The sequence below is a fragment of the Elephas maximus genome, chromosome 10 (assembly GCF_024166365.1).
Source record: "Elephas maximus indicus isolate mEleMax1 chromosome 10, mEleMax1 primary haplotype, whole genome shotgun sequence".
Classification (NCBI taxonomy): Eukaryota; Metazoa; Chordata; class Mammalia; order Proboscidea; family Elephantidae; genus Elephas; species Elephas maximus.
The window spans coordinates 44,236,409-45,389,841 of NC_064828.1; the positions used below are offsets into that span (position 1 = coordinate 44,236,409).

At 39.4% G+C, this 1,153,433-nt stretch overlaps 3 protein-coding genes, 2 non-coding genes and 1 pseudogene across 20 annotated transcripts in view; 5 read left to right on the forward strand and 1 right to left on the reverse strand.

The window, feature by feature from the left end:
* Positions 1 to 188,812: 188,812 nt before the first annotated feature.
* ARHGAP5 (Rho GTPase activating protein 5) lies at positions 188,813 to 257,061 on the forward strand. Of its 5 annotated transcripts, none has more exons than XM_049897588.1 (7): positions 188,813 to 188,833; positions 200,981 to 204,868; positions 228,070 to 228,217; positions 243,824 to 243,901; positions 247,527 to 247,658; positions 248,049 to 248,154; positions 253,499 to 257,061. In XM_049897588.1, the coding sequence occupies exons 2-7, from the start codon at positions 201,149 to 201,151 to the stop codon at positions 253,824 to 253,826; spliced, it is 4,512 nt and encodes a 1,503-aa protein (XP_049753545.1). In that variant the 5' UTR covers positions 188,813 to 188,833; positions 200,981 to 201,148; the 3' UTR covers positions 253,827 to 257,061. The 5 variants fall into 5 exon arrangements, with proteins under 5 accessions (XP_049753545.1, XP_049753544.1, XP_049753542.1 ...); XM_049897587.1 differs by lacking the exon at positions 188,813 to 188,833 and adding an exon at positions 188,907 to 188,987; XM_049897585.1 differs by lacking the exon at positions 188,813 to 188,833 and adding an exon at positions 189,201 to 189,366.
* A 71,643-nt stretch (positions 257,062 to 328,704) lies between these two features.
* LOC126084886 (U6 spliceosomal RNA) lies at positions 328,705 to 328,811 on the forward strand. The gene has a single exon (XR_007519117.1). It is a non-coding gene; the product is annotated as a U6 spliceosomal RNA (small nuclear RNA).
* Positions 328,812 to 329,973: 1,162 nt separating this feature from the next.
* Positions 329,974 to 330,080, reverse strand: LOC126084887 (U6 spliceosomal RNA). The gene has a single exon (XR_007519118.1). It is a non-coding gene; the product is annotated as a U6 spliceosomal RNA (small nuclear RNA).
* Positions 330,081 to 336,420: 6,340 nt separating this feature from the next.
* Positions 336,421 to 944,312, forward strand: AKAP6 (A-kinase anchoring protein 6). 3 transcript variants are annotated; one of them, XM_049897582.1, is made up of 14 exons: positions 336,421 to 336,468; positions 577,115 to 577,472; positions 663,166 to 663,417; positions 673,874 to 675,643; positions 708,115 to 708,237; positions 726,789 to 726,885; positions 728,013 to 728,176; positions 812,024 to 812,172; positions 831,044 to 831,164; positions 867,111 to 867,257; positions 870,289 to 870,513; positions 899,860 to 900,075; positions 935,351 to 938,718; positions 943,717 to 944,312. In XM_049897582.1, exons 1-13 carry the CDS (start codon positions 336,446 to 336,448, stop codon positions 938,675 to 938,677), a joined length of 6,972 nt encoding a protein of 2,323 aa, XP_049753539.1. In that variant the 5' UTR covers positions 336,421 to 336,445; the 3' UTR covers positions 938,678 to 938,718; positions 943,717 to 944,312. The 3 variants fall into 3 exon arrangements, with proteins under 3 accessions (XP_049753539.1, XP_049753540.1, XP_049753541.1); XM_049897583.1 differs by lacking the exon at positions 336,421 to 336,468 and adding an exon at positions 448,063 to 448,210; XM_049897584.1 differs by lacking the exon at positions 336,421 to 336,468 and adding an exon at positions 532,287 to 532,352.
* Positions 813,134 to 813,252, forward strand: LOC126084839 (uncharacterized; annotated as a pseudogene).
* Positions 944,313 to 1,037,468: 93,156 nt separating the features above from the next.
* NPAS3 (neuronal PAS domain protein 3) overlaps positions 1,037,469 to 1,153,433 on the forward strand; it is a 966,848-nt gene continuing 850,883 nt past the window's right edge. For 6 of the 10 annotated variants that reach the window (XM_049897603.1, XM_049897590.1, XM_049897591.1 and 3 more), the window contains exon 1: positions 1,037,469 to 1,037,644. In XM_049897603.1, coding sequence (XP_049753560.1) covers positions 1,037,487 to 1,037,644 — 158 coding nt within the window. In that variant the 5' untranslated portion in view covers positions 1,037,469 to 1,037,486. Of the gene's footprint in view, positions 1,037,645 to 1,041,879; positions 1,041,998 to 1,153,433 lie in introns of those variants that run through there. The other 4 variants (XM_049897592.1, XM_049897597.1, XM_049897598.1 and 1 more) reach the window with 1 other exon arrangement.

A 1,153,433-nucleotide genomic window follows, 5' to 3' on the forward strand; every position in this document is an offset into this window, starting at 1 on the left:
GTTCTTTCTCCTGTCCTAAAAAATTTGGCCTTTTCTTAACTTCACTCTCCCTACCATCAAACTCCTCCCATTTCTTTTTCCTGAAAAGAGTTGATCAGGCTCTCTGTCTCCATTCCTTTACTCCGCAGTCTCCCAAATGCGCCCCCCTACTGCTCTACCACAACACCAGTGACACTGTGTCTCACTTTTCATCTGAGTCAGCCTGTGAGCAGCCTGTGACATGGACAGATGTTCGCTCCCTCATGGTGTTTACTCTTTGCTCACTTGCCCTCCAGGTACCAAACACTCCTGGGTCTCCTCCTGACTCTGGGGCAGCTCCTTTTCAGCCAAGTTTGCAGCCTTCCCTTTCCCCAGCCTCTTAGCTTAGAGGGTCTGCTCTCTGCTCTTAGTCCTTATCTCTCCTCATACACCCTTTGTGATCTCTTTCAGTCTCATGGCTTTAAAAAACATTTGTGTGCTGAGTTCCAAGTGTATCTCTCCAGCTCAGGCCTCCTGTCTGGACTGCAGTTCTAGATCCAGTTGCCTACCCACCATTTCCTCTAAAGGTCTAACAGACCTCTCCTTTCTAGCACATCCTAAGCTGAAATCTTCGTCTTTTGCCGTTTGCCAGCCATCTTCTGTGTCTCTCTCTATATCCACTCTCTACCATCTCCCTCGCCCACTTTCTGCCCTGGGAGAGTGACTTGTAGGGACTACACCACCCTCTGCCTTCTGGTTGGGTTTGACCAGTACAAATCCCAGCAGGAGAGGAGGGAAACAGGGGAATGAGGCCAGGGTGTTTATTCCTATGGCTCCTTCTCCACAGAGCTGGTAAGTAAGTCAAGGCAGCCATCTCTACATGAGTCTTTACTTTATGGGTCTAGTAACTGGCCCCTTCAGGTCTAGGGCTGGTCACTGCCTTGGGGTGTCACACCTTGCCTACACCTTTGTAAATGGTCTCTTCATTAAACCCTCCATGAATTATCCCAGTTGAAGTGTGCTGTCTGTTTTCTGCTGGGACTCTAACTGTACCTGCCACTGTTGCCCTTTTTATTTGAAGAGATGTTATTGAGAATGACCATGGTTTATGTAAAGACAGTTAGAAAGGCAGATGTGTGTCCATTTTTTAATGTTATACTTTGGTGGAAGCCTGAAGGGAAAGCAGAGCCACATAGTGATTCCACTAAATATCTGTGACTAGACCTTCACCCAAGAGGACAGACAACAATTCAGAAGCAAATGCAAATGAGATAAAAAAGCATTTCCCTTGAATAACAGCTCTGCTGCACATGCCAGCCTCAGACTCATGTGGTCTGCTCCAGCTGGGAGAATGTAATTGTGATTCACAGAAACCTTTGAAGAAAGCTGCAAACTGCATTCCTATGCACTTCCAAACGTTTTGCCAAGATACGTGTAGAAGAGGAATATTGCATCCCTTGCTCTGAAGAGTAGGCATTGATTTAGCTGCCAGAGACAGAAGAAGGCAGAATCATTATTAATTTATCCTCAGACACTGACCCAAGCCGTTCAATAAGCAGGAGGCCCAGTGCAAGGATTGTGTTTCCTTGATGCCATTGTTTACTCTTGTTGTTAATGCTATTTATACGCTCAGCAAAAACTTAAGATCTCAGCTTGTTAATGCTTTACTTTCTTTTTGCATCTGAGTCAGTATAAAAGGAAAAAATACGGTAGTTCATCTACTGGTGATGGTTGGGACAATAAGAGAAGGGGAGGCTTCCCTCTGATGTAGAATTGTAAAGTAGGCAGAGGTTTTATCGCTAATCTCACTTCCACTTCCTGTTCCTTTTCCCGCACCCCCCTCAGAACTCCTTGTTACTTCTAGCTACTGGGATTTATATACAACCCTGTTTTGTTTTGTTTTTTCCTGCAAATAAAACAATCTGATAAATGTATTAATAATGCCAAGGCTTCAGAAATAAGATCTACAGACTTTTCCAAGGGCATTTTCATTTTGAAAACTACAAGACAAAAAAAAAAAAGACATATAAAACTTAAATGAAGATGAAATAAGTATCAGTTATTATAATCTTTTGAGTCGAAAATTATTTTTGAAAGTTCTGTTTATAAGAGGCTCATGTAAAGGCACATGTTTCAGAAAAGGCAAATAATCAGGGAGACAAAGATTTGTGTAGGAGGTATAGTCTAGAATGATTTACTCACGTGGAAGCAACAAAAATATCCTACAATAGAGGAATAGTCATAAATTATGATACACCCATACAGTAGTTAAATAAGTTCTTATACACCCTTATGCATGCATCAAATATTATCTTTTCAAAGTATATTTGAACACATAGGAAACTGTTCAAGGTAAAATGTTAGTTGAAAAAGCAAGATATTTAATTATATGTTTCACATTATTTCTGTTTTGGTTATGTGTGTGTGTGTGTGTGTGTGTGTGTATAGAGGAAAACCTGGTGTTATAGTGGTTAAGAGCTCAGCTGCTAACCAAAAGGTCAGCAATTCATATTCACCAGGTGCTCCTCGGAAACCCCATGGGGCAGTTCTACTCTGTCCTGTAGGGTCACTATGAGTTTGAATCAACTCAATGGCAACAGGTTTGGTTTTGGTTATGTGTATAGATATATATATATGTGTGTGTATGTACATATATGCACACCTATATTAATAGATTAAAAAATTCAGAGGGCATAGGCCAAAATGCTAGCAATGATTATCTTTGGGTGATAGATTACAGATGATCAATATTTGGTTTTTTATAAATTTTTTTTTGCAATAAGAATATAAACGTGTTAATTTTATAATTAAATATGGAAAAGTTACTCTTAAAAGGAATATTAAAAGATGGTATTAAAAAGACTGGGTTATAGAAGACATCAAGGAGGGAATAAGGAAATTCATAGAATGCAATGAGAATGAAAATACTTCCTATCAAAACCTCTGGGACACGGCAAAAGCAGTGATCAGAGGCGAATTTATATCGATAAATGCACACATACAAAAAGAAGAAAGAGCCAAAATCAGAGAACTGTCCCTACAACTTGAACAAATAGAAAGTGAGCAACAAAAGAATCCATCAGGCACCAGAAGAAAACAAATAATAAAAATTAGAGCTGAACTAAATGAATTAGACAACAGAAAAACAATTGAAAGAATTAACAAAGCCAAAAGCTGGTTCTTTGAAAAAATTAACAAAATTGAAAAACCATTGGCTAGACTGACTAAAGAAATACAGGAAAGGAAACAAATAACCCAAATAAGAAACGAGAAGGGCCACATCACAACAGACCCAACTGAAATTAAAAGAATCATATCAGATTATTATGAAAAATTGTACTCTAACAAATTTGCAAACCTAGAAGAAATGGATGAATTCCTGGAAAAACACTGCCTACCTAAACTAACACATTCAGAAGTAGAACAACTAAATAGACCCAGAACAAAAAAAGAGGTTGAAATGGTAATCAAAAAACTCCCAACAAAAAAAAAAGCCCTGGCCCGGAGAGCTTCACTGCTGAGTTCTACCAAACTTTCAGAGAAGAGTTAACACCACTACTACTAAAGCTATTTCAAAGCATAGAAAATGATGGAAAACTACCTAACTCATTCTATGAAGCCACCATATCCCTGATACCAAAACCAGGTAAAGACATCACACAAAAAAGAAAATTACAGACCTATATCCCTCATGAACATAGATGCAAAAATCCTCAACAAAATTCTAGCCAATAGAATTCAACAACATATCAAAAAAATAATTCACCACGACCAAGTGGGATTTATACCAGGTATGCAAGGCTGGTTTAATATTAGAAAAACCATTAATGTAATCCACCATATAAATAAAACAAAAGACAAAAACCACATGATCTTATCAATTGATGCAGAAAAGGCATTTGACAAAGTCCAACACCCATTTATGATAAAAACTCTCACCAAAATAGGAATTGAAGGAAAATTCCTCAACATAATAAAGGGCATCTATGCAAAGCCAACAGCCAACATCACTCTAAATGGAGAGAGCCTGAAAGCATTTCCCTTGAGAACGGGAAATAGACAAGGATGCCCTTTATCATTGCTCTTATTCAACATTGTGCTAGAAGTCCTAGCCAGAGCAATTAGGCTAGACAAAGAAATAAAGGGCATCCGGATTGGCAAGGAGGAAGTCAAATTATCTCTGTTTGCAGATGACATGATCTTATACACAGAAAACCCTAAGGACTCCTCCAGAAAACTACTGAAACTAATAGAAGAGTTTGGCAGAGTCTCAGGTTATAAAATAAACATACAAAAATCACTTGGATTCGTCTACATCAACAAAAAGAACATCGAAGAGGAAATAACCAAATCAATGCCATTCACAGTAGCCCCCAAGAAGATAAAATACTTAGGAAGAAATCTTACCAAGGATGTAAAAGACCTATACAAAGAAAACTACAAAGCTCTACTACAAGAAATTCAAAAGGACATACTTAAGTGGAAAAACATACCTTGCTCATGGATAGGAAGACTTAACATAGTAAAAATGTCTATTCTACCAAAAGCCATCTATACATACAATGCACTTCCGATCCAAATTCCAATGTCATATTTTAAGGAGATAGAGAAACAAATCACCAACTTCATATGGAAGGGAAAGAAGCCCCGGATAAGCAAAGCATTACTGAAAAAGAAGAAGAAAGTGGGAGGCCTCACTCTACCTAATTTCAGAACCTATTATACAGCCACAGTAGTCAAAATAGCCTGGTACTGGTACAATAACAGGCACATAGACCAGTGGAACAGAATTGAGAACCCAGATATAAACCCATCCACATATGAGCAGCTCATATTTGACAAAGGCCCAGTGTCAGTTAATTGGGGAAAAGATAGTCTTTTTAACAAATGGTGCTGGCATAACTGGATATCCAATTTGCAAAAAAATGAAACAGGACCCATACCTCACACCAAGCACAAAAACTAACTCCAAGTGGATCAAAGACCTAAACATAAAGACTAAAACGATAAAGATCATGGAAGAAAAAATAGGGACAACCTTAGGAGCCCTAATACAAGGCATAAACAGAATACAAAACATTACCAAAAATGACGAAGAGAAACCAGATAACTGGGAGCTCCTAAAAATCAAACACCTATGCTCATCTAAAGACTTCTCCAAAAGAGTAAAAAGACCACCTACAGACTGGGAAAGAATTTTCAGCTAGGACATCTCCGACCAGCACCTGATCTCTAAAATCTATATGATTCTGTCAAAACAACCACAAAAAGACAAACAACCCAATCAAGAAGTGGGGAAAGGATATGAACACACACTTCACTGAAGAAGATATTCAGGCAGCTAACAGATACATGAGAAAATGCTCTCGATCATTAGCCATTAGAGAAATGCAAATTAAAACCACGATGAGATTCCATCTCACTCCAACAAGGCTGGCATTAATCCAAAAAACACAATAAATGTTGGAGAGGCTGCGGAGAGATTGGAACTCTTATACACTGCTGGTGGGAATGTAAAATGGTACAACCACTTTGGAAATCTATCTGGCGTTATCTTAAACAGTTAGAAATAGAACTACCATACAACCCAGAAATCCCACTCCTTGGAATATACCCTAGAGATACAAGAGCCTTCATACAAACAGATATATGCACACCCATGTTTATTGCAGCTCTGTTTACAATAGCAAAAAGCTGGAAGCAACCAAGGTGTCCATCAACGGATGAATGGGTAAATAAATTGTGGTATATTCACACAATGGAATACTACGCATCGATAAAGAACAGTGACGAATCTGTGAAACATTTCATAACATGGAGGAACCTGGAAGGCATTATGCTGAGCGAAATCAGTCAGAGACAAAAGGACAAATATTGTATAAGACCACTATTATAAGATCTTGAGAAATAGTATCAACTGAGAAGAACACATACTTTTGCGGTTACGAGGGGGAGAGGGAGGGAGGGAGAGGGTTTTTTACTGATTAATGAGTAGATAAGAACTGCTTTAGGTGAAGGGAAGGACAACACTCAATACATGGAAGGTCAGCTCAATTGGACTGGACCAAAAGCAAAGAAGTTTCTGGGATAAAATGAATGCTTCAAAGGTCAGTGGAGCAAGGGCGGGGGTTTGGGGACTATGGCTTAAGGGGACTTCTAAGTCAATTGGCAAAATAATTCTATTATGAAAACATTCTGCATCCCACTTTGATGTGTGGCATCTGGGGTCTTAAGTGCTAACAAGCGGCCATCTAAGATGCATCAATTGGTCTCAACCCACCTGGATCAAAGGAGAATGAAGAACACCAAGGTCACACGACAACTAAGAGCCCAAGAGACAGAAAGGGCCACATGAACCAGAGACCTACATCATCCTGAGACCAGAAGAACTAGTTGGTGCCCGGCCACAATCGATGACTGCCCTGACAGGAAGCACAACAGAGAACCCCTGAGGGAGCAGGAGATCAGTGGGATGCAGACCCCAAATTCTCACAAAAAGACCATACTTAATGGTCTGACTGAGACTAGAGGAATCCCAGTGGTCATGGTCCCCAAACCTTCTGTTGGCACAGGACAGGAACCATTCCCGAAGACAACTCATCAGACATGAAAGGGACTGGACAGTGGGTAGGAGAGAGATGCTGATGAAGAGTGAGCTACTTGTATCAGGTGGACACTTGAGACTGTGTTGGCATCTCCTGTCTGGAGGGGGGTTGGGAGGATAGAGAGAGTTGGAAGCTGGCAAAATTGTCACGAAAGGAGAGACTGGAAGGGCTGACTCATTAGGGGGAGAGCAAGTGGGAATACAGAGTAAGATATATATAAACTTATATGTGACAGTCTGATTTGTAAACGTTCACTTGAAGCTCAATAAAAGTTAAAAAAAAAAAAAAGATGGTATTGATTAACAAAATGGTGGAATTTCAGCAGCAGAGAGTGGGCATTTTAATGTGTGTGAGAGCCTTCAATTATATTTTATAAAAGAGACAATAGTAATTTACAACAGATTTCATAGAATAGTAATAATTAACCTTTATTGTGTCATTACATTTGCCTGGCACTAGCGTACTTTATATTCATTGTTTCTCTCTTAATCCTCTTAATAACACAATGATGGTAGGTACTAGAATTATCCTGAAGAGGCAACTAGCATTTAGAGAAGATACTGGTTCGGGTAAAACTAATTGCTATAACATAAACCTGAAATTGTATTGGATTAACAAAGAGAAGATTATTCCTCTACCATTTAAAAGTTATTTCTTAATCACGTAAAATCCCATTGGTAGCACCAGTGAGGGTGGTGGGGGGACTGCACCCCAACACTGATAGAGGCCCTGCTTCCTCCAACTCATGGCTTCCGTGGTTGCCCTGGATATCCACATCCAGGCAGCAACCAGGGTAATTGAGATAGTGGAGGACTGAGGTTTTTATGGGCCAGCCCTGGGAATGGTACATATAATTTCCCTGTACATTCCAGTGGTCACTTCTAACTGTGAGGTAGGCTAGGAAATAGAGTCTAGTTTTATCTCCAGGAGGAAAGGAAAACAAGCTGGTGAACAGCTTGATAATTACACAGCTTGATAGTAAGTAAGTGATGAAACCAGGATCTGAACGCAGGCGGTCCTGTTTCAAAGCTGACCACCATCTTAACCGCAGAGCTATACATTCACATTACAGAGGACTGAAAGTTTAAAAACTGACTCCCTTAGGTATTGGCTTATAGAGCAGCAGTCATTGTCTTTGAAAATGAGATATTCAACCTTTTACTTTTACTTACTTTTAAAAAGTAGGTATTACTTTGTTTTCAAAAAAGAGACAGATTTAAAAGGATAGGAGGGATACATTGCCAAGGATGAATACTCTAGAGTGGGACAAACATCCAATAATTGTACCTAGGATATGCTGAGATGTGCCCAAAAAAGAAAAAATGCTTTAAACATTGTAATGCAAGAAGAACAACATGTTATGATTTGATGACAAAGAAAAAGAAAATTGCTTAACACATTCTATCTAGAATAGTCTTCAAATAAGAAACGGCAGAATAAACATAATTAAGAAGGAGTTGGACCTAAATGAGATGCAAAATAACTATGAGAGTAGAGTTCCTTGTTTTATAAAATGAGTTCCAGGGTGTCTATTTCATGAAAATTGACTAGGCACACACATTTGCCTTCTATTACTCCCAAAGACCATAAAATAAAGGTGTAGAAGTATAAAAAATAGAAACCTGTACAGGGAAGAGAATGGAACTGGGGCTCATAAAAGAATGAAAGATTTCAACAAGTTTCTGGAAGACGGAGAGTGATTGACAATGAGTTAACAGATGTGAGGCAGTGAGAGGACAACAGCCTAGCACCAGTTGCAGGGGATGAGGGAGCCATCTGCCTAGTGGAGGCTTTGGGTTGAGAGTTAGCAGGTCCTGTGGATGGTAGGCATGTGTACTGGAACTGAAAATGGCGGCAGACTATTGAAGATCTGTATATATGTACCTTTAACTATATCACCATACAGCTAATATGAATTAACTGTACCTGTCCACTCCATGTGGTCCAACACCCTTCTTTGAAGAAATCCAGTGAACTGATAGGAGAAAAGTAGGCTTCTGGTGTGGATGTTGGTTCCCCAGGATAAAATTTTCCCCCTGACATTTGGGTAGTCCATAACCTAACCAGTTCTCATGTTCCTGCGCCACACAGTACCACCAGTCATAATTCTATCCTAAAGGAGGAATCTAGCCAGCACACAGACCTACTTACACAATAGCGACTGAGCTTTTCTCTCTTAAATATAAACAGACAACTAAAGTATCAGGCATATGAAGGAAAACAAATGCATGAAAAAGAATGAACAATATTAAAAATGTCCCTAGAAGGGCCAATCAGAAATAGATTAAATTAAAAAAAAAAAAGTAAGCTAAAACAAAAAGTCCTCTGCTAATTTCAGAAGATTTGAAATGTTATTACAGCCTTAAATCAAGAACAGGATACTATGAAAAGGAATAACCTGGTGGGTGTGGGGGGGTCTCTGGGAAAAAGAGTCTAGGTTTTTTACAATGCATAACCTAAGGCAGGATTAAGATACTAACACTTTATTTGAAAGATGTGAGCCCAGGGCAATGACATGAAGAAGCAGGAAAGTGAGTCAAGGAAAGAAAAAGCAATGCATTGTGATATATCATCATGCTGACTATCACATCATAACAAATCGCAAAGAGATACAGCAGATCATATAGGTGAAACCACACCTCAGAGTAGTCAATGGAAAAGAGAAAGAAAGGGAAGTGTATTTGCCATATTCCCTTCCATTTCTTGTTCCTATTTACTACATGGGGATCTGACTCTCTTGCACTTCTGTGTTGGATTGTCTTGCCCTTTGGCAGCCTCTTGGGGAGCCAGATGAAACATGCCCATGGTGGTGTTTAATCGCAGTCCAATAAAGAAGGGCAACTGGTAAGGATGGAGTGCCAACCAAGTGAGAAAAAGAAAAAGGTGGTAATAGGGAATCTTAGGAGGTACCCAGAAGACTAGTAGAACAGAAAGTAGGATTGAGAACTTGGAAAAAAGTTGAAGCTATGGTAAATACAAATAACTGGAAAAAAAAAAAAAAAAAGAAATGAGCAGCTTCCAGAGAAAATAAACAGGGTAATGTACAAAACTTACAAGAAAGACATGCTTGAAATATGAAGCAGAGTGTGGCAGAAATTTAGGCAAACAGTGAAGTATAAGAAAATGTATACATTTGATCAAGGAATATTCACCTTTTAAGTAGCCCAGAATTTGCGGACATTGTACCAGAAGAGGGGGAATGTAATCTTAACACACTGCTTGGCTAAGCATTGAATAATTTTTACATAGTCATAATTATCTAAATTGATTATCATCCTGTGGACAAAACATAGAAGACCTGGTATGGTTGCAGGAGAGAATTTAAATGTAAATGATTTGTCAATATAAAAGTCAAAATGTAACTGACATTAGGTGGAATGTGGGTAGGAGTAGGAAACATCAAGATAAGATGTCTAAATATCCTATGCAAAGAAATGGAGATTTTACTATTATTTAATGTTACAGTAGTAATCATAGAAAAACTAATAAAATAAAATAAAACATAGAGAAGAGGAGAAAGGGATAGTATTAAAAAAAATCCTTATCTGTCATATCAGGAAGTCAATACAAAATGCTAAATTTGATAAATTAAGAAATAGAGTTTCTTAATTTTATTTAGCAAATTATCCAGAGGAGATAAATAACTACCAGAAGAATAAAAATATCAATACTAGAAGAGTTTGCCAATAGGTAGTGCCCCTAGGGGTGGAGAAGGGGTCAGTAGTTTGTAAGGTTTTCAGCACTCTTTGACTTGCGCATGTATTATCTTGATGAAAAGTAAAATCAGTTCAAGTCTCTAGGTTTTCTTATTTTTGTGTGTACGATATTTGCCAGAGAGCCTGTAAGCATGTAGATTTTTGGAGTAGCATCTGGGGTCTTGACAGCTTGTGAGTGGCCATCTAAGATACATCTAATGGTCCTACCCTGTCTGGAGCAAAGGAGAATGAAGAAAACCAAAGACACAAGGGAAAGATTAGTCCAAAGGACTGATGAACCACTACTACTACAACTTCAGTAGACTGAGCCCAGAACAACTAGATGGTGCATAGCCACCAACGACAGCTCTGAGAGGAATCTCAATAGAGGGTTCCAGAGCTGGAGAAAAATGTAGAACAAAATTCAAACTAAAAAAAAAGACCAGATGTACTGGTCTGACAGACACTGGAGAAACCCTGAGAGTATGGCCCCTAGACACCCTTTTGTGTCAGTACTGAGGTCACTCCTGAGGTTCACCCTTCAGCCAAAGATTTGACAGGCCTATAAAACAAACGGATGGAACACTGGAAGTGCTCACTCGTCTGTGTCAAGAAACTTGGAAGAGAGCTACCTTGCCAACCAACTGGAAGAGATCCATATTTATGCCTGTTCCAAAGAAGGGTAATGCAACCAGATGTGGAAATTATGGAACAATATCATAAATATCACACACAAATAAAATTTTGCTAAAGATAATTCAAAAGCAGTTGCAGCAGTACATTGACAGGGAACTGCCAGAAATTCAAGCCAGATTCAGCAGAGGATGTTGAATAAGGGATACCATTACTGATGTCAGATGGTTCGTGACTGAAAGCAGAGAATAACAGAAAGATGTTTACCTGTATTTTATTAGCTATGCAAAGGCATTTGACTGTGTGGATTGTAACAAATTATGGATAACATGGTAAAGAATAGGAATTCCAGAACAATTTATTATGCTCATGAGGAACCTGTACATAGACCGAGAGGCAGTTGTTCAAACAGAACAAGGGGATACTGTGTGGTTTAAAGTCAGGAAAGGTATGGGTCAGGATTGTATCCTTTCACCATACTTGTTCAATCTGTATGCTGAGCAAATAATCTGAGGAGCTGGACTATACGAAGAAGAATGGGGCATCAGGATTGGAGGAAGAGTCTTTAACAACCTGCATTATGCAGATGACACAACCTTGTTTGCTGAAAGTGAAGAGGACTAGAAGCACTTATTGATGAAGTTCGAAGACCACAGACTTCAGCATGGGTTACACATCAACATAAATTAAACAAAAATCCTCACAACTGGACCAATAAGCAACATCATGATAAATGGAGAAAAGATTGAAGTTGTCAAGGACTTCATTGTGCTTGGATCCATAATCAACACTCATGGAAGCAGCAGTCAAGAAATCAAAAGACGCATTGCATTGGGCAAATCTGCTGCAAGAAACCTCTTTAAAGTGTTGAAAAGCAAGGACTAAGGTGCACCCAACCCAAGCCGTGGTGTTTTCCATCGCCTCATATGCATGTGAAAGCTGGGCAATGAATAAGAAGACAAAGAAAAATCAACGCCTTTGAATTATGATGTTGACGAAGAATATTGAATATACCATGGACTGCCAAAAGAACAAATCTGTCTTGAAAGAAGTACAGCTAGAATGTTCCTTAGAGGCAAGAATGGTGAGACTATGTCTCACATACTCTGTACATGTTATCAGGAGGGATCAGTACCTGGAGAAGGACATCATGTTTGGCAAGGCAGAAGGTCAGCTAAAAAGAAGACCATCGGTGAGATGGATTGACATGGTGGCCGCAACAATGGGCTCAAGCATAACAACGATTGTGAGGATGGGGTAGGACTGGGCAGTGTTTCGTTCTGTTGTGCATAGGGTTGCTATGAGTCAGAACTGACTCGTTGGTACCTAACAACACCAACATAAAACAAACAGTAACAACACACAGTTCAACCATGTGTATGAGACTAAATGGGCACAGCAGCCCAAAAGCAAAGATGAGAAGGCAGGAAGTGACATTAAAACCGGAGGAATGGAAATGGGATCCCATGGTCAAAAAGGGGAGAGTGTTTACACATTGCGGGGTTGGCAATCAATGTCACAAAAACAATTTGTGCATTGATTGTTTAATGAGAAACTAATTTGCTTTATAAACTTTCACCTAAAAGCACAATAAAATTAAATAAATAAGAAAGTAGATTTTTCCCTCCAGAGATTATAATTTTGTAGGTGGTTCTGATACAGATATTTGATCAACAATACCAATCTTTGATCTCAGCCTTCTATCCTCTGGTTTATTCCCCTTCTATTTATCCTTCAAAACACACTGAAACCTCCATCCTGTGCCCCTCCATTTTCTCTCAAACCATCCATCCCCTTTTGGCTTTATGCCTTCCTATCTCCAGCCTAAACACTTGATTCATGACCTCATTTTTAAGAGAAAACGTGATCTAGTGGCAAGCACAGGCTTTGAAGACACAGGCGTATGTTCAAAGCCTGGCTCCACTTCTTATCAAATTGTATGATCTTGGACAAGTTTATTACTCTATCTGGAACTTGCTTTGCTTGACCATAAAATGGGAATAGTAGCTTCCTTATAGGGAGGTTATGAGGATTGCATGAGATTTAAAGATAAATTTAGCTCATAGGAAGGACAATAATTAGAAATAATTACTATTAATGGTAACTGTTAAATGAGTTAATATTTAGAAATGCTTACAATAATACCTGGCATGTAGTAATCACTGTTTAGTTTTTGTTAAACTACTATTTTTAACTCTTTCCAGTAAAACTGATTTCCTTTACTTACACTCAAAAACTCCCAGTTTCTGTTGCCTTGACCATTTGCAGGCTATGGAGTTCTGTTCAATAAAATCACACCCAGGCAGAGTGAGGACAGTAAAAAGTTGTGGGCTCCAGGCCTCAACTATGGTCAAACGCAGCTCATCAGTCTTTTAGTTGACCCTCAACAATTCCCTCTCTCATTTGCTCAGCAGCTATTTCAGCCCTTCATTGCTCATTTCAAGGGCACCAGGAAACCCTGCTGGCGTAGTGGTTAAGAGCTACAGCTGCTAACCAAAAGGTCAGCGGCTTGAATCCACCAGGCGCTCCTTGGAAACTCTATGGGGCAGTTCTACTCTGTCCTGTAGGGTCGCCATGAGTTGAATCGACTCGACGGCAGTGGATTTGATTTTGGTTTTGGGTACCCTACCACCTCTTCTCTCACACTGAGTAGGTATTCTTACCTCCTACTAGACTGAAAAAAATGGAGGTCCGGTGCAAACAACGTCTACTTTCTGACCCCCACAGCTACAGCTTTTCTTCATTTCTTCACCCTCACCTCTTGTCTTCCACGTAAGGATTCTATCTCGTTTACACTCCTTGGGAATGCTACTCCCTCCAGCATCTTTAACCTTACCCTCCTTTCTGTTTTTTCTGCTCATGGTTATGCATGTAGCCCTGTACCGAGGCTGCCCATGTGCCAACTCTTGTTCTGCTGCTTCTTAACTCTGTGACCTTGGACAACTTACTTAACCCTGCCGTGGCTCGGTTTCCTCTTCTATAGAACAGAATAATGGTACCTGTCTCAAATGGTGCAGTGATTAAGAGCTATGGCTGCTAACAGAAAGGTCGGCAGTTCCGATCTACCAGCCGCTCCTTGGAAACACTGTGGAGCAGTTCTGCTGTGTCCTTTAGGGCGGCTATAAGTTGGAATCAACTCTATAGCAATGGGTTTAGTTTGTTTTATCTCATAGTGTAGTTGGGAAGATATTATGCATTAATACATGTAAAGCACTTAGAACCGTGCCTACTGTGTAGCAAATTCTCAATAATGTATGTTGTTATAAGTCCTTCTAATCTAAAAAAGCACATAAAACTTTCATCTTTTATGTTTCCCCCCAGCAACTACCTTATCTCTCTTCGCTTCACAGTGAAATTTCTTGGGGAAAAGAAAAAGACTTTGATATTTTCTCCCTTGCTCTAGTGCTTCCTTAAATGCGTGGCCCGACTCTCCCCTTTGCTTAGATATTGCAAATCATTTTTTTTTTTTTTCTTTTGTTGACCATTCTGGGACATCTGACATTGAACCATGTCTTCTTCCTTCTTCAAAACTGCCCTGTGGACTTCCAAGACATTATTTTTCTTTTCATTCTCTTATCTTTCTGGCCCCCTCTTCTCTTTTCCAGTGCTTATCTTATAAATCTTTTCTCCAGGATCTGCTTCCTTTTCAGGCTGTATATTTTCCCTACAATCCTGCTACCCAAGTCTTCAGTGCCCACTTACATTGAGGACCCTCAAACCAAACTCTGAATTCCAAACTCATCTATCCCAAAGCCTACTTTTACTTTTACTTTGTTATTCCACAGGCTCTTTAAGTTTATCATGTCAAATTTTGAACTTTTCATTTTACCCACCAAACACACTCCCCGTTCCTTATTCCATGTTTAGGTAAATGGTGCCATCATTCATTCTCCCATTGCCAAAGCCAAAAAATGGGGTGTCACTCTTGACAGTGCCATCTTTCTCACGTTGTCTAAATATCTAGATGGTCTTGAAGCCTCAGAGATTCTGCTACTTTAATATGTCTCAAAAATCTTCCCAACACTCCACTTTTACTACCTCTTAGCTAATCTCTCAATATTCAATATTTCTTGCCAGAATGATTGCAATTTCCTCGTGATAACATCTTCCACTTTTACTCCCCAGCTGTGCCACTCTACATTTCACAGTTCTGCAAAGATGTCTTTTTAACATGCAAATCCGCTTATTGGTTCTTTGCTTACAATTTCCAATAACTCCTATGAATGAATCTCAAATTGCTTAGCCTGACACATAAAACGCTCATGAACACGCTCCTGTCTGCCCTTCTGTCTTCAACTCCTAGATTCCCGTTTGTAAATTCCATGCAGTTCCCTGAATACACACCATCCTCTCTCTTCCTCACCTTCCTGCCTTTGCCCAGAATGTTTTTTCCTCTTCCATTTGACCGAAATATACTCTTCCTTTAAGATTCATCTAAGCATTTTCTTCTCCCAGAAGCCTTCCCTGACCATGTCCAGCCAGTGTTAAATATCCCTTTGGGGTAGGGGCTAGGTGCTCATAAAATCATTGAAAGGGTCAGAGTAGTAGGCTCTAAGCTGAGTTTCCAGGAGTGACTCCCAAAATAATACCACAGATGAGCAGTGTCTGGTGTCTTAAAAGGCTGTGAGTGGCCATCTAAGATACTCCACTGGTCTCACCCCTTTGGGAGCAAGGAAGAATGAAGAAAAACTAAAGATACAAGGGAAAAATTAGTCCAAAGGACTAATAGACCACAACTACCACGGCCTTCACCAGACCAAGTCCAGTAAAACCAGGTGGTGCCTGGCTACCACCACTGACTGCCCTGACAAGGATCACAATAGAGGGTCCTGGCCAGAGTTGGAGAGAAAAGTAGAACAAAGTTCTAACTCAAAAGAAAGACCAGACTTGCTGGCCTGACAGAGTCTGGAGAAACCCTGAGAGTACGGGACCCCGGACACACTTTCATCTCAGTAATGAGGTCACCCCTTAGGTTCACCCTTCAGCCAAAGTTTGAACAGGCCATAAAACAAACATGACTAAAGGGGTGCACCAACCTTGAGGCAGGGACTGGAAGGTAGGAGGGAACAGGAAAGCTGGTAATAGGGAACCCAAGGCTGGGAAGGGAGAGTGTTGACATGTCATGGGGTTGTTAACCAGTGTCATAGAACAATGTGTGTACTGACTGTTTGATGAGAAATTAGTTTGTCCTGTAAACCTTCATCTAAAGTACAATTAAAAAAAAAAAAAAAAAGCACCACAGAGCTGGCCCAGCATGGGACCACTGCTTCTTAGATGCCACCACAATTCTTAATTCTAGTTCTACACTGCCTCTGCCAGGACCATGTCAGCATGGCACCTATGAAGCTGGGGACTAGACACTGACACCACTACTGCTGAAATATCAAATGCCTGTGCCTGTCAGCATAAACATTGCAAGCAGTAACAGGTGGCCTCTACCTTGTATTAGTCCTTTGGACTAATCTTTCACTTGTATCTTTGGTTTTTCTTCATGTTTTTGCTTCTGTTTGGCAGAGGCTTGATCCATGTGGGGAACTGGAACCTCAGGTAAAGTGGGAAATGCAGTCTCAAGCTTTCCAGTCCCTAATGTGCAATAGGCGTGTTAGAAAGGGTTTGCAATAGTGTTGAGGGAGCCAGTATGCATATCTGCCTTTCACTCCTTTATGCCTTCACACCTTTATGTATGCTGTTCTGTAGTGATAATCATCACTCATGGTCTGCTTAATTGCCTAATTACCTGTTTGCCCCATCTGACTAGATTATAACCTTCTTGAAGGCAAAAACTATTCTAGTTCATCTGTAAACCGACCCTGGAACATGATAGGGTCTCAGTAGATGTTTGTTAAATGAATGAGCAAGAAACCCTAGCAGCATTTTTGAATCCTCCCATAATCTACAGTCAGCAGTTCCTGTTAATTCTGTCTCCAAAATATCCTCCAATAAAGTTTCATCATCTTACCTTAATAATTGCAATAACCTCATTATTATCATCTACCACTTTAGTCTGTTCTGTGGCATAAAGTCCATATCACCATCATATTTAACTTTCTAAACTCAAATCTTCATATTCACTCCTCATCCTAAAAGCTTCTGATGGCTATTCCATTGGGAAAAGTATAATTTTTTTTTTTTTTTTAAATCATGGTATTCAAGTTCTTTCTTTCTCTGTCCAAAGTCTACTTTTCTAACTGGGTTCATACTACTCTCTTATACACTCTCTCTATGCTATAATTTACAGCTACATGTTGTTGTTAGCTGCCATCAAGTAGACCCCTGACTTGTGGTGACCCCATGCACAACAGAACCAAACACTGCATCGACCCTAATGCAGTCCTGCATCATCTCCATGATTGGTTGGGGATAGGACCGTTGTGAACCATATTTTCATTGGATGGTTTTTAGAAGTAGATTGCCAGACCTTTCTTCCTAGTCTTGAAACTCTGTTGAAACCTGTTCTGCATCATAACAACATGCAAACCTCCATTGACATATAGATGGTAGCTTCACATGAGATACATTGGGCAGGAATCAAACTCAGGTCTCCTGCATGGAAGGTGAAAATTCCACTGAACAACCATTGCCCTGGTACAGCTATACATTGTTGTTGTTGTTGTTAGGAGATATCGAGTCAGTTCTAACTCATAGCAACCCTATGTACAACAGAACAAAACACTTCCCAGTCCTGCACCATGCTCACAATCATTGCTGTGTTTGAGCCCACTGTTGCAGCCATTGTGTCAATCCATCTTGTCGTTGGTCTTCCAAGACAGACTTGTTTGTTCTTCTGGCAGTCCATGGTATATTCAGTATTCTTTGCCAACACCATAACGGTGTTGGCAAGTCGAAGACAGCTATATAGTATAGCTAAAATGTTGAGCTTCCTTGTCTTCGGTCTAGCTATTCCTCTTCTTAGACTGCCCCATTCTATTCACCCCTCAAGATCTAGCACAAATGCAACTTATTTTAGGGAGACTTTCCATTACCTGTGCTCTTTATACCCTCACCCCACCCCCTATGCTCCACATCTGACCAGGAGATTAGGTTCACCCTCCTCTGAAGTTCTAGAACACTGGTTTTACACTGTGTTACACAGGGCCCTGGGGCTCCAAGGAGGTGTTTCTAGGGCCTCCAGAGGGAAGAAAGGGGGACTGAGCAGGTGAGGTTCAGAGACCCATTGCCCACTTCAGCCAGAGCAGCTCTGCTTCAGTCTGAACCATGTATTGTGTTTCATATAAGACTTTGTTGAGAAAAAGTTTACATTGCAATGGGGGAAAAATCGTTTTAAAAGAAGATACTAAAGGACTTTATACAGTGGAACCTGTGAGAGCTGGAACTTGACAGGACTGCCTTGTTTTTCCAGGTCTCACAAGTTTTCTGCCTTTGACAGGGTCTTACCACTTTTCTGTTGCTTGTTTTAGTGGAAAATATTTGTCTTCCTTCTCTGAGAGGTTTCTGCCTTACACAGGTTTTGGCTTTTGCAGGTTTTACCGTGCTATGGGCTATAGCAGTTATCCCAGTGTACCAAGTTTAATTATGTATGTGTCTGGTACTGCAGCATGCTCATTTTTGAAGCCCCTGTGCCTGGCCTACTATAGAGACAGCCAGTAAGCATTTGTTTTTTTGGATCGAAGAGATAAGGCTCAAAGAAATAACTTCATGCAGAGCTATAAGGCAAAAGAAGATTAGACTTTTTATATTTCCCCAGAAAAACAAAGAGCTGGAACCAAAGGGTGTGTTACAGAGATGGAAGTTTTAGATCCATAGAAAGACCTTCTTGTCAATTTGACCTAAGCAGCTACAAGCAGCTATGGACATCTTGCAAAAGCCTCCCAAACCATGTAAGTAATTAAGAAAAGGCCAAATCATCAGCCAAGAATGACCCAAGAGTGATCTCAGTGTGGGGTTGGTAATTCCACCAGAAGACTTTGCAGGTCCCTTTGACTTCCAAGCCTCCATGATCTGTTATAGGTAGTCCACTCTGAGATTCCAGATGACTTGGTATCTGAATTTTTAGAAACTGTAATATCAGCAGTATTTTGTTTTTTAACTTGAAAAATGAATTGGTTTGATACCTTTATATTTTTTAATTGGTTTCTGTCTGCTTCAGGCTAAAGACAGTCCCCTAAGGCCACTGTAGAAAGTCAGACCCAGGACTGAAGGGTATGTCAGGTTGGGGGGGGCCAATGCAGTTCCTGAAGTGATGTTATTGGAGCCTTTGGGTCCCGGGTTTACTAGGGTAGCACATTTAGAGGAAAATGTATAGCTTCTTTTCCTTAGTAGTAAGTGGGAATTCACTTGACTGAGGTAATGTACTGTGGGGGGTTTTGTAATTGTCTCTGTGTGTGGTCAGCAGCCGCTTGTCAGCAGCATCAGAAGTCAAAGGTTTATTGGGCCGCCTATTTTACATGACATTTTACTGCAGTTTGATTGACTTTTCCCACTTAGAGGTTAGGTAATGGTACATTTTATTCCCAGAACAACTAACTTTTTACTAGAAACCAAGAAGATGGCTTATTATTTCCATGCCTTGGGATCTTTTGTGTGGTATGTTTTAGAACACATTGGCAGGCAAGACTAACAATGACTCAAGGTTGCCACGGCTCTCATGGAACGTTGATACAGTATAATTAGAAATGTTATAAAGGATTTGCTTGGCCCAAATATCCATCTTTTTTGGAAATGTTTCATGTGATGGAAAAGTACTAGATGTAGTTCGATAATTCTGTTTTATTGATATTATTCTAATTAGATCTTAAAGTCCTAGCTGATGTCCTGAGGGAAGAATAATTAGCACAATTCATTAATTGTACTTCTATTTGGCTTTCTCTTTTCAGAGGTGATTGTTTAATTAAAGGCTTCTGACATAAAAAAAAATTTTTTTAATAGGGAGAAATGTTTGATATAAAATCTTATATGGAAACAAACTTAAGAAATAAGTAAATTTCTAAGAGCATACTATGTATCAAGACAGTCTGTTCTCTTTGATCCGTTAGCCTATGACTAGAAGACTAAACAGAAGTGTAATTTAGGAATTATAACTCTACATATTAGCTGACATTGACATTCATACTAAATACCTGGCTTGCCTACAGCACTGTACAATTTGTGATCATCAGAATATTTTCTTCTGAAACTTGATCAGTCCTGTGTGCCTAATCCTCTTATATACGCACAGCTTTCCGTGTCTGCTCCTTAATTACATTACGTTACCCTGTTGCCTCCCCAGTTGTTGAAGAGGTAAAGGAGAAATAACGGTATTTGAAATGCTTGTTATTGTTGTTGCTAGATGCCTATGTACAACAGAATGAAACACTACCCTGTCCTGCACCAACCTCAGAATTATTGCTATGATTGAGCCCATCATTGTAGCCACTGTGTCAATCCATCCCCTTGAGGGTCTTCCTCTTTTTCACCGACCCTCTACTTTACCAAACATGATGTCTTTCTGTAGGGACTGATCCCTCCTGATAACACACCCAAAGTATCTCAGAAAAACTTGCACCATTCTTGCTTCTCAGGAGCATTTTGGCTGTACTTCTTCCAAGACAGATTTGTTCATTCTTCTGGCAGTCCGTGGTATATTCAATATTCTTTGCCAACACCATAATTCAAATGCATCAATTCTTCTTCGGTCTTCCTTATTTATTGTCCAGCTTTCGGATGCATATGAGGTGATTGAAAATACTGGGTCAGGTGTGCCTTGGTCCTCAAAGTGACATCTTTGCTTTTTAACACTTTAAATTTGAAATGCTGTCTTCTAAGATAGTTATTCTTTCACATTAAACACTTGTCCTGTAGCTAAAGATAACCTTTTTAAATTCTGGCAAAATCATTAGGTGTCTCATTTTCTAAGCCTGATGCTTCATTAGCAAGATGGTTTAGTTATTCAGCCTTTGCAACATAGTGAAGAGGAAAGGAATTTATTTAATTGTCCATAGTTTAAACTAACAGGATTAAAAACTCAGATAGTATGTGTTATAAGCATATGGCCCCTTTCCATGACTAATCACTTGAGATATGTAAATGGTGTCGCCATAGAAGCAACAGAAGGGAAAATAAAAATATGTGATATAATTATGTTTCAGAGGAGGAATAACCAATTATGTGACACAGGATCAGCTCTAAAAGAATCAAGAAACTTCTTGTGTGTGGCTAAGGATCAAACAGTTCTTTATTTTATAGGCTCAAACAAATAAGTTCAGAAACCAAAGTCCAGGATTAAAAGGGCTGTCATAAGGGATGCAGAATGCTTAGCACAGACACAATCTTTGATGCAAATGTCACAGTTCTAAAAATCGCCTGATAGTGCTGGGCAGACTTTGAAATTCGGTTTATATGCCAAGCTTGTCAATACGCCACCCGTTCTGCCAGGGGCTTAAAATTGGTTCTTTCTTGGTTCATTTGGGGTGGGGGTGAGGGAATGCAGAACTTGTTGCCTTATACATTCATTATGTGTACAAGGCAACATCTGTTCCTTGCTAATTTTTTGGCTGCATTTCTGCCTCCAGAATATGTTAAATAATCATAGAAATGAACTATGTCATTGGAATTTGCTAACCCAATGGTGGAAATAGGTAGACATATTACCTGGACTAATGTTCAGCCAGAATGCGCTAGATGTTAAAACATTATACCTTTTCATGTTATTTGGTAAAAAGCTGTGATCCTGACACCTCCAAGTGCTATCTGTGACTCCCCCAGCCCACCTCCCCCGGGACCCTCCATACCTTTCTATAATTCAGCAGTTTTTAAAAACGTTAATTCCTGGTACAGCAGAAGCTCCAGGACTCCACTAGAGCATTATGTAAAATGTTGTGAATAGCACCTTTGCATATGCTCTAACTCTGTGGAATGCTGATTTTCGATAAAACAACGAGATGTGTCTTCCCCTCAGCACAGTATAATATTATCTAGTCAGGGTTCTAACAGGAAGGAGATGGCACACTCAAACTAAGATATTTTGATAAGAATTTGTAAGGGAACTATTTACAAAGATGTAAGGAGGGGGGGCCACAGAGGTAGTGCAGTAGCTCAGGGATAGAAATAGCAAAACAGTCCCTACCCGGGCCCCTGGTTGGGGGGAGGGTGTGTAATATAGAGAAGGCTGCCTTGAAAGGAGTGACCTTAGCTCAAAAGACAGGGTTAGCTAGAAGCAACCCTTAAGGCAGGGACAGGGACTGCCATCTTCTGTGAGTTCCCCATTGACTCACATTGACTTCCTGGGAAGCCAGGAAGCACAGGAGCCCATTTGACGCAGTCCATACTGTTCCGTCTCCTGGGGCAGGACTCGGTGGAGAAAGGTGGAGAGTGGCTCTGTAGGCCACCATCTCATCATTATCCTTCTCCAATGGGTTTTTCAAAATAGTTCATATCCTACATGATATGTTCTTCGCTTCACAAGGAGAAGATATTAAAGATTTAGTATGTTTCTTTAAATATATCACATTGGACTAGAAAATGTATCTGCTTTTCTTTCATTAACTAAATGCATTCTCTATGTTATGTTTAGTACCATACCAAAGTCACATCTCTCAAATGGATTTTTCATAATCAGGTTTACACAAGGTTTCAATATTCAGATGATTAAAAAAAAAAGATAGGTGTGCAATTGTTCAGCAGAGATTCCTAAAAATAAAGCAGCAGAAACTCCAACAGATGTAATTACTCCTGAAATAAGGCAGTGTAATCATTTATCCTCAATAAGATTCACTTGAGTCCTTGTAATGTCTCTAAGTGTGAAAATATGACTCTCTTCAAACTCTTTGGGTAAAAACATACTGTCTTAGGGAGGTCACAATTATCTCTGACCAAACTGATTTAGGTACTTTTCTATGCAAGAACAGATGCTTACTATCTACATATTAAAAGATCAAGACAGAGATCATAGGCCAAAGAGAAACCATGTTTCTTTTCTTCCTTTGTTCCTCTCCAGCCCCACCTCCATATAGTTAAGCACCCAATGGCTTTGGTCAGAGTTGGATTTGTGCTGCCTACCACCTGCCTCCAGGTTCCCACAGCCTCCTGTTGTCACATCCACTCCCTTGACTCTGAGGGTGCACCAAGATGGTGGAGCATGTGCAGGGTTAGCCAGTGGTGGGAGAAGTGGCTTCCAAAATGTGGAACAGCAAAAATCCTGTTGCCCTAACAATCTAGTTACCTTCGGGGTGTTGCTAATGCATGCATAGTCCTTAATCCATGAAGGACTCCTGGCCACACTAGGATGCTTAGACCAATTACTCCTAGGAATAACTTCCTGATGACATGGAGGAGCTGGATTCTAGTCTCCAGTTTGGCTAATCACCTAACTTCTTGCATGTTTGGGGTCGTATTTGACCTCAGATTATTCTGAGGACTACTCAGCAGTATGGTGACCTGTCCTGTCTAGAAAGACCACTTTGCTTTTGGCAAAGAGACTGGTTTGCCGTTTTTACTCCTTTATCAGCTGCAGTTTTTGCACTCATGGTGATGTTGGCTTTCTCTGGCACTGAGTTAAGGAAATTTTGTCCTCACCTCCTAAGGATATATAATCTCATGCAAAAATATAAGAACAGCTTTGTATATGGAGAAGCGTTCCATCCAAACAGAAGGGGAAAGGAAATGAGTTTTTAAATTCTCAGAACAGTGAGGGTTTTTTTTTTTCTTTTTAAATTTATATGCTTTAGTGGCCAACGAGAAACTTGGGTAATGCAAAAATAACTGGTAATTCCAAGGCATTAAACAGTTATTAAGGACCAGCTGAGTGCCCAGCACTGTGCCAGGTCTACCTTGATGTCTCCCTTGGCCTCAAGAAGCTTGTGGTCTGAAAGGAGAGAAAGTTTAGACTTAGGAGCGCGAGGAGTACAGAATAGGGAGTGTTTAGCTGTTGGAGGGTGGAAACATGGAAGACTTCTTAGAAGTGACATCTGAGCTGGATTTTGAAGGATAAATTCTAAGTAAATTGTCTGGGCAAAGGTGTGGGGTGTGAAAAACAACATGGGGTTTGGAGAACTGAAAGTCAAGTGGTCTTACTAAAGGATAAAGTCTTTGTGGGGCATAGCAGGGGAAGATGTGTCTGGAGGGCGGGCAGAGACTGTCATGAGGGGCTGGTGCTAGGACCTTGGACTTCATCCAGTAAGCATTGGGGAGCCATTGAAGGGCCTTCAAACAGGCAGTGATTTTAGACCCTCACTTTCAGGTGGATGATGGTAGATGAAATAAATATTCCCATTCCAAACATTTGTATTGGATTTTAACATATATTCAAAGATTTTCTAATTTGGTTTAATTTAAATTAGCAGTGAAATTCAATATCAGTCAGGATCCAGTTGGGAGACAGAAACCACATGAGTTATTTTAACAGAATTTAATATAAAGAATTGCTAACTAGGTTGAAGAATCGAGAAGACAAGGAGTTTGTTAAGGTATCGTAGAGGTAGTAATTGCAGGAAGAACTACCACCTCTAGGGCTACAGGAGCAAGGGAAGAGGTTGAAATGAAAATTTAGAAGCTCATTGTGGGAGAGGTGTATGGTGGCACACTATGAACCTGGTATTGGAAAACTGCAGACTAGAATCAACTGCTGTTACTGGAATGAACTGCCACTGCAGAGTGAAGAAGTGAACCTTGGGAGGCACTGACAAATAGGAAGCCAACAGGAAAAAGCAGGTCTCTTCTTCCTTCTGCAGCCTTTCAGTCACCATCTAGCACTCTTTCTTAGCAAAGCCTGACAGAAAGCCGGCTGGCCAAGCAGAAATATGGTTTGCAGAGTCCCAGCCCCAATACCACCAGGCAGAGCACACAGGGTTGAGTTTGGAGCTGAGAAATTATAGCTTATTATTAACTTGCACAATTGTCATTCCCAGAGTAGACATCAGTGTATGATAAGAGAGTTGATATCTTAGAAGCTAAAAAATTAATAAAACATTAAAAAAAAAAAATTTTTTTTTTTCATAAAACATTAGGTTTATTTTCATAGTTATCTACGGGTGCTATTAGCTGTCTTTGTGATCTCTAATTCATATTTTCTTTAATGTCTTAGGATTTACTGCTTCCCCTCTGATACTGCCTACCCTAAGTCTATTATTCTGCAGGCCACGGAGCTTTAAGGAAAAGATACGAGTAAGTCTAGGTGCATAGAAGGTGGGCAGAGCATTCTTGAGCCTGCAGCCTTGTACCCACCTTCTCAGTCATCTGGGATTATCTGAGGCATATAAATCATTGATAGAAAACTCATGCTTCCTTTAGTCATTTCTGCTTCATTAATGTCCCTGCAACTAGTTTGCTTAGGGTCTTGCTCTTTATAGGCCTTTTTATTTGTTTGTAAACTTGAATTGGGGAGTCTTGACCATATGAATTAAGCATTTGATTATGTATTGCTTGTGTTTTTTTGCCAGTTGATTTCTCCATGTAAGTTTTGCTTCATCCACTAGATGACAGTCTTCTTGAGGGCAGTTCTGTGCAGTAAGAAAGCATTAGGTTCAAATCCCAGCTCTGACAAATTTGTGTATTCTTAAGTAAATTACTTAATTTCTCTGAGCTTTTGTTTCTTCATCTGCAAAAAGGGATAGAATCTTTTTATTGGGTTATGATCGGGAAGTGAAATAATAATATAATACAGAGTTTGGTACTTAATTAATGTTTAATAACTTGCTTCCTTTCTCCTTTTGTTTTAAATCTCTTTTAACATGTCTCATTATGCTAGGAACGCAGTAAGATTGGTGACCTGACTTAGCAAAATAGAGAAGTTGTAGAATCCTTTTAGGTAGGAGAGAAACTGAAGTGTCTATATGTAATTTTCCTCTTCCCCAGGTCTCCAGAACACTGGGTACACCAATTACAATGAAAAGTTTATATATATAATGACTGGAAGTTATTTCTAAAGAAGAAGGTTGTCTTTAGCATACATAGGCACGGACTGCCGGATACTGTGTCAGAACAATGGCTATTCATTGTGTTGACTTCAAAGCTAGCACAGGCAAGCTAGTATTCTAGTGTTATTTCCACACAAACAAATCTCGAGCAAAATTTCCATGACCTGGTGGACTGGTGTAAACAACTCATTACAAAAGCTTTTTTACATCTATCCCCACGTCATTCATTCAAACGCTCAATGCTTTTTAGGGAGTCTTATTATAAGCGCAGCTTAAGAATTAATGATTAAAAAAAAAAAATGTTCATCAACTCTTACCCTCAGGATTCTGCTCTGTTGAGAGTACACACGGTAAACAGCTTGGTTCCTTCCAGCAGAGCTGTAGATGGAGATTTAGCTGCCAGATAGCACGGGCTGATGGAAAAGTCCTTTAAAGGCACTGGAAGCATTAACAGGTTGGCAGAGGGGTGCAGGCTGCCAGAGGCCCTAACTCCTGGGCCAAAGATAAAGACAGGTCTTTTATTTTTAAGTAGTAGTTAGCATTTGATAGCACTTAATATTTGCAGTGACCTTTACAGCTATTGTTATTCGTTATTCCTCCCAGCAGTTCTTTGAACTAAATGACAAAACTATTTTTACTCAACTGCCCCAACTCCCTCTCCTCCTTTGCAATTACAAGACCGGTGGTGCTCTCAGCAAATCATACTGACATTTGTTTAGGGTAAGCTCCATTTCCTCATGAGCCATGATCTCAGTGATGAAAAATATTTACGAGTCAAAACAATATTAACTACAGTGTATTTTAATACATTAAATGTAAGTCAGACCATGTCACTTCTCTGTTTAAAACCCTGCAATGGATCCTGCAGTCTCACTCAGTGTAAGCCAGTCTTTACAATGGCCTGGGAGACTTGCAACCCCTCCTTCCACTGTTTGGACCTCAGCTCCTACTCCTCACCTCCTTGCATTCCTTGCCTCAATTGCACTGGCCTCCTTGTAGCTCCCCCAGTATTCAGGCAGGCTCCTGTCTCAGGCCTTTGCAAGGGCTGCTCCCTCTGCCTGAATTGTGCTTCTTCCAAAGATACCGACATGACTCGCCTCTAAGCATCAGGTCTTTGTTTAAGTTTCTTTCTTAATGAGGTCTTCCCATGCCAACCTTATTTAAAATTGCAACTGTGATCAAGTACTTACTACCTTCTAATATTCTTTATAATTTATTTAATTATTAGGCTTATTGTTTATTTTCTCTCCTTCCACAAGAGTGTAAAATCCACAGAGGAGGGGATCTCTGTCTTTGTGGTTCACTGATATATCCTAAGTACTTAGAACAAGGCACATGCACGGAAGGGACATAATAAGTACTTGTTGAATAAACAAACATTACTCCTCTGAAAGTCGTCATGAGACTTGACCTGCAAACTTAGAATGTGTCTCAATATGTGGTTTATCTTTATATTTGTTAGCAATGGTTCCTAACTTCGTTTTCCACCCATAATAAACAGTTCATTTTGATAGTCATACTGTAGAGATAAATGAAGCACACAAATTCTTAAGGACGTAAGTGTAACATCTTAGTATTGGAACATTGGAAAGGGCTTTACAGCTGTTCCAGCCCAGCCACCTGTGTACTCTAATCCCATTGACTGTGTCGCCACGTAGCCTTGTATCTCTCTTTCCATCTTTTACAGGGAGGTGGAAGTGGGCAGAGGCTAAAAGAACAGGCTCTGTGGCCAGGCAGCCCTATGATCTTATTCTTGCTTCATCAGTTTCTTCTGTGACCTTTTTTTTTTTCCTTTTCTACCCCTTCCCACCCTCCCGCTTCTGCCCCAGGTGGAGCAAGCTAGCCCTTGCCCCTCAGCCCTGTCTCTGTGTGCTGCATTTGAGTGTGATCTTTCTCATCACAATACTATTAGTATGTGGAGGGGGCACGTCCAGTCCCACTTTAGCCTCACCCCACTTCAGTTTCCTCATCTGTAAAATGATGATAAAAACAGTCCCCACTTCATAGGGTTTTGTGAAGATTAGTGAGCTAAGGTGTGTATAGAGTTTGGCATATAGTAAAACCAAAACCAAACCCATCGCCATCGAGTTGATTCTGACTCATAGAGACCCTATAGGACAGAGTAGAACTGCCTCATAGAGCTGCCAAGGAGTGCCTGGTGGATTTGAACTGCTGACCTTTTGGTTAGCAGCCGTAGCACTTAACCACTACACCACCAGGGTTTCCAGGCATATAGTAAGCACTGAATAAATATTACCTGCTATTATTATTATTACCCATTGCCATTGAGTTGATTCTGATTCATAGCGACCCTATAGGACAGAGTAGAACGGCCCTATAGGGTTTCCAAGGAGCGCCTGGTGTGTTCGAACTGCTGACCCTTTGATTAGGAGCTGTAGCTTTACTTGGAAACCCTGGTGGCATAGTGGTTAAATGCAGTTCAAATCCACCAGGCATTCCTTGGAAACTCTGTGGGGCAGTTCTACCCTGTCCTATAACGTCGCTAAGAGTTGGAATTGACTTGATGACAGTGTGTTTGTTTGGTTTAGTTTTTGGCTATTATTATTATTGTTTTGGACTTATAGAAAGCTCTTAATGTTGAGCTTAATCAAGCCTTCTGAAATGTATACAACTGATACAGCGTGCCTCACCAGCCTGTGGGGTACACATAAGAGCTATACTTTTTTCCCCCTGTTTATTGCTGGAGTATCTTCCTCCTCATCTCAGCAGGAAGGTCTCTCTCTTAAGGTTATTACTACATCCCACCTCTTCTAGTCATCCACGTTGGAACCTCCCCTCCCCCACCTGTAACTCTTCATCCCTGCTGGGGAGCCAAGACTACCAGTAACCCAGACTGCCCCCTTTCTCATGGTAAGTTTCTCCTTTGGGGTCTTTGGGGTCCATTTCTCCCAGAGGGGTTCTTGTGGGATCTATCTAACCTTTCGGGAAGATTCTAATAACATCTCTTCCCAAGAGGCTCTTTGTCCTCCATGCAGTTGTCCCACCTCTCATCAGAGACCAGCTCTGCATAACAAGGGGTTATTGGAAGGGCCAGGCTTCCGAGGCCACAAATAGCTCTACGAGACTCTCCCTCCAGGACAATAGAAACATAAGCACCTTGTAGAACCTTAAGTAAGAGATGCTACTTAGTAACTCTTCCCCAAACAGGGAACATCTGTTTCTACGTGATTGTGTCCACTTGGGCAGAAGAGTGACTGACATTATCTGGCTAACTAATTTCAGCTTGCACCACCTACCAGATACTTCCTTCACTGGGCCTGGTTCTGCTCCTTGAAGTCAGTAGGAGCCTCTCCCTTCTTCCTTAGGACAGACCCCCTGCTACTAGGAAGTAACTACCCAGGGCCCTCTGATTCTTTTCATCTCCACTGGCTCCACCACTTATTCATCAAGTGATCTGAGGCATTTTAAAAAACAATAATGCTGATGCTTACTGAGCTTATTATAAGCCCAGCACTGTGCTTATAGCACTCATTTAATCCTCAGAACAACCCCTTGAGATAAGTATCACATCCCCCTTTGGAAGATGAGGCTTAGGAAAGCTTGGTAACATGCCCGGGATCACGTACTGTCAGATTTGAACCCATGCAGTCTAGCACCAGAGCCCACGGTGACACAATGCTGCTTCTTTAATTCAATTGTATAGTCTTGGTTCTATCAAACAGAGACAACATTTATCTCAAAATGCCATGGTGAGGGTAAAATAAGAGGAAGTATTTAGCCCAGCGGCTCCATAAGTGCTCCCAAAATGTTCATTTGCCATCTTTTCCTTCCATTCAAATGAGCATCTTTTGAACATTTTTAAAGTGCCTGACACTTAGAGGGTGCTCAGTGGGTGGTAATGACTCCTATTATTATAGTATGTGGTATGAAGTTCCCTGCCTATCCTGATTGCTCTCTTCCATCTCATTTAGATCTTAGGTTGTAGCGCACATGATATATCCAGTGGGCTAGAATAAAGCAGAATGGAAAAGGACAGTCACCTTTCTCCCACAGAGCACTATGTCTATTATCTGCAGCCTTAAGAGGCATTATTTTTATAGTTGGCTGTTTACACTGTCAACAAACTTTTGAAAATTCCTGTCAGTCAAATCCTTGATGTCTTTTTACTTCAGCCATTGCTGGTCCATACCTTACTTGGCCTGTCCTTGTAGAATTGACTTTTCCTTTTTCAAAAATGTCCTTGCTTCTTTTCTGATTAGTTAAATACTACCTGTTGTTGTAGAAAGTTTGAACAATGCAGAAAGTACAAAGAAAGACCTTAAAGTTACCATAAATGCACGATCCCAAGATAACCACTATTAATGTCTACACATATGTCCTCCTAGTACGTGTGTGTGTTTCTTGTTTACTAAACTAGGATCATACTATTCAAAATATATTCCCAGTCTGCCACTTCTCACCACTTTGTGCCAGCCTAAGCCACCGTCGCCTCTTACATGAACTACTGCAGAACTATTAAGCTACTATCCTCCAAATTGGTTTCCCTGATCTCATTCTTAACCCCTTACAGCCTGTTCTCCAAAAAGTAGCCAGTGTGATCCTTTAAAGTCCTAACTTTCTCCTGGTCAGATCCCTCGAATGGCTTCCCTTATAACATAAAATACAACCCCAAGTCCTTCCCCTGGCCTGTGCAGCCCTGTGTGATGAGGCTTCTCCAACCTCATCTCCTGCTCTGCCCATGGTTCACCGCGCTCCAGCCTCACGGGCTTCCTTCCACTCCAAGCCCCTTCCTTCTTAGGGCTTTGCTCTTTGCTCTTCCTGGCACTGCATTGCCCAGTCCCTTATCTAAGTCCCTGATCAAATATCATCTCCTCAGAGACGACCTTCCTGAAATAGCACCTCTGCCTCCATCACTGTCCTTTCCTCCACCCTGACTCACTTTTCTTCGTTGTCTTAGTTAAATATTCTTCTATAACATGGTCTTAATTTTTTTTAATGGCTGTAATACTGTATCGTATGTAATCAGTCCCCTGTTGTTAGACTTTAGGTTGCTTTCCTTTTGAGGTATTACAATTTATTTGTAAATATTTTATCTTTATAGCTTTTGTGTTACAAGATTCCACCATTTCAGCTGGACAGAGGTGGTTGGGATCCTTCTATAATCAGGTACTGTTCTAAATGAATTATACGTATTAACTCATTTACTCTACCTCATTAAATGGTACAATGATAGATACAATTATTATCCCCATTTGTCAGATGGGGAAATTGAGTCAGAGAGTGTAAGTAGCTTCTTTAACATCCAAGAACTAGTAAGTGGTAGAGCTGGAATTCAAACACAAGCTCTCTGGCTCGATAGCCTGTGTTCTCAATCCCTCCTCCATTCTAGAGCAGCTTCCTGGTCTCCTTCCCAGCAGAAGTCAGCAAACTTCCTCTGTCCTAGCATGTCACTACTGCTCTCTGTAAAGAGAGGCACTGAAGACGGAATCATGTGCCATTAAAACACCTCTCTAGACTAGTTCTAGACTAATGCTAACCTGTTCTCCAGTCCTCTTTGAGGATATGGTTAAAGCACTCTGAATGCTCCTAACTGTACTATCATGGAGCCTGTATTTTTCTATCTGTTCCACAAAGAGATTAAGAAGCCTTGTTTGTTGCCATTTCATAACTATGTCTATGGAACAAGGTTACCAGTTGATGAACCATGTGAGAGAAGAGATGAGATTGAACTGACAGCCTCCTCCTTAGTGAGCTTATCCTGACCAGCATTCATCTGCCTGGGTCAACACAAGGTGTCTAATCAGTGCTAGAATTTTGCTTCAAAGTCTCTGCTTCTAAAATTGGGACATTTGCCTGTTGGCAAGTTTCTAGAAACTCTATCATATTTCATAAACTGTCATATATTATCCTGTTGCCATTTTTTTTTCTGGATATTGTGATGATAAATGCACATTCTTTTGGGGTCCTAGGATGGGACTATTTATTTTACTGTCTCTGTTACAGTGAGTATTTGGGTACATGTAGAGATGAAGCTGAGATGTAATTATCTAAGCCTGGAGACTTAAATGCAGCTGCCAGGTGCTCTCCTATCTCCTCAGTATCTCAGACTTTAATTTCCTGCTTGCCATGTTTTCACTTTCCTTCCTGGCTCAAAGATCATTTTTCTTGATAGAGAAGAATGGAAACAAACTAGGAATTGAATAATTCTGTTTTCCTTGAGTCTAAGTTAACTGTGTCATTTGCCCCAAGCAGTAGGCCAACTTGTTTCTTGCTCTTTTTCTTGTTCTGAACATACCACAGTGGCTCTTATTGTTGTTCTATGTATGTGCTAATCCCAAACCCTAGCTGGTTGTGGTCCTGCACTTCCTTGACTTGATTTTTTCATTTTATGCCACTCCTTTGTATCTGTTCTTGGTTGCAAATTCCTCCCTCCTACTTTTATAAGTGTCTTTGTAAAATATAAGCTCATTGGAGGAATGGTGATTTCTTTGGATAGCTCCCTCTCTTCTTCCTCTCAGAATTATGTCTGAGTAAAAAAAAAAAAAAATTTTAACCCAGTACCCAGTGCCGTCGAGTCGATTCCGACTCATAGCGACCCTACAGGACAGAGTAGAGCTGCCCCATGATAGTCAAAATTATATTATGTGGAGTCTACAACCTTTCTAGAACCAAGTTCTACTGGGGTCTCTGACTGTGGGATCACAGAGCATCTAGCCTAGTGCTTTACGCATAGGAGACCTGCAATCATAGTAACAACAATAGCTAACCTTAATGAGTGTTTATATGGTTCAGGCACTGTGCTGAGGGCTTTATAAACATTATCGCATTTAAGCCTTGTAATCAACATATAAGGTAGGTCTTATTATTTCTGATTACAAATGAGGAAACTGGGATACAGGAAGGTGACGGTTTTGCCCAGCTGTCAAGGCAAAGTCAGGAGCCTGGCTCAGGTCTGACCAGATTCCTGAATGTGCACTTTAACCTCAGTGTTTGTTTAATTGCATTGAATCACATCTTCATTTCTCCGGATTTGTGGAGTTCTGCTTTTATACAGTCTAAGGAACACAAACTGCTTGTATTCCCGTCCTTAAAAAAAAAAAAAACTTTTTTTTTTTTAGCTCTTACAAATCATAGGATGACAAGGTCCCTTTTTTCTCCAAGTGCCAGTCACTACCACTCCGTCATCCATCTAGTTCTGTCTCATTGGTCCAAAAGAGGCCCAAACAGCAGCTCCCTTCACTGCATCCTTGTCCCCATGTGATGTGAAATTGTCAGCAGGGCAAGACTTGAGTGAATTAGATGCTCTGCTTCTGGCAGAGTGAGGCTCCTAACAGACCTCGTGATGGCTCTTCCATCATCCTTCAGTCTACAGAGAACAGGGCCAGACAATGGGAGTGACAGGTATACCTTGAGGTGTGGGCCCAAGGGGAGCTGGCTTTCTGTCTCGCCACCTCCTCACTGAGCTTTAAGTGTTCTGGGAATATTATCTTGGTTTGAAGATTTTTTTCCTTCAACTATGATTTCCATGCCACCTCCTCCCAAAAAGAATGTGAAGTAGTTTATAATAAAAAAAAGTCTAAAATGGGACAGTTAAAACATATTTAAGAAAGAGAGGTAGAGAGGTCAGAAATCACTTGGTTAGAATCCCTGACAAGAAGTTTGATAGCATATGAATGTATTTGATTAATTCCTAATGTAAACATCCAGGTCTGTATGAATGGGGGAAGAACTCTGAAGTTCTAGAACCTTCATGGGGTCATTATACATCTAATAAATTCAGACAGTATTATTGCTAGTGACATCCACAGACATATTCATTAATACTACCTCACCTCGGAAGCCTCAGTGGAAGGCAGCAGAAAAACAATCTCATGTGTTAATTCTAAGTTTAGAATAGCCAGTCTGTCTAAGGGCTAGAGCCAGGATAATTCATCGTTGTCACTGACAAAGGACCACAATAAATTTGTCTTTAAATTTTAATTTGCTTAGTATGCTGATAGAACCCACACTATTCATTTATCTCTCCATGGTATTATTTTTAAGCACAGAATTGGTTTAAATAATAATGTAAACATCTTAAATCACCACACTTGCTTCAAGAGAAACTTAAAGCTACAACTTATCTGCTGATCAAAATTTCTGGTAGGGAATGGATAAGTTCAGAATGAATGAATGAGTACCCGTGTGATCCTGTAACATCAGTGAATCAGTTTCATACTCGCTGTGCCACAAATAGTTCATTCATCAGAGCTGGGCGTGTCCTCTGGCAGCGCTTCCTGTTGTGACAAAAACTGTTACTAGGGGAGTCCTGAGTCAGACTGACAGCCAGCAACATGACTCAGGGCATCATGGGACAGGGCCAGGAGCATGGGCACTTCTCTGACCCTTGTCCAGACCTACACCCACAACTACCTTGGTAGTTTTACAGACAACCAAGTTCATTCTACAGCCATGTGGAAAAACTGAGAAGAAACGTTGGCAGTGGAGGATATGAATTTCTATGTCATCAGACATGTACTGGACACCCAAAGTGACCAGGTGAATCAGAGGAGAGATTCCCTGAGGCCTGGTGGGTGTTTCCCTCTTCCCTATAATTCTATAGAGGCATTTCTGTAGTTCACTGAAATGGAATCAAAGTGCTAAGATTAGCAAGAAACTAAGTGCTGGCCAAATTTAGTTAAAAACAAAACAGGCATGAATAATGAGATATTAGGCAACAGATCTAACTAAAACTATTCTCTTAGTCCTTTCTGCTTCCCTTATATGAAGGTTCTAATTTTTTTTTAAGTACATAGGTATTTACGGGAGAGATATGAGTTGTTTGTTGCAGGCAAATACTGATATTCCTTTGGCTACAGGAAGTCATTAAAGATGGGGATGATTAAGAAAGGGGAAATGGCATTGGTAAGTCTGGGTGCGGCTATTTTTTGTCAGCTTGATAGAATTTGGTGAGTAATAGTTTTTTTTTTAAACATCTTATAAGGCTGGATTAAAATATGTAATGTAAAAACCTTTGGGTGATATTACAGCAAAATCCAAGTCTTCACAAGTGATTATCTAAATTCACTCAATTTACCAAGTGTTTGTTGACCACCTAGCTTTTCATCCATCCACTCATCCATCCATCCATCCACCATTCTACCATCCATTAACTTATTCAGTACTTACTGAGCACCTACAGTATATACCAGGACACTGTATTAGAAACAAGAGTTGTATCTCTGCCTTAAAAGAGCTCCCTGTCTGTGAGGTACAAAATACTGCGAAGTGTTGGGGAAACTCTAAAGCTACAATGATGTATAACATACTTAGTTTTTGCTTGTGAGATCTTAACATTGTATAAAACCAAGAACTCCCCCCATTGGTCTGACTATAGGGGCCACTGACTGGCATGTACCCCTATTTTGTTTTTATTTCTGACTAAAAACTTTTGCCCAGGCCGGGGGGTCAGTTGGGAGATAAGTGAAATTTACAACAGCCACCAGGAACTAAATCCTGCAGGTTGTGTTTTGTTTTTTAATTTGTGTGGCATCATTTAGGTATAAAACAGTCTTCAGAGCATTTTTTGCTGCTTTAAACTCATTAGAAAACTCATTTTCACAGTAAAATCCTATCTTCATGACAGATCCGTTTATTCCCAGCTCACACTGCTTTAGCTGATCTCCAGTGTATGCAGAAGGAACAATGGTGACAGCTGTCACCCTGGCTCACGTAGATTCTGTTTGTGCAATTGCATTTTATATGGAGCACTAACTTAGGGAAGAACACATGACTTGAATCAAGGTGGAGGGCATAGAGCAGGGCCCCTGTGGCTTTTAGAGCAGAACAAAGAGTATGAGCCAAACTACAGAAACATATTTTTACAAACGGTATGAACCAAGGTATGGTACAGTGGTTAAAGAGCTTAGCTGTTAACCAAAAGGCTGGCAGTTCAAATCCACCAGCCACTCCTTGGAAACCCTATGGGGGAGTTCTACTCTATCTTGTAGGGTTGCTGTGAGTAGGAATTGACTTGACAGCATCAGGAAGAATGAACCAAATTATAGAAATGTGGAATTTTTAGATCTCTAAAGTATTTTGGATGTTGTCCAGTCTAAGCCCTCATTTTATAGATTGGGAACCCAAGACACAGGAGGTTAAATGACTTGCCTAAGGCCAGGGAACTAGCTAGTAGCAGAAATGGAATAAAAACCTTGCCTCTTATTCCTAGTCCCAGGTGTCTTTTCTGCCACTGCAGGTTTGGGTTTGGGAAATTAGTACTAAGAGCTAATTTCCTCTCAAGCATCATGTCTGTGATTCAGGTGTGTTGCTGCTGGATAGAGTGCTGTCTATTCTTCGGCCTTTGGTCTGAGCAGCTCTACTTCCTATAGGTATGGGAAACTGAGTCAGGCGAGTATAGCTCTCTTTTTTCTTTCAAAAATAGATCTGCTTAGGAATATAACAAATGTGGAAGAAATGGGAAAAAGAAATGAATGCTTATTAAATACCAACTATGTAGAAGCCACTGTTTGGGCACTTTACAGCAACCCTACGAGTCAGGTTTCCCTCATTTTACGTATGAGAAAACTAAGGTTCCATCTCTTGTCTAAGATCTCACAGTGCCAGTGAACAGTTTCAGAATTTGTTCTGTTATAGAGCTTATGATTCTTCTGCTATTCTACACTGCCTTACTCAGCGTATTGAATGTGCTATATTTTAAAGTCTAAACTAAGCTTATACCAAGATGTAAAGACACATGAACATATAGTTATACCTTATTTGTTAACCTTAATATATATATTTTTAATCAGTCACTGTTAATGCAGCATTTTTTCCATCTTCAGGCTAAAAAGAATGCCTTAGAAGCTCATTTTGAAGATCCTCTAATTCAAATCATTTGCTTAGAGTTCTGTAGCCTTGAGACAGTTTTACGTCAAAAGTCATTGTGGGCTATCAATAGAACAAAGGAAAAGAACTACATGATTATCTTTATGGATACAGAAAAAGCATTTGATAAAATCCAACACCCTTTCTTGATAGAAAACCCTAAAGTAGATTGGAATAGAAGGGAAATTCCTCAATATGATTCAGGGCATATGTGAAAAGCCAACAGCCAATATTATACTTAATGGAGAAGGAGTGAGCTGTTTCCCTTGAAATTGGGAACAAGACAAGGGTGCCTGCTCTCACCACTTCTATTTAATATTGTATTAGAAATCCTAACCAGAGCAATAAGACAGGAAAAAGAAATAAAAAGTATTCAGATTGGAAAAGATGTAAAATTATCTCTATTTGCAGATGATATGATCTTATATATAGAAAATCCCAAAGAGTCCACAAGAAAAATTCTAGAGCTAATAGAGAAATTTAGCAAAATTGCAGGGTATAAGGTCAACAAACAGGGTATAAGGTCAGTTGGGTTTCTATTCACCAGCAGTAAGAAATCAGAAAGGGAAATTAGGGAAACAACTCCATTTACAGTAGCATCTAAGAGAATAAAATACCTAGGAATAAATCTAACCAGGGATGTGAAGGACTTATACAATGAAAATTATAAAACGCTGCTGAAGGAGATGAAAGAAGACTTATATAAGTGTTCCATGTTCATGAATTGAAAGACCTAATATTGTTAAGATGTCAATACTACACAAAGCAATCTATAGATTCAATGCAAGCCCGATAAAAATTCCAACAGCTTTCTTTACAGAAGTAGAAAAACCAATCCTCACCTTTTATGGAATGGCAAGAGGTCCCAAATAGCTAAAGCATGTTGAAAGAGAAGAACAAAGTGGGAGAACCCACACTTCCTGATTTTAAAACAGGAAGTTTTATATAGCTACAAATCATTAAAACACCCTGATACTGGCACAACAAAAGGCACATAGACCTATGAAATAGAATTGAGAGTCCAGAAATAAACCCACACATCCATGGTCAACTGATTTTTGACAAGGGTGCCAAGTCCATTCGATGGAGAAAGAAGGGTCTCTTCAATAAATGGTGCTGAGAAAATCGGATTTTTCACATGCAGAAAAATGAAACAAGATCCATGCCTCACACCATACACAAAAACAAATTCAAAATGGATTAAAGACCTAAATTTGCAAACTAAAACAATAAAATTCTTAGAAGAAAAGCAAGGGCAATGCTGTCAGGCCTAGCTTTTAACAATGAATTATCTAACATAATAACAAAAGCACAAACAGCAAAAGACAAAATAAATAAATGGGATCTCACAAAAATTATTGCTCAGCAAAAGACTTTACCCAAAAAATGGAAAGAAAAGCTACCTACTTGAGAATATTTTTGGAAACCATGTATAAGACAAGAATCTAATAATCAAAATACATATAAAACTTTGACAACTTAACAAAAAGTCAAATAACCCAATCATAAAATGGGCAAAGGACTTATTAAATAGACATTTCAGCAAAGAGGATATTCAAATGGCTAGATGCTCAGCATCATTAGCCACAGAGAGATGCAAATCAAAACCACAGTGAGATACCATTTCTCTCCCACTAGGACAGCTACAGTTAAAAACAAAACAAAAAAAACACACAAAAAAAGAAAATAACAAATGTTGGTAAGGATGTGGGGAAATTGGAACCCTTACCCATTGCTGGTGGGAATGCAAAATGGTACAGCTGTTGTGGAAAGTAGTGCGGTGATTCCTCAAAAAGCTAAAATTAGAATATGACCCAGCAATTCTCCTAGGTATGCACCCAAAAGACTTGACAGCAGAGACTCAAACAGTGACTTGTATACCAGCGTTCAGTGCCACTACTATTTACAATAGCCAAAAGGTGGGAACAACCTAAATGGCCATCAAAGGAGAAATGGATAAACAAAACGTGTACATATATACAAGGGGATACTACTCAGCCACTAGGAGAGATGAAGTCTTGATACATGCTACAATGTGGATGGAGCTGGAAGACATTATGCTGAATGAATAAATCAGTCACAAAAGGACAAATATTGTATGACCTCATTTATATAAAAAGACAAGAAAAGGCAAAGTTTATTAGTGGTTACCAGGGGCAGGAGGGAGAGGGAAAGGGAGAGGGGGGCTAATGGTGTTGGAAATATTGCACTGATTAAGGATAAGGTTGCATAGCCAATTTTAATAATTGCTGTCAATAAGTTGTACAACTGTAAAAAGTTGAACTGGCAAAAGTTTTGTGATGAATATATTTACAATGACAAAACAAAAAAAAGTAGCTGCAGAGGCTGCTTAGGTACAACCAAACACCTCATGGGATTTGGTTCCTTGGTTTGGAGGTTTAGGGTCCTGGTTTCATGGGACATACCAGTTAACTGGTCTAATAACTTGTTCAGTGCTTCTTTTCTACTTCCTAGTTCATTGTGTGGTGCTTGGAATCGTAAAGGCTTGCAAGTGGCCATCCAATGCACAACGATTGGTCTCTATTCACCTGGAGCAACAGAGGAAGAAGGAACATCAGGAATAGAAGGAGGATATGGAATGTGTGGCTGATGCCTGCATGAACAACTGGCTCCTTTGCCATCAGATCAGAAGAACTGGATGGTGCCCAGCTACCATTACTGAACATTTTGATCAAAGATTCTACAGAAGAATCCTGATAAAAAGGGGGAAAATGCAGAACGGAATTTCAAATGCTCGGGGACTCCAGACCACTCCTGGAGCCATAAAGGTTGGATAAACCCCTGAAAATATTGCCCAGGATAATCTTTAAACTTTAAACCAAAAATGTCCCCTGAAGTCTTCTTAAAACCAAACAGCGGTTTAGCTTAAGTAGCAAAAAATGTCTGCCTTGGGTGTTATACACTTTTGAGAACTATCTATATGGGATCAAATTGACAATACCAACTTGAAAGATGAGCTAGGAACCTCAGGGGACAGTGAATTTATGGTAAGAGGGAAGAACAACTCAGAAAAGGAGGGTGAGAATGGTTATACAACTCAAAGAATGTAATGAGTGTCACTAAATGGTGCATATAGAAAATGTTGAATTGGTGTATGTTTTGCTGTGTATACGCTCAACAACAACAACAAAAAAGAGTCATTCTGGGTAACTTTCACTTACCCTTTTAAAAGAGACTCTCTCCTCTTAGTTGTCAGACCTGACTTGTTTCTCAGCTAAAGTATGGGTTTCTTCTATGAAGGTTATTTATTTATTTTATTTTATTTTAATTTATTAATTAATTAATTAATTAATTTATTCATTCATTCATTCATTCACTCCAGGAAAGACCTTGATACTGTGTCCTGCTCTTGTGGTCAGAAATCTGAGTGCTTAGATATATTACATTTTGTTTTTTCTTTCATGGACGTATTAAAGAGAAAGACCACAGAGATAAATAGTGTGTCAGTCTAATTCACTTAGATTCTGTTTGTGAAGTTCCCCTTTCTGTGGAACTAATATTTACTAAGCACTGGTGTGTCCCAGGAACTTTGGTGGCACAGTGGTTAAGAGCTACAGCTGCTAACCAAAAGATTGGCAGTTGGAATCCACCAGCTGCTCCGTGGAAACCCTACTGGGCAGTTCTACTCTGTCCTGTAGGGTTATAGGGTCACTATGAGTCCGAATCTACTTGATTGCAATGGATTTTTTTTTGGTTATAGGGTCACTATGAGTCAGAATCAACTCAACAGCAATGGATTTAGTTTGGGTTTGGGTGTATCCCAGGCACCATACCAATCCGTTTATGTAGATGGACTCCTTTAATACTCAAAGTAACCTTATGTTGCACATCCTTATTTCACAGAGGTGTATACTGTTCCTTAGGTAGCTTAACAAATTGGCTGGGTTCATATGGCCCTTAAGAAGCAGAGCTGAGCTTAAAACCCGGGCTGCCTGTACAGACACCTGAGCTTTCAAACCACTGTGGTTACTGCCCCTTGACTCTGTATGCTTCTTTGTGCATCTCCATCAAGAGGTTTTATTCCACCTGACCATTTATTTTCCACAATCCTTCTCTTGGGGCACGTAATTTCTAAGATTCCTTTGGGTATTAAGATTCCCTGACTGACTAAAGTTGCAATTTATATAGTTTGATTAATTAACACTAATGCAAATTAGTTCACTCATTCAAAGTTCATTCATTACATTAATTCCTTTACTGAAGGTTCCAAAAGCTTTTTACTTACTGAAAGATCTCCTTCTGATGGTAAAGGAATCATGCTGCTTTTCCTACAATAACACTTAAAACCCCAATTAAGAGAATGGAAGGTTTAAAAACATATCTGAACGGATTTTACCACACACCCAATATACTAATTTTCCATATGGACCAAAATAGTTATTTTAAGTCACTGTTCTCTCTTGGTTGTCTTTCCCTAGTCTCACAGATGTAGTGCTAATTGCTTGCAGCTTTGGGTTCTTTTTAACATGAGGTAACAATTTAGGTGTCTTGGGCTTGAGTGCTGCATTTGTTAGACATGCCAGGCCTGGAGTTGGCTTAACTGGATGCTGAATGCATGCAGAGATTAACTCATCTGAATTTTGGGAAACTTCCTGGAGAACTTCCTGACGTGCTCTTTGCAGACTTGGTACAAGAGCCCATGGTGCAACTGCTTGGCTCCACAGCCAAGACACCTCTTGGTCAGACCGAGCAGCTTTGGGTGGTAGCCCTTTTGGACTGGTGCAAGCATTTGAATCTTTCTAGTGAAGCCATGCTTTTTTGTTGGAGAATCATTCCAGAAGTGACACTTATTCACAGACCTAAATTTTTTACCAGCTGGGTTGGCTTTGTGTGTCTGAGTGACCCTGCAACAGAATGCAGACTCTACTTGGGACGCATCTAAAATCCACCCTGACTGGATTGAGGAGACAAGGAAGACCAAAAAGAAAGGAAGTGACAGAATTCTGTAATCACAGTGGTAATTAGGGAGGCATGGGGCATATCTGTGGAGAATATCTTGACCTTGTCTTGCCTTCTACCTTGTCTTTAGTTCTGATCTTTGGAGTCAGGCAAGTTTGCATTCCATCCAAGCTCTGCTATTAATGGTTTTGTGAAAATGAGGATGTTACTTAACCTCACTGAGCCTCAGTTTCCTCATCTAGTATGTTGTGAGGACCACATGTGATACTGAAGCTCTCCAGGAGCCCTGTGTTCAGCTGTGCAGTCAGTGCACAGTCGGCAGCTACATGAGGCTCTTTTTCCTTCCTTCTTTCCCTCCTCCACACAAGACACGCTCCTCTAGAAAACTAAGGTTCATGCAAACTAGCATTTTTAGAACACCTATAAAGGTATGCATCATGCAATGTTTGCGTGCTGATGAGGTGTTGGTAAATCTAATTTTTAAATCATACATAAAATACACTTAAGGAAGTACAGAAAGGTATCTCAGAGAAGGTTGTTTTAGAAAGACAATAATAATTTTCTGAATTATTTTAATTTAGGCTTTTTATGTATTATGTTTTCTCAAAATGAAACTTTCCTTTATGGCTCCCTAGAGGAACAATGGCAATGAACAAATAGTACTTGCTTCCTGGAGACTTGCACAGACACTCTTTGTGATGTTTCCCCTAAAGTCTAGCTCATTTAGTGGCAGCTGGGGTGGGTAGGGGGGCTTGCTACTCTTTATAGGCTTGTTTCCTTCATTGCGATGAAGAGAAGAAGGCCCACAGCCACTGCTGGCCAAGACTTCAACTGGGATATTGAAATTAAAGAGTCAAAATGGGTCTGTGTTGGAGGACTAGCAGAGGAGAGACTATCCTGAGGTCCACCTTAGAGTGAAGGTGACCCTTGCCTCACTCCAGAAATCATATTCTCTGAACAAATCCATGCAAAACATCAGAACTGTGCCTGGCACATAGTAAGTAGTCAATACGTTAATTATCGTTGTTGTTTCCATGACTATTATTATAGCGCCTGTATTAAGACTTGTTAGGTTTGGCCTACTATCTTACATAATCAAGGGGGTGGGTTTTGGAACCAGTAGTTACAAAACCTATGAAGGAACAATTCTGTGGCATCAGGAATGTTTCCACAAACCTCCTCAAGCTCTCTATATGCTCCTTATTTTCCATAGATAGCCATGACTAGTTGAGCTCCAGCTGCATTGTTCTGATTACCTGGACTATTGCTGTCTCCTGTGCACTGCTGACGGGATGAGCACTTTATTGTGTGTTCATCTGATTAACTGACTGAAATGGCATGCAACTAGCCTGGTAAATCCACACCGTCCAGTGTTTAGTCCTCAGAAATCTGGTTCTGAGAATGTGCATCTTGTATTGCAATCTAGAGTTCCAGAGGAAATTTTGGACATAATAACCCAGACCTAGGTCTGGGTAATTTAAAATCTGGGTGAAATGGGACAGAAATAACCCAGAATATACAGGTCTGAACTGTGGCTGGGGAGATGTAGAAGACTTGAGGCACCGGACAGCTGGCCTCCTCCAAGTGTTTACCACCCTGGTGCCATGTGGCTGTGAGCTTGCTGGGCGGCCCATGTGCTTGTTCTCCACCTACTCCCCCTTCTCCCTCTTCATCTGTTCCCCCATCCTCATATTTTCCATAGGCTGGAGAAACTCAGGAGCCTACTGATCCACAGTGAGGGCAATGAGACAGAGGAATCAGACCTTGCCCTGGCTGAGAACGCTGTGGGTTTAGAGCAGATGATCCCTCTGCCTATGCTGTGTAAGGGCTGGCCTTGGACTTTGAACCTCAGCCTCACCCACCTCTGCCAGGGTGTGGACCTTCTTTCCTGGAAACCTTGGTGCTTAGGGGAGAGGACTGTGAGAGGCTTGGGGTTATATCTCTAGTAAATAGGAAGGCAGCCATTAATTTAGACAGAGCCAGTGAAAACAAACGCAGTTGTTTCCTCCCTGTCCCACTCCTGCCCCTGTTCTGTGTGCCCAGGCTGCCTGCCCGTCTTTCATGCCACAGACCCTGCCATAGACCTCCTAAGAGACCTCTGAGCCTTACGGCTGGTGGTCCCTTTAGTTTAATCTCTGGGTCCACTTCCCAGAGGCGAGGGCATATGCTATTGGGACCAACTGCTGCTCTTCACCGATGCACTCGCCACTTAGGGAATTATGGTTGCTTTTCTTAATCTGGGTTAATCTGGATTTGCTTTTTCTTATTCCTAAAGGATGATATCACATGGAGTCCCAAGGCCTGCACCCAGCCTAGCCTCTGGGACAGCAGCATTTGTGCTTTTATACACCCACAATACTACAGGCGCAGTACAAGTGAAGTGTCTCCCCAGGTACTCCTCCTCCCTCCCAGACACTTACTTATCAAACTAGAGCCATTACATTAATAAGGTAAAAGGAGGTGCCTTGTCTTGAGACTATGTTGGTATCTCCTGCCTAGAGGGGAGATGAGAGGGTAGAGGGGGTTAGAAGCTGGCGAAATGGATAAGAAAAGAGAGAGTGGAGGGAGGGAGCAGGCTGTATCATTAGGGGGAGAGTAATTGAGAGTATGTAAATAAGTTTTTATGTGAGAGACTGAATTTGTAAACTTTCACTTAAAGCCCAATAAAAATTATAAAAAAAAAAAAGTGTCTTGTGACTGTCAACTGTCATTGCTCTACTTCCTGTTGCCAGCAGCCAAAGAAAGGTGGCACCTGAGGCCAGGTGAATGGTGAGGCACCGCCTGGGAGCACCTGCAGAGCCTGGCCTTCTCACTCCTGTAGCTGAGACCCACCCTGGGCAGGCTGCTGCAAGGCACCGAGATGCTAACTGCCTCCCCAACCTGACTCTGCCTGCCTGCCCTGGGGCCACATTAGGGCCTCTTTCCGGGGTCCTGTTGGTCAGCAGGCCTGTCCCAGGGGCATGACAAAGGAGGGCCTTTCAACCAGGCATGTCACACTCACAGAGGCTGCAAATTTGGATTTCTGAAATATTATCTCCAAAGAGGGTTATAAACAATCAAAAGATGTGCTGATAGGATTGAAAGAAAGAAATCATCATGTAACTTCAAACTTAGGCCCCATTTTTGTACCACATCCATAAATTTTTAAAATAAATCCTGGTAAATGCATAATTACATTGCCTTGCCTGCGTGATTTAATTTTAAACAGCTTAATTTATGTAAGTTTTTAAAATATGTCAGAGTTTTTGAAACCTATTTGGATATTTCTTTTTAAACATTCCTGGAGCTTCAGAAAATGGAAGTGGTCTACGCCTCTCGACCCTCGAGCAGCCTGTTTGCCAACCTACCCTCATGGGCTGTGGAGTGAAGCTGTTTCCTTTCCACACTGTCATTTCAACTTTGGAAAATCTAAGGTGCAATTCTGTTTCATTACAGTGGCTGGCCTATACTGAAAGAGACCTTCTGAGGTTGGCACGCACAGTTCAGCCCCTTTCTCCCTGCCTGGCCCAGGAGCTGCAGCCTTCCCATCTCTGGGAGAAGTGACCAACTGATATTCTTGAGTCCTCTATCCTTACACAATTAAGCTCAACCCTGGCTGCACATTGGAGTGAAGTGGAACGCTTTCTAAACAACTGATGCTTGGGCCCCATCCTCGGAGATTCTGATTTCATTGACATGGGGTGTGGCATGGCACTGGGGTTTTTATAGCTCCCTGGGTGATTCTGTTATGCAGCAAAGTTCCAGGAACAAAGCCCTAAGACAGCGGTTCTCAAACATTAGCATGAATCAGAGTAACACAGGGACCTGTTAAAATACAGATTGCTGGCCTCACCAGAGTTTCTGATTCAGAGTTTCTGGAGTGGTGCCCACAACTTGCGTTTCTAACAAATTCTCAAGTGATGCGGATGCTGTTGGTCCAGGTGCCACATTTTGAGATCTGCTGCCCTAAGGAAAAGAAAGCCAGGGAGATAGACTGGGGAGGGAAATGTGAGTGAATGCATGAAGATCCAGCCATTTCTTATTCTCACACTCTACAGTTGGCTTCAAAGGCAGGGACACCCCTGAAGTGACAGCAGTTAGAGAATATGGGTCACCATAGCTGCCACTGTGCAGAAAACTCAAGCTGAGACCAGGCATCAGGAGCCCTGGTTGGTGGGATAAGCTGTAGGCCTGAAGAGAGTTGTGGGGGTGGGTGACTAGATCAGCTCTGTCAAATAGAAATAAAATGCAAATCACAAATGTGAGTCACACATGTAATTTTAAATTTTCTAGCCACATTAAATAAAGTGAAAAGAAACAGGTGAGATTAATTTTAATAATATACTTATTTAGCCTAATATATCCAAATCACTATCATTTTAACATGTCATCAATATAAACAATTACTAATGAGATGTTTTACATTCTTTTTTCATACTAAGTCTTTGAAATCAGGTGTGCGTTTTACAGCACATCTCAGTTCTGACTAGTCATATTTCAAGCGCTCAATAGCCATATGTGGCTAATAGCTACCATATTGGATAGTGCAGATCTGGATATACAAAATACAGGGGCCTGCTGCCTCTGAGGAAGGGCTGATGCACAGAGGCCTCTGCTTCTCTTAACATCCCTCAGAGAGTCCCTGGAACCTGTTCTCAGCATCTGAGAATCTTTCTAGCATTCTTCACTGTTGGCATTTCTGGAGAGCAAAGAAGATCGAGTCCACCAAATCAGGTCTGCAGAGCTTGTTTCCTCCTGCCTGTTCATCTGAGGTCAGGATCTCAGAGGTGTTCATAGTTACTTCCTCCTCTTTTCCAGACTTAGCCATCTATAGATATAAGCTGAGCCCCTGGGTGTTAGTGGGAGAGGATGATAATTTTTTTTTTCAACAATTTTATTTATTTATGACAGACATTTTTTTTTTAATTGTGCTTTAGATGAAGGTTTACAGAGCAAATTAGTTTCTCATTAAACAATTATTACACACAGTGTTTTGTGACATTGGTTGCCAAACCTACAACATGTCAACACTCTCCCCTTCTCAAACTTGCGTTCCCTATTACCAGCTTTCCTGTCCCCTCCTGCCTTCTTGTCTCTGCCCCTGGGCTGGTGTGCACCTTTAGTCTCTTTTTGTCTTATGGGCCTGTCTAATCTTTGCTGAAGGGTGAACCTCAAGAGTGACTTCATTACTGAGTTAAAAGGGTGTCTGGGGGCCTAACTCTCAGGGTTTGTCTAGTCTCTGTTAGACCAATAAGTATGGTCTTTTTTTGTGAGGTAGAATTTTGTTCTACATTTTTCTCCAGCTCTGTTTGGGACTCTCTGTTGTGATCCCTGAAGATGATGTTTTTGTTGGAGGAAAATGGGTGTCTGAAATGGATTGAGGAAGAAGGTCAAAGGGCAGGTAGCTGTGGATAAACTAAACAGTAGAACCAAGATAGAGTTTTCCTTTGAGTACTGCAAGCAGGAGTGAACTGACAATGTCATCTTGTTTTCAAAACATTTTATTTTTACAAAAAATGGAATCATACTGCTTTTATTGTTTTATAAACTAATTTTTGCCCCACATAAAATACTACATATATTTTTCTTCCTTAACAATGTCAGCAGTTCTCTAGGTCTGGCTCGGCACAACACTGAGACATGAGTCGGGTGAAAGCGAAAGAAGAAAACTTTACTTGGTTGGCCAAGCAAAGGAGCACACTGGATCTGTGTCGTCAAGAAGGCTTCCCAGTTGGCAGGCACAGGGGTTTATATGGGGAGGAATAGCGAGCCAAGGCTCTTCAGGGCATGTTCAGGAACGTGGTCCATCAGGGCATGTGGACAGCTCCTGTAATCATGCCAACATCATCAGGTTGGCGAAGTTGAGCTGGGACAGCAAAGGAGGGAAAATGGCCAATTAGCTCCTCTTAGCCTCCATCCAGTGGCTGCCTGTCTCAGTAAGAAGTCCTGGTGCCCCACTGGCACAGCAGTTAAGAGCTCAGCTGCTAACCAGAAGGTCAGTAGTTCAAATCCACCAGCCGCTCCTTGGAAACCTGTGGGGCAGTTCTACTCTGTCCTATAGGGTCGCTGTGAGTCAGAATCGACTTGATGGCAACAGGACTTTTTTTTGGGGGGTACACTGACCAAAGAGCCCAAGGCACCACAGGGTTTATTGCAGCCCCAGATTAACAGTTATTGCCCTCTCCCAATTAAACAACATGTAGGTACTGAATGCCGACTGCATGCAGAAGGGCCTAGTGAGGCGGTGTACTGTTGTTACTGGGACCACCCATTTTAGAATAGCTCAAGGCCTGAGGTTCAAATCTCTACCCTGACATTATCAGCATAAGATTAGATAAATTGTTTAATCTCTAAGCCATCTGTGGTCTCTTCATTTGCAAAATGGGGACAATAACACCTATATCGTAGAACTCTTGTGATGTTAAAGTAAGGCAATAGTGTCGTCTCTTAGTCCAGTGCCTGGCACACAGAAAAAACTCAATGAATGAGAGCAGGGCCGGGACTAGGGGAGTTGAGTGAGGTGCCTAGGGCACTAAACTTAGGGAGGCACTCGCAAGTTGCACTGTATGGACTCTCACCACCTCATCATCGCTGTCGTGGCTGTCATTACACTGTAGTAGGTACCATGGGAATTACCAAGATGCGGAAGGCATGGCCCTTTCTCTCAGTCCATGAGAGGAGAGGAGAGAAGATACATACACAAATGAAAGGCTAGATGTGATGATTGTCTTGAAAGAAGAAGGAGAAATCACTCTCACCCAAGGGAATCAGAGACTATGTCCTTGAAGCAGAGACTGGGGAAAGGACAGTTTAGAGAGGGAATGACTTGATCAAAGCCACAGAGGTAAAAAACTGTCCTCAGAGAGTATTGAATGGTTGCTATACTGGTGCATGGAGACAGCTAAAAGGGAATATCAAGAGTCTGGTTGAAGCTAAGATGTACAGGGCTTGAAATATCAGGCTAAGGAGTTTGGACTTAATTTGGTAAAAATAGCATCTCAGGAAGGAGTAATAAGAGAAATGTTTAATACTTTCCTTTTTTTTGAAGCAAAGGGTTTTTTTGAGAGTCAGAATTTATTGCCATTGCCCTGTCAAAATTTAACACAAACCCTCATACCTTGAAACCCATGAAACTTGTAAATCATGTCATCCATTTATCACCCATTCCCAATCCTTCTCCCTCAAAGTAACCCTGTTACCAGTGTGGTATGCATACTTCTAGACTTTCCTGTAGACATAAATAATGCATATATATGTATGTATATATATACATATATATATATATATAATTTAACCAAAATTGGATCATGCTGTACTTACTGTTCTGACATTTACTTTTTTTTAAATAATTTTTATTGTGTTTTAAGTGAAAGTTTACAAATCAAGTCAGTCTGTCACATATAAGCTTATATACACCTTAATACATACTCCCACTTACTCTCCCCCTAATGAGTCAGCCCACTCCCTCCTTCCAGTCTCTCCTTTCGTGACGATTTTGCCTGTTTCTAACCCTCTCTACCCTCCTATCTTCCCTCCAGACAGGAGATGCCAACACAGTCTCAAGTGTCCACCTGATACAAGTAGCTCACTCTTCATCACCATCTCTCTCCAACCCATTGGCCAGTCCCTGCCATGTCTGATGAGTTGTCTTCGGGAATGGTTCCTGTCCTGGGCCAACAGAAGGTTTGGGGACCATGACCGCCGGGATTCCTCTAGTCTCAGTCAGACCATTAAGTATGGTCTTTTTGTGAGAATTTGGGGTCTGCGTCCCACTGTTCTCCTACTCCCTCAGGGGTTCTCTGTTGTGCTCCCTGTCAGGGCAGTCATCGGTTGTGGCTGGGCACCATCTAGCTCTTCTGGTCTCAGGATGATGTAAGCCTCTGGTTCATGTGGCCGTTTCTGTCTCTTGGGCTCATAGTTATCGTGTGACCTTGGTGTTCTTCATTCTCCTTTGATCCAGGTGGGTTGAGACAAATTGATGCATCTTAGATGGTGGCTTGTTAGCATTTAAGACCCCAGACGCCACATTTCAAAGTGGGATGCAGAATGTTTTCATAATAGAATTATTTTGCCAATTGACTTAGAAGTCCCCTTAAGCCATAGTCCCCAAACCCCCGCCCTTGCTCCACTGACCTTTGAAGCATTCAGTTTATCCCGGAAACTTCTTTGCTTTTGGTCCAGTCCAGTTGAGCTGACCTTCCGTGTATTGAGTATTGTCCTTCCCTTCGATGGCAGTGGGTTTTTTTTTTCACCTGAAGTAGTTCTTATCTACTAACTAATCACTAAATAACCCTCTCCCTCCCGCCCTCCCTCGTAACCGCAAAAGTATGTGTTCTTCTCAGTTTATACTGTTTCTCAAGATCTTATAATAGTGGTCTTATACAATATTTGTCCTTTTGCCTCTGACTAATTTCACTGAGCATAATGCCTTCCAGGTTCTTCCATGTTATGAAATGTTTCACAGATTCATCACTGTTCTTTATCTATGCGTAGTATTCCATTGTGTGAATATACCGTAATTTATTTAACCATTCATCCGTTGATGGACACCTTGGTTGCTTCCGGCTTTTTGCTATTGTAAACAGTGCTGCAATAAACATGGGTGTGCATATATCTGTTTGTGTGAAGGCTCTTGTTTCTCTAGGGTATATTCTGAGGAATGGGATTTCTGGGTTGTATGGTAGTTCTATTTCTAACTTTTTAAGAAAACGCCAGATAGATTTCCAAAGTGGTCTGACATTTACTTTTAAAGAATGTATTGTGGACATCTTTCCATGTGAGTTTCTATAGACCCATCTCATTCTTTTTAATGGCTGCCTAATATTCCACTGTATATATATATTTTTAATATTCTACTATATGGAATTGACTAGCCTAAGATCACAACCAGCTGGCAGTACAGCAGGGATTTGGACCTAGTTTTCTCTGGCTCCATAGGCTGAGTGTTTCTCACCACTGCAAGGGACATGAGGCATGTATGCATTTTGAGCTACCACATAGCCGGCATGGTTTTATGTGGTACAATTTGATTAAGTGATGAGAGGATTCTAGTAAGTGAAGCAATGAGAGTAGGTGGAGGCAGATCTCACCCTGATTTAGGAGTCACCACTCAGGGTATGGAAACCCTGGTGGCGTAGTGGTTAAGCACTATGTCTGCTAACCAAAGGGTTGGCAGTTCGAATCCACCAGGCACTCCTTGGAAACTCTATGGGGCAGTTCTACTCTATCCTATAGGGTCGCTATGAGTCGGAATTGACTTGACGGACCGGGTTTGGTTTTTTGTTTTTTACTTATGGTGTCCTCTCACAACACAGTTGTTGCCAGCTCTCAGTTAATGCTGACCTGCTGCTTCTCAGGGTAGCTTTAGAACAATAATGAATAGTCACATCTTTAGGACAGAAAGAGCCCTGGTGGCACAGTGGTTAAGAGCTACGGCTGCTAACCGAATGTTGGTAGTTCAGATCCACCAGCCGCTCCTTGGAAACCATATGGGGCAGTTCTATTCTGTTCAGTAGGGTCACTATGAGTCAGAGTCAAGTCAGCGGCAATGGGTTAGGCCAGAAGGAACCTCAGAGTTCATCTGGTTCAACCCTTTGTTTTGGGAGATGAAGAAACTGGACCCTGAGAGATAAGCCACCTAGGGCTACATGTGAGTTTCCCTGTCTCCATCGAGAGGGTATGGCTGCTAGCTAAGCGGTATAAGCTGATGCTCCACATCGTGTTTCTCACTCCAATTTTATTGGCTTATATTCACTCTACTAACACTGGAAACTCGTTTTTCCAAGTGCATTATTTTTATTGTTTATGTCTCCTGTACTCATGTTTTCTTCCGGGAGTCTGCCTAGCTTTATTAAAAGATACTTAGGTTTTCTGATCACTGCTACTTCCTTCTCTTCTCTGCAGGAATGGAAAATCAATCTCTGTGTCATTTAGAGGATATTCCCTGAAGAAGATTTTGGGTGACAGTGGATTTGTCACCCAACTTACTTTCTTTTATTGAGCAATTGGCGTTTCTTCCACAAGGGATGAGACCCAGCGTTATTTCACTGTCTGAGCCCAGGCCCCTTGCTGGCTTGCCAACTTCTTATACCATAGTCTTCCTGTCATTGACTGACCTGCAGACACACTGATTAATTAGTTTCCAACCCCTTTGTATCAATCTAATAAAATTGGCTTGTTTAATTCGTTTTGGGAAATACCTGAGAATGTTTGCATTTAGACTCTGATAAGGGGTATTTTTTAAAATGTCATGCGGGAGACATCCGTGGGAAGGAGAAGTTGTACTCCCTGCAGTCTCTTAATTACATGGAGCAAATGCTGGATGGGTGGCGGCATTCTTCCTGCTGCCAGTGTCTGAGTACTTTCCCCGTAACCAGTTCTACCTGTTGATGGGGCAGTTTTTTAGGTCCTGCCATCAAAGGCACACTGGACTGCTGCCTTTCCTCCCCTAAACATTGCCTGAGCTGGTTCCAACCATCAAAACACAGCCCATCGGGTCCACCTGTTTGCCATGCCTCCCCGCCATCAGCAGCCAGGCCAGAGTCACAGCCATATCACCAGCTCTGGGCTCATGCTGCTGGTTTATAGATGCCTTCCTTTTTCCTGTTGGCTGTGAGGCTCAACGCCCTCAAGGGGTTGGAGTAAAAGTCCCAAAGTTGAATGTTTCTGTTTCATCACAAAGAGAAATGCATGAGAAATATGATATGTGGCCTGAAAGGGGTGAAGGGAATTCAGCCAAGATCCCAACCCCATCCCGGGGTCAGGATTGATTCATGGCACCAATAAGATTATGATATAAGTGGCCCGAGAGTGGAAAAGGGAATTCAGCCAAGATCCCAACCCCATTTGGGGCTCAGGACTGTTTCACGGCACCCAGTAAGATTATGATATAAGTGTCCTGAAAGGGAGAAGGGAATTCAGCCAAGATTCCAACCCCATTCTGGGTTCAGGACTGATTCACAGCACCCAGTAAGATGCCTTTTGAAGTGTGGTTACTCGCTGGCTGGAATTGAAATTCTAATAGCTGCTTTCCCAATCAGCAACCACCAGGAAGCAGGCAGCTTGTTTATTTAACATGATCAGACCACTATTTCCGACTAATCTCTACTTACATGTTTCCCCTAAGGTGGCTTTCATAAAAATGTGTAAACATGCTCTTGGAATCTTCTTAAAAAGCCCTCTGAGACTGCCTGCCCCGTAGCCGGGGCTGTCCAGGCTAAGGCTGGCAAGAATCCTTGGTGGGAGGGTTCACATACATCTCCATCAGACAAGGCAAGAGCAGCAGCAAGAGCCACAGCTGGAGATGAGCTTCCCCACAAGGCAGCCTCCCTGCAAGGCTGGGCCCTGGGAGCTGCTGGGCAAGCTGCAGCATTTGGCTGATTCATTTCTCTTCATTAATGTTGCTTATAGCTGAGGCCTTTGTCACATATATGGTTATGTAAGATTCGATTCTCCCCAGTGTGTAAACACAGAGGTCTAGTGTGAGGCTCTAAACAGCAGTAACCTGAAAAGAACCATTTCTGCTGTTGGAGAAATAGCATATGCTATCAAATCCTAGGATAGGAGCCACACCAGGGTGGGGTGGGCTCCCCAGAATCTTAAATGTCAGAACCTGTTTCTTGAGTGATAAGGGTTAGGAATATTGTTGCCTGGGTCCTCAGCCCCAGGGTCCTTTCCTCCCCTCCCCCATCACCTCTCAGAGTATGCCCTCCTCCATTCGTCCCTCCCCTCAACTCCACATCCACCAAATCCTTTCAACATTAACACTTTAACGCGCCTCTTCACTTAATCCTTCCTTGTTCCTCCTCTGGGGTCTTGTTTTCATCTAAGGACACCATCATCTCATGGCTGATTCTTGCAACAGCCTCTCAGTTATACTCTCTACCTCCAGTCTTGTTTCTCTCCAATCCATTTTATACCCTGTTGATATCCTAATCTTTCTAAAATGCATATCTGTTTGGGTCACTCCCCTACTCCGAGAAAAAGTCAAACTGCTTAGCATGGTGTACAAGACCCTTCAGGATTGGACCCCAATGACACCTCCAGGCTTCATCCCCACAATATGCTCATTCCCTTACCCTGTCCCACCTCTCTTCCCCTTTTTGGGGTATACTTTGCCATACAGTTCTGTGATGGTTCAGGTTGTATGTCAACTTAGCCGAACCATGATTCTCAGTGGTTTGGCAGTTATGTAATGATGTAGTTTGACAGTTATGTAATGATGTAACTATCCTCCATTTTGTGATCTGATGTAGTCATCCCCCATTTTATGATCTGATGTGAACAGCCAATCAGTCAAAAAGGGAGTTTCCACAGGGGTGTGGCCTGTATCTGATAGATATAGATGTTCTGGTAAAGCCTGCGTACTCTCAATCCTGCATCCAACTTGTTATCCTCTGACCTCTGGTTCTTGGGATGTGAGCCAGCAACTGTCATCTCATCTGCAGATTTTGGGATTCGCCAGCTCCTGCAGCCCTGTGAGTTAGCAGCCTGCCATCTGACCTGCCAATATTGGGTTGTCAGCTCCTGCAACCACATGAGTCAAGAGAAGCCTCCAGCTTGATGTCTAACCCACTGATTAGGATCTTGCCAGCCTCCATAACTGTGTGAGCCATTTCCTTGAATTCAATCTCTCTATATATATTCACCATTCATCTGTCAGTTTATGGTACTGTGGTTGCTTTCGTGTTGTTGTGATGCTGAAAGCTGTGCCACTGGTATTTCAAATACTAGTAGGTCACCCATGGTGCACAGGTTTCAGCAGAGCTTCCAGGCTAAGACAGACTAGGAAGAAGGACCTGGTAGTCTACTTCTGAAAAAAGTTGGCCAGTGAAAACCTTATGAATAGCAGCAGAATAATGTCTGGTATAGTGCTGGAAGATGAGCCATTTAGGTTGGAAGGCACTCAAAAGATGACTGGAAAAGAGCTGCCTCCTCAAAGTAGAGTCGACTTTAATGATGTGGATGGAGTCAAGCTTTCAGGAATTAGATTTGCTCATGTGACATGACTCAAAATGAGAAGAAACAGCTGCAAATATTCATTAATAATCAGAAGGTGGAATGTACGAAGTAAGAATCTAGGAAAATTGGGAGTCATCAAAAATGAAATGAAATGCATAAAGATAGATATAGACATTAGTGGGCTGAAATGGACTGGTATTTACTGTTTTGATTCGGACAATCATATGGTCTGCTATGCTGTAAATTGAAGAGGAATAGCATCGCATTCATCATCAAAACCAACATTTCAAGATCTGTTCTGAAGTACAACACTGTCAGTGATGGGATAAAATCAATACAACTACAAGGAAAACCAGGTAATATAACTATTGTTCAAATTTATCCACCAACCACTAAGGCCAAAGATGATGAAACTGAAGACTTTTACCAACTTCAGCAGTCTGAAATTGATCAAACATGCAATCAAGATGCACTGATAATTATTAGTGATTGGAATGCAAAAGTTGGAAACAAAGAAGAAGGATCAGTAGTTGGAAAATCTGACCTCGGTGATAGAAATGACACCAGAGATAACATGATAGTATTTTGCAAGACCCCTAACTTATTCATTGCAGATACCTTTTTTCAACAACATGAACAGTGAGGTGACTATCCATGTGGACCTCACCAGATGGAATACACATGACTCAAATTGGCTACATCTGTGGAAAGAGACAATAGAAAAGCTCAATATCATCAGTCAGAGCAAAGCAAGGGGCCAACTGTGGAACAGACCATCAATTACTCCTATGCAAGTTAAGTTGAAGCTGAACAAAATTAGAGCAAGTCCACGAGAGTCAAAATACCACCTTGAGTATATTCCGCCTGAATTTGGAGACCATCCCAGGAATAAATTTGACACATTGAACACTAATGACCGAAGTCCAGACCAATTGTGGAATGGCATCGAGGACATCACCCATGAAGAAAGCAGAAGGTCATTAAAAAGACAGGAAAGAAAGAAAAGACCAAAATGGATGTCAGAAGAGACACTGAAACTTGCTCTTGAATGTAGAGCAGCTAAAGCAAATAGAAGAAATGAAGTAAAAGGCTGAACAGAAGGTTTCAAAGGGCAGCTCAAGAAGACAAAGTAAAGTATAATGAAATGTGAAAGACATAGAATTAGAAAACCCAAAGGAAAGAACACGCTCGACATTTCTCAGGCTCAAAGAACTGAAGAAAAAAATCAAGCCTGGAGTTGCAATATTGAAGGATTCTCTGGGCAAAATAGTGAATGATGCAGGAAGCATCAAAGGAAGTTGGAAAGAATACACAGATCACTGTACCAAAAAGAATTGGTTGACATTCAGCTGTTTCAGGAGGTACCATATGATCAAGAAGCGGTGGTATTGAAGGAAGAAGTCTAAGCTGCATTGAACCCATTGGTGAAAAACAAAGCACCAGGAACTGACGAAATACCAATTGAGATGCTTCAACAAATAAATGTAGCACTGGAGATGCTCACTCATCTGTGCCAAGACATTTGGAAAACTGCTACCTGACCAACCAATTGGAAGAGATCCATATTTGTGTCCATTCCAAAGACTATTCAACATAGTACGGAAATTATTGAATAATATTAATATCACACACGTAAAATTTTGCTGAAGATCATTCAAAAGCAGTTGCAGCAGTACATAGACAGGGACCTGCCAGGAATTCCAGCCAGATTCAGAAGAAGACCTGGAATGAAGGATATCATTGCTGATGTTAGACGGATCATGGCCAAAAGCAGAGAATACCAGAAAGGTTTTTACCTTTGTTTTATTGATTATGCAAAGACATTCGACTGTGTGGAGCATAACAAATTACGGATAACATTGCAAACAATGGGAATTCCAGAACACTTAATTGTGCTCGTGAGGAACCTGTACATAGACAAGAGGCAGTTGTTCGAGCAGAACAAAGGGATACTATGTGATTTAAAGCCAGGAAAAGTGTGGGTCAGGGTTGTATCCTTTCACTCTACTTATTCAATCCGTGTGCTGGGCAAATAATCTGAGAAACTGGGCTATATGAAGAAGAATTCAACATCAGGTTTGGAGGAAGACACATTAACAACCTGAAATATGACACAACCTTCTTTACTGAAAGTGAAGAAGACTTGAAGCACTTACTGATGAATATGAAAGACCACAGCCTCCAGTACAGATTGTACCTCAACATAAATAAAACAAAATCCTCACAACTAGACCAATAAGCAACATCATGATAAATGGAGAGACCAGTCCCCGGAGAAGGACATTATGCTAGGTAAAATACAGGGTTAACGAAAAAGAGGAAGAGCCTCAATGAGATGGATTGATGTGGCTGCAACAATGGGGTCGAGCATAACAATGATTGTGAAGATGGCGCAGGACTGGGCAGTGTTTCTGTTGTACATAGGGTCATTATGAGTCAGAACTGACTCAATGGCACCTAATGACAACAACAACGAACAACTCTCTCTATATATACGCTTCACTGGTTTTGCTCCTATAGAGAACCTAGCCTAAGAGTGGTTCTAGAGGAACAAAATCTTGAGGATGAGTTTTCTGAATTGGTTCTCAAGTCTGGCTAGTCTTAAAGGCGCTGGTGACTCTACCTCCAGTAGTAATGAGGGCACCGCTAATCAATGGTCTGAGGTGGTGTCATGGATTGAATTGTGTCCCCCAAAAATATGTGTATCAATTTGGCTAGGCCATGATTCCCAATATTGTGTGACTGTCCACCATTTTGCCATCTGATGTGATTTTTCTATGTGTTGTAAATCCTATCGTTATGATGGTAATGAGATGGATTAGTGGCAGTTATGTTGATGAGATCTACAGGATTGGATTATGTCTTAAGCCAATCTCTTTTGGGATACAAAAGAGAGAAGCAAGCAGAAAGACATGGGACCCTCATACTACCAAGAAAGAAGCCCCAGGAGCATAGTACGTTCCTTGGATCCCAGGGTCCTTGCACTGAGAAGCTCCTAGAGCAGGGAAAGATTGATTACAAGGACTTTCCTCCAGAGCCAAGAGAGAGAGAAAGCCTTTCCCTGGAGCTGACTCCCTGATTCTGGACTTATAGCCTTGTAGGCTATGAGAGAATAAATTTCTGTTTGTTGAAGCAGTCCACTTGTGGTATTTCTGTTATAGCAGCCCTAGGTAACTAAGACAGGTGACAATAAAAATACTTAAAATATCACCACCAATGGATCAAATATTTGTGAGAGACAATGCTCTGAGTGACTGCATTTTTTTTTATTAACTTTTATTGAGCTTCAAGTGAACATTTACAAATCAAGTCAGATTGTCACATATAAGTTTATATACACCTTACTCCGTACTCCCACTTGGTCTCCCCCTAATGAGTCAGCCCTTCCAGTCTCTCCTTTCGTGACAATTTTGCCAGCTTCCAACTCTCTCTATCCTCCCATCCCCACTCCAGACAGGAGATGCCAACACAGTCTCAAGTGTCCACTTGATATAATTGGCTCACTCTGCATCAGCATCTCTCTCCTACCCACTGTCCAGTCTGTTTCATGTCTGATGAGTTGTCTTCGGGAATGGTTCCTGTCCTGGGCCAACAGAAGGTTTGGGGACCATGACCGCCGGGATTCCTCTAGTCTCAGTCAGACCATTAAGTATGGTCTTTTTGTGAGAATTTGGGGTCTGCATCCCACTGATCTCCTGCTCCCTCAGGGGTTCTCTGTTGTGCTTCTTGTCAGGGCAGTCATCGATTGTGGCCAGGCACCAACTAGTTCTTCTGGTCTCAGGATGGTGTAGGTCTCTGGTTCATGTGGCCCTTTCTGTCTCTTGGGCTCTTAGTTGTCCTGTGACCTTGGTGTTCTTCATTCTCCTTTGATCCAGGTGGGTTGAGACAAATCGATGCATCTTAGATGGTGGCTTGTTAGCATTTAAGACCCCAGACGCCACATTTCAAAGTGGGATGCAGAATGTTTTCATAATAGAATTATTTTGCCAATTGACTTAGAAGTCCCCTTAAACCATGGTCCCCAAACCCCCGCCCTTGCTCCACTGACCTTTGAAGCATTCAGTTTATCCCGGAAACTTCTTTCCTTTTGGTCCAGTCCAGTTGAGCTGACCTTCCATGTATTGAGTATTGTCCTTAGTGACTGCATTTTTGATACTTTTCTACAATACTGTCAGGATGAGAAGTATAAGGAAGCTGGTTGGTTGGTCCTGTTTTTGCTAGAGAAGGTGGTGAAAGAAAAAGATAAGCTCAGGGCTGCAGAGACACAGCTCAAGCACTGCATAAAAGAGCTGAAAGTTGCTACTTCTTCCCTGAAAGAAATCATTATTTTTTGTAGTAACAGAGCTGATACGGCCAAAAACCAAACTCAGAGTCTTATTGTAAGAATGGCTGAACTGCAATGCTAACTGAATTCCCAACCCTGAATGGTGACTACAGTTAAAATGAGGGCATTCATTTGGAAGAAATGGGATCCTGAAACTTGGGGTGGTGACAGATGAGCAGATAATCAGGAAGCTGGGGACACTGACACTTAAATTCCATTGAATCACTCCTGCTAACAGAATAGCCTTCTTACTCCTATCTGAAGAGATTCCTCCATATTTGTCTGTTAAGCCACCCTCCCCAATAAACCATTATCTGTTCCACTTTCATCTGATGAGATTAACCCAGTTGTGTCTAAATAGCCTTTGTCTGAGATATCACCTGGGTTTGCATCTAGGGCACTGCCTGGGGCATCCTCTGAGGTAGATGCCTTCTAAGGCATTGATGAATGCCCCCAGTACATAATGCTGTTTGGAGTCTTTGACAGGCCCCTAGTGGTGAACCACAGTGTAGACCCTTAGGATTTTGAAGCAAAGCCCAGCCACCCTCTGCAGATAACTGCTCTCATTTTGAGAAATATCTTTTGGCTTGTTACCGAGTTTTAGTGCAGACTTAACACTTTTTTTTTTTTTACGCTTAGCCATGGCCTCACCATGCAGCCCAAGTTGCCCATCATGAACTGGGTGTTGTCTGACCCACAGAGTCATAAGTCAGATATGCACAGCAGCACTCCATCATTAAATGGTATATACAAGATCGGGTTTGAGCAGGACCTGAAGGCACAAGTAAGTTACACGAGGGAGTGGCCCGAATGCCCATGGCCTCCACTTACATTACCTGCCCTCTCCCAGTCTGCACCTATAGATTCATGGGGAGTTCCTCATGATCAATTGACTGAGGAAGAGAAAACTCATGCCTGGCTTACAGATGGTTCTGCACGATATGCAGGCACCACTTGAAAGTGGACAGTGGCAGCACTATAGCGCCTTTCTGGGAATTCCCTGAAGGACATGGTGAATGGAAATCCTCCAAATGACCAGAACTTCAAGCAGTGCACCTGGTTGTTCACTTTGCTTGGAAGGAGAAATGGTCAAATATACAATTGTATACTGATTCATTGGCTGTGGCCACTGGTTTGGCAGAATGGTTAGGAACTTGGAAGGGATATGATTGGAAAATTGGTGACAAGGAGGTGTGAGGTATGCGGATAGGCCTCTCTGGATGGGCCAAAGAAGTAAAGGTATTTGTGTCTCATGTGTATGCTCACCAAATGGTGACCTGGGCAGAGGAGGATTTTAATAGTCAAGTAGATAGGGTGATGTATTCTGCGGAAACCAATCATCTTTTTTTCCCCAGCCCCTCCTGTCATTGCCCAGTGGGCTCATGAACAAAGTGGCTGTGGTGGCAAGGATGGAGGTTATGCATGGGTTCAGCAACATGGACTTTCACTCACCAAGGTCAGCTTGGCTACAACCACTGCTGAGCTGCCAGTCTGCCAGCAGCAGAGACCAACACTGAGGTCTTGATATGGCACTGTTCCTCAAGGTGATCAGCCAGCAACCTGGTAGCTGGTTGATAACATTGGACTACTTCCATCATGTAAAGGGCAGAGTTTTGTTCTTATTGGAATAGACACTTTGGATATGGATTTGCCTTCCCTGTACACAATGTTTCTGATGAAACTACCATCCATGGACTTACAGAATGCCTTATCCACCATCACTGTGTCCCAAACAGCATTGCAAATGAAGTATGGCAGTGGGTCCATGCTCATGGAGTTCACTTGTCTTACCATGTTCCCCATCATCCTGAAGCAGCTGGCTTGATAGAATGATGGAATGGCCTTCTAAAGACACAATTACAGTGCCAGCTAGGTGGCAATACTTTGTAGGGTTTGGCAGTGTTCTCCAAGAGGCTGCATATGCTCTAAACCAGTGTCCAATATATGCTGCTGTTTCTCACATAGTCAGGATTCACAGGTCCAAGAATCAAGAGGAGGAAATGGAAGTGGGACCACTCACTATTACTCTCAGTGACCCACTCGAAAAATTCTTGCTTCCTGTTCCTGTGACCCTATGCTCTCTGGGTCTTAGTTCCAAAGGGAGGAATGCTCCCACCTAGAGACACAACACTGAAGCCACTGAACTGGAAGTTAAGAATGCCACCAACTACTCTGGGCTCCTCATGCTTCTGGATCAGCTGGCAAAGAAGAGAGTTACCATATTGATTGGTGTGATTGATCCTGATTCCAAGGAGAAATTGGATTGATATTACATAATGGAGGTAAAGAAGAGTATGCCTGGAATACAGGAGATCGCTTAGGGTATCTCTTAGTACTACCATGCTGTGGGTTTAAAGTCAACGGAAAACTACAGCAAACCAATTCCAACATGACTATCGATGGCCCAGACCCTTTAGCAATGAAAGTTTGGATTACCCCACCAGGCAAAGAACCATAGCCAGCTGAGGTGCTTGCTAAGTGCAAAGGGAATATGGAATAGGTGGTGGAAAAATACCCAGCTACAACCACATGGTCAGTTGCAGAAATAAGGACTATAATTGTTTTTAGTATTTCTTTGTTTTGTTGTATATGTATGTATATCTTTGTTTTCTTCCCTCCCTTATTACATTACTTATTATGAAATATACGATGTAAACCAGGCAAGTACATTTTTGGTTGTACGTGTGTTAGTTATATCATTTAGGTGAAACATTACTTTGTAATTGTCTTTATTTAGAGATTGTATATGGTTTAAAGAGACGTGTATGGGTGCCAAGTTGACAAGAGTTGGACTGTGATGGTTAAGGTCGTATGTCAGCTTGGCTGGGCCATGATTCTCAGTGGTTTAGGAGTTATTTATTGATGTAGTTTGGCAAATATGTAATGATATAATCATCCTCCGTTTTGTGAACTGAGGTAGTCATCCCCCATTTTGTGAACTGAGGTAATCATCCCCCATTTTGTGGTCTGTTGTCAGTAGTCAGTCAGTTGAAAAGGGAATTTCCTTGGGGGTGTGGCCTGCATCTAGTATATGGGAATTTCCTGGCAAAGCTCTCCATCCTGCTTCCAGCTTGTCATCCTCTGACCTCTGGTTCTTGGGACGTGAGTGAGCAGTCTGACATCTGATCTGCAGATTTTGAGATTTGCCAGCTCCTGCAGCCTGTGAGCCAATATCCTGCTGTCTGACTTGCAGATTTTAGTATTTGCCAGGTCCCACACTCTGTGACCTAGCAGTCTGCCATCTAAATGCAGGTTTTGGGATTCGTCAGCCCCCGCAGCTCTGTGAGCCAGCAGCCTGTTGTCTGACCTGCCAATTTTAGGTTTGTCAGCCCCTGAAACCATGTGAGTCAGAAGAAGCCTCCAACTTGACACTTGACCATGGATTTGGGACTTACCAGCCTCCACAACTGCATGAGCCATTTCCATGAATTAAATCTCTCTCTCTATATGACTAGAAAAGTTCCAAAACAATTGCACCTTATGCAAAATGTCTTAGGGTTTTTAAAAGCAGCTCTTTTAGTTTTTACCTCATGATTCTGGCTGTTTGTCATATTAAGACAGCAGAACAGTAGAGCTGGACCAAGTAAAAGTCCAAGTCGCTGCTTCAGTGAGCATCCCTCCTTTGCAAGAACTAAGGTTTTCTTTTTGAGCTGTCATGCCCAGGCTTCCTAAGGTGCAAGAAAAACAACAGTTGTGTCACTAAGTCAACAAATGAAAGAAGGAGTCAATCTCTGTCTCCTTCTTCCTTTCCACCCCTCCCTCTCTTCCTCCCTCCCTCTATCTCTTTTGGCAGCTTTGCCTCTCTCCATTATCCTTGCTTTCTCTTCTCCAGCTTCCCCTGCTTATTCATCTCAAAATGGCAGCCACATGCCAGGGTCTACCTGGGCTTCCAACTTAGCACCTGCCACCCACTATAACTTCCTGTTGTCTATGAGAGAATTTGTTGGGCCAAAGTCCTCTCTGAGCGATATCATACTAGTCCTAGGTCCTGGTGAGCCTGTATATTGGTTGTCATTGGCTCAGAGCTCTTTCACGCCCACCTACCCCATAGCTTTTACCCAAGGTGGGAAGTTATAAGGGTGTCCTGCTTTCTCATTAGGGGCTGGAAATGGGGACAGTTTATCAGTGAGAGGCTAAGAGCAGTGCCAACAGAGATAGAAATTTCTGTAGTTCCTCTCCCTGGATCTCCTCTGGTGGGCCCACTTTGCCAGTCCTCCAGATGTGACTAGATACTAGAGAGAGATGTTAACTTCAAATTGAGGCCCCAACAACAGACATAAAGAATCCTGCAAACTCCAGATAAACACATTCCCCACGTAAACACATTTTCCACTGTACCCTTCAACAGGGATATAACCTTTCTGTTTATAGACCTCCAGAGGAAGATCATTTAAACAAAGGATAGGCTAGTGAGCCTGATAATGTGTTAATGAGGTCAATAATAATAGTAACAGTAGGGATAACACTGTATACCACACTTTTGGGCATTAGAATTATCAAAGTGCTTTCATATACATCATTTGATTTTCACAACAATGTGAAGTAGGTAAAGCAGATTTTTGTTACCTTCTGCCTGTGCCTCAGTTTCCTTGTCTGTGAAATGAGATAGTAACATTATCTACTCAAAGGGTCATCGCATTGGGTTAAATGCATTAATAGCTATAAAGGACTAGTGCCCAGCAAGCAAGAGGTAATGGCTGCTATTCTCATTACTGTCATTCATATTACTGAGGGAGAAAGGAGACAGAGAGGTTAAAAGTCTCAGCCAAGATTCCCAAACCCACCACAGAGCTGGAGCTAGCCTTCACAGCTCGGGGCAGGATGACCAAATGCGCACCTCTCTGAATCCAGAAAGGAACTGCCTCCGCATTCCTGCCTCTTCTTCTTGTATATTCCATAGTTATTTTGCCAGAGGCTCATATATTGACATTTTTAAAAACTGTATTTTCATTAATTTCCTGTCACAGCCTTTTGTTGTTACCAAAATTAGGAAAGTATAAAGAAAATACATTTTAGGATAAAGTAACATGCAACTCTTTAGTTAAGCCTACAGTATCTGAAAAGGGCATGCCATCTCGTCCTTTGCCGGAAAGGGAAAAACATACCCACATGTGCATGTGCGCGCGCACACACACACACACACACACACACACACACACACACACACCCCTTATTATTAGAAGACATAAGAGACCTGGAAGATGGTGCAAAATATTTATTTTACCCACTGAGCCATGTTTTAGTCCATACTTCAAGCCCTCCTCCCTCATTTCCCTCCTAGATCTCCTGTCCTGCCTGCTACTGGACTTTTTTTTTTCCTTTCAAATCTCTCTTCATCCTTTCTGCAGCTTCCTAGCTCCATTCTAAGATGTCTTAGTCTTAGGTTGGGTTCCCTGGAGGCTGTCTCTAAGATGGGGCGTAATGTGAAAATGATTTATTAGGAAGCATTCCCAGGAAAAATTGGTAGAGGAGTGGAGAATCAGGAACGGAGAGATCAAGCCATGTCCCACAGAGAGGACTTTGGAGACACAAAAGGTCACTCCTCAGAGTTGTCCTCATCAGAAAGGTAGAGGACAAGGAACTGGAGTACTTTACACCCCTATGACCAACCCACCAAAAAAATCAAGCCCACGGCTGTCGAGTTGATTCTGACTTCTGGCAACCCTATAGGACAGAGCAGAGTTGCCCTGTAGAGTTTCCAAGGCTGTAAATCTTTACAGAAGCAGACTGCCACATCTTTCTACCATGGAGCAACTGGTAAGTTCGAACCACCAACGTTTCGGTTAGCAGCTGTGCACTTTAACCACTGTGCCACCAGGGTTCCTTCTACAACCAACAGTTGTTAGTTATTAAGATGTACACCCACCCCTTCCCCAGGACAGAAATTCCCAGTCATTTCCAGCTCTCTGTGTACAGGCCTGAGGGTGAGCCTTTAACAGGAGAAGCAGGTGCTGCTGATGGGCACAAAAGTAGAGCCAAAGCTGATGTGTATGAAGATGGTAGAGAGAGATCTGAGAGGAAAGGGGCCTACTCATTCAGGTGCATGATGAGTCCCAGAGGTTCTGCTTTTTGACTCCAGCCTGGAGGGGGCTGCACTAAGTCCTTCCTGTGCAGGGCTAAGGGAGATTTTAGGTCTTTCTTAGTAGACAGTCTACAAGACAAACACACCTTTCTGTTGCTCATGTGGACTGCCTCTCCTGGCAGAGCTTTGATGTGTCTTAAGATAAAAAGAATCTGTTTCTTTACTTTCTCTTACCAAACTCAGAGGAGGGAAAGAAATGACAAGAATCGAGGTGGAAGAAAACCCCACCAGGCCACAAATATTAAATGAAATTACGGATTGATGAGACTAATTTTTCATGTCAATTAAAAACATGTCTTACCAGTACACAATACTGGGGGAGCCAGCACAGCCTGTACAAGGCAGAGTGACGGTAGCTCCATAGACACATCCAAACTCCCTAAGGGACTGAATTGCTGGGCTGAGGGCTGTGGGGATCATGGTCTCCGGGAACATCTAGCTCAATTGCATAAGAGAGTTTATAAAGAAAATGTTCTATTCTCTACTTTGGTGAGTAGCATCTGGGGTCTTAAAAGCCTGTGAGCAGCCATCTAGGACACTCCACTGGTCTCACCCCTTCGGGAACAAGGAAGAATGAAGAAAACTAAAGACACAGGGAAAGATGAGTCCAAAGGACTAATGGACCACATCTACCACAGCCTGCACCAGACTGAGTCCGGTACAACAAGATGGTGCCTGGCTACCACCACTGACTGCTCTGACAGGGATCACAATAGAGGGTCCTGGACAGAGCTGGAGAAAAATGTAGAACAAAATTCTAACTCACAAAGAAAAACCAGACTTGCTAGCCTGACAGAGACTGGAGAAACCCAGAGAGTATGGCCTGTGGACACCCTTTCAGCTCAGTAATGAGGTCACTCCTGAGGTTCACCCTTCAGTCAAAGATTGAACAGGCCCGTGGAACAAAATAAGACTAAAAGGGCACACCAGCCCTGGGGCGGGGACTAGAAGGCAGGAGGGAACAGGAAAGCTGGTAACAGTGAACCCAGGGTTCAGAAGGGAGAGCGTTGACATGTTGTGGGGTTGGTAACCAATGTCATACGACAATGTGTGTACTAACTGATGAGAAACTAGTTTGTTTTGTAAACCTTCATCTGAAGTTCAATTAAAAAAAAAAAAAACATGTCTTAGGCCGATAGGCCTGTGGTCTCTGCTCTCTTGGACAGGTTCCTGATTCAGAGCCTGGTGCTTCCCACGTCCCTAGACTCTCACCCCACATCTTTATCTTTTTCATTGCCTCCTCACTCTGCTCTCTTCTCTCCATAATTGGCCTTGGTTTCTTTATTTCCTTCCCCTTTTTTTCTTATTGAAAAGCCCTGGTTGACCAGTAGGGGGACAATGCTCAGAGAAGTGAGTTGACCACCAGTCTGGACCATTTGGGTTTTATATGAGGTGAGAAGAAATTCAGTGAGCTAATGGTAGGGAGGAACAATTACGTGCGTGAATGAAAAGGAAGAAGAAGGTACAGAAAGAGCATGCTGACCAGGTTCTGCATATTGGAGAGAGCAATCCCAGGAGAGAAGACATAGGCTCCCTAATGAGGGAAGAGGGGTTTCTCACTTACAAGAAGACAGGGCTGAGGTGGAAGGGGAAGTACTTGGTGAGGAGGAGGCTGCTGGAAGCTGGCACCTGTGGCAGGGAACTGAGGCACTTCACCTTCAGTGCCTCTTGGCAGAAAGGCAAGGTACTTCCTAATGGAGACTGATGAAGCCAGAACTTGGAGAGATAAGAACTGAAACAGGATTCCTCCCTGAATTGAAAGTTAGGGCTGGTGATAATGAATGCAGTTGTCTCTACTTAGCCTCGAGGCTCTACTATGCATGGAACTCTGTGAAATGAGGCCTTTCTTGTAGAACAGCAGATTGTAAGGAGAAGAATCTATGTTTAAATTGCTGTTAAACTGAGCTAAGCAAAGTCAAGCAATAGCCTTCCAACTCAACATATTAATCCTGCAAATTAGGTGCTCAGGAATTGCTAAAATGCTTTAAAGCTCCTCAAGTCTTCCAGTAACCTCTGAATGGAAATAGGTGCAAAATTCCTTCTGCCATGAAGGAGCTTAAGCATCTCAGGGGCAACTTGGAACTATTGTCCAAGGTTGTTTCTGTGACTAGAGGGACATCCTTAAGTTGGAAGTTTGTCATTTTAAGAGCTGAACAAGAAGATAGAACCTTTAAGTGCAAGTATTTAAGCAATCTAGAGAGATGTTTTCCTGGGCTAGGGAGTATCAACATGAAGGTGAAATAGCTGAGACTTCGGGGCATATTAAAGAAGGATCTGAAGGAATGTTTATCCTACAATAAGTTCAGATATGATTCTAGGCTCCCAATATAACTTCCAATATCAGTCATATTCCTACAATGCAGAATGGAAGAAGTGTGGTCTGGATTGGAGAGGTTTCCACTTGAGGTTGGATGTTTTGATTAAAAAAAAGTTGATATTTATCCGTATAGCATTTGATATTTGCATTGTCATTTATGAGACTTTTAACTCTTGCCATGGATGACTGCCAATAATATGTACAGAGTGTGCTTTAGAAAATTTTGGGTAAATGGAATTTCTTAAGTCAAATTATAAGTGTGATGATGTAAGGCAGTACTAACATCATACATCTATAAATGACAGTTTACAAAACATTTTAGTCTGTATGGTCTCAATTTTCACAGTGTCTTTGTGAGGAAGTGTTGTCATTTCCATTCTCCAGACAGGGAAGCTAAGACACACAGGGACTAAGAGATGTGCTCATCCTTCCTCTGTTTCCTGGCTTGTGTTCAGAAGTCAGTTCTCCCAGCTGCATATCTTATTTTCTTTTTTTTTATACTCATTAATGAAATCAATTTCTTCATAGAGTGAAAGATCATTCTGTCAAGTTAATTTTTCTGTTTTATTTATGTGTGTGTGTATATATATATATTTTTTTTATCAAATTGTTAAGGTGGGGTACCTTGAATGTGTCAACACTGAATGAATGTCAACCAAGACTGAAGTATGGATTATTAACCCCAAGTTGTAGGTAAGAAAATGAAAGAACAATGAGGTTAAGCGAATTTCATAAAGTCTTAGTGAAATCGTGGTACCATCACTGGGTATTCCAAGTGTCCTAGTTAACCAATAAAACACCTGTTTTTCTTTTGTTTCTTTAAAATAGGCCGGTCATTGCAATACCCATAAGAACACTACCAGTAGAGGCATAATATTTGAACATTTATAAGATCCAGGCGCAGATCCGGGTATCTGTGCTTCGAAGGTTACACTATTTGACGAACCATTTTTAGGAAAAAGAACACAAAATTAGTGAAGGACTGTGAAGATAAAACTTCAATAGCTTCACAGTAAATTCTCTTCTGCCAATACCTGGCAGGAATGCTCCAGCAACTCTCTTCCAGGTTCTCCCTATACCCTACATCCCAGGGTTACACTAGCCCAATGTGCAGGGATGAATTGATTTTTGTCTGTCTTCATCAATGAGGATATGTCTTGGAGAGGTGAGGTGAAGCCCCAGCTGGGGACAAAGAAAGATATTGAGAGCACCTGGACCAAATGAATTACTTTCCAGGAAACCAAAAATAATTTTAAAATATGATTGAAGAACAACTTTTAACAATCTTCGAACAAATTAACAAAGAACGGATATCCATAGATCAAAGGGCAAGATTGCTACAATTTCAGAGGTGAATTCTGGAAACTACAGCTAAGTAATCTTAGCGTTAGCCGCCAGCACATTTCTAGAATAGATTATCAAACAAATAGTTTGTGAACATGTAGAAAGGGGAGACATGATTACTAGGTTCTAACATGGGTTCACGAAAAAGAAATCATCACAAACTAAGTTCATTTCTGTTTTTTTAATTGAAATATTAAACCCAATGACAAGGAGAATACATCTGGACTGTAGAAGGCTATTTGACAGAATATTTCATCATATCCTTTCTGACAAGTTGTAGAAATGTGGATTGAATTATGGAATAGTTAGACAGATTGGCTTGTAGGGTAAGATTGGTAGACTGGTAGAGGGAGATAAATTAGTGCTGAAGTGGAAAGTAAGAATTGCCCATTTCTTTTCAGCCTGTGTCATGGACAATGGGAATACAAAGATGAATAAGACAAGGCCCTTGCCTCCAAGAATGCAGCACAGAAAAAAGATATAAATAGCTATGATCATTATAGAGAGGGTTGCACCAGAGCTTTGTAAGGAAAATGGGATGACAGAAGTAGAAGCACTGGGTGATGAGTGGGACTTTTGGCAACTAGTGATGTTCTACTGTTGCACAGACTAGAGTGTCTTATGAAGTAGTCAAGATTTCAAATAGAGACAAGTGAGTATCTGAAAGGACATTGAGCCAGGTGATTCTCAGGTTCCCATCAAATGATAAGATCCTGAGTTTGTTTATGGTTAAATTGTAACAGCTCGTCTCAGCACAACCAAGAACGAGTCTGTACAGCCAGACTCGTTAGAACTGAGCTGATGAAGTGGATGATGGAACAGGGTTGGAAATCACAACCACAATAGGAGTGAAGGTAGGGGAAATGGAAGCTTGTTAACTTTCTCAGATTGTGAGAATTCTCACGAAAGGGAATGTATTTGACTGTTTAAAAAATTAAAAGCTAATGAATCCGGCGACTAAAGAAAGCTTTCAGTCCAGCAAATGAAAGCTGATATTCAGAGAAATAATATTTATGTCTAAAGAGTTCTAAAAATCTCCATGCTTCCCTCATCTGCAGGCTTTTCCAAGCCATTAAAAAGACTGCTTCTACTTTTCTAAAGGCATATTTCTGTAATGCCACCTCATGGTTTGAAACCAACCTGGATAGGGCACATCTTAAATCAGAAAATTTTTGTAATGTCAGTGTTATTTCCTGTGCAGAGTGTGGTGTAAAATGAAATGGTAAGTAGTTGAGTCATTCAAGTACCTGGAAACAATTCACTTCAGACTGAGAAGAATTTATTAGAAAACACGTCTCAGTCTCCCAACATAGAAGCCTACAGTTCACTGTGCAGTTGTCAATAGCAGAGTTCTATTAAGAGTCTATCACTGGCAAGTGTTATGGCCTAAATTCTGGCTGGGAATATCCTTCCTACCCCAGAATCACTGTAACAGGATAGCCAGACATCCTCAGAACTCTTTGAAAATGTGTCTCCCTAGGGACTCACCCTTTCTCATATTGGCACCCTCCTCTGAGGACAAAGCTGGGCATGTGGTGTGAGCGAAGCCCTTTTCACGAGGCCAACTCCTAATTACGCACAGTCTTTCTCCTGTGTTCTCAGCGTCAAAGCCCGGCAAGCACAATTAACTCATGTTGCAGGGCTCTGAATAATGCTGGCCATTTAATGTGGTTGAATATCGCAGCCAGCGCCTTCCTGTTTCCAAACCAGTCAATAGAGCTGCGGGGCCTTAAGTGTGTTTCACAGCCTTTTGCTATCGCCATGGAAAACAAAGAAGAGTTTGATGTCTGTGCCTTGAATACTTAGCGTGAGATGCTGAGGTCTGGTCATTTACTCTGCACAGGGATGGAAGACTGTTGTGCTTTGACAAATGAGCACAGAACTCAGTTTTCTAGACAGCATTATACCTCTGTATGCACAGACCCACAGAGAGGGTGGCCTTAATGTGACTGGAAGGATCTTTGGTGACAAAATATTATCTCTTCTTGTGCATAAACACATAGCTACGTCGTACTTTTGTTCCTTCAGGAACTTAAAAAGATTTGCTGAATTTAACCATCCATTTTGGCACTCTGGCATTTCATGTCTTATTTGTAAAACTGCTTCTGTTTTTTTTTTTCAAAATTTAATGAAGCAGTATTAAATAAGTAATCCAGAAGCAGCATAATAAAGCACCAGCACATACAGGCTGTGACTCTGTGCTTTGAGAAATGGGTGATGTGTAAGTCTATGCAAGAAAGAAAACTCCCTCGCTAATCTGCACATGTGAACACCCAGCTGGGATAGGCCCTGCCCTTTGACTCTCAGTAATAGAAGAGGAATACAGATTTGTACTTAGGCAGCCTCTTCATTTTGTCCATAATAGCTTGGCAGCCACATTATTCCCGTGTTTCAGCTGAAAAAGAAATGCTATGAATAGCAATAAAGCACATGGAACCAATGGACTAGAGTGTTTCATAAGCGAACATCCAATCCATTCCTCTCTCCTCCCCCTTCCTCCTTACCCTCCATCCATAAGCAGCACTGTCTCAAACATCTCAAGCAGCTAAGAATGAAAATGCACAGAGTCCCTACAGGAAAAAAAAAAAAAAGGAGTCTCCGTGCTCCTGCCCAGAACAGATCCAGCAAGTGCCTAGGACTCCACAGCCTACACTTAATTTACCTCATTCTCTCTCCATTTCATGTTCCTACCCTTATTGTTCCATTTGACTCACTTTTCCTATTGATTTTTAGTTACACAACGGATATTTTCAAGTCAGCTTATGTACTTTGGAACAAGTGAGAGAATAATTACATTCTCATTCAGTAACCATTTATGGCTTAAACTTCCTTTAGGTAAATAGAGAAGAAACCAAGGTGACATTCCTAGAAATGATCAGGCCATAGTAAATTTATTTCAGTTCTTTGAAGGTACCCTTCTCTCATTCTCACTAGCACCCTCAACAGGCTAACTCAGGATCTCATTTTAAGATACACCTCTAGGAAGCCTTCTCTGATCAGGTTAGGTAGGCACCCTCATTGTGTATTCCCATATTTTTTCCCTATCAGGGCATCTGTCACACTAGTGTAACTGCTTAAATGTGTATCTTTCTTACTAGTCTGTAAGTTCCCTGATATCAAGGACCATAACTGCCTTTTTCACACTTTGATCTCTAGCGCAAAACATGACACCTAGTAGGTACTCAATAGGCATTTGTAGAATGAGTGAATGAATATCCTCGCTCTAATTCAAGGTCACCCTGGACTTTGTAGAACCAACAAGTCTGAGCTGCAATCCTCTATGTGCCAACACCATGTGCTGTTCTAGTTCTATGGAGACAACTGAAAGATACAATCAGTGGCCCTGTCCTCAAACCTCTTGCATGCTAGCTAGAGAAACTGAGACAATCAGAAACTCATCAAGAGCCTCGTTGAGCCACTGCAGCTGAAATTCAGAGACATGAGAGAACATATGAGCCTAAGAAATCTTATAAGGCTATAGGGCTTCAAAGATAATGAGACTGCAGCTGGCCCTTGAAGCAGGGGCAGAATTTGAATAGGCAGAGAGGATGAGCAGGGCATTGCAGGAGAAGGAACAAGGAATGGGGGTGGGAATGAGCCTGGTGTGAACAGACTGGAAGGAGCCCAGTTTAACTGAAATGGGAGTCCAGGTTGTGGTGATACGAGCCAGGGTAGATTATGGAGACTTTGGAAAGCCAAGCGAAGGCTCTGGGCTCAAGACAATGCATAATAGGACATCAACATAAAATTATGAGTAAATGAGTTTCATGATAAAATAGTTTAGGAAGATGACCTTATAGTCATGGCAGGGAAGACCAGAAGGGAAGACCAGAGCTGAGGACTGCAAGTAGTAGCCATTGTAATTATCCAAGCATGAGATGACATGATTTGGGCTAGGGCAACGGCATGAATGAAGAGAGGTAAATCTAGAGAACATTATAAAGAAAGAAATGGTAGGTTGCCCTCAGTTAGAGATGCCCAATGCTCTTTAAAGGCCTGAGAAGCCTAATTCTTCTGAATGTACAAGCAGCTGCTCCCCAGAAACCTGGGACCAGGGACCAGGATGGCCAGTGAGGAGGAAGGAGATGGTTTCAGAGGTCTTTACACGGATGGGTGGTAACCTCTTGCCTCCCCTTGTGCATACTGCAGGTCAAACTTCCTAGAGCTGTGCTCTGCTGTCTCTCCAAACATTGCCTTCTCCAGGACAGGAGGAGTAACTGTCTTCTCCCAGCACTACAATTCCGGGTGATGGTTTAAGGTTAGTTTTCATCTTGCTTGCTTGCTTGCAGAACTTCAAGTACATCCAGGAGGAAGTATCTAGGTTGTACCAGAGGCTTAGCTGAGTCCCAGGGGCCTAGCGGGGGCTGGGGGGACAGAACGTGTACTGGTGGTCACTGGGGAAGAATTATTTTTTAAAAAATATGGCAGCCTTTGACTACCTTCTCTAAGGCCTTATCGTCCTGCTTTAATACTGCTTCCTCCAGTGGCTTTTCATCATGGTCTTAACAACCATCATGCCAACGTATTACTTTAAAAGAAAAGGTGCCACTTTTCAAGAATGTGCTCAGGGAAAATAACGATTCCCCTTGTACCACCACTCCCAGCTAAGCTTCTGGTCTGGAGACTAGGGGCCTCATTGCCATGATTTATCATTCTGGTGTCATTCCCGGACAGCCTGCTTGCTCCCCCAGTTCAGTTTTTCATCATCATTTCAGGGCTGTTCGCTCAGCCTTTGCTATTGCTGTTGCAATTGTTTTGGACTTGACCTCCTGGCAAGCTGTGGAGCTTGGCTGAGGAAGCTGGCAGAGGCTGAGCCCAGTGGAGGGGAGTGCCCTGAACTTATAAGGGGAGGAAGCTGGGAAGGAACTCTGAGATATGCTTGTGTTTTCTGAGCTGGGAAGGGAATTCATTGAGCAACCCACTTACATATCTTTTTGGAGCATCCCCCAGGGATGCGGGTTGCCATTGTGGTATGGCTCTCTGCTGACCTCGCCTTAATTCCAACTCCTCCCTCAGGATTTCATGCTGTTGTCACTCTAACAAAATGATTATAATTCTCTCCCAATTGTACTTCATTTGAAATGAACCTCCAAAACACCCTTGAGGGCAGGGCATGAGTGCTTGCCTCCATTTAGGAGCTGGTGCCCTGGGAGCCTGAAGTTCTGCTCGGCCTATTGAATGTTTTAGCCACACACAGCCTGAGTCTACAGACAGTGAGATATCAGAGGGATGGAGAAGAGAAAAGGGCTCTGGCCTGAACACCTGATAACCTAGAAGTCCAGTATTGTCCCTTACACTGACTTCTCTCCTGTGTTGCCTGCTTTATAAGAACAAACCCACTATCCTCCATCTTTGCCTAGGATGGATGGATTTAGCATGATTGATCACCAATTAAGTGCTAAATTATTTATATACACTGCTAATCCTCAGGAGAGCCCTCAAGAAGTAAGTAATATCCCAAATTTACAGAGGCTCAGGGAGTAAAAGTAATTACCCAAGATTGCACAGCCAATAAATGCTGAAGCTGGAATTCAGGTTCAAAACTAGACTTCTTTCTCTTACATCACACTGCCTCCAAGCGAAAGTGGTCTAGCTATCCACTGACTCTTCTGATCCATAGGCAGACACGCATGGTAGAAGGATGTTATTGACATCAAATATACCCTTTTATTTATTGAGTCCCTTCAATATAAGGCAAGAAAATGCTTCTGGCTCTTCAAAGGAAAAACGTCAAAGAAAACTCCAGTTAGGCACATACCGGTTCCTACCTATTCCTCTTCACAGATATTTCAATTACCATGTATGTGTACCGTTGGGCGTCATGCTTCAGAAGATTCAGCAGCCTTTCTATTGGTAGCCTAAACAAGTCAGCCCTGTTCAGTGGGACAAGTGATCTTGAGCAAGAAGAGCCTAGAGTCTAATCCAGGCTGTCTCACTGAGTGTCAGAGAACTTGTCATGTAGCTTGTCTGGGTTTCAGTTTCTCCACCTAAAAAGGGAAACTGGCACCCCATGCCCTACAGAGCTGTGTTGTGAAGATCAATGGGACTAACAGGTGCAAGCATTTTAGGTTCACAAAGAAGCTACCCCAAACAGAAGGCTATCTTTGAGGTAACTTTCTGTTCTTCTCTGCTGGGAAGGAGAGAGATGAGAGAAGTTCTCTAAACCAGCTTCCGTAGAACTTGGAAAGGACCCCTTCACTTCCGAAATAAGCCTTTCCTTCCTTGTTCTACTGCCACGCCCAACACAGGGGCAGATGCAGTTTGCTCTATCAAATTGTATAACCACCAGTATTTTCCCCATGGGCAGGGGATCTTGGGGTGCAGGGAGTTTATAGCTGAGGCTAGTTTCCTGGACAGACTCAATATTCACTTAAGCTGCAAGGGAATTAATGCTGTTTCACTCCTCTTCCTATTAATTGGCTGTTCCCCCAGCCATGGGCTTTGGGGTAACTGACTTTGCTAGGTCACCTGACTTCAAGGCCCTGGCTGCCTTAGCCCTTGGGTCTCTCAGGAAACAGTATCATTTTCTCTCTGGGTTTCAGATCCAGCCCCAGGGCTCTTCCTTGAGTTAGGCTTAAACCACTCTGTAAATTCTCAGTAACCTGCACAGAAGGCTGAGCTGGACCACTGATCTTAGCCAGTCAATCTGTGGCTCCTCCAGTTCCTGCTTCTCGACTTCCTTCAACGGCCTCACCTTCTTTCATGGCTCTGCCCTTCCTACACTCTAGCTCAGGGATGGCTGATAGGTTTCATTACATGTGTTCACACCAACCGACCTGTAATGACTGCATGGAATACAGCATTGGCAAGGGTTCCGAGGTTAAGGCTCAGTTTGGTGAGAATGAATAGCCTAGAATTGATTAGTAGGGTCTGCCACTGGTGTGGGAGGGGAAAGGGCAACATGCCTGACAGGTGTTTACCATTTCTGCTCTAGCATTAAGAGCTTATTTCCATGGCCTTACATCAAATGTTTTTTAAAAATCTATATTCAGCTCACAACCCTTGGGGGGGCAGTACAATTTTTCCCTGATAAGAGTAGCATATTTAAAACTACATATTTACATGTTATCACAATTGCCCTCCTCAATACAGTGACTTTTGGAGGAGAGGTGCTCTTTTTGCCACTGAATTCTATGGAAATCTTACTACTCTTGCTTTCCTCCTATGTGCTTGAGGAGTCGTCAGGAAAAAAGTGGAATCTTAACTTTTTGGAGGCAAGTATTTTTATTGAGTGGTTATTCTGTGCCAGGCACTTTTCCAGGCACTAGGAATACAAAAATGAAAATGATATGGACTCTCCTTGCAATAAGCTCACATTCTAGCTTGGAAGCGTTCACAACCAACTACAGACATAGCATGAGCCTCATCACTTCTTCTAAGGGAAGCTGCCATGATGTTCTTGGAACTGGAGCATTTTTTTCTCACTAACTTTCATTCTCTAAAGAAGTTAAACTGTTGAAGGGAGAACTAACCTCCTCCACATTGTTATTAATCAATGATTCTCAGTTCCCAGTGTCAAAGATCACATGGTGCCTTTAAAATGCTCTCAGGCCAAAACTGCTGAACTGGGCTAAGAGATAGCAACAAACTATTTGGCAGCTGTCTTCAGAACCGCTCTGTTCACCACTTCAGCCCTCACAGATTCCCATCTTTAGTACTTGGCTCCACTCTGGCTCCTGAAGCACCTCTACTCTGGACTTTCTATGTCCAGGCCTTGCCCCCTACTTCCCAGTGCAACCTCACACCCCTGGACTTCGGATTTTGGGCTTCGTTCGAAAGCAGCACTAAGTGCTTCCTTAAGTGAATTGCCATGGTTGACACCACTGCCTACCCCCATGCTTCCTTTTCAGGCCAAGCCTGGCTTCCCATCACTGACCTGGCATACTCCAAATTCCATTTCTGCTATGAATAATTGCACCAGAATTTGTCACCCATGTAATTGCTAAGTGGTTCTAGAACAAGAGGAAATGCCTGAATTACATTGGCAATACCCAGGTATTTCACATTTGCTTTTCCTGTGATTCTGGGAAGAATTTCAGTGCTCATCAGCATGTTTGGCAATACAGAGCTGCAGCCTTGGCCCGGAAAAGGCTTGAGCCTTCTGTTCTTTTAAGTGAAAGAAAAGATGAGACTGGATTAGTTAGGACCAGTGTTGGAGTTACCTAGTCCTGCTATAACAGAAATACCACAAATGGGTGGCTTTAACAAACAGAAATTTATGTTCTCACAGTTTAGGAGACAAAGTCTGAATTCAAGGTGCCAGCTCTAAGGGAAAGCTTTCTCTCTCTGTCGACTTTGAAGAAAAGCCCTTGTCTCTTCGAGCTTCTGCTTCTGAGTGATCTTCATGTGGCTTAGCTTCTCTCTTCCCCCATCTCTGCTCTGCTTGCTTGCTTAATCTCTTTTATATTTCAAAGGAGATTGCCCTAAAATATACCCTATACTAATCCTGTCTCATTAACATAATAAAGAAGCCCATTCCTAAATGGGATTATAACCATAGGCATAGGGGTTAGGATTTAATATACAGATTTTTTGTGGGGGGGTACAGTTCAATCCATAACATTCCACCCTTTGACCCCCCAAAATTCTTGTCCTTCCCACATGCAAAACACTTTCACCCTATCACATCACCCCAAAATCAACTCCAAATCTGAAATCTCATCTTCTGAATCATCTAAATCAAATATAGGTGAGATTTTAGATGTATTCATCTGAGGAAAATTCCTCTTCATCTGTGAACCTGTGAAATCTAGGCTACAAGTTACCTGTTTGCAAAGCACAGTGGTATAACAGGCATAAAGCAGACATTTCCATTACAAATGGGAAAAATTGGAGGAAAAGAAGGGATACCGGCAACCAGCAAGTCCAGAACTCAGCTAAACACTCTACATTACATTGACTCTCAACCCTTAAAAATAATCCTCTTCTTCTCTGACACCATCTGGGGAGTGATCCTGTCCTCCAGACTCTGGGTGTTGGCCATGCCATCTGTATTCTAGGTGGAGACCCGCCTCAGCCTGGATGGCAACTCTGCTCCCTTGGCTTTGGGTAGCCCCATTCTCCTAATCCATCTGACTGGTGACCCCACCCTCTTGGCCTCAGCAGGCCCCCATTGTTCTGCCCCTCGGGCATGGCAGCCACATCCCCTCAGCTTTGGGCGGTAGCCCCAAACCCTTGACACTTGTGAACGGCAGCCCCACATTCCTGAACCAACTTGGTGAAGATCTAACTCTTTTAAACCTAGGAGGCCGCGACTCCACCATTTAAAACTGATGCAGCCCTGCCTTGTGCTGCTTCCATCAGTTCTGCTGACTTGCTTCAGGGATGGTCCTTTTCTTTTCTTGGAGGACAACAGTTGTAGCTCCTTTGGTCTGCTTCCTGCCTGTAGAATGGTTTCCTTTCATTCTCTCTCTGTCCCCTCCAGTCTAAGCTGATGGATTTTCTGCTGTGGTAGTTGGTTAGATCCATGAGTCACAGGCTTAATCTCTTAAACAGAAGCTTGTGTAGCCATGTCCTTGGTGAAAATTCTAGGACATGTGTCCTGAGTTTGTATAACAGAATTTTCTAAATCTTTGTTTTGTTTTCATTTTGCCCAGTTCATTTTTAAGTCCATCTCTTTCCTCTCGCATTTTACTATAAGCAGCAAGGAGAAACCACATGGCCCTTTTAAGATCTTGCTTAGAAATCTCCTCAGCTAAATATCCAAGTTCTTCACTTACAAATTCTACCTTCCACCAAACATTTCAACATAATTCAGACAAGCTCTTTGCCACTGCATAAAAAGCATCACCCTTCTTCCATTGTCCAATCACACGTTCATCATTTTCTTTTAAAACCTCACCAAAAGCACATTTCATGTCCACATTTCTGACAAGATTCTGTTGCTGGCACCATTTGTATTCTCTAAGATGATAGCAACTCTCTCTATAGCTCTCCTTTCTTCCTTCTGAGCCCTCACCAGAATTGTCTTTGATGTCCATAATTCTACCAAGAGCCTCTTTGAGGCAATCTTGGCTTTTACTATTCCAACCACTGACGCCCAGTCAATTCCAACTCATAGTGACCCTAAATGGTTTACAAGGGTGTAAATCTTTATGGAGGCAGACTGCCACATCTTTCTCCCACAGAGCCACTGGTGGTTTTGAACTGCCAGCCTTTCGGTTAGCAGTCGATCACTTTAACCACTGCACCACCAGGGTTCCTTCTTCTAGCCTCTACCCATTTCTCAATTCCAAAACTGCTTCCACATTTAAAGTATCTGTTAAAGCAGCACCCTCCTCTTCTGGTACCAAATTCTGTCTTAGTTACCTAGTGCTGCTATAACAGAAATATCCCAAACGGGTGGCTTGAACAAACAAAAATTTATTTTCTCACAGTTTAGGAGGCTAGAAGTCTGAATTCAGGGTGCCCGTTCTAAGGGAAGGCTTCCTCTCTCTTTTGGGTCTGGAGGACCGTCCTTGTCTTTTTGAGCTTCTGTGCCTGGTCCATCTTCATGTGGCTTAGCACCTCTCTTCCCCCATCTCTGCTCTGCTCCCTTGTTTAATCTGTTTTGTATCTCGATAGATTGACTCGGGATACACTGTATACTAATCTGTCTCATTATCACAACAAAAACAACCCATTCCCAAGTGGGATTATAATCGTAATGGGGTATCCCCTTGCTGTTGAGTAGATTCCGACTCAGAGTGACCATATAGGATAGAGTAGAACTGCCCCAGGTTTCCAAGCCTGCAAATCCTTACAGAAGCAGAATACCACATTTTTCCCTCTAGAAGTGGCCAATGGGTTTGAACCACCGACCTTTCAGTTAGCAGCTGAGTGCTTTAACCACTACATCACCAGGACTCCTTGAACCACTGGCGTAGACATTAGGATTTACAGCACATACTTTGGGGGGACACAGTTCAATCCATAACAACCAGGATAACACAAGGAATGCTTTCTAAAGAGAATAACCCTGGTGGGAAATTTGTTTTGTGTGCTTAATATGGAGAACCATAAGACTATTGAATGCAGGTGTCAGAAATCTATGGTCAGAGACAGAAACAGATTAGTGGTTGCTAAGGGCTGGGGGAGGGGAGAGTGGGGAATGACTGCTAATGGGTACAGGGATTGTTTTGGCAGGGGTGATGAAGATGTGCTAAAATTAGATAGTGGTGACGGTTTCACAATTCTGTGAATATAATAAAAGCCACTGAACTCTACACTTTAAAAGGGCAAATTTTATGGTATCTAAATCATAAGAGCTTTATAGTCTGAATTGAGAGCTTGTTATTTAAAAAAGACGAACCTATGGTCTATAGCAAAAAATAACACAAAGCAAAACAACAACTAGTTCATGTCTTAACAGACATGTATTCATCATCTGCTGTGCACCAGGCTTTGTCTGAGACATGAAAGGCATTCCGAAAGGAGAGAAAAAATGAGTTTGTAGCTCCAAATGACCAAAGATGCATTGAAAGTCCTCCTTGCCTACACCTAGGGCCCACCTGGGATATTTGGCAGGCTAGAGCCAGGTGTCGACACCAATCCAGTCAAAGTAGTTACCTTTGGACTCCATAGCAGGGAGAGACTGCATATCTTGACAACTCTGAGCCATTTCATCTCCAGGGAGTGTTTCACTCATGAGCTGGCTTATCTTACTCTTAGTAATCACAGAAACAGAACAGGCTGCAATGAATCTTTTTCTTCCCCCATGCTGTGGGAGTCATCCAGGCCTTTCTCTGGGGCTCTATAATGCAGAGATTAGGTAGTGAGGACTCTGAAACAAGATAGCCTCCCGAGTGGGTAGCATTCTTGCCAGACAGAATTGGCTGGCAGTTTCAAGCTTCTTGGTAGACCATGGGACCTAATTTTCATACTTGTCTTCCTGTGATTAAGCCCACTGGACTGAGAGTTGTGACATGGCAAAAAATGAGGCCCCTACCTCCACTTCCTCTCTGCCTCCACTTCCTCTCTGGAAGACTGTGCCTGGCATTGCAGAGACAGTGCTTGTTTATATGAAATTTTCTCAGTCATGGTACCTCCATCTACGACCAACACTTTAAAAAGCTTGGAAGCAATCCTCCTCTCCTCTACAAGTTAATTTTCTAGCTTCCACAAATGCCCAACACTTGTCCCTCAACCTTCCCTGCAAACCAGAGCAAGGCCAGTCCTAAGTGATACCACTAAGTACAACCCCGTTGTCCAACACCCACCTCTCTCCTGTGGAACAAAACTAATTGTAACCAGATGAGGATTTCCATAGACAGTAAATGAGCTCTCAGACAGGAGAACAAAGCAACAGTGTTGGAAAGATGTCTCCCAGTAGGGAGACAGGCAGGAGTCTGCTCCTGGGAGCTTGTTGGCTGTAAACCTACCCTAGATTCCTGCTCTGAGATATGTGTGTGTGACTCTCAGGGAAGACAATGCTGCACAGGCAAGCAGAGCCCTAGCCATGTGTTTGGCAAAGGCAGGAGCTGTGAAGAAAGGGCCAGCGGGAGGGCAGGAGGGTGCAAGCCATCTAGAAACCAGACACTTCCAATTTGGAGGTTGTCTGGGCATTTGGGCAGGAGCTCATGATGCCTTCTGTAAAGACTTGGGTTGGGTTGGGAAGCTTCCTCGGCAGAGGCAATAGAAACAAGACCATTCATTTTCATTTTTGATGAAGTGAAACTTCAGCTTTAAAAAGAATTCTGTTGTAACTAGAGCCCAGCTCATAGATAAACACAGAAAAGCCCTGTTGGCTGAAGCCATAGACCCTGAGGAATTGTGCCTTGAAAATCATGATAAGTGGCAGTTTGAAGGCCATGAACGGGTCCTGTCTAGCTGTCTAACAGGAGAGGAAAACCGGTGAGCAGAAGGGGAAGAATTTAAAATAACAAGGGGCTCTTTAAATAGAGCTATAAAACCGGATGGCAAACCGAGTCCAAGGGTTAAAAACAAGCTTCTCCTCCAAAGTTTCTATGGCAACTAGATAAAATCTACAGCAAGAGTGTAGTTAATGAAATATTTCTTCTAGACCAACGCGTAGCAGTAAGTAATGAAGGCTGACTTTGTGCAAGGCTCCAATACAGGTTACATTTTTAGCTTTTTTTCTTTTTCCTGGCAAGAAATGGCCTTGAGTTGGGTGAGACTCCATTTACTATAGGCCCTGATTCCTCTTTCTCAGAGAGTCTAGGAAGGGGACAGAAACACTGGTGTTGATCCAAGTCACTCGGAATAGAGGGAAATCTTCTTCCCCTATGAGGGAGGTTAGTTGGAAGCTATTTGTGTTGTACATGACTAAGAAGCAATGGGAATGCTTGGACTTGAAAGCCTTGAAATGATATTTTAGCTCAGTCAATTACTAACAGTGGAACTTTGGGCAATTTTTTTTTTAACCTTTCTGTGTCTCAGATTCCCATAAAATGGGTTTGAATGTTGTACCCACCCAAAAGCTGGTTTTAGGATTAAAGGAGATTAAAGTCATAAATGTGCCTAGCAGTGGTGAGTTTAGAGTAAGATTTCAATAAGTGCTTACTGAAGACAATTAAATCTCTTTGGCTACAAATTATTTTAGACTTCCAGGGAAGCACCACTATATTTCTCACCAAGATGACTGAATACGAAATCCTTTCTGTTAGGATGACTGCCCAGAGAACAATGAAAATATATGAGATTATTCTAAACTGTGGAACATATTTAGAAAACAACAAAAAACCCATTCCTACTTATAGGGACCCTATAAGACAGAGTAGAGCTGCCCCCATAGGGTTTCTAAGGCTATAATCTTTAAAGAAACAGACTGCCACATCCTTCTCCCATTGAGCAGCTGGTGGGTTTGTACTGCCGACCTTTTGGTTAGTAGCTGAGCATTTAACTACTACACCAGCATAATGATAAAAGTAACTTAACACTTATTGAACACTTGTTATATGTCCAACATCGTTCAAAGCACTTTATATGAATTTGGTTATAATCCTTGTAAAACCCTATGAATCCAATGTCATTGAGTCAATTCTGACTCATAGTGGCCCTATAGGACAGAGTAGAACTGCCCTATAGAGTTTCCATGGCACGCCTGGTGGATTTGAACTACCTACCTTTTGGTTAGCAACCACAACACTTAACTACTACACCACCAGGGTTTCCTATGAGGTAGGTAATATTATTTTTGCTATTTAACAGGTGAGAACTCTGGGGTATAAGGAGGTTAAACTCCGGATAAAGTTTGGAATTATTCAAGTCACTACAACTACCATCATCATCAACAAAACACCCCGTGTGCCTGACATGATGCTAAGCACTTTGTATTTATTATTTCATTGCATCTTTATAACATGTTATTACCATTTTACAGATGAGGACACTAAGTCTTGTTATACTAAGTAACTACTCCAGTGAAAATAAATATTTATAAATATAGTTTTACTTTTTCTTTCAAATCTTTATGCTTTTTATTTCTTTTTCTTGCTTTATTGTACTGGTCATGGTCTCCATATTCAATGATGACTAGATATGATAAGGATGGACATTCTTGCCTTTTTCCCATTTTTAGGGGAAAAGTGGCCAATATTTCACCATGAAGTATGATATTTACTGTAGGTTTTTATAGATTAAAAAAAAAAAATTTTTTTTTTTTTATACTAAGAAGTTCCTGTCCAGTTTTATTTTATTGAGAATATTTACCACAGATGGGTGTGGAATTTGTCAAATTCTTTGGCTGCTCCATTGAAATAATGATATGACTTTTTTATTCAGTTAAAGTGCTGATTTTAAATGATTGATTTTCAAATACTATACCAACTTTCATTTCTGGATAAGTCTGCTTGGTCGTTGTTTTAGGCTGGTTTCTCTAGAGAAGCAAAACCAGTAAAGCATATCTCTCTCTGTGTGTATATATACACAGAGAGAGAAAGAGAGATTTCTCAAGGAAATGGCTCATGTCACTCTGTAAAATGCTGTAGATCCCTTTGGGGAAGGCTGGGAGAAAGATTAACAGTATAAATTTTTGACAGTATAGTGGGGCCCTTCCTCAAGGCGACCCAGACTCCCCTTCATTCAAGGGATTGTGGGTCTGTAAACTGGCTTGTGTCTGGAAATTGATCAAGGGGAAGTGACTCTGTATTCTGGCGATTTGAGTTAGACTGCCGTTCACTTGCCCTAGAATTCTTCTGCTTGTACATATCAAGTAAATATTTCCTATCTGCTTCACTCCTAGGGATACCATGACTAAGTAGCCAATACTATAATTCCATGTGAGTCAGACTATTCTGATTACTGCTTTGACTCCACTGTCCATTACAGTAACCACACATACCTTGTCTTTGTTGATTGAGTGCTGCCACTTGGCCCTTACCACCATGGGGTGTAATCAGCACTATTGTAGCTAAGTGTCTTAATTCAGTTAGGGCAGTTCCCACTGTCAAATCTGACTTACATAAAACAGCAATCACAGCAGTCTCCAAGGATGCTGCAGCTTACTTCACAAATTTGTTCCTTACAATTGTGGTAAAAGGTGTGCCCTCTGGGCAGTCCATGTTTGGGCCTGTGGGTGTAACCTGATAAATCCACTCTAATGTGCCAATTTCCCTAAGCCTTTGGATACCTTCTTCCACAGTATATTAAGGCAGGTCTGATACTTCAACTTGATTTAGCGTAAAAAACCAAAAACTAAACCCAGTGCCATCGAGTCGATTCTGACTCATAGCGACCCTATAGGACAGAGTAGAACTGCCCCATAGAGTTTCCAAGGAGTACCTGGTGGATTCAAACTGCCCACCCTTTGGTTAGCAGCTGTGGCACTTAACCACTACGCCACCAGGGTTTCCCTGATTTAGCGTAGGTCACTGCATATTCCATACTTCAGCGACCCAATGAAATAAACCATTCGATCCTTTCCTAACCTCTTGAGCTGAAACACTGAATGAAGAACCTGTGCTTAGTGGGCCCATATCAATAAACTCAGACTTATCCAACTTTATGTTCCTTGCATCATCATCCCACTCCCTTAATAGCCATTCCCACACATATTCCCCAGGTTTCTGTTTGTACATATTAGAAAAGTCAAGCAGTTCTTTTGGAGCGTAGCATACCTCCTCCTGGTCACAGTTTGTACTTCACCTTTTGGGGCTCACTGGGACTTAAGTCTAGTTTTAGGTCTGGAAGCAAAAATGGGTGGTGGGGATGTGTTCTGAAAACATTCAGCAATGTCTTGTAAGGCATCTGCCTCAGGCCATGACTCAGATGCTTCCCCAGGCGATGAGTCAGATGTTGTCCCAGGTGATATCTGAGACAAAGGCTCTTCAGCCACACTGGGATTAATCTCATCAGGTGGGGGTGGAGGCTACATTGGTTTTACTGGGGAGGGTGGCTTAGCAGACAAAAATGGATTAACCTCTTCAGATGGGAATGAGAAGGCTGGTTCTGTTAGCTAGAGTGATTCAATGGAATTTAGGGACTCAGTGTCCCCTGCTTCCTGATTATCTGTCTTATCTTAGTCCTCTAGTGCTGCTTTAACAGAAAAGCCACAAGTAGATGACTTTGACAAAGAGAAATTTATTCTCTCACAGTCTAGGAGGTTAGAAGTCTGAATTTCAGGGTTCCAGCTTCAGGGGAATGCTTTCTCTGTCAGCTCCAGGGGAAGGTCCTTGTCATCAATCTTCCCCTGCTCTAGAAGCTTCTCGGTGCAGGGACCTTGGGTTCAAAGGACACGCTATTCTTCTGGCTCTTGTTTCTTGGTGGTACGATGTCCCCTGTCTCTCTGCTTACTTCTCTCTTTTATATCTCAGAAGAGATTGATTTAAGACACATCCTAATCTTGTAGCTTGAGTCCTGTCTCATTAATATAACTGCCACTAATCCCACCTCATTAACAACATAAAGATAGGATTTACAATACATAAGAAAACCACATGAGATGACAAAATAGTGGATAGTCACACAGTACTGGGAATCATAGTCTAACCAAGTTGACACACATTTTGGGGGGAACAATTCAACCTATAACATTTCCTCATCCCAAGTTTCAGGATCCCATTTCTGCCTGATCAATGCCCTCACTTTAACTTCAGATGCCATTCAAGGTTGGGAATTCAATTAGTGCTGTAATTCAGCCACTCTTACGATAAGACTTCGGGTTTGGTTTTTGACAATATCAGTGCTGTTACTACAAGAAATAAAGCTTTCTTTCAGGGTACAAGTGACAAATTTGAGGTTGTTTATGTGGTGCTTGAGCTGTGACTACAAAGCCCTGAGCTCATCTCTTGCTTTCACCACTTTGTCTAATGAAAGTAAGACCAACCAACCAGCTACCTTATATTTCTCATTCTGACAGAATTATAGAAAAGTATGAAACATGCAATCATTCAGAGCCTCACCTCTCACCAATACTTCATCTGTTGGTGGTGATATTTTGCATATTTCTATTGCCACCTCACACTGTGGGATAGCAGTGCCCTCTTTCCTACTGGAGGCAGAGTCATCGACATCTTTGAGACTAACCATACTTAAGAACCATTTTAGAAAACTCATCCTTACAATTTTGTTTCTGTAGAACTATTCTCAGTACCAAATATCTTAGGCTGGGTTCTCTAGAGAAGCAAAACCAATGAAGTATATATGTGTATAGAGACAGAGAGAGATCTCAAGGAAATGGCTCATATGATTGTAGAGGCTGGCAAGTTCCAAGTCCATGGATCAGGTGTCAGGCTGGAGGCTTCTCCTGACTCTTGTAACTGTAGGGGCTGACAAACCCAAGATTGGCAGGTCAGAGGGCAGGCTGCTGGCTCACAGGCTGCAGGGGCTGATGAATCCAAGATCAGCAGGCAGTACGGCAGGCTGTCTGTCCCAAGAACCGGAGGTCAGATAATGACAAGCTGGATGCAAGATCCATAGTGAGCAAAAGCCAGCGAGCTTTGCCACAACAACCATATATATTGGATGTAGCCCACACCCCCAAGGAAATTCTCTTTACAGCTGATTGGCTGATCACATCATGGAGGTGGTTACATTATACCACACAAAAAAATTTTTTTTTTTTTACATCATTACATAACCGCCAAACCACTGAGAATCATGGCCCAGTCAAGTTGACACACAACCTTAAGCATCACAGTCATGGTATAGTATCTTTTTTATATTGCTTCATTTGATCTGATAACATTTTATTATGAATTTTTGTGTCTTTATTCATGAGGATGCTGGTCTGTAATTTAGTGTGTATTTTTGACCAGTATTGTATCAGGGTTATTCTGGCCTCATAAAATCAATTAAGGAGTGTATCAGGGTTCTAACAGACAGACAGAACCAGTAGGAGACCTCTCTCTCTCTCTCTTAAACATATATATACATATATATGTGTGTATATATGCACATACACACTTAAATACATATATATGTATAAATATGTACATATATATGTATATTTAGAGAGAGAGAGAGAGATAATATATAACCAAACCCAGTGCCGCCAAGTCAATTCCAACTCATAGTGACCCTATAGGACAGAATAGAACTGCCCCTTAGAGTTTCCAAGGAGCTCCTGGCAGATTTGAACTGCCAGCTCCTTGGTTAGCAGCAGTAGCACTTAACCACTATGCCACCAGGGTTTTCAATATAATATATAATATATATTATTATATATTTATAAACCAAAAAAAACCAAACCCAGTGCCTTCGAGTCGATTCGACTCACAGCGACCCTATAGGACAGAGTAGAACTGCCCCATAGAGTTTCCAAAGAGCTCCTGGTGGATTCGAACTGCTAACCTTTTGGTTAGCAGCTGTAGCACTTAACCACTACGCCACAAGGGTTTCCATACATACATATATACATATGTATATACAGAGAGAGAGAGCCCTGATGGTACAATAGTTGGCAGTTCGAACAGTTCCCACCCATCCAGTGGCTCCATAGGAGAAAGACCTGGTGATCTGCTTCTGTAAAGATTACAGCCTTGGAAACTCTAGAGGTCACTATGATTTGGAATTGACAGCGTTCAACAACAACGTATATATAAGAGATAGACAAACAGAAAGAGAGAGAGATTTATTGCAAGTAATTGGCTTACAGGATTGTTGGGCTGGCTAGGCAAGTCTGAAGTCTGTAGGATAGGCCACCAGGAAGGGCAGTCTAGAAACTCTTAGGCAGGAACTAAAGCTGCAGTCCACAAGTGGAATTTTTTTCTTCAAGGAAACGGCAGTTCTGCTCTTAAGGCATTTCAACTGGGTGGGCCTTTATCAAAGTCAACTAATTGTAGATGTTAATCACGTCTAAAATTCCTTTCATTGTAACACCTAGATTAGTGTTTTACTGACTAACTGGGTACCCCCTGAATGGTGAAAACAGTTAATGCACGTACCTCAAAATAAAGGTCTAGCAATCTACTTCTGAAAAATCAGCCATTGGAAACCCTGTGGAACACAGTTCTACCTCTGATGCTCACGTGATCACCATGAGTTGGAATCGACTTGATAGCAACTGGTTGGGCTATGTAGCCTAGCCAAGCTGACACATAAAACTGACCATTATGGTCCATCCCTTGTCAACTTGGCACATCTCCTTAAACCATAATCACCAAATAAAGACAGTAACAAAGTCATACTTCCACCACATATGATACAATTATCCTGTGTACAATCAAAAACACGTTAACCCTTTACCCAGAAGAGGATGCAAAGTTCTTGGATGATATTTACTCTTCTTGATATTCTGTAACTTAAATACTGTGATGTAAAGTTAACTATTATTAATACATCTTATGTTAGATGATAAAGGGACAAGACAGGGAAGAAAATAAAATATATGCTTAATACATAAAATATTTACTTAATATATACAAGTATATTCATAGCAAAATAAAGGAAATACTCCTAATACCTTACAGTCTTTTTTCTGCAATTGATCACGTGGGCATAGCTGGTATTTATAACTACCATCTCCCACTGTTGTTGTTGTTAGATACTGTTGAGTTGATTCCAACTCATAGTGACCCCGTAGTGACAGAGTAGAACTCACAGTGACAGAGTAGAACTGCCCCATAGAGTTTTATTGGCTGTAATCTTTACAGAAGCAGATTGCCATGTTTTTCTCCCATGGAGCCTCTGAGTGGGTTTGAACTGCCAGTCTTTCAGTTAGCAGCCAAGTGCTGAACCATTTGCACCACCAAGGCTCTTCCCCTCTTCCACTAACCAGCCCATATTCCCTTTGCCCTCAGCAAGCACCTCAGCTGGTCGTAGTTCTTTGCCTGATGGGGTGGCCCAAACGTTCATTTCTCAAGGGTGTGGGCCGTTAGAAGTCCTGACTAAATTGGGTTGTTACAGTTTTTCATTGACTTTAATCACAGGAGGTAGTAGTGCTAAGAGGTGTCCTAGGGGATCGCCTGTACTCCAGATGCACTATACCATTTTTTACTTCCCTTGCATAGGAGTAGCCCAATTTCCCCTTGGTAATCAGAAGATGGCACAGGACTGGGTAATATTTCATTCTGTTATACATAAGTTCACCACGAGTTGGAGCTGACTCGACAGCAACTAAAAGCTACTGGAATCAATCACCTTAACCAATACAGTATCTCCTCTCTTTCCTTGTTGATTCAGACGTATAAAGAGCCCAAAGTGGTTGGGTGGCAGTAGTAACATCCAAATTAGTGGGAGCATTGTTTTGTCTCCTGATGGAAGCATTCGTCTCTTTCAAACGAAGGCCTTTGGACCAGCAGAGCATAAGGTCACAGGGATGGGAAGCAAAAATTTTGCTAGTGAATTGCTAGGGGTAAAGTGAGAGAAGTGCCACTCCCATTTCCACCCCTTGATTTCTGGATCTGTGAATCCTAGCTATGGGAGAAATGGCCCCACATATTAGACACTGATTGCTGGGAATGACAAACTGAAGAGGAATGGCATCACATTCATCATTAAAAAGAACATTTCAAGATCTATCCTGAAGTACAGTGCTGTCAGTGATAGGATAAACACCCATTTCCCTGCAAGGAAGACCCTTTCATACAACTATTACTCAAATTTACACACCAACCACTCATGCTAAAGATGAAGAAATTGAAGATTTTTACCAACTTCTACTGTCTGAAATTGATCAAACATGCAATCAAGATACATTGATAATTACCGGTGATTAGAATGAGAAAGTTGGAAACAAAGAAGAAGGATCGATAGTTGAAAAATATGGCCTTGGTGACAGAAACAATACAGGTGATCGCATGATTGAATTTTGCAAGACCAATGACTTAGTCATTGCAAGTACCTTTTTTCAACAACATGAATGATGACTATACATGTGGACTTCACTGGATGGAAAACACAAGAATCAAATCAACTACTTCTATGGAAAGGGATGATGGAGAAGCTCAATATTATCAGTCAGAACAAGCCAGGGGCTGACTGCAGAGTGGACCATTAATTGCTCTTATGCAAGTTCATATTGAAGCTGAAGAAAATTAAAACAAGCCCACAAGAGCCAAAATACAACCTTGAGTATATCCCACCTAAATTTAGAAACCATCTCAAGAATAGATTTGATGCATTGAACACTAATGACTGAAGACCAGATGAGTTGTGGGATGACATCAAGGGCCATCATACATGAAGAAAGCAAAAGGTCATTAAAAAGACAGGAAAGAAAAGACCAACTTGCTCTTAAACATCCAGTAGGTAAAGCGAATGGAAGAAATGATGAAGGGAAAGAGCTGAACAGAAGATTCCAAAGGGTAGCTTGAGAAGACAAAGTATTATAATGAAATGTGCAAAGACCTGGAGTTAGAAAACCAAAAGGAAAGAACATGCTTGGCATTCCTCAAGCTGAAAGAACTGAAGAAAAAATTCAACCCTCTAGTTGCAATTTTGAAGGATTCTATGAGCAAAATATTGAACGATATAGGAAGCATCAAAAGAATATGGATGGAATTACACTGAGTCACTGCACCAAAAAGAATTGGCCTACGTTCACCTATTTCAGGAGGTAGCATATGATCAAGAACTGATGGTATTGAAGGAAGAAGTCCAAGCTGCACTGAAGGTAGTGGTGAAAAACAAGGCTCCAGGAATTGATGAAATACCAATTGAGATGTTTCAAGAAACAGATGCAGCACTGAAAGTGCTCACTCGTCTATGCCAAGAAATTTGGAAGACAGCTACCTGGCCAACTGACTGGAAGAGATCCATACTTGTGTCCATTCCAAAGAAAAGTGATCCCACAGAATGCAGAAATTATCTAACAATATCATTAATATCACAAACAAGTAAAATTTTTCTGAAGGTGATTCAAAAACAGTTGCTTCGACAGGGAACTATCAGAAATTAAAGCCAGATTCAGAAGAGGGGGCATGTAAGAAGGGATATGTCAGATGGCTGATGTCAGATGGCTCTTGGCTGAAAGCAAAGAACACTAGAAAGATGTTTTCCTGTGCTTTTTTGACTATGCAAAGGCATTCCACTGTGTGGAATATAACAAATTATGGATAACACTGCAAAGAATGGAAGTTCCAGAGCACTTAATTGTGCTCACGAGGAACCTGTACATAGACCAAGAGGCAGTCGTTCAAACAGAACAAGGGGATCCTGGATGATTTAAAGTCAGGAAAGGTGCATGTCAAGGTTGTATCCTTTCACCATACTTATTTAATCTGTATTTTGAGCAAATAACCCAAGAAACCTGGACTATATGAAGAACATGCTATCAGGATTGGAGAAAGACTCATTAACAACCTGCGATATGCAGATGACACAACATTAACTTGCTGAAAGTGAAGAGGACTTGAAGCACTTACTGATGAAGATCAAAGACTACAGCCTTCAGTACGGATTACATCTCAGCATAAAGAAAACAAAAATCCTCACAATTGGCCCAATAAGCAACATCATGATAAATGGAGAAAACACTGAAATTGTCAAAGATTTCACTTTACTTGGGTTCACTTTCAACACCCGTGGAAGCAGCAGTCAAGAAATCAAACAATGCATTGCACTGGGCGAATCTGCTGCAAAAAAAGACCTCTTCAAATTGTTAAAAAGTAAAGATGTCACTTTAAGGACTAAGGTATACCTGGCCCAAGCCATGGTGTTTTCAATCACCTCATATGTGTGTGAAATCTGGACAATGAATAAGGAACTGAAGAATTGATGCCTTTGAATTACTGTGTTGGTGAACAATATTGAATGTACCATGGACTGCCGGGAAGAATGGACAAATCCGTCTTGGAGGAAGTACAGCCAGAGTGCTCCTTGGACACAAGGATGGCTGGACTTCATCCCATGTACTTTGGACATATTATCAAGAGGAAGGAGTCCCTGGAGAAGTGCATCATGCTTGGTAAGGTAGAGGGTCAACAAAAAAGAGGAAAATCCTTGACGAAATGGAGTGTCATGTGGCTGGAACAGTGGGCTCTAATAGCAGTGATTGTGAGGATGGTGCAGGACTGGGCAGTGTTTTGTTCTGTTGGACATCTGGTCACTGAGTTGGAACAAACTTGATGGTACCTAACAACAACAACAACAATAGCCTCCTGGAGAATATTTCCTCAGTCCTGCAAGGTAATGCCACCTAGACGGCACTGCAAGTGAATCTTTGAAATGCCATTCCACCATTCTACCAAGCCAGCTGTTTCAGAATGTTGGGGAACATGGTAGGAACATCTGGATCTTCTTGGGTTCTGTTACTTTTTTTTTTTTTTTCTTTAGTTTGGGTTATATTTTCCTGTTTCTTTGCATGTCTGATAAATTTTTATTGTAGGCTGGACATTGTGGATGATACATTATAATGTCTTTGGATTATGTGTTGAGTTTTAAGTTTAAAGCGTGTTGAGTTTCTTCTGTTGGGCAGTTAAATCACTGGTAGAACCCTTTTGGTCTTGTCAGGCTCAGCTTTGTTCTTTTCTAGGGCAGGTCTATTTTGGTTTTGAACTTAGTCCTTACTCTATTGATGTGGTCCTTACTCCTAAGGTACTTACTTCTAAGACATGGACCTTATTCCTAAGGCACAGCCTATCTGAGGTCTCAGCTGAATTCTAGACAAGAATTCCAACATCCCTAGCACTGTATAATCTCTGTTATTTACCATTCAGTTCTCCTCTGTGATGTATTCAATCTCTGCTAGGCCTGTGGATTCTTGTCCTGTGCAAGTACAGCCCAGGCCTTGGCCAAGGACCCATGGTAAATCCCCACACAGATTTTTGGGAACTCCCCTCTGAACAGCTTCTTCTCTAATTCCTGTCTTCCAGCAGCCAGCCTTTCAGTTAGCAGTCGAGTACTTAGCCATAGTGCCACGAGGGCTCCCTCATAAAAAAACTTTAGCAGCCAGGAATTGTCGTTTCTGCCTCATCAGCTCAGTGAGGCCACTGCTCTCCTTTGGCTCCATCTCCCTATGTCATGGAAGGCATGTGCCCCAGGCAGAAAGCTAAAGCAATTGTGGGGCCCACCTCATGCTTACCTTCTGTCAAGAATTATAGTCCTATATTACCTGTTTTTCTTTGCCTGAAAACAGTTGCCACATAATTTTTTAAATTAATTTTTATTGTGCTTTAAGTGAAAGTTTACAAATCAAGTCAGTCTCTCATACAAAAATTTATATATACCTTGCTATATACTTCTAATTGCTCTCCCCCTAATAAGACAGTACACTCCTTCCCTCCACTTTGTCTCCTTGTGTCCATTCAGGCAGCTTCTGGCCCTCTCTGTCCTCTCATCTCCCCTCCAGACAGGAGATACCAACATAGTCTCATGTGTCTACTTGACCCAAGAAGCTCGTTCTTCACCAGTATCATTTTCCATCGCATATTCCAGTCCAATCCCTGTCTGAAGAGTTGGCTTTGGGAATGGTTCCTGTCTTGGGCTAACAGAAGGTCTGGGGACCATGTCCTCTGGGTTCCTTCTAGTCCCAGTCTGACCATTAAGTCTGGTCTTTTTATGAGAATTTGGGGTCTGCATCCCACTGCTCTTCTGCTCCCTCTCAGGTTCTCTGTTGTGTTCCCTGCCAGGGCAGTCATCGGTTGTGGCTGGGCACCATCTAGCTCTGGTCTCAGTCTGCCTCATATACTGTGTTCATTGTTTTCATTTATTTCAGAGCAAGGCAGGTCAAGTATCAGTTACCCTGTCCTGGCTGGAAACTGAAGCCTCGGAACATATCATCTTAAAACCATTTTGAAATACATAGTAAAGAACGAATGCTGATATGTGATGCTTGTCAATGAGAAGACCAAATTTTTGTAAAGAAAAATATGAATACTTAATCTCTTCTTTAATAAATGGTTAAAAATATTGCAATTGAAACTAACAAGTTTAATTCATTTGGTGTGTATCGAAGATGAATAGTATCAGTTAAGCAAATGTTTTTAGTAACCCATGTACCAAACCCTGACAGAGGCATAAAGAAAATAAGGCAGAGCCCTAATGTCAAGATAGTTTGCTGTGTTAGGAAATAAGGGCCACACATACGAATCAAGTTTAAGAAAAAGACAAGGCAGAATATGATTACATGTTACATACAAAATACATGTTACCTGCAAACAGGCGAGATAAGCCCATCTTAACTTCCCCTTCTAGAGGGGCAACTCTGCATAACATATGATCACTCTCCCACTCTCAAGTCACAGGAGCTGGACCAGGATTGGATACCAGACCTGAAGGGCACCAGTCTATAGGTAGAGTTTAGCCAGTGAGATCTCTTTCTAAAAATTTGAACTAAGAAACTTGGAGACTGCAGTCAGATGGTTGCAAATATTTGACTAGTAACATCATGTAGAGTTAGCAATGGAGTGGACTCTATGGCAAGCCAAAGTCATGGCCAAGTTGTGGCTGTGGAGGAACAAGAACTATGGGTGAGCAGACTTCAGAGAGACTAGATGCATAGAAAGAAATAGAGATATTCCAGAGGCAGAGAGAAAATAGAATCCTGACAACTTTCCAGCTAAGCCTCCTTTGTGTTTCTAATATTCAACTTTGTTAATAGCCAACTATATCCTTTCAATGACCCCCTTTTACTTGAAATGATTTTAGTGGGTTTTTTATTCCTTGTAACCAGATACACCCTAACCAGACCATGGTTTAGATTAAATGTACTGTGGGAGTTCAGCCAAGATAGAAACTACTCTGGGCTATCACAGTCAAAGAAGGCTTTATGGAGGAGGTAGAACTTAAGGTTCATGTCAAAGGAAAGTCTGAATTTGAATGGAGTAGAGCGTGAGAACCTTCACACACCTCAAAAGGGTCCTTTGCAGACCATACCTTACAATCTTCAGATATAAATCACTGGATTAAGCTCTGTTATTTGTTGGTTATGTAAAAGGATGAACCATCTGGTTCTATGAGAAGTCTCAAAGTCTCAGTTGCTGTGCCTACTGTCCTTTAGTTTTGTATGTTATACTCCAAGCAAAGAGCTACACTTAAAAGTTACAGAAATGCTATTAAAACTCATGGAATTATATTTATTTACACACTAGTCTGGCTGATCCTCATATGCTTATTTTGTGCCTCTAAGATGTAGAATCATGTAGAAAATGTGAATCAGAACACTAGATTTTAACTCCAGTTTGGCTAATACCCTTGTGGCCTCCTAGCACCTTGCCTCAGTATCTCTGTCTCTAAGAGAATGCATATGGAAGGGCATGGCCCTTGCTTCGCATGAGAGTATCATTATAGGAATTAATGAGATCATGCTTATAAAAGGATTTAATATCTTCACGTCATAAAACATCAGAGATTGCAAATCTACCCAGCAATTGTTTCCACAATAATTATAGTAAGCAACAGGGAATCTAAAGGACAAGGTTTTCTGCCTTTTCTGTAGTTGTAAAGGAGATTAGGAAGTGAAAAGGAGGGAGTAAAGAAATGAAAGTCAGCATCACTTTCACTTAGATGGCATCTGACTTTCTTTGGGAGGTAGCTGGAAATGAGAAGATTCTCAGAAGGAATAATTTCCTAATCCTTTCCACTGCATCACCACAAACTGCTCACTTTCCCCAGCGAGAGGGTACAGTGAAAACAGCTCTCTTCCAGATTAGTACTTTCCTATTTGTTGGGATAAGTCGTGACATTTGGTGTAATGGTAGTGCAGGTCACTTTGAACAATTAATTGCTTTGCTGTGAAAAGATCTTGGAGTAGAAGGCAGAAAGCTGTAGACAATGCCAGACAGGAAACGTATTAAATTTGCAAAGACCAATGAAATAGGACCTCATTTTGCAGATTTGGGATGGTCGCTGTTAATGTACAGGCAGCATTCAGACATTCATTGGCAGAAAGACCAGGCAAGGCTGCATGAGTGATAATATTCCCAGCAAAGAGAAAAAGTAGGGGCCAGAAGGCAACCAACTATCATAAAAGTAATTAATTGTTTCACTTTTTAATGGTCTGGCCAGATTGCCTTTTAAAAAAATGAATCATACAAATGGGACCATGATGTCAGACATACTGTCCACTGAGACTTAAGAGACTAGTTCCTGCTATAAATTATAATAATAAGTTAGTTTTTAAAATGTTTTATGAGGTTGAGAAGTGCAGCGTCAAATTATTTTCCTTAAATCTGTCATGGCTTTGAATGCCTTTCAGAAGAGAGAGGGCAACATATCCTTTGGCAAATTGCTTCCAAGTTTAGTGGCCGTTGCTTTACCAATCAGGTCTTTCTCCAAGGATGGTTTTAGTGCACTATTTTCATGACTCAGCTTAAAATGAACAAGACCCCATTGTTGGCTTCCTTGTTTTTGCACCAGCATTATTGACAAGATCTGCATAACTCTTGGAAAAAGGTCTGTTGTCCAACCAAGCTACTATGGAAACCTGATCCAGGCCATTTAGGAGCCTAATGCCTTTTTCCTCTTGCATTTGTGAAGCATTTAGAGACCAGTCAGACTTCACTCAAAAACATTCATCAGTGCAGAGGGGTACAGCTTGTTCACACACTTCGCTTTTCAACTTAAATTAGTTTTGCAAATGGACTCACTTACTGGTCCACAGTGAGGGGCAGCCCTGCCCTCTGGGTCATTGTAAAGCATGCTGATTTCACTTAGTTTATACCTCACATTCTGATGGGGCAGTAGCAGGGTGGAGTGGGAGCTTAGCTTTTTTAAAATTTTATTTTAAAAAAAGCACACCCACAAAATTAATAGCTGGGAAAAAAACGTAGATGCCTATTCTACATCAGCAAACAGTTTTATATTCAAGAGAAGAGTTGAAACTTTACTCCAAACCTCCAGGTTCTAAAGAATCCAGAAACATAGTCTGTACTCTGCTCTCCCATGAGTATTTTCCTCCCTGACCTTTCCTTTAGATTCTAGTTTGAGATGTGAAAGAACACTCCTGGAAGGGGAAAAACGAGTCTGTGTATGGACTTGGAAGCCTATTCTGCATTCTCCAGAGAGAAGCACCAAGAGTACCCCCTGACTGTGGCTGGCCAAGGACTTTCCTCAATAAATTCTTCATGCCGTTTTCTTCCCTTGCTTATTGGTAAGTATCCTAAGGCCTTAAAAGAATAGAAGGAGGCTTCACTGCCAGTATTTTTAAGTACAAATCTCATCTCAGTGAAACAAGCCCTGCAAAATTTATAATGTGGCTATTCACTATTATTTATGAACCATGTACCTACACTTTATGACGACTCTGACCACAGCCATTTCTCATGAAACATAGGCCAGAGGGACAGAGCCTTGGGGACGCTTTCTGTTAACATTTACAGGATTCCTCACTACACGACAACTGGAAGCTGGGTATCTGGGAGTGAGTGACGGTCTCCTTGCGATTTCATGCATAGTCGTGCCCATGGTGTACTAGGCAGGGGGCTGAGAGGGTACAGAACCTCCGGAGATAGTGGCCTTCTTCCATTCTCCTTTCAGTCTTCCCTAGAGCTGATGATGACGCAATCTCACTACCACCTGAGGTAATTGGGATAAGTCAATACATGGACTCTACCTCTAATTCTTGCCAATATTTCAAACTTTTTCCTGCCAGGTCTTTTACTGGAGCAGCTGGAAGATGGAAAACCAGTGCTATTGATGTTTATTCCCCCCCCCCCACCTCTTAGCTCAAGTTATGCAGAGCTTATCAATAATGCCAGTACAAAATCAAAACAATGAAGAAGAGAAAAGTGAAAGCCCTTAAACAGTCTACTGCTGGATTTTCCACCCTCACTGAGCAGAAACTGTGATCATTCTTGTCCTAGAGGGTATAGCTGAAATTCGGGTATGGTTTGGGCTGTCTTAGAATTCCCTGGGGGAGAGGGCATCAAGCATATAGCCCTGTAGTTTCTGTTATAGAATCTAAGGTAACTGGCACAGAAGCCTCGAGGAGGTGATGAGGTTCCTGGCAGATTCAATGACAGACAGATTTTGAGACTGGGGAAAGACTATGAATTTATAGAATATCAGATTATTAATTGATTCAATCAACAAATTTTATTGAATATCTACTGTGGGCCAGGCAGTGTTCTGTTGTTGTTATTAGGTGCCGTCCAGTCGGTTTCAACTCATAGCGACCCTATGTACCACAGAACAAAACACTGCCCGGTCCCGCGCCATGCCTACAGTCATTATGCTTGAGCCCATTGTTGCAGCCACGGTGTCAATCCATCTCACTGAAGGTCTTTCTCTTTTCCACTGACCCTCTACTTCACCAAGCATGATGTCCTTCTCCAGGGACTGATCCTTCCTGATAACATGCCCAAAGTATGTAAGAATCAGTCTCACCATCCTTGCTTCTAAGGAGCATTCTGGTTGTACTTCTTCCAAGACAGATTTGTTTGTACTTTTGGCAGTCCGTGGTATATTCGGTATTCTTCTCCAGCATCACAATTCAAAGGTGTCAATCCTTCTTCCATCTTGCTTATTCATCGTCCAGCTTTCATATGTATATGACTCTATTGAAAATACCATGGCTTGGGTCAGGCACACCTTGGTCTAGATACTGTTCCAGATACTTGGAAAACATCACTAAACAAAAAAGGCAAAAATTTCTGTCCTCGTCCTAGTGGAAACAAACAAAAGTAGACATAATAAATAAATAAATAAATAAAGATAGGGGGAATTAGGAGTGTGGGAAGGTGCCGTTGTTTACTTTAAACATTATTAATTAAACCAGAGTGGTCAGGATAGATCTCCTTGACATTTGAGGGAAGATTTGATGGAAGTGAGGTAGTCAGGCATGAGGATGGATATCTGGAGGAAGAGTGTTCCGATTGGAGGGACAGATGGACAAAGGCCCTTCAGAAGGAGCTTTTTGGTGCATTTGAGAACATCAAGGAGGCTATAGCTGTAGTTGAGCAGAATGAGCAAGGGGGAGAGCAACAGGAGAGGAGGTCAAAAGGTAATAGGATGGGACAGAACAAGTGGGACTTATAGGCCACCTAAAGTGTAAGATGGTTAGCCACTGGGCAGTTGCAGCAGAAGAGTGACTTGATAGGACTTACATTTTAAATGGACTACTCTGGCTGTGGTATTAAGAGTAGACTGAGGGTGATGGTAGAAGCAGAGAGACTAGTTAGACCATTGCAATAATCAAGGCAAGAAATGGTGGGTCAGACCTGGGTGGTAGGAATGGTGGAGGGAAGGGGTCAGAGAAAGGGAGAATTCTGGGTATATTTTAAAGGTAGACCCAAGAAGATTCCTGATGGGTGGATGAGTGAGTAAATGAGTGACCGAGGGAGCGTATAAATGAATGAATGGCCTCTAGTTCTAGGAAGAAGTACCATGATAAACTTGAGCAGGAGTAAAAATCTCAGGGCCCGATGAGAGACACCTTTGTGCCTCAGTTGGCTCTCTGGGGGCAGAGGAAGCAGCAGTGGAAACAGAAACAACTCCGTGGCTGATCTAGTTCCGCTTGGTCTTGGCCTATTCAACTCTTCTGGACCTCTGGCTTGCCTTTCCCATTTCTCTCCTTGGCTACTCAGCCACTGTTGCCATGGAACTCACATCCCTTTGGTAGGCCAGAAGGATAAAGACACTGAACAAATAAACAGGTGAATATATACTATATCAGATACTGGTAAGTTCCATGGAAAAATGTGGTGAATTGGGGCAGGAAGAAACTAGAGAATTCCTCACTGACAAGGTGGCATGTGAGCAGAGACCTTAGGAGTTGAGGGAGCCCATCCTGCAAATAGGTGGGGGAAAGCATTGTAAGCCAAGAGCGTGGCAAATGCAAAGGGAGGCATATGCTCGCTGTGTCTGGTGATCAGCTGAGGGATCCTTGTGGCTGGACAGAGTGAGCAAGAGTGAAAGTAATTAAATATGTGATCAGAGAGGCTATAAGAGGTTTTAGATTATTATTCACTCAACGATCTATTGAGCCCTACTATGTCCTGGGTATCCTCATAGATCCTGGAATCAGGAATTAGAATACAAGTGTCTTCTGTCTCCAAAGTTTCCAAATTTCACTCCAGCCAGCTGATTCTAAAATAATCTGCAGTTTGTACTTTCTGTACTAGGAAAACGAAACAAATGCATTAGGAAGATAAAGCAACTGAGTGATTCTCTTACTTTGTAGGGCCAGTATACCACATGGAGAAAGACACAGAATTGCAGGATTGAAAACTTTAAAGTTTTATTTGTCTACTTCAGGCCCTGCCTCCCCAAGGAGTGCCCCCAAGTTGCCCCAGAAATCCAGCCCTCTCTCTTGTGTTTCAAAGAGATCCAAATGAGGAATTTCCATAGTTTTCTTTGGAAATGCCTTCTACAAGCCTAACACATTGTACATGGGCAATTCTGCATGAAGACGAAAAGGTTTTTTCCCCTAATATTCTGATACTACCAAAAATGTCACCAGGTGACCCAATTCCTTCATTCAAATGTTATTTTTAGTGCACGTCAGATGAGGGAAGACTATCATTGTGAAGCTGAGAACAAATCCCCCTGGCATCCTCTTTTCATCTGCACCACCCATGGAGGAAAAGAGTGACATTCGGCTGATTAGAACCCAAAATAGTCATGCTTCAGCCAAAGGATGACTCTGCCCTTTCTCTTCCAAAGAAAATCGAAACAGTCCCCAAATTAAGTTCCAAAATGCATAATAACTCTGCTAAGTAATGGACTTGAATGTAATTTATCATTCAAGACAGAAATAACGTTAATAACTATAATTTGGATGCAACTGCTCCTCAGATTTACAATCAATCTAAAAGATTGCATTTGTTCTGTGTCTTCTATGAAAAGTCTAAACATTGACCTGTGATCCTTAAAGAAAATGCATGAAAATGAAGTATTCCCGAGTTCCCCTTTGTGCTCTCATAGTAGACAAGTCAATGGTTGTTCTTGTCTTTGCTGTTCTGGTATTGGTGGCTCTGTATGTGTGCTTGTGTGTTTGTGTGTGTGTGTATGTGCAGGGTTTGGAAAATCTACATTTGAAATCTTCCTTCTACCTATCCCAATGAATTTCCATTGTTTATTCCTTTTTTTCTTCCAAGCCAAGAAAGGCAAAAAGAAAATTTGTTCAATCATCAGAAACATAGATTCTTGCAATCCTTTTACCAGGGTACAAAAAATGAAATTGCCCAAGATAACATTAAGGATTTGTTGAGAGCACCTGGTATATTTGGATAAAGTACAAAGCTAATGTGACTAAGACATGGGTTCAATCCCTTATGGGCCACATAGAGTCACACGGAGATGAGACTTGGCTTCACAGTCAGTATTTCTACCACCTGAACCTAGACCAGTTGTCCTCTTCATGTTTGCTGTTGGCCATGTACAGGAACCACTTAAGGTGAGCAAGGCTCTGTGAAAATTACTGTGGGGAAATAGTGCAAAGGGCTGGCCCTGCTAAGGGGAAAAACCATCCTTGTGACACAATGACCAAATGATAGCACATTGCCAACACTTGATGCTTATGTAACTATAATGAGCTCAATACCTGTACACAGATGTCTTTTTTTTTTTCCAGTATGATTAGTTTATTTATAGACCCAGTAGAACCTAGTGACTCATACTTATAGCGACCCTATAGGACAGAGTAGAACTGCCCCATATGGTTTCCAAGGAGGGCCTGGTGGATTCCGTCCACCGACCTTTTGGTTAGCAGCCGTAGCTCTTAACCACTACACCATGGCAACAGGTATGGGTACAGTATGGTAGAACCTAGTGGTTAAGATATTGAGCTCCAGAGTCAGAGAATTTTGAATTCAAAATCCTCCCTCACCTCTTCCTAGATACGTGACCTTGGAAAAATTAATGAACCTCTCTAAACCTTGATTTCCTATCTGGTAAATAGAGGTTTAAAAGAATCCAGCTCATTACTACAAGGCTTATGGTGATTATATGAGATGACTCACATAAAGCACTTGGCATAATGCCCTCCATGATAAGTAGTCAATACCTATTAACTATTGTTACCCAGTGTTATTTGCTTCTATAGGTAATAATAGTACCTACTGCATCAGGTTGTTGCAAGCATTAAGTGAGATAATCCATGTAAATAGCTTAGCACAATACCTTACTCATGGTAAGGGTCCAATAAATGCTGACCATGATGATGGTGACAATGACAACAATGACCAAAGACCATCCTAAATTCACACTGGCAAGTGGGCAAGTGGGAAATAGAATCTGAGTATAAAGTCACTTCTGCTATACTATGCACCTGTATTAAAATGTGAGATAAGAACTGGTAATGAAAATGATTCTTCCAGAATCTTAATTTATTTCACACAGAAGCAGCAGACAACTTTTTAATATTTCAAAAGGTTGCTTCACATTGGGGAAATTCAGGTTTTTCCTAGAACCACATTTTCACCAAGACTCTGTTTCTTGTGTCCTTCTTCTCATCATGAATTAACTACTTGTTATGGATTGAATTGGACCCCTAGAAAGATATGTTGAAGTTCTAACCCCTGTACCTATGAATGGACCCTGTTTGGAAATAAGGTTTTCTTCTGTTATATTAATGAGGTCATTCCAGAATAGGGTGAATTCTAAACCTAATACCTTCTGGGAGGTATCTTATAAAAAGAGCAGAATAGACACAGAAAACACACACATAGCGGGAAGGTAAACACCAAGGAAAACCAAGGAATGCTAAGGAACTTCCGGGGCTACCGACAAGGAAGGACCCTCCCCTAAAGCCAATGCCTTGATTTGGACTTCTAGCCTCCAAAACTGTGAGACAATAAATTCTTGTTCTTTAATGCCACACAGTTGTGGTATTTTTGTTACAGCAGCACTAGGAAACTAAGACACTGCCGTTTCAATTTTCAGTAAATTCACTGGCTATTTTTCATAGAGATATAAAGTTTATTACCTCTGGAGAGCTACAGAAATAGAGAACAACAAAGCCATGCTGAGATGAGATCCAAAATGACAAATTCCTGTATTTCGTAGAACTCCAGGGCCATTCACAAATCTCAGAAATTGCAAATTGTAAATATGCCAATGTTAAATCCTCAAATGCCAAGGGTCTGCCCTTCTCATTCATTTCCCAGGATATTGCTTGAGGAAAAAATTCTTCAGAGAATTTGGAGAAAAGCCTGAAATAATTTCAAAGAACATTAACCTTAAACTGTCTCTTGGTATTCAAGTTTCCTGCAAGTTCAAATTTAATCAAATTCATTTTTTAAAGTTTAAATAAAGAGATATGATAAAGGACACCTATTATCATAGTCAGTCGTGGAGACAGAGTTATTGCTTTAATCTCAACAATCCATCATGGTGGTTGAAGTTGGGAAAAGGACATTTCTTCAGTAGCCTGAAAGATTTTTTTCTTCTTCAAATCTTCCTTTGGAATTTTAGATTTTATCATAATTTCTTATCTTATTTTACAGCAATTAATTATTGCCTTGGATTTAAGATAATAAGCATTTTCAAAAGCTGGTCTACCTTTACTAAGCTGGGTATTATTTAAAAAAAAAATGTTGCTGTCGAGTCGATTCTGACTCATAGCGACCCTATAGGACAGAGTAGAACTGCCGCGTAGGGTTTTCAAGGAGCGCCTGGTGGATTCAAACTGCTGACTTTTGGTTAGCAGCCAAGCCCTTAACCACTGTGCCAGGGTTATGTTGTTGTTGTTGTTAGGTGCCATCGAGTCAGTTCCAGCTCACAGCGACCCTATTGTACCACAGAACTAAACACTGCCCGGTCCTGCGACACGCTCACCATCATTGTTATACTTGAGCCCATTGCTGCAGCCACTGTGTCAATCTATCTTGTTGAGGGTCTTCCTCTTTTCCGCTGACCCTTGACAGGGTTATAGAGGGCAGTAAAAGAATTCATAGCTGCTAAATCCCTGACCTAAATGTGTCTGAGAAGTTATGGAAAAATTAGATGTATGTATCATTTTGTTGTTTCTTTTTCTCTTCGTGGCAAAACTTTTCCCTCATTTTTCACAATACTGAAAATTATTCAAGACCTTGTAAAGAATGTGAGAAAAGGATAATGTAATTAAAAGGTTGAAAGAAAAAGCAAGACTTGAGCAATATCAGATACCGATGAAGTAGGCAACCTGATGATGAAGTTGTTAGTGGAGATCAAAATGAAACCCATCCCTCATGTGCAGGGTGCACTCCAGACTATCCAAACTTTCCTGGAATTTGGGTAGAAGGGGCATGGGGAGGTGGCACTTCCGGCTCTTGGCTGCTAGTGAAGTAGTTGGTGGATCATCTGACCCTCTGCGTGTGCAGTCCTTGTTCATACAGTGTTTTCCCACACATGAGATCCAGTACCTTTCACTCTTTGCCACAAAGCAAGTGAAGCAACAAAAACCATCACCTGAGACCTTTGTTCATATAACAGACTTTGTATAAATATGGAGAGTTGGAGGATTTTTATATCCCTGAAACATAAACAACTTAAAAATAAATTTAATATACCCCTGAGCATAAAAATCCTTCTCCTGCCTCCTGAAATGTTTGGCCCTCTCTCTCCCTCTTAAGAGCCAGTTTCTTCCATTTTCTTATGTGTAACAATTCAGTTTTTCCTTTGACTGCCTTGTCCTTCCAGATGCTGTATTCAGTCTACCTTTTTTTTTTTTGCATTTACCTAGCACTGCACTAGGCATTGGGTAGGCAAAGAAAAGTAAAAGTGACACAGTCCCTGTTCACATGAAGCTATTTAATAGTTTTCTTTACAAAAAGAATTCTGGTAGCAACAGTTATGATAGTAATTCCTTTTAAATCTCAGTACATTATGAATTGGCATCTGTACTTCCTATTTCATCATAGCATCCAATATTCTGTCATCATTGTAATAATTTTCTAATGTGTTAAGCCCTCATGGGAATATGGCAGTGGGCTATTCATGTCCCAAGTAAGTTTCTGTACTTTAAAATCAACAAAGGGGGAACCAGATCCTGACAAGATACTTAAGATGTTAAGTCCAGAGGAGATTATTATGAACTCTCCCTGAAGGCCTGAACACAGGCATAGCTGACCTCAGAGTCATCATGAAGGAGGAGGAGGTGAAAGAGCCCTGTCATCACGGCCCAGCCTCCTTACAAGGGAAGTACCCACCATGTTCCACGGAGTATGGGTCAAAATAAACAGTGCATTGTAGAGGCATGAAAACAGCATTCTTTAAACATGTTTAAGGCTCAAATTAGAGATCCCCGGGGTTACACAAGAGTGGAACAAGTGTGAGGGCCAGGGGTTTGAAATAGCTCAAAGGGTGCCCTTTCTCTTCTCTCACAAGTGCCACGCAGGTGCGACTGAAAAGCATTCAACTGGGGACAGCTAGAAACATGCAAAGCAGGAGTCTTAGCCAGGAGACTCTGGTACTTGGGACTGGAAAAGAAGGCCAGCAGTCAATGGACAGATTGTACTAGCTTCTTATCAGGGCTCACAAGCTAAATAGTGCAGGACTTGTCCAATATGCAGATGGGGAAAGAGCAGAATCTTTTTTTTTTCTACTAATGGCCTCATAGTTACTGTCAAGTGAGAAGCAATAGCAACAGGCAGACAGTGGGGGATTTATTTAGAACAGTATGGATGGAACGGCTCATTTCAGTCCAGGCATCATGCAACCAGTCCACACAGTAGCGTTCACGGGTCAGGCCTGTCCAACAGAACCCAAGCTGCTGAACAGCCTTGAAACACCGATCTGATGGGCAGCCTTAGATACAGCAGGACATGCTTCCCAAGGAGGAAGGAAATGTATCTCTCTGGAAGCCTGATACTTAGCAGAATACTTACTGCAGTTGGAAAGTTTGGTTGCACGCTCCCATTTTTGTGTATAAAATATCTTAGATTATTATACTCTACTCCATATTTGTTTACCCCTTGGTTACCATTACCTGGCATATGTCTACATATTCCCCAGGGGTTTGTGTGCTCTGGTTTGAGAAACAGCATAATGGAAATGAGTAGCGATACCAACAGAAATGTTATCTTGTATGTGCTGGGAGAGGGATGTAGTTGTTTAATGAGTCCTCGTTCCAGTACTGCCACCATCAGCCCCCCTTTCCACCCTGTGCCCTCATGCTGGTGTCATTTGAATGTCAGTGTCTGCCAAGTCTCAGTCCTCAGTTGTGATAAACAATCACACAGCCTCCTCCTTTATAGACTGAAAAGCTCTGCATTATTTAAACCACTTGTCTCAGTCTTTCACAGACAGAATCAGTGAGCCTCTATCCTCGCTGGGTAAAACTATATAAAGAATGTTCTGAGACAAAGATGATCAAAAATGTTTGGTCATTAACTTCCTCCTTTTGCAATGTAGAGTGGAAATAATGGGCATAAAAGAACATATTTAGCTTCATCTTTCCTAACATAGGATAGAAACTGGAAAGAAAGTAAAGAAGCAAAAATCCAGACCCTTCTGAACTTCATGATGTGACCTTTTGGGGTCAGGTAATCCTTGTGAGAAAGACTCGTGAGACTCCAGTTAGATCTAAAATGCCAGGTCTCCAAAGTAAAACGGAATATGGAGGCAAATATCCAGGTAAAATTCTGGTCTGTTCCTAAATTAACCTGGATAAATAAGACACACACACAAAAAAGTGAGATGTAAAGCCCAGATAATTACCTCCATTTCCCATAGCAATTGGGATGTAGAGAGCTTGCCTCAAGGGAAGAATGTGAATACAACCCGGTGAGACATATCACCACCAGAATAACTGGTTAATTCCTTGAAAAATTTGGTTGCAGAAAAGAATTATGAATGTGTTTCTCATTCCATTACTCTTCTCCTCTCTTGTTGGAAATCTCACTTGAGCCATCCAGCAAAATCTGGGAGGCATTCCATCAAGAAGTGGAGGGTACATTTTCATGTGGGGGATGCCATTCATGAGAGGAAATAACAGTACCTCCCAAAGCTGAAGAAAAATTCTGTGCTTTAGCCTAAAATCTTGGCTGAAGGGTGAGTTCTGGGAGATTTGCTCTTTTAAATGAAGCAAGAGATCTTATGGCTCAGGATGGGATTACCTCAGTTTGAAATGCGCACCAGCCAGGCTGGGGGCTAGCAGACAAACATGCTGTCATGGACAGCTGGCTTGCCAAAATCCATAGAAAACGAGAACTGGGCAATCAAACTTGAAATCACTTCTGAAATTTCAGCCTTACAACTGAGAAGAGACAGTTCACACCCCATGATTTGAAAGTTGGTAATCCCATAACCCATTGCCTGATTCTGACTCATTGCGACCCTATAGGACAGAGTACAACTGCCCCATAGGGTTTCCAAGGCTGTAATCTTTATGCAAACAGATTGCCACATCTTTCTCCAACTGAGCAGTTGGTGCATTTGAACTGACAAAGTTTTGGTTAGCAGCCAAGCTCTTTAACCACTGCGATACCAGGGCTCCTTAAGTGGCCGATAGGATACTATATTATCAGGAATTTGGGGTATAAAGCAGGCCCCCAGCCCACACAGCCTGTTCAAGACAGAGTGGGCAGGGCTTCTGCTAACACTTCCCAAGATAAATAGTTCCTTCTTACACAAAAGGTAGATGGACAGGCATCAACTTTCCTTTCTTTTTTTAAGCCAAGCCTTTATCCTTAGAATTGCCAAGGCACCAAAACTGAGATTTTATTGACCTGACTTGACATTATACCCAGAACAACCCCGTGCTTAAAACCTAGGGCTCCAGATCAGGTTTTGAGGGGCCCATTTTGAGAGCAGATCTGCTGAGTGTTGTGTAAAACGTATACCAGCCCAAAAAGCAGAAACTCTATATGGGCAACCACTAGCTGGGTAAAGGAGAGAGGCCTGGGATGGCTGCTCCCACTCACATAGCTCTAGTTGCATGTTCTTACTTAGATGGGGCTTGGCTGGCATTGTTAATAAACCAGTTACCATAGGGTTGCTTTTGAGTCAGGGTCACCCCATGTGTATCAGAGTAGAACTGTACTCCATAGGGTTTTCAATGATTATTTTGGAAGTAGATCGTCAGGTCTTTCTTCTGAGGCACCTCCAGGTAGACTGAGACCTCCAACCTTTAGGTTAGCAGCCTATCATTTTAACGGTTTGCACCACTCAGGGACATTGTTAATAGTTGAGCCTACTTGCACACCTTTCCACCTTTCTTTCCCCACTCCCAGCAGCTCAGGCATCTGGCAGCCCCTGCTGCCTCTAGGCCCCTTTCCAAAAGGATTGATCTGAAAAATGAATCCCCACTGGCTTGTTAATGTTCACTGTGTGCTTTGTTGGCTTCACTCAGGAGACAAAGGGCAAGGAATCTCTATTGATGGAATCTCACAAATGCTGTTGCACCAGGGAGGGAATATTGATTGGGGGTAGGGCTTTGTCATCTCTTCTCAGTCCCTACCCCTCTCTCTGAGAGAGGTCTGCCCACCCTTCCAGGCTCTCAGCTGTGCTCTGCAGTGGGGTTAGTCATCTGCTTCTCTGACCCCAGAGGAATCTGGTCTTGTTTGGTGGGTTTCTCTCTAGTATGAGGGAAAAGATATGTAGTGCCTTTTCTGTAGGCACCGGCATGTCCTGGGAGATTAGGGAGTCTGTGCAAAGGTAAAGCAGTTACATAAAGGAAAGATAGCCTTATATTTTAGTCCTGGATCCTGTTGTGTGGGGCCTGCTGTACCACGTGGGGTATTAAAAAATAATGTGGGGATTAACGCCATCTCTTCCCTGTTTGTTCTTCTGAGTCATACTCCAGTTAAAGCAACAAGAAAGACAATGACCTTTCTCTTCACTTTAACTTAAAGAGCAGCTGACGCCTCATGGAAAATTTTGAGAAAGTTGTCATTATGAACCATTTCAATGGCAGAAGCATTTCCTGTAAGGCTTTTTTCTGGAGAAAGAGAATTTCAGGGTGAGAATTTGGCGTGGCAGGAGGAGGATTTGGGAGGCCTAGGGAAATGTTAGGATGGCAGAGAGATTAGGAATAAGCTCCCCTTCATGGCTGTGGCTCTCAGAATTTCATTGAGATTTTTCTGGACTTTAACTTGAAGACATATTTAACCTTAAAAGAGAATTCTTCTTAAGGGTACCTTAGCCTGGAGCACAGGGCAAGACAGTTCAACCCAGACGTGGGAGGTTTTTCCCTGCTGTACTGTTACCTGATGAAGAAGGGCAGTTCCCAGTTTCTTCCCTCATGTGGAGGAGATCATTCCCGTTTCATATGAGTCATAAAAGTGTTTGGAAGATCATGTGGTTAGTGTTTGGGTGATCATTTATGCTAAGTGCTAAAGAAATGTGTAGCTAATTCCCAATCCGAATTTATTGTGATTCTCTTCCCCATGGCAGGTTCATGAAGCTGTGTACTAGGATGTGTTAGGAAAAGGCAGCAGGAATAGGTCTTATTATCGATTTAGTTCTTTTCAAAGCCTTCCTTCGGGGGAGATGGCTAATGAATGACCTAAAAGTAGAGAGTGAAGGAATGTACTGTACAGAAGGTAGGCACTACTTAGTCTCCTCTATTTTTTTTTTTTAATTGAGGCTGAAAAGAGATAAAAAGGAACTTGTATTAAAGCAAGAGAGGTAGAGGTTAGACATATGGAAGAACTTGCTGATTATGAGCATTCTAAGTTGCTGAGTAGGGCAGGTAAAACCACAATGTTGGCTTTGGCCAGTATAGAAAGCCATGATGCCAGCCAAATTTCCCACAAGGAAAAAGTCTAATGTTATCTAAACAAGTTAGGTTTGCTTTCTGGCAGAAGCGTGCTTCATTTCCCACAGCTGGCATTCGAACCTGTGGGCTTGGCGATTATTTTAGGGTCTGTCCCCAGACCTATTTTAGGGCCTGTTGCCTTTTGGAAACTAGTGCCTTTCTCTACTTGTGAAAGTTAACTCATTGACAGGTTTAGGAAAAATATAGACCCCCCCACAACACCAATCTTTTTTTTTTTTTTTTTTCAGTCTGTGAAACCACTAGAGGCATAGATTCTTCCCAGGGGGCTATTTCTGCTGCCCATTTATTGAGACTACCAGGTCATATCACTTGTTTTCGATTAACCTACAGCTATTTAAAGCTGCTATTAGGCCATTAACTGGCTTTACTAGACTTCTGCTCTCCTGAGTCTCCCTCCTCTTCCCTCTAGCCTGGCTACCTCACTCTCCTTTCCTCCTACAGTCTCCTCTGTCCCTCCTGTCTCTTTCTCTACACTCCCCCTCCCCATTTACTTCCCCCTTTCTCTCATCTTCTCCTGATAGCTCCCTCCCTCGCTCCCTCCCTTCCTTCTTCCCTCACTCTCTCTCTTCCTTTCTTTTCCCTTCTGAATCGTTCTTTCTGCAGATTTTTTTCTGCAGCACCCTCCAGAGCCATGATTGGAAAAATGAGACGGCTTCCTAGAATCCATAAGAGAAAGCCTGGCTAGAAATCACTTCTGGGAGGGCCGGGAAAGTTAGAACAGGCATTCAGATTTGTTTATTCATTCAACATATGTTTATTGAGCAGTTACTATTGAGCCATGCCCCTGAGATTAAAACTACAGGCAATCTTTAGCTGAGAGAGAGTCTTGCCCATCTGACATTTAGGTTTAATTGAAGATTAGGAAATGGACTAAAAGACCTCGTGTTATTCCCCACCCCGTGTTCATAATCAGCGATTATTGCTACAAAAAAGTACAGCCAGAAAAAAGAGACCTTTAAAATGTTGCAAATGTCCTAAGGGCCAGGCTGGTTTGCCTTGGAATGTCACTAGGATTGTGTGTGGTAATTAGTTTCCTTTTTCCAGCCAAGGGCCCCTTTAGCATTTCAGTGTCTGGCCCTTTCAAATTCTAAGCAACCAGTTTCTAGATAATTGTAATCAATTATTTCCTGTGGGCAAAACCTTCTCAATAATGAGCTCATCACCCTATCAGGTAAAAACACAGCAGCACAATTAATATTTGGGGATGAAAATGAATTATTGTTTTCTGAATAATGAGCCCCGAGGCCCATTTTGGAGCGGAATACGCAGTGCAAAACCAAAATATGATTCTTTTCATGAGAACTGACAGACTTTACTTCAAACCAACTACACTTCATTAAAACTGTGATAAGAGTTTGCAAAGCAGCCGAGAAATATTGCAGCTGTGAGCTCTCTGAGAAAGGAAAAGAATCCTTATATTGTTCAAGTATGACACAATGAGTTTGTAATGGAGTCACTCCATCTCAGATACAGATTCAATGCATTGATTCTCCTCGCCTGCCACCCGGGTTCACTTAATGGTGAAAAGGAGGCAGCAACTAATTCTCTTACTTGGTTTAGACTGTACAGGAATTGAGCAACCGAAGCTGGGGGTGGGGCTGGTAGAATAAGAAGGATAAAATCCTTCTCAATAAGAGTCTGGTACCAGGACCAACAGCTGTTTGAGCAGGTCACATTCAGCTAAGATGTGGAAGTGGGAAATGTGGGTAGAGACTCAACAGGTCCCCATGGAGGTGGCAACGACCCTTTCTGGCTACATTAATGACCCTGTCCCTGAACTAGGGTTAGGGCCTGAGGCTGCTTAGAGCTCATCTCTGCCTCAGACTGAGCTAGGTGTTCTGTACTCCTGAGGTATGTTGTACACACCTCTTTACAATTCTTTTACTACCTTCTACCTAAAAAAAAAATTTTTCCATAGTGGTTAACACCATTGCCAGGTTGCCTTTGGAGAAAGGCAGTCTGGCTCTGTTGCTAATTAGCTGTGTGACCTTGGGCAAGTCACTTTACTTGTCTTAGCCTCCTCTTCCTCATGAATAAAAATTGGAGATAATACTTAATAGGGTTGATGTGAGGATTAGATCACCACCATTGTCATCAATAATATCATCTTTCTCACTTGATCATAAATTTCCCCACCGTGGGGTTTGTATTATTTATCTTCATACACTAAGAGCTTAGCATATAGGAAGTTCTCAGTAAAAGTCTACTGAATGGATTTTATAGCAGTAGTTTCCAGACCATTTTAAAAGGCTAGATGTGCTTTCACAGGACAACGGTTTAGCCTGGAGAAAGCTAAGGACCAACAGCGATACAGATAGTGACACAGTGATACAGAGGTGGTCATCTACTCTTCTATCTTTGCAGTGATCAGCAAGAAGTGATAGGAATGGCCTTTACTATGAGGGGTTAGGTTAGAGCCCTATTTATGCAGCGATTAAGTGTTCGGCTGCTAACCAAAAGGTTGGCAGTTCAAACCTACCAACCACTCCTTGGAAACCCCATGGGGGCACTTCTACTCTGTCTTATAGGGTCCCTACAAGTCGGTTAGGATAGGAAATATTTCTTGATAAGGAGATGGTGTGTCATGAATCCAGAGAATCTTGCACTATGTATAAGCTCCTTGCCAGGCTGCCGGTGTGTCCATTTAGAAGGGTGTGAGTGATGGAGCAGGTCTCCTAGGAAAACCTTCCTGATAAAGAGCTCAGTGGAGCCCTGGTGGCACAGTGGTTAAGAGCTCAGCTGGTAACCAAAAGGTCAGCAGTTCGAATCCACCAGCTGCTCTTTGGAAACCACATCGGGCAGTTCTAGTCTGCCCTATAGGGTTGCTGTGAGTCTGAATTGAGTTGACAGCAAAAGGTTTGTTTTTTTAAAAAAAGCTTAGTAAAATGTGCTAGAAAATGTAGCTGTGGGTTAACTTTTAGGAAGGCCACCAGCATGGCAGCCTTCTCCATCTGCACTGCCTTTCCTGGGCCTCCAGGGGCAGTGAGCTCCTCAGGAGTCATTGGGCTGCTCAGATGCCCAGCTATGTGTCTGTGCATATATTGTCCTCATGTTGGGTTCACTCCTAACATAAGTTATTGAAACTAAAGGGACTTCTGAGGGAGGATTCCTCTGTACAAACAGCCAAATTTGCTTGCATCTGGGATGTACATGTGTGGTCATGTCTAAGGGGAACAAACTGAATAACTTCTCAAGCTCCTTTTTAGCTATTTGAATGCAGGAAATAATTGCCACTGAGAGAGAGACAAGCTAAGAGGAAGAAAGGGAGATAAAAGGAAGAGAAAAGAACTCATGCCGTTTCTAACCAAATTATTTCCACAATAATATTGTCCTTCTTAAAATTAACACAGCTAAGGAAGTTAGTGAAATGAAGAGGTGGCTGCTGACTTGGAAATATTTCAGACAGCAATATTTTCACTAAATCATCAGAGAGAACACAAGTCAGAGAATGGCCAAAATCAGGTGTTATTAATACTGCTCTCAGGAGGCTTTCTCCAGGAGGGAGACTATCTCACTTCTGGAGCGGTGGACTTCAAAATTAAAGTGGGAAACATTCATATGACATGGTAGCAAAAATACAGCCAAGGTATCATTACTGAGCAGGAAGCAGGGGGAAATGCCTAATAGGAGTTAAGACATCTGGGATGTCCAGAACCTGTTACTTACTAACCAAAGTGTGACCTTGGGCAAGTCACTTAATTTCTCTGGGTCTTGATTTTTATATTAGCAGGTCTCCTCCAGCTCTAATATTCTAGCTTGTTAAAGCATAAAACAAAAACCTGTTGCTGCCGAGTCAATTCTGACTCATAATAACCCTATAGGACAGAGTAGAACTGCCCCATAGGGTTTCCAAGGAGTGGCCGGTGGATTCGAGCTGCCAACTTTTTGGTTAGTAGACTAGCTCTTAACCAGTACGCCAGCAAGGCTCCTGTTAAAGCATGGGAGTATATGTAAAAGTGAAATATCAAATACGACATAGCTATTCTATTCACATTGGTATTGGACTCCATTTATCCCATGTTTATCAATATCTAGACAAATGTTTAAATGGGTTATATATCAACTCTCTTCAAAAATTTTCCTACAATGAAAATTGCTCTACCAGTTTTTAAAAGTTGACAGATCCCCAGCTCATGGCGTTTAATTCAAGTAATGATTTTTGCAATTATTTCTTTCATCCAATTACTTAATAAGCATATTGAACACCAGCTGTGTGCCCAGTGCTGTCCAAGGGAAGATTGCAACGAGGTCACTGCATTTAAAAAGCCAGCACAAAATGACAGTCAAATAAAATAACATTAGCAACATCTTAGAATCTGTTATAGAATCTCACCTGCACCTACATTTTGAAGTAAGCATTTGCACAAGTATTTCAGCTGAAGGCAGGTAGCCAGGGTGCGCCTACCTGCATCACATAAAATGATTTCTTTGGTGCTGCATTGAAAAAAAAAAAAATTTTTTTTTTTTTTTTTTTTTTTAGCATCAGTCAGATTGTATTGACTAACTGGAATGACTCATGGCTGGCATAAAATTCTACTCTTTTGTCCAGGAGACAATGGAAACAAAAGGGAAAGTTTCCACCCAAAGTCTAGAAAGTCAGGACCTGGGATCCATGATGACTTTGCAGGGGATGATGGTCACCCCTTTTGTGTTACAACCATCACTTAAGTTCCATCTCCTGGGAGGTGGTGATAATGAGTGATGGCTGGAGCTTTGGGTGTGGAGGATGTCTACTGCACATTTCCCTGTAAACATTTCTCTGATGCCCAGACCTCTAGGTCTCTGTATATTGCAAAATTCGAGTGTTTTAACCTGAAGTGTACCAAGAACCAATGAGGAAGCAATCATCAAAGTGATTACATTGGGAAAGGAAGCTGTGCAAGTACTAGCTTTGGAAGTATTTACCACCTTTAAGTCACTAAGCTGATAGTGTATGTGTGTATGTGTGTGTGTGTGTGTGTGTGTGTGTGTGTGCTTGTGTGTTTGAGAGAGATGTTTTCTCTGCTCTCCTTTTCCTAAGGATTAAGGAGCCCTGAGGGCTGGGCCAGAGCTGACTGTAGATGTGGCCAGTGGGAGAAATTACGCAAGTAGCACTCCACTAGTCCTCAGTAGTCCTGGTTTATAAGAGCCCTCAGGAACCTCTTGGACAAAGAATTTGAACTGAGTCCTCTAGCAAACTGGAAGAAAGGGATTTGAGGGAGAAAGCTGTATCAAATGCTAACTTGCAAGAGCTATAGGGTTCCTGGGAGAAAATTTATCCTTAGGGGAAGAAAAAATCTGGCACAGCAAGCTGAGCTTAGCGACAGGACTTAAGGATCAAAGGGAGTAATGACTCTTGGTTCAGCACGGAGGCTGTTATTTGAACCCACCCTGGCCCAATTATCTTGGTGTTGTATACTAGCCCTAGACAGAAAGAATAAATAAAACTGGAAAAGCAGTGTCACCAAACTTAACTCTGTGGAGCCCAGATAAATCCACTGTAGGATGAGGTCTCACCCCCAACAGAACATGGCACAAGGAGAACACTGTTTCCTTTACTGACAGCAATTTGCTAGGTGGCTGAGGCAAGCCTTTGCCTCCAGGGCAGAATATCAGCAGTAGCAGGGTTGTCAGTTGGTGGGACAGAGGCTGGAAGTGTCCAGAAAAGAGTGCATACAGAGGCATCATCACAGTGAGATGGGCCCAGAAGGATTCTCAAACACCTATGAATCCCCTGGGGTCTCCCAAGAATACCTACAAGGAGAGGGGTGATACAGTCAAACTGAGTCCCGAAAGTCAGCTTAACTCCATAAAAACCCAAAACCAAACCCGCTGCCATCGAGTCGATTCCGACTCATAGCAACCCTATAGGACAGAGTAGAACTGCCCCATAGAGTTTGCAAGGAGTGCCTGGTGGATTCAAACTGCTGTCCTCTTGGTTAGCAGCTATAGCACTTAACCACTATACCACCAGGGTTTCCAGCTAAGGACAAAATTACTTCATTGATGCCTAAAGCCTAGAAAAGCCTGGGGACATTTGGTCACACTTCTTTAAAAATATGCTCTTGAGAGATGTATCAAACACATATGTGTCACTTAAGGTATTCTCAGCTCTACCTGTCTGGTTCTGGCTGCTGCAGAAGTGACCATCTGTGCATGGGCTCCAATGGACATCACACAGGTGCAGCCTGACACTGTCTAGGATCATAACTGCATTGAGGCCCAGACCTCCCTCCCCTGTCAATACCAATGCATGGGACACCACTACGTGCTCACATACTCACAACAACCTAGAAATGCAGGAGAGTTAACAATCCCCAGGGTTAAATCTTTGACGACTGAGAGACAGGAGCAGGTGGATGAATTCTTCTCTTTTTCCTCTATTTCAGTACAACAAACAGTCCTCGGGGCACAGTTTATACAGTTTTTTGGAAGAGGAGATCTGCAGATGGAGCAATCAGTAGCACTTAGCAGTGGCCAATACAATCTTTACATTTTTTTCCTTCTCCCTAGCTTCGCTTCCCTTGTTTCTCAGTCCTGCTTTCAGGGATTACGGTGCATGTCCTAAAAAAAATAGTAACACAAAATCCTCAAGCTCAATATAGAGGGAAACCCAGGCTAAGACAGCTGGTACCAAAAGTGGTCCTAGAGGGACCCTCAGAATTAGATTTTGGAGCTAGGTTACTCACTGGTTGGATGGCAATAAGAATCCCATTGGAGTGATTTTAACCCCAGCATCCAATAGCATCAAAATTACTAAGGCTTTCACCTATTTTTGAGAGGAGGTGCAAAGGCACATGAACAGTATGGATGCAGAGATAATTTTAAGAATTGTGGAGAGGGCTGGCTTCCATTAACTGTATTGGAACCCTTGAAAAAAGAAAAAGATGGGTTGAAGGCAGCCAATTAAAGATACTATGTGAAAGTCCAAGTACTTCTATGACACTTTTACAGAGCCTCTCATCTTCAGTCACAAGGATGACTATTCTGAAAATCTGCCCCAGGTTCTAATTTTAAGGATACCTACACTTAGCCATATGAAGCTAAGTGGATATAATTACTGTTATGAATGGTAAGGTCATAATGGCAATTGGGCTCCTTAATTTTCAGGTATTTATGGTGATGGTTATTAGATCATAGTGTTCCTAGATGTAAGATAGGTAGACAGATACCTGGAGTGTTGCTTGACTTGTACAAAATAAAAATTGAGAGCTAGCAAGCAGGAGACTGAGTCAGCAAAATTTTGGTTCTTCACTTAATTTCCAGATTTGAGCCAGATTTCCTTCAGGAAGGACACTGCATCAACATGGCAAATAATTATTCACCTAAACCATTCTCAAAGGTCCTATAGTCTTTCTCTAGGGTAACTATGCACTGGACAGAAATAGCATCTATATTTTAGAAGATCATTAGATATGATCTGACACTAATACCCAGGACCTGAAATACTGTTATGTCCCCTAGTTAGGGTAGAGGACATGGAAGCCAGGTAATACATGGAATTTTGACTCAACCTTTTTAATAGGGAAACTAGTGAGTCTATGGACTCACCCTGAGATTATTTCCTCAGGCCCTGATTATGTCATTGGGGTAGACATACCTGGAAGTTGGCAGAATTCTCACATTGGCTTTCTACCTTGTGAGGTCATTATGGTAAGGTGGTCTAAAGGGGAAGCCCCTAAACTGTCCTTCCCAGCCAAGATAGTTAATTTGAAGAAATACTGAATCCTGGGAGGTATTCCAGAGATTAGCAACACTCTCTAAAACTTGAAAGTTTCAGGGCTACTAGTTCCAGTCATAACCAAATTCAATTCACTTGTCTAATCCCTGCAAGGAAACCATGGTGGCATAGTGGTTAAGAGCTACAGCTGCTAATCAAAAGGTTAGCAGTTCAAATCCATCAGGTGCTCCTTGGAAGCCCTATGGGGCAGTTCTACTTTGGCCTATAGTGTCTGTATGAGTCGGAATAGACTCCATGGCAATGGGTTTGGTTTTAGTCCCAGCAAAAGCAGATTAATTGTGCTGGATGATAGCAGACTACTATAAACTTTACCAAGCGGTAGCCTCCATTGCATCTGCTGAAATGGATATAGTATGTTTATTGCATCAGAACAACACAGCATCTAGCAATTGGTAGGTGGTTGTTGAGATAGTGAATGTATTCTTCTCAATTCCCATCAGCAGAGAGGAGCAAAAGCAGTTCACCTTCACATGGCCAAGAAAGCAATATACAGTCAGTTTTCCTTAAAAAAAAATTTCCCTAGGCTATGTTAATTCTAATGCAGTGCTTTCTTTTATTATATAGTCCAGGGCTTTTATTATATATATTTAAAAAAAAAAAAACTGGTTGCCATCAAGTGATTCTGACTCATAGCGGCCCTACAGGACAGAATAGAACTGCTCCATACGGTTTCCAAGGAGTACTTGGTGGATTTGAACTGCTGACCTTTTGGTTAGCAGCTGTGGCTCTTAACCACTGTGCCACCAGGGTTTATTATATAGTCCTTTACAATCGGTAAAGGGCCAGATAGTAAATATTTTAGGTTTTATGGGCAATATGGTCTCTGTCTCAACTACTCAGCTCTGCCATTGTAGTGTGGAACATATGACCTAGCAGTTCTGTTGGTGTTAAAGGTATCCCTGGTAGATAAGAATGTTATGTGAAGACTGTGGAAGCTCTAAGGGGAGAAGCACAGCACAGACCCCTAGGGTTTTAGAGCTAAACATGCTTCCTACATCAGAGAACTACTCTCCTTTTGAAAAACTCTTACTGGTATGCTACTGAGCCCACGAAGACTAAGGGCCTAACTATGCAACAGGAGCTTCCCTTCATGATCAAAGCCTTATCAGAGTCACTGAATTATAAGATTGGACAGCCAATCCATTATATAGAATTGAAGAGCAGCAAACACTGATGTCAGGACTTGGGTTGGCCCAGGGTAACCTTGTAAAGAGAGTGACGTTGATCTTTAATGCCTCCCTAGCTCTCCTTTCAGCATGTTCCACCCCTCCCCTAAGACACTTGGTGCTTATGGTCTCTTTCCTCCTTTCCCTATCCCTTATTCCAACCCTTTTAGCTAGATATTATTTGAAAATGGTCAATTAAATTGATTTACAGTCAAGTATTAATGACTAACGGGGTTTAATCTGGTAGTCCTTCAAGAATTCCAGGAGGTTTTTATAGACTAACTCTTTAACTGAAAGGACCATATTTCTAATGGTGGAATTCCTGGCATCAACAGTTGGCTGGTAGAGATAGCTTTGAGGATTCCTTTAAAAAATTACATATGTCTGGGATTTAGTCCAAGCTGTTTTCTTTCTGTGTCCTGTTAGATAATGATCTTTCACCATTAGAAGAAGGGGCAAAGAAAAAAGTTCCTGACTTGGTTTTTCCCATCATTTTATTATATTTTATAATTGAAATATTTTATAGTTGAAAGTTAAAATAATTTTACATGAACACCCTTATACTTACCACCTAGATTCTTCTATTAATATTTTATTATACTTGTCTTATTACATATCTACTTATCTATTCATCCCCCATCCATCCATTAATCCATCTTATTTTTTGACGTATTTCAAAGTAAATTGCAGACGTCAGTACTTTTTCCCATAAATACTTCCTGAATTGATCTTCCTGCATGTCAGGACAAAGCAAAGAATTCAGCAACTGCTTCTTTAAAACTCATTCATTACTTTGGGAATCGAGACAATGTAAAATACATGGGTGGAATGAATTCAGTCCCTCCTCCTATTGTCTCTCTAGCAAGGAGGTGACCAAAGTTATGAATGTTTGTTTCCTATAAACTAAAGTCCTGAGTTGTCATCTGGATAGTGAAAAAGAGCCATCAAATGTATTTGCTTTTACTTTGCCACATGCAATAGTAAAACCTGCTCTCAACTGTTTTTTAAATACTCAGTATTGTTTGGCAGTGTCTTTGTGTTTGTAGGTAAAAGTGTTTGGAACTATAAATCATACTTTGAACTAAGTGCAAAGTTTGAGTCAGACCAACACAAGTTGTCTGATTGCATTCCTAGCCCACACAGACACCCCTTTGTGTATAAAACAACTTGCCGTATCCAGATTCTCCCTAAAGTCATCATCTCTCTGATGGGGCACCAGGAATTGGGATTATAGCTTCACCAGTGTCCCCCGACAACTTCAGCCCCCACAGCCTCTCATGCTCCCTGGCACAGCTCTACTTACTGCCACACAGTCTAGCAATTAATTGTTCAATTATTTTGCATAGATTGGTCCTGTCTTCCTCCTGGATTTTAAGTTCTTGGAGGATAGGAAGCCAGTCATCAGAATCTTCTGCCTCTCCCAGGGGGATTGGCACAATGCTGGGCACACACCTAAGACTTTATAGATCTTAAAGCCTAATTACATATATTATCTCATTTAAACTTAATGTGTAATAGACTGCTTGGCCTACTCACTTCTAAAAAAGCTGGCTCTGGGTACTCTAAAATATTTCTCCTGGGATACTTGATCACGGCAGTTAATATCAGCCAGAATGCTTTTTCAGCAAGTCCCCAGGCGATCACCATGAGCAGGAACTTAGAGCTTTTCAGTGTCAGAGCCAAAGTTCAGAAATACTCTGCTTTTCTTAGTTAAAAGAGGCCCAGGGTTTTGTTTTGTTTCGTTTTTTCTTTTCAGGACGGGTTTGCACTGACCTCTTTTTCCGGCTTCTCAGTAAAAGGATTAAGGCTCAGGAAGCATAGGAAAGAAATGGCTTGTTTAGCTAGAAAGGGAGCTTAGGCATGTCTGAAACTTTGGGGTGGGAAAAGCCATGAAGAAGCTTCTATCTATTTCTGGCATTTCTACAAACCCAGGTCTCTGTCCAACTCTGAGTCATCCTGTAGCAATGTGCATGGTGGTATCTCTATTACGCACATTGAGTCAAATTCTTTCCTCCAGTAAGCACATCCCAGGAGTCAGCTAGAAGGAGTTATGTGAGTCTAACAGGCCATAGGTTGCTCAATCACTGGGACAGCTCATTACCCGCCACCCTAATGACCTAAGTCATTCATAACTGCTTCCAGAAGGGTCCAGTCTCTTCTGAGAATGTAGCCAATGGCAATGTTTTGATCCTTGCATGTGACACCTTGTAGGTATTTAACTAAATAATAAATACACTGATAATGCTTAAAAAACTAAAACAGATCCAGGCAATAGATGAATGTGCCTTTCTTTCTTCTAAATTTCCCCTGGAAACTTCCTTTTCATTCTGAATTTTAAATGACATAAAAATTATCTACAAGTGCACTGGAAATACTGAATAAAATGTTCATTGAGGTCTGATGATAGGTGACAACAACTGAGTATCTCTGCTTGTCCTTGATCTGAGTTGGATTTAATTCCAGAACCCAGATAAGCTATGAAGTGACTTTCCTTTTATTATCCTTATTTTAACTGTAATTTTGCAGTGGTTTCAGCAAAGAACAAACTGAAAGAAATCCTTAGGAGATTATCATCAAAGTTGGATATAGACACAGAGATGTAAGGCACCCAGCAAGAAGCCAATTGTCTGAAGAAGATTGAGTCCCAGAGCTTCTATTTTGTATTTCTTCCATCCTCTGTCATTCTACAAAATCATTATCTTCGATATTTTTCAAAACATTCTGCCCAAGAGTGATTTGGAAACAAAGAACGGTAGAGAACAAACTCTGCCAGAAGAAATTTAAGTGCACTGAAGGGGCAAAGGCAGGGAGATTTACAGTGAACTTAGCAAAGATGCACCATACAATTTTAAGGGGCCCCTCGACATTCCCCTCCACACCCAACAGAGCCTACGTGCTATGTATGGCACCTGGTGGTTGAAGAGACCCTTACAGCCACCTCAGACACAGGCTGTGGATTGCATGACTGCGATGCCTGCAACCATAAAGATGTTTGCAGGGTGCAGCCAGCCTTACAGGAACCAGGAGACCCTGCTCAGATGAGGTGGGGCGAGGTTTAACAACTCCCTCTCCCCCCCATTAAGCCCCTTGTTCCCACACAGGAAGCTGTTATCAGACTTGTAGTCTATTTAAGAGAACTCCCACAGCAGATTTTTTAAAAAGCAGTTACAGGCTGTTAGGAGACAAAATCCTAACAAGTTTCCACCAGAGGAGGAGGCCATACATGGTGATCAAAGCCAACGAGAGCAGCTGGAGGCAGAAATGGCCAGGCTTAAACCCTGCTGTAATAGTTGTAATGTCTTAGTGTATCAGATAGATTGTTCAGCAGCAAGTAAGAGAAAATTCCTTGTAAGAATATTGGTGACTTAAGAAAATCTTGATATAGGCAGTCCCAAGACTGGGTCATTGTCTCCACAATGCAAAGACACTGGGTCAGAGGCTTTGCAATTTTCTTAACTTTTCCTTCATGTTCACAAGGTAGCTGCCACAACTCCAGGCATCAAGACCTTGCAAAGCCATTTCCAAAGTCAGGAAGCAGGAGTGTTCACCACGTGCTGTTTCAGTTTGCTAGTGCTGCTGTAACAGAAATACTACAAGTGTATGGCTTTAAAGAAATTTATTTTTTCACAGTTTAGGAGGCTGTAAGTCCATAGTCAGAGCGCTGGCTATAGGGTAGGCGCTCTTTCTGTAGACTCTAGTGGAAGATTCTTGTCTCAGCTTCTCTAGCCCTGGGATTCCTCAGTTCCTTAACAATCTTCAGGTGGCATCCATCCCCTTCTACCCCCCTCCTTTGTGCTTGCTTATCTCTGAGCCTATGTTGCTTCTTTTGACTCAGAACTGACTAGGTTTAGGACACTCCCTATACTGATATGGCCTCATTAACATAACAAAGAAAGCCCTGTTCTCAAATGAGATTACATCCACAGGTATAAGGGCTAGGATTCCAACACATATTTGGGGAATCGGCACAATTCAATCCATAACACATGCCTTCCTTCTCTTATTAATTATAATAGCCGTTAATATTTTTCCAAGCCCTTACTGTATGCCAGGCACTATCCTAAGCACTTTACATGTATTTGTCTCCTTTAATTCTCACAGCAACCTAATGAGCTTTTTCATTAGTAACTTCTCATTCAGATAAGGAAAACCAAAGCGCCAAGAGTATAATTAACTCTCTCAGGGTCCCACAGACAAGAAGTGGTAGAGCTGAGGCTCAAACTCTGGCAGTTTGGTTCTGGAGTTAGAGACTGCCAACACATCTCTCAATTAGGGAAAAAGAAGCTTTCCCAGAAGCAGATATTGCCTTACATTTCGTTGTTCAGAGTTGGGTCACATGGCTACCCTGGCTACCAAGGAAGCTGGGAATAAAAGTATCTGCCTATTTCAACCTTAAGGAAGATGAGGATTGTAAATATCAGTTGAGTAGCCAACCAACAGTGTCCGCCACACTTAAAAAAGAAACAATGGCCTTTGTTATGGGGGAAAGGTCCTGGTGCACTAAGGTCTTAAATGAAGTCTCAGGTCACAGAGCTATATGGCTTACTGCCATTGGGGGAAAAACTAAGCTTCCACTCAACACCAGCCAGAAATAGCCAAAATGCCAGCAGCCTGACAGGCTTGTCTTCCAACCAGTCCCTGAGTGTCTGTGTATAAGCAGTTCCTATTAAGTTATTCATCCTGTTGTAAAACCCAAAACCCAGTGCTGTCAAGTTGATTCCGACTCATAGCGACCCTATAGGACAGAGTGGAACTGCCCCATAGAGTTTCCAAAGAGCGCCTGGTGGATTCGAACTGCTGATCCTTTGGTTAGCAGCTGTAGCACTTAACCACTATGCCACCAGGGTTTCCCATTCTGTTGTAATGGGGAAGAAATCAAATGCAACAGGTTTGGTTCTTCCTGCTTGTTGAATGGCTTTAAAACAAGCCTTCATATACTGGTCACCTCAGGGAAAGTAGCAGAAGAACAAATCAGTTGTATTTTAAGCTAATTACCAACTCATGATGACCCTATAGGACAAAGTAGAACTGCCCCATAGGGTTTCTTACGGAAGCAGACTGCCACATCTTTCTCCCACCGATTGGCTGGTGGGTTCAAACCACCAATTTTCTGGTTAGCATCTGAGCCCTTTAACCACTGCACCACCAGGACTCCTTTGAAATGCTATAATACCTGTCAAATGGGGACTTTTTGTTCCAGTGTCAGTGGTCATAGAGCTCCAGAAAGGAAGGAAAAGTGTTACCTAGGCAATTTGCTTTACATACACTCCAAAAAGCCTCTCAGATTCAAGACATGGTCATATTCCAAGTGTTGTACTTGCCTGTAAGTTCAGCAGAAGCTCATTTTAATGAGCTTGAAGAGACTTCCAAGTTGTTACATCAGATCCAAATCTCATTAAATTTGAAAACCTATTGCTATAATATACTAAAATAAAATATATGATATTGTTTCCTGGGTATAAAATTCACTTGCACGAAGCAAATGTTAGGTGTATGGCTCATTTGCAAATGACATGTGATTGGAGGGAGGAATAGGTAGGCACCAAATGATGTGCTTGCTTGTTCCAAAGCATTAGAGCCAGAGAAGATAAATGATGCCACATCCTTCTGCAACCAGTGTATTTGAATGCAAAGCACAATATCTTAATGAAATACCACATGTTTTTCAAGTGTTAGATGGTTACATTTTGCAAATTACATGGTTTGTTTTTTGGGTTTTTTTTTTCCAGTTTTTCTTTCTCTTTTTTGGTCACAGCTAAATAATGCTATAAAATGAGCCAGGTTTTGAGTTGCCATTATTTAGAAAATAATTAAAGGTACACCAAAGACAGCCTGTAACTGAACCAAAACCCAAACCAAACTTGTTGCTGTCAAGTTGATTCTGACTCATAGCAACCCTATAGGACAGAGTAGAACTGCCCCATAGAGTTTCCAAAGAGCACCTGGTGGATTTAAACTGCTTACGTTTTGGTTAGCAGCCATAGCATTTAACCACTGTAACTGAAGATATTGAGAACTCACAAAGCAAATCTACCAAACACCGTGGTTATCACTCCCTGGCACTGAAAAGAGCCACCACCACTATTCTCCCTTAATCTCCCTGAGCCTCAGTTTTCTCATCTGTAAAATAGGGAACTGGACTCCATGATCTCTAAGGCTTGTGAGCTCTAGGGCCTTTGAAGTTCTAAAGTTCTATGATTTGACACACCCTTGGCCAGGATTTAACAAATCCCTAAATATCATATTGTGGATTGAGTTGTGTCCCCCAAAAGTATGTGTTGACTTGGTTAGGCCATGAATTCCAGTATTGTGTGGTTGTCCTCCACTTTGTGATTTTCCTATGTGTTATAAACCATAATCTCTGCCTGTGGTTAAAGAGGTAGGATGTAACACCCTTGCTCAGGTCAGATCCCTGATCCAATGTAAAGGGAGTTTCCCTGGGGTGTGCTCTGTACCACCTTTTATCTTAAAAGAAATACAAGGAAAGGGAACCAAGCAGAGTTGGGGACCTCACACCACCAAGAAAGAAGCACCAGGAGCAGAGCATATCCTTTGGACCCAGAGTTCCTGCGAGCAGAAGCTCCTAGTCCAGGGGAAGATTGACAAGAAGAACCTTCCTCCAGAGCCAACAGAGAGAAGAAACCCTTCTCCCAGAGCTAAAGCCTTGAATTCGGACTTCTAGCTTGCTAGAATGTGAGAAAATTAATTTCTCTTTGTTAAAACCATCTACTTGTGGTATTTGTTACAGCAGCACTAGATGACTAAGATAGAATATGGTACCAGGAGAGTGGGGTGCTGCTCTAACAGATACCTAAAATGTGGAAGTAGTTTTGAAACCGTGAATGGATAGAAGACTCAGAAGGAATTGAAAAGAACTGTTAACACTGGAGAAGGTGCACATGGTGACAAACAGTAGCAGAGGACTGGCAGCAGCAGTGAACTGGCTGCAGCAGAACCAAGAGACCAGCGCCAGACAACACTGGAGCCAACCCACGGAGTGAGAGAGCTGAATGCCTGTGCACAAGAGGCTTCCTGGTGGAGTGGGATGCCTTCAGGCACTTATCAGTGGAGCTACTGAGTTTTGAAATACTTACCCCAGCAAGGCACATGCAGGCATGAGGCCCAAGGGCCAAGGGGCCAAGGAACACAGGAAGTTGAGCTGTCTCAGTCTTAAAAGCTATGGCCATGACCTCTGGGGTTTCAAAAGGTGGGGTCATGGCCTCTGGTGTTCCTAAGGGTGGAGTCCCCACTGAGATGGACTAGGAGAATGGTGTAGCTAAAGCCAAGGGAGCAGAGTTGCTGTCCCAGTGGGCCTGGAAGATAGAGCTGAAGCCCAGGGCCAAGGGGCCTCCACTCAGAATCTAGAGATTTTGGCTAATACCTAGAGTCTGGAGGGCAGAGCTGTTGTGTAAACGGTCTCAGAGAAAAAGGATTATTTTCAAAGCCTAATGTAACGTGTTCTACTGACTTGCTTGGTGCCTGCTATGCCTTCTTTCCCTTCAGTTTCTGCTATTTGTAATGAAAATGTCTAGCTTGTGTCTGTTCTGCCATTGTACTTTGGAAGCAGATAACTTGTATTCTAGATTTCACAGATGAAGAAGAATTTTTGGATTTTGGACTTGGAGTCGATTTAAGACTTTTGCTACGATATGAGGGGGTGAATATGTTTTACATGTGGCAAGAACATGAATTTTGGGGAGCAAAAGGGTGGAATGTCATAGATTGAACTGTGTCCCCCCAGAATATGTGCCAACTTGGTTAGGCCGTGAATCCCAATATTACGTGGTTGTCCTCCATTTTGTGATTTTCCTATGTGTTATAATCTCTGCCTGTGGTTAAAGAGGCTTTCTTAAGCCATCTACTTTTGGTATTTCTGTTATAACAGCACTGGATGACTAAGACATGTCATAAATCACTAAGTCACAAACTGACGTGCTTCTCCATATACTGCTAAGAATATTTAATGAAGCTGATAAAACACTATATGAAAAGCAAGGTATCTTCATTCAAAAGTGGATGATTAAAAAGATAAAGATTTGTAAATGCTTTATATGACTAGGACTTTTTTTTTTCTCCACAATGTTTCCTGTATCCACACTGATGAATGTTCATCTGGGAAACTCTCTCAAGGCATGGAAATAGCCTTGTTCAGTTGGATATTAAAATGACATTCTCCCTGCATTATGCTTTATGAATGGAAGGTTAATGAAATTGTGCATGTTTCAGTTTTTTCTTGGCAGGTTATTTTGTAATAGGGATGAGACTGTTCTACCTTTAATTTGGTGCTTTATTAAATTAAATGCATTTCAAAGGAAGAGCTACTTTATTCTGCTATTCTTTATTATATTCACTAGGAAGAGAACATGCTAAACGCTTTCCATTGTTGGTTCTTTTAGGAGTCTCCTGTTTCCAGGGAATGTGATATGATAAGTCATATTTTGCACATAGAATAAAAATTTTGATTTTTTTTAAATCAAAGGTCTCTAAAATGAAAGGGGAACTTCCTTTTGGTTTGCTCTCATCTCAAAAAAGAAAAAAAAAGGAAGACTTTTAAGGTAATATATCTATTAACTCAATGATCCCTCAACTGGGGGTCTGTTGGCATTTGGGTGGGACAATATTTGGTTTGCATGATTGTCCCATTCATTGCAATATATTTAGCATCCCTGGCTCCATCCACTAAAAGTTAGAAGCCTCCCCTGATCACTGTGATAGCTATACCAGCCCCACGTATATTTCCAAACGCAAACTTCTGTGAAAGAGTCCAAAGTGGCAATGTCCCTCTGGAGAAAGGAGGTCTGATAATAAATGGTTACTTTTCAAAAGCTCAAAGAGAATGTGTCCCCATGTGGAAAAATGTGGCTTCAATCATTCCAGCCTGCATCTGTAGTTGGAAACCCTGGCGGAGGCCTAGTGGTTAAGTGCTACAGCTGCTAACCAAACAGTCGGCAGTTTAAATCCACCAGGCACTTCTTGGAAACTCTTTGGGGCAGCTCTACTCTGTCCTATAGGGTTGCTATGAGTTGGAATAATAGACTGGACAGCAACGGGCTTGTTTTTTTTTTCCTGCAGTTAGTTACCTTGGCGACTTAATTGCCCTCCAGAAGTTGCTACTTATATAAAGAGAAAAGGCATAAGAAGGTTTTTGAGAATCACGTGGTTTATTTAAATAAAAAAAAAAAACCAACAACTTTTCCCTGCATACTTTTCCTAGACCTTAAGAGTGTTTAGTCATTGTTACTTTAAAGAAATTACAGAACTGTTTGTCTTTCATACTGTATAGAATACGCTAAATGTGGTTCACCATAAAATTATCCTTCAGAAGTAATGATCTTGTATAAAATGATACACACAGACTCTATGCAGGAAAACCAGGGGATTTTGTTTCCTGTTCCAACTTCCTCAAGAGTGTCAGGGTTTTGAATTCCAATAAAATTCAACAATCAGGAATTGGGTGCTAAATGAGACAGATGCTCTACTGAGCCCTGGGAATATAAAAGATCAATAAGACATGTCTCTGCCCTTGAGGTTCACAGCTGTGCCTAGGAGACTGGCTCTGGATAAGCAGGATATAAAATAATCAATAGTGTCATGGAGTCTGTTTACGTGCTATGGAAATCAGGCAAAGGAACAGCAGATTTCACCCAGGTAAGGGGGCGGGGGGCGGGGTGGGTAGAGACTGGAGGATCCAGAGAAAAATTCAGAGAGGAGGTATCAATTGAGTTGGACCTTGAAAGATAAATGGGCATTTGCCAGATGATGATGGAGTAGAGAATGGCATTCCAAGCAAAGAATAGCACATGCATGGTTATGAAAGTATGAAAGAGAATGAAGAAAACCCAATATGGTAGGCACTGGTGGATGGGTGGAGGGGAGGGGTAGAAGATAAGACAGGGGCAGCAGCAGGTAGAGGGCCTGGTATGTATGCCAGGCTAATATATTTTGCAGCTAGAAGGGAATCAAATTAAGTAGGAAAGTAAAATAATCAGATTTATATGGAGACAAGAACGCTGATGAGAGTACGGAATATTGGTAGATGTAGACAACTTCAAGGAGCTCTGGTGGAGCAGTGGTTAAGTGCTCAGCTGCTAACCGAAAGGTCAGCATTTCAAACCTACCAGGCACTCCTCAGAAGAAAGATATGGCTATCTGCCTCTGTAAAGATCATCACCTTGGAAACCCTATGGGGCAGATCAACTCTGTCTGTAGGGTCACTATGAGTCAGAATCAACTTGACAACAACGGGTTTTATGGGTAGACAGCTTAAGCCAGGAATATAAGTTAAATGACAGTGACCTTAGTACTTCACTTTTAAGTACTCATTCATGAGATAATTTAGGAAATCAAGTTAATCCATAGCAAATTGAAGGTACATAATAAATATGAAGATTATCACCAGTGAATTTTTTTTAATGATTTGCCCTATTTTTGATATTCTCAGTGTTTGTCCCAACTACTGTTCCTTTCTGCACAAGAAAGCTTGAAGTGTTTCTTTATACCAGATCACCATGTTTGTAAGATACATTCCCACTACCAATAGCCTCAGCTCATTGAGTCAGAGATTCGCACTTGTCACAGCAGCCATCAGTAGCCTGGATAGACTGGCTCTGGGGTCCTGGCCAATGACAGGTGCCTTTTATTGGATAAGGGTTGTTTCACAATCACATCCTCTCAGGGTGTCTGAGAACAACATATAGAGACTCGCAGAAAATGCAATGCAAAGAAGCTAAAACACACACACGCACACACAAAAAGAAAAGACCACAAAAGCTCTGAGTAAGAAGAAGCCAGGAGGTAGTCAGGAGAACAGACAGTAGCTGCAGAAAAAAGAAATACCCAGACAGGGAGGAGTTGAATCCCGTGGGTGGGGCAGCAAATGTCCCATCTGAGAGCTGCTCTTGAGCATCCAGGAGTATCATTCCACAATTAGAGTCCCTTTTGTCACCTGAGCGATGTTCCAGTGCTAAGAAGCTGGCTGTGAAGCTGCTCAAACTGTGCCATGCTCTTTCTTAATTCTTTGTGTCTCTAAAAAGTAAATTCAAGTTAATTGCGATAGTATGTATATGTCTCTGTTTCTTGCAAACTGAAGGAAATGAACACATCTTACTGAGATGGTGGCATTTCTTTGTAGTTAATAATGAAAACAGCACCATTTACTGAATGTTCACTGTGTGCTAGGCACTGGGACAAAAGTTGTATGTGCTTGATCTTGTTTAACTCCCATAATAACCCTATGAGGTAGGTTCTTTCATTATTCCCATTTTACAGATGGGGAAATGGGCTCAGAGAGGTGAAATAACATGACCGAGGTCATACGGCTAGTGAGTTTCAGAACTGGAATCTGAATCCATTGGACTCTACAACTGGCATTCTTGATTGTTACTGTATTATTACATGAGAAAGAAATAAACAGAAATTTTGGAGTCTCTTTGTGTTCTCAGTCTAACGGATAAAGTTACACTGCCTTCTTTTCTTACCTTGGGGGCCAAGTGCAGTACAGTAGGCTTAAAGCTTGAACCCCTCAGGTGCTCTGGTAGGTGACCCCCATGCATTGCTAAAGGATTGTGGAAACTCTCAGTCTGCAATGCTTTCCCACAGCAAGAACAGCTCCTTCTTTTTATTCAGCATAAAAATAAAAAATAAAAAACAGGTGTCATAAACAGAGTATGTAAACACATTCTTCTCATGCCTTCTTGAAATCCTAGGAAACTCAGGGGGGAAAAAACAACAGAGTCCTGTGCCTCGTAGCACCTCTCGTCTGTTAGAATTCTCCACTGTAACCCAATTTATATTTAGATGTCCCTTTCTATTTTACGCCTCTCTCTGCTGAATCACAGCCCCTTTGGTGTGAAAGACGGCACCTGTTTAATCCGGGGTGGGGGGGTGCGCAAGAGATGACACAGCTGTTTTCAATTGTAAGCAAAAGAGAGTAACACACCTGGGACAAGCCAGCATGACTGAAAGGAGAAAAGCTAGGAACGTGAAGAGTTTGCCTAAACTGCTTCCCAGTTGTGGACTCTGCCTCTGATGTGGGCAGTTGAGATGGATCCCACCGGGACCTTCCAGGGAGATATATAAATTGTGCCTCAGAGTTATTGCCTGAGTGATGCAAGGAGACAGCATTCACCCACTAGCTTGCATCCCCCATTGGTCAAAGGTTGTTCTCTGGGGTGTTTAGACCCTTGCACGTGCACGTTGCATCTTTCAGATTGTCAGTTCCAGGAGGTATACCATGCTCTGGTGTCACAGGGGCCCCATTAAGGTACGAAAGGATATGACGCGGGGCACCAGTGGCATCTGGTATAGACTACAATGCTAGAAAATGCAGGTGGAATTCGAATCCAATACCTTCTAATACCAAAGTCCAATGCCACTGCCCACATCGCTGCTTACCTGGCTTGGGGGAAAGAAAGAAGGCCTAGCAGTTAGGATGCTTAGGCTCTAGGTCTGGAATTGCTGCTGCTCTCTACTTAGGCAAACCGCTTAATATCCACTGGGCTATGGTTTCCTTGCCTCTAAAATAGGAATATTAATTCATTATATTCCAAAGTGTGTTCAATAGTGCAGTACTGTTGCAGAATGTTAATTAAGAGGTATAACTGGGAAAGAAAATGTTTTGTGGCCAAATAAGATTGGTAAATGGAGCTAAAGAAAGTTATACAAATTCCTTCACTGAAGGATATCTCGTAGCCTTTACAATATATATAGCACAAGATCCTTTACTTGGGAAACATCTCACAGAACTAGGTTGTTTTTTAGGCTAATATTTATGGAACATTTACTATTTGCCAGGTATCATACAAAGAACATCTCATATGCTCTTTTATTCATTAATTTATTCAAGAAATATTTATTGACCTCCTGCTATGTGCACCATGTTGTTCCTGGTGCTGAGTATACCTCGATGAATAAGATGCACCCACAAAAAAAGTCCCAGATTTGTACCTTGGGGATGAGGTAGGAGGAAAACAGATAATAATCAAGTAATCAGATACGTGAACAACTACGACAAAAAATGGGCATGTATCATTTCAGCTTATTCTCATACCATCTTGGAACAGGGACTATTTTTATCATGCCTATTTTCCAAACCCACCACTCGTCTGTCAGTTTGTCATACCATCATACTATGGTGGCTTGTGTGTTGTGGAAGTTATGCCACTGGTATTTCAAATACCAACTGGGTCGCCCATGGTGGACATGTTTCAGCAAAGGTTCTAGACTCAGACTAGAAAGAAAGGCCTAGTGACCTACATCTGTAAATTAGCCGATAAAACCCCACTGATCACAACAAAATATTGTCCAATATAGTGCTGGAAGATGAGCCCACTGAGTTAGAAAGTATTCCAGATACACAGTGGCTGCAACAATGGTCTCAAGCATACCAACAATTGTGAAAATAGTGCAGGACCAGGCAACATTTCGTTGTTGTACACAGGGTTGCCATGAGTCAGAGCTGACTCAATGATAACTAACAACAACAACATTTCACAAATAATGAGACTGAGGATTAGAGAGGGTAAGTAAATTAAAAGTCACAGAGGAGGAAACACCAGAGCTATATCTGCAGTAAAGTCTAGTTAAAAAAAAAAATTTTCTTTTTTTTTAAGATCTGGTACACAGAATTGGATTCATCAGTGTCCTTGGTCCATTACATTTACCTTGTCGTTGATCCATGTAAAGTTCACGCCGGTAGCCACTATGGTCTTAACCACTCTGCTCTATTGTCTCTTCTACCACCCTGAAGGTCAGAGCTCTGTGTAAAACACCAGTTTGAGAAACAACCACATCAGATAGTCTGGAGGAAGAACCTTCTAGCTTGAATGAGAAAAACAGTAGCAAAAGATTTTTCTTGTACACACAGCAGAGCACTAGCACTGGAGAGATTAGGAGGTGCTGCAATTACAAAGTACTGCACAGTTTCTCGTGAATTATGCCTTTCAACAATTTTGAATAGACTTACATTATTATTCCCTTCTTACCATAATAATTAAATAATTTCTGTATAAAAAGTAAATGATGTTTGTGGAAATTTTTGTGACTTTAATAATTTCACTAAGGAGTGACTTGTCGCTGATAAGCTGATTTTGAAGGCATATGCTTTATCTTCATGCCTCCCTTTGAAGAAAACCAAATACCCAGAACCCTATTTTGATTATCCTCTGGCTGTGATATTCCTATCAGAAATAATAAAGAAGGGAAAAGAGGATTTTACCTTCTGTGTATGGCCTATTGAAATGGTCAGGGTTGTTCAATGTTAGAAACAAGAAAATGTCCTTTGGAGGAATGAACTATTTTTAAGTAGATAACACTTTCTTCCATGCTTTGATATTTTTACCTTTGAAAGACTATTCTTGAAACTCAGTCTAGATTTAATCTGACTTTAAAGCTTCCTAATCAAGAGGAACTCAGGGACTTATAGTTTATATAAAATTCCCACAGAAGATGGAAATATCTACACACACACACACACACGTGCACAAATACGCATACTACTATTTTTGAATAATAGCAATCAGATTTGAAAAATGGAATAGGGAGACAGGTCTTCCAGGAGATTTTCACAGTAACCAGCCTCAAACACTAAAACAATACAAGATAATCTCAGAAAGATGGGACCCTGATCATCTGAGGTCCTTAGGACTCACACTCCACTGGTGTTGGGATCTAGGGCAGGATGTCAGGAAATTGTAATAGAATAGTCCCTTCTACCTCCACTGAGGACATTCATCCAGGTCATATTCTGGTTTTTTTTTTTTTTATATTAGGGAAAGGAAGAAGAATTGCTAAAGGAGCAAGAGAGTCATGTGTATTGATCATTTACCATATACCCACCTAAAAAAAAAAATGCCACCAAACCCATTACTACTGAATTGATTCCAACTCATAGCGACACTGCAGGACAGAGCAGAATTGCCCCATAGGGTTTCCAAGGCCATAAGTCTTTATGGAAGCAGACTGCTGTATCTTTCTCCCATGGAGCACCTGGTGGGTTCCAACTCCTGACTTTTTGGTTAGCAGCCACACACTTAACCACTACCACCAAGGCTCCTTTTTACCATATATAATTTTTTTAAAAAAATATATCATCTTATTTAATATGGCTGAGACAGGAATCACGTATCTTTGATTTCTCACTGAGACACAGTGAAAGAGACTTAGAATGTGTTGGAGGCGTCACTGGGAGAACGTTGAAAGTCCCAATATTTCTGTGACTTGCCACTAACTCCTCATACTACTCCTAGAAACTAGCTCCCTGCTCTTGCAAAGAACTATGGTCAACGGTGCCTTTTTTGAATTACCAAATTTTCATCAAATATGGGGTCATTATTCAAGTAGGTGATGAAGGGAAATGCATCCCTGTTCTAAACAGGTTTCAAAGGAAAAGTAACTGCAGATGATTTTAAAAGAAAAGGGCAAGGTATATATACAGTGAGATAACAACACACTTATAAAGCAAGGACTATGTTATTTGGTCTTCAGAATTATGGATTAAGGACTTCTGGGCCCTGGTTAAGAGGAAATTAATGTTCAAGTTGTAATTCTCATCTTGCATAAGAAGAGACCATTTGCTACCTCTACAAGAATTCTTTGGGTACTCATGCAAAAGATTTTACAAAGGATATATTTGCCTATGCTGCTAGAATAAAATCAGAGTTAGAGATGTCTTCTAGTAATGACTGAGATAGTGTTGGTCTGGTGTTCTCTGTTCTAGAGGATTTAGTTCAACTAAGCCCTGATTTAGGAAATAATATTGGAATCATTATTCCCTGTCCTTGAGCATAGAGAATGTGGCCCATCTGGAGTTGGGCTCACAGGGACACACAAGGACATATCAACTGAGCCCGGAGATATAAAGACAATAGCTAGGATAATCTTCCCCACCTGTCAGTTTGTGTACGACTACATCTGTGGAAAGAGACAATGGAGAAAAGCTCAATACCATCAGTCAGAACAAAGCCAGCGGCCGACTGCGGTACAGACCATCAATTGCTCATGTGCAAGTTCAAGTTGAAACTGAAGAAAATTAGAACAAGTCCATGACACCAAAGTACGACCTTGAGTATATCCCACCTGAATTTAGAGACATGTTATCAGGATGAATCAGTCCCTGAAGAAGGACATCATGCTTGGTAAAATAGAGGGTCAGTGAAAGAGAGGAAGACCCTTAATGATATGGATCGACACAGTGGCTGCAACAATGGACTTAAGCATAACAACAATTGTGAGAATGGCACAGAACTGGGCAGTGTTTCATTCTGTTGTACGTAGGGTTGCTATGAGTTAGAACTGACTTGATGGTACCTAACGGCAAAATAAACTGATCAAACGCAGCACAAGACTTTCCACTCTTATCTTTTTCTCTGAGCATTTAGTGAGTAGAAAATTTGTCGGACCAATGAGCACCCTCCTGACTTTCTTTACGGAAACCTGTACCAATGCTTGTTAAGAAAGACAATACAACAGTTTCTAGGCAATCTGTGAAAAGGTAAAGCTTTCAAAGGTTTTACCCGTTTATAATGTTAATGTATACTGATGACTCTGTCAAGTTCCTCAGACTCAGGCAGACATGGCACCAGCAGCATGCTTGTCCGTTTTCCCATTCTTGCTTATTCTGTTATTATAGTCCTTGGACTCGGGCATACATGGCTGTGGCAGCATGCTTGTCTGTTTTTCCACTTTTGCGTATTCTGTAATATTCTTTGGACTTGGGCAGACATGTCTCTGGCAGCATGCTCGTCCGATTTTCCATTTTCGCCTTTTTGAATATATGCTGAATAAAAGTTTCTTTTTGCTTTACTAAACTTTGCGGTGTTTTTACCCTACAACAGCCCCTATGCTTTGATCCTTTCTACTTTATTTCCACCCAATTTGGACCTCTCCAGTGCCAAAGGCCTCCCTCTAGTCTGAGATAGCTTACTTTTTCACCAGGATGACACAAACAGAAAACCTCTCACCCTAAAAGTTCCTACCTGTGATAGGTTCTGGTGGCTAATTTTTCCCTTCATTAATTTATCAAACCTGTATTGAGGACCTTACATGTCTCTACTAGGGCATTAAATGAATTACACCTTGGGAGCATTAAAATGAATGACACCTTGTCCTCTTAGAGCTTTCAGTTTAATATGAGAGAGAAAGTCACAGGAAACAGTATGGTTGTTAATGGTATCAGGTACACAGTCTGGGAGCACAGAGGAGAGATGCTTAAGAAGACCTTGGAAAATCAGTGAAAGCTTCCACAAGTTGCCAAGCAACAATGACTTATGAAAAAGAGATTCAGAATTAAATAAAAAGTTCCCTTTATGCATGTTGTTACATTTTAGAAGCCTACCACATTTCTTTTCCCTAAACACTGCCACCCTATGTTGTGGTAGGTTGGGTGATTCTGGCCCTGATAACCTGTTTGTGGCCCCTTGCTTAACTTCACTGTGTCCTACAGGTTACATCGGTTACGTGCTGTCTGAATGCTTTTCCAGGCTTGATACAAAGGCAGTGCTGGGCACAGGTCCAATTGAAGAGCCTGGCCTTCGTCATTGCCTTTCTACCAAAGTACAATGTCAGCTTTGTCTCTTCTATTATGCTGGTAGCTTGCACTAATCAAATTTAACATTTTTGTCCTTCCATTCATTTTCCATAGCCATAATTCCCTTGCTACTTCATTACTTTCTTCTTCAGAAGAAATGTTTTTATCCAAAGTGGCAGGGTGATGGCGGAGACAAAGCTGGTTGCAGAGGATTTATCTCACTGCATTTATGTGAATTCAACAAATTAAATTCAACAAAAAATAATTGTCTACAACGTGCTGGGTATAGACAAATTAGGGATACATAACTTGAGGTATATGCAAATAAATGAGTGGGTGGTTGGATGGATGGTTAGTTGGATATATGGATGGATGAATGGATGGAAGGATGGATGTGGATAGAAAGATAGTCAAACAGTCAGGACAGGTGCTAAGGGTTACAAAGATGACTTAACTACAGCCTCTGCCCTCTAGAATCTCACCAAATGGAAAACAATTCATATTGCTAGTGGGATATATGCCATAACTGGAGTTGCCACATTATCTGAACCAAGATTGCCAAGCACTAGTGTGCTTATGTGATAAGCTGACAGAATATTTAAAATTGAGATTTCCAGAGTGATTTAAGTTAACTTTACCTGTAATATAAGATAAAATAAAACCCTAAAAGAACAAATTCATTGTGACCAGGAAAAGATGGGTGTCTTTACAAAGGAGTTAATACATGACATGGGTTGACCCTGAAAGACGAGCAGGATTATTCCATTTTGCAGCCAAGAGAGACAGAAATACTGAAACAGAAAGAACACTGTAAGCAAGGACCTGGAGCTGGGTAAGCCTGTTGTCCAGTGGGGTTAGAGGGTTGGGAGTCTGGATTAAGGCACGTGAGGGCCCTAAACACTGATAAGCTGTGGTGCCACCTCCTCTGTTTATGCATTCAAATTGGATATGTGAGTTATATGTCGTTGTTAGGTGGCGTCGAGTCAATTCCGACTCATAGTGACCCTGTGTACAACAGAACAAAACACTGCCTGGTCCTGCTCCATCCTCACAATCCCTGTTATGCTTGAACCTACTGTTGCAGCCACTGTGTCAATCCATCTCATTGGGAATCTTCCTCTTCCTCACTGACCCTCCACTTTACCAAGCATAATGTCCTTCTCCAGGGACTGATTCCTCCTGATAACTTCTTCCAAGACAGATTTGTTCATTCTTTTGGCAGTCCGTGGTATATATTCAATATTGGCTTCAATCAGGCGCACCTTAGTCTTCAAGGTGACATTTTGTTTTTCAACACCTTAAAGAGGTCTTTTGCAGCGGATTTGCCCAATGCAATGTGTCTTTTGATTTCTTGACTGCTGCTTCCATGCATGTTTATTGTGGATACAACCCTGATGCACACCTTTCCTGATTTTAAATAATGCAGTGTTATATATATATACACATACATACATACATATGTTGTTGTTATTAGGTGCCGTCGAGTCGGTTCCGACTCATAGCGACCCTAGGCACAACAGAACGAAACACTGCCCGGTCCTGAGCCATCCTTACAATTGTTGTTATGCTTGAGCTCATTGTTGCAGCCACTGTGTCAATCCACGTCGTTGAGGGTCTTCCTCTTTTCCGCTGACCCTGTACTCTGCCAAGCATGATGTCCTTCTCCAGGGACTGATCCCTCCTGAAAAAATGTCCAAAGTAGGTAAGATGCAGTCTCACCATCCTTGCTTCTAAGGAGCATTCTGGTTGTACGTCTTCCAAGACAGATTTGTTCCTTCTTTTGGCAGTCCATGGTATAGTCAATATTCTTCACCAACACCACAATTCAAAGGCGTCAATTCTTCTTCAGTCTTCCTTATTCATTATCCAGGTTTCACATGCATAAGATGTGATTGAAAATACCATGACTTGGGTCAGGTGCACCTTAGTCTTCAAGGTGACATCTTTGCTCTTTAACGCTTTGAAGAGGTCCTGTGCAGCAGATTTACCCAATGCAATACAATATATACATGTATGTGTGTGTGTGTGTGTGTGTGTGTCTTAGCTATCCATGATGTGACTTCTTTTTAAATGGAACCATAATATTAGCCATTGAACGCAAAAGTGGCATATGCCATTTTAGTAGAAAGAGATGAACTGAATTATAAAAATTTTAGTGGATGTGAGTACTAAGATTTTTACTATATACCACATTCTCTACAAAAAGAATATTCCATATATTTTACAACCAAGAAAATGAGTCAGCTGTAGTACTGCTGGCATGTTCTTATGTGATTGATGAGAGAGAACTGAATGTGAGGTTATACCCAATCAGTCTGGAATGAAAAGGAAAATATAATTGTTATCATATACAAAATTTATAAAATGATATCAATTTCATTTAATACCCTGCTAGTTCCCTTCCACTGCGGCACTTGCATTTTCTTGTGTCCTGTCCGTTTGGTATCTATGGGTCTTTGCTTTGGACAACTGCTACCCTGGTTCTGTTGATGTCCTAAGTATATTTACCATGCTTACTGGGTAATCGGTCCCTGCTTGAAGGGCTGGGAGATGAGGCTTGAAAGGAGGATTAGGACAGATGTTGAAGGAGATTTTGATCTGTGGAAAATGAGAAGCCATAGATAAAGTGGTACTTTAGACCTGAAATGGAAAGGAAGACAAGGGAGTCCAAGAAACAATTCTTCTTGACCTCCAGGAGGCCAGGAACCATGTCTTCTAGTTCAACTGAATTCTACAAGTAAGCATTAGAGCTCCAAGGAGCCTTAGATATGATAGCATCTAGTCCAACACAGCTCTTGGTCTCCAAATAAGATAAGTTAACGACTTAAATGATTCATATAACCACCTAAATGACTCACATATTACTTGGTGATAAAACCAAAATCTTGTTTTTCTACTTATTGTCTCTGTAGCTTTAGGCAGATTAAGGAGCCTGGATGGCACAGTGGTTAAAGCACTCTGTCAGCTGCTAACTGAAAGGCCAGTGGTTCAAATTCACCAGCTGCTCCATGGGAGAAAGGTGTGGCTGTCTGCTTCTGTAAAAATTACAGCCTTGGAAACCCTATGGGTCAATTCTACTCTGTCCTGTAGAGTTGCTATGAGTCAGAATTGACTTGATGGCAATGGGTTTGGTTTTTGGGTTTTAGGCAAATTACTTAGCCTCTCCAAGCCTTAGGTTCTTCATCTATAAAATGGTGTCTAGTCTTATGGTCTTTTGGATAATTCCATGATGTTATATGTAAAGTGCTTAGTACAGCATCTGACACTTAGGAAGGAAGCAATAAATATTGACCAATGGTATTATTAACAACAAAAATAATAACTACAATGCTACTGAAGCCTAATGTTCTGTCTAATGTTGTTATATTTATGCTAGTAGTGCCCACACCTGGATGATCATCTGAATCACCTGGGATGTTTTTAAAAAACTGCAAATATCTTGGCCCTACCACCAGATGTTTTTATTAGGTACCATAGAGTCGATTCAGACTCATAGAGACCCTATAGGACAGAGTAGAACTGCCCCATAGGGTTTCCTAGGAGTGGCAGGTGGATTTGAACTGCTGACCTTTTGGTTAACAGCTGAGCTCTTAAACCACTACGCCACCTGGGCAGTGAATCCAAATCTTGAGGTAATGGGGAATTAACTTCTGAAAAGCTAGGATTAGAAATATCTATCTATGTTTCCTGCTGTTCAAACTTTATTTTCTTAGTCTTTGGATGAGAACATGGAATCATTTTCCATTGGTTCAGTCCCTTAACTTTAGGTAAGAGCTGGGAGCAGGGAGAAAAGGGTTATGCATATAACACTAGGATCGCAGGAGGTTAGAATCACACGTATTTGTGCTTAAAAGAAGGGGAGGACTGGATGGCAAGATTGGGAAATGGGATATTCATCATTGGTGGAAATGATTAATTATGCCCGGTTTCTCACATACATTTGCATCCTCTTAATATAACATATGCAAATACATCTTTAATAGCATGGCTTGTTTGCCAATGTTGAGTGCTAACTGTAAATAATTTCTTTTTTTGTAGTGTTTAGGAAACTTCAATATGGCACTTGCTGGCAGACAGTTTCTGTCTCCTGGATTTAGCAACATATTAAGTAATCATTACAGAAACATTTTTCACTTACTACTAACAAAAGAAGTCTAGCACAAAAATTTGTGGCTGTCTGCAGAAACAGAGGATAGGTAAGGCAGGAATGATTTAAATATATGGAAAATAAAATATATATATACATGACTTACAGTTTCGGTATCTTTCCCTACTACATTTTGGCTAATGCAGAGCAAAATAGCTGTTAGAAGTTTCACCCCTTCCTTTAGGATCCTACTTGCTGTTTCTGATGATGTCAATAACAGCCAACCAAAGATGGGCAGTAGCATGAAGAAGAGAGACAATAACAAGGGGACCAGGTAGCCAGTACCTGGAAATATTGATCCTTGATTAGACCAGCTGTTGACTGGCCCCCTCAATCTACGGTTCTCAGATGTATAAGAATGTATACAGACTTCGAATATATAAAATCACTAAAACTCTTCTTTAACATGCAGATTCCTGGACCCCACCTCTAGAGTTTCTGACAATAGGACTAGGAGTGGACCTAGGAATCTTCACTAATAACATCCTCACCCCAACCATGTGATTTGACATAGGTGGTCCTAAGGAGTCCCTAAGGAGCCCTGGTGACATAGCTGCTAAATGAAAGGTATATGATTCAAACCCACCACCTTCTGTGCGGGACAAAGATGTGGCCATCTGCTTCTGTAAAGATTTACAGCCTTGGAAACCTTATTGGACAGTTCTGTACTGTCCTGTAGGGTCACTATGAGTCAGAATAGACTCAACGGCAACGGGTAAGGAGTCCTCTGGATGGTACAAATGGTTAACACACTTAGCTGCTAACCTGGAGGTATGAGTCCACCCACAAGTAGTGATCTACTCCTAAAAAATTAGCTATTGAAAGCCCTGTAGATCACGGTTTACTCTGACATTCATGTGGTTGCTCAGTCAGAATTGACTACAGCAACTGGTTTGATTTTTTTTTTTTTTTTTGAAGACTGTACTTGGTCATCCTACTTTGGTGAATAGTGTCTGGGGTCTACAAAGTCTGTGAGCGGCCCTTTAAGATACTCCACTGGTCTCACCCCTTCGGAAGCAAGGGAGAATGAAGAAAATTAAAGATGCAAGGTGTCATGGATTGAATTATGCCCCCGCAAAAATGAGTGTATCAACTTGGTTAGGCCATGCTTCCCAGTACTGACTGGTTGTCCTCCATTTTGTGATTGTAATTTTATGTTAAAAGCATTAGGGTGGGATTGTAACACCACCCTTACTCAGGTCACTTCCCTGATCCAAGGTAAAGGGAGTTTCCCTGGGATGTGGCCTGTACCACCTTTTATCTCTCAAGAGGTAAAAGGAAAGGGAAGCAAGCAGACAGTTGGGGACCTCATACCACCAAGAAAGTGGCAACAGGGCAGAGTGCGTCCTTTGGACACGGGGTCCCTGCACCTGAGAAGCTTCTCAAACAGGGGAAGATTGAAGACAAGGACCTTCCTCCAGAGCCAAGAGAAAGAAAGTCTTCCCCTGGAGCCTATGCTCTGAATTTGGACTCGTAACATACTAGACTTTGAAGAAATTAATTTCTCTTTGTTAAAGCCATCCACTTGCGGTATTTCTATTTTGGCAGACTAGATGACTAAGACACAAGGGAAAGATTAGTTCAAAGAACTAATGGACCACCACTACCATGGCATCCACCAGACTGAGTCCAGTACAACTAGATGGTGCCTGGCTGCCACCACCTACTACTCTGACAGGGATCTCGACAGAGCTGGAGAAAAATGTAAGACAAAATTCTAACTTACAAAAAAAGGCCTGACTTACTGGCCTGACAGAAAATGGAGAAACCCTAAGAGTATGGCCCCAGGCATCCTTTTAGATCATTACTGAAGTCACTCCTGAGGTTCACCCTTCAGCCAAAGATTAAACAGTCCCATAAAACAAAATGAGACTAAAGGGGCACACCAGCCCAGGGCAAGGACTAGAAGGCAGGAGAGAACAGGAGAGCTGGTAACAGGAAACCCAAGGTAGAGAAGGGAGAGTGTTGACATGTCACGGGGTTGGTAACGAATGTCACAAAACAATGTGTACTGTTCAATGAGAAGCTAGTTTGTTCTATAAACCTTTATCTAAAATACAATAAAAAAAAAAAAGATTTAAGTGTTTCCTGAAGTTTATAGCAATGAAAGCTACTAGAAGAAAAAAATATATATATACCTGTAGAAATACTGTCCTGGGTAACACAGAGTCTTGGTACTCAACGCGTGCTTCCTGGGCCAACACCTGGGAGTCTGTTCGAAACGCAGACTCTCAGACCCTACCCCAGGCCTATTCAATCAGGCTATGCATTTTAACAAGAGCCATCAGGTGATTCATAGGCAGTCAAGTTTAAAAGGCATTGGTCTAGCCTAGGCATCTTCTTCCCTCCTTGCTTATATGAACCTATTCGTTTCCTCCACAGTCTTCCCACTCTTAACTTACTGGGATTGCTTAGGTCAGTGGTTCTGAGTCAGAAATTCTAGAAGGAAAACCCAGTAATCTATGAGCTAAGCCCTCCAGGCCAGGTGATTCTAATACATGCTAAAATTTGGGAACCACTGGCACAGTAAATGTTATTGCCCTGTGTTTTAGAATGAGGTTTGCAGGTATACACAGCATCTTCTGGTGTGTATAATAGGCCAATGCTACCAGATGTAGAGCCAATCACACAAGCTCTAGCTTTGTATTGTCAATCCCCCAGAATCAGTCAATCCTACCATCTCTCTACTTCCTGCTTCACTGGTGAAGAGGATGCTTTGACTAATGCATAGTGTCAGAGGTGATAATCTCTTGTTGTAGTTAATGAAATGCCAAGATCGGAGAGCAACCTGGGCAGCTGTGCTGTATAATGGTATCAGGGGATGAGTGGCTCAGACAGTTGAGCTTTGAATGAAAAATAACTTCCTGATCCAAATAAATGCCTTAGAGGTTACAAATTAGAATTCTCTACTCTCTGGAGACTGACCCGAATGGAATAGCCTGAATGAAAACTCCAAGATTAGCTGATGCTCAAAAGAGAGCCCCTGAGCATGAACTGGGAGTGCACCGTGGTGGAAAGATCAGGTCCCTTGCTCAGGGACCACTGAACAAGTTGATTTAAGTTGAATGCACCCACCTTTGTTTTACCCTTGTTTGGACTTTCCAATACATTATTATATGCAATTCCCAACCTAACATCAACCAACTCAAATATAGAGGGCTTTCTCTCTCTGTCCGCCTCTCCATGTCATCTGTCTTGGTCTCTGTCTACATCTCCCAATGTTTCTGTGTCTCTTCCTGTCTCTGTATCTCTTTGTCATACTCTACATCCCTCTGTCTCTCCCTCCCCATTCCAATCTCTTTAATGAAAGATTCAGCACACCTTCCAGGGGCTGGAGTGGAGGAGGATTTCAACATAGACAAAAGCAAAGAAGCTGCCATAAGGTTTTTTGTTTATACTGTTGATTATTTTTTCTGATGCAAGAGAGTTCTACGTTATCCTGCTATCTCTGTTCTCTGTCTTTTTAATTTGCGAGTGTTTGCCATAGATTATTATCATGCTATTTCTCGATGGGTCTGAAGTACTAGTTTATCAAAATGTCACCATAAAGACCAAAAGTCAAGCAAATTTGCAGTAATAAGGAGAGGCTGTAAATTTGCTGTCAGTTAAGGAAGCCTCGCAAATTCAAAGTGCAAGCCCAGCTGAAAGCATTTTTTAATAATTGTGACTGAATGAGTGTGTGGTTAACCCAGCGTGTGTGCACTTTGATCTTGTGCCTTGTTAAAATTCTCAGTTTTAATAATTGGGGCCATTATTTATGCTATGATTCCAAGAGCTACGCCATCAGGAAATACCTAAAATATCAAATGAGTTTCATTCTGCTAATTCCATTTTGTTGAAACTCACATCTATTCCCCTTTTATTCTTCTTGGATGTTAATGATGATGTACCCTGGAATGACTTTCTTCTTCAAGTCTTAATTATAGTTTGGGTGAAAAACTGAACCATTTTAACACTGAAAATATTTGGCAAATAAGCCTGATAAGAGAAATTTTAGAAGAGTTCTCACTGTGTCTCAAATATAAGCACAAAGAGATGAAGAATGTGGACAAAGACGTTTATCTCCTCGGAATTTTAAGTCTTTCTGCAATACACAAACACTGGAGTCACAGCAGATAAAAAAGGGAAAAAAATTTTCCTCAAATCTAATTATCAAAAAGCAATTCATCTTGCTTGAATATCTCCATCAACTCATCCCTGAAGCCACGTTCTCAATTCACCCTCCTGTCTGATGTATGGATGTTTTGTGTCTTTTGTCATTTGGAGAAACCTCTTAGCATATGGTGGAAAAAATGCTGTTTTGCTAATTTTATGTTTTATTTCTTAAAGACCTACGCCTATGCAGCAGCGTTAGTGGAATGGGTTGAGCTTGGTGTGAGTCCTTTACTCTGTGGCGGTGACTCAGCTGGGATGGAGCCAGGATGTTTACACGATCAGGATGTGTTGCAGTGGCCTCAGCTTTTGCTGCTTCTGCAGAGAGCTTACAAATTGTAGGCACTCAGAATAAGTGGCATCATTAGTGGGCGTAAGATGCCCTAAGGGTATGGGAGAGATTTAGAACTCTGGGATTCTGTGAAGAGAGAATAAGATAGGGGCTCAGGTGTCTGAAGGAACTGGGTCCATGGTAGCACTGAAATGTGATCTTGGGTAAATCACTTGACCTTAATTCTTCATCTTTAAAATAAGGTGAATGTATGCATTTTCCTTTTAATGAAATACTGCCAGTTATCAGGGCAGTATTTGCCAAGTATATGGAAATCTTTTCATCTTAAGAGAATTATTTTAGGTAAGGTTTTGCAAAAGAATGTTTTTTGTTTGTTTTTGAATGCCTTTTTTTTTTTTTAATACAGGCAGCTTCCCATCTACTATTCTGTAAAAATTGCATGTGCCTTAAAGATCAGCTCCTAACTGAAGGGATCATTGGCAGAATAATTATTTCATTTCGCTAAAGAGGAGAAAGATGGGCTGGGCTCTTTGGAAATTAAGTCTTTCAAAACTAAAGTTAAAATTGTGTGAAGAACTGAGTCAATTGGTATTTCATAGCCTCACTTGAATGATTGTGCCTGCATTAGTATTCCCATCAAATGTTGAGCCCCCTTGATGAACCCATAAAGCAAAACACAAGCACTCAACGGAGCTCCTGCTACATGACCACAATGCACTGCTGGGTTTCCAGAACCTCGCCTTCCAACAACTTACATTTTAGACCGGTGCTCTTCAATAGAACTTTCTATGGAGACAGCAATGCTTTTATATACTGTTATCTAATACAGTTGGCACCAGCCACTTGTGACTATTGAGCACTTTGATATGCTTCTCGTGCAACTCAGGAACTAAATTTTTTTAATTTAATTTTAATTAATTTCTAAATAGTCACATGAGGCTAGTAACTACCTCATTGGATGACTATTTTAGTCAAAGCCAAAGTTAATGATTATAAAATCATTAGTGACCATCCACAAAGAGGTATATAAAGAAATGTTGTCTTGGATGGAGGGAATCTTGAACTGAGCATTGTAGGCGGGGGTAAGATGGAAGGTGGAAAAAGAAGGGAGGACATTGTGGGTTGAGAGAACAATAAAAGACTGACCTAGTGGCACGAAGAGACAGGTGCTGTTACTAGCACAGTTAGGAGGTTGCCTTGATGGGAGCTGAAAATTCCTGCCAGAACCTAAGGTGAAAGAAGATGGGACAGTGGAGGGGGAGACAATACTTGCTGTTACGTACCAGGCACTTCATGTCATGTAATTTAACCCTCACAACTAACCCAAATGAAGTAGCTAAGTCAGAATCAACTCAAAAGCAACTAGCAACAACAGCTATACTCCTTCATTTATTCTCAGGAAACAGATTCAGAGAAATTAAGTAATGTGCCTAAGGTCACAAAGCTAGAAATTAGCAAGCAAGGGTTTAGAACCCAGGCAGCTTTACTCCAGATGCCATGCTCCTTAACCATTTCCCTGTACTGCAGTGGTTGAGGATCTGGACTCTAGAATCATCTCACTTCTGTCTCTATTCGTTTGTAACTGAATATCTATAAAACGAAGGGAGAAAAAACAGATCATTTAAGGTTTTTGTACTAGGATTATATCGGCTGTCACATGTGGAGCACCTAGCAGTGCCTGGCACATAACACCCAAACCCATTTCCGTCAAGTTGCTTCCGACTCATAGCAACCCTATAGGACAGGGTAGAACTGCTTCATGGGATTTCGAAGGCTGTAATCTTTATGGAAGCAGACTACCACATCTTTGTCCTGAGGAGCAGCTGCTGGATTCAAACCACTGACCTTTTGATTAGCAGCCGAGTGCTTAACCACTGTGCCACCAGGGCTCCTTACCATGTAATAAGGGCTCAATAAATCTTTGCCTAATCTTGTTATTATAAAAGAAATACACTCAAAAGACAGCAAAGAAATTATGATTTGCTTTTAAATAAGCAGCAGACAACCATTGCAGCTCCCTAAACTGTGGACTGACATGTTGAAACTCTTATTAAGGACAAAGGACAGAAGAGAGGAAGGGGTGGGAGACTGGAGTTAAGGAGGCCTCCCAGGAGGTAGCTACAATCTTAAATGAGGTCTGGAAGTGCACATTCAACATATGAAAGGAGTGCAACTTAATTTTCCCCTAGAAACAAAAGTAAAATACATATTAATTGGGAGTAATTTTCAAATTTCAGAAAAGGATGAGAAGGAAAATTAAAAAACACCCATACCATTTGCCAAAAAGCAAAGATGAGAAGACAGGAAAGGGTAGAAAATCCCTGATGAAAGGAAATGGGGAAACCAGAGCAGAAACGGAGTAAGTGCTGATATATTGAGGGGAATGAAACCAATGCCGTGGAACACATTATATACAAATTATCAAATGGGAAGCTAATTTGCTCCGTAAACTTTCACCTAAAACACAATAAATAAAATCACCCATAATCCCATATCAAAGAAATAATTACCATGAATATTTTAGCGTACATCTAGGTTTTATGTTTGTGTGAGTTTGTTTAGTCACTTTTTAAATTTACTGTATTTCCCTTTTGGTGTACAGTTGACGAGTTTTGACAAATGCATACGATCACGTAACCATCAGCACAGTCAAGATACAGAGCAGCTCCTTTGTAGCCAACCCCTCCTCTCACCCTACCCGCCAGCCCCTGTCCATCACTGATTTGTTTCAGAGGTTTTGTCTTTTCTGGAATGTCATGTAAGTGGAATCATACAAGTTGTAGCCTTTTGACTCCGAGTTCTTTCACTTAGCATAACTATCCAAGATTCATCCATGTTCTTGCATGTATGAGTAGTTCATTTCTAAGTAATATTTCATTGAATGGTTATACCACTGTTTGTTTCCATTCACTGGTAGAAGGACATTTGGGTTGTCTCCAGTTTTTAGCAATTTTAAATAAAGCCACTGTAAACAATCAGAGAAAGTTTTTTTTTTTTTTTTTTTGTATGAACATAAGCTATTATTTCCCTTGGGTAAATTCCTAAGAAGGAGATTGCTGGATCATATGGCAAGTAAATGTTTAACTTTATAAGAAAGTGTCAAACTTTTTTTCCAGTGTGGCCATACTACTTTTGCATTTCCATCAGCAAGTATCAGAGTTCCGGTAGTTCTACATCCTGGCTGCTCTTGGTGTAGCTAGTGTTTTTTTTTTTTTTTTTCCTTAAGCTATTCTAATAGATATGTGGTGGTATATCACGGTGATTTCATCTGCATTTCTGTAAAGCTAAAGATGTTGATCACCTTTTCATGTGTTGGTTTATCTTTTTTTTTTTGTCAGGTATCTGTTCAAATATTTTGCTTTTTAAAAAGATTTATTGATTAATTTTTTTGGTGAAAATGTGCAGCGCAAAGGTACACCATTTCAACAAATTCTTCATGTACAATTCAGTGGCATTGTTTACATTCTTCAAGTTATGCAACCCTTCTCACTGTCCTTTTCCAATTTATTCAATCACCATAAACATAAACTCACCACCCCTAAGTTTCTCATCTAACCTTTCAAGGTGGATGCTGTTGATCCCATGTAGATAAAACTTTTAAAGAGCTCAGTGCTCAGGGCAGACATATTTTACTAAGCTAAACTGATGTTTCGTTCAAAGCTGACATCCGGGGAAAGTTTTGCTTGAGGTTTAAGGTTTAAAGATTAACTTAGGGCAATAGTTTCAGGTGTTTGTACAGCCTCAATGGCTCCAGAAGGCCTGGATTCCACTGAGAATTTGAAATTCTGTTCCACTCCATACATTCCCCCCCTTTTGATCAGAATTTTTCTGTAGAATCTTAGATCAAAACATTCAGTGAAGGTAGCTGGACATCATCCAGTTCTGCTCTTGTGACCCAGGAGGTAGATGTTTACCCACTGAGTTATTTTCCTATTACTGAATTTTGAGAGTTCTTTATATATTCTAGATATAATTTGTTAGATAAGTGTTTTGCAGATATTTTCTCACAGTCTGTGGTTTATTATTTAATTTTCTTGACAGTATATTTAGGAGAGCTGAAGTATTTATTTAAATGAAGACCAATATATCAAATTTATTTTAATGAATCATGTCTTTTGTGTGTGTGTGTGTGAAATAGCTAGGAAATCTTTACCAAATCCAAGGTAACAAAGATTTTCCTCTACGTTTTATTCTAGAGGTTTTATAGTTCTAGTTTTTAAACTTAGATCTATGATCTATTTTGAGTTAATTCTTGTACAAGGTGCAAGGTATGAGGTTAATTTTTTGCATTGGATGTTCAGTAAGTCCAGCACCATTTGTTGAAAAGATTGTTCTTGCTCATTGAATTGCCTTTGTACCTTTGTAAAAAATTAATTTGCTGTTTACATGGGTCTATTTTGGACTCCAAGGAGCTCTGCCGCTGCTGTGGGTGAGCGCCCGTCTTCTAACTGAAAGGTCCGCTATTCGAACCCACCAGCCGCTCTTTGGGAGAGAGATGTGGCAGTCTGCTTTTGTAAAGACTACAGCCTTGGAAGCCCTACAGAGCAATTCTACGATGTCCTATAGGGTTGCTATGAGTCAGAATTCACTCAACAGCAGCAGATTTGGTTTGATTTTGGTACTTCGTACTCTAGCATTTCTTTGATTTGTGTGTCTTATTCTTTCACCTATTATTTAATACCATACTGTCTTGATTGCTGTAACTTTATGATCAAACCTACGGCCATTGAGTTGATTCCAACTCATAGTAACACTATAGGACAGAGTAGAGCTGCCTCATAGTGTTTCCAAGGCTGTAATCTTTACAGAAACAAACTGCTGTATCTTTTTCCCACAAGACGGCCGGTGGGTTCGAACTGCCCATCTTTTAGTTAGCAGCTGAACACTTTCACCACTGAGCCACCAGGGATCCTTGTAACTTTATAAACAAACAAACAAAACCTTTTGCCGTCAAGTCGATTCCGACTCATAGCAACCCTACAGGACAGAGTAGAATTGCCCCATAGTAAGTCTTAAAATCAGGTAGTTGTGTTCTTTTTCAAAATTGTTTTGACTTCTCTAGTTCCTTTGCCTTTCCATGTAAGTTTTAGAATTATTCTGTTAATTTTTATAAAAAGTCCTCCTAGGATTTTGATTAGGATTGCATTGACTCTACAGACCAATTTGTGAAGAGGTGACATTTTAGCATTATTGAATCTTCTTATCCATGTACATGGTGTATCTCTCCATTTATCTTTGTTTTTTTTTTTTAATCAGTGTTTTTTAGTTTTTACTCTACAGATCATATATGTATTTTGTTAGATTTATACCTAAACATTTTATGTGTTTGTTTTTTTTGGGGGGGGTGCTACTTTCATTTTTTTTTCCAACTGTTCACTGCTATGCAATTGATTTTGCTACATTGACCTTTTATCGTATAACTTTCCTAACCTCAATGATTTAGGAGTTTTTTGTTTTTTTTGGTAGATTCTTTGGGATTTTCTTGGTAGATGATCATTGTCTCCATAGATGTTTTATCTTTTTTCTTTCCAGTCTGTATGCCTTTTATTTCTTTTTCTTGCTTATTGTACTGGCTAGGAACTTGGTATGGTGTTGAATAGAGGAGGTAGAGTGGGCATCCTTGTTCCTTTTCTAGAGTGAAAGCATTCATTCTTTCATCATTGAGCATGATGTTAGCTGTCAATTTTCTGTAGATGCCCTTTATTAGGATAAGGAACCTTCTATTCCTAGTTTGCTGAGAGTTTTTTATCATTAAGGAATGTACAATTTTGCCAAATGCTTTTTCTGTGAATATTGAGATGATCATATGATTTTTCCTTCTTTAATCTATTGATATGGTGAATTACATTGATTGATTTTTCACATGTTGAATCCGCCTTTCATTTGCAGGATAAATTCCACTTGGCCGTGATGAATTTTCCTTTCTATATGTTGCTGTATTTGATTTGCTTATATGTGTGTCTATTTTTTAAAACAAAAGCAGCATGGTACTATATATACTGGTTTGTAATTTCTTTTTGAAAACACATATTTTCTTAAACTAGAAGAAATACATGTTTATTTTTAAAAAGCCTTTTGTGGTTACTTCAATAAATTTACTATTTTTTTTTTTGTAGGGGATAGATAGTTATGTGTATCTTGTTTCAGGTTCATTAGATTCAAAAACTGGGATGAGAAATTTCCAGCCCACACAAACCAACTCTTATAATTAGCTGATAAACTCTGATAAGAATTATTTGCATCTTTGACTAAAGTATAAAGAGGAAGCTGCTCTAGGTTTGGAAGGCCATTGTAAATGCTGAAAGCAAAGGAATGAGCATAGACCCCTGAAATCCAGGCACTTATCAGGAGTGTGGGAAGTCCAAAATCTCTGTCTTATGACGTTAACCTTAAATAACCTTCAGTATACATGAGGGAGCCCCGACGTTTGTAAAGAAAGAGTTTTATTTCTTCCATTAAAAATACTTATATAAATGTAATTATGGAGAGAGAGAGAGAGAATGGAGACAGCATCAACAATCTTCTGGTAAAGCTTATTCAGAAACATTTCTTGTTTTGAGGTGTTTCTTCTCTGGAGAAGTAACTCTTTTCATTTTTTAAAAAATAGAAATGGAAGTGTTTCCTACTCCCGAAACATGCATTCAAGACTGATACTCTCTAGGCACCCACATCAGGCTTATTTTTAGAATCCCAAGAATCTGCTTCTTTTCCAAGTTTTATTTTAGAAAATGCAATCTAGTTACTCTTCACATCCTCATAGGGATGATGGCATGGCTTTATTTTATATGTGAGACACAGAGCTCAAGAAAACAGTATGTCTTGCTGGAGGCCTCAAGGATACCAAGTATGAACTTTGGGAGCAGTTTTTTTATGTCCCTCATTTCCAGTTTTGGGCTAAGATGGCCCTGGGTCTCAGAATGTTTGCACAAGAGGATAGACTTCGAGATTTGCATCATTTCCCCTGTTTTACACTCTCCTCGCATAGACCACAGCTGAGATTTTAGAGAAAAGGCGCTTTCGGCAAGTGCAAGTGGTATTGTCATGTTGCTACTGGAGCTGTCTGTGAGAGCCAAGAAAATAGGCCAGAATAAAAAGGAAGTAAATAAGTCATAGTGAAACCTTCTCCCTCAGAGGAAGGAAAGCAAACATTGAAATATTGCTTTTTGCTGGCTGCTTATTAAAGGGGAAATTTGCCTACTGTGCTGGAAGAGTCTTTTATTCATCGTTTTGATGATGGGAAGTATCCAGCTTGAGGTTTGTTTTTGTATACATAACCTATTCTGTTTCTTAAGGTGAACTCTACTGACAGCGGGTATTGAACGGATTCTGCTTTTCTCTCGTTGGTAAACGTGTTGATTTGTTTTAATCATCCAATAATTTTTAAATAGACCAATTCCCTGAAACAGTTGGATTTAAACATGCTTGCTGCAAAGTTCACTCAACGTCCAAATCATTATCTATAAAAGTCTAATTTTTTTTTTTTTTTTAAATACAGGCCTGGTTGTTTGAAATAAGATGGTATTTGGGTATTTTGTGGAGCTTGCAAAGTTTGGTTGCTTTCAGAAAGTTCTGGGTATGGGATATTGTAAATTAATTAACTAATACAAAAATCTAAAGTTTAAACATATAGAATTATGGTGCCACATTATGCAATTAAATACCCTACATTCGATTTCCATATGTTTTTTTTTAAGGTCATTGGTCTAAATTACAATTATATAATTTCTCTTATGATTATTGGTGATTGGTATAATCTGGCTAATTGTTTTCTAAACAATGGAAGTTGGCTGGGAATCAAACGACAACAAACGTTTTTTTTATGTGAGGAGAAACTGCATGCTTTTCCCTTTGTCACTCATTGCGAGGGGCTGCGATTAATCATAAATATTGCACTGGGGGCATAGAAAGCTTTTTTTATTTTCCAGGATCATCTTTCTTGAATGGTAGAGAAGGCAACCCTCCAGAGATAGATAAATGATCATGTTTAGAGAAACGTCACATTGACTGACTAATTGGAAGGATAGTGGAAAAATCCCACAGGAAATGGCCCAGAGCCTGTGACTTTCATAGTCAATACTCTTCTTAGGCAGAGCAAACATTCCTTTTAATGGCATAAAAATCCATCTAAATTGAAAGTACCATCTGTCCAAGCTTCTAATCTGACCATGGGTTCAAGAATAATCATTGTCAGATAAGGAAATAATAAAATGTTTCGTAAAATACAGGGTGAGCGTGTGCCTTGACAATAGTGGTGCAATTACAGGTTAGGATGCTGCCTTTTGAAAAGGCGCTTCTACTTTTAGGCTGTTTTATGTATTACATAGTTTACTAAAACCTTATCCTTACAGGCTTTTCTAGCAATTCCTTTGTCTGTTTTGACCACAAGTTTTAAATGAATTTATGATGACAGAATTGGTCATTGTCACTTTACAAAGGCATAGAGATCTTCATGAGTGCAGTTCAGGACATCCACGTGGCGTGCAGATAACAAAACCCCATAATTTAGGATAGAAATGTTAGGGAGGAAAATAGTGGCCTCAAATAAAACACTATAATATTCTAAAGTGTTATATTAGCATCTCTTCTGGGGCTGAGGAACCCTACTGGCCCCTAGAAGTGGGGGGTGGACCGTAAAAGTTCTACTACTGAAGAGGCACTGCTGGGACGTGCCAGGTGCTCTGGTCAAAGTTGGCAACAAGCTTCTCCAGGGCACTTCAAGGCAGCGAGGTTTGCCCCGGGTGACAGGAGTGAGAATGAAATCTGCCTTTGGCCTCTTCCCACATATTCTAAGTAGAGAGTTGCCCAGTCTTCCCCAACCACTTGTAAGGAGCTTTATGACTTGGGAATGTGTTCACAGAGGCCATAATTCCATGCCCCTAAGGGTTTTACTGGGGTAAACATAGTATGGAGCCCTGGTGGCACAATAGTTAAGAGCTACAGCTGCTAACCAAAAGGTTGGTAATTTGAATCTACCAGCTGCTCCTTGGAAACCCTATGGGGCAGTTCTACTCTGTCTTATAGGGTTGCTATGAGTTGGGATCAACTAAACAGCATTGAGTTTGTTTGTTTGTTTGGTTGGTTGGTTTTTAAACTTAGTATTCTGTTGCCAGAGAAATTCCTATTGAAAAGTGTAGCAGATCAGACACGGCAAGCCACCTGCCCTGTATCATATTCTAAAATCAATAGTATGACTTCTGATGTACTGAATGAAGTAAATTGTCTCCAGTACAGCACAATGTAGCATAAATAAGAATATAAGTTCTTAATTGGAACTCTTATCCATTGTTGGTGGGATTGTAAAATGGTGCAGCTACTGTGAAAAACGGTTTGTGAATTCCTCAAAAGGTTAAGCATAGAATTATCATATGAACCAATAATTCCACTCCTAGGTATATACCCAAAAGACTTAAAATCAGGGGTACAAACAGATACTCGTACACTAATGTTCATTTCAGCACTATTCACAATAGCCAAAAGGAAGAAACAACTCCAATGTCCACCAACAGGTGAATGGCTAGACAAAATGTGATATATATAAACCATGGAATCTTACTCAGCCATAAAGCAAAATGAAATTCTTATACATGCTACAACATGGATGAACCTTAAAAACATTATGCTAAATACATTGTTTGAGACCGCTACTATAAAAACTTATGAAAAGGTTTATATACAAAAAGAAACAGTCTTTGATGGTTATGAGAGAGGGGAGGGGTTGGAGGGGAAAACACTGAATAGGCAATAGATAAGTGGTAACTTTGGTGAAGGGTTAAGACAGTACACAATACTGGGGAAGCCAGAACAATTTGTCCAAGGCAAGGTCATGGAAGTTCCGTAGATATGTCCAAACTCCCTGAAGGACAACATTACTGGGGGAGACCATGGTCTCAGAGAACATCTAGCTCAGTTGGCATAACATAGTTTATAATGAAAATGTTCTACATTCTACTTTGGAAAGTAACATCTGGGGCCTTAAAAGCTTGTGAGCATCCATCTAAGATACTCCACTGGTCCCAGCCCAATTGGAGCAAGGGAGAATGAAAAAACCAAAGACACAAGGGGAAGATTATTCCAAAGGACTAATGGACCACAACCACCACAGCCTCCACCAGACTGAGTTCAGCACAAACTAGTTGGTGCCCAGCTACCACCATCTACTCCTCTGATAGGAATCATAGTAGAGGGTTCTGGACAAAGCTGGAGAAAAATGTAGAACAAAATTCTAACTCACACACACATAAAAAGACCAGACTTACTGTTCTGACAAAGACTGGAGAAACCCTGAGAGTATGGCCCCCGGACACCCTTATAGCTCAGTACTGAAGTCACTCCTGAGGTTCACCCTTCAGCCAAAGATTAGACAGACCCATAAAACAAAAAGAGACTAAAGGGGAACACCAGCCCAGGGGCAAGTACGAGAAGGCAGAAGGGGACAGGGAAGCTGATAATGGGGAACCTAAGGTTGAGAAGAGGAGAGTGTTTACGTGTCGTGGTGTTGGCAACCAATGTCACAAAACAATATTTGTATTAATTGTTTAATGAGAAACTGGTTTGCTCTGTAAAACTTCATCTAAAATACAATTTTAAAAACTGAAAAAAAAAAGAAAAATCTCAGGCGCATTTGTTAACATTAACTATTTCTTAAAATCTACATGTTTAAATAAAATGTAACTTTCAATATAAAAAAATCACGCTAAGTGAAATAAATCAGACACAAAAGGAAAAATATTGTGTGATCCCACGTATATGAAATATCTACACTAGCCAAATGTACAGAGACCAAAGTTTATTAGTGGTTATCAGGGGCAGGTGGGAGGGGAAAAGGGCACACTATTGCTTAAGGGTCACTGAGTTTCTGTTAAGAATGATGAAAAAATTGGAAACAGATAGTGGTGATTGTCGCACAACATGGTGAACATAACTAATGTCTCTGAACTGTCCCTGTAAAAAATGTGGTAATTGCAAATGTTTTGTTACGTATATTTTTGCCACAATAAAAAATATATGCGGGAAAAAAGCAAAGTTCCTCTCACAAAACGCACTTGATAAGAAAAAGAAGAATGTGAGTTCTTTATTTAAATCTCATTTGAACTTTTATGCTGCTTACCTTAGAGATTGTCTCACTTTCTTGACGTCTTGTGAAAGGTGGGCTGAGAGGAGCTGACTGTTGTACAATCGGTCTTTCTGGAAACAAAAGAGGCCCTCTGGAAGGCAGTACATACAAGTTCGTACTGTTTAAACTTGTCAGATCTGAAACTCAGAAGTGTGGTTAAATTCTGGTTCTGCCTTTATTAGCTATGAATCCTTAGGCAAGTTGCTTAATTTCTTTGGATCTCAGCTTCTTCAGCTGTAAAATGAAAAATATACCTCCTGTAAAGGATTATGATGAGAATTATCCAAGATCATTTATTTCAAACACTTGATAAATTTTACCCAGCACTATTATTAATTCATTTCATCCACCTTGATATTCCTTCTCCTGGCTTTTCGTACTTGTCCCTGCGCTGGTGGCCCCTTTAGCCTCTTTTTGTTTTATGGGTCTGTCTAATTACTCAGAATTATTATTATTCAGAATTCCTAAGCCAAAATTCTGAATGCCTAAACAATTCTAGAAAAAGCTATTTGCCCTTCAAGTATAAAATAGGCACCTTTCCAAGGAAGATCTGTCTCTGTTTGTGTGCCCTTCAGCACTGCTAGGATATCCTCAGGCTGTAATTATCCCCGAAGTTATGTGAGTGGGCCCAGAGCTTTTAAGAAATTAGGTAACTAAATGCAAATTTTGTAGGCCAAGTAACATTCCAGTGATTTCTGATACAGTGGTTATAGAAGTCCCTGATCCACTGTTGACATACTCTTCACATTTGGCTTTGTAGAGGAAGCACTGTAGTCCCATCGCCCTCTTTCAGGCTCAGAAACTGTTGGTTTATTTTTGTTTTGTTTTTCTGTTTTAGGAGGTGCAGGGAGGCTTTGTGAAAGAAGAAGAAGCGCTTAAGCACCTATGTAGCCTGGTGCCCACCGGGTCTTTGATGGCTTGTCAGTGATTTGGTTCTAGGGGTTCATACTTTGGATTGTTTGTGGATTTAGAAGTTATTGGCTGGAATTTTTTTTAAAAACCAAAATGAGAGAAATAGTTAATTTGGCTTGTTAGTTTTTTAGCATTCATGAATGTTGTTAAAATTTAGTATGGAAAACACACATAAAAAAATTGTTTTCCTTAAAGTTCTTGACCTAAAAAAGTAACCTTTTCATTTTAATTTCTGAGTTTACTTGCACTACAAGTAAATATACTGTAGCATTATTATATTCCTTAGCTACAACGGAAAACATTTTTCTTGGGTGCTACACAATCACAAACTGAAGAAGTCAAAGTCAATTTATGAACTGTCCAAGATCTTGCTAAGGACATAGATAGAAAATACACAGAGGAAGTATATTTATCCTTATGATACATGAAGATAATCTCAGAACACTTCCCTAAATGACTCTACTGTGCTATACAGCCTATGTAAGATTATGAATGCACTGAGTTTATTTACTATGATGATTTGGGGAATGTGGTATAATTGAAAGCTTTGGAAATAAAACTAGCATCAATCGAGTTGAAAAGTTTCTTTTTAAGTAAGAGCTATTAAATTATACCGCAGAATGCTGGAGAAAGTATTACACACTATCTAAAATGTGAAATTAACGTCTCTCTCAACATTGCTTTAAGTAGTATATCTCAACTTAGTTCATAATTGAGCAAACTGTTTCTTTTGTTTTGGGTGATTCAGATTCCCGATGTAATAATGTATACTTTTCATGGTTTCTTTCTGTAACCAAATTCTGCCACTAGATTAAGATGTTTGACCAAGCAAATTAGGAACTCAGGGGACGGTGTTAATAAGTCACAGAGCAAAACGGAATATCTCAAGGGAAGTAAATATATATATATACAATTTTCTGAAGGTTCAGCAAATTCACTTCATGATTTAAGTTGGCCTCATTGAGTTAAGAAACCCTGGTGGGTGTAGTGGTTAAGAGCTACTGCTGCTAACCAAAAGGTTGGCAGCTCAAATCCAGCAGGCGCTCCTTGGAAACCCTATGGAGCAGTTCTACGAGATTACTATGACTCAGAATAGACTCGACAGCAATGGGTTTTTTTTGTTTTGTTTTGTTTTGTTTTGTTTTCATTGAATGAGCATCATAGCTCCTCCACCAGTGGTTTTCCTTTTCTTTGGAAATTGTGACTTCATTTGTGTGACTCATTTCACTTTATTAAGCTTGTCTTCATGGACATTGACCATCTGATATGCCATGCTTTGGGGCATTTTTATCCAATATATAAGTTGGCAATTCTCAGCCTCTGTCTTTAATATCCAGGGCTGTGTTGATGTAAATCAAGGATATCTTTATTCCTTTAAAAACAAATTCAAAATAGCCCTGAACTTCAAGATGTTACTGAAAATTAAAATGAATGATTGTACAACAACTTGATTTTAAAAAATACTGTATAACTTGAACTATTTTTGGATATACATGCAACTACCTGTTTGAAAAAATCAATTCCCAAGTAATGCCTTAAAGATATAACTTAAGTTATACCTGCTTCCGTCTTTAGATTTTCATTCCCTTCCCAACCCCAAGATATTTGGAGGCACTGTGTTGATAAAGAAAGTAGACTCTGCTTCTTACATTTAACCATTGAAATGTTTAGACTCTACACATCCTTATTTTAAAATTTGGCTTTCTTCAGCCAAATAAAATCATAGATGTATAATCTTGGATACTCTTCATTTTACAGACAAGGGGAAAAAATGTAAAAGAATTGTTTTAGTTCTCCCAAGTAGTTAGCAGGAGAGCTGTACCCAGAACCCATGTCTTTCCCATTCTTTGTTGTCCTTTTTTTTTTTTTCCTCCTGCTGTACTAGTTGGATTATCTCATTTGCATAGCTCCATATATCTTAAAATGAAATGAAACAAGTGACTAGGTAAGGGTATAATAAATGGAGAATCAGTCATTTCAGTTAAGGTCTATGACGTTTTTTCTCAAAGTATGATCTGATCACCTATATTAATTACTTGGGTACCTGTTAAAAATGTCGATTCCTGGACTCTACCCTAGACCTGCTGAATTTCACTCTCCAGGAGAGGAACCCAGGAATATGCAACTTAAACAAGCTCTCCCAATAAATTTTAATGCACACTAAAATTTAGGCCAATGATATTCCACATGTTTTGCTAGAATGCTATTATCATGTGCTAAAATGACATAGTAACATGATATATTCCCATTTGAGAAATGTGTAATGCTTTGCAGTGGGTTCGAAAGAGTGGTGCAGCGGAGAGCTGTGGTGAAAAGGAGGGACATGGACTGTAGGTTCCAATCCACGCTCTACCACCTTGCGTGGACTTGGGCCAGTTACTTAACTCTCTGACCCTCCGATTTTTCTTCTTTAAAACAAGGATAATGCCAACCTTGCAGGATTGCTGTGAGGTAATGGATATAAAATACCTGGCAGGCACTGGGCCTGGCATAGTAGAGGCATGCTACTATTAATTACTGTCATCAACTAAGCTAATATAACTATTATTTTCCATGCCTCTTCCCTTACCTTGTAAAGTGGAAATTCACTGAATTCTACACTGTATCCATTCCAGCTACCCGTTTGTGGATTATTTCTATACTTTGCTCCTCCCCCTCTCCTTGGTGACTTCCTGGCTACTTCTTGGCCATTTCACTGCTCTTTGGTCACCTCTACCAGGAGGAAAGAGAAAATAAGAAATGCAACTCAAAACATCCATTTTCCTCCTATGTTATTACCTTTAGTAAAAGGTTTGGTTTGAGCGAAAGAGGCTGAATCATTGGCCAAAATAACTTTTTTTTTTTCTGAGAATTTAATTTACCTGTTTTTTAGATTATTTCTGTTCCTGTTCTTATAATGGATAGGTGGTAATCACCTACTTGAAATGCCCTCATTTAAAAACTGATTTTAATCAACAATGCATAATAAACAGATACTTCTAAATGAGTCATTTTGAATCTTGTTTCCTTCTTGACTTTTTAGGAAGACCAAGAAAATTTGGTTTAACAAAACTCTTTAAGATGCTCTGGAGAAAGAGGCCAAGGATGAAGTAGGTCAAATTCTGTCTCCCTGACCATACCCTTCAGGCATTGCAGATGTGGGTTGCTCGCTCTGGCAGAAGTGGGCTGTGTGTGGATGGATTCCTGGATTGCGGCGTACCTCAGTACGGGCTCGGACTTAATGAGGAGGTTAATGAGGAGGTGACTGTGCAGGGCCTGCAGTTTTAGTGTAAACTGCCTTCATTTCTTTCACATTTTTTCCTCATGAAAGGCTCTGTATCCCAGGTACTTAGTGTGAGATGTTCTCTGGTTGGAAGGAAGGAGAGCCACAGCTGCAGTTGCAAGAACTGTGAGACACCAGAGCTATTAACAGCCCACAACATCACACAGAGATGAGTGCAGCAGAAGGAAGTTTTTCCTAACTGTGCTGGTCTGTGACCAGACTCTAGCAGGAGTTGGGGGCAGGGGGAGCTGCTGTATGGAGCTTTGGTCTTTTCTTCTCCCCATTCTTTGCCTAGTACCCACCCCAGGTGCTGATAGTGTGTTTGCTACTGGCCTTTGATGAGCTGAGATGTGTGGCATGATGGATCCACTGGAATGTCAGCTTCTTGAAGACAGAGAATTTTTTTTTCGAGGGCAAGTTTTTTTTTTTTTTTAATTTTTTTAATAGACTTTATTTTTTAAAGCAGTTGTAGGTTTATAGGAAAATTATGCAAAGTACAGAGAGTTCTCATATGCCCCTTGCCCCTCCTATACACTGTTTTTCCTTTCATTAACATCTTGCATTCCTGTGGAGCATTCCTTACAATTGATGAACCAATGTTGATACATTATTAACAAAAGTCCATAGAGTACATTAGGGTTCGCTCTTTGTGTTGTACGGTCCTGTATGTTTTAACAAATGCGTAATGTCATGTGTCCACTATTACAGTGTCATACAGAGCAGTTTTACTGCCCCCAAAATGGAGGGCAGGTATTTTAATCTGCTTTATTCATTGCTGCAATCCCAGCACCTGGAACAGGTTCTAGCATAAAGTAGGCACTCAATAAATATTTGTTGAATAAATGGAAGAATTAATCATCTGGGTTAATACATGTTTGTTGAAGGAAAGAAAGAAGAGGAAGAAAATGAACAGGAAAATCATAGGATGATTATCGGATTGTTTAAACTAATCAGATTGTTTGAAGAGAGTTCCCTTTTCAAATAAAAGAAGATACTCTTTTGATCAAAGGCATATGAGGTTGCTGCTATCCCTAGACCTTTCAAACAAGGATCTGTCCCTGATAGCACTAATATTGGTAACTGGTTGTTGTTGTTAGGTGTCATCGAGTTGGTTCAGTCTGACAGCAACCCCGTGCACAAAAGAATAAAACACTGTCCAGTCCTGCACCATCCTCGCAATCATTGCTATGTTTCAGTCCATTGTTTCAGCTACTGTGACAATCCATCTTGTTGAGGCTCTTCCTCTCTTTAGCTGTCCCTCTACCAAGTGTGATGTCCTTCTCCAGGGACCGGCCTCTCCTTATAACATGGTCAAAGTATGTGAGATGAAGTTTCGGTGTCCTCTCTTCTAAGGAGCATTCTGGTTGTACTCTTGGCCAACACCATAATTCAAAGACATCAATTCTTCTTCGGTCTTCCTTATTCATTGTTCAGCTTTTCCATGCATATGAAACTATTGAAAATATCATGGCTTGGGTCAGGTGCACATTGGTCCCTAAAGTGACATTTTTGGTTTTCAACACTTTGAAGAGGTCTTTTGCAGCAGATTTGCCCAGTGGAATGTGTCCCTTGATTTCTTGACTGTTGCTTCCGTAGGCACTGATTGTGGATCCAAGGAAAATGAAATCCTTGACAACTTCAATCTTTACTCCATTTATCATGATGTCGCTTATTGGTCTAGTTGTGCGGATTTTTGTTTTCTTTATGTTGGGGTGTAATCCATACTGAAGGTTGTGGTCTTTGATCTTCATCAGTAAGTGCTTCAAGTCTTCTTCACTTTCAGCAAGCAAGGTTGTGTTTTCTGCATATCATAGGTCATTAGTCACTCTTCCTCCAATCCTAATGCCACGTTTTTCTTCATATAATCCAGCTCTGGGGTTATTTGCTCAGCATACAGAATGAATAAATATGGTAAAAGGATACAACCCTGATGCACACCTTTTCTGATTTTAAACCACTCAGTATCCCCTTGTTCTGTTTGAAGGACTGCCCCTTGGTCTATGTACAGGTTCTGCATGAACAGAATTAAGTGTTCTGGAATTTCCATTCTTCACAATATTATCCATAATTTGTTATGATCCACATAGTCGAATGCCTTTGCACAGTCAATAAAACCCAAGTAAACATCTTTCTGGTATTCTCTGCTTTCAGCCAAGATCCATCTGATATCACCAATGATATCCCTGGTTCCATGTCCTCTTCCGTATCCAGCTTGAATTTCTGGAAGTTCCCTGCCAATGTACGGCTGCAACTGTTTTTGAATGATCTTCAGCAAAATTTTACTTGTGTGTGATATTAATGATATTGTTCAATAATTTCCATATTCTGTTGGATCACTGTCCTTTGGAATGGGCACAAATATGGATGTTTTCCTGTCGGTCGGCCAGGGAGCTGTCTTCCAAATTTCTTGGTGTAGACAGTAACTGATAAAAAAAAAAAAAGATAGGATCGGAAAAATAATGACAATAATAACGATGAATAACAACAGCAACAGCAGTAACTAACATTTATACAGCATTTACACCACCTAGATTATCATTTTAAATCTATTTGCAAAAGTTAACAAATGATAATAAAATTATAGTGGCACTTTCCCACAGCAGTGTGGCATTTCATGTAATATGGCATCAAGGGCATTTAGTTACTGGAATGCAATTTTGCAAACAGGTCCTAAGGGCAACAGACTAGTCTGCTTCCTCTGAGTAGACACTGTATGTGTCCATGTGTGCATTTTTGTGGACAAACATATACATATAAATGCACAAAGCCTACTCAAAATAATTTTGGTAATAACCTTGATTTGGAAGTTGGGTTGCTAAGTAAAGCTCACTACAATTTTTGCCTAAATAACACATCGTTTTACTCAGATCATAGTTTTCTGGAAATTTTCCACAAATGCAAATGACACATCTCTAGAAATTTCCCCTTTAGGATAAAGACAGTATGCCAACCAAGGTGACATGTAAAGCATAGTTGTAAAAAGAGTCCCTAAATAGGCCTACATTTTATACATCTGCTATGTAACCCTTATTTTATCATTTCCATTTGTTACTTTAACACTTTGGCTCTCAAAGGCACTTTATTTAAATTCAGCGAAGGCAAACTGGAATGAATGGAACCACTAAATAAATCTTAGCATCCTTGAACTTGTCCTCTGTGGAAAGGCCACAGGCATTGTAGGAAGTCACAGTTGGGTGTTTTGGAATCTAGCTGTGCCAGTGATCACCTGCATGACCTTAGATAAGTTTCTTAACATTTAGAGTTATCTGTAAAATAGAGATAGAAAGAATGCCTTCTCAGGGTTATTGTGAGGATAAAGTGAGATAGTATATGTAAAATGCTTAGCATAATAACACAACATGTATAAGGTGTGTATGTAATTACTTCTCTTATCACCTGGTCTTATTTACCCCCCTTAGAATCCTGGGCAGTGTAGGCTGCCTAAATACCTGGACATCCCCAGAGTCGTAGCTTCAGGACAGCCCCTTTTTCAGCTTCTAGACTGTTGCAGCTGAAAGTAGACTCTGTGCTCCAGCCACAAACATTATCTTAAACACACACACACACACAATCTTTTATTCCACTCCCTTCTTAGCTTTCTGCTGCCTATGGGATGAAGCCTAAGCTCCTGTTGAATCATGCAAACCCTTCCTCATCTAGCTTTAGATCTGTTGACTCATTTCTTGTCGATCCTGAACTGTTTCTTCAGGCTTGCTATGCCCTTTGACACCTTGGTGCCTTTGTATATGTTGTATTTTCAGCCTAGAATATCCTTCCAATCTTCCCTACCCAGTGAATATCCATTATTTCTCTGTTCAAGGTAAAGCTCAAATGTTACCTCCTCTATAAAGCATCTCTGGACTACCTGAAGCCAAGTCAGTCCCTCTCCTTTCTGCCTTTCTGGCCTCCATAGCCTTTTGTTTCTATTTCTATTATAGCAACATTATGTGATAATTAAAACTCAAACACATCAAACTTCACCACTTTCTGGGTGTGTTACCTCGGGCAAGCACTTAACCTCTATTAGCCTTACTGTCTTCATTTGTAAAAAGAAGAAAATATTAGCAGTTTCCTGACAGAGTTGTTTTAAGGATGAAATGAGAAAATTTAAGTAAAGCACATAGTACAATGCCTAGAACACGGTAACTGCTCAACAGTACCTCTACTACTATGATATTATATTAATCTCTTTACATATGTCTTTGTTAAATTGTGAGCTACTTAATTTGTGTACCCCCAGTACCTAGCACAAAGTCTAGAACACAGCACATATTCAATATGTGTTTGTTAGAAAAAATGAAGGAAGCAAGCTACCTTTCATCTATATCAACAAAGAAAACAAACAAAAAAGTTAAATTGTATAATTTTTATGAGGAAGACTCATTAACTGTCCTTTTTTCACTCTTTAGTTAATGCTCTTGGATCTTAAGATTCACCAGTTATAAAATGCTCCCCTCTAAAAAAGAAAGCTTATAAGATGTAATATGACAAATAATTACACTGCCTTAGAGCCTCTGGATACTTCTTAGATACAGAAAGTATAGAAATACTGTCCAGAAAAGGGAAGAAAAATTATCTCCTGTTTTAAGGATGCATATAAACTGTGAATTTAAAGAAACTTCGTAAAGTCAAAGTCAGATACGCTACTGAATAGAATTTCAGAGTCCTTCATTTTCTGTATATGGTCTCAGTGCTTTTGTCTTCAGGAAAATTCAGTTGTCCAAATATCAGTTCTTTATGATTCCAATTAATTGCTTAAAATGATATCGTTCTCTTCTTATACTTGAAATTCAAAACCCAATTACCAAAGAGAAACACTGTGTTTCATTGTAACCAACTATAGCAGCCCCCTTTCTTTCTGTCTGTCTAAAAGTAAGCTTTGGCAGTGGGTAGCAAGACTTTTGGGTTCTAGTTCAGGGACAACTATTGACAGGTGAATTAATCTAGCCAAGTTTATAATTTACTGTTCCTAGTAGCACTGCTCATTATTTCTGACATACTGTAAAAAATTTTTTAGATTAATTTTTCTGCAATGCATGTTCTGCATTTGCAAAACGGTAATAAAAGTACTTATGTAAAGGAAAGAAGGTTAAATGTCAAGATTAAATGAATAAAGTATATATATTTTTTAATCTAACATACTACTTGGCGTGCAGTAGATGCCCAATAAATGTATTTTGTTTTGTTTTCTTACTAGGATTTTGTTTCAGACACTTGGCATGTGTTTTTCTGATTCCCCTGTTTACACATATACCCTACCCCACTATAGTGTGAACTTATCCAGGGCAAGAACTATGTCATACCCATCTTTGGATAACCTAGTCCCAGTACACTGCTTGATACATAACAGATGTTTAACACAGATTTATGGAAGGTAGGCAGATTGGCAGACTGAAAGGAAAAAAGAAGAAAGGAAGGAAGAGAGTGAAAGAAAGAGGGAATTGAGTAGTAGTTAAGAAAGACTAGGAAGAAGGACCTGGTGGTCTACTTCTGAAAAAAATTAGCCAGTGAAAACCTTATGAATAGCAGCAGAACCTTCTCTGATATAGTGCTGGAAGAAAAGCCCCTCAAAATACAACTGGGGAATTGCTGCTTCTTCAAAGTAGGGTCAACCTTCATGACATGGTTGGAGTCAAGCTTTCCAGACCTTCGTTTGCTGATGTGGTATGAGTCAAAATGAAAAGAAACAGCTGCAAATGCTCAATAATAATCAGAACGTTGGAATGTATGAAATACGAATCTAGGAAAATTGAAAACCATCAAAAATGAAATGGAATGCATAAAGATTGATATCCTAGACATTCATAAGCTGATATGGACAGTTATTGGCATTTTGACTCAGATAATCATATGGTCTACTCTACCAGGAATGACAAATTAAAGAAGAATGACATCACATTCATCATCGAAAGAAACATTTCAAGATCTATCCTGAAGTACAACACTGTCAGTGATATGACAATATCCATATGCCCACAAGGAAGACCAGTTAACACGAATATTATTCAAGTATATACAACAATCACTAATACCAAAGATGAGGAAACTGAAGATTTTTACCAACTCCTGCAGTCTGAAATTGATCAAACATGCAATCAAGATGCATTGATAATTATTGGTGATTGGAATACAAAAGTTGAAAACGAAGAATCGGTAGCTGGAAAACATGGTCTTGTTGACAGAAATGATGCTGGAGATCACATGATAGAATTTTGCAAGACCAACGACTTATTCATGGCAAATACGTTTTTTCAACAACACAAACGGAGACTATATACAAGAACCTCACCAGGTGGAAGACACAGGAATCAAATTGACTACATCTGTGGAAAGAGATGATGGAAAAGTTGACCATCATCAGTCAGAACAAGGCCAGGAGCTGACTATGGAATAGAAACATCAATTGCTCATATGCAAGTTCAAGTTGAAGCTGAAGAAAATGAAAACAAGTCCACAAGAACCAGAATACAACCTTGAGTATATCCCACCTGAACTTGGAGACCATCTCAAGAATAGATTTAACACATTAAACATTAATGACCAAAGACCAGACGAGTTCTGGAATGACATCATACATGAAGAAAGCAAAACATCATTAAAAAGACAGGAAAGAAAGAAAAGATTGAGGTGAATGTCAGAAGAGACTCTGAAACTTGCTCTTGAAGGTAAAGTAACTAAAGCAAATAGAAGAAATGATGAAGTAAAAGAACAGAAGAGAAAATTTCAAAGAGCAGCTCAAGAAGACAAAGTATTATAATGAAATGTAAGAAGATACGGAGTTAGAAAACCAAAAGGGAAGAACACACTAGGCATTTCTCAAACTGAGAGAACTGAAGAAAGAATTCTAGCCTCAAGTTGCAATATTGAACCATACAAGAAGCATCAAAAAGAAGATAGAAGGCACTGTACCAAAAAGAATTAGTCTACATTCAACCATTTTAGGAGGTAAGCATATAGTCAAGAGATGATGGTATTGAAGGAAGAAATCCAAGATGCACTGAAGGCATTGGCCAAAAAAAAAAAAAAAAAAAAGGCACCAGGAATCGAGGGAATATTAATTGATGTTTCAACAAACAGATGCAGTGCTGGAGGTCCTCACTCATCTATGCCAAGTAATTTGGAAGACAGTTACCTGGCCAACTGACTGGAAGAGATCCAGATCTCTGCCCATTCCAAAGAAGGGTGATCCAACAGAATAAGGAAATCATTGAACAATACCGTTAATAGCACACACCAGTAAAATTTTGCTGAGGATAATAATTCAAAAATGGTTGCAACAGTACGTTGACAGGGAACTGTCAGAAATTCAAGCCGGGTTCAGATGAGGATGTGGAACGAGGGATGTCATTGCTGATGTCAGATGGATCTTGGCTGAAAGCAGAGTAAGATGTTTCAGTGAAAGATGTTTACCTGTGTTTTACTGACCATGTAAAGGCATTCAACTGTGTGGATCATAACAAATTATGGGAAGAATGGGAATTCCAGAACACTTAATTGTGCTCATGCAGAACCTGTACATAGACCAAGACACAGTCATTGGAACAGAACTAGGGGATCCTGAGTGGTTTAAAATGAGGAAAGGTGTGTGCCAGGGTTGTATTGTTTCACCATACATATTCAGTCTGTATGGTGAGCAAATAATCTGAGAAGCTGGACTACGTGAAGAGGAATGTGGTATCAGGATTGGAAGAAAACTCATTAACAACCTCCTATATGCAGATTATACAACCTCGCTTGCTGAGAGTGAAGAGAACTTGAAGCACGTACTGATGAAGATTAAAGACTACAGCCTTCAGTATGGGTTACACCTCAACATAAAGAAAACAAAAATCCTCACAACTGGACCAATGAGCAACATCATGATAAACAAAGAAAAGATTAATGTTGTCAAGGGTTGCATTTTCCTTAAATCCACAAACACCCATAGAAGCAGGAGTCGAGAAATCAAACGACATACTGCACTGGGCAAATCTGGTGCAAAAGACATTTTTAAGTGTTGAAAAACAAAGATATCACTTAGATGGCTAAGGTGGGCCTTAGGATATTTTCAATTGCCTCATATGCATGCGAAACCTGGACAATGAATAAGGAAGACCAAAAAAGAATTGATGCCTTTGAATCATGGAGTTGATAAAGAATATTGAATATACCATGGACTACCAGAAGAATGAACAAATCTGTCTTGGTAGAAGTACAGCCAAAGTGCTCCATGGAAGCAAGACTTCATCTCACATCCCTTGGACATATTATCAAGAGGGACTAGTTCCTGGAGAAGGACATCATGCTTGAGGGTCATCAGAAAAGAGGAAGACCCTCGACGAGATGGATTGACACAATGGCTGCAACAATGGGCTCAAACATAGCAACAATTGTGAGGATGGTGCAGGACCGGGCAGTGTTTTGTTCTGTTGTACATGTGGTCACTACGAGTCAGAACCAACTCAATGGCACCTAACAACAACGACAAAGGCTGAGTACCATGAAACAAAAATCCCTATATTATTCAAGTTATTATGTTTTAGTTAATTCTAAGAAATTACTAGCATTATATAAATGCATAGCTGAATACTTCTTCGTATTTTTGAAATGACAAAAACTCATATATGTCTCTTTTTTTGTGTGCCAGTATACATGAACGAACATTATTGAATGAAAATTGCTTGTCAAAAATGCAATGTATGTAAGATGGGGCCGTGATTTTGATGGCATGTGTGATTTATGTCAGCAAAATGAGACGCGAATCACCATGTTTCAGAGCTCTCATGTGGAACTTAGAGAATTCCGCTGTCTGCAGTCTACTCACCCTGTGACCTAGTAAAGGTGATTTATCCCAGGTAGAAAGCATGTGTATCATGGCTTTTTAGTGACAAGCTTGACAGATATTATGAAATGATACAATCTGTACAGCATAAAGATGCAATGCATACCAATCAGAGATGTTGTGCTTTTGGGTTACATATTTCCGTGTTCGAAAATATCTGATACTGAGAAAGGAACAAGAAGCTGCTACCAATATAGTTTTAAGCCTTCAAACAGCCTTCCTTCTATTACCCCTTCTCCAATGTGCTATGGCCCCCAATTTTCTTAATTTTGGGTTTTTGCTGCTGTTGTTCTTTTCTCTTGGTTAACAATTGATGCATACTGTTTTTTTTTTTTTTTAAATTTTTGAGAAGTTTTAATCATAAAAATTTAAACAACATAAAAGCATGAGAAGTAATGCATTCCTCTTTGCCATCTCCTTACCCCCTTCCCTTGCACTCCACCCACTTGCCTCCTCAGGTATGCACCCATCCAAACCTTCTCTCGTATAGTAGATTACAGATACGTGTGCATGTACATGCATCTATATTTTTTCGTGTAAATGGGATCAAACTGTATGCATTATTAAGTAAATACTGTTTTCACTTAATCACTTAATAATACATCTTGAATATCTTTTCATATTCGTACACATGGATGGACCTCATTCTTTCTAAAGGTTGCATAGCATTCCGTGCCGTGGTTCTAATATAATGTAGTTAACCATTTCCCTTTTAATCAGCATTAAGTTCGTTTTCCTTTTTTCACTAATATAAATGGTGTAGCAATGGAATGGACATGCTTGTATATTTACCTTTCCATAGGATAGAGTCCTAGTAGTGGAATTGCTACATTAAACAGCATATACCATTTTTTAGTGCCATTTAGAATGATCTATTAGAAAGCTTAGTAATCATCCCTCTTTGGTTATTCTTCCCTGTTAAACTCGGTCCAGTTTAACTGATCCTTTTTTCAGATACGTTGAGATGTCAGTATAAAGAAACGTTAGCTTCTCAAATAGAGGGGAGGGAGAGGGGGGAAAAAAATAGTGTCCCACTTAATTTAATGAGAAAATATTAATAATGTCTTAATATTTGGGTTCTCACCATAACAAGATTTTTTTTTAAGTTTAGTTCTGTTTAAATTTTATAGTTATTCCCTTTTGAACTGCATCCAAGGGGAAATTTAACTATTTAAATGGGGTAGTCCTTTAAAAAATTATCTCACAGCTCAGATTTGAGGGGGCAGACAGACTCACAAGGCAAATATGTAATGGAATGCTTCTTAGTGGATTAAACAATTATACTCTAGTTCTAGTGAAGCACCATAAAATTTCCTGATAGCTTCTAGATTTAATGTACATTTTCTGATTGTTCTTTTTTTTTTTTTTTCCTTCAGCAAACACTTCCATTAGTTCCTCTGTATTGAAGGAAGGGAGGCATCCACAAATTCTGAATTTTCAGCATTAAAAATAAGAAATTTAGGCTAGAACTATAAGAGTCATGTCATGATTTACATTGTTAAGTGACCACAGGGATTTCTAAGAACGGGAATATATCACAGCCTCTTAGACAGAAAGTTACAACTTCTAGAACAGTGGATTAAAGTTTAAAGCAGGCTGAGGAACCAGGGCTGTAGAGTTTTGGAAGACTATCAAATGATGGCTTAAGTTACAGGCCATTTGGCCATGCCTCTTAGACTCCCTCCTGTGTTCTCCCCTTAGGCTCCCACACTTATCATTTCTACCATGATGAAAAGTGAAAGTTGGTTTGTTTATCAACTTTGTCATTAAACCTATGCCACAACTTCAAAAATCAGAAAATTCTAAAATTGAAAAGGGCTACTTAGAGACCACTGACTCCCTTCCCTTGTCCTGAAGCAATAAAACTATGAGTTGGGTTCTACTGTAATCACAGGTCATCTGTCTTTCCCAAATGATTCCTATTGACTTTCTCTCACCTTTTCTTTTTTTTTTTTCATTTAAAAAAAATTGATGGATAATGACAGCATGAAATGAAAAAAACTCAAATCCTAATCAATTTCCCCCCTGTGCATGTACTCCCTGTACCCCCGACTCCATCCCGTACTGTAGCTCCTTCTTCAAGACTCTGGTTAGTCATCAACTCCTCAAAGAAGCCTTCCCTTACACAGCTTCACTCCCATAAAGTCTTCTGCATTCTTTTATCATATTTATCACTACAATTTGATTTTTTTTTTCCTGTTTGTCTCTCCCTTTAAGTGAGGGTAGGAGATTTGAGTTGTCTTTTATTTTCGTATCTTCAGTACCAAGCACATCTAAACCAAAAAAAAAAACAAAAAAACACCAAACCTGTTGCTGTTGAGGAAACCCTGGTGGCGTAGTGGTTAAGTGCCTCGGCTGCTAACCAAAAGGTTGGCAGTTCGAGTCCTCCAGGCGCTCCTTGGGAACTCTATGGAGCAGTTCTACTCTGTCCTATACGGTCACTATGAGTCGGAATCGACTCGACGGCAGTGGGTTTGGTTTTTGGTTTGGGTTGCTGTTGAGTCGATTCCTACTCAGAGAGACCCTATGGGACAGAGTAAAACTGCCCCATAGAGTTTCCAAGGAGCACTTGGTGGATTCAAACTGCCAACCTTTTGGTTAGCAGCTGTAGCTCTTAACCACCACTCCACCAGGGTTTCCAAGCACATCTAGCACTATGTAAATGTTTGGTTAAATGAATGGATAAATGAACAATTGACTGAATAAATCAGTTGGACAAACGGTCCTCTCAGATGTCGTAAGTGTATTTCAATCTAGAGGAAGAAGGTTGGATCAGAGGTTCCTTTCAACTTTATGAGTCCATAGAGTCATTTTACTTAGACTCTTTAAAATCTGTGTGTAAGGATGATAACTACTTGCTTTGGCAAATGAGTACTATGTGATCTGGTAGTTGTTGCTATGCCAAAAGGCATCATGACAGCAATTGTCCATCTATTATTTGGTAATTCACTGGATTCAGACTGAGCTCATGGAAGTGATTCTAGAGATTTGTTGCAGGACCCTCTGCTCAACTGGACTAGATCAAACTGATTTGTAAAACTTTGGATTTTTCTGGGACGATTGTACCAAGAAGCATTCCAAAATTCATATGTTACTGTGTTTCAGTTTAATTGCCTTTTTTGTTGTTGTTGTTAGGATAAGAGCAAGAATAAGACCTGTATCAAAACAAAATATGCTGTGAAAACTGTTAAACATTGGCATTTGGGAAACATAGTTAAGTGTACGTGCTTTTGTAAAAGTGATTAAACTGAAACAGGATTAGCAAAAATTTAGGGTTCAAGATTAGCATAGAAATTAATTTCTGAACAAGCAGATTGTCTTGTTTCATTTAATTGCTTGCTGTGTGATTATGTAAAGCTGAAATTAATTTCTGGGCTTTTTTTTTTTTTTAGCCTTGAAAACTATAGTAGCACTTCTCAACTTTTTGTTTGTGGCTGTGTCTAGAATTCCATTTGGTGTCCCCCATCATGCAGTGACAAATTAAGGGCCTGTTTATACTTTTGTGAGTTTCTGACTTGTTCCTACTGACCCTACTAATCCTATGCAGCACTTTGCAGTTTTTGTCTGAACCATTCCTGACTCAGGATGTTTTTGAGGAAGATTTTCCCCTTCTGCTCCTTCCCCACCCCTAAGCAATCCTGGAAAAGCCTCATCAAGAGACTACTCAGCAACCTTGAACCTGCAAGTGCTTACTCAGGGTACAAAAGCCTGCTCTGGCTTGGCGAGTCAGTTTCCATGAATGCATTTATATCCACACAGCATAGAGACTGTGAAAGGGACTGTGATAGCTAAGATTGTGTGTCAACTTGGCTGGGCCTTGATTCTCAGTGTTTATATGTGCTTGCTCTGATGATGGGATCGTCTATGAGTAGGCAATCAGTTGAAAGGGAGTTTCCTTGAGGGTATGGCCTGCATCTGAATTTATGCAGTTGTTCTGGCTTTTTGCTCTCTCTGGATCCTGCGGCTCCTCCTGTTCATCTAACCTCTGATTCTTGGGACTTGAGCTATCAGCTTGCCAGCCAGTCTTGGGATTTGTTGATCTTCATAGCCTGTGAGCAAGAGCCCTGCTCTCCAACCTGCCAGTCCTGGGTTCGCCAGCCTCTCAGCTACATGAACTGGGAGAAGCCTCTATTCTGATCCATGGACTTGAGAAGTTCCAGCCTCTACAATCACATGAGCTGTTTCCTTGATATAAATCTCTCAATATATATATATTTATATGCTTTACGGGTTTTGCTTCTCTAGAGAACCCAGCCTAAGACAGGGGCCAACCCCTTATTGACATCTGCAGTGTAGCCCACTCATTCCTACTTCATTCAGCAATGAGACAAATGAAAAAGAAGAAATGGTTGAGGTGATGAGGTCTAGATGCTATATTCCTTGGCTCTGTGGAAATTTTCTGGGCTTAAGCTCCCTGTGTTTCAGGTTCTATTTTTCTCCTTGCTGCTGACAGCTAAACCGTTGGACCTCTATTATGCTTATCTTGCCTTGACATGACTCCTCTTAGATCAATGTAATTTTTTATACTTGGGAGAAATGTGAACATACTAACCCATAAACTCATTGCCATCAAGCCAATTCCAACTCATAGTGACCGTATAGGACAGGGTAGAATAGGGTTTCCAAGGAGCAACTGGTGGATTCGAATTGCCGACCTTTTAGTTAGCAGCCACAGCTCTTAACCACTGCACCACCAGGGCTCTCTTGTTAAACTGGTATTGGTGTGTCCTGGACAGTAGTTCCGTTGCCCCCAAACTGAAAGCTACTCTTCTTGCCAGTATATCAGGTGCGTAGTTGCTCTGCAAACATTAGCTATCCCAAGTTTCTTAGAGTAGAAATTTCTCTATTTCTAGACTTTCAGTATTTAAAAACAAAAATGTTTTCCTATAACTAGGTTTTAAAATGATGATATACTATAAATAAATGTTATTCCTACAGTCACCTGAAATATTCATTAAAGTTTAAAATGGTCAAGAAAAGGAAGAGATATACTCATAGCATTTAAAGATTTTATGTGTGTGCATGCGTATGTATGTGTGTGTACAAAGTTATGGTAGCTTTGTACATAAACTCACTTTTGGGAAAATGTGCTCAGAAATGTAAGATAGTAGAGTCTGGGGTCTTAAAGCTTGTGAGCAGCCATCTAAGATACATCTACTGGCCTCACCCTGTCTGGAGCACGGGAGAATAAAGAAAACCAAATACACAAGGGAAAGATTAGTCCAAAGGACTAATGGACAACAATTACCACAGCCTCCACCAGACTGAGTCCAACACAACTAGATGGTACACAGCTACCACCAACAACTGCTCTGACAGGGATCACAAAAGAGGGTTCCAGACAGAGCGGGTCTGGGAGAAAAATGTAGAACAAAATTCCAACTCTCAGAAAAAGATCAGACTTACTGGTCTGACAGAGACTGGAGAAACCCTGAGAGTATGGCCCCCAGACACCCTTTTAAGTCACTTCTGAGGTTCACCCTTCATCCAAAGGTTAGGCAGGCCTGTAAAACAAACAATATCACAAGTAGTTAACCATGAGAAACTAAATGGGCATACCAGCCCAGGGGCAAGGACAGGAAGGCAGGAGGGGACAGGAAAACTGGATGAATGGAAATGGGGAATCCAAGGTCAAGAAGGGAAGATTGTTGACATGTTGTGGGTTGGCAACAAATGTCACAAAACAATATGTGTATTAGTTGTTTAATGAGAAACTAATTTGCTCTATAAACTTGCACCTAAAGAAAAAAAAAAAGGAAAAAACTGTAAAATAAATGGTGTAGATTATGCTAGAATCAGATTCCTGAAGAATAAGCATATCAAATAGATCTAAACTATGAAAGTTAAAATGTGACTTGATATTTTAGAATTAAGCAACACAATTTATTGAAATTTACTAAGAATAGCACTTATTAGAATTTTACTAACTCATTCACTGTAAAAAGTTTCCTGAAAATGCTAATTACATAAGCAATAATATTATAATAATGTTAATATTAAATATTTTAAAGTATAGTTCAACTTCAACATTTAAAAACATACACAAACACTGATATGGCAGCATTATAATCTTTTAATCATTAAAATCAAACCACATAAACTAGAAAAATGCAGAGTTAATAGTCATCAGTAATTAGGAGAGTGATAATTTTGGAGAAGGAAATCACCTACACTGATTAATTATTTCAATAGCTTACTCATTACTATGAAGAGAACATAAACAGATTCTTTTATATTCTTTGCAGAAATCATCTCCTAATGAGAGCTACATTCTAAACTCTGTCACTAACTTACTATGTGACCCTTGTGACCCTTTGGACAGACTTATCAGGGTAAAAATGTTGAGACCTAATGTTTAAAATAAATTGACTAAGTGAAATACAGAAGATAAAACATTGCTTAAGAATGCCCATGACAGATATTTATAATGGGTTTACTAAACATAAAGGAGCCCAAATGGTGCAGTGGTTAAGGGCTCGGCTGCTAACCCAAAGGTTGGTGGTTTGAACCCACCAGACGCTCTGCAGGAGAAAGATGTGGCAGCCTACTTCCGTAAAGACTACAACCTTGGAAGCCCTGTGGGGCAATTCTACTCTGTCCTACAGGGTTGCTGTGAGTTGCAGTCATCTCGATGGCAGTGGGTACTAAACACAAATGTATAGGAATATTGACAGATTTTTATAAGAACAACTTTCCTAGCATGAAAAGCATATTAATATTGCCCCACATATGACATTTAAATCCAGTTGTGTTATGGTTGCTAGGTAAAGAACCCGATATAATCAAAGAAGTTTTAGAGCTCAAAGGATTTTCAGAAAGTACCTAGTCTAACCACCTTATTTTATGGATGATAAAATTAAGGTTCAAAAAAGAGAAGTCATTTGCCCATGCGTTTAATGCGTTACTGCAGATCCAGGTCTCCTGGGCCTCAGCCAATGTTTCCAACTTGTGGGCCCAAATCCATCGGAGGGTTGACTTTGTTGTTGTTGTTGAGAATATACACAGCAAAATATACACCAATTCAACAGTTTCTACATGTACCATTTAGTGACGTTGATTATATTCTTCGAGTTGTGGAAACATTCTCACCCTTCTCTTCTGAGTTGTTCCTCCTCCATTAGTACAAACTCACTGCCCCCTGAAGTTCCTACCTAAACTTTCAAGTTGCTGTTATCAATTTGATCCCATATAGATAGTTCTTAAAAGAGCATAATGCTCAAGGCAGAAATTTTTTACTAGTTAATCTAAACTATTGTTTGGTTTTAAGAAGAATCTTGGTTTAAGGTTTAAAGATCATCTCAGGGCAATACTCTCAGGGGTTCTTCCAACCCTCATGGCTCCAGGAAGTCTGGAGTCCATGAGAATTTGAAATTCTGTTCTGCATTTCCCCCCTTGTATCAGAAGTCTTCTATAGAATCTTCACACAAAATGTTCAGTAATGGTAGCCAGGGAACCATCCAGTTCTTCTGGTCTCATGGCAAAAGTGGCAGTTATTCATGGGGGCAATTAGCCACACATCCATATCCTCCTTCTACTCCTGACCCTGAGAGGGTCGATTTTTGCTGGAGACCCTTGAGTTTGCATATCAAGCATTGTTTGGAGGCTTAATACATAATGTGTCACACATAGTATTTTTCAAATGTTTACATAAATGTCACTGGAATTAACAAAATATATGCATTTTAAAATGATAAGAATTTCACGGTAGTTTTTTTTCTTTTTTTAGTATTTTCAATTTGTCCTGTTGTTGTTAGTTGCTGTTGAGTCGATTCCAACACATGGTGACCCCATGTGTGCAGAGTAGAACTGTTCCATAGGGTTTTCAAGGCTGTGACCTTTTGGAAGTGGATCACCAGGCCTGTCTTCCAAGTTATCTCTGGGTGGGTTTGAACTGCCAACCTATCGGCTAGTAGCCAAGCGCTTAACCATCTGGACCACGCAGGGACTCCACATTTGTCCTAGAGTCTCAAAATACAAAATATCACATGAAAAAACACTGAGATATTTTCAAGTGAATATGAAGAGCCTGGGAACCATGGCACAATATCACTTCTCCAGCTATCCATTTAGTAAAACTTTGGATGATTCAAAATGCCACAAATATTGGAAAGAGATGATGATTTAAGCCCTCATGTATTATTATTGGAAACCCTGGTGGCATAGTGGTTAAGTGCTACAACTGCTAACCAAAAGGTCGGCAGTTTGAATCTACCAAGTGCTTCTTGGAAACTCTATGGGGCAGTTCTACTCTGTCCTATAGGGTCACTATGAGTCTGAATCGACTGAACGGCAATGGGTTTGGTTTTGGTATTATTATTATTATTAACTATGGCCCGGTTTGGGATGGGAACAGAGGGCCAATAGTACTCGTGCAAGAACCCAAATAAGTAATCTGATGATAGCAATACAACACGGTGAGTGTTCTGATAGTGGGATGTACAATATGCCACTGGACCGTTACTTATCATGTGCTTATACCAAAAGAAAGGTAATCTCCTTGCTTTGTAGGCATATTAGGAAACATGAAATGTTTTATTTTAATGGCATTTTTTTCACTTAACAAGAAAGGTATCACAAGAACAGCTACAACCTAGTTCTCTACCTTGTCTTAGCAGCAGCACACCTAACTCTGTCTGTTTTTTAAACACCTCTGGAGAAGACCACAAAACCTATGATACCTAATTTTTAAAACTAGCACTGTCGGGACATCCGTCCGTTTTACTAACCTTACAGCAGTTTAAGCTTATTTCCTTTTGTTTGTTCTTCGCTGTATCCCTTTATTTGCTTAAAAATAGTTTTCCTTTTCCCAAGCAAAAGAATCCAAGTCGCTTCAGCTCTTATGAAGCTTATTTCCCATAGATTAGCGTGCTCAGACATATTTGTATTAAATTGCGCTCTGTGAGGAGACAGTGAGCAGCGTATCACTAGAACAAAACATTCTGCCATGAATCTGCACAAAGACAGGGTTTGGAGAAATGTGCAGAGGCTTTCCCAAATGAAATGAGGGCCTGGAACACAACCCTTATGACCATTCAACAAACCAACCAACCAGTCAGAACATCGTTAGTATCTCCTCTGCTATTAAATTCTGTGGGCTCTGTGCGCTCCTTGATGTATGCGCCTCATCCCCATTAACTTTAATGAGTTTTACCTGCACGTCAGAAGAAATTGACCCTGTGTGTTGGGGAACTGCCATTTGCTGTATTTCCCAGGAAACCAGATGCCACAGGAGTATTCTTACATCAGAATACAGCCAAGTTCTTCCTTAAGGCCTTGTCTCCCTAGCAGAATCTCTCCCTCTCAATTTCTCTTTGCATTTAAAATGCTTGGCGTCCAGATAAATTTTACATGTCAATGAAAAACGAAAACTTTTGGGCTAAAAGTGTGGCGACCCCTAAAACCTATTTTTGTTCAAGCAATGTGAGAAATAGTACACGTTGCTTAAGAATTGTGAAAACTATTTGTGTTGAATACAACTAATACTGGTATAAAATGCTGATGTTTTTAATTCTGGAATTTTCTGAATTTGTTTAGTTAATGTTGTGTTTAGCTATATTGTTTTCTGTACGGCTATTACTAGTGCTTCCGCTGCTACTACTATTAATACAGCCAAGAGGACTTACTAAGAGCTGTGTTTTGCTTTTCTTTAAACACCTCCCTTCATCACTTTTCTTGGAATGCCCTGCTAAAATTTAGTTACACTGAAGGAAATGGAAACAGTATATGAAAACGGGATGGCTTTTATGAAATGGAATTTGTGGAATGCCCTTATTTTGGATGAGTTGCAGACTTCCAAATTCCACACAAACCCAAATAAAAACAGTTATATGCCAGTTAAAACAAGACTTCATTTGGTCTCAGAATGGCTTTTGTGTCATTTGGTGGCATGGAGCTAATCTAATGCCTACAAAAAACAAAACCACCAGACTAAAAATTGTACAAAAGAAGGGTGAAATGAGTGAGTTGATTCAAAATGCCTTTAACATTCAGAATGTGAGTTCTGAAAATACCCTGCTCACAAAAGTAATTCAAGCAAGTTCCTTGGTTAGTTTGATTAAGAAGAAATTATGGTGACTTAAATTTGTCCCTCTCCAAAAGACACACACATACACACAAATTTTATCAGGATTGTCGTGTTTAAAATGAGAAATTGTAAAAGAAGAAGCTAGTGTAGTATAACAGTAATGGGAAGACTTATTTGCTCTTCACTAAAAGATGTTTTTTTTAAAAAAGATGGAATCTGTGGGCCCACTTCTTGGTTAAGACTGAGTCGTGAACCCGTCGCCATAGAGTTGATTCCGAGTCATAGGGACCCCACAGGACAGAGTAGAACTGACTCATAGTTTCCAAGGAGCACCCGGTGGATTCGAACTGCCGACGTTTGGTTAGCAGCCATAGCGCTTAACTATTACACCACCAGGATTTCTGATTCAATTGTAGGAAATGAAAATGAGCTCGTTGCAAGCAGGAACCATACCTTTCATCTTTATATTTCTGACTTAAGGACAGCTTTTGGCACACAGTGGGTGCAAATTCGTAGTTGTTGAATGAGTAAGTGTCTCAAAGTAGTGCTCCAAAGGAACAGCCTACCTAAGATTCAAAACACTTGTTGATTGTACTGTGCCAATCAGTGTAACTTTAAGGAATGTTGGGAATGAGAAGACACGATTAGTATGTGCAGCTTTTAGAAATCTTCTTTTTTAAATTTTAAGAAAGAATTAGGTACATAAGAAAGTATATAATATGAATATATAAAAAAGCATATAAGATGAATATATAAGAAAGTATATAAGATGAATATACAAGAAAGTATATGAGATGAATATACTGTATAATCGTATTACTCAGAGATAGCCATTTTAATATTTTGACATATTTCCTTCTAGGCTATTTAACTATTCATATTTTTTTATTTGTACAAATTTGGTATTATATTGAATTTTCAGAATATATAAACCCCAAATAGATCTCATATCTAAAACATCCAGAGTAAATTAAAAATAATTAACCCTATAACCAGCTTATTGTTAAGGCATATATCACTTTTAAGCAGCGAGAGTTTGGAACAAATTAAATTAAAAACAGAAACTAATCAAGATTTGCATCAATATAGGAGAAGTCCCACTCAAGGACTTGGAGACTGAGAAGAATTCCTGAGTCTCTAGGTTGTCAGAATTCCTGAAGTGTTTCTACTCTGTAGGAAGATTCTTTACATTTTCAAATGATGACTCTTCCCCCTAGCAACTTAAAAAAAAAAAAAAAGCTAAATCAAACCCATAGTCATAGAGCTGATTCCGACTCGTCGCAACCTTAGTAACTTAAAAAAAAGAAAAAACTACAGAGTATTTATTCTCTATGTCATAAGAGACTGATACACCAATGTTCCCTGTAAACTGCAGATGTACATAGGGGCACCTGATCATAATATGCCTTTGCGAATACCTATTATTGTGAACACCTAAACTTAACATTGTGATGATTTAGCTAAAACTGTTTATCTGAGTGGTGGGCTCTGGGCAGCTGACTGTAGTGAGTCAGCCATGAAATGACTGGAGAGGGTGAAGAGTTTTACCCTCAGGTAAATTCAAAGAGTTGTCAGCAGCTCGTTCAGTTACAAGGCAAACATACAGAACACTGTCAAACCTGGAGCTCCCTTATTAGAATTAGGATGACACTTGGGACGCATACCACAGTAACATGAACCCACAGGCCACCCAGTGGATGTACACACCGTAAATCAGAAGTGAATATCCAACCTGCAGCAGCTTCTTTTTTTCCTAATCCCTAAATCACTGTGGCACTTGATTTCTTTAGGGCCAGGAAGTTGCCTTGCACTGTAAAATATTAAAATGCATTTTGAGGTATCAAATGAAAAGATCACTTTGAAGTGCTCTGAAATTGTACTCCCTTGGCTTAAAAGAGTTAACTCACTTTACAGAACACTTACCAACCAAAAATCAATTTAGGCACCAAGGAGAAGAAGGTTGGTTGTAGTCACTCGCTTTTGATTGATACACCGCCAAAGTTCTGCTCAAGGCTCATGTTATTGACACACACACACACACACACACAAAACCCACTGCAGTTGAGTGGTTAACAGCCAAGTGCTTTAACCACTGTACCGCCAGGGCTCCTGTTATTGAAATAGAGATCCTAATTGTTGTAGATCAGGGAGCATATTGCTCACTTTCACCCAGATTTGCTGATAGAATGAGTGTTCTGTTTCTACTACAAAATCAAATAGTGTATCTGGCATAAAGCTATCCTGTTTGAGCAATGAGAAATGATGAAAGTCAGTCCAAACTAGGCATTGCCAGTAAATTAGACCGGCTGTAAGAAGGTCAAAAGCAGAAGAGAAAGAGAGTACATTACTCAATGGCATTGTCTTTTACAAATTTGTTCAAGTGTGGAAAAAGAAGTGTTATAAATATGCAAGGAAATGAAGTGTTTCTACTCTGTAAAAAGATTCTTTTCATGGGAGGTGTTGCAGGGAAAATAGTAAAAATGAAAGCCATCACTGCATTAAGAAAAATTTTTAAGAATTTTTTTCCAAAATTTGTTTTGAAAATTTCAAATCCAATGAGGCTCAACTCAATTATAAGAAGACTATTGGCCCCATTAAATAATGGGCAAAAGATTTGAATAGATCTTACTGAAGAAGAGATCCAAATGGCTAGCAAGCACTGCAAAGATGCTTAACATCATAGTCACTGGGGAACTGTAAATTCAAAGTACGATGAGATACCACTTTGAACCCACTAGAATGGCTATAATAAAAAAAGACAGACCATGACAAGTGTTGGTCAGGACGTGAAGAAACTAGAACCCTCACAAGTTTCTGGTGGGAATGTAAAATAGCACAGCCATTTGGAAAGTCGGTTTGACAGTTGCTTGTAAGGTTAAATATAAATTTACCGTATGACCCATCAGTTCTTCCCACAGGTGTCTACTCCAGAGAAATGAAAACATATGTCCACACAAAGGCTTGCATGTGGATGTTCATAGAAGGATTATCAATAATAGCCAAAAAAAGGGAGACAATCTAAATGTCAGGTGGTGAATGGATAAACAAAATGTGGCATAGAATACTATTCAGCAATAAAAGGGAGAAGCTACTGATACGTGCTAAAAGATAGATGAACCTCAAAAATATTATGCTAAGTAAAAGAAACCAGACACACAAGAAAACACTGTATGATCCTCTTTATATGAAATGTCCAGAATAGGTAAATCCTTAGAGGCAGAAAGTGGATTAGTGGTTGTCTGGGCTGAGGGTGGAAATGGGACTGACTGTAAATCGGTACAAGGATGAAAAGACATGGGGGAAGCTATGAATGGATTACTAAATAGGTAATTCTGAAAAGTTACCAACCAGGATCATGGGGGTTCCAGACAGACTCTGGATGTACTGCTCAATGGGCAAAGTGATGAATAAATTTTGGGAGTATAGAGAACTTAGGAAGCATAAAGCAACCTTTTGTAAAGAAGAATCAGAGCAGCTGACATAACAAGGATAGGGTCGACTTGTTCTGGGAAAGCCACAGGTCCAAACCTAACAAAATAGATTTCAGTGTGTGGGCTTGGAAAAGTGCAAATCAACTTAGTTTCAGAAGGATGAAAAAATTTTTTCTTCTCTCTTAGGGGTTTGGAGGGGAGAGGTGGTAAGGGCCCCAGATAAAACCAACAGAAAAGCTGAGAGAAACTGCTTGGTTGTGGATATGGTGGCGGGCATGGGTAGGTATCAAATTAAGTGTGAGCCAGGAAGAAATGAAGCCCGCTGTATGTGCTAACCCTGCAAAATAACTTCAAAATAAATAATGCTACAGTGGCACAGGGACCATTTTATGGGGGAGGAAACAAGCTCAAAGAGATTCAATGACTTCTTAAAGTCACACTGTAAGCAGAACCTGAGAAAAAAAATCAGGTCTCTTGATTCCTAGCTCAGTGGTCTTTCCACCACAGACTATTTAATTTGAACATAATTTGTGCTCCAGCATTCCTTTGCCTTGTTGTAAGATCATTTTTTCCTTTTCTTTAAACTGGTGATTGATTGTGCTGTTCTGAGGAGGATATAATGGAGGAAGAGCTGTACAACAGAAATGCCCCAGCTTGGAAAAGCAGGCCCCAGTTCCGTGGGGTAGTGGAAGCCAACAGTAACCCAAGTGTCAGCAAATTCAGATGAGAAACGATCCAAATGGAACACATTTTATCATAAACCTTGTGGCCCCAAAGGGAAAGACCAGAGCACGTGGAAAGCTCAGCTCAGCTTTATCAGCCTTAGAGAAAGGCTCTATTGTCCATACCTGAAAGCTTTTGAACAGCAGAGTCATAGTGCAGAAACAGAGTTTAAAAATAGAATCAGTGCTATAAGACCAGCAGCAATATAGGCAATGGTACTGGCAGATTGACATAATTAAAAATAAAAAGATAGTCATTGATATAAAAAGTATATATTCTTTGCTTGACATGTGCCTCAAGTCTGATCCTTAAGAACTTTAAAAAAATGTCACCAAAGACAATACAATCCAGCGGTGGCAATAATATGTTTGCTTAGACTGTTTCATTCCATTACATCAGAGGTTGCTACCTGCGGAACCAGGCAATGCCCAAGGTGGCCTGTAAAAGGCCCAAGAGATAACTGAGAGAATAAACAGAAGATGGAGCATAAGTAAAAAGAAAGAAATGAGGACGAAACGTCTAAACTAAAAGTAATTATGAAAAAAAGGAGAAAAGAAAAGGGATGAGAAAAAAAAGAAAGAAATATGTAGTAGGCAGTTCAATTGCTTTAAGATGGTTTACTTTATCCTGTTGCACAGAATTGTCTCTCAATTTTCAACCCCACTATAATTCAAATTTCTATTGCACAAGAAATTATATGTTCATAGTAGAAAAAATACAGAAAAGCAGAAAAATAAACATTAGCTTAATCCTACCATCTAGATTAAATCTCTGTTAACATGTTCCTCAGTAATAGTATCTGTTTTAAAAAATTTTGTTTTTACGAAAATGGAATCATACAGCTTTTACTGCTTTATAAACTAATTTTTTTCTATATTTAAAATATTACATATATTTTTTCTTACTTAATAAGGAGCCCTGGTCACACAGTGGTTAAGAGCCCAGCTGCTAATTCAAAGGTTGGCAGTTCGAATCCAATAGCTGCTCCTTGGAAACCCTATGGGGCAGTTCGACCTTGCTTTGTAGGGTGGCTATGAGTTGAAATCAACTTCTACGGCAGTGGGTTTGGTTTTGGTTTGGGTCTACCTAAATAAATATACTTACAAAATATCATTGAAAATAATTGACTACATTCAAATTTCATTTTATAAGAATTTGATTTGTAGGATGTATGTATATATATACATAATATATGTATTATATATATATATCTTCACTTTTACTTAGCTAACATGTTTTTAAAATATCAGAATTCCTAATGTAAATACTTTTTTTGGGAAAGGACAAAAAATAGTTATTTAATTTCTATTCCTGTAGGAACTAGAGCTAGAAACAAATGAAGTATATGATACAGCTCTGCCCTGGTCTGTGCTGAAGAAGGTTGGGAAGTCTAGTTGGGGAAAGACAATGAATATTATTAGACCTTACTATGTAATAGATGTGTGTGAAGGAAGCTGTGTGTTCATTAGAAAAACCAACTTATGTGAGAAGTTTTTTGAGGAAAATGCAGAAGCATTTACCATCTATTGTACTTCATAATAATAGGGAAAACTGATAAAGCCTTAACTGTGAAGTGATTAGCCAACTTATTATTAATTTTCAGAAACTCTTTTGACATATCAGTTCTTTAGAATGTTCCCTGATATTCCAGACCCATACTACTTGTTGTTAGTAACTCGCATTTACTTATTAGAGATGCTATATGAGAAGAGTGGGTTGTATTTGGAAAGGATATCTAACTCAACTTTCACGGGACAGTTCGTATTTTCTAAAGTGATTACCTCAGCCAGCACTTCAAAATATAATCTAGAGCCTTCTGTTACCAATAAATCCACAGAAGTCCATAAAACCTAGTTTCATATTAGTATCAAACATTTACTGGTATTTCTACTAATGATCTTCTAGTTATTGCACAGGGCCAAAGATTCATTTGGCCCTGTGCAATAACTAGAGGGGCTCTCCATCTAAATAGGGCCCAAAGAGACGGAAAATTCAGAACAAATTATATTCATGTGGTTAAATAGTCAAGCAGTACAAGTTCCTGTTTCCCATTGTAATGATTTGCAAATGTCACTGGTAACAATCTCAAATAGAGAATCCAAATCCTTCATTTAGCAACCTTTACAATTATTTTTTAGCTTTATGGGGTTAACCTTATCGGTGCTGATTAAATCCAAGCTGTGATCTTTCATAAAAACTCAATGGAGGGTCCAGATGGCCCAACAATACCTCCTTTTGTGAGAGGAAAAAACTTGAAGATTTTTGCCTAATTAAAGTATTTGTGCTGGTGGGACCTGAATGGTTATTCCTTTAAAAAGAGTCTGCATTACAATCTTTATAAAATACTAATTATTCAAAAATAAAGTGCTATTTTCACTATCCCGTTATGTCCTAGGGCTGGAGCGTCAACAGCATGACATTTTGAAGTGAGACTCTGACACCATCTTTGGGATTTTTGCCTGAAAATACAATTCTGGAAAATCAACAGAACAAGGCTCTGTGGAAGAAAATGCCAGGAAGGTCAATGGATTACTCTCCTCCTGTTCCAGTCCCATGCTCACAATTACCTTAACTCTTGTCAAAATATTTTCTGTGGTAACAGCCAAGACATAATGAGCAACTTTTCATCACACTGAAAATATCAGTGATAGTCATAAAACAAATTTGGGGAAAGCCCTGAAGCACCTTAACTCAGCAAATGGTTACTGTGGCTATCGATGTGCCATATTTGCCTATTAGCTGAAATACCACCCAATCTTACCTCCCCCCACATCCTACGGCTAAGAGTCATAGCTGTATGAAATAGGGAGAAAGTGGGAAGGGAGGGTGAGGCAGGGGATGAGGGGAGTTGGAAAGGAGTTGCGAAATTCAGCGGGAAATTAGACAATAAACTATCTTTTGGTGCCGTGGTTAGTTATTTGCCGTCGATATTCTCCAGCTTGCTTGTGTACTTTGTCTGTAATCAAGGTGAAATTCTAAGGTAGTTTGTTCTGCAAAAGCCTGTCTTGTATCAGGCAGGCAAAGGTACTGGTCAATTTTGTCCTGAGGGGAAAGGCTCTTTATTTGGCTTTTCATGTGTTCTTGTTTAAGGCTACAAAACCAAAGTTGTCATGATCAGAGATTTCCAGCAGGGGGTGCAGCTGCTTCTACAGGGTAAGTTCTTTTGAAGCCACAGCACATCCAGCATCCGATGGTAGAAGCTGAAATTATGATAACATTTTTCAGGACTGTCATCTCTTTTGATCCTAAAAAGACCATACAAATTAATAGTTCATTAGGATGTGTTGAAGAACTACAATTTGTGGAGAAGAATCTTTAAATAAAAAACCTAAAATGCCTGACTGAAATCTTATTCTGCTAATTTTCTCCCGAAGTAAGTGAAGAACAAAGCTTTGGGTGGTTTTAATTATCCAGCGCAGCAGAACAAGGGCTTAAATTTTTTATGTTAGATAAGAAAACTGGTTGATCTGAGTGGGCTTGGTAATATGTATTACATCTTTTTCATATATATATATAAATATAAGTTCCTTATTTTCTCAAAATTTCCACTTTTGGGTGGGGAGGGTCGGTGTGTAAAGAGTTTCTCTGAAGGATGGCTCCTGATCAGTTTCTAAAAGATGCCATCTCATCCTTTAGTTTTTGTTTTATTTTCTATTCTTTATGGCCTTTTATTTGTAGGTATCTAATCGTTTTTTTAACCTTTTCAGCCACAGAGTTTTAGCCCTCAATTCTCATTTTTAGATTTCTTTTTGTATGGCAAACTATGTATTTTATTTTTTGAGAAGAGCAAATAACATAAAAACAGTAAAAGTGGTTACTTAATTGTCCTGGCAAGCAGTTTGAGACTATTGGTATTAATAAAGAACAAAGTCCTAAAATTCCAGAATTCCTAAATCAAAATGCCTGATGTAAAACTAAAAATAATGTCAGCTATGAATATAATAATAATGAATATTATCATTTGATAATCATGGCTTTTTTCCATTTTCTGGTGTGAAAATGAAATTTCAATTTTTTTTTTAATATAGCATCCCGTAACTGAAAATCATACCTTCTTCACATTAATATTTCCCTTAAAAACCCTAATTTATTTGACTTTGGCTTATGTTAACATATTCCTTTCCCTATAAAATTTCTGATTATTCAGGAAAATAATTTTTAAGTATCTTCAGGGTGGACACCGTATAGTACATAAACATTTCACTCAATAAATAGGACTTTAAAGTAACTGTATTTTTAAGGGCTTTTAGTACAAAGATGAAGAAATGCATTTAAATGCGTGAACTTTCCAATCTATACAAGTGGTGCTAGTATCTGCGGCATTAGTACCACATTTTAATGGTTCCACCCCCTCTTCCCCAATTTTCTTTTTTCCTCCTTTGCCCTCCTTCTGTGCTTACTTCCTTTGCAAATTTCCACAATATCCTTCTTCCCTGCCTATGGTTTGTAACTGAGAGAAAGAAGTACCTACAGATCTTACTTAACCTCCTTGGTAGCATTCAGGTGTAAGGAAGTGGATGGGGTAAGGAATTTTAGTCATACTCCTTTTTTTAAAATGAGTGAGTAAGAGACATACAGAGAAATTAGAAATGTCTCTTTTGCTTTTGTCTACTAAGCTTACTTTTGAGAAATGTGGAAAGTAGAGGGGCAGGAGGATGGAACAAGCGAACAGAACTTCTGCTGGAATATTGTGACAGATCTACTGACAAATATTTTCCAACAGATTTCTACCAACAGGCAGTTTTTGTTTTTCTTTACTGACAGACCGTAAATGTACTTCTGGTTGGCAGCAGCTGCATCATTCTAAGTCTAAAAAGCAACCCTGGCTAACTTCAGTACCTTATGTAACATAAGAAATAAAAAAACAACTTGAATTTAGAAGGCTTTTTATATGTCTACTGATGAACTGTTTTCAATGCAGGAAAAAAATCTTTTCCCAGAAAAGAAATTCTCTCCAAATTATTATTATTTTTTTAGACTTAACAAATTGGAATAGATTTGTGTTTTGCTCATGCTTTTTTCTACTGGCAACTATTTTAAGGCCTTTATATAAGACTGATTCTGGTGACCTTGGGAAAATCACAGGACATCAGGCTCCTCAACTGTAAAACGAAAGGCAGTGGTTTCTCCGGTCCTTTCTAGCTCCACCATTCAATGTCAAATGCTCAGATGAGAAACACACCAGAAGCCCAGTGTACCCCCAAACTTGGGAAATTTCTAGAATTTCCAAAAATACTGAGTATATTTAAAGCAGCAAAATAAAACTGAAGTGGCCGATGGTTCCTAAAGTTTGGCTCGTAGCGTTGAGAGCAGGGGTCTTTGGGGCCGCCCTAAAATCCTTCCCGAGTCTTGCCATCTTGTTTAACTTCCATAAAAACGGACTGAATCAAGAGCCTGTGTCCCGGTGCTGTGTCCACGGAGAAATGGACTCCTTTTAGCTCCCCGGTGGAGTTTTGCCTTCTGGGTGAGTATGGCACCACGTCCCGGGCAGGTGATGCCTGTAGCTGGCGAGCGATCCCCAGGCAGAAAACTGGCTGCACACCCACGTCCCTGCTAACAAGCCTGGGCGCGTATTTTCCTCCCTTGAATTCTTTAATGCTCAGAGGTCGTAGGGGGTTTATCGAGAAGCAGTGAGCGCCCATGCCGTTTTGCAACGGCTAACACAATATTAGGCTCCTTTGCAGTATTGTCGGTTGCTCTGAGTTGCGGCCAGAAACAGGAACAGAAGGAAAGGGAAGGCTCGGAGATAACCGTGCTCCGCGCTGCACGGTATGCAGCTTCCAAAGCGTGGAGGATGGGACCGAGAAGCAGCAAAATACGGAGAAAGGGGAAAGCGGAGGAAAAATACTCACGCCAATGGGTAAAAGGGAAAAGGTGAGAAGGAATGGAGTAGGAGAGAGAACCAATAGATGGAAGAGGGGAAGGAAGAGAGGGGAGGGGCAAAAACCAATGAGGGAGCGGCGACGCGGGCGAGGACGCGGCCCCGCGCGCTCGCTTCGCTCCCTCTGGCTGGAAAGCTCGCTCCTTCCCATGCTCCTGGGAGACGAGAGCAGGGGCGGGGCCGAGCCGGGCGCGCGGCGAGGGAGGCGTCGCGAGGTGAGAGCGGTGGGGGCGGGGGATTGTGGGACGGGCAGCGCGGGGACGCGCGCGCGCCCCCGCCGAGGCTGCGCCGCCGCTCCGCCCCCGGCCGGGTGTGTGGCTGTGCGCGCGCACGTGCGTTCCGGCGGTGCGCGCCCGGGGAGATGCTGAGGTAAAGTTCGGGAGAGAGGGAGAGAGATCCGTCAGCGCGAGGGAGCTTGAGTGGCCGCCATTACTGAGCCCGGCACCGCGGCGGCGGGAGTAGGGGAAGGGGGGAGGGACGGGGCCGCCGCTGGTGGCGGGGAGGGAGGGAGGGTGGGTTACCAAGCAGCGGGCGCCGTAGGGCTTGAGGTTTCGGGGCGTGTGTGTTGGGGGTGGGGGGAGGCGGCTGAAGGGACGCGGAGCTCGGTGAGCGCGCCGGGGAAGACAGGCGAGCAGAGAGTGGAGGAGGAGGCGGCGGCGGCGGGAGCGCTCCCCAGGAATGTCGCTGCCGCCGCCACCGCCGGGGCCGCTGCCGTTGAGGAGGAGACGGAGGAGACCGACGGTGTTAGGTAGGACCTTGCGACCCCCCGCAGTTCCGGGCCTGCCTGCTCGCCCCCTCTCCTCACTGTTAGAGACCCTCCCTCCACCGGCTGCCCCGCTCGGTCGCAGCCGCGGTTAGTAACCAGTTCAAGGGGGCTGGGGCCCCGCGGCCGCCGAGGGGAACCTGGCGCCGTGCTCCATCCTCCTCGCAGGCCGGGCGGGGAGCGGCTGGGGCGGGGTGGGGGGGATACGGTCGGCTTGAAGGGCAGAGAGGCCGGGGGAGGGGGCGTTTTCTCCACAGGTGATGGGGCCGGGGTCGGGGGAGGCCTAGTGGCGGGCGATCGCGTCGGCCCGGGCCGGCGTTCGCACTCGTTCGCTGCCCTCACTTGCCCTGGTCTGGGGTGGTAAGTGGGGGAAGGAAGGTTGCGGTGTGTTTGCTGGGTTGCTGCTGTTAACGAGTTCCACCTGGAAGGGGGAGACAGGGTGGGTGCATATTCGCAGAAACACTATCTCGGTTGCAAACTTAAATGCCTTTCAAGAGGATCGGCCCTTTCACTTTTTCCATATCTCCCTTGCTTCTCCGGGGGTTCTCTTCACCAGTTTCCCATCTGCTGCTAAAGCTCGGCGTAGGGTGAGAGAAGTTGCACTGCGCAACCAGAACACGAGCCTTTTATCGGTTGACTGCGACTGGGGTGAGGCTTTGATACTGAGTTTTCGCTAGAATAACCTCTAGATTTTCCCTGTTGCCTCTAAAGAAAAGTCTCTCGGGGTGGGGGTGGGGAACCGCGCGGGAGCGCGCGCTCACTTATCCACACACAAATACGCTCACTCCCTCACACCCTGCCTCTACAGTTTTATTAGAAATGTAAGGGAGGTGGAGGCTCTTGGTGTAGCTCAGGCTGAAAGGTGCTCAAAGTAAAACCAAACTTAGGACGGTTAGTGAAATTCCAATAAAGTTGTGGGGGAGACGCTTATACTTTTAGCATATGATAAAAATCTAGTTTGAGGTGATGCTTAATAAATAGAAATTTAAATGTTTTAAATTTACACCAGAATAGGCATATAGGTGCGTGTATGCGCGCGTTTTTGAGTTTGAATTCTCATCGATAATTCGCTTTTTCTTTTGTGATAGGTGAGAAACAATATGCTCAGGAATAAAACAGTGAAATGCGTCGCTGCATTTACTAATGTTTGCTTGTGATACTTTCTACAGGTGTTCGTGGTTGGGGTGGGGAGTGCTAGCTCCACTTAAAAGAGAAATCTAAAACCAGTATTCAGTTTGTACAGCATATTAAGGAGTGCTAGATATCTGAATTAAGGATCTCATTCACGTCAGGGAAGTGAAGATTTATCCGTATATAAAATGGTTCTTTTTACAAAAATTTCAAGTGCAGCTATTCAGAAAAAAAATTAACATAAGATCTATTACTTGGAAATGTTTTATTGTCATTTCCAGTGTGTTTCTACTTTAATATGATAGAACGATACTCTTATTTAGTCTTTATACATACACATACTAACCATAACTGTAGCCTACTAGACATTTTCCAGATTAAGGTTTTGCTTCCATTTTAAATTACTCTCTTAGTTTCGCTCTTTATTCTTTGTAATTGACTCAAGTTTCTTGTGTCTGTAGTACATAGAGCAGAGGAAGAGAGTGCTAAGTGTCTGTCACAAAAAAAAACCCTGAAAATATATATCTCCAAGAGCACCGAAATGGTTACTGTATGATTGAATAAACTGGATTAAAAGACTGTACACCTATGCTTTTAACTTCCAAGAAATAGGGTTATTGATCTGATTGACTCAAAGCAGAATCAGTTAGAACAATATTGATGATTAAGGTAACAGTGCATTTGGTTGTCATGTGTAAGCTACTTTTTTTTTTTTTTAAGCCCAGGTCATCAAGTCTTATTTTGCTATTCCTTGTGCTTTAATTATTAAGCCTATAGGCAAGTGGAGTATGTCACTTTGACGTAAGAAAGAATTTTCAGAAAATTCTGGTGTTTTTATCCATTTTTAAATTTCTCTCTCCCTCTCCATGTCTAAAATACTTTAGTAATTTAAAGTATGTATTGCAGAATTTTTATCTTAATTGTGTCACATGGTACTTATCCCAAATGTTTTGAAAACTGTTCTGTCCCCTCCCCCCCCCTTTTTTTTGCTTGAAAGTCAGATTTAGTATACATATTCTTTTGGAGAATGTGACTTATTTTGACCTTAGAAGTTAAGATTTTTAAGGAATAAAATATTTTATTTGCATTAGTTGTTTGGAGTTGAAATTGTGTACAGTTTAGCATAATAGTTTTGTAATTTCACTTTTTTAGTTAGGGAAAAAGTCACATCTCATGAAGACTGTACAAAACATTTACTTTTTCAACCTTAGCAAGGCTTTAGGTAAGTGTTGCCTTTGGTATTCACTTCTTAAATACGAAATAGCACAAGAGAAAATTTCTTGGTAGCTACAGAATAAGTTTTAATTGTCACGACTTTAGTTTCCATAGACACTATTTTTAAGAACTATTTGGCCTGTAAGATCCATGATGATTTCTTGCACACCAAGAAGATATATAGATAATGATATAATTGACTCAAAAAACATTGTGTAGTATTCTGTTTTAGTAATAGCTATGTTCCTAAAACTTGAACATATACCAAGGGCATTTGATTTCTAAAAGAACTGTCAAGAAACTTTGATAAAGTGAATAATCATTTGGTAACTTGAGTAATCAGGCTTTAATTTGTTTAAGTGAAGGCTTTGCCCATTTGATCAAACTAGGGAAAACCATATTAGAAGTTAAAAAAAAAAAAAACTTGACACTGAGAATTTTAAATATGAATTTTGAGTTAGTTTTCAAACTCTGTTCCTTGGGTATTTTTCCTAGATGCCTTGAGATGTACTCTGACAGCACACCCTCCCAAACCAGGGCAGCTTTTATTTTTATCTGTTAAATGTATTGTACTTAAATATAAAAATTTCTTTGGGAAAAGGGATCATTTTCATAGAAAAATTGAAAACCTCTGATTGGTTATTCATTAACTCAGATTACCCTTATTTAGTGCCTACCATGTACCTGGCCTTGGGGATACCAAGATAATAAGACCTGGTGTATGTCATACTTTAGTTGGAGAGGTAGTCACAAAGGTAGTAACTATAAAGGAGTAAATAGTTACAATTCATAAGCAATGCAGAAAAAGTGAACAAACATTTCTGTCAGTCTCTTTGGGAATCCTTTTCAGAGGAAAAAGTATTTTAATTTGGGTGTTTTAACTGCAAGTATAAGTTTGAATGTAAGAGACCGTAAGCAAAGGTGGTTATTTTTTCACTGTTTTAGAGGTTGACTGTCCATACTGCCTTAGGTTTGTAGTGAAATGAAACTAGTTGTTTTCGTTTGATTGTGTCTGTGTATTTTACTCCTTAGAGTTAAAATTTACTTGGGAAAAAAAGAGTTACGTGTAACTTAGATTTCGGGGTTAAAATATGACTAGTATGTGTCAGTTACCTAGATTCTCAAGCTTTTCATCTTGAAGAGGTAATGGTGAAAGTGAATTTTCATTTTTTTTTTTTAGCTTCGCATTAGATTTAGCCTGTTTTATTATCCCTAACCACTATTTTTATTGAGCCAGGTAGGTACTTAGTGATACAAGGAAGTATATAAAATATTGCTTCCTGCTTTAGAAAAGGTTATAGCTTTGATGGGGAGAGGAGCCCTGGTAGCGCCCTGGTTAAGAGATCAGCTGCTAACCAAAAGGTCAGCAGTTTGAATCTACCAGCTGCCCCTTGGAAACCTTATGGGGCACTTCTACTCTGTCCTGTAGGGTCACTATGACTTGGAAACCACTCAACGGCAACGGTTTTTTAACAAATAGTTAAATGCCAGATGAAGACAGAATAGAAAAGCTATATACAAGGTAGTACAAACTGATGTTAAAAAATCTGTTTGGGGAATTTAGGTAAAGGAGATATCACTTGAAAGTTCAGTAGAATTGGGATAAGTGAGGCAAGAAGACATTTAGGTAAGCTAATGGCAGTGTGGAGAGTCCCTGGATGTCTCAAATGGTTAAGCACTTCACTACTTGCTGAAAGGTTGATGGTTTGAACCCACCCAGAGGTGCCTTGGAAGACAGGTCTGGTGATCTGCTTCCAAAAGATCACAGACTTGAAAACCCTGTGGAGTAGTTCTGCTCTGCACGCATGGGATTACCATGATTCAGAATCAACTCGATAGCAACTAGCAACAATAGTGACAGTGTAGACCAAGAGCATAGGGATGTGCTAGGTGGATTGATGGGTGAGGAGGAAATTAAAGGTAAAAATATGAAAGTATCCATTTGTACCTTATGAGCCAAATTGAAAGATTTGGGGAAAAGTATTAATGCTAGAGTAATAGAAAGGATTATGGGGAAATAAAAACGAATACGTTGGAATTGCTGTTTATCATAACTGCTGCGTTTGACATTATTAAACAGCCTTGGAAAAACTTTTAGTTTAACTTCTGATATGATACAGTTCATTTTCTTCCTGTTGATCATGTCCTGTTTCTGATCCAAAATTCTATATTTACCTTTTCAGGGCCAAGATAACACTTTTCTTTTTTGGTTCACTGTTAAGAGAACTAGTAGAAAATTAATCTTCCTATGGCCTGGGGACTCGAAAGGCCCGGATTTCTTTTCTCTATTAACTATATTTCTTTATAAAATATGTAAGTATAAAAATATGAAATAAGTATTAAATGATCTCTTAGATGATTTTCTAAAGTTCTATGCTTGTTTGATCTTAAAAATTATATTAGTGATCTTGGGCTTGCTTCATTTCATTACTGAATATTCGTTTGTTTTTGGAAATGGTTCAGGTGAAACTCAGGTGATAACACCATCTGCTGCTGAAACTGGCTAGTTTTTTGTCTATCGTAGGGGTCTGCAAACTGCGGTCCATGGGCCAAATGAAGCATGCTACCTCTCTTTTGTATAATGACTTTTTATGCTTTGAAATGGAAAAAAATGAAAGAAATTTCTGTAATATGTAGAAATTATATGAAATTCAAATTTCAGGGTCCGTAAATAACGTTTTATTGGAACACAGCCATTATCATTCAAGTATTGTCTATGGCTTCTTTTGTGCTATAATGGCATAGTTGAGTAGTTGCAACAGAGACCATATGGTCCGTGAATCCTATATTTACTATCTGGCTCTTTTCAGAAAAAGTTTGCCAAATTCTGATCTATTCTCACTTCTACTGATCTTTTATTTATTTGAATTCCTGTTGCATTTATTAGTTCCATAGTATAGCATATTGTCTTTTTCTCCTCAGCTATAGTGCTATGTTGTTATTAGTTGACATCAAGTCAGTTATATGGTACTATAATGCTGGTTAGAAGTGGCGGGGACAGTGTTTTTAGCCTTTTGTTTTATTTTAATCCATTCCTTCTTTTAAGTCTGTACCTTTCCTAAGACCCTTAATTCTATTAATGTCTGTATTACCAAGTGTTTCCAACACTAAGAAAATTGTTAAACATTACCTATTGCAGTTTATATGATGAAAATAGTGGTTCCCCTCTTGTATAAAAACCAAAAACCAAACCCAGTTGCTGTCAAGTTGGTTCCGACTTGTAGCGACCCAATAAGACAGAGTAGAACTGCACCAAGGAGCGGCTGGTGAGTTCAAACTGCCAACCTTTTGGTTAGTAGTCGAGCTCTTAACCACTATGTTATCAGAGCTCTCGCGTCCTGTAATGAGTGTCAGATTACACCTTTCTCCCTACTTCTCTCCAGTTTTTGATAATGGGAAGACATATACAGGAAGGGAGGTGAGCATATCAGTAGTAGCACTAGCTTAGTGAACTTCCCTATACATACCTTTGTACCTTCAAAACCTTGACATAAAGCTAAACAGAGTAGCTAAGCACAGTAAATACTAGCTTGGTGTAAATGAGATGACCTTTGATTCTGTTTTCACCACAGAATAAGGAAATGGACTGAGAAGATATTAGAATAACTTTCAGCCATGACTTCAGCGACATAATATGTTGGGGAAGAGTTGTAGATTAAATAGTAGAGTAGGCAATCAGCTTGTTTGAAGTAGTTTAGATCATAGTTTACAAATAATTTCAGCAGTGAAACTTTTTTCATACAATAATTACTTGAAATATCAAAAAATAAAAATGGGTAAAGGTAGAATTACCATTACTAAGAGCATTTAGGGAGTTCCCAGACTAATGCCTACTTGGGCCGTTTTGGAAGTGTATCCATCAAACCTTCAGGTTTACTGTTTTAAAACCCAAGCACATGTGAAAAAAACTGAATTTTTTGGTATACCAGAGTATTCTGCTATACCAGACTTCATGGGCCCACAGCAGTATGTGAGTTTTGTACATTATGACAGCAAAAGTAGCTTCAGGATTGCCTAGTGGTTTTTGAGCTGAATGTTCTGAGTCTGGAGATTGATTCATTTTTTCACGAAATATTAATCGAGAACTCATGTCCCAGGCACATAGTAATTCTGGATGCTGGAATTACGGTAAAGAACAGAACAAATAGAAAATCCCTGTCCAAACAGTGTAATTCTGAGTCCTGCCAAGGTATGCTTCCAGAGTATTTCTCTATCACTGCATAAATTGTTGAAATTTTTAACAAGTTCTCTTTTCGTTCACCTGATTATATCTTGTGTAAAGATGAATTCATAGGAATGATGGCTCTGTAGGGACTTATATGGTAGAAAACTTAGTTCAAAGGTAAAATAAATTAGTACGGAATATGACTGGCTCTCAAACAGGTCTAATTATTTAGCTATCTTATATGTTAAAAATTGCTTTTTCATTTTTTCTTCTAACTTTCCATCTTGCTGATGAGTTTGTAATTGAGAATTAACAACCTCAAGAAAAGTAACATCAATATTATACTCTATTCCTCTTTACCCAGATATGCAGTTTTTTTAATTTTTAAACTGTTGTGGACAAATTTGCCTAAGATGGTAGAGTACATGACAATCTTTGGACTTGGATTTGTCTTCTCTTTTGAATATTTAGAAACCCTGGTAGCATAGTGGTTAAGTGCTAAGGCTGCTAACCAAAAGGTGTAGGCAGTTCGAATCTGCCAGGTGCTCCTTGGAAACTATTGGGCAGTTCTACTCTGTCCTATACGGTCTCTATGAGTCGGAATCGACTCGCCGGCAGTGGGTTTTTTGAATATTTGTTGATATAAAGGGTATTTTATTTATTTAACATAAGATGGAGCACTTAAAATTTCAAAGCTCCTATGTAATTAGGTTTTGAAAATGTAATTTTCTATAAGAAATAATTGTGATTGTAAAATGTTTTAAAGTCTTTAAGCAACCAGATATTATTTTGAATCTACTCTCTATTTGGGATTATACTCTTCATTTTTTAAAATTAGTGTTTTAAATGTCATAAAATTAGGTTACTCTGGCTGAATACATTATTATAGATCACAGTTAGCGTTCATTCTGGTGGCTTAATTTTTGATTAAATTGTTGGAACATTGAAATACATATTTCCCCCATAAGTAGCTTTAGAAAAGCTTTCAATGAATAAATTACAGCATTTACTTAGTAGACATGATATGCTTTATTTCTTTATGCCAAAGAGGTAAAAACATTTTTATTTTAATATTTGTTAAGATGTGTGCATTTATCAAGTATTTTACTGAGTAGTTATTTTGTGGGAGACACTATTCTAGTGTCTTGGAATATATTGGTGAAGTAAACAAAGGTCTTTTTCCTTGTGATTCCTTTATTAAACCTGGAGTGGGTTGGGGAGAGAGATTATGTTAATAACAGATAATAAGAGAAGTTGTATAGTAAGTTAGGAGGTAATACGTTAGCAATGGGTTTTTCTTTTTTTGAGAATTGGAAAAACTAAGTGCAAAGGCAGAAGCATGCTTAGCATGTTGAGGGACAGTTCAGTGTTCCTAAGTGTAGCTGGAGCAGAATGAGGAGAATAGGTAGTATTTAGGCCATTGAAAGAACTTGGCTTTTTTACTTTTAGGAGCCACTGGAGAGTTTTCAGTAGAATAATGGGAGACTCTGACTTAAATTGAAAAGTAACACCCTGACTGGTATTAGTAGACTGGGGAAGGGGAGCAGGAATGGAAGCAGGGACACTAGTTTAGAAAACTTTGGTGTAGTAGTCTAGAGTCAGAGATGTTGGTGGATGGAATCAGGGTTATAGGAGTAAAGATAGTGAGTAGTAGTAAATTCTAGATATAAATTTGAAGGCCATCAGGAATTTCCTGATATAGTACAATTATTTAAAAGCATAAAATATTTTTTAATTATACCTTTTATTAATGAATGCAGTATAGAAAGGTATAAAACTAAAAAATTTTAGTTCTGTAGAATTTTTTTTCACATTTCATGTTACTATAAATCCATTAAAAGAAGCATGTTTGTGTTTACATGGCTTAGTAAAATTTCTTAGAAACTTATTTATACAGGTAGCTTCATTTTGACATACAATTAATTGGGGGATAGTTTCACCCAAATACATGTATTATTAACTTCTATAAACATGCTTATCTAAGTATTTCCTTGAAACAAAATACAAGTTTATAAGAATCGTAAAGGCAAATGGGAGACTGTGTTCCAGACTATTAAAAGTAGCACTGTTGTGTGGGAAGAAAGCAAAAGATTGGGCAAGAGACTTTTGTCCTAACCCTATAACTTCGAGTAGGTCATTGCTGCTTTTATCTTGACTTGTTTATCAGTAAATACAAGCATGGTGATGGATGTTATGAGAAAATGAGAACAAGTTACATGAAAATAAGGTTATATCAAAAGTAGAAAAGATATTCTTGGGCTGATAATCAAATATTCCCTTTGAACATATTTGAAAGGAAAAAATTCTCAGATTAGATCAAACAGCCCACATGTAGTTGAGGACATTGGCCATTAGCTTATTAGTAGAAGCAAGAAAACAGATTATTTTCTCACCACTGGGTGGGGGTGGTGGGAGTAACCACCTTGGTTATTTGTTAATAGAAGACAGTTTTGACCTGGATGTCGGGGGTCAGTGGATAACTCATGTTTATATAAACTATCCTAGTGTGTGAAGTTCCCTTGTAACTTGTTAAGCCAACGTCATGAGATTTATCCTACGCCTACCCCACCCCAATAAAGTGGTAATACCATACTCACCCAAATAAAAGACAAAATCCTTTTGGGAGCAGATGATGACAATTTTTTTTTCTAGCCCAGAGTTTCTAGGACTTTTTTTTAAATCTGAAAACACTTTTTTTTCAAACAAAGGCTTATGAATTTAAAAACAACAACAAAAACCCCATACCTATTGCCTTCGAGTTCATTCCGACTTAAATATTGCAGAGTAGAACTCCATAGAGTTTTCTTGGCTGTAACCTTGATGGAAGCAGTTCACCAGGCCTTTCTTCCGTAGACCCACTGGGTGGGTTCAAACCCAGCCTTTAGGTTAGCAATCGATTACAAACAACTTGTGCCCCTGGAGGCACTGCTCTGGTAAGAGAGAAGGAGAGGGCAACTATTTGCCCACCACCCTTCTTCCTCACCTCTAGGTCAAAAACTTCCCCCGTAGTTTGAAAATCACTGTACGGTGACTCCTGACATAAGCTTTGGAGCTGACTTCAAAATACCAGCAGGTAACTTGCCTGAGAGCATTATTAGAAAGAAGGACGTGGATGTTCCTCGCTGTATCTAATTGGCATGTTTACTGTAAATTAGTGTGAAAACCAGAAGTGTCACATGAAACTATTTTTAATTTAAGCTTTAATATTCATTATTCAGAGATGGTCACTATCAAATTAATTAGGATGTATTGAAGCCTCAGTATTAAAACTTAAACTCAGTGTAATAATAGAGTTTTATTTCTAATATAGATAAAAAGCTTTCCTGTTTTTAGTGACCATTGAAGGGTGGTGACTTCGTGCCTCCATTCGTCCTCTTTTAATTCTAAGACCTTTTTCTTGAAACTCTAAAACTTTTAAGTGGATTTTATGTTAGGGTGTTTTCATTTCTGTTCTTTTTATGTTGTGGTATAGAGTGTATCTCAGTATTTTGGGGTTTATGCTCTAGGAGAGTAGAAGTGATTCTCTTAATGTATAATGGTATCTAGAATTACATTATGTTTGCATAAACCTATAGGAAATATTAATAAAGATGTGACTGTTATGATGAGAATTAGGTTTGTAGTTGATAATTTTCTATAATAACTCAGGTCCTGTTAACCAGTTTGTCTCTTCAAGTGGAGAGGGGGGTACAGTCTTCCACATCTTTGAATTACTCTTAATTTTCAGAGTAGTATTTGTCACATAATACTGGATTCAATAAATGTTTAATAAAGAGCTGTATTTTATTATGTAGCCCTAGCAGTGTTCATACTGCTGAAAGTAAAAATTCCCCAAAGCAATCACTAGATAAATTTTCTCTTGATGTGCATTTTAAAGTAAGTTCTTTTCAGTTTTTTCCTTGTTAGCTATGGAATTAATGTATTTGATTTTTTATTCTACAGTTTTTCTCCTGCTCTGTCCAGGTCCTGATTTAGTTCTTAAATGAGTTCTATTTACTAATGGTTTCTACTTCTTGTGTTGCTGCCTCAACACAATAATATTTTATTTTTGTAGAAGTGAAGCTAATACACATTTGTTTTGAATATCAGATGGCTGGTTGTTAAAAGTAATACTTAGTTGAGACTAGAACTGAATAGTACCATGATAGAATAAACTTATATAATTCAAAAATAAATCTGAAATTTTATTACTAAGAATTACTATAATTTTACCAGAATTAATAGTCAAAAGTTTATAAGAATAATTTCTTAGCACCATTTAACTGCTGGTATAGCAAATGTGTAGTATAATCTAAATGCATATTTACTTGAAACTAAGGTCAGTGGAGAAGCCAGGTATTTGAGGTAGGGATAGGGGAGATTCTCATTTTTGTTACCTTTTTTTCCTTCATGTCTTTATTGTGTCTGGAGTGAAGATAATTTTCACATATGTTGATGTACCACTTTGGATTTTTTTCCCCCAATCTTGTGGAATTTTGAGGGAGTTTTTGAAAACTTTTTGAAAACTTGAAAATATTTTTAAATTCATATGAAATTCTATTTCAGGGAACAAGTTTTGAGGAACCATGTAATAGAAGGCAGGTCGTTTTATATATTTTAAAAGTTATGAGGGAGTTGCTAAAGCAGCTAGTACATTTTAGTTATCACCAAACATAGCCTCCAGTCATAGAAGGCAGAAAAGTAAGAAGAGGAAAGAACAAGTTGTTTCTTGTAACTCACAGGAAGCAGTAATTAGAAGCAGAGTGCACATTTGGTTGGTAGGGATTTATTTTAAAGTTTGTGAAACATTCATTTTATATTTAATTATTGTAATTTTTATAGTTAATTGTAAACATTCATTAGGTTTGCCTTAAGTTTTGAGGTGATTTGTAATGATAAATCATAAATTTATGGTGATTTCTTAAAATACGTGTAGCATAGTAAGGTCATTTATAATGATAAATCAAACTTAATAGTGATCTCTTAAAATACATGTAACATAGAAAGTTATTAACTTATATAGTACTTTGATATGAGCATCTTTAATATGTGTAATTCAGTGTGTATAATTCATGATTAAGATTTGTCCTTTTTTTTCCCCTTTTCTAGGAAGATGATGCATATGATTTTGAAGACCTTTCTGCACAGAAATGAGGGAAATACAAAGAACCAAACACAGTTCTGAAATTTGGGATCTGTATGTTGAGGTGATTTTATCTTCAGAATGAGAAGCATATCTGGTTATACTTATGAATGTAGAGACATGAGAAGAGAGTTATGATGGCAAAAAACAGAGAGCCTCGTCCCCCATCCTATACTATCAGTGTAGTTGGACTTTCTGGGACTGAAAAAGACAAAGGTAACTGTGGAGTTGGAAAATCTTGTTTGTGCAATAGATTTGTACGCTCAAAGGCAGATGAGTATTATCCAGAGCATACTTCTGTGCTTAGCACGATTGACTTTGGAGGACGAGTAGTGAACAATGATCACTTTTTGTACTGGGGTGACATAACACAAAATGGTGAAGATGGAATAGAATGCAAAATTCATGTCGTTGAACAGACAGAGTTCATTGATGACCAGACTTTCTTGCCTCATCGGAGTACGAATTTGCAACCATATATAAAACGTGCGGCTGCCACTAAATTGCAGTCAGCTGAAAAACTGATGTACATTTGCACTGATCAACTAGGCTTGGAACAAGACTTTGAACAGAAGCAAATGCCTGAAGGAAAGCTCAATGTGGATGGATTTTTATTGTGCATTGATGTAAGTCAGGGATGCAATAGGAAGTTTGATGATCAACTTAAATTTGTGAATAACCTTTTTGTCCAGCTATCAAAATCAAAAAAACCTGTAATAATAGCAGCAACTAAATGTGATGAATGTGTGGATCATTATCTGAGAGAAGTTCAGGCATTTGCTTCCAACAAAAAGAACCTTCTTGTTGTGGAAACATCAGCACGATTTAATGTCAACGTTGAGACGTGTTTCACTGCACTGGTACAAATGTTGGATAAAACTCGTGGCAAGCCTAAAATTATTCCTTATCTGGATGCTTATAAAACACAGAGACAACTTGTTGTTACAGCAACAGATAAGTTTGAAAAACTTGTGCAAACTGTGAGAGATTATCATGCAACTTGGAAAACTGTTAGTAATAAATTAAAAAATCATCCTGACTATGAAGAATACATCAACTTAGAGGGAACTAAAAAGGCCAGAAATACATTTTCAAAACATATAGAGCAACTTAAACAGGAACATATAAGAAAAAGGAGAGAAGAATATATAAATACTTTACCAAGAGCTTTTAACACCCTTTTGCCAAATCTAGAAGAGATTGAACATTTAAATTGGTCAGAAGCTTTGAAGTTAATGGAAAAGAGAGCAGATTTCCAGTTATGTTTTGTGGTGCTAGAAAAAACACCTTGGGATGAAACTGACCATATAGACAAAATTAATGATAGACGGATTCCATTTGACCTCCTGAGCACTTTAGAAGCTGAAAAAGTCTATCAGAACCATGTTCAACATCTAATATCAGAGAAGAGGAGGGTAGAAATGAAGGAAAAATTCAAAAAGACTTTGGAAAAAATTCAGTTCATTTCACCTGGACAGCCATGGGAGGAAGTTATGTGCTTTGTTATGGAGGATGAAGCCTTTAAATATATCACTGAGGCTGATAGTAAAGAGGTATATGGTAGGCATCAGCGAGAAATAGTTGAAAAAGCCAAAGAAGAGTTTCAGGAAATGCTTTTTGAGCATTCTGAACTTTTTTACGATTTAGATCTTAATGCAACACCTAGTTCAGATAAAATGAGTGAAATTCATACAGTTCTGAGTGAAGAACCTAGATATAAAGCTTTACAGAAACTTGCACCTGATAGGGAATCTCTTCTACTTAAGCACATAGGGTTTGTTTATCACCCAACTAAAGAAACATGTCTTAGTGTCCAAAATTGCACTGACATTAAAGTGGAGCAGTTACTTGCCCGTAGTCTTTTGCAGTTGGATCATGGCCGCTTACGGTTGTATCATGATAGTACCAATATAGATAAAGTTAACCTTTTCATTTTAGGAAAAGATGGCCTTGCCCAAGAACTAGCAAATGAGATAAGGACACAGTCTACTGATGATGAGTATGCCTTAGATGGAAAAATTTATGAACTTGATCTTCTGCCAGTTGATGCCAAATCGCCTTACTTTTTAAGTCAGTTATGGACTGCCGCCTTTAAACCACATGGGTGCTTCTGTGTATTTAATTCCATTGAGTCACTGAATTTTATTGGGGAATTTATTGGAAAAATAAGAACTGAAGCTTCTCAGATCAGAAAAGATAAATATATGGCTAATCTTCCATTTACATTAATTCTGGCTAATCAGAGAGATTCTATTTGTAAGAATCTACCAATTCTCAGGCACCAAGGGCAGCAATTGGCAAATAAATTACAGTGTCCTTTTGTAGATGTACCGGCTGGTACGTACCCTCGTAAATTTAATGAAACCCAAATAAAGCAAGCGCTAAGAGGAGTACTGGAATCAGTTAAACATAATTTAGATGTGGTGAACCCAGTTCCCACCAACAAGGATGTATCAGAAGCTGACTTGAGAATTGTCATGTGTGCCATGTGCGGTGATCCATTTAGCGTGGATCTTATTCTTTCACCTTTCCTTGATTCTCATTCTTGCAGCGCTGCTCAAGCTGGACAGAATAATTCCCTAATGCTTGATAAAATTATTGGTGAAAAAAGGAGGCGAATACAGATCACAATATTATCGTATCATTCCTCAATTGGAGTAAGGAAAGATGAACTGGTTCATGGTTATATATTAGTTTACTCTGCCAGGCGGAAAGCATCAATGGGAATGCTTCGAGCATTTCTCTCAGAAGTTCAGGATACCATTCCTGTACAGCTGGTGGCAGTTACCGACAGCCAAGCAGATTTTTTTGAGAATGAGGCCATCAAGGAGTTAATGACTGAAGGAGAACACATAGCAACTGAGATCACTGCTAAGTTTACTGCGTTGTATTCTTTATCTCAGTATCATCGGCAGACTGAGGTCTTTACTCTGTTTTTCAGCGATGTTCTAGAGAAAAAAAATATGATAGAAAATTCCTATTTGTCTGATAATACAAGGGAGTCAACACATCAAAGTGAAGATGTTTTTCTACCATCTCCCAGGGACTGTTTTCCGTATAACAACTACCCTGATTCAGATGATGACACAGAAGCACCTCCTCCTTATAGTCCAATTGGGGATGATGTGCAGTTGCTCCCACCAGCTCCTGACCGATCGAGATATAGATTAGATTTGGAAGGAAATGAATATCCTATTCATAGCACCCCAAACTGTCATGACCATGAACGCAACCATAAAGTGCCTCCACCTATTAAACCTAAACCAGTTGTACCTAAGACAAATGTGAAGAAACTGGATCCAAACCTTCTGAAAACAATCGAAGCTGGTATTGGTAAAAATCCAAGAAAGCAGACTTCCCGGGTGCCCTTGGCACATCCAGAAGATACGGATCCTTCAGATAACTATGCGGAACCCATGGACACGATTTTCAAACAGAAGGGCTATTCTGATGACATTTATGTTGTTCCAGATGATAGTCAGAATCGTATTATTAAAATCCAAAACTCATTTGTCAATAACACCCAAGGAGATGAAGAAAACGGATTTTCTGATAGAACCTCAAAAAGCCATGGGGAGCGGAGGCCTTCGAAATACAAATATAAATCTAAAACTTTGTTTAGCAAAGCCAAATCATACTATAGAAGAACACATTCAGATGCAAGTGATGATGAGGCTTTCACTACTTCTAAAACAAAAAGAAAAGGAAGACATCGTGGAAGTGAAGAAGATCCACTTCTCTCTCCTGTTGAAACTTGGAAAGGTGGTATTGATAATCCTGCAATCACTTCAGACCAGGAGTTGGATGATAAGAAAATGAAGAAGAAAACCCACAAAATAAAAGAAGATAAAAAGGTAAGTTAAATTTGTGGACAGTGATGTTTATAAAGATGTTTGTTTTTGCCTTTTTAAATTTTTACAGGTAGTGGATCATCAGTGAGAACTTAAGCTGTCTTATGTCTAGTTTAATAAAAATAATTGGCAGTTCCTTTTTGAATTATCTGATAATTTTGTGAGGACAAATTATTTTTGGTTGCTCATTGACTTACTTATACTTTATGTTAATTGGGGTAGAAGCTGATTTCACATTCTTTAGCATAAAAATTTGAGTTGTATGTGTTTATTCTTTTTACAGAAAACCAGTATGGATTTTTTTTCTGTTTGTCTAAAAGCATCCTTTTGCCTATTTTTCTCTTTTTACCTACCGGTTTTGCAATATTAATTTGCTGTGCCTGTCTTACTCAAGGTTATTAATAATAGCAATAAAGCGGTAATAATTTGTAGCCCTGGAAATGTCATAGGTTTTCTAGGCATTATCTTTGTGGTTGGTGGTATACTGCCTGAAGACATGCAGAAAGGTTTCTAAAATTTATAGAATTCTGACAAAATAGCAAGATTTCATCTTTTACACTTTAAACATTTATTTATCCGATGATAATTAAGCATTAGGAACCTAAATATATATGCTAAATGAATATGTATTAAAGTTCTATTTAATAATTTTTATTTAATCTTTTTCACGGTGGCATCTTAGCAGTTTGACTTATAATACCTTTTGGCACATGATTGTACAGAAGCTTTTATTCAAAGATTTTATTATCGTAAGAGAGCATCCAGTAGGCTTTTATTCTAATATTGATAATTTCTTCATCAGTTAATTCCATAGTTTTATAAATTATCAATATGTCTTTGCTACAGCTGACTGCTGTTTATCAAACCTAATTAAAGATCTGGATATTTTGAGTAAGCTTATTATAGATAATTTTCCTATGTATAGCCAGTGTCTGCCTATTATATTATTGTCTAAGTCTAAGCTGAAGATTTCCTTATTTTGTCATTAACTATTAAGCATTGGCATGTACGCTGTGTTTAAATAAGACTCATCTAGATTTATAACACATTCTTAACTCACTACACATGCTACTCATAGTAAATATCTGTGGCATGTTTTCTCACTTACCCTGTTATCACCAGTCCCATCTATACATGTTACCACTGCCCGAAGACTTTGTCTTAGTATGTTTATAACATTAAAACTACCTGACACCTAGCACTTAATAACAAAACAACCACAGTCCTTTAAGTTGCTTTTGTTTTTTTGTGTGTTATCTTCCCATTTCTGTCACAGATCTACCTAATTGTTTGTAAGTTTTTATTTTTATATAATCAGAAGAATAATAAAAGGAACTGTATTCTTTACCCACATTTATCATTGTTTACATTTTGCCCCATTTGCTTTAGCAGGGTTGTGCGCGTGTTTTGTTTGCTTTTGTCCGAGCCTTTTGAGAATGATCTGGAGGCGTTGAACTTTTTTTTTTTTTTTTTGCCACTGAGTACTCCACTGTGTATTTTTTAAGAACAAGAACATTCTGTTACATAGCCACATTACAGTTACCAAAATTAGAAAATGTAAGTTTTTACGTTATTTAAATCCACAGACCGTGTTCAAATTTTGTCATTTGTTCCAATGATGTCCTTTAAATGTTTGTTTGTTGTTTATTGTATTTGAGGTGAGAGTTTACACGGCCAATTAGGTTCCCATTTAACAATTTCCACACAGATTATTCAGTGATAATGGTTACATTTTTCACAGCGTGTTGTCATTTTCATTCATTCTGTTCTTGTTGTACCTTTTCCAGTGCTCTAGTTTCCCCACCCCCTTACCTTCTCATCTTTAGAGTAATTTTTGACAATTTGGCCTCCTATAAATGATTTTTTAAAAGAGTTCATTACTCCTGGGTGGTATTCTTTATTTTATAAGCCAGCTGTTATTTAGCTAGTAGGTAATCTCAAAGAATAATTTTGGTTTAAGATTTAGAGTATCTCGGGGTGATAGTCTCAGGAAGTCCTATAGTCTCAACCAGTCTGGACTTTATAAGAATTTGAGTTTTGTTCCACATTTTTCTCCCCTTCTGTCAGAATCCGTCTATTGTGGTCCTGATCAGAATGGTCAGTAGTGGTAGCTGCGTACCATCTAGTTCTTCTGGCCTCAGGATAGATGAGCTGTGGTGCATGTAGACTGTTAGACCTATAGGCTCTTTTCTCCTCTGAGTCTTTGGTTTCCTTCTTTCTCTTTTGCTCCAGACAAGTAGAGACCAATAGTTTTATCTTAGATGGCTGCTCTTCAGCTTTTAAGACCCCAGATACTACTTGTCACATTGAGATGTAGAACGTATACTTTATGAACTGTATTATTCCAATTAGCTGAGTTACCCCATGAGACTGTGGTCCTAAGCCTTCAAACCCAGAAAACTAATCTTGTGAGGTATTTGGTCATATCTAGGAAGTATGCATAACTGTGTCCCCGTATGGTTTATTACATATATGAATATACATACATGTACATACATATCTGTATGTACATATGCTTATAGATATGTCTGTGCACACATTTGTGTCCACACATTCATACTCATAATCATATGTGCCTGTATACGTATTTTTATAACCACACACATTTTTTTGGTTATCGTTGATGTGTCCTTTAAATCTTCACCCCAGTTTTACCTAAGTTTTTATTTCGTGCCCTGGTGCTGCAACAGTTAAGCTCTCAACTGCTATCCAAAAGGTTGGCTGTTGGATCCTACCCAGAGACTCCACAAGAAAAAGACCTGACAATGTGCACCTGTAAAGATTGTTGTTGTGTGCCGTTGAGACCATTCTGACTCAGCGACTCTGTAGAACAGAGTAGAACTGTCCCATAGGGTTTCCTAGACAGCAGTCTTTATGGGAGCAGATCACCAGGTCTTTTCCCCTGTGGAGCTGCTTGTTGAGTTCAAACTGCTGACCTTTCCGTTAGCAGCTGAGTACTGAACCATTGTGCCACCAGGGCTCCTAGAAACCCCTTTCAGACAGTTCTACTCTCACATGAGGTCGCTATGAGTCAAAAATTGACTTGCTGGCACCTAACAACAGTAATGCACATATATTTCTTCTGTATTTTTTTACAGTCAAGCATTTTTCTGTATTGCTACATAGTCTTCCAAATAAAATTTTAGCTATCACGTAGTTTACCGTTTAGCAAATATATCAAAATTGGATGATTAGGTTTCCAAGTTTTTAATTCTGCTGTCATTTTACTGCAGTGACCAATTTGCATTAAAGTTTGTTCCTTTTGGGTTGTTTGTGATTAATGTACAACAATGGAATAACTTGATTCAAAAGGCAGAGTATTTCAGCGACTCAGTATTTACTATTTCTACTGCTCTTTTAGTGTTAAGCTCTTGACTATCAGCACCTTAAGGGAAAGGAAAATGCCAAATTTATACTTATACTCTGAAATTTTCGCATAGTCCCTAATTCCAGTTGGGTTGTTAATGATAATGCTGCCTGTATTAAACATTAATCGTGCTAGAATTGAATTCAATTTCCTCACCCCTGGTTTGTCCTACCTAGTCACTTACTATATTTCATTGATTCTAAGTTCATTTTTTAGCTCTTATTTCTGAAATCTGGATGTGTCTGACAATTGATGGCATATCATAACTTAAGTGGCAGAGTGTTTTTTTTTCTTCCAGTGGTTCAGAAAATACTGATGCCTTTTGTTATCACTGGCATCTTAGATTCACTGAAATATAGTAATTTGTCTTCAATTTTTAGTATTCCTAGCCGCAGAGACAAATGGGAATTAAACCAGATCTAGATTCTCTTTCTCCATGCTAATATATTTGATTCCACTCTACACTGTGTACTCACACAGTCATACTTCGTTTGATGTCAGTCTTTCTTCATTTGCACTAAAGTCAGTTGCCTTTGAGTCATATGCTTTTTAATCTTTCAGTTGATTTAACTCACAGTAGTCTGATAGTTCTATGGGGCAGTTCTACTCTGTCCTGTAGGGTCGCTATGAGGCAGAATCAACTCGATGGCACTGGGTTTTGTTTTGTTTTTTTTTTTTTCAGTCTGATAACTGTCTTTTAGAGCTGCTTCAGAATTGCCTTGCTTTATAGAACATTGTTTTGATTATTGGATCCGTGCTTTATGATGTTTGAACTCTGCAAGAAAATTGGAGAAATGTAGCTTTTCAATCTGGCGTTATTCAAATGTTTGGTTTCTAGACCTATTAAAAAGATTCATAGGTATAGTTTTATATCAGAGTTACAGTTTAGGGCTTTGTATTTATGTATGCACAGTGAAATGCCTTGGATCTCTTCAGGGCTAATTGTTTATAGAACAATTATCCATGATTTAATTTTTTAAGCAGTGCAGGATGACTGGAACACTCTATGTAGCTTAGTTCGCCTAAAAATTCTTTTCATAGCGTAAGCTAGGCTTGAGCCATTGAAGTTGTCTCACATTTCAGTTAAATAAGATTCAGTAAGAACCTGCTACATGTTTAAGTCTGTACAAAAAGCTACGGAAGAGTATAGGAATTTGAAGACTTTGTATCCCTTAAAGAACTTAAATGTTAGTCTGGGAAAGAAACAATACCTTGTGGGACAGAGTTAAGAAAAGTAGTATTACTAGAGCAGTTGAAGGAAGCGTAATGTATTATAGAGCATTACATGGTCTAGAGCCAGACTTCTGGGGTTTGAATCTAGACTCTGCTACTTACTAGCTGTGTGGCTAATATATACCTTGATTTCCTCATCTGTAAAATGAAGATAATAATCATACTACTCAAGGCTGTTTTGAGAAATAGGTAAGTATTTATTTGGAACAGTGCCTGGCACATGGTGAGTTTGTTCAGTAAAAAATAAGCATGTACACTATTTTGTGATAAACCAAAAAAAAACCAAACCTGTTGGCCATCGAGTCCTTTCTGACTCATAGCGACCCTACAGGACAGAGTAGAACTGCCCCACAGGGTTTCCAGGGAATGCCTGATAGATTCGAACTGCCGACCTTTTGGTTAGCAGCCGCAGCACTTAACCACTACACCACCAGGGTATCATTTTGTTTTAGTATACTTCAAATATAAATGTTAAGGGAATATTTTTAGGTTGGGAAAATAAGTTGTACAGAGTTAGTACATACAAGTAACTAAAAAAAAAAAAAACTGTAAGCAAGGTGTAAAATATAAGCTGTCTAAATGAGGGAATATTGTAAAATAGCATTACATTGGTAAGGGTGTTTGCTAAACTGAAGAGCTAGTTTAAATCCAAAAGTAGTTAGTTAAGCAGGGTCTGAGCAGAAAGGAAAATTATATTGGACTTCAGATTGCAAATAGGGAAGGGATGGGCATCAGATAGTCTGGTTGGCAGGCAGATGTTAGACATTCAGTTGTCAAGTAATACAGTACAAAAACCAAATGAGAAATCAACAAAACTAAAAGTTAATTCTCTAAAAAGAGGGAAATACATAAGCCTCTGGCAAGATTGATCACAAACAAAAGGCATAAACGTTGTGACGAAAAAGGGAGACATAACTACAGATAAAAATTTAAAGGCAATAGAGAATACTGTCAACAATTTTATGCCAACAAGTCTGAAAATTTAAACAAAATTAACAGATTCCTAGAAAAATGTAATTTACCTAGATAAGAAAGCCTGGAATAGTCTTCTAAACGAACTATAGTTAAATCTTCCCACAAAGAAAATACCAGACCCAGATAATTTTATAGATTTTTCAAGGAACGGTTCATGCTAATCTTATAAAAACTGTTCTAGAGAATAGAAAGCAGGGGAATATGTTTTTCAATTCATTCTCTGAAGTTTTTTATTCTTAATTTCAGAACCAGACAAGGATGGTATAAGAAAAGAAAAATTTTGTCCCTTTCTATTCATGGAGTATACAATCAGAAATCCTAAATAAAATGCAAGGATTTCAGGATCCACAGATCATTAACTACAATTTTGAAATCCAATAATCTCCAAAAATGAAAAGCTTTTTTAGAATTTGTCAGCAAAACTGATCTGACGTGTAAGTGGCAGAACGTGACCTGAACTGATGTGGCAGTATTTATAATCATTATTTATCCGGCTCAGAGTGAATATTCATAAATTTCATTGCAGAAATATTAAAATGTTTGAGAACAGGGTGCTGTTCATTGTGCCCCACGATCTGGTGGGGTTGTTAAATAGCTTTTGTGTCATATGTTATTGCTGTCAACTAAAACTTGCTGAATTATAAAACATTCTGCTCCAAGGGTTTTAGATAAGCTATTGTGAATCTGTAATAACCAAATACATACATACATGTCCAACAAGTTGGGTTTATACCAGATATGCCAGAATGGCTTACTATCAGAAAATTTACCCATGTAGTTCCCTCCATGAACAGATTAAAAGAGAAAAAAAAAATCATAATGCAATAGATGTAGAAAAAGCACTTGTTTAAAAATTTAACAAATTCATGGGGGAAAACTAGTAAATTAGGAACACATGAGAACCTCTTTTAACTTAAAATCTATGATAAAACATCATTCCTAATCCTAAATGGGGAATGTTAGAAGTATTCCCTTTTTAATGAGGAACAAGGCAAAATGTACACACTATCACCACTTCCATTAAGTATTATACAGTGGTCCTAGCCAAAGCAATAAGGTAAGAACAAGAAATTAAAAGCATGAGTATTGGAGAAGAAAAAACAAAATTGTCATTATCGGCTGTTAGAATTGCCTACATAAAAAACCAAAAAGGATCTGCAAGTAAATTATTAGTATTAAAGAGTTTAGCAGAGTAGCTTGACACAAGATTGGTAATCAAATTTAATTGCATTTCTTATGCATAAGCAGTAAAAAACCAGAAACAGTAATTAAAGAGAAGAGACCATTTGCAAAAGCATGGCAGATTATCAAGTCTCAGGGAATAATTATAGCATCATATGTACAAACCGCTGTGGAGGGAAGTATAAAAATTTTTGAAAGACATTGAAGAAGACCTAAATAAATGGGTGAGGTATGCTTTCCCTTCCATGAGTATGTCATATTCTAAAGAGGTTAGTGTTCTCCAGACTGATCTCTAGAGTTACTGCTGTTTTATTTAGAACCTCAGAGGTTTTCAAGGAATTTCACAAGGCAATTCTAATACGTGGAAATACAAGCGAAAATTATGTAGAATAGCCAGGACGCTTCTGAAGAAGAAAAGTGGTGCTGGTGGTGGTAGTATGCGTATTCTGTCAGATAATAGAAAACTTTAATGTTCAAGACAGTGATATTGGTATAGAAATAGGCACACTGACCAACAGATAGTTGAACACAGACCCTTGATTTAGAGCTGTCTGTCCAACATGGTAGTCAGTAGCCACATGAGGCTACTCAGCATTTGAAATGTGACTATACTGAATTGAGATGTACTGGCTAGAAGGTAAGGAAAGACCTCCTCGAGAAGTGTCTTTTACAGTCAAATCTGATAAATGAATTGGAGTTCACTAGGGGGAGGATGTGTTGGACAGTAGAGTATTTAATGCTGAGTGAATTTCTGTGCATGTGGTGGAAGGGAGCATAGAATGTTCTTAAAGGAGGTCACTATGGCTGGTTTCTTACTGATTTAGGGCAGGAATTGTCAAACTTTGCCAAACAGATAGTATATATTTTAGGCTTTGAGGGCCACGGAGCCTCTGTTGTAACTGCTCAGCTATGTTATAGTGCAAAAGCAGTCACTTCTGCTACAATATGTAAATGAATAGGTTTGGCTGTGTTCTAATAAAACTATTTTGAAAAACTGGTGGTAGGCTACATTTGGTTCACATGCTATAGGTTGTTACTACCACTCTCCCCCCTCCCCCACAACTAAGGAAGACTTAAGAGCGGAGACCAGACTCTATGAGACCTTGTAGGCAATGTTATGAATTTTGGTATTTAGCCTTAGAGTAATTTGAAACTAGAGAGTGGCTGGATTTGTTCTTTGAGATCACCGGGCTGCTGTATGGAGAATGGGTTGGTACTGAGAGCTGGAGAGGATGTGGAAGACCAGTTAGAGTATTACAGTAATCTAATGCTAACCATAGTGAAGACTTGGAGTAATTGGGGTGGGGAGGGAAAGTGGTGGCAGTGGAAAGCGTGGAATGGATTTGAGACATACTTAGGGTCACTCTGAGTCGGAATCAACACAACGGCAACCGGTTTGGTTTTTTGGTTAGGATGTAAAATCCATAGGATTTGATGATGTATTGGTGGGGGGGGGGGGGGAGGCAGTGTGAGGGTAATGATAGGAAAGATACCAGATAGATTTCTAGCTTAGGCAACTTCATCAACAGTAATGCTATTCATGAGGTAGGACATTAGAAGTTTACCAGGTATGGATTTTGGGGGGTGTGGAAATAATTACTTTGGTTTTAGAGTTCAAGTGGAGATCTCAAATAGGCAGCTAGATATGTAAGTCTTCAGAGGAGAGGTCTAGGTTGTAGACATATTTAGGGAACACTGGAGAAGGCAATGGATGAAATCACCTGGGGGTAAATACAGAGGAGTGCCTAATAGCCTGGTCAAATAGCAAAGATGATTCTTGAAAACAGTAGGCAGAGAATAAGAGTAAACCACTTATCCTTTCTTAGCTGGTTTCCTCAGCTATAAATTGGGAATTACAATAATTCCCTTAGAGTATTGGTAAAATTTGAAAATAATGTGTATCAAGTTAAATGCTACTGTAGTGTATATCAGGCCTGAAATATCCTGTGTACTCTGTATTTCAAAACAGCCCTTTGCCCCTTTACTGGATTAGTTTTCTGATTCATTTTTAAATTAAATACTCTTAGGATTTCTGTTCCTGAGTTTATGTATTTCTTGGCTTTTTCTTCCAAGAGAAAAGGTTGTCATTCTGTTTTACTTTCATTGTATGATTTCAGGGTAGGAACTGTAGTTTAAATTTTTCTCAGATTCCTTGATACCTGGAAAATCATAACTTCTAGTATTAATGTCATCTAAGTAAGTGTCAGAGATCTGCTTCTCTTAACGTGGACTTAGTTATCGTTTCTGCCAGTCAGAGAAGTCTTCATGCTTGATTGTCTTTTGTTCTATACTTCAGAATGAATTTGCAATTAGTTAAGAGAATAAAACCTCTAAGACATTCTTGATTGCAACCAGCAATGAGGATTATTTTTTTAAATCATGACCCATTATCCACATTAATATTTGTATATAACAAATGAAATTTAACCACATGATACTTACTCTAACTACATGCATTTTGATTTTCTAGTCTATTACAGTGAAAAATAAATGCTGGTTGTGACCTACTGGATTGATTCCATAACCTACCTGTGTTTAAAAAGCAGTGTACTTTCCTAAAAGCCTGTGCACCCTGGCTTAAGAATCCCTGTTATAAGATGGTGGGGGAAGAGGAAGACACTGAAATTGTTCTCTTTCTTTACTGATGCTCTGACTGGCAATTGTTAGAGTAACAGAAAGCTTTGCTTTCCATGGAAAGCAAAGGGAGCAACAGTGGTTCTAAGAATGAAATGCAAGGTATAATATAAAATTTTTTATTTGAATACACTTGAAGATATACATTTGGGGAAGCTGGGCAGAAGTCCACCCATTCCCTTGAATACTAGGTGTTTTGCTAAGATCCTCTCCAAGGTTTATTTTTTATTATTCTTAGCTAAGTTGTTAATGGCAAAATACCTACCAGATAAATAATATATGTTGAAATGCTTTATAGGAGGATACCATCTTAGAAGATAAAGTTTTCTGAATCAAGGCTAGAATGACTTTATGTGATAAGTGTATACAAGAACCCAAACTATACTTATTTACCCTCAATTATATTCTCTTACCTATTTCACCAAGTGTCGCAGGGTATGAGAGAGCCTTCATAACATCCCGGTTTTCCAAAAGTGTTTGGGCTTTCAGCCAGCATCTACAGTTTTTATAGGCTTTTAAAAAATGATTAAATAAACCTACATAGAGTCTTGGCTCCCACTAAAGGCTTCTTTCTTACTGATGTGTTATTCTATGATATAATACTTCTTCCTTCTATCTAAAGTAATTGCTTTATATTGTAATTTAATACATGTGGTATTTCTCTCACTGCATTGTAAACTTTAGAGGACAGTTATGATTATATCATTCATCTTTGTGTAACCTGCAGTAATGTTTCTCAATCTTAAATAATGTATGGACCTTTTTTAAAGTTAAAATTCTCAGAGCTCCCAGGAATATGTTTGTAGCCATTTCCCAAATTTGGGTTCTTAGCTCTTGTTTTTACTACCTAGCACAGTGGTTTTCAACCAGGGACAATTTTTCCCTCCAGGGGACATTTGGCAATGTCTGGAGACATTTTTGAATGTCTCAACTGGGATTGGGGGTTGCTACTGGCGTCTAGTGGGTAGAGGTCAGGATGCCGCTAAACATCCTGCAATGCACAGATTATCACCTGCAATGAAGGATTGATTATACAGCCCGAAATGTGAATAATGCTAAAGGTGAGTTGATGGTCTGTTCCACAGTCGGCTCCTGGCCTCGTTCTGACTGATGATATTGAGCTTTTCCATCATCTCTTTCCACAGATAGTCAGTTTGATTTCTGTGTGTTCCATCTGGCGAGGTCCATGTGTATTGTCACGTTTATGTTGGTGAAAGAAGATATTTGCGATGAAGAAGTCGTTGGTCTTGAAAAATTCTATCATTCGGTCTCCGGCATTGTTTCTATCACCAAGGCCATATTTTCCAACTACTAATCCTTCTTCTTTGTTTCCAACTTTCGCATTCCAATCGCCAGAAATTATCAATGCATGTTCGATCAATTTCAGACTGCAGCAGCTAATGAAAACCTTCTATTTCTTCATCTTTGGCCCTAGTGGTTGGTGTGTAAAATTGAATAATAGTCGTATTAACTGGTCTTCCTTGTAGGCGTATGGATATTGTCCTATCACTGATAACGCTGTACTTCAGGATAGATCTTGAAACATTCTTTTTGACAATGAATGCAACACCATTCCTCTTCGAGTTGTCATTCCCAGCATAGTAGACTGTATGATTGTCTGATTCAAAATGGCCAATACCAGTCCATTTCAGCTCACTAATGCCTAGGATGTCGATATTTATGCATTCCATTTCATTGAAGAAAATCAGAGCAAGTCCATGGGAGCCAAAATATGACTTTGAGTATATCGCACCTGAATTCAGAGACCATCTCAAGAATAGATTTGACACATTGAACACTAGTGACCGAAGACCAGACGAGTTGTGGAATGACATCAAGGACATCATCCATGAAGAAAGCAAGATGTCACTGAAAAGACAGGAAAGAAAGAAAAGACCAAGATGGATGTCAGAGGAGACTCTGAAACTTGCTCTTGAGCGTCGAGCAGCTAAAGCAAAAGGAAGAATTGATGAAGTAAAAGAACTGAACAGAAGATTTCAAAGAGCCTCTTGAGAAGACAAAGTAAAGTGTTGTAATGACATGTGCAAAGAGCTGGAGATGGAAAACCAAAAGGGAAGAACACGCTCAGCGTTTCTCAAGCTGAAAGAACTGAAGAAAAAATTGAAGCCTCGAGTTGCAATAGTGAAGGATTCCATGGGGAAAATATTACATGACGCAGGAAGCATCAAAAGAAGATGGAACGAATACAGTCATTATACCAAAAAGAATTAGTCTATGTTCAACCATTTCAAGAGGTGGCATATGACCAGGAACCGATGGTACTGAAGGAAGAAGTCCAAGCTGCTCTGAAGGCATTGGTGAAAAACAAGGCTCCAGGAATTGATGGAATATCAATTGAGATGTTTCAACAAACAGATGCAGTGCTGCAGGTGCTCACTCATCTATGCCAAGAAATATGGAAGACAACTTCCTGCCCAACTGACTGGAAGAGATCCGTATTTATGCCTATTCTGAAGAAGGGTGATCCAACCCAATGTGGAAATTATAGAACAATACCATTAATATCACACACAAACAAAATTTTGCTGAAGATTGTTCAAAAACGGCTGCAGCAGTATATCAACAGGGAACTGCCAGAAATTCAGGCAGGTTTCAGAAGAGGACATGGAACCAGGGATATCATTGCCGATGTCAGATGGATCCTGGCTGAAAGCAGAGAATACCAGAAGGATGTTTACCTGTGTTTTATTGACTATGCAAAGCATTTGACCATGTGGATTATAACAAACTATGGATAACACTGCAAAGAATAGGATTTCCAGAACATTTAATTGTGCTCATGAGGAACCTTTACATAGATCAAGAGGCAGTCGTTCGGACAGAACCGGGGGATACTGATTGATTTAAAGTCAGGGAAGGTGTGGGTCAGGGTTGTATTCTTTCACCATACCTGTTTAATCTGTATGCTGAACAAATACAAGAAGCTGGACTATATGAAGAAGAAGAGGGCATCAGGATTGGAGGAAGACCTATTAACAACCGCATTATGCAGATGACACAACCTTGCTTGCTGAAAGTGAAGAGGACTTGAAGCACTTACTAATGAAGATCAAAGATCACAGCCTTCAGTATGGATTACACCTCAACATAAAGAAAACAAAAATCCTCAGAACAGGACCAATGAGCAACATCATGATAAACAGAGAAAAGATTGAAGTTGTCAAGGATTTCATTTTACTTGGATCCACAATCAACAGCCATGGAAGCAGCAGTCAAGAAATCAAAAGACGCGTTGCATTGGGTAAATCTGCTGCAAAGGACCTCCTCAAAGTGTTGAAGAGCAAAGATGTCACCCTGAGGACTAAGGTGCGCCTGACCCAGGCCATGGTATTTTCAATCCCATCATATGCATGTGAAAGCGGGACAATGAATAAGGACGACCGAAGAAGGGTTGACGCCTTTGAGTTGTGGTGTTGGCGAAGAGTATTGAATATAGCATGGACGGCCAAAAGAACAAACAAATCTGTCTTGGAAGAAGTGCGGCCAGAATGCTCCTTAGAGGCAAGGATGGTGAGACTGCGTCTTACATACTTTGGACATGTTGTCAGGAGGGACGAGTCCCTGGAGATGGACATCATGCTTGGCAGAGTGGAGGGTCAGCGGAAAAGAGGAAGACCCTCAACGAGGTGGATTGATACAGTGGCTGCAACAATGAGCTCGAGCATAACAATGATTGTTAAGGATGGCTCAGGACCGGGCAGTGTTTCGTTCTGTTGTGCCTAGGGTCGCTATGAGTTGGAACCGACTCGATGGCACCTAACAGCAATGACAAAGGTGAATAACTTTGGAATAGGAGAATGGTCTTTAAGGAAATTCCTATCAAGTTCTAGAAGTCAGTCATACAAGGTATGTTTGGTCAACAAGGAAGGCAAGTTTTTCCTCAGTGGTCATAATTTTAACTTCCCTGTCCTGAATGTGATTGGGTAAGAATATATTGTATTTTGAGGAAGATGCTGTTGTGGGCAAAAGCTACATTCTATTCTGTTTTTCATACTTGATTCTGCTGTAAAACTTATTGCTTCCATTCCATTCTGACAATCTTAGTTGAGGTGGTCATTATTTACCTAGATTACCGTAATAATCTTTTTTTTTTTTTTTTTAGATAATTGTAGATTCAAACGCAGCCGTAAGAAATAATGCAGATAGATTGCATATACCCTTTGCCCTGTTTACCCCAATGGTAAAATCTTGCAAAAGTGTAGTGCAATATCATAACCAGTGTATTGATATTAATATAATCCACCGATCTTATTCAGATTTCCCGTTTTTCTTGTACTCATTTGTGTGTGTTTATTTAGGTCTACGCAGTTTTATCATAAGTATAGATTTTTGCGTATACCACCAGTAAAGATGTAAAACAGTTCCATCACTGTAGGGATCCCCTGCATTGTTCTTCTATAACCACACACTCCCTCCTCCTTGTTCCGGTCCCCTCTCCCCATCCTTAACTCATTCTTGTTGTGTGCCACTGAATTGATTTTGAGTCATAGCAACCATATAGGACAGAGTAGAACTGTCCAATAGGGTTTCCTAGACTGTAATCTGGATAGGAGCAGATCTCTGGTTCTTTTCTCTTGGGGAGAGCCGGTGTGTGGCTTCCAACAGCAGACCTTTTGGTTAGCAACAGAGCTCTTAACTATTGCACCACCAGAGCTCCTTTCTTTAACTTCTGGCAACCACTAATCTGTTCTCCATTTCTATAATTTTGCTATTTTAAGTAGGTTATGTAACATTTTTTTTCTTTCTGAGATTGACATTTTTCATTTGGCACAATTCCTTTTAGATTCATCCAAGTTATTGCATGTATCAATAGTTTATTCCTTTTTATTGCTGAGTAATATTCCATGATACGGATATGCCTGGTTTTTTAACCGACTGGAGGACATCTGAGTGGTTGCCAATTTTTGGCTATTAAGAATGAAGTTGCTGCGAACATTTGAGTATAGGTTTTTATGTGAGAGTTGCAGTGAGTCGAAAATGACTCCACGGCACACAACAAGTTTCATTTCTCTGGGGTTAAATGTCCAAGAGTACAATAACTGGATCATATGGTAATTTATGCTTATAAGAAACTTCCAAACTGTTTTCCATAGGGTCTGTACCATTTTTCCCGTCATCAGTGTGTGGTGGATTCAGTTTCTCAACCTTCTCACCAGCATTTGGTGTGGTGCAGTGACCTTTTAAGGAGCCCTGGTGGTGCAATGGTTAAGAGCTCAGCTGCTAACCAAAAGTTTGGTGGTTCCAACCCATCAGCCACTCCACGAAAGATGTAGTAGTCTGCTTGCTACCTTAAAGATTAAAAACCAAAAAACCAAACCTGGTGCCATCAATTCATAGCAACCTTTTAGCACAGAGTAGAACCGTCCCATAGTTTCCAAGGAACAGCTGGTGGATTTGAACTGCTGATGTTTTGGTTAACAGTTAGCTCCTAACTGCTGCGCCTCCAGGGCTGCCCATAAAGGTTACAACCTTGGAAACCCTGTGGAGCAGTTTTCCACTTCCCTGTTGGGTGACTATGAGTTGGTATCACCTCTACAGCAGTGGGTCGGATTGGTTCAGTAATGACCTTTTGTCTCTCTGTCTTCTATTCACCCTTACTTCAAACTATTCTTTATGTTTGTTAACATTGTTTTCTGAGAGGTAGTGCTAAAATAGAAGTGTCTGATCCTTTCCTGCTTAAAATCTGCGTGTAGCTTTTTGTATAAAGTTCAAGTTCCTTAATTGGACACCAAAAACTGTTTGCGGTTTGACTCTGATCTACTTTTCCATCCTAAATATTCACTCGTACGTATACTCAAATTCAAGGTGTGTCAAAAAGGATACATCTCTTCAAATATGCAATTTTAAGCCTCTGTATTTTAGTTACACTGTTCCTCTGCTGAAATGTTTTTCCCCTTCTCTAGGCTAATTTTGAGGAGCCTTTAAGACTCCTCAAAGCACTACCCCTCTGTCTTAGTTTACTAGTGCTACTGTAACAAATACCAGAAGTGAGTTGTTTTAAAGAACAAATTTATTTTCTCACAGTTAGGAATCTCAAAGTCTGAATTCAGGGCACTGGCTTTTGGGGAAGGCTCTCTGTCATCTCTAGGGGAAGATCTCTTAAGTTTCTGTAAACTTGGCATTCCTTGATTCCATGCCTGTTTTCACCTGGCCTGTGTCCTTCCGTTTGTGCTTGCTTCTCTGCCTAACCTGCTCTTCTTAATTTCAACGGTGAGTAGGTTAAGATAACCTTCACTGATATGGCCTCATTAACATAACAAAGAAAACACTGTTACCAAATGGGATTACACCACAGGTATAAGAGCTAGGATTCTAATGCATATTCTTAGGATATGTATTTTGGGGTCACAATTCAGTCTATAATACTTTTTCCAGAAGCGTTACCTGAGCCCTCAGCCAGAGTTTAAATACCGGTCTTCTGGGTTCCTGGGCTTGATCTTGATCATTAAGATACTGTACATGTTGTTTCTTTTTCCTTCCCATCTCTATTTCTGTCTCTCTTTCTCTCTTTCTTAGGATGTTGTTTCTTCATCTCTCTCTAGTAGATTGCACTGGAATTTATTATTTAGATGGGTTGCTAATCCCTTTTCCTAATCTGTAAAATGACAATAAATAATAATGGTAGCTATAACAGAGCTGTTACGAAGATTAAAATTATGCATGCAGAGTATTAATTTACCTAATGTTATTGACTAGTAAACAGTCAGTAAATGGCAGCTTCTAAAGATTTCGGAATCCTTAGCATGATGTAAAGCAGGCCTCTAAATGTTTAGATGTGTAAATAATAGACTAGAGCCGTTCTAAATTCCTGAAATGTCCCCTAACTTAACTCTTCCTGTATAAATCCTTCTACCTTTTGAAACCTGGGTTTAAGTCTTAAAAAAAAAAGTCTTACATCTGATTATTTTGACACTTGATCACGTGCTGTTTTGTATTATGCTATTAACTAAATGATAAAAAAAAAAAATAGATGTTTTTTCTTCATACTAGACCATGTATTTCTTGAGAGCAGTAACTTTGCTTCCACTGATTTTTGTATCCTTTATAATACCTAGCATGATGTTATGCACATAGTAAGCATTCAGTTCATATACACACTGTTGAAAGTACATCTCACCTTGTGTCCAAATGAGTTCACATGGAGTGGGCTGTTTAATGCTTTTAATTTTATGATAAACTGTTGCCGTCAAGTCGATGCTGACTCATAGTGACCCTATAGAACAGAGTAGGACTGCCATATAGAGTTGCCAGGGAGTGCCTGGTGGATTCCAGCTGCTGACCTTTTGGTTAGCAGCCATAGCACTTAACCACTATACCACCAGGGTTTCCAAGTATAAATTCGGCTTTTATTAAAATAGGATGCTTGAGCTTACAAAAACTTGTTAGTCTCAAGTCGATTCCAACTCATAGCGGCCCTGTAGGACAGAGTAGAACTGCCCTATAGGGTTTTCAAGGAGTGGCTGGTGGATTCAAACTGCTGACCTTTCAGTTAGCAGCTATGCTTTTAACCACTGCACCACCAGGGCTCCCTGCCTGAGCTTAGGCACATCTATAAAAACAGTGAATTTGGTGACTCCTATAGGAATGAAAGATTTATAATGAAACTGGTAAATAAATTGATGGACTTTGTATTTATACATGGTAAAGCCTTTCTCTGGTTTTTGTTTATAGTTTTGTTTGGTCTGTCTGTTTTCTGAGCATCTACTATGTGCTAGGTATTGTGTCAATAATAAAAAAGAAAAAGTGGACAGATTCTAGAGAGTATTTTGGAAGTAACACAAACATGGCTTCTGATACATTCACATGGAGCGTAAATAAAAAGGGAAAATCAGAGTTGGCTCGTAGACTTATGGTTTACGCAACTGGTTAGGTTTACTGAGATAAGGACTGCTAGAGGTGAAAGGCTTCAGACAAAGGGAATCTAGATATCTGTTCTGTGTATTTTATGTTATATTAAAAATATCTGTGTTGACCTATAATTAGAAAAGTCAAATAGGCTAAAAGTAAGATGTGTAAGTCTGATATTCAGAGGAAGAGTTATCAGCATGTAAAAGGATTTAAAGCTATGGGATTAGATAAATTCACATAAGGGCAGAATGCTGGTAAAGAAGAAAAGGGGGCCCAGAACTAAGTTTGGGTAGAAGAGGAGGAATTGTTGGCAGATGAGACTGAGAGAGAAATCCTTGGTAAGAAAAGGGGAAAACTGAGAGTAGTGAAATAGGAAATGAGAGCAAGTGTTTTAAGGAGGAAGTACGACTCAACGGCACTGGGTTTTTGGAGTCAAGAAAGAATGCTGATGAGAACTCAAGAGAAAAGTTTCCTTTGAATTTAATAGCATGGAAGTATCTGATCTTGACAAGCAGTTTAGTGGAATGGTAGGAAAAGCCAGATGGAAGTGGCTTAAAAAGAGTGAACGGGAAGTGAAAAGTAGAGACAGTGGGTGTAGATATCATGTTTGAGAAGTTTTGCAGTGAAGGAGATTGGAAAATAGTGGCAGTAACTCGAGGGCAATGTGGGTTTGCAATTTTTAATAGTCTGTGAAGGCCTCGTTGAAAATGTAAAGGGAGTCATCAACACAAAGGTCCTAACACCGGAGCGTGCTGGCATGTTAAGATAGCAAGGAAGCCACGTGGCTGGAGCAGTGAAATAAATGATTAGGAAAATAGAGGGAAATAAGATCAGAATGTAAAGGAAGTGAACCCAAGGCACACATATTGTATAGGCCATTGTTTGTGGAGCCAGCGGCGTAGCTGCTCTGCTGAGAATGGTCTGTAGGTGATGGTGATGGAAGCAGGGGGTTAATTAAGCAGTTGATGTAGTAATCCAGATGTAAAAAATGATAGCCTATGGACCAGGGAGTTCGCCTTGAAGATGGCAGGAAGTAGTTAGACTCTGTATCTAATACATTTGCTTAATGGTTGGCAGTAGGATGTGAGGAAAAAAAAAAAAGAGGGGGTGAGGATGACCTCAGCATCTTTAGCCTGAGCAACTGAAAGGGTGAAATTGCCAACAACTGAGGTGGAGAAGGCTACTGGTAGAGCACATTTTAAGGGAAGCCTCAGGAGCTTGATTTTGGACATGGAAAGAAATGTCTCATAGACATTCAAGAGGAGGTGTCAGGTAGGCTGTTTCACATGAGTCTACAGTTCAGAAGAAAGAGCTCAGCAGGAAGTATTTGAAATGAAATTACCAAGGGAGTGAGTGAGTACAGATGGAGAAAAGAAGACAATCAGAGACCGAGACCTGGGATACTCACAACTTTACAAGGTTGAAGAGAGGAGCGACCGCAAAGGAGACTAACAAGGGGAGAACCAGTGAAATAATAGACTTGGTGTCCTGAAAGTCCAGTGAAGACAGTTACTACTGAAGGTCAAGTAAGATGAGTAGTGAGAACCACTGCAAAACAATCCTTGGTGACCCTAATAAGGGCCGTTTTTGGTGGTACAATTGAGAGTAATAGACTAATTTGAGAGCATTTAGAGGGAATAGAAGGAGAGGAGTTGGAGACAGCTAATAGTATAGAGCAGCCCTGGTGGCGCAATGGTTAAGAGCTATGGCTGCCAACCAAAAGATGGGCAGTTCAAATCCACCAGCCACTTGGAAACTGTGTAGGGCGGTTCTACTCTGTCTTGTAGGGTCACTGAGTCAGAATTGACTGGATGGCAGTGGGGTTAATAATATAGATGACTTCTGCAATTTGTATGTAAAGGTGTTATGGAGCAGTAGCTGGGAGTAAGATTAAGACCATTTATTTAACGAGAGCAAAATAGCGTTTGTGTGTATGAGAGAGATAGCTGTGATGGAAAGGACACCTATGATCATCTTTTCTGTTTTATTCTCATCTTTCCTGCTTCTAAAGAGGTTTTCATTTCTGTAATGGGTTTTTTCTTCAGTGTCCTTATATTTCCACTTCTGTTGTCTCTTGTTTGATCTTTTATTTCAAAAATCCCACCTTCTCTTTAAGTCCAAAGTTTTTTGTTTCTTAGATTGGTTCTTTGAAAGCTTAGTCAGTTGACTTTGATTGCTAAAGTGTTGTTCCTTTTGTTAGTTACAAATGAGGAATTGTTTGTTGTCTTTATGTTATTGCCTAGAGTATTTACTTGAGGATGTTGCTTAGATGACTGTGGTACTGCTTCTATTACTAAAGTGGGAGGAGCAGTTTCTCAAAAGAGCTATTTATATTCTTCCTGGTTCTGTTTGCTTACATGGATGAGAGTTTTGTTTTAATGTCTTCTGGAAACTTAATTGGTGACGTTGTTTACATCATTTGTGAGTGGAACGTTTGTTTTACCACGGTCATAACTTTTGCAGGCAGTAGATTTATTTAAGTGACGAGAAACAAAACCTTGGGTATTTGCATTTAGGCAGAAATTAAATTATGTATGAATGTAGTAATCAGTCAAAAGTTAGAGTATCGTTAATCAGATTTTGTTTTCCCAATGGTACAATTATTTAATTGGGGATTCCATTTCTAACAAAAGAGTTCTCAAAAAAGCCATATAAACAATACCTTACCTCATCTTTCCCTTGCATTTGTGAGAACCTTGATGGCATTGGTTTAATTTGTGAAATAGATTTTAAATTATATAAATCATTTAAAATTGATATAGTTTGTAGGTATAGATCAGCAACTTTTACCCAAGGGGTCAATACCAGAATTATGTGGAGAATTTTTCAAAATTTGCATGTTTTTTGAAAGAACTGCCTGAAGTAATTCTGATGTGTACCCTTGATTAAGAGCCATCACTATAGAAAAAAAGGAAAATTTTCATTTTTATTCATCATAAAAGCTAATGTTGTAAACGTCCTCAGCTGCTAACTGAAAGGTTGGAGGTTTGAGTTACTCAGAGGCACTTCAGAAGAAAGGCTTAATGATCTACTTCCGAAAGATCACAGCCTTTGAAAACCCTACGGAGCACAGCTCTACTCTGACACACGTGGAGTCACCATGAGTCAGTCAGCTCAACAGCAACTGGTGGTAATATAAAACTTCTACGGAGGAATTTTTTTTTAATAGCAATGTCAGTTAATAGAAAAGTTAGTATGCTTTTTATCCTTTTTTCACTTATACCTGTGGATTATAACTTGACTCTAAGGGCAGTTCTGTGTCAGTAAGTTACCCCTTTAGAAGTTGCCCAAATTTTTTGCTATAAGCCATTTGACCTTTTAGTACCTTAGATTGCTAGCCGTGAATTTTGATGTAGCTGCAGAATTTCGTTAGCTTGCCCTTGTAACTTTGTGGACCTTGTAACTTTAGGGATATTCACTGGGTATAAGCCAGAGAGTCTACTTTGTTCTGCTTCTTGCCTCATCCCCCAATTTTAGTTGAGTATTCAGGGCTTCCTGAAGATACTCAGGTTTAGACTTTACCTTTTTTATCCTGAGAGTGAGGATGGAAGGATTACAAAGTCATCTTATGTTTAGGTTGGCTCCTAAAGGGTAGTTAAATGAGTAATTTTTTTATAAGGACCAGCACAGAGCTGGTTCCTATGAGGCAGAGGTTAAAGATGTCCCAAGTGTCCAACTTTTCCAAACTGCTGTACCACTCCATCATCTCTAACATCAACTACTCCTCCCCTCAGTACTCTACCTCCCGTCTTTGGGTTCTGTAATTTGCTGCAACGTCTCATAGAACTAATGAACTGTACTTAGGATTGTTTATTAGGGAAGTAACAGGGTATGCAACTTGGGGCCAGGAACGACTCAGAAGTAACAGGAACAACTCAGAATACAGTTCTTGGTTGAGACAGCTTCTTGCCCTGTGCTGCTGGGCCCTGCTTAGGGTCTTCTTGGGCAAGTGTTCCAACTTCTAGCTCTGTGGATCGGCAAGCCCCACCACAGTCATCTTGCACTGGTCTGCTGCCACCTCATGCTGATGTTGCACTTGATGCTGCTGCACCACTGTCTCTCGTGGTCTTCCATGTTGTACCTCCTCCCTCTCTTTCTACTTGTTTCCCTTTAACCCTCAATTTCCTTTAAATATCGTAAGTACGGTTCAGAACTGACCAGTCCCCTTGTTAGGGTTCCATACACCTTATCTACATGGTCGCATCCCTAAGAGGCTGCCAAGCACCTTACTTGCGTAGTTCCCCACCCCACCCCCCCAACCCCTGTCACTGGCAGGAGTTACAAGACCATGGCAAGAAAGGCTGTATGAAAGCTATCCATCACACTGCTGTGATGTTAAAAGGGGGTTTCATCTTTTTCATCCCTATATTTTTTTCTCTCTCAAAAAAAGTTGTCTTTGCCTCAGTTTTCACCTTTTCTAATCAATTAAATAGGGCAGCTAGTAGTTGGCAGGCTGGAAAGTACCTTAGTGCTCCTGAGAAAGAAGAGAATTCAGTCACTGTGTACTTCTACCTCAGCCTGGAGGTTATGGCCTCTTTATTTCTACTTCCTTGTACAGTGTTCTTTTTTCGTGGTGGTGGTAGTGAAGGGATGATTTAAGAGAAGTAACCATTTGGTTGTTGGCTCGCGAGCCAGATCAACACTCTAGGGCCCTGTTAGCAATATTCCAGACATCTAGTAATGTCGTATGTAATTTGTAGCCCTGGAAAGTGCTAGTATATAAGGACTTAGAAGATGAGTTTCATGAGTTCTGACAGTTTGCTAGGTGGAGCCACATGAAATTAAAATGAAGAAAAGAGTTAGTTAGGTATTCAAGGTATCTAGAGACTTGGAAGAGTACATTGAGGGATCCTTCCAAAGGAGAGACTCCTCCAGAAAGAATGGTAAACTAAGATGAGGACTGTTGCTTTAGGTTAGGTATCAAGGGCCCTGCCTGTGTCCCCTTCCCTGCCTACACACACATTTCTGATTGGAAATACTGTGTTTTTGTCCTATTTGTAAGCCAGTAATGATACTTATGACATAATATAAATAGGTTTGTGATATACTTATGCCAGAGGAAATAAAAGTTTATAAATAAAATTAGAATGAAAAAGGAAACAGCCTGTCAATAAAAGTACTCTAAAGTCCTCTTTGAATTTGTGAAAATGTTCTTAACCTTCTACTTCAGAGATTCTCGTCTGGGGTTGGGGCACACCATAGAATCATCTGTGGAAGGCTTGCTACATCGTACTCGAGAGACTGAATCAGAATCTCTTCAAGGGTTGGACTCCAGAGAAAAACTTCATAGATTTTTTAGATGTTTACTCTCTGGTTAAAAACATAGTTTCTCTCTAATGCGAGATTGACATTAAACTGAAAATTCTTACTTCATTTTGTTTTTTACTATTGGGAAAATGTTTTGTACATTATGTATGAAAATTACCTTAGTACTTAAGAGAGAGTTGGTAGGTAGGAAGAAAATGGGGGAAAAAGTAAAGAGACAATGGAACTAAAAGTTCATGGAGTTACGTAGCTTTATTTTATGATAAATGTTTTATTCTTAAGTTATGCATAAAAACCTCACTTGGACCTACCTCAAAGACCAAATAAAACTAACAGCTCACACATAAACTAAATTGTGTATCACTTACTCCTAGCATGTTCCTTGTGTTGGCCTTGAAAGTGATCTTTCTTGTCCAGTCTTACCTTCTGTTATTTCCTAAAGGGAACATTTTCTTCTAGTCAGCCGTTTCTTTTCTGCTTTTTTTTTTCTTCTTCTTTTTTTGCTATTGCTTCTTCTAGCAGAATTTATTTAATGAATCCCATATCAATGGACGGTTACATTGGATATGATTTTTAAATATTTTTTTTTACCCAAAATGTGTATTTGCATTGCTGAATACTAATGTTATTCTGAAGGAAATTAATTTTAAGAGTTTAATTTGAATGTGTTTTCTCATAGCAGAAAAAGAAAACTAAGAACTTTAATCCACCAACACGTAGAAATTGGGAAAGTAATTACTTTGGGATGCCTCTCCAGGATCTGATTACAGCTGAGAAGCCCATACCACTATTTGTTGAAAAATGTGTGGAGTTTATTGAAGATACAGGTAGGATGGAAGTAACATTACAGAGATTCACATTGCTGCATTGCAGTTTCCCAAATGTTTCTGATTCATTATGAAAGAGATTTATAGTTGTCATTGTTAAGATTGATTGTGTTTAGTATTAACTTTACAAGTAACTAGCTGATAACTGAAAGAGGCTTTATTGTTGGCCAATACTGCTTTTGTTGAACTTCTGTTTGAACTTAGTAAATGACTAAGTTGAGTGCTAAAATGTTAAATTTACCTTATTCTGCAATCTAAAATAACTTGGCTTTTCATTTATACTACTGTTTAATCAAGAGGTAGTTATAGTTTGATAATGTGAAAGTTTTCAATGTATTTTAAGTCTAATACTATTTTTTTGTATTAGGCATTTTATACAGGGATTTTTTTCTTTTAAAACTCAGTGATATTTACAGATGTCTGAAAGTTACCTTGTTCTGTTTGTGATGTTACTATTTTTCAACAGCACTAGCTTTATGTGATATATGTGGTTTGAGTTATATTTTTAAGGGATGTATAGATATCCTCACTATTTTAGAAACAAGCCTGCTCTTATGTTTACTTTGTGCAATGTAGTATGTGAAGATTGGGCCAGTCAGGTGGAGAATAGAGGCAGAAGGTTATCATGTTTATGAGTGTATTTAAAATGAACAATAGTTAACCTTGAAATCTTAGTAAATGAATGGACTACAGAATTTAATGTTTTGAAAACATGAGCTAGTTCAGTTTTGACTGTTCTTAATGATCTCCTTTTATATACAAGTTGTTTTTTTTGTTGTTGTTGTTAAGAGAAAGCTAGGATGCCCATATCCCATCTAAAAAATCATGATCATCATTACTTAGATATGTCCTTTACCCTCTAGTCTGATTTAGAGCCCTGGTGGCGTAGTGGTTTAAGAGCTTGGCTGCTAACCAAAAGATGGGCAGTTCGAATCCACCAGCTGCTTCTTGAACCCTATGGGGCAGTTCTACTCTGTCTTGTAAGGTCGCTGTGAGTGGGAATTTACTTGATGGCAACAGGTTAGTCTGATTTTATCAGCTAAGTTCTTCACATACTGGGTTGCCTGTCTGGTAAGAAATGCTGATTTTCAGACATACTTTAGCACAGTTATAATACGGGGGTGGAATATAGAGAGATGTCTGTTACACACTAGTATTATAACTGAAATCGCATGTATCTGTCCCCTTGTAGTTGATAAGTGATAATTCATAGAGCCTACATTTTTATATGCCCTTAAAATCATTTTTTTCCAACAGATATTTGAAAAGTATGTATTAGGACAAATTCCTATCTATATTTCTGTCCATCTATTTTTATAAATAAATAAATAAAAATAAGGAGCCCTGTTGGTACAGTGGTTAAGAGCTACAGCTGCAGACCAAAAGGTTGGCAGTTGGAGTCTAACCAGCCATTTCTTAGAAACCTATGAATCAGTTCTACTCTGTCCTTTGAGGTTGCTATGAGTCGGAATTGGCTCTACGGCAGTGGGTTTGTTTTGTTTTTCTGTATAACATAGTAGAAATGCTGATATTCTTACAGTATTAGCTTCCTGCTTTGGGTTTAAAGAATTCTTGTTTTCTCTTGTAATATAATTAGGCCTTAAGGATATGACTGAGCAGTTAGAAAATAATGTTCTTGAGTGAATTGAAAATAATAATAAATAACAGATTAGCTTTTTGTATGTTTATTTTTATAATAAAAAATTGCCACTTTTTGCATATACTAGTTGAGTGATTTAGAGGACAATGAATAAATTCCAAGTGTAAGATAAAATGAAATTCAGTCCAATTCTTAGTATACTTGAATTAGTTCAGGTCAATTGACAAATAATATATGTAAGTACTTTGGTAGATGTATAATGAGGTAGGATTAAAGCAATTTTGTTATTTTAGTATATTATTTTTATTTTATTACTGATTAATGCTGAGCAGTTTTAGCAGAAGCTGAGTTCCTTAAGAGTTCAGCTTAGACTTCTCAATGTGGACTGTAGCACAACTATCTTGTATTTAATATTCAGCATGTAAATGTAAATATATTGCAGATACCCATTATTTAAAAATTTTACGTTGCTGTTTATAGAGCCTTTGACATAATGATATAAATGATCAGTAGTTTTGTTATTGTTATAATCAGTCCCTTTGTTTAAAAGGCTAAATTTTAACAACCTTAAAGAAAGCGTTATGGTAATTTTTTTTTTTTTTTAATATTGTGTTTCTGGTCAAAGCTTTCTCAATAAATTAGGTTCCCATTTGACAATTTATATACAGACTTTTCAGTGACAAGCAGTTACATATTTCACAAGGTGTCAACATTCTCTTTGTGTTCTGGTTGTTCCATTTCCGGTACTCTAGTTTCTCTGCCCTCTTATCGTCTCCTCTTCATTTTATAATAAATGTTGACCCTTTGGCCCCATATAGATGGTTTATTAGTAGCGCACCATACTTATGAGTAATATTTTGTGTGCCACTCTGTTAATTTCACTAAAAGGTATTCTCAGGATAGTTGTGGTTCAGGGTTTAAAAAGTATCTCAGATAATCTCAGAGAGTCCTCTGGTCTTAACTGGTGCAGTAAGTCTGGTCTTTCTTAAGAATGTGAGTTTTGGCCTACATTTTTCTCCCATTCTGTCTGGGGCCGTCTATTGTGACCTTGGTCAGAATGGTCGACAGTGGTATCCAGGCACCATCTAGTTCTTCTGGTCTTGGGGTAGATGAGGCCATATCGCTTCTGTAGGTTATTAGCCCTGTAGGCTTGTTGTTTTTTTTTTTTGAGATTTTGGTTTCCTTTTTACTCTTTTGCTCCTGACTAGTAGAGACCAATAGTTATATCTTAGATGGCCACTCACGAACTTTTAAGAACCTAGATGCCACTCACTTCACTAGGCTGTAGAATATGAACTTCTCGAGCTATATATTATGCCAACTGACTGAATTGTCCCATGAGACTATGGTCTTAAGCCTTCAAAGCTAGAAAACCAGTCTTTCAAGGTGTTTGGTGGTGTCTAAGAAGTATCTGTAATTGTGTCTTCCGTGAATATGTACATCTGTACACACATACCTATCCTTACAGATACATGTAGATACTTGTATCTGTGCACACATATGTATACACCTATAGGGCAGTTCTACTCTGTCCTCCCGGGTCGCTATGAGTTGGAATCGACTCGACAGCACTGGGTTTGGCTTTTTTTTGGGGGGGGATACCTGCTTGTATACCTATATGCCTGTACACATACTCACATGATCATACACTCGTTTTTTGGTCATTGTTGGTGTTGTTGCTAAGTTATATATGTCAGATTTCTATAGTACAAGCGTCCTTTTCTCTTGGGCACTTCTTAAACCGAAACCAAACCCATTGCCGTTGAGTCAATTCTGACTCATAGTGACCCTAAAGGACAGAGTAGAATTTACCCATAGGGTTTCCAAGTAGCGCCTAGAGGATTCAAACTGCCAACCTTTTGGTTAGCAGGTGTACCTCTTACCCACTATGCTACCACGATTTCCAAGCACTTCTTAGTGACATCATTTGCTTTGGTCAAGCTATGCTCACTACACCCACATTTGGTTTCACTTTTCCCATAAGTTATGGTAGTTTTTTAAAGTCAGCTTTATTGATAGAACTTACATATAATAAAATTCACGAATTTTAAATGTACTGTATGAGTTTTGATAAATCTATTGTCACGTAACCACCACCACAATCAAGAATAAAATATTTCCATCACCCTCAAAAAGTTCCACCTGGCTCTCCTTCACAGCTAATCAGATCCCCTCTGCTCACAGCCTCTGGCAGCCACTGATTTGCCTTCTGTCACTATAGTTTTGGCTTTGCTGTAATTTCATATAAAGGAGATTGTATGATACATAGTCTTTTTGTGTGTCTTCTTTCACTTGGAGTCCTGGTGACACAGTGGTTAAGTCCTATGCCTGCTAACCTAAAGGTCAGCAGTTCGAATCTACCAGCTACTTTGTGGGGCAGTTCTACTCTGTTCTATAGGGTTGTCATGAGTTTGAATTAACTCAGCAGCAGTGGGTTTGGGTTTTTTGCTTTGTTTTCACTTCGCATAATGCTTTTGAGATTTATTCATGTTATTGAATCAGTAGTTTATTAATTTTAATGCATATTATATTGTATTATATGGGAATACCATCATTTGTTTATCCATTCCCCTGCTAATGGACATTTGGATGGATACAGGTTTTCACTATTATGAATACAGTTACTATGAATATTTTTGCACAAGCCTTTGTGTGGACATATGTTTTCATATGCCTTGGGTAAATACCTAGGAGTGGGATTGCTGGATTATATAGTAAATGAATGTTTAAATTTATAATTCTAAACTGTTTTCCATTTTGCATTTTCACCAGCAGTGCGTGAGAGTTCTAGTTATTCCACATCTTTTCAAACACTTGGTATTGTCAGGCTTTTTAATTTTAGTTATTTTAGTAGGTGTGTAGTGGTATGTCATTAATTTGCATATCTTTAATAGCTAACGATGTTGAACATCTGTTCATAAGTTTATTGGCCATTGGTGTGTCGTTTGTGAAGTTGCTTAACCCAAGGTCAAAACTTTCCACTTTGTTTTCTTTTTTAGAAGTTTTATAGTTTTAGCTTTAATTTTTGGGTATACTATGAAGCAAGGATTGAATTTCAGTTTTTTTTATATGCCTATCCAGTTGTTTCTTTACCATTTGCCAAAAAGACTTCTTTTCCCATTATATTACCTTGGCATCTTTGTCAAAAATCAAATGACCACATGTGGATCTGTTTCTCCATAGTGTTAACTTCCACAGTAAATCTTGATATGAGTTAGTGTAAGTGCTCCAACTCTGTTCTTCTTTTTAAAAGTTGCTATGGCTATTCTAGGTGATTTGCATGTTGTATAGTTTGTCAGTTTCTTCAAAAAAACCTGGGATTTTGGCTGAGATTATGTTGAATCTATAGATTAATTTGGGGAGAAATGACATTTTAACAATGGTATATTGCTCTGTTTATTTAGACCTTTAATTTCTCTCAACAGTATTATGTAGTTTTCAGTGTACAGGTCTTGCACATATTTTATATATGTTTATCCCTAAGTATGTTTCTGGATGCTATTGTAAATGCTGCTTTTTTTTTCCTTTTTCATTTCATTTTCCAGTTGAACATTGTTAGTATATAGCAAAACATTTGACTTTGTATCCTGCAACTTTTTGAAATTCACATATTCATTCAAGTATTTTTTTTTTAGTAAATTCTTCAGAATTTTGTACATAGGTGATCATGTCATCCATGAATAAAGTGGTTTTTTTTTTTTCTAACCTGTTTGCCTTTTATTTCTTTTTCTTGCTTTATTGCAATGCTAGGACCTCAGTACAATATTCAGTAGACATGATGAAAAGCAAACATCTTTGCCTTGTTTCCAGTCTTAGGGAGAAAGCATCTAGTCGTATCATTAAATGTGATGCTAGCTGTTGGTTTTTTGTGGATGCTCTTTATCTGGTTGAGAAAGTACCCTTCTATTACTGCTTTGTTGAGAGTTTTTATCCAAGATAAGTGTTGGTTATGTCACGTGGTTTTTCGACATTTGTTGAGGTGATCATATGGTTCTTTTATAGTCTGTTTATGTGGTTGATTATATTCCTTGGTTTTCAGATGTTACGCTAATCTTACATTCCTGGAATAAACCCCACTTGGTTTTTTGGTTATAGTGTACGAATTACCCTTTTTATATATTGCTGGGTTCAATTTGCTAATATGTTAAGGATTTCTGCATCTGTACCCAAGGGATATTGGTCTGTATCCTTTCTTCAAACGTCTTTAGTTTTGATACCAAGGTAAAGCTGAATTTGTTTTCTGGAAGAGTTTATATAGAATTGGTAATATTGGGGCCTGGAATTTTCTTTGTGAGGAAATGTTTAACTCTAAGTTAAATTCCTTTAATAGATGTAGAATTATTCAGATTTTTTACTTCTTCTTGAGTGAGCATTGGTTGTTTGTGTCTTTTGAGGAATTTATCCATTTCATCTTAGTTGACATAAGGTTATACAAATCCTTATTATCCTCTTAACACATGTAGCATCTCTAGTAATGTGTGCTCTTTCTTTCCTGATATTACTAATGTGTATCTTCTTTCTGTCCCCCCACCCCAAGCAATCTGCTTAAGGATTTATCAATTTTATTGAACTTTACAAAGAGCCAGTTTTTGGTTTTATTGATTTTCCTCTTTTTTGTCTATTTGCTAATTTGAATTCTACTTTTTATTTCCTTCTTTCTGTTTTGTTTGGTTTCTTTATATTTTTTTAAAGTAGAAGTCTGCTTCCCCTCTCCCATCCCTTATTCTGTTGTTAAACATTTGAATTCTACAATGTATTTCAGACATAATAATATATTTTTCTGTTTGATAATTTGCTAGAACAACTTACTTAGGAAAGTGCTCTACTTAGGATTATAGTTTTATTATAGCAAAAAGGATACAAATGAACAGATGCATAAGGCAAGATCTAGGAGGGTCCCAGTATGGAACTTTCACATCTCCAAAAAGGGAAGCGTGTCCCTCCCAAGCACAGATGTCTTTCATCAACCAGGAAGCTCATGGAAATAAAGTATCTAGAGCTTTTATATTGGGGTCTCGTTACATAGGCATCATTGAATGCATCATTGCCCACATGGTTGAACCCAATCACCAGCTTCCCTTCCCATGGGTTAGGCAGACATATCACACGGTGAGTCTTCTGGCCTGGCCAGCTCCTACCCAAGTGTCACTTCATTAGCATAACCTGTTAGGTAGATGTGGTCTGAAACCTTCATAGATAACAAAGATACTTCAATCACTGGGAAAATTCTAAGGTTTTAGAGGTTATCTCTTAGGAGTCAAGGCCAAAGACCAAATTCTTTGGGTAATTTGAATTGTAGGAGCCTTGGTGATGTAGTGGTTAAGCACTCAGCTGCTAACTGAAAGGTTGGTGTTCAAACCCACCAGCTGCTCCACAGGAGAAAGATGTGGTAGTCTGCTTCCATAAATATTTACAGCCTTGAAAACCCTCTGGGGCAATTCTGCTCTGTCCTATAGGGTTGCTATAAATCAAAATTGACTCTGTAGCAATGGGCTTATGGGTAAAGTTAATTGTAAACCCCACAAATTCCCTTGGGTATACACCCAGGAGTTGAATGGCAGGGTCATATGGTAACTTCATCTTTAACCTTCCAAGGAATTCCCAGACTGGTTTTTTCTCAGGGATCACAGTTACTCAGTGTCTGAAAACTGCCTGTTATATTCATTGTCTGAAAATTGTTGTTTCGTATAATTTGTCCAGCTTGTAATGTTTATAGTGAGAGAGCAATTTCTGTAGCAATTAATCCTTCATAGTGGATTCAGATGTCCCTATAGCGTTTTTTTTTTTAATAGTGCTTTAATTGCGTTTACAATTCAAGTCAGTTTCTCGCACAAAAACTCAGACACACGTCATTATGTGACCCTAGTTGCTCACCCTATAATGTGACAGCACACTCCTTCTCTCCACCTTGTATTTCCTGTGTCCATCAGCCAGCTCCGGTCCCCCTCTGCCTTCTCATCTCGCCTCCAGACAGGAGCTGCCCACATAGTCTCGTGTCTACTTCAACACACTCCTCACCAGTATCGTTTTATGTTTTATAGTCCAGTCTAATCTTTGTCTGAAGAGTTTGCTTCAGGAATGGTTTTAGTTTTGGGATAACAGAGAATCCAGGGACCATGACTTCTGGGGCCCTCCAGTCTCAGTCAGACCATTAAGTCTGGTCTTTTTACTAGAATTTGAGATCTGCATACCACTTTTCTCCTGCTCTATCAGGGATTCTCTGTTGTGTTCCCCGTCAGGGCAGCCTTTGGTGGTAGCTGGGCACCATCTAGTTCTTCTGGTTTCAGGCTGATGGAGTTTCTGGCTTATGTGGCCCTTTCTGTTTCGTCGGTTCATATTTTCCTTGTGTCTTTGGTGTTTTTCATTGTCCTTTGCTCCAGGTGAATTGAGACCAACTGATGCATCTTAGATGGCAGCTTGTTAGTTTTGGAGACCCCAGATGCCACTCACCAAAGTGGGTTGCAGAACGCTTTCTTAATACATTTTCTTATGCCAGTTGACCTAGATGCCCCCTGAAACCATGGTCCCCAGATCCCTGCCCCTACTACTCTGTCCCTCGAAGTGTTTGATTGTATTTCAGACAACTTCTTAGCTTTTGGTTTACTCCAGTAGTGCTGACTTCCTGTGTAATGTGTGCTCTCCTTCCCTTCACCTAAAATAATTCTTGTCTACTATCTGATTAGTGGATACTTTTCTCCCTTGCCCTCCCCACTCTAATAACCATCAAAGAATGTTTTCTTCTGTGTTTAAACCTTTTCTTGAGTTCTTAAATTTGTGGTCTCATACAATATTGTCCTTTTGCAACTGACTAATTTCACTCAGCATAATGCCTCCCAGATTCCTCCATGTTCTGAGATGTTTGACGGATTCATCATCATTTATCTTTGCATATTATTCCATTGTGTGAATATACTATAATCTGTTTATCCAGTTGATGGGCACCTTGATTGTTTCCATCTTTTTGCTATTGTAAACAGTGCTCCAGTGAACATGGGTGTGCTTATATCCATTCATGTGAGGGTTATTTCTCTAGGATATATTCCAAGCAGTGGGATTGCTGGGTCGTATGATAGGTCTATTTCTAGCTTTTTAAGGAAGGGCCAGATGGATTTCCAAAGTGATTGTACCATTTTACATTCCCACCAGCAGTGTATAAGTGTTCCAATCTCTCCACAGCCTCTCCAACATTTCTTGTTTTGTGTTTTTTGGATTAATGCCAGCCTTGCTGAGGTGAGATGGTATCCCCTTGTAGTTTTGATTTGCATTTCTCTAATGGCTAACAATCGTGAGCATTTCCTCATGAATCTGTTAGCCGCCTGAATGTCTTCTTTGCTGAAGTACCTGTTCATATCCTTTGCCCATTTTTAACTGGTTTATTTGTCTTTTTGTTGTTGAGGTTTTGCATTATCTTACAGATTTTAGGGATTTGTTGTAGCCAAAAATTTTTTTCCCAGTCTGTAGGTAGTCTTTTTACTCTTTTGGTAAAGTCTTCGGATGAGCCTAAATGTTTGATTTTTAGGAGCTCTCAATTACCTAGTTTCTTTTCTGGTGTTTGTGCATTGTTAGTAATGTTTTGTATACTGTTTATGCCATGTATTAGGGCTCCTAGCATTGTCCCTATTTTTTCTTCCATGATCTTTATCGTTTTAGATTTTATATTTAGGTCTTTGACCCATTTTGAGTTAGTTTTTGTGCATGGCTTGAGGTGTGGGTCTTGTTTCATTTTTTTGCAGATGGATGGTCAGTTATGCCAGCACTATGTCTTAAAGAGACTATCTTTTCCCTATTTAACAGATTTTGAGCCTTTGTCAAATATCAGCTGCTCATAGGTAGATAAATTTATGTGGGGATTCTCAATTCTGTTCCACTGGTCTGTGTATGTGTTGTTGTACCAGTACCAGGCTGTTCTGACTACTGCGGCAGTATAGTAGATTCTAAAATCAGGTAGTGTGAGGCCTTTGTTCTTCTTTTTCAGTAATGCTTTACTTATCCGGGTCCTCTCCATCTCATTAAAAAATGTAGTTGAAATTTGTATCAGGATTGCATTGCATCTGTAGATAGCTTTGGGTAGAATAGACATTTTCACAATGTTGAGTCTTCCTATCCATGAACAAGGTATGTTTTTCTACTTATGTGGGTCTCTTGGTTTCTTGCGTAGTGTCTTGTAGTGTTCTTTGTATAGGTCTTTTACATCTCTAGTTAGATTTATTCCTAAGTGTGTTATCTTGTGGGGGCTATTGTAAATGGCATTGATTTGGTGATTTCCTCTTTGACGTTCTTTGTTGGTGTAGGGGAATCCAGCTGATTTTTGTATGTTTATCTTGTATCCATATACCCTGCTGAACTCATCTCTTAGCCCCAAGAGTTTTCTTATGGATTTGTTAGGATTTTCTGTGTATAAGATCATATCATCTGCAAATAGGGATACTCGTACTTCTTCCCTACCAATTTAGATTCCCTTTTTTTATTTTTTTTAGCTTAAATGCTCTCACTAGGGCCTCCAGCACAATGTTGAATAACAGTGGTGTTGAATGGGCATCCTTGTCTGGTAGCTGTTCTCAGAGGGAGTGCTTTCAGACTCTCTCCATTTAGGATGATATTGGCTGTTGACTTTGTATAAAGGCCCTTTATTATGTTGAGAAATTTCCCTTCTATTCCTATTTTGCTGAGAGTTTTTATCATGAATGGGTGTTAGACTTTGTCAAATACATTTTCTGCATCAATTGATAAGATCATGTGGTTCTATTCTTTTGCTTTATTTATGTGATGGATTACATTGATTGTTTTTCTAATGTTAAACCATCCCTGCATTGCTGTTGTTTTTCTTAAGTGCCATCTAGTCCTAGTTGGTTCCTACTCATAGATACTCTATATACCAGAGAACAAAACACTGCCCGGTCCTGTGCCATCCCCACAATCATTGTTATGCCTGAGCCCACTGTGTCAATCTATCTCTTTGAGGGTCTTCGTCTTTCCTCTGACCCTGTGCTTTACCAAGCATGATGTCCTTCTCCAGGGACTGACCCTCCTGTGTCCAAAGTATGTGAGACGAGGTCTCATCATTCTTGCTTCTAAGGAGCGTTCTGGTTGTACTTCTTCCAAGATAGGTTTGTTTGTTCTTTTGGCAGTCCATGGTATATTCAATATTCTTCACCAGCACCACAACTCAAAGGCGTCGGTTCTTCTTAGGTCTTCCTTATGCATTGTCCAGCTTTCACATGCATATGATGCAATTGAAAATACCATGGCTTGGGTCAGGCGCACCTTAGTCTTCAGGGTGACAGCTTTGCTTTTCAACGCTTTAAAGAGGTCCTTTGCAGCAGATTTGCCCAGTGCAATGCGTCTTTTGATTTCCTGACTGCTGCTTCCATGGGTGTTGATTGTGGGTTCACGTAAAATGAAATCCTTGACAACTTCAGTCTTTTTTCCGTTTATCATGATGTGGCTTATTGGTCCAGTTGTGAGGATTTCTGTTTTCTTTAGGTTGAGGTGTAATCCATACTGAAGGCTGTGGTCTTTGATCTTCATCAGTAAAGTGCCTCATGTACTCTTCACTTTCGGCAAGCAAGGTTGTGTCATCTGCATAACACAAGTTGTTAATGAGTCTTCTTCCAATCCTGATGCCCCATTCTTCTTCATATAATCAAGCTTCTTGGATTATTTGCTCAGCATACAGATTGAATAGGTGTGGTGAAGGGATACAACCCTGGTGCACACTTCTCCTGACTTTAAACCACTCAGTGTCCCCTTGTTCTGTCTAAACAACTGCCTCTTGATCAGTGCACAGTGAGCACAATTAAGTGTTCTGGAATTCTCATTCTTTGCGGTGTTATCCATGATTTGTTATGATCCACACAGCCGAATGCCTTTGCATAGTCGATAAAACACAGGTAAACATCCTCCTGGTATTCTCTGCTTTCAGCCAGGTTCCGTCTGACATCAGCAGTGATATCCCTGGTTCCACATCCTCTTCTGAAACTGGCCTGAATTTCTGGCGGTTCCTGTCGATACACTGCTGCAGCTGCTTTTGAATGATCTTTGGCAAGATTTTGCTTGCACGTGATATTGATGATATTGTTCGATAATTTCCGCATTCGATTGGATCACGTTTCTTGGGAATAGGCCTAAATATCTCTTCCAGTCAGTTGGCCAGGTAGCTGTCTTCAAAATTTTTTGTCATACAGGACTAAGCACTTCCAGCACTGCATCCGTTTCTTGAAATATCTCAGTGGATATTCCGTCAATTCCTGGAGGCTTGTTTTTTGCCAGTGCCTTCATTGCAGCTTGGAATTCTTCTTCAGTACCATCGGTTCCTGATCATATGCTGCTTCTTGAAATGGTTGAACGTTGACTAATTCTTTTTGGTATAATGACTCTGTGTATTCCTTCCATCTTCTTTTGATGCTTTCAGAGTCATTTAATATTTTCCCCGCGACATCATTCCTCTTCAAGTTGTCATTCCCGGCATAGTAGACTATATGGATGTCCGATTCAAAATGGCCAGTCCCAGCCCATTTCAGCTCACAAATGCCTATGCCATGGATATTTATGCATTCCATTTCTTTTTTGATGATTTCTAATTTTCCTGGATTCATACTTCTTACATTCCAGGTTCCTATTATTAATGGATGTGTGCAGCTGTTTCTTCTCGAGTTGTGCCACATCAGCAAATGAAGGTCTCGAAAGCTTTACTCCATCCACATCATTAAGGTTGAGTCTACTTTGAGGAGGCAGCTCTTCCCCAGTGGTCTTTTGAGTGCCTTCCAACCTGCAGGGGGCTCCTCTTCTGGCAGTGTATCAGACAGTGTTCCACTGCTATTCATAAGGTTTTCACTGGCTAATTCTTTTCAGAAGAGACTGCCTGGTCCTTCTTCCTATTGTGTCTTAGTCCGGAAGCTCAGCTGAAACCTGTCCTCCGTTGGTGACCCTGCTGGGGGCAGTTCTGCATACCTGGTATGAATCCCACCTGGTCATGGTGAATTATTTTTTTGGTATGTTATTGAATTCTGTTGGCTGGACTTTTGTTGGGGATTTTTACATCTAAGTTCATGAGGGATCTTAGTGTGTCATTTTCTTTTTTTGTTATGTCTTTACCTGGTTTTGGTTACAGGGTTCTGCTGGCTGCATAGAATGAGTTCAGGAGAATTCCATCCTTTTCTATGCTCTGAAATACCTTTAGTAGTAGTGGTGTTAACTCTTCTCTGCAAGTTTGGTAGAATTCTCCAGTGAAGCCGTCAGGGCCAGTACTTCTTTTTGTTGGGAGTTTTTTAATTACCTTTTCAATGCCTTCTTTTGTTATAGGTTTATTTAGTTCTCTCTGTTTGTGTTAGTTTTGGTAGGTAGTGTGTTTCTATAAACTTGTCCATTTCCTCTAGGTTTTCAGATTTGTTAGAGTACAATTTTTCATAGTGTTCTGTTATGATTCTTTTAATTTCAGTTGGATCTGTTGCAGTATCGTCCATCTCATTTCTTATTCGAGTTATTTGCCTCTTCTGTTTTTGTTTTGTCAGTTTTGCAAATGGTTTATTGATTTTGTTGATCTTTTCAAACAACCAGCTTTTGATAACTCTTTGAATTGTTTTCCTGTTCTCTATTTCATTTAACTTTGTGCTAACTTTTATTATTTGCTTTCTTCTGGTGCCCGAGAGCTTCTTTTGCTGCACTCTATTTGTTAGAGTTGTAGGGATAATTCTTTGATTTTGGCCCTTTCTTCTTTTTGTATATGTATATTTATTGGTTATAAATTGACCTCTGAGCACTGCTTTTGCTGTGTCCCAAGGGTTCTGGCAGGAAGTGTTTTCATTCTCATTTGATTCTGTGAATTTCTTTGTTCCATCCTTAATTTCTTCTATAACCCAGTAGTTTTTGAGCAAGGTGTTGTTCAATTTCTGTGTGTTTGATTTCTTTCCTTGCTTATTCTGTTACTGATTTCCCCTTTTACGGCTTTATGGTCAGAAAAGATGCTTTGTAATATTTTGATGTGTTGGATTCTGTTAAGGCAATTCTAGAGAATATTCCGTGTGCCTTGGAAAAGAAAGTATACTTGGCTGCCATTGAGTGGAGTGTTCTGTATATGTCTATGAGGTCAGGTTATCATATTGTGACATTTAGATATTCCATGTCTTTATTGTGCTTCTTTCTAGATATTCTGTCCTTCACTGAAAGTGGTGTGTTGAAGTCGGCTACTATTATTGTGGAGCTGTCTGTCTCTTCAATGCCGTTAGAGTTTGTTTTATGTATTTTGGAGCCCTTTCGTTGGGTGCATAAATATTTATTGTGGTTATATCCTCCTGGTATATTGACCCTGTAATCATTATATAGTGCCTTTCCTTACCCTCTGTGGTGAATTTTACTTTAAAGCCTATTTTGTCAGAAATAATACTGCCACTCCTGCTCTTTTTGATTGTTGTTGGTTTGATATATTTTTTCCATCCTTTGAGCTTTAGTTTGTTTGTGTCTTTAAGTCTAAGGTATGTCTCTTATAGGCAGCATATAGACGGATCATGTTTTTTAATCCATTCTGCCACTCTGTCTCTTTATTGGTGCATTTAGTCCATTTACATTCAGTGTAATAAAAAAAAAAAATTTTTTTATTATGAGTTTCGTGCTGTCATTTTAATGTCTTTTTTGTGTGTTGTTGACAGTTCCTTTTTTCTGCTTAATTTTCTGTGTTGTTGTTTTTTCATTGTTGTTGATTTTGTGTTTGCTGAGTCTTTGTTTCTCTTGTGTTTTATTTTGATGTGTAGGTTTGTTAGTTTCCTTTGTAGTGACCTTAGTATTTACCCCTATTTTTCTAAGTTTAATCCAAACTTTTATCTCTGTATATCTCCCTTACTTCCTCTCCATGTGAAAGCTGTATGACATTTTTAGTCCTTTTTTGATTTAATGTTGTCAGCTTTTACATAATGATGTCTATCGCTGTTTTGTGTTCTTGGAGTAATGCTAGCCTTGTTGAGGTGAGATGGTATCTCATTGTAGTTTGAATTTGCATTTATCCTTTTGGATGCTATTATAAATGGAACTGTTTTTTAATTTCATTTTTGTATTGTTCATTGCTAGTATATAGAAATTCCTGTGGTTTTTGTATGTTAATCTCGTATCTTGCAACTTTCCTGAATTCATTGTTTAGCTCTAGTAGCTTTCTTGTGGATTCTTTGAGATTTTCTATATATAAGATTATGTCACGTGCCTTGTTACAGCCAGGTGTAAGTAAAGTCCTCATTCAGCTTCTACTGATCTCTGCTAACCTCTACAAGGCAGAGAAGAGTAGGGTGCTTCTTTACTTGGGGATGATGGTAGAAGTTCAGGCTTCCACTCAGCCTCTGCTGATGTTCTTAGGAGGGCCAAGAATGGGTACCTTGTTACTTCTGGGCAGGGATGGAAGTCCAGGCTCCCTGGCCTCCACTGACAGGGTGAGAAGGATTCCATGGTGTTTGGCTAGAGTAGGGTGGTTATTAAAAATGTTTTCTCTTGCTGGGCTGCATGTTTTTAGTCTGTTGACTAGAAAGAGTAGGTTTTTCTTGTTGTTACTCTTGTTCATATTGGTTTTTTTTTCCTATGCTCAGGTACGTTTCTGGCTTGTGAGTTTCTCCATTGCCAAGGACGGGAATGTATAGGAGGCAAATAGGAAACCCAAGGAACTCGCTGTAGTGTTGCTTAAGTTCCAGGGTCCCTAGCCAATCGACTTTCTCTGCTCAACCATTCAGAGTTTTCTTATGTTTGTTTTTTATATGTTACATTCATGGTTTTTAAGCTGTATTTAGCAGGAGGAATAGGGATAAATGTGTCTATTCATCTTGTCTGGGACTGGTTATCTTAAAAGGTTTAAAATAAAAAGTCCATCAAGAACTTATTTTAAAAATGAAATGCCTGAAAATATTCTTCAAAATACATTACCACCATATTATTGGAACTTACTAAGCTGTACTTAGTTCTACTTTAAGTACATTCTTTGTTATAGATACATATGTATGTATAAAAGCATGTTTATCTCTTTATTTTCTTAGGGTTATGTACTGAAGGACTCTACCGTGTTAGCGGGAACAAAACTGATCAAGACAATATTCAGAAGCAGTTTGATCAAGGTAAAAAGATAATTATATAAAATAATTGTTTCTTTTTTTTCCTTATTGGCCATTTCATGGTGGGACGATTAATTTTAATTTGAAAATCTCCTAAGGCATATGGGTAGTAAGGGGATAGAATTTTGAAGTGGGATTAGAAATATTTAATAAACAGTATTGTCAAGGAACCGAAGAGCTAAGAAAAGCCTATTAACTTTACACTAGAAGGAAAGCGAGTACTTTAGAGCTGTTTGTTTTCAGTTTAGGAGCTGAGTAGAAGTGTGGGTAGTAGTATAAAAATGGAAATAGGTGATACTGAAACTTCTTTTGCAATAGGAGAAAAAAATGGAAGATAGTAACAAAAAGAGGCAGTTTGGTAAAGAAAATACAATACCATATATATTTTTGAATGTAAGTGTAAAATTGGAAGAGGAGCAAGTAAATAAGGAATGAGGTACAGAAGAATGCTATTCAGTATTCAAGCAAAGCCCAGAGGAATGGAATGAAGAGACTAATTTTGTTTTAGAAATGATAAGCTCTCTCTTACCCTGAGACTGCAGGGAATAGTTGAAAACATATATTTGAAGTAAAATTGATTATTTTATGGCCCATATGCCTTTGCTCTGTTTCTTCCTATAGTTCATATCCTTAACCCATAAGTTATCTCACAAATAAAAGACTGTAATTGAATCCATAGCAGTCTGTCATTAGACTTAGAAAAGCAATAAATTGACTTATTATGGATTAGCATCTTTGTATTACCAAGGATAGTGTTTACTTAAATTTATATTTATGATATTGGAACTTTATATAAATAGATTTATTATTATAAAATCTTTGCTCTCATATAGAATTTACTTTAATACGAGATCAAAAATTTAAGTGTAGATGAGCAGATAATTTTATAATCTTTAGAGTAGCAAAAGGCTTAAACTTGGTATGAAACCTAGAAAGCTTGAACAACATAATAAACTGGCTGCTTAAAAATGTAGAAATTCCATATGAGAGGGTAGGAAAAACAAATAAAGAGACAAACTATTGACTTAGAAGAATATGGACTACTTATGCTAGATTAACCAGTTCACATCAGAAGAAACTGGCTAACAAAATACATGAAAAGGTGCTCAGCCTCTATCAATTTAAAAACTAAAAATTAAAATGAAACAATTGTGCATTTATTTATTACTAAAGATTTTTGGGTAGGGTGAAGGTAAACAGGTATTTATATACTGTTGGTTGAGGGTGCCTTTTGAAAGGCAGTTTGAGAATGTCTATTAAAATTCAGATTAGTTTTGCTAGAGAAAATCCATTTCTAAGAATTTATGTCATAGAAGTCTTTGCACAGGCATACCAAGGTATATGTAAAAAAGCATTCATTGCAGCATTGTTTATAATTTTAAAAATAGGGGGAACTACCCATGTGTCTATGAGTAGAATACTTGTTAGTCATGTAAAATAATTACATGGAAGATTTATGTGTCGAATTGCAAAAATGGTTGTTGAGTGGTATATATGCCTAGCTGCAGAAAAGCATTATACACTTACTCCTCACTTATTGACTGTCTCATTATCTGACATTTTGCATTTACAACAACAGTAAAAAATCTACTTTCTGACTATTTTGCATGTTAATGACATGTCTAGCAGTAATGAATGCCAAGGTGTGCAAGGCAAGAGTAACACTGGCTGTGATGATTATGTGTCATCTTGCCTAGGTCATAATTTTCAGTGGTTTGGCAGTTATGTATTGATGTAATTTGTCAGTTATGTAATGATATAGTCATCCTCCATTTTGTGATCTGATGTAGTGGTTGTCCCTCATTTTCATGTAATGCCACTTTTCACAAAACAACCTGGTCTTCGAAACCTAACCATGTCAATAAGTGAGAAGTGGTGTAGTCTATTACCCCATTTTTAAAAAATCTTATTAGAAAAATGGTTTCAACTTTATAACACCATATTGGTACAGTTTCACTTCCTGTAATGAAGACAGGATAGTAGTAAATACCAAAAACCAAACCTGTTGCTGTCAAGTCAGTTCCAACTCATGGTGGCCCCATGTGTGTCAGAATAGAACTGCTCAATGTGGTTATCTTGGCTATAATCTTTATGGAAGCAGGTTGCCAGGCCTTTTTTCCATGACACCATTGGGTGGGTTCGAATCGGCAACCTTTAGATTGGTAGCCGAGAGCAAACTGTTCACAACACCCAAGGACCTAGTTAATATCAGGGTCTCTTGAGTTAGACTTCCTGGTTTTGTTTCCTTTTTCTGCCACTTAGGATCTTTGTACCCCAGGCTAATTAGTCTCTCTAAATCTCAATTTCGTCATCTCTAGAATGGGGATGGTAAGAATAACTATGAGGAATAATGAGATAATACTTAATGGAGTTTTCTAGTCAGGCATCATATTAAATGTTCATTGGGTGACTATTATTACAAGAAATGTAACCTAAGGAAATAAGTTTTAATATATAAAAGTGTTTATTGTAACATCTTTGTAATATTTTAAAAATGAAATAAGTCTTAATGTTCAGTAATATAATATGTAAATTGTTACATCAGGAAATATTTTGTAGCCATTAAAACTGTTTATGTCAAAATGTTAATTGTTGATTCTGGCTTAATACATGTGAGTTCTTAAATACTATTCTTTCAACTTTTACGCAAATTTGAAATTATATTACAGTGAGCTACCCAGTAAAAAGAAAATGTTTTTCAAAGTTGCTTCTGAAATTTTTAATAACCTTGCATAGTGCTTTAAAGAAATCTGATATAAAATGTATATATGATTTTTATGTATATAATGAGCAGAAAAAGGTTCAAAAGAAAAATGTCAAAATGTAAACAATGATTATCTCTGGATGATGGGGTAATTTTTTTTTTCTTTTTGTTGGTAAATATTTTAAAAACATTTTGTAATAAGCAAATTACATTTATAATAAAAACCAAACCAAACCCATTGCTGTCGAGTCAATTCCAACTCACAGCGACCGTATAGGGCAGAGTAGAACTGCCCCATAGGATTTCCAGGGAGCACCTGGTGTGTTCCAACTGCTGACCTTTTGGTTAGCAGCTGTAGCTCTTAACCACCGGGGTTTCCCTGCATTTATAGTAAGAAAAGAAAATGATTTTTAATATGAAAATAACCTCATGATACACTTCTGTTGTGTTCCAGTCTTGTTTTTAAGTCAGAACTTCAATAAAAATAGTTTAAACTGTTTCATATAAGTAGTTAAGTATAAAGTTTGAAGTTCCAAATTAGAATTTTATGTATATAATTCGTATCTTTTGTCTGTTTCTTTGTGGCTTCATTTAAATGGCTTATGTAAACAAAAGACAATGGGCATTAGTAAATGTTAAAGTTCTTTAATATACTAATAAGCCTAAGAGCATTTTTATTGTAACAGAATGCTTCTTGTTTTGTTCTATCCTCTTTGTATGGGTTACTAGAAATTTGTGGGTTTGTCAGGCAAACTTACGTTAAAACAGTGGGGGAAGGATTTCTTTACACCTGTAAAGAAAGGTGTTTAAGAGAAGATTTAAATATCTTTGGATCTAACAACACCTGTTTGGCTTATTTCTCCTATAATAAATGAAAATTTATTATAAATATCATAAATTAAAATTTTAATGTTTGTTTTGTAGATCATAATATCAATCTAGTATCAATGGAAGTAACAGTAAATGCTGTAGCTGGAGCTCTTAAAGCATTCTTTGCAGACCTGCCAGATCCTTTAATTCCATATTCTCTTCATCCAGAGCTGTTGGAAGCAGCAAGTAAGTATAAATCTCCTTTTTTTGAGGGGATGTTAGCTGCGGTTCTTGGATAATGATTGCTAAGTGTTAAAATAAGTCGTGCTCTAGATTACATAAAAAATAGAAAATGCAGCTTGCTAGAACTGTGTTTCCTGAAGGCATATTCCCCTAAATCTAAAAATCAGAATCTCTGGGGGCAGTACCTGAGAATATTGAGTTTTACCTAGCTTCCCAGGTGATTCAGATGCTTTTAGAAATTTGAGAATCCTTGTTTTTGCTTACCCTTCCTAATATTCTTCAAATATATTCTTGATAGTCTCTTATAGTAAGCATAGCACAAAGCATTATCAAATGTTTATTAATTTTTTTAATTTATGATTTTCATAAAAATTTTCAACACTAATCTTACAGAAATCCCGGATAAGACAGAACGTCTTCATGCATTGAAAGAAATTGTTAAGAAATTCCATCCTGTAAACTATGATGTATTCAGATACGTAATAACACATCTAAACAGGTATTTTTGTTTTGTTTTGGTTTTGCAAATAAAACTCCCTATGCATTCCAAATGCGTCATTTTATAAATTGAATAATTATATTTTTTTAAGGTTTAGATTTTTTAATGTACAGGATTGTTTTAGTATATGTAATGATTATGTAAATAGTAAACGTGGTAAGTACATTTTTTTATCACACAAATTTTTTGACAACTCCTTTATTTAGAATCTTAGAATTTTAAGTGAGAAATGACACATCATTAACCATATCAACTTGTTTGCAGCTGGAAAAATTGAAGCTTAAAGAGAAATGATAACGCTTAAAGTCACACAATAAGTGACATCTATGAAGTGCAATTTGCTTTTCTTATTACACATGAAATTTTATGAAAAACTTGAATTTTATTACTAGCTAACCTATTACCTAAAATGCAGGACACTAATCCTTGCATTATAGCCTGAAATGTGTTGACCTTAAAGTTTATGCTTTTTTCTAAAAAGATATGCCTCTTTACCCTTGCTAATCCTAATTTTCTCAACTGTAAAATGAGAGGAATAACACCTTATAAAGTTGTTCTCAGGGCTAAACTCAAAAACCAAATCTGTTGTCATCGAGTTGATTCCAACTCATAGCAACCCTACAGGAAAGAGTAGAGCTGCCCCATAGGGGCAGTTCTTTAGATGAAGGTTTGTAGAGCAAATTAGTTTCTCATTAAGCAGTAAATACACATATTGTTTTGTGACATTGGTTGTCAACCCTACCACATATCAACACTCTCTCCTTCTCCCACTACCAGCTTTCTTGTCCCCTCCTGTCTTCCCGTCCCGGCCCCTGGGCAGGTGTGCCCATTTAGTCTCATTTTGTCTTATGGGCCTGTCCGATCTTTGACTGAAGGGTGAACCTCAGGAGTGACTTCATTACTGAGTTAAAAGAATGCTTAGGAGCCATACTCTTGGGGTTTCTCCAGTCTCTGTCAGACCAGTAAGTGTGGTCTCTGAGTGTTTGAATTTTGTTCTACGTTTTGCTCCTCCTCAGTCTGGGACCCTCTATTATAATCCTTGTCAGAGCAGTAGGTGGTGGTCGCTGGGTACCATCTAGTTGTGCTGGCCTCAGCCTGGTGGAGGCTGTGGTAGTTACGGTCCATTAGCCCTTTGGACTAATCTTTCCCTTGTGTCTTTGGTTTTCTTCATTCTCCCTTGCTCCAGACAGGGTGGGACAAGGGAGTATCTTAGATGGCCACTCACAAGCTATTAAGACCCCAGACGCTACTCACCAAAGTAGGATGTAGAACATTTTCTTTATAAACTATATCATCCCAATTGCTAAATGTTCCCCAAGACCATGACCAATGCGGTAATCTTTACTACGAAAGCAGACTGCCCTATCTTTCTCCTGAAGAGCAGCTGATGGGTTCGAACTGCCGACCTTTTGGTTAGCAGTGGAGCACTTAATCACTGTACCACCAGGGCTCCTTTTCACCGAACTAAACGGGATTATTTGTATTTATAATTTTTTTTTTTTAAGTCTACCCTTTATAACGTTTTCTATTGCTATTTTAATGAACTGAAGTTGTTCTTGTTTTTAACTAATGATGCCAGGGCCCAAGCCTGCCAAGGCCCAAGCCAACTGCATTTTAGTTGGCACCTCTTAAAAAGAATATTAGCCGATGTTTAAAATTTTATTGTTGCTGTACAGTGGTTAATAGCTTCTCTGCAAGCCAGAAGGTCAGCAGTTTGAATCTACCAGCCACTCCTTGGAAACCTTATGGGGCAGTTCTAGTCTCTCCTATAGGGTCACTATGAGTTGGAATTGACTCCACGGCAACAGATATCAATGTAGTATAAAATCATATATTAGTATTTTTCATAACCCTTCTCACAAAATCTGCCTTCCTGAGAAATTACCAGCATACATAATACTGAAGTGTAATTAGTGAAAAAAAAATTTTTTTGATTTCCGTACTAGTTGTTGGTGTTACAAGAAAAAAATGTGCATATGGTGCTATAGGAGACCTTACCTAATGTGGGGTGTAGTAATGGTTTACGGCCACATTAAACACTGTGTTCCAGAAAAGGAGCCCTGGTGGTGCAGTGGTTAAGCGCTCGGCTGTGGCAGTTCAAACTTACCAGCTGCCCTGCAGGAGAAAGATGTGGTGGTCTGCTTCTGTAAAGATTGCCATTGCCATCCAGTCTATTACAACTCATAGTAAGCCTTTAGGACATATTAGAACTGCGCCATAGGGTTTCCAAGGCTGTAAATATTTACAGAAGCATACTGCCACATCTTTCTTCTGCAGAGCAGCCAGTGGATTTGAACCACAACCTTTCGGTTAGCAGACAAGTGCTTTAACCACCAGGAGCCTGTAAAGATTACAGCGTTGGAAACCTTAGGGGAGCCCAGTGACACAGTGGTTAAGAGCTCAGCTACTAACCAAAAGGTTGGCAATTAGAATTCATCATCTGCTGCTTGGAAACCCTATGGGGCAGTTCTGCTCCTTCCTATAGTGTCACTACAAGTTGGAATAGACTCCATGGCGATGCGTTGTGTGGTGTTCCAGGCCTGTGTTAGGCTCTGGGGAAATAACAGTGAACAACAGACAAAAGCATATTTGATGCATTGAGGAATAGCAGAGAGGCCTGTGAAATTGGAGCCGAGTGAAGGATGGGCAGAATAAAGAGATGAGGTCAAAAAAGGGAGGCGGGACAGTACCAGATCATACAGTACTACTCAGAGTGTGGTGTGTTGACTGGCTTTAGTTTTCAAAATGTTTTACCGACGAGATAGGAGTTCGCTTTAGAATATAAATCACCTATGTCGCTAAGCACACTGTTGAGCTCAGCTGGCTTTTTTTTTCTTTTGTGAAAGAAGGGTTGCATGATTTACATTCTGCCTGTTACTCGGTGTTATATGTGGGGCCAGTGGAGGTTTGAGCAGAGAAGTAACGTGATCAGACTTAAATTTTGAAAGGAGTACTCAACCAGACTGAAGGAGGGATAAGATCCCCCTAAGTGCTAGGGATACAGCAGTGACAAAAATCATCCACTTCATGGAGTTCACATTCTAGTATAGGAGATTAATCATAAATAAACATATAACGGGTAATTGACAAATTGCAGAAACTATGAAACTAATCCATGGAGTTACTCTTTAGTTATTCTCCATACCTAGCAGTTTATTGAGCCAAGTTAGGTTTTTTTCCCCTAATTGCCGTTAGGTGCCATTGAGTCAGTTCCAACTCATAGTGCAACAGAAAGAAACGCTGCTTGGTCATGCACCACCTTCGTAATCATTGCTATGCTTTAGGCCATCGTTGCACCCACTGTGTCAGCCCTTCTTGTTGAGGATCTTCCTCTCTTTCACTCACCCTCTGCATTACCAAGCATGATGCCGTTCTGCAGGGAATGGTCCCTCCTGATAGCATGTCCAAAGTATGTAAGATGAAATCTCACCATCCTTGCTTCTAAGGAGCATTCTGGCTGTATTTCTTCCAAGACAGATTTCTTCATTTTTCTGGCCATCCATCATATATATATTCAGTATTCTTGGCCAAAACCATAATCCAACAATTATAATTTTGCCTAATTAGCTTTCCGTTTTCTTACTTTCCTCTGCTACTGTTTTAGTTCATGCTTTTATTATTTCTCTTTTAGAGAACTCCTGTTTCTTTCTAATTGTGTTTTCTCTCCCTGCCAACTTTTCCTCCTAATCTTTCCTTGATCCTGCTGCTAGAGTGGTCTTTGTAAAAGAGCCTTCTGTAATAATTACTCTGATTAAATTAATAACATTTTATTTTCTTGGGATCAGATCCAGACTATCTTAACATTAAGTGGTCTTATTCTGACTTATATCTCCTTTCCTTTCCTCCCATATACATACCAGGTAAGCTCCAACTGTATTGAATTATTACCAGTTTTAAAAAAAAAAAAAAAAATTTGTTTTTAACCAAAAGTATCAAGTCATACCTAGTTCTCATTACATATTAATACAACTGCCTCAGTGGTTCTCAAAATGTGATTCCCAAACTATCAGGCCCCACTCCAGACATAATGAATGAGAACCTCTGAGTAGTTCCAGCAGTCTTTGTTTTAACAAGCCCTTCAGGAGGCTCTGGTATATGAGAACCACTGTTTTGAATGAATTACCCTTCTGCTGTTCTTCCTACTCTAATCAGTCTTGACTTAACTTAAACATTACCTCTTCGAGGAAACCTTCCCTGGCTATCCATAGCTCTAATTGATTTGGTACCTTTCCTTTGTACTTTTTGACTCTTCCGTTAGACTAGATGCGCATACAACATGTCCTTCAACTTTGCAAATTTTTCCAGAATCTTGCACTTGCTTACTACATAGAAAAACAAACTGGGCCACTATATATTAACAAAAGGTTGATTTTATTCTGGATATTTTAATTTAGGCTTTTTTTTTACAAATAGTAATGACTTTTACTACAGAACATGTATTTTTAGGCCATATTTTTCATATCAGACTTGCACCTTCTGTATTTAGGGGGGTTCCTTTGCTTCGGATTAAAACTGGTTTTTGATCTGCAAATTTAAGTATAAGATTTTCTTGCTACCCTGCATACTTTTGGGCTGTTTGTTTTTAATGTGTGAAATGAGGGGATGGGATAAATTTTTTAGACCCCTCCCAGTTTAATGATTTTGAGTTATAAAGCAAGATTTTCAAGTTATAATCCAAAAATATATTCCTTGTTTATTACTGAGGATGGTAGAGGTTGCTTGCTCACATATTCAAAGGACCAGATATAAATAAGTTAATAATACATGATCATTTGTAAATTACTTTTAAGTCATAAAAGAATTTTAATGTGCAGTGTATTTTTTTGAACTACTGTTTTTCAAATGATATTTGTAACAGTGTGAAGATAATGTTAAAAAGATTGTTTTTGGAATACTAGAAACTAATGTTTTTTAAAAGTTGAAATGTCTGGTGGTAGGATGTGATGAAGTAAATTTTCCAAAACTGGTTGAAAGACTGTCTAAGTATAGTCAGTGCATTTGGATATGCAGTTAGAATTTTGTTTTCTGTTGCTGGAAACTCATTAAAACTTGTCACATGACCTTCTCATTCTGAGGGAAACACTTCTTTTTCACATAAACTAAGATAGCTTCCATACGTAAATTATGAAACGCTAGGGTGCAACTTTTTAAAAAGACTCTTTGATTCTCATAAAGAATGAGTTTTTATTGCTGACTTCTGTTACTAGAATGTAATACAATGCATGAGAAGAAAAATGTTTAAATTTAAAGATGTAAAGCTAAATAATCACTTCCAACTCTAGGATTCTATAATTGTAATGAGTTTCAATTGATTTCTAAGTGTTTCTTCCTTTCTTAATTTCAGGGTTAGTCAGCAAAATAAAATCAACCTAATGACAGCAGACAACTTATCCATCTGTTTTTGGCCAACCTTGATGAGACCAGATTTTGAAAATAGAGAGTTTCTGTCTACCACTAAGATCCATCAGTCTGTTGTTGAAACTTTCATTCAACAGTGTCAGTTTTTCTTTTACAATGGAGAAATTGTAGAAACTGCAAATACTGTGGCTCCTCCACCCCCTTCAAACCCAGGACAGTTGGTGGAACCAATGGTACCACTTCAGTTACCGCCACCATTGCAACCTCAGCTGATACAACCACAATTACAGACGGATCCTCTTGGTATTATATAAGTAGGAAGTCATAGCAGACAGCCTGAAATCGGACAGAAAGCAGATCTAGACATGCATGTTTCAGGGTCCAGTAGTATACTTCATGATTCTTACAGATAATTAACATTCAAAATGATGAGACATTTTCTCTTCGGACTATATGGTATTCCTTATTCATTTGCATTACAGATCTAAGACCATGTGATAAGCATGACTGGAGAAGTTTAATTTTTATAAACAAAATATAGCTATAAAATACAAAGCTGCTGCTGCATGCAACTTTATTGCAATCAGTGTATCATTCCTGTGGCAATTTCTGTCACATTATATTGTGAATAAAATTTTTCTATAGCAATTAAATGATTTAAAAACCCACGTATATGAAACATTTAATGCTTTCACCCTGCTTTATGGCCGGTTTTGTTATTTGATGTGCTAATTTGGCTATTTAATTTACATTCTAGCAGTCTGTGTAGATAACTTAAAAGCCCAGTTATGTATTTTATAATTTCAGGCTGCTTAATTTTATGCCATGCTTGGGATGTTATTTGAAAGAAAGAAAAAAATATATACTTGATGTATTTCACATTTCTGCGCCTTCATCTTTACTTCTACTAAGCCTGTGGATGATTTGATGAGGGGTAAACAAACATATTTCTTGTACACACATACCAAGGACATGCTTGTGGCTTAAGTGAGTTGATAATGTTGTGCAAAGATAGCTGTCACCAACTCATTTCTTTTTGACCCACAATGAAATAAACATTTTGTATACTGTTAATTCTGTAAACAAATGCATGTTCAAAAGATCTTTGATGGTCTTGTAATCTTAATCTAATATATTTTAGATATTTTAATTTTTTCCCTCTTGGGGAATACATGTAGTGTAGAAAATAGTTCATGACATTTTCATATAAGGTTATCTAACTTTTCATACATAAACATGAAGTTTGTTGTAGAAAATTCTTTAAACCAAACGTTTTAATCTAGGACTTCAATTTAATCTGTTCCTTGAATCTATTTTTGTGTGGCCCTTAAAAACATATCCAAAAATCCATTGCTAATATAGCAATAAAAATACTTTGGGTACTGACAGCCTCTTTGGAGTGTGTATATATATAATTACAAACATGTATCCATATTTTTTTCTGTGATATGTTGTACTAAAATCCAAAATGGCTTTTGCACCATTTTGTAAACCACTATTTTCTTTTAATGTTGGTACCAGATTTGTTATAAACGACTGCTGCTTTGAGGATTAAACATTTTGTTAGTGAAGATACAACCAGAACACTAAATTATGGATAAAGTTTTCAGAATAGATGGCATATAGGTAAATTGTTTTGTTAGACTTTATTCAAAATTTTTTGATTATTAAGCCATTCCCCCCCCCCCCCCCCGCTTTTTTTTTCTTTTTCTGGAAAGGAAAAAAATGGCCTGTTTTTCATTGCTAGGTTATATTTTGTATAGTAAAGAAAAAATGATTTGGTCATTGTTGTGATACCTTCACTCATAACACAATTTCAAGGTTGTCTTATGTGTATTATAGTAAATAGATGATTTTGAGATTCAAGGCTCCTAAGAGTTTGATTTGCTACATTTTTTCCTGAAATAAATACTGACTTGCCCAACCGTTATGTCCTAGATATTATACTTCTAATTTTATCTTCAAAATCAAGATATCAACATGAATCAGGCTGCTGTTAAAGTACATATATATTATCTTATTTGTGTTAATACTCTTACATGTTATTATCTTTTTTAAGAAAACAAAGCCCCTATTATTCCTATTGCGAAGCACACAGGAATTAAGAAAGTACAGTAATTTAAAAAAAAAAAATCCGGTAAATGTAGTATTCTTAACGTGTTCTATATTACTTATACCTGTTGTCTATATAGCTTTAATTTATAGCTGTCAGTTTAACATTGGCATGTCCGGCAAAGAAAATTAAACTTTAAGAGTTTTATAAACTGTTTCTAGGTTGCTAAAGAATTTATTTTTCTACTATATATGGTATAGACAAAGCATCAAACTATGTACAGGAGAAAAGCCTGACTATTTCTATTGGAAGTAAGCTGAAAAGAGAATTTTCAGAACTGTTGGTGTCTTCAGTTCATTTTGTCATAACTTTGCTATTGTAGTATGTGAAGCCCAGTTTATTTAAGCTATTCTCTTTTATATATATTAATTTAACTTTCATCTGCATATAGTACCATTTTTGTGTTAGAACAAGCACTTACCATTTTCCACATTAACCATGTGACACCTACCCCAAAACTTATCTTTTCTATATTTGCTGTCATTGATTTGACATATTTTATAGTAAGTCATTTAAATATTCTACATTTGGTTCATTTAACCAGTAGATTACAATTATTGAAGATTAAAGTACGGTTTTAAGCTCAGCCTGTTACACTATTGATTGTTTTCGCCAAGGGTTTAGATATGTTTTAGAATATTAGAAAAATAATTCTAAGAGCAGAATGATATAATTTTTTTTCTGGTAAGCTACTGGAAGATTTCGCTGTTTAAAGGCATGTATATGAGACTTCTTAAAGGATTAAAAGAATATTAGTCTCATAGTTACGGGAAAACATTTTACAATATTAAATAAATGCCATCTACACACACATTGCTGTTGTTCATTTAAGGTTCAGTGCTTGTAATTAATACAATATTGGACTTAACAGTATCTAGATTAGCAATATAAAGAAGCATAGTGGTACTCTGTTTCAAACTTCAGTAGATTTATTGGAAGTCAAATTATATTCAACAGACACTTATTAGGATATACAATTTAAGAATGAAATTTCCAGCACAATATATTTCCTTTTAAATGGTATTTGTTAGTGCTTTTTTTTGTTCAACATTTACAATGTATATACTGTAGGTAACAGCAATCTAACTTAGCTGAAAAGCAGCTTTTATTTTCCATACTGTATGTAAATAATGTAGACTTTTTTTTTTTTTTTTAAGGTACTGGAATTTAACTTCTAATATCTCTTAGATAAAAAGAAAAGGGAACACTTGGAAAAAGAATTTAGGCCTTAGCTTCCATGGTGATTTTTAGTTTTTTATACAGTAATAATTGTGATGCTTTTTGTCAACTGGATATAAATATATATAATTTTAAAAAGTCAAAAATGCTTTGTTTCTTTGTTTTACAATTAATGTAATTTTGTGCTTCACCCACAGGATGCTGCAGTGAATATCAGTGAAGCTTATTCTGTATAAAGATGCTATGAATAAAACATAAAGAAGCTGTATAATTTTTAAGTTCTAGTTGCCTCTATTTTTACCATTTCATTGGTAAAAATCAGCTAATTTTTCTCAAGTAAATATGAGAAATGAAAATAATTGAAATGTATATCAATATGAAGAAAATTAGGGAGATACATTATTGAGCTTTCACTGTGCCATGAAAGGAGATCCAAAATTCATTCAGGCCATATATAGATGAAAATTCGATGTTTCAAATGGCGAGTAAAACAAGATAGTGGAGCACATATTTTAAGACTCAACTGTTACCTTGATCTGAAATTTTAGCTGTGGCTAGACAATGTTCGGAGCCACTAGAAGAAATATTTTGAAACCTATTCTGGTTATAGTAGAGCTGTTAATGTGAAGAATATAAAATTTTTGCCTTCTCCCTTTATGGTTTGTGACTATTAAGCCAAATTTTATGGGTATATATTATCAGATTCTTTGGGTCTTGTGAGGTCTATTTGACTTGAATCTTTGTGTTTATCTTGAATTTAATCATTTTTAATTTTAATTAAGTAATTCTTAGGCTGATCAATTTCTAATTTGTTTCAACACTTAAGAATTTTTACATATGGGACATGTTTCATTTTTTATTTGAATTCCAGAAATTCTCAGCAACCTTTTCAGGTTAAATAGCTGAGAATAAAATTTTCTAAGGTTTGATAAGGGAAGGGACTATTCTTCAAAATCCTTTTTTCTTATGTTAACATCTGTGTGGCTGAAAAGACTGTACTGTACAAACATTCCAATATTATTCAGTCGTTAGATGTTAGCCAAAAGTAGGTAAAATCTGCTGATTAATAATTTGGGGAATCTTCAGTATTCAACAGAACCTAGTCATTCTGTAATGAGCATAGTTCCATCTTTTCTCCACCATATTAGTTTTATCTCTTTGTAGGGCAGGAGATCCACAATTCTCACACTGTACACACCTTAATTAAATTGTTTAACTTATAGTAGTTTTGCAAGCAGTAAGAGTGATTTTGAAAGGCTAATTAATGATAGTCAATAAAGTTAACGTTTTAGTTATAACTGTAATAGGCTAAAAAAAAAGCCTTGAAATTAACATAGTCATTGCAGTTCTGGTTTAGTTATTTTTATCAGTGGTTAGGAGTGCTAAGACCTGCAATAAATGTGTTTTGATTATGAGTAGCTATCAAGGAATTTGTAGTTGAGAAATAATCGGTACTTGTTAACTGTATTTTTACACAAATAAGGCACATCTCCATTTGTTTGCTAACCACTCCCTCCCCATGAAGAATTTTTGTAAGCATGCTATGCCAGTTTTTTCACAGCAACATTTTTTAAAAAAATTGGCATAATAGTGCTTACAAAAATAAGCGCTCACAGGGGAGGGAGCGGTTGGCAAGCAAACATAGCAAAAAAAAAAAAAAAAAAAAACGTAGCGGGTGCACATTACTTGCATAAAACTACAGTGTTCCCATAGTGCAGATTTATTTTCAATTTCGTTTGTCTCAAATGGTAAAAATTACTGTGGATGATTTGGTAATGGGCCTCATATTCTAATCGTTTGCCTCATGTTAAGATTCTTAGTGTTTTAACCTATTCTTTTCAAATTTATTTTTGTGTTAAATCTTTAATACAAATGATGTGGGTTTAGGATTGACCTGTTTATTCATTGGCTCATCAGTTGCATCCAAATTAGTTTTGATTATGTATCTGTACTTGCTCACTAGATCATTTTCTTGTGATCTTGAACTGAGAATGTTTTATCCTGAGCATTTAATATGTTCTAGGTATTCTCCTCCAGTTCTTAAAGTATCTTATCAGCTTTAAATTTGGAGCTCTTAATTTGCTTTTTCTCCAGATTCTGAGTATTTCGTTTTATCCAAGTAAATGTCAGTATAGGTGTTCAGTGAAGCTGACTTTCATTTAATTCCCTAAAATGATAAGTAAAATCAGAAGCTATTACCCTTATTATTTTTATAGGATTTGGGTTATTTTTAAGTGTGTAGGTGGAAGGATGAAAAACACATAACTACCTCAGAGAACACAGTCCTTTAGATACCCTCTCAGATTTACTTCTTGGAAATTTCATTTCCAGATTTTTCATCTCATTGACAGAAGGATAGCTGCTGAATGTTTTTGGTTATAGTGTTTGAAGTGAGAGAAATCATTACCAGCAGTGTACTTTAAAATACAAGCTAAAATCCATTTTGCTCGGTATTTCAATTACAGAATGTCTTTTAAGTTAACTTAAAATTCACTTAACCCTTTTGTGTCTGGCGGTGCATATACAGACCATGAACTTTTTCAGTATCTGGGACTTACTGGGAAGCTGCTGTACTGTGGATAGTGAGTGCTGCTGCAAGGCTGGAGCTTTTAATACTGAAAAAACAGGCATGTGGCACAAATTACTGTTTTTACAGGGTATTGTATCAGGTATCTGAATTTTTGGTAGGAAAAATAGAGAGTTTGAAAATATTTGTTACACATTGCACTGGGATGTACCAGTAGACTCTGGGGTATAATTAATGATATGTCATATGTACCAAGGGACACTAAGGGCAGGCTTGTGAGAGGGGAGAGGATCCATACTATCTATCAAAAATTCAGACACACTCAGTGATTCAGCATGCTCTGTGATTCATCCATTAATGAAAACAAATTCAAAGCAGAAAACAGTTGGATTGCTAAAGGGTTAAATAATTATTCCCGTGGCATAGACCAGGGATGGGCAAATTTTATGAAGGGCCAGATAGTAAATGTTAGGCTTTGCAGGCCGCATGATCTTTCACACTACTCTTAACAGGACAAAAGCAGCCACAGACACTATATAAATGAGTGAACGTAACTATGTTCCAATAAAATCTTGTTTACAAAAAACAGATTTGGCCCATAGGTTATAGTTCGCTAATCCCTGATATAGCTTACTAGTAAATCTTCCAAGTTTTATCCATGTGTAATAATTTATAGTAGATTAATTAAAAATAGTAAAAGTTTTACAAAGGGTGATGATAATTACCCTTTATTCTTTTAGCCTTTTTTTTCCCCCAAAGGAAATAGTCTTTAGTAATAAGTTGGAGATCTGTGTGAAACCGTTAATTCTTTTGGAAGATTTTATTAAATTATTAAAGCAGAAGGTAGACTGGTAATATAATTATATACATTAGAACTAAATGATTTTCACAGTGATTTCTTAAGGATGACTTAAAGATTTTGAGGGTAGTGATTGTATCTCCATATACTATAAGCATGATAGTAAATTACCTTAAGTATTTTAATAAATTGTGACAGTGAACTGATTAATATGCATACACTATTAAGCCTAAAATACTAGAATTATGTCTATAATGAATCCAAAAGTATGTGGCTTATTTAAGGGATGGCCTCTCCATGGTGTAGGTCTCCCTGCTTATGAAAGTTTTTGGCCATTTTTAGCCTTTATGCTTAGGTGCTATATGAAGCTTAGAGATGGAAGATCTTATCAGATTCAGGCCCAATTCAAACAAGTTCTATTGGCTAAAAGTAACCTTAGAAGTTTTAAGAATGTGCGGGCCTTTTGAGCATTTTTCTGTTGATAGTAGTGATTTCCAACCATCAAGATCACTTGTGGGAGCTTTTAAAAATCAAGCTATCCAGGAGCCATCCCAATACACAAATCTCTGAGGTACAAGAATAAAATATTTATTCCCAAATATGTTCTTATATTGCATCTCTGCAGGACAAAATGGAATTTCTGGGGGGAAAATATCATATGCTAAGTGCTAATTGTTGTTGTTATGTGCCGTAGAGTCAGTTTGGACTCATAGCAAACCAATGTGACAGAACTGCCCTATAGGGTTATGTAGGCTGTAATCTTCATGGGAGCAGATCACCAGGCTTTTTTCCTGCGGAGCAGCTGGTGGGTTCAAGCAGCTGACCTTTTAGTTAGCACCCAAGCACTTAAGCATTGCACCACCAGGGCTTCTTAAGGGCTAATTATATAGAAAGTAATGTGGAATTCACATCTGAACTCTATCATATCAATATGTGTAGACTTGATAGTTAACTGAACAATTCCATATATTTCAATAAGTTATTCAAAATAAAACTTAATGGCAGCAGCCAGGACATACTGATAAAATTGTTATTTCCTAGAAAATTAACTTCCTTTAACTCTTTACAATTCCTTCCTTAATCCCATCCATTAACTCCTATGAATAAGAGGTTCTATCAAAGAAATAGGAAATGGAAGACAGGAGACAATAATAATAAAAATAAGGAATCAGATGAGGAGAGTCATTTGCATTGTGGAGTGTTTGTTAGTATTCTAATATTAACTTCCTACATGCCGATTTCCCAAGTCACTATTTTCATTTTCTACCACTTTTCTGTCCTACAAAACACACTGTAGATGTTCTAATTTCACATGGGATGTGGTAGGTCACAGGAGGCCAACAACCTTTCTGACAGCATCTAAGAGGAGAATGAATTTCAATCACCCACCCCCCCCCCTTTTTTTAACAAAGGTATCAATGTGATGTGGAAATGTTGACTAGATAAACTATCCCAGATGGGAGAACTTCTCAGAAGTTAGTGGATGATCAGAAGCTTTTTTTTCTCTGAGGACATTTGTAGAATCTGCTTAGTCTGGGATCTGGACTTGGCCCAGGTGCAGAGAGGGGTCACGTTAAGGGAAAGAGAAGATAACAATGCTTTTAGTAGTTGCATAGGGCTAGGGTGACAAAATTGAAGACTTAGATCTTCAAAAGAAAGTTCAGTCTTCCTGTCAAGTTGTTAGGTGCTGTGGAGTTGGCTGCACCTCAGCAACCTCGTGTATAATGGAACGAAAAGTTGCCTGTTCTGCACAATTCTGTCAAAATATTTGTTAGATGTTGAATCTTTAGTGAGGCTCGAAGCTAAAAAGCTAAGCTGAAAATCTTGGAAATAAGCAGGTCTGAATCCCCTTGCAATCTTTCAAGGCTGAGGAAACGAAGATCCAGGTCCTTGATTAAAAATTTCTAAAGTTATGGCCTAAAAACAGCGATGAATCAGAAATAAGCTAAATTAAATTTTACCAAAACTATTTGCACAACAGAGGAAAGGGGAGCTCTCTTCAGAGGAAGATACCAGGAGCCTCTACAGCTGTTGCACAATGTCTAGCATACAAGCAAAAGTTACCAGATACGTGAAGAGGCAAAACCATGTGAAGGGGGAAAAGTTGAGTCAAAATGATCCAGACTGTGGAATTAGTAGATAAGGACTTTAAAATAATTATGACTTATATATATATGTAAAAAAAAAACAACTACAATGAGATTCCATCTCCAACAAGGCTGGCGTTAATCCAAAAAACAGAATAATAAATGTTGGAGAGGTTATGGAGAGACTGGAACACTTATACGCTACTGTTGGGCATGTAAAATGGTACAACCACTTTGGAAATAGATTTGGCACTTCCCTAAAAAGCTAGAAATAGAACTACCACACAATCCAGCAATCCCACCCCTTGGAATATTATATCCTAGAGAAGTAAGAGCCGTCACACAGATATATGCACACCCATGTTGATTGCGGCACTGTTGACAATAGCAAAAAGGTGGAAGCAACCAAGGTGCCCATCAATGGATGAATGGATAAATAAATCATGGTATATTCACACAATGGAATACTATGCATCGATAACAACGATGAATCTGTGAAACATAACATGGAGGAACCTGGAAGGCACTATGCTGAGTGAAATTAGATGCAAAAGGACAAATATTGTATGAGCCTACTACTATAAGAACTCAAGAAATAGTCTAAACAGAGAAGAAAATATTCTTTCATGGTTACGAGAGAGGGGAGGAAGGGAGATGGGGTCTCACTAATTAGATAGTAGACAAGAACTAATTTAGGTGAAGGGATGGACAACACACGATACAGGAGAGATCAGCACAACTGGACTATACCAAAAGCAAGTTTCCTGAATGAACTGCTTCAAAGGCCAGAGTAGCAGGGGCCGGGGATTGGGGACCATGGTTTCAGAGGACATCTAGGTCAATTGGTATAATAAAAACTAAAAAGAAAACATTCTGCATCCCATTTTGGAGAGTGGCATCTGGGGCCTTAAATACTAGCAAGTGGCTAAGATGCAACACCTGGAGCAAAGGAACATGAAGAACACCAAAGACACAAGGTTAAGTATGAGCCCGAGAGTCAAAATGGGCTACATAAAGACTACATCAGCCTGAGACCAGAACTAGATTGTTCCCAGCTACAAGCGATGACTGCTATGACAGGGAACAAAACAGAATCTCTGAAGGAGCGGGAGAGCAGTGGGATGCAGATCCCAAATTCTAGTAAAAAGACCAGACTTAATGGTCTGCCTGAGACCAGACAGATCCTGGAGGTCATGGTCCCCAGACCTTCTGTTAGCCCAAGACAGGAACCATTCTTGAAGCCAACTCGCCAGACAAGGATTGGACTGGACTACAAGATAGAAAATGATACTGTTAAGGAGTGAGCTTCTTGGATCAAGTAGACACATGAAACTATGTGGGCAGCTCCTGTCTGGAGGGGAGATGTGAAGGCTGAGGGGGAGAGAAGCTGGCTGAACGGACACGGAAACACAGGGTGGAGGGAAGGAATGTGCTATCTCATTAGGGGGAGAGCAACTAGGAGTGTATAGCAAGGTGTATATAAGGTTTTGTATGAGAGACTGACTTGATGTGTAAACTTTCACTTAAAAAGGATGAAAAAAAAAACACCATGAGCTAGTAGATGAAAGTGAAAATTTTCAACAGAATTAGTCTTATTTTAAAAGGACATTCTAGAGCTAAAAATCAAAGAACTCCCTAGATGAGGTAACATTATATGCAACAGAAAAGGAGGTTATTGAACTTGAAGACAGGTCAGTAGATAATACTAAACAATGAACAGAAGAAAATGGGGGGAAAACAGCATAAGAGAATTTGGGATGTGTTCAAAATGTCTAATAATCATCTAGTTACAGTCTTAGAGAAGAGAGAATGGGACAGAAGCAGTATTCAATGAGATTATGACCAAGATTTTCCAAAATGGATGAAAAATAACAACCTACTGGTTAGAAAAGTTTAGCCAGTGCCAGGCAAGCAGAATAATTAAAAGAACATCTAGACACCCATAGCAAAAACTGAAATTTAAACATTTTTTAAAAAAACAGCCAGAGAAAAGACACACTACATTCAATGAAGCACCAATAAAGCATCTGATTCCTCAGTAGAAATGGACAGAAGACAGTGGAATAGCATTAAAGTGCTGAAATGGATAAAAATAAAAATGTATGTAAGAAACAAAGGTGTAATAAAGATGTTTCCAGACAAAAGCTGAAGTACTTCATCACCAGCAGGCCTGCACTGAAAGACTAAAGAAAAGCAGAAATGGTCCTCAGACAATTTCACTACTGTTGTTATGAGGCTTCTAACACTTTAGTGCCTAAGGCACATTGAGCATTAAACACTTCAACTTCCCTCTAAAACCCACAAGTTTTAGGTGTTTGGGGTAAAGAAACAGATGAGGCTGTAAGAACCTTCCTTCAGTCTCTGATCTGCCTCTTCCACATACCTGATTGAAACTTAAAGATAGCCATCCAGCTTCAGGCTCTTGCAAAAAGTAGGGTTGAAAACATGAGAGAACAGCTAAAGTGAATAAAATGGGAATAGCTACATTCACCAGTCAGTATTCAGGCTCATTTGGAGAATTCACATAAGAGAGAAACCCTGTATGTGTACTGAGAGTGGGCAAGCCTTCATCCAGGGGACACAATTGAACATCAGAGAATTAATATTGGTGAGAAGCATAAATATAGTAACTGGGAAATTCTTTTCTTCCAAGTCACAACTCAGAATCTGCATTCAGGAAACAAAATATGTGCTAAATATGGGAAGGCCTTCACTAAAAGATCATTTATCTTTGTACACCATAGTCCTCATACTGAAGACCTATGAGTGCACAGAATTTGAAAATGCCTTCACCTATAAGTCGAGCTTCCTTACACATGCCATATAAATGCACCCAGAAGTCACACCTCAGTGTACAGCAGAATTTCATGCTGGAGAGAGACATTATATGCTGAGTGTGGAAAGGCTATCAACCACAAGTCAAACTCGTTTATTGAGTGCTAGCTAGCCTTCAAGATGGTCCCGACTCTTGATATTCGTATCTTTGCATTGTCTCCACTTTATTGTACCAAGATTGACCCATGTGCCCAATAGCATGCAACAGAACTGATGCAATGTCATGACCAGGGCTTCAGACTGGTTCTTCCTGGTTCAGTCAGGGCCAAGAAGATGACACCAGAACAGACTCAAGTTTTTTAAATTTGGGTGAACTGGAATGGAAAAAATACAGGTTCTAACCTCCTTAGAAAAAAAAGACAGCGTATGCATTGCATAGCAACCAAATTTTTTGCCCTTCGATTCTGAACAGAGTTGGAAACAGCGATGGCAGCTGACTATGCCAATTTGAATATGTGTTGTTTTCTACAGTCTTGCCAATAACCCAATCTCACGCATCAGGCTCCTGACAGTTCTCACTACACCTCTTCCGAGTTTTCCACTCCAGGTCTCCTACCCATAATTTTTCCCATTCGGGTTACTGTTCGGATCACGCAAATTGTGAAAAACTCAGATCTGGTTCTGCTTTGTCGACAATGACTGAACTGGTTTGAACCAGTTCAAAACCCTAGTCATAACCGATACTAAGTTATAAAAGACTGGTTTCCTTTTTGGGTACCCTGTTGTTCTATGACCTCTTGCTCTAGAGAAGCAAATTGCCATGTTGTGGGTAGCCCTCTAGAGTCCCACACAGTAAAGTCTCCAGCCAGCAGCCCCCAAGGAACTGAGGCCTATCAATAATACTGGGACTGATTTTCCAGCCCCAGTGGAGCTTGGATGTGATTACAGTCCCATCTAACAGCTTGAATACAACACCATGAAAGAACCTGAACCGAAACTACTCAGCTTAGCTGCTTTCACATACCTGACCACCAAAATTGAGATAATGTTGATTTAAGCTTCTGGTTTTTGAAATAATTTACGTACCAATAGACATACAATTGTACATCGATTATGCCATTTCTTTCACTTCCAAGTCACAACTCCATGTACTGTATATCAGCAAGTTCACAAAGGGAAAGAAATGTGTATGTACTTACTGGGAAAACATTATGTAGTAGATTAAATCTCACTGAATGTCAAAAAAACTCATTGTTGCTAGGTGCCATCAAGTCAATTTTCAACTCATAGCGATCTCATGTGACTTGAGTAGAATTACCCCATAGGGTTTTCTATGCTGTAAACTTTACAAAAGTAGATCACCAGGTCTTTCTCCCTTGAGCCCCTCGGTAAGTTTAAACTGTTGGCCTTTCTGTTGGCAGCCAAGTGCTTAACTATTGCACCACCAGGGGACCTTCAGGGAGAAATTTCTCTGGAATACATAGCAGAGAATTTATACTAGAGAGAAATTTTATTAATGTACTGACTGGGAACTCCTTCACCAAGAAATACTAACTCCAAGTGGCGTATGGGGTCTTAAACACTAGCAAGTAGCCATCTGAGATGCATCAATTGGTCTCAACCCACCTGGAGCAAAGGAGACTGAAGAACACGAAAGGCACAAGGTAATTATGAGCCCAGGGGACAGAAAGGGCCACATAAACCAAAGACTACATCAGCCTGAGACCAGAAGAACTAGATGGTGCCCGGGTAACTGGTGACTGCCCTGACAGGGAACACAACAAAGCATCCCTGAAGGAGAAGGGGAGCAGTGGGATGCAGACCTCAAATTCTCATAAACAGACCAGACTTAATGGTCTGACTGAGACTGGAAGGACCCTGGAGGTCATGGTTCCCAGACCTGTTAGCCTAAGACTGGAACCATTCCCAAAGCCAACTCTTGAGACAGGGTTTGGACTGGACTATAAGATAGAAAATGATACTGGTGAGGAGTGAGCTTCTTGGATCAAGTAGACACACGAGACTATGTGGGCAGCTCCTGTCTGGAGGGGAGATGAGAAGGCAGAGGGGGACAGAAGCTGGCTGAATGGAACGGAAATACAGGGTGGAGAGAAGGAGTGTACTGTCTCATTATGGGGAGAGCAACTAGGAGTATACAGCAAGATGTATATAACTTTTTGTATGAGAGACTGACTTGATTTGTAAACTTTCACTTAAAGCACAATAAAAATTAAAAAAAAAAAATTCCAGTAGCATCAGCAAATTCACAAAGGAGAGAAACCATTTACATGTGTGTATATATAGGAAGGCCATCACCAACTGTAAGTTTAAATATGACTAGAGTACTCATGGTTGAGTCACTATTAATGCAGTGACTGTGGGAAAGGCCTTAGAATCAGTTCCAAGAGTCATCAAAGGATTCATAAGTGAAAGAAAATCTGTTTCTTAAAAGTGAAACTTTTCACAGAAGTCAGATGAAATTGCACATTATAGATTTCATAGAGCAGGGAAATTATATGAATATATTCATGAGATTCAGGAGAGAATGTCCAAGAATGCATTGAGGAGAGGGCATCTTATTGCACTTTTTTTATTAGTACCAATTCATACTGAGGAAGGACCTGTCAGATTTGAGTATTAGTTAATGGGTTATGAAACATTTGTTAAAAAAAAAAAGGGGGGGCCAGATGGTAAATGTTATATGGATATTAAGCTTTTTATATTGATACTTATATAATGAGAGAAAACAAATGTCCACAAAATATTGACAAAAATAATGTTTTTTGTAATATAGTCCTAATGAGAAAAAAATTTTAAGGGGAATTTTGAAGGGGGAGAATATTTTGTTTAGTAAGTTATTTTGTATTGAGTTGCCTGCTCTTCCTCCACCCCCATAAGTGTTGATTCTACCCACTGTACCTGTAAATATGACCCTGCTTGGGATAAAAGTTTTCTTATGTTAATAAAGTCATACCAGAGTAGAGTGGACCCTAACCCTACCTCTGAGTTATAAAAAGCAGAGTAGACACAGACACAGGTTGAAGACAGATGAGGAATGCCAAGGATCACCAGCAGACACCAAAAACTTGTTAGGTGGTGTCGAGTTGCTTCCGACTCATAGTGACCCTGTGTACAATAGAACAAAACGCTGCCAGGTCCTGTGCCATCCTCACAATCATTATGCTTGAGCCCGTTGTTGGAGCCACTGTGTCATTCCATGTCGTTGAGGGTCTTCCTCTTTTTTGATGACCTTCTAACAAGCATGATGTCCTTCTCCAGAGACTGGATCCTCCTGATAACATGTCCAAAGTATGTAAGATGAAGACTTGCCATCCTTGTTTCTAAGGAGCATTCTGGCTGTACTTCTTCGGAGACAGATTTGTTCATTCTGTGGCAGCCCATTCAATATTCTTTGCCAACACCATAATTCAAAGGCATCAATTCTTCAATCTCCCATATTCATTGTCCAGCTTTCACATGCATATGAGGCAATTGATAACACCGTGACTGACTTGGATCAGGCACACCTTAGCCCTTGAAGTGACATCTTTGCTTTTTAACACTTTAAAGAGGTCTTTTGCAGTAGATTTGCCCAATGCAATGCATCATTTGATTTCTTGACTGCTGCTTCCATGGGCACTGATTGTGGATCCAAGTAAAATGAAATCCTTAACAGCTTCAATCTTTCCACCATTTATCATGATGTTGCTTATTTGTCCAGTTGTGAGGATTTTTTTTTCTTTATGTTGAGATGTAATCTATACTGAAGGCTGCAGTCTTTGATCTTCATCAGTAAGTGCTTCAAGTTCTCTTCACTTTCAGCAAGCAAGGCTGTGTCATCTGCGTATTGCAGCGTGTTAATGAGTCTTCCTCCAATCCTGATTCCCTGTTCTTCTTCATATAGTCCAGCTTCTCAGATTATATGCTCAGCATACAGATTAAATAAGTATGGTGAAAGGATACAACCTTAACACACACTTTTCCTGACTTTGAACCACGAGGTATCCCTTTGTTCTGTTGGAATGACTGTCTCTTGGTGTATGTACAGGTTCCTCTTGAGCACAATTAAGTGTTGTGGAATTCCCATTCTTCACAATGTTATCCGTAATTTGTTATGAGCCACACAGTCGAATGCCTTTGCATAGCTGATAAAACAAAGGTAAGCATCTTTCTGATATTCTCAGCTTTCAGCCAAGATTCATCTGACATCAGCAGTGATATCCCTCAATCCACATCCTTTTCTGAATCTGGCTTGAATTTCTGGCAGTTTCCTGTTGATGTACTGCTGTGGCCGTTTTTGGGATGATCTTCAGCAAAATTTTACCTGTGTGTGATATTAATGATATTGTTCGATATTTTCTGCGATCTGTTGGATCACCTTTCTTTGGAATGGGCACAAATATGGATCTCTTCTAGTCAGTTGGCCAGGTAGCTGTCTTCCAAATTTCTTGACATAGATGAGTGAGCACTTACTGTATCCATTTGTTGAAGCATCTCAATTGATATTCTGTCAATTCCTAGAGCTTTGTTTTTTGCCAGTGCCTTCAGTGCTGCTTGAACTTCTTCCTTCAGTACCATCGATTCTTGATCATTTTCTACCTCCTGAAATGGTTGAACGTCAACCAGTTCTTTCTGGTACAGCGACACTGTATATTCCTTCCATCTTTCGATGCTTCTTGTGTTGTTCAATATTTTGCCTATAGAATCCTTCAATATTGCAATTCAAGGCTTGAATTTTTTTCTTCAGTTCTTTCAGCTTGAGAAATGCTAAGCATGTTCTTCCCTTTTGATTTTCTAACTTCAGGTCTTTGCACATTTCCTTGTAATACTTTGTCTTCTCAAGCTGCCCTTTGAAATCTCCTGTTCATCTCCTTTACTTCATCATTTCTTCCTTTCTCTTTAGCTATTCTATGTTGAAGAGCAAGTTTCAGAGTCTTCTGATATACATTTTGGTCTTTTCTTTCTCTCCTAACTCTTTAATGACTTTTTGCTTTCTTCATGTATGACATCCTTGGTGTCATTCCACAACTCTTCTGGTCTTCAGTCATTAGTATTCAGTGCATCAAATCTGTTCTTGAGATGGTCTCTAAATTCAGGTGGGATATACTCAAGGTCATACTTTGGCTTCCATGGACTTGTTCTAATTTTCTTCAGCTTCAATTCAAACTTGCATATGAGCAATTGATGTCCTGTTCCGAAGTCGGACCCTGCCCTTGTTCCGACTGATGATGTTGAGCTTCTCCATCGTCTCTTTCCACAGATGTAGCCAATTTGATTCCTGTGTATTCCGTCTGACGAGGTCCATGTATATAGACGCCATTTATGTTATCTAGAAAGGTATTTGCAATGAAGAAGTCATTGGTCTTGCAAAATTTCTATCATGCAATCTCCTGCATCATTTCAGCCACCAAGGCCATATTTTCCAATGACTGTTCCTTCTTTGTTTCCAACTTTCACATTCTGATCATCAGTAATTATCAATGTATCTTGATTACATGTTTGATCTATTTCAGACAGCAGAAGTTGGTAAAAAAAAATCTTCAATTTCTTCATCTTTGGCCCTAGTGGTTGGTGTATAAATTTGAATAATAGTCAATTAACTGGTCTTCCTTTAGGCATATGGATATTATCCGATCACTGACAGCATTGTACTTCAGGATAGATCTTGAAACGTTCTTTTTGACAATGAATGCAATGCCATTCCTCTTCAATTTGTCATTCCTGGCATAGCAGACCATATGATTTTGATTCAAAATGGCCACTACCAGCCCATTTCAACTCACTAATGCCTAGGGTATTGATGTTTATGCATTCCATTTCATTTTCGATGATTTCCAATTTTCCTGGATTCATACATACTTCATACATTCCATGTTCTTATTATTAATGGATGTTTGCCGTTGTTTCTTATTTTGAGTCGTGCCACGTGAGCATATGAAGGTCCCAAAAGCTGGACTCCATCCACATCATTAAGGTTGACTCTACTTTGAGGAGGCAGCTCTTTCCCAGTCGTATTTTCAGTGCCTTCCAACCTGAGAGCCTCATCTTCCAGCACTATATCACACAGTGTTCTGCTACTGTTTATAAGGTTTTCACTGGTTGTTGTTTTTCAGAAGTAGACTGCCAAGCCCTTCTTCCTAGTCTGTCTTAGTCTGGAAGCTCCTCTGAAACTTGTCCACCATGGGTGATCCTGCTGGTATTTGAAATACCAGTGGTATAACTTCCAGCATCGAAGCAACTTGCAAGCCACCACAGTATACAAACTGACATGTGGGGACCAAGAAACTTAGAGCCTCACAAAAGGAATCAATATGGCCAAGATGATGATTTGACTTTAAACTGCCAGAGCTGTGAGAAAAATAATTTCTATTCTTTAAATCCACCCACTTATGATATATCTGTTATGACAGTGCCAGATAACTTAAGACTGAAGGTTCAAAGTCAGTATTCCCTATCATCAGAGTCACTTGCAAATGCTCATCTGTTACTTCTGATCTTTAATGAGTTTTTTATATTTCATCTTTGAAAAAGTCTAGTCATATTGGTAGTACCAAAACCTGGGAACCCAATGAAAACAACTCAACCTGGGTGCATGATAATAAAAGAAGACTACGAATCACTAGCCTTTATGAACATAGACACAAAAATTCTTTAAACTTTTTTAGCAAATCAGATAACATATAAAAAGGATAATACATCATGGCCAAGTGGCACTTATTCATGTCGTTAGGTGCTGTCGAATTGATTTTGACTCATTGTGGCCCCATGTGACAGAGTAGAGCTGCCCCATTCCTCCTCTCCCCCACCACAGAGCTGCTGGGGAGGTCTGAATTACCAACCTTGCAGTTAGTAAGCTGAGCACTTAACCATTGCACCGCCAGAGCCTGTTATTTTAGCTGAGCATATCCATTGCCTAGGAGGTATTTATAGAATTCTAATAGATTTTTTTAATTGACATTTGCCTGTTTTTGCAGGATACTACATTACAAATTAATCAATTCTAACTGAGGTTTACACGTAAACGCCACAATTGCATTGGATTTTTGAAATATAGAAATTACCTTTGCAATTTCATCAAAGTCCAAAAAAGGATATACTGATGAATAATAATGAATAACCAAAGGCTTTAAACCTTACATTTTAAAAAGTTTTATAAATTTGCCTAACTAAGCCTCTTTGCCTCATATTTTTACCACTATCACTTGTAACACCTCAGATTCCACTTTTTGTAGTACTATTTTCTCAACCTCACTGAAAATATTCTCCCTTTATTTGTTCCACAGGGACTATTCATTAAGGCTAATTATTGTGTAAAAACAGTGTGGGGGCAGTGTCTGACCTCCTCTAACACAAGGGGGAAAGATAATCAAGATCAACAGCCCAAGGCTAATTCCTGTGAGGCAGAGGTCAGACATGCCGCCTTTCTCTGCCATCTTTACCAATTCTGATACCAACCGTCCCTCCAACGGCACTCTCTACTTCTCTGCTGGGCTCAATAATTTATTGCAATGGCCGCACAGAACTCACAGATAATACTTACAGTTATGGGGTGTATTAGGGAAGTAACAGTTACAATTCAGGCTCAGGAACACGCAGGATACAGTTCTTCCATCAGGACAGCATTTTCCTGGGTGTGCTCGTGAGCATACCTCTCCCTGGCCCTAGGCCTCTGGCCCAAAGGCACTCAGCTTTTTCTTCCCTTGGGCCGCAAAGCCCACTGCACATTCTCCTGTGGGTCTCTCCTGCCAGTCTTTCCTTCCTTAGAGTTGGCGGGCTCTTCTCTTTCCTGCCTCTCAGGTGGCTCATTTCAAGTTCACTGGGATGGCAAAACAGACCAATCCCTTTGGTGGGCCACAATTATCCTATCACACAGTCCCACCCAATCACTTGGGTGGGAGTTACAAGACCATGGCTAGAAAGGCCACACAAAAGCGGTCCATCACACCATATTTTGTCACCTCAAACTCAGCATTAACTCAAATAAACCACCAAGCAGTATTAGTAATATCTGTGAACTCATCAAGAGTTAAGGAAAACTACATGAAATCATCTACCTTTTTTTTTAATTGATAATGTTATTCCCAATGTTTTCAACTCTGAGCAATTGTTCTTATCAAAAGCTTAACAGTCTTAAATTTCTTTTCAAAGGACACATTTCTTTAGTTGCTGCAAACATGATTTAAATAACTCACAAAAGAATAATTTTAATTTCTTAGGGCTGCCATAAAAAAAAAAAATTACCACCAAGTGGATAGCTTTAAAGAACAGAAATTTATTTTCTCACAGTTCTGGAGGGTAGAAGTCCAAATCAGCATATCAGCCTTGCTAATTCCTTCTGAGGGCTTTGAGAGGAATACTTCCATGCCTCTCTCCTACTTTCTGGCAGCTACTAGCAATCCTTAATTTTTTTTTTTTTGCATCTACCTCTGTTGCTACATGGTGTCTGTCTTTCCCCTGTGTGATATTATGTTTGTCCTTTTTTATAAAACACCACTCAAAAAGGATTAGGATTAGGACCCACCCTACTACATAAAGTATGACTGTTAATTAATACCTGCAAAGAAAAACTGTTTCCTCAAAAAGCTCATATTCGAGGCGGAGCCAAGATGGCGGACTAGGCAGACGCTACCTCGGATCCCTCTTACAACAAAGACACGGAAAAACAAGTGAATCGATCATATACATAACAATCTACGAACCCTGAACAACAAACACAGATTTAGAGACGGAGAATGAACTAATACGGGGAAGCAGCGATTGTTTCCAGAGCCTGGAGCCAGCGTACCAGTCAGGTACGGCACAAGCACAGAGAGCGGCTCCACCCCCCTGAACTTACCCTGGGAGGGGGACCAGCCGGTTCCACGGGCGGCGTGGGACGCAGCCGGTAGGAGAAGTCCCCAGGAGGCAGTGACTGGTCTTGGAGCAGAAAGAGCAGCGTCCGAGCTGGGGAACCGTCCCGCAGGGATTTGGACTGGACGCAGCGGATTTTCTGGAAAAACTAGTTTCCCAGTGATGGCTCGGAGACAACAATCCATATCAAACCACTTAAAGAAGCAGACCATGACAGCTTCTCCAACCCCCCAAACAAAAGAATCAAAATCTTTCCCAAATGAAGATACAATCTTGGAATTATCAGATACAGAATACAAAAAACTAATTTACAGAATGCTTAATGATATCACAAATGAAATTAGGATAACTGCAGAAAAAGCCAAGGAACACACTGATAAAACTGTTGAAGAACTCAAAAAGATTATTCAAGAACATACTGGAAAAATTAATGAGTTGCAAGAATCCATAGAGAGACAGCATTCAGAAATCCAAAAGATTAACAATAAAATAACAGAATTAGACAACGCACTAGGAACTCAGAGGAGCAGACTCGAGCAATTAGAATGCAGACTGGGACATCTGGAGGACCAGGGAATCGACACCAACATAGCTGAAAAAAAATCAGATAAAAGAATTAAAAAAAATGAAGAAACCCTAAGAATTATGTGGGACTCTATCAAGAAGGATAACCTGCGGGTGATTGGAGTCCCAGAACAGGGAGGGGGGACAGAAAACACAGAGAAAATAGTTGAAGAACTCCTGACAGAAAACTTCCCTGACATTATGAAAGATGAAAGGATATCTATCCAAGATGCTCATCGAACCCCATTTAAGATTGATCCAAAAAGAAAAACACCAAGACATATTATCATCACACTCACCAAAACCAAAGATAAACAGAAAATTTTAAAAGCAGCCAGGGAGAAAAGAAAGGTTTCCTTCAAGGGAGAATCAGTAAGAATATGTTCTGACTACTCAGCAGAAACCATGCAGGCAAGAAGGGAATGGGACGACATATACAGAACACTGAAGGAGAAAAACTGCCAGCCAAGGATCATATATCCAGCGAAACTCTCTCTGAAATATGAAGGCGAAATTAAGATATTTACAGACAAACACAAGTTTAGAGAATTTGCAAAAACCAAACCAAAGCTACAAGAAATACTAAAGGATATTGTTTGGTCAGAGAACCAATAATATCAGATATCAGCACAACACAAGGTCACAAAACAGAACGTCCTGATATCAACTCAAATAGGGAAATCACAAAAACAAATTAAGATTAATTAAAAAAAAAAATACACATAACAGGGAATCATGGAAGTCAATAGGTAAAAGATCACAATAATCAAAAAGAGGGACTAAATACAGGAGGCATTGAACTGCCATATGGAGAGTGATACAAGGCGATATAGAACAATACAAGTTAGGTTTTTACTTAGAAAAATAGGGGTAAATAATAAGGTAACCACAAAAAGGTATAACAACTCTATAACTCAAGATAAAAACCAAGAAAAACGTAACGACTCAACTAACATAAAGTCAAGCACTATGAAAATGAGGATCTCACAATTTACTAAGAAAAACGCCTCAGCACAAAAAAGTATGTGGAAAAATGAAATTGTCAACAACACACATAAAAAGGCATCAAAATGACAGGACTAAAAACTTATTTATCTATAATTACCCTGAATGTAAATGGACTAAATGCACCAATAAAGAGACAGAGAGTCACAGACTGGATAAAGAAACACGATCCATCTATATGCTGCCTACAAGAGACACACCTTAGACTTAGAGACACAAACAAACTAAAACTCAAAGGATGGAAAAAAGTATATCAAGCAAACAATAAGCAAAAAAGAAGAGGAGTAGCAATATTAATTTCTGACAAAATAGACTTTAGACTTAAATCCACCACAAAGGATAAAGAAGGACACTATATAATGATAAAAGGGACAATTGATCAGGAAGACATAACCATATTAAATATTTACGCACGCAAGGACAGCGCTGCAAGATACATAAATCAAATTTTAACAGAATTGAAAAGCGAGATAGATACCTCCACAATTATAGTAGGAGACTTCAACACACCACTTTCGGAGAACGACAGGACATCCAGTAAGAAGCTCAACAGAGACACGGAAGATCTAATTACAACAATCAACCAACTTGACCTCATTGACTTATACAGAACTCTCCACCCAACTGCTGCAAAGTATACTTTTTTTTCTAGCGCACATGGAACATTCTCTAGAATAGACCACATGTTAGGTCATAAAACAAACCTTTGCAGAGTCCAAAACATCGAAATATTACAAAGCATCTTCTCAGATCACAAGGCAATAAAACTAGAGATCAATAACAGAAAAACTAGGGAAAAGAAATCAAATACTTGGAAAATGAACAACACCCTTCTGAAAAAAGACTGGGTTATAGAAGACATTAAGGAGGGAATAAGGAAATTCATAGAAAGCAACGAGAATGAAAATACTTCCTATCAAAACCTCTGGGACACAGCAAAAGCAGTGCTCAGAGGCCAATTTATATCAATAAATGCACACATACAAAAAGAAGAAAGAGCCAAAATCAGAGAACTGTCCCTACAACTTGAACAAATAGAAAGTGAGCAACAAAAGAATCCATCAGGCACCAGAAGAAAACAAATAATAAAAATTAGAGCTGAACTAAATGAATTAGAGAACAGAAAAACAATTGAAAGAATTAACAAAGCCAAAAGCTGGTTCTTTGAAAAAATTAACAAAATTGATAAACCATTGGCTAGACTGACTAAAGAAATACAGGAAAGGAAACAAATAACCCGAATAAGAAATGAGAAGGACCACATCACAACAGAACCAAATGAAATTAAAAGAATCATTTCAGATTATTATGAAAAATTGTACTCTAACAAATTTGAAAACCTAGAAGAAATGGATGAATTCCTGGAAAAACACTACCTACCTAAACTAACACATTCAGAAGTAGAACAACTAAATAGACCCATAACAAAAAAAGAGATTGAAACGGTAATCAAAAAACTCCCAACAAAAAAAAGCCCTGGCCCGGACGGCTTCACTGCAGAGTTCTACCAAACTTTCAGAGAAGAGTTAACACCACTACTACTAAAGGTATTCCAAAGCATAGAAAATGACGGAATACTACCCAACTCATTCTATGAAGCCACCATCTCCCTGATACCAAAACCAGGTAAAGACATTACAAAAAAAGAAAATTACAGACCTATATCCCTCATGAACATTGATGCAAAAATCCTCAACAAAATTCTAGCCAATAGAATCCAACAACACATCAAAGAAATAATTCACCCTGATCAAGTGGGATTTATACCAGGTATGCAAGGCTGGTTTAATATCAGAAAAACCATTAATGTAATCCATCACATAAATAAAACAAAAGACAAAAACCACATGATCTTATCAATTGATGCAGAAAAGGCATTTGACAAAGTCCAACACCCATTCATGATAAAAACTCTTACCAAAATAGGAATTGAAGGAAAATTCCTCAACATAATAAAGGGCATCTATGCAAAGCCAACAGCCAATATCACTCTAAATGGAGAGAACCTGAAAGCATTTCCCTTGAGAACGGGAACCAGACAAGGATGCCCTTTATCACCGCTCTTATTCAACATCGTGTTGGAAGTCTTAGCCAGGGCAATTAGGCTAGACAAAGAAATAAAAGGTATCCGGATTGGCAAGGAAGAAGTAAAGTTATCACTATTTGCAGATGACATGATTATATACACAGAAAACCCTAAGGAATCCTCCAGAAAACTACTGAAACTAATAGAAGAGTTTGGCAGAGTCTCAGGTTATAAAATAAACATACAAAAATCACTTGGATTCCTCTACATCAACAAAAAGAACACCGAAGAGGAAATAACCAAATCAATACCATTCACAGTAGCCCCCAAGAAGATAAGATACTTAGGAATAAATCTTACCAAGGATGTAAAAGACCTATACAAAGAAAACTACAAAGCTCTACTACAAGAAATTCAAAAGGACATACTTAAGTGGAAAAACATACCCTGCTCATGGATAGGAAGACTTAACATAGTAAAAATGTCTATTCTACCCAAAGCCATCTATACATTTAACGCACTTCCGATCCAAATTCCAATGTCATATTTTAAGGGGATAGAGAAACAAATCACCAATTTCATATGGAAGGGAAAGAAGCCCCGGATAAGCAAAGCACTACTGAAAAAGAAGAAGAAAGTGGGAGGCCTCACCTTACCTGACTTCAGAACCTATTATACAGCCACAGTAGTCAAAACAGCCTGGTATTGGTACAACAACAGACACATAGACCAATGGAACAGAATTGAGAACCCAGACATAGATCCATCCACGTATGAGCAGCTGATATTTGACAAAGGACCAGTGTCAATTAACTGGGGAAAAGATAGCCTTTTTAACAAATGGTGCTGGCATAACTGGATATCCCTTTGCAAAAAAATGAAACAGGACCCATACCTCACACCATGTACAAAAACTAACTCCAAGTGGATCAAAGACCTAAACATAAAGACTAAAACGATAAAGATCATGGAAGAAAAAATAGGGACAACCCTAGGAGCCGTAATACAGGGCATAAACAGAATACAAAACATTACCAAAAATGAGGAAGAGAAACCAGATAACTAGGAGCTCCTAAAAATCAAGCACCTATGCTCATCGAAAGACTTCACCAAAAGAGGAAAAAGACCACCTACAGACTGGGAAAGAATATTCAGCTACGACATCTCAGACCAGTGCCTGATCTCTAAAATCTACATGATTCTGTCAAAACTCAACCACAAAAAGACAAACAACCCAATCAAGAAGTGGGGAAAGGATATGAACACACATTTCACTAAAGAAGATATTCAGGCAGCCAACAGATACATGAGAAAATGCTCCCGATCATTAGCCATTAGAGAAATGCAGAGTAAAACTACGATGAGATTCCATCTCACACCAACTAGACTGGTATTAATCCAAAAAACACAAAATAATAAATGTTGGAGAGGCTGCGGAGAGATTGGAACTCTCATACACTGCTGGTAGGAATGTAAAATGGTACAACCACTTTGGAAATCTATCTGGCGTTATCTTAAACAGTTAGAAATAGAACTACCATACAACCCAGAAATCCCACTCATAGGAATATACCCTAGAGATACAAGAGCCTTCATACAAACAGATACATGCACACCCATGTTTATTGCAGCTCTGTTTACAATAGCAAAAAGCTGGAAGCAACCAAGGTGTCCATCAACGGATGAATGGGTAAATAAATTGTGGTATATTCACACAATGGAATACTACGCATCGATAAAGAACAGTGACGAATCTCTGAAACATTTCATAACATGGAGGAACCTGGAAGGCATTATGCTGAGCGAAATTAGTCAGAGGCAAAAGGACAAATATTGTATAAGACCACTATTATAAGATCTTGAGAAATAGTAAACCTGAGAAGAACACATACTTTTGTGGTTACGAGAGGGGGAGGGAGGGAGGGTGGGAGAGGGTTTTTTATTGATTAATCAGTAGATAAGAACTGCTTTAGGTGAAGGGAAAGACAACACTCAATACATGGAAGGTCAGCTCAATTGGACTGGACCAAAAGCAAGGAAGTTTCCGGGATAAAATGAAAGCTTCAAAGGTCAGCGGAGCAAGGGTGGGGGTCTGGGGAACATGGTTTGCGGGGACTTCTAAGTCAATTGACAAAATAATTCTATTATGAAATCATTCTGCATCCCACTTTGAAATGTGGCGTCTGGGGTCTTAAATGCTAACAAGCGGCCATCTAAGATGCAGCAATTGGTCTCAACCCACCTGGAGCAAAGGAAAATGAAGAACACCAAGGCCACACGACAACTAAGAGCCCAAGAGACAGAAAGGGCCACATGAACCAGAGACCTACATCATCCTGAGACCAGAAGAACTAGTTGGTGGCCGGCCACAATTGATGACTGCCCTGACAGGGAGCACAGCAGAGGACCCCTGAGGGAGCAGGAGATCAGTGGGATGCAGACCCCAAATTCTCATAAAAAGACCAAACTTAATGGTCTGACTGAGACTGGAGGAACCCCGGCGGCCATGCTCCCCAGACCTTCAGTTGACACAGGACAGGAACCATCCCCGAAGACAACTCATCAGAAATGAAAGGGACTGGTCAGCGGGTGGGAGAGAGACGCTGATGAAGAGTGAGCTAATTATATCAGGTGGACACTTGAGATTGTGTTGGCAACTCTTGTCTGGAGGGGGGATGGGAGGATAGAGAGAGAGGGAAGCCGGCAAAAGTGTCAAGAAAGGAGAGGCTGAAAGGGCTGACTCAAGAGGGGGAGAGCAAGTGGGAGTAGGGAGTGAGATGTATGTAAACTTATATGTGACAGACTGATTAGATTTGTAAACGTTCACTTGAAGCTTAATAAAAGTTATTAAAAAAAAAAAAGCTCATATTCACCATTGAAGGGTTAGGACTTGAACATATCTTTTTAGGGGACACAATTCAATCCTAACAAGGAAATACTTGCCAACTCATTCTATAAGGCCAGTGTTACCCTGATATAAAGCCAGGGAAGAATATTACAACAAAACTACAGACCAATATGCTTCATGAATATAGATTTTTAAACACATCTTAGCAAATTGAATCTAACAATATATAAAGAGGACAATAAATCATGACCAAGTAATGGGGTGGTTTAACATTAAAAAAGTAATTACTCCAAGTGACGTCAGTGAAAAGGGTGGAGTAGGTAGCTCCAAAGGTCTGTTTCAGTTTCAGAAAAACTGAAAAATTGAGCAAAAACTGTCAGAATCAACTTTCAGAACTCTGAAAAATAGCCTCAACAAATAGTTGAGGCTTACAGCAACCAAGCCAATGTTAAATTTTAAAAAAGGCAACTTAAAAAAGATAAGAAAGCTTTGTAGTGATTTTGCTTGCTCTTGTTCCACCCACCTCCCTAGCTGAGTGGCAGTATTGATGACAGTATGTGTTCCCAGTGTGAGTAGCCCTGGTGGTGCACTGGTTAAAAGTTCTCACTGCTAACCAAAAGTTTGGCGGTTTGAACCCACTATCTGCTCTGTGGGAGAAAGAAGTGGCAGTCTGCTTCCGTAAAGATTTATAGCCTTTGAAACACTATGGGACAGTTCTACTCTGTTCTATAGGGTCACTGAGTTGGAATCAATCAACTTAATGGCAGCAGGTTTGGTGGGTTTGGGTTCCCAGTGCAAGACCTGGTCCCTGGTTCCAAAGGAAGCAGAACTGACCTTATTCTCAAAGAATTGTCTGACTCTTCGGACCTGTTTCAGGGCTACCTGGAAGACTGGTGCAAGAAGTTTGCCTTTGTTTAGTCTAACATGAAACTTTCTAGGAGCATGAAAATGACTACATATTGGTCATTTATCAAAAACATTGTAAGGCAGAGGCGAAGCCAAGAAGGCAGAATAGACAGATGCTTCCAGCGAACGCTCTTTACAACAAAGACCCAAAAAAACAAGTGAAACGAGTATATTTATGACAAGCTAGGAACCCTGAGCATCAAAGGCAAGCTTAGAAAATGAACAGAGGGGGAGGGGGAGGAAGAGACGGTTCAGAAGTGGAGAGGAGTTACCGGACCTGAATCACGGAGAGCCCTCACGCACCATTCCCAGAGTGGAGGTGGCGGGCTGCTACTAGCATTCAGCCTCAGTTTCCTCAGGGAAAAGCAGCCAGCCACACAGCCTACTCACTCCGCCAGAACCAGAGAAGAATGGCACTCTCAGCAAAAGCTAAGTACTTGCGTATGTTTTACTACTCCCCCCCACCCCCAAGCCGGCTTCAGCGGCTGAATTCCCTGGGCCTGAGATAGGCACTGTTGAGCGCCTAGAGCCATCCTCCTGGCCTTGGAGAAGGAAAAAATTTACAAGTAGGGGAGAAGATAATTTGCCAGCTCCACTAACTGGGGGAGCTCAGGACAGAGGCAGCTCCTGTCCAGGCATAAACGGCCCATGGACTTTGAGCACTTTTCCCATCTGCATGGACCTGTGTCGGCCTATTTCAGGAGAATAGGCCCTCATTGGCAGACTTCAACAATTTCAGCTGTGCGGGGGAGAGGTGGGTGTTTGATGTTTGATGTTGCTTTGCCTATTAAACAGATCCTCACCTACCCCACATCAGGGGCCTAAGGACTAGTAGCTCCACTCAGGTCACCCAGCCACCCATGACAGGAGTCCGAGGATAACTGGTACCTCCCACTCCTTACAACCAAAAACATTGGGTGCCCGTAGTCCGTCTGCAGAACCCACCCACCTGCATGCTCTAGGCGACAGGGCCGTACTTTCCACAGAGACACTTGGGGGTCGGTTCTCAGCCTCCTGCCTTATTCAGAGCATGACTCCCTGCTGCAATCAGATACCAGTACATACACCAATCACCCCTGCCCCTCTAAGATTGTACAGCAGAGCCTGTACCACATATTGATGATCAGCTACCTGGACACCTGAGCTGAATTCATACAAGAAAAGTGAATGGACTCCTAGACTGCTATACCTGAAAACAGCTCTAGCCAGCTGGGGACACGACGTCAGAGCTCCAAACGTGAAAATAATCAAGCTAGCTCACTCAAGCAACCCATGTGGGCATATCAAAACAAAAGAAAGCAAGAAGCTATGATGCAGTAAGTAAGCATAAACAAATACAATAACTTATAGATGGCTCGGAGACAACAGTCAATATCAAGTCACAAAGAAACAGACCATGATCACCTCAACGAGCTCTCAAAACAAAGAATCCATGGATCTTGTAGATGAAAGTGCATTCCTGGAATTACCAGAGGCAGAATACTAAAGATTAATATACAGAACCCTTCAAGACATCAGGAAGGAAATAAGGCAATATGCAGAACAAGCCAAGGAACACACAGATAAAGCAACTGAAGAAATTAGAAAGATTATTCAGGAACATGATGGAAAATTTAATAAGCTAGAAAAATCCATAGACAGCAATCAGAAATTCAGAACATTAATGATAAAATTACAGAAGCAGACAACTCAATAGAAAGTCAGATGAGCAGAATTGAGCAAATAGAAGCCAGAATTTCTGAACTTGAAGATAAATCACTTGGCACTAATATATTTGAAGAAAAATCAGATACAAGAATTTTAAAAAATGAAGAAACCTTAAGAATCATGTGGGAGTCTATCAAGAGAAATAACCACAACAAGGAGGGATAACAGAAAATACAGAAGGAATTGTTGAAGATTTGTTGGCAGAAAACTTTCCTGATATCGTGAAAGATGAGAAGATATCTAGCCAAGATGCTCATCGAACTCCACGTAAGGTAGATGTTAAAAGAAAGTCACCAAGACATATTATAATCAAAGTTGTCAAAACCAAAGATAAAGAATTTTAAATGCAGCTAGGGATAAACAAAAAGTCACCTACGAAGGAGAGCCAATAAGAATAAGCTCGAACTACTCGGGAGAAACCACACAGGCAAGAAGCCAATGGGATGACTTATTTAAAAAACTGAAGGAAAAACATTGCCAGCCAAGAATCATATATCCAGCAAAACTCTTAAATATGAAGGTGAAATTAGGACATTTCCAGACAAACAGAAGTTTAGGAAATTCGTAAAAACCAAACCAAAACTACAAGGAATACTAAAGGGAGTTCTTTGGTTAGGAAATCAATAATATCCACCCAAGACTAGAATACTGGGCAGTGCAATCAGAAGTAAACCCAGACAGGGAAATAAAAAAAACAAAGCAAGATTTAAAAAAAAAAAAACAGTTCAAAACAGGGTAACAGCAATGTTATTATGTAAAAGAAGACAGCATTAAAACAATAAAGAGGGACTAAGAAATGTAATCTTAGATCTTCCATATGGAGAGGAAGATATGGAGATACAAAGAAATAAAAGTTAGGTTTAAATTTAGAAAAATAGGGGTAAATAATAAGGTAACCACGAAGGAGACAAACTATCCTTCTCATTAAAATAAAATACAAGAAAAGAATACTCAGCAGAAACAAAACAACATATATGACAAAAGGACAATATATAAAGATAATATACTCTGCTCATAAAATTAAGTGGGAAAAAGAAACTGTCAACAACACACAAAAAAAGACATCAAAATGATAGCACTAAATTCACACCTACCCATAATTATGATGAATGTAAATGGACCAAATGCACCAATAAAGAGAGAGTGGCACAATGGATTAAAAAACACAATCTGTCTATATGCTGCCTACAAGAGACACACCTTAGACTTACAGACACGAACAAACTAAAACTCAAAGGATGGAAAAAAATATATCAAGCAAACAACAATCAAAAAAAGCAGGAGTGGCAATATTAATTCCTGACAAAAGAGACTTTGAAGTTAAATCCATCATAAAGGATAATGAAAGACATTACATAATGATTAAAGGGACAGTACACCTAGAAGATAAAACTACATTAAATATTTATGCATCCAATGACAGGGCTGCAAGATACATAAACTGTACCAGCATTGAAAAGTGAGATAGACAGCTCCACAATTACAGTAGGAGACTTCAACACACCACCTTCAGTGAAGGACAGGACGTCCAGAAAGAAGCTCAATAAAAACATAGAAGATCTAATAGCCACAGTCAACCAAACTGACCTCAGAGACATATACAGAACACTCCACCCAACAGCAACCAAGTGTACTTTCTTTTCTAGTGCACATGGAACATTCTCTAGAATAGACCACATATTAGGTCATAAAGCAAGCCTTAGCAGAATTCAAAACATTGACATATTACAAAGCATCTTCTCTGATCATAAGGCCATAAAAGTAGAAATCACTAACAGAAAAAGCAGGGAAAAGAAATCAAACACTTGGAAACTGAACACTACCCTACTCAAAAAAGACTGGATTATAGAAGACATTAAGGAGGGAATAAAGAAATTCACAGAATCCAATGAGAATGAAAACACTTCCTATCAGAACCTTTGGAACACCGCAAAAGCAGTACTCAGAGGTCAATTTATATCAATAAATGCACACATACAAAAAGAAGAGCCAAAATCAAAGAATTATGCCTACAACTTGAACAAATAGAGCAACAAAAGAAACCCTCAGGCACCAGAAGAAAACAAATAATAAAAATTAGAGCAGAACTAAATGAAAAAGAAAACAGAAAAACAGTTGAAAGAACAAGACCAAAAGCTGGTTCTTTGAAAAAATCAACAAAATTGATAAACCATTGTGCAAACTGACAGAAGAATAACAGGAGAGGAAGCAAACGACCCAAATAAGAAATGAGACAGGTGATATTGCAACAGGCCCAACTGAAATCAAAAGAATCATATCAGATTACTATGAAAAATTGTACTCAACTTTGAAAACCTAAAAGAAATGATGAATTCCTAGAAACACACTACCTACCTAAACTAACACAAACAGAGGAAGAACAACTAAATAGACACATAACAAAAGAAGAGATTGAAAAGGTAATCAAAAAACTCCCAACAAAAAAAAGCCCTGGCCTGGACAGCTTCACTGCAGATTTTACCAAACTTTCAGAGCAGAGTTAACACCACTACTACTAAAGGTATTTCAGACCATAGAAAAGGATGGAATACTACCAAACTCATTCTATGAAGCCACCATATCCTTGATACCAAAACCAGGTAAAGACACCATAAAAAAAGAAAATTACAGACCTATATATCCCTCATGAATGTATATGCAGAAATCCTCAACAATATTCTACCCAATAGAATTCAACAACATATCAAAAAAATAATTCACCATGACCAAGTGGGATTCATACCAGTTATGCAGGCATGGTTTAGCATTAGAAAGACAATTAATGTAGTTCATCACATAAATAAAACAAAAGACAAGAATCACATGATTTTATCAATCGATGCAGGAAAGGCATTTGAGAAAGTTCAACACCCATTCATGATAAAAACTCTCAGCAAAATAGGAATAGAAGGAAAATTCCTCAACATAACAAAGAGCATTTATACAACACCAACAGCCAACATCATCCTGAATGGAGAGAGTCTGAAAGCATTCCCCTTGAGATTGGGAACCAGACAAGGATGCCCTTTATCACCTCTCTTATACAACATTGTGCTGGAGGTCCTAGCCAGAGCAATTAGGCGAGACAAAGAAATAAAGGGCATCCGGATTGGCAAGGAAGAAGTGAAATTATCTCTATTTGCAGACGACATGATCTTATACACAGAAAACCCTAAGGAATCCTCCAGAAAACTACTGAAACTAATAGAAGAGTTCAGCTTCCTTAAAAAGCTAGAAATACAACTACCATAGGATCCAGCAATCCCACTCCTTGGAATATATCCTAGAGAAATAAGAGCCTTTACACAAACAGATATATGCAGACCCATGTTCATTGCAGCACTGTTTACAATAGCAAAAAAATGGAAGCAACCAAGGTGCCCATCAGCAGATGAATGGATAAATAAATTACAGTGTACTTACACAAGGGAATACTATGCATCAATAAAGAACAGTGATGAACCTGTGAAACATTTCATAACATGGAGGAATCTGGAAGGCATTATACTGAGTGAAATAAGTCAGTTGCAAAAGGACAAATATCGTATAAGACCACTATTATAAGAACTTGAGAAATAGTTTAAACAGAGAAGAAAATATTCCTTCACGGTTATGAGAGCGGGGAGGGAGGGAGTAGATAAGAACTACTTTAGGTGACGGGAAAGACAAAACACGATACAGGCGAGGTCAGCACAACTGCACTAAACCAAAAGCAAAGAAGTTTCTGGAATAAACTGAATGTTTCGAAGGCCAGCATACCAGGGGCAGGGGGTTGGGGGGCCATGGTTTCAGGGGACATCTAAGTCAATTGGCATAGTAAAATCTATTAAGAAAACATTCTGCATCCCACCTTAGAGGGAGGCGCCTGGAGTCTTAAACGCTAGCAAGCGGCCATCTAAGATGCATCAATTGGTCTCAACCCACCTGGATCAAAGGAGAATGAAGAACACCTAGGATGTAAGGTAATTACAAGCCCAAGAGACAGAAAGGGCCACATAAACCAGAGACTACATCATCCTGAGACCAGAAGAGCTAGATGGTGCCTGGCTACGACTGTTGACTGCCCTGACAGGGAATACAACAGAGAACCCCTGAGGGAGCAGGAGAGCAGTGGGATGCAGACCCCACATTCTCATAAAAAGACCAGACTTAATGGTCTGACTGAGACTAGAAGGACCCTGGTGATCATGGCCCCCAGACCTTCTGTTGGCTCAGGACAGGAACCATTCCCAAAGCCAACTCTTCAGACATGGATTGGACTGGACCATGGGTTGGAGAGGGATGCTGGTGAGGAGTGAGCTTCTTGGATCAGGTGGACACTTGAGACTATGTTGGCATCTCCTGCCTGGAGGGGAGATGAGAGGGTGGAGGGGGTTAGAAGCTGGCGAAATGGACACGAAAAGAGAGAGTGGAGGGAGGGAGCGGGCTGTCTCATTAGGGGAAGAGCAACTGGGAGTATGTAGCAAGGTGTATATAAGTTTTTGTGTGAGAGACTGACTTGATTTGTAAATTTTCACTTAAAGGACAGTAAAAATAAAAACATTGTAAGGCAAATGAACAACCTACTGCTACTTGAGGCAAACAATAGAATGGATAGAAAGCCTGGGAGAAAAAGCTGGGGAGCAAGTTTTGTTTTGTTTTAAATTAGGGCATTGAAAGGCACCTGCGTACCATGATGGATTTAGAAAACCAAACACACAGACAGGGCAGAAGACATGCTTAGAGCCGAGAAGACCCTAAGCTTTCATCTTTTTTTTTTTTTTTAATAACTTTTATTAAGCTTCAAATGAACGTTTACAAATCCAATCAGTCTGTCACATATAAGTTTACATACATCTCACTCCCTACTCCCACTTGCTCTCCCCCTCTTGAGTCAGCCCTTTCAGTCTCTCCTTTCTTGACAATTTTGCCTGCTTCCCTATCTCTCTATCCTCCCATTCCCCCTCCAGACAAGAGTTGCCAACACAATCTCAAGTGTCCACCTGATATAATTAGCTCACTCTTCATCAGCGTCTCTCTCCCACCCGCTGACCAGTCCCTTTCATTTCTGATGAGTTGTCTTCGGGGATGGTTCCTGTCCTGTGCCAACAGAAGGTCTGGGGAGCATGGCCGCCGGGATTCCTCCAGTCTCAGTCAGACCATTAAGTTTGGTCTTTTTATGAGAATTTGGGGTCTGTATCCCACTGATCTCCTGCTCCCTCAGGGGTCCTCTGCTGTGCTCCCTGTCAGGGCAGTCATCGATTGTGGCCGGGCACCAACTAGTTCTCCTGGTCTCAGGATGATGTAGGTCTCTGGTTCATGTTGCCCTTTCTGTCTCTTGGGCTCTTAGTTGTCGTGTGGCCTTGGTGTTCTTCATTTTCCTTTGCTCCAGGTGGGTTGAGACCAATTGCTGCATCTTAGATGGCCGCTTGTTAGCATTTAAGACCCCAGACGCCACATTTCAAAGTGGGATGCAGAATGATTTCATAATAGAATTATTTTGCCAATTGACTTAGAAGTCCCCGCAAACCATGTTCCCCAGACCCCCACCCTTGCTCCGCTGACCTTTGAAGCATTCATTTTATCCCGGAAACTTCCTTGCTTTTGGTCCAGTCCAATTGAGCTGACCTTCCATGTATTGAGTGTTGTCTTTCCCTTCACCTAAAGCAGTTCTTATCTACTGATTAATCAATAAAAAACCCTCTCCCACCCTCCCTCCCTCCCCCTCTCGTAACCACAAAAGTATGTGTTCTTCTCAGGTTTACTATTTCTCAAGATCTTATAATAGTGGTCTTATACAATATTTGTCCTTTTGCCTCTGACTAATTTCGCTCAGCATAATGCCTTCCAGGTTCCTCCATGTTATGAAATGTTTCAGAGATTCGTCACTGTTCTTTATCGATGCGTAGTATTCCATTGTGTGAATATACCACAATTTATTTACCCATTCATCTGTTGATGGACACCTTGGTTGCTTCCAGCTTTTTGCTATTGTAAACAGAGCTGCAATAAACATGGGTGTGCATATATCTGTTTGTATGAAGGCTCTTGTATCTCTAGGGTATATTCCTATGAGTGGGATTTCTGGGTTGTATGGTAGTTCTATTTCTAACTGTTTAAGATAACGCCAGATAGATTTCCAAAGTGGTTGTACCATTTTACATTCCTACCAGCAGTGTATGAGAGTTCCAGTCTCTCCGCAGCCTCTCCAACATTTATTATTTTGTGTTTTTTGGATTAATGCCAGCCTTGCTGGTGTGAGATGGAATCTCATCGTACTTTTAATTTGCATTTCTCTAATGGCTAATGATCGAGAGCATTTTCTCATGTATCTGTTGGCTGCCTGAATATCTTCTTTAGTGAAATGTGTGTTCATATCCTTTGCCCACTTCTTGATTGGGTTGTTTGTCTTTTTGTGGTTGAGTTTTGACAGAATCATGTAGATTTTAGAGATCAGGTGCTGCTCGGAGATGTCATAGCTGAAAATTCTTTCCCAATCTGTCGGTGGTCTTTTTACTCTTTTGGAGAAGTCTTTAGATGAGCATAGGTGTTTGATTTTTAGGAGCTCCCAGTTATCAGGTTTCTCTTCATCATTTTTGGTAATGTTTTGTATTCTGTTTATACCTTGTATTAGGGCTCCTAGTGTTGTCCCAATTTTTTCTTCCATGATCTTTATCGTTTTAGTCTTTATGTTTAGGTCTTTGATCCACTTGGAGTTAGTTTTTGTGCATGGTGTGAGGTATGGGTCCTGTTTCATTTTTTTGCAAATGGATATCCAGTTATGCCAGCACCATTTGTTAAAAAGGCTATCTTTTCCCCAGTTAATTGACACTGGTCCTTTGTCAAATATCAGCTGCTCATACGTGGATGGATCTATGTCTGGGTTCTCAATTCTGTTCCATTGGTCTATGTGTCTGTTGTTGTACCAATACCAGGCTGTTTTGACTACTGTGGCTGTATAATAGGTTCTGAAGTCAGGTAAGGTGAGGTCTCCCACTTTCTTCTTCTTTTTCAGTAGTGCTTTGCTTATCCGGGGCTTCTTTCCCTTCCATATGAAATTGGTGATTTGTTTCTCTATCCCCTTAAAATATGACATTGGAATTTGGATCGGAAGTGCGTTAAATGTATAGATGGCTTTGGGTAGAATAGACATTTTTACTATGTTAAGTCTTCCTATCCATGAGCAGGGTATGTTTTTCCACTTAAGCATGTCCTTTTGAATTTCTTGTAGTAGAGCTTTGTAGTTTTCTTTGTATAGGTCTTTTACATCCTTGGTAAGATTTATTCCTAAGTATCTTATCTTCTTGGGGGCTACTGTGAATGGTATTGATTTGGTTATTTCCTCTTCGGTGTTCTTTTTGTTGATGTAGAGGAATCCAAGTGATTTTTGTATGTTTATTTTATAACCTGAGACTCTGCCAAACTCTTCTATTAGTTTCAGTAGTTTTCTGGAGGATTCCTTAGGGTTTTCTGTGTATATAATCATGTCATCTGCAAATAGTGATAACTTTACTTCTTCCTTGCCAATCCGGATACCTTTTATTTCTTTGTCTAGCCTAATTGCCCTGGCTAAGACTTCCAACACGATGTTGAATAAGAGCGGTGATAAAGGGCATCCTTGTCTGGTTCCCGTTCTCAAGGGAAATGCTTTCAGGTTCTCTCCATTTAGAGTGATATTGGCTGTTGGCTTTGCATAGATGCCCTTTATTATGTTGAGGAATTTTCCTTCAATTCCTATTTTGGTAAGAGTTTTTATCATGAATGGGTGTTGGACTTTGTCAAATGCCTTTTCTGCATCAATTGATAAGATCATGTGGTTTTTGTCTTTTGTTTTATTTATGTGATGGATTACATTAATGGTTTTTCTGATATTAAACCAGCCTTGCATACCTGGTATAAATCCCACTTGATCAGGGTGAATTATTTCTTTGATGTGTTGTTGGATTCTATTGGCTAGAATTTTGTTGAGGATTTTTGCATCAATGTTCATGAGGGATATAGGTCTATAATTTTCTTTTTTTGTAATGTCTTTACCTGGTTTTGGTATCAGGGAGATGGTGGCTTCATAGAATGAGTTAGGTAGTATTCCGTCATTTTCTATGCTTTGGAATACCTTTAGTAGTAGTGGTGTTAACTCTTCTCTGAAAGTTTGGTAGAACTCTGCAGTGAAGCCGTCCGGGCCAGGGCTTTTTTTTGTTGGGAGTTTTTTGATTACCGTTTCAATCTCTTTTTTTGTTATGGGTCTATTTAGTTGTTCTACTTCTGAATGTGTTAGTTTAGGTAGGTAGTGTTTTTCCAGGAATTCATCCATTTCTTCTAGGTTTTCAAATTTGTTAGAGTACAATTTTTCATAATAATCTGAAATGATTCTTTTAATTTCATTTGGTTCTGTTGTGATGTGGTCCTTCTCATTTCTTATTCGGGTTATTTGTTTCCTTTCCTGTATTTCTTTAGTCAGTCTAGCCAATGGTTTATCAATTTTGTTAATTTTTTCAAAGAACCAGCTTTTGGCTTTGTTAATTCTTTCAATTGTTTTTCTGTTCTCTACTTCATTTAGTTCAGCTCTAATTTTTATTATTTGTTTTCTTCTGGTGCCTGATGGATTCTTTTGTTGCTCACTTTCTATTTGTTCAAGTTGTAGGGACAGTTCTCTGATTTTGGCTCTTTCTTCTTTTTGTATGTGTGCATTTATTGATATAAATTGGCCTCTGAGCACTGCTTTTGCTGTGTCCCAGAGGTTTTGATAGGAAGTATTTTCATTCTCGTTGCTTTCTATGAATTTCCTTATTCCCTCCTTGATGTCTTCTATAACCCAGTCTTTTTTCAGGAGGGTATTGTTCATTTTCCAAGTATTTGATTTCTTTTCCCTAGTTTTTCTGTTATTGATCTCTAGTTTTATTGCCTTGTGGTCTGAGAAGATGCTTTGTAATATTTCGATGTTTTGGACTCTGCAAAGGTTTGTTTCATGACCTAATATGTGGTCTATTCTAGAGAATGTTCCATGTGCGCTAGAAAAAAAAGTATACTTTGCAGCAGTTGGGTGGAGAGTTCTGTATAAGTCAATGAGGTCAAGTTGGTTGATTGTTGTAATTAGATCTTCCGTGTCTCTGTTGAGCTTCTTACTGGATGTCCTGTCGTTCTCCGAAAGTGGTGTGTTGAAGTCTCCTACTATAATTGTGGAGGTATCTATCTCACTTTTCAATTCTGTTAAAATTTGATTTATGTATCTTGCAGCCCTGTCATTGGTAAGCTTTCATCTTTGACTGTTTTTAGGTTCAGCACAAGCAGGAAGTGAAAGTTCAGGCAGAATTGTAAATGGCCCAGCTATCCTTTGAAAGAGGGATCTAACAAAGAACCAATTTGCAAAGACTGAGAGAGGAATTTTGCCCACCTGCCTGCCTTTCTTTTTCTCTCATTCTCTGTCTCTCTCTCCCTTCTTTCTTTGCTCTAGGTGTTCAAGAAAATCTCTGTCAAAATACTGCCTGAACATAAGCTAAAAGAACAGATTTCAGAGACCATACAAGAATATATGGGCTTTACAAAATTTTAGAAAGGTCACTAAAAACAAACATACTGTGATGGTTAAGACTGTGTGTCAACTTGGCTGGGCCATGATTCTCAGTGTTTTGACAGTTATAGAATGTGATCACTTCTCTATTGAGATTTGGTACATGATCATCTCCATGACGGGATTTGTAGTAAGTGGTACCAGCGGGGGTGGGGTCTTTGGCTGCTTACTGCCCACTCAGCCTTATCTCTCTGCCTTCCTCAGCCTAGTCCTTCCTGCTCTCCTTGCTGGGGGTTTTGCTTGTTCTGGATCCTGCAGCTGAGTCCTGTTCATCTAATTTCCAATTCTTGGGACTTGAGCTAGCAGCTTACCTGCGGCCTTGCCTGCCAATCTTGAGATTCATTGATATCCACAGCCTGTAAGCAACAGCCCTGCTCTCCTGCCTGCCAGTCTTGGGTTTGCCAGTCCTGCTGCAATATGAGTAAAGAGAAGCTTCTTTTCTGCCCCATGGACCTGGGACGTTACAGCCTCTAAAGACCATGTGGGTCATTTCTTTGATATAAATCTCTCTCTCTCTCTGTATATATATTTATACACTTTACTGGTTTTGCTTCTCTAGAGAACCCAGCCTAAGAGATATATATTGCACAGCAAGTAGGAAAAACAAACTTGAAGGGGAGGGAAAAAATGATTTCCAGAGTTACTACATTATAATATTCAAAATATCCAGTTTTTAACCAAAAAAAATTATTAATCATGCAAAGAAACAAATTATGACCAATTTATATGTGAAATGAACAGAAACTGTCCCAAGAAAGCACAGACACTGGGCTTACTAGACAAAGACTTTAAATCAGCTGTCTTAAATACTATCAAAGATCTAAAAGAAACCAGGAGAACAGTATTTAAATAGAGAATACCAATACAGACATAGACATTATAGAAAGGAATCAAACAAATTCTGGAGCTGATAAGTATAAGAATTGAAATAAAAAATTCACTAGAGGATTTCAACATCAGATTTGAGCAAGCAGAAGAACAGATTAGCAAACATGGAGAGAGACCAATTGAAAGTATTCAGTCTGAAGAGGAGAAAGGAAAAAAGAATAAAGAAAAATAAATAGAACCTAAGATACTTGTAATCCAATTGTCAAAAGCCAAGGATAAAGAATCTTAAAAACAAGAAGAGAGAAGCAACTCATTGTATACAAGGGATCCTCAATAAGTTTGACAGACAATTTCTCATCACCGTGGAGGACAGAGCAGAGGGGGAGAACATTTTTAAAGTGCTTAAAAAACAAAACAAAAGAAAAAAAAAACCTATCAACCAAGAATTCTATATCTGGCAAAACAATTCTTTGAAAATGAAGGAGAAATTAGGACATTTGCAGAGAAACAAAAGCTGAGGGAGTTCATCACTAGTAGGCCTGCCCTACAAAAAAATGGTGAGGGAAGTCGTCTAGGCTGAAATGAAAGGACACTAGACAGTAACTTGAAGCAATATGAAGAAATAACATTAGTAAAATAACTACTGAGGTAAATACAAAAGCCAATATTATTATATTTTTTGTTTTGGAACTCCTTTTTCCTATATGATTTAGAAGACAGATGAATAAAAAATAAGTATAAATGTATTTTAATGGCATAAAGATACACATGTAATTTAATGGTATAATCTATAAATCTATTTTAATGGTATAAAGATATAATTTGTGATAATACAAAAGGGGAGTAACATCTCTGTATAGAAGCATAGTTTGTGCATACACCTAAAGCTAAGGTGGTATTAATTTAGAGTGTTGTAAGTTTAAGAGGTTAGTTGCAATGCCCAGGGTAACTACTAAGAAAACAAATGAAAAATACACTGAAAAGGAAATGAGAAAGTCAGTAAAACCAAAGAGACCCAACTCATAGCAACCCTATAGGACAGAGTAGAACTGCCCCATACAGTTTCCAAGGAGCACCTGGTGGATTCAAACTGCCGAACTTTTGCTTAGCAGACAGCTCTTAACCACTGTGCCACCAGGGTTTCCCAGAAAGTCAAGTCAATAGAGTACAAAAAATTAAATCAGTAACAGAGGTATTAAAGGACTATATATATATATATATAAGAAATACAGAAAACAAATGACAAATTGTAGAAATAACCCCTACCTTATCAATAATTACTTTAAATATAAATAGATTAAACTCTCCAATTAAAAGACAGAGATTGACAAAATGGATTAAAAAAATAATAATTCAACTATATGCTGTCTACAAGAGACTCCCTTTAGATCCAAAACCAACAGGTTGAAAGTGCAAAGATAGAAAAAGATATTCCATGCAGATGGTAACTAAAAGAGAGTTGGGATAGCTATAGTGATAACAGACAAAATAAAAACTAAGACAAACCAGTCTTAGAAGAAATACAGCTCAAATGCTCTTTAGAAGTGAGGATGGTGAGACTTCAGCTTAGCAACTTTGGACATGTCATCGGGAAAGATCAATCGTTATAAAGGGGCATCATGGTTGATGAATTAGAGGGTCAGTGAAAAGAAGGGAAACCCTCGATGGGATGGATTGGCACAATAGCTGTAACAATTGACTCAAACATACTAATAATCATGAATATGGCACAGGATCAGGAAATATTTCACTTCGTTAAAATAAGTTTCCCATGAGTTGGAACCAACTCAGTGGCAACTAACAAAAACAGTTAAGTTGGAAACTTAAATGTCCCACTTTCAATAATGAACAGAAAAAATGAGGCTGAAGACCAATAAGTAGAAAATTTGAACAATACTATAAACCAACTAGACCTAACAAATACATACAGAGCACTCCACCCAAAAGTTTCTTTTTTCTTAAGGGCACGTGGAACATTCTCTAGGATTGACCATATGTTAGGCCAGAAAACAAGTCTCAAAAAATAGAAATCATACAAAGTATCTTCTTCTAACACAATGCAATGAAAGTAGAAATCAATAATAGAAGGAAAACAAAAATTTGCAAATATGTGCAAATCAAACAACCAATCAGACAAAGAAGTCAGCTACAGCAGAACACCTCTACAATCAGAACAGTACAGCAGTGGGACCATGGTTTGTCCTACTAACCTTCTTCTTACAAGTCTTCCTCCGGAAAACAGGCCCACCAGAAACCAGAAATAGGTGCTCCTAGAACTTCAAGTGTATTCGAACTGTACAAGAGGTGGTCTATAGTGGATGCTATGCCCCACTGCCCAGATCCCCCCTACAGCAATAAAAGGCTTAACCCTTCAGCTTCAAAGAATGATGCTGGATGACAGTCTTCAGCTGTTAAACTTCTCTGGAAATTACCCCTGATTATCATTCTACCACTTTGTCCAGTGTTGTGCCTTCTTTCCTAAGGGTAGCCTGTATCCAGTAATAGAGTGTAAGGCTTAACCCCCTCACCCTAACTTAGGACAACTCTGAAGGTCCGTGTCAGCTCCAGAGCTCCTCATGGAGTTGCCTGAGACTTTTGTTGTGATTGTGTCACAGCCCACCTTCTCCTGTCTAATCCTACTTTCTACTTTTCCACCATTGACAGTGGTGTGTTGGAGCTGGCTTGTTCTAGATCGTGGGAACCAATTGTTAAATGTGCAGGAATTTTGCAAGCTCTTTGATGCCATGTTGGTAGTAGCTTGAAATCAGTCATGGTGGAAGTGTTTATACCATGGACACTACAAATTAGGACTTTTCCTTCCCTAGAGAACAGTTGGTTAAACATTTACCAGCATGCCACTGTCCACAGGCATTGATCCCAAGAGCACTCCTTAAATAAAATTCCTACATGCTAATCTGTGTCTGAGTCTGTTTCCAAGAGAATTTGATCTGCAACACACATACTCAAGTAGCAATAGATCCTTAATTTATATCTATAACTTACTACAAAGGAATAAGGCACAAGAAATACTTAAATTAAGGTACACATTAATATACATTATACACATAGGCGGTAATCTATTCATCCTGGTTTGCTTGGTACTCTCCTGGCTTTAGCATTGAAATTCCCAAGTCCCAGGAACCCCTCAGTCCCTGGAAAACAAACACTAATAGGCAAGTAGGCAATCTAGAGAAGCGTTATGGTTAATGTTATGTCAGCTTGGCTAGGCCATGATTCCCAGTAGTTTGGCAGACATTATATAATCAGATCTGATGTTAGCAGTTAATCAGTTGGAAGGGGAGTTTCTTTGCGGGTGTGGCCTGAAACCAACATACGGGTAGTCCCCAATTTACAAAGTATTCCAGTTACTCAAGTTAGGAAGAACCATACTTAAAACTGTCCCTTTTTTGTTTCTTCGTACATCTTGTTAGTAATTTTACAGTGAAAGGATTAACTGAAAATTTTTTCTGAACTAAATCAAGGGCTTCATTGCTTGAAATCACAGCCCCAAACACTGATGGTGGTGGTAGCTTTGCTAAATTCAATAGGCAGAGTCAGGAAGCAGTGAGATGTTACAGTGAAATGTATGAAGAAAAAAAGAAAACGACCATACAGACAACTCTCATCAATTTTCTGACTAGAAACACCACCCCCATTCCCAGGGAAAATGCAGATGATCCAGAACCTTCCACAAATGGAGTTATAACTGCACCTGACAAAATGCCAACATTGTCCAACTTTTTTTCATCGTTGGAGTAAATGTTTATGATTTTTGTTTTATGTACGCATGTATTAAAGTATATCTGTAAGTTTGTATGTAATGATTCTAATCCCCAAAAACACATAAAGATAGAATTTATAAAAATAGTCATAATAAAAGGCAATAATAATAAAAACTAAAAAGAAAAAAAGGTATTTGATGTTCTAGCAAAGCTCACACTCTTTTTTTTTTAATAATTTTTGTTGTGCTTTAAGTGAAAGTTTACAAATTAAGTCAGTCTGTCACACATAAGCTTATATACACCTTAATACATACTCCCATTTATTCTCCCCCTAATTTTTTTTTTTAATGAGTCAGCCCGCTCCCTTCTTCCAGTCTCTCCTTTCGTGACCGTTTTGCCAGCTTCTAACCTTCTCTACCCTGCCATCTCCCCTCCAGACAGGAGATGCCAACACAGTGTCAAGTGTCCACCTGATACAAGTAGCTCACTCTTCATTAGCATCTCTCTACAGACCACTATCCAGTCCCTTCCATGTCTGATGAGTAGTCTTTGGGAATGGTTCCTGTCCTGGGCCAACAGAAGGTTTGGGGACCATGACTGCCAGGATTCTTCTAGTCTCAGTCAGACCATTAAGTCTGGTCTTTTTATGAGAATTTGGGGTCTGCATCCCACTGTTCTCCTGCTCCCTCAGGAGTTCTCTGTTGTGTTCCCTGTCAGGGCAGTCATCGGTTGTGGCCAGGCACCATCTAGTTCTTCTGGTTCAGGATGATGTAAGTCTCTGGTTCATGTGGTCCTTTCTGTCTCGGGCTTATAGTTATCTTGTGACCTTGGTGTTCTTCATTCTCCTTTGACCCAGATGGTTTGAGACCAATCGATGCATCTTAGATGGCCGCTTGTTAGCGTTTAAGACCCCAGATGCCACACTTCAAAGTGGGATGCGGAATGTTTTCGTAATAGAGTGTATTATGCCAATTGACTTAGAAGTCCCCTTAAGCCATAGTCCCCAAACCCCCGCCCTTGCTCCACTGACCTTTGAAGCATTCAGTTTATCCCGGAAACTTCTTTGATATTGGTCCAGTCCAGTTGAGCTGACCTTCCCTGTATTGAGTATTGTCCTTCCCTTCACCTAAAGTAGTTCTTATCTGCTAACTAATCAGTAAATAACTTTCTCCCATCCTCCCTCCCTCCCCCGTCTCGTAACCACAAAAGAATGTGTTCTTCTCAGTTTATACTATTTCTCAAGATCTTATAACAGTGGTCTTATACAGTATTTGTCCTTTTGCGTCTGACTAATTTCACTCAGCATAATGCCTTCCAGGTTCCTCCATGGTATGAAATGTTTCACAGATTCGTCACTGTTCTTTATCGATGCATAGTATTCCATTGTGTGAATGTACCATAATTTATTTAACCATTCATCTATTGATGGACACCTTGGTTGCTTCCAGCTTTTTGCTATCGTAAATAGTGCTGCAATAAACATGGGCGCGCATATATCTGTTCCTTTTTTCTCTAGGGTATATTCCGAGGAGTGGGATTTCTGGGTTTTATGGTAGTTCTATTTCTAACTTTTTAAGGAAATGCCAGATAGATTTCCAAAGTGGTTGTACCATTTTACATTCCCACCAGCAGTGTATAAGAGTTCCAATCTCTCCGCAGCCCCTCCAACATTTATTATTTTGTGTGTTTTGGATTAATGCCAGCCTTGTTGGAGTGAGATGGAATCTCATCGTAGTTTTAATTTGTGTTTCTCTAATGGCTAATGATCGAGAGCATTTTCTCATGTGTCTGTTAGCCTCCTGAATATCTTCTTTAGTGAATTGCGTGTTCATATCCTTTGCCCACTTTTTGATTGGGTTGTTTGTCTTTTTGTGGTTGAGTTTTAACAGAATCATATAGATTTTAGAGATCAGGCGCTAGTCAGAGCTGTCATAGCTGAAAATTCTTTCCCAATCTGTTGGTGGTCTTTTTACTCTTTTGGCGAAGTCTTTAGATGAGCATAGGTGTTTGATTTTTAGGAGCCCCCAATTATCTGGTTTCTCTTCGTCATTTTTGGTAATGTTTTGTATTCTGTTTATGCCTTGTATTAGGGCTCCTAACTTTGTCCCTATTTTTTCTTCCATGATCTTTATCGTTTTAGTCTTTATGTTTAGGTCTTTGATCCACTTGGAGTTAGTTTTTGTGCATGGTGTGAGGTATGGGCCCTGTTTCATTTTTTTGCAAATGGATATCCAGTTATGCCAGCACCATTTGTTAAAAAGACTGTCTTTTCCCCAATTAACTGACACTGGGCCTTTGTCAAATATCAGCTGCTCATATGTGGATGAATTTATATCTGGGTTCTCAATTCTGTTCTATTGGTCTATGTGCCTGTTGTTGTACCAATACCAGGCTGTTTTGACTACTGTGGCTGTATAATATGTTCTAAAATCACGTAGAGTGAGGCCTCTCACTTTCTTCTTCTTTTTCAGTAATGCTTTACTTATCCGGGGCTTCTTTTCCTTCCATATGAAGTTGGTGATTTGTTTCTCCATCACATTAAAAAATGTCATTGGAATTTGGATCGGAAGTGCATTGTATGCATAGATGGCTTTTGGTAGAATAGACATTTTTACTTTGTTAAGTCTTCCTATTCATGAGCAAGGTATGTTTTTCCACTTATGTAGGTCCCTTTTAGTTTCTTGCACTAGTACTTCATAGTTTTCTTTGTATAGGTCTTTTACATCTTTGGTAAGATTTATTCCTAAGTATTTTATCTTCTTAGGGGCTACTGTGAATGGTATTGATTTGGTGATTTCCTCTTCGATGTTCTTTTTGTTGATGTAGAGGAATCCAAGTGATTTTTGTATGTTTATCTTGTAACCTGAGACTCTGCCAAACTCTTCTATTAGTTTCAGTAGTTTTCTGGAGGATTCCTTAGAGTTTTCTGTGTATAAGATCATGTCATCTGCAAATAGAGATAATTTTACTTCTTCCTTGCCAATCCGGATGCCCTTTATTTCTTTACCTACCCTAATTACTCTGGCTAGGACCTCTAGCACAATGTTGAATAAGAGTGGTGATGAAGGGCATCCTTGTCTGCTTCCTGTTCTCAAGGGAAATGCTTTCAGGCTCTCTCCATTTAGAGTGATGTTGACTGTTGGCTTTGTATAGATGCCCTGTATTATGTTGAGGAATTTTCCTTCAATTCCTATTTTGGTGAGAGTTTTTATCATGAATGGGTGTTGGACTTTGTCAAATGCCTTTTCTGCATCAATTGGTAAGATCATGTGGTTTTTGTCTTTTGTTTTATTTATATGGTGGATTACATTAATAGTTTTTCTAGTATTAAACCAACCTTGCATACCTGGTATAAATCCCACTTGGTCGTGGTGGATTATTTTTTTGATATGTTGTTGAATTCTATTGGCTAGAATTTTGTTGAGGATTTTTACATCTATGTTCATGAGGGATATAGGTCTGTAATTTTCTTTTTTTGTGATGTCTTTACCTGGTTTTGGTATCAGGGATATGGTGGCTTCATAGAATGAGTTAGGTAGTATTCCATCATTTTCTATGCTTTGAAATAGCTTTAGTAGTAGTGGTGTTAATTCTTCTCTGAAAGTTTGGTAGAACTCTGCAGTAAAGCCATCCTGGCCAGGGCTTTTTTTTTCTTGGGAGCTTTTTGATTACCTTATCCATCTCTTTTTTTGTTATGGGTCTATTTAGTTGTTCTACTTCTGATTGTGTTAGTTTAGGTAGGTAGTGTTTTTCTAGGAATTCATCCATTTCTTCTAGGTTTGCAAATTTGTTAGAGTACAATTTTTCGTAATAATCTGATATGATTCTTTTAATTTCAGTTGGGTCTGTTGTGATATGGCCCATCTTGTCTCTTATTCGGGTTATTTGTTTCCTTTCCTGTATTTCTTTAGTCAGTCTGGCCAATGGTTTATCAATTTTGTTAATTTTTTCAAAGAACCAGCTTTTGACTTTGTTAATTCTTTCAATTGTTTTTCTGTTCTCTACTTCATTTAGTTCAGCTCTAATTTTTATTATTTGTTTTCTTCTGGTGCCTGATGGATTCTTTTGTTGCTCACTTTCTATTTGTTCAAGTTGTAGGGACAGTTCTCTGATTTTGGCTCTTTCTTCTTTTTGTATGTGTGCATTTATCGATATAAATTGACCTCTGAGCACTTCTTTTGCTGTGTCCCAGAGGTTTTGATAGGAAGTGTTTTCATTCTTGTGCATTCTATGAATTTCTTTACTCCCTCCTTAATGTCTTCTATAACCCAGTCTTTTTTCAGCAGGGTTATTGTTCAGTTTCCAAGTATTTGATTTCTTTTCCCTGATTTTTCTGTTATTGATTTCCACTTTTATGGCCTTGTGGTCTGAGAAGATGCTTTGTAATATTTCGATGTTTTGGATTCTGCAAAGGTTTGTTTTATGACCTAATATGTGATCTATTCTAGAGAATGTTCCATGTGCACTAGAAAAAAAAGTATATTTTGCAGGTGTTGGGTGGAGTGTTCTGTATAAGTCAATGAGGTCAAGTTGGTTGATTGTAGCAATTAGGTCTTCTGTGTCTCTATTAAGCTTCTTACTGGAAGTCCTATCATTCTCTGAAAGTAGTGTGTTGACGTCTCCTCCTATAATTGCGGAGGTGTCTATCTCACTTTTCAGTTCTGTTAAAGTGTGTTTTATGTATCTTGTAGCCCTGTCATTGGGTGCATAAATATTTAATATGGTCATATCTTCCTGGTCAATTGTCCCTTTAATCATTATGTAGTGTCCTTCTTTATCCTTTGTGGTGGATTTAACTTTGAAGTCTATTTTGTCAGAAATTAATATTGCTACTCCTGCTTTTTTGATTGTTGTTCGCTTGATATATTTTTTTCCATCCTTTGAGTTTTAGTTCGTTCGTGTCTCTAAGTCTAAGGTGTGTCTCTTGTAGGCAGCGTATAGACGGATCGTGTTTCTTTATCCAGTCTGAGACTCTCTGTTGCTTTATTGGTGCGTTTAGTCCATTTACAGTCAGTGTAATTTTAGATAAGAATGTGTTTAGTGCTGTCATTTTGATGCCTTTTTGTGTGTGTTGTTGACAATTTCATTTTTCCACTTACTTTTTTGTGCTGAGACGTTTTTCTTTGTAAATTGTGTGTTCCTCATTTTCATAGTAGCCGAATTTATGTTTGCTGAGTTGTTACGTTTTCCTTGGTTTTTATTTTGAGTTATGGAATTGTTAGACCTCTTTGTGGTTACCTTAATCTTTGCCCCTATTTTTCTAAGTAAAAATCTAACTTGTATTGTCCTATATCGCCTTGTTTTCCTCTACATATGGCAGTTCTACGCCTCCTGTGTTTAGTCCCTCTTTTTGATTATTGTGATCTTTTACATAATGACTTCAATGATTCCCTGTTTTGAGTATTTTTTTCTTTTTGAAATTAATCTTAATTTGTTTTTGTGATTTCCTTATTTGAGTTGTTATCACGATGTTCTGTTCTGTGTCTTTGTGTTGTGTTATCTGATGTTATTGATTTTCTGACCAAAGAATTTTCTTTAGTATTTCTTGTAGCTTTGGTTTGGTTTTTGCAAATTCTCTAAGCTTGTGTTTATCTGTAAATATTTTAATTTTACCTTCATATTTGAGAGAGAGTTTTGCTGGATAAATGATCGTTGGCTGGCAGTTTTTTTCCTTCAGTGCTCTATATATGTCATCCCATTGCCTTCTTGACTGCATGGTTTCTGCTGAGTAGTCTGAACTTATCAATTCTCCTTTGTAGGAGACCTTTGTTTTATCCCTGGCTGCTTTTAAAATTTTCTCTTGATCTTTGGTTTTGGCAAGTTTGATGATAGTATGTCATGGTGACTTTCTTTTTGGATCAATCTTATATGGGGTTCAATGAGCATCTTGGATAGATATCCTTTTGTCTTTCATGATGTCAGGGAAGTTTTCTGCCAACAGATCTTCAACTATTCTCTCTGTATTTTCTGTTATCCCTTCCTGTTCTGGAACTCCAATCACACGCAAGTTATTCTTCTTGATAGAGTCCCACATGATTCTTAGGGTTTCTTCATTTTTTTAAATTCTTTTATCTGATTTTTCTTCAGCTATATTGGTGTCAATTGCCTTATCCTCCACCTCCCCCACTCTGCATTCCAATTCCTCGATTCTGCTCCTCTGACTTCCTATTGAGTTGTCTCATTCTGTAATTTTACTGTTAATCTTTTGGATTTCTGAATGCTGTCTCTCTATGGATTCTTGCAGCTTATTAATTTTTCCACTATGTTCTTGAACAACCTTTTTGATTTCTTCAACTGCTTTATCAGTGTGTTCCTTGGCTTCTTGTGCAGATTGCCTTATTTCATTTTTGAGGTCATCCCTGATGTCTTGAAGCATTCTGTAAATTAGTTTTTTATATTCTGCATCTGGAAATTCCAGGATTGTATCTTCATTTGGGAAAGATTTTGATTCATTAATTTGGGGAGTTGTAGAAGCAATCATGGTCTGCTTCTTTATGTGGTTTGATATCGACTGTTGTCTCTGAGCCATGTATAAGATATTGTAATGATTTATTTTATATTTGCTCACTGAGTCTTATCTTGTTTTGTTTTCTTTCAATATACGTAGATGGGCTGCTAGATTGTGTTGTAGGCTTTGAATCATTTATGTCCTCTTACCAGCTGGTTTGGGCCGGTACCAGAAATATAAGCCTAAGAGTCCATTCACTATTCTTGAGTAGAATCTGATTTTGGGTCACCAAGTGTGTGGGGTAGACTGTCACCTATTCGCTTAGAGGAGTAGTGGTGATAGTTGTGTGCACCAGGTTCTAGTAGCAGCAGGGGGTCACATTCTGGGGGGGCAGGATGCTGACAGGCTTCCCCCAAGTGCCAGTGAGGTAGGTGTGTCTCTATTCCTAAAGCACTTTGGTGGGTGGGCTCTGTGGCTGTACCTTAGGCACCCAATGCATGTACCTCTACAGATTGGTAGATGTCACTATCCTCAGACCCCTATGGCAGGACGTTAGGTGGTTTGGATGGGGCTCCAGCCCTCAGTTCCCTGTTGTGGGTCAGTGAGGGCTCTGTTGAATATGCAGAGATATCAGACCTGGGAAACTTGTTTTTCCAGTAATCCGCTAAAACGATTACAGTCAGATCCCTATCAGAATTGCCTTTGCATTATAAAGCCACCTTGTTCCCTGTAGGGATGAAAGCCCAAGACTGTGGATCACAAATGCTTGGCTGGAGCTGGTTCTGTATTTTTAGTCCAATTTTGGGAAGTCAGGGAAGGGTTCTTGGTCCCTGGGTTTTTAGTAGCTGCTTCTCTCAGGCCAGGAGAATGGGTTAGGAAAAGACAAAACAAACAAACAAAGAAAAAAAAATCTCAGAGCACTTCACTCTCTGGCCCAGGAAATTCCAATGTTAATGAAGCCGCCTGGGAAGGGGAGGAGAGGGATCAGATAGATAGGAGAGAGTACACCCAGGAATATAGACAAAGTTAGTCATCTTGCTTGGGATGACTGTTTTATCTGAGATTCCCGAGGGGCGTGTCGACTGTGTGTGCTGGCTGGGTAGAGATTGCCCCCGAGGGTCAGACCCTCGTCCTTTGCTTGTGCTGTCCCAGAAGCCGTGGTTAGTTCCTCTGCTCCCAGTCCAAAGCCCAGTGCCAAGGTTCCCCGGCTAGGATGCTGCAGTCACCGCTCCAAATCAGTCGCTGCCTCCCAGTGATTTCTCCTCCTGTCAGCTGCGTCGCTGCACTGCCTGCGTGCACTGGCTGGGCTTCCCCCGGGGTCGCTTCAGGGGGCTAGGGATGACCCCATATTTGTGCTGTCTCAGGATTCCATGATCAGCTCCCCTGTACCCAGTCCAAAGCCCGGCGCTAAGGTTTTCTGACTGGGACGCTGGCTCCAGGCTCCGAAAACAGTTGCTGCTTCCCCGTGGTTGTTCTTTCTCTCGTTAGCCCCATCAGTTTTCAGCCTGCTTCTGCTGGCTGGGTCTCTACAGAGGTTACCCCGGGGGGCTAGGGGTTAGGGCTGTGTCCCATGCTTGCCCCGCCTAAGCAAGCTGCAATCAGCCCCGCCACTCGGCACCAGGGAACCACAGGGGCTCAAGGCTGTGGGGTGGGTCACGGGTTCCAGAAGTGGTTGCTGGTTCAGGGCGCAGCTTTTCTCTCACCTGTCACTCAGGTCAACTCTTTAGATCTGTGTTTGATGGTCAGGGTTCGTAGATGGTCATGTATGTGATTGATTCACTTGTTTTTCCGTGTCTTTGTTGCAAGAGGGATCCGAGGTAGCATCTGCCTAGTCAGCTGTCTTGGCCCCGCCTCTCACACTCTCTCTTGATCCTTCATTCATCTTGTCATCCTCTGACCTTCAGTTCTTGGAATGTGAGAAGGCTTTAGCCTGCTGCCTGACCTGTAGATTTAGGATTCAATAGCTCCGGCAATCTTGTGAGCCAGTAGCCTGCTGCGTTTTCTGCAGATTTGGGGTTTTTCATCCTTGGCAATCACGTGAGTCAGGAGAAGCCTCCAGCCTGCTGCCTGACCCAGTGATTCGGGACCTGACAGCCTCCACAACTGCATTAGCCATTTCCTTGAAATACGTAAATATACTTATATTGCATACAAAAGTTGGACAATGAATAAGGAAGATCGAAGAATTAACGCCTTTGAATTGTGGGGTTGTGAAGAATATTGAATATACCATGAACTGCCAAAAGAATGAACAAATCTGTCTTGGAAGAAGTACAACCAGAATGCTCCTTAGAAGCAAGGATGGCGAGACTATGTCTCACATACTTTGGACATGTTATCAGGAGGGATCAGTCTCTGGAGAAGGACGTCATGCTTGGTAAAGTAGAGGGTCAACGAAAAAGAGGAAAACCCTCAGTGAGATGGATTGACATAGTGGCTGCAACAATCAGCTCAAGCATAGCAACAATTGTGAGGATGGCACAGGCCCCGGCAATGTTTCATTTGGTTGCAAATAGGGTCGCTATGAGTTGGAACCAATTCGATGGCACCTAACAACAATAACAACAATATATGTATATATACACTTCTCTGGTTTTCCTCCTCTAACCCAGATTAAGACAAGCAGGGAAGGCTAGGCCTCAGATATTGCACAGACTTTCTGGTTAGGCCAGGAGTAGGCATAGGAAAGATGCATTTGGAGAGACTAGAGATGGTTGTAGGTAGTGGTCTAATCAAGCGGGCCATAAACCTCTAAAAAGAATGCAGTCATGAGTCTGGAACTCAAGGACAGGACTTTAGAACTCTAGAATATTAGCAAGGGTAAGACAGAACCCAAGTCAGGGAGCAGTAGAGCAGGACATGAAAGAAAGGAAACAATGCAGTTATTTAGATACTGGAACTAAAATACAGGCAATGGCTGAATCACAAGGAACCATACTAAGGAACTAGTATGGGCTGAATTTCTAGAAGCTGTGAGAGTTTGGGGTAGGATGATCTGCAAAACTGGCTTAATTCAGAGCTACTGTATGTTAGTCATGGTATTCTTTAATTCATCCATCCGTGAGTCTGGGGCATGGCTGAGCCTACAGGAGAAACCAAAATGACCCTGGCTATAGGGTTTTGATAACTTTGGTAGGTGCTAATGATGGACATTTAAGTTCTTTTGTGCAGTGTCCTATGGGCCAAGTGTGGGAGCCCTGGTGGCACAGTGGTTAAATGTTTGGCTGCTAACCAAAAGGTCAGCAGTTTGAATCCAAAAGCTGCTCCTTGGAAACCCTATGGGGCAGTACTACTCTGTCCTATAGGGTTGCTATGAGTTGGAATCAACTCAATGGCAATGGGTTTTTTTATGGGCCAAGTGTACCCAGTCTAGGAGAGTGAAAGCTCAGACCTTGTCTTGGGTAATAGAGTCCTGAGTCAAGGACTCATGTTTGTAAGCAACACAATTCATGTAAAAAATCCAAATAAGTCAGCTGTCACAGTGAGGCCATGGTCAAATCAAATGAATTCTCAGTCTTGTAACAAACTCACAGGTATGATTTGTTTACACCATGTGCTCTCCAATAGGAAATACCAGACAGGCTAGAGCCTGGGCAAATTTTTCCTTCATCTTTGTTCTTATCCTCCTCTCTTAGCTTTCCCAACTCCTTGCTAATAAATTTTCATTTTCCCTGTCTAGAATGATTAAACAAATACAAGTCAAATTTTGAAGTGTCAATATCCAGAGGTATTTTATAATATGATGAAATACCTAAATTGATGATTCTTTATACTAAGCATTAGTCTTGTGAGTCAGAAATATATTTTATCTTGGTGAAAAGAAAACTTCCCTTTCAGAATATTTCTGGGATAGCAAGGAATGAAGAGAACTTAGGAGAGTGGTTGTAGAAAGGGGTTGTATAATGCGCTTCATTTTGAATCTGAGCCATGTTTCAAGAGTAAGCCCTTCAAACACTGTTCTTCGTATTAAGCTCTAGTCCCATAAGCATTAAATGATGGTGTTTTATAGTCACATAATCAGGTCAAGATTAGATTAGAAACTGAATTACAACTTGGTGAGACATAATAAAGAAAGTGCTTAATAAGTGTTGTACATGGGGTCGAGATGAGTTGGAACCGACTCGCCAGCACCTAACAACAACAACATAAATAGCTATCTAGAAAAGCACTTTTATGTATACTCATAATATTAAATTCTATCCAGTTCAAAACACATTTATTTGCTGGCTTAAAAGCATTTTTAAGTATAGTCATAATATTAAATTCTATCTAGTTCAAAACACATTTGTTTGCTGGCTTTTATTTGAAGGGCACCATGATAAGACCTGCAAAGGTAAGCCCCTCAATGAATATCACACAGCCATTCCTTAAGTACCTTATTATGTAAAAGACAGTAGGTAAAATTAAGCCATGAGCCTGACTCGCCATCTCTTCAAGGCCAATAGAGATTCATTGCATATTTTTAGCAGGTAAAAATTTGTTGAAATAAACGCTGCATCAATCTGGGACCTGCCGACAGTTTGAAGTCACTTTAGGTAGTTGGGATTTCTTCCCATCCTACATCCCTTTTCTCCTCCAGCATGTATCTTTGATGTGCAATATCAACCTCACTTACCAACAGTACAAATCGTGGATGATCTTGACTGCCTAAGTGAAGACTTTGTATTTAATCCTATTGGCAGAAGATAACCACCATTTATTTTTCAGTGTTGATGAAGCTGTGATTTACGAAATTTATTTTAGAAGATTACAGTATTTTTATGCAAATGACACACACCTTCTACATTTGTTTGCCACCTGGGGAGGTCACAGTTATTTTTGTAAGTTTGCTGTACTAATATTTTTTTACAGCAACATATTTTAAAAAACTGGCATAGTGGTGGTTATGAAAATACCTCATGGGGGGAGGCCCTGGGTGGCAAACAAATGTGGAAGGTGTGTGTTATTTGCATAAAGATATGGTAATCTGCCAGAAATATAGCAAATGCATTAGGACAAGAAGCAATCTGGAGGTAAGGATATAATAGTCTAGATGAGAGGTAAAAAAGAATCCGAAGGAAAAATGTGGCATTTTTGAGGACCTCTAGTTTTGTAGACATGCATGTATATATGTGATAAGAAAAAATGGTTTATTTTTTATAAATTCCTCACCACCCTCCAGAGAGAGTGCTTCATGAGGATTAGAGGAGTTTGAGCTTATTTGCTTTTTCACTGAGGATGATGTCTAGCGATGGGTTTTGGTAGGCAAAATCTGAGGAACTAAAATGCCCTGCCTCTGAAAAGGAGAGAAGTGGAGAGAAGCCTGAGAGGCCCAGGAGGGAACAGAGAAGATGTAAATAAATGAAACATTGATTATGCACTAGGTGCTTTTACATTTAATCTTTTATAGATGAAAATTATTTATATTTACAGATGAGGAAATGGGATTTGCTGACGGGCTCAATGTCCTAGAGCCAGAGAGTGGGCAGGCTACTCTCATGGCAAAGTTCCCGCTACCCATATTCTCTACTTTGTTGTGGGGAGGAAGGTGGGACATTTAGGGAGATGTTGGATCTCCATGTTAGGAGCAAGAAGAAGTTTTGAAGGTCTTCAACATTTCACCGCTGCTGAGTCTGGAGACACGATTGCTTTAACCAAAGTCATCATCAAGTTAGTGGCAACCAACTTAGGTTCTTCTGTTCCAGGTTAGTGGGGCTCTCATTTCATAAACTTAAAATGATTGCATTTTCCCCATGGAATACTGTTACCTATCGGTTCTTGGTGTGTTTAGTGCTACCGCTACAGTGTATTATAGGTTAAAGGGGCTTCTGTGAGCTGGCTTGGTCTAAGTTCTTCTATTACACAACGCATTCTGAATCTCAAAAAAACTGACTTACAAACAAATTGAACACTGGGAACTGCCTGTTGTGTGTGCAGGTATGTGTGTGAGGAGTGTGTTGTGGGCTTTTCCTTATACCTTTCAGATTTTAGAACCACAGGAGAGAATCTTACCCCTTGTGCTGACTCTGCCCTCCTACGGAGGCTTTCTATCTTAGCCATAGTTTGTGTTTACAACAACTATTCTATCCCAGGTCAGATTGCCTACAAACGCATGTAACGGAAGATAACCACAGGTCCAGGCAAGAGAGAATGGATAGATCCGTCAAAACTTTCACCCTTAATAGAAAAAGTAGCTTAATAGACACAATGGCTCCTCAGTAGGGCACTTGGAGGTGAATTTAATATGCTGAAAATTAAAAAGAAATTATTTTGTTAGTGCCTCTGACTTCTTTACGTGGAAAAATTTTATCCGTAGATAAGACATCCACCAGTCTAGGACCTAGAAAAAAAATGCTAAAATTAAGAGACACTTTTCAGAACTGGACTGCTAAGAGTTTGTGAATATTCACCTCATGTTAGGACATTATAAAGGAGAGAGCGCAGTTGGTGGAGAAGGGTGAACTGGTAATATTGGCCATTTGGATATCCTCTGCTATAAAGTGTCTGTATGGGTTCTTTGCCCATTTTTTCTATTAGTTGGTCTTTTTTTAAAATTGATTTGCAAGAATTCATTTTATATGAGCCCTTGGTTGGTGATATGTATTGCAAACATCTTCTTGCTTTTTCATTTTCTTAATGTTGACTTTTTGACAAACACAAATTCCTACTTTTATCTTTTCCTTATCAGTTAGTACTTTGTGTTGTGTTTAAGAAAACTTTCCCTACCCAAAAAGCCACAAAGATATTCTCTTATGTTACTATTGTCTAAAAGCTTTACTGTTTGGCTTTCATATTTAAATTTACATTCCAAATGGAAATGATTTTATGGTATGAGGCAGTATCTTTTTAAATTCATATAGATACACAATTGACCCAATATTGTTTATTGAAAAGACCATCCTTTCCCATGACCCATTAATGCCATCTTTATCATAAGTCAGTGACCTTAAAAGTGTGGGTCTGTTTCTGGACTCTCTTTTCAGTTCTGTTGATATGTTTGTCTATCCGTGTGCCAATCCCACTTAGTTATCTGGTGCTACTATAACAGATATACCACAAGCGGATGGCTTTAACAAAGATAAATTTATTCTCTCACGTCTAGGAGGCTAAAAGTTTGAATTCAGGGTGCCAGTTCCAGGGGAAGCCTTTCTCTTTCTGTCGGCTCTAGGGGGAGGTCCTTGTGGTCCATCTTCACTGGTCAAGGAGCTTCTCAGCACAGGGACCCTCAGTCCGAATGGCGTGCTATTTTCCTGGCTCTTGTTTCTTGGTGATATGAGGCCCCCCTGTCTCTCTGCTTGCTTCTGTCTTTTATATCGAAAAAGAGATTGCCTTAAAACACAACCTCATCTTGTAAATTGAGTCCTGCCTCATTCCCATAACTGCCACTAACCCCACCTCATTACAATCATAGAGGCAAGATTTACAACACATAGGAAAATCACATTAGATGACAAAATGATGGACAATCACACAATACTGGGAATTGTGGTTTAGCAAAATTTACACACATTTTGGGGGGACATAATTCAATATGTAACACCCACATTGTCTTAATTTAGAATATAGAACTTTTCAAGAGGCAGAGGAGAGCAGGAGAGGTACTCTAGGGGAGGAAAGATATGACTACAGCAGGAGGAAAGGTGGATTTTCCCTTCCATCTAACCCCTGTGACCTACCTCAGTGGCCTCCTCAGAAACTTGGCTCTGTCAGTGGTCTCCCCTTACTCCTGAATCTTCAATCTCTGCTGTACTCTTTCCCTTCAGCATATAAACAGGGTCAAGTTTCCCTAATTAAAAAAAAAAAAAAATTCTACTTTTACTTTATATCTGCTTTTATTACTTTCGTTCTCTTTCCAATTTGGCTTATTGAAAGAATGATTTAGTCTTTACTCCATAGCTTCCATGAACTCCACATACCACTGCAATCTGCCTTGCATCTCTACCCCCTCCCCTAATTGAGGTCCTTGGTATATTTCCTTTTTAGTTCTTATCTTATTCTCCCTCTTGAAATGCCCTCCTTCACTGGTTAGAAAGACATCAAGTTCCTAGTGGTGTAGCTAAAATTGAGATGAAATTAATACCTGTTCTCTATTCATCTTGACCTGGCTAGTTAGGTACGTGGTTGTTTTCACTTATCAAATGTTGTATTATTTTATTTTAGAAGAAAATGGAAAAGATTATCTGTGGACTTAGAATACGGAAGGTTTTATTCATTTATTTATTTTTGTTCTTTAGGTGAAAGTTTGCAGCTCAAGTTAATTTCTCAAAGAAAAATTTATACACATATTGTTATGTGGCACTAGTTGCAATCCCTTTAATGTGACAGCACACTCCTTTCCACCCTGGGTTTCCCACGTCCATCCAACTAGCTCCTGTTCCTTCCTGCCTTCTCATCCTGCCTCCAGACAGGAGATGCCCTTTTGGTCTCATGTATCTGCTTGAACTAAGAAGCACACTCTTCAGGAGTATTATTTCATGTCTTATAGTCCAGTCTAATCTTTTTCTGAAGAATGGGCTTCAGGAATGATTTTAGTTCTGGGTTAACAGTGTCTGGGGGCCATGCTTCAGGGGGTTCCTCCAGTCTCACTCAGGCCATTAAGTCTGGTCTTTTTATGTGAATTTGAGTTCTGCACCACACTTTTCTCCCGCTCCATCAGGGACTCTCTGTTGTGTTCCCTGTCAGGGCGTTCATTGGTGGTAGCTGGGCACCATCTACTTCTTCTGGTCTCAGGCTGATGGAGTCTTTGGTTTATGTGGCCCTTTTGTCTCTTGGGCTAATATTTTCCTTGCCTCTTTGGTGTTCTTCATTCTCCTTTGCTCCAAGTGAGTTGGGACCAATTGATGTATCTTAGATGGCTGCTTACTAGCTTTTAAGACCCCAGAAAATGCTACTCACCAAAGTTGGATGCAGGACACTTTCTTGATAAAATTTGTTATGCCAATGGACCTAGATGTCCCCTAAAACCGTGGTCCCCGAACCCCAGCCCCAGCTAATCTGTCCCTAGGGAAGGTTATTTTTAGATTAAAAAAAAGAGAGCGAGAGATAGAATTATGTAAAGGAATTAAAGAAAAATTTGAGGTACCAATCTGAAATGGCTAATTTGAGGATTGGGTGCAATTCCCTGTTTGAGGTTCTGTTCTCACCCTGGAGGCAACCATCTTCCATGCTGTTTCTAGGAGAGGAATGTCCATGTAATGATGATGTAATTACACTGCGACCCCTCCCTGTCACATATCTGTGTAATTGCTGTACTGTAATCAGTCTAAGAAAGAGACATATACCCTTTTAAGCCAACTGCCTTACAGAACAGGGCACAGGAAGCCCTGCCTTAAAATGATTGGCTACTAACCGACTAATGCCTTTCTATGATCGAGCCTGTGTTTACCAATCAAGTAATGTCTTTCAATGATCTAAGCTTGTAAATACCAATCGAGTAACGTGTTTCATATTTATTGTTCTATAAAACTTCACTACTGAGTGGGTATTTTGAATTCCTGGTTTCCACCTCCTGGAGTTCAGTTTATTCCCAGCTTGAGCTGTCTTTTTCTTACAATAAATCTCTCAGTTTTACGCTAATCAGAGTACAGATGTTTGCTCTATGACACAATCCATAAAGAAAAAATCGACAAGTTTGACTACATGAAAATATATCTTGTGCACACATAAGATACTATGTGCAAAGTTAAAAGATACCACTCCCAAAATAGGAAGAATGAAGTAACCAACATAACTTACAAAGGATTAGTTTTTAGAATACACAGAGTTTTTGCAAATCCATAAGAAACTAACAACTCAAAAAAAGAAAAATGTTTATGAATATGCAGTTCACAATAAACCTATGAAAAATGCTAACTCTCCTAAGTAATCATGGAAATGCAAATACAAAAAAGCAAATGTAAAAAAAATCATAATGAGATATCGTTGCATACCAATCATATTGGCAAAAATTTAAGAGTATGAAATACCATGGGTTAGTGAGTAAATCAGTAGGATTTCTCATGCATTGTTTGTGGTTATGTAAATGGCAATAATCATCTGGAGACCAATTTGGCTATGTCTGGTAAAGTTGAAGATTCTTGTACCCTATGGCCCAGTAATTCCGTTTCTGGAAGTATAATGGAGAAACTCTCATGTTTGTGCATGAAGATACATCATTAACAGGGGTCAGTAAATGTATTTTGTAAAGAATCACATAATAAATACTTCAGGCTTTATGGGCTACGTGGTGTGTGTCACAACTACTTGACTCCATTGGATGTGCCATTAGAACAATACATAAATGAATGGACATGACTGTGCTCCAATAAAACCTTATTATTTGAATTTTATTATTTTCATGTGTCACAAAATATTATTTATCTTTTGGTTTTTTCCCGATCATTTAAAAATTTGAAAAGCATTCTTAGCTCACAGGCCATACAAAAACAGGTAGTGGGTTGGATTTGGCCGACCAGTCATTGTCTGTCAATCTCTGCTCTGTAAAAATGTTTTCAGCAGTCTTGTTTGTACTAGCAAAATAATTGATACAACCTAAGTGTCCTTTTAGTGGATAAATAAATGGTGGCATATCCATGTAAAAAACACTACACAGCAGTGAAAATGAAATAAAGTTCGATGCACCAGCATGGGTAAATACCAAAATACAATTTTGAGCCAAAAGCAAAACAAAAAAAATTGTAGAAGGCTATTATGACACAATTTAAATAAAGTTTAAAAACCTGCAATATGACATTATATGTTGTTTATGTATGCATAAACATGTGGAAAATTATTTTTAAAATTCATGGAAATTGGAATTTGAGGAGAGAAAGAAGAATGAATCTGTGAGGGGTAGACAATAAGTCTAAGGTATATCTGTAATGTGTTTTTTTTTTTTTAATTTTGAAGCAAATTTGACACATATATAAGATTTTGTATATAGGCTTTTCTTATATTACTCGCTACACTTGCTTATATGTTTTAAATACTTCATGATTTAAAAAATTTTTAAGATGTCATTAGTTTGTACCAAATTCACATGACACAAAGTATACATCCTGGTTTGGAAGGAAGTTTGGAGAAGTAGAAAGAACACTAGACACATTAGACCTTAAGCTCTGGGGTTTATCACTGACTAGAAATCTGACCTCAGAGAAGTTGTTTAGCATCTGTGCATCAAATAGAAATCCTTTTTGTTTTATAGTTTGTCATCTGAAAGCATTTTGAGAAGCATAAAACACTAAAAATTCAAGAATAGCTTCTTTATCTGAGATACACACCAAACCAAAAACCAAACCCAGTGCCGTTGAGTTGATTCCGACTGATAGCAACCCTACACGCACACATACCACTTAAACATTTTCCACAGTAAAATGCACATATACAGAACAGTGCATAAAACATTAACATATCACTTAATTATCATGAAGTCAAATCTTGTAGCCACCACCCAGATCCAGAACACTGCCAGTTCCCAGAAAACCCCCAGAGTGCCCCTATCACTATGGTAATTGATTCCTTGCTTCCCCCCCTCAAAGAATATTCCTTTTGTTTGTTTGCTTGTTTCAAGGATATATATATATATACACATATATTTGCACTTTAGATGAAGGTTTACAGCACAAACTAGTTTTTCATCAGTTAGTTCACACATTGTTCTATTACATTGGTTAACAAGCCCATGACATGTCAACACTCTCCCATCTCAACACTGGGTTCCCTATTACCAGCTTTCCTGTTCCCTCCTGCCTTCTAGTCCCTGCCCCAGGGCTGGTACGCCCTTTTAGTCTTGTTTTGTTCCATGGGACTGTTCAATCTTCGGCCGAAGGGTGAACCTCACGAGTGATCTCATCACTGAGCTGAAAGGGTATCTGGGGGCCATACTCTCAGGGCTTCTCCAGTCTCTGTCAGGCCAGCAAGTCTGGTCTTTATTTTTGAGTTAGAATTTTGTTCTACATTTTTCTCCAGCTCTGTCTGGGACCCTCTGTTGTGATCCCTGTCAGAGAAGTCAGTGGTGGTAGCTGGGCGCCATCTTGTACTGGACTCAGTCTGGTGGAGGTTGTGGTAGATGTGGTACATTAGTCAAGGTAATATTCTTGATGAAATTTTCTGTGACCAAAATTCTCACAGCATTTCAAACCAAAGATCTTTATGATCAGGACTCAGGGAGAAGGGGATTGGGAGATTCCTGAGTAGGGAAAACTCCCTTTTCTCCTACGGACTGGGAGGTCTATGTTTAGGCTGTGCCTTGAATGGCAATACTGGCTACCATGACTCAAGCTGTACTACTGTGTAGTAGGCACTATGTTGGGTATTGTGTATACTTAATTCTCAAAACAGCCCTGTGAGAAAGGCATTACTTTCCTTCTTTTACAGCTGAGAAAACTGAGTTTCTCTAAGGTCAAAGAGCCACACGTGAAGCTAAAGAAAAGGAAAGTTGCACTTAATTCATACATTTTGCTATCAAAATTGCACTAGTAATTTATTTACATTTTTCCCCAAGGTAAAATGCACAAAGCATGGCCCAAGTGGGTTATTTTTCCATTTATGCCTGCTTCTTCAAAGTGTCTTTATAATTGCCATTTGGTTTATTTCTGGAGAACTTGAAAAGATCAGTCTCCTTGGACATATTTAAGGACCAGTGAAATTATTAGGGCATCCCTGGGTGGTACAAACAGTTAATGTGATCAACTGCTAACTGAAATGTTGGCGGTTTGAGTCCACCCAGAGGTGCTTGAAAGAAAGGCCTGGCAGTCTACTTTCGAAATATCAGCCATTGAAAACTCTATGTAGCACAGTTCTACTCTGACACACATGGGATCACCATGAGTTTGAGTTGACTCAGTAGCAGCTGATTAAAATTATTATGAGTTTTATTAAAAAGGTACATCTACACACGGTCATCAGTGCCCTACATCTGCCATTATGACTAATGGATGTTTAGCTGACAAAAGGTGGAATAGTTTTGGTGATTCGCTTCTCGGGCTCCTCCCATTTCACAGGAAAATTCATCTAAACATGCATATTACAAACTAATTCAGGAAAAAAGCAAAGCCTCAGCTGAATTGCAAAAACAGACAGCACTATCAAACCTTAGGAAGACTCTGCCTGCTTGAAATAAAAGGCTATCAGCCTAAGTGAATGCTCCAGAAAGACTCTTCTAAAAATAACTTGGCATTTCCAGTGCAGTTTTATTTCATTAAATTGCTGAGTGTATGCTGAGTTGCAAGAAATAAAATTCAATATACAGTTTCCAAATGTCTACTCTGTTTCAGGCACTATGCAAGGCGCTTCAGGTACCACAAAGATGAATAAGCTACCATTCCCACCATTAAAGAGGTTATAGTCTAATGAGTGGTAAAAGATAACTGCACAGATAACTAATTATACACGGTAATGCCTGATAAGACCTGTGAGAAGAAGGAGAGGAGAAATGAACCAACAGTTATTTGACAGTCTTTTATGTGCCAGGCATTGCACCAGTCATGTTTCATACATCATCTTATTTTATTCTTATAATAGCATGATGAGGTAGATTTATTCCCAATTCAAGGAACCTGTGGGCAAGCACAATCAAAGAACTAACCCAGGACCATGCTGGTAAATGGCATAGCTGAGATTCAAATCCAGTGTCATGGATTGAATTGTGTCCCCAAAAAATATGCATATCAATTTGGCTGGGCCATGATTTCCAGTATTGTGTGATTGTTCACCATTTTGTCATCTGATGTGATTTTCCCATGACTGTGGTGTTAACGAGATGGATTAGTGGCAGTTTTTTTTTTTTATATTGATTTATATTGATGAGGTCTACAAGATTAGATTGTGTCTTAAGTCAATCTCTTTTGAGATATAAAAGAGAGAAGTGAGCAGAGACAGGGACCTCATACCACTAAGAATGCAGCACCGGTAGCAGAGTATGTCCTTTGGACCCAGGGTTGTTGCCCAGAGAAGCTCCTCGTCCAGGGGAAGATTGATGAGAAGGACCTTCCTCCAGAGCCGACAGAGAGAGAAAGGCTTCTTCTGGAGCCGACACCCCGAATCTGGACTTTTAGACTACTAGACTGTGAGAAAATAAATTTCTCTTTGTTAAAGCCATCCACTTGTATTTCTGTTATAGCAGCACAAGATGACTAAGACATCCAGATACGTCCTGCCCCAAAGCATATGTTCCTAACAACCCCACAGATTAAGAGCCATGTGATCTACAGAAAAGAAGTCCTTTCTTGACCATGCATCTTGGAGTGATGAATAAGGACCCAGCAGGATACAACATTTTATGATGATTTTGGACATCATTACGTGTACCACCCAAGGATGATTTGGAATTATTTTCTTAGTCTAGGGTGTGAAATACTTCAGCTGGAAGGTACAGAGCAAGATTTCATCAACAAGTGCTCTCCTGCCCTTACCATCAGCCCCGATCTCTGCCTTTAAAAGATACAGCTAATTGAGTTTTATTATTCATGTAAGCACGAACACTCTGCATATATCCTCAGGGAATAGAAATGAAAAAAAAGAACTCAACTGGGGTCCTAAAAGTTTATAAAGAAAACGTTCTACATCCAACTGTAATGAGTAGTGTCTAGGGTCTTAAAACCCTGTGAGCTGCCATCTAAGATCTATCTGCTGGTCCAATCCCGGCTGGAGCAAAGGAGAATGAGAAAAAACAAAGACATAAGGGAAAAATTAGTCCAAAGGTCTAATGGACCACAGCTACCACTGCCTCCACCAAACTGAGCCTGGAACAACTAGATGGTACCCAGCTACCGTCACCGACTAACAGGGATCACAATAGAGGGTCCAAGACAGGGCAGGAGAAAAATGTAGAACAAAATTCTAACTCACAAAAAAGATCAGACTTACTGGTCTGATAGAGACTGGAGAAACCCAAAGAGTATGGCCCCTGGACACCCTTTTAACTGAGTACTGAAGTCACTCCTGAGGTTCACCGTTCAGCCAAAGATAATGGATATTGGGCAAACAATTTAACACATGTGAGGAATGTGCATGGTAGTTCAATCATGCATACAAGACTAAGTGGGCACACCAGCCCCAAAGGAAAGATAAGAAGGCAGGAAGGGACAGGAAAAATGGACTAATGGAAACAGGGAACCCAAACCCAGGGTGGAGAAGGGGAGAGTGTTGACACAACGTGGAGTTGGCGACCAGTGTCACAAAACAATTTGTGTTTAATTATTTAATGAAAAACTAATTTGTAAACTTTCACCTAAAGCACAATAAACATATATATATAAAACCAAAACCAAACCCAGTGCCATCGAGTGGATTCCCACTCATAGTGACCCTGTAGGATAGAGCAGAACTGGCCCATAGAGTTTCCAAGGAGCACCTGGTGGATTTGAACTGCTGACCCTTTGGTTAGCAGCCGTAGCACTTAACCAATATGCCAACTGGGTTGCCATATATATGTATATATATATACCGAAAAAAGAAAAAAAAAAAGAACTCAGCTTTACTGTAACTATAGGGGTCCATTTTCATTCTTATTAATGTTACTATTTATATAAATGATAATTTTGATTCTTAATTATCTTTTTGTTCAAGTGACTGTAGCCCTAGTTGTCCTTATCTTTAATGGCTTGCTTTAACTTGAATACCTGTTCATGTTTTCTCAAGAGTGATCATCACTGTCATGTCATTATTTTGCAAGGCAAGTGAACATAAATACAGCCTTTCATCATGCGTAGACTCAGCTGACAATCAACAAAGGTTTCTCTTCCGTATGTGTTGTGTGACAGAGATGACATGCTAGAAGATTATCCTGGAATGGGCAACTCACAACTCTCTGGTTTAATTTCAGTTCTGCCAATAAGCCATTAGGTCAACCATGTTGCCTGCTGGCAGGGTCTCTGTTTCCAAGCAGGTGACAATTAATGATACTTGTTATCTTCCTTGAGGGGCGGAGAGAGTTGGCTAATAGAAGATAACACTATTTCTGAAAATGGTATAAACCACTGTCGAAACTAAAATTATAGGAATTAATCTCATCCAGCTTTTTTGGTAGCACAGATTTGGCTGGCTTTCAGAAAGCTGGTTTTATGACAAAGCTGATTTGCCATATTTGAAACTGCTACAATTTTAGCTTTTCATTGATGTCAAACAAAGCTAAACCAGTAATGGCTGGGAGATCTCTCTGTTCCTTCACTGATGAGAACCAAAATAAACTTTTAGAGATCAAAGCAACAATGCTATCGTGTGGTAACAGAAGCTTAAAATGGTGAAATTGTATGAGTCAACTGCATGACTCTCAAACAATTCCAATGTACTAGGTGCTAATAAACTTTTGAGTCTGAAACTTTTATTCATTAAAACATGCAAGTGATCAATGAGGGTTTGGAAGGTAGTCTGATTTTCATGGGCCGTTTCAAGCTAGTGGGATTGGAAAATCCCCAGTTACTAGTGTAACTCCTTAAATATTCAAGCCCTGAGAAGAAGGTGAGAGTTCCCAGTGAAACTGAGGAACGATGGTGGATCTTAGCAGCGTGGGCAATTTACTTAAACACACAATCTAGACGCTCTTAATTTTTGTACAATGATCTGGTGAATTATCAATCTCTTTTTTTTTTATTTTAAAAGAGTGTGTGAGAAAATAAAATGTACATAAACATACACTGGTGAAATATGACTTCATGTTCTCCCATTTTGAAAGTGTGTTTTTCATCATATAATGAGAACAAAAGTACTTGGTCGAGAACTGATCTTTGAAATCATAACAGAGCATACAATACAATATAGCATCCAATTTGACATGCAAGTGTGTGATACCCATCACTTTTCTCAGAAATGAGTAAACTCTGGTCAAATATTTCATCTTCTTCATTGCATCTATCACTGTCTAAAATTACCTTGTTTACTTATTTGTATTATTTTTCATTGTTTATCTTCTCTGCACTCAAGCGGAAGCTCATGAGGCAAGGGGTGTAGTCTCTTTGTCACTACTGTATCCCTGGACATTGCCTAGCACACAAGACATGCTTGATAAATATTTATTGAATAAAGGCATTATCAATACAACTTGAAAACCATTTGGTATACTACTTTGTAAGTATATATGTGTATTTCTCAACTTCATTTTACTGAAGCCTCCTCAAAGGCAATGTTTATCAGCTTTACCAAGTGCCTTGTTATCAGATGGGAACAATATATGTTTAGTGAAGGGGTATAACTGGTGCATGACGTTTCAGAAACAATGATACACTGGTTAGAAGCAGCACACCCTTCACTGTCAGACTTCAGTAACAGCTCTTCTGTTCCTTATGCTTTCTTCTTTTTTAAGCATACTTCTTTATTGTGGTATAATAGTGAAATGTGCAGATCTCAAGTGTATCATTGATGTGTTTTGACAAATGGATATATCATGAAACCCACACCCCGACTAGATATAGAACGCTTACATCATTCTAGAAAGCTTCCTTGTGCTCTTTTCTAGTCAATCCATTACTTCTCCCCTCCCCCTTCCATTGTTCTTTTTTCTGTCACTGTAGATTAGCTGGAAACCCTGGTGGTGTAGTGGTTAAGTGCTACAGATGCTAACTCAAGGGTTGGCAGTTTGAATCCGCCAGGTGCTCCTTGGAAACTCTATGGGGCAGTTCTACTCTGTCCTATAGGGTCACTGTGAGTTGGAATCGACTCGACGACATTGGGTTTGCTTTTTTTTGGTATAGATTAGCTTTGCTTGTTCTTCAACTTTATATAAATGGAATAATACAACATGTACTCTTTTGTGCTCGGCTTCTTTTTTGCCATTTAAAAACAAAAAAACCATTGCCTTTGAGTCGATTCACAGAGTAGAACTGCCCCATAGGGTTTCCAAACTGCTGACCTTTTGGTTAGCAGCCAAGCACTTAGTCACAATGCCACCAGGACTCCTCTGTGCCATGTACCTGTGAAACTCATTCATTTTCTTTGTACATCAGTAATGTGTTCCTTTCTATTGCTGAGTAGTATTCCACTGTATTAACATACCAAAATTTATCCATTCTCTGTTGATGGACATTTGGATTGTTTCCAGTTGAGGACTATCATGTCATAGGACATATCAAGAAAGCTGTTGTAAATTTTCTTATATGAATCTTTGTGGACATATGTCTTAATTTCTCTTGGGCAAATAGGAGTGGAATTACTGGGTCATAATGTAAGTATACTTTTATTTTTATAAGAAACTGCCAACCAGTTCTCTAAAAACAGTTGTATCATTTTATACTCCCCCCAACGATGTATGAGCGTTCTAGTCGCTCTGTATCATTGCCAGTATTTGGTATTGTGCTTTTTAAAATTTAGTTGTTGTACTAGGTGTGAAATGGTATCTCATTGTGTATTAACTAGCATTTCTCTGATGATTAATGATGTTAAGCACCTTTTCATTTGTTTATTAGCCATTTGCTTACCTTTTTTTGTGACGTGTCTGTTCAAGTCTTTTGCCCATATTCTATTTGGGTTGTTCTTTTTATTGGTGAGTTGTAGGAGTTCTTGACACGTTATGGATACAGATTCATTTTTGATATCTGATTGTGACTATCTTTTCTCTGAATCTCTAGCTTGCCTATTCATTTATTTCATGCTATCTTTTGAGGAACAAAGTTTGAATTTTGATGAAGTCTAATTTATCAGTTTTTTAAAATAGATTGTTTTCTGGGTCCTGTCTTAGAAATCTTTCTTCTCTAAGGTCTTTCAGAATCTCTATCTTGAATTAATTTTTGTATACTTAAAAATATATACATATATCACTCAGTTTTACCTAGATTTTTAGGATCACTCAGAAATGCTAGAGCTATATGCAATTCTACTGAGATTCTGCAGGGAAAAATATTTGATTAACAAGTTTATTAACATAGAAACCTGATTTTGGCAGCTAAAACATGCATTCAAGTAATTAAGTCATTACTTAGCTATTTTATTCAAGAACTGAACCTAATAAGCAATTCTGAATGTTTTTTTTTTTTTTTTTTTTAGAGAACAACATGGGCACAAATGACCTAGTTTGGGTCACTTTATTATTGTTTTTTGTAGTTGCAGGTTTTCTCTGTTTTTCCTGACTACAGCACATATATATTACCTTTTGTTTTATAAGTAAGAATCAGTTTTATAAAAAAAGGTAGCATAGAAGCATTTTGGAAGGTAGAAGGGAGCCTGTCTGAGATTGAAACTTTTTCCTGCATAATCCGGAAATGGAACACCTAGACCTGATAGAAATTTTTTATCTTACTGTGTTTTATGTATTAACTGCTCAAGACTTCCAAATATTTTGTAAATATTTTCCTGGCTAAAGTTATATTTGGATCTTTTTAATCTTAAATAAAAGAAGAAGATTAGAAGCAGCATGAGATTTGGATGTGGAAGATCCTGAGTTTGAATGCAGCCCCTTCCCAACCCGATTTCATCACCCATACCCCACTGCTGATACCCACTGCCCTCGGGTCAGTTCCCACTCATAGCAACCCCATAGGACAGAGTAGAACTGCCCCAGAGAGTTTCCAAGGAGCTCCTGGTGGACTTGAACTGCCAACCTTTTGGTTAGCAGCCGTAGCACCTAACCACTACGCCACCAGGGTTTCCTTCATTAACCATATGAATTTAGAATCGACTTGACGGCAATGGTTGTTTTTTTTTTTTTTTTTTAAGTGAATTTAAGCAAGGCATATAATTCCTTTGAGCATCACTTTCTTCATTTGTAAAATGGAATAATACTGATCTCTCAGAATTATTGTGAGTATTAAATTCAATCTTGTATATAAAGTGCCTGTCAAGTAGTTGGTGCTCAATAAATGTTAATGATCCCAGCACCGCTATTTTCTGATTCTTGAGTTACTCTCTCAAGAAAAGAAAACATGTAAAGCTACACAAACTCTAGAAATTAGATTTTCTATATCAGCCTATGGCAGTGTTTCTCAAACTGGGACTGAAAATGCATTGGAGTCTTCAGGCAGATTGTTAGGGGTGAGATGGTTTTCTACAGGATTTTTAAAGAAATTGTTTTTATTGGAATGATAATCTTAAAATATTAAAATATGCAGAGGGTTAAATATATGGATAATCACCTTATAACTAAGCATTACCATGAGATTTCATTATAAATTTTCATTTACGTTTGCAGTGTCATCTTATTGAGCTAAGGGACTATCGATGTGACAGTGTGTGTAACTGGCAGCTCTAAGGTTGGTATGTCCTACTGTCTAAATGACAGTAATGGCCAGTATCTGCCACTATACTCATGTTGAATTATTTGTCCATAAAGGCAAAATTTCCTTTTCCTAATGATAATATACACGTGAATAACATTTTCAGTGATCAAGATGTTAGTTTCTTATGTTGTTTAATAAATCAATACTTTGATTTCACATCATAAAAATGATAAGCCACTGAGTAATGTCCTCCTTTGCGGGGGCTAATGAGAAGTGAACACAGATGGAATAATGTAAATAATGTGTCTGCTATACAAATAAAAGTTTAACAGTAATTTGAATATTCTAAATTGAAAACAGAGTAGAAGCAATAATAGTAAAATTTGATTTACAATTATTTTTGAAACTGTGTAAAAATGAGCCACTTTTAGTACTCACTAATCGCCTTTGTGAAATTCTGCATTCTTAAGCCTCATTCATGGCAAACGTTGTGCTTAGCCTGTTTGAAAAACCACCAGGCCTGTGATTCCTGTGTAAGGCTTGTTTCACTGCAGGAACCTGTTTGCCTTGTTTTGGGGGTGACAGAGAATTTTTGATTACACAGAATCTCTCCATTAATCCTTTCCTCTCTTGCCAACAATTGTTGAAACACTGGTCAAATAAAGTCACAAGCAGGTTTAAAGGAAACACAATGTGAAGCCTAGTTCCTTCTTTACCTTCAACAGACCAATTATGAGCTCAGGGCTGATACGAGAAATATTATTAAAAGCTTTTTTCTAAAAATTTCAAACTTGGTAATCTTTCCTTGTACCAAATTCCATCAAAATTTGATATTTAGTGCGAATTTCAATTATACTGTGTAAAAATGGCGATGGGGCTGCCTCTGATCTCCTCTGACTTCAAGAGAGGGAGAGAGAATCACCGTTAGCATCAGCCCAAAGCTGATTCCTAAGAGGCCGAAGTCAGACATCCTCCTCTCTCTCCCCTTTTTAGAATTCTGACACCAACCGTCCCTCTCACGTACTCTCTACTTCTCTGCTGAGTTTGGTAGTTTGTTGCAATGGCTACACAGAACTCATAGACCATACTCACAGTTATGGGATATATTAGGGAGGTAACAGGTTACAGTTCTGGTTCAAGAACGCTCAGGAGGATACAGTTCTTGAATCAGGACAACCTTCTCTCAGCTGTGCCCACAGGCAGGTCTCTCTCAGTTCCTCGGCCCCTCCACCTGGCCTCTGCCCTGCTCTGGCAAGTGTTACAAAGCTCTTTCAGCTCTGCCTATAAGTGCCCAGTGGAAACCCCGGTGGTGTAGTCGTTTAGAGCTACGGCTGTTAACCAAAATGTTAGCAGTTCGAATCTATCAGGTGCTCCTTGGAAACCCAATGGGGCAGTTCTACTCTGTCCTATAGGGTTGCTATGAGTTGCAATGGACTCGATGGCAACGGTTTATAAGTGCCCAGAGGCACCCCACTCCACCAGTAAGCCTCAGCCAAAAGGCACTCAGCTCTAGCTCAGTGGGTCAGCAAACATAGCTCCGCCAAGTGCCTGGAGGCACCCTACCCCACCAGCAGCAAGCCTCCTGCCTGAAGGTGCTCGGCTTTCTCGCTCAGTGGGCTGGGAAGGCCACCGCTGTGTCTCCTGCCTCTGCTGCCGCCGTTTCTCTGCCACCACTACTTGCCACCTTCGATGTAACAGCTCTCTCTATCTGTCATGGTTCTGCTGCTCTCTCTGTCTTCCGTGTTACAGCTCTTCTTGCTCTCTCTGTCTCCCTTTAAGCCTAGTTGGATGGAAAAATTGACCAATCCCCTCATTAGGCTTCCATATACCTTATTTGCATCATCTCACCTCCACAAAGGTGCCACAGACTTTCTTTACATTATTAGCAAGCTATCCAATTCCTTGGTGGGCCACAAGCACCTCATTCGCTTGGTCCCGCCCAGATATTTTTGGGGGGATACAAAGGCTAAAAGCCATATTAAGTAATTCACATATTAAATATGTGGATTACTTAATTCACGTATTAAGTAATGCACCACAACCGTTACGCTAACTCCATGTCGAAACAAATAATATAGCTTTATAGAGTCATCAAATAACATAATGGCATTCAAGGATTGCTCACTGGCAAAGTGTAATTTAAGAATGAGGCCTGATTTTCCTAAACTACCTTATTTCATAGACTCTAAAGTCCAGGACTCAAACATACCAGTGATCAGGAAGATGGCATAGGACCAGACAATGTCTCATTCTGTTACATATAAGGTCGCCATGAGTTGGAGCTGAATTGCGGACAACTAAAAAAACAATGAAGATCCCGTGTATGGTGTGCTGTGTTCTGATTTCAAAGATGTTAAAACGGCTGGTGATGACTGTAAAGCACTATTGATTATAAAATACATCAGTGGTTAAGTGTTGGGCTGCTAACCAAAAGGTCAACAGTATGAATCCACCAGCGGCAACCATAAAGGGTAGTTTACTCTGACCTGTAGGGTCACCCTGAGTCAGAATCTACTCCATGGCAACGGGTTTTTTGTTTGTAAGATATGAAAAAAATGTGTGTTCCAGTATCTATTCAATTTGGTAGTAAACAAAAGTTCCATTTTTTAGAATATATTTACATGAATTGGTAATCTCTGCATTAGTTAAAACACAGAAATAGATTAGATACAGAACTAAGCCAGAAGTTATATCTTTCCACTACCAAAACCAACAACTGCAATTTAGTTTTAGCAAAATACGTCTACCGTTATAAATTAACATTGTAAATTTGAATTTTATTGATTTTGTAGTTAATTTGTAAATCTGCTTTGGTTTTAAGGTTGTGCAACGGCTAAAAGAATACGGAGTTTATACCCAGTTTCATGTTTATATATATTTAAATGACAATATGATAGAAATAATTTAAGAAACAGTAGAGTTCTGGGGAAAACTTTTTGTTTTAAAAGGGGTCATTCATAAATCACCTGTGGAAAACTCTGCTCTGGCCGTTTTAACACCACATCGTTGAGTCATGCCATGACTCTAAAATTAAGCTTTCTTGCTATTTCTGTGCACATTTCATTGATAATTTAACACTATTATAAAGATGTATTCCCCAAAGGATTTGGTCTCCTGCCAACTTCTGATTTTTTTTCCCCACCTATGTAAAAAAGATTTTTCCTCTTTTCAGGATAGAAAGGGTTTTTCAGGTAGCCAGCCACTTGAGTTTAGCCTGACTCTGAAGGGGCTTACAACTTGTAGGGACATCAAGTTCATGATCCTCTAACTCTGACCATTCTTCCAACTATAATTTCCTTTAACCATACATCTTTTAATAAACTGTTAACGTTGTAAGGTTTTTAAAGAGAGAGAAAAGGATGTGAAGTTGTTTTGATATCATTGTTCAATCACAAAATTGGACATCAATTTATTATGTCTTAATAACTTTTAAGTCAGAAATGGTTTATTGGAAAGACAGGCCATTAGAAGAAACATATCAAAGCATATTTTCTTAGTAATCTGGCGATTTAACTCAATAGGTTTGCCATTTTTGCCTAACTTTTTTGGAGGGTGGGGAGCATATAGTGTCTTTATTTTCAAAAGCTGTGAAAGAAAAGAATTATAACTATAAACACTGGGAAAGATTGGTTTAACAATAACCTCTGTGGGTTTTCTGTTTCTGTTTCAGCATGAATATGATTTCACACTATTTTCTTTTTGATTTCACACTATTTTATATGATTTCACACTATTTGTTTTTGCACATCAGAAAATCAAGCACCAATTCAGAGATTCTGAAAGTTATTGATCTTCAGCAGGTTTTTACTCCAAAATCAGATCATAGTTGGAGGAGGGGTAGGATGACCACAAGAAGGAGAAAAAGGTGAAACTTCAGTTCTTTCTTAAAGATGCCATATTTCTTATTACGGGTGCTATTTTAACAAAAGGTAGGCAAAGTTTTGTCCTTCACTTTACCTCCATATATGGAATGCTGTAACCACATCAATACCAGAACCCTAGACCTTTGACGTCATTTCTGTACATGTACAACGATCAATACTATGACTTAACATCATGTTTTTCTTGCTGTAATTAAAATCAAAATATTGAACACTAATATTCGAATTTCTTGCCAAGAAATCTCTCCTGCACGTTGGTAAAAAACGGCCAAAGTTAGGGAACCACCTTCCCTAACTAGGGAGATTTAAGGAAATACAAGAATGATTCTCCAATTCAACTATCAGTAACAGTGCAATTCCTCAAAGCCAAGGCTCGGGCCAAACCGGTGGATTTCAGCATGCCCGTAAGCGCTCCCGCCATCCCAGGACAGGCCTGAAGGTCGTCGTCTGGGAAACGTCGGGGGGGGGCGTGGCCACTCCGCTCGGGCTTCTCCGTCCGCGACCCCCGGACCCTTGCGGAGAGAAAGCGGGCCGCTGGCCCGGGCTTCTCCGCCCCTCGGCTGACCAGCGCCTCTGCGGAATGGACCCGAGACACCAGCGCTGATGCACCCGGGCCCGGTGGATCCTAAAGCGTGGTGCCCACCGTTCCAGAACTGAGCAGTCCTGGCGCTGGGAGGTACCTCTCCGAGGGCTGGACGCTGGGCTCGTTTCAGCAGCGCCTTTCTGGAACCAGCACAAGGCCGCTGTGTCACGGGCGATATGTGATTATTTTACTGGGAAGCACCCGTGTTCGACTCAGGGACCTGGTGACACGGTTTGCCAGCCGATTCGCAAACTCCTCAGGGAAAGGGAGACGTCGCCTGCGCCAGCCGGTGTTGGCAGGCCTCCAGGATCACTTCAGCCGAGCCGTCCCCGGCCGGGTCTGGACCCACTTCGCACCGCTGCGGCCGCACTGACGGCGCGTCTCCCGCGCTCTGGGACCCTAGAGCCCAGCGGCGGGAGACCCCACAGCACCAAGCCTGGGTCCCGCCGTAGGGGCCCTTACCCAAGGTGCACCGGGTGCTCATTTGCATGTCCCACCTGACAGGTAAACCCCCAGGTCAATCGTGCGGCCTAGAGATCATAACGCCAGGTTTGCAAGCCTCCTTTTGTCGTTCCGTTTGATTAAGTTTCCATAACGTTCTGAGATCGAAGGGAAGGCGTGCCGGTTGGTCACCATAAGCGAGAGAGGAAAGGATCTCTGGTCCCTTATATAAGCGCTGGCCCTGCATCCTAACCGTGCTCGCTTCGGCAGCACATATACTAAAATTGGAACGATACAGAGAAGATTAGCATGGCCCCTGCGCAAGGATGACACGCAAATTCGTGAAGCGTTCCATATTTTGCGCGGTTCCCGGAGCTGAGACCCCAAGTTGGTTTGTAATTATGAAACTAAACTATGTGGAATCAAATATTTATACTGATTTTTTCACTACATAAAAATCCACTGTAGGCAATCTATGAAATAAGGAGTTGTGTTATACGTGGAATTTTATGTACAAATATGTCGTTCTTACATATCTCAGAAGAAGAGAAAATGCATTTCCTCCGTTGGCTATAACCATCTGAAATCGAGTTATTTATCGTCCTGCCTTCCCCATTACTCCATCAAAATACACTCCATGAGGCCCGAGGCCTGGGTAGGCTGACTGTTCACTAGGAGACTGCCTGGCCCATGACAATTGCTTCACGTTTTGTCACTAAAGGAAGAAAGCAATATTCGCGCACACCTCTTGGGCCTGCTGTGACATTCATTCTTCGGTCCCTTTTTTTTGTTTTTCCTCATTGTTGCCTCATTTTAGACCTGAGTGTTTACAGTGTCTTTCACTTAGGCTGCTAGCTGCACAAAGGCATGGACTGTTAACCACAGGCTGATTATTGGATGAGATCAATAAGGTTTGTTGGTGACTAACCAAACCATAACCAAACCTAGTGCCCTTGAGCGATCCTGATTCACTCGGGAGAAAGGCCTGGCGATCTGCTTCTGAAAGGTCACTGAGAGCCCGATAGAGCACAGTTCTACCGTGAAACACATGGGATGCCAGAAGCGGAAGGGACTCCATCCACTGCAACTGGTTTAATTTGGGTATTGATTATAAAGTTCCAGAATAAATGGAAAACTGTTGGAAGCCGCAAGCCCATTTGGATCTGTTTTCACCGGTCTTCTTTCTTATGCCGGTTTCGTGTGCTTATTTCCATCTAAAAAACCCACCGTCGATTCCATCTAGCCTGCAAGAAACAGAAATGCCGGCTTTACATAAACTGGACAAATTGTGTGGTGTGAAATTTGATTAATAGAAAAATCCAGTGCCCAAACAAAAAACCTAATTTTAATCGGTGAAAACATATTCGAATATGATTACCTTGGTAAATTTGCTAACAGTAAACAGACTGAAGCGGTCGTGGAGTTGCATGGAGGTCGTTCAGGCAGGCATGCGAGTAGGCGGCCGTGACGGACTCGTAGGCATCCTCGAAGTGTTAATCAGCGAAGTAGTTCCGGAAACCGCGCAAAATATGGAACGCTTCACGAATTTGCGTGTCATCCTTGCGCAGGGGCCATGCTAATCTTCTCTGTATCGTTCCAATTTTAGTATATGTGCTGCCGAAGCGAGCACGGTTACTACGCCGGGCCAGCCCTTATATAAGGGACCAGAGATCCTCTCCTCTCTCGCTTATGGTGACCAACCGGCACGCCTTCCCTTCGATCTCAGAACGTTATGGAAACTTAATCAAACGGAACGACATTACGAGGCTTGCAAACCTGGCGTTATGATCTCTAGGCTGCGCGACGACCTGTGGGTTTTACCTATCGGGTGGGACATGCAAATGAGCACCCGGTGCACCTTGGGTAAGGGCCCCTGTGGCGGTACCCAGGCCCGAAGCTGTGGTTCTCGCGCCGTCACGCTTTGCTAGCGGAGCATGCCGGGTGCCACGAGCGTGACTACTGCCCCTTCGCGCACGGCGTCCTTGGAGACCCTGGCGAGCGGAGCCCAAAGGAGGCTGGCGGGGCCCGGGTCGGCGCGACTCTTTTAGAGCCTGTAGTTTCACCACCTATACCTCGATTATGAGTGCTTAAAAAAAAATCACCCGGCCATTATCACACCCAGAAAGGTAATTCCTCAATATTACCTAATATTCAGTCAACACCCAGATTTCCTTTTTCAGAGATGCCCTATTTAAAGTTATTAGGATCCAAACAAGTTCTGGCACTGGATTTGGTTGCTATGCCTTTTAGGTCTCTAATATCTTCCAAAGGTCTTCCCTCCATTTCTTTCCAAACCATTGATTGTTGGATAACTAGGGCGTTTCCTATGTGGAATGTCACACAGCTTGGATTTGGCTGTGTCCTTACTCACTTGTTTCTCTATCTTCCATATATCCAGAAAATTTATGCTTAGATTCTAAAGTCTTTGTTAGATTCCGGTTCTACTTTTGAGATTCATAGTTAGGCCATGGACTTCCTATTGCAGCTGATGTCTGACATAACCACTGGGTTAAGATGAGGTCAGCAGCCTGATCCCTTCATTATAATGTTTCCCATAAGCCTTTCACTTAATGGTTTTAGAATTCGCTGATGAACGGTGCTCAGGAAGAGGGTCTGGTGGTTTTTGTTTGTTTTTAATCCTTGGCTCATGAGCTATAAGGATGTAATCCCAAGGCACCTGGTGACCAAGTTGTGTGCCTCATGAAAGAAAATTGAGAGAATATGACCAGGAAAAGAGATGAAGAAAGAGTGTTGATGTTGTTTGAGTCTCAGGATCACTTGGTTCTGTGATTAGGTGCTTTCCACAGCTTGGGTACAGACTGATTTAAAGAGATTTTTCCAGCTTACCCAATTTTTTAACAAGAAAAAGAGTTTTATATTCTGTAACATTTAGACTCTTGCCAATAAATGTTATCATAATACTTCAAAAATATTTAGATTGGTAGTGGAATAGAAGAACTGTCTTCCTTAGTGGTATATAAAAGCATGTTGCGTCTTACAACCGATGGCATCTTAGATGAGATGTGGTATCTCATTTTTCAAAGAAGAAACTGAGGCTGAGATGAGTACAGGGATGTTTGTGGGCGATACTGACACTGGTGTGGCCATATTCTGATGCCAAGTCCATTGTTCTTTCTGCTGTACCACTAATAGCTTTACTAATAGCTTTACTAGGTTGTACTATTTACTATAGATTACAAGGAAAAGAATAAAGACTTGGAGCTTACCATTTTACAACCACATTTTTGAATTCTGCTTATTTGCAACAACAGAACAGGATACACTGCTAAGTAGAAATTCTAATCTTTTCCTTTAATCACAGAAAATTCAGTGATGTGACACAGTTGAAATAGGCAAAAACCACAAACTGTTTCCTCTTCAGGAATTTTGCCCAAATTAAAAAGAAGAACCTCAACCCAAATCCTCATATCCTCTTCAGCAAGGGACAGATGAGTCACCTGGAGCCACAGCATCAATTACCAGCGTCACCTGGTGTGAAATTGGGGCACTCTGTTGGGGAAACAATGGTCCTCAGCCTGGGCTACACATTATAATCACCTGGAGGGTTTTAAAATACCAGAGCTTGAGCCTTTCCCTGAAGATTCTGATTTAATTGAACTGGGGCAGGGGCGGGGGGCCGCCCCATCCATGAGTTTTCAGGTGCCCCCTCTACCTCCCCCCCCCCCACTCCATGATTGGTGATTCCTGATTCTAAAGTGGTACAAAGCCCAGGACACTTTTGGGAAGCCCAGGGATCTTTTTTTGGCATTCTCTCTCGCTCCCTCTCTCTCCTGTGAGTTCAAAGATTTGCTTTCAGGATTGTCAGCACCCTTCCTTCTATCTCCTCTTTTTTCTTTTACACTAGACATATTGTGCGTCAGATGAAGCTTGTCTTGAGGTTTCCACCAGGGTCCTTCCACTGCTGTTGTTAGGTGCTGTCAAGTCGGTTCCTACTCCCTGTGTACAACAGAATGAAACACTGCCTGGTCCTGCACCATCCTCACAAGCACTGCTGTGTTTGAACCCATTCTTGCAGCGCTGTGTCAGTCCATCTCGTTGAGGATCTTCCTATTTTTCGCTGACCCTCTACTTCACCAAGCATGAGATATCCTTCTCCAGGGACTGGTACCTCCCGATAGCATGTCCAAAGTACCTAAGACGAAATCTCACCATCCTCACTTATAAGGAGCATTGTGGCTGTTCTTCTTCCAAGACAGATTTGTTTGTTCTGGCCAAGACCCATTGCTGTCGATTCCTACTCATAGTGACCCTACAGGACAGAGTAGAACTGCCCCGTACAGCTTCCAAGGAGCACCTGGTGATTCAAACTGTCGCCTGGTTGGTTAGTAGCCTGAGCTCTTAACCACTGCGCCACCAGGGCTCCCGTTCTTCTGGCAGTCCATGGTATATTCAAAATGCTTTACTAACACCATAATTCAAAGGCATCAATTCTTCACCAGTGTTCTTTATTCATTGTCCAGCTTTTGCATGCATTGAGGCACCTGAAAATACCATGGCTTGAGTCAGGCACACTTTAGTTCTCAAAGTGACATCTTTGCTTTTAACACTTTAGAGAGGTCTTTTGCAGCAGATTTGCCCAATATAATATGTTGTTTGATTTCTTGACTGCTGCTACCATGGGTGTTGACTGTGAATCCAAGTAAAATGAAATCCTTCAAAACTTAACTATTTTCTGTTTATCATGATGTTGCTTATTGGTCCAGTTGTGAGGATTTTATTTTCTTTATATTGAGGTGTAATCCATACTGAAGGGTGTTGGTAGTCTTTGATCTTCATGAGTGTGTGTTTCAAGTCCTGTTTGTTTTCGCCCCGTTCTTCATATAGTCCACTTTCTCGAATTATTTGTTCAGCATAGAGATTGAATAAGTATAGTGAAGGGATACAACCTAACACACATCCTTCCTGATTTTAAATCACACAGTATCCCCTTGTTCAAGCTGCCCTTTGAAATCTTCTGTTCAGCTTTTACTTCATCATTTCTTCCATTTACTTTAGCTACTGTACATTTAAGGGCAAGTTTCAGAGTCTCTTATAATATCCATTTTTGTCTTTTCTTAATTTCCTGTCTTTTTAACAAACTTTTGCTTTCTTCATGTATGATGTCCCTGATGGCACCTCACAACTCATCTGGTCTTTGACATTGATGTTCAATGTGTCAAATCTATTTTGAGATGGTCTTTAAATTAAGGTGGGGTATACTCAAGATTATATTTAGGCTTTCATGGACTTGTTTTAATTTTCTTCAGCTTCAATTTGAACTTGCATATGAGCAATCGAGGAAACCCTGGTGGTGTAGTGGTTAAGTGCTACCGCTGCTAACCAAAGGGTTGGCAGTTCAAATTCACCAGGCGCTCCTGGGAAACTCAATGGGGCAGTTGTACTCTGTCCTATAGGGTCGCTATGAGGCGGAACCGACTCGACTGCACTGGGTTTGGTTTTTGGTTTTTTTGGTTATGAGCAGTTGACAGCGTGTTCTGCAGTTGGTCCCCGGCCTTTTTCTGACTGATGCTACTGAGCTCCTCCATGGTCTCTTTCCACAGATGTAGTTGATATGATTCCTGTGCATTCCATCTGGTGGTGTTTCTGTCACCAAGACCATAGTTTCCAGTTACCAATCCTCCTTCTTTGTTTCCTGCTTTTGCCTTCCAATCATCGGTAACTATCAGTACATCTTGATTGCATGTTTGATCAATTTCAGGCTGCAGAACTTGGTAAAAATCTCCAGTTTCCTCACCTTTGGATTAGTGGCTGTGCGTAAATTTGAATAATAGTCATATTAATACTGGCCTTTGTAATAGGTATATGGATATTATTCTATCACTGACAGCACTATACTTCAGGATAGACCTTGAATGTTCTTTTTGACAATAAATGCAATGCCATTCCTCTTCAATTTGTCATTTCTGGCATAGTAGACCATATGATTGTCTGATTCACAATGGCCACTACCAGTATATTTACCTCACCAATGCCTGGGATAACAATCTGCAACCATTCCATCTCATTTTTGATGACTTCCAATTATCCTAGATTCATACTTCGGACATTCTATGTTTTGATTATTAATGGATGTTTGCAGCTGTTTCTTCTAATTTTGACACATGCCACATCAGCAAATGAAGGTCCTGAAAGCTTGACTCCATTCACGTCATTAAGGTCGGCTCTACTTTGAGCAGGCAGCTCTTTCTCAGTCGTATTTTGAGTGCCTTCCAACCTGAGGGGCTCATCTTCTGGCACTGTATCAGACAATGTTCAGCTGCTATTCATAAAGTTTTCACTGGCCACATATTTTTAGAAGTAGATCACCAGGTCCTTCTTCTAGACTGTTTTAGTCTGGAAGCTCGGCTGAAACCTGTCCACCATAGGTGACCCTGCTGATATTTGAAATACTGGTGGCATAGCTTCCAGCATCACAGCAACACACAAGGCAGCACAACAGGACAAACCCAGAGATGAGTGCTGGTTCATTTGCTACTGTCTTCTTTTTTTGCCATACTCACTTCCCTCATGTTGTACCCAGGGATTCCCCAGGACCCCTCCTAAATATCCCATCTAGAAAGAACTCCAAGGGTTTTTCAGAACTCACCAGTTCGAGTTTTATTCCTTCAGGGCTGTGCTAGCATAAACTAAAATAGACCAGTGTTTCCCAAATTTGCATAGTGATAATGCCAGACTCAACTGCACAATCTCCCGAGAGGCCTGTGCCAAAGCATTCAAAAGAAGATATGGCATGGCTCCCAGATGGACGTCTGTCTGAGTTTTAATTAGGGCTTTGAACTGGTTCTTCCCAGTTTAGTCATGGGTGAAGAAGCGAAACCAAAACAGACCCAAATTTTTAAGACTTGGGTGAACTGGAACGATAACCAGAATTTGAAAAAAATTGTGAGTAGAAGCCTTGCTAGAAACTTAGTCTCCCCCTTAGAAAACAAAGGCAGCCAACGAAATCTCTTGTCTGTTCCATTTTGAGAAGAGCAGGAAGCAGCAGTGCCCTGCTCAAAGATGGCGCCCACCAGGCCTGGGAATGTGTGTGTTGGACTCCACGGTCCTGCCAATAATCCAGTCTCACACATCAGGCTCCTGAAAGGGCTCACTACACCTCTTCTGAGTCTTTAATTCCAGGGCTTCAACCTGTAATTTTCCAGATCACACAAGCTGTAAAAATTTGGATCTGTTCTGGTTTTGCTCTGGCCATGACTGAACTGGTTCAAACCGGTTTGAAGCCATGGTTTTAAAAGCTACTTTTAATGAAATGAGAAAGTTGCTGTGGTAAGCCTAGTGTCAGATGTTTTTGTGCCTGAGCCCTTTCACAGCAACCAGTTCCCTTAACTTGTAGCAGATAACCTCCTGTTCTGCTTCACTGAAAGAAAAAAAAAATGAGGCTCTCACAGATCAACTTCCTTAATTTCTTGTCCTTCCCTACAAACTTACCTGTATTCATGCTCATGCTCATCCTCATCCTCATCTGCCCCCCCCCCCCCCCCCCGTCTCAGAGCAGCAGTGTCCTTTGTATGGAAAACACTTCTGCTTGATGCAGTAACTGCATTGTCTAGACTCTAGAGATACCCTTCAGGGTTATCTGATTCCAATTCTGTGGAAGCTATTTTACAAGTCTGTACATTGTAGATAACTGGTAACAGTGCAAAATGATTCTTTTCTATAGACAGGTAAATTCTGTCCTGCCCAATACAGGTTCAATTGACTTCTCTGTACCACTCTGGAAGAAGCTGGTTTTGCCTCCATTTGCGCATGCATTTCAAAATGCCGTTACTCCATATAAATTTGTGCGTTTTTGATTTCTCCTTTGAACTGGTTGTAGCATCTGCATTGTTCCTTCATTGATTAATACGTTAAATAAAATCTTTAACCTGTTCATTTTATGTCTGTATGTGAGACATGATTTTATGTATATATATATATATTTTTTTTTTTTACATTGTCTTTTAGCAATTTGGAGGTCTTCGGCTGAGATGCCCGATGGATTCACATATCAGAACCAGGTATACCTTTCACCAGAGAAGTGCACCTCCTGAGCAGCTTAAAGCCCAGGAGCATCTTCTTTTGGCTCCCTTAGTGACACTAGAACTTTGCTGATTGTTTTTATAATTTAATTTTCTTCTCTCCTAATTTTGTGGTTTGTCTTTGTTCTGTTTTCAGCTGTTAAGTTGTTCCTCACTCCTGGTGGCAGTGACTGGGAATTTGGTTTTATGGTCTGTTTGGTGATCTCTGTAAATGGACTAGTGTTTTATAGAAATCTAGTCTCTTGTTGGCAGAGAAACAACAAAGAAATTAGTTTGTTAGTCTTATTTTTTGCCTAAATTTGTCAGTTTTGGGTACAAATCAGTTAAGAATGTTGTGCCCACTGAGAGAACACCTTTTTGACATCTGATGCCTTTTTGTGCTTCTGTATTTACTCTTGACCCATGCCTGAAATTTGGAATTGAAGGTGTGAGTTCTTATCTATACAGAAATATGTATGTAATTCCGAAAGGTCTTCACCATTCATGGTATGAGTGTATAATGTTTTCTTAAATCTGGATGGTATTTATAAAGTAGATGATAAAATCTCCTAAATTAAAGGTGCCCTCTTCTGAACAGCTTATGAGATAAATAAGTGCTTATATAAATATAATATTCCTGTAATTCCCAGGAACTAAGGAAATGGAATTTCTAAAACTTTAAATATGCTGGATTAAAAAAATATTCTTAAACAAATCAGCTCAGGTACATTTTAAAAATTCAAATTCAAATAATATAGGTAAATCTTTGGCAGACTAGACTTGTTTAATACTTTCTGTTTAATAAAAACAGCCATGTCTTCTCTGATTTATCAGTGTTTAACTCACACACACTCATTTTTATTACACTTGGGTAGAGTTTTCCTGAACTTATACAGGTTCACTGATAGGCTGGCATTGCTTCTACTTAATATTTGATTATGAAAAGTATAAATTTGTGTTTGACCAAACTGAATCCTTATTCTAATGAACTTTATTTCAGTAGTAATCATGTTCTGTAGTAGGTCAGCTTGACAATAAATTTTCCAAGATTTTTAGGTAACTTAAAACCTTGGAGTGGTATTAAATTGGGTTAATTAATGGATAATCATTAGATATCTAGATCTTTTCTAAGTAAGGTAGAAATTGTTAATTTTAATATTAATTACCAAGCATCAGTTTAACTTATGTAAGAGATATTAGTGACTGTAGAAAGCTGTATATACTCATGAGCTCTCTTAGTCTGATAAAATGATGGAATATGACAGTTCAAATTATCTACCCTCCATTTTTGTCTATGAAATATGTTTTTATATTACTTTGGTTAAAAGATATATTATAAATGATTGAGATGACACTTAGAAGCAATAATTTCAGAGAAATATAACTGTGTACATGCTTCTGTTTTTTAAGAGAAAGAGTAGTTTTGTCCAAAACAGTGGAATAAAGTTTTTTTTTAATAATATCATTTTTTTCTATCTCTGATCTTCTCTCATTATTCTCTCTCTATTGTCTGTGGTAGTTCTCCTTTTTTATGCCTGATGTTGATAATTTGTGTGTTGTCTTTTTATTTTCCTGATAGACTGGCTAGAATTTTATTATGTTTTAAAAAAAACAGTTTTTGGTTTCATTTATCTTCCCTAATGCTTGTCCATTTTCTATGTCACTTATTTTTCCTTCCTTCTTTCTACCTTAGATTTAATTTGCTCTTCTTTCTGTAGTTTCTTAAAATGGAAACTTAGTTTGTTGATTTTAGAACCTTCTTTTTTAATATAAGCATTTAAAGCCACTGCATTAGCTAGATCTCATACATTTTAACGTGCTATGTTTTCATTTACATTAAGTTCCAAAAGAAACAAACCTGCCTTTGCTGTGTCCCAAAGGTTTTGGTATGATGTGTTTTCATCCTCATTTGATTCTAGGAATTTTTTGATTCCGTCTTTGATTTCTTCTATTACCCAGTGGCTTTTAAGCAGGGTGACATTTTCTTTGTTCCCCTTACTCTTCTGTGCTGAATTCCTTTTGTTTGTGAATTTTTTTTTCTTTAATTTTTGTAGATTTTGTGTATACTGAGACTTTGTTTTTCTTCTTTATTTTGACGAGTAGGTTTGTTAACTTTCTTTGTGGTTACCTTTAAATTTACCCTTTATCTTCCCTAAGTCCTTTATTACTTGATATCACCTTGACTTCCTCTTCATTTAAAAATTTTATACCTCCATTTGAAAGTTTATTCTCTCTTTTATTCTTCTGATGTTGTTTTTATTTACAGATTGACCTCTCTGGTTCCCTGTTGTAAATCTCTTAGTTTTGTTTTACCCTTGAGAGCTCTTTACCTAAGTTGGTATTTGGCTGATGGTGTCTTGCATCCTAGATTCAGGTAGTTGTCTGATGTTGCTGGTTCTCTAACCAAAGGACTCCCTTTAATAATTCTTGTAAGTTTGGTTTGGTTTTTATGTATTACCTTAATTTCTGTTTATCTGGAAATGTCCTAATTTCACCATGGTACTTGAACAAGAGTTCTGCAGGCCATATTATTCTTGGTTGGAAACTTTTTTTTTTCAAGGTTTTATACATGTCATCATATTGCTTTCTTGCCCGAATGGTTTCTGTTGTGTAATTAGAGCTTAATCTTATTGTTTCCCCTTTGTACGTGACTTTTCCTTTTTCTTGAACTATTCTCAGGATTCTTTGTCTTTGGTTTTAGAGAATGTGATTATGTCTTGGTGATTTTCTTTTGAGGTCTATCCTATATGGGGTTTGTTGAGCTACTTGGATGGTAGCTTTTCATCTTTCATGATATTAGGGAAATTTTCTGTTAGCAAATCTTCAATGTCTGTCTGTGTTTACTGTTTTCCTCCCTGTTCTTGAACTCCAATCCCACGTAAATTTTTGCTTTTGATTGTATCCCACATCATTCTCAGGGCTTCTTCATTTTTCATCATTCTTTTCTCTGATTTTTCCTCAAACAAAGTGGTATCCAAGGATTTGTCTTCAGTTTTGCTGATCCTGCCTTCCATTGCTTAAAAATTTTTTCCTAAAACCTTCTGTTGCACTGTCCATTTCTGAAATCTTGTTTATCTTTTGGGTTTCTAATTGCTGTTTTTGCTTGATTTCTAGTTGTTTATTTTGACATTTTGTTTATTATTTTTCTCATTTCTCCCATTGTTTTGTCTGTCTTTTCCATGATTTTATCTGTATTTTCCTTCATCTCTTGGAGAGCCCTGAATATTAGAGTTTTGAATTCCCTATCAGGTAGTTCCATTGCCTTTTCTTCTACTGGAGGGTCATCTGGTGTTTTATTCTGGATGTATTCTGGAACCATCCTATCCTGTTTTTTGTTTTTTAATATGTTTTGATATTGTGTGCTGTCTTCAGGGCATTCAGAAATTATTTTCTTCACTTATTGATTATAGACTTGTTTTGTCCTGCGTTTTTGCTTTATTTGGTTATGTCCGGGCAGGTGGGCTGGGCACGCTTTGTTGCTTGCTAGTCTGTGGGCAGGATACTTCTCAGTACCTTGTCCAGCTGGGCAGGGCCTGTCACTAAGCTGTGGTGCAGCAGGGCAGGTTCAGCAGATGGGGAGGGACGAGGATGGGTCGTTTGGGGCATGTACTGGCGCGAACAGGGTGGGGCTGAGGAGCAGTGCAGGGCAGAGTCTGGTAGTCCGCGTCTGTGCTGCTCAGGAGTGCGGTGCTCTGCGCGCAGTGTAGATAGGCAGGAGGGGAGTGAGAGGATGTGATGTGTGGAGCAGGTGCTTTGTCTCCTGTTGGAATCTCTGTGAAGTTGTCTTCCTGTACTCCCTATCCGCCGCACTTGGTGGCTGAGGTCCAGCATGGCGAGTCCGGGTCATGTTAACTGGTATGGGACCTCCACTCCGTACCTCTCCTCGTTCTCTGTCTGTTTCTTATTCCATTTGGTGCTTGGCTGTGTTCTTTCTCCCTTCATTTGATGCTTAGGGTTCCAGGATTGACATTTGTATCTGTTTTACTTAGTTTTCAGGTTTTTGCTGTAGAGGAACGGCATGGTGCTTCTGTCTATAGAGCCATGTTGGCTCTGCCTCCGAGGAATGTATCCTACAGTTGTTGGGTGGAATGTTCTATAAATGATAATAGATCAAGTTAGTTGATAATGTTGTTCAAATTATGCACATCCTTACTGTTTTTCTACACCACTTCCATGAATTCTTGAACAGGAAGGACTGTTGTAAATCTCCAACTGTAATTGTGGAGTTGTCTATTTGATCTTTCAGTTCTGACAGTTTATGCATCCTCTGTTTTGAAGCTCTGTTGTTGGATGCATCCACATTTAGGATTGCTATGTTTTCTTGAAGGAACCCTGGTGGTGCAGTGGTTAAGTGTTCAGTTGCTAACGAAAAGGTTGGTGGTTCAAAACCACCAGCTGCTGCACAGGAGAAAGATGCAACAGTCTATTTCTGTAAAGATTTACAGCCTTGGAAACCCTGTGGACAGTTCTCCCCTGTTTTGTAGGTTCTCTATGGGTTAGATTTGACTCGATGGCAGTGGATTTGGTTTTTTTGGATGTCTTCCTGATGAATTGATGTCTTTATAGTTATGAATTATCCTTCAAATATCACAACTACTAAGACTAATCAAATTGATTTTTTGTGATTTATAAGATCAGATTTAAAACAACTTGCGTTTCACCAAGCCATATCCCCTTTATTCTGGTTTGGTTTTCTTCTGTGGCAACTGTCTTCACCACAGACGTATTTATTTATTTTCTATCTTCCTTACTAGAATAAAACTCCCAAAGAGCAAGACTTTATCTGTTTTTCTCATTGCTGTATCCTAATTACCTACAGCAATGCCTGTTACAAAGTCTGACCTCAATAAATACTTTCTGAATGAATGAATTTATAATACATCCACAATAACTGTAGCAACATAATATTTTCATGAATATCCCACTGAGAGCGCCTGGATGGTGCAAATGGTTAATGTACTTGGCTGCTAACTGAAAGGTTGGAAGTTGAGTCCACCCAGAGGTGCCTTGGATGCAAGGCCTGGTGAACTACTTCTGAAAAATCAGCCATTGAAAACCCTATGAAGCATAGTTTTATTCCGACACATATGTGGTTGCCATGAATCAGAATCAACTTGACAGCAACTGTAAAGCAACCCCCAAGACCCCTGTATACGCCTTATCAAGATGTCCTCTGTTCACATGGGGACCATTCAGAAGTAACTTCTGCCTCCAGTGTGCTTTCACAGTGCTCTTCAGCCATCTTGTGCCACAAACACTGTTGTCTTGGATTCTCAGGGTCTCAGAAAGATGTTAGTGAGAGACAATTCTGTTTTAACGTGTTCTTTTTTTTTAATCTCAGCCACTTTTACTCTGGCTGAGATTTAGTCATAACAGAATCATTCCAGAAAAATGAGCCTGAGAGACAAACACCCAGACCCTGGACCCATGTTATAAGCCTCGCCTTACCCTTCTCTGGGAAGCCATTTAGGTTCTCATGTAGGATGACTCCTGCCTCCCAGCCTCATTCCTTCTAACCAACCAAACCAACCAGTTGCCGTTGAGTTGATTACAGCTCATGGTGACCCCGTGTGTGTCAGAGTGGAACTGTGCTCCACAGGGTTTCATTGGTTGATTTCCCAGAAGTAGATTGCCAGGTCTTTCTTCCAAGGTGCCTCTGGGTGGACTCAAATGTCCAACTTTTTGGTTAGCAGCTGAGATCATTACCAGTTTACTTTCTTAGTGACTCGTTATTCTTCTGCCATGGTTTTACATATCCATGGATTGTAAAGTTAGGAGTTAAGTTCTTATGCCACGACCCCAGCTGCGTAAAGCACTTACATCTCACATCACCTTATCCACACCATAGTTTCAGTTCCTCCACCTACTTTGTCCGTTCATGCAGCTGAAGGTTTTGGTTTCCTCCAAAAATTGAAGCTTCAAGTCCACCAGAAAAACTGAGGGTGCCCCCAGTTTTTTTTTACTGGAAACAGTAAATGGACCTCTTTCTGAGATTGATTTCTAAAGAGAAAAAAGAAAAATCTCTTTTTAACGAGTTGTATTTTTTGTGTGTCCTGGTAAGATCTATAGGGCTTATGGTCAAAATTCAAACTGTAGATTCACCCCTTGGGCAATGACACCTTCCTGTGAAAGAGGGATAACAATAAAGATGTCAGCCCTGTGAGGGTTGGCAGGAGGACCTGTGAGAAATGCTCAAAAATGTCTTGTGCTTTGCAAGGCTTTGCAGGTGTGTAAATTGCTGTTGTTGATGTGAGAGTTTTTTTTTTTTTTTCAAGTTGAGGGTTTGCAGTGATTAATATTATGCTCATTAATTCAAGAAGAGCATTTGGTGTTTGCATCTGCGGCCTTCACTACTTCCTGAAGAGCACCTGCCTACAACTGCTAAGTGGAGGAACACAACCCTGTGGCCACTGGTTGTTACCTTGGAAACTATGACAATATAAAACCAACAACAACAACACTGGAAGGGAAACAACGTAAATGCTAGGAAAAGCACACCTGGGACCAATAGCTGTTTTTTTTTTCCTCCAAAGCTTAAAATATTAGGCACCTGTTTAAACATGTCTCTTAGTAATTTTTTCTAGCCTCCAAAAGCTATGTACATTTGGATTGTCATTGTTAAATATATGATGAAAACGAGAAAGATAAAAATCTATTGTAACTTTGGGAAAGTTAAGACTTAAAAACCTTTTTACTTGTACCTACTACTAGCTATCGATCTTTCTCATCGTCTACTGTGAATTTCAACAGGCTCAACCTGTTAAATTCTTGGTCAGCTATGTGGTTTCCAGTGTAATAATATAGAACTTCAGAGGGGAAAAAACCAACATCCACACACCCCATAGTGTTTCCGCCATAAACTCTTTCATCCTTGGGAAAATGTATAATTCTGATTCATGCTAAACTCAGAAATGCCTTGTTCTCTGTATCCTTCATTGGCTACTACTTATCGATGACCCTCAACAATTATTGAGCATCCTCACCCCGGTACCTCAGTGCTTGAATCCTATTTTCCTTGTAGATAACTCTGGTGTTACCCGATTAGGGTCCATGCCCTGGAGTAGTGGAGCCAATGAAACATACTCCAAGTCAGAAAGAGTGAGAAAGTTTATTAAGGAGATGCATACATCACCGGGGACCCAGCAGCAACATAGGCTGTCTCTATGGAGTCCCAAAGAGCAATGTTACATTAGAGCTTATATAGAATCTTACAAGGGTTACAAGTATCTTCGTAGTCCCCTGCCAGACATTTTTTTATTAGGCTAAAGATATATATGATACCTGGGTTCCAACTTTCTTGTGGGGGTTGTATGCCACAGGTAGTCTGGACAGAACAAAAGGTTTTTTGTATCAGTTTAAAACAAAGAACAAAGTTATTAACATTTGGCCAAAACAAAGATATTAACACAAATATGTGAAGGAGGCAGGCAGAGGAAGAATAATTTATAGGTTTGCCATGGCTTTAGTTATGTTAAGCTCTCAGTTGCCCATTTTGAAAAAGGAGATGATATGCTGGGGAGTATTGGGGTCACATATTCCACCCTTTGAAACTTGGGTGACCATGTATACTTATCCCAAGTTTCAACCTATTCTTTATAGATGAGAAAGTTTCAGGTGAAAGGATTGCGCTCTCTGCCTGTGACAGGTTTGAGCTATTTACTGGACAGTTTGACTCAGGGCAGAGAATGTCATCCCACATATAGGTATAAACTACAGAGGGTAACAGATTAAGAGGCTAATAACAACCAGTTCAATTTTACTAATAAATAAGTTTTTTAGTCAGTTTTTGGCAGTCAAGAAAAATTAAATTTTTTATAAATTTTGTTAACAGGTCCCTAGTTATAAATATCAGAATATTAACTGTGTACAAACTTTGATGAGACAGGACTTGAGGGGCGAGTTAGGCATGCAACCCTCTTTTCAGACAGGGCAGACAGAAATCAGTAATGTTTAACACTTTTTTAGTAATACAGATTTAAAAATTTTTATCTCTTAACAAGGGGTTGGGGTACGTTTATTTCAGGGACAAAGATTCCCTGGGCAAAAGTCTCTCTGGCCCCTAATAGTAGTCTCACTTAAGCTAGCATTAAAAACATTTTTACTTTTTAACCCTAGAAAGTCTTACCTTCAGGCTGTCGATGGGTTGGCCTTTCACTCTTTTTGTCACTGTAGACCTGGCAGGGCTTGACTTGGAATGATGGATTCACGGTTTGACTTCTGCAAGCTTTACAACTGTGTCAGTGCTGAGTGGTACAGTGAAGGGTCCAGTCCACTTAGGTTGTAACAGGAGGTTCTTCTACTTCCGGAGGAGCACCTGGTCACAGCTATTTCAAGAGGGAACTTTTATCTGATATAACTGGGAAAGAATTTTGGTTAGAGAAAGCAAATATTTAGACATCATTACATTAGGGGCTGGGTGGAGAATCGCGGGGAGAGTTGGTGGAGACAATATGGTCTCTCATGAAGTATCTCAAAAGCACTGATTTTAAGTTTTTCCCAGGGTGCAATACAGACTTAGAGGAGGGCCAGTGGCAGAACATCTGTCTGTCTAGGGCACAGTTTACTAAGATGACGTTTTATGGTCTGATTCATTCTTTCACCCTTTTCCGATAGATTGAGGTCTCCATGTTGTGTGCTTTCCACTTTATTCTTAAGGCAGTTAAAACCTGTTGTACCTTTCTCTAGCCGTCTTGGTCTGGCAGGGAAAATTCTCTGCCCATCTCGAAAAAGAATCTACACACGCCAGTAAATATTTCATCCGATGTTTAGTTTTGAACACTTTACAAAAGTTAAATTTGATTTCTCTCAAAAGCTGTGTTTGAGGTACTGTTAGCCAACTGGAGGTGAGTCACAAATGTTCTTTTTGTTCCAATACTACAGACACTGCATGAGGGACAAACAGGATAGTATTATGTCCCAAAGAAATTATCTCGACCACCTTTGATACTGTTAGTGGCGGCAACTGCTTGGAGGCAGGCCCGCCAGCCTTTTGAGACAGTGTCCAGATTTTTAGAGAAATAGGTGGGCGGCAGGGTGTCTCTATGGTCCCAAGAACTGGGTTAATATACCAACAGTTACTCCTCTTATTTATATAATTCAAAGGATTTTTGATAATCTGGCAGCCCCAGGGCTGGGCTTTCATTAACCGGGACCTTAAATCACAAAAGGCTCTTTGACACTCAGGAATCCATTTGAACGATCTCCCTCTGCCCCCTGAGTAGCCTGATAGAGGTTAGCTTGTAACTTTCTTAAAGACACTGGGTCCAGAAAGTTTAAGACGGTTACAGTATTTGTAAGAGTCTTTCTCAGACTTATTCCCTATCAGGAGGTCCATATATTGCAGGAATATTCTTCAGCTGAAGGGAGGTAATCGCTCTAGACTTGGGCCAGCACCGTTCCAGAAATAGTGAAGGAGTTCTTAAACCCTGGTAGCACAGTCTAACAGAGTTGTTTCTTCCTTTTTGTCCCCTTCCCATTCAAAAGCAAAGATTAGCTGGCTCTCCACAGTCAGCGGGATACAAAAGAGTCTTTTAAATCCAGAACAGTAAAATGAGTACTGGAAGGTGGAAGGGCTGATAGTAGGGCATATAGGTTCAGGACTACTGGGTATAAGATCTTCACAACTTTGTTAACAGCCCACAAATCTTGAACAAAACAGTACTCACCGGTCGATGTCTTCTTCACTGGGGGAACAGGAATGTTGAATGGGGATCGGCACTCCCACAACAGTCTTCACTCTAGTATCCAGTGGTCAGTCCCTGCAGCCCCAGGGGAGCAGAGCCTCAGTTTGTTTAATCTGAGGAGGCTGACGTTGAGTAACAGCTCCATAGTCACAGGGAGGACCTTCTGAGCTCGTCCTGGCTGGCCACTGGCCCAAACCCATGGGGTCACAGCATCAACCACTCTTTGAACTTGGTCCCATTGTCTTCCTCCAGATAATCCTAGAACAGTGGCCAGTAGATTGGCCTGTTTCTTCATGTCCTGGTCTTTTCCTTGCTTTTTCTCGACCTCTTTTACCTGATCTCTGTTGGTAAAGACCTTAAATACATTCAGATGCCGGGGACGGATTATGGACTCACTTTATCTGAGCTGGCCCTTCTGCAGTGCGGACTGGCACTTCCTGGAGTGGGTAAAGCCCTTCTGGGGGAACTGGGACGAATTGCACCCCACAGCTAGTATGGGGTGGAGAGACGGTATCTGTCCCACCTCCTCCGCCTTCCCTTTCAGCGCCTTCACATTCTCATCTTTTGATACCACCTGAGGGGGTCACAAATGGGGTTTTTCCGGGTGGGGGATTAAGAACATCCTCAGGCTCTTCATCTCGTATCTCGTCATCATTATTCACCTGCACAAGAGGGGCTAAAACAGAGGCTTTACCCTTTTTTCCAGGCCATAAAGTCATAAAACATTCTGCATACATTTTTTCCCCTCACTTGTTAGTTCACGTACAGAACAGATGAAGCTTTACAATAGTACCCAAATCTCCAGAACTATTTACAGATCACACTTGATTACACAAAATATCAAGACGTCAGTTAGGGAATCCCATCCTAAATAAGTCCAATTCTTAGTGGACTTTTGGCCGGAACCTTACCTCCCGGGTACCCACTTGCAATGGGGAACCTCACCAGTCTCTCATCCAAACTCACGGGACTTAGTCACCCATTCTCGGAGGGAGTCTATTGGAACCAATACCCCTGTGGCTTTTAAAGAGGATTTGCCACCCAATGCCCAGTTACCTACCATGGCCAACAGAAACTTTCTCCCTCTGTCTGGTGCTCGCTGCTGTGGAGTCCACCCCTGTAGCCAGACCACTGGGCTACCACAGGCTGAGAGACCTCCACAATTCAAGGAGGGGTGCACCTTCTCTCTTCCTGGGTCCATCCCAGGGGCTTGGTCCTTAGGGAGACAGACCCAGGGCCTGAATAATTTGAGCCCCACGTTGGGCACCAAAAATTTGTTACCCGATTAGGGTCCGTGCCCTGGAGTAGTGGAGCCAGTGAAACATACTCCAAGTCAGAAAGAGTGAGAAAGTTTATTAAGGAGATGCACACATCACCGGGGACCCAGCAGCAACACAGGCTGTCTCTATGGAGTCCCAAAGAGCAATGTTACATTAGAGCTTATGTAGAATCTTACAAGGGTTACAAATGTCTTTGTAGTCCCCTGACAGACATTTTTTTATTAGGCTAAAGGTATATATTTCTGATACCTGGTCTCCAACTTTCTTGTGGGGGTTGTATGCCACAGGTAGTCCGGACAGAACAAACGGTTATTTGTATCAGTTTAAAACAAGGAACAAAGTCATTAACATTTGGTCAAAACAAAGTTACTAAAACACAGGTATGTGAAGGAGGCAGGCAGAGGAAGAATAATTTATAGGTTTATCATGGCTTTAGTTATGTTAAGCTCTCAGTTGCCCATTTTGAAAAAGGAGAAGACATGCTGGGGAGTATTGGGGTCACACTGGGGAACTTCAGCCACTGGAAGTTCCCACTTCCCTGTAGACAGAGCATGTATTGCATCTCTCACTCTATGGAGGACTCAATGTGGTGTGCACAATGCCTCCCTCCTCTGAACTCATTTAATCCAGATACTTGGACCCCAACCCTGGAGATTATGATTCAGTGGGTCTGGAGAGAGGCCCTGGAATCTGCATTTTAACAGGCACCCCTGAGGATTCTGATGCAGGGCCACTGTGGGTTAGTTACACTTTGACAATCACTGTGGTCTCCGGCTGCTGACCCAATTTTTATCTTTTATCTTAAATTCAATGAGCCTAAATCTGACAAACTCTCCACACATAGATACAGGGTCTTGTCCCTGTCACTGTGCCTGGACAACAGTTTTGCAAAAGTAGTCATTTCCTTTTTATTTTTTACACTCTCACTCGAGTCATTCTCTAAGTTCAGTTGGTTCCACTCCTACAGTCTTCATTCCCATTACATCTCAGTCATTCTCAAGGCCACCACCCCAAGCCCCCACCACCACCCCCACCACCTTGCACCTGGACCGTCCAGAACCTTCTGGCTTCTTTCTTCATGCTCATTTTCCACAAACACCATTTTCATCGTGTCACTCACTGAGGAATCAACAGTGATTCTCTGTCTCCCACAGCAGAGCCAAACTTCTCTTCCTAGTATTTTATGTTATGAATTGCGCTTGTGACTGCAAAATAATGTGTTTTTAATCTGTGAACTAGTGCCTCCAGTCCACTACTTACACATATTTTCTTTTCTCTTGCCTTTGATTATATATTCTCTAAATTTATTTATTTTTAAATAAATTTATTTTTTTAAATTTATTACAAATTTTAATGGATATAAAATTTATTTTGTTAAAGTAGAATTATGATGTATTGACAGTATTGTTACAAATAACAAGGGCTAGAGAAGAAACAAAATGGGCTGATTGGTGGAAGACTCTAAATTCCCCTGTTTTATCACAGAATTAAACTCCCCTTTGGTGGCTGGTTTTTTGGTGGTTTCCTTAGATTAAATTGGGTTTCTCTAGCCCAATGAACTTTGATCTTGAACTTTTAAAGGAAGTAATGAACCTTTTAATATGCTCTTTATTGGTAAAATTTCCTTAACATTGGATGGCCAAAATTTTAAATCAATATGTAGATTGTTTTGAACAACTTAAAAAATATTTGCTGTTCTGATCAGTTCTATATTTGTTTAAACTAAGTCTAGTAAGACAAACCTTTGAAATGTTTTGAAATTTAAAAACAATTATCCAAAAATTCAGAATAATTTGGTCATTATCAAAACAGATCTTTTGCTCTTTTTATTCACGTCCTTCAGTATACCTGATATAGCTACAGAGAAGCTTACGCTGGAAATGGCTTAAGTACCTGATAAATCCAATGTTTCTTTTCAGAGCGTTTATCATTGAGGATGGCCACTGTCCACCACCTCCAGAAAGACTTATAGTTCTCAACCTTGTTTTTACCACTACATAATTATCCTGAAGGATGCCCCTCCTGACATTACCAGAAGGGTACTAAATCATTTGTTCTCAAAGGCTCTCTCCCCTTTTCCTCTGTCTGGGGGAGGTGGGCAGTATATGCCTTACTTGAAAAAAATTCCTCAGGTGATTCTAACTAACACCCATCTCATTCTCCATTGGGACTCGCAGCTTTCCAGTCTCCTAATTGCTCTTTCTTTAACATAGTTAAAATTTATTGGCTTGATTTTTCAGTTTCTGAAAGATTTATGGTAAGATTTACCTCTTTTTCTATAGTCTGAAAAAATTTCGTTGTAATTCTTTCACTTTTGTTTTACGTGATTAGATGCTTACAAGTTCAGGATTGTTGTATCTTCTTGGGGTGTTTGTTTTGCCTTTACCTAGTGTATTTCTTGACCTCTATTAATGCTCTTGCATTACATTTTTTATTACCCGAGTTGCTTAAGTATGCTTTGTTTAACATTTGCTTGGCATATCTTTATCCATCTCTTTGTTTTCAAACCTTTGGTGTGTTATTTTAATATTATATTTCGTGTAACTAGCATTATTTGGATCTTAAAAACTTTGATTCGATCTATTACCTTTCTTTTAATATGTGTGTTTAATCCAGATGATTGACGAACTTTTTCTGTAAAGGGCCAGATAGTAGTATTTTTGGCTGTGTGGGCCATTCAGTCCCTGTCACATCTACTCAGAAACATTCACAGACAATACACAAATGAACAAGCATGGCTAGAGCTGCCCTGCCAGCTGTAGTTTGCCAACCCTTGGCTTAACCCATTGGTATTTTTTGTGATTGATGATATATTTGGACTTGGTTTTATCTTACTTTGTGTTTTCTACTCTGAAAACTCAGTGGCTTAACACAAGAGAGGTATATATTTGGTTCATGTAAAATCTAATCAGTGGCACAAAAGGGATGGTCTGCCCATTCAGGGACACAGGATCCTTCCATCTTGTGGCTTCGCTACTGATTAACAGGTGGCTTCCAAGATCTTTTTTTTTTTCCCAAGATCTGCATAGAAAGGGAAAGAGAGAGTGGGAGGGCACACCTGCTTCTTAACCACATCAGCCTGAAAATAATTCACATCACTTCTACTCACATTTAATTGGTGTGAACTAGTCACATGATCCTACCTGGGGGGCAAAAGGGGCCTGGGAAATGTAGTCCTTGGCGGCCATTTTCTAACAGCAATTCTTCCTTATGGAAGAGAAACAAACTTTTGTAGACATCGGGATGCTTCTGCCACAGCCACCCTTTTTTCTTTACCTTTTTTTTTTTCCCCCTTTTCTGCCTTTTATAAGATTAATAATTTTTTCATTATTAATTTCCCTTTATTGTCTTTGTTGGCTTGTAATTTATATGATATACTTCTCTCATTTTAGTGGTTGTCTTTACAGTTTTAACATATATACTTCACGAAAAAATTTCTATAAAATCTACATTTATCAGTACATCTTTAGGCCTCTGGAATAAGAATCTCTTCCCCCACCTTCATACAGATGTTCCACACACCTTCTTCTTAATGTTGTCTAGGGTTTTATTTTGACTTAAAACACACACACACACGTACACAAATAGTGATTATTTTTATGGTTAAGAATTAAATATGCCATTATTACATTTTTATTAATTTCTATGCTCATTGGTCTCTGGATTCCTTCTTGCCAAAGTACATTCTACAGTTGTTTTTAGAATGAGAGTTTGTGGCTGGTAAACCCTCAGTCTCTTACTTGAATAGCTGGGTATAGAATTCAAGGTGGATAATAATTTTCCGTCTGTACGTGGAAGATACGATTTCATTTTATTTTGGTGTTGATTGTTCCTCATGATAATTATATTGTCAGTCTAATTATCATTCCTTCATAGGAATCTGTCTTTTCTCTCCAGTAGCTTTTACAATGTCTGTTGTTTGACAACATACTTCAGTTGTGGATTTATTTTTATTGATTAATCTGGGCTCTCAGAGTGCCTTTTTCAATCTGTGGACTCATATATTTCTTCAGTTCTCGAAAATCATTTGCCAATAACTCTGAATATTGCTTCTCCCCCATTAGCTCTCAGCTCTTCTTCTGGAATTGATTAGGTGTATGTTGAAGCCTCTCGATATATTCTCCATGTCTCTTTATTGCTTTTTCATAACTTTTATCTCCTCTGTAGTGTGTTTTCAGCACAGTTTTTTTAATTTTCTAATCCTTTTTTGGCTATGCACAGGCCAAAGTTGATCTGTTAAGTTTTTTTAGCTTCTATATTTTAAAAAAAAAAAAAAAAATTTTTCATAAGGAACCCTATCAGCACAGTGGTTAGTCACTCCTCTGTTACCCGAAAGGTCTGCAGTTCAAACCCACCAGCCACTATGTGGGAGAAAGGTGTGACGGTCTGCTTCTGTACAGATTACAGCCTTGAAACTCTACAGGGCAGTTGTGCTCTGTCGCATAGGGTCGCTATAAGTCAGAGTTGACTTGATTGCACCAGGTTTGGGTTTTGGTTTTGTATTTTTCATTTATTGTATTTCTTATCTATCTCCTGTAATTACATTTGTTCTTGTTTTTGTTTCTTTTTTTTTTTAATTAATGTTTTTCCTTCCTTTATCTCTCAGAGAGTCCTGAACATAATAAATCCGTATTAAGTTATTCTGTTCTTCCCGGTGCATTTGCAGTATTGGCTGTCATTGGTTTATCTATCTTCATTGAGAGATTCTTGCTCTCTTTCCCTCTCTGTTTACTCATTCCTCCCTGAAGAGTTGTCTCTACCCCAGTCCCCCTGGAGTCCCACCCAGTTCAGAAGCAGGTCTTATGTGGGTAGGTGGGTGAGGTGTTCCTGTGTGACACTGAATAGATAGATCACAGGTCCAGACCCTGAATTCATAGACAGCTTTGCTCAGGTCCTTGCTCAGGTCAACTTGGTTTCAGCACTGTGTTGATCTCCACCTGTCTCCCTGGTTTGTGGCTTCACAGGAGACTTTGCCTCAGGCAGCAGAACAGCAGCTCCGTTTTCAAGGGTTGTGTGGGTGGGCCTGGCTCAGAGCACCTGCCATGTGAAGCATTTCTAGTCTCCAGGAATTCTTAAGAGTTTAAATCAGTTGGTTCCAAGGAGATGATTATCTCTAGAGCCCATCGTTTTAATATCTTCTTTTTTATATTTTATCTATTATTTCTCTGTGTTGGGGAGCACAGAGGGGAGGGGTGCTAGCCCATTTCTTTTCTTTCAGGAACCAGTCTACTCTGATTTGAGAGCTTTATCTTATTTCTCTTGACTCCTTAATAGATGACCATGCTGCCGGGTCCCTTTTTCACATCTCATAACACTGCTAAATCTCCAAATCCACCCAGATGAAGCAACCATGCGTTGTCATTCATAATTTCTCTCAGAGATAAATGGGGGTGACTGAGCCTAATGGTGGGAGTGTGTTGGTTTTCAGTGGCTGCTTCAAAGTGAAGCTAGGAGATGGCTGGCTTGAGTGCGCTTGAGTGTGTTTCCTACACCCTTGCTCCTTCTAATGCCCTCTTTCCTCAGTTGGACAGGCACAGACTGACACCAGCGCCAGTGCTCAGAGGGGTGTGAGAAGTCTGTATTTTGACGAGGCTGACCCAGATATGACAGCTGCTGACTTTTCCAACACTCTGCCTCAACCAGATTTATTTCTAATCCCTGAGCTAAAGGATGGGGCAGCTCTGTATGGCTACATTTCGTTCACTGTTCCTGAGCACAGGAAACAGTGGCAGCTGAAATCTAGCCCACGTACTGCCCAAGCTGCATCCACCCAGAGTGAGGACATTTTAAGTCTTACAGATGTCAGTTAGACTATGGTGGCCATACAAGGAAGCATCTATAGCTTCTCTGCAGGTTTCTCTTCCCCTTGCATAAGACGGTTGGCTTGTCACCCTTATAGATGGAGTGTTGCTGAACCCCATACTGGGGATGCTTTTCCACTGTGGGTCTGGTGAAGGTGGAGTTAGGACCTGACACTAGGCTGTCCTACCTCTCCCACTGGCTGTTGGAAGATGCTTCAGAGGGGGGCTTCCTTTCTTACTTCAGTGTAGGGCTGGCAGGTGAGGTTCCAGTTCCTTTTTTAGCTGGGTTAGGCCTCTTTTTTTTTTTTTTTTTTTAGGCCTCAAACATTTTCTGCAAATAGTGGTACCATCAAACTACCAAGTGGCCAGAGCAGTTCCCAGCCTCTACCCCCGCAGGGGCCAGCTTTTTATGTCAGTGGAACTGACACCTTGCTTGTATCTGATTTTTGTCCTCCATACCTCTACAGTTTGCAGCAACTTCTAGCAATAAAGCTGTTAGAAATTGGCCCTAGGGAAGGAGTTGCTGGAAATCCGTTGCCACTGTGGATGGAAAGTCATGGTAAATATCACCTTGTAGTATTGCATAGATGCTCAGTATTAAGTAATATTATAGCCTGACTCCTTCTCAAGGAACCCGTCTGCTCTAGTGGCTAAGATAGTGTAAAAACCTGTGTTTTTCAGAATGATAAGCATGCTTCCTTTCATTTTTTTGAACTGGTCTTCAACATCCTTTCTACTTTATAATTGCCAGAACTGGCCGGAGAATTCCTTCAGGGAAATTTAGGAGATGAAGCAAGCAGAGGCTTATTTAAAATTAGGAGGAAAAGCAGTAATTATAAGAAGGACAGAAGAAGCTAAGGAAATAAAATCAAGGAAAAGAGACTGGGAATGAGTCCAATTGGAGGGCTTTATATTGTGTTTGTTAGATTTGGCTTAGAAATCTCAGTTCAAGAAAGTCTTGTGCCAGCTGCCATCCCTGAAACCAGCCTATAGGGATGAGGGAATGGGGTTCAGTGAACAAGAGGACTCCTCATAACTGGGGAGAGTCAGTCTAGCAAGGCTAAGGTTTGGAATTATGGAGGCCTTTGATGAACTTCTCTGTTGGGCAGCATTTTATTAGGTCGGTGAGGGGAGGGTGGAATTGACATTTCTTACTTGTGTGGGAAGCTGTTTTCATCTAGCTACTGAGAGTATTTGGAAGTCTGTGCTTTCCATGATTGCAATAAAGACAATATCAACCAAGAGCTCTTGAACACAGCAGAGCAGTGGTGGATATACTTCCTTGTGAATTAAATGGGCATGGGTGCTTACATTGTGGAATTTATCAAATTACCTGTAAAACAGAACTTCAGATGCCTATTTGCATTCAGATCATAGAAATCAATTGCACAGATTTGAATGGTGTTGCTACCATGGAGGAGATGTAGGGCTCAAACGTAAGAACTAGGGAGCAAAGCATGAGTTCTTATGGCTGTTACATTCACTGCAGAGAGCAGAAAGGGGAAGTTAAGTTTGTAGGTGGATTACAGACTCTGTGTTGAGCATGGAACTTGGACCCACCAGAGGACCAGGTTTTTATAGCTTTGACCATTTGGGATTCTGAGGAGCCAGAATCCAGGAAAACTTTCCCAAACTATGATCATGGTTTATTCTACATCAGTTTCACTTTCCCACCCACTTATGCATCCACTCCTTCTCTCTTACCCTACCTTTTTACCACCTACTAATAGGGTCACTATGAGTCGGAATTGACTCCACAGTAATGGGTATTTTTAAACAGTATTCTTTCCCTACCATCATTGAAAGTACTCCTGAAGTGCTGTCTCCTCTAAGGCATCTTTTCCACTCACTGGGGAAAAAAACAGAGTTTCCGTAATGTGCTGGGCTTTGTGCACTTCACATGTATCATCTCACCTCATGGTCTTGGCAGTTGCGTGCAGTAATATTATGATGAGGGATCTTTGGAGAAGTCTCCAAATGGGGTTTAAAGCCCCTGGTCCTGATTATATAAAGATGTTTCCATCTCACAGGAGAAGAGGGCACTAGCAAATTGTGACCATTTTTAAACCTGGTTGACCAGGGTCACTGTACCGCTTCCTGTAAGATCCTCTCCCGCTAAGGGAAAATGCGGAAAACATGCTTTGCTTAGGCTCTTTTTTAAATAAATGAACATGTCCGGGAGTCAGGTTTGAATCAGTGAGTGTCAGCAGCAAGGTAGGGAATGTTGGTACCTTTCTAGGCAGGGGCAGGGGTTGATATTGCTATATTGTTGAGTCCACTTACTGTGGTTCAGGAGAGACATGGAAGGCTGAGCAGTTGATTTCTCTGTGATAGAACTGAGTTCACTAAGCTTTAGCAAACTCCATTATTCAAACCCCATTTTCCAACTAAAGACAGATGGACCCTTTGATCTGAGATGCTTTGCTGTGCGAAGGGAGCTCGTAGCCAAAACGCAGTCAGGCCTTGTGAGCACAAAGACCATTTTCATTTGCCAGAAATCACCCTGATGCAGTTAGGTAAGTACAGAGCATCAGATTCAGAGAAAGATGGGGGCAGTGAAGGAGCATAGCAAGCCAGGGGCTTCTGTTAGGGTAAAAAATAACTGGTGGGAGGTGGCAGTAGGAGATGGAGTGGAACGCTTGATGCCCTTCCCTCAGGGCAGATGGGAGAAAGGAACTCTTCCTGACCAGTGGCGTCACTAGGGTTGGTGTCATCCGGTGCAGTGACTCATACTGTCACCTCCCCATCATGGACCTCCCCCTATGCCAGACCATACAGAATACTGAGTAACATTTTTTTGTACTAATGTCACTCATAGATCATAATTCCCTTATATCACTGAATGTAATGCCAATAGTAGTGACATAAACAACTAGCAAAATGAAAATTACACCTTTGAATTACAATATCGTCTGCATAGCCTAAATGTATTTACATTTCCCTAGTTGCATGTGGTTAAAGTGAGAACTTGGTATGAAAACAATGGAATTCAAAGTAAAAATATTTAAGAACTACATCAAAATTATGTTCACTTTAACATTAAATTTTACCGTTACGTGAGATACATTAATGGATTAGGTTTGCATAATCAATAATGGCCCAAAAAATGTAGAAGTAGTAGACAAATGCATATGGAAATATATTCATAAATTAAATAATACCATAAAAATAAACAGGAACAAATACACAAGCATTTCAGCACTTAATGAACATCTCAGCTAAATCAAAACTTTCCTTTCCTGGCCTTCAAAACTGTAAACTTGTTAATGACATAGATGCTTTAGGTGCAAGTTTCCAGAGCAAGTTAGTTTCTTTGTTTTGTGACATTGCTTGCCAGCCCTGTGATGTGTCAATACTCTCCCATTCTCAACCTTGGGTTCCCCATTTCCATTCATCCAGCTTTCCTGTCCCCTCCTGCCTTTTTATCCTTGCCCCTGGGCCGGTGTGCCCCTTCAGCCTTGTGTACATGGTTGAGCTGCGTGTGTTATTGTTTGTTTTATGGGCCTGTCCAATCTCTGGCTGAAGGGTGAACTTCAGGAGTGACCTCAGTACTGAGTTAAAAGGGTTTTCGGGGGCCATACTCCAGTCTCTGTCAGACCAGTAAGTCTGGTCTTTTTTTATGAGTTTGAATTTTGTTGTATATTTTTCTCTAGTTCTGCCTGGGACCCTCTGTTGTGGTCCCTGTCAGAGCAGTTGGTGGTCGTAGCTGGGCACCATCTAGTTGTGCTAGACTCAGTCTGGTGGAGGCTGTGGTAAGTGTGGTCCATTAGTCCTTTGAACTAATCTTTCTCTTGGGTCTTTGGTTTTCTTCATTCTCCCTTGCTCCAGATGGTGTGGGACCAGTAGACATACCTTAGATGGCCACTCACAAGCTTTTAAGACCACAGATGCTACTCACCAAAGTAGGATGTAGAACATTTTCATTATAAACTGTGTTATGCCCATTGAGCTGGATGTGCCCCGAGACCATGGTACTTAGCCCTCAGCTTAGTAACTCGGTCCCTCAGGGAGTTTGGCTGTGTCTGTCAATCTTCTATGACTTTCCTTTGGTCAAGTTGTGCTGGCTTCCCCAGTATTATGTACTGTCTTACCTTCACCAAAATTATCACTTTTCTGTTGTCTAGTTAGTGTTTTTCCCTTCCCACCCAAATTTATATTTTTAAGGTCACTAATTCCTTGCATCTGATATGGCTAAAGCAATCTCTTGCTTCTTTTTATCAAGGAAGAGACTATAGACTCACTATTATTCCCTTATTAGCAGTGATGCCAGAAACTTGTAAGAGTTTTACATGCCAAATAATAAACACCCACCCACGGTCTGAGAGAGAGGTTGAAAACATCTTATATTTTACATAAAAAATAAAATGTAAGAAAATAAAAGCCCCAAACTCATTAATAGATTCAATTCTTACTAGCATTCTTTTTCCTCCCACTTTATTTTTGTTTATTTTTGTGATGGCTTTGAATATCCTGAAGGGAATGATGATTTGTCTTGAACAAAATAGAATTCTTTCTTGACTCCTGCTGGTGTAAACTCTAAGCCAAATAAATAGAAATAGATATAAGTTCCAGGAATAAATCAGACTCCTCGCTTGAAAAATAAGCACATAATTCAGTCCATTCTTTCTGGTAGTTAAGAAAAATCCGTAGGCTAAGAGTCTATCTCCTTGCCCACAGGTAGGACCTCACTCAGGCTATTTGTTCATTTATTTATTTGTTGCAAGATAAGAGTTTTTTTTTTCCCCTTGCCTGCTACTTTCTGTCTCTTCTTTGTCACTCATTCCTGGAAGGGATCTTTGGTAAATTAGAGGGAAGAGAGAGAGACTCTGTCGGCATAGTGTATTGATGTCATGCTATGAAAAGTGGTGAATATTAGCTAGGAAGGGTGGTGTGACACATAGTGTCCCTCTAAGCCTCTGAAGGACTTGAAAATCCCTTTGACTGAGACTTACAGAACATAGAGGAGCAGGTTTTGCACCCCTTTCCCCAGGGATGGAGCCAGGACACTTGGGGGAAGGACAGGGATATAAGAACTAATGAAGGAAACATGGGGGAAGAGAAACAAGAGGTAATGGAGAGGAAAGGGCCTCCCACTGCCCACCCAAAATGGGTTCTGTAAGGAGTGAGAAGCAACTAGATGGAAAAGTGAAGGGCCCCATGTGTATTTATGATCATTGTCAATGGAAAAACATACTATACCTAAGGTAAAATATAATTGGCTGTCCAAACTGGTACTTTTGCAAGTAAAAGAGGCATTAATGATTTTGCTGATGCAGCAGGTGTAAACCGGGATTGTTAGGCAAATCTGGGCATACAGTCACAGGCTATACCTATACTCCTCTCTGACCTCATGGCATAACTAAGAGGTTAGACCTTGAGTCGTTCAAACCCCTGTTATTAAGCATCGAGTGTTTGGCATTGTGCGAGTGACTGAGGATACAAAGCTGACCCCCTCTATTCTCTGTCCCAGTCGGGCTGCTCTTTCTTAGACCAGGACTTTCATGACACTAAAGAGCAAGGCAAAACCATGACAGCCCAGTTCACCAATTATGATGCTTCTTAGGTGGGCTTGTGTGTATGTGGCTTCCACCTGGTCTTGCCTGCCTCGTGGTGGCTGCACACCCTGAAGCAGGATGAGTCAGGGCGGCATGATTTTGTTCTGCCTCTGCCCCTGCATATGCTGGTTTTAATCAAATGAATGCCTAATCCTGTAGTGAATCTTATTAAGGCCTTTGCCCTTCCCCATTCCATCTGTTACATGTCTCAGTCTCTCTTCTCCAAATGAAATAAGCTGTGTTTTTTCTCAGACTTCACCCCGCCCCACCTTTCTTTCTGTTTGATGTCTTTCAGAGATAGGCCTGGAGTCAAGAATTACAATCAAGCTAAACAGGATCTGGCTGAGGGTTTTCAGTATCCCGAGTTACTACCTTCTCTAGTGTTCCACTTATTTTATCAGCAAAGCTCCTTATTTTGATGGGTTTTAATGCACTTTACTGAGGAGCTCTGCAGTTGGTTTCACAGATCTTCCTGCTAGGACCACAATTACTTTCTCCCCAGGGTGTAAAAGACTGAAAGAGCCTTGGGGCACCTAGTTATGGCTTTGGGTCAGTAGGTCTGTGGATCAGTAGTTTTGTGTCCCTCCCGGCCCTGCTGCAGAGCCCAGGTACCTACTGGTAAATAGATCATAATCTTACCTCAGTGGACTTTACTAGTTCTTTTGATCTGTCTGTTTCACTGTCTTACTAGCCAAATATTTCATACGCATTAAAACTACCTCAACTTGAAAATAGGCCTCAGGGCTTCAGCCCTGGGAATAGCAAAAGAGTACAGACAAATCTCCCTCAAGAAACATAGTTCTGTTTATTGTAGTTTCTCTGCTTGGCAGATATGACAGGATTTTACTCTGGAGGAATGAAAAACATTTAAAAGGTGTTGATGGGTATGGCGAGTTCCAAACTTGGTTATCTTTCAGCAGTCATAACCCCAGACAACTGGCCTCTGTCCCTCCTTTGTATTATTTGTTTTTGTCCCTCTCAGTTTCCCCTTTGTAAGGTCTTTTGGAGGCAGGGTTCTTGTGTCTCTGTCATCCTTCAAGTCCTTCTTTACCCTACCTCAGTGGTAAATCCATTGTTTTCCACAGAGAAGATAAATTGATAATGTTCCCAAATTCAATACTTATCTTTGTATCTTTCTAGACTGAAAGACTCATTGAAAGGTTCTTAGAATGGAACACAGTGGTTCATGTTTGTCCTTTGATCAGTAAGGCCATGCTGAAGGAGTAGTGTGAAGGTCACTCCATGTGCGGTCCTATGCGGAGGTGTTGCTACTTTGGATACAGAAACTTTAGGTCTCTAAGGATGTAGGTGAAACACGGGGTTGATGCCACATCCAATCTTTTCACTCTCCTGCTTACTGCAGTTGCTGCCTGATATTTATACACACACACAGATAGACTTTGCAATGGATGGAAGGAAGGATGTCATGGACCCAGGAACACTTGGCTAAACCTGGGCCTGCTTTAAAAAGAATGCCCAGAAACAAGGACAAAAACAAACAAAAACAGTAGCTGCTGAGGCTGCTTATGTACAACCAAATACCTCATGGGATTTGGTTTCTTGGTTTAAAGGTTTAGGGTCATGGTTTCATGGGACATCTCAGTTAACTGGCTTAATAACATGTTTTGTACTTCTGTTCTACCTCCTTGTTTGTTGTGTGGTGCCTGGGTCTTAAAAGCTTTCAAGCAGCCATCCAAGTCACAACAATTGGTCTCTATTCAAGTGGAGCAACAGAGGAAGAAGGAGAGTCAGGAACAGGAGGAGGATCTGGAATGTGTGGTTAATTGCCTCCACTAATACTGCCTCCTTTGCCATGAGACCAGAAGAACTGGATGGTGCCTGGCTATCATTACTGAATAGTTTGATCAAAGGTGCTATAGGAGAATCCTGATCAAAAGGGGAAAAATTCCAAACTGAAGTTCAGATTCTCATGGACTCTAGACTTTCTGGAGTCAGAGAGGGTAGATGAACCCCTGAAACTATTACCCTGAGATAATCTTTAAACCTTAAACCAAAAATATCCCTGAAGAGAATGAAGAAAACCAAAGACACAAGGCAAAGATTAGTCCGAAGGACTAATGGACCACAACCACTACAGCCTTCACCAGACTGAGTCCAGCACAACTACATGGTGCCTGACTACCACCACTGACTGCCCTGACTGGGATCACAATAGACAGTCCTGGAAAGAGTTGGAGAAAAATGTAGAACAATATTCTAACTCACAAAAAAATACCCAACTTCCTGGTCTGACAGAGACTAGAGAAACCCCAAGAGTGTGGCCCCTGGACATTCTTTTAACTCAACTGAAGTCACAGCTGAGGTTCACCCTTTAGCCAAAGATTAGACAGGCCCATAAAACAATAATACACATAGCTTAACCATGTATATGAGACTAAATGGGCATACCAGCCCAGGGGCAAGGATGAGAAGGCAGGAGGGGACAGAAAAGCTGGATGAATAGAAATGGGGAACCCAAGATCAAGGAGAGTGTCGACACATCATGGCATTGGCAAATAATGTCACAAAACAATATGTGTATTAATTGTTTAATGAGAAACCAATGTGCTCTGTAAGCCTTCATCTAACACACAATGAAAAAAAAAAAAATCCCCTGAAGTCATTTTAAAACTCAACAGTAGTTTAGCTCAACTAGTAAAAAAAAAAAAAAAAAGGTCTTTCTTGAGATAGTTCTTTTAAGAACTATCTGTATGGCATCAAATTGACAATAGCAACTTGAAAGATTGGATAGGAACCTTAGGAGGCAGTGAGTTTATGTTAATGCGGAAGGAACAGCTCAGAAAAGGAAGGTGAGAATGGTTGCACAATATGAAGAATGTAATCAGTGTCACTGAATTATACATTTAGAAACTGTTGACTTGGTGTATGCTTTCCTGTATATATTCTCAACAACAAAATAAATAAAATATAGGGAAAAAAAAAAGGAACACCCAGAATTCCGATTTGGCTTCCAAACCAAGTTAGGCTTAGAATGCATTCCACTTTGAACTCGACAATAATCAATTCAGACTAAAAAAACAAAGGGAGTAAGACATAGGACAGATGGCTACTTGATTTTTTTACATCCTATTCCTAATTATTTAATGTTTTAACCCCAGCTCTGGCACGCTGATTACCCTGTTTGACATCTTCCTGTTGCTTCTCTCTATTCATAGTCACTGAGTTTCTGGTCAACCAGGGATTATTAGGCTTCATTATTATCCCTGAGTTTGAGTGCCAAAGAAACTCTGGTTGCCAGGAACTCTATTTGTGTTGTATTTTGAGAACAGTCCAAATTTCTGTCTAACTGAGAGGGGTCAGGATTGGCCATTATGAACAGATGATAAAAAGTTCAAGGCATTAAGCAAAACACCCAGTGCCCTTGAGTCGATTCCTACTCATAGCGACCCTATAGGGTGGAGAATACCATATAGGATGGAGTATTCTTTATACACAGAATAGTTCAAGGCATTAGGGATCTTCAAATGAGTTTCCAAGCAGAGCATAACTATGCAAAATGCATTATGGCCAGTTTCTCTGGGAAGCTGACTTCCTCTTGTTCAGAGCTAGATGGTAAGAAATTTGAGATGGTATACCTCATTTGTGGAGTGATCATTAGCTGTTTACCCAATAGGCAAGGTAAGCACAGCACTTACTTTGCTTACCACGTTAATAAGATTAATAAGTAAGCATAAGAGTCATCTGCCCCTGTTAAAAAAAAAAAGGGACTGTAAATTTGAAAAGAGGCTTTGATTCTGTAGGAAGGTGCTGTGGGGTTGGGAGAGAGGCAAAATGCCAGTCATACCTAGAAGCAGAATCTTTGATGTGGTGAAAAAATGTAAAATTGGTCATTGAAAATGATCTGGTGAGCAAGGTACGTACCGTGCTTGCCTTGCCTATTGGATAATCCACCCCTGACAGTGAAGGTCGTGCATTTGGAAGGCAAAGAGCTGTCACAGAGGGCCAACTGTGTATGGACATGCAATGTGTGCCCTGCACGAAGTCGGTCTCCAGCCACCAAGCATGTGCCCAACACCTCAGCCAGAAGGAAGAGGAGACTTTCTGTCATTTTCCAGAGGGAGTGCCTTTTTGCATTTCTAGTAATACTAACCCTTCTAGTCATCTCCCTTCGAAGACGGAAAACTATCACAATGATCCTTGTCTTCATTATCAAACCGCATCTCTGACTCAGAGAAGACCTAGAAAATAGTCTTCTGATTCTAGATAAGTGTTCCTTGCTTGGCTTCATTATTTTGCTGTGTGTGTGACTAAAGCAAACCAGAACTGCTGGCTATTCATTCTCTTCTGGATGGTTTTTCCCTGTACTCCCTTTCCTGGGCACCATAATTTTCAACTCATAGATTCTCTTCACCCCTGACTGATGCAGTACCACACATAGGTACTAAATGCAGGGTTTCCAGCTTCTGGGAACCCCTAGTGATCGATGCCAATTGGAGAGCCTTAAGGAACAGCTGAGAAAGCCAACAGACACTTAGAGGGTTCTAATCTAGGCATGAACAACCAGGCGGGGTAGTGGTAGAATGCTTCCCTGAGGAATGGCAGAGGAGGGGAGAAATATCTGGTAAAAGTGAGTATAAGCACAAAGTGAGCAAAAAGCCAGTTGTGTCAGGGGTAGGTTGTTTCTTAGTGTGGCTCAAACTTAAGTTTGAAGAAGAGAACTAAATTTCAGGAACTTCAACTTTTAAACTCGAGTTTAAGGGAAGAAATAAGATTATAAACTTCATGGACTTGAACTGTATCTTATTCAGTGTCTTTATAACTACTAAGGTGGCGTTTTACTCTTAATGGGCACTGGATAAATATCTCATTGAATTGAGTTTTCTGAAGTTGAGGAGGAATTTGGTAAAAAGCCTTGATTTTGGTGTTTTTCAGTTGCTTTCATTTGTATAATTCTGTCATCGTAAGAAAGTCAGAAGGTGAGAAAGAAAGAGGACAGGTCTAAGGATCTGAAAGAGATTAAGTGTGGCTGGAACATAGAATGTGAGGGAAGTCTGGTAAAAGATGAGGCTGGGTAGGTAAGTGGAGACCAAGTTATTCAGGGTCTCTTTAGTTGGCTGAGGCATTTAGACTTCATCCTAAAAGCCGAGTGGAGTTATAGGAGGGTTTTTTAGCAAGGGTGACATGGTTAGAAATACACATTAGAAAGATCACTGGACTGAGCATAAAGAATGGATTGGCAGTGCTCAAGTAGGGACAGGGGGACCAGTTGAGAGATCTTATAGCAATTTAGGGAAATAATGATTTTGACTTGAGGGTACTAGCAGTGAGAATAGAGAAAAGTAGATGGATTTGAGAAAGAGGGTTGACAGTCCTTGACATTGATTGGATGTGAGGTACCTTGGGTGAGAAGGAGCAAAGAGTCAAGGATGACTCCCAGGTCTCTGACTTGGGCATGATAGAAGGTGGTACCATTACCAAGACAAGAAACATAGGAAGAGAAATCGATGTTGGACAATGGTAGAGAGAGAAAACAAGTTCAGTTTTCTACTTGTTGAGATTGAGAAGTTTTTGGGACATCCTAGAGAAGGAGTTGGATGAGTGGGTCTGAAGTTCTGAAGAGAGATATAAATTGAAGTACAGATGTGGGAATATATGGTGTAGATATGGGAGTAGATGAGTTTGTGGAGGGAAAAAAAAATTAAAATAAAAAAAAAGGGAAATAGCAGCATTTAAAAAGAAACCTAACCAGGGTGGTCAGAAAGGTAGGAGGAAAGCAGAGGGAGGTATACCTAGGGGAAGAGAGAATGTCAAGAAAGAGGTAATGGTCCAGCTTCCTCCCCTTTAGGTCAGTTTCTAGGCTCCCAAATATTTCAAATTACTTTTGGTAAGTAAGTCCTAGGTTAGGAAAAACAGACAGACAACAACAAAAAATGGATATTCAGCCACTACAGTGAGAAGAATATAACCCAAAGTCATTGGCCTATTTTTATTTAAAAATATCTGGATCCTGCTCCTTCATTTACCTAATACTAAAGAGAATGAGAAGAAATCCGCTTTGTACATTGTACAACTCCACTAAAAGTAGCCTGCAGGGAGATTGACCTATAAATACTCTGAACACATTAAGGTAAGTACATTTTTTAAAAAGTTATGTCTTTTGGCTATGGTCTAATGTGATGATTGGTGAAAATGGAACTGAAGAGTGACAGGAAATATTAATGGAAGGTAGCATACAGTCCTTTGGCCTTAGAAAGAGCAATGGGCTATATCTGTTCCCACAGGGAAAGTTTGATGAGTAATGTCCCTGATACACATTTTAAACATTCTGACAATGTAGTAATGCTGCTTTTACTCTTTACCAGCAGATTCTTCTTTGCTGGGGCAGACTTGCTACTTTAAGCCTGTTTGGAAGGCCACCCAAGGGGGCAATGGCAGAAATGTCATGACACCTATATTCTTATTATAGGCAGTGGGTGTTGTAAAAGGCATGGCCGTCATCAGGGTACTTCAGGGCTGGCCAGCTTCCCCTGTAGAGGGAAGAGAGCGAATCCAAGGGCTCAAGAGCATGCATGTGCTTAAAACATCCCACTCTTCAGGTTGCTGATTAAGAGTCTATGATCCACATTTAGATGCCCCCCGCCCCCATCCGCTTCCTAACAACACAAAATTTGAGTCAAGCTTGAACCTTGCTAATAAAACAGATTTGCTCTTTTTAGTCTTAGCAGCACTGGAGTCTAAAGACAGATTCTGTGGGAAGGCAGATCCTTAGTTACCTCCTTCCCAAGCTGTTGCAGGAATTTCAGACCTCTGCTTGCCAAAGCACTTTATGGAGCTCAGTTTTTTTTTTTTTTTTTTTTTGGTGGGACGGGGGAATGTGCAGCTTTGAGTGACTCACTTCCCACCCTCTGGGCTTTAGTTTTTAACTCTTAACAGAAGGGGCCTATACTAGGGGATCCTTCAGCTCCCCCCCCAGGCCTGGCCCTGTGCCCTGACCAGCTGACCCCACTGTACAGCCAGGGCAGAGAGGGCTCATCCTCAGCCAGGCCCTTCCCTGGCGAGCTAGCTGGCTGATTCCAGAGGTCTGCTCTATATTTGGACAAGGCAAGTCACGATATGTCAGTCTGCAGAGAGGAAGCTTGCTGGGAGTGGGAATGCCACAGGAAGAAGCTTCTAAGTTTAAAATGTACGTGCCTCTCTGGGGGATGGAAGGAAGACAAAGAGCCCTAGTTGCTTGTAAGGGGTCCAGAAACCAGAATGGTTAAATTCTATCTGGACCTCCCAGGGCTTTGCTCTGTACCTGGCCCTCATTACTTTGTGTTTATATGTGTGAAGAGGCTCTGGGTTTAGAGAAAGGGAATTGGAGGCAGACTAACCTAGCTCTGTCACTTGGTTGGTATGTGACCGTGGGCGAGTCGTTGGGCTTTCTGCATCTCATTTTCTTTATCTGTTAAGGTGAGGATGCCTCATAGGCCTACGTGAGGACTAAATGCAGTAACACATATAAAACAGCAGCCCAGAGTCTGGCAAAGGAAGACATTACTCATTCCATCCCTAGTCTCTTCGCTTCCACCTTTGATCGTGCTATTTCCCCTTCCTGGACCATTCCCTCCCCCTCTCTAAATTCAGCTCATCCTTCAGCACTAAGCAAATCCTCCTTCTGGTCCCAGGGCTGGAGCCCTCCTGATGCCCCAGCACCCACTGTTTGGTCTCATTCTGGTAACTGCCTTGTTTCTTAGGTTGCTTCACCATTTTTGCCCATCTAGCTTGCTGCCATCTGACAGAGGGAACCTGTCAAATACTGCTTATCTTTCTACAGTATCTGTAAGATACTAGGTACATGGTAGAGGCCTAAACAATTTTGGGTTGAATGACTACAGAAAGAACTAAGTTGCAGGGAGAAAGAGTGGATAGTTTGTACAAAGGATATGGCCTAGATGCTGGAAACGGTGTGCCTGGCCTTGAATGCTGGAGCTGCCAATTTTGAGCTTTGTAACTTTAAAAGAGTTGCTGAACCTTTCTGTTCCTCACTTTCCTTACTCGTATAATGGCAAACCTGTTACCCGTTGAGTCAATTCCAGCTATAGCAACCCTATAACCCACCAACCCAGTGTCGTCGACTGGTAAAAAATAATTCCCTTAAAAAGCACAGGCTTAGAATTAGGTAAACCTGAGTCAAAGCCTACCCTACTGCTTACTTATTATGTGACCTTGGACAGAAGTTATTCAATTTCTTTGAGCATCAAATTCTTTCTCTGTAAAATAAAATAATTTACCTACCTTATAGAATTGTTATGAAGATGAAATTAAGTAATATAAAAGCCTAGAATGTAGTATGTGCTTGATAATTGGTGGCTATTAGAAGCCTGCTTCAGTCTCCTGAAGCAAGAGCTTGACAAAATGGTGACCGTATAAAGAATCATTGCAGTGGCCCAGGTCTCATTTAGGAAACTGAAAACCAAGGCTAGCCAGCTGGGAGGGGTTGAGAGGAGAGTAGAAACAGGAGTTGTGAGTGCATTGCGAGAAGGCACAGGGAAGTAACTTGGTGCTGGTTGCTAAGCCGTATCACCAAAATCCTGACCAAATTTGGTCATTAAAAATACATTTGGAAGGAGCTGGAAACGTCTGCCTGTGTGAAATTCCAACACAGGTCCATACATGTCACCTTTCTGCCTATCTCTGATTATATAAGGTGTTTCTCTTGTTTTGTCCTTATGTAGCCAGCTGTGTTACTGTCATGATGCTGCTGCAGGTGTGCATGAGTGGAGATGCACCATCCTTTGCTATCAGGAAATCTGTGGTTCTCCTTCCTGGAGAGGGGGAAAGAGCTGCTGTTATCTGAGGAGTGCCACATGGCCACTTCTTTTCAGCTGCTTTGGGACTCAGAGAGTCCTGATTTTCTAGGGTTCAGCCCAATGAGTGTCACTCCTGAGATCTGATTTTGTGCCAGGTGGTTTTAGGCCCTAAAGTCCTGTAGTGAGGGGCTGACTGCTCTCCACTGTTCAGGGAAGAGGGCATCTGAGGGGTGGTCTCAGTCAGCAGCTCAACTAGGTCCATCAATCAGCCTTTCAAGGAGATGGGAAGGGGAAGAGAAGGTAAAGGCTAGGCAGGTCCTGACACAGAGAAATGCTTCCTCAGGTGACTTTGCTGGGTTTGCTCCACACAACTTGGTGTTTGAACCCCTCCTCCACCATCATCTGCATCTGAGTTTAGAATTTTCATAGTCCAGGCTTTTCAATCCCTTTTTTCTGTCCCTCTTCTGCCTTCTGCTTCTTTGTTTGAATTTAATGCTAAATTCAGAAATGCAATAAATTCTTTTGTTAGGAAATGCAATATTTTTGTACCTCAGAATTACATATTTGTTACACATGTGCTGTATAATCTCACCATCCCATCAAAATGTTGTGGCTTCATTGTTAGCAGTGCCAATAATTGGTTTCAAATATCAAGATAACAGTAACCACTTCCTTTTTTTTTTTCGTTACCTCAGACTTCTTTTATAGTCTTCACTATATTCCTGTGGGTGAAAAGACCCTTGATTAACTTCATTTTCCAGAATAAAATTCAGAGAAGTTTCAGGAAGGCAGCTAATTACATTCAGGTGGTGAGCCTGGAGACCCTAGTTCAGTGGTTCTCAACCCCAGATGTACATCTGAGAGGAGTTTCAAAAAAATACTGATGCCCAGGTCCTGCCCCAGGCCAATTAAAAATGATAATCTCTTGGGTTGGAGTCAGGGCAAGGGCGTTTTAAAGAAAATTTTCCAGGTGAATCTAATGCACAGTTGACAGTGAAGACAGGCAAGACTTTCCATTGGATTAGAAATCACATGAATGACTGTTTTAAAGAAATTTTTTGTAATGGATCTGGTGACATTAAATTAAAACTTGCTTTCTGCTGGTTTTGTTTTTTAGTCGGCATTTTGCATATGAAGGTTTTGGAAAGCAATAGCTACAAAGTTTAGTCTTGTTTTTTGTTTTAAAGAATAAAACTTTTATCAGAACCTTGAGTATTTTGGGGTATGACTGGGCTTTCTTGGAAACCCTGGTGGCATAGTGGTTAAGTGCTACGGCTGCTAACCAAAAGGTCAGCCATTGGAATCAACCAGGCACTGCTTGGAAACTTTGGGGCAGTTCTACTCTGCCCTATAGGGTCGCTATGAGTTGGAATGACTCCACGGCAACGGGTTTGGTTTGGGCTTCCTTTGGTATGTGATTATGTTAACTTTAATGGTTCCCAATAAGGTTGAGCAGAGTGCCCCTAGGAGGCTACTCAGAATCATCTGTAGGATTTTTTCAAACTACATTCCCCAACACATCCTTGTTGCTGGGTGCCATCTAGTTGATTTCGACTCATAGCGACCCCGTGTGACATAGTAGAAATTCTGCGTTCTTGGCTTTAATCTTTATGGAAGCGAATTGCCAGGTCATTCTCCCATGGAGCAGCTGGGTGGTTTGAACCACAACCTCTTTGGTCAGCAGCTGAGCACTTAACTGTTTGCACCACCAGGGCCCCTTAACCTTAACTAGTGTGGGTCCCAGTTAAGTAACACTGGTAAATGACGAGAGTGTATCTTTTGGGTGTGTGAGGGCAAAGATTATGTTTAAAGCCGCTTTCTTAAAAGTTCCCGCTATACTCTACTTACTGTGGTATTTATCTATTAAGTGTATTCATCCTTGTCTTTAGAGCTCTATGTGGAAATGTCAATCTAGCTGTTGCGAAAACACCTAAGACTGGAAATTCCTTGCAGTTCATCTGAAAGTTTGATTGAGCTGTGGCTGGGATTCTGTCTCTTTTAGGGGTGGAGTTCAGAGCAAAAACAAAGCCATTCTTTGTAAGATTTGCCCTAAAATGGCACCTCCGGCTGAGTCCCTCTTAAGCTACTTTGGGATTCTTCAAGTTTCTGGCTTGGCTGGGCTGCTTTTGGAGCTAAAGAGAGTTCTAATCATTAGCATTAGTGAGTTGTTGCTCATTAGCATTTGTGAGGAGTACCCAAATCACATCAACAAAGGGTGAGAAACCCTAGCTTGTGGTGGGGGAAGGGTTAGTGGGATTGTTCTTCCTGGATTAATACCAGAGTTATTTCCCTTGGTGCAGATCCATTCTCTTCTGTGTAGGAATGTTTAACGTTCATACTCTTAGGTGAGAGTCTCATTCAGAGAATTTTTTTTTTAATACACATTTTTTTCTCAACTTATCTTAAAAAATCCACAAACTCAAGAAAATAATTTCTTTGGCATAACGATAGCAGAAATTTGAAAAGGCCTTCTGACATATGAGAGAACTTTCCCCGACGTGCAGGTCCACCCAGCCATTTAAGCAAAGAGTTAACAGAGGTCAGGAAGGCTCCTCTGGCAGCCTGCAGGCTTTGTGCAGCAGCCAAGCTGGGGGCTGAGAGAGGCTGATACTCATTTGTTTGTGTATGAAGCTTTCATTCCCCAAAGTCTTAGACATTGCATACCAGGAAAGATGATTGTGAAATGCAGGGACAAATGCAAGTGTTTCCCGGCTGTTCTGGTTGTCTTTCATAGATCTAATTCTGCCTGACAGCATTTACCACTTGACTGTCTGAACAGAATTTTCTTCTCGTGTCGGGAGTGAGGATTAATTATTCACATCCGGCAGTCATCATAAATATGATTGTGTGAGCCCGTGTACCTAAATGAGACTTACAGTAAAACCATTAGTTTGGAGATCTTCAGCTCTCCCTTTTTGTTACACTGTTTTGTTACGTTTGTGAGGTTTGCCCTGGAATTAGGTGACTCAGCTAGGTGTAATAGTCTTGCTACTGAGGAGCTGGTGCAGAGGGCTTATGCAGAGAGGCAAGAGCTAGAAATGCCTCCCAGGACTCTGAACGCTTCTGTCCCTTCCTTTTTTTCTGTCTCCAAGCTCCTTAGGTCTGGATATAGCAACAGCACCCCCTAGTGTGTGAGAGGGTGGGGATGGGCTCCTGGTTAACTCAGTAAAGTGCAATGTCCTTGCTGGGTGGGAACCAGGTGGCTTAAAAAAAAATGTTATTAAATGGTATAAAGCTGAGCCTAAATATACAACAGCAGCGTGTCTTCTAGGTTTTGACAGCTGAGAAGGGAGGATAAAGATGGCAGGAGGAAGGTAGAGTTTTAGATTATTTTACAAGGATGTGAAAGCTAAGGGGAGCCGTGGAGGGAATCAGGAGGCCCCCAGAGAATGGAACTCTGCCTATGAACAATTTGCCATTCTTCAGAATAATTCAGTGCTTGGCTATGTGCACTGAGAGGATGGTTAGAGCTTGGCCACAGAGGCCTGCCATTGCTGACCAGGACTGCAAATTCCTACAATGCCTTTAGAGGTGAAATGGAAATTCTAAACACTCTGAGCAGTGAATTAAAGGCTACTGTGGTATAAATGTAGTGGGTAAGAGCTATGGCTGCTAACCAAAAGATCAGCAGTTCAAATCTACCAGGTGCTCCTTGGAAACTCTATGGGGGCAGTTCTACTCTGTCCTGTAGAGTTGCTATGAGTTGAAATCGACTGGATGGCAACGAGTTTTTGGTTTTGGTGGTATAAATGACTGGTAGATCTTTTCCTGATAACAGGGTCTTGATTAAAGGCAAGAGACCTTAAGTACAGTAGAGAGCAAAAGGAGGTGGAGATGGTCAGTGGAGAGGAGGGAAGAAGGATTCTTCCTTCCCTCATTTTGTTCATCCAACAAATATTTATTGTTGAGCTACTATTCAGTGCCAGGTTCTGTTGTAGGTACAGGGGAGACAGGTGTGACTAAAACAGAGTCCCTGCCCTCATGGAGCTTGTATTTTTTATGGTTTCCAAGGGTCAGGTCACCCACAGCTCAGAACTCTATATTGTGGTGTATTTATAGGCAAAATGTGATTTGAGAACATGGGAAGATACCCACTGCTCAAAATTGTGTCCCCTGACCAATCTTCCTGAAGTTTCCAAACTGAAACCCCTTGTTCATTTAAAGATCTATTTTCTGAGAGGAGTAATCATGTAGCCGGTTACTTTGGCCCCAACTTATTGTCTGGTGAAAATGAACAATGAGGCAAGGCCTATAGAGGGCCCTGGACACTAAGGGGTGGAGCTATAACACTGACTGGCAGGCTGTGGCCTTGGAGAATTTATTTCTCCAGGCCAAGGTTTTCTTATCTATAGAAGCAACTGTATTAATTCCTCTGACAGATCCTTTCCAGCTCTAACATTCTACTCTGTATGGCAGATAGCGTCAGAGAAAGTACAGACTATGGAATACGTCTGGGAACCCTGGATGATTGCTTGGGGATGGGGGCAGGACCAGACTGGATACAAAACAAAGAGGAGAGCATGGAGAGGGATGGAAAATTTGACATTCAAACCTGGGCTATTTTAAAAATGTATCTAGGACATTTATTCCTGGGTTCAATTTCCGACTAGAAATTGCCTGGAAGGGAGGCTGGTAGTGTGAATATGAATACTACAGATTTTGGGGGAGGTCCAATTAGTTATACTTTTGCAGGTCAAATGAGTTTTGAAAACTATTTACAAAGTTCATGGTCATAGACCTGACCCCCTAGCTGTGGCTACAGTTGTAACAAACCCTGTGGTATGAATTTTCTTGTTGTGTGGTGTGTTTTCTCTTTTACTTTTCTGCTCAGGGCAGGAACAGAGTACAGCAGGCCGATATTTCTTTGAATCCTAGAGAGCAAGTGACCTACTTACTATTGTGCCTGAAATAGTCAATTAGAGTATATTTTAGGAAATACTTTTTCAGCTTGAGACATTATTCTGCCTTTGTGAAAATGCACTCCAATAGAGAGACACCGACTGGTATTCTTGGCTGTTCCCCTGACCTATTGTGTAACTTTGGATACTGTATGACTGCTCTTCTTGGAAAGCGGCAATGCAAAACTTGTGGGCTTCTTTAGAAAAGACGATTTGTAACTATACCTTTATATAGATACATGTGAAGAAGATTAGTGTAAGCTTTGATCAGGTTTAGAAATCAGGAAAAAAAAAAAAAGCCAGCATTATTTGCTAGGCTCTCTAAGAGCTAGAAGGTGTCGATCTGGTTTTTGCAGACTGAGAACTGGAATCTGTTTACTGGCCGGGCTTTCTGTACTTTGTGGTCCCTTGCAAAGAGTTTCAGCCTCTCTGAGAAGACCAAAGTACTGTGTAAACAGGACTCCGGAATGGAATGTGGGTGGGGTTTCTTATTTGCAAAATTTCTTCCAACAGATGGCCGACTTTTAAAGAAATAACACAAACATGAAGGACTAACTGAGAAGCAGAAACCTTGGGTGGCTTTGGAGTTTTCTATGTGTGTGTTCTGCCACCTGCTGGAAAAGGATCTCCAAGCTTGATCTGGGAAAGCGGAGGAGGGTGCAACTCCCGGCCCCTCTACCCCTCTCCCAGGGCTGGGACAGAATACAGCAAAGCTCATAGAATGGCATTGTGTGCTTGGTTTTCTGTTGGATCCCTTAACTCTGACTCAGGCATCCACAGGGATTTCAATTCCAGCCTGCTGAGCTCATGGCCACCTGCCCCAAGCCTGCTTTGGGAGCTTTACACATCATACTCTTATCCACATTCCTCAGAGTACCCCAGGATGTTCACTGGGATTGCCCTGAAGTAATTGTCTAAAGCAAAAAAATAAAATAAAATAAACTCCAAATGTGGGGGCAGGATGGCTGCCTTTGTTTTATGTTAGTATAAGGGGGCCAATTGACCTGTTTGGAAAGGAATGTACTCCCTCCTCCCACCAGAGATTATAGTCTACTTCTTTATGTTAAAATGCCCTTTTACAAAATGGTGGTGTTAGACGAGAGTTATCGCTTTAAACGTATATTTGCTTGGCAAAAGAAGAAGTTGGTTACCAAAAGTCAGCTTCCTAATCCCTTTAAAATATTTTCCTGCCTGTAAAATCCCCGAGTCTGGGCAAATGCACTTAGTTACTCCCTGTGGTCTCACCTTCCCTTTGTGTGTCAATTTGAGTGGAAAAGTAGGGTCAACAATCCTCAATGGTAACTTCCATATTTTCCCTGACAAATTCTCTGTGGATTTTTCTGTGCTGTGACCCACATAGAAACACAAAAATAATACATGGTAGAATGAGGCTAATGTCTCTTCACTAACTGGGTCGCTGCTTGGCAGATAAATTTTGGTCTGTAGTAAATGCTTGGCCTGCTTTTTCACCCTTTTGGATCCTTTTCTTCCTCCAGAGCTGTGGATGGCATGTGACCTTCCTGGCTGGATATGTATGTGGGACTCTGATGGGGGAAGACTTGGGATTTTGGGAGCCAGACCCTCAAGGCAACTGGGACAAGATGTGAAGGGCTAGCCTCCTTTCTTCTTCTTGAAATTTCTCAGAGGCATACAATTTTTTTGAAAGATTTTAAGTGGGAATATGACATTTTAATATCTATAATATGTTTAAAAATTGTAGCAACTGAATTAATGAAACTAGCTTTCTTCTTTATCAAAGATTATAATTACAGGAGAATGTGATTTTTTTCCCCCAAATGATTTCAAGTCTCAATTCAAACAAAATCGTAAAGATTAGAGGGAGAGAGAAAAAAAATGGAGCTACTCCGATCGAGGCAGGTTTGGTGATTGACTCTATGGAACCTGAATGGAAAATCGCTAGTATAGAAAACTTGAATTATAAATTATTTTTGAGAAGGTATTTAGTTAAGTAGGTCAGTCAGAGAGTTGAGATCTGAGTAGGTGGAGGCTGGGAAGATAAGTTTGTCCTGAAGCCAGAACACACGATGTCTTCACTGGAAAGAGATGTTCCCAAATAAACTTTTTTGTATATTTATCTGTTGATAACAACTGCTTTTGAATGAGCAAAAGCATTCAGGATTGTAGGGTGGGGGTTTCTTGTGGACACACACAGAGGCTATGACCTCAAAGATCATGTGAAGAAGGTGGAAAAATTCTCCACACTTAAATTTTCATGAGCCAGATTGTTGGAAATATATGTCCAAGAAGTGATTTCATAAAACTTTGAAACTTGGCTGGAACCCTGGCAGGTCTGTATCATCTGGTAAATATTTAGGACTTTGTGTATATTATTTTCAAGGAAACGCAATAAACTGTAGAAACTTTCTTTTTTTTTCTCCTTCATCAAAAACAAAACGCTGCAGGATTATTAACTTTTTGAATCAGAATTTTGGTAAGAGAACTTCCCCCCCTCCCAGGGGGAAAAAAAAGGACAAGAATTGGGTTAATTTCAAATCTCTTTCATTGGAGGTGACCAGATTGAAGTTTGCTGCAATTTGCCTGTTAACTCCGCAAAGTCAGGTTTTATGCCAGCTTCATTTTTCATCACCTGGTAGTTTCTTCTTTTAATTTTCTTGCCTTAACTTGTGTGATTTTGACATCACCTGGATCTTAAAATCTCAGACTGTGACTTAACAGCAATCGAAAATGTGAATTCTCCTATGTAGTAGGAGAATTAGAAAGCAAAAAGGCAGAGTTCAGGAATAATATTCCCAGAAGGGAAGCACTCAAATGTCTAGTCCATGTCCTGGTTTCCTCAGGTCATAGCCTCTATTGTTAATGATACCATCTGTATTTCTTTCCCAGTGGGGTCCACTTTTGTTATGTCATTTGCCTTTCAAATATTCCTTTAAAATAAATGGGTATACTGATTATTTCCTTCATTAATGGTTTGGGGAACAGAGTCACAGATGAAGAATCAATTTCCTGTCTCCCTTTTTCTCAATCCATTGTTCTGTTGGCAATAAAGATAATACAAATGTCAATTTACTATATGCTAAACACTTTACATGTATTATCATTATTTCTTGTGACATAGATGTATTTCTGTTTCTTCAGATGAGGAAATAAATAGTGGCTTATACAGATTAAGAAACTTGTTGGAATTTATAGACCTAGTAAGTGGCAGAACTGGGAACCAATGTAGTCTGACTTCATGGCCCATGCTTGAAACCATTACGCCGTATTGCAGTAATATTCTACAGAGAAAGTAGCTTCCACAGGCCAATTGAATCCAGCTGTCTGTGTCTGGGCTCCTATCACAGTTATACTGTTACCCACTTCCTTGTCCAGCATCCCGAGAAGCAAGGAGTTGATTTAGACCTCCTGGTTTTTTTTTTGGGAAAGGGTTCTGAGAAGGCAACAGGGTCCTGCTCTCTTGCTCAGGGTCATCTGTCAGTGGTAAAATATTTTAAAACAGAACAACAGAGACACAGTAAGTGAATAGATTCTGCTCTGTGTAAAGGTTCAGTGAACAGCAGCAGCAGCTCAGTAATTGCCCAGGGCATAAGAAGGCAAGCAGGAGGCCTCAAACTGGACAGCCTGCCCAGCGTGTAGGCAGGCGTCATCTCACAGGCTTTCTTCCCTCCCTGGCCGCTTCCCTTTTCTGTTGACTTGGGCAGAGTCTCAACTTTTCCTTACAAAGGATCAAAACTAAGACTTCTTGGCTGCCCAAATCAGATGTCACTAGAGTTTGGCAGTCTCTCAGAAGAGACTGGCTGGGTTGGCCTGAACTTTCCTCCCTTGGCATTCCAGGAAATTCAAACTGGGGCTTCCAACTGGTTCCATCCAGTTTGAAACCCTGCTGATAATTTGCATTTCTACCCCAGAAATATTGAATCAGAACCTACAGTTTAACAAGATCCCCAGGTGATTCTTAAATCTACTAGTGGTTTTCAGAATTGGTCCCTAACCAGCAGCATTAGCATCTCCTGAGAACTTACTTGAAAGGCAGATTCTCAGCAGGTGCTAGAACCAGAATGAACCCATTCAAAGCCCTGATTCAAACTCAGCTGAAGAGCCTTAAAACCAACAAGTGTCTCCTTCATGGTATATAGTCTTTGACTCAAAAACAGTGTACCTCAGGCCAAGTAAATCGCAAGCTGGGGGTGCCATGTAGACTGCTCAGTTTATCTTTAGAAACCTAACCCTTCTCTTTCAGACCCCAGGCCTGCACATATGAAATTCTATTTTGGTGTAAACTTTACTCTAAAAAGAGGATGATTTTTAGACTGACACCTAGCTGTCTATTGTAATAGAATTTTGTTGCTTTGGTGATCGTGAATTTTCTAGAATAACTTCGTATAATACATTTATTCTGTACCCTGCCACCTTAAGACAAGGTGCCTTAAATGCCTGATTATGCACTGTTAGTGTTAGATGGAGAAAAGATATCTAAGCTCTACATTTCTCTTTCTTCTAAGTTCTGTAACCTGGTGAAAACTAACTCTTCAATCCCTTCCCCCCGGCTTCAAAATTCAAATATCTCAGCCACCCACTACAATAAAATATTACAAATGTTCTAGGCGTTTTAGAGGAGGAAGGGTGTGGTCATAATGCCGCCTCCTTTCTCCTATCAGAGTAAGAAACATTTGCTCACTTTCTAATTCACTAAAGAAAAACCGAGCTTTTATTTTAGCCTCTGCGTATTAAGAACATGATTTTTAACATTCCATTCATTACAACAAAAGCCCATTATTTTAAATTCTGGTCTCAGATGTTCATTATAATGCAGTGTTTCCTCTTCTGCTTCCCAAGAGGTAGTGTCACTCACATCTGGCAAATGGGAAAGAGTTAAATAGACAAGCTGTGACTTATCAGTCAGCTCAGCCCTGGCCCCAGGCAGCAGGTGGTTTCTTTTGATCTCTCACTTAACTGGGAGTTTGACAGGAAACAGCCCTTGAGGAAGGCAGTTTAAGTAACTTGGCAGTTTTGTAAGCAGTGTGCCTGAAAACCAGAGGATAATCTTTTCATCCCTCAAACATCTTACAAAGTAGTGGTCGACCCAGATGCACAAGGGACCCCAAACATGTGATTTCTAAATTGAACATTGGCCAGTAATGAGCTGTGGAAGCATAGCTGGTGATGTCTTCCCTGTGTCTTGAATCCCAATTTGAGAAACAGGAATGAGGGGCTTTGCCAGTAGGTTACATTGATGTCAAAGAAAGCTGCCAGCATGGGATCAAGAAGTGAACAAATCTGGTTGAAACTGAGCAAGAGGATGGTTGCATCACCACGAAGATGAAAGAAGACAAAGACTGGTAACGTTTGGCTGGGCTTTATACTGATATTTCAGTGAGGTGGAGTAGGTAGTTAACATCAGAGCTACATTACAGTCACAACTAGGTATCAAAGATATTGAAATTTATATTAAAGGTAAAGAATATTTTAGCTTTTCTTACCTCTCTTTAGTATCCCTTGAAATGAGAGTCGTAAATTTAAGAACCCTCAGGGACCATGCAGATAACATACAGGCAGTCCCTGGGTTATGAACCTGCGACTTATAAACAACTGTACTTGCCCTTTAGTGTTATGTAAATTTGATCTCACTTTGAACCGACTGAACCAACCCCTACTCACAACAAATTCTTCATCACAAGCACCTTCATCTGTAGCCTTTTCTTGCACGAAACCCAAAAAAACCAAATCCATTGTTGTCAAGTCAATTCCAATTCATGGCAACCCTCTAGGACAAAGTAGAACTGTCTGTCCCCATAGGGTTTCCAAGGAGTGGCTGGTGGGTTTGAACTGCTGACCTTCTGGTTAGCAGCCCAGCTCTTAACCACTGTGCCTCAAGGGCTCCTCTTGTACCAAAGTAAGGCTAAAAAAGAACTGTATGCACCTGTGCCAACTACCTAAAGACACACTCAGGAACGGTTCTCGTTTGTAACCTGGGAACTGTCTGCATAAGACAGTAGGGAGAGGTAGGCCCTATAGCACCCAGGCATTGGTATAAAAACACACACCTTCAGGAATTCATAAGGCTGTATCTCAGCCATTATTGTCACTAACCTGGTGCCCTGAGAGGACTTTACAATGCCCGGGAAAGGCAGGAATTGGGGGACCTCAGAATCAATATGAATAGGGGAGCAGCCTTGTTTATATCTACCAGTAGACTCTCCTGGCAACACTGAGAAGAGCGAAATCAAATGCTTTCTCGGGCTAGCTTCTGTAGATTCCGTGGGATGGGGCTTCAGATAGTATTAAGTGTATAATTTAGTCCCACTTAGTATTCCCACAAAATAGAAAGTTCCTCACAGGCAAGGGAATTTAAGAAGATATACGGCATAAGCTATGAGTACTTTGGTATTGTCCATTGTACAGTTCATGCCTTCTCAGTGGGATAACTATTCACATCTTGTCTTTAAACCACTAATATTTCCCCCTTTCAGTTCATGACTTTGCCCCCCACTTCACCAAGAATATTGAGGCAATCAGTAGAGGACATCCATAGACTTGCACTCCCTCAATCACTCATCTACCAACATCTGTATCCAGGCACCCTGCCTTCCCTTCTGTTATTAAAGATTGTATTGTTTCCTAGGGCTATTGTAGCAGAGTACCACAAATTGAGTGGCTTATAAGAAGGGAAATTTGAAGGCTAGGAGTCTGAAATCAGGGTGTCAGCCCATGTTGAGTTCTCCTGAGGCTTGAGGGTAATGTTACATGCCTCTTTTAGCTTCTGGAGGCACTCGGAGTTCCTTGATGTTCGTTGGCTTGTGGATGCATCACTCCAGTCTCTGCCACTGTCTTCACATGGCTGTCTTCCCTGTGTTTTTCTATGTCTCTTCTTTTTAATAAGAACACCATTCTTACAGGATTAGGACTTACCTTACTCCAGTATGATTTCATGTTAACTGATAACATCCTCAAAGACACTAATAGGTACTAGGGGTTAGGACTTGAATAGATGTATTTGGGAGGACACACTTCAATTCATAACACAGATGAACTTCCCAGACTGTCAAAAGCCAACTTCTCTACTTCTGTGTTGGATACCACTCTCTCTTACCTAGTCAAGAACATGAACATAGCTCCAGAAATTCTCCTCTTTCCTGCACCATCAATTTCCACCTCACTACTGAGGCATTTCTGTCAGCACACAAACTGGCTGCCCATCTTAAAAAATTCTTTTTGCCTCACTTTTCCTTCCAGCAATCATCCCATTTTTCTGTTTGCAACAAAACTCCTGGAAAAAGTTGTCTGTACCTGCTGTCTCTGACTCCATTCCCCCCCACATTCTCTCTTAAATTCAGGTTTCTACTCCTCTTGCTGCCCACAGCGCATAAACTACTTTTGCCAAGATCCCAAGTAACTTCTAATTTGTTAATTCCAATGGTCAGTTACTTGTTGTCGCCTAATTTGACCTATCAGATGCATTTGATATAGTTGATTTCTCCTTCTCCTTGATATACTTTCTTCACTCGGCTTTCTGGACACCACATTCTTGTGTTCCTCTTTTTGGTCACCTTTACTGATTATTTGTGTTCTTCTTGGTGTCTTAAATTGGCATACCTAATTCAGTCTGTAGCTTCGAGTACTGCCTATATGCTGAAGGATCCTAAATTTATATCTCCAGCCCAGACCTCACTCCTTAAGTTTACTCATATATCTCTACTTGGATGTCTAATAGGCAGCTCAGAATTACCACGTCCAGACTGAAAATTTCTGATTTCACTTCCTGTGTCAGTTCAGAGCCTTTGGGAGAAGTATATGCCAACATGGAATTAGAAGTGCAAGAGATTTACTGGGAGAAATAAGTTCCTGTGAAGAATAAAGTTAAGAGATAACAAAAGGCAAGGAGAGCCTTTTAGACAACACTGCCAATCTGAAAGTGGTGAAAGAGAAGGAAGGAAGGAGGACTGGGTAAAAAGAGACTTAGATATAGCATAGCTCTGAGAATATTCCAGGTAGGCCAGTGAGGTGCTCCAAAGCAAAAATTGCCTGTTAGAGGAGTCCCACATTAGGTTAAAATAGTATGGTTCTAGTACCCCTGCCATGCCTAATCTTTGGCTGGGAGAAGCCTGGGGAGACTGTGACCTTGGCATGACCACTGTGGTGGATTCCAAAGACGTGGTTGCTGGAGACTGTCAGCCTACTCCATCCCTTGCAGCAGAGAGTTCTGAGTGATGCACCTGCATGGTTGCCACAGTCTACACTTTGAACTACAGAGCTCCACTTCTCTACACACATTCATGAACTAGTTCCTCCATGGTACCCACATGGGTCTTTCTTCCTGAGGAGAAACTTCTAAGAGGGATGTTATTATGACAAATTATAGCTGCTGTCCCTGCAGTTGTTCTTGGGGCCACAATTAGTATTCACTGTCTTCTTCTTGTATCCACTCATACCCCTATCTATCTCATACCACTCTCTCACTCAGTTTTCACATCTTCAGGTCTTGATGGCCTGCCTAGTGATGTAATCCAAACCTTCATTCTTGAGGGATCTGAGCCCCTTGGTAATTGTCTTAGTCTGGGTTCTCTAAAGAAGCAAAAGCTTATAAATATATATATATATAGAGAGAGAGAGAGAGAGAGATTTATATCAAGGAAATAGCTCACAAGAGTGTGGAGACTGGAACGTCCCAAGTCTGTAGATCAGGATAGAGACTTCTCCTGATTCACATAGCCGCAGTGACTGGCAAACCCAAGATTGGCAGGTCACAGAGCAGGGCTCTTGCTTATAGGCTGTGAAGATCGAGGAATCCCAGGATCAATAGATAAGCTGATAGCTCAAGTCCCCAAAACTGAAGGTCAGATGAACAGGAGGCAGCTGCAAGATCCAGAGGGAGTAAAAAGCCAGAACATCTACTTACATTTGGATGTAGACCATACGCTCAAGGAAACTCCCTTTCAACTGATTTGCTACTCACAGCAAATCCCATCATGAAAGTGATCACATATAAACACTGAGAATCATGGCCCAGCCAAGTTGACACACAGTCTTAACCATCTCAGTAATCATACTGTCCCCAGACCAGAACTGTTGAATGTGACCACTTGGACTTATATTTGGTTAAGGAAGTACCGAGAGGCACTCAAACAGACTTGGGTTCCACATATGTTCTTCTCTGCCTCCATCTAAAAGCAGCCCTATCTCTTCTTGCAATTACTCCTACCAATATGATGACTTCTTTTCTTACCTACTGGTCCCTGGACACAAGAAGTCCAGAGTTCCCTGGTGGCAGCTATAGCTTATAGTTCGAAAGGACCATTGCTGTGTCCCTTGGCAGAGCGCATCCCCTTTGGAGACCAGGACCTTTAACTCTTCAGAGTAATGAGGATGGGAAGCACAAAGATCCCCAGTAGGTCACTGGGAGTGATGATAAGTGAGGCCACTTCTGCTTTTACCTCTTGGCTCCCAGACTTATGAGTTCTTCATATAGAAATATAGTACTATAGAGATTCAATACCTATACTGCATCCTAGAGGTTGGCACTCCATTCTTTCGTAGAATTGCTTCTAAACTAGCACTTCAGTTACATGTTCAATAGGACATTTCAGTATTCTGTCAGTCCAGTGGTTTCTGAATGGTGCAGTATGATATGACCAATGCATTCCATGCTCATGGAGCACTCCACATCTCCATCGTGGAGTGGATTCCCTGGTGGGATGTTATGTTTTGTGGGATTCTGAAATAAGCACACTGTGATCTCCGGTTGGGGTGCTGGCTGAGGCTCTGGGTAAACCCATACTTAGAATAGATATATATTCCTATAAGGATGAATCATTAGCTGTCCTAGAGCGGAAGGAATGCAGGGTCATCAGTGGACCACCAACAGGCTGGTTGGTCTCTTCAAGGAATAGAATCATTGAGAGTGTTTAGTGTTAGTCTCAGAGGTTGGAAGTTTAGAGGTGCAGTAGCTACATTGGCCTTGGTAAGTGGGAACCATGCCGTAGGGCCCATATGTAGCCTCCATCTCCGCCACTGTGAGCATATTCCTATCTTGTTGGTTCTGGGGTGGTCGATGACAAAGCCTGACTCATGTTAACTGGCCAAGTCATTTTGCCTATTTGGTTGTTTGGTGCCCAATCCATGGTGGATGTTTTCTGGTGGGCAATAATTAACATGTGATACAAAAATCTTCACATTTCATGCTCATGGATCTTTTTGTCTACCATCTCCTGGTATCTTTTCCTTTCAGGCCCTGACCATCTGGCTGCCCTTGTAACCTTGCCAGTCATTGCAGAACTTGTGATCTCCTGGCAATTAAGTGCTGTCACTGGCCTCTATTTGATTTGTGACCCCATCACCCCTATCACCATCAACAAACCCAGCTTTATGGCCACTTCTTCTACCATCATTCCTGTCCTGCAGTGGGGAGTCAGCATTGAAGCTCTTAATGATGCTAATGTCCCTCTCACCGGCAAATTTCTGATGGCCTTGCTGAATGAAGTGTCCTTTTGTCTCTCCATGAAACAACCCTCTGGTGGTTCATCTGGCATCACATAATGTTTCCATTCCAGCATGCCTACTTCCCTCAGCCTCTTTATCCCTTCCTCATTGGTGCTGTGGAAACTCAAGCATTTCCCATTTGCTCGGCACAGGTTATAGCTTTTTCCAGACTTCTAGGAGCCAACCTAGTAGTGAGTTTGCCCCATTCCTGGGAATCCTTGCCAGAGTGGTAAATCTCATGTCCCAAGTGAGTGTCCCCAAGTCAATATATTTGTGCTTATCCAGTCTTACATACCTTCCGCCTTGACGAAGTACCCTTAACCCTTAGAATAAGGCCTGGATCCTGCTGGGACATATTGACTAATTCTTCCAGCTCGTTGAGGTGTATTCTCTTTCCTCTCTTATCAACCCTACCATGTCACCACAGATTATGCTGGGATTTATCCCTAGTTATTAGCCTGGCAGCCCGGGGACAAGATGGGGTGGCTCCTAAAAGTAGCTCCTTTTGCCTTGTTAGGGAGAAGGCTCTGTAGTGTCTTTCTGTTCTTAATAGGGAGTGGCAGGCCACTTCAGCAACCTCTGAGGGCTCAGGGGACTTTGGAGCCACAATCCACAGGGACGTTGATCTAGATGCCCCATCACATGGTTCAGGTCCCAGGTTTTCCCAACTAGACTTTAGCGTAATAGATCTGCCTTGGCCGGACGTTGAAATGTCTCCGGAGTTTAACAACTATTAGACCCCGGGCTTTCTCCTCAACTGTGTCTACTTTTCCACTGTGGGAGATAAGGGCTTCTTTTTAAACTACCACAAAGACTTTCTGATTGTCATACAGTATTTACTTATTACTAAGCGCCAGCAGGTTTGTTATTATTCCTTTGTAGGGTATTGTTACGACTTATTAATAATTAGCCAACTCCACTGTCCCTTTATGCATTGTTCTCCCAATACCTTCCAAATTCCTGAATCTTACTAACAAGCTCATTCCCCCCGCCCCTCCATTAGGATGTCTTCCCATACCACTATCAATAAGATTTTTAGCAACTGACCCACCACCTTGTGCCAGAGACTATCTGTGCCTCACATATTCTTAGGGTGTGGTCTTCTTTGGGTGGTGGACAATCCAGTCCCAACTCCTATCGTATTGCCTGGTTTCTCAAACCACTCCTGGTACCAACTGTGTCAGTTCATGTTTTCTGGAAGTAGATGCCAAGACAGAATTAGAAGCATGAGGGATTTATTGGGGGAAATGCCTATGAAGGACAAAGGGGAGAGGGAGCAGAAGTAGGAGAGATGTCAGAGGGCAATGTCAATCTCCTGTGAAAGAAAAGAGAAGAAAGGAGGAGGGGGTAGGAAACCCTTGGACTCAGCGCATCTCTGAGAAAATGTCAACCAGGCAGATGAAGAGCCAGAAATAAGATTGCCCTTTGAGGAATCATCTACTGGTGAGAATGGCCCTGCTCTAGTACCCCTGCTGTGCTCAGCCATTGACTGACAGTTGGTTAAAGAGTCCTTGGCCTTGGCCTGAATGCTGCAGCAGGACTTGAAGATGTGTCTGCTGGAGACTTCCAGATAAACCACGGGCCTCACAGCAGGTACATCTAAGTCTGCTACACTGCTCACTCCTCTGTCTATAGTCTTCCCTATCTCAGTTAATGACAACTTCTCTCATTGCTTAGGTCAAAATCAAGGTGTCAAACTTTATGCATTTCTTTTTTTTTAATTTAAGTTGAGCTTTAAGCAAAAGTTTACAAGTCAAGTCAGTCTCTCATACAAAAATTTATATACACCTTGGGAGGCGGAGCCAAGACAGGGGAATAGACAGACGCTTCTGGTGAGCCCTCTTTACAACAAAGACCCAAAAAAACAAGTGAAATGGGTATATTTGTGTCAAGCTGGGAGCCCTGAGCATCAAAGGCAAGCTTAGAAAACAAACTGAGGGGTAGGGGGAGGAAGAGACAGTTCAGAAGTAGAGAGGAGTTACCGGGCCTGAATTGTGGGGAGCCCTCAGGCACCATTCCTGGAGTGGTGGTGGTGGCGGTGGCAGGCTGCTACTAGCATTCAGCAGCAGTTTCCTCAGGGAGAAGCAGCCAGCCACACAGCCTACTCACACCTCCAGAACCTGAGGAGAACGGCGCTCTCGGCAAAAGCTAAGTACTTGTGTATATTTTACCACGCCTCCCCCCACCATCCCCAAGCCAGCTTCAGTGACTGAATCCCTGGGCCTGAAATAGGCCCTGGTGGACACCTAGAGCCATCCTCCTGGCCTTGGGGAAGGAAAAAAATTTGCAACTGGGGGGAAAGATAATTTGCTAGCTCCATTAACTGGGGGAACTCAGGACAGAAGTGGCTCCTGTCCAGGCATAAACCATCTGTGGACCTTGAGCACCTATCCCTTCTGCATGGACCTGTGTGGACCTACTTTGGGAAAATAGGCCCTTGTTGGTAAACTCCAATCATTTCAGCTGTGCAGTGGAGAGGTGGGTGTTTGATGTTTGACATTGCTTTGCCTATTAAACAAGGTCCTCACCTACCCACATCAGGGACCTAACGACTGGTAGCTCAACTCAGGTCACCCAGCCACACATGACAGGGGTCCAAAGATAACTGGTACCTCCCAGTCCTTACAACCAAAAACTTTGGGTGCCCATGGCCCGTCTGCAGAACCCACCTACCAGCACACTCTAGGGAACAGGGATACGTTTTCCTCAGAGACACTCAGGGGTTGGTTCTTGTTCAGAGCATGACTCCCCGCTGCGATCAGATACCAGTATATATGCCAATCACCCCTGCCCCTCTAAGACTGTAGGACAGAGCATGTACCACACACTTGATGATCAGGTACCTGGAAACCAGAGCTGAATTCATACAAGAAAACTGAATGGACTCCTAGACTGCTATACCTGATGACAGCTCTAGCCAGCTGGGGACAGGACACCAGAGCTCCAAAGGTGAAAATAATCAAGCTAGCTCACTCAAGCAACCCATAGGGGTATACCAAAACAAAACAAAGCAAGCAGCTACGACACAGTAAGCAAGCATAAACTAATACAATAACTTATAGATGGCTCGGAGACAACAGTCAATATCAAGTCACATAAAGAAACAGACCATGATCACCTCAATAGGCTCTTAGAACAAAGAATCCAGGAATCTTGTAGATGAAAGTGCATTCCTGGAATTACCAGAGGCAGAATACAAAAGTTTAATATACAAAACCCTTCAAGACATCGGGAAGGAAACGAGGCAATATGCAGAACAAGCCAAGGAACACACAGATAGAGCAATTGAAGAAAACAGAAAGATTATTCAGGAACATAATGAAAAGCTTAATAAACTGGAAAAATCCATAGACAGGCAGTAATCAGAAATTCGGAAGATTAACAATAAAATCACAGAATTAGACAACTCAATAGAAAGTCAGAGGAGCAGAATTGAGCAAGTAGAAGCTAGAATTTCTGAGCTTGAAGATAAATCACTTGGCACTAATATATCTGAAGAAAAATCAGATAAAAGAATTAAAAAAAAATGAAGAAACCTTAAGAATCATGTGGGACTTTACCAAAAGAAATAACCTATGAGTGATTGGAGTACCAGAACAGGGAGGCATAGCAGAAAATACAGAGAAAATTGTTGAAGACTTGTTGGCAGAAAACTTCCATGATATTGTGAAAGATGAGAAGATATCTATCCAAGATGCTCATCAAACTCCACATAAGGTAGATCTTAAAAGAAAGTCACCAAGACATATTATAATCAAACTTGCCAAAACCAAAGATAGAGAATTATGAGAGCAGAGAGGTATAAACGAAAAGTTACCTACAAAGGACAGCCAATAAGAATAAGCTCCGACTACTCGGTCTTTTTTTTTTTTTTTTACTCAGCAGAAACCATGCAGGCAAGAAGGCAATGGGATGATGTATTTAAAAAATTGAAGGAAAAAGTTGCTGGCCAAGAATCACATATCCAGCAAAACTGTCTCTTAAATATGAAGGTGAAATTAAGAAATTTCCAGATAAACACAAGTTGAGGGAATTCGTAAAAACCAAACCAAAACTACAAGAAATGCTAAAGGGAGTTCTTTGGTTAGAAAATCAACAATATCAGGTATCAACCCAAGACTAGAACACCAGGCAGAGCAACCAGAAGTCAACCCAGACAGGGAAATCCAAAAAAACAGAGCAAGATTATTAAAAAAGAAAAAAAAAAAAAACCCCAAACAGGGTAACAGCAATGTTATTATATAAAAGGAAGAATTAAAATAATAAAGAGAGACTAAGAAATCTAATCATACACCTTACATATGGAGAGGAAGATACGGTGATACAAAGGAATAAAAGTTAGTTTTAAATTTAGAAAAATAGGGGTAAATAATAAGGTAACCACCAAGGAGACAAACTATCCTACTCATCAAAATAAAATACAAGGGAAAAATAGAGACTCAGCAGAAACAAAATCAACAAACACAAATATGAGGAAAGGACAATATATAAAGAAAATCTACTCAGCACGTAAAATTAAGTGGAAAACACTTTGAAGAGTGGCGTCTGGGGTCTTAAATGCTAGCAAGCAGCCATCTAAGATGCATCATTGGTCTCAACCCACCTGGATCAAAGGAGAATGAAGAACACCAAGGACACAAGATGATTATGAGCCCAAGAGACAGAAAGGGCTACATGAACCAGAGACTACATCATCCTGAGACCAGAAGAACTAGATGGTGCCCGGCTACAACCGATGACTGCCCTGACAGGGAACACAACAGAGAACCCCTGAGGGAGCAGGAGAGCAGTGGGATGCAGACCCCACATTCTCATAAGAACAGACTTAATGGTCTGACTGAGACTGGAAGGACCCCGGTGGTCATGGCCCCCGGACCTTCTGTTGGCCCAGGACAGGAACCATTCCCAAAGCCAACTCTTCAGACATGGATTGGACTGGACAATGGGTTGGAGAAGGATGCTGGTGAGGAGTGAGCTTCTTGGATCAGGTGGACACTTGAGACTATGTTGGCATCTGCTGCCTGGAGGGGAGATGCGAGGGTGGAGGGTGTTAGAACCTGGTGAAAAGGACAAGAAAAGAGAGAGTGGAGGGAGAGAGCAGACTGTCTCATCAGGGGGAGAGTAATTGGGAGTGTGTAGCAAGGTGTATATGGGTTTTTGTGTGCGAGACTGAATTGATTTGTAAACTTTCACTTAAAGCACAATAAAAGTTACTAAAAAAAATTAGGTGGGAAAAAGAAACTGTCAACAACACACAAAAAAAAGACATCAAAATGATAGCATTAAATTCATACCTATCCATAATTACCCTGAATGTAAAAGGACTAAATGCACCAATAAAGAGACAGTGGCAGAATGGATTAAAAAACAAGATCCGTCTATATGCTGCCTACAAGAGACACACCTTAGACTTAGAGACAAAAACAAACTAAAACTCAAAGGATGGAAAAAAATATATCAAGCAAACAACAATCAAAAAAGAGCAGGAGTGGCAATATTAATTTCTGACAAAATAGACTTTAAAGTAAAATCCATCATAAAGGATAAGGAAGGACACCACATAATGATTAAAGGGACACTACACCAAGAAGATATAACCATATTAAAAATTTATGCACCCAATGACAGGGCTGCAAGATACATAAAACAAACTCTATCAGCATTGAAAAGTGAGATAGACAGCTCCACAAAAATAGTAGGAGACTTCGACACACCACCTTCAGTGAAGGACAGGACGTCCAGAAAGAAGCTCAACAAAGACACGGAAGATCTAAGTGCCACAGTCAACCAACTTGACCTCAGAGATATATACAGAACACTCCACCCAACAGCAACCAAGTGTACTTTCTTTTCTAGTGCACATGGAACATTCTCTAGAATAGACCACGTATTAGGTCATAAAGCAAACCTTAGCAGAATCCAAAACATTGAAATATTACAAAACATCTTCTCTGACCATAAGGCCATAAAAGTGGAAATCAATAATGGGAAAAGAAATCAAACAGTTAGAAACTGAACAATACTCTGCTTGAAAAAGACTGGATTGTAGAAGACATTAAGTATGGAATAGAGAAATTCATAGAATCCAGTGAGAATGAAAACACTTGCTATCAGAACCTTTGGGACACAGCAAAAGTGGTGCTTAGAGGCCAATTTATATCAATAAATGCACACATACAAAAAGAAGAAAGAGCCAAAATCAGAGAACTGTCCCTACAACTTGAACAAATAGAAAGAGAGCAACAAAAGAAACCCTCAGGCACCAGAAGAAAACAAATAATAAAAATTAGAGCTGAACTAAACGAAACAGAAAAACAATTGAAAGAATTAACAAGACCAAAAGCTGTTTTTTTGAAAAAACCAACAAAATTGATAAACCATTGGCCAAACTGACAAAAGAAAAACAGGAGAGGAAGCAAATAACTCGAATAAGAAATGAGATGGGCGATATTACAACAGACCGAAGTGAAATTAAAAGAATCATATCAGATTACTATGAAAAACTGTACTCAAATTTGAAAACCTAGAAGAAGTGGATGAATTCCTAGAAACACACTACCTACTTAAACTAACACAAACAGGGGTAGAACAACTAAATAGACCCATAACAAAGGAAGAGATCGAAAAGGTAATCAAAAAACTCCCAAGAAAAAAAACCTGGTTCGAACGGCTTCACTGCAGAGTTCTACCAAAGTTTCAGAGAAGAGTTAACACCACTACTACTAAAGGTATTTCAGAGCATAGAAAAGGACAGAATACTCCCAAACTCATTCTATGAAGCCACCATATCCCTGATACAAAAACCAGGTAAAGACACCACAAGAAAAGAAAATTACAGACCTATATCCCTCACGAACATAGATGGAAAAATCCTCAACAAAATTCTAGCCAATAGAATTCAACGACTTATCAAAAAAAAAAAAAAAAATTCACCATGGCCAAGTGGGATTCATACCACGTATGCAGAGATGGTTCAACATTAGAAAAACAATTAAGGTAATCCACCACATAAATAAAACAAAAGACAACAATCACATGATTTTATTAATTGATTCAGAAAAGGCATTTGAGAAAGTTCAACACTCATTCATGATAAAAACTCTCAGCAAAATAGGAATAGAAGGAAAATTCCTCAACATAATAAAGGGCATTTATACAAAGCCAACAGCCAACATCACCCTAAATGGAGAGAGCCTGAAAGCATTCCCCTTGAGATCGGGAACCAGGCAAGAATGCCCTTTATCACCGCTCTTACTCAACATTGTGTTGGAGGTTCTAGCCAGAGCAATTAGGCTAGATAAAGAAATAAAGCGCATCCAGATTGGCAAGGAAGAAGTGAAAGTATCTGTATTTGCAAAAGACATGATCTTATACACAGAAAACCCTAAGGAATCCTCCAGAAAACTACTGAAACTAATAGAAGAGTTCAGCAGAGGACCAGGATACAAGATAAACATACAAAAATCAGTTGGATTCCTCTACACCAACAAAAAGAATATCAAAGAGGAAATCACCAAATCAATGTCATTTACAGGAGCCCCCAAGAAGATAAAATACTTAGGAACAAATCTTACCAGAGATGTAAACGACTTATACAAAGAAAACTATGGTATACTTCTGCAAGAAACCAAAAGAGACTTCCATAAGTGGAAAAACATACTTTGCTTGAGGATGGGAAGACTTAACATTATAAAAATGTCTATTCTGCCAAAAGCAATCTGTACATTTAATGCAATTCCAGTCCAAATCCCAATGACATTCTTTAATGAGATGAAGATACAAATCACCAACTTCATATGGAAGGGAAAGAGGGCCTGGATAAGCAAAGCATTACTGAAAAAGAAGAACAAAGTGGGAGGCCTCACTCTACCCGGTTTTCAAACCTATTATACTGCCACAGTAGTCAAAACAGCCTGGTACAGGTACAAAAACAGATACATAGACCAATGGAACAGAATTGAGAATCCAGACATAAATCCATCCACATATGAGCAACTGATACTTGACAAAAGCCCCAAAACAGTCAAATGGGGAAAAGACAGTCTTTTTAACAAATGGTGCTGGCATCACTGGATATCCATCTGCAAAAAAATGAAACAAGACCCATACCTCACACCATGCCCCAAAACGAACTCAAAATGGATCAAAGATCTAAATACAAAACCTAAAATGATAAAGATCATGGAAGAAAAAATAGGGACAATGCTAAGAGCCCTAATGCATGGCATAAACAGTATAAGAATGCAGAAGGGAAACTAGATAACTGGGAGCTCCTGAAAATCAAACACCTATGTTCATCCAAAGACTTCACCAAAAGAGTAAAATGACTACCTACAGACTGGGAAAAAGTTTTTAGCTATGACATTTCCAATCAGCACCTGATCTCTAAAATCTACATGATACTGCAAAAACCAAACTGCAAAAAGACAAATAACCCAATTAAAAAATGGGCAAAAGATATGAACAGGCATGTCACTAAAGAAGACATTCAGGTAGCTAACAGATATGTGAGGAAATGTTCATGATCATTAGCCATTAGAGAAATGCAAATCAAAACTACGATGAGATTCCATTTCACTCCAGCAAGGCTGGCATTAATCCAAAAAACAAAATAATAAATGTTGGAGAGGCTGTGGAGAGATTGGAACACTTATACACTGCTGGTGGGAATGTAAAATGGTACAACCACTTTGGAAATCAACCTGGTGCTTCCTTAAAAGGCTAGAAATAGAATTACCATACGATCCAACAATCCCACTCCTTCGAATATATCCTAGAGAAATAACAGCCTTTACACGAGCAGATATATGCACACCCATGTTCACTGCAGCACTGTTTACAATAGCAAAAAGATGGAAGCAACCAATGTGCCCATCAACAGATGAATGGATAAATAAATCATGGTTTAGTCACACAATGGAATACTATCCATCGATAAAGAACAGTGAGGAATCTGTGAAACATTTCATAACATGGAGGAATCTGGAAGGCATTATGCTGACTGAAATTAGTCAGTTGCAAAAGGACAAATATTATATAAGACCACTATTATAAGAACTTGAGAAATAGTTTAAACTGAAAAGAAAACATTCTTTTGTGATTAAGAGACGGGGGAGGGAGGGAGGGAGAGTGGGAGGGGACATTCACTAATTAGATAGTAGATAGGGACTACTTTAGGTGAAGGGAAAGACAGCACACAATACAGGGGAGGTCAGCACAACTGGGCTAAGCCAAAAGCAAAGAAGTTTCCTGAATAAACTGAATGCTTTGAAGGTCAGCGTAGCAGAGGCAGGGGTCTGGGGACCATGGTTTCAGGGGACATCTAAGTCAATTGGCATAATAAAATCTATTAAGAAAACATTCTGCATCCCACTTTGAAGAGTGGCGTCTGGGGTCTTAAATGCTAGCAAGCAGCCATCTAAGATGCATCAATTGGTCTTAACCTACCTGTATCAAGGGAGAATGAACACCAAGGACACAAGGTAATTACGAGCCCAAGAGACAGAAAGGGCTACATGAACCAGAGACTACATCATCCTGAGACCAGAAGAACTAGATGGTGCCCGGCTACAACCGATGACTGCCCTGACAGGGAACACAACAGAGAACCCCTGAGGGAGCAGGAGAGCAGTGGGATGCAGACCCCAAATTTTCATAAAAAGACTAGACTTAATGGCCTGACTGAGACTGGAAGGACCCCGGTGGTCATGGCCCCCGGACCTTCTGTTGGCCCAGGACAGGAACCATTCCCAAAGCCAACTCTTCAGACATGGATTGGACTGGACAATGGGTTGGAGAAGGATGCTGGTGAGGAGTGAGCTTCTTGGATCAGGTGGACACTTGAGACTATGTTGGCATCTGCTGCCTGGAGGGGAGATGCGAGGGTGGAGGGGGTTAGAAGCTGGCGAAAAGGACATGAAAAGAGAGAGTGATGGGAGAGAGCAGGCTGTCTCATTAGGGGGAGAGTGAGTGGGAATGTGTAGCAAGGTGTATATGGGTTTTTGTGTGAGAGACTGAATTGATTTGTAAACTTTCACTTAAAGCACAATAAAAATTATTAAAAAAAAATTTATATACACCTTGCTGTATACCCCTAGTTGCTCTCCCCCTAATGAGACAGCACACTCCTTCCCTCCACTTTCTATTTTTGTGTCCGTTCATCCAGCTTCTGACCCCCTCTGCCCTCTAATCTCCTCTCCAGACAGGAGCAGCCCGCAGTCTCATGTGTCTACTTCATCTAAGAAACCCACTCTTCACCAGTATCATTTTCTGTCCAACCCCTGTCTGAAGAGTTGGCTTTGGGAATGGTTCCTGTCCTGGGCCAACAGAAGGTCTGGGGCCATGACCACCGGGGTCTTTCTAGTCTCAGTCAGACCATTAAGTCTGGTCTTTTTATGAGAATTTGGGGTCTGCGTCCCACTGCTCTCCTGCTCCCTCTGGGGTTCTCTGTTGTGTTCCTTGTCAGGGCAGTCATCGGTTGTAGCCGGGCACCATCTAGTTCTTCTGGTCTCAGGCTGATGTAGTCTGGTTTATGTGGCCCTTTCTCTTTCTTGGGCTTGTAATTACCTTGTGTCCTTGGTATTCTTCATTCTCCTTTGATCCAGGTGGGTTGAGACCAATTGATGCATCTTGGATGGCTGCTTGCTAGTGTTTAAAACTCCAGATGCCTCTCTCCAAGGTGGGATGCAGAATGTTTTCTTAACAGATTTTATTATGCCGATTGACTTAGATGTCCCCTGAAGCCATGGACCCCAAACCCCTGCCTCTGCTACGCTGACCTTCAAAGCATTCAGTTTATACAGGAAACTGCTTTGCTTTTGGTTTAGTCCGGTTGTGCTGAGCTTGCCTGTATTGTGTGTTATCTTTCCCTTCACCTAAAGTAGTTCTTATCTACTATCTAATTAGCGAATACCCCTCTCCCACCCTCCCTGCCTCCCCATTCTCGTAACCATCAAAGAATATTTTCTTCTCTCTTTAAACTATTATAAAATGGCGGTCTTATACAATATTTGTCCTTTTGCAACTAATTTCACTCAGCATAATGCCTTCCAGATTCCTCCATGTTATGAAATGTTTCACAGATTCCTCACTGTTATGGATAGTATTCCATTGTGTGACTAAACCATAATTTATTTATCCATTCATCTGTTGATGGGCACCTTGGTTGCTTCCATCTTTTTGCTATTGTAAACAGTGCTGCAGTGAACATGGGTGTGCATATATCTGTTTGTGTAAAGGCTGTTATTTCTCTAGGATATATTCAAAGGAGTGGGATTGTTGGATCGTATGGTAGTTCTATTTCTAGCTTTTTAAGGAAGTGCCAGATTGATTTCCAAAGTGGTTGTACCATTTTACATTCCCACCAGCAGTGTATAAGTGTTCCAATCTCTCCACAGCCTCTCCAACATTTATTGTTTTGTATTTTTTGGATTAATGCCAACCTTGTTGGAGTGAAATGGAATCTCATTGTAGTTTTGACTTGCATTTCTCTGATGGCTGATGATCATGAGCATTTCTTCATGTATCTGTTAGCAACCTGAATGTCTTCTTTAGTGAAGTGCCTTTTCATATCCTTTGCCGATTTTTAATTGAGCTATTTGTCTTTTTGTGTTGCGTTTTTGCAGTATCATGTACATTTTAGAAATCAGACGCTGATTGGAAACGTGATACCTAAAAACTTTTTCCCTTTCTGTAGGTAGTTGTTTTACTCTTTTGGTGAAGTCTTTGGATGAACATAGGTGTTTGATTTTTAGGAGCTCCCAGTTATCTAGTTTCCCTTCTGCATTCTTATACTGTTTATGCCATGCATTAGGGCTCTTAGCATTGTCCCTATTTTTTCTTCCATGATCTTTATCATTTTAGGTTTTGTATTTAGATCTTTGATCCATTTTGAGTTCGTTTTGGGGCATGGTGTGAGGTATGGGTCTTGTTTCATTTTTTTGCAGATGGATATCCAGTGATGCCAGCACCATTTGTTAAAAAGACTGTCTTTTCCCCATTTGACTGTTTTGGGGCCTTTGTCAAATATCAGTTGCTCAAAACCCAGTGCCGTCGATATGTGGATAGATTTATGTCTGCATTCTCAATTCTGTTCCATTATTCTGTGTATCTGTTGTTGTACCATTACCAAGCTGTTTTGACTACTCTGGCCTCATAATAGGTTCGAAAACCGGGTAGAGTGAGGCCTCCCACTTTGTTCTTCTTTTTCAGTAATGCTTTGCTTATCCGGGACCTCTTTCCCTTCCATATGAAGTTGGTGATTTGTTTCTCCATCTTATTAAAAGATGTCATTGGAATTTGGATTGAAAATGCATAGTATCTATAGATGGCTTTTGGTGGACTAGACATTTTTATAATGTTAAGTCCTCCTATCCATGAGCAAGGTATGTTTTTCCCCTTATGTGGGTCTCTTTTGGTTTCTTGAAGTAGTGTCTTATAGTTTTCCTTCTATAGGTCTTTTATGGCTCTGGTAAGATTTATTCCTTAGTATTTTATCTTCTTGGGGGCTATTGCAAGTGGTATTGATTTGGTGATTTCGTCTTCGATGTTCTTTTTGTTAGTGTAGAGGAATCCAACTGATTTTTGTATGTTTATCTTGTATCCTGGTCCTCTGCTGAACTCTTCTATTAGTTTCAGTAGTTTTCTGGAGGATTCCTTAGGGTTTTCTGTGTATAAGATCATGTCATCTGCAAATAGAGATAATTTTACTTCTTCCTTGCCAATCCGGGTGGACTTTATTTCTTTATCTAGCTTAATTGCTCTGGCTAGGACCTCCAGCATAATGTTGAATAAGAGCGATGATAAAGGGCATCCTTGTCCGGTTCCCATTCTGAAGGGGAGTGCTTTCAGGCTCTCTCCATTTAGGGCGATGTTCGCTGTTGGCTTTGTATAAATGCCCTTTATTATGTTGAGGAATTTTCCTCCTATCCCTATTTTGCTGAGAGTTTTTTTATCATGAATGGGTGTTGGACTTTGTCAAATGCCTTTTCTGCATTAATTGATAAAATCTTGTGTTTTTTTTTTTGTGATTGTTGTCTTTTGTTTTATTTATGTGGTGGATTACATTAATTATTTTTCTAATGTTGAACCATCTCTGCATACGTGGTATGAATCCCACTTGGCCATGGTGAATTTTTTTTTTTTTTTTTTGATAAGTCGTTGAATTCTATTGGCTAGAATTTTGTTGAGGACTTTTCCATCTATGTTCGTAAGGGATATAGGTCTGTAATTTTCTTTTTTTGTGATGTCTTTACCTGGTTTTGGTATCAGGGATATGGTGGCTTCATAGAATGAGTTTGGGAGTATTCCGTCCTCTTCTATGTTCTGAAATACCTTTAGTAGTAGTGGTGTTAACTCTTCTCTGAAAGTTTGGTAGAACTCTGCAGTGAAGCTGTCTGGGCCCAGGTTTTTTTTTTTTTGTTGGGAGTTTTTTGATTACCTTTTCAATCTCTTCTTTTGTTATGGGTCTGTTTAGTTGTTCTACCTCTGTTTGTGTTAGTTTAAGTAGGTAGCGTGTGTCCAGGAAATCATCCATTTCTTCTAGGTTTTCAAATTTGTTTGAGTACAGTTTTTCATAGTAATCTGATATAATTGTTTTAATTTGAGTTGGGTCTGTTGTAATATCGCCCATCTTATTTCTTATTGGGGTTATTTGCTTCCTCTCCTGTTTTTCTTTTGTCGGTTTGGCCAATGGTTTATCAATTTTTTTGATTTTTTCAAAAAACCAGCTTTTGGTCTTGTTAATTCTTTCAATTGTTTTTCTGTTTTCTATTTCATTTAGTTCTGCTCTAATTTTTATTATTTGTTTTCTTCTGGTGCCTGAGGGTTTCTTTTTGTTGCTCTCTTTCTATTTGTTCAAGTTGTAGGGAAAATTCTTTGATTTTGACCTTTTCTTCTTTTTGTATGTGTGCATTTATTTATGTAAATTGACCTCAGAGCACGGCTTTTGCTGTGTCCCAAAGGTTCTGATAGGAAGTGTTTTCATTCTCATTGGATTCTCTGAATTTCTTTATTCCATCCTTAATGTCTTCTATAATCCATTCTTTTCTGAGCAGGGTATTGTTCAGTCTCCAAGTGTTTGACTTCTTTTCCCTGCTTTTTCTGTTATTGATTTCTACTTTTATGACTTTATGGTCACCGAAGATGCTTTGTAATATTCCGATGTTCTGGATTCTGCTAAGGCTTGCTTTATGACCTAATATGTGGCCTATTCTAGAGAATGTTCCATGTGTGCTAGAAAAGAAAGTATACTTGGCTGCCGTTGGGTGGACTGTTCTGTATATGTCTGTGAGGTCAAGTTGGTTCATTGTGACATAGATCTTCCGTGTCTTTATTGCCTCCTGGTATAAAAAAAAAAAAAAATTTTTTTTTTCCTACCAGGAGGCAATAAATAGTGTCCCTTTAATCATTATATGGTGTCCTTCCTTATTCTTTGTGGTGGATTTAACTCTAAAATCTATTTTGTGAGAGATTAATATTGCCACTCCTGCTCTTTTTTGATTGTTGTTTGCTTGATATATTTTTTTCCATCTTTAGAGTTTTAGTTTGTGTCTTGAAGCCTAAGGTGTGTCTCTTGTAGGCAACATATAGATGGATCATGTTTTTTTAATCCATTCTGCCATTCCCTGTCTCTTTATTGGTGCTTTTAGTCCATTTACATTCAGCATCCTTTTGGATAGGTATGAGTTTAGTGCTGTCGTTTTGATGTCTTCTTTTGTGTGTTGTTGACAGTTTCTTTTTCCCACTTAATTTTTTGTGCTGAGTAGTTTATCTTTATATATTGTCTTTTCCTCTTATTTGTTGTTGTTGCTGATTTTGCTTCTGCTGAGTCTCTGTTTTTTCTTGTGTTTTATTTTGATGAGTAGGAAAGTTAGTCTCCTTTGTGGTTACCTTAATATTTACCCCTATTGTTCTAAGTTTAAACCTAACTTTTATTTCTTTATATCGCCTTCTCTTCCTCTCCATATGAAAGATCTATGACTACATTTCTTAGTCCCTGTTTATTGTTTTAATGTTGTCTTCTTTTACATAATGACATCGCTGTTCTCCTGTTTTAAGCATTTTTTTATCTTGATTTATTTTTGCGATTTCCCTATGTGGGTTGACAGCTGATTGCTCTGTCCAGTGTTCTAGTCTTGGGTCGATATCTGATATTACTGATTTTCTAACAAGAGAACTCCCTTTAGTATTTCTTGTAGTTTTGGTTTGGTTTTTATGAATTCCCTAAACTTCTGTTTATCTGGAAATGTCCTAGTTTCGCTTTCATATCTGAGAGACAGTTTTGCTGGATATATGATTCTGGGCTGGCAATTTTTTCCTTCAATGCTTTTTGTAAGTCATGCCATTGCCTCTGCCTGCATGGTTTATGCTGAGTAGTCTGAGCTTATTCTTATTGACTCTCCTTTGTAAGTGACTTTTTGTTTATCCCTAGCTGCTCTTAAAAGTCTTTATCTTTGGTTTTGGCAAGTTTGATTATAACACGTCTTGGTGACTTTCTTTTAAGATCTACCTTCTGTGGAGTTCGATGGGCATCTTAGGTAGATATTTTCTCATCTTTCACAATATCAGGGAAGTTTTCTGCCAACAAATCTTCAACAACTCTCTCTGTATTTTCTGTTATCCCTCCCTGTTTTGGTACTACAATCACTCGTAGGTTATTTGTACCCCACATAATTCTTAGGGTTTCTTCATTTTTTAAAATTCTTTTTTATCTGATTTTTCTTCAGATTTATTGGTGCCAAATGCCTTATCTTCAATCTCACCAATTCTTCCTTCCACTTGCTGAATTCTGCTCCTCGGGCTTTCTATTGAGTTGTCTGATTTTGTAACTTTATTGTTAACCTTCTGAATTTCTGATTGCTTTGCAAGAATTTTTTTTTCCTTTGGATTCTTGCAGCTTATTAAATTTTTCATCATATTCTTGAATAACCTTTTTAATTTCTTCAGCTGCTTTATCTGTGTGTTCCTTGGCTTGTTCTGCGTATTGCCTCTTCTTCCTGATCTCGTTCCTGATGTCTTGAAGAGTTCTGTATATTAATTTTTTGTATTCTGCATCCAGTAATTCCAGGAAGGCACCTTCATTGAGACGATCCCTTGATTATTTGTTTTGAGAGCTTGTTGAAGTGATCATGGTCTGCTTTTTGTGTGATTTGATATTGACTATTGTCCCTGAGGCATCTACAAGTTTTTAGTTTATTTTATGTTTGCTTACTGTATCCTAGCTTGTTGCTTTTTTTTTTTTTTTTTGATATGCCCAAGTAGGTTGCTTGAGTGAGTTACCTTAACTATTTTCACCTTTGAAGCTCTAACGTCCTGTCACCAGATGGCTAGAGCTGTTATCAAGTGTATGAGCCTAGGCGTCCATTCACTTTTTTTGTATGGATTCAGCTCAGGTGTCCAGATAGTTGGTCATCAAGTGTGTGGTACAGGCTCTGTTCTACAGTCTTAGAGGGGCAGGGGTGATTGATATAGGTACTGGTATCTGGTTGCAGCAGGAGGCCACACTCTGAACAAGGCAGGGGCCTGACAACTGTCATATGAGTGTCTTTGAGGAAAGTGCATTCCTGTTCCCTAGAGTGTACAGGTGGGTGGGTTCTGCAGACAGACCATGGGCACTCAGTGTTTTTGGTTGTAGGGACTGGGAGGTGCCAGTTATCTTTGGACCCCTGTCACAGGTGGCTCGGTGACCTGAGTGGAGCCACCAGTCCTTAGGCCCCTGATATTTTTATGGGTAGGTGAGGGCTGTGTTTAATAGGCAAAGCAATGTCAAATATCAAACACCCACCTCTTTACTGCACAGCTGAAACAGTTGCAGTCTGCCAGTAAGGGCCTATTCTCCTAAAATAGGCCCACAGAGGTCCATGCAGGGGGGAAAGGTACTCGAAGTCCATGGACTGTTTATGCCCGGACAGGAGCCACTTCTGTCCTGACCTCCCCAGGTTAGTGGAGCTGGCAGATCATCTTTTTCCGCGATTGTGAATTTATTCCTTCTCCAAGGCTGGGAGAATGGCTCAGGATGTGCAGCAGAACCTACCTCAGGCCCAGGGCAATTGACAGCCACTGAAGCCAGATTGGGGGATGGGGGTGCAGTCAAATATATGCAAGTACTTAGCTTTAGCTGAGAGCATTATTCTTCTCTAGTTTCGGAGGTGCGAGTAGGCTGTGCGGCTGGCTGTTTCTCCCTGAGGAAACTGAGGCTGAATGTTACCACTAGCCCATCTTTGTGGCTCCCAGGAGTGGTGCCTGAGGGTTCCTGGTGATTCTGATCTGGCAAGTCCTCTCTGCCTCTGAACCACCTCTCCCTCCCTCTGGCTCAGTCCGTTTTCTAACTTTGTCTTTGATGTTCAGGGCTCATAGCTTGTCATAAATATAATCATTTCACTTGTTTTTTTTTGGCCTTATTTGTAAGAGGGTTCACCGGAAATGTCTGACTACTCCGCCATCTTGGCCCCACCTCTTTATTCTTTTCTCGTTTACATTCCCTACATACAACCTGTCAAGATTACCTGAGGCTAAACTTTCAAATCCTGTCTTGCATCTGACATCTTTCACTACCTCCACTACTCTCATTGGTCTATGTCTCCATTCCTCATTTGGATTACCACAAGAACCTCAACATTGGTCTCTCTACTTTTGCCGTTGTTCCCCTCCAGCCTTTTGCAACAGAGCAGTAAGAATGATCCTGTTTAATGTAAATCAGAGTGCATCGCTCCCAGTGTTGCTGGCTGGAAACCCCAGGCTCTGCTTGGTGTGACTTGTATCAGCCAATAAAGTAGAGACCGAGGTGGGAATATGAAAAGGCACCTTTATTTCTTTGTACCAGGAAAGGAAACGGTTGGGGCTGCTGCCATCAAGACTGCTCCTTGAGGGCGAGGGGAAAGATTACTTTTTAAGGAGTTTACAAGTAGGGAGGTCATACAAGTTACATCAGCAACATTCTTAATTATACTATGTAGGTGCAATGGAGTTTACATATAACTTCTTGCATCACCAGGATTTCAGTGTAAAGTTACAGAGCATGCCAAACCAAGGAACCAGAATTCTAATGCAAAGCTTTGGGGTGTGCTAAGCAAAGGAACCAGGATTCTAATGCAAAACTGTTGAGGCAGGGAATTTTCCACAGCCTGACGACCTCTGTCTTATTCCCTCCTTTTCCTTTTTGGACAGTGATCTTTCAGGACCAGTGTCCATTCTGATCTATAGCGTGGCTCTGATTTGTTTGGCATGTTCTTGAGGAGGGGGCAAATATTGGACATAGGCTTGAACAGTTAGCCTTTTTAACCAGGACATGCAGTTGGGGATATATTGCACAAAGCAGCAGGAGGATATACCTGTGACCATTATTAACACTATAAAGGTAACCAATGATTTTAACCATTCTAGGCTGGATAACCATGATGTCAGCCAGATAAAATAAGGACCCGAAGTCATTATTATTTGTTCGGCAGTCGCACAATCTCATTGTAGATGTCTAACTACTGAACTCAGCTTTTCTTGGTCATGTTCAGTCTGTCTAGATGCACTGACTGAATAACAGCTAGACTGATAAATAAACAAACTGCTCCATAAGAAGCTAACATTAGATCTAAGGCAACCCGATTTTGTAGAACTGTGGTTTCAGTGGTGTCTACTTCAAACTGCAAAGTCTGGGTAAAGCTTTTGGTGGTATCGGCTACTCTCTCAAGTGACAGAGATACATTCTTAATGAGCTGGTACAGGGTGTGAATGTCATTGTAATTTTTCCCAACCCCAAGCATTGGGAATAGCACCTTCTGTGCCTTTTCCCAAGCACTCTTAGGAATATCTATAGTTTCTCTTTTAAACCTAGAGATATTTCTGATGTAATGCAGAACCTCTTCTGGGGGAGTAAATGTTTGCCTCTTGCCCATATTCAGCCCAGCATACATGTGCCAGTATGATTAGCTGGCCATGTCTTATAGGCTGAATCCCCACACAACCAATAAAGTCCTTGGTGTCTTAATGAGCAGGCTGTAAGGGGAAATTGGAAGACTGTTTTTATAATGCTTTGATTGGTTATGTTGTGCCCTAGTTTTTCTGACAGAACTGTGCTAGTGCTGTCCCATTTATAAGAGATGTTGGTGTTGAATTTAGTCCATGTTTGGTTAGCATAAACCCAGTAGTATTGGATCGTGACCACTGTCTTACTGTTGAGGCATTATGGGTAGGATGCCACTGTATGCACCAAGCTGCTGGATAGTCAGACCTCACACTGGTGTATTGGACTTTGTCTAGGGTTTTGTTTTTATTTATTAATTGCATCCACTCTTCTTTTCGACAATAGATTGGATGGAGAGGTACAGGGATTATGGGTAACCCTTGCCCTACATACAAAGGGTAGTGTGAACAAATCCAGCAGTTGTTAGCCCGTGCAATATGGTTTACAACTGTCTGGTGGAACCTATTAAGAATATTGAGATCACGTCCAGCATTTACACATACGGCGACTCCTAGGAATAGCCACATGGTTGATTCTGCCCACTCAAATGTCTGCAGCAATCTAATCTGTTCAAGTAGAGTATACAGGTATAGGAAACAAAATACTAACACCAAGGTTATTAGCAGTGTTAAGAGTTTTTGTAGAATCTCACCCATGCAAGACAGTGTGGGGAAAACAACTACTTAAGGTCCTTGACTGGCTCACAAGTCCAGTTTTTATAGTTCTGGCAAGTTTGTCCCTCTGCATCTGGCGGAGTGGTTTTCTTTACTTGAGTGTGGTGGCTCCAAGCTTTGAATCTGTTGAGCCTGACATCTGTCAAGGTAGCCAAGAGGACTTTAAAGCAGCCAGTGCACTTCTGCTGAAGGGGATTGGCTTTCCACGCCTTAAGAAGGACCCAAGCACCAGGCTGGAATGAACAGATGGGTACCTCTGGCTCAGGCATGCTCTTCAGGTGAGCGTATCTGTGGAAAGAAGACATAGTTGACCAAAGGCACTGCAAGTATTTAGTAACTTGACCATCTCCAACCTCCTGGAAGGAGAGAGGTCGGTCATCATTAAGGCAAACTTCGTTGGCCATACTGGGGTTCTCTAATAAAGGGTGCCCGTGTAATAGCTCAAATGGACTAAGTTTTAGTTTGCCTCTAGGGACAGACTGAACTCTCAAGAGTGCCATAGGCAGTGCCTTTGTTTGTACCAACTTGGCCTCTTGGCACAGCTTTGCTAAATGTCTCTTTAGAGTCTGGTTTGCCTGATCTACTTTACTGCTGGATGGGGACTCCAGGCTATATGTAAGTTCCAGTTAATGTCTAAGGTGGTTGCCACTGATTGAACCACCAAGGCCACAAAATGGGGACCGTTATCACTGCCAATGGAGAAGGGATGCCCAAATTGAGGAATGATTTCGTTTAGGAGGTGCTTCACAACCTTGGTGGCCTTTTCAGTCCTGCAAGGAAAAGCTTCAACCCCGTTAGTGAAGGTGTCAATAAAGACTAACAGATATTTGTAATTCCTGGAAACTCAAGGTATCTCAAAGAAATCTACGTCTCTGGGCATTGTCTCTGTTCGCTGGACCCCTGGAGGCACTTCAGCAGTGTTTTTGGGATTATTTTTCGCACAAGTGGGGCAGATCTTTATCACTGCTGAAGCAGTGGTGTCGACCTTTGGTCCAATTAAATGTCTCTTAACCCCGTCATATAGTCTATCGCATCCATAATGGGTGGGTTGGTGGGCTGTCTGTAAGATAGGGTGCATGAGTTTTGATGGAATGAAAACATTTCCCTAGGGGATATACAGCCATCCATCCTTGTTTAGAGTGGTCCCCCAGGTCTTGGCAATGTCTATATCTTGTTGGGAATAGTCTGAGTGGTGGTCAGGTGGCAGTAACTCCAAATGGGGAATTAGTAGGGCTTTTTTTTACTATGATAGGCTTCTGTTAGATTGCAGCTTTCTTTGCTGTTGAATCTGCTTTGTAATTAACCACCATGTTGTTCCCTTTCTGATGCCCTCTGTAGTGTACTACCCCTACTTGGGTGGGTAGGAGAACGGTTTGTAAAAGTTGTCAGATCTCTTGAGAATATTTAATGTCTTTACCTCCTGCTGTTAGGAGCCCTCTTTCCTTCTAGATTGCCCCGTGTATGAAATACCCCAAACATGTACTTGGAATCAGCATAAATAGTTGAGTGCTTACCTTTGGTGATTCTAAGGGACTGCAGCATGGCATTGAGCTTGGCTTTCTGGACAGAGGTACCTGAGGGAAGCATGTTAACCTCTGGAATCTCCTCCAAAGTGGCCACTGCATAGCCAGCTTTTCTCTTTTGTTTTTCCATGTAACTGCTCCCATGGTGAACAGTTAAAGCTCTTGGTTTCGGAGTAGCTGGTCAGTGAGGTCAGGCCGACTGGCATATACCAGGTCGATAGTCTTTAGGCAGTCATGTTCCTTTTCTGCTTTGGGAAACTGGGCAGTAAGGTGGCTGGGTTTAAACCAGGAGTTTCTCGTAGGGTGATGTTTGGGTCGTCTAACAATATTGCTTGGTACTGGGCCATTCTCTCTGAGGAAGTCCAGTGCAACCCTCTCTGCTCTAAGATAGTCAGAACCAAGTGGGGCACAGTCACTCAGACAGGCTGGCCAAGGATGAGTTTCTTGGGTTCCTTGATGATTAATATTGCTGCTGCTACTGCCTGCAGGCATGCCAGCTATCCTCTGGTGACTTGGTCTAACTGCTTTGAGAAGTACACCACTGGCTGCTTCCAGGTCCCTAGAATCTGGATAAGTACCCCAGCCACCATTCCAGCAAACTCATGTACAGACAGGTCAAAAGGTTTATTCGTATGAGGAGTCTTAAGGCTGAGGCCTCTATCAGCTTTGTTTCAGTGGTATCAAAAGCCTATTGCTCTGTCCTTGTCCATTCTAAGAGGTCTGTGTCTTTTCCCTCTAAGGCTTGATATAAAGGCTTGGTAATAAGTTTGAAATTTGGGATCCAGGTGCAACAAAAACCACCCGTTCCCCCAAAACCTTAGAGCTGTCTCTGGTTGGTAGAGGCCACCAATCTACAGATAGTGTCTTTTTGTGTGGGGAGGAGTTCTTGCTCTCCCCATCTGCTTTTAAAACGCAGATAAATCACCGTCTTTTGGTTGACCTTAGCCTTTTCTTCCAAGACCTGATACCGTGCATTTCCCAGGTAGTTCAAAACTTCTGTGGTGTTCTGGACTGAGTAGTACTCATTGTGACTGGCGATAAGTAGGCCATCAATGTATTGGAGGAGGACATCATTGGTCAGGGTCATTTGTCTCAGTTTTTGGGCCAAAGCAGATCCAAACAAAGTAGGATTGTTTTTACAGCCCTGTTGGAGGATTTGTCAGCATAGCTGCTGTTTCTGTCCTGTTCCTGGGCCCTCCCACTTGAAGGTGAAGATTTCCTGACTTTTCTCCTCCACTGAGATAGAAAAGAAGGCATCCTTCAGGCCTAGCACAGTGAACCTGGAAAAGGTGGGTGACAAGGTCAACAGCAGGGTATGCAGGTTAGGAACTGCAGAATGGCCTATGACTGTTGCCTGGTTGACAGCTCACAAATCCTGAATGAACCACTATTCTCCATTTTCCTTCTTCACCAGTAGGATGGGGGTATTGAACTGTGACTGGCACAGTCTGAGCAGTCCATGTTTCAGGTATCTGATAATAATTTTTCCCAGTGCCTGTTGGGATCTCTGCCTGGATGGGGTATTGCTTAAGTCAGGGGGGAACTGTGCTGGGTAGGAGCTCAACCATCACTGGGGGAATGTTTTTGGCACATCCTGGCACCTTGTTGGCCCATATCCATGGGACCACTGCATCCTTGATGTCCAGCCCTACTGATCCCTGGTAGTGTCCTTCTGTGCTATAATTGGTAGGCAATTCAGTGGTAAGGGCCGTCTGCAGTTGCCATCCATTCTCTTGTGTTACCTGCGTCTGCATGGTCCTTTTATCAAAAGAAATTTGTGCTTGCAGTTTGTACAAGTCTTTTCCCAGCAAGGGAATAGGACAGTCAGGCATGTAGAGAAAATAATGTGTTAATGACTTCCCTTGTATGAAGCAGGTTAGAGGCTGGAGGAAGGGAGGATTCTCCCTCTTATCTGAGACTCCTACGACTAACACAGTTTGTTTCATTGGGGCTGTCTTTTTCTGGATCAGGACAGAGTGGATTGCTCTGGTAGCCACTAGAAACTATACAGGTCCCCCTCACCCCCAACCTTCATTATGACCAGGGCTCAGGTGGGGGACTTGCCTCTAGTCCTCCTCAATCCGAGTCTTCGCCCATCAGCATCATGTGGCACTGGGCAGTCCCAGGCTCTCTCTTACCTCTGGTTAGGAATTTAGGACACTCTTTCTTCCAATGTCCACTCTCTTTGCACCAGGCGCACTGGTCTCGGCTTAATGCGGGTCAGAGCCTCTCACCTCCTTCTCTCCTCAGGGGCCCTCCTCTTCCTGGGTCTTTGGGAGATGGGTTATTTCCCTGCATGGTGGCAGCCAGGAATGCAGCCTGCCTCTTCTGATCAGTGCATTTTCTTTTTTTCTGTTCCTGGTCCTGATTGGAATATACCCTGGTAGGCAAGCTCAACAAGCTGTGAGAACCCTAGCTCCACACCTCCCTCAAGTTTTTGGAGTTTTCTCTATCAGTCCAGGACACTCTACCCAATAAAGATCATATTCACCATGCAAGCATTTTTGGGACTCTCAGGACCAGTCTATGAACTGTCTAAAAGCCTCATAAATTCTTTCTAGAAACTTTGGTTGGTTCTTGTTTGATCCCTTGTATTTTGCTAAGTTTTTTTTGTTTAGGCATCCCTTCATTTAACCCTTCTAAAAGATACTCCTTATGATAAGCAAGGTGGGTCTGCCCTTCAGCTGTATTCTAATCCCAGCCAGGGTCTCCTACAGGGAAAGTCTCTGCCCCTGGCTGATTCACTACTACGGTTTGTGGCATCCGTCAGCCTCAGCACAAGCCTTTTCTAGGACCATGCGCCTTTCTTCTGGGATCAGGAGCACATCTTGCAGCTCATGACAGTCTGTGCAATTAGGGTTATGAGTGCAGGATATGGATGCAAAAAGATCATCAAAGGAAAATCATTTTCTTCTTTTTCATCGGGTTTGGCCAGAAATATTTCCAGTTTGTAAGGATACATACTAAGGGGCTGCAATCAGGGATCCCTTGAACATTCCCCATTCTTCAGACACACACACATACCTTATAACTCACACAACTTAATTCAGTGCACCAGCCTAATGATGGATGCCTAGAGCCTTATTTTTAACCTCAATGGTCAATTCCTCTCACTTGGGACTCTTCTAAGGCCTTACCTAGGAATTAACGCTATTATTTACCAAATAACCCCAGGTACCTGATTCCTCAGTGGTCAATTCCTCTTGCTTCTTGGGACTCTTCTAAGGCCTTACCTACGTCCTTACCAAATAACCCAGATGTGTTTTGTGTCTCCCGCAGAGTCACCATTAGGTCCAAGGTAGATTGGCTTCCAGGGCTGCTCTAGATTTCCAGGAGAAATCTCCTGGTGACACCAGATATTGGGGCTGGTTTGTTGTCTTATCTGCCTCCAGAACTGAGCGGATGACAGCTGGCGGGCTCGCCAGAAATGTTGCCAGGTGGAAACCCCAGGTTCTGCTCAGTGTGACTTGTATCAGCCCACAAAGGAGAGACTGAAGTGAGAGAGTGGAAAGGTGCCTTTATTTTGTTGCACAAGGAAAAGGAAACAGTAGGGACTGCTGCTGCCAAGACTGTTCCACGAGGGCGAGGGGAAAGGTTACTTTTTCAGGGTGTTTACAAGTAGGGAGTTCATATAAATTACATCAGCAACATTCTTAATCATACAATGCAGTCACAGTGGAGCTTACATATAACTTCATGCATCACCAGGATTTTAATGTAAAGTTACAGGGTATGCCAAGCAAAGAAATCGAGACCAATACAAAGCTACAGGGTGAGCCAAGCAAGCTGCTTGAGGCAGTGGAATTTTCCACCGCCTGGGGACCTCTGTCTTACCAGTTCAGAATCCTTCACAGTATTTCTATTTTAGAATAAAAGCCAAAGGCTTTACAAACGCCCACATTATATGTTCCTCCATCTACACCTTCTCTGACCTCAACTCCTACTGCTTTCCCTGTGTTCATCCTGCTCTAGCTGCCTACCTTTAGTTTCAAGCAAGCCAGGCTCTCTCTAACATACGATACTTTGCACAAGCTGTTTCTTCTGTCTGCCCTGCCCTCAAATACCCACATAGCTCATCCTCTCACTCCTCCCACGTCTTTGTTCAGATGTCACCTTCTCAATGAAGCCTTCCCTGACCACCGTATTTAAAATTGCACCCCCCTGCACACCTGGTCCCTTTTAATGTTCTCTAATTTTTTCTTTTTCCATAGCACTTATCACCTAATATAATATGTCAATTATTCTTTATGTTGTTGTTAGCAGCTGTTAAGTGGGCCCCCAATTCATGGCGACCTTGTGCGCAATGGGATGAAATGCTGCCTTGTCCTGCATCATCCCCGTGATTGGTTGTGGATCGAACTCTTGTTGTGATCCACAGGATTTTGATTTTATGATTTTTAGAAGTAGATTGCCAGGTTTTTCTTCCTAGTCCACCTAAGTCTGGAAGCTCTGCCCAAATCTGTTTAACATCATAGCAACATGCAAGCCTCCACAGATAGCTGGGCAGTGGCTGTGGATGAGATCATTAGGCCAGGAATTGAACCAGGGTCTTCTGCATGGAAGGTGAGAAATCTACCACTGAACCACCAGTGCCCTAGAAATTATTATACTTATTATTTGTCTCCCTCCACTAGAATGTAGGCTATGAGGAAGAGAAATTTTGGTTTTATTCTCTGATATATCCCAAGCAGCATAACAGTGCCTGGTTCTGGGAAGGTGCTTTTATTTTTTAGGTACAGGAATGGGCTTTCCAGCCCAGGAAATGGAATGCAATATTAAACACCATAGCCTGGCAGTACAACAGATTCACCCACAATTTAATATCTAGTTTGAATCTTGTACCCAGTACCGGCCAACATTCATTCACCTATAATATATTAAAAACATCCTGCATCAGGCACAGGATCAAGGAGGAATGTTTGGTCTGTGCCTTCGAGGAGTCAGTCCTATGGCTGGAGGCAGACAAATACATGTCATAGATTATCCTTCTGTCACGCTCCTTTTTTATATATTTGAGGTAAGTCAAGGGGTGCTTGTGAGTGATGACAGGGCCAGGTAGATTTATCTTGCTTTCATTTAGTCCGAGCAATCTTTCTTTGAGGGGAGGTTGGAGTGTATTTCAGGTATCACTCTTAGGATTAAAATCTTCCCTCCCACAACCTGTACCTGACCAAACGGCAGAGATTCCAGAGGAAAAATATGTATCTGGAATATGATAATAACCTATTTAATAATGCAGAAACATTTCTATTAATGAAAAATTATGGTCATTACGCTTTTTTTCTGACTAATCCTAATTATCCCCAGGGCAATTTCATGAAAACTTGTGGATAAAAAGTGCTGCTGGCAGCATTATGCAAAAATGAGCTTCTAAACAGGATTCAACTAAGGCTGCTAAATGCTGTGAAAGATAAAAATAAATGAGGTGGTAACCTATTTGTAATCTTAGGTAACAAAATAGGTATTTATAGTTTTATTCAGTAAAAAAAATATTCAGTAGTAGCTTTTAATTCTCTGAAATTTCTTTGTTATCTGTCATTAAAAAAAAAATGAATTCATGTCTGAGAAGCTTTGTGTTTCAACTGAATTCTTTTCCTTTAGTTGAAAAATCCATTTTTTTTAAAAAAAATTGCTGTTGCCGTTGAGTTTTTGATGTGACTTAGTAACTGAGGAAAAAGTGGTTTTTTGGGCTCATGTCTGCTTTTCTATTCTTTATTTCCTCACTTATTCAATGTTAGGTGAGTGGCTACTATGTACTACTAATCTAGATTAAAAAGATGAGCATTCTCTCCATTTAATGAAGATCACAGTTCTCAGATCTCTCCTGAACAGGCAGAAATATAAGGAATTGTCTAAGTTGTGTTAACTGCTGTGACTTCGAGCATACCTTTTTTGGCTGAAAATTCTTACTGTGCAAGAGGAGGAAAAGCCTTGTATGTAATTAAAGAAAGAAAAGAATAAGTGTCTTTGGTTTGCGGTTTGAGAAAAACACTGTATTTTCACTTCTAAATGACAATTATCATTTGCTTTTTAAATATCACTTTCTCCATTTTTATTTATTTCTATTTTTTTTCTCCAAAAGACCAGCTACCTTCCTCCTAAACGTAATCATGTTCATTGATATTGTTTTCATCTCTTCTTCAAGATGATAATTTCTCAAAATATTTTCTTCATCTATAAGACATGGCGGCGTGATGGTTAAATGCTCAGCTGCTAACCAAAAAGTCAGCAGCTCGAACCCACCAGCTGCTCTGTGGGCAGAAAAACCTCCCGTAAAGATTACAGCCTAGGAAATCCTATGGGGTCATTCTACTCTGTCCTTTAGGGTCACTGTGAGTCAGAATTGACTTGACGGCATATAACAACAACAACAAAGACATTTCCTCATTTTACCATTTTATGACATTTACACAGTTATTTTTGGTCTTATCACTAGTTTTTAAAAAGCTCTAAAAGCTCACCTCACCATTTCCTTGAGTAAATCAAGTTATTTTTACATTATTCCCCTACTTCCCTACTTTTTTTTTTTTTTTTTTTTTGGTCTTCTCTTCTTTGGTCTTTCTCTTCAAGGACATCATCCTATCTTACTTTTCTTTCTTACCTCTGAGATAAAGTTATACCACTTTCTGAAATATTTTTAGTCTCATTAAATTTCTGTATTTGAGATCTCTTTCAATAGATTTCAAAGAGCTATCCACATTATGTTCCTAAGAAAGATGTTCTTTACTCTGAAAACTTTCCTTCTTTCTCATTTCTGAATGTTTTCTTTATTTCAGTTCCATCTTGTTCTGCTTTGACCTTTCACCTTTTTGTCTTCTTCCTGGGAGTTACAAAACTTTCCTTTTCTGAATTATTTTTTTCACTTGAATTTTGTCACTGAATTATATTTTGTCACATTTTCAAGAGAAAATGTCAGCGATTTCTACTCTTATTCTGGGAAGATGCTCCCAAAATCTCTCCCTCTCTGACCCTCTCATAGTCTATTTTCTTAAATTTTGTTTTCTAGTTTTTCTTTATATAAACAGTCATTTCTAAAGACAGTGATTTTTCCTGTTTACTTCCTCTATTGGAGGCACCAGATGGCTTACTCCATATTCTCAAGTGAGAGAGCTCACTTAAAGTACCACATGCAAACGTCAACATCAAGTGGTTTTGGAATGTTTTCTTTTGTTCCATTAATTTATCTGAATTAGATAACTTATTTTTTTCCAGTTAAATTCAATCTTTTAGGGTTTCCCCAAATATTTAATTAAAAACTTCTTCCCAAGTCCTTTTCCTACTTTATAGCACACTAAGACATTACAATGATGCTTTGGAATTCTCTTCTCTAGCCAAGCTGAGGCTTTGGTGGTGACTACTTTCCATAATAGGCTAGTCCAATCTGGGGCCCCTCAGTTTCAACTTTAATAGAATTGTTTAAAAATACAAATGCTATCTTTCTGTCTTTCTATGTATCTATCACCTGCCTATCTATCGAGAGGTGCCCTGGTGGCACAGTGGTTAAGTGTCTGGCAACTAATTGAAAGGTTGATGGTTAAAACTCACCAGCTGTTCCATGGAGAAAGATGTAGCAGTCTGCTTCTGTAAAGATCACAGCCTTGGAAGCCTTATGGGGCAGTTCTAATCAATCCATCCATCCATCCATCGTCGTATCTATCTGTTTAATCTTCTTGTCAGTTAAATTCAGTAGCTGGTTGCTAATTCTGACACTATTTAATTGGAAAACTAATTGTTAGGAATAAAAGTTTTGATTCAACATGATGCTTAGGTATTAAATTACCAATTAAAATAGTATCAAAAGGCATACCTGCCCCATTTTCTCAAGCTGTTGACCTTTTTTTTCTTTACAGGATTCATCCCTGAATATGCCTCTTGTTCCTGAAAATTGGCTTATACTGTTCCCCACAAAAAAAAATTCATCTTATTGTTTTTTGAAGTGTGAAATGATTTGCCCTGTTTTCAAAAGGATCCTCTCTCTTCACCTTGAGCAACAAAGACTCAAGAAAAAGACTTTATCTGCACATTTGAAAAATCATTTTTGAAACATTTACTTCCCAGTGATTGTACCACTTCCACTTGACACACTTATTTGTGAGAAATGTTCTTGAGTATTCTTGACCTTCCAAATTATCTCCCTTTGCCTCAGAAGTGAGGTCTAGTCATCTGAATAATGATTGTATCTTCTCTGAATGAATCTGTTCTGCTTCCTTCAAGTTTCAAAGTAATTCCAGACTGTGGTTCCTCCATAAATGGAATAAAGCTCAAACTATACTATTTGTGAAACAATAAATATTTTAAGTTTAGGTGGTTTAATTTCTATAGGACACAGTTAAATTTATTGATTTTTAACTAAATGTTTCAAATATTTACAAAAGTATTACCTCCCTTTCCACATACCCATCACCATTTCATCTGTATAATTTTCCAGGTTAAAAGATAGGGTATCTTTTAAATAAATATAACCACAACACCATTATAATATTTATAATAATTAAACAATAAAACTAATGGTAGTATTCAGTGCCTTCAAATATCTAGTGTTCACACATTTCCTGATTATATAGTTTGTTATAATTAGTATCCAAATAAAGTTTAATCATTGCAATTACATTTCTTATTTTTCTTTAAATCTACAGTTCCACTTCCATCTCTTTTTTTTCCCCCTTAAAACTTTTCGTTGAAGTAAAGGGGTCTGCAGAGTTTCCCACAGCCTGTGTTTTGCTGTTTGCATCTCAATGGTGTTGATCAATGTGCTTCTCTGTGCCCTGTTTTTCCTGTAAATTGGTAGTTGAATGTGGTGGTTGATCAGATTTGGGCTTAATTTGTTTTGGCAAGACAACTTCCTAGGATGTGTTGGGTATTCCAGCAGGCAGTACATAATGTCTGGTTTTCTGCCTTTGGAGATGTTAGCAGCCAGTGATGATTAATTCATAAATTTATAACGTAGTCCAAAAGGTGATATTCTGTTTTCGCTTCTTCCTTTATTAGCTGGAATACTTTCAGCTAAAGTGAAACTTCACCTCAAATGCTAGTGTTCCCTGTGGTACGGTTCATAATGAAAAAATATTTCCAGAATACAGGGGTGACTCAAGTAACCCTGAGGAGGAATGTAGCCAGGGCTCTGAAGGGCCTGGAATCATGTGTGGCACAACATCTGATGCTCTCGGTGCTGCCCATTGGTGTGGCTGCTTCCCTCTCTCCATAGGCTGTTTCCTCTGCTGCTTTGATCTACGTGGCAAGTGGAAGATGGCTAGCCACAGGTCCCAAGCTTCTATTTATGGTAACTGGTTGAGGCATCCCAAGACTGAGCTAATCTGTCTCTCTGTCTATCCCTTCTTCACATCCTACCCAGCCCCAATTCAAATGGACTCTGATTGATCCAGCTTAGACTTTGTGCCTACCTCTGGTCCAATCAGGGGGACCGAGTCACACAATACAATTGATTCCAGGACTAGACTCTGCCACTGTGAGGGAAGCAGACAGTTAAGAAGAGTCCACTTAAGGAGTTTCTAGAATTCATTATCTACATTTGTTCTAAAATAAGTTTTTCAGTAAGCCGTGACACCACAGGAGATGCCTAGTGTTCCCTGTGGTTCAAAGTAATGCAGTGTGTCTTTGTTTTCCCACTTCTAAGCTTTCCCCTTCCTCCTCTTGCAGTGCCCAGAGCTGTGATGCTCCAGTATCTCAGGTCTAGGAAAGGAGTCAGTGTGTTATCTCCTTATCCCTACCCTAAACTAGAACTATCTTTATTTTTAAAGAGATACAGGAAAGGGCAATGTAGTATTTAATCCAAGAGAACTGAGAATAGTGGCTGGACCAAGAAGAAAGAAAGAATATCTTTGTAATTGATAACCACTGTTTTGACTCTGAGTCAGACAAATTTTGGGTAAGATATCAGGGAAACCAAAAGGACAAAAGAAAAAGGGAGACTGGACCAGCCAAGAAGCCAGCATTGTCATTTAATTTAGCCCCAGATGGCAGTCTTGAAATGGTTCCTAACATTGGGGCAAGTACAAAGATACCATTCAACCTCATCACCACCAAACAGTACTTGCTAAGCAATTCATTGTTTTGTTTTGGCTTTACTGGAAGGTTGCATGGAATGATAAATAGCTAGAAACGATGTATGACCTACTGGTTTGAAACCACCTGAGGAGTAGCAAAATAAATTCTATTACTCTCTGTGATATATGAAAAGACCGGGGTGAGAAGAACCAATTGTGTTGCCTGAATACAAAGTGCTTTTTAACAATAATTGGAGTGCTGTTGTTTACAGACCTATTTGTAAGGATCAGAAATGCCTATCAAGGAACCACCAGCAAAGGCAAGCTATGAGGTAGATGAATTTTGCAACCTGTGACCTATGCCTCCAAAGGAAAGAAAAATATGAATATCTTTTAAGTAAATCAGTATTATATCAGTTGGGGTTCAATCAGAGAAGTGGAACCAATAGAATAGAGATTTGACCTTATGTAATTGTGGGCTGTTGTCTTTGTCTGATACTGGAGCTTAAGGTGCACAGGATAGAGAGTTATGAAGAGAAGATGGATGTAAAGTATAGGAGAGCAGGAACAAGCTGGGTCCAAAAGCAGGAGCAGGAGCCTATGAAAATGGATGGAAACCTGAACCAGTTCTTGTTGCCTCTGATCTTTAAAGTTGATTGACTTTTACACAGATTTGAGTATTTATTCAATATGCTGAAGATCTATTACTACTCATGGCTTTTCTTCCCTGCATTTGAACAAGAACATTACAGTCTATTTTAGAATTGGCATTGCATTTTGGTCACTGGATTGAAAAATTATAGATGTAATATAAGAACTCCTCTCTAAATTTTCCTGGTTTGTAATTGCCACACAATATAGTGTTTAAAGATAATTGACTGTATATTTAAATACTAGCAAAACTAATGAAAATTATGCTATTTAACATTATTAACTGTAGTAATTTATTATTAACAGTATAGTGGTATTTTCCAATGTAACTTAGGAAGCATTTTTGCATAAATCACTCATATTTGAACTAAAGAAAGGGGAACCAAATTTATTGAATGTCCAGGATTTGTTTGGCACATGCCAGGTGTCCTCATCTCACTAACTCACACCATAACCTATGGGAAGCAGCTCTACAGTTTATTATGCCTTGGAGTTGTCACTGATTTGTCTCAAGTCTCCTGAAGAGTGAATGGTGAAGCCAGGATTTGGACGTGGTTCTATATGATTCCAAAGCTTGTTTTTGTTGTTGGGGTAGTGGTAGTTTAATTAAAAAAAAAAATTAGGACTTATCTTAGTAACCTTACGTTTTCTTAGGAAAGTTCAAAACAGGTATACTGTAATACATTTCAACAAATGGATGCAGTGCTACAAGTACTCACTCATCTATGCCAAGAGATTAGGAAGATAGCTACTTGGCCAACCGACTGGAAGAGATCCATATTTATGCCTCTTCCCAAGAAAGGTGACCCAACCAAATGCAGAAATTATTGAACAATATCATTAATATCACACACAAGTAAAATTTTGCTGAAGATTATTCAAAAGTGGCTGCAGCAGTATATCGACGAGGAACTGCCAGAAATTCAAGCCAGATTCTGAAGAGGAGGTGGGATGAGGGATATCATTGCTGATGTCAGATCGATCCTGGCTGAAAGTAGAGAATGCCAGAAAGATGTTTACCTGTGTTTTATTGACTATGCAAAGGCATTCGACTGTGTGGATCATAACAAATTATGAATAACATTGCAAAGAACGGGAATTCTAGAACACTTAATTGTGCTCATGAGAAACCTGTACATAGATCAAGAGGCAGTTGTTCGAACCTAACAAGGGGATACCGTGTGTTTGAAATTTAGGAAAGCTGTGTGTCAGGGTTGTATCCTTTCAGCATACTTATTCAATCTGTAAACCAAGCAAATAATCCGAGAAGCTGGACTGTATGAGAAAGACAGGACATCAGGATTGTAGGAAGACTCATTAACAACCTTGCTTGCTGAAAGTGAAGAGGGCTTGAAGCACTTACTGATGAAAATCAAATACCACAGCCTTTGTTATACATTACACCTCAACGTAAAGGAAACAATAATCCTCACAACTGGACCGATAAGCAACATCATGATAAATGGAGAAAAGATTGAAGTTGTCAAGGATTTCATTTTACTTGGATCCACAATCAAGAGCCATGGAAGCAGCAGTCAAGAAATAAAAAGACACATTGCATTGGGCAAATCTGCTGCGAAAGACCTCTTTAAAGCGTTGAAAAACAAAGATGTCACCTTGAAGACTAAGGTGTGCCTGGCCTAAACCATGGTGTTTTCAGTCGTCTCATATGCTGTGAAAACTGCACGATGAATAAGGAAGACCAAAGAAGAATTCATACCTTTGAACTGTAGTGTTGGAGAAGAATATTGAATATACTATGGACTGCCAAAAGAACAAACAAATCTGTCTTGAAAGAAGTACAACCAGAATACTCCTTAGAAGCACGGATGGTGAGACTACATCTCACATCCTTTGGACGTATCAGGAGGGATCAGTCCCTGGAGAAGGACATCATGCTTGGTAAAGTAGAAGGTCAAGGAAAAGAAGGAGGACCCTAACGATATGGATTGACACAGCGGCTGCAACAATGGGCTCAAGCATAGCAATGATTGTATGGATGGCGCAGGATTAGGCAGTGTTTCGTTTCTGTCGTACACAGGGTCACTGTGAGTCAGAACTGACTGGATGGCACCTAACAACAACAACATAATACACTTGGATACATTGATTTGAAATGAAATAAAATGGCAGGAAGTGTACATGTACATACATACGCATTCACATACACTCGTGCTCACAGACTTCCCTGTTAAGGAAAGGGATCATCCAATCTGACGCTACATTAAAAGTGATAATCCTATGTTAAAAGAGCCTGGTGGTAAAATAGTGCTTTTTCTTTCTTTTTCCTTTTTTGAATGTTCAAGATAGGGGTGTTGTTGTTAGTTGCTGTCTAGTTGATTCTGACTCACAGTGAACCCATGTGTGTCAGAGCACAACTGAGCCCATACGGTTTCAGAAGCAGATTGCTAGGGCTGTCTTCTGGGGTGCCTCTGGGTGGGTTTAAACTGTTAACTGTCTGGCTAATAGTGAAGTGCTTAACTGTATGCACCACCCGGGAGAAACTTCTGTTTTTTTTTTTTTTTTAATTTTTAAGGGAGCTAGGGAGTATTTGTGCGTGCTTAACGTTTATACACATGAACTGAAATTTATAGCATTTTATGCTAATGTTGATATCTGTTTTAATGGCATTCAAAATACCCTTCTTTTCCTTAATCGCCATATTAAATTTACCTATTGCAACAAATCGTGGCTATCAGCATTCTCATATAATTCTTATACCAATTCCAAGGACCTACTTAATTCTTTGCGTTATATTTCTAATTTGAAAATGAAGAAAGGCACAGACTACTCAAATTATCTTATTTTAAGCCTGTTTATCCACTTTTGGAAGTTTCCTTTGCCTCTCCTTCTCTTTAACTTTTTGTTCTATTATCTTCAATTTCACAGAGCCTCAGTGCAATCCTACCAATTACTATTGAGTTGATTCTTACTTAGACTGACTGCACGTGTGTCAGAGTAGAACTGTGCTCCAGAAGGTTTCAGTGGCTAATTTTTTGGAAGTAGATTGCCAGGCCTTTCTTCTGAGATGCTTCTGGGTAGACTTGAACCTCCAACCTTTTGGTTAGCAGCTGAGAATCTTGACCATTTGCACCACCCGTGGACTCCTTAATGTGATCAGTAGTCATTAATTTTGAACCACATTAAAAAAAATTTAACTTGAGGGTAGAAGAAATACATAAAAAAAGGTTAAATGAATTTATATTACTTTTTTCCAAGCAAGTCAATTAAGCACATTGCCTTATTCCATGTCCCTCTTATTCAAACCCCAGCTACCACTTTTTATGCTCCACAAAGACTGAAGCATGCTCAGATGAGAATGGATGTGCCCATCACATTCTCTTCCTCCACGAGGATCCTTGACCCCTGGGATGTCAAAAACTGCCCTGCAGATCTCTAGTAGTTACATACACCCCCTATGGATGACTGTAGCCAATTTGAGATTGGATCCAGGGTAGTGTGTTTTGGGGGATGCAGCTCAGCAGTGGCTTAGGAAAGTGAGGATACAGACCTGTCTTGTTGTCCATGGAGTGAGGGAAGTAGGAGAGGCAAGAAGAGCTGGCTTTTGTGAGTTGCAGAATTGCATTTCTAAGAAGCAGTAGTTTGAAGTTCGCTCTCTGGTTTCTCTTCTTCATCTGTTACAGGTCAAGGTCAGAGATACCACCAACAGTCCTATCCAGTGCATAGGCCAGGGAGGCAGCTAGCATCTGAATAAGAGAAAAATTTGTCGGACTGAGGTCTACCTCCCCTCCCTGCTCCCCCTTATTTCATGCCAGGTGGACTGTGGTAGCGGCTATTCTTTCCTTACAGATCTCTTTCCATTTCTAGTTTTCAAACTATCTAGAACTAGATTTCTTATAGAAACAGGATTTTTGTTTTAAAAGAAGTGAATATTGTGCAAGTATGAAAATTTCGAAGATCAGAAATTAAATGTAAAATTGTCCAAATGTTTTGTCAGTTCACGTAGATATTCACAGCCTTTTTCTATTATGTGTGAATTCTCTGCCTGTGGTCATGCCATATTTCTATAACCACATGCCTAGATTTTAAAAACAATTTATCTAGGCAGGAACTTCTCTGGTGGCTTTGTTTGTTTAAAAAAAAAAAAAATTTTTTTTTTTTTAGGGCCAGTTTATTCAAATAACTTGCCTTAGATTTATTCTGAGTGCATATTTACAAAGAAAAAGAAATATAAAAGGATTTCAATTTGGCAGTGTCTACAGGTAACCCCTTACTCACTTACAGCAGGATTCCATTCCGATGGCTACTTCAAGTCAGTTCTGACACATGTCAAATACCTTTTTGTTTTTAGTTTTGACTTTTATTGCCTTTTATTATCAATTTGTTTGTAAATCTAGTTTTGAACGACTGTGAGTGAACATCTGACAATGATAACATCAGCAAATTATGTGGTGTAACATTGTATGGAGGACGTTACTAACAATAAGATGTATAAAGAAATAAACAACAGGGATGTTCATAAGTGCAGTTTGTCGTAACTTGTAACTTGAGTACATCATAAGTTGGGGACTACATGTGTATAATATGTATATGTATATTGTATTATATGTATCCTTTAATCAACAATCCCTCTATCAAGAATATATATGTATGTTATATATTTCTGTATTCTAAATAATATATATATAGTAATGTCTGTATCCATTGATCAACAATCCTCCATCAGGAATTTATCTTACTAAAACACTCCTTGAAGTATGCAGTGATATAATCAGCAAAAAATTGGTTAAATAAAGGCATAGCCTTAGAATGGAACACTGTTTAGCTGTTAAAACAAACTGAAGTAGATCTACAAGTAACAACAGTAACTAGAAAAAAAAGTTGCAAAAGAATGTGTATACTATGATCTATTTTTCGTCTTAAATATCTACATTATATGTACAAATTACACATACAGATATGTTTGTATATTTATTTTTTAAAGAAGCTAAAATAAAACACTGAATTGTTATACTCTGGGGAGGAGGATTTATGGGGCACATTTTCTTTCTGTTATATATTTTTAAAATGTTTCAATTTTTAATAGTTATGTGTTACTTTTGAAATAAAAAATTTTTTTTTAATAAAAATTCCCTATTCCTTTCCTCTTGGTTCCATCAAAACAAGTTAGGAGGCCCAGTAGAGGGGAAGTATTGGGTCTGAGATCCTGAGGGATCTGATGAATTAAGCTTTGGGCATCCCTGCTCAGTATGATATTTCATCTAAAAAAATCTTATCCTGACCAAACCATCAAGCCTAATTAAAAATGGAAAATTCATGGAATGAGAGGCCTTCCTGCCTGCCCTGGGGGACCCATTCTTCCCTGGCTCCCTCTGGGTCCTTCCAGTTCATTAGCTAAGAAGGGGTTAGAGGAGTTGGCTCCTGCCACAGCTGCTGCCTTCTCTAGTGTCGCTCTGATCTCCTCAGCAAACCCCTGGTGAAAAGCAGCAGCTCTGTTGCCAGCCTGCTGGCTGCCTCGAAAGCAGGCCTGCTGGCTGGGCCTCCCTCCCTCTGTCCCTCCCTCACCAAGCCATTGTGCTATGGAAAATCATTAGGAAGCATGGTGAACTGAGGGATTTATTCTTCTGAGCAGGCGTGTGTCGAGAGTAGGCACTCAGGCCCTGGGGCCTTACTGGGGACAGCCCCAGACTGGAGATGCTAGAGAGGGCGAGAGCCAGTTGCCTTAATTTGGATGAGGAACCTTGTGTCCCGGTGGCCTCTGTACTCTATATTTTGGGGGTGTTTAGTCTGGATTTTTTTTTTTTTCTGGGTTTTTAGTTTATAAAAGGCAGCTCCTCTCCTTTGCGTTCTTCCCTCTGCATCTGAGGCCTGCTTTGTGGGAGTGCTCTCGCACTCACCACGGTCCATGAGAAGCCCAAAGAAAGTGACAAGACTGAGAACTAGGATCTTAATAAGTTGAATATGGCAGAGCAGGAGGAGTCACATAGCACTTACTCACATTATGAACGTCTGTATTGGATTCTGGTGTGGAGGCCACCAAAATGGAGGAGGGAGATTTATAGGGTCCAGCAGAAGTCAAGAAGTTCTGCTCAGAAGGGTCCATCTCTGCTCCTTGGCTCCAGAACCATGCTCCCACAGGCCACATTACAGTCACAGTTAGAAAACCACAGTTTAGTTTGGTCATTTCCTGGTATCTACACTAGAGCTTCTATAGTCTTGATTCTCTGTCCCTTACCCTTTCACTGATATGATTGAATTGACAGGAGATAGGGTAAGCAAAGGCCAAATGTGAAATATAATTTCTGTGAAACAGAGGTTCTATGAAAATAGTCCCTTTCTCATTCAAGGCTTAATCAATCAACTTTTCTTTATATCCTAGTTAGTTTTTTTTTTTTTTTGCTTTCATTATTTAATAAGAAACAAATTTTGTGTATCTTGATTACTTTGATAATTTTAGTGCTTTTCTTGTGCCATTGTAAAACCAAAGTTTTTTTTTTTTTTTAATATATGTATGTAGGGCAATCTCTGTATTTAGATAGGGAAAAATTACACAACAGAAATTAATCTCAGATGTTTCTTTTTTTTTTTTTTAAGTCAAGGAATGTGTTGCTGGTGGCGGGGCCCACTGAAGATCACTAGTATCTTTGTTCTCGCCTTCCTGGGGACACAGGTGGACCTCATTTCCCAACTTTACTTGCAGCTAGGTGTTGCCTGGACTGAGCTCTGGTCAATGGAATGTGAGTGGGAGTGACAAGTGCCTCTTCCAGGCCTCGGCCACACAAACTTCCCAGGGATTTGCCCCACTCTCCTCTCCAGTTATCAGCTGAATGGAGAGATTCAAAGACTTCAGGGAGATCAGAGCCACAAGATGGAGAAAACTGGGTGCTGAGTAATTTTGTGGAGCAGAATCCTTCTGATGACCCACATCAGACTGTCATGTGAGCAAGAAATAAACTTTTAATGTGTTAAGCCACTGAGACTTTGAGATTCTTAGCTACCTAATACCTTATTAAATAAGCTGCTTTAACTAGGGTTCCGAGGTATTTTCTGTCCACTTTACTCATTCCAGTGATGGAAAATGCTGCAGAAGTATTAATATTCTATATTGTTAGGTCTTCATTTAGAGAGAGAGCTAGTTCATGGCATCAATAACTCTTTAAGGCAAGCCTTTTTTTTTTTTTAATAGCAATATCCTGTGGAATATTTATGGGCAAGCCCTCAGAGACTGTTCACAGTAGAGTGCTGCTGCTTTTAAACTCAAGGACAAAAAATTGACTTTTCATGAAGCAAGACTAAACATAAATTAAAATACCCACTTTCTTCAATTGCAGTGTAATGGTGAGGGATAAGGCAACATTGTAATTAGGTCATTTCTAAGATGACTTCCAGATATGATTTTCTGATCTTCTAAGTTTGCAGGTAACGGAAACTGACTCTGACTAACTTTTATTAGAATAAAAATATAAGGAATTTATTGGACACATTTGTGTAGCTCATACAGTAACAGAAAATAAGATCTCATGAGGATAGAAGTGATGGTAGCTTCAGGGATCTCAGTGGGAGGAACTCATGGAAAGTCTCTTCAGCTTCCATTGGGATGACTCAGCTGCAGTCACCTTCCATCTGTGCTTGCCTCATCCCAGTGTCCCAGTTCCTGGGGGAGAGGTTCAGATCTAGATTGCTTACATGCTTACTCTTTGGCCAGGATAGGATGTCAAGGCTGAGAGTCCCAGGAGTACCACATACAGGGTGGAAGGGAAACATCCCCAAAAGAAAAACACAAAAGGTGGTAGCTGGAAAAGAAAACACTGAAGATCTGTGTTTTCTTTACCTAATAAATACCCGAAAAGAAGATGCTAGATCAATACATAGAACTTTTCTAACTAAAGACTTTGAATTATCAATAATTACAATGCTAGTAGGAATAGCTTACAATATATTACTATATTTAACGGCTTGTAATATAAATGAGATTCTGGGCATATAGTCCGAAGAGGTGAAGTATAATCATATTGTAAGCATGTTACATTACGGATAGTTGCAGTTTTTGATACTGTGCTTCAATTAGCAACATTAACAGGTTTAACTGGGAAGTATCTTAAGAATTGACAGCAATTTTATAAGTATTTATTCATTTCAGTAAGAAGCAATGTTTGGGTTCATTAGCATCTAAGGTCAAAAGGACAGAGCATAAATCACATGGAGCCTGTTTATTGATCCTTGAGCAACTAGGCTCTTAATCAGCAGCTACTTGTGCCCTGTGAAATGTAGTTACATTCATTTTTAAAAACATTTATTTTAAAATAATTTTAGACTTACAGAAGAGTTGCAAAGATAGTACAGAGCATTCCTGTGTACCCCACACCCAATTCCCCCCCTGTTAGTATTTTATGTATCCATAGTTACATTCATTTTTTAATGCCATGTCATGAACACAGTCATGTAACCTTGAGAAAGACAGAGTGTGCATTTAAAAGCATGGGGTTTTTGTTTCTGACAAACTTGGATTTAGGTCCTAAATATTAGCCTTGCTGGCTATTAGACAATGCCAGGCAAATTATTTCTCTGTAAAAATGGGGTACCATCTTTCTTACTGGGTCTTTGTGGGGATTGAATGTATGTGGAATCATTAGTTTTGGTACACAATAGATGCTTAATAAATGCTAGTTTCTACTTCCCACCTCCCTCTCTCACCACTGTCTTTCCCCCTCTATCTCATCTTTCTGTCTTTTCTCTTTTGATATCACTGGATGATATCTTTTCCTGGCTTTTGGTTTCTGCTTTTGTGTCTGTCCCCAGCCAGACTGCCTTTCCAGACCTCCAGTTCTGGCACTTTCTAATACAGAGAGAGGAGATGGCCTTTTAAACCTTAGTGTTACCCAGTCTTTTGCTGATTTAGCCTAAAGCCTTAGCATTCCCCTCACTGAGCCTGGAATACAAATGTTTCCACATCACTAAGAAGGACAAGGAGAAATTTTATAAAGAAAAAAATGAAACCAACTACAGATTGCAAAATGTGTGTGTGTGTGTATATGGCATATGGACAAGGATATAAACTCTGAAAAACAACTGCCTGCACTTTAACATTGGAAGAAGTACCTGAAGTTTGAGACCCTAGATCCAAACAATGCATTTTAGTCAAGTGGGACTCAGATCGTTGATGGGCTAATCTACCCCAGTCATTTTACTCTGACAAATGTCCACAGGGAAGGGAAATAGCACAATTCTGGCACCATTTCACGTGTTCAACAAAAATCTGCTTAAAACCAGATGCCTGATAGCCATATGACAGACGCTCCCCCCTGAGGAGGGGGTCCCCTCAGGGGTCCGGAAGAGGCAGGGGTGATTATGCCGTATGCCTGCATCCTAGCCTAATGGGCAGACTGGGGGGGTGAGAGGGAGAGATGGAGCCCTGAACATCTTGGAGGTGACACTATCTGGGAGGTAAATGCTTCAAGCAGGATTTAGCCTCAGCCCAGCAGCTGTCCCGTGGCAGCCCTTTCTACCATATGGGGGAGCCAGGTTTGGCATTGAATCGAGATCTTCAGGCTGGAAGAAGCCCCTTCATTCATGTGAAAGTGTGCTCTGAGGCCTCATTTGAGAGGGAGGTAGACAGAGGAGAACAGGTACTATTAATTCCCTTCCCTTTTTCTTTTTTTAATCCAAGGACTGTTGTTCTGGTCCCCAAGCCACAATAGTAGATGGAAGTGAGTGTTACTTTGCCAGCATTGGGGACCATAATAAGGAAAAAACAATAATCTGTGTTGAGTTGGCAAGAAGTTTCACCAAGAGGAAACATTTGCCTGTGGTGGGTTTGTATAGAAATCCGGTAGGGGTCACTGGAAGAGTCACAAAGTGAAACATGACCACTTGGTAAGGAAAGTGGATCCAGATGTGAGGGAAACAGCATTTCTGTACCAGCCACACACTGGATTTGTAGCAGGGACAGGAAGCACGGGGGCTAAGGCTTGGACGTATCCTTGCCTGTGGTGACTGTGGCTGGGACATGAAGACAAAGAAGGCGCCTTCTTGTACTGAGTGGTGCTGAAGGGGTGGCCAGAAGAGGAACAAACCAGGGACCTAATTAGTTATAGTTAAAGATTAAGTCATTAACATTAAAACATATTTGAGGTGGTGGAAGAAATATAATCATTTTCTCTAAGGATTCAGTGTTAAGAATATTCAGATTTGTGGAAATATGATATGCAGTCTTTTATTTTAAAACAGAAACCCTAACACGTCATATCAGTACAACTCTGTGACTTGTGGAAAAATGGCTGAGGAACAGGAAACCTGATTTATGGTCTAGGTGCTTTCACTAATTTGCCTCAGTTTTTTTTAATCCATTAAATGGTGATGATAATGGTAATAATTACTAACACCTATTGAAGATTAGCCATGTACCAGGCACTTTATCTATATAAGCTTATTTATTTCTCCAGCAATCCTTGATTACAGGTGCTATTATCATTCTCCTCATTTTGTAACAAAGGAGCTGAGTCCTGGGTTGAGTAATTTACTGAATATCATACAGCTAGTAAGTGACAGAGCCACGATTTGACCCTGAGTTACCTAACTCCAGAGACTATATACTTCATTCCCACACCATACTGCCCACTCTACTTTCCTCACAGAGCGTGACAAGAATGAAATTAGGTAATTGAAGGGAACAGCTAATTTTTTTTTTTTAAATTTTTATTGTGTTTTAAGTGAAAGTTTACAAATCACGTTGGACTCATACAAAAGTTTATTAACACCTTGCTGTATACTCCTAATTGCTCTCCCCCTAATGAGACAGCACATCCCTTCCCTCCTCTATGTCTTTTCCTGTCCATTTGGCCAGCTTCTGACCCCCTCTACCCTCTCATCTCCCCTTCAGACAGGAGATGCCAAAATAGTCTCATGCATCTACTTGATCCAAGAAGCTCATTCTTCACCAGTATCATTGTCTGTCCCATAGTCTAGTCCAATCCCTGTCTGAAGAGTTAACTTTAGGAATGGTTCCTGTCTTGGGCTAACAGAAGGTCTGGGGACCAAGACCTCCGGGGTCATTCTAGTCTCAGTCAGACCATTAAGGGAACAGCTAATTTTGAGACAGCTACTGGAATGGAAAAAGCCCACCCTTTGGAGCCTGACAAAGGGGGATTTGAGTCCTACCATCACCTTGTAACTAGCTGCAAACTACTTAATCTTCATAATTCTTGGTTCCCTCATCTTAAATAAGAATGGTAATACTTATTTTGCTGGTAGCTGAAAGGTTAGAGATGATGTATATAAAGTGTCCAATTTGTAGTAGGAACTCAGAAATTAGTAGCTATCATTGTGTGTTCCTGATTTCATGTATTAGTCTTAAGGACCAGGACCGTGCATATATTTTTATAGTTGGAATCTACTCGACAGTAACTGAACAGTTTTAATTCACTTCGAATGGGGATGAGTGTACTGTTATCTTTTAGCTATTAATAACAATGTTGTTGTTGTTGTTAGGTACTGTCGAGTTAATTCTGACTCATAGCGACCCTAAGTACAACAGAATGAAACACTGCCCGGTCCTGCGCCATGCCCGCAATTGTTGTTATGCTTGAGCCCATTTGTTGCAGCCACTGTGTTGCTCTGTCTTGTTGAGGGTCTTCCTCTTTTTCGTTGACCCTGTACTTTACCAAGCATGATGTCCTTCTCCAGGGATTGATCTCTCCTGACAACTCATGCAAAGTATGTAAGACGTAGTCTCGCCATTCTTGCATCTAAGGAGTGTTCTGGTTGTACTTATTTCAAGACAGATTTGCTTGTTCTTTTGGCATTCTATGGTACATTCAATATTCTTTGCCAACACCACAATTCAAAGGCATCAGTACTTTTTTTGTCTTCCTTATTCATTTTCTAACTTTTGCATGCTATCATGGGTGGAATTATATCCCCCCCAAAATGTGTGTATCAACTTGGTTATGCCATGATTCCCAGTATTGTGTGGTTGTCCTCCATTTTGTGATTGTAATCTTATGTTGAGAGGATAGCCTTACTCAGGTCACCTCCCTGATCCAAGGTAAATGGAGTTTCCCTCGGGTGTGGCCTGTACCACCTTTATCTCTCAAGAAATAAAAGGAAAGGGAATCAGGCAGACAGTTGTGGACCTCATACCACCAAGAAAGCAGCACCAGGAGCAGAGCATATCCTTTGTACATGGTGGCGCTGTGCCTGAGAAGCTTCTCAACCAGGGGAAGATTGAGGATAAGGACATTCCTCCAGAGGCAACAGAGAAAGAAAGCCTTCCCTTGAGCTGACACCCTGAATTTGGACTTGTAACCTACTAGACTGTGAGAAAATAAATTTCTCTTCGTTAAAGCCATCCACTTGTGGTATTTCTGTTATGGCAGCACTAGATAACTAAGACACATGCATATGATGCTATTGAAAATACCTTGGCTTGGGTCAGGCGCACCTTCAAGGTAACGTCTTTGTTCTTCAGCACTTTAAAGAGGTCCTTTGCAGCAGATTTGCCCAATGCAATGCATCTTTTGATTTCTTGACCACTGCTTCAATGTGTGTTGATTGTGGATCCAAGTAAAATGAAATCCTTGACAGTGTAAATCTTTTCTCTACTTATCATGATGTTGCTTATTGGTCCAGTTGTGAGGATTTTTGTTTTCTTTGTGTTGAGGAACAATCCATACTGAAGGCTTTGGTCTTTGATCTTCATCAGTAAGTGCTTCAAGTCCTCTTCACTTTCAGCAAGCAAGGTTGTGTCATCTGCAGTATATAACAATGACTAACACCGGGGAGTTACCATGGGCCAGGTGCTGTTCTAAGTTCTTTACATACATTAATGCATTTAACCATTACAAGATAAAGAAGGTACTGTTAATGCCCCAGTTTTACAGATGAAGAAACTGAGGCCCAGAGTAGTTAAGTGACTTGCTCAAGTAAGTGTTGGAGCTGGCATTTGAAACCAGGCCGCCTAGCTCTTAAACCACTATGCTCTTATTCATAGATTCATGGCATCATGAAGTTGGAAGAATAAATAGAAGTTTTATAGTTCAGCCTTATGTCCCACTGTGGGAATTCTTGCTCAATATATCTGAGAGGTGTTTATTCATCTTCTGCTTGTCTACTTTCAGTAACAAGGTAGCTGCTCTTATCGTTGGGCAACTCTTGGTAAGAACTTTTTTTTTTTTTTTTTGGTGAAAATTTTTTAATGTTAAGCTGAAACCAGCTTTACCTTGTCCTTTTCCATGGATCTAGTTTTGAGGTACCCAGAACAAGGTTGGAAACCCTGGTGACATAATGGTTAAGTGCTATGGCTGCTAACCAAGAGATCAGCAGTTCGAATCCACCAGGTATTCCTTGGAAATTCTATGGGGCAGTTCTACTCTGTCCTATAGAGTTGCTATGAGTCGGAATTGACTCGACAGCAGTGGGTTTTTTGGGTTGGAACAAGTTTAGCTCCTTTTGCTATTTGAACCACTGTTGCCTCTTTTCCAAGCCTGTAACTCCAGTTTCCCTCAACAGTGACTCATCACTTTGGTTGGCCCTTTGGCTGTCTCTTTTTACATGTGGCAGACTGAAACATGACAATTATGGTTCATCAACGGGACTTTATTTTTTTCCTCAATTCAGGTTAAGATTGCATTTGCTTTTTGGACAACCTTATCACACAGTTTGGCTTTCAGGTAACTATAACCGCCTGTGATCATAGGAGTGTAGCTGTGTGCTGGAGACCTGTGATGGACAACCAGTGGAATGGACTGTGGCCACTTAATCTGGGGCTGCAGGGCAGCGTGGAAGAAGTCAAAACTACCTCGCTAATGGCGATGGCTGCACAATGTGATGACGAGCACAATTAATGTCATTGAATTGTAGATGTGAAGAATGTTGAAATGGTAAATGTTAAGTTGCATGTATATATTCACCACAACAAAAAACAAACAAAAAAAAAACCCTTCCTTGCTGCTCTCAGGGACCTCGTTCCCTATCTCTGTAATCCCACCGGCCCTTGAAACCAAACCCTGTCTTGGTTTTGAGTAGCTGTGATACTGACAGGGTGGAGACAAAAAGGGAGACAGCTGAAATCTGTTATTAAATCAATCACTTTGAGCTTCAAGGCCAGGGATTTCCCCATTTATCTCCCGTTGGGCATTTTGCCTTCCTGCCATAGGAAACAGATGTTGGGAGGACAGTTTGTAAGCAGGAACCCTCAAACATAAGGACATAGGGAGCCTTCCCCAGGATACTCACTGCTGGTGGGATGAGTGTGGAGATTGATTAGAAATCTCAGCAGCCCTTGCTGAGAGGCTTAAGGTGGGGAACTCACTGTTCCTGTGACCCAGCCTGTGTCAGTGTGCAAGAGACATGAGGACATGACGAGCAGTGCCTGTGTCAGTTAGGTTCCTCTAGAAACGAAGTGTCAGAAAAACTAACCAAAGTGCCTCAAGCAAGTTGGTTCACATAAAAATTCACAGGCTGGCCAAGCTTCCAGTGCAGTTTGATCCAGTGTTCTTGGCTGGCTTTGGGTGTCAACTTTACCAGCTCACTTTGTGGTTCATATACTCGTACTACCAATTCCAGAGGAAAAGTAAATCAGGGTAGCCAGAGGGAAGGGGTATGCTGTTGTTTTGAACCAATCAGGGACCCCCTTGTAGTCAGAGTTGGAGTCAGTTCTATGTAAACCACATGGCCGGTGAATGCGAGAGGGGTGGTTTCCCAAAGGAAATTTTGGACCCTATTATTAGAAGGAGAGGGAAATGGATGTTGAACAGAAACAACAGGTGTTTATTATGGAGCATTTCTGACAAGCTCCCTGTCTTACATATCTAGTGCTGCTGTAACAGAAATACCACAGGTGGGTAGCTTTACAACTAATTAATTTTCTCACAGCTTGGGAGGCTACAAGTCCAAATTCAGGGCACAGGCTCTAGGGGAAGGCTTTCTCTCTCTTTTGGCTGTTGGGGAAGGTCCTTGTTTCTTCAACTTCCATTCCTTGGCTCCTTAGTGATCTTTGTGTGGCATGGCATCTTTCTTCCTCTATCTCTGCTTGTTGGCTTGTTTTTTAATAATTTTTATTGAGCTTTAAGTGAACGTTTGCAAATCAAGTCAGTCTGTCATATATAAGCTTATATATACCTTAATACATACTCCCACTTACTCTCCCCCTAATGAGTCGGCCCACTCCCTCCTTCCAGTCTCTCCTTTCGTGACAATTTTGTCAGTTACTAACCCTCTCTACCCTCCTATCTCCCCTCCAGACAGGAGATGCCAACACAGTCTCAAGTGTCCACCTGATATAAGTAGCTCACTCTTTGTCAGCGTCTCTCTCCAACCCATTGTCCAGTCCCTTCCATGTCTGATGAGTTGTCTTCGGGAATGGTTCCTGTCCTGGGCCAACAGAAGGTTTGGGGACCATGACCACTGGGATTCCTCTAGTCTCAGTCAGACCATTAAGTCTGGTCTTTTTATGAGAATTTGGGGTCTGTATCCCATGTTGGCTTGTTTTTATGTCTCAAAAGAGATTGACTGAAGACACGCCCTACACTAATCCTGCCTCAGTAACATAACAAAGACAACCCATTCTCAAATGGGTTTGTAATCACAGGCATAGAGGTTAGGATTTATAACACATATTTTCGGGGGACACAATTCAATCCATAACAATCCCCAAGACAAATCTTCAATTTAATGTTACTAAAATGTGTCTGAGAACACAATACGGTGTCACTTTTCCTCCATACCTTTATTATAGTAATATGTTTTCATAGGCTGGAGCATAGAACTATAGTCCTTTAAGATGTCTCCCAGTTATTTCTGAGATCCCCCTGTGATATCATCATTTGTGCCCATCCATTGACACACAAATACCTATTGAGTGTCTACTGTGTGCCACGGTATGCTAGGTCCTGGGGATGTGCCAGTCAACAAGAGAGAGATGGTTACTGCCCTCATGGGCTTTCAGTCTAGTGCTCTAGTCCCCTCATCCAGGTGGCCTTGCCCTCTTCTTTACACTCAAAACTGTGCCTCATAGGGGCAGGATCTTCCCTTAACTCTGTACTTCATGGCAGATGCTGCCATATGCTCTCATATGTGCAGGGTATACTTCTCTTTGGTAGCACTTTTCACAATTGTCGTGAATTATTTGTATACTTATTTATTATCCATCTTTTCCTCCAAACTGATCATAAGGGTTGGGACTTTGCACAATGCCTGGAACAGACTAGATATTTGAATGTCTGAAAGGCCTGATAATACTGTCAGTTTTAGCAAGACTTTACTTAAGGTAAGGAATAATGAAAGGGAAATACAATGTAGAAAGTAACCTGAAACAGTTAGTAGATGTGGCTAACTTCAGAATACTTAGCTCTGTTGGAATCAACTCTACAGCAATGGGTTTGGTTTGGTTTTTTTAGACTACCTTCAAGGACCATCCTAGGCCTCACCTGCCTGGTTTTCTGCCTGCTTCTAAGTGACAGAGGCCAGCTGACCATACCCTGGGATGCTACTCATAAGAATACCATCATAGTATGTCTACTCACAAGAATACCATTATAGTATGTCTACTCATAATACAAGCATACCTGCCCCAAGGCCCAGGCAGAGAATGAAGTTCCTTTCCTCCGAGCCTAAACTGACCTTCTGAGTCCTTACTTTTTGTCCCAATCTCTGTTTCTTCCCAGAATTGGAAATATTTTTTTTTACTCCCTTTAGGAAAATCTTATCCTCAGTCCACAGCCTACTCACCGCCCCCCCCCAAAAAAAGAGACAAAAATGTCTATAAAGACTAGGCAAACTCAGCCCCAAATAAAAATCTTCTCTACCAAACAGAATATTTATTTGCAGTTTGAAACATCGTATTTAGGTTATTTCCTATTTTTCTCTAAGAAAAAATTGTGGGTGTAACCAAGGTTCATTTGAATGGTTTTCTCAAAAAAAGGCTCTGCCCACCCCAAAGGGAATTCAAGTCCCCTTATCTGAGCAGATAGAATTGCTTCCAGCACTTAAATTGTAGTCCCCTTCTCACTGCTCCCCCCCACCTCAGCTTTCACCCACCAAACCTTTGGAAGTCTTCAGAATTCACATTTTGCTTTACATTGCCTCGGTCTGATACTGAACCCCACATAGTGTGATATTTTAGCCTCTGAAGCTGGACCCCTATATCTCTGAACCACTGACAGCTAGAATGAAGAACCAAATAAAGCTGCCAAGAATGTGTTTTCTGTGTGTATAATGGGTGGAAGCAGGAAGAGTGTTTGAAACGCAGTTTTTTTTTGTTCTAAAGCCCTCTAGCTCATATAAACAAACAAACAAAAAAACCTGTTGCCGTTGAGTCAATTCTGACTCATAGTGACCCTATAGGACAGAGTAGAACTCTGCATCACATATAGCCATCATAATTAAGGAACTGACTCCTAATGTTGCTTGGGATAGACTTGAATACTGGTGAAGCCATTCAAATGCAAATATTCTTGACTGAGCGGTAAATATTCTCTCTAGTAATGGAAAATATGTCTCTTGAAGGGAAAGAGACATCTTTAAGAGTGTTTTTATTTTATTTTTTTCCCTCTGCTATCCTCATTTTTTTTTTTTCTTATCCTCATTAGTTGATTGGCCTAGAATTTCTTTGAAGAATATTTGACATGATTAATAAATGCTCCAGAGTTCAACTGAAGAAACAACCTGGTCCATTAATAGGTCAAAATAAGAAACAAGAGTAAGATATAAATTTCAAACGGTTGAGTCTGAGTTATACCTTTTTGGTAAAGATAACAAGTAACGTGGGTTAGAACTGCCAACCTTTCTGTTAGCAGCCATAGCTCTTAACCACTCTGCCACCAGGGTTTCCATATAGTGCTTTAGAGTTTATAAAATGTTTGATGGGTTGCCATTATATCTATTTTAGGGAGAAGCACTGTGCTCAAGCCCAAGCTAGTGACTCCAGATGCCGTCTTTCAAGTAACTAGTGGGTATTCGTGATGGTAGCAGGACATAGTTTTGCTTCCGGCACCAAAAAGGGATGAAGGGATCTTTGCCACTAGTAAAGAAAAAGCTGTCTGTGAAATAATCATGTTACTAGACTGAACACAAAACTGTTAACCCTAATCCTTGTACTTCTGTACTCATCCTGGCTCACTATCAGCCAGTTGGTGGGTATTTGCCAGTACACGTGCATTCGATGCCACCAGGTTCTGTATTTTTCCATTACCCAGCTGAGGCCTACTATTGGGCTGAGAGGAGTTTCAAGACCTGTGAGCCCTGACTGACATTAGGGACATGATGATGGGATAGAGATGACAGATTTTGGTCCATGGACATTTTCCTCCAGCACTGCTGCCAGGATTACTACCCATATTGTATCCCCTGCAGAGCACGAGAGAACCTGAGATTTGTGTCCATTGGGCATCTGTCTACTCAGAGAGCTCTAAACAATACTGCTCCCCCATTTGGGGTTTAGCCAGATGGAACCTTCTTTGTGACCTCGGATTTCCTATTGCTAAGGAAAGAGGAAGGCGTTGGGTTATGGAGAGCTCATCAGGCCTGTACGGAAAACAGAACTTCTGACTTGTTTGTTCTCAAAGGGCAGATTGTTGTTCCCCATCTGCATATTAAAAAACAAAACTAGCCAGCAGTGGTAAGTGAGAGTCCTCTTGATACATTTTTAAACTTCCTTTGAGTCATTTCATCCGGATGTGTTGTCATTTTGATGCGGCTATGTTTCTTTGACTATGCTGAGTTTTGTATATATATTTATTCGGACGTGTGTGCAAGTGTCCCCGTGCATACCTTCCCTATACCACAGAACGCGGTTTCCCCTTTGGAACTGCCCTCTTGGAAGAATATTTATATTGTGGTTTATGGTCAAGCTTTGCCCACTTTTGACTCTTTGTAATTGTTTTCTTTTAAAACATATACCTATGTATATGTATTACTCAATAAACCTCCTCCTCTATGCCCTCTAAGGGAAGCCATGCATATAAAAGGAATACAAAGAAAGATGATATTCCAGTACACCTATACTCTTGATTACTTTCTTAAACAGTGATTAAAATCTTCACCACAGAAAGAAAATTCTGCTTGTGAGGATGGATGGAAGAGTCAGTCCAGTGTTTTCTTGGCTGCACCTCTGGTCACCCTCTCCATCTTCTTTGCCATTTTTCCCAAGGTACCTAGGACCAACTTGGGTGTCTCCTTCAGCTACCTATCCTGGCCTTTCTGCCCTTTCCCTGGCACCTTAAAAATGACTTTGAACCCTGAGGAGTGTAATCTTTTAAGACTTTGGGGGCTTGAGGGCCAGAGAAAAGATATGACCTAGGTTGAAGTTTGAAAGCACAAGTACCCAGGATTCTTTCCTCTTAAGATATTGAATGAATCAGGCTCACGGCTGTGTTCAAAATTCTACCAGCTTTTGGACTTATTTTTTTGTTAGTGTTTCTTATATTTGATAGGGATATAGAGATGGTGCAGCAGATATGAATGGGGATGAAAATTTACAGGAGTAGTATGGAGAAACTTGTATTTAACATCCATTAGCATTTGAGCTTCCTCGACTTGTAGGGCTTGCTCAATTTCTTTCTTATCCAGTACTTATACATCAGTAGTCATTGGCATGGGAGGCTTTATCCCCTTGGTATGGAGAAAGGTAATCCATAGTGTGAGGAGGGACAGCCTGGGATGGCATTGCAGCTGTTGCTATAGCTATTCCTGCTGCGGCCACTACTACCGCTACTGCTGTTATTGCTGCCGCTACCTGCTGCTCCGACAGTGGTTATTGTTGATGCTGCTGCTGGTATTGCTCCTTCTGCTGCTGCTACGAGTCAGCAGTCACATGTTTGGCTCTGTGTAGGGATTAAAAAAAATATATGCATTATCCAAGCCTTCAAGATATTTATAATGTATATAAATAAGACCAACCTAGATGAGATGATAGAGGGGTTAGAAGCTGGCGAAATGGACATGACGAAAAGAGAGAGTGGAGGGAGTGGGCTGTCTCATTAGGGGGAGAGCAATTGGGAGTTTGTAGCGAGGTGTATTTAAGTTTTTCTGTGAGAGACTGACTTGATTTGTAAACTTTCAATTAAAGCACAATAAAAATTAAAATAAAAAGTTAAATAAGCCCAACCTGAGAAACAACAGCAAGCAAGCAAGCGAACATGGCCATTACTACTATGTGCCAGACGCATTACATAATTAGCTTGTTTAATTATCTTGGCAATCCCAAAAGACAGATATTACTATACCTTTTCAATAGATGAGAAAAGTTAGGTTCAGAGACGGTAGGTAACTTGCCTATAATTCCACAGGTAGTGGATGGCAGAACTGGGATTTACACCTAGGTCTGTCTGGCTCTACAGCGTATACTGTTTTCACTAGGCTGGACTGCAGTCTTTAACTTCGGAAGGCACATTCCCCCTATTATCTCAGGAGATTTCACAGCAGTCTGTGGAAACGGGCTGGGTATGTATCATGAAAAAACTGAAACACAAAGAGAGATCGCGAATGACCCGCCGAGCTAGTTACCAGGCCTGAGACCCAGGGCTCCCAATTCACAGCCCTGTGCTCTGCTTTCCTATGGAGCAACAGTTATTTCACTGACTCTGTCTTCATAAATCAACCCTGCAAATTAGCACAGGCCCAGAGCCTGACAATTAGGCCAGGAGGACGAGAGTCCTAGCAATTACTGAAAAAGTACTTCCTTTTCTACTTGCCATACCACATACTTTGTGCAGCTGCCCCCACTTTGATCAGCAGCTTCATCTTTGTAGCAGCTTTGGCCCTTTAGCAGCATTGGTGTTGGAGTGTGGAAACAAATGCCTGGTGAGAATTTGTCTCGTGGCTGAATAGTCTGGAGACCTGCATATTGCTTTGATCAACAAGAATTTATGGAATGTTTAGTGCACACCCATCAGTGTTAGATTGTATCATTAAGTTTTTCCAAGGCAAGATGCATGCTGACTGGCACCCTCTAAACTGTGTGGGCTCATTGGAAGCTCTTTAAGGCCCAGCCTCCTCTCCATGATCTGTAGGTGGCTGATTTAGTTACACTGTGGATGACCAGAGTTAGCACTGGCTCTTCCTCACACCGGCAGCCAAATTCTGGGCTGCAGCCGAGAATAGAGGTAGTGAGGGCAAGGGGCCTGGATGCTGTGTGATACTGAGGAAGGGTGTGTGTTCCAAAGGTAAATACAAACATTTGGGGGATTGTATATTGTGTCCTGGAGGTAAAGAGTACAGGGTCCACAGTCAGCCTGTCTGGGCTTAAATCCTGGCTCTGCCGCTTACTACAGTAAGATCTTGGGCAACTCTTGAGTTGTTTATGTTGTGTTTTTATTCTGATCCCTATCTGCAAAATGAGGATGAGAGCCTCTCTCACAGGACTACTTAAGGATGAAATGAGCTAATACATACACTAGCAGCACCTGTCACCTAGTGAGCTGTAATTTTAATAACTACAATTTCTCATTTATTCTTCCTTCCTTTCTCGAAAGGTAACTCACATTTGATTGAAGTATTAGATGTCGTCCTCTTCTGTCTTTCCTCTATATATGCCTCCTTAGTAATTTAAACTGAGAGTATATTTTTTAGGAGATAGCTTTTAGATAAATTAAAAAAATCAGGGATACATACCAATTTAACGATTAATAGAAGAGCTCATTTCTAGGAAGCTTAGATGAGAGAGGAGCTTTTTAAAATAATTTTTGTTGTGCTTTAAGTGAAAGTTTACAAATCAAGTCAGTCTCTCACATATAAATGCCTTACTACATATTCCCACTTACTCTCCCGCTAATGAGTCAGCCCGCTCCCTCCTTCCAGTCTCTCCTTTCGTGACCATTTTGCCAGTTTCTAACCCCCTCTACCCTCCCATCTCCCCTCCAGACAGGAGATGCCCACATAGTCTCAAGTGTCCACCTGGTGCAAGTAGCTCACTCCTCGTCAGTATCTGAAAGAGAAATGTTTTCAAGGCGGCAGCTCTATTAGAAGACTAGTGTTCTGATGATGTCTGTTCCCAGTTTGAATGCTTGAGTGGCTTTGTACTCTCCCTTCCCCAGCTGAACGCTCTTTGAGGTACGTTCCGGATCTTCTCATTCTGCCTCTCTGTCTTGCACAGTTCCCCTCACCTTCTGTAAATTAAGTGAACAAGGAGGGTATGGATCAGTACAATATGTCAACCTTGGTAGAAAAACTTTAAAGTCCCTGTTCTAGCCACAGTCAGTTCATAATACCTTCTTCATGCACATTAGTTATGTAAGTATAAAAGAGTTCACACAGTGCAACAAATAACTCTCAGTTATTCACACTTGAATTATTGAGTTCAATAGTTCTCAACCATAACTGATCATTAGAATAACTTGGGAAGCTTGGCAAGATACAGGCAATACTCAACAACTATAGTAGTTTATTTCTCTTTATTTAATAGTCCATGGTAGGTGTTTCTGGCTCATGAGCAGTTTTCTTTTACTGATGATGCAGGGCTGTCCATCCTGGGGGCACAGGGTGCTCCACCTCAGTCTCTCTCCCAGGTACTGTCTAGTTTGCCAAACCTTTCTTCCTTCCTTCATCAAAGTTTACTTCTTGTAGTTCCATTCCTCCATAGGTGACTCTGGCTAATATGAATTAATTAGAGCTACTAACAATATTTTACATTTCATAGTGCCTTATGGTTTATTAGTGTCAATGAAAATAATAACCACCATCTATTCAGGGTCTCAGAAGCCCTGGTGGTGCAGTGGTTACACTGCTTGGCTGCTAACTGAAAGGTCAGTGGTCCGAGCCCACCAGCTACTTTTTGGGAGAAAGATGTGGCAGTCCACTCCCGTAAAGATTTACAGCCTTGGAAACCCTATGGGACAGCTCTGCTCTGTCCTATAGGGTCACTATGAATTGGAATCACCTTGGCAGCAGTGGGTTTAGATTTTTTTTGGTTTATTCAGTATCTGGTATATGCCAGACATTACGCTGGACATTTACATTCATGGTAGAGTGTAAGCTCCCCAAGGACAGGGATCCTGGTCTGCTTTGCGTACCTGGAACAGTGCCTGGTACTTAGTAGATGCTCAATAAGCACTTGCTGAATGGCTGAATGATTGCTAGTTTTTACAATAACCTTGTAAAACCTTATTAACCCCATTTCACAGAGAAAAAATGTGGCACTCAGATAAGTGTTTTGCCTAAGGACATACACTTGGGTGGGAACAGTGAGAGAGATGGATTGATTGATTGATTTTGGGAATTGGCTCATATACTTGTGGATCCTGGCAAGTCCAAAATCCATAGGCAGGTGGCAGGCTAGAAACTTTGACAGGATGTCTATGTTACAGCCTTGCTGTTAAGTTTTTGTTCTTAAGGGCTTCAACTGATTGGATTAAGGGTATTCTTTACTTAGAATCAACTGATTGTAAATGTTAACCATGTCTACAGTATACATTCCCGGCAACATTTAGGCTAGTGTTGGACCAAACAACTGGTAACCATAGCCTAGCCTAGTTGATGCCTAAAATTAACCATCACAGTGTATAACCCTCTATTTTACATAGAGCTGATTTTTAAGACAATGTTTGTTGAACTGGGTTATTTATTAAAGAATATGTTTGTACCCTGTAAACAAACCTCTTTTATTAGAACCACTTGTGACTTTGTTGAAGTGCACCCTTTGTTATTTACTGAAGGGATTTTACCTACGAAGGTATGATGTAATTTTGTATGATGTAATTTTTCCATAGAAAAAAGAATGTATACAACCAAAGTTATGCTGGTAATCTCTCTTTTCCTAGAATGCTTAGTGTTTATGCCGGGAGACTGTATTTTTTTTAAAACAATTTTTCTCAAATAAGGAAAGGAGTCTAGATTAAAAGACAATGTAGGCTGAAAATACTGTGGTAGTTCCAAGTCCTGGTTGTAAATAACTTGAAAACAGGTCTCATGACCAGCACTCCTTCTCTCTGCTGCAAATGGGGACTATGATGACACATAGTAGGTATTTGCTTGCTGACTTATTTTACTATTTTAGGTCAGATCTTTTCTATAACAGATTACTTCTTGGTATTTTAAGCAGCTATTCAAACCAAAAAACCCATTGCCATCAAGTTGATTCCAACTCATAGCAACCCTAAAGGATAGCAAAGGAAGGGATAAAGATATGGAGATATAAGCCTTAGTAAAATCTTAAAAATTTTCAAACTCTAGGGTCATAAGGAGAGAGCTGGTAGGAACTTTATTTGGGGGGGCCTGGAATGGAAACCAAAAATGTTACTTTTTTTTTTTTTTAAGAAATCAAGAAGGATTTCTTAAATAAGAAGGAATTACGTATTCCTAGGAGTGTGCTAGAAGAAATGGGGAAATTAGTAGCACAAGACATGGTTGGTACCCTAAAGAGCTGTCTACTTCAGCTGTCTACTTCAGTAGACGTGACTAAAGCGTATGAAAAATTAAATGCTAAACCAGGAAAGCCCCAGAAATACCAGTGTAGAGCTGAAATACCTCTTAAACCGCTGCTTCCTATGTTAGTCCCAAGCATTTTCTTTCCCTTATATAAAGCAACAATGACATCAGCAAAATGACAACCCTCATTCCATGTCCCATTGAGAATCTGGCTTGAATTTCTGGCAGTTCCCTGTCAATGTACTGCTATAACTTTTTTTGAATTATCTTCAGCAAGATTTTACTTTCATGTGATATTAATGATATTGTTCTGTAATTTCCAATTCCACTGAATCTCCTTTCTTTGGAATGGGCACAGATGTTGATCTCTTCCTGTGGTTGGCCAGGTAGTTGTCTTCCCAGTTTTCTGCCATAGACAACTGAGCGCTTCCCAAGTTGCATCTGTTGAAACATCTCAGTTGGTATTCCGTCAATTCCTAGAGCCTTGTTTTTTGCCAATGCCTTCAGTACACCTTGGACTTCTTCCTTCAGTACCATTGATTCTTGGTCATATGCTACCCTCAAAATGGTTGAATGTTGACTAATTCTTTTTGGTACAGTGACTTTGCGTATTCCGCCTACCTTCTTTTGATGACTCCTGCGTCATTCAATTTTTTGCCCATAGAATCCTTTAGTATTGTAACTTTAGGCTTGAATTTTTTCTTCAGTTCTTTTAGCTTGAGAAATGCCTAGTGTGTTCTTCCCTTTTGGTTTTGTAACTCCACGTTTTTGCACAATTCATTATAATACTTTGTCTTCTCAAGTTACCCTTTGAAATCTTCTGTTCAGCTCTTTTGCTTCACCATTTCTTCTGTTTGCTTTAGCTATTCTACATCCAAGAGCAAATTTTAGAGTCTCTTCTGACATCATTTTGGTCTTTTCTGTCCTGCAGATAGCAGATGGATCTTGGTTGAAAGCAGAGAATACCAGAAAGATGTTTACCTGTGTTTTATTATTAACTACGCAAAGGCGTTTGACTGTGGGGATCATAACAAATTATGGATAACATTTCGAAGAATGGAAATTCCAAAACAGTTAATTGTGCTCATGCACAACCTGTGCCTAGGCCAAGAGGCAGTTGTTCAAGTTCGAACAGACCAAGGGGTTACTGCATGGTTTAAAATCAGAAAAGGCGTGCATCAGAGTTGTATTCTTTTAATACTTATTCAATCTGTATGCTGAGCAAATAATGAAGAACACAGCATCAGGATTGGAGGAAGACTGATTAACAACCTGTGATATGCAGATGACACAACCTTGCTTGCTGAAGGCAAAGAGGCGTTGAAGCACTTACTGATGAAGATCAAAACCTGCAGCCAGCAGTGAGGATTACACCTCAACATAAAGAAAATAAAAATCCTCACAACTGGACCAGTAGGCAACATAATGATAAATGGAGAAAAGATTGAAGGTGTCAAGAATTTTATTTTACTTGGATCCACAATCAATGCCCATGGAAGCAGCAGTCAAGGAATCAAACAACACATTGCATTGGGCAAATCTGCTGCAAAACAAACAAACAAACAAAAGACTCAAACCCTTTGCCGTCAATTCCAACTCATAGCGACCCTATAGAACAGAGCAGAACTACCCCCAAAGAATGGCTGGTGGATTCGAACTGCTGACCATAGCTCTTAACCACTGCACTACCAGGGCAAGTAGTGTTCAAAAGCAAAGATGTCACTTTAGGGACTAAGGTGTGCCTGACTCAAGCCATGGTATTTTCAATCACCTCATGTGCATGTGAGAGCTGGACAATGATTAAGGAAAACCGAAAAAGAATTGATGCAATTGAATTATGGTGTTGGTGAAGAATATTGAATATACCATGGATTGCCAGAAGACTGAACAAATATGTCTTGGAAAAACAGCCAGAGTGAGTGCTCCTTAAAAGTAAGGATGACAAGACTTTGTCTCACTTACTTTGGACATGTTATAAAGAGGGACCAGTCCCTGGAGAAGGACATCATGCTTGGTAAAGTAGAGGGTCAGTGAAATATAGGGAGACCCTCAATGAGATGGATTGACATACTGGCTGCAGCAGTGGGCTCAGACATAGCAAAGATTGTGAGGATGGTGCAGGCTGAGCAGCATTTCACTATGAGTAGGAACTGACTCGGGGTACCTAACAACAACACAAGATAAAAAGCAACACAATTGTGCTTCCACAAGCACTCTAAAGCCACTTGGCTTCATGCTGAATGTTTGTTTGGAGTTAAATCTAAATGAAGCAGGAAATAATATTGTCTCTATAAAGTCAGTTAGAAAATTTTAAATTCAGAAGGATGGCAGGGAAATCTCTGAACCAACTGGGTCAAGTTACTGTGGGCAAAATCACCCCAAGATCTACTTAAGACTCCAAATCTAGGTGTTCATTTGGGATCTGATTCACCCTCCCTGTGTTTGTTGAGGAGTTTTGGCCTTTGCTAATGGGAATTTTGCCTGGGAAAGGACAGAGGAATACGGCTCAGGCTGACAAGAGTGTGAGGTCAGTGTCTTATAAATCTGGAATGTCCTGGGAGAAAAGACAGATAACACCTTGCATCTTCCTTGTGAGGAGATCTTGCCAGTTTTGACCCTTCGGGGCGGGGGTGGGGGTGGGTGGGTGGTGGTGGAGGCAGTCCCATCCGTGAGCCAAGTGAACCACTTACAGACTTGTGCTTTTCTCTTCCCTTCCAATGAAACTGCATGCTAAAGGTGCCTACTTACACATTACACAGATTCTCAGATGGTTCTGTGGATCAGTTAGTTCTCTGTTTACTGTGACTAAAACCCCAGTCCCTTCTGAGGTAAGCAGAAAAAGACACTTCTTGGCTCTTATAACTGACAAAGCCAGAGTAAGACTAGTTTCTGGCTCAAGAACTACCACCATTTTCTTGTCTCTCAGCTCAGCTCTGTTCTGCTCCTTATGTTGGTTTTATTCTTAGGTTCTTCACTCATGAATACAAAGTGGATGAACAACTTCAGACCTGACATCCTTACCCATTCAAAATCAACAGCCAATAGTGATTTTTCAGTAAATGTCTCATTGTATCTCATTGGCTTCAATGGAGATCCATGTACGTCTCTGAACTAATTTCTGTGCATGAAGGGAACCCAATGAGTTGACTGGCTTACGACTGAGCCACACGTTCCATTCCTTTGGCTGGACTCTCACCCAAAGAATATAAGTTAGAATGTGATGTCTGAGAGGAGGTAATAAACTCAAACAACAGGTAACAAAATACTATTGAGTTTATATACTATTATGGCCGCAAGTATTCTGCTATCCAATGATTAATAATCTTCAGGGAACAATTTCTGTTTTGCATAGTTACCTAAAGAAAGCAGAAGGGATGGCTAAGCATCCAACAATGATGAGTCACAAATATCCACTGTAGTTTAATGTCCAAATAGGCATGTGTTTAGCATGTTTGAATACTTGTCTGTTTTGTAAACTAAGGTCAATTTTTAAACCAGAATCGGACCCTTTCTCCATCTGCATGAGAATTTGACCTTTGGTTAACTCTGTAGCCGTGTCCGCTGGAAACTTGAGGATGGTAAAATGTCACCTATGTTGCTAGGCAACATAGCTTATGGTAAAAATGATCCTTGTTTAGTAGAAATGACAACCTGGAAGTAGGTGAATTTCCCTGGTCTGGCCCTGACTCTGCTTTCCAGGAGCTGTTTGTTCATTTGACCTCATGGCTCTGGCTATGGGTCAATGCCACCATCCATTATCTTCCCTGGGCACATCTAAAGTGGGCAGTGAGGGATACTAAGTCCTCCTTGATAGTTAGATTGAGATAACTATAAATCCCAAGAGAAAGCCATAGTTTTGGACTTGCCTGAGTGTAGTGACTCTTGTAGCTGGGCATGTATCTCACAGGGACCCTGGAAGTTATGCCTGTGAAGTTGTTACAAAGACATTGGCTTCTACGGAAATGAGGCTTTTAAGTCTGGGAGATCCTGAAATTGCCTGATGTAGTTCTTCTCCCAGTCTTCTTGAGCAGTCACCTGGGGCTCATACAGAATAGCTTCCGGTCACTGTGTGGATTGCTGCAAGATTCCTGCAGAAAAGAACTTCTTGACACTGCTCTGCTGGCAAACTCTTTGAATAGGCTGATGCCACATGTGGCCTATGATGGCTTTGTGCCTCTGAATGTTTAGTTGAGCTTTAAGAACATCCACTGGTTGTATTGTAGGCACATATGTAAAATGAAGCCTGAATCAAGGATCAGGTGCCTGATCTCATGATGTGACAGAGACTATAGAAGTGTGCATTATGCCTGTTTCCTTTTCTGCCTGGGCACAAAGCTAGACTCCATTTCCCAGCCTCTCTCACGGTAGGTTTGGTCATGTGGCAGAGTTCTGACCAATGGGTTATGGGTAGAAGTGAAGAAGAGCACTTCCAGAGCTGGCCCATGGAAACCTTCCCAGCGAGAGCTCCTATCTTCTTTCTCCGATTGCTTGATGAATGCAGAAGCCTCTGAGGCTCTAGAGGAAGGTGCAACACCAAGATAGCCAGAGTCCCTGAATGATATGTAGGTCACCTGCCCATCAGGAATGTCAGTTTAGACTTCAGATGAACAAGAAATACACAATTATTGTATTTACTCATGGTAATTTGGAGGCTTCACTGTGAAATCAGCTAGTACTTCCCCAACTAAAATACACATTCCTCAGATCTATAAATTTTCATATAGCACACTAAAGGGAAGCAGGCCAGCCACATCTCCAAAGAGTAGCTTTACGATTTTTTAAACCCCTGAAATACAAACACAAGATGTTTGTTCGCATCATGAGCAGATGATTTGGAAATAATACCCATTTACTTCTGACCTCATAAGAACGAACATTTGGGACATGACTCTTCAGGATGAAATGTTTGTATAAATGTGCTCTGCCTATAATAACACCATGGAACGTCTGCCTTGCCAGTTCAGAATGGCAGGAAAAATTGGAGACAGATTGAGTTGTACTGAAGATGAGCAAAGTCTCACTTTCCCTCCTCTGCACCCGCCAAGCTAAATCAGGATTCAGGGGACTCCTAACCCATTTCTTGTTTACAGTCATGTTTTCCATGCTGTGGACAGCCAGTGGGACATTAAAAAAAAAAAAAAAAAAACTAGTGGGACATTAGTTCAAGAAAAAAATGGTTCTGTGATTAAATAAACTAGGGGAATACTACAGATTATATTCCCCCTCAGGGATAGTCTCAATGTGTATCAGAACATTAAAGGCTCTGAGAAAGCCTGCAATAAGGGAACCAGTTTTTTTTTTTTTTTTTTTTTAACATTGTCAGAAGGCCAACTGCTATGAGGAACTACCCCCAGAATCTCAGTGGCTTAATATAGTAAACATTTTTTTCTCACCCATTTCACAGTTCCTTGAGGGTCAGTGGGTAACTGGGAGAGGATTGCCATATCCCATGAAGTCATTCAGAAACACAGCCTCCATTTATGTGGTGGGGACATTATCTTCCTGGACTTCAGGGTTCTCTATTGTATTCTTTCCATTCAGTTAGCAGGGGAGAGAAGTGCAAAGAAGGCATGCTCACTCTTAACCACCTTTGGAGGTGACATTCTCCAATTTTCCTTACCTTACATTGGTGAAAACTAGTCCCATGGGCCCGCCTAGAAGTAAGGGTACTGGGAGTGTGTCCAGGAGGAAGAGGAGAACATGGATATTGGTGAGCTCTCCTAGTAGCTGCCACAAGTTGCCCCGCTGGTCCCCAAGTAGCTCTTTGTTTCCTTTCCCTCCCCACAGTGAGCACATTCATATTCCAGGGGTGCAACCCAAAGCCCTATCTGGTCTCTACATTCAGCTCAAAGTACAGGGTTTCTGAGTGATGCATTGTTTTCTCCATTTGGTCTGGATGTGACTCTCTGTGGACAAGTTACCTGTCTCCACCCCTCCTACTCCTGTTACTATACAGTGGTAAAACAAAGCAGGATAACCACTTCCATTCAGAAGGGGACAGAATGGGAGACACACAGTGGTCTCTGACCCACAGCAGTTCTGAAATCCTTAGAGTCACTCAGACATGAAGCCCCCTGCCTCTGTTGCCTGATCTGGCACTGATTCTTCTTTCCAGGAGAAGCTCATTTTCTCATTTTTCCTCATGCCCCTGGCTTTTTCCTCTGGGAGGATCCCTTGTCTATTACCTTCCCTGACCTCATCTGAAGTGGGTGTTGAGGGGTAGGCCCTCCTTGGTAGCTGTGCAGACTTTGAAGACTCTTTCTTAACTGTCTTAATCCAGAGATCAGAGTCTGGATGGAAATACAGGTAAAAGCTAAAGAGCCTTCACGATGGGGTGGATAGGCTATTAATGACAACCACTACCACAATATCAGGGGGCAATGGTGGTTCACTGGAGGAGTTCTCATTTTTCATGTGGGGGACTCAGGTTCGATTGTCCTGACTAAGGTACCTCAAGCACAGCCTATCAGTGGAGTCTTGTGTGTTGCTATAATGCTGAACAGGGTTTCAGTGAAACTTCCAGTTAAGACAGAATAGGAAGAAAGGCTTGGTGGTCTGCTTCAGAAAAATTTGCCAATGAAAACTCTATGGTCATGATATTCCAGCCTCGTGCATGGGGTCGCTATGAGTCGGGGGCCAACTTGATGGCAGCTAACACCACCACCACCACAGTATTAATAAGGTCTGACATTTCTGTGCTGCTTCCCATTTCCAAACCATTTTTATGTACATTATTATTGCATGCAATCTTCAAACTAATCCCATGAGGCAGGGATGTGGGGGCAGAGAGAAAGGCCACCGGAAAGCCCAAGATGAGTTATGATGGGCCCGTTCACAAGGCAAGAAAACATTCATGGTTTGCTCCTGCTATTTACAGGCCCCCTTTTATAGCCAACCTGGAACATTTTAGCCAGTTCGGGTCCTTAAAAGTCTCACCTGGCTTCAGATTTGATGAGCACTCTGTTCCTTTCTACCAAACAAATGACTTGGCTCTGGCACAGGGGCCTGACCAGACCCTTCTCATCCAGATCCCAGCACTCCAGAACCATATTCAGGTGTGGAACTCCTGATCCCGCTCCCCACCCCCCGCCCTCTCCTCCTTATAGAACCAGGGGATTTCAGCCCTGGAAAGGCTTGATAATATTGTCCTAGAACTGTGGTTTTCACTCTATCTTCTGTAGAGGCTGAGGGGTTTTTAGAAATGCCTTCAGCAATCCCTTTACAAGAGACAAGATAGGGATAGTGGCTGAGAAAGGCCTGTCAGTCTTGAGTCTGGGCTTCTTATCCCTCCTCAGTCAGGCCAGCCAGGCTATGGTCTGTATCATTAGAAGAAGAGGTTTCACTACTAACAGAAAACTTAAAAGCCATGATTATTAGCTAAGTCCATCATCTCCGCAGATGAAAAACTTGAGGTCCAGAGAAGTTAATGGATTGGCCCAAAGTCACACAGGTGCTCACCGGAGGAGTTGACACTAACACCTGGGTTTCCTGAATCCTGCGTCAGTGCTCTTTGTGCTGGAGAGACTCCCTGTTACCTCCCTTGGTGCAGCATGTGGTCTGAGATAAATGGTGGGAGTTAGGCTCTGTCCGTGCCACTGAGAGCATGAGTGGCCTGGGCAGGCAGCTTTTCCTCTTGCTCTTAGTCTCCCCATTCCTCATTAGGTGAACAAAAACAATTCTGGCTTCCTGTCTGAGACAGGGCCGCTCTGTGCACAGCTCATTGTGCTCCCTGCTAGGGTCTTGGCACCTCTCAGGCATTTTATCAGCCCCTATTTACAGAGACACTGCCTGAATTCCTTCTGTCATCCACCCCCCAACACACACACACACACTGTGGGTTAACAGTGCCATTTAAAATCTCAAGTAGGAGAAAACAACATAGTCGTGGTTACATTCTGAGCTCTTAGAATATTGTTCTTCCCCAGAGTTGTGAAGATAGAGCAGATATAGGTCAGCTTGATTCTGTCCATCTCTATCCATGGCCTAGAGTATTAAATATGCATGAGGTGGGCTCTCTGCATGTATCCCTCCCCCCATTTCTCACCCCATAATGTTTGTTTTTGCTCAGGACTGGAAAGAAGTGATTGCTTTAGGTCTGCTTTTCTTTTACCAACAGGAGAAATACCTCACTGTGACTTATTTAAATATGGCTTTTCACACAGCCTTGTCAGGGGGAGGGCATGAGTAATTTCCTCCTGTGAGGTAGACAGTCTGATTGCCCAGAAGAGAGGAAAAGAGAACCCCAATGTTTGGAATGCCAGTGACTCAGAAGTTTCTAGCTGGTCTGACACTTGTTCCAACCACCATGTTTGGTCCCAGGAAAGACTCTCTTGCCTTCTAGTCTGCATTTGGTTTTGAGTGCGAGGGTTTTCCACAGGTCAAGGTAAGGGGCTGTAGAAGTTGAGAGTGGCGTGGTGTACCTCCCTAGAATCCAAACTTCTGTTCATGTTCCTATTTGATGGTCAGGTGAGAGCTGGGGCTACTCTGCATGAGAAAATTCTGTGGGTTGATCTTCATCAGGGAAAATGATCTGGGTGGTCTTGCTGGCCAGGGGTTGGCCCATGGTTTGAGAATTAAAGCCTATTTACTTTAGAATTAGGGATACTTGTTCAGCTGTTAAAATTCCATTTTTAATTATTTTTCTGCTCTCTGCCTTCTTCTTTGGGTCTTTGACAGATGAACAAACACTTCTTTTTAATAACTTTAAAATAGGTGTCATAATGCTCTCCAGAGAGGTAAAAATGATCACGCTGCCTAGCAGGGAAGCATTGTGCATTTGCGGTTTTATTTGCTTAGTACTAAATCTACATTCCCCTCCTACCTTTTTTTTTTTTTAATGTACACAACAAAGTAGGGGTTAATTTTTAGTTTTTTTTCCCCAAGCACCTTCAGGGAAATCCCGTTTAAACCTATGGATTTTAGCCCAATGAGAAATTCTCTTCCTTTGGTCTCTATTTTGCATATCGTCTGATTCTTACAGGGCTTCCGTATTGTCTCAGGCGCCACTGGAAATGCAGCAAGGATTCCTAGCACATCCCAGTTGCCATAGCAACAGCAGTCTTTCCCATAATGAGCTGCATCATCTGAACTGATGTCACAGCATCATGCAGCAGGTCAAACAAGGCATCTCCTAGTATTGCATCCTACAGATGTGCTGTAAACATCAAAAGAGGATGGTGGGAGAAAGAGATGGTGAGTGCTCCATGTCTGGGCCTTAATTGCATGGCTGTTTTGCTGGTTAGTCTGTGTCTGCTAAGGCGGAGATGGGGGAGGTTGTCTGCTTCAAATGGTCTGGGGAAAGAAGGGCTCTTTTACCTAAAATCTGTTTTTTCCAGGCCTCCGGGTTAAGACAAAGGCCTGTAAGAGCCATACAGGAGTCAAAATACGTAGAATTATTCTTGCTCCATCTCTGCCTGTTATTTTTAGTGTCCTTATTGAATTGTTCTTAAGCATAAGATGATTTTCTATTGCAAAACCTCCAATAGGCTCTGAAATAAGTAGTTCACTGTATTTAAACAGTATAGAGAGATATAGTTCCTTTTTTATGGGGCAGAGCTAATTGGTCCCTTATTTGTTCTCGTGATTTATGATATATTTAGCGATTTACAGTGTGAAATTCGGTATTTACCTCGGTTGGGTTACAGCTTCTTGACGGCAAGGAATGAATGCTGAATAAGCATTTGACACAACCCTGATGTGAAAGGGGATCTCTTGCATGTTTGAGAGAGTTTATTAAAAGCATAAAGACCAAAACCAAATGAAATTACTTGAGGCTTATGATTTATATGGCAGTCCTTCAACCCATGTCATTCATAGTTAGTTGAAAGACTGTCGTGATGTTTTCCCATCTCTAGCTAGTCTCTAAAATAGCTGGAGTTGTTTGCATGCTGACCGGTAAGTGAGACAGGACCAGGTCTCCTCTCTGCGGCAGTTGCAGTGAAGGTGTGACCCTTGGGAGAGCCTCTGTAGGTGGCAGAGGTGTTGCTATTTCTTGCTTAACTTTAACCAAAATCTGGTATGATGAATAATGTCAGGGCCCTCAGTGATTGTGGGGACTTGGTCACAACATCAACTCAATTCTGAAACTCCATATAATCATTTCAACTCCTAGCTCTGGTTTCAGGAATCTTAATTTTTTTTTTCCTAAAAATTTGATTTGACAGTATCAGATAAGGTTCAATGTGTTTTCTTTTGTTTTGGGAAATGGGAATGGATATTTCTGGTGTGCTGATTGCTACGAAAGGGAGAGAAAGGAGGAGGCACATGTCAGTTCAATTGATCAATATGTCCACTTGGAATCAGGGAGTGGTCTTCTGGCTCAGTGCTGCCAAGTTGATAGTTTTTATTTGAAAAGTCTTACAGGAAAGAATGTCATCCCCTGAGTCTTCTTCATTTAGCCTGTTTATTAAGCCTAAAAGAGATGTAACGTAAGAAGCAAGAAAAGCAATACCCCTTGCTAGCTTGGAGGGATTTTTTGCACAGAGACGAGCATATTGATCCCATTAGGCACTAACCAGAATGAAAGACCTTGGATTTTAATTAGTTTGTTTGTACCACATCACACACATGTTACTCTCAATCCTTTAAGCGTATGTGGCTGACATGTAGCTGTATGGGATGGGAGAGGTCAGTTCAGACTTGCTTTCTCTCAAATACTTAGGAGCATGAATTGTTCATTGCCTGCTTTTTAGTGTCGTATAACGTGAGCAGAAAGCTCTGCTGGGACTGCTGGGTGTGAACACAGCTAAGTCAGAAGCTCTAAGGTGACAAGGAGGAGTGCTAGATAGTGATGGGGGAAGGGAAGGTGTCTGTCTAGTGACTGAATTATGAGTCTGGGGAAAATCATTCCATGTCCATTAGACTTTTTTTTTTTTTTTTTTTAAAGTATTACTTCCAAGCCAAAGCAACTGAGAAAGACTTGTTTGGCAACATGAATTGCTAGGAGTAGACATAACCGAAGGTAGCATTTCAATGAGTTTTCTGTTTGCTTGATTTTTGTCTCTTTTGTCTGGCAGTGCTCTCAGCTGCTTCATCATGGGTGATTTGTGCAATTACTGGAAGTCACAGAAACCAGATTCCTTAGAGCAGCGTTAGAAAAAGTGGAGTCATGCTTCGAGGGTGGGGAAGGGCGCTGCTGGTGGGTGTGGGCTGACGCAGTTATCTGGTGGAACATTCGCCGGTTCAGAAGAGCTTGTAATTTTTTCCTCCCCAAATGTTCAAAATGCAGTTACGGCTCCCCAACTTTATGCTTTTGTGTTCTTTTTCCTCCCGGAGAACAAAGCTCTGGTAATGGGAGCTGTCACCCGGTGCTCGTATCTTAGCAGAGGGCCACAGCCAGTGCTGCCGCTCTCTGATTAGCTGCGTGTCTTAATTACTGGCTAAGGCTATTTCAGTTGCCTTAGTTTTAATACATCCCCGAGGGGTGGGTGGGGTGTGTGTGTATGGGGGAAGGGAGAGAGATTGCTCTATGGCTGCATTTATTGGTGCTTCACTGAAACTTTCTAGAATTTCAATAATTTTGTTGCACAGTGATGATCGAAGATCATCCAGACCCTGTTTTCTGTGTGGCCTAGTTTAGACCATGAACGCCTCACAAGAAACAAACCTTCTCTATCCTTTTGGTTACTCTTACTGAATTACAGTTACAAAAAAGTTAATTCTTTGCACATGACTAGGCCATAGTGGGAAGGATAAAAATAATCATCTTAATACAACTGCAGCTATCATTTATTCAGTACGTATTATATATCAGGCATCAGACTAAGCTTTTTTAACCCTTACGATGACATTATGAGGGAGAGCGTAACAATCTCATTTTGTAGTACTAGATATTATTTATTCACATTTTGCAGAGAGCAAGGCTTAGCCATATTAACAAATTTGGCTACGGTCACATAGTTAATAAGTGATTGGGCTGAGATTCCAAACCAATTCTATCTGGCTGGGAAGCCCAGATACTGACCCACAGTTTTACTCCGTCATATCATCCCTGAAGTCTTAAATCAACTCCAGGTCTCAGTTTTATGAAATCTTAACTGCGTACACCATCCAGATAGACATCTTCATTCTGTTACACGTACATTCTAATTGGAAAATTAGATTTCATGTGTAAAATGAAATCTCATTTACAACACTAAGACCAATTTAGCTGCAGGGATGAGCATAGATCTTGGTCAGATGTGAATACTGACTCTGACCTTAGAGATTTAAGTATTGCAAAACTGATGCTTGGTCTTTCACCGCTACCCCTGATTGACATATCTTTATATCAGGCATGGTGGAGTTGCACTTACCTGGATCTGTGATGATTCAGGTTTGTTGTACCTTTCTCATCAGCTATATCTGATGTATTGCCCTGCTAACTTTAAGACATTTGCATTCCCTGACAACACCAGGCTAAGAAAAGAAAAGGAAACCACTTTCCCAGCCTGGAAGGTATACTCTGAGTCAATCACTTGGGTCAAGAAGATAAAGAGAGGATTTACTTTGCTGAATGTATCAGTGGCTGAATCCAAACACTGCCTATCATGATAAAGTATGGAAATGATGGTCTTGTGCAACATCCTGGAAGCCTCATGTTCAAAGACAGCTGATACAGTCATCTCTGCATCATCTTGCCCATCCCCAGCATCTACGTCCAGCATCATTACTGGGCTGTAAGGGCTGTTCTTTGTTTGACCGTGGGGCTAATGCACAGGCTGACAGCACATTGATATTGATTCCGGTAGGATGAATACTTTGAAATATTATTCCATAGGGCTCATTAGCCTTTTCTGGGCTCTGGGAAGGAGTTAACCTTTGTCCAAGTCTGCTCCAAGGAAGCCTGAGCTTGGTTCTGCATGAGATACAGGAATGAGAGTTCTGTTGGGAAAACAGCAGAGTTGCTAGGTTGGAGTGACTATGGGAGTTAGGTTCTAATTAGGGAATAAAAAGGCTAGTGGGAATTTAGCGAGGTTGATGTTCCTGCTACAAGTCTCTGATTTCCTTCTATTTTCAATCGTAGAATCAGAGAATGGTAATATATTTTGATCCTGTGGATTCCATTCAGTTCAACAAATATTTATTGAGTACCTACTATATGCCAGGCATCGTTAGGGAGCATAACAGCAAACAAGACAGATTCAAATCTCTTCTTCTACTACATTCTAGAGGAAGAGATGCAAATAAACAAGTAAATTGTAGTAGAATAACTTAGTTCTTCTGATACTGTAATACTATTTCTATTTCTACTTACCTCTCTTCCATGTGCTAATAGATAAACCTTTATCTCTGTATATCTGTGTTTTGTATTTGGAGATGAACCCACTGCATTGTATAATAGCTTTGTATTTTTCTGTTTGGGTTTGGATTAGAATCTTGCTGGGTGTAGCCGAGACCAATATGGAAATTAATATTTCATGGTTGTCTTAGTTTTCTAGTGCTGCTGTAACAGAAATACCACAAGTAGATGACTTTAACAAACAGAAATTTATTCTCTCACAGTGTAGGAGGCTAAAAGTTTGAAATCAGGGTGCCAGCTCTAGGGGAAGGCTTTCTCTCTCTCTCTACTGTGGTGGATGATCCTCATCAATCTTCCCCTTGGTCTAGGAGGTTCTCAGCACAGGGACCCTGAGTCCAAAGGACACACTCTGCTCCTGAATCTTCTTTCTTGGTGATAGTAGGCCCCTGTCTCTTTGCTGTCTTCTGTCTCCTTTTATCTCCTGTAAGATAAAAAATGATGTAGGCCACGCACCAGGGAAACTCCCCTTACATTGCATCAGAGCTGTGACCTGAGTTAGGGTTTTACATTCCACCTTAATCCCTGTACAACTAATTGGCAGATCACATCAGATCACATTATGGGGAATGATTACATCATTACCTAACTGCCAAATTACACCATTACTTAACCACCAAACCGCTGAGAATCATGGCCCAGCCAAGTTGACACACATTTTGGGGGGACACAATTCAATCCATGACATTCCACCCTTTGGCCCCCCAAAATTCATGTCCTTTCCATATGTAAAACAGTTTCACTCCATCATATCATCCCTGAAGTCTTAAATCAACTCCAAGTCAAATTCCACCCTGGAGCAAAATTCCTCTTCATCTGTGAGAGCTAGAATACAAGTTATCTGCTTTCAAAGTACAGTGGTGGAACATACACAAGGTAGACATTTCCACTACAAATAGGAGAAATTGGAGGGAAAGAAGGGGTAACAGGTACCAAACAAGTAAAAAATCTAGCAAAAAGCTTACACTAGCTCTTAAGGCTTAAAAATAATCTGCTGTTCTGAGACTATCTGGGCAATGGCTCCACCCTCTAGACTCTGGGTCTTGGCCATGCTCTCTGGATGCTAGGTGGAGGCTTCTTAGCCATGGGCTTCAGCTTTGCCTTCCAGGTCCAACTCTGCTCCCTTGGATTTGGGTGGCTCCATTCTCCTAGTCTAAGTGGCAACCTCACCCCTTTGGCCCCAGCAGGCACTGTTCATCCGCCCTTGGTCATCGCAGCACTGCCCCTTCAGCTTTGAACATTGGGTATGGTCCCACCCTTTAAAACCCCAGAGGCCATGGTCCCACCCTTTAAAACCCCAGAGGCCATGGTCCCACCCTTTGAGACCCCAGAGGCTGTGGCCCTACCCTTTGAGACTGGAGCAGCTCTGCTTCCTGTGTTCCTTGTCTCTTCAGCCTCTGCTTCCTGGTTCCTTGGTCTCTCGGCCTCTTGCCTCCTTAGCCCCTCAGGCTTCCTGGGCCAGCCCAGCCTCTGTCCTGCTTGGGCAACTATTAGAAAGCTCTTTAGCTCTACTGGTAAGTACCTGGAGGCACCCCAGTCCACCAGTAAGTCTTGGCCCAAAGGCACTCAGCTTTTTTGTTCCATGGGTCAGCAAGCCTAGCTCTGCTGACAAGTGCCTGGTGGCATCCCACTCCTCCAGGAAGCCTCCTGCCCAAAGGCACTCAGTTCTCTTGGTCACTGGGTTGGCTCCTGTGCTGTCTTGCACTCGTCTCTTGGTTCTGCTGCTGTTGTGTCTCTGCTGCTGCTTCTCACCATGTGCATCGCCTCTGGTGTTACAGCTCTCCTCACTGTCTTCTGAGCCCTGTCCAGAATTGCCTTTGACATCCATAATTCCACCAACAGTATGTTCAAGGTAATCTAGGCTTTTACTATTAGGCACCTTAAAACTCTCCCAGCCTCTACCCATCACGAAATTCCAAAACCACTTTTACATTTTAGGTACCTGTTAGAGCAGCACCCTACTCCCTGTACCAAATTCTGTCTTAGTTATCTAGTGCTGCTATAACAGAAATACCACAGGCGGATGACTTTAACAAACAGAAATTTATTCTGTTTAGGAGGCTAAAAGTCTGAATTCAGGCGCCAGCTCCAGGGGAAATCTTTCTCTCTCTGTCCGCACTGGAGGAAGGTCCTTATCTCCTTTGAACAACTGTGGGCCCAGCATTCCTTGGAGATCTCCACGTGTCTTGCCATCAATCTTCCTCTAGGTTTAGGAGGTTCTCAGTGCAGGGACCCCATGCCCAAAAGATGTGCTCTGCCCCCAGCCCTTCATTCTTGGTTGTAGTGAGGTCCGTCTCTCTTTGCTTGCTTGTCTCTCCTTTTATCTCTTGTAAGATAAAAAGTAATGCAGGCCACATCCCAGGGAAACTCCCCTTATGTGACCTAAGTAAGGGTGTTGCATTCCACCTTAATTTCCTTACAACTGATTGGCTGATCATATCAGATCACATCATGGGGGGATTTTTACAAGATGTTTTATAAAATTTTTTTCCAGAGATCTCTCTAAATCAAGCATTCTAGCCAGAGTACGGGGGTAGTTGTACTTGTACCATCAGTCATGATCAGCATTATCCACTCATCCTGGTGTACCTTACAAACATTATCATATCAGATAGAAAGTATTTCTCTAAACGGTCATATTAACTAACATCCTTAAAAATATGATTTTATTTTCATAAATTTTTGTGAAAAAATTCAAATGCATGTTCATGGAATGTATGGGTGTGCCTGACCTGTAACTATTGCTTGCAGATTGACTGTTCCTCAGGGAGTCTCTTTGATGGCGGTTGTACATTTCTACCTTTGTAGATTAGCTGGTAGTAGGAAGGCTTTTCAAAGGAATATCACTTTTTAAAGGACTTTGGCCACAGCAACAGACTGTTAGGTATTTTGAGTTAATAAGGCAGAAGATTTCTTCTCTACAACCACCTCCAATCAGCAGCTGGTTCCTCTATTTTTGGTCATAATTTCTACCCCACCCAGTCTCATACCATCAGTCACCTTTTAGGACAGCTCCAAATCCACCACCCAAAATCAGCAATTCCTCCTCCTCCTAGCCCCGGTCCCCAGGTCATCATCTCTGTGCCACTGTTTATTCCTATTACATTAGCATAAAAATAGCCCACCCAAAACTCAATGACATTGCAGTCCCTTGTGAAGTAATCTGCTTGCATTTAGCTTGTAGTACTTATTTCAAACACTGCACTGTATTTAACCCGTTCTTTTGTTTGTGTGTGAATTAAAAGGAATTGATCCTTTAAAATTCGTACTAGTTACTCTTGCAGGCAGCCCGTGTGTGGCATCAACTAGAAATAACTGAAACGGCGAGGCCTTATGTGGTAGAAAAAAAGTGAAAACAGGTGTGCAAGTCTACTTTAAAAAAATTTATCCTTTAGTGTTATTGTTATATTGCATTTTCGAGGAAAAATAAATAAAAACAAGGGGGGTGATGGGGTGGGTAGTGCAGCAAGGAGCCAGAGATGCATGTTTCTGCAGGCTTGACCAGGAGTGGCACACAGCTTCCAGAACCTCTACAGCAGAGTACCTGCCTCAGAAGGGCTGCTGCTCCAAGAAGGACAGATCTGAAAACAAAAGTAAAAATAAAAACAACCACAAAAATAAGCCTGATTGCTCTGAGAACTCATAAAGCATCAAACTGGTGAATGAAAATGTTATGGCTTTTACCAATTTAGTAACAAACCATTGATAATGTAATTTTTAAACACATGGAATTTGACTGCCTCAACTGAAAAGCTTTAGACTGACAGAGGACCATAAAGAGGTAACATCATTAGCTTAAGAAGAAGTGGGTTTCTCCTCGTTATTTTTTTTTTTAGCTATGGAGTTTTTCCTTTTGTTCTTTGCTCTGCCTGGAATTTTTTGGTTTATTTGTTGTGAAGGTGAATTAACACATATATTTAGTAGTAAAATTTTTAAAGAAAATAACAAAAATCATGATCTCTGGCATGATGTTTTTCTTGGTTCTTAGATGCTAGATCTTAACACCATCCTTGTCTAAATACCATATATGCTCAGATACCCAAACAAAATGTAGTAATTCTTTGGGTGCAATCAATCAGCTTGAGGAGAAAACAAAATGCTCCTTTGCAAAGGTACTCTGGAACCTCACTCAACTGGTGATGGAATTGTCACAAATTTTTTGCAACAGCTTGCACCAAGTGAGAAGTTTTCATTTTGGCTTTTAGAATCCTATAATCCAACAGTTTACACAGATGTATATGGACTGATGTTCTCTGGGCAGGAGAATAGTGGTAGGAGAGGTGGGCAGGAGGTGAGCGATGTGGTTCAAGATAGAGATAAACATGTTTCCCCTCTCAGATCACCCCATTTCCCAACACCCTCTACCCAAACTGTAACTGAAGGCAGAGCCTGGCAGAGAGGACTCGGAGCTAGGTGTATTTACCTTTGAACCTTAGTGCTATCGTAACATGATTAGCTCTGTGACCTTGAGTTTCTCAGAGTCTTATTTTCCCCACATATAAAATGGGAAGAATATCCATTTTATAGGATCAAGTGAAGTACTTCGTGTAAAGTTATTGGCACAAAGTGGGCATTAGATAAATGAAGGTTATTATTATTATTTCACTTTCTCAGAGGTAGTGGGATAAGATTATTGTTCCCCCAAGAAGAAAAGGTAATATTTCCTTAACTTTAGGCCTAACCCAAGGAAATCATTCTCAGAGCTTTTATTAACAGAACAAAAAATCCTTAAGTGCGTATGCTGTGCCAGTACATGCATTATCTCATTTAATTTCCCTTCTCTGCTTTGTTTTCCTCCATAGCACTTATCTGCATCTGCAAACTACATGTTTTACTTATTTATTGCTGTTTCTCTCCCCCTAGCATCACGCAAGTTTCACCAGAGCAGAGATTTTTGTCTGTTTTTCTCATTGCTGTTTCCTCGGCTCCTAGGATTGTACCTGGCATATGACAGGTTCTCGATAAAGATTTGTTACAAGAATGAATGAATCTGCATAACTCTTTGAGGGGGGCAACGTGAATGTATTCACTATGTAGAAAATTATTCTGAGGTTTTATTTTTCTCTTTTCAATGATCTTATTGGAGGTACCTAACACCCTTAAGTGATTCTTGCTGTTCCAGATAGCATGCCCAGAAGCCCTTGTGGCTGATAATTAGGCTTTTTGTACCAACCGATTGTTTTAAATTCTTCCACTGAAAGCAGGAATACTGCCTGGGAAGCTCCGATGGGCTCCTCCTCTCTACAGGGTTTCTGCAAGGGAGCTGGGTTTCGCAGGTCATTTGAAAGATACATTGATTCTTCTGTTGGCGGTTGTTTCTTTTTCTCTTTCTCTTTAGTGAATCTGGGCCTCCTTCAGGGACAGTTATTTATTCTTCTTGAAAGTATGAATCCTTAGCTGTTAGTCTCTGACTGGCGGATTTTGAAAGAATTTTTATTGAAAGCCTCAGAAAGGGAGAATGATAAACCAAGGCAGTCAGCCCTTCCCTATTGCTATTAAGAAATTTTTTCTAGAAATAGGTGCCCTGGTGGTTAAGCAGTCAGCTGCTAACCAAAAGGTCAGCAGTTTAAATCCACCGGCCACTCCTTGGAAACCCTATGGGGCAGTTCTACTCTGTCCAGTAGGGTCGCTATGAATTGGAATCGACTCAGTAGCAATGGGTTTGTTTTTTTCTTTTTGTTTGTTTGTTTAATGAGAAATAAAGCAAAGCACAGCCACACAATGAAAAAATTGTTTGACCAGAGAACATTCAGCCTCAGAAATGAGGGAAATAATTAAGAGAGCCCGTTTCTACTATTTATTCTGAATTAGAGGCCAACTATCTTTTAGCAGTAGATATCTGTAGCTGAATTTTATACCAGAGACATTTTCTAAATGCCATGCTTTTGAACTATTTATTTCTCAGGGAGCAGGTGTGAGATTTTTTTTTTTTCTTGAAATTCAAACCACTTTGACAGCATCCTATTTTTAGAGTGACTTTCTCCTTAAAAAGGCAAAACAGAATCCAAAAGCAATTAGAAAAACATCCTGGGAGAAGGCAATGTTCTGGCTATACTGTAATAATAACAGACTGAATAAGGAGATGTATTGTTATATTTCTGAACATAGACTGTTTTTATTTTATGGTCATAAAATATAGTTAATATATATTTTTTATTTTCTCAGCCTCATCATGCTACAAGATAAAAAGTGTGCCTCAGGAAAATTTTCGTACATCTTTAGTGCATAGCATGGCTGGTTGCAAAACACAAGGACGTTATTGTATTCAGGTAGCATGTTATTCTGATTTATATAAAAGAATTGTGGACTGGGAGTAAGGAGCCCGAGTTTTAGTACCTGCTGACATAATCTTTTCCTGAACCTCAGTTTCCTCCACAATAAAGCAAAGGCTTAAATTTAAATGATTTTTGTTTCCTCCCTACTCTAAAACTTTATGCTTCACTGACAGGGTTCTCCTTATCTTTCAATTTTGCAGCCTTTTGATAGTCCGGAAATACATTCTATGGAATATTTTAAATTTGCTTAGTGCCCTCATGTAAAGGAAAACACATTTTAATTTATACACCATTTAAATTTCACCCTTGTGTGTTTCATTAGCTTGTGTTTCACAGAACTGTTGGTGGTCAAGCCTATAGTCGACACATAAGGTTTCACTTTAACGAATTACTGACTTCCACAACAAGTTTTTAAGTTTCCTTGTCCTGCAAATTCATGAATTTTTCTATTCTTTCTCTTTTTAGTCATGACATATATCCGCCGTTAACGAGCTGGATGAAATGCTGCATTTTCCTCTGCCCTTCCTATTGGGTGTGGAATCCCTTTAGGACCTTGCACTGCTGCTCTAGATGTTCATATAAAATACAGATGTGCGTACTTTTATTAGATTGAACCTTATGGAATTACCATTTTTGTAGGTCAAAACGATCCAATATCAGCAGCTTCCTGTAGTTCAATACAATGATTTCTTAATTATTATAACAGTGTTAGCATTGGGTATTTTTTACACCTCAGTGATGAAAAGCAGCCCTTAAATGAACTAGTGGAGTCGTGGAAAGGGCACTCAGGAGCTGTGGGTGAAAGACAGATCTGGGATTGAGTTCTGCTCTCCTGCTACCAACAGTGTGACCTAGGGCAAGTTGTTCAACTTCACTGCGCTTCAGTTTCCTCATCTGTAAAATGGAGATGATAATGCCTGCCTCATAGTGATATCGAAGGGAGTGCACGTGGATCCCAGAGCAGTGCTGGTACGTGCTTGGTACTCAATAAATGATCATGATATTGTTACTAGTGGCCATCTACTATTGTTGTTGTTAGTTGCTGAGGGGTCGATTCCTAGTCATAGAGACCCAGTGTGAGTAGAACTGCTCTATAAGGATTTCAAAGCTATGACCTTTCAGAGACAGATTGTCAGGACTGTCTTCAAGGTGCCTCTAGGTGGGTTTGAACGACCAGCCTTTCGGTTAGTTGTCCGGTGCTTAACGGTTTGTGCCACCCAGGGACACCAACCATCATACTAGGACCCCTAAACGACAAATATATAAATGCTTAGCTGTTAGAACAAACAAATGGACCTAAACAGATCAGAAGGGAAATAGTTACAAGAAGGGGCAGATTCTTGGGAAGAGGAGCCCTTACTGGTAGCACAGCTTGGTGGCTGTCCTTTAGAGCAGTGTATGCTTTTGAAAAAGTTTCCAGTGGACATTTTAGGAAAGTAAAATGGTTTTCCTTCATGTCATTCTAAAATGCCTATTTCCGGAGCAATAATTCCATAATTCACCTGGCATCAATCAGCAAGTTTATTTCAACTCTTCACTTTTTATATTTTGTTTTTCAGGCGTAATAGTAACAAACTTCTATTAAGAAAACTACAAACTATGAAACTGTATATATTTATACCTGCTACCCGCTGCTGTCGAGTCGATTCCAACTCATAGCGACCCTATAGCACAGAGTAGAACTGCCCCATAGAGCTTCCAAGGAGCGCCTGGCGGATTTGAACTGCTGACCTCTTGGTTAGCAGCTGTAGCACTTAACCACTATGGCACCAGGGTTTCCGTATATATTTATAGCAAATAGATTTTAATTTTTGTGCTGTCAAGTTCTTGGAGCAAAAAAAAAAAAAAATTATAAAGGTTAAACAATGTTCACAAGTGTTCTCTGTTTAATGCCTGTAGGTAAATAAGATTAGTACTTGATTTAGTCCGAAATGACCCCCATGAGAGAATATCCAGACCAGCAATGGACAAACCTTTAACTCTTCCGCTTTTCTCTGGATGACCTTATGCTTGTGGATGGCTTCTCCTGTGGTCATTTGCTGATGACTCATCAATTCACATTTGTAGCCTCTGATTATTTTTCCCCTGAGATTCAGACTCATTGACCCCCTGCCTTCTTTACGTCTTCTCCCGAATCTTCCCCAGGCACCTTCACTCTGCGAACCTAAGATGGGGAACGTCCATGTCCCCATTCCACACCTCTTCCTCTTCTGGAGTTCCCTGTTTTGCCTCTCTCATCACTCAGCATGAAGTCTGGGCGTCATCCTCAGCCTTCTCTTCCATCTCTCCCATCAACCAAATCCTGTTGAGTCACCAAGTCCTGTTAGGTTTCTAACTCTCTGGGATTTGGTAAAAATGAATTTAGGGTCACCCCATGTGCCATATTTTTATGCATATAACGTGCACCTTCTACATTTGTTTGCCAGCCGTGCCTTTCTCCTGTGAGGCACCCTCTTAAGCACTGCCAGGCCAGTCCTCTTCCACATGTTGCTGTAAAAACATTAGCATAGTGTGCTTATGAAAATACCTCTGGGGGGGATGTGGCCAGCAAACAAACACAAAACGTACGTGTTATCTGCAAAAATACAGTAATTTAAAAAAACTCTGCGATAGATTTGGATCATGCTCCTCTACCTTCTGGCTTCCCTTCTTTCTAAGCCATAGACCTGATATTCTTAGACATTCTCTTACGGAATGGCCTCCCATCCCCATGATCTTTCTAGCTGTGCTCTGAACCTTTTCCAGCTCTGTTAAAGTCATGTCCAGGAAAACCGTGGGTATCCAGTGTGGCTAGTGTACCGTGGTGAGGAGGGGGCCAAAACAAGCACTGGATGGAGACTTTAATGAAACAAGAGAAGTCTTATCCCAGATGGAAAGTTTTTTTTTTTTTTCACTTTGAAATAAAAATTTATCTGATTAGAGAGTTCCAAAAGTTGATGCATAAAGTTACTACATCCTGACTCAAGGGGATTACACCCCGCTGACTTAGCACCAGAGAATATTTCATTTTTGCAGGCACAACTCTCATCGGTCTTTTGAATTTATTCCAGTGGACAGGAGCCAGTTTTAACTCTCTGGCCCACAACCCTGGCACTGTTGTTCACAATAATGTTCACAGCAGAGCAAAGCAGCAGCTCTTTCCTCTTGGAGGATTTAGAGGACGGCTTCCCGTGAGGGAGCCAGTGGGTGGTGGTGAGCTCAGGCTTGAGGTCGGTTAGATCTGCATGCAGATCCGGGTCCGACCACCCACCAGCTCAGTGTCTGGGAGACGCTGCATGACCTTTCTGGGCTCTGCTTTTCTGTGTAGTACCTGCTTTGTCAGCTATCATGAAGCTTAGAAACACTGTGCATAACACACCTAGCACAGTGCCTGGGCTACGGGAGGTGCTCAGGAGTGGTCAGTGAAGGCTAGGGCTATTTGTGATGCAAAGGAGGACTAACTGGTGAACTTCCTGCCTTGCCTTGTTTTAGGACTGATTCTGTTCTGATCCCAGACCTGTGGGATATCAGTGGTCCAATAAGTCTTACACCAGCATCTAACCCTGCTTCCTCCCTCAACTGGACAGGAACAACCACATTATGTGACTGGCTTCACACATTAAAGAACTGGGGAGACTACCAGGGGCTCTGGTGATGCAGTGGTTAAAGCACTCGGCTGCTAACAGAACGGTTAGCAGTTTGAACCCACCAGCTGCTCTGTGGGTGGAAGGGGTGGCAGTCTGCTTCCTTAAAGATGTACAGCCTTGGAAACCCTATGGGGCAGTTCTACTCTGTCTTCTAGGGTCCTGTGAGTTGGAATTGACTCAATGGCAGGGGGTTAGTAGAGCAGAGGCTCTGCCTGTGAACCTCAGCTGCTGCTTTACAACCATTCCAGCTTGGAGTCTTTAAAGGCTTTGCTCATTGCTCCAGCTCGCTATGCTCATAAATGTCTCTGAATTCCTAAAGTGATAATGATTTTCATCATGATTTACTACTTGTTTATATACCTTGTGGTTGTTTCACAGTGTAAGTCCCTTTCCCCAAGCAATTGGAGGCACCTATGACAAAAGCACCTCTAACTGCTCTTGTATTCCTCAAGGAATACAAGAGCGAAACTGGGATGGGTACAATCTCCCTGGGGCCCTTGTGCTGCCCATGGGTGCCTGGAAGCTCTCCTATAGCCTGCCATGAGACCTCCCTTTCCAAGGCATTGGTCTCAGGACCCACCCATATGCTACTCTCATCATTCTAGCTGTGGGTTTTGCAGAGTTTCTAGACATGTGGTGAGGATAAGAACAAGGAATTCTGTGCGGTGTCCTCAAGCTCCATCAATCCAGTTCAACATGCATTGATTGAACACCTGCAATGCATGGAGGCTATGATTGTGTAGGACATACATAGATGGGCAAGACAGTGAGGGAGTCAGAGAAGTTATAAAACTGTGTAATTAATCCTATAATACAAGTAAGTAAGAGTGCTATGGGAAGGTAGATAAGGGTGCAGTTAATTCAGACAGGGTTCATGGTGTAAATGGGAGGTACCATTTGATTTGAACCTTGAAGGGTGACTAAATGGTCCCCAGTTGGATGGCGATAAGGACCTTCCTGAGAACAGCTACCCACGTGTACCGTAGGGAAGCAGATTAGAAGAGTATAAGGAGAATGATCGTTCTGAGAGTGAATGTTTGGAGATGAGGTGTAAAAAGGAGGCTTGGTTAGCACTGAGAAGGGCCTTTCCTGAAAAGGTTATGTAAAATGAATATTTATACATAACATTTTATTTTCCTTATGCTTCCCTCTATGATTTGGGGAAAATACTCCCATAGAAAGTTTTTTCAGGCTAAATGAATACTAAAACTCACAGTCAAAACTCTCATAACCGTGTCAAGGGAAATTTTGCATTTTAAATTGTGCATTTACTTCTCCAGTACAGATTCAGTCCACACACTCTATCACACATTAAAAAGCACTCCAGTATTAAAATACTCTATAAAGTTAATTTCACATTCTTTCACAGTTATTAAATATGTAAGCGGACACAGGGGTTTTGCATCTACTTTCCTTGGACAAAAGAGCATGGGGAGTTTTCCCAGGTACAGTGGAATCATTGCCTTGGAAGAGATTATATGACTTAGTAATGAAGGATCAATATTCCTTTAAGCTGTTAGGTATGGTAAAGTCAAAAGTGTTCTCAGCTTGAATGGTCTCCATCACTGAGGTGCAGACATGTCTGAGCAAGTCTGCTGAATGTCTGCTGTGTGTCTGCAAAGAATTGGTGGGTCTGTCCCATCAGCGGGCAGAGTGTATTGGCACACGAGGGTCAGAAGAAGTTTCTGGAGGGATCTTATCCTAAGAGAGATGGAGTCAGCCAGGGTAAGTGCCAGTTAATAGAGGGTGGGGTGATTCTGAGCCGAGTTTGATGTAGGTCCTGCGGAGGTGTCTTCTCTCGCAGTCACTCCCTGCACTCAGGGCTGAGTTCTGTAAAAGCAAGTGGGCTGTACTTAACAGCCATCCCACTAAAGAATCTCTACGTCATTTGAGCACAAGGTGACTGCTTCAGGAGCCTTCAGTAGAGTATATTGTACAGGACAAAGAAAGGCATATTCCCTTCTGTGCCATGGAAGCACCAAACCAGAGTTTTCTAAATACTTTTGATTTCATCCCTATCCATTAAGAAATGTCTAAGCTCTCTCTTGGATTCATGTATTATGTATTTTATAAGACATACACAAAAATAAAAGTTAAAAAGGATGAAATAAAACTAACAGAGGTTCTAATATTTTCTTCACACTCCCAAAAGTTTGTCTTGCATCCCTCCATGGTGCATGGTGTGAGCTGCCCACTCTGAAGACCACTGCTCCAGAGCATTGGTAGGAGGGGCCTGGTGGTACCTGGAAATAGCAGCTCTCCTTGGCAAAGGTGCCCGCACTGTAATGAGTGTGCACACATGTGAGACCCATGCTGGAACTTCAAGAAATTCTACTTAGGGCTCTCTTTGCAGGGAGCTAATCTTTGGTGGGGCAGATAAGAGAAAGAACCAGCAAAATGTGGGGTATTACCAATACTGTCTAAGGAGCCCTGGTGGTGCAATGGCTAAGCACTCGACCACTAACTGAAAATTTAGCAGTTCAAACCCACCTGGTGGCTCTGCAGGAGAGAGACCTGGCCATCTGCTTATGTAAAGATGACAGCTTAGAAAGCCCTGTGGGGGCAGTTCTACCCACACATGGGGTTGCTATGAGTCAGAATCTATTCAGTAACACCTAACATTTGTAACTCCATTTGTATGTCCAGGTTTGTGAGCACTGGAGAAACTTGGGTTGTGCAAATCAGAAGTATTTTTGAGATAGTAATGTTTGTACTGCATTTTAGACCTTAGCAAGTTTACCAAGTGTAATTTCTGAACAACTCTGGAGCATGAAAGATGGAAATTCTGAGAATTAAGCCACTTTGATCACACCCAATTCTTAGGTTCCCTTTGGAAGATGATAGTAACCACTTGTATTGGTTTCCAAGGGCTATTGCAAAAAATTACCACAAACTGGGTGGCTTAAAACAATAAAAATTTATTCTGTCACAGTTCCAGAGGTTTTGGCAGGGCCATGCTCTCTCTTAAGGCTCTAGGGGAGACTGTCCTGTGCCTTTTTCTTAGCTTTGATGTTGCCAGCACTTGTTGCGTTCCTTGGCTTGTAGATGCGTCTCTCCAGAATCTCTGCCTCTGTCATCATGTAGCATTGTCCTTGTGTATCTGTGTCTTCTCCTTTTCTTATAAGAACACCGGTCAGATTGGATTAGGGCCTACCCTAATGACCAGATCTTAGATCGATTATATCTGCAAAGACCCTGTTTCCAAGTGAGATCACATTCACAAGTACTGGCGGATAGGACTTCCCCATATCTTTTTGGAGGACATGTTTCAACACATAATACCACCCAAGAAGTTTGAGGTGGTGATAGTTAGCTACACTTCCACTACCATGCTACCAGGTTGTGTTGAATGTAAGCCCAGACCAAATTCTTCCACACATATAGGTAGTTATTAGACTTTCATCAGCAAAGAAGGCACAAAATATTTTATGCAGCCTGTCTGGTAGGTTTGATGAAGTCTCAGCTCTATTGCCTTGAAGGTGCTCTTACTACATCCTGAGTAAAAACTTTACTCAGTGTAGAATTCTGTGTCCTTTAGTAAGCTTAATGCAATCAGAAACCCTCCTACACCAATTGTTGGAGGCAAGGAAGAGCAGATTAGCGAGCCTCAGCTAACATCACTAAAGATACAGGTTTGAGGCATCAGAGGATTCTTATCCTTTCTTCATGCAAGTGTTTCTAAACTATTTTAGCTAACCCACATGTCTTGCATGCCTTTAATTTCACAAGGAAACCCATTTCTAACTTTCAGTTTTCTAAATGGTAAAGTAATGGTTATTGGTCAAGGTAAGACTGAGTCCCCCTTTCTATTATAATGCTATCTGGTACCCCTCCCACCCCCCTGGACTGTATATTCTGAATAGCTGACTATCCCGAGAAATGAAGCTTCAATTAATTGTCATACGTAATATCACACTGATTATACTGAAGTATTTTAAAGTAAATTGTAGATCTCGTAAGACTGAATTACCATTTTATAGACATTGAAGCTTATGATCTATGATTTGTCCAAAGTCTCTCAGCTGGTAAAGAGTGGATCAGAAACTGAGCCCAGGCATACGTGACTATCCCATGCTCTTTCTGTACTATCGTTGTACCCAACTATATGCCCACTTCCAGTGTTGGTCTCTTGGGAGTATTTACATATATTATTTCAAATCCTTCTGTAAGGAAGGTTTGTCTCCCCTATTTCTTAATATCAGTATGCACTTGCGTATATTTATTTTATATTTTGAATTATAACCCAATACTCCTTGTTTATTTTATTGCTCGAATTGTCCAGATTTGGCCATTAGAAACTCTCTCAGCTTAGCTGCTGTGTCCCATTGACACGCCCATGTCCTTCTGTTGTTTGGGTACTTCCTTACTTTCTCACAGTACAAGATGCTTAGGCTCATCTTATATTTTCCCTCTCCTAGCCCTGGAATTTGCCATTTCTTCAAAGGGCCCTGATTCTTTTTATTAAAGAATAGTATTTAGAAACGAAGATCTGGGCACTCAGTGTGCTCTTTCAAATACCTTTTAAGAACTTTGTTGAGAATTTAATGAGTTAATGTTATGTGAAGCACTTTTTAACATACAGCCCTCAGTAAATGAAAATCATTATTATTGTTTTTATTATTATGCAAATTTATAAGTTTGTTGTTGTTAGGTGCCATTGAGTTTGTTCCAGCTCATAGCGACCCTGTGTACAACAGAGTCATCCTCACAATCATCGATATGCTTGAGCCCATTGTTGCGTTCACCATGTCAGTCCATCTTGTTGAGCGTCTTCCTCTTTTGCTGACCCCTCTACTTTACCAACCATGATATCCTTCTCCAGGGACTGGTCCCTGCTGATAACATGTCCAAAGTATGTGAGAAGAAGTATCACCATCCTCACTTCTAAAGAACATTCTGGCTGTACTTTTTCCAAGATAGGTTTGTTTGTTCTTTTGGCCCAAAACAAACCAAATCCAGTGCTGTCGAGCTGATTCCGACTCATAGCAACCCTATAGGACAGAGTAGAACTGCCCCATAGAGTTTCCAAGGAGCGCCTGCCAGATTTGAACTGCCGACCCTTTGGTTAGCAGCTGTAGCACTTAACCACTATGCCACCAGGGTTTTGACAGTCCATGGTATATTCAATATTCTTTGCCAACGCCATAATTCAAAGGCATCAATTCTTCTTTGATCTTCCTTAGTCATTGCTGAGCTTTCCCATGCATCTGAGGCAATTGAAAACACCATGACTTGGGTCAGAGGCATCTAAGTCTTTAAAGTGACATCTTTGCTTTTTAACACCTTAAAAAGGTCTTTTGCATCAGGTTTGCCCAGTGCAATGTGTCATTTGATTTCTTGACTGGTGCTTCAATGATGGTTGATTGTGGATGCAAGTAAAATGAAATCCTTGACAACTTCAATCTTTTTTCCACTTATCATGATGTTGCTTGTTGGTCTAGTTGTGAGGATTTTTGTCTTCTTTCTGTTGAAGTTTAATCCATATTGAAGGCTGTGGTCTTTGATCTTCATCAGTAAGTGCTTCAAGTCCTCTTCACTTTCACCAAGCAAGATTGTGTCATCTGCATAATGCAGGTTGTTAGTGAGTCTTCCTCCAATCCTGATACCCTGTTCTTCTTCATATGGTCCAGCTTCTCGGATTATTTGCTCAGCATACAGATTGATCAAATATGGTGAAAGGATCCAACCCTGACACACAGCTTTCCTGACTTTAAACCACACAGCATCCCCTTGCTCTGTTTGAATGACTGCCTCTAAATCTATGTGCAGGTTCCTCATGAGCACAATGAAGTGTTCTGGAATTCCCAGTCTTTGCAGCGTTGTCCATAATTTGTTATGATCATCACAGTCAAATGTCTTTACATAGGCAATAAAACACGGAGTCCAACTGCAGCATAGACCATCAATTGCTCCTAGGCAAGTTCAAGTTGAAGCTGAAGAAAATTAGGGCAAGTTCACGAGAGCCAAAGTACGACCTTGAGTATATCCCTCCTGAATTTAGAGACCATCTCAAGAATAGATTTGATGCATTGAACACTAATAACAAAGACCAGACAATTTGTGGAATGACATCAAGGACATCATGTATGAAGAAAGCAAGAGGTTGTTAAAAAGCCAAGAAAGAAAGAAAATACCAAAATGGATATCAGAAGAGACTCTGAAACTTGTTCTTTAACATCGAGTAGCAGGAACTTAGTGTTGGAAACCCTGGTAGTACAGTGGTTACGAGCTACAACTGCTAACAAAAGGTCGGCAGTTCAAATCCACCAGGTGCTCCTTGAAAACTGTATGGGGGAGTTCTGCTCTGTCCTATAGGGTTACTATAAGTCAAAATCGACTCGGCAGCAACAGATTTTTTACAGCTAAAGAAAAAGGAAGAAATGAAGTAAAAGAGCGGAACAGAAGATTTCAAAAGGGCAGCTTGAGAAGACAAAGTAAAGTATTATAATGACATATGCAAAGACCTGAAGTTAGACAACCAAAAGGGAAGAACACGCTCAGTATTTCTCAATCTGAAAGAACTGAAGAAAATATTCAAGGCTCAAAATGCAATAGTGAAGGATTCTATGGGCTAAGTACCGAATGACACAGGAAGCATCAAAAAAAGATGGAAGGAATACACAGACTCACTGTACCAAAAACAAATGGTCAACATTCAGCCATTTCAGGAGGTGGCATATGATCAAGCATCGATGGTACTGAAGGAAGCCCAGGCTACACTGAAGACATTGCTGAAAAATAAGGCTCCAGGAATTGACAGAATACCAGCTGAGATGTTTCAACAAATGGATGCAGCGCTAGAAGTACTCACTCGTCTATGCCAAGAAATTTGAAAGACAGCTACCTGGCCAACTAACTGGAAGAGATCCATATTTATGTCTATTCCAAAGAAAGGTGATTCAGTAGAATGTGGAAATTATTGAACAATATCATTAATATCATTTGCAAGTAAAATTTTGCTGAAGATCATTTAAAAGCGGTTATAGCAGTACACTGACAGAGTACTGCCAGAAATTCAAGCTAGATTCAGAAGAGGGTGTGGAACAAGAGATATCAGATGGATCCTGACATCAGAGGCATCCTGGCTGAAAGCAGAGAATGATAAGTTTAGGACTTCCAAATCCTAAACCAAAATTGTATCCCATTAGTCATGCTATCAAGCCCTAACAGGCCCACAGATTTTTCTGTATTTCTGTGGCTCAAGACCATATAAGGGCAAGAAATAGATATAAGGCCAAGAAATAGTGCCCTCCCTCTAACCGCCCCAGCAGCCTGCATTTTTTGGCTGTAAAACATGTTTCCTCCCTTCCTATCATCTAACCAAGGCCATAGAAACAAGACTTTTGTGGGAGAAAGAATCTCCCTTGAATTTTAAGTTCTTAAGTTTTAATGAACCATTTGAAGGGCATTAAAAACTAAACAGTCACTCCCATATACAAGTCAAATTCACTTTGGATCTATAGAGTACAGTTTTGAATTTGTGCCCAAAATAACTCTTGTTTCAAAATACTGCAATGTCATTGTTATGGAAATGGCTGTTGTCCAATAGACCTGTAAAAGCTCCTTCGGACAATTCCTGTAGTGTTAAACACCATTGCCATTGTTCTTCTTGAGTAATAGGTACTGGAGAGTCGCTTTTATGAATCAGATAATCAATGGCAAGGGGCCCAAGGGGGCGACGTAAAGGGGACCCCTACCTCCAGCATCCTGGCAGGTTAGAGTGACCTCTAGGAATCCTGGGCACCAGAATCAGATGGGTGTCCTGGGTGGATCTATGAGGAGAACCTTGGAAATCAACGGACAGGCCACAGGACATGATTATAGGAATGAGTGAAAGATCTAGGGCTTCCCAAACCTTTTGGGGAGTTGCCTGGGCCTGGCAGAGTTGTTGTGTGGGGAACACTGTGGAAAACTCATCCTGGTTTAGGATATTTTAGAAGCCTTGTGGCAGCTTTTAGAGTCCAAGGCAAAGCCACTGCAACAGGGATACTAGGAGATAAAAGGAAGCAGAAGTTCCCTCGTCTGACAAAAGTCCTCCTAGTGTTTTAGTATCCATGTACTTCTTCCTAAACACTCTCAGTTTTGACTTAAATATATGAAAGTAATTGAAGGTTTAAAACAACAATATAGACTTATTAAAAAAAATCAGAGTATTGTAGAAAATAAAAAGTAAGAATTCCCCTCTTGTCTTGAGTAGGAACTCCAAGCCCATCCTATTCCAATCCCTAGTGGTAAATAGTTTAACAATTTGGCATAAACCTTCCCAGATATTTTCTGTGATCTGGACGTAAATACTTTAAAATATATAACTGCAATCTTGCTTTTCATTCTCCTGTGACTTGTTTTTATCTACTAAATACTAGATCATAGACTTGGTTGCCAGACAGAATATGTTGATTGTCTAGGTTATTTTTAAATGTTCAAAAGACACAGGCATTAAGCTATTGAGTCTACGTCTTACCTCATTTTTAAGTCCTTTAGATGTAATTCTTGTAGACATTAAACAATTTTTCCTTTATTCTTCAAGTCCAGAAGCTGAAAGGAATCTTTCAGGAATTTATAAATTTTTATTACATTACCTAAGATTATTACCTCCTCTACTCTAAAAATAGTATTTGGTAACCATGGGTTAAGAAACACAGACCAGAAAATAACTTTTTTTTTCCTAATAGAATATAGGAAAAATGTTGCTAGTTGACCACAGTTACATCATAACTTTGTAGATGAATGCTAACTGAAGTTGTTAGTGATAGAAATTCAGTATATCTGTATCTATGTATGTGTGTACATGTCTATCTCTATCTATATGTAAAATTTTGAAGCACTGTTGCTGCTTAGTTAGGTAAGAATAGTAACTTCTGATTATCTGAGCTCAGAGCCAGAGATATTACTAACCTGAATAATTAAAGGTTTTCTGTATTTTTATGCCTCCCTGTAATGCAGGCAGAGCTGGGACTTGAACCTGGGCCTGTCTTAACCACCACCATGCTGTACTGCCTCTTATCCCCTCGTGAAGCCCTGCAGTAGAGTTACACAGCCAAGTTCACTGGTTCCAGTAAAACCTCTGGGTTGGGTGTGTGTGTGTGTGTGTGTGTGTGTGGCTGTGGCCAGTTTTTCCCACTCTAGGCTCAGGCTGTAGCAATCTTTCACCCGTCAACCTCCCTGTGCCATTCCCAACCTCCTGTTCCTCAGCCAATGGATGGCTTGCCCCTGCAGAGAAAAGTGAAGCTAAGCCCTAGGAATCTCTTCCACGACCTACCTACTCTATCAGCAACACACTCCTCTTTACCACCTTTCTCTAGGTCTTGTAATAAGCCAAAAACCACACCCATTGCTGTCGCGTCGATTCCGACTCATAGTGACCCTATAGGACAGAGTAGAACTGCCCCATAGAGTTTCCAAGGAACACCTGGTGGATTCAAACTGCCGATTTTTTGATTAGCAGCTGTAGCTCTTAACCACTATACCACCAGGGTTTCTAGGTCTTATAACAGGAAGAGGCAATATATTGTTGGAAGTGTGGAGTTTGGAGTTGGGAAGAAATGTACCTGCTCCCTGCCCTGACACTTAGCCATGTGACTTTGGGCAGTTCCCTTAGAACTTTCTAATACTCAATTCCCCATTCTATGAAATGGGGATAGTTATAAGTACTTACTTGGTAGGATTAAATGAGGTAATATAGGTGAAGTCTGGTTAGTGTGGTATCTTGCACCATATTTAAGTATATGGGAAATGGCCATAGTCATGTGGCACCATATTTATGTATATAAGAAGTGGCCAGAGTAACTTCTTTCTGTTCAGGTTCTACCCATCTTCCTGGGCTCACCTAGATCTTCAACTGCTATTGTCCTGGCTCCTTTGTCTATCTATAACCGGTTGCTGTTGAATTGAATCATGGAGAGTCAGGTTAGAACTGTGCTCCGTAGGGTTTTCAATGGCTGATTTTTCAGAAGTAGATCAGGCCTTTCTTCCGATGCACCTCTGGGTGAATTAAAAACTCTAACCTTTCAGTTAGCAACCGAGTTCATTAACCATTTGCACCACCCGGGGAATTCTTCCTCTATCTATAAAAAAAAAAAAAAAAAACTATCTATAAATATACTCAAATCTCTTCTAGTTTAAAAACAAGTAGAACTGAAAAACAAATAAACAAACATAAAAACTAACCTAACAAACGAAATCACCCTTTCTTGATCCTGTCTTTATTTCTTAGTGTTGTTCCATTTTTTTTTGTTTTCCCACCCAAGCTTTTTAACAGAGCAGAATAGCCTGCTCCACTTTACATCAGCCTAAAGCAATCTGGATTCCCTGCCCTGTCACACTGAAATTGCCCTCACTGAGGTCACCATGAGACCCCCTGAAGTAGACACCTGCTTTTGCCTGCCTAGCATCCTTTCCCTTTCTGGTAGCACAATCTTGGGGAGCTGCTTCGTAGATCTTGATGTAACTGTCAATCCAAATACCCTGCTCTCTCCTAGCCCAGGGGTTGACACAAACCCCCAAACCAGGCCAAGCAGACACTCTATGGGAGGGTTTGAACATTAAGGGGAATGTCAGGGGACAGGTGGATGTGGCATTTACCCCCTGCTACCCTAATCCTCCTGGACATTCTCTTTTCCTCTCCTTTCTGTGGACTCATTCTTTGATTTTTCCTTAGAGTCTGTGGTCTGCCTCATATGCCTTCAATACATATATCTGCTGCTTATGTTGAATAGTCACTTCTATTGCTTCCAGCAAAAGAACCCTACCTTAAATAAGTCTTAATTGGTAAGTGAAAGGAAGACATTCCAGCCCTTGTATCATTTGCTTGCTAACACTGTTGATCACTTCTTCCTTGAAACTTTCTGTTCTTAGAAATTCTGCAGTGATGCCCTATCCTGGTTCTTCTCTTAACCTCTCTACTTGCTTGTTCTTAGTCGCACCCCACCCCAAGCCCCTCTACTTAACTGTGTGTTTCCCAGATTTTCATGCTTAGTCCTGTTCTCACACTAATCCAAGGGTTCTTGAATTGTTCCAGGGACCCTCTGGCAGTCAGAAGAGGCATATGGATCCCTTCTCCTAATAATGCTTTTAAATGCATTGAATAAAAGGCATAGGATTTCAAAGGAAACTACGCTGAAATACAATTATCAAAATATTTCTAAAAATTGTGATGTATAAAATGTGTGCTTCTTTATTAACACATTCAATAACAAGATCTAGTGGTTGGTCTAATTACTGCCATAATGAGTATACATGCTATTTCAAGTTACCTTTAATAACTGTAATGTGACATGAAAGTATACGTGCCTTCCGTTGGTGATAGTATCACAGGTACTATTAATACTATTGTGGTTTGTTGCCTATATTCATAATGGAGAAAAATTCTAGTTAGAGGTTAGTGAAAACAAATATGCAAAATTTTCCCATCCAAGTCCTCAGACTACTTGAATCCTGTCCACAGAGTCCCCAGAGGCCCAAGAACTTCCGGTGATGAATTCCTGCCTAAGTGCTCTGCCTAGGGGCTCTTATTCCATGCCTGTGCCTTCTACCACTGTCCATATCCCGCGGATTCACAGACTTACATCCCCAGACTGGATTTCTGTATCCAGAGACCTCCTCCTGGATGTCCCATAGACAATACCCACTCAACACATCTATACCTGAATTTCCTTTCAAACCTCTTCTTCCTCCCGGGGGGTTTCTCATCTCTCACCTGCTCAGTATTTAACTTCCAGTATTGATCCCTTCAATACACCCTCCACACTGTTCCCAAAATGAGAATTCTCAAATGCAAATCTGAGCCTATCACTTCCTTGCTAAGATCCTTCAGTGGCTCCTCCTCGCCTACAGGTCGATATCCAAGGTCCTTTGTATGTCACAAAAGGTCCTCATGGGCAATGTTATCAGTTTCACCTCCTGCCACTTTACTCCCTTGCATCTCTACCTTCTGCACACACAGCTTGCTTTAGCCACATGCAAATATTTGAAACCTCTGAATGCCCTTTGATTTTTAATACCCTGACCCTCTGCACATGCTGTGCCATGCTCTAACCTTGCCTCCCTGCTAATTCTTCCTCAACCATCAAGACTCGGCCCAGGAGCCTTCACCTAGTGAAGTGTCTTTGATGTCTCAGGTATGGTTGATCCCTTCTTCCTTCTTTCTATGCTTAGCGTAACATATGCCACTAGTATAGTTCATATTAAACTGAATTACAAGCACGTAGTATATTTGATTGGAAACCCTGGTGGCAGAGTGGTTAAGAGCTATGGCTGCTAACCAAAAGGTCAGCAGTTCAAATCTACCAGGCGTTCCTTGGAAACTCTATCGGGCAGTTCTACTCTGTCCTGTAGGGTCACTATGAGTCGGACTTGACTCAATAACAACAGATTTGTTTGTTTTGCAACATATTTGATATATTTCTCTTTTCTACTAAAGTGTGACATTCTCAAGGAAAGGGACCATATATTATTTGTTTATGTGTTAGGCACTGTTATTATATAGTCATTGTTCAACAAATATTAGTTGACATATTTAAAGCTACAAAAAAAAAATCTCCGTTTTTGTGATTTACACAAAAAGTAAGTTTATTTTAGGGAATAACAGCAAATTAATGAGCCTTTTATGTTATAAATTTGTTGTTGTTAGTTGCTATTGAGTTGGATCTGACTCAGGATGACTTTATATATAAAAGAACAAAATGTTGCCTGGTTCTGCACCATCTTCATGATTGTTGGTATATTTGAGTTCATTGTTGTAGCTACATTATAAATTTAGGGTACAATTTTAGTCTCATTTTGTAAGGTAATTGGCATGTCAATTAGAGAAACTGGGAGTCTCTGGGTAGTGCAAACAGTTGAAGCGCTAGGCTGCTAACTGAAAGATTGGAGGTTTGAGTTCACCCAGAGGCACCTTGGAAGAAAGGCCTGGTGACCTACTTCTGAAAAATCAGCCACTGAAAACCCTGTGGAGCACAGTTTTACCCTGACACACATGGGGTCACCAGTGAGTTGCAATTGACTGGAAGGCAACTGGGTTTTATTTTATTTTTTAGTAGAGAAACTAGCCCAAGAAACTGTTATAGTGCAGAGAAAACTAGATTGTGGACATTTTAAAAGCTGGTATGAGTTTCTTTATATAAAAACTCATCTAACCATGGCTGTTTTAAGGTACTGTTTTAGCTATATTATATTATTATTTTGTATGATATTATTCTTTTCTCTCATATCTATAAATGTTTATCTGAGTTGAGGTTAGATTTATTGCAAGTGAAAATTCTTAGAGAAATAGCCAGCAAGTCAGCAATATTTGTTGGTCCTTACTGTGGGCTGATATTTCTTTAAGAATTTAGATACAGAATTACTGAATGGAAAACAATCTTACAGCATGCAGTCGAATCGTGGCTGCTGCTAGCGCTTATGGCACCAGGCTAGAAAAAGACCGCTGATCTTCAAGAAAATTTACTTCCACTTTTCTGAAATTGTCATAATAAGCTGATTTTATTAGATTAAGAACTTTACTGCGATCTGCTTGAAAGCTGTACTGTGTAAATCTGTGATATCTAGGTTGGAAGAGCACTCTCTTAGAAGTGATGCCCTTGTATGATGCACAGCCTGCCCAACTGTACTTGGCAGCCTTAGCCATGGGATTGTATTTAGCATTCTCTCCTTGTATACGGTTTAGCTACCAATGACTTATTGTCCAAAAGATGGCCAAGGTTTGCAGATGAAACACAAGAAGTATCAGCTGTACCTTATGGAAGAGGAGAAGAAGCTCACTTTCAGCACATCCAAGTGATTCTTGGACCACATCCAGACCGCTGTCTTCTTCAGGATTGAAATAGAATACCAAAGGATACTGTGTTTAGGCTATTGCTTACCCTACTTGAAAAGTACCATAGTCTCAAGGTTTCTGAAACACCATGTACATTAGCTATGATACCACAAAGAATATACCTTCAGTTTTTAACTTCTAGTTCTAGAACTCTGGGACTGATTTCCAAGTACAAATTTTAGGATTATGGTAAAGCACCAAAAGTTACGGCCAGCGTTCATTCTTTGCTAGTTCTCATACTTCCTTGAGCCGGAACCTGGAATCCCTGTTCTTATGCAAATCCTGTGGTTGATGGTCAACATATGGAGCCAGAAAAGTACTTGTTCTGCAAATAAAAATGAACCCTTGCTTATTTCCTCATGAAGAATGAAGCTTGGATTTAAGAGAGTTTGGACACACTTTACTTCCTTTGTTTTTTCCCTCTAGGTTTAGTCTCCAACCTGTGTGCTGGGTGGAGGGCCAGGTATGCTGTGAGCATGGCAATTTAGGTATACTCTGGTTTTAACCTTGCAGGAGGACTGTTACAGCAGGAGAGCCATGATCTCAGTAAAGCTGGGTGGTGGAAAGGGTGTTCTGGGGATAGGAATGGGTTGTGAGTTTGTTTACTTTGAAGTTGGAGTGGTTGGTGGGGCTCCCAGGGATGATGGAAAGAGAGGAGAGCTGTGGAATGTGGGTGAGAAGAGAAGATATCTGGATCAGTATGAGAAGTCCACTGGGTAAGGATCAGTGATAAACAAAGAAACCAAAGCTGTTGCTATCGAGCCAGTCCTGACTCATGACAACCCATGTGTATCAGGGTAGAATGACACTCCATAGAATTTTCAGCATTTGTAGTGTTGTGGAGGAGCTCTGATGGCACAGTGGTTAGGAGTTCGAGTGCTAACCATAAGGTTGGCAGTTCGAATCCACGAGCTGCTCCTTGGAAACCTTATGGGACACTTCTACTTTGTCCTATAGAAGAGTCTCTATGAGGCTGAATTGACTCAACAGCAACATGTTTTTTTTTTAATGTTATGGAAATAAATTTCTAGATGTTTTTTCTGCAAAACTGCTGAGTGGTTTCAAACCACCAAGCTTTTAGTCAGTAGTCAAGTGCAAACTGTTTGCACCACCCGTGACCATATAGGCTTGTATTTTTAGTCATGACTAGGGATGGTAGAGATTTGCCTCACCGTCGACACTGCTGGAAACCCTGGTGGTGTTGTGGTTAAGTGCTACAGCTACTATCCAAAAGGTCAGCATTTCCAATCCACCAGAAGCTCCTTGGAAACTCTATGGACAGTTCTACTCTGTCCTATAGGGTCGCTATGAGTCGGAATCAACTCGATGGCAATGGGTTTGGTTTGGCTTTTGGTGACACTGCTTGGCCTTGAAGCCTCAGACTCTGGTATAAAGTTGCATCAGTGCAGACACTCACTGAAGCTCCAGGTGCAGAAGACATCTGGTGAAACTAGCAGCTGGCAGGCTGGTCCCAAGGCTGAGGTTGGCTCAGGGACTGGCCTTGGATGGATGGAGGCTCCTTTCCATGACAATTACTCAGCTGACACTCATTGGATTCCTAAATGCTGTGTGGATTAAATGGGTTTGCCTATGTAGAGCTTCCAAAAAGAGAGACACATGAACTGTAAAATAAAGCAGAATGACCTAAATGCTTCCCCAGAGTTTCTGAGCAGACAAAATACTGAGGGATTGTAACATAAGGAACAATTTAACCTCTTGAGAGGAGCCTTCTGCAAGAAGCATTGTTTTTGATTTTTCAAGGAAAATATGCTCATTTTAGAAAAACAGAAGTACAAAAATTATATAAAAAGCAGAAAAAGAGAAGGTATACTTTTTTAAAACAATTTATTTTAGAATAATTTTAAATTTACAGATAAGTTACAAAGATAATACTGAATGTTCCTGTATACGCTTCACCCAAGTTCCTCTAATGTTAACACCTGATGACAACCATGGCGTGTTTATCAAAACCAAGAAATTACTGTTGATACATTACTATTAACTAAGCTATTCTTCCAGATTTCCCCAGGTTTTTCATTAATGTCTTTTTTTTTTTTTTCTGTTCCAGAATCTAATCCAGGATCCAATATTGCATTTAGTCAGCATGTCTTCTTAGTCTCCTTTGTATGGTCTTTTTTGGTATGTGTGTGTAGTCTCCTTAGTCTCTGCCTTTTCTTGTCTTTTATGACTTTGACTCTTTTGAAGGCTTGAGGCTAGGTGCTTTGTAAAGTGTCCCTCAATTTGAGTGTCTGAGGTTATAGATTTTGGGGAAGAATACCACAGAAGTGAAGTTCATTGTTTCAGGGGGTTCATGATACGCATACCGTTGATTACTGGGGATTTTAACCTTGATCACGTGGTTAGTGTGATGTTTGCCAGTAAAGTTACCATTTTCCCTTTCCCCTGCTCTGTTCCTTCGAAGCAAGTCTCTGTGTTCAGCCCATACTCAAAAAAAAGGGGAGGGAAATTATGAACTCAACTCAATGGCAAAGAATTTGTGGTCATATATTAAAGGCACATGTTGGTAAATTTGGGGAAAGATATTTTAAAGCTATACAAATATTCTTTTTCCTGAAAATTTTGTCCACTGGTTTTAGCATTTATGAATGGATCTCGCCTATAGTGATTATTACTGTGGTATTATAATGATGATTTTCTATTTCCCTCATTCCTTCTCCATTTATTAATTGGAATTTTTCTGCAAGGACCATTGGTTTCTCCTTCTGCATTTAGTTATTTATCAATCATTTATTTATATCAGTATAGACTCATGACTATTTTATTCTTTGGGTTCTAATACAATACTATTATTACTTATTATGTTGCTCTAGTTGTTCCAGTTTTGACCATTGCATATATATTTTTGAGAAGCTGGGGAAAGTCATTGTAAGCTGAAAACCTAGTGTAAGCAATGACCAGGAGGGGGAGACCCCTGGTGGGATCAGGGCATCAAGGTTAGGCTCTGCTCTAAATGGCAGAGGATGGGGGCGTGCAGGGTTGATTAACATGGGCCAGTAGGCCAGCAAGGCCAGCGCTGGAAAGGAGTCAGCAAGCAGCTGAGTTGGCAGCTATTTCAAAGCAGTAACTAATGAATCAGTGGACTGTTTAAGGGAGGACCTCTAGATTTTTGGTTCGGATTCTGCTGAGTAAAGTGTGATTAGAGGGACTAATTAGAATTTTCTTCTTTGCCTCTGAAATCTTTCTCCTTCCTAAAGGAAATATTTCTAACTGTAGTGGTGATAAGGGTAGAATTCTTACTGGTTTTTATTAAAGTTGCTTTATACTTTATAAGGCTTATGCTCTATGCCCATTTAAGCTACAGAGATAGTCGTTTGATTTCTGTTCATTCGTTATTATTTGATTACTCTTTCCCATTCATTGAGGGCCAGTGGGGTGTCACTGTGTTTCAGTGCTTAAAGAAGGCTCATTTCCTGTTGTGCAGGTTTCTGCTTGAATTGCGTGTCAGTTTTTTTTTTTTTTTTTTTAACTGGGTGCAGGGGACTCTGCTACTAGCCGACTGCGGCAGGTTTTTCTCCTCTCAGCGCCTCTCTTTCTTCAGGCCTGCAATGGAAATAATGTGCCTACATCACAGGCCTGTTTTGGAAAAATTAATAAGATGATGGACTTGTAAAAATCACTTAGCAGAGTACTTGGCCTATGGTAAGTATTCAGTAAATGCTGATAGAACCGGACTAGAACTGAGGGTGTCCTTGAGGGATTATTTGGTCTGTCCTCCTGCCTGTGGACCAGTGAGTGCCCCTGGCACTCAGGTTAAATGTTTTATATTTTCTTTTTGAATATTTCCAGATACACAGACACCACAGTCACCTTCAGCAGTGGTGAAAGAGTTTATTGAGAACCTCCTATATGTTGGGTACTATCTGATTTGTGTGCGCTACAAAGATGGCTGCAGTATATCTCAGGCACCAAGGAGTTTACAGTGTTGTAGGGAGCACAGCTGTGTAGATCGAATTAGAACTCGTTGCCTTAAGCGTGGTACTAGGAACATGAACCAAGTAATGTGGGAACAGTATGAAAGATGCTAATTAACTCTGCCAAACTTAGGAAAAGCTTCACAGAGAAATAAAACTAGGTCTCCATCCCAAAGAAGAATTTGCCAGGAAAAGAGATGTATGTATGTGTGTGTGTCCAGGTGTATGCATTTGCATGTGTGTTTGTATGTGCGTGCATGTCTGTGTGTGTGACGCTGAGGGTACATACAGAGAGGTAACGCACAGTTCCCTCAATTTACTGCCCTAATAAATAGACAGTAATTAAAAAAAAAACGCAAAACAAAACAAAAAAACCAACAAATAAAACCTCTGTCTGCTTGTGTACTAAATGTTGTGGAAACACAGGAAAAGATGCATTTAAATCTACCTGGGTGGGGTGAGGTAGAGGAAGTTTTCATCGTTACTGAAAAGATGACTAGGTGGTTGCTAGGGAAACAAGAGGGCAGTGGGCACTCCCTGGTGACGGAGTAACGTTTGCATGGGCAAGAAAGTAAGAAAGAGGATGATTTGTAAAGGAAATGGCAGGCTGTCAATTGAATTGTAAGCAAGATGAGGGCAGGGGCCATATGTCCCTCTTGTTCAGTATGGTGTCTCCAGTCTGCGTGGTAACAGAGAAGAGAAGAAGCAGGAGTGGTGGTGGGAAGGTGCTCACACTCGGGCGAGGAAGTAGAGGCAAGGAATCTAGATCATTCTTTCTAAAAGCCTAGCAGAAAAAGGAAGGTGTGAGAAAGAGTTTTTTGGGGAAATAATTCGATGGGGAAAAGTGAAATGGATTTGGACCTGTTCAGACCATTAACCTCTGGAATTCTTACTAAGTACTGAAACAGAAAGGTCTCCACTGTAGCCTCCTTACATTTGTACAACCAGGGCCCTTGGAAAACCTGAGGGGTTTATAGATGGTGGATGCTGCCCTTGGACAGGGAGCAGTATGATCTAGTTGACTGTAGGTTTACAGATGTATCATAAGTGCCCCTTCACAACCCCCCACTGCATGTGGTGGGAGGGAATGGAATTATTTAGGTCAATATCTAAGTAACTTCTTACCTGTTTGTCTAAGCTAAATAGCCATAATTTCTTTTTATCTTTCACACTGGATGTATTTTTCAACGTTTTATTCATTTGGACCTTATCCCTTCCACTCCACCCTAATGCTACCCATTTCCTATCCCATCCTCTCTCCACCCCACTCAAGTGTAGAAATTTCAAGGGAAAGGGGATAAGGTTTTCATTCCAAAGAAATGAGGCGGGGGCTTTTTGAATCGTTTCCCACTATTTATTTTCCAGAATTCTGAATTGGGAAAATGACTTTTCAAGATGGCAATTGGCAACGTGAACCACAAATCATGACAGCTACCTCAGAATCCCAATCAGAATGTCTCCTTTTTATTTGTTGCTAATGGATAGATTTAGGTGACCAGAGATGCTTGGGCTCTAGATTTTAGGCATTTAATTCATAAATAGAGTTGATGGAATTGTAAAGATAAAAGAATCAAGGAGCAGCTTAGAAATTATCCAGATTCTACACCAACTCTCTAACTTTACATATGAGGAAGCTGACCATATGCCCGAGCTCGCACAGTAAGTTAGAGGTCACCCTGAACTCATACCAGGAGCCCGGTCTGGACTCCCTGGCTGGTTGCCCACAGATGACAGGACCCAGGGCCACACTCACTACTTTGTCTGTTGCTCTTATCTCTTCTTTGACTGAGTAAACCCCAGGGTGACAGTAACTGTGTGAAGGGAGTCACCTTAGGACCATAAAGTTACTCATCCAGTAATCAAGTCACAGGATAGTAGGAAGAGAGGTTCTCTAGGTAGGAGTTTTCTGTAGCCCAGAACACATTTCCACACAGCTTCTTTGCACTGAGAACTGAGTTTCTTCTCTCTGTGGAGCCCTCACATGGGTGCCTACCGTTGAGGGCATCTGCTGTCTCATCAGGACTTACTGACTACCAGGACCACCGAAGCCTTCCTTTGGAACTGATCATATGTGTGCTTGTATGGCTGTATAGCCAGTTAACCTTCTTGACTACTGATTCCAATTCTTTCCCATCTTTGTAACCTCTGAACAGCTTCCCCCACCTGCCCTGGCCCTTAGGGACTCTGTTTTCTTCGGTGATCTCCTGTGGGTACCTACTCCTAGGGCGCTTGGACCCAGGCTGACTGACAGGAGGACCTCCATGCCACCAGGCAATCCTCCTGGTCAGCACTGCCGTGTCCTCTCAGCAGCTGTCCCAAATTTATACCTCAGACACCTTCCTGCCACCTCACCTTCCCACTCTTGGGGAAAGACTATTTTATTTTATTATTATTTTTTTTTTTACTCTGTTGATGATAGGATAAGAAATCCTCAGCTTCTTGGCTGCCCAGGGCCTAGTCACTACTATTTGGACCTTCCATTTTCTCTTGCCTCAGAGAGAGGCTCTTTGTCCTTCCCTAGTTAGTCCATCCTGTCCTGCTTTCTGGGGCCTGGTCAGTGGTCAATCATTCCTAAAAGCTCCCTGTATCTTCTCTTTCTCTTCATCGGCCTTTACCCTGAAGGGGTAAACACTCTCAATATCTCTCCCATTAAAATAAACTCACATATAAACAAAACCATACACATCAAATAGCAATTCATTGGTTCTAGTCTCTCTCCACCACCATTTAACCTCTCTCCGCCCTTCCTTGTTTGCCACCCTTGATGTAGAGGCTCCTCTGCTTAGGCCTCACTCCCTTACCTCCCATCCTCCTGCCCACTTGCAGTGGCCTGATGCCTGTTTCCAGGCTTCGTTATTTTACGTGGCGACAAGTCTTTTTTTCAGCTGGGTTGTGGCACTTGAACTGACCTTGATGTTGGCGATCCCCGGGAGTTAATTCTTTGTGGGGCAGTCTCTTCTGGGCTTAAAGTGCCCTCCGGATGTGTTGTCAGACTATGCACTGATAGTCTGTCTCCTATAGCCACCCATGGCCAGTACTGACTGCGGGTGTGGTGGGTGGGGTGGGAGGATGGCTGTGGTCCTTGGCAGATGCTCTCTGATTTCAGTCCAAGGTTTAGAAAACCACTGTGAGAACAAGACAATCTGACCTGAGAACCAAGCCCTCTAAATTTTAGGATGTTGACTTTTACTGGCATTGCATATTTTAGCTCTAGCTGGTTTTCTTTTCTAACTTGAAAGTGAAATCTTCTTTACCAGTGCTTAATTATACATTTGAATTAGAAAATGTTGTGTGTGTTGTGTGTGCGTATGTGTGTTGGGGAGTAGGTGTGGAAAGTGGCATTGGTTGTCAGAGCTGTAAAAAACATTTGCACTTATGTTTAGTCTGTTTAGCTAAGCTTTAATTATGTAAATTGAAGTGTTTGAATGTCAAACTTGTACCCTAGGAGGGAGAAAAGTACTTATGCAGGGTCACAGCTCAGAGGAGGCAGAGGGGAAAGAATTTCCAGGAACACACCAGGGTGCTTTATAAGCCAGCCTGACCTCCCTCCTCACACAGCTGTGGGGTGAGTTTTGAAAGGGGCCCATGTGGTAGCCAAACACAAGGGCATTACAGAGTTCCCTGTAGTCGGCTGCTCCATCTTAAACCATGAACTTTTTAGGTCTCTGGAAAGCCCCTCACAGTCTCCACTAAATGAGAAAGGCCTAGCCACTTCTTCAGACTTCTTTGCAGCCAGGAATTTCTTTCCTGCTCCATGAAGTTAATGAAGCAACAAAGCCTCCAAAATAATAGATCGGTGTCATCGGATTGTCACCCAGAGTCTGATCACAGAGCCTGATCAGACATACACTTGTAGTGACTTGAAACTTGGATTAAGAATATGAAGTGGTCAGAAGTGTTCACACTCATGGGATTAAATAGTTGCAAGTGCCATTGAAATGCCATCTCCCTACTTGTTTATTTTTTTTAATTATTAATTGTTTTGGAGCTGAGTTTATGAATGTAAGCATAATCAGGTAATTATTTTGAAAAAATCTTACCTTTCTCTTCATTAGGAATTAAAGCGAACAAATTTTTCTTTTATTTCTTTTTATTAAAACTTGCCTACCTATTTCAGTGTATATTCGTATATTTTTTACTATATTTTAAAACAGGAATGGATTGCCATCATCCACGTTTCTGTGTTTTTATTTTTCTCCTCCGTGACTGTATTACCTTAAGTATCCCACTCATTAACCTTTGCTTTTTGTCTTACTTGACTCCAACCTATTTTTCTTCACAGACATGTAGAGTGGGGAACAGGGATGGATTGTCAGCTGGCTCAGTGAGGTATGCATAGAGTCCTTTTTTTGGAGTTCCCTTCCAGTCTGACCAGGCTGCTTAGCTACTTCAATCTCTACTACTTCTCTTCTATTTACTGCTGAAATTAGTCTTATCAGACCTCAAATCCCTACTAAGTCACAATTTGGCCTATCAGGAATGTCTCTGGAGACAGGAAACTCAGTGCCTCACAGACAACACATTTATTTTCAGATAGCGCTGACTGCTAAAAACTCAAACCCATATCCTTCTAATTTCCTTCCACTGGTCCCAGCTCTCCTAAAAATTTGAAAGCAGTTTTCAAGTTCTTCATTTCCTCCTTTTCCTTACTCTCTCTCTTTTCTGAAGTATCTCAGTTTTTATTTTACAGTCTGTTAACACTCATGATTGTTTTTCTCTGAGCAGACAGGGGCTATGTTTTCATTAACGTGTGGTATCCAGGAATGAACACAGTCCATTGCAGAGCAGAGCAAGACTACCATCTCATCTTTATACTATACCTTTAAGATCACATTAACTTATTTTCACTAATTCTGACAGTTATTTATTAATTGCTTTCCATGTGGTAGACATTGAACTAGGTGCCTGGGTTCTGGGAGTATAAGTGCTTTTATGAAGCAAACAGACTAGCAGGGAGAGAGAGCAAAAATAGTTAACTGTAAAGTATGGCAAGCATTAACAGGAGCAGCAGAGGGTGATGTGGACATAGATGGCAAGAGAACATTTCCTAGCAAAAAGGTTGGGGAAGGCCTCTTAGAGGAAGTGATTTTAAAGTTAAAGCCTTAAGTAATTAGGCAGGAGATTAGAAGGATGAGGGAGACAGAGGGAGGTAATGGGGGGGAAGAAGGAGAATGTACCATATGCAAAGGCCTAGAAGTGAGAAAGGAACTGACCGTAGTACAGTCTGACTGGAGATTAGATTGTGAAGAGGAGAATGCAGGGAGGGCCTGAAGGAGAGATAGGCAGAGCCCAAACCATGAATGCCTTAAAAGCTCATCATTTGGCATGTTTGAACACCTACTGTGTGCTAGGCACTGTTCTGGGCACTGAGGTTATAGCAACTAAAAAAAAAAAAAAACAGGCAAAAATCTCTGTCCTCATGGAACTTATATTTTAGTGAGTATTAAGATATTAGCAAACTGGAGGCAGGGACAAGATGGCTGACTAGGCAGACGCTACCTCGGATCCCTCTTGCAACAAAGATTCAGAAAAACAAGTGAATCGATCACATACATGACAACCTACGAACCCTGACCATCAAACACAGATCTAAAGAGTTGACCTGAGTGACAGGTGAGCGAAAAGCTGCACCCTGAACCAGCGACCGCTTCTGGAACCTGCGACCCACCCCACAGCCTTGAGCCCCTGTGGTTCCCTGGTGCCGAGTGGCGGGGCTGATTGCGGCTTGCTGAGGCGGGGCAGGCACGGGACACAGCCCTAACCCCTAGCCCCCTGGGATAACCTCTGTAGAGACTCAGCCAGTGGAAGCAGGCTGCACACTGACAGGACTAACGAGAGAAAGAACAACCGTGGGGAAGCAGCAACTGTTTGGAGCCTGGAGCCAGCATCCTAGTCAGAAAACCTTGGCGCCGGGCTTTGGACTGGGTGCAGGGGAGCTGAGCACGGCATCCTGAGATGGCGCAAACATGGGGTCATCCCTAGCCCCCTGAAGTGACCCCAGGGTAAGCCCAGCCAGTGCATGCAGGCAGCGCAGCGATGTGGCTGACCGGAGGAGAAGTCACCAGGAGGCAACGACTGATTTTGGAGCGGGGGGTGTGGCATCCTAGCCGGGGAACCTTGGCACTGGGCTTTGGACTGGGAGTGGAGGAACTAACCATGGCTTCTGGGACAGCACAAGCACAGGATACGGGCCTGACCCTCGGGGGCAATCTCTACCCAGCCAGCACACACAGTCGACACGCCCCTCGGGAATCTCAGATAAAACAGTCATCCCAAGCAAGATAAGTAACTTTGTCTATATTCCTGGGTGTACTCTCTCCTATCTATCTGATCCCTCCCCTCCCCTTCCCAGGCAGCTTCATTAACATTGGAATTTCCTGGGCCAGAGAGTGAAGTGCTCTGAGATATTCTTTTTCTTTGTTTGTTTGTTTTGTCTTTTCCTAACCCATTCTCCTGGCCTGAGAGAAGCAGCTACAAAAAACCCAGGGACCAAAAATCCTTCCCTAATTGGACTAAAAACACAGAACCAGCTCCAGCCAAGCATTTGTGATCCACAGTCTTGGGCTTTCATCCCTACAGGGAACAAGGTGGCTATTATAATGCAAAGGCATTTCTGATAGGGATCTGACTGTAATTGTTTTAGCGGATTACTGGAAAGACAAGTTTCCCAGGTCTGATATCTCTGTGTATTCAACAGAGCCCTCACTGACCCACAACAGGGAACTGAGGGCTGGAGCTCCACCCAAACCACCTAACCTCCTGCCATAGGGGTCTGAGGATAGTGACATCTACCGATCTGTAGAGGTACATGCATTGGGTGCCTAAGGTACAGCCACAGAGCCCACCCACCAAAGTGCTTTAGGAATAGAGACACACCTACCTCACTGGCACTTGGGGGAAGCCTGTCAGCATCCTGCCCCCCCGGAATGTGACCCCCTGCTGCTACTAGAATCTGGTGCACACAACTATCACCACTACTCCTCTAAGCGAATAGGTGACAGTCTACCCCACACACTTGGTGACCCAAAATCAGATTCTACTCAAGAATAGTGAATGGACTCTTAGGCTTATATTTCTGGTACTGGCCCAAACCAGCTGGTAGGAGAACATAAATGATTCAAAGCCTACAAAAATCAAGACAGCGCAATCTAGCAGCCCTTCTACGTATATTGAAAGAAAATAAAACAAGATAAGACTCAGTGATCAAATATAAAATAAATCATTACAGTATCTTATAGATGGCTCGGAGACAACAGTCGATATCAAACCACATAAAGAAGCAGACCATGATTGCTTCTACAACTCCCCTAATTAATGAATCAAAATCTTTCCCAAATGAAGATACAATCCTGGAATTTCCAGATGCAGAATATAAAAAACTAATTTACAGAATGCTTCAAGACATCAGGGATGACCTCAAAAATGAAATAAGGCAATCTGCACAAGAAGCCAAGGAACACACTGATAAAGCAGTTGAAGAAATCAAAAAGGTTGTTCAAGAACATAGTGGAAAAATTAATAAGCTGCAAGAATCCATAGAGAGACAGCACTCAGAAATCCAAAAGATTAACAGTAAAATTAGAGAATTAGACAACTCAATAGGAAGTCAGAGGAGCAGAATCGAGGAATTGGAATGCAGAGTGGGGGAGGTGGAGGATAAAGCAACTGACACCAATATAGCTGAAGAAAAATCAGATAAAAGAATTAAAAAAAATGAAGAAACCCTAAGAATCATGTGGGACTCTATCAAGAAGAATAACTTGTGTGTGATTGGAGTTCCAGAACAAGGAGGGATAACAGAAAATACAGAGAGAATAGTTGAAGATCTGTTGGCAGAAAACTTCCCTGACATCATGAAAGATGAAAGGATATCTATCCAAGATGCTCATTGAACCCCATATAAGATTGATCCAAAAAGAAAATCACCATGACATATTATCATCAAACTTGCCAAAACCAAAGATAAAGAGAAAATTTTAAAAGCAGCCAGGGATAAAACAAAGGTTTCCTACAAAGGAGAATCAATAAGTTCAGACTACTCAGCAGAAACCATGCAGTCAAGAAGGCAATGGGATGACATATATAGAGCACTGAAGGAGGAAAACTGCCAGGCAAGGATCATTTATCCAGCAAAACTCTCTCTCAAATATGAAGGCAAAGCTTAGAGAATTTGCAAAAACCAAACCAAAGCTACAAGAAATACTAAAGGAAATTGTTTGGTCAGAAAATCAGTAACATCAGATAAGAACACAACACAAAGACACAGAACAGAACATCGTGATATCAACTCAAATAAGGAAATCACAAAAACAAATTAAGATTAATTTTAAAAAGGAAAAAATGCTCAAAACAAGGAATCATTGAAGTCATTATGTAAAAGATCACAATAATCAAAAAGAGGGACTAAATACAGGAGGCATAGAACTGCCATATGGAGAGGAAAACAAGGCGATATAGGACAATACAAGTTAGGTTTTTACTTAGAAAAATAGGGGCAAAGATTAAGGTAACCACAAAGAGGTCTAACAATTCCATAACTCAAAATAAAAACCAAGAAAAACATAATGACTCAGCAAACATAAATTCAACTACTATGAAAAAGAGGAGCACACAATTTACAAAGAAAAACGTCTCAGCACAAAAAAATAAGTGGAAAAATGAAATTGTCAACAACACACCCAAAAAGGCATCAAAATGACAGCACCAAACACATTCTTATCTATAATTACATTGAACGTAAATGGACTAAATGCACCAATAAAGAGACAGAGAGTCTCAGATTGGATAAAGAAACACGATCCGTCTATACGCTGCCTACAAGAGACACACCTTAGACTTAGAGACACAAACAAACTAAAACTCAAAGGATGGAAAAAAATATGTCAAGCAAACAACAATCAAAAAAGCAGGAGTAGCAATATTAATTTCTGACAAAATAGACTTCAAAGTTAAATCCACCACAAAGGATAAAGAAGGACACTACATAATGATTACAGGGACAATTGACCAGGAAGATATAACCATATTAAATATTTATGCACCCAATGACAGGGCTGCAAGATACATAAAACAAACTCCAAAGACTCTGAAAAGTGAGATAGACACCTCCACAATTATAGTAGGAGACTTCAACACACCACTTTCAGAGAAGGATAGGACTTCCAGTAAAAAGCTCAAAAGAGACACGGAAGACCTAATTGCTACAATCAACCAACTTGACCTCATAGACCTATACAGAACACTCCACCCAACACCTGCAAAATATACTTTTTTTTCTAGTGCACATGGAACATTCTCTAGAATAGATCACATATTAGGTCATAAAACAAACCTTTGCAGAATCCGAAACATCGAAATATTACAAAGCATCTTCTCAGACCACAAGGCCATAAAAGTGGAAATCAATAACAGAAAAATCAGGGAAAAGAAATCAAATACTTGGAAACTGAACAATACCCTGCTGAAAAAAGACTGGGTTATAGAAGACATTAAGGAGGGAGTAAAGAAATTCATAGACTGCAACGAGAATGAAAACACTTCCTATCAAAACCTCTGGGACACAGCAAAAGAAGTGCTCAGAGGTCAATCTATATCGATAAATGCACACATACAAAGAGAAGAAAGAGCCAAAATCAGAGAACTGTCCCTACAACTTGAACAAATAGAAAGCGAGCAACAAAAGAATCCATCAGGTACCAGAAGAAAGAAAATAATAAAAATTAGAGCAGAATTAAATGAATTAGAGAACAGAAAAACAATTGAAAGAATTAACAAAGTCAAAAGCTGGTTCTTTGAAAAAATTAACAATATTGATAAACCATTGGCCAGACTGACTAAAGAAATACAGGAAAGGAAACAAACAACCTGAATCAGAGACAAGATGGGCCATATCACAACAGACCCAACTGAAATTAAAAGAATCATATCAGATTATTATGAAAAATTGTACTCTAACAAATTTGCAAACCTAGAAGAAATGGATGAATTCCTAGAAAAACACTACCTACCTAAACTAACACGATCAGAAGTAGAACAACTAAATAGACCCATAACAAAAAAAGAGACTGATAAGGTAATCAAAAAGCTCCCAAGAAAAAAAAAGCCCTGGCCAGGATGGCTTTACTGCAGAGTTCTACCAAACTTTCAGAGAAGAGTTAACACCACTACTACTAAAGCTATTTCAAAGCATAGAAAATGATGGAATACTACCTAACTCATTGTATGAAGCCACCATATCCCTGATACCAAAACCAGGTAAAGACATCACAAAAAAAGAAAATTACAGACCTATATCCCTCATGAACTTAGATGCAAAAATCCTAAACAAAATTCTAGCCAATAGAATTCAACAACATATCAAAAAAATAATCCACCACGACCAAGTGGGATTTATACCAGGTATGCAAGGTTGGTTTAATACTAGAAAAACTATTAATGTAATCCACCATATAAATAAAACAAAAGACAAAAACCACATGATCTTACCAATTGATGCAGAAAAGGCATTTGACAAAGTCCAACACCCATTCATGATAAAAACTCTCACCAAAATAGGATTTGAAGGAAAATTCCTCAACATAATACAGGGCATCTATACAAAGCCAACAGCCAACATCACTCTAAATGGAGAGAGCCTGAAAGCATTTCCCTTGAGAACAGGAACCAGACAAGGATGCCCTTTATCACCGCTCTTATTCAACATTGTGCTAGAGGTCCTAGCCAGAGTAATTAGGGTAGGTAAAGAAATAAAGGGCATCCGGATTGGCAAGGAAGAAGTAAAATTATCTCTATTTGCAGATGACATGATCTTATACACAGAAAACTCTAAGGAATCCTCCAGAAAACTACTGAAACTAATAGAAGAGTTTGGCAGAGTCTCAGGTTACGAGATAAACATACAAAAATCACTTGGATTCCTCTACATCAACAAAAAGAACATCGAAGAGGAAATCACCAAATCAATACCATTCACAGTAGCCCCTAAGAAGATAAAATACTTAGGAATAAATCTTACCAAAGATGTAAAAGACCTATACAAAGAAAACTATGAAGTACTAGTGCAAGAAACTAAAAGGGACCTACATAAGTGGAAAAACATACCTTGCTCATGAATAGGAAGACTTAACAAAGTAAAAATGTCTATTCTACCAAAAGCCATCTATACATACAATGCACTTCCGATCCAAATTCCAATGACATTTTTTAATGTGATGGAGAAACAAATCACCAACTTCATGTGGAAGGGAAAGAAGCCCCGGATAAGTAAAGCATTACTGAAAAAGAAGAAGAAAGTGGGAGGCCTTACTCTACCTGATTTTAGAACATATTATACAGCCACAGTAGTCAAAACAGCCTGGTATTGCTACAACAGGCACATAGACCAATGGAACAGAATTGAGAACCCAGATATAAATCCATCCACATATGAGCAACTTATATTTGACAAAGGCCTAGTGTCAGTTAATTGGGGAAAAGATAGTCTTTTTAACAAATGGTGCTGGCATAACAGGGCCCATACCTCACACCATGCACAAAAACTAACTCCAAGTGGATCAAAGACCTAAACTTAAAGACTAAAATGATAAAGATCATGGAAGAAAAAATAGGGACAACATTAGGAGCCCTAATACAAGGCATAAACAGAATACAAAACATTACCAAAAATGACAAAGAGAAACCAGATAACTGGGAGCTCCTAAAAATCGAACACCTATGCTCATCTAAAGACTTCACCAAAAGAGTGAAAAGACCACCTACAGATTGGGAAAAAATTTTCAGCTATGATATCTCTGACCAGCACCTGATCTCTAAAATCTATATGATTCTGTTAAAACTCAACCGCAAAAAGACAAACAACCCAATCAAAAAGTGGGCAAAGGATATGAACAAGCACTTCACTAAAGAAGATATTCAGGCGGCTAACAGACACATGAGAAAATGCTCTTGATCATTAGCCATTAGAGAAATACAAATTAAAACTGCAATGAGATTCAATCTCACTCCACAAGGCTGGCATTAATCCCCAAAACACAAAATAATAAATGTTGGAGAGGCTGCGGAGAGATTGGAACTCTTACACACTGCTGGTGGGAATGTAAAATGGTACAACCACTTTGGAAATCTATCTGGCGTTTTCTTAAAAAGTTAGAAATAGAACTACCATACAACCCAGAAATCCCACTCCTCGGAATATACCCTAGAGAAATAAGAGCCTTTACAGGAACAGATATATGCACACCCATATTTATTGCAGCACTGTTTACAATAGCAAAAAGCTGGAAGCAACCAAGGTGTCCATCAACAGATGAATGGTTAAATAAATTATGGTATATTCACACAATGGAATACTACGCATTGATAAAGAACAGTGACAAATCTGTGAAACATTTCATACCATGGAGGAACCTGGAAGGCATTATGCTGAGTGAAATTAGTCAGATGAAAAGGACAAATACTGTATAAGACCACTATTATAAGTTCTTGAGAAATAGTACAAACTGAGAAGAGCACATTCTTTTGTGGTTATGAGAGGGGGGAGGGAGGGAGGGTGGGAGAGGGTTATTTACGGATTAGTTAGTAGATAAGAACTACTTTTGGTGAAGGGAAGGACAATACTCAATACACGGAAGATCAGCTCAACTGGACTGGAACAAAAGCAAAGAAGTTTCCGGGATAAACTGAATGCTTCGAAGGTCAGCGGAGCAACGGCAAGGGTTTGGGGACTATGGCTTAAGGCGACTTCTAAGTCAATTGGCATAATAAACTCTGTTATGAAAACATTCTGCATCCCACTTTGAAATGTGGCGTCTGGGGTCTTAAATGCTAACAAGCGGCCATCTAAGATGCATCAATTGGTCTCAACCCATCTGGATCAAAGGAGAATGAAGAACACCAAGGTCACACGACAACTATGAGCCCGAGACAGAAAGGGCCACATGAAGCAGAGACTTACATCATCCTGAGACCAGAAGAACTAGATGGTGCCCAGCCACAACTGATGACTACCCTGATAGGGAGCACAACAGAGAACCCCTGAGGGAGTAGGAGAACAGTGGGATGCAGACCCCAAATTCTCATAAAAAGACCAGACTTAACGGTCCGACTGAGACTAAAAGAATCCCAGCAGTCATGGTCCCCAAACCTTCTGTTGGCCCAGGACAGGAACCATTCCCGAAGACAACTCATCAGACATGGAAGGGACTGGACAATGGGCTGGGGAGAGATGCTGATGAAGAGTGAGCTACTTATATCAGGTGGACACTTGAGACTGTGTTGGCCTCTCCTGTCTGGAGGGGAGATGGGAGGGTATAGATGGTTAGAAACTGGCAAAAACAGTCACCAAAGGAGAGACTGGAAGGAGGGAGCGGGCCGACTCATTAGGGGGAGAGTAAATGGGAGTATGTATTAAGGTGTATGTAAGCTTATATGTGACAGACTGACTTGATTTGTAAACTTTCACTTAAATCACAATGAAAATTATTTAAAAAAAAAAAGATATTAGAAAACCATGCAAAAAAATTTTGGCTTTACCCTGAGGGCAGGGGAAGCTACTGAATGGGTTAAATAGGGGAGTGATGTGATTAGAATCATGCTCTTTAAAGTCAGGCATGTAATTTAACCCAACATGGGACACTTTTGAGAATGAAAATAATTCTTCTGGGACAATAGGCATACACTGGGCAAACCAGGACTGATTGGCATCCTTTTAAAGTATGGAGAAGAGACTGGAGGGAAGCAAGAACAGAGACGGAGATTGGCCATTGCAAGTGAACGTAAGACCCAGGGGAACAATAGCCAGAACTGGTACTAAGATGTGTAGTGAGGTGGAGGAAGTGAATGAGCCTGAGAAGCAATTAGAGGGAAAGACCTGTTGTGCAAAATAGGCAAAGAATAGTTCATGCTGAGTGGCACCAAAAACTTCTTTTCAGACTGGCAAGGACCCAGAAACCAGTCACTGGTTGACAAGGTCACTAAATCTGTTACTGATTGCCTATCTTATTAACAGTATCGTGATGTACTTAGTCAAAATTCTTGATAAAATCTGGACAGATATACACATTAATTACATTTTCTGAACTTTTTGTCCAGCAAATCTGTTTAAAAACAAAATGGCAGGGGGAGATTAATCTGACATGACCTATTCCCAGTGAATGTCCTCTTGATCCTGGAATCTCTGCTTCCTTTCCTAAGTAATCAAGTGCTGATTTATGGTTCGTACGTAATATATTTATTGAATTGAATTAACGAAGCTTCTCATTGATAAGTAAGGGAGTGCACAATCCATTGTAACAATTAAGTTTGTCCCTTTAGTGGATGACTAAACATAAACAATGATTCTTGTGTTATTTTCTTTTTTTTTTTAAACAAATGTGTAAGGTTAAATCATAACCTCTCTAGTACAGCTTAACATTGGGCCATTGCATGCCCGTTATTTCGAAGCCAGTATGTTTTGTTTTACTTTGGCCACAGGGTGTATGATGCATGGGATTTGCAGGACAAGGTCAGGGGTTCTGAAACATCTGCCATCCTTCAAGAGGGGGTCTAGGTGAAAGACTACAGACAGATCAGCACAAGCCAGAAACTGCTGTTGGAGAAACAGCTTGGTACTTGCACCTTCATACAGAAGGGAAGGACTTTCTTGGTCCTTGGCCACCATCAGCTTGTGCTTTATAAGAATAGTATTATTAATCTGATGGTGTCGTTCTAGGTTTTTATGGAAAGGCTTATAAAAATGTTTACCAAACATACTGGATATGCAAAGTGCTATTTAAATGCTTAATAGCCAGAAGTAAACCCAAATAATGACAGAGTTTGATTCCCTACAGACTAGAACTGTTGTTCATGAGGAGTGACCATTAGCAGAGCTCCACAGTGTCTCTCATTGCACAGTCCTGAGGCTTAGCCATAAATATCTTATTGACTGATCAAAAAGGAAGCCAGTGGCTCTATTAGTACTGGTGAAATGGAAGGGGTGAGTAACTTGTAGAAAGTGCATCTTTTAATTCATTGTAAACAATGAGGGGTGGTTCTCTTAAAGCTAAAATATTCTTTTTATAAAGGCTCTCAAAATATAATGAGTAAGTGGATAAAGATCCATTTGGGATTCGTATTTTCTAGGGTTGCTGGCGTGCAAAGACTTAGGCAGGTTTTGGTAGTGAAGGGATCTGTCTCGTTCTTAGTGTATCCTGTCCCTAATTGCATTCTCTTTCCTTGTGTAAGAAGAAGAGGAGTGACTCATGATGACTCCTGGTTTTAGTTTCAGATTCCTGAAGATGCCAACTGAGTCAACAGATCCTCTTGTTTAAACTCACTCTGAGTGCAGCTATCAGCTAGTTTAAACAGTAAGGTTGAGAAGTAGAGGGGTATATATTAAACTATTAAAGTATGGCAAGAGAACTCCGAAAACATGAAAATAAACTATCTGAATCCTAAAAATAAGTGCTGGTTTAGTTTTTTATGACCTAAAAAAAGTCATTCTAAGGAAGAAGAAGTACAATGAAATATGAGTGATAGACCCTGCTCCTAATGATTTTACATGGAATTTAGATAGAATGTGCATGACCCCTTAAGTTCTTTTCTAAAAAGTAAAAGATAGGTTAAATAAATAAAATGTAGACATGAAGACTAATATTTGTGTTTATTTATATATTGAAATAATTGTATAAAAATTGGTGCCAGTCACCTCCAGTAGGGGAAGGATCATGATAGGTTGAAACAGGTGAGGAAAGCTTCATGAAAATGGTGGAACTTTTGTTGTTTTTTGAAGAGTGAGCTAATAAGAGCAGGAGGATAGTTCAAATGTGGAGAATAGAAGAAACTAAGGCATAGCTTTGGGCCAAAGACCTAGATTTGAGTAATAAGTGGAGGTTCCTCTGGCAAATCACCTATTTGATTTGAAACTCAGTTTCCTTATCTGCAAGACATGCTGATTATTTCTCTTTTTCCTTTCCTCTTTTTTTTTTTTTTTCTCTCTTTCACCTTTTCTCCCTTTCAAAGTATATTTACTGAGTACCTGTTTTGTACCAGGCACTGTGCTATTTCCTGGAGATATAGAATTACCCCACCTTACAGAAGAGAAGAATAACTAACTAGCATAAGGAGGGAGAGTTAACAAGCTAGAATCAGGGAAGGCTTGTTATGCAAATCAAAATTGTAACCAATGCTAAACTCTTAGTGTTTATTAATTTTACATTTTTCTTTTACTTTTCATGGATCCTTTCCACAAGAATCCGTGACTGTAGAGGAATTCTGAGTCACTGTGGAAGAGTTATGTAAAGAAATACACTGGTAAGCAGGGGAGGAGGTTTTTCAGTTCAGTGAATCTTGGATCAATGCAAGTGAATCAGATGTACTGTTTATAACGGATAAGAAGTCATGCAAATCAAATGCCATGATAATGAACCCTGAAACAGTCACATTTTTTCACTAGACTAAAACTTCTTCGTATTAAATGTAATCGGTAAAGGCCATGTTTGTGTTTTTTGGAAGCTAGAGATAAAGCAGAAGAAATGGCAAGATTTAGGTTTTTGGAATCGAGTATTGACTTATTAATTGAAAAGAATTACTCTGAACATGGTAGAAGGAGGGATTAGGAAACTCCAAAGCAAAATGTCATTACCTTTCAAGAACGACTGGATGAACGGTGTAGATAATTTCACCTCTACGTCTTTTTGTTGTTCTATGTGTGTATATATCTGTGTAAGTGCGTGTGCATGAGAGAGAGTGTGAGAGTGTGCGTGCATAAGTCGTGCTTTGGGATTTGGGGGAGTCTGGGAGGTTGTTCCTTATGGGAACACTGAAAATGATTAGAAGGAAGTGAAGAGGTTGAACTGTTATTGCTACTTGTTGCTTGCTGAGCTTTAGGGAAAGATAACGTTAGATATAAACTTTGGTAAAAATTCTGAGCAACTTTTCAAAGTTTTAGAGTCTGATGGTTCTAGTTCTTTATAATATGAAATTCTATTTCAAAACGTATGGCTTTTTTGGGGGGGGTTAAGATAATTTTTAGAACTTCTAGAAATAGACTATGTTATCAGCTACCCGTACCGTTGCCATTCATAGCGAACGTGTAAGACAGAGTAGAACTGCCCCACAGGGTTTCCAGAGAGCAGCTGCTGAATTTGAACTGCCAACCTTTTGGTTAACAGCCAAACTTCTAACCAATGTGCCACCAGGACCCCAAGTATCAGCAAAAAAAAAAACCGTTGCCATCAAGTTAATTCCAACTTATAGTGACCCTATAGGACAGAGTAGAACTGCTCCATAACTTTTCAAAGGAGGACTAGTCGTCTCTAAATAAGCTTCTTCTCACTACATGCTAATGTAAAAGTCCTTACAGGAATAAAAACCCTAACTCCATAGTGGAAACAGAATTGAAATATATACAATCCATTTGGATTAAAATACAACTCTATGCACTGGTATCAGACTCATTCCCGGTAAAAGATAAGGAATAACAAGAGCACCTGGTGTATAGAATGGAGGACAGGCAGGTTGCCACTGAGAAAACTAAAAGGCCAATAGAGAGCAACTTGCAACTTTGCATAAAAAATAGCACACTTCTTAGTCCGGTGTTCGGTTTAATCCAGAGAGCCTAGAACGTGACAGGCTATGCTGGGTATTCTGGATATAAAGATTGGGAGATATAGTCCACCAAGGAGCTCCCAACTGGAGAAACACACACATAAGCACCATCCATACTTCAACACAGTAAGTGCTACTATGGAACTGAGAGAGAAAGAGAGAGAATGAACATAGCAGTTAACTTTGTCTACAGAGTCATACCAGGTATGATTGTTAAGGTTATGTGTCAGGTTGGCTAGGCCATGCTTCTTAGTGGCTTGGGAGATGTTATGTAATCATCTTACATTTTGGGATCTGATGAGAGCAGCCAATCAGTTGAAAGGGGAGTTTCCTTGGAGGCGTGGCCTATAGCCAATATGTGTGGATGTTCTGGCAAAGCTCACTTTCTCTCGATCCTACATCCAACTTGTCATCCTCTGACCTCTGGTTCTTGGGATGTGAGCCAGCAGCCTACTGTCTGACCTGCAGATTTTGATATTTGCCAGCTCCCACAGCCCTGTGAGCCAGCAGCCTGTCACCTGACTCGCCGATTTTGCGTTCACCAGCCCCTGCAACCATGTGAGTCAGGAGAAACCTCCAGCCTGATGCCTGACCCCATGGATTTGGGACTTGCTAGCCTCCACAACTGTGTGAGCCATTTCCTTGAGATAATTTTTTTTTTCTCTCTCTCTATGTATATATACACTTCATTGGTTAGTTCCTCTAGAGAACCCAGCCTAAGACACCAGGGGAGATAACATTGCTCTATAAGAACAATTAGACCTTTGCTAGATAGAGAAATAATGGTAAGGACTTCCAGGCAAAGAAAAAAGGATGACAAAGCTGTTGCCACAGGAGAGTGTATAAGGCACTAGGGGAGTTGATTCATTCTGTTTGAGTAGGGCATAGGGTGCAAATGGGAGGTGAGAGTGATAAATTGGGACCAAATTGTGAAGGACCCACCTCAGACGTGTGGATATTATCATGTAGGTGACAGGGAGCCTACATAGATCCTTCTCCCAACATTTTGTTATAAACAGTTTTTAAATCTGCAGCAAAGTTGGAAGGATTCTACAATAAACACTTGTGTAACTACTGTCTGGATTGTACTATTAAAATTTTACTATACTTGTTTAGTCATCTATCTGCCCATCTATTTGTCCCCTTATAATCTATCATTCCACTTTATTTTTTATGCATTTTAAAACAAATTACTGATGTCAGTACAAATCCCTCTAAATACTTCAGCATAAATATCATTAACTCGAGTTCATTGTTGAAGGTATTTGATATAAACTGTACAACCTGCAAAGATCTTAAGGTATGAGAATAAAATAATCAATTTTGTGTTTAAGAAATATCACAGATCAATTGGAAGAAGGGAGCCAATTAAAAACCTACTTCAAAAGTCTAAATGAGACATCCAAATAATAGATTGGCTTGTAAAATAAACAGCATCACCTGTGAGTACTGTTCTCCTGTAAATAATCAACTATATGAGACCAAATTGCCAACATTTACCTGCAACAAAGATGAGAAGGTAAGGAGGGACAGAGAAGCTAAATTAATGGAAACAGAACAAATAGAATGTAAATAATGAGAATGCTGACTGTCTTAGTTATCTAGTGCTGCTATAACAGAAATACCACAAGTGGATGGTTTTAACAAACAAATTTCTTTTCTCACAGTTTAAAAGACTGGCAGCCTGAATCTAGAGTGCCAGCTCTAGGGGAAGTCTTTTTCTCTCTGTTCGCCCTGGAGGACGGTCCTTGTCTCTGAGCTTCTGCTTCTAGGTCATCTTCATGTGGCTTAGCATCTCTCTTCCCCCATCTCTGCTTCTCACCCTTGCTTAATTAATCTCTTTTATGTCTCAAAAGAGATTGATTTAAAACATACCCTACAGTAATCCCATCCCATTAATATAACAAAGACAACCCATTCCCAAACGTTACTATAACCACAGGCATAAAGGTTAGGATTTACAGCACAAATTTTGGGGGAACACAATTCAATCCATAACACTGACATTGTGAAAAACGTAACCAATATCACAGAACAATTTGTATAAAAGTTGTTAAATGGGAACCTAAATTGCTGTGTGGAGCCCTGGTGGCACTGTGGCTAGGGGTTCAGCTGCTCACCAAAAGGTTTTCAGTTTGAATTAACCAGCTGCTGCTTTGAAACCCTATGGGGCAGTTCTACTCTGTCCTATAGGGTTGCTATGAGTCTGAATCGACTCGATGGCAACGGGCTTGGGTTTTTTTATGGTTTTAATTTGCTGTGTAAACTTTCACCTAAAACACAATAAAATATTATCTAAAATAAAAAAAAAAAATTTTACCTGAAGAAAAACAAAACAAAAATTTAAGTGAGAGATGGAAGAATGTGATCAGAGCCTGTAGTGAGAATAACAAAAGGCACCGATAAATGCAAGAGAGAATCCAGAAGCGGAAGCAGTGGGCCAGTTGACGAACTGAATGTGAGGAGGGGGTTTTGGAGGCAAAGGTAGGGGTGGGGAGTAGAGGAAAAGTGAAAAATGAATTGATGGTTTTCCAACCTGGACAACTGGGTGTTTGATGATAAGATACATAATGCAGAGGTCTGGAAATAAAAAAGAAGATACTAAGTCCAGTTTGGGACATGTTGACCTTGATGTTCCTGTAGGATATTTCAGGTGGGTATGTTCAGATAGCTTTTGGAAATACTCTCCAGAGTTCTGGAGAATATCAGGACTGGAGCCATAGATATGGGGTGCATCAGGCCAGGGATGTCAAAGCCATCGCTCAAAGAGAGCATTTAGAGTAAGCAAAACTAGAAGGGGCTATGGGGAAAACTCTGAGGAAAGCCAATATTTAAGGAGCCTGAAGAAAATGCTGAGCTCATAAGAGAAACAGAGAGGGACAGTCAGAAGTCTAGAAAGGGCCTCAGATAGATAACCTTTATGAAGTCCTTACTATGTTCCATGAATTAGAAGCGATTTGTATTCATAGACTTATTGAATGCTTGTAACAGCCCTGTTTTATAGATGAGGAAACTCAGGTACAGAAAGGTCAAGCAGTTTGTGAAGGTCTTGTAGAGCCAGTTTTTGAGCTGAGGTTGCTCAGGCTTGCCTTGTGGTGATGGCCAAGGAAAGGGAGTTTCAAGGAGGGTGTAGTCAGCAGGCGTATTAGCTTCCTAGGGCTCCCTAACAAAACACCACAAACTGGGTGGCTTATAAGAACAGAAATTTAGTTTCACTGTTCTGGAGGCTGGATGGAAGTCTCAATCCATGTGTCAGCCAGGTCATGCTCTTTCTGACGTCTGTAGAGGAAAATGCTTTTTTGTCTCTCTTAGCTTCTGGTAGCCCCAGTAGTCCCTTGGCAGGTAGATCCATCTATACATGGCCTTACTTCCTCTGTTTGTCTCTCTGTGTCTCCTCCTTGATGGCAACTGGTGGTGGTAGTGGTAGGCAGATAAGTTAGAGAAATGCTGACAAGTGTATTCCACTCTTGGAAATTTCCGAGTTATATTAGCTCATCAAAGATGTTGAGAAGTCCTGCAATAAAAAACCTACCAAGTGTTTTTCCCAAACTTATTTGACCTTGCCCCCTCTCCCTTTTCCTCATTGTTGTTGTTAGTTGCCGTTGATTTGGCTCTGATGCGTGGCAGCCCTATGTACATTAAAACAAAACTGCGTGGTCCTGTGCCATGTTCATAACCATTGTTATGCTCCAGTCCATCATTGTGGCTACTATGTATTTTGAGCTCCTTCCAACCTAGGGGTTCATATTCCAGCACAATATTAGACAGTATTCTGTCGTGATCCATAGTGTTTTCATTAGCTAATTTTCAGAAGTAAACTGCAAGGCCTTTCTTCCTAGTCTGTCTTAACCTGAAAACTCTTGAAACCTGTCCACTGTGGGTGACCCTGCCGGTTTTGGAAATACTGGTGACATAGCTTCCATTTTCATAGCAGTACATAAGCCACCACCATACAAAAAACTGACAGATGGGTGGTGGCTTTTCCTCATAGAATATCTATAAACTTCCCTCAGAACTAGGGTTTGGAAAGGCTCCAAGTGAAATATGACTCTGTGTTCACTCAGCTGGATTTAAGTGAGATACAAAGAGCTTTATCTGCCTCATACTCTCGATGGCCCATAGAAGACATTCTCTCCTGTGTTATTGTTTTTTGTGCTTGATATGCCTTCTATGACCCCAGGAGGATGAGGTTCACATCTGTTTCATTTTTGGATTCTTACATAGGACCTCGTTCAGGGCCTTTCATATAGTAATTGTCTAGTCAGTGTCTATTGAATGAATACATAAAATGCACAAAGCACAGAGGAACTTGCTACTTTTTCTTTTAAATAAAACTAAGTTCTCTATTGAAAGAACTTATCTAGTTAAAAACGTGGAGGTAAAATTAGACTGAAGCCAGGCTTTTATCCAAGAATAAAGAGAATGTGTGTTTTCATTTGAACTATGTGCTTTTAGATTCCTTTGAGGAGGGGACTGAGGAAGGTAACATGTTGGTAATTTCTGTTCTAACTGCACATGGGGTAGGCCACTAGGTCTTGGCAACATCACTTTTCTTGAGAGGTTTCTGGACTTGTCTTATAATTTAAAGTCAAATTTGGATTTCTTAGCCAAATGAGCAGATGCCTGTACCCTTTGAACCTTTTGTACTGGTTCGATGCAATTATTTCTCTTGCTCATTCTGACTTAGCATTGGCAGTCGTTCCACTGGTTTCATTATTTCATTTGTGAGTCTTTGTATGGAATTTAATCAAATGTGATGTTTTGTCTGATCTTTCTCTCCTTTGAATTGTATAACACATTCAGCTAGGCCCTCCTGTTTTCCCCGCAGGGATAGAGGCGAGTGCCTTCTCTGACCCCCTCCCACACTCTTTCCTGCATCATGCTGCCCATAACTCCTATGTGCGGTTAAATCATGTAGAACTGTGTGTGTTTGTGTGTACAGACGCCAGAGTGAGTCACGCTGAGGGGAACAGACCAGCCATGAGCACAGGCAGCCACAGCAGTGTGGTGACTATAAGGGCCTGAGAATTTGGGCAGAAAGGCTGCTTTCCTCCTCCTCCTCCGTGGACATCAACCCCACCTGGGCTCAAGCTTTGCTTGTGTGTTTGTGAACTGGATGATTCACCTGTGAAGCGGGACACTGGAGTCCTTGTGAATTCAGAGGGCTCTGCAGGAGTTTTATCAACTCACAATATTTGTTTCAGAGCCTCCGGTTGATCCTAATCCTAATTATTGTTTTAGGATGAATCTGAGTTTTTTGTGGAGAAGGCAAACCCTATTCGGAGTATATTTTCTAATTTTCAGCCTCTTCAATGCCATGAAGAGTGAGTAATTATTTGGATTTGCACATGGCAACGGTGCTGCGTTCATAGTCATCATGCCCCCAGGCAACAGGCACAGTGGCCACTTAACCGAAAAAGTTCTAATTTCAGTATATTATATTGTTTGCCTTTTGAAAGAGGAAGAGTCCTGAGAATCCAAATCTGGCTGTGTATGATAAAAGAACATAATAGTATCAAGAAAAATGCTCATCATTTTCTGTAGTGATGTCGTGGGCATGCAATTAAAATGGCAATATTTTGCACAACCTGACAAAATGTTACTGTCATGGCCACATATCATACAGGGAGAAAACTAACAGCTTACGTCACTGTAATAATACTGAAATATTTAAAGCAAGTATTAGACCTTTTTTTCCTAGAATGAATAACTGTGATGTCATCAAAGTGGAAAATGTTGCAAAGGGAAGAAGACGCACCTTTGGCTGAAGGCACGGGGAATGTTGATGGTATTCATTAAGCAGGAAACAATAAGAACAAAATTTCCATCTCCTTTCCCTCCCCCACGTGATATCTTCTGTGTGTTCGTGCTCCCTTTGAAGTCAACATATGATCTTTGCTTTAATCCATTTTTAAAACTTCCTTTGAAGTCAGTGGGAGCACGTGCCTAGAAGAGGAAAATAGCTGAGGATTGGGTGCCTGCTGGGGAAAAGGGACCATCTAATCATCACCGGAAAATAATATTTATTGATTGTCTTTATGTGTATAATCTATTAGGTGCCACTCCAAAGTGACTTTCACATTGGTCTGATTCATTCCTCGTTTTATAAAGCTGTTGAGATCACCAAGACCAGTTACTTTTTTCTAAGGCAGTGTTTTTGTTTCAAATGATTGGAGAAAAATAAATATTTATAAATGGAAATAATTCTTTTCTCCTGATACTCTCACAAACATTCTGTTTCACCTAAGTGAATTTTCTGAAAGACAACTAAAACTATTAATTATCTAATAGAGTAATTCCTTCCAGGACAATTGAAGAGTATAGGATATTTTTTCCTATATGAAATTAACTTCAGACTACTTAGCTTAAAAAAAAAAAAATCTTACTACATACTTTGGAGCGAAATAGGAAGTAAATTATTTCCTATTTCTCCTCCCTCTTCCATGCTGTTGTCAGTTTTCCTCTGTGATGCGGGTAGGTATGTTCTCTGTGTTTTGTTCCGCTGTCTTATTTTACGTAGTTACATAACGAAGGGTCAAGAGGCCTGTGGTAATTTTATACCTCTCTCACAGAGTAAAGGAGCCCTGGTGGCGCAATGTTTAAAGCTCTCAGCTACTAACCAAAAGGTCAGTGGTTCGAACCCACTAGCTGCTCCACGGGAGAAAGATGTAGCAGTCTGCTTCTGTAAAGACCTACAGCCTTGGAAACCCTATGGGGCAGTTCTACTCTGTCATGTAGGGTCACTCTGAGTCAGAATTGACTCTGTGGCAGTGAGTTTGATTTTTCTTTTTGTTTGTTTCTCACAGGGTAAGGTATAGGAACTATCCCTTCTTTCTTCTGCTTTTTCTTTCCCCTTGTCTCTTCCTATTCCTCACTTCCTGTCCCTTTCTCGCCTGGTGCCTGGGATGTGGACTTAGGTCACAGGCTTGCACTCTATAGCTCTGATTGTATCTTGACCTGGATGCCTTTAGGGGCTCAAGCTTAACACTTCAAAACTGTGCTCAGCAGCTCCTATCAAGATCTTTATTTTCAATCTCTGTGAATGGCATCACTTTCTCTTTAGCAGAAAATCTGTGAATTGCCCTTGACAGTGTCTCCTCTCTGTCACACCACCTCTAATGATTTAATGAACCTGGTCACATCCACCTAAGAAACCCATGATCTGCCCACCTTCCCCACTCCTCCCTGCTGTGGCCTGGCGTAGTCCCTCTTCTCCTTCATCTCACGGAGACGACTGCAACTGCCTTCTTTCTGCTCACTTATTTCTACAAACCTGTCTTCACACCGTTTTTAGTTGTATCCTAAAATTTGAAGCTGACCATGTCATTTTCAGACTCAAGACCACCCCCCTCTCCTGTTTGTCTCAGCTTGGAATTTAAGGCATTTATAAACCGACCTGATTCCCCAGCTTATTTTGCATCCCATGAACCCATTGCTCTTCCCATTGAAAATGCTTCTTCTTTCACTTGGCAAATGTCCGTGTAGCCTCAAGATCAGGCAGTGTCTTTTCTATGAAGCCTTCCGCAGTGTTTTCGGGTACTCACTGCTCCCCTGTCTGAGCTTTTCCATCTTCTGGTCTTTCCTCATCCACGTGACCTGTGATGATCTGTTTTCATGTGTTGTGAATCAGAGGAATCCTGTGTGACACAAAGGCTGATGTGCTGGGCTGCTTACCAAAAGGTTGGAGGTTGGGGGGCAGCTTGGAAGAAAGGCCTGGCAGACTACTTCTGAAAACCCTATGGAGCACAGTTCTACTCTGACACACATGGGATCACCATGAGTCAGAATCGACTCAGCTCAATGGCAACTTGGTTTTTTTTTGTGTCTGTGTGTATGTGGACCAGAACAAAAACTCCCGAAGAGTGTAGTTCTGAATCCCCATTCCAGTGCCTACCTCGGGCCGGGCACAAATAAATAAATGTTTGGCTAATGATGAATGAATGAGGATTTTTGGAGGTCTTTTTCATGTACATTTTGGCTTAAAGTTGTGTTTTATGTTGTTGAAGTTGCTCATTCAGACATGAAAGTAATTCTGTAAAATTTTGAACAATTCCCTCAAGCATATAGATAGAAAATATAAAACGTATTACCCTCCATAGAGGAAAGTAACATCAACATACTGAGATTGGCCCAGCAGAAGTTTAGAAAGTTCTGGTCCTTAGTGACGTCACTAAACTGCTGCACCGCCTTCAGAATCATCCGCTTCCAGACTCTTGTTACATGAGAAAAGTAACCCCTATCATTAAAACCACGTTTAGCTGAGTATATAGACTTTTGCTTCATAGCTTCCAACTTCTCATTATTTTGAGATTTCTCAGAAGATTTCAGTTAAGACCTTCTTGCAAAAGATTTTTTCCCTTAGTGTTTTTATCAGAGCCTATAAGTAAAACAAATACCCCAAGTCTTATTTTTAAAAGTGATAATCCAGTAAAATGATAATCCAGCGGGAGAAATATGCACCCACAGTACCTACCTGATATATGGCAGGAATGGAAAGCTTGCTTTTTTATTTGTAACAAAAAGTTTATTATAATAGATAATATCAATAAAGTCCTTTTACATTTGAAGAGAAACTTGGTTCTAATTTCATTAATGTATCTGGGTAGTGGCAGAGATAGGAAATTATCTACTTAGCTAATATATAAACTAAGAGTGGGAGCATCCAATTTTATTCAATAGATATATGAAATAAAAATATTCTGTAATTTCATTGTTCGGGCAATTAAAGGAGAGAGAAAATAGACGATTGAGAGCTGTGGGGGAACTGGGAGGCAGAGTAAGGTTTATGTTGGAGAGAAAGGCTGGAAGGGGAGAGCAAGCCCAAGAGAAGAGAATAGCACTCATCTTCTGCTTCCTCTTGTTACCTCGGTTCCACCCATTGCTCCACGAACTTTTGGAAGTCTTTGCTTCATTGCGTCTCTCTTCCTTCTAACTCTTAGCATCTGGCCCGAACCATCCTTCAATGACATGACATTTATTCGAGGTGACTCAGGATCTTCTCTTAGTTTCCAATGTCTTTCTCCCTCATCTCTGCTCCTAGGACACCCACTTGCTTTGGGCCTAGAGTCTTACTGTGTGGCCTCAATTCCTCCCTCCCTTTTCTTAGATGACTGAAATTTTCTACCTGCTCATCTCCAGCTCAAAGGAGTCCTTTGGTGCATCATTTAACACTTTGGACTTCAGGATCCTTATCTGTGAAAAGGGAATTAGTAATAGGTATCTCTCAAAATTGTGAGTTACCTTCTAGGTCTTCAGTAAACATTTGTTTCCCTGCCTGCTGTTCCCATTCCCTTACTTCATTTCTGTTGAAACCAGTGCTCTTCAGTTCTGTCACCAGCTAAGCCATCAGCTAGGAATTTGCCTCTGAAATCCTTTCTGTAGTCTACCCCTTGTCTGAGAGGACCCGCTTGCGACTCAGACATCCCAGGTTAAAATCATACCCAGTGTATGAGCTTGGACTGGCTGCATACTCTCTTTGTGCCTATTTCCTCATCTGTAAATTGGAGATAATTATTTGCTTTTCATAGGGCTGCAGTAAGGATTAATTGAGCTACTTCAGGAAAAGTATTTAGTGTAACACCCAGCACATAGTAAGTGCTCAATAAATGTTAGCTATCATTAGTAGATACCTCAATTTAGAAAATGTGTCAAGTATCTTATGACCGATGACATGATGTTCCCAATGCCTAGCTTCACCTTCTCATCTCAAAAGGCAAGCTCAGCAGGATTCAAGTCTTGGTTACAGTGGCGTGTCTGGAGCAGGCACTCTATAGATGCTTGCTGGGTTTCCCTGCCTGTGGCAGAGGGTGAGTATGGGAGTATTGTGTACCATTTTTGTTTTGCGTGGGAGGGACGTTGTACTAACAGGAGGAAACGCAGGGTAAAAGGAAAGGATACAGTGATTTGGATGTGGTTGCCTGGAAGAGGAGAGAGGGGGTGGCATCTGGGCTGAGGAGACTGGAGCCAACAAAGGGTGCTGCTGCCACCACCTGAAGGTTTTTGGTATCTCCACCAGCCGCACCCTCTACCACCAGCTTAGAAGTTCTCTAACAGCACCAGAACCCCACAACCCCTACTTTAAAGATACTGCTCCCTTCTAGGGTAGAATTCTGAGACCCAGTGAGGACAGCAGATTTTAGATTTTTTTTTTTTTCAGGGAAAAGCAGTGACAGAGGCTGAGGATGAAACTACTTTGAAGTGTCAGCAACATATTTCAGTGTGTAAAAAATTTGTCTAAAAGCAACTTTAAAGGAACATCTGTTATTTCACTGTTTGTCAAAAATAATATTGTATCATATACTGGCCACAGGAATAGATCAATGCTTTTTAATAAGAAATGAGATAGTCCTCTGTGTATGTGAGTGTGTGTATACGTAAAGATACTATGTCACTCCTTATCCTAGTTTGAAAAGGCAGTGAATTATCTTCCACTGGGCTCTATTATTTTCTAGAATGACTACAGTTTTTGAAACCTAGAATTTATCATCTACTGTGAGGCTGAGACAGAACATCTGAATTTGGCCAGTCCCAGAAGATCCATTATGCTCCTTCAGTGACATTGTAGTGGAGTGACACTGTGTGCACATTTAAGATGCAAATTCAAGCATGAGCATTTAGAATAAATTTGAATATTGTGTGTAATTCTGCATGTCAGTTCACTCAGTAAGCCTAGGCCTGGCCTGGAGAGCTCATGTGGGATGGGAGACATGCCTTTGTTTGTCCCCAGTCCATCTCAGCTCCCTTGGGCCTCCCATGGTGGGTTCATCAGCCTCAGCTGGGTAATTCTGGTGATTAAATGCGGCCCCTCAGTACAAGCGAATGCTTTCATCCATTGCTGAACCCAAGAAAGAGTCATCTGCTCACTGAAGAAAAGCAGCGTTATTGAGAGGCATGTACCCATCTCTAATGCGGTGTGTCCCTAATGGATTTGCAAGGATGATATCCACAGTGAACATCTGCTGCCATATCTACTACCTTGAAAACTTAAGCCCTGGATAAACCTCACTCCATTACTAGTTACCTGGAGCATCTGCATTCCTCTCTCTGCACCCTGCCACCACTCATGTTCTCTTCCTTTGCCAATGTGCATGTAAGTGGCCATGGTGTAGGTGGTACAATGACTGGCTCATGGCCAGCAAGCAGCCACCAGTAATGTGGTACCAAGTCCCTGAAATTAGGAGCGCCGGGGGAACTTCCCTGCTAACTAAAGCCTTAGGTTCTGAAAATGAAATGAAGGGACAAAATCCCATTAACTAGTGAAACCAGGCTATAGTGAAATCTCTTTTCTTGCTTCTTGTTAGAATAATGGGAGGGTTTTCTGTCTAGACTAAGTGAATTCTCATGATACCAGAGCAAAAGAGTCTCTGGGGCACAGATTCTGTGTTCCTATCTTGCATTGCCATCATCCGCAGAACATTCAGGATATTTTTAATACCACCAATCAAATTCTCAAGGAGAACAGGGTGAGGGGGTAGGGAGGAGGGAGGGGTGAAACCTAAGGTGTGAAATTCTAAGGTTGTCATCTCATGTTTTGTCACTGTTGTTTAGTGATATGGGGAGGAGAGAAGCAAGCAATAGCTGATAATGGCTACCTATAAGAAGTCATAGAACCATAGAGTTTTGATGATGGTGGGGATCTCATTCCTTTTTCTTGAGTTCTAAAAGGGTGAAACGATTTGATTAAAGTCAAAATATGTGGCAGAGCTGGGACTGGAACCTCAGTTTCCTGCCCCCAGGCTGGTGTACTTTTGTGCCATTACAATGTCTCTGAAGAACTGGTCTAACCTGTTTTGCATTAGTACAGCCCCACCCTTCAGTGAGCTCCCTGACAAAAGGAGGAGCAAAGTCCACATTATTGTTACCTGGTTTAGTTTTAGGGGACACAGTTGTCACCAGCAGAATGCCAAGTGCACATAAACTATGAATATGTTTTGTTGTTCTTTGTAAGGACAGGAAGGTATTAGAAAGGGCAAAGTAGGATGGCTGAAGAGGTATTTAAAAAAAAAAAAAAAACCAGTTGCCGTCAAGTCTGACTCACAGCAACCCTATAAGACTCACAGGATTTCCAAGGAGTGACTAGTGGATCCCAACTGACAGCCTTTTGGTTAGCAGCCAAGCTCTTAGCCACTGGGCTACCAGGGCTATGGATGATGCTTATAATGAAAGCCACAACTGCAAAAGTTGATTCCACTTATGGTAATGGAAGCATATGGAATGAGGGGGGTATGAATATTCCATGCATTAGGGAGATCTGTAAAGAGCAAATCTGAAATGAGAAATAGCTCTAGACTACTTTCTCAGGACTTCACCTGCCATGGTGCTCTTATGGGTCTTGCTCTGACTTTTCCTTCAGTAAGAACCCCCCTCTAGCATCATGACACTCTGGAAAGAAGCTGGAGAGATCCTGGGCCAATCAAACTGGAAGCACAGTTTCTGAGGGGCAAAAGCAACAGCCATTATGCAGATTGAAGGCAGTTATTTAAAAATTTACATTGATTCAAGCTTTGGAGCCCTGGAGTTCACGGCATATAGCCATAGAAGATGAAAAAGTTTTCATTGTCTTTTGATGGTATTGGTTTGAATGGAAGTTCTATTTTCCTGAATTTTTTTTTTTTTCCAATTTGTTGTAACTGATGGCCTCCGTATAACAAGCAAGTGGCCACATAGTGCTGATGAGAGTCACCTGGGAATGGGAATTACCCTTAATCCATTTTTGAGTGCACTAAACAAACAAAAATGTGCATTCATGCCTAAACGATTTTATTATGAATCTTATACCCAAATACAGCTCAGCAAGTATATTACCTTTCCTGACTGTTATGCAGTCTGTGAGTCAGTGAAGAGAGGGAGAAGAAGGGAAGCAAAGGAGAGGCAGAGAGAAGAATGAGGGAATGAGGACAAGGGGGTAAAGGAGAAAGAGAGTGAGAGTGAATGTACGTATGTGTAGCGAAAAACTGAAAAAGGAGGCTTCACTCTCTGCTGTATTATTTAATCTGTAATTTGTAAATTGACCTTGTTATTCAACTATGACCCTGTAAATAGAGATGGTACATTCCAGCTACACTTTAGAGGCAGATAAATGTATACTAGATTTTCAAATATACCATATGAGGAATTTGGCTGTATTCCAGAATGTCATTAAAGAGCAAAAAACATCTCTAGAATTCTAGCATGAGAGCTGGAAAAGATCTCAATTTAGCTTTTCATTTCCCAGAAGCAGAAACTGAACCACAGTGATGCTAAGTGATTTTGCCTTAGGTTGCCAGCTGGCCAGAGCAGCTTCCAGAGCACAGTTCTCCTGGCTTGTATTCCGAGGGCTTTCTACTGCACCCAGCGTCTTTGCGCATACATCACATGTACCCGAAAACTGTTAATATATCTGAGAGTCTCTAGGAAAAAAGGATTGGCTGGGATTGAGTTTGAGGTGAAGACGAGAGGAGCTGACTTGTTCTGCAGTAGGGAGGAGGTTCAGGTGAAGGAGATCCTGAAGGAGGGCCCCCTAGGCAGCCTGTGATGGAACAGGGTGGGGTCCTAGTCCTTGAAGAGGAATCTGGTGAGAAAAGACACCATCTCCTGCTGGGAATAGTGGGAGAGAGACTGGGTACCATCTCTTCTGACAAAAGGAATAAGTATAAATGACTGTTACCATTCATAGCTGGCTGGGAGGAGAGAATTACAGAGTTGGAGAACACAAGTTACCTTGATGGAGGTGGTTGAAAAGGAAGTGTGGAGAAGGGAAATGTTGGAGGTACCTAAGATAAAGCATATTGACTCTCCTGTCTTATCTAGGGTTGGTCCCTTGCCTGCAAGCTGTATGCAGATAATTAGAACTTGTTGAATTATATTTGTAGGGAAGCAGCATTAATTGGAGTGTGATGGTTGATTGAAACCAACAAAAGTATGATTCACAAAGTAATTCGCCCACATTTCTGACCTGAGGTAAACCCATGTAAATATTTGAGGAACTTACTTCCTGGGATCTATCTGTGAGTATTTACACACACATACATAAACATTTAATTTTATACAAATGTGGTCATACATCTTGTTTTGTAATCTGCTTTATTTTTTAAATTCTAAATCACTGATTGAATCCAAGAATCTAAGAGACAGGTGACATCTTAATTTTACCCCCACTTAAGGTTTACTTTTCTTTTTTTAATCAACTTTATTGTTGGGGCCCTGGTGCACAGTGCTTAAGAGCTTGGCTGCTAACCAAAAGGTCGGCAGTTCAAATCCACCAGCCACTTCTTGGAAACCCAACGGGGCGGTTCTACTCTGTCTTACAGGGTTTCTATGAGTCAGAATCCACTCGATGGCAATGGCTTTGGTTTGAAGTATAATTTACATAAAATTCACTAATTTTAAATGTACAGTTCAGTGAGTTTTGGCAAACGTATCCTGGTGGCACAGTGTTTAAGAGCTTGGCTGCTACCCAAAAGACTGGTAGTTCGAATCTACCAGCTGCAATTTGGAAACCCTATGGGGTAGTTCTGCTCTGTTCTATAGGGCCGCTGAGTCAGAATGAACTCAACAGCAATGGGTTTTCTTTTTTTTTTTTTTAAACCTTTATATAACTTCCACCCATAATCAAGATACAGAACATTTCCATCACACCAAAAGATTTCCTTGAGTTCCTTACCTGTCATTCTCCGATCCTCCTCTAGCCTCTGGCCCCAGAAAAACCACTGATCTCCTCCTCTCACTATAGTTAAGATGTGTCTTTCCTAGAGTTTTACATATATGGAACCGCGTAGTATGCACTCTTTTTTGTCTGGTATTTTTGCTCAACATAATAATTTTTGAGATATGTCATGTTGTTACTTGTATTAGAAGCTCATTCCTTTTTATTACTGTGTGATATTCTGTAGTATAAGGAGCCCTGGTGGTGCAGTGGTTAAGCATTTGGCCGCTAACCAGAAGGTCTGTGGTTCAAACCCACCAGCTGCTCTGTGGGAGAAAAGATCTGGCGATCTGCTTCTGTAAGGATTATAGCCTAGGAAACCCTACGGGGCAGTACTGTTCCATCACATTGAGTCTCTATGAGTTGGAATCTACTCCATGGCACTCAACAACAACACCTTCTTTTGTATAGCTATACCACATTAGAATTGTTTATAGTTTGGGGTTTTTATGAATAAAGCTGCTATACATATTCTGTATAAGTTTTTGTGTGGACACAGGGTTTCATTCTTCTTGGGTAAATACCCAAGAGAGGTCATATGATAAGTGTTATGTTTAATTTTATTAATAACTACCAAACTTTTCTCAAAAGGCTGTACAATTTTGCATTCCCCCAGCAATGTATGAAAGTTCCAGTTGCTCCAAATTCTCACCAACACTTGGCATTGTCTGTCTTTTAAGTGTTAGCCATCCTAATAGGTGTGTAGCAGTATTTCATGGTGGTTTTAATTTGCATTTGCCTGATGACGAAAGATGCAGGGCATTTTTCATGGTGATGTGTATATCTCTATGAAACGCATGTATCTGCAGTATCTTCTGTTGTAAGATGTATTTTCAAATCTTTTGCTCAAATTTATTGGTTTGTTCTCTCATTATTAAATTTTAAGAGTTCTTTATATATTCTAGACACAGCTCCATTGTCAGATATATGTAGTCCTAAGATTCCTGTTTTGTTTTTTTTTCTTAATTTTGAAGAGCAAAGGGTTTTAACTTTAATAAAGTAAAATTTGTCAAATTTTTATCCTATGTTTTGTGCATTTTATGTCTTATCTCAGAAATTTTTGCCTATCCCAGGTCATAAAGAATTTCTCCTAGAAATTTTACAGTTTCGCTTTCACATTTAGGTGGTTCATTTTGAGCTAATATTTATGTATGGTGTGTGGTAAATTTCAAGGTTTATTTTTTCCACATGAATATCTAGATGTTTTTAGCATCATTAGTTGAAAAGACTACTCTTTTTAATTAACTAAAAATTAATTGCTCATATATATGTAGGCCTATTTCTAGATTCTCCATTTTGTTTCATTGGTCTATATGTTGTTGTTGTTAGGTGCTGTCGAGTCGGTACTGACTCATAGCGAACCTACGCACAACAGAATGAAACACTGCCTGGTCCTGTGCCATCCTTACAATCGTTGTTATGCTTGAGCTCATTGTTGCAGCCACTGTGTCAATCCACCTTGTTGAGGGTCTTCCTCTTTTCTGCTGACCCTGTACTCTGCCAAGCATGATGTCCTTCTCCAGGGACTGATCCCTCCTGACAACATGTCCAAAGTATGTAAGACACAGTCTCGCCATCCTTGCCTCTAAGGAGCATTCTGGCAGCACTTCTGCCAAGACAGATTTGTTCGTTCTTTTGGCAGTCCATGGTATATTCAATATTCCTTGCCAACACCACAATTCAAAGGCATCAACTCTTCTCCGGTCGTCCTTATTCATTGTCCCGCTTTCACATGCATATGATGGGGTTGAAAATACCATGGCTTGGGTCAGGGGCACCTTAGCCTTCAGGGTGACATCTTTGCTCTTCAACACTTTGAAGAAGTCCTTTGCAGCAGATTTGCCCAATGCAATGCGTCTTTTGATTTCTTGACTGCTGCTTCCATGGCTGTTGATTATGGATCCAAGTAAAATGAAATCCTTGACAACTTCGATCTTTTCTCCGTTTATCATGATGTTGCTCCTTGGTCCAGTTGTGAGGATTTTTGTTTTCTTTATGTTGAGGTGTAATCCATACTGAAGGCTGTGGTCTTTGATCTTCATCAATAAGTGCTTCAAGTTCTCTTCACTTTCATCAAGCAAGGTTGTGTCATCTGCATAACGCAGGTTGTTAATGAGTCTTCCTCCAATCCTGACACCCCGTTCTTCTTCATATAGTCCAGCTTCTTGTATTATTTGTTCAGCATACAGATTAAATAGGCACGGTGAAAGAATACAGCCCTGACGCACACCTTTCCTGACTTTGAACCAATCAGTATCCCCTTGTTCTGTCCGAGCAACTGCCTTTTGATCTATGTAAAGTTTCCTCATGAGCACAATTAAGTGTTCTGGAATTCCCATTCTTCGTAATGTTATCCATAGTTTGTTATGATCCACACAGTCGAATGCCTTTGCGTAGTCAATAAAACACAGGTAAACATCCTTCTGGCATTCTTTGCTTTCAGCCAGGATCCATCTGACATCAGCAATGATATCCCTGGTTCCATGTCCTCTTCTGAAACCGGCCTGAATTTCTGGCAGTTCCCTGTCGATATACTGCTGCAACCGTTTTTGAATGATCTTCAGCAAAATTTTGCTTGCGTGTGATATTAATGATATTGTTCTATAATTTCCACATTGGGTTGGATCACCTTTCTTGGGAATAGGCATAAATATGGATCTCTTCCAGTCAGTTGGCCAGGAAGCTGTCTTTCATATTTCTTAGCATAGACGAGTGAGCACCTCCAGAGCTGCATTTGTTTGTTGAAACATCTCAATTGATATTCCATCAATTCCTGGAGGCTTGTTTTTCACCAATACCTTCAGAGCAGCTTGGACTTCTTCCTTCGGTACCATCAGTTCCTGATCATATACCACCTCTTGAAATGGTTGAATATCAACTAATTGTTTTTGGTATAATTACTCTGTGTATATACCTATCCTGATATACTGCATTTTCTTGATTACTGTGGCTTTATAGTAAGTTTTATTTTACAGTAAGTCTTGAAGTAAGGTTTTGTAAGTCCTCAAACTTTGTTCTTTTAGGTCTTTTGTATTTCCATATAAAATTTTAGAATCAGCATGGTTGATAATGTTGTTTAAATCTTCTATATCTTTGTTGATTTTCTGTTTCTCTGTTATATTAGTGATGAGAGGATTGTTGAAATCTCCAACTATAATTGTAGATTGATCTGTTTTTCAGTTTGGTTCTAATAATTTTTGCTTCTTGCATTTTGGAAGTTTGTTAGGAGTTTGAAACTTTATAGGATTGTTATATCCTTTTGGTGAATTGACTTTTTTGTTATTATAGTATATCCTTTTTGCTTCCTGATATTATTGTTTGTTTGTAAGTCCACTTTGTTTGAGATTGATACCCACTCTTTGGCTTTCTTATGGCTTTTTTTTTTTCATTCTTTTACTTTTAACCTATCTATGTCATTATATTTAAAGTGTCTTGTGGACAGTGTGCCTGCTAACTGAAAGGTCAGCAGTTCAAATCCACCAGGTGCTCCTTGGAAGCTCTATGGGGCAGTTCTACTCTGTCCTCTAGGGTCGCTATGAATCGGAATCGACTCAATGGCAATGGGTTTGGTTTTTTAGGTTTGTGGACAGTGAGTATTGAGTCTTGTTTTTTTATCTCGGCAATCTCTGCCTTTTAATTGTAGTATTTAGAAAAATTATATTTAATGTAATCAGTGATGAGGTTGGATTTAGATGTGCCACCTTCTTATTTGATTTTTGTGTGTTCTTTTCCTGTCTTCTGAGTATTTATTTTATGTACTGTATTTATTTATAGCCTCTATATTTTCTATACCAGTTTATTGCTGTAAGGTTTATAATATGTGTCTTGAACTTATCACATTCTATCTTCAAATGTCTTAAAGACGTTTTTTAAATGGGAAGATGTCTTTTTTTATGTATATCCATATATTTGCTGTTTTTAATGGTTTTCATTCCTTTGTGTATATCCATGTTTCTTTTGAATATTATTATTACCTTCTGCCTGGAGAATTTCCTTTAAAAATTTCTCATTCAGCTCAAGTTCATTGGCGATAAATTTTCTCAGCTTTTGTTGGATGAAAAATAATTTATTTTACTTTCATATTTGAAAGACACTTTCATTAAATGTGGAATTCTAGGTTGACAGTGTTTTCTTTCAGCACACTGAATATGCCATTTTTTTTGGTCTTCTGCCTTGAATTGTTTCTGACAAGGAATCTGTGATTATTTTTTATTTGTTCCTGTGTACATATGTATCTTTTCTGTGATTGATTTTAAGATTATTCTTTAACACCGGTTTTCAGCAGTTTGGTTGTGATATGCTTTCCTGTGATTTCCTTTGTGTTTATCTGCTGAGGGTTCATTGAATTTCACAGATTTATGGGTATATAGTTTCCATCATGGAAACCCTGATGGCATAGTGGTTAAGAGCTACAGCTGCTAACCAAAGGGTCGGCAGTTTGAATGTATCAGGAACCCCTTGGAAACTCTATGGGGCAGTTACTCTGTCCGATAGGGTTGCTATGAGTCGGAATCAACTCAATGGCAATGGGTTTGGTTTGATTTAGTTTCCATCACAAATGAAAAATTTTCGGTCATTACTTCTCAAATATTTTTCTGACCCCCTTTTTCTTCTGGGACTCCATTTGCACATATGGTTCGCAGCGGAGCATTTAACCACATACCACAGGGCTCCTATGCACATATGGTAAATTGATTTATATTGTCCCATATCCGGGACATAGGTCACTGAGGCTCTGTTAAATTTTTTTTTTCTTAGACCTGCTTCTCTCTATGCTTCATTTTGGGTAGTTTATATCACAATGTCTTCAAGTTTATTAATGTTTTCTTCTGTGCTGTCAAATATGCTGTTAATCTCACCCAGTGAAGCTTTTGTTTAAGATACTATATTTTTGATTGCTAGATTTTTAAAAATGTCTTCCATTTCTCTTCTCATTCTGTTCATGTTTTTCTTTAAATCCTTGAGCATATTGGTCATATTTATAATAGTTGTTTTAATGTTCTTGTCTGCTAATTCTTCATCTCTGTCACTTCTGGTCTGTTTCTACTATCTGATTTTTCTCCTGATAATGGGTCATGTTTTCCTTCTTCATTGCATGCCTGGCAATTTTTGACTGGATACAAGCCACTGTGAATTTTACATTGTGTGTGCTTGATGTCTTTGTATTTCTCTAAAGAGTATTGAACTTTTCCTTTCAGAAATTAGATTACTTATACTCATTTCGATATTTTAGTGCTTTATTAATAAGCTATTATAGTGCTGGTCTAGAGCAGCCTTTACTGTATGGACAATTTAGCCTTATTTTTTGGGTGTGGCCTTTCTGGGGTCTCTAATGAAGGTCCTGTATATTCATCCAATGAAGTCTCACTGCTCTGGTTAGTGGTAGCTTGAATGATTTCTAGGTCTGTGTGAACTCTGGAAATTGCTCCGCTTACATCGCCCCGTACTTGTTATTTCCCAGAAAGTTGCTCTTTGTCTAGCCTTGCAGGGTTTTATCCTATGCATGCACATATTGGTATTCAGCCAAAGACTCAAGGAGACTCCTACTCACATTTCAGAAGCTATTTCTCTTTATAACTCCTTCCTCTCTGGTGCTCTGCCCTGACAATTCTAGCTGCCATGCCCTCTCCAAACCCTGATTTCTGTCACCTCAGTTCGGTGAGACTACCAGCTTTCTTTGGATTCCATCTTCCTGCACTGTAATCTGGAATTTACCTCCAGGCAAAAGGCCTATTTTAGGGTCTATTTCATTTATTTTCCTTTTTCCAGAAATCACAGTCATGCTGCTGTCTGAGGTTCAATGGCTGAAAACCAGGGCTGAGACTAGGGTGAGGAAAGTAAACTTAGGGTACAAAATTTAGGAAGGCACTTATTCTCAGGGTCACGCAAATGGAGGGTCAGCCTTAAAAAGGAGTGCCTTCTTAATTTTTGTACCCAAGCACCTTTCTTGACTTACCCTAGTTGTCTCAGTTTTTTTAAAATATATTTTATCCAGTTTTCTTATTGTTTACAGTAGGAGGGTAATTCCGGACCCTGCCACTCCCTCATTTTCAGAAGTGGGAGTCCCCTGTTATCTGGATATTTTACTCAGCAATATGTTGTGAATATCCTTCCGCATCAGAGAATTTAGATATTCACCACCCTTTAAAATGATTGCCTTGTATGCCATTGTTTGGATGGGTCTGAGAAATTGTGGAAAGTATAATTCATTTCTCAAAAAAAGGCTTCTCATTCTCAGATGTGGCATTAATGTGTCACTGAAAATGAAATATGTGAGTACACATAAAAAACATTTCATTTAATAATATGCTTTATATTGAGAGTGTTAACTAAGAAACAAGAATAGCGGATGTTTTTTCTGTACACTTCTTGATTTAGCACCTGGATGTTTCCATTAATCCAGAATCTTGGCTTGGAAATAAACCTTGTTACAGTGATAGTGTGCAGCATCACTTTCTGGAGCAGGGGTAAACTTAACTATGAATCAAAAGCAGAGTTTTAAGAGATCGACAAGACATGAAAATTACTGTCTTTTGAGTTGTTACTCAGTTGTTTTCTTTCTTATTTAATTTTTTTTAACAGAAATAAAGGTAATATCAAAATATTAAGATCTACCTAGTAGTTAAAATAAGTAATAAACGGAGGATAGTCTGCCTGGCGTATGTTGTCCTATTTTCAGTTTAAAAACAAATTAGGTATCCAAGAAGCATGATTTGGTCTTCTAAGAACACTTTTGGTTATCTAAATATTGTTCTAACTATCGTTTGTAATTCTCATAGTGTCTTTTGATTTCTGAATCAGATATGGACATTTTATCACTATAATTATTATTAGAAACTGTGTTAAACAAAATATACTAGGAGGATATACAAGAAAATGATAACATTGGTTTGTTTGAATGGGAGGGTTTTGGGTGAGATTTCTTACTTCGCCATTTTCCCCATTGTTTTTTAATGTAGTTATCATGCTTTTGGAAACCCTAGTGGTGTGGTGGTTTAGTGTTACACATGGTAACAAAAGGTCAGCAGTTCAAATCCACAGGCACTCCTTGGAAACTCTATGGGGCAGTTCTACTCTGTCCTATAGAGTCATTACGAGTCAGAATGGACTTGACAGGAACAGGTTTGGTTTTTTTTTTTTTTTTTTTAAATAATTTTTATTGTGCTTTAATTGAAAGTTTACAAATCAAGTCAGTTTGTCACATATAAGCTTATATACACCTTATTCCATACTCCCACTTACTGTCCCCCTAATGAGTCAGCCCACTTCCTCCTTCTAGTCTCTCCTTTCGTGACGATTTTGCCTGTTTCTAACCCTCTCTACCCTCCTATCTCCCCTCCAGACAGGAGATGCCAACACAGTCTCAAGTGTCCACCTGATACAAGTAGCTCACTCTTCATCAGCATCTCTCTCCAACCCACTGTCCAGTCCCATCCATGTCTGATGAGTTGTCTTCGGGAATGGTTCCTGTCCTGGGCCAACAGAAGGTTTGGGGACCATGACCACTGGGATTCTTCTAGTCTCAGTCAGACCATTAAGTCTGGTCTTTTTATGAGAATTTGGGGTCTGCATCCCACTGTTCTCCTGCTCCCTCAGGGGTTCCCTGTTGTGCTCCCTATCAGGGTAGTCATCAGTTGTGGCCAGGCACCATCTAGTTCTTCTGGTCTCAGGATGATGTAAATCTCTGCTTCACGTGGCCCTTTCTGTCTTTTTGGCTCATAATTATTGTGTGACCTTGGTGTTCTTCATTCTCCTTTGATCCAGGTGGGTTGAGACCAATTGATGCATCTTAGATGGCCGCTTATTAGCATTTAAGACCCGAGACGCCACACTTCTAAGTGGAATGCAGAATGTTTTCATAATAGAGTTTATTATGCCGATTGACTTAGAAGTCCCCTTAAGCCATAGTCCCCAAACCCCTGCCCTTGCTCCTCTGACCTTTGAAACATTCAGTTTATCCCAGAAACTTCTTTGCTTTTGTTCCAGTCCAGCTGAGCTGACCTTCTGTGTATTGAGTATTGTCCTTCCCTTCACCTAAAGTAGTTCTTATCTACTAACTAATCAGTAAATAACCCTCTCCCACCCTCCCTCCCTCCCTGCCTCGTAACCACAAAAGTATGTGTTCTTCTCAGTTTATACTATTTCTCAAGATCTTATAATAGTGGTTTTATACAATATTTGTCCTTTTGCCTCTGACTAATTTCACTCAACATAATGCCTTCCAGGTTCCTCCATGTTATGAAATGTTTCACAGATTCGTCACTGTTCTTTATCAATGCGTAGTATTCCATTGTGTGAATATACCATAATTTATTTACCCATTCATCCGTTGATGGACACCTTGGTTGCTTCCAGCTTTTTGCTATTGTAAACAGAGCTGCAATAAACATGGGTGTGCATATATCTGTTTGTGTGAAGGCTCTTGTTTCTCTAGGGTATATTCTGAGGAGTGGGATTTCTGGGTTGTATGGTAGTTCTATTTCTAACTTTTTAAGAAAACGCCAGATAGATTTCCAAAGTGGTTGTACCATTTTACATTCCCACCAGCAGTGTATAAGAGTTCCAATCTCTCCGCAGCCTCTCCAACATTTATTATTTTGTGTTTTTTGGATTAATGCCAGCCTTGTTGGAGTGAGATGGAATCTCATCGTAGTTTTGATTTGCATTTCTCTAATGGCTAATGATCAAGAGCATTTTCTCATGTATCTGTTAGCTGCCTGAATATCTTCTTTAGTGAAGTGCGTGTTCATATCCTTTGCCCACTTTTTGATTGGGTTGTTTGTCTTTTTGTGGTTGAGTTTTAACAGAATCATATAGATTTTAGAGATCAGGCGCTGGTCGGAGATGTCATAGCTGAAAATTTTTTCCCAATCTGTAAGTGGTCTTTTTACTCGTTTGGTGAAGTCTTTAGATGAGCATAGGTGTTCGATTTTTAGGAGCTCCCAGTTACTGGTTTCTCTTCGTCATTTTTGGTAATGTTTTGTATTCTGTTTATGCCTTGTATTAGGGCTCCTAACGTTGTCCCTGTTTTTTCTTCCATGATTTTTATCGTTTTAGTCTTTATGTTTAGGTCTTTGATCCACTTGGAGTTAGTTTTTGTACATGGTGTGAGGTATGGGTCCTGTTTCGTTTTTTTGCAAATGGATATCCAGTTATGCCAGCACCATTTGTTAAAAAGACTATCTTTTCCCCAATTAACTGACACTAGGCCTTTGTCAAATATCAGCTGCTCATATGTGGATGGATTTATATCTGGGTTCGCAATTCTGTTCCATTGGTCTATGTGCCTGTTGTTGTAGCAATACCAGGCTGTTTTGACTACTGTGGCTGTATAATATGTTCTAAAATCAGGTAGAGTGAGGTCTCCCACTTTCTTCTTCTTTTTCAGTAATGCTTTACTTATCCGGGTCTTCTTTCCCTTCCATATGAAGTTGGTGATTTGTTTCTCCATCACTTTAAAAAATGTCATTGGAATTTGGATCGGAAGTGCATTGTATGTATAGATGGCTTTTGGTAGAATAGACATTTTTACTATGTTAAGTCTTCCTATCCATGAGCAAGGTGTGTTTTTCCACTTATGTAGGTCCCTTTTAGTTTCTTGCACTAGTACTTCATAGTTTTCTTTGTATAGGTCTTTTACATCTTTGGTAAGATTTATTCCTAAGTATTTTATCTTCTTGGGGGCTACTGTGAATGGTATTGATTTGGTGATTTCCTCTTCGATGTTCTTTTTGTTGATGTAGAGGAATCCAAGCAATTTTTGTATGTTTATCTTATAACCTGAGACTCTGCCAAACTCTTCTATTAGTTTAAGTAGTTTTCTGGAGGATTCCTTAGGGTTTTCTGTGTATAAGATCATGTCATCTGCAAATAGAGATAATTTTACTTCTTCCTTGCCAATCTGGATGCCCTTTATTTCTTTGTCTAGCAGGTTTTTTTTTTTTTTTATCATGCTTTTAGAGTAGGAAAGTACATTTCTATATCAAAATTCAATGTTACATTGCATAAATATACTAACTATTATGAAGATAAGTTTGAGAGCCTTTGCTTACTTCGTCTAGAGTCCAAGACAAGAATTCAGGGACCCTACAGAAAGCCACAAACTGGGGTGATGAGAGTTGAGAGAAAAAGGGAAATGAGGACAGGCAAATTCCATGCAATACAATGCAGTGCATTACTGTTCTGGTTAACACTTAGCAAGGAAAGCAGGTCATTTAGCAAGTATGTTTACTTCGGGACTGCTCCAGAAGAGTAGCAAGAAAGACCTGCACCTTTATGTCTTTCATGGAGGAGAAAATGAAGGGGACATGTACCTGCCCACTCCTTCATGTCTCCTGAATCTAATTCCTCCACACTTCCAGACTGCATCAGTGGTCCTCAGCAGCCTCTCTAGAAGCCAGATACCATGGCATGTTTTATCCAAGTCTGAAAGTGGGGTAGCAACCCATTGCCAGTGGAGTGTTAACTGAGAGAGAAAGAAGAAAGTGGTCAAGGGATATGAAGACCTGTAGGTTTTGTATACAATTACATTAAGAAAGGAAGAAAAAGGACCGTGGAAGAAGTGGCATCAAAAAGTCAGGAAGAGCAGTAGGTTGTTTTATCAAGGCTCTGGACTTCTTATGAAACAAGAACGTTAATTTTGGAGTGACATCTGGATCTAAATGCAGTTTCCATCATGTAGTAGTGGTGTGATCCTGTGAGAAGTTAGATCACTTCTTTAAGCCATTTTTCTTCATCTATAAAAATTGCAGCTTGAGAAGACAAAGTAAAGTATTATAATGACATGTGCAAAGAGCTGGAGATGGAAAACCAAAAGGGAAGAACACACTCGGCGTTTCTCAAGCTGAAAGAACTGAAGAAAAAAATCAAGCCTCGAGTTGCAATAGTGAAGGATTCTATGGGGAAAATATTAAACGACACAGGAAGCATCAAAAGAAGATGGAAAGAATACACAGAGTCATTATACCAAAAAGAATTAGTCGATGTTCAACTATTTCAAGAGGTGGCATATGATCAGGAACCGATGGTACTGAAGGAAGAAGTCCAAGCTGCTCTGAAGGTATTGGTGAAAAACAAGCCTCCAGGAATTGATGGAATATCAATTGAGATGTTTCAACAAACAAATGCAGCGCTGGAGGTGCTCACTCGTCTATGCTAAGAAATATGGAAGACAGCTTCCTGGCCAACTGACTGAAAAAGATCCATATTTATGCCTATTCCCAAGAAAGGTGATCCAACCCAATGTGGAAATTATAGAACAATATCATTAATATCACACGCAAGCAAAATTTTGCTGAAGATCATTCAAAAACGGTTGCAGCAGTATATCGACAGGGAACTGCCAGAAATTCAGGCCGGTTTCAGAAGAGGACATGGAACCAGGGATATCATTGCTGATGTCAGATGGATCCTGGCTGAAAGCAAAGAATGCCAGAAGGATGTTTACCTGTGTTTTATTGACTACGCAAAGGCATTCGACTGTGTGGATCATAACAAACTATGGATAACATTACGAAGAATGGGAATTCCAGAACACTTAATTGTGCTCATGAGGAAACTTTACATAGATCAAAAGGCAGTTGCTCGGACAGAACAAGGGGATACTGATTGGTTCAAAGTCAGGAAAGGTGTGCGTCAGGGCTGTATTCTTTCACCGTGCCTATTTAATCTGTATGCTGAACAAATAATACAAGAAGCTGGACTATATGAAGAAGAACGGGGTGTCAGGATTGGAGGAAGACTCATTAACAACCTGCGTTATGCAGATGACACAACCTTGCTTGATGAAAGTGAAGAGAACTTGAAGCACTTATTGATGAAGATCAAAGACCACAGCCTTCAGTATGGATTACACCTCAACATAAAGAAAACAAAAATCCTCACAACTGGACCAAGGAGCAACATCATGATAAACGGAGAAAAGATCGAAGTTGTCAAGGATTTCATTTTACTTGGATCCATAATCAACAGCCATGGAAGCAGCAGTCAAGAAATCAAAAGACGCATTGCATTGGGCAAATCTGCTGCAAAGGACTTCTTCAAAGTGTTGAAGAGCAAAGATGTCACCCTGAAGGCTAAGGTGCCCCTGACCCAAGCCATGGTATTTTCAATCCCATCATATGCATGTGAAAGCGGGACAATGAATAAGGACGACCGGAGAAGAGTTGATGCCTTTGAATTGTGGTGTTGGCAAGGAATATTGAATATACCATGGACTGCCAAAAGAACGAACAAATCTGTCTTGGCAGAAGTGCTGCCAGAATGCTCCTTAGAGGCAAGGATGGCGAGACTGTGTCTTACATACTTTGGTCATGTTGTCAGGAGGGATCAGTCCCTGGAGAAGGACATCATGCTTGGCAGAGAACAGGGTCAGTGGAAAAGAGGAAGACCCTCAACAAGGTGGATTGACACAGTGGCTGCAACAATGAGCTCAAGCATAACTATTATAAGGTTGGCACAGGACCAGGCAGTGTTTTGTTCTGTTGCGCATAGGGTCGCTATGAGCCAGAACCAACTTGATGGCACCGAACAACAACAAATAAAAATGAAGTGCAATACCACTTTATAGGGTGGTTTTGAGAAATAAATATATTAATTTATATTAAATTGTTGCTCAATGGACATTACTTCCCTATCTTCCATTCTCTTATTGTAGTTGCAAAAAAGCATGTTATGCCAGTCCTTCTCCAGCCTTTATTTCCAGGGAAATTGGGACATTATGGAGGGAGAGATCCAATTTATTTCTTCACCTTCATTGGGAAATGCCCTTCTGTGTTCACCACAGTTTCTGCTATATTTTCAGTATGGCTAATGCCAAGGGGAATCTTTAAATTTTATCGTTTCATAGAAAACGAAACAAAAGCCAGCATGCCTCCTCTGGAAAAGTGAGTCATTCATTCTCAGATTACTTTTATTAGGTCCAATGTACAAGCTCTAATAAAATGATTTTTTTTCCCCTGGCCATTATATTTAAAAAGAGATTTAATTTGCTTGTTTGTTAACTTCTCTCTCACAGTAAGGCCGTGAGTGACAGCTAAATATGATGCAAAACTAGAACAGTTGGTGTTTTACTACCCTTGGAAAGTGCATCTGTAGTTTTATCATCAGTGAAGACAGTTTTCTTTAATAGCCGGGCATGAGGTTTAGCCCTGTAAAAACATTTACCTTTATTATATAGCCATTTCCAAATGCTGAGGAGCCTTCGTAATGCACAAAACCTGTTTTCATTTATCCTCGATTTATACTTGGTTTTTGATTTTCCATGGTTAACTATTTCCTTTCCATCTACTTTTTTTCGTATTTGTTGCTTGGTAGTATGACCTTATCTAATTATTCCTCAGGTCTTTTTGTTCTCATTTCGGAGATGGGAGCCTTAAACAGGAAAATGATGTCATGGAAAATGCCTAGAGCATGGATTCTCACTGGGGGCAGTATCACCTTCATGGGGGCAAAATTTGGTTTTTGGGAGGGCAAAAAAATCTTACTCTGTTTATATTTAAAACACAGGTGGATATACAGTACATACATAGTATATTTGCATTATTCAAATTTTGTGAGGGGCGATTATTAAAAAAAACTAAAACAACATGGGCGTGGGGTGAAGGCATTGATAATGAAAAAAGGTTGAGAAACACTGATCTAAAACCAAGAATGATAATTTTGAAAAGATAAAGCTGTGGTATGAACTGAGGAATTAAAAATAACCACCTCTGTTAACACCTTATTATCTGTATTAATATCCGTCAGACCGTGTAAACAGCTGATTATGTGCAAGGTTACTTGTTATTTATATTCTTCCTTTTGCTATTCACCCTGTTAGTATGTCTTTGTTTTTACTCTTTCTAGCCTGTTGCTCTTGTGGCTATTTTTCATTGTTTTCCAGTGATGATTAAAGTATATACTAGCAAGAACAGAACCAGAGTCCAGTGAGTTGTTGGAGTAGAGTTGTTTGGAATCACCTGTTATATTACATCTCACCACCATGTATGAATGCCTTCTCCTTTAACCTTATTTGTCAGGTTTATAATTCTTCATTAGTCAAAAAAAAAAAAAAAGGAAGTCATTGATTCAGCAATATCAGTAACAAACAAATTCTTGGGACTCCCTCCCTCCTCTGAATTTCCAGGGCACTTTTTTACAACACTTCTGGCACATGGCCTTGATTTACAGACTTGCGTTGCTAGTTTTATTTTACAGTACTTCTTATCTTCCAAGCCCGTAGAGTGTCTTAGACCACAATGTTTAATAAATGTTCATTAATAACTTATTAAATGAGCAGAAATGTAAAATGCAAGCTCAGAAGGGAGATGCCAGAAATGACAAAATATTTAAAAATCTTCAGTGTGAAATATGACACACTGCATTAGGCAAATCTGTTGCAAAAGACCTCTTTAACGTGTTAAAAAAACCAAGATGTCACTTTAAGGACCAAGATGCACCTGACCCAAGCCATGGTGTTTTCAGTTGCCTCATATGCATGTGAAACCTGGACGATGAATAAGGAAGACCTAAGAAGAATTGATGCCTTTCAATTATGGTGCTGGCAAAGAGTATTGAATATACCAGGGACTGCCAAAAGAACGAACGAATCTGTCTCGGAAGAAGTACAGCCAGAATGTTCCTTAAAAGCAAGGATGGTGAGACTTTGGCTCATATACTTTGGGCATGTTACCAAGAGGGACCAGTCCCTGGACAAGAACATCATGGTTGGTAAAGCAGAGGGTCAGTGAAAAAAGGAAGACCCTCAATGAGATGGATTGACACAGTGGCTGCAGCAATGGGCTTAAGCATAACAACCATTGTGAGGATAGTACAGGAGAGGACAGCGTTTCTTTTTGTTGTACTTAGGGTTGCTATGAGTTGGAATTGACTTGATGGCCCCTACCAACAGCAGCAACATGTGAAATATTGTTTGATATCAATGTCTGGGTAAGATTCTTTATTGAAGATGAGTGAAGAGTTGTCTTGGGCAATTAGAACCATGTTAATGTTTCATATACTCAAAAATCATTCACATGTGGGGGAACTCAAAATGAAATATAAGCAGTAACAGATGAGACTATTACACATGAATAACAACGACACTGAATGGGTAGGGAAGGAAAGAACTAATCTAAGCAATGCTGGAAAACAGTTTTTGACTATATGCTACAAGGCTAAAGACTAAAAGAACCGTCCCAATATTATACTTCTTTTTCATGGGGCATGAGTTAGCAATTTTGAAATGATTTTATGTGTATTTTAAAGAAAATAAATAAATACATTGTGAATATGAAAGCCAAGTCTTCCACTGTGAGAGGAAGGAATTATGAATACAGAGTGAGGGAAGGCTAGAAAGACCTTTGTAATGGGTTGGAGTTGGAGGTATCAATGTGAACTCATTTTTAATAAATACACACAGATATAGAGATAGATGTTTGCATATGCATGGATTAGAGCCTGGGTGGTGCAAGTGGTTTGCAATCAGCAGCTAATATAAAGGTGGGCAATTCAAATCCATTCAGTAGGTCCACGGAAGAAAGCCCTGGTGAGCTGCTTCCATGAATACTACCACTGAGAAAACCCTACGGAGCAGTCCTACTGAGCAGCACGTGTAGTCACCATGAGTGGGAATCAGCGTCATGGCCATGGGTTTTTTGGTTTGATTTATATATCTTTCCCCCCCTAGTTTTGTCCACTGAGAGGGCCCAGTAGCAGTGAAAGCCCAGTAACCATGAGCACACCCAGCACCCAGATCTTGATTTCTAAATAACTTTCTCCAGTAAAAAGGAACTCGTGTTCCTTGGAGAAATGGCTGATTCCAGAGCTAGGGCAGAGAAGGTACAGGATAAACCTAGAGCATCTTATTATGCTAAAAGTAAGGATGTGTTCAAGAAATGATTGGGATGTGGCAAGACAAAGGCAACTTGAAGCAGCTACCTTTGGCCAAACATAAAACAATTTGAGCAACAATATAAATAATGTCAGTAGTAGCCTATTAAAAACAAATAAAACTAAACAAAACCTGTTGCTGCTGAGTTGATTCCAACTCATAGTGACCCTATAGGACAGAGTAGAACTGCCCCATATGGTTTCCAAGGAGTGGCTGGTGGATTTGAACTGCTGACCGTTTGGTTAGCAGCTGAACTCTTAACCACTGCACCACCAGGGCTCCAATGGACTATAATCCATAGAATAAAATAAATATTCATGAGGCTATACCATTAAAATAAAGGGGGAGAAGAGAAAACTTTTCTTACATGAAAATTCTAATTAATAAATGTAGAGGAATGATGGACATAGAAATCAGCATCTGTCAAATGGTAATAGTTGTTACAGGCAAGAATCATCAATGAATGCTAAAGTTAGTTGACAGAATTATTTGCTTAGTTTCTAAGTATCTCCCCACAAAACGCTTATTAATTTCAAAGGGAAAATCAGTAACTTTATAGTGGAGAAACCTGGCAGACACCCCCTTAGCCAAGTGCTCAAAGTTACATTATCACTGATGAGACATAGGAACATTATATATCTCCCGATATGATTGATGTACTGAGAAAAACACAATATCACTTCTCTGGTATTCTTGTCAAAATTGAGTAACCCAAACTTAAGGGGTAAACATCAGACAAACCCAAATTGAGGAACATTCTACAAAATAGCAGACCAGTACTCTTCAAAATTGTTAAGGTCCTAAAAGACAGATTGAGGAACTGTTCCAGATTAGAGGAGGCTAAGGAGACATAACAAGAAAATGCAATATGTGATCCTGAAGTGGATCCTACACAGAAAAAGGACATTGTGGGACAAATGGGAAAATCTGAACAAGGTTTGTAAGATTAGTTAATAGTATTGTATGATTAAACACTGATGTTTATTTCCTGGTTTTGACACTTGTCGTGTGGCTATGTAATATTTTAACATTTGGGGAAGCTAGGTGAAGGGCATACCAGAATTCCTTGTACTATTTTTTGCAACTCTTTTTAAGTCTGAGATTATTTTTCACGGTGAACAGTTAAAATTAAAAAGAAAAAAAAATTAGAAGGAAAAATTGTAGCAGGGAGAGCACACATATAAGCTCTAGTCCTCTCCTTGTCTATTATTATTCCTGGACATTACCAATAATTATTAAGAAGGAAGAAAATGATCTTTTTGTAAAGAAATACTTTCATAAACACATCATATTTTTCAAGTATTTAAAATCACATTTCACTCCTAACTGGTAAAGTTGAATATGATGAGTAAATAAGATGAGATATAGAAATGAAAAGAAAAAATAATTTAAAGAGAAAAGAAATCATGTAGAAAACATCTACCTTCAACCAGGTACCTCAGGCTTCAATTACTGCATATTTAAAATCAGTAATAATCATCAAGTACTCTCATCTACAGAGTCAGGTTAGATGATCATACTTAACACAAGTATATGAATTCTGCCTTTTCGAGTATGAAATTGACAACTGTTACTGTAACATTCATTAAAGTGAGATTTGAATGGTGCATGAAATTGAAAGCCATTTGGTTGTGGTCTTTCAGGAGTGATTTTTCTGATGTGCTTCTTCCAAGGTCATTTTCTACTATCACCATCAATAAAATTTACTGAGCATTCATGATGTGTTGAGTGTCACCCACAAGGGACACACTCTGCTTGTTTGAGGCAAATGGTTTATGCTTCCAAAGGTTTAGGATTCCCAAGGAGTCTGGCAAGTATATTACGACAGTAGGGAGATCAAGGCTCAAAACTTGGACCATGGGGCGAAGTAGAGTATGACCTCTGGTCTTGAATTCTGTAAAACATCAGAGTCAGGCTTTTCTCAGAGAATAAAATAAAAAGTGTTGGAGCACAGGAAATGTGGGTCACTGATGCACTAGGCAGATAAAGCAAAGGGCAATCAATGATCACCTACTCTTAGAGAAATTCACATTTACATCATGCAATAGTTCTCTTTCCCTCTCTTGGTCTCTTTGCACACACACACACAAACACACACATCCACAGAACACTCACATACACCCTAGAACTTGGCTGCACTATATTTGTTTGTTGCATGTGTCTGTCTTTGCTGGGTATCCTTTGGTTCCTTTCCTAGCCAACTGAAACACATTTCCTCTCAATTTTGGTTCCATTATTTCATTGGAAAATTAGTTCCTGACCTGGCAGAAAAAAAAACCCAAATCAAACCCGTTGCTGTTGAGCCAATTCCGACTCACAGTGACCCTATAAGACAGAGTAGAACTGCGCTATAGAGTTTCCAAGGAGTGCCTGGTGGATTTGAACTGCTGACCTTTTGGTTAGCAGCCATAGCTCTTAACCACTATGCCACCAGGGTTTCTACCTGTAGGTGTAGGTTTATTTTTATATTAAAGTGTATATATAATTTCCATTCTTAGAAACTAAAGGAAAAGGAGGAAAAAGACCCCAGGCTATGAAAAATTGTGGGGCAAAATAAATTGTGCATGTAAAAAAATAATTATCTGTTAAATTGCATCATTCATAAGAGAGTAGATCCTGGTACAAGTCACGACCACCCGAGTTTCCTTTCCAGGGGTCTTGGTTACCACAAGTTAGAAGTTGACTTCATGAATCAAATAGTAATATGGCATTAACCTAGAACTACCCTCCTCAGCTTTTTTCTTACCAGGCATTCAGAATAAATCCTGTTCATACCCGCCCTGTATAACCATGGGAAACCCAGGGATATGTTCAACCCCAAGCAGGCTAAATATAACTCCATACTCTTTTCCTTCCACCTCTGAAAGCACATGAGAATGCAAATGATAATAACAGGATTATAATGATAACCTTGAACCCGTGCTGATTTATTTAGCAGTGAATCGCTTGCACATTCCATTACTTTATTATTAGTAACCAATTACTTTCAGCCTATCTTACAACAGATAAAACTCTGGAGCTCCCATGCTGAGGTGGAACATCCTACCCTGGGACAGTTTCCCTGCTTTGTTATGCAGATGAAATGCTATGTTGGGCTATGCTGACCTCTAAGGATTGTCTAGAAACTTATGCTTTTGTTTTCTTATTCATCCTTCAAATCCTCCTTGATTATCGCCTCCATCCCTCATATCCCAGATGAAGCTCTCTGCATTGGCATGTATAATACATTTACAGTCTGGGCATACTTCTGTTATTGCCCACTGCACCCTGCATTGCGTTCATTTGTTCACATGTCTGTCTCCCCAATAGACTGGATGCTAGAGATGAGGACCTGCCGTTATTTATCATGGCGTCCCCTTTGCTTAGCACTGTGCCTGCCTTAGAGTTGCTGCTCTAATTAATATCTGATAACCTACAGAAATAGCAAGGCATTGGTGGTCCAGCAGTAGAATTCTCACCATCTGTGCTGGAGATTTGGTTTGATTCCTGGCTGAGGCACATCCTGCGCAGCCACCACCCATCTGTCAGGGGAAGTTTGCGTGTTGCCATGATTCTGAGCAGGTTTCAGCAGAGCTTCCAGGCTAAGATGCACTAGGAAGAAAGGCCTGACAATCTACTTCTGAAAACCAGCCAATGAAAACCCTGTTGGATCACAATGGTGACAACCAATCAACGGATCACGGTGATGGTGCTGTACTGGGCAGCGTTTGGTTCTGTGGTGCATAGAGTTGCCCTAAGTTGGGGGCTGACTCCATGACAGCTAACAACAATAAACTACAGAAATAGTTTCAGGATACATTATTCGTGAGTGAAATGTTATTAATTATCTATAATGTACGCTCAAAGTACTGGAGAAATACCTGAAAGACTGATGCTGTTCAACAGAAAATTATATTACTGGGGATACGAGGGAAGAGAGAATGATCCAAGGAGAAAGAAAAGGGAAATGTGTTTTTTTTTTTTTTTCATTTAACTTGAGTTTGCCAGTGAGATTTGATACATTTCACTGCAGACTTATTGTAATACAATGCTGTGCTTGCGGTCGTGGTGTTGGTTTCCAGCATCATCATGTGTAGCCTTAGATGCCATGTCAAAAGCAGATGATTTCTCTTCCTAGGAAATATGTTCTTGGAAACTAGTTGACATTGAAGTTGTCTACCTATCAGTAAATCCTTCTTTCTCTTCCCTAGCTGAACCCTGACTGTGTTTTGGCATTTACCCTTTCCCTACATGGAATGGTACCTCTGGGGAAGCTGACTCCACCCCCAGATGCAGGTATTGGCCTGACTGGTGAGTCCCGTCCTCCCTGCCAGTGATTGGTTCAGAAATGGGCATGTGTTGAAATATGTTGGGCTAATGATAAAACACGAAAAGTGTGTGGGGGACTTCTGGAAAGTTCTCCCTCACTCTTCTGAGAGAGTTTCCAGAAGTGAGGCCTGTTTCCTCCTCTAGAGGCTTTTGTGTGTAGATGTGAGACTGAACTGCTGCTGCCATCTTGCTGGCAGCCTAAGGGTGAGGCTGGCTCAAAGAGGAAAAAAAAAAAAATAGAGTCTCAGAGAAACCACGTCAGGGCTGGTGGATTAGGACAACCCTGGAACTTGCCCTTATTCTGGATTTCCAGTTACACGAGCCAAAACAATGTTCTCATTTTTAAGGTAGCTTGAGAAGTGTTTGCTGTTACTTGCAGGCAAAAGTGCCCTGACTTGTAAAAAAAAAAAAAAAAAGCTTGTCCAGTTTTGAATAGGTGGAAAGTGGAACCTAAGGACAACGAAAGATAGTTTGGCAGGTAGGAGAGCAAAAAAGTGGTTTTCCTTAGACCAGTGCTTCTCAAACTTTAACATGCATCAGAATCACCTGAAGACCCAGTTGAAGCACAAGTTGCTGAGGCTCAGCCCTAAAGTTTCTCATTTGGTAGCTCTGGGTGGGGCTTGAGAATCTATATTTCTAACACAAGTTCCCCAGTGGTGCTAATGCCGCTGCTCTAGGTGCCACAGTTTGAGAACTACCACCCTAGACTTCTAGGTAATCTGCCTTTTATGCCAGGATGGATAAGGGTAATGGGCAGGGCCGTGGTGCCAAGAAATGAGCTCCATTTTCGCTGGAGGAGCCACTTGAGCTAGTCAAAATCACCAGGTTTGAGGCCTTTGTGTGGGCAGCAAGGAACTGCTTCCTCAAATGCTCGATTTAAACCAGGTGTTTGTTCACCCTGGGGCAGGGTCAGGCAAGGGCTTCTTGGCTTTTAGTCACCCTTTGGGTTTCTTCTTGCATCAAGTTTGCCAAGTGATTCACACATGCTGGAAATGCAGAGAGGAAGCTGAAGGAGCTGCATCTTCCTCAGCCAGGAATGGATTAAGACAGAAACATCAAATTAGATGAACATAGTTTGACTCAATCCTTGCGCTTTGCAGCCATCCAGACAATGTTATTCAGGCCACTCCCATGGTTTCAGGCTTCTGCTAGGTCTAATGGTAGCCGGCAGAAGTGGTGGGGCAGTCTCTGAGAATAAGTAAATTTATGATTATTAAACTGTGAGCCTTCACAGTGACATTTCTCCTGCCTTGGAATTAAACTTTGATTTGGTGAAAATTAATGGTACTCTGCACACTGTATTTTTTCCCTTAGAAATAAAATTTAAGGGAAATACTCCTTATTTAGGGAGAACAGGGAAAAAGCTGTAACAAATTCCATAGAGAAGACTCAGATAATGAGGTTTGAGTTTAATATGGTAATTTCTGAAATATTCTCCTTGGTTGTGAAATACCATGAAATACAAATATCATGCTGAGAGGTTAATATATGATAAAGAGGTTCTGCAGAGAGATTCATAAAGCTTTTCCTTGAGCATTTCTTTCATACTCTCAAAAATATCATTTATTGTGTAACCACCAGTCATTTAATTGTTGCCTAGTTTCTTACCATGTTATAGCAGGGGATAGGGACAAATCTCTCTGTGTCACAGTAGGGGTGAGCATTGGATGCCACCTAAAACAAGGCATTTTGTGATCTCTCACCTAGATAACCAAATTACAAAACACTATGTAGTAATGAGATTAACCCTAGCTTATCTGGCAAGATCTGTTCTGCCCAGGCTGATTTCTTATTGTAGCCATACATTTCTTGTTGAGAATGATAGAAGGTAGACATTTCCCTATTGAATCTCTTTCTAAAATCTGCTTTTTTTTTTTAATAGTATCTTTTTCCTTTTTTATGTTTTTAGTTTCTTTTATTTTTTTTAATAATTAAAAACATACTTCTCTTATTGTGTGCCCTAATAATTCTATTATATGAAGTTCATGTTTATTGTTTCTGCTGATTCTTGGCCATGGTGACATGTTTCCTCGAGTGTTTTGTGATTTAGGATTGCAAGCTCTTGTTATCTGTGAGAATTCTGTGTGGCCTGAGTTGAGAATGTGGCTTTACAGAGGAAGCTTCCTGTTTTCTCCCACCAAAGGCCTTAAGGGCATTGTTAATTTTTGTCAATTTCTCTGTTTGGGGTTTACTTGCCCTTGCAGGTGATATAAATCTATATTTCAAACCTACCTGAGTGTAAGCCTATGATTACAAAATATTAGAGGAGGCTCAGCCTAAGACAGACAAGATTCCTTTCAAGTTCCAGTGTTTCCTTCTCTGTGAGTGGATTTTTCTCTAGTTCATCTGTTCTCAGAGGGTACAGGCATACCTTGGAGATATTGCAGGTTCAGTTCCAGACCATTGCAATAAAGTGAGTCACAGGAATTTTTTGGTTTGCCAGTGCATATAAAAGTTATGTTTACACTATAACCTATTAAGTGTGCAATAACATTGTTAAAAAAAATGTACATACCTTAATTAAAAAATTCTTTATTTCTAAAAATGTTAACCATCATCTGAGCCTTCACTGAGTCATAATCTTTTTGCCGGTGGAGGGTCTTGTCTCAATGTTGATGGCTAGTGACTGATCAGGGTGGTAGTTGCTGAAGGTTGAGGTAGCTATGGCAATTTCTTAAAATAAGACAACAATGGAGTTTGCTGCATCAATTGACTCTTCCTTTCATGAAAGATTTCTCTCTAGCATGCGATGTTATTTGATAGCGCTTCATCCACATTAGACATTCTTTCAAAATTGGAGCCAATCCTCTCAAACCTTGCGCTCCTTTATCAATTAAGTTTATGTGATATTCTAAATCCTTTGTTGTAATTTCAACAATATTCACAGTATCTTCGCCAGAGTAGATTCCGTCTTAAGAAAACTCCTTCTTTGCTCATCCATAAGAAACAACTCCTTGCCCGTTAAAGTTTTATCATGAATTTGCAGCAATTCAGTCACATCTTCAAGCTCTACTTCTAATTCTCCTGCTATTTCCACCACATGTGTGGTTACCTTCCTCCACTGAAGTCTTGAAATCCTCCAAGTCATCCATCAGCATTGGAATCAACTCTTTCCAAACTCCTGTTAATGTTGATGTTTTTGACCTCCTCCCATGAATCACAAATGTTAATGGCATCTGGAATGGTGAATCCTTTCCAGAAGGTTTTCAATTTACTTTGCCTAGATCCATCAGAGGAATCACTGTTTATGGCAAGTACAGCATTATGAAATGTATTTCTTAAATAATAAGTCTTGAAAGTTGAAATCACTCCTCGATCCATGGGCTGCAGAATGGATATTGTATAAGCAGGCATGAAAACAACATTAATCTTCTTGTACATCTGTCTCCATCAGAGCTCTTGCGTGACCAGATGCATTATCAATGAGCAGTAATATTTTGAAAGGAATCTTTTTTTCTGAGGAGTGGGTCTCAACAGTGGGCTTAAAATATTCAGTAAACCATGTTGTAAACGGATGTGTTATCATCTAGGCTTTGCTGTTCCATTTATAGAGCACAGGCGGAGTAGGCTTAGCATAATTCTTAAGCACCCTGGGGTTTTGGGAATGGTAAATGAGCATTGGCCTCAACTTAAAGCCAACAGCTGCATTAGCCACTAACAAGAGGGTTAGCCTGTCCTTTGAAGCCTTGAAGCCAGGCATTGACTTCTCTCTCGCTATGAAAGTCCTAGATGGCCTCCTCTTCCAATATAAGCCTGTTTGGTCTACACTGAAAATCTGTTGTGTAGTGTAGCCACTTTCAGTAATTATCTTAGCTAGATCTTCTGGATAATTTGCTGCAGCTTCTACATCATCACTTGCTCCTTCACATTGCACTTTTATGTTATGGAGACGGCTTCTTTCCTTAAACCTGATGAGCCAAGCTCTGCTAGCTTCAAACTTTTCTTCTGCAGCTTCCTCACCTCTCTTAGCTTTCATAGAATTGAAGGGAGTTAGGCCTTGCTTTGGAGTAGGCTTAAGGGAATGTTGTGGCTGGTTTGATCTTCTGTCTGCACTAAAACTTTCTCCATATTAGCAATAAGACTATCTGGCTTTCTTATCATTCATGTGTTTTCTGGAGTAGCAGTTTTAATTTCCTTCAGGAACTTTTCCTTTGCATTCACAACTTGGCTGACTGGTACAAGAGGCCTAACTTTCGGCCTGTCTTGGCATTCAACATGGCTTCCTCAGTAAGCTTAATAATTTCTAGCTTTTGATTTAAAGTGAGAGATGTGCAACTCTTTTTTTCACTTGAACACTTAGAGGCCATTTTAGGGTTTTTAATTGGCCTAATTTCAATATTGTCATGTCTCAGGGAATAGGGAAGCCCAAGGAGGGGGAGAGAGATGGAGAAACAGCTGATTGTTAAAGCAGTCAGGACCTACACAATATTTAAGTTCACCATCTTATATGGGCTTGATTAGTGGTGCTCCAAAACAATTACAATAGTAACATCAACCATCACTGATGACAGATCCCATAACAGATATAATAATAATGAAAAAGTTTGAAATATTGTAAGAATTACCAAAATGTGACACACAGACACAAAGTGAGCACATGCTGTTGGAAAAAATAGCGCTGATAGACTTGCTCAATACAGGGTTGCCACAAACCTTCGATTTGTAAAAAACACCGTATCTGCAAAGCACAATAAAGCAAAGTGCAATGAAATGAGGTATGCCTGTATAGCCCTTCTAGAGACCTGAATCCTGGTGAGAATCTAGTTCAATTGCTCTCCAATGTGTATTTACACACAAGCTCCTTTGTTACTGAGACTGGCAATGACCTCCAGAGTAGCAGAAACTTTAGAACTTAGTTTTCAGATTTATTTTTACTTTGGGTCTTTGGGGATTTCTCTTAATTACCTGAGGGTTTGGCTAGGCATTTAAAAGACTGTTTGCTATATTTCATGCAGCATTTTCAGGTGCTTTGTGGTAGGAGTATTACAGGATATCTGGTCCACATTTAGCAGAAAACAAGTCTGTGTTGTAATTCTGAACCCTCCCTTGAGACCTATTTGACTCTGGGCTTTAAGAAGCAGTGAAGATAAAGAGATCTCACACCTTGGAAATTCCTTAGAGTTTCAGGAACCAAAAAAGACTGTAGACTTGAGGAGATTCCCTGGTGGCACAATGGTTAACAGCTACAGCTGCTAACCAAAAGGTTGGCAGTTCAAATCTACCAGGTGCTCCTTGGAAACCCTATGGGCAGTTCTACTCTGAGTTGGAATTGACTCAACAGCAGCAAGTCAGGTTTGATTTGAGTTTTTTCCTTATTTAAATGTGAACCCCTTCCCCCCGCCCCGCAAAAAAATCAGGATTGGAGGAAGACCCATTAACAACCTGCTTGCTGAAAGGGAAGAGGACTTGAAGCATTTACTGATGAAGATCAAAGACTACAGCCTTCAGTATGGATTACACTTAACATAAAGAAAACAAAAATTCTCACAACTGGACCAATGAGCAACATCATGATAAATGGCGAAAAGATTGAAGTTGTCAAGGATTTCATTTTACTTGGATCCACAATCAGCGCCCATGAAAGCAGCAGTCAAGAAATTAAACTATGCATTGCTTTGGCCAATTCTGCTGCAAAAGACCTCTTTAAAGTGTTAAAAAAAATAAAGATGTCCCTTTAAGAACTAAGGTGCACCAAGCCATGGTGTTTTCAATTGCCTCGTATGCATGCAAAAGCTGGGCAATGAATAAAGAAGACAGAAGAAGGATTGATGCCTTAGAATTGTGGCGTTGGTTATGAATATTGAATATACCGTGGACTGCCAAAAGAATGAACAAATATGTCTTGGAAGAAGTACAGCCAGAATGCTCCTTAGAAGCAAGGATGGTCCGACTTCGTCTCACGTACTTTGGACATTTTGTCAGGAGGGATCAGTCCCTGGAGAAGGACATCATGCTTGGTAAAGTACAGAGTCAGTGGAAAGGGGAAGACCCTCAATGAGATAGATTGGTACAGTGACTGCAACAATGGACTCAAGCATAATAACCATCACGTAGATGGTGCAGGACAGGGCAGTGTTTTGTTCTGTTGCACATTGTGTCATTATGAGTGGGAACCAACTTGACAGTACCTAACAATAACAAATGTGAAACCCAAGGAATTTAGAGCCTCTCTGGAATATAGGGAAACGCTAGTGGTGTAGTGGTTAAGCGCTATGGCTGCTAACCAAAGGGTCGGCAGTTAGAATCCACCAGGTGCTCCTTGGAAACTCTATGGGGCAGTTCTATTCTGTCCTATAGGGTCGCTACGAGTAGAAATCAACTCGATGGCGCTGGGTTTGGGTTTGGTTTTTTGCTGGAATATAGAGGCATGGGCTAGGGCAGCCAGTATCCTTTAGCTCTGGCGTAATGAAACATATACTAGATTTAGGATCAGGAGACCTAAGTTACTACGTAAAACTTGGGTGAATTAACCTAAATTGTCCAGACTTTCATTTCCTCATCTGTAAGATGTCTACTGGGGCCTGTCAGGAAAGTTTACCTGAATGCTGAGAAATAGGCACAGGAAGCCAGAGCAGATCCCTTTTCCTCTGAACATTGTTAAGTCAGTACATGATGCCTAAAACTGCCACAGGCATCTCGCTTTCAACCTTAGGATGAGTAAAAGCCAGTGTTGAGAGTCTTGCTGCCTGCCACTCCCAGCCATAACGTGCCAAAGTATTTGAGTTCATTTCAAATGATGCTTTTGTTTCTTTTTTTTTGAATTACTAACTTTATGTGAGGAGCCCTGGTGGCACAGTGGTTAAGTACCCAGCTGCTAACCAGAAGGTCGGTGGTTCGAAGCCACCAGCTGGTCCACAGGAGAAAGATGTGGCAGTCTGCTTCCATAAAGATTTAGAGCCTTGGAAACCCTATGGGACAGTTCTACTCTGTCCTACAGCGTCACTATGAGTCAGAATTGACTCTAGGGCAATGGGTTAATTTTCTGTGACACTTTCTTCTACACTTTATACTGCATGTCACCCAGTCCACCGGGAATGCTGTAACACTGTCAAAATTGTGAATCCCTTGAAGGAAGGCAACTGCTCCAGACTTGCATCTCATTTGTACATGTGGGACTACAGGATCCATTCTGGTTGAATGTACAATGATGGTTTCACTGGATGTCTTTCTCCCTGTATACTATTTTTATACTTTGCTGTTTTCTGGCAACCCTAGCTAATTACCAGCTTAATCTGTCTCCCTCTTGACTTTAATTTCAATGTTTAGTATTTCCCAATCAAGTCAACATTGATTCTACCAGAATTTCGAATATACCCAGTCCTTCTGTGTTGAATTTTTGCTGGAAAGAATTGCAGACTGCTTGATGCAGAAGCCTGAATCCTGAGTTGTGACCAGGGTGGCAAAGAAAATAATAAGGGAGCTCTCTAGGGAGTTGAGCCAGCTCAGCACCTCCATATGGAGCCTGAGAAAAGGAACGGTGATTCTCTCCACACCCCCCACCCCAACTTTTTAATCCTATTTTGGACAGCTTCTTTATTCAGAACATCAAGGACTGTTGACAGTTGAATGAAAAGGGTGGAGGCTCATGGGATTGCTAATGAGATACAAAGCCTCCTTGGAATCAAAATAAATTTCTGTCTGATGGCTTCTCAGGCCATGGGGAAATGAGTTAAGAGCCTCAAGCCAATTTCTATTGACAGGTATCCTTATCATGGTTAACAGTGGGATCACACATTCTAGTTGGCTTCTGAGAGGGAAGCAAGGGCTTCAAGTTGTGTGATGTCTTCTCAGCAGATAGCTGGAACGAGGTGAGCAAATTGGCACACTACACTGTCTGCTGGGAAAGTAAAATGCTTAATAATTACAGCTAATACATAGCATTTCTTGTAAAATTACATTTTCAGTCCACAAATTTAAGCAAACATTAAAGTGAAGAATTCTATTATTTCCCAACATCAAATGCTTTTTCCCGTTTCTTCCTCAATTCTAATAATTTCTCAGTTGTTATTGTGTGCCATTGAGTCAATTCCTAGATAATATCCCAAGTCCTCTTTTGATGCCTGCCCTGACAACCCAAGCTATAATACTTCTTTCTTCTAAGTACCTGGAGAAATCAATGTCTATACTCATGTTTCCTGTCTTATTGTGTAAACTTGACTGTAAAGTTTTCTGAAAACTAGAGTTCTCTGACTATATAGTACGGTTATGAGTCGCTTAACGCCCATGATACCTTCTGTGCAATAGGACATTACGTGATTTGGACATTGTGCAATCACCATATTATATACTGTGTAGAGTTCACTTCAAGGTGTGTCTGGGTGGAGGGCACATCCCCCATGCCCAGCATGTGTCATAGACCATTCTCTGCATGAGTCTATTGCACCCCAAAGGCAGGGCTGAGATCTTGATATTTGGGCAGCCTTATTACCAGAACGACATATTCAAGATGATCATGAACTTGGCCAACTATCACTGCCAGCACAAAGTTCAGAGAAAGGCCCTGCCCCAGGCCAGCACCCAGCAGGTTCTGGAGGCAGCCCAGAAGGCCGGCACTCAGCTAACTCTGGATGCTGCACAGGTCTGGGTTACCAAGCTTTGAAGGTAGTTCATGCCCTGGGGGCATAGCCATATAGAGGTTAAAGTGGAAGCCCTATCTTGAACCCTGTTCTTATAAGTCTGCTTCTACCCCCTGGGTTAAGAATGATGGGGTGGGTTTTTTTTTTTTTTTTTCTTAAGTGTTTGCAAGCATGAATTTAAAGAGTTCTAATAAAGAATCGAGTTTCAGAAAAAAAAAAAAAATGCAACCAGATGTAATATGCGGTCGGACGTTGCCGTGAATGGACATCATGTGGCCTGTGACTGTATATTTTCTTGTAACCTCCACACAAGATCCAGCACAGTGCTTTGCATGTAGTTGTCACTCAGTAAATATGAGTTGGTTGGTTAAGTCCTTTTTCTTATGAAGTACACAGCACTGTAGATTCAGAAATCAACTAAGAGAGTTTTCTTACATAGGGCCTATGGATAGGAATTGAAGCTTCCACAAATCTGTTGGAACTGAATGCAAAGTAGACTTTTTTTTGAGAAGATGGTCCATAGCTTGCAACAGAGTCACAGAGGGCTTCTTGACTGTCCCACATGGTAAGAATCACTGAACTAGTTTAATCATTTCCTTTTCTTCCTTATAAAATTAGGCCCTAAAGAGTTGACACTGCTGTCCGAGGCCTCACAAAGTTTATGGCAGCAAGAGTTCTCTTGGGATATCTCAGTTCCCATTTTTAGTTGTCATTCCTAAAAGAGACAACGGAAGATAAATGGAATTCATGTGTTGTAATTAAGCTGATGGTAATTTTTCAAAAATTGTAGACCATTAAAAAGACTGTATTCCCAAGTCCCAGTGGAGTAGGTGTATCGTGGTGGTTAGACGTATAGGCTTTGGAGCCAGATTGCTTGCACTTGAATCCTAGCTCTGCCACTTACTAGCTGTGTGACCTTGGGCAAATCACTTAAATCTTTGAGTCTCAGTTTCTTCATCTGTAAAATGGGGATAATAATAGTGATCTAACTCCTGGAGTTCTTCTGATGATTAACTGCGTGTAAAGCATTTAAGACAGTGCCTAGTGCACATATTAAATGCTATGTAAGTGTTAGCTAGACTGGGCAGTGTTTCGTTCTGTTGTACGTAGGGTTGCTATGAGTTGAACCACCTCAACAGCACCTAACTACAACAATGACAAAGTGTTAGTTAGCTATTACCAAGACTACTATTGGTATTCTACTCTAGCTCTCATTTTCATCAATACAGATTAAGCAAAACATAACAAAACCTGCTGCCATCAAGTTGATCGCAACCCATATTTGCAATAGTTAATTGCATCTGCTGCAAGTCTTTCTACTACTGAATTCTCTTCTGGGTGATCATATTGGGATCAGATCAGACTGATGAATTGTTTTGCAGAAATTATGTAGTTTTACTCTTTGGTTGGTATAATTCTGTTTCCTTGCTTTGGCCCTCTGAGGTCAAGTTCTCACACTAGGAAGGTATTTAAATTGTTTTAAACCTTTAAGGCCAGAGAGTCAAGAGCCTTTGAATTTCAATGAATGTGTCTTTTTTCTTTCAAATATTTTTTTTGAAAAATATTGACAGCAAAAATATTCCTGATGCTAAGAAAAACTTTTACTAGGGTCTTCTAGTCATTATTTTAGTTGTCAACTTGGAAAAGGATGAAATGAAATACAAGGGATTTGGACAGATTGAAATTAGTCCTGCCTGGAATTAATTCTTTCCATTAGCTTTCAGATTAGCCCTTTTAAAATGATGACAGGTTTTGATTAATCCTGGAATGTATAAATTTAATTTGCTAAGATAGCATGACTGGTGAGTTCTTAGTCTCCACTTTTGAGAGAAGCAGAAAAATAATGAAGTGATTTTTTTGTGGGGGCTGGTGCTCAGTGAGGCAGTTTATCAGATTTTATTTTAATGAGTTGACTGGCAAGTATTTGAGAAAAGAGGCTGATTATTATAGAGGTTATGCTATAGCAGACTCCCCAGCTAAGTGCATATCCCATGATATTTCCTCCACCTCTTTCCTGAACAGTGATATTGTGATTAAATGACTAGTAGCAACGACTCCATTTCCATGACCCTAATTCTGTGGAATTAGAATATACATATTGTTTTAGTCATCTAGTGCTGCCATAACAGAAATACCACAAGTGCATGGCTTTAACAAAGAGAAAATTATTTTCTCACGGTCTAGTAGGTTTCAAGTCCGAATTCAGGGCATCAGCTCCAGGGGAAGGCTGTCTATCTCTGTTGACTCTAGGTGAAGGTCCTTGTCCTCAGTCTTCCCCTGGTCAAGGAGCTTCCCGGGCTCAGGGACCCCGTGTCCAAAGGAGGTGCTCTGCTCCTGGTGCTGCTTTCTTGGTGGTATGAGGTCCCCAATTCTCTGCTTGCTTCCCTTTTATCTCTTAAGAGATAAAAGGTGGTGCAGGCCACACCCCAAGGAAACTCTGTTTACCTTGGATCAGGGAGATGACCTGAGTAAGGGTGGTGTTACAATCCTACCCTAATCCTTTTAACATAAAATTACAATCACAAGATGAAGGACAACCACGGAATACTGGGAATCATGGCCTAACCAAGTTGATACACACATTTTTGGGGGGACATAATTCAATCCATGACACATATTTAAGGAGAAAAAATTCCATATGAGGTCTAGGACCTATAGTGAAGAGTTATGGTAGATATTGGGTGTCTTATTTAGTGCTACCATAACAGAAATACCACAAGTAGATGGCTTTAACAAACAAATTAGTTTTCTAACAGCGTAGGAGGCTAGAACTCAGAATTCAAGGTGCTGGCTCTAGGGGGAAGGCTCTCTCTCTCTCTCTGTTGGCTTTGGAGGAAGGTCCTTGCAGTTTTTGAGCTTCTGCTCATGGGTGATCTTCATATGATTTGGCATCTCTTATCGCCCATCTCCGCTTGCTTGCTTGCCCTAATCTGCTCTTTTTATATTTTGTAATAGATTGACTCAAAATATACCCTACACTAATCCTGCCTCATTAACATAACAAAGACAATGCATTCCCAAAGGAGATTATAACCACAGGGATAAAATAAAAAACCAAACCTGTTGTTGAGTGGATTCCGACTCATAGCATCGTATAGGACTGCTCCATAAGATTTCCAAGGCTCTGCTGGCTTTTGGTTGGTAGTAGAGCTCTTAACCACTATGCCACCAGGGCTCTAAAAACCACAGCATAGAAGTTGGGATTTACAATACATGTTTTCTGGGGCACAATTTAATCTATCACTTTGGAGTCATGAGGAGTAAGAATGTATGACAAGTCAGAGTCTCAGCAGGAAATGGATGATACACACAAATTAATTTTCAGAATTTAAATAAAACTAAATTTATAAAGGTGTAGGCAGGGTATAGGGAAAGTAAGAAACTACAAGGGATAGTACAGTACCCCAGGGCTACTGAGGGATAAACCCATTGCCATTGAGTCAGGACCCTATAAAACAGAGTAGAATTGCCCCCTAGGGTTTCCAAGGAGTGGCTAGTGGATTCAAGCTGCTGATCTTTTGATTAGCAGAGAAACTGTTAACCACTATGCAACCAGGGCTTGTGCCTTTTTGCTTTCTACCTGTAGGTTTGAACGGGCAAGGAGAGTGAACAATTACCATAATCTGGAAGGAGAGAGAGGGAGGAGAAAAGAGGGAAAGAGAGGGGAGGGAGAGGGAGAAGGATATCACCAGATGGTGGTAAACCTGCAGGGAGCAGAAGGGATTAATGTCCCAACCTCGCTCTTCTTTCCTAATCTGCCAGTGGTCCCGGTAAGAACTCAGCCAGAAGCCAGAGGGCAGGGGAGACCATTCATGTGCTCCATACAGGCAATGACGCACCTAACATTTTTGATACCCAAGCAGATAATTTTTAACACCCTCTTCCCACATAGGACAAATTATTTTCCTTAATATATATATAAATAATCAGTAATAAACATTACTTTCTTGATGTACCCTTAAGTTTTATAAAATATAATTAGCAATTTAAAAAGAATAAATTTCAATGTTAAAGTTCAGATTTTATAAGATATTTCATGTATGCTCTAAAATTTGCGTTTACTAAACAAAAACATTATACCCTGTTCACACTCTATTTCACTGTTTTAAATTTCGAACATTTAAATTTAAAACTCACAGGTGCTGTAACTCAAGTTTTGTTTCTTCCTCTTGACAATCACTGGTTGTAATCTATTGTTTAAACAGAGGCATATGTAGTACCCTGAAGGCTGGGCAAGAACTGCTCCTGAGGGGAGCTCTAAGGATCCTTAGAGCTTATTCTCGAATGGAATGTGTGTAGATGAGTCTGTGTGTATTGGGTCTGACTGTATAACTGCAAGTTCTCCAAATTATTTTCCAGGTAGAATATGATGTTTATTAAAAGATAAAGCTTAAAAATGAGCTAATTTGAGGCCTATATTATATATTATTTAAACTGCAGCAATTCTTGACTTTAGAATTTCTAATCAAAGCAATAATAAAAGCAGATTGACTTTTGGTGGGTTTATTATTGTTTTTAAATTTTCCACAGAAAATGCACTCCTTATTGCTTGTACGTGGGGCACAAAGGTGGGTAGAACTATGGACCCAGAGAGAAGGCGTCTGGCCCAGGATGTTAGGTTATGAATGGAGAGTTTTCCAAGTCAGAGGCGTTGCACACTTACATTCTTGCTGGCCGTGTTTCTCTCCCAGTGTTTTCTACACCTGCGTTTTGTCTATCTGCATGAGATTGTCAAGCCCGTTAGCATCCTGTTGTTACCCAGGGTCTCAGGTCCTTGCTCAGCACGGCTACACAGATATGAAAGAAGTGAACATGAAAAGAAAAGCTTTATTTGGTTGACCAAGCAAAGGAGTACTGGGACTTGTGTGGCAAAAGCTGAGGAAGGGTCCTAGCGGGAAGGAGCAAGGTTGTTGATTGGTCTGGCCGGAAAAGGCATTCCTGGGTGGTTCCATTGCCTGGGCTTGCTCAGTCCAAAATGAGGGGGTCTCTCAAACCAGATCTTAGGTTTGAACCCTTCACTTCTGAAAGTCTTTCCCTAATCTTGAGCCTCTAAAGTTTGGTTCCGTCCTGTGGGAGAAAATTGCTGGGGTCACCCAGAGGACGGGGTTGATGGCTGTGTGCATCTCAGGTGGGCCAGATTTGGTCTTACCTGGTTCTGTGGCCTGCTACTCCAGCCTTTTGTTTTTCTTATCTTGGGCGATAAATTGGCCTTTTGCCAAAAAAACATCTGGAGAAACCAGTTAGAAGGGGAGGTGGCTTATGCTACTCTACTTATAAGTTGGGGGTTGCTAATGGTGCCTGGAGGCTGTTGGCCTCACCATCCTTATAGATTTTGAGATGGCCATGAACTTGAGGTAAGTGGTTAAGTGGGAAGACTATGACAAAATGGAGGAATGCAGGATTCATTTTTCTGTATAACAAATGAAAACCTGAGAAGCTCTCCTCTTTTTGCTGCAAGACTGCTTCCTAGAGCTTGGGGTAAATGTCATTTACTGGGATCATTCTGTACTATGCTGTACTCATATTGTCCTTCCCTGGGGCCTTCTAACCCCCCTCCAACTACCTCCCAAATGCTCCTTCCTCTTCCTCCTGCTTCTACATGTCACAGAGGACCTGCTGGTTCCTTTTGCTGTCTTGCTTTTCCCTGCTCCCTTCTTGGCTACCTCTGTTTCCTTCACTGGACCAGACATGAATTTGTTCTGGGAACTTTTAGTAATCTATGAAAAGGTTGTTAAAGGCTTCATATCAGATGTTGAGTTGCTTGGTAACTCAAAGAACCTCCTGCCAAGTTTATGTTCAGAAGAATTAGACAAACTGTCCAGTCTCCACTGTTCTCAGGCCTGGGCAGCATCAGCTCTCCAGCTCAACGACGTCTGAGGGGATTCCCACACAGACACTGAGAAGAGCCTCAGTGTCCGCAGGGGGTGGAAGCTGAGTGAACCCCACCAGGCCTGAAGAGGAACCTGGGGAGGCCAGCCTGAGCAGAGGTACAGACACGTTTGTAGAGCTCCCAAAGCTATTTGTCAAGAGGTGGACTGAGATTCTTACAGAGTTTCTTTACCCTTCCTTTGTTTCACTTTATGATCTTTATGATCTCTCACATTTTAGTTCATAGTGGTTTTCAGGAAACCCACAGTTTTAGACTTAAATTCTCTCCGATGAATGATCCCAGGTAACCACAGAGCAATAGCATGAAACTCGTCTCTTGCCAAGCAACAGCCAACAAACAAACTCTCTTAGGATTCTGAGTTGAGAGATACCAACCTGGAGGGAACAAGGCCTCCACGGTGGTAGGTATCAGATGATTCTGGGTAAAATATTTGATTTTAAAATCTGTTAAGAGCCGAGGCACTAGATGTACCCAAAGTCCCACAGAGACTTCCTTGCCAGACTGCAGATACTATTTACTGCCCCATGACATACAGAAAAGTGCCAGAGGATTAGGCTCCTTCTGGGGGAGTCAGGATGTCTACCTGCACAAATCATTGGCTTTGATACTCCCCAGAACTGTAACACGGAGGAGGTTGAAAAGCTTGTGAGAAGAGAAAAGCTGTTATAGCATGAGAAAAATTACTGTTTAGCACACAATGGCTGGGGTTGGGAGGTGGATGAGCAGAATTTTCTCCAAGACTTGGGCTGGCTGGGAGCCAGAACTATTCAAATGGAAATGAACAGAGAAGAAGAGGAAAAGAACAAAAGTCTATTGAGAGGTACAATAAAAATTTTAAGGAGTCTTCAAATGTTGCATTATCTAGTAAAAGTTGTCATTGTATCATTTGCAAATTGAACTTTGAAATGTTTGACTTGACTGGGCTAGAGACAAAAATGCTTAAAGAAAAAGGCCTCAGATTAACAACAATATTTGTACTAAAAAGTTTTCTGTGTTCAGAGTAACAGATGGAATGGTTTTTGGCGATGACGTTAGCTACTGGGAGCTCATTCAGTTTTCACAGGGTGGTTGAGGAACCTCTCTAAAGAGAAAAATAAGAACTGGGGCATTTTTCCTAAGAAATAATACAAGTAAATTGAGTGTGCTTTGACTTCAGCCTCTTATCTAAATCAAGGCTACTACTTATACTTTGCTGTACTTTTAAAATTTCTCCAAGCAGGCATATGTAAGGGAGAAAGATGATCTTTGTGCCTTTACTCTTATGAGTTTGGAGTAGGAAAAGGATTACAGCTTGGTGAATGGGTACTGGCTAAGGGTGGGGGTTCTCTTGGCCTTAGAGAGGATGATGCTGGTGGAAAGTGGGCAGGTGGGAGATGATTAGTTATATAACCAATCTTATACAAAGATTCACTTACCTTTTAAAAATGCTAACTACAGTAATGACTTTGGATATTTTTGAAAAGTATATTCAAAGCTCCAAGTGGGGAGGCTTTTGGTGACAGACGCTTTGCCAGATGTATCAAGAAGTTTGTTCCTGTCGCTCATTTCCTGGTGTTGCTGATGTTTAGGAATATTTTGGAAGCTGCAACCCTATATGGATAAAGGAGAGGCTCAGAACTTTGGAACTGAAACTGCGTATTAGAAAACGTTTATTTTTCTTTAAAAGTTAGACCAGTGGGTAAATTTACATGAAAGCAGATTTGGGCATCTGTCTGAGTCATCTAGTGCTACTATCACGAAGATACCACAAGTGGATGGCTTTAACAAGGAGAAATTTATTTTCTCACAAACTAGTAGGCTAGAAGTCCAATTTCAGGATATCAGCTCCAGGGGAAGGTTTTCTCTGTCTGTTGGCTCTGGAAAAATGCCTTTGTAGTCAATCTTCCTCTGGGCTAGGAGCTTTTCTGCACAGGAGTGATTTTGCCTCCCAGGCTGGGGACATTTGGCAATGGCTGGAGACATTTTTGATTGTCATGATTGGGAAAGCAGGGAGTACTATTGGCACCTAGTGAGTAGAGGCTTCGGTTGCTGGTAAACATCCTGTAATGCACAGGACAGCTTCTTCCTCCCTCCCCACCCCCCACATACAACCAAGAATTATCTGACCCAAAATGTCAGTAGTACCATGGTTGAAGAACCCTGCTATAAGATGATCAGGGCTATTTGTTGGTAGAACATCCTTCCCCATCAATATCTTTGGGTCTTTCCTTTAGATCTGATTAGATTCCAACATCCTGACTAGGCCAGGCTGTCCACGTTCTGGGAGCTGAGTGGAGGAAGAAGACCGAATGTAAGCATTGTTGACCTAATTCCTCAGTTTAGGGTACGGTGCCTCTGCCTTCAACTGTGACTAGGGTCTCACTTGTCCAGAGACCGGGGATGGATTACCTAATAAGCAAAGTATGCACGGGCGTAATTGTGCTTACTTACTAATTTGTAGTGCACAATTTCAGTGAAATATTCAGTGAAAACCAGGTGAAATTGTGTATATTGCTTACTGGTTAATCTGCCCCTGCCGTACAGCCTTGGGAACCCTATGTGGCAGTTCTACTCTGTCCTAAAGTGTTGCTATAAGTCTAAATTGACCCAATGGCAATGGGTTTAACTGCTTCTTGGAGCTCCTGGGTGGCACAATAGGTTAAACACTCAACTACTAGCCGAAAAGTTGGCGGTTTGAACACACCTATAGGCACCTTTGGAGACAGGTCTGATGATCTGGTCATAGCCTTTGATAACCCTGTGGAGCAGTTCTGCTCTGCACAAATGGGGTCACCATGAGTTGGAATCAACTAGATGGCAACTAACAACAACAGCAACTGCTCCTTAAATTGGCTTTCAGGCAACTATCTTGTTTTTCAAACCCATTTTTACTCTACTTCCGAAGCCCTGGTGGCACAGTGGTTAAGAACTCAGCTGCTAACAAAAAGGTTGGGAGTTCAAATCTACCAGCCGCTCCTTGGAAACCCTGTGGGGCAGTTCTACTCTGTCCTGCAGGGTCACTATGGGTCAGAATCAAGTTGATGGCAATGGGTGTGGCTTGGTTTGGTTTTACTACACTTCCAGGGCAACCAGGTATCACCAGTTCTTGGGCATTTTGAAGTTCTGCATGTGAATAGGGTTGGTTCTTAGTTTTCCCCATTGCTAGGTTAAGATTTAGTTTTCTCAGGTCTACTAGGTCACTTGCCTCTTGCCCATTTATTTTCTAGTTTCCAGAATTTTATTGCAGTTGTCACCATTCCTAGCCTGTTATTAAAAAAAAAGAAAAATCTTGTTAGTGAGATTTTAGTGGAAATTTGGACGGGAGCAGAGGCTAATGAGAGCATTGGATCCTCCATCTTTGCCAGAAGTATGAAATCATTCTTCTCTAATATGTTTTCTGCGATATTGGCTGTTCCATTTGCCTGCAAATACCAGGAAATGGCCTTTTTTTCCTTTGTTAAGTAGGAGGGTTTATCAAGTATCTTGACTTTTGTGGGACAAGGTCCAGGTCGAGTGCTACCTCAAAAGTTTTCTGTTGCTAAAAAACATTTCCCAGAAGTTACCTTCAGCTCATCTGTTTTTGCCCCCACTATTTCATATCCACTGATTTAATGTGAGGAGTGGTGTAGTGGTTAAGTGCTATGGCTGCTAACCAAAAGGTCAGCAGTTCAAATCCACCAGGTGCTCCTTGGAAACTCTATGGGGCAGTTCTACTCTGTCCTATAGGGTCGCTATGAGTCGGAATCGACTCGATGGCAGTGGATTTGGTTTTTTTTTTTTTTGATTTAATGTGTTGCATACAGTTATTTATTAGCTTCCTCATAAAAAGGCTCTATTGAATTTTTATTTCTTTATAGATTAATTCATGGACTTACTCACTCCCTGACTCCTTCACATATTCAGTACCTATTCCTCACATGCCTGCCGTGTGTGGAAGGGCCTCAGTGAAGCACTATGTATGATGCAAAGTTCTATTGTACAGTCCTTGCTTTTTTTAATCTTTTTTTAAAAATTTTTATTGTGATTTAAGTGAAAGTTTACAAATCAAGTCAGTCTCTCACACAAAAACTTATATACACCTTGCTACATACTCCCAATTGCTCTCCCCCTAATAAGACAGCCCGCTCCCTCCCTCCGCTCTCTCTTTTCCTGGCCATTTTGCCGTCTTCTAACCCCCTCCACCCTCTCATCTCTCCTCCAGGCAGGAGATGCCAGCATAGTCTCAAGTGTCCACCTGATCCAAGAAGCTCACTCCTCACCAGCATCTCTCTCCAACCCATTGTCCAGTCCAATCCCTGTCTGAAGAGTTGGCTTCGGGAATGGTTCCTGTCCTGGGCCAACAGAAGGTCTGGGGGCCATGACCACCAGGGTCCTTCCAGCCTCAGTCAGACCATTAAGCCTGGTCTTTTTATAAGAATTTAGGGTCTGCACCCCACTGCTCTCCTGCTCCCTCAGGGGTTCTCTGTTGTGTTTCCAGTCAGGGCAGTCATCGCTTGTAGCTGGGCACCATCTACTTCTGGTCTCAGGCTGATGTAGCCTCTGGTTTATGTGGCCCTTTCTGTCTCTTGGGCTCGTAATTACCTTGTGTCTTTGGTGTTCTTCATTCTCCTTTGATCCAGGTGGGTTGAGACCAGTTGGTGCATCTTAGATGGCTGCTTGTTAGCGTTTAAGACCCCAGATGCCACTCTCCAAAGTGGGATGCAGAATGTTTTCTTAATAGATTTTATGATGCCAGTTGACTTAGATGTCCTCTGAAACCATGGTCCCCAAACCCCTGCCCCTGTTATGCTGGTTTAGTCCAGTTGTGCTGACCTTGCCTGTATTGTGTGCTGTCTTTCCCATCACCTAAAGTAGTTCTTATCTACTATCTAATTAGTGAATACCCCTCTCCTACCCTCCCTACCTCCCCCTTCTTGTAACCATTAAAGAATATTTTCTTCTATGTTTAAACTGTTTCTCGAGTTTTTGTAATAGTGGTCATATGTAATATTTGTCCTTTTGCAACTGGCTAATTTCACTCAGCATAATGCCTTCCAGGTTCCTCCATGTTATGAAATGTTTCACAGATTCCTCTGTTCTTTATCGATGCGTAATATTCCATTGTGTGAATATACCATAATTTATTTATCCATTCATCCATTGATGGGCACCTTGGTTGCTTCCATCTTTTTGGTATTGTAAACAGTGCTGCAATAAACATGGGTGTGCATATATCTGTTCCTGTAAAGGCTCTTATTTTTCTAGGATATATTTCAAGGAGTGGGATTGCTGGATCGCATGGTAGTTCTATTTCTAGCTTTTTAAGGAAGCGCTAAATTGATTTCCAAAGTTGTTGTACCATTTCACATTCCTACCAGCAGTGTGTGAGTGTTCCAATCTCTCCACAGCCTCTCCAAAATTTACTATTTTGTGTTTTTTGGATTAATGCCAGCCTTGTTGGAGTGAGATGAAATCTCTTCATAGTTTTGATTTGCATTTCTCTAATGGCTAATGATCGTGAGCCTTTCCTCATGTATCTGTTAGCTACCTGAATGTCTTCTTTAGTGAAGTGTCTGTTTAAATATTTTGCCCATTTTTTAATTGGGTTATTTGTCTTTTTGTAGTTGAGTTTTTGCAGTATCATGCAGATTTTAGAGATCAGGTGCTGATCAGAAATGTCAAAGCTAAAAACTTTTTCCCAGTCTGTAGGTAGTCTTTTTACTCTTTTGGTGAAGTCTTTGGATGAGCATAGGTGTTTGATTTTTAGGAGCTCCCAGTTATCTAGTTTTTCTTCTGCAATGTTAATAATGTTTTGTATATCATTTATGCCATGTATTAGTAGTCCTAATGTTGTCCCTATTTTTTCTTCTAAAATCTTTATCATTTTAGATCTTTTATTTAGGTCTTTGATCCATTTTGAGCTCATTTTTGTGCATGGAGTGAGGTATGGGTCTTGTTTCATTTTTTTGCAGATGGATATCCAGTTATGCCAGCACCATTTGTTAAAAAGACTGTCTTTTCCCCATTTAACTGTTTTGGGGCCTTTGTCAAATATCAACTGCTCATATGTGGATGAATTTATGTCTGGATTCTCAATTCTGTTCCATTGGTCCATGTATCTGTTGTTGTACCAGGCTGTTTTGACTACTGTGGTGGTATAATAGGTTCTAAAATCAGGTAAAGTAAGGCCTCCCACTTTGTTCTTCTTTTTCAGTAATGCTTTACTTATCCAGGGCCTCTTTACCATCCATATGAAGTTGATTTGTTTCTCCATCTCATTAAAAAATGTCATTGGAATTTGGATCAGAATTGCATTAAATCTATAGATCCCTTTTGGTAAAATAGACGTTTTTATACTGTTAAGTCTTCCTATCCATGAGCAAGGTATGTTTTTCCACTTATGTAGGTCTCTTTTGGTTTCTTGCAGAAGTGTTTTGTGGTTTTCTTTGTATAAGTCTTTTACATCTCTGGTAAGATTTATTCCTAAGTAGTTTATTTTCTTGGGGGCTACTGTAAATGGTATTGATTTGGTGATTTCCTCTTCATTGTTCTTTTTGTTGGTGTAGAGGAATCCGACTGATTATTGTATGTTTATCTTGTTTCCTCATACTCTGCTGAACTCTTCTATTAGTTTCTGTCGTTTTCTTGAGGATTTCTTAGGGTTTTCTGTGTATAAGATCATGTCATCTGCAAATAGAGATAATTTTATTTCTTCCTTGCCAATTTGGATGAGCTTTATTTCTTTATCTTGCTTAATTGCCCCGGCTAGGACCTCCAGCACAATGCTGAATAAGAGTGGTGATAAAGGGCATCCTTTCATGGTTCCTGATCTCAAGGGGAATGGTTTCAGTCTCTCTCCATTTAGGCTGATGTTGGCTTTTGGCTTTGTATAAATGACCTTTATTATGTTGAGGAATTTTCCTTCTATTCCTATTTTGCTGAGAGTTTTTATCATGAATCGGTGTTGAACTTTCTCAAATGCCTTTTCTGCATCAATTGATAAAATCACGTGATTCTTGTCTTTTGTTTTATTTATGTGATGGATTACATTAATTGTTTTTCTAATGTTGAACCATCCCTGCATACCTGGTATGAATCCCACTTGGTCATGGTGAATTATTTTTTTGATATGTTGTTGAATTCTATTGGCTAGAATTTTGTTTAGGATTTTTGCATCTAAGTTCATGAGGGATATAGGTCTGTAATTTTCTAATTAGGAAAACCTGGCACCATAGTGGTTAAGTGCTATGGCTGGTAACCAAAGGGTAGGCACTTCGAATCCACCAGGCACTCCTTGGAAAGTCTATGGGGGCAGTTCTACTCTGTCCTATAGGGTTGCCATGAATTGGAATTGACTCGATGGCACTGGGTTTGGCTTTTTTGGTTTGCCTGGTTTTGGTATCAGGGATATACTGGCTTCATAGAATGAGTTTGGCAGTATTCTGTCCTTTTTTATGTTCTGAAATACCTTTAGTAATAGCGGTGTTAACTCTTCTCTGGAAGTTTGTTAGAACTCTGCAGTGAAGCCATCAGGGCCAGGTCTCTTTTTTTTCTGTTTTTTTTTTAAATTTCCTTTTCAATCTCTTCTTTTGCTATGAGTCTATTTAGTTGTTCTACCTCTGTTTGTGTTAGTTTAGGTAGGTAGTGTGTTTCTAGGAATTCATCCATTTCTTCTAGGTGTTCAAATTTGTTAGAGTATAATTTTTCATAGTAATCTGATATGATTCTTTTAATTTCAGTGGGATCTGTTGTAATATTGCCCATCTCATTTCTTACTCGGGTTATTTGCTTCCTCTCCTATTTTTCTTTTGTCAGTTTGGCCAGTGGTTTATCAATTTTGTTGATTTTTTTTGAAAGAACCAGCTTTTGGTCTTGTTAATTTTTTCAGTTGCTTTTCTGTTTTCTATTTCATTTAGTTCAGCTCTAATTTTTATTATTTGTTTTCTTCTGGTGCCTGAGGGTTTCTTTTGTTGCTCTCTTTCTATTTGTTCAAGTTGTAGGGATAATTCTTTGATTTTGGCCCTTTCTTCTTTTTGTATGTGTGCATTTGACCTCTGAGCACTGCTTTTGCTGTGTCCCAAAGGTTCTGATAGGAAGTGTTTTCATTTTTATTGGAGTCTATGAATTTCTTTATTCCACCCTTAATGTCTTCTGTAATCCAGTTTTTTTTGAGCGGGGTATTATTCAATTTCCAAGTGTTTGATTTCTTTTACCTGTTTTTTCTGTTATGGATTTCTACTTTTATGGCCTTATCGTCAGAGAAGATGCTTTGTAATATTTCAGTGTTTTGGATTCTGCCAAGGCTTGCTTTATGCCCTAACATGTGGTCTATTCTAGAGAATGTTCCACGTGCACTAGAAAAGAAAGTATAGTTGGTTGCTATTGGGTGGAGTGTTCTGTATATATCTATGAGGTCAAGTTAGTTGATTGTGGCATTTAGATCTTCTTTGTCTTTATTGAGCTTCTTTCTGGATGTCCTGTCCTTCACCAAAAGTGGTGCGTTGAAGTCTCCTGCTATTATTGTGGAGCTGTCTATCTCACTTTTCAATGCTGATAGAGTTCGTTTTATGTATCTTGCAGTCCTATCATTGGGTGCCTAAATATTTAATATGGTTATCTCTTCTTGGTATATTGTCCCTTTAATCATTATATCCTTACCCTTTCTGATGGATTTAACTTTAAAGTCTATTTTGTCAGACATTAATATTGCCACTCCTGCTCTTTTTTTGATTGTTGTTTGCTGGGTATATTTTTCTCCATCCTTTGAGTTTTAGTTTGTTTCTGTCTCTAAGCCTAAGGTGTGTCTCTTGTAGGCATCATATAGACAGATAGTGTTTTTTAATCCATTCAGCCACTCTCTGTCTCTTTATTGGTACATTTAGTCCATTTACATTCAGCGTAATTTTGAATAGGTATGAATTTAGTGCTATCATTTTGATGTCTTTTTTTGTGTGTTGTTGACAGTTTCTTTTTCCCACTTAATTTTATGTGCAGAGTAGATTATCTTTATATATTGTCCTTTCGTCATGTTCGTTGTTGATTTTGTTTCTGCCGAGTATTTTTTTCTTGTATTTTATTTTGATGAGAAGGATAGTTTGTCTCCTTTGTGGTTACTTTATTATTTATTCTAAATTTAAACCTAACTTTTATTTCTTTGTATTATCTTATCTCCCTTTCCATATGGAAGATCTATGACTACATTTCTTTGTCCCTCTTTATTGTTTTAATGTTTTCTTCTTTTACATAATGACATTGCTGTTACCCTGTTTTGAGCTTTTTTTTTTTATCTTGATTTATTTTTTTGATTTCCCTGTTTGGGTTGACTTCTGATTTTTCTGCCCAGTGTTCTAGTCTTGGGTTGATACCTGATATTATTGATTTTCTAACCAAAGAACTCCCCTTAGCATTTCTTGTAGTTTTGGTTTGGTTTTAACGAATTCCCTAAACTTCTATTTATCTAGAAGTGTCCTAATTTCACCTTCATATTTAAGAGACAGTTTTGCTGGATATATGATTCTTGGCTGGCTATTTTTTTCTTTCCATTTTTTAAATAAGTCATCCCATTGCCTTCTTGCCTGTGTGGTTTCTGCCAAGTAGTCTGAGCTTATTCTTACTGGCTCTCCTTTATAGGTGACTTTTCTTTTATCCCTAGCTGCTCTCAAAATTCTCTCTTTATCTTTGGTTTTGGCAAGTTTGCTTATAGTGTGTCTTGGTGACTTTCTTTTTACATCTACCTTATGTGGAGTTCGATGAGCATCTTGGATAGATGTCTTCTCGTCTTTCATGATTTCAGGGAGGTTTTCTGCCAACTAATCTTCAATAATTCTCTCTATATTTTCTGTTATCCCTCCCTGTACTGGTACTCCAATCACTCGTAGGTTATTTCTCTGGATAGAGTCCCACATGATTCTTAAGGTTTCTTCATTTTTTTAAATTCTTTTATCTGATTTTTCTTCAAATATATTAGTGCCAAGTGCTTTATCTTCAAGTTCAGAAATTCTACCTTCCACTTGCTCAAATCTTCTCTGACCTTCTATTGAGTTGTCTAATTCTGTAATTTTATTGTTAATCTTCTGAATTTCTGATTGCAGTCTGTCTATGGGTTTTTCCAGCTTATTAATTTTTTCATTATGTTCCTGAATAATCTTTTTAATTTCTTCAATTGCTTTATCTCTGTGTTCCTTGGCTTGTTCTGTGTATGGCTTCATTTCCTTCCTGATGTCTTGAAGGGCTCTGTATATTAATCTTTTGTATTCTGCCTCTGGTAATTCCAGGAGTGCACTTTCATCTAGAAGATCCCTGGATTCTTTGTTTTGAGAGCTCGTTGCGGTGATCATGGTCTTTTTTTTAATTTGACTTGATATTGACTGTTGTCTCCGAGCCATCTATGTTATTGTATTAGTTTATGCTTACTTACTGTGTAGTAGCTTCTTGCTTTGTTTTGTTTTGGTGTGCCCACATGGGTTGCTTGAGTGAGCTATCTGGATTATTTTTGCATTTGGAGCTCTGATGTCCTGTCCCCAGCTGGCTAGAGCTGTTATCAGGTATATCAGTCTAGGAGTCCATTCACTTTTCTTGTATGAATCCAGCTCAGGTGTTTTTTTTTTTTTTTTGTCCAGGTAGCTGATCATCAAGTGTGTGGTACAGGCTCTGTCATACAGCCTTAGAGGGGAGGGGTGATTGGTGTAGGTACCGGTATCTGGTTGCAGCAGGGGGTCACACTCTGAACAAGGCAGGGGGCTGAGAATTGTCCCCAACATGTCTCTCAGGAAAGCGTGTCCCTGTTCCCTAGACCGTACAGGCAGGTGGGTTCTGCAGATGGACCATGGGCACCCAGTATTTTTGGTTGTAAGTTCTGGGAGGTACCAGTTGTCCTTGGACCTCTGTTGCAGGTGGCTGGGTGACCTGAGTGGAGCCACCAGTCCTTAGGCCCCTGATGTGGGCAGGTGAGGACCCTGTTTAATACAGAAAGCAACGTCAAACATCCAATACCCACCTCTCCCCCACACAGCTGAAACAGTTGGAGTCTGCCAACAAGGGCCTGTTCTCCTGAAATAGGCCCACACAAGTCCATGCAGAGGGGAAAGGTACTCAAAGTCCACGGACCGTTTATGCCTATACAGGAGCCGCTTCTGTCCTGAGTTCCCCTGGTTAGTGGAGCTGGGAAATTATCTTTTCCCCCAGTTGCAAATTTATTCCTTCTACAAGGCCAGGAGGATGGCTCTAGGCGCTCAACAGGGCCTATATCAGGCCCAGGGAAGTCAGCCACTGAAGCCAGCTTGGCAGTGGGGGGCGTGGTAAAATATGTGCAAGTACTTAGCTTTTGCTGAGGGTGCCATTCTTCTCTGGTTCTGGAGGTATGTGTAGGCTGTGTGGCTGGCTGCTTCTGCCTTCAGCCAAGGAAACTGCAGCCAAATGCTAGTACTAGCCCACTGCCGCAGCTCCCGGGAATGGTGCCCGAGGGCTCCCTGCGATTCAGGTCTGGTAACTCCTCTCTGCTTCTGAACTGTCTCTTCCTCCCCCTACCCCTCATTTCATTTTCTAAGCTTGCCTTTGATGTTCAGGGCACCTAGCTTGTCATAAATATACTCATTTCACTTGTTTTTTCGGGTCTTTGTTGTAAAGAGGGCTCGTTAGAAGCGGCTGTCTATTCTGCCATCTTGGCTCCGACTATAATCCTTGCTTTTAAGCAACCTTTGCATCTTTGGAAAATGAATTAAATTCTGTAACATGTTTCCATGACAGTGTGATATACCTCATAATTTTTGTACATAATACAGACACAAAACTCTTCTCCCCTTTCATAACAAACTTTAAACGGTGTTTCTGGGCAAAGCTATGTCTGCATAAAATAATGGGTTAAAATATAAAGGGACTGCTCTTTATTATAGCCAGAGGAAAATAACTGCTTACTTCCCTTTTGGCTCTGTGAGTCCTGATGGGATGAAGCTGAAAAATCATTATCCAGTACTGCAAAGGAGCTTACAACAGTCATCATACTCTTCAAGTTGCCAGGAAACAGTCCCCTTAAAATGAATCCACTGTGTTAATGTGCTGATAGGCACAGTAGATCTTGAATGACACATGCCATGGATGGTGGTGTCAACATGTTGTTTTGGTCTAGTCTTGTATACAAACAATTGCAAACACCTTTGGCTAAAGAAAAAAAGAGGCTGGGAGTAGGTACACGCAAGGCTCTTTTGCTTCTGTTAATTTTGAATTTGGAGGTTTTCATTGTGAACAAGGCAATCAGCCGCACAACACACTAAGAGACAGTAGCTCACAATATAGAAAGCAGAAATGTTAGTAATGCTCTGGTTCCGTGTAACAAATTTAAATCTCTGAGCAGTGACTGATGGCGCTGATGAGAGTTTTACCTTCAGTATTCCTGTGAATGGCTCTACTATCAACCTTAGCTCGAGCAGGGCAGTATGACATCTTGTGACATTTTGTCTCCACTCAACCCATTCATTCAACGCAACATAAATTTTTAGGTGTCTTTGTGTTTTTTTTTTCTTTTTGCTTCAAGATAGAATAAAATGGTCTTTATATTTTGATCTTAGAAGGCACACTGAAAGACAGTAAGGTGGCACATCCCAAAGTACGTCCCAAAGCAGCCATTTTCAATACGGCATCTTTTGGATTTTTATCATGGTGCCCACTTGGCAATGGATATACTGCTTTAAATTGCCTCTTTCTTTTTAACAGTTTCCTGTTCTCATCACCAAAAGAGGCTATGTAAGGGTAGCATTAAGTAAGCATTAGTAAGCAAAAAGTATTCAAGGCAAACAATTCTTAAATTCTTATATAGCTATGGGGAAAAGGTAGGGGAAACCTACAGTTATCGAACCACACACTTGTCTTTTTCTTCTTTCCCCATACCTTCTCCAATATATAACCTAAGGTAAAGGTGCCCTAGAAGTGTGTTTGCTGCTGAATTCTCCACAGCTCTTAGCACAGTTTTTTTTTTTTAATTTTATTGAACTGTAGGTGAAAGTTTATAGCACAAATTAGTTTCTCATTCCAAAATTTATACACGAATTGTTTTGTGACATTGGTTGCAATCCCCACAATGTGTGAGAGCTCTCCCCCTTTCCAGCCCAGGTTTCCCATGTCCATTTGTCAAGTTTTCCTGTCCCTTCCTGCCTTCTCAGCTTTGCTTTTGGGCAGGTGTTGCCCATTTGGTCCTGTATACTTGATTGAACTAAGAAGCACATTCCTTATGTGTTAACGCAGTGTCTTGATGAGAGAAGCTGCTCTCTAAGCATTTCTTTCATGACTGATAGATTAATCCAATCTGCAAGACAACATCGGTGGCTTTCACTGTCTCTGTGGAGCACACCCTCCTTGTCACATTTTGGGGTTTGCCTTTATTGTTTTTGTTACAGGCAGAAGGATGAGCCCAAAGCAGAGACCTAAACTGACAGGACTGTGCACAGGATTAAAGGGAAAAACTGGACTTAGAGCATGAACAGTATCAGTGTCAAAGTCATGGATTTGGCTAGCCCAAATCTAGAATACCAGAAGTAGGGCACCAGTCTGAAGCTAAGGGAATGTCAAAAGGGACATAAACTTATCAAAAGCAGGGTAGGAGACTCAGAGTAGAAGTTAAAAGGTAAATAAAATGGGAGGCTAAACATTGCTTACCTTAAGGCTGGGTTAGCCTGGGCAAGCAGGGGCGGGGACTGCTAAACTCAAAGGGCTCAGAAGAAGGCAGGTAGGAAAGGCCTTCTCCTTTTGACCACATGAGGTCTAGGATCCAGACCCTCTTTGTATGCAAAGAATGCTTGTCGTTTTCTAGAGCAGCCTCCCAAGATGTGTCCCAAGGAGCACTTAATTTTGTTACTGTGGAAAAGTATGTTTGGAAAACAATGGGTCAAACAAAATTAGTAAGTTTCTCTCTGAAGACTTCTGGGAACTCCTGTATGCTGTTTTATCTCCCATGGGGGGCCCAGACCTGTTCAACCTCCAAACTCTTTCTTATGAGTACTTCCCAACAATTGAGTTGATTCTGACTCCTGATGGCCCCATGTGTGTCAGAGTAGAACTATGCTCCGTAGAATTTTCCATGTCTGATTTTTCAGGAGAGATCACCAGACCTTTCTTCAAAGGCATCTCTGCAAGAAAGAGAGGGACTCAAAACACCAACCTTTCTGGTCGAGTGCCATTAACTGTTTGCACCACCCAGGGACTCTTACAAGTACTTCACAGGACCAGAATTATGTGGAGCATGTTTTGGGAAACAATGCTCTGAATATTGTGTTCACATTTGTTAAAAGTAAAATTTCCAGAAGATTAAATCTGTGTACAAACTCATAAGCTTTATTTGCAATTCATAAATTAGGGGGCTCTCTGGTCTGAAAGTCAGATATGAACTCCAAGGGACATATGGAAGAGACCAAAGTTGTAAGGGCAAAGTGGTGTAAGAATGAGGAAGTAACACTAAGCAAAAAGAAATTGGTTAATTCTGTTACTGTCCTTTTGCGGCATATTGGGAACTTCTGTATGTAGCCAGGTCATATGCTGTATCTCAAGTGGCAAGCGCAGGTTGCTTGACTTAGGTTTCGGCTTCTGGGAAGGTCAGGCATTTACAGGAAGTAGAAACTAGCTAGGTTTTGGTTTGCTGAAGTGGGGCTTAGCGTAAGTGACTGCATCTTGGGCCTAGTATAGTTATTGAATTTCATCTCTTCTGCTCAGGACGTTTTGGTTCACAGGCTGTTAGAGTTCACCTTATGAAATTTGGCAGCTACCTGAATTACTCCCTGTTCGTTTGTAGTTGATTGGGAAAAAGCTGACTTGAAGTTGCTCTACTCCAGACTGGATATTTTTCATTTTGCGTATGAGTGTGTGATGTGTATACGTACATATATACGTATATTTGATATGTTTTATTCTTATTATGTAAGTAGGATTTATTAATAGGACATAAAGCATTGAGAAAAATTTGAAGCCTTTCATTTTATAGCCAAGTGAAAAATGAGAATGACCAAACTGCAACTTCTCAGATTTGATTAGAGAGTTCAGGTCTCTATTTAGTCTTGCCCTAGGGAGTGAATGACCTTTAATAATTCACCAGACTAATCCAGTATTGAGCTAAACTTGTCTTTGTTTAAATAACTAAATGTGGATGCAAGTTTAGTTTAAAGTACAAGTAATTATGTATTTTTTAACCACTCCTCCTAACCTCCAAGTTCGGTTTCAAATAGAGTGATCCATTTACAACCTAAGAATGGGGTTTTGGGTATTTTTCTCCATAAATATTTTATGAACACAGAAATAAGTGATGAAACTGGATACTGGAAATAACTAGTGATACTAGAAAAAAATTAAAAGAGCGGAGCTAAATCTGCACATGTATGGATCCTTTGGGAGGTATAATGAATGCATCACACATGTGCAGAAGGGCCTCTATGAGTGACTAGATGACATCATCTCACAATATCCTATGTGATGCACAGGCATTTTATAAGATTTTTATAGTAGTGATTATTTTCTATTGTTGTGCCTACCTCCATACCTTTACTGAGCACATACTCAATAAGTATTTGAGAATTATATTTGTTATTTTAAAATATTTGATTACTTTTTGAATAATAAAAACCAATATTTAATTCAAGTGACTGTTTCATAGTCTGAACCCAAGATGCTATTTTAAAATGTTCTGCCCTCATGAAGGTAAATATTCTTGAAATTTTAGAATGATCTTGCTTGAACACTGAGGTCCTGGGTTAAATATAAACATTGTTATAATATAAACCGAATCAAACCGAACCCATTGTCATCAAGTTGATTCTGACTCAGAGCAACCCTAAGGGACAGAGTGGAACTGCCCCATAGACTTTCCAAGGAGCGTCTGGTGGATTTGAACTGCCAACCTTTTGTTTAGCAGCTGTAGCACTTAACCAGTATGCCACCAAGGTTTCCCCTTAAATTATAGCATACATAAAACTGTCAGGCCAACATACTCCTTGGACTCATAAATCTGTCTAATTTTGTTCTCTTGTTTTTGAATTTTCATGTTATCTTGAACACTATGGTTGAAGCAGAGAAAAACCATATTCCTTCAGCTTTTTGTGTTTTACATTATTGAAAATGAAACAAAACTACACTCTCACCTTATAGACTCCAGCTTAATTAAAGGGTTGTTTCAAATGCCTTTATTTTAAAAATTGATTCAGCTGCAAGTTAATGAAACGTTCTGGATTGTTTGTTTTCAGGAATATGAACTAACATTTCTTGTTGAGGAAACTCAAAGGACCTCGAGTATCCAAAGCAATGTTTGAATCATACATAATTATTAACAATTACAGAGTCATGGTTGTGGAGCAGGACAAAGGGCACCGTGACAACAGTAGCCATGACAAGCAGAAATTGTCTGAGATTCATTTGTATTTGGCTGCAGATGACTAAGTAAGACCAAAAGTAGCTGTGTCATGTGATAGATATGATTATGAAGCATTAATTGAAAAAAAAAGTATAAATAGATGATTTCTAGGGCCTATTGAGAAGAGTCGGTTGTTTCTGAATTTCACATCAGTGTGAGTAATAATTGCTAACAAAGAGAAAGACATGAAAAATTAAAATAAAAAGCTCAGGGGACAGTCAGATGTCACGCTTCTGAATTGCCCTTAGATGGCAGCTACTTGCTTGTGTGCTTGGATGATGAAGTCTTATCCAAGACTTATTCTAGGAGGACGAGAAATGAAGACTCAGAGATTATGACCGCTCTTGGAATGGCTGTTCCTTTCCTTCCACACTATGGCTAGACTTTAGTTAGTGGTAAGTGATAAAATCAAACGGTTGGAGGGTTTTTGCTTCTAATTTAGGCTTTAGCATCTTATGGCAGAGGGAAGAGAATGAGTTGGCCTGATATAGTGTTCAGCATTTGCCCTGTATACTCCTTTGATTTAGGGGGTCTCTAAATCTAAAAAATTAAAAAAAAAAATTTTTTTTGTCATTGTTGAAAGAAAGATTTGGTAAGGTATCTGGTAACATTCAATTAGAAATTAACCGATTTTCTAAGGCTGATAAAGGATCTGCTGTTTTTTTAAGAAGCTTTTAAGTCATTAGTGCTTACTCATCAGTTCCTATAATTGCTATTGTTAAGCAAGAGGAATAAATATTAAGAAAGAGAAATATAAAAATTCAATGATGAATTTATGCTGCGCTGTTCCAAGACCCGTGCTTTTATTGTCTAACAGCATAAACAGGAAAAAAATATTTGTTGGTTTGTACCATCTATGAAATTTTCACCAGAAAAATATGTATTGTATTTTTCTTTGAAAGTCTATGATGTATAACTTTTATTTGATCTAGGAATTATATTTCAAAACACCAGTTAGCGTCAGAACCATCCACATTTGACCAGATAGCTACCCACCTTCAGCTTGGATGACTGGTTTAGTAGAAATGCATGCCATTTAATGGACTTTGAGCAAAATCATTGTAAAATACTTGAGATAATTAGATTCTACCTTGCTGGAACTGTTTCTTTGAACAGCAGAGATAGTAGAAGATCTTTATATTCTCCCTGTAATAAAGAACATTCCGATTTCTGATCACTTCAGACTTTTGGGTATTAAGAGCGTTGCCTGCCTCCCATTAGTAGTGCTTAATCTGACATCACAGCCTTCTAGAGTAAACCCTTTTTGCATGACTGGAAGGTTAGGGGGAGTGGGAAATCATAGTGAATAGGAAATAAGGCTTTTGAAAATCCTGATCTTTACGAGAGTTCATCGCTGTAAAAGGCATTCTAGTTAGCGAAGAACAACAGTTGTGGGCAGTTGTCTGACGTGTTCTCAGGTTGCTGCATGAACGGCAAAAACGAATGTAATATTTGTTGAAAGATTTGGCTTAAGTCCATTATTTGGTGTCTCAGCCTGACTCAAGTGTTTTCAAAAATAGAAATGAATAATTCCAGAATATTCGTGGGACAAATCCTATGCTGAAATAACCTTATCTTCAGCTCGATCGCTTAATCACCTGTGGCTTTCATCATAAGATCAAGTTTCGTTCATAGGAAGCAGCTCTCTTCCGAGAAATATTTAAGGTCAGATACAACCTTATTATGGAATTAAGTTGCAGTGAGCATTTTATATTAAAAATAGGGAGTTTTAGGAGGTTGGTAGCACAATTTTAAACTTAGTATCAACCAAATAGTGTCTCACCCAGTCCTATGGCATTCTCTACCAAAACAAACAACAAGAACAAAAAAATAAAGCAAACAAAAAATTTTCATAGTCACATAAGTTTGAAAACTAACGTACACTACATTCCTGTCCCCCATTTGGAGATGCTCAATGTACCTGAGCATATTAAACTCCTGCTCTGCAATAAAGAAACTCGTTAACCCTTTTAACCTAGGTAGTTTTAAGTTTTACTTTTGCATGTAAATAGTTAAGCGAATCAAGTAGTTCTGAGGTTTAAGGCAAAAGGCAGTTCCTAGGCCCTCTTGTTTTCCATTCTCCAGAGGCAACCTGCATTCCATCTTTTAGCTAATTCTTCTGTAGTTACCTCCATTTTGACTGAATAGTATAGTTACTTCCTGAGTAGTTATCTATTTTTCTTCTAATTTCTTAATTTTATCTACTGACTTCTCACTATGAAAAATGAGAATTTATTTAGCTTGCTTCCGCATATCTTTCTCTCTCTCTCTCTCACACACACACATATGTACACTTCCCATTGTCCTGTTCTTTCTGTAAAGTTATGTAGTAACTTGGGGTATATGGGTATTAAATGTTTATATTATTAAGAATATGTAAATGCAACCCATAGTTAAACCATGTAGAGGAATACAATTCCTATTCTATTTTTGTACAACTTTTTGTTTTCTCTGGAGTTTATAATTATTATTTGCGTAGTTTTCTATGTGTTTATCGCTAAACCTCCAATTTTCCACCAGTTGAGTAAGCCTCTTCTCAATATGTTTATTTCTCTCAATGTCATCTGTTTGAAGCAGCTACTCTAGGAGCCTTCTGGCCTCTCCTAGCCTGGACTGGATGCCTTTCTTGCCTGGTATACATCCTGGGATCTTCCTTCACCATGGGGTGTTGAATCTCTTGTTTCCTGCATCCCACGACTTCCTCTTTCTTGAGTTACCCCTTTGTTTTGGTAGGATATATCCTACCAAAGATTTATGGGAAGTTAATTTTTGAGAACTTATATGTCTAAAAAGACCTTTATTCTACCCTCACATTTAATTGATAATTTATCAATCTATATTATTCTTGATATACAACTCTAGTCCAGAATTCATTTTCCATCTTAAGAAAGCCCACTGCTGTAGAATTGATTCTGACTCCTAGCGACCCTATAGAACAGTGTAGAACTACCCCATAGGGTTTCCAAGGCTGCAAATCTTTATGGAAGCAGACTGCCACACCTTTTTTTCTGTGGAGCGGCTAGTGGGTTTGAACCATTGACCTTCTAATTAGCAGCTGAGTGCTTTAACCACACACCACCAGGGCTCCATTCTTAAGGGAAAAAAAAAAAAAACAAAAACCAAACCCACTGCCATTGAGTCAATTCCAACTCATAGTGACCCTATAGGACAGAGTAGAACTGCCCAATAGAGTTTCCAAGGAGTGCCTGGTGGATTTGAACTGCCGACCTCTTGGGTAGCAGCTGTAGCACTTAACCACTACGCCACCAGTGTTTCCTATTCTTAAAAAAAAAAAAGGAAAGCATTATTCAATTATGTTCTTGCTTCCAATGTTGTTATTGAGAAGGTCAAAGTAATCGAATTTATACTTTGTGTATGCCTCCCCCCTAAGCCCAAAGCTCATTTCCCCTAATACTCTGAGATTTCAAAATGAAATATTTGGTGTAGGTCTATTTTTGGTACTCTAGGTGGGTCTTTTTACTCTAGAAACTCACATCCTTCATTTTCTTGAATGATTTTGTTTGTAGTGTCCTCCATTCTCTTTTCTCTGGTCTCTGCTAGAAACTCTTATTTGTACAATGTTGGACCTCGTAGATTAGTCACTAATTATCTTACCTTTTCTTGCATAATTTCCATCTACTTATCTTTTGCTTTACTGTCTATGGTATTGCCTCAACTTTATTTTCAGCTATTATATTGAGGTATTCATTTCTGCTATCATATTTTTATTTTTCCAATGTTCTTTTTTATAAATATTTCTTTTTTAAGATAGCACCTTGTTCTTGTTTCATGGTGTGGTGTGATAGATCTTTTTTGTATGGCCTTTCTCTCCATGACCTTGTAACTCCCACCCAGGTTGATTGGGTGGGAATATACAGGTAGGGTGCTTTTGCCTATCAAGGGGATTGGATAGCTTGCTAATAATGCACATAAAGCTCATGGCACCCATGTCGGGGTGGAACCATAAAAATAAGGTTTATGGAACCCCAACAAAGGGATTGGTCAGTTTTGCCATCCCGCTAGGCTTAAAATGAGCCATCCCAGAGGTGGGAGGAGAGGATCTCATCACAACCAAGAAAGAAGAACTAGGAGTGGAATGCATCCTTTGGAGCTGGGATCCCTGCACTGAGAAGCTCCTGGAATCAGGTGACCAAGAGAAAGAACTGTAACACTGAAGATTGTGAGAAGCAGTGGTAGAACGAGAGCAGCAGCAGAGGCATGAGACTGGCAGGAGACAGTGCAGTGGGCTTCCCGGCCCACAGAGCAAGAAAGCTGAGTGCCTGATTGCTGGCGGAGTAGGGTGCCTCCAGGCACTTGGTGGAGCTAGGTTTGCTTACCTGACCCATGGGGGTAGAGCTGGGTGCTTCGGGCTGAGGTTTACTGGTGGCATGGGGTGCCTCCGGGCACTTACCAGCAGAGCTAAAAGAGCTTTGTAACACTTCCTGGAGCAGGGCAGAGGCCAGTTGGAGGGGCCGAAGGCCAGACAGAGGTGTTCCTGTGGGTACGGCTGGGAAGAGGCTGTCCTGATGGAAGAGCTGTATCCTGAGTATTCCTGAATCTGAATTGTAACCTGTTGCATACCTAATAAACCGCATAACCCTGAGTATTGTCTGTGAGTTCCGTGTGGCCATTGCAATGAATTATCAAACTCAGCAGAGAAGTAAAGAGTGCCATGGGAGGGGTGGTTGCCACTGGAGTTGGAAAAGATGGCAGAGAGAGGAGGCATGTCTGACCTCTGCCTCATAGGAATCAGCAATGGGCTGAGCTGATGGTGATTCTCTTTCCCCCTTGTGAAGTTAGAGGAAGTCAGATGCATCAACCACACCGTTTTTACACATGGATATAACATTCTGATAATATTTCTTCTTTACCAAAATTATCTTTTCCCTGCATGGTTTATTTCCTCCAGGTTAATTGTTTTTCATTTGTTTTGGCCTCTTTGTCCATATTAGAGCTTTCTCCAGATCTCTGCTAATCCTTTGCTGCTTGCTCCTACTTAGGAGTAGTAGACTGAGAAGCTGACTGGATGCTCGGATTGTGTAGGTGGGGCATGTCCATCATGAAGTTCACTATCCTATTGCCATTGAGTCGTCCTGGCTCATAGCAATCCTACAGGACAGAGTAGAACTGCCCCATAGGGTTTCCAAGGCTGTAAATCTTTACAGAAGTAGGCTGCCACATCTTTTTCCCATGGAGCACCTGGTAGATTCAAACCACTCTCCTTTCTTTTTGTTAGCAGCCGAGTGCTTTAACCACTGCACCACCGGGACTTCTAGATCATCACTATAGAGTGCTCTGAATGGGCCAATGATGCGCTATCTTCTTGGGCTAATCATGTCTCCTAGAACTAGAGGGGATCTCTGGTTTCTTCCCTGAAGGGTAAAGTCCTTGCTGCTGGTGTTTGAAGAGTCAAGTCAGGGAAGAGGGCTGGGGGGCAGTGTTCAGAATGCTGGTGGCGACTTAATCCCCGTTTTCAGTGGGATACGTGTACCCGGTAGGTATCCCTTTGATTTACCCTCTCTGGAGAATAAACTTTCTGTTTTCTGCATAATTGAAGTGCAACCAACCCAGCAACACAGCAAGTTGGAGTTATAACTGTTTGTTAAAAACAATTTTTGGTCAATATGCACCTTCCTGATTTTAGCTTTCTTGAGCGTGCTATATCATTTATCACCCATTCATCCGATTTCTAGTTTTCCAAAAATTGTAGCTTTCCCTCCCACTTATGTCTTTAAAAACAAAACAAAACAAAAAACATTTGTAGTAGTGTTAGTGGAATTTCTGGAGGGAGTAAAATTAGATGTGTTCTATCTGTTGTCTCCACTCAGAGATTACCCAGCATTTTCTACTTTGTCAGTGGTAATTTTTTTTTGAGGAATACCTGTGAAGACCTGGTAAAACAAGCACTCTGTTAGCAGACTCTTCTGTATTGCTGCATTAATGCAGATAACTAATTCAGACTTCAGATCTTTAAAAAAAATAATTCTTCCCTCAGGGCTCACTGTCTTTCTACTTTACATATTGAGGTCACAAAAGATAAATAGCCTCTTACCGCTTGTTAACTAGGGATGAGAATATGGGGGTACAGGGCAATCTTTTAACTTCTATGATATCTATTTTTGTAATGTTTGAATTAATGTATATTACTTTTATAATTAACCCTGTGGGGCAGTTCTGCTCTGTCCTATAGGGTCACTATGAGTTGGAATCGATTTGATGGGAACGGGTAACGGACGTTTATAATTAATTAAAAATCATTTTAGAACAAGAAAAAAAAGTAAAAGTGTTGTCTAAAATGGTCTTTAAAACCCTTTCCAGCTTCAAATCTGTAATGCTAGGACTGTGAATAGGGTTAATGGAGAACTAAAAATGGAGAACTCTTTTTATATTTAATGGAGTACGTAAGATGGAGAACAGAACGCCTTCAGTCATTCTGATCCAAAAGTGAGAATTATCGCTTCCCCTTTCTCTCTCTTTTTTTTTCTAGGCTAGAAAGAGGTTATTAAGGTGGCACTTTATATTAGAGGAGTCTTTGTCTGGAAAAGTGGATGTTGATCTTCTCAGAATGCAGATTTCTCATTTCCTTTTCTTGGTACATGAGAGTGTGTCTACCGATTTTTCGTTCCCATTCTAAGACACAGCTGCATTCCTAATTCTCTTCTTTTCAATCTTTTTAGATCTCTGCTAACAAACTCTGTAGCATGACGTTCACAGCCTCCATACAGTATGGCCACAACTTACCAAGTAGCCTTGTTTGTTTCTGGGACCCATCAAGCTCCTCGTTCCTTCTCAACACTGAATTATTTGCTGATTCTCCCAACACCTTGATGCTGAGGTGTCTTTGCCCGTGCACTTTGCCCAGCGTGGAGCTCCTCCCCCACCTTCCTTCCATCTCTGCTCATCTAAATCATACTTATTTTTACAAGCCCATCTCAAATCTTACCTTCTCCAGGGAAAGGTTCTCCTTACCTCTTCCCTACCCAGGATTAATGTCACTCCACTGGGGCCTCACAGGACTTTGTTTGCCTCCCACATGTTTGGCCACATCCTGCCTGTAAAATAGGTTATGTGGGTGTGTATGAATCTGTGACATACACAGAGAGAGAGATGCTGTTTAACTATAAACTCCTTGAAGGTAAAAATGATGAGCTGATTCCAACTCATGGTGACCCCATGTGTGTCAGAGTAGAACTGTGCTCCATAGAATTTTCAATGGCTAGTCTTTTGGAAGTAGATCTCCAGGTCTCTCTTCCAAGGCTCCTCTGAGTAGACTTGAACCTCCAACCTTTCAGTTAGCAGCTGTGAATATTAACCATGTTCTTTTTTTACCACCCAGGGACTCCTATTTACACATAATGCCATATATACATATATAGTTGGCTCTTAGTGATGTCAATTTATTTGAAATTAATCTTATTTCATTTTCTTGATGTTAATGATATTGGCAAAAAACAACTGTACAAGCTATGCATTAAACCCCAAATTAAACCAAACCCGTTGCCATAGAGTTGATTCTGACTCATAGCAACCCTATAGGACAGAGTAGAACTGCCCCATAGGGTTTCCAAGGAGTGGCTGGTGGATTTGAACTGCCGACCTTTTGGTTAGCAGCTGAGCTCTTAACCACTGAAATCCAGTTCCTCTTGAAACATTTTCCTGAACAACAGAGAGGCAGTTGCCTAATGCTTAAAACTGATTTTTAGCAACTTGAGGTAGCGGGGTGAGAAATATGAACATTCATTAGCGTTTTCTGTATCCAGGTCTATACTGCTGAGGACCGCAAGGGCCATTCTGGCTGGGCTGACTGGCTGAAGCAGCCAAACAAATCTGTTTGACAGGAATCAACTGCTGTCATGGGAGAAAGAAAACATGGGAGGCATGATGACTAGCTGAGTCAGTCTGGGTGTCCCTATATCACAGGAGAAGAGCCTGAATAATCTGGAGGTAGGAGGGGTTGTGGGAGGAAGATGATTGATGGAGTGTGTTATGGCTGACAGCAGACTCCAGGCTCTGGGCCAGGGAGTTAGTGGGTGATTGAGGGGAGACCCTGGAGAGGGTGCATGGTCCCGATGTGATTAGCAGGATGTAATCAGCCATCTGCCTGGGAGCACAGGCATACACAAAGGAGATATTAAAGGGGAAAAAAGAGAGAGAGGAAACAGCAGTGATAACGCCAAGAGGACCTCTTAAATTGTAGAAATCTGCCCAAACCCCACTATTTACATGCTGTTTCCCCCTTCAGGCACTTGAAATCCTCCTCCTCACTGATACTGCTTGCAGGCTTGTCTGTAAACGCAGGAGGATTAGAAAGTGAGACTAATCGGGTTACCGCAGTGATCTCCCTAAACCACGTTACTCTAGGTGAGTCCTGGAGGGCGTGGGGTGGGAAGGGAAGAGGGCCAAGGAGAAGGGGAAATCAGACAGCGATTGTGGAAATTTCCACAGGAGCATCGTAAAAGCCACTCTCTGTCTTTTTTCCCTTAAGTACAGATTTAACTTAATACTTGGCAGGAACTCTTTGGCTTCCTTCTTTAAGAGTTTAAAGCCATTTAAATTTTCCCAGCTCTCGACCCCACAAGACACCAGGGAGGTAGACAGGCAGCAAGATTTAAAACTAGGTGATGAATTAGATCCTCACCCATCTGGGTAGGCAGCAGCATTTAATTAAGCAATGTATTAGACTCGTTTTTTGTGTTTTCTTACCAGAGCCTGATTCTGGTATCCTGGAATCGGATACAGGGTGCACTACTTGAGTTCATTTATTTTTCCTTAATGCAATTAAAGCATGACAGCTAACCGTTGACAAAAATCAAAACATTCCAGCAGAACTTTTTTCTTTCTTCCTAAATCCAGTGGCTTTATGAATAGATTCTGTGAAGAGCTGTTATTTGAAAATAAAGAAATGAAAGGACACTTAATGATGCCTAACATAATTTTCCCTACCTCAGTTTTATATAACATGTGCTTTGTAGCAAAGAAATCTGTTAATTTGGCTAGGATTATGCCTTAGCCACTCACTTATTTTTTAAGGTGTGACAGGGTACAGAAAGATTGAGAATAAAGTATTCAGGCATGGGTCGATTTACATGATGACAAGGCAGCCTCTCAAACTGTACACATGATGATGCTTTTACTTGGAACAGTTTCTTCGTGAGGAAAGAGAGTTTGAATCTATTTAGCTCAGATTGGCTTTGTCAGATGGTGATATTAAACACACAGTACTAATCTACCCTGTGTTAAGATTTCTCAGTTTTGGGGAATACAGCCTTGGTTTTCTGAACCACAAAGGGGTATGGTCTGTCTACCCTAACACTCTTTCTATGATGATCCTTGTTTTGGCAGCTGTCTCCTTTTTCTCAGCTCACTTATCACCTTTTGTTTGCAAAAAGCCTCCCTATAAACTACACAGTCCCAGAGCTTATACATTAGCTTCCATATAGGGATGCAGTAACAGCCCTTTCTTAGCAAGAGATTTAGGCTATTAAGGGCATATGAAGCCAGTGTCCTACAGACTCGCCTATGCCCTACTGGCATGGAGTGGGCCCTCATGCCTGTAGGCCTTTATCTTGTTTAGCCACGAGAAGAAAACCCCCAAGGGAGAGAGGAGAGAAGGAGGAGCCAGACGTTTAATCCTGGAGGGCCATTAGAGACGAAAGCATTTACAGTGAGTACAGTCGGCAGATACACGGCTTTTTGTTCTTTTATTTAAAAGGGAAATTACAGGAGAAGGGAGAAAGAAGGGGACAGCTTTGATGACTGCATAGCTGGATATTTTGCTTTTTTGTTTGGCCAAAGAACACTCTCCTGATTTAAATGTGACTGTTTATTCAAGTTGAATACAATCTGCTAACATCGGGTTTTGACTCAAAACTGTGGACTGTCAGGGAGCTAGCAGAACCTGTCTTTGTTAGTAAACAACCCATGGTATGTTGTCTTCTGTTTCTGTCAGATGGTAAATAGACTGTGGTGGGAAAAGCCCTCCCACAAATTAAAAATAGTGCTTTAAAATCTTTACTGCTTTCAGCTCTTGTACTTCAAATGTTGCATCTTCTCTGGATTTGCGGAAAGGAAAGGATTTGATGGATGTTATTTTTAACAGCAGCTGGGATAAAGGTGGTATTATCTTTAATGCCGGAAAGGTGGCTATAGACTCAAGCATTTTATTATGTGGGGGGAAGAGGTTACTGGGTTCCAAAAAGCTGGTTGATTACTTCTCTCAAGCTCCTAATAAAGCCAGAATTGCAACTTGGTGGGTACTTGTGTGTACTTGGGCTAATGCTTTTGCTTACAAGGCCAGAAGTTGTTGGCTAGTGGTTTCTTTTTAAAAAATTTCTCTCTGACGGGAAAGGGATCTTATTGTAAGATGCCTTGCATGGGTGGAATAGAAAACTTACATAATATCTGGTAGAATGAATAGACTTGTGCTCAATTCCCTACTATTTGTTTGCATTCAGATTGGTTTGATGGAAAGTGAGCTTAAATAGTCATGATAAGGGCAGGAAAACTATGCACAAAGATTTAGGACTTCATAATTTGAAGCATTTTTCCTTTAAATTATAAATTTATCTTTGAAATCAAATGTGATTTTGTGAAAATCAGAAATAGAGTTTGGTCAGCCGTGGGTGCTACATTGAAGTCCTGGTGGCACATTGGTTAAGAGCTCAGCCACTAACCAAAAGGTTGATGTTTTGAATCCACCAGCCATTCCTTGGAAACCCTATGGGGCAGTTCAGCTCTATCCTGCTGGGTGGCTATGTGACCATGAGTCAGGATGGACTCAACGGCAATGGGTTTTTGATATTTTTGGGTACCACATTTAAAAGCGAATTGCTAGAATTGAAAATTCAACGTTATCTGTGAAAAGGGTAATCGATCAATTGTATGCTATTTCCCAGGTTCGTGATGCTATTAAAATAGGACACCTTTGGCATTCCTTTCCCAGTGGCAAAGGTGTTTGTGAAGGAAAGTAAATAGAATTTAAAGTGGAACTCTAGTAAAGCACTGCTTTGCTTTACTTCTCTGGGTTCTTGACATTCTCTCATTTTTATCTGATGAGTTAAATATAGAAACATCACATCTAGGCTGAAGTTGTGTAGATACAGGAAAACTTTGGTTTGTCAGCTTGAACATAAGGCTCCCTTACCCTTTATTCCTACGTGATGCACACCTTTTCTTCTCCAGCTATATTTTTGTTGAATATTTTTATTTTATTCTGTTTGTCCTTTACTTATATATCCACATCTCTGTTGTCAATCTTAAATTACAAACTCCCAGGGGAGAGAATCTCCCCTATTAATTCCTTCGGGAAGAATTTGCACCCCATAATGTGGAAATAATGATTTACAAAATGCTTTTTCACAGTAATGATCCATTTCTTTCCAGTAAGTAGGACAAATCTATTGATGATGTTTGTGTGCTGTGGTAAAACAGAAGGCCATCAGTTAGTATCAGGAGTGTCTCAGTAGAGGCAGGATGCTGCCAAACATGGATATCTCTGGATAAATAATGCCATCACAGATTCTTAGAGGATTTTACTATTGTCTAGTTCAATTTTGTCATTTTACAGGTGAGGAAACTGAGGACCAGAATTGTGGAGTGTCTCGCCCCAACTCACATAAAACTGCAGTGTTCCTACTGTGTAAACAGTCTGTTGGCATATATAGAGGCGTTGTAGATTGGGACATAAACTGCATTGAGCTAATTCTTTGGTATGTTTTTTAGTTTACCGTAGGATGTATGTTTCTGAGGAGGCTTATCTCGATTTAGGAATGTCAGGTAAAACACATTGATGCAACATCATTTTTAAGTTATGCAGGGCACTTGGGTGAGTGGGCGTGTGTAGGTATAGCTGAGACAGTTCATTGTACATTGCCCTGGCATTTTGTTTTCTGGTTTAGACCGAGTCTGGTTTCTTGGAGGAGGGAACCACTGTGACACCAATGCCATCTTCGTTCACCCGTTCTGTGACCTTAAGCTAGAAACCTTTATTAACCTCTGTGTTATATTAGATTCCTTCTCTGGAGGGCAGTGAACTAATTAATAATTTACAAGTGATTTGGGAAATCAGACTTGGAGCCTTCTAACGATGGAGTATTGTTTATTAAGAAGTGGTATGGTAGTATACACTTACTGGAATTTTATCCCTCCGAGTGAAATTTTGGTATCTTCTAATTTGTTTTTTAAAATATCCAGGCCTAGTATTATTGCTATGTTAAAAACTGTATACAAAGGTGGTTAAAAATGTGAAACATGGATTTCTCCCTCTTGTAATCAAGTGGAAGAAACTGTTGAATGGAAGTCTAAAGACATTCTGTAAGGCAGGCACCAAAATGATAAGCCTACTTTTTAATATAAACTTTTGCTTTTGCAAATAACTTTGTTTTCCGAAATTTAATTCAAAAGTTAGATGTCCAAGAAATTGAGGAGGGGAAACAAGTCATGGCATTGTAAGATCTCTGAAATAGTATGTCATGGGAGTAATCTTAAGGTTTTTCCCAGTTCAACAAGTCTTTTTAGTCCCTCTTCCCATTCCTGCATGGAAATTTACATGCTACTAGTCAAATTGGATGGAGTCCCTGGGTGGCATAAATGTTTAAGCGCTTCACTACTAACCAAAAGGCTGATGGCTTGAACCCACCCAGGGGTGCACTGGAAGAAAGCCCTGGCAGTTTGCTTCCAAAAGGTCACAGCGTTGAAATCCTATAGAGCACGATTTTAGTCTGTAACACATGGGATTGCCATGAGACAGAATCGACTTCATGGCAACTGGTTTGGTTTTCTGGTTTAGTCAAATAGGTAGTTTTCTTGATTTTTTTCTCTCTATTTTTGTAGATAAAATATGTTCTGCTTTTGTTACTAAACAAATACTCAAATCTTAACAATACGGACTGTGTTCTGACAGTTGCATTAATCTCTGATCTTTTTGGTCAGCTACCTTTAACCTTTGGGGAAAGGACATTATAAACTAACTTGAATAAGTAGAACCAGGAAAAACAATCTATTATTTACATATATCAGGAAAGTAAAGATCTGAAATTACTAACTGCATGGTGTTTATTTATTTAACAGATAAGAGAAAGGAGTAACATCTCCTGAATTAACCACTGTGTTTCTGGAAATTAGAACATCTCCCCTCTCTAGCTATCCTGTGTATTGAAGATATTGGCATAATTGTCAAAATGATTCTTAGATGCTTCTAATAGAAAAACCAAACATAATAGTGGCTTAAACAAGTGTTTATTTTTCTCTCACATAAAGAAGTCCAGGGGCAACAGTTCAGGACTGTATGGTGGCTCGTCGTTATCAGGGACCCAATATTTTTACCTTTCTGCCGTACCATCCTCCACTCAGCATACTCCAGAGCTTCTCCTGGTCTGAGATGGCAGCTGAGACTCCAGCCATCAAGTCCACATTGCAGGCTGGAAGAAGGAGGAAAAGCAGAAGGGCAAAAAGAGGCTCGTCCCAACTGAGTCTGCTCCCTTTGAGCAGTTCGTTCAGAAACCCTTCCTACACAGCAATTCCACTTGCTTCCCATAGGCTAGAACTTAGTCACATGCCACACCTAGCTGCAAAGGAGATAGAGAAAGTAGTTTTTGATTCTGGGCAGGAATATGCACAGCTAAAAATCAGGATTTTGTTACTAAGGAATGAGGGGGAGGATGGATGTTGGGGCAGGCAACACCACTATGATTTTATGTTCCTAAAAAAAAAAAATTAAAAAAAAATTTTTTTTATAATATGCTGAGACTTAGGGCTACCATGCACAAAGTCAAAACGCCTCTTTCTGTTTTTGCTATGAGCTATAGTTTCTTAATTTAGAATTCAGGCTTAATTTAGAAATCCTGTTTCTTCTGTGAAGTACCATTTCTTTATTTGGCAATCTTGCCTGACTCTTACTCTCTTCTTTCCTCTTGCCTTTCAGCTGTTTTGGAAAGAAGCAAGGTTTAGATTTCTCCATGTTAACCATGAGCGTGACACTTTCCCCCCTGAGGTCACAGGACCTGGATCCCATGGCTACTGATGCTTCACCCATGGCCATCAACCTAACACCCACTGTGGAGCGGGGTGACGGAGAAGAGGCACTGAAGGACATGGATTCTGACCAGCAGTATGAAAAACCACCCCCACTGCACACAGGGGCCGACTGGAAGATTGTCCTCCACTTACCAGAAATTGAGACCTGGCTCCGGATGACCTCAGAGAGAGTCCGAGACCTGACTTATTCAGTCCAGCAGGACTCGGACAGCAAGCATGTGGATGTGCATCTAGTTCAGCTCAAGGTAAGGCGGGTCTCTGGGCTCAGGGTACATTCAGGACAGAAGTCTGAAAAAGGCTTTGGTGCCTAGAGCCTGAATTCTATAATTCCCAATGAGAAAATGTCCAGGAAGAAAAATAGAGTAACAGGTTTGAGACTGTTATCCTCAGAGGTAAACACAGGCAGAATTAATTCTTTCTTGGTTTTACTTCATGTGCTGATTATGTAGCCCAAAACTGGCCTTTGAGGAAGATGTGGAGAAATGGGGCAAGAGAGGGACGTTTTGGGGCAATGTCATAGAAATCGGTTAAAACGAATAAACGTATTTTTAAAAATATTACAAAAGGTTTAATAAAAAGACTCTAATAGGTAAAGCATCAAACTGAGCTTTGACTGTGTGAGTGTATGTGATTATTATCTTTTGCTGAAGTTGATGCTGCCTTTGTGGCGAACAATGGATCCTGGCATGGTGTGGTGGGCATACATTCGTCTCTGAGAACGAGTCCTTTTATCCAGGTACGATGCATCATGCAGAGCAAAAGTGCTTTTATAACAACTCATCTAAGTTCAAACATGTAAAAAATGTCTGGTTTCTGGAACCTTCCAAAAGCTTAACTGTTGGTAATAATGGAATGGTGGTACTAATAAAGAGTGTTATTAATAGATTTCTGGCCTAGGGACCCCAAAATACTGGAAATCTTGTCCTGTCACACACACTTCTTTCTTCTAGGTCCCTGACGGAAATTCATGCTTAGGTTAGTGACTAGCGAAGCAAGCAGGTTCATAACCAATCAGGGTGTTGGCCCCAAACCCTGGTGTAAATTTCCAGTCAATTCGATGGGATCCTAAGGAGAATTCTTTCACTTAAGCTAAACCAGTTGAGTTGCCATTGAGTCAGCTGTGACTCATGGTGACTCCATGTGTGTCCGAGTAGAACTGTACTCCATAGGGTTTTCAATGGCTGATTTTTCAGAAATACATCACCAGACCTTTCTTCGAGGCAACTCTAGGTGGATTAGAATCTCTAACTTTTTGATTAGCAGCTGAGTGCACTAACCATTTGCACCACCCAGGGACTCCTTATGTAGTTCATCCTAAATGACCCGAAATCAAAGGCCAAGCAGATGGTTGGATCTTAATACTTAAATGGCTTGCATGATGCAGCCTTTAGTGGGAAAGGATGGGCAGTCAGAGAAAGCATGAGCCCCAAAGCCTGGAGCAGAGATTCCTCAGCCTTCTCAGACTGGTTCAACAGAGAGTATGTCAGAGAGAGAAAGAGAGACAGAGAGGAAAGAGAGGGATAGAACAAAAGAACCAGAAAGTCAAAGGTGGCTGGGCTTCTCCCAGGTTGAGCAGGCCCGGGGTCTTCTTTCCACAGGTTCTTGGGAGGAAGAAAGTATAAGAAGTAGATACAGGATTAGGCTTCTAAGGAAAATTGACTATTCTCAGTCTTTTAGACTTACACAGAAAATGTGGTAAATGATAAACTTTGTTGTTCTCGTGTGCTGTGGAGTCATAGCGACCCTATATGACAAAGTAGAACTGCCCCATAGGGTTTCTTAGGCTGATCACTGGTGTTTTCTCTTGAAATGCTGCTGGTGGGTTCAAACTGCCGACTGTTTGGTTAGCACCTAGCACTCAGCCAATTGCGCTCACCAAACCAAAGACCAAACCCATCGCAAATGAGTCCATTGCACCCACCAGGGCTTCTTAAATGATAAAGTAGGATGGGAGAAAGATGAAAGCATCTTTAGAAGACTCTACTAAAAATGCTGTTAAGGGTTTTAAAAAAGCATACAAGTGTCAATTAGCTTCAGTTAATAACATCAATAATAAACTAATAAAAAATTAATAAATAAAGTGAAAATTTAAATTCCAAATAGGAAGGTAAAGTTTTTGTACAATTAATTTAGAATTATATTTAGTGTTTGAGAAATCACCTCTAGGGTGATTTGCTTGTCTTTTTCTCTTTGAAACTGCTTATCATCTTCTGTCCTTTGTCAAATGGCAGCTCATATTTGCCCCCATCCAGGTCCATCCCATAGCGTGGTCTGCCACCCCTGATGAAAAAGAAGCTTCATGAGGGCAGGAAATCAAGTACAGTAGTCACATAGTGGTTACTCAGTCAAGGGCTGTTAAAAGAGTGAATTGAAATTGCCTACATTAATTTAATTCCAGAGTTTTTGTCTTTACATTTTTGGTACTTATTTCATCAAGTGACCTAACCAACATTCTTTGTAATGTCCTCAAATATTCTGTAATAATGGAGCCCTTTGCACATTAAGTCAACGAGCCCTGGTCAGTGCCTGTGGTTTCTAAAACAGTCTGTACAATCATTTAGTTTGGGTCTCCTAATCTGCTCCTAAGTTTACCCTTTGTTTTTATAATATTCCTTAATTCAACCAAATAAGCATTTTGATACATTTTTTTTTTTAATTTTAAAATTCATGTCCTTAAGTTTAAAATTTCCACATGGATCCACAAGAATAAAGGGGAATTTAAACATAGTGTAGAAACACAACAAAACAATCTTGTAGACCAAAACAAAACTAACCTGTTGCTGTTGAATCAATTCTGACTCATAGTGACCCTATAGGACAGAGTAGAGCTGCCCCACAGGGTTTCCAAGGACCGGCTGGTAGATTTGCACTACTGACCTTTTGGTTAGCAGCCAAGCTCTTAACCACTGCACCAACTTTGTAGAAGCAAGTCTCAGTTGAGGTCTGTGGCAAAGCATAGGGATAGGCACAGCCTGGGGCAAGGACAACCACCTCCTATGGGGCTGCCTTGCTTGGCTTCCACTACCTTGGTAAATTACTCAGTTTATTCAATTACAGCGAAAAATGAATCAGAGGGATGGGAATTCCCATCTAGGTGCTGATAATTGCCACATATGTATATCCAGTCCTGTTTTCCCAGGATCCCCAGGTACCTAACTGGAATTTCCACTTGTATGTTTAGTGGGAATCTGAGACCAGATATGCCCATCCCAGAGCTCTTGACCTTCCCATAACTTTTCCTCCCCCAGTCTTCCCAGTTTCAGTAAAGGCACCACTGTTTGTCAAGTCAAAGAAGGAACCTCCCACCCCATATACGTATATGTTCTATCAACAAGCCTGAGAACCCCTCTCCAAAATATGCCCTAAAGTCATTCATTTCTCCCCAGCACTACTGCTGCCACCCTAATCAAACTACATCACTGCTTGCCTGGAGCCCTGGTGGCGCAGTGCCTAATAAATCGTATCTGTCACTCCCTTGCTTCTTATTGGATTTATAGTAAAACCCAAGTTCCGTCCTGTAACTCTGCGCTTGCCTGCCTCTGGCCATATCTTCTCTTTCTTTTTCCTTGTTCATGTGTCCAGGCACATTGGAAGTTCCAAGGAAATGATAGGCTAGTTCTTGCCACAAGGCTTTTGCTGTTCCCTCTCCCTAGAAACTCACTGCACCCGTCTTTGCTTGGCAGAATCTTGATCCTCATGGAGCCATCGGCCAGAAGCACAGCCTGTGCTTTCGTTTGGTGAAGGACAAGCACAAAATAAGAAGCTACCTTTTACATAAAATGTCTACATGCCTTTTATTCCCTTTCACATTGCTTGCCCTAAGTCTTCTCATTATAGTCTTCTCTACTATCATGTCAATGTATAATTTTTAAAGAAACAGTTGAAAAATGCTTTAGGAAAATTTTCAGGGTAGGCTTGGCCTCTGGTCTTATGTTAAATGTCACTTTCTCAAAAAAAAAAAAGCCATTCCGATTTCTCTTCTTAACACTCATTCCCTCCTGTAGCCATTATCTATTTTTTTTTTTAATGATTTCTTGTCACTAGCTGAAATTATGTTATTTGTTTACTTGTTTGTGTTCTCCCCAAGGATCTGGAATATCTAATTATTTCTTTTCAACTGTATCCTGTTGCCTAGGACAGGGCCTGGCACTTGGTGGGGGCCCAGTTCACATCTATGACTAGATAAAAACCAAACCAAACCTGTTACTGTCAAGTCGATTCCAACTTATAATACCCCTATTAGGACAGGGTGGAACTGCCCCATAGGGTTTCCAAGGCTGTAAATCTTTACAGAAGAAGATTACCACATCTTTCTCCTGCAGAGCGGCTGGTGGGTTTGAACCGTCAGCCTTTTGTTTAGCATCCAAGGGCTTAACCACTGCTCCACCAGGGTTCCTATGGTCCATATCTTCTTGTCCCATAGGCAGGCTTGCATGGAAATCACAGAAGGAGGGGTGCTAAGGGTTGAATTAGGACAAAGGCATTGGATGAATCAAGGCTCCGCATTGTTCTCCCATTAAAGAAAGTCCTATGAGTGGATCAGGAGTCATGGAGGTATTTTCTGGAGAGTCTGCACAGGACAGTCTATTTTTTTCCTGTAGGTTTCTGCTCCTGGACCCTACTCCCATGCTCCTTTCTCTATGACTCCTTCTTTAGTAACGATTTTGGTCCATAGATTTACTTTCAGATCTTCTAGGCTAGGAACCATTCTTTTTCTTTAAAGGTAGCTTGAGTTATAGGGTTGCTATGAGTTGGAATCAACTCGACAGCACTGGGTTGAGTTATCTTTAAAGTCATTGTGTTGATCTTAAAATTTATTTATCGGAGACCAATCTTATCTCCCTTATTTCCAAATTCTTAGGGGTGTTTTACTATAATCCCCAGGATAAATCACTATTATACAATTTCCAAGGGAGTGATTGTTCTAGAGAGTGAATAAAAACATCCAATGTTAAGATTAAAAAATAGAAACAATGAAATATGTTATACTGAGTACTTTTTTCCATTTTTTAAACTAAAAATGCAATCCACATATTTTGCCTCTTAGTTTCCAGATTTTTTTTAGTAAAATGTATGCGAAGCCAGCTGAACCATTTTTAGAAACTGCTTTTTCCCTGTTTGTATTTAGAAGCTCTGCTGTGCAAGAAAACCAGACTAAGAACCTTAAACAGTTCTGATTTTAATTGAAATTCCAGTCTGGATGAAAGTATTTGAGTTTTAAGCAGGCAAAGTAGGCATCTTTGCTTCCTGACTGACAGACTTCTTAGGGAGAATATTATTTTTATTCCTGGAAACATGGTAACAGAAAAGGGGCATGGCTTAGATTAGCCAGCACAGGATAAACGCCGTGGCTGAATGACAAAGAGGAGTCTTCAAGTGACCCACTTTAGTAAATTCTTCTACTCTAAACCACCTCCACATGAGATTTGTGTCTCAAAGTTAGAGCATTTGACGGAGGCTGTTTACTAGGTGTTCTGATTGGGCTGTTCCTAGAGTGAGATGCGTCTCACATCTAGAGTTGACCCAGATACTCGGTCACTCAATTCACGTGGGATCTGAAGGGCCTCTATGGAAAAAATCTTCAATTCTCACCAAATCTGGGGTTCAGCACATCAGATGCACCTGATGGACTGAAGACGATGGATTTTGTAGTTTGGCAGGAGCATTAATTGTCAAGATAGCCCAACAAGTCTACCAGATTTTCCAGCTGCATAATTTTTAATTAGCAATTGTTTTTTTGTTAGCTGCCATCAAGTCAGCTGAAAACAAGGTCTAGAGAAAAGTAATAAATATTAAAAAAAAATTGAAGATGAGTCCAATGAGAAAAGTCTGAAGAAACTGGCATTATTTTGGTTGGACAAGTGTTATTGGGTTTTGTTACTTAAATGGTTTTAATAATATTAACTTGAGGTATCACTGAGCAACAATAGCCATCTGTTTTTGTGGTCGCAGGTGGTTAGATGTTTGTAGGGGCAACCAGTAAGAGGCAGGGTATGAGTTTTAACTTTTTTCTTGCTCTAGAAAGTTTTCAGTTCAATAACATTCATCAAATACCTAATATGTACCAGGAGTTTTACTTATTCATATCTTACTTAATCCTCACAACAACTCTGTTGGAGATGAGGAAATTGAGTCTCAGAAGGGTTAGTAAGTGATTGGCTTGGGCGTCCAACTAGGCTTTTTGAGTCTCAGGTCTAATATTTTTTCACTATTGGTACATTGGCCTCTGTCCAGGGAAGGATTACTCAATAAGCAAGGTACCCATGAGTTTACTTCCGTTTGCTTACTAATTTGGTACTGCAGAATTTCACCTGTTTTTCACCACATCAAGGATGTGATGAAACTCATGTGAAATTGTGCACTACAGATTAGTAAGCAAGTAAACACAGGTAAGCGTACCTTGCTTACTGGTTAATCCGTCCCTTTGGATATCTCCAGGGGTGAGAAATTTGAATGAGCATAAAGCATAAGATAATAGTTTCGTTTTTCTTAGACTGGAGGGTTAGGATGTGAGGGTGGAGGGCTCATAGTTTTTCTTTTTTTGAGAAGATCCAACATAGGTGTTTTTTAATTCATCAGAAGTAGAAGCATGAGGCGGTAGAAGTGGGGACATAAATGAACTTTTGCGATTCCCTTAAGTACGGGCATCGTAACCTGTTGCCGTTAAGTTGATTCTGATCCATGATAACCCCATGTGTTAAAGAGTAGAACTGCTCCATTGGGTTTGCTTGGCTGTACGGAAGTAAATCGCCAGGCTTTCTCCTGCAGTACTGCCGCATGAGTTTGAACCACAAACCTTTAGGTTGGTAATCGAGCACAAACTGTGCCACCTAGGACCTGTGGGCATCATGTTCTTGTTGTTAGTTGCTATTGAGTTGGTTTCAACTCATGGTGACCCTATGTGTGACAGGGTAGAATTGCTCCCTAGGGTTTTCAAGGCCAGTTGCCAGGCCGCTATGAGTCAGAATCAACTCGATAGCCACAAGTTTGGTTTTTTGGGTTTTTTTTGCCTACCTTTTCCACCCTCCTCCCTTCAAAATTTTACATCTCAGAGGAGGGAGACATGTGATCTAATTAAAGTGAAATGGTACTTAGATGTGAATTACTAGTATCAAAAACATGAAGGAGGGAGAATCAAGGAATGAACATCTTTAATGGGAAATGTTAACAAATCAGCTAACTTCAGATTGTGGCATGTGTAGATACAGTAGTTCTCATCCTTAGCTGTACAATAGACTCTCCTGGGAAGCTTTGAAAAACCCATTGCCCAGGCCATGTCCCAGACCAGCTATATCAGAATCTGGGGGTTGGGCCCAGGCATGAGTACTTTTAAAGGCTCCCCAGGTGATTCCAGTGCACAACCGAAAGTAAGATCCACTGTGAGTAGGGTTTTTTGAGCTGAGGGCTTTTTGATACCGCTCGTTTATTCCATGCATTCCCCCTTTCCCCCCAACAAGACAACCAGGGATTTAAAGTCACTTTTTTAGGAGTGAAGGGCTCTATATACTGCTGAACTTCAATTCTCTAAGTGACTCATAAAGTCAGTAAAAACAAAGAGGAGGGAAAGGAATGAGTACATGCTGGATACTGGGCTATATGCTTTAAATATATAATCTCATTTTATTCTCTTAAATATTTTAAACACGAAAGAAAAACTTGATCCAGATAAAGCAAATGTTCCATTCTCAACTTTTTTTTAATGTAATAAAATATGTATAACATAAAATTTGATGTTGCAATCATTTTTAAGTGTATAATTCAGTGGCATAAAATTAGGTTTACGATATTGTACATCCATCACCACTATTTCAAAAACTTTATTACCTCAGACATAATCTGTGTACCCATTAAGCAATAACTCCCTCACAACAGCTCTTTGAACTAGAAATATCTTATGGAGAGGTGTAGGTACACCCACGTATGGTTGTACAGGTTGTATATGAATAGCACCTTTGGAAGTTGGGCAATGCACAACCTGCATGGCCATACCTGGTCACCTTGTATAGGCATGGGGAACAACCTGAGTAAAAGGTGCTTTGAATATGACAGACAGAAGGGCTTCATTCCCATCTAGAGCCAAGGAATGATGGGAGACGTATTATTCAGTTTGGTGGAGCCACATTTTGAAGGACCACAAATGCTTTGACTGCCTCAGAGAAGTCTGGGCTTGATCCAGTAGTCATAAAGACATCCACAAACGAAGGAATGACTTGATTAAAGCCTACGTCTTAGGATGAGTTTGCGGGTGTGTGCAGGGTGATCTGGAAAGGGGAGAGGGTGAGACAGTTATGAGGCTGTTCGGTAAATGACAGAGTGGCTGGGCTTGCGTGGTAGAAGCAGGAAGCAAGAGTAAATCCATCAGGTGATTGATGGAAAATGAGATAGCATGCAGGGGAGTCACAGGTGACTGGTTCTTTGTGGCTTAACTTGCCCTCATCAGATTCAAACTGCACTGATATGTCTGTTGTCACTTGGTGTTAGGGCTGAAGACTTTTTCTTTCTATAAATGTGAATAGAGTGAAAAGCAACAGAACAGAAATCTCTCTTTTTACTTTAGCAATGTGGCTGTTATTAGTGGGTGTTTTGGTGTAAGTTGCTTCTATTGTTCTGTGATACTTTAATGCACCGATTTTCATTATTTGGATAAGGCAGTGTCTTAGTTATACAGTGCTGCTATAACAGAAATACCACAAGTGGATGGCTTTAACAAAGAGAAATTTATTCTCTCACAGCCTCGGAGGCTAGAAGTCTGAATTTAGGGTGCCTGCCCCAGGGGAAAGCTCTCTATCAGCTCTCGAGGAAGTTCCTTGTTATCAGTCTTCCCCAGTTGAGAAGCTTCTCAGCACAGGGACCCCAGGTCTAAAGGACATGCTATTCTATTGACTCTTGTTTCTTGGTGGTATGAGGGCCCCATGTCTCTCTGCTTGCTTCTCCCTTTTATATCTCAAAAGAGATTGGCTTCAGATATAATCTAATCTCGTAGATTGAGTCCTGTCTCATCAACATAACTGCCAATAATCCCATCTCATTAACAGCATAGTGATAGGATTTACAACACATAGGAAAATCACATCAGATGACAAAATGGTAGACAATCACACAATATGGGAATCATGGACTAGCCAAATTGATACACCTGTTTTGGGGACACAATTCAATCCATGACAGGTAGATTTACAAAATATATCATTAGATGGAAAAGAAATAATCTGAAATGCATTATAGGAAGTGATCCACTCTTCTCTTAAAGAAGAGAAAACGGGTATAAGGCCCACAGAAGAATTCGTTCATGTAAAAATGGCATGGCAGCGGCATCTGATCTACTCTATCTTCATGAGGGGGAAGGAGAATCAAGATCAACAGCCCAAGGCTGATTCCTATGAGGTGGAGGTCAGACATGCCTCCTCTCTCCACCATCTTTACCAATTCTGACACCGACAGTCCCTCCCATGGCACTCTCTACTTTTCTGCTGAGTTCAATAATTCATTGCTATGGCCACACAGAGCTCACAGACAGTACTCACTATTATAGGGTTTATTAGGGAAGTAACAGGTTACAATTCAGGTTCAGGAATGCTCAGGATACAGTTCCTCCATCAGGACAGCCTCTTTTCAGCTGTGCCCGCTGCCACGCCTCTCTCTGGCCCTCAGCCTCTGCCTTGCTCAGGCAAGTGTTACGAAGGTCTTTTAGCTCTGCCGGTAAATGCCCAGAAGCACCCCACTCTGCCAGTAAGCCTTCGCCCGAAGGTGCTTTCTCGCTCTGTGGGCCAGAAGCCCATTGCGCCATCTCCCACTGTCTCTTCTGCCACCATTTCTCTGTAATCCATCTCACCACAGTTCATGAGGAGGAAATTGGCCATAGGCAAATTATAAAGGTCTTCAGCACCTTTTTTGTATTTTTCCCTCTTTCCAGAAACATAATATCTATGAAAAGACCTTATAAAGTAATTAAAACTATAGTTTGACAGTGGCAGAGCTAAAACTTTTGCAAAGAGAATTAATGCTGTTTCACTGGCCAAAGGAATCCATCTCTGTAATGATGAGTCAGGCACTGATGACAAGATGGGCAGAGAGATTTCCACTGAGGGCTACTCTGGAGCTTTTCATACAACATCATATAGGAGACTACCTCCTTTAGGGATGTGTGTATGTCCCCATGCTGGACAGAACTTCGGTAGGAGGGAAATGTTGTTTTAAAAAATCTTTTAACTGCCAGAAGAGCTAGATGATGCCTGGCTACCATTACTAACCATTCTGATAAGGGCCACAATAGATGGACCCTGATAGAATGGGAGAAAAAATGCAGAACAGAGCTTAAATTCTTTAAAAAAAAATTTTTTTTTATGTGCTTTGAGTGAAAGTTTATAATTCAAGTCAGTTTCTCATACAAAAACTTATACACACATGTATGTAGTTATGTGACCCCAGTTGCTCTCCCTTCAGTGTGACAGCATACTCCTCTCCATCCTGTATTTCCCGTGTCCCTTCACCCAGCTCCTGCTCCCCTCTGCCTTTTCATCTTGCCTTTAGATAGGAGCTGCCCACATAGTCTTGTATGTCTACTTAGGGTAAGAAGTACACTCCTCACCAGTGTCACTTTGTCTTATCCAAAAAAAAAAAAAAAAAAACCCACTGCTGTCAAGTCGATTCCAACTCATAGTGATCCTATAGGACAGAGTAGAACTGCCGTATAGAGTTTCCAAGGAGCGCCTGGTGGACTTGAACTGCCGACCTCTTGTTTAGCAGCCATAGCACTTCACCACTACGCCACCAGGGTTTCCTTATGTCTTATAGTCCAGTCTAATCTTTGTCGAGTTGGCTTTGGGAATGGTTTTAGTTTTGGGTTAACAGAGAGTTCAGGGGCCACGACCTCTGGGGTCCCTCCAGTCTCATTCAGACCATTAAGTCTGGTCTTTTTACTAGAATTTGAGTTCTGCATCCCATTTTCTCTTGCTCCATCAGGGATTCTCTGTTGTATAACTTAAATTCTTAAAAATTCCAGACTTTATTGGACCAGGTGAGACTAAAGGACTCCCTGAGACTATTGTCCTTCATACTCTTTCAGCCTTGAACCGAAACTATCCTCTGTGGCCACCTTTTAGTGAAATAACAGATTGGCACACAAAATAAAGGATTTTGCCCGTGAATATGGTGCTGTATTAAAACACCATCTGTATGAGACCAAAAGGTCAACAATTACTCTAAAGCAAAGATGAGAAGACAAAGGGGCAGGGAAACTAGAGTACTGGAACTAGAGCAACCAGAATGCAATTAAAGAGAATTTTGACACAGGTAAATAATGTTACTGAACACTTTATATAGAAATCGTCACATGGGAGCCTAATTTGCTGTGTCAACTTTCACTGAGAACACAATAAAATAATATTAAAAAATATATATTTTAACTGCTGTGTTAACCCCCTTAACTTCTAGCTGCCCCCCCAGATAAAATTCAAATGTCTGGGCATGGCATACAAATTTCTTCACAGTCTGGACCCAGCCGACCTATTGTTTCTTTTTCTGAAACCTCCTTCCTGCACCTCTGACAAGCCAGGCCCTTTCAGAAATCCATGCATTGGGAACATGGCTTCCTTCTGCCTGGGAAATCACCTCACTCCTTATCCAAAACTTCTCTGCATAGGGAAATGACTATACATTCTCCAAATCCTAGCTACAATATTGCTTTCTTGGTGAAAACATTTCACAGGCCTACAGGTTCTCCCCATATTTTCCTACGGTGCCTACTGTAACATGTTCACGGAGACTGCAGTTTTAATTACTACTAATCTGTGGTGGTTATAAGGAACCTTGTTTTTATACCCCATAACTATATCTCTGTTGATACCTTTGTATGACTTTGAAATCAGGACAAAAGAAGACCATCATCATAAAATACATTTCCTTTGATTATCTTGTTGATGGAAAACAAACTGACGTATTTAGACTTCTGAATAATTGGTACTTCTCACATCTACTCTGGATATCTAGGGCGTGCACATTTTCATTTTGCTTGACCTAGGGCAACATATCCTGAACACTTTGTACGTTAAGAGTATGACTTGGGGGAAAATCCTCACCTCAAAAGTTCTGTGTTTGCAATTTCAAAAATAGTACATTAGTAAACCTTTAGAGGTAAATCATGTTGGTAGCGAGAACTTGATGTTATTAAAGAATGATTACTTCAGGGAGACCTTTGAAGGTGATGAGCTATTTTAGTTTTTACTGAAGTTATTTTGTTCCTTGTTTTGTGCAGAAAAAAGGAAGGATTTGTATATGTGGACACATAGATACCTCATTATGAATTGGAATCGACTTGAAGGCAACGGGCTTGGTTTAGTGTTTAGATACCTCATTATCATGGCAAAAACTATTTGTTAAATGCCCATGTGGACTTGATGATTTGCTGGGTTCTGTATAAATGTGTTTACTGTGATAGTTCTCCTTTGGGTGTATCTATCTTCTGGATTCTTGTCTTCATCAGTAAGTAATGAGCTTCATAAATTGACATGAATCAAAACTCTATGTATTAATACAGTAGCTGACATTATTCTGTGTGCATATGAGTGCATGCTTTTGTTTTCATTTTTCTCTTTCCTGCTTTTTGTGATCTAAGTGTATCTCTTCTTAATTGGTTATAAACCTGAGGAGCCTACATAAAATTAATATTTCTTTTTAAACTTTCATAAATTCAGTTGTAGATGTATTAAACTTGTATTAGAAAAACAAAGAATTTTCTTCTCAGAGCAGATGGATATCTGTTTTGTTGTTTGCTTATTTAAAAAAAAATCACTAGGCTTAGTTTTTCCTATAGATCTATAAGCAATTTTTGTGTGTGTGTGCTATGGGATCATGAATAAGAATAAATCATTCATAACTGTTTACTGTGGTTATCCTACAATGCGATATGTCTTTTAAAATGCAGTTCATAAACGTGTTGTGGGTTTTCCAGAACAAATTTATTGAAGCTGAAAGCAACAGACTTTATGAAAACTATGCAATGATAGGCAGTCTCCAGGTTACGAATGAGAGCTGTTCCCAAGTCTGTCTTTAAGTTGAATTCGTAGGTAAGTTGGAACAGGTGCTTACTGTCCTTATTTAGCCTACTTTAATGCAAGAAGAGGCCCAAAGCCTTTTCAAGGATTGCAGCAAGTGAAGGGGACTGTAATGAAGGATTTGCTGTGAGTAGAAGTTGTTTCCTCCTTTCAAAGTGAGGGCAAATTTACATAATATTAAAGGTCAAGGTGAAGCCCTTCTTAGGTACAAGTTGTAAGCTGGACGTTCTTAACCCAGGGACTTACCATATTTAATATGATTTTATGGTCGCTGCTTTTATTTTGTAAAGCAAATGTATATCTTATTCCTTGCTCAAATTAAATTCTGTGTTTTTGTTTGTGGTCTTTTATTGATATTTTGGTGGATTTATTAGTCAATGATAGCAAAAAAATTAAAAAAAAAAAAATCTTATTCCTGACTGAAACAATTTAAGATGATTATGCTTTCCTTTCCTTGTATCATGACCTCAGCTAGACTTTACAGCACCAGTTCTATACTCACAGCTGTTCTCATTCACATCCAACTTAAACAACCAAATGATACAAGGCCTACCACACACCTCTCTCTGTGTAAAGCCTTCCTGGATACTCTCAGCCCAAAGTGCTTGGATAGTACCTACTTTCTTGATCCGCAATTTAGCACCAGGGTTTACTGGCTGCACTCTTATATACATTTTACATGTGTTGTTTTCTAATCTCCTCAAACAAGTTTGAAAGTGTTTTAAGGTCAGGTTTTCCTACTTCTTTATATAAAATTTCACACTTTATTTTTTTGGTCAGTTGATGGCATCCTCACGTTTTCATTTTTAAATTCCCTTTTCGATCTCTCCAAGTAGCATCAGCATGCCAGGGAAACCAAAACTTGCCAAGGGGTATTTCAGCAAAACAAAAAATGTATTCATAAGCATTTAAAAATTAGTATAATTGTTCACACAAACTTTGAGGTTCGGGTTTAGCCAAACCAAACAATGTTACTGGAATTAACTCAGAGCAAATTTGACGTTTTTGTTAGTACGAATGAGGGGATGAGTAACCTCAATTAAGTTCCTTCAAAGATGATAAACTCCACTTAATATAACCCAAAGTATGGGCCAAATCAAACCTCTAAGCCCTATCCAAATCCTTTATCAGTTCAATTCTTCTAAATCTCCAGTAGATTACATATCATATTTGAAAGGGAATAGAATTATGAATCTAGCTCCATCTTGGGATACTTAGCAGCAGCTTACTATTCATTTACATCCATTCTCTGCCCAGGTTTGAGCTGGTATGGAAATGTGCTCGTTCATGATATTCTGTCTAATGGCACCTACAGAAGAGTATTGGTTTCAAAGGTTAGAATCAGGTACACTGACTGACTTACCCCAGTCATAAATCCACTGGTGCTCACTTCCTTTTCTGTCTATAAATCAGGTGAAGCTGAGCGGCTTTTTTTGTAGTTGCCTCAGTGGCAGCTTCTCTTTGTTTTCAACTGCCTGGACTAGAACCAAGATCCAGTGTCCAGTGTCTGTGACTAACCTCACGATATGGTAACACCTCTCTTTTTGGGTCTCAGCCTGCTCATTTGTAAAATTAGGTAGCTATGGACTCTGCAGGGCTCCTTCTAGCCCTTATACTTCACAAAGTTAACCAGGCACACCCTAAGCAAATTGTAAACTCTGCCATATTTGTGGCCTTGATCTCCAATCTCCTCCTTCTGGGCTTGAGTGAGGACTTTTTTCCTTTTAAAGTTCCTCAAGTCCTTTACTCTGCTAGTAACAATACTAACCAGTGACCTAGCATTTATGCTTTGCTTTTCTCAAAATGCTTTGGATGCATAGTTTCAGCTAATTCTTCCAATAGCTGAGGTGAGGGACCAGAGGCACAGAGAGGTTCATTGACTTGCCTAAGGTCACGTGGAAACCCTGGTGGCATAGTAGTTAAGTGCTATGGCTGCTAACCAAAAGGTCAGCAGTTCAAATAACACCAGGCGCTCCTTGAAAACTATGGGGCAGTTCTACTCTGTCCTGTAGGGTCACTGTGAAGAAAGTGGTAGAGCAATGAATAAAAATCAGGTCTTTCTAATCCTAAAGCCTGTGTTAAACATTTAAAAATTATTAATTCTTTGATAATGTGATGAAAATTATAATATTGCTCACACATGCCCATGATATTTTACATGCTATTTCAAAAGACCCTTTGAAATCTATCCATGGGGGCTCCAAATTAACTCTACTAATATACTATATCATGCTGCTATTTCCGTTCACTTTTTCCTGATTTCCAAATGGGAAGGATATGAGAGAGAAAAGAGATATTGAAAATGCATACTTGGTTCCACAGTCTTATGTTTAATAGAAAACAGCCATCTGAATTCTTGTTTGCCTTACATTTCTTCACATATAGGAAAGTCAGGGGCTTTGAGGAAGCCATTCAATCACAGGTATACAGTGGGATTGCAGAACAGATCTTCCCCTTGAAAAATAAACCTCCAATCTGCTCTTCAATGCCTACATTCCTTTTATCCTCTGCAAAGGCTTTCTTTCTATAATTAGAGATAAAGTATTAAAAATAATGTCATTGAAATCAGTAGCACATTGGCTTATGTTCGTAATAAGAATAAATACCAGAGGCTTTTCTTAGGAAAGGTTTTTTGATGGAGGAGGGGGTATTGGCCCCATGAAGTGTAAATGGAAGACGAAGGCTTCAGAAAGAGGCCCTGATGGTAAACTTAGCCAGTTTTTACCTCCTGCCATATGGTTTGAGGACTACTCATCTAATTCAAACAGCAGAAAGAAAAGAGACTAAACTCTGATCACTTAGGTCCTAATTGCTAAGACAGTTGAAAGTATTCTTAAAAGCTGGCTTGTGGATGGCGTCTAGAGTTTATAGTGCATATTGGGATGTCCTGGACCCTTTTCTTGATGGTGGTTCATTTAGTTCAAGCTGCCTCAGGGGTTTCAGAGGCAAATGAGAACAATGAAAGTTTGAGGCCTCATTAGTATCACCCAGCCTGTATCAGACTCTTACGTGCCTATAGGAAACCCTGGTGGCATAGTGGTTAACAGCTACAGCTGCTAACCAGAAGGTCGGCAGTTTGAATCCACCAGGTGCTCCTTGGAAACCCTATGGGGCAGTTCTATTTTGTCCTATAGAGTCGCTATGAATTTAAATTGACTCGACGGCAATGGGTTTTTTTTTTTTTTTAATGTGTGTATAAAGGAGGCCCAGTGGTGCAATGGTTAAGTGTTCAGCTGCTTACTGAAAGGTTGGCAGTTCGAACCCATCAGTTGCTCCACAGGAGAAAGGTGTGGCAGTCTGCTTCCATAAAGATTATAGACTTGGAAACCCTATGGGGCAGTTCTACTCTGTCCCCTAGGGTCGCTATCAGTCACCATTGACTGGATGGCAACAGGTTTGGTTTTTTGGTTTATGTGCATATAATGCTCAAATGGGGGCTCTTCACATCACTGGCTGGAAATTGTAGTCCATGCCCTCATGCCTCCTCCCTGCCTGCTGGTACAGTGCCTGGAGTGAGACAGAGTAGAAAGCACCCAGTATTTGGAGGTGGCAGACCTGGTTATTCTGCTACTAACTAGATGTTAGGCGCCACACAGTTCAGTAATCTACATGACCTTTAACAAAGGTGTGCTTGGCTGCTAACCTAAAGGTTGGTGGTTGGAAACCATCTGCAGCTCCTCAGGACAAAGATGTGGGATATTGGACCCATAAACCCATTGTTATCGAGTCGATTCTGACTTACAGTGACCCGCTGCCACAGAGTAGAACTGCCCCATAGGGTTTCCAAGGCTGTAAATCTTTATGGAAGCCAAATGCCACATCTTTGTCCTGAGGAGCTGCTGGTGGGCTCTAACCACCGACCTTTAGGTTAGCAGCTGAGCACTCAACCACTGTGCCACCAGGCCTGCTGAAATATTGGAAGGTGGGTCCGATTAATTAAGGACCTTTGTTAAGAGTAGTTTTACTGTTAAGCACTCTAAAATTTGGGGCAATTCCGTCTTTAAGAAGGCCTTTTTAAATCTCAAAAAACCTTATAAACTTTATTATAAACAAACAAAACTTTATTATAAACAAATGTATCATGTATTTACCACACCTTGTTTACAAATAGCAAAACACTGAGAAAAAGACCAATGGGGAAAGTAGGTTCATTATTTTATATATTTTTTTAGTTATCTGGTGGAAACCCTGGTGGCGTAGTGGTTAAGTGCTAGGCTGCTAACCAAAGGGTTAGCAGTTCAAATCCGCCAGGTGCTCCTTGGAAACTCTGTGGGGCAGTTCTGCTCTGTCCTATAGGGTTGCTATGAGTCGGAATCGACTTGACGGCACTGGGTTTGTTTTTTTTTTGGTTTAGTTATCTGGCAGTATAATAAATTGGTTGACTAGGGGGAACTGTTTTGCTTTAGGTTTGCAAATAGAGTACAACCTGCAAAAGCCAGAACTGATAGGAGGCAGAAACCTGTTAAAGAAGGAAAACTCAAATATTTTCACAATGAGTCGGAATTGACTTGACAGCAATGCATTTTAATACGGAGTGATAGAAAAGTGGTTTAAGACTGCACCCTGTCAAAGACGGAAAACTTCCGATGCTTAGAAAAACAAGGCAGTCCCGTCGAGTTCTCACAAGTTTCACTGTAAGTTGAAATTTGGAAATATCTGTAGACATATAAACATATAAAGTGAAATTAACCTGAAGCTGGTTTGCATGATACCACAAGCCAAGATTTTATACTGGTTGCTATATGAGAAAGTAAGATGTTTTGTCACGTCACTACATTATGATATAATTAAAACTTGTAAGTAGAAAACGCGAGCTTCCTAATCACTACAAATCCATTCTGTGAGCTGAGTAATTTATCATCCTTTCAAAAAAATCTCGTCCTGCTTTCAGTGCTCCAACTTCCATTTTTCGCTTCCTTCCATTTATCACCTTTTTTTCTGCGCTGTTCTGTAGAGCTAGCACAAAAAATACCATTTTTTTCTCATAAAGCTATTTATTTGCTAGTATGTGAATTGGTACCTAGGAAACTTAGCAAATTAGCAGAATCATGCCCAGGTGCAGAAATCAATTGGTGCTGGGACCAGGGCCTCACAATGCAGAGGCAGCAGCTCCTTCGGTAACCTGTTATTGGCTGATTTATTGCTATATCTTTGGTTATCTCCTAGGCACAGGTTGGCTGACTTTGTTTGTTGTTGTCTAAGCAAAATACTGTGATTTTATAATAGTTTTTGGTTGTAAGGTAGCATATACTCATATGTCACATATTCTATGTTCTGCGTTGTCCCTTATGGTAGCCACCAGCCAGCCACATGGCAATTTAAATTTAAATTAATTAAAATTAAGTAAAACTTTTAATTTAGTTTCTTAGTTGCACTAGCCATATTTTAGGTGTAGTGAGTGGCAACTGTATTGGACAGCAAAGAACATTTCTATAACTGCAGAAAGTTGTATTGGAAACTGTTGATGGATATTTTCGCCTGTACTTCTCCTACCTGTTTTCTTTAACTCAAAGGTAAGTTGTGGCCATATTTCCACCTTAGTGACTGTAACTCTATGCTATCATTTTTTAATGTTGTATAGCATTTCACTGGCTGCATGCACTTTAATTTAGTTACCCAATCTACTGATGGACATGTAGGTTTTCCCTATTATAAACAGTGTCATTACTGTTTTTGAGCATACGTTTTTACATACTTGTCTAGTAATCTCTTTTGCGTGCATATTTAAAATTGGAATTGCTGGGCCAAAGGCTATGTGTGTTTCACATTTTGATACATATTGCTGAGCTGCCCTGCAAAGATTGTATCAATAAACATCCCCTTGGTTGATTGTGAAAGAGGCATTGGTATATACTGTGGCAAGTCACTGAACCCCTCTGTCTCATTTAATTTTTCTGTTCAAAATGGTAATAGTAATATCTGCCACTTATCTTACCAGGTAGTTTTGAGCTACAAATGGGATAATACGTATAAATACTTAAAAAAAAAAAAAAAAGGAATGTATTACTGTCATATACACCATTTATACAATTAAACCACTGCAAGGGTAGTTATAAGGACGGGAGTCAGAGGCTTAATCCTCCTATCTGGTTTAATGCTCAAAATAAGTAATGAACATGAACTTTGAAGACTTCGTTATGGGTCCTTGGTTTCAGAAACATTTATTTTTGTAGGCATAACCATACCAATATGAAGGTAGGATTTTCCATACAAGAACATTTAGAGAAGTGGTGTAATTTTTTTTTTTTTAAATGTTAGAATCAGGCAAAACGTGAGCGATCATTCAAGCTGATCTTCTCATTCTACCAATGAGAAAGCAGAGACCCAGAGGAGTTAAGTGAGTTCTCAATTCATACTCTGCAGAAGTAGTGGAGTCTAGGTTAGATCCTAGCCTTCTGACCCTCTGCCCAGCTTCCTTTCCTCTAAATCCCACAGCTTGAAACAGTGAGGTCAAGGGGTGGCAGAATTTGAACTATCATCACTGGCAGATAAAATTTAAGCAAGTGCTGTATGCTAGCGTGATAACAAATAAGTGATCTAGATGTTTATTCTTAGGACCCACCCTACTCCAGCATGACTTCGTTAACATAACATAAGAAACACTCTATTCCTAAACAGTGTTGCGTTCAGAAGTAGAGGGGTTAGGATTCAGCATATCTTTTGGGGGGACACAATTCAATGCATAACCATATACCTGAATTTTTCAAACTTCCTCTTGGAGTCAAATTACAAGTCAAATGTTTTGTATGAATGGCACTCAAGTTAGACAGCATTCCTTACAAACATTATCTGGTGAAACTCTCAGGGTCTCTGTGTCTAGTTCATCTTTGCAGCCCAGACTTAACACTTTATGACATTTACGTAAGGAACCATGAGTATGGGTAGCCTTAAATTATGAAGATTTCGAAAGCCTGTAAAACCATCCAGATGGCCAAGTCCTCCCTGAGCTGTCTGAGCATGCCTTCAAAGCCCTTCTTTCACTGAGTGTCTGTGGGTCTCAGATGCTTCCTTCAGGATCACTCATTTCATTGGCATTTATTTTGAGTGTCCAGTAGCTGCTAGCAATAGATAACTTAGAGAAATAAAGATTGATGGCCGTCCTATTTCTTTGCACCTGGGTCTTCTAAGAAAGAGCAAGAGCTCCTAAATTTAGAAAGGGCAGACCCCCTCCAGCAAGTTGTGTGCTGGAATGCAACTCAGTGAGAATGCTTGTTCTTCTACAGGAACCAAAGACATGCAGGGTTCCCTGGGAAGAGTAAACTTCTCTTCTGTGATCCTGCCTGACTTCTATGCCTGAGGGCTTTCCAGGCGTGGCAATACTTGGTCTTGGACTTGCTGATATTTTCAACTATAAAGCAGAAGAAAAGGAGGTGACACAATGCAGACCAACAGGGGAATAAATTACCATGAAAACTTGGTTTTTACATGCGGTGAAAAGATGCAGATAATACATGTTTTTAGGTGTTCAAAAAGTTGGGTTGTATTTTAGATTTCTCTTTTGCTATCTAGCTAAAAAGCATGTAATTATAGATTTGAAATGGATAGGGTTATTTTTCCCTAGCATAAGTGCTTCCTTATGTTATGTTTTCTTTCTTTATTCATATAAAAATTGTTTTGTGTGTTTTTCTTGAAATTACAGCAGTTGGCCAGTGTGATGGCGATAATGTAAACCATCCACTTGAACAGCATTTAGCATATTTGCCAAATTGTCATCAAACATGGCTTACTCAAAATCTCATGAAATTCTTTCCTGAAAATAAATTTGGAACTAAAATTACTTGCCTCCCCCCCTTTATTTGTAAGAAGCAAAATTGGTACACTTCAGAATTTTCTTTTGTAATGCTGATGCTAAAACCTGTTGTCGAGTCAATTCCAACTTGTAGTGACCTATAGGACAGAGTAGAACTGCTCCATAGGGTTTCCAAGGAGCCTGGTGGATTCAAACTGCCAACCTTTTGGTTAGCAGACGTAGCTCTTAACCACTACAACACCAGGGTTTCTAATACTGATGCTGGGGAAAAAAATAAGGTAAGCCTGTAGTCCCTGGGCCCTTTAGATTGGCTCTGATCTTTAGATTGGCTTTGATCTGTTCTTACCAGGTCTGTCCTGTTTTTTATTATGTAACATTTGTAACCTCTTCAAATCTACTTTGGAAGTACATAAAGTATAAATCCTAAACAAATGACTCAGTTTATTGACTGTCCATCTACTTGAATAAAATGGGTGGTGAGAGTAAGTAAATGGCCAAAGGAAGACTTTCTGGAGCACCAACTTTGATGAAAGTTAGGGATACTGGAAAGGATTTTGTCATAACCTTTCCCTGGCAATTTTTTTAAGGGCTGAAAGTTTTGCTTACTTTGTTTTTACTTTTTTAGTGGTGGAGAAATATATGAAGACAAGTGCAAGTATATACACATTTGAAAAATTTAGAAGTGGTTAAGGATTAACATTTTTTTCAGGGTTTGATAAATGCATAAAAATAATTAATTATAAAGCAGTATAACAATAGTGTTAATGCCAGTAGGATCCATGGAAACTGGTCTAAATAAATCACTGTGCCTTATGTGAAAACAGTACTTGCCATGGTTTACTTTTAATGCTGAGCAGTCTGATAGTGTTTTGAATGTCATCATATTTAATTTGGAAATCTTCCAAAATAAAGTAAAAAAAATAGAAATGTTGTCTTTACTTCACAGAAATTTAGTTCAATTTTGGCTTCCAAAACAACAGAATGTAGAGGTCAAATCTCTTTACAAAAACCAAAAATACAGAGACGAAGAAGCCATAGGACAAAATACAACTTTTAAAGTCAACATGCAAGGTTTTTTAAATTATTAAATAACATAAATACGTACCTGATTGCTAGCTTTTTAAAGTAATTATGCTCTCAAATTGAAATGAATGATTTTGGTGGATGTGAAATCTAAATTAATCAAGCTTATATTATGGTTCAAGGATGGTTGTTTTTAGGCTAGGTCAAAATAACTGTCTCAAAATAGTACCGTCAATTGTCATATCTGTGGGTGGTGGACAGGACTGGTCATGACCAGAGTCAGATCAGAGAATTGAATCATGTCCATGGAACTCAAATATAACTCTTAATGGACTTGCTACTTCTTAATACTAATAACTAAAAAAAAACTATATATGTTTTAATCAAAGAATGATATTATCTTACTCAAGAAGAAGAAATAACATGCATTAGGAAAAATAATTTAATATAAAAAATACTTTAACCAGTGATATCCAAATAAATAATGATAGCCTTCGAGCTATTTTTAAAACTTCAAAAGCATAGTGATAAGTCTACATTTATTCATAATATGACTTTACAGACTGCCATTTGTTTATTACTTTCTGTCTGAGATTATATCAAGTCCGTGAAGTAACTAACACCAATTATCCCATATTGGTCAGGAACTTTGAACAGCAGTAATAATTTTCCATTAAATGGAAAAAAAAGAAAGAAAAAAGAAACCCCAATCGTTACTAAATAAATTTAGTTCGACAAATATAATCTTTTCAAAACATGGGGTTTGTGGTTGTCTTAGTTATCTAATGCTATAATCAAAATACCACAAGTGGATTGCTTAAACAAACAGAAATATATTTTCTCACAGTCTAGTAGGCTAGAAGCCCAAATTCAGAGCGTCAGCTCCAGGGAAAGGCATTCTCTCTCTGTTGGCTCTGGAGGAAGGTCCTTCTCGTCAATCTGTCCTTGGACTAAGAGCTTCTCCGTGCAGGAACCCTGGGTCCAAAGGATGCACTCTGCTCCTGGCCCTGCTTTCTTGGTGGTATGAGGTCCCCTACCCTGTGCTTGCTTCTTTCTTTTTATCTCTTGTAAGATAAAAAGTGGTGCAGACCACACATCAGGGGAATTCCCTTTGCATTGGATCAGGGATGTGACCTGAGCAAGGGTGTTACATCCCACCCTAATCCTCTTTAACCACAGGCAGAGATTATGATTTTATAACACAGAGGAAAATCACAAAACGGAAGACAACCACACAATACTGGGAATCATGGCCTAACCAAAAAAAAAAAAAAAAAAAAACCAAGGGGACACATATTTTTGGTGACACAGTTGAAGCCATGACAGCGGTGGAAAGAATTAGATGCAGAGAGAGAGACAACAAGAGGTTTTTTGGTGAAGCCAAGGTTGGGAACCACTGAATTAATGTACTGAGTGGGGCCTTGTTATCTACTGAGTTAAAACCCAGAAACCTAAACCTGTTGCCATAGAGTTGAATCCGACTCATAGCAACCCTATATGACAGAGTAGAACTGCCTCATATGGTTTCCAAGGAGAGGCTCATGGCTTCGAACTGTTGACCTCCTGATTAGCAGCTGAGCTCTTAACCACTGTGCCACCAGGGTTCCTTATATTGAGTAGAGCCTGAGAATATGCAATACAGAACGGATAGGTTGTGATCAAGTGGGGGAGGGAAAGTACCTGAAGCTCGACTGTCGGTGGATGTTTTTGGCAGTATCAGGCTAGGTCATGAGGGTTCTAAACCCTGTTTTATCTGCTTCTTAGTTTGGCCCTGAAATAGCCGAACTAGTGTGGAGTTAAGGCAGCTCAGAATTGTAAACTCACCTTGGGTAACCGAAAGTTCTCTATATAGCAGATATGGAGAGAGCACCCCTCCCCCCTTGCTTTCAGCACTGTGCTGGGGTAGGCAAAATTCAAAAATCCCAAGCTTCTTATTAATCTAAGATCAACTTTAGGACTTCAACACAGTGCTAGATGAGAGAGTGAAACCAAACAGAAAGATACTTGCGTGATGACAACACTGGAAATTCTTCCCTGTGTGCTGCTGGGGTTGACATCCTGATAAAGTTCAGGCGCCTGGTAAAGCTGCACAAACAGGGCCCAGTCCCCAGACCACATGCTTTTCATCCACGTCATGAACATGACATTTCTGAATTGTTCCTGTTGGCGTTTTCATCTCTGATCAGAAGCCATAAACCTTAATTATATGACTGGGACCCAAGTCATGCCAAATAGAAAATTTAAACATCTTTCTTCTATTCACCTGCCTGAAACTTCCCTTTTCCAACTTTGCAAGGCTGACCTGGTCATTGTTTTAGAAAGTCACAATTATTTACTTTTCCACTTAGGGGTTCTATCAGTTTTGCTACAGATATTTCCAAATGATGAAAGTCACATCTTGTTCCACCTGCCTACCTGGTAGGAAGTTAGTGTGAATGAAGAGCCTTGGCAAATGTGTATAAATATATAAAATAAAGCTAACATGTTTAGGATGGTAATTCTTTTACTAAAGCTGTATTAATAGTTGGAAAACCTGGTGGCACAGTGGTTAAGAACTATGGTAGCTAACCAAAAGGTTGGCAGTTCGAATCTACCAGGAACTCCTTGGAAACCCTATGGGGGCAGTTCTGCTGTGTCCTATAGGGTAGGTATGAGTTGGAATATACTTGAAGGCAATGGGTTTGTTTTTTTTTTTGGTATATTAGCAGTCAGAAATATTACAAAATTGCTTTCATTTTCTAAAAGAAACCCAAAGTAGAAAAAAAATCTACTAAGAAGAGACAGTTCTTCAATGACTCGTTGTTCGATTATGAACATTTTTATAGATTAATAATTAGGACCTTAGGCTAGTAATATTTTCCTACTGTTAACTTGAAAAGCTTTTGAATTGTGAAGAATTATTAGTTTCTTTTTTAATAAAGTAAGGATAAATACTGACTTTAAAATTCATGGACAGTAATAATGTTACCTACTTCCAAAGGTGACAATAACTATGTAATTATATACATTACCGATGCTGTACTTAGTTTTGTATGGCTTTCTTTTCTTGGAAAGTTGTATGTTATTTGTAATTGCAAATGGCCTTAAAACCATTACCAGCAGCAACAATAGTAATGAAAAAAATGAGCAACAGAAAAGGTTGGTTACCATACAAAGTTTTTATTTTTTTAAAAAAAAATAAAGAGCAGAATATTGTCATTATAGACAATAAAGCATGCTAGAAAGATATCACCACAAAGCATATGAAAATGATGCCTAATATATCTAACTGAGCCAAAAGTATTTAAGAAAATGATATAAGCTATGAAATAAAAGGCAGGAAACAGAATTAGAAAGACTCAGAAATGGGGATCGAAATTAAGAAAGATTTTAAAAGAGAGATGACAAAACTCAGAAGCTAGTTAGAAATAAAAGAACACATGATTTCAGAAATGAAGACTTATGATAGAAGGGTGGACCACAGGGACAAATAAATGCAGCAATAATCCATTCCCAACCCAGACCCAGTGCCTTCGAATCGATTCCATGCAAAAAGAAAAATAAAATATGGGAAGGAAAAAAGATTTATTAGTAATAGCCTCAACCTAGAAGCAACCGACATGTCCATCAACTGGCGAACATATAAAGACACTGACATTTATATGTAAAGGAGTACTACTTGCAATAAAAAGAGTGAATAGTTGACCCATACAACAATATGAATAAATTTCAAAAGCATTATACTATATGAAATAAGTGACACCCAAAAAAGACTACATATTGCATGATTCCATTTAAATGACATTCTAGGAAAGGCAAAATAGAGGGATAGAAAAAAGATCAGTGGTTGTCAGATACTGGGAGTATGTCTGTGAAGGGGAGGGGAGATGATTGACTACAAAGAGCCATGAAAGAACTTTTTGGCATGATAAAAATGTTCTATATCTTGATTATGATGGTGGTTACAGTACTATTTATATTGCCAAAGCTTACTGAGCTGTACACTTAAAATTTTGAATTTTACTGCATATAAATTATACCTCAGTAAAAAATAAGACAATAAAGAGAGAGAGAAAAGGATTTGAGAACAAGACAGACTGCAAGAAGATACAGTATATGTATTATAGTTATCCCCAAGAAAGAGAATTAAAGCTGTAGACTAGAACAAAACTAACATCTCTACTTCATGAAATAATTTTTTAAATGATTTAAAATTATGTACTGGAAAGGCACTATACATATGAAGAAAAAGTATCTACTCAGAAAATGAGAAGCTTTAAAAAGAGAAAAAAATTAAGAGATATCCTATGGTCGTGCAGACTAAACAACTAAGTCATTAGTAAGGGAAAGAATTTTAGATTCTTATCAGATTTTTGTCAGCTAATATTTTTGCCAGAAGACACTGAAGTAACACATTTAGGATACTGAGGAAAGAAAATGGGAGCTAAGGAATCAACCAAATAGAACTTCAGTATAAAGACCATAGGCAAACTTGCAGGAAATCAGAGTATATTGTTTCCATGAGTGCTTGCTGAAGAATCTACTGGAGAATATATGTTAGACAGTCAGAATGACTGGAGGGGGGCAGGGCCAACATGGCAGAATAGTCAGATACTTCCCTCTTACAACAACAACCTGAAAAACAAGTGAATCCATTATATATGACAATCTAGGAGCCCTGTACATCCAGGACAAAGTTGAGGAGTTGGCCTAAGCAGCATGGGGTGGGAGAGACAGTTCAGAAACAGTGAGGATTTACCAGGCCTGACCGGGCCAGCACCCTGCAGGCTGGATCAGCTGGTATGCATGGGCTGAGGTAAGCAGTAGTGCTCAGGATGTATTTTCCACATTGGGAAAAACTGAGTGGCAGTGAGTCTGCACAAGTCTTTGGAGCCAGGGGAAAGCTGCACTGGATCTGTGAAAGTTAAGTGCAAGCGTCTAACCTACTGTGTGAGATCAAAATAACCCTTCCCTCTCTGAGAAGTGCTTCTCTTCCCTTCACCTGCCCCCTCCCTGCTCTGCTCCAGTCCTGGTCTGGCTTCAGCAATTGCTGCACCCCTGGGCTGGAAGTGGGATCTGTTGCATGTCTCTGACCCAGGCTCCTGGCTTTGGAGAAGGAACAAATAAATAATAAACAGGGAAAAATAATCTGCCAGCTTCCCTAAGGCAGGACCTCAGAGCAGGCACTGACCCTTTACCTAAAAAAAAAAAAACAAAAAAACCGAACCCAGTGCCGTCAAGACACAGACATAAGGCGTCCATGGATTTCGAATGCCTTTTACCACTGTTTAGACCAGTGTGGGCCCATTTCAGCAGTGTACAACTCATTAGCATAGTACAACAGGTTATATACCTGAAGCCTATTTTCAACTGCAACAGTTAAAGGGTAGTGGCAGACTCATGACATTTGACACCACCTTGCCCATTAAGCAGGGTCCTCACCCACCTACATCAGGGGCCTGAAGACTGGTAGCTTAACCCATACTATCTAGCCACCCACAACAGGGGTCTGAGAATAGGTGGTACCTCCCATTCTTTATAGCCAATGGCATTAGAGTTTCCAAGGAGCACCTGGTGGATTCAAACTACCGACCTTTTGTTTAGCAGCTGTAGCACTTAACCAGTATGCCATCAGGGTTTCCGGGGGCAGAATTCAAAAGATTAATATGCAGAGCTCGTCAAGAGATCAGAAAGGAGATCAGGCAAAACACAGACCAAGCCAAGGAACACACAGACAAAGCAACAGAGGAACTTAAGAAGGTTATACAAAAGTATAATGACAAATTTAACAGGTTGCAAGAATCCATAGAGAGACAGCAAACAGAAATCCAAAAGATTAACAATGAAATTTCAGAATTAAACAATTCAATAGAAAGTCATAAGAGCAGAATTGAGGCAGAATTGAGAATTAGTGAGATTGAAGATGAAGCATGTGACATCAGCTTATTTGAGAAAAAAATCAGATGAAAGAATTAAAAAAAAAAATGAAGAAACCCTAAGAATTATGTGGGACTCTGTCAAGAGGAATAACCTATGAGTGGTTGGAGTACCAGAATAGTGTGTGTGTGTGGGGAGGATAACAGAAAATACAGAGAGAATTGTTGAAGATTCGTTGGCAGAAAACTTCCCTGATATCGTGAAAGATGAGAAGATATCTATCCAAGAAGCTCATCAAACCCCACACAGGGTAGATCCCAAAAGAAAGTCACCAAGACATAATCAAACTTGGCAAAACCAAAGATAAAGAGAGAATTTTAAGAGTGGCTGGGGATAAACAAAAAGTCACCTACAAAGTAGAGGCAATAAGACTAAGCTGTGACTACTCAGCAGAAACCATGCAAGCAGGAAGGCAATGGGATGACAGATATAAAGCCTTGAAGGAAAAAAATTGCCAGCCAAAATTATATACCCAGCAAAACTGTCTCTCAAATATGATGGTGAACTTAGGGCATTTCCAGATAAATAGAAGTTAAGGGAATTTGTAAAAACCAAACCAAAATTACAAGGAATACTAAAGGGAGTCCTCTGGTTAGAGAATAATATCAGATAACAATCCAAGACTAAAACACAGGATAGGCCAACCAGATATCAACCAGATAGGGAAGTCACAAAAATAAGTCAAAGCTAAAACACTGAAAATAGTGAAACAGAGACATCAATATGTAAAAGATGACAACATTAGAACAGAGGGACTAAATAGTATAGTCATAGAACTTTCATATGGAGAGGAAGTTAAGGTGATATCAAGAAATAAAAGATTGGTTTAAACTTAGAAAAATAGAGGTAAATTATAAGGTAACCACAAAGGAAACTAACAATCCTACGCATCAAAATAAAAAAAGAAGAAAAACCTGAAGACTCAGCAAATACAAAATCAATAACAATGAAAAAATGGAAAGAAAATACATACAGAAAAATGACTCAGCACAGAAAATTAAATGGAACAAAGAAACTGTCAACAGCACACACACACACAAAATACATCAAAACGACAGCACTAAAGTCATACCTATCAATAATTACACTGAATGTAAATAGACTAAATGTACCAATAAAGAGACAGAGTGGCAGAATGGATTAAAAAAACACAATCCATCTATATCCTGCCTACAAGCGACACTTCAGACTCAAAGACACTAACAAACTAAAACTCCAAGGATGGAAAAAAATATATCAAGCAAACAACAATCAAAAAAGCAGGAGAGGCAATATTAATCTCTGACAAAATAGACTGTAAAGCTAAATCCGCCACGAAGAATAAGGAAGGACACTATATAATGATTAAAGAGTCAATACACCAGGAGGACATAACCATAATAAATATTTACACACCCAACAACACAGCTCCAAAATACATAAAATGTTGAAAAGAGAAATAGACAGCTCCACAACAATAGTAGGAGACTTCAACACACCACTTTCAGTGAAGGACAGGACATCCAGAAAGGAGCTCAATAAAGACATGGAAGATCTAAGTGACATAATCAACCAACTTGATCTCGTAGACATATACAGAACACTCCACCCAACAGCAGCCCAGAATATTTTCTTTTTCAATACACATGGAACACCCTCCAGAATAGAGCACATATTAGGCCACAAGGCAACCCTTAACAGAATCTAAAACATCAAAATATTATAAAGCATCTTTTCTGACCTTAAAGCTGTAAAAGTAGAAATCAGTGACAAAAAAAGCAAGGAAAAAAAATCAAACATATGGAAACTGAAAAACACCTTGCTCAAAAACTACTGAGTTATAGAAGAAATTAAGGACGGAATAAAGAAATTCACAGAATCAAATGAGAATGAAAACCCTTCCTACAAGAACCTTTGGGACACAGCAAAAGTAGTGCTCAAAGGTCAGTTTATAGCAATAAATGCACACATCCAAAAAGAAGAGAGGGTGAAAATCAAAACATTAACCGTACAGCCTCGAACAAATAGAAAGAGAGCAGCAAAAGAAGCTCTCGGGTACCAGAAGAAAGGAAATAATCAAAACTAGAGCAGAGTTAAATGAAATAGAGAACAGAAAAACAATTGACAGAGTTAACAAGACCAAAAGCTGGTTCTTTGAAAAGGTCAACAGAATCGATGAAGCATTGGCCAAATTGACAAAAGAAAAACAGGAGAGGAACCAAATAACCCCAATAAGATATGGGCTGTATCACAACAGACCTAACTGAAATTAAAAGACTGACTGGAGCAACATCCATGTAAGGACTGCTGACGGTGATTATCAATGGCTAATAAAAATCACAAAAAGAAAGACAGCCATATGCAGATATCCAGACCATGTGAAATTTGAAACTCTACAGGACAAGCAACCCTATTTAACAAAATTTGCACAAGAGAGAGGAAACTTATAAATTACAAAAGATATATTAACTAATCAACATGCAGACCTTGTTTACCCACCCACTGCCGTGGAGTCATCCTGATTTAAAATACAAGCTATAGAAACAAAACATGTATAGGACAATTGGGACACTGAGGAAATAGGGACACTGACTAGATATTTGGTAATATTAAGGAATTAATTTTTCTGGTTGTATGATAATGGTATTGTGATCGTGTTTGAAAAGAGAGTCCTTGTCTTCCAACAATACATACTGAAATATTGTCTATAGATAAAATGATAGAATGTCTTGGATTTGCTTCAAAATAATTTGAGGTTGGGGAGAAGGGGTAGAAATATAGATGAAGCAAAACTGGCTAAGGGTTGATAATTGTTTTTGCCAAGTGATGAATACATGAGGGTCCATCATTCTCTGCTTTTGTATGTTTTAAAATTTCCATAATAAATGTTTAAAAAATGACTAACATTTATATAAGCTTTTTCCACAAACCTGAGGCTAAGGCATTGTCACTCTCATGGACAGGAAGGAAACTACATGGACAAGAGACTCATGGAGGTGAACATTTGCCCTAGGACATGTAACTAGAGGGTTTCAGAATTGGAAATCCAATCTGAATCCTCTGACCCTGTGTCTTGTCTCTGCTTGGCTAAACCATGCTGTCTTAAAAGCAGGGTAGTTTTTCTCTTGTTTGGGTAACTCTTTGCAGTGCTCTGGTCTTCGTCTGGGAAAGGTCAGAATCCCAAGAAGTTGGTCTGTGATTTCTGTGCTATCACACTTTTTTACTTTTCAGTGAGACCCCCAGTCTTTGAGTCCTTTTCCCTGCAGATACTGTACCTCTGTGCTGGGCTCGCTTACAGGGTGCCTACTAAAGAGTGGAGATTCCTTTCCTTTCGTCACTATGTGTTAAATCTTCCCTGTTTTATTTGCTTTTAGTTTTTTTTTCCCTCCCTTTTTCACCTTTTCCCTTCTCCTATGTTTCCTTTTCTTCCTAGTCTTTCTCCATAGATCAAGTGACTTTTCAACTGCTGATTATGGCCCTACTCCTCCTGGCTGAGCTATAAAAAAAAAAAAAAAAAACCATTGCTGTCGAGTCAATTCTGACTCATAGAGACCCTATAGGATAGAGTAGAACTGCCCCATAGGGTTTCCAAGGAGCACCTGGTGGATTCAAACTGCCGACCTTCTGGTTAGCAGCCATTCAAACTGCCGACCTTCTGGTTAGCAGCCATAGCACTTAGCCACTACACCACCAGGGTTGAGCTATAAAGATATATACTATTCATCGTAGAGCTCTTGCAAGGCAGTCCCAGGATGGAAATCCAGACGAGCATTTAGAGCCAAGGATGACTTGTAATCTTTTTATTCAAACGTTATGAGAGGTACCCTGGCACCTTGAACAAAGTAGGTATTCTATTAATATTTATCGATGACATAAACGAAGAAGAACTGAAATGACATATTCAGAAGAGCTAGTTTCATGCCAGAAATATTCCTTACTCTATGCCTTTTGAGATGATCTTTTCATTTTTTTATGTCTTGTTTTCTGTATCTAGGAAATGAATACGCCAAAGCTTTGTGAGATAATGTTTTGCTCTTTCATGTAGTGAAGGGTAGCCTATCTCTGTCAGTATAATATAGAAACACTAGATTGGGAGCTACTTGGGTGTAGGGACCTTGTTGGTTCAAGTTAGACTGTGGTTAGCAGAGTCTCACGCTTAGTATTTTTGATGGGTGCCGTCATTTTTGACTCATAGCAACCCCACATGACAGACAATTGTCCCATAGAGTTTTCTTGGCTGTAATCTTTATGGAAACAGCCCGTGGAGGTGCTGGGTGGATTCAAACTGCCAACCTTTAGGTTAGCAGCCAAGCGCCTGACTTTGCACCACCAGGGCATCATTCATGCTTGGTGAGCACCCTGTAATTGCACCTGTGTTGCAGAATGTTATCAGTCTTGCTAGATCAAGTTGTGTGGTATCTCTGCTAGGTCACATGCCTGTGCTACCATAACTTAAGGCAAAACTTCAAAACAGGACTTTTATTTTTGGTGTGCTTTGTTGTCCTACCACCTCCCATCTTTGTCTCTTCATTATGTCTCCCCAGGCACTCCATACCCCCAAAGACCTGCAGTTCCTCAGTGCCCTGCTTTCTTGCCCCCTTTGCTCTAACAATCCTATGCTGCCTTTTCCTTTCATCAACATCATTATCTCTAGGATATGATCTGAGGTAAAGGAGCCCTGGTGGTGCAGTAGTGAAAGTGCTTAGCCGCTAACTGAAAGATGAGCGGTTGAAACCCACCAGGCGCTCTGAGGGAGAATGATGCGGCAGTCTCCCTCTATAAAGATTTATGGCCTTGGAAACCGTATGGGGCAGTTCTGCTGTCCTATAGGGTCACTATGCGTTGGAACTGAGTGACCCTATAGGGCAGTGAGTTTGGTTTGAACCTGAGATAGAACAATCATTTAAAGCAATTCATATTAAAGTGTGAATAATAAGCAGATTTAGCACTCAGCTGCTCACCCAAGGGTTGGTGGTTCCAGCCCACCCAAAAAGGCCTGGTGATCTGCTTATGTAAAGATTATAGCTAAGACAGCCAAATGGAATAGTTCTACTCTGAATCACATGGGGTCACCAGGAGTCAGAGTCAACTTGATGGCAATGGATTTTACCAAATTTTTACGCAAATAATTGCGCCCTCTACTTTTGTTTGCCAGCCTTGCCCTCCCCCATCAAGATATTTTCATCTAGTGCATTATGCTAATTTTTTTACAGCGACGTGTAAAAATTGGCATAGTGGCACTTACAAAAATACCTCAATCAGGGAGGGCACAGTTGGCAGATAAATGTAAAGAGTGTAGATTATTTGCATAAAAACACAGTAGTCTAAATTCACCCCTACTTCGAACGTGTAAAGGAGATTGCCCTAAATTCTGTAGTGAAGCTGTTGGAAGGGATACTAACTAGGCATTGCACTAGAAAGTTGCTGACTTCTTCTCTGTTTTGTAACCCCTCCCTGACTCCTGGGGCTTACTGTGAAAACTAACGCAACATTAGGGAAGTGCTCTGCTGTCCTGCCATGAAACCCCGTGCCAGGAAATAATTTCTAAGCATTGTCTGGCAAAGTTCATCAACTTGCTTTGAAGCTAATCCAGGAAGGCCAGAGAGGGTTTTGTCTTGCTCTTAAAAATCTCCAAGGGAGGAGATTTTCACAACCCTATCTGTGTGCCAGTGTATATAAAGTTTTTGACCACCAAGATTCTTCCATGAAATTTAAGAGAAATTAAAAAGCATATATGTACAAAAATGTCCATGCATAAAAAAAAAAAAGTGCAATATATTAAACTACCAATAAATTCCTGAAATGTTTCTTGAGAGTAAAAAACTATTTAAAATATTTTTAGTAATCTGTACAGCTTTGATCTCGACCTGTATGAAGATAGGCCAAATTTAGTGATTAATAAATGTATTAAGAAGTGAATCCTGGCAAGGGGAGTGCCTTGTCAACCATTTACTTGTATTGTAGCACCACCTAGCGTTTGCAGAAAAAACAAACTTGGTTTTCACAGCTTTCCTACTTCAGCTGGCCTCACTAGGCCTCACTAGCTAGCAGAAAACAGATACCTAAAACATATTATCATCTTGGCCTCTCAGTCAAGGAAATGCTGCTCCAGGATATTTCTAAGTTATAACATATAGATTGTACCACATACATTTCCAAAAGGAAGAATTATGCCTTCAGTTATCTAATGATCAGAATTAACTATGACTGCCTTTGTGGTGTTTCAAGTCTAATGTCTCCTTTCTTATTTACTCACAAAACAGCCTGAAGATGTCGGGAAGTTAAATATTTGCTTTTATTTTAATTGCTCTTTCCGTCAACAAACACATCGTTAAATGGCAAAGCACTAATTCTTCCAAATCAAAAAAATAATGATGTCCTATTAGGTACAAGGTTAACACTTAGGCTCCATCACTCCCTTCCTGCCCCCCCCAAGTGAGAATCTCCACTGCTAAAAAAGCCACAAAACATCCGTTGGGGTAGTGATGCTCACAAAGTTGCTATCCATAGTGTGGCTTGTGAACTGCAAGGTTAGGCAACACCTGGGAACCTGCTGAGACTGCAGACTCCCTGCTCCCACCCCAGAGGCAGACCGACTGAATGAGAGCCTGCACTTTAACAAGAGCCAGGTGACTCGGGTACACACTGAAGTTTGAGAAGTGCTCCTTGAGAGATTTCTTAGTTGTTCCCCCCCACTCCACTCCCCCACTACCACCACCGCAAAGACTGGGCATCAAGCCAAGATGAAAATATTTTAGCATTTTTCTCTTTTAATTTTTTTGCAAACAACTTTTATTACAATTTTGGATTTACGCTGTTTTATTCTCGGAAGAAGTCGTATGACTTTGTTCTCTGACTCATGGCTCATTTCATACAAATTGTATCTCCGCTGTTGTTGGGACATACATTATTAGCAAATAAGACAGAACAAAGAAGGCACAGTCCTTTCCTACAGGATCTATCAGCTTCATCTCTGGGGAAACATAATCAGGGAACCATTTAAAGCAGCTGAGAGGAAAATTGCCAGCTCTGAAATTTTAGGGCATTCAAACACTAACAAAATATTTAAGTTTGCTGTGACAGAGAGAATCATAGTTTGGAAAGACAGTGAGAGGTAAGGCTTAAATAAAGTCCTTACAATTGAGGTAGAAAGGAACACTTAAATCTGGTATTTTTATTAAAATCAGAGAATTTAAAGCTTGAGTTTTCTTTCACCATTACGTTTATCTCATGCGTCTTTTTTCTACTATTTATAATTACTAGCAGGCTTGTTGCTATTCAGAAGGTTTTCACTGGCTAATTCTTTTCAGAAGTAGACTGCTGGGTCCTTCTTCCTAGCTTGCTTGCTCAAAGTGAAGAGAACTTGAAGCACTTACTGATGAAGATCAAAGACCACAGACTTCAGTATGGATTACACCTCAACATAAACAAAACAGAAATCCTCACAACTGGACCAATAAGCCACATCATGGTAAATGGAGAAAAGAATGAAGTTGTCAAGGATTTCATTATAATTGGATCCACAATCAACACCCATGGCAGCAGCAGTCAAGAAATCAAAAGACTCATTGTATTGTGCAATCTCCTGCAGGAGGACCTCTTTTAAGTGTTGAAAAGCAAAGATGTCACCTTGAGGACTAAGGTGCCATGACCCAGGCCATGGTATTTTCAATCGCCTTGTGGAAGCCGGACAACGAGGAAGGAAGATGGAAGAATTGACGCCTTTGAACTGTGGTGTTGGCGAAGAATATTGAATATACCATGGACTGCCAAAAGAACGAACAAATCTGTCTTGGAAGAAGTACAACCAGAATGCTCCTTAGAAGCAAGGATGGCGAGACTACATCTCACATACTTTGGACATGTTGTCAGGAGGGATCAGTCCCTGGAGAAGGACATCATGCTTGGTAAAGTACAGGGTCAGCGGAAAAGAGGAAGATCCTCAACAAGATGGATTGACACAGTGGCTGCAACAATGAGCTCAAGCGTAACAACGATTGTAAGGATGGTGCAGAACCGGGCAGTGTTTTGTTCTGTGGTATATAGGGTCGCTATGAGTGGGAACTGACTCGACGGCACCTAACAACAACACGACAACAGCAGGCTTAGTTTAAAATAAGAGCAGCTACTGTCGTTTATTTTTTTAATTAATGTTTAAGTGACTGATAAGGGTAATGAATTAATATCATTCACAAATTTCCTAAAACATTTTTATTTAAAAAGATCTCAAATATCTTAGATGCGTGATGGCATAGACTTAGAAGGCTGCCTAAACCAAATGTTTCTATGTACTTAAGCAAGTTTTGAAAGTATGATAAAGCAAACTATATCTACGATAAACCAGGTTCTTTTACATTACAAGGTTAACCAAATTCTTAGGTTCATTAAAAATCACAGCTAATATCTATCAAACATTTCAAAAAATTTAAGTAATAAACATAGAGATTGTCTCTATAATTACAAAATTTACTAAGTTTAGCACAGGGTATTGTGGGTTAGGTTTATATCATCCCTATTCTCATTTCTATGTTTTCCCAGTGTTTCATGGTCACACAACTAAAAGAAGAACAGTTATGTGATCCAGACCAATTCTGTAGTCCAGTTATGGACAGGTCCAGTGATAAGACATTGTAGACCAGAAGACAAGACTTGGTGCTGATTCCTAGCGGTTGATTACCATGCTGAGCCTTCTTACGGTTTACGTCTTCCAAGCCCGTGGCTGTTAACTGGGATTTAGTTTCACGACACAGAGCGTCACTTGTCCCCTGGGAGTATTCTACCTTTGTTCAGTTTTTATTGTAACCTCTTTCAGCACTCTCTCACTCAGTTTGGGAAGATGGGATTCTGTACCCCCACCAGGCCTGCAGCTAATGTCTTCCTTGCACAATTAGCATTAATTGAAATCTGCACCCCTATTCAGGGTGTAGACTATAGTTTATTACCTATCTCATCTGCCTCCATCTTATGTCATGTGAGTGACATTGCCCGCTAACTAGAGTTTGGCTAAGAGGGAAACGCTGGACCTTGTGTTGCTGGACTCTACTGAGAAAGCACAGAGAATGCAGTGTATCAAGCATCCTGGGTTATGACTTTGGTGCTGGCCTAATTAGTGTGTATAAACCAAGAGAAATCATCCTTGTGCAAATTTTTTTCAGATTTCAGTATGTATGGAAGCTTCATGGATTGTTCCTTAAAAGAAATTAGAAGTTTCAGAATGTACTTGTCACAGGTTTGGTTTCTGGGAAACAGATTCTGAAGGTGCTAAGATTTGCATGCTGGGGGTTTATTGGGGTGAACCCTTGGGGAAAAAAAAAACCTGTGAGCAGTGAGGGAAGTAGAATCAAGGAGAGGGAGAAGTTGAACTGCAGTGTAGCTGCGGTAGAGGCCTTAGCCTTTGTACCCCCCTCCCATTGACCAGTCATTAGATGCAGAAAGCCCTCAGGGAGGGGCATGATATGGGATGAGGCAGCTGAGGACAATGCCCAGAGAAGGTCTCAGCTGAGAGTCATAAGCAGCCAGCACTCCTGGCAGCTGGGGGAATGAGTGCCTTGATCAGAGTTGGGGGTGGGGGGGGGGGCGGTTGCATAAATGCCGCCTCAGCACATTCACTGCACATGTTTTCTCTATTATTATTATTTATGAAGCGCTTGGCCCAGAAAGGATCCTGGTCTTTAGCCATTGAACTTAATTCTGGGAGAGGTAATATTATAGCAGGCTGATCCATGTAATGCAAATGAAAATGCCTGTCTTTGCTGAGAGGCATTGTGGAGAATGGATGAAAACATGGCAGTGATGTTGGCAGGGAGATGACAACGAGGTTCTCTGAACCAACTGTCTCCTGCAGCTGTGAAAAGATGCACAGCCTGGCTGCCAACTGTTGGGCTCATTGTGCTTTGGCTGAATTTAGTTCCCTCTTATGTCAACTTGCAATTCTATGTTGAAGAAAATTGGTCTGGTCTGCCACCATCTCCATCTCTTAGCAACTGAGAGAGATTGAAACAACAGCTGGGTAATTTGATACTGGGAACTTAAAGGTCCTGAAAATTGAATATAATGGCTGTAATTGTGTTAAAGGAAAAAAAGAGAGAAAATGATGTAATCCTAATGCTTAGTAATGTTTGGAATGCCACATGGGTTACAAAGAGCAAGGAACTAGCTTAAACTGGTTGGATTATTCCTCCCTCGGAATGATTAAAGTTGAGTCCAGAGCTCCTCAATCACATGCATTTCCCTAAATATAAAGCCCTGTGGAATGTTGGGACTGCAGGGTGGAAAATGTTCTGTGATTATTTTTTCTAAGACTGACCTACTTCTAGCTTTCTTACAAGTTTTGAAACAATAATTCTAATATAACATAGATGACAGCTTAATAGTATTTGTGTGTGTGTGTGTGTGTGTGTCTGTACGTAGGGGAAGGGGGCCGGGGGTGAAGAAGGGAGAAAATAAGGGGTGGTCCTTGGTGGCAGTAATGTTTTGGGAGCCAATTTCACAGGCTGCTCACCCAGTCTCCAGGTTACATGTACAACAAGCATAGTGGAATTTTAGTGTGTGTTTGAAAACTGGAAAATGGAAAACCAAATGCAACGACAACAGTTTGTTTTTCCTCTTCCCTGGGGCTAGTGAAGCGGCCATCTGGTTTTCAAATTAGGAAAACCGGAAAATATAGTGTTTGCTTTCAGAATGAGTCAAATGGCATACACTAATGCAAATTCCAAAGTAGAAAGAGAGAAGGCAAAAGAGAGAAGTGCTTGAAATGCATAATTAGTGGGATGAGCTGCTTGCTCCTTGCGTTCCTGTAGGTTCCTAATCTAGGCGTTTTGCAACTGTTTACTGAACCTGCCTGGACAAGGTTCATTTGATGGGGTGTGGACTACAAGGACGGGGACTGGGTATCTTGTGCTTTACATGGTAGGTAACTGCCTGTTCTTGTCCCTCAGAGTATTGTTCATCCACCACACATGCAGCTTTCATCCCAGCACACTGGGCAGGAAGCCATTGTTTTCTTAACTTGGTTAGTGGCTATACTTTTATGCCACCTTCTTGAATGGTCGGGTCATAGGTCTCCTGCTGCTGTCAACGTGAACACCCCTGTCTTTTTTCATCAGTGCCAAGAGAATCTAACTCCTTCCACATAAAGCAGTTCCAGATGAGTCCTCAACAAGTGTTTGGTTTTGTGACAAGAAACTTTGAAGAGGGAAAGGAAAAATTCATTAACTAAGAAATAAACCTCTCTTTTCTATCCTTCTTCTCTTTGTCTTTCCAACTCCCTGAAGACCACATCCATCCAATTACAACAAATTAAGTTAAAGTATATGAAATGGCCATTTTTATAAGTCAAAGAGAGTTAAATATAGGCAATTCCACATGATTTGATGTCTACATATACAAACAAATTTCCTGATAAAATAGCTGAGTGACCGAGAGTACCATCCTACCTAAAATTTTCTGAGAGAAGAAAGGCTTCAAGGTAAACAAATTGACAAACTAAATTCCAGGCGGAGCTACCTTATAGCTCACAGATGCATAAAAGAAATAGGGACGACATGTGGCAGGAAACTAGGACTTCTTCCTAAGGGACATGAGGACCTGAACAACTTTCTGGGATGTTTCCAGTTCACTTGATCCTGCATTTATTTTAAAAACTCTTTTGATATTTGCACTTCACTCATTTTCCAAAATTTTGTTCTGATTCCAGATCTCTGTGTTAAATTTCTATAAATTTGTTTATATGCTCTTTGCTTTGCAGGATAGGCAGTGTGTAAGCTTCTGCCACAACAGATGAAAACTGTAGCCTTCCATTCATTTGGGAGAGGGCTGTGCATTTGCTCACCTCTACGGCTACAGCATATCAATTCTCAACGTTATATTTTTGAGACACAGACAGTGTGCTTCTTTAAACTTTCTCTCTGGAAATGAACTAGAGCTATAGCCTGGTTTAAAAGATGAACATTATGTAAAGGAATGAATGTCACAGTGCAGTACTCTTTTTATATTTTCTTTTTATGCTTTATGAATATATAATAATCACAATGAACCTTTATTTGACATTACTACATGTCAGGTACTTTGCGTGAACTATCTCAGTTAATCTTCCCAGCAACCCTATGATGTAGGTCCTAACTCAATAAATAAGAAAATTCAGGCACAGAGGTGGAGTTTCTCTCCCCAAAACTCAAAGTTGTTAGGTGGCAACTGATCCTCAGGCTATCTCCAGGGCTTGCTTTCTAATTACTTCATCCGCCTTCCTTCACACTGACTGAAACCAGTTCTGACATCCCTCTAATTCAGCATATTTAGTGGCTGTTATTGTTGTTGGCTCTTGTTTCGAAGGTAACATTTGGGTAAGGTGTCTTGAAGGATTAATGGCAGGTACATATTGACAGTTCTATGAAGAATAAAACTTCAGAAAGAAGCATCCTGATGAAATTTCTCACCTACCCTCCGTTTGTCATATTAGCCTACCACCCATCCACTTGCCTGAGCATCCTTACATCTCATTCTAATAAGCTGAGTCTGCAGTCAGAACTCACTTTCAGCTCTTTTACCTACCTGTAAAAGCCTAAAGGTTGGCTGTTCGAACCCCCCCCATGGTACTGCGGAAGAAAAGGCCTGGCAATCTGCTTCCCTTAAAATTACAACCAAGAAAACCCTATGGAGCAACTGTATTCTGTAACACATAGGCTTGCTGCCATGACTTGGTATTGTCTTGATGGCAATTAACAACAACAAAAAAAGCTTTAAGCCCACTAGTACTAGTAGTATTCACACAGTATTATAATCATTATCTATTTAATACCTTTAAGTTTTCCTATTTCTATGCTGAAACAAAAGTTTAGTATATTTTTCTTAAACACATTTGTATGGTATATTTCTTAGTATCTTATAGGATAGTTATCAATTCAACAAATATTGATGGAAAACGTACTGTGTGTCAGTTTCTGTGCCCCGCATAGCAGTGAATAAAACTGACAGAAGTCTCGACCTTAAGCACTTAGCATTCTGTTAGTTATTAGTTTTTAAAAGGCTTTATCAACAGAAGGCCAGGAGAGGGTGGATCTATTGAAGCAACTTTTAGGTAGGATTGAGAGAATAGGGTGTCCACCTGCAATGTCTGGGCAGAAATGTCAAGCTCTTCCTTAATCAGGAGCACCTAAAGCCAGCTCAGACTCTACTCAGACAAGGCTAAACAACAAAGCAGGGACTGGAAGAGGTTTCAGCTGAGGTTCCCTTGTGTGAAGCTAGCCTTAAAAGCTGCATTGTATTTAGATATTTGTATAGCAATCCAAGTCTCTTACTGGATTTTAGCCATATGTTCTGTATACAATTATCTAGCCACATTTTACTTGTGTGAGAAAAGGATTAAAACACTTAGACATTGGACCCCAAGTTGAGGAGTTTTCTGAATCACAGAGTTACAAATAATAGAAAAAAAAAAAAAAAGTGTAGAAGCAGCTGAAGAGGAAAGCTAAGGGTGGAGCTGACAGTTCTCCCAACCCCTAGCTGGGCCTGGCGGCTTGAAGCTCAACTCTGAGAAAACTTGGCTTCCATATGTGTGTAAGTGTCTCTCTTCACAAATTAGTTTAGTGCCACAATTTCAAGATTAGTGTTGTATCACAGACTTGCAAAAATGCCTTGTGGCATATTTTTACTGCTTTGGTCCTAAAAATCAGACTTAGCCAGATCTTTTCAGTAATGAAGCATTTTTATTTATAGAATGTTGCTACAAATGAGAGGCAATTTAGAGTGGTGGTTAAGGGTGTTGATTCTTGGAGCCCAACTGTCTGGTTTCAAATTCCAGCACCACTTCTTACGTGGCTACATGAGGCACTTCACTGTGCCTCATTTTCCTCTTTTGTAAAATAGTGGTGATAAAAATAACACCTACCTCATTGGATTGTAATGAGCATTAAGTGAGGTAGTATCTGTGAAATGCTTAGAACAATGTCTGGCCATAGTAAAAAAAAGAAAAGTAAGCACTATATAAATGTAGCTAGCATTACGAGAGTTTTAGATTCCCCTGTCAATAAGCGTTGGATGGCGAGGTTTGTCCCCGACAGAGAATCTTTCACATATCTTGACAGACCTAGTGGGCATCAGCTGTAAATGCCAAAAACAAACTCTAAGACTCAGAACAAAGGCATGTACTGAATGTTGCCATGTATGGAATTTTGAGCTTTCTTATTCCATGATGAACTGCCAACATTATGGAATATTGTTGGCAAGAAGCAACATACACACACACACATGCACACATGAAAGTGTGCCTGCAAGCCAAGTCTGTGTGATTACCATCAAATGCATTAGGAGGACATCACAATCAGATCATGAAACCACCATGAGATGAACATCACAGAGAAAGGGGTCTTTCTGCTAAACAGGTGACTGAACATACAAGCAAGTGAATAGTGAGGAAGAAAATTCCAGGCCCCAACTGGAGTCAAGATGTGAAGCAGCAGCAGCAGCTAAGCTAACAGCCCGTGGGTGTCTAGGATCCACCATGTACTGAATGTCCTCAGGGGAGAAGCCAAATGAGGTAGAAGATGCATCAGAGGAGACCTTTGGCCTCGGAAAACACTTGCAAAAATGTAATTTGATGTTAGAAAGAGATAGCTAGCATCTGGAAAATTAGATTTAGTCTGAAATACACATCTGCTCAAGATGCTGGCTAGGGCAAAGACGGCGAGTGCCAGGGTAGATTTTAATGGGAGCTTCTAGTACACCCAAACTATGTTGTAATGGTGAAGAAAGGTAGTTATGGCTCTTGTAGGCAAGAAATAGAGATGGATGGAGAGACAGTGGGTGAATTAAGATAGAGAACAAAAAAGTTGTACAAACAGGGCTCCTGGATATAATAACTGAGAGGCCCTGATTTCTATTGTGTTGTCCTCTTAGGCTCAGAATAAAATTTGTATCCAGGAGAAAGCAACTAGTCTAAAGTCAGAGGGAGTTGAGGAAAATATGTTGGGAGGAGAGGAGAGGAAAAGAAAGGAAAGGACAAAGCTGCCCACTCCTATTTCCATGAGAATTTGATATGTTAAAGGATCCCCAGGGACATGAGGAAAATGCTTTCTGAGAAAGAACCCCATTGACTCGAGGTTTACACCCAGGAACATGTGGCTTGCACCAAGTAAACACCCAATTACCACTTTGATCATTTTTTAGCATTACATATAGCTACTTTTAAAAATAACTTTTATTATTTTTGTCCCTGATTATATGAATAATATGTATTCTCATAAAACTGAGAAGAAAATTAAAATAATCACTGGTTCACTAGACCCACAAACCAAACCTGTTGTCATAGAGTCCCTTCCAACTCATAGCAAACCTACAGGACAGAGTAGAACTGCCCCATAGGTTTTCCAAGGAGCAGCTGGTAGATTCCAGCTGCCAACCTTTTGGTTAGCAGCCATAGCTCTTAACCACTGCACCACTGGGACTCCAATTAGGTTCAGTGGAGGTGCCCACTGTTTTCATTTTTGGTATATTTCTTTTCTTCCCATTTATTTACATGTACGAACAAAATTGGACTCAGAGTGCATAGCAGTTTTATACAGTTACTTTAATATTACATCCTGAAGGTTTTTCTGAACACAAAGTTATCCTGAATGTTTATCACATAGATAGGCCCATATGTTCATCTTTTCTCACAGCTCTTGTGCTCAGGAAATCTCTAGTAAGTTAATTGCTAAGGGGTTTATAGAGTTCATTAGTATCTTCCTCATCCTGGTGCTCTGATGATTCAGGCCTTGTGCAGTCATTTCGAGATGTGCGGGGGACCTTGAGTTTTGATAGGAAAACACAGTCTTTCTAGAAGTGTTAGAGAATTGAAACTTGTAGTTGGAGTTTGTATCTCTTAATAGTATTCTTTTGAGGAGCACACTCTAAAAGTATACTTCCTAATTCAAACAAATGATAGGCAATTTGCTTGGCTGGGAGTGATATATCAACTATGTCAAATATTTAGAAGAAGTATGTTTCAAGGTTGGGTGAAAAATCATAGCCCCAAGTAATAGAATGTTGAGGCGATCGACATGAATAGGAAATTCCCTGACATGGGCTCTTGCACTAATAAAAGATCTGTGTTCAGCCCCGAAGTCTTATTATTGAAACAGTGGCACAATATGCGGAATCCAAAGGGCTTTCTTCTTAAACGTTTGTATCCTGTTTTAAGGTGCCCACTCACCATCAGTCATGTGTTCTGATGTTAGGTTTCTTTCCATGATTTGTGGATATTTGTGTAAAGTGACTCATGTAACTATTCTGAAGAGGGGAAGCAGTTTTTCAATTTAGTACAAACCAATGTGAAGCCAAAATATTTATAAATATAAAACTTTTTAAACAATCTGTTTTCATTTATCATTTGTTTGAATTTAGGTGTCACTATTCGGAAGTAAAGCAATGCAAGACAAAACTCTCAGAAGATTCATCTCAATACCCTTTTACTCAGTCAGCCCAGGTCTGATTCTTCTTAGTCCCTCTTCACCACCACCCCCGCCTGCCCAGAAAACTTCTAGAACTTTAGGTAAATGGTTTTCTGGTTGCTTCAACACACAGAGAATTAGCTCATATTTATAGATTCATGTATGGTAAAGATACTTTTAAAATATGAAATATATATATATTTCTGATATACAAGATTGTTTTAAAAATATCAAACAACAGATCAGCGAGAGTTCCCCTTTTGTATTCTGTAGAGATACCCCCTGTTAACAACTGGGTATATAATATTCTAGAATTTTTGTGCGTATTTATATTTTAGATAAATTATGTAATTTTTAAAAAGTTAGTATTATGCAACTAGCTCACTTCGTATAGTGTTTGGGGATCTCTCTATCAGTATATAAATAGCTACTTTATCTGTTCAATTTTATTTACTGATCTATTTGCACATAAATAACTCAAAAAAAAAAAAAAAAAAACACATGCAAATACACAAAATGGCAAACAGTGAAAAGGAAGCCTCCCTCCTATCCTTGTTCCCCTAATAAACTTCTGGCATACTAGGCTCCATCTCAGAGTCTGCTTCTCAGGAAACCAACCTGTGACATCCTCTGGCAGTTTCCTGTCTCAGGATAAAAGGCCAAAGTCCTTGCAATGGCTGTATGTGATCTACCCCTGTCTCTCCTCACCACTAACCTTTCTGGCTACATCTTCTGTACACACTTGCTTGTTCAGTCCTGTTTGGATATCTCTCAAATACTCTAAGCACACTACCATACCTGGGCCTTTGCAGCCCCACCACCACCCTAGCACTCTCTATTCCCTTTATTCTGCTTTTCTTTTCCTTCACAGCGTGGAACGCTATCTGACATGTATTTTATTTACTTATTGTCTGCCTTCTCCTAATGAACGTAAGCTCCAAGCCAGCAGGACCTTCTTCTGTTTTGCTCTCTGCTATATTCCAAGGGCATAAAAAAGTACTTCGCACAGAAAATGTGTATAAGAACTATTTGTGAATGAATGAATTATTCATTTTTAATGGTAGCACCTATTATGCAAATATATTACATATTTTTGCCTTTTTTTTCATCTAACCATCTATCTTGGAGAATATTATAAATAAAAATATTAAGAGCTATCTTAATCTTTTTAAGAACTGTATAGTTTTCCACTGTATGTGTAAACACAATTAAATTGAACCCCTGACCTACAGCCACTCAGATTAAAAAAAAAAAAAGTTTTCCAGGAACCTAAAAACTGCCCAAATACTTCTGTCTGATCTTCCCCTTTCTTCTCTTCAGAAGTAACCAACTTTCTTACTTTATGATAACTGTTTCTTTGTATTATAGCTTTTACTGCCCGTGTAAGCATCTCTAAATTGCATAGTTTAGATAAGTAGAATAATGCTATATGTTCCTTCTTCTTTTGTGCTTGGCTTCTCTTGCTCAAATACGTTTTTAAGCTTTATCCATGAATATTGCTTTTTTATCAAATGGTTTTTCGGTATATATTGAGATCATCACACAATATTATAAAAGGTCCTTTTTCCAAATATTAAACCAACCTTGCATTCCTAGAATGAGTTCAGCTTGGTATGATATATTATCCTTTCTTATGTGTTTCTGGATTCATTTTGCAAAGACTGAGCTATTTCTGGTTTACCCCAGCTCCTCCAGAATGGCCCTTTATAGATCCTCCCTGAGAGCCTGAGTTTTTACCAGGGCCCCTCCTCCTCAGTGGGTCTTTAACTTTAATTTTTGTCTCTCCAGCATGGAACATGACTGTAAATTCAGCTCAGCTTCCCAAACTCTCAACTCTGCTTACAAATTGGCAAAGGCAGAGAGGGGAGAAATAGTACCAAATGTCTCATTTTTCTGAATTTCCCTTTTCTATGTGATCTTGACCTTTCAAATTTCTGTGTCTTGGTGACTTGCAGATGCCTTCAAACAGATTGATTTTTTTTTTATCCAGCTTGTCTAAATGTTCTCAGTGAGATGTTTGGTCTGCAATAACTAGTCTGCCATAACCATAAGTAGAAATCAGAAAATTGTATAAAATGTTAATTTAAGATACTGTTAAAGTGCAGCAGGCACAATGGGCATAATGATCATAATTCCATGCATACACCTCTAGGAGAAACAAAGATAGTACAAGCTACCTCAAATACAGGAATGTTGTTTAGCATGCTGAGGGATATGAAGGTACGCCGGCTGTGACATCTGTTCCTCCACCATTTCAAAGGCGAGGTGGAATATCCTTTCTTCCTAACTGCTTCGTGTGTCTCCCATCAGATATTTACTCCTGTACTCATGCCGGCCGATAAGGAGTTACTCATCCTCAGCTTCTTCACCCAATATATCCATCTGGTTACCAGCCCGTATCTATTGTATCTCTTCAATGTTTCTGTAATTTGTGCATTTCATTCCATCCTCCTGCCATTGATTAGGTCTAACCATCATCACCCTTTGTCTGAGTTGTTGAAAAGTCCCCTAACTGCCTCATTCTCATTCCCCTATCAAACAAAGAATGGCCCCTCTAAAATGCAGATCTTACCCAAGCTGTCTCTACTGTACTTAAAATTCAGCAATGGTTCTCTGTAACGCATAGGATAAATTATACACATCCTGCCATGGCAGATGCTAAAGGCAGGGAGTGTGTGCTACAGGATCCTTGGGGATCACTGTCCTTGTACAGGGCTACCTCTTTTTAACATATGACCGGAGTAAATGATGATCTCTCTGGACCTTGGTTTCCTCCTCTACAATAAGAGGAAATTCAACCAGAAAATTTCCAACTCCAATGACATTGTGATTCTGAATCATTACCTTAAAATGTATTATGTGTGTCTTTAAAAATGAAGCTTATGTTTACAGAGACACCCATATTTAAGTTGTTAATGGTATATAATGGGCAATATCAAATATCAATTCGGTAGATTTTATTTAACAACAACTGATTTTAGCTATGCTGATTCATGACTCAAATGGGAAAATAAATCAGGACTTAATTGAATTGCTTTAATTCAAGTCCTTTACTATTAAAAGGCTCAAAAAGCCCCTCAGGACTGAGATGCACTGCATGTCGTCATCTTGGGCATCCCTTCCCGTGGCCTGGCCTGAGGTGTGAGGGGTTATTTTATTCTTGAGTTCCATGCTTTGCCTCTCTGCTCACACTCAGCCTTGCATGCTAAGCTCTTCTGATGCTGAAGTGTTTTCAGCTTCCTCAGAAGAGTGCCCCTTGCTCTCCTGCTTGCAGATCTGTCATTTGATACTTTCTTCCTTGAATGCATCCTGGCTCTTACTCTTATTTGTTCTTTAGAATTTGGCTTCTGACTGGCTTCTCTGTCTTATTCTGGATTAGGTGGCCCTCCTTCCTGTTCTCATGACACCCTCAAGATACCATCACTGTGCTTCTCAAACTCCATTGTAATTATTGGCTTATCTCTGTAGGTTCAAAATTCTTTGAGGACAGGGGTCATTCTCTTTTCATTTTTAAAATTCTGAAAGCTGAGTACACAGCCTAATATACAATGGTGAGTGAACTAACAATTTATATTTGAATGAATGAATATATTTTATAATGAAAGCCTTTAAAGAAATATATTTTTCTCATAGGAATCTTTGAAGAATCCCCCTTATAGCTACCTTTGTCAAATGGCCCTATTTGAATATGATATATATAAACTTTCGGTGTGTGGAAGACTTATGGGAAATTATGTTTGGATGCTTCTTAAATTCTCTAAAGGATATGTAAATTCTCAAGTAAGCATAGCTTCCCAGACTGATGTTAATACTTGGTTCTGGTCAGAAAATCTTGTCTTGATTTTGTCATCCTCTTTTGTTCTTGCAAGAGCTGGTAGCTATTTAAATGAGAATTAAAAATAGGATCCTGAGATGTACATTTTTTTTTTTTTTCTTCCTGGATATAACTGACCTCAGAACTGGGTTTATATCTCTCTCTTAAAAAATATTGCCACAGGCTGTGCTATCAAATTCTAGATAAAAACCAGTAAAGAAAAAATAACTCCTAAGAGAGATTCCAGTGGCCCAAATACTTTCACCACCCCAATAGAAAATATGCTTTTTTCTTATTCTTGAAAGATATTCAAAGAATTTGAGGGTTAAAGTACCACCAGTTTATAGCCATTATAATCTTTGATTAACTCTCTACATTTTGAGTTGGCTTCGACTACAGGATGTGTCTTCCCTTTCTGTATTATCTTCACAAAAGGAGGAATCTCAGCTTGTGGAGGAACTGGTAGTTGGGGTAGTAGAGAAAAGGGTGTTTGTATGTCAGAGGGGGAAATGTGTCAAAGCATTTGGGCCTGGGAAGGTGGATTCTTATTTATCGCTGGAACTAATTGACTAGAGTAGGCCTGGGTTAAAATTGGAGCTGGGAATGGGCCCTAAAGCACTTACTAAGGATTTGACATCTGGTTAGTTAATTTTTTGCTCCTTCGTTCATTCATCAGATATTTACAGTTTTATAATATATTTTTAAAATATAGTGTGTTTTATAAAAAGTCTATATGATATCCACGTGTCACCTCAGAGCTGCTGGTCTCCCTGGAGTAATGACATCTCAAGAGAGTAGGAGTTGGGTGGGATTGTCTTGCTGACCCCAAAAGCAAGCTTTGTGTGCTCCAGTGGCTCAATAACATTCCAGAATTCATTCATTCAACAAGCGTTCATTGATGTCTGCTAAGAACCCAGTGCTGTTTTAAGTCATCTCTGCAAAGATGAGCCTGACACAGCTGTCGACTGAAGTTCACTGTTTGGTGAGTGAGGAGGAAGGTAAAGAGAACACTGGGATATCAGGCAGTGGTGGGGTATGGGAACATTGGAGAGGAGGCATTAACTCAGCCAAGGGGTATAATGAGGCTTCCGTAGGAGATGACCACGAAGTGGATTCTCAAGAAGTGTGACAAAGTGATGACCAAGGAAAGGGAAGAGACTTTCAGAGTTTTTCCATCTCCATTCTCGCTCTTTAGGGAGATCATGGCTAGCTATTTCTAACAGATTTAGCTATCCTTTTATTTAAACTTCTCTCAGAATAAGTAGTTCTCAGCAAATCTCCAACCCAGGGAATTCTTCCTTGTATCCAATTTAAAATGAATTCAAGCTTTCTCCTCGAGTTCTGACTTTTGTGGAAAGCATGAGTTGCAGTGTTGAAGGGGAAGTTGAAAGGTTTGTTAATCTATCCCATGTAGCCTTTGGGAGTCAGAATGCTCAGTGCTGGCATGGAGGAACTTGCTGGTAAGGAGGCACAATGCAGTTTCCTTCTGCTGTTTCTTTTTTTGGTTATTTCTCTCCTGAGATACATTTCGTGTCTACAAAACAGTCACATTAGCCAGTAGGTGGTGTACTTTATTAGAAATAGCATGCCTTAGTAGACATACGTCAATTTGTAGACGGAAACTTTATTAGAAACAGCGTGCCTTAATAGATATGTTTCAGTTTATAGGGGGGAGTAACTTTCATAATTATGAAAAATGTTTAGAGTATTTTGTATTTATAGCTTTCTCTGTGAGAACCTAGAAGGGAATGAATAATCTCGATAAGATTCTGGGCAGTTGGTTTACTTTTAATGGGGCTTCTTGTGGAGCAATACACTGCATGACTGGGTACTGTCAGAACTTAAAATTGTTTTATGAAACAGCTGTTGAAGTCACTGGCATGCTTCTGTTGAATTATATACTCTCCGATAATGCTTACCTCTAGAAAATTCTAACTGTTCTGGGTTTATTCCTTATGGATCTAAGCTCTCTGTGCGTATTAAAAGATAGGGGTATAATTTCAGTGTTTCTCCTCCGCTAAAGGAAAACACCATGTAGTTGAGTGTTGAGGAAGCTCAGAACACAGATCGTAAGCTTCTTGTACACGCTTTTGATTGTAACCAAGCAACTGACACTAGATACCCATTTGCCATCAGCTTACATTCTCTGACAACTTAGGTCATTACCTAAAATAACCCTGCTAATTGTGAGGGGCACATGTGGAATGAAATTCCAGTTAGCAGTCTGGGAGCTGGGTGACTGAGGATTTGAAACCTTACTATAGTTACAGTTCATAACAAGCCTCTAGGCAGTTAGGTCTAAAGCCGGTAAGTCTTCAGATACGGAAAGTAACTTGTGTTTTAGATTCTCTGTTTGTAAAGCTGGTTAACCAGTGACAGTTGGTAAAAACCAAATCTACTTGAGTTACAAGATCTGGGCCTGCTCTGCCTTGATTGGAACCTGTTGGTTGGTGGTGGAGTAACTGACAGAAGCGGATGGCTTGGATGGGGGACCTGAAATTGTGGCAGCCTGTTTAGGACCCTGTTTTGGATGTCTTCTTGACCCACAGTTCAGGTAGGCAGTTGTTTATGTGGAATTGTTTATAAAATGATAGAGCTCATGAAAATATTCAATTCCAAAGTTGGACCTACGTGCCTTTCCTGCACACAGCGTGCCTATACTGGTGAGTGCTATGTTTCACTCCCTACCTAGACCTTACACCAAACAGAAGTTTTCATCTCAACGTTACACAACTGCACTCATATTCAAGGACGTTGGGGAGACTGATGGACTGCATACAAAGCGTGATTTATCTGGCATGTGATAAAATGCCTCTTTAAAATTTACCTCCCTCTTTCCTGTTTAATTTTCCTTATTCTAGCTCCAAAAGGTAGGCTTTTATATTTGTGGGGAAAAAATGGGGGAAAATGTTAAGCTTCTTGGCATATTTTAGAACCTATGGTTTTCATATACTTTAAAATCATTTAATACGGTCTGGGTTTTATCTTCAGACTAAGATGTGAAACAGTGCTGTTCCTTGCCAAATAACTTCACTTGGCCTACTGTTTGTGCCCCGTATCAGTGTAATTAACATAAAATCCTGCAGTATTTTTGCTCTTCTTACTCCAATGTTGACCTACATTGTAAAGTATCAAATTTAGTTTTGGCATCAAAATGTCTGGCACATAAAATAAGTATATAAATGCTATAGATGATTTTTGGAACTACCTCCTGAGTGGGTTATTTAATCCTATGTTTATTCAAGCTTAGACATGTGCCTCACATCTATGGCAGAATGTATTCCTGAAACATTGTGTATAAACTGAGTTTTTGTAATTGGAATGATCCTTATAAGGAATCTAGGTGTAAAATGAACAGGAAGTCCCAATTTAAATGACACTTTAATGATTTCTTTTTTCATGTCAGATTCCTAAATTGAGAAACACGGATGTTGCATAACTTTGAATAAATTTCTCAAGAGCTGGAAATGCATCTTCATTATCAAGGAATGTAAATGTATATGATCGCATGAAGCTTTTTGAGGGGTCCCTAAGAGGATATCTGCGTGGTGCGATTTGGGGGTGGCCTGTTGAATATATTAGATACTGCATTGTGCAGTTAGTGGTAAAAGACTTTCTGGAGGCAAAGGTCATGGTCCGAGACTTAATAGATTAAAAACAGAAGTTGAAAAGAATACTAAGCTATTGTTTGTGTATTATATCATTTTAATTAACTTGAAATGCTACAGTATTATTACTTTTTAAACATTTCTATTTTAGTCTCAGAAAGTATTAGCTTAAACAATATGAAATTGCCAATAAGTGACAAACTGGAACCTATAAAAATGGCAGTTCTGTGCGGTTCCGCTTAATTGTTTCATGAACATTAACTCATTTAAATGAAATTTTAGCTTTTAACTCCCAACTAGAGTAGCAAGAGTCAAGTATTCTCATAATTAAAGGATGAGATGTATCTAGTTAAAAATGTGGTCTTCGAGGATTATATCCTGTGAATAAATTCAGTATGTGTGTGCTGCGTCTTTATTTCAGTTCTTAACTTCTTTGTTTGGTCTTTTAAAAAGAACTTACTGTTTCTGCCAAGTGCTGCCTACTGTGTTTGTCAGATCCGGTGGCTGTGGGTGGACATCCTCAATGGTTGAGATTTGATATTTAGCAGGATTTGGAATGTCTTTGAGAAGGTTCATCCTCTGGCTAGTTTGCCAATGACAATTTATTTGTATGCACAGTTTTAGAGTTTCCCTTATGTGTTCTCTCTCAGTGCTTTTATTTTCCTAATTTCCTGAGGTGGAATTTGAAGTTATTGATTTGAGGACTTTCTTCTTTTCTAATGTAGGCACTTGGTGCTATAAATTTTCTCCTAAGTACTGCTTTAGCAGCAATATGCAAATTTTGATGCTTGTATTTTCATTTTCTTTCATTTCAAAATTCTTCCTAATTTACATCTTTTTTTTGGACTCATGGGTTATTTATAAGTATGTTATTTAGTTTCCAAATATTTGGGGATTTTCCAGAGATCTTTCTGTTAATTTAGTTCTAATTAAATTCTATTATAGTCAGAGAACATGCTTTCTATGACTTGAATCTTTTAAAATTTATTGAAACATGTTTTATGATGCAGATTATGGTCTCTGGTAAATATTCTGTGTGCATTTGAAAAGAATGTGTATTGTGCTACACATTCTTGTGTATATATTCTTGTGAACACTTGGGGGAGTATTCTACAATGTCAGCTAAGGCAAGTATTTTTCAAAATCTTATATGTATATCCTTACTGATGTTGTGTCTGCTGTTCTACCGATTATTGAGAGAGAAGTATTGAAATCTCCAACCATAACTGTGAAGTTTGTCATTTTTCCTTGCAATTCTACCAGCTTTGGCTTTATGTATTCTGAAGCTCTTTCATTAGAGGAAGACATTTAGGATTGGTTGTCTTCTTGATGAGTTTATCTCTTATCATTTTGAAATAACTGTTTATTCTTGGTAATATCCTTTGCTCTGAAATCTACTTTGATATTAATAGTAGAGCTACTTGGACTTTCTATTAAAGGGATTTTCCTTTTAGAGAATTTCCATCAAAGATAGTTATGCAAAAACAAGCTACTAAGATAAATATTTAATTAATTAAGCTATAATTAGAATTCAGTGAGAGTTTTTTGGGTATCCTTCTATATACATTTCCATTTGCAGTGTCTGGGTTTCTCTAGCCATCCTTCCTCCATTGTCGTGTGATTGTCATTTTACTGTAAATAATCTTTATATATAATGCATGAGAGTCATGTATTTAACATTTAGTGCAAGAAGCACGCTGGCTGATCAGAATGGATGCCAGCTATAAACAATGGGTGTGGCCTCGCTTGTGCGTGCTGGCTGGATATCAGCCTGAATATGTAACAGTTGATGATTCGTAAGTTAGTACAGGAAGCATTTTTCCAGTAATGCATATAATGCTTTACCGTCTATAGAGAAACCATTTTTAAAGGAATCTTTATTTAGCGGGAGAAAGACGTGGCAGTCTGCTTTTGTAAAGATTTACAGCCTTGGAAACCCTATGGGGCAATTCTACTCTGACGTGTAGGGTTGCTATGAGTCTGAACTGACTCAGCAGTAATGGGTTTGATATGGTTTTGGCTTATTTATTTAGAATTCTTAGAGCTATTCTCATGAGAACTTACAGCGACACTATAGGACAAGGTCGCTAAGAGTCGGAATTGACTCCATGGCAATGGGTTTGGTTTTGGGCTAGAGCTATTCATTAATCAGTTTAACATGTGTGTCAATATCTTAAGGAATGACTTCTTTATACTAAGTGAAAATTTTATAGGGAAACTTATTTTTAAAATTTATATTTTAGTTGAAATTTCAGGTGTCAAATATTTGTTAATTCACCAGTTATTTATTGAGGCCCTACCATATGTCCAGCCATTGGGGATTCAAGGCACTCAAGACATATTTGTAGGAAGAATGCATGAATGAATGAGTGAGTGAACAAATGAATGAATGAATATTTGCCTCTGCCTATCATGGCGAATATAGTAAGAAATTGGGGCTCTTGTTGAGCCCTGTCACGAGCTGAATATTACCAGAAGCTGTGTCACTGTAGCACTCCAGAAGGCATTCTCAGGGACTCGGGAACAAGCTATCATGATGTGCCTATAGGACTGAAATCAGGGCAACAAAACATTTTTGTGAGGAGAGCCTTCTGCATACGGAGAATGAAATAAGTGGTCCAGAGAAAGCAGCTTCCAGCACCTCAGGCTCTGGGTGGGATTTCCACTGGTCTCTATTCCTTTTCACTCAATGTAACCTCCACAGCCTTGGCCACAGGAATGAATTAGTTCCACTTACCATCTCGGCCAGGGCAGCTCCAAGGGGTTAGAGTGAGGAGGTGAAACTAGTTTGGTTTTACTACCGGTAAAGATGTTTAGAGGGTTGGAACTACCAAGTAAACAATAGCTGGTGGTTAAACAGTTCTGTACAACTTTCCTGCTGTTTGTCTTCTTCTTGTCAAAATGTATTGGGGACTATTAGGTAAACCCAGTTGAGAAATAAGGGACATTGTCAATCTGGGTGATGGGTACAAGAGTGCTCATCTGATTACAGTTCTTTATATCTTATGTATAAATTATGTATTCTTCCTTTATATTACCCGTTGCCGTCGAGTCGATTTTGACTCATAGCGACCCTATAGGACAGATTTATATTCAAAAGATTTATATTAGAACCTTTTAAATGTTTTCATAATGAAAAACACCCAGGATGTGAAAAGGTCTTACAGACATAACGTTCAGTGCGAGAAGTTAAGATGAAAGAATACATATAGTGTGATTCCATTTATATAAAGATCAGAAATAGGAGAAACACAGCTATTTTATTTAGGTCTGCATACTAAGTAGGTAAGACTATAAATAAAAGCAGAAAATGATTACCATGAAGTAGTAGGTGTGATCGCCTCTAGGCAAAGGAGCATGTGGGGGGTATCTTGGCTATCAGCAATACTCAATTTTTTCAGCAGAGTAGTGGTTACATGTGTGTTTGCTTTATAATTATTTGTTAAAATGTAAATTTATGATTTATAATTATAATAGCCATGAATTACAAATTTATGATTATTTGAATCAAAATTATACATTTATTATTTGTAATGATTGTATCTATGCAAGCTATATTTCACAAGACAAATAAAAATTACTGACCAAAAAAAAGAGGGAAGGAATTTTAATTCTTACTGTTTTAGTGCCGTCATTATACAATTAGGAGAGCTGCCCCTTTACTTCCGTTTTTGTGTGTTTTGATTCCTGTCTTACATAGACAGGTCTTTGTGTATTATAATTTGACGTGTTCAGAAGATAAATATGGTAGATAATTACAAAGCATTGATATTGATGCTCAGAACTTGGATAACGTTTTTTGACACAGTAGTAGTAATATTAAGTAAAATATTCCTATTAACATTTGATGTTTGATGATATTATTACATAATATTTATTATCAAGTTTACATCAAATATGTTATATAACGTTTGGTGATACTACATATTTATTATCAAATTAAAAATGACTGTCATACATTTCAGATGTTTAATTTTTTTTTAGCATGAATCACTTAAAAAGAGTAAGAAAGAGATAGGCTAGATACAATATTTATTTGTTACATGGTTTTTAATTTTAAAAGACTCACAATTACAGGTGATGAATTTATATTCATACAAATACTTATTATATTATTAACAAAATTTAGAATTTGCTGAGCAAGTACATATGTACTTGATAAAAGTTAAAAGCTTTTTAGTAAGAGTTTGTATTTATATGAATTGGAATGATATATCTGTATTTAGCTGTTATCTATAAAAGTTTAAGTATAATTTATATGCCTAAGAACTACTGGAGACTCAGATTTTGCTTCTTTAGGATCTTGTGCTTGACCCATTTAGAAAAGATCTTTACTTTCAAGAAAAGAGAGATGAGAAGAGGAGGAAGGGGAAGCTTACTAACATGTTTTATCAGCTCGACCCACAGGTTATGAACAGGAAATATAAACACATTATTATTTGCAGTGACGTTGCCTGCAAAAGATTTAAATGAGCTTTGCGGAGAAGTAGGCACACACATACATCCCGTGACCTTATCATTTGGCAGATTGCTACAAAGTATTTACTTGATAAAATTATTTATTGGTATTTTTATGAAAATGTAATGCTCAACCAGTTGCCATTTCCAACACTTTTATCTCTCAGTGACACCAAACATCTCCCAGGTCTCTGGTTGGAAGGAGGGTACACTCACTGGGCAGGACGAAATAGGTAAAACTGCATTCATGCAGCATATTGACCCAGGATTGGTTTGGTGATGTAGGTGCCAGTGCTGGCTAGAATGGGGAAGATTTGGGTGGACTTGTAGCTTCCCCAGGCAGTTCTATATGTCAGTGCTAATCACCACCTGTGGGGAGAAGTCTCTATCAGAAAGGCTCAGTAATTTCAGCTGATCTTCATCTCCCCCAGCTTTTCTTTTTCTCTGTCTGTTTTGTCAGTCGTTTCTGGAGTTTAAAGGTCTGATGGTAATGGCCTCCATCATGTTGTAGGATACTCTTCTTCCATCCCCTGTACCCTAACTTGGTATGGACAAATCTCTTTTTCCTTTATTTCAACTTAGGCAGGTTGGTATACAGGGAGCTAAAGAATGGACCCCTGAGGGAATCTTGGTCAAGCCCTAGAGTTTCCCCTTGGATGTACATCCTAGGCTGATGTTAAAACAATATGACAGGGAAGTTCTTCTCTATGCAGTCATTCAGGGACCAAGGCTCCTCCATCTTGAGCGGTGCTGTCCAGTAAAGATGCAACGTGAGCCATGAATGTGAATCACGTATGTACTTTTAAATTTTCTAGTGGCCACATTAAAATAAACAGGTAAAATTAATTTTAATAATCTATTGAACCCTGTGTGTCTACAATATTAACATTTCAACATATGATTAATATAGAAATTATTAATGAGCTATTTTGAATTCCTGTTTTCACGCCAAATCATCAGAATCTGGCCTGTGTTTTACAATTACAGTACATCTCAGTGCAGACCAGCCACATTTCACGTGCTACAGTATTGGGCAGCCCCGGTTTAGAGGCTCTACCATTTTTCTAGGAACTTAGCGTTCTCCAGTGGATCTTCTGCATCCTGTCAGCCGACAATGAAGAGACAACGAAGTACGTGGAGGATCCCAAAGGGGGCTTTAGGGATTAGGCCTGGCAGCAAAGTGCATCACTTCTGTGGACATTCCATGGTCCAGTACTCAGTCACATGACCTCACCTAACTGCAGGGGCACCTGGGAAACGTCGTTTAGCTGTGTACTTTGGAAGAGAAAAGGAAATGGGTTTGGTGAGCCCATAGCAGAGTCTCTACCACAACAGATAAGGTATTATTTCCATTTTACAGATCAGAAAACTGATGCCCAGGCAGAGTAAGGAACCCTGGTGGCACAGTGGTTAAGAGCTATGGGTGCTAATCAAAAAGTTGGCAGTTCAAATCCACCCTATGGGGCAGTTCTACTCTGTCATATAGGGTCATTATGAGTCCGAATCAACTTGATGGCAATGGGTTTGGTTTTTTGGTTTTGGCAGATTAAATGATGGGCTAATTAACAGGAAAATGGAAATAGAATGTAGACTCCTGCTCCCTAGAGTGGTGTTTCTTCCGTCAGATTGCTCTGCCTCCTCCCCTTTATTTGTCTCTTGGCTACCCTTTTAGTTCTGATCGTGTAGATTTGGTTCTTGCAGTAAACCCAGTGTCTTCAGTATTTTATCTTGTCAGCTTTCCTAGGCTGCTTTATGACTTAATGACAGTATCCTATTACTGCTGTTTTGGAAAATGATGGCAGCCCAGTATAATGAAGTAAATATGCCTTATTACTGAATGGTTTAACTAATAGTACTATTCTGAGCACTGCATTATCATTTTGAGTGGGCCTTTTCCTTCCGCCAACTGAAGCTCCTCATTCAAAGCAAGGATTATTAAGGTCCTCATCAAGCTGTTTCAATCAATGTATAAATTGCATTTTATGTTATAATAAGCAGTCTCTTCAACTGAAGTTTTCAGCTTTTTAAAAGTGCTTAGAAGAATGGTAACAGAAGTGCTCTTAATGGTGAAATTATTGAATTGAAGTGCTTAGATAAGCTGCTACATTTCTTAGATGGAAGGGGCTATTTTAGGTAGAGAAATGAGATAATACTTTTCAAAGCTGGTGGTAGAGTGACGGCTCTCCATGGACTACTAATTATAACACAAGTGTCCATCAGGGCGGGTTTTACTGAAGACAATGTAATTAGATTACTGCTCTTTAGACTTAGATTGCACACAGACAGCAAACTGGTTTGGGGTTTTTATTGTTATTTTAAGTTTCTGAATAGAAAATACACTCACAGTGTTCAAAATTTTTTTTAATATTAAAAAATAAACAATGCAAGGTCTCCCTCCCATTTCTGTAAAATTCCAAATGCCTTGACCAATAATCCCACTTGTGAGAATTTAGTCTTCTGGTATATTTATGCTTTTTGGGAAATGAATTATGTTCAAGGCTATTTATTGCAGTATTATTTATAATGTATGATGATTTTTTATGATGATTAGAAACAGACTAAATACTTATCAGTAAGAGGCTAGTTAAATAAATTTTGGTACATTCATTCAGTAGAATACTATGCAGCTATAAAAAGAAGGCTCTTTATATTGTGACATAGAAAGGTATCTATAGTATATAGTATATTGTCAAATTAAAAAGGCAAGGTGTGGAGCAGTATTTGTGGAATACAGAGGGAGGAAAATAATGTATATTCATCTTTCCTTATAAATGTGTATACAACCTCTGGAAGGAATACAAGAAACAAATAATAATGATTACCTGGTTGAGGAGGGGAAGGGAGAAACTGGGTCGATTAATTTTTGTCTTAAAAATAAGAAGTGACATGATAATTCATTTTACTGTGCAAACTGCAAACTTTCTCTGAAGGTAATTTCTAAGGCTGAATTCTAGGCATTTCTATTTTAATAATATTGCTGAAAAATGTAGATAGTTCAAGAGAGTGACAACTTTGAGGGAAAGAATTACTTTTGGATGTATAAAATTTCACGTTAATATAGCTCCTTCCCTGTGTCAATGACTTGAAGTAATGTCTAAAGTTTTGGTGGATGGGGGATTATAACTGTCAGAAACTTGAAAGAACTACCATAAGAACATTGTACCAGCTTTGCAGATCATAAAACAAAAGTCATAGTTTTATTCGTTCTGCCACGGTGTAGAAATTGCTGATGAAAAGAGATTATGAAGATTATGGTACACTCCATACTATGGAGAGATTTAGCCCTACCACATTCACATAATCTGCACCCCTCCACTCCACAATTTCATACATGCCAGTTGTTAAGAGCTATAGCTGCTAAGCAAAAGGTTGGCAGATTAAATCTTCCAGCCACCCCTTGGAAACCTCACGGGGCAGATCTATTCTGTCCTGTACGGTCGCTATGAGTTGGAATCGACTCAAGAGCAACGGGGTTAGTTTTTTGGTTCTAGCTGTAAGATCCAGCCTTGATTATGTGTGCATATGTGAGTATCTAGACACGCATAGACTTGTTAGCCAATAGGTAGAGATGGTCCATTTGTGCATAAATAAATCTGCAAAAAGATCAGTGATTTAGCCTCTGAGACATAAATACATAAAGAAACATCCAAACTCAAATCTGTATGACCATATATCATAATAAATAACAGTTTTATGGCATTTATATTTTATAAACTGTCTTTTACATGTATATCTCATTTTAGTATTCTTGTTTTGAAGAACTTTCTCATCTCTCTGTGTATGCACATATAATTGTACACACCCATATACATACCTCTAAAGTGAATACAGATGACTTAGGAAGACCTTAAGAAAAAGAAAAACAATGTCTAGGCAAATGCCTAAAAACTAGTACTTTACCTGAAGCTGCTGACCAAAAGTTTGGCAGTTTGAATCCACCAGCCACTCCTTGGAAACCCTATGGGGCAGTTCTACTCTGCGCTATAGGGTCTCTGTGAGTTAGAATTGACTTGACAGGAACAGGGTTGGTTTGGTTTTGGTTTACTTGAGTTATAGAACAGGGAGAGACACTGGTGACTAACATAAGGTAAGTTGAAGATATTAGAGGGTTTTTGCTTGCTTGTATGTTTTTTGGCAAAATTACTAATGAAAATTCTTGACTATCTTATTTCTGGCATGTTCAGTTATTGTGTCTATCCAACAAGTGCTTATTATTTGTCAACAATATCGGTCAGTTAGGAGGTCATAGTCTAGCAAACCACAGTTTGGGCATCTGTAGGATTACTTATAGGAAGGTAATCAGGCTCATTCCAAAATTTATAGTCTAATGCATTGCACAAGGCACTATTGTGAATACTGAGATAAGGCACGATTCTTTCCTCAAAGTCCTTGCCTTCCAATGCCTCAAAATGGAAAAAAAAAAAAAAAAAAATCTCGCTTTTAAGGTGGAAGGCTTTAGAATTAGAAAACCCAAAATACTGGCCTCAAATTAAATTCTAAAGTTAAAATAAGAAAGGGTGATAGAGAACATGAAGATGCAGTGCATGGGTGGCTGTGCCCATGAAGCGGTCTGTTCCAGCATCAGAATGCATTTGGCTGGCTCAGCACGTTGTGATGGCATTTTCCCCACTTCAGCCTTCTTTCCCTTCGTACACAGGCAGCAAGCTCAAGACTCAGCTGTGAAATATTTACCATTGCAGGGCAATGTATAATTAATTAAGCACTGGAGTGAGTAGGGCAGCCAAGTGCTATTGGAGTTCCAGAGGACAAAAAATTTTAGTTTGGCCTGGGAAAGACATTGTAGAGGAGGCAGGGCTTGAACTGGGCCTTAAAAAAGATTTGATCAGGCACAGAGGAAGGACAGGACAATCCAGGCAACAGTAATGCTATGAACAAAAGGCAGGAGCCAGAATGAGTCAGGCTTATTTCTGGGATAGTCTGAAATTGTCTCCTCTGGAATGAGGATCCAGGCAGGAGATGAAGCTGTAAAGGTACACTGGGAGGCAGGTGGTGCAGTGTGAGAGAACCAGCTGTGGCCTGCAGGTCCAGAGATAGGGATCTGCCACTCTCCAGCCATCTATCCTTGGCAAGTCATTGAACGTTATGAGTTTCAATTTCCTTAGATGTGAAACGAGGTTTTTCAGACTAAATGTCTTTAAGATAGCTTCCTGTTTTAAAGTATTCCATGATTCTTTTGTGGTGGTCCTTGATAAACATTCTAGTTTAAGACTTTTGACTCTATCCTGACCTTGCAGGCCCTTTGAGGTTGTTTCAAGCAAGGGAATCCCAAAATGCAAGAGGGGGATTTCAGTAAGATTTATTGGTGTTCAATTCACTGAAGGGTGGCCGACTGGAAGAGAGTTAGATATATTGGAGGAAGGAAACCAGTATGGAGGCTATGCCAGTAGTTCAGATGGGAACAGGACAGTTGAAATAGGAATTGAAAAAGGGGACAGACACTAGAGACATCGTTAATTCATTCTTTACTGAGCATTTTTTTGTACATCAGAAATTGTACTTGGTGCTGAGAATCCAGTGGTAAGCAAGACAGAAAAGGTCCCAATTCACATGGAACTTATATTGTAACAAAAGAAAAAATCTGCTGGATTTGGTGATTGACCAGTAAGATATTTGTGTCTTCAAGATAATGATATCTCATCCAAGTATATTATGCCATTTGGCCAAAGATCAGCTACAAAAGATTGATTAAACAAATATTGTATTGAATACTTTGCAGCCATAAAGAATTTTGAAGCATACGTGTTGACATAGGTGCCCTGGTGGTGGAACAGTGATCAAGAGCTCAGCTGCTAACCAAATGGCTGGCGGCTAGAACTCACTAGCTACTCCACGGGAGAAAGGTGTGGCGGTCTGTGTTCTTAAAGATTTACAGCCTTGGAAACCATATGGGGCAGTTCTGCTCTGTCCTATAGGGTCACTATGAGTTGCAGTCAGCTCGATGGCAATGGATTTGGTTTTGGGTTTATGTATTGGCATGAAAGAATATACATAACATGCCACCGAGTGAAAAACAGTATAAATATAGAACACAGTCTAGAAAGTTATGAATTATTTTGTATGAAGAGTAGGATCATTGGTGATTTATCTAATTACTTTTCATTCAGTGATTATTTATTGTGTGCCAGTGGTTAAGACCTTGATGGCTAACCGAAGGGTCAGAAGTTCGAATCCACCAGCCGCTCTTTGGGAACCCTGTGGAGCAGTTCTACTCTGTCATATAGGGTGGCTTTGAGTTGGAATCGAGTCAAAGGCAGTGGGTTTTTCAGGTTTCCTGTGTGCCAGTCATTGTTTTGGGCTCCAGGGATAAGTGGTGATTTTTTTCACTTTTCTAACCCATATTACTTCTGTTAAAATTTTAAAAATAGTTTTAAAAAAAAAAAAAAACCTCCAATTGGCCATTTGTGTGGTGTGTAAGTGTGCTTTATGAACCCTCCTTGACTGAACAAGTAACATGGAGGCTGTGCTGTTATAAATCACACCACCCAGCCATGTCTGGTCCAGGTCCTTACACAAGAGAGGAGGTGGTTCTAGGACACAGCCTTCTGCTTGCGTGGATCAAGGCACTGCCTGCTCTTTGAAGGCCAGAGTGGTCAGAACTCCTGGACTCAGTCTGGCTCCAAGGCAAATAGAGTCCTGGTGATGAGACATGAGACTCTGCTGGCTTTTTATAGTCCTTCTGAGGGGCCAGTAATTCCAGCCTCGGTGTTGATTACATTTGCTGTATGTTACTTGACACTCCTTTATTCCCGTTGAAGTTGCTTCTCCCGGAAATCTCTGTCATTCCATAAACCCTTGCAACTGCCCTGCAGTGCACCTGACTGCCCAATGTGAAAAACAAAATGTATTTGGCTACATTTAAAGGAAGTTTTGGGGTGAGTTGGGTGAGGACTTGGCTGCAGTATCTTTGTGAGCAGAGCAGTTAAAGGGGTTCTGGTTGTCACAAGATTCCAGGGCCCTCACACAAGAGCCTCTGTGGGTTTTTTTCTCCCTCACTCTGCCTAACTCTTCTCCCATGGCTACTAACCATCTCTGTCTGCTGTAATGTACTCATTATTGCCTCCTGTTTTTAAAATGCAGGCTTTTTGTGTATATGCTAAAGCACAAACAAACAAAAAACCCCATGAAGTTATTATTTTTTTAAAAAGCACCCATGTTCTTTATGATACTTTGCAATATATGAATTAACATATAGATACATACATGAAGAAAGAATAAAGAATTACCAACCAATCCTATTCCCCAGAGATAATTTTTTGGCATCATTTCTTTGTGTACTTCGTTTCCTTTCTATTCACACAGTTGTTTTCAACTTTCGTTCTACCGCGTATATAGGCCACTTTTGTATCTTAAGCTGTGACTGTGCCGATATTTTCTACTCAGGATAGGACTATTCTTTATATAGAGAACAAATGCTGTTATAATTAGGTACTGTGATAGATTGAACTGTGTCCCACCGAAATATGTATTAAAATCCTAACCCGTATACCTGTTAAAAGGAGCCTGGTGATACGGTGGTTAAGGGCTCCGTTGCTACCCAAAGGGTTGTTGATTTGAACCCACGAGCTGCTCCGCAAGAGATAAGTGTAGCAGTCTGCTTCTGTAGAGATTTACAGCCTTGGAAACCCTGTGGGGCAGTTCTACTCTGTCCTATAGGATCGCTGTGAGTCAGAATCAATTCCACAGCAATGGGCTTTTTTTTACAGGGTTATACAGATTTTACAGGGCTCTTTTTTTTTTTTTTTTTTACAGGTAAAAACAACCCTGTTTGGAAATAGATATGTTCTTTTGTTATGTTAATGATAGTGTACCAGAGTAGGATGGGTCCTAAACCTAATCACTTCTAAGTGGTCTTATAAAAAGAGCAGAATAGACACATAAACACACAAACACAGGGGGAAGACAGATGTCATGTGAGGGTCATCTACAAGCAAAGGAACGCCAAGGATCGCTGGCAGTTACCAGATACTAGGGAGGGGCTCACAGAAGGAATCTTCATGGTCAACACCCTGAGAAAATAAATTTATGTTTTTTAATGTAACCCATCTGTGGTTTCGTTTGTTACAGCAGCACTAGCAAACTAAGACAGGTACTTAATAACTACATATTCCAATATCAAGATGGTTTTTTGGGTCTGTTTGATATAATGGTAGAATCTTTGTCCATTTCAAGAACAAATTGGTTATTTTGCCATGTCAGCCCCAGCTGAGGGAAATCACTGGAGTTAAGCTGGCTGATCAAACCCTTGCTCTATGGGCTTATGTAATGAAACCCCAGGGGCATTTTAATACAGAGGGTTCTTCCAGTTATTGATGGTCTTGACTTTTGCCCCAATCTGAGACAGAAAGGGTGAAAAGAGGCCTCTCTGGATCAAAGCATTCTAAATGTAGCGCTCCATCATGTGCTTGGAGTGTGAGAATCTTCTTGCCTCTTGTGTGAGCAATCCCAGAGTGCAAGTCCTTGAAAGAGTGTTAAGTGGACAAACAGTGTGAACAAAGTGTAATTACAGAGTCCACTTTTCACTAGTTTCAGAGATGAATTTTCCTTGGGGATTTCCTTGTGTGATTGCAAATGCTCTCACTAATTATTGAGTTCAGCCCTTACTAGACCAGACTTCTCTCTACCTGGCTTCTAAGGTGAACCTTGCTTGGGATTTCCAGTCAAAGCTCAAATTATTTTCTTGAAGATGCCATGCAATTCTGAAGAAGTGTGATCTCCCCTATTTTAGTGTTCCAGGATTTTTTTAGATGGTTGTCCTCACAGAAATCATCTACTGTTTGTATTAACCATCAACAATCCCTTTACGTCTCTAATTTCCCACACCAGCTCTTTTTCTTCAACCACGTACTTCTGTTCACACATTGTCCCCTCCTTCCACAGAGCTAAACTTGTGCTCAGTTGCAGTAATTATATCATTTTAAGTGTCTCGTACATCTTTCTCCCTCTTGCTTCTTCTTTTTTTTTTTTTTTAAACTTTAGTAGTATATTCTACTATTGTAAGCTTCCTGAAATCCCTTTTTATTTCAGAAATAAGTAAGGTCTAAATCATAGAGAAATAAACTGTCTTATCCTCGTGAGTCTCCATCTTTTCTATTTTCTCTAGCTCATTCACCCCTTTTATTTTGTCTTTAAGTTTTTTTTTTTTTTGTACTTTAGATGAAGGTTTACAGAGCAAATTAGTTTCTCGTTAAACAATACACATATTGTTTAGTGACATTGGTTGCCAACCCCATAACATGTCAATACTCTCCTCTTCTCGACCTTGAGCTCCCCATTAACAGCTTTCCTGTCCCCTTCTGCCTTCTCATCCTTGCCCCTGGGGTTGGTATGCCCTTTTAGCCTTGTTTTGTTTTATGGGCCTGTCTAATCTCTGGCTAAAGGGTGAACCTCAGGAGTGGCTTCGGTACTGAGTTAAAAAGGGTGTCCAGGGACCATACTCTTGGAGTTTCTCCAGTCTGTCAGACCGGGAAGTCGGGCCTTTTTTTGTGAGTTAGAATTTTGTTCTACATTTTTCTCCCACTCTGACCGGGATCCTTTATTGTAATCCCTGTCAGAGCAGTAAGTGGTGGTAGCCAGGCGCCCTCTAGTTGTGCTGGTTTCAGTCTGGTGGAGGCAGTGGTAGATGTGTAGGCTGTGGTCCGCTAGTCCTTTGAACTGATCTTTCCCTTGTGTCTTTGGTTTTCTTCATTCTCTCTTGCTCCAGATGGGGTGGTACCAGTGGAGTATCTTAGATGGCTGCTTACAAGCTTTCAAGACCCCAGACACTACTCACCAAAGCGGGATATATAACATTTTCTTTATAAACTGTTATGCCAGCTGAGCTGGAGACCATGGTCCCCAGCTCTCAGCCCAATAATTCTGCCCCTCAGGGAGTTTGGATGTATCTATGGAGCTCCCGTGACCTTTCCTTGGTCAAGTGTTGTGCAGACTTCCCCAGTATTGTGTACTGTCTTGCCCTTCAAGAAAGTTACCACTTAACTATTTTCTAGGTAGTGTTTTTCCCTTCCCATCTCTCCCCTCCCTAACCAAACCCGTTGCCGTCGAGTCAATTCTGATTCATAGTGACCCTATAGGACAGAGTAGAACTGCCCCCATAGAGTTTCCATGGAGTGCCTGGTGGATTTGAACTGCCGTTCTCTTGGTTAGCAGCCATAGCACTTAACCACTACGCTACCAGGGTTTCCGTCCCCTCCCTAGTAACCATCAAAGACTGTTTCTTTCTGTGTGTAAATGTTTTCATGAGTTTTTATTTTAGTGGTTTCATACAGTATTTGTCCTTTTTTATGACTGAGTTATTTCACTCAGCATAATGCCCTCCAATTCATCCATTTGTTAGATGTTTTGCAGATTCATCATTGTTCTTTATTATCATGCAGTATTCCATTGTGTATATGTACCATCATTTGTTTATCCATTTATCTGTTACTGTATTTTTTCTTTTATGATCTGTATCATTTTTGGTTTTATATTTAGGTCTTTGATCTATTTTGAGTTAGTTTTTGTGTGTGATGTGAGGTATGGGTCCTGTTTCATTTTTTTTTTTTGCAGATGGACATCCAGTTTTGCCAGCACTATTTGTTAAAAAGACTTCTTTTCAGCATTTAATGGACTTTGGGCCTTTGTTGAAGATCAGGTGACCATAGGTGGATGGATTTACATCTGGGTTCTCAACTCTGTTCCATTGGTCAATGTATCTGTCATTGTACTAGTTGCAGGCTGTTTTGACTATGTAGCTGTATAGAAGGTTCTGAGATCAGATAGTACAAGTCCTCCTACTTTATTCTTCTTCTTCAGTAGTGCTTTACTTATTGGGGGTTCTCTTTCCTTTCCATATAAAGTTAATGATTTGTTTTTCCATCTCATTAAAGCATGCTGTTGGTATTTTGGGGATTGCATTGTATTTGTAGATTGTTTTGGGTATAATTGTCATTTTCACAATGTTGAGTTGACCTATCCATCAGAATGATATGTTTTCCATTTATGTAGATCTTGTTTGGTTTCTTTCAGTAGTGTTTTGTGTTTTTATTTGTATAGGTCTTTTATGTCCCTGGTTAGATACATTCCTAAGTATTTTATTTTTTTAGGGACTATTGTAAATGGTATTGCTTTCCTGATTTCCTTTTTGTAGTTCTCTTTATGGATATATATGAATCCAGCTGATTTTTGTATGTTTATCTTGTGCCCTGCTACTCTGCTGTATCCTTCTGTTAGTTCTGACAGTTTTCGTGGAGTCCTTGAGATTCTGTATGTATAGTATCATATCATCCACAACTAGGGATGGTTTTACTTCTTTATTATCAATTTGGATGCCTTTTACCTCTTTTTCTTGCCTTATTGCTCTAGCTAGGACTTCCAGCACAATGTTAAATAGGAGTATTGATAAAAAAAGGGCATCGTTATTTTGTTGCTTTAATTTTATCACTCTTTATTAATTTACTTCTAAACATCCTAGATTTTTATTAAACATTCATAAAATAGTTTCTGTCTGCAGTTAAATGGGGGTAGGAGTGGGCTTAAGATTTAGGAATACTATGGGGGAAAAGCTTATTAATTACTAATTAAATGTTGAAATGAATGACTTGAGGTTGAGGGTTGATATTTGTACTTGCTCTTATCTCAAAGTTCCTTTATTGGCTCTGCTTTTCCTTTAGTGTGCTTTGTGAAACCCCACTCATTATTTGGTATGTATAGAATTCTGTATGTGTAATCAGAAGAAGAAAGTTCTTCCACATCTAGTTTACAGTCTAAGTAAGCAGTGAGTTTAAAAATGACTTTATAGGTAGAATTAACCTGTATGTTTGGAAAGTATATCGAAATCGAATTTGTTTTTTAGCTGGTAGCTGATTTCAAAGTAAAGTATAATATTCTTTGAGGAGCCTGAATCAGTGTTACAGGATTATATGAATTGACCGTCCATTTTGGTGTGTAATTAGGACATTAATAATGGATGGTCGCTACATTTGGTGATCAGATATGTTATTTTGACCCATTTTAATTTCCCAAGGGACCTCCGGAAAGGGCCATGAAGGTAGATTAAAAACCACATTATTGGAATTCAATAACCTTTGTCTCGCTGTATGTCTGGTGCTTGCTGAAGAATGGTTCTTATATGGAGAGTCAGTCAAGCATGTTGCAGGCAAAATACCAAAATGGATTTTTTAATTAAGACCTAAGCCTGGGTTCTATTTTTTAAGTTAGGCTCTGATGCTCAGCAATTAAATCTTCCATAAAATGTGCTAGATATATACATTTTGCTCCTTTTGACTCTTGTGGATGAAGGGATGAGCGTAGGGACAAAACAAATCCACCAGTACAAATTATTTGGGTTAAAGTAAATATTAATTTATATAAATCAGTTAATAAAATTTATGTATTTTTAAATTAATTTTTAATTAATTAATTTATGTATTTTTAAATTAATTTTTAATTCCTAAGCAGTTTTGAAAGACTGAAATTACAGTTATATAAAGTGTACCCCAAAGGAAGCACTGAGTCTTCTCTAGATTTCTTCACTTGCCCCATAATTACTCAAAGGCAGTGGTAGCTTGAAAGGGGAATCCTAGCATGTCAGAGTCATTTCTCAAGGTATCCAAGGTCTCATCTCTTGGTTACATTTAATGGGGATCTGTCCTCAGAAAGATCTTCTATCTTTAAGTTTGTATGAAAATGTAGAAGAGGATTGATGATCTATCCGGCCACACTCTGGTGTAAATCAATGAATCAAATTAAAAGGGAGAAGCAATGAATAATGTTTATATTCGCACTCTCATTTCAGGTGAATAGATGTCTTTTCCTTATGCACATCTTTATTTCAAGCTCGTTAAACTTTTTTCAAAGAAGGTTTTAAAGTAAAAGCAGAGTTGAAATCAGAATAACCGGTGACTATTGATGTTGTATTTATCTGTTGGTACTTGGCTAATAGCACCTGGCCACCTGACATAGATTCCTAAGAGAAGGAGAGTAGGCTGACCATGAATGGAGTGAGAATCTCCCCTCTACACAAAAAAGAATGCTGAAGATCTTGTGACTTTGATATTGGTTTTCTTCAGTCACCTTAATATTGTACTTTATTTTACTTACTATTCATAGTTTGACCTGCATTCCTTGATCCTTGTTGTGTCCTGGAAACTTACCTCACTTCTTCATTGTTGTTAACTTTTACTTATTTTTCTTTTGCAAAAGAAGTGAATCTCTAGTGGAGAAAATTTAAAATATACAGAAGAATAATAAATAAAAATCATTTGTAATGCTGCCACCTAGACAGAATACTATGAACAGCTTTGACATCTTTTTTTAGTTCTTCCTGTGAGTGAACATAGCTATAATTTTTTATAGAATCCCTTTGTAACTTAACATTTAGTCAGTTAATATATCTTGAACATATTCTGATGTCATTAAATGTATTTTTACAACATCATTTTTAGTGTCTGTGTATTATTCCATTATATGAAATACCATATCATGTTAAACCAATCTTTTCTCTTTTAACATTTTGGTGTTGGAATTTTTCAACATTATAAACAACTCTGTGATAACATTTTAGCAGGTAAATCCATTATTATCTGAGGGCTAATTCATAGGAAATGAAATTATTGAGTGAACAGGAGGCATATTTAAGAGCTTTCTAGAAAGGTTAGCTGATAACCTGCATTCCCATCTGACCTAAGTGAGGGGGTGGCATTGGCTTCAGAATCTGAATTGGTGGCTATCTCATTCACAGGATCTTAGCCGTGGCCCCTAAAATTAGTTCCTCATAGGACTCTGATCCTATGAGGTTTCATTTCCTGTTCCGGACTCTCAGATGTGACACCTAAAAACTTGTGTCTATAGTATTAGTTCCCAACAGGCATGTATGTCGTAGGTGTTTAAATACAAATCAACAGCCAAGCTAGTCACTGTGGATATTTATGTGGGGGAGGAAGACATAGAAACCCATCCTTAGAAGCTGTGCCATGGTCTTAGTGATCTAAATATATAAAGAAGCTTGATCTGCCCAAGGTCATACCATGAGTCAGCAATGTAATCTCAAATAGAACTTTTATCATCTTAACTTTGTTCTCTCAGTTTAAAGAGTATTTATGAATAGGACAAGAATAAACATTTGCAAATGAACCTATAAGGTCCTTTCTACCTTAAAATACTCCAAAATTTTAAGAGACTTACTAGCAAAATTTTCATCTCAGGTAAAGCAAATTTAAATTGCTAATATGTAGTGATAGAATTTTATAAAATAAAACCTAAATAACTACAATGAAGAGAGAGTAGTGGATGGTATAAAAAAACAAAAACAAAAAACTAAACTCATTGCTGTCAAGTTGATTCCGACTTATAGCGACCCTGTAGGACAGAGTAGAACTGCCCCATAGGATTTCCAGGAGCAGCTGGTGAGTTTAAACTGCCAACCTTTTGGTAGCAGCCAAGCTTTTAACCACTGTGCCACCAAGGCTCCAGTGAATGGTATACTTACCTGTTGCTGTTGAGTTGATTCAGACTCATAGCAACCGTATAGGACAGAGTGGAACTATCCCACAGGGTTTCCAAGGAGTGGATTCAAACTGCTGACTTTCTGGTTAGCAGTCGAGTTCTTAGCCACTGTGCCACCAGGGCTTCATGAATGGTATATGCAGATGGAAATGAGCCTGAAAGGAGTATGTGTATAGGGCTGGGGGAGAGTGGAGGAGTAATGGCCTAAAAACACCATGGTGACTGAGGAAGGTACAGTCAAAAGGGCTTACCTGGGGTTAGGGGGTAGGATTTTTGACACATTCTGAATGAACCATAGATCTTTCCTTGTTGGCCTGGTGGTTTACATCTGTGCTGTTATTTCAGAGTCTAGCAGGGTAACCTGCAAGAGCCAGAGAAATAATTTTCAATGTTCCCAGGAGTAGAACTCAGGTCTCCTGACTTCCAATCTAGTGTTCGTTCTACTGCTAGCAGGAAATAGCAGCCATTTAACAAGGATTTTCAGGGATATGCAAAAGCTTCTGGGTAACTAAAGTTTAGACTGCACTACAGGAGAAATACATGAAATAAAACAAAAGAAAATCTTAGAACTGGAGAATAGAGATCACCCATGGAACACTGTCTTCACAGATTAGGAAACTGAGGATCAGTGATCTATTGGGACACAGATAACCAGTGACACACTGTATTTCTGACATTCAACCTGACGTAAAATGATCTAGACACATCTCATGATTCATTTATTCTTTCTTGTGATCTTTTTTTAAGCTTCTGTTTCGTGGTTCATGAATTCAATGTCGCTAATATCAGTATGTATTAAGAATCTATTTGCACGTGTGATTTCCTAAGGCAGACAGACCTCATAGACATAGACAGAAATGACAGGTAGACCACTGAACAAAGAAAGCAAATATGTTAAGTGCACAGCCTTTGCCACGCGAGCTGATGAATGAAGAGATGCTCATAGTCCATTGCTTGAAGAGAAGATCCACCTTTATCTTTAAATATAGCCCTAAACCAATCAGTAGTAAGGATAGCTCCATGCCCTGTAGTTATTATATTGGAAAGAAAAAACAAGAGTGTTGTATCTGGCACACCTAGCATTAGAGCACATGGATTGATGCAGTTTCTCTGGTATGTTATTTGAACATGGATGTTTGGTCTTTTGCATATCCTGAGATGGTCTGCAAAGACTGAAAGTGTCAGCTGAGGCAGGAAGCCTCTCAGGGCATGTTTTCTAAAAACAAAAGGGTTGATTTCTGCCTGGAGCAAAACTCATAGTCGTGTGGTTCTTAGTCATGTTTTTATTGAAGCTTTTACTTTCCCTTCTAGAAGGATCTTGAAGACAGTAAAGAAACTTATAAAACCCCCAGACATTTAAACTATATAATATGAACTGTGGTGAATGAGAGTCTAGGTTATACTTTTTATTCTCTCATTAATCAGTTAAAGACAAACCAAAAGTGACCCTGCTTTCTTCTGTGGTGACAAAATCCATCTTGACCAGACATCTTTTAGATGATGTCCTGTCCTGGTCGTTTGCTTCAGGGCCAGTATTATTAGTATTAGGGTAACACTAGTATTGCTGTTCTGAAATTATATGTATAATGTGAGATAAATGAGTAATTATGGATCTTCTAATTCCATTACCACCTGTATTTCTGAAAATGAGTATTCTTGGTGTGGAAGAAAGGAGATATAGCTGTAGTATAAAAGATATTAGGTAAAAATTCTGTAGTACTAAATTTGAATGGATGTGTTGGTTATGAACACATAAGATGTTTTATTTTAAAATATTCACATTCCTTATGTGAATTAGCTTTGTTAATTAAAAAGCCTAAAAACAATGACCAACCCTGTAGCATGGAGCATCTGTAAGTGCCCAGATTGGTCTGGAAAAGCTTTTGCCATTAAAGGAAACCAAGACTTTTCAGATAAATAGCTGATTTCAAGTCTGGAAATATACAAGAGGAACAAGAAAGCTAACAAAGACTTCTAGAGTAGTCAGCCAAAAGCCAAACTGAAGGGGATCCCATTGATCAAAGATGGACAGTTTGAGCTTCAATAAGATTAAGAATCGTAGTGGATCAAAACCCATCAAACACATTAAATCCGTGAGTACATAATGAATTTTCAGATCTAGGCACTGAACATCAACGACTGCTAACATCGAAAAAGAGCAGAAAACCAAAGTTAAGTACCTCTTGATGAAAGAACACTACCTATAGGTTTGTCAAAGAAATTGAACCTGAATAATGAATAACTATGGATCTTCTAGCTCCAGATCGAGCAGCCAGTTTGTAGGAAGTAAAGAGGACAGAAGGAGTCCCTGGGTAGTGCAAATGGTTAATGTGCTCAGATGCTAACGGAAAGGTTAGAGGTTCCAGTTCACTCAGAGGTGCCTAGGAAGAAAGGCCTGACAATCTACTTCTGAACAATGAGCCATTGAGAACACTAGGGAGCACAGCTCTGCTCTGACACACACAGGATCACCATGAGTTGGAGAGGATTTGATGGCAACTGGTATAACTGGCATAAAGAGGAGAGAGGAACCAACATGGTAGACTGCTTCATGTGGCTACAAACAACAAATTCAAATTGTGGGGAGCTCTGCAGGTCAAGTGTCCCAGGTTTCTCCACAGATAAATTGTAAGAGAAAGAAACAAATATAGGTGGAACCTGTCAATGAAAAGAGGTTTAAAAGACATATCAAGTTAAAAGCTAGGCGAAAGTAAGTTATAGTGTCCAGGCATGGTGATAAAACCATAAAAAGAGGCAAGGAAGTGATTGCTGTACAAGTCAGGATGGTGGTCACTTTTGAAAGGATAGAGGATTTGTAATGGGGAGGGAGCACACAGAGTCATTTCTGGGGTACCTGGCAAAGTTGTATTGTTTGATCTGAGTAGTTGTTACAAGAATGTTTGCCTTATAATAATTTACTAAGCTACATATTTGTTTACTGTGATTTTCTGTATGTTTTATTCTATAGTAAAAGTATTTTATAGAAAAAAGAAAGTATGTTAGAGAAACCCACACATCTGATGCTGCCCCAGAGATTATCACAACGCTGTCAGCACCGGGTAAATAAAGTTGCGGAAAATTGTTTTCCGGGGCATAAAGAGTGTAAATGGTACTGCAGACGCATCTGTGTAATGTCAGCGGCGGGCTACCTTTCAAGTTGCTGTGAAGTTTTGTTTTTACAGTTGCGTAGCAGCAGGCTTGCACATGGATTCCGCTTTCCTGACAGTTAGCCTAGACCATGACCTGTCTCTGGCTCAGTGTTTTTCAGCATGTGGTGCATAGAACACTGGACATCATAGCCACCAGTGTGCTTAAGAAAATTCATGTTCTCTGATCCTGTCTCCTGAATTAGACTCTTTAAGAGAAGTGGCCCAGGAATCTGTATGCTTAACAGCACACTGCAGGATAAGAACCACCACTGGCTTCTCTGTGGATTTCTACCTGAAACATTGCTAAGAAACCAATCCTATAAAGATGTCTTGGGGAAAGTGTAGGTCTTATGAGCAATTCCCAAATAGGACCGTAGCTGTGATTTTTTTTTTTTTTATTATTAGTAAGCGAACTCAGGTTTTGAGCCTTTAGTTAGTTATGTAGAACACTGGATGTAAATGAGTGTGACTAAGCACTGTTGTGGAGCCCTGGTGGTGCAGTGGGTAAGAGCTCAGCTGCCAACCAAAAGGTCAGCAGTTCGAATCTACCAGCTGCTCCTTGGAAACCCTTTGGGACAGTTTTACTCTGTCCTGTAGGGTCGCTAGGAGTAGGAACAAACTCGATGACAAGAACAACAATAGGTACTATTGTTGTTTCAGTTGCTGCCGAGTTGATCCAACTCATGGTAACCCCATGTGTACAGAGTAGAAAACCGAACCATAGAGTTTTGAAGCCTGCTACCTTTCAGAAACAGATTGCCAGACCTGTCTTCTGAGGAACCTGTAGGTGGATTTGAACCACCAACCTTTTGGTTATAGCGGAGTGCTTAACTGTTTGTGTCACCCAGGAACTCCTGACTAAGCACTTGCCCAATTATAAAAAGAATTTCTCCAATGTACAATAACCCACTGCCATCAAGTCGATTCTGACTCCGACTCATCGTGACACTATGGAACAGAGTAGAACTGCCCCATAGAGTTTCCAAGGAGCACCTGGTAGATTCGAACTGCTGACCTTTTTGGTTAGCAGCTGTAGCACTTAACCACCACACCACCAGGGTTTCCCCAATGTGCAATGTACATAAACTCAGGGTTTTCCCTCCTCAGAGATAAGAGCCTAGGATTAGGAATTCAAATTGATATCTTAATAAATTAATCCTCTGAAGCTTTATAATAACAATTTTAAACAAAAAAAATTTTAAATCCTGGAAAGCAGAACAACACATATTTGGGCCTCACCGGGCTTGGCCAGACAAAATTTTTAATTGGTGTTTTCTCAGTTGAAGATAAAGGAGGCCTTCAGAGGTGTGAAGGCCTCCGAATCTCCTCTTTCCACAATCTCCTTCACTCTTCCAAATCTGTAGGCTTTTTCAACACCTCTCCTAATCAAAACAGAAGGTGATGCAACATTTGTTGATTGAGTGCGGATACCTGTGGAGACAGCTTGGAGAGGAAACTAAACTAGTACTTTTTTGGCTTTTCCCTCGATTTGTGAAATACGATATTTTATCCAATTGAATTTGATTCTGCAAACATCTTTGAACACTGTCTACTTGCAAAACGATGTTCTAGTAGTGTAGCATTATAGATACAAAGATTAGTACAGTAAGACAAGCTTCGTGTCTCCAGAAAGGTATGATCTAGTCAGGGAGATAGATGAGTAACAGCTAGTGATAATGGTAAAAGCATTTCCACATTAAAAAAACAAAAAAACAGTTGATACCTCATTTCAGAGCTCTGGGGCACGGTTTGATTCTACCAGCTGCTCCTTGGAAATCCAGTGGAGCAGTTTTACTCTGTTCTATAGGGTCGTTATGAGTTGGAATCAACCCGATGCCAGTGGGTTACAGGTTATCTTATTTCAGTCCTCACACTTCCAGAATTTTAACAATCAAAGGATACCCACTGTTTATAACCCAGAGAGTTCTTCAAAACTTTTGGGGGGAACTACCGTGCTAATCATAAAATGTCTACTGCTCTCCATCACAGCCATTCGCAGTGTGACAAAGACCCTGTGACCATTAGAAAAAATATATTTGCTAGAGGAAGGAAGCAAAAAGATGGCCCAGTTTTGAGGAAATAAAAATATCTTGTCATAGAAGCATCTATTATTCTGCCTTTTGGAGAAAATACCATTTGGAGAGTCAACTGAATGACGTCAGTACGTTGTAACAGGAAGGTTTTTGTGTAAAGTTGCACAGTTTTAGTTTGAAGTTTTTAATTTTTTTTAAATAAATAAATGTGGTATTCCCTTGATTCTTGTTTTAAAATAAGATATATGTATTAGGTAAGAATCTCTTAACAAATACTCACATACATAGTGCCCACTTGGAGAAAGACACTTTTCTTTAATCGTTCATTTCACTCTGGTGTAGTGGTTAAGAGCTTGGCTGCTAACCAAAAGGTCACCAGCTGGAATCCACCAGCTACTCCTTGGGAACAATATGGGGCAGTTTTGCTCTGTCCTATAGGGTTGCTATGAGTTGAAATAGACTCAGCGGCAATGAGTTTTTTGGTTTTATTTATTTCTACAATGAGCAGTCATGGTGACATGGCATTTTTGCAGTGAGACCAAAATATGCACACAAAATCTGTCTTATATCTACTCTCTTGCTCACTGACGTTACAGCATGAAAACTTTTGATTCTAAATGCAATAGGATGCCATGAATAAGAGTAGGGTCTAAGATTTTTGAAACTTTGGTAGGAAAAAGTTAGGAGTGAGAGTGAGGAGACCTATCCTTTAAAAGTAGCCTTTAATTCATATTTGCTTTAGAAAAACCAATAGAATGTGTCGTGCAGTTACACAAACATAAGTCAAGACTGCTTTAAGGGAAGCAGTGAAATTATTTTTATGGAAAGAGAAAGAGACACACTATCTGGGGATATAGTTGAATGCAGAAATGTCTGCTGATTACTGTTTGTTCCTGAGGAGAGACAGGTTGTAGTTGCTGGGGGGATTCACTTTGTTTTCTCATTTGTGGATTTTATGTGGGAAAGCAGGCAGCAGAGACAACTAGGAGGGTCTGCATTTGTGAGACTGAGATGCAATGTGTTGCTTTTGCACCTAGGTAATGAAGTTGAGAATGGCACCTTTCCTTCCGAATTCATACAGAGCCCTGGAGATTGGCAGTTTGGGCACTTTGGGAGGATGTTGATCCATGGGCACTTGTAATTTCTCAAGAAAACAGCATGACTCCTATTTGGAAAATGGCTGAGGAGGGAGTGTCATGGTGGCCTCGTGGGAAGGCAGCCTCCCTTCCCTTTCAGGGACAATTAGCAGGAATTAGGAGGTCACACTTAGAGTTGTTACCATAAGCAATTAGAGCAGTCACGGGAAGCGTGCCCTCATTTCTGTCTCAGGTGGGTAAAAACTGAACATGCTGGTTAAATATGCAACCCTTAAGTTCCTTAACAACCCTTAAGTTCCTAGAAAAATTAAGATGTAACTGAAAAATATACAGTAATATGCTTTGTAAAAGAAGAAAATGGTACCCCTTCCACGTAAACATGAAACTGAATTAAAACAAAAACAAACCTAACCAGCTAGAGTTTATTTGTAAACAGTCTCGGGTCATATCAGTGTTTGTATGAGCTACTTCAGTTACCATAGAAGATTCTTGTTTGAGTGACAGGCGGCAGCAGCTGAAATTTTGCAACTAGAAGGTGTCCAGAAGATTGAGTGAAGTGGGAAGTTGGCAACATAATGTGTAAGTGCATTTTTATTGGAGCCCTGGAGGCGCAGTGGTTAAGAGCTCAGCTGCTCGTCTGGGGTCTTAAACGCTAGCAAGAGGCCATCTAAGATGCATCAATTGGTCTCAACCCACCTGGAGCAAAGGAGAATGAAGAACATCAAAGACACAAGGTAATTATGTGCCCAAGAGACAGAAACCCAAAACCCAGTGCCGTCGAGTCGATTCTGACTCATAGCAAGAGACAGAAAGGGCCACATAAATCAGAGACTACATCAGCCTGAGACCAGAAGAACTAGATGGTGCTCGCCTACAACCGATGACTGCCCTGACAGGGAACACACCAGAGAATCCCTGATGGAGCAGGTGAGCAGTGGGATGCAGACTTCAAATTCTCGTAAAAAGACCACACTTAATGGTCTGAGACTAGAAGGACCCCGGAGGTCATGGTCCCCAGACCTTTTGTTAACTCAAGACTGGAACCATTCCGAAAACCAACTCCTCAGACAGGGATTGGACTGGACTATAAGATAGAAAATGATACTGGTGAGGAGTGAGCTTCTTGGCTCAAGAAGACACATGAGACTATGTGGGCAGCTCCTGCCTGGAGGGGAGATGAGAAGACAGAGGGGGACAGAAGCTGGCTGAATGGACACGGAAATACACTGTGGAGAGGAGTGTGCTGTCTCATTAGCGGGGAGAAACTAGGAGTACATAGCAAGGTGTATGTAAATTTTTGTGTGAGAGACTGACTTGATTTATAAACTTTCACTTAAAGCACAATTAAAAAAAAAAGGCTTAGCCACTAACGAAAGGTTGGCAGTTTGAATCCACCAGCTGCTCCCTGGAAACCGTATGGGGCAGTTCTATTCTGTCCTGTAGGGTTGCTATGAGTCAGAATCGACGCCATAGCAATGGGTTTGGTTTTTTGAATCCCGAATGCCACAGGGGCTACAGTGCTGTATGTGACTTAAACAAGAAAATGGAGAGCATCATTTTCCCCCATTAGCACAGTGATTATCTATGGAAAAATTCTTATGCAACTTTGAAGATATATTGTTAAGACTTGTCATTTGCTTTAATTTACTTTGAGATGGGCTCCAGATCAGCCTTTTTTTCTTTTATGCTTCCCAGAAAATAATGTGGAAGCTATGGAATTAGTGCCAGTGGTTATAGCACAGTTAAGTACCATGACCTTAAGAGTTGTGTTACTTGTAATTTCCAAGAAGCTGAAGGAAGTGTATGGCCCAAGATGAATTTTTATGTGCATTTTTATAAGATGCTATAAACTGGTTTCCTTTTTCTTTATTTTTAAAATTATCATACAGTAAAATTTACTTTCTTTTTTGGTGTACAGTTCTACGAATTTTAACCCACATATAAACCAAAAAACCTGTTGCCATTGAGTCAATTCTGACTCATAATGACCTTATAGTGACCCTATAGGACAGAGTAGAACTGCCCTATAGGGTTTCCAAGGCTGTAATCTTTATGGAAGGAGACTGCCGCATCTTTCTCCTGCAGAGCAGCTGGTGGGTTGAAGCTGCCTACCTTTCGGTTAGCAGCCGAGTGCTTAACCACTACACCAACAGGTCTCCTAACCCACATATACCAAAAACCAAAAACCCATTGCCATCAAGTTGATTCTGACTCATAGCTACCCTATACGACGGAGTAGAACTGCCCCAGAGGGTTTCCAAGGAGTAGCTGATGGATTTGAACTGCCATCCTTTTGGTTAGCAGCTGTAGCTCTTACCCACTGCATCACCACCGCTCCAACCCACATATCAAAAAAAAAACAAACAAAAAACCTACTGCCATCGAGTCGATTATGACTCATAGCGACCATCATATAGAATTATGTAATTACTACCACAATCAGGAGTCAGAACAATTTTATCATCCCAAAGAACTCCCCTCTGCTATCAACTTATAGTCATCCCTTCTGCCCTACCTCCCCAATCCCTGGAAACCACCGATCTCTTCTCCGTCACTGTAGTTTTGTCACTTTTAGAATGTCATATAAACGGGATTATACAGTGTATTACCTTTTGAGACTGGCTTCTTTCACTCATCTAAATTATTGTATGTATCATGTTTGTTTGTTTGTTTTTATTGCCAAGCAATCCTATAAGCTGTATCACAGTTTGTTTATCCATTTACCCACTGAAGGGACATTTAGGTTTTTGTGATTATGAATACAGCTGCTTTTCATTTTTGTGTATGTAAGTTTTCATTTCTCTATGGTAAATATTCACCAGGCAGGGAACTTCTGAGGGGCAGGCCTTAGCCTTTTTCATATTTTTATACCTCCCACGTTGTTTAGCACACAGTTAATACTCAGCACATTTGCTGAAAAATCAGAATGACTAAAGACAGTGTTCCTCAGTGTTTATTAAATCTCAGTTGGCCTGGGGACATTTTGAGTATCTGTAGAAAGCTGTTACTGCTTGAAAGACGTTTAGAACCTATCCTCGATTTAAAATTAAAAGTTTATTACTCTTTGGGATATCTATTGATTTAGTCATCTAAGTGAGCTTGCTGGAGAACGTGGGAGATTTTAAGTAGCCAAAGCAATTCATACTAATTGATGATATTGAAAAATAAACCTATACATTTTTATGTACTGAAATTATTTTTTGTTCATTGTCTGTTAAGATGAGATCCATATGATTAAAAGTCTTGCGTGCTGAATTCATGTGTAGTCACTAATTATATAAAGAGGCCCTGGGGAGCTGGCCCTCTGGTTGGGGAAAACATTCACATACAGAAATAAACAACTTCTCTGGGAATGAAGCTACATTCTGACGATGATAAAGCCTTCATAAATTATATGAAACAGCATCTTGTCCAATCATAACATTCATAGGAAGTTAGATGTATTAGCTTTCATTTCTCCATGAACAGGGCAAGATAACAGAGCCAGCTCCTGGCAAGCTTCTGAAGGTTAACAAAGTTTGTCTTGATATCCTTGGCCATGTCTCTCTGGATCTGTCCTTCCTCTACCCTCGTGTTTCCAGGGTCCTCCAGCTCTCTGCTCCGAGGACAAGACTTACAAAGGGTAGGAACTGTCTTAAGGGCATTAGACAGAATCTGGGGTCTTGTGAGTAAGACAAGTCCTGACTGTGGATCTGTCAAAATGGCCACAGTGCCCTGGGGAGGCATACTCAGGAATCAGGAGAAGAATCCAAAGATCAGAGAGGAAAAGCCTGGCAGAGACAAACCTGGGGAGAGGGGCCTGGAACTGATAAAAATAGGGGGCAGAATTAGGTGCATAGGAGAAATGGGATAATGTCAGCCTAAGGCTATGAAAGGTGAGTTTCCAGGAATAACCTATTTTTATAGAAGATCAATGGTAGACCTATCTGTCTCCTGCATTGATGACTGTCGCACAATCTTCGGCATCTTTATCCTTCTACTGTCATTTAAGCTTCTAGAGACACTCAGTTTTCTTCCTACCAATTCCCTCTCTATCAAAACAGGAAGTAATCTGAACTCCAAAACAGCAGCATTAACATTTGCTGGATAATTATACTTCACTACAAAGTTTAGTCGCTAAGTCAGCTCAATCAGACATTGCCATTTTAGGCATTTTAAAATCTCTAATTCTGAAATGAATAAGGAAGACTGAAAAAGAATAGATGCCTTTGAATTATGGTGTTGGCGAAGAATATTGAATATACCATGGACTGCAAAAAGAACAAACAAATCAGTCTTGGAAGAAGTTCAACCAGAATGCTCCTTAGAGTGAGGATGGCGAGACTTCATCTCATATACTTTGGACATGTTACCAGGAGGGACGGGTCCCTGGAGAAGGACATCATACTTGGTAAAGTAGAGGGTCAGCAAAAAAGAGAAGGACCCTCAAGAAGATGGACTGACACGGTGATTGCAACAATGGGCTCACGCATAACAACGATCGTGAGGATGGCACAAGACCAGGCAATGTCTCGTTCTGTTGTACGTAGGGTCGTTGTAAGTCAGAAGTGACTCAACGGCACCTAACAACAACTATGGCAATTGTGCAATGAAAGGTTTTTTATCTCCTGTTAATAATCTCAATAAACAGATGAGGGAAAAGCTTTTGCTTATAGATCCTTAAGATTAAAAAAACATATGAAGGGGTTGTTTTCATATTCCTAAAAATACTATGAATCTCTTCTGAAATGACTTAGTTTTTACTGACCAGTGCTACAGTGCTCACGAGTCTGTTATCCACTGAACAGTACAGCCATGTTAACCAAGTCCATTTTCCAGTTGTTATTTGCACCAGTCACATGCCCAGTCAAGTCTGAACACCAGCGGTGGGCACATTATTAATTAAGTGCCCTGCAAGGGCTCCAACAGAGCAGATCTCCCTGAGCCTTTTAATTCCAAACAGTTCCTGCTGTGACGAAGCTATTCAGCAATTTTTTAAAAAATTAAAGTCCCTAAGACGTAGTTATCTGGCTGAATTAAACAGAATCTTCCTAATTTTCTTCACCTTCTTTCGTACAAATGCCCAACGAACTGGGAACAGTTAAGGCCCTAAGCATGCAGAATCTTCAAACTGATTTTCTTTAAATTTATGTTCAACATTTATATAGAGGAGCAGGGGGAAGCTGATTTTCTATTATTTTTAAAAAAGTATACCTTGATTTGTATTCATTCACCTGTTTCTCAACAAACCTCTCTTTAGTTATTCAAAGTGAAGTCCATACACATACATATATATGTGTATGTAAACACACATACACACGTAGATCTGTGGTTCTTTTTCTATAGTTTATGTGTGTGTGTGATTTTTGTCAAATGAGACAGCTGGTGGTATACTAGAGGGCTTAAAAATAATTAAATAAGTAAATAGACTCCAGAAAATTGTACCATGCTATGCATTATTTAGTTTCAGAATTTCAGCTGAGACTGCACGTGCACATTGCCAAAATTCTCCGCAGAGTGAGGTCGGCACTTGTGGGGAGGGTGTTTATTTCCCCTCAGGGCCCATCTGCTTCTGTGGGAACGGGGCCAATTTACATTTCCCAGTAAGTGATAGTAGAGTGTGGAAGTGTAAGTTAACTGGCACCACTGATGGTTTAGTGCCTCTTATAGATTGTTCCTCTGGATAGTTGCCTAGCAATCTTGAACCATGACCTGGCTCAGAATACATTCTTCTATCCATTATGAAGGAGCCAAATCATGTGTAAGAGGGGTGGATGGCATGTGCTTTGGTGTAAAGTTCTTATGGTGGTGCCAAGGCTATATATAACCTTTTGTGTTTGGGAATCAGAGTGGGATGGGTGAGAAATGCCTATTTAGCTAGTCTAAGCAAGTGGCATAAACGTTAGCTAAGCCTTTTTCTCTCCTAGGTATGTAAAGTATTTTGCATCTTTAGGATCGTGGTGGGACCCAGGAGACAGAGGCTAACAACTCGGAGGTGTTATGAAATCAATAGTGTGAGGAAGTTGGGAACAATGCCAAGGGAGTAGCTGATCACCATAGATGCTGTGCTAGGAGCAGATGGCATATGAAAAAAAAAAAAAAGGGTGCAGGGACGGGTGGCCTGGATGAGGTTGAAGGGCACCTGTTGTAGAGGGGGAGTGTAAAAGTTGGACAAAATGGGATCAGTGGTGCAGTGGGCTTTCTGGTATGGTTCCACAGGTGCAGTGATGACAAAGGCCTGAGTAGAGCTGTAGCAGAGTTGTACCAATAGGATGGGCATGAAGCTCCCAAGAGTTGCAGAGTAAAGGAAATTGTCTATCACTGTGGATACTGACATTGTTACCTAAGATGATGGTATGCTTGGAGTAGAGAGGAAAACTGTATACTTATGCATTATTCAGTGTCAGGAAGTCAAGTGGAAGAATATAGATAACAGCAATGAGGGAGGGAAGGCACTGAAAAAAGTAGGCACCTCCAGAGAAAGAAGGCTGTTAGTGTGAAGGGAAAGAATAATGATCCGTAAGTGGCAAAGAGGCACTAAGCCCAGCCTTTCCTCCATCAGCCCTTCTCCCATCTTTCAGGTGAGGACTGAGAGAATGAGCAGCCTTCCTTGGGAGGGCAACAGGGGAAGCAGGACCCTTGGGCAGAGCCAGGTTTGGGTAAGACTAGGAGATGGAACATTTTGTGAAGAAGTTATGGAATGTTTTTACAGTGGAATGGGGGTACCAGTCAGCAGAGTACAGAGAATTGGGGAGAGGCCAGCAGTGGAAGAAGGGGAGTTTTCCAAAGAGACACAGAAAAATACGGAGATGAGAATCCTAAGAAGGCAAAGGATATGTATAAGGCATTTGCTTTGGTTGAGGGTACCAGGAATAAGAGGTGTGAGGGATAAATGGAGCAGATGCTCCAAGCAGGCATAGGCTGAGGCTCCAGGTAATATAGACTATCTGATGGTAGCCATTAGAGACGTGCTCTTTTGTGCTAAGGCCAGCTGAGACTCAGGGAATATCAAAGACCAGGCAACCTGGTCTTGGCTGGTTCCCATGTGCTAGTTAAAAGGGTAATGTAATTTTTGCTCCAAATCTCTTTTGGGCTGCATTGGCTCATGGGCTACATTTGGAAGAACCTGACCTAATGGTCCTCCAGAGTCTATCTAGTTTAAACTGTTAATCTGTTTCAAATTATTATCACCAATTTGTATTACTATCACCAATTAGTTCCTGGATTTTAGGAACCAGTATTAGAGCATTTATTGGAATTGAATAATAATTATTATTCAAAATGCAACACAACAACTTTCCATCATTCTTCAATAGATTTTTTAGGTTTTTCTTTAAAAGTGAAAAAAGTAACTGAAATACATGAAAATAGAAGGTTATATTTCCAGCATAGAATGAGCGTTTTGACACTCAGTATATGATGCAAAACTCAAATGCTATCTTAGGACTTTAGCCTTAACAAAAATCATAAATAAAAGCTTCCCCACAACCCTGCTTTACTCTGTCACCGATGCAAAAGTAAAAATGAATGATTGAACACTTTTAGGTGACACGACATTTTGATGCTTAATGGATTTTTAAATTGCTCAGTAAAAACTGCTATTACTGCTACCCATTTTATGCTCTGGTCTCTGGAAGCACAATGGGAATTTGGGAATTTGTAGGAAAATGTGGCATGTGAGATATCAAATCTGCCTACCTAGTAGTATATGTCAAAAAAAGAGACTGAAAATTTGAGTTAGTAATGTTTTCATTTAAAATGTTCAAGTCTTATGGTCTGGGAGAACACCTAGCTCAACTGGCATAACGTAGTTTCTAAAGAAAATGTTCTGCATTGTATGTTGGTGAGTAGTGTCTGGGGTCTTAAAAGCTCGTGAGCAGCCATCTAAGATATTCCACTGGCCTCGCCCTGTCTGGAGCAAGGGAGAATGAAAAAAACCAAAGACAAAAGGGAAAGATTAGTCAAAAGGACTAATGGACCACAACTACTACAGCCTCCACCAAACTGAGTCCAGCACAACTAGATGGTGCCTGCCTACCACCACTGACTGCTCTACAGGGATCATAATAGAGAGTACTGGACAGAGCTGGAGAAAAATATAGAACAAAATTGTAACTCGCAAAAAAAAAAAGACCAGACTTACTGGCCTGACAGAGACTGGAGAAATCCCTAGAGTATGACCCCTGGATACCCTTTTAGCCCAGTAATGAAGTCACTCCTGAGGTTCATCCTTCAGGCCAAAGATTAGACAGGCCCATAAGACAAAATGAGACTAAAGGGACACACCAGCCCAGGGGAAAGTACTAGAAGGCAGGAGGGGACAGGAAAGCTGGTAATACGGAACCCAAGATCAAGAAGGGAGAGCATTGACATGTTGTGGGGTTGGTAACCAATGTCACAAAACAATATGTATACTAATTTTTTATGAGAGGCTAGTTCTGTAAACCTTCATTTAAAGTACAAAAAAAAAAAAAAAAGAATGTCCAGGCCTTCAAAAACAAAACAAATCTGTATTTTGTCTTTCTTGATCCTTGGGATTTTGCTGGCTTTGCTTCTTAAGAATGATTCTGCTTACAAAGTGTGAATTGCATTTTTAGACACCTGTTGTGAATCTACATATTAAATCATGCCCTGGAAGGAGAGTGACAGTTGCCCCTTGTCTACACTGAAGACTCCATGGCTTATTGAGAATGGCTGGAAATTCCTAAGAAGCACACGTTCTAGCCCTTCTTTCTTCATGCTAGGTGTGTGGATGATGCTCCTGTCCTGAAATAGTGTGTGCTCAGTGTAGCGTACCACTTGCAAACAGAACAGCTGTTGACTCCCTTGCCGGAATCCCAAACAAACGGTAAATAAAGAGAACAGGGAATGGATTTTGAAGTGAATCTCTCATCTTGGCTCAACTTTACATTTGTGCATCTGAAAGAATAGTAGGATTTTTGTGGTTTAGAAAAGATCAATTTACCTGTATGCAGTCAAAGGCCTGCAACTGTGTGTCTGAACTAAAACTAAGGCCAAGCATCCAACATGTGCCAGCCTGAGCTGCCTGTGATTTAAGTCCAGACAAATTGGTATCAGATGAAGGAGTGACCTTTTTTAACCTCCCAGGATAAGGCAAGATAGTCCTCATGTATTTTGCTCTTCTTTATTATAGGACATTTGTGAAGATATTTCTGATCATGTTGAGCAAATCCATGCCCTCCTGGAAACCGAATTCTCCCTAAAGCTGCTGTCTTACTCAGTCAATGTGATTGTGGACATCCACGCGGTGCAGCTCCTCTGGCACCAGCTCCGTGTCTCAGTGCTGGTTCTGCGGGAGCGCATTCTGCAAGGCCTGCAGGACGCCAATGGAAACTACACCAGGCAGACGGACATTCTGCAGGCTTTCTCTGAAGAGACAAAGGAGGTGAGTACTCTATTTGAAGCCAAGTAACACCTTGTCAGTTATCATTTGAGAATGTTTCAGTTCTGAGTCATGGAATGGGAATTCTTTGTGGGTAAGTAAGCTGGTTTTGATCTGGGCTTTGAATCTCAGTATAGTGACCAGAGGCCAGGGCACTTCTCATGTGAATGGGGCTTTGGGCTAGAACGGACTCACACCTGGTAATTTACATGGATACCATAGATGTTCATGATAACCTGGCTTCCTGTTCTCAATTCAATTATTTAATATTTATTTAATGAGCCCTTACTATGTGCCAGGCACTAGGTGCTAAGAATATTATAGTGATCAAGATACAGTTTCTGCCTTCAAAGAGCCGGGAGTCTAGTGGGAGATAGAGACAAGTGAACAGTCATTCAAGCCAGGTTACGACAGGTCTATATGATGTTGTTAGAGGACAGAGGAGTGGCACCTGATTCAGACTGTGAAGGCTTTCCAGAAAAAGTGAGTCTAACCCGAGACCTGAGGGAGGATTAGACTGATGAACAGAGGTAGAAAATATTCTAGACAGAGGGAATGGCATTCTCAAAGACCCAGATGTGAGAGAGCTACAGGTGTGACTGAAGCAAAAAGTTCTAGGGACCAGGATGGAGGAGTTAGTAATACATAATCAGGCATCAGATCATGAAGACGGAAAACTTTTAAAGCTATATTAAGAAAATTGGATTTTATTTTGAGGACAACAGGAAGCTATTGCAGGATTTGTTTAAGGAACTTCCATGATTAGATTCATCCTTTAGAAAAATCATTCTGGGTGCAGTGAGTCAAATGGATGTTAGAATGTTGCACAATCAATTTATTTAGATTTTCCATACTCACATTAAGAGTAGTTTAAAGAGTTTGTTGGTATGCTTTTTTTTTTTTTTTTAAATACGCATAGACTCATTTAGTTTATTGCAAGGTAGTCATGGCAGAGCACACAGGTAAGAACACACGACATTCAGTTAGGACTGGAGAATCAGGACAATATAAGGTTAATTCAATGGTTAGAGTATAAATTTCTAGACTTCAGGCATGTACCTTTAATAAGAGGTCTCAGAAGAAAGGCTTAACCAGGGCTTGTGCTCAGCAGAGGTCCTTTGTAGCTGGGGTTTGAGGTCAGAAGTGCTGGGCAAAATCTCAGCCATTTTTCCTGGCAGTGTCTCAGTCTTCTGAGAGTGTCAGAATCTAGGTAGAGATGTCCTGCCTTTGCTGTCTCTCATTCAGTGAGCTGAAGTCCAGGGTTTATATGTGATTTTCTTATCTGGACTTGCAACTAAGGTCTATGCGATGTCATGTCTAACAAAAACCAGTGTGTTACCTCTTCTCTTCCCCATTAGAGATTAGTTGCATGTTGCATCTTCTCTTCAACGTTACAGATTGGGGAGGCTTTTTTCGACTTATGTCTCAAGGCTAATTTACAGAAATGTAGCTATATGTTACATTTTCTTTTATCATGGTATGCTTGTGCAAGGCCAATTTAGAAAGGTAGTTTATAGCATGCTTCTATATCTTGGATCATCTAAATTCACATTATAAGTGACTTATGCATATGTGGTTTGAGAGTATTATAAAAGCATACATAACAACATGAATATTATTCCTATTATTTCATTGAACAAGGGTAATTTTTCTCATTTTTTTATGGATATACTGAGTTAGTTTAAATATAAAATATAGAAAATCCATCATCAGTAATTCATCTATAAATGCTTTCTGTTTCCAACACTTAGTAAATATTGTGCATCTTTGATTGCTCTTCAGCTCTGACCTTTCTGTTGCTGTTGTGGCCATGCCTGTTTTGGCCTCGTGGAGCACAGGAGGCAGATGTGAATCTCAGAGGTCACCCTGCTGGGATTCCAGGTGGACCCAGCATTGGAATATTTCCTCTATGAGCTCTTCTCCCTGTTCCATCCTCCACCCTGCTGGGGAACAGCGCCATCCTGGGGCTCATCTGTCTGGACCCCAGACTGCACATCCCTGTATACTTCTTCCTCTCACACCTGGCAGTAATCGACATGTTCTATGCCTCCAACAATGTCCCCAAGATGCTGGCAAGCTTCTGAGTAAGAAATGAACCATCCTCTTTGTCCCTTTCATAATGCAGACATTTTTGTATCCAGATTTTGCTCACACTGAGTGTCTAATTTTGGTAGCAATGTCCCATGAATGGTATGTGGCCATCTGCCACTCCCTACATTACACTGTTATTATGAGCTGCAGAGTCTGCATCACCCTAGCTGTCACTACCTGGGCATTTAGCTCCTCCAGGTCCTAGTCCATGTTGTTCTTATCCTGAGGCTACCCTTCTGTGGACCTCATCAGATCAGTAGTTGTTATTTATTTATTTATTGTGTTTTAGGTGAAAGTTCACAGAGCAAATTAGTTTCCCATTCAGCAGTTATACATAAAGTGTTTCATGACCTTGATTTCATTCCCCACAATGTGTCAGCACTCTCCCTATTTCCACCCTGATTTCCCCACTCTTTTGTCCTGATTATCTACTCCTTCCTGCCTTCTCATCTTATAATTGATTGTTCTAAAGAGTACGTTCCTCTCAGGTGTTATTATTTATCTTATGTGCTTTTTTATTGTTTGGCTGCGAGGTGGTCTCTGGGAATGGCTTCATTTCTATATCAGAAGGGTGTCTTAGGCCTGGGGGTTCCTGCAGTCTCTGTTGTCATTATTTTTTATGGAGGGGTTACGATGGGCTCTCTGTAAATTTGAATTCAAATGGGCTCTATCCTTCCCAAATAAAATTGATATATATTTATAGAGCAAAATATTGCCATCGAGTCGATTCTGACTCATAGTGACCCTGTAAAACAGAGTTTGAAACCCATAGGGTTTCCAAGTAGTGCCTGGTGAATTCAAACTCCCGACCTTTTGGTTAGCAGCTATGGTTCTTAACCACTACGCCACCAGGGTTTCCAGAGTAGCTAAGCAGGGGCTATATATAGATACCATATATGGATACATTGTGTGTATGTGTGATGTGTGTATATATATCTATATGATCTTTGGCTCTTGAAACTCAGTGCAGTACTCTAGTATTTGTTTTGTGGAAAATATATATTCCACAAGTTTATAAGGCACTAATATGACTATTTAAGTTTAAAAAGCCTTATAAAGAGTATTATACAACTCATTAATTTATTAATTTATAAAATGTTTCAGTGGCTCCAACATTATCAACAACACAAAACAAATCTGTATCAATTCTCATAAATATCATTTACATTGATTTATGCTTGTTGATTATTGGTTTCAAAACAATCTCCCTGCAGAGTCTGAAAGTCTATGAAAATCAATATCTATTAGGCTTCCCCTAACTTTAAGTCACAGTTTGCTTTGTCTTTTAGCTCTCCTCTGTAATTGTAGCATGAAGCCTAGATGATGTAGGCTTCCATAGAGTCCTTTTTGTTTACATCATAGGATGAATATGTGGTCTGTGTTGTAATCCCCAGATGCAATCCCACCCATGTTGGGTCCCTAGAGGGCCCTTGACTGGGACTCCTGTGGTTATGGAAGACGACAAAGAATTCCACACTGGCTGATCCAAATCTGGTATCCATAAGAGTGGGTACAAATGAGGTGAAGATCAAAGATGGGAGGGCTTATCTAAACTTTAAAGAGCTCTTTCTTTAGATATCTATCTAGTGTCCTCCAACTTATACATTCCTTTTTTTTTTTTTTTTTTTCCTCCCTGTATGTTCTGTTAGCTCTGTCTGGCATTGGGTACTGTATGTACTGGTATTATCACTGATCAGACCAGCTCACTTTGGTTTTTTTTTTTTTTTTAAGCTTCTATATTTCTTTATTCTTCATTAGCAAAGACTATTTCCTTTTTTCTTCCAACCACAAAATCAAGAAATAAGCATGTCAACAGCAAATGTGGCAAAACATCAGGATAGTACTCTTCTGTGTAGCATTCACAAATGCATTCGATTTTAATGGTCCATTCACTCTTCAGAGAAGTAGAAACACTTATTACTAGAAGGACCAGAACTGCAGCAGTTCTGACCAAAACCCTACCTGTAAAAAAACACCATAAATTATACCCCAAATTACTCATCTCTAGAAGAAAAAAAGTGCAAAAGGAGACTATGGCTGTCTTATTCACTTTTGCCTCCTCAGCCACGGCCACTGTGTTGAGAAATCTCCATTTAAGATCTTGGTTTTAGGGACTATATGGGAGTATGAGAAATTACTCAAGATAGATAAGGCACTAGGGGATCCTTTGTCCTTCCTGGAGGCTGGTAACTTGCCTCATACAGATATCATCAAAGCTATTTCTGCAGCAAGAAGTTAGAGGACATTTTGATCCCATGAGCAGAAATGAATAGGGAGGGGAGAAAATTATAAGTGTAGTTATAGATCTTAAGATATATATGTTAAACCTAAGCACATGCCAAAGATAGGATAGAGGGAACTCAGGCAACAAAAGAATACTGTGTTTTGTAATTAAGAAATGCAGCTAGACCCCCAGCAGTTTTAAACCCAGATAACCAAAAACCTATTGCCGTCAGGTGAACTCGGACTCGTAGCAACTCTAGAGGACAGAGTAGAATTTGAACTGCTGAACTTTTGGTTAGCAGCTGGTTTCCAAGGAGCAGCTGGTGGATTTTAACTGGCGACCTTTTGGTTAGCAGCCATAGCTCTTAACCACTGCACCACCAAGGCCCCAAGACAAAACAAAGATATATAAAAACAAAACAAAACAAACTGGAACTGTGTTAGAAGGAAACATGGATAATTATGAAAAATGCCCGGAAAAGTTGATAAAAATACCAGTGCCTAAATTCGTTCCTGTAGATTGTGGTTGAATTATTCTACATTCAATCTTTCACATTAGTTTTTGTTTGTTCTTAAGTTTCCAAGATATAACTAATCTCCAGCTGTGGTTGGGGGAAGGGGCGACTAAACTAGAGCCAAAGAGCATAACTGGACCCCCATCTCAGCTATCTTTCTATACCAGCACTTTTATATTTATTTAATTTTTATTGTGCTTTAAGTGGAAGTTTGCAAATCAAGTCAGTCTCTCACACAAAAACGTATATGCACCTTGCTATATACTCCCAGTTGGGACCAGCTCACTTTGTACTGTAAGAATGGATATTAGGAATCAGTGAGTCAAATTTACTCATTTTACATATTTATTCTCTCAATAAACATTGCCTATCAACTCTGTGTTATAGTAGCAGGAACTATAGCAGTACTCTTAAGTTACCATTGTTGTTATTGATGATATTTGGAATATGTCCATCATACACTTATTAGAACTTCTGTCATTCATGAAGTGGTAACCTAAGAAATGATGAAAAGCCATTGAGCTAACTAATTGTTACTGGCCCCTGTTTTCATAGCTATGTTGTGAGTTTTTGTTAAGTAGCATCCATTATGGTTCTCACAATATGAGCTCAACAGTTTTTATGGATTTGATTGGAAGTGATTTAGTCCATTTTCATGTTTGAGGGCAATCTTTAGTCCTGTTGTAGAGATGCAAGAAAATGTTGTATGAAGGGTAAAGGAACAGTGGATTCTAAGTCATCTGCTTTGCAGATTTTTTCCCATGAATTGAAGCTCTGCCTCTGTCATCCTCCTTCCTTGAAACTGAGCATTTCTGATCTTGTTTGCTTTTCTGGGGTGACTCCATGAGAACATTTAACAGACTGCTTAGTTTAATTTGTCTCTGCTCAGCACACTGGAATTTTGGAAAACAGGAAGGGGATTAAGATAAAATTCTCAACTTTATCAGAATAGATTCAGCTGTGAAAGAGTTGTAGAATGAAGAGGGAAATGGCATAAAACACACCAGTAAACTACAGTAATAGATGCCAGTCTTCTAGGGAAGGGAGCAGGGACTAATTTTTCTCTTTTTGGGAGTTAGTTGAGTTTCAGACCAAAAAAAAAAAACCAAACCCGCTGCCATCGAGTCTATTCCGACTCATAGCGACCCTATAGGGCAGAGTAGAACTGCCCCACAGAGTTTCCAAGGAGCACCTGGCTGATTCAAACTGCTGACTTTTTGGTTGGCAGCCATAGCACTTAACCACTACGCCACCAGGGTTTCCAGCCACATTAAAGAATAAGTTTGGAAGTCAAATGAGTGGTTAGTTCTCTCTCTTTCTCTTCTTTTTGCCCTCGAAAAAACAAAATATATGAGTTTTATGCTTTCATTTGAACATAGAGCAGACCATATCTAGTAAACAAATGAACAAATTCCTCATGAAAAAATTAAAAGCAAAACTAACAGACAGAAAACACTTTAAGGCAAAGCTCAACATTATGTAAAAAATGTGTTGTACTGAGATTTTCTATATGTCAGACACTGTGTTAAGCATTTTGTATTTATTATCTATTCAGTAAAAAGAGTAAGGAATATAAAAAATAGTTCCATTTCATAGATGGAAAAACTGAACCTAAGAGAAATTAAGTAAATTCTTAAGGACATGAATCTAGTAATAAACAAAACAAAACTAGCTCTTAACTGATTTCTGTTGTAACCGTTGTAATTCTTTCTTCCCTTCCTTCCCTAAATATTTGTTGAATACCTATATGTGTAAGGTATTAGGGATTCAAAGAAGAATAAGACAAGTTAGTAATCACTTCCATAGTCTTGTTTGACCCTCAAACAATCCTGAAAGATAGGCAGGGCAGAAACTCTTATCATTATTTTACAGATGATATTTTTCTCTGTCTTATAAATGACAGAAATGAAGTCAAGAGAGGCAAAGTCACACAGACAGTGATTGAAAAAAAAAAAAAAAAAAAACCATTGCCATCGAGTCGATTCCAACACATATCGACCCTATAGTGTGGTGTAGAACTGCCCCATAGGGTTTCTGAGAAGTGGCTGGTGGATTCGAACTGCTAACCTTTTGGTTAGCAGCTGAGCTCTTAACTGCTATGCCATCAAGGTTCCCTAGACAGTGATAACTATTAATAATGTTAATAGAATAGCAAACATTGATTGAGAATGTACCATGTGCTGGGTAGTGTGGTAAGAACTTCACCTGTATAATGCTTAGCCCCCATGGGAAGGCACTGGTCTTTCCAGAGCACTCATACCATAATACTCTGTGTGTCCCCCACTAGCACTTATTACAGGCCAATTTATATGATAACAAAATATGTGTCAGGTTTTAAACTGTGTGGGGGTTGGCACCAGATCATCTCTGTATCTCTACAGCACCTAGTTCATGTTGCTCTGTATAAAAGTGTGGCGAGTTAAATTAAATAATGCAGGTAATAAGTGCTGTAGATGTAAAAGAGAGAAATACCACTTTAGGCTGGTGGACCATGGAAAACTCGGAAAGATTAATTATTTGACTCTCATAATTTCAGCCTGCAGAAAATGGAAATCCTTAAGAATTATTACTATAGTGTATTTGAAAATATGGAAAGATTTTTGTGTATTTTTCTTTTGCCCATTAGAAACTGCTCTACTTTACTTCCCATTCCCCTGTCATTACTCGCTCCCCTCAGTCCACTGCTGCTCTCCTGAATGTGTTCAGAATCATAGAGTCCCAGCAGGATAGAGCTGAGAGGAAACTGAGCAATAGGCTAGTCCTTATGGTCTGAGGACTGAAGGACAGGGGATACTGGTAAGAGGTCCATGAATGTCTATGTTAGAAATTAAAGCAATAAGACAAATCACAGCATCTGAGGTAAAGGGAAGGAGGGGAGAAAGGGCTTTTTTTTTAAACTGTACTCATGATTAAAATCAGGAAATTCTATTTCCAACTGTCTTCTCAGTAAGACCACTAAATCAGTGCACCTAACTGAAACTCTATGGGGCAGTTCTACTCTGTCCTATAGGGTCACTACGAGTCGGAATCGACTCGACGGCAGTGGGTTTGGCTTTTTTGGTGAACTGACCCTGAAATAGCAACAGCACTGGTACTGCCTTGGGAGTTTCAATAGGAAATTCTTCGAATCTCTAAATTACGAGTATTAAATCTTACATTCAGATGGTAGAAAATGTAGTGTCAAAAAGAAAAGAAAAGAAAGAAAAACTGAAGAAGGCATTTGGAAATAGAACGTCAGTTAACTTAATTATGGGCAGGAACAAAGCAAAATTCCTTGCTTCAAATTAGAAAGAAGGGGTTCCTTGATGTCTGAGACAAGATTGAAACCAGCAATAAAGTGATAAATTACCCATCAGTAAAGTGAATACATTACTACCTCCATAAAAGGTAACCTTCATTTGAAAAGCTGCTACATAAGATGTTAAATAGAGGTATATTTGAATGGAGACATTGCTAGACAGCCCTGACATGGCTACTGGTGCTACACAGTTAAGTGTGAGAGTTCTGAAATAAAAAGGGCAGCAAAGAAAGCATACCCTCTTTGCCGTACGTCCATATCCACCTGGGACTTTATTACTTACATGCTTTAGAAAATTATCTGGGAAGGTGGTCCAGAAGAAACCTATAGGATGAAAATATTAGCATTACCAAGGAATATCTTAAGAAATCAAACTTATTATTCAGCTGCTCTGAGAAATTTCAGAGAACTTTCTTTTTAAAAAGTTTCCTCTGTGTGGTGAAGTCTAGAATATTTTTGAAGAATATTCTTAAATAATAATAACCAACTGTGTTAATATACGTTAACATATTAAATATATATTTATATAGTTCATATAAATTCCCATAAAAAAATAGCATAGTGCACTTACAAAAATACCTCACGGAAGGAGGGCATGGTTGGTAAACAAACGTAGAAAGTGTGCATTGTGTGTGTAAAAATATCATATACGTACACACAAATAACATGCACCCTCTGCATTTGTTTGCTGACTGCGTCTTCCCCCTGCAAGGCACCCTCACAAGTACCTCCATGTCAATCTTTCACATGTTGCTGTAAAAAAAAAATTAGCATAGCGTGTCTATGAAAATACCTCACTAGGGGAGGACACGGCTGGCGAACAAATGCAGAAAGCAGGAATTATTTATGTAAAAATTACTGTGTGTGTGCGCATGTGTGTGTATAGGTGTTTGTCACTTTGGTCTTTAAGAATTGAGATGGATAGACTATGTGTTATCGGTTCCCCCCACCCCAGGGAAAGATTTTTTTTTTCCTCCAGGCTAAAACATGCAGTATGAATAAAAAACAGTTACCCTGAGTGAAGTCAGCTATGCACAGAGATAGGTGGCCTTTCTGGGATGGGAGAGGGCTGTCTTTGGAGCATTAAGTGTTTTGGCGTGTGGTCCTTGCTTTTGCAGACCAAGGGCTGGTGAGAGAACCCTGGGAACTCAGGAAAAGGCAGCCATACTCTATTCTCTGAGATGTAGTCTCACCTCCTCTATTTATCCATCTATACATCTGACATCATTTATTCAGCAAGACAGCATCCCAGGACACAAGGTGCTGTGATCACCAAAACAAGGATCAAATGCATTCCCAGGGCCACTGTGCTTCTTGTTTGTCCAGAGGCAGATGGCTGGCATTTTCAGGGGTCTAATTTTAATGGTAGATTGGAGCTCTGGTGGCATAGTGGTTAAGAGCTCAGCTGCTAACCGAAAGGTTGGCAGTTCTAACCCACCAGCCATTCATGGAAGCCCAGTGGGGCAGTTCTACTCTGTCCTATAGGGTCGCTAAGAGTGTGAATTGACTCTACTGCAATGGGCGTTTAATGGTAAATTAGACCGTCCTTCAGCCTGGCAGGCATAACGGATTCCAGAGGCCCTTCTGCTTCAACTAAAAATCTCCATTTCTTGTGTGGTATCAGAAACCGCATTCGTAATGAGACAAAAGCCTCAATCACACAATTAATGATTTTTAAGAAATAGACATACTTATAATGATACCTTTTAACATAGGAGAGTTTTTAAATAACAGGGGTTGAGTACTTGCTATCTAACATATACACATGGGATAGGGGAATGTATGCAAACAGAGGAGCTAAGATAATAAAGTTTTGACACTCCTTGGTTTTCTCCAGGATTACCTGTGTTTACTGTGAAAAGAGGAGCCCTCATGGTGCAGTGGTTAAAAGTTCAGTTGCTAACCAAAAGGTCGGCAGTTCGAACCTACCGACCCCCTCCATGGGAGAATGATGTGACAGTCTGCTTCTGTAAAGATTTTTTAAGAAATGCTTATTAAATGAGAAATATTCTTTTAAGAAATGCTTATTAAATGAGCAATACACTATTTTTAAATAGAAAATTAAGGTAAGAGTGGATATTTTTGACTTGACCTTGACCATTTCCATCAAGGCTTTGTCCTCCAGGTTAAAAATCCTTAAATGTTTAAGAACAGAATACTATGTAAAACAATGTGGTGATTGATTAACATGCCTTTCTATATGTCAGACCAAAAGCCACTGAGATTGATCGTCTCTGACCTTTTCAGCTGCCTGTGCTAAGATCTCACTTGGACAGCAGTTGAGCGCAATTGACATTGCATTTACTGTAACCACTGTCATTGTCTGTTTCAGGGCCGGCTTGATTCTCTAACGGAAGTGGATGACTCAGGACAGCTAACTATCAAATGCTCTCAAAATTACTTATCTCTGGATTGTGGTATTACTGCTTTTGAGCTGTCTGACTACAGTCCAAGTGAGGATTTGCTCGGTGGCCTGGGTGACATGACCTCTAGCCAGGCCAAAACCAAACCCTTTGACTCGTGGAGCTACAGTGAGATGGAAAAGGAGTTCCCTGAGCTTATCCGAAGTGTTGGGTTACTTACAGCAGCCACTGACCCCATCCTTCCCAGCTGCAGTGAAGCAGTTAGCGAGGAGGTGTCTCAAGTATCTATTTCAGCAGATGACAAAGGTGGATGTGAGGAAAACAACGCTTCTGCAGCCGATGAGCTCCCAGGCTTAACCCCAGGGGCATCATCTTCAGGGGAAGCTCCGACAAATGCTGTTCAACCCTCTTCTGAGACCACAAAGCAAGAATCCAATTCTTCCTCCCATCTTGGTGCAAAGAATCAACAGCCTCTTCCTTGTGAAAATACAACCCCCAAGCGGTCTATCAGAGACTGCTTTAACTATAATGAGGACTCTCCCACGCAGCCCACATTGCCAAAGAGAGGGCTTTTCCTTAAAGAGGAGAGTTTTAAGAAAGATGGGAAAGGCAGTGGTGGAAAGAAGCAGATGATCGATCTAAAGCCCGAGATGAGCAGAAGCACACCCTCCTTGGTGGACCCCCCAGACAGATCGAAGCTCTGCCTGGTGTTACAGTCTTCCTATCCTAGCAGCGCTTCAGCTGCCAGCCAGTCATACGAGTGTTTGCACAAACTGGGTGTTGGAAATCTTGAAAACACAGTCAAAACTCACATTAGGGAAATCTCTTCCAGCCTGGGAAGGCTTAACGACCGCCGTAAAGAGAAACCTAAACTTAAAAAGTCTCATGAGACCCCAGAAGAGGTCTCTCCATGCCGAACACCTAAAAGGGGAACCGACTCAGGCAGTCCAGCTGAAAACACTAGGAACGCAGTAGTAGAGAATGGAATTCCTTCTGGTATTTCCAAGGCCATAGAGGGGCCCGAAACAGATTCTGCTTCCACATCCTCCCTCGAGCCGTGTGGTCAAAGAAGTTGGAATGCCAAATTGCCAGTGCAGTTAGAAGAAACATCAAGTTCACCACCTTGCACTCAAAGCAGCGAGTCGTCTGTTGGCTCAGACTCCATCGTGTCTCCATTACCCCTTCTTTCAAAACACGAAAGCAAGAAAAGTTACTCATCCTCCCCAAGCCACGTCACCAGAAACGGCCAGGTCGTAGAGGCCTGGTATGGCTCTGACGAATACCTAGCGCTGCCCTCTCACCTAAGGCAGACAGAAGTATTAGCTTTGAAGTTGGAAAACCTAACAAAGCTTCTGCCTCACAAACCCAGAGGAGAAACCATTCAGAATATCGATGACTGGGAACTGTCGGAAATGAATTCAGATTCTGAGATCTACCCAACTTACCACGTCAAAAAGAAGCATACGAGGCTAGGCAGGGCATCTCCAAGCTCATCCAGTGATGTAGCCTCTTCACTGGGGGAGAGCATTGAATCTGGGCCCTTGAGTGACATTCTTTCTGATGAGGACTTATGTCTGCCTCTCTCTGGCATGAAAAAATACAGTGATGAGAAGTCAGAGAGGGCTTCCTCCTCAGAGAAAAATGAGTGCCATTCCGCCACAAAATCAGCTTTAATTCAAAAACTGATGCAAGATATTCAACACCAAGACAACTATGAAGCCGTATGGGAAAAAATAGAGGTAAGGTGGGCTTCTTAACCTGAAGGATTTCTTACCTGATTTTCAGGAATAATGCTGAGAAAAGGTTCAGCCACTCCCCACTCTAGTATGAAACATGTTGCTATTTTTGATAAACCTAACTAAATCCCTGAAAAAAGATAAAAGTGCAATGTCCACTGCATTGTGATAGGATACGTGTCACTAGAAACTGCCCTCATCAATGCATGAGCTTCGTATGTTTCTGTCTGGTACAGAATTCTCTGTCAGTATTGCTCAAACCTAAGACGGCTTCCGATGAATGGTGCCCCCCCACCCCCGCACCCTTGGATATAATACAAAATAATATGGAACAGTAGCAAGGCACCCACCAGTACGTTGGCTGCATGTGAATGGAATCGTTCCAGTTATCCTCAGTGCTTTTTGGTTCTTTTGTTCTGACCCCAGAATAGCTTCCTCGTCTCCAATGTTAACTTTCTGTAGAAATAGACCAGATGTTTCTAATTTATCAGGAATCTTTGTTTTTCTTTTACTTCCTCCTCTTCAAGATCTCTGGCTAATAACTGTGATACCCATATCATGTACCACCCACTAGTGCTGGGACGGAGAGTTGACATTTTGGGTAAATCTGTACTTTCAGAATGAACGATTAGATGAGATGAAGTTTTTGAGGGAAGATTATCAAACTTCTCAGGCCTGAGCTCTGTAATATAAGTGGTGATTTGCTCCTGAAGGAGGCATCTGGGCCGAAAAGATCTACTATGATTACTGTGCTAAGGGTCCTTTCCTCAGAAGGCTATCAGAAAGAGATCCAGTTAATTTGATAGTTGTAATGATTTCTTATTCCATTGTATAGCACTTCACAGCTACTCTGTGAAGAAGGCAGGTCAGGTCAGATGATTCTAATTTTATAGAGAAGGGAACAGTTTCGGTGAGACTAAGTGATTTTTCTCAAGCTTAAGTGAGTCAGTCTGTCCGTCCATCCTTCTGTTTGGGAAGCTGAGTCCTAAACCCCGGTCTCCTGACTCTTAGTCCAGTTTTCTTTTTATTGCATCATGTTATTTCCCTGACAGGGCATAGTATCCCCTTCATGGGGGGGGTCTAAGAGTAGGGGAGACCAAACAGCTCAGGTTTCCCCAGATTGAATAGTGAATATCCATGTAACCCCCATGGCTGACTTGAAGCTACTCTTCCCATTTTTTTTTTTTTTAAACATCCATTCATTGTTGAACACTACTCTGGGACCAGCATCATCCTATATAAAAAAGCACAGGTGTATGGACAGAGTAACCTGGAGGAAGAAAATGCAGATGCATAAAACAGAGAGGGAAAGGTTAACAGAAATACGTAACAATAATTATTAGCCTGTATTAATAGCTGTTAACATATCGAGTACTTGCTAAGCATTTATGCATCCTTACAGCAACACTAATATTAACCTCGTTTAACGGATGAGGAGACTGAGCCTCAGAGAGATCAGAAAGTCTGCTCCAGTACCCATATTCTTAACTAAATGTTCTCCTGTCTCTCCATAAGCAAGTGCATGTAGGCACTCTGGTAATGTGGAGAAGAAATAAAATCAATGGAGTTAGGATTTGCCTGGAAAGTTCTCATGAAGTGGTAAATCTTGAGTGGGACTTTGAAGGTTATGCAGACTTTAGACAGGTAAAAGAAGGAAGGGGGCTATTTCAGGTAGGAGGAGCAGCATAAACTGAAAAACAGAGGTGGGACTTGGGAATGAGTGTATGTCTTAGTGATGCCATAGCAAAATATCACCAAGTGAGTGGCTTTAAAGAAAAAATTCATTTTCTCACAGTTCTGGAGGCTAAAGGTCAAATTAAGGGTGATGGCAGGACTCTTCTGTCTTTGCTCCATCTTTTGGTAGCCCTTGGCATCCTTTGTTGCTTCTAGATGTATCTTCATGTGGCGTCTGTCTTCTCTCTGTGTGACCCTGTATCCACGTCTTAAAAATAAGACACAACTCAGAAGGGATTTGGATTAGGACTCCCCCTCCCCGCCCCACTCCCATATGACCTTTTTAACAAATAACATCTATAAGAAAAACCATATTTCGCCGCCTCTGCCAAACAGTCACATTCACAGGTACAAGGGTTAGGACTCCAACATATCTTTGGGGTGGGGGAGGTGGCAGGGGGCACAACTCAATCCATAACAGTATAGGATATGATGGGTATAAAGAGAACTGCCCTACCTGGAAAGTCTGTGAGCAGAGAACAATAAAAGTTCCACACAGATAATAGAGCCCTGAAGGCCAGACCAAGGCAATTAGAAGTTGTTTACCAGGCATCCATTTCTCTGAAAGGGACTGAGAGTATTAACAAAACTGATAATAACTAATAATTATTAAGCTTTCATTTTGTGCTTGGCTCTGTGCTAAATGCTTTACTGCCTTATTCTACTTAGTCCTGTGAGGTAGGAATTTTTCAGATAAAGAAGGTAGGCAGAATGTGGTTAGGAAATGTGCTCAGTGTTTCATAGCTAGTTAAGTGCAGAGCCAGGGTTTGAAAGCAGAGCTAGCACACTTTAACTGTAGTGGCCATGGCCTCTAATTGCCCTCTGGAAGGTTTAATTGACAATAATGGGAACGATGGTCATGGCAGCCATGGTGGTGACCAGGGTGGAGACTTGGGGAAATATGGGCCTATGCAGGGAGAATGAGCAAATCTAAGGAAGTGCTGTGATACAGGCTGGGTGTGAGGGGGCTGTCCAGGAAGTGAACGGATACAGGAAAACGCTCAGTCATTAAAGCACAGTGTGGCCCACAGCTACTCATGCTTCATTCTGAGCCTCCGTTTTACTTCCTTTGTAAAAAATGTTTTAACCAGATGATGGCTGTGATACTAACTTCTAATAGTAGCGTGCTTTGATTCTGTAATTCTGTCAAAGAGGAAGCCATGTTTTCAGACTCTGGGAACTGGTGCATTGTTAATAGAAGAAGGTGTTTGGAAACTGATTTGAGGTGGAAATGGGGCAAGTAATTCTTTAAAGAAATTGTGTTGATATTGAGCTTATGACGAACCATTCAAAAGAAAGTATCTTATAAAACCCATTGCCATAGAGTCGATTCTGACTCATAGTGACCCTATACGCCAGAGTAGAACTGCCCCATGGAGTTTCCTAGGAACACCTGGTGGATTCGAACTGCTGACCTTTTTGTTAGCAGCTGTAGCCCTTTTTGTGTGTGTGTGTGTGTGTGTGCGCTTTAAGAGAAAGTTTACAGTTCAAGTTAGTCTCTCATACAAAGATTTATATACACATTGTTATGTGACCCTGGTTGTTCTCCCTATAATGTGACAGTACACTTCTCCTTTCCACCCCACATTTCCCATGTCCTTTCAACTAGCTACTGTCCCTTTTTGCTTTCTCACCTCCGGACAGGAGCTGCCCATTTAGTCTCATATCTACTTGAGCTAAGAAGCACTCTCTTCACGAGTATCATCGTATATCTTGTAGTCCAGTCTAATCTTTTTCTGAAGAGTTGGCTTCAGGAACAGTTTCAAATCTGGGCTAACAGATAGTCGGGGGGCCATGTCTTCAGGGGCCCCTCCAGTCTCAGTCAGACCATTAAGTCTGGTCTTTTCACTAGAATTTGAGTTCTGCACCCCACTTTTCTCTTGCTCCATCAGGGACTCTCTGTTGTGTTCCCTGTCAGGGCAGCCATTGGTGGTAGCTGGGCACCATTTGGTTCTTCTGGTTGCAGGCTGATGGAATCTCTGGTTTATGTAGCATTTTCTGTCTCTTGGGCTAATATTTTCCTTGTGTCTTTGGTGTTCTTCCTTCTTCTTTGCTCCAGGTGGGTTGGGACCAATTGATGTATCTTAGGTAGCCACTCAATAACTCTTAAGATCCCAGATGCCACTCACCAGAACATTTTCTTAATAATTCTGTTATGCGAATTGACCTAGAAGTTCCCTGAAACCATGGACTCCAAGCCCCTGCCCCTAATACTCTGTCCCTCAAAGTGTTTTGTTGTATTCAGGAAAATTCTTAGCTTTTGGTTTAGTCCAGTTCCCCAGTATTGTGTGTTGTCCTTCTCTTCACCTAAGATAATTCTTGACTATTATCTAGTTAGTGAATACCCCCTCCCCACCTCCCCGCCCTCGTAACCATCAAAGAATGTTTTCTTCTGTGTTTAAACCTTTTCTTGAGTTCTTATTATAGTGGTCTCATACAATATCTGTCCTTTTGTGACTGACTAGTTTCACTCAGCATAATGCCTTACAGATTCATCCATGTTATGAGATGTTTTGCAGATTCATTGTTGTTTATTATCGTTGCTGAGTATTCCATTGTGTGAATATACCATAATTTGTTTATCCATTTGTCTGTTGATAGGCACCTAGGTTGTGTCCATCTTTTTGCTGTTGCGAACAAAGTACTGCGATGAACATGGGTGTGCATATATCTATTTGTGTGATAGCTCTTATTTTTCTAGGATATATTCCAAGGAGTGGGGTTGCTGAATTGTATGGTACTTCTATTTCTAGCTTTTTAAGGAAGCACCAAATCAATTTCCAAAGTGCTTGTACAATTTTACATTCCCACTAGCAGAGTCTAAGTGTTCCAGTCTCTCCAAAACGTCTCCAACATTGATTATTTTGTGTTTTTTGGATTAATGCTAGCCTTGTTGTGATGAGATGGGATTTCATTGTAGTTTTGATTTGCATTTCTCTAAGGGCTAATGATCGTGAGCATTTCCTTACATATCCGTTAGCCACCTGAATGTCCTCTTTGGCAAAGTGTCTGTTCATATCCTTTGCCCATTTTTTAATTGGGCTATTTGTCTTTTTGTTGTTGAGGTTTTGCAGTATCATGCAGATTTTAAAGATTAGATGCTGATTGGATTTGCTGTAGCCAAAAATTTTTTTGAGTCTGTAGGTTGTCTTTTTACTCTTTTAATGAAATCTTTTGATGAGCAGAAGTGCTTGATTTTTAGGAGCTCCCAGTTGTCTAGTTTCTCTACTGCTGTTTGTGCATTGTTGGTAATGTTTCGTATACTGCTTATGCTATGTATTAGGGCTCCTAGTATTGTCCCTATTTTTTCTTCCATGATCTTTATTGTTTTAGATTTTATATTTAGGTCTTTGATCCATTTTGAGTTAGTTTTGTGTATGGTATGAGGTATGGGTCTTGTTTCATTTTTTTGCAGATGAATACCCAGTTATACCAGCACCATTAGTTAAAGAGACTGTCTTTTCCCCAATTAATGGACTTTGGGCCTTTGTCAAATATCAGCCCATAGGTGGATGAATATACATCTGGATTCTCAATTCTGCTCCATTGATGTATGTATCTGTTGTTGTACCAGAACCAGGCTGTTTTGACTACCATGGAGGTATAATAGACTCCAAAATCAGGTAGTGTGAGGCCTCCCACTTTGTTCTTCTTCTTCAGTAATGCTTTACTTATCCACGGCCTCTTCCCTTTCCCTATGAAGTTGGTGAAGCAGCCATAGCACTTAACCACTATGTCACCAGGGTTTCTGAGGTATGTTATAGACAACTGGAAATATTGTACTAGAGTTGGGATGTGAGGTGAAGCCTAAAAGAAAATTAACCCCTTCCTTAGGCCAACCCTTCTTCATGACTTCAGGTGAGGACAGCTGCCCAATCCAGGTCAGTGCATCTAGGATATCAGGCCCTAGCTTTGGTCTCAATTCATTTAATGATTTGAAGAATCTATTCCACCTGCAAAATATAACAACAAGAAAAAGTATTACTTAAAATCTTTCTTATACCAGGCATCTGCTAGGCTCTTTACCTGTGGTTATTCTCTCATAACGACCCTGCAAAGTAGGTTTTATCATCCTGAAATTGACAAGTTCTCTCCTCTTGCAGTGCTACCACCCTGGTCCTAGCTGCCATAACCTCTCATCTGGATTGTGGCAGTAGCCTTCTAAATGGTTTCTGCTGCTTCTTGCTCCTGCTACAGCCTACTCCCAACACAGCATCCAAAATCATCCTTTTTAAACTAAAATCAGACCATATCCCTTCTCTGCTCAAAACCCAACAATGGCTCCCCATCTCACTCAGAGGTCCTATGAAAATAGGTTCTTTCATTTAACTCATATAACAACCCTTTGGCAGAGCTATTACTAGTCCCATTTTACAGATGAGAAATCTAGGCTTGAATGCTGACTCACCCAAGGTCACACTACTGCCAAATGGGAGAGCTGGAATTCCAACTGGGTCTGCATTATGCCAGAGCTGACTTGGGGAATGTGCATGGTTTTCTCCTTGACATGTATTCAAATGCCAAGGAATTTAGACTGTAATCACATGTGCAGATAAATTCTATTTATGTAATCCACAAACCTCTACTAGATGAGTAAATGAACAGTGTGAATTCTTTCTCATGACCTGAAAAGAAATGAGCTGCCTGGGAAGTAGCCACTTGTTCAAGGTGGGCAATTACTGATGCTAGGCTAGCAGCTGCAGGGTTGGTAGGGGGGCTGGCAGAAAGCAGTGCGGGGTAGTGCAACCTCACGCGTCCTTTGGGATACAGTGCAAAGTCCACTTCTCACATCGTGGGCTTCCTGCTCACACCAAAATCTCAGAATATCCTGGAAGATATGACTCTGTGAGGTTTGACTCAGTGGTACCAAGCTAATGGATTCATGACATAGCTGAGCCCTTTTATCCTCAGAGATATAAATGTCTTCAAATGCCAGCTGTTGTTTGCATTTTGTCCCAGAGATATCTATGCCAGAATTAAAAAACTCCTTTGGTGCCAGTTAAGGATGTCCCTACACATTAGTTTTTTCAGGTTCAGTACAGCAGATACTTAGGCAAGTGCTTGTTCTTCATAACTAGGGGATATAAAATTGCAAACCAGTCTGTTCCTGATTTTGGGATAGCAGCACACAGGTGGTCGCCATTGCTGCTGCTTAGAGATGGAGTTGGGGAGAAGTAAAAAATACCAGGGTAGTTTGAATGTAGAAGAGGTTTGGCTCTGGGCTTAACTTGACACTCATTTATACATTTCCTCTTTTTCCAAGTGGTAAAATGGGTCCAGATAGGACCCATCCTATCTTTCCACCCTCATTTTAACTGTATGTTGACACATCACTGACACCACATTGTCACTCCTGAAAGAAATACTGTGTTGTCCAGAGTTCTCTTTTCTTTTTTCTCAGCGTGGTTACCCCTCATGGTTTAAGGATTCCACCCTCAGCTTTCTTGTAGGATAGGACACAGCTCTTCAGGGCTAGAGCCAAATCATCTTCTAGGGGGTTGCTTCTGAAAAGAACATTCAGGAGTCACTCTTTCTAAAAGGCATCTCTGTACATTATTTACTTGGTGTGGGATTAGAATAGAGTCTCATTTGAAACACAGGTGTATCTTTCTTTATTCACCCCCCTCCTCAGGGTCGCTTACAATCAAGTTTTTGGTATAAATCCAATTCTCACATGCCTTCACTGTTTCTTTTATACCAACACATACCAACACCAGTTTTCTTAGTGTATGTGGAGCAGTGGACCATTCATATGCATTGAGACAATCTCTTATGAGCATCTCATCAGATGGAAGTATTTTGAGGTTATTGAACTTCACTGTTTTTCACTGGTATTTAATTTGCATGTGCCTTTCCCTTATGCTTTTTCCTTCACAGTTTTTCTAGTTTCCCTTTTGTATCTGTAGATTCTCTCTCCCTTACATCTTCTCTTCCATCTCTTTTTCTTTACTTTTCTTCTGGAGAAAAGATAACTTTCTCTGTCTGAGTACCTATTTCTTTTTTTAATTTCCTTTCCTGAGAGGTTCTTCTACTTTCTCCATCTACTGCTGACCTTGAGATTCATTGCTTTGTACTCTGAGCACTGTGGGTTGGCTCTTTATCACCCTTCAAGCTTAAACCCTTGATCTTTGCAGTGCATTTCTGAGTCTTAGAAATATATGTCCAGAAAGGTGAGGAAGTTTTTAGATGCAAGAAGAAAGAGAACAAGATTTAGGTTAAATATCAAGGAAAAGGCCACATTCTTAAAGGATCGAGCAGGCTCAGCTTTGTAATTAAAATTTGAACATATTCAAGTGTTCTAACAGACCTCAGACTGAACACGAGTTGGCAGTGTGGATGATAATTCAACAAGAGGTAAAAAAAAAAAAAAAGTAGAACACTAAAGGAACTATAAATGCTCTTTTTAAAAATACTATGTACAATCTAAAATTTTTGTTTGGATTCTAGACTAAGACCTTGAGAGATACATGACAATGTATTTCAAGGCCCTGTACTTATTATGGAAACTCTGGTGGCATAGTGGTTAGGTGCGATGGCTGCTAAGCAAAAGGTTGGCAGTTCGAACCTGCTAAGCACTCTTTGGAAACTCCATGGAATGGTTCTACTCTGTCTATAGGGTCGCTATGAGTTGGAATCTACTTGACAGCATCAGGTTTGTTTTTTTTTGTTTTGTGCTTATTACCGAAGACAATAAATATTTGATAAGTGCCAAGTGGAAAGTCATGCAACTGGAGAACAGAGGAAAGCAGATGATAACAAGTATAGCTAGACCAAGCATTGCAAAAAAAGGGAATACGAGGCCAAGCATCACAAAAAAGGGAAATACTAGACCAAGCATTACAAAAAAAAGGGCCTTGAAGGACAAATAGAGTGTACATAGCAGAGATGAGGAGGGAAATATTAGTGACAGAAGCTTTGGCATAAACCCAAGTTGAAGGCAAAAATATTCAAGGTTTGGAAAATAGTAAAGAGAGATGCTTGGTATTTGGGGGTATTGGCTTAGCTGCTGTAATAATAATAATAAAACCAAACCCATTGCTGTTGAGTTGATTCCAACTCATAGTGACCCTAAAACACAGAATAGAACTTCCGCATAGGGTTTCCAGGGCTATAAATCTTTACGGAATCAGACTGTTACAGCTTTCTCCCATGGAATAGCTGGTGGGTTCAAACTGCCAACCTTTTGGTTAGTAGCCAAGCATTTAACTACTGTACCACCTGGGCTCCTTTCTATTGGGGTTAAGATTCCAACACATATCATATTGGGGTTTGGGGGGGTGGGGAGGAAGCACAATTCAATCCCCCAAATACAATGACACAGAAGTCCATTTCTCTTATAACAAGAGGTAGGCAGCCAGTCTGAGGAAAATGGAGGTCTCCTAGGGATCCAGGTTCCTTCTTCCTTGCCGCTCTTCTATGGCTCAACAGTGTCATGTCTATGTTTCAGCTCCCCAGAAGGGAGAAGTGGAGGGCAACCAGATTTCTTCTTATGGATGCAACTTGGAAGCTGCACACGTCCCATTGGCCAAGACTTTGTCACAGCATCACCTAAGTGCATAAGAGTTTGGGAAATGAGCCTCTAAGCTGCTAAAATTGGGAGAGGGATGACTCTTAAGCCAACTGGTTAAAATAGAATTTGTCAAAGGGAAGGGGCATATAAAGTTGGGAAGAAAGAATAGGGCTGAAATATGAGGAACTTTGAATTCCAAGTGTTTGAATAGTGCAGACAGAAAGTAAATACTTGTCTAATGAATACATGAATAAATAAGCAAGTGATTGAATGTATCATTGAATTTGAACTTTATCCTGTAGCCCCGGGGTTACAAGCTAAAATAATTATAAGAGACCAGCAGGTAATGTAAATGAGACATGCAGCAGTCAAAGGGGAGTGATGGGAACTGAGACAACTGGCAGTCCGTGCTGTCAAAGGGCAGCCACTGCTCAGCTCCAGATGATGTTCATGGGAATGTGGGCCCTGTGTGGAGAGAGACTGTCATCTTTTAAAAAGAACTAGGAATCTGGGTTTTATGTGACATCTCCCAGTTTTTTAACGTTGGGTCCAAACAATCTTAAAACAGGCCAAATGAAACACATTTTTGGGACAGATTTGGGCTTCAAGTCACTAATTTGAAATCTTCTTGAAGATGTGAAACTATTTTAAATTTTTGACTCAGAGAGTTGGTAGTTTAAAAAGGTTAATCAGGCCCTGGTATGCTGGTACATCTCTGGCACAATGATTCTCAATTGCACCTGCAAATTATTGTCACCTGGAGAGCGTTTAAAAAAGCCCAACCTCAGATTCACCCCTGACCAATTAAATCAGACTCTCTGGGGGCAGGTATTTTTTAAAGCTCCTCAAGTGATTACAATGTGCAGCCATGGTCAGGAGCTCGTGCCCTAACACTGATGTTGAGGTGATAGCCATAGCCTGGACATGTGGTAACAGAAGCCGAGCTGTGGTTTGGGGAGCAGATTGAGGAAAGAGACAGATGTTATAAAGGAAGAATCGAAACAAATTTGTGGCTATTTAAAAATAAAGAGTGGAGGAGGAAAAGGGTCAAAAGACTTGAGATGTCAAGCTGAAATTTGGGGGCTGACAGATGTGAAAAACAGAAGGTTCCAAGGCTTGCATGAGGAAATTAAGGTACACAGTAGAAGAATGAGGAAAAGGTAAATGTTATATGTAAAAACTGTGGCCCAAATTTACAGTGAGAATTCTAAATCAACATAACATTTTTAAAGATAAGGGTTGTGAAATTCTTTTGAAGAATGATCCTCTTTTGTGGATATTTTATTTGGTGCAGGGCTAGGAAAAAAAAGAAAAAAACTTGTGCATTAAGATTTCGTGTGGGTTTGTTGAGATAGCATGCTGAGGCCATCACTCATGGTTGGTGAAGAAGAATCCCAGGGATCCAAAGCCATATTCCTTCCCAGTTAACACTAGGAATGTTTCAGTCCTGAGTCACTTTGATTTCTGCAGACCCCTTTTTTTTTTTTTTTAGCTAGGGCTTGAGGCTTCATTAATGATGACTTAGCACCACCGTGAGGCTGCATCCAGTTACTGCATCTGGTTTATAAGCCTCTGAAATATATACAGAAGGTGATCTGTTCCCTTTTGTTTGCAGTCTTAAACTTCAAGAGGAAAACAGTACTTTGTTATCTCCTTGGTATGGAAAGGCTATGATTAAATAACATCTTGTTCTATCAATATTAGGACAGAGGTTAACTGCATTTAATAGCAAATATTTCTAGGATGACGGAAATCAAAAGAGAAATAAATTCAATGTTGCATTTTTTAATTCAACTAAAATATATTTTAGGACATTAGTGAATTTGTCTTTATCCTTAACCGTAAAGTAGTGAATTTGCATTTCTGGTAGGAAGTTTTGGAAAGATTCTAGCTAAAACAAACAAAAAACCTTGACTTTTATTGTCTACTTAAAATGTAACAGGCAAGGTGAAAAGGATTTGTTCATTTAAAACGTCATCATATTTAGTTCTTAAAAAAAAAAACCTCCTTCCATGCAGACCCTGTTATATTTTATCCCCATTTTACCAATGAGGAAGAAGAGATGTGAAGAAGGTAGTAATTTACCCAGGGATATAGAACTTGAAGGCAGAAACTTTGGGGTCAAGTCACAACCCTGCTTTTTAAGTCATTTTAAGTTTACTGTTTGTCTCCTATTCTTGAAAATGTAAATTATGTTTGTCATGCTGTTACACAGGTTGTTGTGAGTATGAAATGGAATAATTTATGCAAAGGCTCTTTGTAAACCCCAAAAGGCTACAAAATGCAAGTTTTACCATTATTGTGAGTTCCTTGTGAACCCAAGGAAGTGCCATCATCTGTGGTTGAAAGAACTAGAATAAGATCTGAATTCTGCCCCCTCAGTAGTGTTGTGACCTTGGACATCTAGCCTCCTAAGCCTCAGTTTTAAAAAATAAAAATTAATAAAGGAATTGAATTGGATGACCTCTAAGAAACTTCTCGGTTTTAAAATTTTATGAGACTGATTATGAAGCATAATTAAAAGAAGCAACCATTTGTATTCTGTCACTTCAACGTGGCTGGCTTTCTGTTCCTTGGGATTCTGGTTGAATTCCCTTTAGAAGATCCCTGTGGTAGGTGAATGTGAGGCTATGGTATTAATGAGCCTGGAGGTATGAAACTATTCATGTTGCGTTCCTAGCACTGTAAATATGACAAGAACCAGACCTCCCAGAGGAATTCGGGGTCCACCAGAGTTTGTAAGAAGCCAGGAGGCCAGGGCCAATGGTAACAGTAAACAAGAGAGTAACTCTGTGTCTTAGTTATCCAGTGCTGCCGTAACAGAAATACCGCACGCAAATGAATGGCTTCAACAAACAGAAGTTTAATCTCTCACAGTCTAGTAGGCTGGAAGTTCAAATTCAGGGCGTTAGCTTCAGAGAAAGGCTTTATGTCTCTGTTGGCTCTGGAGGAAAGTCCTTGTCATCAGTCTTCCCCTGAGCTAGGAGCTTCTCTGCACAGGAACCCCGGGTCCAAAGGACACGCTCTTCTGGCACTACTTTCTTGGTGGTGTGAGGTCCCCTTGTCTCTCTGCTAGCTTCTCTCCTTTAGTATCTAAAAAGAAATTGACTTAAGATGCAACCTAATCTTATAGATTGAGTCCTGCCTCATTAACATAACTCGCGATAATCCCACCTCATTTAACATCATAGAGGTAAGATTTACAACACATGGGAAAATCACATCAGGTCACAAAATGGTAGACAATCACACAATACCGGGTATCATGGCCTCTCCAGGTTGACACATATTTTGGGGAACATAATTCAATCCATAACGCTCAGTAAGGCCATAACACTCAGTGAGGATCAGATATGGATTAGTCCGAATTCATGACAAATAAGGTCAGCTGAACGATGCAGATTTGAAGCTTTCACCTTGGCAGACTTGCCATGGCAGTGCCTTATTGTCTTATGGTAGTGTCTTGTAAGTACCCGTCAGCAGTGCTGTTTGTGCTCTGTTCAGGCAATCTGGGGGAAAATCAATCCAAGAGTGAGGGCTCTATGTCAAGGTCACTCATGATGTTAGAGGCTGTGGATCTTAATGTCTAAACATGATTGGCCTGAAGTTTGCATGGTGAGTAAGAATAATTTCCCAGGGAAGGAGCTGACTAAGCTCAGGTCCGTGTGTTTTCTATCTTCCACGTTGAAGAGGTGCATTATTTTTAGGAAGCCAATGGCTTTACCACTTGCCTTCATTTTTTTTATCTAGGAATATAGTTGGTATTTCCACTTTTAAGTCTTCAGGAAATCAGACTGAATAAGTGTCACTTATTGGTGGTGCTCTGGTATTTCTGGATTTGCCTAGAGACTATTCAGTACTTCTTGCTTCAGAAAGGAATGTCTCTCTCTCCCGTCTCTTTGTGTGTGTGTGTGTGCGCACGTGTGCACGCGAGTGCAAGAGAGAGAGAAAGAGGTGTGTATGGTGATAACTGGTGATCTAGTACCTTCCTTTTTTCTCCCTTCTTGAGTCTGTTATAAGAATAAAGCTGACAAGTTAAACTAACATTTTTTTGCTTTTGATTTCTCTATTTTCTATAGCATAGAGAAGACTATTTGTACTCTTCCAAAATAAACTTTCTTTAAAGCCCTTTTCCTTATCCTACCCTCACTGTACCTTGGTTTGAATTGTTTGGTGCATGCCACTGTATTCAAGACAGCTTTGACCAGGATCTTCCTAATGGATACGGGACCCATGAAAAATCATACTGTGCCCACTCTTTTCTTTAGACACACTTTTATTTGGGGAAATATGACTGGAAAGAACTCCAGAAACAGCCATTTTCAAGGTACCAAAAGGATGAATATCCAGCAAGCAAAGTAGTAGATGGAACTCTTGGCAAAGGAAAAGGTGTCTAATAGGAAGAGATGTCTGGAACAATGTGTATTAATGGATGAGGGGGTATCTTAATCATCTAGTGCTGCTATAATAGAAATACCACAAGTGGAGGGCTTTAACAAAGAGTTTATTCTCTCACAGTCTAGTAGGCTGGAAGTCCAAATTCAGAGTGTCAGGTCCAAGGGAAGTCTTTTTCTGTCGGCTCAGGAGGAAGGTCCTCGTCATCAGTCTTCCCCTGGACTAGGAGCTTCTTTGTGCAGGAACCCTGGGTCCAAAGGACATGCTCTGCTCCCAGCACTGCTTTTTTGGTGGGCCCCCATTCTCTGCTTGCTTCTCTTTATCTCTCGTAAGATAAAAGGTGGTACAGGCCACACCCCAGGGAAACTCCCTTTACATTGGATCAGGGATGTGACCTGAGCAAGGATGTTACATCCCACCCTAATCCTCTTTAACCACAGGAGAGATTATGATTTATAACACATAGGAAAATCACAAAATGGAGGACAACTTCACAATACTGGGAATCATGGCCTAACCAAGTTGGCACATATTTTGGGGGACACAATTCAATCCATGACAGGGGACCTCCTTGGTGCTAGATGGAGTAGAGCATATTGGCCAGGAATGTGGTCTTTGGAGCCATATTGCCTAAACCCAGGAGTCAGCTCTTATCGCCTGTGTTACCCTTTGTGCCCGTTTCCACCTCTGCAAAACAGGGTTAATAAGCATCTACCACACAGAGTTGTTATGAATCGTTGTGTGCCATTGAGTTGATTCCACTTGTAGCTACAGGACAAAGTAGAACTGCTCCACAGGGTTTCCAAAGCTGTAATCTTTACAGGAGCAGATTTCCAGGTCTTTTCTCCCTTGGAGCCACTGGGTGGGTTTGAATCACCAACCTTTCAGTTAGCCAAGCTCTGAAGTATCGTGCACTTGGGCTCCTTGCTGTGAAGACTAGGTGTGCTAAAATGTGTAAGAAGCTCAGAACAGTATCTGGGGTGCAGTAAGTACTCAGTAAATGTTAGCTCTTGTCATTATTGTGGTGGTGGTTATCGTTGTTATTATTCCTATGGGAGGGATCAGGCCTTGGCAGCTGATTACATATAAATGACTCTGGCCTTTTGGGATCAAATATCACCATCCTATTTTCTCCTCCCATCTTCAGCTGCTGTGGTCATTATGAAGCTTCAGCCTCCTACGTGACCCCCACCCATGATGGTTAAGGCACTTTTTGCCATTCTTGGGACCTGTGATGGTCACCCCAGATTCCTGCACCTCTTTTCTCTGTGAGACTCTGGGCCTCCTTCTTTGCTGAATGTGTCTTATGTTTTATTAGAGATAATTCTCCTCTGATTGGCCAAAGCCCAATAATTTTATTATAACATTCTTCTCTGACGTCATAGGAAGTTTATGGAGGGGAATTTATGCTATGAATATGTGTTCAGACAAATACAACTTCCCATTTTATAATATTTTCACATAGCAACCTGTACTTATAAATAATAACTCCTACAGCACTCTTTAAGCAGAGGTAGGGTAATTACGAAGTATTATGGGAAGAAAAGGAAGGGCCTCCAACAGGTTTAGAATTATCCCTCAAACCCCCAACTACTAAAGAGAGAAAGATAAATTATGTTGGAAATGTAGCAGTCGATCAGGATGATTTGTTGGGATGGGAGCATTTGAGCTGGATTGTGAAGGTTAGATACAATGGGTGAAGTAGAAGGTATTGGGAGAAAGTGTGGAAAACACCAAAGATCGGTTCCTTGTCTAACTAGAAGAGAGAAGGCGAGTCATCAGAATGTCTCTGGCTTTGAAGGAGGCTCTATATTCAAGAACCACAGAAGTTAACAGAAGGGCATTAGAAATCATACAGCTCAGTGCCCTCATTTTACAACTAGAACCTGTCTCTCCTGGTCCAGAGTACTTCCTATCAGAGCATCCTGGCTCCTGGTTACACCAGGTCTTACAAGCTTGTCATACAGTGACAGAAAGTTCTTTTTTTTCAAGATCAATACTAAAATGTTCCTAGTGCATCACAGCAGTTGGTTCTTTGTAGTCCTGAGAGACTTCAAATCAGATTTTCCTTCTCTAGTTAAGTGTCTTCTCACCACTTCTCCCTTTTTTAGTCTTTATCTAGCCTCCCTCACCCCAAGAGTTATTTGAAAGTCTGGCAACTCTATATCTTGTGAATGTCCACTGTGTCCTGAATTCAGTGTATGTTTAAAGAGTTTCACAGTTGATTTTGAGGCATAGCTAGTGTTGAGAGAGACCACAGAATGAGGGGCTAGGGTGAAGAAAGTTGAGTGTTGAGAGAGTGTTGAGAGAGACCACAGAATGAGGGGTAGGGTGAAGAAAATTGAGTCATGGGCCTCAGGATATAGAAGACACAAGTAGACATGCCCTTTACACACTGTTCCTGGTAATCAATTAAAAAAAAAATTTTTTTTAATACCACCTGTATATTCCTTTGTCTAACCTGGAACTTGCTCCAGAGTTCCAGGCTCGTACAGCCTTATTAAACAGTTCAATTAGAGTGAGCTCAGAAAATGCAGTCATGATATCTAATACCATTTTCATCATCTTTGTGCAAACCATTTCTTCCTTCTAAATTTCTTATTCCTTCTTTAAGGGGATGGTACTACCAATCAAAATAGAAAGTTGTCATGCTTCTCAGATTCTGCCATCATTGTCATCTATCATATCTAGTTGGTCCTATGCATTCTACTTCTAGAATGCAAATAACTTGGCATTTTCTCTCCATATCCACTGATCCTGCCTTAGCCAAGGCCCTCGTCAGCTTTTTCATGGAGTTCTGTAGTAGCCTTCTAACTGGTTTCTCTGCCCACAGCCTTATATCCTGGTAATCTGTTCACCACACTGGAGCTAGAATGTGTCTCCTAAGATGTTGTTCAGATTCTTTTGCTCCTTGCTTCAAAACTCCAAAGACCCCCCTATTGTCTTCAGGATTAAGTCTGAATTCCAGAGCATGTTGTATGTGGCCGGCTCCTGGACAGACTCTCCAACCTCATTTCTCAGTGTTTTCCTCTTTGCCTCCAGACCTATAGCCATGCTTTAGCTGTGCTTTCTTGGGCTTTATCTCCAGGAATATTCTCCTCTGCTCCTCCCAACCCCCTTTATTCTTTTTCTGAATCACTCACAGCTGTCTCTCAGGACTCAGTTGTAATACACTTGATGCCCCAAGACTGAATTAAATGCCTTTCCAATGAGCTCCTATTGGGATGATTTACAATAGAAGTTCTCAGAGTACAGTCCAAGCATCTCTGGGAGTTCCCAAAACCCTTTTGGGGGTTCACAACATCAAAAATATCTTCATATTAATGACAGTGTTGTGTTAGGTGCCGTCGAATCGGTTCAACTCATAGCGACCCTGTGTACAATAGAATGGAACACTGCCTGGTCCTGCATCATCCTCATAGTCGTTGTTATGCTTGAGCGCATTGTTATAGCCACTGTGTCAGTCCATCTTGCTGAAGGTCTTCCCTTTTTCCCTGACCCTCTACTTTGCCAAGTATGAAGTCCTTCTCCAGGTACTGGTCACTCCTAATAACATGTCCAAAGTACGTGAGACAAAGTCTCACCATCCTTGCTTCTAAGGAGCACTCTGGGTTATACTTCTGCCAAGACAGATTTATTTGTTCTTCTGGCAGTCCATGGTATGTATATTCAGTATTCTTCGCCAACACATAATCCAAAGGCATCAATTCTTTGGTCTTCCTTATTTGTTGTCCAGCTTTCACATGCATATGAGGTGATTGAGAACGCCATGGCTTGAGTCAGATGCACGTTAGTCCTTAAAGTGACATCTTTACTTTTTAACACTTTAAAGAGGTCCTTTTGCAGCAGGTTTACCCAGTGCAATATGTCATCTGATTTCTTCACTGCTGCTTCCATGGGTGTTGATTGTGGGTCCAAGTAAAATGAAATCCTTTACAGCTTAAATATTTTCTCCATTTATATGGTTGCTTATTGGTCCAATTGTGAGGATTTTTGTTTTCTTTATGTTGGTACGTAATACATACTGAAGGCTGTAGTCTTTGATCTTCATCAGTAAGTGGTTCAAGTTCTCTTCACTTTCAGCAACCAAAGTTATGTCATCTGCATATTGCAGGTTGTTAATGAGTATTCCTCTAATACTGATGCTGCATTTTTCTTAATATAGTCCATCTTCTCAGGTTATTTGCTCAGTATACAGATTGAATAAGTATGGCAAAAGGATACAACCCTGACGCACACCTTTCTTAACTTTAAATCACTCAATATCCTCTTGTCCTGTTTGAACAACTGCCTCTTGGTCTATGTACAGATTCCTCATGAGCACAATTAAGTGTTCTGGAATTCCCATTCTTCCCAGAATCATCCATAATTTGTTACGACCCACACAGTCAAATGTCTTTGCATAGTCAGTAAAACACAGGTAAACATCTTTCTGGTATTCCTGGCTTTCAGCCATGAGCCATCTGACATCAGTAATGATATCCCTTGTTCCAAATCCTCTTCTGAATCCAGCTTGAGTTTCTGCCAATTCCCTGTCCATGTACTGCTGCAACCCCGTTAGAATGATCTTCAGCACAATTTTACTTGCGTGTGATATTAATGATATTGTTCCATGATTTCTGTATTCTACTGGATCACCTTTGTTTGGAATGGGTACAAATATGGATCTCTTCCATTCAGTTGGCCAGGTAGCTGTCTTCCAAATTTCTTGGCATAGACAAGTGAGTACCTCCAACACTACATTCGTTTGTTGAAACATCTTAATTGGTATTCCATCAATTCTTGGAGCCTTGTTTTTTTGGCAATGCCTTCAGTGCAGCTTGGACTTCTTCCTTTCGTACCATCAGTTCTTGATCATATGCTGCCTCCTGAAATGGTTGAATGTTGACCAATTCTTTTTGGTGTAGTGATTCTGTGTATTCTGTCCATCTTCTTTTGATGCTTCCTGTATTGTTTAACATTTTCCCTGAGTAAAAAAAGCAAATATCATTTTAGTATTAGCTCATATTAATACCAAAATATTCCTTTTTTTAATTCTCATTCTCTCATCAGCATACAGTAGAGTTTTTGAGGTTACATGACAGGTGATATTACAACAGATTGGATGCAGAAGCAAGCAGATAAGTGATTCCAGCTGTCTTCTGTTAAGTCATACATTAGCAAGGTTTATATAAATGTAAAGCAATGTCACTCTTTCACTATTTGAAAATACAGTTATTTTTCATGAAGCATATTATTTATGTTAGCATGTAATAGATTATTATTGGTATTTTAAAATTAATAACTTTTTAAAATTTCTGAAATTATAAATATTGGTAGATATAGTCCATATAAACAAAAGCTCTTTGGGGCCCTCAATAATTCTTAAGAGTCTAAAGGAGTTCTGAGACCAAAAGTTTGAGAACTACTGATCTATATTATCACATTTATCACACTTTATATCTGCAGTGCTCCGAACTCTTTAAGAGAAGAATCTGGGCCTTTTACCGGAGAGTCCCAGGTGCTGATACAGGCATAGTACAATTTTTGATACATAGTAAACTGTCAATGCATATTGAATAAAGGATCGGATACTTATGCATACATGTGTGCCCTAACGTGGGGTTTGAACAACAACAACAAAAAAACCAAAACCAAACCCATTGCCGTTGAGTCGATTCCGACTCATAGCAACCCTATAGGACAGAGTAGAACTGCCTCATAGAGTTTCCAAGAAGCACCTGGCAGATTTGAACTGCAGACCTTTAGGTTAGCCCCCATAGCACTTAACCACTATGCCACCACAGTTTCCTTGAGCAACAAAGTAACTTAAATCTTTACTTCAGCTGTGCTTCTAAAATGCTTCTCAATCTAGATAAAAAAAAAAAAACCTAGATAGTATACATAATTACCTAAAGCAATAGTGCACTGACATTTTACATTTTTCTTAAACACTCCACCTCTGTCCTTTTTTTTGAACTCCAGAAATCTTGTCCAAAACATGTCTATGAGAACTTTAAAATAAACAGAACTTTATACTTACGGATGTAACACTGGAGTTCTTCTGGTTCAGTTACCTGCTTGTTGTGTGTTATCAGTCAAGTGTTAAGCTTTTCCTCACCTGCAAAGTGGGGGGATTGAACTAGATGGATTCTCAGGTTTTTTTGAAAACTGGGTCTATGCCTTTAATCTCCATGGGAACTCTTCTCTCTCTTTTTCTCCTTTCCAAGCAGATGTATTTACATAATACTATTTCTCTGTCTTCCTGGCTCTAATGATTATGCAGTATACCTGAGTAATTGCCCTTTACTGACTCGCCACCTTGAAGTTCTCTAGTAGAAAGTTGGTGTCTTAGTCATCTAGTGCTGCTGTAACAGAAATACCACAAGTGGATGGCTTTGACAAACTTAAGTTTATTCTTTCAGTCTAGTGGGCTAGAAGTCCAAATTCAGGGCATCACGTCCAGGGCAAGACTTTCTCCGCAGGCTCTGGAACAAGGTCCTTGTCATCAATCTTTCTCTGGACTAGGAGTTTCTCTGTGCAGGAACCCCAGGTTCAAAGGACGCACTCTGCTCCTAGTGGTGCTTTCTTGGTGGTATGAGGCCCCCCGTCTCTCTGCTTGCTTCCCTCTTTTATATCTCAAAAGAGATTGGCTCAAGACACAATCCAATCTTGTAGATTGAGTGCTACCTTATTAATAGAACTGTCGCCTGTTCCCCTGCTCATTAACATGATAGAGACAGGATTTGAAACACATAGAAAAATCACATCAGATGACAAAATGGTGGACAATCACACAATACTGGGAATCATACCCAGCCAAGTTGATACACATACTTTGGGGGAACACAATTCAATCCATGACAGTTGGTTATAGTGTTTTCTTGCTTATTTGGTGTGAACACCCCCTCATGGATTTCCAATTTCTTTTTCTAAAAATAATAGCTTTGTTATTACTAAAGAGCTATATGTTCCCTGGAGACAATTTAGAATATTTAGATAAACAACAATTCAACACTCATATAACTTTTTGAATAACTGTAGGATTCTATAAGCACTCCCATCTAGCCACGTGCGTTCTTGTTCCAGATATTTGATTTGCAAGGAGGTCTTACTAATCAGGAAAGTATTTAGAGCTAATCTAAACACAGGGTAATAACAACATTTTCAGCTCTGCACTTTAGTGTCAAGGAGCCAGCCATTTTCGTTAAAACTTTATGGACCTGTCAGGAAATGTTGTTTATTGAAAGTGACTGATTAGCCCCAACAGGGGGAGGGGAGAGACTTTGAGCTGTAGAAAAAGCTGGGAAGGAAGAGGAGTGGAAAACAAGGAATGGGAGGGATGAGGAGAAGAAGGAAGAGAAGAAAAAGATGAAAGGGAAACACTCGTTAAGAGAGAAAGAAAACAAAGACTGAAAAGAGAGAAAGAAAACAAAGACTGAAAAGAGAGAACACATAGAATGTTTTTCTGTATGAGTACTTTGTGGGAGTAAGTCTGGTTTGAGAGGCAGTATGGTGTATTTCAGAGCTTGGCCTCTGGAACAAAAAAAAACTAATAATTCCTTAATAGCTTTATGACTTTGAATAAATTATAATTCTTCCATGCCTCAGTTTCTTCATTTGCATTATGGAGAAACTTTGTGAAGCTTAAATATGTTATTAGAAGAGTAGCTGGTACACAGTCAGGAATCAGATGTTAGGTATTGTTACTTTAGGAGATTTTTGAGGGAAAGGTAATTTGTGGTAGGCTTTTTTTTTTTTTTTTTTTAAATAATACTGGTTAAAAAGCACCTACAATAAAACCACTAAACTATCATAGTCCTAAATTCTAAGGTATGAGCATCTCAGGTGTCATTTGGGACTCGAGGGTAGGTAAAGACGATCTGATCTGCCCCTCCAGTGCCTCTGGAGGATTGGGGATGCATGAGGTGAAGTCTCGCCCAGAGGAAGTCAGCAAAGCTTTAGGGCAGACAGACTACCTGGGAGCATCCTCACAGTGACTCCTTAGCAGCTGTAAGTATTAGGTCTTGTCTGTGCTTCAGTTTCCTCCCCTAGGAAATGGAGGGTGTAGGAACCTTCCATCACAGAGTTGTTGTAAGAATTAAATAAATGCCTGGCACATGTTAAGTACTGAATAGATATTAACTTATTATTAATCCCAGTTTGTTCCCAATTCTTTTATTCACACCTGCTCTTACCCGACTTTGATCATGTGTAACCCCACAACGTTTTGCCCTTAGAAGCATTGATGATTTCTTTTTAAGAACCAATAGGAAGCAGCTGAACTCAAAATCTCTGGATTTGCTGGAGGAAAGAAACGCTTTCCCGTTTTGACAGTCATGGATCTTTCTGAGTCTTCTTTACCCAGCTGAAACCACTGTTAACAGTATTTGAAGACATAAGGGATTCAGCTCAATTTATCCTTTCTACTTAGTTCAGACTAAAGCCTCCCACTTGGTCAGTTTTAGATAACACCATTCCATGTCTTTTTTGTTCTCCTCTTTCCTACCAACAGCCTTTTACCTTTGCTCTGGGGCAGTTACATCAGGAATATTTTCATATTCTAAAGCCATCCAACCATTAGAAAAGAGGCTAAATATTTCATAAGGCATTTTAATATTTGAGTTTTATGGGGGTATAAGAGTTAAAACTGCCTTAAACCACTTCATTTGCTCTTCGGTACTTATAAAAGCACATACCATCTTTTCCCTTCTATGAGTTACTTGTACTATGTTGGATTTTGTAGATACGAATGTGGGTAAATGCACCACTTTACCTCCCGAGCTCTTTATCTTGAGCCTCAGGGTCTAGGTGGCACAGTAAGCACATAGCTAGGTGGCTGGGAAAAGTACATTGCATTTGAGTGCTATCGTGCAAATATCTAAATGAGTCATTTCATATAGGAACTATGTGTATAAGAATTATGCCCCTGGGGTGGTATCTGAGCCAATCCCTAGGGAATTTCTTGGGACAGATGCCTTATAAGATACTGCTAAATGTCCCCAAGGATCCATCCCTACCACCCATTTTTGCTTCTAGACCTATAATTAGACTTAAGTCCCAAAAAACCCAAAACCCATTGCCGTCGATTCCGACTCATATAGACCCTATAGTCCCAGCGAGCCCTAAAAGATGAAGTGCAAAGCGTGACCCAGGAGGAGGTACACTACACTCCAAAAGAACTGCTTGACTTTTCTAATATGTACAAACAGAAGCCTGGGGAATATGTGTAGGAATGGCTATTAAGGGTGTGGGATAATGGTGCAAGGAACATAAAGTTGAATTAGTCTGAGTCTATTGACACGGGGCCACTAAGTACAGATCCTTCATTCAGTGTTTCAGCTCGAGATGTTAGAAAAGGATCTAATAGTTTATTTAGTTGGTTCACTGAAGCATGAATTAAGTGGTGGCGTACACTAAATCAAGTTGAAGTACCAGACCTGCCTTGGTGTACAGTGAAGAAAGTATTCAAAGGCTTAGGGAAATTGGCATGTTAGAGTGGATTTACCAGGTTAGACCCACATACCCACACATGGAATCCCCAGAGGACACACCTTCTACCACAATGGTGAGGAACAAATTTGTGAAGGCACCCCCAGCATCTTTGAAGACTGCAGTGATTGCTATTTTATGTAAGTAAGTCAGATTTGACAGTGGGGACTGCCCTAATTGAATTAAGACACCCAACTACAATGGGTGGGCCCTGTGGTGGTAGGGGCCAAATGATGGCACTCAATCAACAAAGACAAAGTAAGCATGGTTACCATGATGGACAGCAGAGTCAAAGCAGTAATCAGAGTAGTCTGGCTTGTATGGACTTATTACATTGACTCTTTAGTCGTGGTGTCTCTAGGAGCGATGGGAAAATAAATACTTACTTGATTTGTCCAAGGAAGAATTCTAGGTCAAGTGAACAGCAGTCTAACTTGAATCACCAGAACAGAGATTCAGGCCCCTTAATCAATTCCAGTTTATAGACCCACAACCCCTTGAATGAAGGGAAGACCAGGTCCCTTTGAGGAAGGACCCCGCTGCACTGCCAAAAATTTATACTGTGGATTTTTCTCACAGCCTTTCCCAAAGTGATCTATGAACTTTTATGAGAGTGACTGTTCATTGGGGAAAAGGAAATAATGAGACTTTTTAGGGATTACTGGACACAGGCTCAGAACTAACACTAATTCCAGGAGACCAAAAGTATCACTGTGGCCCACCAGTCAGAGTGGGGGCTTATGGAGGTCAGGTTATTAATAGAGTCTTAACTCAGGTTCATCTCACAATGAGTTCAGTGGGATCAGGGGCCTATCGTGATTTCCCCAGTTCCAGAATGCATAATTGGAATAGATATACTTGGCAACTGGCAGAACCTCCACATTGGTTTCCTGACAAATGGAGTAAGGGCTAGTATGGTAGGAAAATCCAAGTGGAAGCCATTAGAACTGCCTTTACCTAGGAAAACAGTAAACCAAAAGCAATACCATGTTCTGGAGGGATTGCAGAGATAGGTGCCACTATCAAGGACTTGAAGGATGCAAGGGCGGTGATTCCCACCACATCCCCATTCAACTCACCTAATTTGGCCTGTACAAAAAGCAGTGGCAGGAGCAGAGTGCATTGTTTGGACCTGAGGTTCCTGCACTGAGAAGCTCCTAGACCACGGGAAGATTGATGACAAGGACTTTCCCCCAGAACCGACAGAGAGGGAGAGAGCCTTGCCCTAGAGTTGGCACCCTGAATTTGAACTTCTAACCTTTAAACTGTGAGAGAATAAATTTCTCTTTGTTAAAGCCATCCACTTGTGGTATTTCTGTTAAAGCAGCACAAGATAACTAAGACACCTAATAAGAAAGAAGTGTCAATATCTCTGGACTGGTAAAACATTTGCATGGTAGAGGGAAGTGCCTTCCACTTCAGTGAAATTTCTAGGGGTTCGATGGTGTCGGGTATGTCGAGATATTCCTTCTAAGGTGAAGGATAAGTTGTTAAATCTGGCCAGTCCTACAACTGAAAAGGAGGCCCAGTGCTTAGTGGGCCTCTTTGGATTTTGGCAACATATCCCTCATTTGGGTGTTATACTCTGACCTGTTTATCCCTCATTTGGGTGTTATACTCTGACCTGTTTATCAAGTGACTCAAAAAACTGCTAGTTTTGAGCGAGGCCCAGAACAAGAGAACACTCTGCAGCAGGTTCAGGCTGCTGTACAAGCCGCTCTGCTACTTGGGCCAGATGATCCGGCTGATCCGGTGATGCTTGGAGTGTCTGTGGCAGATAGAAATGCTGTTTGGAGTCTTTGGCAGGCTGCTATTGGTGAATCATAGCACAGACTCTTAGGAATTTGGAGCAAAGCCCTGCCATCCTCTGCAGATAACCACTCTCCTTTGAGAAACAGCTTTTGACTTGTTACTGGGCCTTAGTAGAAACTGAACGATTAATCATGGGCCACCAAGTCACCATGTGACCTGAGCTGCCCGTTAGGAACTGGGTGTTGTCTGACCCACAGAGCCAGAAAGTTGGACATGCACAGTGGCCCTCCATCATTAAATGGAATTGGTATATATGAGATCAGGCCCGAGCAGGACCTGAAGGCACAGGTAAGCTGCATGAGGAGTGGCCCAAATGCCCATGGTCTCCACTTCTATCACATTACCTGCCCTCTCCCAGTCTGCACCTATGGCGTCATGGGGAGTTCCTTATTTTTATTTGATTGAAGAAGAGAAAACTCATGCCTGATTTACTGATGGCTCTGTGTGATATGTAGGCACCACTTGAAAGTGGACAAAGGCAGCACTACAGCCCCTTTCTGGGACCTCCCTGAAGGACAGTGGTGAAGGAAAATCCTCCCAATGGGCAGAACTTTGAACAATACAGCTGATTGTTCACTTTGCTTGGAAGGAGAAATGGCCAGATGTGCGATTGTATACTGATTCACAGGCTGTGGCCAAGGTTTGGCTGGATAGTCAGGGACTTGGAAGGAACATGATTAGAAAAATTGGTGACAAGGAGGTATAGGTAAGAGGTATGTGGATATATCTGAATGGGCCTAAGAAGTGAAGATATTTGTGTCTCATGTGAATGCTCACCAAAGGGTGACCTCAGCAGAGTACTTTAACAGTCAAGTGGAAGGGATGACACATTCTGTGGAAACTAGTCATCCTTTTTCCCCAGTCATTCTTGTCATTGCCCAGTAGTCTCATGAACCAAGTGATCATGGTGGCAGGGATGGAGGATATGCATGGGCTGAGCAACATGGACTTCTACTTACCAAGGTTGACTGGGCTACAGCCACTGCTGAGTGCCCATCTGCCAGCAGCAGAGACCAACATTGAATCCCCCATATGGCGCCATTCCTCAAGGTGATCTGGTGGCAGGTTGATTACAGTGGACCACTTCCAGCACGGAAAGGGCAGTGTTTCATCCTTACTAGGATAGACTTACTCTGGATAGGGATTTACCTTTCCTGCATGCAATGTTTCTGCCAAAACTACCATCTGTGGACTCACAGAATGCCTTACCCCCAGCATGGTATCCCATACAGCATTGCCTCAGATCAGGAGACTCACTTCACAGAACATGAAGTGCATCAGTGGCCCCATGCTCATGGAATTCACTGGTCCTACTGTGTTCCCATCATCCTGAAGAAGCTGGTTTGATAGAACAAAGGGATGGCCTCTCAAAGACATAATTACAGTGCCAGCTAGCTGGCAATATTTTGCAGAGTAGGAGCAGTCATCTCCAGGAGGCTGTATATGCTCTAAACCAGCATCCAATATGTGGTGCTGTTTCTCCCATAGCCAGGATTCACGGGTTCAGAACCAATGGGTGGAAATGGGAGTGGCACCCCTCACTATTACCCCTAATGACCCAATCATAATATTTTTGCTTCCTGTCCCCACAACCATATGCTCTGCAGGTTTAGAGGTCATAGTTCAAAAGGGAGAAATACTCCCACTGAAGACACAACACTGATTCCATTGAAAAGGAAGTTAAGAATGCCACCTGGCCACTTTTGGCTCCTTATACCTCTGGATCAATAGGCAAAGAAGGGAGTTACCCTATTGCCTGATATGATTGATTCTGATTACCATGGGGAAATCAGATTGATATTACATAATGGATGTATAGAAGAGTTATGTCCGGAATATGGGTTATCCTTTAGGGTGTCTCTTAGTACTACCATGCCCTGTGATTACAGTCAATGGAAAACCACAGCAAGCCAATTCCAACATGACTACTAATGGCTCAGACCCTTCAGGAATGAAGGTTTGGGTCACCCCCTCCCCCCCCGCCCACAACCAGCTGAGGTACTTGCTGAGGGTAAAGGGAATATGGAATGGCTGGTGGAAGAAGGTAGCTCTAAATACCAGTTATGGCAATGTGAACAGTTGCAGAAACGAGGACTGTAATTGTTATGAATATTTCTTACTTGCAGATGTGTATCAAATATATTTGTTTTCTTCACTTACAAGATGCAAACAGAGTTAGTGCATTTTGGGTTGTATTCATGTTAGCTGTATCATGTTAGGTGCAAGTATGATTGTGTATGGCTTAAAGAGATGTGTACCGGTGCCAAATTTACAAGGAGTAGACTGTGATGGTTAAGGTTGTATGTCAACTTGGCTGGGCCATGATTCTCAGTGGTTTGGCAGTTATGTAATAATGTAATTTGGCAGTTGTTATGTAATGGTGTAGTAATCCTCCATAACGTGATATGATGTGATCAGCCAGTCAGTTGTAAGGGGAGTTTCCTTGGGAGTGTGGCCTGCATCCAGCATATATATGGATGTTCTGACAAAGCTGGCTTGCTTGCTCAGGATCCTGCATCTGGCTCGTCATCATCTGACCACCAGTTCTTTGGACTTGAGCCAGCAGCCTGCCATCTGGCTTGCTGATCTTGGGTTCATCAACCCCTGCAGCTATGTGAATCAGGAGAAGCTACCAGCCTGATGCCTGACTCATGGACTTGGGACTTGTCGGCCTCTACAACCATGTGGGCTATTTCCTTGAGTTAAATCTCTTTCTCTGTATATATATGCTTCACTGGTTTTTCTTCTCTAGAGAACCCAGCCTAGGACACTAAGATTATGAAAACATTCAGGCTTTAATGACACAGAATATATTTCACAGGAAAATACAGGAGAGTGTTGCAACTCTTTGCTTATTGTAAAAAAAGTGTTTAATGATTAAAATTACTTGAACTGAATAGGCCAGTGCTTAGATAAACTTTGTTTTGCAGAAATTTTCTCCAGAATGACATTCGTCTTTGTGTTCCCAATTATCTCTACCAGTGTACCTTGCATGTAGTAGGCATTTAATAAATATTTGTCGAATGAATTAATGAATGACCGGTATTTGTTATACTAGGATTTGACTTTGTTACAAAATAACTTTTTGTATTTTTTCCTATTTATTACGTTGTTACTACTACGTCAGCCTCATGTTCCTTCATTCAGACCACAAAGACTCTAGCAGACCTGGGAAAACGAGCATCAAATGGTTGCTGTATGCATCTATTTATGAATCCCCCTAAACATGTGCATGGGTCTGTATATGGAGTGGCACTGGCTAGGTCTTTCTAAGACCATCACATGATACAGGGGTAGTACCCAGTACACTGTCCATAGGACTCTGGTGAGAATATACAGATAAAGGGCTGAGATTGGTGGAGAAGTAGTAGGTGACAAGTGACAAAGGTATGAAGAATTTGATGGGCTCCGGACTCCAGCTTCACTTGCTTTCAGGATTTCTAGTTACTTTCTTGTGGCTACACATAGAAGGAGGAGTGGAGGTAAAAGCTAAGATTTCCCCAAGTAGAAGGGCTGCTCGGTGTTTTATTATAGAAGTTAAGAGCACAGGGACTTCTCAGGTTTCTTTTGTGATTGATGAAATTCCCCTTTGAGCACTGGCAAGAAAAGAGTTGGGAAAATGTTTTAAAAAAAGGAAAATTGGTGAAGATGGGGTATAATTCAAAGGAGACCCAGAGCAAAGCCTTGAAAGAGCCTCCCTTTCCTCTGCATCAGACAGTCCTGGTTTTTCTGTCTGGCTGGGCTATGCGGAGATAGCATCCAGAAAGGTTCCCTCAGGTCCCATGGGTTTTGCCTAATATGCATCTCAAGGATTTTAGCTAACTATGTACTCATGGTTCTGTTGGGAAATCTGGCACACATTGTTCAGTACGCTTTGGCTAAAACTTAGCTTTTATGATGAGGTACCTATTTATATACATACACGTTGTTTTCTTGATTTGTTTGGTTTTCGAGGGAGAGAAGATAATGAATAGTCTATTATTAGTTATTTTTCCAAATAACATCTTTTACTACTCGTTTTTCATCTTTGGATTTAACCAGTTATTTCTAAAATAATTTGCTTCCTGATTTAATTTTCTCCCAAAACCAATTTATATATTCAGATATAACAACCCCAGTCCAAATTAAGTAGTAAATGCCATGTAATATCATGCTGCTGTTGTTGTGTGCCGTTGAGTTGACTCTGGTTCATAGTGACTTGTGTATGACAGAGTAGAACCGCCCCACAGGATTTACTACATTGCACGGGAGCAGATCATTAGACCTTTTCTCCTGTGGGGCTCCTGGTAGGTTCAAACTGCCAACCTTTTGGTTAGCAGCCAAGTTCCTAACCATTGAGCCACCAGGGTTCCTATAAATACTGTAAAATACTGTGGTTATCTCACAACTGTCAACCAAAAGACTGATTTTCTGATTAGGTGCCATAGATGATAGACAATACTTCACTAAGTCCATTTGGTCAGCAAAGGGTCTCTTAGTTTTTCACCAGAGTATAATTTTAAGAGTATTGAGAATTAAGACTTGAGTTCTAATAGACTCTGGCCTTATTTCTGCTCACAATTTAAAATCTACAAAGATTTATGGTAAACTTTGTGAAGTAATCTGAGTCCCAGGAAATGTACCAGAAAGAGAGCTTTAGGGGGTGATGTTTCATACAGGTGGGAGGCTCTGTTGAAAAGATTGAGCTTGGATGTGGGTTCCTTCTAAGAGTCAAGAACGTGGGAGGTAATGGGAAACAAAGCAACTCAAATGTATGGTTAATGTAGGTAAGGAAAGGAGAAAGACCAGAGAAGTGGGTACCCTAAATATACGAGAAAAAGGACAAGGAATTATTTGGCATTGGTTCTTAGCATTTAGAACAAGGAGTAATAAAAGAAAATTAGAGAAATGGATAATTTGAGTGGTTCATCAGAAAATGCATTTCGTGAGGGAATGCATTACGGGAAATTCATGAAAGCTTCCCCATTGGACACGTTTTCACCTCACCTAGAAGTCTTCTGAGTGATGACCAAAGGAAGCTTCAGTGATGTCGTTAGCTTACAGATGGAGTCTGAGACTTGAGGCACTTTAAACTAGCCCACAGTTACCAGCTCAGCCAACTGTAATTGCATAAGTCTCAGTTTCTGATAAGACAAACAAACAAATGAACAACAGATTGCTATCAAGTTGATTCTGACTCATGGCAACCCCATGTGTGTCAGAGTAGAACTGCTCCGTAGGGTTTTCAGTGGCTGGTTTTTCAGAAGTAGATCACAGGGCCTTTCTTCTGAGGCCCCTCGGGGTGGACTCAAATGTCTAACCTTTCAGTTAGCAGCCAAGTGTGTTAACCGCACCACCCAGGACTTTGATTCCTGATTCTTGTGCCTAATGCACAGCCACCACTCATCTGCCATTGGAGGCTTGCGTGTTGTCACGATGCTGAACTGTTTTCAGTGGAGCTTCCAGGCTGTAGGCTAGGAAGAAAGGCCTGCCAATCTACTTCTGAAAATCAGCCAAGAAAACCCTATGGATCACAACGGTCCAGTTCACATCAGATCATGGGATGGCACCGGAACGGGCAGCATTTTGTTCTATTGTGCAAGGAGCCACTGTGATTCAGGGGCTTACTCGGTGGCGGTTAACAAAAACAACATTTTCTAATTACGATGTCACTAAGATGACGTTTCTCATTGGCTTTACCTGAGTAGGACAGATTTGCAAGAAGGATATTAAATGTAAATTTTTGCTTTGCTTTTTGAAAGCTAGTTGTGATGTATCCCTGGGTATGATTGTCTGAGGCTCAGCACAGTATGGCTTTCCTTAGGGATAGCTTCCGGTAGCATTTATTGACATGGGAAAAATATGATCCATCACCATGTGGGGTTATAGAATTAGCTCCACACAGGTTGACAACACACCAGAGTGGGGGGATAGTCTGCCCGACTTCACGGGCTTGCTGACCCACATCTCTGCTCTGTCCCCTGTAACAGACAGGAACGCTATTCGTCTACCATCCACTTTGCCAACCTCCACAATGCCATCTCTCTTTTTCTAACAATTATTTTGAAGTAAGCCAACTGCTCTGAATTAAACGGTTATGAATCTTAAAACATTACGTAGGAGAAATTTTAACAGCAAAACCTAGCTTCCGAGAAGCATGATAAAGAAAATGAATTTTCACTATTCTTACTTCAGCTTCAGAACATCTTCAGTTAAGCATTAAAAATATTAATCAAAATGAATCAAAATGCAGATCTGAAGAATGAGTTAAGTTAAATAGGGAAATAGCATCCCTTGCCATCTCTAAGGAGCCCTCAGTGGCACAGTGCTTAAGTGCTTGGATGCTCTCCGAAAGGTCGGCAGTTCAAACCTACCAGCCTGTGCGACAGAAAGATTTGGCAGTCTGCTTCTGTAAAGATTACAGCCTTCGAAACCCTATGGGGCAGTTCTACTCTGTCCTATAGGGTCGTTATGAGTCAGAATGCACTCCAGTGGGCTTGGGCCATCTCTGTGAGAACCAATGTGGAAGCCTGTTATTGCTTCCTTTGACCTCCAGGTGGTGCTGTTTACCTAGACATGGAAAGCAGGGGCCAAGCCCCATTTCCTTCCTTTAGCTTCATTGCTGGGCTTTCTTTCCCTCCCCCGCTCCCCCCCGCCCGACATATTTTCAGTTTCTACAGATGTGTTCTTTTAAATGCTCAATAAAATTTTATAACCTCCATTTGAAAAATTGCATGGCTTTTGTGACTTGTGCATCTTAGCCAAGAATATTTCCTCATGTCTAGGACATACCCAAGTCGGGTCTTCAGCTTAATCATTGTTCCAACCTCCTCTACCCTTCCTTGCTTCTTAACACCCAGGCTCAGACAGACACACATCTGGGCTGTCAACAGAACTTGACCAAGTACCTTTAAAACGGTTAGGTGGCTTAAAAATGGATTTAGAGTTCAGCTAAGGCAACTCAGAAAACCTGGGTGGCATAGTGGTTAAGAACTACGGTTAGGGTCAGCGGTTCGAATCCACCAGGCGCTCCTTGGAAACTCCATGGGGCAGTTCCGCTCTGTCCTTTAGAGTCGCTGTAAGTCAGAATTGACTCCATAGCAATGGTTTTTTTTTTTTTTTTTTTTTTTTTGGTTGAGGCAACTCAACTCCATAGGCTTCTAAGAACCCTAACTTCACAGGAATGCTTCTATCCCCAAAGCCAATGTGTGCTCCTAACAGACCTGACCTGATTTATGGGCGAGAAAACACTTGGGAGACACCAGAAATGTTTTGATGTTTGGAGGTCACCTTTACAAATGACACCTGCAATCCAACCCAAATTCCTCTGAAAAGTGTTGCTAAGGGGGGAAAGTGAGAGGGGGCTATCCGATTTCTTTCTATTATTGATAGATTTCAGTGCCAGGCAGAGTGGAAATTCCATTCTACAGCAAAGATGGAACTAGAATGGAAGTGCGGTGGTAACAATTTCATCATCAGTGAAATTTGGAATTTCAAATACTGGCTTTAAAAATATAACCAACTAACATTGCTTTCTTGTCCTTTTTTCCTCCCTTTTCTTTTCTCTCACAAGGGGTTTGTCAACAAGCTGGATGAATTCATTCAGTGGTTAAATGAAGCCATGGAAACCACTGAGAATTGGACTCCTCCGAGAGCGGAGACCGATAGCCTGAAGCTGTACCTGGAGACACACTTGGTAGGCAAGATTGAGCTGCTCTTGGTATCAGTAACTGAAAGGTTTGAATGTGCTGCTTGTTTGTTTACGGAGAACATAAATTTTATTTATCAGAGGCTACTTTTTTTACTATATGTTAATGAATCTAAGCTTTCATAGGATAAACTGCCACAGCTTAAATTTTATAGGCATTTCAATTAACACTAGGAGAGCCAGGTCCTCTGTGTTCCAAACTCTTTTTTAAAGTTTTTTTTTTCCCCCCCTAGAAAGGTTAGTAATTGTTTAAAAAATACGCTAGAAAATTTTACTAGAATCGTGCTCTTTAAAGCAATGATTGAAGGTTTTCCCCTTCCTTAAACTAAATAAATAGATGGAAGACATCATGTTTGATGACCATTCTAAGCTTTTTAGAATTCTTGTAAAATTAATGAACCTCTCATTATCAAGAGGGTCTGTGTTATCTGTTCTACGCTGGGTTATTTTAATAAAATATTTAAAACGATGATCCCCATCATTTTTGCTGCGATGTGGGTTTTTCGGTATGTAATTAACACAACTGTCATTACACTCGTCCCTGTGCACAGGGAAAACCACAGAGGGGAAGTGGAAAACACTTGGATGAATATGCTACGGAATATGTTAGAAGCAAGAATTATAGACTGGGGGACATTTGATGAACCTCATGAGGTTTTCCCTGAATGCTTCAAATGGCCGATATCAATTATGAAGGGGTGGAAACCAAGTAGTGGAGTGTGATAAAGCATGAAGAAAAAGCACGTTGTCATAAGAAATGAAAATTCAAGCTTTAAGGATCTCATCTTTATTCCTTTCACTGATAGCATAAAATTGACAAAGGCAATGAACACGAATCCTTGGGTACCCAACTGTGGGGTTGATTTTCTGTCCTTCTTACACACTCGGAATTTGGATTGAGTCAACAGTCTGTGGGAGTCCTGTATGTATTGGAGTTCGTAGGATTCCAGAACTGTTTTCTGTGATGTTAAGTATGAGAGAGATTTTTTTTTTTTGCAGTGTATTTTATATCATTGCAAGAAAAACAGCCTGAAAATCCTATTGCTGCATGCAAATAACCTTGTGGATGATAAAGAATGGCAACACTGAGTGGTACGGGATGAGTGTCTTGGTCCCCTTTTTAGAGACCTGGGTTGATGATGTGAAAAAATGCCAGTGACCCTAAACACCTCTCTTGTACATGGATTTTTAAATACTGCCCTTAGTACTCAATTCCCTGTTGAGTAGAGTCTCGATTTTTTTTTTAAAGAGGGCATTTCATAATAGCAAGATAAAGATATTCAGTGCTTTATAATGTAAATTGTATTAATTAGAATGTCAGCTTTTCAGTGGCATTGTTCTGACAGAAATTCTAATCTGTGTTTAAACAGGAGTATATGAACTTTATTTCACATTCAGTGCACTGTCTTAATTTCTCTTGATTTAATATTTTATGGAAAACACACATTTAGTTTTTGAGGTCCCAGAGGGAATGGGGGCATAAAGAATCCTTTAACTCTAGGTTATTTGTTGAAATCCAGGCTGGGAAAGTACGAACCAAGGTCTCTCTCTACTTTGGGAGTTGAGTGACAGAGCCTCTTTGTAACCAAGTTGCACTCCTGTTCTCAGATTCCTATTTGAGGGTTCCTTACTAGGCATTCACATTCAGGCGTCTACCTTGATCCAACCCAATGCTGTCAACTAGAATTTTCTATGATGATGGAATGTTTTATATCTCCACGATTCAATACAGCAGCCACTAGCTACATGTACCTGTCGAGCGCTTGAAGTGTTGCTAGTGCAATTGAGGAACTGAATTTTTAATGTTTATTTAATTTAAATTATTTTGCATTTAAATTTAAATGGCCACACCTGTCTCGTGACTACTGTATTGGATAGCATAGTTGTGACCTTATAAATTGCAGAACTCTACAGGGGACCGTAAAGTACTACAGGTAGCCATACCGCCTCGTAATGCCATTGTCACCAAAGCGTGGAAATCATTATGGCAGAAAGATAGCAGTGAAGAAATCCATAGCAAAGAGTCCTCCTTAAGAGGTTTATCTCTTTGAAGAATAAGCTTGCTGCTGCCTACCGATGAACACTGTCTTGGATGAGTTTTCTCTATGATCGTGTCTGACTATATAGATTGGCACAGAGATAACATAGGAACATCTTTAACTCTGCTTTGTAAAAAGTGAATGAATACGATTTCCAGACCCACCCACTGGATGTTAAGCCACAGTCTCAAAATTTACTTCTGGAATTATGAATTATAATATCTAACAATTACTGAAAACCTGGTATGCATGAATTGCTACTGACTGATATTTAAGGACAATTATTAAGAGTTACTGTTATCCTCTATGCAGTGCCTGTTACTCTAAGTACAATGTGTTGCTCAAACATCTTTCAAACCAGTCCTGATTTACCCTGTCCCTATATGTGTTTACACCATCCTCCTAATCAATACTGTCATTTCCATTGTTTGTTGTATTTTCTTACTGTGATGCTAACTTAATAGTAAGTTATCCTTCTCACAAGAAGGCAAAAAATATCCACCCTCACATAAGGAAAGTCTACCTGCAAGCCTAGAGATTTATGTCTCTTGTTCACCTGGCGTAAATCATCACTGCTCCTTGGTGCGTGAGCAAGCAGTATTTGCAAAATTATCTACCACATTGAGATAGCTAGATGAATTTCTTAAGTATCTCTATGGGTTCTATAAATTTAACATTAAATCACCAGCCATCCAAGCTACTGGGGTCAGTTTCTCCTGGCTTAGTAATGTGTTAGAATAGTTGGCACCTTTCAAAATTTATTGTAAAGAAAAACATATATAAAAACAATAACAAAAATTGTACATTTATATTTTGATACTTAATTCAGTTATTTTCCATGATGGTAACCCAGGGCTTTTACCAACATGAATCAATGAAACTTCACAATACTTTTATGAGAGATACGAAGGAGCTTTATTTCAGCTGCAAGCAATGCTGTGAAATTGTGATGATACGTCAATGATTTTCCATGATAATTAATCATCTGCTTGCAACCTTGCTGCTCCTTTCAAAAATACAATTCCTACCTTCCTAGAAAATGACATTTTCAGGAAAATGTCATTCTGGAAAGGTATTTTGCTCGTGTTGAACATATTGAACGCTCCTTTTAAGACAGTACTGAGTCTAAGTTCTTAGACAGACTTCTCCCTCACTTCCATCCTCTTCCGACTATCTTTTTTCACACCTTTATTGAGATATAATTGATATACAATAAATTGCACATATTTAAATGGTGCCATTTGATAAGTTTTGACAAATGTGTATACGCATAAGATCATCACTGTAATGAAGATACTGAACGTATTCATGACCCCCAAAAGCTTCCTCATAACAGTTTGTAATCCCTTCCTTCATCCCCTTCCTTCTTCACCCTCCCCCATTCCTAAGCAACACATCTGCTCTCTGTCACTATTAGTTCGCACTTTCTAGAATTTTATATAAATGGCATCAATATGTACTTTTTTGGTCTGTTTTCTTTCTCTAAGCATAATTATTTTGAGATCCATCATGTGTTGCGTGTATTCATGGTTCGTTCCTTTTTATTGCTGAGTAGTATTCCATTGTACGGTCATACCAAAGTCTGTTTACCCATTTACCTATTGATGGACATTTAGGGTTTTTTTATGGCTAAAGAAGCAAAAGCCACCAAAAACTGCATTTGAGTGGAAGTGTCATAAAGTAACTTCAATATCCTAGTAGACGTTGAAGATTTTACAGTATCTTCAGAGTTAGAGTGCTTGAGAGTAAAGCAGCAGAAGAGGCCAGCAACTTCCCTGTCCAGAGATTTCATTACGTAGCCATTTGTTCCTGAAGGGATAACTCTGATCCCCCAAATCGTTTCATGCATGCCTAAGTCACCAAATAGGCACCGTATCATATGCAATCAATCACAGGGAAAGAAATCGGAAGTTTTTTTTTTTTATCATAGCCGATCAGGTCTGTGGTAGGGAGAGAAGTCAAACAAACCTCCAACAGCCGTGCAAGAATCAGGAAAGAGAACCAAGCACAAGGGCCTGGCTTACATTTTAGGAGGTAAATTTGCATAAGCAGCACCATGTCATGGTGGGCAAACATTAACCAGCCCCACAGAAACAGCCTTGGAAAAACAACATTCTGAATTCAGTTTGAAAATGGGAAAACATGTGGGGAAATGGTGACTGTGAATTCAAGATCATACATAGCAAACATTTACGGAGTGCTAGGCAGCTTTTCAGGTGGTTGGAATACAGGATGAATGAGCTTGGTCCCTTTCTTCCAGGGATTTGCAATCTAAGTGAGGTGGCCATAGACTATGTGCGTTCATCTATGAACCCATAGGAGTCCCTGGGTAGTGCACTCAGTCCCTAGGTTAACACACTCAGCTGCTAACTGAAAGGTTGGAGGTTCGAGTACACCCAGAGAGGCCTCGAAGAAAGTCCTCGTGATCTGTTTTCTAAAACACAGCAACTGAAAACCCTGTGGAACACAGTTCTACTCTGACACACATGGGGTCGTTATGAGTTGGAGCTGACTTGATGGCACTGGTTTTATAGACCACAAATGACTAATATAGTATCATTTTGATCAGTAAGCTTGTAGGATAAGTGAAATACTCTTAGGGGTACGTAGAGGAGTTTTGAGGTAATGCAGATATAGACCTCAAAGGCTGTATATGATTTTGTTGGATGGGGGTAGGGGAGTGAATCTTATGGATAGAGGAAGTTGTAAGCAACGTGTAAGAGGTGTGACGAGCCACCTGCTGTGACTCAAGCCAGGTTGGAATCTTGCAGATTAGGGCCTGGTGGTAAACGGCATTGAATGTCTTCAGAACAGATTAAACTTTTCCTGGGGGCAATGGGAAGTCATTGAAGGTTTGGTTTTGTTTTAGAACAGGAGAGTGACATGAATCAACCATAAGCTCCATGAGGGTAGGGTATGCCTGGCATACAGCTAGGTCTCAGTATTTGTAGATTAACTGGATAAGATCTGTGGCCTAGATGAGAGAATAACTCTGCACTTAATGGAAAATGGGTTTGAGCATGGTATATGAAGGATATGCTGGTCCAGGCAAGCTGTGATTATCTTATTTATTTATTTTACCATCTAGTATGTGGATATGACACAAAATTCAAAAGTTAAATAAAGGAAAGGGACGGAAAAGTAGAAAGTCAAGTCTCCCTCCCAACTATGTCCCTCCAGTTACCAGTTCTCCCCCTTGAAGCAACCACTATTCCTTGTTTCTTGTATATCTTTTCAGAGTTATTCTACGTATTTATAAACAATGAATGTATGTACTTAACTTTGTTCTTTTAGTTTGTATGAGCAATAATTCCAAGTTGGTATTAATAGCTACATAGTATTTTATTTATAAATGTCCCATACTTTATTTAACCAGTCCTCTATTGGTGGAAATTTAGGTTTTTTGCAATCTTTTTCTGTTATAAACAGTGCTTCAGTGACTATTCTTGAATGTTTATCATCTTGCATAGTGTAAGTATATACTTAGAATAAATACCCTACATGTGAAATTTCTGGGTCAAAGAAATTTCACTTAAAATTTTGATGTATTGCAAAATTGTCCCTGATAGATTATACCAGTTTATATTCCCACCTTCCTATCAGCAATGCATGCAAATGCCTATTTCTGCACACCCTTGCTATCAGAAAATTATTCCTTCCGTTGATTTTTGTCCCTCTGACAATTAGAAATTCCGTTTCATTGTAGTTTAGTTTGTATTCTTGATTTTAAGTGGAGTTGAGTTGAGTACCTCTTCATATGTTTAGGAGTCATTTGTATTTACATTTTGTTCATATTTCTGTTCATATTCTTAGCCCTTTTTTTTAAAAAATTGGGTCATTGTCCTTTTCCTTGATGATTTGCAGGAACTTTTTACATATTAAGGAAATTAGTTCCTTATCTGTCATATGAATAAAACAATATTTTTAAAAGAAACTATTCTTGGGGTTCTGTTCCAAAAGAACATGGATATCTTAACAGTTTGAGGAATCCAGAGTGAGGCAGAACTGGGAAGGCTAAGCTGATAAGCATGTAGCAGGTGTCCACCCACTGGGAAAGCACATTTGAGCACCAGTCCTGGAAGGACCAGTGTGTTCTAGAGAATGTACCTACTTAGACATGGATTCAGGCACAGAGGAACAAGCCTAAGATCAGGAAGACTATTGTTGAATGAGTGGATTAAACTCTGTTTGAGCAATGAGGGAAATGATGGGGACGTGGGCCAGCATTTGCGGGGGTCGGGGGGGGTTACATAAGAATAGAGAAGGGCGGATAGATTGGAGAAAGAGGGATACATTACAGAGACATATCAACAGTTCTCTCTTGTCTAGTCAGAAACCTTTTGACCAGCATCTGTTTCATCTGCCCTGATCTCCTGAGGCTACTAATGTCATTGTAGAAAAGTGCAGGGAGGCCCGCTTCCCCCACAGCTGATGGAAGGCTGGACAAGATTTGAATGTGGCTAAGGGTATGGAAATGGCTTAAAGCCTTTCTGCCTGTGTGGGGAGTGGAGCTGAGGCTCCATGGCCATTCTAGGACTATGTGAAACTAGATTAAAGTGAAAGCTACAAGCAATATTTACATGGAAAAGAGGGGGAAGATGCCACAGAGCACAGTGGCCATCGAGGGTATGTGCTGAAGGTGGAGCAAACATGGTCTTTCTCACAATGACTGTAAAGGGCTCTAGTTAAAGAAAAACATTAGATTATATCTACTGGAAATACTCAACAACTATGTAAGAGAAGATAAAAATGAAACTCCTTACACTCCCTTGGGTAACCAATGTAAACCGTTGGCGTTATATCCTTTGGGACCTTTTTATTTAAATATGCATGTATTTTGAGAATTTTGTACTTATATTATGCATACTGCACAACAACTTGCTTTTTGCATCTAAACATAGCTCAAACATCCATCAGTACCTGGAGAGCTCCTTAATGTTTTAGCATCACTTTAATATTTTATTGTGTAGATGTGCCACCATTCTTAAATCATTCTTATGATGATGGACATTTAAGCCATTATCTTTTTTATGCTTTTACAAATAACACTGCAATGAACATTTGGGTTTTTTTTTTTTTTAAATACCTGTAGAGTCTCCTCCTAGCCCTGTTAGTGTCTGCTACAGCAGCAACTCTGGGACCCCACAAAAAGAGAGTCTGTTGCATTCTAGTAAAAGGTCCCCCCAAACAAGTGGGGTCCGTGCTTGTGTGTGTGTGAGTTTTGAATCCTGTTTATAGGAGTAGATTTTGAAAGCCCACCTTCCTGGACTTCCCTGTTCATTTTTTAATTGGTGCCTGCAATTTGAGGTGGTAGCCACAAGGTGGCACCAGAGCACCAAAGTCCTGCAAACTGTGCTTAGAGTCTGGGTACCCTTGAAGGGTTTGAAAAGTTTTCCTTATTGTGTCATTACCCTAAGTACTTATAAAAACAGACTGCATTTGGCTAATAATGTGACTGACTAAGAAAATTCTCAATGCAGATATTTAAATGCGTTTATCATCTATATTTAGAATTCCACGTTATATCATATTTTTGATTAAATACCTTTCATTTGTATCATGAGAAAAACATATACATAATACTTCTTACAGAGTCTTTAATCATACAAAAGTTTCTCAAAATACTTGCAGCTATTTTTCTTTTGCTTGCCCTCCTGTCTCCACCTCTGCCCCATTTTTCATGGCTTGAAGTTAAAAAAATGACAGTGCTTTTTCTCCCCCTCCCCACCCATTTCCTGGTGCCCACCTCTCCCACCTACTTTTCTGTGCTGAGATGATAGACAGCCGTGGCAGGTTGAGCTTCAAAAGACCAGCTGCTACCACGTGGCTATGCCGGGAACTAATGGGAGGCAGTCAGACTTCAAAAGCCCGAGCTGTGTGAGTTTGGTCGACCTGCACACCGCCTCCCTCAGCCTTGCAGGGCAGGGCTGATGGCCTCACAGGAGCTTTGAAGTTCCATTTGCTCATCTCCCTGGACAAACATCAGTGTGAGATGAGTAGCTGAAGGTGTAGTAGGAAGCAGCGACATTACCTCCCTTTGGAGGATTTGAAATACGTTAAGGGTAGGAGTTGCTTCTTCTGGTGGCCTGAGATAGAAGGGTCTGTTCCGTTGTTGGAATTTACAGCATTGAGGCACTTGACCCTGATGTGTGGAGACGGGGCATGTGAAAGTTGCGGGCCACATTCCTTCACTTGTGTACCTCTAATTCTGTGTTTTGGGGACACGAAAGAGTCACGTTCCTTTTCAGTCAGAAAAGATCTCTGCAGTATTCAAAGCACCTGGGAATATACATTTACCTGACTCCGTTTAAGAATTTTTGGCCCATAATACCAAGAAGCTCTCATCATTTTGAAAATTATTGGTGCCCAGACACTTTACTAAATTAATACCTTAGTCTTCTTGTTAGGAAGTAAGGCCTGTTTTCTATTAGAATGCCAGGGAAAAGCTGCATTTATTAAGCACTTTCTATTCAGGGTGGTTTATGCTAAGCTCTGAAGAGAGAGTTTACAGACAGGCTTGTGCCACGAGGGCTGGTGCCGAGGACGGACGGCACCGCTGTGGGTGGAGGCACGCCAGCGCCGTGACTACTGTGTTACCGGAAGCCTGGAATCTTGAAACAGTTCACCTGGTGCACATGATGTTAAGATAAAAGTTTTAGACCTGAAACGGATCTTTACGTTAGCCGGAAAAGTGCGTGCATATCTCCTTAAGGTTGTTGTGAAGATGGCATAAACATGTTGTATATGGGAATGCCTTGTGCATTTGTAAGGAGTCATGGCAATCTTTCTTGGAGACCTGAGAACGAACGTGTGGGCTGGGAAGCTCAGGCGTTCCCGGAGAAGATAATATTCTCCTCACCCACCTTGCCCTCAGCCTCTCACTCCTGACTGTCATCTCCTTGAGGGACAGCTTGTGTCTCTTTGGTGTTTCCTCTGACACCCAGTGTGGTGCTTTGCATGTGTGTAGAAGGTACTAGAAATATCTGTTAAATGGCTGACAAGTGTTTGTAAAATCATTGCTACAACCGTTAAAGACAGCCAGCGAGAACTAGTGTTATAAATCATCGAGCAACAACCAAGTATGTCTGCAAGTTAAACTATTTCCTCTGTCATTTACAGACCAAAATGTGCTGTGGTCACAGAAATTTCAGAGTATTGTCTGCTGTATCTGTGACAAGAAAAACACCTATTATAGAGGGGAAAAGTAGGAATGTTTTCTTCTCTGTTTTCAGAATATAATTCATCCCCTTTGGCAGAAAACACAGGGAAAATAAAAATGTTAACTCATATTAGAAAGGTTAAAAAAATTCCACAGTTTAACGTTACTGTTTCAAAATCCAAAGACCGTATGACTAGACAGGATGGTAATGACTTGACCTCCCAAGATTTATTAAATTTATTTTTGAAGCATTTTGGTTTCCCTGCTAAAATGCATGAAGCATGTGGGAGTTGGACCAGATCTGCCCCAGGCTGCCAAACAAATTTCTAATGGAACTGGAGTCCTTCAGGGATTGTCCTAAATCCACATAATATTCTTAAGTCCTGATGTTTGCACTGGGACCTATTTATTAGCCAGATGTACGTGTGAATAATATACTTATATCCATCCATCACCCTGGTGACTCCACATCTGTAGAGGCTGCTGCATATCAGTTATCCCACTCTAGGGGGTAGGGGGAGGTATTTGGGCCAGCATTGACCTCCTTTTCAATCAGGGCTTCAGAGCAGTGCGTTCTGGAAGTCAAATGATCCCTTTAGACAGGACCTCTCTTCAGGTATCCATTTGGCCTAATGCGGCCATGCTGGGAAGTCAGTGTGATTACCTGTGTCAGGTGTGGAGGTGACATCCAGAGGAGCAAATGAAAATTCCAGCGCTAAGAGCCACCGTCAACACTCAGAATCTCTGTCGTCTATCTAATTCTTGCATAAGATATTAGAAAGTCTGTCAGAAAAGAGTGCCAGCCTTAGTAAGACACATTTACCTTCCCCACACAGTAAAAATGCACCTGTTTGTTTGAAAGAAATTACGATTTGTTTGAAGAGCTAAATTCACTTTCAAATGCTTGGAAATGTTTTTATTATCTGAGGTTTCAGGGAGAAAGTGTTCTCAGGAAGAATGAGGAATTTGTCTTTATATCCTAGTACCTTTTTTTTTTTTTTCAAGGAAGACAGTAATGCTTTTCTTTTTAAATCATAAACTTTTTGAGGAATACAAAGTTCCTTTAATTTTTTTAAGCTTCTGCTATTATACCTGGAGGTGCGTTGCAGATTGTCATAACCGGTCAATCTATGACAAATGTAGCCACTTCATTCTGTTGGGGAAATGAGTAGACAAATGCGGTGGTGGCTGGCCATTTATTTAATTAGTTGGTAAGTACCATATGATGAGAGGGTAAAGTTAAATTGATGATTTGGGCTATCTCAGCCAGGGTACAGTTTACATGGCAATTATGTGGGGATCATCTAGGTGTAATTGGCAAGTAATTTTGTAAGCGAAGGAACATGACAGCTCATTTACATGGTGTTCACTGAGTAAAATTTGGGGACATTCATCAACCACTTCCAAGAGAAGAGTAATTGCACCGATATCTCCCAAAATGCTACAGGCAGTTTGAAAGCTACATCCATTCATTCATTCCCTGAGCACTCGTTGGGTGTGTTCTGTGTGCCAGGCACTGTCCTAGGCACTGAGGATATGAGAATTGGTGAAAACACAGTTCTGTTCTCAAGGAATTCATGGTGGGAAGTAGGCATATCTGTAATAATTATACAACAGTGTGGCAAGTGGAGGTTTGAGCTCTGCACAGGGTACTGTGGATGTCGAGGGAGAGGGAAAACAGGAGGGTAGAAGATGGGCAGGGAAAGCCGTTAAAGAAGGTGACACCTGAGATGCACCGTGAAGGATGGGCAGGGCTTAGCCAGGGGGAGGTGGCGAGGACATGACAGGTAGAGGTGCCAACCAGAGCAGAATCCTGGGGAGAAAGACAGCTGATGTGAGCTGGAAACTAAAGCTTTTCAGGGCCGCTGGAGGGCACGTGCCAAGGCAGATATGAGGCCCAAGAAGCTGACTTGGCCAGGATTTCAGAATGCTGTGTAGGTCCTGTTCAAGGCCTGGGCTTGCTTCTGCAGCCTTGGGAAGCCTTTGGCAGGTTTGGCAGAGTTGTTTTATAGACAGATCATTTTGTGTGATAAAAACTTACCTTGAGCTATTACTGGGTGCCAGGCTCTGTTCTGTATGTATCAGTTCTGCACAACAGCCCTGTGCAGTAGGCACTAACATTTCCCTGTTTTGACAGATAAAGAAACTGGGGTAGATACAGGTTGCCCAAAGTTATGTAGCAGGTGATGGATGAGCCAGGATTTGAACCCAGGCTGTCCAGCTCCAGGGCCCATGTTCATAACCATCACACCACACTGCGTCATAGCCCTCTTGACACGCTCTATTGCAATTCCCTGTTTTACAAGTCCGTCTTCCCCCACTACATACACACACTAGACTGTGAGCTCTGTGTAGGTAGGCACCATGTTCCTCTTGTTCACAACCTTATTCTGCAAGCTTAAGACAGTGCCTGAACCTTTGTGTAGGGAATGAAAGTAGTTTTATGGGGTCATAACTTGAGGCTATCATAGTTACCGTGGCAAGGGATGATGCTGAGGGCCTGAATCGAAGGCAGTGTCAGTGAATATGGAGGGTTGAGAATGGAAAAATAAATTGGCAGGGCTTGGTGATTGATTGGATGGGTGGATTTTGTTGGCATGTTCTCATAGTGGTTGTGATCTCCAATCCCTACGCTGGAGAAATATCTTGGCAGAAGAATCTGAAGCAGAGGGAAGCTCATGCTGCTCTTAAATTCCAGAGAACAAATGTTGTAGACTCAGGACGAGCAGTTAGAAGAGACTTCTCTAGAGGTGGTTAAAAATAGAGCAGACACATCTGCCTGGGATGGTTGAGGGACGGAGCTGCCTTGGGGTAGATGAGTGGTTAGATGACCTTTGGGATTCTTCCCCCTTTGAAAATTCTTTGGTTTAAAATAAATAAATACTCCCCCAAGCTGTGCACCCTCAAGTGCCTGGCTTGTACAAGATAAAATCAAAGCATCCAGGGACTGGAAATGACCGAGTCCAAATGTCTGGATTATAGATAAGGAAACAGAAGCCCAGAAGGGTTAAATGACTTGACAGTGGTCACATACCCAAGGCAAAAGAAGAGCCCACATCACTGGCTTCTCATTCTAGGTTGGCTTTTCTCCACTTTTTAGATAGCAACATTTATGTTCCGGGTGCCCCCTATAGGTGGCCGGTGCTAGATGGTGACAAGTGCAAAGGGGACCTGGCATCTGTCCTTGAGGAGTTCAGATAGCCTCAACATTAAGTGTCATTTCTTCCTGGAAAATGTTATAAAGTACCACCTACTATGTAGAACAAGGGCAGCGGTGTTTCAGTGGTAGAATTCTCACTTTCCATGTGGGAGACTTGGGTTCGAGTCCATGCACCTGACCTGCAGCCACCACCCATCCGTCGTTGGAGGCTTGCATGCTGCTATGAAGCTGAACAGGTTTCAGCAGAGCTTCCGGGCTAACATGGACTAAGGAGAAAGTCCTGGAGATCTTCTTCCAAAAATCAGCCCACGAGAACACTATGGATCGCGATGATTTGGTCATGGGGGATGGTGCAGGGCTGGGCAGTGTATCTTTCAATTGTGCATGAGCTGCCGCGACTCGTAGTTGCAGTGAGTCAGGGGCCAACTCGACAGCAATACGTGGAACATTTAGAAAATAGAGAAAATGAATTAAAAAGTCCCCAAAAGTCACAGCTTCAAATACTTTACATTCACTATCTATAATTCTCTCACAGCAACCTGGAAGTTAGATATTATTATTTTCATTTTACGCTTTTAGAGAATTAAAGCCCTGAGAACTCTTTACGTAAGACCAGGTCTTGTTAACTCCAAGTCCTGCCCTGCACAAATGATGTTAACATTTTGTTGTGTTTCCTGAAATTCATCTTTTTTTATGCAATGGGACTATTTATTATACATAACTAATCTTATCACCGATACAATTTTCAATATTCATTTTTTTGCTTCTAATATAGTCTATATAGTTCCGATGTGGTTGTATAGTCTTCATTTTAATGGCTGTGTAAGCTCTACCAGGTTTTCAGGAGGTTCTTTAGTGAAGAAACTTTTACTCCTAGAAATCTTCTAATTCTTAGAACCTGTTTTTAACCTTTTAAGGAAACCCTGGTGGCATAGCGGTTAAGTGCTACAGTTGCTAACCAAAAGGTTGGCAGTTCGAATCTACCGGGTGCTCCTTGCAAACTCTATGGGGCAGTTCTACTCTGCCCTATAGAGTAGCTATGAGTTGCAATTGACTCAATGGCAGTGAGTTTGGTTTGGTTTTGGTTATAGCATTTTAAAGGTATATTTTATGTTTTGAAAACCAATAAATGATGTGACCATCCTCTGTGGGTGGTACTGGGGAGGGGAGAAAGAGACTGCCAGGATATGCCCAGATGATCATGGCTTTCTTCCCCCAAGAGCCCGTCTGGGACTGGAGGATGGTGCTGGGCCCAGATCGGGGTAGAGCCCGGGCAGGAGATGGCCTGAGGCACATAGCAGGTGACTTTTCAAGCCACAGCATTTCTGACTGAACACACATTCTTCCTCCTGCCCTTGTAGAAAGGCAAGTTTTCATTTTCTTAGGGTAGTAAAAAATCTTTTGTGTGAAGAATAAGTGTCATCAAGTGCCTTATTCATCAGCGTATATACCATCTCTTTAAAATGACAGTGGGAGTAAAAGTTCATCAGTTCAATATGTCTTTCACATTTGGAGACTCCTGACTAATAACCTCTGGTATTTATCATCAGAGCAGCCAAAGAACTAAATTCTGGCACATGCTGTTCTCACGCACTGAGAAAAACTAAAGAAGACAGAGATTTTCTCCATTTTTTTCCTCCTTCCATTCATTTAAAAGAAAAATGTACATTTTTTTAATTAAAAAAAAAATACGGACATGCAGAAACATCTGGCTTATATTACTGCAACGGCCTCCTTAAATGGACTCCCTATCTCCAGTCTATCCTCTTAAGAACGACTATACACAACAACCAGGAAGATCTTTCTGGAACACAGACCTGCATCAGTTATACTCTCATGATCCTTGAGATCAAGTTCTGTAAGGCTGCAGCTCCTGCCTCCTTTATTCACACTATCTGAGCCACACTAAGTGCTTATGGTTATCCCCTTCATTAAAGGGTTTTATGTTAAAGCGTGTCTACAGGCCCACGGACAAGCTGGTCCTTTCTCCACTAGCTCCCAGCCAGGCTCTGCCAAGCCCAGGTCCCATCGTGGGGCAGTTATCATACTCGTGTGGAATGTAGCCCACAGTCTCGCTTTGCTTGGCCAGCGTAATGCTTTAATTGAAAAAAAGAATAAGAATCTAGTTGGATAGGGGATAGTTCAGTTCAAATCCACCAGCTGCTCTTTGGAAACCCTACGGGGCAGTTCTGCTCTGTACTATAGGATCTCTGAGTCGGAATCGACTTGATGGCAACTGCTGGCTGGAATCTTTACAGAAGCAGACTGCCACATCTTTCTCCTGCTGAGTGGCTGGTGGGTTGGAACTGCTGACCGTGAGGTTAGTAGCCAGGGGTCAGTAGCCTGAGCGCTTAACCACTGTACCTCCCAGGGCTCTACCCCTAATTACACGTTTATTCTATGCTGGATCGTATAAGGTTACTTATATTCTTATCTCTTTTACCCAATAGGATATAAACTGCTTGAGGTCCAGAATTATGTATTGTTAACTTTTCTGTCTATATGCCTGGCACAGACTGCTCAATAAATATTTATTGTATGAATTTATGTTTGAAATTTGGCCAGGAAAGACTCAATAACTCTTTTTGGCCCCTCCGATCATTCACTAACATCACAAGACTCACAGAATTCAGTGGACCTGGCAGATACTAACACGCTTCCATGGGGGTGATCGAAAGTGTTTGCCGGTGCTGTGATGCTGCTAAGACTGAGACACTTTGGATATTTAAGCTTCTGAATGTGATTGTGGGCTTTCCCACTGTTTCCTGTACCAAAGTATCCGTATCTAGTCTTACAACCTCACAGGAGTAATCATTCTTAGCATTTGTGGTCGCTTCCCTTCCATCAAGGCATGGATTTCCTTTGTTTCATTTCATGGACATATGACCTCAATACTGCCACCAAACTGGGCTATTCAGAAGTACCAATGAAATAGGATTAGATGTTTTATTTTACCTTCTTTGTAAGATCCGATCATGACCAAAGTACAATTGGGGGCATACCTGAATTTGGATTCTGCCAAGAAGTAATACAATCAGCTCTATACAAGAAGGTGATGCTACAGGTTGCAGTAATGAAGATACTATTGGTCAATCTCTGATGCATCACCTTTTTGACAATCCTTTGTCTCAGTCGCTGTATTTTCCATTTACTTAATTATTCTCTTCCAGTTGTTCAGTTACACACTGCTTTAAAGACACGAAAAAAAAAGCTCTGGTGTCCCACGGCACTCAAATTACTCATATTTATGGAACTTCACATAATCAGTGACAGAGGACTGGAGTACCTGCCTGTGGCAGTGTTCTCTCCATAAATTCAGTCTCCAGAGAACATTCTGCGCTTTCTGGCAGTGCTGTGGGTGCTGCAGAGAGCCTATATACCGTAAGGCACCGCTGAGGAAATGTGTTAGAACTCAAGGATGGGAAAATGTGTCCAAGTATCAAGTTCAAGAAAAAGAAAGAAAATAAAACTCTCATCTAAGCTTCCTTCCCTAGGGGAGAAGTGGGGGCACTATGGCAGAGCATATTACAGAATCCTTTAAAACCCAAAACCACTGCTGTCAATTTCATTGACAATTTTGTTAGTTTGCCTGCTCGGCTGCCTTCTCAGAGGCCCGTTGTGAACCCCTTCGTTGATATTATTAATGGTTAATGTGTGCACCTGAAAATCAAGCAATATTGTACCATTTAGGTAATAGTTATGTTAAATGGTTCTTTTCTATAGCGTCAAGCTTATCAGCTTATCCTTTTCCTAATAATGAGTGCCTCATCTTTTCCAATTTTCTAATCAAATGCTTCCACATCATCTTGAAGCAGAGCCAGATCCAGCTGCATCTATTCTATGCCCTTGGCTTCAATTATGTCAATTACCCAAACTACTCACAGGTCCTCAGGTTCTCTCCTGCTCTGGGACACAGGCTTGACGCACTTCTTCAGAAGCTCATGATTACCAACCATTCATCACAAGCCTGTTTTAAGTAAACAGCGAATCATAGAGATGAAATGTACAGTTACGAGGACATTTCTAGAATAGATTTCTTCCTAAATTTTGGTCCTCCCAGGCTGATCCCAGGTATTTCTCTTTCCTTTGTCTCTTCCCCCTGAAACACAGACATATCTCATTTTACATGATGTTTACTTAAAAGGTAAAGGATTTCTACTGCAGTGGCAAAACATAAATGCAGCCATGTTTTGTCTATAAAATAATAAACATCTCATTTTCAATAGATACTATACTGTTCAGATTGACCAGAAGCATCAGCCTTCCCATACATTGCCTTATTTTTATTCCACCAAACACCTATAGCTGAAAGAGGATAAAATAAGAAATGGTGAACCACCTTTGGGAAAACCTAAAATTGTCTCTTTCTATCATATTTGGCTGAAACGTTACAGTATCTTAGGCATCTTGTCAGCTGAAATGATTCCTCATTTTGGAAGCAGACTTTTTTTGGTCAAAATTCTTAACTTTGTACTTCAAGTCCTGATCTCCCCGTCTCTGTTTCCTTCGTTTCTGGCTTCTTTTGATCATTCTGCTACTGTCTTCTGAGCTTTAATAAAGACCCTTGGCTCCACCAAAAAGAAGAGAGCCAAGACTCACCCCCGAACATCTAAGATGACTCGGGCTTCTCTTCATTCCTTTAGGAAAATGCGCACTTGCCCTTTGATGCCAGAGGCCATGCTTACACCCCCAAAATCACTGTTACCTGGCTCAGTATACAGAATAGGTACATTACATGGTTTCTAAATGCATGAATAAATACCTGATTTCAGAATTTATGGCTGTGTAATCTCTTTCAAATTATATTACAACTAGGACTGGGTCATCTCCAGATTCTATGAAATACTCAATATCAAGTATAATGCAGTGCATACAGTTATTGCCCAGTAAATGTTTAGTGGGAGCAAAGTATTTTATATACCGTACAGCCGTAATACACAGGGTTGCTATGATTTGAAATCGACTGGATGGCAATGAGTATGGTTTTGGATTATCATGAAGAAACCAAAATTTGGCATGCAACCATGCAACATTCCACATTCATGCTTGTCCCAGTTGTCAAGAGGAAGTTTTCAGCTTGAAGATTAGCCACTGATTCAACAAATTGTTTACTGTAATTAATCTCCATTGGATCTCCTATGGTTGGAATGCCTGATAACATTCCAGGGATGGAAAAATCTTTGGGAAATATCTTGTTTGTTGAAATATTTAAATGGAAACCTTCCTCTTCAGAGAGTGCTATTGATTCAACAGATATCTCCTACTATTCCAGCAAACATTTATGGAATACTTCCTGTGAGACATGAGTTGGTGATAGACGTGAAACTGGCAATTCTTTCAACTTGCTTATAATCTGGTAGCCAATTATAGAAAGAAATCAGAATATAGTATGATAAACTCTGCAACAGAAGCAGGTAAAAGGAACAAGAGGTAGCAGAGAGAAAGGAGTTATTAACTCCATGTAAAGCATTAGGGAAGGCTCCCTGAAAGAGGTAGCTCTGGCTTGGATTTTAACTATGACAGCAGGTTTTGTCTTTTGGATGACTGTCATGAATGAAAAATGCCCCGATGTTCTTGATGCATTTATTTACAAAGCAGTGTCACAGTGTAAGGCATAAACTTAAAAAAAAAAAAAAATCAAGGATTTGAGAAACATTTGACTCCTCAGCACAGCACCTAAATCCATTTCAACATTCTATGATTTGTGTGATATCTGAGAAACAAAGCTGAATCAAATCCTACTATATTAATGGATTTATATGTGTGCACATAAGGCTAATATATTTTATGCTGCCAATTTTTTTTTATGGTTTCATAAATAGTGCTATCACTAACATTTAAAAAAAAAGTTGCAGAAAAGAGCTCATATGTGCTGGTAGAAATCCAGTGTATTTTATAGAACACTGCTAGTCTTGATATAGCCTACGGGATGTGACTTTTCATAAAAACCTAATGAATTTCTCGATTTGTCAGCTGTTTCCAAACAGATGCATTCTGCTAATCTAATGGAAGCATTTTGAGCTTAGATCCCAAATATCAATAGCTTTTAGTATTGCAAATTAGTTTGTCTATTGGGTAAATGGGGCTATGTGGCTCTTGATAAAAAGTAGCAAGTAATTTTGTGTGCGTGTTTTATGATTCACTGCCTTGCCGGGGTTTGATGCTCATGTCTTTCTTGCAGAGTTTTAAGTTGAATGTAGACAGTCATTGTGCTCTCAAGGAAGCTGTGGAGGAGGAAGGACACCAGCTTCTCGAGCTTCTTGCATCCCACAAAGCAGGTAAATCCCCCTGAAATATTGCAAGTCTTTATGTCTCCAGACTATTAAGAATGAAGAAGCATTGCTGTAAATTACTGCATATATTCTCTTCCTTATGTATTATTAATATTTACATTATCAGATTGACCTTCAAGATTTATAAATGTTTCATATACTGCATACAATGCTGTGATACTTATAAGATGAAATACTGCCTCCAAATGGTCTGTTCATTTTATTTTGGGCTTGCTGTTCACCTCAGTTGCAGTTGAAATCACATTCCTGAAAACTTTACATTGACATGCTTTTAGGTATAGGTGCTGTGGCAATAACATTAAGGTAATGAAAGAATCGTGCATACAGTTATACATGCATATGCATTAGGGTGCTCATAGATATCATTACAGATACGAGGCAGGCAGTCTAGAGATACCTGATTATTTCCTTGCTAATGCACATACGTGAACACTCTACGTGGTCTTTGCTGGTCATTGCATTGGCAGAGGTTTTGGCCTTAAACCAATTCTTACGCCAGTATTAATGTATTTATGAGGAACAGGTTATAAGTAAAAAATAGTTTTGTCATTTGGTTATACTTATTGTGGTAATAAAAGACCCGAAGACAGGATGAATTACAATTTGGCTCTTGCTTTGAGCTTAGCACAGCTAAATAGGAGAAGAGCAGCATTAATCGGATGTGCTAATACGAAAGTCTTAATTCTGGCCCATTTACTGTGTTTCTCCTCGAATTAGCTTTACCTATTTCCATACATCTTTCTGATCATATTGTAAAGTCTCCACACATACACACAGGGCCTTTTACCTGGAACGCGAAGCTATAGCATCATTCATTTTTGTACATACTGATTTTGTTCCACCTGCAAGTTTTTCAGTCAACACATTGAGTCTAAGTTGATATACAAGCATCCATCTACGTAGTTACCCCATTTTTGTGACTTTATGTCCTCTGTCACATCAAGAACTGCCAGTCTCTATTCGGAGTGACAGATGTTAATATGGCAGGTGACGGTAGTTGAAAAATATGCATATTGTTTGAAATATCCACCTAACTTACTAAATCAAAAGTCACAATGTGTAAAGATGCAGTCAGGTCCACAACTTATGCTTTTCCCCTTCTCTTGGAGAAGGGCTGAAGGACATGCTGCGGATGATTGCAAGTCAATGGAAGGAGCTGCAGAGGCAAATCAAACGGCAACACAGCTGGATCCTCAGAGCTCTGGATACCATCAAAGCCGAGATACTGGCTACCGAGGTGTCTGTGGACGATGAGGAAGGGACTGGAAGCCCCAAGGTAAGTGGCTTGAAGTTTGCCTTATTTCCTTTTATTTCTACCTTCTTTTGAACTAGGCGCCACTGAAGTTTTCTTTCCACCCCTAAGGCTTTTTGCTTCTACTGGATAAACCTTAAATATATATGTGTGTGTGTGTGTGTGTGTGTGTGTGTGTGTGTGTAGACACAACACACACATAATGAAATGCCTTCGTTTAAAACAGTTAAAAAAAAAAAAAAAAGCTCACAACTTTCAAGGTTCCCAGGAAGATGTCTTTTCGTGAAAGGTGGCAGGTTAGGAGAGGGACAGTATTTTAGGGGTGGGAGAAAGAGGGACATAAAACATTTAGTAAACAAAACATAAAGCATCTTTAACATGAATAATCAGAATGGTTTTAAATTGTTTTGTCGCAACTATAAATCACTATAATCAGTGCAATCACTCAGCTCTGACATCCATTAGCCGCTTGGTTACAGCAAATTAACAAAGAAGGGAGAAAGTGATTCATTATCTCATTCCTGTTAATGACTATCAGATGCATTGCCTAATTAGGGGATGGTCATTGTAGTGGGAAGAAGGTCATATGCTTTGCTACAAATCTTTTTGCTCTGAGTGTAAGTTCTCCATAATGGTGCATGCACCGAATACAACAAGTAGTTTAAAAATGAGTATTGACATGTTTTGGTTATCCATGTTAGGTTTACAAAATAACCAATAAAGCATATGCAGTGGAACTTTAAATGAGGCACCTTTTTATAAAGCACCATGGTTCTAAAGATCTCTTTTGACTCACAATGTGGAAAATAGTATTATTAGTTTTATATTTTCATGTAATCTCTCTCTTTTTTTTTTTATGCCTTTCTTTTGTGAAAGTAATTGAAGAAAACCAGCCTCATAATAGACTCAACATAGAAACATATTGTAACAGACCTAAGAGTTCATAGTTTTTGTTCCCAGCATGGACAAAGTAATTCAATCAACATTGAATCACATTTCTTCAGTATCCTTACGGGTTGGAATTGTGCATTGTGCTGAATGAACACAGAGCAAGTTAAACAAGCACTTTGCCCTCTTAGGCTCACATTTTTAAATGCAAGCAAAGAAGGAACACAACCAGCACTGTGAGGATGAAACCCATTCAGCCAGTGGAACACTCGCAGAATTTATAGCTTTGGAACCTCAAACATCAACCTTCAACTTATTTGTTGGAAACAGGATAGAATGATGAGCTCATTTTCACTTAAAGAAGGCTCCGTGGAGGAGGTCACATTTCAGGAAATACTTGAAGGAAAGGAAGAGCGGTGGCTTGGCACATGAACACATATTTTAGGAAGTGACGTGATGAAAGAATCAGAGCTGGAACTAATAATGTGAAATGAAGAGTGTGTTGAGCAGACTTTTCGGGGCAGAAGTGGAACTATTTTAAGGAGCAGGATGCAGGAAAAAGATGATTGGGCTAGGGCTTTGGCTATGGGGATGATGAGAGAGGACACAATTAAAAATCCCACAGTGTTTTATTTATTTAACAAAAATATATTTAGTGCCTGCTTTCCAAATGTTATCCTGTATTGGGTGCATTCTGTAGTCTGGACTCTGTTCTAAAGCACTTATGTACATTCAGTCTTTTAATTGTCACAACAAACCTCTAAGGTAGATTTAGCATAATCCTCGGTGAAGAAAACAGGGGCACAGAGAGGTAAAGTCACTTGCCTAACATCACACAGACACTAAGTAGCATAGCCGCGATTTGAATCTCAGCCATTTGTCCCCGGGGTCCATGTTCATCCCCATCTATAGCCCTATCTCTCCCTGGCATTCCTCGGGTATTGTACCAGGCATTAGAGGTGAGGAATTAGCCTCAGTGCCTATCTTGTGAAACTTGTGGCGATGGCGGGGGGCAGACAGACTTTAATAACCATGCATTTATAGACCATGATGTGCTGTGAAAGAAAACAAAAGGGAGCAGCCAGACTTTTTTCCAGGAAAAGTACTTAGAATAGGGCACCAGGGAGGGCTTCTTTGAGGAAGTGACATTCTATGTGAAGCCTATGTAGTTAGGGGGGAAGAGTGTGCAACGGGTGGAGACTGGAACTCTTCCATACTTCTGGTAGGAATGTAAAATGGTACAACCACTACAGAAAATGGTATGACACTTCCTTAAAAAGCTAGAAATAGAAATGCCATATGATCCAGCAATCCCACTCCTAGGTATATATCCTAGAGAAATAGGAGCTATGACAAGAATAGACACACGCATGCACACCCATGTTCAATGCAGCATTACTCTCAATAGCAAAAAGATGAAAGCAACCTACGTGCCCATCAGTGGATGAATGAGTAAACAAACTGTAGTACACACACACAACGGAATACTATGCAATGATAAAAAAAATAATGACGAATCTGCAAAACATCTCACAACATGGGTGAATCTGTGGGACATTATGCTGAGTGAAATAAGTCAATCACAAAAGGACAAATATTATATGAGACCACGATTATAAATAGTAAAGAAAAAGTTCACATACAGAAAGAAACATTTTTCAATGGTCACCAGGGATAGGAGAGGGAGAGGGGGAAAATAACTAACTAGAGAGTAGACACATGTTAACTTTGGTGAAGGGAAAGGCAGTACACAATTGGGGGAAGTCAACATGGCCAAGGCAAGGGAAGATACTGAGAGGTACACAAGAATAAAAGGCAACAATGGTAAATACTATAACATGTACAATCCTGCAACAACAGTAATAATAAACAGTAATTTATGAGTGGATACATAGGTAGCTATCTATGCTGAATAGGTGTGGGAGGGCGTATGGGTGTATACCCATGTGGTGTATAGGTTTGGCTATGAATATTTTTACATACATTTTTGTATGTGCTGCATGTATACTCATATATATGTAATAGACCACACAGGGTACACAGTCAGGGAAACATTCTAGATATAACCAAACACCTCGCAGGACTGAGTTACTGGGCTTGAAGGCAAAGTACCATAGTCTCAGGGAACATCTAGGTCAACCGGCGTAACATAGTTCATAAAGACAATGTCCTACATCCTATTTTGGTGAGTAGCATCTGGGGTCTTAAAAGCTTGTGAGCAGCCATCTAAGCTCCAACTATTGGTCTTTTTCTGTCCGGAGCAAAGGAGAATGAAGAAAACCAAAGACTCAAGGAACCAATTAGTCCAAAGGACTAATGGGCCACAGGAACCACAGCCTCCACTAGCCTGAAACCAGAAGAACTAGATGGTGCCCAGCTACCACTACTGATCGCTCTGAACAGGATCAAAGTAGAAGGTCCTGGTTAGAACGGGGGAAAAAAAATATGTAGAAAAAGAATACTAGTTCATAAAAAAGTCCAAATTCACTGGTCTGAGAGAGTCTGGAGGAGCCCCCAAGACTATTGCCTTTAGACACCCTTCTAACTTGGAATTGAAGCCATTCCCAGAGATCACCTTTCAGCTGAATAATAAATAAACAATAACACCAGTGAAGAAGGTGCTCCTTAGAACAGTCATCTGTATGAGATCAAAAGGGCAACATCTGCCCAAAAGCAAAGATGAGGAGACAGGAAAACTGGACGAATGGAATGGGGTACTCAGGGTGATAACGTGGACAGTGCTGACACATTGCAGGGATTGGAACCAATGTCAAGGAACAATTTGTGTAAAAACTAATGGATGGGAAACTAATTTTCCCTGTAAACCTTCACCTAAAGCACACACACACAAAGAGTATGCAAGGGGAAGCTGGGGGGGTAAGCAGGCCTGGTGGGCAAAGAGAAGGAACTTGGATTAAGCAGGGAAAGGACATTATTGATCTACAGTATAAAAACCTGTTTCTGGCTGTAGTGCAGAAGGTAGGTGGGTAAGGTGGGGTGAGGGTGGGGGTGTGCACTAAAGTGGAACTGCAGAGATGGTACAGTCACCTAGATTAGTATAAGATTTATGTCAAGAATGAGCAGCTTTTTTTACAAGGCCACTTGGAACTGGACGCTTTAAAATCAGCTCATTTGGTATGAAGTTACTGAGATAGAGTGAAGATAACATAACCCATTGGCCAGATGAAAAGAGGAGAAAGAGGCTAAAGTATTATCAAAGGAGAGACAATGTCAGTGTTTCTCAAAAGTGGTACATCTACCTAGGCCACACCTGAGAAATTTCCAGAGAGCCATTGTTACAGGCACTTAAAAAAAACAAACCCGTTGCCGTTTAGTCAATTCTGACTCATAGTGACCCTATAGAACAGAGCAGAAATGCCCCATTGGGTCTCCAAGGAGCGACTGGTGGATTGGAACTACCAGCCTTCTGGTTAGCAGCCAAGCTCTTAACCACTAAGCCACCAGGGTTTCCAGTAGGCACTTAGGCGCCCTTTACCTACAGGACTGCATGGTCTTCACACAACATGAATGAGAGAATGTTTGTCACATGGTTATTTATGATAGCAAACATTTGATATCCACTGAAATGTTTAAAACAGGAACTGTTTAAATTATGCTACATCATCTCCTAGTGGAAGGTTATACAGCCATTAATAGTATTTTCTGAGAGAATTTTTAAAACATTGGAAGAGATCCTATTATATACAATTATATATACTCAAATACCTTTGAATTTTCCAAATCTCTGCAATGAGCTAGAATTATTATTGTAATCAGAAAAATAAAGAATATTTGTAAAGTATAAGAATTAAAAGATGATTTAAAAGGTAAAAGAGGTAACTTTTGATCTGAGGGGACTTGAGGTATGAATTTAAGTGTCTCGAGGAAAATATAAGTACATCTGGTTCTTAATTGGCCTGGGTGCCTCACTTCCAAAAAAAAAAAAAACCCTCTATTAGAATCATTCTAAAAATGAAAATGTTTTCCCTGAGTCACATCCACTTTCAAAGAACAGCATGCTTGTTTTTTCTTGTTAATAGTATTTTCTGTTCCAAAGCATTTTCACATCACATTACGTGCACAGTGCAGTGCATCTGAACGCAGCTGCGAGGAGGGCTTTTGTACGTATATACAAAGGCGGAACCTGAGGGAGGCACTGAACGCTTGAGACCCTGACTTGGCAGAACCAGCAAAAACCCAGGCCTTCTGCCTCCCAAATAGTTCTCTCTTCCCTAGTCTGGACTGAATCTTCTCTGGACGAATGAATTCATCCATAGCCAAGGGTGAATGCAAGCTCAATTCAAGACAAACAAATCTTATTTCTAAATTTAAGCATAGGAAACTATGGAGAAAGCAGAATGATCATTCTTTCTATTTGTTTAGTAAAAGTTTGTGGCGTGCCTCTCTTCTGTCAAACACCATGTTACTTCCTAGGGCAGATGCAGTAATAAGAAAGGCCCAGAGTTGACATTAGGCTGCTTGTGTTCAACTCCTGGTACTTATTGGCTGTGTGACCTTGGGAAAATTACTTAACTTTTCTGTGCCTCAGGTTTCTAAATTTGTAAAGTGGAGGCAAGAATAATGTCCACCTGAAAGACTTAGGATGCCCATTAAAATAAGTTGACGTATCTAAAGTGCTTAGAAGGGTACCTGGGACATAGTAAGCCCCCCAAAAAAAAGCCCTAGGTAAGGGTAAATATGCAATGTTTTAAATGAGGAATGGGAAGGAGTTTGCCAGTGTGAAAACAGTGGGCAGAGAGAATAGATATGCAAAGACCCAGTGGCTGGAGCAGGGGACCTTGTTGTGGAAGGTGATCATCTGGCTTGCCACAATTTGCAGTGAGGCTCCCAATGTGATAAAAAAAATTACCCTTAATGATCAGTGATTTGAACAAGAATTCCTCATACGTCTGTAATTAGCACAGTCCAAGCCAGAATGAAGTCCTCCTGTACAGGGTCTGTCTATTACATACTACTGAAACAGAAATTTTACTTGCAATATTACACTAAACAGAGAAAGCTTGAATAGGTTATCCTGAAGTTCTCTAAGACTAAAAGCTGAAGTCGACTTGCTAATCTATCATATCCATTCTGTCTCCATGATGTGACCTTGCACAGGTCATGTACAAATTGTGCCATGCAATGCATCTCCAAGCACAGCAGTTATGATCATCTATTTCATCTCAGACCTAAAAGAGGAACTAAAATTAAAACATAATAAAAAGTAACTCCAGAATTCGTCTTAGGTTAGTTCAGAAGCTACTGGGAACTTGAGAAACATAATAGAAAATCTAAGGAATATATCTAGGGGGTATTTTCCTTTTTTGCCTTGTTTGAGAGACTGCAGAAAAGGACTTGGTCTTAGAAATCTTGTAAAGAAGTAGAATAGGAGGAAATTCAAAGACTCTGGGAAACTTCTCCCCCAGGACTCAGCAGCATACCTTATTTGTTGTATTTCATTTATAAAAAAAAAAAAAAAAAGTTTTCGCAGGACTGTGAGATCTTTTACACATGGAAATAGAGAGCAGAATTTACCAGTTCTAGAAAGAGAGCATCAGCACTCACATTCAAGAACTGAAAATATGCTCATAATTATATATTTTAAGATAGATTTGTGAAAGTTTACCACCTTAAACTAGGCTTTCGGTATGTTAGATTTTTGAATGGTGTATAGTTGGAGGGATTTCAAAACACGGTAACTATCCAACACCTAACAAATGTTGTATTCTTTTTTGAAAAATTCCTTCAAGGCAAAAAAATCTGAAAGCAAGAAAACATTCTTAAATTTTTCACATTGCCTTCTTTAAAATGTTCTTATCCTCTGTTTACTTTTCACCAGTAGAGTGTGGCATCATTACAAATGTCTTAGAATCAATGGCAGGATTTCCCCACATGACATTATCAAATTTTGCATTACTGAAAGCATACAACAGTAGTTCCTTTGTCCTTTTTAAAGAAACAAATAAATTTTCAGACCAAAGAATATTGGAGGTTTTATTGTGAATTCAGAAAACTTTACAGTTACTAGAAGGGTAGCCTAGCATAGATCCCAACCAGCATCTTCATTTCCTTAGTGAAAGGAGACAGAGGGTCAGCTGCTCTGAACTCTAAGATTGTCCTTATTTTATCTGCCTTCTTTGAGGTTCTCAGATTGAAGTCATCATCTCTTTGTAAACGGATATCAGACTATGAAGGGCATCAATGTTATCTGTTCAACAATAGCAGACAGCAAGTTTAAGGACATTTCTTAAGTCTGTTTTCTTAGCCCTACAAATGTGTTTTTAGATATAGGCTGAGAAAGGAAGTGTACACGGCCTTGGACTTGGCTATGCTGCTCATAATCTGGCTTTTCTCTAGATGTCAAGAGAGGGCATGTCCCACATGAACAAACTTTTTGCTTGTTTGTTTACCAGAAGTCCAAGTTTTAATCCAGTATCTATAATGCAATGGAGTGCTTTCTTCAACTGAAGGGGTATAAAGAAGCTGATTTGGGGGGCACCTTTATATGATTTTTTTCTCAGCATTACATGAGCTCTATTATGGTGATGGCACCTCTTGGGTAATGGTGCAGCTGGATATTATTATCCTGGCATGGAATTTGATCCTGAATCTTCCAAAGCTCTGGTGAGACAAAGCATTATCTCTGCCTTTTTTCTTCTCTGGCTCCGAAGCTTATGTAGTTAACATGGTTTTTAATATAGGGTCTTCAGAAACGGCATTAAGGTAATGAATGAGAGTTGTGTTTATATGTTGTTAATCCTGCATGCCTTGATGCACACATGTATAAAGAACTACTTGAGACATTTTACTGTCTTCCTCAAGTGAAAAAGAGCACAGGTATATGTTAGGAGTGGGACACAACATTAGGTAAGATTAAATTGTGCCTAATGTAGTTGTTAAAAGAAAGGCAAGAGGCAAAGGCATGGCCATTACTTACTGAGGACTGACAAAGAGCCCTGCCCAGTGCTGGGCCAGACATAAGTAAAACATGCTTTTCTGCTCAGTGGTCGTATCATTTCAGTGTAAGCAAACAGCGTAACATCTTGTCTAATGTAGGTTGGGGTATCTTAGATCTAGAATAGTACATCACCTAAGATTCAGATCATCTTAATTAGGATGTTGGCAGACTGAAAAAGAATAGGGTTCGTGATGCAAGCAAATGAGTAGAAATGCATTAGCAATTCCACCTCTCCTGTACCGAATTCTTCCTAAAAGCTAGGACCCGATCCAGTTCCTGTGCTGCAGAAACATAAACATAGTCCTGAATTCAACGTCGCAATACCTAGGGAGAGCTCTTTCTTCTGGTGTGCATTTTTCAAAAGTCTTTTTTTTTTTTTTTTTATCAGAAAGGCAACTTTTCTTCAAAAGTGTTTTTGAAAGACAAACAGAAGTGAATTACTTCTGTGAGGATCAGTTGTGGTTACTAAATTTGTGATAGAATTGAATAAAAGATATTTCCCTTAATATCCTCGAGGCTTTAACATTTGCATATAATCAGTTATGTGGGTAGATCCAAGCAAGACCTTTTTTTAATAGTCAGCCATTTTAAAGAGATGATTCTCCATCTGAAAAAAGGATTTAGAAAATAAAAATATACAGTAAGTCAAAGAACAGGTAGTGTAAAGCCCTATCGATATAAACCATGGCTTATCTTGATTTTTCAAATTATAGTTCCATGGCTAGTGGTCTTAAGGATAGAAACATTTGGTTTAGCAGGAGACTGAGAAAGAAGTTCATTGGTGTCCCTAATCAAACAGGAAAAGGTCATTGACATGAGTAGGTAATTTACTTTTTTCCTATTTAGTCTAAGGGTGCCTAATCTCCAAATCTGTAGTATCTAGAGTTATAAAGATGCATGGTGTTGGCTATAAATTTACATTCTGTGGAAAACAGCTGTAATTTATTAGCAGAATTCACATTTTGTAACTCAATCTGATCTGTTTTAAAGATAATATATAGTAAACACTTGAGGGGCTTTTTGTTCTATAATAAAGGTCAACTTTTTTTTTTTAAGCTATAAGTATTGAAGCACAAAAAGGAAGGCAAGATACAGAATTGTGTCTAAGAAAACTCTTTCAAATTATAAGTAAATTCTTTGAAAGTGTGAAACAATTACTTCAGTGTGTGATTTATGCTTTTCCTGGAATGTGTTGTTTCTGGCAGAGGAACTGGCAGAGCTCGGGAGAGCCCTGCTAAAGGGATCACTTTGCCCAGGCTCTTGTGTTTATTGAGGTGCATAAGGCTTCTTATAAAACAGCAGCTTTCAAAATGTACTCACAACCCACACTTGACACCCTGAACACTCCAACCGCTGTTTAACTGTCCTCACACTCAGAATCTCTCTCCTGCCCATCGAAGTCAAAAGGTATTGCGATGCTCATTTTCAGCTTTTTCCTTTGGAATTCAGTTAGAATACAGGAATTCATGAGATTCTGATGTTACCAGAGGAAACAAAGATATATTTTTCAGGATATTGTACTGCCTTTTGCCTCCAAGACTCAGAGAGCATTCCCATCTTACCTCTCACTGTGCCTAAATGAAGGCCAGTGTTTCTCAGGAAACATTAACTAGATTGGAGGTCCTGCTGGGTCAGAGCCCAGGGACCTATCTGACTGAAGCTTCCAGGCCATTTTCATTGGATCAAGGCAATGGCTTCTCATCATTATACTCGGTAGGCCTGCAGAGGCCAACACTTCTTTAGTGTCCCACCCTGCAGGGCTAAGCAAGGCCATGGACCTTGCTGAGTCAGAAGGGGAGAGGAATAAAAAGGAAGCTGAAGGTATGGAAGAGAGACTAAGACAAAAGAAAAGAGAGAAAGGAAAGAAAAGAAAGAGAAAGATATAAGAAGGAGGTATGTGCCAGAGAATGTAGCAGAAGTTAAAAACCATCACCTCAAGGGTCATTCAGAGACTTTGGTTCCACAGGCTGCCCAAAGCTGTTTCAAGGACATGAATGCTTTCATGGGGACACACACAAACATACTCTTATTCTTTCCTTTCTGTAGCTCTGGAAATCAAAACAGGAAAAACTCTCTTTACTTTTGATATTTTATATATTATTGTATAACCGTTGTGTGTGTGTTTGAATATATTCAATTAATAGGGTTAGCATTTATAGCAGACTTCCTGTGGCCTAGGTTTGTGTCAAGCCTCTAACCTGGATTGTCTCATTTATTCCTTTCAACAACACTAGAAGCCCTACCTCCTATTATGATTTTGACTTTACTGATGAAGAAGCTTAGGCTCCAAACACATTCTGAATAGCCATGCTTATTGAGACAGTCTTCTTAAAAACCTTGGTAAAGGCTAAACTCCCAACCCTCTCATTTGACTCAGCCTGCTTAATCAAGATTCTGTCACTATTTCATTAATAAATCTTTTAGTTTATCTACCATCTTCCAGATGCACTCTGCCCCTTCTCTACTTTGCATTTGCTCATGGCTTCTCCCACGCTCGCTATTGATACCCATCCTTAGTTCAAGTCAATAAATGTGAGTATGTAACTACATTGTGATAACTCCCTTCACGGAACCCTGTATCTCTTCTCACTTACTACCCAGCAGTGGAGACAGATATGCACATATGTAATTCTAAATTAAAGGAGACTGTGATAAATACTATAATAAGACATAAAAAAGATGCGAAATTGGGGAGGGGATGTTATTTCAGTATGATGGGCTCTGGGATACATTTTTTCCCCCTGAGAGAAGATGGATTTTGAGTAGGCCTCTAACATTCAGGTAAATCGTTAACTAGGAAGTTACTGGAAGGAAGATATTCTAGGCAGAGGAAATAGCATGGTCAAAGGTATGGAAAAAGGAAAATTTGAAGGACATCTAGAGGATGGTGAACAGTGAATAGTTTGGCTTTTTTGAAGATAGGGTATCTATCTACATCTTTATGGGAGAGGATGAGGACCTAGTGGAAGATAAAGCGTGAAAAGGTTTAAAGCTACATACTCGAGGTTTTGAATATCAGACTGAAGAGTTTCTGCTTTGATAGTGTGCAGTGAGAGTTTCTAATGATTGAATTTGGCCATAGAAAACAGACGGCAAAGGTAAGATGAGAAAGGAAGGACTGAAAGTCAAGAAAATGAACTAGGAAACTAGTACAGTAGCTAAGAGGAGCTGAAATAAAACACCGGCTGTGATAATATAAAGAAAAATTAGGAGCAATATTATGAAGATAGAAATAGGATTTGCTCCTTGAGGGAGGACTGAGGGAAGAGTTAACAGTGACTCAAAGGAATTGAGCATAAGCAGTTAGGTAAATGGTGTTACCCTTAACTGAGGTTGCACACACTTTGATAAGGAGCAGCTTTTTTTTTTTTTTTAATTGTGCTTTAAGTGAAAGTTTACAAATCAAGTCAGTCTCTCATACAAAAACTTATATACACCTTGCTATAAACTCCTAGCTGCTCTCCCCCTAATAAGACAGCACACTCCTCTCTACACTCTATTCCCCATGACCATTCAAACCACTCTTGTACCCCTCTGCCTTCTCATTTTACCTCCAGACAGGAGCTGCCCACATAGTCTCATGTGTCTACTTGAGCCAAGAAGCTCACTCCTCACCAGTATCATTTTCTGTCTTACAGTCCAGTCCAATCCCTGTCTGAAGAGTTGGTTTGGGAATAGCTCTAGTCTTAGGCTAACAGAGGGTCCAGGGGCCATGACCTCTGGGGTCCCTCCAGTCTCAGTCAGACCATTAAATCTGGTCTTTTTACTAGAATTTGAGGTCTGTATCCCACTGTTCTCCTGCTCCATCAGGGATTCTCTGTTGTGTTCCCTGTCAAGGCAGCCATCAGTGGTAGCCAGGCACCATCCAGTTCTTCTGGTCTCAGGCTGATGTAGTCTCTGGTTTATGTGGCCCGTTCTGTCTCCTGGGCTCATATTTACTTTGTGTCTTTGGTGTTCTTCATTCTAGGGAGCAGTTTTGAAAGGGAAGATAATTAACTGTTTAGTGCAGTGAACTGGATGCCCAATTATTAAGACTATGTGGGTATATAACCCAGGCATAGATATTTTTTAAGTTCCCTTTTGTTTTTGTTAGGTGCCGCCGAGTGGGATCTGACTCATAGCAATTCTGTGTACAACAGAACGATACACTGCCCAGTCCTGTGCCATCCTCACAATCATTGCTATGCTTGAGCTCATTGTTGCAGCCACTGTGTCAGTGCATCTTGTTGAGGGTCTTCCTCTCTTTTGCTGACGCTCTACTTTACCAACCATAATGTTCTTCTCTAGCGACTGGTCCTTCCCGATAACATGTTCAAAATATGTGAGACAAAGTCTTGCCATTCTCTCTTTTAAGGAGCATTCTCAATGTACTTCTTCCAAGATAGATTTGTTCGTTCTTCTGGTAGTCCAGAGTATATTCAATATTCTTCACCAATGCCGTAATTCAAAGGTATCAGTTCTTCTTTGGTCTTCCTTATTCATTGTCCAGCTTTCACATGTATATGAGGTGATTGACAATACCATCGCTTGGGTCAGTCATACTTTAGTCTAAAGTGACATCTTTTCAACACTTGAAAGAGGCCTTTTGCGACAGATTTGCCCAAAGCAATAGGTTGTTTGATTTCTTGACTACTAATTTCATGGATGTTGGTTGTGGATCCAAGCAAATAGTAGTAACCAAAAAAAAAAAAAAAAAAATCAAAGCCATTGCCAATGAGTCAATTCCAATGCATAGTGACCCTATAGAACAGAGTAGGGTTTCCAAGGAGTGGCTGGTGGATTTGAACTGCTGCGCCACCAGGGTTGCCATATAATAGTACAGTATTTAAAAGAAAAAGGCATAAGTATACAAGGACAAATACAATGAGAGGGAGAAGAGAGAATAGCAGATTAGTGATATCAACAAACTTCTAGAAACTGGACAGCAGATAGACTAGGGCTAACTGACTTAGCAGACCAACGGGAGCGGAAGGTTTAATGCCTGCAGAGGAAAGCCAAGATCCAAGCCTGTTCACGGCCAGAGCATGGACATGCTTAGGAATTAGAGGCATTAGGTATTCTGGAGATTGGTAGGTGGAAGGATGAAAATGAGGAGGGAAGGAGGGCTTGCAAGACTGTATAAGAAGGAGCTTAACATCCAGGTGACTAATCCTCCTCGTGAACCTTAGCAGACACCTGCAGATCCACCTACTGAACTGGACTACGAAAAACTAGTTATAGCTGAAAGTAGGGATGCCATACTAAAGCTGGGGATTAAGTGAGAATCTACATGTTCAGTGGTGAAGCTCCCAGTCCCTGCCCGCACTTGGCTCCCAAAAGGCTGGCAGCCAGGGGATAACAGCTCGACAGATGTAGTTCAAAGGAACTTTTTATGGGTTGGGGTGGTCTTAGTATGTTTATAGGCTGAAAAATAGGATTAGTAACAAAAGGGACAGTTGAAGAAGGTGGTTTCAAGAAAAATGAGAAAGAAGATGAATAGATATCGGAACAGTATCCAGATGAGGGAGAGGCTGGGAATCAGGTGGAGCTGATTTACTGTTTGTGCCAGGCATTTGGCGATTACGCACACACAGCCTTGGGACACCATTTCCATGGTGTACCTGAACTTCCATTTACGTCTTTTATAATTACCTTTTAAGGTGATTATACCCCACCATGATTGCAAGCTCCTCAAGGCAGCAACTATTATCTAAAACTTCTTTGTTTTACTCACTTTACTCATTACTTGAACTTAGAAAATGTATTTAATTGGTTGATATGTAATATTTTTATTAAAGCTAAAGATAGGTCCCTACTTTGTCTACCTTCTCATCGTCAAAACTAATTTCTCTATCTTGGCTGTGTGAATAATAGGGCAATCTCGTCTTAAACCATCTGTTCTTCTTCGTTGACCCCTTGCTTTTTGTTACAAATAAACGATCTTTTAAATCAAGCTTTAAGAGAGGCGCTTCACCTATTTTTCCTAAAGTAACTAGTAATTTATACCAGAAAAATAGAAAAATTGTGTAGTTGCTTGAGGCAGGTCTAGCTGATTAATTTTTAAAATAGGCTGTTAGCTTTTTTTTTAATGACTTTATTTAAACAGACTTGCTGAAAGGACAGACACAGCGTTGCTTCTTTAAAAGACTAAAAGCATCTAATATGACTTAGCAGCTGACCAGCACATTGGCTGGTGAAATTTGTAGTCTTTGTTCTAAAGCTCTCTAATAAGATTAGGTGAGATTGAACCTGAGAAGGTAAAGGGCTCTAAATTGACATAAATTCAAAGGGCAGAACTGGATCATACCACTATTTGAAGCCCTAACAAAGTCTAATCTCCAACATATTATATTTTGTCCACTGTAATCTATGTGCATGCACATCCTTCTAGTAAATGATGAATGAGGTTTAGCTAACATAACATAGTTTATGTTCTTCTAGATCTTTACAGGAAATACAGGGTTAGGGAGCTTGGCTCTGTAAAATGACCTGGATTGCTTCTCTGAAACATAGTCTCTGTAAAACACACACAAATAATCACTCATGTTTTTTTCCAAATAAGGTCGGTCAAATTTATTTCCCTACTGCCTTTCATTTGATGCCTCTTTCGTATACTCAGTCTGCCATCAGTAGACGGGGGAGAGAGGGACGAGGGTGTAGCTGAATTTCACTGGACAGTTTAAACTGGCTAAAACCAGTAAAACCAGTAATGTCGAATGGGAATTTTTGGTCCAGTTGTGAGACCAAGAGGAATTAGTTAAATTTCATCAACGTACTTGAAGTTCCAGTGCTCATGAGCTTCCAAAGCTCATCCATAACTTGAGAGCTATCCATTTTGAATTATGAGGAATTTTTTTAAACTCTTCTTTTTCTCAGTTTTTATCTCCTTTTTAGACCCTTTTCCCCCAAAGCTTCTATTTCTTTCCAAACTGAACGTAAACTAATAAGAACATGATGTAAACTTGTGATTCTGATGGCTAAGCAGGCTCACTAGTATCAGTGACAGTGACTGTCGTAGGGTGACATCAGTCAGCTGAATGTGTTGGAATTTTTCCTGTAGTCAAGGCGTAGCAGGTTCCAAGGCCTGGCCTGGTGTGCACTTAGCAAGTGCCTTTACACTGAGCCTCCTTTTTGAGCCTCCTTTGTCCCTCCTCTTGATAGATTCTTCTAAGAGTTCCGTATTTTAAAAAATGGCAGCTCTTTGGGCCCCACGCTCGGTTCTCGTTAATGAAGTTCTTCCTTGTATCACTGTGTTTTTTTCTCTCTCTCAAGTCAATTACACTCAACAGGAGAACTCGATGGAAAACAAAATGTGTTTTTTGAAAATTATCATTGAATAGTGCTGCTCTTCATTTGTGTTACATTTTAGAATTAGATGAAATCATCTCATTTCCTCGTGAGAACTTTGTAACTATTACTGTAAATTAGTAATTGAGCATTCCCCCCTTTTTTGGTTGAAGGCTCAGAATTATTATCTGTATAATGTAGGACAAAGAGAACAGTGATGTGAACAAAGATATCACTGGATAAAGGTAAATCTGATGTTCTGAGTGTTTTTCTTCCTTTGTAATTACTTTTGCATTTTATGCAATTGTGTAGTAGTTTTCAGTTGTATTCCTGTTTCAGACCCTTGACAAATAGCATCTTCTATCATTATCTACAGATTCTTTTAGTCTCAGTTGTACACAAAAAGCTTAATGACTGTCCTCCATTGGCTAATACGCAATGGGGAAATCAGGTAATGGAGTTTGAAGATAGAATCTCTTTGGAAATCCTGCATTTTAAACAGACGTTCTCTCTCAACAGCCTTCTGTCAATGAATGCCTTAAAATAGAAGCTCTTGTTGTGTGTACTTTTTCTCTGCAATCAATAGTTCTCTTTCTTCCCCTAACTGGGAAAATTGGATATTAGTACATGTAGGCACACTTCTCCTTATAAAAGGGAAATGGGTTGAGGATTTGGCACTAATGATATACTCATCAACAGCAGCATCAAATAATGTTTATTAAGCTTAATTTAGCAGATATTGTGGACTGCCTACCCAACAGCCATTTTACTCAGCTTTCCTAAGAGCATCACCTATTTTATTCGAATAACTGCCTTCCTTTGTGCAAAGTGGTTCCGGTGAGGTGGACCCCATTCCCCAGCCCAGGCAGTGAACGACAGTCCATCAGGCAACCATGAAGGCCCCCTCTGCCATATTAATGATTGGTTTAGGTACAGCCCATTGACACAACTCTGGCCAGTGAGATATAAGAAAAATCTTTGGGGAAGGGAATGGGCTTTTGTGAAAAATTTTCTTTCTCATAGAAAGAGACAAACAAGGAGAAAAGGTTCCTTTTCAAGCAGTGGATGCAGTCACAAGGACACAAAGTTGAGCTGCTGCAGGCATTTTGTCACCATGAGTAGAGTTAGGTTGACGACAATGCTGATAGGCAGAGGATGGCAGAGAGGAAAGATGGGTCCTTTAAATTATCAAACATCTGAATTAACTAAGTCTGGAGCTATCCTACTTTTAGTAGCTTTTTAAAAAATTCATTCTTCTTTTAGCAGATGGATTTGGGATTTTCTGTTGCTTGGAGCCACAAGCTTTCTAAATAATACGTTTATTGTCTTAATGGGATATGGTAGACTGCTTAACATTTATAACTTGAATTTTTCTCTACTTGTTACCACTCACAGTGCTTTCTCTCCTTCCTCCCCCCTCCCCCCTCACCGCCCACTATTAAATTGTCATACACCCTCCTTTTTTTAACTTCTTTTTAACTTAACTCTACTTGGTACCTTAGGCCAAGTTCACTCTATTGAAATTATTCTCATCAATGTTCACTTATGACTTCTTTTTTTACCAAATCAAACAATCTCTGAATACCAGCTTCCCAATCTAGAAATAAAGCATTTGATACTGATTGGTGGTTTTCAATTAAAAATTATTAGCCTTTTTTTTTTTTTGCAAACTAAATCTTATCCATAAATCCAGTATATTAAAAAAACCAAAGTGGACTTTCTTCATTGACTTAGTACCTTGGGCTTAGCCCTTGCTCACTGCCACTGAACCCTTTCTGGATCTCCCTGTCCTCCGCCCCTGCAGGGTCCAGAAGATACAGTTGTAAAACTAGCCTGTGAACAGACCTTCTTGCCTGTGCCTCTCCTGCCTCTTTTCTATTTGCATTGTAACTCCTCTACCAAGAATCCTTCGGTGGGTTTCCACCGCCTTCTTAGATAGTTTCTCCCTTTCTCTCCTTGTTCCATTGCATCTTCCTTGTCTTCTTTTGCGTTAGTCACATGGCACTACTTCCAGTCCCCAGAACTGGTCAGTTTACCCTTTGCCTATGAGCTTCTCATTCCGCTCCGTGTATCTTAGCCCATCGCCTCCTGTTTAATCCTCACCACTGCCATAGTGTACTCCAAAGCTCTACCTCTACCTCCCACCCACCACCCATCTATGTCAAAATGGCTCTCAGTTTTCTCAGTGTTCCTATAGCATTTGTACCTTAGTTATAGCACTTGTCATGTTCTCTCTTTGAACTTTGTGTTAATGATATTCCTCAGACTGCATGCTCTCTGAAGGTAGGGAATTTTCTTGTTCGTAGTTCTCTATACTGCAGTACTAAACATAATATGCTCCCTCAGAGACTATTCTCAAAAATTACTACTTGAATGAACAAAAAATTTACAACAGGAATCAAAATCCTTAGACTATGTGGGTATCCTTTAGGTTATTTATTCCTTTAAATATTTGTATCAGTTTTGTAAGCTGATCCATACACTTTGAGGTTATGCAGAATTAAACTTGTTATAACGGAGCCCAAGCCAGTTATATAAAAATAAAGTGAAGTTTCTTTTTAGTACAAAATATTTTCTGGTTTTGCATTTTGCAATTAGAAAAAGAAAAACAAAGCAACCTACTATGTCCATATTTGGAAATATGGCTTCTTAGAATATTTAAAATACGTTCATTTATGAGTTAGTTAGCTCACTGGAATCCCAGGCATAACAGTTGTAAATTAATGATAAGTGTGGCAGCTGTACTAATACCATAATTTTAAAACATTTCATTTTCATTTAAATAATTGTTATAGAGCTCCCAGGGAGGACAATCAAATTTGTAATTACAATAAAGTATGTCTTATTTTGTATTTATTTTTCTGTCTCCTATAACTTTTGTACAATTATCATTCCTTAATAGAATGTGTCTGAGAAATCCATTAAGCTTACTAAAAGTTATCAAAGTTGGTGAAGAAAAGAATGTGCTACCACACAATTATTTTGTTTCCACTGTTTTATTTTGGTTACTTGGTGCTCCATAATTTTGTTAATAAATGTCATTACTATCTTTGATGAGTTCTGATAATAAGAAAAAGGTATGTTGATTTGGTAAAGCTAATATGTCAGACAAATTACAATAAAAAATATATGATAGAGTAGTGATAATATAGTAATTAATATTCTTTGGAGGAAAAGTAGATTTAATAAAAAAAAATTTTTTTCAAAACTAATGCTATCAGTTTTTTTTTCCCCCCATTGGGGAGGAACTGACTTTGAGACTAAAAATAATGATAGAGACAAATATACATAATTCCAGAACTAGATAATTGAGAGCTTGAAATAAGTCCATACAGAATAAAGCAAATGGAGAGTGCTGACCCCAGACACCATCAAGTCAGAGAATCCCTTCTCTGCACTTGTTTCCTCATCTACAAGTTAGGAATGAGGTTCCCCATCACAGGGTTGTTGAAGAGATTAGATGATATATATGAAAATACTATAAGAATTGGATGTGGTTGGCTAATTCATAGATGGTTGCTAAGAAGACTAGAGATATTCTGTACATTCTTAAGCTCTTATAGTTACAACCTAGGTGGGGAGTCAGCCTGTTCTCATGCCAAGGTGGGTGGTGGGCTGGGGTACGCATTGGGCTATGGTGAGGGGCTTTGAGTGGAGTATGGAATGAAGGAGACTCAGAGCAGCCAGGGGGAAGGTGGGCATGGGAGCCAGAGGCAAAGTCAGAAGCAAGAACAGAGTCTGCAAAGGGAAGCAGAGGAAATGGATGTGAAAAGGAAAACAGGAAGTAGAGCCTGGAGAGAACATCTTTGATGTAGCAATACTCAGAGCCAGATTCCTCATGATAGAGGCCTTGGATAGTACCAGTGGCAGTGATTGGGAGCCTTTACAGTATCAAAAAAAATCAATCCCAGCACATGCCTTACCGTCCGTCATACCACCTGGAATTCCTGGGGCTCTCTCACGGGAGCAGAGTACACATGGGCTTGCTTGTGCTTATTTATGAATCTGTAGTGCACAATTTCACCTGTTTTTAACCACATCTTTGATTCCCCATCGACTCCAAGGATTCAGTGTGTGACATCTTCAAAATCCCTTTGTATTTTTTTTTTTGGCTGCAGAGTTATACCCTAGGTTGGCTAGATCTTGAGATTTAAAAAAAGTTAAAGGATCTGAACCCTTGAAATATGATTTTAATCCTTGTTGTTGTTGGAATTGATTGTCATGATACCTTGTCAAGAGTCTTTGATGTTAAGTATTTTATTTACATGGTATTTAGAGAGCTATTGGTAACTGCTTCTTTGACTGAGTGTTCGTTATTTACTCTTATTAGGTCTGGAATTTATACGCATACGTTTGAAACATGACAGTAGGCTGGTAATTTAACACTGGCTTAGCTGCTGATCCCTTTTCACTTTCCACATCCCCTCACTCCTTTGCTCATTAATTCTGTAAGACTTAGTTTAAATCAGGAAAGGAAAATGGGTCACATTCACCTAAACTGACTGTAGTCAGGAAAAGGCTCTGGCTCTTATGGCCTTGCCCATAGGAGCCTCAGTAAATTTTTTTCCTGCAAAGTATTTCCTCCTGCTGCTTAACTAACAGTGATGGCCTTGTGGCGTCAAAATCCCTAGAGACATAGAACTGCGACCAAAGTATCAGACTCAAAAAACGGTCAGATAAAGAAGCTTTTCCAAGTAAGCTTTTTTATTTCAACTTGCATGGCCAGGTCTTTAAAACTCCCAGTCCCAGCCCATAAAGCAGTATTTCGTGTCCTAATAATTTCCATGTCTTGGTCTCCTAACAAGCATTGCATCTGACTGCCCTGACTGTGTTCATCATCATCTGCTCATAGAAGCATGGATACCCTGGGGGATAAGTGTTTGGCAGAGTCAGTAAATTAGTCGGTTTGTGCACAGTTTGGGGAGAAAAGAGTAATGTGGCAAAGTGAGTTAACAGTAGCAATGTGAGTAAAGGTAGTGCTGAGACTGAATAGGGATGGCCTTCTATCTAATTGCATTTTGATTCTGAATGAAAAGGAGACCTTGGCTAAGTACAAGTTAATTTTAATGACTTTTGGTGTAATTTGTAAGAAGCTACTCATCAAGTGCAGAACAAAGAGAAAGTCTTTGGATTTACTAGTCCAATATTCCACAAAATCATGGAGAGTGCTACAGAAAGATACCTGTTGTATTTGGTGGCCATAATGACAAGAAAGTACATGACTAATAGGACAGATGAAAATATGCTGTTCAAGAAAAATAGTTGCCTTTTCATAAAACACATGACATTCCTGCATCCTGTATCTGTCATGATATAATGACCCTATTAACAGAAAAGAATGAAAAGATAAGGAGTAAGCGTGGCTGTTACCTAAGTCCATCCTAACACTTTAAATTGCTTAAAGTTGCAATCTCCTAAAAAGAAATTACAGCTGTTGAGTGACCCTTTTGGTTACTTGGCAAGATCTGTAATTCAAAAGGTTCAGGGCTCAATTCTTATGGAATTTTGTTTCAGATTCCCTATGAAAAATGGTCACAGTATTCCATATATTACAGAAGAATGTGAGACAATCAAGGCCAGAGAAAATAGACAGAAAAAAATAAGAAAACATACCTCTTTCCCTGTTTCATAAAATGGTAGTAGAGAGCTAAGTAAGACAAACAACCTTATAATTAGAAAGAAAATTATTAGAAGTTATTTTTAGTCTAAAAATCACATTAATGGGTTTGTCTGCAGCACAGTTATTACCAATTGCCATTAACTTGTGGGCACAAAGAAGCTTAAAATTTATTTCATATTCTGTTGTCCTAATAATTTTGAAAAAGTGTGGCATTCAAATGGTGTAATTAAAATAAGTGGAATAATAAACACATTTATGAAGGGTTGTGTATGTATTTGTTTTAAGTTGAACAGATAATTTCTAGTGATTCTGTGAGTCATACAGTGAATAATTAAAATAAATTTAAATTCCAGTATTAACATTTCAATTTTCAGTTTGGCGAACAGAAGCAAATGATTATAAGTTTGTTTTCAATTCCTGCCAAGCATATTAAAATTAACTTTTCCTCCATTTAAGTAATGTGTGTAACTAAACTTCCTTCCTACTGTGAAACGGTTTCATTTATTGCTATTTGTAAACTGCCTAGGATAGATGCAGAGTGGATTGGGCTCGAAACTCCTTGAACAGTTTCTTTTGAAATAACACTACATACGTTAAGCTCAATTACACATCCAAACAGCCACAGCTCACTTTTGGTAATTTATTCATTGATTTAACATAGTACCCAGAAGAGCCATGCCTGCTGTCATTTTTGTAATATATTATGTTTTAAATATACTCCTGCTCACCCATGCACACCATTAAGGTGTGCATAAACCTGTGTTTTTCTCTCTTGACAGCTATAAATGTTTGTTATTATTACACAAAACATATGTTCATGTTGTTTTTGTCTAAATTATTCTATCTGGGGCTATAAAGTTTTAATGTTATTAGTTGCCCTTAGAATTTTAATGTTTCACTGCTGTAACCTTCTTAGGATTTCTGTGCAATTAAATAGAAACTATTTCACTGCAGCCTGGAAGAACAATATATTTTATACAAATAAAAAAAAAAAAAACACTTGCTCCATTTTCTTTCAGTGTAGTGAAAATGTTTGCTTGACAGTTTTTCTTTTGGATCTATGGAAAACTTACCTGTGGTCATACCTGAGCACGATCTGCCTCTGAGAACATTTTTCTCTCTGCTTCTGGCATCTCCTGGAAAGATACGAATTAAGCACCATTTCAAGGAAAGGGATGATATTTCACCAGCGTTTCAGTGGTCATTCCTGGTGTTACTTTGTCCCATTCCACTTTGGCCTGGCTTTGGGCTAATGTGTACAGAGACCAATGGGGACTAAATGGGAAACTCATAATAGCAAAGTATGTATCTAACTTGATTTGTTTTTCTTAGCTGGGGTCAAGGATCATTTTATTTTTAAATCAGTGGCAACACTAGTCAGAGACATGTGTTTCCTCTGGTGTCTCCCGTGCTTTTCATACCTGTACATGGTCTAGGCCTCATTGTTCCAGCCACAAAGGACAGCAAACTTAACTAGAACCCTGATTTCCCACAGGTAGAATCATTGAGTTGGAAATAATCTGTATTTTACAGATGAGGTTCTAAGGGTATCCTGAGTTATTTCCTTATACTCCTATAGTTAATGTTGGCAGTGCCCACCCCTACCCCATAGTCTTTCTTATATACAAGGCTGGGGGTCCCTGGGTGGTGCAAACGCTTATTGAGCTTGGCTGCTAACCAAAAGGTTGGAGGTTCAAGTCTACCGAGAGGCATCTCAGAAGAAGTGCTTAGTCATCTACTTCTGAAAAATCAACCATTGAAACCTTGTGGAGCACAGTTCTACTCTAACACATATGGGGTCACTATGAGTGGGAATCGACTTAATGGCGGCTGGTTTTTTACACAGGGCTGAACCTGAGTAATGTCACTGATTTAATTGACTCTGAGCTTCAATTTTATTTCTTCCTACTGATCACCCTACTTTTATTGTCATCTTTCTGAAATACACATTGGATCACATCAAACTCTAGCTCAAAAGCCTTGCTCTAAATAAAACCCTAACTCCTTAACAAGGTTTTCAAAGTGTTCCATTAACCCACTGCCATCAAGTTGTTTCTGACTCATAATGACCCTGTAGGACAGAGTAGAATTACCTCACAGAGTTTCCAAGGCTGTAAATCTTTACTGAAGCAGACTGCCACATCTTTCTCTCTCAGAGCAGCTGGTGGTTTTGAACCATCAACCTTTTGGTTAGCAGCCAAGGCTTTAACCACTGTGCCTCCAGGGCTCCTTAAATGTTCCATTATCTAGCACCATATCACTTCTCCAGGCTCACTGGCCCTTAGTTCTCTTACACTGCCTCTACCTCACTCCACTGGACTACTCACTGCTTCCCCAGCTCCATGCTTGGCCACAGGTACAAGCCCGCCCATGGGTCGTTCCCTCAGGGCAGGTTGCTCTTCCTTCTCCATCAATCCAGACTCTAGATCTTCAAAGTCCTGCTCAAATACTGCTTCATCCATTAAGCTCTTCCTAATTCTCCCTCTGTAAAAATTAGTCACATCTGCTGCATGACCTCAGCACATTACTTCTTGTATTTTTTATCATGTATTTCATTCTGTCTTTTGGTGTTCGTGAGATTATAAACTCCTTGAGGGCAGGGACTGTACCTCTTTCATTTTTGTCTGCTTACCAAAGCCTTGCATAGCATTTGATAGGTACTGCTTTTTATTGATGAATGAATGAACAATATTTCTTTTTTCTTCTCTTTTTCTAACCTTGAAATAATTGAGAATCACCGAACTATTAGGCTGAAATCAATAGAAGTTTTATTCAATTTTCACGCTTTTATTCAGGTTTTATGGACACCTAAACAAAATCTGACAGACTTTCAGAAAAATAGATTATGCATTGCCTCAGAGCAACACATTATGTTAGTGTAAAAATCCTGTTAATAAGTCCTTTTGCTTACATCTGAAAGTAGCATCAGATGCTCATTTCCTCTTATGTCTGTCCTCAGAGATTATCTTGTTTTTATTTCTTCAAATAAACTCCTATTCAAATCAAAACTCAATATGAAAATCAGAGAGAGAAAATAAGTGAACTTTGAACTGGGGATATCTCATATTAGCATTGCTTAACTTCAGTTTGCAGCCCAATTTGACTGGTATGAAAATTACTTAATTATTTATTAATCAGTATCTTTTTTTTTCTTTTTAACCTCCCCGGATTATGGATTTCTGTTGCCACACAAATTGGAATTATTTTCTACAAACTTGATCCTTTTTTCATTAAGATATAAAATTTCAGAGCATTGTGGGAGTTGATCCTTTTGCCTTAAACATTGCCCCTAAGATAACTTATATTATGGAATGAGAATTCCATAGCGTTCTCAGGAGCTGAGCTTACTAAGACATTATTTTATCAGAAAATTGAGTTAGTGCCCCTTCCCTTTCTTCTCTGGCACTACCCCCAGTTAATGGAAGTCTCCAGGAAAGGAAAACAGGAAATGAAGTTCTTAAGGGATTTGTGGAGGTCTGTCCTATTAAAATCACCCTTTTGGACTTTTCTTCTGTTTGTCTCCCACCCCACTAAATTTAACACTATATGCAAAGGCCACCTAGAAAGAGACTTAGAAAGCCACATTTAACTTCCTTTTTTAAGCCTTCTTTTTTTTCTTCTTCTTCTAAGTGGTCTCAAATGGTGAGAATAAGGTCTTTCACAGGCAGCAGTCACTGCTCACAAGTAGTAGACCTCCCCTAATTTACACCATTTTAATTACATCTGAAGTTTTTGCCAATTATATGGTGAACCTATGCAAGGCAAAAGGGAGGGGAGGGTGCTGAGCAGCTTTTGCTTTTAAAAAGAGAAAAACCTATAATGGGAAAATGCAACATTTGTTGAAGAGTAGAGATAGCAGAGAATGGTAACTTAAGGTACTTGGTTACACAGTAATCTCCCATAGAGTGCTCATTACTGCTAAATAATTGACTGTGTTCCAAGAAGGTTTTCAGTGAGGAAAGGGTCAAGGAGGTCAGGTATCTGGTGGTAATGACCGTAGCGGTCATTAGAGGGTATTGATGCTATTAAGAATAGAACTTTCACTTTTTATTGAAGTTTTTATTTAAATTATATTAACTTCAATTCAACTTTTAATTGAGGTGCAACCATCCAAATTCTACAGTCGGGCACCAAGAAGTAATGAACATAAAATTACATGTTCTTCTGATAGGTTGATGGGTCTTTATTAGAATTTCAAGGGCCTCTACAGGGCTGTTATTAGACACAAACGGCTCTGAAGTCTTCTATTAGAATTAGGGCTGGGTGAATGATTCCAGGAAATAATCTCAACCTGGACCAGTGCAAGGGAGAAAAGAAGGAATAAAAGGAAGAACTTTTTTTTCTTGTTTGTTTTTGCCTTTTAAAAAATATATATTATTATTATTATTTAAGGTGAAAGTCTATTTATATGGCTAGGTTTGGATTATTATATAATATATAATACATCTGCCAAATCTTGAAAACACAATTCACATCTGCCTTCTTTTTTCCTTCCTTTTTCAACAGCTAAATGAGAATAGACGTATCCAAAAAGTAGTATTTTTTCCCCTAAATTTTAAGAAAGCTCATCTCTTGAGAATTCAGCACAGCTGTGTGTCACCAGTCCTTTATTAAACACTTTATTAAAGTATTTAAGTTTAGCCAAGGAAAATCAAAAGTTAATGCCAGAACTTTGCCTTCCACAATTTATTAATAAACTGATTGCTAAATAAAAACATTCAGCAACCTGCAGTTCAGATCTCATGGAGGGGTGGGAGGAATGTGCAGTTTGGTGAGGAAATCTTCTACTATTCCTTCTGTGGGAACAAAAGAGAGAGAAGGCAATTTCAAGGTTCACAATTATATCTCTTTTAGCTAAGCAGGAAGGAGCTATGGGTAATGAACAATTTCATAAACAAAATCAGCCATACTTCAAAAACCCTTTGTTTCTTCATAATCATAAACTTTGTGAAGATCTGGTGTTAAGTTGGTTGGCTGCCATTTCTCAGGAAAGAAATCTGCTAAAGGAATTGATAATGGGTTTTTTCCTGTGGAAAAAATTTAAACGGCTTTACATTTTTGGTAGATAGCCAGCATTTTGTCATTTAGACATGTCACATTACTATAAAAACATCACGCATCGTAACACAGCCAAACAATGTGATTTGCTGAGGTTCCTGTTTCTCAAACAGAAAGAAAGAAGAAATGCAAAAGGCAGGCATATTTTTTCAGTGTGAAAGGCGCTCAGCACATTTTTTCCCAGCAGCCAGTAGAAGTATACCCTCACATCCAATGTCTCTGGAAGCCCAGGTGTAAGTGGGCTTCTCTTGTAAACATGGAGAAGACAACCCTAAGCTTTCTTTCTAATGAGAGAACGTACACATAAGATTATGACGTGTTCCAGTGTAGCTAGTTGCATGTGACCATTTGTCAAGAAGCCAGAAGGATTAGAGGCCTAGATTACTAAACACAACCGAACTCCTTCGGTGTAACTTGAAATTTTGCTTTCAAATTGTATCTTTTGTAAGAATGAGAATACTCTGCCATATTACATTGACTAACCAAAGTATTAGTTTGGAATGACCGCAGTGTGAGAGGAAAAGAAAACTGCTTCCCAGTAGCTAGGTATATATGACTGTGTCTGTGCAATACCTGGAAATCAGTTATCTAATTATGTAGATTTCTCCTCCCCTGTGTGCAGACTGAGACGGCATCTGTCAACCACCTCTTCCTCTCCTCATGAAATAAGGTTGCCACAATTAACATGGTATTTAACTGGAGATCTCATCTCATTTTAAACTTGGGCTTTGAGGAGATCTTGTTTCTTGGCCTGTTTAATTTACTTCAAACCACATGTAAACTGAAATCAGGAATAAGTTCCTCAGATGAGAGTATAAGCAGTTTACTTTATTCAAAGTTTTTTAAATGAAGGATTTTTTTTTTTTTTTTTTTTTTCCAGCTATGGTAACAGCATAATGGAAATCACCTCATGTTGCTGTTGTGGAAAATAAAAGCAATATAATGCATTACTTGTAGAATTTGATGAAAAACCTGTTCACGCACTAGAGCTGGGTATCAGCATTGATTTTATTTTCCAAGACATTTTTGTAATAATTTTTACAGTAGTTCAGGGAAAAGGCAAGATACTTTGAACCAGAGAGAAAATATTCCTATCAAAGCTAATTCTACCTGCTAGAACTAAGGTGCAAGCAATAATTCCAATAGAAGTGAAATCATCACCAGATAAATGTGAACTTCTAGTATTTTTTGAAATTTGAGGTTAAAGGTAAACATTTCCCCTCAGTATGTGTAAAAATCTGCTTACCAGCACAGCCCTTTCCTTATACAAAGGGGTTCTTTCAATGTTTTAAAACGTTTGTTGTTATTTCTGATACTAATGGTAATAGATATTCATTGAAGAAAACCTGGAAATTACAGGAAACAATAAAAAAAGAAAGTCACAGCTATCTTATCACTGAATGATAAGGATGGCTAACATTCTAATGTAGACTTCCTTCTAGTCCTTTTTTTGCTGCTAATAATTTTGGCAGATTTGTCAAAAAACATTCACAGATGATGTAGAGGAGTTTAAATTAGATCAAGATATTCTATCCTTCATATTTTCTATTAAGAAATATGCTTTCCATGTCTCATTTTCCACAAATAGCATTTTATGTTGTTTGAGTAGTTTGTTCTCATATTTATTTTACTAAAATCTCATATTGTGCTTGAAATACCCATCTATTGTTTACCATGTTATTTAAAAAAAATTCTTTTAGCACCCTGTATTTGCATATAAGATTAAGACTAGCACCACTTCTATGCTTATGCAAATGAACTCAGGATGTTATAATGACTGGTTTTATATTTACCAATTTTCCACTTTTTGGAATATCTTCTTGGATAGTTTGTGATTTCATGATTGAATAGTTTATGATTTTTTAAGATTGAGATTGGTTAGATTTTAAATAGGTTTTGCAAATGTAGCAAAACAGTTAGTAAACACTGTATATTACAGTTGTACAGTTGCACAAAATTAGGAGAAATACATTTATTGATCTCTTGAGAGCAGTAATTGCAGCATAAAGAGATGCAGTTCTATTCACATTCTTCCAGTGCTTGAAAGTTTGTTGCTATGACTGAACCCAGCACTCCAGCATTTCACCAATAAAATGCAGCTTGTAAAACTAGTTGAGGTACTCTGCTGGAAGTAGCCTCAGAATAAGCTGTTGAACTTGCCACATTAATGAGATGTTTAAAATGACCTAAAAATTTACAGCAACATTTTGATTGTCAATTTAGGTAAAGGTCTTTAGAAAGGAAATACAATGTACTCCGAATATGGTTATCTTATGAGTTGTGTGGTTGTGATGAGTTGTCAGTGTTCTTTTAGAAACATGGTTACGTGTAGTTGATCATTATAATACAAAGAAGCCTTTTTTTAGACCTTGATGACATTCTAATAGCATTCTACAGTATTTAGGAAATGACGTTGTAAATGATAAGGGAGCAAGATGACTTTCTTTTCCTAACCTCAGGATTCCCAGTGTTATATTCATTCCTTTCTCTCAGGGCTTATAAACATTTGTTTTTAAAAAAATGAGGGAGACTGGGGAAGTTGATGTTATGACTGAGACATCTGTTTGGTATGAACCATTGACCAAACTTCTTACTCCTTGCCCAGCTAAACAACAAAAAAATTTATTGGGTTTCTTTATGACAAATGCATATTTAATTCTTTTTAAATGACTTTAAATAAAAGTTTGGGTGTTTTGCTACACAGGAGGTGCTTAACTGCTGTAGTAATCAGTTGATTCAGTTACTCTTTTGTTCATTCATTTATTCTAGAAATATCTATTAAGTACTTAGTATCTGCCACACACCCCAATATGTTGTCTGCCCTGGCCTTTCAAGTTTATGCCTGGGAAACTTGAGCTCTACCTAAAAGATTTGGTGGTTGTTAGGTGCCGCTGAGTTGGTTCTGACTCATAGCAACCCTATGTTGACTCATAGCAACCCTATGTACGACACAAAGAAACACTGCCTGGTCCTGCTCCATTCTCACAACCACTGCTATGCTTGAGCCCATTGTTGCAGCCACTGTGTCAGACCATCTCGTTGGTGTCTTCCTTTTTTTCACTGACCCTCTATTTTACCAAGTATGATGTCCTTCTCCAGGGACTGGTCCCTCCTGATAATATGTCCGAAGTATGTGAGACGTAGTCTCCCCATCTTGCTTCTAAGAAACACTCTAGTAGTACTTCTTCCAAGACAGATTTGTTCGTTCTTTTGGCAGTCCGTGGTATATTCAATATTCTTTGCCAACACCAACATATGAAGGTATCAATTCTTCTTCAGTCTTCTTTATTCATTGTCCAGCTTTCGCATGCCTATGAGGCGATTGAAAACACCATGGCCTGGGTCGGGGCACCTTAGCCCTCAAGGTGACATCTTTGCTTTTCAACACTTTAAAGAGGTCTTTTGCCTCACATTTGCCCAAGGCTTTGCGTCTTTTGATTTCTTGACTGCTGCTTCCATGGCTATTGATTGAGGATCCAAGTAAAATGAAACCCTTGACAACCTCAATCTTTTCACCGTTTATCGTAGTGTTGCTTATTGGTCCATTTGTGAGAACTTTTGTTTTCTTTATGTTGAGGTGTAATCCATACTGAAGGCTTTGGTCTTTGATTTTCATCAGTAAGTGCTTCAAGTCCTCTTCACTTTCAGCAAGCAGGGTTGTGTAATCTGCATAACACAGGTTGTTAATGAGTCCTCCTCCAATCCTGATGCCCCACTCTTCTTCATATAGCCCATCTTCTTGGATTATTTACTCAGCATACAGATTGAGTAGGTATGGTGAAATGATACAACCCTCATATATACCTTTCCTGCCTTTAAAACATGCAGTATCCCCTTGTCCTGTTCAAATGACTGCCTCTGGATCCATGTACAGATTCCTCATAAGCACAATTAAGTGTTCTGGAATTCCCATTCTCCACAGTGTTTTCTGTAATTTGTTATGATTCACACGGTCGAGTGCCTTAGCATAGTCAATAAAACACAGGTAAACATCTTTCTGGTATTCTCTGCTTTCAGCCAGGATCCATCTGACATCAACAATGATATCCCTAGTTCCACGTCCTTTCCTAAATCCAGCTTGAATTTCTGGCAGTTCCCTGTCAATGTACTGCTGCAGCTGCTTTTGAATGACCTTTAGCAAAATTTTGCTTGTATGTGATATTAATGATATTGTTCGATAATTTCCGCATTCGGTTGTATTGCCTTTCTTGGGAATAGGCATAAATATGGATCTCTTCCAGTTGTTTGGCCAGGTAGCTGTCTTCCAAATTTCTTGGCATAGACCAGTGAAAACTTCCAGTGCTGCATCCATTTGTTGAAACGTCTCAATTGGTATTCCGTCAATTCCTGGAGCCTTTTTCTTTTTTTGCTAGTGCCTTCAGTGCAGCTTGGACTTCTTCTTTCAATACCATCAGTTCCTGATGATATGTTACCTCCTGAAATAGTTGAACGTCAACCAATTCTTTTTGGCATAGTGACTCTGTGTATTCCTTCCATCTTCTTTTGATGCTTCCTACGTCGTTTAATATTTTCCCCAGAGAATCCTTCAGTATTGCAGCTTGAGGCTTGAATTTTTTCTTTGGTTCTTTCAGCTTGAGAAATGCTGAGCATGTTCTTCCCTTTTGATTTTGTGTTTCCAGGTCTTTGCTCATGTCATCATAATACTTTACTTTGCCTTTTCAAGCCACTCTTTGAAATCTTCCGCTCAACTCTTTTACTTCATCATTTTTTTCTTTTGCTTTAGCTACTTGACTTTCAAGAGCAAGTTTCAGAGTCTCTTCTGATATCCATTTAGGTCTTTTCTTTCTGTCCTGTCTTTTTAATGGCCTCTTACTTTCTTTGTGTAGGATGTCCTTGATGTCATTCCACAACTTGTCTGGTCTTTGGTCATTAGTGTTCAGTGTGTCAAGTCTATTCTTGAGATAGTCTGTAAATTCAGGTGGGATATTCTCAAGGTCATACTTTGGCTCTCATGGACTTGTTCCAATTTTCTTCAGTTTCCACTTGAACTTGCATATGAGTAATTGATGATCTGATCCGCAGTCAACCCCTGGCCTTGTTCTGATTGATGATGTTGAGCTTTTCCATCGTCTCTTTCCACAGATGTAGCTGATTTGATTCCTGTGTATTCCATCTGGCAACGTCCATGTGTATAGTCACCATTTATGTTGTTGAAAAAGGTATTTGCAATGAAGAAGCTGATCTCGCAAAATTCAATCATGTGATCTCCAGCATCGTTTCTATCACCAAGGCCATTTTTTCCAACTACTGATCCTTCTTTGTTTCCAGCTTTCACGTTCCAATCACCAATAATTATCAGTACATGCTGATTACATGTTTGATCAATTTCAGACTGCAGAAATTGGTAAAAATCTTCAATTTCTTTATCTTTGGCCTTAGTGGTTGGTGCATAAATTTGAAAAATAGTCATATTAACTGGTCTTCCTTGTAGGTGTATGGATATTATCCTATCGTGAACAGCACTGTACTTCAGCATAGATCTTGAAATGTTCTTTTTGACGATGAATGCAATGCCATTCCTCTTCATGTTGTCATTCCTGGCATAGTAGACCATATGATTGTCTGATTCAAAATGACCATTGCCAGTCCCTTTCAGCTTACTAATTCTAGGATAACGATCTTTATGTGTTCCGTTTCATTTTTGACAATTTCCAATTTTCCTAGATTCATACTTCGTACATTCCAGGTTCCAATTTTTAACAGACGTTTGCAGCTGTTTCTTCTCATTTTGAGTTGTGCCACATCAGCAAATGAAGGTCTATCCAGGTCATTCAGGTCACCTCCACTTTGAGGAAGCAGCTCCTCCCCAGTCATCTTTTGAGTGCCTTCCAACGTGGGGGGCTCATCTTCCAGCACTATATCAGACAACGTTCCATGCTCTTCTTGATATTTTCACTGGCTAATTCTTTTCAGAAGTAGACCGCTGGTTCCTTCTTCCTAGTCTGTCTTAGTCTGGAAGCTCAGCTGAAGCCTGTCCACCATGGGTGACCCTGCTGATATTTGAATACCAGTGGCATGGCTTCTAGCATCACAGCAACACACAAGCCCCCACAGTATGACTAAATGACAGACGTGTGGGGGGAAAGATTTGGTAGCAGAGTCAAATTGCAAGAAAGGAGAGAGACAATTTTCTAATTGAATGTCAGGCAAAATTGCTTTTTCATAGAAATGTTCTGTTATCAGCAAGCTTTGTGCTCAGATGAAGTGATAGATTCACAGAGTATACAGCCATGTCTAAGAATCCAAAGAGGAAAGCTTGACCAGGAGGTGGGAAGAGATCAAAGGACCAGGGTTTCAACCAGAGAAATAGTGACTTCTTGCAAAGATCCCAGAAACTATAAGTGACTAGGAGGGTCAAGAGACTTGAGCAAGAAGACCAAACAGTGTAAAGCTAAGATTCAGACTTTAACTTTATGTTTAAAATTCTCAAAGAAAGGCTTAGAAATTACTCATTCTAAGAATTCTCTTAAATCATGTGTTATTTAATTGAATGGTTTGCATATTTGGGAGGACTTGTTTACACCCAGTTGTATTCGGATTAGTTCATTCTTAACTCTCTGATTTGTATCCAATATATTTTGTATGGGGCTGGAATGTTTATTAGGTAAGCAATCACAAAGAGCCAACAGGTAAAAATCATCCTAAAGGTCATGGGAAAGGACAGAGAATCAAGAAGGTATGAACACAGGTATGAGTTCATTCTCTGTTTACTTTTTCTAGTTTATTTTAATTGTAATGAAACAGAGGATAAAGGACTAATATTCACTCAGTCAATTCATATAAACTGCTTTTGATTCACTTTTCATTCTTTGACAGTCTTTAAGCACAGGATAATAAAATCATACAGCATAATGCTTTTACATCAGAAAATATGGAAACAGAACAGTAGTAGTTGTTCTCCCTTGGACAGAGCCTTCTATCTGGGGAGAACAAGAGATTGCACCCCTTTTATGAAGTTTACTCATTTCGGTCTGTTGCTATAACGGATAGTGACATCATCTGTAAAGAGCACACAGGCTGCTCTGGTAGATTGCATTATCATTCCCACGATTCACCCCCCTTTCCTGTAAGAGGATTGTACACTCCTGCCTGCTTCCATGTGACTCGTAGGCCTTTTGTGGAGGAGGATACACCCCTGGCCCATTAACATCCAGCCTGGTGATGTGACTTACTTTGGACCATGACAAGTGAGCAGATGCTTTAAGAACCATTGCATGTCTCTGTCAGTTCTCTGGCTCTTTTTCCTCTGCCACAAGAATAGTATGTCCAGATAGGGACATACTATTTTAATACAATTTCCAATTTTCCTAGATTCATACTTTGTACATTCCAGGTTCCAATTTTTAATGGACGTTTGCAGCTGTTTCTTCTCATTTTGAGTTGTGCCACATCAGCAAATGAAGGTCTATCCAGGTCATTCAGGTCACCTCTACTTTGAGGAAGCAGCTCCTCCCCAGTCATCTTTTGAGTGCCTTCCAACCTGGGGGGCTCATCTTCCAGCTCTATATCAGCCTGCATCCTGGAATGAAGAAGACAGATGGATAAAACCTACAACTCATTCACAGTTATCCTTAGTGAACATGTAACACGAGTGCGAAGTAAACATTTGTTTTTGCAAGCCCCTGACATTTGGAGATTGTTACTGCAGCAAAGCTAAACAAACACAATTTCCAAAGCCCTTACCAAGTATTTCCCTGTCCTCATCAAACCAGTCTGTGTTTCTGCATGTCTCCCCAACTCTAAGTGTTTCTCCAACACTACTCCATTGCTCACAAACTTCCATGGCTTCTTATTTCAAAATCAAACCTTCTCTTTTCTAGGGCAGCCCACAACTTAATTCATATATCCAGCTTATTTTCTGTTTTTTCCTCAACACAGACTCTATCACTAGATGGGGCCCATTTCCTTATTGACCCACGAGCTCTACACACGTGTATAGGGCAGTAGAATATAGTGCTCCAGTGGCTTCTGGATTCAGATAGCCTGGGGTTGAACCCTGGTTCCTTCACTATGACCTTGAACAAGGTACTCAAGCTACCTAAGCTTTAATTTTCTTATCTGCAAAGTGGGGAAAATAAGAGCAACCACCTCATGGAGTTGTGAATATTAACTAATGTTAGGCCTGTAACCTGCTTCATGTGGCACCTGGCGCATAGCAAATGCCTGGTAAGTGTGAACTGACATTTCGTTGTTGCCTTCATCTGGAATGCTTTTCTTTCTTCTCCTGATCTTTTTAATTCTAACCAAACTTCAAGGTTGAGTTCAAAGTCTACTTTCTCTATGAAGTCTTCCCTTAACGTTCAACCTTTATTGATTTATCTTTCTTCTAAACTCCTCTAAGAACTTAGAGTTTGCACCGTACAATTTTTTGTTGCTGCCTTTTATTTGCTCGGTATTTCCTATGAATTAGATTCTTCTTCCTGGTTTTTAGCTTTTTGAATAAAATGGCAATGCATTTTTCCTACTTTGTATCCTTTTATAGGCTGGGGAAGTCATAGCTGCCCAACCTAATTCACTGATAGTAATTTCTATTTTGAGGTTATTCATTTAGAAAATTATTTATTTTGGGGGGGTAGGGAAGGGTTTAGGTCAGTATAGAAATGGTCATAATTCTAATACTGCTATTTGAAAACAAACAAACAAAAAAAAACCCACACCTGTTGCTGTCTAGTTGATTCTGACTTATAGGAACCTTATAAGACAGAGTAGGGCTGCCCCATAGGGTTTCCAAGGAGCAAGTGGTGGATTTGAACTGCCAACCTTTTTGGTTAGCAGCTGAGCTCTTAACCACTGTGCCACCAGGACCCCAATATCAGATCCCTCTTGGAATGGTTGACATTTGGCATGTCATTTAGTTCTCTTCCTAAATCACCCCAAATTTGAAAGAGTCACAAAGCTGTAACATTGGGTTTGGTGTTAAGATAAAAACCTGGAGTGAATCTAAAGCTAAAAGAAGGGAGGCTCAGGCAGTAGGGTTAGTTTTCAGTGTAATGGTCAGTAGTAAACTCTAAGTATTGCTGAGTTTAACCCGGCAAGATTTGAAGGAAAAGATCATTCCTACCTAAATGAAGTGTATGTTTTGCCAAGGTCAAATTGTATTATTTGGGACTCACTGCTGAGTACTTTATTAATTGTTTTCAGATTGGAAAATTAAGTTACAGCCTTTCCAGGAAACTCTGGGGGTCAATTTATTTTAGTGAGGGAACGGGGGCATGGAAAAGCAGCTTGCCAATTCTATACAACTAAGAACAAGGAATTACGGAAAGCTTGCTGTATGAGTCATAGTCAGGGAAAAAATTCTTGCTTCAGGGATTAAGAAGTATGTATAAGATATGTGGATCCCTGGTGATACAGTGCTTAAGAGTTTGGCTGCTAACCAAAAGGTCAGCAGTTTGAATCTACCAGCCACTCCTTGGAGACCTTAAAGGCAGTTCTATTCTGTCCTACTGCATTGCTGCGAGTTGGAATTGACTCAACGGCAAAGGGCTTTTTTGTTTTTGTTTTTAATGTAAGATATGTACAAAATAAGTTAACTGGGACTCTGTGTTTAAATGTTTTATTGCTCATTTTAATCTGTAGCATTCACTAAAAATAAAAGAATCATGTAAAGCAAGCATAAAAAAAAATCACAGATCTATTTGTAATTATTAAAGTGAAAATCGTTTTAGAAAGTACTTCCATCAACAGAGAGCTGTATTATGACTTCAGCTGTGGCTAGGAAGCTGTCTTGGAGCTGTGACCTGGTGTTGTAGCTAGATTAGATGAATGAGTTACAGCATAATCTGACTGAAAGAACATTGACAGAAATAAACAAAGGATATGCTCAAGGTATTGGTACTTAAAGTGGAGGAAAAGAACGTAAAATATTTTCATGGGAAAATGGTTGACTTTCAGTGGACGTATTTTTACTAACCACATACTATGAAGAATGTTGAAAGTGAGTGATTAATTACAGTACCTAGTTTTTGAGAAGTATGAATACGTATGTGAAGGTTGTAGGAATATATATATGTTAAGCCAAAGAGTGGTACGAGAGGAGATTATTTCAAAGAATAGGGTGTTATAAAGCCATGTTTATTAGCTTTTGTGAGAACAATGTGGCACCATTCAATTTATTCTTTGCTTTATGTTAGATAGTTCTCAAGAGACCTGAAATCCACCATTAAGCTTACTGATTTACATGCAAATAGTGGTCTTCTCACTTACTTGTATATAGGCTAGTATTTGTAAGGATTTTGAATGTTGCCTGGAAATGTTTTTTGCTTTTTCAAAAAATTATTTAAAACGAGCTGTTCCAATCTCTGTTAGACATTTTAAACGAAAACCCTATATACCTTTAAAAATAACAGGCTTTGAAATGCAGGAATGGTGCATGTGCAGAAATATCTATGCACATATAACATAATTGCTGGCAATCAAATGACTTGCCCATCAAAACAAGCAAATGGTGTCTGTTTTACTCTAAATTCATGGATGCTGTCTTCATTAGCAATGTTAACTTATCAAAACATCATTTGTTGTACTTGGAAAATGATAAAAAAAAAAAAATTTTTTTTTCCTTAGTTGTATGATAGATTTTGAAAAACATGCTTTTGACGTGTGAGTTCCAATCAGGACAACTAAATTAGAGAAAGTGATTGAGAAGTAGATATTTGAGTTCTTCTACATTGACAGGCACTGTGAGCAGCATTGGTGATTCAGAATCGAGAAAGTCACAGTCCTGCTCATCCTTCAGAAACTCATAGTTGAGTGTGGCAAGTGCAATGCAATAAATCACAATGGTGGAAAAGGACACCTCCACCATGGTCCCCATGGGCCTATGCTGGAACCAAGTTTCGAAGAATGGATAAAATAGCTGGATGAAAGTGTACTTCAGGCAGTGGCCACAGTGTGATAGAGGGAGGGAGGCAGACAAAGGGCAGATTGTGAGTTACCTTGTGTGACAAATACGACCACTAAGCTTCAGTCTGATAGCTAAGGGGCACCGGAGAAGGATTTTAAGCAGGGGATTAGGTGTGGAATTTGGAGGGGAATCACTGTGACAGCAATGAAGAGGATGAATGAAGCTGGAAAGCAGTGAGGGAATGAAGTCTTTTGATGAGCTGGTATAAGGCACTGACAATGGGAATGGAGAGGAGAGGATGGGTCCAAGAGATGTAAAGGAGGTGGAAGGACCTTGGCCTAACCTATCATCTCTAAGCAATACTTTCTATATCTGTAAAATGATAATAACACTGCATAGGGTTGTAGTGTGGATTAAATGTAAAGAACCTAGCACAGAGCCAGACAATAGCATAACTTCAATAAATGTTAGCTTATAATAAGTCATAATATATCAGCAGAACTTGGTAACTGATGGGATGGAAGGGAGAACATAGGTGACTGCCAGGTCTTGATGGTGCAACTGGCAAATAGTTGTGTACCTGAGATACATCATTGTGGAGGAGGGGCAGATTCTGAAGGACAGAAGGGCGTAGTGGGTTCGAGAATAAATGCGGGGTAAAGAATTGTAGAAAAGATAGATTAGCAAGATATTTGACTATGGAAGGAAGGGGAAAAACAAGATTATAGCCAAAGGAAGATATTAGATAAAGGTTTTCTTTTGTTGTTTTGTTTCAGATTATTTGTTTGCCACATATGTAAGACTGTTTGAGTCAAAAGAGAAAGGAAGTAGTAGCAAGGGAGTGATTGGTATAATGAACCCTGAGATCTAGGTTGGAAAAGACTGGGAGGCAGAAGAGAGCTGATATGCTGGCAGAAATTAGAATTACTTAGAACATGTCTGGAAGAGTAAACGAATTCATAACCAGAGAGGGAAAGAAAGATGGAGCAAGCATAGACTCTGGGAGAATCAGAGTTTGTGGTCAGAGAGTGGGATATTGGAGTTTACATTTAGATCCCAGATACAGCAAGAATATTGTTATGGGAGTGGCTTGCAAAAGTGATATAGTTGTAATTGAGGAGTTCAAGGAACTGGGATGTGGGAAGAATCACCCTCATGTACGTTGGAATTGTCCGTAGCAGACTGAGGGTGCTGGAGAGACAAAGATCCTGAGCCAGGTGCCATAATCCTCAATCAAAGAATGGGAAAAATCCAGGAGTAATAAGCTACAAAGAGAGATTCAGAATTAGTTTTAAGGGACATACTATTTTAAATGAGGGTAAAAGAGCAGTGGTTTGGAAAAAAGCAATGGGAACATGAAGCATGTTTGTCTCTTCTGCATGTTATTGTGAGTGGAGAGGTGAAGAATGACCAGCCTCTACCTCTGAAGAAAGAGCTGTGGAGAAATGGTGAAGAATGGCAAGGATGAGAGGCATGGTGGGATTAATTGCTCCCAAATTTTCATTCTGACTCAGACAGAGACTCTGGATATAGTCAGCAGCCTGTAGTCTAATGGACAATGTATCCAACTCTGTATTTCACATGCCTATGTTTTGTTCCTTTTTCTCTTCTGCATCCAGCATTTTGTCTATTTCACTGTGCATTAGCATTTTGCCAGATAATTGAGGGAGAGAGATTGTGAGGAGATGAAAATAAGTAGGTAGTTATACATTGTGCTGAAACTGTAACAATTTGTGGAGTTATCGTGAAGTAACTGCTGCAAATAATTGATATTATTTAATGGCTTGACTCAAGTAAAAATGGTGTCATAAGTGAGAAAACCACTTTTTTATTTATTGTGCTTTAAGTGAAAGTTTACAAATCAAGTCAGTCTCTCATACAAAACTTATATGCACTTTGCTATGTACTCCTAGCTGCTCTCCCCGTAATGAGACAGCACACTCCTCCTCTCCACCCTGTATTCCCCGTGTCCATTCATCCAGCTCCTGTCCCCCTCTGCCTTCTCATCTCCCCTCCAGACAGGAGTTGCCCACATAGTCTCATGTGTCTGAGGCAAGAAGCTCACTCCTCACCAGTATCATTTTCTATCTTATAGTCCAGTCCAATCCCTGTCTGAAGAGTTGGCTTCGGGAATGGTTCCACTCTTGGGCTAACAAAGGGTCCAGGGACCATGACCTCAGGGGTCCCTCTAGTCTCAGACCATTAAGTCTGATCTTTTTACAACTAATTTGAGATCTGCATTCCACTGTTCTCCTGCTTCATCAGGGATTCTCCGATGTGTTCCCTGTCTGGGCAGTCATCGGTGGTAGCCAGGCACCATCTAGTTCTTCTGGTCGCAGGCTGATGTAGTCTCTGGTTTATGTGGCCCTTTCTGTCTCTTGGGCTCATCTTTACCTTATGTCTTTGGTGTTCTTCATTCTCCTTTGCACCAGGTGGGTTGAGACCAATTGATGCATCTTAGATGGCCACTTACTAGCATTTAAGACCCCATATGCCACTCACCAAAGTGGGATGCAGAACGTTTTCTTAATACATTTTGTTATGCCAATTGACGTAGATGTCCCCTGAAAGCATGGTCCCGAAACCCCCATACCTGCTACTCTGGCCTCCAAAGAGTTCAGGAAAACCACTTTTTGATATACCTGTTGCTGACGTATAGCTACCCTATAGAACATAGTAGAACTGCCCCACAGGGTTTCCAAGGAGCAGCTGGTGGCTTCAAACAGCTGACCTTTTGGTTAGCAGCTAAGTTCTTAACCACTGCTCCACCAGGGCTCTACTTTTGATTTATACCTACTTTTTTCCTTCTCCCCTTTCTCCTTCCCATACTTTCTTCTTTTTTTCTCCCTCCAATTTAAAACATTTTTTATTAAGTTTTAACTACCAGGGCACTGTGTTTGGTCCTTGATGGGGTAAAGTATTAGAGGTGGTATACAGTGAAAAGCATTTGGTTCCTACTCCTAAGGTCCTTATAGATAAGAAAAGGAATTGCCAATATATGCAATTATAACTAAAAGCCAGCAAAAACCTAGACTAAATCAGGGAATAATAAAATAATCAGGGAATAAAAAAATAAAAGTATAGAAGAAGGAGAAATTAAAGAATATAAAATGCTATATGAATTTGTGTGCCCCAGTGGAAATTTTTTGTCTTGATATTGCCAATAGCACTCCCCAAATTTCAAAGCCTAGGGGTGATTTCTTATATATAGGATTTACTTTGGTTTTCAGCTATCAGCATGGATAACTGACATACAAAACATAGCATTTAAATTCTAGTGCTATTGAATGACCACAACATTAATGTTATGACCCACTGATGCTTAATAGTAAGCCATAAAGATAATTAAAGGAACTAGACTCGACGGCACTGGGTTTTACTGGGTGTAGAAGAGGTAGAAGTACCTAAGTAGGTTTTGCATGAGTGTGATAAACTTCTGGTTTGTGGTTCATTATTGACGTGCTCAAAGATTAGAGATATTTACTCTTAGAGAAAAGAAGATTTCAAGTATATATCTTTTTTTTTTAATAGAGAAGATGCTGCAGCCATCTTCATTTACTCCACGATTAGAAGTAGTAATTAATTGTGTCTACATAAAATCAATTGTTCTAGGATTCTCTAGAGAAACAGAAGCAGAGGGAGAGAGATTTTTCAGGAATTGGCTCATGCAGTTGTGGGGGCTGTAGGCACAGAATCTGTAGGTCAAGTAACAGGTAGGAGATTTCAGCAGTCTTGTGTCCCAAAATTGGTAGGTCAGGCAGTGGGGGACTATCTTAAAAAATAAACAAACAGGACCAAAAGCAAAGAAGTTTCCAGGATAAACTGAATACTTCAAAGGTCAGCGGAGCAAGGGCGGGGGTTTGGGAACCATGGTTTAAGGGGACTTCTAAGTCAATTGGCAAAATAATTCTGTTATGAAAACATTCTGCATCCCACTTTGAAATGTGGCGTCTGGGGTCGTAAATGCTAACAAGTGGCCATCTAAGATGCATCAATTGGTCTCAACCCACCTGGAGCAAAGGAGAATGAAGAACACCAAGGTCACACGACAACTAAGAGCCCAAGAGACAGAAAGGGCCACATGAACCAGAGACCTACATCATCCTGAGACCAGAAGAACTAGTTGGTACCCGGCCACAATAGATGACTACCCTCACAGGGAGCACAATAGAGAACCCCTGAGGGAGCAGGAGATCAGTGGGATGCAAACCCCAAATTCTCATAAAAAGACCATACTTAATGGTCTGGCTGTGACTAGAGGAATCCTGGCGCTCATGGTCTCCAAACCTTCTGTTGGCACAGGACGGGAACCATCCCCGAACACAATTCATCAGACATGAAAGGGACTGGACAGTGGGTGAGAGAGAGATGCTGATGAAGAGTGAGCTAATTATATCAGGTGGACACTTGAGACTGTGTTGGCATCTCCTGTCTGGAGGGGGGATGGGAGGATAGAGAGAGTTGGAAGCTGGCAAAGTTTTCACGAAAGGAGAGACTGGAAGGGCTGACTCATTAGGGGGAAAGCAAGTGGGAGTAAGGAGTAAGATGTATATTAACTTATATGTGACAGACTGACTTGATTTGTAAACGTTCACTTGAAGCTCAATAAAAGTTAATAATAAAAATAAATAAATAAAAAATAAACAAACAAATGTACAAACAAGACGTCTATTTATAGTCAGGAGAAAGACTACCTCTTCAGGAGCCTCCCCTTTTGCTCTTAAGGCCTTCAACTGATTGGATGAGACTCACCTATATTATGGAGGGTAATCTGCTTTACTGAAGGCCGGCAGATTTAATCATATGTGAAAACTTCATAACAACATCTAGGCTAGTGTTTGACCAAACAATTGGGCATCGTAGCCTAGCGAAGTTGATATATAAAATTAGCCATCACACCATTCATTCCAATAAAACGTAGCAATCATTCATTTGTTGATTCATTCATTGAACATTGTCAAATGTTTATAAGTACCTTCCATGTGCTAGAAATCCCACCAAGCTTTTGGGGAAATGATAGTGAGCAAAACCAGACAGGGTTTCTCCCCTCATGAGGCTTGAGAAAGATGGATCATAGTCATATATTTGCATGAATAAAAAAAGTTGCACCTGTGAAAAATACCACAAGGGGAGGTCCACAGTGTTAGGAGAACTTGTAGTTGATTTGGCCTCATCAGAGAGGTCCGGCAAGTATTCACCAAAGAAGCAAAATGGAATGGAGATCTAAAGAATGAATAGGCATTAAACGGGTAAAGGGTTGGTGGGGGACTGAAAATTTTTTCAGACTGAGGGAGTATTAGTGACTGTGAAATTGCAGGAAGGCCATGGTGGTTGGAGCAGAGCATGCAAGGATGACCGTGGTGAAGGCAAGATTTGTTAGGTGGGCACAGCCAGAATGCTGAGGGCCTTGTAGCTCTTTTTGCTGTAAAGGCAAAATATACAGGAAATAGATTCAATTTTAATTCATATCTTTTACCTTAACGTAGATACATCCCTAGGCAAATACCTTCCAAAAAAATAAAATGGTAAAAACATTATTGCCGTAATAGACTACTTTAAAAAATATGAAAATGATAACTTTTTTTTTCTTTCCAATATAGACAAGATAGCACACCTCCTTTTCACTCATAAAATAAATAAGAGGAAAAATAAGATCTCTAGCTCCTATCTTGTTTATCCTAATCAGGATTAGCTTTATCCTAATCAACAATCTTATATCCAACCTTAATGATATTTCATTAGCTTCTCAGAACCACCTTTCCTGTCTAGGTCTAATTATATCTAATGTAATGTATCTCAACTCACTATATTAAATCATTTTTAAAAAACATTTTAAAACCATTCCAGAGCTATGATTTAGGTCTTGGAGAGCACTGAGCCCTCTGATTTCTTTTTGGGATCCGTGATCTTCCAGTTTTCCCTCAACATTTCTTCTTTATTCTCTTTATATCTACTCATAAGGGGATCAAAAGAAACCATTTGTAACAATTCATAAATGTCTACATAAATAAAATGCAAACATAAACATCTAATCAATCCTTAAAATAAGTCAGTTGTTCAATATGCCTCATATTGTAGATAGACCAACTTGTTCCTGCCTGTGCTCACATAACCCTCATAGATAACCCCTGATTGAAAGTTTTAGGCACATCTGTTTGGTATATTCTAAGAGTTTCAGCTGCAAGCCAAAAGGTTGGTAGTTCAAATCCACCAGCCACTCCTTGGAAACCCTATGGGGCAGTTCTACTCTGTCCTATAGGGTCACTGTGAGTGGGAATTGAATCAATGGCAACAGATTATCCCCCAAAGAGATCAACAACAACAATAAAATACACACACACATGCACACACATTTTCTAAACCTTATGAATGCCAAGCTTCAAAGAAGGTGATTCAGAATTGACACAGAAATATTAGTTCAGAGACCTGATGTGGTAGTGACATGGGACTCTGTATTACAAAAATAAACAAACAGAAATGTACAGACAAAAAACCCAAAGATATGAAATAGTAAATAATCATTCCAAAAAAACCCCAAACCCACTGCCATCTAGTCGATTCTGACTCAGAGTAGAACTGCCCCATAGAGTTTCCAAGAAGCACCTGGCGGATTCAGACTGCCAACCCTTTGGTTAGCAGCCGTAGCACTTAACCACTACGCCACCAGGGTTTCCAAATAATCATTAGCCACTGCCATTTTCCTTTGATAACCTTTTGGTGGCATGTTTTCATAAACTACTCTCATTGAGTGTACCACCCAGAGAGTCCTCAGATTTCTTTCAAGGCACATTACTTTTAGTTGGGATGCAGCAGAGACAGATTGTTGCTCTTCTAGTCCATGGAAGGTTCTTGTGAATTTTTCTTCACTGACAATCATGTTTTGGGAATTAATAAAGAAAAAAATATGGCCATACCCTCTCTGATGGCAATAAGTAACAGGGTGTGGATTCGATTTAACCTGGTATCCTTAGTGCACAGAAGGATAGATTGAATGCAAGAGAGGAATACAAGCTGTGTAAATGGAAGGTTGGAATATACAATTCAAAAAAGAAAATTAGAAATATAGGACCTTCCAAGTAAAGAGAGAACTTCTTGCTGTCTTCTAAGTAAAAAAACTGATGTTAACCAAATCTACTGGACTTTAGGGGTTGTTTCTAAGATTTATGTATAGAAATAATGGCCTTGACAGACTGCCAGTGGAGATTGGTTGAATTCAATGTGGTCCTTAAATTCAACCTTGTGAGGAATAATGTAAAGCTATGATTTTTTTTTTTTTTTTTATGATGAGATCTCGAGGAAATGGGAAATTATTTGAGGAGACTAAAAAGGGTGTAACCTGACGGTGTATTCTTGATAAAATTATAAATAGTCAGGTGTGACCCATTTTAGGAAAGTGGGCACATTTTGTTTTTAGAGGATTGTATTTTAGCCTGAAAAGAGAAAAAAGTCCTCCTGTTAATGCTAGAAGTTGTTTTTGAACATGTTCTTACTAGTTGGAGATTTAGAGATGGAAAAGCAGCAAATAAATGAAGGTATCTTTAAGGAAAAAGGCTGTTAATGTTAGTTTTCCAGAAATGCGATATCATTTTCTTAGAGGAACAGAAATAGTCTTTTTGTTCAGGGAAGCTATTCCACAAGATAAAAGCCTAGTAATCTAATAACTAGCATATCAGTATTATTTTATTTGCTTTTTCCTGTTTGCAGAACAACTTCAGTGCTATCTTGTTAGTGTTGTTATACTTGGCTAGTTATACATCTATGATAAGAGAATATAATTAATGTGAAAAATTATACTGAAATGGTTGTGTTTATTTTGTGTCACTTTAACAATGCCCCTTCAGGAGTACTATTCTTATTTTCCACTTGCATTCAATAATAGGCTTGCAGCCAGTGGCATTGTATTTACACAGTTTTCGTCAAAACAATTTTATCTCTAATAGATTTTTATCTACATCGGCAGAAAACTTCTGTTTCTGTTTAAAACTTTAATGTGATTTCTTGCATCTCTATTTCAGGCAATAGAAAAACTTTTGAACTTACATATACTTGGCAGCTGTATATATAGTTTTTTTTTACAAAGTTGATTTATTTTTCAAAACGGGGGAAAATGTCCTTAAAATCCGGCATATGATTTTTAAAGGAGCTCTGAGAAGAGCAACAAATTGGAACATAGTCCATCCCATTCGTTCACCATAAAAGGGAGCATTTCAAAAATACTCTGAATGCTATGACCTTCAGATGATTAGGATTGGTTACAAATAGAAATGAATTCTCCATAAACATTAAATGAACCTCCAAGAAACCTTATCTGAGAATGCGTAGGGACACGTTTTCATTTTGGTGCACAAGCATTTCCATGTGTGGCTCCCCATTAGCATTACTCAGGTAAATCCCATTAAAAAATGCATATGCTCTGCGTGTATAAATTTATACATGAAGCCCAGTTAAAGTGTATCAGTGTTAATACTGTATCATGGGAATACAATATGACGAGGAAATTGGCAGTACAATTAAAGTTCCACATAGTATTATAATTTTTTCATTAGGATAAAAAAAACTTTTCATGGCAGCGTAAGAGGATAAATAGAGACTTACTAGCACAACTAGAACAAATGTGTACATTTCGATATAAAAAAAAAAATTTTTTTTTTTTTTCGATATAGCCCTTAAAAAACAAATATAATAAGAAAGATTAATCCTCTGAATCTCCTAAGAGGGACTCTTTGACCATCGTGTAGTCCCAATGAGTGTTCGAAATCTTCCAGTCCTGAAAGTAGAAAGTAGGAATCAATGCTAAAATCCATCTACTAGGATGGATATGATGTTGAGCAAGGTGCTTCCTGCTTACTGCCCTCCTTCCTTTTCTTTCTTTCCTTTTTCGTTTTCTTCCTATATCCTCTTCTTATTCCCCGGCTTGTCTCCTTTTTTCCCCTCCTGATTCATGAGCTTTTTTTGTGTGTGTGCTGTTGAAGAACAGTTACAGGTTTGCCTAATGGCAACCGTGAGTCATCGGGGGAAATATAAAAACAAGAGACATGCCCTTTATGTAAATGGACATTTGATCTGTAATAAACTTGGTGCTTAGTCTTGATTTTCTGTTCAGACCAAAGCCTTCTGAAATAGAAATGAAAAATGCATCATTTTCCACCTTCAGTTAGGTTTTAATTCCTAGACTTAGATATACTCATCATGTTGTCTGCAGTTATTTGCCTCTTTCCCCTATTTCTCGTAGATCTATTCACCTGACACACTGAAATATTAATAAATCCTACGTTAGTAGATGCTCACGTGTGTACATATATATATGGAGCACATAATTTTGACTTATGAAAGCTACTCAGTCGTAGACCCTTGAGAATGAGAGTTTTCTGGACTAGACTATTTCCAACGGATGGTTTGATATTACATGGTCTGATTTAGTTTGGTGATCTTCTGTTTGCCACAGAATGATGCAGAGCCATTATAAGGCCAACGTCCATGCTTATCTCCGTCCAGATGGGGCTGGGGTTGCTCTTCAAAAATGTGAAGGGGTATTAGGTATGGGAACTTGCTACCGTCGAAACGTTGTGGCTCTTTCTGTGAAGGTCATTTCTCCCTCCTATCAAGTGTTTCCAGGCCAGCATCAGGGAGGAAAGCTGTCAGTGATTTGTAACCTGGGTTTTATCTGGCAACCTTGGAACAGAAAAACTAAGCCAATATGAGATTCTTGAGACATTCATTTGATCTCTCTGTAAATACTGCCCAGGGGGTTTTGTTTCCAGGGTGTCCCGGAGAGTTCTATTGGCCTAGGAAGTGAACGGAAAAAAACAAACAAAAAAAAAAACTTTAAAGTACTTATTGAAAAAAATTTTTTTTTCTAGTTTGCTATAAAATGGCATAAAGTCTACACAACAAGATCTTGGATTGATTTAGTTCTCTATTGTATTTTGGGGACCAAGCTTATTTTTTTAGTCCCTAGTCTGTCTCACTCTGCCTCTTTTTCCTTTCCTCCTTCTCTCTACTTACCAATTCTTACATATTGAAACATCTGTTTTTTTTTGTAAATATACACGTGTACATTATTTTTAGCCTTCTTATTTAATGTCTTCTGTTTCTCACACAAAGAGCTCAATAATTCTCCACGTGATTACCCAATAAATTTCCCTTCTGTCTTTGTCAAGAGAAGCCCCTCTTTTCTAAAACTCTTCTGTGATATTTCTGGCTTTTGACATACTATCAGACATGTGTACTGGAATCAGTGGGTCATCGAGCACCATGAAGGGAAGTTAGAAACCTCCCAGTTACGAATTTATTTTTCATGACAAACCTAAATCTTTTGTTGTCATCTTTGCTGTAAAACATGCTTAGAATGGTGCTAAATCCAGCTAAAGAAAAATAATATTTACTTTTGCCAGTGAAAAGTTCTAATCGTGAAAGGTTGGAGTCTACTTAAATTTTGACTCTGGATAGGAAAATTAGGTGATTAAATAAAAGCCCAATTGTTTATTTGTAGTCATAGTACTAGGGAAACCTGTCTCACCCTAAAATGAGCACACTTAAAAGAAGACGCTAGCACTGAGAAAATTTTCAATCTTGAATATTTTATATAAATGCTATTAAGCTATCAGTAATGTTGGCTCCATTTTCTTTCCCATCACTGCTGACTGCTAATATATTTGAGGGTAAACAGACCATCTCTCTTTTATAACTGGCCCCCTCACCTTGTATACTTCTTGATGGTGCTGTCTAGTATGGGTGACAGGGAACTCACTCTTCTATTGATGAGCTCCCAGGCCTCAAACAGGCCTGTGTTGACTCCAGGTAAGTCTGGGAAAAGGAGCTGGCGGATGGTGAGGGAGGCAGACACTGTGTACACACAATTCTTGAGAACCTGGCAAGAGGATCAGAGCATGACAGGGAGAAGGAGTCTTCGAAAAATATCACACAAGGCTGAATATCATTTTTTAATAGAAAATTCTTATTTTGACTCTAATTTTATGCTTAGATGCTTTTAATTTGATCCACATTTAATTTGCCATTCCTTGGAGAAGGCATTGATTGTATGAAAAACTATCTGCTCTGTTGCTAACGAAACAGGGCTGGTTTGGGCGGCTGCCATGATGGCCCCGTATTTTAATAGTGACCATCAGGAACCCTCCAAAACATTGAAGCACGTACTTCTGGGATCATCTCTATGACCTCTAGGCCCACTTTTAGGGGTGATTACCTAATAACTTTGTTAAAGTAATAATTCTGAAGAAAAATGGGTCACTCTTGGATGTCTTTGTAATAAATACAGAAAAAAACCAGGAATGGATATAAAGCACAGTAATGGATCATTTTTAGAGTCAAATGGCAGTTGTATATCTGACAACATATATAATAGCATATATATTACATGTATATAGATAAATGTATTTATATACATTTGGATTCCTCCAAACCCCCATCACTTTGATATTATAATGAAAATAATGATATTAACATTAATCTGACAAGTTTCAGAGGTATATAGGGATTCTTAGCTTAAGCTAAACTTAACTGCTTGGAAACAACTATAGTTTTTCTAGTTCAAAATCTGAAGATGCATGCAAGATCTACTACAAGCATTATTTCAGAAAATTCAAGTCTTCGGTGTTTGAAAAAGTAGGCTGCCATTATTTCTGAAATTCTAATGGCTAAACTAGCAACAGTAAAAATGTCCAGGTTTCAATGAAATATATTTCATAAATTAGCTTATCATTGCGCTGATTTAAAATGCCTAGCAGGTGAAAGACAAAAACATGTGTTATCTTCCCTAGGGAACCTTCAGCGAATGTCATTCTGGCTTCATATGTCTTTCTTCTCTCCCCTTCTTGAACTGATATAAAATTCTAATGTGTGCCCTCTAGTTCCATCTTCACTGAAATCTAGCAAAACCGCTGAAGGTAAGATAGTGGCAATGGTGCATGAAAAAAGGAAAAAGGAATACAGTGATTCATAGCATACTTGAAGAAAGTTGCAGTTGTTAACAGCACTACTTTTGCATGTAGACAGGTTAAAATATGTCATATATCAGTGTTAAAAATAAAGTTATTCATCTTGGCTAGTTTCTTAAAGTTCACAGGAAAGGCACTAAAACAATATTGGTATCTAGAAAATATTTCCACATGTATCTGAGGGCATACCAATTCACTGTCTCCCAAAACAATACTCAAGGAAGTAAGTATATGTGGTAGAAATTATCGGTAATCTTGACAAGCAGTTGCTGTTTAAATACCCAGAAATGATAGGTATTATGAAAAACTGCTTCTGTTATCATGAAAATGAAATGTGACATTTTTCAAGTATACCAGCTCAGGCCAACTTCCCTTATCTCTGCTTCTTTGTTCTCCTATGCAAATTTGAACCCCTGATTTAGTTATCGTTTTTTTCAAATGGTATTTACTGGTCCTTAGGTCCGCAGATGCCAGTACTTTCAGAATGGAATAATTCTTCTTTTTTTTTTTTTTTAGGCATTAGTCCCATTTGGTAGATGAGAAAACTGAGGTATATGACTAGATATGTTTCCTGACTTTCACTGGTAAGAAAAACAGGCTTTTGGGATCCTTGCTCACTTTTGTGTTTTATAGTCTTTTTTGCAAACAAAAATTTGCAGCCCTTTTTCTTACCTTTTTCTAGGAAGCCTGAGTTGGCTTTAAGTGGCATCCTCATTTTTTTTTTTTTTAATGCAGCTGTCTGGAAAAAACTTTGGCCAAAATTTTCTTCTGATCATAAGACAGGATGAAGACACATCAGGGATTTGTAACAGCCTTTTAACAGTTGAAATTAGACTACAAAAATCTAGCCTATAGATGTTGGCACCACTAGTATGACTTAGAAATAGGAGTGCTGAAAGTTATGATGCCTTTTAGCAATTAAAGCTCAGAGAGCTTCATGTCTGTGGAGCATTGGGCCACTATGATTTCACTCTACTTGGCTCTCTATGAAGAACACCTTGTTATTCAGAATACAAACATGTTCAGAAGCCCATCTGAAATTAATTGAAGAATTCAAAGTATTATATTACATTATCAGCATGACCATACTTGCCTTTCTCCATCACAAGAGAAAGTATGATAAGTGTACCCTAAAAAGGTATACTATTAAGCTGTTAAAAAATGAATCCTGATCTATGGAAGTGCCACCAAATAGGATTTATCTAGAACTCTCTAGCTGAGTTTTTCTCCCTTTATTGCTTTCTTGTTTAAAATAATGCAGATGGCCACCATCAGTTCTTGCAGCCTCAGTAGTCATCAGCATGAGAATGGCATGCCTTCTCCTTCCTGTGACTTCAGCAAGCCAGAATTACACATCATGTCCCGTATTTAACTAGAGAAAAATTTAGAAGGAGTTTTAAAGAGCAGACCTTTTAGGAAAATATGTTGATTTTGAGCTAGTTTTGGTCTGAAAGCTACAACATAACATCTCATTCTTGAGTAAGATTTGGTTTCCATTAGCTGCCTCTCAGGTTGTGGTTTTCTTCTGAATTACCATTTGCTATTTTTTATTTATGTAGAAATTAGTGTTTTAGCACTGTCTCATGAATAACAATGGCGATCATTTATAGAATTGCCTTTTGTTGTGAGCACATTTGTGATTGCCTTCCTTTTGGTCAGGTGCCTTAAGCCAGAAGGATTGAGTCTTCCTGTCCTGTTTTACACTTCCCACTCTGTCATTATCAAGTCTGATGTTTAGTGAAAATGGTTGCCAATTGCGTGGCTGTGCTTTGACAGAACTGACGGTAGAATCTGTGTCTTAACTTACTTGAATCAGTGCTGTAGAAAAGCACACTGGCATGCTGAAGACAGCTTTTATGAGTGCGTTTTGTCAGTGTAAACACTATGAAAATCCAACACATTTGGAAGAGCACATTCTGTATTTGTTCAAATGAATCACTGGTGGATTAAAGAGAACAGCCAAATAAACCTAGACTACTCATAAGCATATGTGGCCTAATATTCAAATGTAGGAAATCCAATTAAGCTCCAGCTCTCCTTAGTTTTTCATTCATGAGGCAGTACCTCTACTGAAAACGCAAATACCTAAAAAGTTCTTTTTACCAAAAAAAAAGCATTGCATTTTTAAAATATAAGTTTGAAGTTAGTCTTCCACAGATAGCCAATTTAATTATGCTAAAAATGACATTTTTAATTAAACACCAAGGTAAGCATAAATGGATTTCAAAATAATTAATCAAACATCAAAAAATTGAAACCTTTTTCTGCTTGAGCAGCAGAAATGAAAGAAGCAGTCTTCGGGTCTCATAGAGATTCAATCTAATTTAATTCTCTGTCTTCTCTAAGTAAACATTCCTAAAACCTTTTTTTCATCTGGGGGAATAAGGATGAGAAGGGGTAATCAATATTTCTAGCATTTTAATTAAAACCGTTAGTGGAATAAATCCATTTAATTATCAGTTAATGAAATACAAGGTCATTTACCTGACAGGAACTTTGAGGGTGGGTTAGTAGCTGGAATAAAGCAGAAGAGCCCAATGTCACAGCCATTTAACTTCTGTCAAATTTAAGGTTAAAATCCTTTTAGACTGTTTAACCTATTCTCTACCATTTTTCTATTATGTATGCCAGCTGGCAGGAGAAGTGCCTGTTTTAAAACTTATTTTACATTTAATTGTGCTGCAAAGTTTTTGTAAATTTCGAGAAATTTCTTTATATTTCTAAGACATGAACTGAAAGGCTACGATAGGGTCTAATGTAATTTTTTTTATTTCGTGTTAATCACTTATAAAATTAAAGAGACATTTATTTCTTCAAATCTTATGAATTATTTCTTACAGATATGAATTAATTAAATATGAGTTTTAGAAGTCTGTAATTTTTGGATGTGTATTTGGAACAAATATGCAATAGTAAACAAACCACTTGAAATAATTTGTGGTTAATTTTGTGTAATTCCTCTTTCAAGTGACCTACATTTTCATAGGAATAATGTAAAAAAGTAAGAGCTGGTTGGTCACTGAGATAGGTTTGCAGATTGGTTTGATAAATAGTTTTAACTTATAAGTCCATTTAACAAATGAAGGGCAGGCAGAAAGGATGGGTTGTAAAGAAAAGCTCCTTGTCTTTTTTCTAAGCAGCATGTGCTGCTCACTTTTGAAAGTAGAGCCTGAGAGGGGCTCTTGTTCTTCCTTTTCCCAACATAGATGCTGAATTGAATATTTTGGGTTTGGATTTCCGTTGCAATTTTGTAGATTTCAGTTTGTCCCATATAGCTATGAATTTCAGAGCTAAAATAGGTAACTTGCTATTGGGGTGTTGCCCTTCCTTTCTAAAATGAAACTCCCTAAATGCTCAAGCAGTGGGCAATGCAAACAGGTATATACAGTTTACTCTGTCGTATTTCATCCTGAATCATCTTAGCTATGTACTGTGCACAAAGCTCAACATACTTAGCAGTAGTTTGTCTTTTAAAGACATGCCAGTGATCCAAGCTAACTTCTAAATGAGAAATATGTTTAATTTACAAAAGCCTATGTCACCTAAAAAAGAATACTAAATCAATCACTGGCTCAAATGTCTTTTAACCAGTTCAGGGTTCCCCATGAAGATGCAATAATAGTAAAAGCAACTTTATCAGCCCTGTTTTTCCTTCACTTAGACTGTACATAGATTTTTTTTAACACTTTGGGAAAATAAGAAAAACTATTGGGAAGGCTGTTTTGGATAGTTCTGGTATTCTGTGTTCCCTACAGTGTGACCCTTGTGACTCACCAAAGAGAAGTGTAAAATTTTCTTGTTCTAAGCTGTAAGGTGAGATGTATAAAGAAAAAAATTATCCATGATACATAACTATTCCAACTCTTTTTGGAATATAAATAACTAGGGGTAGCCCTACAAGGACACAGAGGGACTGGGCACCCATATAGATTACTTGATGCCCTTCCTACTGACAAGTCATAGGAATTTGTTCAGAAGCCTCTCTTTCCCCTTTATCTCATATTTTGATGGTTTCCACCTTGGGTGCCCAGTGGCCTATACTGTACAGTGTCTGACTTGGCCACTTCTCCACACTCCCAACCCCTTTATAATCTTTAAGCAAGGTGCCCATGTCTACTGTATGTATCACAGCAACTAAGAATCATGGACTTAATGGGTTCATCACTCATTCTAAACTGTTTTGAGTGGCTCTTTGTTGTCATGGTGGTGGTGCAGTATCTAATTATTGCAGATAGTCTAGTCTGTGATAAATGGGATCAATTGTAATTCTATGTATTGTAGAAGATTCACTTCCTATAGAGATTATTAACAACAAATCACTGTAATTTCCTTTTGATTCCCTCACCTCTTAGATTCATTTTTAAACTGACTCTCTCTTTTCCTCCCACCCTTTAACCATGGATTGCCTTCAGTGTTCATTTTAGATCATCTGCTCTTCTCCCTCTACACATTTTCCCTTAGGGGTCTTACCGTTGGGGATGATTTCAGCCACCAGCATAAGCAGGTGGTATCCAGATCTACATCTTTAGTCCAGTCTCCATCCACTCTGCGTTCTACAGTTCCATCTGCAGTGGCCTGTAGAAAATCGCCAGCTTTATATGCTGTTGGTCTCTAAGACTTTCCATTTATCTCTTTTTCCTTTTCTACGTTTCCTGCCAGTACTCCGCCAGTACATGCCAGGCCTTTCAGCAGTAGACACTGAAAGTCATTTCCACCTCTCTTTCCTCCTCCTTTATTTCCAAATCTGAACCATCAGCCACTCAATCCTGCTGAGTCTTTCTTGACAAGGCCTCTTAGAAACATGGTTTTCTATTTCCCTAGCTGTCATAGTAGCCAAAGCCTTGATCCATTTATGTCTAGATTACTCTATCTGCCTCTCACCTGATTTTCCATTCTCTCATGGAAACCCAGACTATCATGGAGCTGGAGTATTTTTAAGCATTCCTTTTGCCTATTGATTGTTACAAAAGCCCAAAAATTTTCTAAAAGGAAGTTTTAATTTTATGATTACAAATACATTGTAATCATTCCTTGTTGGATCAAATCAAAGATATTTTACCTGTTCTGTAAAGATACTGCCAGCCTTCATGCCACATTAATTCTTTATTTTCAATTAAGACAGGCTTTACTTCCCATACAAGCTACAACTCCACTACTTCCTCTGAGCTTGTTCGACTTTCTTCTCTCTTGATATTTTCTCCCCATTGTTCTTTCCGAATGCACATCTCTCCGACTTTTAAATCCTCCGCTGTTTTACTCCCACACACTTTGCATTGCCTAAGACTTAAGGTATGTATTTGGCCTCAATTTAAATATTCTCCCGTTGAAAGTTTAGTTGCCATGTTTCACCATGTTCTTTTTTTTTTTATTATTCATCTGTAAATAAGATTTGTGTATCAACTTCTCTTCTGTAAAATGGAGATGATAATATGTATCTTCAAGAGAATAATGAAATTGATAGGTAAAGGTTTTGTGTATTCCTTTGCTTTCTCTGGTTTCTATATTAGCAGAGCTAGAGAAAACAGAAGATTGCCTCAATTTTTTTTTTTTTATGGTCATGAATTGATATGTTCACAGAAAAACATAATAATTGATTTCTATAATTTCATGTTCACATAAAATTGAATGACTAGCAGTTTCCAGGTTTCTGCCTATTAAAGACCTATACAGAAGCTCATAGTAGCAAATCAGAAGACCTATGTCTTGGGCCATATGGATTCTTCTGCCATGTGTGGAAGTCTAATTTGAAACCATTGTACCTTAAACTCTTACTCATTGCTCAAACTTAGTCATTATTTTAGATCATTATTAAAAATCAGGCTTTACCCTTTAAAATGCTCATAATTTTTGGCAGCTATATATCTGCTGTGTAATTTCCTCTTTCAAAAAATGTCATGCTCAATTTCATATTGCTATGTCATTTACAAGTGGCTGGGGGTGTTTTGTGAGGCCATTCCAAACTCTAGTTTCACGAGAGTTGGACTCTGAAGACTGCACCACTCACATTCTGGTTCTGTTTTTCTGACACTGTCCCACTGCACGTTTCTCATACCCGAAGGGCTACCGGAAGGGCTGTTCTATCATGGAATGAAATGGCATTGAGTAAAATGAGAATTTTCTCCTCTGTACAAAAGTGAATTGAGAAGAATCTAATCATAAATGTGATAAATCTATTAAATCAGAAAAAAACATACAACTCTGGGTTTATTGGTTACAGTGCGATATACCACGTTGTTAGTTTTTTAGGAAGATACCTGTACACAATTAGAAAAATTAAGCAGTAGTTATTTTTATCAATATATAAAGGAGACAAAAAAATCATGCTCTAAGGACTTGTTTAAATTAAAAAAAAAAAAATGTATGTAGGATTTGAAACTTCAGTTTTGTCTAATCAGTAATTTTTGGTTGGTTATATATATATATTTTAATGTATATATATATTTAGGAAAATACCAACTGTGGAGCTGAATTCAGAAAAAAATCCATCAATATAAAAATTTTTTTTTTTTTTTTTTATGTATCAATGAGGAAAATGATTATCCGAATAGAAGTATAGACTCAGGAAAACATTGAAAATTCAGATTAAAAATAGTTCTATTATAGCGGATTACTATCTCGTCAGAAAAAGGAATTTGATCTGAATAATTTGAGTTTAAAACTTTTTATAATAAAATGTTTTATGAATTTGTAAGTGCAAAAATAAATGTGGTTTTACCATAAACCATGCTATCTGAAATTCAATTATGAACAGGATCCCAGTTTCATTTTGGTTCATGCATTGTAAAATACTCACCCAAGGTTCTTTTTTGATTTTTGGAGGAGTCTTACAGATTCTTTGAGGGACCAAAGTATCTCACTCATTCTGCCACTGTAACACATGCTCTGTACCTTGGAGGAAATTGTGTGTGTGTGTGTGTTGGTGGTTGTAGTTGAGGAGATATTTTCTCTTTTCTCATCAATTTCCTTCTACTCTCATTCAATTCAATGAGTAATTCCTATTCAAATATTTTTCATTTTTGAGAGAAAAGGGAAAATATAGGAGGGAAAAAGAAGGAGAAGATGAAAGAAAAGTATCAGTGAAAATAAAAATTGTTCCCTGGAGTAATTTGCAATCATTCAGAAATGTGTAGGGGTAGATGCTGCTGTATTAATTTATGCCATGTGGATCTATGTCAGAATTAATCACATTGTTAGTTCTACTGTCTTTGCTGTTTGTCTTTCAGTTGCTTCTAATTTAAATAATATAGGTATTTCTGGTTTATTACCAAAGAATTGTGGAGTTGACACCTTGGAAAGGTAGCTCATTTCCCTGTATACAGCTCTACCCAGTAATATACAACTGATTGCAACACAGTGCCATTATTACTCAAGATTAGGGGTAGGGTAGGAAAGTGCTTTTAAATTTTTGTACAATTTTTCGTAATTATTATTCTGAAAATTTTTATTGGAAATCGAATATTACTAAAAAAGTGAACTAACTCTTCCTAAACATACCAGCCTACCAGCCGGTATTTCTGCTAATTGAATTTCTTGCTCTGGTGGCACAGTGGTTAAGCACTCGCTGCTGATTCAAAGGTCTGCAGTTGGAACCCACCAGCCGCTCCATGGGAAAAAGGTGTGGCAGCCTGCTTCCTGAAACATCTATAGCTTTGGAAACCCTATGGAGCAGTTAGTTCTACTCTGTCCTATAGGGCTGCTATGAGTTCAAATCGAGTCAACAGCGGTAGACCTGGTTTGGTTTTCTTTCCATACTAACCTAGTCATTAACATTTTATTTTCCTTCTACCTTGTTGACTCCTATGAACTATATGAAACTAATATGTGGTTTCTCAACTGGATCAAGAATGAAAGATGTTAACTATAATCCATATTAAGCCTTACAGAATATTTAAACAATTTGTTATTCTATTGTTAGTAAATTTTTTAAAAAGGTAATGTCAAATTTCAAGAAACTCTGATGTGTAAAGCAAATACTAGAGGTTCCGAGAGATTCCTTGACCTTTAGGAGCTAATGATTTAGTTACAAAGACTTGACTTACACACCTGAGCAGATAGATCTCTACCAAGGTAAGGCACTCAATAATGCATAGTGGATGAATAGAGGGATAAGAGAATTGGGGAAAGAACTGTTTGTGTTGACTCTTAGAGGACTTTTTGGTTTAATGAAAAAAAAATTTTTTTTGTTTTTAAGAAAGCAGATTAGAGAAGGTGTTTTGTGCAGGAGAAATGTTGCTTGCAAAGACTCGGGTAGGAAGTGCTGGGTCTATTTGGGAGTCAGAGATTAATAGACAAATGCCTGGGAAGAAAGTTGTGTGGAAAGAAACGGGAGATAAGATTGAAAAAGGAGATTGGGGCAGACTGGGGGAAGCTTTTTTTGCTGACCTAACATTTTTGTTCAGGTAGGTGAATCGGACCATATTTCCTCAGATTTATGGTTATCATGTCACGCAGGAAATAATCGGAAATCTAAGAAAGTCAATATGTGTTAAATCTGTCTCCCTTAAGATAAATCTGCCTCTTTCTCTCAAGGTAAATAACTCTTCTTCAAATATTTCGGTGAGAATCATAAGGAGTTATCAGTAGTTGACATGAAACATTGATAAAGACTCAGTCAGCTATGATAAACATGATGAAGACTCAACTACCAACACACACACACAGTAAAGTGGAAGCGTTTAAAGCAGGGGCCTCTACCAGCAGAGCTAACGTTGTTCTTTAATGTTTTTAAAAACTCTGTGCTCAAAATGCATTTAAGATCAATATTTACAACAGGGACGACTATGAAAATATATTTAAAGTGAATATAAATCTATTTTTATGTGACTTTTATTAACTGGCCATCAAATTTTGTTAATTGTCCAAGATGACTCTATTTTAATGAAAGCCTTTCCCCAACAAAACCTATGTTCTTCTTCTGTGTTAATCTATAAGGAATTTACGGGGTTAGATATGGAATATTCTGCTCATTTTCATTACTATTTCCTGTGATATGATAAATCGGAGGCTGTGGTTTGTCTTTCAGCAGTTCTCCAGATTAACTGTGAGTAAGCTTCACCAGAGAGTTCTTGTTAAAACTGACCCACCCATGGAAATTCAAATTCATTCAAATCTAATTAGGTCTAGAAATCTGCATTTTAGTGAACCCATCAGCTAATTCTGAAGTAAGAGGTCTGTGGATTGGTTTTGGAGAAACGCAGCTCTAGAGAGAATACTTGATGTATTTAGTAGGGAGCCAACTCTCACACTTAAGCACTTGTCTTGAAGATTTCTACGCGGTTAAGCAAATGGTTCAGTGTTTGATACTCTAAGATCACTGTTGTACCTCTGAAGGACTTTTCTACTGTATATTTTTTGTAAGAGTCTTCTATTGTTGTTGGGTGCCATCAAGTCGATTCCAACTCATAGGAACCCATGTGACAGAGTAGAACGGCCCCATGGGGATTTCATTGCTGTAATCTTTACTGAAGCAGACTGCCAAGTCTTTCTCCCGTGGAGCCACTGTTGCCCCTCTGAGGGACTTTTTTCTAAGGGAGGTTCTCGTAACATAATTGGGAGAGATGTTTGTGAAGGTTTGTAAAACATTGCTGAAATACGATTCTGTGCTTCTTGAAGTTCTGGCTCTAAATATGCTGTTCTCTGTTCTCTGCTTGCACCTTTCCTTGTGAAAGCCCAAGTGAATTTAATGGGCAGAGCATGGGTAATACCAATATATGGAAACCCAATATAAGGAATTCTGTCATGATATAATTACAGAATAGGGGAGGAATTTGATAAAACCTCCTCAAATCCACTTAAACAGAACTTAGAGGTGCCCTTGCACCTGTTTCCAGGGCACTGCCCTCAGCACTAATCCAGGAAGAACGCCTGGCTCCCACGTGGTCTCCTGGGACGCCAGGCTCTGCTTTGCCATTGGGGAAAGGGCAAGAATTCACTGTAACAGCTTGAAGAATGGCTTTGCAAACCAAAGAAACACTCACTTTTCTAATTTGTCAGCTGAAAAGGAGCGCAGAGAGTGAAGGGTAAAGAGACTGCCTTGTACCTTACCCTGTAGTGGCTGTAGCAAAGTGGCAGGTGGTGGAGACGGGAGGAAAGCCCGACCCTTCTTGAAGTCACTGGAAACAAGCAGTTCCACTGTTAGCAACTGCCTAAATCAGTAAATGATCCTACAAAATCTATGAGCATTGCCTCCTAGCTCTTTTTCTCTTGTTGCACCAACACTTTTCAGCTACGATTTCTGGTATTTTTAATTTCAGATTTGAATGTAAGCTCATGAGATCTGGGGTATTTTTTGTCTTGGTCACTTGGGTTTCCCTGTCTAGAATGTTGCCTTATGCATGGTGGGGACCTCGTTGTTATTTTCTGCATTATTATGCATGTTTTTCATAGTGCTTAATCAGGATACGATTCATTTTTCTGTAAATCTTTGTTTTAAAAGGTTCACTATGATTTTTACTATAACTTTTAGCATATATTGGGGCTGTATATGGACACCATTTCTATAATACTTCTATTCCATGTAATGATAAAGCTGATTTCACAAAAATAATCAAAAAAGGAATGTATACCATATTAACAAAACTTGAAAATTGGCCCATCCAATTATCATAGTAAAGAAAGAAGGTGAAAGTTGATTTTGTATTTAATGAAAATGTCTCCTTAATAATTAATTATTGGTGGTCCAGTACCTAGTGAGCTGGCGATGAAGCACTGTCTTAAGCACATTTGGATATTAAAGGTAAAACAAGGCAACAGAGATTGTTTTAAAAATGAAGTTTCTGCTACTTTGGGGCCTCAAATATTAAATGGCATCAGCAAATGGTGCTTTCTTTGGTCCCTGGGAAAGATATAGAGAGATTAAGTCACATGGTAATGTTACTCCAGTATCCAAAAAAAAAAAACCCAAAACCCATTGCCATCAAGTCGATTCCAACTCATAGCAACCCTATAGGACAGAGTAGAACTGCCCCATAGAGTTTTCAAGGAGCACCTGGTAGATTCAAACTCTCAACCTCTTGGTTAGCAGCCATAGGTCTTAACCACTACACCACCAGGGTTTCCTACTCTATAGTCATTTCTTTATTACATACAAGGAAGGTGACAGTCTATGGGGATTTTTCAGGTCAAAGTCTTCTCCCCTTCAAATGATCACTGCAAGATTAGAATATAAGTCATGTTTAAAATGTGAAAGCTGTTGGCTGTATCTTTTCTAAAGAACATTCTTTTTCATTCTGATGGAATTTCACTTATGTTGTATATATCTCCCTGTTTAATATTTGAAATTTGGTATGTACTTCAAAAGTGATTGCTATTTTGTAATTTACAACCTTGGAGAAAAATAACATAGTAGTCATAACTTTGCAGTTTTTTGTGATGCATGAAGATCAGATTTTTTAATGTTGGTTAATGCTTTGCTAATTAAAGTGTGCATGTTAATTAAAGCAGAGGCTAATGTTAATTACCTATATTAATGGAATCTCATGTAGCACCTGCCTGAAGCAATGGGTTCAATTTTCAAAATATCTCAATTAAGGATGAAACTTTTGATTTGCATCTAGTAGGGTTTCAATTAACTGCATTGAAAACTTAAATAACACTCTTAGGGGTGCAAAATATCAGCAATTATATGAAGTACAGTGGAGTTTGGTAGGTTCATTTATAAAGACTCTCTCTCTTCTCAACCTAAATATATTTCTTTCTTGTCTGCTGGTCAATATTCTGTTCATTCATCAAGACCCAGTGAAAGCACTACCCCTTCCATGAAATATTTCCCAGTTCCCAACCATCAAGGCCCCACTTTGGTTCTCTTATTTCTATACTATTCTGCCTAGTATTATAGTTAGTTGCTAACAGTCTGTGTCCCTTGCTAACTGGAAGCTCCTTAAAAGCAAGAGCCTTGTCTTCAGCCTTCACAAGTGCCAGCACATTCAGTAAGATGTTAGCATGTTTTGTAAGCTGAAGACACTCTAAATGTTTGTAAAACAACTAAATACATTTACCAACTTGAAGGGAAATGAGAAAACTATATTTTTAGCAGACGACAACTGCACTCTTGGCTACATTTATGGCTGCTGGAAGTAAAGCGTAGAGTTGTTGTTTGTTGTACTGTTGGAATTCCTTTACCAAATAAAATACCGAAACTTTTAAAAATTTCAGTTAGATATGAGCTAGAATGGGGAAGACGGTACTTGTTTAAGGTAAAATCATGTTATGAGACTAGAGGACATGTGTTTAAGCTGACGGGATGATGCTAACATCCTCTTTCAGCCTCAGGTTTATATCTGACCACATTGCACACAGATCTGGCTTGTCACCATAAGTACAGGCACTTCAATTACTTTGCTCCTTTAAGAGAGTCAAAGAAGGCTCCTCTTACCTTGGGAGAAGGTGGGGGACTAAATCTTGCAATAACAATTAAATATACAGATAGATGACTGGATACAGGTGCATTGTAATTAATATGCTTACCAACCCCCCTAACTTACTGTTAAATGTTTGCTGAAGTCCCAATAACAACTATGCCCATTGGGTCTTTGGGAAGGATTATGAGCTAATGGTGCTAACCTTTTTTAATATCCAGCCTAATCATGGTTTCAGAAAAATGGTTTCCATTACTCTACATAATTGAAGGGAACAATAATCTCCTCCATAAGTATACATAAATAGATTACACACTGACTTACAGTCCCTGGAAATCATTATCAGTAATGGCTGTGCCTTGGTAACCTTAGACTGTGATAACAGTCCGTCAGTCTAAGAGGGCCCAGATTTGTCTTCGTTCAGCTGTAGAGAATATCAAGCAAGCTTAAGATTTCCATGTATAAGGCATATCCTGGCAAAGTGACACAGAGGGCACATAACTACTTACTCTCCTGATGTGTTGTTGGCATGCTGGTAAAAAAAAGTAAAAGGAAATCATATTGATTGGCCAAGAAGATGTCAGCTGTCATCTGATGGCAGGTCATATGATAGCCGGAAATAAGATGTGAATGTGTCCATTAATGAAGAGTGATGCAGGTTTAGATGTGATAGGGAGAGCTCACGTATTTCATGTCACAACCGGCTCAACACTGGTTAGTTAGTTGATGGAATAAATGCAACAACTAGTTGGAGAAATGTGACAAATGTGTAGATCAGAGTTTCCCAGGATGAGGCAATGGGCCAGGTCTTTACAACTCAAAAAGCAAAGTCACCAAAGCATCCATTCCCCATTGTGCCACCATTAAGGTGGCAGATGGCAGAGCATTAGCAGAAAAGACATCAAGAACAGCTAGAAAACATCTGGCAGGAAGTGACAACCTAAAGGGCGTGCTGGGTTTTCCTAATCGTGAAGCAATCACTCAAAAAGCTTGGAAAGAAACTCAGTGTTTTGGTTGGTGGGAGGAAGGAGTTGACCAGAGCAAGAAGTTCTAGTTCAGGAATTTGAGAGAATTCTGGTAATAAGTGATTTTAGAGCCTGGTGAAAAGATTATAGAAAATTAATTTGCTTTTTGTCTAAGTCCTAAATAAGAATAAATATTTTAAAGGGAGTCTATGAGGTCTACGTGGACCTGGAATCTACTTCAGGAAAATATTTGATTCATAACCAAATTATAAATAATACTAAAACATGGGATTTTTGAAGATTTATGGAAAGGATAGCTGTTCATAGAGAATATGGAAACACTAATTAAACTGGTGTGAGGGAAGTGGGCTATTTAATGACTCAATTTACCATTCCTCTTTCTTAATTTACTATCTTACGACTTTTCTGGAACCTAGATGAAATATAAAAAGGCTTTTGGATATTTCTGGCTCTATATTTCTTTCTTTTTTTCTCAGTCCAGCCATTTGTCCTTTACAGTTTCTGTCTCATTGCTCATTTTTCCACTTTCTCACAGTACCAGCTAACTTTTCATAACCTCTTTATCTTTCAAGGCTGAACACAGAGAGACTGACCTTCTGGGCCCTTATTTATTCTCCACATTACAGGACTGGTAGGGACAACGCTCCTAAGGGGGCTGATAGGTAGAATTTGAGAGACAAAGGCCACTGATGCCTGCTACATGACTGGGGCAGATTATCTCACAGGTGACCAGACAAGTTCTGAGTTGTTCCATGAAATCTGGGTTGGAGCGTGTAAGCCTAGAGGCGTCTGGAACGAATGAGAAATCTGAGTAGGTACCAGGGGATCACTGAATTTCACAGGTGCTGTCCTGATCCACTTGACGTTGAGAGGATTAAATGAGACTGGGAGAAGCATAGCCTTTCAGGAAATGTTAAGACCATCTCTCCCCTCTGGCTCCACCTTAGCCATTGAACTATGCCATTTTTTTTTTAAACTTTTGATTTTAAAATAATGCAAGACTTAACATAAGCATTGCAAGAACCGTTACAAAGAATTCCCTTTACCCACATTCCTCAAATATTAATATTTTTAAATATTTTATTGTGTTTTCAATAAAAGTTTATACAGAAAAATAGGTTCCCATTTAAGAATTTTTATACAAATTGTTCAGTGACATTGGTTTCATTCCTCACAATGTGTCACTATTCTCATCATTTCCATTTTGGTTGATCCGTCCATTTCCAGTAATCTAGTTTCCCTGCCCCTTACCTTTTAATCTTTGCTTTAAAGTAACTGTTGACCATTAGGTTTCGTATAGATGATTTTTTAAAGAAGCGCAGTACTTACAGATGATATTCATTATTTTATGACCCAGTCTGTTATTTATCTAAAAGACGACCTTAGGGGATAATTTTTGTTCAAGGTTTAAAGAGTAACTCAGGGCAGTAGTCTCAGAGTCCGCTAGTCTCAACTGGTCCAGTAAGTATGGACTTTTTAAGAATTTGAGTTCTGTTCCATATTATTCTCCCATTCTATCAGGATCCACTCACTGTGGCCCTGATCTGAACAATCGTTAGTGGTAGCCAGGCACCATCTAGTCATCTAGTTCTTCTGGTCTCAGGACTATGTCATTTATGCTCCTAGTTTTTTTCAACTACCTCTTCCTCACCTCCTAGCCCCTGTTTCCCAACACCCCAGTGCTTGTCTTGGCCTATTGCCCTGCCCTCAATTAAAAAAATGAAAACAAGGAGTAGAACAATTCAGTATAAGCAGGGTTTGACCTTCATCTTACCTTCCAAAATCTTGGCTTTAGATGATCACTTTAGAAAAGGCAGGTTGTTATGAACAGACAGCCAGGTAGAATCCAGCCACAGAGGAAGGAGAGAAGGGAATGAGAGAGCGAGGATCCAGAGATTGGAGGGGGAAGGGATGAGCAAGTACTGTTAAGTCAGGATGGCACATACATGGAAGCCCTGGAGAGGCAGTTCAGAGAAATAGTGCTACGAGGGCAGAAAGGAGAGCACAGGAGAACAGGGATAGTGTTTCAAAAAAGGAATGACAGGAAGAAAAATGCAGAGCAGTCAAGGAAGGGCACAACACGTACTTCAATTCTAGCCCTAATTTTGTAAGTTACTGTAGGACACCCTATGAGCCCTACATGTCACTGAATCATGACAATAATAAACTGTACTATGACTTGGGAAGTCAGAATTGGCAAGAACAGAATCTTCCCAGTGAAGCTGCATTGCTCACCACACCCTGGACTTACAGAAGGAAAGAATGACAAGGCAGTTGAGTGGTGAACTTTAATAGAGCAAGGTAATCAGAGTGTGCAGACAAGGAGCACGTGTTGGTGGTTCATGACCACCAAAGTTGCAGTATCATTGTCATTTCTGAGAGGCAGTGGGAGCAGAGAGTTCTGGCTGTGCCCAGGAATCACAGGACAAAGTACATTAGATTTTCAGAGAGTGACTGATGTACCTGACACCATGGACTTTGTGCTATACCCCAGCTGTTTTAGCTGCCCATGTCTGTGCTGGCAGCCACTCTCGGGGGCTGGGTAAGGATTGGAATCAAGGTTTCAGGACTGCCAGCTAGAGAGGATACTTGGGATGGTTAGTAGAAGAAGCACTCCTGGCTCTTCCTCTCATTAACTATGTAACTTTGGACAACCTAATTTATTTGATCTCTGGTTTCTGTATCTGTTCAGTGGTGATAGTAATACCTGATCTTCCCAAGTACAGTATGTTGTTGTTGTTAGGTGCCATCAAGTCAGTTCTGACTCATAACAATCCTCTGATGACAGAATGAAACACTTCCCAGTCCTGCACCATCCTCACAATCATTGCTATGCTTGAGCCTACCGTTACAGCCTGTGTATCAGTCCGTCTCGTTGTGGGTCTTCCTACCTTTCCCTGACCTTCTGCTCTATAAAGCATGATGTCCTTCTCCAGAGACTGGCCCCTCCTGATAACATGCCCAAAGTACCTGAGACAAACCCTTGCCATCCTCACTTCTAAGGAACATTCTGGCTGTACTTCTTTCAAGACAGATCTGTTGGTTCTTCTGGAAGTTCATGGTATATTCAATATTCTTTGCCAACACCATAATTCAAAGGCATCAATTCTTCTTTGGTCTTCCTTATTCCTTGTCCAGCTTTTGCATGTATATGAAAAAAAAAAAAAATATATGAGATGACTGAAAATACCATGGCTTGGGTCAGGCACACCTTAACCCTCAAGGTGACATCTTTGTTTTTTAACACTTTAAAGAGGTCTTTTGGAGCAGACTTGCCTAATGCACTGAGTCTTTTGATTTCTTGACTGCTGCTTCCATGGGTGTTGATCACGGATCCAAGTAAAATTAAATCTTTGACAACTTCAATCTTTTCGCCATTTATCATGATGTTGCTTATTGGTCCAGTTGTGAGGATTCTTGTTTTCTTTATGTTGAGGCATAATCCATACTGAAGGCTGTTTTCTTTGATCTTCATCAGTAAGTGCTTCAAGTCTTCTAAACTTTTAGCAAGCAAGGTTGTGTCACCTGTAGATCATAGGTGATTAATGAGTCTTCCTCCAATCCTGATGCCATGTTCTTCTTCATATAGCACAGCTTCTTGGATTATTTCCTCAGAATACAGATTGAATAAGTATGGTGAAAGGATACAACCCTGCCACAAACCTTTTTTATTTTAAACCATACAGTACCCCCTTGTTCTTTTTGAACAACTTCTTCTTGGTCTATGTACAGGTTCCGCATGAGCACAGTTAAGTGTTCTGGAGTTTCTGTTCTTCACAGTGTTATGCATAATTTGTTACAATCCACATAGTAGAATGCCTTTGCACAGTCAATAAAGCATGGGTAAACATCTTTCTGGTATTCTCTGCTTTCAGCAAAGACCTAGCTGACATCAGCAGTGGTATTCCTCATTCCACATCCTCTTCCGGATCCAGCTTGAATTTCTAGTAGTTCCCTATCAATGTACTGCTGCAACTGCTTTTGAATTGTCTTCAGCAAAAATTTATTTACATGTGATATTAATATTGTTTTATAATTTCTGTATTCATTGGATCACCTTTCTTTGGAGTGGACATATATGAATCTCTTCCAGTCAGTTGTCCAGGTACCTGTCTTCCAAATTTCTTGGCATAGACGAGTGAGCACCTCAAGCACTGCATCTGTTTGTTGAAACATCTCAATTAAAAACGTGTCCATTAATTCCTGGTGCCTCGTTTTTTGCCAATGCTTTCTGCGCAGAATGGACTTATTCCTTCATTACCATTGATTCTTGATCATGTACTATCTCCTGAAATGTTTGAACATCTACCAATTCTTTTTGGTACAGTGACTCTGTGTATTCCTTCCATCTTCTTTTGATGCTTCCTGCATTGTTCAATATTTTGCCCATCGAATTCTTCAGTATTGCTACTTGAGGCTTGAATTTTTTCTTCAGTTCTTTCAGCTTGAGAGATGTTGAGCATGTTCTTCCCTTTTGTTTTCTAACTCCAGGTCTTTGCAGATTTCAGTATAATACTTTACTTTGCCTTCTTAAGCCACCCTTTGAAATCTTCTGTTTAGCTCTTTTACTTCATCATTTCTTCTATTCACTTTTGCTGCTCTATGTTCAAGAGCAAGTATCAGAGTCTCTTCTGAAATCCATTTTGGTCTTTTCTTTCTTTCCTGTCTTTTTAATGATGTCTTGCTTTCTTCATGTATGATGTCCTTGATGTCAGTCCACAACTCATCTGATCTTCAGTCACTAGTGTTCAATGAGTCAAATCTATTCTTGAGATGGTCTCTAAATTCAGGTGGGATATACTCAAGTTTGTGTTTTGGCTCTCATGCACTGGTTTTAATTTTCTTCAGCTTCAACTTGAACCTACATATGAGCAATTGATGGTCTGTTCAGCAATCAGCCCCTGGCCTTGTTCTGACTGATATTGAGCTTCTTCATTGTCTCTTTCCACAGATGTAGTCAATTTGATTCCTGTGTATTCCATCCAGCAAAGTCTACATGTGTAGTTGCCATTTATGTTGTTGAAAAAAGGTATTTGCAATGAATAAGTTGTTGGTCTTGCAAAATCTATCATGTGATCTCTGGCGTCCTTTCTATCATAAAGGCCATGTTTTCCAACTACCGAGCCTTCTTTGTTTCCAACTTTTGCATTCCAATCACCAGTAATTATCAATGCATCTCGATTATATATTTGATCAATTTCATACTGCAGAAGTTGGTAAAAACCTTCAATTTCTTCATCTTTGGCCTTAGTGGTTGTTGCATAAATTTGAATAATAGTTGTATTAACTGGTTTTCCTTGTAGGCATATGAATACTATCCTATCACTAACAGCATTGTACTTTAGGATAGATGTTGAAATGTTCTTTTTGATGATGAATGTGATGCCACTCCTCTTCAATTTGTCATTCCTGGCATAGTAGACCATATGAATGTCTGATTCAAAATGGCCAATACCAGTATAAGGTTGTTATAATTATCAAATGAGGCAGCGTATGTGAAATCACATTACAAACCATAAAATTATAAATAATTTCTAACCAAAAGCATCAATATCCTATTAGTAAATGATACCTGGTCAAGCAGAATATCTCTCTCAATGATGATTTAAGCAATTGTCTAGGTAAAAAAAAAAATAGCAAACTGATATAACTGATAATGAACCCAGAATTGTCACATCCAATTAATCAGTTAATTTGCCTACTGTTCCAAATAACTGGATAAAATATTTACTTCACAGGAGAATAGATTATCTGGGTTGGGACTGTAAAATATAAATAATGCTATAAAATATTAATTTTTATGGTTTATTTTAAATGTCCAATAACATGGCAGAGAGGTTAATTTTAGGTGTAGAATTCTGACTAAAAGTAAAACGTTCATCATTTTTTCAAAAAATTATACAGTTCTCTCTTAGAGTGGTTCTCAAGTTAGGAAACAGGCTATTGAAGACTTTGTGCATTAAATGCCAATACAAAATGGCTTTGCTCCTTACTGTCTTCTTTCATTTCAATATGTTTCTTTCTGTCTCTGCACTCCACTCAACCTGAGGTCGCAGCTGCCTTTATGGACTAGTTTGGAGAATCCAGATAACTTGTCTTATGGGATGTTTCACATTCTAGATTTTTCTGATGGTGTCTTCCAACTTCTTCCTCAACCCCCTATTTCATATAATGTGAAAATTTGGTCCAGAGGCTTGCTTGGATTCAGGTTAAACATTTTTGGTGAGAACACTCCATAGGTGAGGCATGTACTTCATGTTGCATCCTGTCTTGTCAGATTGACCACTGTCGTTGATGCTAAAGTGGTGGCTGCCAGATACTTTCTTTCTGGGGATAAGATTGCCTTATAATTAGCAGGTAATCCTGGTGCAAGGCTTTGGCACCATTTGTCTATTCGGTTCTCCATCAAAGGCTTACAAATTGGATTTGAATCCATTAATGATTCTTGCTGAGATCAATTACTTCTTTAGGGGCTGCAGAATGGTGATTTTCTAGTTCTACTATTTCTTTCACATTGTTAACTGGCTTTTTTTTTCTTTTAATTGCTGTAAAGAAAATTTTTCTCTCATCAACTTCAAATGTGCTACAGTTCCTCTTTTTAAAAAAGCAAATGAAATGCCTAATTTTTCCCCCTTTACTTACCAATTTTTGGAGTAAGGAGTCAGTGACTTCTCATGGTGGCACTTTTTTTTTTTTTCCTTTGATTGTAATTATAGACGCATGGATTTTTTATTTATTCAATTTACTGTAATCAATTTTAGTAATTTTTCTTTTTGGTGCTCAAATTATCTTCAGCTTCCCGAGTGGAAGCCTCTTCATGGTGTCTTTCGTGTCCTTTTGCCATATCACCATTAGTCACTGAATGCTTTCTTGTTTTCTGGTACAGGATCTGACCTCTACCTCCAACAGTGTGTGGCAGACACACCTCTTCTTGGCCACCACGGTCTTCCAAGGCCTGTCTTGTCTGGCCTTTGCTTTAGTCTCATCCTGAACTGCTCTCACCCTTGGCCACACACTCTAGCTATTCTCAGCTTCTTGCAGTTCCTCGAGTGAACCAAGCTCCTTCCCTTTTTGGACATACTCTTCTCTCTACCTGGAGTGGTCGAACTCTCCTCTTCATATGGCTAGCACTTTCACATCCTTTAATCGTAGATTAAATGTCTTTTCCTTCCCTGATCATAGTATATATAGTAGGTATTCTCTATCTCTTTCTGTCTTACTTGTTTTCTTCTTAACATTTATTACATCTTACAATTATTATATTTATTCGATGGAATTTTTTTTTCCTTATTTGCATGCTTGATTATTTTTGGTCCTTATCCCACTGAAATGTAAATTCCGCAAGGACAGGGACCACATCTGTTTTGTTCACAATTGTATCCTCAATGCCCATAAAGTTGTGCGTTGGATTAATGAATGAGTGAATGGATTGCTGAATGAAGACTCATCAGATATCTCAGTTGGAGGCTGAGGGAGAGGGACGGAGCAGTTAACCCCTTGAAATGCTAAAACTTTTTCTTCAAATTTTATTTCTTCCATTTAGCATGGAAGTCTGATATTTTTCATATTCCTAAACAAAACCCATTTTTTGGATGACCATCAAAATATAAATATCAATTATAGTACTACTATATTTGCAAATACTATTGGGGCTGCTTTTCTTCATGTACAATGGCTTTAGACCCAAAGATTTTGGAGTTCTTTTTTCTGATGTTATAGTTTATACCTTCTGTTACATCCATGCTGGGACAATTATTTCCAAGTAGCAATGATGATCAATTTATGTAATCATAAAGACTGTACAAATGCATGGAAATCACTGTTGCGGAGTTTTGTACAAAAGTTTGTGTGTGTGTATTGTATATGTCTTTGTCATAGATCAATTAGGAAATTGCTGCTTTTAATATTTGGTGACCTTGTAGAAGGGAGAGAAGAGTTGTTGAATATGTTTTGAGTTTTAGTTTGGGTCCTAGAGTTTTATTTTTGAGGGTATTACTGCAGCTTCAACCTACAAAAGAATTTTGTTTCAGTCAAGATTTTGTTTAAGCACATTCTATTTTGAGTTTTGTCGGTGTTATTCTGATCCGTTCTTCACATTCATCACAACACTTGCTATTCCCCCTGGCTCTTCTACTCTGCCCTCATTCTCCTCACCCCATTTTCTTCCTTCAGACTCATCACTGTAGCGTCTTCTCTCTGGGAGACACGCATAAGCCGACTGCTTAGGCTCTGCAGTTTTCCCAGGCTGTGCAATTGGGGCCTATAAGGAAACCCCAGCTTCACATGGTCTCCTGTCCAAGACCCAAGGCCCACTAAGAGCAGGGCCAGGATGAGTCTTTGGTACAGATGAGGAAGTTGGACATCCTTGATTTGGGGGTGCCTTTCCAGGCTCTCCGAACCCCTGCTATGCAAATAGATTTCCATACAAAGTATTTCTTATTTCTTAAATTTATCTTGTAGATTAATGTATTTCAGTCTTTAAATGAAGGTATTGAATTTCATGAACTTGGAGATGGGTGCCATGTTAATGCCAGTGAGTATTTGTACGAATTAGTGTATCAGATGGCTCTCGCATTTGACAGCTAACAGCACTGGGGATGGAGGTGGTAGGAAGGATTAGTGGGAGCACCTATGTGGAGGCTATCTCATATGGTTTTGGGAATTATTGGAATATTTCTATCCAACATTTGGGGTCCTTGCCCTACTCATAGTAAGCATCTTCTGCTTCCATAACAATTTCTCAATTAAACACAATACCTGCCTTCACATTATTATTATGACTTTACTAAATTGATTAATAACCAGTATATTAAAAAGCCAAGGATTTTTCCTAGAAAAATATTCTTAATATTTCCTACAAATATGCTGTTTTAAATAAAATATTCTTTGTAAGTTTAAAAAATGTCTCTTCTGTTTTTCTTTTCTTCATATTTTACAAATATTTCTTATTTATCAGTGGATCACATCTCAGTATAATATCTAGATAAAATGTATTTTCCCCTCTTTTAAATACTTTAACATTCTCATCTGTTTTTATGGCATGTTACTGCATGTCTCCAGAGGCACACGGCATTTTTATTTTCAAGTAAATTTATATTAGTTACAGTCTCCAGCTGTTTTAGATATAGGATCATTTCCTGTCGGTACTGTTTCCAAGACAATTCTTTTTTCCCCTCACAAAAATGAAAAATGTAATTTAACAAAGACATCCTATAATTGCCTTCATATCTAGCAAAGTATCTAGCAATCTAAATATTTTATTTTATTTAAAACATCTGTCTACATAATATCTAGTGGTTGTCTAGGCTCTATCATCCTTAGGAAAGGCAGCTGCTGCCATTTTTATTTAATTTATAAGGAACCAACAAAAATGCCTCCTTAATATTAAGTCTTCTGTTACTAGATCATATATGAGTTTTGTTGTTGTTTTTTTTTTTAAACAAATGAGAATAGCTTGGCCTTTCTGTGCTTGCAATTAATTTAGTCTTTTTCAAATTGGGAAAGACCGTTGTTTTAAAAATCACTATGGAAATATCTTGTGAGAATAGTAGGCTTTTGAGACACATCCATACATGTGTGTGTGTATATGTGTGTGTATAATCTCAAAGTACCATAATAAAAATGGCGGCATGCTGCTCTACTCATATAGCTAGCCTCAGACAGGAATCACATTTTAATTACTAAGCTTTTTAGAGTAATTTGTCATCTGTTCTGTTTTCATTTACAAAAAAAAGAAAAAGTGAAGTATTTTATTGTTAAGTCTTCTTGCAGATTAAAGTAGTCAATGGGTATTTTTTGGTTATTTTTCAGGAAATGCAGGGAGAAAGATGGAAGTTTCTATAAAAGCTCTTTGTCTTGGGGTGATATGGAATTTTGCTTGTGGAGAAGCCCAATTGCAGCCTCTATTTACTGTGCATGACTCTTGCAGCCTAAAACGAAGTGCTTAACTTCTAAAAAAATAATAATAATAATTGTTGCCATCAAGTCAATTCCAAATCATAGCGACCCTGTAGGACAGCGTACAACAGCCCATAGGGTTTTCAAGGCTGTAAATCTTTACGAAAGCAGACTGCCACAATTTTCTCCATGGAGCTGCTGGGTGGGTTCAAACTGCCGACCTTCTATTCACAACTGAACACTTTAACCACTTTGCTACCTGGGCTCCTTTAACTTTTAATAAGCCCAGCTAAATCCCAAAAACAACAGATACCCAGACTTACAATAGTGTGTCTCAATAAGAAAGTTTACCTTTTCCAGGGAAGTAATCAAAATATTCCTTTTTTGGAACACTAAGAGTATGAAAGGAAAATAGTTATGGTTCCCTGCTGACATGCTGTTTTGATTGACAGGGAAAACCAACATGCATGCCGCCTGAGACATCTTGTTCAGGAACTTTCTGGAGGGTAGTAAATTGGTGTTGGCGCAAACACAAAAAAATAAAATGACTTGATTCAGCACTTTTCAATTCTAAATCCCTATACACTAAAGAAAGAAGTAAATATTCATCAAATGATCAAAATTTATATTGATTTTTATTCTACATTAGCAGCTCAAAGTCGAGATTTTTGACAGGGTGAGTATCAGTTTGACCATTCTCTTTGAAATGAGGATATACGCACTGTGCTGAGTGCTACTGAGCATTCCTGAACATTCCTGAACCATAGGTCCTGATTATTAGAACCCTAGGAGGCTAAATTTTTAAAAGAATGGTACAAAGGCACACTTGTTCGGTTCTGTTTTGATAGCTAAATTGTTGTTATTAGTATGTAAAGTAATTCTTGTTGTTCCTGCTTCATTCCTTCCTCTCCATCACCGGCTAAGGACAACTATTTTATAGAATTTCAAAGGAACTGGAGTTGCATGTCTTAGTCGCAGAGTTAATGGCTGCATTTGCCAGAATAATTGTGCTAGGAAAAGAACTGCCAGTCCTGCGGGGCAAGAGAAGCTGAGATTGTATCTTTACATTATACATCTTTAATTTTTCAGTTTCTGCCAGAAAGTAAATAAAGATTCGCTGTAGTGGAAATTGGAAGACGGGAAGAAGGATGCGGCTGTAAAACATGAACACAGACTTGGTGCTTGTGTCATTGTGCAGGGATTTGCTACAGAAACAGCAATGGAGAGACATGGAAAATTCCAATCATCCCCCTCGGTTCACACAGTGCAGTCACGCTCCCTCCCCACCCCATCTCATGACATAAAGTGCTGTATTTTTAATGAGTTTAACTACTTGCATTAGAAACAAGAGAGGGTGGTGGTGATGGATGAAGGGGTGCACAACTGCAATTGTGTGATGTATTTGTCCTTTATGCTGGTTAGGTAGAGGTGGTGGTAGTGGGTGTTGCTTTTAATAAAAATCTCATCTGCCATTAAAGTTACTTTCTTTCCTTCTAAATGAGAGAGGACTTTTTTTTTTTTTTTTTACATACAAACAATGCAGAGGAAATAATGAAAATAGTGTTGATGTTAATTTCTCCACTTTATCTAAATGCTCACCATTAAGAAATATCATTAAGGATATAGGCTTAAAATTGAGTTTTCTAAGCATCATAGGGTTAGCAAACATCAAGTCAATAAAATAAAGATGACCTCTTAAAGACACAATTTTTTTTTTTTTTTTTTACATAAATCAGTTATCTTTTGCAGTAGTCCTGACTTCGTTGGCTATGAGATCTATAAATAACCCTGGAAGAGCCTAAGGCTAGGTTTTTCTGGAGCTGCCAATATAGTTATAGAAGTTTTGCATCCTAATATACAGAGATTAGTATAAATGTTAGCCTTTGCTGAGTAATAGTAATTAAATATCTTTAAGATTCTTTGTTGTATTTTCTATAATGGGCAAATATATTTTTAATACTTTAAAACTCTCTTATCTTATCCAATGAACATTTGATCAAACTTAATCATTGTTTCTTTGGCAACAGTTTTGAAATGTAATATTGGTCTTGTCCTTAATATGATTTTTCTGTAATTATATGTTAGAAGTTCTTGGGGGCAGGTGACATGTCTGACATAGATTTGTATCTTGCACAATGCAATACATGTAAGAGACACTCAAGATAGAGTTGTTGAATGAATAAATGAAGACCCTTAGTCAACATTACCTCAGAGAAATACATTGTTCCCTTTCATTGGAAGTACTCCTTGCTTTGACTCTGTAGGAGAAGAACACTTTGGCAGAGTCATGGCTCACTCTACTTACTCCTGCACACAGGACTGGAAGAACAGTGTGGGATTCTCACTCGTTTGTAATTGTTAATGTTATTTGTCTTCAGCCAGAATGTCCTTAGAGAGTTCGTTTCTAGACAAAAGAAATGCACTTTGAATTCAATCCTCAAGGCGAGTTATTTTAGGCAATTATGAGCTACCAACAGGAAAATGACAACAAAAGCAAAAACACACAGAACAGTCAAGATCTTAGGGAAAAACACCGTAAAGGTGACATCTCTGAATTCTAGAATGAGTGTGAGGAACTTTGCCAAACAAAACCATGGAGGTTTACAAGTGTAGATTCTAATCAACCTTGGAAGCCCTTGGCAGGGCCTGTGGGCATCGTAAGACCTGAAGGTGTTTCCAGAAGGAAGCGATCTGGGCCGATTGCATAGGAGAGATATTATTGGGAGGAAAGAGGGGAAGCATAGTAAATATTTGTGTAAGGAAGAAAAGAAAAAGGCAAGTGCTTAGAGATACTACATTAAAGGTAAAAAACACTGTGTAGTAAAAGTAGGAAAATATCCTCAAATGACAAAATGGTTGCCAGAAAAAGTAGCATTTTCCCTTTCTATTCAAGGATCCCTGATCCTCCTGAGTTAGTGTGGGGCTCTTCCAAATACCAACTGTGACATTGTTGATGTCTCCTCACCTAAATGACTCTTGAATTATAGAAGCTCTTCTTCTTTTCTAGAGAATAGTAAACAAGTTATATAGTCCAATAATTTTATTTTCTCCAAAAAAAAAAAAAAAAAGTCTCCTTTCTGAGGGAGAATAAAGTCAAGGATTTTAAAAATCAAGCTGAGGCTACAGCCATCAAACTTTTATTTCTTTGCCTGTTTTAAACCATTTCAGATTTGCAAGTTTAGTAAATTCATTCAACCAATTTGTACAGAGTGCCTGTCACATAACATGCACTATGCTGAGTGCTGGGGATTACAGCAGTGAACACAGGAAAAAAAAGAAAAAAAAATCCTGCCCTCCTGGAGCTTCCCATTCATTGGAGGAAGATGGACAATACAAAATAAGCAACATATTTTCAACTACATGTAGCAAATATGTATGAAAAGGTATAAGGATTGTTGGGGTGGGGGTGAGTTGCAGTTTTAAGTAGCCATGTCAGAGAAGACATGGATGAGAAGATGATATTTCAGCAAAGACCTGAGAGAGATGAGAGAGCCAACTGTCATATAAACCAGAACACCCTCCCCAGGAGCACTCCCAACAGCCTAAGAACAGCAGTGATCAAGGGGAAAACTATTGAAGAAAGCTTCGGTGGGAGGCATGCTGGTGCCTCATGGCCAATATAGTCTAAGGCAGTGCAAAGCAGGAGAGGACTGTGGGATGTTCAAAAAGCATGATTAGGGAAGCAGAGGCCAGGACACAAGAGCAATAAGAGGACACAATACAAATATGAAGGTAGAACCTTGACTATCCCTAGCCTGCTACCTAGGCATCTGTGGTTGGGGGTAAAACTATCCTTTCCCCAGGCATGGTCAAGGCCTTATGGTCAAGACTCGTGGTTGCAGCTGAGTGGTAGCTAGCTTATGTCAGGATTCATCACATCACCATTCATGTTGAAGGAAGCATCAGCCTTGGTAGAAGCACAGTAGAGGATCTGGAGGTCAGAGCTTTGCAGTTGACCAGGATAATTGCCTTACCACAAAAGGCCAGCTTTCCTTTCTGGGAAGCCAGCCTGCAAGTGGCCAGTCTTGGACAAGGGAAGCCTCAATTCTCACAAGCCTTGCATATATGTAGAGAAAGGGAACAACAAGTGCAAAGTCCTTGAAGTAGGACCATGGCTGAAGTTTCTTGCAAGATCACTACGGCTAAAGTAGGGCTCATAGGAGATGGGGTCTGAGGGATGATGCTTTGGACTGTGTAGTCCATTGTGAGAACACTGGCTTTTATTCTGAGAGGGTGGGAAACCACTGGCTATTTTGAATGAAATTTTTTACTTTCATTTTAAAAGGATTATTCTGGCTGTTTTTTTTTTTATAACAGACTGTAGAAGGGCAAGGGTGAAAGAAGGGAGAAAGAAGCCAGGTGTGAGATGCTAGAAGTGTTAAGAAGTGCTCAGTTTCTAGATAAATTAGAGTTAGAGCTGACAGGATTTGCTTATAGAGTGGATGAGAAGTTTGAGGGTGGGAGGGAGGGAGTCAAGACTGAATCCACAGTTTGGTCTTGAACAACTGGAAGACTGGAGTTGTCCTTCCTGAAAAAAACTATGGGAGCGGAAGGAATTTGGGGTAGGATTATCAGGAATTTGGTTTTGGATATGTTACATGAAAAACGTATGTTAGATATCCAGGTGGAGATATGGAGAAGGCAGTTGGTCATACAGGGCCAATGCTTGGGGAGGGTGTCTGGTCTGGTAATGTATATATCGCAGTCACTAGGGTTTCTTTGACTGTGAAGCAATGAGACTAGGAGAGGAAATCTCAGGGAGTGAAGCCCGGAATGCCAACATTTTGATATTGAGGAGATGAGGGGAAACTTTCAAAGGGCACTAAAATGGAGTAGCCAGTGAGGAAACCCAGGAGAATGTAATGTCCTGACAGCCCAATGAAGAGAATGGTTCAAGAAGCAAGGAGTGACCAACAGTGGTAAATGCTGAGAGGTCAGGGAAGGGTGAGGACTGAGGATTGACTGTTGGCATGGGCAACGTAGAGGATACCCAGGACATTGTCGAGCAATTTCAGTGGCATTTCGGGGACTAAAGCCTGATTGAAGTTTGTTCAAGAGAAAAGAGGGGAGAAATTGGAAACAAGTGTAGACAACGCATGAAAAAGTGGTTTTGCTGTAATGGAAATCAGACAAATGGGGTTATGGCTGGAGGGAGATTGGTGTCAACGAATTAGTCCCCTCCCCCCCCCTTTTTTTTTACCCTAAGGAAAGCAACAGCATGTTTGTTTATTAATGTGCTCATGGGAGTGATGTGGAGCCCTGGTGGTACAGGGATTAAGAGAATGGCTGCTACCTAAAAAATCAGCAGTTCAAATCCACCAGCCACTCCTTGGAAACTCTATGATAGGGCAATTCTACTCTGTCCCATAGGGTCGCTATGAGTCAGAATTGTTTCAAGGGCAAGGTTTTTTTGTTTGTTTTTTTAATGAGAATGATACAGTAGAAAGGAAAAAATGATGCAGGAGAGAAGGGTGATTTGTAGGATGATATCTTTGCTTTGATAAGAGGAGGGTCTGGTGCACAGTGAAGGGGACTGGCCTTAGATAGATATATGGACAATACATCCATAGAAACAGGACCTGGACCCCTATGTAAGCAGACAGGTAGATGTGGTGGAAACCCATAAAGTGTAGTATAAGCAAGCATGGAGACATACAATGGCATGAGTCAAGAAAGAATAAAATCAGTTTTAACCTTTTCGGAATAGTTAGACCAATAAAGCATGCTAGACATGAAGTCATAATGAAATCATTGATATTTCTTAACTAAGTTAGTGCTTTTTAGGGCAAGTCAAAGCTTATGTCAATATGTGATTATAAAATTGACATGGGATTTAATCCTTAAAGATTGTTAGAATAACTGAAATTTCCCCCAAATTTATCATGGACTTCTATTTTGGTCCAGTTTGCCATACTGTGGTGGCTTGCATGTTGCTGTGATGCCAGAAGCTATGCCCCTGCTATTTCAGATACCGTCAGGGTCACCCATGGTGGACAGGTTTCAGTGGAGCTTTCGAACTAAGAATAGGAAGATGTTTACCTGTGTTTTTATTGACTATGCAAAGACATTTGACTGTGTGGATCAAACAAATTATGGATAGCATTGTGAAGAATATTAATTTCAGAATACTTAATTGTGCTCATGAGGAACCTATACGTAGACCAAGAGGCAGTAGTTTAAACAGAAAAAAAGGGGAAACTACATGGTTTAAAATCAGAAAAGGTATGTGTCAGGGTTGTATCCTTTTACCATATTTATTCTAGCTGTATGCTGAGCAAATAATCCAAGAAGTTGGACTGTATGAAGAAGAATGCAGCATCAGGATTGGAAGAAGACTCGTTAACAACCTGTAATATGCAGATGACACAACTTTGCTTGCTGAAACCGAAGAGGACTTGAAGCACTTACTGATGAAGATCAAAGACCAAAGCCTTCAGTATGGATTACACCTTGGTTTCATGTACTTTGGACATGTTATCAAGAAGCACCAGTCCCTGGAGAAGGACATCATGCTTGGTAAAGTAGAGGATCAGTAAAAGAGAGGAAGACTCTCAATGAGATGGATTGACACAGTGGCTGCAATGATGGACTCAAACATAACAATGATTGTGAGGATGGCAGAGGACTGGGCAGTGCTTTGTTCTGTTGTACATAAGGCCACTATGAGTCTGAACTGACTCCATGGCACCTAACAACAACAACAACTATTTTTGGTATAAGTTAGGCATTCAAAATCAGAAGGAGGTAGATAGTTGAGTAATTATTCAGTCCCCAATTCATTGAATTTTGTTCACTACATACCAAGCCAAATTTAAATAAAATACTTTAGAACGCTGTGTATTGTGTCCTGATTAAATTATTGATTTGTAGTGTAAACTTGAAGTGGAGTATCTCTACTGATTTAGGCTTTAGGTGCATACAAAATAAAAGGAGGAAACATGCCACTAATGATAAGCAGCAAAGCAATTATATTAAGCCTCAGACAAGAAGGCAGAATTTCTAACTTTATCATATTAAAAGTTTAGAGGTCCTATTACTAGAGTCTCTTAGGCATTCCTGTTTGGGATGCTGGGCTTCTGACCAGATGGGAATTGCTGATTCCCTACTCAATACAGTGTTCTCAAAATACACCAGGGGGCAGGAGCTATGCAAGCATATTTAAACCAGTCCACCAGATAATTGTCTTGTCATGACAGAAAAAGGGAGAAAGGAGAAACAGTGATGGCTTTTGTTGACCCTTGGTTGTTCCCAGGATAGTGCTCAAATTCATTAACATGACATCCTTCATAGTTCATCTCCTTCCACTTTGCATCTTTGTCCAAATGCCCCCAAAGCTTCAGCCACTGTTCTGTGAATATACCAGGTCCTTCCATGACTCTGGGATTCTGGACATACAAGTTACTCTACCCATTTCTCCACCTGAAAAGTCCTACCCATACTCCAGATTGGCTCAATTGCCACCTCTATCAAACCTTTACTACCCACCCTCACCCTCAGGCAATTAATTATTTCATTCCCCATCCTCCCACACAGTCATTTTGCATGGTAACATAGTTATCTGTTGACGTGGCTTACTTCTCCACCACACTGTACTCCTTTGGGGCAAGGGACTATGTTTTATTCTTCTTTGTACCCACAGCCCCGGCACAGTTCCTGGCACATGATAAAGACTCACTAAACACATATGATTAATAAATGGATGGATGCACGAATGTACAATTCATTTATTCAACAATTCTTTACTCAACTCGTATCATGTTCCAGGCACTGCTGGGGTACTGGGAATACAAAGTGGAAAAGGAAGTAAGTAGATACCATCCCTTATGAAGCTTGGAGTCTGGATATAGAGACAGAAAAAAGTATAAACTGGCAAATATAATAATCTTAAATCATAATATGTGCTATGAAGAAAATAAGCAGGATTCTGAAACAGAAAAATAGAGTGAATTGACTTTTGATGCAGTGGTCAGAGATGATCTCCCTGAGAAGTAAATATCAGCCCAGAGCTGAAGGATATGAAAGATAGCTAGAGAATGTACCAGAGAAAGGGAACAATATGTGCAAGGGTCCTGAGGCAGGAAAGAGTTTGGAGTGCTTAAAGAACTGAAGGAAGGTAAGGCTGACAGGGGCACGGTGATCAAGAGTGAGATGGAAATGAGGAAATGAGGTCTGAGGTAGGCAGGAACCAATAGGTCTGAATGCAGCATGAAACCAGCTCATGTGTTGTAAGAAGAGATTGGAAGGGCAGAGATAAGTGAGAGCAGATTCTTTAGAAGACAGTTACTGCACCGCAGGTAAGAGAAAGAGAGATGGAGGCTTAGACTAGGCTAGAAGCAGTGCTTATTGGAGACATCCAGACAGACTGGGGAGATGTTTTGGAAGAGGAATCAACAGAATTTAACTGTCTGTGGGAAACGAAGGAAAGGAAGGAGGAATCAAGGAAGACTCTGAGGTTTCTGACTTGAGTAACAGATGGTGTCATTTATTTAAAAGGAGAGGCTGAAGTGCAGAAAAGCACAGGGGATATGGTGAGGATGAGAATAAAGTGTTATGTTTTGAACACTTATGCCTAAAGTAAATCCAAGTAGAAATGTCAGATGGTCAGTTGGATATGTAAGTGTGGAGGTCAGAGGAGAGGATTGAAAATTATCAACAGATGGTGTTTAAACCTGCAGAAGAGTGTATAGATCAAGAAAAGGGGTCCAGAATGAAGCCCCGAGAAACATATCAGTAATCTCAGCTATGGATAAAAAAGATCAATTAATATATAAAACAGATGTGGGGATGGTGGAAAAGGAGGAAGTGAGAGCGATTGAGAAGCCATCACATTGGGTCAACCAAGGGAGTGCAGGCCTAGACTAGAGTAACTGAGAGTTGAGCCTTCTTTTCTAGGCATCAGACTTTTTTCCCATAGTAGTCTCATGTCATCTCATAATGTCCACCATTTCCTCGAGGTTTATATTTCAGCCTTGATATTTCTACCTGCTTGCTGAACACCTCATTCTAAGTGTCCCACCAGTACCTCAAACTAAAAGATGCAAAGCCGGCTCATTTCTTCCACCCACCCATACTGCTTTTCTTATACTCCTTTCTCCCGTTGATGGTGCTGTGAGCCTCTCAGCTATCCAGGTATGAAGAGGTGAATCATTCACTAAGTCTTGTTTCCTTTTATTTTCCAAATCCTGTTGATTATACATCTAAAATATTATTTAATCATTGTTGGTGCATTGCCATTTGTAAAATACAGTCACTTTTTTAAAGTATCCACTAATATAATAAAAACCAAACTCGTTGCTATCGAGTCAGTTCTGACTCATGGTGACCCATCTGTTACCGAGTAGAACTGCTCGATAGAATTTCTTGACTGTAATCTTTACAGAAGCAGATTTCCAGGTCTTCTGTGATGCCACTGGGTGGGTTTGAATCACCAAACTTTAGGTTAGTAGATGAGCACAAACTGTTTGTGCTAGCCAGATATTCAATGGTATTGTTTTTAAAGAGCTATTATTTTCTTCACATCTTTCTCCTTAAAATTTATGTTTGGACTAGAATGTAGTATAAGACAAAGTTAAGACAATCTGCAGAGAGATTTAGACTGGCAAAGCCATTCAGCCTTAGCAGAAGGAACTACTTTAGTTCTTTTTTTATCATCAATTTAGAAATGAATCACTGAAAGCAGAGATAGAAATAGAGATGGATAGGAAAGACCTGGGCCATCTAATTCATCTCCTCGTTAACACAGAGCCGTTTCCTATGCCAAATGCCTGTGAGAAACTATGCAATAAAAGTCTTAGATTGCACCATTTCAATCATTTTCATAAGATGACTAATTATCCTTCCAGTTGCTCTCAGCATTGTTCTTTGAACTTCTGTCCCTGTATCTCTGTCATATGAGAGGTGTTTTCCTTTGCACACAGAAATGACTGAGGATACAAAGGGGTGAACTCAGCTCGTTTTTCCATAGTGGTATTATTTTACATTCAGTTGGTCTCCTTTATGATCATTTTTGTGACCAGTAAGATTTGTGAGATTATTTCCAGAATATGCAGTGGTCCAGCTCATTTCCTTAGAATGGTTAAAAGCTAAGGGAACACGTAAGGATCAAACCAGCTCCTTGACGCCATTAGCACAGATGCATTATTCCAGTATGGTTTCAAATGGAAGGATCAGTGGGGAACACTTCCCATTATGCTCTCTTGCCCCTATTGCTTGCGCAAGAGGAGACCAGAGGCACTTGGGAGGGGTATTGTTTTTATGTAATTTGACTATCATCCAATATCTCTCAGTTTTCTCGTATTTATCACGTAAGAATGTTGTATGATCTTTTAAAAGATATATTCTAAATTGTTTTTTCTAATCATTGACCCTCAAAATTCAGGTTTGCTTTTTTAAAAAAATTATTAATATCCTCAAATCCACAGTTATTAGTCCTTCAAGTTCCACGATGTTTGCATACCTCTTGGTTGGGACTTTTCTATATATGCCATTAACATGCTGCAAACCCCCTTTTCCAGATCATTAATAAAGATGCTAAATAACACTAGACCTAACAGCCTCCCCCCAACAAACTCAGTATGCTCCCTGTAGCATTATCCTTTGTTTATACTGTTTGACATCATTCTTAATCCACTCGAGCCTATTCTTGTTCAAACTAATCAGTTGGAGGAAAAAAAATTCCCAAGCACCATTATATAAATAGTAGTTTTGAACTGATGTCCAACACTTTGATTATAAGAATATAGTGCTTTTACCATTGCTTCTCAAAGTTCTTCCTTACTCGTTCATAACTAATTGCTTGTGGAAAACAATATCTTAAGAACCCTAAAATATGTGACTCTGCTTTTCATCAGCTACTCATTTCCTTTACAGAGCTCTCATTTGCCCTTTTAAACAGCTGTCACCTTTTAATATCCTCTCTTTTTCTCTGTGATCAGTTCTGTAAAACTAGAGTCCAGGCAAAAGGTCTTGTTTGGCTCTGGACACTAAGAGTGAGAAGTTCAGGTCTGACTCAGGTTTTCTTACGTGTAACAGAATTCTGGCGATTACCCAACAGCTGACCCAGAACTGTTTTTCTTAGGAGAATATTAATTACATTATAGAGAAGTAGCAGTTTTAGGGTTTAACAGAAATGTTAATAAGTGGGCTTAAATTTAGTCAAGTACGTTAACAGAATAGTTCTTTTGGTCCAGGGTGCATAGGAACTGAGCATGGCTCCCTCCGCTTTACCATGGATAAGCCTGTCACTGAGAAGACTTCATTCCTGGTCTCATCTGGTGTTCTAGAGAACCCTAAAGCCACAGGGATCACAACAGCTGCAATAAATAAAGCATCTATTCAATACGTTTCCCTGCCAGATATTATTCAGCATTCTTTGGGCCTTGCTTTGATCGAAAACAGCATGGTGAACTACCTCTCCTTTACTGCAGTAAGCCCCAAGTAACTATGAAAGATTTAACAATTCAAACCTGCATGTAAGCAAAATCACTAATCCCTCTGTGTTAAAATTATAAAAACAATGATACAGAAAACAAACAACCAGAAAATGAAGTTTGTTGCCACTATTGAAAAGGCACTAGCATTAGTATTAGGCTTTTTTATTCTGCTCAGGGAAGATAATAGAAAAATGTTTAGAGTATGTGTCCAAAATGTATGGGTTTGGAAGGGGATCTTTAAAAAATAAACGTTACATATGTGGCAATATGAGGAAGAATATTATTGAGGAATTTCACAGAATTTTTTATGTAAAGTCTCATCAGACAGTATTATGATCTCAGGGATATTTCATGATATTTACTGAGTCTTCTGAGAGTTCATTTATTCAGGCCATATTTTAAGGAGGGGCTTGTAAGATTCAGGCATGAAGTATAATTCTGTAATATTCCCAGCTGATCCCATTAAATCTACCTCCAAAAGGAGCGGGATAATGATGTGAACAACCCCCATTCTTTGAGTTGCTACACCTCACTTGAAATGCATTCCTTTTGGATTAAAACCGCATTTCCTCTTTGTTCCTCTCTCCAGGCTGAGGTTCAACTATGCTACCTGGAAGCACAAAGAGATGCTGTTGAGCAGATGTCCCTCAAGCTGTACAGCGAGCAGTATACCAGCGGCAGCAAGAGAAAGGAGGAGTTTGCTGATATGTCAAAAGTTCATTCCGTGGGAAGTAATGGGTAGGGAGCTATGCTTTTTGGTGTTTTATTCTCACTAATCTCTACTTCGTAAGTGATTTTCCACTGGTAGGTGTTAGGCCAGTAGTTAAGGAGAAGCTCAATGGAATAGGCGTTTACGTTCTTCTCCATTTGTGCTAGAACTGAAGACTGGATTTTTTCAGCCTTTGTCATCTAACCCAGAACTTTTTAACTTCATTGTTACTATTTTTTAAAAAACAGCCTTCTGATTCTACAAAGTGATTTTGTGGTTACATTGTCCCTATAGTATTGATTTTTCTTCTTTATAATTTTTTTTTTCAGTGTATGTTCCCTTTTCAAACCACAATTTCTTAATAGACCACAAAGTCTGTTTAAGAAACTTTTAAACACCAGAACCTCATTGGAAACTTGGTAGAACAATATTCTCCTGAATAACTTAGATATTTAATAATTGTTTAGAGAGCATGGGCTAGCCACTTAAAAGAAAAAAAAAAAAAGCTTGACATAAAGTCAACTGCAATAATAGGTGAGTGCTTGGGTTGTTTATGGTATGTGAAATGAGCCAACACCTTCCGTGACCTCTCAACAATTTCATTCAGACTGAGACATATGGCTGTATTTATATTATATTAACTACTCATACTACTGAATGGATCCAGATATTTCCAAATGAATTTAAAATTATGCAAACATTGCCAATGTATAAATACATTTTTGGAGCCCTGGTGGCTAAGTGGTTAAGACTTGAGATGCTAAATAAAAGGTTGGCAATTTGAATCCACAGCTGCTCCTTGGAAATCCTATGGGGCAGTTCTACACTGTTCTGTAGGGTCACTCGGTGGCAAAGGATTTTATATATATATATATACATATATATATATTTTATATATATATATATAATGCCAAAAAACTCATTCTAGACAGTTCTACTCTGTCGTATAGGGTCACTGAGTCATAATTGACTCAGCAGCGACGAGTGTTTTCTTACGGCCATACCACCCTGAACACACCCTATCTCGTCTGATCTCAGAAGCTAAGCAGGGTTGGGCCTGGTTAGTACTTGGATGGGAGACCGCCTGGGAATACTAGATGCTATAGGCTTGAAAACCCTGATGGCGTAGTGGTTAAGAGCCACGGCTGCTAACCAGAAGGTCAACAGTTCAAATCTACCGGGTGTTCCTGGGAAACCCTATGGGGCAGTTCTGCTCTGCCCTATAGGGTTGCTATGAGTTGGAATCTACTCAACCTCAATGGGTTTTTTTTTTTTGGTATATATATATATATATATATACACACACACATATATATATACAGGACAGAGTAGATCTGCCTCATAGGATTTCAAAGAAGCAGCTGGTGGATTTGAATTGGTGACCTTTTGGTTGGCAGCCTGAGCTCTTAACTACTTTGCCACAATGGCTCCATGTATAAGCTTATATATGTATACACACATATGTAATATTAATTACTGCTGGCTCAATTCTGATGTTCAATAGGTCATTATTAAAGAGTGAAAAAATAGTGATAAAATTTAATTTTTCAACACTTTTCAATAACTTGATTCTAAACACAAATGGAAACTATAACCCATTTCACTTTATACTTAAGCCAGACTGCAAGGGGGAGAAATGATTCCCCCAGATTTCACTACACATTAATAGCATCCTGTAATCCTACGGGGTGTAACTTCAGCTAAGACAGTCCCTGAAAAGGCAGGAGGAAAGAAGCTTCGCCGTGCATTTGTTTACATTTGTCTTTGCAGTGCTTATAGTTCTGACTGGACCTGCAGCTCTCAACACAAAGTTTTGGAATAAATTAAGTACACATTAAAAATTCAGTTTTGTTAAAAAAAAAAAAAACTCAGGGTCTAAGAATCCAGGCAAAGAGTCAGAGGCATAATTCTGTTTGGAAAATGGGAAACAATTTTCAAATTGTCCTCTCTGTATTATTTGTTGCTCTACCAGGATATTTTTGTATGTAGACGTGTTATATATATACATAAACTTGTTCAATTCAGCAACATTATTCATTAGAGGAAGAGCATAGCAGCAAGTAAGAAAGAAAAGGTTAAATATTGGAGCATGAACAATAAGCTGTTTTGGGGCCTTCATGTGCTTTGATTTCTCTAAATGCCTAAATAGTCTCTGGTGTACATGCAAGCACAAACTTTAGGTCACATTTTCATGTTTTCTAAAAGCCCTGGACTGAGCAGCCACCACATGCTTCTGACCCCAGATTCCAAGGACCCAACCTGAGTACTTACTCTGGGCTCCACAAATCATAAATCTGCCCTGGGAATTGCTTAGTTAACAACATGCATTGTTCTGTGAAGTGGGAGTAGGTGAACTTGCCTGATATCCTTTGTTTATGCTCCTCGGGGTGCTGAAGGCTGTGCATTGTACAGAAATTTAAGAGTGCACTGAAGAAAAGCCAGCTATTTAATACTAAGGACAAAAACGATATACTCCTTTCTGTTTTCTGTTTACATACAGAGAAGCATTGTTTGAAAAATACACGTGGGTGAGGTTATCTGGGGTGTCCTGCCCCCAAGACTCTTTGCTCCCATAGCCAAATCCTTAATTCTGAAACCTTAAGAACACAGCCTTATAAAATTATCTGCTCCAATGATACATAAACTTCATTAACTGTTCCTTTTATTACATGGAATAAGCATTGTTTCTGCTAAGCAATTGTGGGAATAGTGTGGGCTTCCCAGGGTCTTCATTCCATAGGCAGATATCCAGTATTCTAAAGAGAAAATTAAGTTGGTGATACAATTCATATATTTTTATCTCCTGCCCATGCCTATCTGCACACTAAGAAGATTATATGTACTAATGGAGTACTTAGTTGAAAAATGTATAATAAGGCTACTCCAGGGAAGACTCAGCTGCTGTATACAATGGTGATCTTAAATTTCTAAGACTTTCACACCTCAAAATATTGTTTAGAAATGAATTTATAATCTCTTTGGCTTGATGAAAAGGTGTGTAGAAAAGTGATTAACACAGCATATATACAACTATGAACTGTGTCTTTAACAGTCATGAAAATGTGTGATAGGAGGAAGGCATTTGTTCAGCTGGGAAAGACATGGCTCCTGGAGTGTCCCACACATAATTCTCCACAGGAACAGAAGTTGATGCTTTTTGATTCATGCCAATTAAACTGAATGTACTTAAGGATTGTTTGGTTTCTTTCATCCAATAAATATTTATTGATACTATGTTCATGGCGTGATGCTTTGAGCAGAGTTTGTCAAGAACGTTTGCATGTTTTGTATTTTATAAAATGTACCAAAACCAGTTGCCAATGAGTTGATTTCAACTCATGGCAACCTCATGTGTGTCAGAATAGAACCAAGTTCCATAGAGTTTTTAGTGGCTGATTTTTCACCAGTAAATCACCAAGCCTTTCTTCTAAAGTGCCTTTGAGTGGACTTGAACCTGCAGCCTGGTTAGCAACTGCAGTGTGATGGATCACTTTCCTGCGACCTGGTTAGCAACTGCAGTGTGATGGATCACTTTTGTGTGGCCTTTTTAGCCATGGTCTTATAACTCCCACCCAGACGATTGGATGGGACTGTGCAGATAGCCACTGGGCTTGAAATGAGCCACCCCAGAGGCGAGAAAGAGAAGACCTCACCACCATCGAGGAAGAACAGCCAAGAGCAGAGAGTACGTCCTTTGGACCCAGGATCCCTGCACTGAGAAGCTCTTGGATCCAGGAGACAGAGAGTGAGCTGTAACCCTGAAGACTGTGAGAAGCGATAGCAAGATAGACCTGGCAGCAGAGTTCCAGCAGCAGAGACCCAGCAGCAGTAGAGAGCATGGTGGGCTTCCCTGCTCACAGAGTAAGAAAGTTGAGTGCCTTTGGGCAGAGGCAGGGGCAGGGGCAGGGGCAGGGGCAGGGGCAGGGGCAGGGGCAGGGGCAGGGGCAGGGGCAGAGGCAGAGGCAGAGGCAGAGGCAGAGGGCCAGGAAGATGTATGCCTGCGAGCACACCTGGAAAAAGGCTGTCCTGATGGAAGAACTGTATCCTAAGTGAATTGTAACTGTTACTTCCCTAATAAACCCCATAATCTTGAGTATGGTCTGTGAGTTCTGTGTGGCCATTGAAATGAATTATCAAACCCAGCAGAGAAATGGAGGGCGCCGTTGATGTTAGAATTGGCAAAGATAGCAAAGAGACCTTAGCCTCATAGGAATCAGCCTTGGGCTGTTGATCTTGATTCTCCTTTCCCCTGATGAAGTTAGAGGAGGTCAGACACCACTCCTACACCTGTTTTTACAGCAACTGAGCACTTTAAATGTTTGTAGCACCCAAGACTACTTGTAAAGTGTAACCACCTCTTTTTCTGACACCGGTTCCTAGTTTTTGCTGTTGTTCCTATTCATTTTTGTTCCTGTTCAGTGTTGTTCCTATTCATTTTTGTTCTTGTTCAGTGTTGTTCCTATTCATTTTTAGTGAATTTTAAATATCCTGTTTAATGTATTAAGCATCCTACTTGCTGTCAAGACTCAGTGTCGATTAAAAACTGGTTTTTGTTTAGTTTATAAATACTGAAACAGAGAGGACTTGGACTCACTTGTCCAGAATAGATGGTTTAAGATGAAATTAAGACCTCAACTCATGATATTGGTCAGAATGGAGACTCCATAAACCGAAGCTTTGTTCTGTCTCTGAGGATTTCATTCAGATCCTCGGTAAACTTTTTCTTTTTTTCTAAATCCTGTGTTGTACATATTCCATGCTATGTGAAATTTGAATTATGGTATATTCCTATTCTGGATAAATGGAAGAGTCTTAAAGAAATTTCATTAAAGCCACAAATGAAGTTTGGGCAAAATATTTAAGTCAAAACAAAATTAACTCATTCATTAACTTGACAAATGTTAGTAAATATTTTTTTTGTATCTCCTATAAGTCAGGTTTGGACCCCTGGTGGTGAAGCAGTTGAGAGCTATGGCTGCTAACCAAAAGGTCAGCAGTTCGAGTCCAACAGGTGCTTCTTGGAAACCCTATGGAGCAGTTCTACTCTGTCCTATAGGGTCGCTATGAGTTGGAATCAACTTGATGGCAAGTTTGGTTTTCTTTTTTGGTATGAAGTGCAGGAATTAAAACCAAAAATGAAATGATTCTTTCCCTGAAGAGGCTCTCAGATTGGTAGGAGGAGCCAAATCTGTAAACAACATTGAATAAAGGATGACAAAAACTAGGTGCCACCAAGACAACCCTGACTCTTGGTGACCCCCATGTGTGTCAGAGTAGAACTGTGTGCCGTAGGGTTTTCGATGGTTGATTTTTTAGAAGTAGATGGCCAGGCCTTTTTTCTGAGGCACCTTTGGGAGAACTCAAACCTCTAACTTTTCAGTCAGCAGCTAAGCATGTTAACCATTTCTACCACCCAAGGATTCCTAAAGGACAACAAGTGCTGAGTTAGGAATCTGTATAGGGTCAGGGGCAGGGCTCTTGGAAGGTATGTGGTGAGGGGAGTTGGAATAAGTCAGCGAGGACAGCAGGGAGAAAGGACTCTGGAGATGATTTTTGAAAAAGGGCTAGGTCAGAGAAAGGATGTTTCAATTAATCTAAACAAACGTTTAGTGAACACCTACAAAAACAGACCACAGTCCCTGCCTGCATGGAATTTACAGTTGGTCTAGCAAGAAAGGGCGATATTAAGCCAGTAGTGGCCTGTGCAGTGCATGTTATAGGAGAAGCAGAGCGTGCTAGGGCAACCTAGAGCACATGGAGTGGGCCCCATTAGGCAGGGCTGTGGCTGTTGTGTTCACCACTCTCTCCCCTGCATCTGGTACAGTGCTGGCATGCTAGATGCTCAGTAAACGAATGGATGCCTGAGTGAATAACTGAAACTGGTGTAGGGGCTAAGAGAGAGGGAGCAAAAATCTGGAGTCATCAGACTGTCTGCTCTCCCATATGAGAAGAGAGCAGGGCAGAAAGTTGGAGGGCGGTGTGAAAAATAAGGTTCAGAAAGAAGGGAGGAAGGTGAAGGCCAGACCTTGAAGTTAATCGATGAGTTCATGTTTCTTAAACAGATTGGTGCATCAGGATCACCTGTGGAGCATCTAAGCAGAAAAAGCCCTGCTTTCCCTCCCTGAAAATTCTGATTCAGTAGGTAGGAGTGGGCCAAAATATGACATTTTCTTAAAAAGTTCTTTGAGTTCTGATGCCCATCTCAAACTGAGAACTATTGCTCCAGTGGTTTTCAAAGTGTGGTTTCCAGACCAGCAGCATCAACATCTCTTGGGAATTTGTTAGAAATGCTAATCCTGGGTCCCATTCTAGGGCCTACTGAACAGAAAGCCTTGGGGGTAGGGATCATTCTGTGCTTAACAAGCCCTCCAGGTTATTCCAACTATTTAGCTAAATGATGAAATTTGAGAAACACTGCTTTAGGCATTAAGGGTATTAGATAAAGAATTAATGGAAAATATGGAGACTGTATTGGAGACTAAACTCAGAAAGAATCTATAAACCCATTAGATGAGGGTAATGAGGGAGAGAAAGGGGCCATTCTAAAGCCCCAGTTGTTGGCTCTAGGAGAGGAATATAGGAGTATTTGGATTCTAATGGCTTTGGTACCGTTCAACATTTAATATTTAATGATCACCCACAAAGTGCCTAGGCACTGAGGCTATAGAGCAATAGGAAACAAGGGATGGCAGGTGTGTGTAAATCAGGAACACCTTCCAGGAGAGGGAGCACTGGTGGTGCGGTGGTTAAGAACTCAGCTGCTAACCAAAGGTCGACAATTTGAATCCACCAGCCACTCTTTAGAAACTCTATGGGGCAGTTCTACTCTGTCCTATAGGGTTGCTATGAGTTGGAACCAACTTGATGGCAGTGGGTTTGGTTTTTTGGTTTCCAGGAGACGTGTCAAAAAGGATGGCCTAGAGTTGGAAATGACAAGGAGGGTGTTCCCACAGAGGAGGCAGTGTGTACAAACAGCAAGAGCCACTAAAGAATTTCCAGCATGACTAGCTTGGCATTTTTGAAAGAATATTCTGGTAGTAATGTGGAAACTCTATGGGGCAGTTCTACTCTGTCCTATAGGGTTGCTATGAGTCGGAATCGACTCGACGGCACTGGGTTGGGAATGTGGAAAGTTGATTGGAAGGAGCAAGACTAGAGACAGAGTGCCCTGTTAAGAGGCTATTTCAATCGTTCAAGAAATAGTAAGGGCCTGAGCTAAGACACAGCAATGGAAACAGAAAGTAGGAAGCTGAATCAACAGGCCGTGGTCACCTAGTGGATGTGCAGGGTGGATGGAGGGGGGATTTTAGAATGAACCTCCAGGTTCCAACTTGTGCACTCTGGCAGATAGAATTGTCATTCACTGAGGTGGGCTACTCAGAGAAGTAGTAGGTAGGGGAAAGAAGCTGAGCGTTTGGGACATAGTTCCTCTGAGGGTCTGTGGAACATCCAAATGGAAATGCCCAGGAAGCAGGTCTGTAGCTCAGGAATGTTTTGAGGTTCTTGACCATCAAGGACAATGTGGTGACTATTGGGTAGCAGATAGAGTCCCTGGGTGGTGCCGATGGTTAAGTGCTTGGTACTAGCCAAAAGGTTGGTTGTTCAAAACCACCCAGTGGTGCCTTGGAAGATAGGCCTGGCAATCTGCTTCCAAAAGGTCACAGCCTTGAAAACCATATGGAGCAGTTCTAATCTGAACACATGGGGTCACCAAAAGTTGGACTCTTTAACGGCAACCGATGACAACATGGGGTAGCAGAGGCTAAGAGAATTAGGAGCATACCTTGTGGTAGGATCCCCTCCACCCCGGATGGATAGAACACTATCTCTAAGGAATGATTCTTTTAAAAAGTAGAGACAAATAGGACAATTTTTATTTCATTTATGTTACACAAAACAAAAAAAAACCAAACCCACTGCCACCGACTTGATTCCAACTTGTGCAAACCTGTAGGATAGAGTGGAACTGCCCCATAGGGTTTCCAAGGCTGTAATCTTTACAGAAGCAGACTGCCACATCTTCCTCCTACAGAGCAGCTGGTGGGTTCAAGCTCCCGACATTTTGGTTGGCAGCCGAGCACTTTAACCACTGCGCCACCAGGGCTCCTTGTATTACACAAGGGTGCCAAAATAAAGACTACATGACTCAGAATTCCAGGTGGCATCTTGATTAGCAGGAATTGAGGACTACAGTTTACTATTATTTCCTGTTTTGAAGCTGCAGGGGAAAAGTTCCTGATCCTGGATACTAGAATGAGTTAGGTCTGCTCAACTTGCGTCCAACTACACACATAATATTTATCTTTAGGGATAGTCATAAATTCACTTGAATCTAATTTCTTACAAGAAGGAAGAGGACATATTAGACTATAAATTAAAGACTAGGATTCAAGTCTCTGCTACTTTTTAGCCATGTGACTTTAATTAGGACTCTTAGCCTCTCAAGATCCAATATCTCAGTCTATAAAATGGGAATAGTTATCTTAGTCTACCTCACTTGGTTTATTGAGGCACAGAATGGATAATAAAATGTCTAAAATACCTGCATTGTAACACATACAAGATAAATTAGTTAATGAAATATTTATTGAGCAACTGCTGTGTTGCAAGGAGTTGGTGCCAGATGCTGGGAATGAAAAAGATGCACACAACTTAATCTCCACAGTTCTTAGTCTAGTGAGGGAGAAAGACACACTCAGTTATATCCTTATGAAACAATGGACAAATTTCATTATAGAGAGTATTTGGGGGCTATTGAGGAGGGGTACGGAATCCAGCTTGGCTGTACCGGGTCAGGGAAACTTAGGAGAACATCTGAACTTTCTTAAAAGATGCATAGATATGAGCCATTAGAAGACGGTTGTGGTGGAGGAAGAGTGAGAATTTCAGCCAAAGACAGTAACTTTGTGGGGGCCTGTGTATGTTGAGGAGTTACTGTAAATAAGTTGATGTTAAAGCAGAAGGGTGTGGAGATGATTCCTGCCTCTACTGCCTGGGATCAGGAGAGATTTCCAAGGGAGTTCTTAGGACTTACACTCTTGTGGTAAAGTTCTAGAAGATACCGCAGTCATTAGCTCTATGTTAGGCTTTCTCTTGCTGTGAGGGAATTTGAGCAGTGTCTACAGATGGTGATATAGGTGAGATTTATGACCTGTGCCTAAGAATGTGGTAGTAATTTATCCCTTATCAAGGTTTTAGCTTAAATTTTCCTCCCAAATCCAAATGGTATGTCTAGGCTATTCCCATGCATAACAGGTTGAACTGAATGAATTTTAAAAAAACAAAAGGCCAAAAGTTTGGCAGGAAAGATGAGCCCATTTTCCCTTAGGAAAAGAAATGCCTCTGGGTCTGTGTAAACACACATATGCACACACACACAAACAGCAAAACCAACCAAACCCACTGCTGTCGAGTCGATTCTGACTCACACACACAAATATATATGGCATCCCCAAAGAGAAGTGATGTTGATGAGTGAAAACAAATAAATCACTATTTAAAATATCACTTGATTAAAGACAGAATTTGTTTCTCTGTATTAATTAAGCAATAAGATATGATGAATGGCTTTAACCACCTGAGAAAGGATATAATCACCCTGGATTTCAGTGCCGCAGGGTGATCTTTCTGGTTTTCTGTTGGGCAACAGACCAAAGGTGTCTCAGCGCAGTTGGATAAACATTCGTGTTCACTCATATTCTCTCTCTCTCTTTCATGTGTGTGTACACATGCACAAACACACTGACTATTTTGAATTTCTGCCCAATGAGTATTTTTGAAACATTGCAATGTAAAAAAAAAATCTTGTACACATCAGCCATAAAATGTATGATATTCTTGACTGTCTTTTATATGTGCCAATGTTGAGAACACGGTCACAGGTAAAGAAGTTCACTAGACAACCCAAAGAAACCTTATTTCCACCCTACATTTCTACTTCCTTCTCTTGACTCCTATCCCATCTCAGTCTAATGATAGCTGATCAATGTTCAATTTAAGTCCTTTTTGCTTCTTCCCCTGTACTCTGGATGGAATTAAATGGTATGATCACAATGCGGCATGAAGTCAAAATGAGCAAAAAGTACCTGGATGTCTCCTGGGTAACTGATATTCTAGCCACTATGCAATTATTCTGGTGGCATAGTGGTTAAGTGCTATGGCTGCTAACCAGAAGGTTAGCAGTTCGAGTCCACCAGGTGCTCCTTGGAAACTCAATGGGGCAATTCTACCCTGTCCTATAGAGTCACTATGAGTTGGAATCGACTTGACAGCAATTGGTTTGGGTTTTTTTTTTTAATGCAATTATTAAAATAGGTCTTTTTGGACAAACAACAAAAAAAAACTACCTCATCTGTAGAGATGTATTTGTTTGAGGTCATGGTATTATACCCTTTCAATGGAAAAATACACTTAACTAAGTTTAGAACTAGACAGTCTTCCACTTCAGCAATCTAATGCCATCCATGCCAGGAGCCAACAAAAGGAAAAAAAGAGGTGGAGGCATACTTTCTGGGAAAGCATGCCTGGAAAGTTAACAGTAAAATTAGCTTATAAATATATATCAGACAGAAAGTAGGTTTGTGGTTACCAACTTCTGGGGGCAGGGAGAATGGAGAGTTGTTGCTTAATGAATAAAGAGTTTCTTTTGTAGTGATGAAAAATTTTGGAAATAAATAATGGTGATGGTTGCACACACAAACAACAAGGATATCTTACCTTTCTTCTGTTTTAACTGTGATCAGTTTCTGACCTACTTTGGGAGTTGATGGAGTGGTTGAAGAGGGAGAGACATGTTAACATTGACCCTGAGAGGGCACCTGAGACAAATCTAATCTGCTTCATTTTAATTTGCAGGGCTTAACTCTTCTCCAAAATTTATTCCTTTGTTCATTACCTCATCTCCTTCCACAAAGGATTTGAGTCAACTTACAGAAATATATACAATAAAGTAGAATAAATGTTTGAATGAAGTCATTTATTCAAGAATAACGTATGTGTATGAAAATAAATAAATGCATATTCTACGTATATCCTCAAGAGCTTCTGATTTGGCTCTAAGCTTTCCACACCCAAAGAAAAGAGTGAAATTTCATCCATTAGAAAATTCACAGTGTCCCTGGGACTAAAAATAACATATATCACCAGAAGCATAGCTTCCTGTGTCATTGGAACCTGCGAGGAATTTCTCCTATAGTTCTTTAAGGAGGAGACATGCATCTGTGATATTACACCCTTTCAAGAGAAACCCAGTTCTCAAGACAGTTGTTTGATGTAGATTGAAGAAAGAAGTGATGTCAAAGTATGATTCAGTGAGGGCTGTTATAAAAGGAGCTGGAAGCTTGTAGTCCAAACAGAGTACTCTCTGGGTAGGGTCAACTTCAATGGAGGACTCCCCATATGGATTCTGCTGCCATGCTTTTGTTAGGGATTGTGTGGCAGAGTTATTCTGGGTTGTTCACCTGCTGCCATAACCCAGAGAGTTTATCTATTCCATGGCCTATTAAATCTTTGAAAGTTAGCGAGGCCCAGGGTAGGGTGGTTCTTTTACAAAAGGATGGTCTGCTCAACCACACCAACCCTCCAGCAGCAGATCTAGACCCAGTCCGTTCTAACACATGGGTTATGGCATAGGCAGGCTTAGCTCTTTCTCTCTCTCTCCTTTTAACTACACTCAAGTACATTTCCCCTACTTGTTCTCCAACTACTGATTCTAAAATTCTTCAGAATGTTTTCCAGTTCTTTGGATAAAACTTAGTCCAGTATATTATCTGAAAATTTAGAAAGGGTATGACTTCCTGACAGACTGAGAGAATCCTCTAAATGTACTTAGAAATTTGCATTGATATTTCTAATTTTGCAGATAATCTTGAAGTTAGTTTTTTTTTTTTTTTTTAATTGATACCTTTTATTTCAATTGGAAACCCTGGTGGCGTAGTGGTTAAGTGCTATGGCTGCTAGCCAAAAGGTCGGCAGTTCAAATCCGCCGGGCGCTTCTTGGAAACTCTATGGGGCAGTTCTATTCTGTCCTGTAGGGTCGCTATGAGTCGGAATCGACTCCACGGCAGTGGGTTGGGTTGGGTTTATTTCAATAACAAGTACTTGTGGGAAAATCATCCATGAGAAAGTTGGGCCAGTTATTAACAGGTTTATAGAGTTAATTTTATTTTTCTTAGACATTTTCACACGTATATAGGCATATATGAGAATTGAGGAAATTACTGGTGGAAAGAACTCCATATTCCTTTTTACTTATTAATGGCAAAAGCAGGCTGCTTTTCTCATGAGGAAGTCGCTCATGAATTTTCATTCAAAATAGTAAATTAGTGTCCATACTTTAATATGTTTAGAGCGGAAAGGGATTCTACATGCCACTGTGCCTATCAGATTCCATTCTTTAATGATATTATGATTGGGCTAGGTGCCAGTGTTGTATCTCTCTTATGTGCTTACATGGCCACATAGAATAGAGGATGATGGGAAATTCTGATCTATTATTAATATATTATTTTGGTAAAAATCTTAAAGTATATTTTCGCAAGATTTTGTTACCACTCCCTTTAGTGTCTGTCTTGAAAACCAGAGGCAAACTTCCCTGAGCAAATAATGTGAACAGTGAACACTTAGTGAATATTTGGGGAAAGAATCAATATGCTAAAGAACCTAGGAAAATTGGACCATTTAATAGAAATCCCAATATAGACAAGTTGGTATTTCAGGAATCGTTCCTGTGTTTTTGGATGTGTTGGTATGAAATGAACCATGAAGCATATAAAAGATGGGTTCTTAATGATCAAATATTACTCAACCTTAGGTAGAAAAACCACCAGGACTTTTTAGTGTTATCTTTTCCTTCAACCAATAACTTCTCTATTTTGATGATTTCTTCATTTGGCTGCTGTTTTGATCAGAATTCCTCAGTGGGCTAGGCTGAAACCTCATATATTCACGCACACCTCCCGTTGATTTCACTAGGGTGAAACTTTATCGTTTAAGCAAAGTTTAAGTTGAAATGTTGAGTTAATGATGCTCACTTTAAATACCAAAGGCTGAATGCATTTATGTATTCAAACACATAGCTAGTCAAACATAACTCCCATAAGGGTTTAGAGGAAGGATTATTTCTTAAACTATGCCAGCCTCACAAATAATATATTGCCATTCAACTTACAGAAAATGATACTAAATAAGCTTGTTAGCATTTTATCTCTGTGATGGAAAACCTTAGAATCTTCTTTTTAGCCTTAAAAAAAAAAAAAAAGAGTAAAGCGATAGACAATATGTTGGGAAATATTTTTGGCAGTTACCCATTGTAGCTAACCCAAGCTTAGAAATAAATACTAAAGAAAAAATTGCATATCTATTTCTCCATAGCTTTGTCTCTGTCTCTATTAGAATCTGACTATGAAATATGTGTTTATAATTCTATATAAAAACCAAGAAAAATTGCTATTCACTTTGAGTTAGAAGACATTTTTACCCCATAACTTGATTAAGCTTTAAAAAAAAAAAAAAATTTTTTTTTTTTTTTTCCCCTAAAATAGGAAGATTATATACCTAAACAGAATGTCCAGCTCTTTCATTCTGAACCCATTTTGGATCAAGTATATGACAATTTAAGTGACAGAAAGTATCAGAAAAAAGACCATCTTAGTAACATGTTTGCTTTATAACACGTTTCATTCACAGAGTACCATAAAGGTATGCTTTCAGACCCTTTAACATCTAGGAGATTATATAGGAGAGTGAATGAGATGACATAAACTCAAGTACAATTACGAAGAAATTTTTATGAGGAAAATCCCTTCAAAAGAACAGTTCCTCTACTCATATCCCTTCTAAGACTTGGAGGTATTGGCCACAATTTGAGTCTCTCTCTCTCTTCCAACAAGAGAACCTAGGGCACTTGCCACCAGAAACTAAATAAAAGAACTAGGTTCTGAATTCAGCTGATAGAATCAGCAAATTCTTCAAGGGGATATAAGACTGTTAACTAGTTCTGTGCTACCTTCATGGTCTCAGGAAACATCTAGCTCAATTGGCATAACATAGTTTACAAAGAAAATGCTCTACATTCTACTTTGGTGAGTCGCATCTGAGGTCTTAAAAGCTTGTGAGCAGCCATCTAAGACACTCTTCTGTTCTCACCCCACCTGGAGCAAGTGAGAATGAAGAAAACCAAAGACATGACTTTTGTTCTAAGTCCCTTGATAAGGAGTATAAAAGGAGGCAACAGCTCAATTGCTGCAAAGACACAAGGGAAAGATTAGTCCAAAGGACTAAGGGACCACAACTATGAGAGCCTCCACAGACTAAGCCCAGTACAACTAGATGGTGCCTGGCTACCACCACTGACTGGGATCACAAAGAGGGTCCCAGACTGAGCTGGAGAAAAATGGAGAACAGAATTCTAACTCACAAAAAGAGACCAGACTTACTGGCCTGACAGAGACTGGAGAAACCCCAGGAGGATGGCCCCCAGACACCCTTTTAGCTCAGTAATGAAGTCATTCCTGAGGTTCACCTTTCAGCCACAGATTAGACAGGCTTATAAAATAAAACAAGACTAAAAGGGCAAGGACTAGAAGGCAGAAGTGGGCAGGAAAGCTGGTAATAGGGAACCCAAAGTCAAGAAGGGAGAATGTTGACATGTCATGGGGATGGTAACCAATGTCACAAAATAACATGTGTACTAATTGGTTAATGAGAAGCTAGTTCTGTAAACCTTCATATAAAGTACAATAATAAAAAAAAAAGCTAATTTTCTTTTCACATATGTGTATGATAATTATACATATATATATATATCTTTGATTATGACTAAACAATTCGAGGATGAGACAAATTTATTATCTTTGCATCCCCAGTGCACAACATGATTTCTGGTGAATGGTGCTGAATGAATGTACATAATGAAATTAAAGCCTTTGGTAGGCCAAAGGTGACTTCAGAAGAGCAGCATGTGATGGAGATAATAGTATCCTATCCACAAATACCAAAGCCAAAGCAACCCCCAAAACACAGACAGGCTTTTTTATTCATTCTGAAGGGGAATTTTATCTTTAGTATATGATAATGGCACATTTGCATAATTAAAATGATGCTGGGTATGCAGTAGGTGCTCAATTAATGCTACTTGCCTCTGTCCTCTTCTATAGTGAAAATTAAAGGAGGTTTATAAATAAGAGAATTGTTAATGAGGATAGATTTTAAATAGATGATAAATATAGACAGGATGATAAAATGTTCAGAACCGCAGAAATTTTTCACTGGCTTTTTACCACGGCCCTCAGCCCAGTAATTCAGTCCCTCAGGGAGTTTGGATATGCCTATGGAGCTTTCATGACCTTGCCTTGGACAGGTTGTGCTGGCTTCTCCAGTACTGTGTACTGTCTTACCCTTTACCAAAGTTACCACTTATCTATTTTTCTATTTAGTGTTTTTCCTTCCCTACCCCTCCCTTCCTTTGTAACCATCAAAGATTGTTTCTTTTTGTGTGTAAACCTTTTTATGAGTTTTTATAGTAGTGGTCTCATACAATATTTGTCCTTTTGTGATTGGCTTATTTCACTCAGCATAATGCCCTTCAGGTTCATCCATGTTGTGACATGCTTCGCAGGTTCATCATTGTTCTTTATTGTTGTGTAATACTCCACTGTGTGTATATACCATAGTTTGTTTATCCATTCATCTGTTTATGGGCATCTAGGTTGTTTCCATCTTTTTGTTATTGTGAACAATGCTGCAGTGAACAAGAGTGTGCATATGCCTATTCGCGTGATGGCTCTTATTTCTGTAGGATATATTCCTAGGAGTGGGATTGCTGGATCATATGGTATTTCTATTTCTAGCTTTCTAAGGAAGTGCCATATCATTTTCCAAATTGGTCATACCATTTTACATTCCCATCAGCAGCACATAAGAGTTCCAGTCTCCCTGCAGCCTCTCCAACATTTGTTATAGAAGATGAGCTTCTTTATTTTCTCTTGCTGATTAATAATTTTTATGAAACATCTCATACATATACTTTCCTGGGAAAGGAAACAACAACAAACTTGCTTTAAGATCTGAGTCAGGCTTTTACATAATACTTATAACCTCTCTAATACAATAGAATTCTCTTTAGGGAACAGTCTTTTGGGATAAATGCTTAGTCATCCTATCCTATCCTCCCTTCTCTTCTCCAAGATGACACCTGAGTTTAATAGGAGGCTTAAATGATCCCGTGGTCCTGGAGTGCAAGGGGTGTCTCCTGGCTTCACAAGGTGCTTGGCTACAGTCTGGCTGAGTCAAATGAAATGGGCTTGTTCTTGCCCTGGGATTATGAGGTTGCCCCCACGCAGAGGTGTAACTAAGGTATGGCAGGTAGGGTGCCTGCCTTGGGTGCTGCTTGAAGACGGGCACTAATGAGCCATTCTATTGACCATTGTAGTTTCCATAGCCAGCTGTGAGAGATCATTCAGCAATTTAAAACTAATTGCCATAGGTATTGTTTTCCATAGATAGGCCCCTGTCCCCACGGAAGGCTGTAATTGGCCTATCTTGTGTTATTTCTCAGCTGGCTTAGGCCCAAATGGTATTTCCTACTGACTCAGTCTTATCTAACCCTCACTGGCCCTGGCAACCCTGAGATCTGGCTCCAGAGGCCCACCTGGCTCCCCTTGGGATCCCTGTGCCTCTGTTGCCGTGACAACATCCTCCATTAAGTTCATCTGCTGGGCTCTCAGAACCCTTGGAGTCTCCTCTTGAGGCATGAGAGAACAGGATTGCAAAAGGAGTCCTAACTATAAAGCTCTCTCGTGGACTACAACATCCTCACTCCAGGTTGTTATGGGGAGACTATCTCAGTGTTCTCCGGGAGTTCCTAGGGGACAAAGTGGAGCTAATTTCCAACGGCCTGTCTCACATGCCTCTCCTGTAGGACTTAGGTAAGAAAGGGGAGGTAAGGACACGTATCTGAGTACCTGCTCTTCCTAATTTCCCTCTTATCTTCCAAATCCACTGAGGTGGAAGGAGTGAGATTTCTCCTTTGTTTTTCATACTCTCTTGTACTATATATACTCTCTTACTCTCTCAGATGGCATTCCACCACTTTGTCTGTGTAGTTAAAGTATAGGAGAGGTACAAGGAGAAATGGGGACCATAATTCAGGAGCAAGGCTTATTAGTCATTCCTTATTAGTCACTCATAGAGTTAATAAAGAAAGCCTGGTGGTTTGTCCCCATTACAGTGGTTGGTTTGTTTTTTAGTATTTTGAGATGAAATCCGATTTTAGATTTCACGAGTATGCGCTAAGCCCTTGCTACTCAAAATGTGATCCACGGGCCGGAAAGGTTGGCAACATTTAATAGAATCACAGAATCTCAGGCCCTACCCTAGAACTACTGAATTAGTGTCTGCATGTCAAGTTCCTCAGCCGTTCTTAATGCCCCTTCAGGTTTGAGAAGCACTACTCCAGGCCACAAAGCCTTACTGAAGGTTTTGCCTACATCAACTATACCCACCGTCGGCATCCATTTGTTAATCTTGTCTGCGTGTTACCCAGTGATGATCTGTGCCCTTGAGTGCTTATGGTCCTGATGAAGGATCTTTACAATTATGGTAAAGTAATTAAAATAAAACAGGTAATTCTAGATCTAGTCTCCCTCATCACCAGGCACACCTTAAATTTTTTTTGACAGATCTGTTAAGATTAAGTTGTAAGTTATTAAAAGTGCATGCTGATTTTCTTGGAAAGCAGTCATTGAATGTATAGCAGGAGACTGCAACAAGACAGTAATAAGGTACTCACTTGATAAACCCAGGTTCAGACAGGAGGCTGCTGCTTCATTAGTACTGATAGGGTTTTGCTCGGTTGTAGTTTGACAAGACTCCAGGATTTCTTTTAGGGGATGATTATTTGGGGGAAGGACAAAGTCGTAGTTTTCTGTTCTGCACTTTCATTTGCTGATCACATGTTTTAGAAGAATCTGTGCTTTACTTATTCACCAGGCTTTCAGTAGAGAATCACATTAATCCTTTTAAGCTCCTTATTCTAATGATTTATTTTGTTGAAAACCATAGTGATCCTCCTTTGAATTTTAATGATTGCTGGCTATTCAAGGATTCATTGTTTTGACTTCCTGTCCTTACCTTTGTTTCCTACATGTCTGTGGGGAACACCTGTCTAATACTGGATCTGCCCCTGGTTCTCACTGGCTTACCAGAGTCACTCAAGCCTAACTCGGAGTGTTAAGCTGAAATGCTGGCTACTCATCCATGACAATAAATGTAGGATATATGTTTTCAGAGATAGGCAGATAGACAGCAGAAGGACAGATAAGTGATTGAGTCATTTCCCAGTGAAAATAACATTTTGGATATGATAGTATATTGTGATCACTGTAGAGAAGTTAATTAAATATAGTATGCTTAGTCAAAAATCCAATGTTTATGGCAAATCTAGTAGACAATTTTTAGTAGACAAGAGAGGGTTTCAGATTTTGAGGGTGTTTTTTATATTCTTACTCAAAATTCTGGACCATGTAACCTTCCACAAGTCACCGACCCTCCGTTTATCAGTCTGTTAAATATGACAGTGGTCTTTTTCAAGGATAGGGCGCTGGTTATTTTGTTCAAGCCCTGCAGATCCTCAGAATGGTTTAGCAAATGGAAATTGCCATGACATGTCCACAGTATGAGCATTGAGATCACATGTTATATTTTCAAAATCCGAGCAGTGGCAATGTCACAGGCCTGAGTTCCTATTTTGCCCACTGCGTAACCACACAGAGAATTTTCCCCTTCTCTTTTTATAGGCATCACCTAGAAACATCATGGGCTTTCAAGAATATCTTCTTCTAATCTGAGATTTTAACGACTACGCTGTATTTATGCATAATACATTTTGTGCCTTATCTACAGGCTTCTGGACTTTGATTCAGAATATCAGGAGCTCTGGGATTGGCTGATTGACATGGAGTCCCTTGTGATGGACAGCCACGACCTGATGATGTCAGAGGAGCAGCAGCAGCATCTTTACAAGGTTAGTGCTACCCTTCCTGCCTTTACCTTGCTGTGGAAGATCTGATTAGCCTGACAAGTCTCTCTCTGTCTCAGGTTATCTTTGCGTTCATTGTATGTATCATGGTGTCTATTAGAATTCCCTTCCCTGTCCCCAAACTCATTTCCATCCCTTGCGTGCTGACAGGCTGCACCTACATCATAATTGCAAGAAAGTCCCCTTTATCACATTCTATTTGGTGTAATTCTATAGAAGGACAAAGATTTATCTTCAAGATGAATAACAATAAATGAAACTGCATTAATAAATAGACTGAAACAAAATGAAGAATAAGTGGACTGGTAACATTTAACAAAATGTGTTTTGATTGGAGCACTCAGGTGGATTTTATCCACTCCTCAAATCTTCCTAGAGAAAAAAGAAATGTGCCTGCAGTTTGGCTTGCTGCTGCCAGGTTACAGGACTCATCCAATTTAATGTTTATTAGTGATACATAAAGCAGACGTTGTCATATTAAGTCAATACATTTGTGTGTGATTTAAGAAAACTGGCTCGGCACTCACATATTGATTGCAGGCAATCCGTCTAATAAATATCTGTATTGTTTTCCATGTCTGCTAATTCACCCTTAGCCTCGTGTGTTTTACCAATTCCACTTAACAAATAGTCTTAGAAGTTCCTACAAAACAGCAATGTGATTTTGACTGAAAAATGGCTGCGAGCTTCATAGTGCCTGAAAAGCTGTCAGGGGAGGGAAGAGGGACTTTCCACGGAAATATCAGACTGCAGTAAATCTTCCTCATTTAGGCAATTTTTATTGGAGTAATTCTGACAGTTGTCATCCTTGAATTGCTTTGAGCATATGGCATATTTCAAAGAGCAGATTGTGAATCATAAAAAATAAAATTAATAACTAACCACAGAATCAGCAACAGTATAACGACAAGAAACAACTACCCTCTAGCTTTTTAAAATTTCTTGCAGAATAAGAAGTACCTTCAAGGTCAAATAAAAGTTGCTTCCTTTCTTCTTCAATTTTTATTATTTTAGGTTACCTTTTCTTTCATAGAGGATCCTAACTTTTACCTCTTCTAACATATTTGTACTTTTGAAGAGTCTGTTCGACTTTAATTAATGTCCCCTGGGAATCATCTTAGTTAAGAAAAGAGGTAAACTCCCCCAGGGACCCAGCAAACGGGGACATTGCACTCTCTAGAGAATTTGGTCCACCATTAATTGAGTTTGTTGACCATTAGCTGTTTTCCATATGGATAGCTGTCCACATTAATAACAAAGCTATCCGAAATATCTTCTGGCACTGTTAGAGTAGCATTCGCATCCTAAGGGAACCAAAGCTAGGTGCTTATACATCTCATATCAGGCTCAATAATTATATATGAAAATTTTTATAAATTTATCTTACTTTAGTGATAGAACAGTATTTGTTTTATTACTAAAACTTATCCATTATAATTTGACCCAAAAGGAAAAACAAATACAAAAGATTATTTAATCATAAAACATGATCTCAGACTTTATCGCACTCATAATGTCAAATAACATTTCTTTTTTTCTTGATGCGTTTCATACTTTGCCCATAAGCTACTGTTTTCTCAAAAACAGTGCTATTTTTTGTCAAAATCACATCCATGTAATTTACATTATAATTAATAGGAAATCATTGAACAAAAAGCACAGGCTTCTTTTTCTTGTGGTTTCCTTATAAGTGCTCTGCCTGAGAATTCCCATCCTGGCAGATTGCAGGCCATTATTCCACCCACTCGGTACTTCTGGGTTGTAGTATTTTTCCAAACATTTTCCTTACTAGGGTTCTTGTTTGTGACTCATGTTCAGTCACCATCCTTCTGCTTTTAGATGCTCAACATATCTCAGCTCATTAGAGCATTATTGGCTGTACATTCAGCTTGTAAGCAAAATTAGATTGAGCTAGAAACTGAGAGCAAATGGTACAGATCTTTAGGGTCTGTCTTTATATGAACCCTCAAATTATTCTAGATGTTTTGGAACCTCCAAAGCAATACTGAGAATATTGACAAGGAAGGTTTCATTTAGAACTTGGGATGGCTCTTGAATTAGAAAAAACTGATGAAGGAGGATTCATTTCAGATCTTTCCCAAGAATCCCCATGGATTCCCAGGTTAGGTCAAGATTTTCAACATCCCATTCCCCTGTTCCGATCTGCTTTCCTGGGGATCAACTTAACAGATATGTTGGCTGGGGAAAAGTTGGAGCTTACTGATCATAGAGATCCCAGGAGAGTTAAACTTTTCAATTGGTTTCCAAGTTCAGTACTGTTTGAGGCTACCTTAATCACCCTGACCATGAAAAAGACCAATGATTTATCAGCATTTCTCATCATGGGCACCACTGACATTTGGGGACAAACAATTTTTTGCTAGCTTATGGGACTGTCTCTTGAACTACAGGACATTTGTAATTCATGTTCCCCAGTCATTGTGACAGCTCAACAGAGCCTGACCCATTTCCAAATGCCTGCTTGCCTTAGTGAAGCAGTTATTACCTCTTGGGATCCAGAATGACTGCTTAACAGTTGGGCTTTCCTCTAGCCTAGTATCGGCATCCTTAGGGGTCATTTGTAATGCCTTTAAAAAAAAAAATTTAATGCCTTTAGGGAGAGCCTATTTTTTTCTAATTCCCTTGGTACTAATTATGCATTTTCACAACATGTCCAGTCCATCTCATCTTTCCCCTCTCTGCCAATTTTATTTACTAAAATTTTTCTTTTTTCCCTTATATTTACAACCCTTTTTTTTTTTTTTTACAACCCTTCTTGAGTCAAAGTTCTGATTCTTCATTCTCTGGCCTTGGGCAAACCTGTCTACATGTAATTAGGTTCATTGTCTTTATTCTTATAAAAACTTTCATAACACTAAGAACAATACCTTGCACTTGTATTCTTTACATTGTTAAGAAAAGCACCTTGCATAGTTGATATTGAACTAACAGTTGTTGAGTAAAAGGGGGAAGAATGGAAGTGAAGCTCAAGATCCTTGGTATTAATGAAAAGGATGAGAGTGAAAATTTTAAGGGAGACCTTCAAACACGTGATGTTACATTCAGGAAACAGTAGACCTGGGAAGAATCATGATTCCTGCTATCTCAGAATCTGAAACCTTTGTCCTCTTCTCCAAGTGTGGCTCTCTGTATTCCATCACTCAACTCCTTTACTGACACAGGTGGTCCTGCCCAGACCATAATTCATGCATTGCTCAGCCCTAGGTTTATCCCAAGACCCACATTTGGAAATGTTAGGCTAGACACAATCCAGAAAGATGGTAGTCAGTGACATTAAAGCTTATTTAACCTTTTCACATTAGGTACAACCTTCCTGACTTTACCTGTTTACTATATATATATTCTGGTTTTTGCTAGAAGGTCACTTGGCCTTAACTCCTACATATGGATCTAAACTGTAGCATCCTAAGAATAACCTAATTCTTATTAAAAAAAATTAACTGCTCCCTATTTTAAATAGGAGCCCTGGTGGCACAGTGGTTAAGAACTCACTACTAACCAAAAGATTGGCAGTTCGAATCCACCAGCTGCTCCTTGGAAAAACCCTATGGGACAGTTCTACTCTGTCCTTCAGGGTCACTATGAGTCGAAATGGACTCAGTGGGCAACAGGTTTGGTTTTATTTTAAGTATACTTCCTTCTTTGTTTTGAGACAGTTAGCCTTTTCCCTTCTCTGTCTTGCTCCAACTCTGAATAGGTACCTTCTGTAACCATTTTCTAATAAACATTGGCAGTATCCTCAGCCCAGAAAATGCAGACGTAGTCCTTTCTTTCCCCCCTCCCCCTTAATCTACGAATTACCTCCAAGGAGAATTCACTCCTACTCCCTCACTTTCTTTCTCTTCATTCCTCCTACCTCCCTAAGTAGGACAATTTAATTTGTCAAAAGTAACCAACGTGATTTTGAAAGTTCAGCTCCTGTTTGGACTAGAATTCCGATGCCAGAATTCATAATCACAGGGAGCTGTCACTCTGCTGGTCAGCATGTGCATTAACTATTAATGGAGAAATATTTAAAACCCACTTGCAAAGGAAAAGCTCCATTTTTTTCACTTCTGCAGATCAAAGGTGGCATTGTTCTTGGGCTCAGGGACACTCAAGTCACCTCCTCCCCCATCCCATAAGTTTTATAGACTGAGTGACCTGGAAGCGTTTCCACGGTCACAGAGTTGTAGTGCAGGCTTTTGCCGTTGCTGTCATACTGTCCTCCCCAGTGGTCACAGCTGACTTTGTAGTGCCCTGCCAGGGCTCCTTACCTATGCTCAAAGCACCGCCAGTTCTCTGCTGCCTACCGAGCACAGACAACAGAGCCCCTAGCAATCCTAGACTGGTGTGGGGTTCCAGAGTCCAGGGGTTAATTTCACAGGCACAAGAGTTGTTTTCAGATAGTATGAAACTCACTAAAATAGTGCATTTATAGATTTGTTCCTTGAGTTGTTAATGATTTAGCTCTTCCATGTCTATTAAATGTTGTAGTATATGATTTCTCAAATCCCTTCCAACTTCAAAATAATATGAAATTAGCACGCACTTCATTTAAAATCTTTATATTTTCAGGGTGCTTATACTGAAGCTTTTGTATAGAATTTTGAAGCTTAATTACTCACGTGGTTCTGGTTTTTATGGGAAAAATGCAAATTTCCTGTATTTTTCTCCTTTGGTATAAGTATTACCCAAGCATGTCCTGTGTGCAAAAGGAAAAGGGTTACATTTTTTACCCTGCTATGAATTTGAGAACATTTACAATAATCTACATGAAAGTAATAAAAATCTTTAAAAAATAGAAATACAAGTCAGAACTGGGAAAATATACAGGATAGAGGCTACTTCCGCAGGAAAAGTTAATATCCACGTGCATACAATGTAAAATGCTAAAGATGATCCCCAAATTTTTTTCTGAGTTACCTGGTGGTGACTTCAAAAAGGGAAATGTACTCAATTGCAAAATTTACATTTTCCATGAGAAAAAGCATAACACTTCCTTTGAAAGAATTAAGTTTATTTTAATAATTAGATATGAAATGATTATCTTCTAGGATTTTTTTTATATAAGGGGCTAGATTAATAAGGTAGAAAAATTCCTAACCATAATATTTCTTACAAGTAAATTTCTAACCATAAGACTTCTAACAAGTAAAACAATTATTTTTCTCTGACTTTCTTGCCAGATATTATTACAGAAATTTTGAGCATAGCTCTCACCCAAAGGTGGCTCCTTATGATAAAAGTTTGATCAGCTGGAATTAATAAGAGAGGAGGTCAGTATTCTGTACTGGAAAAAAGGAAAACACTACTAAAGTGAGAAAGAATATAACCATTGAAAAGAAGGAAAAGCAGTTAATAAAAATTAGTTAACACAAAATTAATCAAACAAAAGAGTAGATTAAAATCCTATCATCGATAGATGGTTGATGGATTGATAGATGAGAAAACGCTAAAAACCAAGTATAAACAATGAAAAAAAATTTTAAAAAAAAGAATTGATTTAGAAAAAAAACAGAAAAAGATAAATTTTAGAGAAGGAGGGGAAAGTGTTACTTTCTAGAATTTGGGTGTGTGTGAAAAGCATTACGACTTTTAAAAGAAATACGGGTATGGAATAGGGTTAGAAATTTTGGAGAATAAAAAATGTAAAGGAAGAAAAATGGGATACAGTTGACTTGCTATTTTATAGCTACTGATGCCAAGTGATGTTGTCATAGCTGTGAACTGATCGTAGAAAACAGATTAATCACACTATCCCTATATCTTATTAATTCCCAAATTTCAACCCTCTGGAATAGATGTTTCATTTTGTTCTGGGCCAGATTGAGCTAAATAATTTCAAATGTGGCCTGATATCTTTATGACTGCACTTTAAGGATCTTGACTCCCGAAAAAGGTAATGCTAGAGTGGTTCATAGGACAAGCCACAGTAGCTAAGCTTAAAAATAGAAGAAAATGCATTCACTTTTTTTAAAAATTTCACGTGGTGTGTAGAAGTACACATCAAAAAATTAAACCCTGTTAATTAGGCCTTATGCTGGAATTTCAGTACCAAATTTTACATTGCTACCTTGATTGTTCAGAATGAAACAGGTTACTAGTCACTGAAGCAGGCAAGGTAGAAGTGTACCGGAGATATCAGACACAAGAACTTAACGATAATTTTTTACCTCTTTCCCAGTAGATTAATTATATAGCTTAATTGTATGTTTGACTAAAAATTCTGTTAAAGTAAGAATATGCTTAAAATCATTATAATATTTCAGATAACATGATCTAGTCGTTTTTAAAGTAATCAGAAAGGAAACACCAAGACTATCTCCCCTGCTATCTAGAAATGAATTCGTTGTTCTATTTTTGTTAAAGTTTAAAAAGTCCTTGGATTAACTGTCATATTAACTTGAGCTTAATGAATCAGCGTTTGCCAGGAATATTTGAATATGTGTGTGTGTGCATATGTGTATATATATATATATATATACTTTTTTTTTTGAGAGAGAGGGCAAAACTAACCCTGCAAATGTTTAGAGGATATGGTCTTTGAACAATATATGTAACACTGCCCCGAATTCCTAACTGAATCACTTTTTTAAAAAGAAAAGAAAAGCATGTTAAGAGACTAGGATGCCAAGAAATAGTTGGCTATGTGTGTGGAGGGGCAAGGAAGAGAAGCCCCGCCAGCAGTTTTTGTCTCTGGCGGGTGAGCTACTGTCCGGAAGGTGCGTTGGCTCTCTCTGGGCTCCTCTCTGCTGTATTGTGCGGCTCCCTCTCTCCCTGGCCTGGCCTGCTCTGGCCCAGAGTGGATCAAACAAGCCGTGGGGAAAGTTCCCCTCATTTGCATCACTTCTAGACAGCCCTGTCGTACTCTTTGCTGACAGGAAATCACTGTCTTTGTCACCTTTTCTCAGGGCCCTCCTTTTGGCAGAGATGGACCATGTGACCAAGCTTAATCACAACAACAGCGCTGGCTCGGGACTCAGTGACATGTTTTCCTTAGCACTTCAATAAATGGGGTAGCGGAGTCAGTAGGAAATGACTACATTAATTTTAGAGTGAAAAGATAATTAACACTTGAAGGACTAATGCTACAACCTATGGAATTATTATTCAAATTAAAGTTAATTTATCAAAAACTTGTGAAAACTATCTCCTGTAATGCAACTGTTTAAAAAAATAAACCTTGAATAGCAAGAGTTGGGTATATGTGGAGGGAGAGTGGAAAGAAGGTGGGGAGAGAGGGAGCCTGGAGGCAGGGAGAGTCAGAGAGGGAGAGAGGAAAATCATACCAGGCATTAGCTGTGTTTGAAAAAGCAACTTAAATGGGCTAAAACTTCAACATTTGAGACTAAAGGCTGGAGCATGTAAAACGCTTACTTAGATGATATGAATAGGACACTGGCAAACAAAAGCAGCAGTGTGCTCCTAGAAAACTGTGCTTAAAGGAGTTTCCTTGGCAACAGAAATGCAGTTCCAAAAGTAGACAGAACTTTCCTCAGAAAACATACTATTAATAACAACCTTCCGGAACAACTTGGAACAATTTGACGACTTGGCAATAGTAATGCCAAGTGTTCTGCAAATTAATCTATCACATAGCAGTTATGTTTCTCTTGCCCATAATTCTGCGGGACTCTAACCTAGAACTCATTGCTTTTCAGTGGCACAAATGTGAAAAATATTTCTAAATGCTGTCATGGAAAAAGAAAACCAAAAGAAATGCTAGTGGCTAACTGTGGCCAATGATTATGCTCAGCCTTGTCGAACCTACAAGAGATCTTAGTTTAACGAGATGAGTTTATTCCAATTAAAGCTACCACATTTAATATCTCATTCCAACAAAGATGCTTTGACGAACATACCTTGTTAAAGGGTTGACAGCCTTGGACCTGCTCTGATGTGAAGCATACCTAGAGGCCATTGGTTATATAAATGTAACAGTTCACTAAATATGTGCTGAGTATTGTTTTTAAAAGCATCATCATTTCTTGTCAGCCCAGAGAATAAACTAATCTTGGATCTACTTGACCAATGGGAATCATTTGAATTCTCTGGAAGACTGTATGTTTGCCAGCCAAGGAGGGTAGAGTTTTCCCCTCCTCTGACCTTTCTTGAATCCTTGGATCTAAAGGTTAAAAGTAATCAATATCTCATTGTGCTGCTTGGTTTCAGGGTAATAAGTAATAACCATCATGTTAAAATCCAAATGATTACAGATAGCACTTAAATGAGTTGACCTGTATGAGAGCTTTTATTAATTGCAATCAAGAGAATCATTAGAGTTTGCTAATAAAATTTTGGATTAAATTGCAAAAATTTCAGCCTTTAACTTTTTGAAAAATGACTTTTACTTGATGAGATGTGAATGTGCAGTATTCCTTCCTGTGCTAAGCTGAGAGCTTTGGCTTCAACCTGAGATATTTGTAGATTTCTTTCTGGTTTCTATAAAATAAATTAGAGGAACATTTAAATTCCTAATAAGAAAGGGTGTTTGGTTCACTGCCACCTTTGGCTCCCGAACTACTCATACTGTGTGTATGTTTTAGGTCAGTGACTTAATGGAAATATTCCTCACTTAGTTTTTAGCATTTCCTATTTTTAGAAATGACTTATCTCTAGTGGCTACATTCATACATTCAGGCCAATCTTGTTTGAAGCTAAAAAATTATATGATGTGTGATTAAGCTTTACAGACAATCATGGTGTGAACTGAAAGTTACGTGTTTAAAAGAGAAAAAAAGAGAAAGACAGTACTGAAATTTAAAGATGAAAAGCAAGTATTATCATTGACAAAGTGGTCTTGATATAAAAAGGATAAACGTTAGGTTTAATGTTCCATGTAATTACATCAGGAATCATTGGTTATCACAACTATAGCCACAAGGAAGTATAATATATATTTATATATACTTTTGAATCCGAATATTTTTATCATTCTAATTTTTACAATTTATTAGCATTTAATGCATGTATTCCTAAACCAGGAGGGTAGAGCAAAAAAGCTTCCTATATAATGTTTCAGTTATTTCAAAAGGAGTCCTAGTACCTCTTGAGAATAGGCTGATGGGAGCTGAAGGGAAAAGCTCAACCATAATGTTTTCATAACTAAACTCATTAACCTCCTTCTTTCTTGTCTTATTTCACTGCCATGTCTAACTTTGTTATTGTCCATAGCAGCTATCAAGTCAATTCAGTATATTTCTAGCTGCCCAAGAGACATCCAGCCCCATTGTGTGCCTTACTAAATGTCCATACTGCCTTAAATCCCATCCTGAAGATTCATCTCTTTGGTAATAGTAAAAAAAAAAAAAAAAAAAAAACAGGCACTGTACTGGGTGCAGATGTTCCATGGAGTAGGGGAATAATTGTTTTTGTTGTTGTTAGGTGCCTTCGAGTTGATTCCTATTCATGTGGCCCCATGTGACAGAGTAGAACTGCCTCGTAGGGTTTTCTAGGCAGTAATTTTTATGAGAGCTGCATGTTTCTCCTGTGGAGCTTCTGGGTAGGTTCAAAGTGCCAACTTTTCAGATAGCAGCCAAGTACTTAACCGTTGTACCACCAGGGCTCCTTAGGAGAATGCTACTGAATTAAATTCCAATTTTGAGAAGTAGCTTAAATGGAAGAGCACTGGGAGGGGAAGAGAGAGTGGATAGAGAGATGAAATCCAAAAAAACAAAAAGGGACCAAGAACAAAAGTTGTCTGTTTCACCATTTGATAAAGAGGGGAATGTGTTCCTGTGTATGCATGTACGTGTGTGGGTGTGTATGTGTGTGGCATGGAGTTGGGTTGAGATAGAGAGAGAAGGAATTAACATTGGCTGAATCTTACTATTTGACTTTGTAAGAAGCACCCTATTCGCATCGTTTTATTTAATGCTCACAGTGGTCCTGAAACATACGTGCATTATTTTCCCCATTTCATGGACTTGAAGCCTGAGGTGCAGAGAGGTGAAATGACTACATGAAACGACATAGAACTAATTTCTCAATGAGGTTAGGTTAGGGTATGCTGAGACAACAATCAACCCCCAAATTTCAGAGGCTTAAAATGACAAAGATTTATTTCTCACCCATGCTACATGTCCAACACTGGTTGTCTATGGGCTAAGCTTGGCATTTTCCTCTCTAGGACTTAGACTAACAGAGCAGCCACACTCTCAAATACTCCCTCATTGTGGGAAAAAGAAAAGAGCGCTCTAGAAGGTCTCACTCTGGCCATTAAACCTTCCGCCTGTAAAAAAGGTGCTCAAATCATTGCCAGAACTGATCACTTGGCCTTACCCAACTTCAAAGTGGGTGAGAAAGTACAGCCCTACCATGCACCTGAAAAACAGAAAGCCAGAAATACTTGTATATTTGTGCCAATAACTGCCACCAGAAATAAGTAAATAAGCCAAGGCCTGAACTCAGATCTGGGTGGCTCCAGTGCCCGTGGTCTTTCTTTCACATACAACTTGCCTGCTCATTGTTGCCCCATAGCCTCTTCTTTACAACAGGTAGAATTCTTGCAAGAACATTATTTCCTCCCTTGACATGTGCTTTTTTTGCTAAGACAGAAAGAAATATGTCCTAATTGTTAGATGGTACATCTGCAGAGAAAACATGATGGACTTGGGTTGGCTCTTTAACAAATCACCAGGCTGTTCTGTTAAAGCCCCCAAACTTTCTCAGCACCCTGGGGGGGAAGTATTGCTGTGTTGAGCCTCTCAGGAACCTCTTGTATTTTGTCAGATTCAGGAAAGCTAAAACCGAAAATATTTTTATTTGGGGGGAGATGCACTAAAGGGCACGTTGTGCTGGGGCAATGGACCTCATGAATCTTGTTATTGCCAAAGGGACTTAATGAAGAGGGGTCCCCATAGAGTGCTCTATAGAAATATCGTTTGCAGAAAAACACTTTTTTCCAGTCCTGTCGAGGAAGCAGTTTCAGTTCACAGAAACAAGGGCATTCCCAAGTATATTTTTAATAATGTAGGCATGTATGAAGCTCCTGCATTCTTAAATTAGGCACTCTATGGCATTCTGTCCCTAATGAGGCACACTGGAGTAAGCTAAGAGGGAAAGAGTGGTCTTCCTGCCAAACCTTGACTCATTTACACACACTTTTTTTTTTTCCTGAACTTATCACTTTTGGGGTTTTCTTTGAAACCTTCCCAGGTCACAGAGCTCCAGCCTCTCTCCAGAAGGATATCTATACACCCCTGAAACTCATCTGAACTTGTTATTTCAGCAGCTTTCCTAAGTAGTTGATTCCATACGCTCATAGACATTTGTGATCTGTGATATTCTCCTTTGTCATCTCGTTTTAGCCATTGAAAACTTGAGACTTTGTAAAAGACGTGTGTGTGTGTGTGTTTAGGCACACACATGTACATGTGTACACACGCACATACAAGTATATAAAGTATTAGCTTGTTTAATTACAAAAACAAAAATCTTTCATCAGGATTGAATTTAGGTGAAGCCAGACTCTTTGGACCAGACGTGCTGGTAGTCCCAAGACATTTAAATCATGCACATATAAATAACTATGAAAAATCCCTCATATATGCCAAGTTTCAGTCTGGAGCATATTTCTGTGTTGTAAATCTTGGCATATTGGATTTTGTTACCTTCATTACAATAGTATTACCCCTTTCAATACTCACAAGTTCCTCCCTGAGAGAGCCTGCATTGGGAAGAATTTAGTTGCAAGTACTCTGTTATTGATTATATACGTATTTTTTTAAAATAATGATATATTTGGACCTCACAGGCTAAATTTGAAGGCAAATCATTACCATTTTTGCTAGATTCCAAGCTCCAAAAAGACAGAGTTTGTGTTTGGTTTGTTTACTGATTTATCTCCCGTGCCTTGCACAGTGCCTGGTACATAATAGAAACTCAGTAATCATATACTGGAAAATGTACTTCCAATAGGGCTTCTTCAATAACCTATTAATTAAACTCTGTTAATCAGAGCCATGCTATCAATTCATTACATTTTCAAGAAAATAATCCTACTTTATTTTGTGGTAATTAAGTCTCGAAGTTTATGGCCTCCTCTTATATTGCATATCAAAACAAAAACAAAAACCAAAGTGTATGAAGAGCAGGGCTTCTAACAGGACTCCTTCCAGTTTGAGCCCCTAGTGAGAATTTGCATTTGTACAGGTTCCCAGGTGATGCCAATGCTGCTGGTTAGGGACTAATTCTGAGAACCGCTAGTAGAGCAGTGATTCTCAAAATTTATTGCACGTGAGAATCACCTGGGGATCTTGTTAAAACGTAGATTCTGATTCAGTGTATCTGGGGCTGGAAATGCAAATTCTCAACAGGGGTTGGAACCAGAATGAACCAGTTCAAAGCCTTGATAAGGGCAATTTTTTTTTAATTGTGTTTTAGGTGAAAGTTTACAGTACAAATTAGTTTCTCATTCAAAAATTTATACACAAATTGTTTTGTGATATTGGTTGCAATCCCCACAATGTGTCAGCACTCTTCCCCTTTCCTTTATACCCCAGGTTCCCTGTGTCCATTTGTTTAGATTTCCTTTCCGTTCCTGCCTTCTTATCTTTGCTTTTGGGCAGATGTTGCCCATTTGGTCTCGTATACTTGATTGAACTAAGAAGCAATTCCTCATGTGTGTAATTGTTTGTTTTATAGGGGTGTCTAATATTTGGCTGAAAGGTTGACTTCGGGAGTGGCTTCAGCTCTAGTTAGCAGGGTGTCCGGGGGCCAGGGGGCCAGAGTCTTGAGGGGTCCTCCAGTCTGTCAGATCAGCAAGTCTGATCTTTTTTTGTGCATTTGAATTTTGTTCTATATTTTTCTCCTGCTCTGTCTGTGACCATCTATTGTGGTCCCTGTCAGAGCTATCGGTGGTGGTAGCCATGTGCCATCTAGTTCTTCTGGGCTCAGGCTGGTGGAGGCTGTGGTTCATGTGGTCTCTCAGACCTTTGGACTGATATCTTCCTTGTGTCTTTGGTTTTCCTCATTCTCCTTTACTCCTTTACTCCTAACGTGATGGGACAAATGTATTTTAGATGACCACTCACAAGCTTTTAAGGCCCCAGACACTACTTACCAAAGGAGAATATAGAACATTTTCTTTATGAACTGTGCTTGCCATTTGAGCTATACGTCCCCCAAGACCATGGTCCAGGCCACAGTAACTTGGTTCCTCAAGTTTTTTGAGTGTGTCTAGGAAGCTTCTGTGGCTTTGTCTTGGTCAAGTTGTTCTGACTTCTGCTATATTGTGTGTTGTCTTTCCATTCACCAAAGTTAACAGTTGTTTACTATTTCATAACCATCAGAGATTGTTTCTGTGTGTAACCTTTTCTTGGGTGTTTATAATAGTGGTCTCATACAATATTTGTCCTTTTGTGATTAACTTATTTCACTTAGCATGATGCCTTCCAGGTTCATTCATGTTGTGAGATGTTTCACAGATTCATCATTGTTCTTTATCATTGTGTAGCATTCCATTATGTGTATGTACCATAATTTGTTTATCCATTCATCCGTTGATGGGCACTTATGTTGTTTTCATCTTTTTGCTCTTGTGAATAGTGTGCAATGAACATGTGTGTACATATGCCTATTCATGTGACAGCTCATACTTCTCTAGGATATATTCCTAGGAGTGGGATTACTGGATCGTATGGTATTTCTATTTCTAGCTTTTTAAGGAGGTGCCATATTATTTTCCATAGTGGTTGTACCATTTTACATTCTCACCAGCAGTGCACAAGAGTTCCAGCCTCCCTACAGCCTCTCCAACATTTGTTATTATTTTTTTCTTTTTTTGATTAGTGTCAATAACATCAGGGTGAGATGGTATCTCATTGTAGTTTTGATTTGCATTTCTGTAATGGCTAATGATAAGAGCAATTCTTAATGCTCAGGACACTTGGATTTGGCCAGATTGATACCAGGGAGAAAGAAAGAGGATGGGAGGGGAAGAGATTGGAAGGAGGGACACAGACATCCATGTCTGAGACATAAATGGTACAGAAATGTACAACTAATCCCATGGATAGTCTCCAACCTTTGAAACCATGTGTTCTTGATTGTGTAACACATGCCAGTATGATTGTTTATATATATGAGGATAACATGTACCGTGCAAGTGCAAAATCTAAAAATAGAATAACAGATTTAGGTGAAAATGAATAGTCATTAGAAATAGTAGGTATATCAATACAGTTGGCCTTCATACCATAGTTTGTAGGAAAGTTTATGACATGATCATTGTAGAAAATAAGGTTTGACTTTGGATGATTGTATGTTTCTACAAATGTAATCGTAGAGGGAGTGAGGAAAAACAATGAGACACCTGGACTCAGCAGCCTGTTTAATCCAAGTCCATCATGACTAGGGAGAGGGAGAAGGAAAGGGAGAGGGAGAAAGAGCGAGCATCACTGAAAGATTGGCTCATCTTTATAAAGGTGTAACTAACTAATTCAGAAGATGGAAATTTAAAAACTAAATTCCATTGTTATAATGCCAGGAGATGGCTGAAATATAGTTTTGAAACATTCCCCTACCCCTTCATTTAAAAAAATTTACATTATTCATAATATTTAAAATAATCCTCCTATATGGTTGTTTATTATATATATTTTTTTTTTTACTAAATGATTAATTGTGAGCTCTAATGATTTTACGAGCCCTGGGGACGCTGTGGTTAAGCGTTCAGCTACTAACCAAAAGGTTAGCAGTTTGAATCTACCAGCCACTCCTCGAAAACCCTACGGGGCAGTTCTACTGTCTTATGGGTCATTATGAATCGGAATCAACTTGATGGCAAAGGGTTTGATCTTTTCTGGGTTAATGATTTTAAGCAATAAAGAAAAGGTTAAAAATACACCATTTAAAATTAGAACATGGTAGAATTTTGTGGAAAATTCTCTTCTTGCTCCTTTTTATGTCCACCTTTTGGGTCTACGGTCTTCGCACACAACTTTGTCCCTCCTCCCCAACTTCCCTCAGCTGGGACATGCTGAGATTTGAAAATATGCATCACGAATGTTTCTCTCTGCGTGATTGTTGTGTCTTCTTCATCACTCACCTCTACCTGGTGAAGCCAAGGGACCCATTCTGTGAAACACAGTTTTTTTTTATAAGCCACTCAAACTTAAATAAAAATAATATTTAGAGTTGAACTAATCGAAATATTTTTCTATAACATGGGAATATAGCAGAAGAATTCATATTTGGCTAGCATTTTATAATCCATGTTTTTATGATAGTTTCACAAGGCTCTATCCGTCCAAGTTTGAGTTAGGAAAAGAAAGTGTGGAAATACTGTCAGAAGCCTTTTCTGTTTACAAAAAGATCCAGGGATACCATGAGTAATGCCAGAAATCTCACGTGACAGCCAGCTCTTATGGGATTTTTGAGCACACAAAGTTCAGGAAATTCACTGTCCCTTGCCCACACTTTTTTTTGCCCACACCGCTGCTGACTGTGCCCTGCCAGGGTGGACATTCCCCCAGGACTAGGTAATAGTTGGAACTTCATAAATACTTTCTGAACTGAATCATCTGCTGAATGACTGTTTTGTCCCAAATATTTCAAAATGAATCTCTAAGGTGTTTTCTACTATGGGAAGTGAGAATTTTACCTGGCGTTTCAGGATTACAAGTGACCTTGAAAGGACCTTTATACCTTTATTTCATTCCTTCTCTTTCAAGGATTTTTTTTTTCTTTTCCCCGTTCGAGATAGGAGAGAATTTGTCCTCCATCGAAGATCTTTCCAAAGGGAATTCCACAACCTCCCATTAAAATGTTTAATAGCTCTCCTTGCCCTGAAAGTCTCCTTCTATCTAGTGTAAATCCCTTCCGTTGTTAGTTCTAATTGTCATATTGGCCAGAATCCCTGCTCTGGAATTAAACCTCTTCTCTCTGCTTTCTGTATCGTTACATTTCTTTTTCACTGCAAGCTTTTGCAGTGTTTTTGTTTCAATTTAAAAGAAAAAAATTGAAATTCTTTATTTCAGTTTTGCCTACATTCCACCTAACTGAAACCACTTCTGTCCTCTTTTGTAGAAGAGCATATGCTAATATGGAGAGACTGCCAGTAAACCCATATATTTGAGGGGCTTTAACAAGCTCCAAGGAGCCCTGGTAGTGCAGTGGTTAGAAAACTCAGCTGCTAACCAAAAGATCAGCAGTTTCAACCCACCAGCCACTCCACAGGAGGAGAAAGTGGCAGTCTGTTTCTTCTGTAAAGATTTAGAACCTTGGAAATCCTATGGGGCAGTTCTACTCTGTCCTATAGGGTCGCTGTGAGTTGGAAATTGATTCCACGGCTGTGGGTTTGGTTTTTTTGGTTAGCAAGCTCCATGGATTTCTCCATCAGATTTCTCAACTCTCTCTTATTGACATTAATAAAATAGTTCATGGGTGGTTTGTAAGAGGAACGTGTCCTGTCTGAGATGGTACAACCTATAGTATATACTTAGAAAAAAAAAAAAAATAGAGGTAAAAAAGAAAATGATATAAAAACTGACAATAAATTCTCCTTCCATTTAGGGCCAGAGCTGCTGCTTCTCCCAGTGGATGCATAATATATTATTTATGTAAGATAGAGCATAGTGTTTTTGGCCTACATTCCATTTGGAGCATACACAGAATGACAGTTTCTTTGGCTTATTGTTGTATATCTGGCTATCTATTTTTAATACATTGCTTTTGTCTCTTTTCCATGCTTGCTTACATCTGTTGTGATGAAAACTGACATAAAGGTTTTAAACTAAGAGAAGTGATAGAGAAAGAGATGGTAAGAGACAGACAAAATTTCAGGGGAATGCGAGACAGAGAAACAGGAGCAAAGTCACCATCAAGGGAAGCTGAAAGCAGGCAGCCTCTGCAAGATAAATGGGAGGGAGGGTCAGAACAAGTGTCTGCAATCACAGAGAAAAAAATGGCAATGAGGCTGCACAAAGCATTTCTCAGTTAGAAGGAGCTTAGTACATTTCCCAGCAAATTATTTAAAAATTTTAAGCCTCAGTTTTCAAACCTGTGAAATGAGGATAATAGCACCCACCTTGGAAATTCATTGTTAGGATTGAATGAGATAATGTATCTAAGGGATTCAACTCGGTGCTTGGTAAATAATACATACCCAATATGTAATGCAGAATCAGAGGTTGGCAAACTATGGCCTGTTGGCCAAATCTAACCAATAACCTGTTTTTGTAAATCAAGTTTTATTGGAACACAGCCTGGCACATTTGTTTGCAAATTGTTTATGGCTGCTTTTACACACAATGGCAGAGTTGAGTAATTTTGACAGTGACTGTATGGTCAAAGCCTAAAGTATTTACTATATAACACTTCACTAAAAAAGTTTGCCAATCCCTGGTGTAAATTATTAACTATTATGGCAACACTTTAGGAACATAAATTTGTTCTACATACTTTAATGGTTTCCCAGTTAAATTTCCTGTCTGCTGTATTTTAATAAGATAATACCTGTTACCTATCATTATTTTGCTCTAGGTTCTAGTTTTCCGTTTGTTACAACCCTGCCCGTTTTGCTTCCTTTTCAGTGTAGCATTAAATGGTTAATTGGTCCATTTCACCACCAGGTGGCCTCCTATACTCTATTGTGCGTGTGTGACCCAAAGGAAAGCAGAAGAAAGTGGATCTTGGACACTTCTTTCAACTTTGGCTGTCATTATTCTCCTATTAGCATGTCGCTCGTGATTTACTGCTCTGAAGCGGCTCTATGGACCCTACATTTCATGTTTGGCTCTGAAACATAAATAAATTCACCTTGACCTTGTAGGAAAATGAATTCTAAATCAGAGTTAGAAACAGTTAAATGGTAAAAACAAAGTATTTAAATGCATACTTACATACAAATACCCACACACACCCCAAACTATAATAACAAAGCTTGGTTTATCAACCTAATAGATTTACCGGGACTCAGTTCTACCCTCGTGTGTATACTAGAAGAGTTAACGGATCTTGATGTTTATTCAGGTAAAGACTAAAGCCACTCACCGAAGCTCAGATCTTAATATGTGGCACTAATTTCTCTTGAAGGAAATGGGTGGACCTCATCTTAAAGCCCCGGTTTCTTTATGCTGTTTTATTCTATAGACCCCATTTCGAGGTGTCCTTGACTTTGTATTTAAACCTCGCGAAAGGTCGATGTTAGGAAAGGAAGATTGGGAGGCTATGTGAGAAGGAACTAGAGAAGAAGACATATTCTTCCTTAGCAATGACTCTTACCTCTCAGATCTCATTTTGTTCATCTGTAAAGTGACAGGAAGTTCTGGATGACTTTAAGTTCCATTCCAAATTCAATATTCCCTCTTTGGTTAAAAAAACAAACAAACAAAAACTAAGATTGTTTCATTTGGTAATTGAGTTTGCCTTAAAGTAATCTGGCAAAATCAGAATTTTAGGAACTCAATTTCAGAGGTAAATAGAACAGCCTCATGGGTAAATATATTTTTAAAATCTGCCATGAGACATGTATAATTTCTAATTACCACCCTGGTTTTGGTTCATTTCAGGTAGTAGTCAAAAATACCTGTTTCATGAATATTTCTTAGACCCTTCCCTTCTCATTTCACTTTTATTCAGTGGTAGATAACTCTTCAGTTGGATTCTCTGCAGTGTCATTTGCCAAATCTGTCAAAGAAGTTCAGCTTTCCTTTTAACGTCTTATTTTCTACACTTTTAATTTCCTTAACTTTTTCTTTTGGCAAATTACCAAATGCCTCTCAAATTTTTTCACAGCATAGAACAATATATATGCACTTATATTTCCATTGAAAATGGATCATTTCCTATCATGTGAACAACCTGTTCTTACCTTCTGCTTGTATTGTGGTCCGCACATCACTGGTTTGTATTTGAATTGTCACATTGGATGTCATGGTAAATATGGCTAAAGGCATTTAGCTGTCTATGAGGAAAGGACCTGAAGGGTCCCTTGGGCATTTTGGTAAAGAACAGAATCATGTTTGAATTCAAAATCTACCCTGGAGAGCCAATGACAAGCAATCACTCTAATTTCCAAATTCCCTGCTGGGTCTGCTTCTCTGGAGAATGTATGGTTGAAGGCAGATTCATAGTTGCTAGAGGAAAAATCGATTACAAGTTTTTCCACCTTACAAACTACATTAACTGGTATCAAAACCAACTAATAATTTATAACATTTGCATCACTTTCTGTGTCTAAGCACAAAGACATTTCCTACCTTGACTGTATTTTCTCACATATATTTCTAAAATGACATACATCCACATGTACTAACACATATGTTAGGAATTAACGGTCTAATAATTCCACCTTTGAATACAGAATGATTCTTTTTGGTACTAGTGACTATATGAGGATGAACCAGTAAGCATTTGTCTAGTATTAATGTATGCTGTGGAGAACAAAAGGAAAGGAAAAGCATCTTTACTCTCAAGTAATTTATAATTCATTCAGAAAAGACCCAAAAAATGTGAAATAATAGCAAAAATAGCAAGTTTGTGTTGTACAAAAAATAAGTGATAGTTTTCTTAGAAAGTGTTTATGGAAGAAAGATTTAAGCTTGACCTTGCTGGATATAATTTAAATAAGTAGCGCAGAGATGGGTGTATCACAGAAGAATGCAACATGGGGAAAAATTCTCAGATCTGGGCATTAGCTTGACATGCTCCTGGGACTCCACCAAAATCGAGGAGACACACTGGGAAAGACTAGGAAACAAGTGGCAAATCATAATAGCTTCATCCAGGTACTCAGTCAAAGACAATAAAAGGTAAGGTTTTATTTCTTTCTATTGAACACTGAATCCTAGACTCAGTGTTTCCTTTAGTAAAAAGAAGATAAAAAAACCAAACCCAGTGCCATCGAGTTGATTCCAACTCATAGTGACCCTATAGGACAGAGTAGAACTGCCCCATATAGTTTCCAAGGTGCACCTGGTGGATTTGAATTGCTGACCCTTTGGTTAGCAGCTGTAGCACTTAAACACTACACCACCAGGGTTTCCAAAGAGAAGATATATACACAAATATACATACTAGTGGCATAAAAAGATAGGAAAAAAGTTATGTCAGAGGTCTTTTTTTTTTTGTGCTTTAGGAGAAAGTTTTCAGAGCAAATTAGTTTCTCATTAAATAATTAATAAACATTTTGTTTTGTGACATTAGTTGCCAGCCCTGCTATGTGTCAACACTTTCCCCTTCTTGATGCTGGGTTCCTTGTGTCCATTCACCCAGTTTTCCTGTCCCTTCCTGCCTTCTCGTCTTTGCTTTTGAGCCCATTTATTCTCACATAAATGGTTGAACTACATGTATTACATGTGTTTTATAGGCCTGTCTAATCTTTGGCTGAAGGGTGAACTTCAGGAGTAACTTCAGTACTGAGTTAAAAAGGGTGTCCAGGGGCCATACTCATGTGATTTCTCCAGTCCCTGTCAGACCAGCAAACCGGGTCTTTTTGTGTGTGTGTGTCAGTTTGAATTTTGTTCTACATTTTTCTTCCACTCTGTCTGGAACTCTCTATTGTGATCCCTGTCAGACCAGTCGGTGGTGGTAGCTAGGTACCATCTAGTTGTACTGGACTCAGCCTTGTGGAGGCTGTGGTAGTTGTGGTCCCTTAGTCCTTTGGACTAATTGCTCCCTTGTGTCTTTGGTTTTCTTCATTTTCCCTTGCTGCAGACAGGGTGGGACCAGCAGATGTATCTTAGATGGCTGTTCACAAGCTTTTAAGATCCCAAAAGCTACTCACCAAAGTAGGATGTAGAACATTTTTTTTAAATAAACTATGTTATTCCAATTGAGCTAGATGTCCCCTGAGACCATGGTCCCCAGCCCTCAGCTTTTTAATGGTACATTTTGCATAGAGATCTGAAATCTCTTAGAAACATTAGCTACTTGCTTTTTTAAATATCCATGGTAGATAAGTGGCAAGTGCGTCGTTGTCCCTATGTTACAGATGGCATGTCCACGGAAATGAGAAATGACTTGTCTGGGATCATGTAGTGAGCAATATCAGAACAGAGGCAGAAGTAACAATCACAGGACTGATAATGCTCAGTGTAGAGGGCCTTACTTTCCATGGTACTTAGGGAAAATCCTGGAACCCACAGGTTTTAGTAACTATTTCTTCTTGAAAAGTTGTCCATTGTTGTTGCTGTAAGCTGTGCTAAATGGCCACATCCTCATATTTCAGCCCCTTTTTGTTCCAATCTCCTTAGTGAATTCTTTCAAGCTTTATGCAGTCATCACCATGTTTTCTCCATCTGCTAATTTCAGAGAAGCCATTCACCTTCTCTAACTGTGATTTCCTTCTTCTTCTGCAGTGCTGTTTATTTTTTGTGTAACTTTTATGATTTAGTCTCTGTAGACTGGTCATTCATTGTTTCCTCTATCTGCCAAAACCTTTATAATTTCCTTTATTACTTATTACCTTACCTCGATCCATCTATGCATTTTCTTCATTTTGTTTCCCAAATCTTGACTACTTCTTTTTTCTTACTCTTATCACTCTCATAATTAGCCGTACACATGCCACACACACGTGCGCACACACACACACACACAATGTTTCTCCTTGGTGGAACTGTTCTAACAAACTTCTTTGACTGTTTATGGTGGAGTTCCTTACATAGCTTGGAAAATGCTCAAAAGCAGTTCTCACAAGGGAGGTTTTCTCTGAATGGTCTTACACCAATAAATTTCACCTGTATTCCAGAGCTTCTTTAAGGCATCATTCTAAGCAAAAGGCATGACCATCACCAAGAACTCTCCTATCAGCCCTTCTAGCCTCAACTTCACACTATCAGAACTCTGTGGAGGTTTGGGAGATGAGCCTACACCAAAGTGAATCCTGCTATGAAGGCAACAAGGTGGGGTTAAGTGTGTTTTGGCCACTCCAAAGTCACTTTGAATAGCATTCTTGGCCTTATTTACACTATTATTCCAAAAAAAAAAAAACAAGGGCCCATGAATTTCTTCAGACCTCTACACTAAGATCTAAAGATGCATTTTCAAGAGCAATAGCATAGCCTAGCAAGCTAAGCGGAAATTCCTCCTGAAAAATTCTATTTCGGGGTTTTATCAGTGTCTTACTGACCTTGGGCAAGTCACTTAGCTTCTATGTATCAATTTTTAATCTGTAAGACAGAAGTGATATCACAAACTTTCCCCATGGGCTTGCCATAAGAGAACAAAAAAGAGAACAATCCGTTGAAATGACAGGCAGGCTTTCTGAGGCTGGAGCAACAAACAGTGCTTAAAGCTTAAAGCCTGAAATCTCTGAAACGTATTTTCTTAAAATCCCTCCCTCTGGTAAATAGGTACCCCAAAGAAACCAAAAAGGGAGACTATAGCCGAAATGTTTTTAGGTCTCTAGCGGACTGGTCTTAGAGTTGGAATTAAGATTCAGCATCTTGTATCTGATCAAATGTTCTCGTGCCGAAAAACACTGCCTCATAAGATAATTAAAGAATTTCTGTCACCTCTCTCTCTTTCTCTCGATACAATTGATAGGAGCTTTTTTCGTGCCATCCATTTTTGACCAACCAGATTTGCTCATGGTTCTATCTGAAAATTGAGAATAATATTTACTACATTAAATGTTCTGACCAAGTAAATTTTTCACTGAGAAAGAAGTTTAAAGGTAAATAAGCAACACGCTTTGCTCATTTCTGTGCACTTACACTATCTCTGGCATATAGTTCAGCAGCTGTTATAGGCCCACCTTATCTCTCTTTTGGGGGAAGTTCAAATGAATATTTCACAACTACCTGATACACCTAAGCCATAATGCTAAATGCTACGGTGAATAATACATGGTCCCTGGCCTTATACACCCATTGCTGGGGCTTACCTAATTCTGAAACCACGTTTGTCCTCATCTGAAGTGAAGGCACCAGAGACAACCTCAAAATTGACCTAAGGCATCAAATATTTTTCTATACAGGGACTTAGGCAGCCACCCCAAAAAATCCCATGGCATCGGATCTATTGAGATTATAGATGTGAACACACTTTGAAAAGTTAAAAACACCATACAAAAATAAAGTCATAGTTACTGTTGCCATCGAGTCAATTCCGACCCATAGCAGCCCTATAGGATAGAATACAACTGCCCTGTCGGGTTTCCAGGGAGCAGCTGGTGGATTCAAATTGCGGACCTTTTGGTTTGCAGCTGTATCACTTAACCGCTGTGCCACCATGGCTTCTAAAGTCATGATGAGAACACATAAAAGCATGATGGCATTTTCATCGTGTTTTGGGAGTGGACAACCCTGGAAACGCTATGATGGTCTCTGTCTAAACACCTTCCATCACATGACAAGTTTTGGATACAGACACAACTACTTAACCCTGGAGTCCATAGTCCCTGGTGAGGTCCATTTGTACTAAATTTGAAAAGATACTCTAATGATGATGACAATAAGGGGGATAGTGCCTTCAGCCTTCATTTGGGCACTGATTCTTGTAAATTTCTTAAGTCACTGTGTTTTCCAGTAACACCTTTTTGATCAACCACAATGGAGCAAGATATTCTTCTTGAAGAATCATTTTTCAACAGAGTTAACATAAGAATCATATAGCCTCCTTATGAAATTAATTTGGCATTGTTTTTGAGGTGCGCAACATCTTGGCAACTGCTTTGGTTTAAAACTCTATGTGATTTGGAAAAAGCACGTTTCAGAATGTTTAATTCAGCGATACAAAAGGCACTAATGAAATATGCATGTATGAATTTTATATCATATTAGTTCCCGCTTTCTTGAAATCTGAATAAAAGCCAAACATCTGGATTACGTTTGAAAAGCCTGAATTTCCAATTTTCAGAGAGATTCAATCTATTTTGACATTGCACACTTAGCTTTAACGTTCACAGCGTGCTATTAACATTACTTGCAATTGTGGAAAAAAAAGTCCAGATTTAAACGAACTTGGTGCCTCCTAATGCTAAAAATATAGATATATTTGAAATGGCTGCTGCTACACAGCCATACACGTTCATAGTTTAGGCTTCATCAGCATTTCCATTATAAATACTTGCATTGAAGGCCTGTAATTCAGCTATAAAGATAAGCTTGTAAGTTCTCCTATGATTGTCTATTAAGACAATGAACAGCAGCTCAAGTATCACTTAGTTTGAGAAACTATTCATTGATTCAGTGTTTTCTGAAGGCCTCAAATATTCAAGGTCCTCCATGGTTGACCAAAAAAGGCATAGCCTTCATATCTTGAGTTTATTCTTCAAATTTACAAGACAAATAAATAGATTTCTGTTTTTGCAGACATTTGAGTGCATAGTTTTTGGCAGCTAGAGTAAAGGCAAGTGAATATTTATGGTCATACTGTAGGAAAATAAATACGGAGAGCAATGCTTTATCTCATTTCATTATCATAGTTTTTTTTAGGCCATGGCTAGTCAATCGAGTTGTAGGGATAGGGCAGGAAGAAGTACTCTGTCTACACAAGAGATCACAGGGAAGACTGAAAAATTCAGTGCATTTGAAGTTTGCATGATAGCAAGCCTTTTGTGGACTTTAATTTACTACATTTAAATTTCACTGGATTTCTTGTATCATATGTTAGGTGAATCTCACTCTTACTGTATGTGGAGAACAGCTAACGTCGGAAGTTTTCCATTTCTTGTCTTCTTAATACTATTTTGCTTCATTTTTTAAAAAAAGTTTTAAATTATGTAGACATGCCCAGTTAAATGAAAATAGCTGTTTTGGAGTTGTTTTATTTAGGTTAGGGGATGAAAATACAAAAGAGATGATATTTTTAAAAAGGAAAACTGAGTTACGGTACATTAATTGCTACTCTTCATGTCTCTTTTCCATTCTACATTGCATACTCTAAAAGAAATTACGTGACTGCCTAACTATTCTTACTCTGTGCTGACATGACATCACGACAGTCCTGATATGGTACATCGTAACAAAACCGTAATTAGGGTAGTCATGACGTATAATGGAAATGATCCACATCGTCACTGAAGTGCACTGGAAAGCACAGAAAACCCATCAAGATGTGTAGAGTTAGCAAACTATGGCGTTTCATAGCATGAAGGAGAGCTTACCATTATGCCCACACTGCTGGCAAAAAGGATTATAGGACATTTCTTAGGTGTCTGTTGGAGAAAGGTCTGTATTTATAGCAGGAAATTTTTGTGAGTAGCATTTGTGAAGTTTATGTCTTTGAAAAAAAAAATCTATAGGAAGGACCTTGTTGAAAAATGGGTGTAACTGCATATATCCTGCAATAGAACTCTCTTATGTTTATCAAGTAAAAAGACCTGAAAGATATCATTCAATACCTCAGACTCAATGAAATGCCTCTCTAAAGTAGTATGGATTGAAGATTGATTGAAAATTTTTAGTTAACCTTGCCCCTTCTTTTGGTTCTCTATGTCCTTACTTGAGTTTAGATTTTATTGCTTACATTTTATGTGGTTGTATCTTTGCTCTGTTGTTCTTTCAGGTTTCTGAAACTGTGGGAAACTCATATCCAGGTTTTGTTCCAGCAAGTGACAGCTTCACCTCTACTTGGTGTTTTTCAGCCTTGTGTTTTCAGTTTTCTCCAGAATAATGTGATTGTTATGGCTGGTTGTTGCAAATGTAGGCCCAAACAAAAGAACTCAGCTTTTTTAAAACAGAGAGGAGCTTTAGACTCTATTGCCTAGGCCAGTCCTCATCCAATGTCCCATTATCCAATAAAATATCCCAACCAGGTAGACTTCTCATCTCTGCCTAAACACCTCAGGTGCATGGGAATTCATTCTCTCCCATGCTTTGTATGAACTCATGTTTCAGCCGTTGATCCCAAGCCTGACTTCTGAAGTCAGATGAAAACAATTAATTTTTTAATGTAAAACGTCTCCAGATATTCCATAGCTTGCTGATATGTCATTCCCTCTCTTCCATCACCTCCAAATCTTATTTTCCTCTTGGCTGAGTACGTGTAGCTCCTTCAATAGCTTGCCCCTTACAGAGGTGTTGAGTCTTTTCCCTTCCTTGAGTGCTCTCCTTTGGCATGTAATTCATTGTCTAGGTCCCTTTTGGAAAATAGAACTCAACCAGAACCAAGAATCCAGGTTTGGGGCTAGCAGATCACAGTCAAACTGATACATTTATTAGCTTTCTTATTTTTGACCCTTTATCTCAATACAACCCGAAATACATGTTTGCTTTTCTTAGGCTCTGTATTTCCATTGTCTGTTGATTCATACTGAAGCCTAGTCACTTCCATTGTTTTTTTTTTTTTTTTTCCCCACTTTGTATGTTTAATTGACATTGCTCTTGTAATTTTTCTGTTGAGAGATCAAATTTTTTTATTACACTTTAGATGAAGGTTTACAGAACAAACTAGTTTCTCATTAAACAATTAGTACACATACTGTTTTATGACAATGGCTAACAACTCCACGACACGTCAGCACTCCTTCTTCTCAACCTTGGGCTCCCTATTACCAGCTTTCCTGTCCCCTCCTGCCTTCTAGTCCTTGCCCCTGGGCTGGCGTGCCCCTTTAGTCTTGTTTTGTTTTATGGGCTTTTTTTTATAAGCTTTGGCTGAAGGGTGAACCTCGGGAGAGACTTCATTACTGAGCTAAAAGAGTGTCCCATACACTCAGGGTTTCTCTAGTCTCTATCAGGCCAGCAATTCTGGTCCTTCTTTCGCTTCCATTCTTAATTCAGAGTTTTTTTTTTTTTGAGGTGGGGGAGGTGATAGAAAAGGGTTCAGTAATTAACTGCATTATCAAGTATGAAAATGTGTATTTCTCCTCCTTTGATTTGATCTATTATGCCAACCTGTCTTGTTCCCTTTAAAGTCTAATATTATCATCTCAAATAGAGTTGTGAAGTAGTTGCCTGCAGATTCAGATCCTGCTCAGAAGACATAGTTTGGCCTGTACAGTGTTAAAAAGTTGTAATGCAACATTTAAAAAATATTAGATTCCACATAAAAATATGTATTTATGGCTTCTCTTAAAAAATACACCTGGCCATACTGAAACCGTATTCCTGCATGAAAACAGTTGGTAGAACTAAGGGCTGGTTGCCCCTTTTAGGTGGGGCACGTTCTCTCTGATCTCTCTCATCATCCACAGTCCACACTACTCCCTCTTGTCTCACTGAGACAAGAGATCTAATTTTGGTAGTCATCACATTTATGCATTGTTTTTATTTTAGTAGAGAAAATATTTTTATTTTTTCCTGATAGTAGTAATAATTAGACTATGACAGATAGAAGACTTATCCTTTCCCAAATCAACTCCTTTACATTACCTGTTAGGTAGTGGTGTGCTGGAACTGGCTAGTCCTAGCTTGTGAGAGCCAATTGTTAAACATTAAGGAATTTCTCGAGCAGTAACAACTATTGGTAGTTTAGAATCTGCTACGGTGGGAGTATTTATACCAGGAAAATCAGCAAACACTACAAGTCAGGGATTTTTAATTTCTCCAGAGAGCCTGTTTCCTAGCATACCATTAACTATAAGAATTTGAATTTATGCTCTCGGAGCTAAAATATTTATTATTCTTTATTGATAAATGAGATTAGTATAATCTGGTAATCTGAAAAACATGCCATATGCATGTTTTACTTATTCATGCCATTAGTAAAAACACTGAATAAGACTGGGCCAAAGAAGAGCCCTTTGGCCTAATTAAAAAAAAAAATTTTTTTTTTTTTTTGTTTTTTGGCCTAATAGTATCCATTAAAGCAGTTACCTTTACATATGGCTGTTCAACAGGTTCTCAGCAAAACTCCCTGTGCTTCTATGCTTCTAAGTGATTGCACCCATCTGCTTACTTCATGCTTATGAAAATCTAATGGAAGCACATAGACCTGATCCAGAAATTCACATCCTTGCTGTAGGGATTTAAGTCATTGGATTTTGGGTGTATGTTCTTAGCAATTTAATTATGCTTAAAATCTGGTTAGTAGTGTAGTAAATAACTGGTATTACTACAAAATTGCATTGAGAAGGTAACAGGATTGAATTTCTACCCAAGTTGACACTCAATTAAAATTTCCATATATCCAGTGAGTTAGCCAGTTCTTGGCCAGAAAACTAGAGTAAATGCCTTCGTACTAAGCCGATCACTTCAAAACAGGCAACATTTCTCATAAAGCAAAATCAGATCTCAATCAATCAACTAAAACTTGTGTTTGGCTTATCAAATACAGATCAAAAGCATCCATGATATTTCTTCCTTCAATTCCTCTATTTATTATTGACACTGGAGGAAAAAATAACACATTAAAATCTCCTTACTGAATTACTGTCCTAAACCAATAGAGCCATGGGGCTTGTTCAGCTAAAAGCCACAACAGACTTTGTAATGCAGTGATGTAATCTTGGCTTTGTGTCATTTATATTCAAGCTAAAAAAAACAATTTTCCTGAATAGACAGGCTGACAACAATATTGTTCAGTGTGGGTTTTTATTTGGATTGTTTCCAAATGGTTCACATGCCTTCACAGTAACACATCATGCCTGCTTACATTTTTTTTTTTTTTTTGCCTGAATTCCAAAGTTTTCCCCTTTTACTAGCTTTCTATTTTTCTTTTAAGGTCTCAGTTATGTTTGTAAAACTAACCAGCTCCACCACAAAATTAGGATGTATCTTGCAGAGTGCATTCATTTTACTTTTTGCATATTTTTCCCGAGGTCATGTCAAGGTTAGTTTGAATTCCATCCTACATTAAGACTTCTTTCACAGCTATTTAGCTCGGCAGCCTACTCCCCGCTGGGGTCTGCCCCTTGGGCACGTCAAAGCTTCAGACCTGACAAATCACACACAGATGAAGCTGTACAGTTTTTTAAACAGTTTCATCAGTAACTTTTTTTTTCTTTTTCACTATTCTCCTTCGTGTTGAGATTTTTTTTTTCCCTCTGAATTACCATTTCAGGAGTGTTGATTTCTATTTGAGACAGTTTGTTATTACATCAGAGTTGCAAACTAGCGATACTATTTATTTTCGAGTAAATTATACTAATAGCCTTCTAGTCACCAAGGCTACAGACAGACAGACCATTCCTGACTAGTGTGACTGTAATTGCATTATTAGATTTGGAAAGGTGAGCATATCATAGAGTCTACCGGAATCAGAGGAAAAAAAAAAAAAGCCATAACGATGATACCAGTTTATCACATATTATAAGTTGAGCCTGGAAATATTTCTCAAATGGATAGTAATATGCTCTTATCAGTATTTTGCAAATTGTGAAACTAATAGTACAACTCCATTTCCTGTTTAATTGATGAAGTTAAAAAGCTTGGTTGCTAATGAGTGTATTAGCAAACAGTGTTCCCTTCACAGGCGTAAGTAGATCTGGATTTTTAAAAGCAGCTTACTGCCGTTATTTTTATAGGATGAAAAATACTGACTGCCACAAAACTGCTAGATCAACTGAAGAAATGGTGTAATAATTGCTGTACAGCCATTTTGGCAATGTCAGACGACCAGATTATACTTCACTAGTTCCTACTCTAGAAAATAGTTTATTTTCTTTCGCAAACCATAGGCTTTTTAGTACATTTTCAATCAGGACAAGCAACACCTCAAGATCTTAACTGCAGACTAAGCAGAAAACTTAGAAATGAGGGAAAAAATAATATTTGAATGATCCTTCTCGTCTCTATTCTCTTTTACAGTTAGCTCAGCATGAAAGTACCCAATGAAGGGCTCTATGAAAAGTTGGTTGGTTGAAAACTAATTAAAGACATGTCTAAATAGAAAACGAAAAGAAAAGGGGATCAAAGGCATTACGTTAGGTGTCAGGATGTTTGTTGTTTGGGGACTTTTTTTTTCTCCCAATTTTTGTAATTCTATTCCAGAAAAAAAAGCTAAATTCTAAAACTGTCTACTTTTTTGCTGTAATTCCATATTTGCATTATTTTTGCAATAAGATACATGTCAACACACAAACATCTTGAAATCATTTCAGCATTGGCACATTAACACATTATGGTGAAAAGAGAGGCTTGTGCTTTTCACGCAGCGCATTTCAGTCTTCAATTAATGTGAAAGTACTACAATGCCTATGCAACTTCTCTTGCCTAGTGGTGCACCATTTATCATTGCAGTTTTACATTGACCTTGACACCCACTTCATTAGAATAAAGATTGTCTACCATTTAGGTTACATTGTTCCTCTGCACAGAGACCCCATGCAAATTTCTGTTCAGATAGAAGAGCTGCGAGGCTGTCAGAGGTCATCTGCATTAAATGATTGCAGCTATTTTCCAACTGCTTCTTTTCATTCTACTCAATTCAGGCTAGGAGGATCAATCAAGTCCTCTCCCTGAAACAGTGGGACTGCTGGGAATATAACTGTTTTTGGTAGTAGTGGGTATGCCCTAAACAATATAAATATTTAATATAAACTCATTAAAGGCCGTGCAAAAGCTTCAGAAAGATATCAAATTTGTAGAAAAATACAAGGGCCTGGAGAACCTTTTTATAAAATAACTCATATAATAATGATCAATTTCATAATTTTATAGGGTATGATCACAATAGTTCTTGAACTTAGGGAATCTTTTCTGTAGGAGACTTTTTTCTCTCCCTTGGGAGAAGGCCAGGACAGGCTGACTTAGTGTTACATGAAATTAACATGAAAGTATTTAGTTACTGGTGTTTTTATTTTTGTCCTATAACAACAAATTCTGCTCTGGCTATATTTATTAATAAAGGCTTAGGTATTTGTTATGTAAAAGAAACGATTGGGGGAATAAGTTGCCAGGTCTCCTACTTAAGTTTTCTGAGTGATATAATTGGAATTAAATTATTAATGGGAGATACTTTAAAAAAGATGGTTTTATGATCTTCTATTAGGGAATTTGCAATTCATTTTAATATTTGTAGTTTGATTTATATTAAAGATAATGCAATCTATGTCCAATTAACAATACATGGCCAATGTAATGTGATTTCCAGATCATGCAAATGGATAAGCTAGAAGAGGGGGGAAAACTCAATTCTTAACCTCAGATGTAATTTGCTGTGTGGGTTCTGGCAATTTTAAATGACATCGCACTTTTTAATTTTTCCAAAGGCTCAGCAGCAAATTTATCCCAATCAAGAAAGCCTATTATTAATTTACAAGGACAATTGTAGGAGTCTTTATAATTTCTCTGTGCAATTATTCACCATAAATTGCTAATGGTAAAATACAAGGAGTTTGCAAGGAGTAACGACTACTATTTGTCTTGAGTTTGAACCCTCTTCTTTATCTTGAACATCTTCCCCAAGCGTTGGTGACATTGGTTCCAGGTGAAACATCACGTGCGTCGTGAGATGCCGGACGCTGGTGTTCTGAAAAAGAGGGCAGCACAAGAGCTGCTGTGAAGGCGAGACTGGCCCCTGGCAGATTCCTGCACTCGGCATGTATAGCCGAGCTGTGGACCCTGGACTTTTGTATAAAAAGACTCTTTGTTCACCATTGAATGGCATTAGGCATGGACTTGCTGAGGGGCCACCATGAAGCCTCGCATGAGGAGGGCAAACACTAGCCAGAAAACACAATGCAAGAGTCATGGACAAACACATCACTGCATTTTTGTGCAAAAATGTGTATTTTCACACGTAATTTTGCCAGTAGTTGGGTGTTTGGGCATTTTCCTAGCATATGTTTTCTTGTCGGTAGACTAGGATAGATTTTATTTTCTCGGTGTATTCTACCTATCCAGCCATCTCTGTATGACTATATGTGTCTGTCTATCATATGCGTATGGAGGGAAAGAGGTGATGCTTATATACACAGCTATTTGTTGTATTACTTTGCGTCAGGAAAGATATGCAAACTTGTCATTACAATAACTAGATCGTTTTTCTTGTTTTAATTTTCCTAACATGAACCCAGTTAAACGCAATATGGTGCAAGATGTGAATACTCAAACCCTGATGACACAGAGTCCGACGGCCCCTTTCTAATAATGGAGAAAATGCTGTGTTTTAATTCTTGTGTTTCTCGTAGCCAAAGCTTCACTCTCCGTTCAGCAATGTCTGGTCTCTTTTCAGCATAACCAACAGAAGCACCATACAAAAGTCTTACAATGGATGTCTTAATCTCTCTGTGTGCTTTTAGAGCATTATTTTGAATTCCATCATGCTGCCTTTTTTCTTTCCTCTTCTGAAGTTTTATTACAACAGCAGAATTCCCAGGGAGCTTTGAGGGCAAGGTTCACATAATATAGCCCTGAAGTTTTGCTTAGGTGGAATCCATCCCCCAATCCTGGCCAGCTTTTGATGCTCTTTCTATTTCAAAAAGATTCACTGGGTAGAGTCTTACAGCATTAGCTGTAGATAGTTTATTTTTTATTTTTTTATTTACTAGACAGTGAGCATCTACAACTCTTTCATGATGCTTTCTTTCTCTGACCTCTCAGTGACAAGGCATCTTGTTCTTTAACATTGAGGGAGGCAGAAAAATGCTTGAGTTGCTCAATGTGTGCGTTCTATACCAGTTTCAAAATGGCTTATTCTTCTGGTTTCCATGGTGACAATTAACACTGTTTCAAGGCATTGTTCCAGTCTCCATTTGGGCAGAATTTTCGGTGTGATTTTTAACAAAAAAAAAAAAAAAGAAAGAAAGAAAAAGGTTGGTGGGGGGGGATCCTTTAGCGTAACTGTCAAAAAAAGTTATCTCAATCAAGACTTCATGCATTTCTGAGTATATTTATTGAGAAATCCCTGTTTTTGCTGGCTTTGTTTTATAATTCAGTTTTAGCATTTTGCTTTTAAAAAGTAAGCACTGAATTAGAATTTTTCTAAAAACTTCTTCAGTTCTTAGTTAAAACAGTAAACTTGTGTTCATGGTTATCTTTAATTCTTTTTCTAACATATATATTATATATATCTTATATTTGCATATGCCATATGTAAATGTAATATATATATATGATATGTGGTATTTAGAAAAGGAATAGCCTGTGTCTTTAATTTAGATCATTCACAAGATCTATTAGGAGGCTTCATTAGTCAAAATTGAATTGGCCAAGCAAATACACTCAATAATGTAAATATGCCCTTTCAATAGAGTATATTTTATTTTTGGCTAGACAGGCCCACAGCAGGTGCTGTGGAGAAATTAAATACTGGATGCTTATTTACCTTAGCACTCAGGAAAAGCCATCTGACTTTAACTTTGCTAATCTCATTTTGGCTATTGAAGAGTAGTCTATATCATAACATCCCCAGACTATAGGACACAATGGGGCAGTCTTTGCTCACTTACTGCTGTGGGTGGAATGAATATGAAGATTAAATTATCTTCTCACCACAGGATGAAGTAGCCCTACTTGATAGGATGGCCAAGAACTGACAGAGCTGGCAGTTGATTCTCCCCCTCTAATGTTTCTGGAAAGATGTTGGAGAGAGAAGAGCAGAAACTATTAGCATCAACAAAAACATAACTCTGGTGACATTATTACGTACACAGCTTTAAGCCCTAAATCATATCAGATTCAACCACCAGGGTGCTTCAAAAATTAAAATAAATATTTGCACCTTAAATTACATGACATTCTAGTGCCTTTCATTCACATACCAGTACATCTAACAATTAACTGGATTCTCTTAGCTTTTGTAGTTTGAAGGCATTGTCCATCAATCACGTCTTTCGTCAAGCTGTTTATACAGTAGGTTACATGGTGACAAAGACAGAGCATACGTAAAGACAAGCTTTTTAAATTTAATAACCTTTTCTAATAGCTGTTGCAGTAACTATTTGTACCACATTTCACAGAGAAAATTATTTTATTATGTCGAAAATTAAATTAATTGCTTTTTATATTTTTATTATTACAAGACTATCATTTTTATGGGACACATCTAAACTGTTTTCTCTCTTGGCTGATCTGCTGTGTAGGAGCCATTCAAAGTTGGGGTTAAGAAGGGGGATGAGCATGTCACAAGTACAAATGATAACTGGTCAAGGCTGCTCCCAGGTGGCACGGCCAGAGGACTCCCTCTGTCCATTAATTCATGTGGCATAAGTAAAGGGTTTGGAAGGGATTCTTCTGCCTGCCTGCAATATTGGTTCCCCTGGTATTATGTCAAAGTCTTACAGAATTAATTATGTAAATCTTTATCAGCTATATCATTTTTAGATGGAAATCTGATTACATAAAGCAGATCGTCCTCTCCTCCAATCATCACTCTGACAAATAAAACAGTATCTGTATTTCTAGAATTCTCGTTGAGTGTTGAGTCCAGAAAACTTGAGTGGACAGTCTGGTTCCTAAGTGTTGGAGTAATGTGGTCCTAGTAATTGCCTGCTATTAGGAAACACAATCAGAATTTCCCATGTATCACCAGCCAAATTCTGAAAGAGCTCTAAAGCAACCGTTGATTTTTTTCATTATGCATATTCATGCAATTTTGGATACTCTGACACCCTGATCAACATTCATTAATAATATGAAATGCTTTAAATCACCTCATTTAAAACATTTTGTTCTGTGAGCCACAAATGACTAACATTTGGAGAAGTTTACATAATACAAATGATGTGCATGTTTAGTGTAAATGAAAGATTAAAATATGAAACTAAAAGTATGCAAACATATGCATGCAAATGCTGAAGATCTATTAACCGAAACTGATTTCACACCTTCTTTTCTTTTAAGCTGCTTCCAATTGTATTTTAGCTTGGGATTTTATGTAATATCATATTTATAAGCTGAATAAAATCACCCCAGGTGGTAGAGCATGCTTTGAACTTGCTGATTTAGCCTAAACAATAGCTTTCCTTATTATATCTAATAAGATGCTTATCTTAGCTCGTTTAGTGCAAAGGGCAATGCTACCAAGGCCCGGAGTGACCTAGTTTTGTACCCTAAGTAAAGAAGTTTTGGGATTGCCATTATCTTTTGGAAATGTGCTAAAAATGTAAAATATGATTAATATTTTTAACCAGAATCTAGTTTTTCTACTCAGAGGTGTTTTTATGTATACATTTTAAAAATACAGCTACAGTAATTTATAGCCATTCATAATATAGAACTTTCTAAGTATAAGCCCATTGCCATCAAGTTGATTCCAACTCATAGTGACACTATAGGACAAAGTAGAACTGCCCCACAGGGTTTCCATGGAGCAGCTGGTGGATTCGAACTGCTGACCTTTTGGTTAGCAGCCGAGCTCTTCACCACTGTGCCACCAGGTTATCCAAATACAATTATTTGAAGAGAATCACCATAATAACTGTCATATTAAATGCAATTACATTATCTCTAGGAAAACATCTTTTAGGACAGACTCAATTGGCAGTTTGTCAGAATACAATGTACATTGGGGGTGAGGGTTCTGTAGTCAGCTTTGATGATTGGGGACATTTTACAGTAATCAATAAAGAAGTATAGATTAGTAACCTAACCATTCCCAAAGCACTAGTTTTCTTTTTTCTCTTTATGTGGACCTCTTCCCCCAGGTTTCCACAGAGTTTTTAATTAAAAGAAAAATGAAAACAAAATGTTAACTGGGAATTCACTGGACTTATAGGATAAGAAGATGGTCACATCAGCTTTAAAGATAATTTTATTTGTTCTACTTTGAGACTGGTCCTTTGGAAGCATTGATAAGAGGTGGCAGCACTCTGGAGCCAAATGTTTAGCTAACAAAATTAACTGTAATAGTAAATCTTTCTAGGCCAGATATTTTCCTGTTTGGAATAATTTAAAGATCAACTATGCTAGTAAAACTTTAAAAAAGCATAAATCTTAGTCAACTAACTGCAATATCTCAAATGTTTGTGTATGTGTATATTATATATATCATAGTGTTTAAACTGTTTTTGGCAATATTCCGCAACTACTCAGGGCACTTAAGTTTAGCTCCCTCCTAAATTTCATCGGAAACAAAGACTTTTAACACTCTACAGTCAAAGATTTTCTAAGAAATCCTGTCTTCCTAAAGATATCTTTTTCTGTCTTCTCGTTTTAGCGATACAGTGTGGAAATGTCCATCAGGCACCCGAAAAAGACGGAGCTGCTTAGTAAGGTTGAAGCTTTGAAGAAAGGTGGCGTTTTACTACCAAATGATCTCCTTGAAAAAGTGGATTCAATTAATGAAAAATGGGAACTGCTTGGGGTATTTGCATTTTTATTACTGTTTATAGGTTGTGTGTACATTTTTTGTGTAGTGAAGTACTCTATCTGTCTGATTTCTAATTTGAGGCACAAATATCTCTCTCTTTCAATTCACTACCTACATTTCAAACAAGCTATTCATGCTATTATGGGGGGAAACACTGCTTTTCTCCTTCTGTTGATTTTTTTTTTTATTCTGAGCTTGTCTCCTCTCAGATTTTAATAATTTTGGTTCTTTAATACATAAAAATGTAAGTAAAATATGCCATGTATTATAGGTATGCACCAAGTCAACTATAATATAGTATATCTGATATACACTGACTGTCATGCTTGAATGAATGTTAATAGAATTTATTCTGAAGGTACATGTTAGAGACATCCACTGTTTAACTATTTACTGTCCCCTTAAGATGAAAAGTGGGGTTGTCACTACATTTTTCAAGTCACACTAAAGCCGCCAAAACAAAGATGCAAATTTGACCCAAATCTGAATTGCAGAATTAAATCAGCCTCTGTTTTGTGCCTCAATTTCCAGCTCACTTTTAACAAAAGCCAAAAAAAAAAAAAAAGTTTCATGTAATTCATTTCACGCAATGATGGGCTGGGTCTCAGCCAAAGATTGAGATGCAAGAATCTGGCAAAAAGGGAATATAGAGATTCTGTTACCCAGAGACCAGGATGGCACTGTGCAGGAGACAGTACTGTCCTTTTGTTGGAAGACAGCTGAGAGAGAGAGGTTACACTATATTTTTTCATCAACTTCTCTCCTAAATGGCCTTCACTTCAAGGGTAAGCAAAATTTGTCAATTTCCTAAATGATTAACTATAACAGTTTAGCATAGGTGGTGGTAGTTATGGAGCATAATTTTGCATGCTTTCCATTTTCTGCCTTAAAAAATGATACTTCTAAAATATTTTGAATAAAAAGCTCTCCATGTACCTTGATGTCTTAGAGGAACACCAGCACTCAATTTATGCCGTGTTTAATCTAGGTGATTAAAAAACTGCAATTCAAGTCCTTGCTTTCTCAACTAAATTCGCTACACTCTGCAGTTGAGCAGAGTAACTTAAACTGTTAAGAGTTTTTACTTTGACCTATTCTTACATTAGTTTCTAATAGTAATGAGTGGCACTCACCTTTTAACATTGTGATTTAAATCAGAACCTACTAAATCTGAGAGCATTCATTGATCTCATACAGGAGAAACGTGGTGAGGGTATGGTAATATTTTAAAAGGTTGTTTACTAAAGAGATGAGACCTTTAAGTGTTTAACAGATGAAACCGTCTGTTTCCATTATATTTTAATGTTTTTAAAGCTAATTTGATAAATAACTAATAATAGTCTTTTCTGAAAATCATTTACAATATGTCATGTATATTGATTGCTACGTCAAAAATTTTAAATCAACTTTATATTAAAGAAAAGAAATAGCATATTTAGTTATCTTTTATGAGCCAGCTCTCTTAAAAATGGTTGCCATTTTGACAAAAATGCCATCCATACACAATATGCAGAATTTTATAATGATTTTCGGGGAGAGCAGGGGTGGAGGCGAGATTTTAATGAAACCTGTACCACACTACCACCACCAGGCATACTGTTTTAATTGGCATGATTATATTTTAATTGGCATGAAAAAAAAATCAAAGACAAGGATTTTAACTTCTAACAATAGTAAAATAGAGGGATATGGTTTTTAATATTACTTTCATCTAAGGTGAACAGTGTGGAATGGAAATACATTAGAATGAAATGTCAGTGGTGCGTACAGTTTAATCTGGGAAATTTTGTCCCCTGTGCTGCATATCACTCTGTCTCAATTGCATATTAAACAACCCTATCAAGGCAGGCATTGGCATCTGCTGTGCTGACACAAATTGTGAATTAAATGAAATTGATGTCCTCTGTCGTATATTTATGAAGACGGACCATTCTCTGAAGTATTCTGTTTATGAAGAATTTATGATTGCAAACTGTTCCAGAACAAAAAAGTGGCAATAAATTCTTTTTTGTGACCCTACCCTCCAAGGGCATTGATTTCACCTCCTGCTGCTACTTTTGTTACAGCATAAAAACAATAGCTAAATCTGGATTCCACTGAGGGTCTTCAAATTATCAATATTTGCACCGTGAAAATACAAGGGTGTTGCCAGGAAAGACTATCTTTCTATTATGATCTCGCAAAGATACTCTTTACAAAACACCACCCAGCAAATGAATGTCTATTGACTTCATTTTTGTGTGTATTTTAAAGCTTATTTTTGTACGTTTAATTCATCATTATAGGTTAAATCCTATTGATTCTCCAAAGACGGTGTTTTCAACCAAAAAAAAAAAAAGGCCTCGCTCACAATGCCCCACACGTCATTGTGGTTAATCTAAGTAGGCTTCTAGCATAGTGGATCTGAAATTATTTTAACACGTTTTAGAAAGTCTACCATCCACAAATGCAAAGTAGGAAGAATTGTGGGGTTGAGCAATTTCCAAGCCAGGTAAAATCCGCGGCACCATTACAGAGACTACCCTTTTTAAAATCCCTAGGTCATAGATTTTTGGGGAATCACATTTCATAAAACAGAAAAGGAATTTAACACTCCACGCACAATCAACTCTTGGCCTCTTTAGTATATTGATTCAACTCAGATTTCTATCTCCTGAAAATTTTATGCAGAGGATCTTTTTTTTACTGTAAACTCCTGTCCTGAGACTTCAAATGAATTTTTATCCGTAACCATCGATGAACTTTGGGGCCAAATCTCCTTTCTGTTAAAAGAAAGTAAAAGTGAATGAGGTCTTCCTAAGCCCCCAGTGGTAGTTAGAACAACACACGCTGGCTGAGAATTTGAATCTCAAATACGAAGAGCTGATCTAGATTGAATATCTGTAGTGAGGTGGCAAGTACAGCTGGACACCTTCCCAGTGGCTCTTATTATCAACCAAACTGTGAAGTGTTTCTGTTACCTAAGCTAATCTCTGTTTTTTGTTTTGTTTTGTTGTTGTTGTTGTTTTTCAATCGGCTGCATTAGAAAACCCTAGGGGAGAAGATCCAGGACACAATGGCAGGGCACAGTGGGTCTGGTCCACGTGACCTGCTGTCTCCTGAAAGCGGAAGCCTGGTAAGGCAGCTGGAGGTCAGGATCAAAGAGCTGAAAGGGTGGCTAAGAGATACAGAGCTTTTCATCTTCAATTCCTGCCTGAGACAAGAAAAAGAAGGAACAATGAATACTGAGAAACAACTGCAATACTTTAAGGTAATAAAAAAACAATCAAAGTTGATAAAAAGCTTTCTTTATGGTAGGGATGAAATATTTATCAAGTACATAAAGCATTATACCCATGTATCTATGTATCACTGTGCACTTAAATGTTCCCTTGAATTTATAGACACCCTCTGCATTTCTTACATGGCAACGTCTTTGTGTCTATAAAGATGAACGTTAACCATAGCAAACACACATTGTATAGGGCAAATCTCTGTTGCTTATGTGTTTTGTGCAACGCCTGTTGAGGAGGACCCTGATAAATTAAAATCAAACCAGCAACAGTAAAGATTACTGGGGACCTTGAAAGACAGACCGAAACACTCTATAAATAACTTGGCTGAAAATACTTCCATAAATTGATATGATAAAAGCACATAATTTAATTGAAGGCCGTTAATGTTCACAAAAGGAAACATAATTTTTTACATAAGAAAGAATCAACTATTTATGGAGGGGAGAAAGTCAAAGTCATCCCAATGTTACAATGTTCATTATTTAGAATAATGGCAATCTTATCAACAGAGCTGCATATGTGTTCACGGTGTGTCCACCAAGAAGAAAGGTTATTCCCAGGTTTGTTTCCATTGTTTACACAATATCTATTCAAAAGCAGTTTTAGTTTTAATGTTTTCCCTCACTGCCCAAGCTAAGCCCCTACTGTTTAAATCCTGCTATAAATGCAGTGATTATTTAAGCTCTGACTAATGTTAGCCTATATGAGGCTTTGGGGTTGTAGAATATGAAGGTAGCAGGAAACCTTCTGGCATGTAAGGTCTTAAAGAGGAGAAAGAAGAAAACCAAGAAGGAAACAACCTCTTGGGGCTAAGCAACCATTTCTCCTCAAAGGCTTCTGGGTCCAGGTTTTATTCATCCCACCTCTGCAGTGCAGTCATCCAATAGTCTATCAGCAAATTTAGTCACATGGGTCCTTCTTCCAGACAGGCAGGCTCAGCTTGCTCACCTGCATAACCAAAGAGGAGGCATCTTAATTGTAAGTCCATGGTACTTACCAAGAAACTGTCCGCGTTAACCAAAGAAGTTCCTGTAGAGTTGCTAACGATTCATGACGAACCCGTGTGTGTCAGAATAGAACTATGCTCCGTAGGGTTTTCAACAGCTGATTTTGCAGATGTAGATTGCCAGGACTTTCTTCCAAGGCACCTCTGGGTGGACTAGAACTTCTGACCTTTCATTTAGCAAATGAACACTTTGACCATTTGCACCATCCAGGGACTCTGTTTACATTAAAAAAACACCTACAAATGCTTTTGGTTGAAAACCTCCTCTTCTGCCGCTGAATTAATACGATCAAACTAAAAGTTAAATGAAAATATCTTGTCAGGGCAAATGGATTTTACTATTTAAAATTGAATATCCAAATGCTTTGCTATTTCATCCCTATTCAACTCACCCTAACCCCCACTGTAGGGAGATGGCGTCTTCAGAGATTTACCTCTGTGTTATTTTAACTTAACATGTACCTTGCAAAGCATCTTGACAATTAGCAGACTGGAAGCTTTGAAGTATGTTTTTTTTCTCCATTGCATCTTTATTGCAGCTTTAATGAATTTGCTAATGGCACCAGCTTTGATATTAGATCAAATCCCAGGGCAGCTGTGTGACCTTGGTAATATTTCATGTCTAGTCCTTTGGTACCTCAATTTCTTCATCTATAAAATGGGATGCTAATAGTACTTATCTCACAGGATTGTAAATTAATATTCATAAAGCTCTTATTAGTTCTACTTTTTACAGTGGTACATTCATAAGGGATAGAAATCTCGCAACATTGTAAGTCCAAAGACGTTACATAATAATAATTTGAAGCAAAAACAGAAAGTTTGTTATTACAATGATTTATCAACCTCCCTCCCTACCTACCAACCTGTTTCGTAGATATATATTTGAAAGTTACTTTTTTTCCACATTTGCTATCGCTATAAATGAAAGCTCGACGGCACTGGGTTCTGGGGTTATAAATGAAAGCAGGGGCAGTTCTGCATTCATTTTCTTGTTGCTTCCGAAGGCCATTAGCTTTATGCTTTGAAGTTGTACAGTGACATTAACATTGTTTTCAGCTAAGTCTTAGCAACAAGTTTAAACAGGTGGGAGGGAGAGAGGCGGGGAAGGAGGAAGAGAGAGAGCAAGTGTGAGTGTGCACAGAGGCTTCCAGGGCATTAGGGGATTCCTGGGAGGCAGAGTAATAGGCTGAAGTAGCACAAACACCTTCTAGCCACTAGGGGAATACTCACTACTACGCCTAACATTGTTTACCAAGTGCACCTTAACCGAAAAACACGCCAAACCCATTGCCGTTGAGTCGATTCCAACTTATAGCGATTCTGTGAGACAGAGTAGAACTGCCCCATGAGGTTTCCAAAGAGCAGCTGGTGGATTCAAGCTGTCGGCCTTTTGGTTAGCAGCTGAACGTTTAACCACTATGCCTGCCTGACAATAATCCTAGAACTTTTTATATCAAAAGTATAAGACCATCGCATGCTTTTTGTTATTTTATCTATGTTTTTCAAAGACATACTGTTTATTTCGTTTAGAACATTTTTATGTTTTTAGTGTCACTATTTCTCAGACTAACTGATCTTATTCCCCACTTTAATTTATTTAAAAAAATATATAATAAGCAAAATTAATCTCATACCCTAAAAATAGGTAAGACCTTAACAGTTAATCTACTCCATGTGGTTCCCTCCACCCCATTTCATTCCCTGCTTTCCTCACCTAACATAATCATAATCCTGAACACTGTTGTCATTATTCCTTTTTTTTTTCTTTTATAGGAAAGAATATTTTTTGTTGTAGTTGTTTTTAACTTTATTAAAAAGGTAATCATGCTGTGTGTTACCTTTTAGGATTTCCTTTTTTTATTTGATATTTTAATGCTGAGATTCATTCCTATTGTTGAGTGTGACTATATTTATTTGTTTTGACAGCTGTATAATATTCCATTGTGAGTATACACATGTACATATCTCTCAGTGCTAATAGCAATGCTATGAGGTTACTGTTAGTATCCTGACTTTGTAGATAGGGGAAAGGAGGCACAGGGAGGTTAAGTTTTATGTGACCAAAGATGCATATAATGGGTGGTAGAGCTGAGGTTCAAATTCAGGGCTGTCTGACTCTAAAGTCCAGCCTCTGAAGTGCTATACATAATTGACATTTGCTGACATTTACTGAGTGTCCTTCCATGCCAGAGACTCAGAGAAAAAACAGGGCCGAAGCGCATTTCACTGTTGCTTCATGGTAGATTTATCAATCACTGTCTTCAACAATTTAGTCAGAATAACAAACAGCTTTAGCTATTGAAGATTTCGGTAGGTAAAAATTTTTTATTTTGCATTTTTGTACTGTGTCAGTGTGAACTTCTTTGCCATGTATCTATCGTCTTCTAAGTCGAAACTTTTCAAAATTGTTGAAATGATGGAGCCTTGATGACTTTTCTTTATGACCTGAAGTTTTGACGTTTAGGAGTTTGGCTGGATAAGTTAAGGAGTTCTATCATGATAGCACTTTGTTGTTGTTGTTGTTTTAAAGAAAACTTCAGGCATGTCTCTTAGGAATTCTAGGCCTTTCCTTTGAATGTCTCTCCTAGGCAGAATTTTAAATATTTCTTAACTGTTCATTTTTTAGTATTTAGCATATGATTAATTAAGACTTCTGTGTATTACCGCTGCTACTAAGAAGCATTGGAAGAATGAAACAAAAATGTTTATACCCAGTGGCCATTGAGTCTGTTCTGACTTATGGCAACCCCATGTGTGTCAGAGTAGAACTGTGCTTCATAGGGTTTTCAGTGGCTGATTTTTCAGAAGTAGATCACCAGGCCTTTCTTTCTGGGCACCTCTGAATGGACTCAAACCTCCAACCTTTCAGTTAGCAGCCAAGTGTGTTAACTCTTTGCCCCTCTCAATGTTTATAACCAGTCGAATTCATAATTGGCAGTAAGAATCTACAGAATAAAAATGGTTACTTATCACAAGTCAAAAATACAAAGATACCCTACCCTGTTTTTCTAAGTCATAGAACAACTCAGATAGAAGAGTTCAAAGAACCTTTGTGTGTAGGAATTCCCTTGCCATGCTCTACCTTTTCTTGTAGGTTCTCAAAAGTCTTGTGCTGTCATTGGTCATACAGAAGGAGACAGAATTTAGCTTTATGATTCTCTACTTTCTAAAATCTTAGACTTTTAATGGAACTGACTCCTTTCATATGACACCCAGAGTAATGATGGATAAGCCACAGTGCGCTACCCAGGAGAGCAGGGAGTAAGGGGGCTGCAGATAAAAAGGAAAACCCATCACTTTGTAGGTGTTTCCTTTTTATAACTTGGTCTGGGATGAAAGAAAGGATCAGGATCTTAACTTTTCAGAAAAAAGAAGAAATTATGGAATGTTTGCTTTCTCTTTAAGGCAGTAAGTATGTTAAATGCAGGATTAGACACAAGGGAAAATTGTACTGGAGAAGAAAAGCAGTAAAGCCCAGCAACAGAGGAGAACCATGAAGGTGGGAATCTAAGAGCCGTGGAGCAGAAATGCAAAATTGACTGTGGCAACAAAATGCCAGAAATTGCATCAGCAAGTTCACCAGGTTCCAGCTGGCCAAGGGCCCATCAGAGCGGTGTGTGCCGCTTCAATGCCATTGGTTGGAAAGCACTAGTTTTAAGGATGACCCTTCAGAGAGAAAAGAAAATAACTACTTAATTATGTGTTCCTTGTATCCCATAACCAAATTCATTATTCTAAAGACTCAGATTGGGGAGAAATTATTCATTACCAGTTAAAGGATGCTGCAGCACTGGCCTCTGCCCAGAAGCAGCCTCAGAAGGGCAAGTTTAGACCTGCTACTGCAGAGGCTCTGTCATCAAAAAGGTGAATGAATGGAATCAATTTGGTAACCTCTTCAATGATTAATGCCCCCTATTTGCTCTGCAATTTAAATTTGACCAGGCACTTTTACCCATGTTGTTATGCTTAAACCTCACACAAAATTATATAAGTTGAAAATTGTAATCACCTTATTATGTACTTTATGAATGAAGAACTTCAGAAAAGTTAACATGAGTTGTTTGAATTCACACAGCTGCCAGCGTCTGAGACAGCTAAAGCTATGGTCTTTGGGTTCAGATTCCAAAACTCTTGCTATCCTGTCATTCACAGACCCTTCAAAATAAACATTTAAATTTTTACTCTAAGTCAGGGATTGGCAACTATTTTCTGTAAGGGTCAGATAATATAGTCTCTATCACAGTTACTCAACTCTGCCATTATACTGCAAATGCAGGGCTTCGAACTTGTTCTGCCCGGTTCAGTCATGGCGGACAAAGTGAAACCTGAACAGACCCGAATTTTTTAAAATGTTGGGGAACTGGAAAGGTAACCTGAACAGGACAAACTATGGATCAAAGCCTTGCTAGAAACTTAATCTCCTTCTTAGAAAACAAGGACAGCGGACATGTTGCACAGCAACCAAATCTCTTGACTGGCAGATTCAGAAACAGCAGGGCCCTGCTCAAAGATGGCGGCTGACCCCACCACTTTGAATGTTTGTGACTCGCCACAGTTCTGGCAGTAATCCAATCTCTCGCATCAGGCTCCTGAAAGGGCTCACTATGCCTCTTCCAAGTCTCCCATTCCAGGGCTTTGGTCTGTAATTTTTCCCATTCCAGTTATCATTCTGCTTTACCCAAATTTTAAAAATTTAGGTCTGTTCCAGTTTTGCATCGTCGGCTGTGACTGAACCGGTTAGAACTGCCTCAGAGGCCTGCGCAAAAGCAACCACAGACAATACATAAGTGAGTAAATGTAGCTGTGTTCAATAAAACTTTATTTACAAAAATAGGCAGCCAGATTTTACCTGGAGTTTTCCTGAGCCTCCTCTAAAATTACAAAAATTATCATAAACATGAGAATGGCTACTGTCAGCATTTCCTTTGAGGAAAGGAGACAATACTAGAATTGCATTAGGAAGAAAAAATAGTTATTTTAATAATTGTGACAATAGCAGCTAACACTTGTTAAGAGCTCATGAGGTGGGAGGCACAGTTTTTAAATGCTTCCTTCATTTGTGTATTTAATCCTCATCACAATCCTCAGAAAGCTGCTATTATCCCCTACATATAGAAGGATCCCTGGTGGCACAGTGGTTAAGTGTTCAGCAGTTTGAATCCCCTAGCCATTCCTTCGAAACCCTATGAGACAGTTCTACTCTGTCCTATATGGTCCTTAGGAGTCGTAATCAACTCGACGGCAGTGGGTAAGTAAGGTAAATGTACAGATGGGAGCCCCTGGGTTGTTCAAATGGTTGAGCACTTGACTACTAGCTGGAGAGTCAGTGGTTTGAACCCACCCAAAGGTGCCTCAGAAGACAGGCCTGGCAATCTGCTTCACAAAGGTCACAACCTTGAAAACCCAATGGAGCAGTTTTACTCTGCACACATGGGGTTGCCATGAGCCGAAATCAACTTGACAGCAACTAACAAAAACACGATAATATTTAGATGAGAAGGTCACTGGGTAGCACAGTTTGCACTCATCTACTACTCTTAAAGGTTGATGGTTTGAACCCACCCAGAAGTGCCTCAGAAGAAAGGCCTGGCAATCTGCTTCTGTAAAGTTTATAGCTAAGAAAACTCTATGGAGCAGTTTTACTCTGTTTAACACATGGGGTCACTATGAGTCAGAATTGACTTGCTGGCAACAGGTTTTTTGCTTTCATGTATAGATGAGAAAACTAAGTTGAGAAAAGCTGAAATAATTTACTGAAGGTCACACAGTTTGTAAATAGTAGAGCCAATAGACGAACCTAGAAAGTCTGTTCCAGAATCTGCCGCCATTCTGTAGACCCAGCTGTCCCCAGTCAAAGACCTATTGCTGGAAAGAGAAAGAGACATCAGCTGGCTTCCATGTTCTATTGTTCTTCATCCCATTTCTGCGTACTTGACAGCCAGCCAGAGGTAGTCAGCAAGTCAGTGTTTTAAATCTTGGAAATTAAAATTTATACAGTAGGGCCTTTAAAAGGATCTCAAATTAACTATGAAATGTGCAGCAGTACCAAATAATTACTCTGGAAAAGAAAATCACTAAGGCACTTCTGAAAAATAGATAAGTACAAGAGCTAAACACAGTTCACGTGCATTAAGAAATATTTCCCCAAATATCAACACTTAACTTTCCCAGAAATAAAAATAAGACCAATCTAGCCAAGATTTCTAGGGGGAATTTCCCAGGTCTGCTATACCCATTGTCATTGAGTCGATTCCAACTCATATCGACCCTATACCAACCTCAAATGGCACCATAAAAAATCACAATGCCTGTGAACCATCCCCCCAAAACAAAACAAAACAACACATTTTAAAGGAGATTAGGTTGAAAGACAGGAGAGAATATTTTGGAAGTTTTGAGATATGAGAAAGGAGTCTAGGGTTCCTACAGGTGCCAGGATCATCCCTGTTGTTGTGTCCTGGAGCCATTACAAATTTGCAATGATGCTGTTGGCAAAGCTGCAAACAAAGAATTACGGTAATTCAAGCTGGCTGTAACAAAAACATGCAAAACACTTTCAAAATCAACTGAAGTCAGGCAGGATTTAATCCTTTCTGTATGTCTTAGATGAATCTTTTTAAAAGATATTATATTAACTATGTATGTTCTTCATAAGAAAACCCTGAATTCAGTTTTTATTGGATTCCCTTTTCCCCATACTCCAACCCCCCCCAACCATATATAAAAAACCCATCGCCTAAACACTTCTTTGGACATAATTTTAAGTAATTGGATACAATCCAGACTGCCTTGTTAAAAAAATTGGCTGGGTTAAGGTTGAAATTCAAAGATAGATTTAACTAAATGCTATTCACATTGCCATCTGGGATGGTAGGAAGACCCATAGGACATTTTTCCATGCAGTCTCAGTGCAACCTTCTAAAGTAAATGAGTATGGGACCAAAAAGGCCCAATTCCCTCTGGATCACACCTGTTATTAGAAGAAGATGCTGAATGTCTCCTAGGAAGTGGGAGATTCTGCACCTGATTTGAGGATGCAAAGATATCTCCATGTGCTCATTTCCTTTGTTTTATTTGCATTATTGCCATCAGATAAACCAGCTTTATCGACATCAAGGGCTGCCATATTCATTGAGAAAGACAGGAAGAGATCTTACCTGTCTTTGTTTCATTGCCGCCTTGAAAGCCAGACTGGACTGCATTTGAGCTGTGAAGCCAGAGCGATGTTCATTACTTCATTCTCACTTTGTTACCTTTTAAATGAGGGTCTAATTGTACACATACACACATACACACTTTTTAAATAGAGTAATAATATAGAGGAAAAATTACCTCATCCTTAATTACTTAAATGTTATTTTCTTTGTTAATAAATTCAAATAAGGAAGAAACTGGGAGACAGAATTGCGAAGGTGGCTCCATGGTCTCCACGTTAGTAAGCGTCGGACTGGACCAGAGTGCATCTGGTCCAACATAATGTGGAGACTTAAGCATGTGAATTCAAGATGCACGGGTTTATCCTGGCTCTACCTCTTTCTAATCCATGATCTTCCATAAAGCCCCTGGTAACTTGTCTAAAAAATGTGAACAATAACAGTATCTACCTCATAGAGTGGTTATGGGTATGAAATAAGAATATATGCAAACTGATTAAAGTAGGGTCTGCATAGCAAGAGCTCAATGTATTTTAGTTATCAGCATTATACTTACTATGTCATTAACCCACCTTTTTAGAAAAGTGTTTATATTTAATACAGCAGGGTTATGTGGTTAGCAATGGTAATAGTGGTTAAGAGCTACGAGTGCTAATCAAAAGGTCAGCAGTTCTAATCCACCAGGCACTCCCTGGAAACTCTATAGGGCAGTACTACTCCAATACAGCAGGGTTATAGTAAAAAAATAAAGCAAATTCTTTGGAATTTTAATTAGTTTTAGAAGAGTTGTTTGGTCTATAAAAAAAAAAAATTTTTTTTTTTTTGAATTGTCTATTGGTTGGATCATCTTTTTTTTTTTTTTTCTTCCACCTTCTAGGTAAAATCACAAGATTTTTTTCTTCCCTCCCAAGACTAGAAAAAAGGGAGGTAATTCACACCCCTCCTAAGCTTGCCCTCTGAGCTACAAAAAGAGACAGATCTTTTGGGTGCGGAAAACCAGGTCCAGGATTATTAAGGACAGGTCTCTACATTAGGACTACTTTTCAGCTTTTGAACAAGACAGCAAGCCAGTTACTTGGAGTCCATTTTCTTTTCCACCTTCTGTCTCTCTGTCCTTTTGTAAGCACTCCTTTTGTCTTCAGCATGTTTCTCCCAGATTATTGCCTTACTTAAAAAGTGTGTGTGCAATTAGACCCTCACTTAAGGGGAGAAACAAACTTTCTCTTTTTTTAATGTTCATATTGAATTGTTAATAATATTTCATAACTTTACTATTGCATTTTTTTTTTTTTTAATAGTTGGCCAATTAATAGTATTTACTGGATTCTATTGGGTGGCAACTTTATGATCTAGACTTTTTGGCTGTGTAACCTTGGAAAATAATTTCTCTTTTCTTTGTCTGATAATCTTTATTTAAAAATTCAGGTTTTGGGATTAAAAAGTTTTCTTCCAGCTCTAGCATTCTTGGACTCTATAACATGAAATAGCCATCTTTTTCTATTGGTAAATTTATTTGGTTACAAATTTCATTTAATTCATCTTAGTAACACAGCTTGGCACAAAACTTCTCTTGAATCCAACCAATTTTATACATCAGACCATAAAAGTGCTCCAAAACTTCATGAGAAAATGAGTTTTTTGAACCAAAGTTGCAGTTATTGCCTTTGAACAAGCTTTGTCCTTGTACCATTTTCCTTTCTAATATTATATTTGTAATTTGAATAGATATGCTGGTCTAAAGTGGGAAAAGCAAGACTTCCTAGTTATGAATATCAAATAGTCGGGATGGTGGCACAGATAACCTGAACATACTTTTATTGGTTTATAAACCAACAGAGACTTGGTTCATGCAGTAATTTTAGAAGTGGAAAGAAATGAACCAATAAACTATTACTGCAGCGATAACAAGTAAATGCATGGGTCTGTCAAAAATGGAAGACAGAAAACATGGTTAAAATTGACAACTTAGGTCAAAGAGATGGAGGATTTGGTTCTAATCAAACTAACCAGAGACCCTTTACAGGAATAATATATTTTATAAGGATCAGCATGAAGCTGGTTCTTATGAGGCGGAGGTTAAAGATGTCCCCAATGTCCAGCTTTCCCAAGCTGCTGTACAACTCCTTCACCTCTAACGTCAACTACTCCCTCTCCCCTCACTCCCATCTTTGGGCTCCCTAATTTGCTACAATATCTCACAGAAATCACAACCATATAAAGAAATGGCTCGCGTGGCTGTGGAGGCTGGCAAGTCCCAAATTCGTGGGGCCAGGCATAGGCTTCTCCCTGGCCCTCAGTCTCTGTCCAAAGGCACTCAGCTTTCTTGTTTTGTGGGCTGGGAAGCCCACTGCGCCATGTCCTGGCGGTCTCTCCTGCCATTCTTTCCTTCCTTGGTGGTGGTGGGCTCTTCTCTTTCCCACCTCTGGGGTGGCTCATTTCAAGGCCAGTGGCTTGGCAAAACTGACCAATCCCCTTTGTGGGCCACAAGTACCCTATCACACAGTCCTACGCAGTCACTTGGGTAGGAGTTACAAGACCATGGCTAGAGAGGCCACACAAAAAACAATTCATTACACTGCACCCTTCAATCATAAACATAACTTTCTCTTCTCTTAGATGGCTTGCAGTGTTTCACAATGTATCTAAACATTTAGTATATCCTTGCCAGTCTTATTATCAGTTTTCAGTATCATATTATTTTAGGTGAGTCTCTTATAAATTACATTTTAACTGGATCTTAAAGTCTACATCTTTTTAATAAGATTAATCCCATTCGCATTTATTTTCTTGATAATAATTACTGAGCTAACTTTCATCTTGTCACATTCATTTATTTACTCATTTGATAAATATTTATTGTGCACCTACCATATGACAAGCACTGTGGTAGATGTTAGTAGTACATGAACCTTACAACATGGTCTGGTTTAAATCTTTTGCTCTACGGGATGTTGTTTTATTCACTTTTGCTCTAGTGAATTAGAAAGTGTACCTCCCAGTTTTGTTTTGTTTTAATTTCCTTTAAATCCAGTATAAAAAAATAGATCAACATCTTATTGATGCCTCCTTTAAAATGAGAAATTGAGCTTGCTTTTTACTATTTACTCCACTGTATCACTCCATTTTTGTTAATATAATCTTGGATTTAATTATTAGCTACTGCTATTTATTTCCATGTGATTACATTCTTTCTCATACCTTCAAGAATTTCTTTTGATGTTTGCATTATATTTTATAAGAATATTTAAAGTATTTCAAAGTTAATTCTTTGTAACATTGGTTTCACTACTGAGCTTCATTCAGTTTTTTATATCATTAGTTTTCTTTTTCTTTAAACTGTATTCTCAGCACTGTGTATTGGATTGTCTTCTAATAATTTTCAATTTTCATAGCAAACATATATTCGCAGTATATTTTCCAAACCCTTCCATGTCTAAAAATATACTTTTCTTGAACTCACATAAAAATAGTAGCTTGGCTGAGTATAAAATTTTAAGGGATGGTGTGATCTTTGCCTTGAAAATTGCTAATGATTCTCCTGGATTTATAATTGTAAGGAAGTTCTGGTTTTTGTTCCTACATAGTAATATTTTTTTCTATTAGTATATGACTGGACGTTGGTCTCTTTTCATTTATTTTGGCCAGTACTTGGTGAGTCCTAAATGACTTAGAAAATTTAAATCCTGCTTCAGATCAGGAAGGTTTCACCCACTACCTTTTTGATTATCACGTCTCCGTATGTTTAGTTGCCCCCTCTGGGAAGTTCTCTTCTGTGCACATTCAATCCCCTGGATCCTTCCTTCACTTAAAAAAATTTTTTTTTTCTTTTGTCATTTTCACTTCTTTATCCAGGGACTTTGGGTAGATTTTTCAAGTTTGTTTTACGGTTTATTGTCTTCATTGAAATTTTTAATTCGACAAATTGTTTTCATGTTTGTGCAGTCTCTGCTGATCTTGATTTGTTCCACCTTCGCAAGTGTCTTCCTTATTGCCATGGATGCAGTATCCTTGTGCTTATTTTTGAGTCATTGATTCGAAATTTTCTAAGATTTTCTTCTTTTCTTGCATCAGTTCTGTTTCAAAAGATGTCTATTGCTTTGAGTCCTCAGATTGGCCCCTTTTTTTGACCTGCAGTGTGTATTGTATTGACGTATGTGTTGATTTTTCTCTGTTTATTCTTAAGGAGTTTCTATTATCCAGGACTAGGTGTTGAGATAAGCTCTCTGAGAGATTATATAAATGGCTGCCTATATAAATAAATATTTGAGGCCCAGACCAAAAAAATGGAAAATTTAGATTTTCTTTTGCTTTACTGAAATTCAAGGATGAGAAAGTAAAAGACATTTACATGGAATAGCAAAATGTCTACCGATACTCAAGCATAGGGGTACCTAAAAGTTTAATGTTAGGCAAGGCTGAAGAGCAGTCAAGGAGCCCACACTTCGCTCATTCATCAGTGGTGTCCTTAGCGTCCCTGAGCAGGAGCATGATCTTAGAGCTGTGTGTCCATCAACCTGGAGGAAGGAAGACCCATTAGGTGGTAGTTCTTCTGAAATTTAGGTGAAAAGTCCTGGGAGCATGAAATAGTGTAGTTACAGTGGGAGAAGGGAGGCTAGATTTAAGAGAGGCCTCAGGATTTGGAATGACAGAATTTAGAAATTACTTTGCTGGTTGTTGTTAGTTGTCATCGAGTCAATTCTGGCTCATGGTGACCCCATGTGTTCAGAGTAGAACTACTCCATAGGGTTTTCAAGGTTGAGACCTTTCAGAAGTAGATCACCAGACCTGTCTTCCAAGGAACCTCTGGGTGGGGTCAAACTGCCAGCCTTTCAGCTAGTAGTTGTGCACATAGCCATTTGCTTTTTAATGGGGGCATTTGGTATTACCATTAAATAAGGCAGGGAATCTAAAGCAAGGTCTGGCAAGGAGGAAAAAGGAGAGGACAGAGATAACATCGAACTTCTTTCTTCTCAGGCTTCCTGTGTCCTTCCTGTTCTTCAAAGTCAGTCCCCTCCCCCCCGTTCTCTCATCTCCTCTTATCTGCCCCACCGTTTTCAGACGTCACTCCCACCATAAGCTCCACTTTCCCTGGAACACTAACTTTTGCCTCTTCATCAGCCTATACTTCCTTTTAAATGAGTGGATATATAGATAAGTAAACAGGCAAGAAGAAGAGAATGTGGCATGAGCTGTGAGAGGAGATAATATAGTGTGCTGTGGAAGTACATAGGATATTCCTGGGGAGGATCAGGCGTATTATCATGGGGAGAAGCAAGGAAGTTCCTAGAGTTAGTGACTCTAAATTGAGATCTGAAGGGTAGCCAATGAAGGGGGAACAGAATAATATGTGCAGATGAGCAATCAAAGAAATTCTTGCGTTGTTTGTCTGATTATCTAAATGTTATTCAAATGTGTGGAGGCATGGGTTTGTGTGTCTTGTCAACAAAATAGATTGTACATTTTGTAAAAGAAGGAATTATTTGAGGTTTTGTTTGTTTTCCATGGCCTTCATAGTACCAAAGACAATGCCTCAGAGCCACTAGATTCTCAAGAAGTATTTAATAAGTCATAAAATTTCATCACTGGACAAGACTTGAGATCATCTAGCTGGCTCACCTTTCTTGTTCCAAAGAGGAGGAAACCAAGTCTCTAATAAATTAAATCACTCACCCAGGACCAAACAACTTGCGTAGGGATGACAATCCTCGTCTCCTTAATCTCAGTCAAGACCACAGTCCCGTAATACCAAGCCAGTGATTTCATATGTGTCATCACTGATGTCTTGCAACTTTAACATCTCAATTTTCTTTTATAAAATAGGGATAATAAACATGTCTCAGTTGGTGATTAGAAATAAAAATAATTATTATAAGGGGTACCGTGATTAATAGGAAAGGTAGAAATGCTTACTAATAGTACTAAAAGTAAAAGGTAATTTTAAACAGTATTAAAATGCATGTGACAACAAACCAAGACTTCTCAGGTGTTGGAACTTCAAGATTTCCCACCTTGACCTGCTGTAGCTTCCTCAAGGGGCTTTACTCTTGGGAGCTTAACTCAATATTGAGTTTGATATCATTTTTCACCTTGTGTTTATGTTGTGCCTTCCATATGAGGCGCTTAAAGAGCTTTACAGATATTAGATCACTAATCCTCTCAAAACCTCTCTAAGATGGGGTGAAGGCATAAATCATTATTCCTATCTGGAAAAAAAAAATAACCTAACTTATCTCTCCCAATTTCCCTGATGCTATAAACTGTTGATTAAATCCTAACATATCCTTTGTATTTAGGATATTGCATTCTTTTCTCCAAGGAGATTCTTTTTTTCTTTTTGAATTTAACCCCATGAGGATAAGTGTGAAAACAATCAGAAGCACCTTTGAGAAGCACAGAATATGAGGTAGCTCAGGTTCCTCCTTCCCCTTTTCTCAAAATATCCTTTATTGCCCTTCAGTCATGACTAAGAGGAATGACTTCTAAGAATTGGAGGGATGTTTCAAGACCCATTCACTCCTTTATTTGCCAGCCAAGACCAACAGGAAGAGAGCCGATGAGTATCCATTCAACCATGCCATCCTAACCCTCAATAAAACATTGTGCTCAACGAACTTCAAAGTTTTATGAAAACAACGGTGGAAGTTAAATTTTCAATCATGTGTGTCTTGCTTAGGCATGTGGTTCTTGCTATAAAGGTATTTGGATTTAGACTTCAAAGAGGTTAGAATGTGACCAAGATATGAGCAGAATCTGAGACTGAGCAAGGTTATCTCACACAAATGATTGCAACAACAACACACTTGTTCAATTAGAGCAGCTTTCCACAGTTCAGGCTAGTGAAAAGGAAAATAAATAAAAATGTTAAAGGCATGGTGAAATTAATATTACCCCTAGAAGTTAATCAGAGAAGATGAGAGCCATCTTGCAAATGAATTGAGAGATAGTAAAAGTTGTATTTTACTATCACTTCTACGAAGACCATTACAGATTTTTTCCTGTCTCAGAATAAGGTTATGGGATAAAATAATACTAGAGTGTGTTAGAGGCTAAAGGAATCAGTACATTTTAGAGGAGGGATATTAAGGGCACTTAGAAGCTTTGTGGTTTACTTGAAATCACAAAACTAGTTATTGCAGAACTAGGATTAGACTCTAAGTTCAGTGTTTTTTTTTTTTTTCTCATTCTAAATTGCTTCTGAAATATTCACCTAAAACATCTTTATGTTCAGATGATTTATAGTTTGTCTTGCTGCCTAGGTATTAGATGGGATGGATGAGAGAACACCCCCCTCCCCACCCACACTAAATCTTTTTGGGAGAAGTCAGGAGAGAGGTGTGGTGTCTCTTCCCAGAAGAGAAGAAAGCATACTACTCTAAAAGAAAAATTAGTTTTATTCAAGAAAATGTTCTAGAAAAATTCTGAATCTCCACTTTGTTCTAGTCACAGGAATGTTTAAAGAATGTTTTTATTACATTTCCTTTTCACAGGGTTATGGAATATTGCTTTGAGGTAAATAATCATAGCAATTTACTAGTTGGCTAATATTTAGTCAGCATTTCTCTATCACCTAATGTAGTATTTGAAGAGTGTGTTGCCACTCCAAAAACCAAACCCATTGCTGTCGAGTCGATTCCAACTCATAGCGACCCTATAGGACAGAGTAGAACTGCTCCATAGGTTTCCAAGGAGCACCCGGTGGATTCGAACTGCTGACCTTTTGGTTATAGCAGCTGAATTCTACACCACCAGAGCTTCTGGTGTTGCTGTTACATTTAGTTAAGCTTCTAAACGACCCTCAGAGTGTACTTAGTATTACCACACATCTGGGAGTACTGAAAGCTGGTGAAAAGGAGTCAACTTGCCCAGTATTTCTACCGCAAACACAAAGGAAAGAGCTAAGAAGCAAGTTCCTAGTGGTCCAAGCTCACAGGGAAATGTGCTGTTGGGGATAGTATGAAAATAAAATCAAGAATATGAAGTTTAAAAAACTCTCTATAACTCTGCCTCTTCTGGGTCAAGGAGGAGTAAATGATAAACAGAAGAGTGTCTCTAACATCAACCTTTTCTCCCTAGCATCGTTATTTTCTTCTTTAGTGGTGTTAGTGGCCATTACCTGACTCTCTTCCTGCATTCTTATTGGGTCTCTAGAGTTCTTGAAGCAAGGATGGGAGACTATGTCTTACATACAATGGACATGTTATCAGGAGGGCCTCAAGCATTGCAATGATTGTGAGGATGACACAGGACCAGGCAGTGTTTTGCTTTGTAGTATATAGGGTTGCTATGAGTTGGAACTGATCCCGGGGCATCTAATAATAATAATAATAGAGTTCTTGAATCCACTTATTTCCCGTCTGCTGGATTCAGGAATATATCCCTAAACTATAATTCCTAGCCACTGTACTTCAGGTAACCCTCTGAACTTTGTGGCAAGTTCCAGAATTAGCTTCATAGGAAATACATAACAGAGTAAGTTAGGCAGAGTTAAGCCTGGAAAAACAGGGCTTGAAAGAGGAGTGGGGTGGAAGGTCGCCAACCGTGTATGGCTGAGAGAGCTCAAAAATACCGTGCAGCAGAGGCAAGTGAGTCTTGAGTCTAATCCAGTAATGGGCCCTCTCCTTTGAACCAAGTTGTCTGAGTGTTCCACATTATGCCTGGGAACTTTTCTTGAGTCATCCTAGCTCCTGTGATCTCCTGCTTACCTTCTTAAGGCTCTTTCATTCTCTACGTGTGGTCTTTATGATGATTCTTCTTTCAAAGATTTGGCCAAATGGGTGTATCCCACTGTACCTTGTCATGTAGAATTCTTTCCTTCTCTTTCCTCAGACTGGCCTGGATATTTCGTTGGACTGGCCAGCGAATACCCAAGATCTCTAAAAGGCAAAGATGAATTTGGGTAGTTAGGATCAACAGATAATCAAGAGAAGAAAATTGCCTTCATCTATACTCTCTTTTTTTTTTTTTATACTCTCTTCCTCAGAATTACTTTGAAAAGATTCTTATGGAATCAATAAGAGATAAAAAGCACAGTGGGTGTTGTAAATAGATTTCAAAATATAATAATGTAAAAATAAATGACAATTAATGCCTTATCTGCTTATGAAAAGAGTGATTGTAAGTTTTAAGAAAAGGTATTTTGTAGTATAATGGCTAAATTACATTTACATCCAGCACCCTTTCCTCCTTATTGCTAAAAGTTACCTTTGTGTAATTGCAGACTAGTTTAGCATCTTAACAATAATGGACATGTTTTTAAGAGATTATTACCAAAAGTACATTCTTTATTCCAGGGAGACTCTGTAATAGATACCAGCATTTTAGTAATGATACAAGCAATCTGTAAGTGATTACAGTTTTCTTTAGAGTAACTTAATCTTCATATTGTTTTGTATGTCTGGAATTTTAATAGTGTTTTAATTTGGAAAAGGAAGTATATAACATATTACTAATTACATGTGAATATGAACTAAGCACATGACCACTGAGCTTGATTCTTAAAAACAAACATGTTTAAAAGTAGTTAGCCTAGTGTACAGAAAGTCACAAAGAAATTAAAGAATGCCACACAGGGATAACAACAGCTTTTGTGGAATAACACAGCGAGAGTCTGCAGTTTTAGAATGGTTATTATATTTTAGTCCAGTCTGAAAAAGCTAAAGGAATAGCAATGCATCTTAACAAGTGAAATCAATGTTTTTTTTTAACATATAAATTGCAAACTATCAAAACATAAATGTGAGTGTTTTTAAAAGAATGGTTAGCTTTTCTCTTGATGACACCACTCATCCATATTTGCAGTATTAATTAATAATCCTGATGGCCTTTAATGATTCACCTTGGTTGGTGAGGACATTAGGTTGCAACAGAAAGTAAGGTCTTCTGGGTCAAAAGGTTAAGATAATCAGGCCAGGAGGGTAAAGGCAACTCATCTGCCTTTGGACTTCACTTACCTAATGACAAGATGAACATGGGGAGATTATTTTTCGTAAATATGAAAGTATTTATTTAAAATATGGTGATTTTAAATGATGAGATATTATTTGGTTCTAGAATCTAGACTTATATTGTCATGGACAATATCAAAACTATTTATGGCAAATATCCCAGCCCCTCTTCGCGGAATGCACAGAGATGTGCCTGGTAAACCAATTCAAGGGGCTTTAATGCTATTTTTAAAATCTAGCTTTTAAATTAAGTAAACCAGTTTGCCATCTTGAAGGAAGTTATAATCTACTTAAAACTGTCATTCTCCGTTTCTGACTTGCAATTAGATGATATTTCCAAAATGTCAGACCTAGATTCTGCTTCTACCATCATGATAATAAAATGTGACAGCCAAGATATTATATCAATACCTTTTCCATAATTAGCAATAAGGACCCTGCCAAGGGTTAACTAGAAAAGTTTCTTAAACATTTTTCTACAAATGGTCCTGAAGGCAGTATTGTGCTTTCAGAATCTGCTAGTGTAGCAGAGACGGGTGACAACCAGGAGACAAATCTACGAGCAAAACTGTTTGGAGAGAATAGTTGTGTAGTGTATGATGTATGTTATGCAAATGAGCTTATTAGGACTTTCATCTATTTTATTATTGGTGACCAATTTAATAGAGGCATTTAAAGTACAATATTTCTGCCTGACTCCTAGAAATGAAGAAGATACATTGATATAATTGAGAGCAAATGATTGCATGTCACGCCATTTAATCATGTCATTTTTCAATTGCTATTTTTTGCACTTCACTGTATGCTTATAGAATATTTAGCTTCAGTATAGATCAAGTCCCAGGGTTTGCAACTGAGCTGAGTTCCTATATTGGCTGACGTTGTCTTTTAAGTTTGGAACAATTAAATACCCAGATGTCATCTACCTGTATTTTCTTTAAAATGTGCAAGTCATCACTGTTACCCCACTTGAGGTATTGTAATATTTTCTGTTTTGAAGAATTGTTTCTTTACTCTTCTAGGATAGAAATTCTTATTCGCAACATTTATACCCTAAGTATAGTTAAGTTAAGCACATAACTGACCCCTGAATGGAGCTATCAGGACCAAAAGAGCTGCTGACCTGTTGCTGGAAGCTTTGACAATCATTCACATAATAAATGTTTCCTACCTTTGTCAATCTCTTCTTTATATATCATTTATATATTTCCCAGGAAAGGATTATGTCAGCCCTGGTGGCACAGTGGTTAAGAGCTTGGCTGCTAACCAGAAGGTCAGCAGTTCAAATCTAGGTGGGCACTCCTTGGAAAGCCTGTGGGGCAGTTCTACTCCGTCCTGTAGGGTCACTGTGAGTTGGAATCGACTCCACGGCAATGGGTTTGGTTTGGTTTTTGGTATCCACTAGAATGTGAGTGAGGCCCTCCCAAGAGAACAGGAATTTTTGTCTGTTTTGTTCACTGATATATCTCAAACACTTAGAATGGTGCCTGGCATATAGGTGTTCAATAAATATTTGTTTAATGAATGAATGAGTGTTTTGTCCAATTCTGGCCTGAAAAGGTTGCTAATATTTAACATATTATAGCCCTAGGAATTCGTAGAAGATTAGACCCCTGAATGGTGTGCAAAAAGAGATAACTGGCTTATGGCCATTTCTGCTTATAAGTCATGGGCAGAGATAGTCTGAAAATATAGGTATTTTACAAGCTCCTTCAGTTCTTATAAAAGGCAGTGTACCATGGTGTTTTCAAGAATAGATTCTAGATTCAGGCCACCTGGGTTCAAATCCTGCCTTTGCTGTTTATTAGCTGTGTAGCTTTTGGTTAGCTACTTGACCTCTGTGTCTCCATTTTCTCATTTACAAAATAGGTACAAGAGAATAATATATATCTCATGAAGTTGTTTTAAGTATTAAATGAGTCTACACATTTAAAAAACCTAAAATGATGCATGACACACAGAAATATACAAAATATGTTCTTAATATAGGGGTTTAATGAGGAATGACTAAGAAATCAGAAACCCTGGTGGCAGAGTGGTTAAGAGCTATGGCTACTAACCAAAAGGTCAGCAGTTCAAATCCACCAGGCACTTCTTGGAAACCCTATGGGGCAGTTCTCCTCAGTCGCTATGAGTCAGAATTGACTCAATAGCAGTGGGTTTGGTTTTTTTTTTTTTTGGTAACTAAGAAATTAATAAGAATAGTGCACTAGCAATTAATAAGACTACATAATTGTTAGTTATTATTTTGCATTCAAATGAATCTTGAGATATTTGGAGAAAACATAACATTTTTATTTGGTATTGGTTCAGATACATATAGTAAACTCAGGATGATCTTTTGTAAAGTGCATGAAGTACTTTATGTTATGTCAGATCTCATTTTTATACTGACACCAACAACACAATAGATTATAGTTTCATAAGATATATATGATTGTATATGAAACGCATCACGGCAATAATTGGATGTAATTAACATTCTTCATTTTCCACAATTGTTTCAACTCCTCTTCCAGGTACATACTCTTTTGTATATATGTTTCTGTTTATGTATTATGATATTTCTAGAAGTAGGACAACTATATTAAAAATTACACTGCATTATTTTTATCATATAGCAGAATGTCTGGTCTGTTGACTGAGATTTATAGGTTTGCAGCTATAACTCTATCCCAGGAAATTTTATAGATATTACTTTTGCTGTTAAAAAGCCCTTAGCTTTCATTCATAAGTGTATAAGCCCATATATTGACCCACAGTTACAGGACCGTGGTAACTCGATGGTGTTAGTAATATCATAGATTCTGTTGGCATGACACACTGTAGCACAAAAGTTAATTCTCTGATTATATCACCAATTATGTGGTTTTAATAATATATATGTGCTCTTTTGGGAAACCCTGGTGGCATAGTGGTTAAGTGCTTTGGCTGCTGACCAAAAGGTCAGCAGTTCATATCCACCAGGCGCTCCTTGGAAACTCTTTGAAGCACTTCTACTCTGTCTTATAGGGTCACTATGAGTCAGAATTGACTCAATGGCAATGGGTTTTTTTTTTTTTCTTTATGTGCTCTTTGAAGAATTTTTTTAATAGCTGCTTTACTGAGTTATAATCCACATACCATAAAATTTACCATGTTAAAGTGTGCAATTTGGTGGTTTTTAGTATATTCACAGAGTTATATAGCCATCACCACGATCTAATTTAAGAATATTTCATTACTAGCCCCTAAAAACACGTACCTATTCATAATCGGAAGCCCTGGTGGCGTAGTGGTTAAGTGCTACGGCTGCCAACCAAAGGGCTGGCCGTTCAAATCCGCCAGGCACATCTTGGGGCAATTCTACTCTGTCCTATAGGGTCACTATGAGTCAGAATCAACTCCACGGCATTGGGTTTGGTTTTTGGTATTCATAATCACTCCCCAGAGCTCCAGTCCCTGGTAACCACTAATCTACTTTCTGTTTCTATGGATTTGCCCATTTTAGACACTTCATATAAATGGAATCGTATACTATGTGGTCTTTCATATCTAGCTTTTTCACTTAGCATAACATTTTTAAGGTTCATTCATGTAGCATGTGTCAATACTCCATTCCTTTTTTATTTCTAAATAACATTCCATTTTATGGCTATACCACATTTTGTTTATCCATTCACTAGTTGATAGACTTTTAGGTTGTTTCCACTTTTAAGCTATTGTGAATAATGCTGCTATGAATATTCATGTACAGGCTTTTTGTGTGTGTGTGTGCTCAAATGTTTTTATATCTCTTGGGTATATACCTAGAAGTGAAATAGCGGGATCATATGGTAACTTTATGTTTAACCCTATAAGGAACTGTCATATTATTTTGCAAAGTGACTGCAATCCCATCAGCAGCATATGAGGATCCCAATTCCCCTTCATCTTCATCAACAATTGTTATTGTCTATCTTTTTTATTATAGCCATCCTAGTGAGCATGAAATGGTATCTCATTGTAAGTTTGATTTTCCTTCCTTGATGACTAGTGATATTAAGCACCTTTTCGTGTGTTTATGACCATTTGTGTATCTTCTTTGGAAAAAAATGCCTATTTTTTAATCCTTTGCCCATTTTTAATTGAGTTGTTTTTCTTTTTATTGTTGAGTTGTAAGAGTTATTTATGTCTTGTGGACATGAGTCCCTCAGGGGTGGCACAAACAGTTAAGTGCTCCACTACCAGCTGAAAGGTTTGGGGTTCAAACCCACCAAGAGGTACCTCAGAAGACAGGCCTGGTGATCTGCTTCCAAAAGGTCACATCCTTGAAAACCATATTGAGCCGTTCTACTATGCACATGTGGGGTCACCATAAGTTGAAACTGACTCAATGGCAACTAACAACAATCAGCTGTACTATTTGCAAGTATTTTCTCCCATTCTGTGGGTTGTATTTTTACTTTATTAATGGTCCATTTGGAGCACAAAAATTTTTAATTTTGATGAAGTCCTAAAGTCACTAATACTTTTGGTGTGATATCTGAGAAATCATTGTCTACCTAACATCACAAAGATTTACTCCTATTATTTTTTATAAGATTTTTATATAGTTTTAGCTCTTACATGTAATGGTCCATTAACTGAGTTAATTTTTGATATGGTGTGATGTAGGGATCCAGCTTCATTCTTTTACACATGGAAATCCAGTTGTCCTATTGCTGTGTGTTGAAGAGACTATTCTTTCCCCACTTAATTGTGCCAAGAGTTTTTTACTTGCATTATTTTATTTGTAGGAGCTCAATATTAATCATTAATACCCTGTACTTAATCATAAGATAAACCTTTTGTAGCATAAATTAGACTTAATTTTATAAACATTATCTTGTCTGAACTACTATAGTGTCAGAATACTGCTATTTTTTTCTGTATCTGAACTTGTTATTATGTGATGTCACCTCTTCAGAGAAGCTTTGTTGACTGCCCAATCTAAAGTAACCCTTAGACACTTTCTATCGTATCACCTGATGATCTGCCTGCTGTTCATTTTTATTAGACTGTAGCTGCAGACAGTAATATACCTGCCGCTGATACCTGTACCTTTCAAGCAATCATCGTTTTGTTTTACTATGTGTCTTAGACTAGGTTCTCTAGAGAAGCAAAACCATTGAAGTATATATATACATACATATATAGAGAGAGAAAAAAAAATGAGCGAGACAGATTATATCAAGGAAATAGCTCATGCAGTCATAGAGGCTGGAAAGTTCCACGTCCCTTGGGTCAGGCTGGAGGCTTCTTCTGACTCACATAGCTGCAGGGGCTGGTGAGCCCAAGATCCAGATTGTGAAGGCTGGTGAATCCCAAGATCAGGAAGCTGTTAGCTCAAGTCCCAAGAACTAGAGGTCAGATGAATAGGAGGCAGCTGCAGAGCTAGTAAAAGACAGCGAGGCTTGCCAGAAAGTCTGCCTATATTGGATGCAGGCCACACCCCCAAGGAATTTCTCTTACAACTGATTGGCTACTCACAGTAGATCCCATCATGGAGGTGATCACATTATATCAAATCTCATCATGGGAGTGATTACATCATTCATTATATGACTGCCAAACTACATCACATCTGCCAAACCACTGAGAATCATGGCCCACCCAAGTTGAAACACAACCTTAACCATCACACTATGTAAGCTGAAAACAGTGATTCTGTTTAACTAAGCACAATGCCATATACGTTAGAGTCATTAATAAATGACTTATTTGATAAAAGTGAAAAAAGAAGTGAAATATGTAAATATGAAATTCAAACAACCCAAACCCTTCAACAGTCTTAATAATTTCATTGAAAACTATAGAGACCATCAAGCAAGTCCTAATAATATAAAAATATCACTGGTCGAAAAGATTTATTCATTGATTCATTCACTTTTTTCAATCATTCGATAGTAATAAAAAATTATGAATCACCAATGAGTGGGAACCCTAGGCTCTTGGCTACCAGTCTGACTGCAAATCTGAACTTACAGCTTGTATTTTATACTAGTCAAACAAATTTTACTCAATTAGATTCATTCTGTTATCTAAAAGCTAAATTCCTATATTTCCTCTGAAGTTCTTCAGTGGCGCAAACTGTTAAGGTACTTGGCTGCAAAATGAAAGGTTGGAGGTTCTAATCTACCCAGAGGCTCCTTGGAAGAAAGGACAGGTGATCTACTTTTTTGAAAAATCACCCACTGAAAACTTGATGGAGCACAGTTTTACTCTGACACACATCAGGCTGCCTTGATGGCAACTGGTTTTTTTCTCGTATCTCCTGTAGACAGGTGGTCTCAAACTTTAGCATGCATTAGAATCACCTGAGGGCTTGTTAAAACATTGATCACTGGGTCCTAATCCCAAAGTTCTTGATTCAAGAGATCCGGGGTGGTACCAGAGAATTTGCTGGTGATGCTGTTGCTGCTTGGTCTGAGGATCACTGCTCTAGAAGATCTGATCATCGTTATCAAAGAAAAGACAACTGCCCACCTCATGAAATTAAAATGCTAAAATCCAGAAAATACATGCACACACACAAAACACCTTCACCAAAAACATGAAAAAGTATAGGAAAGTCTTAAACAGAAATTGAGCTGTCTACTTGGCACTATTTAAAATGGAAGAAATCACCTGTATTTGTTCATTCTTCCTTTTTCTATGTTTTTTTGTTCACTCTTCCCTTTTCTATGTTTTTTCACTTCAACTAGATTGAATACAAGATGCATATCATATAGACATTCTTACCCTCTGTAGTGTGCTTGTCGTATAAAAAGTTGACCAGTCATTATAAATAGTATAACTTCATAAAATAGTTTTCCTTTGATTTAACAAATCATCCTAAGCCCCATGAATTTGGCGATGTTGCTCTAACTTATGATGTTAAGTTACTCTGCTAAATAAAATCGCATAAGCAATATAACTAACTCTTCTTGCATTGGCTGCTAGAATACTCAGAGACAAACTGCTTTGGAATTGCTTAGCTAGGTATACTTGTTTTCTGTCTGATTTTAAAATATACTCGGTTTGGGTATTTTTAAAATATTCTTTTACTCCTCATCGCTATTTTTTCTACTTGTTTCTTACATTTTATTTAAGAATACTTGACCTAATTGTAATTGTTCTTTTATTGTAAGCTTATTTACATGTGTTTTATTAGATGACACTATTGTTTAATATCAAGTATTTGTGTATACATGTATTTGTTCTGTGTAGTATGGGTGTGTGTATACTTATATTTAATATATAATGAAGCATAAACTGGCAGTACTGGAAGTATTACCTTCAGTGGTATTAGACAGCAGCCAATGTCAAGAATAATATGTCACCTTTGGCTTAGTAATATGAGTGGTTTAAAGAGTAGGGGAAAATGCCAGAGGAAGTCAAGAGAGCAAAAAAAAAAAAAAAAAAAACCAGATAAACAAAAAATACTTCTTTGCATCACCATTGATAAATTGAAAATCATATTGACGGTTTATAAGTGTAAAACAAAAACCCTCAGCCTGTCAGTAACTCTCTTGTAATATGAGCAAAAGAGTGTGTCTAGAAGGTTGGAGATTTGATCATTGTCAAGAAAAAAGACTTAGAAATTTTTACTTTGTTTTTCTATACTTATTTTTTAATAGTAAATCTGTCTTTTTAATACTATGAAGAAACTGAGTAGGAATTTAAAAGCAAATAAACAAAAGAGGTCATTAGAAATTGAAAAGTAGCCCTCCCCTAACTTCATCCTAACGATTGGATTCTGAAGTGGTGCTACGACAACCACCTCCACACTAACAGAGATAGCCATGCAGGAAGAAATTGCCTGAAGTTTACAAACTGATGAGGATAACTAAATAGAAAAGCATTTGGAATACTTTCTTAGGTATATCGATGATTGATTCTATTTTTCCTTTTAAGTTTCCCTTTCATCTTCCTGGAGCCCTGGTAGCTCAGTGGTTAAGAGCTCAGTTGCTAATCGGCAGTTCAAATCCACCAGCCATTCCTTGGAAACCCTATGGGGCAGTTCTACTCTGCCCTATAGGGTCACTATGAGTTGGAATTGACTTGATGACAATGGGTTTGGTTTTGGTTCTTCTTCTTGTATTTATACTTTTCTGTGACGGCAGTATGATTATGCATGGAAACCAGTATGATATGCTTCAAATTTTTCAATAACAAAGGGCATTCTAAATTTCCCTTTTTTCTACCTCCCTGTCCAGCTGCTTCAATCTGTCACTCTCCCCAACACCCTGTGCACTCTCACTACTCCAGGGTACTTGCTGGGCCTTCCTACTTCTTGTTCCTTCTCTCCTTATAACCATCACCACCTAGTTTGGGCCATATTTTCTTGAAGATTTCACCTATTCCTCCAATAGTAACTTGCACACATTTCTGGTAGCGCCTATCTCTCTGCAGTACACTTGATACCGTAATTATTTGTGTAGTCCACCTCCGGTAGACGCTCAGCTCCTTAAGGGAAGGAGCAATAACTTGCTCCTTTTCGAAGCCTCCATGGCTAGCATATGGAAGGTACAATACAAATCTGAGGCAGCCAGGGAGGCAAGGATAAGATTGTCTTATTTCTGTGCCTTATTTCGATTGCTTAGCCTGAGTTGCTACTTAAAAATAATTTTCTCTTAAGAAGTAAGCCAAAAAATAATTATAATAATAATTTACTTCTACATAGTTATATTTAACATTTCTTTTATGCATAGTTTATCATGGAAATGATGTAAACTATTGATTCTAAGAAAGAATACCAGAAAATCCACTGATTTCATTTAGTATGTGTTTGTGGTTGTAAATGAATATGTATAATTTAATGGTTGTCATGGAAACTCATTTACTTAGGAGAATGGTATTTTATCAATTACATCTCTTAGGTATAAAAAACCACTGAAAAGATGTTGGCCACATAAAATTCCCACTCTTCTCCTCTTTTGAAGAGTAATGTTATTTCCCAAATGTGCATATAAGGATAAATTATTTATTCAGAATATAAGCCTTTTGGATATTTAAAATTAAAAAAAAAATTACAGAATTGTGAAGATCCAGAAATCAGGTATTGAATGGTAACTGTAACTTATTTCGGTTTTTAAACCACTGTATCCATCCGGACTGACTCACGTTAAGATCTGGATATTGAAATACTGGAAACATTCTGGATACTTACAAAAAAATTATGGCCAATGACCTTTACGATACTTTCACCCAGCAACCTCAAGTGTCCCATTTCAGAACTTTGAAACTCTTTGCAAATGTTACCTGATGTAACCTGTGCTAACTAACTCCACAAGCACCTTTATTGTCAGCCATTGCAAATTTTTATTTGCTTAAGAAATATTGAGGCCTTTTGTTGGCTTGAGAAATGCAGTTATTATTCTGGTCAACTTCAAAGAGAGTTTTGCAAGATCTAGTCCTATGGATTGGAAACATCTCTTCTTTTTTCTAGCCCTTTGCTTTTAACACGTTAACAACAGCAAAACCAAACCAAAACTCTCACTGTTCGTGGTCATAGGACTCATTTAAGCCAACTTTAGTTGGTCATAAAATTATCTTGAAGTGTTTAATATTGGGCCAAGAATTGGCAAGTATTGAGTTGGCCTGATAGTTTCACCCGCCCGAGAGAGAAAGTTGAAGATTGTGTGTGTGTGTGTACGTGTGTGCTCATGCGTGTGTGGGCGCTCACATGGGTGCATGTAGGGCGTGATTATAAGGGTTGGAGGAGGAGATGGAAACACTATTTATTTAGTAGGCCCTCAAGTTTTATCTTTGAATGTCGGGATTTCTCCTCATTCAGCACTGAACTCATGAATAGCATCAGTAAAGAGATTGGTCAGACCTGGTGGTTATATCAGGAGCTTTTTTTATATAGGAAAATAGTAATGAACCCTAGGAAAATAAATAAGGATAAGTTCAGGAAACATAACTGAAAATGCTGCACTGGTATAAATTGAATAATAAAATTCCAAGTCATATTTTGCCATAAATAGATGTTTGGGAATTTGTCATTCACCTTATTTAAAATTCAGAAATATTAAAGGTACAGGGTTCTCTCATTACAGAAATAATAGAATTCCAGCTATTACTGAGTTACGGTCATAAATGGCAATAGCGTGCATCATGTCAGTAAGTGGGACATCTGTATGAAACGTCCACCTGCTGATCTACTACCCCCAGTCCTCACACATTCCAATGAACTGCACTGAATCATTTTAAGACTTCGTCTAATGAAGCCTTATCTGGATTAACATTTTAAGCACAAATACTTTTAGGCATTAAAACTCTCACACTAAATGAAATTGCATTGTCTTGTTTACCCTTGTTGATTAATAAGCAATCTGTTAACTGTTAGAACAGTCCAATCGTGGCAGTAGAAAGAGATTAGTAATTCAGTGATGTTTGTGGATATAATCATCATTTCTCCTGAAGGCTTTGCATTAGACTATCACTTACACAATATCCGTAGGCAAAGAAAGGATATAATATTTTTAGACATGTGTACCCGCTATTTTGCTCAAATCGTTCAGCTTAGGGTCACTGCAGCAATACAAAAGCTTCTGGGGGCAAAATGTTATTTTGATGCATGAATATCCTTCTTAAATAGTGTGAGTGTCTATTAAAAGAAGCACAGCAGCCAGCAAATAGTGCAGTAATAATCCAGTATCTTAATTTCTGTTTTCAGAACATTATTGCTTTGTTAATCAAGCTTCGGAGAAAAATACTGCTCCCCCCCCCCCAGATAATAGATTTTGTATATCAAAATTCTTTGCAATCTTATGTAACTTATGGAAAACTAAACTTTATACAAATAAAGTTTATAGAAGGAATAGAGAAATGAATGTGAAAAAACTCCATTTCTTTTTGGAGGATTTTTCTGTATTTTATGACCTTGAATCAAAGCCTGTTTGTTTAGTATTCATATTACCTAAATGATTTATTTCATTAAATTATAAATTGTTATTTACCTAGGCGTCAAGGTAAAACGGTGCGTTTCAGAAGGAGAAGTCACTGAAAAAGGGTGGAGGAATGGGATGCAATTAAATTCTTTTGCATTAGTTGAGTATCTGTAAGAGGCCTGTAATCTAAAGAAGACCCCAAGGGCCTTTCTTCTTGTTATCCCATTCCCAGTTGAGCAATCACTGCAGTTTAGAATTACGTTGGAAGAGAGTACCTCACCTTAGAGGGAACAGTGCCCTCTGAACGCTCATGGATCGGTTCCTCTCTGTGTTGCAGTCCCTCTGCTCTGAAATCAAGCAGCGACGTCGCGGAGTGGCCTCCGTTCTGCGATTATGCCAGCATCTTCTGGATGACCGGGATACCTGCAATCTGAACGCAGACCACCAGCCTATGCAGCTGATCATTGTAAATCTTGAAAGAAGGTGGGAAGCCATCGTCATGCAAGCCGTCCAGTGGCAGACGCGGCTACAAAAGAAGTTGGGAAAGGAGTCTGTGAGTGACTTTTTTTTAAAGCATAGTGGTCTCTCACTTTTCTTTCAGGGCTTGGTTTTACTAACTAAAGCTGTTTATAACCACTAGAGTGAAACTTTATTGTAACACAGAGGTTTATTTGCCATACTAATAAGATGCATTTTAGTGTCTCTCATTGTCTTTTTGAAAAATGACACGGAGATTTTGCTTCACCTTACCAAACTAACCTATTACTTCTTTCAATCATTCCTTCACCAACGATACTCATTAATTATGCGATACCCCATTGAAATTTTGCTAGAAGGTATCTTAATACTCTCAGAGCTTATGGAGCAATGAGTATGCGTTGTAGAATAAGCAATGAAATAAAGCATACTGATTAATTTTCCATTACATGGTAAGACTTAGCACCTCCATTTGTACACCAGTTCTCCATTGTTCCTGCCTGGAGTGCATTGCGATTGCGTGACATTGCTGAGAACTGGTGTGTTTTCTGTTGGAGTTTTAAGGCAATAACAAGGATGGGAGGAGGGAGTGATTCTTTTTAAAGATTTTCCAAATTGTCTAAGTTCTAACTGTTGCTAGATAAAGGAAATACATGTGACTTGAAAGTTTTCTTTTTACGGTATAGAATATACACTTGTCCAATGAATACCTTCACCTCCTTAGGGACAGAATTTATTGATAAAAAGATCACATTCCCCAAATTGACCTAGAGCTCATTGTCTGTTAATTGAAGGTCTAATGCTCACATTTTACTTGCATAAATGAAAAACGTTTATCCATCCATACATACAATAGAAAGTTTCTTCTATATATTTACATTTTCAGTTCTCTCCCTTCAAAATAAAAAAAACCATGTCTAAAAAATCTTACCACTGAAAAACAGGCTTCTCCTATGAATCCTAATTTTAACAAAGCCCTGCTATTTGCTATCTGATGTTTGGCTTTGAGGGCTGGGAACAGAAGGAACAATGAATCATTAAGCTTTCTTGCTCTTTTTGCATCTGTAGCTATATTGAGTCGAGGGGGTGATTTTATCCTTATCAGTTCTGTTTAATTATTTTAAGCTGAAATTGTTAAATTTCTTAAGACTTTCAAGTTATTACTAGTAATCAGAGTCTATATAATTGGATGTCTTTTCTTGAAATGACCTGTTGTGAAGTTATTTAGCTGGAATGTCGTCACCCGCCCCCCTCCTTTTTTTTTTTTTTGTTTTGTTTTGTTGGAGAGTGTTTGGAAGGTTATTTTTTCCTATAGTGTGAAAACTCTAAATGTGGTAGTGGCCATAAGCTTTACACAAAACCAACTGCAGCTGGAGAAGCTCTGACATTTAGGAAGCATTCAAGCTCCTTTGAAGGAGACACGACTGGGTTCCTATTGGGACTGATTTGAAATGAGATGATTAGGGATACTGGACTAGATCTCCAGACTAGATGCAGACATATTTATCCTACGTCTGTAGTAAAGGCAGCCTTTAGCTTTGAGAAATCCTGGGTGCTTCTTAGATGCCCAAGCTACTACATAGAGGCAGATAAAAATTGCGATGAAGGAAAGTCTCTGTTTTTCTTTGGACTGGCTGCGGAGTGTGTAGGTTTGGAATAATTAAGGTAGCAAATAAGGTCCTCTGAGCCAACCAAGGTTGAAAATCACTGTCAGGAAAGGGATTGAAGAATAGGGAGTAGCATTAATATAAGCAATGCAACAAGAACAGGATATATCAGTTGGAGATAGTTGGAGATATTTCTCTGCTTTGGATTTCTGTTGGCTGAGGAAAGAGTCCAGCTTGCTTTGATGGACAGACTAGTATTTCACCAATCTGGGAGGCTGCCTGGCAGAGAACCACAAGCCTCTAAGTCAACTGTTTATCATACCCGCCCCCCTACCCCAAATCCCATCCCCTGCTTGTGTGCTGGGATTTAGTTTTATTCACTGCCGTATATTCTGGGCTAGGACAGTACTTGGGGCGTAGTAAATGTGTGATAAATATTTGTCAAATGAATGAGTACATGCTTTCATTTAATAAATTTTGTTTCATTCTGACATTTGCTTTGGAGTTACTCTCTATATATGAATTCTAAAAAATTTTGTATTCTCACAAAGTATCGTGGAGTGGTGTGTGTTTCTATAAGAATATTTCACCTTCATGGGACCGCCTTTCTTTTTGTTCAGTAAGGACAATGTTTCCAAGTTATAAAACATGATTGGAAGTACCCTGTGGTATGCTCTTCTTTTTTCAAAAGTCATTTCTGAAGAAAATTCTGTGTGAAATATTAGATAAAGTAGTTCTAGAAATGTGGGCTGGTTTCTGACACTTAGAATGAGAGGCTCTGCTACGGGCTCTATGTTACAGCATTTTCTTCGTGAGCCACTTTGGAAATAGCTTGTGCAGAAGGTGACACCTGAGCATCCCATCCGGTATTTCTCATTTTCGGTTCCCATCTGTTTGTGTGATGACTTGGTTACTGTTTGTCTTCTCCACCAGTCTGAAGCTCCAGGAGAGCAGTCACGCAGCCAGTTTCTGTTCATCACTGCATTCCCAAACCCCACATAGTACCTTGAACTTAATAGGTTCTCCATAATATTTCTAAATAAGTGAGTTCTATAAAGTGATGCTTTGTAGTAGTCACTATTGGAGACTCAGGGATGAACATATTTCTGTCCTCAAAAAGCTTAGTTAGGAAAAAGAAAGATAAGACAAATATAAAATAACCATAGTCGTAGGTAATATTCAGAGGTAATTGCTGACTTCAAGCTTACAGTTAATAGTGACAAAAATACGTAAAATCTTTCCATAATATTGAGGGAAATCCAGCTAAGTGTATAAATGTAATTAAATAAGCTTCTCTATAAAAACTCACGATTCTCTCTAACTAGGTAAATAATGAGTATATTTATCTCTTTTTAAAATTTGACAGAAAGCAAGACAATTTGCATTAAGTTTCAGAAGCTGAAATAGAGCTCAAAACCATCTTTCCTCCTTTTCATCAATATTCGAAATTGCATAATTATTTGACACTGTTTTGTTTCTCCCACATTCAAGCTCTTTGCCCAGACTTATTTATGTTCCATATGTGTTACCTGTAACATCAATCTGTCTATAATTTTCAAACTTTAATTTTGATTTTCATTGTAATTACAAGTTTTTGATTACTCTTTTGAGAGACAAAGAAGCTTGAACTCTGTTGCTTTGACTCTTTTCTCTGTTTTAGGTCCCACCTCTTTGCTGACAATTCCTCTATTATCTTAAACCACCCAATCTGCCAAAATAGCATCCTGAATTTATGATATAATTATTATAGATAACATGGGTTTTATGTTATTTTTATCAGTGTAAATATCACTTCCTCTAATACAAGCAAATGAAAATTGATGAGACAATCCATAGTAACAATAATAATCCCTAATAATAATCTATAAATCCAGTCAGAACAGTGTTTCTTAATCCTTTGTGGAGAGGAGATAACTCCTTGATGAAAGCTACGGGCCTACTTCTTCTAAAATACGTAGGCAGACTTCCATTTCTAGCCTAGATAGAGAAGAAAATTTACCCTCCTACCTGAAACAACTAAAAACTGAATAAAATGTAATAAACCACAGCTTTCAAGACATTGAACACCAGGCAGCAAAGAGATGGGACACAAGTGAAGTAACAACTGTGATTACCCATTTTTCTGCCTGAAGTAAATTTCCAGGTCACAGTGCAAAAAGGAGAAATCCCTTCAGAGGCTGGCAGTCTCCCTGAGTTGAGGAGACAGGGCTGGGAGCCTGGGGATGCCAAGTGGCATGGTTTGCTACAGACAATACTAAAGAGGAGAAAGCTGCACAGAGAGAGAGAAAGAGAGCTTGGGAGATGTGCAGAGGGGCCCTCTCAAGTCAAAAACAGAAACAACTACCAAAAAAGATTAGAGGAAACAGTCCTCAGAGCTCACACAGGGCTGAGATTAGTTCCATATCCCACCAGTCATAGTGGAAAAACTGATAATTCATAGAGCATGGGACAGAGTACTGAGAAGGGTTTTGCCTCAGTTGTTGTTGTTGCTAGGTGCCATCGAGTCAGTTCTGACCTATATTGACCCTATGTACAACAGGAAAAAACACTGCCCAGTCCTGAGCCATCCTCACAATCATTGCTATGTTTGAGCCCATAGTTGCAGCCACTATGTCAGTCGGATCTCGTTGAGGGTCTTCCTCTTCTCTGATGACCCTCTACCTTACCAAGCATGATGTCCTTTTCCAGGGACTGATGCCTCCTGATAACATGTCTGAAGTATGTGAGACTAAGTCTTGCCATCCTTGCTTCTAATGAGCATTCTGGCTGTACTTCTTCCAAGACGGATTTGTTTGTTCTTCTGGCAGTCCATAGTATATTCAATATTCTTCTCCAACACCATAATTCAAAAGCATCAATTCTTCTCGGGTCTTCCTTATTCATTGTCCAGCTTTCATATGCTTATGAGACAATTGAAACACCTTAAAGCGTTATCTTCCTTTTTAACACTTTAAAGAGATCTTTTGCAGCAGACTTGCCCAATGTAGTGAATCATTTGATTTCTTGACTGCTGCTTCCATGAGTGTCGATTGTGGGTGCACGTAAAATGAAATCCTTGACAACTTCAACCTTTTCTCCATATGTCATGATGTTGCTTATTGGTCCAGTTGTGAAGGTTTTTGTTTTCTTTATGTTGAGGTGTAATCCATACTGAAGGCTGTGGTCTTGATCTTCATCAGTCAGTACTTCAAGTCCTCTTTCAGCAAGCAAAGCTGTGTAGTCTGCACAATACAGGTTGTTAATGAGTCTTCCTCCAATCCTGATCCCATGTTCTTTATATATTCAGCTTCTCAAATTATGTGCTCAGCAAACAGATTGAATAGGTATGGTGAAAGGATACAACCCTGAAACACGCCTTTCCTGACTTTAAACCATGCAGTATCCCATTGTTCTGTTCAAAGGACTGCCTCTTGATCCATGTACAGATTCCTCATGAACACAATTAAGTGTTCTGGAATTCCCATTCTCCATAATGTAATCCATAATTTGTTATGATCCACACAGCTGTGATAAAATAGAATGTATGCTATAAACCTTAAAAAGTGTATTAAAAAGTTATAACTAATAGGCCAACAGGGGAAATGACATGGAATTATAATTTTAAAAAAGCAGTGACTCCAAAAAAAGAGTAAAAAGAACAGATGGAATAGAAAACAAATAAGAAGGTGGTAGATTTAAACAAACTGAATCAATAATCCTATTAAATATAAATGGACTAAAATCCCCAATTAAAAGGCAGGAATTGCCTGATTGAATTTAAAAGAGTAATACTGAATTATATGTTGTCTACAAGAAACCCACTTTAAATATGCAGACATAATTCATTAAAAGTAAACAGATGAAAAATATATATCAAGCTAACACTAATTAAACAAGCTCTGTAATGTCTATATTAATATCTAACAAATTAGATTTCAGATCAAAGAATATTACAGGGTATAAAGAGTTCATTTCTTATGATAAAGATGCCAGTTAATCAAGTGGCATAACAAAAGTAAGTGTTTATATGCTAATAACAGAGCTTCCAAATATATGAAACAAAAACTAATATGACTATAAAGAGACAAGACAAATACACAGTTATAGGCAATATTACAACAGTCTTTTCTCAATAATTGATAAGATAAGTAGACAAAACCTATAAGAATATAGAAGGCTTAATCAGCACTATCAATCAGCTTCATCTAATTGACATTTAAAGTACTTATCCAACAAGAGTAGAACATGCATTCTTTCAAGTGTCTACAGAATTTTTACCAGTTTCAACTCTTTTCTGGGCCATGAAACAAGTCTCAGATTTAAAAGGATTCAAATCACACAGTGTATGTTCTCTGACCATAATGGAATTAGTTTAGAAATAAATGACAGAAATATATTGGAAAAATTCTCAGATATATGTAAGCTAAATAGCAATCTTCTAAACAAACTGCCTGAGTAGTACAGTTAATATGCTTGGCTGTTAACTGAAAGGTTGGAGGTTTGAGTCCACCCAGACATACCTCAGAAGAAAGGCTTGGCAATCTAGTTCTAAAAAAAAATCAGCCATTAAAAACCCTATGGAGCACAGTTCTACCCTGACACACATGGGGTCACCATGAGTTGGAATTGATTTGAAGGCATCTGGCTTTTGAGTTAAAGGAATGTGTTCTGAACTGAATAGAAATGAATAAAGAATATATGAAAATTTGTGGGATGTCACTAAAACAATGATCTTAGCTTCTAGCTTATGAAACTAGAAAAAGAAAAACAAACCCAAGGTAAGCAGAAGAAAGGGAATGTTAAAGATCAGAGCAGAAATCAATGAAGTAGAAAGCAGAAAAATAGAGAAAATCAATGAAATGAAAACCTGTTTTGTTTTTTTTTTTAATAGAAGATCAGTGAAGTTGATCCCTCACCAGACTGATAGGCAAAAAAGAGAGGTGAAGAAATTACCAGTATCAGAAATAAGAGACAGAAATCATTTCAGATTCTCCAGATATTAAAAGAATATAATGGGAATATTATGAATATTTTTATGCCATTCAACTGTCTAGATAAAATGGACAAGTTCCTTGAAAGGCACAAACTAACATCATTCATTCAAGAGAAATACATACCTGAATAGCCCCATATCTATTAAGGAAATTAAATCGTTAGTTAAAAAAGAAGAGAGATTTGGGATAACATGTGAATTGGTCGGCCACTGATAGCTAATCGGCTCTTTTTAAGTATTTCCTCTATGTTCCTGGGGTTTCTTACTTCTTACCACATGCTTCACAGAAACACCTGACCTTCGTGGGATTTTTATTAACCCAGTTTTACAGCAGTGATATGTATATAGCAAAAATCAAATGTCATCTCAACAAAACTCTCTGTACCTCTCCAGACGTTCGGTCTAGTGTAGATAGACTGATTCCCTTAGAGGAATCCAGAGATTTGCTAACATAAGATGAAGTTGCATACATTGTGAGGAAATGTGTTTCTGAGTTTAACACATGTTCGTTTTCTTTGTTTGTTCGATTGTCTGGCAAAGATTCGTGTAAAATCACCAGGAAGAAGGGGCTGTTGTATAATTTGCTAGCATTATTGAGCATGTACTATATCATAGGCAGTGTGTTACTGTTTCACTACATCGTGTAATTTATTTATTTATTTTTTAACAACTGCAGATGAAACTAAATTGCCCTAGGTCACACAGGTAATAGGTGGAAGAAGATGGAGGAACCAAGATTTGGACTCAGGTATTATCAGACTACTAGTTAAAATCGACTGACAACAGAGTGGCTCCCAACAGAAACAACATATCTGACTCTAAGGCCTTGGGCTCTTAGCTCATAAAGGGTTTATTGATACAATTACTCGTACCTGTCCCCTACTTTGGTTGGCTATCATATTCTTTATTAATGATTTTTATTCTTATTATTCCTTTCTATTGGAAGCTTCTTGGAATTTCTTTTTGAATTAAATACAAGAGGAATCATAAGTAAATGGCAGCACAGTTGTTTCTGTTAATGCTCTATTTTCTGAGTTGGTCAGTCCTAAGAACTTTCACATCACCTGTTAAAGATCTGAAGGAGCCCTGATGGTGCCGTGGTTAAGTGTTTGGCTGCTAACCAAAAGGCTGGGATTCGAACCCACCCGCTGCTCTGGGTGAAAGATGTGGCACTCTGCTTCCATAAAGGTTTACAGCCTCGAAAACCCTACGGGGCAGTTCTTCTGTGTCCTGTAGGATCACTATGAGTCAAAATTGATTCAGTGGCAATGGATTTTTGGTTGGTTAAAAATCCGAAGATTTTTTAAAAATTTAAACAATGAGAGTTCACTAAATAAAAAAAAACTTGAAAACTGTTTCTTTTGAATAACTGAAATAAAAAATTAGAGTTTGAATAAAATAGTTTGAATAAATGAATAAAAATTAGTTTAAAATTTAACATTTATTTTTGACTGAAACGATTGTGATAATGTTCTCATTACTCAGTATACGTATTTTTTTATTCCAGAGTAAAAGTAACAAAATGAGTTCTATGTAAAACTCTATTGAGTTTGCTGTTGCAACATTCTCGAACCTAGAGATAAAAACAAAGGGAAAAATTAGTTGGAAAAGTACTTTCATAGTGTTGCAAATATAAGACATTTTGGCTATTGATTTGGGAAGGAAGCGGGATTCTGCCAATAAATCTCTCTGCTCTACTAGTCTATAAAAGATCTCTGTATAGTACAACTCTTTTCTCTCATAATTTTCCCAGTTCAGATTCTTCTGTCATCTGCAGAATATGAACAAATGTTATGCCTGTTTAGAGGTGATCAAACTAAATCAAGACATAAATTAATAAGTAAAAGGGCGGAAATTTTGTTTCATTTTCATAAGTCTACAAAAATGATTTCCTTTAAAAAGAAAAGCTTGTGAAGTCACAGGATCATACACAGAAAATGAAACTGGTTTGACAGTGTTCCCAGAAAAATGTCCTAATTCACTCCTAGGTTCTCGAGGAGAAATACCCAAGCATCGTTTATACTGACTTTTGGGCATCACTGCTATTGAACGGATGGGTGGAGGGAAACAAAACAATAATGCACAAAACAATCCCATACAATGAGGAGTTGTACCACAAATGCCAGTAGTATCCCCACTGCGAAACACTTAATGCTACAACCATTTTGGAGCACTCTTACCTTCATGTTTATGCTGAGGACAGATCTCGTAACATGCAAAGCATTATTATGCAGTAAAATACCTCTATAAAGTACTCAGCACAGCTCTGCTTAGCCTTTTGGAAACCCAAACCTTTACCTGAACAGAAAGAATTTTTGTCTTTCCTATTTTATACCTACTTCTCAGTTTGTTCACCTAGCTTATCATATAAGGCTTCTAAATGGCTGTATCACTATTAAAGAAAAGTAGTTATAAGGTCTCTGTGAGCCAGAATGGACTCGTTGGCAATGGGTTTGGTTGTTTTTGTTTTTTACTTTTAGTTATCAGTAGCAAATAAATCATTCCTGCATGAACAAATGTTTTGAACAGAAATAATCTGGATTGCTTTAAGATACCTTTATTTCAGGGATTTTTCCTCTGAAATCCTTAGTGATATTAGGGTTTTAGGTTTTTGTTCTTAAAAAAAAAAAAAACCTTTTTTCCCCTCTCCCCTTCCACTCCAAAGCTCTAGCATTGAAAACAGAAACCTATGTCCAGAAAACCCTGCACGTTTATTGGCCTTGAAAGTATGCAACACATCTAGCCACATAATTGAAAATAATAAGGCCACGATAAATGGAATGGCCCCAGGGTAAAACACCCAAGGGATTCAATTGGTGTCACTTTGCATCAATGTCCATGCATCATGGTAATTGAGGTAACATAACCAATTACCACATTTTAATTAGAGATTTAAGAACTTGAGAAAATTTGCAGTGACGAGACAGCTCACTTTAAAAAAAAAAAAAGAATGAAAGAAAAAGAGAAAAACCCTACATATCATATTACCCAAGCTGGTTTCTTTCAAGCAGGGGTTACATAAAATTATTTGTGAGTCTTCTTGATTTCCTTTTCTGTCAATCTAATTTATTCTTTGGTGATGCACTTTGAGAAACCAAGTATTTTAAAATGCTGTTTTTGTGGCTAGGGTGATAATATTCTAACCCTCATCTGACTGATGATTTTAGGAGATTCGAACCAAAGAAATTCTGTAGAGTGCTATCTTGGCTTATAATTTCATTTCCCATCTAAATTTTTCTCACCATCATTCTAAGTTTTAAGTCAGTGACTGTAGACAGTGACATTAAATTACACACTTTTCTGCTTCTTGCTACACAAAAATAGATCTGAATTCTACCTCCCCCCCAAAAAATTAAAAGCAGAAAAGAATTACTGCATTTAGAAAATAATTTTGACTTGTGGCAATTATTTTTATAAGGCTAGAGTTTAAGTGAAAAACCTCCTGTAAAATTTTAGTGCTGCTCCATAATCAAGTAATTATGTAATTACTTGTACTTCATTACTTAGAAGAGAGACGGTTGTTAAAAAATCTTTATACATGTCAAAAACAGTTCTCTAGAGTATTTCTATCCAAGCTTCAAATACTAAAAAGCTCATTTAAAAGTGATCTCCAATAAATTTATTTTTCTTTCCAACATCCGTTACTACTTTTCTTCAAATGTATTAAAGTGCATTATGTAGATATCTACGTAAAAAAAAAATAAAAATAAAAAAATTTTTATTTTTTTTTTACATAACCCTTTCCTGTTTCCACTTAGAGTAGCCAAAAAAAGCAAAAAGAAAGAAAAGACAAAAAAAGAAGAGATTTTAAATACATTTCAAGGGTTTGGAGTAAAGATAATACACATGTCCTTAACATGAGGATTTCCAGTACACAGATGGATTCTCGAGGGAAATCTAAGAAGTTCCTTCCTTTAGTATTTCAATAGAATATAGTGACTAAGAGCTTGAACCAGGCTCTGTCAATTAGTAGCTGTGTAATCATGGTAAATTAGTTAGCCTCTCTATGCCTCAGTTTCCTCATCTGTAAGATGGGGATAATAATATCTATCTTATAGGATGTGTGAGCATTAAACTGAATTAATATGTGAAAAGTACCTTTGAACAGCTGCTGCCCCATAGGCAATAATTGGTAACTGCTATTATTATTTACTACAGGAACAAAATCTTATCTTTGTAGTTATCTAGAATTTAGTATATTGCCTGGCCTAGTAAGTAATTAATGTATTATTTTTTTAATAAGCAAATTAACAAATGAAAGAGAAGTGAGTAGATCGTCTAGAGGAAATCCTGTCTTAAGTGATCCAGTCCATGGTTGATGTAATCATCTTTATCCTCATTTCTAGAATAGGACAAAGCTAAACAAGTTGAATTTTTCTTGAAGCTTTTTCTTTGACTTGTGTTATTTAGAATGTGTTGTTTAATCATCAAATATTTGAGGATTTTTCAGCTATCTTTCCTTATTGATTTCTAGTTTAATTCCATTGTGGTCCAAGAACATATTTTGTCTGACTTCTTCTATTCTTTTAAATTTGTTAAGATGTGTATTATGGTCTACAATGTTGTTTATTTTGATGAATGTTTCATGTGAACTAGAGAAAAACATGTATCCTGCATTTGTTGAATGGGATATTCTCTGAATGACAATTAGATCAAGTTGATAGGCAGTACTGTTCAGGTTAACTCTATCTTTACTAATTTTCTTGCCTGCTTGAGCTATCAGTTACTGAAAGAGGAGTGCTGAAATGTCCAACTATAATAATGGGTTTGCTATTTCTCCTTGCAGCTCTATCAGTTTTGCCTTACATATTTTGACACTCTTCTCATTAGGTGTATATACATTCAGGACTGTTACGTTTCCTTAGAGAATTGATCCCTTTACTATTACATAATGCACCTCTTTATCCTTCATAATTTTCCTTGTTCTGAAGTTCACTTTGTCTGAAATTAATATGACTGTTCCAGCTTTATTTTGATTAGTGTCAGAATAGTGTATCTTTCTCCATACCTTTACTTTTAACCTATTCGAGTTTTTATATTTAAAGTAGGTGTCTTATAGACAACATATACTTAGGTCTTATTCTTTTATCTATTCTGATAATCTATATCTTTCAATTGGTGTATTTATACCACTTACATTTAAAGGGATTATTAATATAGTTGGATTAACATCTATCATGTTTTTAATTATTTTTGGTGTTAACTGAGCATTTTATATGATTGTATTTTGGCTCCTCTCTTATCTTAGCACATCAATTATACTTCTTTTTTAAAAATTTTAGTGGTTGTCCCAAAGTTTACAATATACATTTTTAATTAATATGAGTATGCCTTCATATAACGCTATATCTCTTCACTGGTAGTATAGGGACCTTATATATGAGTATTCTTTATTTTTCCCATCCAATATAACATTGCTGTCATTCATTTAATTTATCCTTATGGTATTGTCTTAGTTATCTAGTGCTGCTATAACAGAAATACCACAAGTGGATGGCTTTAACAAAGAGAAATTTGTTTTCTCACAGTCTAGTAGGCTAGAAGTCCATTGCAGGGTGTCAGCTTCAGGGGAAGGTTTTTTCTTTCTCTAGGCTCTGGAGGAAGGTCTTTCTCATCAATCTTCCCCTGGCCTAGGAGCTTCTCCACGTACGAACCTCAGGTCCAAAGGACACACTGTGCTCCCGGTACTTTTTTCTTTGTGGTGTGAGGTCCCCAACTCTCTGCTTGCTTCCCTTTCCTTTTATCTCTTGTGAAACTCCCTTTACATTGGATCAGGGATGTGATCTGAGCAAGAGTGTTATATCCCACCCTAATCCTTTTTAACCACAGGCAGAGATTATGATTTATAACACAAAGGAGAATCACAAAATGGAGGACAACCACACATGGACTAAACAAGTTGACACATATTTTGGGGGGACGCGATTCAATCCATTATACTTTAATCACCCAATACATTGTTACTATCATTACTTTAAACATTCATCTTTTAGATTAAGAATGAGAAAATTAAAAGATTTTATTTTACCTTTATTTATTCCTTCTTCATCGTTATTCCTTTTTCATGTAGGTCCAAGTTGCCGGCCTGTATCATTTTCATTCTCTCTGAAGAACTTCTTTTAGTACCTTTTGCAATGCAAGTCTGATGGCAATGAATTTCCTCAATTTTTGTTTGAGCAAGGAGGTCTTTATTTCTATTTCACTTTTGAGGTAGAATTTTGCTACATATGGAATTATAGGTTGGTGGTTTTTTACTTTCAACAATTTAAATATTCCATTCTGCTTTCTTCTTGCTTATATGGTTTCTGAGGCAAAATCTACCATTATTTTTATCCTTGTTACTCTATAGTTAAGGTATTTTTTTATTCTGGTTTCCTTTAAGATTTTTCTGTACCTTTGGTTTTCTGCTGTTTGAATATGATGTGCCTAGGCGTAGGTTTTCTTTTTTTAAATCCTGTTTGATGTGCTCTGAGCTTCCTAGATCTATAATTTGTTATCATTAATTTTGGAAAATTCTCAACCTTTATTACTTCAAGTATTTCTTCTGCTCCTTTTTCTCCTTGTTCTGTTTCTAGTATTGCAATAATGCATGTGTTACAACTTTTGAAATTGTCCCACAGTTCTTAGATGTTCTACTTTGTTTCATTTTTAATATTCTTTTCTTTTTTCTTTTTACTCTTTACATTTCACTTTGGAAATTTTCTATTGACCTATCTTTGGGCTCAATGCTTCTTTCCTTGGACATATCCAATCTACTGATAAGCCCATCAAAGGCATTCTTCATGTCTTTTACAGTGTTTTTATTTCTAGCATTTTTTTGATTCATTCTTAGAGTTTCCATCTCTTTGCTTACATTACCCATAGGCTCTTACACATTGTCTTCCTTTTATATGATTCTATTCCATTAGAGCCCTTAATATATTAATCATAGTTATTTTTAATATTCTCTCTGATAATTCCAAAATCTGTGTCATATCTAATTCTTGTTCTGATGCTTTGTCTCTCCAGACTGTTTTTCTTACCTTCTAGCATACCTTGTAATTTTTTTGTTAAAAGTTGAACACAATGTACTAAGTAATAGGAACTGAGGTAAATAGGCCTTTAGTATGAGGTTTTATGTTAATCTGGCCAGGAGTTGAGCTACATTTGTTTGCCGTACATGTAGTTGGCAGAACTGCAAATTCTTCTAGTATCCTTGTTTTTATCTGCTCTGTTGTCTTTAGGATATCCTAAGAATTTCTCCTCAAATAGAGTCTGTATCTTGCAGCTCTTGCAGCTCTGATCCACTGTTATTATGATCCACGCCCTGTTGGTGTGGTGGTAAAGACTGAGGATGGGGGAGGAGCAAGGGGAAGCATTCTGTAATCTTATGATTCACTTTCAGTGTTTTAATGGACCTGTGTCCCTGGGCTGTGACCTTCACAAGTTTTTCTTAGTTCTTCCCACCTTAGGTGAGGCTGGAAAGCTAGAGGAAACTAGTGTGGGAGAAATGCCCTTTCCCCAGGTGGGATAAGGCTCTGGTAAAGTCTTTTTCCCTGGAGAGTAGGCCTTTGTTGTGGAGAGCACTCTAACGGTATTTCACAATGATTACTCTTCCAGAGTAATCTGGAAGAAAAATAAGGGGATTTTTCTTGGCCCTTCACCATGAAAACCTGGTGGGATTCCTAGAGGTAAAATTCATGAAAGCATGTCCCCTTCCCCCTAAAACTACAGTCCCCGTGAGTTTCTCACTCTCAAGCTTATCCACACTTGAGACAATTCAATTTATTAAAATTCCTATTTAAGTGTTCCTATCAGTTTTTTGGCTCAAGTAGATTCTGCTCCAGATAAGCAGATCTCAGATGTGACTGTATGGATATACCTGTCTCTCTAGATTTCATGGTAACAGTTTGCCCTGCAAGCATAGTTCTCCAATAAGTCCAAGAAAAGTCATTGATTTTTAGTTTGTTCACTTTTTCTTGTTTTAAGGATAAAACCCGGTGCCATCGAGTCGATTCCAACTCATAACGACCCTATAGGACAGGGTAGAACTGCCCCATAGAGTTTCTAAGGATAGGAGTGATAATTCCAGATTCTTTTTCTGTCAGAACTATAATCCTAAATTCCCAGTACTGGCTGAAATGAAGGGTTCTGACCCAGGTTAGGGCTCCAGAGGCCAATATTGGGTATAGAAGAGAAGCAAACCTGATCTAAGACTGCAGGATGTAAATCCAGGAGATACCCAAGAGGCAGGATCCAGGGCCAAGCAGAACTAAGAATCCAAGTATCAGTCCAGAAGGACCAGGCCAAGAATTTGAAATTCATACTGAAGCAGAGAGGCTGCAGACTCAGAGAGCAGGAGAACAATTCCCTAAAGAGTGAAGAGTCTTTTTAATAGAGAGCTTGAAAAAATGGAGCTGTTAATGATGCAAGTGGATTTGGGCTAGAATGTAGGCTCCCATTCCCCTTATTAATCTTTGTGTGAAAAATTGAAGAAATGTCACCCTCTCCTTTTCATTTGCACTATCCTAACTGTAGTTCGGAAACCTTGGTGGAGTAGTGGTTAAGTGCTACGGCTGCTAACCAAGAGGTCAGCAGTTTGAATCCACCAGACACTCCTTGGAAACTCTATGGGGCAGTTCTACTCTGTCCTATAGGGTTGCTATGAGTTGGAATCGACTCGACAGCACTGGGTTTGGTTTGGTTTTTTTGGAACTGTAGTTCAGACTCCTTACTGTCACAGCCTGTTAGCTAGAGTATACTCCTTGCTTATTTCCAAGTACCTCCTCCACTCTACCCAGCATACCATTGTATGGCTTAAATGATCGAAATGCTATTGTGATTATGTTTCCCCACTGAGTAAGGATATGTTATAGCTCCATTCTGCTTGTTCATGACCTTCAGAGTTCGTGACCTTTCAAGCTTCCATAGGCTGGCCCCACTCTGACTATATAAACCCTTTAAAAAACTCCACTAATAATCTTTCTGTCCAAACCAAAACCAAACCCATTGCCGTTGAGTCGATTCTGACTCATAGTGACCCTATAGGACAGAGTAGAACTGCCCCATAGAGTTTCCAAGGAGTGCCTGGTGGATTCGAACTGCTGACCTTTTATTTATCAGATGAAGCTCTTAACCACTACACCACCAAGATTTCCATCTTTCTATCTAGTAAGTCCTATACATGCAAAGGATGGCCAAAGGATATGACTAAGCGATTTACAAAATAATAAATACTTATGGTTAATAAACTTATTAATATTCAATCTAACTAGTAGTGAAAGAAATACAAAATAACACAGCTTGTCAGCTACTTTTTTTTTTTTACCAATCAAATGGTGGAAAATTAATAACAAGTCCCGACATTAGAGAGGTGAGACTAGATTGCCAACTGGTGCAAGATTCAGCTTTCTATATGTATCCTGAGAAGTATTCACACCCTTTTGCCTAGTATTTATCCTTCTCAGAATTTACCCTCAGAAAATAATCTTAAGTATGCATATGAAGGTGATCATCACTCTTTTATTTATGAAACCAAAAACAATTGGAAACAAGATGAATTTCCAACAATATAGGGGTTTTAAGTAAACTTTTAAATAAATTGACAGAATATTAAAACCATTAAGGAATGTTTTATGAATTTTAAAATATTTATAATATAATATAGAGTGAGAAACAGGGTATCTATATATAATGCTGATCATGTAATATATGTGTAATTATGGCTGTGATTTTGTAATATGTATATGTATGTGTAAGGTATTAAATTTCATATTTACAGGGATTATCTCTAGGTTATTAAGGATGATTTTTATTTTCTTTCTATTTTTCTAAAATTTCTACAGTGAAAGGAATTTCCTTATAGAAGGAAACTTCTAAAAAATCCTGCCTATCCCTCAGAGTTCAATTCAACTAATTCCACTTCCCAGATTTCTCTCTGATTCTTCTTGTCTGTATTAACCTTTTCTATTTCTCTGATCATCCTTCTCTTCAAGTCTGGATGCATTTTTCTTTTCATCCTATTCTTTCTCTCTGGGCAATCTCACCCATATCCAGTGACTACTCCTTTGAGTTCCCTTGAGTTCTCTCCAAGGCATTTCAAACTCAGTTTCCAAAACAAAACTCCACGTCTTCCCTGACAAACTGATCCTTCTCCAGTGTTCTGGATCTCAATGAAAGACACCATAATCTCTTCAGCTATACAGAGCCAAAAAACATGGGGTTACTTTTTTTTCTTCTAAATGTTATTTATTTTGTTGTTAAGAATATACACAGCAAAACATACACCAATTAAACAGTTTCTAAATGTACAATTTAGTGCCATTGATTATATTCTTTGAGTTGTGCAACCATTCTCACTCTTCTTTTCTGTGTTGTTTCTCTCTCAGACATAAACTCACTGTCCCCTAATCTTTCGAGTTACTGTAGTTAATTTGATGCCATATAGATTGTTCTTAAAAGAACATAATGCTCAAGGCAGACACTTTTTTCTAGTTAAGCTAAACTATTACTTGGTTTTAAGAAGACTTCAGGGAATATTTTTGGTTTAAGGTTTAAGCATACTCTCAGGGCAATAGCTTCAGGGGTTCTTCCACCCTCCATGGCTCCACAAAGTCTGGAGTCTACAAAAATTTGAAATTATGCTCTGCATTTTCCTCCTTTTGATCAGGATTCTGTTATAGAATCTTTGATCAAATGTTCTGTAATTGTAGCTGGGCACCATCCAGTTATTCTGATCTCATGGCAAAGGAGGCAGTTGTTCATAGAGGCAGTTAGCCACACATTCCATATCTTTCTTCTATTTCTGACTCTCTTCCTTTCTGTGTTGCTCAGGTTAATAGAGACAAATCATTGTGCCTTGAATAACTGCTTGCAATCTTTTAAGACCCCAGGGACTATGCAATGAACTAGGAGATAGAGCAGAAGCACTAAACATGTTATTAGGCCAGTTAACTGGAATGTCCTATGAAACCCTGACCCAACCTCCCAAACCAAGGAAACCAAATCCCATGAGGTGTTTGGTTGTATATAAGCAGTCTCAGCAGCTACTCTTTTTTTTTTGTCATTGTTGTGAATTTATTTATCACACAACTTTTGCCAGTTAAACATTTTACAGGTATACAACTTATTGACAGCAATTGCAGTAATCGACTGTGCAGCCCTTAATGCCTCACTCATTCAGTGCAGCCAGGTCATCATCAGGCCCTACTGATATTACTTTCTAAATATTTCTTTAATCCATCCACTTTTCTCTAACTCCACTACTACCACGTTAGCCCTTCAGCATCTTTGTTAAATGGGTTAATATGTGTGCAATTCTTAGCATATTGTCTGGCACAGAGAAGGTGTTTAATAAACATGAGTCGTTATTATCCTTGTTCTTACCTCTGGTACTGTGCCTATACTGTTGCCTCCTCCACATCTACTCTTGCCCCTTTAATCTTGTCTCTACCCTGAAGCCTGCATAATCTTTCCAAGACACTAATCTGACCATGCCACTTTACCTACTTCTCCAGACTCATTTCCTATTACTTTTTTTTTTCCCCTCACTGCATCCCAGACCCACTGCCTGCTCTCAGGCTTTCAAATACAGCATGTTCCCTCTTACCTCAGACTCTCGCTCCTTCTGCCTTCACCATTCACCCATACCCCCAGCTCCCTTCCAGGAAATTCCTGTTGTCCTTCAGAAATCAGCTCAAGAGCCGCTTCCTTAGGCAAACTTTCCCTGACCTCCCAGAGTAAATCAAGTCCACCTCTTGCATCTTCTCTTAGATCCAAATTCTGTGTAGATTTTTCTTTCATAGCAATTATCACAGATTGTAATCTCACCCACAAGGTGCTAAGACTGAAAAAAATCAATACCTAAAAAAAAAAAACAAAAAGTGTTGCCGTCGAGCTGATCCTGACTCATAATGAACCTATGAGGCATAGTAAAGCTGCCCCATAGTTTTCCCAAGGAGCAGCTGGTGGACTCCTACTGCCAACCTTTTGGTTAGCAGCCAAGCTCTCAACCACAGCCCCTCAGGGCTCCACTCAGTACCTAGTAGACAATAAATACGTGTTGAATAAATTTACCAAATACATTTTTATTGAAGAATGAATGAATGAATGAGGTCATCTGAAAAGCTCATATTAACTGGCTTTACCTGCATATTTATTCTTCCTGTCTCAGTCTACCATTATGTAGCCTTCGTTGAGCCACCTCCCTACCTTCTCAAAATTTCATGATTTTCTCAATCAAAAAAAACTCTAGTTTGAGTTATTTAACAGAGCTGCGGGACTGTGTATCCTGAATCAGTTACATGTGCCCTAGGATTTTGAACCCTCACCCTTCCTGGGGGAAGGGGTGGGGAGGAACAGGAGGGGCCTGAGAGAAGTCCAGGCCAGTTGCCTTCTGCAGGGAGCAGCCTCTTACTTCTGTCCCAGTATGCAAGTCTGTATTAGCATTTTCTGTGTGCCATGGCACGAAAAATCTGGGAAACACTGGTCTAGAAACAATAGGTATTCAGCCTCAATATCAACTTGCTGATCATGAAGCAATAGTTACATTTAAATTTTGATTGAAGAGAAAAGATTTAAGTGAATATGCCAGGGAGGTCAAATAATTTTCTTATCCTGCTGTAGGAAGATCGTATTCACTCTAATTTTCTTTTTTATTCAGATCTATTATTTTAAGTTTATTGTTTCACTTCAATTGTGTTTATGATTTTGTAACATATAAATGACCAAGTTTGCTGAATGTCAAAGAAAAGGTGCTTGTGTTTAGTCAGCCAGGGGGTTAAAATTGAACTACCAATTTTAAAAGGCTACTTTTTGCAGAGAGGAGCGTAGCAGTGCAAAATAGTACCGTTAGGGCCATAGGCTCAAAGTCTGAAAAACTAAAGCTATTTTAACATAGATTAAACATTCTGTCCTTGATTTTGTCTTCTGATTTTTTTAGAGTTTAACGCCATCCGTTTAAGCTCTACCATCAATATGTCATTGTGAATTATGCAAGTATTGGATTCTGAATATATAACCCATTTACAAGGGTGATTTTGATGTAAGGGTCCATTGGGTTATGGAATTAGGAGGAATTTGAGCCTATAGGGAGATAATCAAGAAGTACTCCTTGAGTACCTACTATATGCTTATTAGCATTGCTCTAGGATTTGCCAACACAGGTCGACTAGGATATGATCTTCATTCTTAAGGTGGTGGTGTTAGTTGTTGTTAGTTGCTGTTGAGTCAATTCTGATTCATGGTAACTCCATGTGGGGTGATATTCAGATAATATTTACATAGATGAAATAGCAACTATTCCACACTGTGTGTGGGCTGAAAAATGACATTACAAATTACAAAACTAAATACAAAGTTGCAGGATACTTGAGAAGCGAATCTGTGCTTGACGCACCTTTATATCTGCTCAGTGCCTATGCAGTACTCTGTAGTAAGTATTCAATGACCATTTGTTGAGTGAATAAATGTGTGCTAAATTGTGTGGTTCTGTCTCTAGACAAGAATCAAATAAGAGGGACATCACTGAGGGCTGATGTAACCAGAGAGATCTTTATAGAGGAGTTTAAAGACTGGATTTTGAGAGACCTGGATGAAATAGAAACACATTTATTCATTCATTCAAAAAATGTTTATTGAGTGCCTACTATGAACAAAGGCATAGCTACCCAAGTGAGCAGAGAATATTCATGAGACAGTTATAGTGAAGGTCAGCTTTGGGGGAGCATTAAGAATTAAATTTCTGCCATTTTTATGTGAGCAGATTATGGAATGCCTTAAAAGTCAGGCAGAGTAGTGTAGTCTAGAAAATAGGAAGCCATCAGGGGATTTTTTTTTTTTTTTTTTGTAAGAGAAGTAATACAATGGAAGAATTTATTTTAAGAAGCTTGGATTGAAAGTGGTATGTAGGATTATCCTGAATACACTGTTGTCTCTTCTGTTTTTAAAAAAGTCTAGGGATAGGTTTTTCACAAACTTTGTTGGGAGTCTATGAGGATGTTTAGTTTCTCTTTTAATAGGAAATTCTTCTTGAGTATCTCACCTAACCTTACTTGCTGCAGTGTAATTCCATTTCTTGAGTTTGGTCTTGTAGAATTAGAGAACTTTGTCATTGCCTTAGTCATAATAACTTTTCAAATACTGTAGAAAATAATTGTGTAAAATTTAAAGTGCTCAAAGCTCACAAGACAATCTCATTTCAAGAGAAGTTTTTTGCATATAAACATAAAGTAATCCTAGGATAAAGAATTTTTAATTCGATGGGTATAAAATATCTTTAATTCACTTTATTCCTCACCATATCACCATCATCATTTGTTAACTGTTAATTTCTTGTCTCTTTGTAAACCTCTTGTCATCCCCAAGGATTAGAAAAGGAGGTTACAGCCATAAATTTTCAGAGTGATGGCCCTTCCCCTCTAGACCACTTACACATCTAGCTGAGGACAGGAAGGGGATACCGATTTGCAGCGATCTGCACTTGCAGGAACAAGGAGACAGGACATGTTTGCTGAGGACTCTGGGCAAGTCCTTTCTACTGGGTCTGGTGTTTCCTAAAGGAGCTTTAATGGGCCACTTGCCACTTACTGGAGCCCTGGTGGTGTAAAGCACAGCTGCTAACCAAAAAGTCCACAGTTCAAATCCACCAGTTGCTCCTTGGAAACCCTATGGGGCAGTTCTACTCTGTCCCATAGGATCAATATGAGTGGGAATCGACTCAACAGCAACAGGTTTGGTTTGGTTGCCACCTACCGAGCCTCCGTAACCAAGAATCTAATTCAAAGAATGTAAATTCTCAATGAAAGGGCACAGTGTTCAGCCAAAATTATGAAGGATGAAGCAAGAGCTAGATAGAGATTCAAGAAGCCCCTGTGCAGTGCAGGTGGTTAAACACTTGGCTGCTAACCTAAGGGCAGGTGGTTTGCATCCACCCAGAGGTGCCTCTGAAGAATGATCTGGAGATCTACTTCTGCAAAAAAAAAAAAAGGAAAAGAAAAATTAGCCATCAAAAACCCTATGAAGCACATGAGGTTGCCATGAGTCGCAATCAACTCGGCCACTGGTTCTTGGTTCTCGTCTTTTTAAGGCTGTTCCTGTAAGATCACTAACCCACCTCGCCCAAGTTGGTGCACATTAAAATGGGTTTATTTGATAACACAAGAGCCCAGAATATTAGGGGATCTGAAATTACCCAGGCCTTTTTTCTCCTTAGTCTTCTGATTTTATAGTCTAAAGGAGCCCGCTTCAAATATGGGAGTCCAATTTTCAAAAAGCAATTCCTCCATTTTTTTTTTTTTTTCCCATCAGAGCAGCACTCGGATATATAGTAAAAAAGTAGCAGTGGTAAAATAAACAACGATGTGTTGGATTTTGTTTCTCTTTATCTATATGACATTTGTGTCATCACCGGAGCTCTAATCCATATTCAGCTCTTCATGTTTGGTGTGCAGTAATATGTAAATTATCTCGCCAGCTGCATGGAGCAGTGTTTGTTTATTCTATTTCTTTTGGCACCGCACGGAACTGAATTTCTGCCAAAATGGGGCTGCTTCAGGGAGCACTAATGCTCCAGGAGGAAGTTTTGAAAGGAAACGCACATCATAAGTCTTCACTCTGTGAAGCGGCAAAATCAAAACAAACTCTCTGTTTACTAAAATATCAGTATTATGAATGTAAAATAATGTGTTTGCTAAAAGATAATGAGCACGCTGCCCGTCTTCAGGATGCTGGGTGTACATGGGCTTTGGAAATGAGGACACAATGGCGAGAAAGCTGGTGCATTTTTATTCTTGGAAAGGAAGTAGTGAAATGAAACAGACAGAGACAAAATCTAGAAGTTTAAGGGGGGGAAGAAATATTTTAACATGGCATATTAATCTCTGGAAACACATGGCATTTACATGCATTTAAATGTGGACAGCTGTGGCGTTTAAGTGTTAAAAAATTTCATTAATGATGCATAGAGCTATCTACTTCTGTTGGCAGGCCTTTCAGTCTTCAATCTGACACTTCCTTTTTTACCCAGCAAGCTAATTTCCCCTCTTTTGTGAGGAGTAACTGTTTTCACACTACTGCTTACCCAGCAAGCCTCCTCATTGTTTCATGGTAATTATCTTCTCCAGCTTCACCTTCCCCAGTGAAGGGAGCAGGACTCTTCCTCCCCAGCACTAATGAAAGCTGGGTTTATGGGTACACTGTGTAAATAAACCCAGGTCTGATCAGGCAACATAATAAATGAGTTCCTAAAGTTTATGGAGTCACAGCTCATCTAGTGGGTTTACTAAATAATGAAGAGAAATGATTAATTTGGTGGAGGGAGGGCTTTAATTTTGGAGGAAAAAAATGAAGGAGAAAAGAGAAAACCTCTGTCAGCTTAGCATGGAACCAGTCTACAGGTAAACATAAGGGATGTCTGCTTTTCTGCATGTTCCCAGTGCTCCCAGATGGCAGCAAGAGTGTTTACCGGGAAAATGTCTTGCACAGAGTAGGCCTCTGAAAAATATTGTTGATTTGGTAGGAGGTAGAAGTCGCCTGGCTTTAAATTCCCTTGATTGCTTACTACTTATTAAGAGGAAAATGCAGCCAAGCTTTATGTAGTGCGAAGTATGCTACACTCGGCACTAATTGTAAGCAAAGCAGAGAGATCAGTCACAAGTGCCACCATTATTGAGTGTATGGAGTAGTCAAATTCACCAGGTTTTGGTTCCGGTAACCAGCTCGCTGGCCTGGTCAGTGTTTTGCATCCTTGCCTCTCGGGACTGCAAACTCAGCATATTTTCTTAGTTGCCAGCTCAAAAACCCATATCCAAAGAGTTTGGAACTTGGCATCATTTTGGATTAGGTTTTTTAACTGCAAAAGTGTTTTACGGGATTAAGGTAACCCTAAACCCTTAAGAGTGATTTTTTTTTTTAACAAAATGAATTCAGATCTTCAGATAATTTTTTCTCTAGAGTGAAATTTACATTTCTTTGATCTGGGAACCTTTCCTTTGGGTTACAGTTTGAATTAAGGTCCTGACAGTTAAAACTCGCAAGAACCTCCTTCCTGAGAGCCCAGGACCAGAGCTTCTGTTCCAACCAAGATTGAGTTTTTAAATCTAATCTTAGGATCCTTAGTATTTTTCCCTTGAGATCTCAAAAAGAAAATCCCCCGGGATTCTGAGTTTTTTACACATCTGAGGACTCCTGAGTAGGAATCAGAAGTATAAAAGTTCTTGGAAACTTGACTGCAAAAATGTTTATTACCTCTTAGGAAAATTCATCCTGGAATTTCAAGCAACCTTCCAAGTGTCAAAGTGTAACTTGTAAACTCTGGGATCATTTTTAGGGAGGGAATAGTGATAGCTCAACGGAGGTGTTCCAGCAATTCTGAGACTTTGTAGTCCTTCCTAAGCCCCAAAGCAGCTACTTTATAAGGGAGGCTATTAACAAAAAAATATAAATCCAAATGAAATAAAATCAGATATAGAATCCAGGGATAAGACATTTTAAGAAGACTAATCATGGCTGACCTGTCTGTTCATCAGCCTCAACCTTGGGTCAATCAGATGATAAACAGGAGAAAACCAAGATGGGTTTGGTTGACTGGTATAGATAAGATAGAAAGGAGACTAAAGTTTTATGTGCCATTTTTATCAATTTTAATTTGCTTATCCAATTTGCTAATGTTTTTTTTTCTCTCTGAATAATGAGTTGTAATCATAGTCTTAGAATTAAAAGGAAAAAAAATTAAGAAAAATAATAATACAGTGTTGGTTCCTGATGTGTACCCTTGTTGAAAGTGAATAGACACAAAATTCTCTGAACTACTATGTACTTTTTAAAGGTCATGAACCCTTAACATGGGTGAACTCTGTTATCTGATGTGTGGCTTTTCAGACAGACTCCAGCATGTTGGCAAAGCTCTCCTTTTTCATTAAGGCTACCTCATGATCATGCCCAGAATCTGTGTTTTTAAAATTGGGTCTGAAAGTCAGGAACCCGATTCTGTCTTACGTAAAAGCTCATGTGTTAGAAAACTTAATTTGCTTACGTGACTGCTCACCTCCTCTTTATTACTAATATTCTTTTTTTATTAATTTATTGTACTTTAAGTGAAAATTTACAAATAAGTCAGTCCCTCATACAAAAAGTTTAACACACCTTGCTATGTACTCCTAGCTGCTCTCCCCCAATGAGATAGCACACTCCTTTTCTCCACGCTGTATTCCCTGTGTCTATTCAGTCTGCTCCTGTCCCCCTCTTCCTTCTTATTTCCCCTTCAGACAGAAGCTGCCCGCATAGTCTCATATGTCTACTTGAGCCAAGAAGCTCACTCCTCACCAGTATCATTATCTATCTTATAAAAAAAAATAGTCCAGTTAAATCCTACCAATATTCTTTATAAGCTTTTAGCATTGTAGATTTTTATTAACGTAAGGTCATTATCATAAAGGAGGGAAAAAGGTGTAATTTTCGAGAAGGCAAAAGTGAGGCAAAAATTACTGCAGGGGCACAAAACTCAAATGTTGTGTCAACTCCTGACAGTCAAAAGACAAACATCAACCAGCTAGAACAATGCCAAAAAAATGAGACCAGATGTTATCATTAGGGGAAAAAAAAAAAAATTGTTTATGCAACTTGGCATGTGGGTCTGTCATCGTCATCCAATAGATTTACCGTGTGGTTGAATGAAGAAAATGCCACCATTTAATTGTGCTTGGGCTTTTTACAGCTTCATTGATGTTATTTTTCCTTTCAAATTCCTTTTATTTGTTTCAGTTCTATGTAATACTAGAGAGGTCAGATAAAGAAATTCCTTTTATTTAAAAATGCTCTGAATTTTTTTTTAGATTCTTTTTTTAAAATCCAAAATTCAGATACTTTCTTGGAACTCTGGGGGAAAATTCTAGGAAAACACAGAATAGTGACTAAGAAGAGAAAAATAAACCAATTTTCGTATTTAGCCTGTCCTGAGCATAAAAAAAGTGTCATATGTTCACATGGAAAACAACAGCTTTATAAAACAAAAGATAAAATAACTTATTTACCAGTGAAAGTAGATTATTTTTCTAGTTACTTCTAGTCAAATATTCAGAGCTGGGTGGGAAATTAACTTTTTTTCCTGCAGTGGGTGTTTAACAAATATGAATAAGAATTAACTTGGTAAAGAAAAACGGGGCTTGATACAAGGTGTTCATTTGTTGCCACCTAGCTTTAGTACTACTAACACTAAAACTACTACACCTAAGAATTATTTCTAAATTATGACTACATCTAAGTTTCCTTCATTCAGTGACACAAACACATTGCTTCTTAATTGAAACAGCACTACTGTAGGGCAGACCCCGCAGCAAAACTAAAGCTTTTGGAAGAAAGAATTACTTATGTTTTGTGTATCCCTCTTCCTTCCCTGGAATTCCTTCTTATAGCCTCAGGATCACTCTGTTTTCAGGAGATCAAAGTTCTTGGCAATCTGTTCTTCACAGGCAAAGTGAAATCTAAAAGAAAGAAATAGGATTTTTTTTTTTTTTTTGGTTTTAAATAGATACAGTCAGGATGGGCTACTGTGTCTGGGGTTGAAGGCAGAGGTGCTAAAACAATTGAAGAGATTTCTATTCATTCTGTCGGCTCCATGATTTCTCTACTTCTGTTCTTCCAAACTGGTGCTAAAAGCCAAGAAAGGTGGTGAACAGCACCTGGTGGGACCAGGCTCTCAATTTCAACCTCAGTTTTACAGTGGAATCTAGACTCCTGGCTACTCTCTAGCACGTACTGTATTTATTTCCTCTCCCACCAGTCTTTAGGACCTTTGTAACCTTCCGTACAGTTACAAAGGACTTTCTTCTTGCTAATTCAGTGGCTTTTCCCTCACCTTCCATCTCCTCTTCTCTGCTCATTTAAACCTCTAAAGAACCCACTACATTAGAATTCTCTCTTCTCTAAGCTCCTAGACTATCATGCCAGTTCTACTTGAATTTTTCATTGCTCATTGCTCATCCCTTCTTTGTGGGTGTCCACAAGGCTCTGCCTTATCTGCCTTTGATTCATATTGTTTCCTCTTCCTGTAACACGTTCTCTTGCTCTCCTTTCCTCAAATTCCTTTCTCCTCAATGTAGCCTACCTACCCTTCCAAGTACAGATAGTCCCCGACTTACAACATATTAGAGTTACAACAAACCACATTTAGGACCACTGGTTTTTTTTTTGGGGGGGGTTACATCATATCATTAGTGATAATACATATTACATACAACATTAAAGCACGTACCTGTAAGTTTATATGTAATGTTTCCAGCCCTCAAAGACAAATAAAGATCAGATCTAAAAAGATACAGGTATTAAAACTGAATAATAATGAAAACTACTTAAAAAAAAATGAGGTATTCGACTTACGACAGAACTGACTTAGAACGGAGTTGCTGGAATGGAACCCTGTTGTAAGTCAGGGACTACCTGTAATAGACAATCAGACCACAGGTGGCTGAACCTACAGCAGATGATCCAGGGGAGCATCTAGGGTGGAAGCAGAACAAAGATAGAACTGTGGGGCACGTCAACATTTAAGAGTCTAAGACTGCCTTACCCAGAAACCCAGTACGGTCTTAGCATCAAGGAAAGAGAAATTTTCGAGACAAATGCTACAGAAGAATCAAGTAATATAAGGTCAGAGAAGATTCAGCTGGATTGGGTTATCAGAAAGTCCATGGTGATCCTGTTAAACTATTCAACAAATGAAGGTCCTGTTAATCTCCTCAAAATCCCTTTCTCTCCTCAAAAGAGCTCACTGCACTGAAGTCAGTAAAGCTGAACTGAGGGAAGTACTATACACAGACATTCTTTTCTACCTCATTTCTAGGAATGATGAACATGCATGCAGACCAAACAAAGAAGCCCATAATAAAAATTATATTTATTGATAATATATACACAGTGATACAAGTGAATTCAGAAATATTATGTTGTAATCTTTTATAAGCAAGGTCCTCAACAGAGTGATCAAGTTCTGTTATGTTTGATGGTGTTACACGCTCTGAAACGCAACAGAACTGAAGGCTCCTATTAGCTTTTTTGTTGTAATTTTGCTTTTATTGAGGTGAAATTCACATAACATAAAATTAGCTGCTTTAAAGTGAACAATTCAGTGGCATTTAGTACATTCACAATGTTGTATACCCACCACCTCAATCTAATTCCAAAACATCATCATCACCCAAAAAGGAAACCCTGCAACTGTGAAGCAGTCACTCCTAATTCCCCCGTCTTCCCAGCTCCAGGCAACCACCAATCTGCATTCTGTCTCTGTGGATTTACCTATTCTGGATATCTCATATAAGTGGAATCATACGGGAGATGACCCTTGTGTCTGGCTTCTTTCACTTAGCCATAATGTTTTAGAGACTACCAGCTTTTATAATAGCGAGGTGGCTGTAATGGATTGAATTGTGTCCCCCCAAAATATGTGTCAACTTGGTTAGGACATGATTCCCAGTATTGTGTGGTTGTTCTCCATTTTGTGATTTTCCTGTGTGTTATAATTCATAATCTCTGCCTGTGGTTAAAGAAGATTAGGGTGGGATATGACACCCTTGCTCAGGTCACATCCCTGATCCAATGTAAAGGGAATTTACCTGGGTGTGGCCTTCACCACCTTTTATCTTACAAGAGATAGAAGTAAAGGGAAGGAGGCAGAGAGTTGAGGACCTCATACCACCAAGAAAGAAGCACCAGAAGCATAGCACGTCCTCTGGACTGGGGGTCACTGCACTCGTAAGCTCCTAGACCAGGGGAAAATTGATGACAAGGACCTTCCTCCAGAGCTGACAGAGAAAGCCTTCCCCTGGAGCTGGCACCCTGTAATCAAACTTTTAGCCTCCTAGATTGTGAGAGAATAAATTTCTCTTTGTTAAAGCCATCCACTTGTGGTATTTCTGTTATAGCAGCACTAGATGACTAAGACAGTGGCACCAGCTGGAAAGTCAGAGCTTTTCTAAGTGTTTTGCTACAGCAGAGTTTAACCTAGGACCCTTCCTCAGATCGCTTCAACAGTTCATGAGCCCATGGACAAGTCTTTCTTCCTTTAGTTTATTCAGTAAATATTTTTTGAGAACTTATACTATGCCAGGCACTGGTTTACGTGCTGAGTTCTAGTGGTGACCAGGCAAAGCCCCTGCTCTCATGGGATATACATCTGGGAGGAAAACTCCTATTTCCCCATGTTGAACTCCCTGGTTCCTGTTGAGAATAAAGGCAAATTTTCCTATTATAAAACTTATTTTAAAATAACATCTCATGGATTTTTTTGTTTTTGGGTTTTTTTTTTGTTGTTGTTGTTAATTTTCAACAATTTCAGAAATATCTGTGTAGTCAGACTGGACATATATCCATGTCAGTACTCATTTTAGTGAGATTTGTGAGATGACTTTGGATTTTACTTGTCTGTTCTGAGTTTCTGATCAGCTTCGTTCCTGAAAAAGAACATTCACTAGAACAGTTGTTGATCATTAGTGTGAGATAGACCTTCAAAGCGTTTTCTGAGCTGAGACAAGTTACTTTAACATTATTGTCAATCTGATAGATAGTGAGCAGGATTTGATTGCTCTAATGTGTCAGTTGTGATAGAATTTCACAGACAATGGACCTGCCTTTTAAAAAAAGATTATTTTCAGGAAATAGAAAGTCCTTGAGTTATGGACTTTGCTGAGAGCTGGGCAGGTGTCTTTTTTTCACTTGGTTATTCTTCAGGGATAAACTCAACCACAGCATGCAAAGCAAGCCCGCCATCCCATTTGCAGCACAGTGCGGGTGAGTAAGGGTCCTAAATTGATGTTTACTACACGGAATTCCATGTATGTGGTTATACTAAAAGAAAATAGCCAACTGTGCACCAGTCTTAATGCAAACACTGTTTGGTTATTTAGTGCTTAGCTGCATTATGGTCCTCTCTTCTAAGCACAAGGAATATATAACTGCCAGCCATTGCGCTCCTACTGTGTGCCAGCCCTCTTCATAGGGCTTTACATATATCTTCTCATTTAAACTCACAACAACCTGTAAGGTAGGCACAATATACTGTGATTATCCCAGATAGACAAATGATGGGACTGAGGCATATGGAAGTTAAATAATGTGTCCAAGGTCTCACAGACAACAGGTGGGTTGGATCCAGGATCCAAACCCAGATCTGTTTGAGTTACTGCCCCAAATCCCAAAATAAACAGTGAACAGTTTTGTTTTTTCTCCCATTTCTTTCTTTCTATCTTTATCTATATGTGTATATATTTTTTGCTAACTCTGAATCCATTCTCTCAACAAGAGGCAGAGTACTTACAAACTGCCAGGTTCTCATAAAGGCTGACTTTCATTTTCAGAGGACTAGCCATTTGTTCTTATCACTGCTTTTTTTGTTTTTATGAAATCTCTACTTAAGTCTAACTTAGGAAAATAATTTGCATCTAATGCTCAGACACTTTTATTTTAGGTTTGGGGCAGGGAGTTGCTAGGAAAAGTATTACATCAAAAAAGAAGAGTGAATATATGTTTCAGTCTGGGTTCTCTAGAGGAGCAGAACCAGTAAAGTGTATATAGAGAGAGATACTTATTTCAAGGAAATGGCTCATGCAGTTGTGGAGGCCAGCAAGTCCCAAATAGAGGCTTCTCCTAACTCACATGGTTGCGGGGACAGATGAACCCAAAATCTGCAAGTCAGAGGGCAGTTTGCTGGCTCACAGGGCTGCAAGAGCTGGCAAATCCCAAAATCTGCAGGTCAGATGGCAGGCTGCTGGCTTGTGTCCCAAGAACTGGAGGCCAGAGGATGATGAGTCGGCTACAGGATCCAGAGACAGTGAGCTTTGCCAGAACATCTATAGATATTGGATGTAGGCCACATCCCCAGGGAAACTCCCTTTTCACCTGATTGGTTGCTTACATCAGACCCCAGAATGGAGGATGATTACATAATATCTGCCAAACAACTGAGAATCATGGCATACCCAAGTTGACACATAACCTAAACCATCACAATAATATGAAGATTAGAATTTCCCCTCATTTAAATTGATTCTCCATCCTGATCTATATATTATTTTCTCCCTCCTCTCTGTCAGCCCCTCAGATCTTCATGCATTCTGTCTTTCTCCATAGGGTAAATATGAATATCTTTATTCACTTACAGTTAAAGCTGTTTATATTTTTTTCCTTTTTATTTATTTTTATGTGTTCTACTTTTCTATAGGTAAATCTCTCCTTCCAAGTCTTCGTATGTGGTATTGCAGAGTAAGCTCCTGGATCTAAAATAAGTGAGGAACACAAATTGTAAGCCCTTCTAATGGTGTCACCCATTCTGAGCTCCAGAAGTTTGATCACAACATTCAGTTCATCCTAGTCTTTTTGAGATGCTTCAGGAAAGTCTTTTAAAAGATGCAACTTTTTAAAGGAATCTAGAGGCAGCTATGTCAGATCTCTATCAGACTGTTGTTTTTATAGAATGTCAGGTTCCTTCATCTCCACTCTTTAGCTGATTATGTGTTTCTCATCTCATGAACACTCACCATTTAAGCTAAAATTTGAAGAAAATTCCAGAAATGTAATCCTGGGAGACCTAATTCAATTAAAGCCCTACAAGTACAGAAGGAAGTTAATTTGGATACTTACTGCTTGCTGCATTTGGAATTTTGGTTCTTTCATCAACATCGTCATCATTATTTTCCCAGTTATTTTTAGTTATTTGTATATATTGTTAATATAAATGATCTGTTTCCAAGATTAACAATAAAATATAATAAACTTGTTGCTGTTGACTGCCATTGAGTTGATTCTGACCCATAGCAGCCCTATAGGGTTTCCTAGGCTATAATCTTTATAGAACAGATCACCAGGTCTTCTGTCCCGTGGAGACACTGGTGGATTTGAACCACCAACCTCTCAGCAGCCAATCGCTTAACCATTGCAGCATATATATCATGTGAAATGTGATATATATACTCACAAGCATGTGAGTCGGCACTGACTCAACAGCACACAACATATAATAAACTAACACCTTTTAATTCCACTTGTCCCTTGAGCAGATTTCTAAAGATATATATAATTATCTATGTAGTGCCATTGCTTTAGGTCAAGATTCTGTATCTATGAAGCAGGTTTATGAATGAAAGTCCCTTGTACAAACTAATGTAATTTATTTAGAATTATCTCTGAAATTGCAAACTCTCTGTTGGAAACTTCATTTGCCACTCACCATCCTTTTGGTTTCAGGCACATATCCTTAGATTTTATCGAAATCTGTTTTGATTTTCCATGTCATCAAAAACAGGAACATTTGTGTCTTTTAAAATGTATCAGACAATTCCTTTGGAAAAAATACAAAAAAAAAAAAAAAAAAGAGAGAGAGAAGAGGGGAAGGAGGAAGAAAGGAAGGGAAAGAAAAGGAAAACAGAGACATTTTTAGCAATACATAGACCTTCAAAGGTCCGAAGATTGGAAAGACATTTTTCAGTTCAGTAGGATGACGTCCTTTTGAATTCTTTACTCATTACTAGTAAAACAAAACTGAATAAAAATTTTAAAAACAAGGAATAAGAACTTTTCCTTCAGATGCCTGTGATGAATAACTTAATTATTAATTAGCTTGTGGATTTTTGGCTATTTTGGGCCATCAGCAAAAGAACATTAGAGGAAATAATTTTACGTTTAGTAGTTACATGACTATGTAGGCATATCTTTTTTTTTTAATTCAACTTTTTCAGTTATATAAATATTCTTGTGTCATTCTTCTTGGAAACTCTTCACACTTTATTGCCCCAGGGGTATGTTTTATGGCTGAGGCTAAATCCTGAGGAAATGGAGGTTTTCTTGAAAATATTGACAGAATTTAATCCTCAACAGGAAGGCAGTGAGTGGGGGCCTAGTGAGTAGCACTTCTTTTGTACGTAAAATTTAAAGTCTCAAGATGTTCCAGTGGACCCTGGCAGATTTTCCCTGGAATTGGCACACAGAGAAATTTCAGAAATCACAGTAACTTCAAGAGGGGAGCATTAGGAAAGGAAAAGGAATATTATATCCAAAAGTTTAATCTTTTCCTGTGGAAACTTTCCACTCCAACTTTGTTGAGCAAAGGATTTGTTCTTTTAGGTGCTCCTGTAATTTTTTGTACTTTCTTAGGCTTGAATTTGTAAAGCGCTAAAGGCAGCATTTGGTGAGGTAACGGCTGTGTCGTGGAAGGCGAGTCTGAGTTGTGGGCATTACTTGGGCTAAGATGCCGACGCATGACCAGATGGCATAATTCCTGTGTCTGGATGTGAGCCCCACCGGGTTTGGGACCCTCACGGAAAATCCATGTTGCTAAATGTTAAAGTCAACCAGAGAGTTACAGAGAGAGTTCCTGTGAAAGACGGGTTCCATTATTTATTAGCGCTCCAGAGTACAGCATCAGCCAAGACAGTACTTGAAATTAATACACTATTTGATTAGACTGATTGATTGTTTCTACAGCTGAGCATTTTAACATTCATTAGCCGTACTAATCGGTCATTAGTATTTCCTTTATCAGCAAGCAAAGGATAAACAGAAATTCTAATAAAAATTCATCACAGCGAATGTACTCCGTACCTAAGCAAGTGTGATGACTGCCAGTTTACTAGATTAGCTGCTGTAACATTGGCAGAGGAAAGATTTCTGTTATGAAATTTAAAAATATCCCTAATTAATGTTTACTTTGTAACTGGACTCTTTTAAATTTAAGTAGGCTATTCAGATAATCTCTTGTATATCCAGTATAATAAAGTGCTAATGGGTATTTTATACTTAATGCGTTTGTGTGGTATCCTTTAAGTATTCATTTCAGGAAGAATTGGGGATTTTCTTAGGAAAGTCACTAATGTGCTTCAGGTGGAGTTTTTTTCCTCCACTACTGAGGAATAAAAGCATCGTGGTCTATTTTTCAACCAGACTGTTAAAGTAATTCTGCCTTGTAATGCAAATACGGTGACCTGTTACACTGTGTGACATCTATCTCCACCTACCATGACATGAATTCCTTGTGGTTTTAACAGCAAATTAGAAGGAATGATGAGAAAAAGAGGAAGAGAGAATGAGGGGGGAAAGGGGAGCCCTTTATGAATTGGCTCAAGGCCACTCTTGAGCTATTCTACATGCATTAGGCATTACGGCAACCTTATACTGACTGCCTCCTCAGCATTGCACAAGCATTACTCATTTAATACTCAGAATGATCTTTGAAAGGTAGATAGCACTATCCCCATTTTACATATGAGGAAACTGGGGATTAGAAAGGTCAAGCAACTTGCCCTAGGTCATACAGCTGATAAGTAAAGTCAGCACTCCAGCCAGTCTGCCTGGTTCCAGAGCTGTGGTTATCCTCCTGGCCATCCTGCACTGTACAAGCCGAATTGCAAAGTTCTGTGTGTGTTTTGTTTGTAGGTGGGCCTGGCAAGGTCTGCAGTATATAGATATACATACTGTAGAAATCACAATAACTTTAAGAGGGGAGCGTTAAGAAGGGTGTGTATATATATATATATATATGTATATATATATAACCTGTTGCCATCTAGTTGATTCTGACTCATAGCGACCCTATAGGACAGACTAGAACTGCCCCATAGAGTTTCCAAGGAGCACCTGGTAGATTCAAACTGCTGACCTTTTGGTTAGCAGCTGTAGCTCTTAACCACTACGCCACTAGGGTTTCACCTCTGTTGGCTCCAGCATGAATCCAGACAACTGGATAAGCATGTGAGGATGGTGGAGGAATCTGGACAGAATCTAGGCACTCATCCAGCTATTGAGTCCCAGAATGTGGCAAGATCTACCTAAACAGGGGTAAACCAGGAAGCCCAAGGAAAGGTCAAGGGTGTCCCAACTGGGCAGGCAGAGAGCAGTGTAAGGAGATCTGGGTTACTTCATTCTTGAGAATCAGGAAAGTCTTCAGATAAATTATTATTCTGGGGCTGGAGGGGGAGGTTCCTGTCAATAAGAAATAGCGGTAAGACTGACAGTAGTCATATAAGTTGACAAGTATCAAAGGGGAATCTCTGTCATAGACAGACTGGGGAAGAGAAAGACTGAGAGAACTTTGATCGAGGGACTTCCTGGAAACACTAGCCCTGGGACTTAGAGCCCCGGAAGATGACTAACACAAGGTGAGGAAATCAGTCAAGTGTTGCTCATCTTGGGTCTGATTGGGTGCGGGGCTGGGTTCGGCAGAGGAAGAGCTCTGCAAGGGAAAGCAAAGGAAGGGTCTGCAGTCAAGAGCCTCTGGCCCATAAATGGTTTTGCAGGGTGGCTACAACTCTATTCGAAGACCTCAGGCAAAAGCTGCTTCAAAGAAGGACCTAAGAATAGAAGCGAGAGGGAGTTTGCCGTGTGTGTCTGCAGATAGTATTCCATCGTGGACTCTGGAACTAAAACACAATCAGGGTGAATGTAGCTTAAGAGATACCATAGACTGTAGCCCTTTTTGCCTTCATTTGTATGGCAATTTTATCTTTATGCAACCTAGGATTAAAAATGTAGAGGAATCAATAGGAAATGGTTAATTCCATAAATAATTCAATTGCAATAATGTTAAATATTAATCTAGGTTTTGCCTTCAGTGACAAATCACTTGATAGAAAAACCTATTTCAATAACTTTTGGGTGTTATTCCAGAGAAGAATAGACCTCATAAGCATGCTATCTTTCAAATCCACGCTTGGGGCAATTTTCTTTCCCAACTCTTCCAAACGATTTTGAATAGATACAATTTTCATGCTTGTGTTCCCTAATTCTTCTCTTCTTTTTTTCCTTCTACACAGGAAACTTTGAATGTGATTGATCCTGGCTTGATGGACCTAAATGGGACAAGCGAGGATGCCCTGGAATGGGATGAAACTGACATAAGTAATAAGTTAATAAGTTTTAATGAAGAATCTAATGACCTTGATCAAGAACGCCAATCTGTCATGACTTCCTTGAACCTTGAAGAGACAGAGAGTGAGGACCCTGGTTATGAAGAGGAGGCAGGTGATCTTGGGGGATCTCACTATGCCTCAAGTATTACTGCCCCCTCCAGTCCACACATTTACCAAGTCTACAGCCTCCACAATGTAGAACTATGTGAGGACAGTCACATGCCATTTCTGAAAAACAATCCAAAGTTTGCCAGTGTGACACAGCCTAGTGTTTTAACTAAGAGTCTCAGTAAAGACTCTTCATTTTCATCTACCAAATCTTTGCCAGATCTTCTAGGGGGGACCAATTTGGTGAAGCCCTGCCCATGCCATGGAGGGGACATGAGCCAGAATTCAGGCAGTGAGAGTGGAATCGTCAGTGAAGGAGACACTGAAACCACTACTAACTCTGAAATATGCTTGCTTAATGCAGTGGATGGGTCCCCAAGTAACCCTGAAACTGAACATCTGGACCCACAAGTAGGAGATGCAGTTAACGTGTTAAAGCAAAAATTTAAAGATGAGGAGGAACATATTGAACTTCCAAATAGCTCTCAGTCATCCATTGCACCAGTGAGTTGTGTAAATGGAAAAGTTGGAGATTTAAACAGTGTTACCAAACATACCCCTGATTGTTTGGGAGAAGAATTACAAGGAAAACATGATGTGTTTACATTTTATGATTACTCATATCTCCAAGGCTCAAAACTCAAATTACCAATGATAATGAAACAGTCACAAAGTGAAAAAGCACATGTGGGGGATCCTCTGCTTCATGGTTTTTATTTTGATAAAAAATCCTGCAAATCTAAATATCAGGGTACAGAGTTACAACCAGATGCATCTCCCCATGAAAGACTTTTGGCAGGAGCATCCCACGAAATGGATCGCAGTTCGTATAAAAGTGGTGATGTAGAGAAGACATTCACTGGCAGGCAGAATGCCAAACAACTCTCCCTTTTATCTCATAGTTCATCCATCGAGTCACTTTCTCCGGGGGGTGATTTATTTGCATTGGGCGCCTTTAAAAATGGCAGTGACAGCCTCCAGCGAAGCACTTCTTTGGAAAGTTGGTTGACATCCTATAAAAGCAATGAAGATCTTTTTAGCTGTCACAGCTCTGGGGACATAAGTGCCAGCAGTGGCTCAGTTGGTGAACTGAGCAAAAGGACATTAGATCTTCTGAATCGTTTGGAGAATATCCAAAGCCCCTCAGAGCAAAAGATAAAGCGCAGTGTCTCCGATATCACTCTCCAAAGCGGTTCCCAAAAGATGTCCTTTACTGGCCAACTGTCATTGGACATGGCATCGTCTATCAATGAAGACTCAGCAGCATCTCTTACAGAACTTAGCAGCAGTGATGAGCTCTCTCTTTGCTCAGAGGATATTGTGTTACACAAGAATAAGATCCCGGAATCAAATGCGTCATTCCGAAAGCGTCTGACTCGCTCGGTGGCTGATGAAAGCGATGTCAATGTCAGCATGATCGTCAATGTCTCTTGCACCTCTGCTTGCACTGATGATGAAGATGACAGTGACCTCCTCTCCAGCTCTACCCTCACCTTGACGGAAGAAGAGCTGTGCATCAAAGATGAGGATGACGACTCCAGTATTGCAACAGATGATGAAATTTATGAAGATTGCAACTTGATGTCAGGGCTGGACTATATAAAGAATGAACTTCAGACCTGGATTAGGCCAAAGTTATCCCTGACAAGAGATAAGAGAAGGTGCAATCTCAGCGATGAAATAAAGAGCAGTAAAGATGTAAGTAGTAGCGAGGTGACCAATCCCTCTGATACCCTGAACATTGAGGCCCTTCTAAATGGCTCCGTAAAACATCTCTCTGAAAATAACGGAAATGGTAAGAATTTATCCCATACCCATGAGTTAGGGACAAAGTGTGAAAATAAGAAAAATATTTTCAAAGTTAATAAGGATCCATATGTGGCTGACATGGAGAATGGTAATATTGAGAGTACTCCAGAAAGAAAGAAGGACAAACTGGATGGTATTTCAAAGGTATCAGAAAATCTTGGTTCAACTGGGAAAAAGATTTCAGAGAGTGAACTTTTTAAGTGTAAAGCATTTATAGGTAGCTCAGATGATCCAAATACTGCTGGAAAGGAATTTGTTCCTCAGACTGTTAGATATCTTTCAAAGAAATGTCAAAACCACCACCATCTTGAAAATCAAAGTGTTGCTTCTATTTCCAGTGAGAAGTTTTGCCCAGAACTTCCTTCAGAAACCAGAGTTCTCAACAGACAAGACTCTGAGGTACTGAAATCTTCATCTATTGATACACCAAGTACGGGTGGAAAATCTGCTAGTTGTTGTCTAGCACTTGAAGAAAATGAAACAGAGGAAAATGCTGCTATCAGCGACAGCGTTTCCTGTTGCAACTGTGAGCCAGATGTTTTCCATCAAAAAGATGCTGAAGATTGCTCAGTACATGACTTTGTTAAGGAAATCATTGACATGGCTTCAACAGCCCTAAAAAGTAAATCTCAACCTGAAAACGAGGCAACTACTCCTACTTCGTTAACTCAGATCAAGGAGAAAGTGTTAGAACATTCTCACCGGCCCATCCAACTGAGAAAAGGGGACTTTTATTCCTACTTATCCCTCTCATCTCATGACAGCGACTGTGGGGAGGTCACCAATTACATAGAAGAGAAAAGCAATACTCCATTGCCCCAGGACACTGCCGACTCTGGTTTAGATGACAAGGAAGACATTGAATGCTTCTTTGAGGCCTGTGTAGAGGATGACCCTGACGGAGAGGAGCCCTCTTTGGCTAGTCCCTCTCCAAATGAACCTACAGTTCCTGATGAACCTGCAGTGTCACTACAAGCCCAGGATGCCGACATGGTGGCTCTTCCAAGCCCTCCATCTGAGAAAGGATCTGATGTGGAAAAGGAAGTGGATGGTCCTCCCCAAACTTCCAGTGGATGTGAAGAAATTTCAGCACTAGCGACTCCCTCAAGTGAAGAGGAGAGTCCAGGAAACCCAGGTGAATCTGGAATGCCAGAAAGCAATGCTGCTTCAGCCAAATCTATAGCTCCAGGCCTTTCCTTGAAGGCAAAGCAGCCAAAACAAAAGGCTGCATTGGATCCCAGTCCCACAACTTCAGCCTGTGAGGAAAATCTTCTAAACCTTCATGAAGAAGGACACAGAGATATGCATAGGTAGAATGTAACCCTCCCCAAGCATGAAAATCATCTCATTGAAAGGTGCGTAAAATCATGTTTTTAATGACTTGCAGTGAAACATAACAATGCCATCTCTACAACCACTACCTAAACACATTTTTCTATCAGTTATTTGTGTGGGTGTATATGTGTGTATGTGTGTGTGCGTATATTTAATATGAGCTCGAGACAACAAAGCCATGATAGGAGAAGAGACTAGTCAGAATGATGACAATGGCAGATATTTGTCTGAATAAGACACTTAGGTGGAAGAAATACACCCCTGACATGAAAGTAACTGTGAAGCAAGAGGGGAAAAAGAGACAGTCACAACTGGCATTTTTAGTGACATTATTATATCATTCAGGCAAGAAGAATACAAAATTTGAGGAGTATCTGAACACTTTAGGGCCTCAAATTCTTCTACTGAGGGAGAAAAAAATGGTTACCCAAATTGCAATTATACCCTATGCTCACAGCCCAAGCATAGTAACAATGCTCCACACTTCAGTTTCCTGGGCAGAAAGCTGCCCCCACCTTCCAGTGCCTGGAGATGAACAGTGATTAGGTTAAAGGCATTCTTTCCTGATTTGAGCCTGCCTTTTATGCTTCTGTCTAACGTAACTATCATCACGTCTGCTTCGCCCGTAGAAGGCTGGGCTGTCACAGTTCCTAATCGTGGCCAAGTCTGAGAATTCAAACAGGAGGGGAAAGTTGACGTTAAAGAAGAGCCTCTCATTTATCCACACAGAGATCGAGAACAGGCTCGGAAAGCAAATGCAGAGCGAATACATGACAAGTTAATGGCATTTTGATAAAAACAGAATTTTTGAATTTTACCTGAAGGTGACAGGCTTATTCCCATCATTTTTTTTTTTAAGAAAGTCATGCCTCTCTTCATATTTAATAAGACAGCTATTGATTGATAATTCTGAGATAATGATGTATCTGTTGAGGTGACACAAAGATTCCGTTCTTTCCCATTTCGAAGTCCCAGTGATGAATATGCTTTCTCAGTCAAGTTTAAAGAAGCTAACTTGAGCTTTCCAACGTGAGAGTTGTATTTCACCAAAGTACGAGGTGCCTAATGCCATCTCCACCCCCCACCCCAGAAGCTTAATGCTGTAACCTAAACTCGTGCTATAGGAAATGAATTACAGAAGCAATCTACCCTAATTTGTTAACTTATTCAAATAACAGTTATTATACTTAACTATGCTAAAGATTATCTTTTTTGTGGCAGATTGTTTATTTTTTGATGAGCCTAATTACTGATTTTCTAAAAGTAATTTACATTTATTACAAATACATCTTTTAAAATGTGACAGATAAATGTTGTTCCCATAATGTATTATGAAAAAAGTTACTATTTAAAAACACATTATTTAATTTGAAAGATGAATGGCAAACATCATTATTTTTTTTTCCTGCAACACCTGTGCCCTAAGCTCATTAAAATGTGTGATTCTGTGTAGAGCTGCTAGAAACGGGGAGGAGGGGGAATCTATACCATGTATATACCCTAAAAATAAACTCAGTATGCAAAACTGAGGACAGGGCTCCTACTTACTAATGTAGCTTAACTAATTTTATATGTTTCAGACTATTTACAATTGGCTGCAAGTGAGAGCAAAAGTAGGAGCAAGAGAAATGTATTTTCTGGGAAGTGTGTCCACCCAATAGTCACACACTCCATCAGTATGCAGGAAAGCTGACCATTAAGGGAAAGTAACTGACTTCCATAAGCTGCTTCAAAACAAGTCCTATTAGAACCGATTGTACCGCTGGCTCTGCCAACCTCCGCACAAGGGCTGGTAGAGCCTGGCTGATTTTGTTTTCTGAAAGGGGATAAAGGCTTGAAAGAAACACCACTCTGAGCATGACATCATGTGACTGTGACCCTCAAGTCACCAGTCATGCTGAGATCCGGAGCTCGAGAAGCCCTGGCAGGGGAGAATCCTCTGAGGAGTCTGCTGTGAGATGCACTCCTCCCTCCTGGTACTCCGGGAATTTCTTCTCTCCCTTCCGTTGACATAGAATTGAAATGAAATGTTCATGATAAGCAGCTCCATCTTGAGACGTGGGGAAGCAAATGTGCCCCTGGATTTGTGTAACCCTCACATGTCACAAGCAAGAACTATCCGCCGGCCTTCCTGCCAGTCAGCAATATTTTGTTGAGCCCCTGCGATGCCTGGCCCTATCTCAGGCAGAGGGAGAAGGCAGGTTATACTTTGCAGAGCTCACATCACCCCCAAGTGACTTGTTATCAGCCTAAAAAAAAAAAAGCCGTTTAAATAGCCATATTGACTGGTCCTATTCAGCTTTTTCAGTATCATGTGGACAAAACATCTGGAGGCCTGAATTTTTCACCAGTTAATAGCAGTGGGTACCTGAGTATAAATATTCACATATGGTTAAAGTAGTACCAACCGGGATGAGTCATTTAATCTCAAAATGCCGACACGCCTTCAGAGTTAAATGTAAGGAATACATAGTAAGAGGGTTTGCTGAATAGGAGGGTGTCTACAAAAGCTTAATTGTTGTAACTGCTCTTCCTACAAGATTCAAAAGAGCAAAAGAAAAAGCTCTGCATTCTTTAAACTATTTGAAAGACCATCAGTTAGGGTATTCTTTTAATTAAAATAAAATTCACCAAATTCAATTTGCTGGGTTTTTTTTTTTTGCAGAAATAAGTTCTCAGATGATGTAATCATTATAATTTCATCCAAAAGAGAGAAAACTGAGGATAGCAGCTTCAGTCTGCAACAGTCACAAAAAATGAAAACATTTTTTGAAATGTTTTTTCGCTCACTGTGCCCTAATTAAAAATCCACCAAAACGGTTCAAGAAGTTCTAACCTGATCTTAACACAGTCTGCATTTGCACCAATTTCCAGGCCCACCGCTGTGCTTTTCACTATTTTCATTTATGTGTCGTGTTTCTATAAAAACAGAGAGGTCAGTTACAGCAAATCACATCAAAGGAAAGGTAGCTGGAGAGATTCAGCTATTTCTGCCTAATTTGGAGGACTCACGTAATGTACGACTGGAATGCCTCCTAGGACCTGCCTCAGAGATGTACTCTGCACTAATCTTTTTGCTGTATTCTGACAGTTATTTCTTCATAATCCTCATCATAAGCCTCTGATCTTTGATGAATGGTTTAACCCTAAACTTCTGGCTGGATAAATCCTGTGGTATAAAAATGTAACTCAGCGCATGCAGCCTGTGTGTACTTTTTTCCTTTTCCTTTGGTGGTTTCGGGTTCTATTTTACTGGCTTTTTGGGGGGGGGTGGCGGAAGGGATGTATATATTTCCTTTAGAACTTTTTAGCTCTGTTGCCTTTCCTACCTTATTGATTTGTAAGAGAGTTAGTTGGTGGCCTATGAATTTTAGATTTTAGGCATGCTTAAGTATACACATATATAGTAAAAAATGCTGGTGCTCAGTTTTTTACCAAACTGAGAAAGCTACAAGTGCAAGCATTTCTCATGAACACAACACAAATTCTAATTCTCTTAATAGAAATAACACGAAGTGTATAGTTTTGTCCAAAGCTGGAGAAGCAGGCTGAAGAAAGTGCGTTTGGTAATTGTGTATTAAATTATCTTTAAACAACACAGTTATAATCAATACAGGCATACTAAATAATACAGGTATAGTCATATCAAATTTACCTTTAAAATCACTTTAATAAAGTAAGATTTCTCTGGACGTGAGCTATCCTTTAATTAGCCAGGACTTCTAAGTAACTATAGCTGCCATTGCTAAATAGCAACACTTTTAGTGGGTATCATCCAAGATACACACACACGCACACACACAACCTGTGCCTCAGCCAATCTGGCTTGCCCATTTCCAAGAGGGCCAAGTTGGAAAAATTGATTATCCAGAGAGAATTTAAATGCCAGCATTTAGTAAGACCAGATTTTCCACACCTAAGGATTTCCTAGTCAGTGGCCAGATTTCAAATGAGTCATGTCCTCAGCATTTGAACCATGTGCCATGCTTTTTCTTGAGTTACTGCATTGTTTTACCGTATCAAATTTTGCCCCATCTGTTCCTGCCTGTCTCCCCCTGTTCTTGATAACTTTTCTTCTCTCCCAGCATCCCATAGCTCCAGCTAAATCACTTTTTGCTAAAGTTCATCTGGCACTTTAACAGGTTGCGAGATTATAGAAAAAGAGAGAGCAAAACAGAGAATGAGAATATTTAGTTCTAGAAGGACAATAAAGCAACCTAACATCAGATGTCAGAGCTCAGTTTAAACCCGGACAAGTAAAAGTATGCTTTATTTGAGAGCTGGTCAGAGACCTAAAGTAATAGCACTCTGCATTGCCTCAACCTCACATTCAACAGGTTGCTTTTAGCTTAGTCAGAAAGAGGCAGAACAGATTGGATTCGGAACAAATTTGTATCTAAACCATCAGATGTTTAAGTAATAATAGAATCATTCTTATTTCCATAATGCTGTCCGTATCTTCAATAAAATGTATTTGTATTTGAGCTAGAAGCCCCAGTTATATGTCTGTGTAGGCAAGGGGCTGAAACATTTGCAATTATCATAATATTATGAACATTTTACCTGGGAATTGTTCAATAGCACACATCAGGTCATTGAAGGAAGGGTTAAACCTGAAACTCCAGGTTCCCAGTCTGTGAAGTCGTCGTTAATACCTTGCTGCATCACTGGGCATCAGCAGCCTTACATTTTCATATTGATTTGAGGCTATCTTTTTTTTTTTTTCTAGTGTTCAAAAGTGAGTTCACAGGGAAAGAGTGGATGAGATCCAAAGAAAAGGTCAGACGATTTTTCTTTAAAATCATATCTATAAAAAGAAAAATCACTATTTTCCACATTGATACTGAAACACCTTTGACAGGAACTTGAACCTTGGGCTTTTAAAATCCCTTTCTTATGTATCCCTTCACTTCGGAGAGTCCCCAGATGGCAGTCACAATGGCTCCTCAAAGGGCTTGATTTTACAAATGAAGCAGACATTTCTGAAACTTTTCGTGTTCCTTTTCTGTTTCTTGTAGAAAAGCCTGCCTGCAACTCTGGGGTGACCTCATACCCCAGCCTGGGCTGGTCTCTGGTTTCATCACGTCACTGCCGTTTGTTACATTGATTTCTCCCAAGATGAATCTTCCTTCTGAATGCGGTTTGTCCACATGAGCCTTGTGATCTGGATGTGTGCACTGGTTCTCTTTAGGTGATCGTCTTTGAAGTTAAGCGAAGCTGCTTTTTCTCCCTTGGATTCCTGTCCCAAGCTACCTCTACCAAACCCTCTCTCCTAAAACAAGACTTTTCTGTTTGCCTCCTGCCCTCCTGGTCCGCTCTTTAAAGTTTTGCAGTTCACTAAATTGATGGTCCATTGAGTTCACATGTCTGGAATGATCCCTGCCAGTACTTGACCAATTTCTTGGATTTTTTTTTTTTAATGGTATGATGCCTATGTTTATTGAAAGAGGTTTACCTAAAAAGCCAACATTTTATCTGATTTGCAGTATAGAGAAAAACACTGGTCCTTCTTTAAAAATAAAGCAACTTTTAAAAGTACTATTTTATTTATTTCATTTAAAAAATAATCTATGCAGCACTTCAAGAAACAACTATATGGTGTTGTATATTATAACTGGTGACATTCTACTATTGGATTACGTACAACATTTTCGTTTTTTATGCTTCTTGAGGTGGTAATGAGAAAAAAGTTTTTTAAAAAAGTGTGCCTTGCTGTATTTCTTATACCATTTATTAAAAAGCTGCTTTCATGGTAAAATTATGTTGATTTGAAAGGAGGACATAGCAAGGTTAAGATGTGTGAATAATTTCTGTATATATGTATAACCAAGAACAAACATTGATGTATAATGACAGTATAAATGCTTTCATGTTTGTGATGTCTAGTGATGTGGAAAATATAAGCCTTAAATCCATTAGATTGCATGGTAATTAAAATTGGCATAATAAACATAGTTTAATGGGGGAAAAGGAAAATTACTGATCTCTTCTACCTGTGTTCTTTACCAAATTGTTGTATCTGCTTCTGGGAAAATATAACATGCAGCAGCTTCCAAAATGCATAAAAGGCTTAAAATTACTTAAACTAGAACTGGACATGACACCTTCACATTTTTCAAAGTCTTTCTGGTCACTATAAAGATCATGGAACAGAAAATCATAAATGCTAATTCCCCTAAACCAATACATATTTATACCAGATTTTTATTTCTTCTTATCACTAATGATTGAATGATGGGTTTCAGGATAACTTGTGTGTCTTATATTTATTTTCCATTATTCTTTTGAATGGTTTTGATAAAAAGATGGTAGATAGGTATCAAAAATCTGATTATAATTTTTATTTAGATTATAAATTACAGGTATATTTATTTTGTCTAAAGGAGATTAAAAAAGGAGATTAGCTAAGGAATATTCCATTTTGTCTTTATCAACTCTTATTAAATCCAATATTTTGTCTATATCCTAATGCCTACTAAAGTGCCTGACCAACAGTAGGTCTTTAATAAAAATTTGCCGAATTGAAGTATTGGACAAGGTAGCATGGATGGCATCTATCTCTTCATATAGAGACACCTACATTAAAACACAGAGTCCCTGGGTGATGCAAACGGTTAACGTGCTCAGGTGCTAACCGAAAGGTTGGCTGTCCAAGTCCACCCAGTGACTCCTTGGAAAAAAACATCTGATGATCTACTTCCGAAAAATCAGCCACTACAAACCTCATGGAGCACAGTTCTACTCCGACACACATGAGGTTGCAGCGAGTCAGAATCAACTCAGTGGCAACTGGTATTGGGACATTAAAACATGTACATTAGGAAAAAGGTATAATATGATTTTAAGCCACGCATAATACATAATCAATTTATATCAAAATTCAAAAAGGGGAAAAGGTTTGAGGATTCTCGTAGTCCCGGGTATGACAGTCATTCATTTAACAAATAGTTCAGAAACACCTTCCATGTGCAGGTTACTGTTCTAGATGCTGGCGATGCATTGGTGAACAAGCAGAAAAAGACTAACCTCAGGAGATTTACCTACATCGGGAAGAAGTGAACATACAAGTGAGCTGCATTAGTTGTCTTGGAGGTGAGAAGAGCAAACATGGTGGAAAGAGGCACAAAGACAGAAGCAGCACTGAGGGACAAGGAGGAGAGAGTAGAAAGTTAGACAATAGGCAGTCAAGTTTTATTGAAAAGGTAATAGGAGATGAGGTAGATCAGGAGGACTTAATGAAGGGGCCTTTAAGAAGCTAAGTTGGAGCTTTTGTATGTAATATACTAGGTAGTAAGGAATCTTGGTTTAGTCTGTTTTTGAATCTGTTTTTATTTATTGTTAGAGCCTTACTAGTGCCACATCTAAGAACATTTAAAAAGTACTTACCTATAATTATACCACTTTAATAACTATTTGTAGTTTTATGCCCCTTCTAGACCTTTTCATACATATTTCTAAACGGATGACTCATTGTAGGTTCTTGAGTAGGTAGTTTGTTGAAGAGTTTTTAGGCAGACACCTAGTTGTATTCAAGAGGATTACAGGAGTGAAGAGATTAGAGATAAAAGTCTAGTTAGGAGGCAGCTGTGGAAAATACATCAGGTTTGAGATGATAATGGAGTGCACAAGTAGTGGCCCAGAATGTAGAAAAAGAACATTTTTTTCCTACCAAAAAAAAAATCCTGGAGTCTTTGAAATACCTATACCTAAGAGCATTGTGAACTTCTGTTAGGATATGGCATTATTTTACCTACTGAGACAACCTAAATTTCCCTTGGGTAGTAACTAAAATTGAGTACATCTATTGGTAAACATTCAAGGAACAGAGTGACCACGATGTTCTAGTTACCCATTATATGACCACTGAAGACCCTGAAGCATCCAAACTATTTGCAAATAACTATCTTCTGAGTATTACTAATACCAACTTTGTAGAATGACCTTCAGGTTTTTGAAAAATACCTTTTGAGATTGGAAAGAAAAGAACAGCCTCAACCTCTCACCCCATGCAAGCACCACCTTTCCAATCACCGTTGAAAGCATCCCACCGACTCTGCCTAAGTACTTCCGGTGACAGTGGTTCATTGTCAAGGCGAGCTGCTCCACTGCTGGGCTTTACATCGGTCAGAAAGTTTTTCCTTAGGTCGCTAAAATCTGCGTAGTTATCTCCCTCCCCCAACTCTAATTTTTGCTCACTGGTAAACCCTCGTGATGTAGTGGTTAAGAGCTATGACTGCAAACCAAAAGGCTGGCACTTAGAATCTACCTGGCGCTTCTAGGAAACCCTACGGGGAGGTTCTACTCTGTCCTGTAGTTTCGCTATGAGTCTGAATGGACTCAACAGCAGTAGGTTTGGTTTGGTCCTAGTTCTGGCCTAATGAGCAGCTCAGAATCTTTCTACTCCCTCTTTTGCATGGCAACACGGAAGATAACAGAGCACATGCACATCCACTCCCAAACACTATGATTTTTTACTCCCCAGTTCCTTCACTCGCCCTTCACATGTCACGGTTTTCAAATCCATTTCAACCTGACTGAATGTTACCAGAGTCCTTGATATTAAAGAACTGTTTTCATTATTATACATGTAGAAAAAAGTCTGAACATTTAAGTGCTGAGTTTTCTCTAAAATATATATTCAAGATATATGTTTATTCTATTATTGTAAATTTCAATAAATAAATAAAAAGAGTCCATGACTTCTTTCAGTGGCCCAGTTCGGTGCCAGAGTCACATTGAATCTCTTCCTTACATCAAACCCAAACCTAACCTGTTTCAATATAAAAGGTGATTTTTTTTTTTTTTCTGTTTCACATTTATTTATTTATTTAGTCAGTCATTCAACAAGCAAGCATTCATTGAGTGGTTACTTGTGTGAGGCACTGTGTTTGGCCTTTGAGTTACAAAAACAACTAAAATGTGGTGTCTGCCTCCAAAGGGCTGGCAATTGTTCTCGTGAAAGTGCCTTCCATGTGCTTAGAGTGACAATAACTTTTCTTCAAATTAAATAATGACTTCATTTATTTTGTTTGCTATCTAGTTTCTCTATATTATTTAAAAAATCTCATGAGCAAAATTGTTGTTAGGTGCCGTTGAGTCAGTTCTGATTCGTAGCTATGTACTACGTACAATAGAATGAAACACTGCCTGGTTCTGCACCATACTCGTAATTGTTACTATGCTTGAGCCCAATAGTAGGCAAAATTATCTGGATGTGACTACTAGAAGACATGAAAGTTTGTTCTTGTTTTGTCTTTAAAAGTTTTAATTATAGAAAAAATATATATGTATTTCAGATTTCTGGTCACTGAATAAATATGTATCATACGCATCAACGGAACAATTTATTCAGAGCTTTTGAAAAGAACCTGAGTTTGATAATTTTATTGCATTTGGTTCAGCCGGCTTAGATTTTACCCATTCTATAATTCCTGGAAACTAACTAGATGAAAATATCAAAATGGACTGAAATGATCCAGCTATTTCTTACAAGTTGCTTTAATTTCCAAATGAAATTGGTGTTATTTTGGAATTTTAAAGAATACCTGATTTTTCAAATTTGAATCAACTAAATTTGCATTTTTTTCTATATATTATTTTTCCAACTTTTATTTTGAATAATTTCAGACCCATATAAAAGTTAAAAGACTAGTACAATGATACTTGCACACTAGTCACTAAGATTTAATTATTTATTGACAACTTGCCACATTTACTTCCTCTCACTCTCTCCCTACACACACACGCACACACACACATTTTTGTGTGCTTGAGCCATCTGACATTAAATTGAAAATCATGATTTTTCATTTGCAAATAGTTCAGCATATATCACCTAAGAACAAGCGCATTTTTAGGTAAATCCAGAATACTATTAGCACACCCAAGAAATTTTACATTGATTCAGTATTATCATCTGATAGTCCATATTGAAATTTCCTCAAATGTCTTAATAATACCGTTTATTTTATTTTAACTCCAGGATCCACACAAAGATCATGCGTTGCTTTTACTTTTTGTGTCTTTTTAGTCTTGAATTGTTTTTCTAACCTTTTTTCCTTTCTTTTTTTCTTTGATCTTTCATAACATTGACATTTCTAAAGACTCCAGGCCAGTTTTTTAGAATGACCCACAATCTGTACATGTCTGGTTATTTCCTCATTATTTAACTCAGGATAAACTTATTTGTCAAGTATAATATGTAGTAATATTGTGTTCAATAGCCATTCTTTCTGAAGCCATAAAAATGAATGAATCACTAATATTCTTCATCTGTTTCACAGCACACCCTTACAGCTCATGCTTCTTCATTAGTCTGAGGCAGGGGTCAGCAAACTACAGTCTATGGGCCAATCCACCCCACTACCTATTTTGATATGATCTCTGAGCTAAGAATGGTTTTTACAGTTTTCTAAAAGTTGAAAAAAAATAAAATACTTCATGACACGTGAAAATCATATAAAGTTCAGTTTTAAGCATCCATGAATAAAGTTTCATTGGAACACAGTTACACTCATTTGTTTACATATTATTTATGGCTACTTTTGCACAACAACTGCAGATGATGTAGTTGTGACAGAGACCATATGGCTTATAAAGCCTAAAATATTTACTATCTGGCCCATTACAGGGACAGTTTTCCAACCCTTGGTGTAAGGTATTCTACTCTTGACACCATTTTCTTAGAGATATATTTTCATTTGCAAAATCAATGTAACATATGAGCATCCACAGTAGTTATTTTTTATTTTCTAGATTTTATGGAATTCCCAATTTTGGTTTTAAATTATCTTAGAAAAATAAAATATACTCTGTTTCATAAACTTAAAGGTTGTTCCATATCCACAGTTGGTGTAAGGATTTAAATTTAGTTCACTTATTACTGCTTGGCTTTGATTGAATTAGTGGGTTAGTCAAGAACTACTCGTTAGTTCAATCAAAACTATCAGGAAAATTGACACAACCTAAACTCAATTCAATTCACCAATAAACAGGAATCCTTTCTCAAAATGTTTTTCTAAAGTAGTCCAAGTTAATTTAAACTAGGCCACTTGAGAGTCAATTTTTTTTTCAAGTTTATTTTTCAACCCAACCAAAGGTAAAACCATGATCAAAAGGTTGTTTAAGAGGCACCTTCATTTCTCAAATGCTTGACATAAATAACTTTAATTAACCAATTTGAATTTGCTATTAGCCAAATTTGAATTAACCAAGAAAAGAAGTATTCACCACAGACCTTGCTGTAGCCATAGGTGATAACTCCACTGAACAGCCCTTTTTTACTTTTGTCCTTCATTCACTGTTGACCACCTGCCACCTCCCATTGCCACATGCCTAATGAGGGAACCCTCAAGAAATTTTTTAGCCATGTCTCCCTTCTTAAAAAGCAACCACAGACATTTCATATAGCAATGGCCTCTTAATTTTAGACTCCAGGTATTTGAGTTACCAGAATAAAATAACAAAATGATTTTCAGGTCAGGTACACAATACTAAGGTGTCTTTGGGAACTTCGTTTTGGCCAGTGCCTTGAGAACATATTAACGTTCGATTAATGGGCCCTCATGCAAATGGAAATTATGCAGAGTTTAAACGTCCTTGTGTTTTGAAGTAAATCAGGATCTACATCAAACAACTTTTCTCAGACTCTTTCCTGTGGTAACACACACGGCTTGGAAAATGTTCACATATGTGAGATATTTCTAGGCTTTTGCCAAACAATATGCAATTTTCAGTGCCGGAAAGATTGCCTCCATCTCTCCTACTCAAGGAGGGTGTCTTAATGCAGCTGAATAAAGCGATGTTGCTTAAGAGGAACTTTGAAGCCAATCTAATTCAGACTTAAATAGCAAATTATTCCTAAATGTTGGTACTTTATTACTGGTAGCAAATTCCTTGTGACATCGGGCTTGAGAACCAGCGATGTTGAAGCCTGCACGTTCTTGCTTAAAATGAGGCTCCCCAAACCTGGAAAAGCATTCCCAAAGAACAAGAGAATCAACTCCACTGTGCATGGATGCACAGCCCCAGATGTCAAGACCATGAAGAACTCAGGCTTTCTGGTGAGTATGTTCTTCAAAAACAGTGACTTTGAAGTGAAGCAAATGTAAAATGCAACAGAACTTGACCTCAAATTCATATTGGAGAAATGACTGATTCTGATGATTTGGCCCAGTTAACAACTTGGCCCACTGTTAGCTACTGAGTGAGACATAAGATGTGGAACATCGAGGTTTTCCAGATGTACACAAAGCCTTTTGTGTCTCTATCATGTAAGCTGTCTTGTTCATCAGCTATACAGAGTATGGCATTTTTCTTCCTCACTTTTTCCATTATTACATATGGGGTATTTGAGCAAGGATCACCAGATGTAAAATTTGGTATTTTTCTACATCATCGAGATGTATAATAATGAATTTTATCAATTTAATACAAATGAATAGACTCACGATTAATAAGAAAGAATGCTAAAATTATTAAAACTTTTTTTGTCCTTATGTACACTTAACCTGCCATCTTTTTAAAAAAAATCCCAATTCTGTATAAATGAACAGGCCATTACAGGCATAAAATAAATATTATTCAGCAAAATTTATTCAAGGTCTTAAAATGATTGAAGGCATTAGGAACATAAAAATGCCTAAGATCCCCTTTAAATCCCAGGATTCCCTAGCCACTGGTTTATAAAAAATACTCTAGGGTTTATAGAATTAGGCTGGTTCTATTAGATGATCAAGTTACTTACACTAAGTCAGCAACTCAAAAGAAATAATTCGCTCTGCGTGTGTATGTTTGCTTGCTTACATATATATTTCATTTACTTTAACATGTCCCTTTATACAGAAAACTAAGTTTCTGAAATTTTTGTTGACATTAAAATGGTGTGAAAATCAAATCAGTCTTCATGTTGGTACTCTCACCCCTGCCAATCTCAAATGACTACTGATGCTTATGGGGAGGTTTCATAAAGTGAAAACTCCGTAACTCTTCATGAAACAATATTATTTTTACGTATACACCATTTGCCTCTTTTGTAAATATTTTTATCAGTGTTCTAAATTCAGGATTATTCTCTCCAAATTTATCAGTGATTTTTTTTCCTACACAGTATATGTAAAAATCTTTTTGTAGAAAGTAAAATTACTAACAGTTAACAGGTTAAGAGGCATTTCATGTAGATAAAAAATAATACTTTAGTGGATAAATAAAATAAAACATAAAAGAGATCCTTATTTATTCAGAATGATTAAACAACAGGATATTCTTTTTAAGCTAAGGGTCTGGTTGTTTAAGTCATAAGTGACTTAGTGGTAACTCTAAAATATTTCTTAAAATTTAATTTTAGATGATTCAGTATCACTATAATGATTATGAATTATTCTTTATTGTTTAGGATAGCAGATGAGTAAGTTACAGAAGATCAAGCTAAATCTGGGTATTATTTTTTAAATAAATATGTCTTAGGTTCTCTAGAGCAGCAACACCAGTGAAGCATATATATGTACATATATATATAAGAGAGAGATTTATCTCAAGGAAATAGCTCATGCTGTTGTGTAGACTGGCAAGTCCCGAGTCCATGGGTCAGGCAACAGGCTGGAGGCTTCTTCTGACTCACATAGCTGCAGGGGCTGATGAATTGCAAATCAGCAGGTCAGGTGGCAGGCTGCTTGTTCACAGGCTGTGGAGCCAATGAGTCCCAATATCGGTAGGCAACATGGCAGGCCACTACTCAAGTCCCCAAAATGGGAGGTCAGAATCCAGAGCAAGCAAAAGCCAGCAAGCTTTGCCAGACCGTGGATGCAGGCCACACTCCTGAGGAAATTCCCCTTACAACTGATTGGCTGATCACATCAGATCACATCATTGAGGTGATTATATCACAAAATGGATGATAACTACATCATCATATAATTGCCAAATTACATCATTACATAACTGGCAAACCACTGAGAATCATGTCCCAGCCAAGTTGACACACAACTTTAACCATCACGAGGTATGAATAATAATAAAAGAAATTATTACTCGAGTGCTTACTATGTGCCAGGCACTGTTCTAAGCATCTTACATACTCAATTTAATTTAATCCTTACAATATTCTATGATGGATGATACCCATTTTATAATAAGAAAATTGAGGGCTAGAGAAATGGGTTAGTTATTATTAGTTTCCCTTCCACAGAAGCAGAGTATGAAGGAAAAATGCTATTTTTAAAGCTCATTTGCCATCTAAATAAAAAAGGATTTATCGTACAGCGTTCACTTAACATCCATACACATGCTACTTAATTTCCTGTCTGTATCAAATATTTAGTGCACATATAATTCATGCCAAAACTGAAGAAAGGACTTTCATTTTAAAAAGTATTTCTTATAAAAATTCCATAGGAAGAAATGATAGCTAAATTAGCACTCGAAAAAGGCCAAAGAAATTATATGCTGTATATAATTATGCCTCATTATGACCTCTACACATTTTTTAGAAAAGCTAGGCATTAAAAACACACACAACAGGAACACTTTAAAGGTCAGAGCCTGATGAAAGAAAAACGCAATAGTTAATTATGAAGGACGAGATAAATGTTCTGGTAGGGACATACATTTTTATCATTATATTTTGCTGGAGAAATACTTTAAAAAATGCAATTTCCCTTCCATACATTTTGTTTCATATATGAAGGGGTGGCGAAGAGAGAAAATTCTATAAAACGTTAAGTATCAATTAAAATTCCAATTTAATGAAACAAAAATGTAGGCCTTACTATGATTCCTGGCATACTATATGTGATTTTCTTCACATGGGTCTTTTTTTCACTAAGGTATTTTAACTTTAAGAGTAGATACTGGGGTCCCAGTTTGCAAAAAAAGTACCTCGAAGTTTCTCATTATTGCCAAGAGGCGTTTTCTAACATAGCATAGTTCCTCAATTATATTTGTTAGACTTCCACCACTAACCGCACACTTACGGTAAATATTTAATAACAAATCAAAACTTTTTAAACTTTTTCTTTGAATATAATTGCAAATTGACCAAGTGTTGCAAGAATGAAATTAGTACATATTACCCAGATTTACCTATCGTTAGTATTTTACCCCATTTGCTATCTATCCATATAGTTTTTTAATTTTTTTGAACCATTTGAAAGTAAGAAACATACAACCTGGCCTTTTATTCCTAAAAACGTCATCGTGCATTTCCTAAGAATAAAAAAAAAAAATTTTTTTTTTTTTAAGAATACGGATATAGGTATATTCTCTTATATAACCGTAGAGTACAATTACCAACTACATAAATTTACACTGAAACATTAATTTTATCTAATTTATCGTCTACATTCCAATTTTTTTTTATTCCAATTTTGTCAGTTGCTGCAGTAATATCCTTCATAGCATTCTTTCCACTTCAGGATGGGAACCCGTCTAGGGTCAGGTATTAAATTGAGTTGTCATATCTCTTTAGGCTACTTTAATCTGGAAACATTCCACAGCCTTTGTCTTTTTATGGCACTGACAGTTTTAAAGCATAGTGGTCCCAACCCCCTTTTTAACAGATCATTCCTCCTTTTGTGTTTGTCTTATCTTTCTTTGTGATTAGATTGAAATTATGCATCTCAGCAGGAATATTGCATAGGCGATGTTCTGTGTTCTCAGATTATCAGATTTGGAGATACCCGATGTCCATCTGTCCCTGATTAGTGATGTTAATTTTTATTGTTTTGTGAAGACACACTTTAAAATCATTCAAATATCTTGCTCCTCATCAAAATTTCTCCCTATAATTAGTCTCCATTGATAGCTCTTTCCTGATTGAATCTTTACCAGGACTATTGCAAAATTATGGTTTTCCTACTCTACCACTGTTCCCACATTTACCAGTTGGCTATTGGTATTTCCTTCTCTGCTATTTATATATCAAAAGTATGAACTCATGAATTCCTTTTTTCCAATTATTCATAATTCATTACTTTACTTAAATTATTTTGGGGCTTAAATTGCCCCAGATTTGGCCAATGGGAGCCTCTGCAATCTAGCTCTTGTATTCTTGTGACATGCCCCCATTTCCTTTTAGGTGATCCCTTACTTCTGGCATAACAAGGCATTCCAGTCTTATCTTGCACCCACCTGCCCCAGCCCTTGAATCAGACATTTCTTTGAGGAGCCTTGGTTCTTTTTAGTGGAGAATGGTATTACAGACCAAGATCTCAGAACTTAGGTGTGCTCATTGCTACGGGGGTGTCTTTGCTTTTTGACCCTTCCAGCCAACAGGGCTAGAGAATACATGAATGTAAATATACATTCATGTACTCATACACACAATTATACATACACATGTCTATATACAGGTAGTCCTTAACTTGCGATGGGGTTTTCTTGCAACAACTCGGTGATAACTCGGTTCTGATTTAAGTTGAATACCTCATCTTTTTTTTTTTTTTTTAGTTTTAATTATTATTGCCTTTTTTATCAGTGTCTTTATAAATTCAACCTTTATTGTCTTTGGGAACTGGAAACATTACACGTAAACTTATAGATATATTTTAATACATACATACATACATACATAAAAATACACAAATCATAAAAATTTACTTCAATGATGAAGAAGAGTTTGATGACATTGGCATTTGTCAGTTACAGTAATAACTCCATTTGTGGAAGGTTCTGGATCACCTGGATTATCCCTGAATAGCAATGACGTTTCTAGTCAGAAAATTAATGAGAGTTGTCTTACGGTCCTTTTCTTTTTTTCTTCATATGTTTTGTGGTAATATCTCAACTGGTTCCTGAATCTGCCCTTGACTTTAGCAAAATGATCAACATTTGGGCCCATGTTTTCAAGTAATTGAAGCCCGTGATTTGGTTTAGAAAATTAAATGGAACAGTAAAACATAAAATTGAACACCTGCAAGTGAACATCTGAGAATGATAATATCAAAAATTATGTGCTGTAACCTTGTATGTAGGATATATTACTAATGATGAGACATAAAAAAAAAAACCCCAAAACAAAAAACAGACTGCCATAAGTGTGGTTTGCCATATTTTGAACATATCATAAGTCAGGGACTTCCTTTATATGCACACACATGCGCATAAATGTTCATATATGTATATATATATACATATATACATATATATATAGCTATTTTAGAAATCATGAGTTCACACCAGTACCTCCAATTCCAGTCCATCTCTACAGGTTCTTTCTTGGCTTTCACAAGTCCATATTTACATTTTCTTTCTTCCACAGTTAGAACCCTGGATATCAACAACATCAACACATTCGTTCATTTGCTCAGTAATGTAATACCTCTAAAATAGTTTGAGAATTTATTGACTCATACCATTATAATAAACGAACCTATTAAAAAGAGGAAACCCTGGTGGCGTAGCGGTTAAGTGCTATGGCTGCTAACCAAAGGGTAGGCACTTCGAATCCGCCAGGCATTCCTCGGAAACTCTATGGAGCAGTTCTACTCTGCCCTATAGGGTCGCTATGAGTTGGAATCGACTCGACAGCACTGGGTTTTGGGGATTAAAAAGAGTTCAGGATTTGCAATTGGTGTCATCCCACTTGGAGCAAAGGAGAATGAAGAAAACCAAAGACACCAGGAAAATATTAACCCAAGAGGCTAAAGGAGCACATAAACCAGAGACTCCACCAGCCTGCGACCAGAAGAACTAGATGGTGCCTGGCTACCCCCAGTGACTGTCCTGGCACAAGGAATACAACAGAGAGTTCCTGATGGAGCAGGAGAAAAATGTGGAGCAGAACTCAAATTCTACTAAAAAGATGAGCCTTAATGGTCTGACAGAGACTGAAGGAACCCCAAAACTATGGCCCCCTGAGTGCTCTGTTAACTTGGAACTGAAACCATTCCTGATTCCCACTCTTCAAACAAAGATTAGTCAGGACTACAAAACAAAAAATAATACATGTGAGGAGTGAGCTTCTTACTTCAATCAGATACACAAGACCAAACAGGCCAATCCTGTCCAGAGGCAGGATGAGAAGGCAGGAAGGGACAGGAACTGGTTGAATGGATACAGAGTACCCAGGGTGGAAAGAGGGAGTGTGTTGCCACATTGTGGGTATAGCAACAATGTCACAAAACAATATGTATATAAATTTTTGTATGAGAAATTAACTTGAGCTGTAAACTTTCACCTAAAACAAAGCACTACAAAAAATAAAAGAGTTCAGGATTTGTTTGCAATTCCCTTTCCCACTACATCCTGCCTAAAACTAACGGTATGTAATAATTAAATACTGTGTTCTTAAGTTCCTAAATTACTTCGATTTGTTCTTTTTACTTTCCTTCCTTCCTTTTTTACCTTCTCTCTTCCTTTCCTCCTTCCCTTCCTGCCTTCCTTCCTTCCTTCCACCTATCCTTCATTTCTTACCTTACTTCTATATTTCTTCCCTTTAATATGGTTAAAACAGTCATTTAAAATAGAATTCACCAGGAAATTATAATTCTACCTGAATGCAAGAAAGGTTCTGGTGCTTGAGACCTTTCTTGAAAGCCATTTTTATTTTGACTTCTGTAGCCTGAAATTCTGTTTCCCCTCCTACTTTTTGACACATCTATCTCCTCCTTTCCTTCTCTCTCAGCTGAAGTTTTTCTCCCAGGTTTCATTCTTAGTCTTCTTCATTTTTCCCCTATGTGTTTCCTGTCTGAGTTATTTTATTACTCCCATAATTTCAACTCACCTCTAGGTGTAAAAAGTCCATTTCATCTCTACACTTGACTTTTCTCTGCAATTCTAGGTCCATTTGTGGAACTCTTTTTCCATATGATGGTTTCCTTAGTACCTCATACGCTAAAACCAAATTGATACCTTATGCTCTTTTACACCATTGCCTATCTCAGATAATGATATGGACATTTTTCTAATTATTCAAAATTTAAACTCCGAGGATATTTCTGATTTCTCCATTCTTTAATCCCCCAAATTTAATTAGAAAGGTCCTGGTGGTTCTTCTCCCCCACATTTTGAAAATGTTTTCACATACTTTCCATTCCCACTGCCATCTTGTTGCCAATCCCCCAAAGAACTCACAAATGGTTCATAGCAATAATTTCTTGATTTTTTTATCCATTTTTTGGGTCACTCACAGTGCCTACCACTTTGCCTCACACATTTCAATTAATCAAGACCTTTTTGAGTATCTGAATGTGTCCCCTGCTAACAATATTGGTGAAATATAAGGCATATCCTTCTCTTAAGGACAGTCTGCCAACTTTGAGAGACACAATTACACATAAGAAACAATTAGGGAATGACTCTAGACCAGTGGTTCTCAGTCTTTAGTTTGCAGAAGACTCACCTGAGGGAGGACCTTTTGAAAATAAAGATTCTTAGTCCCCACTTTGGTTCTGATTTGGTAGACTTGGAAGAGAGCCTAGGAATCTGCATAATAAATACCACAGGCTATTCTTTTGCAGGTATTACATTGACCACACTTTCTGAAACATTCCTCCACACATTCCTCCACTGCCTACTTCCAAAAGTTATGTGAGGGAGCTTACAATAAAAATTATAGGTACAGGTATATGGAAAAGCAATTAACATGGTAAAAGACAAGAGCCAAGAAATAAAAATGGTGAGGAAATAATTATATGAGAATTTAGACTAAGGAAAACTGCTGAAAATAAACATAAAAAATGACTGTTAGCCTCAGCAATCAAGGTAAAGAAGAAAACAAAACCAATGAGAGTATTATTTGTCCAATAAAAGGAAGTAACTTTCTTTTGCACGTGGTGGTTTGGGAGGAATTTGTTCTATGGATCTTCATTTGAAGGCCGTTGAATGACATAAGGGATACTGTGATTTTATTTATTTATTTATTTAACAAAATGAAGCCCACACAGAGCTACTTCTTGTTATACGCTTAGATGAAAATTGAGAGCATGATATGGTTACGTTTTGCAGAATCTTGAGGATGAATGGTTGGTGGATCACTTAGGTAATCCCTTGTAAGTATCAGTAGTCTCAGCCAGGCTTTTGGCAGGAGATGAATGATAGAAAATTCGAAGTTGAAATTACTATCCAGTTCTACTCTTCTACTCACAAATAGTCCACAATGCTAGTTGAAAAAAAAAAAACCAATATATAGATGACAAAGATGTTGTTTCCTTGTGAAAATGAAAGTATTTGCTTGATATTTTTATCTTAATGGAGGGTCACTTCACCTCTGTACACCAGTGAGCCAGATGAGCACTTTCAAACAGATCAAGGGCAATTCTCACAAATCAATTCAATGTCTGCTCAAATTGTTGATGGAGATACCAGGACTCTGTACCATAAGTCACAAAAGAGATGGCCTGCCTTAAAAGTGTTGAGCATAAGAAGTACTAAAGCTCTGTCCTAACCACAGGAGATCCTTAACATGACTCCTGTAAAATGTTTAATTTTGAAACCAACTGTATCCCAACGGTTAACCAGGTGGGTCACAAGTTGTGACTCTAAGTAACTAAATATAGTGATAAGTTGAATGGACTAGTTTAATATTATCCCTCTGGATGTCAAAGCGTGCCTGCCAAAACTGAACCTTTTGGTTTAAGGACAATTAATACTAGGAGCTTTTCCTCACAGAAGCTGGCCAATAGGTTGAAATGCTTGTCAAAGGCACTTTTGCGACCAGAGAGAAAGGCATGTCAACACATGTGAGGTGCTTGTCTTACTGTGGCTAGGTCATCTAAAGACCACTAATTTGTCCAATTATAAACTTAAAAGGACACTTGGGTTCCAGCCCTGTTTTATGCCATATAAAATAAATATTTCATCTGTCAAAAAGAAGGCCTTTCCTATCCACATTAATTTGTGTCATAGTGTGCGGCAGTAATGACTCTGGGAGAGAATTATAAGCCTTGAATCTATGTTGAGATCATACACTTAGGCCTCTTTATGGATTCAATGACCAATGATAAATCAATAAGTTCCATGAAGTCTTGAAATGCTCCTCATTGTCTGAGAGACTGCATTTTATCTTCAGGAGTATACGTTGCATGCTGATTTCTCACCTCTCTTTCAATTGTCTAAAATCCATTTCCCCAATTCACTCTCATGACACTTCTTATATACTCTCCTTTATTATAGTTATTTTTCATATATCTTATGGCTCCAATTAGATTTCTGTTTTATGTATCCTCCAAAGCTTTGAACAGTTATTCTATAAACACAGACATTCTCTAAATGTTTGTTAAAGAAAAGAACGAATGAAGGTTGGTTAAGGAATAAATAGATTAATATTTACCACTTTGGTTATAACCAAATATAAAGTTTCTAACCAAATAATTTGGAGACATAGAAGGAAGAGACAAAATTTCAAAGAACATGATGAATATGACTTATGTTCTTTTGCTTAAGAGGCTGTTTTGGTTTTCTGTCAATAAAAGTTGGAATCAGATCATTCCAGATTTTCAAGGTACAGAATGTTGAAAATGGATGGGCTACATCAGCACTTGCCAGGGAGGTAGAGCCCTCGTCACATTGGCCAAACCACTGTAATGTTCTAACTGGATTTCTCTAATGTTCTTTTCCTGAGGAAAATCCAATGAACACCTAGACAGTTTGAATAACGGTGGCTGTAGGCTCCTCAGTTTTCTCATTTCTGTCTTGCCTTCTGTGTGTGTATTAAGGGGCTGTATTTAACCCCCAAAAAGCCTTCAGTTGACTGATAACATATTTGTATTTAGGTGCCAGGTCTTTTTTCAGTACATTATACAACCAAGTCAGTGATTTCCTACATTCTTCACTTCACAGCATACATAAGAATTGATCGTATTGTACCGCACTCTAGACTAAGTAGAGGAGGCTCCTCGTGGTGACCAATCCTTTGAGCCTGCCTGCTCCCCCATCACTGAGGGGCCTGAGGGGCTCCAACTTCAGCACAACAGGAATACCACACTCTAGAGTGTGCTGCAGAACTAAGTTTGGGAAGCTCTGGACTATGGTAAAATAAAAAAATCAAAACCTTGTAATAAAAAGTAGTAATCAGGTCCAGTTTTTCATACCCAGGAAACCTAGTTACTCTAAACATCCAGGATCATGTTTTTTATCCTGAGTTTAAAATTTTATAGAGGCTGTAAGGAAACAGTCTCTGCTGGAAGACTGTCCTGCTGTGGGAACACGGTTGCCCAACTTGCTCTCTATTATCTACAGTCAACTCCTTATCTTTATCTTCTTATAAACTGAAGTCAACATCCTCATAAAAACTATCCTTGAAGGTCTTGAGTCAGTCACTATCAGTCTCTTTTCAGGTAAATAAGGCCTATCCTTTCAACTCTTCTTTCCTGGGACTGGTTTTCTCTTTCTTTGAAATTATGGTATGTTGTTATTTTATTTCTTGGCTCTCCAAGTTTATGATGATTTTTCCACATATATTTTAAAATACAGAAATCAAAACTTGGCAAATTATGCTGTAAGGATCTGGCCAACTTTATATGGGCTTACTCACCTCTTACTGTCATTCTTGGCATTATTCCATTGCAAGTGTACTTGATTAATATGATTTACACTTATTCCTAACAAATATTTTGCACTGGGTTCTGGTTTTCCTAACAAATATATGAGAGATATAATGTGAAAGAGAGCATCAAATAATAGAACCATCAATATTAATACTGATCACGGTTGAACCCAATTGTTATTGAGCAAAGCACTCAATGCAATAGAGTTTTACAGATTATCTCATTTAATTCTCACAATAGTGTAACAGGTAGATTTATTAGTATTTCTATCTTATGCATGAGGAAACTGAGACTCAAGGACATCTGGCAACTTGCCCAAGGTTAGTATTGGATTCAAGCAGACTAACTCTCTGACCTCTGCCACTTACTGTCTATAAGAGCAGTAGTTCAGAATAAAGACTGGCTTGCACTGTCTACCTTATTTTTTTTTCTGTAGTTATCTCTTATCCTAATGTAGATGCCAATGCACAATGTAGAAACCAATTGCCTTTTTCTGTCTTCAAGTTTTTATCAATTACTAACTCAACAGAACAAAGTACAACCCCCAAAGAGTTATTGCATCTCAAAATATATTTCTAAACACATTTTTGACCAATCTATTATAATCACATTTATTCAAAGAAAAAACCTATTCAGTTATCAGGAATGGGAAGTGGAGGGAAGGAAAATTACCAGTCAGACAGAAGACACGAGTTAACAGTGGTGAAGGGAAAGGCGATACAAGGGGAAGCCAGTACAACATGACTAAGACAAGGGGGGACACTGAGGAATGCAAGAATAAAGGGCAACTACGGTAACTACTATAGCTTAGACAATCCTGCAGTAATAATAATAATTTACAAATGGGCAAATAGGTAGATTCGCCAGAGGTGTGGGAGGTGTAAGGGAATACACCCACCAGCAGATACAGGTTTGGTGGTGGATATTTCTATATACATGACTGTGTGTGGCTCATATACAGCATACAATGGGTTCAGTCAGGGAAACCTCTTAGACGTAACCAAATACCTTGTGGGATGAAATTCCTAGGCTAGAAGACAAAGGGCCATAGACTTAGGGGACATTTATGTCAAATGGCACAATATAGTTCATTAAAGACAGTGTTCTGCATCCTATTTTGGTGAGTAGTATCTGGGATCTTAAAAGCTTGTGAGTGGCCATCTATGATACAACTACTGGTCTCTTACCACCTAGAGCAAAGGAGAATTAAGAAAACCAAAGATCCAAGGGAGCAATTAGTCCAGAGGATTCACGGACCTCATGAACCACAGCCTACATGACCCTGAGACCAGAAGAACTAGACTGTGTCCAGACACCACTATCAACCACTCTGACTGGGATCACAACAAAGGGCCCCAGACAGAGTGGGAGAAAGATTGCAAAACAAAAAATCACATTCACAAAAAAGACCAGACTTACTGGTCTGACAGAGACTGGAGGAACCCCTGGCACTATGACCCTAAGACATCCTTCTGAGCTGGAGCTCAAGGCAGTCCTGGAGACCTCCTTCCAGTCAAACAATAGACAAGCCCATAAGATAAACAATAACACCTGAGAGTAACAAACTCCTTAGAACAATTAGCTATAGGAAATCAAAAGGCCAATATTGGCTCAAGCAAAGATGAGAAGGCAGGAAGGGGTAGAAAATTAGGACTAAAGGGAATAGGGAACCCAGGGTGGAAATGGGGAGAGTGCTAACACATTGTAGGGAATGTAAACAAGGTCACAAAATACTTTTTGTATGAACTATGGAATGGGAAACTAATTTGCTCTGTAAACTTTCACCTAATGCACAATAAAAAATATATATAAAAATAAAAGAAAGACAAAATGTCTCACACATAGCAAACTCTCAATAAATGTTCACTATTGTAAAAAAAAAGAAAGGAAAAACTTATTTATTAACCAAATAGTTATATAGAACTTACTATGTTACCCAAATACTATTTTAGGTGCTTTACAAATGTGAACTCTTACAAACCCATGAGGAAGGTATCACTTTAAAAATGGGGAAACTGAGAGGTAGAGACATTAAACAGCTTATCCAAGTTCCCAGAAATAGTATGGGGTAGAACTGGGATCTTGCTAAAGACCAAGAACTTAATCACTATGTAATCCTCTATTGCTTGCTGAACGATGAGTTAATTATAGAATGTCTGCTGGCCATTTTAATTCTATTACTGAATCTGAACCCATAAAGTGTGTTTGCTGTACATAAAGTTGTGTGTATGTACATATATGTATACAGATACCCCTTGTTTTGCATATTTGAGTTGTCTAGTGGGTGCAAACAGGGCTGAGAGCTCTCCAAATTTTCCTGGACATTCCATGATACTTCCCTACCCTCAAGCAAAACTGAAAGGCCTTGAAAATATTACAGCTTGAACGTAAGTAGACACCAAACCTGCCTCTTCTTTCACCAATGGACAGAATATTATTCAGCTATGACATAGCTGTCATTTTTTAGTGGCATCTGCATAAATACATCACACCAATTTTACATTCTCAATTGTCGGGCATTGCATCTCTCATAAAAAGGCTGTTCAATTTGATTTAAATAAGGAATTGTATCACGTGACACCCTCTACCTGGTTAATTTTAAATAATATAATTTGGAAGATATTTAGAGTCCCTTTTACATCTAATTTCTCTATAAGAGGCCTGGGACATTTTGACCTTTGTTGAAATCAACATATATTTGAATTTGAGGAAGGGAAGGAAGGAATGTTCCATCTTACAGCTTCTATCTGATGTGCACTATTGCACCTAAAACGAGACACTAACAGTTAGATATCAAGTGAAATTTTCACAGCTATATAAATACAGGTATTACCCAGGCAAGTAGTAAAACCAAAGGCCATACTGCTTTAAAAAAAAAAAGGGGAGGGGGAGTAATCTCGATGCTTTTCTTTTTTATATAATTTATTTTATTTTCGTTGTTGCTGAGAATATGCATAGCAGAACATAGGCCAATTCAACAATTTCTACACAGATAATTCAGTGACATTGATTATATTCTTGGAGTTGTGCAACCACGCTCACCCTCCTTTTCTGAGAAGCTTGACTTGCTTTGAACACACAAACCAACCACAGTGGAGGAAAGAGCTCTGGGCTTTGGAGTCATAGGACCTGAGTTTGAATCCGAGCTCTGCCACTTTCTGTCTGTTAATTTGCTATATGCAAATTACTTCTCCTCTCAAACTCTCTGGTCCCTTCTTTGTGTAATGGGCGTGCAAATAAATTTGTAAGGTTACTTTCAATATGAGAGATAGTATATTAATTAGCTCAGTTCTTGGCAGTTCATGGGTACGTGTATAAACGTGCTGTCCTTTACTGGTAGAAAGCTGTTCTTTACAATTTTGATATAGGAAGTTAACGAAGAGAAAAGGGGAAAAGGAAATGCTTGTGGCATCATCAAAAGGGCAAAAAGAAGACATGGACTCCCTTCTGGCACTCTAAAGTTGGGTGCTGTGTTGTGAAATGTCTAATATTGGGTGACCCACACAGGATGACCCTCACATGGTAATTCATCATACCACAAGCAATAATGTTAGGCCAAATGAATAGTTTGCTCTATCACTCTGGTTTATGCTGAGATATTATTTGAGAAAAAACAAACTAGGCACAACTTCAGTTACTGAGTACGTTCCACGATACAAACTTACTGAAGATAGGATGATCTTGCACAGGCTTACAGATGTACAAAGTGCCATAGCCAGCATGTATGGCCTATGTACACTTTCCCAGATGTAGAAAACTGTGATGAATTATATCTCGACAAAGAAACCACTCTTATTCAAAGCAAGTTTGGAAACAATATTTCAGGAGTCTAACCCTTCTTTAATCATATACTTTGATGGAAGAATGTTCTTATGCACATCAGCTCAGCTCAATTCTCTCCAGAAGGACTGACATCTTAAACTGCACTAAACAATGAATCACCTTGTCAAATAAAGTGCAAAATGGAAAACCTGTTACCCAACTCATCTGATATAATGACATTTACAACAACATGTTTGAGGTGATAAACCGACAATAATAATTATATTTCCTTTAGACTTTGATTGTACTTTGAAAGTTTGATGCAATCATACTTTCTTCCTTCAAGAAAATTTTACACCCCGACGTTTAATTTCTGAAACTTCAAACCTTCCATGAACATGCAAATCACAGATGGCATTAAAAGAAGCACTCTCGGCTCTCTTTCGAGAGCCTGGAATAATAATGACGATGATGATGCAAACAATAGCTAAGTATAGGAGATTTTCCTGTAATTCAAGGCTGATAGAAGCATTTCAGTTCAGAAATGACAAATAGAGCACTTTCCTCTGCCTAACAACAAGATTTTGCTGGTGGACTCTCTTGAGGGGAATAAAAGTAGAGTCAAGGTCATGGGAAACACCGAATTTCAGCTGCATGCATAGAGTTTTTGCACATAAACCAAACCAAACCCATTGCCCTTGACTCACAGTGACCCTATGACAACCCTACAGGACAGAGTAGAACTACCCCATACTGTTTCCAAGGCTGTAATCTTACAGGAGCAGACTGCCACATCTTTCTCCCCCGGAGCCATTGGTAGGTTCAAACCCCTGACTTTTTGGTTAGCAGCCAAGCACTCTAACCACTGCTCCACCAGGTCTCCTTTTTTTGCACATAAAAAACTAAAACAAACCTGTTGCTGTTAAGTTGACTCCAACTCACAGCCACCCTATAGCACAGAGTAGAATTGTCCGCTAGGGTTTCCAAGGAGTGGCTGGTGGATTTGAACTGCCCGCCTTTTGGTTAGCAGATGAACGTTTAGCCACTATGCCACCAGGTACATATAGAAGGCACTAAATTATTATTAATGAATAATCATTTCTGGGAATTGTCCATGTAGTATTCTGAGCATTCGAAGATTCTCAGGGTGAAGTTTAATTATTGTCACAGGGCATGCTGGGGTTTTCCCTGCCACGAGTTGTAAAGCTGAGTTTCTGGGCTTTGCAGACATTCCTGGCTCCCTCTCCAGGCCTATAATCCTGTTTGAGGAACAGGCCCCCTACAGGCTCCTGGGCAAATGCCGAGCTTCTCTCTGCGGTGGCCCAATGTTGGATCCTCTCCTACATTCCTAAGTGCTCACTGCTACAGCAGTTTTGTTCAAAAGCCGGTGGATCTATGCTCGCTAGCATTCTCCATCTATTTTGCCATCATCAGTAGCTCTGGACAAAAGTTTACTAATTAAATAAATAATTATTTATTTTTTTTGCTAAAATATGGTTTGAGATGCTATTTGCAGGTACCAGTTATCCATCTATCCAGGGACTCCCCAGAAAATCTAGCAATGACTGCAATTTCTTCTCAGGACATTCGTGATCACAAAATCTATGTATGATACAACAGTTCACAGAATAGAAGCCAAAGTAAAAACTGATTCATTTGTAAAAATGGGGCTGTTATTTCCAGATTTAACTGAGTATCCCACTCTTTTGGGTTCTCATTTGAATATAAAAATGTCTGTCTAAGACATTTACACTGTCTAAGAATTTGTAATCTTAAATGAAGTGAAGGGCATGAAATATACACCTTCCCCTTACTCCTCTCCACCTCCCACCTCTGTAATTCCTCAAGTCTTATATGGCCTTCTGAGACAGAGATCATAAACTGGAATACTCCAGACTTAAATTAGGAGCATGTTTATTAAGTTACTTGTTTGAAAAACTTTGTGTACAGCTATATCACCTGTTAGATTGCAGATTCCTAATGGTCTATATCTTGGTCTTCTACAACTAACACCAAGAAATCCTGTGGTGCAGTGGTTAAGCACTCAACTGCTAACCAAAAGGTTGAGGATTCAAATCTACCAGCTACTCCAAAGGTGTGTAGCCTTGAAAACCCTGTGGGGCAGTTCTACCCTGTTCTATAGGGTCGCTATGAGTTGGAATCTACTCGACAGCAACAGATTTGGTTTGGTTATAGCTAACTCCATCCTTTCCAAAATAGTAGCAGTCAACAAATTTGTGTCAATATTGAAATAAATAGAAATGTTTGAATGAAGGATATCATGGATTTTTTAGATACCAGAAAAGCAGTTTGACAAAGTCTTCTGAAAGCCAGGGGGATCTCTAGGGCAGCTTGACTGTGTGGGATCTAACATGTAATAGCCTTACTGTTCACATTTGCTAAATGAATAAATGTCAGTTTCACAGTATGGAACTCAAGGGAAGATGGTCCTATTGATAAATAAGCAAATCACAGAGCTATGAGGATTTAGACCACAGGATAGGTGGCAACAATGACAGCTATGATCACTGATTACATGGCAGGCACTTTATAAATGGAAACCCTGGTGCTGTAGTGGTTAAGAGCTATGGTTGCTAACCCAAAAGTCAGCAGTTCGAATCCACCAGGCACTCCTTGGAAGCCCTATGGAGCAGTTCCACTCTGTCCAATAGGGTCACTATGAGTCAGAATCGACTTGATGGTAATACGTTTGGCTTGGTTTTCACATACTCATCTTGCAAGACGTTTATTACTAAACCTGTTCCACAGATGAAGATAAGTAATTTCAGCAGAAATGGAGGTCAAGCAGCAATGAAGGGACTGAGCCAATATTTGATTTTCAGGCCACCTCTTTCAAAGCCTGTTCTTTCCACTACCCTGCACTGCCTCACTTTTCAACTGAAGTTGATAGAACCCAAGAGCAATGGGGTAGGGGGTGGTAGGGAAGAAATACCAGGTCTGTGGCATTTCAGACAGACAACGGAGATTCGATATAGTGAGGCCAGTTAGAAGATACTATGATTTTGTCAATTCTAAAAATGAAACTTTTCTGCACATGTGTGCATCTGACTCTAGAGAATTTTTTTTTTTAAATTCTTTTGACCCAAAGTATAGAATAACCCTTGCCCATTCTTTGAAAACAATAAGTGATGATTGGTGGCCACATGCTGAAGTGGTTATCTTCACTCTGCTCTACACATTATTTGTAAAATCATCAAGAGGGGAAAAATGATAAAGACTCCATATTGTGCAAGACACTGCTGCATTCAAATTGCTTTGTCCCTTTCTTAAGAAATCAGGCATGACAACTTGGCTAATTGGAGGGCCAGCAGGCCCATGAAGCTCACGTAATGAATTTCAGGGTCAAAGACACATCAGGGTTCACATTCTAGTAAATGGCATTGGTAGCCATGAAATCAAAGGTTGTCTTCTCACATGCGGCGTCCACGAGAGCAAGAGCTGCGTGTGGCCTGCCTGTATTATGCACATAAAGTCTGGGCTAATGTCTGTATTAATTTAACTTTTCTCTGAATTACTGTTTAACTTTTTTCTTTTTTTAATGAATCACTCCTTACAAAGTGAAAAATCTATAAAATGTAACAAGGACTTTACGACAATTAGTGCCATATGCTCTTTTTTAATCCTCTTTCGGTAACCAAATTTTTCATGGTTCAGATATTGTCCCAATAATTAGTTAGGAAATTTGCCATATTTTTCTGAATTAGTCTTCTTCATTGGGAATAAGGTGAGCAACTGCAAACCACTTACATTCATAGCAATCTGGCTGAAACCACATATTAAATGATACTTCTGGCGATGATGTTCTTCTGTGTCTTTCTCCAGGCCAATAAGGTTCAACATGCTGTCACTCAGTAGTCTCCGAGTTCATAGCTCAACCACCAAAAAGAGAATGTGAACATCAATTGTCATTCAAGTGGGCAGACTTGGAAAATCTTGTACAGAATATTCCTACTTTTCAATTTCATAACTGCTAATTAAGCCTATCAAAGTTCGAGCTCAACTTGATAGACATTTTTGTTACGTATTAAGCAATATGTTAACACCAAAGATATAAAAGTTCCTCAGGCCAGAACCCTGGGAACCAACCCCAATTAATAGCTTTTCCTCCTATCCCACATTCAATCCTTTAGAAAGTCCTGCTGATTTATAGGAAAAAAAAAAAAAAATTGTTACTTTCCTCATTTATTTTGCAAGAGTTTTTTTTTTTTTTTAAGCAATCATCGCCTCTTGCCTAAACCATTGTAGTATTTATCCATTCATTTATCCATTCAGCAAACACCTGTTAGATGCTAACTATGTGCCAGTCACCTTTCTGGGCTCTGGAATACTCCATTGAACGAGACAAATGGGGTCTCTATTCCCATGGAGCAGCATTCTAAAGAAGAAATACAGAAAATTAAGAAAAGAAGGAAAAGTCAGGTAGTGATAGTGATTTCTATAGTAATTATATCCTTTGCCATCGAGTTGATAACGGTTCATAGTGGCACTGTGGTTAAGCGCTTGGATGCTAACCAAAAAATCGGCAGTTCGAATCTACCAGCTGCTCCTTGGAAACCCTATGGGGCAGTTCTACCCTGTCCTACAGGGCCGCTATGAGTCAGAATGGACTGGACGGCAGTGGGTTTGATTTTCGTTTTATTTTGTTTTTTCATACTAATGATAATAAAACAGGGTGCTATTGTGGGAGGCAACAACAGTAGAGATGCACTAGATTTTGTTTTGGGCCTTCATGTTCAGACAAAATCTGCTCTTTGTCTCTGACTTCAAACTTTCAAAAGCCAAATAGCTGAATGCCTACTTCAAGGTTACCAGTGCTCCTTTTTAAATTCTATTAGTCAGTTGAAATATATATTTATTATCACAAAAGTAACCGCTGCAATATATGATGATAATGAAATCTATTGATTTTATGTATGTACAAAAGCAATTGTTAAGAACTTTCAACCAGTTAAATAGATAAGAAAATATATTGACAGTAAATATGAATATTAGAAGTGTACATTAGCCAGATTACTTAGGGAAAATTCTATTCTTTTTACACCAAAAAATATTTATATGATCATTTTAATATTTGTAAAATTGTATTGTGTTCTAGAATTTTAACATTAAGCAAAAAAAAAAAAAAAAGCCTTTTAAGATGTGGATTTAAGTTTTAGTTATCAAATTCCATTTATGTCATAATTCCAGAAAATATTCTGTTTTGGAATTCTTCACTTCTCACAGAGATAAATTCAAAGCAGAATGCCAACTTTAACTCTTTTAAATTTCCAAAGAAGGAGAAACTTAAAATAGGATGTTCAACAACATCCATGATGCAGACAACAAATACAGACAACGTAGAGCAATGAAGAAGAGACTGTCACAGAAAAGTCAAGAAACCAAAATCAATCTTTCTGCTCCACTAAAGCCAGTAGAAAGTAGCATTACAGTGACTGTAGGAGCAGCCTAGCAGCTGACGGTGCTCCAAATGATTGTTCCTGTGCTACAGTTTCAGACTTATAAAATCTTTCATGATGAAGCTGTGGAAATAATTAAATTTATTTACTAAAATGTTAGATTTATTATTTTTTTTACTGCAGAAGTTCATTTTATAATGAAATAAACATTGATTTGCTACTCAGCAATCCAGCATTGATCCTAAAATGAAACTATTCAGGCAGTGATCTGAATAAGGGACATTCCAGGCAAAGAAAACAGCTAGCTCAGAGGAGCACAGGGAGTAACCGACTTAGCACCCCCGAGGGAGAGAGATATGTGGCTAGAGGATAGAACACGAGAAGATGATCCCAGTCGAAATCCAAGAGGTGGGCAGGAGCCAGGTACTAGTCCTCTCCTTCTATTCTTGTCCTTCTCCACTACCACCACCAGCCTCCCAGGTCCCATTCATTCTATTCTCAGTGTTTTGCAGAACGATCCTATTAAATTTTTTAAAATAATATTTTAGTGTGTTTTTGGTGAAGATTTACACAGCAGTTTAGGTTCCCATTCAACAATTTTTACACAAGTTGTTCAGTGACATTGGTTACATTCTTTACAACACATGAACATTATTATTTTCGTTCTGGTTGTTCCCATTCCATTAATCTAGTTTCCCTGACCCCTTACATTCTCATTTTTGTTTTAAAGTAATTGTTGAACATTTTGTCTTATATAGGTGATTTTTTAAAGGAGAACAGTACTTACAGGTGATATACATCATTATTTTTTGAGCCAATTTGTTATTTAGCTACAAAATGATCTCAGAGTTTAGTTTCAGCCAAAGGTTTAAAGAGTATCTCAGGGCAGTCGTCTCAGGGACTCTTCTAGTCTCAACCAGTCCAGTAGGCCTGGGTTTTGTTTGTTTGGTCGTTTGGTTGTTTTCAGGAATTTGAATTTCTGTTCCACATGTTTCTCCCATTCCAGCAGGGTTCATCTACTGTGGCCCTGATTACAACAGTTGGTAGTGGTAGCCAAGCACCATCTAGTTCTTCTGCTCTCAGGGTAGAGGAGACCATGGGTTGTGTAGACTCTTTGTCCTGTACACTAGATTCTTCTTTCAGTCTTTGATTTACTTCTTTCCATTTTGTCCCAGACCAGTAGAGATGAATAGTTGCATCTTAGATGGCCACTCATATCTTTTAATACTCCAGATACTACTCGCAAAACTAGGATATAGAGCATAATTTTATGAACTACATTATGCCTAATCCTTCAAACCCAGAAGCCCAATCTTGCAAGATACTTGGTTATGTCTAAGAAGCATCTGTAACTGTGCTCCCTATGTACTTTATTATATATATGAATATATGTGCATACGGTTTCCTAGAGGCATATACATATATATATATGCATACACCTATTTATACGCACATATACTCATATCTGGAAACCTTGGTGGCGTAGTGGTTAAGTGCTACGGCTGTTAACCAAGAGGCTGGCAGTTCGAATCTGCCAGGTGCTCCTTGGAAACTCTATGGGGCAGCTCTACTCTGTCCTATAGGTTCGCTATGAGGTTTGTTGGTTGGTATACTCATATCTAGGGTCACTATGAGTCTGAATCAACTCAATGGCAACGGATGTTATACACATATATGCCTACATACATACATATATGCCCACGCATATATTTTTTGGATGTTTTTGCTGTTGTGTCAAAATTATATATCCTGTAGTAATTTTTTTTTATAGTAATTACCAACAGGTCCTTTTTTTTCTTGTGTATTTTTTAGTAACATCGTTTACCTTTGTCAAGCTGTGTTCACTTCACCCTCATTCAGTGTTTCCTTTCTCGTCACCAAAAATAACAAGTGTCTACTATCTTGAGAGTGAGTCCCACCCCATCCCTGGTAATCACTAACAAACATTAGTTTCTGCGTGTTTACTTGTTCTTGTCAGTTCATAAAAGTAAAACATATAATATTTGTTTTTTGTTATTGACTTATGCTCAACACAATGTCTTCCAGGTTCAGTCATGTTCCAAGATGTTTTGGGAACTCATTTTTCTATATTGCTGAGTAATATTCCATTGTATAAGGAGCCCTGGTGGTGCAGTGGCTAAGCACTAGGCTGCTAACTGAAAGGTCAGCAGTTAGAGCCCCCCAGCCACTTTGTGGGAGAAAGGTGTGGCCGTCTGCTTCCGTAAGGATTACAGCCATGGATATCTTATGGTGCAGTTCTACTCTGTCCTATAGGGTCACTATGAGTCGGAATTAACCTGAGGGTAATGAGTTTTTTTTATTCCATTGTACGTGTGTACCACATTTTACTTATCCATTCATCCGTTAATAGGCACTTAGGTTGTTTCCATCTTTTTACTATTTTGAATAGTGCTGCGGTGAGCATAGGTGTGCATATGTCTGTTCTTGTCACTTCTAGATCCCTAGTTTACTATTAAAATTTAAATTGAGTGATGGCACTCCCCTGCTTATCATCCTTCCGTAGTTTTCCACAGCACTTAGAATACTACTCAAAATCCTTGCCAAACCTCGAAGACCACAAAGACCTGGCCCGTGCAGACTTCTCTCATGAATCTAGTCTGTCTCACCTTCACTCATTAACTTCCAGCTCCTCTTTTCTGCTCAATCACACATGATGTTAAATGGTGCCTTCCCTTCTGCTCTTGGCATGATGTCCCAGTCCTCATTTCTGAGGCTTTTGCTTAAATGTCACCTCTGAGAGGTCTTCTCTGACAACTGTCAAAATTTGGTCTCCAACCACCCCTCCACCTCCTGTAGTAGCATCCCCCATGACCTACTTTTCCCTTTCGATTTGTTCTTTTGTTTACTGACTGTCTACCCCCACTAGACTGAAAGCTACTGGAGAGCTGGTGCCATGTTCATTTTCTTTACCATTGTAGCCTCAGCAGCAACCATAAGGCCTGGGTTTTCTAGGTATTCAATAAATGCCCATCGGATGAACAAGAGAAAAATAAAAGCAATGGTGGTCTTTAAGTTACTTACAACCCAGTAGGGGAAATAATTAATAATAATAATCATAGTAATAGTAACTGGTGAAATGCATCATTCCCTTCTACTGGCTACTCATTGTAAACCATGCACTGTGTTCAACGTTTGTTTCATTTATTGCCCATAACAACTCTATGAGCAAGATATTACTCTCCTTATGTATTTTTTTTTTTTAAGTAAGTAACTAAAAACCAAGACGCTCATACGGTAAAAGCACCTCGCCCAAGTCATTGTCGGTAAGTAGTGGAACCAGGGGTTGTTCAGGTGAGGCCTTGATTTCCATACTCAGCAAGAAGACTCTATTTAATCGGCATCCGGGAAGCACTGAGGGCGTTTTGAGTAAAGCAAAATACTTTACTAGCAAGAATATTAATCCCGGAATTATAATAAACAGTTTGTACTTTTAACTCCGTGAAATCTAAATGGAGCTGATATTTGATTTTCCTCCCAGGCTTTGCCCAAGGACTCAATTTCTGATTTCATTCACTCGGTTAAAGAGAATTGGGTTAACTTTTCAAATGTAAAATGCTCTTCTGACACACAAATAATCACAAGGACAATTTAAATGATAAAATCTTAGACTAAATGTGAAATAAAGTCAAATATAATTTCTTCTAATGAGTGTTTATAATTATTTTTAGACATAAAACAGTGTGCTGTGCAAAAATTCATGAACTCCAATTTTCAAGGAAGAAAACAGCAGTCACATTAAGTCCTACCAAACCAGGTTTTTAATATAACAGGTTATTATTTATACCAAAATTTTTAATTAGGAATAGTTTCAGTGTGTCTGGTTCTATTCAGTCCTGTTTAAAAAAAAAAAAAAAAAAAAGACTGCAAAATGTATTTCTCCATGTGGGTAGATGCATGTCCTGGTTTTGAAAAAACAAGTTATATACTTATGTTCTATCTTCTCAATTGTGAATAGAAAGCTAAGCACAAAAAATATGTCCTTGGACAACACAGTAATTTGTCAAAAGGCTATGCAGTTACGCAAGTATTATGCCAAGACTTGAAAATATAACATGGGAACATGTGAGTTCAAAAGAAACTGAGTTTCAAGCTAGAAGGGCTGATTTGAAAATTTTAAAGAGAGGTATACAGTTCACATAATATGTACAATTACTTGAATTTTTTCCTTAAAAATGCATTGTGATAATGTTCACATGTCATTAAATATTCTTCAGGTTTTGTATAGTACATGTAGAATATTGTAACATGGGGCTATGTCGTAATTTCTTTAACAAAACTTTTTGTATAGCAAAAAGTTTTTTAATTTTTTTGTTTTTAGTTTTTCAGTTTTAATATATAAAAAAAAAAAAACTAGTAGGATACTATGGGGTTCAAAATTAATTTTACCCAAAGAATTTGGTCTTTGTTTTAGACTCCTAAAATAAAACCCTAGTAATTTCCAGGGTAATTGGGGTACCTTGGTTATCTAGAGGCCCTGGATGGTGCAAAGGGTTAATGAGCTAAGCTACTGGGTGCTAGAAAGCCCTGGCAATCTGGTTTTGAAAAATCATACATTAAAAACCCTGTGGAGCACAGTTCTACTCTGACACACATAGGGTCACCATAAGTCAGGGTCAACTCAAAGGCAACTGGTTAGTTCTAGGCCACCACACCTGATGCTAATAACACATCGCAAACACTAATCGAATAACTCAGGTGAGGGCTAGCAAAGCCAGAAAGCCCACCTTGTGATATCAGCTGACCTCAGAGGAGATAGGCTGATTCAGCCAGTCGTGACTACTTATGTGGCTCCAATAAAAGAAGGCTGTGAACGCAGAAGCCTCATGGGATTCTTGATTGGTGAAAGACATCAATTCATGGATAAAACTTTAATGGTAAGTACACCCTTTGAGTGAGTTTTGTGAGTTGTTCTAGCAAATTATCAAGCCCAAGGGAGTAGTGGGAGCCAGCACATCAGAAGTGAGGGGAGTCCTGGGAACTCCCAAACTTGCTGTTGGCATCTGAGGTCTTGGGCAGACTTGGCAGCCTGGAGGGCAGTACCCTTGAAACTATGAGGTTTGACCTCGCTCGGGATGGTGAGGGTCAGCAGAAGAAGTGCTGCCTGTACAGCTGGTATCTGAACAGAAGTGAAAATGAATTGAACTGAATAGAATTGATCCTTACCCTTTGGTGTGAGAAGTGAGATTTTGATTTTTCCACACAAATTAAAATCTTTCTGTAATCAATTTTATTAAGATATAAATTACTTACAGTAAAATATACCTGTTTTAAGTTTATATTTCAATGTAAACTTAATTATATTTCAATATAAAGTTATACACCTACACAACCACTATTATAATTAAGATATAGAATACTTCCAAAACCAAACTAAGCCCTTTGCCATGAGTTGATTCTAACTTCGGTCACTCCGAAAAATTCCCTTGTGCCCCCTTGTGTTCCCCATCTCCTGGGCCAGGCAACCAATGATCTGTCACTATCAATAAGTGTTGCCTGCTCTAAATTTTCATAAATAGAATCACACAGAATGTATCCTTTTGAGTCTGGCATTTTTCGCCCAGCATAATGTTTTTTATATCTATCTGCATTGTTGTGTGTAACAGTAGTTCAATCGTAATTATTTTTGAATAGCCTTCCATTGTATATATTCACCAAATCTTTTATTCTTTCTCCCACTAGGATATTTGGGTTATTTTCTGGTTTTGGCTATGTTGAGTAAGGTCACTATAACATTCAAGTACAGGTTTTTGTGTGAAGATGTTTTCATTTCTCTAGTGTGAGTACCTAGGACTAGGATTTCTGGGTCATATGGTAAGTGGATGTTTACTTCTAAGAAGCTCCTAAACTGTTTTTCCCTGTAATGTCCCACTGAACACTCCCACCAACAAAGTATAAGAGATCCACTTGCTTCAAATCCTTGTCAACACTTTATATGTTCAATCTTTTTAATATTAGCCATTCCAATATGTACGTGACGCAGTGGTAAAGAGTTCAGCTGCCGACCAAAAGGTTGACAGTTTGAATCCACCAGTCACTCCCTGGAAATAGTATGGGGCAGTTCTACTCTGTCCTACAGGGTTGCTATGAGTCAGAATGGACTCCACACCAACGGTTTTTTTTTTTTTTTTTTCCGGTAATTCGTATGCAGTGGTATCTCACTGTGGTTTTGTATGCATTTCCCTCATGACTCCTGACGTTGCGCTGTCGTATTTGCCATCTCTGTATCTTCTTTGGTGAAGTGTCTCTTCCATTCTTTTGCTCTTTTTTTTTTAAATGGGTTGTCGTCTTCTTAATATTCAGTTTTGAGACTTCTTTATATATTCTCAGTACAAATCCTTTGTCAAATATATATAAAGCAAATATTTTCTCCCATTTTGTGGCTCCTCTTTTCATTTACTAATGGTATATTTTGAATATGAAAGTTTTTAAATTTTGATGAAATTCAATTTATGATTTTTTTTTCTTTTATGGCTCATGCTTTTTGTGCCCTTTTCAAGAAATCTTAACCACCAGCATTTCAATAAACTTGGCTAATTTACTAAGTGAAAAATGAATAATATGTTGATGTTTTTCTGGTTACTAACGAAATTCAGTATTCTCAAACTCCATCACTTCATAGGGCTGTTGTGAGGATTAAGCGAGATCCATATAAAACAATTAGTATGGCAACTGAGAAGACAAAGCATGCCACACATATAAATTTTTATTATTGTTATGTTTGTCAGAAATTTGCACTTCTTCTTTTGTAGGTTTTCTTTCCACATCCTTTTTAAAAATTGTCTTGTTATGGTAAATATACATATCACAAAACATTTGCCAATTGAACCTTTTTTACATGCATAATTCAGTGACCTTGGTTTCATTCATTATGTTGTACAACCATGACCATTATCTATTTCCAAATTAGTCCATCGCCATTAACAGAAACTTGGTGACCCCTAAACTAACAATCCCTCCTTCCCCCTCCTTCCCCCTCCCTCCTTCCCCCTCCCTCCTTCCCCCTCCCTCCTTCCCCCTCCCTCCTTCCCCCTCCCTCCTTCCCCCTCCCTCCTTCCCCCTCCCTCCTTCCCCCTCCCTCCTTCCCCTTCTGGTGACCACTAATAAACTTTGGTCTGTATGCTTTTGCCTATTCTGGATATTTCATATGAGTGATACTATATATTTGTCCTTTTGTGACTGTCTTTCTTCACTTAGTATAATGTTTTCAAGATTCATCCATATTGTAGCATGCATCAAGACTTAATTTCTCTTTTTGGCTGAGTAATATTCCATTCCATTTTATTTAACCATCTGTTGATGGATGTTCAGATTGTTTCCACCTTTTGGCTATTGTGAACAGTGCTGCAATAAACATTGCTGTTCAAGTTTCTGTTTCCATTTCTGCTTTCAATTCTTTTGGGTCTATACCTAGAATCAGGGTTGCTGGGTCATATGGTAGTTCTATGTATAATTTTTTGAGAAATTGCCCAACTGTTTTCTAAAGCGCCTGTACAATTTTTTATTCCCACCAGCAACGGATGAGGGTTCCAATCTTCCCCATCCTCATCATTGTCTGTTAATTTCTATTTTGTCTTGTTTTTTATCATAACTGTTCTAGTGGAGGTGAAGCGACATCTCATTGTGGTTTTGATTTATGTCTCCTTAATGACTATGGAAATTCCCTAGGTGGTGTGAACAGTTAGGTACTCGGCTGCTAACAGAAAGGTTGGAGGTTTGAGTCAACCCAGAGTCACTTCAGAAGACAGTTCTGGCAATCTACTTCCAAAAAGTCACCCACTGAAAAGCCTGTGGAGTACAGGTCTCCTCTGACACACATGAGGTCACCACGAGTCAGAACTAACACAACAGCAACAGTTTTTTTTTTTTTTAATGACTAATGACATCAAACATCTTTCTGAGTACTTTTGGCCATTTGTATATCTTCTTTGGTGAAATGTATACTTAGTTCCTTTGCCCATTTTTTTGATTGGGTTGTTTGTCCTTTTTGTTAAGTTGTCAGGGTTCTTTATATATTCTGGATATTAAACCTTTATCAGATACATGGTTTCCAAAATTTTCTCCCAATCTTCAGGTGGCCTCTTCGCTTTGTCACTAAATACACATTTTTTTTTTTTAATTTTTATTGTGCTTTAAGTGAAAGTTTACAAATTGAGTCAGTCTCTCATATAAAAATTTATCTACACCTTGCTGTATGCTCCTAGTTGCTTTCCCCCAATGAGGCAGCGCACTCCTTCCCTCTACTCTCTATTTTCATGTTCATTCGGCCAGCTTCTGGCCCCCTCTACCCTCTCATCTCCCCTTCAGACAGGAGATGCCAACATAGTCTCATGTGTCTACTTGATCCAAGAAGCTCATTCTTCACCAGTATCATTGTGTATCCCATAGTCCTGTCCCATCCCTGTCTGAAGAGTTGGCTTTGGGAATGGTTCCTGTCTTGGGCTAACAGAAGGTCTGGAGACCATGACTTCCAGGGTCCTTCTAGTCTCAGTCAGACCATTAAGTCTGGTCTTTTTACAAGAATTTGAGGTCTGCATCCCACTGCTCTCCTGCTCCCTCAGGGGTTCTCTGCTGCGTTTCCTGTCAGGGCAGTCATCAGTTGTAGCCAGGTACCATCTAGTTCTTCTGGTCTCTGGCTGATGTAATCTCTGGTTTATGTGACCCTTTCTGTCTCTTAGGCTCATAATTACCTTGAGTCTCTGGTGTTCTTCATTTCCCTTTGCTCCAGGTAGGTCGATACCCATTGACGCATCTTAGATGGCTGCTTGCTTGCATTTAAGACCCCAGTCACCACTCTCCAAAGTGAGATGCAGAATGTTCTCTTAATAGATTTTATTATGCCAGTTGACTTAGATGTCCCCCAAAACCATGGTCCCCAAACCCTGCCCCTGCTATGCTGGCCTTCAAAGTGTTCAGTTTATTCAGGAAACTTCTTTGCTTTTGGCTTAGTCCAGTTGTGCTGACCTCTCCTGTATTGTGTGTTGTCTTTCCTTTCACCTAAAATAGTTCTTATCTACTATCTAGTTAGTGAAAAACCTCTCCCTCCCTCCCCCCTACTCTTGTAACCATCAAAGAATATTTTCTTCTCTGTTTTAAACTATTTTTCAAGTTCTTATAATAGTGGTCTCATACAATATTTATTCTTTTGCAACTGATTTCACTCAGCATAATGCCTTCCAGATTCCTGCATGTTATGAAATGTTTCACGGATTCATCATTGTTCTTTATCGATGTGTAGTATGCCATTGTGTGAATATACCATAATTTATTTATCCATTCATCCATTGATGGGTACCTTGGTTGCTTCCAGCTTTTTGCATTTGTAAACACTGCTATAATGAACACGAGTGTGCATATATCTCTTTGTAAATACATGTACATTTTAAAGAATGTTTTATCAGGAAACAATTTTTTTTTTAATTGTGATTTTTTTTTTCCAATGATTATGGTTGTCTTAATTTTTCTTGTATTTTCTCTGACTTTTCCCCCCACTGGTTTTCAGTTTTAGAAAGCTCTGCATCATATAGAATCTCTCCTAGCTGTAGGAATTTAATATATGATAAAACTGACACTACAAAATGATGAGGAAAAGAAATCAACAAATTATTCTGGGTAAATTTAGAACCTTACTTCATGTCATAATTCAAAGTAAATTCTAGGTGAATTATATCTAACTGTAAAAATGAAGTAAAAGTAAAATAAATACAGATGTGACATTTCATCACCTTTGCCATATTCATATTAAAAGCAAGTCACAGGTCCTGCCAGCACTCAAGGCGGGGGGTAGATTATAACAGACGATAACTTGTTGGGGGTCACATTAGGGTGTGCCCACCACAGCTACTAACACAAACAACAGCATGGATGAATCTCAAAACAGTTAAGCTGAGTGAGTGAAAAAAGCCAGACAAAAAGTTTAAAGCCTGTATATACACCTTTCTTGGGCATGAGTCACTTGAAACATACTTTATGATTGAATTTACATAAAATTGTAGGAAATGGAAACTAATCTGTAGTGATGTTCCTCCCCCCCTTGTAAGTTGCTATGGAGTCGATTCTGACTCATGACGACCCCGTGTGTTTCAGAGTAGAACTGTACTTCATAGGGTTTTCATGGCGGCTTTTTCAGCAGTAGATCATCAGGTCTTTCTTCCAAGACACCATGGAGTAGACTTAAACTGCCATCCTTGTGGTTAACAGCAGAGCTCGTTAACCCTTTGAACTACCCAGGAACTCCTCCCTTACAAGTACTGGAGAGTTAACACCTGTGGGGCACATTTTTGACCAATGGGCAATGAAGCCCCTGGATAAATTACCTCCGTGGTACCCTGTACCGCGCACTTGTCCCTCACCTCTGTTCCCTCAGTTTGTGTTCCCTAGTAAAATAGCTGCACGTGGGCTTTCTGCCTTAGGTGCTGCTTTCGAAGGAACTCAGGCTAAGACGCTATTATTACAAAATGTTTTCATATTATTATCGTATACATAAATACATATTGCCAAGGGAAATTTTATATACACAGTTTCTTAAATATCTCTGTTACTGCTTGCATATGTTATTGTCCATAAACTAGAATATGGTGTGCTCTTCGGTCACCCCTTCTATGGCTCTCCAGAGAAGTGGCAGGAAATATGTGGAAGGAGGCATGAGGACAAGTATCAAGGTAAAGTTCTGACTTTGGTATTATCTCTTCTTAGTTGGTGTCTGAGTTATCTAGTGCTGCTATAATAGAGATACCACAAGTGGATGGATTTAACAAACAAAAATTTATTCTCTCACAGTCTAGGAGGCTAGAAGTCTGAATTCAGGGTGCCAGCTCCAGGAGAGAGCTTTCTTTCTCTGTCAGGTCTGGGGGAAGGTCTTTGTCACCAATCTTTCCTTGGATCTAGGAGCTTCTCAGTGAGTAGACCCCGGGGTCCAAAGAAAGTACTCCCCTCCTGGTTCTTCATTCTGGGTGCGTGAGGTCCCCCTGTCTCTCTGCTTTTTTTTCCTTTTTTATATCTCAAAAGAGACTGACTCAAGAGACACTCTAATCCTGTAGATTGAGTCCTGCCTTATTAACATAACTGCCTCTAATTCTGCCTCATTAATATCTTAGAGGTAGGATATACAACCAAAAATCCATTGTCTTGGAGTTGATTCCAAATCATAGTGACCCTATAGGACAAAGTAAACTGCCCCATAGGGTTTCCAAGGAGCAGCTGGTGGATGCATACTGTGGACCTTTTGGTTAGTACCCAAACACTTAACCATTGTGCCACCAGGAAAAATCACATCGGATTACAAAATAGTAGACAATACTGGGAACAATGGCCTAGGCTTAATGCAGACCCACCCTTTGAAAACATTAGAACCTATTCATTTATGTATATGAGAGGCTTTAAAGCAATAGTACATAGGAAATGAAAGTTTTATGTGAAAATATTTAATGAGGATTCCAGAAAGGTTCTGAAATATATTGGACACTGAGTAGATTAGAACAGGGTAGTCTGGTGTAACAAATGGACCCCAGAGTTTAGTGCTTCAGAACCAAGGTCATTTCTTGCTTATGGAACAGCCCACACTGCTCCATATAGTTTTCCAAGGATCCAGACTGAGTGGAAATGCCTTCTTCAATACATGGTTTATAAGTCACCTTGAGTATTATATCCCAGTAAGGCAGAAAGGGAAAAGAGCATGATGGAGCACACCTGGGAGGTTTTATGAGCCAGGCCTGGAAGTGGCACACATCGCTTTCCACATTCCATTGGCCGGAACCTAATTACAAGGCCCCACCTAACCTCCAGGTAGGCTGAAAAATGGAGTCTAGCTGTGTGCCCTGGAAATTGAGGAAAATAGATTTTGGTGAACAACCAGCAGTCCACAAGGAGACAAGGCCTGAGTAGGCCTGGGTTTCCAAGGTTGAGCATTTTAAGGCATTTAGAGTAACTTGTAAAAGCCAGATGGAAAGTATGGGAGATGAGGTTCAGTATTAGCTAGCTATTTTTCTGAGACAAATTCCCCAAACTTAGTGGTTGAAAACAACAAAAAATGCATCCATTGTTTGTGTGAGTCAGGAAATTTGAAGCCACTGGCTAGACAGTTCTGGCTCAGGGATTCCCTTGAAGATTATTCAGATGTTGACTAGAGCTGAAGTCACCTGAAGGCTTGACTGACTGGAGGATCTGCGTCCAAGGTGACTCACTCAAATGGCTGATGAGTTGGTGCTGGCTGTTGGCAGGAGGCTTCAGTTGCTCTTCTTGTGGGCCTCTCCATAGGGCTACTTGAATGGTTTCATGATGTCATCCCTGGCCTCTCCCAGAAACAATGATCCAAGAGAAGAAGGTGGAAATTGCATTGCCCAAGGAGTTCTACCCTGCCACCTCTGCCATATTCTGTTGGTCACACAGAGCAACCGTGATTCAGTGTGGGAAGAGACTACACAAAGGTGTAAACACCAGGTGGCAAGGATCATCGGGGGCCATCTTAGAGACTGGTTACCAAAAGTTTGAAAGATCAACTTGAACTAATTCACGATCGACTGTTCTGTCCATTAATTTGCACCACATTAATGAACTGTGCAAATTAGCTGCATACATGACAAGCAGACTAAGTCAGTCCGATTCAAAGCCTGTATACCCAACTTTCTTGGGCATGAGTCACTAAAAACCTGAAACAAATCACCTAATAATCTTGGAAGCAAAGGTCAGGACAGACCTCCTTGCTCTCTGTCGTAAGTTCTCATTCTCACTCTTCGGTGAGCTCACTCCACAGTCATAGCTCTGTCACCTGCCTTTGACCACTACCTGCCCAAAAACACACTTCTTAGATTTTAATCTGGAAGCCTCATATTGTAATTCCCAGCAATCTTTTCCTTATAATCCTCGTATCTGACTAAGAACTTAAAATAAGAGACAAAAGAGATAGAGATCAATTCTCATCTTCCTGTTTTCTCCCTGAGCTTTTTAATGTGAATAATATAGAGATTCGAAGAGGAAAGCTGACACCTGGGAAGGCTCATTTGCCCTGGCTATGAGCAGGTGCTAGACTTGCTAACAATATGGTAGTGCTTATTGCACCCCTCTCATACAGAATGGTTGACTAAGAATGAAAAAATGCAACATTGGCATGGAACCCAGTGGAGCTAACTCTGCCTACTACCATGTAGGATACTTCCAGTCACAAGCAAGCTTAAAAATAGTCTTCCAGAAGAAATAAGCCTCACTCATCTCAATATGCTAACTTTTAGCTGCTAATTTTACCTTTCTGAAGTTTTGGATGCTTTGAGACTATTTTTCATCTCTAGAATATGTTGACCTTACATATGGGGGGGGAGGCAGGGAGAGGCTATAAAACAAGTGGTGTCTGGATACTGTAACGAAGCAGGAGGAATTGTATCCTATATCCACCAACTGATCCACCTTAGCAAGAGAGTTTCTCCCGAATTCAATTCAGTAAGATGAAGTGATGAAAGAGTAATTCTGTGAATATGAGAGTAATTCTTCATAGCCTGAACAGTGGGAGAAACGACCGTGGCCCCTTTTTTCCATCATCACAGCTGCTGGGTTCATCTGGGCTTCCTGGAAACAGCTTCTTTTGCTCCTTTGTGGACATGGTTGTCTTTTGTCTGGCACCCGCTGAGATTCATTCAGATATTTGGTAAAGGAAAATTGGCATCATTGCCATAATGCTATTTTCACAGGAGAAAATAATACTGTCAGTATTACTTATATTGCTAGAGTAGGGACAAAAGAGGGTATTTCTGAAGCTTTGCTAAGACTAAGTGATAACCATGCACCAAGACAGAGATGACTGTACGGTGTGGAAAGGGATGCTTCTGTCAGAGGCCATGCAACTTAAACTTCGCAGAATGGAAGCTGCCCTCAAGATAAACTCCGATTCTCATCTTTTCTCCTGAAAAGAAGAAAAGCATTCAAATATGGATCAAATTGTTGGCTCTTCAGAGAAAATGCTGAGTAAAAATGTTTAAGGTTAACCCTTTCAAATTAAGGATTACTTGTTGAGAATAGTGTCTTCATAGCCTTTCCATGTATAAAAATAATGTTTCCTGAAAGCCCCAGCTTTCTTTTTTGTGTGTGTGCTTACCTCCAACAAGACTTACTTTTCTGGATGTTTCTAAATGAGTAGAACTCAAAAATATATTTCTTAAATTCCTTAGCATTGTTCATATATAGATGTACGTAATTTTGATTTATATGCTCTGTAAAATACATTTTGTAGATGGTAGAGCAAACCAGATTTTAAGATGTTAAATTTCTCCTCAAACTTAAGAGTAAGACTTATATTCCCTTGACTAACTGGGGTCTGGCAGTGTCGAATTGCTTAATTATTACTATAGCATAATTTTACCAATTTCTCAAGAGGTACATTGGGAAAATGTCAGAGTAGGTAATAGTAAGTGCAGAATTATTACTCTCTTTGAAGGATTTTTTTTTTTACCCAAACTTTTTGTCCTCAATATTCTATAAGTTAGGTCTCTGGGTAGCCAAATAGTTTGCACTGAACTACTAACCTAAATAAAAGCTGGCAATTCAAACCTACCCAGAAGGACCACAGAAGAAAGGCCTGGTGACCTGCTTTCATAAGGATTACAGCCAAGAAACCTGATGGGGCAGCTCTACTCTGTAACACTGGGGTTGCCATGAGTTGGAATTGACTTGACTGCAACGGACTTGATCTTTGGATTTATTGTATAAGTTGGTTGAAAAAAGCTCTCTGGAATAATTCTACATTCCAGGATAATTGCAGGATGTCCGATTCCTTCTGATCCTTGACTATTAGGACAGAAAGATGGGAATAGTTTCCTTGATATCCTCAGGATAAAGTGCCAAAGCAGAAAAGAACAACAGAATGTAACACCTGACTTGTCTCTAGCATATAAAAAGAAATACTACAAACCAATAAGAAAAAGTAAGTGAGCCAATTTTTTTAAAATGACAATAGACTTATACAGGTACTTCACAGAAAAGAATATCCAAGTAGCCAATGTTGTTGTTAGGTGTCATCCAGTTTATTTTTGACTCATAACAACTCCACGTGGCAGAGTAAAACTGCCCCATAGGGTTTCCTAGGCTGGTCATCTTTACAAAAGCAGATTCCCAGGGCTTTCTCTCAAGGAGCCACCAGGTAGGTTCAAAATGCCAGCTTTTCAGTTAGCAGCCAAGCACTTTACTATTGTACCACCAGGGCTCTTTAAGTAACCCGTAACCAGTTCACCATCAACACTTATCAGAGAAATGCATAGTAAAACTGCAATGAGATACCCCCAAGACACTTGCCAAAAAAAACCCCATTGCCATCAAGCCAATTTCAACTCATAGATGCTTACCATATTGGTTAAAAATAAGAATTGTAATACCAATGTTGGTGAAGTAACTGAACTTCTGGACTTCTCTGGTGTTGGGAGTAAAAGGTGGTACAACAACTTTGCAAAAGTGTTTGTCAATACCTACTAAAGTTACCTAAAGAGCCCTGGTGGCACAATGGTTAGGGAATTGGCTGCTAACCAAAAGTTCTGCAGTTTGAACCCACCCAGCAGCTTCATGGGATAAAAGTCCTAGCAATCTGCTCCTGTAAAGATTACAGCTTACAAAACTCTGTGGGGGCAGTTCTACTCTGTCATACAGGGTCCCTATGAGTGGGAATTGAAGGCACACAACAACTAAAGCTACCTACTCAGCAGTTCCAATCCTAAGAATATATTCAAAAGAAATACTAAGTGCATCTGTCCACCTAATGATATGTAACATAACATTAATAGCAACTTTATGATAGCCAAAAACTGGGAATAACCTTAATGTCAAACAACAAAAAAAATGGGTAAATAAATTCTGATGCATTTATGTAATAGACTACTACACAGCATTAATTAAAAAAAATAAATTATTGCTAAATTCAGCAATATGGATAAATCTCACATACATGAATAAAAGAAGCCAAAATCATATATGTACTCCAGAAGAGTACATATATGATTCCACTTGTAAAAATTTCAAGATCAGCCAAAACTATTTGATGGTGACAGAAGTCAGAATAGTGGCTGCTTCTGGTGGGAGGGAAATACTAAACAGGAAGGGGCAAAAGAGAGCCTCCTGGGTAGTGGCTGCCTGGATACCCACACATACATATATTCATCAAGCTAGTATATGTATATTTTGCTATATCTCTATCTCTCTGTTTATCTCTGTCTCTCACTCTCACTCTGTCTCTCACTCTGTCTCTCTGCCTGTTTCTGTCTCTGTCTGTCTCTCTGTGTGTGTGTGTGTGTGTGTGTGTGTGTGTGCACAAGTGTCATGGATTGAATTGTGCCCCCCCCCCAAAAAATATCTGTCAACTTGACTAGGTCATGATTCCCAGTATCGTATAATTGTCCACCATTTTGTCATCTAATGATTTCCCTATGTGTTGTAAATCCTGTCTCTATGAAGTTGATGAGATGGAATTAGTGGCAGTTACATATTAAAAAAACTCAATCTACAAACAATCTACAATTTAAGCCAATCTCTTTTGAGATTTGAAAGAGATGGAGATGTCTTACCACCATGAAAGCAACATCTCATCCTTTGGACCCGAGGTTCCTGCTCAGAGAAGCTCCTAGTCCAGGGAAGGGTTGATGACAAGGAACTTCCTCCAGGGCCAACAGAAAGAAAAAGCCTTCCCCTGGAGCTGACACCCTGAATGTGGACTTCTAGCCTACTAGACTATGAGAGAATAAATGTCTCTTTGTTAAAACCATCCACTTGTGGTATTTCTTTTATAGCAGCACCATATAACTAAGACAATATGTATATATATATAATAATTAATTACATTAAAAAAGAAAATGAAGTGCTACAGGCGTAGACAAATAGGCAAAGAGAGTTCAATAGAGAGTCTAGAAATATGCATATGTGTCAAAGGTACATTGGATTGGTGGTGAAGAGGATCTATGGAATAATTGACTGGAATAATTGGCATTATAAATAGAAAAATACAACTTCATCCCTACCTAAGATCATACACACAAAAAAGTGAGCTCCAAATGAATTAGACAAAAAGAAGAATAATCATAAGGAAAAACTGGTACATTTGGTTTCATTAAAATTTAAAAATTCAATATAAAGATCATTGAAAAGTGAAAATGTAAGCCATAGGCTTGAAGAGGATGTATGCAATACATTTATCCCAAATAGGATTAATATTCTGAATAGATAAAGAATCACTGCAAATCTTAAGGAAAATAAAATTGACCCAATAGAAAAATGGGTGAAGACATGACAGGCAGTTCTAATAGAAGACAATCTAGTTGGCCAATTGACCTGTGAATAAAAGCGCCCTCGTTAGTAATAGAGAAAATATAAATAACAACATTGAAATACTATTCCATATTCATTGGATTAACCAAAAAATTAAAAAAATATATGAAAATTGCTATTGTTGGCTCGGATATGAGGAAACGAGACCTTTTAAATATTGCTGGAACATTGCTGGTGCAACTTTAAATTGCTACGGTCATGTTGGAGGGCAATGTGGCAACCTGAAGCACGTACTCGAGGACCCAGCAGCTCAGACTCTAAATGCAGTGTTTATGGCCTTGAGAAACTCTTGCATGTGTGTACAAGGTGACTTACAATGGCACTCCTAGAAGTATTTTCTGGATTAGGAAAAAACGAAAATACAGGAAATGAATCCAAAAATTGTGACACCACAATTGAATACTAACTCTGGCATAGTTAACATGAGGGGACTAGATCTACCAAATCCACCAAACCAAATATATTTTTTTATAACAGCTTTGTTGAGATATAATTCACATGCAGTCATCCCTGGGTATCTGGGGGAAATGGTTCCAGGACCCCCGCAGATAACAAAATCCTCAGATGCTCAAGTCTTTTCTGTTAAATGGTGCAATATTTGCATATAACCTACACACACCCTCCTGTATACTTTAAATCATCTCCATTACTTGTAATACCTAATACAATGTAAATGCTACATAAACAGTTGTTACACTGTATTGTTTAGGGAATAATGACAAGAAAAAAAAAGTTATACACAAGTAGCAAACGGAGGAGACACGCACGAGGCTGACAATGCTCAAATGATCCGAAGTTGGTTGAATCCATCCGTGGATGTGGAAGCTGCAGACACGGAGGGCTGGCTGGACTATAAAATTCACCCCTTTAAAGTGTACAGTTCAGTGGTATTTAGTGTAGTCACAGAATTGTGCAACTATTAAAACCAAAAAATAAATAACAAAGAAACCAAACCCATTGCCATCTAGTTGATTCCTCCTCACTTAACACATGGTGATCCCATGTGTTACCAGGTAAAACTGCTCTATAGGGTTTTCTTGGTTGTAACCTTTACGTAAGCAGATCTCCAGGCCTTTCTTCTACAGCACTGCTGGGTGTGTTTGAACCACAATCCTTTAGGATAATAATAGTCGAGTGCAAATATTTTGCACCACTCAGGGACTTGTGCAACCATTGTCATCATTAAATTTAGAATATTTCATCACTCCTAAAAGAAACTTTGTACCCATTAGTGGTTATTCCCTATTCCCTCCCTCACCTAGGCCCTGACAACCACTAGTTTACTTTCTGTTTCTACGAATTTGTCTATTTCTGACAATTTGTATAAATGAAGTTGTTTAGTGCCTGGTGTCTTTCACTTAGGATAATGTTTTCAGGGTTCATCTATGTGTGGCATGTATCGCTACTTCATTCCTTTTTGTTGCTGAATAATCTTCATTGTATGGATATACCACATTTTGTTCATCCATTCATTCGTTGATAGATGTTTGGGTGGTTTTTACTTTTTGCTTTTATGACTAATGCTGCTATGAGTATTCACATACATATTTTGTGTGGTCATGTTTTCAGTTCTTATAGTATATTCTGGGAGGGAAATTGCTGGATTATATGGTAGTTCCATGTTGGACTTTTTGAATAATTGCCATACTGTCTTCCAAAGTGGCTGTACCATTTTACATTTTCACCAGCAGTATGTGAGGGTTTTAATTTCTCTACATTCTCATCAACAATTGTTTTTCCAACTTTTTGATTATAGCCATCTAGTGGGGGTGAAGTGGTATCTCACGTGGCTTAACTGATGGTTAATGGTACCGAGTATCTTTTTTGTGTGTTTATTGGCCATTTATGCATCTTCTTTGGAGAAATATTTAAATCCTTTAAGCATTTTAAAATGGGGTATTTACCTTTTTATTGTTAAGTTGTAAAAGTTATTTATATATTTGATGACGTCTTTGATGTATTTTCTTGATGGTGTGCTTTTGGTGTCATGTCTAAGAAACCCTTTTCTAACCCAGTATCATGAAGATTTATTCCATGTGCAACCATTAAAGCAAACAAACAACAAAACATTTTCTTCCAATATTTTTATAATGTTAGCTCTTAAGTTTAGGTCTATGAACCATTTGGAGTTAGTTTTTGGTTAGGTTACAAGGTAATTGTCCACCTTCATTCTTTTGCTTATGTAAATACCACTTGTCCCAGTACCATTTTGGGTTAAGACTATTCTTTGTCTTTTGAATTGTCTTGATATTCTTTTCAAAATCAGTTGACCATAAATATAAGGGTCTATTTCTGTACTCTCAAGTGTATTCCACTTATCTACAAGTCAATCATTATGTTAGTACCATACCGTTCTGATTACTGTGGCTTTGTAGTAAGGTTTGAAATCAGGAAGTGTAAGTTTTCCAACATCATCCTTTTTCAAGATTTTTTTGTGGCAATTCTAGTTCCCCAGACTAATAATTTGCTCATTACTGCAGCCATTGGCTGTCTCAGCCACCAATATATTTGCATATGCATTTTCCACACCCTCTCTCAAAGACTTCCCATTGCTCTTAGTAGAAAGACCAAAAACCACAGAAAGACATGTGAGGTACAATGTGATCTGATCCCAAGTATTTTCTCCAGTCACACTCCCCTAACTATAAGGCAGTAGTTATGAATTTTGACTACATATTAGAATCACATGGGGGCTTTCAAAACATACCAAAGGTCAAGCCTAATGCCAGAAGGTTTATATCAGAATCTCTAGGGATAAGGCCCAGGCCCCTGTATTTTCTTGACATTCCCCAGGTGCAGCCAGGGGAGGGAGCCATTGTTTGAAAGTCTGCAGCTACCCTGGCCTGTTTTATACTTACTGCAAAGTACATTGATTCTACTCAGTTTTCAAAATAGGTCAGCAAATTGGCATTCTCTTCTAGGCTTTTCTCTTGTTAATGACCAACAAGTCACCTTCATATCTCAATTCAACAACTCTCCTCAGGGAAGCCTTTCTGAACCACCAAAACTAGGTCAGGTCCCCTGTTCTATGTTCTCATTGTACCCAATACATTTTTATTAGAGCACTTACCATGGTTTGTAATTATTTATCTTGTATATATTTTTTAATGTCTATTTCCCATAATAGACTGTAAGCCCCATGAGGGTGAGCAGTAGAGTATTGTCAACTTTGTTCACAGTTGTAAACTGTGCTTACTGTATAATAGAACCTCAACAAAAAATTAAAGAGTTAACAAATGAAAGGATGAATGTGGGAAATTGTGAACATTATACCTGGAATATACAATCAAGTATGTAATACAAAATAAAATAAAGACATGATATGTTCTCTCCTTTTTTTTTTTTTTTTTTGAAGTACAGAAGATCTTGAAAATACTTTTGTCAGTGATAAATTAACAAGCCCAGTTTTCAAATATTTTGTTTGTGGTTTTATCCACACCAAATAGCATCAATAAATAGTTATAGGATTTATGAGAATTATTTGATTTTTTTTGAGTTATTTGATTTTTAAAATTATTTTAGTTTCATTTTCCAACTTGAATGAAGAAAACTTAGTCTTGAGAAAACAAAAAAGAAAAGCTTGGCATGCCATTGAATGAAGAAACAAATAACTTCCAAAGCTTTACAAAGAACAACATTTGTACCCAGGTGCAAAAGTTATCCCTACACATGCCAAAATCATGTCAAAAGAAAATTAAAGTATTCTTTGCAGGAATTTCTTAGGAGAAAGGAACAGATTCTGTATCTATAGCATAGAGTTTTGATCATTTGTTTACTCAATAAATCTCAGTTCAGATGCACAATGAGTTTTCAGTGAGATCCTGTTTAATCTGAAATATTAGAATTTTCTAAACTTGTCAAAAAAAAAAAAAAAAAAAACCTTAGTAAAAAAGTTTAGAAATTTACAGCACCATGTAAAAAAAAAAAAGACATAGCACTTATGAAAGTAGTTTGTGGGGGACGGGCAGCTGGCAAAAGAACAAAGGCACGCGTTATTTACATAAAAATACGGTACTCCAATATCTTTTTTCTTCTTTCTTTAAAATGCTTTAGTATTAGTTAAAGGACTATAGTTTACATTTCAAATAATGTATGAGAAACATTTAGTTCTACTTCTCAATAACTTGCATTTTAAGAAACTGCCTAGATGATAAAATTATAATTTTTAGGTTGAATCAGTTCTTAGGGTATTTTTAAAAAATAATTAGCCATATAATGTCTTCGTATAGGACTTTCCTAACTGTGATGCCTATGATAGTCATATTAGAATGTATAAGATTCTAATTTTGTTTCTTTTAAAGATTGTGATTGTGGGTGTCTCTGCTCTACAATTTGCAGGTACAGGTGTACATGTCACTTTCATGTTTAAGAGTAAGTGATGTTAAAAAGTCCTTAAATGGAGAGGCGAGGCCAAGACGGCAGAGTAGTCGGATGCTTCCTGTGGGTCCCTCTTACAACAAAGACCTGAAAAAAAGAAGCGAATTGATTATATATGATACTGTAGGAGCCCTGAATATCAAAGACAAAGTTCAGGAATTGGGCTGAGTAGAAGGGGAAGGGACAGATGGTTCAGAAGCAACGAGAAGTTGCCAGAGCTGACCCAGCAGGAACTTGTACCCTGCACGTTGGGATTGGCTGGCATTTAGTGAGGCAAGCAGTGGCATTCAGGATGTGTTTTCCACATCGGCAGAGACCAAGTGGTAGAGAGTCTACTCATGCCTCTAGAAACAAGAAAAAGGGTACTCAATCAGCAAAAGGTGAGTACATGTGTCTAACCTACTGTGCATATTAAAAAACACCCCTTTAGGAAAAACCTTTCTCCCACTTACCTGCCGCCTTCGCACTATACACTGGCTCCGAGCTGGTTTCAGAGAATCCTGCTATGAGCCATTCTCCCAGCCTTGGAGAGGAACAAATTAACAAACAGGGAAAATATAATCTGCTGGCTCCCCTAATCCGGGAACTCAGGACAGAAACAGCTCCTTTGCCTAGGCACAGGCTTAAGGGGCCCATGGACTTTAAATGCCTTTCACCCTGCATAGGCCTGTATGGGCCCTTTCCAACAGCATAGGCCCTCATTAGCACAGTACAATAGGATATATACCTGAAATCTAACTTCAACTGTTTCAGCTATGTGGTGGAGAGGTAGGTTCGTGACATTTGACACCGCTCTGCCTACTAAGCAGGGTCCTCACCTCATCAGGGGCCTGAGGACTGGTGGCTCCACCCATACCACCTAGCCGCCCAAGACAGGAGTGCAAGATAAGTGGTGCCTCCCAGTCCTTACAGCCAACAGCATTGGGTGCCCATAGTTCGGCTGCAAAACCCACCTATCCGTGCACTCTAGGGAACAGGGACACACTTTCCTCACAGACACTCAGGGGCAGCCCCCTCTCTTGCTCAGCTTGTAACCCCCTACTGCAGCCAGATACCTGTGCCTATACCAATCACCCCTGCATGCCTAGGACTGTAGTTGAGAGCCTGTACACACTTGGTGACCAACCACCTGGACACCTGAGCCGAATCCACATAAGAAAAGTAAATGGACTCCTAGTAATAGTTCTAACTACCTGGTGACAGGATGTTAGAGCTTCAAAGGCACCAATAAGCAAACTAGCTCACTCAAGCAGCCTATCTGGGCATATCAAAACAAGAAGCTAGGACACAGTAAGCAAACATAAAATAAATAAATACAGTAACTTATTGATGGCTCCGAGACAACAGTCAATACCAAATCACATAAAGACCCAGACCATGATGGCTTCAGCAAGCTCCCAAAACAAAAATTCAAGGAATCTTCCAGAGGAAGAGAAATTCATGGAATTACCAGAATATGCAGAACTCTTCGAGAGATCAGGAAGGAGATCAGGCAAATCATAGAACAAGCCAAGGAGCACACAGACAAAGCAATAGAGGAGCTTCAGAAGATTAGAGAAGAGCATAATGACAAATTTAATAGGCTTTGAGAATCCATAGACAGCAAACAGAAACGCAGAATATTAACAATAAGATTTCAGAATTAGACAACTCAATATAAAGTCAGAGAAGAATAATTGAGGCAATGGAAGTCAGAATCAGTGAGATTGGAGATAAAGCACTTGACACTAAAATATTTGAGGAAAAATCAGATAAAAGAATTAAAAAAAATGAAGAAACCCTAAGAATTTCATGCGATTCTACCAAGAGGATTAACCTGCGAGTGATTGGAGTACCAGAGCGGTGGGGTGGATAACAGAAAATACAGAGAGAATTATTGAAGATTTGTTGGCAGAAAACTTCACTGATATTGTGAGAGGTGAGAAGATATCCATCCAAGAAGCTCATCGAACCCCACACAAGATAGATCCCAAAAGAAAGTCACCAAGACATATTATAATCAAACTTGCCAAAACCAAAGATAAAGGGAGAATTTTAAGGGCGGCTAGGGAGAGTCAATAACACTAAGTTTGGACTACTCAGCAGAAACCAGGCAGGCAAGAAGGCAATGCAATGACATATATAAAGCTTTGAAGGAAAAAAAATTGCCAACTAAGAATTATATATCCAGCAATACTGTCTCTCAAATATGATGGTGAAATTAGGACATTTCCAGATAAACAGAAGTTTAGGGAATTTGCAAAAAGTCCTTAAACGGTTGTTTCTAATATTTTGCTCTATATTTTGCGTTGATTAGTAGCATGTGGAATTGCAGGGATGCTATCACAACCTGGTTCAGAAAGGAGACAGTCAGAGGCACTGACCAAGCTCATAAGCACTTGTCTTAGTCATGGGTGCTAGCTGACATTTCTTTTTTTTTTTTTTTTTATTGTGCTGTAGATCAAAGTTTACAGCTCAAGTTACTTTCTCAGACAAAAATGTACACATACATTGTTATGTGACCCTAGTTGAAATCCCTATAATGTGACAGCACACTCCTCTCCACCCCAGATTTCCCATGTTCATTCAACCAGATCTATCCCTTTCTGCCTTCTCATCTTGCCTCCAGAGAAGAGCTGCCCATTTAGTCTCAGGTACCTACTTGAACTAAGAAGCACACTCACCACAAGTATTATTTATGTTTTATAGTCCAAGAGACAAAAAGGGCTACATAAACCAGAGACTCTATCAGCCTGAGACCAGAAGAACTAGATGGTGCCCAGCTACCATCAATGACCACCCTGACAGGGAATACAACAGAGAGTCCCTGATGGAGCAAGAGAAAAGTGGGGTATAGAACTCAAATTCACGTAAAAAGACCGGACTTAATGGTCTGACTGAGACCACAGGAACCCCAGACGATGTGGCCCTGGACTGTCTGTTAACCCAGAACTAAAACCATTCCCAAAGCCAACTCTTCAGACAAAGATTAGACTGGACTATAAAAAAATGACATTTTTTTCTTAAACGGTTCTGATATCTTTTTTTCCTTCCACTTTCCCACTGAAATTCTCGATCCATTTGCAACTATTAACATTTACTGAGTATCTGTTGTGTGTTACACACTGTGTGGGGCCTTGGAAAAATAAAGGTAAATGCATTCAATGTTTTCATCAGTGAAAAATAAGCATTTGTATCATTTAATTGTTGGGATTCCTGTTGTCAAGGAGGTTGTCTTTACCTACATAGCACCTTTTTGAATAGAAGACAAATAAACATGTTTGTTGATACCTGTTAATTGCCTGGTATTTTAACACCTTAACAAATCCATTTCTCTATCTCAAAACAACACTGTGGGATAGGGATTATTTTAGCATCATTTTACAAGTGGGAAAACTGAGGCTCAGGATAGTCAAATAACTTGCTCATGAATGAGTGGCAGAACTTCAGTACGTCGCCTGGTAAAAATTTTCTGGAAACTAAGAACTCAGAGGGAATGGCAGAAGGTGGGTCCAAATGTCCCTTGCTGAAAGATTGCTCCGTTAGATGGTCCAACCAAAACATCGCTAAGCCTATCGGGGGAAGGCGGATGTAACTTCAACACAAGGGGAGAAATAGGTGCTTTTGCAAGTGAGGAGGGGTAGGCTTGAACATGAGCTCAGCCTGCCCAAGTGCTTGACAATAGTAAATTAATCACCACTCAGTTGCTGCGTGCCTGCAAGTTTTAACACAAGCCATTCTTTTGTATTACGAGCATGACACCCATTTTTCTACCGCTCGTACAAGAGCCACTTAACACCAAAATGGTGCAAATATTTGTCTATGGGTGCTAGGCACACTGTATTTCAATCTGAGATTCGTGAGTAGTAGCTTATGAGCTACCTTTAATGGTACTGAGCATCTTTCCTCAATCTATATTCACATCAGTTCCATTTTCAAATGAGTCAAAAGGGAAGCTGAAGTTAGCCAGTCAGAGCTTAACACCTCTGATTTATGGTCAGAAGTATCTTAATAGGATCATTCATTTTCCTTCGCTCGTTCAGAACATCTGATGTTACAGGTTTCTAGAAATGTTCGTGTATCCTCTGGTTCTGCAAAAATATAATCTTTATCTCCAAAAGTGACCTTCAAATGAGCAGGAAATGAAAGCCAGCTGTTCTTTCTCAGTCACCTTGCCTTGCTTTATTGATGTGTCATAATGGAAATCTTGAGAGCCAGGAATCTCAGAATTATTACGATATTTTAATCTTTTTAGGTTAAGTGTAAATGTGAAGGTGTAGGGCAAAAAGCATTAGTTTAGGCCTGGCTTTATGAAGTATCTTTTTCTTGCCCTTTTTCTCCTTGTTCAATTGCTTTAGAGAGTAAGCCTTTTCTGTAAATCCTCAATTTCTGGGCTTTCATGAACTTGGTTTTCTACTTCATACATCTTTATAGGTGACTTGATTTATGGAATTCATTGGAACAATTCTAGCCCCTAACCCCTCCCGCCATACCCCTCCTTCCTCACCTGAGTTCCTCAGTGCTAGGTTCTTTGTCCTTTGTTTCTATGACATATTTCTAAAATACACAAACAATATACCCAACTGCAGTCTGGTTATTAATCTCTATTATTATAGAAAACAGGTGTGTTAAAATACTCGCTTTGTTCAGTTTGAGAACTCATGTGTCAGGATACAGAGGGTTCTATACCCAGAGATTCCAACTTTCTAAGCAATGTAAAATTGTCAAGGATCTTTGCTCCAAAGCCAAAACCTTGCTGTTATTCTACTTCTTGAGCATGAGCTCCCAATCCCAAACCTTCAGGGTATAGCTTTTATAACACTCACCCCTAGAACACCCATTGCCGTCAAGTCAATTCCAACTCCTAGTGACCATATAGGACAGAGTAGAACTGCCCCATAGGGTTTCTAAGGAGCGGCTGGTAGATTCAAACTGCTGGCCTTTTGGTTAATAGCCAAACGCTTAACCACTCTCAGTAGGGTCCCCACCCCTATAATAAAAAACCAAATCTGTTGCCGTCCAGTTGATTCTGACTCATAATAACCCTACGGGACAGAGTAGAACTGCCCCATAGGGTTTCCAAGGAGTGCCTCTGGATTCAAACTGCCAACCTTTTTTCTAAAATGTTCTTTTGTTGGTATGCACTCTTAATAGTGGCTCAGTTGCTTACTTAGGGTAACAATTTATCCTCCTGAAACAAATAACTGCTGACTACTTGATTCTAAATACACCTCAAAGGCAAGAAAGAAATTAGGGTGAATTAGTGAATTTACAGAGCTGCTATAGTAAATACAAAAATAACCATTCTAACCTCATGATTTCTGTTTTAGATACAAGGTTGTCCCAAAATTATTGATTTTAACTGTGCCATGAACTTAGCTTACGTTGCCAAAAATTTTTTAAATATCTTATTGACTCATATTTCCTTTAGAAAAAAATATAGTGATTTTATTTTTAATAAAGTAATAAATGCTCACTTTAAAAAATATTAAAAATTACAGTAATATACAGAATGAAAAGAAAAAGCTGCCTCTTACCAACCTCAGACTCTATAGATGACTGCTTAAGAGTTAAATTTGTGCGTTTCCGGGTCTTATGTAGAGAAGTAGGTGTATGGACATAGATATGATATTCAAATATATTTAATGAGTATATAATAAAAGTATCTGTGTAATATTTTCTATTCTAATATTTGTAATAGTTCCTCAGCTTCATAGTTTTCAACCGTTTTCTGAGGCTGTAGACTGTGGCAATAATGCCAGAGTGATGTCCTGGAATGGGGGCTGACATCTTAGCTATACAATTGGCCTGTATGGAATGGATTGGAACATCCTACACATTACATTTTAAGGCCTCAAGGAGATATTTTATGATCAGATTTAACAGACCACATACTCTTTCCTTTAGGGAAGCCATAAAATTCCCAGATTATGGGAGCAGATCCTGTGCTCAAGTATTCAATTTTCTTTTTTAAGCTTGATTTTTCTTTTATTAAGATCAGTCAGTGGTACTTCAGCTAAGTTCCCTCCTGTGACCAAGGACTCCTTTCCTACGTATTTGTTTTTGTGATCATGTGGTGGTTTTTTTTTTAAAGATGGACTTTCCTCTGAGAGACTACAGTAAGTCACATTTTTTGTTCTTGTTGCTGAAAAAAAAATCCAGTTGAGTCAATGAGATCAGCATATAAACCAACAAAGCCAAAATGTTTGTGGTAGCTCAATAATAATTATAAAGAAAATAGGAAGTTCCCTCAGAGTGGAAAAATATTTTTTTGTAACTGATAAGCAACCAAAAGGAAGAGAAGAGTCTGTTTCAGGGCCCTTGTTATTGACAAAGAAGGGAAGAATGTAAGGGAGATAGGATCCTTCATATATCAATATGATATTAAAGTCAAGTCCAATAGTAGAGGTATATCCTAGGTCGTTTACTTAAGATAAATTTTGCCATCTAAAAGACAAGTTGCAAGCAAAAGAGTGTTTGAGTTTTCTTTTGTAGTGGTAGCCACTTTTAGGTTAGATATTGTGTTCTACAAAGTAGGATTTTAAATTCTCTGTCCCTCTGAGTATACAGTTGTCCCAGTTCCTATAGCCTCAATCAGCTCCTTTCTATGGTTAGAAACCTGCAAGTTAAGAACAACACCACAGCTTTTTTTACTGCCTCTTTCTGTTTTATTTCTCTTTAATTTTAAGGCATCAGAATCAGTTGTGTGTCTTCCCTTTGTTAATGTCCACTAGAAGTGGTCAAGTTTCTCTCTTTTCCATAAATAGGGGCATAAACAGAAATCTGGTCTGGTTTCCCTTTCTCTTTTCTCCTCTCTTCAAAACCAGAGTCAATAGTCAGCAGTTTGCACTAACATAAATCTTGTTATTGTTTATACCAACTCACCCTTTCTAATGCTATTAGAACCACAGTGGACATAGACCCCAGAGATTTGCTCATCTTAAAGCTCTAAAACCACACCACTTTTATGACAACAATAAAGCCTTGAGCTGTCACTTTACCCCTATGACTGTTATTCACCATGATTACTGATATTTCTTTCTTGGTCATCGCCTCCTACTCCCATCCCCCATTTGATTGTTTGGAAAAAAACGTTTGGAACAAATAAAGTAAAGGACTAATGGCTAGAAATTCTTAGTTGTGCTACATAAAAACTCTGTGATGGCTTATATAGACTCTATTTTGTTTGCTGAATATGCATTAATATTGATCCCTTCCTGCTTCCTGAGAACTCATTCCATTATTCTGGAGGATCTTAAGGAAACTCTGGGAGCAAGAGGGATTAAGAAAATCCTGGCCTTCTTTCCCTTGACAAAGAACCAGCTGTGCCCTGCCATGAGATTGCATGGGCCACATGGCAATTCAACCCAGCCAACCCAGTTTCAAGCCTGAACTCTGTGCTTCCGGGCCATGAGTCCTCAGGCAAGATATTAGCTTCTCTGTCCACTAGTTTCCTCACTGGAAAAATTACATCTACCTCACAGAGCTGCTGTGAAGACCAAATGAAATAATGTTATTTGGAAGTACATTATAAATTGTGAGCAAAATATAAATGTAGGAACTCAATAAGCTTGCTGATTAAAAGAAAGGAAGAAAAAAAAACTTCACATATGCAAAAGAATTAGGGTTCTACTCCTCTGGCATTTAAAAGTCATAGTCAAAAGGGTCCGGTGGTCTTTGAATTTCAAGATGGATAGTTTAGACCGAGCCTCTACAAAATTGGAACTACACTATTATTTTTTCAGCTTTCAGTTTTCAAACTGTGGTAGAATAAGAAACTATTGTTATCCTCATTTTACAAATGAGGAAAATGGTATAAAAAATTATGTCATTTGCTCCAGGCTCCATAGTACTTGGAATAAAACAGCTTTTTGATTTTGACAGCCTACATGTTTGTCTCACAGGCTCCAGAGAAAGGAAAGGATTTATGTGGGATGTTCATCTTGAGAAAGGTTACACGTTCTTTAACGTATGTTCATTTTGCATTAGCACTTTGCTCCATCTCAGAATGTATTAAAGGTATCTTAAATTTTGTTCTGTTGTCTCCTTATTAAAATAAATCTGTTTTTTGTTTGTTTTTTAAATCCCCTTATAAAAGTACATTGAGAAGTAGGCTTAGTAAAGAGACAAGTCAGAAAAACTTCCTAGGTACCAATGTCAGCCACACATCTTCAGATTGAAGCTCACTTTCTCCATTTTCTTTGTCTTCTCTACAAAACATGCAATGACAAAGTTTTTAAAACAAGGTTCATTTGAACACTGTGGGATGATGAAAGAGGTGTCCTAGTCATTTAGTACTGCCATAACAGAAATACCACAAGTGGATGGCTTTAACAAAGAGAAGCTTATTTCTTCACAGTAAAGTAGGCTACAAGTCTAAATTCAGGGTGTCATCTCCAGGGGAAGGCTTTCTCTCTCTGTCAGCTCTGGAGGAAGGTCCTTGTCTTCAATCTTCCCCTGGTCCAGGAGCTTCTCAGGCTCAGGGACTCTGTGCCCAAAGGACACGCTCTGCTCTTGGTGCTGTCTTCTTGGTGATACAAGGTCCCCAGCTCTCTGCTTGCTTCTCTTTTATCTCTTGAGAGATAAAAGGTGAAGGCCACACCCCAGGGAAACTCCCTTTACCTTGGATCAGGGAGGTAACCTGAGTAAGGGTGGTGTTACAATCCCACCCGAATCCTCTCAACGTAAAATTACAATCACTAAATGGAGGCCAACCACACAATACTGAGAATCATGGCCTAACCAAGTTGATACACACATTTTTGGGGAGACATAATTCAATCCATGACAGGGGGTATGGTGATGGTTTGCCATGGTGAGCCTGTCCATTGAGTCACTGAAGAATTGAGAGGTCAAATCTACTGTTCTGCTTACCCAAAAGATTTTTTTTTTTTAAGTTCACATTTAAAAAATTTCACTTGGAACAATCTTCATTTTTCGACAAGGAAGTTTTGCAATGTGTAGGAAGAATGAGGTGGATAATCTGAAGAGTAAACGAATCTGGGAATTTTCAGTCACTTTGGTCTCTGAACCTTTTGAGGAAATTACTTAGCTAACTTCAGTTTCTCAAGCAATATGACAAGTAAGTGATCTCTGAGGAATAACCCCAAAAGCACCCAACTTATGAGTGCATTCTTTTCAAGAGTTAGTATATAAGTTAGTATATAAGTATATGAGTTGGTTGTTTGAAATTTACTTTTTCCCCAGCAATATTTTTGGAAATGCAATTTGTTTCCCTCACTAGTCTTCAAAACCTTCACCCATAGTGAATCGGCAACGCTAATGTTATTCCATAGCAACAAGGGTTCCAAGTTGTCACACATCGTTCTGCCTCAGTGGCATCAGCATCAAAGGCAACAGCTTCAGAGGACAAGAACCTCACCTTCAAGGGGCAGGGGGACAGGTATTCCTGAAATCCAGTGACTTCCCTCTTGTTATGTTTGTAAGATAAAGCATTCCTCTAAACGAGTTGCTTTCCAAGTATAACTGGGGAAAATAGGTATGATGCCCATAGGAACTAGGCGGTTGGGTCGTGCTTTCTCCAGAGAACTTTTCTGCATGCAGATTGGTCTTAAATCAAGTATTCATAACTTGGGAATCGCTGTTGGGATGCTTAATCCCTGTGCACACAGGGCTTGTGTATGCAAGTGAATGTCTTAGAAGATTGATCTGCACAACTCAGAGTTTTGGAGAGAAACAACAGAAGTAACACCTTAGGGCTTTAAAAAATCCATTTGTGAGCTATACAACCTAAAATAAAAAGGGCAAATTGGGGTTGGGAAAGAAACCTTAATCTTCCATTTTGATTAGAAAATGATATTCAGTATTCTCTAAAAACTTCTTTGTGTTTAAAGAAAGGAAAACACATTCATAATGTAACTTAGATGCCATGAAGATTTACTTTCAGCAGATGGTCCCTAAAAGAGGACAAATTAAAATTCACTGGTCTCCAAATGGACATATTTTTATATAACCTTTTAGGAAAAAATTGAAACTGTAAAGCATTAGGCCAAGCATCTAAGTGGAAATAAAGCCTAGTACCCAGCATCCTCTTTTTATCAAGGACCACAGATATGATATCCTAAACTAAAAAAAGACATCGACTCCCATGGCAATAGTAGCAAAATAAGTAATCCTGTTATTAGATGATTATCCTCTGCTAAATTTGGAATATACACCATTGTAGCAGTATTATCCTCCCTCTTAGCCTGCCAGCGTGGACAGACTGGGTCCTTCTCAGTCTCTGGGATAACTTCTAGGGAATAGGGGAGCTGAGGCACATGGCTACATATGAAGTAGTCTTATCCCCAAATTCAGATCTTTGTGTTTCAGAGTATTACCCAGATTACAGATCGTAATCTGTAAAAGCCCCCCTGCTAGTGCCCTGCTTGATTTCTTTCCAGATGAAATCTCTTCAAACAAATCCTGGATCACAGTAATACTCTGTTTTGTGTCTGGAGCCAAAGAGAGGGAAAAAAAAATAAATATATATGCATATAGAAAGACAAGTATCCGCCAAGGGTAAAGAGCTAGATTGATGAGGTTCTGCGTTTATCACCTCTGGAAAAAAAATGGTTCCTGTAAAAGAAGCCAATTGCAACATTTAGGATGAAGTAATTCATCTAGCGATTTTTTTCCATTTGAACTTTTCATTTCCTTGTGCTCTTTTTTTAATGGATGCCCAGTTTGAATGTGTCTAGATAAGGACATGACTTATTTATTGATACTAAGAGCTTTTTATAAATTGAATATAATTCATGGATTTTTAATAATCCCTCTAATTGTTGCTTTACTCTGGTTACCACTTTTTTTTTTTTTAAAGCCAAATTTCATTTGCTTTGACAGCAAATGAGTGAAAGAGAAAATTAGGGTTTAAATAAAAAGTTATCCCTCTTGGCAGCCCAAACTCATTTTTTGGCTCCTAAAACACTACTGATGGCAATGGGAGCACCCCATTGTTTTCAAGGGGTTCACAAAATGGACTGAATTCAACTGTTCTTATACTTTTCACATGCAGACAGGATATTTATGAGAAAGTACTCAAAAAAAAAAGAAAAAGAAAAAAGCTTCCATTCTCATTGGAAAGGTCTAGGGTAAAGCTGCTGTAATCAAGCTTGCTTGCTAAATGCCCCCAGTTTTTCGGAAGCGATTTTCCCTGTCTTTTACAAAGCTATTTTTTCCCCCAGGGAATAACTTTTTAACCCAAAGTATGTTTACTTTTTTTTTTTTTTTTGCTTATGTTTACTAGTACCTTTTAGTTTTTCACTTGTGAATGGTTTGGGATTTGTTTCTAGAGCAAATAAATTATTGACATATTGAAAATAATTCCAAAGGGACCAGGCTGCAGCGGATCACTAGTCTCCAGACAAATGTCTTCTAGACCAGGAAGTGTCCTCTACCTTTTGTAGGACATCTCTTAGCTGCACACCACAGATGCCCACACTGGGATTCCATTACCCAAGTCTCTCTGTGTATTACTCATATCTACTACGGCTCTTCCTGATCCACACATCCATGCTGCTATGTTCCTGACATTATGGAGCTATTTCAAAAGGCCTCCTTCCTGCCCTAGTTACTTCCAGGTACAATGTTGACCATCCTCTAGCTCAGATCATTTGTGGCACTGAAGCCAAAACAAGCCACAGAAAACAAGGCATAGTGAGACAGCTACCTCTCTAGGATGAGAGTTCACCTCTCCTCCCCATTAGATCATCAAGGTCTTTCCTCTGTTTCCTGGGACCTGCCTGCATCTCTAGGCCTTAGGTAATCGCCCTTGATCTCCTTCCTAGACCATACATACCTCTCTAGAACTGTTGTTTGTGTCATAGTTCTCCTGATAAACTCTCTTCCTACTCCATCTAAATTTTACTTTTCAGCAATAGAGGGAGGCATAATTTACATACAATAAGATTCCCTCATATCAGGTGTAAAGTTTGATGAAAAAAAAATTTGATGAAGCTAGTATTATATACAGTCATGTCATCTCTACTATAATCAAGATGGAACAGTTCCTTCATCCTAAAAAGTCCTCTTGTGCCTCTTTACAATGTAGGTTTTCTCCTGACTCCCAGCCCCAGGCAGGCACTGATCTGTTTTCTTTCCTTATAGTTTTGTCTTTTCTAGAATTTCATATAGGAATCATGTAGTATATACTTTATGGTGTTTGAATTATTTCACTTAGCCTAATGTTTTTTAGATTCATCAGTATAGTTAAGTGTATTAGAATTCCTTTCCCTTTTATTTTGCTGAGTAGTATTCCACTGAATGGATATACCACAATAAGTTTACCCATTGACCAGATGATAGATTCACGTTCATTTTGCTGCACATATTCCATTTATTCTGAAACTGGTTTGAAAATGAGTTCCTTGAGTTTCAAGATGTCTTGTCCAAAAACTTAACAAATTAAACACATCCTTATTCTAATGTAATAGAAAAGATCCAAAGAAGCAAAGGGATATTTTGGGTCCTCCCAAGTGAAGGATATTTCTTTGTACCAACTTTCTTTCAGAAACAAGGAATCATTCAAGTGTGAGAAATTAATGCTATATTTGAGAGGTATGGGTTTCATTCAAAAAATGATATAACAAAGACACAGAATAGTCATGTCTCCTTTTTTTTGTTTGTTTTTTGGCTCTCACACCTCTGAAGTTATTTAATTTTCCCCTCCTACCTTATCTGCTGATGTTCCTGAACCTTGTACCAGGTAGAAGACTATTTCTTTTAATGGGACTTAGATTACAGGTGAGATGTGATAGGGAACTTCTGCAGTTATCAAAACATACAAGTTCCAGGACAGTTCCCTCACATATGCCCTTAAACCTTTATTATCTAGGTACATCACTGGTGACATTTTAAAATATGATGATCAATTCTTTGAAAAGATTTGCTCTTGGACTCAATTCACGGGTCACTTTGATAAAACTGTTTGCCCTGAGTTAACATACAGGCAGTCTCGTGGTTATGAACGAGATCCATTTCTAAGTGTGTCTTTAAGTCAGATTTGTAGGTAACTTGCAACAAGTATGTACAGTTCTTATTTAGCCTTAAGTGAGAGCAAGAAAAGGCTCAAAGCCTTTTCAAAAATTTAAAAGCTGCACGTGCAGCAAATGAAGGGGATTGTGATGAAGGATTTGTTTCAAGCAGGGGTTGGTTCAATCGTTACAAAGTGAGGGCAAATTTACATAACATTAAAGGGCAAATGTTTAGTCAGACGTTCATAACCCAGGGACTTATTGTAATCAAAAATCATAACTTTGAAAATGATATTCAAAATTAAGTGTGCATAAAAAGCACCAGAAGTAGCTTGCCAAACATGAGGTTCTTGTGAGCTCTTGTTTATAGATTCTGATTAGGAAGTTTGGGGTACAGCCTCAGAGTCTCACTTTATAAGCATCTCAGGTGATTCTGATGTGAGTGGTGTGTAGATCTCACTTTGAGAAACACTGAAATTATAAAAGATCTGGTAGAAAATGTAGGTCAAACTTGTTATTAGGAAAACTACATACATCACTTGCAGTGGGCAGAAACCTAACCCAAACTGGCTTAAACAAAAATGGAAATATAGTAACTCATATAATAGGAAACTATGGGGGTAGACCTTGCTTCAACAAAGATCTGACCACTTGCTCGCGTTCAAAGGATGTTGTCAGGACTTGGTTTCTCTCTCCACCTTTGGTTTCGTTTTTCTCTATGCCGTGTCCTTCAGTAAAACTCTTTGTAAGAGTTGACAAGATGGCCACCAATAGTTCTATGATTATATGCTTTCTTCTCAGCAAGTTCATTGGAAACACTAGTTCCAGCAAAAGTCCTGTGACTGAGTCTCATTGGACTGAGTTGTATCACTTTCCCATCCAGAAACAATTCCTGTGGCCAGTAGGTAGAATACTTTCAACGGCCAGGCCTGAGTCAAATGTCCCTTCCCTTGGAGTGAGTGAGGGTGTTTATGTGAGTGTGTACACACATATATTTGTGTGTTTTGGGAGATGGAGGGCATCCATCAGCTCCAACTAAACCCCATGAATTCACCATGGAATAAGGGTGATTTCCCAAAAAACAAATCAAGATGTGGGACATGGGGAACAGCTCATGTCTACTATGTTACCCATTTAGTATAAATAGTTGCTGCTAAAATATTATTTTCCTCAGATTTGCTATATATGTGGATAATCTTAGATTTCAACTTCCTAGTGACTGGAGCACTGAAACTAATTTGTTTTATGGGGCCTAGTAAGTGCCTGCTGGTACAGGCTTAATAAACACATTTTAATCTTGGTCATTAGTATAGCTATTGGTATGACCAACCAGCTTTTAGAGAACTTAGAGTTATAGAAAGGAGGGAGGGTGCCTAATAAAACGGTTTCAGTGGATTAGAGTCTCTTGGCTGGTTAGGATTACTTTTTTCTGTATTGTACTAAAAACTTATAACTTAAACCGACATTGCTAACTAGGATGATGCAGTGATGAATTATATTTAAGGAAAAATGTCTGCTAAAACTACCTCATCAACGAGAGGTGAGAGGTAAAGTCAAAGGAATTAAAAAACAAATAACAGAAATAATTGAAAGAGCTTGGATAAAGAGATGAAATTTAAAAGGTGTTCGTGTTCATTAAGCCACAACCACAAGAGTGAGATGATTCTGATGAGCATAAATGTGAGCAGGGGAGACATGAGGGGTAATGGAATGGAGTAATCAAAAATTTGCTCTCCATTAGAAAGACTATGGGCAAGAAACCTACAAATGTAAAGCAGTTTTATCAGTAGTATTACACTGTGGAATAATCTCATAAAGAGTAGTCTGTGGAGAAATTTAAAGCTAGAGTGAGCAATACACTAGGAAAACAAAACCGTGGTGTAAAAGATCAGCAGGAAGTGGGGAGCCGATGCGCTGAAAGGTCTCTTTTGATCTCAGTTTTCTATGATTCCAAACCAAACGTGTCTCCTTTGTGGAGTCTTTCTAAGCAATAACAATTCAAGGTTCACTTGAATGTCAAACATGTAGGCCCTTCTCCCAGGCCTGCCCTCTGCTAAGGGTTTGATGGGTTCAGTGTGTACACACGGCTGTGACTCAGCAGGTTCAGGAAGTAACGACAGAAGACTTCTCAGTTTGTTAGAACTCATCGTCAATGCCTCTTATAACCTAAAAATTTAAACCAAAATGTCTAAAAATGACAAACTTCACTCAGAAAAAATAGGATTCAAAGCATTTTATGATTTATTGACTCAAATTTCAGGAGTTCAAGGGATATGATCAAGTTTGATAATGCTATTACAAGGAGATTCCCCAGGAATCTAGCTTTCTGTCAGAATCATATGCTTTAAAAAATATACAGGCATTTCCAAAAATATACACCCTTATACATGTATATATATATATTTTACAGTCTGGTTCTTTTTAAAAAAATTTTTTTATTGTACTTTAGATGAAAACTAGCTTCTCATTAAACAGTTAGTATACATATTGTTTTGTGACATTGGTCACCAACCCCACCACATATCAACACTCTCCTTTCTTCACCTTGGGTTCCCTTTAAGCAGCTTTCCTGTTCCCTCCTGCTTTCTAGCTCTTGACCCTGGGCTGGTGTGTCACTTGAGTCTCGTTTTGTTTTATGGGCCTGTCTAATCTTTGGCTGAAGGGTAAACCTCAGGAGTGACTCATTACTGAGCTATAACCATATCCGTGGGCCAACTCTGGGGGTTTCTGCAGTCTCTGTCAGGCCAGCAAGTCTGGTCTTTTTTTGTGAATTAGAATTCTGTTCTCCAGCTCTGTCTGGGACCCTGTATTGTGATCCTTGCCAGAGTGGTCAGTGGTAGTAGCCGGGTACCATCTCATTGTACTGGACTCAGTTTGGTGGAGGCCATGGTGGTTTTGGTCCATTAGTCTTTTGGATTAATCTTTCCGTTGTGCCTTTAGTTTTCATCATTCTCCCTTGCTCCTGAAGGGGTGAGACCAGTGGAGATGGCCACTCACAGACTTTGAAGACCCCAGACGCTACTCACCAAGGTAGAATGTAGAACGTTTTCTTTATAAACTATTATACATGTATGTTTTTAAAATTGTCCCTAATAGCCACAAACATGGTATTTATTATGTACACATATGGTTTGTTTCTTGACATTTTATCTTAGATAAATTGACCATCTATCCTACTAAGAAAAAATCAAGTTCAATGAATTACTAAGAAAAAATCAAGTTCAATGAAACTGTAGTAAATTAGACACCAACAAAAAGACAAAGGACGTGAATGTGAATTGAAGTGACGTTAAGGGCTGGATATAGGATGACATCAGCATGTTGGCAAGAAATAGAGATATACAACAAGGCTAGACTGTCTGATGTTCTCACCACGGTAGAACAAATGAAGATGAAGGCAAACACAAAGCTACAGCCATAAATACGACTGTCTAAAACGTGCCCCTCATGATTATTAGTATATTTATTTTCTGGTATAGAGGGAATTATTTAAAGTATACGATTTATCTTTTACCTTCCTCTTTTTTCTTTCTCCTTGGAAACTGTATGGTGCAGTTCTGCTCTGTCCTATAGGGTTGCTATGAGTCAGAATCGACTCGACGACAGTGGGTTTTTTTTTTTTTTTTTTGGTATGCTTTCATCTCTATCAGCCCTATTCTAGCTTTAACCTGCCACCATTCCAGGAGGATTCTGTTGGGACTTGTGTTCTGTAATAAACTACTGTGTGTCTTTCAGGGCTCCTCCTTCCTTAACTAACGTCCTTAACTAAAACTTGGCTTTTCTTTGACCATGACACCCTCCTTATTACTCTCAAAATGGAGGTTATTCTTTCTTCCTATTACAGGTAAGTGTCATGTGTTCCTCCAAAAAAGCAGATTTGGAACAAGGGCTTACATTCATGTAGTTTACTTTGAGGAGTGATCCCAAGGAAAAAGTAGACAACTGGGAAGAGCAAACCCAGAAAGGCAGGAAAGCCAATACAAAGTTATATCATCAAATTGTTTGCTACTCTGTGCAACTGGAGATCAACCCACGTGGGACACTCTGACGAGCCCTGTAGAAAGCACGACAAAACTGTTCGCCTAAGGATGGAAGAGAGAGTATTTATCCAACAGCTACCGTTGGTCAAATATTGCCTCAATGGATGTTAACTCCCTCCATTTTTAGATTGTATGTAAGTGAGTGCCACACTGCATTGTCAGAGAAGCTTTGGGGCAGAAAGCAAGAGGTGAATGGTGCATTTGAGCCAAGATGCTGTCAAGTTACATCTGTGTAAAGCTAGTTGCTACAGAAATACGTGAAGTAAATGGTGGCCCAAGAGGAGTGGTCTACATAAGAAGTATTCTGTACAAGAGGGGATCATTTCCTTATTCTTCACTGTGGAATCCAGTCCCTTATTTTCGTAGCTTTACCAAGTATACAATCCTCTTCTGGAATCCATGACATCTCCCTAAACCACTGTCTCCCTCATCTCAGCTTCCAGCCACCAGGATGCTATCCCAGCCTCCTCAATGATGGTGGCACTAAAGTCTCCATCTACATTTACAACCTGGGCTCTGCCACCATTTTCCATGGCTGTAGTACATGTGGTGACGACCATGTAACTCCCTGGCCTTACAACACCTCATCTTTTCAGTCCTCACATAACTGCAGTTACCCCCAGCATAGCCATATCTGTGGCAACAATATCATCCAGGAATCTATACCTGTGAATTTCAAAAACAGGAATTTATTTATTTACTTTCTGTACACAACCTATCTCTTTCTTCATCCTTTCTGGTCTCCAATTTGTTCTCACTGTGACTTCCAATCCCTTCCTTCTTCCAGCCTGTGTCCTAGAAATTCTGACTTTATTTACCTCTTTACCCAGACTGAACTCCTTGAAATGAACAGCCATGTCAGTAATTTATAGCTTTCCCCAACCTCTCTCTTTGCATCTATCTCTGATGAAAAATTAGCCTACTTCCCTTTGGGGCTAATTTCACCCTTTAACCTATGATATCAAAAGAAATGCAACAGGCTGCCAACCTGAGGTCATTATTCAACTATTGGTCAGCAGTACCAGCAGGTTTGCAGTCTCCCAAGTTTTAAATGGCATTTCTCTTTGGTTTTGTCACCAACCTGCTACACCAATCCATGGTCAACTGCAATACATTCATCTTTTGAAACAAATAGTGTTTTCCTTTCTGTCCTTTTCTGGAGAAGTTCTCACATCCCTCCAGGATCAGAGCTCTAGTCTCCTGGCTGCAGGTCTGCAGGATGCTGTCACTCTCATTACCTCATATCATCCCTTTCAGCACTAACTGAAGGAATGTTCAAGGCTTTAACCTTGGAGTAGTATTCAGGACCTGTATGATCAAGCTGCTCACATACCCACACAAACCTCACACTTCTCCCCAATCTAGGAAGAGTATGTTTCTTATCTCATGCTGTGTCTGTTACTTGTAATGTTTTTTCCTCCCCTTTTAGATTATCCACATTCTACTCATTCTTCACAAATTACATCAGTTTATTTAATCTTTCCTTTCTCCAAATTATTGTATATGCAATCTGTAATATATTTGAGTATATGTTATTTTTATTATTCTCTAATTATTTTCTTTGTGGTTGGGATTTGTCTTTAACAAATCTTTCGTAGTTCTGACAATGGTGACCACTCATTAAGGACTTACTATAAATGTTGTTGACTTCATATCAGTGAGTCAGACTTTTTTTGTTTGAAGGAGGAACCTATAAATGTGCACCTGAATCTCAAATAGCACAAACCAGCACTTCAGAATTCATAATTTGAATGAGTTGGCATAATTAGGATCATTTTCTTGTTATTCTCTGAATGTTGCTTGCGAATGACCTAGCTTCATGGGCATCTTGGACCATGAGAACCATCCCTAAACTTACAGTTCCAGTTAAGTACAGGGCCTAAGTGTTGATCCAAAACTACGTAGATGATGAAATATCATATATGTGAGCTATGTCTACACATAATACATACCCACATTAAAATATGAATATCTGGAAACAGGCTCAACTTTTTTTTTTTTTAACCTTTTATACAGATGTTTGAAAGCAATATTTTGGAATTTAATTTATATATATATATTTTTTTTTAATCATGCAAATCAGAGCTATAAACATAAGAATTTAACTCACAGGTTTTATGTTTATGGAAGTTTAAGAATCATTAGAATAAAAATAATTAAGTGAAAACACCATGTCTCCTTTCCTTCAAAAATTTTTTTCTCTTAAAAAGGACTTTGGTAAACATTGATCTAGCTTAACGTCCAACCTCATGCAAGAATTACCTCTGTAACATCCATGTCAGCCTATGCTTCCACAATGATGCCTTCTGCGAGAGAAAGCTTAGCACCTCATAAGGCAAAGCACTACATTTGGGGAGAGATTTTATCTTTTCAGAGTTTCTTTGTCACTTTATTTTATAGGAGTCGCACAAACTCAAATGCATGGGGCCCAGAAATAAATATAAATGAGTAAAGCAGGCCACATATAAACAATAGGGAGTGGTGGGGACTGTGGTAAACTGGACAGAACAGATTTTGCCTTAAAAGAGTGAGTGCTATTCTGCTCCAGCTGAGTGCTACCATGGGAGTGAGGGGCCAGTGTTGCCAGATCATCCTGTGACTCAAGAGAAGCCAAAAATCCAGGTATTTACGTGAATTCCTCTGACTTTTCAATCTGAGTTGAAATGTTAGATAAAACAAAACGTGTGTGGAGCCAAAACTGGCCTGCAGTCCTTCAGTATTTTAACCTCAGAGTTAAATCCTGCCTTGCAATTTCACTTCTGGAAAAAAAAATCTGTTGAACTTTACATTCCTTTACTAAAAAAAGACAGAAAAAAAAGTCAAATGTCTAAGGTTAACTACTGTTGCCTAACTTATCCCAGTATTCCCTTTGAAATTCCTGGAGACTTTTGAACCCAAAATGCATTTAGATTAAAAAATAAATTACACGTATTATACATATGAGTTAGATTTAGGGGGTTCCTTCATGTAAAAGACTGATTTTATTATGACTGTTTTTGCTCAGTTTTGGCCCATTGCTAATATTTTCAGTTGGAAACCACGCTTAATATCCTCTAGGCCTCTCAACTGCATGTCATAAGCAAATTTGATAAGCATTGCTTCTATGTCATCATTTAGATCATGGATTAAAACTAAGGTGGGCTCTCCTAGGCCAAGATCACTGTCTTATGGTGGTCCATTAGTCCTACTGCTCTGGCCGCCAACCAGCTGGCATGTGTCAGTACACCACCAGGGCTCTTTATGTATCAGTCAATGATCTTTAATGAGTCAACCATTATTGTATCAGCTTCTACCTTCGATCCCTACTGCTGCCATAGTAAAAATACCAGAACAAATTTATTTTCTTATAGTTTTGGAGGCTAAAATTCCAAATCACGGTCTCAGCCATGTCGATTCCTTCTGAGAGTCTCTCTCCTAGTTTCTGGTGTCTGCTGGCAGCTTTGGCGCTCCTTGGTGTTCCCTGGCATCTGTCTTCCCCCTGTGTGTCCCTGTGTTTGTTCTGCTCATTTTATAACTCAGAGATGATTAGGTTTAGGACCAACCCTATTCTGGCCTGACCCCAATGACATAAAAGAAAAACCCCTATTTCCAAACAGGGTCATATTTACAGGTACAAAGGTTAGAATTTCAACACAATATTTTGGAGGACACAATTCAATCCACAACACATCCAAGCTGTACTCCTCTTGCTTGACAAGAAGGGATCAAGGAAGATTTTTTCAAATATCCTTTTAAAACAAACATACAGAACCTAAATTATTTTCCATATTTACCAGCTTAGTTCCATTTAGAAGGGAACCGAGGTCAGTACACCTCAGGGGCTTTATTCATATCATCTTTTGTATGAGAGGTAACCCCTAACAGAACCCCTAAGTAGAATTCCTGGAATAAATGCACTTGATGTCCTCGGGAGCTGTGTGGAGTTCTGTAGCCCTGAATGAGGTTAATTTCATAATAATACCCTTGAGACATCTCTGCATCTATGTTAGCCAGGCTTTAAAAATAAAACAAAACAAAAAAACTGATTAACAATTTTCTTGCATCAGACATACTTCAGAATATTTCCCTTTGATAAATATTTTGGTAACCTTCGAACTTATACAAGAAACAGTAATTTGGTTATATAATCCATTTTTAATCTTGGTAAATGCTGTTTAACTCTAGAGAAAAATCTAAATATCCTTGGCATTCCATATTTATCATTCATTTACACTTGATAAACATTCTATTGTAGTCAAGATTATCTTTCAGAGTAGAGGTTGGAGAAATGTTTCTGTAAAGGGCCAGATAGTAAATATTTTAGGCTTTGTAGGCTGCTTATGGTCTTCGTCACATATTCTTTTTTTTTTCAACACTTAGAAATATTTTAAGAGCTGGTAATTTAATAGAGTAAATACCTCCTTGCCTGTTTTATTTCACTTTTTCCCCTTTATTGTTGATTGTTGTTGTTGCTGTTAAGTGCCTTCGAGTCGGTTCTGATTCATAACGACCCTACGCACAACAGAATAAAACACTGCCGGTCCAGCGCCATCCTTAAAATCGTTGTTATGCTTGAGCCCATGGTTGGCAGCCACCTTGCTGAAGGTCTTCCTCTTTTCCACTGACCCTGTACTTTACCAGGCATGATGTCCTTCTCCAGGGAGGAGAAGGATACTATGTGCAAAGTAGTTTTTAAGTAATAATTCATTAAAAATTCACAACAACCCAGGGAAGTGGGTATTACTGTTGTCTCCTTTTTTTTTTTTAAAGTAGGAAACTAAGTGTAGAGGGGTTAAGTAAGTTGTTCAAGTTCATATAATGATTTCGTTCTTAAAATTGTATCTTACATACAATAAAGGGTGAAAATAAGAGCAAAATGGATACAGGGAGTTATTTGTTTTTATATAAGGTAAAATGGCCTCTTTTGTCATTTTTCTTTCTTTATACCACAGAATGAAACTGCAGATGTGTGTGCTTTCACTGTATTTTGGAACGATAAACTGATATAAAAATATTTTAAATAGCATGCCAAAAATGTCTTCACTGTGCACAAATGGACAAAGTCCAAATGTTAGTCCAAATTCTGTATTATCTACTAATCTTCCCAGAAGGATCTGAAAGATGTTACTGTTTAAGTCACGTAGTTCTTCTGAATAATCTTTTCTTTGTAAACAGTAATCCAAACTCTACATTTTTCCATTTAATGTTCAAGGGAAACTCATTTTTAAGATCATTTGTAATCAGCCTATCTGTCACCTTCTTTTTTTAACCTTTATTTTGCCATTACTTTCTGGTACTGCTAGTTATTTGGCTTGAAACTTGAAAATGCTGTTCATTTTCTTCTTTAACACTGCAATTTCCTCTTTACTGAGGTTTGTGATTCCTCCACGTTTCCTCTAGGATGGAAAATTACAGGGTTTTTTTTTTTTTTTAAGCTGTAATTTTTACATTAACCTTTTTCTTCCTTTAATTGGTGTTTTTCTGTCAGACAATGGTAGGGGGCTGGTGATGGGTGTTATTTATTTTGGGAATCCTGTTTCAGTGATGCTGTTATGAATTACAGTTCAAAATGAAAATGCTCTTTAAGAAGTAAGGGGGAGGGGTACAAAGACTGTTCTGGAATGTCATCACCAAATCAAAAATTAGAGAGAAGTTAGAAGCAGGCAACCAAAGAGTTCCTTCAAATTTAACTATAAAGCTGCATTCAGATCCCTATAAATTCAAGTCTATAAAAATGGCCTGTATTAATTTCCTCCAAAACCAGTTTCCGTGGAGTTGTTTCCAACTCATGGTGGCCTTGTATGTGTCAGAGTAGAACTGTGCTCTATAGGGTTTTCAGTGGCTAATTTTTTCAAAGGAGATTGCCAGACCTTTCTTCTGAGATGACCCTGGGTGGACTCCAACCTCTAACCTTTTGGTTAGCAGCCTAGGAGATTAACCATTTGTACCACCCAGGGACTCCCAGGCCTGCCTTAACAAAGTATCACAAACTAGGTGGCTTATAAGAGCAGACATTTGTTGTCTCTCAGTTCTGGAGGCTAATAGTTCAAATTCAGGGTACTGGCAGGGCCATATTCTCTCCAAAAAGGAAGAAACTTTCTTGTCTCTCCTGACTTCCTTGGCTTGCAGCTATAGCCTAACTCCATCATCATATGGCCATCCCTGGGTAGCGCAAAGGGTTAAGTGTTCAAAGCACCCAAAGATGCCTTGGAAGAAAGCCTGGCCATCTGCTTCCGAGAGGTCACAGACTTGAAAACCCTATGGAATGCAGTTGTACTCTGCACACCTGGGGTCACCATGAGTCAAGATTGACTCCAAGTTAATTAATTAATTTATTTTTTTTTGGTCTCTGTTTCTCTTCTCCTCTTTTATAGGACACTACTTATATTGGATTAGGACTCACTCTACTCCTCTACGACTTCATGTTAATTTAATTGACGTCATCTTCAAAGTCCCTATTCCAAACAAGGTCAGGTAGACAGGTAACAGGGGTTAGGACCTCAACATAAATATTTTTAGAGGATACCATTCAAAGCTGTAACATGCCCCAAGACCACTGAACTTGAAGAATGTTTCCTTCAACATTGGTATGTTACACATTCAAGGGGAAGGACCATGGCTAAGAGGAATTTGCTGTTGTTGTTAGGTCCTGTCCAGTGGATTCCAACTCATGATGACATCAGTGTGTAGAGTAGAGCTGTTCCATAGGATTTTCAAAGCTGTGACCTTTTGGAAGTAGATTCCCAGGTCTGTCTCCGGAGGTACCTGCTGTATAGGTTCAAACTGCCAACCTTTCAGCTAATAGTTGAGTGCTTAACCCTTTGTGGTTAGAATTCCTTTTAATCAAGCAATTCACATTTCTTGTCTTTGTTTCCCTCTCTGTGGGCTACTGTGAAACTATTGCTGTCACCATTAATTGTTGACTCTTCTTGAATGTTTTGTAGTTACATTTTTTATCTCCTCCAAGACCAAAAACCAAACACCAAACCTGTTGCTGTCGAGTCAATTCCGACTCATAGGAACCGTATAGGAAGGAGTAGAACTGCCCCATAGAGTTTCCAAGGAGAGCCTGGTGGATTCAAACTGCTGACCTTTTGGTTAGCAGCCGTAGCTCTTAACCACTATGCCACCAGGGTCTCCTGAAGGAACTTAAAATAGTGCCATTGTGGGGAGGGTTCCCGTCACCTAGAGATGGTTTGTAAATATAAAGCAGTATAAGGAAATAAATCATATGGGATTTAAAACCTAGAATCCTTTTTTAATTTGGTCAAAGAAAATGGGTTGGAGGATTAGATTTAGCTACTATTGTAGTCAATCCACAAATCTTAATTCACTTAAGAAATTTTAGGAATTCTTTCCATCTTGACAAATAATGGCCTCCAATGTTAGTTCTCAAATTTTACATAAATTAAGGTTTAAATAAAACATGCTAAATATGACTCAAAAATTCACTAGAAAATTTGGTTGGTTTTTCCATACAATCACAAATATTCAGTATTTGAATATGTCACAATTTTTTAACCTTTCCCCCACCTGGTTTTCATTGCTTTAAACCTCTGACAGTGTTAGGTAAAAATTTATCTAAGTATTGGTTTTCCTGTCTCAATTTTTTAATTAATAAAGCTGTGTCATTTGTAGCATGATAATCTAATCAATAAGACATACTTCAACCAGATTACAATAATTAGAAGGAATCACTTACAGTAGACTCAACATTAATTTTCATAATGTAATAAATTATGCTGGTAATAGAATACAGTGTACAGGAGATCAGAGCATGGAATGTTTCTACATGATGCTTTTGAATGACCTCTCTTTTAAAAAATTATCTACTTGTCAATTTATTTAAAAATCTAGTTGATTTTGGATTTTACTTTTTTATGCTCAGGGACAAATATTTCACGTCACCTTGTTGTTGCTATTAGGTGCCATCAAGTGGGATCCAACTCATAATGACCGTATGCACAACAGAACAAAACACTGCCCGGTCCTGCACCATCCTCACAATCGTTATGCTTGAGCCTACTGTTGCAGCCACTGTGTCAATCCATCTCGTCGAGGGTCTTTCTCTTTTTCACTGACCTTCAAACTTACCAAGCACAATGCCCTGCTCCAGGGACAGGTCCCTCCTGACACCACGTCCAAAGTATGTGAGACGAAGTTTCACCACCCTTGCTTCTAAGGAGCATCCTGGCTGTACTTCTCCCAAGAGAGGTTTGTTCATTCTTCTGGCAGTCCATGGTATATTCAATATTCTTCACCAACACCATAATTCAAAGGCATCAGCTCTTCTTAGGTCATCCTCATTCATTGTCCAGCTTTCATATGCATATGAGGTGATTGAAAATATCATGCTTGTGAATGGTATGTCACCTTTGCTGGTATTTATTAAGCAGGCTCTACATGCAAGGCCCTGAGCAAGGTAATCAAGTAATTCACTAGAAGCACTGTGTCCAGAGTCCCATGTCAGGATTTGTCCGCTAGGAAATGCTACCAGTCACAACCAGCGGAAACAACCTGAGTACTTTTCCAATTACCACAAACCACTTATTGTACTGAAAGAACTAACCTAACCAGAAATGTATGCAACTATAGAAAGAGAGATGGATCCTTAGAAGGTAGATATGTTGTTTTTTTTTGTTGTTGTTGTTAGTTGCCATCCAGTCCATTCCAACTCACGACGATCCCGTGTGTTGCAGTGTAGGTCTGCATCCAGTAGAATTTTCAAGCCTGTGAATTTTTGCCAGGCCTGTCTTCTGAGGCACCTCTGGGTGGGTTCGAACCACCAACCTTTGGGCTAGTAGTTGAGAGTTTAACTGTTTGTGCCACCTAGGAACAAAATCTTTACACATAGACAATGTTAACCACATGTCAAATACTGGGAAGGGTTTTTAAAACATTTATTGAAGTATACTATACATGCAAAAATCTTTCAGTGGATAGCTCCATGAATTTTCACAAACTGACCGTACTTACATAATCATCACTGAGATTAAGAAATAGAATATTATCAGCACTTCTAAAGATACTCTGTCTCCCACCTCAGGGGTAACCACTTCATATCTTCTAACAACACCGAACAGTTTTTACCTGTTTCGGAACTTTATATAAATTGAAACGTTCTATATGTACTATTTTGTGACTGGCTTCTTATGCTCAACATTTTGTTGGTGAGACTTAGCTATGTTGTATGTAGTTGTGATCTTTCATTCTCATTCCATCATGTGAATATGTCTTTACTTATTTATTCTACTGTTGATAGGCTTTGGAGAGATTTCCGGTTTGGGGATCACGTGGCTAGTGTTGCTGTGAACGTTCTTGCACTTGACTTTTGGTTAATATATGTGTATGTTTCTGTTGGGTATATACCTCCAAGAGGAAATGAGTCATAGGGTATTCATGCATTCAGATTTATTAGAGTCAGTTTTCCAACAGCTTTACCAGTTTATAATCCCATCATCGGCAATTGAGAGTTGATCCACATACCTGCCAACACTCTGTCTTTTCTGTCCTTTCATTTTAGCTATTTAGAGAATACGTAATAGCATCACACTGTGGTTTTACTTTGCATTTTCTTGTGACCACGGTGATAAATGTAAAAGCACATTGTCGCCATCATCAAATCCTCATAATAACTTGTAAACTGGTGTGGAAACTGGGCTTTAGTGGGTTGTGACTTACCCATATTAACTCAGCTTGAATGTGGTAAACCAGGATTAGAAATGGTAGATTTTGCTCATTAACAAGGTATGTAATGATGTAATTTTTAAGTCAGAGGGAGTTTTAAGATTATCCCATTCAAAAGTTTCTCATAGATAAATAAAAATTGCATTTTCTGAAATTCGTCTCTGACACAGACTTGTGTTTTCTTTGGTGGCCTGTGCTCTTTCTGTGCTATGAGTGCTGGTCTACAGCCAGCCTCAACAGCTGGAAGGCTGTCCTTGGTTTTTGACTCATATTCCAATGATCTACTGGATAATTCCACCTGATTATCCACAGGCACCTCAATTAAACACGGCCAAAACCCAACATGTCTCTGCTCTCCACTTCACCAACTCCCATCCCCAGTCCTACCTGCAAACCTGTTCCTCTTCTCATTTTCCTACCTTAGTTAATATCACTTATGTCCACCATTGTCCAGGCTACGTTCCTGTCTCCTTTGCTCCACTGCTATTCTCTCAGTTCAAGCACTTATCACCACACCACTTTCTGTTGGAATCATTTTCTAAAAAAGTCCTTAGCTTCAGTTTCTTCCCACCTCTAGTCTATTCGCCATACTCTCACTGCCCTGGTGGCACAGTGGTTTAGCACTTGACTGCTAACCCAAAGTCAGAGGTTTGAACTGACCAGTTGCTCCACTGGAGAAAGATGGGGCAACCTGTTTCCTTCAAGATTATGGTCTTGGAAACCCTGTGGGGAGGTTCTACACTGTCCTATGGGATCACTATGAGTCGGAATTGACTCAACAGCACACAACCACCACCACAACAGTAACAATAACCCATCATGATATAATAATGGCACAATCTTGCTAAAGCAAAACAATATATACCTTTGATGACTCCCCATAACAATGAGATAAAATGCAAATTCCTTGAGTTTGTGTTCAAGGTCCTTAAAATCTGACTCCTGCGTAACTTGCAAACCTGAGTCTTTCTGTTACTCATTTTGCTTTGCTACTTCACGTCCCACCATGGACCCTGACTGCTCTCTAACCACGCTCCATTCCCTGCATGAGATAAATGTGTTCCCACACCTACTAGAAGCTATTGGTCTGGAATGCCTTTTTCTTGTACACCTGTTAAATTTCTATGGATTTTTACCTCCGTGAAGTCTTCTGTCATCCACTCTTCTACTCACCAAGGATAGGGCCTGAGTCTATTCATCTCCATATCCCTGCACGGAACATGGGTGCTCAGTGAATTCCTCTTTAATGTATTAAAGAATTATTGAATCATAGGAGGCAAAAATCAGGCTTCCTTAGTAAAAGATACTATGTTTCTCCTTTCCTATTAACATGCTCAAGTTTTGTTTCTTTGCTTTTCTCATCATCAGTATATTTTCATTAGATGTTTTCAAAGAAAGCACTTTCGTATACACTTTAGGTGCTATCTATTTGTAATTATGACATCGTGAATATGAAGATTTGCCTGGGACTTCTTGAGAGTGAACGATAGGCTTTAAATTGAAGTTTATAGACTAATTTCCAGAAATATTTACTTTAAAAAAAAGAAGCCCAGAGTGTTGTCAAACGGAGTGTGAGCTGTGGAGTAAAAACACGCTCTTTATTATTTCTCTTCAATTTTGGTCTGCTCCTCTCTGTTTCCATTTTGCAGTGGGTAAAACTCATACCATAAGTTAATTATGTGGTTGGTGCATGTGACTGATCATAATGTTGCTTTCAGAAAAATCTGGAAAATATCCCAAAATTAGGTTTATGAAAAAACCCAAATAAATTTTAAAAATATAATGCCCAGGTAAATCATTTGAAAGGCTACAAATAAATCGTCTCTGGAATATAAAGCCCCAAGTCATTTATAGGTCCTTTTCTAGAAAATAAAAGATTATAGAAGAATCAGTTGCTCATAAATGTATAAATTCTCCACCTTCTCCTTAAGCTATTTTATATGGACACAATCATCACTCACAAATTTAGCTTTTCATTTAACTAACCTTTAAAATCTAAGATGCTGATTTTTTTTTTAACGCTGCAATATAAAAACACATTATAAAAATAAAGACAGTGGCAATCTCAAGACAGAAAAGTCTCCCTCAAGTTCTTTGCAACAATTAAATAAATAACACTGCACTAGAAAAAGTTAATTTTAATTTAAAAAAATGACTTTCCCCTTGCAACATCCCCAATTTTACAAATAACATTTTAAAGAAGAGAAATGCACTTAACAAAGGGAAGGATTTTCCGGCAAATCACAAAAAGAAAAATTAATAAGGATTGAACATTGTTCATACTTTGTTCAAAAGTAGGTTTTTAAAAATTTTGTCCTCACTTAAGTAATGCTAAATTATAGTATGATACCATGTTAGTAACTACTCCAAAAACCACATTATCCCGGATGAATGCTAAATTAGCATTAGCTGGCTGCTATCGTCTATATATTAATTTTTTTTTCTGTTTCTGCAAGTTCTATGAATTTAAACATTGCATAATCTTCCTCTTCTGTCAGAGGACATAGGGTGTCACAGTGAAAAGAATTGTGTCCTAGAAAACCACAGACTTAGAATCAAAATGTGATTTGGCTCTGTGACTTTCGACGGGCCACTTAGTCTCCACTCACTCTTCTTTAAAGGGATTGAAGAGGTTGTGTAAGGTCTTTTCTAGCTCTAACATAAAATGACTCTCCTCTGGGCCTATATTAAAGAGGATTATGCCTTCTAACATACCACCGTTCCAGACTCAGCTCTTTCTCTACCACTTTTACATCGAGACTCTTCTAGTTGGAAGTGACTAAACCACTCTCAAACAGCCTTAAGTCAAAGAGCACTCTACTGCCCGCATAACTGAGAAGTCCAGGAGAGGATCTAGATCTTGAAGTCTGGTGCGATTCAAGGTCTCCAAATGTTTCATCACAATCCAGTTTCTTAAGTTCTACTTTCGTTTGCCTTGGCTTCATTGGTGGATTGTCTTCATGCGGTATTCCCTGGCAACTCCAGGCAGGCTAACCTCATCTTTACAATAACAACACTGGTGAGAAAAAGAGCATATTTCCAATGGAAGTCTGGGGTAGCCAGGTCTGAGTCATTCGCCCTTTCTTGGAGCTGATGGGGATGAGTGATGACGGGCGTGGGGGAGCATCTCCACTTGAACAGAGAGTGGTCTGCAAAGGAAAACTGAGTTACTGTTCCCATAACAGTGGCAATAGATGCTGAACAGACTAAAGCAATACATATTCCTGCTACTTTGCAATTTGGTTCTTTGAGAGTACAAGGCCAACACCTTGGACAGCAAGACCATATTTATTCACCTTCATAACTCATGCCACCCCTACTACTGTCCTTTGAAAAGATGGAAATAAATGTTTGTTAATTAAACAACTGTGGCAGCCTTGGAGGTGCAACACCAAATTACTTTTCAAGAAAGAACTTGCCATTCAGCTCTGACAAGTGCAATTAGCTGACAGGCAGTTGCAGGACTTTAGAATCCACAACAGCATTTCAGCCAAGGCCACATTATTCCTGAACAGCCCCTTGTCGATGTCTGAGTGTGGTTAGGTTCTGGGGCCTGGCCATTTCTGCCTGCTGTTGGGCTTCTCAGTGGGCAATCTTTGACTTGGAGCTCCCTATTGGGTTGGCCAAGACTGTCACTTCTGCATCATAGTCTGAGGCTTTCCCAATTTACTTCTTCCCACTTTCCTTTCAAGCTGTCAGATCTGCATCATAGTCTGAAAGCCTTCCCTATCCAAACTTGCTTCCTTTCCCTTCATCTTTCACAGCAGTCATCCCCCTCCCAATAAGCCTCTTACACTCCTAACTCCATCTTAGCATCTGCCTCTTAGAGGATCCAAACTCTCATAAGCTGGGCCTTGGGGCCTGGATCATTCACCACCATCAGGCAATGAGGATCTTATCCTGGGTGATAAGTGGCCACACATAGGTTCTAGCACAAGGTGGCAACCCCATTGCTAGAACTTACACACGTGGTAACCTAGAGCAATGGTGCTGTAGAGGGGGAACACTCTGGTTGCTACGATAAGTCAGGACTTTCAAAAGTGCTGAGTAGGCGGTGGATGGAGAATAATGCATACAATTTCAATGAATTTGACTTGCTGTTATTAGATTGAATTGAAACCCTGAAAAAGGATAATAAAAAGCTAAAGGTAGTTAACAACTAAAAACTAAGTGAGAACTTCAGAGGCCCCTGGAAACTTTAAAAGCAGCCATTCTCTTCAGCAGTGGGAAAGCACAGAAAGCTGAAAACCACTTGAATCACTGAGCTTCAGAGACAATTAAATGCTCAGCAGAGGCAGTTCTACTAATTAGGGCACTGGCTGGGAAAATCTGGAAGCTTAACATATGCAATAACATCTAAAAGGGCATCCCTAAAAATTTTGGCTCCTTACTTTTATCTGGACTTTCAGAGCCTGAGAAGGTAGCCCACTTATCTATTGAAGAGCTAGTATTCTCCCCATTTAGGGAGACACTGCAGGGGTTCCTTCCCAGCAAGGCAACAGGATTTCCTCTTAGGATCTGCCTCCATCTTCTGTTGTGGCCGCCATATTGATAACTAGGGTTAAGTCTCAGTATAACTCAACTGGTAGTGTGCTGGGCCTAATAATAGAGAGAGCAACTTTATCCCAAAGTTGCTACAATAAGAATACCCCTAATTTGGATTTTGAGGGTGCTTGATTTTTTTTTTTTTTTTGATAAAGGGACCAGAACATAAGCCTGGAGAAAGGAAAGTTTATTGGTTTGGGGGCATTCTCTTGTAATACAGGATTTAGCACCCTTGTGAGGATCTCAGGTGATGGTCCAAAGTTACTGGAAGCCTGGAGAGAGTGATGGCCCATACTGAGCAAGGTAGGAATGCCTGAATCACAGTGGTAGACAATTGAGAAAGAAATTAAAATGCCCAGGAAAGTGGACTAGCTGAAGTGGCTATATAAGGTGAGACCAGAGAATTTTGTTCAGTAGGAAGGCCCAAAGGGCACACTATTCACTAAGGCCATTCAGAACACTCTGGTGAGAGGGGTACCAGTATCAATAAGAAGTTCAGTGGTGGTTCTGCTCTGTAGGCCAGGGCTGATGACAGGAGAAACTGTCACACAGCTTGGCTTATTGATAGCCAAGGGGATGACAAGGCCCTGAAGCAGTACAGGGCAGTCAGCAGGAGGTTGCAATTAGCATAAAGACTGGAAAAGTCAGAGTGGCAGCCAAGGTGGTGAGGCCTGCAAAGAGCTGTGTAGATTGTTGATGGAACAGCAGCCTCCTTAAAGGAAAAATGGATGAGCATATAGCAAGGGTACTGCTTTATATAATCAAAAGAAAGCAAGAATAGATGAGCACGGGGGCTGAGAGAGGTCACTCCAATAAAAAGTCACAATCCCTTGCCCAGTTCCACTCCCTGGTCTGGTCTCTGGATCTCCTAGAAGGAAGAACCCTGCAAGTATATATAGTAAAGACTTTCACAATCCTTCCCCAAAGGGACCTGTGACCACTTACTTGAGTGATCGGACACTGTATACTGGAAAAAGGAGAATACTAGATATTCTGAGGACTATTGGACACAGGGTCTAAAAAAAAGGTCTAAGCTGACATTAATATCCAAAGACCCGAAGTGACATCATGGGGCCCCTATTAAAGCAGAAGCCTAAGGTAGCCAGGTAATAAATGAAGTTCTGGCCAATGTCTGGCTCCCAGGGGTCCACTAGGTCTGTGGATCTACCCCACAGTTATTTCCTAGTCCTGAACGTATAATTGGAATTGACATACTTGGCAGATGGAGTAATCCCCGCACTGATTGCTTGGCTTGTGGACAAAGAAATATAGTAGGGAAGGCAAGGAGAAGCCTCTAAAACTGTCTGTTCTTGCCCCAACCCCAACCAAGATGGTAAAAATATCATATCCTGGGGGAGGTGGTAAAGCTTAGTGCCACCCTTAAGGATGGCAAAGATATAGTGGTGGTGGTACCATTTATAATTCCACTTAATTTACCAGTCTAGATCCTGCAAAACTAGATGGAGCTGGAGAATGACTGTAGAATATTGCAGCTGCCTTGCCAGATATGTCATTTTTGCTAAGATAGATTAATATGGCCTCGGGTACATGATATTCAGCTTTTGATTTGGCAAATGTGTTTTTTTCAATCCTAATCAAGAAAGGGGAACAGAAGAAGTTCACATCCACATGGTGTGAACAACAATATACATTCACGGTTTTGCACCAGGGCTATGTCAGTTGCCATAACATAGTCTTAAGAGATCTGAATCATCTGAATAGCCCTCATGGGGTTTGCCTATGAAAATTACATTCATCCATTGCATTGATAATATGTTCATCAGGAAGCTTGGGTAAAAAATGGATAACATACTATAAAACCTTGGTAAGGCACCATAGGTAGTCCAGAGGGAAGGAAATAAACCCTATGAGGATTCAGTAAATATTTTAGCAGTCAGGAACATGCTGGGACACTCCCTTCAGAGTTGAAGGCAAACTGATGCAAAATGCTTGGAAAATTTCTTTGGGTTCTGGAAGCAACACTTTTTATACCTAGGAATACTGCTTCAGGTCCACACACCAGGTGACAGGTTCTGTAGCAGGTCCAGACTGCATGTGTAAGCAGCCATGCAGCCTGGACCTTATGATGAGGAAGACTGTATTATTTTGGAGGTGTCCGTGGTAGAAAAAGACGCCACTCTACAATGGTAGAGTTCATGGCAAACTCCAGTGGGAGAATCACTTCGGAATCCTAAGGTTCTAAAGCAAATCCAAGCCATCTGCAGCAGGGTAATACACATTTTTGAAAAACCGTGAAGACCAGCAGAGGTGATAGCTGAGGGCAAGGAGAATTTAGAATGAGAATAGAGGAAGGAGATGATGAGTATCAGTTACAAGAAGGATTGTGCTCTGTCAAAGAAAGGCCCACGAGAATACTGGAGGCACTGCTCCTGATTGTGTATGGAGAAGTAGGTCCATGTGACACAGGGGTGGCCTGTGGCAGCCATGGGGGTGCACTTCTTGAATCTCCCTTCAAGAAAGAACTTGCCCTTCAGCTCCATTAGTGCAGATAACTGACGGTTTCCAGCTGCAGTGCCTTCGAAGTGTGTCATGACTTTTGAACCAAGGCTATGCTTTTCCCTGATTGTCCTCAATGCCTGAGCGTGGCAGTGATACCAGGGCTTGGTCACTCTGCCCATTGTAGGGTTCTTCTAACATGTAATCTATCTCCCCGCTGGGCTGAGGGAGGCTTTTCAGATTTGTTCCATAGTCTAAGGCTCTCCCTATGCAATCCTGCCACCTGCCCCCTTTCCTTTCACAAATGTCACATCTATATTAGGCTTTCCTTGATAAATCCTGGATCCCTGGTGGTGCAGTGGTTAAGAGCTCATTTGCTAACCAAAAGGTTGGCAGTTCCAACTCACCAGCCATTCCTCGGAAACTACAGGACAGTTCTACTCTGTCCTAAAGGGGTGCTATGAGTTGAAATTGACTTGATGGCACCGGGGTTTTTCGTTTTCTGTTTGTTCAGACAAATCCTACTTCCTTCTTTTTATCTTTCACAATTATTACTATCTTCACACACACACCTTAAACTTCGTGTATCCAATTTTCATCTCAGCATTTACTTCTCATTCACAATAATTGCTGAATAACTTGATAAAGTTCTGATTTTTACTAAAAGTTTACATTGACCACTGGCTCCAAGTGCACCTGAAATTTTGTCCAGCTTAGTTCCTGGAAATTGTTCACCAGTTCCCCTTTCCAGTAAATCAGTAACACCAGAAACTTGGCTTCAATGACTTTCACTTTAGCCTCATTTCTCAAAACAGCAGTGCACTCCATAGCTTTACGTGAACAGGAAGACTGATAAGTTAATCTTCAGGAGTCCTCTTTCTACTACTTTTTACATTTGTATGAAAACGAAATTTCGTCTTCTTTGCTCCTTTTCAGTTATATCTTGCAATAGGTCAGACGACATCCTGATTTGACAGTGAGAAGGGCATCTATACCAGAGAAGGGCAAGTTTACCTGTAGGAAATGCGTGCTACTTTTAATGTTAAGGAAACCCTGGTGGCATAGTGGTTAAGTGCTATGGCTGTTAACCAAAAGGTCGGCAGCTCAAATCCACCAGGTGCTTCTTGGACACTCTATGAGGCGGTTCTACTCTGTCCTATATGGTCGCTATGAGTCGGAATCGACTCAACGGCAACGGGTTTTGTTTTGTGTTGTTTTATGTTAAGCATATATATATATATTTTTTGCATCTTTATGTCATATGCCTCCCATGTTACTCAGAAGTTAAATTCTCCAAATATTGTGATTATTAAATGATTTGTTAGTTTCTTCTTCTCTCTCAAAGTTAGCTCTGTAAGAACCTTGAAGACATTTTCTTTCACTGACACTTAGGGAACACTGATTTTCTTACTTTCTTATTTTTTTCCTGTAGTTCTAGTTTCTTCCATTGCTTTTATTAAGCCATCTTTGAGTTCAGAAGGCTGATTTTTTTTTTTTTTTAAGAAAGCTTGCCTACCAGCTGGTTTTAAATTTTTCCCCAAGCACTCAACAGTCTAATCTTTTTCCCATTTAAAATGAGAATGAGTTTAGCAAGAAATTGGCTTGATGTGAGGACAGGAGCTTCGGGAAGCTCTAATCTCAGTGACAGCCTTAACAAACCAATCCTGCTCTCTGGCCTCCTACACATTGAACAGGACCCGTTCTTCTGGCCCTCCAGGTAGGAAAGCAAGCCTCTAAAGCATGTTTGTGGAAGCTCTGTATTTACTCTTCCTTTTGGTTTGCTCCTCTGTACTTTCAGGATCCTGGGTCTTTGCAATATATTTCATACCCTTTTAGAAGCAGAAGAAGTTGGAATGGGGCTTGGACTCTTGTTGCTTTTAAAATATTTGCTCTGGTTTCAGTACCACTGAAGCTCCCAAATTGGTGATATTAGAAATTTCTTAAAATTTGGGGCTTCTAAGGGACTATCTTGTTTTGTCTTTTCCCTTTACATAGGAAGAAACCAATGATATACATGGTGTAGCCTAAGGAGAGAGTCTTGCCTCAGAGAAAATAGCATTATAATTATCTGTAACAATGCTTATTGGTTACTAATGATTATCCGTGCCAGGGGCTCTCATACTTTATGGTACATCATAATCACATGGTTAAAACACAGATTGTTGGGCCCTATTCGTAGAATTGGAAACCCTGGTGGCATAGTGGTTAAGTACTATGGCTGCTAATCAAGAGGTCGGCAGTTCGAAGCCGCCAGGTACTCCCTGGAAACTCTGTCCTATAGGGTCTATTCTGTCCTATAGGGTCACTGTGAGTTGGACTCGAAGGCAGTGGGTTTGGTTTTGGGTTTATTCTTAGAATTTTTTATTCAGTAGGTGGGGCCCAAGAATTTGCATTTCTAACGAGTTTTCAGGTGATGCTAATGATGCTGGTCTGGGGACTACACTTTGAGAAGAACTAATCTATACCCTTGCTATCATTAAACCCGTTGCTGTCCGGTCAATTCCAACTCATAGTGACCCTATAGGACGGAGTAGAACTGCTCCACAGGGTTCCAAGGGATGCCTGGTGGATTCGAACTGCAGGCCTTTTGGTTAGCAGCTGTAGCTCTTAACCACTACACCACCAGGGTTTCCTTTGCTGTAATTACACAACAGAAGAAAAGAAGCTAAAGTTTCTATGAGCATCACTAGTTGTACTAGAGTGTTATGACCAATTTAATTATAACTGAATGGACTTAATAGGGAAAGTATAAAAGCCTGATTTATTTTAGGAAAAGTAATAGTTAAGATGTAAAAACTGTCATTTTTCTTCTTTATCTGATAAGTGGTGTTACATTCATTTGCTTATTACAGAAGTATATGTGCGGAGTTATTTGAAAAACAGTAGTTAGCAACTAAAATACATAACCTATGATGACGACTCTTTAGTTATCCCAAATATTTACTGGTATCTGTTAAAATTTATGAAGTTTTCCCATCTGTAAACATGGAGCTAATAATATGTACTTTATAGGGTTGTTATGAAAGTTAAAAGATAGAATATGTATAGAATCCTAACACAGTGCCTGGCTCTTGGAAGGATGATCAGATTTTACCGATTTCAATACCATTAATTCTTTGTGGGTATATTTTAAAATGTATATATTTAAAATGCATATATATACATATGTATGTATATATATACCAAAAACCAAACCAAACCCAGTGCCTTCGAGTCAATTCTGACTCATAGCGATCCTATAGGACAGAGTAGAACTGCCCCATAGAGTTTCCAAGGAGCGCCTGGTGGATTTGAACTGCCGACTCTTTGGTTAGCAGCCATAGCACTTAACCACTATGCCACCAGGGTTTCCATATATATATATATGTATTTTTCTTTCTAGAGCCCTGGTGGCATAGTAGTTAAAGAGTTCAGCTGCTACCCAAAAGGTCAGCAATTCAAATCCACCAGCCACTCCTTGGAAACCCTATGGGGCAGTTCTACTTTGTCCTACAGAGTCGCTATGAGTCGGAATCGCCTTGACCGCAAAGGTGTTTTTTTTTTTTTAATGATTATAATCAATTAGTGTACTTTACTTTTATGTAATACTCAATATTTCTTCTTAGAAAAATTAAAAAATGAGGAAATCATGATAATCCAAGATCTCTGGCAACAAAGAAATTTCCAAGTGAAAATATGTTGTATCACTCTTCAAAATCAAACAAAAGACTGGCAAAACTTTGAAATTGGAAAAATTGATTTACATTTTTCCCTCATCTATTGGGTATAATAAGTTACAATTATCAATGAATCCTTCTTAATTTTCAGTTTTCTTTGGCTATAAGCACACAAATCACTTTTTAGGGAAGGGTCATTTTTTTCGGTTAAAATTAGTAGCATTAAAACAGTTATGTTAGTGTCTTAGCTTTGTGCAAAGGTGCACAGATGATGTTTTTCTGCTAATACATCCTTCCTTGATTCCACTGAGACACAAACACTGAAATAGTCTAAGTAGATACATCAGCTGAGAAGCTTCTTCTAGAACTTTTATCAAGTGTATATCTAATTTTTATTTTTTATATCTAATAGTTGGGATATGAATATTGGACAAGATTATTTAAAATTCTATATTAAATATGGTTTATTGTCTCTTTGAGATATATCTTTGATTATCCCTGGGTGGCACAAACAATTAAACTCTTGACTACTAGCCAAAAGGTTGGTTGTTTGAACCCATCCAAAGGTACCTAGAAGATAAGTCTAGTGATTTGCTTTCTAAAGGTTACAGACTTGAAAACCCTATGGAGCAGTTCTACTCTGCACTCATGGGTTTTCAGTAGTTGGAACGGACTCAATGGCAACTAAAACAGCGGTAGCAATTAATGATCCAACTTTAAAAGGTTGAGATACTCTCCTATTTGGTCTGTATCCTGAGCAGCTGTCCAGGGTACTTAAATAAAAGTAATTACTGTAAATACTTAAATTACAGATTTTCTCTCATTTTCCTTTGGATTGTAGGTTTTGAGAAAGTTAAGATGCTTTGCATAATATCTCAGTTTCTTTTTCCTTTTAAAATAAGAGTTTGAAATTCTCCTACCTTAGAACAGTGATTAAAAAAAAAAACCCCTATCTTTAGTTGCGTGTGTAAACCATGATAAAAAGATTTCACAACCCTTTGAAAATACTGTTGTAATGTATTGTTTTGCTTATTGCGTAGTGGTCCTAAGTGTGGCACCCAGATCAGCTGCATCAGCATCCTGGAAGAATTTCGTAGAAATGCAAATTATCAGCCTCATCCCTGCACCTACTGAATAATATCCTGTGGAGGTATGCCCCAACACCCTGTGTTTTAACAAGCCCTTCTTATGATTCTGGTGTACATTTAAGTTTGAGAATTACTCCTCTAGGTGAAGGGGCCTATAGTTTAATAAAAACAGAATGGTTGACTCAGCGCAGAGCTTAATAAAACTATTCGTTTGATTTGGTGTGTGATTAGGTTTATACAATATCCTATCCTACTGAAAATGAAACACTCAGGTTAAAAACTCATCTAGCTTAAGAGAATGAAAAGACAAGCCACAGGCCAGGAAAAAATCTTTATAAAGCACATATCTGATAAAGGACTCGTATCCAAGAGATGCAAAGAACTCTTAACACTCTACAATAAGAAAATAAAACAACTCAATTAAAAAAATGGGCAGAAGATCTGAACAGATGCCTCACCGAAGAAGACATACAGATGGCAAGTAAGTACATCAAAGATGATCATCGTCATATATCATTAGGAAATTGCAAATTAAAACAATGAGATACCACTCCATACCTATTTAAAAAAAAAAAGAGTGCTAGGGTTTCCTAGGAGTGCCTGGCGGACTTGAACTGCCGACCATTTGGTTATCAGCCATAGCACTTAGCCGCTATGCCACCCGGGTTTCCATACCTATTAGAATGGCTAAAATTCAAAACACAGACAATGCTAAATGCTGGCGAGGATATGGAGCAAGAGGAGCCTCATTCGTTGCTGACGGGAAAGCAAAACAGTGTAGCCACTTTGGAAGATGATCTGGTAGTTACTTACAAAGCTAAACATAGGCTTACCATACAATCCAGTAGCTACACTACTGGTTATTTACCCAAATGAATTGAAAACTTAAGTCCACACAAAACTTGCACAGGAATGTTTATAGCAGCTTTATTTATCATTGCCAAAACCTAGAAACAACCAAGACATCCATCAGTGGGTAAATGAAAAAACAAACTGCGGTGCATCCATACAAGGGAGTATTGTTGTTGTTAGTTGCCGACAAGTATAGTAACACTTGTCACACTACTAAAAGGCATGGAGAAAACTTAAATACATATTGCTAACTGAAAGAAGCTGGTCTGAAAAAGCTACGTACTGTATGATTTCAACTATATGACGTTCTAGAAAGGGCAAAACCATAGAGACAGTAAAAAGATCAGTGGTTGCCAGAGGTTCAGGGGGAAGGGAGGAGGGATGAATATGTGAGCACAGAACATTTTAACAGCAGCCAAACTTTTCTGTATGTTACTGTTATGATGGGTACCTGGCATTATCCGTAGAACTGCACAACAAGAAGAGTGAATGCTAACATAAACTATGGACTTTAGTTAATTATAATGTATCAATACTGATTAATCCATTGCAATAAATGTATTAACACAAGATGTTAATAATAGGTTGTTAAGTGGTATGCAGGGGAGAGAGGAGGTACATGAAACCTCTTTTTACTTTCTGTGTAATTTTTCTGTAAGCCTAAAATTTTTAGGTGTATTAAAAACAAAACACGATTTAAGTATATTAAAAACAAAACCAACTCATCTGTATTGTTGTTTTCATTTTTGGGGGAGTCCAATGCAAAGTCAAAATAATTAGCCACTCAGTCAGCTCCCCCTGCAAAAAAAACCCAAACCCGTTGCCTTCAGGTTGATTCCAACTCATAGTGACCCTAGAAGGCAGAGTAGAACTGCCGCATAGGGTTTCCAAAGAGCACCTGGTAGATTCAAACCACCAACCTTTTGGTTAGCAGCTGTAGCTCTTAACCACTATGCCTCCAGGATTTCCTTCAGTCAGCTAATAGTTATTAAGTACCTATTTCATGCAGGTGCTGAATTAAAAATTTTTTAATTAATAAGAAATTCAGTAAAGAAAAATATTCATTGGCTACATGGATATGTCTACCTGGAAGAACCAAGTCAAACATAAACAAAAGTTCAAGTTAGCCCTGGGAGTAATTTTCACTGAACCAGAGACTAGCAAGGGCTGCTGGAGTTGGGGTGCAAGTACTAACTCCCATGGCTAGTGGCTCTGTGCAAGTTCTAATTACACTGACAGCAAGTAGAAGAAGCAAATGTGAACCAACATTCAAGACTCCTTTGTAATCACAGGTATATTTAAAATTGTTTTCCTAGAAAGAAATATTTCAACTCCGAAATCAAATCCACTATCTCAAAAAAAAAAAAAGCAAAGGCAATTTTTTTAGATTGTTGTTTAAAACAAAATTAATCTTTTAAATGCATATGAGAATATTTAGTTATTTTGTGTTTGAATCTAAGCTCCAAGTTTAGCTTTAGTTAGATTCTGATGATTTGCACCTATTAACCATAATGTGTGAATATTTAAATAAAAAAGTCAAATGAATTTCTGAGACCATTCCCCACTCACAGTAATTTTTAAAACAATTCTTCCCCCCCTAGTGCCTGCTGATGGGTTTAAAAAAAAAAAAGCTAAGAGCTAAGGGTTTTCCTCTCTTCTAACTAAACATCTTCTCTTTCTAGCTATATATTTCTAAATTCCTCTGATAATTCATTTAGCATATTAGTTTGAGATATTTCAGTATTTGATATAAAATTTTTTTTATATATGTAGTATTAATTTAAAAAATCCTCAGTACTCTATATATTATATATAGACATGCATTTATTATAATGACATATATTCTCTAGTAATTCCTTAGTATCTCTTCTGGAATATCAAAAAAGACTATATTACTAAGTTCATGTTATTTTTTTCCTCCCCTGACATATGGACTAGGGGACGTATTAATAACAAAGCATATTTAGAAGTAAGAGCCTGAATTCAATTTCAATTGAGGGACAAAGAGGGAAAACCATATTTAACTCCTTTACAGACTCTGAAATATTTAACCCATCCACCGAATGTAAAATCTCCCTCCCATGAAGTATTAGTTAATGGTTCTGCCTACAATGAAGAGTCATCTCTCAGGTCGATGTAAATTAGCACACAAGTTTTATTTAAGAGAAAAAAATCCCTCATTGTAGCATAATGACTTCAATAAAAACACCCAAGACCTCAAAGTAAAATATTTCTTATCCTTTTTTATAATATATGGCATTCTAATTCTATTTTTTGATTTTGCTTTATCTTATTCTGATCTGTGTGTACAATTTTATTCCCCCTCTAAAAGTCTGACCAAAGTAAAACAAGAAGTAGTCACGATGAAGCTTTGTAGCTTCCTCCCTCCTGTCACTGACAAGGTCTAACAGCAAAGAGTAAAAATTCAAAGTAAAACCATTTAACTCCAAGTAAATGGAAATGAATTCCAGAGAATAGATATTTTTACCATATAAGCAAAAGGCACAGTTGTACAACGACAACACAGATGAAGATGTAAATATGTAATTGTGATAAAAAAAACTAGCTGTGTATAAATCATACGCATGTATGCAGGGTTAAAACATCATACAATCCTATTACATATCTATACCTAGTACTGGAACCCTGGTGGCTTAGTGGTTAAGAGCTTGTCTGCTAACCAAAAGGTCCACAGTTCGATTCCACCAACTGCTCCTTGGAAATCCCTTGGGGCAGTTTTCCTCTTGTCCTATAAGTTTGCGATCAGAACAGACTGGAGGACACCTAACAACAATAACACATATGTAGATTTGGGGGACATGGATAAAATGAGAAAGTATACATATATAAATGGGCAAAATACAGAAATAGACTTATTAGATGCATTATAAAGTAAACTGCTATGTAACTCTTCTTTGGGTATTCCTTAGGTTCGGTTTTAAAAACAAAGTTTCTGGAGGACAGCCGCCATATTGATTATCTTAAATACCAGTGCTTGTAAGCTTGGAACTTTGAAGTTGAATGCGCTCATGAAACTCTATTTTAATAGTATAAGGTGTAACTGAAGCAGCTTCAGCTTATCTAATTTTAAATGTCTAACAAAAGAGCACACTCTAATTTTGCCATTCGGGCTTCCAAGAAAATGTTGCCCTTCAAAAGAGAAGGGGTAGGTAGGGGACATATTTCCAGACCAACTATTCTGTAAAATAAGTAGTGAATTAAATAAATCTGCAGGTATTTTTCCAACTTGCAGCACTGGTATTGAAATACAGAAACTGAAAGTTTATAAAAACAATCCATTGGCGGTGCAGGAAGTCTTTAAAAAGGAAACTAATTTTCTAAAAATTCTGCTCTTTTGGCCAAAGAGGCCCTTTGGCCTCACCTGGCACATTGGGACTGCCTCTGGATCAAGAGGCTCTAGCTTAGAATCTTGCATTACCTTACTGAAGTCTAAGAACACACGGAGGCAAGAGCTGCTTGCTGGAAGCCTCCATCAACTGGCTGGCCCAGATAGCCGGTGGCAGGCACAGCACCACCTCACGATGGGCCAATAATTCAGGCAAATGCTACTTTATACAAAGCCGTTGCCTGCATCTGAGTTCGTTTGTAGCCTCATTCATCAGCCATTTACTGAGCTTCGTTTGGCCTACAGTTCTGTCGGCCTTGACCTATGCAGTCAGAGAAGGAAAACTTTTCCCAACCTCTAAAACATTCTTGACCTTTCTGGAATTGGTGTGAACTCCCATTTCATTCAACAGGAAAGCCAGTGGATGGTATTTGAGATCTCCGCTTTAGACCCCGCCTTGAGATGGGAGAACCGGAGGAGAGAGCGCAGAGACCTAAACCAATGCGCATCACGGAACCCGCTGTGGTCCTGGTGGGACCAGGACCCAAGTCTGAAATCAGATCCTTTACAAGGCAGCTTTTCACCCCAGATCCCCCATATCCCCCAAGCCCCAACGGTCTTGTATATGACTTCAGAACAACAGGTATCCACGAACGAACACCGTTAAGCTAGAAAATGACCCCTTCCCGGGAAGGAGGGAGTCAGGACCTCGGTTAGGTCTTCCACTAACTGGTGGGATTCCTCTCACACTCCACAGATGCTCATTACGATTCTTTTTCCGTGCAACATGTGGGGGACGAAGCAGTTTCATATCTCCTGGTATTATCTGCCGTCCAAAGCATTTTCTTTGAGAGAAAAATGGAAACGCAGCTGCGCTGTGGGCCTGGCCAGCGAGAGCTGGGGCTGGGGCTCCCTCCCTCCATCTCCAGGCGACTGCCGGGCGAGGGAGGCTCCTCCCGGGACTGTCTTGGGTTAGAGGAGAGCAGAGGTTGCCCCGGGAGGCTTGGGACGCAGCCAGGGCGAGGGCTCGCCTTTGTGCGGTTGTGCGGTTTCCCGAGAGCCATGAGGGTGGCAAGGGACTCCGAGTCTGCAGCGATGGAAGGCATCTGCACCCTAGATGATGTGCGGGGACGTTTATCGCTCTCGGCCTTGGCAACTTCTAGCCAATCGGGCCCTGTCACTCTGGGTCCGGGCGGGCCGGCTGCGCCCCAGGCTCAAAGGGTTAAGCAGGTGCCTCGCCGGGCGCTGCGCGATTGGCCAAAGGCAAGGGCGGCGCGGCCGCGGCCACCACGCTCCGCCGAGCCCAACTTAGGTTCTCGCGGCAGGCGCGACCAGCACTCGTAGCCGGCTGCCTGGACCCGGCTAAGGCACCCGGGGAGAGGAAGCGGGGACCGGACAAGAGGGAAAACCACCAGCAGCGCTAGCACAGCGGGGCGGCGGGGGGGGAAGGGAGCGGGGAGAGGGAAGAAGAGGGGAGGCCGAGTCCCGAGTCCCGCAGAGACTGCGCCCTCCGCCCCGCAACTCCGCTGCGGGTTGGCAAACCGGAAGAAAGAGGAAGGAAGTGGGGCAACGGGTGGTCCTGGGCAGGGAGAGGGGGTGGGGTGGAGGTGGGTATGTCGGGGGGGGACAATCACCTCCCACCGCCCCCACCCACTTGCTCGGCGAGTAGTGCAAGTCGTCACTTACAAAGGCGCACCCAAACCACGAGAATTCCTCCCCACCCCCCTAAAAAACCCCCACAGATGTGGAGAAGTAACTGAGAAATCGGAGGAAATAAATGCACGTGTTTTCTCTTTTTGTTTCCCTGGTGGTTGGAATTTCAGAGTTTGTCTCAGTTGTGGCTGCTAATTTATTCGTTCCATCGGTGGAAAGGGGGTGGGTCATCGGGGCGCACACTGATCCCCCTACCCGGACCTCCAGTCCCCACCTCTCAGGTTTGTCCAGGACCACCCCGCCCGCCCACCAGGAGCGGGGAGAGTCGGTTCCTAAAAACTGAACAAACTCTCCATTGCACAAAAGCGGCTTCTTTTCCTCCCCCCCGCCTTCGCACGCCATCCCTCCTCGATAAGCATCAAGTTCTTGAGGAGGTCCAACTTGCGCTTGGCAACCCTTGCGCTGCCTGGTGTGCAAAGGCCCGGCAGAGAGGGGTCCTGGCTGGGAGGGGAGGCTTTGCGCCCCCATTCCTGCAACGGGGACTGGAGCCCAGGTTGCTGGAAGCCGCGGGTGGCGCGAGCCTGCCTGGATGGTGGTTATTTCTCTAGAGAAAGGAGAAGAGAGAGCGCGCCTCAGTCTTGCACTTTGAGTCGGAAGTGCGCGGCGTGTGTGTGTGTGTGTGTGCGTGTGTGTGTGTGGAGAGGGGGGAGGGAACGAAAGGCACCCTCCGCTGCCCATCATTCCCTTGCACCGGCCAAGTCCTCGCCAAGCCTCCCGGTGCATCCTTCCTCCACCACCCCCTCCCCTTCTTCCCTCAGCCGGGCTCGCGCCGCGCAGCCGGAGCAGCCAGTGAGAGCAACATCCTGGAAAGAGGGGGGAGCACTATCGTCCCCCAAAAGGGAAAAAAGGCCCCACCCTGACACGTTTTGCTGTTTGCAAGTCCCTAGCACGCCCCCCGCACCTCCTCCTAGCGTTCGCGGCCCCCCTAGTCCGCTGCGCGCACATCAAAGCGCCTCTCCGCCGCGCACAGTGGCCGCGGCTCACTAATGGGATTGCAGGCTGGTGCCTGGCTCCGCTGCTGCTGCCGCTGCTCGCGCTGCTGCTGCTGCCGCCGCCGCCGCCCGAGCCCTCGCCCCCGCCAGCCCTCGCCCAGAGCCGCCGCGCCCGGGGGCCGAAGCCGCGGCGATGATCCGAATCTTCCCGGATTTCAGTGTGCAGGTGACGGCTGCGGCGGCCGGCGGAGCGGCCGCGGGGGTGCCGGCCAGCGCGGGCATGGGGAGGGCCGGCGCCGCGGCCAATGGCACCCCGCAGAACGTCCAGGGCATCAGCTCCTACCAGCAGCGGTGAGTAGTCCCGCCTGGGCTGGGATAGTGCCCCTGCCCCGGGGTGCTGGGGTGGGACTCACTTTCCCTCTTGTTTTGTGCCTTGCAACACACATGCACATCGACAAGGCTCACTTTGCCTACCCCTCGTTCTACAGACGAGAAAGAAAAAAATTATTCACAATCCGCATTGGAAAGCAGTCCAGTGCACTGGCGAAGTGAAATTATCCTTTGCCCTCCGCCTCGCCCCAAATCCAGAGCCTCAGTTCCGCTAGCTGAGGAGTTGCAGCGAAGTCTGAGACGCCGCACAAGGTGCTTTTGCAAAGTTTGGGATCCCGTCCCCTTCCAGCGGAATTTCTCTATGCCTCTGCCGGGTGCGGACCGGTGCTGACCGGCAGCCAGGGGCCAATTGATCACCGGAAGCTGATTGATCATTTGTTTCCAAACAAAATAGGAACGATTTTCACGTGCAACGGCAGACTTCCAATTCTATATAATAGTGTTATCATGTCACCTGTTACTACAGGGAAATACAGCATGAAATCCGAGTCTCCTTGGCGCTGTTAAGTATTCATCTTAAATGCATTATAATGCAAATACCTAAGATTCACAGACGCGAGTTAGGAGGTAAATTTTACAAAGTTAGGCTAGGTGATGAAAAGGAGGTTTATTACTTTTTTGCATTTTTCCCAAACTCATTTATAGATTAAAAAAAAAATTATGATGTGACATTTGAAATAATAAACATTCTTGGAGTCAATTAGGAAAGAAAGGGAAATTTCTTACCAACAACAGCAGCCCTGGAACCCTAATTTTTTCCCCTAATGACAACTTTCCAATTTCCAAGATTTTTACCAAAAATGTAATCCATAAAAATACTCCGAGAAAAACTAAAAATGTAATAGAAAAGATTAGTTCCCTATTTACGGGGCTCTGTTTTATAGAAGATGGAAGAAAAACGAACATATGAAAGTGTGTAATCAAATATTTGTGTTTCCCAGATTGTACACAATTAAACATTTGAAAGATTTGCCAGTGGCATTTAGCTTAAAATATACACAATGCATAATTCAAATAACAGTTCCTATTTTTACCTTATTTCAAACTTCATTGATTTGAGAACCTTTGATTTGAACCAACAGTATTTAAACTGAAAATGTTAAGATAATCTATCACTGCCATATTTTGTACCTTCTAACCAGTGGCCCAATGACCAGAGCAGATTTTGCATAACACATTGAATGTTTTCCAAGTTGATGTCCAGTGCTGCAGATATTTTGTAGGGGATTTCATTATATACTCTGAATATTGTCAGAAGTTTTTACAAGACAGTCTTGAGGAATAACTCAAAAAGAGGCTATTCCTTGTCAAGGACACTTTTGATTTAAATTATTTTAGGCTTGTTTTACTTCAGTGATTACAGGAGCCTTTAATACAAAGATCTGTAATCTTTCAAACATAAAGGGCTAGAATAGAACTAGATTTTTCCTTTTCATGGTTCAGGTATGAATTTTTTTTTCACTTATAAAACTTATAAAACATTTAAATGACAATAGAATCTGTCGATCACTTTAACCAGGAAGTGCAGGCAATAGTCACAATAGCATGGTCTGTGAAATGGGGAGTCAAGGGTCAGAAATGTCAGGGGGCCTTTGGACAATTCCAGGGACCTCCAGGGAACATTAGCTAACCATAAGAATTGGGTGTACAGGACCGTCATGAATTTTCAGCCTTTAGTTTTGCAGGGTGTTGGTGCTATCCTGACCTATGAAGTCAGAGATAAAGATCATCCCAGGGCCAATCCTCCCCAACGTCAGGAGTATCCAATGGTACCCCCCCAACACACACTAGAAGCTGCACTGATGTATCCCACCTTCATCTTTGAATTTGAGCTCATTTTATCAAATCTCTCAATCCCCCTTGAAGTTCTAAAGACTAAAGCTTTAAAAATAACTCTAAACTTTAGCCTTTGGGATGTATTATTCCTTCCCCCTCATTTTATGTTGTTACAATGACAGAGCAGAAGATGGTAGCTGTGAAAAATGCAGCCTTCTTTGGTTTCGTTGCTCAGTGGTGATGGCACCTGTTAGTGTCTTTAATTTTAGTAGTTAATTTGGGGACAGGAGAGTGGGTCATGTAGGGTAAGAAGATTATTGGCAGGTGTTTGAGAGAGGGCCTGTGTCACCAGTCCCCTTGTCCTTGGCGCTCACTGGGAATGTGGGCCACCAATATGTCAGGCTTTAGGAGCTTTGAGGGGCAGACATTTTCACCTTGAAACCTGGGTATATATGCTAAAGTGAATGGTGACACATCATTTTACCAAAAATATTTTTTTGCATTAAGTACTTGGGGGGAGTCTGATGCGGGAATGACATGGGTAGGGGCTTTTTCAAGCAAAGAGTGGGCCGTTGCGAAAACACAAGCTTCTTTCATTTGTCATCGTTGGGCAGAAATCTGTTTTATGCAGCCCTAAGCAGGCTCTCCTGGAGCCAAACCTTCCAACTGGCAACTTTATTCCCTCTCCACCAGCCCATTATATCTTGTCTGCAACACTCTCCAGTTCTTCGTTTCTCAATTACTCTCATCTTCTTCAGCCTGTAGAATATACTCCAAAGAGAACTCAAACACCATCATGCAGATTACACACCTCTGCCATGAAAAACACTGTTTTTGAAGTTTCCAACTCCCAGCCCTACTTTATTGGAATCGTAAGACTGAAGGGGACCCCTTTACAGGTTTTTATTTTTTTCTTGAGCTTAAAGTGGAATGCAAAGCCCCACAAAGGGCTGAAGTTTTCCCTCTGGCTTTTTCGTTTATTCAAAGTGGAAATCCTTGGAGGGGTGGAGGGGCAAGGCTTACTACTTGCCTGATTGACACAGACTAACCAAACACTGCGTAAAAATCTGCTCACATGCTGACAAGTGGTTTAGGGAGACAACGGTCTGATCAGGGTCTACCCAGGTAACGGGATTCCAGTTTTGGCCCCACACTGAGTGGCCCCTTCCCTAGGCCTCACTGAGCTGTAAAATGGGGAGGGAGCTGGGCTAGACACCAGGCCCGCAGTGGAGTCCCAGGTATCCGCACCCAAATTCGGGAGAGATGTTTTTATCTAACTGCGCTTAAACGCGCGGAGATTCACCTGTGAACCCAGGGGTCTGCAAATTTGTACATGCGTGAAGAATGCAGATGCTCCGTTTTTGGGCCAACTGCTGAGAGCGCCAGAGCCACAAGGTGTCTGTGCTGCCGCTGCGCGGGCCCACGAGGCGCTCGGGTCCCTTGGCCTGGGCCAGCGCACCCCCCACCCACGTTTATTTCCGCTGCCCCCGAAGGCGCCCGAGACGGTGTCCTGCTCGAGCTCGCTCCCGCGGCCTCAGAGTTCCTCTCTAGTTTCTTTGACCCTGGCTGCGGTACTCCGGAGAAGGGAAGTGTTCGAAACTGCAACTGAGTGGCGTAGTTGCGCCGGCAGTCGAGCTTCCCAGTCCCCCAACGGGGGGGTGGGGGGGTGGGGGCAGAGAGAGAGAGAGAGACAGAGAAACAGAGAGAGCGAGCGAGGGAGAGAGAGAAGGGGGTGTGTGTCTGCTTGCGAGAGAGCGCTGTGGAGCAAAGCAGCTGGGAAATGCCCAGAAATACTTTCACAGCGGTCAAGCTGGGAACCCCCTGCGTGTCCTCCCCTTCCCCGCCCCTCCCGGCCTAGGCCCCGGCCGCCCCCCGCCGGGAGGGTGTGTGCCCCACCTGCCGCCAGGCCGGCTCCGGGTGGGGTGGTCGGGTGGGGGGTGACCGTGGACGGGTGTGTGGCGGCGAGCGCGGGCGAGAAGCCGGAGGCGGCGGGGCCCTGGGCCGGGCTGCCCGCGGGGCTGCGCGGCCGCCTCCCCCCGCCGCCGCCTCTCCCTCCTCCTCCTCCGCCGCCGCCGGTCGCCTGTCTCCGCGCTGGGCATGTCTCGGGAGCCGGAGCGGCCCGGGCCGCGGGCGCTCTGCGGCGCATGGACGGCGGCGGCGCCCGGCGACCAGGGGGAGGAGAAGGCGCAGGCGGCGGCGGAGGAGGCGGCGACCTGCGGCGGGGGGCACCGGCGGCGCGAGGGGACGGCCGGCCGCCGCCGAGGCTCCGGCCCCACTACTTTTCCGTAGCCTCCCTGCCTCGGCAGCACGGCCGCCGCCGCCGCCACGGCCACGGCCGCCGCCCGCCGGGCCGCCGCTGAGTGCCGCGCACGCCCGCACTCACTCCCGCCACCCCACGCACACGCACACCCCCCGCCCTCCCCACGCCCCCCACCCCGGGAGGGGGGCGAGAGGCAAAAAGTAAGAGAGGAAAAAAAATAGCAGGAAGATGGCGCCCACCAAGCCCAGCTTTCAGCAGGATCCTTCCAGGCGAGAACGGTAACACTTTTCTGTTTATTGAACCTGCCGCCGGGGCCGCTGGTGCCGCCGCCGCCGCCGCCGCCGCCGCCAAGGTGGCGGGGCCCCCTCCGCAGCCCGCCTCCTGGGCCGCGAGCCCGCGGGGACCTCGTCTGGGGGCTTGCGGCTGAGCGCTCGCCCGCCGTCCCCGCGCGCATTGTCCGCCCGGTGGCGGCGGCTGCGGCAGCGAGCGGGCTACGGCGGGGGCGGCGGCGCCAGGCTCTCCGAGCAGTCGCACCTCCTCGGCTCGGCGAATGGAGTGACTCGCTGACAAAAAAAAAAAAAAAAAAAAAGAGACGAAAGAAAGAAAAAGAAAAAAAGAAACAAAAAAGAGAAGGCGCTGCTGTGCGCCCGGGAGCAGCAGTGAGGGTGGGGGGCCGGGGGATCCCCGGGGCCGCCGCAGGTCCCTTGGCAGCTGCTCTCTAGGAAGGGAATGAGCCTGGGGAGGGGGAGGGAAGGCAGGCGAGAAGGGGAGGAGGCGAGGAGGAGGAGGAGGAGGAGGAGGAGGAAGCCGGGGGCGGGGTGCGCGGAGCTCGCGCCAGGCCCGGAATGTGTCGCGGAGGGGCTGTCTCCGCGCCGAGCAGCTAGGCCGGGCTGAGCTGGGAGAGGCGTGCGGCCGCCGCCTCCCCGCTGCCCTGGCTGCGCCCTCAGCCTGGGCAACTTGTGGGTCCCCTGCTCTTTGCCCGCCGCTCTTATCTGTCCTCTTCTCCATCTTCCTCCTCCCAAAGGAGAAAAAGAAAAAAGCTTCCAGTCCAAATAGCAAACGAACGGCGAGAGCCAAAACGTGTCAGCAGTTGGAGCATCTATGCCCCGTTAGTTACTGTTTGGGGATCTGTGTTTTTAAAAGTTCCTGTTGAGAATTGCGTATCCAGGCTAGGGGCTTGGCTGGGGACGTCTGTTTGAAGTTAAACTGGAGCCAAAGGGAAAGGGAGTTTACATTCAAAATATCCTTAACCCTCCTACATGAATGGCATTGTTAGATTACAGAGTAACTAATTACTCCTCCTTCCCCCCCCCCAACGTGTTTTTCCCTCCTGCTGTCCATCCAGCCTACTTTGTTTGGAATATTTGCTATTAATTGGCTGCATTAATGACATTGGTCACATATAGCATATTGGTTTGAGCAAAATGAATCTCTGTCTCCGAAGAGGAAACATTCAGTAGGAAGTATGAAATGTTGGCCATTGATTCATGAGGAAAACAAATACATTCACATACATGCCGCCTCCCACACCCCACTCCATTCCCCTAAGCAGCAGGGATGTTTACTTTCCTGAGGCTGGAGTGAACTTGAGAAGTTGAGGGAAGTCCCTAGTTGCAAGATGTTATTATTACCTGGGCAGTTTTATTTTTATACTGCATTGTGTAAAACATAGTATACTTCATCAAGAGAAGGCAGGGAGATATTTAGACAAGCTGTTCACTTAAAAAGCTCGTAACATATTTTGTGTTTGTTTCACGTAATAGGGAAGGTAAAATAGTCAGAATTAAGAAAATAATTTTAAATAGGTACATAATTGACTAATTGTGAACTCTAGATAATTCCTGTATAAATCATATATCTGAGAGTAAATTATGCATAATTCAGTTATGGCTGCTAACAAAAAGGTATGCAGTTCGAATCCATCTTAAAAACTCTATGGGCAAGTTCTACTCTGTTCTTTAGGGTCACTATGAGTCGTAACGGACTCTATGGCAATGGGTTTGGTTTGGCTTCTCAGACTATAGAAAGCCTGACATCTTGTATAGCTAAAAATGAACATTTAGTTCTTAAGAAATACTAGCGTTTTATGAAGAATTCACATGTTGCTTTACTTTTGTAGGTAGAAAAATTAATTTCTTCCTCAGAGAATTGTGGAAAGCTTTTAATTATTTTTTTTTCTAACATGTTGATGAATACGTTTTGAAATCAGAAGTTTCTGAGCGGTTCCTTCCTTCCTTCCTCACTTCGTTTCTTCTTTGCTTCCTTCCTTCCGTTAGTAGTAGGTGTATTTACTGGGATGGCCCCAGTAATCTCTCTAGCCAAGGCCTATTTGTGTGCCATTTGGGGAATTTCTCTGAGATAGGAATCTCCAAGATAGAATTAATTTCTAGGGGAAACTTCATAGCCTGTGCATGAGTGGGTTCTTTATCACCTGTCTCCATTTGGCATTCGAAGAAGAGAAATCAAAGTGCACGATTTGTTATTCTGCTCCACTTGAGAGCTGAACTAAATAACACTTGGTCTGAAATTCTGATTGAAGTTGTAGGAGGATATACTGTATTTAATTTAATGCCCTTTAATAGCATCTCCTTGTTCAGCTTGGATGCTGTCATTTTAAGGTTGGATCTGAGAAGGTTTAACTGTAGGGAAAGGGAGGAGTAATAATGGGGCAGAGGGCAGAAGAAGCAATGTAGAGAGAAGGTAGGAAGGAGTTAGAAACTAAATGCTTCAAACAGTAATAACCACTAAGTTGGCCCCTTATCCAAACAGTTTTATGCCCGAGGGCTCACTTTGTTATCAGGGTTTTAAATGCTCTTAACACTTTAAGTATAAACATTACACTTGTAGCTTGATTTGGTTTTGTAGTGAGAAATGGGAAGTCAGATGGTTTGTTCAGGAGGGGATCGTTTTTCATAGTTACTCGCTTCAGCTAAGCAGAGTCATGTCACCTTTATGTGTACTGTGTGCCTGGAACTTATTGGTTAGTGGTAGTATTTATCTGCAGCGGTTGAACACAAATATGTTTATAAAAGATGACTTTCTATAGACATGCTTTAAGTTGTATCCTCCCATTTACTTAAAAATTGCTTTCCAAGTCATTGGTTTCACAAAGGCACTTATGGACGCTTGATTCTTTACTGTTTTTCAGATACAGGAGTAATCGGGAACTTACTGAGAAAAAAAATTCTTTTAAACTGTCTTGTCATTTATTTATGAAATGGCTGGCCTGAATATAATAATATGGTACAAAAGTTATTCCTTTATGTAATGTTTACAAAGTAAATTTGAGGAAAAGAAGCTCTTTCTTGATAACGTCTTTGGTTACTATTGAGAACTTGAATTTCTCTGGATCATACATACAGAAAGTAACCTCTTTAGAGCCTGAAAGAACAATTTGAAAACCTTATGTATTTAAACTTATTTGATTTTTCTTTAAAGTTCAGTGGCTTGCAAATTATATAGCACTGCTACAGAGTTTTCATACTATGTGGATGTATAACCAAAAAAATTAGACAGAGTGATACACGCATGCTGGTTTGCAAAGCACATGACAGTAGCATGAGGCTTTTGGTTTAAAAAGTAAAGGTGTATGTGTGTGTGGGTGACTGTTTTGCAGTTTTTTTTCCCCTACAGTGTAAGCTTAAACACAGAGTGATAAATGATGATAGTGTTGTCTAAAACTTGCTTATATATAAATAGCTCCACAAGATTGCTTAAATGATAATCGAAAATATGAAATAGGATGGCCTTCATATCACAAGGCCAAGGGTCTACAAATGGAAAAACTGAAATAATGAAATATTTCCAAGGCAACAGACTGTCAACAAGACCAGTAATGCATGGGCATATCAGAGAACCAGCAGAGATGGTAGTAGATTGTATAGCTCCAGAGCAAGGAGTTAACAATGGCGGTTATTATGTAGGACCCTCCCACATTACAACATCCTTTCAGGTTTCTAATTTCTGATTTCTGAATTGAGAGCCATACAGCTACTCCAAATCCGTAATATGCCAATGCCTAGATTTGACTTGTTACAGTGAACAAATGTGAATTCAATGTTATATGATGCTTTTGGTTTAAAAAAGTTACACTGAGGTATTTTCAGCATCTAGTGGTATTAAGAGTATTTTGTCCCCATGTCTTCACTTATTCTTAAAAATACTACTTTTAATTTGGACCAACAGTGATGTGATATTAATATCACAACAATAATTGGTAAGAATTAAATTGCAATGTAAATATAGCCCATAAATTGAAACAATTTAATATTTTTAGGGATACAAATTTTGATTTTCCTCTCTAATTCTTCACACAATTTTTGCCCCTAAAATAGAGATATTTTAAGGGAATACCAGAATTTCCCTGAACCCCTCAACTCTTCTTCTCTACCCCAGATCTTAGTGTGTGACCCAATGGCATGTTAAAATTGCATTAGTTGGAAACAGGAACTGAGATCCAAGATCCCTGCCTTGTGGTGGTTTTTTTCTGGCAGTGTTTGTATGTTTATGCTTTTGTAAAGCAGCACTTTTGGGGGAAAACTCAGGCAGTGTAGCATTTATTTATTTATTTATTATTATTTTTTTTAAGCTGCAAGACTTTACATTTGGCTATTTGCGGGGCATATGTCACAGAAATTTTAAATCACTTCTAGTAATGTTTTCCTCTCTATGCTTCCTCAAGTTTTTTATGATTAATAATGACGACTGTGTAGAACTTGCAGAGTCTTATTTTTTTTTTCCTGTAGTCCTTGTGATCTTCTTTTCTATGCAGAATGCCACTAAATTTAAAGAAAATTAAGCACTTTTGAGAGCAGAACTAACCCCCCCCCCCACCATGCTATGTTTACATGGCCACTTTTCCTACATGGTCACCTCTAACCACTTTAATTGATTTTTAAAGCAGCTCCATATTGCAGTTGGCTTAGAATCTAACTTCAGATGTTTTACAGACATGTTCTTAGTTTCTTAGAATGAATCAGGCTGAAACCTAGTGGAAAAGTTAGTACGGTGAAAAGTTTAGTTGATTACTTGATATTAATCTTTAACACTTAAATGCTTCTGAAGTTGCACGTAATGGAATATGTGAAACATTAAATATCTGCTATGATTAGGTAAGAACTTCCAGAATTTATGGGAAAATTCAGGTCTGTTTGCTTGGCATTTAATGATGTTAACATTTTCACGGTAAATAGTGCCCTTTTTCCCCTCGCGTTGGGCAGTGTCATAAACCAACTGTAACTGAATGGTATTTGTACTACGCAGGGCCCCATTAGTGTGAATAGGATGTTTGCACTATTAAGTTTGATAGAACCTGGCATAGTTAGAATAATTTATAGAAATATTGGTAATACTACAGTGCATAAACAGGGCATAGTTTAGTAAGGCTAAAGTGATTGCCGCTATGTCTGAAATGAGTAGGGCAGTGACGAGATTAAACAACACTGGAAAGTGTTGTCTGTATACATTGTTAAAGCATAATGTTTTGGTGAATTAATTGGAATACTTGTGTTCTTTTTGCAAAACCATGAGAAGCAAAATGAAAATCCTACGTTATTGTGGCCCATAATATTCAGGGGCCTAGGCTGTACTGATTGATTGATTGATTGATTGATGTATTCAATTCAGCTTTGTTTATTGACCACCTATTATGGACCATAGTAAGCTGTGCTAGGGATTGTACTCAACAGTACACCCTGTGAGAACAGTTGCCCTCACACTGGACTTGCTGGACTTACTGACATACAACATATTATAAAAAAACCAGAAAAAACCTTTTTCTGAAAGAGTAGGAGGTACACAATTGATAGAAACATAAAGCTCTCTCTCTTTTGCCTTTGTTAGTTCAGTGTTCTGGGGCAGATGTCTAACTTGTTAAGTAATAATTAATGACTATGAAATGATTTGATATTTTTGGGAGAGAGAACATGATGCTGTATAAATATAAATGAAATAATAAAAATTTAAAAAGATGTTTTGGTGGGTTTAAAAAATTAAAAATAGATCAATTTTAATAATAATAGTGGTAATAAAGTTATTGAACACTACCATGTTTCAGGCCTTGTACTAAACACTTTAAGGGAAGTGCTAATATCCCCATTTATGGATGAGAAAACTAAGGCTTAGAGTTTCCAAGGAAGGTGATAGAGTTGGAATTTGAATTTGAATTTGAATTCAAGTTTATTTCTCGAAATTTGTGGACTTGGGCAATGTGGTCTCTGTAGAAATGCATCTTAATTGCAGGTGGAGGGGCCTGCATTTCCAAAGCCAGGGATTTCTGAGCCGAAGCCAAACAGAGTTCCTATGGCAGAAAGGCCGATTACACTGTGGACTGTAACCTAGAACACTTTCTGTCTTGGCCCTTCCGCAGATGTTTGGAGAGCTTCAGAAATAGTCTTTATAATTTGAGAGGAAGAATCAATATTTAAAAAATTTTTAAAGGCACATTTAAAATTCCTGTAGTTTTGTGGCCAAGCTTTACAACTATATGTATTTTAGGGCAGATTTTTTTTTTTTTTACTGAATGGTTTCAGAAGAATCAATTTGCCTCGTCCTTATACCTCTTTCACCATAGAGACTGAAGTACTCAAGAACCTCCTCCACTCCTATTTCCAGTGCCTCAGAGTGTGCTGCAGTGTGTCTGAAGATTACGGTTGAGGCATTTCTATTTTGTGATAGTTTTGCCATTGAGTAGATACAGCCTTATCCAAACCAAACCACATCCATTGCCATCAAGTTGGTTTCGACTCATAGTGACACTATAGGATGAAGTAGAACTGCGCCATAGAGTTTCCAAGGATGAAATCTTTATGGAAGCAGACTGCCACATCTTTTATATAGCCCTGTGTGCCAGATGGAAACCCTGGTGGCTTGGTGGTTAAGTGCGATGGCTGCTAACCAAGAGGTCAGCAGTTTGAATCCTCCAGGCGTTCCTTGGAAACTCTATGGGGCAGTTCTACTCTGTTCTGTAGGGTCACTATGAGTCGGAATCGACTCGATGGCAGTGGGTTTGGTTTGCTTTTGGTATGTGCCAGATAAGGAGCCTTGGTGGCATAGTGATGAAGTGCTTGTCTGCTAACTGAAAGGTGGGTGGTTCGAACTCACCAGCCACTCTACAGGGGAAAGATGTGGCAGCCAGCTTCCAAAAAGATTGCAGCCTTGGAAACTGTATGGGGCAGTTCCCCTCTGTCCTAGAGGGTCACTATGAGTCAGAATTGACTGAACAGAAATGGGTTTGTTTGGTTTTTGGTATATGTCGGGTACTGTTTTAAGAGCTTTGCTTACATACATTAACTTATTTAATTAAAAATATAACATGTTTAGAAAATAGACCACAATAAATGCATAAATGGCAAGTTAACATTATTAATAGTCATCTTCCTCCCCTCTCTGGCACCTTCAAGAAGGGGAAGTTATCGATAATCTTTTTATTTCTAACTCCAGGAATCATAGGGATTGGTCTGGTATGTAACAGTTGTTTGACAAAAACCATACTTCAGGAAATTTTGTAGCATCTGACTCCATCACTGTTCGTTGCAGAATGTAAGCTAGTTTTGCAGTGGTAGGCAAGCATGCCACATTTATCTTTAGGTGTTTGGACTCAATACAGTCAACTAAATCTCTCCTTTAAAAAAAAAAATAAAGTGTATACTAGGAATTTCAGCACTGAAAGGACTCGATAAGCAATACTTAAGTATTTAAGTTGAATAGCTGAGTATTTTGTTTGTGTGTCTTAATTAAATATTCACTTCTACATTCATAAAATTTCTTGTTTACGTAAAGAATAGGTTGCCTTATGAACTGTTGAAAAGGGCTCATTTAGAGAGATGTTTTGCTAAAATATTTGGAGGTAAAAAAGCAACAGTCAGTAAGAAGTATAAGTGAAAAATAGGCTACAAAATTTAAAACAGCATTCAGATCATCTTAAAAGAAATTACATCTGATTACAGTATTTTATTACCATCAGTATGCTAATGCAGAATTAAAGGGCTCTGACTTTGGTACCTAGGTTATATGCAACATTGAAACTTAGCAAATCTTTACCGTGCAAATTTGGAAAGTCGTGCCACATAGCATTTTAAGACCACTCTATGGAATCACAGGTCATTTTAGTAATATCTCATTACTTCTGATAGACGGGACTTTTTCGTTGTAAGATTTATAAAAACAGTTTTATTGTAGAGAAAAAAATTAATATTGGACTGAGGATCATTCATTGTTATGTGAATATAGCTGTAATTAATACCCTGCATTTATGAATTCTTTTCCTGTTACTGTAACATTGTAGGAGAGGATGCTAGTTCTAAACTCCAGTCAGAAGTGCTTTACTCAAAGATTGCAGTGTTTTGGTGGGGGCAAAGGGAATGATTGAAACAACTTGGTCCAGTTTACCTCTCTGGTCCTAGAAAGTGGAGACTTCAGTGAATAAGGATATTTTAGTAACTAGTATGTATTGCACTGATTGAGGGAGCATTTTTTCCTGCTAAAATAATTTATTCCTCAGAATATAATTCTGAAGAACATATACGTTCTATTCATATATATGGGTGGGTGATTTTTTTATTGCAGAAGATTTTTATATATGGTATGCATAGGTTATGTATAAACCGCACATACACGTTGTTTACATCATAAATTATATGTAAGATATATACTACTTATGCCATGTGTGTCTTTGTGTACCTAAAATGGGAAAACGTTACAAAGATACCTTCAGCATATTATAAATGTCTTACTTTACATTGAGTTAAATTTAAATATATGCTGTGGATTGGTGACTTTTTTGTTTTCCTAATGCTGCAAGGAAAAGTAGGCTCATCATTTTTTTTTGCACATTTTTATTGTTCTGTGTAAATGTAATTTGTTAATCCTGTGAAATTTGTCATAGATAAATTTGCTTGGATTATCTTGTCACCACCGTATCTGCATTCTTTTGTTCATTGCTTATTCATAATTTAACAGTCTGGCAGTGAGCCTTTTTGGGATGCTCACAAAAGATATATGACCTCTACCAGCTGCTACTATAACCTGCAGAATGCACAGCAAGACATTAGAGACGTGAGGATTCCTCTACTGATTAAAGTGCTCTTCATTTAAACAGTCTGTTCATAAGAATCTCAGGAATCTCTTGCTACCAGCAGTTTGGATTTTTTTTCCTTCCTAACAAAATTAGTTAGAACAATTGAATCTTCATTTGGTATGAATTTTTCAGATGATCCAAAGGAAGTTAATTCCTTGAATGCTATTTCTTCTTGATAACCAAATACTTAAAAAATGTCATATTTGAGGATGCTAAAGTTGTCCAGAAATGGTTTTCCTGGATAGGAAAGGAGAGAGAGTGGCATCAATGTATCACATCTTAATCTTAGAAGAAATGGTTGGTTTAATCCTGCTTGAATCCAAGCACTTTACAGTTTGTACTCTACACATCGCATATTATGTAGTCAGTGGCAGACATTAAAAATCGGATATTACTTGAAGTATAACCATATCTTTAGGTTTTCATTATTCTGAATTAGTTTAGCATATAAATTTATTCCAAATCTCTCCCTCTCTCTCTTTTAAGAAATCAGCAGATCAGTTTGTGAGTAATGGCTAGTTTTTACCTCTCTTCCGTGCAGGCATATGATTACAGTTCAAAATAATTCATGGCTAATCCATGCAGTATTGGTTCATCTCCATCACTCTGCTCTGTGATTAGAGCCTCAGGCCTGCTGCCTCGTTTTCTGCCCTGATTTTCTTTAACTGCAACCCTTGTTTTAATATAGTTCTGTAGTCACCACTCTCCTACCAGACCCTCTCTATTCCTCATATATATCGATTGCAGTACATTAATATTTATTTGAAGCGATTTTTCAAGACTTTGTGAAAAATGTATTCATTTCTTACTATGAATCTTCATCTAAGGGTGGGAGGAGAGAGAGAAGGAAGATGTAGGACTCAGCCATGCAGCTCTCCTGATAGAGGAAAACTGTTGCTTTTCCAACCTTGATTACTTGCTGTGGTGTTTTTTTTCCCTACAAGTCATGAACTTTAGTTTACTTGAAAAAAATTTTAGACAGGTTTTAGCTACAATGCTAGCAGTTTAATTCTATGTTTGTAGCAGCAGCCCTGGAATGGTTTTCTGTATTTCCTAAGTACGTACTGTACCCAATGCAATCACCATAATATACATTGATCAGTTTGCATTGAATATTTCCAGACACGGATGCAAAGCTATCATTTTCCTTAACATCGAAATTTACCAATTTTACCAGAAGGTCATCAAACAGATTTTTACAAAGACTTTGTTTCAGTTCTCAGTAGTCCTGTGTTCCTTTTAATAATTACTTTCGTCTCATTGTAGCTGTGTGTTTGAAAGTGTAGGTCAATGAGGATGATTGCATTCAGAATTTCATGATCTGTGTAGTGGAACAAATTGAAAGCAAAGCCTGTATCAATCACTGTGAAGGGAGGGTTAATTGTTACCGCTTCTCAAGCCTCTGGACAGATAAACCAGTAATGAAATACTTATTGCTCTGATATGTGAATGCTAAAGGATGAAACAATGGAGGCAGAAGCAGTCCTCAGAGATAACCAAAAAGGCAAAGAAAAAGAATAAACCGGATGAAAGTATGAAACTGTGTACCGCATTAAGTCTCTTAATGTTGGTTTTTAGCCGCCTACCCATCTTCTTCTGGCGGATTAGGGCAGTATCATAGATCAGGTTGCTAAAGCCAAGTAAGAATATAAATGGAACACTCCCTTCTTGTGAAAAAGTACAGGCTTTATATGAACTCTGCATATTTTATAAAAATAATGTTTGGGTTACCATTTGAGGATTTTGTCTTAAAAATACTGATCCTACATATATTAAATATTATATTTGCATAAATGGTTTAAGTTCAGTACTGCGTTAAAGGGTTGTTTTGCTATTGTTGAAGGTATTTGGTAATTATTGGTCCACCGTAGACCAAGGCATGAAGGAAATTGTGAAATATATAAAGAAATCATAAAATAAGAATTAGTGTTGCAGAGAAATCATGAGATTAAACATATTTAACCATTTCTTCCATATGAACTTAACATTTAAACATCTGTTAGTTACTTATATGTTGAAATATATGCAAAAATATTTAGCCAAATTGAAGTCTTAGGCCCATGACAATCATCTCAGCACAGTGGGTAGTTCTGAAAATTAATGAGAATGATAATACTGTAAAGAGTGTTCCAGAGTGTGCCCAAATTCATTATCTAAGACTCTTGTTAAGAACATCTCGAAGAATTTTAACCAGGAAAATATATTAATGGTTCAAAAGCATTTTGAAAACCCTGAATTATAAAAGTATAATGGAATTATATATGCAAGAGTTATAGTTAGCAATGCAGATAGCAGAAGACATTATGAAGGCACGTTTTCCTATAACCTATATTGCTTCTCCATGTAGTTTCATCCCTAGGGTTCACTCTCAGACAATATATGTATTTTGTGTTTTTAGGACAAGAAAATCAGGGCCATTTTAAAAATAAAATGGTACAGGGAAGCTTGTAACTGTGAAAAGTATATTAATCTTTTAGCTCTCATTTCAGATTTGATACAGAAAACTACTAGCAAGGAGGAACATTCTTAGCCAAAAGAAAGAACCATCCTGCATCTTTATTTTTCTTTACAGAATGTTCAGGATTTCCTGAGGCCTGTTTCTGCACAGTATTGATGTGGCTTTGTAGCATCTGAAACAAATGATTGGGGTATAGTTTTCTTTATGGCAGTGGCACCGTCCTCTAGCAAATGTGGTTTTGTATATCTTAAAAGACAGCTGTAATAGTAATGCTGTGAACATCCCTGGGTTAGGATATTTAAACTGCTACTAAAATGCAGTATGGCGGAGGTTGGAAGAGAGCCCTCAAAGTCAAACTGCACCACACGGTGCTTGAGGTGTCAGTCAGTCTTTGCGTACATCAACAGGCAGGTAAAAAGTAAGAAAAGTTCCATTGCTAAATAACAGATGTATGCATAAGACAGCAGCCCATAGCTATGGAGATTGTCAGAGTAATACATTATGATTACAGTTGGCTGCTTGCTCTTTGGGAACAAGTGCAGTGTCATGTAATGGTGTAAATCCTGGTCACCAGTATCAGTCTCCCGTTATCTCTGTAGGAAGTTGCAGTCTACACAGGTTCTTTAATCTTTCAGAGCTTCAGTTTTTTCATTGGCATATCGAGTTGCTAGTACCCCTTCCCAGCTACAAACATCTCTAATTGCAGGATTTGAATTATGCCGATAGATAATACAAAATAATCAGCTGTAGTATATAGTGGACTTTTTTTCCTGATGGCCTTAATTTTTACAAATATTCCTTCTAAAATGATTAAGTGAAGTTTTTAGATCAAATGTTATGCCTGTCATGCGAATTTCAGTCAATAAAATGTAAGGTTTTTGAATATTTTTCTGCTGTGAAAACGTCTTCGAAAGGGAGCTTCTTACTGCAAGAATGTCCAGAGGGATACTACAGTGGATGCAATAGGATGTAGTAAGTTACAATGTGCAGCGACATATTATGCACATGACTCAATGTAGCACTAAAGAAGAAACATGAACAGTGTTTCCAGATAAATACATTTGTTGGTTGAATTCAGTGGAGACGGTAGAAGGACTCTGGAAATGTTTGAAAACTAGATGACATACCACAAAAAAGGAAGTTAATAATGTAATATTTGATAGACAGATGACCACTTAGGGGACTAACTAATCTCAGAAAATTTTCATGTGTTCCTAAAACATTTATAGTGGAGGGCATTTCTGTAGTGAGATATTTACCCAAACTACAAAAGTTATTTATTTTTAACCTTGTTTTTCAAAAGTGCTTTCTTCTAATTCCTCTCCCTTGTAAAGGTGAACTGATGTAGTGTTTTTAGTGTAGACAGATTTAGAGATTTATGATGGTGTAAGATTTCTGGCTTTTTTATTAATGACGTTTTAAATAGAGGTATTGAAATCACTTATTCATTGTTTTATTCAAAAATTTCCAATTAATGATGTTTAATAGCTACTGCAAGTATATTCGGAACCCTGGTGGCACAGTGGTTAAGAGCTACAGCTGCTAACCAAAACTTCGGCACTTCGAATCTACCAGGCACTCCTTAGAAACCCTGTGGCGCAGTTCTCTTCTGTCAGAATTGAGTCAGAATCGACTTGATGGCAGTGAGTTTGGTTTGGTATAGTATTCTTTGTAGAAAGAATACTCAGCAAGTGTTTTGACTTGAGTTGCAACCGCCACATTAGACCTCACAAGATCTGATCCCCTCACTCCTGTGGTCAAGTCTGTTTACCAAGTCTTGTTCCAAGGAGAGCGCTGACCTCTTAGCCGTATTTTTCTGTCTAACCTGTATATGGACAATTAGTCATTTGTCAGCAGCATATATTTCATCCTTGGTTGCAGAGCTTTTCAGTAGGTCCTGCTTGAGTGTGGCTCCTCCTTTTCTATGCAAGGGTTTTTAACCCAAAATCCACCCATGTTACTGTGGTTGATGAATGAGATTCGGGGGATCTGAGACTCTCCTAAAATATCATATTCATGCCTTTTTTGTAATTCAGTGGGTTATGTGTTCCCCAAAACTCTGGTGTCAAGAACTGTAAAGAGTCTGAGATTTTGTCTTACTTGCAAGCTATCAAGTTAGCCTGCCAAGTTTCATAGATGCTAGCAGAAGACCCGAGACCCTTAGGTCAGAGATAAAGAACAGTTTATTACTCATAGCATTCATAGAAGCCAGAGCATCAACATTTAAGTCAACACTGAGCCCCATTTCCCATAAAGGGATGTGAAGACGGCCAAATTATGCCTGCACATACAGTGGGTTCTGTTACAGGAGAGGACCTCTGAGCTTGGGGAACCTAAATCTTTTAGAATGGGCAATAAACATGCCTTTTCTTTTTTTCTGGAGGGAGACAGTGTCTCTGTCTTCAAAGGCTTTTTGCTATAGAAGCAACCTTGGAAAGATGGTCCAGAACAAAGGGCATTTAGTTTCTTGCCCACAGGATGTGCAGAAATGTGAGAGACCACAGAGACTTTTCTCTCAACAGCCTGGACCACTGTTCTGGTGATTTTTAGAAGGGATGAGGTGATCTAATGGTCTTGTAGTTTAGGGCTTCTATGAGCTTAATGCGACAAGAAGTCAACTATTTGATGAGAGAATGACAAAGGTTCCAAATATGTAATTTACCCAAAATTACTTAAGCATGAGCCATATGATGGAGTACATCAAGCTTATATAGTTTTAGCTTGTTTGATAACGATGGATCTCCATGATGTTAATTTATTCACACTATCTTGATTTCTGGAAACCCTGGTGGTATAGTGGTTAAGTGCTATGACTGCTAACTGAGAAGTAAGCAGTTCGAATCCACCAGGTGCTCCTTGGAAACTCTATGGGGCGGTTCTACTCTGTCTTGTAAGATCGCTGTAAGTTGGAATTGACTTGATGGCAGTTGGTATCTTGATTTCTATTTTGTCCAAGTAGGTGTTTGTCTTATTTGGTAAACATGTTCTCTTTTTGGTTTGCTCTATTTGTACATAAACTTTAACTTGCTGGGAATTTGCTTCTTGTCCATGCATTATGTCACCTAAGTTTCTTCATAACCCCAAAAGGTAGGTTCTGTTAATATTTTGACTTTATAAATGAAGTCACAGTTAGTAAGAATTGAAAACTAGGCTCAAGCCTCATTCTGTATTGATTTACCATACAATAGGGTGACAACTTTTTACCATGCTAGCTTCCTTCTGACTCTTGTAAGTTTATTTTCAACTTCCATTCTTTTCTCTGGGGCTTCTCCGTTTTCCTGCATTACCTTCCTGCTTCATACTGTTGTTTTCCCTTCCCTGTATCCTTCTCCTTACCCCATTTTGGGCTAGCTGATGCTGTAGGTCCCTTCTTACACACTGTTTTTAATACCTTCCATAGACATGTGTATATTGAGTCTCTTTGTAATCCAAAATTATAATAAATTTTTACCCTGCTTATTTTCAGATTTCACAGTAACTGTCTGTGTAAAGCTAATTATTGCAATTAAAGTATAAACGGATCAACCAAAAGTTTGTAACTCATATCTAGCATTATACATTGAAAGGTTTCTATGAGGGGGTATGATCTTGCTTAGCAGTTTGTAATCTGTGGTTCTATTTCCTGCATAGTTTTTCTTTTTTTTTTTTCTTAGAGCATTCATTTTTTAAATTTATTGTGCTTTAAGTGAAAGTTTACAAATCAAGTCAGTCTCTCATACAAAAACTTATACACACCTTGCTATGTACCCCAAGCTACTTTCTCCTTAATGTGACAGCACACTCCTCCTTTCCACCCTGTATTCCCCATGTCCGTTCAACCAGCTCATGTCCCCCCCTCTGCCTTCTCATCTTGCCTCCAGACAGAAGCTGCCAATATAATCTCATGTGTCTACTTGAGCCAAGAAGCTCACTCCTCACCAGTATCATTTTCTGTCTTATAAAAATAGTCCACTCGAATCCCTTTCTGAAGAGTTGGCTTCAGTAATGGTTCCAGCCTCAGACTAACAGAGGATCCGGGGGCCATGACCTCTGGGGTCCCTCCAGTCTCAGTCAGACCATTAAGTCTGGTCTTTTTATGAGAATTTTAGATCTGCATCCCATTGTTCTCCTGCTCCATCAGGGATTCTCTGTTGTGTTCCCTGTTAGGGCAGTCATTGATGGTGGCCAGGCACCATCTAGTTCTTCTGATCTCAGGCTGATGGAGTTTTTGGTTTACGTGGCCCTTTCTGTCTCCTGGGCTCATGTTTACCTTGTGTCTTTGGTGTTCTTCATTGTCCTTTGCTCCAGGTGGGTTGAGACCAATTGGTGGATGCATCTTAGATGGCCACTTGCTAACTTTTAAGACCCCAGACACCACTCACCAAAGTGGGATGCAGAATGTTTTCTTAATACATTTTGTTATGCTAGTTGACCTAGATGTTCCCTGAAACCATGGTCACCAGACCCCTGTCCCTGCCACACTGGCCCTCGAATCCTGCATGGTTTTTGTAACATATTTAGTTGTGGATAGACATACTCCCTGAGAATTATGGTGGGCATGGGTACCCCTCTTTTGTATGCATTGAATTTTTATATATGCCATCATTTGTTGATATAGCTTACTTAAAAGCCTTGGTTAAAATAACATGTGGCTTCTGGCCAACTCAGCTCCAACTACCGAATTAGGTGTTTAACTCCAGTCAGTGCCCATTAATTTGGCATTTTGCCTTCCCCTTTTCCAGTGTTCCAGCTCCAATTTTTATTCCAAGAACCAAAACCAAACCCAGTGCCATTGAGTTGGTTCTGACTCACAGCGACCCTATAGAACAGAGTAGAACTGCCCCATAGAGTTTCCAGGGAGCGCCTGGTGGATTCGAATGGCCAACCCTTTGGTTAGCAGCTGTAGCACTTAACCACTATGCCACCAGGGTTTCCTTTATTCCAATAGAACATAACAATATCATGTTAATATAATTTAATGCAAATTAGTTATCCAAATATAGTCTAATAAATAATGAGACCACTCAGACTCAAATATTCTCTACTGGACACATTCCAGAAATCATTCTCTGCAATGGTGCTACCTACATAAATGTCAATCAAATGTCTGGTAATAATGGTAAGATATCTTCTGACTTCTGGGAGGCAAATCATAGTTCATTATCAGAATCTATTGTTAAAATTCTAAATAGCCATAATCAGTATAGATGACCATTATCCAAAATGATGACTGATGAAGAAATGACTTACAGTTTTCTTCTGTACTTGTCTCTCTTTGGAAAGGAAGAAATTGGGTCTTATTCATTTTACATGGCAGTGGGGTTCTAGTACTGAAACAGATTTCCAGCATAATTGGTGAATGAAGGAATGAATGAATTCCAGTTCCAATTCTGCCTATTTTGTATTTACATTTCATCCCAGAAATTCTCCCCATCAGTCGAAAATCTACCACCACTTTTGGCATAACCCATGACCTCACATCTAAAAAACAAATTCGTAAGAGAAAATGAGTATTTGTAATTATAATAATTTACTAATGTTTAGAAATTCCTAGTGTATTCTGAGTTTCAAAATGGAATTTTATACGTTATCTTTCTTCCTTCTCGGAGATTATACCCCTCTTAGGCTATAGAGAAGAAGCCCTAGTAGCACAGTGGTTAAAGCGCTTAGCTGCTAACTGAAATGCCAGTGATTCAAACCCACCAGCCACTCTGCTAGAGAAAGATGTGGCAGTCTGCTTCTGTAAAGATTATGGCCTTAGAAACCCTACAGGGTAGCTCTACTAGGTCCTACGGAGTTGCTATGAGTTGGAATTAACTTGATGACAATGGGGTTGGTTTGGTTTACACCAGAGAGAATAGTTTTAAGTACAAGATGTGTCACAACTCTCTGTTAAACAAGAAGTCAAGAAATTCAGTTAGAACCAAATATACCATTGATAGTTTCTTTACCTCCAAACGACGCCACCAAATAGATGAATTCTGTAACAATGGAATATTTCAATTAGAATCATATTAAATACATTTTATAGTCAATTATAGTTCCATAAAATTTGAATTCCATTAATTCCATAATTCACAAAATTGTACCTGTAATAATTTAAGTTCATTAGACCAAAATTGAAAAATTCAATCATATAAAATAGAACAGATTAAGAAATGAGCTGACATTTTTCTAGGAATCTCTTCTCTGGTGGCACAGTTCACTTATCATATGGTCTTATGTACATAGTACCTATACAGAAATTCTTTGCACAGAAAATATCATGTAGGGATTCACCGAATAATGGTGATTTATTAAGCTCTTCACCATGATTGATTAATGGAAATGAACATTGTTACTTTTACACAGACCAGTAGATGGATAAATCTTGGTAAACTTGGTTGAACTTAATATATAAAGAGAATGAAATAATTAATAACTCTAGGGAGACAATGGATCAGTAGTTCAAATATACTTATTCCTTTCTCTCTTTGCTCTGAACATTGCTCATTTTCCCTAAAGTTTATAGTCACTAAATTTTGTCTTCAAGGTATGTTAGCAGTATCCAGATATACTGACATATGTCTTGAATAATTTCTGGAATAAAATTTAACTACAAATTTATTAAGGTACATGTAAAGAAACACATGCAATTTTTCTGAAACTGACATAACATCCCATATGTTGATGTACATACGTAAACATGCCCAGACATATACACACATGCATACCCATATACATCATACAGATTTAAACAGCGCTTTTACACCCTATAGTGGTAGTGGGTATAAGGAGCCCTGGTGGTTAAGAGCTTGGCTGCTAACCAAAAGGTCAGCAGTTTAAATCTACCAGCCGCTCATTGGAAACCCTATGGGGTGGTTCTATTCTGTTCTTTAGGGTGGTTATGAGTCAGAATTGACTCAATGGTGATGGGTTTGATTTTGGTATACCCTATAAAAGTTAAAAATTCTATTTAATGTTAGTAATGAAAACTCAACCCAATGAGCAAGCTTTTTATTTGCCCAAGGAAAGCATTGAGGTCCACGAATGAATATAACCATGTATGACTATTTAGTGTGGTACCCTGGTTTGATGATGGTTGTAGTTAACTTGTCCAGATCCCCTTTGGCTTCCCAGTTCCAGGAGAAACTGGTCTTCTGCATTCAGTATCTATGTAAGACAGTTGCTGTCTTTCTTAAAAATGTACAGTCTCTGTTACCCTTTCTACCTGAAAATTTTGATCAGCTACACATGTCTTAGTTTTAAAAATAATTTAATCATCATGGTTTATTACACTTTTAGCGTATGTTACTTACACATGGTGACAAGCTCTCTGACACATTATCTTAACTTTCTAAACACTTTGCTAATTTGTAACTTCAGTATCTTTAAATACTGCTTACTTTAAGTGTTTATTTTGTATACCAGGTTTTTATTTTGCATTTGTGTATTCTCTAAGAAATACTGAAAGCTGCATATTTTTCATTTTGTTTAACTGAATCACGTTCCTATCCTTTGAGCTGATTTCTGTTTCTGAGTTTAGGAACTGTGCACCTCTTAATTCTGATTTTGATGATAAAGTCACCAAAAGTCATTTTAGGCTTATGGAAGTCCACTATATAGATTGGGATGTTTTGTAGCATAAATACAGAATCTAGCTTTTCAATCATTGTAGTTACATTCTCTGTGTCTCCCACCCAAATCAGTATGGAAAAGCATTTTGTATTTTGACACCACAGTTGCTCACTTTTAACGACTATCCCTGTCTCCTGATCTCCAATCCCACATACACAACTGCATATTGGCATGTCCATTCATACATCCCATGCACACTTCAAACTCTGAGGGATCCAAAACTGAACTGTACAGTGCTTGGCACATGGTAAGTGCTTAGTATATGTTGAATCAGTGAGTATATATTTGTATTTCCACCACTCTTCTTTCCTGTACTCTCTTATCTCAGACATATTCAGAGATTCCTCAAATATACTTCACCAATTCCCTTTAAATCAGGCCTTTCTATTTTCAGGTGCCACCTAAAGGTTTGTTTCTCTCTAAAAAAAATCCATTACCTTATCCTCTATTTTGATTTTCAGTTCTTTTTATCGTATAGATTCTTTCAGGATAGGAGGGAAGGGGAAAACTCTCCTCCCCCAAAATAACCGATGCTTCCAGAAATGTCAGTACCCTCCCCTTATGCCATGGACTTACCATTCCCTTCCATCTTTCCTTAGCCAACTTCCTTGTATCCCTCTAAACCCAAGGTCGCCTACCGCCAATAGACACTTTTCAGTGTTTGTATACTTTAATGTCTTCACATCATTTGACGTCATTGACTACCAGCTCCTTTTTGAGACACTCTTGTTCCTTTGACTTCTGTGATGCTGTGCTTTTCTGGTATTCCTTCCAGCTTCCCGTTTGTTGCTCAAGATTCTGTCCTGGTTCTCTATTCTTCATATCCCGTACTCCCTGCCATCCATTTCTATAGCTCATAAAGGAAAATAAAGATGCTGATGAGACCATAGTTGCTCACTTTTAACCACGATCTCTGTCCCCTGATCTCCAATCCCACATACACAGCTGCGTATTGGCATGTTCATTCATGTATGCCATGTACACCTCAAACTCTGAGGGATCCAAAACTGAACTGTACAGTGCTTGGCACATGGTATGTGCTTAGTATATGTTGAATGAGTGAGTATATAAATAAGTAAATGTATGAACAGGGCGTGTACACCGAACATGGGACAATACACTATCCTCAGAACAGGCTCGTGCCAGTGTGTTGATGGTGATAATGATTATCTTGCTCTGCCAAACCATTGATGCATACATATAGTGTTGTCTGCCCTGAGTACTGAAATTTGACCTCATTTTTTTTTTAATTGTAGTTTAGATGAAAACTAGCCTCTCATTAAACAGTTAGTACACATATTGTTTTGTGACATTGGTTACCAACCCCACAACATGCCAGCACTCTCCCTTCTCTACCTCGGGTTCCCTATTACCAGCTTTCTTGTTCCCTCCTGGCTTCTAGTCCTTGCCCGTGGGCTGGTGTGCCCCTTTAGTCTCATTTTATTTTATGGGCCTGTCTAACCTTTGTCTGAAAAGTGAACCTCAGGAGTGACTTCATTACTGAGCTAAAAGGGTGTCTGGGGGCCGTACTCTCAGAGTTTCCCCAGTCTCTGTCAGACTAGTAAGTCTGGTCTTTTTTTTGTGAGTAGAATTTTGTTCTACATTTTTTTCCAGCTCTGTCCAGAACCCTCTATTCTGGACTCAGCCTGGTAGAGGCTGTGGTAGTTGTGGTCCATTAGTCGTTTGGACTAACCTTTCCCTTGTGTCTTTAGTTTTCTTCATTCTCCTTTGCTCCTGATAAAGAGAGACCAGTGAAGTATCTTAGATGGCTGCTCACAAGGTTTTAAGACCCAGATGCTGCCCACCAAAGTACAATGTAGAACATTTTCTTCATAAACTATGTTATACCAATTGAGCCAGATATTCCCTGAGACCATGTTGACCTAACTTCTTAATCTCTCTTTTTACTTCCTGGTTTCTAGACATACTGTTTACTTATTTGACTAATTTTTGAACTTCTTTACTTCTGCCTTGATGTTCTTGTTCTTAAATTTTCCTTTGTTTCTTATGTCCCAGAAACCATAGATCCTTTAATTCTAAAACTGGCCTGACCTTTGGTAGGGCATTCCTGGTATTTAATAGGTATGCGTAGGTGTCTGTGTGCATGCATACACATGCATATACACTTTAACTGTAGTTCGAATAAAGATTCCCAAGATATTTAATGATTTAGAGTCTAGTATTTGGAAACCCTGGTGGTATAGTGGTTAAGTGTTATGGCTGCTAACGAAAAGGTTGGTAGTTCGAATCCACCGGGTACTCCTTGGAAACTCCATGAGACAGTTCTACTCTGTCTTGTAGGGTCACTATGAGTCGAAATCAACTCGATGGCAATGTTTTTTTTTTTTTTTAACGTTACATTTAAACAATTGAAATAAGCTACCCTCTTCAGAAATTGTGTTTAGATGCACAAGAGGAAATATTTCATGTTCTTTGATTCTATTGCCATTTTGCTATTTTTGGACTTTTCTTTGTAAAATCTACAGCATGTGTGAATCATGTTCAAGTTTGTGACTTGTGGACAAAGACTTGATTACAACCGTGATCATAAAAGAATGGACCTTCGGCGTGAACCCATGAATATGCACAGTCTTGGTTTTAGAAAAGTTGGATATGCTTCAGTTCCTCAGTAACAGCATCACTGCTTTTTCTGAGATTCCTGAGTATCTTCAGGTTTACCTAGGAGAAAACCCTATTTACAGGATTTATCACATAGTAAATACTCAGGTACTGCTAGTATCTATATGCGTCCTCAGTGAGGTGATAGGCTGACTAAAGTAAGATGGCTTATGTAAACTAACAAAAACGTTTTATGAACATCATGTAAGGGCACACCATGTCTAGGATATTATGTAAGTATGTCTAGGGCATTACGTAAGTTTGCGTTTACATTTTTCATGAGTGATGAGTAATGATGGAATTAGACGGAACCTGTAGTTCTTCTTAGCCTTAGTAAGGGAAGGGAAGTTTATTAGTTTTAAGATAGTGGCTAAACATTTGGAAGAACTTTATAAGGAAGATTATCCGCAACAACTTCCTTACTTTTATGTTCTTGTTTTTTAATATTTCATTGTGTTTTTGGTGAAAGTTTACACAGCAAATTAGGTTCCCATTTAACAGTTTCTACGCAATTTGTTCAGTGACATCAGTTACATATTACATAGTGTGTCAACTCTCCTATTATTTCTGCCCTGATTGTCTGTTTTCAGTAGTCTAGTTTCCCTTCCTCTTTGCCTTCTCATCTTTGCTTTAGAGTAATTATTGACTGTTTGGTCTCATATAGATGATTTTTGAAGTAGCTCAATACTCATGAGTGATACTATTTATGAGCCAATATGTTATTTAGCTAAAAGATGACCTCATGGAACAGTTTTGGTTACAGGTTTAAAGAATATCTCGGGGTGATAGTCTCGGGGTGTCTTCCAGGCTCAACTAGTCCAGGAAGTCTGGACTTTCTAAGAATTTGAGTTCTGTTCCATGTTTTGCACCCATTCTATCACATCCATCTATTGTGTCCTGATCAGAGTGGTCAGTAGTGGTTGCTGGGCACCATCTAGTTCTTCTGGTCTCAGGGTAGATGAGATCGTGGTTTGTGCCATCCTGTTAGTTCTGCGGACTAATTTCTTCTCTGAGCCTTTGGTTTCCCTAATTCTATTTTACTGTGGATGCATAGAGACCAATAGTTGTATCTTAGATATATTTTATTTTTCACCGACTTAAACTTTTTAGTCATTACCAAGTTCATGTGATGAGTTTGAGAGACGAGCAAGAAATACAGTATTACAGTAGTCATGGAGAAACTGTGTCATATTATATGTTTTTATTCCTGAATATTTTTTGGAACATGAACAGAGAAAAAATAAAATGAAACATTAATATAAAGAGAGTCAGTTCAAGTACAAATGGAAGCCAAAGAGACATATATCTCTTCCTGTGCTCTAGAGGTAGTTGGCCAAAAGAACTTCTCAAGACAAATCACCAAGTACACCACAGGAGAATGTCAAATTATAGCCCATTTTTGGGGGAAAGGCGGAGGAGACAGTCCATGCACTACTGTAAAAACCAAAACCAAACCCAGTGCCGTTGAGTCAATTCCGACTCATAGCGACCCTATAGGACAGAGTAGAACTGCCCCATAGAGTTTCCAAGGAGTGCCTGGTGGTTTCGAACGGCCAACCCTTTGGTTAGCAGCAGTAGCACTTAACCACTATGACACCAGGGTTTCCATAGCTTTTATTAATTCAGAAATAATAAAAAGGGATTTTTCTCATTACTTTTTTAATTAGTTAAATATAATCATTAAATTCATTTGGGCTTTTAAACATTATTTGGGTCTTTTACTATTGAATGAAATATTTTATTATCCATAAATTTTATTCTTCATGTATACTAATGTGTTTAATGTGGAATTATGAAAAAACAAAAATTTTATGTAAAAGTACTGATCCTTTCAGAAATAGTAGGAAAATGAAAACCTACAATGAGACATAGCATTTTAAGATTTAATCATGAAGAACCCTGACAGCAATGTTCTGTGTTTGGGTTTGTTTTGTTTTCCCCAGTATATATGTTTAAGCATATTTACCAACCTCTGGAAGTATTTAGAGAAATGTTTGTGCTGCTTAATTCTCCACATAAATGGTAATTTCATGGCAGTTCTTGAAATAAACATTTTTAAACTTGAAAATGTTTTGTGACTATTTCCATTATAGAAACAAATATTTAAAACTCAAAGTAGTATTTGACTAGTTAGCTGAAACCTAATGTTACCGTGAGTTCACATGTGGTTTTGGGGTTACCACCTTGTATTGGTCCTGCTCGTTTTTACACTTAATCTGCTTAACATGGTAAATGGAGCCCTGGTGGCATAGTGGTTAAGGGCACGGCTACTAACCAAAAGGTTGGCAGTTCAAATCGACCAGCCTGCGTGTTGGAAATCCTGTGGGGTAGTTCTGCTATGTCCCCTACCAGGTCACTATGAGTTAAAATTGACTCCGCAGCAACAGTTTTAACATGAGAAATTTCTTTATATACTTGTCATTAATGGTGTGAGTACTGTGTGATATTACTACATTGGCATACCCCATCATCTTCACTATTATCATGGCAACATGAGTTGAACTTTTTTCCCTGTCTCATCTCATTTCATCCCTGTAGTAACCCTCTAAGGAAGATACCATATTCCCATTTTGTGGCTGAGGAAACCAAGTATTTTAGGAGGTTATCAACTCTGCTGTTCAGTTGAGGTCTTACTTAATTTTCTTAAAAAAGCTACATTTCAGGGAGGGAGGGGGGTAGTCACTAATTAGATAGTAGACAAGTATTATTTTAGGTGAAGGGAAGGTCAACACACAACACAGGGGAAGTCAGCACAACTGAACTAATCCAAAAGCTAAGAAGTTTCCTGAATGCAACCAAACACTTCAAGTCACAGAGTAGCAGGGGCGGGGGTCTAGGGGCATGGTTTCAGGGGACGTCTAGGCCAATTGGCATAACAAAATATATTAAGACGATGTTCTGCATCCCACTTTGGTGAGTGGCATCTGGGGTCTTAAAGCTAGCAAGTGACCATCTAAGATGCATCAATTGGTCTCAACCCACCTGGAGCAAACGAGAATGAAGAACACCAAAGACAGAAGGTACGTAAGAGCCCAAGAGACAGAAGAGGCCACATAAACCAGGGACTCCCTCAGCCTGAGATCAGAACAACTAGATGGTTCCCAGCTACCACCAATGAATGCCCTGACAGGGAACACAACAGAGAACCCCTGATGGAGCAGGAGAAAAGTGGGATGCAGACGTCAAATTCTCATAAAATGATCAGACTTAATGGTCTGTCTGAGACTGGAGGGACCCCAGAGGACATGGCCCCTGGACTTTGTGTTAGCCCACAAGTAAAACCATTCCCGAAGCCAACTCTTCAGGCAAAGGTTAGACTGGACTATAAGACATAAAATGATACTGGTGAGAAGCATGCTTCTTGGCTCAAGTAGACACATGAGACTATGTGGGAAGCTCCTGTCTGGAGGCAAGATAAGGCAGAGGGAGACAGGAGCTGGGTGAATGGACACAGGAAATTCAGGGTGGAGAGAAGGAGTGTGCTGTCACATTATAGGGAGAGCAACTAGGGTCACATAACAATGTGTAAGTTTTTGTATGAGAAACTGACTTAAACTTCCACTTAAAGCCCAATTAAAAAAAAGAGAGAGAAAAAAGCTCCATTTCAGTGGTAAATAAGAAGTAAAAAGTAAAAGAGTGGCTTAGAAGTTCAATACAGAGTACCGTATGGTTAACCAAGTGTAGCATCAAAAGGCCCCTGGGTAGTGCAAATGGTTTGCAGTTGGCTGCTAGTTGAAAGGTTGGCTGTTGAATCCACCCTGTGGTGGTGTGGAAGAAAGCCCTGGAGATCTGCTTCCATAGAGATTGCAGCCAAGGAAACCCTACAAGGTGTGGTTCTACACTGTAACACATGGGGTCTCCATGAATCGGAATTGAATGGATGGCAATGGGTTTGGTTTTTGGTAAGTGTAGCGTAAGTTAAAACCTTCTTTTCCTAAGTAAATAATCAAAGACAAGTAGGAATTGCATTAAAATTCAGTTTCAGTTATGAAATCAGAAAAAGCAATTAGGAAAAAAGGAAGCTGAATTAACAAATGCTTTGGTAAAGTGGTATGCTGCTTCTGATGTCAGTGAGAATTTCTGTTTATTTGAGTTTGGGGTCTTATTGTATTAGAGGGAAGTAGAGGACATGATGGTGAAAAGTTACATTGAAGAATGCTCTTTTACCTATAGAAGACAATGTCAAAAAATGAGTTGGTTGGTTGATACTTGTTTGAACTGGAAAAAAAAAAAATGAAGATTGACACTCAAAATGTCATTTCTGTTATTTAAGAGTTATTAAAATACGTTTTAAAACTATTAAGCTTTACTGCTTTATTTCGAACTGCAACCAATAACATTATCAGATCAAAGGTAGAACTGGACAAACCATTTAATAAACCATTAGTGAATTGTGAAAATGATTGTCTTGAGAAGAAGAGATTATGCTTGTTAATGTGACTGTTTTTAAGTGTCAGTATTAACAGAAGATAAAAACTAACAGAAGATAAACAATATATGAAATCTAAGAATATTCTGAAGTTAGGAATTTTTACCAAATTTTAAAGTGCATACTTCCTTCTAATCCAGGACCCTTGCCTCTCCCTTCTTTCTGAAAATCATTTACTGTTGAGATGGGTGCTATCCAGTGGCTTTTCTCAGTTAGTAGTGATAGCTGATGATCCTGAAGAAAGCCTAGATAGAACTTAATAACAAAAACGACACTTTCTGAGGATAAAGAAGTTGCTTTAAAAAAGCACGCAGTTCTGAATGCAAATAAATAGTGGCAATGCAGGGTTCTTTCCTGCGTTTGCTGTAATACGCCCCATATTAGCTATCTTTCAGATTTTAAACACAGAGTAACATTTGATAAGAGGAGCTTCGCCAAGTGGAAAGAAGACAGGAGATAAGGACATTAAATTGAAATAATGAGCTGTTAAAAAAGATAATGGGTCAGGCTGTTCCAAAGCAATGCGTGGGGGAAAAAAGAAGAGAGAAACTTTGAAACTGGGTTCTCCAGCTTTTTCAAAGACAGGATCTCATTTTTCTTTGACAAAGTGCTGGCTGTGAGAGGAGGGAGGGGAGTGATACGGCTGGTATAGCTGACACTGAGAAGAGTATTGTGAAAATTTCTATATATACTTATTGACTTGGTGGCCTGCAGCTCCCAGCCAGGCTGCCCCTTTCTTCCCCTTCGAGAATCGTCCAAGAGACTGAAACAGTTAGTGCCATGATCAACTTTGAACTTAAAGAATCATCCTCCCCGTTGTAATTTTCAAATTCCCTTTACATTTGAAATGAACGTTGAGTATTCAGCTAGAACTTAGTAGACGATCAAATAAGATAACGCCTGGGAAAACACTTTATGGATTCTAAAGTTCTGTACAAATACCAAGTAATATGATAATTGCATGGCGTGACATAACAAGAGATAGACCCTGATCCTCAGATTTTAGGACTTTTGTTTTTGTTGCAGAAAAAAGAAAAGCCGACTGAGGAGAAGCTGTGGTTTAGGAGTTCTGAGATGCCTTTAATTAGTGGAGAAATCAATTCTTCACTGTCTGTTCTTCCTTGATATACCTTAAAATAATATTCAAAGAATAATTATTTTGCTCTTACTAAAATGCAAATTCCAGATTGATCACAGACATACGAAAATAATTGCCAGAATATGGACAGAATGATAATATCCAAAACAGTATTGTCCCCAGTTGGGGAATTTCCTGCAGCCCTTTGTTTCACTTTTTGCTACACTAAAAAATGACGAGCATTCATTGATTTAGAGCTTGCTGTATGCGAGGCTCTGTGCTAAGAATGTTTTATGCATTATTCATTCCTTATGCAACCCTATGGGGTAGGTATTATTGTTGCTATTTTATAAATGAGGATGCAGAGGTACCGAGAGGTTAAGAAAATTACCCAAGGTCACACAGCTAGTAAATTTTAGAGCCAGAGTTCCAGCCCAGGTCTCCTGGACTCCAGATCCTATGCTCTTGTCTGATAAGCCATGTTACTGATGACTAGTGTGCTGAACCTCTCCCCGCCCCCCATTATTTTGACCGTTCCTTTAAGTTTGAAAAAACACCTAATGGTTACTTATGTACATACAATGTAAGTAGATATAGAATGGAGTGTCTCAAGGAAGACATTTAAAATTCTATATGAGTAGTGAAAATTCTGAGGATTTAATGGAAGCATCTGTTGTAAGTCAGGTAGCCTGTTTATTCTGCCAGAGAAGGAGTTCGTATATTTTAAAAGGTATAATTAGAGAAGCATAAAGAAATGGCAGTTGTAAAAGTCTAACAGAACGAGAGTATTTTTAAACAAATTCCTAGTATACCTGCCATATATGTAAATGTGTGTACATTGTTTTGATTTGAACTATTGGTATTTGCAAAAACGGCTTGGGGGCAGTGTCTGACTTCCTTCCACCCCACAAGGGGAAAGGAGAACCAAGATAAAGAGCACAAGGCTGACTTCCATGAGATGGAGGCTAGACAAATCTCTCTCCGCCATCTTCCCAATTCAGACACCAGCCATTCCTCCCATAGCACTCTCTACTGGCTTCGATAATTCATTGCAGTGGCCACACAGAGCTCACAGACCATACTTAACCATTTTGGGGTTTATTAGGGAAGTAACGGTTACAATTCAGGCTCAGGAACACTCCGTACAACTCTTCCATCAGGGTAGCCTCTTACTAACCATGCTCACAGGCATCCCCTCCCTGGCCCTAGGCCTCTGCTCAGAGACACTGGATGTTTTCTCTCCATGGGCCAGGAAGCCCACCAGGCTGCTCCTGCTGCTGGACCTCTGCTGTTGGCTTTCTCCTGCTACTGTTTCTCACTGTCTTCAAGTTTACAGCTTGTTCGCTCTCTCTGTTTCATGCTTCCAGGAGCACCTAAGTTCGGGGATCTCAAGTCCAAAGAACTCACTCTCTACTCTCCTCCGCTGTTCTTCCTTGGTGGTAGTAGGATCCTCCTCTCCGCTCTGGAATTGGCTCTCTTTCAAGGCAAAACTGACCAATCCCGTTGGTGGGCCACAATTACCCTATCACACAGCCTCACCCAGTCACCTGGGTGGGAGTTACAAGACCATGGCTAGGAAGGCCACACAAAATTACATCACAGTATTAAAATTCCGAAGGTGGCTTAGGTTGGTGTTTTGTACCTATATTAAACTAAATTATGTCAATGAATTTACCAGTTTTATACTTGGGATATCATTATGAATTAAATGTTTCCTAGCTCCAATCAAGAAGTCCCTGGTTAGTGCAAATAGTTAGTAGCACTTGGCTGCTAACCGAAAGTTTGGATGTTCTATTCCACCCAGAGGTGCCTTGGAAGAAAGGCTTGGTGATCTGCTTCTGAAAAATCAGCCATTGAAAACCTTTGGAATGTAGTTCTACTCTGACACACATGGGGTCACCATGAGTCAGAATGGACTTGATGGCAACTGGAAAGCCCCATTCATAAAGTTTAATAATGATACATTTTCAAGTTTAACGCTATTACTTTTTGTAACTAATATACTTGTACATCAGTTAACATTTATTACCTCACACACTTTCTGAGGGCCAGTGCATAGCTGGGAGTGCATAGCTGGGTTGGTCATGTTTAGGGTTTTTCATGACTTTGCAGTTAAATTGCTGGGGCTGGAATAGCTGCTTCCAAGATGTCTCCTTCATGTGGCTGTTGGCTAGAGGTATTAGATCCTTACCTCCTGGGCTTCTCCGTAGGTTGTCTGAGTGTCCGTACATCATGGTGGCTGACTTTGGTCAGAGTGAGTGAATAAAGAGAGACATAAGTCGACAGAGACAAAAGTTGACAGACAGGCTGATTGAGAACCCAAAAGGGAAGCCACAGTCTTTTAGAACCTAATCTTAGAAGTGTCTTGCCATACTCCATTGGTCACAGAGACCAATCCTGGTACAGTGTAGCTGGGAACTACACAAGGGTGTGAAATATCAAGAGGTGGAGATTACTGGGAGCCACCCTGGAGGCTGACCACCAGGAGTATTTCATTAGGGGGAAAAAAAGAGGACCGATAATGTCCCAAAGGTGTACAGCCAGAATATTCCTTAGAAGCAGGGTTGTGAGACTTTGTCTCATGTACTTGGGACATGTTATAAGGAGGAACCTGTCCCTGGAGAAGGACATCATGCTTCGTAAGGTAGAGGGTCAGCGAAAAGAGGAAGACTCTTAAGGAGATGGATTGACACCGTGGCTGCAACAACAGACTTGAGCATAGCAGTGTTTGTGGGCATGGCACAGGACTAGGCAGTGTTTCATTCTGTTGTACATAGGGTTGCTGTGAGCCAGAACCAACTCAGTGGCACCTAACAACAACAGCAGTGCCCCAAAGCATTTATGAAGAAATATTGCATGTATTGTGCCACAAAAATTATAGTTAAAAAAAAAAACTGAACCAAATCCATTTACTACCTTGTGTATGAATAGTACTTAGTGAGTTTGTTGAATTGTAGGCTTAGACTAAATCTGTTTTATTAGTCTAAGAAGTAGTTTTTATAATGGAAGGCTGGATTCAGATGACAACTCTGCCCCTTCCCACTGCGCTACTCCTGAAACTCAGGTTTTTAATCTGTAAGATGGAATTAATACCAGTCTTGAGTTTTGCTGCTGATTCGAGTTTTAAAATTCCTGGCGAGCTGCCTAAAAAGAAATACATGAGTAGCAAATAAATTTTTACTTTCAGAAACATTTCAATAAAAGATGCACTGAAATATTAATTAATTTTCAGTGCCCAGCCATAATTCAGGGAAGAATTTCAGGTGGGTTGCTTAAAACTAAAACAAAACCCATGCTACTAATCACTTAAACAGTGAAATGAAGCTAATTGAGATGGAGCAAAGAGTCACCAGCTTATAGTTTAAATAAGCAAACGAAATAAAAACTGTTTAAGGGCTTTTGCAATAGTGGAGACTAACATTCAAAACACATTGAGATACTGTTACAGGAATAAGGTTCTTGCCTCTCACTGGTCATGAATGAACAGGTAAGGCATGTAGTTTTCCACACGAGCAAAGCTTTATTGAAGAGGCTTGCAAGCGGAGATGAGGAGGGCCGAGAGCAAGGCATAGCCCCGTCTGACAAAACAAAAGACAGGCCTGAGTTTTTAAAAGTTCTTGGGTGGGAAAAGATTCATGTTTATTCATAGGCACAGGCAGGGATATATTAACTAAGATGCGCGAGCAGCAGCTTTCCAAGATGGCTCCTGTCCTGGAGGCTTCTGGGATTCGTAGCAGGACTTACTATGGGGTGTCGCGGCTGCACAGTCTCTCACTCCCCAGGTTTGATTCCCTGGCTGGGGCTGCAGCCCCTCACAGCCCCGGTGAAAGGTCACACAGCGGTCACAGGTGGATGTTCAGCACGTGTCCCTGGGGCTGGTTTTCTCCAGCTGCCTCTGAAGAGCAACTTTAAAGTAGTTTGTAGGCTGTTTTTAGATACCCTGCCCCAATGTTCTGGGGAATGGCTTTGTTTCTGCCCCTGGCCCATTTTTGGTTACTTTGTTTGCAGATTTGGGGGCTCCTCTGTTCCTTGTCTTAATAAGTCCCTAGGTTCCATACCCAATCCCCTATTATCTCCCTGACAGTATAGTCTATTTCTCTTTTACTTGCTTCTTGTCTAACCGCACCAGTCTCTTCACTATTTCTCAAACAGGCACCGTCCGGTCTCAGGGCCTTTGTTGCCTGTCTTAATACCTGGATGTTTGAAAAGATGCTTTTGTAAACCTGTGAAGGAAATTTCGAAACATAGGATGAAAGGCATAAAAATTCATCAGTGGTAAGGCAACTGAACTTGGTTTTGATCTTTTCTATCAGTTTGTCCCAGGTTAGAAATAGGTCTAAATTAACATCTTAGAATTCTCAGTTTTTGAGGAAAGGCAAAATCTTGGCCCTCACAGTTACATTGGTGCTGTCTTCAGTTGCCTCCATTACCCTCAGGCTCTGTGACTTGATTAAATTGCTAGCCCAGGGGCGTAACATAACATGTCTATTTTGATTCTTTCCCAAAGTTTCATGATTTCCTCTTACCTCTGCAAAAAGAGTGATTTTTCTTCTTACTTTTTTACTGTTAATTAAAACGTACATTCCAGAAGGGCCATACGACATATATGTACAGTTTAAAAATAATTATAAAAAATAATTACCCTATCCAGGGCAAGACAGAGAATATTACCATCCCAGAAATTACCTCCTGGAAGTGTGCTTTCTCCCTTCTCACTCTCTGTGGTACTCTCTGAACTTTGGTGAACATAATTAACTTTATTTTAAAATAGTCTTACCAACTGTGGATCATTGCTAGCCTAAAGATAATTTTCGTTTTTTAATGAAATGGATACCAAAAACCAAACCAAACCCAGTACCGTCGAGTCGATTTCAACTCATAGCGACCGTATAGGACAGAGTAGAACTGCCCCGTAGAATTTCCAAGGAGCGCATGGTGGATTCAAACTGACCCTTTGGTTAGCAGCCGTAGCGTCTACTATGCCACTAGGGTTTCCAGTGAAATGGATAGGCTTTAAAAATTAGGACCAAAAATTATATGCCACATATAATGTTACCTTCTATTCTCCAGGACAATACTTATTAAAAATGTCTACTTTTAAGAGTGAAGGTAAAAAATTTTAAGATAATACTTACAAACTTCAGCAGGCAATAGAGAATATTTTGCAAGCTCCATTTTGGATCACATTTTTTTTTTTTTTTTTGCACAAATTCCTTCTCAGCTAATGACTAATAGCATATGAAATTTTCTGGAATGTATATTACTTCCCCCAGTCTTGCGTACTGTAATTATATCCATGATACTGGTTTCTGTACATTTCACTATGGTGGACTCAAATCATTCTGTTCTCCCTAAACCCATTTTGAAACATTTTGACATTGTAAACAGTATTTATTAAGAAATATTCAGGTCTTGCCATTCTTAATTAGTTAGAGATAGGCATCTACTTTTAGTTAGCCTGGCATAATGTGTGTAGTAAAAAAATTTCAGTGTAATACTAGTTAAAATCAAAGAAACTTTTTTTTTTGGTTTGTTTTGTTACCCTGTTAGGCCTGTTTAGGAACAAACGTAAGACTTTTCCAGGCATTTTTAAAATACCGAAAATAGTTTATACCCATTACTTCTTTTGAGAATTTATAGAAATCAGGTTTGCTCAATGAAAAATAGAAGCACGCACATACACACGTGCAGCCTTTGCTGAAGTCTGCAGCATGAAAGAACAGCCAGATGAAATTCCTCCCAGTAAGGTTTGTGTTTAAAGCCTTCAACCCTATAAACAGATGGTTTCCAAATTTCAAATGACCCATAATAAATCTAGCAGGTTGCCCCTGCTCGCCCATTGTGCTTTCCCTATTAAAATCCTCACTGTGTCTGCCCTAGAACCTACTGTAAAAAGGGGACAAAATTAATACTTCGCCATAGAGTAGATCCTTGAGACTTCTTTGCTGAACAAAATGCATTTTTTGAAGTGTTGTTGAGAACTGTGATTAAAAAAAAAAAAAGACACACTAGTTACCGTTGAGTCAGTTCTGACTCATGGCCTCCCCACATGTGTCAGCATAGAACTGTACTCTGTAAAATTTTCAGTGACTGCTTTTTTGGACATAGATCACCAGGCCTTTCTTCTGAGGCAACACTGGGTGGACTCCAACCTCTCACCTTCCGGTTGGCAGCAAAGTGTGTTAACTATACCGTCCAGGGACCCTTACATAGAGAGCATGTAAATAGGATCTACACAGGGACTATTTGTGTGAGGATATTTGTAGCTTTGATTATTGTCATCATCTAAGTGACAAAGGAGGTTATCCTTTATTTGTTATCAGTTTATTTAATAAATATTTAACTGAGCACTTACAGTTGCTAGCCACTATGCCAAGTGCTCTGTGGGGCTACCAAGAGGAATGAAACTGGACTTCCGCCCTCAAAGAGTTAATTTTCCAGTGGGAAAATAGTCCTAATATAACACACACAAACATGATGAGGGCCACAATTAAGGCACAGATAGAGTGCTGTAGTAGTTCAGAAGAGTAAAAATAATTCAGGTGTTTGGTGAATTTTGAAATCAAACTTGGAAACGTGATGAAGAAAATGAAGGTATGTATCAGTAAAGGATGCTTCCCACTGCAGAAAATAGGGCGGGCGGGGGAAGGGGGGGCCGCGGGGAATGACTAACAGTGGCTTAAACAGAGTAGGTAATCCTTTTTTTTTTTTTTCTTCAAATAATAACTGCAGAGGTAGGTGACTGTTGGTGTGGGTTTACCATCGACATAAACAGAGCTGTTGTTTCCTGTGGTTCTCTTGGCTTTTTCTCCATGGCTAGAAGATACTGCTTCAGCTCCAGCATGTCTGTTCTCAAGGCGGAAAGGCTGAGGGGCAAGAGGAGATGCTGCCATTACGTGCTTTTCTGATAACAAGGCTTTCCCAGAAGCCCCAAACAGACTTCTGCCGAAATCCATTGGTTAGAGCAGTGCCACGTGGCCATTCTTAATGAACATAGTATCATCCAGACTGCACTAAAAGAAATTAGAAGGGGTAAAATAACAAACCAAATCAAACCAAACTAAAACCAAAAATACTTGAAAAAGAACAAATGAAAACAAATTAATTTCTTTAGTGTTATTAACGAGAGTAAATACAGAAAGAGTATCTGATCAATAAAGTAATCTGTCAGAATTTAGTAGGTGATCAATCATGATCTTTAGACTTGCCTGCTGTCTTGTACAAGCAAAAATATAGAAGTCTGTAAAAAACACTTGAATAGTTACAGACTCCTGGTAGATGGGGGTATTTGAGTAAAGGTCCTTTCACCTCCAGTCTGAGTTTTTTTTTAATACCACTTGCCTAGAGAACTTACATTAACAGTTGGGTGAGTCCTTGTCTTTGAGCAAATACAGTTTCTAGAAGGGACTTGTTCCCATTTTTTCTTTCAAATGGTGACTCATGGTCACCTTTTGGTGTTGTCAACAGAGATTTATAAAGAAGCATCTTTACTATCTTTATATTATAGGACCAGTGTGATGGAGCAGAAAGTGTTCACAATTTCTTCTTATCTCAGCATGATGTCAGTTTTTGTTTTTTTAGTAGGGAATAGAAAGCCCTCATAGGAAAGGAAGACTAGAAATGCAACAAATCATGGAGGACCGGTAGTTCCTATAGCTACTAATCTAACAAAACAGACACAACAAACAGCTCTGCATTTTTTTCTAGCATCTGTATGTCTTAAAGGTGATAGTGATTTTCTTCCTCGACTGTCTTTTGTTGTTGATGGTGGTGGGAATGGCAATGGTGGTGTTGTGTGTATGTGCATGTGTGTGTCTTGCCAGAACCACTCTAACCTTAGACACTTCCTTCTGGCCTCTTCGGGAGCAAAGGCAAAGAAGGAGCAAAGGCAATCAGCTCTTGGTGATTGGTATTACCAGTGGCTTTCTAACATTTAGTGTGCATAAAAATCCTTTGGGGAGCTTAATAAACATGAAGATTTACAGGCCCACTGATTTATTAAGTCAGGCAGGAGTGGAAACTGTGAATCTTAAAGTACTCCAGACAATCCTGATGTAGGTGGCCCCTGGACACCACTTTAAGAAACACTATTATAGACAGTAAGTGAGGTGGTAGCAGCACTTATGAAGACAGTTTCACACGAGGCCTTTGTGTATCTCACAGTTCCTCCTGATCTCTAGAATCAGGGGTACCCAAAACAGGATATGTGTACCCCAGAGGGTTTGCAGAGGGTCCGTTTTGGTTCAGGAAGGAAATGATGAAACTTCTATTGATAATCATTTTTTTAACTTTACCTCCTAAAATGTATTTCTTGTTTGTGTTTTGTTGGGTGCGTGTTGTATTAGTATAGCTGTACATATTTAAAAGTTAGATATAGATAGGTGCACATAGGTTAAACATCTGTTCTAGAAAGTGTTTTACTGATAGTGGTACATGATCCAAGAAGCTTGGAGATTGCTGCTCTGAACGATTTATAAGGCCAAGATCCATACCTCTTTCCTGCTCTTTGCAAGAGTTTATTGTTCTTTCATTTAGGTATTGACATTGAGTCAATGCTTATTTTATTAGCGTATATGTGTACACACACACGCTTACCTACACACACAGAGGAATAAAGAGCATAGCTAAAAATCGGGTGGAGTAAAGGGCTTTGCAGTTTATGTCAGGGAGAAATACCTGTGTACTAAGGTTAGTTATTGGAGCTGATACTTTGATTTAAACAACCTCTTTTGAGGAATCAGAAGTAAAGAACCAACATAATTTATCAGATTACGGCTGTTAGTTCAACCATTAGTAAAATCGCTCTCTGGTAACTGCACACTCAAGAGTGGGTTTGTGTAAACATGTGATTTTCTAGAGACTTTTTCTTTGTCTTGGAAACCCTGGTGGTATCGTGGTTAAGTGCTACAGCTGCTAGCCAAAGGGTTGGCAGTTCAGATCCACCAGGCGCTCCTTGGAAACTCTATGGGGCAGCTCTATTCTGTCCTATAGGGTCGCTATGAGTTGGAATCGACTCGATGGCACTGGGTTTGGTTTTTTGGATTCTTTGTCTTTAAACCTTGATTTAACCCCACCTGTTCTTTTCACAAGGACCCTTTTCTTTAGAAGTATAGGGTGTACTATAGCTGTTCAAAGTAAAGAAATGCATGATTTTCACTGCATAAAATTATATTTTAAAAGGTATTTTTTAGACTACAACAACTAATCTAAGTGCCGTCATAATTATTAATGGAGTTTATTGGGTAAAGAATTGTTTCCCTTATTTGGAGCTGGATCTAGGTTTTGCCTCTTCGTATCTTTTTATGCTTTAAAACAGACTATAGGATCCAAAGATGCTGTGTGTTTTCATCTCAGGTTCTTCCACTTGGTATCTCTAGACGATGTTGTTGTTAGTCGTCATCGAGTCGGCCCCCAACTCGTGGTGACCCCATGTACAGTGGGATCAGACCATTGTGATCCATAGGATTTTTAGAAGTAGATCGTTAGAACTCTCTTCCTAGTCCATCTTAGTCTGGAAGCTTCACAGAAATCTGTTCAGCATCACAGTCAACACTCAAGCCTCCATTGACAAATGGATGGTGGCTACGCATGAAGTGCGTTGGCTGGGAATCAAACCCAGGTCTCCCACATGGAAGGTGAGAATTCTGCTGCTGGACCACCGCTGCCCTCAGTATTTCTGTATATGTATATCTGGTATCGTTTGTAAGTTTTCTCTCTGACACACACACACGTACACACATATATAACTAAATTTATGTATTCAGTTGAATTGTCGATAAAGGAAAAAAGAACATGAAATTGCTACTTTGAAAAACGTCAGCAGTTTCTATCAGTATTATCAACCTTTTAGTGGCCACATAGTGCAGGCGGTGTCTGACGATCTGAAATCTCTTTTGGTTTCTCATTTTAAATATTCATTTTTTTATTTTAGTGCTATCTTCCCTGGTTTTTCTCAGAATTATTATAAGAGGTGTCTGGGTAAATTGCAAAAGATTGAAAAAATTGGAGTTAAAATGATAATAAATATAGCTAATTGCTAATAATATCGATTGAGCCTACAGGTATGTGGTACTGTGCAAGGCACTTTATGCTTATTATCTCATTTAATCTTTGCAATAACCATATAAGGTGCGTGCCGTTGTCGTTATTCACATTTGAGGAAATGGGGAATGGAGGAGGTGAAAACACTTAGCTAGTCACTTAGCTAGTAAGGTGCAGAAGAGGCTAGATTCCAGATGACATAGCCTCAACTCTTCAGCCATGGGTATGTACTTTCTGCCTGTTACTATGTGCCATTTTACTGTGAGTTGGTATACGTAAAACAAAAACAAACAAAAAAAAAGTTTTTTTTTTAAATTGGGAGTTGGAAATTGGGACAGGAGTAGATCATTTTGAGGAAAATAAGAGAGTCTGACTTTACTGCAAAAGAGAAGCTCAAATACACGGCTGTAAGCAGGGCCATGCCTTGTACAACTCCAAAAAGCATTATTCCATTTTAGTCTATGTGAATGGTGCCCCCTAGAGCTGTGCAAAATGGTGGTACTGGCTGGGAGGCTCTGGATCAGGCAGAAGAAGTTGGAAAAGGGGTATCTTTACCCCCTTTAACAGTTCTGTGTAGACCTGTGAGCTGAGGAGCTAGATAGAGGGAGAATCACCTAGACTGCACAGGAGAAACTGGGCCTCTGGCACTTGAGGGGCTTATATGGCGTGTAGGTTGTAAAAAAAAAAAAAAAAAAATATGTAGCACCTCAGAAATCTTCAATTTTTACCTCTGAATCCTATTTTTATCCATAGATCCAAGACAGTATTTTTGTACCTCAGTTTACTTTTCTGTGTAATGGAAACAATTGCTTTGTTTACAACAGAAACATTCGGAGGATTAGTGAGAAAAGCTCTTCAAGTTGTTGTTGTTTTCCCTTAAGATAAAGTGTCCGGTAATGACTAAATTCAGATTTAGATCGATATTTTCATCAGACTCTAAGGTTCAAGATTGTGTAGTTGATTTTGTAAAGTTGTGAGGTCACGAACCTCTCACATTTTATTCCTCATGCCTGGGACATCATAAGGACTCAATAATAGTTGAGTAATTTAAAATAGCTCAACTATTCTGATAGTCAGTTTCTTTATCTGTGAAATGCGGGTAGTGGTGTGAATACCATAGAGTCATTGAGAGGATTACATGAGGCAGCATATTAAAGAGCTGAGTATAGTGCCTGCCGTATTGTAGGTGCATAATACATGTTAGCTATTATTGTTATTATTCTGCTTATTGCTGCTTGTCTGTAAAAAATTACTCTTAAAACCTGCGTGCCCTTGAACAAACTGGTTGAGGATTATGAGTCCCAGTTTCCTATTCTGTAAAATGGGGTACTAATGCCGACTTCACAGACTGTCTTGAAGTTTAAGATTCAGAAGTAACAGTCATTTAGTGCATACTGTGTTGCGTACCATGTGAGTCACTGAATTAAACACATTATCTAATTTAATCCTTGCAAGAATCCCTTGAGGTAGCTACATGGTTCTCATTTTATAATTGAGAATATCAGGGCTCCTCAAGTAAAGATTTCAGCATAAGGTCACATAAGTAGCAAGTCGCCAGTGTCTGTCTGTTGCCTCTCTCCTGAGCTTTATACTCTTAAGACCCTTTAAATCTTTAATCACTGCACACATGTGTGGGCCGTTATTTGTGACATCTCTTTACTTGGGCTCAAGGGCTGCAGTACAGCAAAGCAGCCTAACATAATTTGCTCTATTTAGGCATTTAAATGTGTCATGGTGAAATAAATATTTGAGGGAGTCAAAAATGTCCCAAACTTTTTCTTTGTTCTTAAAATGTTCAGACTTTTTTTTTATTTATAATGATCAATATGAAAATACAGAATCTTGAATCTCTCAGGTCAAGAAAGAGTAAGATTGCATAGCCACAATTTGGAATGAGATTCGTTTGTGTTACATTTCCTATTTTGGGGCTTCAAAATAGTGATTAAATAAAAACTTCCACTAAACTAGGAGGTCAGCTTAGTTTTAGGATCATGCCAGTTGATTTGTCAAAAACTTTATTTGTTGGAAAAGAAATGACCTATTATTATGTCAATTCTAAAGAAGCTGAGTAGAGTTTTTGTGAATGTGAAAATTTTGCCAGGGATCCTGATTTGGAACATGTCGTATATCCAGAGACCTGCAAGCTAAAACTACCTACTGTATGACTGTGTTTTCCCTGGGGGTGTCTTCATTTAAAACCAGTTGGAGAAAGTGGAGAGTCCTTTCCTAGCTTGAAGTATTGTTTCTCTGACAGATCTTTCCTTGCTGGAACTCATCCCAAAGTTGTTTGGACGCAGAGTTAATTGATCGGGTTTTCTTATCTAGTGAGAAGAGATGGCTCTCTTATTTTGCTCTGTTGTTCCCAGGGTTGTGTGCTTTGGAAGGATTTGACTCAGAAACCATGAGATAGTAACACAGGCAACTAAATTTTTGAATTAGTATTGATTGACAGGTCTCGCCATTCAATGTAAACAGCTTGAAGGGAGAATTGCCGTGATAGAAACTTAATTTGCATTTAAGAACATTCTTCTGCATGATGCAATGATTAAGTTTCCCATTAATCAAAATAACAAAAAAGAGGGATATTAATTTTTTTTTTTTGTAGTGAGTTGTCAATTAGAAAACCGAATTGGGAATAATTAAATTGTATTTTTGTGTAGGTTTTTCTTCTCGGATGCTACAGTTTCAAAAGATGACAGTTCACGCAAAAGTGTGAATAAAATGCAAGGAGTAGCATCAAGAACCTCTGAGCCCAGGAAACTGAGTTTGGCAGTGCTAATTTGTATTAAAGTTGTTGTTGCATGACAGCCGGGAAAAGATTTAATGCTTGCCACCTGAATCAAGGCACGGAACATTGGTTTCTATAACTGCCATGAATTTGAATCGAGGCCAGTATCTCTAAATTTGAAATAAACTGATACTCTGTCTTGAGAGGAGATACAGACCACTTATGTTGTGGAAGGTATTTAGAAAATGGTATTTCAATTTAATTTTTTTAGCAGTATATATATATATGTCTTTTAAACTGTTAGGCTTCTCAGCATCATGGCCTGCCGTGGTTCTTTCGGTTAGAGGCTCACACGGAAGAACGAAGAAATTCCTGCAGCCATTTATTATCTGCTTTCAGCCAGGGGTGAGCTGTGAGTTTGCGCCAGGTTCCCGGTTTGGCGTTTCTCCTCTTACCACAGAGGAAGCTGCTCACTTCATCAGAAAGTCATTATCTCTCTCAGATGTCAGTATGGTTCAAAGTATTACGGTATTGCTTTAGGAATTTCGATTTTAGCCTAGGCACCCTGCTGTGGTAAAACCTTAGAGCCACCAGATGCAAAATCCGTTCACACGCCTAGCACAATAAAAATGATGATGATGACAATAATTCATATTTTGCATTTGCAAAAACATCTTTCATCTGAAGAGCTTTTGTAAACGGAACATGCATCTTGAGACTACTTTATAGAAAATGATCTTTGAGTCCAATATGGAAATGAATCCACCTCTGGGGTGAAAAGTGGCAGCCATTTAATTATTTTTCACAGGGTACATATTAAGCATAGTTGTGTGTCTGTGCAATAAATATTTTGCTGAGGAACTACATAAATTGTATTTTACATTAAAGTTTTCAGACTTTTTATTCTTGCTGAAAAATAACCTTTTTTTCTGACTAGAAAAATACTTAGGAAGTTGGCTATTTAAAAAAGAAATCCCTTTGAGTACTTTTGTCAAGCCAACAAGATTCCCTTAAGAAATCATATGGATGTTTCTCGGGTGTACCATTTTGGGGAGGCGGAAGCACCCCAGCAGCAGACTGTCTTTTTTTTTTTTTTAATTGAATTTTAGATGAAGGTTTACAGAACAAACTAGTTTCTCATCAAACAGTTAGTACACACATTGTTGTATGCCATTGGTTAACAACCCCACGACATTGTCAGCACTCTCCCTTCTCAACCCTGCGTTCCCTATTACCAGCTTTCCTGTTCCCTCCTGCCTTCCAGTCCCTGTCCTGGGGCTGGTGTGTCCCTTTAGTCTTGTTTTGTTCCATGGGCCTGTTCAATCTTTGACTGAAGGGTAGACCTCAGGAGTGGCCTCATTACTGAGCTGAAAGGACGTCTGGGGGCCATACTCTCAGGGTTTCTCCAGCCTCTGTCAGGCCAGAATGGTCTTTCTTTTTGAGTTAGAATTTTGTTCTACATTTTTCTCCAGCTCTGTCTGGGACCCTCTATTGTGATCCCTGTTAGAGCTTCAGCAGCATACTGTCTTGATGGCAGAACCCAAACACACTCAACTCTTACTTATAAGCCCCCAGTCATTTTCTTTTCATTGTACACATTCTTCCTAGATGATCTCATCTATTCCTATGACTTGAAATAGCGGCTCTATGTTGATGGCTCATCACATTTTAACTCTACTCCTCATCTCTCACCTCAGCTTCTGTTTTATCTTTCTAGCTTCCTGATGGTTTCCTCTCTCAGGATACCTCAACAACACTTCTGAATCCAAAATAGGATACTCCTTAAAATAATGCCTTTTTCTGTACTCCTTAAGTAGCTACCTTCCCACCTCCAAGATCTTACTTTTGTTATCTGTGCTCAAAACTTGGCAGTATTTGAGGGCCTTCCTCCTCCTTATCTCTTTAAAGTGTTAAAAAGCAAAGGTGTCACCTTGAAGACTGAGGTACACCTGATCCAAGCCATGGTATTTTCAGCCACCTCATGTTCATGCGAAAGCTGGACAATGAAAAATAAGGAAGATCGAGGAAGAATTGATGCCTTTGAATTAGGTGTTGCAAAGAATATACTGTGAGCTGTCAGAAGAATGAACAAATCTGTCTTGGAAGAAGTACAGCCAGAATGCTTCTTAGAAGTAAGGATGGCAAGACTTCGTCTCACATACTTTGGGCATATTATTGGGAGGGACCAGTCCCTGGAGAAGGACATCATGTTTGGTAAAGTAGAGGGTCAGCAGAAAAGAGGAAGACCCTCAAGGAGATGGAGTGACACAGTGGCTGCAACAATGGGCTCAAACATAACAATGATTGTGAGGGTGGCGCAGGACTGGGAGGCGTTTCATTATGTTGTACATAGGGTCGCTATGAATCTGAACTGACTTAATGGCACCTAACAACAACAACCTCCTTCTCAAATGTAATTATTTTCAAAATACTTTGCACTTCTTCAGGGTCCCCTGCATCTGTCCACTATGTTTTATGAACTAGCCAATGGGCACTTCATGGCCATAGACTACAAAGGAACAGAAAGAAAGTGAAACCAAAGTTACTTGCTAATATCACTCAGTTGATGGAGGCAGAGTTGAAATTATTGGCTAGAATAAAGCTTGTGGATACCTTGAAGCTTTCATTTATTGTTCTGTAGCGACAGGAATATTTTAAAAGATTGAGGCTATACCAGAAAGAATGTCTGACTTGGCTAGTTATAACAGTTGGTGTCAGGGTGTGCAATTATAAATTATCTTAAGTGAAGATGAAAGGAAAAAAAAATATTTTAAGGTATAATTAGAGAAGAAAAACAATTTTCACCCTATACAACTATACGTGATTGAATAGCATATTGTCATTACACAAAGGTATGGAGGATGATTTTCATTGTCCTCAACTAGTAATTATACTGAGTATATTCTCCATCGAAGACAATAAAAGGAAATTCCTTAAGTTTTGTCTAAGAATTTTTTTTTACTTGAAAAAAAAATTTTCCTTGTGAAATCCTGTATTTTTTTAGAATATAAAAATTCTTCCATTTCTTATTTACCAAATAATGGAATGATTTGTTAGATTAAAAGACTTGTTTACATTCCCAATATTCAGCGGGTGGGACACTTGTATTAAAGCATTCATTTTTCGAGGCAAATACTTTCATCTGGCATTGCAAGTTTTTGCTTTTCCAATAATAATCTTAAATGAACAATTTCCCTTTGTAAATGAAAAGGATAATATATTTGTTATATATTCTATATTATTATATGCTAATTCTAAAAATTTTTGCCAAACATATCAATATAAATATTTGGCTGAAACAGTGTGATATGCGCCGAGTTTCCTTCTCCAGTAGTCGCTAAATATTAGCAACGCTGTACTATATTTATGTAATTTATAAACGCTTATAGAATGAAACGTAATTAGTAAGTGTTATACAGAAGGACTCATTGAGGAAAAAAATTGTTTAATACAATGTAATTTAAAATGAAGTCTTACTCGCTAGATTCAGTGTATATAATGAATCGTATGTTGTCCCATGTTTGAAACGTGAGTTGTGTATTGTTTAGATGTAACCCTGACCTGTATTGTAATGGCTTAGTCGTAGTTTTGTTTTAATCCCTGCAGCATCTTAGAATTTTACATGGAGTTGAATGCAGAGTGAGGATTCTTCCTCAGACTGCTCTCCAGGGATCTTCCTCTTGGATTGGAGTGATGTGCTTATATAAATCTTGTCACTTTTTTAGTGCATAAATAAGGTAAAATGCTCAAAAAGTGTTATGTAAAAATGAAAAGGGAAAGAGATGAACTGTAAAAGAGGTCTGATATTCTTTTTATCAACATTTTGTTTGCATCAGTCTTTGGAAATGTGGCCAAGTTGAAGAACTACCTAAATACTTGCGCTTTAAGTGTCTCTAAGCCTTTCTTGTGCTGTATTTTGAATGGAAATAATATTTAAGGCAGTTTTTTTTTTTAATCTTCTTGTAATATTTACAAAATTCTTTCCAACAATGTTACTAGCAGATCAGATAACATTGGGATAACTACAGTCCTGTTATGTTTGCATGTACTTTTTAGAGATGAGAACTCCTTCAAAATAACACAATGAAACCAAAATAATGTCTTTATTGTTCATTCTCAACAGAGGCTCCATTTTCCTTTGTAGGGTGAAATGGTTGACATTAATTATCCTTAGTCATGTGACTATTTTGTGAGTTTGTTGACCTGTTTTCTGAAAGACCGTTGGGGGAAATGGCTACCAAGTTTGAAGCTCCAGTTGAGTCCTTCCTAATGTTGTAGGAAGGAGCCCTGGTGGCACAGTGGTTAAGTGCTCGGCTGTTAACTGAAAGTTTTGCGGTTACAATCCACTCAGCTGCTCTGTGGAGAAAGACCTGACAATCTGCTCACTAAAGATTGTAGCCTACCCTATGAAGGCAGTTCTGCTCTGTCACATGAGGTCACTAGGAGTCAAAATCAACTCCACGTCCTCACCCAACAACTACAACTTTGTAGGAGTTTACCATCTGATTTAATCCTAAGGAAGGATGATTGCATCAAGGGAGTTTTCTGACTTCGTGTCTAGATTTCCAACCAATTAAGCCCTGGGTATAGCATGCATGAAGGTGTAAAGAGTTTCAGGACCAAATTATGTCTATTCTCTCATAAAGAGAACTTTAATTATGGTAATGATTATTACTTGTTATTTATGGGGGCCATCTGGGCATGATGTGTCAGAATTACTTTTTCACGTTAAGATATGCATACAGTCAGACTTAGGTAAATAAGCACATGATATATATTGTACAGGAAATGGCAAACAAAGAAAGGAATCCTATAGATGGAATGGTAACAGTGGTCTTTCCCTATGCCAGTATCTCATTTTTACTAAGTTTATGTAGGGCTTGAGTGATCTGTCTTAAAGGAGAAAAGGTACAGCTACCCAATCTAGAGGCTAGTGAACAAATTTCCAAAGCCAGAAATCTATTATATAGATTTGTGACTTGAAGTTACACAAATAATGCAGTGAGGGACCTTTGGTTATTAAGATAATCTACCTATCTATATTAGACTGTTCCAGTGCAAAATGGAACTTTCTGTGTTTCAAGAAGTAATCTTTATGCTTGTTTTCTGTAAAGTGTATATCCAAAAAATTGTCATATTTATTAAAAGGATTCAAGTTCTTTTGGAATTCTCAGTGTAGACTTTTCTGGGGATGAAATTTTTTTTTTTTCCTCCATGTGTGCCAGTTAGGAATTATGTTTGGAAAAAACAAAAGAAAAACAACAACAAACCCATAAGAAAGTTTACACCATTAAAAGGAAAAGAAGGCAGAAAGAAGTCTCTAAGGAGGACTCAGGCCCATAGGAGCACAAACAGTCAATTTCTGTGAGCATTTCACAAGGAAGTTTAGGATTCAGATTGTGAACACAGATGGCAGTAGCCTGATTCTCCATAGTACCTGGAAATAGCTTAGAAGAGGCTATAAAGTTCTATCATGTCATGGGTTGGTGAGCGAGGATGGATTTACACTATCGAGGAAATAAATGGCTTTGAGTAAGTCGTTAGTCATAAGGTCCATGGTTCTTCATAATTGACATGGCTTCCCCTTGTCATTCAGAGAGACAGCAGTAAGGACGTGAAGCTGCCATTGTCACAGTATCCCTCCAGGCCCACGTGGATGCCGCTCTGAGTGTTCTGAACTGTCTGTGCCGGAGAACACCAAATGCCTGTTGGACTGCCTGTGTGCAGCTGTGATTTTGGATGTTTGGCATCATTTTTAAAACATGGGTGGAGCGCCAACTTCAAACTGCCCTCTCTCATTTTTCTGATTGAGTGAAAAGAATATGAACAATATCTTTTTTAAAAAAAAATTTCCAAGTGTGAATGTAAGTCTGTATTTTGAGAATAAGTTGGAAGTGTTCTCATGCAGTTCATTATGGTCCAGGCTTAAAGGCAAATTCTAATGAGGAATAAGGAAAGTACGTTCTCTTCAATTTAAAACATTCTGAAGAGACTACTGGTCCCTACCTTCCAAAGAGTCATGGATATCTGACATATTCTAAAGAGATCTGGAGGCAGCTGATATCCTTTGACCATACAGAGAAGTATGGAGAAAGGAAAAAAGGAAACCTTTGTGTGCATTGGTTTATGTGCACTGATGTCAGTGAGGAGGGTGAGGTTTTTGGCTTCCTTACTGTATGTCAGGTATATTTTTAAAATGTGTCCTAACTCTAGAGGCAATGCTAACACAACTCAAAGACTTTTCCATGAAAACTTTAAAGCGTTGTTTTTGATATCTGATTGGGCATTTTTAATAGTGGAACAAGTTGTAAAAATTATTTTGAAGGTTAGTGGTAGTTAAGAAAGTTAGCAGCCCTACTGCATATGATTCAGCAAGAGTGGCAGAGTAGCTTTGATTGAGCCGTGCTGTGGGAATGAAGGTCTGTAGCTTTAGGGTGGATATGATTTTACTTTATTTTTTTTAAGGTGGAGAAATGAATGAGGCATGCATTCATGTTTTTCACCTAGGCCAAGTGGAAGACTTTTCAGTGATGTAACCCATTAGGATGGGGAAGCTTTTCTGTGGAGCTGCCCCGCGGTGCTGAGAATAAGTTATGAATGCCGCACTGTTTCAGCACCGAGAGCCTTGCCGGGAAGAGAGCGGTGTGCCTGGGCCCCAGCTATTGAGAAGATGCCAGTCAGGGATGAAAACGTCTTTCATGAAACTATAGCTAACTTCCCTGTGACACATTACCATAAAGCAGAGAGTATTTTTAAAACCAGTAGTGCGAAAATAAGCACAATACCTTAAAAAAGTAGGAAGGCGTTATTTTAAAGTATGCATGTTGAGTGACTAAAAATATCCAGGTTTGTGTCAGAATTCTTTTTAGCCAATTGGCCTACACAATTTTCCTCCTCTCCCTGTTCACAGCTCTGATTTCTTTTGCCTTTTGGTAACAACTACAAAAGATGTCTTCTGAGACAAATGCTGGTGCATGACATCAGGATGAAGGAATGCTCAGCCTAGTCCAGCATGTTCAAAAGCATCAGCTGCTTGAAAAAAATGTTAGATTTTTCTAGGATGGAGTTAAAAATTAAGGGTTATCCCTGAGAGGGGGAGTCAAGTTCACACTTTTACAGAAGCTTTTTTGTTATTATTTCCAGTGATCAGAGACACCAAAATTGGAATTGGCTTTTGAACATTAGTAATAGTGTCTTCGCACAAATGAAAAATGTGCTTTGGTCTTTATAAAACAAACGATAGCAACTGATAACAATAACAACAATAAGTCAGCATATAAAGCTAATTGTAAATCTTAAGTACTGAATCTTAACTTTGATTTTAGACAGTATAATTGTGTGAATTTACAAGACTCTTAAATGAGTGTCAACAATAATTTTAATTTCTTTTTGCTTTTCTTAGGTAATACCTTGACTTAATTTGGATCATTTTCATGAAATTTCCTGTACTTGGATAAAATGCATAGTAATTAAAATAGCAGCTAAACATTTTGTCATGGTTCAACACGTGAGAAGCATGCTGCTTTTTCTCCAAAAAATATCAATATCCTTATAAAGTTAATCGTTATTATTAAGTTATGCTCATAGTTTTATATTTATAGAAGGAAGTGGAAGCTCTGGAAAAAATTTTAAGAACACTCATTGCTGACCTGTTGCTGTTGAGTTGATTCTGACTCATAGCGCTCCTGTAGGATAGACTAAAACTGCCCCATAGGTGTTCCAAGGCTGTAATCTTTACGGAAACAGAGTGCCACATCTTTCTCCCACGGAGTGGCTGGTGGGTCAAACCTCCCACCATTCGGCTAGCAGCCGAACACTTAACCACTGTGCTACCAGGGTTCCTATTTAAAAGCACAGTCAATAAGTCAAAATGACAATATGTAAAATATTCAAATCAGATTTAAGAAGTCATGGAGTTGATGATCTATTGCCAATACATTTGAGAATTATAATCTCTATTACTGTGAAACTTTTCCTCCATTAAATTATATCCTGAAGTACTAAACATTATGTATAGATGATAAAGCTGTTTACACCAAGGAGAGTATCGTGGGTGAAAGGATTTCTGCCTGCACTGAAAGAAAAAACATTAAGGTGAACTGAGAAAAGAGACGACTGGTTCATACAGGCTTACCACAGGCAAGACCACTGAATGCTTTAACTTTACCCTGTGACAGTTGAAGTTGCACTGTGCCTCTTGAGCAGGAAAGGAGTTCGTGAGAAGGGACGTTTGCGCACTTCACTAGGCCTTGAAGTCTGCGTTGACTCATGCTAGTAAAAGGTAACTTCTGTCTACTTTTTGTATGTGCCTTCTGGAAATTGAACTATTAGAAATGACAAGAAAATGATGGGACTGGAAAGGCCTTTCATTTGTGCTTCATATCTGGGGCACCTGCTCACGAATGGCTTTTTCTTGGGGGCAAGAACATAGCTGCCTTAGTATTAGAACAAAATGGGGAGAGTTTATAGATGCAAAACGTAAAGCAAATAACTTTGATGTACTTCTGAACAGTTTTTCTAACTGAACTGTGAACTGAAGATGTATATTCCCCAATAGCCACTGCCTCTTTGCTTTTCCTACTCCTAATAGATTTTTCTGCTCATGAATTTCTCTGCAACAGGTATACAATTACATTTTTTTTTTTGTAGGTACATTATAAATTATTTGGAAATTTCATAACTGTTTATAACATTTAGGGTATTTGAAAACAGCTTAATGTAGCCTTACTAGTTGAGTGTTTGGTGTAGTTAATCTGGTAATTATATAACTGAAAAAAAAAACTACAAGATTGCCTTTTCTGCATTCCACAGCAGTCTTTTGTCAAAGAAAAGACTCAATAGGACTGTTTTCTTCAATCCTTCATCTTCTCAGTAAGTAAGTAAATAAATAAACCAAATTTTACGTTGCTTTGAGTTGGAACCGACTTGATGCCACCTAACAACTACATGGTATATGTCAGTAGGATGGTAATAGATGCATCCCATATATCAACAATGATTGATTGTCTAAGATGGGATGAATAATCAATAAGAACCTGACAGATCTATAAATGTGCCTGGCACATAGTAGGTTTTCAGTAAATATGTTGAAAGGATAAGAAAATGCATGTCAACAAATCAAAAATACACCTGGAGGATAAAAAAGATTGGATTAGTTTTGTGGACCAAAGTGGTTTAAGGAACCAGGAATACTACTTATCCATATTTGAAATTAGAACAAAGGTAAAGATGTTAATAACTCAGAGCATTTATTTGCAGATAGTCACTTACTACTTTTAATTGTTTTACATTGCAAAGCAAGAACATTCTTTAATCTTAAATGAAAAAAAAACCACGTTTTCCACTAAATTGCTAAATAAACATTCTTCTGTAAGATAAGGTAAAGAATTTCTTAAATAGAAAGTTGGTTAGTACCAAGAGTCTCAGGCGTGGTCACCAAATTTTAACACTATAGACAAGGAGGACTAGAGAGCACTGGACTGTGCACGGGATTGCATTTGTGCATATATTGTAGCGATGAAAGCAGAGAATGAAGTTTATTTAGTTGTGAGAGAAAAGTAGAGCCATCACGCTTAATCTTAACATTTCCTCTCACATAGAACCAGGACTTGGTAATGAAATAGTTTGAATAAACTCCAGATTTTCATGTTCTATTGACCTAATAATTACTTTTAAAAATGTAATAATTGATATTATGAACTGGAATTTCATTTTCTCTCTCCCAAGCTGATTGAGGGACAGAGCACCTTACACCTCTCCTTTAGGTCACAAAGGATAATTTTATTTACCTCTCTCTAGATTGGCAAGATAGCTAGGAATCTTATTTTCTTTTTCTTTTTCTAAAGAATGTTTTAAGGCTTCTTTTAGAAGAAAGGGCCAAAATCAAAGAATTCACCCTAGAACTCAAAGAAATAGAAAAAGAACAGCAAAAGAAACTGTCAGGCATCAGAAGAAAGCAAATAATAAAAATTACAGCAGAGTTAAATGAAACAGAGAATAGAAAAGCAATCAAAAGAATTAACAAGACTAAAAGTTGGTTCTTTGAAAAGATCAATAAAATCGACAAACCGTTGGCCAAACTGACAAAAGAAAAACAGGAAAGGAAGCAAATAACCTGAATAAGAAATGAGGTGGGTGGTATCACAACAGACCCAACTGAAATTAAAAGAATCATAACAATACTGTGAAAAATTATACTCTAACAAATTTGAACACCTAGAGGAAATGGACAAATTTCTAGAAACACACTACTTACCTAAACTAACAGAAACAGAGGTAGAACAACTAAATAAACCCATAACAAGAGAAGAGATTGAAAGGTAATTAAAAAAGTTCCAACAACAAAAAAAAAGCCCTGGCCCTGACGGCTTCGCTGGAGAATTCTACCAAACTTTCAGAGAAGAGTTAACACCACGACTACTAAAGGTATTTCAGAGCGTAGAAAAGGACGGAATACGCCCAAACTCATTCTTTGAAGCCAGTGTATCCCTGATACCAAAACCAGGTAACGACGCCACACACACACACACACACACACACACACACACACACACACACAAATTACGGACCTATATCCCTCATGAACTTAGACACAAACATGCTCAACAAAATTCTAGCCGATAAAATTCAACAATGTATCAAAAAAAAAATTCACCCTGACTAAGTGGGATTCATACCAGGTGTGCAGGGATGGTTCAACATTAGAAAAACAATCAGTGTAATCCACCACATAAATAAAACAAAAGACAGGAACAAAAACAAAAGACAGGAACCACATGATCTTATCAATTGATGCAGAAAAGGCATTTGACAAAGTCCAACACCCATTCATGATGAAAACTCTCAGCAAAATAGGAATAGAGGGAAAATTCCTCAACATAATAAAGGGCATTTATACAAAGCCAGCAGCCAACATCATCCTAACTGGAAAGAGTCTGAAAGCATTCCCCCTGAGATCTGGAACCAGACAAGGATACCCCTTATCACCATTCATATTCAACATTGTGCTGGAGGTCCTAGCCAGAACAATTAGGGTAGAAAAAGAAATAAAGGGTATCCAGATTGGTAAGGAAGAAGTAAAAGTATCTCTATTTGCAGATGATATGGTCTTATATACAGAAAACCTTAAAGAATTCACAAGAAAACTACTGGAACTAATAAAAGATTTTGGCAAAGTGTCAGGATACAAGATAAACATACAAAAATCAGTTGGATTCCTCTACACTGACAAAACGTTGAAGAAGAAATCACCAAATCAATACCATTTACAGTAGCCCCCAAGAAGATAAAATACTTAGGAATAAATCTAAGCAGAGTTATATATAAAAGACCTATACAAAGAAAACTACAAGACATTATGCAAGAAACCGAAAGAGACCTACATAAATGGAAAAACATACCTTGCTTGTGGATAGGAAGACTCCACATTGTGAAAATGTCTGTTTTACCTAAAGCAGTCTATAGATACAATGCAATTCTGATCCAAATTCCCATGGCATTTTTTAATGAGATGGAGAAACAAATCATGAACTTCATATGGAAAAGGAAGAGGCCCCAGATAAGTAAACAGTACTGAAAGAGAAGAACAAAGTGGGAGGCCTCGCGCTGCCTGATTTTAGAACCTATTATACCACCACAGTCAAAACAGCCTGGTACTGGTACAACAGATACATAGAGCAATGGAACAGAATTGAGAATCCAGACATAAATTCATCACCTGTGAGCAGCTGGTATTTGACAAAGGCCCAAAGTCAGTTAAATGGGGAAAAGACAGTCTCTTTAACAAATGGTGCTAGCATAACTGGATATCCATCTGCAAAAAAATGAAACAAGACCCATACCTCACACCATGCACAAAAACAAACTCAAAATGAATCAAAGACCTAAATATAAAATCTAAAATAATAAAGATCATGGAAGAAAAAATAGGGGCAATGCTAGGAGCCCTAATACATGGCATAAACGGTATACAAAACATTACTAACAATGCACAAACAACAGAAGAGAAACTAGATAACTGGGAGTTCCTAAAAATCAAACACTTACGCTCATCCAAAGACTTCACCAAAAGAGTAAAAAGACAACCTACAGACTGGGGAAATATTTTTGGCTATGACAAAATCTGATCAGTGTCTAATCTCTAAAATCCGCAAGGTACTGCAAAACCTCAACAACAGAAAGGTAAATAAACCAATTAAAAAATGGGCAAAGGATACGAACAGGCACTTAACCAAAGAAGACATTCAGGTGGCTAACAGATACATGAGGAAATGGCCGTGAACATTAGCCATTAGAGAAATGCACATCAGAACTACAATGAGATACCATTTTCACCCCAACAAGGTTGGCAATAATCCAGAAAACACAAAATAGTAAATGTCGGAGAGGTTATGGAAAGACTGGAACACTTACACACTGCTGGTGAGAATGTAAAATGGTACAGCCACCTTGGAAATAGATTGGACACTTCCTTAGAAAGCTAGAAATAGAACTACCATACAATCCAGCAATCCCACTCCTTGGAATATATCCTAGAGAAATAAGAGCCCTCACAGGAATAGATATATGCACACCCATGTTCATTGCAGCACTGTTTACAATAGCAAAAAGATGGAAGCAACCAAGGTGCCCATCAGCAGAGGAATGGATAAAGAAATTATGGTATATTCACACAATGGAATACTATTGCAACAATAAAGAACAACAATGAATCCGTGAAACATAACGTGGAGGAATCTGGAAGGCATTATGCTGAGTGAAATTGGTCAATTGCAAAAGGACAAATATAGTATGAGACCACTATTATAAGAACTCAAGAAAAGATTTACACAGAAGAAAACATTCTTTGATGGTTATGAGGGTGGGGAGCGAGGGAGGGAGAGGGGTAGTCACTAATTAGATAGTGGACAAGAATTATTTTAGGTGAAGGGAAGGACAGCACACAATACAGGGGAAGTCAGCACAACTGGACTAATCCAAAAGCTGAGAAGTTTCCTGAAAATAACCAAACATTTCAAGGGACAGACTAGCAGGAGCAGTGGCTTGGGGATCATGGTTTCAGGGGACAGCTAGCTTAATTGGGATAACAAAGTATGTTAAGAAAATGTTCTGCATCGCACTTTGGTGAGTGACATCTGGGTTCTTAACGCTAGCAAGTGGCCATCTAAGATACATCAATTGGTCTTAACCCACCTGGAGCAAAGGAGAATGAAGAACACCAAAGACACAAGGAAAATATGAGCCCAGGAGAAAGAAAGGGCCACATAAACTAGAGACTCCATCAGCCTGAGACCAGAAGAACCAGGTGGTGCTCGGCTACTACCAGTGACTGCCCTGACAGGGAACACAAGAGAGAATCCCTGATGGAGCAGGAGAAAAGTGGGATGCAGACGTCAAATTCTAGTAAAAAGGCCAGACTTAATGGTCTGTCTGAGGCTGGAGGCACCCCAGAGGACATGGCCCCTGGGCTCTGTGTTAGCCCAAAAGTAAAACCATTCCTGAAGCCAACTCTTCAGACAAAGGTTAGACTGGACTATAAGACATAAAATGATACTGGTGAGGAGTGTGTTTCTTGGCTCAAGTAGATGCATGAGACTATGTGAACAGCTCCTGTCTGGAGGCTAGATGAGAAGGCAGAGTGGGACAGGAGCTGGTTGAATGGACACGGGAAATACAGGGTGGAAACGAGGAGTGTGCTTTTGCACTGTAGGAAGATCAACTAGGGTCACATAACAATGTGTGTATAACTTTTTGTATGAGAAACTGACTTGAATTGCAAACTTTCACTTAAGGCACAATAAAAAAAAAATGTTTAACACTTCTTTTAGTAAATCAGTACCCATGGTGTGGTCTGCCTTTGTTGAGGTAAGTTGATTCTGTGCATGGGACTCTTTTTCTTACCTGTGTATTCAAAGAGGATAAAGTAGATGATGTAGGGTCACACCAGATAATAGCCTGTTTCCAGATAGCTCAGAGTTCACCAGTTACTTCAGAAAATGAGGCCACTACATGCAGGGATGACGGATTATGTCAACAAAATAGTCACGGAAAATCAAAACTCAGACTTCTGCTACGTGAAGGTAGCAGTAGCTTAACCTGAGACTGGAGTCCGATTGAATGATCTAATGTGATGGCCATTTACTGTTATTTCCTTGATGTCTGGTCTGTGTCACAAGAACCTACAAAAAAGTCCGTAAGGGAAATAAGAACATTTAAAATTATCAGTAACACGTGTAAAGAAAAGACCAGAAAAAGGAAAAATGAGAGGAAGATTTGATTTTAGAGAATACTTTTTTTTCCTTTGAACTGTGTTTTGTTTCCTACAGTTAGTTATTTGTTCCTTTTTATTCAGAAAGGGTGCTAGTTTCCAGTCTTCCCATCACCTTGCCAGAATGCCCTCATTACTTCTGATTTGGATTATTTACAGACAATTAATAGGTGGCCCTCAGTTCAGTATTTATTTCAATGTCAGTTGTAAGGTTATTCATTTTTCCCGGTTTTCAGGCCCTTTATTAAACTTGACCTACTCTTCATAATATGTACTACCTAAAAGTAATACACACTACATAAATGTGAAAACCGGGAACAAAAATACATATCAAAACAATAAAAAAATTTTTTTTTTATTAATTTTATGCCAGTAGACAACCACTATTCACAGTTTTGGATATATCTTATTTCAAACATGTTTTCAAATATATTCTCATTTTAAATTTTATCAGTAGTAGCAATACAGCCATTTTTAGAAAAATAAGATTATGCTGTACATACCGTTTGACTTTAAAGATAAGAATAAATCGTGACTAGTATTTTATATAAACATTATGTTTATTTTTATATAAATGCTAAATAGTTTTATTGTCCTCACTTGTCTATGCTAAGAAATTTGGAAGACAGCTAACTGGCCAACAGACTGGAAGAGATTGTATTTATGCCTATTCCCAAGAAAGGTGATCCAATCGAATGGAAAATTGTCAAACAATGCCATTAATACCACATTCAGGTAAAAATTTTGCTGAAATCATTCACAAGCAACTGCAGCAGTATATCCACAGGGAACTGCCAGGAATTCAAGCTGGATTCAGAAGAGGATGTGGAACTAGGGATGTCATTACTAATGTCAGATGGATCCTGGCTGAAAGCAGAGAATACCAGAAGGATGTTCACCTGTGTTTTATTGATTATGCAAAGGCATTGGACTGAGTGAATCATAATAAATTATGGATGACGTTGCAAAGAATGGGAATTCCAGAACACTTAATTGTGCTCATGAGGAACCTGTACATAGATCAAGAGGCAGTCATTCAAACAGAACAAGGGGATAGTGCATGCTTTAAAGTCAGAAAAGGTGTGTGTCAGGGTTGTATGCTTTCACCATACCTATTCAATCTGTATGCTGAGCAAATAATCCGAGAAACTGGACTATATGAAGAAGAACGGGGCATCGGAATTAGAGAAAAACTCTTTAGTAACCTGTGATATATAGATGATACAACCTTGTTTGGTGAACGTGAAGAGGACTTGAAGCACTTATTGATGAAGATCAAATACCACACCCTTCAGTATGGATTACACCTTGATATAAAACAAAAATCCTCACAACTAGACCAATAAGCAACAGCATGATAAATGGGAAAAATATTGAAGTCAAGGACTGCATTTTACTCAGATCTACAGTCAGCACCCATGGAAGCAGCAGTCAGGAAATCAAAAGACTTATTGCATTAGGCAGATCTGCTGCAAAAGACCTCTTTAAACAAAATGTTGAAAAGCAAGATGTCACCTTGAAGACTAAGGTACCCCTAACCCAAGCCATGGTGTTTTCATTCACCTCGTATGCATGCGAAAGCTGGACAGTGAATAAGGGAGACCGAAGAAGAATTGACGCCTTTGAATTGTGATGTTGGCGAAGAATATTGAATATACCATGGACTGCCAAAAGAACAAACAAATATGTCTTGGAAGAAATACAACCAGAATGTTCCTTAGAACCAAGGATGGCGAAACTACGTCTCACGTACTTTGGACATGTTATCAAGAGGGATCAGTCCCTGGAGAAGGACATCATGCTTGGTAGGGGGCCAGCAAAAAAGAGGAAGACCCTCAACGAGATGGATTGACACAGTGACTGCAATAATCGGCTCAAGCATAACAATGATTGTGAGGATGGCACAGGACTGAGCAGTGTTTCATTCTGTTGTACATAGGGTCGCTATGAGTTGGAACCAACTCAACGGCATGTAACAACAACAACAACAACAACAATAATTGGTATAGTTATCCTCGTGCCTAGTCAAGCTGGTCTCCTCACTGTCATGTAAACATAGCATACAATTTTTTTTTTCATCTGTGCCTCCACTCATGTTATTCTTTCTCCTTTGAATGTAAAAATTCAACATGGCCTTTTAGACTTGCACCTACTTCCATTACTTTATGGATTATCTCCTCACAAATTTTTCTTTCATTGAGCTCCTTCTCCTCAATACAATTGAGAGGTATTACCATACAGCACTTAGCCTTATGTTATTAATATTTTGTTCATATGCTTGACTTTTTTATTACTGTGATTATCTTCCATTAGGGTAGTGACCTAATACAATAATTCTTTTGTATCCCATAAGCACCTAAGCCACATATTAAGCTTTCTATGAAATCTTGTTTGAGTGATTGAACTAGTATAATGGCCAAAAGCAGTTATACGTTTATTTTTGTTTTTTAAAGAATGTTTAGGGTTCAATGTTTCAACTCGTCTATTGTATGAGAAGAATGAGAAAACCTTGTATTAATACAGTACCTTTCTTACGAGGACTACAGAGGTTGAAACTGGTTTTATACCAGTAAGGGGGTGTGTCATCTTTGGGTGTCACCAACCACAGTGGCAACCACTAACAACTAAGTGGACTGGACAGTTGTCTCTTTTGTTCTCTTTTTTTTTGGCCACACTGCTGATATCATTTTTCTTCTTTAAAACTTCTCTAAAAAAACAAAAAACAAAACTTGTGGCTATGGAGTCGATTCTGACTGATAGTGACCCCTATAGGACACAGTAGAACTGCCCCGTAGGGTTTCTGTAAATCTTCATGGAAGCAGACTGCCACACCTTTCTCCTGCAGAGCTCCTGTTTGAACCGCCAACCTTTCGGTTAGCAGCCGAGCGCTTAACCGCTACACCTCCGGGGCTCCTAAAACTTTTCTAGGGTTTACTTCATCTCTCCAATACCTAACTTGTTTTTCAAGAAGACCTTTATTATTTATATTCTCCTCTAGATTTATTTATTCAACATCTCTAATTGTGAAACGCACGGGCACAACATATGTAGAAATCTTTTCTAACACCCAGCCATTCAGGAAATATTTATTGAGCACCTACTAAATAACAGTCACTGAGCAGGGTGATAGAAATAATAGATGAACTAGATATGGCACTTGGCATTTAGGATCTCCCAGTCCAAGTGTGAGGAGGGGGAGGAGTGGAGACGGATGTATATGCAAATTAACAATTGCAATTAGTATAATCTCTACTGTGGAAGATGCAGATGCAGGATGTTCTGGTGGCATAGAGTTGAGGCACCAGATTCATTGTGGAGGCTCAGGAGTGAATACTAAGAGCAGGGGGATCCTTTAAGACTTGGAGAATGAGAAAGAGCTGGGCAAGTAGATAAAGTGGAGAAGGACATTCTAGGCAGAAAGGCAGAAGGCCATAGGGAACTCTCTGTAGGCTGTTATGACTGGACATGTGTAGTCCTGTGACAGGAAATGAGGCTGGGAAACTAGGGTATGGAAAATTATTAAAAACTTGTATTTCTTACAATGGATTTTGAATTTTATACTTCCTATCACAGTGACTATGAATTGAATTAAACTGGAAGCACTACAGTGGATCAGGTTGGGGGTGAGCTGGTTAGATTTGAATTTTAGAAGGATAGCAACAAGTACAGCCAGGTAAGAGATGGCATTCTGATCAAAAGCAGTGTGAATAGGGGTGAATCTGATAAATTATAGGAGGTAATATCTACAGAAATTAATAACTGAATGGATATGAAGGGTGAGGGAGAAAAAGGGAGACAGAATAAGCAAAGGTTTCTGATTTAGTGGATTGTGTTTCTGTTTCCTGAAACAGGGAATGTAGGAAAAGGAACAGATTTGTGCTGGAAGATGATGAGTCCCAGTTTGGATGTTTTGAGTTGAGGATTTCCATTAAAAAGTACAATGACAGAAACCCAAATGTTTGCAGACTAATCCAGAATATGGAAATAATTGAATGTATTTGATAAGCAAATATTTGTGGAATGATTGAATGAATGTGTAGATTAGCCATCAATTCGTTATGCTTACAATGCCTATTATTGAGTTGCTGTAATTCTTTAAAAAGTATACAGCATAATAGGAAGCATTCTAATTATTGTAGAAGTGGAAGAATAAGTAGCAGAAACAATTCTTCTTGTTGCTTAAAAATTTCAAAATAGGTTAATGGGTTAATGTGACATGTGTGACCCTATACTTAAAGTTGGTTAATCTGAATGCTGCCATTGCCTCTTTTCCCCCATTGCCTATTTTTAGAATTTCTTAAGAACAATGGAAAGCTAATCTAGTGACTGAAAGGATAAACTTGAAGAGAAATGGCCCACAAAAAATCTGAAAACTAGGATTGAGTATAGGTTTTTTTTTTTTTTTTAATTCTTTTTTATAAGTAATTGCATGATTAATCCATTTGAATTCAAGGCTTGTTCTTGTTCAGATTTACTGCTGGAGTTTTTTTCAGGATCAATGAGATAAATGCAATATAGCTGTATGTGGCCTTCTGTAGGTATAAATGTGATCATTTTGTAATAAAGGTTGGTGTTCTTGATGTTTCTTAGGAAAGGCCACCTGGTTGATAGGGCTATAATTCTAGCAGAGCCAAATCCCATATAAAGATATAATTGGAAGAAGAATGGTAATACTCCCCTCTAAGACTACCTTGGAGGTCTTCCCGTAAGATTCTCAGGTTGAGGGATGTCCGTCTGGCTCTTTGGCAAAACACAGCCTTGGTGTCTTTAGCTTTCTGTCCATCTACGATGGTTTCTTCTACAACACTAGTAGTAGAGGGTGAATGTAGGTAGAATTTCTCTCTTGCTTTCCAAAGCCATAAAAATAACACATCATTCAGTTTATAACTAAATGACAAAAATATCAAAGACAGTTGCTTTCTCTTAATTTGCATCATTCAGATCACAACCTGTGACTAGTTCAAAGCAATTTGATTCGATTATTAATGCTATCCCATATATTCAACATTATAAAATATTATTCAGGGTTAGTTAAAAAATACTATTACATGGCCTCAGAGTAAGGCAGTCATTGCTCTGGTAATTTTTACTGTGTCTGCCACAGGGTCTGGCACTCAGCTTAGCCAACTCAGAAGTCTGATTTTGTCAGCACTCAGAGGGCAGATCCTGTTTTTCTCGGTGAACTCACATTAACCACATTCATGAGGCTTATAAAACTGGAATGCCAAATTATTCATTTACAATGAGAAATATGATCACACAGATGGAATGCTTGTGTTAGCAAGTCCTGAACATTCTTTTCCTTCATGGAGAGCCGGATCACACTCAGAAGAGGCTTGGTGAGCATGGGCTCAGAATGGGCACTTGGATGAATCAGACTGTGATGGCCTGCTACCACCGTATGCACACGAACTGGTCAGTGGCAATGGACTCCTCAAAGTCTATTATCTGAAGCTGCTTCTGCATGAATAGTGCATGGAAGGATGTGTCTAGCATTTTCTAAGTAGCGTCTGTGGTTAAGGAATTCTTTTCTGAGTGTCATATTCTTTCTTTAGGCTATCAAGTAATAATCAAGTCTTGGTAGCCTAGAAGCTATTCTGTTTAAGATGACTTGCCTATTGTGGTGGAAATTTCATAGGCCAGTTTAATTTTCAAGTGTTTGGAGTATGCTTCTGTTTAGTACCTAAGTACTGGCAGTGCCTAGAACTAAGGTAGTTGGGATGACCAATGAGAGCTACTCATAGCTTGTTTCTGGCCTTGGAATCACACTTGTCATAGAGTCTGACAGGGACTGACTGGCTGGTAAGTTGCTGTAGTTGTTATTTTAGAAGCATGGGAGAAAGTTGGGTACCAGGAAGTGTAGTGACTGTATATTCTGAGCCAAATATCAGGGCATAGGCTATTTTATACCTTCATATGATGACAAGGAAACTGTAGTGGCGTAGTGGTTAAGTGCTACAGCTGCTAACCAAAGGGTCGGCAGTTCAAATCCACCAGGTACTCCTTGGAAACTCTATGAGGCAGTACTACTCTGTCATATAGTGTCTCTATGAGTTGGAATCGACTCGACAGCAGCGGGTTTTTTGGTTTTGATATGATGACAAAAACCAGTTGCATCAAGTTGATTCTGATTTATGGCGATCCCATGTGTGTCAGACTAGAACTGTGCTCCATGGGGTTTTCAGTGTCTGATTTATCAGCATACATCACCAGGCCTTTCTCCTGAGGTGCCTCTGGGTAGACTTGAACTTCCAACTTTAAGGTTAGGAGCCAAGTGCATTAACCATTTGCATTACTCAAGGACCCCTTCATATGATGACACTAAATATTAATGAATTGCTCTTATTGAAAAATATGAATTACCCAAAAAAATCATGAACAGGTAACTACATTTGGATTGGAGAGGAGTGAGTCAAACATGACCGCAGAGTTTTGAATGACTACAAGAATGGTGATATCAATAATCAAAATAGGAAGGTTGAAATATGGAATTGGTATGGCAAGGAAAATGATGGTTCTTCTGGGACAGTTGCGTTTGAATTGATATTGCTGTATCAGAGTAAAAATGCTGATAGGTCCTGAGTAACTGGCGCTTGTGTGAGAGGATAGGGCTGTGTGCATAGGTTTGTGAGTGGCTAGCATGAGAGAGTTGAGAGTAGGGAAAACAGGCTCCAAGAAGGAAACCAACATGAACTTTCAATGAGGTGGGTGAAGAGTAGGGTTGGGAAGTTCAAGGAGGCAAGAAATTCAAGAGGAGAATATAATCAAATGCAGTCAAGTTTCCTGCTTTGTGTAGGGTCAGGAGATGACCGGAAGAGAGAACTTTAAGAGGAAAACAACTAAACGTATAAAAGGGAACGGAGATTTTGTACCTAAGAATGACCACTGAATTTGAAAACAATGTCATGCATGACAATTAAAAAAAAAAAATCCTCTGCTGTTGATTCTGAAGTGGTGTAGTGGTTAAGTGCTACAGCTGCTAACCAAAAGGTCGGCAGTTCGAAGCCACAGGCACTTCTTGTAAACTCTATGGGGGCAGTTCTGCTCTGTCCTATAGGGTCTCTATGAGTTGGAATCGACTGGATGGCAGTGAGTATGCAGGACAATAGATTAGTTTATTTACCATTTTCTATTAGTTCAACTATGGGTTATTTGCCATTTGACAGGACTCCATTGACAGATTGTGGCCTTTCTTTCCCACCGTTGATTGGTCATTCTCTCCAATCAGTTTTCATCAAACTTGATTTTAATTTTGAATGAAGATGAAATTTATTAAAAATAATAATAATAAAAGCATTAGAAAATTAAAATAATGTTGCCTTTTAAATATTGGTTTATTTTCATTGGTCCATAGACATAATCAAATTTTTATTAATAAAATGGTAGCATTAAAGTCTTTACAGTTCTTTTTGACATTATCAGATACTGTTTAATTAAGCACTTTTGTTTACAAAAACGGGATCCTAGCTTATCATAACCCAGAAGGAATTTGAAGAGGAGGATTTTAAAGCCAAATTAATTACCTTCTGCCCCAGGGAAAGGGAACCAGCAAGTTTGCAGAGATACCCTCCTTTGAGTTTTGCAAGTTAAAGAGCTGATAGACAGGCTGGGTGTTCTCTGGAGGAGAGAGGGGTAGGTGGTATGGATGATGAACTGGGATAGTTATTTATTATTTTGTTTGAAATACGATATCATAAATTCCCTGAATACCATAAATATGCAAGTACTTATATTTGTACTTAACTGCATAGTATTGAGGAAAAACGTAAACACTTTTGGGATTCCGTGGTACTTCACTACTGATCTCTCTGTTAAAACAAATACTTGGAAACTGACTCCCTGTCTATTAAATTTATATCGTGTTCAACAAAGAGTTAAGATAGGTTAGTACTACTCATGCCTATCTTTTAGGAAAGGAAAGGAAATTATTCAAACTACTATAACTAAATATACCAAACTCTTATAAATTACAGGTTAAAGCATAAAAATATTTTTCCTCCATGGAAAATGTTAATTGAAATGAATAACGATGTGATGTAAGAAAGGTTAATCTTTGATGAAGTTTACAAGACAGCTTTTATTGGAACCTTAAATAAAAAGTTTTAGATAACCATTCTAGCATTTGTTTTAGATATTTAAGCACTTTCAGTTCCTTGAATCAAGATTTTCTCTTTGGAACAAGTGTTACTTTGCTAATGAAACAAATAACTCGTGGGAAAGTGTTATAAAGAAGATGAGGGAAGAAAGAGGATTGTTTTAATTGGAAACTGGAGCAGGAGGGAGCTCAGCACAGTAGGAGTATAGGTTCAAACCCTGGTTCTGACACTAGCCATGTGGTTCTGGCAACTTAACCCTTCCAAGACCCAGATTATCATCTGCAAATTGGAAATAATACCCATACAGAGCTCCTGTAAGAGTAAAGTGAGATGATATATATATATAAATCTACCAGACACAGGAGGTATTCAGCATATGTTGATTCTACATAAGAGAAATTTTGCTGGATACTTTTGCTCATGGAGAAGCCAACTATTAATTCAGAATCAATCTTTTAGGAGGAGATACCAATAAGGAGTTTCTAAATCTTTTTCTTGGTTCTTATAATTTCAGCCATAGTCTGTTTTTTTCTCTTTCATTTCCTTTTCATTCTCATGGTCTTTTTTACCTTGCCCTCAAATGTGAGCATTTCCAAAATGTTTTTGTTGGCCCTATTCTTGTCCTAAATCTCTCCCTGAGCTGCCTCATCCTGCTCATCTCTTTCAACTCTCCTCTCTGCCCTAATGACAGCTAAACTCACAGTGAAACTCAACCTCATCCCTTGACCAGAATTCCTGATGACCTGTTGGACATCTTCGATAGGTGCTTAGCTCTTCCAGATCAGCACTTCTAACTCCTTGCCTTCAGTAAGGGCTTTCTCCTTCTTGTTCAATAACATAGTTAATGGTGGAACCATTCATGTGGTCACTCAAGCTAGAAACCTAGGAGTCACACTTTATTCCTCCTTACATCGTATCTCTACCCCGTTTGCCCTTCAGTCTGCCCACTTCTGCTCCTCATCACTGTGTTCCCAGTGATCTATCATTGAGATAAGTGGGTATCTCCCTAACTACCTTCTTTCTTCCCATATAGCTCCCTGTTTAAAAACCTTAACTGCCACTGCTTTGTGTACAGAATGAAGCCACGTTGCCTATCTTGCTATATAAGACCCTTCACAATTTGACTGCAACCTAATTTCCCATTTCCTGCCTCTTCCACCCATAGGGGAAGCGTTACTGTTCCCTAAACACGTTGTATTCTTTTATCATTCTCTGCTTTGACTTACATTGTTACCCCTTGTCTCCTTTGTTGGTTAAGCCCAACCACATCCTTTGAGGAAGAACAGAAATGCCAGTTCCTCTGTAAAATACTCCCTATTTTTGCCATGTCTGTAGGCAATAGCAATTCTTCCTCCTGCTCCCTTGCTCTCATAGTACCCAATCACAGCCTGAATCACACTGTATTGAGGTTAATGGTGTCCCTTTCTGTTTTCTTCATTAGACTGTGTGCTCCTTCAGGGCTGGAACTCCATCCTATGTATGTTTGTATTTCTGATGTCCAATGTAGTACAAAGAACATGAAGCTACTCAAAGCTTGCTTTGAAGTTTTATTTTTAAACTGTATTTTTTGCTTCTTTAATTCCAATTATTGACTGTGGTAAAAAAAAAAAAAATCCAGTTGAACTTTTCTATACCTTGATTTACAACAGGAATACTGGTTGGAATTAGATGGGGATTATTATAAATGTTATATTTCTTGTTGAACAAGTTGCGTTTTGTAGATGATTATCCAGTACATATTTTTTTCCTAAAGTACTCATTTCTAGTAATTACATGTGTATTTTTCTAATTACTTCCCTTGATATTTTTGAAGCAGGAGTAATTTTAACTTCAGCTTCTTACTTTTTGTAATGATGCTCCAAAAAAAGTACGTATTTGGGGAAAAAATCTTTTAATGATGTATTTCCTAGTCCCAATCATCCTTACTGTTATTTGAGCCTATGAGCCAATAAATCAGTTCCTTTTTTTTCTTAAGCTTGTTTAGCTTGGCCTTCTGTTGCTTGTGATCCAAAACATCCTAAATAATACAACTTAGAATGTGACACATACTGTATAGGCTTTGGGAATTTGAAGAAGAGTAAGATTTAGCCCATGTCTCCAAAGTGTGTGCCGCGGGTTGAAGTGAAGTGGACAGGAAAGCCCATAGTTAAACCACATGGTGTAATGAATGCTGTAATTGACCTTTGTACAAAACAATCCAGTATCACAAAGGAGGGAGCCCCTCACTCTGCTGAGGGGAGTAGAGGAGGTGGCACAGGTGCTGTGTTATAGAGTTGAGTTGTAGAGAATGAATTGGTGGCAACAAGATCTGATGCTGTCTGGACAGTGTCAATAGCCTCGAACTTAAAATACTTTTACCAGTTTTTGGCCAAGCTGGGCAAGTGTAAACCCATTTTGATCAATTTAAACTTGTTCTCTACCAGATGCCTAGTAAACCAGTTGCCTTTCAGTTGATTCCGACTTATGACAACCCTACGTATGTCAGAGTAGAACTGTGCTCTGTAGGGTTTTCAGTGTCTGATATTTTGGAAATAGATAGCCAGGCCTTTCTTCTGAGGTGCCTCTGGGTAGACTCGAGCCTCCAACCTTTCAGTTAGCAGCTGAGTGAGTTAACCATTTGCGTCACCCTATTTTAGTGACTATTTCCAAAATGCAATTGAAACAGAGAACATTTCAGCGCTCAGATGCTGCTTAAATGTGGTATTTTGTTTAGCCACTGTGTTCCTCCATGCTGTGTTATATTTGATTGCCAAGATGGATTCTGTGGGCCAGCTCATCCCCTAATGACGCTGGATAAACAAGGGTGCCTCCGCAATACTGTGCATGTATTTATGTTATAGACACAGATTTTGTGAGTTGTTACACATCTGGTGCAAGGATATGAGTAGAAGTTCAAGCTTCAATTAGTTGAGTTTATGGAGCACTGATTGTATAGGGCAATATATGAGGCATGTAGGAAATTACAAAGGAAATAGGAAACACAGTCTTTGTTCATATTGAGTTTATAATCTAATGGAACAAATATAAATGGAGATACATGATAACAGATAAAATAAACATAAAAACCTAGTCATAACCAGTTACAGATGGATAGAGATACTTGCACAAGTGCTGTGTGTTTGAGAAAATCATCGTGATGACTCTTGTCAGCTGGGGTAAGTAAGGAACTGTTTTAATATAGGATGTAAAACATATGCAAAAAATGTTAAGGACAGGAAGAACAAGGATTAGAGTGGGGGAAATCATTCTGAAATGAATGAAAATAGAGAGAGTAGGCAGGCTATTTGGGGATGGCAATAAGATGTGCTGGAACAGCTGAATTTTGTAGGATGAAGATTTCTTTGGGAGACCAATCATATTAGAGTAAGCTAACAACTATCACAAAACCAAAAAAAAAAAAAAAACAAACCCAGTGCCATCGAGTTGATTCTGACTTGTAGCGACCCTATAGGACAGAGTAGAACTGCCCCACAGAGTTTCCAAGGAGCACCTGGCGGATTCAAACTGCCAACCCTTTGGTTAACAGCCGTAGCACTTAATCACTACATCACCAGGGTCCAAATATCAGTGACTTAATACCATAAAGGTTACTTTTTACATGAGATCCAGCGGGAATCTGTGACCATATGTGTGGTGGCGGTGGTGGTGATGGGGTCTCTATTTTACGCAGTCATTTAGGGACCCAGGCTCACTCCAGCTATGTTCTAGGTCCTTGGAGCCTTCCTCTAGGCTCAAAGAGCCTCATTCATTCACCTGGTGAAAGGGACAGAAAATGGAGAATTATTTCTGGGAGGCACATGTGAGCTCAGCTGGATATAATCCTGCTCACATTCCACTAACCAGAACCCAGGCAGTGGCCACACCTCAGTGCCAGAGAATCTAGGAAATGTAATCTAGGTGGGTGCCTAGGAGGAAAAACGTATGAGTTTTGGGAAGCACAGTGCAACCTCTTGCTATCACTTTTATGCTAGTATCTTCCACAAATTAGATCATCTTCTCTTTTTTAGATTACCTGAAGGGTAGTTTGGTCTCTTTAGTCTACTTAGTGAGCTTAGATGCCTTGCTATCATCTCAAACTCACCACTCCTCTTCCCATCTTCATTATTTATTATTTATTGTTATCAATCACTTCTTTATTCTTTTGTTACCTTTGTATGATTTCTTGGAGTCACTGCTTACCTCTTTTTCTTCTTTGCTTTATATATTTAAGTGTCCTTTTGAGAATGTCTCTTCTGTCTGTTCTTGCTTCTTCCATCGTGTCCATGCTATGGTCAGTGTCCTCATCTCCTAAAGATTGGATTACCTAGCAGTCACCCTGCATAAATAATAGATGAGTAGTCACGTTCTTCTTGCTACATTCTCATTCAGTAACCTCCCTTTTCCTTCCTTTTGTGTAAGGGTGAATTCCAGATTCATCATCCTATACTTAAGGAAATACTGTCATCCTACCTCCACCTCCTTTCCAGCCTCATTTCTGACTACTCACCACAAGAATGCTCTAACCCAGGAAGACTAGTGACATTAAATCTCTGAATTTAGAGGATGCCAGTTTCTACCCTGAAGCTATAAGCTTCCCTGGAGAGTGTGCTATTCTGCATCTTTCTGGAGCGAGCCCCAGATCATGTCCTATGGAACTCCTAAAGCCTAACACATGTGTATTGGTTCCTGGTAATCTTTGACGTATTCTACTCACTGCTGTGGGTCCTTAGTCGTATACAGCTTCGTTTTGCTATAAAAATGTTTAATGTGTGCAAGTTTTGTCTCTCCACATTGATTGTTAAGATCCATAGAGGCAGGGATTATATCATATATCTTACAATTTCCCATAGGCCCTGGCGTACAACTAGGCACTAAGTGATTACTCAACAAATACTTGCTGAATAAACGTACTGAATGGAGATGAAGGCACTTAGTTGTGGAGAGAATAATTTCGATAGAGGTTTTCATTTGATTCAAGAGGCAGTTGGGAGCCATTGATTGCTTCTGAGAACAGGAATCAAAAATTATTCAAGGAAGATTTTTACTGTTGTGAGTAGGATCCTATCAGGTTCCAAAAAGAAATACAAAATGTTAGAGGTGGAGTTAAAGCAAAGAGTCTGCTTTGCTCACTCAAATAATGCAGTGGGCTTTTGACCTACAGGAAGCCCTGGTGGCATAGTGGTTAAGAGCTACGGCTGCTAACTAAAAGGTCGGCCATTCGAATCCACCAGCCGCTCCTTGGAAACTTTATGGGGCAGTTCTACTCTGTCCTATAGGGCTGCTGTAAGTTGGAATCGACTCGATGGCAGCAAGTGTGACCTATAGGATTGGAAAAGATGGCAATCTGAAGCCAGAGAAGATTCCTAGTAGGCTTTCTAGTTGCAGCGTGGTAAGGAGTGTGGTAAGCACCACCCAGTAAAATAGGCCTGGAAATGAAGGTACTTTTTTGAAACATAGTATATGAAAGCAAAAGGAGCCCTGGTGGTGCAGTGGCTAAGCACTTGGCTGCTAACCAAAAGGTCAGTGATTCAAACCCACCAGCTGATCCATGGGAGAAGGATGTGGCAGTCTGCTTCTGTAAAGATTATAGCCTTAGAAATTCAATGGGGCAGGCAGTTCACTCTGTCCTACCAGGTCTTTATGAGTTGGAATCAACTTGACATCAATGGGTTTTTATATAAAAGTAAATGGTAGAACTTACTGATACTTGAAAACCAATGGAAAGAGATGGCTCCCCCAAGACCTTATAGCAGTATAATATTGATGGTATCAGAAATTGGGAATGAATTATGATTTGAATGAATGTAATATGTTGATTTAATGCATGTTGAGTTTCATGTTGCGATAGGACTTTCATTTGGATACCAAATGCAGATGTTCAACAGACATTGACAGTATCATTATTTGAAAAAGCACTGATGACAGAATTTGGAGACCAGTGATCTAGTCCTGACTTTTCTGTTATTGAGGTTTGTGACATTGGGCAAGTCATTCAAACTCTGTGTAATGTAAGTGGGTTAGGCTAGGTAATTGTCATGGAGTAGTAATCTGGGTAGATGATCTATGAAAAAAGGGTTCCATAGTCAAATAAATTTGGAAAATGCATATTTTTTCAACATATTCAATATCCATTTGCAAACATACAGAAAAGTTGGAAGACTTTTATGGTTACTGCTCATGTATCTGCTACCTAGATTCTACAATGAACATTTTCCTATTCTTGCTATATCATATGTCTGCCTATCCATATATTATTTTATCTTACTGCTATTTTCTTTATAATACAGGCCAGGAAAAAAAAGCATAGTGGTAATGAACAATAGCATTACAGATGTTGTCGTTACTTTTAAAGAGTTTAAATATCTAAGGTCTGAACCCCTGGAGTCATCTTACAACGTTCTGTCTTATACTCTTCATCTAGTCCATCAGCTTCATCCTGGAACCATCTCTTTTATACCTGTCATTCAGTTCATCTCTTTGACTCTACCTGCAAAATATATTCCAAATCTCTTTATTTCCCACCACTTTCATGACTACCCTGGGCTGAGCCACCATTATTCCCTACTGGATACCTGGTCCCTTGCTTCTTTTGCCTTTGCCCGAGCACAGTCCCTTCTCTGCAGAGATATCAGAATTATTCTTTCAAAATGAAAGTCAGAACAAGTCACTCTTTTGCTCAAAGTTTTCTAAAAACATTAGCATGGCTAATAGGCGCTGTGGGATTTGGTCCCTGGCTCGTTTACTGATGGCATTTTCTACCACCCGTCCTCTTGCTCATTCAGTCCTGTGCACATGTTCCTAGTCAGAGCCTTTACATCTGCAGTGCCCTCTGTCCAGGTGATTCACATGGTTCACATCCTGAACTCATTTACATTTCTGTTCTAATGTAACCTTATCCTGAGGATTTTTTGGTCACCATATCTAAACTAGTTTTTTTTTTTTTTTCCTTTTCTTTTGGTGACCCTCCATTTCCTTAAGTTGTTTTTCCTTTCTTAAGTACATGTATATTTATTTGTTCTTTTTTTTCCTTTTTTTTATGAGGGTAGATAGGGTCACTACCTATTGTGGGATATAAAAGAGTACCTGGATCACAATGGATGCTTAATGCATATTTGTTGATCATAGAGATGAATTGAAGATAAATAACATAGACATAAAAGACAGAAGGATAAATAATATAGATGCTGCAGTGATATGGTAGCTTTCAAAATTTATGTACGTAAACATGCTGACTTTATCACAAATACTGATGCTGTCTTAGGTATGACATGAAAGTGTCCTCAGGTATGAATTTTTAAAATGCTAGGTGAAGTTCTTGGCTTTTTCGCATCTGTATTCATTTGTGAAGAAGCAGACGGTGTGGCAAAAGCCTTGGTCAAGTGTGATGGAAAATCACATGCTGGTGAAAACTGGTGTGAAGTGAGTTGAGGCCCAAGTCTAGGAGAAGCACAGTAAAAGGAGAAATAAAACCTGATAGAAAAAAGCCCCACATTTTCCTAAGTTAGTAGTTAACAATATGAGTTCCAGTCAGTCTTAATATGACTTTGTTAAGTCAGGCCATTTTGCATTCAGGTATTGAGTTTATTAAGCATAGAAGAAGAAGTTCCCAGTATAGGTATGCATAGCTACAACTTGAGTTTTAATTAAAAAAAAAAAAAATTATTCATAATTTCTGTTTCATTTTTTTGCTCAGTTGAAGGCATCAGAATTTCCTTCCTTTTTTTTGCTATAAATATATTTAAGCATTAGCCCTTTTTAATCCCTTTTACCTTTTAACTACATCCACAAAATAAATACTTATCAGCTACTAAGAAATTGGAATGTAAGCTCAATTACGTTAAAAACTAATGGGTAATGCTAACACACGGTAGCAACTTCTTCTGCAATAAAAAATAAACCCAACAGCCCATTGCTGCAGAGAGAATTTAGCTACAAGTTTATCAATTTGAGCAGGCCAACTGCACAACTAAATGCATGTGAAACTTAACAAATCCCCTGGGGAAGCTGACTGTAAGAATTTTCTAGTCTATGTCGAGTTATTGAGGTGTGACATGGTGTACTGGACTTAATGCCTTAGGCAAGCACAATCAAATAGAGACAGTTTAAGATTTTTCTGTGTCCGTGAAGGGATCTTTGGCAAGCGTCTAAATGAAGCTTTCAGAAAGGAATATAACACCATCATGAGCTCCCTTCCTTGAATATTTTGGCAAGTTATTTCGGTTTAGAAGAAATCCAAGTGAGATTTTCACAGGGTAAGCTTTGTAACAGTTGAAAGATTTACGGTTATGATTTGCTTCTTAGGAAACTGGGAAAATACAAAGTATTTCCCCTTGCATTTTAATTTTCAAGAGGAAAATTCAAGAATAGCATTTGTGATTTACTGGAATTTCTTTGGGCTTTGGCAATTTGGTTTTGTAGTCTCGTAAAGTTGATCATCAACTTTAGTTGTTAAGGCCCATCCACCCCAAAATTTCAGAAGGTTTTGGTATGAAAGAAGCACTGTAATAAAGGGGTTGATTGGGCAGGGCCTGCAGCCAGACTACCCTGGTTTGGATCCCAGTTGTTCCATGTATTAGTGTGTGAACCAAGGCAAGTTAGCCTCAGTTTCCTGTAAAATGGGAATAATATCACCTGTCTTAGAGTTGTGTGAAGATTAATTAATAAATGTAAAGAACTTAGAATAGTGTTTGACACAAAGCACACAATAATTCTTAGCTGTAATAATAACAGTGGCTGCAATAATTTTTAGTACTGTTATTCTGTGATCACTCAGTGTGTCTACTGCAGTTTCTCAGGAGGCCAAATCACGTAGGGTCACAGTCCCTCAGCTGCCCAGTACTCAGCTGGTGACAATCAATATGTCAGATTGGTTTGAAAGTTAGGTCCCCAGCCTCTGAGAAAGTTGAAACCCCAGCCAAACAATCTTTTCCACAGAGGAAACTCACTGTGAGATTATCTGAATCAGAAAACTAAAAAAACAAACAAACAAACAAAAAAACCAAACCCATTGCTGTCGAGTCAATTCCGACTCATAGAGACCCTATAGGACAGAGTAGAACTGCCCCATACAGTTTCCAAGGAGCTTCTGGTGGATTTGAACTGCTGACCTTTTGATTAGGAGACATAGCTCTTAACCACTATGCTACCAGGGTTTCCGAATCAGAAAGTAGAACCCTTTAAATCTAGAGGAGAGGGTCAGGCAGGGTAGAGTTGAGGGGAAGCTGTTTCAGCTTTAAAGATAGCAGACATTTTCTCAAAATTGTCAAAGCATCTTCTCCTTAGACATTGCTCAGCTGCTGGTCTTCAGGGTTCTGAGTGTTTCTCCCATTTTTAAAATGTCAGCTTCCTTGGTGGTCCTGAAGCGTCCTGTTGTTAATATCCTTTAAATAAGGATATTCCTCTTGATTTCTTCCTGTAACCTGGCCTCATGGTCACTGACCTTGTATCCGTAACAACCTTCTCACAGAAACTTGCTTCTGCCCCTAATCCTCCAGACTAGACAGCCAACCTTAGAAACATGTCACTTTCTCTCCCTGACCTGGTTGGCTGACCAGAAGGCAGGGAGCCATAGACATGGCCCCAGGTTCCTGAACTTCTCATCTGACCATTTCATTCACCACTTCCCTCATCTCCTTTTGCCTTCTGGATCTCATGAGAACTGCTTGTTCTGACCTGGTCCATCACTCTTCTGCCCCTGTGCCCTACCCCCACACCTTTTTCCCTTCAGAACCTTCCTAATCAGGACTCTGATTAGGAAGAAGAGATGGAGACGGAAGCCTGAAAAAGACCTGGCTGAAGGGAGAAAGGTTGGGGCCCAAGGAGATAACCATAGCATTTATGGTCCATACTGGGACATTTTGAGGGGAAAGTGGGGCTATTAATAGTTATACTTGGGCAACCTGGCATAAACCTGTTGCCCTGTACAAACCAGTCCTGGATTTACCCTGGGTCTAAGACTTTGTAGGGAAAAAAACAGGTTTTTTTTTTTTCCCTATCCTTCTTTTTTTTTTTTTTCCTCACTATATAGCACTACCAACAAACTAATGTACTGATTACTTTTTGAAGTAGTTGCCCGGGGGAGGGGGCAACTGGGTTACCACCGCCTGGTCCCCTACAGGACTAAGCAATCAGGTCACCAAAAGAGGTCTCTCAAAAGGCTGCCAACTGTCAATGAACAATAATTAAAAAGTAATTATTACTACTGTTATTTTTGATCAAACAAAGCCAGTGGCCTCATTTCTCCATTCTATCTCCCTGTCAGGAAGAACCAAAATGGGAATGCAGTGCTTTGTACAACTGTTGGGACCTGCTTTATAGCTTCTGTAACTTTTCTTAATAGAAAAGGCTAAAGGAAAACTTTAATGTTTACATAGGACAATGGCTGGAAGTACTATTCCTTTTTACTACAAGAATGGCCGTCTGGCAAGCTGAGTTGAAAACAATTAAAACATAATTCTAATATGAGAAAATTCATCTGTGCATGGTTTGGGTCTCCCTGTATTGTTTGAAATAAGTGGTGAATTCTAATGGTAATTAATTCTGCAAGTGCCAGTTCATTGCACTTGAACTTGGAATAAATCTGCTCAAATTATGACTTCTTCCTGTTATACATTGGAACTTATGCTCCAGATTGGACGTAAATTTTTCAGTGAGCTGCAACACCAAGTAAGAGAGCTCATCGGTGGATGTTATGGTAATTTTAAATATTAAGGAAATAAAAGGTACTCGTGTGGTCACTTCAAGTCAGAATCAACTCGATGGCAGCAGGTTCTATGATAAGTTCCTCCATTTGAGTGTGAATGTTAGGTGTTACGGAACATGAGAACTGAAAGAATCTTAGATAGTATCTAGTCCAACCACCTTCAGGTACTGAAGGATGCAGTAAGCCCAGAAGCATAAATCACTTGGTTTAAATCACTAGCTTCCTCACTCTGTAATCTTGGTCTCACAGTGGTTAGGAGCTTGGCTGCTAACCAAAAGGTTGGCAGTTCGAATCCATCAGCCGCTCCTTGGAAACCCTATGGGATAGTTCTACTCTCTTCTACAGGGTTACTATGAGTCTAAATCAACTCGATGGCAACAGGTTTGTTTTTTTTGGGGAGGGGTATAATAGGTAAGTCATTTAAAAAATGTATATTTTACTAAAAGATGCCAACCTAAATTAGCAGTCAGGATTGCTACTATAAATGTAATCCATATTTTAATCGCTCAATATCTTTAACATTTATGAAGGACCTGAAACATGTTGTGTAGTGTCAGTTGTAGAATTTGAAAGAGATGGTTTGTTCAGGAAATATGGACTTTTAGTTTGGTTCTTAGAAACAAGGGCCACTAAAAGTGTCTTATACTTAAAACTTAAAGATATTGACTCTTTAACATGTAGATTGTAGAATGGAAAAAAATTCTTAGAGGATATTTCATGTTATAGTGTAGCAAACTTTTTCTGTAAAGGGACAGATAGTAAATATTTTCCTTTGTCAGTCTTATGGTCTCTATTACGACTACTCAGCTTTGCTGTTGTAGTGTAACAGAAGTTGTAGACAATATGTAAAAAAAAAAAAAAAAGTGTGGCTGTGTTCTAATAAAACTTTATTTACAAAGACGGGCAGCGGGTGGGATTGGTCCATGAGGCAAAGTTTGCCAGTCCCTGTTCTGATGTGATGATAGATCTTTAAATTTAATATTAACATAGATGAAAGCCATAGTTGAAATTTGTTCTAGTTAACAATAAAGGGGAAAAGAAATCGTATCGTTTATTGAGGAAATGTATGTAATTAGAATATGTGCTTAGTTAGTAATTTCTAATAAATTTCCACAGATTATGACTGCAACATTATTTGTAATAGCAAAAAAAGGAAAAGAGCCAAATGCTCATGTTGATAGGAAACTGGTCAAACAAAATGTGGAAATCTGCACAGTTAAAAGGAATAAGCTGGACGAATTTTTTGTTGACAAGGAAATTTTGCCCCCAAACCATTTCTTGAAGGAGAAAAAAAGCAAGTTATAGATTGCTATACAGAGGTATGACATCGTTTATGCTAAACAAACAAGTCACAAATGAATACTGCATATTCTCTGTGAATACCAATATATGTTTGTAAATTTATAGAAGAAAAAGGTCTGGGAGAATACACACCAACCTGATAACTGTGATTCTCTAAGGGCAAGGATTGGGTAGGGGTGCTGGTTAAAGGTCAAAGAGATTGCAAAATCACAGTTTTGTTAAAAAGACCTTAGAGAATAACATGCACAAAATGCTAAACAGACATGTAAGTTCTGAAACTACATAAAGAAGAAGGACTTCCAATTTTTAAGTTTAAAAAATACAGCGTATGAACTTTACAGTCTGTATAATTCTGAGGATTCTGTGGAAAATGAACATTAGGTCAGAATTCCACTTCAGTAGAATGGGCATGTGGTTTATTTACTGCATAGGCCTTGGATCTGCAGAAAACCTTTGAACATTATGAAGTTTGAGAAACTCAATAATTTAGCAAAGGCAGTAGACTGACCACAGCATTCGGCAATTTATGAGGCGTATGTCACTGTTATGGTCAGTCTGGCCTTAGGAATTTACACCTGTGCTAGTGCCACACTTGGAAACTGATATGAAAACTTAGCCTGCAACTTGCTACCTTCCCAAGTGAAATCTGCGAGGTTTTGATGCAGGGTATGCAATTTAGCACAGTCACATTATTTTAAAATGTGACTGTTAAAACTAATGTCATATAGGAGCCTAGACATAGGATGGGTAATAGGAAGTTAAAAAGACTATTACTTATGGCTGAGAGGAGGCTGTATTTTCAACGTAGCAACTATTTGTTGAGAACCTACTGTGAACTCCTCACTGTATTAGAAAAACAAGAAATACAAAAGAAATGAGAATGGCAACCCCTTTACTGAAAGAGCAAACCATCTCATTGGGGAGTAAGAAGAAATGAGATAATGTGAAAATATATCACATTTTAAAATGCCAACTTGAGAATCCAGTAATAGATAACAGCATATCAGGGGACCCTTGTAGGCTGTAACAGTTAAGAGTCAGCTTCTTAAGAGAGTTGTGTCTTGACTTGGGACTGAATGAAAAGTTTAAATAGATAGGGGAGGTAGAAAGGCAGATTTCAAGAGAGAGGGAGGTTGTGAGTAAAGACAGTAAGTCAGAGACCAACTTTAGGCATCTCTTCTGCTGAGGAGCCTGGTGTAGTAACGATGATGATGACAGCAATAGTAACATTGACACTTAGAATGTTGCTGGTGGTGGAGAAGTATCAGTGGACCAGTAATAACTCTAGTACTAGTGGTACTACTATTACTACTACTAGTAGTAGTAGTAATACTAGGGTCATATTTTTTGATCAAGAGTTTTATGCCAGGCAAGGTAATAAGTGTTTTACAGGCATCATTTCATTCAGTCCTCATCAAACTCAATCCCTAGTACTCCTTTTTCCCATGATACCGACGAGGAACCAAGGTTTAGTAAGGTAAGGTACCTTTCCAAAAAAAAACTCAGCTGGTGAGTGCCAAAGTAAGTATGCAAACACTTGCCGTCTGACTCCAAAGCCTCAAACTTCATGAGGCCTGGCTGACTCAGAGGACAACCATAGGCTTCTGCTGGTTCTAACACTAAGTAACCTCCTGCCTCATTTTTCTCCATCGTAAAGTGAAGATGCTAGATGATATAATCCCTGAGGTTCTTAATGTTCATCCTGTGATTAGCCCCATTTTGTTAAAAAATAGGGCTAATCATTGTATTGTGAAGTTTAGGTGAGACATTGAAATAATGCATGAAACAATGTCAGGCACGTAATAAACAATAAAATTTTAGAATCCAGTAAATGTTATTATCCTCAAACAGCTAGTCTAGTTAATTGCCTGAACATTCATTTTACTGAATGTATCCTAAACTGTGGATGAGGAAGATGTTGCAAGGTTAGATGTTAGAACTTCCCTAAAGATGTGGGGTCTAATTAGGGGGTAGATTTCGTGAGAGAGCCTCTTAACTTTGTTGACAATTGACTGCATATGTACTGTACTTGGCCAAGTGGCAGTGGCTTTCCAAAAGTAACAGTAAAGGTTTCAGAAGTCTAAATGAGAAGTGGACAAGCCACTTTTACTTCAGACAAACTTTGAGTCATCACTTACAAGAAACCAGTAACTTGTAAAGCAGTGGCCTCCTTTTCCTACTTGTCCTTTCAGTAGCTTTGAGTCTGTATGTACTACTTATGACTGGAAAATAATTTAATTATAAACTAGTTATGTTCTGTTCTGTCCTTTTTTTTTTTTTTTTTAATGAGGAGGTACTTTTTCTTAACAAGCAACAACTTTTTCTGGATTTAGTGTTATCTTTAATTGTAGCCTGTGAGAGCTTAGGTGGACTACCCAAAGTGTAGTCCTGGTTAGATACAGGGAGAAAACAAGAATTCAGGTTTCTGTTAAGGGTGGTGGGAAGGAGGAAAGACAGTCATTGCTTAGGGGGCCCTGAGTTTCTGTGAATGGCAATGAAGTCATTTAGAAAAGGATAATGGTGATGGTTACACAAGATGAAGAATGTGATCAGTGTCGCTGAATTGTATGTGTAAAAATTGTTATATTGGCAAATGTTTTTTATATATTTTTACCACAAAAACAAAACAAAACAAAACTGGTTTCCAAGTTAGAAAGGACAAAGATTGTATGCTTTTTTTTTTTTTTAAAGCTTTTTTTTCTTTTCTTTTTTCCTCTCCCTCCCCGCTCCCAAGCAGTAGTAGGCTTGTTTCTCCAAATGACATCTTCTGCCGGAGCCCATTATGTACAACAAATAGAAGTGGAGCAGCTTGTATTGGATCAGTGCCTGGGGCCCGTGCCCACCTCATCTCCCTTTTGTTCTTTCTATCCCATGACTTTCACTTCAACATTTAGGCCTCTGCAAGAAACAATTTAGGGAACTACTGCTGTATAGCATTGTCCTGTACCTTGCAGTTTCATTAACAAAATAGGGCACTGTGAGTTGTATTACCACCTGGTATAGGTTTTACTGTTTTTCTCTCGTCAAGTTGTTACTTCACTAGAGATGTAGAACGGAAGAGAACTGAGACCTCTTCTCGCATGAAATGAAGTCTTCTGTTGCCATGCAATCTAAATGTTAGATTTCTGATATTGCATTGTTACTGCAGGGAAGGCATGCCGTATTGATCGAATGTAACCGAAATTTAATGAACAACTTATAACCCACTAAATACTAGGAACAGTGTTTCTTGAAAGATAATATAATTCTATTTTATGTGTGACAGTTACACTTTTCAGATTTAGACCCTTTGAGGATCTTGATGTTAAACTCTATTAGGACAAAGTGTATATTTTCAGCCTTAAAGTCATATCTTTTGATCAATGTTTATATATAGTAGTAAAGCCTGAAACAGTCCAAATTTGTTGATTAGTATCATAAGTGATGGTATCCGCTTAAGTGTTCTTGGAGACTGAAAAGTGGTTGAGGCGGATGGGTTTTCTGACTTAAGAGGTTCAATATCCTTGCCTTGTAGCAAAACCTGACCTTCTACTCCATCTGATTTCTGTCTGCTTGCTGAGAAAACATACTGATTCAGTGAGGAAAACCAAACTAGTTGCCCTCAAGTTGATTCCGAGGGCAACTCCCTGTGTGTCAGAGTAGAACTGTGGTCTATACAGTTTTCAATGCCCACTTTCCAGAAGTAGATCACAAGGCTTTTCTTCTGAGATATCGCTGAGTGGACTTGAACCACCAACCTTTCAGTTAGCAGCTGAGTGCGTTAACCATTTACACTACCCAGGGACTCCAAAATGGGGAAAAGAAGTCATGAAAATCATTGTATTTTTCAGTCATATTCTCTATACCTACAGAATACATGCAGATCAGATAAGATGATTTCCTCATTCAGCTGAAGAAATTGTTTGTCTTGTTGTAGGACCGCTGTGAGTCGGAATGACGGCAACAGGTTTGGTTTGGTTTGGGTGAGATGGCCTTGTATATTTCTCTAGATACTAAATTGTAGGTTCCCTATAAATGTTTCTAAATTAACCAGATTTGACATTCCTATGGGGAAAGAATAGAAACCCTGGTGGCGCAGTGGTTAAATCACTCGACTGCTAGCCACAAGGTCAACATTTTGAACCCTCCAGCTGCTCCATGTGAGAAAGATATGATAGTCTGCTTCTGTAAAGATTAAAACCAAAACTATTCCGACTCAGTGACCCTAAAGGACAGAGTAGAAATGCCCCATAGGGTTTCCAAGGAATGCCTGGTGGATTCGAACTGCCAGCCTTTTGGTTAGCAGACTTAGCTCTTAATCACTCTACCACCAGGGTAAAGATTACAGCCTTGGAAATCCTGTGGGGCAGTTCTGCTCTGTCCTGTAGGGTTGCTGTGAGTCAGATTCGACACAGTGGCAGTGGGTTTGGTTTTTGGTGTACGGAAAAAATAAAATATTTCAAATGAATTTAGAATTGTGTGTTTTGGCTCCTTTAATTAGTTTAGATACAAGATAATGAGCATATTTTGGGATAGTTTTATTGTCTTTCTTTTTTGATTATAAATGTAATACATGCTCATTTTATGCATTACAGTGCACAGAATTATAAAGGCAAAAGAAGTAACTTGTGATCCAGCCTCACAGAAATATCATCATTTAAAAAAAAAAATAGTGAGAATTTTGTGGACTTTTTATGCCTACATATATTTAAAAAATTGTATTTTAATGTATATTGTTTTAATGTTTTTTAATACATTGTAGAAGTCTTTACATGGTAATATAGCTCTATATGCTCATTTTCTATTTGTTTTAATGTTTTTTAATTTATTGTGGAAGTCTTTACATGGTAATATAACTCTATATGCTCATTTTCTATTTGTTTTAATGTTTTTTAATATATTGTTCAAGTCTTTACATGGTAATATAGCTCTATATGCTCATTTTCTATAGTTGCATAGTTTTTAATTGCATAGTATTCCATTTAACCAGTTCCTTTTTTTGTTGGATGTTTGATCTGATTTTAATTTTTTTTTTTTAATAAACAGTTCTGTGGATGTCTTTTTGCATTTTTGTGCATTTTGCCATTTACTAGATTTGTTTAGGACAAATTCAGAGAAATAAGATATGTATTTAAATTTTGGTATATATTGTAAAACCATTCTCCAGAATTTTTGGAATTTTCTCCTCATGCGAGTAATGAAATGGAAATGTCACAATAAGGTTAAGTAAGAAATGAAACCATTTTCATTTTTCTGTATATAGTCAATTGAGGGAAAAAAAATCATCCCAAAATATCTTCAGTGCAGGATCAATAGAGTTGATCTTACCGCTTACTTCCTTCCACTAGCTATTATTCAAATCAGAAAAGCAAATGTGAAAAAAAATTACTCCCCATCAATTTTTTTTTTCTTTTAAGAATGGGCAGTGGGGGAAAATGCTAATTATTAGATAATATTAAGATATATATTGTCATGTTACTTTTGGGAGATACTAAAATACATTTATGGCAGAGACACAGATAAAGGACAGAGGGGATTGTACTACTTATTTCCAGTATAATATATTCATTAGGGACTGTATTTCATAGCATGCATTTAGTATAAGAAATTGAAATAATACTTGTAGGAAAATTTACATTTACTTGTTGATCCTAGTAAAGTTATACAGATGTTTATAATTGGTGTCTTCAATTTAAAATGACCAACTCAAATATCATAATTGTAATCAAATATTATATACCATGTTTTTGAACTAATCTTCAAATGAGGGTCTCATAAAGATAAGAAAATCATTATTAATGTAGCCTCAGTAATGATAAAAAAATATACCTTAAATGACACATATTGAAAGCTTAGTATATTAAAATAATTTATCATATTTGTTCTTTTGTATAAATAAACTTACTCAACTGTAGAAAGAAGATTTGCTTGTTTTAGTTAGGTACCTGGGTGATAACACTTGTTCTCAGATTGTTTTTTGATGAGGGTAAACTGAGTGAAAAAATACTCCAAGAAGAAAAGAGCACCAGAGGGTAATTATAAACCAATGTCAAGGGGTTCATGAATGTCAGAACTTGATTCCAAGTAGAAAGAGGCAGTTCTGCCCCACCAGAGGTGCACAGCACGTGAGAGTATTCCCCTTGAGCATGAGAAGCTTTCTGAGGAAGCACTGTTCTACTGTGCAGAACAGTAAGGAATGTTCACAGATGCTGTGAAGTCTAGGGGCGGCATTGATGGTTGAGTAGTAGAATTCTCACCTTTGAAGTGCGGGACCTGGGTTTAATTCCTAACCAGTAACCTCATGTTCAGCTCGTCTCAAGCTCACCCCTCTGTCAGTGTTGGCTTGTGTATTGCTGCAATGCTGGAATGGTTTCAGTGGCGTTTCCAGACTCAGACAGACTAGGAGGAAAGGCCTGGTGATCTGTTTCTGAAGATTAGCCAGTAAAAACCCTACAGATCACAATGGTCCAATCCCTAACCAATCATGGAGATGGCATAGGACTGGGAGCCGTTTTATTGTGTTGTGCATGGGGTCACCACGATTCCAGGTCAACTGCATGGCAACTAACAACAACTACAAGGAATTTAGAGGAATCTCATTGTAGTGACTCCGGATTCTGTGGCGGTCTCTGTTGAAAAGCAGAAGGAGGCTGTACATACACCTGAAAAGGCTTCGTGAGACATATGCCACATTCCAAGGGTGAGAATATTGGAATTGATGGCTGGTCTGCTAAATCTCATAGGACCCACGGACTAATACCAGTTCTGCTGATTGATGGACACAGAAGTGAGGTGGCTAGAAGGACTTGAGACTATGTCACTGAAGTTCTAGATTCAAACTTAGACGTTTAGACACAGGTGTCTTTATCTGCTTTTCCAGTTTTCTGGACTGGGAAGAATAGGCTTGATAGGGGGCTCATTGTTAGGGCCAAGTGGGCTTTAAATTGAAATTTGGGGCAAGTGAAGAGAAGAAAAAAATGAAACAAGATAAGTAAAACATAAAATTAATATTTGAGCAATAAAGAGGGGTGAATGAAGGCTCTGGAAATTCTCTGGAAACCATCAAAAGGCATAATAAGGGGATGGGGCCAATATAATCAGATATCTGTATGCTTTCTGTAGATATTGCCCCAGGTATTATATAGGAATTTAACCATTGCTGTTGAGTTGTTTCCGACTCGTAGTGACACTAGGACAGAGTAGAACTGCCCCATAGAGTTTCTACCCTATAACTGTAAATCTTTACAGAAGCAGATTGCCACATCATTTTCTTGTGGAGCAACTGGTGGGTTCGAACTGCTGAACTTTCGCTTAGCAGCCAAGTGCTTAACCACCGTACCACCAGTGCTGCATACGGGACAACTAAATTACAGCATATGGGGTATATGCAAGTCTTGGCCCAAGTACTTAGGTGCTGCAATGGGATGATTTACCTTTCCACCTTCAAAAAAAAGATTTTTTAAAAATAGAGGACTTAATATTAAATAGCTATACATGCAGTATAGACACAGAATATACATGCATATATAGACACATATAAAATTTTTTTTTTTTTTAATATGTATTCACATACAAACACGTACATTCAGGTAAGAAATACATAAAAAACATGACCTAACTCCTGGCAATAATATTATGGACAATTGTTTCTGTCTTTGTGTTTTTTCTGTATTTTCAAATGTTTTAATAGTAAGCATCTATTACTTTGATGGGAGAAAGATGTGGCAGTCTGCTTCTGTAAAGATTATGGCCTGGGAAACCCTATGGGGCAGTTCTACTCTGTTGTACAGGGTCACTATGAATTGGAATTGACGGCAACGGGTATGGGTGTTACTTTGGTAATGAAAATAGTACTCAAGTAATCATTTTAAATACCAGAAATACTAAAATGTGCATTTGAGTAGAAAGCATTTGGGTGTGTATGATGTATAATTGGACAGAAGTAGTAGTTGCTCACCTTTCTAAATGAATGATAGGGGTGATTCTTTAATTATTGAGATCATAAAACAGCCGTTGAGGTAAGTACAGTAATGCTGGAGAATTTCATCTCTACTGATGGTTTTGCCAAGATTCTAAAGAATGTATGATTTGTCTTAACCAAATTGATCTCTTAAGTGATAAAAAAAAAAAAACAATGTAGTAATTGGTTATTCTCAATTTAATTCTAAAGTAAAATAAACAAATAAAAGGGTCAAGTGAAGATTGTTCATAGCTAGAGCTGTAACTTGAGACATTAGGAACGAGATTCTAAAAGAAATTCAAGTAAAATAAGCTTTAGCTCCTTAAATGCGGGGCCAGTGGCCACTTGGCCAGTAGTTGTGTTCTCGTTAGGTGCCACCAAGTCAGCTCTGAATCATAGGGACTTTATGAGCAACAGAAGGAAATGTTGCATGGTCCTGTGCCACCTTCATGACTGTTGGTATGTTTGGATCCGTTGTTCAGGCTGTTGTGTCAGTCCATCTCACTGAGGGTTTCCAACATTTTTGCTGACACTCTGCTTTATCAGCCATGATGTCCTTGTTCTAGTGATTGGTCTTTCTTAATAATGTGTCCAAAGTAAGTGAGCCAAAGTCTCTCTATCCTGGTTTCTAAGGAGCAGTCTGGTTGTATTTCTGTAATAGTAGATAATCTAAAAATATAATAGGTGTGAGTCAGTGGCTTAAGACTTTAAAAGACAACCTGGTATTTAGTAGGCACTTAATATTTGTGTAATAAATGAAGCGATGGATGAATGAATGAATGATTGAAAAGATCATTGAGTGAAGATGGATCATTGGTATGGGAGGCTCTAATAATACAGTTCTAACAATAATGGATGACCTCAACAAAGAAGAGGGTGGTTTGTTCAAAAAAATCATACCTGTTTTCCAAGACTGCATGTAAAATAAAGTACTATGAAAAAGGATTTAAAATTATGTTTAGAAACAGAAGGGGGGAAAAAAAAGAGCTAGCCTATTGCTTAACCAGCTCTTCCTCAATTCGAGCCTGTAGCAGTTTGCTCTCTTATATGTTTAATTCCCCTTTGCATTATACTTGATGATTTCTGTCTCTGTAACTCCCCTTCCTGCCTCCAGCCCCACATCCTTCCCAGTTTCTAAGCTCACTGTGTCATCTTTGTATTCCTCTTGATCTCATCAAACATTCTAGGTGCTCCGTAAATATTTGCTGATTTGCATTGTTTGGAACAGATGGTATAATATTAAAGATGACTAAAGAGAAAGAAAAACTACGGAATTCTATTTTGCTTCTGTTTTTTCTGTTAAGGATAATGATTTTTCAACTTGGAAAGAGCAGCATGACCATAACTAAGAAAACCAAGTAGGCAAGGAGATTCTAAGTGAGCTCCTAGCTGCTTTTATCTTATAAATTCATCCTGTGTCATCAAGGGAATTTTCAGTTGGGATTATGGAAGCACTGTTAGAAATCTGGACAAATCAGGAAAGAGGAAAGATGAGCCAATATCCTGATGTTCTGAAAATAATGTGGGTGCCGAAAATTAGACTTGTTCTAGGATGGAACTATTAAATGAATGAATTTGAGAAAAGACAGTAGTTATTAGATGTCAGCCTGGGTGCCAAGCTAGCCTCATTTCCTTGTTTTAAAGTATGATCTATGGGTTTAAAAAAAAAAAACCCATGGATTAGGGAAATTCCCTAGGCATAGTTTATCTTAGTTTATGCAAGTCACTTGAGTTATACAAGTCACTTGAGAAGGTATCTTATGTTTGTGGGCTATTTGGGGAAATGTGAATTATGTGATGAGGATTCATGAATTTTTGAACAAATGGTCCCCAAAAGGTGAATTGATCAAACTGGAGAGTAGTCTTCAGAAAGACTCTGCCTGACCCTCCTTCTGTTCAGTAGTTTTGTCATGGGCTTTTTAATTCATATTTTACAAGTCAGAAAATTAAGAGGAGTGGTCGTTGGTAGTCTGGTGGTTTAGAGCAGCCTGAACTCGAACTTTGGCTCTGTCACTAGCTGAGTGACCTTGAGCAAATTACTAAACCTCTCTACGCCTTAGTTTTATTATTTGTGAAGTGGAAATAATAGTACCTGTTCGTATGTGGTGCATAGAGGCGTTTAGCACCATGCTTGGCACTTAACAAATACCTCATAACTGGTAGCTGTTGCCTATTTAGAATTTTCTGTGTTGAGCATTTGATACATGAGGAAACTGGGGCATAGAGAGGTTAAATAGCATCAAATGAACAGGAATTAATTTTATCATAATAGACTAAGAAAATGAAATCTAAGAGCAATAGATGTAAAGTTCATAAGATCTTGTACTTTAGTTAAAAAATTATTTGTTTAAAATTGGTCTAGAGGTTTGAGTTGACCGTGAGATGAATATGATCCATTATTAGGTCATGGCTGTGAACATTAAAAACCAAAAAAAAAAAAAAAAAGTGGTCCCACTGCACTTGGGTAGTTAATTTGACCACACCTAGAATATATTTTTTTCCTCTAACCATTTGCTAAGAGGCATCGATTATGGGGGATGGATACCAAAGCACATGGAATGAGCTGAAAGAGCTTGAGGTAATAAGTTTGGGAAATAGGAAACTTTACAAAAAGCATGCTGACTGTCTTAAAATATTTGAAAGGGATCATATGGAAGAGGGATCAATTTATTCTGTGATGCTCCAGCTGCAGGATGGGTTCCAGGAGTAGAAGATAGGGGAAGGCCAGCTCTGACCTTTAGGTTTTTTTTTGCTGACCTTCGGAACCTTTCAGAAGTGGAATGACCTGCCTTCCAAAGTGCTAAGTCATCTTCTCCAGATCCTGGCAAAGGAGGGATCTTAGAGATACTGTGAAAAGAATTCCCAAATTGTATGGGGGTAGATGACCTTTCAGTTCTCTTCCTAATGCAAGAATTTATTATTTTGTGAGAGACTAAAACTTTCAATAGTATGCATTTTCTGATGATGAATGTTACTGGTTTAGGGTACCTACTCTCCTTTAACTTTATGAATTTTATTGATTTGGGGGAACATAAACGAGTTGCAAATATAAGAAATATATTTTTCATTTTGGAAAATGTTGACTGTTTCAGTGTTATTGGAAAACCCGTAATTTCAGTTAGTAAAATTCAAGGCACTGATTTTATTATATTACAAGGAAGGCAATTTCTTCTTCACAATTAATTGTAAGACATTTCTTTCATTATTGAAGATAAATTGTTCTGTGTTTAAAGAGTGTTTATGTAGAGTTAAGAAGGTGACATTTTTGATGTGTGTACATAAAGGTAGCTTGTGAAGAAATCTGAGAACACAACGCAGACAAAATAACTTTCACACGAAGAGCTATTTGATATGTATCAAATGTGCTCTTAGACTTTATAAGGTTATTCATTTTAGAACCTTGATTTTCTCTTTTTCTTAATCTCTTAAAATGATTGGCTGCAGTTTTATCTTGCCCAGATTCATAACATTATGTTAGAATTTTGCTGAATAAAAATGAGTCCAATTTTAGTAGTGAAGTGTGCTTGATTCCTACCCTGTCCTCCCCACCCAGGTGTCAGGAGAGCCCAAGCTGTTTAGCACAATGGAAGTTCCTGTTTGACCAAAACTGCGCATCTCACTCCGAAGGCAATCAGCATTTTAATTAGTGATTCAAAGGGAAGTCATTGTCATCTAGTTACTTTATCATAATAGCCAAATCATTTTCCATTGACTAAATAAATAATATAAAGGAGAAACCTCCCCTCATAATGCTGTCATTAAGGCTTCATTTTTTTTTAACCCCCTCATTTGTATTTGTATTAACACATGGGCCACTTGAAAAGGAGTAATTATAATGGCTTTCTGACAGTAGCCTATGCTTTTTCAAAACTGGGGATGGTTTCCTTTTCTATCACCACTTTGCAGTGCATGGCTTATTTTAAAGCTTAGATAAAGGAAGCTCATCATGGCTGGGTGTCTCTTCAAAGGTGTGTGAAAGTGAATGATTGATTTGCTGTGTGCATCATTGGAACTAGGTAACTTGCATTATGACTCTGATGTACTGTGTAATCGATGCAAGTCCTTTCATGGCATTCTGAGATTGAAATCAATATTCATTTGGAGTGCAACAACTGTAATAAACTACATTCCTTTTGTAAGCAGTCGTCTAAGGCTTTGTAAAGGATCAGTTAGGAGTGACAGATTAACATTTTGGTTGGGCTGGGGGCTATTTGAATAGATATGCACAATGCCTTCAAAACCACCCCATTTAAAATAGCTGGTTTCATGAAATTAACTTTTGGATTTTGCTGTATAGAAACTTCTGTTGTTTTTCCTCCATATGAGTCCGTCTTCTTTCTGATTACAAACCTGGACCTGATAGAAAGGAATGATAATAATTTTCATGAATAAGTTATTTTCCATGAATAACACCATGGATGTTATTTATATACCTTGACAGATTTTTTTAATTGCCTTGTTTGTAGTGTTAATAACTTTCAATGTATTGATGATTGGCGATTGGATTCATATTCTTGGATATGTCTTGGCAATATCTAGCCAAGAATAAAACTTCAGACACCAAGATGTATTCTGAAAAATAATCAGTATGAATGAATTCTTAGACTCAGATAACATTTATCATTTCAAGTATAGCTATGTGAGAACTGGCATAGTTTAGAGGATAAGAGTGCTGGGTCTGGGGTCAGATGGATCCAAGTTCAAACCCTGGCCCCACTGTTACAAGCTGTATGACCTTGGGCAAGAGTGGCTTTATGGAATAGCCTTTATAGTAACACACATTCTATGCATATAAAGGCTATTACTTTAAACCGCATATCAAGGTAGGTGTCTTCATCTCCAGTGCACTGGTAAGGAAACTAAATGGAGACTCTCAGAGGTTAAGTAATAGGACCAAAGGCATAGAAGCCTGGACTGAAATTGAAACCCGTGTCTGTCGGATTCCAAACCCCATACCTTCTGCACCACCTTAGACATTTATTTGTGCCTTTTTATTAGGGATGATTATACTCACACTATGATTTCATATTTCCACATCAAAAGTGTTGCTCTTGGTTTTAAAATGTTGTTCTAGTTTGAGCCATCATTGGTCATTGCCCTGGGAGGGACAGGCTCGGGGGTGGAGAATCTAGTTCTCATTGCCCATCATATTTTTAAGCATAATGTCACCTGTTTGGCATTTAACAGGTGTATTTACATTAGTTTAAAAATAAAAGACATTAACTTTCTAATGTCTGCCTGAAAATAATGCAGATACGGATTGTGCGTCAATATGAAGTAACCTGAAGAATACATTGAAGCATGTGGTTTGGAAGATGAAACAAAAGTATATAAAATAGCATTTGGATTAACCTGTTAAATATCATCCTGTAAGAGATTTCCACTAAAGTTGCTGGAAGTTCCACATTTTCATGGATTTAAAAAATATTACTGTTGTACAAAGAGATCCACTATTAATTGTTTAATTAGTGCATGTCTATACATTTTTCAGTGCTTTCCTAATTAATTTTTAAAGGTATAAAGAATATGATTTACTTGTCATTATTAATATTCATCAACATGGTAAATAGTGATTCTGTTTACCAGGACCATGCTCAGAATTTTTTTTGTTCTGTGGTTGTTTTGTAGTGAGTTACTGTGTTTTAGTCAAAAGTTAGGATATACGATTTTGCCTTTCTGAGTGCTGACAGAAACTACTGCCTTTAACTTTTTAATCCAAAAACTGTTAGGAGCTTTGTAAAAAAGGAAGCACTTCTATCCGAAGACTGCCCTTGACAACATCTATACCCTTCCAGCCAGACATAACAAAAGTAGTAGCAAACTTAAGTTTAAAGGAAAAAAAAAAAAAAAAAAAGAGGTCACACTAAAACCCTTTCAGCCCTGTCTTTTGGGTTGTCACCGTCAAATATGGCTGCCAGTTAAGATCACATTTCACATCTCTGACACAGTTGGTTTGACAAGAAGCAATCTGAAGGCTTTCAGAAAGAAATCTGTCTTTGGTAGTTTTTGTGTGATATAAATATTACAAGGTCAAATTCATTTTTTTCCAGTGAGACAAAATGTTAACCTTGCACTTGGATTCAAAGCTGACCCATGACATCACTTTTGGAATGAATATTTCTTTTCATTGGAAGGTGTGACCTAATCTCCATATTTCTTCTATGTATCTTATTTCCTAATTTGACTTTGAGTCAGAATCACCTTTTTTCATACATGTGTTGATGCTTTCCTCTGCTGGAAATAGACCTGTAGGCTGTTAACAATTATTGTCATTCCTAATACGTTCTAAAAATGCATTAGAAAGGTGGATTGATTCTGTAGTTTTGTAATAACTTGAATGTGGCATTGGTAAAGTGGATGGCAAAGAGCATTCGAAATAGACCCTTTCACATCAAACATTTGCATTCTTCCATAGTTTTGGGGTTTTAGGGAAACATTTTTTCCTGTTTTTGATATAGACACATGTAGAGCTTTTATCTTGAATACAATTTTGTGTTTATTTACAATATTTATATTAAAGTTGGGAGGTTAAATTTGTTTGTTTATTCTGCATATATTTATGTAGTAAACAAAAGCCCCCCATGTGTAGTGTAGCCATGCCTTTGTTATCCAGTAGATCTCAGATAGGCATATATCTTAGTTTTCTAGTGCTACCATAACAAAATACCACAAAGTGGGTGACTTTAAAGAACAGAAATCTATTTTCTCACAGTTCTGGAGGCTCAAAGTCCAAATGGAGGTCTCAGCCTAGTAGTTTCCTTCTGTGTGCCTCTACCCTGGTTCCTGGGGACTCCCAGCGCTTCTTGGGGTTCCTTGCTGCTTATAGATGTATCTGCCTCCCTTATCACATGGTGTCTCCCCCTGTGTGTCTGTCGGTTTTCTCTTTTTATAAGACACCACTCAGAAGGCATGAAGTTTAGGACCTATCCTACTCAGTACGGCCACATAAACATAACAAAAGAAAACACCTATTTCCAAACAAGGTCATGCTTACAGGTACAGAGGTAAGGATGTCATAACTTTTTGTGGGACACAGTTCAATCCATAACAGCATATATTCAAATTGATTCAGTAAACATTTATTGAATATTTGCTGTGTGTTACATGCTAAAGCAGAGGTGCAGAGATGAGTAAGACACTGGTTTTGCCCTCAGATGTTCACAATAAGGGCAAATTGCAGGAAAAACAGACACTTTAACATTCTTTTGGTAGTATATCAACAATTTGGTATATCTTCTGGACAGGACAATAAAGAAATACATATTTGAATCCTTATTTTTAAAGTCACATGTGGTTAGTGGCTACCGTATTGGTCAGCACAGGGCTGTAGGAAGAATACTTTTCATTCATTGAAGATCTTGTTTTTGATTGCTCTGAGGATTTTATAGGAAAATACTTACCATATAATGCTAAATGAAAAAAAAAAGCCAGTTGCAAAACAATATTCACAGTTTTGATCTAAGTGGAAAATATACACAATAGAAATAGAAAAATGCTAAAATGATCACATGGGCTAACTCCAAATGATTATGATTTTTATTTTGATTATACTTACCTGTAGTTTTCAAACTCTTTGTAATGAACGTGCATTACCTTTGTAATTTGAAAACACTGAACATGGAGAAAATTAATCCTTTCAATATTATAGAACACAATACTCATAATAGATTTGTTATTCTGTATTATAAAGCAGATATAGTTGTGCCATTAAAATACACCTTTTTAACTATGCTTTCGAAGCCTTTCTCTGTGTGTATGTGTGTTTTAGGTGAAAGTTTACAACTCAAGTTAATTTCTCATTTAGAAGTTTATACACATATTGTTTTGTGACATTGGTTGCAATCCCCACAATGTGACAGCACAGTCCTCCTTTCCAGCCCAGTTTCTCTGTTTCCATTTGTCCAGTTGCTGTTTCTTCATGCCTTCTCGTCTTGCTTTAGGGCAGGAGCTGCCCATTTGGTCTTGTATATTTGATTGAACTAAGAAGCAGTTCCTCACATGTGTTGTTTTTTGTTTTATAGGCCTTTCTAATCTATGTTTGAAAAGTGGGCTTTGAGAATGGTTTCAGTTCTGGGTTAGCAGAGTTTCTGGGGGCCATAGTTTTGGGGGTTATTCCAGTCTCCATCAAACCAGTAAGTCTGGTCTCTTTTCATGAATTTGAATTCTGTTTTACCTTTTTCTCCCACTCTGTCTGGGACCTTCTGTTGTAATTCGTGTCAGAGAGGTCATTGGTGGTAGCCGGTCACCATTTAGTTCTTCTGTTCTAAAGCTGGTAGAGTCTCTGGTTCATGTGGTCCTTTAGTCCCTTGGGCTAGTATTCTCCTTATGTTTTTGGTTTTCTTCATTCTCCTTTGTTCTGGATGGGATGGGATGGGATGAATAGATGTACCTTTAGATGGCTGCTTGAAGTCTTCTAAGACCCCAGATGCTGCTCACAAAAGTGGGATGTAGAACGTTTTCTTTATGACCTGTGTTATGCCAATTGACCTAGATAGTCCCCCAAGACTGTGAAAACTATTTTAATTCTTAACCTATTGGTGCATTTCTAAATTTGCTAAGGCTCTCTTGAAGTAAGCCTCTGTTCCCACTAATAAAAATACCATGTGTGTTGTCTTAGTTATCTAATGCTGCTTTAACAGAAATACCACAAGTGAATGACTTTAACAAAGAGAAATTTATTTTCTCACGGCCTAGTAGGCTTTTTTTTTTAGTAGGCTATAAGTCCAAATTTAGGGCATCAGCTCCAGGGGAAGGCTTTATCTCTCTGTTGGCTCTAGAGGACGGTCCTTGCCATCAATCTTCCCCTGGACTAGGAGCTTCTCAGTGCAGGGACCTGGGATCCGAAGGATGCCCTCTGCTCCCAGTGCTCCTTTCTTGGTGGTATGAGGTCCCCCTGTCTCTCTGTTCTCTTCTCTTTTATATCTCAAAAGAGATTGGCTCAAAACACAACCCAGTCTTATAGATTGAGTCCTACCTCGTTAACATAACTTCTGCCTATCCCACTTTATTAACATCATAGAGGTAGGATTTACACATAGGAAAATCACATCAGATGACAAAATGGTGGATAACCATACAATACTGGGAATCATGGCCTAGTCAAATTGACACACATTTTTTGGGGCACAATTCAATCCATGACATGTGTCTTCATAAAAAAAAAAAAAAAAAGATTTTAAAATAAGAAGCTTAGCAGAAAAGAGACAGAGAAGAGAAGAAGCTGTTACTACCTAGCAACTGCTGAGATTTGGGAAAGCCTGGGGCAGCTGGCTTACCTGGTTTTCAGCATAGGCATTTGCAATCAGACAAATCTAGGTTTGGATCCTGGCTTTCCCACTTACTGCCTATGAGACCCAGCGCTTTACATATCTGGGTCTAGTTTCCTCATTTGAAAAATGAGAATAATAAGATGCACCTAGCTGGGTTGTTGCAAGAATTAAATATGTAATACATTTAACACACCAAGCATGCAGCATATAATAGGTGATCAGTAAATGTTAGTTCTTTTCTACCTCCCCACTCCGACCTTAGATACAGTACAAGCATTGACTTGGTGGTGTTCCCTGTAAGAAAAATTGGTCAGAGCAAGTCTGCCATGCTGGGAAACACAAGTGAGTTCTTCTAGAGTCTGGGCATTTCCAAGTGGGTTCCACAGGGAACTGACAAAATATTAGGAAAGAGGTTTGAGACAATCTCTGGAATTTAGTAATTTAAAATAATATATTCCAACCCTCTGTCCTTTCCTCAGTGAAGGATTTTTTTCTGCTAATATCAACCTAGATTCTTTTCCTGCTTGCCCCAAAAGGAACAAGATTCCAAATCATATGTTGATTTTTCCTAAATCAATAAAATGTGTAAGTCAAATACAGATCATATCAGATGAATATTATTTAATGCAAACATGAGCACTTCCTCCATACTTGTCCTCTGTCAGGTCTCAGCCTACATATTGCTTTCTGGGACATATCGAATGCCTCAAGTTTGTTGTTGTTAGGTGCTGTTGAATTGATTTTGACTCCTGGTGACCCCATGTGACAGAGTAGAACTATGGTAGGGTTTTCTAGACTGTAATATTTATGGAAGCAAATCGCCATCTTTCCCCATGGAGCTGTTGGGTGGGTTTGAACTGCCAGCCTTTCAGTTAGCAGCTAAAGTGCTTAATCTTTGTGCCACCAGGGCACCTTCAAGTTTGGTTATGACTCTTCTATGTGCTTCTTATTTTGCTCAGTTGTAATTATTTGTTAATCAACGGTCTTCCTTCCCCATTAGACTGTAAGTTTTTGGAGGGTGGGGACACCGTATGGCTCCCATTGTATTAGCAGTCTCTAACAGTTTCTGACCCACAGTAGCTAGTCAGTTAACATCAGGCCATATGAATTGTGTAGACAGAAGTCACTTGTATGTTAACAGAACACATACACCAACCGTGGGCTAAGTGATTTTTCCTGACTCTCCCTTTTTTTGTCCCTCTCTACTCACTGTGTTCTTCTTACTGATTTCTCACTTATTTTTGGGAGAGTTCAGGAGGAAAAAAAGTTTATAATCTTACCTGTCCCCGTTTTAGTTCCTCCTCACAATGGATTTATTGTCCGTTAGCCTCTTGCTTCCAATTCATCCACTCCTACTTTACAGTCTTCCTCTGAGTTCTGGTATACTGGTTCATCAGATGGCTGGTTTAAATACATTGTTGATCTCTCATACCTTTCTGATTGCTTTTGTTAATTTAGCACATCATGTAAATAAAAATAGATTTGGCATCTTGAATCCAGAACTCAGAGTTCCTCATCCTTTCCCTCACTCCCTTCATCTTTTTTTTTCTAACGCTGAAGCCGTTCTTCTCATTATGGAGGCGAGCAAGGCTTACTCCTTTGTAGCTAAATTCCAGGGCTCTCTAGGACCTGCCAGCTCAGGAATGGGTGGTGTTAAATGTGATGTGCTTTGTGCCCTTCCTTTCTGCCCATTAAGTATCATTTTCTCCAGTTGACCCAGTGAAGGGAGGTTAGCAAAACGCTTCTAATTCCTAGGTTAGATCATAGCCTCCAGCCTGGACCACCAACATTGGCAGGGAATTGGGTCACTGCCAGATACTTGGAGATACGCACAAGGGCTCTATTTTTCTTGGGCTGAATTGAGTAGTCTTCTTGCTCCCTCCTCTTCTGTGAGTTTACATAGATGGAAAATAAGTTTTCTCTTTTGGCAGAATAGAAAGGCAGCTCAGAGAAAGACGTGTTTGGGCACCAAGTCAGGAGGAATATGAATCACTGGAAAAGATGGAAAAGCTGTAGTCTATTAATTTATTATCCTGATTTTCCAGCCATTTTTTTGTTTTTGAGCTTTCCCTTTCTGTTTCTTTCTATATATGTATGTGTATTACGTATTGGTGTCATGAGTTTCAGGATTGTTAGAAAGGAATTTCATTTAAAACTTCTCTTAAATACTTAACACCTAGTTAACTACTTACTACTATTTTTTCAGATTAGGTTTAGATTTCTTTCTCATCTTTGATATTCTTGTGGCCCAGCTTCCTCTTAGTTTTGGCAGCTTTGAGATCCCATTTTATTTTATGAATGTTCATTGAAGAGAAGTAATATATACCCCTACTGTCCAAGCCATCTACATTTATTTTCTGTATTATATGATTTAGTGCTTGGCTATAAATGGCTCTATTACAGACTCCTTTCTCTTCTATGCTCCCTTTTAATAGGTGAATTTACAAGGGGTAGTAGATCTCCCAGAAGCAATATACATATTTTTAGCAGTATGTGGGGAGGCCAAACTAACTTGTGCTGAGAGTAATGGGCTGGATATGAAAAGTACATGGCAATTGGCACAAGTAGCTGACCTCAGTTATAACCTTCTGTGCACTTCCTCTTATATACCATGTGGCACTATGTCCAAAGAATAGCCAAACTTAGAAAAAAAAAATCATATATATGGTAGTGAACTTTCAGTTGTAACATATCCTAATTTACTTTCACTCAACACATAAACCCATTGCATGGAGTCGATTCCAAGTCATGGTGACCCAACGTGTTACAGAGTAGAACTGCTCCATAAACTTTTCTTGACTCTAGTCTTTACAGAAGCAGATTCTTAAGCATTTCTTCCCTGGTGCTGCTGGGTGGATTCGAACCGGCAACCTTTAAATTAGTAGACAAATACAAACTGTGTCACCCAGGGACCTATACTCAACACATACTAAACCTGAAATTGTTGTCAAGTCATATCTGACTCATAGCAGCCCCATAGGATAGAGTAAAACTGCCCCATAGGGTTTCCAAGCTGCGGCTGGTGGATTTGAACTGCTGACCTTTTGATTAGCAACCAGTCTCTTAACCACTGTGCCATAGTTGCTTATAAAATGTCACTTGTTCTTTTATGAATTTAAAAGTTTAATGGGGTAAATCTCAGTGATTCATGCCTTGAAGGTCACATTTAGATACTTTAGTGAATCTTAGTTACTCATTGTTATTTGGACAGTTGGCCCTTGCCTCCAAGAGGCAAGATCATATTTATACATCATAAACACGAGCTTTACCTTTAAGAATAACATAGGTTTGGAAGAAAATTGAGATTTTTCTGGAATTTAACCTCATACTCATTGATATTTTTACTGTGTCATTTTTGGGTTGGGTTTTTGTGACTAAACCCCAGCTAATCCCTATTTTTAAGGAGCCCCAGTGGTGCAGTGGTTAAGTGCTCGGCTGCTAACTGAAAGGTCAGCAGTTCAAACCCATCAGCTGCTCCACAGAAGAAAGATTTGGCAGTCTGCTTCCCTAAATATTTACAGCCTTGGAAACCCTGTAGGTTAGTTCCACTTTGTCCTATAGGGTTGCTGTGAGTTGCAATCAACTCAACAGCAATGGGTTTTTGAATTCCTGTTTTTAAACTGTGATGGGTGGATTTTGATAATTCTGCTTTGCAAGGGCATACAAGATTCCACAATGGTGAGAATGAGAAAATAAAAAAGAACAAACGAATGAAGGTCACCACAAAATAACTACAAATGTGAGCTCAGGTCTAGCGACAGCATTCTGTTGCTACCTTTTTCATGCTATGGTTCATGCTGTGCTTTCACTGTGAGATAATTTTTGTCATTTTGTGATGTTTGGACTCTGTGGCATTTTATTTTATTCCCATCAGCAAATAGTATCTATGGAAGTTAGCACAGGCAGAAAGAAGAACAAGTAACTAAAATAGTCATTTGTAAGTTCTGGCCTGGAGTTGTTATGTGTAGGTACTATGGGAATACAACGGAAGGAATAAATACATTTACCTGGAAAAATCAAGCAGGCAATGAGGCAGGTATTTTGAAGAAAGAGTGGGAGTTTGATTAGGTGGAAATGAGCAGAAGTTCGTTTAGCCAGGGAGCACAACACATGCAAAAGCAGAGTTGAGAAAGATGCTGGAGTGATGGAAGAGTAAGGACTGCTTGGTGTGACTAGAGAGGGGTCCGTAGGACTGAGGGAACGCAGAGGTGAGTTTGGCAAGGCTGTACTTGAAAGGCTGATAATTCAGGGGAAATGACTTTCTCCTACATACAGTGGGGAATCATTGACTTTTTAAGCAGACGAGATAGAGTCAGTTTCTTAGAATAACATCGATTTTAATATTTAAAAATGGATTAAAAGGTGAAGTCTTTTACTTTAAAAGACTTTAAAGTAAAAATGAAGAGAGACCTTGATCAGAAATGAAGGGATCATTTCGTATTCTGGAGGTAACCATAGGTTCTAGTTTCTTAGGAGATCTCTTGAATCTCCAAAAATGAGTAATGGTTTTATCAGCTCTGTATTTCCATTAATGGTTCTCTTTTATTAAGAAGATGTGTGTCCTGGAGGGTTTTAAAAATATGGTATATTATCCATTATTTATCACACTCTATAAAAAATGAGTTAGAAAGTTAGTATTTCCAGCCTTTTGTTTGAATTCTCTAACATCGGGCTACACATTCCTGAAAGGAAATGAGCAACACTGAGTTTACTGTTGAACGGAGTTGGGTCTTTTCATTTCTGCAGGTGAGGAAGCCGATTCCAGATTGCAAGTGAATGTTATTGGCAAAAATGCCAAAGCCAAAATGAGAAGAACTGAGTGCTGTCCGTTAAGAAAACCACCCCAGATGATGAATTGTATTGACAACTACCTCCTTTAAATAGTTGTCCTCTAAACGGATTACACCAGTTTATACATTACATATTTTTTTATATTGTCCTTATAATGGCAGTGGGATTATAACTTGAATTAGACTTCCCCAATTAAATGGATGATTCAAGTGGTTTTAACTGTCTCAGTGAGTTCTACCTCCTTTGGCAATGCTTAATAAATGCAAATCTAAAATGCCAGCATTGTAGTTTAAAAATATGCATATTGTCTCATTGTTGAGAAAAGTAAAAAGTAACCCCGAGCACTTAGTTTTCAACCATTGAAGCAAAGACAGAAAGATGATTGAATTCAGACTTAAATTTTATAGAACTAAATTTAATGGTGAGCACAATCGCACTCTGTGGTGATTGTTTTCAGTGCTGCTTTATTAAGTTATGTAATGGTAGGAGTTCAAACTCAGTGATTGCAGAAATGGTAAATTTAAGGAGTATTTGAGAATGCCTGCCAATATGCAAGTGTAAGGATTTTCAAAGTGCAGAAAGTGTTATTTCCACCTTCCGGTTTCTGTAGCTTGTAATTCTTATTCAGATAGTTTTTAGGGATTATATTTAATACACTGCTTTAAAAATGTTTAAAAATCTCATTTTATTCCCCAAAGATTTGCTTTTTGCTGTTGCGATTAGATGATGACAGCTAGCTGGCTTTTAAAATTGATCAGGAAGTATTCTGGCAGCCATTCAGTGTTGTAATAGCACTTTAATGGGTATGAGCTATTCACCCAGATCAGACTCAATGTCAAAACAGGCGAAAATACAGCTGTCACTCTGGACAACAAGATACTCATATGCAAGCAGCTGCTTAATACACTGTGGAAAGGCAGCCTTTTTGTAATATTTGAAAGGTGTGTCAATGCCAGCATATGAGTACACTATAAAGTCTGGGCATGCTATTTAGAAAAGAGGAGGACATACATGTATTTTATCTCACTTAAGCATAGCATATGAAAATCATCTGTGTGTGTGCTGAAGACAAGTTGGAGAGTTTTATAAATTTCTTCTTTGTTTTAATAGACCTTTTTGTTTATTAAATACATACAAGCACACACACACACACATAATGTCTATTTGACTGTTGCTTCAAGCATGGTGTTAATGAAGTCAAGGCACTTCATTCAGTCTCTACATGAGGCTAGTTAACCTGTTCTGAACTAAATTCAAATGCTGGTCCCTCTCCCCAGCTAGTCAACTTATGCATACAGGCATATGTTTTACGGAGATTCAAAATTGGGAAAGCACAATCAGGATAATTACTGGTAGAACTACTTACAGCATCATAGGATTGGTGTCATTTCCATGGCCACTGAAGGACAGTGCCTCGCTGTGGTAATGCCAGTAGCTTGTGATGTTCTGTCACTAAAAAATTCAGAGCAACTTCATGGGTATTAATTTATTTGATCCTTGAGTTAGGTAAAATGTGTAGCAGAGGGCAGTTTATTACCCAGTTTTATGGTTAAGGCAATTGAGACGCAAAATGGTTAAGGGAATGTCAATGCCACACACCTAGCCAGGACTACAGCTGAAGTGTCCAGACTCCAAGCTCAGTTCTCTTTTGATGACAGAGGGACACTTTCCCACATTTATAGTTTTGACTCACCGTGTTTTTGTGAGGGTCTGCTGTGTGTCAAGCATTGTTCTGTGTATTAGAGATAACACAAAGAAAGTAAAACAAAGTCCTTGATCTCATTGAGCTGAGAACCTAGAAGGAGAGTGAAGACAATTATTGAGTATAAATAGACACAATCTCAAACCCAGTAAAAGTCAGAATGGAGAATGTAGTCAGATGCTGTGAAAGCACAGAAGTGGGCACACGTAGGAAAGCCCACATGGGGGAGACTCATCCCTTTAGATGCCTTAGGTACCCTTTGAGAGGGACTGTGATGTAGGCAAGATTTTACCAGGTGAGGAGTAAGATGTGAGCAAGGGAAGAATACATTCAGGTGAATAGTGACTGCTCAGGTCGACCAGAATTCTGGGTTCAGGAGACTACTACATCGTATGGCTGGAAAGAAGTTGGAAAGAGCCAGACAGAAATTTTTTAGACAAAAAAAGAACCACTGAAAGATTCTTAGCATGGCAGTGACAGAATAGGACAGTGCTTTAGAAAGATGAAGTTAGCCATGGTGCGTAGGAGAGATTGAAATGGAGAGAGTAGGTACTCGAGCAGACCAGTTAAAGGTGCTAACAACAGAAGGCTCCTGCTACGGTGGCTGCATGTCTTCAGGTTACTTCTCTGTGGAGCTTCTGAGTGCATTAAAATGCATGGCTCCAAGAGACAGAAAGGGCCACATGAACTAGAGACTACATCATCCTGAGACCAGAAAAACTAGATGGTGCCCGGCCACAACCGATGACTGCCCTGACAGGGAGCACAACAGAGAACCCCTGAGGGAGCAGGAGAACAGTGGGATGCAGACCCCAAATTCTTATAAAAAGACCAGACTTAATGGTCTGACTAAGACTAGAAGAGTCCTGGCAGTCATGGTCCCCAAACCTTCTGTTGGCCCAGGACAGGAACCATTCCCGAAGCCAACTCAGCAGACATGGGTTGGACTGGACAATGGGTTGGGGAGAGATGCTGATGAGGAGTGAGCTACTTGGACACTTCAGACTATGTTGGCATCTCCTGTCTGGAGGGGAGATGGGAGGGTAGAGGGGGTCAGAAACTGGCAAAATGGTCATGAAAGGAGAGACTGGAAGGAGGGAGCCGGCTGACTCCTTAGGGGGAGAGTAAGTGGGAGTATGTACTAAGTTGTATATAAGTTCATACGTGAGAGACTGACTTGATTTGTAAACTTTCACTTAAAGCACAATAAAAATTATTAAAAAAAAAAAATGCATGGCGCATGTGATTAGTGCCCCCAGAATCCAACTTACAATTTATAACTGGCAGTATCCTTGCCCCTAGCCTTTTTCTGGCTTCTGAAGCCCTTTACTGGCAAGCAGGAAGTGCCAGGGCATTAACGCATAAGGCATTCCCAATGACTGATGGAGTTGGTCTGTAAGTACGCCAGCTATTTCCTCCTTTGCGTGGAATAACTGTGGGCCCAGTTTATACTGATTCTCAGAATTCATTGGTGAAATTAAGCTCCAGTGGCCCACAGTGGCAGTATCAATCACACACCTATAGCATTGATCACACACCGTTATTGACTGCCTTTTCTTCCCCATGTTACTTCCCCAGTTTATACTCAAATCTTTATCACATGATCTGCTTTTAGGAATTCTAAACAAAGACAAACTTAAAGTTTCAATTTGATCCTGTGCACCTGTTTTACACACACACACACACACACACTCACATTATGAGTCAACTTTCACTGGCACTAAGTTCAACGTTTTGTTCAGACCTGAAATTATAATTTGTTCTATTTGTGAGCCAAAATAGTTTCACCTTGCCTATAAGCTCTAGATAGCCCCCCCCCCCCAAAAAAAACCCAAACAGACTGTCAGATCAAATAGGAACTCCTAAGCAATGGTTTGGCCCAACCTGTTTGTGTAGACAGATAAATGTAGATTTTAGAGCAGCTCATTGAAAAGTAGAAAAAAATTAAGCCTGCAATTCTGATATATTCATGTCTCCATTTCGGTCAAATAAATATATAGACCTATTTGTACATGCATAAGTATTACATATTGTATATGTCCTCATTAAAATCTGTGAACCAGTTAATGTCCATTGCTGATCAGAAAATTAGTAGATCATGCCCACAGTGTCACATCTATTCTCTGCCCAATGGTTCATTTGCCTAACTGATGACCACTTTCTCCCATTAAGAGCTGTCATACATCATATAATAATGATACCTTCCATATTTACCGTCTACAGCTATACAGGTTACCTCTCAATCACATTCTAACATTGGCCAAGTGGCAAGCTTTGCTTATATTTATCCTTTGTCTCCATTGTTGGTACATTAACATTCCTTAAACATGGTTAAGAATAAGCATTAAGTTGTTAAATTAAGAACAAAATTGCCAGTGCAGGCACAATTGTCCACTGACCCTTAGTCTTTCAACCTCATGCATACTGTACAACTACATTTATATTATGATATTTGGAGACATTATTTGAAAACATCAACATCAAAAATAGTTTATTATGAATTGAGAAGACAATTATATAAATCGGATAATCAGTCACTCTGAGGATAAATAAATGTAATGGTTTTTAATCATCATCCTTTTGAGTTCATGCTAGGCTTATGGAGATTTTTCTTCTAATTTGAATAAAGATCTGTTTTTTTGTGTGGAGTTGATATTTATATTTGCTTTTTTTTATTTTAAGCTATCATTATGGAATTTAGTATGAAATAGTATGCACTATTACATGAAGTCAGGAGTCAAATTCCATAGTATTTCTAAAGTAGGATTAACAGTTTGATTTTTTAAAAATATTTTATCTTAAAATATTGCAAAAAAGAGTATGTAACATTGTAAATAAAACCTTGAATACTTTTATGCTCGTTCTATTAAAATGTGAGTAGCTTCATCTGTATTTAGTGGTATACTTGGTGTCTTAGTTTCTTAGTGCTGCTATATCAGAAATACCACCAATGGGTGGCTGTAAAGAATAGAAATTTATTTTCTCACCATTTAGGAGTCTAGAAGTCCACATTCAGAGTACTGACTTTAGAGGAAAGCTTTCTGTCTCTGTCAGCTCTGGGGAAGGTCCTTGTCTCTTTTCAGCTTCTGTTCCTGGATCCCTTGGCAAGACCTTCACGTGGTGTGACATCTGTCTTTCCTGCCTGTGCTTCCTTGCCTCTGTGCCTAATCCGCTCTTTGTACATCTCAGAAGTGATTGGCTTAAAACACACCCCAACAGATACTGCCTCATTAACACAACAAAACAAACCTGAGTCCCAAATAGGATTACATCCACAGCTATGGGGTTAGGATTTACAACACATGATATTGGGGACACACTTCAATCCATAACACTTGGTATATATTCAGCTGGAAAATAATATTGAAGATTGGTCTTAGTTTTCTAAGGAAATAGTCTACAAAGTTACAGTTCTATTAAGTTAGAAACTGTGTATTAATATAATTATTAATATATAGTCATTTTAGCTATTAAAATGTAGATCTGCTTGCCTGCAGGATGTATGTGTGTGTGCACGCGAACTCATGTATTTAAAGAAATTAAAAATGCTATAGAGTTTGATATGGATATCTTGAAAGCCAGTTTTAAATGTTAGTATTAAAATAATTATTTTTAATTTGGTAGCCCCAAATATTCCATTCCTAGAACAATTACAGATTATAGGGCCCTAGGAGCGCATTTTGGAGCCCTAGTGGCATAGTGGTTAAATAGTTCTGCTGCTGACCAAAAGGTTGGCAGTTTGAATCTACCAGCCACACCTGGGAAACTCTATGAGGCAGTTCTACTCTGTCCTATAGGTTTGCTATAAGTCAGAATCCACTTGACAGTAACAGGTTTAGGAGCGCATCTTACTCAGTGATCTCATTTCATGAATGAGAAAACTAACTTAACCAAGGAGGCCACAGAACTGGTGATAGGCTGCACCTTGGCACACTTGACTCATTGCTTTCTGAACCAAGCTCAGCAATTCTGGTCCCTTGAAAATGTTTTTTTTTTTTTTTTGAGAAAGTTGTCAACTCCTTTTAAGATCATCACAGTTTAAAAGAAGCAAAATTCATAGAAAAGTGTAATAAAAATTGGTCAGGCTAGTTGCTGTATTTAACCGCCAATCACATTGATAGATGGATTTCTTTTACTTAATTGACTTAACTGTTCAGTTATTTTGATATTTTGCCAGACACCCAGTGAAAAAGGCATCATTTTAAAAGTTGTCTTAATTTCTGAGTGTATTTAGTGACTTTTGCATATAAATTAAGCTTAGCCAACTACCTATTTAATCCATACATAATATTCACTAGAGGGGCAAGCCAAAATCAGGGGCCTTTTAGAGGACATTTTCTAAATTGACAGTGATCATTCCGACTAAGTTTTATCTGGGTTGTTATTACCAGAGGCAGCTTTTTTACTGTTTTGATGGGGCTAGACCTTGCCTTGGGAATATAACAGCCTGGCACCCTGAGATGGAAACACTTGCTTGTATTTTTTGACATTTCAAGTATTTTCATGTTGTATTAGCGCTTAACCTCTACCGTGCGCACGTCTGATCTCCCCAACTAAATCGTAAGCTCAGTCTTATACATCTTCAAATCCCCTTAAGTCTCAGCTGAGTGCCTCATAGTTGCTGTTCAATAAATATTTGTTGTTTATTTCAGAACCGTTTTTAATCTTTGTTTTCATTCAGGGCATTGAAAAAATGTAATAGATGTTAGACAGAAACTTAAAATGCTTTTTATCAGTTGATACAGCATTTTCCAATTACTTTGCAAAAGAGACTACCAAGGAATGTTTTGGGATTGTTGGGCTACCAGTAGGGCTTTGGAGATGAAAGGACTTTTCATTGACATGAGCTCCTCTCTTTGCATCATTTGGGTCTCACCCTACTTAGCAGCACCTTTACACTCCTGGGCTTCAGGCAAGGAGTCCTTGTTACCCATGGGGAAGTCCCAGTGCTCTTTGGTTACCTTCTAGTGGGAGTGTGGCTTTCATAGGATTTCCATGTGGGTGACCAGTTTCTCAGTCTGAAGGCAGAACAAAGACATAGGGTAACAAAAGCAGAAGTACCTGTACATTCCTAAATTATCTTGAAACTTCCCTAGAAGCCACTTCCTTTTTATCTGTGGAGTTATGCCCAACCCATAGCCCTTTGGTTTGCCTTTGCTGATGTTTGGGAGGAAAGGTCCCCATGCTATGCCGCAGCTGTGCCACAGAACAAAGTAATTCTTCATCTTTTCCCAAGTCAGTTTCTAAGGCAAACAGCTCTGGAAAGGAGAGGAGTCAGGGATCAGGGGAGAGAGTGTGGATGTGGGAGCAGGGTGCTATAATCCTCACAGAAGTCTCTAGCGATGGCTTCAGTATCATAGGGAGCCATGGGACTGTGAGTTCCAGGCCAGTTCCCTGCAAAGGGAGAGTTATATCATTAAAGTATATAATAATTGCTGGCAGCTTGGTAAGAACAAGGGACTCACAGAAATCAGGTGATGGAGGATGTCAACCAGTAAGGAAGAAAGGAAGTGTCACTGCTTGAGACACTATCTAGTTGCTGCTATAAAGACCTTTGGCCAAAAAGAGGCCATGGGACACCTAAAGAGACTATAACGGAAAAAAGCAGAGGGGGCAGTGCAGGCAGTAAAATTCGTGCATCCATGATTTTTCCAAGGCTAGAATAGAGCTTATAACAATGTAGAAATCTAGCATTTATTACTGTGGTAAATAACGAAGCAGAGATTTTATTTTTTTTCTTTTTAATAATTTATTTTTGTTGGTGTTGAGAATATATACAGCAGAACATCCACCAATTCAACAATTTCTACATGTGCGATTTGGTGACGTTGATCACATTCTTAAAGTTGTGCAACCATTCTCACCCCCCTTTTTTGAATTGTTCCTCCTCCATTAACATAAACTCACTGAAACAGAGGTTTTCTTAGAGTCAACGTGAAGCTTTGTAAAGGGAAATAAAGCTCCCTGTATAGCAAATTTTCTCCTTGGATTAACAGCCACGTAGCATAGAAGGAAATTGTTCAGTGTATTTCCAGAATTAAAAAGAGGAAAAGATCAGACCTTTAATGATAAACCAGCAGACAGTCTCTGAAGGATGCAGAAAGAGTAGATGTTTTCAGGTACCCGAGTTGAACAAATTACATGAGAGTATTCTGACTTGCTCTGTTTCAGACCCATTATATACCTGCCCACAAATCTAGGTGTCTTACTCAAGGTATTGTGATTATGTTGCAGGATAGCCAAAGCCATGTTATGAACTGGAGATGCAGCTTAAAGCTGTACTTCTGACTAAGCATCCTCTTTTCAGCCTTGGAGTTTTTTTGTATGGAGATTGGACGGCTGTGTATTTGCTCAGAGTACACTTGGATACCATGACTCTTAATTGAAAGCATGTACCGTAGCTTTATAGAGTTGGGAGAATATCAGAACAGAAGCCAATAATTATCTTCTCAGGGATGAGTATGAGAACTAGCTACCTTAATTAGATTTTAAAAATTGTTAATGTGTTTGTGAGTTCTAATACATATTGAAACATCATTAATCCTTTCTAAATTCATATGGTATATTAAGATAGGTGGTTGGGAATTTGCCAGACTTCTCAAAGTCACTATGCTAGCCAAAATATTTGTTGGAGAAATGAGTCCTACTGTATATATTCAAGATTCTAAAAAAATATATATTTCCAATAACAAAAGCTTCCAGGAGATGCCTAGAGAAGTTGGATTGATGCCTTGGAACTATTAGAGGGACTTGATGATATGTAAGCCAAATAAAGCCAAATAACATAAATAATTTAACGGGAGTTTTCTATATTACTCTTTATCTCAGTTATTTACTTTATTACATCGATTATCCTCATAGAAGAGTGATTGGATTGAGTGTCCTTACAGATTCCTGTGGATGTTTGGGCTTTTTTGATACCTTGAATTCAAAATCAGAGACTTTTGGCCTAGAAAAGCATCAACACGGCAATTGATTTCCACCTGTCTTTCCCCACCCCTTTATAGTTTCTTCTTATTAATCACCTTCGCTTGTGGAAGAAAAAATATCTATTTCTTTTTCCTCTCTATTTTAATATTTCTCTGTCTAAGCAGTGTAGTTTTCTTTTGTATGGTAAAAAGAAAATGTGCCAATTCCTTCTTTTCCCCCTGGGTAAGGAGGCTTGGGAAAGACTGATTTTAAAACTCTACCCAGGTATATGCCTTAATTGCTGTATCTTTATTTCCATGGCAGATAGTAAATTGATTCTCACGTATAAAATAACTAACAAGAGGCATATGGGAAGAAGGGGCAATGAAAAGGTCTACATGGATGCCTGGGATCAGTTTAACAGAAACGATGATTAGGTGGAGAAATGATATAAATAATTTAAGAGGATGTCCTTGTGCTGTTTCTAACATAATCTTAGTTTTCCAAAAAGAGAAAAGATAGATGTTTCTGAACAGGAGAAAAAAGGTGTTCCAGAAATTATATTAAAGGCATATATACTATCTGTCATGAATTTAGTCTTTCTTTTATAAGGGATGATGCTGTTATCCTTTCAAGCAAATTATTGCCCATGCTATCTGGGTACCATTTGGGGTTAGCTGTATATATGTTGAGTACACACACTGGAAAACCAGTTTTCTCAATGGGAAGACAGAGAACAAGGCTGTTCTGTTTGCCACTTGTTTAGAATCATAAACATCCAGTCAATGTTTTTGTTTCTCTAAACTTACCCAACTGATCTAAATTTTGAAGGTGGCAAATGCTGATAGTCACAGCCAAAATAGAATACAATGTCGTTATTGTTAATTAATGGCATTTATTGAGAACATAGTTTACCAGTTATCTCAGGACAGCCTCAGGCAGGATGAAGTTGGGTATAAACTGATTTCTCCATCTTATCGTGAATGGACTTTCAGAGATGAAGGGGAAGAAAAGAACATGTGTAAGTTGGGAACACAAAATGACAGTTTTAGATGCCATCAGTACCCCATGTGTGGCTTCAAAGATTTATCCATGAGGCCATGAACAAGAATTTTTTTTTCAGAGGTATGTTTATATTAATCGGCTTCTTTCACTGAGTGATGTGTGACATCATTCTATTTAAACGATACTTGTTGTGAGGCCATTTGTCCGAGCTCCTCACTTGCACATGTTTTATGCTTTTCCACTCACATCTGCTTTTATTACATTTTAATAAGTGGAGGAAATGAACTTACCACAACCTGATTACCTTTTCTTAAGGTACATTTTTGCTACCAATGGAAGCCTAATTTCCATTATATTCACTCTGCTACAGAAATGCTTAATGCCAGGAAGGAGATATTTACTGGAATTCACGAGTCCAGAATTCATCATGATTCAGTGTGAGATCCGCTGCCCTTTGCTCCCCGCCCCCTCTTGGACTGGAATGAAATGCGCCTTAAACCGAAGTGAAATACATCACATGCAGCAACAGTGGGCCCTGGCTTTGCCTCTATTCCTGGTGTGAAATCGATACACTATCTTTCCTCCTGACCTGTTCCGTGACCTCCATTGCAGCTTTCATGCTGAACAGCAATTGCTTTGAACAGCCTGGGTCTGCCACGGCTCACAAGTGATTCCCAGCTTCTGTCTAAAAGTGCTGCTGATAACAAAGGCTCGATTTTAAATAATGCAGTTGTAGTCGTCTTCTAATTATGAATTACATGAAAGTGCGAGCGCCTCTATTATTAAACACTTTCAATAGTAGGCGCGGTACATGTGCAGGCTGCGTGCGGGGGCCTGGGGCCTAGGAATCAGGCCTTTAAATTTCCCTGGCTAAGTCTGGATTGATAGAGATGGGGAAAGAGACACAAGGTATTACTTCAGTCATTGCCTTGCTAGAATTTTGTTAATATACCCGTGATATGTTAAATTTTCTTTTCTATTTGAGGATCTATTTTTTTTTTTCTAAAGTATTTTTGAATACTAGATTGTAAGATCTCGTACAAGAGAGGGCTGTTTGACAAATGTTTGTTTTTTAATAAAGTGGGTTTTACTGATGAAATTCCATGGTTAAGCTGTTAGGATTCAGACTTACCAGAAGGGGTGGCAGCAACCTTCAAGGGTATTCTCCTTTCAATCACTCAGTAACTGAATTGGGGAAAATGAAGTTATCTTACGATGGTGTTTTAGCCAGTTTCAGGAAGCTACTGAATGGAGGGGAGCAGTTGGTGGTTCAGTGGTAGAATTCTTTACCTTCCGTGCAGGAGATCTGGGTTTGATTCCTGGCCATGCGTTTCAAGCGCAGCCACCATTCGTTTTTCAGTGGAGGCTTACATGTTACTGTCTTAGTCATCTAGTGCTACTATAACAGAAATACCACAAGTGGATGGCTTTAACAAAGATAAATTTATTCTCTCACAGTCTAGTAGGCAAGAAATACCAGTTCAGGGCACCGGCTCCTGGAGAAGGCTTTCAGTCTCTGTCGCCTCTGGAGGAAAGTGCTTGTCATCAGTCTTCCCTTGGCCTGGGAGCATCTCAACGCAGGAACCTCAGGTCCAAAGGACCCGCTCTGCTCCCGGTGCTGCTTTCTTGGTTGTATGAGGTCCCCATGTCTCTCTGCTTGCTTCTCTTTTATATCTCAAAAGAGATTGGCTTAAGACACTATCTAATCCTGTAGATCTCATCAATATAACTGCCACTAATCCATCTCATTATATCATAGTGATAGGATTTATAACATATAGGGAAATCATATCAGATGACAAAATGGTGGACAGTCATACAATACTGGGAATCATGACCTAGCCAAGTTTGACAGATACTCTGGGGGGACATGGCTTCAATCCATGACAGTTGGCATGGTGCTAAACAGGTGTCAGCAGAACTTCTAAACTAAGACAAACTAGGAAGAAAGGCTTGGCTATATACTTCCTAAAATTCAGCCAATGAAAACTCTGTGGATCGTAATAGTCCGATCCCGTTGTACCTTATGTCTCCCGTGAGTGGGAGGGTGACTCCACAGCAGGCAACGACACTGAATGGAGGAACCTGCTGTACTGAGGAAGTAACAGGCATTTTTACGTGTACTAAGAGAACAAACGTTAGCTAGATTGTTTTACTTACCTTTGCCAGACTAGGAGTCAAAGGGATGACCAAAGTGCTGGGTAGGAGTGGAGTTTCTCCAAACATATTTGTGTGAAATAAAGATAACAACAGATTCTGGGGTACTTCGTAAAAACAATTGCAGATAAAATGAGTCATTCTTATGGGCATTTGGTTAGTGCAGTTGAAATGAAATCTGTTTAATAATAGTGTGTACTCTCCACAGAATATTCCATATAATAGCAGTTGTATCATCCATGATTCTTTAACACCACACACATACACACACACACACACCTATATACACATACCAAGAAGCACTGACACATGTATGACTTTGTTATTTATTCATTCCATGAGTACAGTTGAATAAACCAAAAAAAAAAAAAAACCAAACCCAGTGCCGTCAAGTTGATTCCGACTCATAGTCACCAAGGAGCGCCTGGTGGGTTTGAACTGCCGACTCTTTGGTTAGCTGCCGTAGCACTTAACCACTACGCCACCAGAGTTGAATAGTGGAAGGATATTAGAGCCTTAAGGTGATGCTCTTAACAAAACTGTGCCTTCAATAGTTATATGGCTTTGCTTGAGCCTGCTAACCCTGTCACTTTAGTTTTCTTTCCTGTAAAATGTGGTTAGTGAAGAAGATTACCTCCAACATCCTTTCTACTTCCAGACTTAATGTGCTTCCATCATCATTCTTATGTTTTCGTCACTAATTATAACACTAATAATAACTCTTCACATTTGTATGGTGCTTACAGTTTCCATTTCGTTTTCCCGTGCATCTGACCTTCTCAAGGACCCTGTCAGGAAGACAGGACTTGTTGTTGTTTCCAATTTCTAGAACAGGAAACCCAGACACAGAGTAGTAGTTGAGTTTGTGAAGGCCACACTGGTAGAAAGTGGCAGAACCAAAATTAGAATTGAGTCAACTGGTGGCTAGACTGACAGAGTTTATTGGGGTAGAATTGGCATGGGAACCTATTATTAATATCAAAATTCGAAAGGTACAGAGACTTGCTATTGTATATTCTCCATGTTTTCTTTTTTTAATTGCTCAAATGCAGTAAATAGCTTTAACTTTAAAATTTAATATGTATTAGAAGACAGTTGCTAGTGACTGATTCGTTGTTCTATCTAAATACCAATAATGTGCTGCCTCAGGACACCTCCAGGTCACTTATTTACAAGATGCACTCTGTTTATCAGTGTATAATGTATATACTTCAATGCATCAGTAGTGAATGCAGTGAGATATTTTGAGTGTGGTGGCATACAATTTAAGCATGAATAAGGCCAATTTTCTTAGATTCTTTGTCTTCTAAGACCCAGTTTCTTAGTTTCTTAGGGCTGCCATAACAAAATACCACAAAATGAGTGGCTTTAAAGAACAAAAATTAATTTTTTTCATAGTTCTGGAGGCTAAAGTCCAAATCAAGGTCTTGGTCATATTGGTGCCTTCTATGGACCTCTCTGGAGACCCTGGTGACGTAGTAGTTAAGTGCTACGGCTGCTAACCAAAGGGTTGGCAGTTTGAATCTGCCAGGCGCTCCTTGGAAACTCTATGGGGCAGTTCTACTCTGTCCTATAGGGCTGCTATGAGTTGGAATCGACTCGACGGCACTGGGTTTGGTTTTTTGGTTTGATGGGCCTCTCTCCTGCTTTCTGGTGACTGCCATCAATCCGTAGCATTCCTTTGCTGCTTCCAGATGCATCTGCCTTCATCACCCCATGGCATTTCCTGTGTGTCTGTCTCTCTGTGTCTGTACTTCCCTTTATAAGACCGCTCAAATGAGATTAGGTTTAGGACTCATCCTCCTTTGGTATAGCCTCCTTAACATAACCAAAGAAAAACTCTATTTCCAAATGGGATCATGTTCACAGGTACTAGGGTTAGGACTTCACCATATACTTTTGAGGGACACAGTTCAGTCAGTAACACTCAGTGATTTTGTAATGGTGATTATTTCCTCATGATGGATGTAACTTGAATCATTTGGATTGTTGCTGTTGTTAGGTGCCATCAAGTTGGTTCTGACTCATGGTGACAGTACGTACAACAGATCAAAATGGGGCAGTATCCAGTCCTGTGCCATCCTAAGAATCCTTGCTATGTTTGAGCCCATTGTTGCAGCCATTGTGTCAGCCCATCTCGTTGAGGGTCGTCCTCTTTTTCACTGACCCTCACTTTACCAAGCATAATGTCTTTCTTCAGGGACTGGTCCCTCCTAATAACAAGTCCAAAGTACATGATACAAAGTCTTACCAGCCTCACTTCTAAGGAGCATTTTGGCTGTACTTCTTCCAGGAGAGATTTGTTTGTTCTTCTGGCAGTCCATGGTATGTTCAGTGTTCATCACCAAAACCATAATTCAGAGGCATCAGTTCTTCTTTGGTCTTCTTGTCCGGCTTTTGCATGCATATGAGGCAGTTGAAAACACCATGGCTTGAGTCAGGCGCACCTTAATCCTCAAGGTGACATCCTTTTTAAAGCGTAAAGAGGTCTTTTGCAGCAGGTTTACCCAATGCAATAGGCCGTTTGATTTCTTGAGTGCCGCTTCCATGAGCACTGATTGTGGGTCCAAGTAAAATGAAATTCTTGACAACTTCAGTCTTTTCTCTGTTTATCATGATGTTGCTTATTGGTCCTGTTGTGAGGATTTTTGTTTTCTTTATATTGATTTGTGATCCATACTGAAGGCTGTGGTCTCTGATCTTCATTAGGAAGTGCTTCAAGTCCTCTTCACTTTCAGCAAGCAAGATTGTGTCATCTACATATTGCAGGTTGTTAATGAGTCTTCCTCCAATTGTGATGCTGTATTTTTCTTCATATAGTCTGGCTTCTTGGATTATTTGTTTAGAATACAGGTTCAATAAATATGGTGAAAGGATACAGCCCTGATGCACACCTTTTCTGATTTTAAATCATTCAGTATCCCCTTGTTCTGTTCAGATGACTGCCTCTTGATCTATGTATAGGCTCTGCATGAGCACAATTAAGTGTTCTGTAATTTCCATTCTTCATAGTGTTATCCGTAATTTGTAATGATCCACACATTCGAATGCCTTCACATAGTCAGTAAAACACAGGTAAACATCTTTCTGGTATTCTCTGCTTTCAGCCAAGATCCATCTGACATCAGCAATGATATCCCTCATTCCATCTTCTCTTCTGAATCTGGCTTGAATTTCTGGCAGTTCCCTGTGGATGCGCTGCTGCAATCATTTTTGAATTATCTTTAGCAAGATTTTGCTTGTCCTTTTTTCTCCTTGTGGGCACAAAGAAAGTGCTTTTCATAAGTGTAATTATAAAATAGCAGGATACCTGAGGCCAAAAAGTAGGAAATACCAAAAATAGATCCTGTGCTATCACTGTATCTTTCCCCACCTTTAGAGGCAAATGCTTGCCTCTTGTGTCCTGGGAAAAATGTTGGACTATGGGAAACCAATCAAACCAAACCCACTGCCGTCGAGTCAATTCTGACCATAGCGACCCTGTAGGATGGAGTAGAACTGCCCCATAGAGTTTCCAAGGAGCGCCTGGTGGATTTGAACTGCTGACCAGGGTCTGTGGGAACTTCCCATTA

Bases quoted from the DNA above. Each gene is read 5' to 3' on its own strand.
- ARHGAP5 (XM_049897588.1), top strand. From the start codon at position 201,149: ATGATGGCAAAAAACAGAGAGCCTCGTCCCCCATCCTATACTATCAGT. The intron at 204,869-228,069 runs GTAAGTTAAATT...GTTTTCTCATAG, and splicing joins AAATAAAAGAAGATAAAAAG to CAGAAAAAGAAAACTAAGAA. The intron at 247,659-248,048 runs GTAAGTATAAAT...CTAATCTTACAG, and splicing joins AGAGCTGTTGGAAGCAGCAA to AAATCCCGGATAAGACAGAA.
- AKAP6 (XM_049897582.1), top strand. From the start codon at position 336,446: ATGGATTCACATATCAGAACCAG. The intron at 675,644-708,114 runs GTAAGGTGGGCT...TTCTCTCACAAG, and splicing joins CCGTATGGGAAAAAATAGAG to GGGTTTGTCAACAAGCTGGA. The intron at 900,076-935,350 runs GTGAGTGACTTT...CCTTCTACACAG, and splicing joins AGAAGTTGGGAAAGGAGTCT to GAAACTTTGAATGTGATTGA.